The sequence below is a fragment of the Anomalospiza imberbis genome, chromosome 13 (genome assembly GCF_031753505.1).
Source record: "Anomalospiza imberbis isolate Cuckoo-Finch-1a 21T00152 chromosome 13, ASM3175350v1, whole genome shotgun sequence".
Classification (NCBI taxonomy): Eukaryota; Metazoa; Chordata; class Aves; order Passeriformes; family Viduidae; genus Anomalospiza; species Anomalospiza imberbis.
This window is the reverse complement of record NC_089693.1, coordinates 2,415,509-3,552,104: the sequence shown is the minus strand read 5'-3', so window position 1 is coordinate 3,552,104 and position 1,136,596 is coordinate 2,415,509. Positions and strand designations below refer to the sequence as shown.

At 46.0% G+C, this 1,136,596-nt stretch overlaps 28 protein-coding genes, 13 long non-coding RNA genes and 1 other non-coding gene across 95 annotated transcripts; 22 read left to right on the top strand and 20 right to left on the bottom strand.

The window, feature by feature from the left end:
* Positions 1-29,814: 29,814 nt before the first annotated feature.
* Positions 29,815-32,635, bottom strand: LOC137481740 (uncharacterized). Its single transcript, XR_011003636.1, has 2 exons — positions 32,411-32,635; positions 29,815-32,014 (listed from the first exon to the last, which is right to left on the bottom strand). It is a non-coding gene; the product is annotated as an uncharacterized lncRNA (long non-coding RNA).
* Positions 32,636-32,952: 317 nt separating this feature from the next.
* On the top strand, positions 32,953-115,273 carry MEF2A (myocyte enhancer factor 2A). 3 transcript variants are annotated; one of them, XM_068203627.1, is made up of 12 exons: positions 32,953-33,314; positions 67,077-67,274; positions 71,806-72,009; positions 88,124-88,255; positions 88,321-88,458; positions 91,321-91,540; positions 91,716-91,775; positions 101,921-102,111; positions 103,697-103,720; positions 107,242-107,368; positions 111,044-111,170; positions 111,576-115,273. In XM_068203627.1, exons 2-12 carry the CDS (start codon positions 67,221-67,223, stop codon positions 111,916-111,918), a joined length of 1,620 nt encoding a protein of 539 aa, XP_068059728.1. In that variant the 5' UTR covers positions 32,953-33,314; positions 67,077-67,220; the 3' UTR covers positions 111,919-115,273. The 3 variants fall into 3 exon arrangements, with proteins under 3 accessions (XP_068059728.1, XP_068059727.1, XP_068059726.1); XM_068203625.1 differs by lacking the exons at positions 88,321-88,458; positions 111,044-111,170; positions 111,576-115,273 and having other exon boundaries at positions 32,958-33,314; positions 107,242-107,457; XM_068203626.1 differs by lacking the exons at positions 88,321-88,458; positions 103,697-103,720; positions 111,044-111,170; positions 111,576-115,273 and having other exon boundaries at positions 32,957-33,314; positions 107,242-107,457.
* LYSMD4 (LysM domain containing 4) lies at positions 114,497-122,646 on the bottom strand. The gene is made up of 2 exons (XM_068203628.1): positions 121,451-122,646; positions 114,497-117,982 (listed from the first exon to the last, which is right to left on the bottom strand). Exons 1-2 carry the CDS (start codon positions 121,718-121,720, stop codon positions 117,479-117,481), a joined length of 774 nt encoding a protein of 257 aa, XP_068059729.1. The 5' UTR covers positions 121,721-122,646; the 3' UTR covers positions 114,497-117,478.
* An 18,660-nt stretch (positions 122,647-141,306) lies between these two features.
* Positions 141,307-299,615, bottom strand: ADAMTS17 (ADAM metallopeptidase with thrombospondin type 1 motif 17). Of its 3 annotated transcripts, XM_068203621.1 has the most exons (25): positions 299,463-299,615; positions 298,531-298,868; positions 289,304-289,469; positions 278,311-278,483; positions 269,396-269,479; positions 268,922-269,079; positions 262,780-262,823; positions 240,664-240,769; positions 221,763-221,903; positions 220,281-220,431; positions 208,895-208,996; positions 207,670-207,815; positions 205,234-205,400; positions 204,267-204,394; positions 195,345-195,465; positions 193,053-193,127; positions 187,800-187,880; positions 182,924-183,081; positions 178,907-179,066; positions 176,935-177,070; positions 164,629-164,833; positions 160,438-160,590; positions 147,689-147,866; positions 144,979-145,526; positions 141,307-143,048 (listed from the first exon to the last, which is right to left on the bottom strand). In XM_068203621.1, the coding sequence occupies exons 1-24, from the start codon at positions 299,530-299,532 to the stop codon at positions 145,375-145,377; spliced, it is 3,393 nt and encodes a 1,130-aa protein (XP_068059722.1). In that variant the 5' UTR covers positions 299,533-299,615; the 3' UTR covers positions 141,307-143,048; positions 144,979-145,374. The 3 variants fall into 3 exon arrangements, with proteins under 3 accessions (XP_068059722.1, XP_068059724.1, XP_068059725.1); XM_068203623.1 differs by lacking the exon at positions 144,979-145,526; XM_068203624.1 differs by lacking the exons at positions 141,307-143,048; positions 193,053-193,127 and having other exon boundaries at positions 145,056-145,526.
* On the top strand, positions 259,332-261,856 carry LOC137481737 (uncharacterized). The gene is made up of 3 exons (XR_011003634.1): positions 259,332-259,572; positions 260,093-260,177; positions 261,720-261,856. It is a non-coding gene; the product is annotated as an uncharacterized lncRNA (long non-coding RNA).
* On the top strand, positions 299,531-300,646 carry LOC137481621 (tetra-peptide repeat homeobox protein 1-like). Its single transcript, XM_068203435.1, has 2 exons — positions 299,531-299,763; positions 299,803-300,646. Exons 1-2 carry the CDS (start codon positions 299,531-299,533, stop codon positions 300,644-300,646), a joined length of 1,077 nt encoding a protein of 358 aa, XP_068059536.1.
* Positions 300,647-314,846: 14,200 nt separating this feature from the next.
* Positions 314,847-355,719, bottom strand: CERS3 (ceramide synthase 3). The gene is made up of 12 exons (XM_068203620.1): positions 355,026-355,719; positions 353,932-354,075; positions 341,756-341,938; positions 340,158-340,275; positions 338,100-338,218; positions 334,564-334,621; positions 333,661-333,711; positions 332,701-332,793; positions 330,863-330,991; positions 329,242-329,348; positions 327,786-327,942; positions 314,847-315,169 (listed from the first exon to the last, which is right to left on the bottom strand). Exons 2-12 carry the CDS (start codon positions 353,934-353,936, stop codon positions 315,038-315,040), a joined length of 1,152 nt encoding a protein of 383 aa, XP_068059721.1. The 5' UTR covers positions 353,937-354,075; positions 355,026-355,719; the 3' UTR covers positions 314,847-315,037.
* Positions 355,720-356,741: 1,022 nt separating this feature from the next.
* LINS1 (lines homolog 1) lies at positions 356,742-367,956 on the bottom strand. 7 transcript variants are annotated; one of them, XM_068203612.1, is made up of 9 exons: positions 366,005-366,292; positions 365,524-365,664; positions 365,011-365,187; positions 363,548-364,082; positions 363,372-363,461; positions 362,381-362,522; positions 361,544-362,134; positions 358,639-358,819; positions 356,742-357,668 (listed from the first exon to the last, which is right to left on the bottom strand). In XM_068203612.1, the coding sequence occupies exons 4-9, from the start codon at positions 363,950-363,952 to the stop codon at positions 356,768-356,770; spliced, it is 2,310 nt and encodes a 769-aa protein (XP_068059713.1). In that variant the 5' UTR covers positions 363,953-364,082; positions 365,011-365,187; positions 365,524-365,664; positions 366,005-366,292; the 3' UTR covers positions 356,742-356,767. The 7 variants fall into 7 exon arrangements, with proteins under 7 accessions (XP_068059713.1, XP_068059712.1, XP_068059714.1 ...); XM_068203611.1 differs by lacking the exon at positions 366,005-366,292 and having other exon boundaries at positions 365,524-365,980; XM_068203615.1 differs by lacking the exon at positions 366,005-366,292 and having other exon boundaries at positions 357,503-357,668; positions 358,730-358,819; positions 365,524-365,992.
* Positions 367,957-368,101: 145 nt separating this feature from the next.
* On the top strand, positions 368,102-397,795 carry ASB7 (ankyrin repeat and SOCS box containing 7). Of its 8 annotated transcripts, XR_011003631.1 has the most exons (9): positions 368,102-368,261; positions 368,971-369,065; positions 374,449-374,547; positions 377,669-377,929; positions 384,275-384,880; positions 387,154-387,320; positions 388,090-388,191; positions 394,064-394,161; positions 394,477-394,493. XR_011003631.1 is itself a non-coding variant. In XM_068203618.1 (7 exons), the coding sequence occupies exons 4-7, from the start codon at positions 377,719-377,721 to the stop codon at positions 394,537-394,539; spliced, it is 978 nt and encodes a 325-aa protein (XP_068059719.1). In that variant the 5' UTR covers positions 368,102-368,261; positions 368,971-369,065; positions 374,449-374,547; positions 377,669-377,718; the 3' UTR covers positions 394,540-397,795. The 8 variants fall into 8 exon arrangements, 2 of the variants coding, with proteins under 2 accessions (XP_068059719.1, XP_068059720.1); XR_011003627.1 differs by lacking the exons at positions 387,154-387,320; positions 388,090-388,191 and adding an exon at positions 395,234-397,383 and having other exon boundaries at positions 394,477-394,639; XR_011003630.1 differs by lacking the exon at positions 394,477-394,493 and having other exon boundaries at positions 394,064-394,198.
* Positions 397,796-419,671: 21,876 nt separating this feature from the next.
* On the top strand, positions 419,672-440,449 carry LOC137481735 (uncharacterized). Its single transcript, XR_011003633.1, has 4 exons — positions 419,672-421,749; positions 421,902-422,072; positions 423,063-423,982; positions 436,107-440,449. It is a non-coding gene; the product is annotated as an uncharacterized lncRNA (long non-coding RNA).
* A 2,721-nt stretch (positions 440,450-443,170) lies between these two features.
* LOC137481728 (uncharacterized) lies at positions 443,171-459,659 on the top strand. Of its 4 annotated transcripts, none has more exons than XR_011003623.1 (8): positions 443,171-443,780; positions 445,696-445,818; positions 446,175-446,275; positions 447,238-447,449; positions 454,156-454,235; positions 455,966-456,076; positions 456,419-456,510; positions 457,237-459,659. It is a non-coding gene; the product is annotated as an uncharacterized lncRNA (long non-coding RNA). The 4 variants fall into 4 exon arrangements; XR_011003622.1 differs by lacking the exon at positions 443,171-443,780 and adding an exon at positions 445,258-445,447; XR_011003621.1 differs by lacking the exon at positions 443,171-443,780 and having other exon boundaries at positions 445,458-445,818.
* On the bottom strand, positions 454,016-456,073 carry LOC137481729 (uncharacterized). The gene is made up of 2 exons (XR_011003625.1): positions 455,938-456,073; positions 454,016-454,961 (listed from the first exon to the last, which is right to left on the bottom strand). It is a non-coding gene; the product is annotated as an uncharacterized lncRNA (long non-coding RNA).
* Positions 459,660-462,673: 3,014 nt separating the features above from the next.
* LOC137481727 (uncharacterized) lies at positions 462,674-468,107 on the bottom strand. Its single transcript, XR_011003619.1, has 2 exons — positions 464,743-468,107; positions 462,674-463,564 (listed from the first exon to the last, which is right to left on the bottom strand). It is a non-coding gene; the product is annotated as an uncharacterized lncRNA (long non-coding RNA).
* Positions 468,108-469,339: 1,232 nt separating this feature from the next.
* Positions 469,340-503,372, top strand: ALDH1A3 (aldehyde dehydrogenase 1 family member A3). The gene is made up of 13 exons (XM_068203610.1): positions 469,340-469,495; positions 472,868-472,972; positions 478,399-478,539; positions 480,661-480,790; positions 482,021-482,082; positions 484,910-485,038; positions 487,393-487,506; positions 489,929-490,031; positions 491,010-491,194; positions 496,151-496,315; positions 497,847-498,004; positions 499,280-499,354; positions 500,708-503,372. The coding sequence occupies exons 1-13, from the start codon at positions 469,397-469,399 to the stop codon at positions 500,778-500,780; spliced, it is 1,539 nt and encodes a 512-aa protein (XP_068059711.1). The 5' UTR covers positions 469,340-469,396; the 3' UTR covers positions 500,781-503,372.
* Positions 503,373-504,943: 1,571 nt separating this feature from the next.
* LRRK1 (leucine rich repeat kinase 1) lies at positions 504,944-578,641 on the top strand. Of its 2 annotated transcripts, none has more exons than XM_068203608.1 (34): positions 504,944-505,157; positions 507,979-508,192; positions 524,341-524,504; positions 525,398-525,569; positions 527,867-528,046; positions 528,657-528,805; positions 533,483-533,709; positions 534,201-534,328; positions 534,465-534,628; positions 535,335-535,472; positions 538,966-539,078; positions 540,192-540,268; positions 543,495-543,624; positions 544,159-544,271; positions 545,120-545,334; positions 547,312-547,476; positions 549,406-549,578; positions 551,526-551,646; positions 551,888-552,047; positions 552,659-552,935; positions 555,873-556,044; positions 557,412-557,575; positions 558,732-558,871; positions 560,294-560,534; positions 561,939-562,105; positions 563,179-563,376; positions 564,035-564,312; positions 564,509-564,703; positions 565,465-565,616; positions 567,189-567,306; positions 568,582-568,698; positions 573,699-574,534; positions 575,090-575,191; positions 577,226-578,641. In XM_068203608.1, the coding sequence occupies exons 2-34, from the start codon at positions 508,126-508,128 to the stop codon at positions 577,401-577,403; spliced, it is 5,991 nt and encodes a 1,996-aa protein (XP_068059709.1). In that variant the 5' UTR covers positions 504,944-505,157; positions 507,979-508,125; the 3' UTR covers positions 577,404-578,641. The 2 variants fall into 2 exon arrangements, with proteins under 2 accessions (XP_068059709.1, XP_068059710.1); XM_068203609.1 differs by having other exon boundaries at positions 507,979-509,135.
* Positions 578,642-584,418: 5,777 nt separating this feature from the next.
* On the bottom strand, positions 584,419-659,787 carry CHSY1 (chondroitin sulfate synthase 1). The gene is made up of 3 exons (XM_068203607.1): positions 659,402-659,787; positions 650,053-650,548; positions 584,419-587,526 (listed from the first exon to the last, which is right to left on the bottom strand). Exons 1-3 carry the CDS (start codon positions 659,671-659,673, stop codon positions 585,934-585,936), a joined length of 2,361 nt encoding a protein of 786 aa, XP_068059708.1. The 5' UTR covers positions 659,674-659,787; the 3' UTR covers positions 584,419-585,933.
* On the top strand, positions 615,742-619,714 carry LOC137481723 (uncharacterized). The gene is made up of 2 exons (XR_011003618.1): positions 615,742-616,239; positions 619,599-619,714. It is a non-coding gene; the product is annotated as an uncharacterized lncRNA (long non-coding RNA).
* A 7,783-nt stretch (positions 659,788-667,570) lies between the features above and the next one.
* On the bottom strand, positions 667,571-673,561 carry SELENOS (selenoprotein S). Its single transcript, XM_068203606.1, has 6 exons — positions 673,402-673,561; positions 673,136-673,270; positions 671,452-671,558; positions 670,544-670,633; positions 670,375-670,450; positions 667,571-668,409 (listed from the first exon to the last, which is right to left on the bottom strand). Exons 1-6 carry the CDS (start codon positions 673,481-673,483, stop codon positions 668,330-668,332), a joined length of 570 nt encoding a protein of 189 aa, XP_068059707.1. The 5' UTR covers positions 673,484-673,561; the 3' UTR covers positions 667,571-668,329.
* Positions 673,562-673,887: 326 nt separating this feature from the next.
* SNRPA1 (small nuclear ribonucleoprotein polypeptide A') lies at positions 673,888-679,612 on the bottom strand. Of its 3 annotated transcripts, XM_068203604.1 has the most exons (10): positions 679,594-679,612; positions 679,452-679,537; positions 678,636-678,783; positions 678,061-678,139; positions 677,657-677,703; positions 676,865-676,967; positions 676,171-676,250; positions 674,930-675,005; positions 674,471-674,564; positions 673,888-674,043 (listed from the first exon to the last, which is right to left on the bottom strand). In XM_068203604.1, exons 2-10 carry the CDS (start codon positions 679,531-679,533, stop codon positions 673,985-673,987), a joined length of 768 nt encoding a protein of 255 aa, XP_068059705.1. In that variant the 5' UTR covers positions 679,534-679,537; positions 679,594-679,612; the 3' UTR covers positions 673,888-673,984. The 3 variants fall into 3 exon arrangements, with proteins under 3 accessions (XP_068059705.1, XP_068059704.1, XP_068059706.1); XM_068203603.1 differs by lacking the exon at positions 679,594-679,612 and having other exon boundaries at positions 679,452-679,587; XM_068203605.1 differs by lacking the exons at positions 679,452-679,537; positions 679,594-679,612 and adding an exon at positions 679,042-679,055.
* A 4,730-nt stretch (positions 679,613-684,342) lies between these two features.
* On the bottom strand, positions 684,343-738,161 carry PCSK6 (proprotein convertase subtilisin/kexin type 6). Of its 4 annotated transcripts, XM_068203574.1 has the most exons (27): positions 737,056-738,161; positions 736,512-736,644; positions 733,163-733,253; positions 731,634-731,791; positions 726,162-726,329; positions 723,187-723,316; positions 721,959-722,061; positions 713,480-713,584; positions 708,668-708,778; positions 707,906-708,049; positions 707,274-707,350; positions 706,541-706,629; positions 703,275-703,447; positions 699,401-699,613; positions 697,809-697,909; positions 696,170-696,273; positions 695,580-695,697; positions 694,582-694,770; positions 694,189-694,325; positions 692,087-692,266; positions 691,398-691,500; positions 690,642-690,838; positions 690,142-690,229; positions 688,950-689,041; positions 687,557-687,686; positions 686,437-686,549; positions 684,343-686,003 (listed from the first exon to the last, which is right to left on the bottom strand). In XM_068203574.1, exons 3-27 carry the CDS (start codon positions 733,168-733,170, stop codon positions 685,906-685,908), a joined length of 3,129 nt encoding a protein of 1,042 aa, XP_068059675.1. In that variant the 5' UTR covers positions 733,171-733,253; positions 736,512-736,644; positions 737,056-738,161; the 3' UTR covers positions 684,343-685,905. The 4 variants fall into 4 exon arrangements, with proteins under 4 accessions (XP_068059675.1, XP_068059674.1, XP_068059677.1 ...); XM_068203573.1 differs by having other exon boundaries at positions 736,512-738,161; XM_068203576.1 differs by lacking the exons at positions 721,959-722,061; positions 723,187-723,316; positions 726,162-726,329; ... (2 more) ...; positions 736,512-736,644; positions 737,056-738,161 and adding an exon at positions 720,494-720,552.
* On the top strand, positions 735,866-762,813 carry PLEKHO2 (pleckstrin homology domain containing O2). Its single transcript, XM_068203580.1, has 6 exons — positions 735,866-736,075; positions 740,578-740,730; positions 746,986-747,102; positions 753,986-754,090; positions 755,958-756,056; positions 758,346-762,813. Exons 1-6 carry the CDS (start codon positions 736,067-736,069, stop codon positions 759,582-759,584), a joined length of 1,722 nt encoding a protein of 573 aa, XP_068059681.1. The 5' UTR covers positions 735,866-736,066; the 3' UTR covers positions 759,585-762,813.
* LOC137481719 (uncharacterized) lies at positions 739,273-775,760 on the bottom strand. Of its 3 annotated transcripts, XR_011003617.1 has the most exons (5): positions 775,546-775,760; positions 773,385-773,556; positions 753,457-753,614; positions 742,070-742,219; positions 739,273-740,620 (listed from the first exon to the last, which is right to left on the bottom strand). It is a non-coding gene; the product is annotated as an uncharacterized lncRNA (long non-coding RNA). The 3 variants fall into 3 exon arrangements; XR_011003615.1 differs by lacking the exons at positions 753,457-753,614; positions 773,385-773,556; positions 775,546-775,760 and adding exons at positions 743,542-743,671; positions 749,602-750,256 and having other exon boundaries at positions 742,070-742,958; XR_011003616.1 differs by lacking the exons at positions 753,457-753,614; positions 773,385-773,556; positions 775,546-775,760 and adding an exon at positions 749,602-750,256 and having other exon boundaries at positions 742,070-742,958.
* Positions 775,761-776,132: 372 nt separating this feature from the next.
* Positions 776,133-788,170, top strand: ANKDD1A (ankyrin repeat and death domain containing 1A). Of its 5 annotated transcripts, none has more exons than XM_068203581.1 (15): positions 776,134-776,273; positions 778,675-778,778; positions 779,407-779,505; positions 780,092-780,190; positions 780,650-780,754; positions 780,991-781,089; positions 781,506-781,604; positions 782,742-782,840; positions 783,184-783,282; positions 783,500-783,598; positions 784,172-784,270; positions 785,582-785,677; positions 786,677-786,878; positions 787,594-787,725; positions 787,901-788,170. In XM_068203581.1, the coding sequence occupies exons 1-15, from the start codon at positions 776,240-776,242 to the stop codon at positions 788,086-788,088; spliced, it is 1,653 nt and encodes a 550-aa protein (XP_068059682.1). In that variant the 5' UTR covers positions 776,134-776,239; the 3' UTR covers positions 788,089-788,170. The 5 variants fall into 5 exon arrangements, with proteins under 5 accessions (XP_068059685.1, XP_068059682.1, XP_068059683.1 ...); XM_068203585.1 differs by having other exon boundaries at positions 776,135-776,273; positions 787,968-788,170; XM_068203584.1 differs by lacking the exon at positions 782,742-782,840 and having other exon boundaries at positions 776,133-776,273.
* Positions 788,171-788,948: 778 nt separating this feature from the next.
* SPG21 (SPG21 abhydrolase domain containing, maspardin) lies at positions 788,949-799,908 on the bottom strand. The gene is made up of 9 exons (XM_068203594.1): positions 799,776-799,908; positions 796,677-796,770; positions 793,116-793,277; positions 792,252-792,332; positions 791,507-791,652; positions 790,944-791,052; positions 790,387-790,494; positions 789,888-790,028; positions 788,949-789,603 (listed from the first exon to the last, which is right to left on the bottom strand). The coding sequence occupies exons 2-9, from the start codon at positions 796,737-796,739 to the stop codon at positions 789,481-789,483; spliced, it is 933 nt and encodes a 310-aa protein (XP_068059695.1). The 5' UTR covers positions 796,740-796,770; positions 799,776-799,908; the 3' UTR covers positions 788,949-789,480.
* Positions 799,909-800,896: 988 nt separating this feature from the next.
* CLPX (caseinolytic mitochondrial matrix peptidase chaperone subunit X) lies at positions 800,897-820,179 on the top strand. Of its 3 annotated transcripts, none has more exons than XM_068203577.1 (14): positions 800,897-801,059; positions 804,531-804,691; positions 806,025-806,142; positions 810,468-810,622; positions 811,436-811,595; positions 812,769-812,810; positions 813,290-813,466; positions 814,614-814,778; positions 815,087-815,175; positions 815,684-815,848; positions 816,446-816,745; positions 816,877-816,969; positions 817,202-817,308; positions 818,364-820,179. In XM_068203577.1, the coding sequence occupies exons 1-14, from the start codon at positions 800,990-800,992 to the stop codon at positions 818,452-818,454; spliced, it is 1,893 nt and encodes a 630-aa protein (XP_068059678.1). In that variant the 5' UTR covers positions 800,897-800,989; the 3' UTR covers positions 818,455-820,179. The 3 variants fall into 3 exon arrangements, with proteins under 3 accessions (XP_068059678.1, XP_068059680.1, XP_068059679.1); XM_068203579.1 differs by having other exon boundaries at positions 817,202-817,358; XM_068203578.1 differs by lacking the exon at positions 812,769-812,810 and having other exon boundaries at positions 800,898-801,059.
* A 274-nt stretch (positions 820,180-820,453) lies between these two features.
* PDCD7 (programmed cell death 7) lies at positions 820,454-824,183 on the top strand. Its single transcript, XM_068203592.1, has 5 exons — positions 820,454-821,182; positions 822,269-822,407; positions 822,737-822,973; positions 823,586-823,673; positions 824,040-824,183. The coding sequence occupies exons 1-5, from the start codon at positions 820,496-820,498 to the stop codon at positions 824,155-824,157; spliced, it is 1,269 nt and encodes a 422-aa protein (XP_068059693.1). The 5' UTR covers positions 820,454-820,495; the 3' UTR covers positions 824,158-824,183.
* On the top strand, positions 824,127-836,087 carry UBAP1L (ubiquitin associated protein 1 like). Of its 4 annotated transcripts, XM_068203588.1 has the most exons (7): positions 824,157-824,261; positions 824,966-825,111; positions 828,327-828,481; positions 829,765-830,511; positions 831,424-831,633; positions 834,580-834,681; positions 835,548-836,087. In XM_068203588.1, exons 3-7 carry the CDS (start codon positions 828,386-828,388, stop codon positions 835,680-835,682), a joined length of 1,290 nt encoding a protein of 429 aa, XP_068059689.1. In that variant the 5' UTR covers positions 824,157-824,261; positions 824,966-825,111; positions 828,327-828,385; the 3' UTR covers positions 835,683-836,087. The 4 variants fall into 4 exon arrangements, with proteins under 4 accessions (XP_068059690.1, XP_068059689.1, XP_068059691.1 ...); XM_068203589.1 differs by lacking the exon at positions 824,966-825,111 and having other exon boundaries at positions 824,127-824,261; positions 828,330-828,481; XM_068203590.1 differs by lacking the exons at positions 824,157-824,261; positions 824,966-825,111 and adding an exon at positions 825,141-825,947.
* A 741-nt stretch (positions 836,088-836,828) lies between these two features.
* Positions 836,829-849,233, top strand: RASL12 (RAS like family 12). Of its 4 annotated transcripts, XM_068203598.1 has the most exons (7): positions 842,042-842,482; positions 843,351-843,467; positions 843,553-843,609; positions 844,693-844,766; positions 844,851-845,055; positions 847,830-847,984; positions 848,875-849,233. In XM_068203598.1, exons 2-7 carry the CDS (start codon positions 843,359-843,361, stop codon positions 849,043-849,045), a joined length of 771 nt encoding a protein of 256 aa, XP_068059699.1. In that variant the 5' UTR covers positions 842,042-842,482; positions 843,351-843,358; the 3' UTR covers positions 849,046-849,233. The 4 variants fall into 4 exon arrangements, with proteins under 4 accessions (XP_068059697.1, XP_068059699.1, XP_068059696.1 ...); XM_068203596.1 differs by lacking the exons at positions 842,042-842,482; positions 847,830-847,984; positions 848,875-849,233 and adding exons at positions 836,829-837,448; positions 845,816-847,249 and having other exon boundaries at positions 844,851-845,041; XM_068203595.1 differs by lacking the exons at positions 847,830-847,984; positions 848,875-849,233 and adding an exon at positions 845,816-847,249 and having other exon boundaries at positions 842,240-842,482; positions 844,851-845,041.
* On the bottom strand, positions 839,089-841,860 carry KBTBD13 (kelch repeat and BTB domain containing 13). Its single transcript, XM_068203591.1, has one exon. It carries the CDS (start codon positions 840,835-840,837, stop codon positions 839,455-839,457), a length of 1,383 nt encoding a protein of 460 aa, XP_068059692.1. The 5' UTR covers positions 840,838-841,860; the 3' UTR covers positions 839,089-839,454.
* SLC51B (SLC51 subunit beta) lies at positions 846,684-857,248 on the bottom strand. Of its 3 annotated transcripts, XM_068203600.1 has the most exons (7): positions 857,026-857,248; positions 855,838-856,044; positions 853,377-853,572; positions 849,894-849,993; positions 849,091-849,231; positions 848,580-848,670; positions 846,684-847,823 (listed from the first exon to the last, which is right to left on the bottom strand). In XM_068203600.1, the coding sequence occupies exons 4-7, from the start codon at positions 849,931-849,933 to the stop codon at positions 847,604-847,606; spliced, it is 492 nt and encodes a 163-aa protein (XP_068059701.1). In that variant the 5' UTR covers positions 849,934-849,993; positions 853,377-853,572; positions 855,838-856,044; positions 857,026-857,248; the 3' UTR covers positions 846,684-847,603. The 3 variants fall into 3 exon arrangements, with proteins under 3 accessions (XP_068059701.1, XP_068059700.1, XP_068059702.1); XM_068203599.1 differs by having other exon boundaries at positions 855,838-857,248; XM_068203601.1 differs by lacking the exon at positions 855,838-856,044.
* A 1,019-nt stretch (positions 857,249-858,267) lies between these two features.
* On the top strand, positions 858,268-863,948 carry MTFMT (mitochondrial methionyl-tRNA formyltransferase). Its single transcript, XM_068203569.1, has 9 exons — positions 858,268-858,424; positions 859,256-859,468; positions 859,872-859,994; positions 860,795-860,897; positions 861,464-861,539; positions 862,088-862,179; positions 862,720-862,801; positions 863,111-863,193; positions 863,512-863,948. The coding sequence occupies exons 1-9, from the start codon at positions 858,300-858,302 to the stop codon at positions 863,710-863,712; spliced, it is 1,098 nt and encodes a 365-aa protein (XP_068059670.1). The 5' UTR covers positions 858,268-858,299; the 3' UTR covers positions 863,713-863,948.
* A 4,690-nt stretch (positions 863,949-868,638) lies between these two features.
* CILP (cartilage intermediate layer protein) lies at positions 868,639-879,832 on the bottom strand. Of its 2 annotated transcripts, XM_068203556.1 has the most exons (10): positions 879,654-879,832; positions 877,996-878,119; positions 877,076-877,159; positions 876,284-876,337; positions 874,654-874,839; positions 873,231-873,545; positions 873,016-873,124; positions 872,419-872,576; positions 869,523-871,817; positions 868,639-869,474 (listed from the first exon to the last, which is right to left on the bottom strand). In XM_068203556.1, exons 2-10 carry the CDS (start codon positions 878,051-878,053, stop codon positions 869,311-869,313), a joined length of 3,423 nt encoding a protein of 1,140 aa, XP_068059657.1. In that variant the 5' UTR covers positions 878,054-878,119; positions 879,654-879,832; the 3' UTR covers positions 868,639-869,310. The 2 variants fall into 2 exon arrangements, with proteins under 2 accessions (XP_068059657.1, XP_068059656.1); XM_068203555.1 differs by having other exon boundaries at positions 868,639-871,817; positions 879,654-879,831.
* On the top strand, positions 874,833-879,252 carry LOC137481706 (uncharacterized). Its single transcript, XR_011003612.1, has 3 exons — positions 874,833-875,412; positions 878,005-878,157; positions 878,669-879,252. It is a non-coding gene; the product is annotated as an uncharacterized lncRNA (long non-coding RNA).
* A 6,724-nt stretch (positions 879,833-886,556) lies between the features above and the next one.
* On the top strand, positions 886,557-893,231 carry LOC137481700 (gonadotropin-releasing hormone II receptor-like). 3 transcript variants are annotated; one of them, XM_068203568.1, is made up of 5 exons: positions 886,557-888,219; positions 889,659-889,770; positions 891,020-891,532; positions 891,797-891,998; positions 892,258-893,231. In XM_068203568.1, the coding sequence occupies exons 3-5, from the start codon at positions 891,026-891,028 to the stop codon at positions 892,659-892,661; spliced, it is 1,113 nt and encodes a 370-aa protein (XP_068059669.1). In that variant the 5' UTR covers positions 886,557-888,219; positions 889,659-889,770; positions 891,020-891,025; the 3' UTR covers positions 892,662-893,231. The 3 variants fall into 3 exon arrangements, with proteins under 3 accessions (XP_068059669.1, XP_068059668.1, XP_068059667.1); XM_068203567.1 differs by having other exon boundaries at positions 886,557-889,770; positions 891,023-891,532; XM_068203566.1 differs by having other exon boundaries at positions 886,557-889,770.
* A 47-nt stretch (positions 893,232-893,278) lies between these two features.
* Positions 893,279-895,680, top strand: LOC137481705 (uncharacterized). Its single transcript, XR_011003611.1, has 2 exons — positions 893,279-893,878; positions 895,218-895,680. It is a non-coding gene; the product is annotated as an uncharacterized lncRNA (long non-coding RNA).
* A 2,342-nt stretch (positions 895,681-898,022) lies between these two features.
* PARP16 (poly(ADP-ribose) polymerase family member 16) lies at positions 898,023-903,432 on the bottom strand. Its single transcript, XM_068203571.1, has 6 exons — positions 903,098-903,432; positions 902,080-902,217; positions 901,090-901,296; positions 899,846-900,017; positions 899,355-899,496; positions 898,023-898,734 (listed from the first exon to the last, which is right to left on the bottom strand). The coding sequence occupies exons 1-6, from the start codon at positions 903,293-903,295 to the stop codon at positions 898,590-898,592; spliced, it is 1,002 nt and encodes a 333-aa protein (XP_068059672.1). The 5' UTR covers positions 903,296-903,432; the 3' UTR covers positions 898,023-898,589.
* A 374-nt stretch (positions 903,433-903,806) lies between these two features.
* LOC137481704 (uncharacterized) lies at positions 903,807-933,988 on the top strand. 3 transcript variants are annotated; one of them, XR_011003608.1, is made up of 4 exons: positions 903,807-904,321; positions 905,307-905,378; positions 931,906-933,427; positions 933,544-933,988. It is a non-coding gene; the product is annotated as an uncharacterized lncRNA (long non-coding RNA). The 3 variants fall into 3 exon arrangements; XR_011003609.1 differs by lacking the exon at positions 933,544-933,988 and having other exon boundaries at positions 903,817-904,321; positions 931,906-932,468; positions 933,249-933,541; XR_011003610.1 differs by lacking the exon at positions 933,544-933,988 and having other exon boundaries at positions 903,996-904,321; positions 931,906-932,008; positions 933,249-933,541.
* LOC137482212 (U6atac minor spliceosomal RNA) lies at positions 906,487-906,606 on the top strand. Its single transcript, XR_011003925.1, has one exon. It is a non-coding gene; the product is annotated as a U6atac minor spliceosomal RNA (small nuclear RNA).
* Positions 933,646-1,033,358, bottom strand: IGDCC3 (immunoglobulin superfamily DCC subclass member 3). 3 transcript variants are annotated; one of them, XM_068203563.1, is made up of 15 exons: positions 1,032,850-1,033,358; positions 1,032,522-1,032,752; positions 1,019,589-1,019,894; positions 972,790-972,934; positions 969,940-970,070; positions 965,362-965,499; positions 958,371-958,529; positions 950,891-951,056; positions 941,952-942,199; positions 941,242-941,406; positions 936,319-936,507; positions 935,946-936,050; positions 934,797-934,935; positions 934,373-934,580; positions 933,646-934,284 (listed from the first exon to the last, which is right to left on the bottom strand). In XM_068203563.1, the coding sequence occupies exons 2-15, from the start codon at positions 1,032,544-1,032,546 to the stop codon at positions 934,120-934,122; spliced, it is 2,289 nt and encodes a 762-aa protein (XP_068059664.1). In that variant the 5' UTR covers positions 1,032,547-1,032,752; positions 1,032,850-1,033,358; the 3' UTR covers positions 933,646-934,119. The 3 variants fall into 3 exon arrangements, with proteins under 3 accessions (XP_068059664.1, XP_068059663.1, XP_068059662.1); XM_068203562.1 differs by having other exon boundaries at positions 1,032,522-1,033,358; XM_068203561.1 differs by lacking the exons at positions 1,032,522-1,032,752; positions 1,032,850-1,033,358 and adding an exon at positions 1,029,828-1,030,070.
* Positions 959,322-960,110, bottom strand: LOC137481707 (uncharacterized). The gene is made up of 2 exons (XR_011003613.1): positions 959,945-960,110; positions 959,322-959,536 (listed from the first exon to the last, which is right to left on the bottom strand). It is a non-coding gene; the product is annotated as an uncharacterized lncRNA (long non-coding RNA).
* Positions 1,033,359-1,033,721: 363 nt separating the features above from the next.
* Positions 1,033,722-1,122,184, bottom strand: IGDCC4 (immunoglobulin superfamily DCC subclass member 4). Of its 5 annotated transcripts, none has more exons than XM_068203542.1 (20): positions 1,121,657-1,122,183; positions 1,091,506-1,091,835; positions 1,084,639-1,084,780; positions 1,079,474-1,079,607; positions 1,063,398-1,063,532; positions 1,060,726-1,060,881; positions 1,059,786-1,060,196; positions 1,058,921-1,059,085; positions 1,057,787-1,057,924; positions 1,056,164-1,056,337; positions 1,055,358-1,055,591; positions 1,050,999-1,051,106; positions 1,050,529-1,050,712; positions 1,049,767-1,049,894; positions 1,049,390-1,049,560; positions 1,048,747-1,048,884; positions 1,048,153-1,048,258; positions 1,046,985-1,047,219; positions 1,039,931-1,040,095; positions 1,033,722-1,038,369 (listed from the first exon to the last, which is right to left on the bottom strand). In XM_068203542.1, the coding sequence occupies exons 1-20, from the start codon at positions 1,121,763-1,121,765 to the stop codon at positions 1,037,842-1,037,844; spliced, it is 3,891 nt and encodes a 1,296-aa protein (XP_068059643.1). In that variant the 5' UTR covers positions 1,121,766-1,122,183; the 3' UTR covers positions 1,033,722-1,037,841. The 5 variants fall into 5 exon arrangements, 4 of the variants coding, with proteins under 4 accessions (XP_068059643.1, XP_068059644.1, XP_068059645.1 ...); XM_068203543.1 differs by having other exon boundaries at positions 1,056,164-1,056,334; positions 1,121,657-1,122,182; XM_068203544.1 differs by lacking the exon at positions 1,121,657-1,122,183 and adding an exon at positions 1,120,065-1,120,128.
* Positions 1,119,344-1,120,711, top strand: LOC137481689 (uncharacterized). The gene is made up of 2 exons (XR_011003605.1): positions 1,119,344-1,119,731; positions 1,120,053-1,120,711. It is a non-coding gene; the product is annotated as an uncharacterized lncRNA (long non-coding RNA).
* Positions 1,122,185-1,136,596: the final 14,412 nt, after the last annotated feature.

Sequence of the window (1,136,596 nt, the reverse complement as noted above, 5' to 3'; positions counted from 1 at the left end):
GTTTTTTTAAGAATTGGTGATTTGTTGCTGAGTTTGACTTCCTGGAATTGCAGAGACATGAAATTGTTGAGAAACCTTGATTTAAGTTCAGTTTGATGTGATGGAGACTCCAATTCTGAGTCGCGCTTTAAAAAAACCCAGCAATCATCCCACCAACAACTACTTTCTTTTTTTAACCAGAAGCATATAATCTTCCTTGGAACTTTTCTTAAGCACCAGAAGGGCGAAGAGGTGGATGTTGTGAGCTAGAACACTTTTGGTGGCAAGGATTCTGCTTTTTTGGACTTTGCTAATGCAGATCAACTTGTGTATATGTTGAAACTCACAGTGAGTAAAGAACAAACAGCTGTCTGCCATCCTGACAGAGTTGGCTGGGAAATGGCCCAAACACAGAGAAGTCTTTAAAAAAAAGGAAAAAAGAGGGAAAAAAAAGGGAGAGAGGAAAGTGTCTGTCTTCAAGTATGTTTGAAATAATGAAAAGAACCGATGTGCAAAGCGATTAAGAGATCTTTGAGGATCAAAAGCCTTGATTCAGTTTTGCCAATGGAACAAAACTTTTCATCTGTTCTTATGTGGACCTTAAAGTAGGGCAGAAGGGTGTAGTTTTTAAATTATTTTATTTCAGGATTTACTTTGGGCAGGGGGAAAGGGTTCTTTCTGTTTGTTCTTGCTCTTGTTATTCAGTGTCCTTAACACAAAAGGCCAGCCTGGCTCTGAAATGAAGAGCAGGGTCGTTCTATGAACTGGTGGTTCATTAGTCTCCTTTTGATATGTCAGAACAGTAAGGGACCCTTTTATTTTTTTTCTCCCTTTCTAGTAATGTCTGTGTTCTTAAATCAAGACATCTTCCCTCATCATGCTGCAGTGGCTGAATCTTTTTCAGAGGTTTCCTGAGTGGGTTGTACCAATAACGTTCATCTCGTGCACACAGAGCAGAGAGTCAAGAGTTTGATGCATGAGGAAGCCAAACCCAAAGATTTTCAGTGCTCTGTGCAGTAAATCCTACTCCCAGCTTTGTGTTCAATTGGAGCTGGATGCCCCCCACCAGGTTATTTCTGAGCCTGTTTTCCCTGGTAGCCTCATGTCAGCAGGACCACAGCGCAAGCCTTGGGAAGGTGGATCAGGGAGGCTCAGAAGTGCAAATCACTGGATTCCAGCACTGCCAGCTCGGCAGCAATGTGCCCTTTCTTGGGGAAGGGGTGGTGGAAGTAGCAGCAAAAGAAGATGAAGGTATCTGGGGCTGTGAGAGTGAAGACAAAAGATTGGGAAGGAGAGGACAAAACTCAGGAATGTCCTTGTGTTTGGGTTTCTGCAGGGGACAGTGGAAGAGCTCCCTCTTCCTGTCCCAGCCAGCTGTAACCATTGTGGGAAAAGCCTTCCTTGCAGGCTGGAGTGTCTCTGTGGTCCCGGCATCCATGAGACAGGGTTTTTCTTTTAGCACGGATTTGCAACCTGTAGGATCAACAGGAGAGCATGGATTTGCTCTGTAGGGTCACCAAGAGCAGCTCTGTGGCACCACACACCACCAGCAATGGGGTGGGTTTCAGAGCCAAGGTGCAGGTTGGGTGGCTTTAATGACAGGGGACACGTCAGTGGTGGAAGTTGTGTGTTTGCCCTGTCTTATTGCAAGAGAGCAGAGAGGTTCTGTGTTCCTGTTGCCACTGCAGATATTCAGGAGCAGCATCTGGTGCCACAGGTGCTTCCTGTGACTGGAGCTGATGTACTTCTGGTGTGTGGTTTCCTGCCCTGTCCTGACTGGGGTCAGGTGGTAGGTGTGCTCTAACCTCTTCAGTGGGGCAGCTGTGATAAAAGCCTGTTCTCTGCTCCAAAACCTAATTAATACAAGACATATTTTGTCACCACATGTGCAACAGAGATGGCAACTCCCATTTCTGCTGCTGTGGGAACCACATCCGTGTGCTACACAGACCCTGTCACGCTCTGGTGACAGACCAGTAGCACTACTGGAAACCTGAAAACAACAGCAGCAGAAGCTGAAAACTGCATATGGCAGAGCAATATTGAGGGTTGCAGGCTGGAAAATTTCTGCTGGTAAAAATTTCTGGCAAGGTGTGGACTGCAGAATGAATTAATCTGCTTTCTTCTTTGAGCTGTTTCTAGATTAGCTCTTTCTGCCTGATCCAGCACTCCTGTGTCCATATCCATGGCAGAGATGAAATGTTGCCATTGATACAAGCCTGGTGTGTAAAAGTCTGTAATTACAAGCCATTTTGTGAGCAATATGATGGGTGAAAAAAATGACCTCCTATGGACTGGTGATCTCCACCCTCTTTGCCTTGAAAGCAGGCATACATTAATCTGCTGCATACATTAATCTGCTGCATACATTAATTTACTGCATAATTTTTATGCTGCTCTAACATCATCATAAGCATGTGTCATCTCGACATATTATCAATTCTAATACAGCTGTGAGCAGCAAAATAGAGTGAAGAGAGTCTTCGTGCCTGCCTTGGGGGTTGAGGGTGGAGATGGGATTGTCCATGTATTCTGTTTTGACAGTAGCTTCTCTCTTGGTGTTCACATAAATAGTTATTTTTAGGAAGATCATATATTCCCCAGTAATTGTTTTAAATGCATCAAAGAGCTCACTGATATAAAGCCTATGATTTATGGGTTCCCGCTACTTTTTAATAGCTGAACTTAAATCCTGGATTCACTGAAGCCATTTGGAAAATTGGGATTATTCCAAGCTGGAGCAAAGGGAGGGAGACTGGTATTTTGCCAAGATCAGCAGTGATTCATTCCTACATTCGTGCTCAGCATCCAGTGAAGGGCAGGAGCTGGGAATGCTGTAAGGAGAGCTAGCAGGAGATTATCATGTTGAAGGTGAATCTGCCCTCCTCGCTCCCTCTGCTGCTAGATAAGGTCTTTTGAAGGAGAAGGACCAAATTCTGTCACGTTTTTCTTTCATCCCCTCTAAAAGCTGATTTATTCATACAAGCTCCAAGCCAACTAACTTGCCTCCTGACTGTGAGGCGTAGGGAGAACTGAATTTTGGCTGTTCCAAGAGTGTCCCCATAGGGGTGAAGGACTGGAGAACACCTCCTGATAAATGTACTTTGGAAATCCCTTACAAAGAGATGTTTTAGTGACTGCTTGGAATGAAGCAATGTCTGTATCAGGTTAGGCCAGCAGGCTCTGGCAGCATGAGCAGGGGCCCTCAGGGGCCTGTAAGGGGACAGGGTGGACCCAGGGCTCATTGCTGGCACATTCTGTCACGCTCCAGTGGTATTTGGCCCCTGGACCAAGTGAGAGGTGATTGCAGAATAAACCAGATTGGTGGTGGTATCATTTAGATTAGGTGATAAATGTTGAAGTCATAGAAAAAGTGGAACCTTGCTGTGGTCTAAGGGTTTTGTTTAGCCTGAGGACATTTATGCTTTTGGTGCCTGCACCAGGGTTCAGACTCCATCTCTAGCCAGACAAATGGTCACTAATCCTGGGGTGTGAGGAATGAAAGGGGCTGTCTGTCCATCCCTGTCTGTGCAGCTCACAGGGGCTGAGCTCCAGCTGCACGTCCAGTAGCCATGGCTGTGGTGACGGGGAGAGCAAAGCTTTTTACAGCTGAAATACTTCTTAGTTGTGAGCCCCTGGGGAGCTGCCTTCCCTCTGAGGGTTCTGTCTTCCTTGTCCTCAGGCCAGCTGACGTTGGAGTAAAATTTCTCATATTTTTGCTCTCCTGGCCCTGGGAGAGAAGCTCAGGGAGTTGGTAAAGTATATGGACCAAATATCCCAGCATAGCTCAGTCCTCACAGAAAGGAAAGGACTTTGTCTTTCCTCTCTTGCAGAGCAGAGGCACAGCCAAAACTGTGTTTTCTTCTTTTCCTGACATATCATTCCTGTTGCGTATTTTTGAAATATATTAGTACTGAGAGCACTGCTGTTGTGATCAGGAGGCAAAAATAGCCAAATTTATATTTGTGGATAAAAGGTAGCAATAAACCCCCGTATTTCCAAACACATAGAGGAGCATTGACATCTAAATACCAGAAATTCTAAGCCCTTACCTTGCTAATTCATGTGGCATTTGGAGGGGCTGTGGATTTTTATTTCATCCTGGTATTTGTGGTATTTCCTGCCATTAGTATAGGAAAACCCTTGTGTGGTAAATGCCGGCTTTTTCCTCCGTTGGTGGCAGCCACCGAGACTTGAGTTCATGAAAGGCAAACCATCCTTTTCAATACTGAAGGATCTCTGAGGTACCTGGGAAGGAAAAATCTCATCGGGGTTGAATGAGGCTGTTGGCACCGTGACCGCTGCCAGCTGAACCGCTCCGAGCAGAGTCACATCTTGTCTCCAGATCCAGGAGTCTGGGACTCAGAATCCATTGGGTGGCTTCAAAAGCTGTAGCTTGGAAATACCACTGATAGTAATTTTATCACAACCTCTTAAAAGCGATCTGCGGATAAAGGTTTCAGGTACGAGTGTTGGCCTCAAGTCAGTGACCCAGCTTTCAGAAATTGCTGTTTTTATTGCAGATTAAACTGTAGATTGGGTCGTTTAGATTTGTAATGGAAAAATATTAGCCAATGTACTTTCCTCCCCTCCACCCTCTATCATCAGGGCATATATCAAGTTGCACTATCTGGCAGGGAGTTCCAAATGTTATTTGAGAAGAGGGAGGAATGCAAGCGATGTCAGCAGAAAACAGCTGAGTAGCGGTTAAATTTCTTTGGCCTTAACCTGCTCCACAGGGAAAAAGAAATGCAACAACTGGACTTGTTTCATTTTACCCCAGCACAAGCCATCCTTTGGAAACAGATGATGTTTGTGAGCAGATTCTCCTCAGAAGCTGGGGTTTTGGGATGCTGCTGGGCGGGCGAATCCTGCCGCGGACGTGGCAGGGCCAGCTCTGGCTGGGATCTCTCGGTGAAAGCACCGAGGCACCAGCTATTGCTGCTCCCTTGCTCATCTGGAGCCTGCCACTTTATGGGGGCAGCTCTAGGTTGCATCTCCGTGGCCTCCTGAACTTTTTATCTACATTGGCTTTAAAGATAAAAGCCTTAAGAGCTGGCTCAAGTGAACTTGCGCGGAGCTGCCAAAGAGCAGTGGAGGTGCGTGCAAGGATACTGTTAGCTGAGAAGCTGGGCTGACTTAAATGGTACCCTTAATCCCCTTGATACGGGCAGAGTCAAGTTAAAAGGTCTTCCCCACTTGGAGGGAAGGCTTTGCACGTGTAGATGCTGGTTCACTTAAGGGCAGCGCTGCCTCTGCAGTGGGAGCCCCTTCTCAGCTGGTTTTTGCTTTGTTGCTGAGGGAAGAAGTTACTTCTGCAGGGGCTCAGTCACAAGTGTGGAATTTCTGGTCCCTGGGGGCTTTTAAAATAAACAACAATGGAGGCAGCAAACAGAAACAGAATGGTTGAGCAGGAGAAGAACACAAAAGTAAATATAGCCCTTCATTTAATTCTGCCAGCCAGTCTGCAGTGGCTTCTTTGCCTTGCACTCCCCTCCCCTTTTTTTGCAGGATTTTGCCTGGGGTATTCACACAGCAGAGATCCACATTTTGCTTCTCATCCTTACAGCTGTTGCAGGCAACAGGAGGTAGCAGTCTCCGGCCATGGTCCTGCTTGGGTTCTTTCTTGTCTGACTGGGGTTTCGTGCCCCTTCCCTTGCTGCATTCTTTAGTTTTTCCATTTCTTGCCTCTGGACTGCTCTGATGGGACAGCTTGGTCTTCTCTACGATGAAAAACCAAGCAAGAAAGGGAACAGGAGATGACTTTTCTTGGATCCCTCCCCAGCTTTGTTACAGCTTCCAGAGGGAGATTTCCAGCACAAGCTACACAAGAGTCCTACTTAGATGCTTGAGTCAGATTCTTTCCTAGCCCCTGATCCCTAGGGCTCTCTGTAGCCCTAGCCAGCGTCTGTGCTTCACCAGTGTTTCATATTGAAATATTTTCCAGGTGTAGTGCCCAAAATGCCTTGGGTACTTGTGCCTAATTCCCACTGACTTCAGTACGAGTTGTGCCACTCTCATTGCAGGAAGTGTGTACAAGTGTCAAGGTCAGTTTTGGGAGTTTTTGTAATGGAATGCAAGAGGAGCAAAACAGACCTAAGGAAGACAGGGTTTTTACAATCCTACTCCTGTTGCAGTCAAAGGAAGCTCCTCCATTAATTTCAGTAAATGGAGAAATAAAGTATAAGCCAGGAAATCAGATGAAACTCAGAGAACTTGCCCATGAGTTTATTTTTCTTAGCAGTATAGAATAATTTCTTTAACTGAGGAAATGTTCCTGATAGCTGAGATCTTAATTCTAGAAATAGTGTACCTAAGGATTTTTGTATGTGGATTTAAATTCTTTAAAAAAATAAATTGTATGAATAGTTTTTCATTAGGGACTGCAGGAATGAGACTGATGTATTGAAACAGTATATTCAAGATTTTAAACTAAATCCTGCTCTGAAGCTTTTGTGTTTGAAAGTACTTCCTCTCGCCAGTTGTTGGAGCCTGGTTATATTGCCTAGAATGGCCTGTTAAAACAGATATATTTTTATTTGCATGCAAATTGGTAGGAGGCAGCTTGGCTGTAAATACTGTGCTAATCATTCCAGGTTCATCAGAACCCTAATTGGCTGTGGGATTGCCTGTAACTCTCAGTACCCTGATTCAGAGCAATAGGAATTGTTGAATCTACATAATAGAGTGAGTGTGATGGAAGGTGAGCTCACACCTACTTGAGATGTGTGTTATCATTCCCATCAAGGTCAAAGCCATTTTTTTTTCCTTCCACATATACATATTCATCGAGCCTATGCACAACTAATGAGTCGGAAGATTAAATGGTTGTGGATTAAGAACAAACCCTACTGTTCTCCTAATTTGATTGAAAGTTACTTAGTTCATCTGATTAGAATTTTGAATTCAAACCATCTAACACGGCTCCTCAGCTACCTGCAAAACCTGAGCCTGGCAGCCAGGAGCAGATTAAGGTTTCATCCAGTCCCCCCAAATCTCAGGGAGGCCATGGATCTGAAGAACCACTGGAATCCCCCCTAATTTCTACAGGGAGAGACTGACCCAGGGCAGAAGAGCTGTGCTGCCAGGGTCAGCTCCCACCCAGGATCTCCAGCCAGGATTGATTTCATGTCAGATTATTTAAATATTATAGCAGAGATATTACTTCTAGTCCCTGGTAAAGAACATATTACCTAAGATACTGAGATGAGCCTTTGCTCTTGAACTGCTATGCATTAAAATATCTGTCTTTTCCACAGATACTGAGTTACATAATTAGCAGCCATGATTCAAAGGAGTCCTTGCCCTAAGCCCCGAGTGTCTCTGTTTTCCCTGAGGCTGGAAGCAGTTGGGCTGCTCCCAGGGCTTGGAAAGTGCTGCAGCATCACCAGGCTAGGAAAACCTTGGGAGACAAATGGCCAGGTCTCACAATAGGTGTGAGTCAGTCCCTTTGCATTTAGGTGATTTGACTTCCTGTTGCTCTGCTGTCCGGGCTGCTTGTTTTGGGGAACAAATCCTTATTAATGCCGTATCTGTAACGTCCTCACTTCCACCAAAGGCTCCCTGTGTGCATTATTTTCCTGCCTTGTGCCGTGCAGCACTTCCTCTGCTCTGCAGCTGCTCCTGCTCCAGCTGCCTGCGCCAGGACTTTTGGCACAGCTCCTTAATGAATGCTGCTCCAAGATGCTTGGCTTAGCTTCGTGGCACCCAGGAACATTTGTCCTTTCCCTCTAATCTCCTGAATTGCAGAAGTGTTCAGTATTTGGGCTTTAGATCCTGCCTGGCTTTATTCAGGTGTAGAAAAGGGGAGAGGAGAAGGTGCTGGAGGGTCTGTTTAACTATAAAGAAAAAAGATAATGGTTTGGGGCTGTGCTGTCCTAGTTCCTTTTTTTTTTCTTTTTCTTCCTTTTTTTTTTTTTTTGTCTGTGTGCATGCATTTATTTTAACTTTTCTGTTTGAAGGGGGAGAAGGGACCACAGGGTTTGACCTGTGTATTTAACAAAAAGAGAGCACTGAATGAGAGGATTTCAAGAAGTTTTCACAGGTGTATTTAAACAGCATAAGATTCCCATTTCATTAATGAAAATGGGAGCAATATGTATCCACAACAGATATGAAACAAAGAGAACTAAGAAATGTGTTGGCATTCAAAAGAACAGGAAAGTAACACTGTTCCTGTCACTGTTAGAAGGTTAAAATCCTGCCTGGCAGCCTATAAACTATTTAAATGATCCTACAGAAATTCCACTGACTGAATCATTTTTGGGATTTATAGCTAAATCCTTCACCCCAATTGAAGACCCAATGTACTCACAGCCCTGCCGGAAAATACACCTTAATGAGGGGAAATTGTAAAATAGGACTGAAAAAAAAAATAAACCCTCTTCAGCAGAGGTCCTTGCTGCAGTCCTCACTCACTTCACATGGCCATTGAGATGATGGCAGCTGTGCTGCTGTGATCATATGTGACCTAGATTTTCCTCACAGTAGTCCTGTGCTCTCCCTGATCTTGTGTAGGCCTGAATGAATTGAATAGGAACATTTCTGGATGCTTTCAGAGAGCAATGGTATCTTTTTCTCTCTCTCTCTTGTTCTTCAAACTGCAGCATCTGTTCCCCTTGTGGTTTTCTCCCTTTGCTCTCACTCGGTGCTCGTGAAAGAGGACAGGGCTGGTGTAGCTTTAATTTGGGAAAAGGTGGATGGGGAAATCAGGGCAGGTGTGATCCCTCCTTGGTGTCCTGTCACACAGCAGAGGGTAAAACTCGAGTTCATGGGTTTAGCACTGAGTGTGCACAAAGGAGGTGGGGAGGGCTCTAAGGAAGGTCGAGGGGTGAGACTTGCAGCATCAGGAAGCCTGAGATTCTGCACATGGCATCAAGAAGGCCTTTAGGTACTATTCACACAACCCTCTTCTGCCTGGGCTCAAAATTACCCTATGCAAGCTCCTAATCCTCTGTGGGAGAAAAGCTGGAGAGGCTCAGCTCCTCAGTGCATGTCCAAGCTCTTGTTAATGCAGTTTGGCTGGAACACTTGTGGGCAGGAATCAGCTCATTGCAGTGTCCAGCAGAATGTCTGAGACCATCCCCAGCTCTGGTGTGGAGGTCCTAAGGCCACTTTCCTCTGGACATGGCTTTTGGCTTCTCAGTTCCCAGCTCTGACACAAACACTGCCTCTGCAGGTGAAGAGAAATCCCTCCATTTGGAAGGTCTTGGTACAGGGTACAAGGAGGAAACAAAACCAGATCTGGTTTGGTTTCCCTTGGGGGGACAGCAAAGCCTTGCATCAAAAAAGGCTGAAGTCACCTGTAGGGCAGACTTCCTTCCTTCCTTCCTTCCTTCCTTCCTTCCTTCCTTCCTTCCTTCCTTCCTTCCTTTCCTTCCTTTCCTTCCTTTCCTTCCTTTCCTTCCTTTCCTTCCTTTCCTTCCTTTCCTTCCTTTCCTTCCTTTCCTTCCTTTCTCGTTCCCTCCCTCCCTCGTTCCCTCGTTCCCTCCATTCCCTTCCTTCCCTTCCTTCCTTCCCTTTTTTGTGTTAAGATGCAAAACTTTAAAATCAAGCAAGTAGCACTTAGAGTCCAGTGGAAACTTTTAGATACTGTTCTGGTGGGAATAAAAATAAACACTTATTCTCTTTCTCAGTTCATATGCAGAATAAATTGTAATGATCCCATCATCTGCTGTGCAGAAAGCCGTAAGGACAACTTCTCTTTGGTGCTGTCTTCAGTTACAGAACTGTTCTGACAGTGGCGAGTGAGTGTTACAGGTGGTGGGTGGGGGTTCCTTCCGAAATTTTATATAACTCCAATATTATCTGTTCCTGTGATTGACTTGACACATGAATTCAAAACAGTTGGAGCTTCTCTCCCACTCTGGTGTAGCAAACTGGATGTGAAAATGACACTTCCCCCTGGGAGCTGATAGTTTGCTGTTCCATGCATGGTGTTGGGTTCCTTTGTTCGCTGAATGTGGCACTTCGCAAGTGGTTTTTGCCACTTCAGGGTTGTCAGTTCTGTCTGCTAGAGGCCAAGATAAAGCTGCACAAAAAGCCTTTTACTCCAAACAAATCTTCTCTGTAATGCACTGACTCGATGACAAAGGAACCAGGAGCTTAGAGGTGGTTTGGATTTCTTTCCACCCCAACGTGTGCGCTCTTCCCTTGTCATGCCTTTATTTTAATGTGATATTTCCTATCCTGCTGTAAACACCGGGGTGGTTTTTGTCTTGTGACTCGGCAGCGCTTTGCCGCGACATTCCTTTCATAAGGCGTTGCTGATAGCGCTGGATGTGCAGCTTATCAGAGGGGCTGTACCAGGAGCACTCAGATAACCCCGGGAGGGGATGCATTAGCGGCAGGAGACCTGTGTGAAGCACTGTTGTGATACATTTGTGACCGAGAGGATGAAATACACTGGAACGAACCCGTGGAACTCTGGAGAGCTGGGGTTTCAACAGAGCACGGTGAAGCAACATATGAACAGTGTCCTGGTCCACAGTAGGACTGTTCCATCTGTGAAGTGACCCCGGTTACTCATGGACAGGACAGTGCCAGGGGTGCAGGGCTGGGCAGCAGCATCTCTCCTGAGCCCAGTGAGCCGTGGATATTGGTCGCTACAAACAGCAGCAGCAGAAATGTTAGAAGTGCTCATGCCAGTGAAGCTTGCTTGGCTTTGATTTTACTTGGAGAAAACAGATCAAATTTGTCATAGGGTTCACAAAGGTGCCTGAATGCTGAAGTCCTCAGCAGCCATGACATCTTCGTGGAATTAGCTTTGCCTGTTGATGTGAAGCTTCATTTTTCTTTGGATTTTATCTTGTTGTATTATTCCTTATGCATCATCAATATAAGGTTTTGAACATGGATTCAGAATTATTGCGCTTTCAAATTGTATGCAAATGGTGTGACTGAAGTAATAGGTTGGTATTTTGGCTTGGTTTCACTGGCTTCTGTAACAAAGAATGCAAATCACAAACCACTCAGAGGTACTGGATCCTCTTCTGTGCACCAGGATTTTTCCATGCAGTTTGGCAGTTGACTGAGTCCTCAGCTCCTAATGGGGGAGAAGGGGTGATATATATATATAGGGACAAGGCAAAAGCCATAATTCCTGGTCAGAGAGGACTGAAAGGTAACTTTTCTGCAGAAAGAACCTCTCCCATGTATTGTGTCAGGACTGTCACAACCTCCAGCTGCCAGAACACCCTCTAGGGCAGTAGGATAACTAACTAAATGTAGGGAGACAGCAGTAGTAGGCAATGAATCTGCAAAATTGGAGATAAAGTACATGCAGTCCAACTGCAGAGCCAATTATAATCAATGTAGGTTGTTTTAGGGACTTTGCAGAAACCAGGATTTGACTTCACAAGATGAAATGAGAAATTTAACAGGGATGAAGAAAGGCGTTACCACGCTATTCATAACACTCCTTGTTAGAGGCTGCCAGCTTCTTCCTGCATAAACCGAAGGGAGCTACAGGTGATGGAAAAATAAATTGGTCCCTGTGGGCACAGTGATTTTGACTGTACATGTGTTTTAGAGATGAGGTCGATGTGCTATGAACTGCAGGTGAAATGGCAACAGTGGTACCTGGAAACCTGGTGTTCGTCAGAGATGCTGGAGAGCTGCTCGGAGATGGTCAGGGAATAATTTTATTCAGGCTGAGTTTAAAATAAACCTTTCCAAGAACACAGAAACTGCTTGTTGGAAGAGTAAATGACAGATTATGTGAATCTTTATGAATTTCCTGTCCTCTTCTCACAGTTGTACCATGCAATGGGAGGCGTGTCACAGCTGCAGGAGAACTTTTTGGTACAATGAAAAATTGGATGTAGTTTCCTACAGGTCAAGCCAGCTCCTCATTGCTGGCTCATCTTGTGTGCACTTTTGAAGTACTGGGTTGTATGTGGTCCTGAAAAACGTCTGCAGCTTTTATTCCCCCCTTCCCATACAGCTTTGGCTTCAGTCTGAAGCACAGTTATGTGACCAGGGAGAAAATGTTCTCTAAATGAATTCGTCATAAACATAGTGCCTGTCCTGTAGTGGTTGGGATTGGAGAGTAACAAACTAATAAACCAAAGTCTTTTATTTCTTTCCTTTTTATAGATCACGTGCTGAAGGCTTCTGAGCAGTGCCTTTTGTCTCCCAGGCCTGAGCTCAAAGCAGACATCACCTCACAGCTTGCTTTAGTCAGGGCTGATGAAGGAGAAATGCCACAAAATGCTGTGGGGTTTGCCTGGACACTCAGAGCCAGGGTAGGTTTTGATTCCTAATTGGGCATTTCCAAAATTTTCTGTAGCTTTTCTTGTCTAGAACAGGAATATCTAGACCAGGATGCTTCTGACCACCCTTCCAAGGCTCTCTGGTTTCATTAATTGGGCTCCACACCCCTAAATTAACGACTGCAATGTGTTGCTGTTCCATTAATGAGATCCATGTTGTGGTGGATTTTGGCAGTACCAGACTCTCCTTCCACTGCCTTTGAACTCCTGCCTGGCTTTCCCCAGTCTTTACAGAACCATCCACTTATCCTGCTGGCCAACAGCTTCTCTGGTCCCTAAGGAGCTGATCCATTCCCTTCAAGCTGCACAGCTTTCCCATCTCTCTTAATTCTCCTTCTCTTTTCCTCCTCACTATCTTTGCTCTGCAGAAATTGCTCCCAGAATGGAGCAGTGGATTTTGCAGAGGACAGATCACATAGGACAAATCTACCAAGCTGTTGCTTCTCCCTCAGGTTGCTTCTTTCACTGTCACTTTTTTCCCCAGGCTCTGTAGCCCAAATTTTCCCTGGCCTCCATAGACTGAGGACAGAGAGCAGGAAAATGTTGCCTCAGATTAATTCTTGTCTCCAGCCCCTTTCTCATATCTCCACATTTTCTCTGTCTGGATTATTGCCTTTGGGGTCAAAGGAGGTTTTTTGTTTTTTCTTTTTTTTTATACTGTGCAGATAATATGATGGTGGAATGCAACATTTGGTAAGTAGATCCCCTTAATCTTGTTTTCACAGCTCCTTTTCTTACGCTTACATTTTGAATGTGAGGTTTGGATTTGCACATTTTCCTTCCTCTGCAGCACAGACATCCTGGTACAAAGCATTGGCTTTATTGTGTGTAACAGGTCCTAGAAAGTTGCTTAGATCTTTATTTCTTGGCACAAATAATGTGGCAGGAGCATTTTCAATGCTGCCCTCATAATGAAGAGAGAACTTTTTGCTGGAACTCTACAATCATTTTTAGAAAAGAATTTGGAGCAATAAGAGTGAGTGACAGTTCTCCCCTCAAACCTTTTATATTAACTGACAGAAAGGATGCCATTTGCTTCCTTTGCAAATAAAATGAACAAAATTGTGTGAGTGATACCTGAAAATACCACACAAAAAGTGCTAGGAAAAGGCAGCCCTGGCATCTGTTGAGAAAGGACATCATTGTTCTTATTCAGTCTCAACCATGATGAGAATTTCACCTTCCAGACCTGACTACACAACAGGCTATTTTGAGGAGAGAGTCTACATTGGCTGACTGTACAAGGCTTTAAAATATATATATATTAAATGTAGGCAAAAGGAATACATTCCAAAAAATCAGGCGTGTAAATGAAAACTCTTCAAATCCTTGAAAAATCTTCCTTAATATTATATAATAAGAAATGCATAACTGTGCCTATTTTTACAGTAATTTTCTTTCATTTGATGACATTCAATAGTAAGATTTATTATTACCCGCATGGAAAATATCCTGCCTGGGGGTGGTTGAAATAGATCTTGCAGACAAGTCATCAATCAGCTGGTGTTTATCTCTTCAGAGATCAGCGATATCAGTGGCAGGAACAATTCCAACCAATTCAAGAGTATTTACCGATAATAAAAGGAAATGTTCGTGTGGCTTTGTACTGCTTCTCTCGCCAGAGGTCACCCAGCATTTTTGCAGGAGGGCTGATTTATTGAGGCTCGTTTGGAGCTGAGGCAGGGAGGGCTCTGAGGTGTCCAGAGCCCTTGCCCTGACGCCTCTGTGGCCATTGCTCCCTCTCGGAGAGAAGGTCTAACTTCCCTGGCAGAGGGCTTTAAGATAACACCAGTCCTCCCTGTCCCCACTGCTAATGAGTTCAGCTAAAAGGATTTAAGACTGATGCACACAAAAAGATCTTTTACATCAGCTGAATTGCATGCTAAATGATTCTTACACTTCTAAGGAGTGAATTGTGGCTTCTAACTGAACTCTGCTGTAATTCTAAAGCAGAAGGTCTTATATTTGTGTCCCTGATAGAGAGGTTTTTCAAAATTTTATGACAACACTCAGAATATTTATAGGTATTGACTGCAGGGTTCAGGACAAAGATCTGTTGTCCATGAGGCAAAATAACAGCCCTGACTTTACCTAGTATTTGCCTCTTGGTGTAATCAGTCTGGAACTAACAGTGCAATTGTTACCTAACCCGTGTATGACACAAGGGTTTTGTTCCTCTCACTTTTGCTTTTTTTTTCTTTGTAAAATTCAGTATTTATACTTCCTGAAACAAAGAGCACTTTGAATCACAACATGAAGTGTATGGTTTTTAAAAAGTTATAAAGGGGTCTTTTTTTTTTTTTATTTAATTTCTATGGTTTTGTCTAAGGAAATTTACTGGAACATTCATCTCTGTTTGAGAGGAAACTTGCTCTATGTGGACAATAAAGATGTTAAGATCAGGATGAATGTCTATGGGAGATAATAATAATGAATGAAAAAATGCATCAGTCCAGCACTCATATTTTCCAGGAACTGCAAGAACTCAGTTCTGGGTTGTGTTTTAAATCTGAGCCCCATTGTTCCTGACTGGGTTCCCAGTCTGTTGGAAAGGCTTCTCTTTGTTCCTCTGAGCTGCTTCAATCTGAAGCATTTGGACCAGTTCCATATTTTAAGCGAGATTTTTAAGCTGAACATGTATTTTCATTCTTCCAGCTTTAGAATGTAGAGCAAAGCATCTTTCCCCTGTTTCCTGCTGGCCCATGAGCAGGGCACATTGACACTGGCAAAAGTAATTTGACCTGGGATGAGCCTGCGAGGGGACAGCCAGCAGTTATCAGTGGTACGTGAGAGGTGCCAGGAGCACGCTGCTCCCCGGGGCAGGAACATGCCTTGTGAGGCAGCTCTCCGGGCTTCACCCGGGCACGGGTGAGCTCTGTGCTCCGGGCTGACGTGATTTGTTCTCCCCACAGATACAAGGTGGCCGAGAACATGTTTTTCCCGCTGATGCTGTGGCACTTGGTGGCATTAATCAAATGCTTGTGGTGGCAGGGTTGGGGTTTAGTTGTGTCCTTTTGCAGGTGAATGCCCCAGGCTGGTAGCACAGAGGTGGTTTTGTTCCTCTCTTTTCTTTCTCAGTTTTTATGGAATTTTTACACAAATGGTACTTCAGCTGTGAAGCACTGAGGGTGACCTGCCCTCGGACACTCTGGCATTTGCCCTGGTTGTGTGCAGCAGCAGCCTGGGGAGCTCTTCCCGCTCACAGGCAGGATTTGTTACTGGCTAAAGTTACTCTCCTTGTAAGAGAAGTTATTTGGAAACACGGCCTCTCACCCTTTTAACGCCCACCAGTTAAACTTCTTCCCTTTCAGAATGCCCACATAAGGTTTCCTGGCCCAGCCCAGCACCCACCTTGTGTCCCTGTGGCTGTGCTTGCTCTCCAGTGTCACATCGTGTGTGAAACACTCCTTCATACCAAGAGCTCCGAGAGCGCTGCACTCCTGTGTCACACAGGATTTGTAATCCTGACCCTGCTATTGACAGATTGCCAGTCTGTGAGACAGCTGTGACAATACAACCTGGCCAAAATGAGCCTGGAAAATACTCAGGAGCTCGTTGCCATGGGCAGACCTGGGGTCCCCAAGAGGTCGATGTCAACGTGCGGGTGAAGCCATCCAGCAGGATCGTGTTGGAGCTCGCACGGAGCATGAACTCCTGAGAGGGGACTTGGCACTGGCTCCTGCTCAAGGGCAATTGTTGGAGCAGCTTGTGAGCAGGCAGCTCGCCAGCGAGACAGGGCATGGCTGTGGGCAGCTCACAGAGCGTGTGTGCGCGCAGGGCAGGCAGGATGCACAGCTGGGAAACGGGAAAGGGATTTCTGTAAACTTCTGCTCCGAGGGGGAAGAGCACATTCAGGCGATGCCAATCCGTGGAGGAGTCAAGAAATGATTTCTGGCAGCTAAGACAGGTTTTGGGTCTGGCTAAATCTGACAGAATGCTGTGGGGGAGAACTGGAGATGTCATGGTTAATGAGTATGGAAATTATATCAGTAGCTTGGCCATCTAGGTTTTAAATGTTGTCAATCTATAACATGCAATACTTCAGTGTAACATTTTCTGGCTGCCTAGTTTAAGGCATAAAGACAGGCAGCCTCTCAGTAATGAGTCAGTATCTATAGAGAGCAAGCTGTTGATAGCAAAGCAGAAATCTTGGCTTCTCATCTCAGCAAGTTTAAATTAATCAAAAAAGATGGTGGGCAGGAGAAGAAGAGGGGTTGTTTTCTTTTGTTTTCACATTTTTGACACACCTGACAAACTGAATTCCCCATGATTTTTCTGCCTCCCTGCTCGGCCCACGGGAGCATTAATTCCTCTCTCCTCTCCGTGCACTCCAGCCCATGAGCTGTGCAGTGACCCTCCTGCCCAGTTCATCCTGGCATCCTGGAGTGCACTTAGACTCTGCACCACGAATGCTGAGGGAAGGCAAAACCTGTTTACTGTAAACACGTTCTCCCCAGCACTTCAGTCCAGCGAGGGATAATTACCGAAACTCTGGGACAAAGGTGTTGTGGATCTTTTTACTGGTGGATGGAAAGGATCCTCCTCAAGTCTAATGAGTCTGTGGCTCTTGCAGACATCCAAGTGGGCCTTGCTGTCTCCAGAAGAGACAGAAAGTAACTCTGGGAAGGCAGAGTGTGGAATCTGACACTGCTGCGTAATTGAGGAAAAAGAGCTATATGCATTATTTATGAGCAGAAGGCTGGGCTCAGTGTTAACAAGTGAGAAGAATGTGGCTTCAAAACACTGGCTTTCTGCTCTTCCCTGTAAGAAAGGCTTCTGATTTAAATTGCTTGTATTTGAGAGCAGGAGGGGAGACAGGGCTGTTTTTAATAGCGAGCCTCGTTCCGTGTGTGTGGAGCTGTACAAGATTGAGGGAGAGGCAGGGATTGCCCCGAGGAGAGCAGCCTCTGCTCACTCAGGCTGTGGCCAGGATGTGTCATCCATGCTGGCCTGTAACGAGCTAATACCGATCTGCTCCAGGCAAAAGATTTCACTGCAAGACAGAAGCAAGCAGAATTGCTACTCTTTTGGCATTTCCATTGGGCAGGGACGATTTTAAAAAGCTGAGGAATTTTCTCTGAATCACTCTATCCACCCCATGCCCTCCCTTTGCAACCACTGCCCAGTTTTGGGGTTGGATGAGTTGATTTTGTGGCTTTTGTCCTCTTATGGGTCCCCCACCAGCAGGGTCTGCCCTGTTGGGTGTTGTGGTTGGAGCTGGAACTGGCATGAGCCATCCAGCTCAGGCTGTCACAAAATCTCAGAGTAAAGTTACAGAAATGTGCTGGGGCTTTTGAGTTTTAGCTGTTTTCTGATTATTTTCTAAAGAAACCAGGCCTGGCTGGCTAATGAAGTTTTGCCCTTCATGATGACAACGTGTGATTATTATCAGGAAAAGATATTATGTTCCAAAGAGTACAGGATGCTGAGCTGCCTTTTTTCCTAGGAAAACACAGCGTGGGCTGAGGCAGGGCAAGTCCCTCCCTGTGGAGAGATCACCTTCATAGCTGAGCAAATTATCACCTTCATCACTGTCTGCATGGCACTCACACCTGGAGGCAGGAGCAGGAGCTTGAACTCTTCCTGGACCTTTTTGCAGCTCAGCACATCCATTAAGGACCCCACCACGAAGAGGTAAAGGCTCTTCCCACTCCACCCAGCAGTACGTGACATTTGCTGCAAAAGATTTCCCTGCTGCTGCTGCAGCCCTGCTTGGGTTGGGAGTTCATGCTTGGCATGTTTGTGCCTCAAATCTGGTACCCAGCGCTGCTCCGTGAGCTTGTGTTTGCATTCCATGCTTTTATTTTCTTCAGGTCCCAAAAGGTAAGAGAACCTTCCATTTTCTTCCCTTTTTAAAGCTCAGCAGTTTCTCCCATTCCCATTTCTGCATTACAGCCAATGTCCTTTCCATGGTAAAAAATCCTGACTCCTTCCTGCTGTGATCCCCAGCAGCCAGGACTTTATTTCTGGGAGGAAAATTAGCTCAGTGGGATAAGATGAGAATAACTAGGCCTCTGTAAAAGTCAGGAAGCAAGAAGTGAACAGCATTGCACTGGAACTGATGGGGGAGAAGCACTCTGTTCCTTGATTTCTAACACTGGCTCATTGATTCTCCTCTTGGTTCAATCAGCAGTTACTGCTTCTCCTTAATCCAGGTTCATAATTTCTTAGTGGAGCGGGTTCTTAACAGAAATACCCCTGAGAAATCATAAAAATGGGCTGGAGGGGAAGCTGAAGAACACTGGGATCTTGCCGGCATCCCAGAAGGATGTATTGGAGCAGGGAATTGCGGTTTCTAATGGGGTTCCCTGGAAAGCCCCTTTGCAGCCAGGTTTGTGGCTGCACAGCTTTGTTTGGTGTCCAGAGGGGCCAGCAGACCTCGAGCTGGGTGCTGAAAACGAGTAGCACCTTTTTCTAAGGAGTACTGCTAAGTTTTCCCTGTCCCCAGGCCTCTGATAGCAAAGAAGGTAAGGGCAGGAAGGACTAATGAATAAAGATGATTTTTGTAAAGGGGGGATTGGAACAGGAGAGGCTGGAGGTGAGGCACAGCGCTGGGGGAGGAGGGAGGCAGCCCGTGTGGGGACCAATGAGTCATGCATCCTCCAGCAAGCACTGACTCACTGGGAAGATGATCGCTCTGCTGTTCCCTTTCTGCTAAGGCTGAGGAATAGTCAGTCGGCACAACTTTATTCTGCAAGCTCCCGGGCTGAAGAGTGAGGTGTAGAAGGGAGGGAGCTGGAGACCAAGAAGCCCTGAAGTGGGAGGCAGGGGTGAGTCCTGGGGCACAGCCTGCAGCTGGTGTGGCTGCTGAGGCTGCCTGCAGCAGCTGAGGGGAGAATTCCCCGCGCTGGGGCGGGCTGTGGAGCACAGGCTCAGCTCCCACAGCCCGGCTGCGCACTGGAGTCTGCAGCTGCCCTTCGTGTTCTCTTTGCTGCAGGGTCAAGGCTCAGGTGCTGCCAGCACTGCTGCTCCCAACGAGGCACACGAACTCCTTGGAGCCAGGCTTGGAGTGTGCCAGCTGGGACAGGTGTCACCTGGCAGAGATGACACATGGGAGAGGTGTCACCTGGCAGAAATGTCACTTGGGAGAGTTGTCACCCCACTCCCCTGTGGCCAGTTAGGTACAGTCAGCGGGGATGCAGTTCTAACATTTGTTATCTCCTGGCCAGCTCATTATATTTGACAGATGAGGAGAGCCACCACTGAATCTGTATTATCTGCAGATTTCTAAAAGGAAAAAAAAATCTTTTTACCCGTTGTGGATACAGGAGAGTGATTCTGCAAGGCTGAGGAGAGGGACCAGAGGCCCATGTGGTTTCTTCCTCTCTGAGAAAAAGAGGAAAGAAAATATGTAAGAAGAATCCAAAATGACCCCAAAAGCTGATTTTCACTCAGATTGTTGCAGCTTTCGTATGAGTGTAGTGCAGAGAGCCCTGATCCACAAAGTGGTGCTGTCAGGATGTTTGGAGCAGTGAAAGGCTCCAAGTGTGTCTGTGCAGTCAGCTTTGAGGGCAGGGGCTGGAACTGCCCAGCACAGCTAGTGCCTAGACCTGGGATCAGAAACTGGGAGAGCGGTTGCAAGTCAGAGCTGCAATTTTCTTTTGCTTTACAAGTTTCATGTTGGCAATGTGAAGTAATTAATGAACCAGAGCAGTGCTGCAGAGGGGGAATAATTTTAATGCTCCTTTTAAAGAGGCTACTAAATCAATGGGGCAGTTTAAAAAGGAATGATAGCCTGGAGATTAGGAGACTTAATGGGAGAAATTAGGCAGGGTTTTGAGAGTGATGGAATCTCAAGTAGGCAGGTACCTCATGAACTGCAGTGTGGGCATTTGCATGTTCAGCACACACTAGCAAAGGCAGGACTCACTGAGCTGTAGGCCTGACTGGTCAGACTGGGCAACCATGCTCAGACGTGAAGGTCCCCAGCACTTGGAAAAGACACTGAGAGACTGTAAAGCACAAGCTACGCTCCTGCTTCCTACTGTGCAGGAGCAGTATTTTTCCACTCCTGTCACAGGTCTTCTGACTACCAGGCTCATAAGCGATGTCTACACGGGCTTTTGTAGGCAGATACGAGCTTACTCTGGCTGCTGGCCAAGAGAACCAGAAGCCATGGAGCTGCAGCTAATGTGCTATATGCCCAAATTACTGTGGCCTGCTGAGAGGCAGGATATTAGCTTGAGCTCAGGGCTCTGGCCAGCTCAGACCATGAGTGAAATAAGTTTTCCTCTGTGTGCAGAAAGGCGTGGAGACAAGGATAGACAACTTGTGTAGGATTCAGAAAGCCATTTTTATATGGGCTGGGGCGGGTTAGCTGAGCCCAGGAAGATCAGGCAGGCACAGCTCCCTGTGCACCCTGCCCCAAGCACAAAAAGCAGCACCACATGGGCTGGCCTCAGAGCCAGCCAGATCCTCCTGGCCAAGGAAAACTGCTTTGGGAGCTGCATCCAAATTCTGTGGGCCTCCAGTTGGCTCTCCCCGTCGTAGGCATACCCAGTGTTTCTCTTCTGTTTTGGATGGCAGGGACTCACTGTGGACAGGGAGGGTTTGAATTCCGTCCTCACCGGCTCTGTGAGTTTCTGCAGGAAAATGTTTGTACAATGTGACACCTGATGGGCCAAGTTGAATTCTGAGAAGGTGGACAGGCACCTACATGTGTCCAATTTGGACTAAGATGTAAGGCTGTCTCCATTTTAAATGCATATATCAGCTAGTTGGATTAGCAGATATTTCTTCCTAAAATCTTTTACTTTCTCAATTTTGGAGACTGCTTTGCATGAGAAATTTCACCATGTATGACTGTTTTATGTCAATGGAGGAGGAACTGTGTGTGTGGGAACATGTATGTGCATATGTACACACGCAGTGTACAAGGAAACAGGGATGTTTATATATAAATACACACCCAAAATTCAGTCTTGGTTATCTTAGAATGATACATAAAGATATTAAGGATTTACAGCAAAAAACGCTGTGTTAGGCAGTGTCATGGTGCAGTGAAGCATTTTACAAGCAGGAATTTGAATAACTGTCTCAGTTACTGAGGATAGAACCATAATTTGAGCAGAAAGAAGCTTTAATTAAAACAGACCCATCAGGTGAAATCCTGGCCCTATCTCGGTCAATGGCACAACTCTGACTGATCCTTCATGGAATCAGGATTTTGCTCAGATCTTGTGACATTTGCCTTTTCTGAATCTGAGGCATTAGTCCTCGAACAGCATATATAAGCTAAAAATGGAAAGCTGCCTGACCTAAAATAGTTTGACATCCATATCATAGTGCTTATTGTCTGAGAGTACATCTAAATGACATGTTGATTAATCCTGAAGTGAGGAAAATGCGATTCGTTGGAAAGAACTGGGATTGTACCAATAATTCAGTACCAGAAGCTACACAGCCATCAACTCAGTGTGCAACGTTTCCAGGAAAACTTTATTTGCAAGCTGTCAGATTCATCTGCCATTTTCCCAGCGACTTTGGTTCCCTTCTGAGTGGCCCGGACGAAATGCTCCAATCCAGTTCGTGTGGGCTATCAGCTACTTTGCTAAAGCAACTTTCCCCCTGCCTTTTACTGAAAACAAAACAGTCACATCAAGTCAGGTTGCTGTGAGTGGCTCTTAAGAGAGATGTCGGCTGCACTTAGTGCACAGCTGGGGCCAAAGTGAAGCTGTGTAAGTGCCTGAGCTGTTCAGCTGGAAATTACATCTTGTGCAGGAACCTAAATGTCAAGTTCCCCAGTCCCCCTCACAGCCAGAACTCCCCTTTTCCCATGACTTTCTTCCCTTTCCTACAGATGTAGCTGTGTTTTCCTTCAGACACAATAAATCTTATATGGGAACAGCACAATGTAAAGCAAAGCTGTCACCCAGGACTTCAGATGACACTTAGCCACATTAACGAGTAAACAGAGCCCACAGGAAAGATGCCTTTTGAAATGCACTGTTTGTGTCAGCAGTGCTAAAACTAACGAACCAAAACAATGAGGGGAAAAAGGGGAATCATCAGATGCACCTAAAGCTATAGGCTATAAAGTCAGATCGGCTGAGAGCAGCTCAGATACAAGCAAATCATTGGGACAGTGCACAAATTATGATTTCCATAAGCAGTAAGACAGCGAATACTCCCAGCCTTGTGAGGGGAGGGAAGCACTAAAAGAAAGGCTAAATGTAACCATGTGAAAAGAAGGGAGCAGAAATGAATGTGCTTCTTATTTTGGAACCTTCTCATGGCAAACAAGCAAGGCTGGAGCCAAAATCTGCAGGACACAGAAGGAAGTTGGAACTGTTACCCCAGCGCATGGCTCACGAGAGAGCTGGCATGGAGAGAGGGATCAGCTCTGCATTGTTCAGAAGGAGCCTCACAGAGCATGCAGCATAACATGCATCCCCAGGGCCTTTGGAGGCAACCACTATCAACAGTCAGTGGAATCGGTCCAAAGTCAGAGAAATGTTACTAAATGATAATTTCACTCTTGATGATGGAGAAGGAACACTGTGCACCAGAAGAAAAGAAATAAACTGATGGTCGGGTATAGAAATGGTGCTGTGGAAATGGCTTTGCTTTGCTTGCTGGAGGTATTTACTCTTCCATTGAACCAGTTCTTAAACAATAATCCTCTGAAGGAACCTTTCAGATCACTGACATGGTGGGAGGAAACCAGTATTAGCTACACTGCTTACATTCGTGGTTGCTTCATGTTGATACAAACAAAAGTGCTTGGTCTGGAATTGACAATAGCTGTGGTTTAGGTTTTCTTCTTTCAGTGATCCCCAAATTATGCCTGCCTGAATAATTTGGTACTAGAGGCAGAATAAACATCAACTCTTAATAGCTGAATTTTTAAGGTTAAAACTGAGGCTAAGTACATAACATTTATCTTTTGAAGAAAGCATGTGTACCCTGGTTAAAGGGGAAGATGAAAACCATGTCTGTGAGAGCAATGGCTGATGGCTTAGTTCTGCATGATAAAATAAATAACTTCGATTAACTTCAAGCTCCAGTACCTCAGATGTTTGTTGTCACAGAGGAGCAGCTTGGCTGATTGGCAGCTCTGATTTAGTCGACATGTGTTAACAGAAATTGCTCAATTTACATGGAGTACTTCAATCTGCTGTTTTAGGAGTTTTTGTCTTACATAGACTGGCATTTCAGCTTTTGAATAGATGGAGGACTTGTAAGGGTCATTAAAGAAATTGCTAAAGCTTCTGCAAATGCTTGGGCCAGATTGCTGACTGAGATGCAGAGCATGCACGTGTCACTGCAGATACTTCCCAGATAATGGTGCTGATTGAGATTTTAATCTGGACAGAGTGCTGGAGGCAACTTTCTTTCCAACACTCAATTATCCTGATAATAATATGCTTATTTTTTTCCTGTGTTCAAAATGTGTGGTCTGCTGCAACTGTGCAGTGTGAGTACAGTGCTGTACAGAGGGGGAAAAATCAGGGAGCAAAACTGACTCCACGGCAAAGGGCACTGACAGCACAGTCCCACAGTGTGCAGGGTGATGTATTTTTACCTTGAATGAGCTGAGTAACCACCATGAGAAAGAGCTGCATTCCTTCCCACAGGCTGCAGGACAACTCCTTGGTTCTCAACAGCCACAGAGGAATAAATCTGGAGCACAGCCTGCAGCCAGGACTACTTAGCGTGTTGTAGGGGCAAGACTATCATTTTACTGTGCATTTGCATCTTGTATCCTCCCTGGTGGGATGCTGATCCATAACAGTCTTCTAAAATCTCACACAACACAAAGAATCCAGACTAGTTTCCCACGGACACTCTCCATGAAAGAATTTCTTAGAAGAGATAACTCAGCCAGGAAATGGGAACTAGGGGGCCACATTCCTTCATTCAAATCCATCTCCCTTTGGTAAAGGATTTAAAAAATTGTCCCTATATGACTAATCCCAGCTATAGTTCCCTAATTTCTAAGGAAGCGACAGTTTCTAGAAATGAAGAGTAAAGCCATTTGAGGAAATGAAGCTTTATTTGCTTTTTAGTAATTAGAGAATTTTCTGCTAGATCAAGTTACTAATAATATTTTGGTTATTCAAATGTATGAAACCTAGATTTACTTTTCAGCCTCTGTATCATCTTCTGATCCTTAATACTTTTCATCACACTCAAGGAATGAAAACAAACTCATCTGTTTCGTGTTTGTTCACAGTTGACTTTTACCAGGGCTGTGTTAGGGTTGTTACAGACTTGTTATAAGCGATGGCAGAGCACACACTTCTGAGGCAACACAGAATATTCACCCTCACTTTCAGCAGGTTACAACCCAAAACGAGCGTCACAAACCTGCCAGGAGAGCCAGAGAAGGTTCTGCTGCTTCCACAGCTCCCTCTGTCCCTCTCCGATTGTTGTCTGCAGGGATAGCTGTGAATTTGACTCACTTGCTTTATGTATCCCCTTGTATTTGTTGTTTGAAGTGAATGCACGTGCCCTAAAGCAAGCAACTTAAGATTTTTGGCTTTTTATGATCAGTTGAAAGTTTTTCCATATATGTTAGATTCATCTGTATTGAATTTAGTTAAGCTAGTGCTGGGTGGGCACTCTTACTGTGGACTAGGAGGGATTTGGGTCAATTTGCTTTGAATCCATCCTTGTCTGACTCGCACTGACCTGAGCTCAGTTACAGCTGATTGATGCTCTCAGTCACCGCATCTTGACCAAGAGCTCGGGGATGCCAGCACCGTCAGGAGTCACCGCACACCAGCGGCGGCCCGCGAATCGCAGCATTCCTGCAGCAAAGGCGAGCTCCGCGTGTCAGCGTGACCTCAGGCCACGAAAAAGAGAAGTCTGAACGGGTTCCTTCCATCGCCGATGGCCACGGGCTAAGAGCAAACACACACGGTCAATTAGCGAGGCTCAGCTGATGCGCGGGGAGTTGTCAGGCACGTCAGGACCCGAATGAGATCGCTCATTCATGGATTCAGCCCCTGAAAACATTAAACTGCTGTTATATAAACAAGTGTGACTATGGCTGCGGACACGCGGACAAATTAGTGCGGGGACAAGGAGCCTTTGTGTGTCAGCTGTTGCCATCTGCATACCTGCCGGGTGAGCTGAGGTAGCCTCTCCTCCCCTCCCCGGGGGGAGGTATGCCTCAGGCATGGCAAATCCAGAGCCTGGCTTCCTCGGCAGTGATGGGTTTCACCTAGTTTAGAACACTTCAGCTTGGTTTGAAGTGGAGTAAAACAGATTTAAGCCACTTTTACACCAGTTAAACTGTACTTTTACTCATTTGCTCGAATGGTGCAGTTGTGCAGGTCAGATCTTTGAATCAATAGCAGGCTTTCCATTGGCTTTCTAGAGCAGTGTTTTATGGAGAAGTTTGAAGGCCTTTCATTTTGGAATCTAAAGATGGGCTTGTATCTTAACAAACCAACCACAAGACAACAAAGAAAAACCCCACAATCCCCAGCTTTCAGCTTTCCTCCAAAATAACACTCTGTTTCTTACTCTGCCCTGTGGGGAGAGGGTCAGGTTTTCTAAGAGAAAATTTGCTTCTTTTCAGCAAGGAACACAACACGATTTGCTAAATTGAAATTAAAGTTTCAAAAGCTCCAAACACAGTATGTGCTTGGACCCTTTGTGACTGAGACCAATGAAGCACAGGATCGAACACCAAAACTTTGGGTTACTTTTCTTTTTACCTCAAAAACTTGAATTCAATCTCAGTTCATCTTTACTTTCACATAACGAAAGGGAAGACATTTGATTAGGTTATGTGAGATCACGTGGATGGATTCAACACATGGCTGCAGGACCAGGCATTATTATCTTGGACACATTTTGAACAGTGCTTCTCACTCTGCTATCAGCCACCGCCACCTCTGCAGTAATGTGACAGCAAGAGAAAAAGGATGGGAAGGCGATAAAGTTTGCCCACGCAAGGAGAAAAGAACTTTCTGTCCAAAGCCAGCTGGCTTGGCTTGGGAATGAAATGGCATTTTAGTGAGAGGTGACCTGTTTACACGAGCTTTGTCTCAGAACACTTGTCCTCCGTGCCACAATGGGGTCTGAGATGCAGTTTATCGCTGAATACACACAGAAAACAGGTGAGCTGTCTCCGTGCCAGTTTGTCTTCTAAACTGTTTGACAGATAAGAAACCATCCTCAGAGATTGCAACAAATGTGCTGCCGCATTTCATGGTAAGAACCGAGCATATTTTTAGTAAAGGGTTGAGAAAGTATGCAATAATCCTAAATCACAGCCAAGAAAACCACAAACCCCGTAACAAACGCCTGTTCGGATTCAGAGCTCAGAAACGTGCACCAGTTGATCCACGTTAACGCTCCAGGAAAAAATTTAAGCTTATTTTTCCAAACTCCAAGAGAGAGTCCATGACTTTTTTACCTCTACCTGGAAGGGCCAGGGGGAGCAGGGAAGCTGCTGGGTGTTCTTTATCCTGTGGGACACAGGCCAACCATCCTACATGTGCTCCCAAAGAAATCAGTGGGATGTGCACCAATGAAATATTTGTACTGAGGAGTCTGTTCACCGTTGTAAAACCCCAAAATGTACCTTGTAAACCGCCCAAGTTAAAAAATTAAACTTTATTCCATAAGTTAACTGCTTTAGAAGTTTCTTTGTTGTGCCTTGTACACTCTAACAGATCCTGCAGAGCCACACTGGGCTCTGGATATGAAGGCTACCAGATCAGATAAAGAATGTATTTTATCCTTTTTGTATTGCAGTTTGGTCGGTGAGTTTAAAGTGAAGCAGACAAAATACACGAGAAATAACATTTAAATTTGCCTCTTAGAGCAGCTTTAGCTGATTGCAGAGGGAGCTGAGGGTGCTCTGCACAAGTCAGGAGAAACTTATCTGGCTTTTAAGAGTTCCACAAGTCTTTTGTCACTTGAAGAGGCCCCATCAGCTTCAAATCTACTTTTAAAAAGTACTTCAAAAACGTTTCAGGTATTATGGTCTCCTATATCTATTTCTGTCCCTTTTGTTTCCTAACAGCATGAGATACTGACCACACATACTGCTGTCAAATATAGAAATTAAACTTACATAAAAAAGGAACCATTTTCTCTTTAATCTCTTGGAAATTTTTCCAGACTCAAGCATAGTTCTTAAATGGATAATATCCCTTTAAGAATTTATTTGCCAGGTAATGTTAGAAGAAAAAAGACTTTAAGGTCAGTTTGAGCATTAAAAAGATCCCCTTTAAAATAAATTTCAAATCTGTATTGGAGATAATGGCAAGCAGTATTTGAACAGCTCTCCAAATTATAAAATATATTCTACACCTTAAAAATGCAAATAGCTTTAAAATCCTTTTAAGTGATTTCCAGCTCCTTGGAAAAAGGTCAAGATTTATCCTAAGAAATACTTTGTTGCATAAAGATAATACAAATAGTTTAGTGTTGCAATATATACCAGTCATAATATGTATAAAGCTACAAAATTATTAACAGATGAGGGCCTGTAAGTTTTGAATAATGCAGTAAATATGATTATTTTTGAGGGGTGAAATAACACAATGCTGTCAGAAGAGAAAATTACATTTTAATAATGAAAATATTGAACATAACTATTTTTCTTTAGATCTGCTAAGCAATCTGTGTGTTCCCTATGAGATGTCAAACTATAGAGTGCATATGAAGGCTTTGCTCCCTCTATAAATATACATGTGCACGACACATTGCTAACAGCAGCAAGCGAGTGCTGGGGAAATACAGCAACAATGAAGTTCCTGAGAGAGGCTTATTTTTTCAAGTTATTAAAAGAAGGTGGCAAGCGTTCATGAGGATATGAAAATTTAAAGCCGTCTGCAGGAAACTCTGAAAACCTCTGGTTAAGGCTGCTGCCAAAAAATCTCAGCTATGTTATGTCAGAATGTTTAATTGCAAGCTGCAACTTTAATGAATGGAAAGATATGGCAAAAGCAGGAAGTTTCTGAAGCAACATGGAGCAACCATGAAAATAAAATACCAAAGGTTGTAATCTTGAGTGCTGTTGGAAGCAGGAATTTCCATCCACGCTCTGCCTCCTTTCCCTGCTGTGCAGGGGCTGCCAGCTGAGGGGAGAGGTAAAAGGCTCTGGAGATCATCTCCTGGGCTCAAGGCAGCACTTGTTCTGTCCATGTGAACAAGTCAACTTCTTTGCATCTGTCATTAGGGGTGTTTACAGGAGTGCAGCTTAGGAATGAGGGGAGGAAAGGCAAATGTCAGAGTGCATTAAATAACGTATTTTCTTTACTTTCCAAGAAGCTTGCTCGCAGCATGATGTTGCTATTTATATCCCATCTCCTAAACCCAGCTGTTGGTTCATGTTAACATGCAGAATGGTGAGAAAATCCCAGCAGAAGAGCGTGAATCCCAGAGAGACTTGTGGGGACCTATAAAATATCACAATTTTTGCTGAGGTCCGGGCCAGGCGTGCCCTTGGTGAGGCAACACCAGCGTTTCCACTGTTAGAACACCAAGAGCAGAGCAAAATGTAAAGTTCCAAGTGCTGCAGCAGAAAACTTCAGGGAACTGGGCTCACACCCCTGGCTGGAAGAATTTGAAAGAGTATCTTTACCTGTAACTGAAAACTAGCAAATACACTGTACACCCACATAACAGCATTCTTAGACAAGCTGTGTCTGATCTAATCTTATGTACCTTGGCCACAAGTTTTGGAAAAACAAATATTCCCAAGGCAATCAGATTAGTGAATATACCATATAATGATGTGGAAATACTGGTGCTTTATAGAGAGCAGTTTATGGGATGGATTGAGTGAATTTAATTCATGCATTGTCAGGTAACTTGGACTTCAGTAAAATAAGGAAATCTTGATTTTATCTGTGTGTAGTGGAACATCGGGGCCAAAGAGTGTAAGAGCAGCACTCCCGAGCCCAGACAGGGAGCTCAGGGGAGTTTGTTCCCAGGCAGCTCCCCGAGAGGACAGGCAGTGCTTGTGCTGAGGTGACCACGGGGTTAACAGGGTTACCCAAAGCCTTAATGGCCAGGAGCCATTATCTGCTCCTCTCTGATTTCCTGCTCCCTAGGTGGGAGTCCCCCCTGCCCCTCTCCTTTGTTTCTGCTTTGAGTTCCCATCCTGAAATGCTGTGAGTACAATTCGGTTTTGTTGCAATCAGTAGTCCTTTACAAAATCTTCATTCACAGAGTGTTTCCCCCATTGTAAGTGGAACAATGTTAGGAATTAATCTGGCCTGCGATTTGTAGGAACCTTGTTCTGAAAACCTCGTTCTTAGACCCCCCTCCTTCCCTTTGAAGGGTAACTTAATTGTTTGGCAAACATGCTGAACCTACATAACATCCCCTACTCCTCTTAGCTACGATTTTAAAAGTCCTGCATTGAGTCCCTCTAGAAGCATGGGGCTCAGATTCTCTTCTCCAGGACACAAGAGTAAAAAGCTGATTTCTGGAATATAAGGAGCATTTGAAAGCAGGAAAAGCCATGGTACATCTCTGGAGCAGATGGTAAGAAGGTCCTAAATGTAAGTTGAAAGTTAGTAGAGATCTGATTTTGGTGATAGTGCCTCCAAAATACCTTGAATGGGTGGGTGGAAATGCACTGGAATAGAGATGCAAGGGAAAGCTTTATTGCCATAACAACTGCTGGATGATGGCTCTATACAACTCTGAGGCTATTTAGTTAAAATTAAGAATGCTGCTATTTTTTTTCCTTATCTTTCTTTATATTTGCTATTGCTCTGAGTTTATTTCTCTTTGGATATCATGGAAATTGCAGTGCCTGCTATTTGGCCAAGGGAAGAGATTTCAGGGGGCTCTTTTTATTCTCTGGGTTGTACATAAGATGGGCAGAAATGCAGTCAGTGGTTGCTCCCTTTTCTCCCAGAAGTGATCCTGGCAGATGCTTGTGGTAATTTTTCCCTTGTCATATTGACACTCCAGTGTGATGTTCTCTGGGGCTTTCTTATGTTGCTGCTTCTACAGTCTTACAAAGATGGCCATTTTTTTTCTCTGCAGTGTACATTTTTCTTTATTATCTACAGTTTTGCACCTTCTGTATTATCCAGGAGAATTTGACCTTTGCAGTTGTCCTGGAAATTAAACCCAATGCAGCACCATCAGGTGAGGGAGCGACTTCAGGATTTTGATGCACCAATTCTTCTGTGTCAGCCCGAGGAGTGACATTTTTCACTCACTGTGACACATCAGGACATCTGTGCCCTCCCCACCACCCATCCTGGTTCCCCACCAGTCCCACGAGGGTTCTGCAGGAGCAGATGTGGCAGCACATCATCACACATGGGAAAAACATCTGGAATTCCCACTGCAACCTGAATTTTGCACTTCCTTTTCTCAATTGTTACACGGGGCAGTGTTTCCATCAGGGCAGGAAAGCATTTCAGTGGGAAGGAGGCTGCTCTGTGCCCCTGAAGTATTGTTTGCAAGGCTCACAGAGAAATCCCTTGAGCAACACACGCTCTGCTTATTCTTGTGGTGCCACTGAAAAGGACAGATTAGAACCAATTATTTATCTCTTTGGCTTCCTGCTCTATTTTTTGCCAGCTTGGAATAATATGTACTGAAAATAATTCATGAGTATATCCAGAAGTCCTTGCTCAGGCCTTGCTTCAATGTCTTTCTCAGATTCCCACTGACTTTTATAACTTAAATATTCAGTATTTTATCTTAACATCTTCTCAGCATATTGCTGTCGAGAGAGGATTTGTGGTATTAATCATTAGATTCTAGTAATAGACCTTACAGGTACTATGGATGATAGGTATAGTGAGGAAGGAGAGGATAAATCATATTCATAAGAAAATCAATGACATTTAGACTGTTCATGTTGAAATTGAAAGAAAACTGTGTGGTTTTAAATATCTTCCTGATTGTTACAGATCAGCAAGAATCAGCTTGGAAATATGATTGTAGAGGGCAAATATTTATATTTTGTTGTCTTTTGAACCTCTTGTAATCTTTTCCTTAGATCCACAAGAAGAAGTGTCTGTTCTTGCATTTCTGTTTTGAACAAAAGGTGGATGTTTCAGAAGCTGTTCAACTTATTCACTGGCTGCACTTTAAAATCCAAGCTAATCTGTACATTCTAAACCCTGAACCCCAACATTTCTGAGAGCTGTGAATTACTGTTTCCACTTGTGCCAAACTTCTGGAAATGGACAACAGAAGTTTACATTCACTTTTTGGGACTGATCATGGAGGATCCACCTTTTCCCATCCCATGGTGTGGTCACCACCCTGCCAGATGGGAGTTTCTGTCTTCATTCTGGCATCCTATTCCCTAACCTAATCAGTTAATGATATCATTTTGAAATACAAACAACAGCCTCTGATCTCAGTTTTTCAGAGCCAGCACCTTTGGTTCTGGTGCCCTGATTAGAGATGTGTCCTTTGCAGTGATTTGGAGCTGTGAAATGGCTCCTGTCGCTCCGCTCTGAGGCTGTGGGTATCTCACAGGATAAATCTGGAAGAGCTGTAGAGCGCAGATGATTTTTGGCAAGTATCATTTTATCATCAAAATTTTATTTTTGGGTCGCTCTTCAGCTGCCGCCTTCTGTGAAGGAGAAAGACGCCCATTTGATGGCTTTTATGATGTATTCCCGAGCAGTCCCTTCTGCTCAGAGCGGAATTAACGGGAGCTCTGGCAGAGACAGCGCGAGGTGGGGATGGACGCGTGGAGGTGGAGCTGAGGTGGACTGTCACCTTTGTCTGAACGTGGAGGCACAGCTCACGTCCTCAGAGCTGGCAGATTCACAGAAAGCCAGGCAGAAAAACATTCATTTGTAAATCTGTATCTGTACAGGAGATAGTCACGATACCTACCATCAGATATATTGTACAGAGTTAATATTTAGGGTAGAATTAATATAGTGTATACGCACTGTATACCATACATGTATTTACAGTGCGTGTTATATACAGTATATATACTATGTATTATATATTTATGTATTTAGTAGTGTAATGACTTTATATTAACAGTTTTGCTTTTACAACCTTGTCCTTGCTCAATTTTACCAGTGGCTATTTCTCTCAGTTATATGTATGCATACATAATACATGTATTTTATATATTGCATATATATTCCATGTACCAGACACACCGTGTTTATAGATACACTATAAATAAATATGTATCTACAGAGTACAGAGCGTGTATTTATACACACACACACTATGTATATACACACGTGCTGGGGAGGCGGTGCTGGTGTCTGAGGGTGACACAGCCGGACCCCGGGCGGCTGAGCTGTTTTTCTGTGGGGCGGTCCCCTGCTGCAGGCTCAGCTCGGGGGGCCCGGGAGCACTCACCGCAGCTGTTTTCAGTGCCCCGAGCCGCGCTCGGCCCCGCAGGCTCGGCCCCGCAGGCTCGGCCCCGCAGGCTCGGCCCCGCAGGCTCGGCCCCGCAGGCTCGGCCCCGCGGGCCCGGCGCTGCCGCAGGCCCGGCGCTGCCGCAGGCCCCGCTCGGGGCGGGCCGGGCCCGCTGCGTCACCGCCGGGCCCGCGCTCTGCGCATGCGCGCCCGCCGAGCGCGGGGAGGGGGCGTTCCCGTCCCGGCGGCTCCGCCCCCACTCGGCTCCGATTGGCTATCGATTCCCACCCCACCTTTCTGATTGAGCGCGCAGATGTCACTCAAGGCGTCCACGTTTCGCGGCGCCCCGCCCACCAACTGCGTTCTGATTGGCGGGCTGTCCCGTGCGGGCGCTGCGATTGGCTGTGCGCGCCGTCACTCCGGGGCGGGTCGGCGGGCAGGAATGTAGGCCCGGCCGCTCCCCGGCCCAACAAAGTAATCCGGCGATGCCTGGAGCGCCGAGCGCGGCCGTGCCCGTCCCTCCGCCCGCCGCGGGGGCACCGCGCCCCTCCCCGCCATCCCCGTTCCGTTCCGCCCCTGCCCGGCGCCGTTGAGCGCCCTCGGCCCCGCCGGAGCTGCGCGGAGAAACGTGCGGAAGGACACCGGAGGAGAGTGTGACAGAAGCTGTAGTTCCGGCCGCGGTCGGGCCTTGTTTCCCAAAAATAGCGCGGCGCGGTATCCGTGCGCCGGTGTCAGTGTCTCCTGAGGAGCCGCGGCGGGAGCGGAGCGAGCGGGGGAGCGCCGGTGAGCGAGGGGTCCCGGGGTCCCGGCTCCGCGCGGCCAGCGGGGCGCGTTCCCTCGGCCCGAGCGTCGGCCGGGGCCGGGGGCAGCGGCCGAGGGGGTGGTGGGAGGGGAAGGGGGGAAGGAAGGAGCGTTCCCCCCCCCCCCCGCCGCCGGCCCCATCCCGCTCTGGGGAAGCGGAGCGGGGGAAGCCGGCGGGGTCCCGGGGTGGGCGAGTTCCCGGGGCCTCCCCAGAACTTCCTGCGGGAGGGGATGGACATTTGTGGGCCAGGCCGGCAGATCTGCCCGGGGACCGGGCGGGAGGGAGCGAAGGAGGGTGGGGTGCGCGGCCCTGGAGCGCCCGGGGAGCGGGGAAGGGACCCTTTGTGCTGGGCGTCGTTGGGGAAGGCGACATCGCAGCGAGCGGGGACGCGGCAGGAAAAGCGGCCCCGGGAGCCCGTCCGTGGAATGCGCCGGCGGGAGCGGCCGGGGGTCGGCCGGGGGGAGCTGGGAATGCTTCAGGGAGTTGTGCGCCGCACGAAGGTGTGCTGGCAGTGGCAGGGGGAGAAGCGCTCCTGGCGTGTGCACCCGAGGGTGTTTTGTCCGGAGGGACAAGGCTGAAGGTACGGCAGGATCTTGTGTTCAGCGGCAGAAGGCGTGAGGAAAAAGGGCTGGCCCGCTTCTGACTGGAAAGACTAATTTTTTTAACTTTATGGAGCTGTCTTTTACAATAAATTTTTACCTGCTTTTGAGATGCTAAGCGGCGAGGAGAGTGGAATTGCTCAGAAAAACTGACCACAGTGCCTCGTTTGACAGGTGATTAATTTCAGAGTTGAGAAATTGGAGTTCTGTAGTGGGGAAAAAAAAAAGATAATTTAAGAGGACGGTTTTTTTAATTGCTTAGTGTAAAAACATTGTGTCCCGTAGCCATACAACCACTAAAATTATTATGAGCGGTGGGGCAAAGGGGTTTTGGAAAGTACAAAGGAGGAAGGAAAAGGAATAATTTGTAAACAGTAGCAAGGAAAAAATAAAGTGGTTTGGTATGGAACTGGTAATGTAGATGTATTTATTTTAAACCTTTTCCACAGTCTGGGAAATTTTTATCTAACATGAGGAAGGCTATGAGCTTTCAACCTTTATTATGTGAACTGTCTACACACAATTGTTCCTTATGCAAGTTTTTTTTTTAAATTTGTTTAATTTTAGGAACTAGCCAGCTATATTTTGTTAGGTAATTCTGGTGTCTTCTTATTGCTATCTGGTCTTTAAATACCCGTGCAAAAGATGTCAGGGCAACATTCCTGTCATCTATTCTGTCTGTATTTAAAATTATTTTAAATGCCTTTTACGTGTGAGAATGTAATATTTAGGGTTTTTTCCTCCTATCTCACAGGTGATTTGCATTTGGGGGAGAGGTGTGAAGTTCCTCATTTAAACTATTTTTTTTTCATTGAGGTGCCAGAATATGTGCAAAATGACACGTTATTCAATTACATAATTTAGAAGGATTATAATAAATTATAATAAAGGATGTAATGTCGGCGCTTTTGTTCACTAAAGGGTATCATTATTAAATGATATTTTAAAATTCTATACTTGTTAAGCCAGCAAATCAAAAATAAGAGAATGGAACAAATTGTCAGGATATTAAGGGATTATGATGGTGCTGTACAGCTGGAGGTGAGCCTTTTTTGACTGAGGGCATTCAGTTTGGAATTTCATAAGGAAAATAACCCAGTGCCCTGGTCAGTTGTTTTGCTCCTCCATAATTCTTTCCCACATCTGTGGTTGGCGAGGTCCACGTGCAGTGGCAGAGGAGGATCGTCGGTAAATGGGAAGAATCCCTCAATGTCAGGGACAGGCTCTAGCTCAGGACAGCTTTGGTGTACATGAAACTCCTTCTCTCTGCCCCTGGAGCTGATCTAAACCAGTTTGAACTTTGCAGCGTTTCTGTGATTTATTTGTGAGCAGACATTTGGAGATGTTGGTGGAAATACATCAGCTTTTTTGCTGTGTGCTTGTCCTGCTCTGTGTTTTCAGTGTGTGTTTAAACCGATGTGGTCACTGCTCACCTCTGAGCGAGTGGTGCCATGGAATGCTTTGCATATGTGCAGATCCCTGGATTTTGATCCCTATGAGTTTCTTTCTCTGTGAAACCACAGATGGAGAAGAAAGCCAACATTGAATTTTATGAACTTAGAGAAATTGAGTCATGTTGGACTAGCACAATGAGGAGGACATGGCTGCATTCAAACTTGAAATAATTCTGGAGAATAAAAGGGCTCATTATGGCAGAAGACTCATCTTATTTAGAAAGCTTTGAGCTGAAGTGTGTGTGGTTCACCTTAAACTGGTTAATGCGGGCAGCAGAGATTTTATGGGTTTATTTTAGAATGTTGGCCACGTTTCTCAGATAACTTGTTGATGTCATTCTGTATATTCTGGGCCCAAGTGCTGCTTCAGAGAGCCTGGAGGCACCACTCTGCTCTGTGAACAATGCCGTGCCACCTTGCCTGCTCTCAGCCATGCCCTCCTAACAAAACACAGCTGATTAATTCTCCAGAGTACTGAAACAAGTGTAGTCTACTGCTGTGTAATGAGCAAATCTGTATTAGTTTGGCAACTTTTTTTCCTAAATAAGGAATATCTTGAATTAGTTATAACTGTGGTTTGTTATGCCTTGCTTGAGAGAGGTCTGTGGGGTTTAGTTGAATTTTTAAAAGTATATGTTTTCTAAAAATTACCATTAACACATTTTACTCGCCTCACCAAATTCTTAATTTTTTATTTTTAAAGGATTAAATATTCTGTATAAACCTTGGGCTTTAGGCCTACTCAGTTCTGACAGCAGCCTGGTTGATAATGTGTGCAAAGCACTGGGATCTGCTTTTCCTTCTCATTGCAAGAAATCTTCCTTTGAATTAATTGGAACATCATGTGGCAATGTATGTGCTTCTTAATGCACAAATCGCTTTAAGTTTTCACATTTATTGTGTTGGAAGGCCATTTTCACGTGTGTAATAATGTGTTCTTCAATGGATCAAATGGAGCAAAAGTCAGAGTCTCTGTCTGTGATAATATGGGTGAATTTGGTGCTTTGTGTTCAGATTTGATCCCCTCAGCTCTGGTGAAGCAAGCAGGGGATATAAACACAGCGCTCCCTTTTTCCTTGGGTGCCTTCTGTGCGCTGCAAGGCCAGCAGCGATTACCTGAATGGACTTGTCACTGTTGCTGAGGTGGTGCTGATGAGGGCTTTAGCTCCTGCTCCTGCCGCTGAAATGAATAAAGACTTTGAAGGTGTGTAGTATGAGGTTTTAGTTTAGGTGTCTCAAATTTATACTCAGAATCCCCTTGGTTTAAGGTGCAGTCAGATGTGAAATAACTAAAGGTAGCTGCTTTTTCCCCTGGATGTTTGCAAGGTGGTTTGGTGTCTCAGGAAGTTTGGGAGATGACACAAGGCATTCTTTCTTTTTACAAGACTTCTCCCCCGAGTTAGCTTTGTTGACCTTCCAGTAAAAAACTTGAGGAATTTTTTTTTTGGACAGCTGATCAAAATACATTTTAGGTCATTGATGCAATATCCAGTGTAACGGAACAAAACGGTATTACTGAGAGTTGAGCCCAGCCTTCAGCTGTGTAATATGACAGTTACCCTCCCCCAGCATGTGCTCTGTGCTACAGCACCAGCTAATAAATAATGAGCTCCCAGTCTGCAATAATATATTTTACTTCGTTTATTTGAAAGTAAGCATCTGATCCGATTTCTAGCTCTGACCACTCCTCTCATCTGGTGCTTTCTTATTTTAACACGTGATCCTTCAAGTTACTGCTTAGGGAGTTGAAAAGAAATTTTTTTCCTCCATATTAAGGCATTGATTTTTTTTTTTTTTTAATCAACTGTATTGTTTTGGTTTCTGTTTAATGGTTCTGCAAGAGTGTTTCTCGATTGCTTTAAATTTAATATATAACTTTCTTTAGAAACATATACCCCTGTACTGTGTACTCTCATTTCCATTTGACAGTAAAAAGGAATTAATATCTTGCAAGACTCCTCTGTTCCTGAGACTTCACCCTTGCCTGTCCAAGACAATCACCCAATTGGAATATTTTAAATTATGTATAGAATATATACATTTTTTCCTTTTCTGATTTTATTCTTAATCTGAGTCTACAATGGAGGATTAGGAAGGAATTTTATTAGAATAAGGCAGGCTAAATTTTGTGACCAGTCTTTTTCAAAATTGTAGTGCAGGGGAATACAGAACCTTTTCTACAGGAGTACTTTGCTTTTTGTTCTGTGTGTTGTAGCAGTACAAGTATGCCTCTGTGATCAGAAGAAAATACATCCCTCTTAATAAGAGTGTGATTAATTGAATTATTTTTCAGGGAATTAACTACTTTATATTCCAAATGTTAGTGATGCTTAATTAGGTAGGTCTCCCAGTTATATTTGCCTCTGTCCCTGGAGAGCTTTTGAATTCTGGCAAAGTCCTTATGGGCCAACCTGGAAACTTGCAGCCGTGTTCTGCATTGCTCTGTGATTTCAGCAGGAGCTACTGAGAATTGTTGCGTGCCTATTTGAAGTGTAGTGAGATACAAAGTAGGTGCTAGGATTTACCAGCCAAGCAGAGTCGTGGAAAGGTGCTTGCTGTAGGTGTCTGTGTACCAGGCGCTGATGACAAAGCATCTTTTCCTTTTTTTTAAATCAGGAGCTAATTGACTCAGAGAAAAATGTGTCATGGTCAGAGATCACCTAAGAGTGGGTGTGTAGAATGGATGGGTTTGTGCTCGTGATACTTTTATGACGATAATAGAGGTGAAGAAGGATTTTTTCCCATTTATTTCAAATCTCTTTGAGTGTTTGTGTAACTCAGTTTCATTTGAAAACCAGATTGCTTCTGACACTGTAATTTAGGATTTCATGGACTGGATTGGTGTTATTTTTATTGTCTGAAAGCTCAGCACAGACCTGTGAGAATATGTCAAGCAGATGTGTCATCTGTACCTGCAGTGACACTTGCAGGCTGTGGTCAGGACCAGAGCTGAGGTTTTGTGCTGATCTGCACAGGCCTGATCTCTTTTTTTACTGTGATCACTTTGTGTTTGGAAAGTCAAGGGGGTTAAATTAATAAACTTTTAGCTGTATAATTGTGTAAGCATGTCTGTAAATGAGCTGTGCTGAGGCTATGCTGTTACACATTTATTTCTTGAAGATTGTGGCATACAGAGTTGAGAAACAGAATTCAGAGGAGATTATTTTGGTGTCCCTTAGGATATGGAAGAATTACGAACAGTTGTAAGAGAAGAGAGTAAGCAAGAGGTTGAACCTTCAGAGACTCAGATATACACACATGATCTAAAGGTGAGGGGTCATAAAGGGCACAACAGACTTGTCTTGGCAGTGTCCATTAGAGAAACCTTTGGAAAGTGTCAGGCTGGTGTGACTTTACACCCTCAGGAAAGTGTCAGGATAATGTGACCCTGTATCACACAAAATCTGCAATAGTTGAGTCCAAGAGCAGAGACAAAAGTGGAAATATTGTTTTCCCCCCTCAGATATCAAAAAAGTGACTGTTTTTAAGTGGTTATCTTTCTCCAGATGTTTTGAATTGTATTTAATAGACCATCATGTGGAAAACTTGTATGGTATAGCTCAGAAGCATTGCATGAGGTTATCAGCATTAGGGACATCTTGTTTTTGGTATCATTCTTTCACAAGCAACTGCCTCTTCCTGATATGACTGCATGCATCCTGTTTTAAAAGCTGTGAGCTGACAAGAATGACTGCTAATAATTTGCTGTATAGAGCAGTTTAAAAATGTTGCTTCTTCCAGTGTGAGCTTTCAAAGCAATGAGTCTTCTGAGAGTGTTTGAGAAAAGGGGATGTTCCATCATCATTGTTCTTTTATTATCTTGTCAGGCACTGAGGGTAATAAACTGAAATTTTCAGAGTTTTTATTTTTCCTTGAAGCTGTTGAAATTATTGTGTAATGGTATGAGGTCTTAATTAAGTCAGGTGTCTTAAATTTATATTCAGAATCCCCTTGGTTTCAGGGTAAAAGAGGGGAAGTCAAAGGCACAGCACAAGATAATTTGTTTCACTTGATGCCTACAAAAAAAAAAGGAAAAGCACTTTCTGCTAAAATTTTGAGCCTATAGGCTGTCAAATGATGTTTGTTAGTCTGAGTTTAATAATACACGTATTTACTTGAATAATTGGCGTCAGGGATTTGAAGCTTTTGAGTGCAGAAGAAGGATTTCCTCCAAGAGACTTTGTTAATATCCTCCTGTGTTTCTTTTGAGTGTTGGGGTTTTTTAATGTTTTGTCTTCTGGTTGTCCTCCTTATCTTTGTTCATGACATTCCAAATGGTGGTGTCCTAACTTTTTGTCACTGAAATGTATGTGAAGATAGGAAGCACTAAATTAGAACTCCTTTAGGGAAGGAGACAAAATTGTGGATGGCTGAAGAGAGATGTGGTCAGCTGATGGAAGCAAGAATTTGCTGAATATTGGAGATATGGAATAGGGGTGATTTGCAGAAGTTGTAATTATGAACACAAATGCCCTGAAAATTCCCGAGGAGCATGTGGAACATGTAATGGCTTTGGATGTCATAGAATAATATGTTTTAAATAGGTGCTTGTTGTTTCCTTTGTCACAAATATGAAAACCATTTTTTAAAAATGATTTCGATTTGAAAAAAAATGGAAAATATCAATTGGAATAACTGAAATTTAAAAACTGTTTTATCAAATCTGTATTACAAAATCATGTAGAAAGCACTTGTTCTCAGTGAAGCACAGAGAAATTTAAGACGACTCTCCAGGCTTTGTATTGGGTTTAATATGAGATGAAATTTGAGGAGGGCAAAAACAAGAATTATTGTAATTGATAATTTTTTCTCCCCTAAAAAAAGCAAAAAGCTAACGGTTCGTGTTTCTGTTTATCACTGCTAATTCAGTAACTTCAAGAACCCAGTAAAATGTGGTGTTGAAGTGGTTGGAAATTCTGGATTTTAAAAGGTAGCGTTCCTGACTGTTGGAGTCATTTAAGTGCCTATGCAGAACTGGAGGAAGGTACCTTAAAAGACTAATGGTTTGCTCAGGAGGTGAACCTGGGCAGTGGGAGAACTGCACATTTCAACTGCTGTCCCTGTCATGGCATTCTGATGCTCCTGGCGACTCCTGGTTGATTTTTTCCCTAGGCTTATCTCCAGAGGAGACTTGGTGGGATGAAATGTAACCTGATATCCCCCAGTTATCCCCAGGCTGCTTGCAGTAAATCTTCCTGCAGATGCCCTCGGCCTGCGCTGGCTGGGAGGCGGCTGTGCCTCGGTGGGTTGCGGTCCCTCGTGCCTCTTGTAGTTTTTTTCCCTTTGTGTTTTTGCTGAGGAGTTGCACTCCTGTCCTATCCTAGTGGTGACATCCTTGTTTTTACAGTTCTCTCCTGAGGATGCCCTGAGCTAGTCCGTGCACCCCGTTGTTGTCACACACGTATTTACAAGGAGTCGTGCGTTAGCACAAGGTGCTTATGTAAAACTTGCACCAGGTTCCACCAGGAAGTGACAGAGTCATTCCCTTGAGAAGCTGCGATGGGAGAGGGGATCGGAAGGTTCCTACAAAGAGACTCAAGTAAAAACTGCTTTCCTTTAAAAGCTGAGGGAGGGACTTGCCCCGAGTGAGGAGTTTGATCGGAGCCCAGATCCCCCGTTCGGAGCCCCCGCAGCTCCCTCTGGTGATCCCGGCGTGCCCGTGCAGCCCCGGGGGCTTGGCCGATGAGCAAAACCATCGGCTCCTGCCACGGCACTGAAGAAACTCTTCAGAGCAAGCCGAGGCTGCAGCCCAACCTGGTGTCACTCTTGGGTGCCATTGGGCTTTGCTGCCTTTTGTTTTATTCTTTTCACCATCTAATTTTTGTCTCGGGGGAGATGGAAGTCATTAAAGGATCTGTAGACTGTCCTGTTAACACTGGCTCTAGGCGAGTGGAACCAGTGTGATTGCATGAGATAAAAGGATTCCAGATCTATGGCTGGGTTGCTGAGGAGCAAGTGAAGCATGGTATGGGGAAGAGGGAAGAACAAAGACAGTGTGTATATGAAAATTTTTATTCTGTGTTCTGTAGCCCATTTCATTTATGGTATTAAAATATGGAGAAATGGTAGAAGTAAACTTAAAAATAGTCTGAACTGTAATAGTAAAGAAGTGATTTTGCAAGTAATAAAACCTGGAGAATTTCCATTTCCCTTATTTTTCAACTCTTCTGTTATTCCCTGATCTTTTAGAGTATCCCCTCTTTTCAGTGTGTTTCTCTTCAGTTCTCCAAATATCTTAAATGCGTGCCAGCTGTGGCCAGGCTGAGCACAGGTGCCTGCTGACTGCCCAAGCATCCCCCAGGACCTGCTGCCTCTGGTCACTGCAGGGCACTGCTCTGCCCAGGGCTTCTCTGCAAATGCCAGGTCAAAAATTCTGCAGCACTTCTAGGAAATCTCAAAAATAATCATTACATTTGCTGTAGCACTTGGTTGAAACTGGCCAATATAATCAGAAGCCGTTAATGAAGGAGAATAGACTGTGGTCAAGCAAACCTCATTTTATTAAAAAAGTAAGTTATAAAGCTGTGGAAATAGTTCTGTCTTCTGGGCTTTAATGCCATCATCGATAATGCTCTAGTCTAATATCAGCAAACTCTTATGTTCTTAAGTGTTTTTATTTAATTTTATTAAAATAAAACTTAAAGTTAGGGTGATTTAAAACTGCATTCAGTTTCTTAATTTGCTTTGCTTTTAATGTATTTGATTTGATCTAAATATCATGTTAGGCTGGAATTCATTCGTTCAGCAAAATAAATAGATCTTCATTTTGATAAGGCCTGCTTGTAAGTATATGGGAAGATAGTTGGAATTTCTTCCTTGTCTCTTCCTATCTTCTTAAGATACATTAATAAATTTATCTAAAGCCCCCGCCTGACCTCCTCCCCCATGTGATGCTCATGTCTGTGTTTTATGTAGGACTTTCTGGAACAAATTTTTTAAACAACTTTTTTTTTAAGGGCTGAATTGTTCTGTAATAAAACCTATCACAATATTGCTGGGTACTCAAATAGTTCTCAAAAAGAAATTTTTACCTACTTGTCAGTCATTCAGTCCTTGAATGAAATGTTAATTAGAAGATGATCTGATAAACTTCTTGAAAACTTTCTGTACAACGAACTCCTAATCGAGGATTTTCCTTCAGATCTGTTTGTTTTAAGGTACCTAAGTTGGTTTTTGTAGCTCTCCTGCATGCATGTAGATAATGCCTACAAGCAAACCACAGAGGTCTTGGTGTGTTGTTTTTCTAAGGCTTGAATGACTAATTTTCTGAATGTGTAAGGAGCAAGAGCCTTTGTGTGAAGTTCCTTTTGTGCTTGTTACGACTGTAGAAGCAGGAGAAAGTAAGCACAGCCTAAAATTCGGAGTTGCATTCTGACAAGGAATCCTCCAGGCTTGTCTGGAAGAGTTGAGATCACAGTTCTTGCTTCTGTCTTACCTGTGCTTCTCTGCTTTTAATTCTTTGTGGTCTCCTCTGCTTAGTCTTAGTGGCTTATAAGATTTTTCAGTGGCATAATTAGCTTATCTTAAAATAGTCTGATCTGGTGGCAGTACTGGGACGATGACGGGACAGCCAGCCCAGCCCCAGTCACACGCAGTCAACCGCGGAGATGTCAGTGTTTGGGCCACTCAGCAGGAAGGGAGGAGTAGGTGAAAATCTTTTGAAGATCTAAGTGGACCTTGAACATGAATGATTCAGCTCACCTGTGCTAAGATTTGCACATGTTTTCCTTCAGGAATTTGGCAACAGCCTGATAAAGTAACTAGAAAGCAGCTTCTCCTTGGTTTCAACCAAGATGCAAGTGGAATGGAAACAAAAAAATTAGGTTCTGGTTCCTTTCCTTGGGTTCTTTTTTATATTTGTAGCTTTAGTGTCTGGCTCTGTTTATCAGCCCTCACACTTCAGAGAGAGTGAGCCTCATCTTATTTCAAATACCTTGGTTCAAACTTACCAGTGTTTCAGGTCTGAGACCTTTAAGGTTTGGAGTGTCCAACCATTAACATTTATACTTCCTTGAGACTATCTCTGGGTTTCATACTTTCTATAATTGTCTTGTTTTCTTTCTTCATTTCTGTCTCTCTAGACAAATACAAATTTAGACAAGGGCACAGTTGCATGTGTTAATGAAGATTGTTGTAGGTACACCAGTTCTGAGGGGTAAACTGTACATTTAAAATACCTTTTGTGGAAAAGCTGCTGCTGCAGTTGCTATTGTGGTTGCTACGATCTTGAACAAGGGATTAGAATACTTTTTGTTTCTTGTTACTATGCAGGGAAAGGAACTTGATCTACAGTACATTCAGGATGTTGCTTGTGATGCGATTTATTCTGTATTTTCTGAGAGGTGTCCCTTTCTTTAGATTTCAGTAGAAGAGTACTTTTTCTGAAATTCATAAACGCCCTAAATTTATGTGCCATTACCATGCTTTTTTTTTGTTGATTAAAAGTGTATTTCAGCATTTCACAACTCACTATTTGTTGAAATAGTGGCTCATGCTAGGGCACTCCAATACTGGCTGGTCTCGACTTCAAGGAGAAAATTTAGTGCTGTTATTTCAATGTGTAAAATGCTTTTTAGGGAAGGTTTGTTCTCTTTGCCTTGATACCTGTTCATTCTGGAGTCCAGTGAAACTTCTGTGTTTACGCTTTTAGGTTCTGCATTTTCATCTCTCAAGCCCTGCTGAACAATCTAGTATGAGATGCTTTTGTTACGTTTGAGTTTGCAGACCTTCATAGAAAAACTAATTTGGACTCTGCAAGACATAGTTAAAAACAAATTCTTCTGGTAACGTTTGAATTCTGCTTCCAGGTGGATTTGATGTACTGCCCCCATGCAGGAAGTGAGAAAAGGAGTTTTAACTATATATTAATGTCTTGCATATGCTGCAGTGTTCCTTGAGCTTTTCCTGTAAATGGCTGTAGCCAGGCAAGTCCTCTGTGTAGTTTAATGTTTAACTCTGGTTTTATTTTGTTGCTATTGCTGGCCCTTACACATACAGATAGACTGCACTGTAACTGAGGCTGGGAGGGGGAACTTGCCTCTCTTCCTGTTTAAGCTATGGATCCCAAAAGCTCGGTCTAGGCATGATTTTAGTATGGTGTAGTTTGTTACTAAAAATTTAGTAACAAATACTTTACAAGGTCCAGTGAAACTTCCTAGACTACTTTAGATAAAGTCAGCTTCCAGTGGGGTTTGGAACATTTCTTGAAATGCTTGATTCTTTGTGTTGTATGTAAGGAGTTGTTTTTCTCTTTCTTTTTTCTCCTGGTTTCTCCCACATTCATTAACTGTGCTTACAATGAGTTTTCAGTGAATTACTGTCAATGTTCCAGTGAAATCCTTGGCTGTACTGATGACGTAAGTGGTGGGGATCTTATTCTGGAATTCTTTCTACTGTCTCCTTGTGTCTGTTAGACCTATTTAGATGAAAATGCTGTAGGCCAATGGCATTGCCTGTGTGCTTGTTCCCTGCTATAATATTAATGTTTATGTCTTAGAGGTATTAGTAGAGAGATTATTAGGAGGGGAAATCTAGCACAGAAAAGCTTCCTGTGGATGGCTTGCAGTAGTGGTGAATTCTGACAGGGTTCCCATGGTAGTGAATGTGTTTTCTTTAATACACATTACTCAGATCTTGCTATTGTCTCCTTTATAATACAGCGTGGTGGCTGTATTATTGTCAATACACAAGTTGCCTTAGCAAAACCTTTTGAAGCGCTGTAAAAAATACATGAAACCATGTTTGGCAAAAAATGCTGAAGGGTTTTAATGGTTCCTGAGTGTGTAGGGAACAGTCTTTTTTCCCTTTTGGCAATCCCATGAACTTTTGAATCCAAGTCTTTGTCTCCTTCTCCTCTGCTGTATTCCCATACAAAATTAAATAATTTAACTTTCATTTTAGCAATAGGAGACAATTTGAGTGTAGTTAAAGCAATGTATCTGTCTAAATGAGTGATACCTAATTGGATTAGCATTGTTTAGAGAGCATGTGTGCAGTCATTCTTTGTGAGTCTGTACATTTCTCTTTTAGATCGGCAATAAATATTGAAGTCTCACTGTTCAATCTAATGAACATACATTTAGATCTGCATTTTGATTGCCACTCTCAACTTCCAGTGGGTTGAGATGCTGTTCTGCAGTTTCTGGTTTCAGCCTTCATACTGCCTGGGGTTCATACTCTGCCTGTGGGGAGGTGCACTCGATCTGGAGATGCTCAGAGTCATTTGGATAATGAGGAGTGATAATATCCATAGCATTTTAAGAAATTAGAAAAAAAAAGTGTTTCTGAATTCTAGTGCTCTTTTGCTAGTCTCAAGTAGTTTATGTATGAAATCTCCAAAACTAGATCCTTCACCCACATCTGAGGTCTGTGTATCCCATAAACAGGCCTTGCCTATTTTTTCTGTACAGGACCTTCCTGGGCTTATCTTAATAACACTGTCCTTTGAAAGACTTGGCAGGGCACTATACTGAAGAGGAATACAATAGGAAAAAACATTACTCATTAGAGCTATCTTCTGGATTAGTCCAAATCTGGGGAAATAGTCTGTTCAGTTAGAATTCCTCAGATCCCCTCTTAGATCAACAATAAAGCTCTGTTTTGATAAATGTAGATAGTTAAATATATACAGGACACCTTTAAACTCATTTAATGTCACTGTACCAGTGTCAGTGGCATGTTAGGATAGCACACAGGAAGCATTTAGCTCATTATCCCTACTGCTTGCAAATCCATCATTTCACAAAATGCTCGTTAGTTGTAGCACCTAAATGGGGCAAACCTGTTTCTTAATGAAGAACATGTTTTCAGTGTCATATTTGTCATCATTAAGGCTTTGGGAAACTGGGTTAAAATGTTCAGTTGTGATTATGTACTAGCAAGATGTGGATGGCAGTGCACCTGCTTTCTGAGGTGGATACATTTTCTCACGTGGTCTCGTGTGGTTTGTAGCTGTGAATTCCTGTCTCAGCTCTTCTTTACATCTTTAGTGCAACAGTGCTGAAACTTTTTGATGTGTTCCAGTAAAGCAATGGCAGCACCCACCAACTTTTACTCTTTTTCCATTTGCTTCTTTATTAGATGTGTTTTGGTAATTTTTTGTGTTGTGAGAACATACTAATGTTTTTTGATGTAGCAAGTGTTTCTGCATGAAATGCCTTCAGAAGTAGATTAATGTGTCAAATTTAAATCAGTCATCCTTTTAAAAACTGAAATCTTGTTTATGTATTTAATTTAGGTGATTAAACTACAATGAAGCTTGTGGCTTTCAGTAAAACTTGCAGTTCCAAAACTTGTCTGTGGTCTAGATTGATGTCTCTGTTCTAAGAAAGATTTGGCTTAGATGGCCTTCAATAAATTGGGAAAACTGAGGGATGTAATAATTTAATTTAATTCTGGTATTTATGCATGACAGAGGCTTCCGAAGTGCCCAGCATACAGGTCTTGGGGTGTGGTAATGGTTGGATGATGATGGTGGCAGTTTCTGCCTGTTGTAATTTGACCTGACCAAATGGGTGCCTGACTCTGAGAGCTTTAACTGAGTGAAGACTGTATTCTGCCAAGTATTATTTCCATCAGCTCTTGCTATTTATAAATATGCAAGATAAAAAATTAGAAATAATTTTCTAGTGCAAATGCTGTGTTTTTGCATTTGTTTTCAGTTATCTAGTTGATATCTGTAGGTTAAATTAAAAGTGCAAATTGTGACCTGGAAGACCTCAGTGCCTCAAATTTGCCTGCTAATCCATTAGCTTAGCAGCATGTTACTTCACTGGCAGACCTTGCCCTTTTTGAGTATTTTTGCCATTGAGAAAATTTAAGATTGTGCCTTGCCTTTGAAATAGTGGATTCCTTGCTGACCCTGTGCAAATGCCTTAAACTGCATCTCCCTGCCTGGCTGCAGTTGGACAATTTGAGCTCTGTCCTGTGTCAGTGTGACAGCGCAGGAGTAGAGGAGGTGTGGTGTGATGTGTGACTTGGCTAAAAGCAAGTGCTGTGAGCAGCTGAAGCTGTGTTGCCTGTGACTTTTGGTGTGATGATCTGGATGAGTGAATATGTCAGATTTCAGCTGTTAATTCTCTATAATTTGGTTTTTTTTTTTGGTAGTTGCAAGTAAACACGAAGTGTTTCCACCACACCCCCTTCTGTTTTCTCTGCTATTTTTTTGAGCTTTCTTTCATTTCACTTCCTGGTGGGTAGATGGCGAGTTCTCAGGCAGGTTTATATATTAAAGTGCTGGTGTATTTTCTCCTGAGAAAGCAAGTGTTGTGGATTCTACTCCTGGCAAGTATATCTTCTTTTACTTTTCTTAATATCCTCCATTTCCGGTTGGTCTTTTAGTGTATCCTTGAGTACAGTTCTACATCTGTCAGCTGGGTATATTGCGTTAGCAGATTTTTGTGTCTTCTTTTCACCTGGAGGCTTGAAAAGCAGATGCTCCAAAACTGACTGATTAGGTACCAGCACTTTTGGAGAAATGAAACAATTATTACCTGATCTGAAAGGCAGAGCATCTGCATAGTTTTACATTATGCAAGCTCTGCTTTCGTTGATAATTATGTTGGATAGGTTTTGATTTCTGCCTGTTGTTGATGGGTTTTGTTTGCTTCTGAAGTAAGAGTAACCTGTAGCACTTCACAGCTGCAGATAATTTAATTCCAAGTCCTTCACCAAGGTCAGTGGGGTTTTGTGTGCTTTGTATAATATTGAGCATTTATTTTTCTTAGTCAAAACTTGTTGCATGTGATGTGTAAGATTGTAAAGCACCTTAATATTATTTGCTTACAGAAGAAACACTGTATTCAATTTTTACTATATTGATAAAACTTGGAAGCTGCTTTTTAATTGTGCAGTCAGAAACATGTTCTTTGAAAAGATGAAAAATATGTTTTCTGTAGACAAGTTGTATCTGTAGATTCCAATTCCTAATTTTATCTTCGTATGGAAGTTTACTGGTTCAGTTATTTCATGACTTTTCTGCGGGTTTTTTTATCAGCGCAGCTCTTGGTTTTACTTCTGGGTGTTCTTTTTGTGAAAGGAATCCAGTGTATGTGTGAGTTATTGAATACCCCTGGTGTGCTGGGACTTGTGTTGTGCTTTTCTTCAATGCTGGGACTTTGCTAATAGCAGGTCAGAATGGTTTGCACCTCTCAAGTCATCCATGTGGAAAAAATACCAAATAAGATGTAATGAAAAAATGGGTTCAGCTCTGATGCAGATAGAAAGAGGTGGCTTAAATATTCGAGCAGTAACAAGTCAAACGCCTGGTTTGGAACATGATAATTCAGCCAGGCTCACGTTTGTGACAGCTCTGCAGAGGTGAAGAATGCTTCTTGAGGAGGATTTTTTTCTTTCCTCTTCACAGCGACAGCTTCTGTGCTCCCCTGGGTCGGGGGGTGGGGAGCTCTTCCCAGCAGCTGCACAGAAACCTGTAAGTGCAAGGATGGCCCAGATTCGATGCTGGAGCTTCAGGCAGAGTTCTGCTGTGTGTTAGCACTTGGTCCATGTGATGCTGTTTGACTGGATAAAGGCTCTCAATCATGTGCTAATGTGTGACACTAAATGAATACATATTCTGTGTGTAGCTAATAGAAGTGTTTCTCCTGCTAAAAAAATAAGTCCCTCCTATACTAGAAATGCTTTTGTGCCTCCAACATGGTCCCTTAGAGGAGAAGTTCTAATGTCAAAATGAAACCTGGTCAATATATCAGGACCATGCTGCAGACATTTTATAGTTTGGTGCTTAACCTTTGGGTGACTAAAATTAAAAGTGTTATAATCATTTCCTTCTGTAAAAATATGGTATTCTGTATCTTTCTGTCATTGTATTATTTGATAAATGCTGGTGTGCTCTGCAGAGTAATTAAGGGAGGACTCTGAATAATGATCTCGTTTTAAGTATCATCTGCTCAAAATCCAGGCATACCTCTACCTTTGCCTCTCCCTGTTCTCTTGCTATGGCCATGCAGATCCTTATTGTGGGTAAGCTGGTACCTGCTGGTAGTTCTGTCTGGTTTCCAGCTGTCCCCACCAATGGAAAGGGAAGACGAATGAAGTATGAGCCATCTCACAAAATTACTGTTTAAGAGGAGCAGTGTCAGGATGTGCTTCTGGGTTGCAGCAAACACGCAATTGCAGCTAAAGTAGGTCTGTGAGAACTTTCACCTACCCCCTGTGGATATGGTTGCACTAGAGAAGCAACAGTCCAGGATTTTTATGTGGGCTAGCTGCCTAAATATTTACCACAGGTCTGTATGATTCCCTCTGTCTCCAGCCTCAGCCGAAGCTTGTTGTGATTACACCCTTACTGATGTTTGAGTTAGGCTTTCCTCTGTGCTTGGGAAAAGAAAAGGATTAATGCATATTCCTCCAGCTTAATACAGATAACCTCTCTTGACCCTGGTGATCAAGTCTATTCCCCTTTTATCTTTGCATTCTCCAAGGCACCAATCTGAAGCCATGAAACACATGATCCTGTGTTGGTCTAGAGGCTGCTTTTAGAAGAGTTTGCCTTCCTTTCCCCATTATGTTGGCATTCTCTGCAGTGGTGTCCTCTTGTAGTATGGCATACTAAAGCATTGTAACAGAGGATGATGAAATATTTTTAGGGTGTGCTCCATTAATTTTGACAACTCAGATTTGTTTGTGCTTTTTATATGCCAGTGCGTGTATTTCTAGACATGTCAATATATATGTAGAGACAATATGTGGGATTTTTTAATATGTCACTGTCTTTTATGGAGAACATCTGCTCTGAAATTGTTACAACAATATGCAATGATGCTTATTTAAAATGTGTTCTAGTAGTTACTGTGTATCCAGGCAGTTTAATAAACCAGTAAAAGATTTCAAATGTAGTTGAATACCCTACCCAGTTAATGATACTTAGTGTTTGGAATTTCATCAATCTTAACATGTCTTATAATTGTGTGACCTTTTCCTTAAATTTCCTTAGCAAAAGACGATGACAAAGCCATTAGCTTTGGAGTTTTGAATCTGAAAAATTCATAATATAGATAACATGAAGGCTTGCATGTGTGTGTTAAAATAGTAAATGGGTTAAAGTAGCACAGGCATACTTTGTACTGTGTTGGCATAGTTTTCCCCTTCAGATGGTAGTTTGGAATGTGAAGCCTCTTCCTATATGTGCTGGAGCAGAGCTAAACTCTAATGTCACTTACAGGAGAAATTTAATACAAGCAGCTTGTGCAGAACTGACCTGCTGCCATGGTAGCATGTAATATATTTAGCATGCATGTGTCTAGTAACCATGTGATCTTATACAAGTGAATAAAACAGAGAAGCTCTCAAAAGTTAACATTTCTCTGAATGTTTTCAGAGTTCTGTTCATTAAATAAAATGTTATCAAACTATTTAAAGAGACTCAGTTTGTAACTGGGATGTAACCAGCTCAAAATTGGGAATGCTGCAGCAATGTTTCTGCATTTCAGTGTGAGAGAGATAGGATTTCAAAGTAATTAGATTTTTTAAATCCACCATAATTTTTGGAGTGTTTTATTTGGGTTTTTTTGGCTGTTGCAGTTCAGTTTTCTGCTGCCATGATGACCAGAGATTAAATTTTAAATGAAATCTGAAAATAGCAATCTGATCCTCAGGTACTTAATCTTTAAGAAAACCCACAATTGTAAATTTTGGCAGTGCTGTGATACTGGTAGAATGTCTTGGTATCATCTGTGCTTAAAAGCTAAAGTGTCACTTTAGTGCCTTCTGCAGATTTAGCAGGACACCATTTGGGAGATGATAAGCAGGGAAGAGTGGCACACATTAGTCCTCTATCAAAACAATGTTAAAGAGTGGATAATCCCTTTAATGGACTATAATCTCGCTTATGCAAAATCCTAATAAAATTTAGTATTTTCCCTGCTGTTTTGTTGCAGAAAGTGTGATGTTGATGTTGGTTTACAGTTTAGGGGTTTTTCATGTCTGGTGCTGAGCAGAGAATGAGGTGATTTGCTCATTGTCCCCTGTTCTGATGCACAGTCCCATTTTCCCTGTGGTAGCAGCGTGGTTCTTGCACAGCAGCTGTGGGCCCAGGTGAGTAGAAATGTCCTGGGCTGGACCAAGCAGCAGAGTGGAGCTTTAATACTGAATGTGGGACATGGTGTTTCTACCAATACATTGCTAAAGCACTTCCTTAGTCTTAGGCTTGCATGATTGTGTTCCTTAAGCTGGAGGATTCGGGTGGGTTCTGAATGCTTTGGGACCTGCTTCCCTTCCCAGGTTGGGTGGCCCCACGTCCTGCCAGTGAGGCTTGCCTGAAAGCAGAGGGGTGAAGGGTTCCACCTTTCCCCAGCTGTGATTTTAACATACCTCTTCCAGCTTATCAGCTTTTTCCATCTCTTCCTGTTGAGAAGTCCATGTAGGCACTTTCTTCTGAATAATTTGTTGTTGGATTTTGAGTTTTTATTGTATTCTAGATGCACTGTCAGTATGGAACAGTGAACTCCTTCAAAGATTGAAGATACTTTCTGTTGATTTTTCTAGTTTTGGTAGATACTGCATTTGCAGAAAAATTGCAAGGAAGCACAGTAGGTTTTGTGTACTTTAAGGATACACATAGTAAAGTAGCATTAAAATGTCTTAAACATAGTAAAGAATTGAAATTTATTCCATAAAGCATCCATTATGTACCTTAGCATATGTCCTCTTTATAGCCTTGGAGGGTGTAGCTGTGTTGGAAATTATGGTTGGTCTTTCTAAGAGGTTCAAAATATCAATAATGTTCCTGCACAAGCTCCTGAGTTAATGCCATATGAAAACAACAAAATCCCTTTAGAGTCCCGTCCCCCCCTTTTTATTTTTTTCCATAGCAACCTGGATCTGAGACGCTGCAGAACCACCAGTGCAAACTCAGACCTCTAGCAAAAGCTGCAGCCTCTTTCTAGTGGGTTAGTCAGTGCTACTGACAAATATTTCTTTGACTTCATGATATACTTTCCTCATGGCTGTTCTAAATAATACTTTTACAAGAACTGAGTCTTGTGCTTAATTGATTTCATTTTCAGAAGGCCAAAGATTATCATGTGCATCCTTGAAAGACCTTCCTTTAAGGTGAAATCCTCAAAAGTGAATGAAAATCAGCTTCTTTTTAATGCCTGCTTGAATCTACTAAATTGAGAACACCAGGTCTGTGTCTTTGTTCTGTGCTATGTGGCATCAAATTAGATAAAATATCACAGACAAACTTAGTGTAAACTCTTTCTACTGCTGTCCTCTGTCACACTTCTGCTTTTGAGGACCTGCTGTTCCCTTCACTGCCTTTCTTCCAGCTGTGCATGGTGAGCATTTTCCCTGAAGGAACTGGACTCATTCAAAAAAGCACAAAGCACTGAGACTTAAGAGCATCACTCCTCTGTATGGGAATTTTAAGGGGATATTGCCATCCTGTTCAGGAATATTGTGGCTTCTGTTCCACCTAGGCAAGGACACCTGTTTGACTGAAAGGAGATTTTTGAATCAGAGGATTCAAGAAATAATTCTTCCTTTCCATGCCTAAGCTGACATCTTGCATCGAATGCAGATGGAACGATTTGGCAGCAGTAGGGTGTGAGAGCAGAACTCTTGGTTTATTCTGTTTAAACCAAAGCTCAGTGCTGCTTTAAATGTTGTTATTCCTGTGCAATGGATCTCGTTCATGCATTCAGATCTCTTCCCGAACTGTGCAGTGATGGTGGCCTTAAGATCTTATGTGGTGCTGTTTCTGTTGTGGAATACTAAAGGGTTTGTGTTATTTTGGGTAAGTGAAGCTTACAAAGGGGAGTGCCTGCCACCTCTAAAGGCTTGCTGAGGTTGTTAATCAGATATTACCATCAAAATGAAGTACATTCAGTGGTAGACAAAGAGGAAGGAAACCTACCAGAAGCTAGGAGGAAGAATCTCCACAAGTGTTGGTTGATGTAACATGTTATGAGTGGTGTCTGCTAGAAGTACAGGGTAAGCTTGTTTTGATTCCTATCTTCCTTTGAAAGTAGGCAAATGTTTATAGTTTGGAGAATGTCTCCACCCCTCCCTCCGTGAAGCTGTGCGCTGGAGAAAATGATGACACTGGATGTTGGTGAATTCTTACAAATCTAAACATAGCCCATAATCATAGGTGTGTCTGTGCAGGGGTAAAAGTGTATGAGCTCCAGATGAAGTCATAAGATCAAGTTTTGAGGACTGGGTCCAACTCAGTGCTCAGCCTTCTGGGTTATACTAAGAAGTCTTTGTTTCAAATCTCAGTTTAAAAATCTGTTAACTTGGCAGCAGGATGGAGTCTGCTAAAAAACCAACTAACAATCTGTAGTTCGTCTGAATGCAGGGAGTGAATTGCTGGAAAAATCCCTTTCTCCCAGTGGGAAGACAGAATTTTGTAGTCACAGTGTTTTGTTTTCAATTTTCTTTAAGCTGAATGCATTTCTGAATGCATTTTCTTGCAGCTTCTGTAATCCTGCCTCAAAGAAGAGGATATGAGGTGAGAATTGAGGGAAACGTAGAACTCAGTCATCAATACATTTTCCTAATTAAAATCCACTTCACTGATTCCAATTCTCATGAGCTGTCAGGACTATCTTGTATTTTGGCATATGGCTGTTCCAGTGTTTGCTCTGAGTTGGCTGTTTAGTTTTTATTAAGCAATGTGTGGCCTCATGTGCAAGACTTGCAAAGCATCTCCAAAGAGCAGGACAGGGTGGAACTGGATGCTGGAAGTTTCTGGCGGTATGATTTGTAGCCAGTTAAAACTTTGTTGCTGTGTATCTGTGTTGCAGTGAGGAGATTGAGGTTCTCAGGGTGGTATAGAAAAGCAGGTTATGTTCAAAGGCACACCGGTATTGGAGGGGAAAACACATTTTCTATCCAGGCCAGAGCAGCAGTAATGGAGCTGAAGAGGCCCTGGGTGTGCTGTCCCTTGCAGGCTGGGTCTTTGCTGAGGCAGGTGAAATTGGAGAGCAGAGCACTGCTATCTGCTGTTTGCCAGCTTGCCGTCAATATTTATTGCTTCAGCTGCTGCAAGGCTTCCAGTCAGCATGTGAGAGAGAAATGCTTTAATGTCCTGAAGGCCCAGCGTACTCAACAATGAAGTTTTTTTTAAGAGGAGTTAGGGTTTCTTGCAGGTGCAGGAATGCTTCTCAGCAGGTTCTTGAAAGCTGTGTATAAACTGTGTCAATTTGCTGTGGTTTACTTTTTGTTCATTTAACTCCATGTAACCATGTTCACAGGTTAGTTACGTAGAATGAGATAATGTAAAATAATTAAGTTAGCATCTGGTTCTAGTATACAGAATCTGCTTTAAGAAATATATTTAATATCTAATATCTGAGTGTTTTTTCCCCAGATAAAGAAGTACACAGGGTTTTTTCAGAAAGACAAAATTCCTTATCTTATGAGAAAGGAACAGAAAAGATTGCAGATGCTTTCATGTGTGCTCTGTTGATACTGGTAGATAAATGAAAATAATTTCTGTGTCTAAATAAGTTTGTCACTTCACATGAGGAGTTCAACACCAACTTGATCTCACTTCTCCCAGCTTATGGGTTGACTGAGGTGTGTGAACTTGCACATTGCACACTTTGAGCTACCAGGACTACAGGCAGCATCCAGGTTTTATGGTGGAATGCAGCTGCTCTTAACCACAATATACCTTCAAGAAGTCATTCACAACTAACTGCTTTGTATTTGCTTTGCAATTCAAATAAAGTTCCTAAGGGCTCTGAGCTAGGGTTCTGTCAGGGATGGAGAAGACAGCATGGATGGAAGGGACCCAGCAGTGTGTGGGAAATACACACTGTTTTGTGTATGTTCTGAGCAGGTTTAAATCAGTGATTCCATAATTAAATGCTGAGATGTCCACTCTGTCTAAATAGTGCAAGAGAACATGCAGTCTTCTCTTCTGACGTGGTTTCAGGGCTGCTTCTTGGTGTTTCTGGCAGTTTCTGTTTTTTCATTTTTAATGCACAATGAGGGGTCTGGATGGCCAGCTACAGTTACAGTCCGACTCCTGAGGGACCCTGGTTATTGTCAGGTCTGGGCAGTCATTGCATCAGATACTGCTTGGCCAACAAGGTGGTGAGGGTGAAGATGTCTCTCTTACAGTTTCAAACGGCTCACATTTGCATCTGATGTTTCGTGTCAAAGGTAAATTAATATGCTTGTTTAATGTAGGAGGTTTTCAGTAAGGGAAGTCTACAATAATCTGAAACTCTCTGAGCTGCTGCTTCAGATTCCTGGCTACTTAATGCAGTTGTGAAAACAGCCCAGCTGCCTTTCAAATATGTTAACAAACTTCTGTGATACCTTTCTTTTTTCAATATTCCTTGCTCTTGTTGGGCTCCTCAGTGATGTAATACATTGCTCATATAGTAGTTTATCAGAAGGAGTTTGTGTGAATCACTTAACTGGTTCTTCTTGGGACCTTGATTAAAGTTTTTCTGGTCCTTCACTTAAACTTCTCTCAGCTGAATCTTCTGATTCACCTTCCTAGTCGTCCTCTGCATGTAAGATGTTTGTTAGGGTTGGTTGACAGGAAGAGAAATTGAGGTATTTTTGAAGTTTTGAGGATTTCTGTTTTTAATACAATAATGGGAACAAATGGATGAGAGTTCTCACTTCTTTTTATAGTCATGGAATATTTCACTCCAGAAGCTGTTGAATCAGATATTTGAATACATGTTGCTATCTAACACTTGAATCACAAGTGAAGCAGTAATGTTACTTAGGGTCAAACAACTTAATTTTTCCATTTGCAGCAACTGGCAAGAAAGAGCAAATGGTAAAATCTAATTATTTCACCTGTCTTGCGGATAATAAAAAGTAACAGAGTTACAGTAGTATCCTGAATTTCAATTTCTCAACTAAACCATATTAACTAACTGTGTGTGCTAGTTTCTTGCTAAGGACACAATAGTTTTGAAGTATCTGAAGAGTCAATATTCTGTTATCAGTGTAGTTAAGTTGACATTTTTGCAAGAGAATCCAGGTGGCTGGGTTAATTTTAATGGCATAATGCCCAGACTACCAGACATCACCTGCCAAAAAAGAAAAATGTTTATAAGCGGAATATATTTTGAATAATATTCTTGGTAAAAATGGAGTTTACCACAATAAGTTTAGGTGTTGGGGTATGGATCCTAATGTTCTAAACTTCTGGTTTTGGTGGCTTGCCCTGTACTTGATTAGGGCAGTCTTAGCTCGTGACTGATTTGGACATCCAAATGGAGGGCGGTAACATTGTTAAGATGAAGTACTTGTACTTGGATCAATAAAATGTTTTGGGCTGTAAGGAATTTCATTCTAGGCTGCTTTTAAAAGTGGCTGCTGACATTGGAGAGGTCATGGGAGTCAGACAGTTTCTTGCCTGTGGTGCCCAGCACCATTTTCCTCAGTTCCTTGATGCTGCCTAAGTTCTGCCTGTCTGTAATCCTTTTGCAGATTATCACAGCTGAGGTGTAGCTGAGTGGATTCATCTCACTTGTATGTTGTTTTATTATTTGCTACCTGTCTGCCTTGGATTCTGAAATGTTTAGATTACAAAGAAACTGTCTCCATGCATGTCTGGAGAGGACCTGCTCTGTGATCTGCTGTAGCTCCCCCACCAACAACAATTGTGGTTTATTTTATTTAAATATGATGGGGCTGTTCGCTTAAAACAGTGCAGAGATGGGACTAATCCTTTGAAATGTGGTTTTACTATCTTAGAAATACTAAGTATATATACTATATACTTAGTATAGCTTTAAAAAAATTATTTAGAAGTTTGAACTGCTGGTGTATCTGAATTTTAAAAGCAGAGATTGATTTTTGAACAAAGGCTGTGGCAGTCACAGAGTAAGAAACTTGCCACTAATCTTTGTTAGAAACACGTAGGCGTCTTTATGGTTTGCTGAGTGTCTTTCTGAGGCATGCAGGCTGCTTGAAGCATTATGTTGTCGTGTCTGTCTGGTTTGTAATTGTTGCACTTCAACAATATGACTGCATGCTGTCATTTAATCAGACATCGAATAAATTATCAAGAAAGCTTTCTGGATAATTGTTCAGTGATTTAAAGCTTCTTATAGATCATTGATGTGTGTTCTCTCTTGTATTTCTTCTTGGGTTTCCTGTCCTATTTCCTTTAAAGGGGGGGTGCCTGTCACATGGAATCCTCAAGAAGACTGGAAGTGTGTAGTTGGTAAGAAAGAGAAATGGTGTGGAGCCTGCCTGTCACAGCAGGTAAAAAAAACCCTAGCAAAAAACCAACACAGATGGGAGTTGTGCAAGAAGCTTGGAGCCTGTGGCTTGTGCAGAGCATGAAGAAAAGCTGATCTATAACATCAGGAAGAGGCAGATAACTGAGGATGAGCCAAACCTTGGGAAGATGTTTCCCAAGTACAGAACGGGAGCGTTCGTCGCTCTGCGTCACAAAGCCACTGTTGACTGGAGCCAACTTGGAAGCCAGAACCCACTTGCAAGGGCACAGTGTGCAAGGAAGAATCTTGTTTATAATCCTTCCATTTTCCATTCTCTCATCTACTCCCATTTGTCCCTTGCTGAGAACTTCAGTAAGATCTGGCTTTGTTAGGTTTGAAGCCTGACTTGAGGAAGCTCTCTGTAGGATATAAGGTATAAGCAAAGCCACAGAGTGCTGTGGCTGCCTTCGGATCCCATTACATTCCTGGAGTCAGCTGTAAATGTTTTTGATTGCTGTAATGTTTGTTCAGGAACATGTGTTGAAGTTGCTGTCCTGTAGCTGTTTGTTGTATTACCTCAACAGTTTGTACTTCGCAGGCACAGGGGACAGTTCTCCTCTTCGTAAAAAGTAACAAAGAATTACTAGAAGTTTACTCATTAGTTAATGTTCAGACGTCATGGAGTTCTAGAATTCTTGCTGCAAATCCAAAAAATCAGTTTGCTGAAGTACCAAATTGGTACAATTTTCTACAATAGGGAAACTCTGTGTTAAATAAGATTACCTCATAATTTATGTTCTGTTTTCTTTTTCCAGTAGAAGAAAGTAAAAGACAGACACAAATGCCTTTTATTTACACCTTTCCTAGGGAGAACTCTGCTGTGATTTCTATTCTTGCCTTGGGAAAAATGTACCAGTTCTGCACCAGTCATTTTGAACGTACTGAGCACAGACACTGCTTTACCTGACTGCAGAATTGCAGCTTTGGCATTTGCTCCAAGGGAAGTGAAGTGCAGCCTGCAGAATTTGAATGCAATTTTAAAGAGAATATTTGAAGGATAAGAGTAATAGGTCTCATAACATTGCCCTACAGTATGTGCTGTGTTGTGAGTATTTTTTCTGCCTGTCTTAATTTCTATACATTTCAAGTCTTATGTCAGGATGCTGCTTGATTTAGCTCAGTTGGCACCTTGTTTAATTCTGAACTGCGTGTAAAAGTAGTGCGCTCTATTTGTGCTTTTTGGATGTTGCTTTTCTGTGTTTATTTTTTCTGCAAAAAAATCTAGTGTGAGATGTGGTTATGGTAAGTCAGAACTTGTACAGATGGATATTTTTGTCTAGTATTGGTTTATGAATGTTCTGTTCTTTACATGTAGGTTATTGGTTGAGATTCTAAATGGTTGTAAAATAGTGTTCCCCCTCTAAAACATGCACACAAAAAGCTGCAGTACTTCTCAGAAAGGATGATCTACTTAAATCATGTTCTCAGAGACAAAAGGAAGAACAGTGCTCTGTGTGGGTGAGGATGCCAGGAACCTGAATTTAAGTTTAGTTTGACATATTGTTGCTTATGTTTAAAATGCTCCACCCATTGAATTCAGCCTGGCATGACCACCTTAAAAAAAGGAACAGAGCAAACCTTTAAATTAATTATCTACAAAGGGATGAAAACGATTACTGACCACATAGACAGAAAAAAAAAAAAAAGTGATGCCTCTTATCTAGAATTTCACAGAAATCCGACCAGGTGAATTTAGGACTTTGCAGCTGAATTCTGTTCCAGGAACTGTGAAACATCTCCTGTCTGTGTACAGTGAGTAGCTCTGGGGATGGCAATGCTCTGTGTGCTCTGCTGATTGCCATAGAGATAAACAGAGATGTGACAAAGTGGGGCAGAGCCATTGTGAGAACTCGGAGATAATGAGCTACACCTTTGCCAAATGCATGTTGCTATGCAGAATAAGATTATCTGTATTCTCTGATCTATTGATAAAGTTAAATTGAGATGGGAGAAGTAATGAGCCAAGGTAGCAGTAATTAAAGCTTGAGTGTCACTGCTGTAACTGATGAAATATGAAGACTTCTGGAAAGAGATTTCACAATGGTAATATTTTTTCTTAAAGCCATGACTTAACGGTATGTTAAGTGTTATCTAAAGATGCATCAGTGAGCCTGAAGAAGATTAATGAAGTGTAAAGATGTTGCAAAACCAGAAAGTTCCATTCTGGTTGGTAAATATATTAATAGGCAACCGAACAGTACTGCATATGTATTTTATTCTCTCTTACTGTAAGATGAAGAAAAAGATGAGAATTAATCTTTTAATTGATCACACTGTTAGTTGTTTGTTGTTTAGTTATTGACCAGTGCTGTGTGAAGATGTCTTGTTCACTCGACTCTTTCCCAGTCATTATTAGGCTACTTTTAAACCATGAAATTTATTTTTCCTCCTGAGAACAGGAGCAAGGTTTTGGTAATCCCCATCCCAAGACGAAAATAAAAAATACATTTCACGGGGTTTTGTCTCCTGTACAAAGGAGTGCTGTTTTGTGGCAGCATTTTGTTGTGGGTCCAGTGGTGTATAATTTAAAGCCATCTCTGGCAGACATGTTCTTATCACCATTTTGGAAGGTTCCTCTGGTGGCTCCCTTCGTTTGAGCCCAAGAGGAGTTGTCATATCACAGATGTGGCTCTGTGCCATTTTTTGGCCACATGGCAGTTAAGTTCCACAGCCATTACAAATTCCTGATAAGAATGAGGCAGATGCTTTTGATCTTGAGAAGCATTTAATGTGTTTTATATGTATATTTTGCTTCAGGAAAGAAACCTTGCTTCTGTGGCTTAGAATGTACAGATGTCTATGGGGTTAAAAGCTGGGTTTAAAAGCTTTGAGTTTCACTTTGAGCTTGTCATTGTGAAAGCTGTCAGACATGAGTTTTACACTAATTAAATACCTGCAAATGCTCTTCTGTCATGGAGCAATCATATCCATACTTAAGTTTAGATTTCTGCATCTAGTTCAATAATTTTCTAACAGCTGTAAATGGAAAAAAAGAAGAGAATTTATCTGATCAAAAGTTCTAAAATTGTGATCAAACTGACACAGTTGTTGTAAAAGCTCTGGTTCATTCAGTAGGAAATCAGTCCTTTTGCCCTCAGCTTTTACATGTTGGGGTTTGTTTTCTTAACAGTGTCCCGAATCATCTTTGTTTGTGGCTATTTTTTTATTCCGTGGAAAAGGCACTTCTTTCAACAAATTACATGACAAATTAGGAGCAAGTTTCTTGAGAAACTCTCTGGAACATGTTTGCCAGACAGCTCTTCAGTCATGTAGTTATTTTCTTAATCTGTTTGTAGGAGTCTGGCAGCAGAATTCTTGTGATTACTTAATATTTTATATTCTGCTTTTATCAAAAATTGGATTTTAATCCAGTATTGAAAGTTTAGTTCTCTTACTGTGGTCTTTCTCCACTGTTAGCTCAGCAGTTTCCAGATCTTATTTTCTGACTATGTTCTAAAGTAGTTTTGAGAATGCAAGGATAAATTAGTTTAGAAAATACCAAAGTTATGGTTGGGAATAATAAAATATAATTTAGTGTTACTTGAAAAGATGTAGTAAATATGTATATAGCGTGATTATGGCTGCTTTGGTTCTAGGTAGTATAAATTATAAATACTCAGAATAGGATTGTAGAGATTTTTTGAACTGAAGAGTAGGCCAAGAAAAAGTGTATAGTCACAGTATTATTATTAAATCTTAACATTTAATTGAAAGTAAGTAACCAGAGCAGAAGTCCTGGCTCTTCCTGATCCTGGGCAAGGCCACATTTGTCACATTGTCTAGGGGAGCGAGTGCTGTCATAGGTGATCCTGATAGTTCTGGAAAACTGGTCTGTCAGGTCAGGAAAATCTAACTTAAAAGTGCATTCTAGGAGTAACAAAACTTGTTTTTAAAACAGACATTTGAATCTTAGTTCATTTTTGATACAGCTCAGATTTCTGTAGTTCTGTGTGCAAGAAAATGGAGTTCTTTCACTTCATCACAGGCAGGACCGAGTGCGTGGAGGAAATGGCAGAAAGGGCCTTTTCCAGCAACTGTAGATTTAAGTAGCACTTGGAAGGTGCAGTGCTTCAGTAAGGATATTTTTTGAAAATACTTCATGATCTTTTCTAATGCCTTCAAAACATACTGTTTTGAAGTTACTTACAAACTAGAAGCTTAAAAATAGATTTGATGTTAGTGTGGAAGATGAGGACCGTGTTTGGTTACAAAACTCCACACATCTTAAAAGTACAACTTATTTTAAATTGTCTTGTACCAGAGATGTGCGTTATTCTTCCCAGCTGAAAGAAACAAGTATTTTATGATGCATAACACCAGAATATCAATAAAGAATTGTTTATGGTTTCCTGTTTTTTACGTTGTCCCACTTAAAAAAAAAAGTAATTTTGGCTAAGGGTTATATTATTGTTTTATAACAATGCTTGTGTATCACTTGGTGGCTGAGGACCTTGAAGCTGTGAGGCCACTCTCATTTACTGTGAGGCTCTGCTTGGATGGAAAAGAATGGCTTCTAAACTCAGGATGAAAAAAAGATTTATTTCCTAGGATTGTGGTGCAGCAAGTAGGGAGAGATAAATGACAGCATGTACCCTGGTTTTGGAAGGGTGCCGTGGGATTGTTTAACAATTCTGTCTGACAATACGTACAGCGATGTATGGTGACAGGGCTGTAGAAATGTGGCTGGAGGAAACTGCTTTGGTACTGGTTTTGCACACCTCTGCAAAAACCCCAGCAAGGATCCGAGTGTGCTCTCTGTTAAGTGCAGACAAAAGGTATGGAAAAATCCCTTTGCTGGGAATTCTAATTTTCGAATTTAGCTTCCAGGTGGTAGGCAGTGAGTTTTGGAGCAGGGCTGGTGGAATGTCTAGGGCACAGAGATGACGTCCCATGGACCTCAACATGTGTCAGTGCAGTCATACCTGAGCGAAAACATTTTGTGTAATTAGTATGGGATTTAGAAAAAAAGGTGTTTGCAGTTGTGTACTTATTTTATATGGTTTGCATCTCTTTGAAGTTCTGAAGAAGAAAATGTTCTTCTTTTTCACTTCTGGACAGTGAAATGGAGTCTGAGAATCATGTTTGGCCATGTTCCACACAGCCCTTTAACCTTTAGATAAATTACTTTGGTGAAGATATTCTTTGACTTTTTTTTTTTTTTTTTTCCTAGCCACTTCTACTCAGTGCTGTGGGGCAGGGAGAGAGGACACTGACATTTGTCCATTATTAGTACTGTGGAAAAATGAGATACTCTGTGTTTTCTGCCTTGTGGGTGTGCAGCAGCCTACACGTGGTAGGGCTCATCTCCGTGTTGCTGTGAATGAGAATTTTTATATTCTGCTGATGTGAGTGTGCAAAGTGTCAGAAAAACCAGCAACTGTGCAGTCCAGCTGTGATCAGTCTGCTCACCAGTTCATGCTGAGGGGCCATAGCTACAAAAATATCTGCACAGGCTCCTTTAAGACTAGAAAAAGACCTATTAATCTTGGTTTAGTAAAAATTACTGCTATTTAATAAGCCATAGCCAAGGCTTGTGGAAGATGCATCTCTGCAGATCTGTGTTTTCATGCAAATGATCTGACATCAGGACACTCATTCCTTTGTGTGCATTGCAGTAAATGAGCCGTGAGGAGACGGGACTGTCAGATGTAACCTGTAACCATGGTGGTGAAATGGAAGTTTCAAGAAAACAGAGTCAGAGGGAAATGAAAGGAAATTAAATGGAAGGAGTATGATTCTGACACAGTTTTTCCTAACCTGTTCTGCCAGGAGGCTTCCAGACCTTGTGCAGTTTTGCACAGATATAATGTGTTTCCACTGAACCATTGAAAGAGTCTTTTTAAATAGGTCAAATACAGTTTCCTTGCTTTAAAGTTACATCTCTCTCAACAATCTGTGAAACTGAAAGCAATCTTGGCAGCAAACTCAGATGAGCTCCTGAAGATGTGCAGTTGTGAGGGTATGTTTCTGCATGTGGTTCTGTTGTCTGTCAGTAATTAGTGTGCTGTTTTCACATGTTTTGGGGAAGGGAATAAATCCAGAAAATTTGGAATCATTTACTTTTAAACAAATAGAGAGGCTATTACCTGGACAAGACAAAAATAATTTTTCTTGCCTTTATTGCAAGCTGACATTATTTTCCATTTGAAGCTCAACATGAAGCATGTGGGATTTTTTCCTTCTTTTTCTCTTCTTACTCTAATTATTCTGTTTAATATATACCTGAAGTCCTTCTTTAAGACAAACTTATTTGTGCTGCTGTGTGCCCTTGCAAGTAATGTGAAGCAGCTTTGGTGGCTGTGATTGGATTCTGTCACTTAAGGAAGTAGAACTTTACCTTCATCAAGGTTACTTTGTGTTAGTTTCATATTTAGTCTCAGATGTAAATGTGGGTTGATCTTCATGTGTTTATCAGCAGGTTTTCCTTTATTTGGGCAGAAGTGTGTCGATATTCTAGGTGAAACGGCTTTGTGAATTAAGAGCTTCACCTAATTGTATGTTTGTAATGCAACTATGATTTAGCAAAATGAAAACTTTGCTAGTTACATTTCTGATGGAACCTGTGTTGGACCCAGTCTTGTACGTTATCTTACATAGTTTTGTTACTAGTCAGGATAGAAAATAAAACCACAACTGTGACATGATCAAGGATGAGTAAAAGGAGAAGTCCTTGTTCTCATTAGAAATGTGACGTGCCTTTGTCACTGGCAGTAACTTCCCATTGGGATGTTCTGAGCATGCATGGAAAGTGCCTTTTTACTGCACAGTTTTCTCTGATTTTGCAGCTGTGTCAAGGTCCTTTCTGCCCTGAGCTCAAGCCAAACTTCTGTTTCAGTTCTGAGCTTTGAAAATCACCTTGAGTGGGACTTCAGAATGACAGGGATGCTGCATGCCGGAGCTGGGCTGCCTTTGGAAAATGCGATTCTGGGGCAGGTTCTGGTGTCCATAGCAACCTGTGGGAGAGGGAGGAGAGCCCGACCCGGGCTGGGCGCACAAGCAGATAGGAATTGGCAATTTCTAAGTGATCCAAGTATTGAAGGTTGAAGAAAGTCAGACCTGAGATGAGAGGGAACAGTGAACTCTGATAAATGGAAAGTAGCTTGAGGTTTTTATGCCTGATAGAGCATAAGCATTGTAAAAGACCTGAAATGACACCCCAAAGCTGTAACAGAGTGTTGTTGAAAATTACTGTTTCCCATTTCCCTTTGTGTGACAGTACACAGAGCAGATAACAGTGTTTCCCTGCTACTGTGCCTTCCATTAGCTCATACAAAACATTTGTGCATCTCTTTATTTTGTGTTCTTTAGTACTTATATTGCACAATTTCACATCCTATTTATCTGCCTTTCTGCCTTTTCCCCAGAGTTCCTTATTTTATTCGCTGCATAGACTTGCTTTTGAGTATGTGTCACAGGAGGCAGAAAGACTCCAGAAGTTCCTGATTCAAAAACCATTTAATACGTGGTGTATATTTTTATTACTCTATTCCTGTGTTCTTCCTTGGCCATCCTAGTGATACCTGCTAGTAGCCACAGATAACATGCTGCACCAGATGGATCTTTGGCCTTGTGTGGTGGCCATTGCTGTGTACTGGTGATGATGGGGGTGGGGCTTTTACAAGCAGAGTAAGGACCCTGGTAATTCCGTATTCAGAGAACAGATTCAATAATGCATGGTAGATTTAAAAAATGAAGCCACACATGAAGGAGAAAACAAATTCTAAGAGCTGGTTAGAGAGCCGTTGATTAAGTATGATCAAGGGATGCAACCAGATTTTTCCAGAACCAAATTTAATGTGTGATCATAGTATGCGCTGAGAAAATTTTTTGAAACAAAAGTGGGATAAATTGATATGCCAACTGTTGTTTCCTTGGAAGATATTCCCTGGGTGCTATTGGTTGTATAGAGGCTGCTTCATCTGGTCTTCGCTGTCTGTTAATTACCTTCTTAGCAGCACCTTTTCCTTTTCTTTTCATGAAAAGAAATCCTTTCTCATGAAGAAAACAGAAGCAGTGCAGTGTTGATGGATGTTTTCAATTGTTTTGCCTTATAGACACTGTTTAGTGCATATCCTTTAGACCAGTGGACATCTTACCGTGTAAGTGTTGTTTTAATGTAAATTTCATGAAATAGTATTTCTAAAACTCTTGGGCGTTTTGTGACGCTTTTTTTAAAGCAGCCCTTTGCTGCTGTCAGGTAAATAGAAAATGACATCCCTTCATTTTGTGATGTTCCTCCACCTCTGTTTTTTTCCTCCCAAGAACATCATGTCTGTTTCCTCGGTGTAAATTGAATGTATTGTGAAGTGTAGCCTGTGACTAATCGCCTTTGCTGTCTCTGCTCATTAACTGTCTGATGGTGATGTGGTTGCACCACTTTCTACACATGGCCTCAAGGATATGGCATGGTGACACCCAGATTTAAATACGCAAGGCTTTACTTCAGAAGATGTTTTGGGTTGGGAAGTTAGGTTATCAGCTAATACTGGGGCTGGTTTTACCCCTTTGGATCAGTACTAGGTGATAATAAGATAAAGAAGTACCTATTTCATACATTCTAGTATATCCTTCATGTTCTAGAAGCCATTTAATTTAAATTTTTCTCCAGTTTTCTTCAATTAATGTTATCCTACAATTCAAGCAGTATATCTGGAATATGGCTTAGCAGTTTCTTTAACTGGAAATACATTTGAAGTTTGTTAAATATCAGGTAGTTCAATGCAGATTTAAATGTGGTGACACACTGGCTTCTCAAGTTTCCTGCACATTTCTCTTGGTGAACAATATAACAGTGAAACAGTTGCTGGGCTGCAAATGGGTATTGGCAGATGTGGCATTTACAGGTTATTGGAGGGAGAGGAACTGTGTCAGGTCTCAGGTCTTCCTTGGTGTCTCGGAAACCGTGAAATACTTTTGTTGCAAACCTGTTTTCTCTGGTCTCTTTTAAGCAGAGAGATTCCCTCTTTCCTTCTCCCTCTTGTTTCCCAATGGAACCCCAAGAATTGGCTCACAAAAGGAGATGTAATTTGGCTTAGGAACAGAAATGTGATATTCTTATGGCTTTGTTTTCTTATTTTTGTGATAATTTTACAAGAGAAAACAAGCAACACAAAATGTTTCTTTATAAGATTTCCTAAAATATTGAATCGAGTTTACCAATACTTGTAAATGTGATAACTAAAGGCCTAAAGCTTAGAGTGATGAGCACCACCCCTTTGATAATTGTATTTTTGAGGCAGTTGGAAGTGTGTGAAATTATTGGTCATTTTAAGTCTGTAGTTTGTATGTAGAATGCAGCAGAGCAGTGGGAGTTTAATTAGAAGACAGTGTGTAGTGTAATACTTTACTAATGAAAACACTTGATTTCTCACGGAAATTTCATGATGCACATGTTTATTGGCTCTACGGGTTTTTAATGATACTTCCTTCTTAGTAATTTGTGCATTAATATTGTCATTTTTTTTTAGGTGCTTATAAGAAGAAGTAGAAACCGTTTCTCAAGCTGAAGATAAAGTAAAAGAAAACTGTATCATGTGTTAGAACACTGAAGAGGGACATTTCTTGGATTAGTTTATTTCTGGATTGCTAAACAAAAGAAAGAAGAGGCGAAAATGGGGAGAAAGAAAATACAGATCACGAGAATAATGGATGAACGGAATAGGCAGGTGAGAAACAAGGAGTCTGCATGAACAGGTCCATCAGAAATCTTAAAAACTAATGGAGAGTTTGAATACATTCATCCTAATTCACTGTTCTGAAGCTGAGCTTTGTCTTCATATATCCACAAATGCCCTTGCCAGAATATGAATAAGAAACCTCAATGATTTTATGACTGTTTGAGGAAAAAATGTTATTTATAAGTAATAACTCTTACTACTTAAAATTTAAAATTGCTGTTTGTATTTAAATGGTACCCTACTGTGCTAGCAGTAGAGTGGAGGGGTGTTCTTAAACAGACACATGACTTGATCTGGTAACTACTAGGAACACTTACTACTGGAGGCAGAGAAAGGATGAAAAATTCAGGAAGGATCTAGTAAAAGTATTTTCTGTAGCACTTCGACAGAGGAGTTTGAGGTATCTGTGGGCAGTGTCCTTTGGATACAGTAACAAATTCTGTTAACATTCCATTTAAAAGCATCAATTTATATTTCTTGTAAGAGCTGTTTGCTACAACATGCTTTAAAAATAGTCAGTCAGAAGGGGGGGAAGAGGGCTCAAAATGAATGTTTCAGGGAAAGCTGCTCACTTGGCTGCTTGTGCCCTAACAGAGAGGTGTCCTGTGAACTTGAAAAGTGCCAAAAGTTGAGGACTCTTGCAGTAATGTTTCCTCTTAATTTCTGAATTGCTACATGAGATGCAAAATAAAAGTTTAATTGGATACTGAAATATATAGTGGGATATGTGGAAGCTGTCATTTTTAAGGCAAATTATTACAGGAATGATCTTATTACATTAAGATCTTTAAGAGCAGTGCTGGTGGCTGAGGCCAAAGGTGCTGCTGGGCCAACATCCTTTGTCCAGTGATGGTCATGAGCAAATACGTGTGGGCTGGAGATGCACATGTACACAGCCTGTAATCCTCTTCCAGCTTTTAACTATTCTTAGCTCAGGGATTTCCTGAGCTGGATGTGGTTTCCGTATATTTAGTAACCATTAATGGGTTTTTTTGTTTGTTTTCCCCACCCCCCCCCCCCACCAGGGAAGTTCAGTTATCCTTTGAGCCCTTATAATGTTGCAGCATTTACAACATTTTTTGTCTAGAATTTCCTGTAGGTTTACTGACTGTTGTTTCAAGAAACACCATCCTATTTGCCCTTTGTCATGGTTCTGTCAGTTATTCAGCTCTTGCATGTAAGAGCCAACAGTGACTCCCTATCTACTGTCTGTCCACACTTGCTTAAAGTGTGCTTACTTTTTTTGCTTATTTTTCTCTTAAAGTAAGTTTTTTCAGGCTATAGCTGCCTTGCTTGCTTAGTTGTTTTAATACAGAATTTGTTTCACACCTCTTGCTCCTTTTCCTTGAACTTTTTGGAATATTGCTCCATTACTTCTGATGGCCAAGGGCCCCAGAATTCAGGGTGCAGGCAAAATATGGACTTGTATAGTGGTGTGCTGCTGTTTTGTTCTCTTCCCTTCCTGCTGCTTGATTTCCTTTTTTAACTTCTGAGCAGCAGCTTGACGTTGGGGTAGTGTCAGAATTCCATGGGACTCTCTTGCTGCTGACACATCAGCTCAGAGCCCATTGTTTTGTTGGTGAAATCAAGACTGTTTTTCTCCCTGTATCACTTTAAAGCAATGTAAACTCTGAGAAGTCTATATATAGCAAGAAAAGTATTATTGGAGTTTGGGAGAAAGCCAAGTATTGTGTTTGAACAGCTTTAATCACCCAGTGACTTTATGTTTGATGTAGATAAATGTCTTAAGTACACGTAGTAAAAGTAGATGAATTAATGACTTCAGTTCTTTTCAGATCTTGCTCTACAACTTAAAGCACATGGAGGAGATGGATATTGATCCCACATACTCCTTTTTTTAAAATGAATCTGGATTAAGTTGGGCAACCTTGGTTTTGTTCTGCTTGAGAAACAAATAGTGTTGAACTTCTGCCGTGACTTTGGTGAAGTGTTTTTGGGTTGGTTTTTTTTTTTTGAATCCCCATCCCATTGTTCAGATTGAAACAATGGAGAGGAAGAGAATTAGTGCAATTTTATAAAATTTTAGAGCACTTACACCATTGCTGTGACTGAAGCAAGATAGGGAGATGAAATTCTAGTTTTGTTTTTGGCTAGCCACTTTTTGGGCTATTTAGTGATGAGGAAGAGGATTTAAGCTCTAACTTAAAAGTAGAATTAGGCTTGCCTTAGCCTTTTTCTCTGGAAACTCAGATGAAAACACACTGCATCTTGTTTTTACAAGGTTTTAGAGAGAGTAAATAGTTTTTGTTAGTGGAATCTTAGTTTTTATATGCAGAGATATCAGTGGCCTTCATCCCCACTGGTGTCCTGTGTTTTTGGTAGCCAGGAAATGGAATTTTAACATATTAGTATGCCCTGATGCACTGGGCATTTGTAAGGTATTTACTTCTTTTTTTTTTTTTTTTTTTTTTGGGTTTTTTTTTTTGTTTTTTTTTTTTTTTCATCCAGGTACGGAGGGCATTCAGGGTTTGTTTTGAACAGAAAGTGTAGTTCAATTGTGTCCTGTCAGTTTTTCTATGGCATGTATAGCTGGTGAGTAGTTCACTCATGGACATGCCTGTGATGTCCTGGTTGGGTGTTTAGTTTGAGATTTAGATTTTCTTTGTTTGAAAATATAATTAGAATGGGATAGAGCTTTGCCTGCAAAGCAAGTTCATCTAACTTGTGTGGGAAGAAAAACTACTGTTTTGTCAGAAGCATCTTATTTCTGATGGGATTGTATGTGAGCTCAAAACAGAATATATAGACCATTCCTCAGGGGCATTCTGATTGTCATGAGACTGTCATTGTATTATTAATTAAGCAGCTTTATCTTCTTGAATGAGCGGTAGGACATTTATCTTCATTAAGCTGAAGAGAATCCAGCACAGTAAATTAGATATCAAAGGAGCTCAGTCTTGCTGCCTTGGCTGTCTCCTCCTCACCCATTTTTTTGCTAAGCAATGTTAAAATAGCGCTGGGGAAATGATTTACCTGCAGTAAAGAAACATATTTTTTGAGTTTGGTGTGGTCCTAAATGGAAGGGAAAAAGAGAGAAATTTAGAGAACTGACTGTTTTTGGGTTCTGAAATGAAAACTGAGTTTAAAATAATCTGTGTGCATTGAAGAAAGGCTCACGGTGCTGTGGTAGAGGGGTTTGTGCTAAGCACTGTCCAGGCACCCAGAGAGAAGTTGGTGCCAGCTGAGAATCTCACAAGTGAAGCAGCCTTACGAGAGATGAGAAAGATAAAATTCCAGAAAAGAAATGGAGAGCTCTTGTCCAGGATTCTACTGGTCCTCAGTGGCAGTAAACCTTCATTCTTTTGTCTGAGGACTTCTCCAGGTGACACAGCGCACACACATGTTGTTTATAATGCCTTTTTCCTAACACTAAACAGTAGTACCTCTCTATAGCTGCTCATACTCAGGTAATAACCTTTTAAGTGTCAGAAGAACAACAGCTGTGTATCCTCTGAGACTGTTAACGTGCTGGGAAGAATAGGATATACTTTGTATTATTAATGGTATTAAAAAAAGTAATATGCGTGAGATAATGAGGAGAAAAAAGCCTCCAGGTGTGTATATACAGAAGAAGTTTCCCATCCATTTTCCCAAAAACTTGCTGTACAGCTTGGTAATTAAACTACAGACACCCAGAAAACAGGTTTGATTGTTTCTTGTGTCTTACTTCATTCCTCTCTTGCAAAAGCTCATTGACTGTTGTCTGTGGGGCATGGGGCCTGTGGATCACTCACCTGTCACGGAGGCTTGGAAGCACAGAGTGCTTGGAATTGTAATAGAGGGGTGTCAAATGCACTGACACTTTGATGTCCTTGGCTGCTGCCTTGTGAAAGGAAAGATTTTTTAAACTTTTTTTTAATCATAACTGATGGTAATTTTCATAACTGTTTCCTCCTTCCCTGATGGGCAGATGCTCCAGTGTGGTGGTCTGTAATGGATTTGTTTCCCCACAGCAGTTCTAACTGGACAGAACATTTGTTTCCTGATGTTTCCATGTGGCAGAAAACAAGTCAAATTATAAGTGACTCTGATTAGATGACTTAATAGTAACAAAATAGCAATATTTCTTAGCTTTACATAATTAGAAATCATAGTGCATAGTAAGTGTTACTTCCACTGATTGTTCTGTTTTCTTTGATTTTGTTATAATTAAGGTTGTGAGTACCACAGAAGAATACCTGTGATGCCTGGAAAGTCAGTCTGTTGAACAGAGGAAATTAAGCTAAATTATCCTATTCTAACTAAAATTTAACTCTCCTTGGTAGTTATTTACCAGTGGAAGAGTTGAAGGTATTTTGTAATTATATAATTTAGTCTAGTAGGGAACATAGGGCCCTAAAATTGGCACCAGATATTATAGGCAGTTATTGTGTTAAGCTGCATATTACAGTAGGAGTAAATGGTGTAGGCTCAATCAGTGTATACCTTGATTATTTTCCTTCAAACCCTTGTCATGTGTTTTAAAAAAATAAATCAATCATTATTCTTTCTTCTCTAGGTCACCTTTACAAAGAGGAAGTTTGGATTAATGAAGAAGGCCTATGAGTTGAGTGTGCTCTGTGACTGTGAAATAGCACTCATCATTTTTAACAGCTCTAACAAACTCTTTCAGTATGCCAGCACTGACATGGACAAAGTTCTACTAAAATACACAGAATACAACGAGCCCCATGAAAGCAGAACCAACTCAGATATCGTTGAGGTAACAATTTGAGAAGACACATCAGTCTTCTTATCTCCTTAATAATTAAAACATAGAGCAACCTAGAGCATTTTAAGATATTTTAATCAAATGCTTTAAAGTTATTTAATACCGTGTTATAAAATGTAAACTACTGCTTTTAGTCGGGTTTCTCTAAGGCAATAACTTGTCTTTACAGCCATGTTGTTTTCCCATCTGCCCTCCACCCCCTGCCAGTTTCTGGGAAACATGTTTGATTTCAATCACATTTGGCAATGGAAATAGAGGTGTGAAAAATGGTTGTTTTTCTGGGGAAGGAGGGGGAGAAATGTTCAAGGTTTTAATGGGGAGAAAAAATCGACTGAGGGGAAGAGAAAGGTCAGAAGAGTGCCCTCAGCCTAACAGACAATTATAGTTGGCCCTTTTTCTCCTCTGAGGTAGTAGCCACTTTACCAGTCATATCTTGAACATGGATCAAATCAGCCACCACCTCTGCTGCCCCTTGTTCAGCCAGAAAAAAACCCAAAAAGGCCAAAAAAAGCCAATCTGTGGAATAAACAAACTTAATTAAATTTGTTGTCCAGTGACTGTCAATTAAAATAGCAGCAGAACGACGGCACTAATAGAATAACACGAATATATTTACTCCAAGGTATTGGTTTCATCTACTTTTATAATGCTTGAGCTTTAAATAGAAACTCTTTTCAGTACATAATTTCTAAATTAGGTGCCGTAGAATTCAAGGATTTTCTTGGCAATTGGAGCCTTGATGTACTGTAACTGCATTTCAGAGCATGTCTCCAGTAGTCCTGTAAATAGACCAAAACAGGTGGCTGACTTAAGGGTTTAATTTAAATTCTGAAGTTGTCTTCTGAACAAATGCCTTGCTTTTTAGGAATGATTTCAGAATAATGATTAGCCTTGAATAGCTGAAGAGCCTATTGCCAAGGGGATCAGAGTACAGGGATGGTACTAGCTGATCTTGTACATAAGTGTGCAAGCAAAAAATCAGATTGACAAAACTGAGATACAAATGCTTTATATTTCTTTCAGAGAAGATTCTCTGCTAATTTGTCAGCTGTCTTTTATGATCAGAAAAAACCCCTCCCCAACTTCTGTCTTCAGCATTGAGCTCTAAAGAGAGGGATAATACAAGCCGAGAAGAGTTGAAGGCTTAGTCAGTGGATTAGCATAAATAAGGGATAGCCACTGGAGAGGAAGGGAAAACCTAATTCCTGCAGAATGAGCTTTTGATGGTGACAGACATGAGTTTGAGACAGGAATGCAAGTTCAGCTGGGTTTTGTTCTGCATGCAGGGCATCTCTGTGTTGTGACTCATGGTAATGGTGCTTCTTCACATCACAAGGACTAAGGACCTCTTCCAGAATAATTCTCTGCAAGGTTGCTTCTCTGGGTTTTTCTTGTTGGTGTTTTTTTTTTTGCCAGGGTCAAGTGTTTGACCCCTGACAAGTACATTAAAAGTGCACTTAGCACCCAAGGGCAGATGTGCTCTGGGGGACCATGCAAGGACTCATCTGCAGATTCTTTCTAATTTTCTTCTCTGGGTTTAATGTTTTATACTGGTGTGGAATTTGGGACTTTATTCCCATTTTTCAAATACAGTATAATTTAGGAATGCAGCTTTCTATCTCTCCAGATTAGCCCTGTGTGCTCTTTAGCCTGGTTGTGAAATATTTTTGGGTTTTTTCTTTCTGGATTGATAGGTGCTTGGAGTGTGATAGATGTTTAGTGACATCACCAGCATTTTGGAAACATGCTGAAAGAACAATGTAAAATGGCTTCTCTTTTTTGTAATGACATTGAATTTCTATTTTAACAAATGAAAATTACTGCAGCAAAGCACCTAAAATCTGTCAAATTCGTACTAAACTGATTTTTAAAAAGTAATTCCATTTTATGGAGTTATAGCTAATGTATAGATCTTAGTTTAGTAATTCACTTACCTCCTCGAATGTGACAAATGGCATTTATTGGGACATAAGCTCACTGTGGAACTACTCTGGAGGCACTGTGGTCCTAATGTGCATGACAGGAGGGTGGATTTTTCTGGGCTAGAAGGAAAGGTAATTCCATACAGCTCAGAAGCTGGGAAAGGGAGGAAACAAATCTGCTGCTACTTATTTCCAGTACTGGGTAGATAGAAATGTTGTACATGATTAAGTGAAATTGATGAGACATCTTCCCCTTGTAGTTGTCTCCTGCTCAGTTTTGGCATAGGAATTGCTTTCATATGCCCAGAGCTTGGTGTCTTCTGTTGCTGCTGGAATGTTTGTGAAAACATAGTGGGAGGGAGAGCACTGGCATCTTAAATGAATATTAGAAATTTTTTTTGATGCATGCAGTTATGTCTTTGCTGAACATGTTATTGTAGTTGGGAATGATCTTTTGCTCTCCTATACCTGCTCTTTTATGAGGTTACTGGAATGTAAGGTAGTGCTCTTGCACAGCATAGATGTACCATATAGAGGTATTGAAAAGAGTGAAATTTTTATTCAGTGTGTGCTTTGAATTCTTGAAATACTGGGATTGTGTATTTGGTTTTACAAACCCATAATGGCACAGTTGCAGATTGTTACGCTGAAGTGCTGTCTGTGATTTGAAGGACTTGCTGTAGGTGTTAAAGCATTTGATGCTTTAATGTTCATGGACTTTTTTTCTGTAACAGATTATTCTTGACAAGTAATTATTTTTCCTGAAGAAAGAAATATTTCTGCAGAGTAAAATGGGAAGAATTTCAGGTTTTATCAGGATTCTGTATCCATATGGTCAACAAAATGTTTTAATGTATAAAAGACAATTTGAGACCTTGAGCATTCATTGTTTTTAAATCCAAAGGAAAAGAGGGAGATGAACAGGCACTGTATATTTTCTTTAGTGCAGGATGTTAAGATTATTGCAGGTTATTTACAATAAGATATCACTTCCATTTTGGGTCCTTCTGCCCCTCAATAAGGCCTCAGAAAGCAGCAGTTGCACAATTGTTCCTTCTCTCCCAGCCTCACTTCTGGGAATCAAGGGCTGAAGATGGCTCTTCCTGCCTGTTTAGCTCAGCTTTTTATCTTTTTTCCATGTTTTAATTTTCCTTGACTGATACAGTAAACCAGGGTGTATTTCACCTACACTTGGCCATGGTGAGTTTTGCTTGTTCCTCATCTCACCTCATCAGACTGAGGTGATTTGATTTTTAGGAGCCTGTGTAAAATGTGACCTACTTTCCCAGTTGGCATCTGTGCCCAGGAGAATTCCGGGTGGGTGTCAGTTAATGAGCCTCTCCTGTGCTCTGTAGTTTAATGCTGTTTTCAGTGTAGTGTAATGTGCTGAATAAGGCTTAGGTTATACCCCAGATATTGACAGCTGTCCTTGAAATAGGTAATGATCTGTAACAAAAATTATAACTAGAAAGTACAAAAAAAAAAAATCTCTCTTAAACTATGGCACGTAATTATGGCAGTCATACTCATTCTTGTGGAAGGACTGCTCTGGTGTAAATTCCAGCAAATGATTTGGATGTTTGCATTAAATGCCTTACCATGGGAATAGGTGACTGTAATGAGGAGTAACATTTGTGATGGCTTGGTGTGAGAGTGGTTTTTTCACAGTTCAAAGCAGGTAAATGACCCTGCTGCTGCTTTCAGCAGGGTCAACAAGGCAGTTTAATCTTCTGCTGTAATCAGCTGTTTTCTTGCATTAAAATACATTCCATCTCTGCCTTTTCACCAAATTTTAACGGAGCTGTTAGAGGAGCAGTGCACGTTCTGTAGTCAGGAGCATCTCTGGGATCAGAGATGGGATTGTTGGCTCCTGGCTCCGAGTGAGCACGGAGAGCTCAGCTGCACGTGGAGAGCCTGCAGCAGGAAGAAGCAGATGCATCTCCCCAGCCAGATGGAGCATATGCCAAGAGACAAGTGTAACAGTGTGGGGAGCATAAACAGAAAAGTTGGTGTTGAAACACTGTGTTTATAAACCAAAAGCTCTCTGGTTTTGTTTTTCATCCAGCTTTCTCCACCTCCCAGCATTGCTTCTTTTCCAGGCTGGGAATAACCAATGTGTATTTTGAACTGTTGTTGGTGCGTAGTAGTTTGTTTTGGTAGCACTTGAATTGGTTCATTGCTTCCTTTTTTTTTAATTTGGGTTGACTTCATGTGAAAACGAAGATCTGGGAATTGTATCTAAATATATACTTGGATGCACACATACAAAATTAGATGAGAATGACCTTCAGTTAATTGATCTTATTTCCTTCCTTGGTGGATACCTGGTGTATCCGATCTAGATAAGGATTTGCAAAGCAATTTGGGCTTCTCTATTTTGCTATTCTAAGCTGAAAAGTAAGATGGTGGAAACTGGGGCAAATTCTTAAAAAATAATTATTTCTTTGAAATGTTTTATAACACAGGCTACATCGTAAGTTTAAAAATTTATTTATTTTTAAGAAGAAAATGCCTGCAACCAAGACAATGAAAACTGATGCTGAATGTATGTGACTAAAATCTCCAAATCTATGTGAAATATCAGCACAGCTTTACAGAACTGTGAGGTGGCACCAGGAATGCTGATGGTTAAACACACCCTGGAGATCGGAGGGAGGCTGACACTGTGATGTGTTAACATTGTTTTGCATTCCTGCGTATTTGATAGATGGAGAACTGCCAGAAGTGAGCAAAACCTGGGGGGAATAAAGAAAGAAGAAAGCTTTGGGCTGACAGAAGAACATGTATTGGTGTAGTATTATGTATTTTTGTAGTTCAAACCACTTGATTTGGTCTCCAAATACTGTGGGAATAAGTGGTGCATGTTTAAAAGAAGGAAGAAGCTTAAAAATTATTTCAGTGAAGGAAGGAAAAGACTTGGTAATCTGCCCATGATGCTGAGAAAATGTAGGCATTATTGGGCTTGATTTGCTAAATGATTATGTAAATGTAATTATACTGCATATAACATTTCAAATAATTTGAGATGGCACACAAATACCTTTGAGACATTTTAAGGAGGTGGTTAAGGAGGATTTATGTATGGTTAAGGACTAAAATTTTCTTTTAGCTTACCTTAAAAAGAGGGAAAGTGCTTGAAAACTGAAGTGGTCTGGAATGAGTCATCAAAAGCTTTTATATATATGTATGTATACATACATATATATATACACACACACACATGTATTTTTATGTGTCTGTGTATAGTGTTTTGATTCTATTTTTTTTAGAAGCGTTTGCTATAAATCTGACTTATAAACAGGTTCTACCTAGAGATTTTAGTTCCCATTCATGGTTTAGGAAAAAACAACTACCTTGAAAAATTTAAAATGTGGTCAAGGTAGCAAATATTTATTTTCAGTACTGTGACAGAAGACAGCTGTGCATTTTGTGCTGAACAGAACAGTTGCCCCTCCTGATGGTGTCTTTGTCTCTCATTTCTCTCCCCACCTCTTTCTTTTTAGTTTGGGAGATTAAATTCAACGCTTAATTCCCATAGTATTTTTTGGACCTGTTTACTGTTACTGATTTTTCCATATCTTGCATTTGGTAATACTGTTTTACTCAACAATATTGTAATTCTTTGGCTGTGCTGAAATTGCTTTGGATGTACAGATGATTAACGTACCTCTTCATTTATTTATTTCAAAGTATCAGATTATTGGTGACTTTAAGCAAGCTGACAGTACTGGCAAAAAGATTTTGTTCTGAGTTAATGTGGTTTTGCATTCCTTCATTGCTGATATATAAAGAATTATCAGAAGTAGGATAGAATTAGATTTTTTTTTTTGAAGCAGCTTTGGTTCGCCTGCAAATAATCTAAAGCTGTACTTCCCTTGTATCTAAAGCAGTGAATAAATTTAGTGTTTTAGGGTTAAGAATACATTATTTCTTCTACCTCTTTAAAACAGTGCCGGTGCTTTAAATTTACCATGCTCTGCTGGTATTCTGAATTTTGATGAATTCCAGATTTAGTCACTACTTAAAGCATATAGATATCTGAAATTTGTCTGGAATGCATCTTTTAATAGAAATTTCTGAAGTCTTGCTAATAACGACTGTACTTGGCTGCTGTATTGCCAGCAGTGATTTTATGTAGCTGCAGCTCAGGGTGCTCTCTGTCCTACACCAGCCCTGTCACAGTTACACCAGTGACATGACTTTAAAGCTGTGAACTGAAATTTGCTGCGATGTTCTCATTTTTCAATATATTACCAGAAAAAGCTGATCACTGAGTGCTGAGTGGCAGCTGACTTGGCTGTGCATCATTACAATCTCAGATTGGATCGGATGCTCCTCTGGAGGCTGTGCTGCTGGGAGGGCCAGAATCCTGAATCCGTGTCAAACACTGGTACAGAGCTTTTGTGTGCTCTCTCTACCAAAAATCTCTGCAGAATCAGCCCTGCAATAGGCAGGGATTGGATTCTCCTCTGTCTGAAACTTGATTTTATTTCTCAGCTGTGTAAGCCATGTTTTTCCAACTGTTTCTGCTCTGTGTTCGGAGAATATTTTTATTTTTGAAATTTATAGGGCAGACACACAACGTCCAGTTCTCACACCCACTGCTTGGGAGACGCTTGTCAAGGATTGAGTTCTGGGTTTAGCTGTTCTGGAGACATTGTGTTAAGTAGGATTGAAAATTGACTCCAAGAAAATCCGCAACAGCTCATTGCTTGTTAGTGCTGGAGTGCATGCAGGCAGTCACACAAAGACATAATTATTGTATGAACAAGTTCTTCAAGCTGTGCTGGTCTCGTGTATTCTGCAGCCCTTGTGTTGCTGCAGAATTTGGTGCTTTTGAAATTCTGTAGTGACAGAAAAGTGTATTTTTACTTTGCAATTTCAAAGTGAGGACCATAGCATCTGTTGATCAAGAGAGAGTGACTTTACACAAGCTGTGCATGGAAAGAATAGACCCAGAACAAAGCATCTCCTGCAACTACAGCAAGATAAAGGGCTGTTCTTTATGTGGTAGGCTTGATTTCAGTGGAGACTTAATGTAATCCCATCTTTTGACTTCTGGCTCGTGGGTTTGGTTGTGTCTTCTGCCAGGGATTAACCACCTTGCAGGAGGGACAGCAGCAGTGCAGCTTCTTGATCCTCTCTGTTCCTCAGCCACTGTTTTAGATGAACTGCCCAAACGAGGGGAGCAGTGCTTCACTGCTCCCTGCCTTTTGGACCTCATTATGTCTGCAGTTTTTAATATGTTGCTTTTGAATAATCTTACTGCTTGGGCCATGAGCTGATGGTGCTTGTGCAGCAGAGGGCTCAGGGAGTCTGTGGCTTGTTCTCTGCCAGGGTTTTGCTGCAGGTGCTGTGGCCCACGGGGGCACCAACGCTCAGCACTCACCTGAACAAAACACTTCTCTTGGTAATTGCTCCAGGAGTGCAGCTGCACCTAAAGAAAGAAAATATTGGTGATGGCAGTTCCTGTGGTACGGACCTCTGAATACCCTAACAGCCTGTGACGTGTGACATACGACACACAACATGTGACATACCATTCTTCACCATACTTGCAGATGAGTTCACATCCAGTTCATTTAGTGACTTACCCAGGGTTTTTTGGTACGTCTTATATCAGTGATGTGACATTTCATATGGGAGCCCTGTAAGTCATAGTGGAGACTATGCAAGTTGGTTAAATTGGAAGTAGGGTGAATTTTAACTTAAATTTTATGTTTTATAGGTAATTTCAACAGGAAGTGAATAATACACTTTTATTGAAAACTCCCAAATATTTTGGGAATGTTGTAAAGATTTTTTTAGATCAAAGCTGTTACACATTGTCCCACTGTAAGCTCTTCTATAACTGTAACAAACTGGTACCATTTAAAGCCCTGCTCTTTCTTGCAAATAACTTAAAATTCAGTATTTGCTGATTACAATGGCTTTTTAAAAAGAAAAAAAAAATCAAGCATTCCAGAGCTAGTCTTTATCTAATGTTGACATGAATTACATGATAAAGCTTACTCAAATTTCTCTGTCCCTGATTCCTGTACAGCCTTTTCTCTTTACCTCTCGAGGTCCCACCTTTGATTTCCCACCCCTTTTCACATTAAGTCAGGACAGTCTTCAAAGAGGTGCTCTTGCTTTTGAATAATTTGCACTAAATGGAGGCTGTGCAGGAAAAAGCATGTTAAATGTATTGTGTTGACACACAACTGAGAAGTTCTGTATTTGAAACATGAATTGGGACATTATTAGAGCTGTGTCTGGAAGTCCCACATTCTCATGATTTTACTTCAGTAAAAACAAAGATGTAATTGCTTGTACCCTATTTCCTTATTTTTGGGGAGTCTCTCTGCTTCCTGTTGCACATACTGGTCTAGTGATAGCACTAAGTTATCTTGAGTACCAAGACTCTGAAACAGTTCTGTTATCCTTTCCAATTTTAAAGCTGTAAGGAACTATTCAGGACAAAAAGTATTTGTAATTGCAATACTACATGGGCAGGTAGACCTAAAGAACCCCATTCTTTTTATTAAATGAATTCTAATCAGAGTTAAGCCATTTTTTTTCTTGGCAAACTCTGAGTAGGAGATAATATTTTTCCTAAAGAACTTCTAAAAGATTATGAGGGATATTATGCAGATGGATTGCTGCACTTGGAAACTTTTCATGTTCCATATGGCTTATCTGCAGTGCACTGTTGCTGAAAGGAGGCCTTCAGTCAGCTACTGCTGCTGCTGATTTATAATTTAACCATTGCAAGTACATGAAGATCTGCATTTGGGAGGCTGAGATTGTACATCTCTGTGTTGTTATTTGGGCAAGGGCTGAAATGAAGCATTTATGTACCATGAAACATCTCTTTGAATGTTCTAACATAGTACTGTGTTTTGCTCCATTTTACCATTAATTTTGTTTGTTTGGAATTTATAGTCCCTGGAAGAACTATAAATTGTGTTTAATTGATATGCTAAGGAGTAGTTTTTGCTTCTTGAAGATTAATGTCAGTTGATTCTGTCTTTTTTTTTTTAATAAAAAGATTGAAAAAGATCAAGTTAAACTGGCATTTTAGTACTCTTTAATGGGAAAATCTAGTTGATGGTTCTTTCTGTAACACAGGTAAATGCAAATCTGCTCAGTGATGTAAAATTTAATGATCTGCTGAGTTGGATAGAAAGTGAAACAAAGACAAATGCATCAAAAATTGGACTTTGAGAGCTTGACTAAGCTGTCACTGTGGAAACAGCATTATCAGTGCTAATGGATTACTAATCATTTTAAGTCTCAAGGAGTTCATTTAGGACCAAGCAATCCAGTTTGTTTGTAGGTCAGCGACTGCTTTCTAAAGTCCATAGCTCACAGACAGTGTTTCTCTAAAATCACAAATACAAGCAAGCAGCTGCCTTTCCCATGCCTTCTAGTCCAGAGCTGGGTAATATTCTGGGGGTGAAGAGTGGATTTTTTAGCCCGTAAAGTTCTAATTCTTTAGTCATTGCTTGTGGTTATCTACTTAAAATAATGTTTTTCAGCAAAGATGCTTCAGGCTAGAATTTAAACTTCATGCCATATCAAGTCTAAAAACCTTTTGTATGTGTTATTTTATATAAATGAGAGTTTGAATCCTGAGTGCCATCTTTATCATATCTGGGAGGAATTTGACAGCTAGCTTTCATGTTTGGCAAGCCAGGGATACATGTTAAAATTTGCCAGATACTGGAAGTGCTCCAACATTTGAAACAAGGCAGTGTCTTTTCTTAGAGTGGTTTATAGCAGGGACACTGATAAAATTTCAAATCATGAACATTTTTCATTTGTAAATGCTGAATACCTTTGCCTAAAACTGAACATAGAGCATTGCTAAAGGGGCTCTTCTTTTTCTTTGTATTTTATGTTTAATGCCAGGCAGGCTTAGAAGTTTTTTATTTGTAAAACCCTGGAATAAGTAATTAATCCTAAACCTCCTTTTTTTAATAGCAATCCATAATATTTGGCCAAGAAATACAAGCTGTAGCAAACTTTAAGTACTACACTCAGAATTTTTCAAGTCCATGCATTTTTGTGTAATGTCAATTATTTGCTTTTTAAATATCACTACTAATTGAGCACACGTATGGAAAATATTATTTAAGTAAGCTGAAAGGAGAATATGTCAATAGTTCAGATTTTCTTTAGCATGCAGTATTATAGTTGGGGAGCCTGCCAGAAAGATTGGGAAGGTCTTGTTGTTTAAGAAGTTAAGCTCTCCAAGTTGCTTAGCTCATGGAAATGTCTGTCATAATCTAATTTGGCCTCCTGTGCGTTTCAGGGAAGTTTTGAAAGCCGGGCACCACTCCTTCCCTGAGCTGGTTTGGGATGGATGTGTTTGTGGCTATAATTAGAACGTGAAATTTGAGCTGATAGCGTGGCAAAATGTAATTGAAAATGTGTCAGGGATACTGAAAGGAACAGTGTTAGGGCTAAATGTAAGTAGCCTCCCAACTCAAAGGACAGGAAAACGGCTTCATAAGGAAATTTGCAGATGCTTCAGTGGTTGAAGTTGAGAATATTAATAGAGCCTGAGGAAAATATATTGCGTTTGTAAACATCACATAAAACAATACACTACATCTGTCTTTGGAAAAAAAAAATTCAGCCCACAGAAATAATGTTGATGAGTTTAAATAGACAAAACACCATTACTGAGTTGAATTACCTGGTTTTTCTCTGGCTGTTCAGGTTTGATGTTTGTGCTGCACTGGGGATTCACTCCTGCTTGGATTTTAGACAGTGGTAAATTCGTGTACCCGACACTGTAGGGTCAAGGTCTGACTCTGCAGAGCTGTGTTGTTAATTTAGAGAAAAGAAAAAGCAACGATGATGCTTCTGTAGCCAAACTGACCCACAGGAAGTTTGAAAACTAAAAATAGCTTTTGGTGACTAAGAATACTCCTTGGGTACTTGAATATGTTTTATACATAATAGGGGAGACATAATGATATCTAAAGGATGAGACACCTTACTATTGTTCAGGCTGATGAAAGTGGAATATTTTGTGTTATAAAAGAAGAGAAAAACAGCCAGGTTTTAGGCTCAAGTTCTTGGCAATAATATGTATCAGGAAGCAAATAATGAAACAATTGTGTTGCTTTCAGCAGGACGTTCTGCTGCATGCAAACCTGTAGTGATACCTGTGGTCCTCGCCTGCTGTGGGAAGGGAGCTGAGCTGCAGTAAAGGAATATGCCCCGCTTTGTCTCACTGACCTTTCATGTATTAAAAAAGAAAACTGGGTGGGAATCTGCTGCTGGGGCTGCTTTATTTGTTCTTCGTTCTGTGGCTATCACAGAAAAAAAGGTGTGGCTTTTCATGTAGGATGTGACTGTGAGTGGTGTTGTGGTTTGCTGCTGCCAGCGAGGCTGGGCCAGTGCTTCTGCCTCCTCTGCCCACACGTTGGCCACCCACCTTTTCCTGCTGCAGCCGAGCATAAACCAGCAAAAATAAGTTAAAGAATGGACAAGGGGAATTTTTTTCATTTTAGTGAGACAAAAATATTCTCCACTATTGAACGGCATCTCCAGATGCATCAGGAAAGTTTAATCATTTATCCTTTTTGATATCCCTGGTGGAGATGCCTACCAGAGCAGCAATAATACTTAGCAGTTCTAGTAGGGCTGTTCCATTACTTCAGGCCTGAGGAATATTTACACTTTAAAAAGTTATGATTTTTAAAACATATTTACTCCAAATTTGTGCTGCTTTGCAGCTTTTCCATGCTCTGATTGCAAGAGCAGAAGGAGAACTAGCCACAGGATTTAAGTGAAAGGTTTGCCTTTTCCAAGGGAAATCACTTTTCATTTCAGTCTTAGTCAAATTTTGGACATGGTTTTCCCAGTGATTTGGGATGAAATCCCAACAAAAATCCTCTCTGGCCAGCTCCAATAGTAAGTGCAGAAATAGAGCTGTTAACATGATACATGGTAGCTTTGACAGCAACAACCATTTCCTTTTTGTGTAATATTACAAGAAACCAAACACTGAGTGTTTTGAATGACCTGACACTTTTTTACACTTCATAACACTTTTTACACATGAGGTCATCCTACGTTCTTGCTTTAAGGCAGAAAAATATCATTTCCTGACGTGACAATGAACATAATCAAGTTCTTTACAGTTCTGCCAGGGCTGGTATAGAGCCCAGATCACAATATCAGAAGTCTTGGCTTTTTAACCAAACTCACTGATGGGAGCACAGACCCCACTGATTGAGCTCTTTAATCATCAGCACGTTTCCTTTTGGAGCGGGATGGAAAGCCTGGGCTCTGGGTGGGAGGGGGCCAGCTGGGGGCTGTCACTTGGTCTCTGGAAGCAGTGACCCATCCATAGTTATTGGTTCAGAGTTCCTGGTTCCCAGAGGTGCCCCTGAGCAGAGTCTGGAGCCCCTGGGAGCCGGGCTGGAGCAAGCCTGGAGAAGGTGGTGGCTTCTTCTCCTGCTCTGGGGGCTCAGCAGCCTTCAGGCTCCTGCCTTCCACGTGGCTCTGTTGGATTTTGTGGAAGGAAGCTTGTGCTCAGCTACACTGAGATGGTTGAATATCAGCTCTGCTTCCTCAGGATCAAACAAAAAATGATTTTATTGTGCTTTTATACTCTTTGCTATTTGTATTATCAGTTTCAGTAAAATTTATACGGAATTGTAGAGAAAAGCCAGTTATTCCTTTCTGTTGTTGTTTTGCAAGAAGCCCTTCTTCTGTTCCTTAGATAGTTCTTGCCAAGGCATGATTCTTTTCTTAAATTAGCAAAATGCTAATTTTAATTGCAAAGTGCAATTAAAAACTACTTTGCATATGTGTGGGGAAGTTCAGGAAAATATTGGGGCTCTTGTACCATGTGCTTGACTGCAATATTTAAACCCGTCATAGCTGGTCCAGCCATTCTCATACAATGTTTTCTGAGCTCTGCCATTCAAATCAAAATAAATCAAAATAAATCAATACTAGACTAATAGTGGAAGAGCTCCTGGGCCATTCTGCAATATTTTAAGATGACCAGAGCTGTCTGGAACACTTGTGTAGCGACTTTGTGTGTCACAAAAATGTATTTTTGTGTTTCCTTAATTCTTTTAAAAAAAGATTTTGCACCTGCATTGGTTCATTGTAAATACTTAGCATTATTTTCTGAATAAAACCAGTATTTTTCTCTCATCAGTTGGTGCAGTTTGAGATCAAAGCTGCATAATCTTAGTTACTGGGGCACAATACAGTGTGTTTGGCAAACATGTTGGAACAATTTCCAGTAATTTTGGCGAAGTCTTAGAGGAAGTGGAAAGTAACACAGATTTACTGAAAGGGCTACACATTCCCTTACATGATCTGGAAAACAAGACTTCACACCAGAAGGTAATTGCAGTGAGCATCCAATAACAAAACCTGAAATTTAATATTCTTTTCCCCTTTCGCTGTGGTAAGAAAAAAAAAATTGCCTTATATCTATTAGTCTCCGCTGCAAATACTATGATTTTGTTGTAAACGAGCTTGTGTATCACAGCAGAGAAATAAAACTCTCTTCACGTTACACAAACTACTTGATCTCACCAGATTTTTTGCTCTGCACAACGTCAGAGTTAATAAAAATTTAATCTCTATGATAATACCTTGGAAATTGCTCAGAGAGCCGAGTCATTTACATTATTTGGAGAAACAACATATTTTAGCACCGGAGGATCTCGAGGGCGGAGTGAGCCCCTGTTTCCCCACGGAGCGGATCCCCGGTGCCGGTCCCTGTTTGCCTGCAGCGGGGCCTGTGCCGGCTCTGGTGGCGCTGCCTCGCCTCGGCCGCGCCTGCCCGTGCCAACCGCTCGCGGCATCCCGTGCGCGGCCCTGGCCACGCAGCAGGAATGTTTTACTGTTGTGTTACTGGGCGCTGATAAAAGTTCGCAGGCTTTTTATGGTCAGGTCCTCCAAGTGGCACTTGGTGTTTTGGTGATAAGGAGGCAGAGCTCTGGCTGTTGGACCCAGCCTTATTATCTGTGACAGGGAACTGTGGCTTAACTCCCTCCACAATGACAGGAACCCCATCTGGAGTGACGGTTTCCAGAGCCTGAAACGGGAGATACTGAGGCATTTTCCTTCCTCATGAGTCAAAGCAGAGTTAACCCCATTGTTAGCAAAAATGACACACAGTCACCGAGAGGAAAGAGGCATTTTTACATCTGAATCTCTTCCTTTTTGTTTAAATCGGAGGATAATTTTCAGACCTTTCGGGGGGGGATGAAGTGGTAGCATTACACTAAAAGGCTTTCACTGGACTGCTTTAGACTATTCAAAGGAGCTCTGCTGAAGCTCCCTTGCTGCAAGACTTCAGTTGCCTCAGCGTGTTTATCGCAGGAGCTGCACTCTTGTGTGTGCATGTCCTGTAGCCCTTTCTTTGCAGAGCTTCCGTGCAGCTCTGTCATCGTGTGCCGGGCATCGCGCGCGGCACCGAACGCGCCTGAAGACATTTGGGTTCTATTTCCAGAGCGCCGTGCGCCGCAGGGGTTAAGCGTAATCCGGATGACACGGCGTTAACATTTTCCCTGCTGATACCAAAGTGTAGCAGAGCGGCAGGCTGACTTGTTAGGAAGGGCTGCGAGAGGGATAACAGGCTCCGACCTTGAGAGGCCGAGCTGCCGGCCCTTGTATGGCCAAGTCCATTTACGTGTCCGGCTATTGGTTGGAGGAGCGGCATCGGAGCTGTGACAGGTGCTGGAGGAGCCTACACCTGTTTTCCCCATATGCTGATTTAGTGATTACATTTTTGTGGGAGTTCCAGATACTGTGTGGGATACATGGAGCAAGCCAGGAAACTTGAGAAGGAATTGCAGCTTATGGTGAACTGTGATATTAAAGAATTTCAGGCAGCAAATTGGATTTTCAATTCCTGCTTTCAAACTGCAGTAGAAATAAGCAGGATTTTGCATATATATATATATGAATAGTGAGGAAGTAGTGTGTGTTTTTTATTGTACTAAAAATCAGTTGACAGTAAAAAAATGCTGGTGAATACTATGAGCTAAAATATTTTGGTTTTTAAATCAGAATTTCAGTGCGTAATGGAAATTGCTTCTGGAGGAAACATGGGGTTTTTTTATGGTGCTGGAAACGTCAGCTTGCAGATTTCTGATCTTTAGGGGTTTTAATGTAAAATCCATGGAATATGGGTAATTTCTGACAAAAAGGAAGTATGCAACTCCCTTGTGCCTGTATAGTCCTACTGCCGCTTTATGTACAGATAACACATATCTGTTAAAAATTTTTATTGCTTTCCTTTTGAAACTTAAAAAAAAAAATAAAGATTTTTTTCCACAGGTAATGCTTTAAATATTGTTTTGTTACAAATTAGAGTTTGCAGAGAAAAATTTCTGATTGTGTAATAGGGTGAAAAACAAAAACAAGAAATACAAATATGTCTTGTCATTTGGTCACGAGACCTGCAGTTTCACATCCTTTCTTTAATGGCTGGATTGTAGACAAGCTTGCCTTTTTTTTTTTTCCAGGGGATGTTGATGTGAGTTCTCCACCAGAAAACAGGAAGTAGCTCCATAAAGTTAGTCTGAAGGACTCTGAAAAAGCTTATATTTAGCAAACTAAGTCATTTTAGAGAGGGATTATGTAATTTCTTTTTTGCAGTTCTTGTTATCGTGCAGGATGACAGGAAGATCCTGCCTTTGTCAGCTTTTGAGACTGAATGTTACAGATATTAACGTCCTGCAGTTATTTAACTGGATCAGAATTTTAGCCACTGTGTTTGTCAGAATATAACTCATCTATTATATGCTCTTTAAAATGTGAATATTAAAATTGGGATGCTAAAATCAATTCATTAAAGGTCCAGTAAACTGGCTGTTAATTACCAGTGAATACATGTACTCCTTTGCCACAGGCTTGAATGTTCCTTGTCAGGCAACTTCACTCCATCAGCCAGTGTCTAAAAATGAATTTGCATGCAGTGCTGGGAGATGAAGTGGTTGTAGGGGGAAGTTACCTGTGAGATGGCACCTGGGTGAACCTTTTCTCTTTGTGTACTTTGCCACTATCTTGAAAGACTGATTCTGTCTGTTGCGCAGTGAGTTTTGTCTGTGAAAGTTTGATGTAGTTTCAGGGGCTCTGAATGATTCAGTAGTGTACAAAAGTTCTTGGCAAGTTAGTATGATTTGTATGTGAATTTTCCAATTGTATTTCAGACCTTAAGAAAGAAAGGCCTTAATGGTTGTGAGAGCCCTGATGCTGACGATTACTTTGAGCACAGTCCACTATCGGAGGACAGATTCAGCAAACTAAATGAAGATAGTGATTTTATTTTCAAGCGAGGCCCTGTAAGTACTTTTATTTTATCTCTACTTTTTATTTGTTGATCCTTTTTATTAACTTCATTATTTAGGCTCTGAACAAGAAGGAACACAGAGGGTGCGACAGCCCGGACCCTGACACTTCATATGTGCTCACGCCACATACAGAAGAAAAATATAAAAAAATTAATGAAGAGTTTGATAATATGATGCGGAATCATAAAATCGCAGTGAGTACTAAAGTATGGTTTGTGCTTCTCTTACATGCATGAGAATTTTCATGGTGTTTGCTTACCACTGAAAACCACTTCAAAGACAAGAGGATGTAATGGCTTGAGAAGGGAAAAGGACTTCTGAGGAGAAGTGAGATTGTGATACCTGGTCTTGTTAAAATACATTTTATTGTAAAGAATAAGAAGAATAATCTCTAGCTTTGGTTTTGCACTCCCAGTTTTTCATACCTTTGGAACACAAGACAATATTTCAGAATTTCAGGAGCCTACAGCATTACTTAATCCTGCCTAAAATATATTTACCAAGATAGATTTTTGTTGTAGGATGTAGGCTCATTTATTTACATCTTGTAGGTCTTCATCTGTCTGGTGATCAAGAATTTACAGTATGTGACAAGCAGGCAAATAGCATTGGATTAATTTTATCATCTAGCCAGTAGAATTTATTTTGCTCAAGTCTGGATGTAGAAAGTTATTTAGATATTTAAAATCAAGGCTGCTGCAGAAGGAGAGCCTCTAAAGATTGCTCCTCTGAAATTCCAACAGATACTTCCTTGAACACTGAAGGATATTTGAAAATTTTCTCCCAAGTGCCAAGCCAGTGTGCAGCCATAAGTCACTTGGCTCCAGAACTTCAGTTTGGGGATAAAAGGAGTGGAAACGTTGCATGTTTTTTGTGGAGGTGTTCACGGTGACATTTAGTTTCCACCTACAAAAAGCAGCTAGTGTTGAGTATTACTAAGTATTTTCTAAGAAAACTAATACAGGGCTCTGTCACAGCCTTTGAATATTTTAAGAATGCAAATATTGTAGCAATTAAAGGAGATGAACTGTGTGGGTTAATCTGCACAGACCCTGGGGCACTTGAGTAGTGTCTCCAAATGACTGCTGATATTGGAAATCATTTCATCGTTCAGAGCCTACGAGATCTCTGGGGACTGAACAGCAAACTGACAGTCATGACACCCAGCATTACTTCTGTAATGCTTGAATAAAGCCAATATATTTTGGTTTTTCTCTGTTTTGAAGATTTTGATATCTGAGTTTTCTGTGTTGAGACGTCTTCAGGCCTCATCCCTCAGTATGTTACAGCTAAATGGGTTTTTGGTGAACAGCCTAAATGTCTGTGTGGACATCAGTGTAAATAAAAAGGGCAACATTATTTTTTAGCTCTACAGCTCTGTATTTGTAACTCAGATTTGACCTGTTATGTTTCTGTTTCCAGTACTTCTGGGGCTGTAAAAGAACACAGTTTCTCTTGTTCTCGAGCACTCTTTGCTGTCAAAGGATAGGAATGAGGCAAAGCGTGAAGAATTCGCTCGTAACCAAATGAGCACCATAGATGGGCAGACAGCCTTTATTGTAAGGTGTGGGGGGAGGCTGTCACTTATTGGTTCTGTATTGAGAAACCTACAGAAAAAAATGTTCAGTTGTTACCTCCTAGCAGCGTGTTCAGCATACTTCAGGTATTTCCAGTTTAGTTTGAGCTGCTTGACAGTGTGCTGTGTAAAAACACCCCGGTTTTGGTAGATACTGAGTAGTTTCCAGTAGTTTCCCCTGAAAACAAGCACCAGCAGGGCTTGTCATTGGTTAGATACTGTGAATGATTTGCTAGCTTTGTGTTGTTCTGCTTCATTAATTTTTCCTTCCATCTGTGCCAAAAATTGATGATTATTCTTAGAATGCTTTAGTAGGGACATTGTTGTTGTCTCTTGCTAGTAAGAGATTTTGTTTCTTGTAGAGAATATGTTCTGCTCTTTTCATTAGAGTAGTTATTGTTACATTTCTTGTATTATCTAACTTTTCATGCAGAAGTATCATTCTAAGTGATTTTTAAGCTACACATGATGAAATAGCATTTTTTAAAGTGTACTTGCTAGGTCATGTGTGTTGGTCAATTGCCTTTGACTCCTCAATCACAACTATCACCTCTCTATTCTGTCAATAAATACTACTAGGGTTTTGCCCTTAAATTGTACCTGTCACGGTTTTGTTTCCAGTAATTATGAGAGCTGTGAAAAAAAATAGTCCCTTTTGTTTCAGAAACCCATCACTGTCAAAGGATAGGAATGAGACAAAGGCCAAAGAAGTTAGTCATGACCAAATGAGTACCATAGATGGGCAGGCAGCTCAGCTTTTGATTCAATAGCTGTTGAATAACAAACATATATACTGCAGAAAAACAGTTGTCTTTTAAATAATGCTATAAAAACAAGAATTTAAAAAAATTAGACTTGCAAAAAAGATGGAGTGTTTATTCGAGCAGGGGTTTGGGGAACCTGAAATGTTTAAATTCAAATTATTGAGCTTTGTAATTTTCTGAAGATCTGTTTATTTTTTTAGTCTGTTGAAAAACGAAGTGTTAGAGATTGGTAGCAATATATGGGCAAAGTTATTACTAGAAAATGTTATTACTAACTTGTTCTTTTGTGTGATAACTCTTTGCAACGTGCATGTTTATGCTTACATTTGGAAGGTACAACAGTTCATTGATTTGTAGACATGTTTAGCTTTTCATTGCTTTGTAATAATCCAATTAACTGTTAAATTTGTTGTGTTTATAAACTTGTGAATTCATATGAATACTTTCAGTTTTCTCTCTTTGAACTTTACATACTTGAGAAGTTTGAGTAATTCTTTGGAACTGTAATTATGCGATGTATAAGAATTTAACACCATACTTTACAACAAATGGATGTTTTAAAACTGTATGCTTAATAGAGTTTAAAAACTAACAGAATTAACTGCAATAAAAACCAGCAAACTGTTGTAACTGAGAATTTTTCTAATGTGCTGTTTCTGCAAACACAGTCAATGCTAACAGTGTTGTCTTGTTGTTCCTCGTCTTCTCTCCCGCAGCCCGGCTTGCCTGCCCAGAACTTCTCCATGTCGGTGACGGTTCCGGTGTCCAACCCCAACACTTTAACCTACAGCAACCCCGGGAGCTCCCTGGTGTCCCCATCCCTGGCCGCCAGCTCCTCGCTCACGGACACCACCATGCTGTCCCCGCCCCAGAGCAGCCTGCACCGCAACGTGTCCCCCGGGGCGCCGCAGAGACCGCCCAGCGCCGGCAACGCAGGTGAGCTCTGCTGCTGCTGCCCCTCCTTCCACACCTGGGCATCCCCTGGCAGAGCCCTCCCCAGTCACGAGTTCCCAGTGCTGTCGGTGCCTTTGCACAGCTGAAGTTTTGATGTACAGAATTACCATACTGTAATGGGGCTAGTCAGTTTAATGCTCTGGCTTATTTTGATTAGGTGGAATGCTGGGGACAGCTGATCTCTCAGTGCCAAATGGAGCTGGTACCAGTCCAGTGGGTAAGTGCAGTATCGTGTCTTTGTTATAAAAAATAGTCTCACGGTTTCAGTTTCTCAGTTATTCAAAAGCAATTTTTTATTTTGGCTCTTTGGAAAAAGTGCCTGTGGAAGAACAAAGGTCGTAATTTTTTTAGCTGCACTGTTATTGTCAAGTTTTATAAATTATTATCAGGCATTTAACTTTTTACTGCTGTGCCCTTTCTACTTCAGTAATATTTGCCTTTTTTTATTTTAGTGGTTTTCAGTAGTAGCATGCTGCTGCTTTTGTGTTTCTCTACAGGTGTAATTACAGCATTCTAAAAACACATTTGCCAAATCTGAACTATTGTACTAAAGGCAACTCAGCTCAGTTCTCAACTTCAGTATTTGCAGGACCTGGGTGTCTGATGCTGGTTGTGGTGCCAATCAGAATGAAGCAAATACAGACTGTGTTGTTTGTATTGCCATGTGTATCTTGCTAATCATTTTTCTAGCAATTACATGAAGAAAGCAATAAATCTTGGAAACTGATAGCTAGGATCTGTCTTAGTTTTGGATGATGATCAGAATTTCTTTTGAAAACAAATTGGAGATCTCGCCAAAAATCAAATCCGCAGTATTTTTTGGCCTTCAGTAAAAATATATGATAGCAATTTTTCGTTTCAATAATATTTTGTCTCCCCTAAACAAAATGTAGCACTCTGATAGAGGGGCAGGCAGCCACTGCAATGTGTCGTGCCACAGACAGACAAAATAAATGACAGCTCACCCACTTTGGTCACATTCCTCCTGTGCCTCTGGAAGCCGTGCTGGCTGAAGGTCAGTTTTGCAAACACACCCAGCTCCCCTTGGGAAGTGTTCATAGCATGGAATTAGAGAAGCAACTGTTGACCTTTCAGTGTTTGCCCACTGGCTACTTAGTGTGGCAGCTGGGAAGAAGTTCTTTGAACATCAAGTCAGGCAATTGAATTGATAAATAAAAAATGCTGCAACTCTCCAAGGCTGAAAGCACAGGATTGACTTTCCACTCTTTATCCATTCCTTGGCTATGTGCAGCAAAGATATGAAATATTAAATAGTGGTTTCCATCAGGTAAGCAAGATTTTAAATGGAGGAAGCTTCCTCAGTTGAAAAAAGATGACTATTTTTAGAAACTGTAGAGGTCAGATGTTGAGTTCCATAGAATTTTTCAAGTCAGACTAAATAAGTTTATTATCAGGCTGTTTCAGGCCTCTTTTCCCAAATCAGGTTTTATTAAGACCAGCTTCAGATTTAAGACTCCTTCCTTCAATAAGCAAATAAAACAGTGCTTGCTATAGGATATCAAACTCTAGAAATGCCCAGTTACAGCAGCTTGGGGGACATATTTAATGCAGTAAAATGTTTTCCTCCTTGCATTTATTAATAGTTTATGTAAAAAGTCAAAATGCATCACTTATCTCTTACTTTGCAGAACATCACACCCAAGATGTTATACATATACCCACTCACTTCTAGAAAGGTTTGTCATGCAAGTGAGAGTTGTGACTGTACAAGAACAGGGGAACATCTTTAAGTACCTCTAGTGAGACTCAAATACCTGGTTAATACCAGAATGCTAAATCAGAGGGGTACCCAGAGTTGTCAGAGCTCCACTTGCTGTAAGTTATGGCATGAAAACTTTGTAACTCTTGACAGGTGCACAGGAACCTTCTCAGTTACAACCACAATCAAGAAATCATACGTAACCAGATTGACTAAATCTGCTGTCAACTTGGGCTTGACAGCTGCCGTTGAAATGCATCTCATGTTAATTATGTCTGCAGACAATAATGGTTTTAGTTTCTTGCTGCATTTATTGTAGAATTCACTTCTAAAAATTTTATTTTCTGCTTTTAGCTTCCAGGTGGGTTTTTTTTTTTAACTTCTCAGGAATGGAGAATTCTCCTGTGGATGTAGTGAAAGGTCATGTGCCGTATTTGCAGCTCACAATTTATAGGAGTGATGTCAGAGGTAAAGGTGGCATATCCATATTCCCATATATTCTCTTATAAATAAAGGAAAGCTCCACCTTCTTCAGTATTAAGAAGTTCTTGGGAATCTGAGGTTTTGTTCTCATTTTCTTGAAAGACATTTACATGCCTTTATCTCTTAGTAACAAGCAAGTAAAGGTTATCTTGCTTATTTGGGACCCAGTTCAAACAAAGATGTTGCATAAAATGGCTCATATTGAGTTCACACAAGTCCTTTTCTCAAGTCCTGTGTGACTTGATTGGAATGGAAATCATTTGCTTTAGCAGTCAATCTGCCAACTTAACAGTTTTTCTGTGGAAAATAACTTTGAGTAAAAATATCTGCATGTTGTAGCAAAGATTGGTAGGTGGTTTTTTATATCCAGAACAGAAAATTTTGTGATCACTTTATAATACTGAGAGCTTACTTCACATGCAGCTGTCATAACTCTGAAAAAGCATTTTCATTTTGTAATATTTTTAAAATTCTACCCACCACATAAAAACACATTTGCTGAAAACTTTTACTTGGCAGATATACCAGTTTTGAGAGGGAAAAAAATGTCCAGCATTATAATGGAGTTTGCTCCGAGCTAATTTATTTTTTCTGTTAATTAGATCAAATGTTTCTGAGCTAGAAGATCGATGATTTTGTTGCTCCTGGCCAATGTTAAACCCTGTTCAGTTTGTGATGGGCATCAGATGTGCTCCAGGAGTCTCATATGACCAGAATGGGGAGAACACTTCAGGCAAAGTAGAGCCTCACATGCCCAGATACAGGGGAGAGAGGATTTAGCTTAGGAATGGATGGATGGATGGATGGATGGATGGATGGATGGATGGATGGATGGATTGGATGATGGATGGATGATGGATGGATGGATGGATGGATGGATGATGGGATGGATGGATTGGATGGATGGATTGGATGGATGGATTGGATGGATGGAGGGATGGATGGGAGGGAGGGATGGATGGATGGATGGATTGGATGGATGGGAAGGAGGGATGGATGGATGGATTGGATGGATGGATTGGATGGATGGAGGGATGGATTGGATGGATGGATGGATGATGGGATGGATTGGATGGATGGATGATGGGATGGATTGGATGGATGGATGATGGATGGATTGGATGGATGGATGGATTGGATGGATGGATGGATGGGAGGGATGGATGGATGGATTGGATGGATGGATGGATTGGATAGATGGATGATGGGATGGATGATGGGATGGATGGGATGGATGGATGGATGATGGGATGGATGGGAGGGAGGGATGGATGGATGATGGATGGATTGGATGATGGATTGGATGGATGGGATGGATGGATGGATGGATGACATTCCATTTTGCCATGAGTTCTGCTTTGCTGTGTTCCAGTAGATTGGTATCATCCCATGAAGCATCCTCAGTTTCCCAGTGAAATGCATTTGCAGTGACCTTGTACCATCCTTGAGGACTCTGAGAATGAAAAAAGCTCACAAGTGCCACCACAGTTACTCAGTCTCTAGTTTTTCTTCCACACCTTTCACGTGTGGTATTGAGCCAGAACCATGCCAAGGACCTGAGCTGGTTTTCATTGCCAAGGCTGCATGAAAGCCATAAACCTTGAGATCTAAGTTCTTCCCAGTCCCAGAGGATTCTTAAGGAATTTTTGGAAGTGGAAGCTGTTTATGATTTCACAATGACACAGTATTTTCTGTACATTTCTGTGTCAGTGAAATAGCCCTTCTGATCAATAATGCAGATTATGGATACAGTTAATCTTCTGGAAAACAAAAAAAAAAAAAAAAAAAAAAAAAATTTCCTACCTCTTACATTTTTACCATCAGGAGAATGGATAAAAAAGATCTGGTCTGCTTGAGTACTGAATTTTTCCTTTTGTTCCAGAGGAGCTGTGTCTTCTCTAATGTCCTCACTAATCTTCAGGTCCTGAGAATGTGAAGTAACCTCAGGAATACTGATTTTCTTTGGAGCAGAACTGAAGGGTGTATCTGAGGGAAAAGCTGTGTCTTGTGAGCTGTTGGATCTCTACTGAGAGTCAGTCTAGATCATGTGTGGTCTTTTATCCTGGCCCGAGGAGGGATTTTGCAGAGGTGCCACTGACAGCTTACCTGTAAACTGCTTGGAGTTGGCAGGAAGGGATCAAGAGAGAGCTGGGAATAGCCACACCTGTAAATGGTTCCCTTTGTCTTGAGGGCTTGGCTGATGGGGGAGGCTTTTTGTTTGTGAGGATAAAAGAATCGCTGAGCTTGGTTTTGCACAAGTCTGAATCTGCTGCAGTCTGGAGTGCACGAGAGGCTTCAGTAACAGAAAGGCTCCTGTGCACACCTTTCCAGTTGTGTTTGGTTTGTGAAATGAGAGACACCCCAGCAGGGGTGTCCAACTGACTCCTGAAAAACACCTCTTGCAGTTTCAGGCAAATGTTGTACATTGATGCTATCAGCCCCTTCCTTAAGAAAGCAGCTTTCTTCTGCCTCTACCCCACTCTGACATTTCCACAATGTCTCCTTGCCAGCCTGTTAACCTGCATCAGCTACAAGCCTTGGCCCAGTGGGGGAGGAAGGACCACCTTAGGAAAGCAGCTGTAAATAAGCCCTGAGCATGTTCCTACTTCAGGCTGTGCCCTCCTGGTGGTATTTCAGGTCTATGCTTCCTTTTCAGTGTGACAGGCAGGAGCAGTCCCAGGCAGTCTTTCCCTAGTCAGAGCTCCTCACTCCCCAGCTGCACGGAAAGGGATCTGACTTGAGAATGTTTGTTCACCTGCTGCCAAGTGCAGCACACAGAGGTTCCTGCTGTGCTGTCCGTAGTGTCAGGGCTCCTGCCTTGCCTTGCTCCCATCTCTGTCTCTGGCAGGACACAGGTCAGCACAGCAGCCAGGGATTCACCTCCTCCAGGGAAGGGGCTGGGGCACCCCTGAGGAACACGAGTCCAGCCTTTTGACTGCTGCAGCTTCCAGGCTCTCCTGAAGGAAAGGGAGTTCTGAGAGTGGGCTGCAGAGCAGCTGTTCCACAGGGAGTGAGCTGAACCCTTTTCCTTTGCTGGACGTTACAGCACATAACAGAGGCTGATGCATCCATCTCTCTCTGGTTAAATCAGCTCACAAGAAATGACTGGCTGAAATCGGCATAGAAAATGTGCTGGTAAAAAGAAAGGAAATATTTGATTTTTTTTTTCTTTTTACTGTCGCTCTTTCTCCTTGGAAACCACCCATCTGCAGGACATGAGGTCAGTTCAGCCCCTGAACTGCCCTTGGTTTCAGTTGAAATTTCATATCTTGCTATGTGTGTTTGTTATCTTACCAAAATTTCTGATTTACTGAGAGGTACATGACAGTTCTGGTTAGAATTTGCCATACAGAGAACAAATTATTAATCTCCCAGCCAGGTTAAAGTAAATTTCAACATTACATAATGTCCCTGGCCCAGCATACACTGCCACATTCCAGGTTGTTGTCATTTCTCTCCTCCTTTTTTTGCCACTCTTTACATTGGCTTTGTATAGACACACAGAAATCAGCAAGTTTAGGAAGCAAACTGGTGTAATTAACTGTAATCTCTTTAATTGACAGGAGCCCTAAAAGACATCCAGTTGCTGTTGGTGATGTTTCACTCAAATACAAGAGCAATATGCCTTTATTTAGGTTTGCTGTTGCATTCTGAATAATAACCACCCCTTTAAATTCTAAATATCCTTGAAAATTCTTTCTCCTTTTATGTAGCTGTAGGCAAAAGAAAATTTCCAACAACCTGGGAAATGAGCTCTTTTTAAAGTTCTGTAACATGACTAAGCATTCCCTTGACATTTAGTCATGTGTGTTTCTTTTTTGCTGCTTTTTAATATCTTTTATGCCTTAGAAGCATAAATCTTACATGTTAGACATGTTTCAAGTCCATATATTACTATCAAAGGTATATTTTAATTCTAATTGTAGTATTACCCGAGGTATTGACTTGTAAAAATCAGTAGAAATACATTTATTTCAGATTCCTTGAGATATTACAGTAAATTCTTTCCAAAGCTAGTATAGAACTGGAGCTTTTTGAAAGGATGATAAAATCAGCAGTGATTGCTGTACACAGCTGAAAATGGTAGGAAAAGCATATGCTGTTTTTAATTTGCACTTGAATCTGTCATACTAACCCCAAAGTAAACAAATTGAGCAACTAATGCACACAGAAATGCCATTGTTGGTTTTCCTTGCAATATGTCCCCCTGCCCAAGGTTCTTCGTGTCACTGTTTTCCTTCAGTAGATCTTATCTTGCCTCCGGATGCCTCGTGAATCAATGGCTTGTTGCAAACACAATTTTCAGTTTGCTTCTAATTGTGTGACGTTCGTTGGGTTTTATGATGTCACTGGAGGCATAAATATTTATTTACTACAACCCTTTTTTTTGCTTAAGCTTACATGGCTTATCTGCTTGCCCACAATTATTCCAAAACTGTGGATAATTGCGCTCCAAAATAAAACAAAAAAAAAAAAAAAAAAGAAAAACAAAAAAAAGAAAGAAAGATTAATGGCATCAATGCCTGTAATTTATTCCTTGAGTAGTAATAAGTACATGGAGTACTTTCCAGCCACGTGTGTTCATTGTTTCAGCTGATGTGATTTATATAGTGAAATACGAGTCTGGCTCATGTAATTGAATGCTGTGTCTTAGGCTGCAGGACAGTAAATGAGATTAAGCTGTATTATGTCTCTGAAGGCAGAATACCCAGTTGGTATCATGGGTGGGTTGTAACATTTCACTTCAGAAAAGAAGTTGCTTCAAAAGTAAACACTTTCTGACTAAACAAGAAGTAAGCTAATGTACGTTGGCAGGTTTTGTTATCGTCAAATCTAATTAAATTATGATTCATATAATTGAGAGCTTATATTTGCATTGGTGTCTGTTTTCCAAAGGACTGTTTTGAACATGCTTTCACGTCTGTTGTAAGGAATTAGAGTTAAATAAAGCTCTTCCTTCGGGAGTAAAAAGGGTTGTATTTTTACACATATGTAGGATTTTATATTCTGTTTCGATTTCCAGTTTGAAAACATTTTTAAACATAAAGTATTGTCTTTGGGGAAGATCTATAGCGGGTACAGAAACGATTTCTGTATTATATGAAATAGTAAGTAGAATTTATGGGGTTATTAAGGCCTTGGTTTGGCAAAGGGCTGTGTAGTTGCATCATCCTGTACTCATTATCTTTTTCTGGCTCCTGACCTTGCTCTAAGAAATACCACACATTTAGTTATCCTTTCACTCTTAACTGATAATTTGATTTTCTTATTAGATTATTAAAAGGAAAAAGGCTTGAAGTTTCATACTAAAAATGAATATTCTGCACTCTTATTGCAGCCCCAGCATATGATCCTTCAGATGATCGATACAGACACTCCAGAGTTTGCTCAGTGTTCAGTGCCAGCTCTTTATCACAGAGGGCTGCTATTGGATTCATACCCATAGAATTGCACACTTAGGAGATTTTTGTATTACTGTTTCTCCCATTTTAATATATTCTAAACACTCCTTTTGGGAAGTGCTCAGCCTTTTGTCAGAAGAAATGCTTTGACTCTGCCCTGCTGCCGCCCGATACTGCGCAGAGCAGGCAGTGGCAGAGAGTTTGTTGTTTTTGACAGCACCACTAAAAGCATGAAATGTTTCTGAAGGATTGGCAGAGCCTTGGAACGAGGGCTCAGGAAATGACTGGATTGGGTGTGGAAGAGAGACACTGTCCAGATTTAACACATGGGCTACCGAAATACTTGAACCAGAGGACAGGAAATGGTATCATAGGATGGCCCAGAGTGTACAGAACCCCCGTGTTTGTACAGAGTGGGATTGTTGTGCAGCTTAAACTGCTCACAACTCACAGCCCTGCCGTGGCAAGGTGACACTGACAGCCCCAGTGAGAAATAAAATGCCATTTATTATTGCATTAAAGCCCAGACTTGACTTCCGTGTCAACAGTAAGTTCTTTAAATGCTCTGGCATTTTTGCTGAAAATGGGAGGTGCCATAACAAAGTTTCAGATATACTTTGGTGAAAATTATGCCATTTTCTGGTATTTTTCCTCCCTAGAGTGTTTGCAAATCCATTTAATTTTTACCCTGTCCATTGTGTAGGATGTCTCTCAGTCTCTGTAGGCTGGCTGTAACTCATGCTGCTCTCATTTATAATGGTTAGGAATTGATGCATAACTGTGTTGACAAAATCATGATTCTACAAAATCCATCTCTGTTTCAGGAACCTTAAGGGTAGCACAGAACTAAATTTCTCCTTTTGGCTGTTGCTTTTTCTATGTGACCCAGCTGTGGAGAGTTTTCTCCTACTAGTTAAGAGTATATTTAGCTCTAGTGTGTATTCTCAGCTCCAACCCATCTTTTCAACCACTCCACCTAAATTTTATCACTAACCTAGAAGCATCTGAATAAGTTCTGCTGTTTTCTGCTGAGGAATGTAGATCCTTTAATCACAAAATCAGTTTTTGCTGTAGTTTTTAATACAGAAGGAAGAATGTTGACATTAAAAACTTTACTTTCTGCTGTGATCCTTCTTTCCCCCATAAGTTCTGAGTTAAAAGTCATATTCCCATACCGCCTATGCAAATGCTTCAGGAAAGTACTAAATTAGAATGACTCCTCCTTGCTCTGTTAACCTTGGAAAACTCAAGGGACATATCAGATCATCCATGTATGGTCAGGCTTTTGGCACAGTGGGAAATCCACATAGTGAGTAAATCCAGAGGAGGCCTCCTCACAGCATCCTGGTGAATTCCCATCGAGGTTCTCAGTGTGCCCTGGCTGAATGTCTTGGTAGTGCCAGGCACCTCCGTGAAGTTTTCTGCCCTTGCTGAGATATGTTGCTGTTCTTCCTTCTTTCTGTGCTTTTAAAAGCATTAAAAATGTTGCTGAAGAAGGTAGAATGTGACACTGACAACTTTGTTATTTTAATTGCTTTTAGATTAATATGTATTTAATGCAATAAAATTGGATTGGGCATAGGGGCCTATTCAAATTAGAATAATAATGCAAAATTCATGCCAGCGTGGCGCTATGGGCGATTAAGAGAGAATTTCCCACACAGTGAACTTTGTCTCACAGACTTTTCCCTGATTGTGCCTATAAAAGCTGCTTTCAGACCTGCAGAGTTAGTGCAAACAGAATGTTACTATGAATTGTGTTTATTTATGCACACACACACAGGTTCTGTAGGGTGAACTGTGGGGTTCCCTGTTGCAAAATTAACAGGTTTTTTCTGTTTGCAGCTGAATAAGGTTTGTGTATTTTGGGAATTGTTGCTATAAATATGATTCTGTGATTGGAATGTGGCTTTAAATTTTTTCTGAGAAATATATTTTGGTTAACATAATTGGTGCTTCTGTCAGGATGGGAAAATAGAAGTTGTGGACACTTCACTGATTTATTGCCTTGGTGCTGTTTTCTGGTCAGTTCTGAGTGTAAGCTGAGGCCTCTACCTTGAGCATGTTCAACTCTTGGAGATTTCAGTGCTGAATCCAAGACCTGTAGGCTTTGCCTTGTCCAGTTCCACTTAAAACGAGTTCCAGGAGTGAGATAGAGAAAGACTTTGTTAAGTAAACCGATGGGCATGAATGATGTGGATATTTGGAATGAATTTGAAGGCAGAGGATTTGTTCCCCTCAATGTTGCTAAATATAATAATCAAACAGCAAATATCGATACTGAAATTAGCCCTACAGACCTTGGAGGTATATGAAGAAGAAATTTTAGAAACAGAGACTTTAAGAGCTGATCTTTTGTTCTCGCAGGCAGCAATTCAGTGTAGTACATGCTCTCTCTGTGGGGGTGGGGACCAAGTGGGGTTGTGCAAAACCTTCACTTTTCTGCAGGCTCAGCCTGGAGGAGCTTCAAAGGGCAGACTAAACACGACGGATGTTATTAGAAATAGTTCTTTGGCAATTTGCTCTTCTCAGCATTTAAGCTGCCACAGCGTGCCCTTGAAGTGATAATCCCTTTCCATATTGATCCTCAGGTCAGAGTGGTTTTTGTTTGTTCAATTGTTCAATACTCGGCCCCTTGTGGGAAGTTTGTTATCGGAAGTTTTACGAAATAAATATTTCATAACTGGTACATGAGCACCAAAATTTTGTATTGTCCTTCTCCTCAGTCTTACGGTCCATTCGTTTTTCCTCTTTCAGGAAATGGGTTTGTGAATTCCCGAGCTTCACCAAGTCTACTTGGTACCAGTGGTGGTGGGAATGGCCTAGGCAAAGTCATGCCTACAAAGTCCCCACCTCCGCCAGGAGGAGGAAACCTTGGCATGAACAACCGCAAACCCGACCTTCGTGTCGTCATCCCACCCTCCAGCAAGGGCATGATGCCACCACTGGTGAGTTAAAACATTTAAAGTTCTGTGTCTGGCTTTGTGGAAATGGGCTGTTCTGCCCACATGCACAGGGAGAAACTGTCTCACCTGCTTAGCACAGGGTACAGGAAACGAGGGGTGTTTGTATTCTGAAATGCCACTGAGGAAAATCAGAAGTACAGATGTGGGGAGAAGTTCAGCTTGTAAGGAATTTTTACAGCTGTAAAACAGCAATCTGACCCGAATGTGGTAAGAGCACAATCATGGAGACAGGGCTGGGGTGTTTGATTTGCCATCCCTCTGACTTGGTACTGAGAACTCCGGTGGTTTGGAGGATGTGGGTTTTAAAAAGGGTTATCCATTACTCTGTGGAGGAATGTTTGATCTTATTGGTGATGTGAGCTCTATTAATGTGCCCTAAAGCACATTTTGTACCTGTTTTTCCTGGGTCGTAATGGCTGTGGGATGTGAAGTGCAGCTTCTGTGGTGAGGAAGGTCTGAGAGCAGCACTGCTCTGATGTGGCACCGTGGAACGTGACCTTGGCTGTCCTCGGGGCTCTCGTGTCTTCAGCAGAGCCATCAAAGGCTGCTGAGGAGCTCTGCAGTGCTGCTCTGCACTTTGGCATCTGGGCACCAGTGCTTGTCCAGCCAGGCTGGGAATAGCACACGAGTTCCGTGTCAGCCATTAGGCAACCACGGCCTCGAGCCCAGAACAGGTCTTGCAGGAAGTGTTGCTCTGTTTTTCCTTTAATTTACTTGGCCAAATCCTTTGGTCTTAGTCTTTTGCTGCCGTGTAGAAATTTTGAGTGTCCCTGTGGATGTTTTCTCTGTATGGAAGAATGGGCCATAACCAGGAGGAGCAGGATATAAACAACACAAGTACTCTCTGTGTAATTCCTATTTGTCTTTAAACTACAGCAAGTGCTTACATTTGTTACTGGTACTCATGATGAATAATACCAAATTAATCCAAGTAACAAAAGCTATAATTAGCCTCAGAGTAATGATTCTTGAAAAAAAAACAAACAGGTTTTTCTAGGAATACTGAAGTGTAGGAGAGATAGGAAGCACACTGGCTGATCATTACAGTGACAATTATATTTTTAATTAGAAATAGAAGCAATAATGTAGCCCTGATATTAGTGGTGCACAGCACCTATTTAATGTTGTGTCGTGAAGAACAACATCATATTCAGCTTTGGGCTTGTCTGTGTTTTTGGGGGAATTAGGAGATTTCAGAGTAGGTGCTGACATGGAATGATGGTTGTATTGTGGAAAGTACTTTGTTGCTGAGCTGGTTTATTGGATCACTGCAGCCAGAGACTGCCATGCTGCACATCCACGCGTGCAGCCATGTCCTTGGGGTCACCAAGCTCTTGCTGCACCGATTTCCCCAAAGCCATTGTTCTCTCAGTACAGCAGGTTTTACGTGACACGCATTTCATGAAGTATTGCATTTCTAGCAGTGTTATCTACAGAATCAGGTGGCAAATCCACATTATTAATTAAAATGATTCAAAATCCTGAAGCAGAAACGTGACTTTTTCTTTCATTTGAAAGCAATGCTATTTTTAGTAACTGTGTTATCCCTCTTGTTTGCCGAGTACAGTCGGAGGAGGATGAATTGGAGTTGGTGAGTTTGGGCTGCTGTGTGCTGAGAGACAGCAAGATGCTGGAAATGTCTTTCACTACAGCTTTTTAACTGTAGTTTCATTACATACTTTAAATAATTCCAGTGTTCCCTTGGTAGCAGACAAAAATACATTTGTTTTATCAAACTAAAAACCCGACCAATTCAAGCTGAAAACACGTTCAAAGTCAGCACTTGCCATTTGTAAAAGTCTAATTTTTTTTTCCTGAAAATGTTTCTGTTTTTCTTGGAGGGAACATTGGAAAAGAGCCTTACAAAGTAACTGTCCGTGTGTATAGGATGTGTACTGCCTTCTGTATGAAATACAAATAATCCCTTCCCATCCCCTAAATTACTGGAATATTTTTTAGGAAGTGGCTTCACTTGTGAAGTTCTTCGGATTGTACCACCAGCCCTGCGTTACTTCTCTCCTTTCAAGGAGATGACATCATTGCTGGTGAGGTCACCTTTTTGGAGGTTAGAATTATTTCATCCTGCGTGAGATTATCAAACCACAGGGGTGTTCCCTGTTTACCAAAAGGAACAGAGAATTGCAAATGAATAATTCTACCTTTTTTTCCAGTGGAAAGATATTCTGCTTTTAAAAGGAAGCTCTTGGGATTTTTGTGTTTTCTATTTTTTTTCTCCAAAGGTTTTAACATTTGGCATTCTCTCTGGAAAATTAACTTAAGGCTAAAATAATTCATAATTTATTTTTAGAGCAAATTTCAAATTGTTTGGCTGCTGTGGCACAAACCAGGCAGAAGATGCAGTGTCAGAATCACAGGGAAATAAATTGACCTATTGCAAACCTTGACTTGTTGAACATGGACCTGTTGCTAATATGAGGCTCTAATTGCATGAAAGCATGGAAAATTTAGTGATTGAGATAAATTTCTTGATGAATGCATGCTGCTGGTTGATTTTTACCTTAAATACGAGAAATAGATTTAAAAAGTAAGGCAAAGTGGTTTTTGAAATTCAAATTGCAGCTTTTAAGCATTATTGGGATGTCTTGCTCATCGAGCAGCGAAAGAGCTCTCCCACTTTCCTCTCGCCTTCACAAAGGAGTGTCTGCTTCTCAGTGCAGAAGGAAATCTCAGTGTAAAAACACTTGATCAGATGCCATTGGGGCTGGGGCGAAAGCCCTGGCGCGGGGGATTCCCCCTGCCCGCTGCGGTCGGAGCCGCGTGGATCCGTGTGCGGCGTGGATCCGTGTGCGGCGTGGGCCATCTAGTGATGGAGCTGGGACCGGCCCTGACTCAGAGGAGCGCTGCAGGCTCTGCCTCAAACGGGGCACAGAAACACAGGCTGCACCTGCAGGCTCCTGTCTGCTGCTAATTCCTGTGGTGGGAAGCAAATCCCAGCTCTGAACACTCGCTCCGGGTGCTCGGAGCTGAGCACTGAATGTGAAAAGCAGCTACCAGCAGGAGCGGAGCATGACATAAAGACACTGAGTTCTTCCTGCTGCATTTGCACCAGTTAAAAAGATTCAAAAAAGAGATCCTGAAATTTGTAGTGAATCTCCAAGGACAAGAAATATTAGGCTCAGCTAAATATTGCTTAGTGTCTTTGTGTAGCTGAGTGTTCCAAGAATTATATTCAGAAAGAATTTACCTCAGAAAACCACCTTTATTAGCCACTCAAAAAAAAATAAATCCCATAAGGAAATCCTTTGGTCTGGATTGTTTCCCAGTATATTCCTCTTTACTTTTCCATTATGTAGTAATCCCAACTTTATAGGCAGCCATCCAAGAAAGCTTTGGAGAAAGGTCAATTCCTGACAGACACAAAAATCTGCTCTAATAACATCTCTTTATGCCAGATAAATTTGGTCTAGGGGAGATTTTCAGAAGTGCGTAAGTGATTTAAAGGGATCAATTACAGAAAATCAGAGGGACTTTCTCTGGGAGCTTTGAAACCTGGGAGCTCTGAAGCAGAGTGGGCACATCTGCCAATGTGTGTGTTTGGCAACAGATGCCAAAGAGCCCCCGACTCCTTGGGAGGCTCAAAGGTGGGAATTCAAGAGCAGCCAGACACAAGAGAGATCAGAAGCTCACAGCTAGTGACAGCTGTGGCTAATTTTAATATGGGAGCTGTGATATATATTTCTTTCTTTAAATGGGAAAGATACAAGATTGATAACCCTCAATTCATCTTCATAAATTTAAGCTTAAAATTGAACACAGTCCCATTTCTGTACCTGCTCATTCTGATATTTTTAAGGGAATGATGCATTTTTAATGCTGCTCGTTCTCTCAAGATTAGAGTGGAAGAAAAAATTAAGTGCTGCAGATCCTGAAATACCTGTGTCTGAAATAAGGGAAAGGTGTAGTAACTTCAGTCTTGTAAAGTTACAAAATGGATCCCTACCAAAGCCATGAGAAACTGCTCCTTTTGTAGCAAATGTTTTTTCAGAGATAGAGAGAAGTTTGCTTTAAGAGAACGTGTTTCCAGCAGATTGAAACCCAGCTCCTTGTAGAAATACAGGGTGTAGAAACTGCTGCTATTTCTAGAATTCTGCAGATAAAAGTAAATACCTGTTCTTGAAAAATAAAACCCTAGCATTTTCTGTTCTTGACAGTATTTGTCATGGCCAAATGGTGTTGAACCTCATATTTTTCAGGAAGATTTGCAGTTGCCACCATGGACAGCAGAACGTGCTGTAGCAGCAGCTTTGCTGTCTGGTGCTGTTCACCACGGTGTTTAATTAATTTTCTAGCCAGCAAATTTGGTTAGAGCTTATTTTGAGTGATATGTTTGCTGCAGATGTTCATTCCAGTAGACAGGAAAGAAAAGACTGTTATTAAAAAGCCAAATTGTGCCCACAGTTAAATTATCTGAGACAATCTAGTTTAGCTGTTTTCCCTGTCAGAAAAGCACCGTTGCTCTTTGTGAACTCCAGTGTCATTTGCTTGGAAACATATCTGCATTATAACAAGTACTCTCTCAGTTTCTCAGGAACCATGGGAACAGCAAGATTATTTTATCACTGAAATCTTATCAACACAAATTTAGAAGATCTCTGTGTTCCTTTCAGGACAGGTGTAGTCAGCACAGTGTCAAAACTGGCAGCTGAAATTTGGAAAATTGGATAAACAACTGTGAAGTGGGAGAATCTCTTCTGGGGGAACTGCACCTCACCATCTGCACTAAAAGCTCTTTAAAAATAAGACTCAAAGCTCTTAAATCACTTAAGAACTTCTGAGAATTGTTGTGTGTATCCCTAAGAAATTGCTTTTATTTTTGTGTGTCCTACAACGCTAACACTGTTGAAATCTGCATGCTTGGGAAGTGGCCCAGTGAGCCTTCAATTAATTTTTCGTTTCAGTTTGCCAAGATCGTTTTGGTTGTCTTGAAATATTTTCACTTTTTAAGAAAACCAATGCTGACAAAAAGGATGTGTTCCTAACTCAAAGATACAGCGGAGCAGCACGCTGGAATGCAGTGCTGTGTTACACTGGCTCTGGGTTTCCTGTTGTTCTCCCTGGTCTCACAAGGTTTGTTATTTCCATCCCTTGCAGAACACCCAAAGGATAAGCAGTTCTCAGTCCACGCAGCCCCTGGCCACCCCCGTGGTGTCGGTGACGACTCCGAGCCTGCCCCCGCAGGGACTCGTGTACTCGGCCATGCCCACTGCCTACAACACTGGTAAGCCCTGCTGGGGTCGGGGCCGGGACCGCGCCCATGGCACGCAGGAGCCCAGGAAATTCACGTTTCTGTGACAGCTGACTTTGTTTTCCTCTTCAGTTCAAGTCAAGGCTCTTGGCAAAATGGAGCCTGTGGCAATCCTGCCGGGAACTGGAGTGCCTCACGTTTAGGCGATAGCTGATCCTTCAGTACTTCTGTTCTTCAGATACTTTTATTGTCTGCAAGACCTTAAAACTGCTTTTTATCCAAGCTGGGTGTGATGTAAGGCATTTGGTAATGTAAAAGTGATGAGTAGTTAGCTGGTTGGGAAAGTAGTTCATGAAGGTCAATAATAAGTGATGGAACATGAGGCAACGGGAGCCTCAAGTTGCACAAGGGGAGGTTTAGGTTGGATATTGGGGAAGATTTCTTCACCGAAAGGGTTGTCCGACTTCCACCAGGGCATTGGTGGAATTCCACCCCCCAAAAGATGGGATTTTATACTTTTTCTCCACTCTTAGCTTTGAAAGTCTTCACTGCAGCTTTCAGTTTAGCCAGCCAAGCACCTCACATCCTCTTGTACCTTTTTGTGTTAATGAGCTCATTAGGTGGCAGTGTCCCAGCCCCTCTCCTTGCCCTGGGCAGCTCCGTGGTCAGGAAGGTGCAGGGAGAGGGATTGTCACCCACGTCACCCACCAGCCAGGGGCTGTCCTGGGACCCTGCACTCCGCACACCCCTCAGCCAGGGGCTGTTTGCCCTGCAGCAGCTCCAGCCCAGTTGTTGAAGGCAGTGCAAACACAGCTGCCCCGGGGGAGTGCAGAAGCTGGGCTGCAGGAGCGGTGCCACGGGCAGAGCAGGGGCTTGCTTTGGCTGATCAGGTCAGTGGGGGTAGCTGGACGTGCAGGCCTTGCTTTGACTCTTGCCCCAGAGGTGGTTCAGCTCTTGTGTTCAGAGGCTGCTCAAAGCAAACTCTTCTGGTCCCTGCCCAGAGGAGCCTCGCTGAGTCTCACCTGACACATCCCTTGTGTCCAGGATGCTGTTTCAGGGAGCGCTGGGTGCATCCCTCACTCAGAAAAACCTGTGAGCTGCTGGCTGAAACAGCAAAAGCTGAGAGGGGCTGGAATCTCAGGAAGCAGCAAAGGCAATGGGAACTGATGTCCTACATAATGGACAAGTGCTGGGGTGTGATTTTCAACTCCAGCCCATTTCCTTTGATAATGCAAATAATTTGTGCAAAGCTTTTAGCCTTTAGTGGTTTTCACACACTTTAGAATTATTTCTATTAGATTGAACCTTTCAGGGGATTTGCAGGAAGAAATTTGATGTTGAAACCAAATTGTTGCCTGGGGATTTTAAGGGTGGTCACCACTTCCAGCACGATTTCAGTTTTGCAGTTCAAGGACTAAGATAAAATTTAAATACCTTAATTGTTTCTCTGGATTGATAAGGTTTTTTTTTTCAGGACTGGGAAGGGTAGCTTCAGCTCTTGGATCCTTAATTAAAATGCTGGATATCAGTTTTCCACAAATACCCTATTTTATAGAATCTGTTTGGTATTCTGTGGATTGTTGGAGGAAGGGCCAGAACTGACCGAGTTACTGGTTCTAAAACAGTCCAGGCATTTAAAAAAAAAGTATTAAAACCCCCTGCAATCAGTTAATTAGTAATTGACACCTGAGCAGAGCACACCAAGCCATAAATAAATTCCTGGCTTCAGGTCAGTTGTTTTGCAGAGGTACAAACTTGCCAGTGCTGCTTGTGGGGGTCACAGCAGTGATGGTTTCTGTGGTGCAGAAGGTGCTCTTGTGTGCACAGCTCACATCAGCTCACTCCTGCAGCAGGAGTGTCCTCCTGCCACTGCCAGCAAATAGGTGATTATTTAGGGAATTAATAATGCAGCTAATTGTGTAGAAACACATGTGCTCTTTGGAAAAATTCCTCCTCAAAGCCCTGTCGCCAGACACGTTCTGTGTGAAGTGTCAGAAGTTAATTGTCCATGGTCATAAAAGCTGTAATTGCAGTGCAAAAAAATTACATGGGAACTGAATTGCTGTCAGTGTTTCCTTCAGGTCTGCTCTGACAAACCCCATCAGCCCAGCACATCCATCTCCAGGGCGTGCCTGGGCTGCACTGGGCAGGTGTTGGGAGCTTTGGCTTCTGGCTGCCTGGAAGGCTCAGTGCATGTCTGGGTCACTGCAGGGGCTGCACAGTTGTTATTTTTTAAATTCAATTTTAGTCTTACAAAAGGAGCTTTTTCAGTCAAAAACCTTTCTGAAGCTGTGCAGAAATACGTGCGAGGGTTTTCAGAGTTTCAGTAGAAGTGACAACTGAGCAGAAATAAAAAGAGAAAGCCCAAGAAGCTTCACCTGCTGGGAGCAGCTGGAACTCCTGAGGCTTTCAGGAAGGTTCTTGCAGGGATGTGTGTGGGTCACTGACAGCACAGGGCCCTGCTGGCCCTGGATTCTCCTCCCAAGATGAGCTGTCTTAGGCAGATCTAGAATTTATCCACTGCAAACAGGTCAGTGGATGGGAGGGGGAGATTTTTCAAGAAGGCTCATCTCAGGAGAGAGAGAGATTGTAATGGTGGTGGCATTTTAGGACAATACTGTAAAAAAACCCCAACCCCTCCAAACACAAATCAAAGCCAAACCCAGCTTAATGGAATGTTTGGTTCCTCTGGTGGCAGTACAGCCTGAGTTTGGCTGCTCACATTTTGTCCCATTCTCAAGAGACTAAAAATTATTTTAAGGAAGCTTTATTAGAAAATAATTAAAAGCAGAGAAGAGTTTGTTTTCAAGCCTGAAAGAAAACATGAGTGATAATGCTCAAGTGTAAACAACTTCAGTTCTGTAAATGAAGTGAGGGGTGAGGGAGCCCTGCAGCAGCCAGAGCCAGGCTGGCTGGGGTTGGAGCCCTCTGGGCTCCATTTAAGTTGAATTTCTAAAGAATGGTGCTTTCTTGCTCCACACAAAGAGGCTTCTTTTGTTCCTGTGATCCAGAGAAGACAGTTTAATCAGACATTGAGGAGTGATACTGTGAGGAGGGGGAGGACGTGATGTGCTGCAGCAGGATTGCTCTGAGGGGTCCCTGGGGTTTGGCCACCCGGTCCCTGTGCCTGCCTGGCAGCCAGTGCCGTTCAGGGCTTGCGTTTGGGTGGAGGTTGTAGGCCCAGGAGCTCTGTGGCGCTTGAGCTCCCCAAATGGTACCTGTGTCTTGTCTGAGCAGCTGCACCTCCCCCCTGGGACTGAACCACAGCCCAGTGTCTGCAGCGAATTCAGGGCGAGATCCACCATCCCTGCCTAGTGACTCACATGGATCCTTCCCCTTTTGTTTAGTTTTGAAATGTCTTCAAAAATGCCAAGTCTTACTATAAGGTGCACACCTCTGTATATACACTGCATTAATGTGTTGTACCTGTGAGTTTGGAACAAGCTCCCAGACAGCAAAATGGAGGATCTGAAAGCAGATTGCAAAAAAAAAAAAAAAAAAAAATTTCACTTGGAGGCCTCTGTACTGTTAAGCTCCCTGTGAGCTTGGCAGGATTGCTCCCAGACTTCAGAGTTTTCCCGTTTGAATTCCTTTGGATCAGCTGCCTTTATTTGTTTTGGGCAGAAAGCCTTTGTATTTGTTTATGTATGTATGTTATATATATAAATCCCCCTATACATTACTTTGTTATCTGTTTCTCCCTCTTAGATTACTCCTTGACTAGCGCAGACCTGTCTGCCCTGCAGGGATTTAACTCCCCAGGAATGCTGTCCCTGGGGCAGGTGTCTGCCTGGCAGCAGCACCACCTCGGTCCCGCGGCCCTCAGCTCTCTTGTGTAAGTACCCAGGGCAGCACTGGGGGGCTGGAGCAGCTGCACCAAGGGAGCGTTCAGCACGTTTTAACCTCTTGTCTGTGCTGGAAAACATTTGTGTGGCAGGGTGTTTGCTCCTTCAGTCACCTCCAGCCAGTGAGCTGTATCCCTGCAGGCTCAGCTTCTCACCAGGGGGGCACCTGCGTGGTGACTGAAATGTTTGGTAATAGAAAATATTTGTTTGTTCTGAACTTCAGTAAATGCAGCTCCGACCTTTAATTAATGCTTTTTTCACCTTTGCTCTTCCCAGTGAACTGCATTTATTTCGGTGCTGAGCCCCAAGGCCTCACTGTCCCAGACACGTGGATTGTCACTTGGTTTTCACTTTCTGCGTTTTCTTACTTGCGCCTTTCGGTCTTCTTTCCCCAGCACTGGCAGCCAGCTATCTCAGGGTTCAAATCTCTCCATTAACACCAACCAAAACATCAACATCAAATCGGAACCGATCTCCCCTCCCCGGGACCGCGTCACCCCCTCCGGGTTCCCGCCGCAGCAGCCGCAGCAGCCGCCGCCGCCGCCGCCGTCGCGCCAGGAGCTGGGGCGCTCCCCGGTCGACAGCCTGAGCAGCTCCAGCAGCTCCTACGACGGCAGCGACCGCGAGGATCCGCGCAGCGACTTCCACTCGCCCGTGGTGCTGGGGCGGCCGCCCAACGCAGAGGATCGGGAGAGCCCCTCGGTAAAACGGATGAGGATGGACACGTGGGTGACATAAACCCGCCGTGTCGCCCTCTCAGCTTTGTGTTCTCAAAATGAACTGTCCTGACATATCTAAATTTATAAATAAGGACATGAATACGTATATTTATATGTATATACATACGTGCATATATATATCTTCACATGCATATATATGTGCTAGTGTGTGTAGCATACACCAATCATCAGGCACTTATGACAAACTCTTGTATAGCTGCAGATGTCCCTTGGTAAAAGTAACAGAACAATCCCGTAGGTTTGATCTCTAGTCTGGCACTTACCTGGACTCGTGTGTGACCCCAGCCCGGCCCGCGCAGAGCGGTGTCCCCGCAGTGTCTCCTCCTCCTCCACGCCCACCCGAGCGAGGGCTCGCCTGTAGTACCGTCCCTGTGTGTAGTCAGCTCTATGGTTACTCGTAGCTAAGAAATAATTGCTTTGTAGCAGCAGAGCAGTAGAAAAGCAGGAAGAAGAAAGCAATACTGTACATAAACTGACCTTTCTATTACCCAACCTGGCATGGGTCTCTATTGCAGAGGGTGCATGGAGAAGGGCTGATGCTATAAGAAATAAAAAAAAAAAAAACAAAAACCCTGTTTTGCACGTGCAAAAAAAAAAAAAAAGTGTATTGGGTCAAAGAAGTGATTTTTTTAATGAGTGAAAGAGAGCATAGAGAACTCGCATGAAATATTCAGAAAATATTAGCCTAGAAAATAGAACATTAACAAAATAAAATTAATATATTAAGTTATAATTGGAATATGTTTGACAAATTTGTTTTTACGTTCATACCTTTGAAAAATATAGAAACGGATTTTAGCTCATGTATATTTTATATTAAAGAAAACAATACCCTAATGAATTGAAGACTATATATAAAGTTATATACAGTACTTTTGAACACATTCTGCTATGAATTATTTATATAAGCCAAAGCTGTATGTTGTAGCTTTTTTGTAGAGTATAGTTTTATCTTATTTTGACTTTCTAGTTTTTGCTTTCAAAGATGAAAAGGAAAAACTTGCAGGCGGAACCTTGGGGGAAAAATAAGCCATGAACACTTATATGTAAATTTAAATTTGAGCCAAACTCTTTGTGTATATAGCATCCTAAATATATTATCACCTTTGGTGTAAGTACCTATGTATTGTACGGTCACCAGATTAAAAAGTATATTTTTGTGGATTGACGCCAACTTGAAACAAGGCGAGGTCCTTATTAAGTAGAGTATTCACTGTTTAATATTTACTATTTTGTTAAATATACTGTACTTTCTTTGGATTTTAATTATTATTAATATTATTATCCAGATTTTTCAGAGGGTGTATAAAGGGGTTGGCCCCCTCACTGGTGGTGAATGTGTGCCGTTCAATTGTAATCTCTGTGCTGTATGGTTAAGCTTCATTATACATTTTATATATATGTATATAAATAGCAAAGTGGCAAAAAAAAAATCCGGTGTTAAGTTCATCCTGCATAAATATAAAAAATCTGTTACGACACATTTTAAGGCATCATTTTAAAACTGCCTCTTCTGAGGAGGAAAAAAAAAACAGTGGAAAAACTTGACCTAATTTCTCATGATAGGGAAATGACACATATCAGAGGAGCACAAAAGGTTTTGCGAGTTGGCAAGTGGTTTGGGAAAAATTCGCTGCTTCCAAGAAAGAGAGGCAGGAATGCAGAGCCCCCTTGTGCCGTGAGACTGGGCTGGGAGCAGGTTTGGTGGTGGTGGTGGCCGTGCTCCCACCCGTGCTCCCGGTGCCCTCCAGGCTGGCAGTGCTGGTTCTGGGTGGAAGCTGCAGAGCTGTGGGACTGCCCAAACTCTTCAGAGTTAGCCCTGATATTTATTAACCTTTTTTGCTTGGGCTTTTTTTTTTTCCCCCAGTTAAGAAAAATCCCTTGATGCTGTAAGGGAGGGGTGAGAAGGGCGGTGTCCCTGTGGTACCTGTGGCCTCCGGGCCTGTCTCCTTGTCCTGGCAACGTTAAAACCCACAGGGGCTCCAGTGGCCTCCAGCCCTTCCCTTGGAACTGCTTCCCCTTTCCTGGGTTCTTCCCGGCTGGCAGGAGGCTGGAGGCAGAAGGGACAGTTCCCATGGCCACTGTGTCCCCAGTGACCGAATTCACTTGCTGCTCCCTGGAACCTTTTGCTGCTCTGACCAGTGATGTGAGTTCCATGATTTATGCACCTGTATGAACTTTGCTGTACATCCGAGTGGGAGTTCTGCATTCACATTTACTGTCTATTTTCTTGTGTGCCTTATCAGATGGCTTTGCTGACTGTATCTCAATAGTCTTTATTTCTATGCAGGTTTTTAAACAGTACTTAACTACTGTTTTCTTAAAGACAAAGCTACACAAGGGTTAGAGTTTGTATTGAAATTGCACCAATGAATTAAAAACAAATAAAAAGAATCAATTCTAAGGAGCTGGGCAAGGGAGTGGCCCTGTGCTGCCCCAGCCCCGGCAGAAACGTCCTTCCACAGCCCTCCGGTCTCGGGGAGCGCCTCCTGCCACCGAGGAATGGGAATCCTGGTTTTTAATAACAAGTAACTCACTTTGAAACATACTTTTTTAGAAATTGTAAAAATGTTTTATATAAAAAAAAAGAGAAGACATAGCACAGATATTTCAACAGGTTAAAAAAAAAAAACTTTTTAAAATTATCTCTGCTGACTGAAGTGCAAGTGGATCCAATCCTGGGCTGAACCCAGTCAGGTCTGAGCGATTTAAGATTTTTATCTCTGTTGTGACAAATCACCTCCATCCTCGAGCTCTCACGATAGTTTTGAGAACGCCACGTTGTCAGGGACTCGTCAGAGAGAACTGCTTTAGCCTTGCCTTCCCTCCAAGGACACTAATGCATCAGAAACTTGCGAGTTACTGTGCGCACAAGAAATACATAGTAAATAAGGAACAAAACAACTCCTAACAATTGATCCTGGGCAGAAGTTAAATCCGAATGTGAAAGAAAGACTTAACCAATGTAAACATTTAAATCTTAGTAGAACCTTTCTTCACTTTGCTGTGCAAGAGAACACTGCTTTGCTATATTTAAAATGGCTTTTTTAAAAGAGATTTATGTATTTGGTAAATGTTTGTAGTCAACAGTTCACAAGAAGCTGTTCACGGTTTAATGCTGATAAGCCGTTTGGCGGCACAAGCTGGACTTTGTTGCCATCCTTGAGACGAATCTTTTAAGAAAAAAAATAAGTTAATCTCAATTTTTTTCCCTGAATGTGTTGTTTTTTCTTCAATATACAATAAATATTCTAGTGAACTTTTTATCAAATGGTTAAGAAAATGCTAGAGGTTGTTGTAAAATATTTGTATCCTGCATTCACTAAAGTAAAGATACTGGCTTTTACTGTGTACTCCGGCCTCTCTCGTGTTTGCAGAGCACTGGTCCCGTCTGGCGCGTCCTTGCCCCCTCCAGGTGTCAGTCCAGGTGCGAGCTGTTGGTTTTTAACTGCAGCCATGAGGATTTCCATCAACAGAGTCACACTGACACTTGTTACTGCACTCAAGGACTGATGCCTGCTAAGAACCTTTCTATAAAACGTGGAGAAACGGGCGGATGACCCAGGGTCCACTGAGAGTGGAGAGCCCAAGGCCAGTCCTGCCTCTCCAGCCCCCGTTCCTCCTGCTGCTCCCACTCCCGCTCACTGCAGAGGCTGAGGTGAGGCTGCAAGGGGCCCCTCCTTCTGAGGCAGGTGCTCAGCTGTGTGGTAGCAAATAAAGCACAAGCTGTGCCCTTGTGCTTTTATTTCATGTGGCTTTATTTAAAAATATTAAGAACCTGGTCCCACCCCCTCCCCAGAACAGAGAGATACAGCTCTTCACAGAAGAAAAATACAGATTTTTGTTCAGTATAAGATACTTCGGAGTGCTCATTTATAAAATTAGGTTCCCACTTTTGAGAGCTGCAGGGAGCACAGGTTCTCATTGTAGCAGCACACGGTTGTGCTTGTGTGGTGTGGGGTCCTCACCTTGCTGGAGACGCTTCAGTCCTCCCTGTCCAGGCAGCAGCAATCCTCAGGCCAGGCTGAGGCCACACCTGCACAGCAGGTGCTTGCAGCACAGCCCCTCTCCTGCCCCTGCTGTGCCCCAGCCAGCCTCAGGCTGCCAGGGGAAGCTGGAAAAGCCCTGAGCTCCCACTGGCAGCTGAGAGGCTGCAAATGGGGCTGGGCCGAGGTGGGGACAACTAACAGCAGCTTCCTGCACCTGCCCAGCAGCGCTGCCCTCACCCTCAGCACCAACAGCACCTGCCCACACATTTAGTGGTTGGTTCCAGGAAAGCCTTTACCTCTGCCCACAGGCCCTGAATTTGCTGAATCAAATTTCTGAGGCAAGTTCTTCTCTTTAGCAAAGCTCCCAAGGCCCCCCTTGCTGCCCCCTTGCAGCAGGTAGTGTTTGCTGAGTGGCCTTGAAGAGCATAGCCCGGGGGCTGACTGACATCTCCACTGCCCTGCAAAGCTTTTCAGTGCATGTGGTCAGTTCACAGAAACCTGTCACAATCAGCAGCTTCCGAGTCCTCTCCTGGAAAGGCTTCACCACTTCCTTCTTCTTGGACTTCTGTCCTGGACCTTGCAACCTGCACCCAGCTCAGCACTTCACTCCCACTCAGACTGCACACGAGGAAGTAATTCCATGACTGAGCCTGGGTGTCTGAGAAGCACCACTACAGACCATTATTAGCTTTTTTAGCAAATAATACTGACTACACCTCCTGCCAGCAAATGAGTCCTTGAGAAGTGCCTGTGACTCCTCTTTCGTGCTCTCCTGTCCTCCTCCAACACCCCCTGCCCACCTGGGGCCATGCAGGGCTGAGCAGCACCCTGGGACAGCACAGGTCCTGCACTGAGAGCTCCGATCTCAGGAGCCACCTGAAGGATTTCACTGAAGGGAAGAGGTCGGGGCTCCCCCTTCCTGGGGTGGGCCTGATGCATCCTAATTGAACACAGCTCAAAGGTTTGCTCAGGGGGGTGACAAGGTGGGGTGCTGGCAGCGTCAGCGTGCCCTGGCACACCCAGCTTAGAGCCCCAGAAGGCATCATTAGGGTCAAGGAGGCCAAAAACACCATGGTCTGCAAGAGACAAAAATGACACTTCTGAAAAGAAGTGTCCCCCACTTCTATTCCAGCAAAAAGGGTTTCCTTAAAATGCAAACAACCCCTAACTTTCCAACCACATTAATACTGCACTCTCTAGCTCAGCAGCAAAGAATTTGCTTCTAGACACGGTATTAAGAAATACCTGAAGCAACCATAATGAGTAAATTGCTACAGAATACTTTCCCTCAACAGAGTTCCCAACTCTGAAGCCACCTGGGTGATGATCTCTGTAAGCAACAAAGCATCCTTATTTTTCCATCAAAATCACATCACCTCATTTTCAGTCAAATTCAGGATTACATCATCAGCTACTTATAAAAATAAAAATAATCTGTATTGTTGTATCCCCTTGGGTGCACTTGAGTCAGCCTCGAGCATAAGGGCAATACTGCTGGAGAGGCTGAGGTGGGCTGCCCTTTCACCTTAGGATTTTTCCTACGACCGAGCCTTGTGGTAATTTCCCTTCCTATCCAGCTGTTGAAACATTTGAGTTTGTCATGTTAGAGGTGTGGGCCACCAGGCCTTGTGTTTTAAAATAGATGATATAAAACACTGGCAGGACGATTCCTATCAGGAGCATAATGAACACGGCGTTCCACCACTGGATTCCGCAGTCCGCACCGTTACCAGCGTCCCGCTTCCCTGCCTCGGGCAGGGGCCTCTCCAGCCCCTCCCCGCCGTACTCGGCGTTCAGCTGCACCTCCACCTGCACGGCGTCCTGGATGCTCTGGTCGATGCCCCTGAAGTACTCACTGAGACGCTGGCCGCCGGCGGAGCCGCCCGCGCCGGGGTCGGGCTCCGGCGGCTCCACGCGCGTCAGGCCGGGCTGGACGGGCCCCGCCGGGGGCGGCCGCAGGGCGCCGGCGCTCTCCGTGAGCAGCCCGTGCGGCCGCACCGGGATCTTGATGGACTTCAGCGCGTACAGGTCCTGCTCCCGGATGAAGTTGTTGACGCGTTTGATATCCGCAACCTAAGGAATCCAGAAAGGACATAAACGGTGAGGGCAGGACAGCCCAGGAGTGAGGCAGGAAGCAGCTACAAAGCCAGTGCGCAAGGAGCCGTCAGGGAATAAAAGCAGGCCCTGGATGCAAGCGGTTTGATGCTCTGAGAGATTCCCCAGCACTTCCAGGGGCGCTCCAGTTCCTGCAGGATAGAGGCAATCTCCTGTTAAACCAGTCTGCAACCTCCACCTCTTGTACCTGCTGTAATTTGCTCCATACTGCTCTTCCTTCTCTTTGCTTTCTTTGCCCTTCTCTCAGTTAAAGCGAGAACAATCTTTTTAACAAACAGATGTTATTTAAAACTATTTTCACACCTTACACATGAGTGCTTAAGGTGAGAGCACAACACCAGTGTGAGCATCTCCTGCTCAGGAAATTACTTCAGAGTGATCAGAGCTCCATTTTGGGAGCACACCAGTTCTGAAAGCAAGGGCACAGCGTGGAGGGCAGGTGAGCATCTCCCGCATGAGCGTCCTGTGCTCAAGGAACACCTCTCTTCTGCAGGACAGCAGCTCATCCAGCCCATTCCTCCTGAGCATGCTCTGCTGAAGGACAATCAATCACCTCTGTGCTCCTGTCACCACCTTTTGCGGTTGCTGTGTAGGGCTCCTGTCTGTGAGCTGTGTCCCCACCCAGCAGCAGGAGAGCAAGGGAGAAGCAGCCACACGTGCAACATCAGACACGGACGGGCGGTGCCAAGGCAAAGGCAAAGGCAAGGCAGCATCCTTAGTTAACATTAGCTAAGAGAAGATGCTTAATCCAGGGGCCACTCAGCCACCCAGCAAGCACAGCAGCTTCTCAGTCGCACTAAACCCTCTGTCAAAGGAAAGGAACAGGATGCCAGTGTGTGCCAGGAGCTCTCTGCTGCAGCCAAGGAGATGTGAAAGAACCTTGAGGAAAAGACTGGAGGGCACAAAATAAAACTGCGAGAGCCAAAGCAAAGAGGAAGGCAACACAAACAGGTAAACCACCTCTCATCCATCACAGCAAAGAGACACAGTACAGGGACTGTGCTTTGCTCTTCAGAAATCACAGCATGACCTGCATTCACTGCACACTCACACGCTTGAGGCTGCCAAGGAAACTGGGGAGCTAAAAGAAAAAACAAAAACCAAAAACTTTACTTCCTAAGCTCAGAGGTAGAGAGGAGAGGAGACGGAGGCCAGAATCTCATGTTTACTCTACAAAGCTTGAGAACTCTGAAAATGGCACATTTAATTCAGAATCTGATCTGGGGACCCTGAGGCAAAAGGAATCCTCAGTCGCTGCTTCGGGCTCCTCACAGCGAGCCCCAGTGTCAACTCTGGACTAAACCCTGCAAAATTTCTTAGTTATGAAATAACAATCTCACCCAGAGCCTCCTAAGTGAGGTGCTGCTTCAATTTCTGGATTTGTTCCAATGAAAACAAATTACTGGGACAGTAAATATCCCCCGTGGTGTCTGCAATCAAATACTGCAGTGTGGTGCTAAGACTGTAGAAACAGAAAGTGGAGCAGCACTCACACAGAAACAACAAACAAAGCTGATGGGAAGCATGCGAGAGATTGGGCTGCACAAGCATTTAGGCTTACTTTCTGTACTCATTTCTTTGGCTGCAGTGAGCTCCTCTTGTCCCAGCTGAAGAACAATGCCAAAAGCAAGCCAGGACTATAAATGGTCAAGAGTAAAAATGAGAATTTTGGAGTGCTTTGCATCTCTGCCAAGTTATCTGTGGCACACACACAAAGCTATTTGTTGCACTGTCTTACTATCCCCTCCCCAAGCAGATTCTGAAACCAATGTCAAGTTCTCATTGATTTAAAGAAGTTCATCCTGGATTTTTACACACATTTGCCTGTTTATCTGTGGTTACTGTTCTCACTGCTATCCTGGTGACCTCTCAGGAGCTGTTTAATTGTGCAAATAAAATAAAGCGCATGAAAACTGTCACGCCAGTCTTTAAAGAGACTTAGACAAATCTCCTACAATAAGGATTTCTGCACCTGTTCAGTTTAACTGGAACAAGTCAGAAGTTAAACTCCCTTTCTGGAAGGGAGGGAGGCAGCAGGACAGCTTTTGTCCTGTAGGAGGAGAACATTGACTGTATGTCCCTTCCATCAGCTTGCTTTTCCCCTGGGCAGGCCCAGCAGCCTCCAGAGGGGCTGAAGGGCTCCAGGAGTGGGGCAGCAGAGGAGCAGCCACAGCAGGGACAGAACTGGGCCCTCTGAGGGACAGTGCAGAGGCACAGCAGGACTCTTCACACCATAAACCAAAGAACTGTTCAGAATCTCCCTCCTCTGAGTTCACCCAACTGCTGTGAGTCTGCCCAGGTGCTGCTGAGAGCAGCACACAGCTCCAAACCCAACCAAGGCTCAGCTCTGCCTTCTCAGGCTCTCCTGGGGCCAATCAAGGCCTGCTCAAGTCCTCCCAGACTCGCTTCTCCACACGCATCGGGCTCGTCAGCAGAACCTATAAGGGTGCCTTTTTCTGTTTTGTTTTTGTTTCTAAGGGCATGGGAGGGCAGGGATTGCTGCAATCCCTCTAAGGCCTCTTGCCTCAGCTGCACCATACAGCTGCTGTGTGGTTAAGCAAGACAGACTGCACTGGCAGGGCAGCACTGGAGCCAGAGCTGTATCATTATCCCTGCTGTGGTTGCTGGCCAATTGTTTCATCAAGAAACTCTGAAATCACAGTGCAGCTTGCAGATAAAGGGGGCTCTAAAAATACAGCTCCAACTGCTGAACAACGGGAGGCTTCTAATGTTCAGAGCAGGTAATTAAACTTTCCAGCAGTTATGTTCTTTTCTGTAACAAAGAAAATGTGCTGTGCATTTGTTCCAGCTCAGAAATCTCACTGTGCACACGCCCTCCCTCTTGCCCACAGGCACCTGAAATGAGCAGGCTTTGGGATGACAGCAAACAACCAAAACCCACACACAGACACCACCTGGACTTTGGGACTGAACTTTGGCACCTCTCCACATGCACCCGTTAGACTCAGACCTTCCTTGCAAAATGTAAGCTGATACCTTTCAAAAAAAAACCCAAAAAACCTCACCCATAACTGTGGTGTTTCTTTGTACTGCTCAATTTGCTTCAAAAAATCCAATGTTCCTTGAGAGCAGGGCCCTGGCCCTCATTTCTGCACTCAGCTCCCTAATGTTTGCCCTCACTGAAATAACTTAGTACAACCTGCACTTAGTCACCAAAATTAAACAGGAAAGCAGGTCAGGCAGGGTGTGAGGCTGACAACATCTTCCCAGGCTGTTGGCTGAACAACTCCTTTTCGTGTTTGTCTGGGGTTATTTTTGCCTTTCTCCAGTTTTACCTGGACAGTGACCGTTATACAGGGCCAACAGCTGCCAGCGTCACAACTACCGGACCTCAGGACAGCTTCTGGAAACCGCGGCACCTGAAAGCCCCGGAGGCCGTTAACCCCACGCAGAGGCAGCCCTCACCTTGCAGCCGTACTGCAGGGCCAGCTTGTTGAGGCTGTCCTCCTCGGTGAGCTCCCTCTCCAGAAGCACCACGTCCCCCAGCCTGCCCCGGGCGCTGCCCCGCGGCTGCTCCTTGCCCCTGGGCCGCAATTCCATCACGTTGAGCTCCTCCTCCGAGGACTCCTCCGAGTCGGAGCGGCCATGGGGGAACACGAACACCTGCCTGCCCGGGAAGGTGTGGACAGTGGCAGGAGCCTGGAAGGGTCTTGTCCGGCTCTCATTCAGCCTCATCTTTCACTCCAGCAGCACCTGGAATAAAACCCAGACACTTTCAGTTTCCTCAAGACCAGTGTTTAGCTCTCAGCATGGAAGATTCAGAGAATGCACAGAAAGCTGGCAGGTGTGAACACTCACCACACAAAGGGGCAAATCCAGAAGTGTTATTCTACCAGCAATATTAGAAAAGTTATGTACTCAAACTGCAGCAATCAGTAATTTTTTCCCAATTTTTTTTGTCTACGTGTGAACAAACCACCTTATAACTATGTTGCTCAACATTTTAAATATTATATTCTATAACTTTATTTAAAAAAGCAACACAATCCCTTCAGTATGTTTTGTCTTTAATTACGGTCAAAACATACATCAGGTCTACTAACAGACATTAAAAACTGAGCAGTTATCCTTTTCATAAGTCCTTACCTCTCTACACTTTAGGAATCCACATTTTAAGTCCTTGGAAGAGCACTTTTTTTTTTTTTTTTTTAATAAGGACAGCTCATGCTACACTTAACTTCAACCCGAATAACAAGGCTTCATTTTGTTGCATGAAGACTAGAACCTGCCTGAGCACTTTAATTATTGCTCAGCCTACAGCTGCAAGTTCAGGTTGTTTTTTTTTTTTTTCTCCCTTCAATCCTCAGCTCCACAAACAATTTCTTGTCAGGATGAGATATAGGTAAGAAAACCCCACTGTTATGGATCCTTGACCTTAACGTTCTCCATCTACCCCTACGGGATTCTTCAGGTGAAACCACTAGGATTTAATGGCATTTCCTTGGCCCCGGGCACGGCACCCAGAGCTGCGGGCTGGGCTCAGCTGTGCCGAGGGAGTTCAACGCGCAGGACCGGGCTGGACGCTGCTGTGGGGCACCCCGGCCTCGCCCGGCACAGCTCCCTCCTCAGGGGCTGCCGAGCTCTCCCCAGGCTCCTCTGACCAGGGGATCCCCAGGCCCTCGAGGGACCCCGGTCCCCTCAGCATTTCGGGAGAGTCCTTCACCCCTCACGGTGCCCCGCTGCCCTCGGCACCTCGGGGTCCCGCTCCCCTCAGCTCCCGCTCCCCTCAGCCCCTCGGGGTCCCGCTCCCCTCACAGGCTCTCGCTGCCCTCGGCACCTCGGGGTCCCGCTCCCCTCAGCTCCCGCTGCCCTCGGCACCTCGGGGTCCCGCTCCCCTCACAGGTTCTCGCTGCCCTCAGCGCTTCAGGTGACCCCAACGCCCTCAGCACTCGAGGAGGGTCCGGATCCCCTCAGTGTCCCGCTCCCCTCAGAGTGTCCCGTTTCACCCGGGGGCCCCGCTCCCCTCAGGGTGTCCCGCTCCCCTCAGAGTGTCCCGCTCCCCCCGGGGGCCCCGCTCCCCTCAGGGTGTCCCGTTTCCCCCGGGGGCCCCGCTCCCCTCAGGGTGTCCCGCTCCCCTCAGGGTGTCCCGCTCCCCTCAGGGTGTCCCGTTTCCCCCGGGGGCCCCGCTCCCCTCAGGGTGTCCCGCTTCCCTCAAGGTGTCCCGTTTCCCACCCCCCTCCCAGCGCTCCCCTTACGGACCCGCCGCCATCGGCCCCGCACCGACCTGGCCACGGTCTCGCCCAGCGCTCCTCCCATTGGCTGGCAGCGCCGGGAGGCGGGACCCCAGCGCCGCTCGGCCAATGGGAGCCCGGGAAAGGCGGTGGGGAGGGCGGTGATGAGCGGGCGGGGCCGACCGGGCAGGGGGCGGGGCCTCGCTTAAAGGGCCCGCGCCACCCGTTCCGGCCGGGCCGGGACCGAGCCCGGAGCGCTCCGGGGGACCGGGTCACAGACCTGAACAGAGGGACAGACAGATCACACACCTGAACAGAGGACAGACAGATCACACACCTGAACAGAGGACAGACAGATCACACACGTGAACAGAGGACAGATCACACACCTGAACAGAGGGACAGACAGATCACACACCTGAACAGAGGTCAGGTCACACACCTGAACAGAGGACAGACAGGTCACACACCTGAACAGAGGGACAGAGGTCACACACCTGAACAGAGGACAGACAGATCACAGACCTGAACAGAGGGACAGACAGATCACACACCTGAACAGAGGACAGATCACACACCTGAACAGAGGACAGACAGATCACACACCTGAACAGAGGACAGATCACACACCTGAACAGAGGGACAGAGGTCACACACCTGAACAGAGGACAGACAGATCACACACCTGAACAGAGGACAGACAGATCACACACCTGAACAGAGGAAAGATCACACACCTGAACAGAGGGACAGACAGATCACACACCTGAACAGAGGGACAGACAGATCACACACCTGAACAGAGGACAGACAGATCACACACCTGAACAGAGGGACAGACAGATCACAGACCTGAACAGAGGGACAGACAGATCACAGACCTGAACAGAGGGACGGACAGATCACACACCTGAACAGAGGACAGACAGATCACAGACCTGAACAGAGGGACAGGTCACACACCTGAACAGAGGACAGACAGATCACACACCTGAACAGAGGACAGACAGATCACACACCTGAACAGAGGGACAGACAGATCACACACCTGAACAGAGGACAGACAGATCACACACCTGAACAGAGGGACAGATCACACACGTGAACAGAGGGACAGACAGATCACACACCTGAACAGAGGACAGACAGATCACACACCTGAACAGAGGGACAGGTCACACACCTGAACAGAGGACAGACAGATCACACACCTGAACAGAGGACAGACAGATCACACACCTGAACAGAGGGACAGACAGATCACAGACCTGAACAGAGGGACGGACAGATCACACACCTGAACAGAGGGACAGACAGATCACACACCTGAACAGAGGACAGACAGATCACACACCTGAACAGAGGGACAGATCACACACGTGAACAGAGGGACAGACAGATCACACACCTGAACAGAGGGACAGACAGATCACACACCTGAACAGAGGACAGACAGATCACACACCTGAACAGAGGGACGGACAGATCACACACCTGAACAGAGGGACAGATCACACACCTGAACAGAGGACAGACAGATCACACACCTGAACAGAGGGACAGACAGATCACACACCTGAACAGAGGGACAGACAGATCACACACCTGAACAGAGGACAGACAGATCACACACCTGAACAGAGGGACAGATCACACACCTGAACAGAGGACAGACAGATCACACACCTGAACAGAGGACAGATCACACACCTGAACAGAGGGACAGACAGATCACACACCTGAACAGAGGACAGACAGATCACACACCTGAACAGAGGGACAGACAGATCACACACCTGAACAGAGGACAGACAGATCACACACCTGAACAGAGGGACAGATCACACACCTGAACAGAGGACAGACAGATCACACACCTGAACAGAGGACAGATCACACACCTGAACAGAGGGACAGACAGATCACACACCTGAACAGAGGACAGACAGATCACACACCTGAACAGAGGGACAGACAGATCACACACCTGAACAGAGGGACAGACAGATCACACACCTGAACAGAGGACAGATCACACACCTGAACAGAGGGACAGACAGGTCACACACCTGAACAGAGGGACAGACAGATCACACACCTGAACAGAGGACAGACAGGTCACACACCTGAACAGAGGGACAGACAGATCACACACCTGAACAGAGGACAGACAGATCACACACCTGAACAGAGGACAGACAGATCACACACCTGAACAGAGGGACAGACAGATCACACACCTGAACAGAGGACAGACAGATCACACACCTGAACAGAGGACAGACAGGTCACACTCCTGAACAGAGGGACAGACAGATCACACACGTGAACAGAGGACAGACAGATCACACACCTGAACAGAGGACAGACAGGTCACACTCCTGAACAGAGGGACAGACAGATCACACACCTGAACAGAGGACAGACAGATCACACACCTGAACAGAGGACAGACAGATCACACACCTGAACAGAGGGACAGACAGATCACACACCTGAACAGAGGACAGACAGATCACACACCTGAACAGAGGGACAGATCACACACGTGAACAGAGGGACAGACAGATCACACACCTGAACAGAGGGACAGACAGATCACAGACCTGAACAGAGGGACAGACAGATCACAGACCTGAACAGAGGACAGACAGATCACACACCTGAACAGAGGACAGACAGATCACACACCTGAACAGAGGACAGACAGATCACACACCTGAACAGAGGGACAGACAGATCACACACCTGAACAGAGGACAGACAGATCACACACCTGAACATAGGGACAGACAGATCACACACCTGAACAGAGGACAGACAGATCACACACCTGAACAGAGGGACAGACAGATCACACACCTGAACAGAGGACAGACAGATCACTCACCTGAACAGAGGACAGACAGATCACACACCTGAACAGAGGACAGACAGATCACTCACCTGAACAGAGGACAGACAGATCACACACCTGAACAGAGGACAGATCACACCTGCGTAGCCCCGGGTGAGGTGCCACTGCCCCGGGACACGTCACACAGCGATGCAATGGGTCAGGTCACACACCTGAAGGATGGGTGATGTCACACACCTGAACAACAGGTCACGTCACACACCTGTACAACCGCGGGCGAGGTGTCACTGCCCCGGGACTCGCCACACACCCGTACAGGGGGTGCTGTCACACACCTGCAGAGCCCTGTGCTACAGTAACATCTCCGTTATTACACTGTCAGTATGTAATAACAGACTACACTGTGTCAATGCTACACTGTGTCAGTACTACAACGTGTCAGTTTTACAACATGTCAATTTTACAACGTGTCAGTATTACAACATGTCAATTTTACAACGTGTCAGTATTACAACATGTCGATTTTACAACGTGTCCCTGTGCTGTGTCCGCAGAGCTGACCAGCTGTGCTCCACACTGCAGTGCTTGCCTTGGCCCACCCTGCCTCGTGGCTGATGTTTAACAAACAAGCTCAGGAAGCATGCTAGCAAGTTCCACATCCAAAGCTTTTCTGGGGTGCAGGGACAGGAGAAGGGATGTCCTCCTTGCCAGCTGCCAGAATTAAGCAGGCACTGCCCCAGATGCCCACAGGGTGAAGATCTCCTGCAGGGTCAGCCTGGGCTTTGGCTCAGCCCGGGGTCTGGCTGCTCTGTGCCCTAAAGGTGAGGGACAAACCTGCTTTTAAGTGAAATTAAAGCCGAGTGCAGTCACTGGCCATCCCTCTGCCTTCCCCTGTGCAACCCCAGTGCTGCAGGCAAGAGGGGAGGGCATTTCCTCTCCAGCTCTGGCTGGATTCGATACAACATCAGCTGATAAATGTGACACACTGAGAGGAAAGAAGGCTCCTCAAGCACCACGAATTTCTTTAAGCAACAGCTGTTCTTCACAGCTCTTACCTGCCCACACACCTTCGTGGGACTGAGGGATTTTGGCAGGAATGGGACGGTGGTGGGAGAGTGGCCAGGCAGGACTGCGGCTGAGCCAGCTCCCCATCTCCCAGCAGGTCACAGGATTTCCTTCCCTCCAGCCCTGGGCCAGATCATCCCAGGAACAGATGACTTTGGGCTCGGGCAGCTTTTGGGCCCAACAGATGTTGGATTTAGTGTGCTGGTGAGGGCTTTACAAGCATGGGGCAGATGAAAGGTGCCAAAATGCCTTTCTTGAGCCACTTGGAGCTCCTCCGTGACTACTGAGGTTCAAAAGTTACAGGCAATAATCCCGTATTGTCAAACAGATCCAGGTTACTCGGGGTAACCTGTCGAACCTGGAAAATAAACTGCTGAGGAAATGCTGGAAATGTGGGGGAATCGACCAGGCTTTGCTGACAGGGCTCAGTCTGGGCTGGATTACTGTCCTCCATAGTGTTGAACAAGAAATAACTGTTTTGTGGGAGTGCTGATGTTAGATCTGGGTCAATTGCATGGGTGATGTCATCATTCCAAATAATTGGAATATTTTTGTAGTTAGCAGACAGATTGTGAGAGCTGCACAGCCCCAAACAAGCAGAGTCTGTCTGAGAGCGCAGTGGTTCAGTTATTATCTACACTCAACCAACACAAGGGTCATTTGTGCCCTGAATTTCAGGAAGAATCCTCCTGCCCTGACTTAGATCAATGCAGAGGGTGACAGAGCTGAGTCTGCTCATTTGCACTCAGTCCAAAGAGCAGCGTGTCCATGGTGCTGGGCACCAGCTGGAATTCACATCCATGCCAGCTGCTTCCCAGAGTTAATCCCTGTGATAAAGAATCAAAACTTTCATGAAGGTCTTGGCCTGGGAATCTCCACATAATCCAGAACAGGGCTCCTCTCCTGTGTCCCTGCAATTCCTGGGAGCTCTTGCTCACACCCAGAATTGCAGTTTTCCTCATCACTTGGGATTTGTCCCTCTTTCTTCAGGCTCACTTGAGAAGTGTGAGACGTGTCAGACACACATTCCCTGTGTTGTTCTTTGCTTCTCTTTCAGCTGCATTCTAAGCTGTGCAATAAAACCTCTCACTCAGTGACAGGCTGCTCTCCACCCTTGGGAAAAGAGGAACTTCAGGAAAAACTTCTTGAGCATCTCCTTAACATCAACCAATCACTCCTGTTTAGTTTAGCAGATATCTGGGAAAGGCTCCTATACACCACTGTGAGGCAATAGGAATCTGCTGGTATTTCTGAATTATACACACAAAAAGAGAAAAAGATGAATATTCCTTTTTACCTTCATTGTTCCCTAGTGGGAGACTGGGAAGGCAGCTGGAGCAAACCCCACTCATACTCTGGACATGGCATTATAGAAATTATGATGTCTCTCTTGCAAATAATGAATAAAAGCTGGGCTCTGCTCTGGCTTTGGACTAATGCAGCACAACCAATTTTCATGGAGTCACCCTGTGTTAAGTCAGAAGCACGAGCCAAATACAACAAAATAAACCTCTCCCTGGTACCTGAAGTGACTCAGTTTATGTGGGTACTGCATGTACATTTGATTGAATTATACACACAGCCATAATTTTAAGAGGTTGATACAGTAGGCACTCAACACAGGGGAGAAAACCTCAACTAAATTAAATTAATTATAGGTAAATACTTAATAGAGTTAATTGAGCTGTGGAGGTTACTCAGAGTGCAAGTTTGGTAGCATGAGGTTACACCTTGTCTCTTTTAAGGCTTTTTCCCCTTGGAGCTCGTGTAGCTCAGCAGGTCCCAGAGTGCCAAGGAGCACAAGTCCTGGAATTGACTGCCCTGGAAGGGTCTCAGGCTGCAGGAAGGAGCTGATGGTTCAGGTGGCGACACCTGGAAAGGAGCACAGAGCCTGTGTGACACCTTCCCTGCAGGGGCATCCCTGCTCAGGGCCAGCCTGGGTAGAGCCTTCCCCCACCCCCTGCAGTGTGACCCCAGCCCCACCGGCAGGTGACAGCCACTGTGTCCCTCCACGAGAAGAGGCATTTGTCACCTGGAGTCAGGGTGTGAGGAGCTGGGTACCCTGCACCTCTGGCTTCTCCCAGGGCAGAAACAGCTCCTGCCTCCACCCTCTCAGGCTTCCTCTCCTGTCTGGAACAGAGCAGGTGTGACAATAAAGGCTCAGATTCATCATTCATCTCAGACATCAAATTACTCCCACCTACGGGGACTGCATTTGAAACTCTCTCACGTATGCAGTGACTCAGGAGTGGGACTTTTATCTGGGGAAGCAGAATGCAGATCTGAATGGCACTGCTGTCTCCTGGAGGAGATAAGGTGTCTCTACTCAGAGCCCTCATTCTGGGCTTGCCTTCTATCACACAGCTCCATTTGGCAGGGGCTGCCTGGTGTGTGTGATAGCAGGCACTGAATTGCTTCAGAAGAACAGACTTATTCTTTCTATAAAAACAAACGACTAATTAAAAGTGGTTTTAATTTTGTAATTCATATTTTCTTGGGATTGTCCCAGACTCTGGAGTCCATGCTCCACACCCTGTCCTTCTGGAGAAATTTGGCAAAGGAAAGCACCGTGAGATTTGTTCCCTTTCATCTCCCTTACTCCTAAAACCCCTCCTCCTTCTTCTCCCTTCCTGCAACTGGTAAATTGTGAAGAACAGGAATGTTCCTGGGAAGAAACCCAGGCAGAATTGCATTCAGAACAAGGCAAGGATTTCTTGCATAGCTGAAGCATGTGTTTGCAATCCCCAATTGTCGGAGCACGTAAGCCCTGCCAGCGAGTGCTGCTCCCTTCAGGCGTTCTCAGAGAGCTCCAGGCAGTGTCCAGGGCAGCCTGTGGTCAATCTGAGCTGAGGAATTGCCCCATGGCCCATCTCTTCATGGTGCCATGCCAAAAGGGCTCTCAGTGAAAGGATGGCAAAGAGCCAGCCCTACCACTCCAAGGAGCTGTGCTAGGGATGGTCAGAAACACTGCTCTGGGACCTCCCCCAGCCACAAACTGGTTCCATGAGAGAGCTTGGCTGCTACTACCAACCTGTCAGCCCAGGCTTCAGGCAGCTTTTGGGATTGATGCTTTCCAGAATAGTTAGCGTGTGCTACCCCAACAAAGGACAAAACCACAAGGTCCCTAATTGTAACTGCTGGGAAGCAGCAGAGAGCCAGCAACTACAGCCTGCTCTCCCTTCAGCTTGAGAGGTGCCACTGATCCAGAGAGAAAATTACCTTTCCAAGGGGGGCTGTTCAGTGGCTCAAAACTGGAACCTGACAGGGCCAGGAAGGATGGGAGGTGGGGGCTGGGACACTGGTTGGGAAAAGCAGCTTCAACCTATTTGAGAGGAAGCTTTTGTCCTTGGCACTACATGGAACACGGGATATTACAGGAGCACAGAGTGAGCCCTTGCTTGAGCTGGTGCTGATTCTGGGGAGAGGCAGGTTGACGAAAGCATCACTTGTCTTTCCAATGACCTTATCATGTGAGCTGAGCCTGCCAAGAGCTGTCTCTTGCTCTGTGCTCTTCGTGGCCTGAGCCAAGACTCCTGGATGCTCTGTGCCGTATCCGATATCGCTCGGCATCGCTGGCTGGCTCCCAGGGCTCACACACGTCCTGGGTGGGACCAGGACACCTCTGTGCTTTGCTGCCTCCAGATCATCTCATTTCCAAACAGGCCCCATCTGATTTTGCAGTTTTTTGAGTACAAGGAACACCCGGAGCTTGAGGGAGGAACAGAAGGAACAGAAGAGCCTTCCAAAGCAAGATCCTTGACCTCCAGAGCTGCGTGGCTGTGCTGGCTCCTCTTTCACGCTTCCCAATAGTGTTCCCAGGTCTTTACTGGTGTGTGGCAACAATAATGAGCAAGCAACACGTGGGGGCAGCAGAAGGCTTTGCTTCCTTGTCTGGGAGTCTGTGGTTGGAGCATCCTTGCAAGGGTCCTGAAGAACCCAGATGCTCCCAGGTTTGAGGGTCACTGTGGTGGGCACAAGCTGCAGCTGCCCAGACTCTGGGAGAAGGATGTTGTTGGACAGAGGGGCTTTGTGGCCTCCTGGGACAGGATGTCAGCACTGGGATCCTGGGATTTTGTCACTGCACCTGGTCCTGCTCCAGGTCCTGCAGGCCCAGCCCAAGCACTGCCACGCTCGTGTTCAAAGCATGTTCAGCCACAAGAGAGTCACAATGTTGTCCACTATGGAAAACTGGCTGGAGTGAAAATCCCAGAGTCAGATCCCACCGCATCCCAGAGGACAAGCCTTGCTGAGCTTGTTGCACCAAGGCAGGATGGGGCCCAGCACATCCCTTTCAGTGAGCTGAAGGGCAAAAAAGAAGCTCTTACCTCATCACTGTGAAGAACGATGAAGGTTTCAACTGCTACCATTTATTCTCTTGGAGACTTGGAATTTTCAGGTAACAGGAAGAAGCCTTGATCTTGGCTGTGGAGGTCTTGAAAGCCAAGTTTTCAGAGCAGAACTGTTTCAGACAGGGAAGTGGCTACAATTTACACAGTATGGCTCTAAGATTTTCTGGCAGGGCTATCTCCAGAATAGGTGTCATTTTCCCTGATCTGAGAGAGCAGAAATTCATGAATTGTTCATCTGCTTGATATTTGCCTGATTGCTCGCATCAGTCTCCCCATCATCAGTAATGTGGAGTCTGAGTGGTATTGGCACAAGCTGATGGAAACGGCAAGAAATAAAAAATTCAACAAAAGCCAACCTTGTCACCAGAAATGATGATGGATTAATTATAATAAGGGGTGGAAAACAAAACACCCTTGTGCTCCATGAGTAATTTAAAAAGAGTAAAATCAGATACATTCCCAGATAGGAAAAGCATTTTCTGTAACTGAGGCTGCTACTTTAATTGGAAAATGCTGTTAACACAACTCTGACCGAGGCGAGGGCAAGAGCACAGCAGGGCTGGTGGAGATCTGCAAGTAAACAGCTGAATTGCTTCCCTCAGCCTCAATCTGCAAATTTCTGAAGCCAAAAGAACAGCTTTAAATGTAAAACTTCTGTTGGAGCTCATGCTTCAATTGGGCTGTGTGCCAGGACATGCAAAGACTTAGGGCATTAAAAGTCTCATGGAGATGAAAAGACAGTGGGGAGTCATTTGAGTTGGCTTGTAATGCACTAAGCTATAGCAGGATCTGCCTTCATTCCCTTTAAACCAACTTGTGGGGAGGCAAACTGAGAAAACTGATATTTTATCACTTGTAATTGTTACAGCAAAAGCTAAGGCTGAGCATGGCCCTGATGGAATTCTTGTGTCCTGCACACAGCCCTGCAGAGGGGTCCCACCCCCAAACCGGCTCAGCCTTTCCAGTCCCTGGGAAGTGAAGTAGCCCCTGAAAATGCCCCAAACCATGAAGTGACCATCTCAAGGGATGTGTGAGCTGCTCTGTTGGCTGCTGTTTTCACTTCAAACCATCATCTCAGACAGCCTTTAACCACAGAGTAACAGAACAGGTTTGCACCTACCCTGGTCCTTCCGAGGAGCTCCAAGTGCTTTAAAAATCCCCAGCCAGGCAATGCTATTGTGCTCCTATTGCACAGTGTTCCCTGAGTTACAGGGCAATGCACTGCTTCAACCAAGGCTGCACATGTTGGCATGTCAGGACAGCCCAGATCCTGGGAAGCTGGGATGAGCATCCATCAAGAAATGAAAGATGTGTCTGGCTGTCAATAAACACTGAAAAAAGCTGTGAACAGCAGCAAAGTGACCCAGTGTGGTCACCAGGTACCACCAAAGCACAGCTGGCCAAATCCAGCTGTTGTAAGGAAAAGGAAGAGGAGCAGGGCTGTGTCTTTCACTGGTTAATGCTGCAGCTCCCTGCATGGGCTGGCTTGAGGTGGGCAGGCTGAGCATCACTACCAGGTGTCTGGGCAATGCTTTGCTGGGACTCTTCACTGCCAGAAGCTGCTTTACAATATTCCCAGCTGCTCCCCTAAGTATCAGCTTGGACAAAATTAAAGGCAAATTAATTCCCTTGGGTTTCAAGGACCCTGGGAAGTCACTAATCGGGTTCCTGCTGAGCCAAAGGCAAAGAAGAACATTGTTAGCAACAAACACAGAAAATCTTCTCTAATTGGAGCCATGGAAAGGGAACGTGCTTCTGGGGAAACCTTTGTGTCTCTCAGGAGCACGTTCACCACACGGAGAGGAGCCCCAGTGGGCAGTGGGGGCTTTTATCATAGTGCCAGGGATGTCCTCAGCTCAGAGAAAGAAAAAAAAGGACACCAAAAGCTTCATTAGCCTTAAAACCTCACCCTCAGTCTTTGTCCTGGTCTGAAGGGGGAGGAAAGCATTTCCATTTGTTTTGAGGTTGGTGTTAGGAAACTCTCCTAAAAACCAAGGGCCAAATGCTGCTCTTTCTCTTCAGGAAACAGCCCCAGGGAATGGTCAAAGACACCAACCACACAGGGAAGACTTTGCAGGTCCAAGGCCTGCCTGCCAGAAGGGAGTTTCACCGTGGTGTCCTCCATGAGAAGCTGGCTCCAGGGTCACACCCACAAGGACACCCTCAATGGGGGATGTGGGTGCATGGGAGCAATATTGGCCATGATTCCTGGCCTTCAAATCTGCCAGGATCCTGGGAAAGCCCAGGATTCTGTGCTCATATATCAGAGCCTGTATATGAGACAAAAAAAAAAAAAAAAAAAAAAAAAAAAAAAAGGGAAAAAAGGGAAGAGGAACCATTAGAAGAATTAAAGGGACACATGAGCAGATGAAAGGTGCAAAGTGTCATCTTTTGTGTTCCCAGGTGGGACACCACCAGCAGCAGAGGAAATACCACAGAGAATCAGTGGGAAGTCGATCAAGTAACCCCCACCTCACCCCATTCCTTAAAATGGAAAACACACAAACGCTGAGCTCTTGCTCAAAGCAAAGCACAATCCTCTCCTCTCATTGTTACCTGTAACCCAGAGCCTGTGGAAGCAGCTACACTGAATTAACATGAGAGAAAGGAGCTGGATTGAATTTGCTAAGGGAGATGAAAACCCCTACAGGCATGTTGTTAAGAAAGAATGAGCACTAATTCTGTTTATTCTGATTAGTTTTGTTTGATTGTGCTTGATTGTGCTTGCCCTAGGAAATGTGAGAGCTGGTGGGGATCATATCAGCAAAGAAAATCAGAGAGCAACAAGTTGATGGTTTAGAGTTCATACAAACATCGTGCCAGCCACTGAACCAGAAGAAAAGAGTTGGCTCAGAGGCAGCCACTTATCTACTGATAAGACCCTTTTGGGGAAGAATCTCAGAAGGATGTGGAAGAGAGATGGGAAATTGTGCTGCAGAGCTAAGCCAAGCAGTCAGCAGAGAATATGGCATTGTTTGGTTTTTTCTTTGCTTTCCTCCCTGCTCTTCCCCATTTATTATTAGAACAAAGAGTATTTTTACTAGTAAAAATCTTTGTGCCCAAAGAGGTAACACCGGGGTGCGCTCCTGCACCAGAGCTGAACTTCTGGGTAGCTTTGATTCAACTTTCTGGAGAAAATCACATTAAAACTCTTAGCTATGGATCTCTATACGATCATTATCTCAGCTTTAAACACCTACATTTGCAACTCCTTGTTTGTGGAGACAAAATACATCACCATGGTTTCAACTCACCAGAAAGTTTCTTCCAGCAGCTGCTCCCTGTGAAGTGTCAGAAGAAGGAGATCGGGTCCCAGGTGGCCAGAGAACACAAGCTGTGGCTGGCCAGGAGCAGAAGCTGTCAAACATGAGGCATCTGGAGAGGTGAGGAAATTCAGGACAACTTCTTGGTCCAGCAGATAAACCTTCCTACCTTTTTTTAACAGACGTGATGTGCTTACAGATGTTCCCTGAAAGGGGCAGCAGAGACCAATCCCACACGATGAACAGAGAGAGCCGTCCTGATTGGGGAGAAATAAAAAAGAAGAGCAAGCATTACTTGCAACGTTCCTTTTCCTTGGCATACAGAGGCTCCACCATGTGTCCACTCAAATAAAAACAGCTTGGACCTATACAGGCCAAACTGGGGCTGCGTGGTAGAATCTTGAACGACTCTGTGATCCCTTCCTTCAGCTGGTTTTGAGAGGAGGGCACCAACCCTGCCCAAAGGTGGGTGCTGGGTGTGCAAACATTGTGGAGCTCTAGATAATGCACTGATTAACACCTATGTCACTACAGCAGCACAACAGCCTTTGGGCTGGCAGGGGGATCAGTGTAATTTGGGAAAGGTTCACTAAGAGGCTCATGAGTACCTGCACCACAGCTCATCACTAACACAGTTTGGCTCCCACCTAACCCTGAAAGAGGGAGATGAGGAAAAAGGCTGATTAAACCATCAAGGTTCCCAACAGTCCATGCTGGTGTGAAGGTGTGAAGCAGGGAAGCCCACCTGGGACCACCTGTACAATATCTCCAGGCTCTCTTGAACCACTCAGAGTTAATTCTAGAGCTGATCCAAGTTGCTGCCTGGAGAAGAAGGCAGAGTTATTGACCTGCAGCAAATCCCATAGGTGTTAGTTACTTCATCTAAGTCTCTTACCCCAGCCCCCAGCCTGCTCTGTTGCTTTAATTGCCTCATGCTCCTCTCTAGCACTGCCCACAACCCCCAGTGGAGAGGATGTCCAAGAGCTGCTACCATGGGACAACGCCACAGGCACAAACCATGCACCAGTCTCTTCATCGAGGATTTGAAAGAGGCCTAAGATTTGAAAGCAAGGAGGGGCCAGTGTGAGGTGAGAAGGCAGCAGAGCAGCCAAGGCAGCAAGAGCTTTATCAGGAAACCAAGAACCCTCTCTGCTCCTGCTCTCAGGATAGAACAGCACACCAACAAATCTGGCTGCAGACTGAAATCTTGGCTTCCCCTGAAGCCAATGGCAAACGTCCCACTGGCTTCAATGGGAGCAGCACTTCATGCCAGATCTCGTGCTTCCCATTCCTCTGCCGTAGCCATGAGAGCAAGCTTCCCTTCCAAGGCTGTGTCTGCAGCTAGAGCCTCCAGCAGCAGAAGAATGGCTCTCCTTGCAGCCTGAGAAGTATCAATAAGAAATGAAAGACTTATTTTTAACAGAAATTGTGACTGTACTAGAGAACAACTTGCTTAAGAGTTATGGGGCTCTCTGGAGCCATTTCTTTCTCTCAAAAATTCCCCTTAGGCTTTAGGTGCCCACAGGGTGCCCAGCAGCTCAAGCACAGCTTTTGGCTGTGATGAAATCATGAGTGGGGGAAGTGGTTTGAGCTGGGTTATTCAACTATCAACACTCATCTCTCCCAGTCTTAACATCCCTCATTCCACTCCTGCTCACACAGCGGCACCTGAACACAGTGGAACTTACAGCAGCACAGCAAACAGGCAGGAGAAGACTTGCCCACTTCTGTTTTTACCACAACAGAGCTGATGAAGGAAGGGATGCTGGAAGAGCTGTGCACTGACCACACAGGGCTCCACGGCTGCTCTGGCACGAGCATCCCTCTGCTGAGACGAGCATCTTGAGACCCCCGAGCTGTTTGTGAGGTGGCAAGGTCACATCTCTCATTTCCTGAAAATCTTTGCTTTCCTTGGCAGAAATGAAGGACTTTGTTAGGGAAATCTTGGTGGGTGTTTTGTGATCAGTCAAGCACAGCAGATGACTCGAGGGTGTATACAGGACCTCCCATCTTCTTGACGGAGGAAAATGATTCTGCTTGCTCCAGAAATTCAGGAGTCACCAGCATGGTGCTGACCACCTGTATTATTCCTTAGGTCACACGGCATGTCTACTGGACAGAGTGATGTCTGTACAGCTGACTGTTTGCATATCAATTCTAGAGGCAAAGGAAATTCTTCAAATCCCAGAGCACAAATGTGCACTGCTACAGAAAAGCAGGTGGAGATGTGCCAAGTTACAGCTCCTTAGCTGCTGCCTCTGTAAGGAATGCCCTGCGAGGAAAACTGGAAAATATTTCATGAAAGAGCAAAGATAACACAGGACAATCTGGCAAAGGGTAGAATTTAATATTAATGGCTTTCCTTTAGTCACTGTATTTCCTGTTCCTAAGTTAACCCTCTAAAATCAACCGTGGTCAGAAAAGAGCTATAAACTTTTGCACATCTAAAAGGTCTTTCACTGAAAGATCTCAGAGCACTTTGCAAATGTCAGGGACTGTGGATGGATGGCTTTTCCCTGAGGAGACTGTCCATGCAGCCAGTGGGCAGATGCTCCTTTGGCTGCTGAGGCCAAACACTGAGAAATTTGGCTACTCTGTAAGAACATCCTCCTTTTTGCCTCCCAGGCTCCTGTCATCACAGGAACCCAAAAATGAGAGGAGCTGGGCTTCCCTTGAGCTCAGCGTAAAAAATCCCTTCCTCGTGGACAGATGGGCAACAGACACACAGCAGGGATGTACTGGTGTCATTTCAGCCCAGCAGCCACTTTAGGATCTTGTCCCTGCAGATCTCGGGGTTCCACGGAGACAGCTCATGGCTGTGCCTGGCTCAGCTGCTGGTGTATCTGAACATCACCATTAAAGCACACTGGAACTCGCTCTGAAAGGGAGCTGGGCCAGCCCCACCTCCCCACCCTTCCCTGCCAGCTGGTGCTTGCCTGGAGGAGTCCAAAATGAGTCCAAGCAGATAAGAGATGGACAGTGTGGCTCCTCAGAGTCCCAGGGTCCTTTGCTCAGAGAAGATCCTTCCATGCCCACCCACATCTTCCTCCAACCTGGCAAAGTACCTGAATTGCTGAGCTGACTTGCCAAGAGAGATTTAGGCTGGAAACCTCTCTAGAAAGATGTCTCTCATTAGGAGCAGGGAGCTGGCTGGGGCACAGAGCTGGGAGAGGAGAGTTACTCATTCCTGCCTCACACCGGGCCCTTCAGACACTCTCCTCTCCTGCAAGATGCACCGTTCTTTGACTGCTGGCAGAAATTAATGAGCAGTGCTGGCTGAAAAACTTTCCATCAAAACAGTGCTTCTGCTTAGCCAGAAGATAGATGAAAAATTAAGTGGAAAAATTAAAAGAGGAGAGCTTGGGTTTTGGCTGGCATTGCTGGTCCAAAAATCCCAAACTTGGGATTTTTTAGCCAAAAATGGAAGCATTTGGGGAAGGCAGGGGAGGAAAGGGAGGTGCCTGGCAAGATTTAGTGATACCCTAAAAAACATCTACAAAAAAAATTGACAAATATGAGGGTGTTTTTGTCAATTTTATCTTTTTTTTCCCATAGTGAAGGATACTTCTGCTTTTAGAACCATTCTATGGGGAGGCTGAAAACAAGTAAATCGGCTTTTTTCTTTCTTACACATATGGCTTCCGATCCCCCATAGCTTGTGGCATAAGCACAGGCAGCAACTCCTCTGGAGAGCACAGCAGAAGGACCAGATCTTTGCTAGGAGCTGCCCAAGAGCTGATTAACCCCAAAGTGTAACTCTCAGAAAAGGACACACACAGAGCTGGTGCTGCTGTGAGTTTGTACAGCTGATGGGAAGCCTCGATAACCTCTCAGCTGCCTTGCACACAAATAAACTGAGCCATGGGGACAGCCAGAGAACAGAGCTTGTGATGGAAGGTTCTGTGCACACAGCTGCTGCAAAACCACCCGTGCTGAACACTCAGGCAACCACAGCACAGGCAGACAGTTGTTGTTGCAGGGAGAATGGCACATGAATACCCACAGAAAGCTCTTTTCCATCTTGCTTACACAATAATGTGGTTTTCCTTTTCCCCATTTAAAATTGTTTCTCCAGCAAAACATGGTTAGGAAAAAAAAAAAAAGAAGAAAAAAAAGAGATGGAATCTTCCTTACCCTCTGGGAAACGTGGCTGACAGCATTTCTTGGGCTCAGTGTCACTGTCCCCTACTCAAGGCATGGCTGGCCAGTGATGTGATGGGGGGAAGAAACCATGAATGAGAGCAGCTCCAGGGTGATGATGCCTGAGGAGAGCAGAATTCCAGAATTCCAGCAGGGCCCTTCTTCCTCAACACAAACCTGGGCAGGGAACAGAGCTGACAGTGCTGAAGCCAGCACAGCACAGGTGGCACCAGCTCTGTGAGAAAACCAAATGTTAGTGAGCAGTAGGGAGCAGGGGAAGTTCAGTTTATAGTGATTTTCTGTGGAGTCAGACCATGATTCTGGACAGGATTTATATTTTAAACAACACCTAATCTTTAAATTCAGTCTAGATGTGGATTTCATACCTTTTCCTGAATGAGAGCAGCACTGGAGGAAGCAGGCTCAGGAGTTCTGATGTGTCCTGGCAGGGAACTGCTGCAGGTCCCCTTGCTGACAGCCCAAGCTTGACTCTCATCCCTGGGGTTACAGTCCCAGCCACTTCCACCACAAGCAGCTCTGGCTCAGAGCCCGCAGAGTGATAAAAGACTTCTTGTGTGATCATCTCAGGAGGGAAGTTTGGTGCCAAACAAAGCTGCAGTCTGGTTGGGTCCTTTTGTCATCAGAGACAAAATCAAGGGGAAAAGTGCAGAGCTGGGGAAAGAAATGGAAACTGAAAAATGTTCAAATAAGGTATTTTCTAGTAAAATGAATGAAGTCCAACCCAAGAATGGCTTGTCTGGTTTTGCTGTACAGGCTGCACTGATCTTGGTGCAACATGAAAGACTCTGTAAGAGGATTCCCCTTTTTCACCAATCCCTCAGCAGTCCAAGTACTTTCACTCCCTGTTTCCAGAAAGGCTCCAGTGATGCTGTAGTGTGCAGTGACCTTCCAGAAACCTGCCAGTGATCCTTCAGCAGCTGGTGGTTTGTGGGGTGGTGGAGGCAGCCCTGCAGACTGGTGAGCTGCCAGTGCTCTCCAGGTGAAAAATGTGTGTTTTCCTCCATTCCAGGCCACGTGGAGAGCAGCATCCTATCCCACTCTTCCTGACACCATCAGAAGTGTGAGTGCATGGAATGGGAGCACATCTGGCATGGATCTTCTCTGCCTGGAACTCCGCAGCACACTGGTGTTTGCACTGACACTCTCCAGCAAGAAGAAAACATCCCTTTCCCCATGGAAATGCTCTGTGTGGTGTCGGGGACAGCACAAAGCAAGATTTGGTTTTCACTCTACCACAGAGCAGAGCCCTCAGTGGTACTCTGTGAACGTGGGGATAAAGTGTTCCATATTTTGGAAGGAAAATTCCTTCCAGAGCAAGCAGGGTGCTGCCAGCTTGCTGCAAGAGACAGCTGAGGCTGCCGTGGACACCAGGAGAGTGAAGGGAGCAGGTGGAGTTGGTGGAGGCAGAAGTGACCTCCAAGGAGGGGAGGAGGGATTTTACTTTCCTCCTGATCCTTGTGTGCCACAGCACCAGAGCCATCTGACCCCACCTGCCTTAAGCAACCTTGGCTGAGGTGTCTTAAATAAAAAACCCAACTGAGCTCACAGGGAAGGGCAATGGCTTGGGTAGAAACGGGGATTAGGAATTAGAGAAAAACAGCAAATGGCTACATGCAAAATAGGCAAAGTAAGTGTATAATCCTACTGGATTTATAGTAGAGATATTGGCACATACCAGGAACATTTCAAGCCAAATGTATGACAGCATTCCTTACACCCCTCCCACCCACTGCCATAGCCCAGCTTAATGCAAAGCCCTTTGGCCTCCCCAGGCTTAGAGCTAGGTTTTATTGTTCAAACAGGTCAACAATTGCAATCAGATGTTGACTGCAGGCAAGGCACAAACATGATGATGTGTTAATGTACAGCACCACTTGGATGGAGTTTCTGCAGCCTTGCTGTGTGAATGGTCCTGTGCAGGGTGGCAGCTGGGCTGGATCTCCCAAGGCTGCCCTGGAAGCCCGTCGGTGCTGTGCCATGAGTCCCGTGTGAGATCAGCAAATGAGCTCTGTTATTAAAGCATGAACTCCATTTCTGGAAATCACTGTGGGAGGAGGGTTCTCACACCAACTCTGCTTTGGTTTGTTATAAAATCAGAGAATCATTGTGGTGGGGAAAGACCTTTAAGATCATCAAGTCCAACCCAGCACTGCCAAGTCCACCACTCCACCATATGCTTGGGTTTTTAAGGCTGCTTTAGAAAGATGCTCCTCCCACCTCCAAGTGCCCTTTTAGCAAGAATTCAGCTGGAGTGGGACACAGATGATGGCATCTTTGTAAGACAGGCTTGGAGAGTACCTGACTGCAAATACAACCTTCATTGTGCTGGGGGGGAGCTAACAGTACAAAAGATTCTGTCTAATGCCTACAACAAAGACATCCAAAACACGTGGCACTGAAGTAATTCTGTTTATTTCACACCAGGGGAGAGTGCAGCTAGGTTATGCAGATACCTTCCCAATGGATGGGATCGTTTTGCTCCAATATAAATTTCCACATGCTCAGCACTGTTCATTGTCAGGGGGTGCCTGTGGAGCTGCTGCTCCCTCCCAGCTCAGGCACAGCAAGAACCTTCCCCAAAAGCACTCTCAGAACGTCCCTCTCCCCAGGGAGAAGCTCCCCCTCCCCACAGCCTGCCCAGGCACACACAGAGATATCCCAAACACAGCCTGGCATGCTCTTCCCAGACAGCAATTTTCTACTGTTGTGTCACTGACCACAGACCTGGCAAGGTGTTAACATCCCTGTGCTTTACTTTGCAACCTGACTAGGGCAAGACCCATCATTTCTTGGTTTGTTAGCACACTGAGAACTCTGAGGTGCCAGAATTTTGCTGCCAAATGACCCTTTACACCGACCACAGCAATTAAACAGTTGGCTTGGATTTAACCAAATCCCAGTCTCAGTCCAGTATTACACAGATGCATAATGTACCACTTACAGCTTCATTCCTTTCTCTTAATTTTCATGCTTTGGGTTTGCTTTATATTTTTGTTTCAAGTTCAGAAACCTTAAAGTTGTTATGGAAAAAATAAAATTTATTATTCAACATATTCAATTTGTTCAAAATGGAATGATTTTTTTTTGCTTTAATTTACAACTGGTTCCATTCAGTTTGACTGTTTTTTATCTTTTTCTATTTATAACCAGCACCAAGAAGAAAATTACCATGGATACAGTACATATGCAAATTAGCTAATGGAAAAATATATACATTTCACTCTGTAATGAGAAAACTTAAATGATATTATTGCCATGGAGAATATATCCCTGTATTATAATAAAATATCAAGCAATAATTGACTGCTAAGATTCTTTTCCACCAACAAAAAATAGCACCATACATGAGATAGTGAGAATCTACACTCAATAACACAATTGTGCAACTAGAAATGTACAGTACTTTAGTAACAGTACAGAGTATTGTTTACAATATGGAAATACCACCACTGTAATCAAAAGAGCATCAATCTCTTATGAACAACTAAGAAAAGTATTGTTGTAGATACACTGAAACAAACAGCTTTTCTTTTCACCAGAATGTGGGAACTGAGGGCAGAGCATAGCTGTGACTTCATTGTAAAGCTCCTATAAAGTGATAAAAACCAGAAGTGCAGGAATATTGGACAGAATTAGATTTTTTTTTTTTTTATTATTTTTCTGGCTGTTATGTGATGGGATGGTTGTCACCATGTGAAGTAAGAGAATTGAATAAAATTGAGCTGCGTTGTGCCATCAGTTCTTAAAAATGTTGGGGAGGTTTGATTATAAAAAATACAAGGCTGATGCATGCTAATCTGTGAGAGCAAGTGAGGTGTTTTTTTCTGAGTGCTCATACAGTTGAAAAAAAATCTTTGTAAATTCCTGTTTCCTTAGGTAGGACCCAGAACTTGGACCTAAGTGTCCTTTGGGTCCAGGATGCAGCAGGCTGGGTGAGGCCAGAGGTCTAACCAGCCCAGCACCCTGTTCTGGCCAGTGGCCAGTAGTGAATCGTTACTGAAAAACACAAAACCTAAAATCCTTCCTCTCCTATGTCCTACCTTTTGCCTAGAGAGGGTCACAGATCAGCACCAGAAGGAAAACGTTCCTGCTGTGGAGAAGCACCTTTGATTCCCAGCAGTGATAGTTCACACAATTCTGCCAAGGTAACAGAAAAAAACGTTGCCCATGAGAAGAAAACAAGCCAATTCCAAACGGAGTGAGGGGTGTCAGGGGACACAGGGGTGGCTGTGGGGGCAGCAAGGACAGTCCCAGTGTCACTGCAGGCTGAGGGGGAAACACCACTGTGAATAAACCACATAAACCAGGTCCTCTGGGCTCTGTCTGATCTCTTGGAACGTTCTCATTTGCCTAATTGAGTATTTTCTAAATCTTCCCTGACACCCCTGCCAGCAGTTTTCCCTTGAATATTTGTTAAGTACTTACACAACCTCTGTGCTGGGCAACAGGTTGGGAATAAAAGAAAAAAGGAGGTCTGATCCTGATTATAAATTGCCAAAAAAAATCCAGTATAACAAAAACCAAGCTGGAATCATTTCCCTGATAGAGAAAATCATCTGAGGCATTGGAAAGCAGATCTGTTTGAGACAGGCACTTGAGGAAAAAAGGTATGCAAATGTGCCCTTGTGCATCAGGCCAGCCCTGATGCACACACATTCATTTGCACACTCACAAGCACAGATGTAAATGTGAAGCTCACACAGGGTTAGTCTGTTGATGAACATTATCTCCCTGTGCTTGAAAAAATCAGCCCTTAATAAAATGCTAATATGTTATTACAGTGAGGTCCTGGATATGGAAAGAATGGTACTAAGCAAAAATTGCTTTAAAGACATGTTAGGTACTAAGAGTCTTTATCCTTCCTTGCATTGACAAAAAGAGACAACAGCAACAAAGACAACCTGGGGCCAGGTGAGAGCTGCAAGCCAGCCCAGCCCGGGGGCTGGAGGAGCAGCTGGGCTTGGTTCTGTGCTCAGCTCCAAGGAGTCAAACAGCCCCACGCAGCTCTAGAGCGAGCACAAAGCTGCAGTTATCCAGAGGGCTCTGTTCCTGTCGCGAGGAGGGGGCTGAAACTCAACCATGGCCTTGGGCCCTGGCAAGAGAATGAGGCTTGTTGGAGCAAGATGTGTTGGGAGACACTGATGTGTGTGACAAGGGAGGGGACAAGCCCTGCTCTGGGCAGAGCTCCTGTTTCAAGTCTCACATCACAGAGAGGAGTCTGGTTTAAAGTGCAGAGACATGGCAGAGAGTATTGTGTGTGCAGCACCTGCAAGTGCTCTGACAGCACCAAACCTGACAGCACCACAGAAGTGACACAGGGAGCATTCAAATTCAGCAATGGAAGTCTGAGCCCTTGGCTTCCCACAAGCTCCAGGTTACACTTTCAATGTCTTGCATCCCTGGCTACTTCTGGTTACTCCAAAAGCTACATAACCTCAGCTGTGTAAAAGAGCCCAGAGACAGAAAACACCTGTTCTGCTCCCCACTACATCCTTTTCATAAAGATTGTTCCAAATTCAGTTTCTGTTCCAACCCTATCCAGTTTCACAGTCCTCTTACAACAACCAACAGTCTCATTATCTGATTGACTTCTAAAAACTGGAGAGAGCTTAGGCCAAGCAATCCCTCAGTGAGCTCTACTGGATGAAATGATTTCTGGCTTCTCCCATCTCATGTAAATGGTTCTTGTTTAAAAGTAACTATCTACGGCTGTTAATAAGCTTCCATTTCATTAAGCTCAGAGAAAAATTAGGTTTCGTAAAAGAAACTCTATTCTGGGGAAAGATAGAGAGGATTGTTTTTTAAAATTAGAAGGAAAAGCATCCTCTATTAGTGGCTATAAAAATATGACTTGGAATGTTGTATTTAATTATACTGAGTTTTCTGTAGGAAATTTAGAGATGTCCATCCTCTGCTATCAGTTTTCACAAGCTTTTACAGAAAATCCTCTCTTTAAACTAAACCTTTCATTTATGCATGTCCCTCCAAGCCCACTCTGCAGTGGGATAACTGGGAATTGAAAACAACAGATAAAAGCCAAGATTAAAAGATTAAGTAATGTCTCTACCTTTGCTGAATTATTTTGCCAGAGGCCTTCCTCCATGGAGGTACCCATAACCTCATCCAATGTAATCACTTTGCAACTCTTGTCCTTTTCTTTAATGGTAGCAAGCCATCCAGTGGCTGGTGATTTAATATATTAAGAAAGCCTTAACAAAAAATGTAAGGATGTCAAAATATTCAGAAATGATTGGCTCCTTGAGATGACCCTTTCTGTGTGTTTTTTTAAGGTGGATGAGCAGATGACTTTGGTATCCAGTCTGTAGGATTAGTTTCAAGTCTCATTAGGTGTGCTTTGGGATCCACCACGCTGTAGCAACTGATGAAGTTCCAGTACTCAGACCTACTAGTCTGTGATTTACATACAAACAGCTGGAAGACTCTAAGGAGTGGCACAGGTTCATTAACTCTTCTGCTGCATCTTGTTTGCATAAAAGTCTCTGCACGTCTGGCAGCAGCGCTGGTACCACCGCATGTCCTGGCACAGGTTCTTCTCACGGATCACCCTGCAGTACACTGTCCACTGGTCCCCCGTGCACTTGTAGGTGAGGGCAGCTTGGGAGGAGACAAGAAAGGAGAAACTGCCAGATTAGCCAGGGAACAGAACTGCAGGTGTGACCAAAAGCCCTGCACCCGAGGGGAGGGAGGGCCACGCTCGCCGCCGGCACTAGAGAGCAGGTGAGGTTCTCTCTGCCAAAATACTGGGCTCTTGGAAGTGCTTCCTTCCTTCCCTGGACTTGAATGGGGAGTGCAAAGCTCCTCCTGTTGCACCTGTTTTGTCTCAGAGGCAAACAGGCCTGGATGAACAAAACATCCAAAGATGCAGCCCAGATTTAAGGCCATGAACTCCACGCTGCAGTCAATGGGATGGAGATGAATAAATCACACACCTGGCAAGAACACCCGAGACAGACCTTATGAATCTGAGATGGGAGTTCACATAACAGACACTAAGCCACAAACAAGGCCAGGACTAATATTTCAGATGTCCAAGGTCCCTCATAGTTTGTGAAGGAAGACAGGAAAGAAGGGACAGGATAAATCCCTCTGAATGTGTCATCAATGAGAAACACTGGACACAAAAGCCAGGTGAGGTGAACTCCACACTTAGATATTTTTGGAAATGTTATCCAAGACAAGAAACCATTCTGAAGTAGGGACAAGGCAGCATGGGGTTTGTAGACTACTGGAATTTTTTTCTTATTTTCTTTTTTTGCTTCCATTGCAGAAAACAGAAAATTCTGTTTAAAGATAATCCAATTAGAATTGTTTATAAGCAAAAAGAGCAAAACACTCAATGATATGTCTTTCCACTAATATCAAATATCATTGTTTCTGGCCCTGGTGATTCCAAGCCTGGTTTAGAAACAAAAGCATCCCAAATTGCTTGCAGATTATTTTCAGCAGGGACTTGAGCCTCCTCAGTCTTCTAAACACATGAGCATTTTATTGCTTTGTCCTAAAATGTGAATTAGGATGGATTTTTTTGTCTCATCAGTGTATCAAGGGCTTACTTCTCAAATGAAATGTTTTCCTTACACTATGCTCTTAATGCTTAAATATCTGGGAAGTATTCTCATACCAAAAGAGGATAGAAACCCCTCAGCATGAGTGCATTTGCAAGACTGAAAGTCCCCATTTTCTCTTAAAACATCTGGTAAACCTTTGGGGAACAAATTTCAGTTCAGAAGCTTCAAGTCCAGTCCAAGTTTAAGTGTTATTTAATACTGGACAGCACCATTAGAAAATGGTTCTCTATTATTTAGCAGCTCTGTGTTTTCATGCGTGTTAGAGGTTTCTTAGCCTGTAAGATCAGCTTTGAGCTCAGATGTGACAGAGGAGGCTGCTCTTTCTGGTAACCTCTTCTTGTTTACAACCCAGCCCCTTCTACCAAAAGGGGACAGGAGGCACCCATGAGGCTGGGTCAGTGTAGCTGATGCCTTAATTTAGCTTCATCTTACTGGTGATGATGTGTGAAATGTAACAAAACCAACTTGGTTCTTGGAGCTGTGGTGGAACACACAGGGCTGAAGTTCAGAAAAATATATATTTAGTATATTTATATTTTATCCCCTTATAAACCAATGTGGAAAATCATGAGATCCCCACAAATTTGTATTAATAGAGGCATTCTTAACTAGTGGCATGTCTTAAGTACAGTGTTAGGTGTTTTTGGAGACAGATGGTTATCACCATATTCCCATCCCAGCCAGGGACACAAGGAATGCAGGGAGGGTGAGGATGAGGACAGTGACAGAAAACCACAGGGTCAGGAAGAGGCTGGATGCTCTCTTGCCCCTCTGGGCAAATCAATCCATCGAACCACCTGTCAGGGTCATGTATTTCCTTGGGACACAATGAATAAATGATCCTACTTCACACTCCCTGCAGCACAGGCAGCATGTGGAAGGGTTTGTGATGGAGAAAGATGCACCTGCCAGCTCCCTCACCTGTGACTGATCAATGAATCAATGAATCAATCAGTCAATCCGATCAATCACCCACCATTTGTGTGCTCCTGCTGCTCTCTCAGCTCCATCCCCTGCCGTGCCAAGCACTCCACCTGGGCACAGCCTGAGCACAGCCGGGCTCAGACAGGACCTACCCTCTCCAGACCTTCAGGCTGGAGTCTGGCCGAGCCTCTCCCGATTTCTGGCCCGGACAATCACTGCAGCCCCCTGGGCAGCTGGCACCTTCCCCCCAGGCCCCTGACTCACCGAGCCTGGGCGAGGTGATGGTGTTGACGTTGATCCTGTCGTTGCAGACCTCCTGGTGGCACTGCCTGTAGGCCGCGGGCTTGGCCAGCGCCGGGCACTCGCTGCCGTGGCGCCCGGTCACTTTGTGCATGCACTGCACCACGCGCGACTGCAGCCCCTTGCCGCACGTCGAGGAGCACTGCAGGAGAGAGCACACTGAGCACAGAGCTCCCATGCCAGAGCACAGCAGAAGTCACTGCCAGAGCACAGGGTGCAGCCACTGCGCTGCTGAGGGCTCGCAGCTGGGTCACTGTGGCAGCCAGGGTCATCTCCGTGCGGCTGCTGTGCTGTCCATGATGGTTTCGCACCTTCAGGGAGTGCTGTGAGCAGAGGAACTCACCTGGCACAGGGAAGGAACCTGTTGTCTTTCTTCCCTCTGTTCACCTACTCTGACTGTCCTCTGTGGATGCCCATGGGGTTCAAGAAGGCAAAAATGTAATTCCCCCCACCAGTCATGAAGAGGCAAAGCTGAAAAATGTGTAATGCTTAATTATGGACCAGCAGCTTCCACCTCCTTCTCTGTGAGGGACCTGGTGGTTCTTGGTTCAAAAGCCTTCTCCAAGACTTGGATGGTCTAACAAGGCTTCCTCCACAGACAGGATGACCACAGCCAGGTACTGACATCAGATAAATCCCAGGATTACAGCAGAGGCTGGCAGCTCCTGCGTGCCCAGACCTCTGAGCTCTGTCCTGGAGAGAACACATCAGGTATTCCAGTATTCACTCCCATCTATCCCTGCTAACTGTCTGGCATTTGCCTGTCCTCCTGGGAGCAATTGCAAATAGTACTCATGAGTTTTGGCTGCTATTAGCCAGGAGGCCCAGCCTGTTCACATGCTCTCTTTGTTGTCATACAGTCAGAGTCCCTCCCTCTTCCTCTGGCCCAGTCACTTGTGATTTACAATGTCCTACTTGCACGCTGTTCAATTTTAATAAAGCAAACACAGTGAGCACAGGGAGGTGCAGCAGCTGGAGTCAATAAAAGAACCTTGTATTTAACATAAAGAAACAATGGCTTGCAAGACTTGGGTAAGATTCCTGTTTGTGCTAAAGCCACACACAAGCAAACGATGGGGGAGAGGAGGAGGTGAGGGAAAGCCCAGGAGGTATCAACAGAATCATGTAAAAAAAGGTCATGTTTTCTGTCCTCTGCTGTTTCTCACCAAAGTCAGGGCATTGGAGCTTTCTCCCTGACAACCACCATCACCTCAGAGAGGTAATTCTCAAAAGAGAGATGCCAAACACTGGAGAGGTTCAGAAGATGGGCATCACTGAGGCTGGACTGAAGTCCAGGTACAAATCCTGTGTGTGCAGTGGGGATGCTTGTGAGACCCAGACCCAAGGGCAGAACATGTGGATGCACACAGGCTTCCACCTCTGCATCCAAGGGAGATGAGTATAGCGAAGCTGTGGTCATTTTGCTGGAAGTATCACAAGAAACCCTTGCAGTTTGGGGTTTTTTTCCTTTACAATCTTCTTATTTCAATTTAGGTTCAACACACCAGTTTATAACAGCTATTTTTACACTTAGATTTTTCAGGTGTTGAAGTTACATAAAAAATCGACCACTGTCAAATAATACCTCAGCAATGATTATAGTATTTAAGATTATGCTGAATGAACCCTTCCCCTGCCCTATAGTGAGCTATTCAAAAAATCAGGAAATAAAGTCTCTGATTTAAATCCCCTTCACTATCTGAATTTATGCAGTGAGAGCTGGGCACTACATTAGTTTTGTGTGTCCCTCAGCTCTTTCTCAGCACTGAGCGCCCTCAGTGACTTCCACCAGCCTGGAAGTCACTCAGGCATGACCACTGGATTCAAAGTGAACTATTTTCATCCTGATAAATGCAACTATTAGGCCCTTCCACTTCACCAGTCAAATGCAACCTTTAATCCTCAGGATTTCAGTGGCACTTTTATTCTTCACAGTGCTTTACTAAACTTAATCCTCCCCAAACTCTTTGCTTTGGGAGGGGAATTGTACATCCATTTTGCAAACAGAATCGCTGTTATCACACAGGCATTAAATAACCCAGGCCATGGCCTTCCTTCACATGATTGTAACAGTGAGCCTGAAACCTCTGTCTCTGGCTTTTAAGCACTCCCTGTGCTCTTAACAGGGGGACATGGGGAGAAAGAAGGGAAAAAAGGACCAAACCAGCATTTTTCTCATAAGGTGAATTAGGTTTTCAGGTACCAACACAGAAACACTCACCTACCTTTATCTGTGTTCCTGTCTCTGCATTTGTTAACCAGCAAGGAGGGCAAGCAGCGAAATGTTTTTGCACAAACACTGCCAACTCCAATCCTCAGACAAATAACAGCAGAGCTTTTGCCCGAAGCAGTTTTATTCCTTCTCCTGGGAGACTGGGATCATCACCTATGCTATGCAATTAGTTTTTCACAGCCAGCAAGACAGATTTTAACATCTTTCTTGAACTCTTTAGGGCTTGGCAGCTAAAGGAAGGTTGGACATCTGGCTTATTTTAAGACGAAATTTTCAACTCAGTACTTGGATAGTCTCTTTCCTAGGAATTTCAATAGGAAATAGGAATAGATACAAAACACATACAAAGGGGGAATTGTTACTCATGCTGCACTATGAGAAGAGGACATCATTAAAAGAGGCATAAAAATCAAACTCCAACTGCACAGCAAATTCCCATAAATACCTTCTCTCCTTCTCTGGACAGCTAAATGGCCTGCCATGGACTCTCTGTTCCCAGATGTTTGTGGAGCAAGGAACAATATCCACAGAACAATTTGCAGGGCTGGATTCACCAGAGAAGACCCACCAGCAATGTGCCTCCTCTGGGAAGCTGGGGCTGGGACAAGGGGTGAGCAGAGATGCTGGTGCCAAACGAAGAAGTGGATTTTCCCTTCCACCAGGCACTGCCAGTGGTGTCACCATCACTAAAATGCATGTGCAAAATGCACAAATTTAACCATAATGCCCTAAACTGACAACACAAGCACTGTAAACTGGAAATCCACCCCCATGCAAAGATCAAAGGGTTGCTCAGCACTGTAAAATTGAGGTGGTTAATGAACAGCTACAAAAAGTGAAGCTAATGAGAGCCCCTGTAACTCCCAGTTCAAACACTGCTTAGGAAGGCAAAAGCAAGACAAAAATGCCTGCATTCACATTCTTTGGCAGTAACATGCAAGCCAGTGGGGATATCCAGAAGGAAATAAACTCACAAATTGTCAAGGCAGCAGCTGCATTCAACAGCTTAAAGAAGATTTACTCACTGAAAAACCCTAACCTTAGGAGCAAGCTATGATTTTTCAACTGGAATGCTATTTCCACCTTAGGATCCTGATATGAAAACTTGAAATCTAGCAAAGGAGCTGACAGATGTCTAATTGCTTTGAAAGCAGATGCCTCAGGAGAATATTAGGTATTAAAACAGAACGAATTTACAAGAAGTGCTAAGGCCTGTCAGGGCCTTCATCAGCTCCTGGTCTACAAAAGATAGCCAGAGAAAGAGGGAGGAATGAGAATGACTTAAGCCAGGGCAGGGCTGTTGTTGTGGGCACAGCAGTGAGTCCAAACAATCCCTCTGTTGAGGCTTAATGGGCGCAGAAAAGGTACAGATTTACCAGCACAGACACAGGTTCAGGACTGAATGGGATAATGGATCATTGCTGGGGGCTCCTGGAAGGCTGGGATAGATTTCAGACCCCAGGACACCTTCAGAAATGTCACTTTTCTAACCTCCAAGAGATAGATGTAAATATATTTTTTTTGTAAGAGACTTTTCCCAGCAGAAGCAGGTCACAGCATCCCTCCAGCCAATCCTCAGCACACTCCAGGTGGAGAGGGCTGCTCTGTCAGAGGGAGATCCAGTTCTAGATGACTGTCATAACTAAGCTGCAGGCAAGATGGGGTTTTCTCTTTATGCATCAGTCTGCAGTCATCTGATGTTTAAAGATACTGGTTTGTCCCCCGTTTGCTGGAAGTTGCTGAAGCCAAGGATAACACCATGGCTAAAGCTCCAATATTGAGAGATAGAGTCATGCTTTACTGACTTCAGAGTTCAAGTATTCAAGGCGTTAGGGTAGAGTGTTTTTCCCCTCGGGGGTCTTATTTCTTGCCTCTATGAAAGTCGGAAAGAAAGCAAGAGAAGTTCCTATTAAAAACATTCTAACACAGCATCTGAGATGAATGACAAAGGTCCTGTAATTGCTCCCTTCCCGGGACCTTAATAGCACACACATGTGTGCTCTGAAAGCCAGTGCTCCACACACCTTCACATCAGGCTTTTTATGAGGATCACTAATTTAAACCCCACAGTTCTAGCTGAAAAGCAGCGTGCAATACGCTTTCATAAACACCAGGTCAACTTTCACCACGGCATCATGCTAAAGAAAGAAATATCTGTCTTTTCACTGATAAGATCTAATTAGCCCAAAGCAAACTGTAAGCTGTTTTTCAAGCTTCCTTGTTCTTTTCATTGCTTTCTTTTTTTTTCCTTCTTTTTGAACCCCAGATCTGTAAAAGAACATATCTGGTCTTGCTTACAACAATCTTTCATTTGGAAACTTTTGTGAAATGACTGATTTGTTTAATTTAGCCAAGAAGAAAAAAATGCATACCCTTCTGACTCAGTATGGGAAGAAACAATAAATTATGGCAGCAAATGCTCGTGGCTGATGTGACAGTATCTTAGCAGGAAAAGAGAAGCAATTTTTGCAAACTGCCTACAGCTGTACTTTCAAACTGCACGACCCCGAGGAACAAGACCTGACCAGCACATCCAGCATGTCTCACTGCATAATTAAGCTTGGCTTTGCTATTCTGAAAAGTTCCATTGTGTACAGAGAGTTCAGAGATTAAAGGCTGAACACATGAATATTCTGGGTAGTGACAGTGCCCCTAAAGTACTTGTGCAGTGGAGCCCAGGTGGATGCTGATGAGAAAATGTCATTTAATCCAATATTCCAATCAGGCAGAATTTACTTCTCACAAGGTTTCAAACTGGATTTCAACAACAGGCTCAAGTAGTGCTGTGAGGTGATACAGTGCTGCCCACTGGGGACCATATTCTAGCCGGTCACCTACTGCACTTGTGCCATGGCTGGACCCGTGGCAGAAAATGGAAATACTCCAGAGTTCATTCCACCACAACAGCCACAAGGACGTGATGGTGAAAAACACCTAATGCAAAATGCATAACCAAGGTAATTTAAAATAGCCTCAGTAGTAATGGACAGCTATGGGATCACAGAACTCGGGTCAGGCTGGATGCTGGAGAATCCCCCCTGTTCCTACAGAACTGTGAGCTGCTCCTGCTGAGCCAGGCTCTCTGGGCTCACATGAGCTCTATTCCCACCCCAAATGTTATCCTGAGAGGACATCCTGGGAACTGAAGCCCCACTGAATGCATTATTAGTTACTATTAGTTATTCATCAGTTAATGATCAATGCTCCCTCAACACAATTTATTAAAAGAAAGTAATTAAACTAAGGACTCCTTTGGGATTTTTTAATTTCAGCAAGAGGCTGCTTATCTCTCATTCAGTCCTGCCTGAGCATTTCCTAGACATGGAGCTTCCCAGCTCTGGCATGTGTGATGCTGGCTAACACTGTTTCATCTCTTTGCACAGTCAGACTGGTACTCATTGCTCCTTGAAGATGTTCTGGGAGATTGTCACCTTAATGCCTTGGTAGTCATAAATCTCAAAAGGTTCTTGAAAAGAAGGAGAAATCACAGCAGTCCCTGCTAGCAGTACATACTGTATGCTGTAGGTATCCAAGGGGAAAATGCTCTTCAGACCAGTACTGCAGAGTTTAAATGGTGAATTACCACTCCCCATATTTTCAAAAACATGATCCTGGACACTGTAACATCTCACAGTAACTCAGAGAAAATGAATGCCAATACTTGAACAGGCTTGTCTTTCACTCTTTCTCCTTTTTCACTTTAAAAAACAAGAGTAAAAAAATCACAACTTCCATTTCCAATCCGTTGGTCTTGGTGGAAGACCAAAGTGGTGCATCCAAAAAATGCACTTAACGGACCAGGCTTTTAAATAAAATATCAGAAAAGAGAAGTTACTCTTCCAGTTAATAGGATCACTGGAGGCTGTATTGGAATATGAGACAAAAACACTGTGGCAGAGCGTGCTCCACTTCAAACAAAACACTGATCTTTTTCAGTGTTCCGATCAATCTGCTCTTTCTGCAGCACATTCTCCTTTGCTAGAGAACCTTCACAATCATTTGTACCAGGGATGTTCCCAGAAACTCCAGTGGAGATGAGCTGTGCAATTTGTTGTGCAAACAAGGAGCAGTTTGAAAGGCACAAACAGGACTTGGTTTGTGAAGTGGCCAGGGGAAGGACGAGGTCAGCAGTGCTGTCAGCATCTCCTCCCTTTCCATGCTCAGTTCCCACCTAGAGCTGAATCCACTGGGGCTGGCTCTTAGCCCAAGCCCAGGCACAGGCTCGACCTTGTTTTAGTGCCATTTAGTGCCATGTCCACCTCTGCCCACAGCTGAAGACATTCCACAGATGTGGGGACAGACAATCACACAGCAGAAGGGTGAGATTCATCTTGCTGAAGCCCTGTTCAAATTCAAGAGTGTCCCTGGCTGGTAAAACCAATTTTGGACCACTTGATCTCATCTCCTGCAGGGAGGAGTGTTTTGAGATTTAGCTGTTGGCAAGAAAGGCTCTGGTGTGCACATCAGTGATTGTGTGCCAGAGCCACAAACCACAGGCAACCACAACTCAGAGCAGCCCATGGGGCAGGACTTAGGTCTAGGGCAGATGCTCTGGCTCCTGGCCACGTCTAGGACCACAGAAGCAAGGAATTTGACTACTAAACCTTGTTGGATCCTCTCCTGTCCCACCCAGCTCCATCACCTTTTGGAGAACAACTGATGTGCATCAGCGAGGCCTGTGGACAACTTTCCAGTGCTGCTGAAAGACATGAGCAGCCATAAATCACAAAGTTATTCGGAGGCAGGGAAGGGCCTGTCAGCTCTGATGTGCCACTGCAGTTTTAAGCTACCACCCCTCCTGCAGAGTTTTCTCTGAATCCAACAAGAAAAGTTATTTTCTCCAAGGTAGAAGAAGATGAACTTAGTTCTGACCTTTATGAAGAATAACCAAGTTGTCCATAGCTTATCATAAACAGATGTCAGGTCAAGCCATGAATTTGTAATGAATGTTAGAACAAAGGGCAGTTTTGCTTCTATATTTATAACAGCTTTGAATACACCTCTCAAACCACAGCTGTCATTAATTTACTCTTCTTATTATGTAATATGAATTAATCATTAAAAGTGAGGCACATAGAGGATTTTGTTGATGTTCCCAATCATTTGGAGCTTGGAAAATATGCCTTCCTGGCACTGGGAGATTGTATTTTTGGAAAAAAAGCCCCAAAACCCAACATGTTTTTTGGTGTACTGCAAGGCTAGGGGTTTATCTCTCAGAGAATAAGACCTCCTGTAATCCTGCCAAAACAATTAATTTGCAATTACAAATCCTTGTTACCACCCACTGTGATGAATGACTGCTGATCTTCAGTGTGAAGCACCTCAATGTCTGGCACAAAGCCAGTATTTTTCCTACAGGAAATTAGATTCTTTTTTTCTCTCCCTACTGTTAACGTCCTCCTGGGATGAGAATCCATCTCCAGCATTTCACAGGCTCAGCAAGTTCTGTAAAGGAGTTGGCAACTCTTGATGCCCAGGGAGGGCAGGTGGCTGTGGGTGATTTTTCAGATGTGCTTTATCACTATTGACACTATTTGGCAATAAGAATGTTGTTTAACAGTACACTTTGCCAAGCTGATCCTTACTGGTGCTTTCCAGTTTCTGGAGTGGTCACTCTCTCTGAATCCAGGGAGAGTTGTGCCAGGTGGTTATACAAGATGTGAAGGGGCAGAAATAGATTTTTCCTCTACCTTCTCTGCTAACCAAAGCCCAGCTTGATGTGTCACAGATTTGCTTTCTCTGTTGCTTTTCATCTGTGATGGTTCCTACCCAAGACCCAAAGATTCTGCACAGCCCACCAGGTCAGATCCTGCTGTGCATGGCATTGGCATAAACCTGCATTAACTCAAGTGCCTGAATTAATCTGGGCTTACCCTCATGTAAGAGAGACTGATATCTGACCCAGTGTGCTGAGTGAGATCCTTGGCCAGTGGCCAGTGGGTTGTAGGGAAGAATGAAAGACAGTTACCCTGGATTTACACTGGGTTATCTGAGATTAATACAGGCCTTAGTATTTACAGAGCACCTACTGTAACTGCAAAGAAAAAAATATGGCAAAGCCAACATGCTACAAGGACTCTATGTGTCTTTCTTCTTCTAAAAATCTTTTCATTGGGCTAGGTAATATAATAGGTTAATGAGCTAAATTGTTGCCTCAGGGACAGGAGTTTTATATTTAAACTTCCACCCAGAGAGCTGAAAATGTCCCTTGTGAAAGTCAGAGCTAATGATGGAGCTTGTGTGTCTGGCTTGTAATTCCACCTTTCTTGATACAACACCAGTGAAATGCAGAATAGTCAAAAAAATGAAACTGGGAGCCCTGAACCATTCTGTGCTATTGGCTCTACATACAGAACTTTAGTCAGGACAGAATTTGAGGCATGTGAAATAGAGAAACAATTAAGTAAAACTGGAAATAAAGAAAAATCCATAAAAATCTTGTGGAGAATTGCTCCAGCTATATAACCTTGCCTCCACAATTTCACCTTAGAAGAGTCCAAGGGACAACTGGAGGAAAGGAACTCAAAAAATGTAGCCTTGGCCCGTACAAAATTAAAGAATTACTAAGGTTGGGAAAGACCTCCAACGTCAAGTCCAACCTTTGAGCAAATACCACCTTGCCCACTAAACCCCAGCACTGTGGGCCACATCTGCTTGGTTTTTGAGCACTTCCAGGGATGGTGACTCCACCACTTCCCTGGAGAGCCTGTTCCAATGCTTAACCACTCTTTCAGTGACGAACATTTTCCTAATATCCAGCCTGAACCTCCCTTGTGCTATCTGTGGTTGTCTGGGAGAAGAGCCTGACCCTCACCTCAACACAACCTGCTTTGAGGTGGTTGTGGAGACTCCCCTGGGCCATCTTTTCCTGCCTTCTGCTGGAGCAGAAAGGGAGAGAGCTGAGGACAGGGGGCAGCCTTGGGTGGCTAAAAAGCAGCCCCTGCTGCTCACCTTCAAGCACAAGATCTGTGTCACCACCACAACACGCCAACACCTCCAGCTCCCCGCATCACCTGGGACACATTTCCAGTGGCTCCAACACCTGGTCCAAGTCCCACAGCTGCTCCTTCCAGCACAGCCCGGGGCAGGGAATGGTGTGGAGCTGGGCTGTGTGTCCTGCTCAGCTCCCCAGAGAGCCACACACATAAAGACACGCTCTGTTCTTGCAGGAATGTAATCCTCGATGTAAAGTTTGTCAGCAAAAATATAATTCTCCATGAAAGAATGGACTACTGTCTTGCTAAAGCATCAGGAGGCACATTTTCAGCAGTCTGGGAGTCTGAGGCAAGTGTTGGGAAACTGAGCACTCTGTGTTTGTTCCTCTGACCAGCACAACTACAACAAAAATGTAAAAATGCTTCCAGTGCTAGAACATTTAACAGCTCGGATTTCAAACAAGGAGGAACTATTTCAAAGCAGAACGAGTGTATGAGATGTTTGTTTCTTTAACTGAATGCAAACTGGATGTGGAATTTCCTCTTGGAAGAAAGGACTGAATGGGAGATGGCTTGGACTCCCTTTTGTATATTGCATCATGTACAAAAAAGGATGATATAATGAATTGCAATTCTGAAGAATCAAGGCAAAATAAAATAATTATTTCAGGATAACACCTTCAGTGGGCCTTGCATTGTGCAAATCACGTTTCTATTAGGTTTGAAGACTCTGGAGCCAGGAACAGTTTAGTTATGAAACTTGTATCACTCATGCTGAGTTAAATGCTAAAAATAATACTTATATCCCTTTAAGGTAATGGGTTTAAAAGAGAAGTGGCAGCAGTGTAGAGAAGCTGCAAGTTTAGTAACAGTGGTAACAGAGGTCTAGTAACAGAACAAGTCTCTGTCTTTAGAATTCCAGTCCAGTCTGTTACTCAAGCACTGGGCTAACAAAGGCAAACTCAGAGCCATTTAAAATAACTTTACAAACCTGGCCTTGTGTGTTTGCAAAGCGAACTGGATATATCAGTTTCTTGTGCAACACTTGAAACATGCTGCAAATATATTAAGAATATACAAACGTGACAATTAGCTCCAAATGCTTTCCAAAAGCTACAGGACACAGCAAGGACCAGCTGTAAATAAACCTGACAGAAAATGGGATAAAATCCTTCTTTCAGGCATGGATAATGGCCACGGAGCTGTTGCTAAGGCCAGTGGATGAGGTTTGGCTGGTGGGTGCAGGTCTCAGATCAGCGTGGCCTCATCTCCAGCCCTCACCTCTTTTACATGAGAGCTGAGAACCTAAAATCACAATTTGTCTGGGGTAGGTGTGGAGGTTTTACTGCTGCTGGGAGCTCCTTAGGGAGCTGATCCATCTCCTCATGCAGAGTCTGTGTATTCCACAAATACTGCCACTACTAACACAAAACCAACATTCTGTCATACCACCCAAACAGCCTGCTCTATTTACAATTTGTATCTGGACTTGACTTTTAAAGTGTGGTTTTCCCTCTCTCTTACACGACTTCCCGGCATCTTCAAAGAGGATCTTGGTTTGGGAAATTAAGGATCAGTGGCCAAGTCACCGGGCAAGCTGTTTGCACATAAAGCATCAAGGCCCATTATTTTAATCTGCGATAATTACCACTGTTAGTTAAATCGTGCTTCCCTGATGGTTCTCAACAATAAGCAACAAATGCACAACACATTAATTGCACAAAGTTGTTGCTTGTTCTGAGATCAATTTGTATTAACAGAAAAAGTTTCCATCTTAGTCAGCAAAGCTTTCTCACAGTGACTTTTACAGGGCTGGGAACAAATGTTTTACAGTGGAATTTTGCCCTGGAAGGATGAATTTTAAAGAGTTCACTATAAGCTAATGGCTACAGACTTTGTGCTTCTCCTTAAAGAGGAACTGTTTTAAGCCAGAGTTGCTGATAGCTGTAAAGGCTCCCCTCCTAAGTCCAAGCCCTGTATTAAGCTTCTGGATCCTCATGATGAAAATCCTTCACTAAGGATTAGTGAAGAATTGAATTCCACTTTAAACATTTCAGCAATCTGGGTTTCTGGAACAATACATTTTCTTCTAAGAATTGTAGCTACCCTTTTCTAGCAATCTCTACCTCTCTACTCAGAGAATAAGAATCTAATTGTGTGACCTAAGTGTCCGGTCAGAATTAACCAATATGTCTAGAATTTTAAATGCTCATTACAAACCACATCTAAGTCCAAGAACATCCTGCTGGACTCACAGAGGGTGAAATTCCTGGGAAGCAGAGCACTGGCACAAGCTCCCTGCAGACAGAAGCAGGCCACATATGCAGCACACAAGCTTTTGTGCCCTCCTGCACAGGGATGATCCTGACCCTGAGTTAAGAATCACAAATAATAAGTGATTTTGCACTGATCCTGCCCTGCTCACATGCAGACATTAAACCCATCAAACAACACTTTTACTGTGACCCATGTAAGATTGCAGCTCTCCCAGCAGTGAGCCAACATCTTTATCAGATTGGAACTGTTCACACAACACTGAACTTTCAATCCATGTAATCGGTGAATACACAATTATTTCATATTCCTCCCTATCAAGAGAACCCGGGTCTGTTTGCATGCCAAAATGTTTTAGCGTTCCACAAATAAACAAATAAATAAATAATGTTATTTCACCTGTTAACACACGGAGACTGTTTGTTTTGGCCAGCTTGCATGGACTCTGAGTGCCAGGTTATGAATAAAATAATGTTCGATACTGTAAACATCTTGTGACATAAATTCCTGGCTCAGCATAAATACAGACACTCTGTATGTGGCAGGTTCTTCCTGCATTCTCCAGCACTGACACCACTAAATTCATGTATCTGTGACAAAGTATATACATAATTGTAATTCCTAAAAAAAAAAAAAAAAAAAGGCAATCACAGATAAGCCAATTTGCCCATCCTGGGCCTCTGCTTCACTGGACTTTGCTTGCTGGAGTTTGGGATTTTGGAAAGCAAAGTGCAACTACTGTATCCCAGTGGTTTCTGCACATGCCGTACATTCCAGAACAGAAAGTAGATTTTCTGTTTGAAGAACAGCAGAGTTAGAAAGATAAGATAAAACCAAACAGGAATATAATATTGCTGGGAAATTTTAGTCCTTTATGCAAACACCAAGTCAGTAATGTAAAGGATGCTTTTTGAACAACACTGGCAAGGGTTACACTGCCAGGCCTCCTTCCCAAGCAAAACCTCATATTACTTTAAGATCAGAATGCAAATACAGAGCAGACTCTGCTCTGGTTTAATCCACTGCATTCAGGAATTAATTCCACTGATGTCACTGGAGAAACAAAGTTCAGACAGGCCTAAGTGAAGGTAAGCTCCAGCCCTGAGGAAGGGACTGATGGTTTTGGCTTTGCCTTTAAACTCAAGCCTTTCTTTCATTTCAGGTGGTTGGAATTAATCTAGGACTGGACAATGTGTGTAGATCCCAGACTAACCTGAAAACCAGTTCAATCTGTAATAAATATTTAAACACCACGAGGTGTTTGCTGTTACCTTGGACCAGTCTCCTGTTTTCCACTCGTAGCAGCCTGTGTGATCCTCGCACTCCTCCTCGTCTCTCGGCCTGGTGGCTGCATCACATTTCCCTTGGGAGTTTGTGCACGTCACAGTTCTTTTCTGAATTCCCCTGCCACAGTCTGCTGAGCACTGCAAAAAAACAGGGATTTGGTTTTTTGTTACATGGTGCTTAGAAATGATGGCTTTTTTGTTGGTAACAGAGCTCAGAGGAAAAGCTGGGCTTATGAACACTGAGGAAAATGATAATCCATAAGGTTTTATTACAATAATCTAAGCCACTCATACATGAGTAATTTGAAAAGCATGATGACTGCTTGTGAAATATTTTACTTATGAAAAATGGCAACTCTGAAAATCAACCTCCTTTGAAAAATGTCAGCTGGCTTTTTGCTGGAATTGGTGCCACTAAATCTTGTGTTGAAGAGCTCCTTGTTCATAATGAAGGACACACTGAGATTCACTACACAGAGCTGCCACATCCCTTGATGTATCATGGGATACATCAAGGGTGATAAATGGTGGTGCTAAATGTAATTTTAAATCACAGCAGCATGAGACCACTGTTATAAACATGTTTCTGTAGTACAGCTTGTGCATATCACAGCAGTCACAACTCTCACACCTTCTCATGTGAAACACACACATCACATTCACACTTTGATTTGCCATCACTATCTTCATTCTGAAAAACTCTAACAAACATTTACTGAGTGAGCAAAAACTATCCACAACTTTTTTTGAGCCTGGGCTCTATGGAATTAGCTTCTAAAGAGCAGGAATATCTGGTCACTCACTTGTTGTCTTTGCCAATGGTTGGAAATTCTTGTTTAATGAAGAATTTCTCTTGACTTTCTTGGCTGTACGAGGTGGGAAAAGGACATTGGCACGAACTGAACCCAAATTTCTGTTTTCAAGAGCCAGTTTGGTAATAGAGCACCTGCTGTCACAGCCACCTGAGTCCTTGTCACCACCCCTGAGCCCAGCCAGTCTGCCTGCTCCTCATTCTCATGCCACTGCAGTGGTTAGGAGTGAGAAATTGTCATGCAGAGCCACTGGGGACAGGTGGGTGGAGAAATGATCTATGTACCAGCTGAGATAAAAACTAACCTCCGCTGGCATGTCAAGTTCTCCCCTTCGGGGGGCCAGCAGGGAAAAGACATTTGATTTGACACTGAATAAATAGTGCAGATATGAGATATTCTGTGAGGTCTTTTGAACGTGTTCCAAGAAGCTTCTCCATCCAGGGGGTCTATGCTGGAAACAAGCGTCAGCTTGATATAAATTACATCACATGGACAAATCTCAGCACGCCTGTCTAACTGTCTTAAAAACACAATCCAGGCAGTTCTGACCTGCTGGCCTTGTTAAGGACATGAATGACAAGCGTTCATGAGCTGGCAAGCAAACAGACATACCTTTAAATACTTCACAGCACTACAAAGTGACTTCTTGAAAATGTGGGAAACCTTCCACTTAATTTACTGTGTGCTGCTCACGGCGTGACCCCTTACGGATGTAACATCTTTGTAAGGAGCACAATCTACAGTTCTGCCAAGACAGGGGGGAGAATTCTCCCCAGCTTTGCAGAATTCCACAAAATGCTTTGCTGGACTGCTCAGAGCACAAGATCTCAGGCTGGAGCTCCCTAAATGGTACCTTAAAGCCATGAATTTGCCCCAAGTTGGGTAGACTTTCCCAAATTATGTATCATTTTCCTCAGGCCCCAGGGTGGACTCCTCAGGGTTGCACTCGTTCATCTCAAACTACAAAGCTCAATATATAAAAATCTTTGGAACGGTCCAATTTACTTGAAGTAAATCAAGCTGAAGTGGGAGTATTTTTCACAGTAGGAGAAATCTCTAGGTGGGTTTTACAAGCAAGTCTGGGAAAAACACCAACTGTTTGCTCTTCCCACAGCTTTTAAGTCATTCACAGATTAATACTGCATATACTTTCCTAGACAAAACAGCATGAGCAAGAAGGTTTCCAACAGATCTTTGGTGGTCACATATAAATCACCCTCTTTAAGAGGTTTTTTCCTTTCCTCAAGTCATCTGTTTTCATGAAGAATTTCTTAATACATAGATTTTACAGAGAGTCCACAAATTAATAGATACAGTTTCTGTGTGTCCACTCGAGATCATTAAGTCTTTTTTATTAACAAATTACTTTGTCAGATGCCATGAGGCTTTGCAAAGGAGCAACACAACTTTGCAGTTAAGACACAACTCCTTTATCTGAAGGAAATCCATATTTTTTTCTACTCTGTTTCTCTAACAGTAGAAACATTCACCTTCTCCTGACAGTCTCTATTTTTATCATTAAAAATGGGTTGAGCAGTACTTTGTCCAAAACAATCTCAAGCGTTTGGCAATACAAGGGGAACCTAATTTTTTCCACAATGAAGATTGCATTGGAATTTGCTGTGAAAACACACATTTTTGACCAGGGACCAGACATCAGTGCAGTCAACTGTGTTGTATGAGAAAGAAGTTTAAAAAAAATAGATCAGAAAATAGATTTATAAAATGATACAATTACAGTGATATTTACTCCTCAACATCAGATTAAAATGCTAAGGAATAAAGTGATTACCACTGAAGATAGTCCTAGGTGTGAGAAGAATTCACACCGGCAGAGCATCAAATGTGTCCTGGAGTCAACTGAGCTTCATAACAGAAATGGGCCAGGATAACAAATCTAAAATCACAAGTGCACAGTTACAGACCCAACGTAAATAAATGTATCAAAGGAAAAGTAATCCAGCAACTGAAAAAACTATCGAAAAATGCTGTGCATTTGCAAACGAGTTACATGATCATGGATATGGAAGATTTCCTCTGATCTGTAACTTGACTTACTCTGTTCCATAAAAGGGAGACAGAAGTATCTGGGATTGTTAACAAAAGACTTAAGGAAAAAATCCACATGTCAATCAGGTAGGAATTGCACCCTAATCTCAGCTATAAACAGTTCATCTGGTTTAGCTAGAAGAAACAAAGAGAGCATCATCTGAAAGGGGAATGTCTATTACACACAAAAGACCTATCAGACAACTTACTAAAACCTTGGTGTGTTTGTGCACATCTTGAGTAACAAAAGAACTCAGGAAGAACACGAATCTCATGCACCACTGAAGGATCCAGCACCCCACTGAAAGAGAACACTGCTCTCACTTAACCACCACCGCTCTTGCCAAACTAAGATTTCCTGTCCAGGAGGTGCACAATGAAATCCCATTGTGTTTGTGAGGAGACACTGCTCCTCAGGATTCCTTCTGTCCTGAGCTTTGTGACTTTTAAGCACATTTCTAACAATAATATCTAGCAAAAGCTCTTTGACAATGTTTTAAACAGGAGCTACCCGTTCAAAATAGAGGTGAATAATGAGGAATTCTTCCAACAGGAAGGGCTGCTGCTGGACAGGCAGCCTGGAATGAGGCTGGTAGAGCTGCAGCCCTGCTCCCAGAGTGAAAGGAGCTCATCCCTCAGGTGAACCCAGCAAACACAATATCAAAGTGAATATGGGCATCCTGTAAGGTCTGTTACTCACAGGGTACAGACAAAGTTGCCCTGTACTAGCTGAGTCCTGGTCATGAACTGCAGGCACACTCCCAGATCACTCTGCTGCTAAACAAAACACAGGGTAACTGTCTACATCTCCCATTATTTACATCAGAAATGCATTCATAACACTTGGGAAAAATTTCTTAACTCTGCAAATACTCTGAGATGCACCTTTTATACAATATAACCAGCTTTTTCTTGTTCCTGGAATTACACGAAAGAAGGCTGGATAGGGCCCAAAGCCTGCACACTCTCTGGAACATGCAGATGCCTGATAAGCCTGGTGTTTCTTCACACCACATTTAAATGGAGCCACATCCCCGGGTTACTGCACTCCTGGCCTCAGGTCAGTGAAACGTTTTTCCTTCTTGGTCAGAGTTTTCAGATGGAAAGATACAGTCACTAGAGCATATCTAAACCCTGCCTTACTATTTCATCTGCTCTGGAAACCAAACCTCAGCTCCTCACTGCTCATCTCAACAGATGAGAGTCCTGCCCAGCACTCCAGTGCTGTGAGGATGCTGACCATGAGAACCATGGATTAAGGCCAGTGTATCTAAGCTCTGAGCAGTGTGGCTCCTTTCTGGAGTGAAGTTCCTACCTTTGACCACTCTGATGCTTCCCAGATGGACAGGCAGTCCCGTCCCTCACAGCTCTGCACCGTGGCTGGTTTGCTGCCCAGGCAGTAGAGGTCCCTGGTGTTGACGTAGGTGCCGTTCTGCAGCTGATAAACACAGGTGACCTCCCGGTGCTGCACACCCTTCTCACAAGTGGCAGAGCAGGGACTCCAGTGGCCAGTCACCCACCTGGGAAGGAGCCAGAGGATAAATGTCAGCAAACTGTTGGAATAAAACATTATGCTTCACTTAAAGCCAGTGAGAAATGGGCAGCTCCTCTTGGGTTTGTGGGTGCTTTGATGGTGCTTTGCGTCGTCACCCTGAGCTCACGGATCCCCTGTGGGAGCTGAAGTGTGTAAAGCAGCAGTGTCAGTATGCAAGGGAATATTGCCTCCTGACCCCACGCCAGGCAATACCCCAAACTCTGCATCACTCCCTTTAACCCACTCTCTGCAGTGGGGCTGGTTTTTCTCTCACACAAAGACAGACTTGTCTGCAGACGGTCCTGCAAGACCGTTCCTTGCAAGGGAAAGGAGGAATCCTCCCTGCTCTGTCTTCCAGCTCCACTGACTCCAGCAAGTGCTGGAAACACCACAGTGGGGCTACAAGGCAGTGAATAAAGTGTCTAAGAAGGATCTAAAGGAGGAGGGATGGAGGGAAGGACAATTTTTTCTAAAAGAAAAGCAGCATCGATCTTCAGCTTCCTGCAATCTGTCAGTGAGAGCATGTTCCCTGTAATTACAGGCATTCCTGGATGGAGTGAGGGACTGGAGCAATAACTGTGCAGCCACTGAGCACCAGAAAGCTCTCATGCCTTTCTCACCAGGCAATTGACCTTCTAGCCTGTTATTCATGACTGTCATCCAGATTTGTATCCTTACACCATGAATCTTTTACTTGTCACCCAATCCTGGGCTGTCCTTATGGTAAGTGGCCCAAACAAGACTTCTCAAAAACAGACCTGCTGAGAAATACTATTTCATGCTGCTGGAGGCTCCTGTAATCCAGGTAGAGCAACTTATTTACTATATCTCTTTTGAAGTTGCTGTGTGTTACTTCTCTGAAAGAATTAAAAAACTGTTTCCCATCTTCCCATTCCTGAAGGGGGGAAAATCAGTTCAGCACCATTTGCAGAAACATCTTCACCTGCTGCAATTGTCATGAATTAATTTGTGAATGCCATGACAGCACTGATGACTGTGCTGACAGTGCAGGCAGAAGCCGTTTGGTTCGAGCAGGACTGGGCAGACTGGCCACCTGTCTTTTGTGGAACAGAGCTCTGCCCAAATGTTCCTGTGCATTAAAGCAGCTGACTGACACATCTGTGAATTTCTGTTGGCTAAAACAGCTGGCAAGACACCAAACCTGTTTCTTCAGAGTGCAGCTTTTGGTGCATCTCTGCAGCCCAGGGCTTGGTATTTCTCTTATGGAATGGGAAAATGTCAGCTGGGAAATTGAATACTAGGGCTGAAAGACTGACAAAAATAGCCCTGAAGTGCAGAAATCAGTGTTCATGAAAATTAATAGCCAGGCCTCCTGGGTATCAGCTGGGCTCTGCCCTGTTGGAGCAAACGTGAGGGAATTCTCCACCTGGGGGAAGGAACCTCCTGACAAAGGCCTGGAGGGGCAGAAATGACTGTGCTTTATGAGCTGAGTGTGAGTCACAAGGCTGGGAAAGGGCTCTGCCCAGGCTCCACTCAGCTAATATTCACTTCAGCACTGTGCTCTCACTGTGATCTACAGCTACTGGCAGAAGAAAAAGGGAAGGGGCTGAAAGCAAAGGAGAAAGATAAAAATACATTCTTGGCAGAGGCTGGCTGTGAGCTTGCACTTAGGATGGGCAGCACACAGCATGCCAACTATTTCCAAGATGCCTTAAGAAGAAAGGTTTGTCTTTCCTCTTAGGAAGGAGTATTCCTTCCTAATTTTTTTGTTTGCTGCTCTTGTGCAGGGGAGAAATCACCTGGTTTCCACCCTGTTCGCTGGTCTCTTGTCAGTACCAGCACAGACGTGACAAAGTGAAACTAGACAATTAGCACAGAAAAAACAAGTATTACCATCATCATGAGAAGAATGATTGCATAGGGAATGACCTGAAACCCAGGCTACCAATACAAATTTGTGTCTGTGGTGAAAACAATCTCCAGCTTTTCCCTTGGAGAGGTCACCTTCCGCCACCATCCACTACATCCACTCCTGATCCCAACCCTGTGGTTAAAAAACAGGTGTGGCAATGCTGTAAGGGATCTGTGAAACCCCACTCTGCCCTGCCTGTGACAGTCAAAATACTTAGAAATTAAAGGCTATTTTAAAGTGGTGGTTTTACTTTCACACCCAGCAGACAAGTGATATTAAATGTCTGAATAATACCAATATGTAAAGCAGGTTATTTTCAAAAGCCCCAAGGGGATGATCACTTTGACCACTAAACTTCATCCTCTCAGTGAAATCTATGCTTGAATCAATGGCTTGTAAAAATAATCTGGCAAGCAAGTAAAGGTGAGTCCTACATACAGTCCTGGCAGTGCCCTGAACCTCCACAGTTCCCCAAAATTCTCCTTCACATGCAGCTGAAAATACTGTTTTAGTGCCTGCAACACACAGGAAGAGTACAACTATATTTCAATAATGTTCACAACCAATGTGGAAAGACAAAGGATTTATGGGTAAAGCGATTAAAGACGACAATTCCTGCCAGTTTCAAATTTTTGGAAGGAATTTGCAGCAAGATATTAGCAGAATTACTCTCTGCAAGTAATATACACACAGGGGAGAAAAATGTGATGTGCAAATAATATCACAATTTGGTAACTATTAAATTGCAGCACAGGTAGATTTTTGTCTCTACACTGTCATTACACCTTCTGAACACACCTGGGTTTGTTTAACAACAAGACCTACTTAGAGGGTGATTTTCTTTAAAAAAGGGGAGGTATTTTTCTTATGACAATGTCAAAAATAACTCCAGTGTTCTGACTGCAAACCCCAGTCTGGCTCTGTATTATTAACTAAGCCAATTAACTGCTGTACACTAAGCCCTGTGTATATCATATAAAGCATTTGGCTTCCAGTTCCACTTTAAGCCTGTAAACTGATCTTAGGGATTGCTTGACACCAGAGTTCTTTTCAGCTTGGTCTTTCCCTCCCAGGTTATAACCAATCTTCTGTGGGACCAGGGAGTGCTCCAGCTGGGGTCTCAGGAGAGCCTCTCACTTTGCCAACAAACACTGATTTACGTGACAAACACACTCATCTTTCTCACAACCACAGGGATGCCTTCATCCCTGGTACTGTTATTTTTTGTAATCTTACCTCTACAGAAGATTCAAGAGCTAAGTGATCCCTGCTGGTGGTTAGATTCAGGAAGAAAGCGATGAGCTTTTAAGCAGAGATTTTACTCCAGTCAGTGGCTGTCTTTCCAGCTAAAATATGCCCAGAAGGGTGTGATTTTCAAAAGCTTCAAAAAGCTGGGATGGGCAGGACATGCAATCTGAGAGGGCTGCTCTAAATCTTTGTCTCCTGAGTCTTCCTCAACCTCTGACCTCTCAGTACCTCTTCTGAGGAATTGGGACTTCTTCTTCTAATCTGCTTTGGCAACACTCATCTGGCAGGCCCCTGGAGCAAACTTGAAATATCTTTTGGAGATTCAGTTCATCATTTGATCTTTCTATGGTCTAGATTAGTTTTTAACCTTGAATTATCTACTCTACCTGCTTGCCTAAGACTCCCACATTTTCTAGGAAAAAAATTGCCTGCAGCACAATGTATATAAACCCAGGGGAGATGAATGTCTGCAAATGAGGGTTTGTAGCTAAAGATTTGGGAAAAAAAAAGAAGTTAGGAAGATAAAATGGATCAAGGCTGAAGGATGGGGGTGAGGGAGTGCAATCAAAAGGCATGAGGTCGCTTTTCAGAGATATGCAGCCTCTTACAACATAAAGCCATTACATCTTCTAGGGTAAATATTGCAACCCATGAAATTTCCCCTGGTTGTTTCTGCCCTGAGCCCTGCAGAAGAACAGTGTGTTCTCTTCCACTAACTACACATCCATGCCATGCTCACACATTCCCCACTTCCTACAGGGTACTTCTGTTGCTTTCCCAGTGCTACAGTGACATTTATTTCCCTGCTTTCACAGTAATATCTCAGATATGATCAAATACATGTTTGCAATAACATTTTTTGTTATTAAACCTGTTTTTTTTAGAGCTGGCTCTTACCTACAACCAGTTTAGAGCCTGTGCTACTGCTGAGTAAAGCATCAGAGGACACTTCCTACAAAATATGTCTGAAAAAGCCATGTGACAGAAACACATCTAAAGCCCTGTAATGTGAGGGTTCTATTTCTAATAGATTTTATTGAAAACCTTTTGGTTTAATGCACAGGTGAGGATAAGTCCATGCCCAGTTAGCACTGGTTGTCTTTAGCACCAGTTTGTGATGCAAAATCACCTTCAAGTCACTCTTAGTTTTCTGAGGCACCTGGAAGAAACTGTGGCTCTACTGATTTAGGCAAAAGTCAGCCCAATTTCCAGCAGGGCCAGGATTTTACATTGGATAATTTTAGCAAGAAGAATTGGAAGAGATTTCTGAGAATCAGTCATGTGGAACTGACAGATATACTTTGCTTACAGCTGTCAAACCAAGCTCATGCTCGACTGTGTAGAAGAAAAGTCTCTTTACAAATGGAATAGTGTTTTCCATGAAACACACACACACTCCTGAAGCTCTCCACCACCTCTCTGCTGCACTGGGCTCAAAACAATCAGGTGAATCTTGTCTTTTGGGAACAGGTTGTGCCACACCCAGTCACTAGAAGCTTTTTTTTTTTTTTTTTTGAGAAAAGTACAAGGAATCTAGTAGAATAATACAGCTGCTGATGTTGAAAGTAGGACTCCAAGACTAACATTCCTGTCTGATTGCCTTTATAAACAGTGCTCAGTAATTTTCCAGTACAGTAGTCATTCTGCTAACAGACTTGCCAACTTTCACTCACACAGGTTTCTTTTTTTCTTTAGTGGTTATCATTTTGACAGCTTTTTTTTTTCCAATTTCCCACCAATAAGATCAGCTATGGAACAATGTTTTATAATTTACATACACCTTGGGAAGTTCTTTTTTTTTTTGATGGAAGTCATTGTATTCCCTCTCCTCCTCCCCGAGATGAGCAGATCTCTCAGCTTTGGAGGACTCAGTGTGGGACTCAGTGAGGAGGTGTCCTGCTGGCTGGCACCAAGGGACAGAATTTCACCACTCCCAGAGCTCCTCTGCAGTGAGTTTTCCCTACCCACTTCCATGGTTGGTGTAGCTTTAATGAGAACCTGGTTTCCAGCTCCATTCCTTGCCTTTCCAGGAAGGCAGTGCCTCCTTCTCAGCTCTCACCACACGATGTAAACTGTGAAGATCATTACAGCAGGCAGCAGGAGGAGTGGATTTCACAATTAAGTTTTTTGCTAGATTATCCTGCTAATCCTTTTCTGTGGGTTAGAACTGCACTTGGCCTGAAGAGCTTCAAAACAAAGCAGCACAGATCATGTAACATTTTAAAACAAGGCAATGGTCAACCACAAGGCTGGTGAGTCAAACACTGCACTGGGAAAGAAGTGATGGAAGCCAGCCTGGGTGTTTACACCAAAGCTAAGGGACCTGTCTCATGACTCCATGTGGAAAACAATGCCAAATTAACTCCTGCTCTAGCAAATCATCTTGGATTGTCTGATGTAAATGCATTTAGCAGCAGCCAATAAGCACTTTTCATTCTACACTGTCTGTTCCCCAGCCTTCTCTACCAGAATTGCTCCATGGGGTTGAGTTGCTGGATTTACTGGAAGATACAAGCAAATTGTTTTTCAGTGGCTAATCAGCCACTGGTTGGTACTTGATGACCTGCCTACAACCTGGAGCACAGGAGTTTTTGTCTCCTTTTGGTGGATGGGGATCAGCTTCAACTGACCTGGGCCCCAGATGTGCCCACAGCAGGACATCAGCCCCCCTCACAAAGGTACCCGGGAGTGCCTCAGGTTTTCTGGTCTGCAGAATTTTGGCTTTTGCTGCTACAAGGTCCGTGGGAGCCCTGCTGCAGGCAGTGCCCCGAGGAGCTGCCACCAGAGCGCAGCATTCCCTGCTCCAGCCCCTCCAGCACAGTCCTGGCAAATTCATTAAGCTCAAGCTGATTCTGGAGATCCCAACTCCAGCTTTGGGAAGTACTTCAAAATGAGCTCTTACGTGGTGCCTCCTTGGATCAGAGGGTGCTAACATTACTATTGATGCCAGATTTCCAGGCAAAAATGAAACCCTCCCCACGGCTGTTCCTTCTTCTTCTTTTTTTTTTTTTTTTTTTTTTTTTCATGTAACCAAATCCAATGCACATCAAAGATGTTTCTCAGCACAAGGCACAGACAAGGGTTTGAACCTGTTGGCACTGAACCTTATGGATGATAAACTGCATTACTGAAAGGACTGACCCACCTGGAGCCATTAAATGTCCAGCTCAGCCCCTTCAGTTAACAAACACCCACATCCCTCCAGTTTAGTGCAATTTCTATAAAACCCTGTGAGTAATTTGCTGATGTTCTCAAAGAGTTTTCCATCATACTGCTCCCCCCAAATTCTAGTATTTGCAAGACAACCACCACACAAAATAAATCTGAAAATGCTTTGCTCCTCATCTACCTGTGATGAGAACACACAGAAATGGGGTGCAAACAGCCCAGAATCAGGGAGACAGGCTGATTTCTGTATTATCCTGACTTCTGTACTCCTGGGCTGTTAAACAGAGCACTGTCAGAGGGATATGGTGGAGTCTAGAGGGCAGGGTGGACTCTTAGTCAGCACATGGACACATACCCTGAGCCTAAATCAGACCAGGAATCAAAGCAATGGGCACTGCCAGCCACCATACACCGAGGCACCATTATTTTGGCACTCCCCAGCCAAACATGGACATGTTTTTGGGGTGCTGAGCCAACTGGGGCCTTGACTGACTCTTAGAACTGGCTTCATTTTCCCCCAGTGGGCACTACTGTGGGGTGTGAACCCTTGGGGAGCCTGGTGATGGAATCCAGCCCATGGATGGAAAAATGAAAGGGAAAGAGAAGAAAGAGAAGAAAGAGAAGAAAGAGAAGAAAGAGAGAGAGAGAGAGAGAGAAAGAGAAGAGGGAGAAAGAGAAGAGGGAGAAAGAGAAGAGGGAGAAAGAGAGGGAAGGAAGAGAGGGAGGGAAGAGAGGGAGGGAAGAGAGGGAGGGAGGGAAGAGAGGGAGGGAAGAGAGGGAGGGAGGGAGGGAAGAGAGGGAGGGAGGGAGGGAGGGAGGGAGGGAGGGAGGGAGGGAGGGAGGGAGGGAGGGAGGGAGGGAGGAAGGAAGGAAGGAAGGAAGGAAGGAAGGAAGGAAGGAAGGAAGGAAGGAAGGAAGGAAGGAAGGAAGGAAGGAAGGAAGGAAGGAAGGAAGGAAGGAAGGAAGGAAGGAAGGAAGGAAGGAAGGAAGGAAGGAAGGAAGGAAGGAAGGAAGGAAGGAAGGAAGGAAGGAAGGAAGGAAGGAAGGAAGGAAGGAAGGAAGGAAGGAAGGAAGGAAGGAAGGAAGGAAGGAAGGAAGGAAGGAAGGAAGGAAGGAAGGAAGGAAGGAAGGAAGGAAGGAAGGAAGGAAGGAAGGAAGGGATCCATGTAACCGCAGAGCCGACCTCAGCAGCGTGCCAGCTTTTAGAGCTGATTTGGAGGGCAACAATAATCAAGGACACAGTGGTAAAAGGATGCAAGATAGGCTTCCTCCAGGCAAAACTCATTGGCTGCATTTCTCTGACTAAAATAACTGGCTTTGCAGACAAAGGAAATGTGGTAGATTTCATCTGTTTGGTGAAGAGCTCCTTTTGCTGAATGGGAAATGCTTACTGGGGACATGCTGGGAAACACAGATATAATTGTGTAATTCACAGAGAGGTGAGAGCTGGCCTCCCATCTACCTTAGTGCTGCAAAGGAGTATCAGGTATGAAAGGAATTTAGATCAGTTACTCGTGGGCTTCCTGAAAGGTCTGTCTTGCATTTGATCTAATTTAGTATGCTCATTAATGACCTTGGCACAAAAAAAGAAGAAAATTGCTGGAAAACCGAAGAAAATGCTGACATACAAAGCCTAGAAGCAGTGTCAATGCTTCAGAGGATTAGGATGTCATACAGGAAGAACTGAATAACCTTCAGTACTGCAATAATAAAACTAGGATGGAAATAAACAGCACACAGTGCAAGGCTGAGTGCTCAGGGACCAATAACAAGCATTTCTGTGTTAAAGCAGGGTTCATACAATGAAATAAATGAGGAGGAAAACATCCCAAATGACTGTAAGCCACAAATATGACGCAGTCATGAAAAAAAGCAATAAGAAGTTAAAGTAATGGATTTAGCCCAGAAAAATGATTGAAGGAGGAGATACAATGGTTTGTTGTGTCCTGTGGCAAATAGCCCAAGGCTGATAGGAAGGGAGGGAAAATACTCTGTAAGAAAAGGAACAGAGCTGATGCACAAACAAAAGGCTGAAAAATGACAGTAAGTAACTTAGGTCTATTAGGAAATAAAAGGTTCTGACCCACATGAACAGCAAGGTCAAAGGAGAGCCTTCCAGTGAGGGAAGGAGCCTGTGGAAAAAGCTCAGCTTATAGAAAGCAGTCTAAGATATGCTGCTGGTAGTAGCAGAAACCTAACCCTTAGGCTCAGGAGATATCTTCAAGTCCTAAACAGTGAAAATAAGTGCTCAGGGTCTCCTGTGGTTTTCTGTAGATACAGCCAGGGATTTCTGGCATTTATGCTGCTGTTCAGCATCCATGTAAGAACACCAAATATTCAGCAGGCCCCTGAAAGGACTTAACCTCTCCTAAAATCTCTTACAGCAAAGAGGAGAAAAATTACCAGCATTTGCACACAGTCCATTACAAGTCCAACAGTTGGGGAATTTCATGTGGTTTTGGTGTTTTTCCTGCGTTGGAGGGGAGCAGTTTCATAGCCACAGCCCCAGCCATGCATGCAGAAGTGTGTGGCCACTGGCAGAGCTGTGTTTTCAGTGAAAACAGCTGATGGGATCTGTGATTTGTGAGTCTGGTGCCAGCCCCAGGGCTGGCCCTGCCGCTGTATTTGGGTTGGTGCTGGGCGTGCTGGAAGCGACCCATACGTGCCGCATGCAGGAATCCAGATTCCATCTGGTTACAGCAGGGTTTTGTAAAAAATATCTAAAGAGCTAGGCAAAGGATTAGAATAAAGAGGTGCTAATAGGGTGCAGTTGGGACAGGAAAGGAAGCTGTAAAGAATTTAATGGAAAAAGAGGGTCAAGGAACATAAAAAATAAAATAGGAAGAAAAAGAGGCATTTTTTTAAAAGGTGAAAGAGTAACAATAATAAAGAATGAAAGATTCTTTTACTTTTGCCAGTTTCAACAAAACCCTTAAGAAAATTCTCTTCTCTGACGTTTAATTTTAAAACATGTCAGTGTATCCAATCAGTTTTAAATCCTGCTTTGTTTTCCTCAGATGCTGGGTTGCAGTTGGAGAATTCCAATCTTCTCCTTGGCCTCATGAAAGTACTGTCCCCTGCCCTACATTATTTGGCTCTCTTGAGAGGTGGCTGAAGTTCAAAGGGATATATAATTTACAAAGCACTTTGGGATCATGCTGGAAGAAAGACACTGTTATTAATAACATATCCTTTTTTCCTCCTGATCACTTTATAAATGTGGGTAACTATGTTTTTTTTAATTTTTATTACAATCTCAACAGCAACAGCCTTTTCCTCCACTTAAACAATATGATCTCACCCATCCCAAAGAGTTTGCAGTCTTGCTTAAACATGGATTGAGAAAGGAAACAAAGGGACAGTGTGGGATAGTAAATAAAAGTCACACAGCCCATCCAAAAGTGAAACAGAGACTGAGTGTCCTCTGACCCAGTCCTGTGCTGGCCAAAAGACCCCTCTCTAGAGATAAATACTCTGAAAGGTGATTCTCCTCAATTTTGAGTGAAAGTGCAAACGCAATTCAGAATGCACAAAACAGAGCTGGTTTACTAGAGAAAGGAGAGCATTGTTCCTTCTTCTGAACTCAGGTGAAGGGCTTAGGTCTGAGTGGAAATGGGAAAGGACCTTATTGTAACAAGATGCTACAATAATTTTACTTGAAACCCTAAAACAAATTCAGGGCTCATAAAAAAAGCATTGACATGGTGAAAGAGAATGGTTTCTTTAAGATGTTCTTGGTCAGAGAATATGCTAAGCATGCTTTTCTAATGTCTGGGTGGGCAAACGCAAGTGGAAATTTAAATTCTACAGAGGCACAGAGAATGTGCTTCTGAAAATGTTTCCAGTTAAAAGCATGTTAAGTGTGAAAGTGTACTCTACACGGAGAGAGTGAGGGAGTGTGGTCTATCAGATCAGCAGCAAGGATTCTGTGGCCTTTCCAGGTTCTAAGCACATTCAGTGTCTGCTGTCATTGCTCTGAAAAAAATGGGTCAACGAGAGTGTCCCTGTGCCAGAGCTCACTGGAGCTGGGCAGAACTGTGCTAAGCTGTGCCCATAAACTGCTGCTGGCTCCACGCAGAAGAAGAGAGACCTTGGAATGACATTAAGGGCTGGACCCAATTCCCCAGAGGAACACAGGCTGGATACAGGAGCAGAGTAATGCTTTCTCAGGAGGTTTTGTGTGATTTAACCTCACCCACTGTCACTGCCCTGGACAGGCAGCAGTGCCATGGTGGGAGGACACCAAACAGACTTCCCCAGGGGCTCAGGGTCATGGGGATCCCTCAGAGCACACTGTGGGTCTCAGGGCTGTGACATGGCCAGAACCTCCCATCCTTGCTCTCAGCTGGTAGAGGCAGAAGCTGCCCACAACTTGTAGAACTTTTAAAGTTGCTTTTCTTCATCTCTACCACCTGGAATCCCTCCTATACCTGCTGGGGCTCACTCCAGTCTACTCCCAACAGCTTTCCAAAAGGTCTGGGAGAAATACTTCATGCCAGGGCAGCAACAGAAGCAGATGCTTTTTGTTTCTTTCTGAGACAGTGACATGACAGAAATCCCAGCCTCACTGGACTTCCTCCTTCAAGGAAACAGTTGTTTCCTTGAAGTCATTGGGATTTTGGCTCTCCTTACACACCAGAATATCTCACTATACCTTTCAGTACTGCAAGCTGTAGAGCCAATATTGTCCAGCAGCAATAACAGGCAGTGCAGACAGAAACTGAAACCTGAACCAGCCTTATTGATGGATGACCTGACACTGCATTTCCCTGCTCCAGGGCACTTTAATCAGAGTGCAGGTCTAATTAGAAAGAAGTGTGCTGTTTGTTGTTTCCCCCATTGTTTCTGCCAGCAGGATTAGCTTTGTAGGTGCATTTCCCTGGCTTGTCTGATCATCCAAGATGCAGCAGCCAGCAGGCTGGTTTGAAGATGCTTCTTCAGGTATTGTTCAGCTTTATCTGAAATTGATTTTATCACAGAATATTCTGAGTTGGAAGGAACCCACAAGGATCATTGAGTCCACCTCTGAAGTGAATGGACCATACATGGATCAAACCCCTGACCCTGGTGTTATTCAAACTACTTTCAAAATTGGAGTTTCTACCCTACCCTACAATGCTAAACATCACTGCAGAACAAGAGTGAACTTTTCTGTTAGCATACAAACTGAACAAATTAATTTACCTTCCTGTATTTTGTCATTTTGGCCACAAATGTCTTTTTTTTTTAATATAACACAGATCAAAATTAATGCAGCTAAAAGTGCTTGCCAAATTAAAAAAAGATACTTTTATTATTTTTAGAGATCTCTAATAACTAGTGAGGAGAAAAGCACCCTTTCTGAGCAAAACATCTAAAATGTGCTTCATCATAATTTAATTTATTGACTTCAGGGTTTTTGTAGTACCGTTTGACAGTTAATTCAGACCCCATTCTGTGCTGATTAACAAAAAGAAAGGTTAGATATGCAGTCACTGTGCTCTTGTCTAACTTTATACTGTAAGTTGTTCTGTCTCCCAGGAGGCAACCAAGGGGAAAAGAAAACCATCCCCAGACAATGCATGAAGGCAGCCTGCACAGAATCTGGCCTTACTGACCACAAATTAAATGGGCTTTGTCTGAGGTAATGAAAATCTGACCTGCTCAACTAAAGGAAATGAATATTACAGCTGCTTACTGTGGCTAACAATGTGTCCCAATGCTTTGAGACATTTTCACTGTGTTCACGGAGGGAGGCTTTACAAAGGGGCAGTTTCTGAAGGAAAAGGATATTGGTTTTAGTGGTTTTAACTCCTTACCGTGACTGGCAGGGGTGTGTGTTACATTTCCTGACCTGGGGCTCAGGGCGGGTCACTCGCTGGCAGTCACTGTCATTCACCAGTGTCATGGTCTTGTTAATGAGCCGAGTGCAGGACACGATGGTTCTCCTCTCACCTGGAAGCGAAATCAAAAAGAACTCTGAACAAAACCACCTCCACTCATCAACCAAATCTCAGAAGCTTGGAGTTCCCTGCTCCCTCTACCAGATGTACTCTACCACCTCTACAAGAAATCTGATTCTCCACTCTGCCTGAACTTTGTACTGGCATGTTTTGGGTTGTAATTTTTCAGAAAAGCTACAAATCTTTCCCCAATAACCACGCAATTGACTGTTTCACACGAGCAGCAAGGTGGGCTTTCTCCTTCTAGTGTTTAACGTGGAAAGGAGCTCTAAAACAATTTGTTTTCATTTCTGGTTCCTCCTCCACAGGTAGCTGTGTCCTGTCATCACCTCGGGCAGATGTGCTGAAGTCACACGACCTCTCACCCCCTGATAATGTGACTGATAATGACAGGACAGCTGCCTCCTGCCGCTCCCCAGGGAGGAAGTCAGGATGAAAAGGAGTGACTGAGGCTCAAGAGTCATTAACTGAGCTTGTTCATATTTCACAAAGAGAAAATAAAGCCACCAAAATTAATTATTTCTCATCTCCTGCTCCTCCAGATATACTGCTTTAAAATCCTTGTGGCAGGAGGCATCTCAGGAGGAGTCAGCATTTCTCACACCAGGAGTTTCCTTCATCCAGTGTAGCCCTCAGGGTGCAGCCTTCCACTGAGTGGCATCAGGAAAACTGCCACAGGGAGCAGGACAGTGACCAGATGTGACCAGGAAAGCGCTACTCCTGCTCGGTGTGATTTTGCCTTACTGCTAATTTTGGTTTCTCAGGTTCTCTTTCTAACCCAGAGTCTGTGCCAGATTGAGTTTATTCACCATCTGCAGCTGAAAATAAAAAGTAACTCACGCTCTGTTAATAAAAAATATGCAAACATCTGTATGGAAAGGAGAAAGGCCCCTCTCAGCTCGGATAAGTAGCAAAAGCATTGGACAACTAAAAAAAAAGACCAATTATCAAGCTAGTACTGGTGGGAGCCATGCTGGAAGACACTGATTTGATTCAAATTTGTAACAGGCTTACAACAAAAATCAGAAGAGACACAAATAAATTTCCTTTTCCCTCATGTGACGGTTTAATGGCTTAAAAAATATTATTTTAATGCAAGAGTAAACGTGTCTATTCTAAAGTGAGTCCTATTTACAGAAAAAAACCCAGTAATTTCAGTGCACTGAGGGCAGTGAGCCTGCAAATGTGAAGATGAGCTCTTTCCTCCTGTCATGTCACATCATAAATAACTGAATCTGCTGGTGAAGACAGACTGCCCAGAACGCTTGGAAACGATCTGTTTTCCTCAGGGAACAACCTACTTCTTCCAGCACTGAAAATGCAATGGACAGTGTCTGACAAAGCAGTCTCTGGTTTCACAGCATCGACTCCCCCAGGGCTCCAGCAGATCTGTCTGGGCACATCCAGGGATGCTCTGGGAAGGGAGCTTTGCCACGTGCTCCTGGACGGGAGCACCTGACGCAGATCTCCAGGAGCTGTCACAGCAGCACTGCCCCTCCATCCCTGGGGAGGGAAGTGCCTTTCCCTGAGCGTGCCTGGACACCTGCGGGACGCTGCTCCAGGAATGTGGTGGGGGCTGGAGGTGTGGGGCTGCACACAGAATCCAGGTGCAGCTCCAGCCTGCGGTGACAGAGCAGCGTCCCTGCCAAAAGGCTGGCTGGAAATGAACCGTGGGGACGGGGATCAGAGCAGGGAGAGCCGGTGAGAAGGAGCTTTCATTGACTTCATTACGGCAAAGTCCATTCTCATGGCTAATTTCCACCTCTCCTGTGGCTGGAGGCTGCAAACACCACACAGGGATTCCCACCAAGCTTCCTGGTGTCCCTACCTCCTCCACACTGCACACTGCATCCTTCCCATCCGCTGTGTGTCCAGATGTACAAGGAATCCTGTTGCTTTTCTGGCTCACTTCTGTTTTCAGCAGTATAGTTTACAGGGATGGTGTATTCATAATGAATTCCATAATTCTGGTCGTGGAATAACAGCACCTGGTTCGGCAGGAAAAGAGAGGCTGTTGCAACACACTGTGCTGGGAGAGCCAACAGGCTGTGAGATTGCACTGCTGGAAATGCTGGCTCAGGAAAAAAAATCCTAAAATATAAACATCTTGTGAAAGGCAACCAAATCTTTAGCTAGAAAACTTAGATTACAACAGTACTGGTAAAACAGGGCAACTGAAGGAGCAAGAACTGCTTATGATTTGTGAATATTTAAAGCAGTCACAGGGATGTCTAAACCTGGAATTCAAGGCACAACTTTCAGCCTCACATGTGATCAGCAGGACACTGGCTATTCAAAGAGAAAGACAACAGAAAGCATTAAATCAGCATTTTTCATATACCAACTATTTTAAAGAGCATCTAGAGTTAAACATCTGAAAGAACAAGGTGATGCTTCTCAGAGCAAAAACAACTGCTGCACAAAAAGTCCCTTGTCCACTGGTGAATGTGGCACTCAAAGCAAGCATGACTACTTCTGCTGACAAGCTGTAGCAGCAGGGTTTTATGTCTCAGAAAACTGACAAGCAAAAGCTTTATCATACAGCTTCTGGCAACATATATTTTCATCCCTGCATATTGCTAGAGGAAGGTGAAACCTGCTTCTGATAGCAGGTTATTTCATATGGAGCCACTTGTGATATCTCCAGTGTTATTACTCCAAAATTCCCTGACTGTTAACAAAGGAGCAAAGAAAAAATGTTTATGTTTTCACCATAGGCAGATGAGAATACTGGTCCTGTTTTGACTTACATGTTAGACTTCATTTGGCTCTCACTTTCCCTGGCTTGAGTCAGAACTGATTGGAAGATACCCCATGGAGAACAGGGTCCATGGAACCTGGGTTACCACAGTATTAACAAATGCCATAGAAGTACTACTGTAATGTTCATGCTGTGGCTTTAAACTTACTTATACTCATTATCCCATGAACTGAGCAGCATTAGACAGGTGAATTGTGCTGGCTTTTGTCACCTACTGAAATAGGAGCAATGCCTTATCAAATAAAGGCTCTCATAAGTAGAGCAAGCAACTGCCCGTTTGAAAAAAGACAAATTTGCAAATGCTATTTTCCCCCAACAATAACTGTTTCCCCTTCAGATTTGCACAATCTATTCCTACTTAACCAATAATCTCACTAAAGCTGTTAGGAGCTCGTTTAACCAAACAAATGTGCTGAAAGAAGGGGTCCTGGCAACCTGTACTGTGAACACTGAGGGGGCTCACAAACTCAGCACCCACGAGCTGCTCTGCACAGGGCAGAACCCTGGGCAGATGAGCCTCTTCCAGAGGATGTGGGGAACAAAGACATGACTTTGCTTCTGCTACAGAGGGAGTCTCACTACCAGAACTGAATACTGGGGCTGAAGCCAGCTAGCCATCATTACAATTTCAAAGATGAATGCTGGTTTTTTTAAACACAATTCAAACACCAAGCAGGCAGAGGCAGAGAGCTTGAGGCCTGCTCTGGCTTTCTTGAAGTGCAGGAGATATGAACTCCTGTTCTAGAGAACTGATCAGTCAGCCTTGTCTAAAGCCCCCTTCTGCTCTGGGAGAGTTTGGTTGTCCTCTGTTGCACAAGGAGGACTAGCACAGGCCTACTTACACAAACACCAGTTTCTCCAAGAAATACACACACAGCAATGCACTTGGAGAAATGCCTCAAGTATTAAAAACCAGCTCCTAAAAAGAAATCCTTATTATCTCAATATGGGTGAGAGACCAGGGAATCTAAAGGCCCATATGAAACCAATTTCATGCAATTTCGTAGCCATATATAATTGGGGGGGGGTGTGTATGTGTGTATAATTGGTTTCAAATGCAGGTCACAATGGACTGACTGAAGCTTCTGGCTCTTTGTCAGTCCAGTGTATTCCACCACTGTTTGAACAACAGTTTTCTATTTAGAGGGAACTGGTAACCATCCTGCCTTTCTTGTGTTGAAAGAATGAAACCCACCACCCTGTATCAAGGAAAAGATTTGTATCTGATTTGAAGCAAAGACTTCATGTGTGCTTTGTTTACCACTGGCAGTGATTTAAAACCACATGTTTTTTAATGGTCTGGTAATTTTTACATTCCTCATTTTTAATCACTTCTGTGAAGAAAGGTGAAGAAGGAACATTCCCTTTGCTTATGTCTGCTGAAAGAGCCTGTCTGTATCTGGACAGGACACTCATGGAGAAGCTCAGAATCAGTCCTATGTTAGCTACTTACTCCTTAATGAAGGGGAACTGAGCATTTCTTTAAAATCAAAGTTCTGCTGATGCTGAGGTTGACAAAATGCCAATATCCAGATTTTACTGCAGTGGACCTCAACCAAGTGATGCCCCGGAAGGTTCCAAGAGCTGCCAAAGGAACCCTGCACAGCATCTTCCCAAACGGTACCTGTGCAACTCCTGTTTCTCACATGAGCTTGGGAAGACCTTGGCAGTACAAGGTACTTTGTCAGAGTCCTGGTTTCAGGAGGGAAGGCTTGTGTTAAGGCCAAAGTCAAGAAGAAGCTGATGTTTCTGGTGGTGAAGAAGGTGTAATACACCTTGTGTAACAGACCTCCTCTGAGTGGGCACACCCTGGACTACACAGGTGAGCCAGGAAGGTGCTGGTGTACTCAGTCCTGCACCTCTGACTATTCCAGCTGTAACCTCTTTGAATCCAGCATTACACTGGTCTGTGAGCCTGTAAACTCACCCATCTGTCTGAGAAAGCAAAGATAAAACCCCTCATGTTCCTGTGCAGCAGATTTTGACACCACGAAGGTACTGACAAAGTGAAGTATTGCTGTCAGCTTTCTGTGTGTGGGAAAAGTTCAGGCATCTTTGGAGCTTTTCAAACTGGGTCAGGAAGTGTTGCACAATGAACACCAGCAAGCCAAAAAAAATCAGGTGAGGGAGGGGAGAGAATGCTGATTTTTAGCAGTGCTTACAGATATCCTTCAGAGAACAAATATGGGAAAAAGTCACAAGGAGAAGAAACAGAACAAAAAAATGGAATAGAATAAAAAAGTTACAGGAAACAATGAAAAAACAAATATACTTTCTATGCAAACCTTGCTACAGAATCTGTAAAGCTTTCTGCAGACTTTTAAACAGGAACAGATATACGAGACAGGAAATATTATAGCTGTCTCACAAATACAAATGTTAAGGTTACACCAGCATTAAGGGACTGGCCCATGGGTCACCCTGTCACCCACCAGTGACAGCTCTGGGACCACAGTCCTGCTCTTCTCGCCCCTGTGGACTTCTCATTCATGTTCAGCCACATGGCTGTTCATAAAATACCAAGCTGGGTCAACAGAAGGGCTATGCTGAACATCAGGAAAAAAAGTCAAAAACCACCTTAAATTACATACAATTGGAAAAACAATATAGAGAAAACAAAGAATATTTCTGTGTGTAATTAAGTTATTATTTAGACTCAAATTCACATATATAATCTGTGCATGCTAGATCTGCACCTCTTCTGTTAGAGAACAGAGTACTTAAACACAGAATACATTCTGGCAAAAGATGAAAAGACACTTCAGCAAATATGCTTTTATGTGTGTGATCACGTATGTCCAAGAAATAAGACAGGTCCTTGGGAACCTACATGCTCTAGAATGGACCTGTCTGTGACACACTACAGGGATACCCTGCACTGGACATGAGCTGAATGGGACACTGCCTGTTCTCCCAGGATGGAGCATCACTTTTTGAGTGGGGAGCTGGGCTTCTCCAGCCCCTGCAATGCTGCAAAAGAACACTGTGGTGAGGAAGCAAACAATCAAAATTTAACTTTCAGCTAGGATATAAACCCTTTCTGTTGCATCACTTAAGAAACACAAACAAAGGATATAAAGTTACCATCAAGTGCAGTGGTATTTTAGTTGGTCCTTTGGCAGAGATTTTCTCCCACAGCCCCCTTCGCACGTACCGGACAGTGGTGCCTGCGATCTGAAACTCACCAGGAAGCTCAATTTTCCAGTCGCTGTTAATGGATCTCTTACTGGAATCTTTTAAAGCTGGAATGAATCAAACACCACGGAATGAAATGCAAGCAAATTCATAATTACAATACAGACTACTGAGCCTTTGTCTCAAGGTACCTCAAGCACTAGATGTACCTTGTCATGGATGTGAGTTTAAAAGAATAAAACCTCTCCCACTTTTAGATGGCCCATTGTGATGTTTCTAACTTGGATATATTCTGTACTTCAGTTGATGAAGGTATTTTGAAGAATTAACATAAAATTTATAGATCATTTACCTCTACACTCTCCTTTTAAATGCAACAAGACAAATCTGTAATTTAGTTTCCAAGCAAAATTTTGTTTCAGTTTCCAGATTTTGAGACCACAATTTCCTAACTCTCCTTGAGAAAAAGATCAATCAAATCTTTGTTGATACACACTTGAAGATTTGCAAATGCAAAATACAGCTGATGCTGTGTTTGTGTGTGCTCCATAACCAAACATTGAAAAAATTAACATTCAGCTGTCACAGCAGTAAAGAGAAGCCAAGTCACAAAGCAGGGGCTGGTCAGTGGGCAAAAGGTGAACTTGGCCATCCTCTTTTCAGAGTCCAAGTGCTGGACACAAATGCATAAGGTCAGGTGCTGTAGGGTCACACCCATCCTGTGCCCGTGTGCCTCTCTAAGGTCAACATGGAAAGCTCAACTTCAGAAGGAAGATGAGTATTGAGATGAAAAGATACTTGGAGTTGTATGTCCTTTCTTCCAGCCTAACTATTGCATCAGGATCACTGATGTCCTGTTTGAAGGACTCAAAGACAACTCCAGCCATAAGGGCATCACGTTACTGTTGACTCATCAGTGGAAGCTGAGTTAGGGACTGATGTGTTTTCTGTGTTAGAACGGAAGCAGAGTTATCCAGATGTTGATGTGATGCACTGAGGGAAGAGAAAACTGGCAGACCCTGCTGCAGCAGAAAGTGCCAGGCCCCTTTATGGAGATCCATTCACTGTGATCAAATCTGCCCTGACAGCAGACAGACAGAAGATCCCACGTGTTACTGGGCTTCCTTAGTTCAAGGTTAACTGTGTCTTTTGGCTAAGCCTTCAACAAGATGTTTTTTTAACCTCTAGCATCTCATGCCTATTTTATTCTCTTCCAGTAAAGAACACAACTTTGCTCTCATTTAACTGAGTGTGTTGCAAGAAGGTAAGAGAAGCTGTTTAAAGCCTTTGGAAGTCAGAAAGAAATCTCCTATTGTCATCCCTTTGGATCGAGCCTCCACAGCCAGCAAACCCTCCTGGGTGTGCTTAGGATATAAATAAATAAATAAATAAATAAATAAATAAATATAATTTGTGATGTGTGAATTCTGGGGGAATCTGGAGCAAGTGGAGGTCACAATGTTCTCTGCATGTGCCTTTTAGAGGACCTGTACACTGGGAATCCTGGAAAAAGGTGGATATCTGTCCTGATGCACACAACCTTCCTGACAGTTCTCAGAATCCCATCAGAGGCTCCAAAACCAGGGTGAAGAGGAACTAAATTGGGAGACTATTTTTTCTGAGGAAAGTTTCCTCTGGCACACAGCCCAGGGGTAAGATGGTGTCCTGGCATTTGCATGCTGCAGTAGTGTGTCTCTCCCTGTGGCTCACTTCTCCTTCTGCTTTGTTCCTCAGTTTACAAAGTACTTTCTGCAAGCTGCAGACACAATTCTGAAGCAGGATTGCTTTCCTCTGCCAAGGCCTAGTGGCTTCCAGGCAGATCAAAGCAGCCACCACGCTGGCCCTGACATGACAAATCAAAGCTGTGGATGAGATAAAACTATCTCCAAGCAGCATGGCTGACTAGGCAAGATAGCCCAGCACATGCTCCAAACTGTCTAAGAGGTTGAGTGACTTAAGTCATGCTTTGGTTCCAGCTCACGATCAAAGGAGATAATTTGCAGATGAAAACCAATGTTTCATCATTGTGAACCTCTTTTCTGGGCAGGGTTTGATTTTGATTGCTGCAGGCACTGTTCCCTTAGTGGCTGAGGAGATGGAGAGTTTGGAAACAGACCTGTTTCCAAAGGTGCTCCTTGAGGATTGCAGGGATTGCACCGGGGACTCAGCAGAGCATTTGGGCCAAAGTGTTTTCACTGCTGTTTGCCTCCACTACCCCATCAGCAAGATCACTGCTGCAGCTACAAAACCTTCCATGTCTCAGACACAGAGAACTCCAATGGCTTTTGTCACACACAACCATTGGCTGTGTGCCCAGCCCCAGAGGTGACAGAACTAAACTCAAACTCGTACAGTAGAAGAGCAGGAGGAATAGGAACCCTAGCAACAACCTGTAACTTCTGTTTTTCTTGTTGGCTGGAAGGCAGGAACTGACCAATCAACTTCTAAACCTGGCACCTAGTCAGGTTTATTTGCACCTTGGGTCTCTCCAGCTTGCTTCCCAGCCTGTGGACACAAACTGCCCAGGCATTTCCTGTTCAAGGTGGTTTTTAAGAGCTACAGCCAGCCAAGGCAGCCAGCGTGGGTTGCCTGTAGGTGGAGGGAAATTCTTCAGGCACTGCTCCCAGCACATGGAATAATGATTCCAAATTATGCTGGGCTTCTTTCCAGAATGTTGTACCTGGTTCTGAGTAGAAATAGGACCTGATTGGACTCAGCTTTGTCAGTGCTATTGAAATAGAAAATCCTTCCACACTCAGACCTGAATTTAAGAGTGATTGGGGCTTTTTTTCTTGGTCATCTTTATTGCCCTATGGAACCCCCCTGCTGCTATTCTTCATCTCAGTTCAGCAAGACATTGGGTATCTTTTCTTTGTGTTGAGTGTTCCTTGAAAGAGAAAACCCTGGAAAGCTTAGAGAGGTTCTCCTGGCTCCTGACCATGAACCAAAGAGCTGAAAGCACTAAAAGCTTTAAAAGAGCCAGATTTTTATCTCTTTTTATGTGATGCAAACAGGGATGGCTCCTGCTCTCAAAAATACACAATCCTAATCTTCACCTCCCAGTGGGGAACCATCTGCTTTAGTCATGGTTATGTTGTCCCAAGGAAGGGCAGCCTCTAACTCTGTGTAAGACTCTCAGTGCTTTGCTATCTGCCAAAGCCCAAATACCCTGTGCAAACTCCACCAAGACAAACAAAAAGGCTGGTTTCCAGAAGGCAGAGCACTTGCAAAACCCAAAGAAACACTGGCTCCCATTGTTCCACCAGGCTTTGCTATGTCAAACATCTCACGTGTAGGCGGGATCCTCTGGCTAAAGCATTATGGAATTAGGAGCAGTGGTGATATTCCTTCCTACCAAGAAGTGGCACAAATGCCAGTGGTTTTGATCAAAGGGCAGCTGAATGACATAATTTGCCCTCCTTTTTTCCCCTGAATCTGGAGTGAAAGAAAACAAAAGTATCTTTTCTGGTGATATTGCCAACTGTGGCAACATCTCAAGACAGAAAATCAATAGCACTAGAGCTGAAATCCTGACACAACCACTATGCAAGCATTTTCAGCAGCATCTGATATTCCAGTGCTGGATATTAACATCTCCTTTTGGCTGGAGATGAAGAATTATAAGCAAAAGATGTGGAAATCAGAGACCAAGGTCTGAGCTTTGTTCTGACTCCCTGCATAGCCATGAGAAAGCTGCAACACCTCAGCTTCCACTTCCACAAAACAGGGAGTGACAAGCTCTGCAATCCTCTCAGAGTTCCTTCCTCTCTGGAAGCAATTCCATGGCCATGCAGCTCTGATTGTGCCAGGGACCTTGCACGTGTCAGGGTTTTTTTGGATCTTGGGCAATTTTCCTTGAAGCCTCTGCTCTGCCACAGGCTTCCAGTGGAAATTCAGGGCCATGGGGCATTAGCATTTCTGTGACCTGGACTCCCTAGAAGTAGATGGGGATAAAACCCTTCATCTATTGCACAGTAATGACAGAGAAGGAAATGCTTCAAACATTGGAGAGAAGAGGCAAAAGACCAGACTGACAAATCCTCAGTGTAACTGACTGGCTGCACTTTACAGTACTTACTTTACTCTAACCTTTAATTTATGCAATGAGTAACCGAACAACAAATTCATTGACAGACTCTGCCCTACAACAACCTCACATGCAAATCTTATCCATCAACCATGTCTAAACCTTTTTTCCCAATAGGAAAAGGAGGAGAGGATGCCTGTTCCCCCCTAAAGGAATGCAGAAGTAGAAATGACAAGAGGATTAAACACATTTTTTTGCCTGATAAAATAGAGGCAAGTGGACTAGAGGCTGCAGCTAAGCCCATCTCAGAGTGCAGGATCAGGTCTTGGGTACAGCATCCAATGAAAATGTGCTGCTGTAGGAAATGGCAGCAGGTTACTGAGGGATATCAGCTGCCCTGTCCTGCCTCTGCTTCAGACTGAGCTGGGCGCCTTGCTATCAGTACCTCTGCCATTCCCTTCTCTAAACACACTGTTCTCTTCCCCACTCCCTCCTGAAGTGCTGTGTGCTCCTGGCAGCTCTGTGCAAGCCACTGCCAAGTTCTGCTCAGGAACTCTTCTGTCTGTATATAAAAGTACTCTCTGGTCCTTCCAGGTTGCACAGGGCCTGTAAGTGTCACATACTATCACATCACGAACAGCATGAAACCAAGCCACAAAAGCAGAGACTGCAGCAAGACTCAAATCACCAGCCCCTCCCTGGCAGCAACAAACCTTGCAGGTCGCTTAGAGAAGGGTCATTTTTAAAAGAAAACAGAGCTGAATTTTAATCTAAACGATTTTTCTTTAGTCTTTTTACCCAGAAAGCTGTGAGCAGGTTTGTCCTCAACCACTCTGATCCGCCGGGCACCCGCAGGGATCACAGCGGCTTCGATGTAACCTACACAACAAAAAAGGGGTGAATGAAAGCAGGGCAGGGCCAGCCAGGATCAGCCATCCCATATCTCCCTGAGAAAAACTCAACTCCAGGCTAGGGATTGAGTGAGAAATGCTCCAAATGAGATCCCTGTGCTGGCAGCCAGCTCTCACTGCTGTGACAGGCATGGTCACGACTAACATTTCAGCAGAAATGCATGTGTGCTGCTCAGCTGTGACTTCAGGCTTGTTAATTAGCTCTAATTAGATCTGCACCCTTCAAATCACCCTGGTTTTCCTGCAGTACTGACGGGAATGCACAAGGACACTGTGAAGTGTGACTGTCAGGAGCAGCACTGCGCAGAACAGACATTTGAATGATGTTTCCAGTAGATGCTCCTGCTTTGTCTTCCCTGTTGAGCCTGTGGTGTCAGAAAGGACTCACTTCCACAAAACATTTTGATGATGCTAAAACTGAACTGAGGGAATTAGTGGGACAAATGAGGGAAAAAGCTTGTTTTCATTTACACTTCAGCTACGTACAAAAATTCTGGAGGAGATAATGATCTCATTGCACTGAGCTGCTGAGAATTCAACAGCTCAGAATTCAATAAGAGCTGGAAGTTTCTCCAGGACTGACAACTGGCCACCTCTAAACAATTTTTCAAAGACCAATTTTGACTCACAGAATACAGTATGAATAAGGAAGAGCTACAAGGAAATGTAGCCTCTTTTCCCCCACTATGGAGACATGTGGAGTTACAGACTTGCTCCATGGGGTGGAAGTGGTGCCTTTAAATAATAAAGCAGAGGAACATCAGGGCCCATTTCAAAGAGCCAGGCAGAGTTTTTCCACTGGCTTCACTGGATTTTGAATCAGGCCTCTGTAGATGACACTAATCTCATACAACCATGACTTGATTCCTTCTAATTGGCCACCCAGTTTATTTGCAGTGTTATCACTTGGCACCTTTTCGGGGTTATTGCTGTCCTCTTTCTTTTAGATGTTAAGCAGCTTATCCTGTATGTTCCTTCATCCACTGTTCTTGCTTTAAAGGACTCTGTGAAGCTGTTCTGTGTCAGTGATGCCTTTATGGGAATTGTGGGCTCTCTAGAGCAATGGGTTGGAGAAGTGCTGGCACAGGGAGCAGTGATTCCTTTAGCACTTAGGAGTGTTCAGAGAGCTATTTTAGGAAGAAAAGTGCAGCTGAACAGCTCTGCTTTTGCTGTGCTGATATAGGGAGGACTCCAAGGAGTATGGCGACAGTCTCTTGCACCTCAGGACTAAGTGATTCTCCTTCCATTGTGACATGGAGTGAGACAGATTTGGGGTCTCAGACAGTGGATTCACTTCCTGAATATTCATTTCATGAGTAAGGCTTGAACTCTTGAGTTTCATCAGGTGCAGAAGGTGGGCAGCTGACTTGGGCCAGACAGGCTCCCTTCTTTCCTGATTTGCTGTATCTAAATGACACTTTCATCTGACCCTTCAGCTCAGTTCTCTTTGCACTTGTTCCTCCTCACTTACTTCTCCCTTACTCATGATATCTCAGAAATGGCCACTCATTTCTTGCAGGAAAACCAGAGAGAGGGGCAGCAGAGCTCAGACCTTGTCTGTGCACAGAAGCCAGAGCAGAGGCTCTCCCAGCTGCTGTTCCAGCCTGGGTTTCACCAGGAAAAATCATTACTTCCAGGGTCAATTTTAGAGAGGCAATACTGAAATCTGTTATGAAATCAGAGCAAACAGATGTTGGGCTTTATCCTAGACATTGCCAGGAGTTGGTTTTTCATCAGCTGAGATACCAAATCACAGTCAATATAGAGTGGTTCAGATATCAAACATCCTCACTGCACCCCATGCAGCTGCATATAAACCAAACCAACAGCTACTCAAGACATGAAAAAGCAAAAGTGTGACCAGTGACAGTCTGTCACAAGGAAACAGATCCTGATACAGCCCTGAACACCCCTGTTAGGAAGCCAGTTTGGAACATGCCCAAGTTTCAGGTAATTTAATGTACCTACTAGGGGACTATTTACTTATTTAGTTTTTCAACCAGATACAAATGTCCAGAGCTAAATCATGCAGAGATTGGAGACAAAGTTACTCTGAATTTAGTGAAAGGCAGTCACTAAGTTCAGTGAATTCTGGATCTGTCCCCTGACCCAGCAGCAGCCAGGAGTGTGTCACACTGCTTTAGAGGTGAGCAAACTCTGGAGCTGTGCTGGAGGCTAAGCTCAAGCCATTAAATACACTCATTTAATCACTGTGCCATGAGAGAAACACCACGTGGAAAAGTGATTTTTATGTTACTTTTTACAATAGTAAATAGTGAAGTGTGAGCTATTAATAGAGTATTAGTTCTGGAGACCGTTTGGTTTGGTCTCACACCAGATTTTTTCTCCTTGTGTAATTTCTAATCCTGATTGATGGCTTTGGGGGGTTGCACTCACAATGTTATCTCACTGTGCCACAAACCTGACTGCTGACCTTCACTCTCCTGTTAGAGAACTGCCAAATGCTTTGCAGGGGTTTGGACCTGACCTGTCCTCTCAGAGGTGAAGCAGAACCCTTGGGCATGTCCCACCAGGAGCCCCTGGACACTCTCATTTGTTATCTCCAGCAATGTTGGGAGAGTTAGTGGTCGAATTCTGCTGCAAACAGACTGGATATCACCCATGCAAATTTGCCACAGGTACAAACTTGGATTGCCTCCACCACTCCACTCTGGTCCTCAGAGCTGGTGGGAGGCTTGTGGTCACAGATTCCTGATCTTTGAGATAACTGCACCAGGAAACACCTCCAGTGTATTCCAGGCACATTTTATTAAGCAAACTGTAACTGCAGATTGCCAGAAAGATTATCAAGTGTCAGCTAGAATGACCAAAAAAAATCTGAGTTGGCCCCCAGTCAAGGACTCTCAAAGCTCTCTTAGGTCTAAGGATAATTGTCTGCAAAGCTGGGGTTTGCAAGGTTGGGCTTAAAGTTTGTCTTTAAATGAGGAACTGGTTAAAGACTGATGAGATTTGGCAACTATCAGGCAGTATTTTTAGTAATTTCACCCATAAATCAGCCTGTTAAGATGAAGCTTTGAAAATACAACAGGAGAACTTCATTATTTGATAATTTATAGTTCTGTATGCAGTATACTCCACCTTGGGAACAGTTACTTTGGCACACACCAATCTTTCTGGATAATCTGCATTACATCAGTGTCTCAGGAATGTAAGACTGTGATTGAAGCAAATCCTAGATACAAATTTTATGGTATAACTTGTATTAGGAGAGACACCAGAACAAAGAGGTGGCTTTGTCATCAAGGAGATTAATATGTGAACAGTGGCTACTGTATCTTCATTTAAATGCTGAAGAGATTTGCAAGAGGAAAGCAGCCCACACAGAAAAATCCATTGTTAGCCATTGTTATTACTCCCAGAAAGAACAGAAAGTTTAGTGTGAACTTCAGAATGCCACTGATCTACTGCAAAACTCTTCTGGTTCACACTGCAGTGAAAGACAGATTCAGAGTTGAAGGAAAAACGATCCCATGGCTGAAAGTACCAACCCCTGGGCACTGCGCCTTCCTATTTTATCCCTGTACACACCAAAATCAGGTGTGAGAAGGTCAACAGTGCCCAGCCCTTTATCAGATCTCCCAAAAGTGCTTTGAACAAACATCTCAGGGTAGAAGCCAAGGAGATCAGGTTGTCCTGCCTACCTGCCAGCCAAGGCCAGCACAGCTTCCATGGTACTTCAGGGATAGGCACCAGCTGAGCATCTGAGACTCCATCTCCTTCCCACCTTGCAGCTTTTGCTGATTGCTACTTGTTGCAGTGGAATGTAAATTATGTGTCTATTTTCTGAATAGCTGTGATGATTCTCCTTTGCTTTTAGCTTGAGAATAAATCCTGCATTGGCACCTGCTGTCCACTTCCAGCCATGGGATAGCTCATTTGTAAGAAAATCATTTCTCTGAAGAGCCATGGATAAATTGCAAAGCCTCCTACTATTGCTGCACAGTTGGTAACTGGGATTTCTAACTTGCATGTTCTGACAAAACCCCTATAAGGGATCTCTGAGTTAAAGATTAGGTAGAGTTCTATTTTATTGTAATTTATATGTGCACCCTATTGATAAAAAAAGATATTTTTCTGTTGGCTAAAGATGCACCCAGCCAGCACGACAGCACTACTGTTTAAATTTCTTTTAGTAAGTGCTGGACAAACAGCATATGCAAGAAAAACCCTACTTTTCCACCATCTTAAAAAGAAAAAATCCTAGCAAATATGAACATTTCCTTTCCCAAAATGATAGTTACAACAATGGCATATCTCACCTTATTAGATTCTGCCATTAAAAAAAAATTCCAATAATCTGTGGTCATTCTTTTGAATTATAACCATAAATTCTTTTGAATCGCAATCATAAATGAAAATCTTGATGTGGCTGAGAAAAATCAGGAGAGACAGACCCAGGTATCTGAACATTACAGGCACAACCTTGGAGAAGCTGTCAGTGATAAATCAGCTCTCCAACAGACAAGGGTCAAAGAGCTGTCCTTCATTTCTAGGTCCCCTGTACAGTGGCAGAGTGACAGAGGTGGACTTCAGAACAACTCTGTGTTTGGTTTTGAAAAATTATTTTGTAGAAATAGGTACAGGGCATGCTGCCAGTCAAAAGGAAACCTCAGTCTAAACAGTGCATTCAGCTGGCCTGCTGAAGACAGCCAGCTGCACACAAGTGTATGTGATGTTTAGCATCATAAATAAAGGCTTTTGACCTCCTCTCCAGCAGAAAAATGGGGTCCATTTCCAGTTGGATCACCCTGGATCACAGGTGGTAAGAGCTGAACTGCTGGACCTCCTACAAGGCACTTTGAATGTTCCACCATCTTTCCCACCAGGGTGGCAGAACCTCTGTGACATTAAAGTTGGGAAAAAAAAAGAAATAGACCTGGTTCTTTTTGCTTGGTGCATGAAAATTTGGCTTCCTTTCACACAGATAGGTTCCCTAAGAAGAGAGGATCTGTACTGTATCTCTGACAAGGGAAGTGAAACAGTAAAAGGACTTGAAGTTTATCCATGGCTTTTGATACCAAATTTCCCCATCTAATCCAACAAAACCAAGATAAAGAACCAACACCAAAGGATTTCACCAACACCCACTGACACTGCAAACAGCATTCAAGTATCTTACACGAGAAACACTTGGGAACAGCCTTTGCCTTTGCCATCACACATGTGGAAACCTTCTTACAATGACTATTGGATACTAAGAAACAGAAAGGAGTTGGCAGGGGTTTAGTTCAGTTCACAGGGCTCCACAGCATCATTTGCAATCACAGGACACAGAGGGACCAATCCTGCAACCAGAGGAGTCCCACGGGCAGCGCCAAGACCCAAGGCTGCAGCTGCAATTCCCCAAACACACAGCACTCCAAAACAATCAGTGGCTTGATGTTTGAAGTCTATTCTCTTTTGAAATAATAAATCAGCACACTGGACTCAGGGTCTTGGCCCTGACTTGGAATGCAGCCAGGCTGTGGGGATTTGCCACTGAACTGTGCAATCATTTGCACACCCAAACCTTGAACTTGTTATCACCAGAACATTGTGGTTCTTTCTTTGCCCCAGCTTCCATTAAGTTTTTGCACATTTTTGCTTAAATGTCAATGTATTAAAAAAAGCCTTTTTTTCCCCTTGAATAATGCTATGTTCACTTGTGATAACCCAGACCTGGAGCTTTGCTTACTGCATGAAATTCAGTGGGTTCACCTGAGCATCTGATTCTGCAAAACAGCAGTGTGTGAGCAGAAATGGATGGAAGCACACATAAAATGTAATTAACTTTTCAAATTAAATTAAAAATAAAACAAAACATCTAATAAATGTTTATGAGGTTATACTGGTAAAAACAATTATCTTCTAGATTATGTGAGACGGCTAAAGGTGGAAACATTGCATTGACAAAGCAAGACTTTGACAGGTTTGCATGTTTCAGATGATCAGCAGAGAATCTGAATGCTTGAACACTGCCCACGAGTCATCAGGAATTCCTTCTGATTAGGTTCCAGGGCACTGGGGGTGAAAACCTCCTGCAGAGTCCTGGCAGCCAATTAAGGCTGAAGCTGCTCTGTTCCTCCAGCCTTGTAAAGTCACCACCTCAAGCAGGCTGTGTAGCTGGAAATGGGTGCAACCTCCTGGCAGTTACCCAGAAACTTCAAATTTATCTGCACAAGATGTTTTGTAGACTTATTGGAAGAGATAAAAGATAGCCCCTCTTCAGCAGCATGCAAGAAATCCATGAAAGCTATATAAGCTGCTACAGAAATGGAGAATAGTTGGGTTTTTTTCAATGGAAATGAGGAACTTTTCCACCACTTTCATCAGATGCAAAAGACTTGATGTAAGTGGGTGGAAAATAATCGGGACAAGAGAGTCAAAGGCACTAATACAGGAAACCATTCAACAGGTTAGGCAGGCACAGAAATGTGCTCCAGAGAGATGTGGTGCAGGTGGGAAAACCTACCTGCGTCTCACAGGAGGTGACACATCCCAGCTGGCCCCACAGGTGAGGAGGAGGGTACAGAGGAAGAGGTCAGTGAACAAAACCAGAGCCTCGGACTTCAGAGCTGAGACCTGGACTAAAGGGAGCTGCTCAGCACTGGTGCTGCTTTAGCCACTCAACTGAACTGAAGTGTGTGCTGAAAGGGGATTTTCATGTGCTTTGTGGAACTCAGCCCTGGAGCAGCACATTGAATGCATTTCTCCATACAGAAATGCCAGTTCTGTATGCACTGAATGGGAAATAATTATTTTTCTGGACAATTGTTTCCTCCTGGAGCAGCTTCCAAGTTCTGGACATGGCTTTCCCTCCCTTTGGCTAATTAGGATGTGTGATAACAGGGTTCTCAGAAGTGTAGTACAGAATCCCTGGAACAAAGACTAATTCAAACACCAAGCTGTACATACATTAATGTTTAACAAGAAAGGGAAAAGTCTTAATTCCAAACTCCTATATCCTATACTGGATAATTTTGCTGGCAAGCAATCAGTAAAAATATTCAGAGGGGAGTGCACTGCTCTTTCCTTTAGCTGAGATATTCTGATTATAACATGAATCATCCACAACATGCAACATGCATCATTCTGAGAGCTCAAAGATGGTGCTGAAATCCAACTTCCCTCCTGCTGGGAAAGATTCTGTGATTTTGTCTCCTACTTAAAATCATCAGCACCAGTAGCACTCAGAGTGAGAAACACAACTTCACTCTGAATTTCAGGTGGAGGCAGTGGCTGGTATCTGGGTGACCGAGTAAGAAGCAGATGGGATATCACACCTGAAATGAGCTGGGGTTTGTTCTGTGTTCCTTAGGTGCTCCCTAGAGCTGTTTTTGCTAGGTGACCCCAGTGCTAGCCAAGAAGAAGAGCTGTTACTGCTACCCCAACTCTCCTGCAGCAGGTAGGAGAACCCCAGAGCGTTACTCACCCATGCCCTTGGTGTGGTTGAAGTCTCCTTTGACCACTTTGCAGGTTTTCCCATCGCCACTGCAGATCCCACAGCGATCCTCTTTGGCAGCTGAGCCAATGATCCCATCACAGCCAATTTTCTAATGACAACAACCAGAGACCCCCATTACTTTGTTTGCAAGGTTAGAGCATCTCTATACAATGAGGTCAAGACTAAGATTGACATCTGACTGAAAACCTGAATGGAGAGAAACACCGAACTCTTAATTAAACTTTTGAAATACCTGAAAAAAGATCTCATTAATCAGATGGCTCAAGGTACCTGAAATGAAAGAGTAGTTCAGTGGAAGCAGCTCAGTTTCACATCTGGCCAATTTTTACCACAAGATTGCCTATGCAATTATGAAATTTTCCACATGCTTGCACTGTATTAAGAATCAACATTCAATTGAAAAATAAATCATAAAATCTAACAGTTTCACCTAAAGCTTCATTATAAAGGGTGTTTTCATAATTTTCTATATGTACCTATTTTTTTTTCCTACAAAAACCTACAGTTCTGCTTCCACACATGGGAAAAGTCACAATATTCTCCTTGTAGCTACTGGGATTATCACCATCATCTTCCTTATTCACAAAGCATTCACAGGTCATGATGGAGAACATTCCACATTTGGAAATCTTGAGGCTGACAACACCGTCATTAATCCATATAAATTGTATTCTGTCCATGTAAGACCCTCAAACTGATCAGCAATTCACTCTTAAAACATAAATTTCCACTGAAATAAGCCATTTCATTATGCAAGTTATTAGCAAAGATTGCACTATTAAAAATTAGTTTAGGATTTATTCTGTATAGATAAACAGTTTCTTGGCAAATGAGTAGCAGGACTGTCACTAGTAAGACTTATTTGAATAAGGCTATTGGGTTTCTCTCTTCTTTGCCTTGCTGTGATGAAGCCAGAGGAAAGTTGGAGAGATATCTTAGGGAACAATCAAAACAACAAACATTTTGAAAAATAGGGTAAGCAGGGAAATATTAAGAGAACTTGGGCTGTTTATCTGAGCCTGTCTGCGTGTAAGCAATGCAATTTGGATCAGAATTCCAACATTCCCCTTGTTTCAGAAGACCCTGGCCACTTCCTGAGTCCAGATGTATTTCAGGGATCAAAGATTGCCAGCGTTCCACTGTGTGCTGATGCAGAGATTGTCTGGGTAAATCATTAGGGACAGACATGCTGAGAGAGGGTGATCATCCTAAACACATACCAGGGAAATGCTGCTCATTAACTGGCACAGTACCTACACTGGTGCACAGGAGCAGCAGGAAAAAACCTGTATAAATGCATAAATGGGAGTTAAAAGAGGGAGGAAGAAGATTGTGGAGTTTCTGGCAGTTGCAATTCTCAAGCCTAAACTTCACGCCCATGTCCAACAAATAATTTTAGGATATTGAACGTGATTCTGCCCCCAGAACAGAAGGATGTCCCAGCAGTTCTCCTTCCAGGAAAATCAGGATGATTTATTAATGGGGTTGCTGAAAGGCAGCTGGAAATAAATGCCTGCCTGCCACCCTGCTGAGATACTGGAAAGGCTGTGTTTAATTTAAGGCTCTGGTGCTATCTTTTATTGTGCTGCATTGTTATTAGCACTATGTGAGCACACAGATGAATAAAGGGAACATAATGAGTGTTGAACCACACTTATTCCCAGAGCTACATGAGGAGTCTGTAGGACTCTAATGGAGGCAGGGAAAGAATGGGGAGTTGGCAATGACATGCTTTGTATTTACACTGGAGTTTCCCAGATAATGGAAACCAGTGTAAGCCAGCAAAGCTTGAGAAGGCTGAGTCCCCCCCCATCTGAGACTGGGGTTCAAGACAAGCCATTTCCTCACACCTTTACTTGGCACTGACACCCTTTCACTTGAAAGGCCCTCTCTGAAGGGCACGGAAAGAACCCACTGAATCCACAAATGTGACTCCCAATATCTTTGCTGGTTTTTACCTTTCATCTTCACCCTATTCCCTGTGAGTGAAGGAACTGGCAACGGCCCTTGTACCCTCTTCTTCAATGGCACCATTGCTCCCATCCACAGGGCAAACTTTTCCCTCAATCCAGGCCTTGAGACTTAAAGCCCCCCTCACATTTGGGCCAGGCAACAGCTTCTTACAAAGGAATATCTCTAAGAGAATAAAACACTTTTTTTTTTCTTGGCTTCAGGATGAAAATTGGTGCATTCTTGCTACTTTATGGGGGAAAAATACCTTGGAAGCACTTTAGTGTTGTCTACATAAACATTAGAGCCCGTTTCCCTCTCCCCAAGCCTTCCAATCATTTCCAAACTGAAAGTGCATTTAATAAGAGTACATTTAATAACAGTACATAATGAAACAGCTTTGGGTAAGATTTGACAGTGGATTCCAAAAGCTGCAAAGTCATTTAGAAACACATTGCAGTGACCAGCTTGGTCACTCTGATCCTTTGAGAACTCCCTACGTGTAAAATAACCTTAAAACCACCACCGTGGCCACTCTTAAAACAAGTGGATCAGCGGATCAAAGGGGAACAGACAGGACTGGAAGGGCAGAACACAGTGGCTATCACCTTTGTGGGTGCAAAGCATCTGCCAGCAGTCTTTGGGCTTTTAATTGAGAGATTTCTCCAAGGTGTGAGAGCCCCTGAGACTCCAGCACTGGCTGGATGTATATCCAGTGGGTACAACAGCAGCTTCCCACTGACAATATGCTCTGCGCATTACACTGCCCATCCTTTAACTACAGAGCTGTCCTCAGCCTGCAGAAAGCTTTCCAAAATGTGAAGGCTTAATTAACCATCTGCAAAGGGAAAATACCAAGTTTCACTGCTCAAAAGTCAAGTTTTCACAGTGCAGAAAGAATCCCTTAAAACCTAAATAGTTCAAGGGAGTTATTGGATCTTTGCCATCTCCCACTTGCTTTTTGTTGCTTCCTGTCCAGTCAAGGTGAGGGGATTTATTAAATAAAGAAGCAGAAAGGGGAAGCTTTACATTCTGAAGAAAGAAAGACCTTGTAAACAACAATAACATCCCATGTGTTTTCTGAACCAAGAGTTATCCTGCGGATGAGCAGACTGAGCCCGTGGACCAGCCCATCCAGCAATTGCTGGATACTTTCAGTTCCATCAGTCTTGAATGGACTGGTGAGAAGGAAAGCAGCTTTAAAACATGGGAATGCTGGCAAGAAACATGAAAATAAGTCTTTTAGGCCTTCAAGTCCTCAGCATGGACAGTCAGAAATGTGTCCACAGGTTTCTTAAGGCTCTTCCACCCAGGAACTCTCCTGCTCTGACACCACATTTTGGAACTAGCCACTGACCTTTAGATTGGCAGGTAACTGCATGTTTGCTGAGCCAAAGACCTGAAATTAATTCTCTTTAAGCTGATATCTCCATCCACCCTTCCCTCCCTCCCTCCCTCCCTCCCCCTTCTTCTCATTTTTATAATTAAACATCTGAAAGTACTGCTTGTTGGGTGGTATTTCCAGCTTCAGTCATAGCTGGCTCCAGCATAGGAAAACTCTTCTCTTTTGAATACATATCACTTGGATTCTTCTGTGTGAACTATTCTCTGTATTGCTTGAGTATTTTTAAATTATATTTTTATTTGTATTTTCAATGGCTGTGAAAGAGCTCAATTGATACAGCTTGTGAGGGTATGTTTTGCTACATAAACACAATTATTTTTGTTATATACACCCACTCTGTGCAAGAAATGACATTGTAGGCTCACAAAACCATAATGCTTCCCATATGCTGAACTAACTGGCTGTCTCAATGGATCAAATATAAATATTGATGAAACATGTGCCACTTTACAAATTAATCATGTACAGAGCAGGCTGGTTATGACAGATTCATCTACACTGCCAATTCCTTCTGTCCATAATATCCAATGTCATTGATACCTCCAGGGATGGACCACATGAAACAGGAATGTACAGATGTGAGCAAGTGACATTCAGATCAGAGGGGAAGAGAATTCTTATTTCATTGTTTTAAACATGTCTGCCCCTGTGGAGGGTTCTGGAGGCTGCCAGGGCTGGGTGAGGTGAGTCTGCATCCCTGATCAAGCAGTTCATCTCTGAGTTACTCCAGTTTCTGTTCCACAACAAATTTTGTGCTAAGAGTTGGAGTTCTCGTAGGAGTTAGTTCAGCAAATATCTTCCTGTCATTTTCCAAGCCTTCAGATTGTGTCTGAATCAGAGCAGCTCTGCTGGATCAGGAATTAGACACCTCCTATTTTAAAATCAGCATTATCTCATCTGCTTTAGATCTGCAATGGAATCTGCCATTGACTTTGTGCTTAGATCCCTCAGCAGCTCATGGGGTGTTAAACACAATAATTCATGATTTTTCACATATAGATATTGAAGGCTATGTGTCAAAACCTCTGTGTTCATGAGAAAACATGCAAATAATACAAAGCTCTTTCCCACCCCAGGAACTCCTTTGCTTGTGTTCTATTATATGCTTTCCATGGGATAACATGGAAGAAAATCTGGAGGAAAATAGCATGGGTTTTTTTGTTTTTTTTTTTCATACCCCACTGCAAAGTACACCACAAACTAGTAGGATATAGACAAAGACTTTGTTTTGTCACTATGCCTTACTCGCCAAAATCCCTGATACTCTTTTAAACCTCAGATTACATTGCTAGAGATTCAGACATGGAAAAAACCAAAAAGGCAATTATACAACAGGTTTCTGTAGTTCAGACAATCCTTCTGGATTTTGTGCACATGCACTAAATAATTTATCAAAGTTCAGTGCTAAGCCAAGTTGTTGTATGGAGACAAGCTACCCAGTCTGGAACATCTTGTACCACAGTTTGTAATGCAGGAATATGAATAATACATGGAAAATACTCAAGTGAGGAGACAAAGCCAGAACTCCAGGCATCAATCAAATGCAAAAAGTGGGTACTAAGTATGTAAAAAACTCTATTCCAGAAGCAGGTCCAGTAGACAACTTCAATTTCTCCTCTGCCACCTGTGGCACTCTCCTAATACTCTGCCTGTCCAGTTTGCAGAAGCTATTTTTGAAAATCTGTCCATTTTCCAACTTGTGCTCCCCTTTCATAGAGTGTGACAATCACTTTCAGAAGAAAGTAGTTCTGTAACGATTTTGTTGTGCCAGGACAGCCTAATATGTGGCTTATTATCATTAAACACACTGTGGATTCACCAGCCAGTTGAAAGGAGGTGTGATATGACAAAACATTCATGAGAATACTGCAGACAGAGCCAAAACATCTTCACCTCTTAAACTGCTAAATCACAGCAAAGTCTGCCCTTGATCTCTAGCCCAGTTCTGCTATACAGGAGGTCTCTCTTTTCACAGAGACCTTAAATTACATCCTGAAGCACAATCTGTAGTCCCCACTGGAAAGTTCTCATGCTGTCATGAGGCTCAGACTAATCCTCCTTTGAGAAAAGCCAGCACAAGGTCATGTGCATCAGAACAGTCAGCTGAGCAGCTTGTCTTCTCCTCACCCCTCTGCTCTGTGACATCTGACACTTTTTTTAGCTCCACTTCAGCCAGCAGTTTTGAATTAACCTCGGCAGCACAGAGCAAAACACTGTAAGGGGTTAGAAAGTGCCCTGTTCTCATGAGTGCTCTCTCATCAAACACACACCCCACAGGCCCAGGGAAGAACAAAACCCTCAGGGAATCCTCTCCCTGAAAGCCATTTGTCACTTGAAGGGAAATAGGAGAAGATGAACCCAGTGTGAGGTGCAGGTTGCAGTGCCCTACCCCACCTTCCCCATGGCTGCAGTGTCCGTGACAGGGAAAGCAAATTGCTGCAAAGCCTAAATGAGCACTCACCCTCCTCCTCCTCCAACACATCAGGCTGCTCTTGCTCTCCAGCCTGCTACAGGATTTCTGTCTCTGAAAAATCTCTAGAGAAAATAAATTCTCCTTGCTAGAAGACCATGTGCATTTTGAGGAGAAAAGATCAAAGACCTACATATGCTTTGAACAGGGGATCCAGTTTGTTCAGAGGATGGTAAGAAATGGTGCATTTGAAATGTTCAGCCTCAAAAACAACTCAAATAAACAAGGAAAAAATTGAATTAAGACCTTATGATTCATTTCAAAAACAAGGAGTAAGGCTAGGAAAAGTCTAGGTGATTTAGGAACCCCCACGCTAAATTTAGGGCTGACTTTGCTCTTTGGTGCTTCTATGCATGATCGAAGTAATAACCAAGTTTACTCACTCCAGCTGCCATCAGGTGTAAGGGATAAATACAGAGATGCTGCTGCTTTTGATGATTTTGTTTTAGGGATAGTGAGGCTGACAGCAAAAGCTTCATTGACACCTTTTAAATTGGAGTTCAGCTTTAAAGAGAAACTGAAATAACTTCACAAAGTACAACTGAAGGAAAATTCCTTTAGTGCCCAAATATATTTGGGGCATTTTGAGGCTTCAGAGAATCTGTTCCTGCTTTCCTTCTCAAAATCCTCCTCTCCTTGCAACAGTTTTTTCTCTGCCATGTTCATCTACATTCATTCATCATCCAAGAACGATTCACCAGCTGCATTTAGGAGCATCTAATGAAGGGAGAAGATCTATTACATTTCCTGGGCTAGATGTTCACAGGCAATGGCTACTGCTAATTTGTCTGTTGCACTGGCAATGTGTCATTCCTGCCTTTGAGAGCCTCTAACTAGAAGGATTACATAAGAAAATAAATAAGAGTAATACCACCCTCTGATTTCAGCACTTACTCTCTTCTTCAGGCCCCCTGCAATGCCTATTGCCAGGCTTTGTCTACACTGGGTAAAGAAACAAGGAGAGAAGTAATTAAATGAATATGGCAATTAAACTGGTTTAATAGGCAGCTAGTTAGACAAGTATCTGTGGCAAATGGGGTACATAGGCACATATGGCAATTCTCAGCACTGCACTGCATATATGGCAGAGGAGTATTATAAATGAGTTCACAGGGCTTTCAAATCTGCTCGGCTTGAACTGATCATTTCACATTTTTTCTCAGCCAGATGCAAATGGACTGAATGTTCTGCAGCTGTCATCACCTCTCTGCACAGTTAAAGGCAGTTGCCCCTGACTCAGAGTGCAATTTGCTTTTCATGATGTACCTCCAGTGCTCTGTGCTCATAAAGGAATTCATTTGGAGGGAGCTGGCTACTGATCCTCCCCGGATGAAAAAAAGGTGCCTTGCCATGATGTCTGATCTACCATTTGTGGCAGTTCTGAAGGTTTGGAGCAATAAAACTGGCCAGCCCAGAGTAATGGTCAATGGCACACAGCTGGAGGTGCACAGCTGGCCTGACTATAAAAGGTTATTAATGGGGTTTTGTTTTAGCTTTTTTCAGATATAGCCAAAAACTGGGAAAAATTAAGTAACTTGGGATGCACCATGAACTTGGCTCTATGTGCAAAGCACTTTGTATTATAAAGAATCGAACTTGTACTGGCTCCCCAGACTGTTGCTATTCATATTCTTCATTGGAATAAATTAGACAGAGTGAATTAAAAATGCCTCTTCAGCATCATTCGTCAAGAAACAGTGGGAAGTGTCTCCTGCAGCAGTGCAAAATTCAATCCAAAGATTTTTCACGTCTCTCTTTGCATTGTTATTAGTAAAGCTGCTTTATGCCCCCAGAGCCTCTCTCACACCAGGTGGGTATTGTGCTCATTTATCTCCCCACCTGCAAGGCTCAAAGCAATAAAAATTGGCATTTCTTAACCACTCCCAGAAATCAGAAATAATGCCATATTTGGTGTGCCCTGTGCCCCCAGGGCAAACCCGTGAGGTCAGTGGAAATAAAGGGTGATGCTAAAAAGCTGTTCTGGTGGATACAGAGGGCTGGTTAATACCAGGAAGAGCAACTCCTACCACAGGATACAAATCTAGGTGAGGAGAAACCTAAAGAGAAGAACTGCCAGGAAGAATCCAGCCCTGGCAAGGCTGCTGTAGCCAAGTGAACTGTCATTCTCACCACTGGGGTATGTACAGCACACTCTGAACACGTGCTCCATCATCAGCAGAGAGGAAACTCATGAAGGGTCTGCCCTGTCAAATTGTCCGTGACAAATGACCTGAACCCCAAGGAGCACCCACTCCAAACAACTTCCTGTCTTTTATGATCTTTAAATACACATTTTCTCAGCTTCCTTCCATTGTCCAAACATTAAATCTCCATCTTATATGGGTCTACACAACTCCATTAAATTTTTGAGGAACCTGAAGCACCTTCTCTAAGAGCTGCTCTCCTCAGCATTCAATGTGTTACAAACTCTCTCAGCAAACCATTAAGTTTTATTACAGAGATGTTCCACAACTCATTTTGGGTCTGTGTGTAATTTGGTTAGAGAGAAATAATCATTGTAATGGCTATAGGCCATCACTCTAAGGAAAAGAGAAGTCAATCTGAAGACTCTGGCTCATGTAGCTGCAGGAGCCAAGGAGCAACTGGTACTGAAAAGCTTCCTCAGTATTTCTAAGAAGGAACCAGGTGGACCCAAAAGCATCATGATTCTGGCAAGATAATGCTTGTAACAGGCTAGTGACAATTTCTAAGCTGATTTGCAGCTTCAGTGCTTTTATCAATGATTCCTCTAATAGCCAAAAAAGAGAAATTAACCAGGCCAGATTTCCCCTCCAATCTGCTCCCCTCACAGAAGTCCCTTCCCACCCAAGCCATGCACACAACCAAATGTGATCTTTGAGCATTCCCAGCTGTTCAGGAATAATAGCATACCCCGGGCATTCAGCACAATTCTCAGACCAATAACAGGGCCATGGAGCACTTGTAGTGGGCCTCATAAAACAGAGCTGTCCCCTCCCCTCAGGGACAGCCTCCCAGCCCCCAGCACAGTGCTGCCCCAGACTGAACCTAACACCAGAAATAGAACAAGAGAAAGTTACTCCACCTGGCACTTGCCATGTACACAGAGGTCTGTCTCATACGGCCCACAGGGAGTTCCATCCAGGACTCTGTCTGTCACCAGCACAGGAGACTCCTTGCCCAGTGGGGAGCAGAAGAGCTCACATGGCTTATCTGGGAAAAGAAATATGACAACTGCCCTTGGGAACAGCACAAACAAGGGTCTGAGGCAATGGTGATGCATTCTCTACACAAATACATTTGGATAGCTCATCTTTGAAGGAACATGAGGCTTTCTGTTTAGGCCTGTCATTTCCCCACTTTAAATATCACTATTTAAAGGGTTACACTGACGAGACTGGGCTTTAACAGCACAGAAAACCAATCAGTAAACACAGTTTTGTTTGTAAAGGGAAGGTGTTTGTTACAGGGAACATTCATCAGTCTGCTAAGAATGATCAAGTCATTGATCATTCAATCAAAATTCAGGCTGCAGCCAGTGATTTTAGAAGAACAAGTTCTCCAGACCATTTCATATCTCACCAATATCTGGTTGAATAGCAGATGAAGAGCAAGAGCCAGAAGAGGAAGTGTTAAAGGAATGGGGTGAGATAGGCAATCATGCTGAGATACCCAAAAGTGACATAAATTAAAATATGTCACAGGGAACCCACCTTTTTTTTTTTTTTTCAGTTCCAAACTAACTGGAACTTTTTAATGTTTAAACTCCCAACTCTCTGATTCCCAGTCTGAACTTCAGGCTGGGAATCAAATGAAGGCATTTCTCTCCCAGCATTTCAAAAAGATGTGTAAAGCATTGACAACTCTGTATGTTCTATTAAGAAGGCTAAAGGAACAGCAGAGCAGCACCAAGAACAATTAACTGTAATTAATCTTTCAGGTGTAGCTAAAGGGGGCCTATTGCAGCCTTCTCACCAACAACGGAGCCCTGCAGATGAGACACTGCAGTGAAAGAACAGCGAGGAATTACAGAGGGAGATGAAAAAACTCACCATCCACGATGACAGCTGTCAGGAGGCTTTTCTTCTTGTTGGTGTACCTGTCGTGGGCCTGGCACTGCTGGTCCCTGAAGCTGGGCACCCCTTTGGGGCAGGGCAGGTTCTCACACACCGTGTGCTCCACGCTGGCCCCCTGGCAGTTCTTCCCACCCGGCCCTGGGCTGCAGTGGGGAACAAAACCAAGGTCAGCACCAAACACCTGGAATGTTCCATCTTCCCCCTCCCACCCATGTTTTGCCCCCTGCCTCAAATGCTCCAGAGCATGGAGACACAGCAAACATCCCACCAGCACGTGTCCTCCTTGCAATTAAAATACCACAAAAGCAGCAATAACCTGCAATGTAGGCAGGGTATCCAGAAACAAACCTGTGCTGTAGATAATCTCCATCCATGAAATCCAAGCCATTCCACACATTTGTTTTTTAAACATACAGGAAAGGCCACTAATGCAACATCAGAATTAAGCACCTGCAAAACTTATCTGCTTTTATTTATGAACCCCCAGAGAAGAAGGAAAACTCAAACTCTCAGCAATAGCTTGTATTTTCTTTGCAAAATAAAGCAAAATACAAACAAAAAACCACAGGTAAGCATGGAATCTGGAATTCCAGGTCCCAAGCCTTGCACTGATGAGCTCAAGCCTGGGATTTCCAATAAACAGTGCAATCCAAGCCCCTCCTGGCCCATGTCTGAAACAGTGACTGTGTGAGATATTCTGGTAGGCAGCCACCTTTCACTGTATTTATGTCAAGAGAATCCACCAACTAATGGAACTGAAGAAATCAAAGCTCATTTTTGCTGCTGTGACCCTTTTACATGACAAGAGGGGACTGGAGAAGGGATGCTCTGTTTAAGCCAATGGTTTTCTCCTCAGTCCAACAGTTCAACAACAGCCCAAAGCCTAGACAGGAACACAAGGCAGTACAACTCAAAAGTCTGCACGTGTAAACTGGCTTATGACACATTCCTTACAACCATTGGGGAGGCAGTGCATGTAAATGTTCAAAAAAATTACAGAGAGGAAAAACCAAATCAAACAGTGAAGCAACTGGTTTAAAAATACTGATAGTCCCACAGGCTCAAGAGTCAGCTGGCAGGAGTAGAGATTCCTGTAAAAAAAATCCCAAGACCAAATATATACAAAATAAATGATAAATCCCTTAGCCAGTATTTCTGGACAGTGAATAAACCAGCTGCAGAAGTAGGCTGAGGCCAGAAATTTGAAGCAAAAGAAGATCACGTGTGTATCTCCAGCCAAGAATATATATGAGCAAGAGAATTTTAAAATCAGTGTGCAGTGTTGGAAGGAGCATTTCCTGTAATTTAAGGAACGATGATGAATGGATTTAGGTTTGGTCAGCACTAAACCTAAATAGCCTTTTGTAGCTGACAGCAAAGAAACCAGCTCAGTCCCCTTTTCAGGAAAATGAGCTGGTAAAAATCAAACCTTCGTATTATAGACATGCAACTGCAGCTCAGCTAAGGAGAGGAATAAACAAAAATACCATTTTCACATGATTACAGGTCAACAGCAGCAATTGTGAGCCTATACATCATCTAGGAATGTCTTCAAAGTGACTGTGTTGTTATGCAGAATTTCAGCCCCAATTTAAAAAGAAAAGTATTGGGTACTTTGTGTGTAGAAGAAAGCATAAAATCTGAATAAAATCACTTGGAGGGCTGCTCCCAAGGCTGTAAAGTTATAAGTAACACAATTGGGTGGCCAGTTAAATGGCACCATTGTAACCTCTTCAGGACCCCAAAACAATGAAGAGACTTCCAGATGGGCCTCAGCTGACCTGGGGATGAACACCTACATTTTATTCTGAATCAGAAAAAATCCAAGCCCACACAGAGAGCATCAGTCACTGTGCAGGAGCTAAACAGCACCCACGGCTCTCTGCATGCATGAAAACCTTCCTGTTCTTATTTAGCACTTGCTGACCTACAGAGCATCTCAAGGGGCTTTGCCAACAAAGCTCTGGGACACTCTGATCATTGTCAGCCACTGCACTGCTCCCCAAGCCCAGGGCAAGCACTCCTGCAAAACTGATCTCTAAGGCACATCGGCTCACTTTGGTCTGTAGGTCCAGATCAGCCCCTCCTCATTCACTGTAGTGCTGGAGGGGAAACACAGCATCAGTTTTTCTGCCATACTACATGTATCTAATTCAACCGTATCCACCTTTGAATCACTGCAATGGGAAACTTCCAAAGGTGACCCTTCAAGCCACTTCCACAGAGCCTACTTCAAGTCCCTCCAGGATGCCAACCTCATGCCAACCATCGCAGCTTGTGAATCAGAAATTTCTCAGGGCTTCTGCACAGCTCTGCTGCCCATTTCTCCCCTGTACTCTTGCAGCAAGGGTTGCCCAAGAGGGAAGAGGCTGCCAGCATGGCAAAAGGAGCCAGGATGGTGTGAGGACTTACGGGGGGTTGTCACATTTCCGCTGCCTGAAACGCACCCCTGTTCCGCACGTCCGGCTGCACATGCTCCACTGGCTCCACACGCTCCAGTCCCCGTCCACGTGCTCAGGGATGGGGGTTTTACTGACACACTCCCCAGCTCGGCACCACTGCAAGGCAATCAGGTTAGCACAGCCTGGGAAGAAACCCTGACCTTGCACAGGTGGACTTTAAAGGATGGCTGAGGGATTGCAACAAGTCCACGTTTAAGTTTCTAGGGATTCGAGGCTTTGGTGAGATGGCAGTAGGAGAAGGAGGAAGGGAGGAGGTGAAATGTAGAAATTTAAGTGTCACTCTCAACAAGCCCCTGAACGAGGTTCTGTCATTAAAAAAACAATCACAGAGCTGAACCCCTTAGTTTATAAAGCAGATAATTATCTAAGTACTAAGACTTAAAGCCCCACGATTCACAGGAACTGAGTCCAAGAAATTATACCCCAAAGCAATGCCTTCATCAGCACTGTTCCCAGTGTGCACAAAATGATTGAAGTATTTTGGACCTAACTTGGCTAAAGCCCCAAACCCCTCTGATTCTAATAGGTTGTGCTGGCTCCTGACCAAGCAGCAAACTTGGCCTGTCCAGGATGTGACACAGTGAGCACTGCTAAGAAACCTTATGAAAGAGTCACTAGGACTCCTCCAGTTACAAAAACATGGGCCTAAAACCATTTTTTTTTTCAGTTTCCTTGTTATGATTTATAGGACCCAGTTTTTCTTGTCATTGTTTATCTTTATTTGCAGGCAAAGGAAAGGTGCTACTCCTTGATTTCAGCAACCAGCTTTTTAATTTTACCCTTTCTGACCTCCCCAACTATACCATAAAGAAAAAAAAATTAGAGTCCAAAACCAGTAAGTACTGGCCTGAGAGTTACCAAACCAGTCAAGTTCCAAAAAATACATATATAATTAAATACAGCCAATTATACCTCAGAAGAACAGAACATCACTGAATTTCAGCTCAACTATTTTGAGCTACTTGTAGAAACTATAAAGATTTTAAGTAGTCTCTTTTTCTTTCCCCATCTTCCACATCTCCCCAAATGTCAGGCTAAATGCTCTGCACACTTTCTACCTCAAATACAACCCAGAACAGACCAGCAATGGGTTTATGGTAAATACTGAACATCTTGGAGACATTTTTCCCAGTGCTGGAAAACAAAAAGTGACTGCTGCTGAGCATTCTGATTACCTTGTCTGCGCCGCATTCGGTGCCATCCAGAGGGGGGTCCAACTTTGTTTTACAGGATGTGTCTCCTTCCACCAGGCACCAGAGCCCAGCACACATCAAATGCTGTAATCACAAAGCAAGAACATACAGTTATTGCTTTTGGAGATGCCAGCCATCATTATGGGATACACTTCAAAGCTGAGGCAGTCTTTCTCAAGTCAATCCAGAGGCATCCAGTTGGTTTGGGAGCAATTATTTTTTAAGGATTGATTGGCATTAAGTGGTGAGGCTAGAAACATGAAAGAGACTGATGGATGTCACTGACAGGAACAAAACCTACCCCAAACAAAAAGTGTGCTATTTGAACAGATTTCTTTTCACAAGAATAAATCTGGTCCATTAAAAAGGAATCCTATATGGGAGGCCACGTTGGGTGCTTTGGAACCATGCCAAATGCTTAGATGTCCAAGATACTTAATTACTCCTATTTTTAAAAAAAAGATACTCAAGTAACTGCAGCTGGTGGTAGCAAGACTCAGCCAGCAATGGCCCTGGGGAGAAGGTGGAATGAGAAAGAGGAAAAGATGTCATGGTGTGCTGTACAGCAAAGGAGGAACTTGGTGACGGGCAAGGTCAAAGACTGGGAATATTCTGGGGGTCATTCCCCAGTGCTGCTGCTCTGCTCAGCCAGTGTGTGCTGCAGGGATCTCAGTGCTGATCACAACTGTGACCTGCCAGATCAAAACGTTTTCAGAATTTAAGAAAAAGCACCAGGAAAAGGGACCTTTGCATCAGTAACATTTTCCACAGCATCCACCATGCTTCGCATTCCATGGAAGGGGATGATTTCAATACAGTGCTACATAGCTGAGTACCAAAAGAACAACAAAGAAGAATTACATTTCTTTCCACTATTGTTCGCATTTCAGTGTAATGGTAAAAAGATGAGAAACCTGACTCTAGTGCCAGCTGGTCTTGTCAAGATTTATTGCACCTCATTAAATAGTTGAGTCAACAAGCTTCAGCCTCATGGTTCTTCCCCAATGTAATGTAAGAGACTGTGGGTGCATGTGTGTTTTGTGTACAGGCATATTGGTATGTCTCTATAAAACACATCATGTCTCTATAAAATAGATCTGTACAAGAGAGGGTGCAGATGAGATAAATCCCAGTCCCAGCGATGATGTAGAACATACTGAAACAAAATAGTTATCACAGCAGTATCTGCATCCTGCTCCATTTCCACATTTCTTTCTGGAAAGAGGATTTTGCACTATTCAAACTCAAAGAACATTCACAAAAACTGGAAGCAGACAGCACAATTCAGCAGCTGTATTAACCACAATGCAGAAAGTCATTGTCAAACAAACAAATAACAGCAAATACTCCAGGGAAACCTAAATCAATGAATTTTCAAGACATTTTCTCTGAACAAATAGAGCATATGGGAAAATATCAGTCTTTAGTAATTTTGACTAAATGACTGTGACTAATTAGTGGTTTACCCACAGCTCTGAAAGCACTTAAGCACCAATTAGCCATGAGGACATCACACACCGTTTTATTGATAGGTACAGAGAGGCAGAAGCATTGTCAAGGCAGAGATTTCAGAGCATACTGAGAAATGCATTGTTCCACCTCACAACTCCCAGATTCTCCACCCCCTGCCTTCTGAAGTGGACTAAAATCAAGAAGTACATCAATTAACCATCTATAAGCATCACAGCAAGAACACAAATCTAGGCAATAAACCACAGTGTGAAGGCACTACCAGCAAAACCTCCTTCCAAAGTGTGGTTGGGGACAATACTGGTATGTAAAATGAAGGGAAGCTTTGGAAATGAAAGATGCAGACAGCAAGTATTTCCACTTTTCCAGTCTTCAGCCCTTCTCTTACACATAACCACAAAGCTTCAGAGCAGAATGTGAGGAGAAACACTTCAGCCAGGTCTCCTGCATGACCCAGACAGAAATTTTGCCCACAGAAGGAAACCCTCTGCTTCTGCCTTCTGTCAGAGGAACATCCTGGCTGAAGATATGATGGAATTCACTACATCCCTAAAGAAATTGTTCTAGACATATATGAGCACCATTGCTAAATATCTGTGCATTACACAAGACCAGTGTTTGTTCAGCTTCAGGTCCCTGGATCACAAACCGCACATAAATTAGGGTTAATTTCTGCTCTTTGATGTAAAACTGGGAAGACAGAGTGGGTGGTGGTAGAAACAAAGTCATAAAAATGAAACAGCTTTTTTTTTTTACAATTTTGGCTGGAAACTAGAATCCCTCCACAGCCTACAAGAACATGGAAGGTGATAAAGCCAGGTCACACGCCCAAGTATGAGCCATGGCATGGGGAATCAATGGGCAGAGCTCACCTCGAATGTGTGTTTGCACCTGCAAAACAGCCCCGAGTAGGGATACAGAGGGTGTAAATATTCACATACATGTGGGTGCGGTGTGTGTGTATATATGTGTGTGTTTATGCCCATATATACATGTATACACACACATAATTGTAGGGAGATAAAGCAAATACCTCTCTCAGCAACACCAACCTTTCTGAAATCTCCCATCTTCGAGGTATGGAAAACATTGGATTTTTATAGTATCCATGTGTTTGATTCAGAATCCTAAATGCAAAGCATATTTCAGGAAACAGTTACAGAAAAATCTGGTAATGGTGCTGAGCTCTGTGTTCTGGTGCCACAGCACTGCAAAGCCCAGGCCCTCGTTAGCCCAGTCCCCTGCATTTAATAGTGTTCAGATATCCCAGCAAAGATGAAACCATCAGCTTTGGGATTGTATGTTCCCAAAACGTTTTATCATGTTAATAGCTCTGTTCAAAAGAGATCATGTATCCTCCTCAGCTACAATAGGAACCCAAACAAAACTCCCCATTAAACAGGAAAGCAGTCGGTGACTTTTTTAATGGTTAAACAGCCTGCTTTGTGGGGAAATATCCAAGTGAGAAATGGCAGGACTTGAAAGGAAGTTGTTGTATGTGAGTGGCAGCTCAGAGCTTACACAGAAGAAGTCATCAAAAGAACTGTATTAGTGCTAATTCTGCATTCAGCAACCAGCTTTCAGATGGCAGGTCCCTGCCTGCAAAGCATTCCCTACAGCGTTCAAGAAGTGCCAGTGAGGATTTTCCAATGACAGATATTTCGCACTGGAAAAATATTGATTTGTTGAAACTGTCTGTGGGGAAAGGTCATCTTTGGATCAGCTCCCAGTTTGAAATATTTCCAAGACAAAAATAAAATTTTAAAAAGTGAGATGGCTGTTGAGAAGTAGTGTTTCAGTAAAATTTTAAAATTACTTAAAAAAAAAAGAAAAAAAAAAGCTTTTTCAACTGAATCCTTAAGGAATTTATACAGCAAAAAGAAAAAATAGAAATTGAAATAAAATGAAACTGTTGAAAAGGTGCAAAATTTAGACTCTCAGAAACTCCTGGGAGATAGGAAAGCTTGTCTGCACAGCTGTTAGGAACCAGTCCTGGGAGAGGTCAGGATCTGGAAACTCCCAAGCTGGGAGAGATGTGCTCGGCAGGTGAGCGGAGCTTCCGATTACAGGGATTACAATGGCATCCATTTGACAAAGGGGCCTCATGGTGCCAGGTGTTTTCTCTCCCTCAAAGATCTCACCATCTAAACAGACTCCTGGGAGCTTGGGGATAAAGGAAGTTTTATCACTCCGTTCTAGGTGGAAAGATGAGGAACAGAAAGGGATTAAATGTCTTGCTGAAAGTCTGCTGGGAGATGAGCTGAACCAGAGCTGCTCAGAGCTCTCTGCTCAGTGTCACAGCCACAGGCTCCTGTGTCACTGCCTGCTCCAGCTAAAGCCAGGCTCTGGCTCTTCCCACCTTTCCCAGCTTTTCACACTCTCCCAGGACGGTGTTCCCCTTCCCTGGGACTCCATCCCCACACACTGCACTGCCACTGCGTGCAGACCTCAGGCATGGCTCAGCGCAGGGATCTGTTTGAGGTTCCTTAGCTCAGTGCTGCAGCTGGAAATGAGGAGAAGGCAGAGTCACTCCAGCCAGCTCCTTGGCCACAGGCAGCAAGTCTGGAGCTCTTCCTGGGGTAGCTATTGCATCACCACTGCTGCTAAAATCTGCGTGATCCTGCCCCATGACCTCACGTGGGCTCACAAGACTCCCCCAGCTCAAACCCTCGGATTATTACCTGCAAGGGGAGCTTCCAAACCTCCTAAGTATAAAGAGAATCCAATGAATAAAGATGTCCTTCCCACCGTGGAACAACTCTACAAAAGCTTGTTCATTCCCTAACCATTCACTCCTTCACCTTGTCTGCATCCAAGGAAAGAAACACTTATTTCTCCTGGAGATGAATTTGTTTCTGCGGCCCACTGGAAAGAGGAACCTCTTCTTTCTAGCAGCAGAATTAAACCACCATGAAACCAATTTTTCTGTTAAAATGAGGGGACTATGAATAATAATTTAGGAAAAGCAAATATCCTTAAGGGAGAGGAGCAAGAGACCTCATAACACACAGTCTGCATAGGTTGACTTTTAACGAAGTATCAGAACTCTCTTATTTTGCCAAGGTTTTGGCTAAGCATATTGCTAACCAGTAGAGAAAATGTGCTTATGAATGGGATCCTACTTTAACATCTATTAGGTAAAATAAACACACAGTTTACTCTTGCTTTCCTATTCAAAGCACAATGTAAACGTTCTCAAAGTCCCACAGGATGCTTCTGAGCAGCAATTCTTTACACAAGGGGCAAAAACAATGTCCCCAGTTTCTACACCATCACCGTCTTTAATTTTGGGTGCATAAACACCTCACAGCAATCACAAGGGAGGTGAGCAGCGTTGTTTGATGGAGCTTCTTGCTGCTGAAAATGAGATGAAAAGTGTTCCAAACTCAATTCCTGTAAAACTGGAAGGCACTTTTGGAAAGGAGTCACGTTGACCCAGACAAGATAATTGTGATACTCAGATCCATGTCTCAGTGGCCAAACTGCTGACCTGTGTCTAGAGCTGATATTCCAAGACAGTGCCAGACAAGCAGTGGAAGACTCCCAGACTGCAAGCAAGGCACAAAGGAATAGAAACACTTCTTGTTTTTTTTCTTAAGCTGTACATTGGGAAGCAAACAATGAAACAGGAAAACACTGTCTCTGGTTTCAGCTGTCTCTGGTGCTCTCAAGGAAAACTGAAAACCTTCACGGTCTAAAATATTTCTTTGCAAAGTACCAATTTAATTTTTTCATGTACCTGGAATTAAATTAATGGTCAAAAATAAAAGATTGGAAAGAGCATTCATAAGACCATAAGCTAATTTTATGGCAAAACATTATGCTGAATACAAATCTATTCAGTGCCTTTAGGGCACTCATGTCACCAGCTCCAGGGATGCACAGGCATGGAAAAATCCAAGGAGAAAAGGACAAGTTTGATGCACTTTCCTACCAACACACAACTCTTATTGTGTGAGCTCTTCAGCTTTGCTGAGCCCAGGTTTTAGCATCATAAATGAGAGAACACAACACAAATGTGTTACATCAGTTGGAAAAATCATAGAAGTGTCTTTACATGGTCAAATCTGGAAGTAGAGGCACATGGAATAAAGCAGTGGAACAGAGTCTTTGAATTAAATGATTGGAATTTGTGCTGTGACTTATTACCAATGTCTAAAAGAGCTGTTCTTAAGAGTAATGTTCACTCAACAGCTCCCAGTCTACTCCTCAGGCCTTAACACCTGACTGTCAGATATAAAAAATATTGATTTGTTTTGAACATCAGAGTTGTCCCTTAAAAAAGAAAAATAGGAAAATTAAAATAATGAAATCATGGATTGTGTTTCTTGGTCATGGGAAAAGAGAAACAAGGGACAAAAAATAAATATAGATATGTACACACACCGTTCAGATGTGGTTGTGAAAATTATGGAGTTTCCCTTGAAGTGTTTTGCAGATGGAGAAGTCTGAATGCCCTTCAAGCTTGTTAGACACTATTTTCAGGCTGATACTCAATCGTATTCTGGCTAATTTTGTAAAGTTTAGACTTTAGCTGTAGATGCCACATCACAAGGCTACACTAATTCTTTCTCTCTCCCCTTGTCTTAATAAAAAATGAAAAACTGCCAAGCTCAAGTGTTTAATTCTTAATAGGCTCTCTCTACTATTGTTAAGAGTTTATTATGTTTATATTCTGAAATTTCCACATTGTATTTTTATAATTTTATTTTGGTTCCCTTCTCTCTTTTTATTTTTCTTTAAACCACTGCACCAGAATGTGTTTTGACCATCTTCCAAACTGAAACACATACAAAAATTTCTGAAGCATTCCAATAATTGTAAACTGGGCTGGGCTGCCCAGGCAGGAACTCTGCTTCTCTCTCCTTCTCTCTCTCTCTTAAACAAAAAGTATTGCCACTGAAAATAAAGAGAAAAAGGTATTTTTGCAACATACAGAAGCAGTGAAATAGGACACTTCAGCTTCATAGAAACAGGCAATGTGAAAATAGTCTGAATTCTAACAACCTACACGAGGAAAACTATGAACTATAGAATGGCAATTAAGTTAATTGTTACCTTTACTTCTCAAAAAAAAAAAAAAATCTGCTCATTTTATTTCAGAATTGTCAGGCTTCTATCCTGCAAGCCTCAAGAAAAACCCAACCCATCCTCTTCCAGATTTATTAGTATTACTATGTAGACAAAGTCCCTGGTAGTACAGAAAATGACAATGCAACCTATTATTTTCAGGATAAACCAGTTTTCAATCTAATTACCACATTCTTGTAAATATTCTATATGCTACTAAATAATAGGGCTCACTATCATGGTCTGCATCTCACAAATGGCCCTGCAGAGAAAAGGCAAACAGAGGCCCATTGATTCCCATGCACAGAGCCCAAAAGGCCACTCTAGCAGTCTCTTTTCAAGATCAAGACCACAGAGAGACCTACAATTGCTGAATTATACGCACCACCACACCATCAAATATATAAACTGAAGGGGAACATAAAATCCACTTGATCATTACAATTCCTGGTTTTTTTTTACTTTGTTTTTGGTTCCTCTCTTTTTCCACATCAGCCAAGAAGTCTACTTTGTCTCCTTTGGCTTGCAATCAACTTTGCCCTCTCGTTCTGTAGCTTGTAGATATTGGAAAACACCTAAATTTGTTAAAAAACAACCTGAACCTAAGAAAAACAGTGGAGCCAGTTCTAGCTGGTTTAGTATTTCTAAAAGCAGTGCTATGTCAAAATTCACATTCCCAGCTACATCTGAGTTGACAGTGTCCCTTGTCAGAACAAAAATCTCTTGGTAGCAGTGCTACTCTCCTTCCAAGTGCCACTCCAGCCTCAGCCCAGCTTTGACTCAAAACAATGCTGGACAATAACAGTTATGTAAAAACCCGCAAAAATGTGTTAATAATAAATAAGCCAAAAGGCTTATAAAACAAAAAGCCAAAAGGATACATGAGATAGAAATCACATTTTTCCCCATAAACATGATTTCAGTGCAAAAGCCTCTGTTGGTAGGCGTGCCAGCCTGAAAAATAAAGATTAAACACGCAGAATGTTTCCATGTGAAGTTTCAAATGTGTTTTGATGAATTTCTGGGGGGGAAACACCATCTCTGCTCCCTGAGAGATTCAGCAGAAACCACCTGTGCTATTCCGCTTGGAATAAACACAGGGAGAGCAAAGTGTTAACTCCTGCTCTCAGGCATCATTGCCCGGCTGGGGTTGGAGCTCTCTGCTTCCTCCCTCGGAGGGGTCAAATGAATTCTCAGTGGTTGATTCACAGCCCAGTGTGGAGCTGAAGGACAGAGATCAGACAGGTTGAATTGACTGTAATTTGCACAACTGCTCCCATGCTAGCCCTGGACTCACAGCAGCATTCAGCAGCCAGAGCCCCCCGGGATCTCTGTGTCTGGGTGCACTGATAATGCCCTGTGCAATGTCAGAGGTCCATTTCTGTCCAGCTTTTCCTGCAATTATCATGATGTTGCTCGGAGCTTGAGAACGACACATTAATTTCTCTAAAAGCAACATGTCTGCCTCAAAATAAAGGCCACTGTGTAATAACCTCTTAGGTGGGCCAAAGCTCTCCCAACACTGTGCAGCTTCCCAGCTGGAGGCAGGCAGCATGCCTGGCACGGCAGAGCACACTTGTACAGCCTGCTAGATAAGCACTTGCATGGATCACACAATGCCTGACATTTGCATGGGAAAGATGAACAGAAAGCAGCATGGAAAAGCACTTTGATCCCTTTGCATATTCCAGGAGAAAACTGAAACTTGGATATGAAGGAGGATCTACTGAAGGGTACTGAGGGATTCATTAGTCATAGAACCATAGAATGGTTTGGGTTGGAAGGAATCTTAAAAGTTCATCCAGTTCCAACCCCCCTGCCATGGGCAGGGACACCTTCCACTATCCCAGGGTGCTCCAAGCCCTGTCCAGCCTGGCCTTGGACGCTTGCTCCCTGCCCCAACAAGAACCCAGGCTAAAAGCCTGATTCACAGCTCCATAAAGAGGTGACATGCACTAGAAAATCTTACCCAATATTGAGGTTACAGAACCAGATCCTGAATTATACATCTTGGAGGTCACAGATTACAACAGACTATGGATCATCTGACCAACATAAACTCATTTATTTTTTAGTATATTAAAATGTAGAAGGAAAGGAGAAAGGAATGTAGAGGGTTGGTGTATGTGAAGCTGAGCCTTGCTCATATGTTTTAATTTCTGTTCTGTAAATTTGGAGCAGAATAGCTGCAGGATAGCTGGTTTGGCAAACAGAGAGCTACAGTTTTGTTCTAAGGCATCTGAGTTATCCTTAAAAACAAAATGGAAGAAGAATTTTTGGGAGGCAATCTCAAATATTCATATATGGGCGAATATTCATGGATTAACTATCTTGTTGGACTGGTGTGGGAGGCCCAGCCACTGCCAAGCATTGAGGGACCTGATTCCCTGTGAAAGCAAAGATCACATTCCTTCAAAAAATTGGGCTTTGAGGCTGTTAAAGGAGAGCGCTTATTGCACAGAAATTTCCTGCAGTTTCTCAAAAATGTTGAAATTTTGGAATTATCTAACCTCTCAAGTTTGCTCTAAACCAAATTGCATGGCATTTTTGAATACAGGGCCTCTAGTTTGCCTGATATAATTATGTAGCTCAACTATCTCCAAAGAAATATTGTAATGTAACTCTCTTATTATATAAGAAAACAGGCAGCAGACACATGTAATCATAAAAAGATTGAGCAGGCTCATTTCCTGAAGTTTATTTCCTTTTCGTAACAAATATTTACTGTCAAATGTTTATTGCTTTTACATTTGGATTTTTTTAATACTTTATTGAATTAAAAATACCACATTACCATTGGCTAAAAGAGGAGACAGCTGTATTTGCCAATAATTTCTACAGCTAATGCCAGTGACCAGTGCCAATTTTTTTTTTTTGGTTCATATTTTTGTAGACAGCTTTGAGACTTATGATACAAGTATTCTGCAGATGAGGCCTGAGGAACACAAAGGTGAAAAGAACACAAACTTCAGAGGTTTAAAAATCAAAAGTGATCATTTCCTCTAAAGAATTTCCTTTCCTTGCCATCAAACACCAATTCAGAGTAGCATAACAGGATGTAAACACATGCTTAAACTAATGGCATGTGGCACAACTGATCCAGAGCTTCACAGGGTGAATGCTAATTCTTAATGCACATCTGCAACAGAAATAATTCTAAATAAGGGACTGCAAATCAGTTTTAATCTGCTGAAATTCTACCAGGCTTTTCATTAGGAAGCACTGATGTCCTCACAAAATATGCTTCTCTTTTGGGAGAAAGGAGAGATGGAGAAAAAGAGCACATTTTTCATTGTGTTCTAAAGTGTCAAATAATTAGACTGGTGAAAAATCTTGGGAGACACAAACACCTGCTGTCTGTATCTCACAGAGAATGGTGCCTCTTGGCACATTATTCTGGCAAACAACAAGTCCCTGAAGCAATTCCAGACTGGACGTGCAACTCCTGTGTGAGAAAGGCTGACCACCTACCAGCGGGCTGGCATTCTCATCAGGCACTGGAATACCCAGAAACAAAATGGTTTTTTATCACAACAAGGGAAATAGCAAAAATCTCTTCCAAGAGCAGTCCAGCTGGGTGACACCCACACAAGTGGAAGAACTTGAGTCATGCTGGGTAGATCTGAGGTTTTCTTTACAGACCTATATTCTAACACTTTGCTTCCAGTACAGTAGTCCTGGTGGTCTGCATTTTCTTGATGGAGCTGGGAAATACAACCTGTCCAGATTATTTTCCTATTGTTTTATATTAGCTAGTTTCCAAGTCCAAAATAAATAAAACAGCTAATGTGAAACTACGAGCATTTTCCCAGGACTTGCATGTGTTCCACAGTTTTAGTAATTTAGCATTTAGAAACCTCAGTTATCTCTGATTATTATTTTCTTTCTTAATGTTGATTTAAGATCCCAAGCTTGTTCAGAGTGGGAATGAGGGACAACTGAAAAATACAAATAGTCAGTTATTAAAAGCAAGAAACCTGTCTGCTTCTTTCCTGTCTGTAGAGGAGGGGATGCTTCCAGCTGGTGCTGGTGACCCAACAGAGCTTCATGACTTTTTTTTTGATATCTCCAAGGCCACACTGGAAGCAGGCACTACCCCACTCCCTGTCTAAAGCAGGGGATAAGATAAACTCAGAATTAAAAGATCTGATTGTGTAGACGAACTTATGAAAAGTTTGACTGTCTAAATTCCAGAGGATGAGTCCAACAGCCTCATCTCAAGCACAATCTACTTCTAGAGACAGCAACAATCAATGTTTCCATTTTGCCAACCAACCCCGCGATACCCCACACTGCACCCAAATCCTGATTAAACAACATGTTGCTTAGAAAACACACAGGATTCTGCACAGAATTCAGCAAGGCCTCATGAAACAAGCAGACATGAATATTTCCTCAGCACAGAGTTAAGAGTCAGCTCCTAAGAACACTGCAGAGGTCTGAAGGTGAAGCCTGTGAACACCCAGCCAGCCATCTAAGCTGACTCTGTGGAAGTAGCCAAACACTCGAAAGAAAGGAGAGACTTTCACCTCAGCTGAACTTCCAGGAAAACAATCTCTACAGAGCATTTCAGCAAAACAATCTCAAAAGGGAACAAAGTGCAAACACCAATTTTTCTGAGTCTGCTCTGGGAGATTACCAAGGGCAGCGTGGGGAAAGAAGGATGAGGCCTAAGCAGGAGCTGCTGACACAGAGCTCGAGGCCGTTTGATTTTCCACCAGCAGCGCTGAAACTGAGGGAACTACAGACTCCTTTCCTCTTCCCCAGGGCTTGGCAGCTTTATTTCCACCTCCCACCTTGTTTCCAGCTACAACCCACGAGCTCTTACCTCCATATTCTTACAGAAGGTGGCGTTGGTGCCAAAAAGGATCTGGCACTGCTCGTCGGCGCTGTAGTGCATCCCCGGCAGCTTGTGAGGGAGCCGCACGGAATACTGGCTCCGGGGGTCAGTCAGCAGCAGGCAGGTGCTCACCTTGGACCTGGGCAGGGCAGGAAGGAAAAATGCCCTTTAAGGAAAGCCCCTCAGGGGATTTTCCCTGGAAGTCTTCTGAATCATTGAGAGCTACGGATATAAAGGGCCTTGGGAAGTCACCCATGGCCCCAGGCCTCAAGGCATGACAGTCGACATTCACAACATCACAACATTCTGGGTTAAACATTTGTCTAAACCAACATCCACAACGTTCTGGGTTAAACATTTGTCTAAACCAACATCCACAACATTCTGGGTTAAACATTTGTCTAAACCAACATCCACAACGTTCTGGGTTAAACATTGGTCTAAATCTTTCCTAAAAATCTAATGGAGACTCAATTCGGCCCTCAGGCAATCCAGCCCAAAGCTTCACTCGCCACAGCAAGAAAGTCTTCCGTCATGTCTCACCTCAATCCCCTCAACTGAATTCTGAGCCCTTGACATTTTTTCTTATCCATCACAGGCATAAAAAGAAGATTTTTCTCTTTGCCTTCCCAACAATCTTTTATAAATTGGAATATCACTGACATATCAGGGGCCAGACGCAACCAGATGAGTTCAGACGTAACTTCTTTTTCTAATTCACGCCTTTAACGTGGCATTAAAAATCCCATTTTCTTTCATTATTTTCCTTTCTTTCCCAACTTTAACACCCAGAGTGGGAAATTTTCCATGCTGAACCCACTCTTAGCACAAAGCACTGTGCCAGGCACTGTTTGTCAGAGAGCTGCACTGTGGGTTTAAGATTAGAACTACAGAGTTCAGACAATTCCAGTGCTTCCTGTAGTACATGAGATTTAACAAGCAGCAGGACAGAAATCCTTCCTGAGCAACTGAATACGATGAGCTGAAACATGGATGCAGTGGGGAGGAAGTTTATAGTGAACTGTTTTAGACCAACACTCACTGAGGAGTGAGAAAACACATCAGAATGACCTCCAGGCAAAGTCAAGTTTCAATAAAATAAAAGCTATTTAATAACAATACAGTAAAAGCCACAGCATAAAGCTGCAGCATCTTTAAGCAGAGATTTCTGCAAGCCACCTTCACACAGATTTCTGTCATTCCAAAATTGAAAGGCATTTTCTGTAAAAAAAGGTGATATGAGATTTTTTTTAAAAGATGTTATCAGCACATTGACAACTGCACATAATTCTTCTGCCTCTCTTCAATCCTCAGTTTCAAGGTGCTATTGCAATGGAGACAGATTAAAATTTGCATACCCTAATGATATCTGTACAGTTCTTTCAAAGGAAAATTGCTAATACTTTCACTTTAAAGCAACAGAATAGATTTTTGCCTGGTAGGATTTTTGACACTCAGCACAAGCCTTACTTTAGGAAGTTTTCCAGGTCATCTCGGCTGCACGAAGACCAGGAAAGGTCACTTGGGTTCCTGCCCTTCACCCATTCTCCAGACATGATGTGAGACCTCCCAGCACAGGGCTGATGATCATCATCGTGGCTCATCCCCATGCTGTTGGATTAGAACAATACAAGAGAAAAAACCCATCAAGTTATGATGTGGGTTTCTCATTTCCCACTGCCCTCAGCAATGACACTCTCAGCAATTAACAGCTGGACAACAGGCTGCACATACAACACACAATCAGCCATGTACTGCCCTGGGCACCTGTTAAATAAATGAACTAGAGGTTCCTTTAATTTATCCATTGCCTTAATTTCACAAACTGTTTGGTATTTGTGTGTTTGAAACTTTTAAATGACCTTCCTCCCAGGGTTTATAAACAGTGAACCTGGAGAAGTGATGTAGCTCAGAGAAGGGTATCTGCTGGAATATTTACTGAAAATTTTGGACTGCTTTGCCAAATCTAGTGGATAGGATCCCTACAATTACACTGGGAGAATGATCTAGAGATGGGCCTACTTTGTTCTTGCATCAGTGTGAATTTGGAATATACTGTTAGGAAAAACATTTTTCTAAATTAGTGGTATTGCACAATCATCTAACTTTGAGGCTGATCCTTTTTTGAGTGGTGGGTTGGATCAGATGATCTCCAGGGGCCCTTCCAACCTAAATTAGGCTCTCACTCTGTAACAGCAGAGTTTAGACTGGAGCCTGAGGCAAAGCCAAGCCCCATTTCTGCAAGCACTGTCCAAACAAGCACCAAGACTGCCCCATGCCCATCTCAGCAAGGACAGAATTTTGCTGACCTACTCAGCAAAACAAACCATCTAAACAAAGAGCAGATTGTGCTGTATAAACACATAGAGGGATTCAAACCCATTCTGTGAGGATTTCCAAAAGTACTCAGAGACAGAAACGTGTTACTTCAACCTCCATCACACTTCCCCCTCAGGACCCTTCTATCTTTAGGGGAGTCTTCACCATTGGGCTGCTACAGCAGGTGCAGGTTCAGGTTCAGAATAATTCCCACTACAGGAAGGTGAGACTCCTCTGCTGCAGGTAAAACTTTGTGAACAGGGAAAAATGGTGTGACCAAGGTCACCTGCTACACTCAGCCCATCACAACAACCTGCCTGGCAGTGAAAGGGAGTTAAGCATTTTCCATCCTACTTCAAAATGAACATTAAAACCCTTTCTCAGAATCATATAGAGTAATAACTCTTTAAAAAAGTAACATTCCTCCTTCAATTCCAAAGTGAAATGGAAAGTGACTCTCAGAAGAAAGGTGCCTTTTATGGCCAGTGTCACCTTTTAGCAAAACATTACCAGTTTGGGGTGGAAAATACAGAATTCACTGGCTTTTCAGCTGGCTGGCTGGAGCAAGCCAGGAGCAGTCCCTTTAAATTTGCACTGTTTAATCCATGCTATTTCCCTACAAATCTGAGGCTCCTGTTTGCTTTCTGACTGTGCTCTTGGCTTTGCTTCTCCCCAGTCGTGGGACTTGACTGTTCAGAGCCCAAACACGACATCCATTTCTAGTAGCAATGAACCAAAACCCACTTCAGCACTTTGATAATTATGGCTTAGATTGAACCACCATCTCTGCTATTCTTAGCTTACAGTGAAGATTATATGGTGGAGTCTATTATTTTAGGTTTATCTCCAGGGACATTATTATTATTTCTAGCAAAACTACACTGAATGTAATTTTTAGACTCAGAAGTTCATCGTTGTTCTTGTTTTTAAACCTTTGTGGTTTTTGAGCACTGCAGAAACATTAACATCAAGCACATTTTGTTTGATGCACGCAGGAATAATCTAACAGTCTATTAGTAACTCTAACTTCAAAACAGTAAAGAGTGAAATTCCTGCTCCACTGAAGTGAATGGGAGTTTTGCCATTGACTTCTATGGAGCCTGGGTTTCACTCCAAATATTTTACCCATGTTGTTTCTACACACAGAGAAAACTCCTCACATGCTAGGATGAAAGCTCCAGCAGTATTTCTCCAATGCAAATAAGCCCATCTAAAGATTGTATTCCTAAAAGTCAGGAAAGGAAGGGCTCAGCACCATGACGCAAGAGATGTAAGCTTGTTAGGAAAGTTCCAGAACAAAGTTTCCCCCAAAATGCCAGTTTGAAGGCTTGTGGGCATGCAGCAATGCTGTTAACTTTTCTAAGGAAGACCAGGCAGGTTTCCAAGGTTTCTTGCAGCTTGTCTGCCTTGTGACTGCCACAGTGCTGAGACTCAAAGCTGGTTCCTTTTTGGGTTTCTACTCTGTTTCTCTAGGATGGGATCTGGCAGCCCGTCTGTTGTGGCAGCTTCCTGAGCGGCCTCCTGGTCAGCACATCAGGTGTTCCATCTCAAAAGGCTGAAAGCAAATCATCTTCCTGTCTCTGCAAGTTATTTAGAATCCCTGTTTTTATCCCTTCCAGAATAGAATAGTGTTTAGTCTAGGGTTTTTAATTAAGAAATGCTTTAGCTTTCTGATTAAGTTCAGTTATTTTTTGTCAAATATGTTGAAAGTGAGATTTTGTTGGAAAAAAACAAGGGTAGCACTTACTAATTAGTACATTCCTGTCATAAACTTTATTTTGAACCTGATCTCATGGAAGATGTCTTGCCTAGGACAAATGCTGAGGCTGCCAGTCTTTACTCAGCTTTATTTTGCAGAGGGTTTGAGGCAGATAAAATGTATTCTCTATAAAGAATGAATCAGAACTCACTAAGTTATTTACAGGCTTCTTCTGAAATTCATTCAATTCTTACATGTGTGGTAATCTACCCATTTCTGAATCATTCCTGTTTTCTTAACAGAAATTCTTTTAGAAGTCACAAGCATAAAGGAATTGAGCCTGAAAGGAATACTTTTATTGGTATAAAGCAAAAGAGCTTTGCCTGTTTATATTAGCTTGGGATCTGGCCTCAAGGTACACAGGCAACCCCTCCTGGCCTCTCAGTGATGAGTTTCTGGTAGAATGAAACCAGCAACACCTTTGGAGCCTGTTTTAATTGGCAATGCAGAACTTTTCTCAGCATCTACTTTACCTTACAATGACTCACTTGAGAAACTGATTAAATGACCTGCAGGACTAAGGCATTCCCTAGTATGCTAACACATTCTTTTCTGAAGTTCAAGGGTCTCCAGCTACATCAAAGGGACCAGGTTTTCCTAAGCAAGCAGTGAATGCAATGCCATGCTGATTCTTTTCACTAATGAACAGTCCCTCTCCTTTTAACAGAAAAAAAATGGGACAGAGCAGTGTGGGTTTGTACTAAACCCTAGTGCAAACTGAATCAATAGTTTACATTTCATTTGTGACCATCTAATCTTACCTGCTATTCAGAATTCACGTGGAATTAGAAGCAGGTAATCAGCCTGTTGAAATATTCTGCTTTGGGAAGTTCTATTCTTACCTGAACTGATCTTGAACAAAGAGTTGATAAGAAAAGCTCTTAGATTAGAAGTAGCAATGTCAACATGTCACTGCACTGCCCTGTGTGCTCCCTGAGACACAAATGTCCATTTTATCAGAAGCCACAAGCAGATGCTGCCTGTTACTCTTTACAAAGCCAGCAGAGCCACTATGGATGAGCAGGACTCAGTTTCCCTTTGTGCTGTTAGCACCACAGTCACTCCTCCATCCCAACCCCACAGGAAACTTCAGCCTTTCAGCTCATCACAGTCTCCTCCTAAAGACAATGAGATTCCACAAAGGCAAGCAAGGACAGCTCAGACTGTCAGCCCTTCAACTCCTTTCATTCAATGTTTACTCAGAGTAGGCACCCTGGGACTCTGGTTTCACACTCCAGCTTCTTTGCTAATACAAATAATGCATTGCTTACCAGTCAGACACCACGGCCTCACTGGAGGAGTCCTGCAGCACATTTACTGTGGCTCATCATGTGTGAGGCCAGAAACAAGCTGACTGACCAGTGTGAGTCCTGACTGCTAACATAATCACAGCAAGGCAAATATGATCAGGAGACACGGGGAGGCAGCAACAACAGATCTCTTTGATGCAGTTTTTTTGGAGAGCAAGGCTTTAAAGTAGCACTGCTATGAATAAAAAATAGCATGCAGTCTCTGGGAGCTCTGGCCTCCCTGAAGCCTGTGCAGCAATCAGAACTGGATCAGGATGCCAGAATTACACTCTGGGCCTGAGCTGGCCAATTTCCTGTGTAATTCTTTTAAGCTAAACTCAATTATCAGCCCTCTGTTTTCCCACAGCAATGCTGAACGAATGCACTTGCTTTGTTTGTTTGGGTCATTCGTGGAGTTTCTCCTCTAGACAGTTAATGTAACTAAACTGCTCTGTTTACTCTTGGTGTGTTTTCCAGTGTTTCCTGTTTTTCTTCACAAGTCTGAGCCAAAGTGCACCAAAGCTTGTGGAAACCCTCCTACTGCATCCAATGCACTGCTGCATCTCAGTGTTCTTGAGGTCATGTACACAAACCTTCACCAGCACCAATAAAAAACCCAAATCTAAGTTAGAGGATAATGCCAAGGGCTGGGAGAAACTAATTTAGGAGATGCTTGAAAAATCTTTTCAACAGCTGCAACTCTGGCTGGTAAGAGATCACTGGACAAATCCCCAGGACTGTTATCATTCACTCTCCCTTAGCAGGGAGAGACATGAAGCTGGGACAAGAGGCAAGTTTGATAGAAAATACCAATAGCAGCAGCACTTTTCTTCAGAAAAAGGGCAGCAAAGGAAAGAAAGAAATATGAAGAAGGGAAGCCTGAAAAAAAAGACACCCAGATGTGGAAATGCAATGAAGTAAGACCACCTCCATCATCTCCCTCTGAAAGTCAAACCATTCCATTTGCCTGCAAATAACTCAGCGTGAGTCAAACGCTGGATCACTTTAGAAACTCACGGATATCAAGGCTACCCAAGGTGTCCTGGCTGTCACCCCAGCTGCTTATTAAATATGCATGACAAACAATTGATTGCTCTCCACACAACTGCACTTAGCTCAGCCACCACTTCTCCAAAGGGCAGGGAGGATGTCCAGCTGCCAAGAAGGAAATGAGGACAGTGGGCTGTCTCTCACTTCCACAGACAGGAATCCAAAGGAGCCTTTCCAAAGAACCGACTCACAAAGAGCTGTAACTGTGTAAGCTCAGCAACACATTAAATAGGAAGAGCTCCTTGGGGCCAGCCCTGCAGAGCAACATGGCCTCAGATAATTGAGCAAAGAGCCCATGACAGCTGTATCCCAAACCCAGGGGAGACAGGAGAAGGCAGAGATATCTCATGCTCCAAGTGAAAAGTTCAGTGGGACCGCTAAGGTTTTTACATTTTCAGCTGATACTTGATTGCTGGGCAGCGTGTATTCTCAACCTTTAACATGCCTTACCCTGCAGATGTTCTCCTAAAGGCTTTGTTTCTGCAAGGGAACATCGCTATGAGCTAGGCAGTACCAGCCTTGCACGTCACCACTGACCTTCTCAGAAGAGAATATGAGAGAAGTCATTCCCTGTGACCCAGCTTGCCATGACTCCCCCTCAAGTAATCCAGCATTAAATGCAGAGCCAGGACTAAGCACAGGATTTCATTCTAAAGCCCACTGGAGAAAAATAAATGCAAAAGGAGGGCAGACTGAACATCTTTGCAGAGTGGGAGAGGTAAGGGAGAAGGGGAGCTGTAATTTACCTTCTCTGGCATGTCAGCGTGGGCAGGATGACAGTCCCCCACAGGAGGACAGCTATTTAGACAGGCACAAATGCCATCTGTTTTTCCATATGAAGGACAAAATCCCTCCCCTTCCCACCTCCTCTCAGGTCTCAGTGAAGGTTTGAGAAGGGAATCCCATCTCTGCAGTGCATCCAATGTCAAGCACAAAGGAAGATGCTGGCATGGAAGGAGGTTACACAGGGTGCGTGGCTGGCAGCTGAGAACATTAAACATGGCCATTAAACTCAAATACCAACAGGTCACTAAGCAGAGGGTGCACACCAACAGCTCTTAGAAGCTCCTGCCTTGGGCTGAGTTTGAATCAGGAGTGGGAGACAGCGCCCCACATCATCCAGCCTGTGAGATGTCCACTCTCAAATTGAGTTCAATGTTAGGAATTTTTATTAACATTTGAAATTGAAGCAGCATCACTGGAAAGATGCCTACTTCTGAACTGGTTCAACATGTTTAACATTTCAATATAAAATGCTGATCATCTTGCAAGTTATGAGGTTTCCATCCAGTTGAGAATAAAGGCATAACAGAGGAAGGAGTGAAGCATTTGAGCTAGAATTGTAATAGGAGCTGCAGTGCAAAGTGAGGACAGTGACTTTGAGAGGGTGACCCAGGAATGTGATGCCACTAAGAGAGGCAGAGACAGCCAGAGATGTCAGAGTGGGCCAAGGGAGGCTTGGACAAACTAACAAATCCTGTGAAAATGCTGAGGCGAGCTGAGCTCTCACTGAGGGAGGAGGCAAGAAAACATCTTGTGCAACCTTCCTCCAAAACCAGCAGCCACTGAGGCCATTGGCTTAATGGAAAGCAGGTTTTTTCACCCTCTTCTTTTCAAACATGTAAACACTCTTCCTTAAATATGCTTTGGCTATTCCAGAAACTGTCAGGAACACTTTGGGGAGCAGTGGTGAAGAGAGGGAGATGATCCTACTTAAAGCATTTGAAGTAACCCCATTGTGTACACAGTGTTATCTAGAACGGGGGTGTTCAGGATGGGTGCTGTACTTTTGGGGCTTTTTTAATCAGGAAAGTCAACATTTAAAGGGAGCCATGACTACTGGACTCTTGTTTTCATAACCAAGTTTATGTCACTCTCCAATAATGAAGTAACCAGAAGTTTTATATGGTTATCTACTCATCAAGCAGCCAAGAAGGCAACAACAGCGAGTGAGAACACACGAACGCCTGTGGTGAATAACAGTGTGGAAAGCTGTGGTTTGTTCAGCTGCATGACAGATCCAGCCCTTTATGATATGGTTTTCATTTAAAAAGAATTAGCTCTTTTGCCTTGGAATCTGGAAGGCAGCAAATGACGAGCTTGTGCCACAAGGGACAGAGAGCACATGAGAGCGACATGGCAGGGACAGAAAACACATGAGACAGACATGGCAGGGACAGACAGCACATGAGAGTGACATGGCAGGGACAGACAGCACATGAGTGACATTCCAGGCACACCCACTGTGGCCTTGCACTCAAAAGCTCACTGGTATAAACACCAGACCTTTCTTTACATGGTTTGACCGAAGCCTGACCAAGGCCATAAAGAACAGGGTGAATCATCTTAGGATCCTCTCCCCAGCACCATCACATGTTCACATTATTGACTCCTTTCTCCAGCAGACATTTGCTCATGGGATTCTCTCTGAGCAGCCCCTGCTGCTCCACAGAGTGCGCGATTCACAGCAGGACAGGCACTGCCTGATGCATTCCAGCACCTTTGGTGAGATGAAGGAATCCAGCTGCAAAGCAACTGAACATCCACTATTCCAAGGGCCTCCCTTCACTGCTTCTGATTTCTAGGATGTGGCCCCTGCATATCAACCTTTTCCTGAAAAAAGCTTCACAGCTTCTTCTAAGAGCTGGCAGGTTCTGAGGTAACAGGGGCAGAAAAAGAAATACTCCACCAAATATAAAGTCCTACAAAATGCTAAAGTTGATCAATATATATACAAATAAATTTGGCAGAAACTCAGCATTGAAGAGGTAGAATTACCTCAGGAAAACACCCTTCTGCCTTCTGATGTCAATACTCCCTCCTTTCCAAGATCCATTTAGCATCTTACATTAATCTTTCCTGTCTCCTTCCTTAAAGCACTATCCATCCCATCTCCATGCAGGCATCCAACCACATGCTGAGCATTTCTACACCCTCACACATTCTTTCATACCTGCCAACAACACCCAGCAGATTTCTGACACAACAGCATCAGTAGGAGTCAAGGGTTGCTTTAACTTCTTCAGTCAATCCCCGTTGAGGAGCTGAATATAAATATATCCAAAAGCACTCACTGTACAACATGGATCAGTGAATCTCTACAGGAATCACTTGTCTCACACTGGCTGTTTGTCATGATCACAGCTGAGCTGTGACCCCAAAGTAAGAATAAATTTATCTGAGGATGCCTCCATGAAAATGTTTGCATTAAGCTGTTTCCTTGCCCTCCAAGCAATTAAATCCACTTCTTGAACATACAAAATTCTTCCTTTCTCACTTGCTTCAATCTGGTTTCAGAACACAGAGAACTGTTGCAGAAGGAGCACAATGACTATGAATGAACCAGTGGTGGGCAGAGAAGGACTGCTCATTGCACAGAGGCTGCTGTGCTCCATCTGTAGCTCCTTGTTTTTGGAAAGCACCCCGGGGCACAGCAGAAGGAACAAGCTGAAGGGTAACAAGCTGTTTGCTTTCAGCACTGCCTGAAGTGGGTGAGAACGAGTCCTCCGAAAATGTGACATGCATTTCCTCAGAAGATGAAAAGGGAATATAAATTGTAGGGTGGAAAAAAGACCAAACCCCAGGATAGCTGGGTGGGATTTCCCACCGACGAGGGAAGAGAGACAAAAGCTCAGTGAGCACTGACAGCCCTGTCACTCACAGTGTCAGAAACCCCAGGGGAAGCTCTGTGTGCAATCACTTTTCCAAAACTCCCGTGAAACCATTGAAAGCCTCCAGTCAACTGCATTAAATGACCGAGTGCCAAACCTGAATGCAGAGCTGCAACACAAGACACCCTTCAAAGAAAAGCAAGGAGAGGGGAGACATGGTGTGGAATATTTGCCAACTACGTGCAACACGAGTAACCCAGATGTCCCACACTCTGCCCCATCAGGAAGCCACCCACAGGCAAGGGCTGGGGAAGTGGGGCAGCCTGGGGAATGCACTGTAGGAGTCAGGAATGCTGGCTGCCTTCCCCACACTGGGAGATGAATTCTCCATTCCTGGAGGTGGGAAGGAGGAGATGGCCAACATCAAAAGACAAAAAGGTGTAAAGTAAATGCAATGTATAAATTCTACCAGCATCAAATGTTTTGCAGTCCCCAGACAAGGCAGTGGGTATGTGTTTTATGGCTCTCAGAGCAGCAGAAGTCCTTCTCACAGAAATATTTTTCATCCTCTTTCTTGCTCCGCACTGTCAATCACTGTGGGCTTGCAAATTCAGTGCAAGAAGAAATTCATCCTTATGTGACCCTCTTGCACTGATCCACCAACACAACAGGTGACTGCAGTGTACAGTAACAAACCTCTGCGCTTGCTTTTGCTTCCAAAAATGAGAAAACCCCACCAGAACCGACTGGGGAAAAAAGCTGCACAGGAAACACATAATCCAGTTCTAAAATTTTGTTTCCAACAGTGGCACTCCCATACCCCAGCTCCCTAAACTCCTGGGATTTTCATAATGGTTCAGCTGGTAAAATAATTTATAATACCAGAACCACCTGGCCTTGGCTTTTCATAAATGATTGTAGAAGTTCAGCAAGTTATCTCAGTTTCACTCCTTTTATCAGCAGGGAGAGACTCGATTGCAAACAGGAATGTTGCAAATTATGGCTTGGTATCAAATCTATTTGGCAATGATATGTTCAGACCAATATTGAAGTGAAATTATTTGGGTAGTGGGTGTGCCTGGTTGCCTACAAACTTCAGTGCTAATAAAGTTAAGTTTGCTTTTATATTGTCTAAGGAAGCAACATGAGGAAAGTAAAAAGCGACTTGAAAAGACACTCTTGCTTTGAATAACTTTGGTTTGAACACGTTAAAGTGAAGACAAATTACAGAGAAAGAAAAAGGTCTGTTATTTTCATGAGAAGATAGTGTTTTAGAGGGTCTCTAGCTGATAAGAGGTGCAAGGTGCGTGTCATTTAATTGGTGACAGCTTTCTGGAGATGTGTATGAGCTGTTCTTGTGTTGTTCTGTTCATTGTGCTCAGAAGGGCTCCTGCAGTCACACATTTGACAAACCTGGTGAAGTTACTTGAACACTCATCATAAACAGCTCAGAAGGGGCTGCAGGTATGGAAGGTAGCACTTAATGTATAAAAAGAAAATATGAATATATTTTCCTAAGCAAACAAGTTGGGTTTTTCTCTGACTGGAGAAAGCCCTCAAGATCATATCCGGATTAGTACTGGAAATGTGTCAATAACAGTGAAATAATGGAGAAAGAGGTAAAACAAATGCACAGTGGAGGTGATACTTCAAATGAAGTGATGCTTGTGCACACAGGCAGGAAAGCTGATGACAAAATCATTATCATAATGCTCCTGTAGGAACATCCAATTTGCAGCATTTCTTTAAAGCTACTAAATGCAGGCAATCTGCACTTTTATCAAAATTTGACCACTTCTGACCATGGTGACTCATGATGGATAGTAGGGATGAGTTCTGCCTTCTTGGACTAAATCTACCCCATGTTACATAGCAAGCAGCTTTACTTGAGATAAAGGAGGAACCAGACAGGAAAGAATTTACCCATTGAAAAGTGCTGCTGGTTGTGTTTTCAGGAGGAAGAAAGGAAGGAAAGACACTTTCCCTAAGTACAGAGACTACCTGAACCAAGAAGCACAAACTGTTCCTAGGGAGCATTTCTTTATCCTGCAGCCTAGCTTTACTGTGTGCAATTAAAATGAATATTTAAAAGCTAGATTAGAAAGCTGTCACTTCATTAGCTGTCTCCAGAGTGACACTGGCAAACAGCAGGGTGGGAGGAAAGGAGCCCAGCAGGGAGCAGGAAGAGCCAGGCAGGATTTGGACTGCCACTGGCAGGTGAGAAACAGCTACCAGAGGGTGGACATGAGAAACTTCTGAGAGGTCAAACTGTAACAAATGTGGATAAGATGTGGTGTATAAGATGAGTGTCCCAATGGGCTTTGGAGCGCAGAAAGAAGGTAGAGTGAAAAATATTCATTTTTAAGGCCCTGAGCTAATTAGAGCCCAGCAGGAAGGAAAATTTTCAAGCAAGTGAGAGCAAACCATTATGATCAGACTCCTTAAGCTTTGATCTGTTTTACCTAAGCAAAAACAAAAGCAGAAAACTGTGGGTTATTTTCCTCTTTTGTATGGAAACTGGGGTTCAAATAAAGATGTAGGCAACAAGCTCCCCGCTGGCCAGATCCAGCAATGGAAACAGGCCTGGCATCCAACGTAGGGAGTATTTTGCAAATGGAAAGGGATCACTGAGAACAAAGCAAGCCTGTTTACTTCATTTCTCCAGTAAACTATTTTTTGCTGAATTTTATTTCCCAACACAACTGTTGGCCAAGAGGCAGCCAACCTTATTCCACCCCAGCACAGCCTTCCACTGACGTAACAGCTAAAGGGAACCACATTTTTAGAGGCAACAACATTTCCACTGGCATTGCTGCTGCTGACTTACTACCAAAGGCCTTTCCAAGTGACAGTCTGGGATTTATCACCTTCCCCAGCTCAGGAAGTCATTTTCACCTGGAACCTGTTGAACTCAGCAGGCCAGGCAGACAGCATGGGTTACAGGCTATTGGAACCCAACTGCTAGTGGAAAAGTAAATATTTCATCTAGATCACTGCCCTTGTATAAAAACAAATTATTATTTGGTAAATGGCACTTACAAACCTAATATTTCCTGTGCTAGTGTGCAGTGGGAGGCTGCACAATGGAGGCTTGTACTGTCCCCATGTTTTGGGTCACTGGGTGCACCAGGCTGTTGCCAGCAAAGCCAGTGGAGTATGAAACCAGAATCCTCATGGCAGGAAGCAGATGCAAGGTTTGCCAAATCATTACGGCCCAGCTACTTAACACAGCTCTGGCTTACTCAGCAGAGTAAGCCTTCAAAAAGAAAGGCAGAGCTGGCAAAGCTACAAAGCTATCGATTGAAGGAAAATTGTGTTCCTAAATGGCTGTCGTTCGCCTGTTTGCTGCAGTTTTATTATGTTAAATAAAGCTGTACAAGATGCTCAAAAACAAAGAAATTAGAGGGACTGCAAGGGAATGTTGCTTCCCGAGGGATTACACAGAGATCCTTCACAAAGCAGCAAGAAAGCCTTGCCCAGAACTAATGTTTGTCACAAGAGTCCAGAAAGCAACGGGACGACATTCCCACGCCCAGTTCCAATGTTATTACATTCCAGTACTGTAAATAGCCTATCAAATTTGGATGGTACAAAGGTGAAACAGAGAATCATGACAGAGGGAAGGTACCCTGCTACTGTGCCAGGATTAGCAGGTTCAGTAAATGCACCTGGAAATATCTTGCAGCTTTAAATAAAACTAGAAAAACACACCCAAACTGAGGTCTATCCAGAGCACAGTACTACCAAACCTCTCCATTTCTCCTCCCCAATATTCTATTTCTCTGTGTGATTTTTGTACTTAATTTTCTTTTCTTAAAATTTTTTCTCTGCGTGATTCCACTGCCATTGAAAAAACAACCTGCCCAGACAAGGTTAATACCACAGGGACCTGCTATTTCTGGGACTCAGCTTACTCAGGTGTCCTGTACTGCCTTACAGTGGGTCAAGACACTTTCTGTTTAGTGCTGCTCCATCACTACCTCTCCCCCCCAGGTCAAATCATCCATGCTGGCAGAAGTCGCCACTGATTGTTTTTTTCATATGTTTAAACCTGTCTTTGATCTCTGCTTCCTTTTGACTAATTTAGGACATGGTTTTTAGAAAGTTAACATCAAGCTCCTAAGGTACATCATAATAATTTGTTTTATCTAAAACAGACCCCTCAGTGTGTTGCCAGAAGTGGAAGAAGCATCTCCTGAAATTTTAGGATATACCCATTCTTTCTCTGAACCAGAACCTGTTATTAAATAACTGCTTTGGTTAGATCATACCACTCTGATGTACAAGCACATATGATGAAATAGGCAGAGTTCCATTATGGCCTTTGGAGTTGTACAGAGAAGGGTAACTTAAATGTGAAAATGTGCTTGCAATTATCTGTGGAAGAAGAATGAAACCTGGGGAGGAGGGGAGCACGAAAAGGGAGCCTGGGAACATGGAGAGAGAGACATTCCTCAACAGATTTACAACACAAATGGCAGAAAATAAAATTAGCAACTCCAGGGTGGGTACGGACCACTGCCAGCATTTTTGGCCAGCCTCAGGGTATGTCTACACAGCAGCCAGTCCCTCCCAGTACTCCTGAGACTGCAATATACTGGAACAGCTACGTCCTCCTGTGAGATTTCAAGTGGGGATTCTGGCACCAGGAGAACAGAGCTGGGGCAGGCACTGCCTGAATGCAACTCTCCAGCTACTCAGGAAGTCCTGATGCAGCAAAGTCAGTAATACCTGAGATTGCAAGAATAAAGCCTGCACGGGATTGCCTCTGCCTCCAGTGCTCCTTGGGATCCAACTGACCTTGATTTTCCAGCACTCCAAACGCAGAGATGTGAGTTCTGACACACAGGGTTTATGAAGGCACCGAGGGAACAACAGCTCCCCAGCACAAGGCAGGATCTACACCCAAACTGCCAGCAGTGCCACTGGAGAGGTTTATCCAGACACTGGACAGATCCTGGCAGCCACAGGCTACATCCCTGAGCCATCCATAACTGGGTGTTACCCTACAGACACAGAGGATGGGCACCTCTTTGCAAAAGATCTCTCTTACAGTAAAATATTAATTCACAGGAGTGAATAAGATGCCTGTGGGCATGTGTTTAAGTAAAGTCTTTAACTACATGCTGAAATCCTACCCTATGAGTAGATGTTTGACCTCATTTGCAGTACAGAGGAAGCAGAGTTATAACTGAAGTTGTCTGGAAAACCCTGAAACTGAGACTTTGGTGCTTCTGCATGTTTGATTCTACAACTTAAGTAATGTTGGTTTTCATGCCTTTTGGGAGGTATGAAGTAACCTGGGGACACACTGGTGTATTTCTGCAACAGCAACAAAGAAAAATGTTCCACAGAAATTCAGGTCAGGCAGGACCGGCTTGATAAATGTGGGATTAACTCAGAGAAACACAGAAAAGATAAAGAAGCCCAGGTGAGACATATATATATATTTTTTTTTAATAGAGTTAATGTTTAAAATCAGCCAGGACAGAAACTACACTTAGCTGCCTCCACTGGTAGAGCCCTGAGTTCAAGGGTTAGACTGTACTGAGCTGCTCTGAAAAAGACAGAGGGTTGTTGGCATTTTTTCTTTCAAAACAACTTCTCAGCTCCCACATCCTGCACCTAAATGTTATAACCCCAGGATAAAAGGAGAGAATTTTTAGCAGAGGTCCCTCCATTTCTCCATGGCTTCCAGAAGCACTGCCTTTGCCCCAGCACCATGATTTGGCTGTCTGGCTCCAATGCTGCTGGCACTGTTCTGACTGGAATGGCAGGACAGGCTGATCCAGAAAAAGAAACAGGTTTCTATCAGCACAGTGTGCACTCTGCAGCATTACCTGTCTGCACGGATCTGTCACATTTACTGGAGTAGTCCTCAGCTTCCACATGAAACTTTTCATTTTTAAAATGCATTATGGCCAATTCTTTATAAATTGTGGGACAGAGGAGAAGGGGGGCAATTTCCTGCTTGGTTTTCAGGAATCCTGACTAGCTGCACCACAGTGACTGGGTTTGCTGGTGTAAATTCTTACAGGGCATCACTCTGCACCTCTGGGATCTGCTCAGGGACACTCCTCAGCCTGCAGTGCTTTCACATTCTGGCACATCTGCACGAATCTCTCTGCTGGGTGCAGAACTACAGATCAGGGAGGCCAATGTTCTTCACAAGTCCATCAGCACAAATACCAGGCCACAGAGGGAACATCCAGAGTCCAGAGTGCTCTTCCCTCACCTGCCACACCACGATGCTTGAGACACACCACAAAGGCAGCAAATAATTATGCACCCTGAAGTAATTTTAACCAAGCTACAGCTATCAATACCTAACATCTAAAGCAAATAAGCACAATGGAGAGAAACCTGCTGGCTCCAAATCCTTCTCTTGTCTGATTCCAAGCCCTGAGCTGTTTGGTTTGTGCATTATGGGCTTTTACCTTTGGACTCATTTTTGTCCTCATCTGTTTCAGCTTCAAGTTTGAGGCCATGGGGTTTCAGGCTGCTGGCAAGAGCCAGCTCCTTGCTTACTGTCAGTTGATTTTAATCCCCTTTCCTAAGGGCATCTGCCCCAGCGTGGCTCCCAGCCACACCACCTCGGGCCATTCTCTCCCCATCCAGGCAGTGCCAGGTTCCTCTGGCTCATGAATGGGAATCTTCCCTCCTCACCCAAGCCTGCCCCCATCCCACAACAGGAAAGCCGAGGCTGTTGAAAGAAACAGCAATGGCAACAAAGCTGGCATTGTTGTCCTGAAAAACCTCTGGCTGCAGCCCACCCCGCTCCGCGCGGGGATAACGGATACACAGATGAATCCCAGCTTTTGTTTCCAAAAACTTATTTGACTTTTTCTTTGCAGAAGGACTTAAAAATGGTAACAAAGTCGCTGCTGTAGGCAAAGAGAGAAGTAGGAGGAGGGGAAGTGGCACTATTTATCTCCAAGTCGGGTGTTCAGGGTGGTCTCTGGGGTGTGAATCTCAGATCAGCCTTACACTGGTGCAGATCATGGAGGTGGAGGAGAAGGGAGGCACCAGTCAGGATCCTGGTGACAAAAGCAGGGCACTTTTAGGCTTTCACTAATGGACTTGCCCTGCAATTCTGAGGAAAGATGAGGGTAAGAAATGTCAGTGTTCACATTATGTTTATATTATGAAGACCTCAGGCTGGTACATTTTAAGACTTCAATGACCACTGTGATCTCTGGGTCTTCCCTTCTGTGTAGGTCAGCACCCCACCCAGCAAACCCTGGATAAAATCCAACAAACCCTGGTTACACTCGAGTGTGCTGTTTTAAAAGACATCCACTGCTGACCCAGCTGACTGAAGGAACAAGGCTCGCTGAGGGTCCTGTCTTGTGTGGGAAGAAGTTTGTGATTTGCAGCCTCAATATACATTCACTGGGCTCCCTACCTGTTACCTTTCTGTAACAGCAAGACTCTTCTCCTGGATCCTCTATAGAAAAATTTGTATCTAAATACAGATGGATGTTCCCTTTGTGCCCAGGAACCAAAACTCTCAGTACAGACTTGGAGATTTAAATACAAAAGTCACGTCCCTCACCCCACCATCAAGCAACAACTCCACAGGTTAAACCTGAAGATGAACTTCCATCCTTCCACTTTCATAGGACCTATTTCTTCCTAATGGACCTATTTAATGGTGTCTCCCTGTTTTCACAGCGCAGCTGTCCGGAATAGTGTTTTTTGCAGTCAGTCCAAATGACATTAGTGGCAGATTAGGAATCTGACACATCAATTAGTAATCCATTCACTTTTTCCAAAGTCCACATCAGAAACTATCTGTGAATGCCAAACTGGGCTTGTGATCTCCACATACATTTGTTAGTCTTAAGGAAAGAATAATAAATCTCAGCTTGTCTGCACTCATAAGGAAATCAGACTTCAATAAAGCTCAAAATTATGGCTCTCCAAAATTTATATTTTTGCCAATATGGATGTAAGTTTTGATTGGAATTTGTTTTAAATTAAGGAACTTGCACCTAGTTTTCCTTGGTTTTCATTTTTAAAGCTCATGTCAGCTTCTTTGTGTTCATGTCTGCAATGGGTTTCCTTACATTTCACTCAAAAACATTGAAGTCTGCAAAGAATTCTCCTATTTGCACAAGATGGGCTGAAACAGGACTGCTCAGAGCATCTTATTGCAGGTCAACACCAGAAGAAGAAGGCCTGACACCTTGTAATGTCAATGAAAAACTGCTGTTGGCCTCCAGAAAGGCGCCAGACAACTGGTCAGAGGCTGAAATGAGCAGCCAGGCCACTGGTGGCTGACAGCACAGAGGGATGATTTTGTTGCTCAGGTTGGGGGGTGACAGCCATGGCATTTCCCACTCTCTGTTTTGATTTGGCAGCACTAGGGGTTGATTAGGCTGATGGTGGCAAGGCAGAGGGGGCAGAAGGGTTTGCCCCAATATGTGACAGAGAATTGCAGCTCCTTGTGGAGCGAGATAACCTGGAACATGTCCCCAAACCCTTGTGGCAGCAAAATCCTCCCAACAGCTTCTACAACCTTCAGCTGGAGCCCTCCTGGCTCCTGTGCCCTCCCAGAGCCACATCACCCCGATGCCTTGGGTTCCTAAACTGGCCCTAACTGACCCCCACACCCCTCCAGTACTCCTGAAATAGTTTTCCAAGATGAAGGCAAAGAAAGAAAACCAGCAGAGGAAAGACATTGTGGTCTTACCACCAAAACAGCCCTCAGAAAAGAAAATGGAGTTTGCAATTTTCTGCACAGATGGAGAACTAGATCTGAAAGCATTACATCCCCTATTTATGATGGGGATTTTTTTGCAAGGCATTATTAGAAGGAAGCTTGTCAGCTCTGCTGAGAAACTTGGCAAACACCAGGGCAGACCAGTCTCACTCTTTCACACAGCTGGATTTTCTGCAGCTCAAGTATTTTTCCCTCTTACTCTTGGCCCATCCAAAGATGAGTGCTGAATTTCCCTTAGCATTACCCACAGGTTAATTTGTTATTAAGTTTAGGCTCAGTTTAACATCTTGGCGTGCAATCTAAATAAAACCAAAACCAAATGTCCTTCATTTCTGCTGAAACCACCCTCGGTTTGGCTCAGCTGCCTTTGGTGTCACTGGAGGGTGAACAGGAGATCCATTTCTGGTAGGTAACCTAAATATCCTCCATGCAACTTTGAAATACATTGCCATAAAGTAATTATTTGTCATGGAATGAGACTGGCCAGAACCTGAACACGCTCCATTGGCTCTGACCTAGCTGTGAAATACTTACTGCAGGAAAGGAAGATACACCAGACACATGAGCTGTAGGAAGGGTGCAGAAAAACCTCAGGCACAACTTCTTACTGCAGGATCAAAGGTGGGATTTCCTACCTTACATCCACAGAGGCTGAAGGGAAGAGTGCATGAAAACCCGCCAGGCACGGTCCTGCCCCCTGTATAACTTTGTTCCTGGCCTAATTCTGTACCTTCCACAGCCTGACTGTGACACTGCAACCAGAGCGGTGCCAATGGAAAGGGGAAAAAGCTCATCAGTGTTATGAGTAAGTGCAGTGACACTGGGCCTGGAGAGCAGGGAATGTGGAGCTGACCTTTGGTTAACTCATTATCTGCACTAAGAGCATGCAGCTGACTCTTCCAGTCCATTTTGTTTTCTTCTGCCCATGGGATATTTACAGGCAGCTTTAAAGAGTCTCCAAAGTCACCTGCAGAAAGTACCCAGTAATCTCATTCTGCAAATTGCTGTCTGACTAGGACTTGTCATGCTCTTTCCTGCTTTTTCCAGTGTGTTTGAAGTGCCTTACTTAGGTGTGATTGAGCTGATAAATCAATTTATAGGAATTCTTTCTGTTGATCAAATAATTCTGCTTAAGGGCATTTCCAAAATACTGATGTTTACCATTTCAGTCACAGCAGATTACTTCACATGCAGAGATGAAACCATTACCAAACTATTTAACTATTAAAAGTCCTTGACACAGACACCTGAACTTCAGAAAAAAATTAGCAAGTTCAAAGATTTTGAAGCTCATGTTGGTTTTGTGGACCTATTCTACACAGTAAAGAAAATCAGAATTAGTCTCTATTACTGTCAATCATTTAAGAGATTGAGGCCTCTTTGTGCTACTCAGAATCTGAACAGAGAGCTGTAAACAGGGGAAGAACAGCTAGAAAGATTTCTGTGTGCTAAAATGGGTATTTACATAAGCCTCCTGAAAATTAGGTTATGTATCAATGTGCTACATTTATGAAATCATAACAAACACACCACTCTAGTAATTGCACTTGTCTGGCTTTAAATAAAAGTATCCTGCAGTGGCATAAGTAAAGAAGGAAACAGAAGGACAAGTTCTTACTTGTGCCCAAGTTCATGTGCAATTGTGAATGCCAGATTGAGACCATTGTCTTCAGCAAGAACACATTTTCTCTTGGCACTGCAGACACCTCCTAGGTAAGCAATTCCTGCAACAGAAACACAGAGAATGTTCCCATCAGAACCAGTGAAACAGCTCATTCATCCAAAACATGCAGCAGTAACAGCCAAAGTGATCAAAAATGCAACCAGAATGAAAAATATTAGAGCAGTTTCCATACAAAGTCATCTGAGTATTTTCTTCCTCACCCTAGTGAAGAATCAATCCAGAGTTTTGTCAGACAGGAAATAAGTAAAACACACTCACCCTCGCTGCTTTTGTTGGAAAATATATTTCACTGTGTCAAAAATATATTTCACTGACCCAAAAATTCATCTAAACTTGTCTGCTTATACCCTCTACTAGAGCATTAGAAGATGCAGTGAAGGAACCTGAACAAGCATTTAAATTGAGTTCTGATTTTCAGAATGAAGTCAGGGAGCAGGAATAAAACAATAAAGCAGAGACTCTGAAAAGATCTTACATTTTCCCTTATTTTCACTCTTAAAAGAGAGTGTCAGAGCCAGGAGAGCTGGCAAAGTGCTGCTGGTGAGTCACTAAGCCAATGTAGGTGGCACAAGTCTCCTATTACTGAGTGGAATTTAGGATTTAATCCATGCACAGTATTCTCCTGTTTGTGTGGGCACCACGAACGGTTTGAGGCTGAGGCCAAAAAGGAATTCAAAAGTTATGGCATGGAACCTCTGCTATGGAAAAACAATAGTCCTCATCTGCCCTTCCTGCAGCCAGAGTGGCCCCTGCTGAAAGTGCCACTGCACTTGGGAATGCTGTGCTGGCACCAGAGGCTAGCTCAGGGTGTCCCAGTGCATGTATCTGCTTTGCTCTGTATTTAACAGCACACAAGGAATCTATTTCCTCACTGCAGTACTGGTTCCATGGATGGAGCTGCCTTTAAGGAGCAGACCATGACCATGCAATGGAGCCATGATCTCCCAGTTTTCTTTTTTTCTTCTTTTCGTCTCAGAGTTGACAAAGCGGTGTTTATCAGGGTGCAAATGTAAAACTTTAGACCTGGAAGAAGTCCAGCTCTGTTTTAATGTGATTTGACAACAATAAGGATGGGGATATTAGTTGCCAGGGGTGTTTTGGATGGAATGAAGGGATGGGAAACAGCCTTCTACTTCAGCACTTGCAGTGAAGAGTGTGGCAGAAATCAGGCACTAACACTTGCTTACTTTAAAAATGCTGACTGTGAAAGGGCAAATCCATACCACAAACAAACAAACAAAGAGATCAAAATTTAACCTTTTAAATCAATGGCCTAAAAGGCTGGATTTCAGCACTCTTCCTGGACTCACTTGCTTTTTACATGCAGAATAGTCCAAAGGACATCAAGGAATTGCTCAGGAAGGAACAGACTTCTTTGGGAAAGATTTTTGAGATTGCAAGCTCAGTCCACACCCACCTGGTGGCCCAATGAATGTGCCCCTTTTTGGTCAAAGGGAAGCCAAAAACGAGTATTTGAGTCAGCTGAAAGACACTTTTAGTGAATAAGGAGAAATATTTTGGTTCCCTTTCAGCAGTTTTAGGCAGAAATTACCAGAGCAGGACTTTTAACAAAAGTGTTTTATTCCAACCACTAAACCTGATTATTCCACCTTTGTCTTCCATTAACCTGTGCCAATGTCTCTCTCAGTTGTGTCTGACACATGAGGTTTTAAATGGGGAGCAACAATTGCATTTCAGGCTCAGGGTCAATCAGGCAAGTCACTTTTGCTTTAAATTATTCATGCCAAGTTCCTTCTGAGAGATTTTATAAAATGAGGCTGGGTCAATGTTTGCCATCAAGGTGATGGAAGGGGGCAACATTCCCATTTTTGGGAGGTGTGCTGCAGCAGAACAGTCTAGCATTCTACCAATATATTAAAATATGTTAAATAACAATTAAAACGTCAAATACATTATCCCAAATAGTAATTCTTCTGAAGTCTTTGTTTAGTGGCTCTAATCCCCACTGAACCTGGAAATGCATATCCACATTATTATTTTGGCTTCTGCTCTGCACTAAAACCCTCATTATTCAAAGGTGGAAAAGAAATGATTAAGGACTTGTATATCCACCAGTGGTCAAAGAAGTAGTGACTGTGGCTCAGTTACAGACTCTGAGTCATCTATTTTTATTAGCTATTTTCAGTGCTTAATGTGAATCCTGTGTGGCCATTTTATAAGATCTGCAATGATCAATTAAACAAATGTAGCCATTTAAAATTAGTTTATTATTACAGAAACGGACTGGGCAGAGAAACTCAATCCTGGAAGAGCAGAAACCTTTGGAGTACATGGAATGAACTCAGTAAGAAGTCCAGCTTGTGAACTGCTGAGTGCTTATTAATAAGAGTCATTCTGGAACAGCAAGCCAGTTATAACAAATTGGTATCACATTTTAAGCCTGAAAAAGCTTGCCTTAAAAACGTTTTTGAAATCTATTTTTTCTATCAAACTATTTCCTAAGACTATAATTTTCCTTTGGACCAATATATTTTAGCATTAATTCCTTTCACCAGAATATCAACAGCAAATAAATTATTGATCTGCAAACATACTCCAGTTCTTCAGTAAATCTATCTGAACCAATAACATAAATGCAACCTTTCTGTAAGCCAGTACAATGATCCACATAACTGATATGCAGAGAAAAATACACCTTTAACCAACAACAATAGTAGCACAATGCCTTGGTAGCTGCATTAACATGATTTATGTCTTCATTGGGATGAATGGAAACTGTTGTTTGCCTCTTAAATTTCCAGATTTTTATCTGAGCCTTTCAAGTCTGCAGAACTGGAATAAAAACTTCACAAATTCTGACATGTTTGTGAAAATCTTGGCGTACCATGGTTCTACCAGGCTGGGAATAATATAAGAGGAAATGCTTTTATTTGGTAATTTTGCCTCTGGCCCTGTCTGTGAGACAGGTGTGTGCGTGTGAAAATGAAAAATAGGGAAGGAAGCTGAACTGGGATTTTTGGTTTTTATATTTTAAGAAAACCCCACACTTCTCATGTGCCTCTGCAAATATACAGATAGTGACTTTCTTTGGGGGAAAAATGTCCTTATCTTTCAGATATGCTGTCAGCAATTACCACAAATGTATTTTTAATATATAAAAAAGGTCAAGCAGGAGCATCAGTGGAAGAGGGAAAGGAAAGCCAATTACTATTTTTACTATTACCAAGCACAAGGGTTCTTTCCTTTCTCTCCAGAGAAATTACATAATTACAGCCCATAACTTCTGTGCTTGGGCTTGGACACGCAGAGCTATCTGCACTTCCACAGCAAAGCCTGGGACACAGGCAACTGTGTAAACTCACAGTTATCCAAAAACTTGTCATACATAAACAGTTTGCAGCTGTTGGCCTTCCTGCCAGCTATGAGCCCTCCACCAGCAGTATCTCCAAGGGGAATGATCCCATCGCTCCCCCCAGCCCAGCAAGGCATGAGGATATTACACACTTGCCACAGGGATGGCCAAAGCTGGGAGAAGACAAGTCCTGGTGTGTGGGTTCCCGTTTTGTCCTACTCCAAACACCTGGGGCTCCCTCCTAATGGCTCTGGAGTATTCACTCAGCAAGTGGTTCGTCCAGGTACTCCAGCTTTCAACTCTCTAATGTCTTGTTTTCATTGCACTCCTAATACTTTAATCTCTTCTTTTGCCAACCACCTCTGGATACAGAACTTTTACTTGATTAAAACTTGGCTGGCTCTCCTCCTGCTCAGTGTATTTGCTGTTGGGAAGGGAGCCAAACTCCCAGTCCTGAAGTCTGCTTGGCACAGACAGAGACTCCCTGCACATCCACATGCTCAGAGCAAACCTCCCATTCCCCATCAGTACTAGTTTGGTGTTGAGCTGATGTTTTTCTCATCCTCCCATGATTTTCAATTTGTGCAGCTCGCACATTGCCATCAATTACATTCCTGTAGCCTCTCTTAACATCCTACAGGAGTAAAATCAGGAAACCCTGAAGTGATTCATGCTCTGCCTTTCCATTCAATGGCAATGATATGTTTGACAGAGATGCCCTGCCTGTATTTACACATCAAGTCAGTCACCAAGGGAATCTTCCAGTGCTTGTGATACTTAAAATGAAAAATACTTCTCCCTTTCTATAGAGCCTACATAGAAAAGGTTCCAAAATTTAAGAAACATTAAAGAAGAAACCCACTAAACTGCCTCCAAGATAGGTACTAACACTGCTCTACAGCTGAATAAACACAGGTCTCAAGAGCCAGCAGTATCCAGGTGAAAAAGAACTGTATCCATGGAAGGGCCCTCTCCAGCACATACAACACAGACAGGCTAAGGCTGTCACCACTGAGCCTCCAGGCCAAGTCTGGTTTATAGGGATCATCCAGAAAAGTGAACAGGGTGAGCTGTTCCTCCATTTTATGAGAATGTCCTAATTCAAAGCTGGACGTGCAATCTTAGTGGCACAGATTAATTTGGCTTAATGCTGGATAGTCCTCTAAAATGCCAATTTCTGTTAATCTTGCACTAACAACATGGTTTCCATTAGAGTTTAATATTCACGTATGGAAACTGTTTCCCTTAGCAATAATGTTCATTGTTACTGCATTTAACAAAAACCACACAGGAAACAACACACTCATCATGAACCACAACTACAGAAACTACAGTGCAACCATCCAGGGCACGAGACACAGCTGCAGTCAGGTAGGAAAACAAATTCATAATCACACCAGGGCAAGTCACAATATTTTGAACTCAAGTCTTTATAGAGGAAGAGCTTCTGATGTCATGGACCAACTGATGGAAGCCACCAGGACTCCTGAGAATATCCACCAGATCCTGACTTTCTGTACCTGGGCAACTTGTTGCAAATGTGCCCATCAGCACAGAATCCTCTTCTCCCTTGGGAGAATATAGCCTGTCCTGAATTTCAACATGACCCCTGTAAAAGCTCTGTTCACCATGACCTGCAGGGATGCAGCACAACTTTCCCAGAATTCAGACAGCTGTAGTGTCCTGTAGTGCCCAATAAAATAACTTCTTCCTCTGAAAACATTGTCATTTCCAGTGTACACAACTGCTGTCAGAATCCTAAAAGCCCAGCAAGAAAAATAAACAGCTGAAACACAAAGTGTAGGTACTTTCTGAATCTCCTGATTTTCATAACACTCACCCTGAAGGACTAACAGATCAAATCTCTCCCGATATTCACAGTACCAGCTGATGTTTCTGGAGCTCACAAGGATGAACTCCTCAGAACACAAGGTCCTCGTAGCACAAATGAGTGAAATGCTCAATTCCTTTGGCAGGAGATAGTTTTCTGATTATTAGGAATAACTAGACATACTTGGCCTTGAATATTGGTATGACACCCAAGGGCCTAATGAGCGGCCCTGGATAACATTTCACAAGACCAGGGCTCTAGCTGAATAAGCAGATTCAACCACGTGCCTTAATCTTTGTGAAAGGACTGTGATTCAGGCAGAAACACCCAAATTTTAGCTATGGCACCACTGCCATAGTTCATAGTTCAAGAGAACTTCTCAGTCAATTCTTTCATCCCACGCTGGAGCCCAGGCAGGAGTGCACTGCCCATTTCCAAACAAATTACCTGACACCTAAAACAGCTGCCCTCCTCAGTACCTTCCTGATAAAAATACCTTTGTGAGGCCAGACCTCTTCATGTGTGTAAACCTGCAGAGGCAGCAAGATTTAATCATCAGAGCTTAAAGGAGTGCTTTTGCTATCTTCCTTTTCTCTGTTTAATTACCCCGCAGGACAGCGATTAATGGAACATGTGGAATCCCCTCCCCAGCACGGCCAACCCTCAGCTTCACCTCTCAGTCTTTCTGCAGGGCTTTTCTGTTTCTTGGGAACTCTCCTGAGGTTTTACAAGTTTAATGGATGAATCATTTATCTGCTCCTTTACCAACCTGCCCACACACAGACATTCCCCAAGACGGCAAGAGCTTGATTCCAATGTTATTTGCATTGGATTTACACTCTGCTAATTCACTGATTTAGGCAGAGGGGGCTGCCCAGACAGTAGAAAAGCTCTGGAGACAGAGACCTCTCCTAGTTTCATGAATATCTGTCCTCACCCACACCAGCAAAGCTGTTTCAGACACCAAATGCAGTGACATAAGACAGCTGAGAGATGTTCTAGCACTTTTTAAGATCCCTTTAACCAAAGTCTACAAAAACATTATTCATGCTGCATTACAAGAGCAGACAATCTTTGGAAACCCTCAGAGGTTTGGCACGGGCATCTCTGAAACCACATTCCCTTCCAGTGCCATCCACCAGGACTTGTGATCACAAACACAAATATGCACCACACTGACCGTACCTGAGGAGAGGTGTGGTGCTCACTGGATTTCAGAGAAAGCTGGAAACAAGCACCCTGCTCAGCCCCATGGAGCAGATATCCATCAGTGACACAGGCACCACTGATCTTGCCTTGCAGCAAGGGAATGCACTAAAAGCCCACCTGAAGTTCTTTCAGCCCTACTTTTCTAAGCTTTTATGATAAAACACCAGGATCTAGGACCTCAGCAAAGCAGGAGATAAAAGAAATTCCCTGTCTCTCTGACATCTGCTCTTTGTTCAGCGTGACATCCTCCATGCCATTAATGGCTCCTCCCTTTCAGCAAACCATCACTCCCCTGGATGACAGCACATTAATAAATCCTCCCATCCAAGGAGACATGAGGAGTGCCTTAATTAACTGGGGCAGAGGAAGCAGGGTATCATCTCCATGTTTACTCTACTTTGATATGCTAACAGCCACATTCCAGAGAGCTTCTCCCCAACACTCCCCAGAGCCTGGGCTGCTGCTGAATGCAGATCTCAAACAGCTCCTTCCTGCAATCCTGTTTCTCTAGTTAAATATGGACTTTGGGGCATTTAGTCCAAATCAGACCACCATTCCTGAATGCTGATTCCCAAATCCAGGCAGTTAATTCACCATCTGCTTACAGACATCACTGCCTGGTGCTGAAAGTCTCCATGCTCACACACACACAGGGATTCCATGGGCTTGATAACTCCAAGTGAGATATATTAGGACAGCTGTTGAGAGGAAAGGCAGAGAAAGAGCTGGCCAGGTGGATTTGAGAGAGGGATTCCACTTGGGATTGGACTGAGTGAGTTAACACACCATGGTGGGAAGAATACAGAAGCCTGGCATAATTCAAATTTAGTGAACAAGGCAGGAAGAGAAACGGGAAGAGATAAGGGAATGAGAAGAGACAGGGACAGAAAAGTAGCAAATGGAGATAATATGGGTTTTCCAGAAGGCTTCAGGAAACATGACTTTGATCTCGTAGGCAGCAGGGAGTCACTTCTGAGGGAGGCAGGGGTCAAGGAGGGCAGGAGATAAGATCAGAAAGGAAGATGAGCTCCCTGAGAATGTCTGTGTGTACTTACTGCTGGAGAAAAATGGATCTCCAGCCCGAGTCAGAAGTCTCTGGCACCATGGGTTCACTTGAGGAATTACTGAACAAGTCTGAGGGCATGGATTATTCAGGCAGGGAGGTGGGGGCAAAACCTGGCACTGAGCATAAAGGAGGGACAGCTGTTGGAACTGGTATAGGAACAAGAGATGGAAATCGGAGAGATAGAAGATAGCAAGAGAAAATGAGAGAGGCACAGGGGACAATGTTGTTCAGGGATATCTCACACCAGAAAAGAATCTGATCTGGCAGAAGGCAGCAGAGATCTGATGCTTTTGAAAGGCTACAGGAACAGAGACTGAGAACTCAAAGAAAACATCACCAACAACTGTGAAACCAAGCTGCAAATCAGGATTTGGATCCTGGCCCTTGAAAGTCACCTCTGCCTGGGGCTCAAAGGCATTGGACTTGAATATCTTGTGTTGGACTCATGGTGTTCAGTGGAGGAACCTGCCAGTCCTTCCTACAAGCTGCTGTAGAGTTAAGCAAGACCTTCCTTTCCCACATGCATGGGAACATCAGCCTGACAATATGAAAAAGGCAGGCAGCCCATCAAGGCAGCAGCAGGACTGAGCACTGGATTCAGGGTTTGTGGAGCTGGGTAGTTGTCTTTCACTGCAGTGGCTGCAGCACATAGACACAGGATAAAAATGACTCCGCATCTCTCACCCTTCCCTTTCCCAGCTGTTATTAAACATCAGTATTTCAGTATTTTAATTTTGACCTGTGCTGTCTGGTGGAAGAGGTCTGAACTCAAGAATTGCATCAGTTGTCCCCTAAGCTGCATCTTTCAGGAAATAAATAACTCACCAAAAAGAGAGAAAAATATAACTCTGCCATTCCCACCACTCTGCTACATGCCTATGTCAGTCTGCCAACACCTATCCTCAGGATGGATTCCCACCTGCAGGTTTCCATCTCCCAAGGAATGGAAAAGCAACCCTGGCACTGCCTCCCATAGCTGCAGCCCTGCAAACTGTGTAAGGTTTCAAAACCAGCCTTGGGGCTATTTTCATCTTCCTTTTTTCAGATAAGTTCTGTCAATTCACTTTTGGACTTGTCAGTTTGTCCCTGCAACTCATCTGAGCCACCTGCTTCAACAGAGGGCTTGAATTCAGAGAGAAGGAAGAAAAATATCAAATCAGAGCTTTTAATGAGACTGTTAAACAAATAAGAACATGGAATTCAGCAGCAGGGATTCTGCAGCCTTTAAATTCCTCACTATATCTCCCTTCCAGAATGAAGAGACAAGGTCAGACTTGGCAATAAATCAGAAAAAATATTTGGAGTCTCTGTACCAAACAGCATCTGCTTTAAGAGCAAACAGTCAGGGTCCAGCATTCAGTTCCAATTTTTCCCTTTCTGTAGTTAGAAACACTAAGAAACTCAAGAAGCTTTGCAAATTAAACTAAAATATTCTTTTAACAGTTCCAAGAGCTTTCCCAAGCCATGCCTAGCTCACCCTGCTGTGGTGTTGGTCAGGGGTGGGCTCATGAGCAAGGATCAGTCCTGCAATGGTTAAACAACATTCAGTAACGTGCAGTGAACAATGTTTCAGTGTCTGGAGAGTGTCAGCCCAGTCTGCTGAACGTTTTGGAGATGGCTGAACACCTGTGCTGCTGATGAATGGCATTTTTCCACAGCTCCCCATTAAATTGTTTCCATGTTCTTACAGAATGACTCAGCAATCATTACTCTCAAAACCTGAATAAACCTATACTTTTGAAACATGCTAATATTTAAAGTGTATTTTATTTTTAGGTGCTGTATGCATGTCAAAGCTTTCTCTTGGCTACTTTAGAGCAGCTCAGGTGAGCTGCAGGGAAGGCAGGCCAGCACATGGGATGATGCTCAGTGATCAAACCCCAAACAGATGCTTTTCCAAATTGCTCCTGTGATATTTTTCATCTGTAGCTCCCACATCCTGACTTCCAGGGCTGCTGAAGCTCTTGGCTTCACATTGGTGAGCTGCCAGCCAGCACTGATAAACTTATTTAGAAATTCTTGATTCAGTCCTTCTGTTTTAATTCTTTGCTGAGTGCTGATTTAACCTCACAGCCTGACTTGACAAGGCTGACAAACCCGAGGGCTGTGCCTGATAAGGGTAATGGGGTTGAGTTACTCTGTTTAGTCAGAACTTGCGTTGAAAAGCTGGTCCCCAGCACCTCCCCTCAGCAACCCTGGCTGATACCTCTGCTGCCAGGGGTGGGCAGTGAAAATGATCCTTCCATGGCAGCAGGCAGTGCCATGGCTCTGCTCCTCTCCTCACACACCTCCAACAGGCATCCCATTTGTTCTGGCACAGCACGACAGCACCGAGGAAAGGGAGGTGAGAATAAATAAAAAAACCTCTAAACTTATGTCAAAATTAATGGCTTGATTTCCTAGAGATTACCACTTCCACTTGGGGCTCCTGATGTAAACTTGGATTATGCAATCTTTCCCTCACTGGCAGCATCAGAGGGAGATGGCTCCTTCCTCTGCTTCGTTTCCTAATTTTCAGAAAACTTCTGAAAGCCTAATATTTCTGACCTCCATACCCTCAAGTTTGATTCCAATTTGCCAACAGGTTATAAAAATATTAGAGAACAACCATCACTGGGGGACATAGACATGAGCACAAAGCACACACAGGGCATAGACACACTCACCAAACCAGGTTAAAATATTTGGGTTCCTGCCAACCCAAAGGGCCTCTCCTCTGGGTTCCCAAACAGAGCTGGCCATCCTGGAACCCTCTCCCCAGGAAGGGAACGACCCACAGGGTGGTTTATGCAGACATAAACACATCACAGCATCAGCCTGACTGAAGAGAAGCAATGGCTAATTTCAGAGGTAACATGGCTGGAGATATTTTTAATATGTCCTGAATCTAGTTTTTTAAGTACCCCTTTGTCTAGATTCCTCAAAGATGAAATGTCACCTTTACAGCCACCAGCTACAGAGATATTCTCACTCTGAAAAAGACCAGCCTGAGCTTTTCTCACACTTCATAAAAAGAAATCTCTCATGTTCAAACTTGAGCTCCAGTGAAAGAAAACACAAATTTGGATGAATACCACTGAGCTCCTTGCAATGACTGACAGCAGCCAGAGAGTCCCTGGTGCCTCACAGACACAAGCCAAGGCACAGTCCCAGTCCTGGGGCCTTTATGGACAGAATTCAGAAGTGGCAGCCCGGGAGGTTGACAGTGACAGCACTAAAGAAAATTGTCACAGATCCTGCAGGAGCCAGGGGACATTTTGTGTTCATGTTACAGCTCCAGCGCTTTGTGCTGAAGTTCTCTTAACAGGGAGAGAACTGCGTCTTCTAGTCCCACGTGTTTCTAAATAGAACACCCCCAGGAAATGCAGGAGATCCTCAATACCTGCCTGGGTGACACTTCCAGTTCTGAGCCAAATCCCCGCGTCCCTGACTGAGAATTCTGCCCTGAGTGTGCAGCACAGTTTGCAGGATCTCCTCAGCTGCCAAACCCCACTTAGGGCTCCTGGAGGGAGCCTGCAGCAGGAACAGCAGCAGGAACAGCTCACTCCCCAGCTACACAGGTTGGGTATTCTTGAACCAGCCTGCCTGGGAGCCCAGTGGCAGTGGCCTCCTGGCAGCTGCCATATTATGAGAAGCATTTCCCAACAAAGCCACCTGATTAGTGATAACATAATCAGCTTCACGGCATCCCCACAGAACAAGCTGGATGTGTACTACATCCACTCTAACAGGACCAAAATCAGCCTAGGTTTGATCAAAATCCCACTGGAACCAACAAATTATAACCCCAGATTTGGAGAAGTGCATTAAATAATTTCCTGACTTCTTTTACTCAGTTTCCACCCCCAGAAGGTTGATCTTTGTCTTTTTTCTTAAGTGCAAAGCCAGGAAGCTTTATTTACCTCTGTGTTCAGCACGCTGCGGCTCACAGACACCCGTGCATGGGTCCTGCACCTCTGCAAACCCATCAGTGCACTGAACAAAAATCCTGGCCACAGCAGGCAACAGCTGGGGTTCTTCATCATGCAAAGGGCCAAATGCTCTCAGAATCCAGACCTTTGCTCTGAGCCAGGAGCATCACACCCTCCCCAGTTCCTCAGATGCAGAGAGACATCCCAGGGAATGCCAACGCAGGAGGGCTGCACCCGGAACCTCTGCCCCTCACTTGGCTCCCCAGAGGGAGAAGGGAAATGGGAAGATCCAAGTGAGACAGATAACCCATAGAAAGAAGTCTGGGGCAAAATCAGAGAACATCGTGGAAGAGGGAATAAGATACCAGGAGGAAGAATATGAAACTGAAATATAATTATTGAACTCTGGTGAGGTAACAGACATTGCTGAAAGGAAACTGCAAAGTTTAGAACTTCAGCAGCCCTCATTAACACTTCTGCAGGATCCCAGGATCCCCACAGGAAAGTATCACTATTCAGATGCTGCTGAATGTGGTACAGGTCAGACAGGAATCACAGGAAAAACCATCTGGCAGGGCAGAGCAGCTCCAGTGAACAATGCTGCCCCTCTGAAGTGAACAGACACTTGGAAGAGTCATCAAAGGGACTAGAAGAAGCACCAATACTTCCCCAGGAGCCAGGACACAGGTCAAGAGAGCTATAGCAGGAATTTCATCCACTCTTGGACCCAGACAAGACCAAGCTGGAGACAACATTTGCTCTCTGACTGACAGAGCCAGAAAAGCAAACAAACTGGAGCACACAAGATTAGAAACATGAGCATACACGTTTCTTAAACAGAAATATAAAATATACATTCTAAATAGAAATCTAACTTCAGTCTCCTATTTTCCTGTCATTTCAAGAACAACAAAGTCTGATTAGACTGATGGACTCATTTTCAATAAATAAAAACATCCACACAGAGTTTCCTAACTTACTGGCCAGTTTTCTTATAAATAACTGCAGTGTTTACACTGTTTGTCTGCTACAGCACAAATATTGCTGCACATGCTGAAGCTTGATGGATGATATTACTAAAACCAACAAGCAGATCCTCAGCAGAACATTCATGTGTACCCAGCAGCCCAGCTATGGCCAGGCAGAGCCTTAGTGCAAACAACCCCACAAAAATGTGTGACACAACCACACAAAACCAACAAACGCCTTCAACCTGCTGACTGCTCATCACCACCAACCAAAGTAGGAATACAAGGCTAATTCCAAGCTAAGCAAACACAGAAATCCTTCACATTCTACAAATCATGCTGAAAGAGTACAGGAGGAGAAAGATATTTGATGGGTTGAGTCTATGGGTTTTACTATTATTATTCTGGTAAGTTCAATGCATTTCTCAGCTGACCCAAAAGGTAAAAAGACTTGTTAAACTACCAGGCAAAACCCTTGCAGATTATAGGATTCTGAACCTGAAATTTAAAAACCTACATAGCAGAACCCTTGTATCCAAATAAAATTCCAAGGAAATCCACTTCTGTTCAAGGGACAGTTTATACACAAATACACACACGCATATATGTATATACACCTGTCAGTGATAATTTGGCTAAAATGTCACTATCTATAGTCACCTTCCTATCTAAACTGGCAAGGACTTGATAAAGAAGCCCCAGTATTTTCTACAAGGAATATCTGATCAAATCTGTATGTGTAAAATTCAAAGTATTCTGCCATGCATTTAGAGACAGTAATTTATTTCCAGAATGTGTCTGTGCATTCTTGGGTCAGCTCAAAATGTCATCACCTTCCCCACAGCACCTGCCATTAATATTTCCAGCCACGGAATGAGCTTGTAGTGGATCACAGCTGGCTGAAGCACACTCCCTACTGCATTTTCAGCACACTGGTAAACACAGGGAACATTTTCAGAGTCTGGTAAACAGAGGGAACATTTTCAGTACTGCAAAGTACTGTTAGATACCCAATTCCTATTTGCATTATGTGGAGTACAATCCCAGCTGAAAAGCTTGGAGCTTGTGCTGAGGCAGTGGGAGAACTGTTAAATAAAACCCAACAACGTTCCAAGGATTTAAAGTGACTTTCAGTCTACTCAGTGCACTTGGTGTAGAAAATCCTGCCAGGACCAGACACCCTGCAAAATGGGTTAGGTATAATACCAGGTCATGTTACCACCAGATGATTAACCAAAGCTTGGAAAAAAACAATTTAAATGAAAAAAAAAAAAAAAATCAGCACAGATCAAACTCCCTTCTTGGGGAAGGGGAGGGAAAGTTTTATGCACACTTCTCAGTGTGGTTTTCTTGGTTATCATCAGTAAAATCTCATCTCTACGTTATTTAAAACTCACTCTCAAAATTGCATTTTGCCTTGGCAGCTGCAAAACAAAAGAAATGTAAAAGTACAGTAAGGAACTGTCCTTCATTTCCTTCCTTTACTCTCACATATCCTGTGTGCAACTGGAATGCTTCTATTTGATTATCCAGTGGAGCAAATGCTACAATGAATGCAATCATGCCTTATTACCCTGCATGTCTGCAGCCTATTGCACAGCTATGTACAGATGTTTTTACACAAGCTTGGTTTTCTAGCTACAGGGTCTATAAAACAATAGGAACTATCTGAAATGTTTTCAAGCCAGAAAAGGATAAAGGCACTGTAAAGCAGTCAACTGGATAAAAGCCATCTATGCCTGACAGGAGAAGAAAAACCTCCGAGGTTTCTCGGTTATAAACGCGTCAGCTTTCTGCAAGTGCTGCAGTCTGCAGCAAACTGACCAGGAATGTGTAAACAGAGGGGAAAATAAGGACCCAGGCAGTGGAAAGAAGGAACACAAACCTCTGGCCTGCTGAAGGACTTAAGCCACTATTTTACTGACCTGAAGAACTGGCTGGTGCCCAAGGAAGTGGAACTGCCTCTGGAAGCCTTGCACCATGGGGATCACAGCTCTGATCTCTCTGGTACAGAGCTTTGGATTGTACTGAGAAAAGGCCCTGTTTACAAATTCATTCACTTCTCTCAATAGATTCTTTTTTTTTACCAATAACATACAGTGCAAAAACCCCTCAATGTGTAGTTTCATGGTCTGTCAGGGAGGCACCAGGAATTAACGGGTATGGCGCCGGGCTGGAAATTGGGATGTGCAAAATCATTCTATGTTCTTGGATGAGAACCAGGGAGAAATGGTTTTTATGAGTCTCATTTTCCCCTGTCCACCTGGCCTGAAGCGTGTCATAGCAGAAAATTCTTCTTTCTGCTGCAGAGAGCCTGAGGTTGGCATTCCCAGCCCAGAGGGGTTATTTATAGAGCACTGACAGCAGGTCTGACACCGTGGAAAAGAAACACTATTTATCTTTCCACAACCTTTTATAACAAAAGGGGAAGTAAGAAGCAGGGTGAGCTATGAAAGCAGAATTGATGATTTTATTTGTTTTATGATCATTCTGGTGAGAATCCCCCAGAGAAACAAACCCTCAGCAAGGGGAAGTGATGGAGCTGCAGAGTGAAGCAGTGCAGCAAGCATGGCAAATCTCCATTTACATGGATGAGGCAAGAGACAAGAGCAGAAATACTACAAACCCCAAAAGACACTAATGGTCTGTCCATAGAACAAACATAATGAGCTTGTTCTGCTCGTGTCTGCCTCAAAGGCTTCTCAGCCTCACACACACAGTAGCCAGGAGCAGTTCCAGAGCTCTTCCTGACAGCTGCTTGGCAGTGTGGGCTTAGCTGGACATTATTTAGGCTCCTGCCTCTCGGTTTGCAAACACAATGACCCCTGTCCGAGATAAACAGCAGAGATTTCTTTAAATCATCATTAATTGCTGCTTGGCCATAAGCAAAGCTTTGGTTCTCAAGCAGAGTCCCACAAATCATCCCTAATTTAGAAAACAATTGAGGCACAAAGATGTCTAGGAAATAAAACTGTAATTCAGAAGTTCTTGCATAGTATATTCAGGAGAACCAAAGCCCTAAGACCTGCCTGTCACACAAAAGAAAATATTAAAATATTATACTTCTGATTGTTGTTTCTCCGTGCCAGCATGAAAATGTACGGAATTGCTTCTGAAGGACACTATCCTGTAAGTTCACTGGGAATTGTTAGCTCAAACAGCCCTAACAAGTCTTTTCCCCCAGAGTGATTGCATGTCAAAGCCCCAGACACAGCAAGAGTGTGAGGGGAAAGGAACATCCTATGCAGGTACCTGCCCTTTAAGCTATGAGACCAAAATTCCCAGGTGCTTTGTGTACACGTCTATATAATTTCACACAGACAGAAATGGCCCTGGAGTGGAATGCAGGACGTGTTTGCACCTGCACCAGTCAAGCTGCACAATGATTTAGCACATAAAGCGATTTATGAGATGGAGTTGAAATCAAAGAATAAAGCCAGAGTATCAGAAAAAATATCAACAAAGTCATGGCAAATATTTTCCCTCGTGACTTACTCCTTTCAATAAAGGCAGCAGACAGAAGCTTAGTTACCCACCAGCTGGACACTAGGCTAGGATTTGGGCTGGAGTCCTGGATTCCTGAGGGGGAAGGACCATAGCTCTGGTAGCCACTGAATTTTTTTAAGAAAGCCAGGCTGGATGGGACTGGAGCAACCTGATCTACTGGAAAATGTCCCATGTCAGAGGGCTGGAATGAGCTGGGCTTTAATGGTCTCGAATCATTCTAGAATTCTATGATAATTCCATCAAGATGCATTTCATTCAAAAAGTAACCAGCACCACCCTGTATAATGCTGAGATGTGATGGCCTGGAGAATATTTAGTCAGAAATATGTTGCCTGTGTCCTTTCCCAGGTAGTATGGGTCTTTTCCACATTTAGACAGAGCATTTTAGACAGTTGCTCACTTGCATTTATCAAAACACATCCCCATGAACCACTACTAAAACCACGGGAGAAGGCAAAGCTTTCAAGCTAAAATCACCTTAAACATCCAGCACCAGCTTTGGGGTGAGGCACAACAAAGACAAAATCTCTCAAAGTCTGAAGGTCAGGAGGGAGCAATCGACAAGGAAAGCAAGATTTAGCATGAGCAGAGACAAGCTAACAAACTAAAGCGGGGGGGGAAGTTGATGGAAGTATTTTGGACACGCTGCCCAACATCTGACGACTACGAACATATTTCAGAAACCAGCATTAATTACCAATAGCAGTTTGATGGAGGACATGAAAGGCCAGGTACAGAGCAGGAAGTGTGTTATTCCTCCCTGCTGACAGTGTTTAGTTCCAGCTCCCTGAGAACAAGCTTCAAACACACACCACACGGCGAGGCCACTGTTTTATCTGCTGGGATGGGTGAGCATGACAGACAGATAAATAATGGGAAAATAAAAAAGCCTGAAACACATTTTGGGGCTGCAAAAGGAGAATGATCTATTGAGGAGAACTAATGAGGAACTGCTGGAGGTTTATGAAGACTAAAGTGGAGTAAACGTAGGGAAATTCCGTGACCTCGGTGGGCACGTCCTGAGGTCTGAGTGATGGAAACCAGACCCTGCAGGGCCCCTGGGAACAGCAGCCTCTGCCTGTCCCGGCCCAGCTGAACAAAGACAACACAAAGGAACAAAACTGAGAAGAACTCCTATGAGCTCTGAACTAACCCCAAAGAGAAAAAGGGGAAGAGGAAAGGGAAGGGAGTTAATGATGAGAACAACTGAGGGTCTGCGAGACCTCAGAGCTGGGAGCTGGAAATACATGGAAGAGGGAAAAATGAGAAATGTACAGAAAACCCGTAACTAATCCTCTCCCCACTAAGCACTTGCATTTGTTTTAACTATCCAAGTTATTTCCTTCACCCAATACAGGAAACAGAAAATTTTAAAAATTGAGATAACTGCGAGTCGATAGCACTCACAGATTGGTAAATTCCCAAAGAGAAGAGTGATCAACCACCTATTTTCTACAAAAACTCCTTGCAGCAGGACAATATGAGCTCCCAGCTAAGGACAGTACCTTTTTCAGCCAAGGAAATCAAAAATTCACCAGTGCCCTCAGTACATGGAATGAATAAAGACAAACCTAAACAAGACTACTGAACTGGAAAACAAACCCAAAGGCAAATAAAATTCAAATACTCTACTTTCCTTAACAATAAAACCAGAATGTAAGATGGTTTCAGGAGGGTTGCATGTCTCAGGCAACATCTAAGAACAGGACCAGCATCCTGACCCCAGTGAAGCCACCACCAAGATTCTGAGGCTGATGTAAGCAGGATTTTCCTCTGGTCTTTAGTGCCACATCTGACAGAAATTTACAGTGCTGTGAGGTCCTTTTCTTTCCCAAACACCAAATCAACTCTACAGTGTTTCTTTAAGAGACATTTTAACTCCAGTGTGCTCATTTTAATGCATTAAGCTGGGTTTGGGTTTGGTCTGAAGGACAGTCCCGGCAAGGCTTTTGCTAAAGCCAGGCACTGCTGCTCTAATGAATTGTTTTAAGCAGCAGGTATTTCTATTTATTCTGGCATCAAATAAAAACCCGCCCTGGAATATACAGAAACATTCAACATGAACCACTATGGAAAATGTTTTTAATGTGAGAATTCCTTTTCCACTCACAGTAAACCAGCTAGTCTTTTCCCTTTCCTTGGGGATGAATTCTCTGTTGTGACACTGGCAGGGCACTGGAATCAATACAACACAGGGAGGAAGATTTAAATTAACAGTACAGACAGTCCACACAGAATTGTCTCCTGCTGTGGACAGGCCAGCCAGAGATGGCAAATGGCCAAGGAAAAGGTAAAAATGTGCAGTCCCTTATTCAGGTGTTTTACATGGAATAAAAAAAGCCTACTTGGAGACACAGACCACAGATCCTCTTTTGCCAAACCTGGGCATATTTTGAAACACTTCACTGCGATAAACAGCCAGGAGATGGGAAAGTTTTTCTCCAAACACTGATTCACTTGTGGAAAGAGTCTGGAAAACTATGTTTCTCAATCACCTCCACTCTGTGCTTGGTTTTCTCCAGGCAAATATTCCTTGAGCTCAGCCTGCCCCTCTGCAGTACACACACTTCCTCTGCTTTCTTTTCCCCAACATCAAGCCACAGAGGAGCACATGTGACTGCAGCAGAGGTAAAGTCATTTTTAAGCAGGGCAATTTAAGGATATTTAAGACACATTCTCATTTTCCATTTCCCAATTCCACACTGCCCCCAGTTTTATTACTAGCTGAATACAGGGAAGCTTCAGCTTGGATCTGGGGTAACATGTACACTGAGGAATGAAGGCCAAGCTTTGCCTTGAAATATGCAGGATCATTCCTAACTAACCGTAAAGCTGCTTATTTGGCACTGGCAGTGGAAATATTGAACGAAAGGGGCATTCTCAATCTGCTTATGTCACAGAAAGGTTGGATTCTGACAGTGTGCAAGGCTCCAAGCTGCAGCCTGATATTAATAGCAAGACATTAAACTCGCGATTTGGCTGGCTGGGAGGCAGCTCTGCTGGAACACAGATTTTTCTGCAGGAAACGGCAGCTCTGGGTGAGGGATGAGCCCGAAGCAGACTCGGGAATTTTCACTGGTGTGTGATGAGGTCGTGTCACACAAAGAGAACCTTCCTGCTCAAAGTGAGGAGCAGATCCCGCAGCAGAGGCTGCTGGACCACAACTGTTCCACACAGGAATACTGTTTTCCTTCTGTCCACCTCCTCTGGAATCCATCCATTCCCAGGCCTACCTTACCCAACCACGTGGGGCAATGAGCATTAACAAACTATTTCTTACACAAATGTGGTTCTGTCCCGTGGTGCAGGCAGTGGGCTCTGCACCTCAAGACATACCTACACATTTTCCCCATTTTTGAGCTTGTTTCTGCCATTATGTAACCCTCCACACTACCCTGGCAGCTGGTCCAAGAAAATTTGAACCAAGTCCCCAGAGCAACTGGCTTCAGTGAGAGGCCCCTGCCAGAATACAAATACAAACCTCCTGCTGCTGTTTTCTAGCTGTGTCTGCATGGCAGGCAAAGATTCCAGACAGGTTTTTCAATATGGATCTTTCAGAGCACAAATGAACACCTCTTAAGAGCCATTCAAACTTCATAATCCCACTTCCCAACAACAGCTGGGCCTCAAGGCTTCCGCCAGGGTAAGTTCTGCTTCCTTATTTCTCACAACGCAAAGAAAATCAAGGCATTGTCACTGAAAATAACATTACCTACAGCACTCTGAGTCCTCTTATTTCAGGACATATAATCCAACAGATTCCTTAGAGTCTCTTGAACATGACTGAGCAACATCAGATTCTGGACTTGTACTGCATCACACCCCCAAAAACCCCACACTCTTTACAGGAGACCTCCCTAAGCCATGCAATCTCCTGTAGCTTTGCACTCAAAATCCTCATTTCACAGAGGTAGACAGAAGCATTCAGAATGCAACTGACTTGCCAAATGTCACAAAATGAGTCAGTGCCAGAGCTGGGAACAGAAATCAGGAGTCTAAGAGTCCAAATTCTCTGCCTTATATAGCGCAGCAGCCTCAGTCTCCTGGTTTAGGAGAGCTCGCTGCATTTACAGGATGGCAGCATTGGCATTGCAAGGGCCAACCTCAGCCATAAGCAGGAGTAAAAACACACATACACCTGCTGAGACCATATTCTTCGTCCGTTCAAGTGTAAAGCAAGAAATGAAAGCAAGCTGCTGTTGTAGAGAACTTTGGAGAGTGCAACAACCTCAGCATAACCATTAAGACCAAACGTGATGTCACTCGCTGGACTCACTTCTTGCTCCCACAGGCAGTCCTGCTGATTTGGAAAGGAATATCTGGGAGCTGGAGTGAGAAACAGGAATCCGGCAACAGTAGAAATGGTTGAAACACCAAGATAAACGTTCCTAAGCCAGCATGGAGGATCAGTGGGCATCCACCTGTCTCAATTGTTGCACTCATACTAAGCCCAAGTCAAAGCCATGCTACACTGCTGCTCATATCACCCAGCGTGTGCACGTGGCATGGAGGCCTGGCTATTAAAAACCTATTTATCTACAACTGACACCTGCTTTTCCCAATCCTGACAAAGGAGGAAAACCAGAGAATCTCTTGCATGGTTAAAATTTAGTACTACCAACACTAATCACTTTCGCAAACCAGCTGCGTGTCACGAAAGAACATTCATTAATTTATTCTTCCTCTGCCATGAAAAAATGCAAATGGCACAACAAGGCTAAATGGGGCACAGAAAACGTGTAAGTGAAGATATAAGTGCTTTGCTGCCACATAATCAAATGTCAGAGGAGAAGGTAGGAAAAGCAGGACTGAAGAGAGCAAAGAGGCCAGACTGGTTTTGTCCCAGGAATATTCACTTTCTAAATATCTTGGACAATTGTGCTGGAAAGAGCAACAAGTGAGTTTAATCTTCATTGCTGTGATCTTCTACTTTCTCCACTGCAGCCACAGTCTGCAGCAAGTTGCAGCACAAGAAATAACTTGGGTATTGTAAGAACAGAAAAGAAGTCATAAAAATATTTCCTTAGTCATGTTGTCTCTGGTAATATAATTCCCTGAATAGAGATCTTCAACAATACTCTCTTTAAATATGGAAAGAGCTCTGACTTTAGTCAGCATGTTTATTCCATCAGCTTCTCTCTCTCTCTCTTTTTTTTTTTAACTTCTTTATTGTATCTTACCACAGCCACCTCCAGGTGCAGGCACACAGTGTAAAAACCTTCCTCAGTGGAAGTGTGTTTTCCATTGCACACAGAATAAACACATTATGAGGGATTCCAAATGGAGAAAACTCGGACACAGAGGCCAGTCCTTGCTCATGGGTATGTATCCTCCAGCTCTGTATTTCCTCCTTTCACCTGATCCCCACACCACAGAGGGAAGGAGCTGCATTCCAAGATGAGCCCTTCCACAGGGCTCCTGCTGAAGGCACTTCCCTCCCTGCTCTGCATCACCCACTGTCCATAACCCCTGCAAGTGTCTCCCTGAACACTGGAGTGCAAGAACAGCTGAAAATTAGGACCCATCCCAAGTTTACACAGAATGGAGGATGAGGGGCTACCTGACTTTGAGGCAAGTTTAAAAAAGTTCATGCCATCATCACAGAGATGATGCTGAGCTGTGCCTCCAAACACTGCTGCCACTGTGGGGATTAAAAAAAAAAAACAAAACAGGAGAACACTGTGAAGGTTACTGCTACCTGAGTGAAATAAATAAACCAAGTACTTAATGTGTGGGATGTAAGGACCCTGTGTATGCAGGCTTTGGATAGGAGTAAAGGCAGTTAGGAAGTAGGAGGAGCAGGAGGCTGAAAAGAAGATTTAACTTGGCTTTCCCACAATGAGGTATTCTTCTCCGGTGACCGAGTGCCAGCTTGATCTGGGAATGTCACACAGGTTCTTACAATGGGAAATACACTCCTTAGTTAGCAAATTCTTGTTTGAGGTGAGAGAACTGAAAGGAACATTATACAGACACACCAAGAGGCAGTTTCTTCTGCATGCAAGGAAGCAGAAATACTCAAGAATAACTCCTGGACCCAGAGACTGCCAGGGCTTAGAAGGGGTTAAAATGTAATGGCTTATTTATAGCTCATACCCTGGTCAGCTAATCCATATCTGCATCACAGAGGTACACAGAACAGCAAAACCAACATTACAGCAAACTAAGGAGTGAAAGATTGCCCAGAACACCCCTCCTAGCACAGAGGTGCCTATCAAATACCCTCCCCTGCCTCTTGCACTTACCCACAGTGTCACAAGGCTCGTCTTTGTGCACGCAGAAATCTGTCCTAGAAAGAAAAACAGAACAGAAGTGAAATGTATCCGGTGCCTCCAGACCAGGAAAAAGCAGTGGTGCATGACTCACATATCATGGGTGTTGAGGTCTGGGGATTTTGTAAGGCTGCTGTGCAGTCTACACGATGACAACACCGATAGCAGCCCTGATTGCTCCTGAGATTACAGGCAATTATGTGAATCAGCCCCGTGTACCACAGTCCAAGGTAACAGACTTAAGAGTCAGCACCCAGAAGAGCCCTGCCTCAGTCTGTGATGTCACACTTATTCCACAGCTGGATTAAAAATGAAGCTCTTTCCACAAGAGAATTGTAACAATAAGGAGCAGACATCCTGTGATGCACCCTGAAAGACAGTGGGAGGAGGAGATGTGTGGGGCACAGCCCGAAGGCACAGAACTAATAATATGTACCCAGAAATTCTCAATTCTTCACTAGAATAGAAAAGAACATGAAAAAAGCAGGACTAAACAGAGAAAGACAGATGTTGACACAGAAGAAGAAAGAGAATTTCAGGATTTTCCTGGTAATGGGCAAATTGGCTTCAGCTAAACTTATTACAGTCAGATTTGCCATGTTATGGTTTGAATCCAACACAGAGAGGTTCAGGAGACCCCATTTGGTTCCCCACATCTCATCCAGGCAGAAGACACTATAGATGCCAGTGGCACCCGCAAATCAGCCAGGGATCTGTGGAGGGGTATAAAACAAAAACAGAATAAAAGCCTTGAAGCTCACCATCAAAGCACTGACAATGTGAGAAGATTTTGTACATGAGATTCGTCATGACAGAAAAATAAGTGTGTGTGGGGGAAAAGTATTTTATAACTAAATTAATAGCTTGAATACATTTCAAGAAGCACTTAGACCTAAACTTTTAGGAACTCTCTTCATCAGAGCTGCTTTGCAGTGCAATTCACAATGAAGAGGAGCTGCAGAGAAACATCACGTGTGCTAAAACATTTCAGAAGTTCCTTAAGCCAAAGGAAGCTGAGGAACTGCAGTCTCTATCACCTTGGCTTTCCTCACCCTGGGAGGAGGCAAGAGAATCCTATTAGTACATTTGGAGTGTGCCATTTGAAATGCCCGAGTTCCCTTGGGATTTGGAGCGTAAGAGTTTGGCAGGAGGAAGATCAAAAATACTTTGAGAAAGATAAATACTTACAAAAAGAAAATACTTAAGAGAAATGTAAAAATAGATAAATATTAAAAGTGCTCCTTCCTTGAAGAAAGTTATGAAACTAGGGTTTATAGGAAAAGGGATTTAAGGCCCAGGACTGTGGCTGATGAATCCAGACCCTCCACACCAAACTCCTTTGAAAGCCACAAATCAAGCTGTCAAGGACTTGGAAGGAGAGCACAAACAGCCATTACCAGCTCTTGTTCAGCAGACACTGAAAACCAACCACGCTTCAGTGCAGAAAAACCATAACAACCACCAAAGTGTTAAAAAAATCAGACAGGAACCAACCAAAAATCGGAAGCTATGACCACACACCAGCCCCAGCTTTCATTTTTCACTGCAGCCTGTGTCTCAACACCTTGGCATTCCAGCCTTCCCAGGGAAGACTAATGACAGTCTCCTGACGGAGCTGGCACCAGCGCGCCTGCTCAGCTTCCCAGAGCCAACTTGACAGAGGTTTATTTAAGGACTTATTATGTTATATAAACTGCTAAATCAAACAGATGCTTTTCTTGTGACAACAGATAGCTGAACTATTAGTGGATGGCAGGAGGCCACAGCTGGAAAAGCCTCTCTCTCTCTCTCTCTCTCTCCAGAGCCTGTCCAGCCCTGCAAATAATGCACAGAATTTCTGCTCCTCGCGCTGTCCCACACCAAAAGGTGTCTGGCACTTTCTGGCAGCTCCACAGAGGAATTACCACCATGTTATTAAATAATGGGTAAGTAAATGATCCAGCACAACTTGCAGACTCTCCTACAGAGGTAGAACAACCCTTGTGTGTGAAGAGAGTGCTGTGATGCTGTTTGGTCAGGGAAGGGCTCAAAGCACATCATCAGCAGAACTGAACATCACTGGCAATTCAAGTATAAAACCTGCTCAGCCCATCCTTAAAACTGCCATAAACACAAGACCAAGAGACTACATCTTCTGTTCAAATATATGTACAAAAACGCCAGGATTTAAACCATCTGGACCACTGCAAATATTTTATCCCAAAATTCTGTGGCCAAACGGAAAAGCACATCCAGACTTTTAGTCACAAACCAGCTTGGTGGGTCTCAGTCTTCTTACAAAGGCAAGGACACACCTCATCACAAAGCCCATTGCTGCAACTCCTACAGTCCTTCCCTGGCAGCCAGAGGGAAAGCACAGCATGGAAAGGTGTTAAGAATGATCTGTCTCACCTGTAGCTCAGTCACACCAGTGATTTAAATGGCTCCAGCCTGGCACCTGACACTGATCTGCTTTTAAAAAGGTTTCAATCACAGGTGTCTCTCTGGCACATTTTTGAGCTCAACTGCATAGGTAATTTTGAAGTGAGAGCTTGACATGACTGGTACTATAATGATACTCAACAATGCAGGAAAGGTATTTTAATACTTATTGCATGTGCAAAGGTCCCTTACCACAGAGACATAGTGCTGTTAGCAGAATTTTTTACAGAGCTGTGTTGAAATAAAGCTCTTACTGCAGGAGCTGCAGTTCAAGTCCAACATCTGACCTTATCACATGAGGTCTTGGATAATATATTGAAATCACAGCTCTAGCTGTGAATCAGTTTTACTCTTCACTTTTAGCCATTGACTGAATCAAGCAGGACAAAAGTTCTCATCCTGTGACCTGTGAAATTCTCAGTCATTATCATGTGTGGTACCCAGCAGAGGTTTCCATTAGCAGAGTATAACAATTCTCAAAAAAAAAAAAGACAACAAGTTAGTTGTTTTGTTCAATAAAAATAGCCAGAAGAGCTCAGAACTCCTCCTACAGTCACTCTTCCATCTGGCTCCCACCAACTGGAAAAAAATACCTAACTGTGTTAAGCTGAACTCTGCAATTCAAGTCCTTCCTCTGAGAAAGAAGGACAGAAGTTTAACTGTGCAACAGGAATAAGAAGCATTCTGTTAAGTGGCCATTCCCAGCATCCTTCAAATGACATCTTTTGACCAGTCTAACCCTGCAGGGTCATAAAGCTAAAGGACACAGGAAACTGGTACAGTCCAGAACCTGCCAAAATAAACTTTCCACATCCATAGGTACATTCAACAGCACTATGTGCCCAGTTTCCTCCATGCACAGTAAATTCCTCCATTTGCCCATTTAATGGGAAGGCAAAGAGCTGGAGAAGTGTGGAAGGGAGGATCAGGCTGCAAATGGAACAACTACACCCCTGTGTCAGGAAAAAAACAAGTCTTTGCATAAAGACAGCTCTGAATCCTGCTCCTGTCAGTGTTGGGACATTCTTTGCTCTGCTGTCACATCACCTACATCTAATAGGTGAGCCAAACACCTCCAGCCAGGAGCTGGAATAACATCAGCGTGCCTGAAGATTTCCCAGGGAACGCAAAAGACAGAGGGATCAAGAGAGGGAATGTATTTCAAATGAGACATGCTTCTAAAATCACTAAGATACAGATTCTGCAGACAGAAGTTATTCTTGTCTGCTGCCTGTTAAAATATGAAGTACACTACCCAAAGATGCCAGAGACTTAAATTTCTGCAAGTTCAAAACCAGAATCGGAATGAGGAAAGTCTGATGGTTACAGAGACCACAACACTATATTCAGACCTTCAGGGCTGTGGCAGATTATTCCCACAGTCTCACTTATTCACTAAGCTGGACAATGCATCTTATTTCACGGGCAGAGTGTGTCCCTTACCTGGAACTCAGGTGGATGCCATTAAAATCCCACAAGAGGAATATTTGCCACCTACGTAATCTACTTTTGCATACAAATGAGGATATGGGAAACATCACTTAGAGGTGAAGTTTCAAAAGGCAAGCGTGCCTTGGTGTTTCAAATGAACCCAGCCAGATTGGAACCAGAGGGATTTCTTCAGAGCTTGACCCCAAAGAATCTGTTTCTAGTCCTTAAAGCAGCTGCAGCTGCTGAAAATTCAGCTTCTGCTTTTTCTGGCGCATTTGCTTGTGCTGGACATGCTGTTGCTCCCACATCCTCTACCACTGGTCCATCTGTACAGTCTGGGGAGGGTCCAGGGACACACACACATGCATTTCCAAAGCCAAGAGGAGAAAAATTCATTTCCCTGACACAAGAATGGGACTGCTGGCCCAGAAGTCTTCCAAACGATGCAGCATCCTCCACGCGGCAGAGGCAGGAGGGGTTAAGGATGACAGGACACAGCAAGAAGGAAGGAAAGACTCCAAGTGCACACTGGGACTCTCCAGCAGCAAAAATGCTGCTCCTGTGCACAGCCCTGTGCTCCTTGGCCTGAACCTTCTTACCAAAGCTGAATCTGGTTTCTAACCCAACCAAACCTGTACTTTCCCAGCTATTTCCACTGCAAAACCCTGCAAATCCACTGAACAATTCCTTCTACAAGTTCTTCTACAGCTCTTCCTCAGAAGCCTGAGTCCAGCTCATTTAGCCTGACATTATGCATTCAGTTTTGAGAGCTGCAGAGATGAAATGCTCTGCTCATTCCCCCCACCCTGTGCTCAGAGCCCATCAGAAGAGATTCTCTCTGTCTCACTTGTCATGCAGGACAACTGGATACCCAGATGAGTTTAACAAAAATGTTAGTTATTTATTTAGGCCCTGATCCAGTGGAGCACATGCTTAACTACAACCAGGATGTACAGCCCGTTAACTTCAAAGGAACTATTCCCCCTGTCTAAACTGTTAAATATCTGCACAAGGGCCTGGTGGACTGCAGTGAATACAGAGGAGGGAGCAGGGTTTGGGAGAGCTGCACACACGTCTGTGGAGGAGATTTCTCAGGAACTTTGCTGGCCTCATGCCCTCCTCACCAGCTCTTTCACTGAACACTCACCAGAATCCCATGGACAGTTTGCAGTGGGGCTGTTAACACAAATCTAACACTAGAGATTATTACAATCAGGATGGCAGTTTATGCAAAAACATGTATTTCTACTTAAATTGTTGGCAGAGAAAATAATTGAAGGAGGTGAGTAATATTGAACTGCAATACAGACATTTCCTGTCTCAAACTGGGGGAGAAGGGGGTAGGAAGTAGTGTTTTCCTAGCACAATGAGCATCCACATTACACCATCATTTTGTGCCCACTTTAATTATTCAGAGATCGCTTCTGTAAAAATGAATACTTCTTTTACATCTTAAAGGATGCAAAAAACTTAAAAGACCATGAATTTGCTATTCAGAATTTGTGGTAACTGTGGGGAACATGGCATGGAACTTGCATTGTATTGTGAGGTTGAGCTCAGATAGAGGAAAAAAGACTGTTGGCCCTACAACACCCTTTTTCTTGCTTTATCTGACGTGTTTGACACATCAGTAAGTTCAGAATTACAGTGGGCAAAGAATTTTGATCAAATATTTCTATAAAGATCATTTCACATCTGAAATAAATGCATGAGCTTTCAAATACACAAACCAACCAGAAATGACACCCCTCCTTTATCTCATTTGTGGTAGAGGAGAGTTGTTAAAGTAGTTATTTCTTTGGGCAAAGAGAGAGAAAATTAATTTAGTTTATGATATTTCTCTCCCTCTTTCTTTAGGAGATAACTCCCTCCCCACTGCTGACACACTGTCTGCTCAGCTGATTCCCCCCTAATTGTACACAGAGCACCTGAGCTCAGCTGTGTTCTCAGCTCCACACCTTCCTTCTCCTAGGAAGGAGGGCTCCAAAGCCTCCCCTGTTTTTTCCACTCCTACCAGCTGGTGTGAGGAAAAAGCACCCCTGTTCTACAGCCATGTCCTGACCCCGGCTGTGACACCTTGGCTCAAGAGGAGAGATGCTTTTGTACAACCTTGTTAGGAATGCACAAAAACAAGACAGAGCACTTTCACCTGAGGCATCTGAGCAGCAAATGTATTGTCTTTTTCTTAGATTTCTGCTCCACCAGATCACTGAGCATGGGCATTACTGCTTGAAGCAAACTGATAAACCAGACCTTCCCATACCTGGTCACAAAAACAGCAGCATCCACAGGAGGGGTGTCATCTCTGGCACCGGGAACCTGGTTGTTACCAAGGTATTTTGCCCCACCATATTCTTCATTTTGCCACTGACAGAAGCTCTCCAGAGACCTCTCTCCATGATGCCCGATGGACAACTTTGCCTTTGGGGAAAAAAAAAATAAATATATATATATAAAAGGAGAAATATCAGCCCCAGTCAGACCTCTCTGTAAGAGTTAACTCCAGACTGGTTTGCAGCTACAAGCAGACAGCTTTACCAGGAAGGATAAATAAAAGGATCCTGGTTCCTTTCACTGCCACAGGAACTTCCCACCTTTAACACTGCCTGGTGAAGTGGAACAGGCAACTCCTCACAGTTTGTGATCCTGGGGCCAGACATGCCCCGCATCCCCCTCCCACCCTGTGGGACACCACAAAGCAGCTCCAGGAGCAGGGGAGAAAGGGGTTGGAACTCACAGGGCGACTGTGAAGCAGGACTAGTTTGGTCACTCGAATGTTGACTTTAATTCCCAGGCTTTGATGCTGGAACATGTTGTACACCTGTCAAAAAGCAAAGAAAACATCCAGAGCTTGTTAGTAGAAATAGCAAGACCTAGTAATAGTAGAAGAAACTAATTGTGACTAAAGTTAGACATTTCTCCTTTTAAAAATTGACACAAAAATTCCCCCCAAATGGATTGTGCTACTACACTCAATACAATAAGAGTTGCTGTGAAAAGGAGAAAAATATTCCAAAGGAACTCTAAAGATAAAGTCTCAGGAATATGGACATACGTTATGAAGCATTCGACTAACATGGATCTTCAGCATTTAAATATCAGAGATATCTGAATGCAAGATGAAATAATGGTGTGTTTTAGACTTCAGGAAATAGGATGGAAAAGCAATTTCCCTCTGTTATTTTCGTATCTTATATAAGAGAATAGTAATAAGGCAGCACATAATGACACAAGCCTCAGGAAATACAAAAATAGCCCCGGAAACTACCTTACTACTTTATCCAGATTTTGCATTCCAGCTCAGATACTTCACCTCATTTTTATAGGTTAGAATATAAGATCTTAATTGAACCCAGAATTTTATTCCACCCTTTTCTCAGTGTACAAATGTTTTAACTAGACAGTATCAAAAAAGATGAGGGAAGGGTTTATTTCAAAAGGTGTAAAATGCCACATAAAAGGCCTTGGGTGAATATTGTATCCCCTACTTTGTCAAAAAAACTGAAATCAAGACCAGTGAAAAGAGACTCCTGACAAATGGGAGGCAGGTTTGGCCCCAGGTAAGCAATATTCCTTCCTCACAGCTCGTTTGGCTACAAGCATCACCCAGGCTCAGAAACTTCCTACAGCAAACCCGAGACACGAGCACATCTTGCACATTATGTTTTCAACGCTTGGTATTTTTCCTATTTGTGCAAATGCTCAGGAATGTGCTCAGTGGAAGAAGCTCTCCAGTGTTTGGGGTCGGATTTAAGCACACACATAAATGTTTCCTACAATTTAGGCACAGATTGCAAGACAGAGCTACTCAGTGTTTGACCCAGTGACCTTCAGCAGAGCACAATGAGCCATTTCTCTTCCCTGGGCTGGCACACAAGGGCTGGCACCATTTGCTTAGCCTGGAGATGCATTGGGAGAGCAGCTCAGGCCTCTCACTACAGACCTGGGGGGAATAAACTTGAGAGTTGCAGGGAAGGGCTCTGACAGATGACCCCTGTGTAAGTGGAGACCTGGACGTTCAGCTGGGAGGGTCAATGGGGCGCCAGGCGGAGGGGGTCAACACCTGCTGCACCACTACAGAGGCTGACAAACACTTCCCTGGGATGGAGGGATGGATTTGGTTTTCCAGCTCTCCACTAGCTCTGGCCATCCCATGAAGTTCCCACTCATGAAATGAGAATAAATCCAGCAAACAGGTCCTTATCACTGAGCCTGGTGGGTGCTGGTGCCCGGCTTCCCATCAGAGCAGTCAAGCTGCCTCCAGAACCAGCACAGACAAATCCAAACACCACTGACTTCCAAAGGCTGTTTGGCCTGGCAAAACTTGTTCACCAAGCACCAGCTGCTGGACAGTTCAGGATGTCATCTTGAAAGCTGACAGCCCTTCCTCCTTTTCTCTTGTGGTCTCTGTCCTAAGGATAACTCTGACTGCACTTTTATTCCCATCCACCAGCAATCTCAGAAGAGCTCAAGCAGCAGCAATTGGACACAAAATCAAAAAAAAAAAAAGGTCACTGGGAGTGTAAGAGGCTCCACCTTGCTTGTTTATTCAAGCTTTGTTTGCTTATTTTCTTAAATGAAGGCGTAAGGAGCCCCAGAGTGATGGCAGTTTGTGTTGCCTAGAAGGAACCTTCCCCCTGAGAGAGAGATTACTTAACAGTTACAGGCAACACACACTTGACTTGGAGAAAATTTAATTTGCCAATTAAAATAATTTGTATACAGAGAAAAAAAAATCAAAACAATACCTTCCCCTCACCTCATCTTTAGTCCTGCATTCCTGACTCCTTCCCCCTCACCCAGAGCCACGCAGGTGGACGGGGAATGGGGACTGTCCTCTGGAACAGCTCTCTCTGCTGCTCCCTCCTCACACTTTTTCCCTGTTGCAGGATGGATCCTCTCCATAGGCTGCAGCTCCCATCAGGAGAATCTGCTCCAGCACAGGCTCCTCTCCTCAGGTCACAATGTTGGGAACAGCCACCTGCCCCACCATGGTCTCCCCACAGGCTGGAGGCCAACCTCTGCTCCAGCACCTAGAGCTCCTCATCCTCCCGCTTTGACCTGGATGCTCACATGAATTTTTCCCCCACTTTTTTCCCCCTCTTTTGAAGATGTTTTCACAGAGGCACCTCCAGCTCTCCTGACAGGCTCTGCTGTGCCCTGTGGTGAGGGCTGGGACCATCTGTGTCCAGCACGGGGCAGCTCTGAGTCTCAGCCCCACTGCCAGCTGCACCCACACACTGTCCTTTCAGAGGGAAACTTCTCTCAGATCACGGGCTATAAGGCTAGAAGGAATCCCATGGAGAAGGCAAACAGACTTTTAAATGATTTGATAAAAAAAATATGAGCCTGATACAGCTCAGGTTGTTCCAATCTGGATTTAAACCAGGCCGTGCCAGGTAGGCTGTGCCCAAAGGAAGCATCATCCCAGAACCCAGCTGAATTTAAAATAAAAGAATTCAAATACATAGGTCTTTCCTGCTAAGAATGGAATTCCATCATGGCAGAAACAATTTTCTGCCTTTCTCACCCAGCCAACAAGAAAAGCAAAGCCCAGAGACTCTGTGTGTCCGAGCTGCTCCACACCACGTCCAAGTGTCTGTCGCTGTAGAGCAGGATGGGAACGAGAATGACTCCAAATCAAAGGCAAAGAGAATGAACTCCTTTATTTCAAATGCACCGCTCTGTTTATAGAGAACATCGTGCGGACTAATTTCATCGGTCTTAGAGTAAAAACATCTCACACCACTGGTGTGCAGTGAATGACGCACGGTGGCAGAACATATCTGTGAACAATGTGAACAACAAGATAGATTAGAGAATTATTTACATTCTTTCCCAACTGTCTCCCAGGCTCTCGCCTGATTAGAAAACCTTCTCTTTTTCTCTCTGACTGAACTGAGAATATCCACAAGTGTCCACCAGCAGCACGTGCCAAGTGACGTGGCTGGGATAACTGGTACCAGGGAATGAGGAATGGGATTTCCCACTGCAGATGTTCTCAAGATTTCCTGCTGCACAGACAGAGACTGACTCACAGACACCTCCCTGCCCACTCCCAACACCATGGGCCACCCTTCCTCAAGACTGCAATGGCATCACACCCTTCAGGCTGCTGTGAATACTTCCAACAGGGGAAAAGCAAAAATATTTGGGTGGTTTAGAACCTCTTAATAAAAATAAGGCAGCTGGGAACAGAAGTGTCAGCTGCATGAAACTCTGCCATGGAACCAAATGCAAAGGTTAGTTTTTTAGGACACCACCACAAGTGGCAGAAAACAGCTTGGATGGAAAAGAAATGGAGGTTCTGGATCACTGGGATGAAAGGAAGGGATGGGAAAAGGGATTGTCAATGTGACTGTGGTGTTGTGGGTGCCCTGCTGCAGGTGAACTTCTACACGTCTGTACTGACTTCTCTGTGGAGTCGTCAGAAGTAGGGTGAGCTCTGGAAACAGGAGATACGGTAAAGAACCATACAAAACAGACAGAAAAAATGGAAGGGGAAGTGCAGTAGAACAAGAAGAAGAATAAAGCCTGTCTGGCATCTCCCCCTTCACCTGCATTTCTCTGACAGAGCTTTACTGTACAGAATGCCCTAAAGAAAACAGGAAAGCTTGAAGGCTGGACCATCCTCCTCTGTTTGCATTCCTCCTGCCTTTCTTTCCCCTCACAGCTCTGACATGGAAGGGGCAGAACAAATGCAGTTTTGGCATAAGCTGTGCAGGCCTGCCCCAGCATGCACTAAACAAACACAGACATAAGGAGAGAGAGGCTGAGAGAGGAACTAAACTACATCATTTTAATTTTTTTTTTTTTAATTCTCAAGAGCTTCCTCTGCAGGTGGACGGTGGGAGGGAGACGTGTGTGTTTCAGATGTTTTGGAGTTCAGAACAGCAACCCTGAGGGTAAATTGACTTTTTTCCCCTTTTTTCTTCCCAGAGCACTGCACTCAAGCAGGAGCCTTCCCATTGCCTTGGCTGCTGGATGAGGTTTGGACAGCAGAAGCCTTAGTCAGGTTACTGAGGTTGTCTTTCTCTTGTTTTGAAAAGTGCTATAGGATTTCTAACACCCACCTAAAGCCAAGCTTTCAAATTACTCCTTTAAACATTATGAAAAAGAACATATTCATAGCTCTTTATAAGATACAGTTGACATAACTCCTTCTCCTGGGGCTGCTGGAGCAAAAAGAGAAATCTGTAGACAGTGATGAAACAGATTCTTTTCCCTTATGTCCCTGCTTCCATCATGAAAATTCCAGACCAGGGTAAGGGAGCTGATTATCAGTGGCAGCTCTGGAGCCTTTATGTGCCAGCCCCCAAGAGCACAGACATATAAATCCATCAATGCAAGCATGATAAAAATGATTTTATCTGCTTTTTTAACATAAAAAAACCCCTCACAGGGGAAATCCAAAATGAAAAACAATCTGTGGAGCGTAAAATCAGGCTTCAGAGACTAAAACAGTATCATTCCTAAAGAACAACATAAGAATTTTCCCTCTTAATGACATCCAAAAGATCACTAACTTCAAGTTCCTGCTTGCTGCTGCAAAGAGCTTCCACAGTAATCTCATGGCTTAGCAACAGCTGCAGGAGAACTGACACACACTGCAGAAACTCTCCCTCCACACTGCGCTCTCAGAGAAAAAGGCAAGCTCCAAACCAAGCCCCAATTGTAATTTATTGCAAAACCCAAAAAAATACACTTAGGGGACAAAAAAAAAAAAACAACCCCCCCCCCCCCCAAAAAAAAAAAACAAACCAACCCAACTCTTTTTTTTTTAGGTCTTCAAACCCATAGAAAGCAGCTGTTAAATGACTATGTTGTGGTCTTGGAAATTCAGAAATTCAGACGTCTCTGTCTCCAAATGCTCTGAGGGTCAGTCTGGGTGGGACTTGGTTTGCAAAGTCGGCTCTGCAAGGAGCCAACATCCACAGCTCCCTGCTCAGGGCCTGGCTGAAAACAGTCACTCATCCTCAGCAACACAACAGCCATGGGCAGGACTTTCCAAAGGGTCTCGTGCCCATTTATCACCACTTCAACCAGTTATCTCCAGAACCATTTGAATCAATTCTCTCCAGAAAGGTGAATAACTAAACCATGAAAACCAGACATAACAGAGACCAGTGCAGTTCCTAGAATCTCCTTTTTCCTTTACTGGTCACTTCTTTCATATGAAAAGCAACCACAAGAGCAAACAAAAGCATAGAACTCCTGCAAGAACAGAACATTCACCCTCACAGCTCCACATGGATGAAATGCACTGAGAAATTAGTTGCCAGATGCAGACTAGCAGAATGAGTGAGCAAAATAAGCATGTTTTTAAGCTTGATTTACCACAAAGGCACTCAAGTTTGGAATTCAGAGCAAGTTCTAAACACTGGTGACTACAGAAGGAGGACAGGAACAGGAGATGCTCTCAAGCCAAAGGTGAGACAAAAACTGAAATGCAAACACTGCAACGAAGCTCAGTAACAAGGGAGTTTAACTTAGAAGAAGAGATCAGCTCCTATATTTAAGTAGGTGGTTTTGCACTCCCACAGCTCTGCTGGAATTTCTCCCTGTCCATGTTCTTCCACTCCTCATGCCCACAGTCTCACTGCCTTGCTAAGGCTGCAGCTGTGCATGGTGGCATTTAGCAACTTTAGCACCTGTTTGGAAAATCATGCTGAATCAAGCACCTTGCCAGAAAACAAGAAAAGATTTCTCTTTAGCAGTGGTGACATAAAGAAAGCCAACTCAAATCCCTGGAGCCCTGCTTGTTCCTGCTCATACATTACAGTGCACCTTGGAGGGAAATTCTTCCATGATCTTGGAAAAACCTGACTTATAATTTCAAGCATTAGTTTAGTAAATGGAAGAGCCTGCACTTCTACAGTGACATTCACAAAAAACAAGTACTTTTAATGTGAATCTATTCTCTGTTCAGGGGCATAGAACTACAGAATAACATTAAAAACACAGCATTTGCTACATGAAGTGCTACCTGCTATTTCTGGGTTCCAAAATGGGTTTGCTGTGCTTTTAAGCTGTTATTCTAGAAGAGGGTGGTGGGGTTTTTTTTCTCTAAGATTCTCATTTACCAAGAGAGCAATGAACCCGTATTTTGTAATGCTGACTTTTTCCCCCTTCAGAAATTCTTGTAACATAAATAGATATTAAATACTTTAAGGCAGGTCACTTTATTTAAAATGTCTATAAATATAAAATGCATTAATAAGACCTCTTAATGCTTGTTTTGTGGTTTGACAGTAAACGTAATGGCTTACAGAGAGGAGTTAAGTTAATATACCCCTGACCAGTAATGTTCTATTTGCTTAAATACAAGCAGCCAAGCCAAAATTAACATTCTGGTTTCTTTTAGAGGCAGCCTGCCATCCTGCAGTATAGCTGAATAAGCACTGCCTAATATCATGGGGCAAATCCTGTCCCCCAGCTAACAGTCACCCAAGGCTGACAGGGAGGCAAGAAACAAAGATCTCAAGCAGTCAAGAGCTTGGCTTAAGGCCTCCCCAAACCACATGATTATCTCTCTGAAATACATTTTCCTGAATTATCCTTCAGCTTCTTTTCCTGGGATGAAGGTTGGCTTTCATTACACAAATGTAACATCAAAATCCCCTTTGATTTCCTTGAATTCCACCTGGTTTTATCACTACAGAATAAAGGATTTATGCAATGATGCCATCTATGTGTTTGCCTATCCTCATTCCTCACTGTCTTTTGGTCTTGCCAGTCAGTCTCAGGCAGTTTCTTTCAGAGGCCTGAAAGATGTTTCTAAGAGCGTGGGAATGTAGGTGGCCAAGGGAGAGACCCTCCCATTGCCCCTCTGAAGGCTGAAGAGCTGAAACATGAATTCAAATCCTATCAGACATCAGAAAAACTCACACCAGTGAGCCCCCAGGAGCAATGACTTAACAGTGGGAAGCATTTCAGCTGGACCTTGCACCTGAGGAGATGTCACATTCCTGTGTTCCTCATCCAAGAGTCCTCTTCCATGTGCTCTCTCTGGTGTCTAATAAAGGGATGAGCTCACCCTACAGCATCAGAACCCAGCTTAAAAGCCCGTCAGCCTAATCCATTGGAAACTAACCTTCAATATTTGCTTAATAAATGGGTTTCGAGAACCCAGCCCATCTATGAGCACCTCCCCACACAGATTTATTCCCACCTGGCAAGCTGATGTTGCTGAGATGTTCTGCAGTACCTCAGCCTGGACAGACAACTGGATTCAATGACCCACAGCCATCTTTTGTTTAAGACTTGGTCCATCAGTCTGGTCATCCCTAACAATCTTCACAGGCTGAAAAAGCTGCACAACACAGACATCCCCAATGGCCACAACAAAATCATTGACCTGCTGGCATGAGGATGATGAAAAGTAAATGCAGAGCCACAGTGGAGCCCCATCGAGTGACAACTGTCAGAGCACACTGGGAGGCAAAATAAAAGGTAGAGGAAGGGACACAGAAAAGTAGCTCATTAATGGAAAAGATGAATCAAACTCCCTACTCAATCAGCCTCCAGCAGGGCTCCCTCACACCAGTGCTTGATGAAGGAACACAAGACCTCTTAAAAAGCTGCTCTTCCATAGCTGCTTTATGCTGAGCACCCATCTCTTCACTGGGAAGCATGACCAGGCAATTACTGTTCAGGACTGTTATTTTTTCCCAAGCCAATTTGCTGCTCATAAACACCAGCAGAGGAACAGTGAGGAGAATGAGCTGTTCCTGGATATTACAATAGCATGGGCAAAGGAATATGAGCTTCCTCCAAGACTTTCTTGTGCAAATGCCTCTGCAAGGACCCCTGCAGCCTCTGAGCAGAGTTTTCCATGTCCACATCCAATTTAGCCATTACCTCCTTACTGGCACTGCCAACAGCTGAATGAGCACTCCCTGTGGGAGGCTTTGTGTTCCCTTATCAGCGGAGCCAGAAGGCCCCACTACAGGGACAGCTCACAACACCCACACTTCCCATGAGCCTGCAATTTCCAAAGGTTCCCCTCATTCCCAAAATATATCCCTAGGACTTCTGGAATGATTTTCAAGCCCAACTCCATCAACTACTTATAGGTATGATCAGCACCACTTTGTGCAGCCCTGGGTTGAAAAGCATGGGATCAGCCAGCAGTTTGGTCATAAGTTTGCCACGTTTTCTACATCAAGGGAAACAGGCATTTTCATTGTGTAAAAAATCTGAGATAAAAATCATTCTGGACTTAAAGCCAGGTCTTCTGCTGGAAATCATTATGACTGCCGGCTTTAACTGCCTATAACAATGACCTGTATCTCTTGTGAAACAGGTGTGCCACAGGAATCTTTAGGAACACAAGAAACATGTCAGACAAGACCCTCCTCCAAGGTAAACCACAGCAACACCAAAAGCCTGGTAGAAAACACCACTCCTGAACCACTATTTCCTGAGTGAAAACTTGCATTTTCAGTTTTGAAAAATGGGTTTTTATCATGGCAAATACCAGGAAAAACACAATTGGAGAAGAGGCACATAACACAAGAAAACCAAAACATTTTCTTGTACCCAAAGGTCAAAACAATTCTTGACTTCTGCTGTCAAGTCAGCTTTATGGATAGCCCTGGATATGTCCTGCTTACTCTTGTTTCCTCTTTTGAGAGTAAAGTGCCTACTTACCATATTCATAACAGTGAGGATGAACCTTTGGGCAGCCTCTGCTCCGTGGTACTGCACCATGTCAGCATCTGCCACCACCAGCGTCTCCACCGTGTACTCGCTGGTGAGGCGAATCGCGTTCCTCCGCTCCCGCCAGTCGCTCGTGGACTTCACTTTCTTCTGTCTCTTCTTTTCTGAAAGGTCAAAATGCCTCTTAAGGCTGGCAGATCAAAATACAACACTCCCAGCCTTTTCAACAAACATTCTCGCGCGTATTCAGGTTGTAACAACCTTTAAATTAAAGTGTAACAACCTTTAAATTACAGTGTTCTTGGCTGGTTAAAGAAAAGGTTGCATTGCAGGTACATCTGTGCCCTTGGGTGCAGAGGGCAGCACATGATGTGAAAAGAGGGAAGAGGATGGAGAAAAAAACATAAGTTCAGGAGAAAAGAAAAATTAATTAATAGAAATAAAAATGTTACAGATAAGTTAAACCTCCCTTCCTCCCAACTAAAGGATTGATGTATTAATAATTTGCCTTCCTCTAAGCTGAAAGGTGAACTGTGTTTCACAGGCAAAGCAGCTGAGGCACGATCAAAGGAGAAATTAAGTTCAGATATGAATTCAAACCTGCTCACTTCACTGCAGCCACAAAATTGTGTTCATGCTTTCAATTGTAAAAATAAAGAAGCAAATGAAGCAATTAAAACAAATTTATTCTTGCAATAAGAAACAGACTTCTAAGATTTACTGAAATTATCTCTGCCTACTGTTCAGCCTGTGATATACTATGGATACTGACACTGCTATTACTATTGATTTTTTCCTGTGGAAAAGGGAACAGAAAAGCTAAGTCCTGAAACAGCACAAACACAACATTCAGTGCAAAACTGACATGGGACAGAGCCTAATGGATGATCAGACAAATCCCTCTTATGTCACACAACACATGCTGCTCATTCCCCAGAGCAGAGAATCACTTTTTAATTTTCTCTAGATTTAACCCGAGACCCTCTCTGAGCAAAGCAGCAGCCAGAGCTGGGCTGGTGTTCACTGATCCTGATTTTCCACAGCCTGTTTACCAGCTCCCTGACATAATTCAGCTTGAATTTCCCCTTCTTTCCCAGATCATCAGTTTTCCCTGACTGACCCTTCTGCATTCAGGGTGACAAACTCCATCAGCTGCAAGCCCCCCAAAGCCCACCTGAAATGGACTCCCTGCCTTCACCCATTCATGCATTTTCTGCCTTGTCAATATGCACATTTCACCACGTCCATCCCACCTCCTCCTTCCTGGTTTCCTCACAGTCATCCAGCACAATTCTGCACGTGCTTTTCTGCCCAAGGCATCGACTGTCAACACTTGGTACATATTTTAAACTGAGAAAACAACCATGAAATTTGACTTTTTTTTTTTTAAGAGAGTTTGGAAATATCCCCCTGGGTTGAAAGAGACAGACAGGAGTCTATGGACAAGAAAAAAAATGAAAATGGGGGGTGATCATAAATCATGGAAGCTACATGCCAGCAGCAAAGATGAAAATAACTGAGTTTCAAGGGCTGTTTTCACTTGGGCTGCAGGACAGCTACAGAAAAAGTGCACAATCATGGCAAAGCTGCCCCAAACAGAGAATCTCTACAATAAAAATAAAATAAAATAAACAAAAATTAAAAGATTGATTATAGAAGAAAGGAGGAGAGCTGAATACACCTTTGATTTGCCAACTATGAGATGGAGATGACTTCAAACTCCTGTGGAATAGCTCACATGTTTGTGTGTTATTTCATTTCTTTCACTCCATTCATTTCCCATCCCTCCCTCTGCACAGCAGCACATCTTTAGTTACAGGTACTCATTAGTCTAATTTAAATATCAAGGAGAAACCAAAGAAAAAAGAAAATCATTATTTCAGTATAAACCACTGACATTTTGGGTATTACTGCTATCCATCAGAACCTTCCTGAAGACAGCAGCGTTTCCTCATCAAATTCTTGTTTTGGCAATCCCCTAATAAATGTTTCCAGGTGGTATAAATCTCATACCTATACAGAAGTTGCTCTTATGGGGGGCCAAGTCTAGATTCAACTGAGTTTAGGCCTAGCATTGAATCAGCTGTGTAAAAAAGTTTAAGTGGAAGGAAAAAACCCCAGAGTTCTCTGGGTTTTCCCTTAAAAATCTCCTTTTTGGTGGGAAAGAAGACATTTGTGTCACAGGAGGAACTCGCTCTGCTGGACTGGAGCTTGCACTCTGGGGAGAAGAGGTCATGCCATGGTCATTTGCCAGTGTGGTCCCTCCTCCAGAGGCAGGAAGGAGTTGGCACCTCTGCAGCTGAACAAAACTCTGCAAGGTGTGACTTCTGGAGAGCAGCAGCCTAAAGGGACTCCTGGCAGAGGGCTGGGCAGCCTTGCTTCACACACAGCCTCTGGCCCCCTCTCCTCCTGTGGACTGGCTGCTTTCCACAGAGGGCTTGGGATTAGAGGATGTGTGTGGAAAACCAGCACCCCACAGGCTGCCTGCAAACACAGCCAGAGTGACCTGACAGGGAGAATCCAGGCTCCTGCTCTTACCCTCACATTCACACTGTCCAAGAGTAAATTTACCTGCACTTAAAACAGACACAGGATTCAAGGGAGCCCACAAAGAGCTCAGGAGGTCGCTGCTGAACCCTCCAGAACAGGCACATCAACACCAGCTACTTAAAAAAGGAGAGGTTTTTCCAAGTTTGTAGCTCCTCCACAGGGTTAATTATTTTATCCTTTCTGTCCACTTTCACAGTGGTCTCTCTTTACATCCTCCTGCCTACCACAAATGCAAATAATTTTCCAGAAAAATCAAGCACATGGAGAAAACAAGGTATTTGCATGGATGAACCACAACAAAGAAAGGAAATACACATGTCCTGTATCACAGATGTTTGATGAAGAGAAAGATCCAAACCCAGCAGGAAAAATCCTCATTAAGTGCATTTGCAGCTCATACCTGAAAGTGACACAGTTTTATGGAGGTAACCAAAAAATAAAAATACCTCATCTCTAGAGCCTCACTTCAGAAACAAGCCAGCACAGAGAAGTCTCACTCCTGCCCTGCAAGATTTATGGACCATGGGCAGAGAATCCCTCCATAAGTACATGAAACCCCAAACTAAAATAAACATCAGCCATTAAAACAAGGATTAAATGCTTGGTGGATTCTTTATTTGAACAAACTGATGTTACAAATTTTGTGGTGCAGATGTCGAGTGTTAGTGTGAAGGCACAAGAGGCCATAAACCACGGGTAGGAGCTGTCAGAGAAGTTTACATTGCAGGGAGCACACAGCACATGATTTTAGGAGTCAGGTGTTCCCTGCTTAAGAGGTCAGAGAATTTAGTATGAAATATGAGCTGAAACAGTCAATCTACAACACAGCATGTACATGCTGCAGGTGACTGGGTACAGGGGACATTACTCTTTGGCCAGTCACTCTGACAGTGTGTTATACAGTCTACTGGGCCAAAAATTCCACAAAATTCAGGACTGTGAGGTGAAGGGAGAAGGGTGAAACACCCCCAGATCCTCAGCAAAAAATGGCTGTGACACTGCACAAGTTCATTAGGGGACTTTCATTTACCCTTCCCTGGCTCACCACCTTCAAAGCCTCATGATCCACACCACGTCCTGCAGCCTTTGAAGTCTCCCTCAGAATGGGAAGAAGCAGAGTCCCCACTGTGATCAGAAGCACAACAAGGCTCTTCTGAGGCCTCTGTAGAAAACTCCTGACGTTCAGTGCTTTTTATGGCAACTCAACAGATGTGCAATTCCAGAGCAACCGCCCCAAATGACCTTTTCCTATTACACACCAAAAGCACTGTCTAGCACTGTCTGGCTTTTGGCAGATTCTTGCTGTAAGTGCAGAGTCCTTTCCTGTTCCTCCTACCTCCCTTCCAACTGTATTTCCCAGACTCATCTGAAAGCAACATCTCCTACAGCCTTCCACTATTTTTTCCTGCCTAATCTTTCCCTTTGTAATTTTAGCTACCTCATTCTTGTTAAACCCACTGACAGTTTCTGGATGCCATTCAACAAAAGCCACAAATAAAAGTTAAACTGCAGAATCCTTTCTGCAAGGCCAGATTTCTCCTTAGAAGCTCTTTTCTATTGCTGCCTTAAAAACCCTCTCCAGCTCTTCCTCAGGAGCCCTTTGCTCCCTTCCCTCCTCCCAGGACCCCTTTAACATCTCCCCATACCCTCCATGGAGGGCAAGCTCTGTTTTACCATGTCCTGTTATTTCAGTAGCATAAAAAGGAAGAGAGGGCATCCAAGTGGGGCAAAGAGCTAAAATTAATTCTCCCTAAGCCCCAGGAGTTTCCAGAGAAACTCTGACTGGTACTCACATTAAGCAGGTTTTATTAGCTTCACCTAAAAGTAAAAATCATCACCTCTCCAAAGCAAAACAGAAAGAAAAGGGAGATCCTGCACACAAACCAAGCTTAGAAATTAAAGAAAGGAAGTCCTTGAGGTGTATTCTTACCACTAAACCTAAAACCCTCTGCCACTGCTGAATTATCAGAGGGACAGGATACCACAGAATGCCTCTGGGACCAGCAGCAGGATAGAAGCACCTCTCCAAAGGTGATTAATCCCAGACATGGAGACACGGAGCCCCTTTGCCTCTGCCAGGATGCAGCACAAGAACTATCTCTGTGCCCTGGCCTGTAATATCTCCACCAAAACCTTAGAATTTCAGATTTACCACTGCCAGCTGATGCCAGTAGATTGCCTGAAATTCAGTAATTACCAATAGTTGCTTATTGAAAGAACAGCTTATTACAGATTGAGAGCTGTCCACTCATTATTCATGCTCTGTCCTACAAAACTGCATCTCCAATTTCTATCTGACTGGAATGGCAGACAAAATCAGGCATCAACTGCTAGGAAAAAATGATTGCAGAGCAGAATGATCCGTTATTCCCTAATTCACCTTCCAAAAATGGTTTTGTTTTGCTTTGGGCTTTTTTTGTTTATTTTTTTTCTCCCAAACAGTCACTTTCATACCAAATCACAAGTTCATGACTATTTCTCTGGCAAAGCAGCAAACAAGAACTTGAGACAGAAGTCATGAACTCTGAGCTGCATCTCAAAACACCTCAGATTTTACTGCAAGGATTGTTATCCAAGTTAGTCTGTGGCTTGGACACATCAGTTAAATCCTTATTCTTCTGCAAAACAAACTCAGTCATCAACACAACTCATCAGGACTTTGTTTTAATGGCAGGTCAGGATAAGCACTGTGATCTCTGCTCAATGGTTCAATTTGTCACCAGGATTCAAAGATTCCCACCTCCTGGATTATGCACACCCAGCTCCCATGGAAAGGACACTTTCCTGGTGGCAAAAACAAGGACTCGTGGCAGATAAATAAAACAATTTAGTGGTACAGGAGCAGGCACAGTGAGCATGGCTTGAGCTATGGACAGTGATAACATGGAAGAAGCAAAGACACCTAAAAGATGAGCAATCTACCTTAGTCCAGGAACCATCTCTCTGCTTTTCTAGCCAGAATGAGATATGATCATGAATATATGACCATGGAATATCCATGAACTTCCCGAGACAAGGACAGTGGACACTGACAATGGAGCTCATCACCACCTGCCAGGCTGGATTTCACTGGGCTCCAATGGAAACCAGCACTCAGCTTTATCAGGAACCAAGCAAAGGAGCAGCACAGCTGCTCTGGAAGGGGAAGAAATCCATCCACTATGTATATTTACATTTCCTTTTTGTGTCTCTTTTTCATCTTGACAGCAGAGGGAGAAGAACCTGGAGTCCCTCACACTCCTCATGATCCACACTGAGGGAATCATCCAGAACAGACCTGGATGTTCCACATGTGATGGCAAAGGACACCTCTGAATGTCAGACTGCTGCAGGAGGCTGCTGTTTATCAGCCATGAGGAAACTATCACAGGCTTGCAGGGAAAACCCAGACTCCCCATCAGGAAGAGAAGGGACCTGGAAAAACCAAGGGATTTATCCACAGAAGTGAGACACACTCCCATGGGCAAAGTGCTGAGTTCCTGATACAAGGAATCCTTCTGTGCTTGCAAACACTTAATCACATTACATCTTCTGTGGAGCTCATTGTTGAAATCCTGCTTTAATTCTCCAACAGCTGCTTCCTAATATGGACTAATACAGGTTGCATTACATCTCTCTATTTTTAGTGCACGTTTTTGGACATAACAACTGCTCTTTCAGGCCAAGTCAAACCTGCAGAGAAAACACAGCTAAGAGACAATGATTAAAGATGGGGAAATGCAACGTAGCAGTAACACGTGTTTGAGATTTATACCTGTTCAGGGAAAGCATTCCCTACATTTGATACCTGTACACCAGCACTTACTTAAATTATTACCAGCTTTGATAAATTGTTAAAACAGGTTGCAAAGTAACTATGCAGTGAAGCGACGTGTTATTTTGTGAATTAAAATATTGATCTTCCTGTTATTTCCCTGTGTGTGCAGCACAGTTGCATTAAAGGAAAACCAGTTCATTTAAACTGACAAAAGGGTTTAATGCAAACCCACATTTAAGAGTAATTTATGAGGTCTATATCATAAACATGAAATAACAACCTTCTGTCCAAAGACAAGCTGTTCTCTCTCATGCTCCTGGACTGTATTTTATATCAAATCCTTCCTATGTAAGGAGACTTTAATACATCACTGGAGACTTTTGGAGAAGTTGTAACAGAACTTACTTTTCCCAAAGAAATGGAAAGTTTTATGACATGGTTAGAGGAGATTCCTATGCTTTCACAACATGGTTTGATTCTGTCTTGAACATTGATATTTTCTCAAAGTCAAGAAAAACTGAAAATCTTTCCCATTCACAGACTCTGATGGCACAGAAAACATGCAAGTTATGTGTCGAAATCTCAGTAAATAGTTAAACTACTGTTGTTCCATGATGGTTCAAAAAAATAATCCATTTACTACAGCTGAGGCTGTGGTGGATATTGTCACATGGAGACAGCTTTACTGTATGTCACAAGCTCACAGAGAGAGGGCAATGAAAGAAGCTCTATCTCAGGGCTTGGGCACTGCAAAAATCATGTATGATGCCTTAAAAGGGATCTTTCTCTCCTGCCTGGCTCTTCTGCAGGGAAATTCTTACTTGTATCTATTAAAACCTGCAAAGAAAACTCCCTTTGACTCCACTCTCTCCATAGCAAAAACACTTCTCCAGGACCTTTGACAAGAAAGTTGTCAGAGCTGGTGTTTAAAATGAGAGCAGGGTGTGACAGCAGGTTTGTGCAGATGCTGCTCACTGTCCAGAGATGAGAAGTGTTTCACATCACTGGTGTGAAGCTATTTCCCATGTTCCTCACGACTCCCTGCTCACAGCAAGTGAAACCCAACCTTCCCTTCCTTCCCCTCCTTCCCCCTCGTTGCATGTGCACCTGGAAACCTTTTAATAGGTTTTCTGTTTGCCTCACAGGGGCTCATGTTCATGCCTGAGCAGAAATGTGCATTGTGACTTGAACGCTCTCTCTCTCTCGCTGGATGACAGGTGATAAAAATAAAACATATTCACATATCATATGACCAACAATAGCACCTGGCCCATGGTGATGGGATCCCTCCTTTGCTGCTGGAGCACTTTGGAATTCAAACAAAGAAATTAAAACATCAGCCCTGGGATTTTTTTTAACCCATTAGTAGACACTTTCAGGTTCAAATCTCAAGGATCCAGTCATGCAAAACCTTAAGTACTTTCCCATTCTTGACTACAGCCAGATTAATCCTCTTACACAGATTATTCCAGGAGAAATTTGGCTCCCACAAAGTTCTCCTGGAGACCTAAAAATAATTTTGAGTGCTGCAGGACATGTAACACCACTCAGACTAAAGGAGTTGTTCTAGAGATTTTAACCACCCCTTATCAAACCAGCCTGATGGCATTACCTGGCCCCAGGCCACTTTCCCTCTCCCAAAGCTGGGGTCTGCAAGGAGAGCACCACATCTCTACGTAGACTACAAGGGCATTGCCCTTGGAAAGTTGTGCTCTCTGTCCCCCCAGCAGCACTTCCTAATTAAGTTCATTTTGCTTTCTTAAAGTGCTTTCCTGCTCCTCCTCCAAATACTCACACATTACATCACCAAGGACCTTTGTTTCACAAGCTATTAAATTAATATATCACAGGAAATGTGCCATTGAGCAATTTAGCCCTGTTTAAATTCTTACTACATGATCAATAATTAGCATTAAAAATTCAGCTGATGTTTTGTACTTCGATTCCCAAATAATCCCAGATTATGCCAGTCCCCTCTGAATTATAGAATTTTAAGAAGAAAATACATATAGAGGTGGTTCTTGTGTATTCAAAAAATACAAGAACAGGAGTAAAGGACTGAAAAATGCCCAAACATGGCAGTTCTGTGCCTTTGAAAAATACTCATTTTATACTGTATTTACACAGACCTGTCTTTTTCTGTCTGTGTCGTTCTACAATACAGGGTTTGTATTTAAGATGTCTGGCATAGAAATATCCCCATGTATTTACGACCTCCAACCTTTCCTGCCAAGTTTTAGCCTGGGTGAGCCAAATTTTAAGCCACTGGAAAACAACCTCTAGTACAAATCTGACCAGTCCACGTTGGTAAGCATCACTGTAAAGACACCTTTTCCCAGGAGAAACTCTGGAAGCACATCCCTAGATGGTCACTTCCACACAGTTTTATTAGAAATGGACCTTTTGTGTGTCAGACAGGATTAATTTTTTCATTTCTAAACTCCTTGTGCACAAAAGTTAATCCAAAGCAGACAGGAGGCAATTAGGTCATTAATGTGCTGAGCCTATTAACAGCCGTGAGTCACATTGCTGTCCCTCAACAATGACAAAGATCCAGGGGAAAGCCCACAAGCAATTGCATTATTTTAGAACAGGGCTGATGCCAAGCGGCACTGCAGGGGCTTGTCTCCCTTCTTGGCACAGCAGAAGTTATCAGCACCAAAGGGATGGGAATTTTGTTCCCAGTGTAGAGTGGCTCCCCAGAGGCCTTCAGGAAGCAGGAGGTGCCACTGGAAATGCTCTTTTATCAGTGTCTTCTTTTAGTATCTTCATGCTCACTCAGCTCCTCTTTCCCTTTGTGATCCCATGTAATTATTACCCAGTGTCTCCCCAGTTTCCTTCCTTTAGTTCCTCTTCTCAGGGAGGGAATTCCAGTTCTGCCAAGGACAGGGAGCATGCTGCCCCTCGATAAAAGGTCAAAAGGTTCAGTGGCCAAAGGGTGAGGCTGATTTTCTGGACTGATTCTGGCTCAATTCAGATTTTAACCAATGGCTGTCTCATTTTACAGTGTAAGAATTCTGAAATGCATTTTCTGTGACCACAGGGCTGCAGCACCTATGGAACTTGGCTGGGAAATCAGAGCAGTGCTGAATTCTGATGTTTTCTCTGAAAAGAGACATAAGGGATCTGTAACTGTAACCAGATCCAAGATTTCATTCTCAGAGAATCCAAGAGAAGATTGGCTTAGCCTGAACCCCTGAGAATGATAAACCTGCTGAATTACTAGGAGCTCAGCTCCACACAGAAGAAAATAAAGGTCCCGGCTGCAGGATTTACCAGCAGCACTGCCAGGGAGCACCCAGTGTAGAAGCAGGCACAGGTTGTTTTGCTGGTGCACAGGTCTGATTAAACACAAAAACTGAGATACAAAGCCTTACAGGCAAACTTCAGGCTCCTGGCTGCCTGCTCCAGTGAGCTCCTCCAGGCCTCTTCCACTGCTGTTCCCACAGGGAAGCTTTTTGTGCCTCCTGTTGCTGCCACATCCTTCCAGCCTTGTCCCTGGGCACTGAGCTCTTCCCACACCACTGATTTTCAGTGCTGTACCCAGGAAACCTCCCAGCCCTGCTCTCCATTTTGCGCCTTTGGTAGCCCAGCAGCAGAACTCACTGCTCCATTTATGCAATCCATCCAGGAGAAGGCAGGAGAGGAATGAAAGGAACAGAAAATAAAGGGACACTGCAACCTAATGAAGAGATTTCACAAAGTTCATAAAAAATACCCCCTCTGCAACACATCCAGAGAGAAATCCATAAAGGATAAAATTTAATTGCTCTAAAGAAGCAAAAAAATAGTTTATATCAGCTGGCAATTAGACTGTGTGACTTTGAAAGTGGGAGAAGACTGGATATGATCAACGAACAGAGTTGGCCATTTTCTCTTGAAAAATGATAGCAAAGTATAATATATGATATAACAGCTGTTTTATCAGATAGAGCTTAAGTTTGATGAGTCAAACACCAAATAGAAAAAGCAAAATCGAGCTCCTAGTTTAAAAAAATCACCTTGCTGATCTACATCTGGAAGTTCCAAATGCACACAAGCCCTTACAAAAGCAATTAAAAACCATAAAATAATACAAAGTCTGCTCAGTTGACCCTGATATGGATCCTGTGCTCTGCTACACAGAAGTAACAATGATGGCATGAGAAACTGAAAAAGAAAGCAGATTGCTTTGAAAGACAAACTGTGCATCTCTTCCATCTCCAGATAGCCCTTTATTCTATTATGAGCTGGATGCCTGGAGTTGGACTCCACAGATGAAATTTGTGATTAAATTACATCAAAGCAGGTGAAACGATGTTTTCCACACTCTGAAATGTGAGGATCACCATTGCATCCCTGCCTGCTGAGCACAACTCCAGTGGAAAGGCAAGATGGAAGAGACCCCATCAGCACTGACTTCAGCTAAAAAAACCTGAACCTTTGCTAAAAACCCAGTGAATCCCCCCCTGAGCAGTGGTCACACTGCAAGATTAGAGCAGAATTTATCATCTCACAAGTCCAATGTGACAGCACATGCCCCGGCAACCTCACATCTGTGATGTGACTCCTGCCTGAAGCAGCAGCAGGATTCACTCACACTTGCCTTCCTTCCCCAGCTCCAGCTGCCCAACCACCAGAATTACAAACTACTAACAGAATTCCCATGGCTGCTCTCTGGAGCCACTCCAAGCTCACCTGCAACAACCTTGCAGTGCTCCTCAGGGCCCTGTGGCCTGGAGGGATGGACGGGCTTGGTGGATCGTCTCCGCCTGATGAAATGTTCCTTCCCACTGAACGAGGTCTCAGATGCATTCACAGGTTGGATCAGCAGCTGCTCTGATCCAAGCTGGATGTAGCCAACCTGTCCAGAAAACAGAACAAAAAAACCCCATCAGTTTGGTCCCCAAGCCTTGTCTATCCAGCCCAGTCTGAAACCCAGGTCATTTCACTGCAATTATTTGCAGTGTGAAGAACTGATGGGATTAAGGTTGTGTTCAGCCTGTGTAACACAGACTAAAGAACTTCAATTGCTTCTCTTATTTATTTTTTATATCACTGAGCACTATTTAGAAACAATTCACTGTACATGCACAAAGGAAAGGTGGGGATTCCAGTCAACACTTTTGCTTTCCCTTCTTCCTCTCCTTCCAGACACAGCCCTACAAATACATTTGTTTTACAAGATGCTCAGCTCCTATGAAGACTAATAAATCCTGTTAAATGAAATCCCTTCAAAATCACCTCTCCAAGGATTGCCCTGCTATTGAATAACATTTACTGTCTCAGAGCACAGAGGTGACACTGCCTGCACACAGGAGGCCCCTGTGTGTACCACCCTCACAAGGAACACTGAGTGAACTGATGCAAGTGTGACTTGCAGAGCCACACTGCATTTTTTGGGACCAAATACCTCCTCCTGACTACATTAAGGGCCACACAGTCAGCTCTGCTCTCCCTGCAGGCCACGGGTTGGGTTTCAGAGGTGAAGTCAGGAGTGGACTGTTGCACTGTCCCAGTTTCAGGATTTTCCACCACCCCTGGAATAAGTGACACTAGGAAGGCAAAGACACTGCCTAAAAAACTCCATAGGGTCCAGGTCAGAGCACTAAATCCCTGCTTTCCTTGCACCAAGTCCAGACCTTACAGCAGGGCTGGCAAGAACACCTTTGGAAACCAGCTTCTGCCCCAGGAGAGCCCTCCCCTGCTCACAACCCAGAGCTTTTAAGGTTTTTTTAATGCTTTTTCCACTCCTTTTCTGGCATGAAAAGAAGAGAGTGAAAGCAAAGTTATCACCTTAAAACTTAACAAAGCCTCCAGGTTTAGTAATCAACACCGAGGTTGTAACCTGTTGCACAAAGTGAGTATTTACAATGAGGGGTTCTTACTTTTCATTGCACTAATCCAGTGATTATTTATATTGCAATTAAAAGTCTCAAAACACAGCCCTGCCATGTACCTCCCCCTGAGAGAAGTCTGCAGGCCTGATTTAACTTCTGTTAACAACAGAAGGGCTCATCTGGTCTGCCAGGATTGTGCACCTGAGAGGTAAAGGTGCTTCCAGAGAGCTTCAACATCCACGCTATACATAAAAAGAGAGGCCAGGCTTTTCTGGTCCCCCCTCCCCACGCTCTGTGCCAGCCAGGCAACGCTCCAAAGAAATGCTCTGCACGTACATCCAAATGCTGTATGTTCAACAGCTGACTGAACTAATATGATTTATAATATACATTACACACATACTGTATATTGCACATTTCCACACCTCCCTGCCAAATCCGGTCCTCACGTACACCCAGGAAATCCCTTTGGCCCAGTATTTCCAGCAAGAGGAATTTCTGCTAGCAGAAATGAGAGCTCTCCTCCTTTGACAGCCACACAGACTGAACAGCATCCAGGGTGTCTCAGGAAGGGTCACCGATTTCCAAAGAGAGCTTGGACAAAAATAAAGCTGTAAAAGTTGGTGCCTCCACTGGGCACGGCTGCAAAGCACAGCAGAGACAATCAGTCCCCTGTCTTTGAGGAGACAAGAGACACCTCTTTGGGGGCCTTCCAAAAGAGAGCTTGCTCTTGGGGCAGGGGAATTGCTTAAGGATAAAATGCCTTGGCACTTCCTACATACAGAGAAAACCCAACATTATCCCTAGGCCCTACAGAATGCTCACCAGTTTACAAGACTCACTCTGCCCTGGAGTGTCCAAAGGCTGCCTTTTCACTTAAATCACAAGTTGGGCTTTGTCAGAATTGCTCCAGAGACAGCAAAAGTTCTGGTGACTTGTTCTTCCAGCCTCCTTTACGATGCTCTCCACTACTTCCCCTCCTTGTTCCAATCTTCCAGCTGGGAGGTAGCCCCAGCCCCCTTTTTTAATATAGGTTTTAATTATTTAGGAAGAAGGGTTGTAAATCTGGTGCCATGGTACTAAAAGCCACACCAGAGCTCCTGACAGACTGCCAACCATTTCAGCTGGTGCCAAAAATATGTAAGAAGAAGTCAGTTTCATCACCACCCGACACTATCCCAATTTTCTGGCATCAAGAGTAAAAATAATTTAAACCATTGAAAAAGACTTATGTTTCACATTTGCTGTGAATTGTGAAACCTATGGAGAGAAAGAGCCATGAGTCTTCACCCTGGAACACGTTGGGAAGTATCTCAAGCTCAATCTGAAAAGGCAAATAGAGTTTCAAGCAGGAAGGGTTTGCACGATCAGGCCTTTAAAGCATCCCTAGGGAGTTAAAAATGTTAAAAAATTCCCCCAGACTTGCCAGTTGGGTTCTGACAAGTCCCCAGACCTGCTGGCCCAAAGGAGATCTTTTGGACCCTGTAACTTGAATAGTCTGGTCATTATTTTGCTTTTTCCATAAGAAATGCATTCCTCATTTGCATCCCTCAAATCCTCCAGATCCTGCCCTGGGCTAATCCCAGCATGAGAGATCAGACATCAGCCCTGGACAAAGGCTCCGTGCTTTTCTTCTCTTGTCTGAGTTGAGGGACTGCAGAAGGCTTTGGATTTTGATGATAAGGAAGTAAAAGTACAGAAGACCATGTAACCCTCAAAGCTACTTTTCCTACATCTTAGGAAATCATTCCAACTAAGTGAAATGCTTTGGATCTGCCAATTCCCATTTGCCTGGTGAAATGCACATCAAAAGCTGGGACACTCCCCTCCTATTCTTCTCTCCCTGTGGGAGCCCAGGACCTGCTGCAGTGCCAGATCCTGGGACAGCTGAATTTTGGGAAAAGCAGCTGCTGCCCAGCCCCACCATCCTGGAGGACCTGAGACACAGGAACCCAAAAATTCAGAGGAGTGCAGGAGTTCACCATCATCTGCATTAATTTTACAGTTGGCATTGCCAGACCATGCAGCTGACAGAACCCTGCAGCTTTGCTAACAGGAAAGGCTGGAATGATTTCAGCCCCCAAAGGCAGGCAGACTGACAAGCTGATTAAAACAAACAATAATCCACACTTCCCACTACAGCCCCACTCACCACTGTGCTTAACAGTGGCAAGATCTTTCACATTAAGGATATTTCACATCCTTATTTTAAAGTCAGCTCAACACTGCTCACCACCAAAACATTCCCATGTGCTCTTATCCAGGGTTTCACACACACAGGGCTCACTCAAGCAACCTGCTCACTCTGTGTTCTACTCTTGTACTACTCCTCTGCCACAAATCATCCAAAAGTGGAGCTTTTCTTGGGCCAAATGACAGCAGGGAAAGGAGGAAGGTCCTCCTGTGTCACTGGAATGACAGTGGTAATACAGCCTTTGTATGTACATCCTGCCTCCTTGGCTTCACTGCCCTGTTCCTGTGCCCTGGTAGTGCTGCTGGAGCTAGTGCAGCTTCAGGGCTTGCTCAGAACAGGGATCCAAATTCTCAGTGCTCTCTGCACATGGTTCTCGACCTTCCCACATGTTAATACTCTCCAACAGCTACACTGTTTTTCAAGCCCTTTTTATTTTCACAACATCTTTGAAGGAGATCTGTGAAATGCTGAATCTTTAACAGATTTTTCTCTTGCTCCTGAGTGTTCATTAGTTACATACATACGAACATGCTGAAAAGAGAACAGATTTAAACATCTGACAAATTCCATCCCCTTCTCAATTTCTCAACTGTTACACTGTAAATCGTTGTTTAACCATTTCCTCAAAGTTAAAAGGAAGTTAATGTTTAAAGTGAAGAACAAAACGACCCACAAATACAGTTTAATAAACTTCATGTGGGTTTTAGTCCCACCCTTATTAACCATGTTAATATAGCATTGCTTGGTTATTATTTAAAAGTGCAATTCAAGCAAATTGAAAAGAAGAGCATTAAATTAAGTCTTGTTCCAGAGTCATTTCAGGTTTACACTCAGTTCTGAGAGCAGACCATACCAGGAATATCTGCCCTGGCCTCTAACTCTGCTGAACAAGGAAACCCCAACATGTTCTCCCTCTTGTCCACTGTGGAAGAGGAAAGAAAATCCCAGCACAGTAATTTTAAGAGGTTTAACTTTTCAGCTCATGGCCCAGCTATGGATGAATGCCAGACAGCTCCTCTCCCAGACAGGAGAGTTCAGCGGAGCTGAAGGTTTCCTCGGGGGAAATTGTATCATCTTTAATCCCCACACGCCTGCTCTGCCCTGCTTCCCACAGCAGCAGAGGCTCCCGAGTCACCTGAAGGGCAGCACCGCCCCGCTGCACGCAGAAAACACTTCCCTGGCCAGGGATGGAGCTCCTCGAGCTGCAGCATCTGCTCTGAACCAGGCACCACCTCCCTCTGCAGTGAAAGTGGCAATTCACCAACCTAAGGTACCCATGGCACAGGATGAGCCATCAGGGAAGTGCTCATCTTTATCACTCACTCGCCCCTGACACCCAGACTGGCCTAACCCTGCCAGACTGCGGCCTCTTCTGCATCCTTGTTCCTCTTCTTCCCAAGGACAGAGCAGATTTACTGTTCTACCAGGAGTCCTTGGAGTTACTGCTCATTCCCTGGAGGCTGCTCAGCTCTCTTCGCCTTCACTGCCCTTCCAGACAGGATCCAAACCCACACCAGGACATCCAGGTCCTGCAAGGCACTCACACTCACCTGGAAATCAGTGAGACTTCAGAGACCTTAGAGGAAGAAGTCCAGATGGACACTCTTACTGACTTGTCTACATCTACACCCTCACAAAGTTTATGGATGGTCCCAAGTGAACAGGACACACCAGGAGCCACCATTCAGAAATATTTTAACAGGCTGGAAGATTTGTCCACCAGGAGATGCAGGAAGTTTAACAAAGGCAAATGTACACAAAGCTTGGAAGAAAATAAGCCCTTTTCTTCTCTGAGTAGATTGTATGAGACATTACTACAAAATATTTAGGTTTTTCCAACATCCAGTGTGCATCTCTTAAGGTGTAGGTTCAATTATTCTATTCCACCCTACAAAGAGAAAAATCACTGTTGTCAGTCCATGAGCCTTTGTAATCTGCATCATCCACTTCCACCAATCCAGTCTGCACAAGGAAGTTCAAAGGAAACAAAACTGGGGTGTGAAAATATTACATGAACTAGCCTCAGCAGGAGAAAGGCACAAACTCTTCTCTTACTTCAACTGAGAAGGATAAGCCACCTTATTTAGAGACAAGACAAAGAGCAATCCTGAACCCAAGATCTGGATTTTAAAACGGAAGAGAAGTTATTTAGAATCAAACCTCTGCCTCTAAATGCATCCCAGTGATTGTCACCTTTTGGTTCCTGAACAGTTTTCAACCGTTTTCTTTCATTTCTAAGTATAATGCTTATATTGACATGGACTCATGACCCTCTTAAAACTGTAACTGTTTCCAAAATGTAGGTACAAGAAATATGAAAAGCCTACAGCTGCTCTAAGGGGCTGGTGCTGCAGTCCAGCACTTCAGCATGTGACAGTGACTCAACTGTGGCCTTGCAAAGCTGGAGCTCACCAAAAAATAAAGTTCCTGTACTAGCTGCTGTCTTCTAGTGATGGTCCCAGGGGCTGCAGAGCTGCCTGTGAGTGCCCAGCAGCAGGGAAGGGCAGTGCAGCCCTGAGCTGTGGCCAGAATCCAAGTGCTGGCACAGCTGCACTCCCCAGAGGCCAGCGCTGCCAAGGGGAAGGCAGCAGGACTTTCCAGGAACACTGTGCCTCTGCCTAGGCTGAATTTCCAGCTTGTCACGAGGAACAGGAGGGCTGGAGCATCCTCACACGAGGCACTTTGGCTGCACCTCAATGGTGAGACCTTGAGTACAGCAGTCCTCACCTCACTCTGACCTCACAGAGCTCCGAGAGCACGGCCACCCTTCCCAAAGCAGGAACTGCAGCAGCCACACACTGGTTAACAGCAGCATCTGCCAGCAGAGCTTAAAAACCAGACCCCAACCTTCAGATGCCACACTGGGAATCTGATTCCATCACCAGGAAGTAATTGCTCAGTCTGGCTGCAGCTCAGTTTTCATGCCACTGTGTCAGGGATTTTGTTTTTACTAGAACTCCACTTGCCCTGACCATTTTATATCACTTTTGGTATGATTTATGGCATGGCTGAGAATATGATTACAGCAAGGCCTGAGCCAGCTGGAGATCAGGACACAGCATTACTGCCCACTCTACTTCTTAGCAACCAGCTTTTCTGAAGGAGATGTCCTGATCACCCAGTTAGAGTCCAGTGAGCATTCCCCTGCTGGAATTTTCAGGAAACCCCCCACTGCAGCACTAGAGCTGCTCACAAGAAAATGCCAGGACAAACAGGCTGCAAGGTTTCCACTACCAAGGTCTTTCCTCTCGCCCAGCAGGTCTGGCCCATGTCCCACCTGTGAAGCTGCTGCTGAGGGCAAAGCCTTATTCTTCCTGCAGAAAACAGGGCTCAAGGAAGCAAAGAGAAAATAAAAATACAATTTTTTTCTAAAGTGATGGTCTTAGTATTTTGAAATGCCAGACTAGAAGGCAAAAAATTTTGGGCTCTAGAGTCACCTGCTCTCGGGGCAACTCATGGCAGATTAAGGACCTCCCAGACAATTTGGGGCAAACTTTTGATTCCTCTGATCCCAGAAAACATCTTACCACTACATTACATATCTTTCACTACAGGTATGCTGCTGCAAAAGTCTATGTAAACACTGAAAACAGCCTAAAATGTGAGATGTTTCATGTTTAAAGACAGACTTAAGAAACCAAAATGGTCCACTCAGCTAAAATAAGACGGTTCATCTACATGGTGGTATGGATTATTTCAATGAAACCATTTCAGTAATTAATGAGGTTCATCTTAAGTTTAGTTTCATCCATCTTAAATTCAAGCTAATCCTCAAGACACTGGAGTTTTCTGCTCTCTAGTTTTGAGCTCACAAGGGTTTTTTAACCTTAACTCACTCAAATGTCTCATGCACCTGCTTTTAGCCCTTTCCCATTCCTGGTGATTACCTAAACAAGAGGATGAATGGATTCCTCTAATAGGAAAGGAGTACCCCAACAGGCAGAAACACCTCTCTTTCAACACATCTGCCCACAGCACTCAGCACTGCCAGGACCAGGCGCACAGGCAAAGGCAAGCAGAGCTTTACCAACACTGTCAGTAACACGTGGGGCTTTGGCACAAACCAGCAGCTTTCACACTGATCCCAGGTCGATCCAGCCCAGTTATGTCAATTTAGCCATTGCTTAGAAGTGCTGTTCACTTTTGCAGAGTAGTGAGTGAAGACTAACTAGTCTTGTCTCTTTTTCAGCTTTTCTACTGGGAATTTTGCCAAGCTTTTTCACCCTCTCCTCCATTCCCTGATCTCAGGCAGTTAATACTGTGCCTACAACTACATTCTTCTTTCTTTAAAGGTTCCTCCTCTGTTTGTTTGTGCTTTCCAGCTTTGGAAGCCCAGCAGATTAACAAAACACGCCTGGTGGCAAAAGTGTAGAGCTGTTAGCGATTTAAGGCTTGAACTAGAGATATTAGTTCTAAGCTGCCCTCGGCGGAATTTAGCTCAACTTCCAGTGCCACTCAGACCTCAGCATCTGTTTGATGGGGTTATTTTAATCCTGAGGCACAGCGCCCTCAAATGGCTCCGGAACGAAGGCTGGAGCCCCGAGGGCAGAGCATGAACTGCTTCTCACTACGGTTTAAGGATAAATCTCCATCATCAGGTCTGTTCTGACAAGCACACTTCCCAGGACCATCTGCTGGGAATCACTGCCTAATGCCCCGCTAACTTCCTGAAGTACTTTAAAAGTTATCAACAGTAATTGCAAACTGCTCAATGCCTTAAGCATCTCAGTCTCCACCACCGAGAAACTTTCTGTCCCACACAAGATCACCTGCTCCTACCAGGATGCTCAGAGAAGAGTCCGGCCCTGCAGAGCCACCTGAAACTGCAGCCTGGGGCAGAGAAATCCTGACACTTGTGGTGGGACAAGCACCCCGGAGTGGGATGTTCCTGTGGCCACGCTGGAGCACCGGCTGCTCCCTGACCACAGCTTCCAGTGAACACCCCAACACGGACGGCAGGAGCCTGGGAAGAGCCAGCTGCAGAGCTGCCACAGCATCAAGCCAGGATGGCACCAAATCACCCCCAGCAGGACACATCCACCTGCCCCATGGCTGGGGACAGTGACACAAGATGTTCCCTCCACCAGGACGCTCCTCCACCCTCGGGTTCTGCCGCTCACCCACAATGGAACCGCAGGGCCTGAGGCGGCTCAGAGATGGCTGAGGCAGCTCCACAGGGAGAGCCAGGGTGGGCAGAACACCCACCATGGGACAGCGGCAATGCTCAGCAGGGCCCGGGAGGTGAGGGGACAGTGAGGCAAGGGGACAGGAGGGTCACCTCCCTGAGGGCAGGTGAAGCGCAGGCATCGGGCTGGCAGTACCCGGCCTGAGGAGGGGAGCGGGGCGGGATGGCAGCAGCAGCAGCCCTGAGGAGGGGAACGGGGCGGGATGGCAGCAGCAGCCCTGAGGAGGGGAGCGGGGCGGGATGGCAGCAGCAGCAGCCCTGAGGAGGGGAGCGGGGCGGGATGGCAGCAGCAGCCCTGAGGAGGGGAGCGGGGCGGGATGGCAGCAGCAGCCCTGAGGAGGGGAGCGGGGCGGGATGGCAGCAGCAGCAGCCCTGAGGAGGGGAGCGGGGCGGGATGGCAGTACCAGCCCTGAGGAGGGGAGCGGGGCGGGATGGCAGTACCAGCCCTGAGGAGGGGAGCGGGGCGGGATGGCAGTACCAGCCCTGAGGAGGGGAGCGGGGCGGGATGGCAGCAGCAGCCCTGAGGAGGGGAGCGGGGCGGGATGGCAGTACCAGCCCTGAGGAGGGGAGCGGGGCGGGATGGCAGCAGCAGCAGCCCTGAGGAGGGGAGCGGGGCGGGATGGCAGCAGCAGCCCTGAGGAGGGGAGCGGGGCGGGATGGCAGCAGCAGCAGCCCTGAGGAGGGAAGCGGGGCGGGATGGCAGTACCAGCCCGGCGCAGGTGCTGAGGGAGGCGAAGGAGTCGCTGCGGTTCAGCGCGTGTCCCGAGTAGAAGCAGAGCCGCTCCCGCGGGGGCCGCCGCGCCTCCCCGCGCCGCCGCTCCACCGCGAAGCCCCGGGCCAGGAAGCGCAGGTCGCGGCGGAGGTGCAGGTAAAGGTCGGCGCCGGCGGCGGGCAGGCGGAGCAGCACAGCCTCCTCCTCCTCCTCCTCCTCCGCCGCTGCCCGCCGGCGCCGGGGGCCGCCGCGATCCCCTCCGGGCGGCAGCAGGTGGATCTTCTCCAGCGGCACTCGCTCCGGGATCACCATTTCCAGCTCCGCTCCGCCAGCTGCAGGCGAGAAGGAGAGAGGCTCAGGCGCTCGCACCTCGGAGCCGCGGCCCGACGGGGCGGCCGGGGGCTGCGGCAACCCCCGCTCCCCGGGACAGCCCCGCGCTCGGGTTTCAGCGCAGACAGCCCCGCGCTGGAAACCTGCGCAGACAATGGAGCCAGCGGAGCACGGCGATTTATTTCTCTCTATATACACATATAGTAGAGACAGAAGCGTGCAGGGAAGAGGGGAATAGAGCAAACGCTAAAGCTACTTGTATCATTAAAAAAAAAAAATGGATTTATATAGCTCAGACACAAGCATCGCATTTCACCAACCCCAATAAAAATCTGCAGGGAGAAGGGGAAAAGCAGAGCGAGCCGCAGCAGCAGCCAAGGACAGTCAGCAGCTTTCCACATGGAACGCTACAGCAGCAGCGGGAGGACAGGAAAAGAAAATACAAAAGCCTGGAGCAATTCACCCCGCGGGCTGGGACCGCGGCCACGCAGGGGATGCGGTGCGTGCCCTGCGCTCCGCGCCCGCACGCTGCCGCCCGGGGCCGGACCCTGTCAGCGCCGCCGGGGAAGGGGAGCCGGGGCGACAGGGAGCGCTACCTGTGCCGGCGTCCAGTCCGCAGAGCAGCAGGCAGGGCACGACGAGGGGCAGGAGGCAGCCGTCAAACATGGTAGTGCGGCGGCGGGGCCGAGCGCGCAGCGCAGCGACGGCGGCGGGGCCGAGTGCGCCCTGCCCGCCCGCGGCACGGGGGATCGCCGCGGCGCGCGCCCGGCCGCGCCCCCCGCCGCGGCTCCGCGCGCCCATTGGCGGCGGCGGCGGCCGGGACACGCCCCCCGCTCCTCCATTGGCTGCGCGCCGGCGGCGCCGCGCGGGGGGAACGCACGTGGGCGCGGGCGACCGGTAGGGGGCGCCCTCTCCTGCCCCGGCCCGGGCCGCGAGGGACCCGGGGTCGGTTCGGGACCCCGTGTCGGTTCCGGACCCCGTGCCGGTTCGGGACCCCGTGTCGGTTCCGGACCCCGTGTCGGTTCCGGACCCCGTGCCGGTTCGGGACCCCGTGTCGGTTCGGGACCCGGTGTCGGTTCCGGACCCCGTGTCGGTTCTGGACCCGGTGTCGGTTCGGGACCCGGTGTCGGTTCCGGACCCCGTGTCGGTTCTGGACCCGGTGTCGGTTCGGGACCCGGTGTCGGTTCCGGACCTCGTGTCGGTTCCGGACCCGGTGTCGGTTCCGGACCCCGTGTCGGTTTGGGACCCCATGTCGGTTCGGGACCCGGTGTCAGTTCCGGACCCCGTGTCGGTTCCGGACCCCGTGTCGGTTCCGGGCCCGGTGTCGGTTCGGGACCTCGTGTTGGTTCCGGACCCCGTGTCGGTTCGGGACCCTGTGTCGGTTTGGGACCCGGTGTCGGTTCGGGACCCGCGGGGCCACTCCAGGCCCCGGTGTCGGTTCCGGACCCAGTGTCGGTTCAGGACCCGGTGTCCGTTTGGGATCTGCGGAGCCGCTCCGGGACCTGGTGTCGGTTCGGGACCTGGTGTCGGTTCCGGACCCGCGGGGCCGCTCCGGGACCCGGTGTCAGTTCGGGACCTGCGGGGCCGCTCCGGGCCCCGGTGTCGGTTTGGGACCCGGTGTCAGTTCGGGACCCGCGGGGCCACTCCAGGCCCCGGTGTCGGTTCTGGACCCAATATCGGTTCAGGACCCGGTGTCAGTTCAGGACCCACAGGGCCGCTCCAGGCCCCGGTGTCAGTTTGGGACCCGGTGTCAGTTCCGGACCCACAGAGCCGCCGGTAACATCCCAGCCGGGTCAGGGGCTCTGACGGGCGGCATCCCGCTGCTGGGCAGCCTCGTCGTGTTTCCTTCGTCTCCCTTTCCTCATCACTAACTGAATTTTGACACGGTTATGGCAGCTCGCTTGAGAAAGTCACCCACTCCTTTCCCAGTGCCAACTGCAGGACCGCTGCCAGGGCTTGGAAGACCAGGAAAAAAATCTGGTTGGCGATATCATAGAATGGGTTAGGTTGGAAGGCACCATAGAGTCTGGTCAAACCTCCCTGCTCAAACACGGTCATCCCAGACCACAGTATATGGACACACACAGATTTTGGGAAATGTTCCCACATACCCACTCATTGTGTGGATGAAAATAAGAAACAAGTGCATAAAGCTTAAGAGATATACTAATTCGTTTTTGCTACCAATTCCCATTTTCACTGAGGTCCTGCAGCCACTGGAGTTCCTTCCCACCTGGTTGGGTCACATCCTGCGTGTCCTCAGCTGTGCAGGGACCAGGAGAACTCGGTCTGGACAGGGGCTGTTGAAAGCAGTAGGGTGATTTCCAAGAGGAGGAAGGTTTCTGCTGCGCTTGGTGGGCTTTGGATGGGATCCTGTGTTCCTGGCACGGTTGAGTCATGGAAAGCAGTCAAGATCCAACCTGTTAGCAGCTTTAAATTGTGGTGGCCCAGCAGAGCAGTGTCCTAGAGTTTAAACTTCTGCAAAAATCTGCAACTTTGTCCCTGAAATTGTAGAAGAATTCAAAGGAAGACCCATAAAAGAGTGTGAATGACTCTGGCTGATTTCTCTGCAGCATTTCCACGAGGATTGTCCCGTACTGACAGCAGGAATGGCTTTGAGTTGCAAACAAGCGGAATTAGGTTTGGATGCTCATCCCAGGGAGGGCAGGCACAGGGGAAGTGCTGAGAAAAAGGCTGTCTGGAGCTGGGAAAAGGACTGGTGAGAGACACGAGCACGTTAACACCATTCTCTTTCTTCCAGGCATTGAACAGGCAGCAAGAGCCGCGTTTTCTTAGCGAGCTGCTCCTGTACGAGGAGAGAGGCTGTTTGAGTCAGAGCCTTGGAGCTGCCTCCAGCTCTTCACCCTGTTGGCTGTGCTTTTCCCAGGCATCAAGGGACTCCCCATGGCACACCATGGGCTGGTGTCGCACCTCAGAAAGCCCTGCCCTGCACGGGGCCTCTGCAGCACCTCACGGACACAAGAGCATGTCCCACCTCCTGCTGTGGCCTCAGGAAAATCCCTCCTGCCTCCAGTGGGGTGGCACTTAGAGGATGTTACCTGTGGTCAGCAGCAAGAGCAAAAACTGAGGACCTGCAAGCAGCTCCCAGCAGGCAAAATCGGAGTAAGCCAAGACCCGTGGCTCAAACTCTTTATTAACATGAGATCAGGTGAGTTTTAATAGCTCTGTGTTTCCCACTCTCTCTATCAGGGCTCACTCTGCTTCTATTTAGAATTTAGCAAAGCAAAGGGACTGGCCCAGACCTATTCAAGTGAGTTCCAAACCTATTCAGTTTGGAGCTGCCTTGCTCTGTGTCAGTAGTGTAACATAACACGGAAAACAAAACCTCAGAGCCTGAATTTCCCTCCTGACATGTTGTGAACCAACGATTTCAGTGCCTCCCTTCAAGGCCAGGGCCCTGGCTGGCACAGAGTGGGGAAGAGCTCCCCCTCAACTCCTCCACCCATGGCAATCCTCTGCTCCTGAGAACCACGAGGCAATTTGATTTGTGAGCTGCCAAAGCTGGCCTGAGCCCTCATCAGGCACGTTTAAACCCAGACCACCAGCTGACTTCATTTGCTAAGGGACTGGAGCTGGTGCCTCGAAAGGGTTTGACGAGGGAGCTTAGATTTGTTTAACTTTTTAGTAGATCCTTTCTCCCACCTTCTAAAGTCCTCTGCCAGAAAAATAATAACAATACAGAGAAAGAATAAATTTAATAGTGTGGGGGAAGAGAGGCACCAATAAAGAGAAGTCTGTAACTTACTGCATGGAAGGACTTGCTCAGTGGCTGGGCTGGCTGGCACAGACTACACTGGAGTAGGGATAATCCCAGTGGAGCATCCCAGACTTCCAGAGCATTTGGACAGGAGCCCAAGAGGCTGCAAAGCCCAGGACAGGGACAACATCCCAGGCAGGCCTCAGTGTTGCCAAGGGCTGGAGCCAGGAGCGAGGGACAAGCCCCACAGCAGTACCCACACAGCAAAAGAGAAATCTGTCTTAGGAGCAGCACTGGTGGTTTTCTTGAATCCAAATCCCAAAGTTCCAGCGAGACACATTAATTGAACACCACAGACTTTTCGGAAATGCCTTGAAATTGTTTCTGATAAGGATAAGGTGTGTGTGGCAGGAGGGGGCTGTGGTCCTGTCGTGGTGCTTGCATTGCTCCCCTGCACCCAGCCTGTGGGGAGGGGGGGATTTTTCCTCTCACCATCACAGAGGTGGATTTGGCCCTGCAGTTCCTAGGAAACAAGCCTTCTCCCCCTCTGAAGCTGGTGTTGGGGTGTTTTTTGGTTTTTTTTCCCCAATTTTAAATGTATGTCGAAGAAGCCAAGTTTCATGGCCATTATTGCAGAGTTAATAACCCTTTGGAGACTGCAGACATGTGTTATATCCATCTTCCCGAGCAGTCACTTGGCTCGCCGCCTGGAAAATGCCAGCATGGGAAGGGTTAACTTGGCCACTGCTCAGCCTTCTCTCTTCTCCAAACCCTTCCTGTCCTGGTCCTCTCCCCGACCTCACAGGTGCTGCTCTCCTGCCGGGACACTCCGATGCTTTTCCTGCTCTCCCTGCAGCTCCTCTCCTCCCTGCAGCCTTTGGGAATCGGGATTTTCCTCCCCTGCGGAGGCTGCAGAGCTTGGCCAGGCTGCTTGGGCACGGACCTGGCAGGTGCTGCTGTTACCTGTGCAAATGACCACCCAAAGAAGCCGGAGACAGTTTAGTGACAAGTAGGGACCAACAAAAGCTCTTTTGTGTCTTCAAATCATCAGCCAAATAAACACAAGTAGTTTCAGAGGTGCCAACCGTGGTTTTCTTACAGACTGGCTTTACACACGGAGCCAGAGGTTCAATTAAAGCTCTTCTCTGGTGGAGGGTGTTTCAGGCTGTGCTGCTTCATGTTGGACTCACTTCTTACCGGTGGTCTCAACGATCTTTAAGGTCTTTTTCAGCCTAAACGAGTCTAAGTGGAGTCACCAGCATCCAGTACTGTTCATGCAGCCCTCAGCAGAGGCACTTAGGAGGTTTCTTCTTGCAGCAGCCTGAATTCTCCCAAGCTTGCAAGAGAAAAACTCCCTCTAGGACAGCTCTCTCAAGTCTGGCTCGAAATGGACAATCTGTTCATGAGCTCCTGGGAAAAGCAGAGCAGAAAGTAATGTGACGGTGACCCTGAAGGTGTCCAGGGACTGAGCCACCAGAACCTGTGTCCTCACGGGAGCACACAGCCTGCTCCAGTTCAGCTAAGACCATGGCAGGAGAGCTGTCCTTGTCTTCTCCTGGCAGGGGACTTTATCCACAGGCTGACAGAGGGTCCCTTTTGTCATAGGGAGTTTGCTTTGGCTGAGCCGTGTCTGTCTCACAGTGAGTGCATCACATGAGGTTTTCCCTGAAGATCTTCCCTACAAACACTTTCCCCCTGCCTAACTCCAGGGGGGCTCCCAGCTTCACCCAGCTGCAATGGGGAAAAATACCCTGTTCCATAGAATACTGAGAAATGAGAAGAAAAATATTCCTGTGGGACAGGGGCTGAGGAATGGACTCCTGAAACTCCAGGTTGCTTCATGTCTGGCTCCATTCCCACCCTGGTGCTACGGCTGTCTGTGCAAAACCTTCCAGGGTAACTTGGGTGCAGATTTGGAGGGATCAGTTTGCAACAGTGTTAGGACCAGAAAATAACTGCACCCAGGCCACAGCGGGTGAGAAAAGTCAGGAATATACAAGAACATCCTCCCAGCTGAGCAACACAACTGCAGAGTGCTGGGAGAATCCGCTCCCTCGGGGCGGGCAGCACTTAGTGTAGAGAAATCAGAAATGCTAGTGCACCACCACCTCCAGGCAGGCCACGCTGGGATTTTCAGATTTTCAGGCAGACGGGACTAGTGCAGGTCACTTTGGGATCGGGAGGCCGTGCACAGATAGCCATCGGCCGGGCCAGGACGCTCAGCCACGCGTCACTCCCCAGGCATGCAGGGACAAATGGACAAAGCAAAGAGCTGCCATTGTTTGACCCTAGAGTTCAGCCAGGCTTTTTATGAAGTCTGGTGTTGCCACCTCTGATGATGTTATCAGGAACCTGGGAATAGCTGGCACTTTCTTTTGTTATGATTTATGGTTTGTTTGGGTTTTTCCTCTCTGGACCTTGGCTCCTGCAATCATGAGATTGATTTCTCATTTAACTCCATGTTTGACCCCCTGACAGGCTGGGAAAGTGAGCTAGGAGAAGCCTAGAGGGTTTTTGCCCAGGAGCAAATGAAGAAGTTCCTAACCATGGGATAGTTTAAGATAATCCTTTCTCAAAAATGATGCTATTGATTCCTTTTTTTTTTTTTTTTTTTTTTTGTGTGTGTGTATGTGTGTGGAGGGAGAAGCTCTGAATGCTTGGAGCTGACAATGGCAAAGCCCTTCATGCAGGTGCCACCTCCCTGGCACTGGCAATATCCCACATCTGGTGTTCCCCATCTCCTCTCAATCATCTCCCTTTGTGTCCAACACCTGCCTTGGATGAGGATCATGCCCCCAAACTGAATATTTCATATAAGGCTTCTCCTTCTCTGCATATTTCTTGCAGCAGGACATAAGGAGCCAGAGGGGGAGATTTGTAAGCCAAGAAGGGGATGCATGTCTTGGAAGAGGTGTTGCCAAGGGGATGCACAAGGCACTTCATCCATCTGCATGGATGGCTACTGGAGCCTGGACCAGGTGGTCCAATCCAACTGCACAGACCTAAAGTGGCTCCTATTCACCATGAAAGTACTAATAAGGGAAACTGCCGACTTAAAACACTCTAAATAATGTTTTCCTATTTCTTTAACACCTCTCCCTTGGGCATTCTCTCCTCCCTTCACAGCGTCTTGGCCAATTACATTTGCAAAACAAACAGAAAACTCAATATCCCCAGGAGCAGGGATTGCAGGGTCAGGGGCCCCGTCAGGTGCCGCAGTGGGGGCTCCAAGGTGGGTCACGCCACAGGAGCAGCTCTCCTGCAGCCAGCACGGCCCATCCCCATCCCTGGAGAGAGGGGCCCCCAGCCAGGCATTTAGTGGGGGGACAAGCCAAGGTGGGAAGGGCTGTCCTCAGGCACAGGCACTGCTGGATGGTGGCACAGAGCTGGGGAAAGGCTGTGCCCCAAAGCCAAGCCCCTCTGGCCCCACAGCCTGGGTGTGTAAAACACCCCTTTTCTCCTGTGGAAGTGTAACAGCCCCAAGCCCATGTGCTCAGGTGATCATTTACTGTCTAACCCTTCTTTTGAACCATTTGAACTTTCACAGGAATTCAGCAATCAAAAACCACCTTTTCTCCATGTGTAGTGATAGGACCAACACCATTCAGAGCTATTTTCCCCACAGGATACTTTACTCAAGTTTATGCTGATTTTCCTGGTTGCTCCCATTCCGGATGCAGAGCTGTGCAGGAACATTACCATAATGCCACTGACAGAAGCTGTGCAGAGTTCACAGCACAATCTCTGACTGCTTTTAAAAATTCACAGCACAGCTTTGTCAGCCTTCTCTTTTCCCTCCTCCTTCTCTTGGGGCTACTCTGCAATTCCCCCCTTCTGAGTCAGTCAGTCTTTACATTCCCTCCCCATCATCCCCAGCTGAGTCAGTAAATTCCCCATTGCTGTGCCAGGAGCCTTTGCTGTGAGCTCCACAGCCTGCAAACTGGAGATGCAAACTGGGATGTTTGGCTGTAGGATCATAAAATCATAGAATGGTTTGGGCTGGAAGAGACCTTGAGGATCATCTTGTTCCAATGTCGTGCCATGGGCAGTGATGCACCCCACTAATTCAGGTAGCTCAGGGCCCCATCAAACCTGGCTTTGGTCAACTGATGTCTGTCTGTGTTAGTTGTCTAGCCTGGGGGTCACTTGGAGCACCTATTTGGAAGAAGAGCCCCACTTTTTGGGCTCTTGGGCTGCCCTCAAGCAGTGAAGGCATGTTTGTCCTCAGAGAATAAAGGAACACGGTGGGCAGGATATGCTGTGACCATTGCAGGGCCACATCTGTAGCCCTGTGCACTTTGGAAGGTGCTGTTCACCTCACACTCCTCTAAGGGATGGCAAGGGCTGCCTTTTCCTCCACAGGCAGTGAAGAAACCCCGCTGCCCACGACAGCAGAGTGCTCAGAGTCACTAACATGAGGGTCAGTGCGAGGTCTGGAGGGAGAAACACGCCTGGAGTCTGAAACACATTCTGCTCCTAATCAGCAACAGCCACCAAACCTCATCCCAGCCCATTTGGGGCCAATATTGTCATTTTTTTTGCAAGGTTGTACAGTGAACCAGGAATAGAACTGAGATGCTCCTCTGCTGCTGGATCCTCTCTCCCAACAGAGCTGGCAATTGACTTTGGCTTGGCTGCAAGTGTTTGTTCATAACAACAAAACATCAGTGTCACTCTAGGACTGTTAAAACTGCCAGCTGTCAGGAATTCTGGGCTAGACACACACAGGAAAGGAGGGGAGATGTGTGTCAGTGAACCTGCTGGCAGGGAGGATCCCCACCAGCTCCTTCTGTGAGCTGGGATGGAGGGAGCTGTGCTGACAGCTGGGCACCAGCCCAAGGAAACCCCACATGGAGAGAGCCCTGCAGGCAACCCCAAAGCTCCAATCTGCAGGGACAGGCAAGTCAAATCCAGCTGTCTCCTGGCTCTGAGCGAGACTCCCAGGGAGAGCTGGGGTCAGCTCAGAACCGTGGAGGTTGTCACCCACAGCCCACAGCATCCAAACACCTCCTGTCCATCCACAGCTATGGAGAGAGCTCATGGAAAGTTTTCATCCTGCTATCAAAGCGAACCAGATCCCAGCTCTCACAGCTGAGCACAGCCTGACCACGAGGGTTGTGCAAAATGGCATTAAAGCAGCTTGTTTGGACCAACGGGTCCCTTCTTCATGCTGACACCTGTGGGGAGTGTGCACCTCATGCTTGTGGTGGAGAGCCTGTCTCCTGAGGTGGAATGGCACCATCAGAACGGCATCATTAGAATGGCAGTGGAACCCTCATTATTCTGTGAGATTTATCCTCCTTATTTGCATTACAGACATTAAGGATCTAGATGAGAACAGGACTTCACGTAGCACCAGCCACAATCCCTGTGGGCTTGAAAAATAGCTAAAATATGGCTAAAGAGACAATATGAGAAATTACAGGCAGTAAAGCAGTGTCAGAGCAGATTTAACATCCTTTCTTCTCCAGCCAGATACACCAGGTACATCTCTTACCAAGAGACAAAGCAGGACAATGCTGCACTTACAGGGAAAGGGCCAGTGGTGACACCCAGGCAGATGCCAGCCCTTGGGACACCAGCACGCTGGGCCTCTGGACTGGCACCAAACACTCATCTCAGTAAAATTTAAGTGTTTTTTACCAAACACCTCTTTCACAGTCAGAGACCGATCAAGTGGAAACGCCAGCTGCGTGAAATAAAATCTGTTTTCAGGGGCAAAAGGATGGAGAGCAGCGCTGCTCGGAGCCGTGTCCCGACGGGAGCCGTGTCCTGCTATTGCCACCTCGTGGGGCCTCGCAGCAATGAGCCGGTCACCAGCGGGGGTGGCACGGGACGGGCCCGGGGCGCTGCCATCGCGGCAGCTCCGGCAGCGCTGGGCTCTGCAAAGGCAACCGCAGCCAGAACCAGAGGGAAGCAATTCCCAGTTCACTGAGTGCTGTGCATGCCCTGCAGAATAGTCGGGGTTATAGAACAGTCCCACCCTTCGGCTAAAGGGGACATTGCTACAGAGTCCTGTTCTCTGCTCATCCTTACAGGACCCAAAGGGATAAAAAAAGCTGCAAACACACAATCACTACCTGACCTCACTGCCCTTGCAATGGGGAAATGTATCAGACATTCTTTGGTTGCTGAATAATTCCTCCTTTAAATCAGCAAAGGAACAAGGTAGAATTTGCACGGCCTGATAAGATTTAGCACAACCTGATAAGATTTAGCTCCTGCTTCCCACAGATTCTTATGAAATCCTAGGACTTCTCCTGTTCTGTCTACAGCCCATGACAACTGAGACACTTACCCATAGGTGCAGTAGGAAGGTCTTTTAGCAGCTTTCTCCTGCTCTTTGTTGTAGAAAGCAAACACACAAATCTTCCAGGAGCTCTTCTAGGACTCCTGGGGTTTCCAGTCAGCCTGGAAAAGCACAAAACCAGCTCTGAGGTCCAAGGGGGAGTCGGGCTCGCCAGCAACTGGAGGTGAAGTGTGGGGTCGTTGCCACAGCTGCAGGTCTGCTGGGCTCCACTCGTGGCTGCCCTGGCCCAGCCCCAGCCCAGTCCCCTCACTCACATACTGGGAACTTTGTGAAGGAGCTTTTCCCAGATCCTCCTGCTTCGCTCCTGCCCTGGGAACTCTGGCTGGGCTCAGTGCAAAGCCGCTGGTGCTCGGGGAAAAGGAGTTGTCCTGGCTGCAAAGTTCATCTCTGAGTCCAGGCAACGCTGGCTGCTGCTGCTCGGAATGCTGATCCCCGGGATACACAACTACTGTCTTTTTCCTCCTCCTTCTCTTGGGACTTGTTCCTCCTAATATTGTTACTGCTCTGCTTTGTGATTCTTGGTGATGTCAGTTCTGTGTTTAAGCCGTTGCTGTGCTGTCCCAGCCATTTTTGCTCCCGCTTTTCCCTCTGCTCCCTTCTCTCCTCTGCCTCAGCAGCCATCTCCAGCTGCACCCACCTGCTGAGGCAGCTGGGACAACCATGGTTCCTATTTCACCTCTTCCTGGTAAATTTGGTCTTGGCCTGTGGGCATTAGCATCAGCAGCCCAGGCATTGCTCAGATCCTGAGCAGGCAGGGCACAGGGAGCAGAGTGCTCACTGGAAGTGAGGATTCTGCCTTGAAAAGGGGAGGGCTGCTTTGCCAGGAATGTCTTTGAAAGGATACATGCCCAGCTTGGGAAGAGGCAGAGCTGTGCTCAGGTGAGTGTCCTACAAACAGAAATACCAATTTTCCAGGAAGGATTTTGCCCTGGGCAATAGGAAGAGGAAACCCTGGGGCTGTGCCTGATGGCTAGAGAATGCAGTGCCATGCTGTCCTTATTAGAACTGGTCACATGAGATCTGGGTCTAATTCTCACCAGTATCATGGGAAAAACTCCTGTGAATTTCAGTGGAAATTTAATCACTTATTTCCCTGCTCAACTTAACTTCTTTTAGACCTGCTTCTTTTGTGGTAGGAAAAATATGGACTTTTCACCACCTGAAACAACTGCCTGGGACCTGTTTCTTCCCACCCAGCTCAAAACAGAGCTCCAAGGCTACAAGGCCATGCTTCTTGCACTTCAAAGTCACTGTGGAGAGGGTTTATACTTGTTATTCCACTTAATGTTTCTGACTTTAAAATGATGATGGGGTCTCCTCTGAATGCTTTATGGGGTAACAAAACTCAGAAGAATAGGGCTTACTCCAGCTGAGTAAATAGAAGCTATTTTCATAAATCTTGAGACTATTGGAACATCAACAACATTATCCTGTGTGGGTTGTTATGACTTTGTGTTTGCAGATTCATGTGTTAAAGCTCAGACTTGTGCTTTCAGCCTTGTCTTCTACTGCAGTAGAAACTTCAGGTAGCCCCAGAGAAGGTTCTCCCATCCAACAACCTCTCAGAGCCCCACTTGAATCTCTCTGTAGCCAGCCCCGGTGGAGATCACACTGCTTTGATCACCTCCTTTACTTTGGAGGGAGCCCATCAAACTGCCAGGGAACCAGGAACAATAATTTCCAGTGATTTTGGGTGAAATCAGCTCCCAAGTACATTCGTGGCTCATGTGCTGCTCCACGCCAGAGGTTCCCAGCTCCGGGGCAGCTGACAGCCCTGGACCTGCTCTGGAGCTCTCACACCTGGGCTGCATCCGTGTGCTCAGCATGGACTGTCATTCCTGGTGAGCTGCTGCTTTTCAAACCCGCAGCTGGGGGAAGTGCCTGTGGAGATGATGTTTTTCTTCCAAATTCAGCAACATTTTTTTTTTTATTATTCTTCACAGTTTGCAAGTTGTTTGTAGCCAAAACTCATACAGCCCTGCTCGGTTTGTTTTCCATCTCCTTTATTCTTACTCATAAGCTTAAAAAAAAAGAGCTAATAAAACCAAAGTGTTCTGCTACAGTTCATTATTTGGACTGAAACACCTTCCCTTCTGTTTGATTGCCCATGGGAAGAGATGGTAAGTCAGAACCTCTGCAATCTTCCCAACCAGGGAGGCAGAAACGGAAAGAAGAGATGTGGAGCAGTTTTTCAGTTGATACAAATGAGCACAGTTCCCTTGTTTTCCTTCCTGCTTTTGCCAGCCTTCTGAAGATCCACATCTGAGCTCTCTCACAGGTGCTTGTGATGAGCTACTGATAATCCCACAACAACCTGCTGGGCAGTAGCACCTCAGTCCTAACACACAGAACTTCCTAGGCAACCCTAATGTGCACCTCAAAACCCAGCTGGGTAGAGATACAAACAGGTGTAACATTCCTGGTGTACTCAGGAGCACTCACAAGTACTTTAATCAAAGCATAAACCTTGAATAATACAAAGGATGGGTGATGCCCCTATCAATTTTTCTTCCTCTCCATCTGTTAATTGTTCAGAAAAACACAAGTTCATTTACAGAGAGTGCTGTTAGGTTTTGTGAAGGTTGTGGGTCATCCAGCTGTTTCCAGGCAATGGAAAACTTGGAAGAGAAAGGAATTATTTCCTGAACTAATGATGCTTCCATTGAAAAGCTTGGAGGGAATGGAAAGCAGAGAGGAGGACACTGCAAGGCAGAGAAAACAAGAAAATCTTTACCTAGACACCTCTTTTTAAAAAATATTTATTTGTAGTGTGTATTTCAGCTGACCAAAGTCAGTGGCATTGAGAACAAAAAAGACAACGATACGAAATAACATGAATTGACAAAATGAGTTCCGTGGAGTAAAGGAGATCTGTAAACCCAATGCAGAGCAGGCTGGTAAATCTAAGTATGACACAAGTACAGAGGAAGCAGAGTACACACGGACAGGGATACCTGATCTAAATCCAGAGAAATTAAATGGAACAGAAGAGTTTCCCCTGCTGGGAATGGACTAAGATTTGATTTTCAGCCTAGAGCTCTATCAGAAATATGTGGCACAAAGTGACACAGCAAAGCCAGATGCACACTGTCAACTCATTGAACCAGGACACACCTTGTGAAATGGCAAAAAGAAAATATTAGAGTCTATCTGTGCTGCCATACATACCTACAGTTGTTCTGCACCTGCACTTTGAGACTCTTTGCAGAACAAGATTATAAAAATGTTGAATCTTCATTGCATTGAATAGACTGAAAATCTTGAAGCACCATGACATAAATTTCTTTAGCAGAAATTGTGCCCCCATGACCTCAGCTTCTTGTTTTTGAGTTTCCATCAGTAAAAAGGGGGAAATTAAATGCACATAACTCCAGGAATGAGCTGATGTTAATCTGATGTTAACAGAGGACACTCTGACAGCCAATTCCCACTTCTTTCTGTGCTGTGGGTATTTATTACCAGGGCCTAGTGGTTACATTCAGAATTTTTATGTCTAATCCCCTTGGTTGTCCATGACAGTAATCCCTGAAAGGGTTCTCCATGGCCTGCCTGCCTTCCACCCCCTCCCACTGCAATGTTAGTTAGCTGTTTACTGTGCCCAGACTTCATCTTCAGGATGTTACTTTCTTCTATATTCTTCTGTACTCACCCAAAACTTGCCTCGAAGTTTTATATCTGAGTGTAGTTATCTACCTTTGTTCTTCCTTTATCTACCTTTGTTCTTCCTTTAAGATCTCAGTTTCACATCAGCTTAGAACAACCGTTCTTGCAATTAGGTTGGATAACTGCAGTCCAAAATTTTTCCTAGGCAAGACTCCAATAGAATTAATTGGCTTCAGTGGGAGACTTGTCCTGAGTAGGAAAGGCAAAGTTTTGGCCTCAAGGAGACTATAAATTCCAGTTTAAAAATCAGTAGTTGTTCAGAGGTTCATTCCTGTGACAACACCATTCTGTGTGCTTCCTTTCCTAAATTCCTTTTCTAGTCATAGGAGGAAAGCTTCTGGCACCAAAATCAAATGATAATACCCTGGCCACCTCCCAAAACCCCGTTACATCTCGAAGAAAGCACCATTGTCTCTCCCAAGGGAGCGTAAATCCTCCAAGACGCCGGATTTCCACGTTTTGTTAGGAAAGTGTTTTTCATGCAGGCAATAAATGGGCCCCAATATCAACTGTGCCCCTGCCAAACTCTCCAATTGCTTTACATGCTGCCATCAGCGCTTACACTCCCCATACTCCCCCCCAGCTACAGTATTTAAGGTGTTCTCATCCGTGCAGGAAGGGCACTGGTGGCCAAAGGCTGCTGAGGGGGTTCTGCCCACTCAGCCCAAGTGGCACCACTAAGCCACAAGCACCAGGACAGGGGTCCTTTTCCAGCACCACACATCTCCCTTCCTTCTCAGAAGCTGTAGGCCATGCTCCTTCCTCAGTGTAATTCCCTTTGTAGTAAAACATGCATATTTGGGTCCAAAATGGTCAAAATACAAGTAAAAATGGTAGACACTGCAAAAAAAGCCTCTGTAATCAAGCCCTCCTACAGCTTCTTGTAACTGCATGAAACCCAGTTCTTCAAATCTGAGATCCCAAACATTTCCCATTCTTTCAATGCTTCAGTCACTGAATTATATCCCACTTGCCAAGGAAACCTTAGGAAAACAAGTCAATCCTGTAACGCTTCCTGCAGGTCACCAATTCCTGCCGGAGCAGCCGGAGGGGAACGGAGCCGTTCTGACCCGAACGCTCTGCACTGAGGCTGCTCTAGGAGGGGTCCCCTGGCCTCTATCAAACTACTGGATTTAGCTACCCAGATGATCTCAGCTACTGTGGAACCACAAGCAGAGCCTCTCACCTCCCAAACTTATGACACAAATCCTTTATGACCCTGTGAGTTAATGCAGAGGGAAATGGGACTGGCACTGCCCTGTTTACAAGGCCTGGGCTCTCCATGGAGAGCCCTGGGACTGAAAATGCTGCTGCAGCCCCACTTGTGTTAGAACAGAAGTGCAAATTTAGGATAGAGGCACTTTGGGTAAGAGGAGCTGTTGCTCACTGGTTACAGAATAAACAACAGCAGGTGGCTGAAGTCACATACATCCAAGTTTGGGTCTAGCTGATGTGATTCCCCATTTTATAAAAGAGCAGAGATGGAAATACAGGTCCTGGTATCAAATGAATCCACAGCAGTGACAGTGTGACATCCTGTGCCAGTCCTGTGCTCCGCAGTGTCCGGGTACCTGCAGTGAACACTCCAGAACCACAGATCAGAACTCCAGAGAAGGCAGTATTCAAAGCTGTGAGACAAGGTCATGAGAAGGGAATGGATGAGATTTGGTTTTAACTTTCTGGTCTGAAGATCAGTGAGAAGCAGAGGGTGTTTTTCCCAGTTTCCACTTCCCCTCTTCTCTCCCCTCTGCACCTTCTGTTCTAACACTGGGCCAAAATGACTGAAACACATTTGAGAAGCCTGGAACTCAATGGAGAATTGGGGCTGAGTTTTGCTGTTTTAACAGTGACTTCCTTGACACAGTATTTCAGCTATCTATCACTTCAGAGAAAGTCTACATTTCTACACTGAAGCCAACCCTTCACAGACAAGTAATTTGAATTCCTCCATGTTCACCTCCTCTGGCCTCCAGGAAATGAAATATAACTCAGAAAAATACCCATTTTGATGAGGGTTTAAACTGAAAAGTAAAGATAAAATGTCAGTCAATGTACAGCACTATCAACTTTTTCCCACATTGAGTAATTCTGGTTCCTAATGGAGTTCACACTACCTACCTACCACGAAACATCTGTGATTTAAATTGTTTGATGAAATATATATCAGATTGAAAAACAACATTAGAATCAACGGGACACTAAATTATTTGACTCTCTTGAGCTTTGCCCTTGTGGAGCACTGTCAGTCAGCGTGTCCAAACATCTTTCCACACACTCCGCAACGATTCCGAAAGTGGGTCATTAACACGTTTTGTCATGTTATGCAATTTCTCCCTCCCCTCTAAACTGGGCTTTTTTCCAGGTCCAGTAGCCAACAATAAATCAATCACAGTCTCTCACAAGCCTTTTGACTTAAATCCTGTCCTGTAGGTTGGGCTAAAACCAGAGCAGGAATCAGCAGGAAGTGAGGCAGGACAGGGCTAGTGGTGACTGCTGCTTAGGAGGTGTTTGCTTGACCCACTGCTGTTCTTGGTGCCACTCTTTGTGGACTCCTCTTCAGTGTCGGTAAGAGAATCTTCCTCCTCTTCATCACTCCGATCATCTTTCAAGTCCTAGGGAGAAGAAAGCACTGTGAATGTAATTTCCTGCCCCCCAGAAACAAACCCTGCCCCCAAAAAGGAGGGGACATCCAAGGGGAGATCAATTAACAGCACTTTAATTTTGCAGAACCAAATGTTCTTTAGACAAAACTGCTTCCATGACCTCAGCCCAGCCACTTGACCTCTTCTTGTTCATTTCTGCTTTTCCCTGTAAAGTGTGACTATTAATCCCTGGGTGCTGTGGGATTAATTAACAGCTGTGAAGTGCAGGGAAGATGAAAAGAATATTGTTTAAAAGCTAAATATGATGAATACACTCACCCAAACACAGGAGCTGAGAGGCTGCCTGCTTCTGACAGGTGTAAACTAAACAGTGATGAGTTGTGCCAGCATCTCCTGGCACCAACTTTGCTCAAAGACACTTGCTGACCCTAAAATTCTCTTTCCTGCTCAGTGGTATACACAGCACATCAACACTGGCACAGCGGAGGCTGTGTCTGTACAGCTGTTGTGCATCTTGGGTTTATCACCCTGCTAAGGGAACTGCCCGGGGGGAGAATGGCTGCTCCAGGAGCAGGGGGGGTCAGCAAGGCAGTCTGCCCTCAGGAAAATCCCTCCCCAGCTCCATAGGGGCAGCTCCTAGCATTTGGCAATCATGCTTCATCCCAGACAGTCAAAAATGGAAACAGCAAATGTTTCCACCACACTGAGAAGAGTCATCATATCTACCTCATGTTTCAGGGAGAGGTGAGACCACACCGTGCTGTTTGTCATGGCACATAAAACACACCATTAGTTTCCTATTTCTCAACTCCTGCCATAACTCAAGGCTCTACAATGTGTTCAGAAATTTGTTTCAAACAATCAAGGCTTCAGCATTAAACCCAATCACCCCTATTTTTCCTTCAGTGCAACAAGGTCACAAGAGCAGCACCTGCCTGGAAGGCTTTCTACACCAGTGGGTGACCTGCTCCACAGACTCAGGGCAGGATGCCCTAGTGAGAGATGTTGTACATCCAGAAAACACTTCGTTCTTCCTGATTCCTGAGAACAGGCACCACTTTTTGTGTCTTTTTGTACTGCAGGATGCTGGGGCTCCTCCTCATGACGGAGCTCTGCCGCCTGAGCTGTGTGCTGGAGCTGGCAGGAATTCAGCACAGACAATTCCCTGCCTGCACAGCCACACAGGGACCACTGCATCATGGATCAATCTGCTCTCATGTCATCCATCTGGACCTCAGCTACACAGGCAGAGGCTGCTCCTTCTCCCTGTGATGTGCCAAGGTCAGAGCAGTGACGCGAGGAGGAGAAACCAGGGCTGTTCCTGTCCCTCCTGTGTCTGCTCTTGGAATGAACTAACAAGTCCACTTCCTTGGCATGCTGCTCTGAGGTCTTTCTTAAGCACCAAATTCATACAGAGAAAATAAATAACAGCCCAGTAATAACTCATCCAATTGCAATCTCATATCCCTTCACATATTACACTCCTAGTAAAAAGTATAGGGCTAGAAAGCAAATTAAAGCCTGAGCTCTGGCTCATCACAAACTATAAACTTCCTGGAGATTTTCTTTTGCTTTTTCCCTAACAACTTACAAAGGGTATCAAAACAAACAAATCTTACTGTAAATACTGTAAAATAAACTTGGCATGCCATCAGTTAGAGAAAAGGCAAGACAGCCTTTCCCACACAATTTATGAGGTTCTGGCTCTTTCAGATCACCTCACTCCCTCCTGGTATTTTTGCCATTTGTATTTGCAGTAAAAGACAAATGCTGAGGGGGTGGGGGGAAGATTGTTGCTTTTCTGCCACCAGAAATGTTTCAGAAAGAAAAGCAAACTAATCCTAAGCAGTGTCTGATGCCAAATCCACTGCACTCGCTGGAAGTGCTCTCATCTCCCTGAGGATGCACTGTGGGCAGTGACAGGGAGCAGCACTCAGGGACTCAGTGGGAAAAATGTCAGGGAAGTTTGTGGAGTTTCATTTGGAGTCCCTCCTTGTGCTGCACACAAGTTGCTGGTGCTCAGGCATGTGCTTAAGGACAGCTGGCAAACTGCTCTGCTTTGAATGATGGCCAGTTTGTGATATTGATTCCTGTTTCCTATAGGAATGAGCTGGCATTTCCAGCATGGAACTGGAAACTCAGATAGAGTTGGCTTCCCCTTTTTAATGCTGTCAAGCTGGATGCTCTGATTAAAGGCACTATATGTAGCAATTAAAAAACATGTCGTGTTTTTTTCCAGCCCACTGTAAATCCCTGCCTTTGAGAGAACATCTCACAGATTTCAAAGCAGCAGAATTAAGTTTTTTCATATTCTGAAGTAATCACTGCAAATTTTCTTAATTCTGGGAAAGAGTGTTACTTCTGAAATCCTGATATTAATCAAGAAAAAATGCTGCTAAATTAAATCTAATTTTTATTAGATTTTGCAATAATAAACTTGCTTCCCGACCAAGTGCCTCTACAAATTCCTGCTTTAGGAGAGTCTGGCCATTTTTGTCTGGCTTAAGTGACAGAACTTGAAATAGCAATAGCTTCATCTGTAACTGGAAATCCAAACAAACCTCTCTTTGCAAACTGTTTAACAGACCATTATAAATATATCAGGCTATCCTAAGTGAAGTTTGTGCCTCTTCACTTTGACCTTCTAATAATAACAAAAGTTGTAACATTTCTAGGATTTTCACCGCTTTAATACCAAGATGTTTTCTCTGAGCCCCTCACATCATATATTATGCTTTCCAACTCAAAGGCTCTGCTCTGACTGTCCCTGAGCAGCAGCAGATGAATATACTATCAGGAACACAAGAGCTGGCAAACTGTAAATACCACAGCTGAGGCCATCATTAGTACTCAATGCTTTAGTTTAATGGCATCAACTGCATTTATTATACTTCAGCTGGTTTTGGGTAACAGACAAAAATGGATGTGTACATTTTCTGTTCTGGATGACTAACCAATTTAATCTTTCTAAATGGATGAATGGTTTCAAGGTTTATGAGAAGCAACACTAATGCTATAAAGTCTGCAAGAGAGCCATTTGTAGTGAAGCCAAAGCTACAAACTTTTATAATCTTTTTTTCCTTTTGTTTAACCCTTCCACCTGCTGCTCAGTCTGCCTCTTTTAGTTAAACGAGCCATATTTGTTAAGGTAGTTTTGGCTTCTTGCGTTTCACTGCTGTTAGAACATGTATCATTGAAGTCATTTAGCACTAGATGAACGGTAAAGGACCCTCTAAGCAACTTCATGGGGAAAAAAAAAAAGAGTTCTTGAAGTTTAGAGATGAACAAAATTCTCTTGTAAGCAGAAAAATACTGCTCGATTCTCCATCTAAACTAGCAGAGGATTCACTGCTAATTGTACAAGTTTGTCTCTCAATAAAGCACTCGGAGATCTCTTCCCTCCTGACAAGCCCTTGGCCCTGCATTGTGCTGCAGCTGAGGAGAGCAGCAGAAGGACAGGGCTGTGCTGACAACTGATGGAAGCGTTGCTGTCCTGTCCCCTGGGCTGGTGACACCATGGGAACCTCTCTGCTGAAGTGGGGCTGGGCAGACACCACCCTTCCCTCCTGCCTCCCTTCACTGGGAACGTGGCATCTTTGTCCAGGGCACGCTGAGGTCACACTGCAGCCACAGCTCCGTATCTGCCACAGCAGGGTAGTTCAAGTGGAAAGTGTAAGAGCAGAGCCAATACTGCCAGGCAGTATTAAATAGGCAAAAATAAATTGTAGAAACGTGGATTGATCCTGCAAACAGAGAGGAAACCTTAGCAACGTGCCTCTGCTTTCTCAGAAGGGGAAGGGCCCTTCCTAGCAAATGTCAGTTCCCTGTGAGGGTGGGGAGGTCTGGCACAAGTTGCCCAGAGCAGCTGTGGATGGATCTCTGGAAGTGGCCAAAGCCAGACTGGACAGGGCTTGGAGCAACCTGGGATAGTGGAAAGTGTCCCTGCCCATGGCAGGGGGTGGGACGGGATGGGCTTTAAGGTCCTTTCCAACCCAAACCATTCCCTGATTCCAGCTGTGTCCATGTGAGTGGTGGAGATGGTCCAGGCCCAACTCACCTGGTGGGACCAACACTGACTCCAGGCCTCTCAGCAGCATAAGAAGATTTCAATTTGGCCCTGACTGGACAAGACTAGAACCAGTTAATTTTTGGGAACAAGCATCGTTTACACCCACACAGTTAACTGGATTTCTCCTACCAAGTACTGATGTATCAAAACAATTCAAAGCTGATTCCAGAATTTTGTTTTCTCATCAGTTGAAATTTAGATTTTTGGACTTTCAAATACTTATTCTTAACATTTAGTTGGAGTTTTCTGACTTTTAAATGTATCTTCTATTAAAATCAGAACCTTATACCTTAATTCTACCTTAAAAATATTTTCATTTAAACATCCACAAACACATTGACTAGATCTTGATTTTTCAATGTAAAGACAGTAAATTCCACAGCACCTGCACATATGGAAACAGGTTGAAGTACAAAGATGAAAGCTATTAGTCAGGTCAGCAATGACTGCCTCAAATAAAAGAGATAATAAACAAGTGAGATTATAAAAAGTCAGTCCAAATAGATAGAAGGGGGTACTTTTCTAACAAATAATACTATAAAGTTGATGAATCTCTGAGTTCAACATGTTGAATTCAACATCAATAATTCAACTCAGCTGACATATAACTTAATAAGTCTTTACTTTCCTATTGAGACTAAGCAATATACATTTGGATTCAAGCAAACTCTTCTGTATGTCCAGCCTGGAAGATTTTATTGGAAAATATATTTCCCTTTTCAGTTCATCCACACTAGGCAACATAAATAATGTTTATCTTCCACTGAAGATGCATAGTTGGACTCTGCTTTCTGCAGTTTTAAAATGAAGATGCAGACTCTCTAAGTTAATTGTAGTGGACATCTCATGGCAAAAAGTCCTCTTATTTAATCTGTCTCTTCTATGTAATACCCATTCCCCAAGCTTTCTACTGACAGTTTTCAGAGGGAACTCAAAGACTTGTAAAAAACAAATTAAAAGTTCCACTAATTCCACAATTATTGAAAAGAACAGCTTTATAAAACTAGATGTAGCTACTTGAACACGTCCTTGATTTTGACTGACGTGATAAATTTAACCCCACGACAACCTCACTGGTGGTGTCACTCAGCACAGCACACCTGGAACTGGGGCTGAGTGCCCTGGAGAACCAAGGATTGTTTGCAGCTAATCAGGCTCTGTGGTTGCAGCCGAGGCTGCTGCCTGGGTTATTGAAATCCAGTGACTGAACCTCGCACCGTGGCCTGCGGGGCTTTGCGATAATGTCAAAAGCCCAGGAGGTACCGAGTGAGTCATAATGTCCCACTGCTTTTTGAATTATTCCAATTTTAAATCCACAGTTGGCAAAGAAACAAAGAACCATATAATAGGCATTTGATGCTGTTCTCTATAGTGAACTTTTTTTTACCCTAGGACAGAATTTGCTTTAAGCCAAGGAGTTCAGTGGTATGAGCTTTTATCAGAACATGCACTTTTACTCCTCAGAAATGCTGTTTTGGCTACAAAACAGCTGATCAGACACTTGTGCTGTTCTCAGTGAGGTATGATACTGCACTCAATTAATGTTTTGAAACAACACAGCTGCTAAAGAGTATTCCTGCAGAAGCCTTGCAGCACTGTGGACTGAGACCACAACACACAGCTACGTGACAGGCACTTCTATCCAGCAGGGACATTTCTCTACATCCTTAGAGACCATTCCATTCCTGTTGTGATGCATTTAAACTTGATATCCATACTTAAACATCAACCTCACTTTCAGTGGCATACCTAACACGTAATGGTTTTTTCCTATATTCATATTGCAATACCCAAAATCCACACAGTCCTTGTAACCACCCTGATAGCAAGGCTGGGTATGGAACACTTTGCGTGGCACACAGTGAACAAAGTTTATGCAGTTTCCTTACTGAGCCAAATAGACAGAGATGGGGACACCACTCTTCCTTCACTGGTCACAGAGGGACCCTGGAAATTGTGGTAGGCACAGACTAAGTTACACAAGACAAATCCCAGCCTGGAGCTGCTGCACACCCATCCCTGCCTGCTCAGGCTGCTCTGTGCTTCCTGCTGAGGGGAACCTGCAGTGTCCGTGCCTGACCAAAACTCACTGCAACTGTCTTACAGAGGACAAACTGCTCCTTTAAAGGATTTCCTCCCTTCTTGCCATGTCATTATGATTATGGAGCACTCCTAGGTCCCCCTAGGGAAACAGTTTCTTTAAATACAAGATAGAACAATTTTCTTTCTCAATTGATATTAACCTATCATTAACTAGCTTTATTTCAATCTTTTTAAAAATTGATTCACCAGATTGCAGTTCAGTAACTCCCTCTGAAAATATAAGAATTATTCACCTCATAACACAGTCACAATTCAAATCTCTGCAGAATATATTAAAAATAGTAAATGAAGGCATCAAAAGTTCTGTAAAGGCTTAGGGTTCGCTCTGTGAATTGATTTTTGGCAATTGAAAAAATAAATACATATGCACACTATTACACATATATAATTTTTATATAGGCGTATATATAAAACTAGCAAGAAATGGAACGTTTCATAAAGATCCTGCTAGAAAATTAAAATATACAAGCAGTTAAAATGAGAAGTCAGAAAATCTGTCAGCAAATGCCCTTCTGTGAACAGCAAGGTAAAGCAATTAATTTTGGAGCAAAAACTTTACCAACATTTGTCATTCCTCTGAATTAGGAACTTGCACATCAAAAGAACCATTTGGATGGGGGATTTACTAGAAGTGGAGTTGCCTTGTGCCAGGGAACATGCAGAGAGGGGCGGGGGTGCTTGTTTGGCCAGATCCATTGCTGGTGAAAACTGACACAATCCCATTGAGCCGTGCTCATTCCTACCAGCTGAGAGCCTGGCCCTGGATCAACCCTCGGGAATGGCCAGGCCAGGAAGCCTCAGGATTGCTGGGAGGCTTGGGTTTCTATTCTTAGAGGCACTGGTCATCTGCAGCTCCTACTGAAGTCAAACTCGGCGGCTTTGGAAAGAGCAGGTTTTTATTGCAGCACATCAGAGCTGTTTATGGCAAAGGGAGCATCCACACCCCCAGTTTGTTGGACTCTGGCCTGGGGGCTGAGGCTGCTCCTGCACAGTCCTGTGTGTGCACAGCAGGGCTGTGGAAGGGTACTTTGTCCCAGTGCTCCCACCCCAGCATACCTTCACCACCCATCTATTACAATCAAATGCTCACAGTTTATTTTCTGTGGTTTCTCATTAGTTCATTCCTCCACAATGGTCATAACAGCCTTTAACCCAGGTTTTTGAAGCTTTACCTGATTTTTATAGAATGTTCAAGTGAAAAACGTTGTGGAATTATGGGCATTCTCAGCAGAGTTTATTAAAAAATAATTTTAAAAAATCCAGCAGAGAACATTGCTGCTGTATTGAAACATGAGAAGTATATTTTAGTGTGTGGTGTAACATACAATCCACTAAGCATATAGAACACACCTCCCTGGAAGTCACTGCTCAGCTGCTGACCCTGTTCAGAATCTGGAGTAAATGTAAAAATTTAAACAGAAATCTGCCTTTTAACTCCCAGTGTCAAGAAAACTGGTTGAGGCCCCAGAGACCAAAGAGTGATCTTGGATTGGCACAGTGGAGAAGAACTGGTGGCTTTTCCTCTTTCATAGGCTCTGTGGGGCTGCACACTTTGACAATATCCATGTCTGGGGGCAGCCTTGACTCCACATCCCTGGAAGGGCAGGGCTCCTCAGCTCCTTGCCTACCACTGTAAATACCAGCCAGCAAACCTCAAACTCCTCTATGCTCCTTCTGCCTGCCTCCCACCTGCCTCGCTCAGATTAATTTGGCAGTATCAAGTGAGACATGTAGCCAGGCTTCGGGTTTAACTAGATTGCTGGAGCAGATTCGGAAATACACAGATAAAAGAAAGTCATAACAGGAAGTAATTTCCCTTTACTAGGGCACGAGCCTCCACACTGCTGACCTGGCTGGCTAACTCCCATCTCCAGGCTATTAAACAACTCCTGTCCCCAGGGCAATCATTTTAACCAACTGGGAAGGCTCCCAGATTGACTGGTTTTCATGTCTAAGAGGAAAAGCTTTAATTTGGCCTGTTTTGTACCCCTAGTAAGCCATCCTCATGAGAAAATCTGCTATAAATATTCATCTGTTGAGAACCGACAAATTCAACTTCTCCACAACCTGTTCTCCTTTAAAATGGAGGAAAAGCAACCCCTACTAATCTAGTTCAATCTGTCTTATGTTTCCAACCCTACACTGAGAGAGCTCAACCTCCAAAGCAGAACCGGCCCTTCCCAATCTAGAAGGGAACAATAAAATATCCAGGAAAAGCTTTTCCACAACTTCCCGGTTCCAGTGATGAAAATGTAACTCACAAAATTATCATTATCCTCTAGAATGTACTGCTCCTTTTAAAACAGCCACTTGGAACTAAGGCAAGTGCACCTCTAGGTCTGTTTTACCAGCACCCCAACAACCACTGGGCAGCACAGGCCTGACAAAACACACAAGAAAACAAAATCTTATGTGCTACTAGGTTAGGAAATAAACCCTGTCCTCTGTTTAACTTCTGTAGTATGGCAATTTTCTGAAGGAAATGACTTCTCACTGAATGTGCTAATTCTCATTAAATTTCAATTTGTTTGATGCCAGCAGATCAAGCATAAAAAAAAGTAAGAGGAAAAATGCTGCAGTAGAAAAATGATGGCTGGGAACAGCAGAAGGATCATAACAAGCACTTCACAGCTCTCATTTCAACCCAAAATAGTATTTTCTTATAATTTTCAGTTTCCCCTACTCTGTTTTTAGTCATTCTTTGAACACTAACTCTCACTGTTGCCTTGGGAATTTGGGCCAAATAAGGAATGAACAAACCATGGACAAGGATACACCCAACCAGTCCTTAAAAAGCTTACCAAGTACAAAATGCCAAAGGAATATTGAACACAGACAGGTTTTTAAAGAGTGACAAATCAAAAATCCTGATCTACAGCAGTGCAGGGTCTTTTCTGCTTCAGAAGGAGGAAAGAACCACAGTGAACCCAAGAAAACTGCTGCTGCTGACACCTAAATAACAGCAGCCATTAGCGAGCAGCTCACTGCCTTCCTTGAAGGTGGTCTGATGGTGGCAAAACAATTACAAGAGCAGGAAAGCCTATTCCTGGACACATTACAGTCTGTCAGAAACCTGCCATTACCCTCCACTGATGGACTTTGCATCAGCCCTGAAGTATCTGAGACATGTGGACATCATGCCCATTTCCTACAACTTACACATTTTTCAAGATTTAAAGCACCATAGTCTCAAAACCTTAACTCTGTGTGTAATGGGTTTAACATATACTTTACATCTTAATTTGCCATAATAATGTGGCTATAAGCTGCTGTCATTCACTCCCTTTTTCTGACCTTGGAAATAAAATGTTTAATCTCCACGGGACTTTCCTGGCGAGATGTTTTAAATCAGTGCATATGTACATACTTCTCTATATGCTTTTTCAATTTTCCTAAAATATTCTCATATGTGCAGACATGATGACTAGACATGTTTCAGTGGTGCTTGAAACTTGATACAAGTGGGTAATTTAACCATGTAATTGAACAATATTACAGAAACACACGGAGTTTCCTAGCAACAAAAGGCCTTGGACATCAAGATGGCAGCCAGCAGCTAACATTGCAATTGCCTGACCTAACTTGAAAAGAAATTACACTGAAGAATGTCCTCCTTCCTCTCACAGCAGAACTGGTACATGGCTACAGGTCTGACCTTGAAGGGCTTTGCTTACAGGCTTTACTCATACACAAGGTCACAAATGTCACGTGAGACAGGACATTTAGGGAACATTTCTATTTCCCAGAGGGAAGAATAATGGTTTTGAAAAATATTCTGAACCCTCAAGTTTACCCCTATGGAAAATAAAAAACTTCCTAATGTGAAGTAGCTGAGTACAGCTGAGCTTGCGGATGGAGAACTCCCAGAGCGCCAAGAGAAAGGTGACACAAGTGCCCTGAGCCTGGAGGCCACCAGTGCTGCTCTGTGCCACCAGTCCCGGGGCCAGAGAGTCCCATGGCTGGGAAAACAGGACACAGACGGATGGCAGAAGATCATCTCCCTTCTTTCCTGTTCCCTCATTTTCAGCCATCTCTCGCTGCAGTATTTGGGAGGAGGAAAAATGTAAGATTTTCAGTCCAAGCTTATTTTTGCTGAAGCAAGTCAGTTGGCTGAGCAGTCATCCCAGAGGGCTGAGGGCAACTGTCCCCTCTATCACTGCAGGGGGGAGGTGACAGCTGAGATGAAGAGCTTCTGACCAGTCACTCTCAATCAAAAGCCATCTTCTCCTCAGGGGCAAGAGGAAAGCCCAGAAGAAGCCACCAACTCTCAAGGCTGCAGTGACCCCAAAACTCCAGGATCAAGGCACAAGAGGGCACTGAAAAATTCCTTACACCCTTCTATGCTCAGAGCTTCCTTCAGTTAAACAACAGAAGTCTCTATTCCCAGTTGCACCATGACTTCATTTTTCCATCTGAAGTAGCTAACTGTTGCTTGAAGAAAAATATCAAAAACTCGCTAAGTTTTCATTCAGAAAACAGCTAGTCTTGGGCAGAGAAACAAACCCCTTCTAACACCAGAATGATGGTCTGCTGGTATTTCCCTAAAATAGCAGCAGCTATTTGTGTGCAGCTTGTCTGTAACAAAGATGTTGGTATAAAACCCCTCCTTGCCAGCACCATTCTTTTCAACGTTGCCTTTCCAGCTCTGGAGGCACTGGCTGCTTTCACAGCCAAGTTTGCCACTGCTATGGAAAACAGGCTGCACATGCAAGCCAGCTGAAGTCATCAGACTGAAAAGGGCCCAGGCTGCTGCTGCTACCACTGTAAAAATGTTATTTGGAAACCATCTTCCCAGAGAGCTGTATAAGGAATCAAAAATCCGTGGTAGGGATGCAGGCTCGGTGCTTTCCCATTTTTTAGCAGTGACGAATACAACAAAGCTCTTATCTCAAAATAAAACATTTCTGCCCCTTACAAAGGCACATAAGCAGGCAGGGCAGAGTGACCTTATATAGCTGGCCCAGCAATGTCCTGCTCACCCTGCATCTGAGCACCTTCTGGCACTGTGCTCTCAGAACCTCAGCCAGTGTGGATGGAGAGCTCTGCTGAGCCTTCCTCTTCCTCAGCTGGGAGGCAGAGGGATGTCTCTCCATTCTTAAGAGGGGTTGTGCACAGGGAACAAGAACAGCACAGAGACAAGGCCAAAATCACACCAAAAAAAAAAAACAAGTAGTAAAGCACTTTACACCGAGGCCAGAATTAATGTAGTAATTAGTCAAACAGAGGTAAACGACACACAAGCAATACAAGATTCTCAGTGTCTAAGGGAACATAGAAGCTTGTTTCAGAAGCAGAGCAACACAAATCATTTCCTCCACAGATTTGTCCTTTCTGTGCTGCTGTTTGGTGTCTTACAAGGGCTGAATTGGTAACTTCTAGGGCAGATGTTGGGTCTCCCTATGATACCCAGCTGTCTGTTTGCATAAGATTTGATGGAATCCAAAAATCTAATAATTACAGGATGGTTCCTGTTAGCACTCAAACAACAATTAAATACAGGAAGAAAGGAATATTTCCCTTAAGATGCTTCACAGCACAAACTGCTTCAGATAAAAGGACAGTCAGTTTAATTAAGTTTTTGTTTCTTCAGCCTCAGAAAAAATACCATTTTTCAACAGCACAACTTAAATTTCATCTTAACTAGAAAAATATACCTGTCAATACTTGTGCCAAATCTTAGAGACATTCTCCAGAGTCCTTCCCTTAAATGCTTTTTGATAACTATTTTATCTACCCTGTACCCCACTGCACATTTTATGGCACGAGACCTTGTGAAAATGTCACTACTTCATTCAATCAAGCGAGACATAAATGGCAGTTTTCTTCAGAGTTTTTTCCCGTATGAATTTTCTCTACAAGGTAAAAGCAGATTAGGCAGCACTGGACTTGCACAGTTCCTCTGCTCCAGCTGAATATGACAGTATTTCATTGAGTCATAATCTAATAGCAGATATGCTTCATTTGGTTTTTGTGATCCAAAACCAGTGCTCAAGTTTAGGTGATCTCAGATTTAGGCAAACATGAAGAAATTTCAATACTGCAGAAAAATTGTAGTCAAAGTTCTCATCACTCACTTCTCCTCTTTTTTGGTAAGTTGCTACAAAGCTCAGTGACAAAAGATTGCTTTCACTCAGAACACAGGAATTCCTGAGGAGTTCTGGACCATCTTAGGGCTTCAGGTTCTGAATAATTTCTGATTTACTATTGGTACAAAACATCAACTACAGGCAAAAAACCCCCCTTCTAGCTGAAGTCTTTGTATTCCAGCCAAGATATTGGGTGTGACAATGAGAGGTGCAAAGCACATTTGAACATCTCCATGCTTTGTAGATCCCTATCAGAAATGCTGACTTGAAAGCTCAGGAAACAATAACATTCCAATTAAATCTGTATTCGAGGTATTGGCATCTGTTTGATACTTCACACATCTTTCTGAAGAAACAAATTTCTTACCTTTAGGAAAACGAACCTTTTCAAAATCTTGAAAATTAAGTAACCCCAATATAAATGCAAGCCTTGGAGGATTAATAGCATCCCATTGAATAAAAAATATGCTATGACAGGAGTTGTGGAGTAGTAGGTAGGCTGATATAATGTGGCACGAAGAATCCTAAAAAAATAAAGATCATTGTTATGGTGCAGGATCTCTTCCTTATGCTATTTACATTTATTTCTAATCTCATATTCCAAGCTGATTAATACTAAAAGCCTCTGCAAAGATGGTAGATTAATTAACAAGCCCTGCCTTAACTAGATGATGCATCTCTGTTGAAATACAGACTTCACAAGATGAGAAATTCGAGTCTGGCATGGAAGTATTCTAAGGGAGGTTAGAAAAAGTCCCTGTTTTTCAGATCTTTGTCTCTGTGTGGTCTAGATACTGTGCAACTCAGAGCTTGCCTATGCCTTTTTTTGTGCAAATTCTCTGTAATCTGAAATCCACACTCCAGAGAAAATCCTACAAGCTTTGCAACAAGGCCTTTTGTTAATTAACATATGTTTTGTCCATCTTCAGACTTCACTACTTCTATATTATTTGGGGCTTTTTGAGTCCCTTTAATCTCATCGTGTTTCGCTTCCAAGCTCAAGAAGTGAAGAACAAGAAACTCAGTGAAGCAAAATGATTGCAGATCACTTGTACAGTTAATTAAAAAACAACAATAATGTAAAAGACATCAGCATTTCTGAAAGAAAATACTACAGGAAATTAAAGCCTTATGTTGATCAATGTTCAGAACTATTAATTTAACCAGCTTGAGTCTCTAAGGGTTTGTCCATGTGCAGGGAGGGGCAAATTAGAGCTGTGAATGTGAAACACATTAAACACTTTTTAAAAGATAAACATGTTAAGCACCCATGTGGATACTCCAAAGCAGATTAAATCATAGCACTCCAAAGGCATGCAAGTATTTAGCAAGTTAAGATTTATTTGTGCTGACTTCATAAATTAATTGGTTCACCTAAACTTCTCGGAGTGCTCCTCATGTAAGTGAGGTGAGGCACTACCCAAGGACTGGGTAGGGGAAAGAAGGCTCTAAACACAAAATTAACTACAGTCATGTACTCTGACTTTGCAGCTACAGCAGAAGGGGTGGAATGAAAGGGAAAAGGATTTCTCTTAGTTAAGGGGCTCAGTCCCCTTGAAAATGCAGGGGCTCATAGCATTTAACTACTATTTACAAAACAAGTTACATAACACATAAGAGCTTTTATTTAGGTTCAAGAGAATAATTTAAAATTATTTTTATGTAATAATAATAAAAAAAAGAGGTGGGTTTTGTCAATTTTCTCACTAGCAGAGTTTTCAAGTCCAGTCCATTCCTTTCCTTTTTCCATCACAACCAACACTAAACTTTCAGGGGGAGTGGGAATGGAGTAAAAGTCTGTGACTGGATTAAATATTGCTTACCAGAAGGGGAACAGGATCATCCTGGTGATGAAGAATGCGATAGAGAAGATGATAAACAGCATGTTGCAAGTTTTCTCCCAGCGAGCATAATTAAACATTTTGGCTGCCTGCAGTGGATAAAAATCCCCAAATGTATTATAAATATTTTCTGAAATAAATTCTGTGTTTTCATAAATAAAGACTCATCTTCCACCTAAGCAGGAAGAGTACTTCCTTCCAGTTTGACATGTAAAGCAATCATTTTACTGACACCTAATAAAGCAGCATCAGACCAGATCCTTGTTTGTATTTCTCTTTTTATCTTGAAGGAAAGGACTCTGCATCACAGGCCTAAAGAACAGCTCTCAGACCAGAATATAAAGTGTCATGGAAACACAAAGTGCTCTTTAGAACAGAGGTAATTCCTCATTTTTCCACCACATTCCAAACAGACTGAATTCCAAGAGAAGCTGCTGCTACACCTGCACATTCAGGAGTAGCAGGGACCCCTTAAACACAGGAGTTCTGGGACATGCCTGTTACTGACCCTCCTCAGGGCCCAATTCAGCTCCTGTCTTCTCCTTTCTGAGAACTAGTCTCTATCCCACTAATAAAGGCTGTAAGTGCTGCTTCTCCCCTAAATGAACTGTCCAGCTCCCCCTGCTCCATTAGGAGCCACCCTGGGCAAAGTTTTCAAGTGTGAACAAAGCTGCAGATGCCAAGCCTAAGTTTTAAACAGCAGCTTCATTAACTTCTTTTCTTTTCCTCCTCCTTTCTAGTGGCAGGGCTGGATTAAATTGTTCTGGTATTCAACTCCAGTTTTCATCCAAGAGTTGTCAACTCAACTCTTTGTAAGGCCACAGAGTTAATTGGACCTAGGAGCAGTTCAGGATTAAAAGTAAGCCAGCAAGAAAACCTGTTAAATCTGGACCAATCCCAAGTGCACAACCCCACAATTAGTTGCTCTGATATAGTAAGATAGAGTATCAGGAAGAGAAATGGACAGAGACACCTAACAGGGCTGCTTACACTGGCACTGCCACCAAAAGAGGTGATGAAACTGTGCCCTCAAAGCTGGTGTTAGAAACTCAGGGTAATTCTCATGAAGAAACACTGTTTTTGTCTTCCAAGAAGCCCAGAAGCCACTCTGATCACAGTTCTCTGTGCAGAGTAGGACACTTAAACACTTCCACTGATATTTAGTGCAGGGAAGGGACTTTCCCTTCAGCCCAGGAGAAGAAACTTTTCTTCTGCCAGAAAACATCTGATACAGGTTGGACTTGATGTCAGAGGTCTTTTCCAACCTCAGTGATTCTGTGATGCTGTGGACAACCTGGTCTAATTTTACCAGTGAAACAAGAATAACCCAGGGAGACAGCTTTATTTCCAGTCCCTGTTCTGTTCTGAGGAAATTCTCTTCTGCTCCTTTCTCACAATGGATTCTGTAACAACATATCAGCTTAAGTTATCTAGAAACAATTTTTTATCTTAAAAGTTACAAATCTGCAACGCTGTGTCCCCGTGGGGATAGGAAGGGATCATATGAAACTCGTGGCAAAAAGATTAAAATGTCACTGACACCAAAACAAAAAAACTCAGGACAGAAAAAAAACCCCAAAAAACAGCTGGATAGCAGGGTTACCTCGAGCCAGAAATCTGCAGTGTCGTGCACGAAGATCACCAGAGTTCCAAGCCGCACGTAATTGCCACACCAAGAGCCGCTCATCAACCCGATGGCTGCCAGGTGATGAACGACGTGAGCCATAAAATCCTGGAAGGGACAGAAGCAAATCGAGGTGAAGCCAGTCACGCAGAGCCCCTGAAGTGTTGTACTGTGTTTTAACTTTCATGTTTTGTACCAGTTCTGTTATGGTTCATCCCTTTACCCCCCATTTCCCGCACGGTTTTACCCTGAACTACCCTTTGCCTTGTATGTCATTCCCGTCCTCCTTCCCTGATGTCAATCTCCCCCCAGTTTGCTGGATCATTCTGCTGTCCCCTCCCTGGTGCCTTGTCCATCACTTGACTCCCCATGCCATGCATCCAGAACCTTCCACAAAGGGCATCGAGTGATTGGACAGGGGTCCCTCCTTCCACCTCCCCTGCTGAATTCCCCATGTGTCTGTCTGCCCACCTTCCACTCCCCGAATTCCCAGTGGTGGGTGGGTGATCTCCCCCATGTTTCCACCCCCGTTTGTATCGTGCTGCACAGCGCAGTCTCGGGCTTCCATCGGCTGATTCCCTTGGGTTGTGGATCTCTTCGGAGCTCTCCTCAATAAACCTGGACTTTATCCCCGACTGGAGTTTACTCCTTACTTCCACCATCATCACAACCGTCTCTCCCCGCAAGCCCAAAAGCCTTGGCCGCCCTCCCGACCTCCCGAGGCACGGCAGGGTGTCCCCCGCCGTCCGCTGTGCCGGAGCGAGCCGGGAGTCCCCGAGTGGACACAAGGAGTGGCCCAGCGACACTGAGGGTCCCTGGCTTGGCAGCCCAGGCCCGCCGGAGGCGAGCGGCCCGCCGGAGAGAGGCGAGCGGCCCGCCGGAGGGAGCCGTGCGGCCCGCCGGAGGTGTGTGTGCGGCCCGCCGGAGGTGTGTGTGCGGCCCGCCGGAGGGAGCCGTGCGGCCCGCCGGAGGGAGGCGAGCGGCCCGCCGGAGGTGCGTGTGCGGCCCGCCGGAGGGAGCCGTACGGGCCGCCGGAGGGAGGCGAGCGGCCCGCCGGAGGTGTGTGTGCGGCCCGCCGGAGGGAGCCGTGCGGCCCGCCGGAGGGAGCCGTACGGGCCGCCGGAGGGAGGCGAGCGGCCCGCCGGAGGTGTGTGTGCGGCCCGCCGGAGGGAGCCGTGCGGCCCGCCGGAGGGAGCCGTGCGGCCCGCCGGAGGGAGCCGTGCGGCCCGCCGGAGGGAGCCGTGCGGCCCGCCGGAGGGAGCCCCGGCCCGCCGGAGGGAGCCCCGGCCCGCCGGAGGTGTGTGTGCGGCCCGCCGGAGGGAGGCGAGCGGCCCGCCGGAGGGAGCCGTGCGGCCCGCCGAAGGTGTGTGTGCGGCCCGCCGGAGGGGGGCGTGCGGCCCGCCGGAGGTGTGTGTGCGGCCCGCCGGAGGGAGGCGAGCGGCCCGCCGGAGGGAGCCGTGCGGCCCGCCGAAGGTGTGTGTGCGGCCCGCCGGAGGGGGGCGTGCGGCCCGCCGGAGGTGTGTGTGCGGCCCGCCGGAGGGAGCCGTGCGGCCCGCCGGAGGGAGCCGTGCGGCCCGCCGAAGGTGTGTGTGCGGCCCGCCGGAGGGGGGCGTGCGGCCCGCCGGAGGTGTGTGTGCGGCCCGCCGGAGGGAGGCGAGCGGCCCGCCGGAGGGAGCCGTGCGGCCCGCCGGAGGGAGCCGTGCGGGCCGAGGCTGCCCTCAAGCGGCCGCGGCTCCAGGCACGGCGGCTCCTCGCGAACGCCTTTTCCCCGCTCGCGGAGCCAGAGGTTCGAGCTACGGACAGGCACGAGCACTTGCCTTCCGCTTGATGTCGATCCCAAGGGTAAATACGAGAGACCAGTAAAACCCGATCTCGGCCATGTAGTACCAGTACTGGGATGGCAGCAAGGTCTGTGATGAGGAAAAACGCAGTTAACTCTGAGAGTAGGAAAAAGTAAATGTCAAGTGAGATTACTTCTTTTTTCCTTTCCCGACTTCTGCTCCTCTGGTGAGTCTTGCTTAAAAAATTAAGCTAAATTAAATTCCTGTCCTGGCCTTCATTAAGAAGGATGTTCTGAGAGCCAAGTATGTTAACCTTTGCTCAGCCCAAACTCTCAATTCCCACAGATCCTCCCCCACCTCTGAATTTTAACACGCTTGTTCTCCGTGTTTCTGTCACAGAACTACATGCGGAGTCCTTCTGCATTTAATTACAAACAACTGCAAATAAACCCCCTCTGTTTTGGTGAACAATTAACACAATAAACTGAAATGTCAGTTATTTATGCTAAAATCCTATGGATTTGCCCAGGGAAAAGCAGAGCTGGGCTGCTCCCTTGGGTCAGTACATTTCCCAGGTGTGTACCAGGAGCTGGGAAGACTCAGCTGGATGCAGGATTATTTGTATTCCTGGCCCCTGCCTAGGACAGGAATAAGAAGGCAGTGGGATGCACAGAGTTACTAAAATAAGAGTGCCTTGAAGCACCATGGGCCCTGGAGCAGTGCAGGGGTTCCCGAATCTGGGAACGCTGATAACATCTCCAGTGAGTAACTGGTATCTCGGGGTGGGTGCTGGAGGGAGAAGTTGCAGCACAAGGCAGATCCCAGGGAAGTCCTGCAACAGTCGGCAGCACTTCCCATAAAAAGGCAGGAGGCTTTGGTGCCACACCTCTTTAGGTGGTGCCCGTGTGGAGGGAAAAGGCTGCTGTAGATTACCCCTTCCAATGGGGAAATACCTGGAATGCCTGGAGGCCACTGGCCCGATGCCAAAAAGCTCACCTGAAACGGATAACCAACCCACGTCTGCCATATGTCGTAAAACCAGGGTTTCTGGGGAAGACACCTCAGTCAGACACTGCTCAGCTCAGCAACAATTATCACCTTAACATCTTCACTACTTAAAACCTCTCTAAGTGCAGCAAGCTGAGAAGCTGTAATCTTGATAACTGTTCTCCACCAATTTCTAAAGGGAACTTGCATCTCAGATTTATTATATTGTTCCCAGCTTTTTGGCTTCTTTTCAGGACACCTGAAACCTTCCAGTTCACAATTTCATCATCCAAAGCAGTGGGCGTGTGTTTTATTACTGCAATTACCCAAGATATGTTGCCACAGTGATTAAATTTGCTGTGTTTACCAGTGACACAGAGCAGTGGATGAGGATGATAAGCAGTGTTTGGGGAGAAGGGCCAGATGAGCAGAGACACGTCGGGATCTGTTCCGCTGCTCCAGGGAAGCATTAATGACACCCCAGGCAGGGCTCACGGAGTTACAAGCACCAATCTCTGTTATTCCCAACTTCTGACTCAGCAGCAACACCTCAGTAAATAGCTGTGACCACCAAAAGTCCTGCCAAAAAAGGTTTATGGTGTCCTCTGAGGAAAACATGGCCATGTGATGCATTTTTAGGTGTTAACAAGGCAGGTTGTAAAACCATCTGCGTGACTTCTTCAAGCTTGCCTTAAAAATACTGATTACTCATAAATTCCTTTATCATAGAAGGTCTACAGCTAACTTAAAAATTAAATCTCAGTGCATATTGCAGCTCATCATCCAGATTACATACAGCAAAGATCTCATCCTACAGAGCCATTGAAACCACAGTCTTTCAATAGGATTCAAGAAAATCTAGAAATTATTTTGTTAAAAATAGAGTATCAATCTTTCAAAAAGTTAACTTACATCATACAGAAATAGAAATCCAACAATGGAGGATGTCAGATAGAATGAAAATCGCCAGCTGCAAAATTGAAATGAAAAAATAGGAACAAACCATTAGATTTTGTAAAGATATTTTCCTGAGCCAGAATTACTGTAAATCATTGTGTATCGCAGACAATCTTCACATAAATGTGGCCTCACACTCAATATTAAGGATTGCCACATATTAATTGTATTTGAATTATTAATACTTTATTTAAGGTTTGATTCACTGCTAAATAAGGAAATTCTTTTACATTATCACGACACAGATATTTTAATTGTCATGATAGCAGTAATTTTCCAGCCAGGCGTGAACTGATCAAGAGAATGACCACCGCAAGTGTAATAAATCCTCTAAAAATTAATGTTTGAGAACACAAACCTTTTCCTGGGTTCATTCACTTCATCTCTCTAAACACCAATTCTTGACAATAAGGGAGCCTTATGAATTATTAGCATCTACTGGGTTAGCTTACACCTCGCTACAAGGTCTCAATGAACTATAACCTCATCTTTGACTAGATGTGCCAGAATTTAGCCTGATCTAAGCTTTTTGTGGATTAAATGGATATCCAGCAAGGCAGATAAACCTTCCAGCTTTGCACCATCAGCCTGCTAAGTCAGCAAAGGGAAAAAGCTCTTGAGCATCTCAGTGAACTGTGCTGTTGCTTTTAGGAGTCAGAGCAGGATGCTGCGACTTGGAGCCAGCAATCGGCTCCTGATGACTCTGGAGCCCGTGTGGGAGGTATTGTCCCTAGAACTGGGTGTGGCTGCAGCCTCAGCCCAAGCATTCCCACTCCCACCTCTACAGGTTGATGTAAAACTCCTTCCTTCCCACTCTTCCCCTCGGCAGGAAGAAGCCTGACCTTTCCCCTAAGCAGCTCTGCAAGTCCAGTAGGAAAACAGTGCAGGACTTCACATGGAAAGAAAGGTTGGGACAGGGACAGGCACATGGCCCCAGACCTGCTGAGAGCTTGTTCTAGAACAAGAGGTATCCCAGAGGAGAGCAGCAAGCAGCTCCCAGACAACCCAAACCCACTGGAAAGGAGAAAGCGCCACAAGAACACTGTAGCAAGGGATTGAGAAATGTAGAAAATGAGATTGGGGTCTTTGGCAAGTGTTAATGAAGCGCCAAATGAGAGAAGAGCAGGAGAACGTGTGTGGTAAAAGCAGCCCCTACTTTCTGAGCCCCACATCCCTGGTGGTTGATATTCCAGGAGAAAGAGTGAGATTTTCAAAGGCTGAGACAGTGTTTTATGAGAAAAACAACAAACGAAAATGAGGGCCTGGAATATTGGAGGTGAGACAAAATAAAGTGTCTCACACCTGAGAAAGAAGTCAGGAAAATAATTATAAAATTGCCACTTGATACACATGTGATAAACAACTGTTTTTCTTCTCAACTTTAAACTATCTTTCCTCAGATGATTTGAAAATAACATTACACAACAAGCACTGCATGAAGAGGAAAAGCACAGAGGTACATGGTGGAAATTCCACAGTGGAAGCCACAAGTTATACCTGGCTCAGAGTTAACCAAGAGATGCTGAAAGCACAACACTGTGGCATGGGACAGACTTTACACAGCAGCTGCTTCTGCCCTCATGCCTCCCATTCCAAACAAGGTGTGAGTGGGCCAGCGGATATGGCAGAACTGATTCTGTGTCGGTTGTAAAGTGCAAGTGGGGCTTCCTGAATCAAAGCACAGAGCACCTACAAGACTGTGCCATTAGTCCCCAGCCCTAGAAATATCTATTGAATGCATTTGGCAATAAACAGCACTTGAGATGAACTCATTCTATGTGCAAGGCTGCCAGAGCACTGCCTCATTTTGTATTTAGCCAAGCTTCTTTATGAATTTGGTGAATGAAACCTAAAGTAAAACTCATCCAAATTCACCAAATTTTATTCAAGTGCCTTTTAAACTCTGATCCTGGCCACCAGAGAGAGCACTGAACAACAGCTATGCAAGAGGATTTTCTGGTTTAACTTCAGGAATCTTTTCTCTTTAACTGAATGTAATAAAAAAGAACTTTGTAGGGGAAGTTAAGGGCTGGTAAGTCTTACAAGGCAGTGAAGGTTTCATGCAAAGGGCTTTCCAAACCCCAGAGTTGCTTAACTGCGAGCACTAATAGCATAAGTATGGTTTAGATCTGGCTCATCAGATTTTCCTTGTGATTCAGAAAAAAGATCCTGGAGATTGCAGACTTTAAAAAATTTCATAATGCTCATAACACTGACTACTAGAGTAGAATAACTCTGTTCCTCATTTTTTTGCCTAGAGAATTATATTCAATTAAATTCACTGACAAAGAGCAGAGCAAGGTTCACAAAATTGCACAAGAGAAACCTGTTTGCTTCATTCTCACTCAAGCTGCCAAACAAGTTGGAATTTCAGTCTTTAGCTGAGTTACTAGAGACAGGCACGCATGGCAGGCAGGTCTTTTAGCAGTAGCAGGAAATCTTATTGTCACTTGTGAAACCAAATTAACTGATCCCCAAAACAACAGCAGACATAAACCATGTCAGGAGAGTTTACTCATCTCAGACTTCAAAGAGACACACCTCTGTCTATCATCTGGATTTATGTCTGACAGAGGACACCACTAAATCATCATCACATTGGTTAACACTGGAAATCATCTTGATAAAGTACTCAACTTTGAGCTCTGTGCTGTACTTTTAACCCTCATTCCTTCAGCTGATCTACAGTTACAAAGGTTCAATATTATAATCAGGTGCAGTTTTGCCAGTGTACTTATGCTAATGAAAAGCCAAATACACAAAGCATTTGAAAGTGCTTTACACTGGTACAGTTAATGTCAGTACCCAAAAGGGAGATGAGCTGTGCCCATTTGGGGATTTGCAATTTGTGTGAGATCACACTTAAAGTGTTTAGGTATGAGGAAGTTCTCACACATAAGTGAAAAATCATATGCAGGAGGTTTTGAAACTTGTTACATATTCATTACTATCACTCAAAGCTGCTCACTGGCCCACTCTCAGCAGTGAGTTTGAGCTCCTGTTTCACACAGTATCCCATGATCAAGCTGTGGCACCTGTCCTTCAGTCTGGATCCCACAATTCCTGGTCTTGAACTGACTTTGGTACACATGACAGCATCCCAAAATGACAGCATGGGTACAAACATACACCAGAGTAAGCATTGCTGCTCCCCTATGATTACTGGCAGACAGGAAAATATTTCCTATTCTCTGCATGTTTTCATCTTGCACTTTGTACCAGGAGCCTACAAATTCATTATTCCAAAGAGAAGAAAACGGTAAAATATTTTAAGGTGTGGGTTTCCCCCCCCCCCCCCCCCCAGGAGAAACAGTTAACCTCAACTTTTAACCATCATTTGGAGAAATGCTTCTAAATCCTTTCAACTTGTTTGTGCATTCAGAAACCAAAACTCTCATCAGGCAGACCCAGCCTTCTGGGAAGGGGGGACCTCAATAATTTTTTTCCAAAAGAGTAAAGCAATGATAACCAAAAGCATTGTCTTTCCTTACAACGCTTCCTGGAATTTCTGGAGCACTGTTGGGATCTCCAGGTTTCGCCGTCTCCTGAACCATTTCTCCACCAAATGGACGGTGCAGTTGCACTTTTTGGCAAGGCCTTTGATCTCTGACTGCAAGAAATGGAACAGTGTTAACAGTAGATGCACTCCAATGTCACTTTCATTTATTTTGTATCTCACAGAGCAGCTTCCCACTATTGCAAGGTCTTAATTTAAAAATATTACCAATATTAAATATGCATGGGAGGGTATTTTTGAGTAATGCTCACAGAAACCCTGGATTTTTATCTACATAAATAAAGCAGTCACAAAATGAACAGATCCACAAACTGTTCTATTGTGGTCCCTCCTGAGAGTTTCAGAGATGCAACTTTTACTGTTAGATGAGAGCTTAGGCTGGAGGTGGAAGTGCCATGTTTGAACAGATGTGGACATGGCACCTAATATCTTACCTGATTATAAATATTAAAATTTGTTTCTATATTAGTCTCACAGATGAAAAGTGCCCTGGAATTAAAGTGACCTGAGCTCTGTTCTCAAATCCAAAGCAAGTCAATCCTCCCGAGCAAGGTCCAGAGCGTCCTTCTCCAACACCCGAACTAAACTGGGGGTGAGCAGGGCCTAGGACTGCACTGGCCATGGGGGTGCCACACCCGGGGTCTCTGCACCCCCTGTGCTCCCAAGGTGGCCAGGCCAGCATGTGCCCAGCACAAGGCACTGACACTCCTGCATTTTGGGGAGCTCAGCCTGTGGGCCTCCTCCCTCTCCTCCATCCCCAAGTGCAGAAGTGTGGGATGACCTCCCAGGGCTGCCTCAGGAGCAAGGAGAGTGGCTCATCCCTGGGGAAGTTCTTTCCTCCCAAGGGCAGTATGCAAATAGTGGGTGGCAGCAGCTGCCTCCACCGCCATGAGGCCAGACCAGGGACTCTCCTACCCTCAGGAAAACCTCTGGAATGTGAGAAAAGGCACCTGAGCTGCCAGAGAGGGCTGGAGTGCAAACAGCCACTGTGTCCAGCCCACCCTGCTGGCTCCCAGCTCTCCACTTGCCACGCAGGAATAGCGACTCTGTTTCCATACAACAGAGCCCACAGGCCCTCATCTGCCAGCCAGGCTTTCCCAGGCACACTGGTGCCCAAGCTGGACACCTAAAGGAGGCAGCTTGAATCTTTCCCGTGCTCTGAGGAGTCTGAAAATGCTGTGCTTCCTTTCAGAAATCAAATGGCCAACTGTACTCAAGCAGAAGGAAGGAAAGAAACTGAGATCGGGATGCTTGCCCAAAGAGAGAAGAGCTCGTGTGTGAACACCCATGCATCTATTCCTGACGTTATCAGGCAAAAGACACAATAAAAGAATAGCAGAGTTAGGGATAGAATGCCAAGTTCCCCTGTCAATAATTACCAAAATCCCTCATTACTAGAAAACACATATTTCTTTTCAAAACCAGTGTAGGAAAACTGCAATTGTTTGAGAACTGTAGTCAGGCAAGGGAACTTCCTGAGGCTGCACTCACAGCAAAATACTTGCCTGCCATGAAAAAATTAATGGCCTCATTTTTGGAGGTGACAAGCATTGGCCAGTCTTTTTTCCCTGTTCAATTTTAAAAACAAACAGCATGGTAGTAGAAGGATTGCTTTTCTTTCTCACATAAGCCAGGATTAAGTATGCAGCAACATAACAGATCAAAAGGCTTCCATGCCAGCATTCTGATCTTACTGCCTGCAGTAAATATGATCCTGCTTTCCAACAACAGACATCAGCTGAAGTTTTCTCCAGGCAGAATGAGTTAAAGATGGAACACTAATCTTCACTGGAAATATTATTAACAATCTAACCTAGAACAGCATGCCAGAAAATTAAACATCTTAAACATATTTTCTCTTTCGGATGCCCTATATCCTTGTCAGCAGAACAGCAACAAAAACCCAAATAAATTAAGTCATCTGTCAATTAGCTGGAACTCGTCCCATGATGTCATTGCTGAGAGCTGATTGAAACAGTAAGAGTGGGATTTTCCAAAAGCAAAACGAGTTTGAAAGAATGAGAATCCTTACTTGGGATGGTTGTCTTGAGCACTCCCGGAAATAACTCTCTAACACAGGATTAGGCTGTGGCTTCACACGTCTTACATTCTTTATACCCAAAGCTTTTGCTAGAGGTTTAGCAACATATCTGAAAAGAAAAAGTATAAAAAGCTTTAGAAATACAACACAGTTACAAGACCTTGGCTGTTCTCATGCCAGGATATGAAGAAAACAAATTGGATGCAATTTAATCTGCCACAGAATGTGCCAGTGCACTGAGGAAAAAGGGATCTCCCTCTAGCTAATCCCAAGAGGGAACCACAGTTTATCTGCTGTCACACAACAAAGAAGACCCAAGGAATGCAGTTTGTGGCCATGAAATGCTGTTAAACTCAGGAAAACATCTTGACTTTTGTGGCCATCAGAGGAGTGTTGGAGTTGAGTGAAGGAAGACCGGACACTCTCTCCAAGTGAGCTCAGGGACTGCTACTGGGCAGCTTCCTCCCAGTGGCAAAGTCACTTGGCACCTTCTTCACTGGGCCACCACCCCTGATCCACACTGGATCCAGCCTATGGCACACAGCCATTCCCTGAGACTGATGCATTCTCTTTCCCTTCCCTTTTCCGACCCAAGTCGCTGCAGAGCGCGCCAAAGGTTTCGCCTTGCAGCTTGGGCAGGGTGTTCAGGAAAGGCCCCTCCCTCCTGCTGCCATGAGCCATGGATTCCTCATTACTCAGAGCAGTGGTCAGCTTTCCCCAGGCTCACTGCAGCCAGATGTGGGGGCTAATTACCCTCAGCACTGCAGTGAGACACATTGGGAATGGTTATGAACATATGATCCAAATTACTTTTGATTTCCAGCATGAATGATCTTATCTGCTTCTGGTTTAAGTCTGTCCAACTTACAACATTCCAAATTTCCTCATTCTGTCCTGAAATAATTATAAAAAACTACTAATCACATCTTTTAGAGGAAAAAGAAAAGAAAGTAAAGCAAAAAAGGTACAAATAAATAAGTCAAAACACCACAAATCTTAACATGATTGTAGCTTTCTTCTGTGGAGCCAACCTCTGCCTGTCCCCCAAGATTCCAGCTGCAGAAACAATCCATTTTTGGTGCCAAAGTGAGGGGGAAAAAAGCAACCAGCTTTACTGGATCTGCATAAAATATTCACATGAAACTTTGAGATCCCTCCAGTCTGCTTAGCTTGGCCAAAGAGAGACACCTGGGGTCTATCAACCTCACACATATGTTCTGGTGCAGGACCAAATGAGAGGTTTGGTTGAGAGGACAAATTTCTCTATCCTTCCACTGAAAGAGAAAAAGCAAGCCCAAAAGGTTTAGAATGAATTGTATCTCTAGTGAAAGGAGATCATCAGAAGTATCCAAATGCTGTTCTAGAAAAGCTGGATAGAAATATTTCCCTTCTGGATTGGGCCACAGCCACACGTACCTAATAATGAAAATATTTTCCTATTTTTCACCTGCTATGTTATCTGTACTAGATCTTCCTAGTAAACCACCAACTAATCCTCCTTTATAAAACATAACATTGATCTACAGGTACCTCACTTTCAGCATTAATGAGGATTAACATTAGCATCAAATTGCATTTCTGTTTCTTACCTTTCGCTGAAGAATCGGATGATCAGCAATACAAAAGCGTATGGGATTGTGACATACAACTGATGTGGTTTGGGAAACACAAGTCCATCACGGTCTACAAAATCTGCCCACGTGCAGTTGATGGGCATCCAGATATTCTCCCACCAGAACCAGCTGTTGAGTGTCTTTAGTATGTGTGCCATGCTGAGTAAATAAAGAGAGAATTTAATTTATTCCTCATGTATTAAAGAGAAAATTCATGAAAAACCCCATATTGAGCCTTATTGTGTAAAGTCAGTAAAGTCAGTGTTCTCAGGGAAAAAAAAATCATACAGGAAATTAAAACCCTCTTGGTTTAGAGCAAGGAGGTGGGATTATAGCCCAGCAGAAGATAAAATAATAAAGCCAAATTTGGATCTGATATAAAGCAATACAGGGCCTTTGAAATGTGCACAGGGAGGTACCTGCTGCCTCCTCCCAGTCACTCACACTGCACTGCTGAGTACCTGGTCAAATCTCCTGCAACACTCATGTATTATCTATCATATTCTTACTAATGAGAACTGATCTTCCTGAGGCTGCCTTTATAAATTAAATATAAGTGGGAGTAAGAGTGGAAAAGAGATGAGAAGGTCCAGGGAGTGCCTCAATTCCATAGTAATGAGGACATTGTACTGATGAATTACTGCTGTCTAATATGCTAATGGAAATATACCCTGAATTTGCAAACACCTGTGCACAGGAACAAGTGGGAAAAAATTACAGTGCATAGAAAGCTTTTTCTGGGAATTGTGGGAAATAGTATAATTTAACTGTGACCAAAACCTAGATCAGGAACAAATGTCTAAAATAAGTCCTGGAAAGAAAAAAAATCACTTTGACTAAAGTATTTCATTCTTGTAAAAGCCTCTTTTTAATTTTTGCAGTCTACATTATATATTTAGAAATTGCTGTTCTCTCTTATTTATTTGTAAGGACTTTACAGTACAAACAGGTTATACATCCTATAAAATATCCTAATGATGAAGAAAAATAGAAGTTACTATAACATTTTCCATAAGGCTGAAACACATAATTTTTTCCATGATTTCTAGGAATAGTAAACTTGGAATAAATTATTTCATTGAAACATAGCCTTGATAGGAAACAGTTGAGCTGGGAGGATGATTTCAATCAAATCTTTATCTCATCAGAAGATCTCCCAGCAGTATCTCTGTACAGATCATGAGTTGAGTCAAGCCATGTCAAGGTCAGGCAGCACTTCAGCCCTTGCCGTGTTCTTCCAGGAAACACAGGGTTTTAGTTGTGCCTGTAGCTGGCTCAGGACACCATGCCCAGAGCATCCCAGACCTGGTCACAGCTTTAATTAACACTGGAGCCCATGTTGATTAACAGCCAAATAACCATTGCTGGTCCACACTGGGCTGTTTCCACTAGGCTTGGAGCAGGTTTGTGAAACAGTGACCTGCACCCATCAAACAGAGCTGGTTAACAGCACTGCAGACCCATTGACTGGCCAAGCACAGTAGCCAGAATTGAACTATTAATAACCCAGCCATTTAATCTTTTTAAATGCAGGAAGGGGACAGTAAAAACCTCCTCAATGAATTGTGTGTGTATAAGCAAATGCAAAAATAAAGGAGGGGGAAATCACAATTGTTCCTGAGAGACTTTATATGCCAAGTTCCAGCCTAGAGCAATGTTTTACTGCTGAATTATAAACTCCTGGAAGTGGGGATTTATGCTGGGGCTGCTAACAGACCCTAAACAGCAGCTTGCAGGCGCCATCCTAATGAAGCAGGGCTGTGAAACATGACATTTTGGGTCAGACAGAAAGGCTTGCAGACAATAGAAGACCAAGGGAGAGCCTTGTTACACAGTTCTGCTTCCTAACATATCTATATTTTTTAGCTAGACTGTGCACTGCAAGCTATCCCTAACTGTGATTGAAACAGGCCAGTCTGTTAAGGCACAGTGGAAGGAGCACTCACAGTTGCCTTGTGGCCAGATGGGCTGGGGCTGAACATGCACCCAAGACATTTAAACCTTAGAAAAGCCCAGTAGTGCATATTTTCTTATTGGATTCCTGGGATCTCACTAATTGATGGTTTTCTTCCACAGATGGATGCCTCACCATGTGATTACCTATTAAACTAGTTAATATAGCACTATTAAACTAAGCTCGTAAGAACATGCCTAATCTTAAAATGGAAGGGGATTCTGGGATTTGAGGTCTGATCCAGAGTTCACATATTTCAGGGGAAATCTTTCCTCACAATCGCTAAACAGATTAATCAAAAGGTGGGTTCTCTGAAACTCTTCCTTCTGTAATCCCTGTATTTGTACCAGGACTGGCCCATGGGGGTTAGACCATCCCCGAGGAACATTGCCCAAGTGATTCTGACAAAACCAATGATGAGATTGCAAATCTGTCTGCAGGCTGGTCTTAAGTTTCATTACCCTTAAACAGGATGTTTTCACTGCAGCAAACCAGGCAGCAGCATGGGGCAGCTCTGGCCAGCAGTGCCAATGCTGGGATCAGGCTGGAGATACTGGATTTCAGAAGTAGGTATTTTTTTACTTGCACAAACTGTCACAAGTTTTCTCCCCTGCAAATGCTGCTTTCAAAGAATAGGCAGCAGATGCAAAGGTCAAGCTTGGCCTGATTTGGGACCAGCTTTAACTAAAAACTTTAAGTCCTACCCAGCCTAAAGCTCCTATTGCTGAATGCTGAGCTCAGAGCTTCTCCTCACAGCCTGTGGAAGCACCAAGCAAGCAGGAGTGAGAAATCCAGCAGTGAGTGACTCATTCTGCCCAGCCTAGGGTGAAAAACCTCTGCTTCTTCCCAGATCCCTATCCACAGACCAGCACTGCCAGGAGCACTTCCACTGAAAAAAACTGGAATCCTTGCTCTGGAATGGGCTAGAAGTCAGTCAAAAATAAAGATATTTTTAAAAAAACTGAAGGTCCTATGCACCTCAGGGATTAAATACTCCCAGTAAAGAAATCAAATCACCTCTCTGCTACAGAAGGATCACCTCTGTAGCTTAATCTACTTTTAATGGGCTAGTGCAAAACAGGAAAATCAGGAATGATTACTTCAGGAACTGCATCCTTTATAATTACAGGAAAGCCCACACAGTTGGCAAGTACCAATGTGAAGTTGCTTTCAAAGTGCTGTTTCTTGGATCCTGGATATATTCAATAAAAAAAGATCTCATATTTTTAATAATATTAAGCAAAGAAAAAATAAAGGGGCAAATTTGAGGTTGACAAAAGCTGTGTGGCTGCATTTTGCAAAACAAATTCAGGAGCTGCTTTGAAGTGGAATTTCTGGCTGCCGCAGTCTGAGGAATTAATAAAAAGAAACCGAGCCAAAGCTTTGATTGTATTGTCTGTACAAAAGCTCTTGCTTGAAAACTGCATTTCCAAAGCCAGGACTAAGAGAAGGAGATATCCAGGTTTGCAGGATGTATTAGGAGGATTTCCTATCCTTATTTACTGAATAAATTACAAAACCCAATGGATAAACAACACAAACACGCGAGTGAATGTAACCTTAATTCTCTTAAGCATCCGCTTATTCTCCTCAGTGAGGCTCCAGAGGTGTAACAGGGAAAGACTGAAATCAGCAAAAAGCAAGAACATAATTCTCCTATTCCACTCATAATTTAGCAGAACTGGCAAAGCTGGTGCAGTTGGGAAAAATGAAGTCTCAGATATCAAAAGAGATAGCAAAGCTGTTCCAGGCTGTTCATCCTCAGCATGAAACGTGGTTTAAAAGAGCAAGTAAAGATCAGATCCACCGTATCACAGGCTTTGGTTTTGCTTAAGACTCAGCAATATTTCCAGGAGTTAACACACAAGTTTCAGCTGCAGATTTGTGTTCTGCTGCAGACTTTGTTTTTTTGACGTTGTGTGAAGAATCCCAACTGCATCTACCACCACGAAACAGCTGAGCAGAGATGGGTCCTGCACACTGACCCGTGGTTTGTGGAGGAAGGGACTGAAGGAAGCATGTTGGATTGATGCTGCCACCTCTTTGCATCCTGTCTTACCTTGTTTGTGCCAGTGGGAAAACAGGATTCCAGTGGAATTCTGCACAACCTGAGGCAGGGGTGGCTGACACCTCTCCCAGCCCGCACAGCAGCAGGGGCAGCACAGAATAAATGAGTTGCTGGACTCAGAGTTTCTTACAATGGAACCCCAAAATACTGAATTCAAACAGCTGAATTAAGATTGCTGTGAGACCTTTAACTTCACATTTACTCCCTGGCTTGTACAAATCTCAACTGTAAACACTTTAAGTGCCTCGTTACAGGGAAATTGCAGCATTTTACTTTTTACTGTCCTTTCACATTACCTTGTAACTTGGGCACTGTATTGAGCAGGCAAAAATAGCACTTTGAATAAATCTCAATTAAGGTGGCAAGTGAGTTTTTATTTTTCCCTGTTCTCTGAGAGGAAAACAAAACCACAAAAAAGTGAATCAGACTTCTCTGAAATAATTCATTTTCTGAGTGAAAGCCATCATGCTCTGTCTACTTAAAGGTAAATAATTTTTGAGCAGCTAAAATGGTTTTAGGTGACAGCAGGCTGCTGAGGAAAGTGAAATACAGTTCTCTCACTGTACAGTTACAGTGCAAACTATGTCCACTTTTAAGCTTTTAAAATCCATAACATGAACAGAGTGGAATAAAGAGCTATGAAATAACTCAAGTAACTGCAACAATTTTGAGATAAAAAGTAGTTGTTGGAAAACAACCTAACCCTATCCAAGCTAGAGGTTCTTAACAGAGGATTAATTCACAAAAAGTTTGAACAAACCTAAAGGAACAACACTTGTTGCTTTGAGAATTTAGTAACACTTATCAGAATGTAAAGAGAAATCTTCTCAATTAGGAGACTTTTCTTCAAATTTTTACTACTGGGGAAAGATGCAAAAAGGATTCTTTTTTTTTTTTTTTTTTGCAGCTTACGAAAGCTTTGTTTTAAATACAAACTTGAAGTCTAACTTAAAATGCTAAGCTACATAATGGAGATTTTACCAGAGCGTGTCACTTATTTAAGGTGAGAGTTAAGGGCAGAGAAGAATTGAGCAGCACAGGGGACACAGAGGTCAGGACAAGCAGTGGGAGCACAGAGCATGTGGAGGAAGCAGAAGAGTGAAAACCAGAGAGGAGACCTGAGGGTGGAGAGGCTCTTGCCTTTCCCACCTCCAGTGAATGACTCAAGGTTTTAAATTAGCCCTTGGAAGGCAGGAAAGGGACAGGATTGGTGCATTTGCACTCTGGAGAGCTCTGTTTGCTAGAGAACCTTCAGCCATGGTGTGCACCAGGGGCTCACACTTGGCCATCTATTGATCTCCACAGCACCCTGAGCCAGCAGCTGAGCCAAGCCAGCTGTGCACCCCCATTCCCTGGGGTTCCCAGCTCCCTCCTGGTTATCCCTCTGCAGTTCAACCTGCCCAGACATTCCCCACCCACAAAGACACCTGGAGGAGGAGCCAGAATGGAACTGGTCTTTCATTATTTCAGCCACTTTGCCATCCTTTTCATGTCCTAACAAATGCAAGGGAAATTTTCAGGTGAAGCACAGCTTCTTCATCAGCCGTGGCAGCCAGCTGAAGGGGTGAGCTAGGAAGGTAGTGAAAAATAGAAATACATTGCAACAATATGATTGGGGTTCTTCCCTCTGAATGTTGTGGCGTTACTATGAAATAACCCTCTCTGGCAGCTTGTTTAGGTGTGTTATTTATAGCACAAGCTTCTTCAGAGCTTCGAGAGATAAGTCTTATTAAAAAAACAAAGCACCAAACCTCTGTTAAACTGAATTTCTTAAAGGACTTTTTTTTTCTTAGCATTTTAATTAGAAAAAATTTAGAAGTAGCTTTTACAAACTACTCAGATTCAAGGATTTTTTTTCTCTTATATAATCACATCTAAATCATTAGTTAACATTTATTCCTGTTAAGAAAATTTCCTCCCAGTTCAGAAAGAAGTGCTGTTACAAGCACTTCACAGGATAGTGGTACAAAAAGTAGAAAGGCAAAGCTACTACTGTAACCTGTATTGTGTTTTTTCTTTCAACAGAAAGCAGTTCTCATAGGTTGGAATGCTTAGTGGCAAAATATAAAATCTTATTAATGTCATTCCATTCTTTATCTGAAGACAACTCATAGGAGTTACTCTACTCTTCCCATATAAAACAATGTTAAACACCAGCACATGCTCACAAATCAGAACAAAGGCTGATGTGAGGACAGGGGGGAAAAACCCAACAAAATGGACCAGGGCAGGAAAAAAGGACAGAAAAAGGAACTCTTACCTTTCAGAGGTTGTAGTCAGAGACCACAAACACATTAGCAGGAAAGAGGCATCACACTCACTACTCTGACCGAGGTAAACACGCCCTATCTCCAGAACCCTTTCAAATTCTTCTGAGACCCACCCAGCAAAGCTGCACTTCAAGATTTCTGACTGAAGGCAATCCTGATGTCATCCACATCACCCCGTGAAACTCAGCAGCAGCAGTGCCACTGCCTTCCCTGCTCCTTTCAACACAGCAGATGAAGAAATGTTTGAAGTCACGTGGCTTCTGTTTGCACGATGAGAATTTGTCTCACCGTAAATTGCTCCACACACACACGGGAGGATGCTGAGCCTGCTGAAAAGGGAGCACCAAAAACATCACTTCACTCTGACAGGTTTTAGATGAACTTTGAATAAAGTTAGACAAAGGTTTCTACTCCTATTGAGCACTCTCAGCAGTATTTCCTGCCTCAATCTACTGATGAATGTTTTACAAGTGCTCCAGCTCCTCAGAAGATCTAAAATGGAACTTCTGAAATTCTTGAAGCAGAAGAAAGCACACACTGAATGTGTGTTTGGTTAGAGATACCATAGAAACATGGCAGTTTTACTTAACCTGATTGTTAATTTCTTTTCTAATTCCATGACTAAGGAATCAAGGAACTGAAAGTCATTCCTCAGCAGCTCTCCGCAGTTTCAAATAATAACAGCCTTCAGAAGTGCTGGCATTACTTTGCATTCTGGTGGACACATTAATGTGGAGAAGAGAACCTCACAGAGGAGCCAGGAGCAGAGAACCTTTTATTAGCCTTTTCTTCCTGCTTGCAGTCAGCAAACAGCAACCCAGGAAATGGGACCAGACTTGTCAGAGTTGAGCCAAAGCTCCATCTCAGCCAGCACTCTGTTAGAAGGGAGCCAGGAGCAGATGGCTGTGGGAGAGCACAAAAGTGGAAGAAACACAGAATAGTAACTGGTAAGGCCTCAGTACTTTGGGGCTCCAAGACTTCTTAAACCACAGAAGGCATCTATGGGAATAACAGGGGAGAGGTTCCCTCCTGCAGGCCTTCCTTCCCACAACCCCTTTGGAGCATATTGAAACTTCCATCTGAATCCATAAGCCTGCCATGAAAGAAGATGTGACCCAGGCAATATTTGGAACCTCTTCATTTATTTCCCCTCATGAGAAAATCATGGGCTTCTTCATACAGCATTTAATTTTAGGTATTCTGTCTTGCAGCTATTGCAAGTCTTTGGTCCTTCCATAGAACTGGGAGCAGTATTCAATAACCTGATGCACCAGAGAAACATTAAACATGAAAGTATTTCAGAAAAGATTATGCCTTGGCTGCTGCTTTAAATATCTCCAAACTTTCCCACATCTGAATGAACCACTACTGTGAACCAAGCAGAAGATTTAGGAACTCTCTGCCAATTAGGAAAGCCTAGAGCAAGCTGATTCATACATCACTTGGCCAATGCTGGGCCAGGAATGGAAGAGGTAATTGGCAGCAACACCTTTCTTATGCTTAAAACCACAATTTCTTCACTGTTACAACAGATTGCAAAAAAAAAAAAAGTTTGGTTGACTGGAGTAAACATGGGACTGCTACAAAAAAAAAAAAGAACACATGTTTTTACACCTTTTTGAGCAGCATTTGTTAGGCTGGCACCACCTACATAGGATACTATTATAAGATTAAAGATATTCTGTGGCAAATAACAAGCTAATCATACCCCCTTGATTAAAGTGCCCACTGACCTTACAATTATCTCTGCACCTCCATAGTGCTTATCCTTCAGGAGTCTTACATTTGAATGCTGAAAAAAAAAAAAAATCAAACCAAAAAATACCTTAGTCTGCACGTCTCACTGAGGAAAGTAAAAATTTAAAAGTTTAAGGGCTAGTATTCCTTACTTGCAGCATAATATCTACTCATTCATTGGACACTTTAATGTAACTAAATACAATAATATAAGAAAATATAGCAAGATAATGGAGACATGCATTTGACTCTATTTTACATATCACTGGGAATTATGTATAAGTTCCCAGTAAAAAAAAGTATTACAACAAAGTAAGAAAAATTCACTTCTTTCAGAAAATGTCACAAAATGTGCCTCTTTCTTTTCCAGCCAGCTGAATTCATGTAATAAGTTACAGTGAAGCCACGCAGTGGGTGTGAGCTTTCAGCTGAGGTTCCAAGCAGTTACATAAGAGAGTTTATAGTGTTAGTAAACTTTCTCACCAGAGAAAACCCTCCTGGCAAATCTCTGAGATTGTCTTAAATCTTAACCTTCTAGAATGAGAGCTGTTTTGTATGGTGGCACCTGCAGAGGGAGAAGAAAAAAACCAAAACCCCAAAAACCCTAAGGGTTTCTTTTGCTTCCCTCAATATAAAAAAAAAAATTAAATCCTGGAAGTAATGTGGGGAGCCAAAAACCAATGTTCTAAATATATTGTTTGTTAGTTCCTAACAATTTTTGCTACCTGACTGTCTCGATGGCAGTGTTAATCAAATCTCAGTCATATGTATACATGGAGGAAAAGTAAGAATCAGTTTGATCTAATAATCATTTGCCCTCTGAATTCTCTCTTCAAGGATATGAAACCCATCTCCTTGCCATCAAGAATTCCTTCAAGATTAAAGTAAAATCCTTGACATTCCTGTTCTTTCTTCTCCTCAAGAATCAACAAAAGCCTGAAAATGAATCATTCCAAGTGACATGTCACGGTATCATAATTCAAAACCTTGCAATCTGTAGTTTAAAAGCTAAGATCCTTCTTTTCACAGGAATTCACACCTTCTCCTAATATGCCAGCCTTTCCTTACATAAAGGGAATGAAAAAGTCTCAAAAAGCTTTTTCCTCAAGATGTTTCTTCCTAGTATGACCTGATTCGTAATCCAGATCCTTACAGGGAGAGGTTCGCTAAGGAGAGGCTCGTTAGTAATTAATTAGTAATGCCATCTGTCATAAATAAAGACTAACTACCTGATTTTGAATGCAGCAACCATTAAGGCAATAGATATTTATCATCCACAAATGCCACTGCAGGAGCAAATGAGGAGAATTTGAACACACAGGTTGAAATCTTCAAAACAATTAAATATTTTGGAAGTATTGTTTCAGAACTTGATTCCCATGAATTTTAGCCAGAAAGAAAATTCATTACTTTGAGAATCTGGGCTTTAATAAGGAGGAAGATGACTTGGATGAAGTGGGTGAAGAGAGGATGTCAGGAGCAGTAGTAGAAGGATAGTCAGTGAAGGGAAGGAACACACTCTACTGCTGGTCCACTCTGCCATAGGCTTTGGATATGCCTTAGGAAAAAAGGCTCCAGGAAAAGACATTACCTGGGGACTGCCTTCCAAACAATTTCTCTCACACACTCAACCACCAAGGCCAGGAACACCACAATTATGCTCTCTTGCAACCCCCTGGCTGTATTCCATTTCAATTCTGAACATACCCTGTATCAATAAGCCTCCTGGACAGGAATTAAGAATCCTCTCCTATGCAGGGGCACAGAAATGTGATTTGCTGCAGAGTTCATCTGCTTACAGTTTGGTTGTGACATTCTTTATGCAAAATCCTAATTGTTTTGTCTTTAAATTTTCTTGGTGAGAAGGCTTTTTTTTCCTTTCCCTTGATTTAGCATCAACTTGTCTATACTTGTCAAAATCCCTTTTCTGCTAACCAGAAACACCAGAAAAGACAAATATAACTGCTTATCTGTATAAGGAACTTCCACCAAGTTTGTTCCAGTACATTTGCAAAGGCAAAAGTCACGTTTTCCTCTCCACCTACAGCACTGCCAATTCACCCAAACAACACTCCTGTGTGCTGCCACTATCTGAAAATGCAGGAGAATAATTCACACAATCTTCTGGCTGCAACAATAAGAGATTTAACAATTCAGTCAACTCAGAGAGGTTCTTAATCCATTTCCAAGAATTTAGGAATAACATAGGATTAAAAAAAAAGAATCCTTGGAGCTGGAAGCACTGGTTTAACAGTATGCAAAGAAACCTTAACAATTTGTAACCCTTGCATGTAAAATAATGCTGCAAACATTGTTTGATTACATTGCTGGGCGACTCTTGGAGCATCAATCTTTATGCACCCACAGAAAACATAAAATATGAGCATTTTCTTGGTGAAACAAAGACAATTCCTTTGATGCTTCACACTCAGCAATTCCCACTTATGCATCAGCTCTAAGTGACAATTACAGAAAATAGTGGCATCACACTGGTCAGTGATTTTAGCTGAGGTGAAGAAACTCTCCTTTAGAGGGATCAATGCTCTGTTGAAGGTGACCAAGTACTGGATTCTCCCTTGAGGAGATAAATAATTTTCTAAAAAATTTGGTTGAGTTTGGTATTTGCTGCTTAATGGGTCTTTGCCTGACTTTCACAGTAGCTGTAATGGTGTCAGCAGAAAGGCATGAATTTCATGAAGAATATAAATCTTATCAAGGAAGCCAAGTACTAGAGGTAAATGTCCAGAAAGCAATAATTTCTGTTTCTGTTAAAGCCCTGCATGAAAGATCTGTAGTGACAAAGTCACTCCAAGACCTGACAAATCCTGGAAGGTGACACTTGAAGATAAAGCTTTTTCCTTTCCAGCAAGGAAAGAAATAGGGACATAGGATTTTGTCATTTATCTTTTTTACTTAATCAATATACATTCCTTTGCAAAACAGACTTCAACTTATTATTCATGTATTAATACGTGGCTATTACTTCCTCAAATGCTAAGGGCATTTGGAATGTGTTTGGAGCTCCACAGAAAATATTAATTTTTAACTCTCAAGAACTAGGATGAGATGGGGTAAATACTTGGACAACTCCACTCAGCAGCTACAATTCCTAACAATTTCAGAATATGGACCTGCAAACCTTCCCTACAAACTTTAAGGAAGCCAACATTCAGCAGTGCTCACTTTAGAGGTTGCTTGCGCTATTTTTTCTAACCATTCACATTTTCTTTTTTCAAATCTCCCTAAAAGGACACTGCTGATTGGCAAAACTCATGTTTTGCAGTACAGGGAAAGTAGAAATCAGAAATAACTATGGATATTTTAATTCTCCATGCAAGATTTTTACCATAAAATATATTTTATTCCTTCCATTCATGATGTAACCCAGCAGCAAGCCAGCTGGTCCATTAAAGGGCATCTCTGTCAGTTATCAGCAATAAACTCATTTACACAACAGTTAAGAAGGTAATGACTTAGAAAAGCTTAAGTCCCTGAGGTATTTCTCAAGGAAGTCCAGGTTCCATGCCTGCTGTGGAGGTAGGGACAGTAAAAGACTGCCTGCCATCCATTCTGACACACAACTGGCTTCTAACAAGTTTTCAGAGTGAACCAGGCAGCCCAGAAGGGTTGAACAAAATACAACAAGAATTTACAAACTCATTAGGATAACGCTAAGGGAAAACACACTGAAGTAACATTGCTATGACCACAGTATATTCACTCCTACTGACACTGTGATAAATCTCTGATACTGACTTCAGAAAGCATCCCAGACTGACTCTGGAAGAAGTACAAACAAAGCTTATCCTACAGTGATAAACCAGGGAACAACCAAGGCTCCCTATTCCCAGCTTTACAAGGGTACTGCAAGTATACAGGTTCCCAAGGTTGGTTTTTATTCTTGCATTACAGGATTAAAACCTGTACTACAAGTCTTAAAAGCAGAATGGAAAGCAGCCATAAAAATACTGGAAAAAATCCAGTTTGAAGAACCACAATCATGGAACCACCTGGATTCAGTTGTAGCTGGAATCAAGCTCTACAAACATTCGGTTAAAAAGTTAAAAAAATGTTCTTTTTAAAAAGCACATCCTCTAAGCAACTTCTGGTGCTAACTGCTTACCTCATTAAAGCTTAACTTATTCTATTGATGTTGAAGGTAAACTCCACCAAACAACTGCATTAATGGCAAACTGTGAACATTTCAGGAGGAATCCTCAGATAGAAAACTGTGTCCACACAGGTCACCTGATTGTTCTGTGTCTTGCTTTGAAATAATACAAGAAAAGTTGACAGTTATCAATACCCAAAGGTAAGGCCCATTGATCTGGTAATCACTGACCCAATTCCCAAGTTCTAACTTAACATGGGTACCAGGTTCTGCAGCTGAATTATTTTGTTCTAGGACATGAAGTAACAGCTGTGCCTAAAAACTTTTTATCATCGAAAAAAACCCAACCAAAACCTAACCAAACCACTTTCTACACTCACCAACTGATTGAAACACTAATTCTTTAGCAAGGTGCTTTTTTTGTGGTTGCATTTCTCAATACAGCCAAAGAAGTCCAACCCACCTTCATGGTTCACCCTCAACTTGTGTGCAATAAAAAAGCCTCGACTCATCAATTTAACTCCATCTCAGGTCATAAATGGTAAAATACCAACACATTAAGGTATCTAGTTGCCAGATACAAACTATGTTTACCCACTTTTATAACTAAAGCATTCTGAGAATTAAAACAATGGCTTTCTGAGAAGGGAAACAACTTCTAATACTTCTAATAACCAGGTGAGCACACAATCAGCCTCAAGCCTGTAAGAATTAAATACAATTGGACTGCAGGTGGATTTGCCGTATTTAAAAAAATCAGGTTATGGGCAAGTACATTTCTTGCTACATTCTACACTCTGTTCTGAGATGTCTAAATTCTTTATAAAAGCTTACATAGTTGTAGTAATTGCTGACAAATAAGACTAAGACTTATTCAAAATCACCACACCATTCTACCTTTCCCACTTAGCTTATCAAATTAGTGTCAGAGATTGCTGCAATTTAGACACTTCCAACTGGCAAAGTGTAGATCAAGAAACGCTGAACAATCCTATGTTCAGTGCAAACAGTGGAATTACTCAATTAAAATAAACTAGTCAGCAAAGGTTTGATTAGAAAAGGAGAGAGGACAGTGGAAAGGATTTCACCGAAATACAAGAACCTACCTACTTTGAAAACTGTGAACTTGAGAAACTCTTGCTCAACCACCTCGCCCATGGCACTTCCTGTGTTTGAACTGAAAAGGTCCCAAGTTGTCTGGAGCTGCATCTCTGAACACGCCCAGAGGGATTTTAGTCCTGACAGAAATGAGCAACTCAGCAGCTACAGCATAACTGGGCTCAAACAAAGAGAAGCCAGGCACGTTGCTGCCCTAGACAACTCCAGGGTTAGTTCTTAATTACAGCAACTGCGGGCATGAATGGAAAGGTTTCCATTCCTTGACATTCCCACTCACCCCTCTGCACAACAGCTGACTTGATCTCAGGAAGAAACCATGGTACAGCAAACACCCAGAATATTCAGATCTCCTTCATGCCTGTGAAGAGGATCACTCCTTCCTACCTAAAATACTGCTGTCATCCTGAAGGAGTAAGACTGAGGTCCAAACCTCCCTGTCTGTGAATTCATACCATTCCAGTGGCACTGGAGAGCACTGGAACTGCCAGCTAAAGGATCCCATAAGCTACACCGTTTTCTTCCTCTTTCAGTTGCATTGATTCACCAGTCAGGGCTAAAGACTAATCTAGAAGATAGCCACAGAGATTTGAAGGTCAGCAACCTGCTCCAGAGACTGCTCATCTTAGTTCAGTATCTATTTTAATTTAACACTAAATTTTTATTCAAAGGCAAGAGAGCACTTACTTGTTCTCAGTGAGAACAGAGCACTTACCTTCAAGAGAAGATCCTAAAAGGAAAGCTGCTTTGCACAGCTCTGAAGAGGTCTGAGGTTTTTCCAGTGCTCCTGTTGTCAGTACTTTCCCAGCGCCTAACCCTTGGCAGATCATTAGAAGCTGCAGGTTAAATGCAGCAGCATCAGGTGCTTTCCTGCTAAGTGCACACTGCCTTGGATCCTGCTCTGAACTTGCTCCCCCAGGCAAATTCTCAGACACTCACTTTTCCGGTTATTCAAATTACATCTAATAAAAGATATAAGTATAATAATTTAACATCTTCAATATCCTTCTCACTGCACTGGAGTCACTTACTAATTCTTTTTGATTTAAATTTATTAAATATACATCCTAGATTCATAGGAAATGCATGATGGATGCAAAAAATTCTGTTGGAATGTCACTTCGGCATCACCTAAGCTAAATTAAAGATCTAATGCTCAACTAAAATTTTCCATAGACAATATATGCTTTAATTTCACATCTACTTTTTCTTTTAATTAAAGGAACATAGACATCTGGAGGTCCACTTTGAGCAATGCACCAATGCAGAACACACAGGATAAACAGTAAACTATCCTCAGCTACATTATTTTATTTAACCCAACTTCTAAGCAGTCAAGAGTTGCATTAACTTTGCCCTAAGTCCATAAACCACTAGCAATCTGGCAATGAACTCAGAAATAGAATGACATTAAGTACAATCGACAATACTTTATATATTTTTGAAATGCTTTCATATGAGTTATTTATTACAAAACGTTGAATATCCAACAACTAATCCTTATATACTGATACATTGACATACACACCATGAATGAGCTTAGGACCCTCAGGTCATGGATCATATCACTGGATGTAATTCCAGATTTTAGGGTGCCAACCAAATCCACGTTCACCCTGCCTGAGGTTAAATGCACTGACTAGTGCAAGAGGCATGAGCTTTAGAAGTCACTGATCTCATGGAAATATTCCCTGCTGAACTTGTTAAAAAAAACCCACAAGAGCACTTTGGATTATTGTAGATTCATGGATTTACTCATCTTCTCAACGTGGCTCAGCAGTTTCAACAACGCAGATGGATTATATGGGAAAAGATTTCTTCTCTGCAACCTAGAGATAGCCTCTTGCAGCTCTTCCAAACACTTTGTTGATTTGTAAAGCATTACTCTTAGGGGAGCAATGTTATCTGGAGATGCCATACGAGTCCAACAGGATGAGGTAGGAGATCTCTTCGGTTTCGGAGGCGATACTTCAGAGGTGCGTGGATTCCGGTCATCATCTCTACAGCTGCAACCAGTTTCCCTCCTCCTCACCTCACCCTCATTGTGTGAAGGCAATTGTTTTGTGTTTACCAAGCACTCTTTTCCATCTGATTCCACCTCCGAGTCCTCTGAGCTGTCATAATTAACCAGGCTTTGAAGAGAACCGAGCAGGGACACGCTATCAGTGCCAGTCAGTGAGTCAGCCTGGCTCCACTCTGCAGCCTCATTATCACCCTGCTGTGCTGTAAACACCGGGCAGTTGTGAGAAGGAGCCAAAGACATCGGAGTCTGTGGTTCTGCTGCACAAACAGCATTTTGCAAACTCTCCCCACTCACCCAGCTTTGCTTTTCTCGGTGGGGTGGCTTGACAGAACAAACTGGATGGAAAGTGCTGTGCCTGGTATCGAAATGGTTACAGACATCTACAAACTGATGCCACTCCTTCCCAAGAAGCTTTAAGTACCTGACCAGGTACTCCAGAAAGCAAGTTTCTGATGAAATCAGAAAATCTAGAAGTACTGTGGAATCAAATGCAATCTTTTCCAGAAAAAATAGAAAGATACAATGTGGGTTATATCCACCTGCATGCACAAGGAACTTCCAGGATTCCTCCTCTCTTTGGCTTAGGTTATCAGCAGCATCACACCGTAACCTGAAAAGTAAGCCAGGAAATAATTTAATGGAAACTTACAAATTTTTTTAAAGCAGCAATAGCCAGAAGATGGATTCTTGCTCTTTTTAATTTTGTGAAAAAAAGTAAGAACAAAAGGAGAAGTTTTTGTATCAGAATGAGAAAGAATGAAGGCAGGTGGGGCCAGGAGATTGGAGAGCTCGGGAAGACAAAGCACTTAAAGAAGGCCTTAAAGAGCACTCCTTAGGAAACCTTCTGCAATAAACAAAGTTACTTACAGGACATAGACTGTACTTTAATATAAATATGAAACAATCTTATTTCAGTATTTTTGCTAACATGAATTCAAACTAACTTTCAAAATGTTACACACACTGGAAGAGAAGCCTGCTTGTAGCTGTGTCTAAGAATTGTGTGTGTCTAAGGTATTACTTGCATTATCTTCCCACTTGAAGCTTGAGAGCCTTGTACAAATCAGCATAATATCTTGTCTGGTAATTTAAACAACAATGAAGCATTGTACATGCAGGACAAATCCATGAAGAACACTTTTCAGTTGTTAGCAAGATCCATTTTTATCAAGTAGCTGGAATTCCCATAGGGCCAATCCTTATAAACTCTGCCAGAAGTACCTGAATTATTGAATTCTAATATCCCATTCTTGTCAAACCTTCAGTGTTGTAAGGAAGCAATCTTGCTTTTTATCTGTCTAACCACTGTTTTAGATATGAAGTCAATTATCCTGAATTACAGGATATGATAAATTATTTAGTAGGAAACTTTCACAACTCCTGTTTCCATCCAAAAAAGACTTAAATTATCAGCTCTTACACCACACATTATTGCATCATCCTGAGGGTTGGGAGGGGGAGGGTTTAAATTATTAAAAAATAATTTTCCTTCCAACAAAAGCAACCAATGGGAACATCACAGTAACCTCACTGAAGTACAATTCTTCATAGTTCTGTCAGAAATAAAAAAGTACACTGACCTATCAAATTTTAAATAGATAAGTAATAAAGTTTTAGCAGCTTCCCACATGTCATCATCTTGCTCCATGAAAACCAAGGAGAGCCATTCACAGTGATGCACAACTGGGTGAGACTGTGGGGAAGGCTTTACATGACTCCTGCAGAACGTCAACAGCTGGGACATGGAGCTCTCCAATTCTCCTGAAAAAGAATTCACCATGAACTTTGTTATATATTTTTATTGCCAAACAACACACACTCTTTATTTTTTAAATTAACAGTGCGTAACAGTTTATGAATGCAGTTCTTTCCTTAGCTCAATTGATTTATCACAGCATCAAATTTTATAGATTAGTTCTTGCTGGTTTAGTGCAGTAGCTTACTCATAAAAATCACTTTGTATTCATCAGATAGAGAGACTCTTTCCCTTAAGTCAAAAACTTATACCTTCAATACTAATGAGATACTACAGAGCAGTTTCTGATGTAAAACCCCACACACTCAATGTTTAGAAAATAGAGAATTTTCCTGCAACACTGAAATCAGTTTTATTTACTGCATCTCTAAGTAATTTTCCTTAATATTTGACTTTAAGATTTGTTTTTCCTCCCAGCAAATAATAATTCTCTATAAATCCCTAATAATAATTCCCTATAAATTCTTCCCTATAAATCTGGAAATGACTCTCAAAATTGAAATTAATTAAAGTTAAGCCACTCTAATTCATGCTAATGACGAGATCAAGCAGCTTCCCGGAAGGAAATTAGCATAATAAAGCATTTAGGTGCTTGCTTTAAACACTTCCTGTAATGTCACTAAAATAAGGAAGTACCATTCCTTTCAGATTGAAATTCCTCTTGACAGTTCGGGTGTTTGAATCTAATTAAAAAACTCATTTTTGTGTCCTGAATCTGGAAAAGAAAGGAGAATGTTTTTCTTTGAGAAAGAATTTTCATAGAGACATCTAAAATGGATATAGCCTACATTTTTTCTTTTCACTTGTTCTTACACAATCTCAGTCTCCATACATTTTTCAGAAGGTGGATCACAAGTAAAATATTCTTTACAAATACTTAAAAATCTTTAAGAATGCAATCTGGAAAAAGTTTCACAAGCTGTCTTATGGAAGTCGTAGCTCTTTCGCATGGATGAATTAAAAATTGATTTCAGGCTTGCTACCTAGCATAGAAATATAAAAAGTAAAATAATATTTATGTCTAGAACTTCTACTAAAATGCCTCAATGTATTTAAAGTGCTGTAAAATTTCACCCTTGTTTAAAAAGAAACAGAAATTACTTTTGGCCACATAATCAATAAATACAGGAATGCCCATTCTCACTGGTGTCTGACTAGAAACACTGCTTCTGAACTGCTTTTCCATTTTGCTCCATGAGGGCTGTGACCCAGGGACAGCACAGTGCTTTGATCATAGAATCTGCACATCCACATTCATACAGCATCAGATGCACACCAGGTGCTCTCCTGGGAAAGGGCAGGTGGGAAGATGGGATTCCAGGGAGGTCTCTGGGGCAAAAAGCCTTACCCTGGTGCTCCCTTAGAGCGAGGGAGAAGGCACTCCCTGGCTCCCAGTGAGACCCAGCACCACGGCCTCTCCCGTGGGGAACGCGGCTTCCACGACATTCCCGGCCGTGCCACTGCTGCCCATGGCACTGCCCTGGCACTGCAGCAGCTCTGCCCTTCTCCTGCCCAGCCCAGCCCCTCGGCACTGCCCTGGCACTGCAGCAGCTCTACCCTTCTCCTGCCCAGCCCAGCCCCTCGGCACTGCCCTGGCACTGCAGCAGCCCTGCCCTTCTCCTGCCCAGCCCAGCCCCTCGGCACGGCCCTGGCACTGCAACAGCTCTGCCCTTCTCCTGCCCAGCCCAGCCCCTCGGCACTGCCCTGGCACTGCAACAGCTCTGCCCTTCTCCTGCCCAGCCCAGCCCCTCGGCACTGCCCTGGCACTGACTGCAGCAGCTCTGCCCTTCTCCTGCCCAGCCCAGCCCCTCGGCACTGCCCTGGCACTGCAGCAGCTCTGCCCTTCTCCTGCCCAGCCCAGCCCCTCAGCACTGCCCTGGCACTGCAACAGCTCTGCCCTTCTCCTGCCCAGCCCAGCCCCTCGGCACTGCCCTGGCACTGCAGCAGCTCTGCCCTTCTCCTGCCCAGCCCAGCCCCTCACTACAACAAACCAGCCCAGGGAGCAGATGTGGGAGGAATGCTCAGAGCTGGTAATTGGAAGGGCCAGACCTGTCAGCTGGGGTGAAGAACACAACCATTTACATAAGGAGGATGTGGAGCTGCTGGAGCGAGTCCAGAGGAGACCATAGAGATGCTCTGCGACCAGGCTGGGAGAACTGGGGGTGATCACCTGCAGAAGAGAAGGCTCCAGGGAGACCTTAGAGCCCCTTCCAGTGCGTAAAGGTGCTCCAAAAGAGCCGGAGAGGGACTTTGGACAAGGGCCTGGAGGGAGAGAACAAGGGGCAATGGCTTCCCACTGCCAGATGGCAGGGTTAGATTGGATACTTGGAAGAAATTCTTCTCTGAGAGGCTGGTGAGGCCCTGGCACAGGGCCCAGGGAAGTTGTGGCTGCCCCATCCCCGAAGTGTCCAGGACAGGTTGGACAAGGCTTGGAGCAAGCTGGTCTAATGGAAAGTATCACTGCCATGGCAGGGGTTGGATTTCAATCCCAAATGCAGCGGTTTCAAGCCCAACATATTGCAGGGCTAAGGATTTGATAAAATGCAAGGAGACATCTAATGAGGCAGGACACAGCAACAGCAGTTTCTTGGGTGGGTCTTCTCCTTCCTCCCTCCCACCACCACTAATTTAGCTGAAATCTATTTACAGTCTTAATGAGCTGTGACTACTAAATCTGAAAGCTCTGAAACTCTTGCTGTTTAAAGAACAAAATTTAAATGGACTGTTACCTTTGATTTCTGCTTCTGTTGCAGAGTTGTGAATCTTGAATTCCAGTGCTTTAAGCACAACCAGACTTAAGGCTCTGAGAACAGTTTGGTCAGAACCAACTTGAGAATCATGTCCAGGAGCAGCTTCACTGCTTCCAAAGTAGCTGGACTTTCCAGTGAGTGGGATCTGATTAAGCCAAGTCAAATTCACAACCTGCAGAACAACATTACTCAGTGCAAGCATATCCTCACACAAAGATGGGGTTTGTAAGAACAGCGATCCACCTTTAGCATCTTCTCTGGACTTGTAAAGGACACATTTTTTAAGGAGCAAAATTAATTTCTTCTTGATTACATAAGGAACTGATGAGCTAATAACATTGAGGACATAAGAAACTTTCAAAAATAAAATTCTCTGGCACCTGAGCGGTAATTCCAGTTCAATTCTGGAAGCCAAAAGTGCTTCAAGCAGATCTATAAAACTGATCAGATTGTTTGTAGCTTCGGAATAAGGTGAGGTGTAGTGGTGACTGTCAAAATGATGGAGCAGGATGGCATTATAAAATCCCTCAAGCACTGCATCAAGAGGAGCCAACAACTTCTTCAGATGACCTATGGCAACAAGAGGCACACTATTGACCTGCAGTGTAACAGATAAATCAGTAAATAAGAAATTAATCGGTGTTGTGACTACTGTCAGCATAGAAATATGTCCAAACCACTACATTTTAACAGCGCTTCGTCACCCCCTGCATAAGGAAGGGAAGGGCTGTCCTGGAGCTATTCCCCAGGAATTCCGGGTGAGCTGCTCCTCCTGGCGGCCCCCGCGTGTCGGTACCGCCGCAGCATCGCCGGTACCTGCTCGGGCTGCGGGCGCGTCCTTCAGCGTCTCCTTGAGAATCGCTGCCAGAGTCCACAGGCAATCGGCCAGCCGCGCATTCCCGGGGAATCCCAACAGCGCGTCCAGGCTAAAGCTCAGCCACGGGGCATTCAAGGCGTCCTAAGAAAAAGAATTCAAAAACCAATCACGTATGCTCTCAGTTGTTATGCAAATTACATTAAATCATAACACAATTATTTCAAATTGTATATTAAAAAGATTCAAATGTAGGCACAGACAAAACACAGGTAGCAACAATGTCTGTCCTGGGCCATTAATTAGGTCTTTAATTACAAACATGTAGCAACATATGCATGCAATAGAAATTATCTGTATGTTCCAAAGAGGGAAAACCAAACCTCCTAATGTCATGTGACCTACCCAAAATCAGATAATTCTGTAGACAGACCAGATCTGAATTCACAATTCCCAGACAACTTGATGAGAAATATTACAAACATAATTACGAAATAAATCTGTGTTCATGATGCTGCTATGGAGACTGCAATACATATTCACTAAATATACAGCAAATTAAAAAAACTCAAGTAATTGGGTTATTCAAACAACAGCATACACCAAAGCATTTTATTAACTTCCAAGAGGTTATTATTTATTTTTATCTACTGCATCACCCAACAGATACCAAGGAACTCTAAAACTGATAGTCTAGATCATGGCTTTTTAATATCTGTATTGCAACCTTAAAGAGATTATTGTAATCTACACCCACTTTACCTTAAATGAGTTTCATAAAATTCCAGATTTTTATATATAAAGACACTCCACAGTTCTGTTACACATCAGACCTCCTTGCCTTCCATACTCCATGCTCCTCCTAACACAGCTGACAAAGTTTCTCAGAAAATACAAGCACTAGAAAAACTTGGCTGTATAGTCAAATGGAACAACCTGCAGGCACAGGTTCACTAATCCATTTTCTGAGCTGTGAAGTGATGCCACACTCACCTCTTTCTTCAGCTGGAAATACACAAGAGATGCTAAACTTTGTGAGGCCATGTGAGATAACAGCCGATCATCAGAACCGAGCAGGTGAATCTGGAGACAGGTAAAAAAGGAAAAATATCTAAGGCACATCCCTTTTTATTTTTCCTCCTTTTCTAAAAGTATCTTTCAGAAGTTACCAATTTTGAGTCAATTTTTGCCTCCTTCAGAAGAAGAACAAAGATTTCATAGTACTTCAGTCTCGTGTGGAGTTCAGTTTCCTGGGACTCTGCTTTGGCCACCATCATTTTGATCAAGGTGAGCTGGAGCAGCATCACCTCTCGTGGGCAGAACGAGGAGCTCATGTTTGCAAAGCTGTTGGATAAATCATCTGTTGCAGGGACATCATCTGACAAATCAGTGTCCTGATGGCTCCCAACACCACCAGCAGTAGATGGCAGAGGCTGCTGATGACAGGATTCATCTCTTCCTGGTGGCTGCTCCACACACAGATTAATTAAAGAGGAATAATGATGGCTTTCCCTTGCTAGGGGAATGCCTGCCAGGACGTCCTTATACATCTGCTGCAGGAGAGAGATCTTCATTATGAGATCGTGCAATATTCCAGAAAATGCTGTGTGGCTTCCCTGATTATTCACTGCAAATCAGCTTCCAAGTTACTTTCATCCAGTAGGAGAAACAGAAGCACCACTGGACATTTCTCTTCTAAGTTACCTGTAAATAAAACATTCTGCTGTTACTTTGCAAGCAACTAGAAAATATAAAGGAACAACACATTTTTAGAGTTAATGCTACCACTATTAAGATTGTTTTGAAAATGCAAATTCAGCGGCACAAAACTGTCTCAGTGAGACATTAAAATGAAAAATTACCATGCTGGGAAGAAGTTCACAGTTCCAGTATTATATTACCGAAACCAAAGTTCATTAGCTGGAATTAACAAACCCAAAGATGATTATTATTAGGGGCTACTTCTAAAGATATGAGAACTTGCATTAAATCTTTCTCTACATTGCTAAACTACTAGAACCTAAATTCTTTTGTGACAGATGCCTCCAAAAACAGGCATAAAATTTCAGCTGCAAATTTTCCTCTGAACTGGAAATGCTCATTGCGCCACTGAGGCTGGAACTGGAAACAGCTCTCAAAAAAAACGGAAGCCAAAGGAAGGACAAGTCTTGACTTCTGCTGCACACCGGCTCAAGGTGGGCTGACCTCAAGGCACAGTGATTAAGAAGATGAAAATTAAAGAATATTTTAGAATCAGAGTGCAAAATTTATGAAGAGCCAATAAAAACATTCAGAAAGGCAAAAAATTAAGTCTTTATCCCTATGTCAATGGAAAACATCTTTCAATCACAGCACTGGAATATTTGCTACAGCTTAAAATGAAGAGCTACTAAGAATTCCAATCTCTGCATCAAGTGTGAGCACCTAAGCCCTCACAATTTTCTGTCCAGTATGTAAATGGCCAGACAGATACCCCATCTTCTCAGAAAAACAAAAAATCCTTAAGAACATCAGGGTTTCTTTTTCACCTACATTAACAATGATACTCATCTGTAATATTTATCTTTTTAGAGCAGTTTTAACATGCTCTCTTAACCAGACCTCTTTTAATTAAAACCAACAAACTTATTACTTGTATCTATGGTGAAGTTAGGAGTGGACCCAAAGTTGATTATAGTTTTCATACTTTGCATACTTTTTGGATCCCCATTTCTAAGTCTGGCATAAATCAACCAGGTAGAATTCCAGGCAGAATCCTGCAGCCATCCACCTGTAGTTGGCTTTTACTTAAATACTGCATTTCTCCTTTCTTACCAAGGAAGAAAATCATTCAGTCTTCCAACCAGCAAGAAATTCTAAAGATCTTCCCATCTATGTATCAGCTTTACCTGCATTTGTCACTAGACCAAGTATTTTAAATTACTACTTCTTTTTAGCAGAACAGCAGAAAATAATGAAATTGTAAAAGTCAGTATATGAGGCATTTCTGTTGTAGATAATAATCTTCACAAGTTTTAAAAACATCAAGCATTGAAAATTACACCTTCATTTTTACAACCTGATTTTATCATTGCACCTGAAGCACGTATTGACAAAATGGCCTCCCAAAGGCACAAAGGATTAGAGGTAGACCAAGATGTGCAACCCTGACTCATCACTTCTCCCACCATCAGGAAGTATTTCCTTCAGAAAAGAAACTAAAATTTGAGAGCATGAAGTTGCCTGCAGGAGCAATCTACAATTCCCTCTGGTGTGGTATTTTTAAAGGCACTCAGCAAGGGCTGACCTGAAAACTCCAAAATGTTACAGCATATTCCTCACCTGATAGAAGCAAGAACCCTTCCCCCATCCTTTCCCATACTCTACATTTTGCTGGATGTTAAGAATAAATCTAGTTTATCAGGCAATAAATTCCCCTCTTCATTTGCAGAATCTTTTCAGAATTCTACTTAAGGTGGAAATTTATGACCTGAAACCTAGTAAAATTTCTTCAGAAATCACTCTGAATATTTTATATAGCTATTGTTCCTATCCTTGAGCTTTATTTCTTCCTAAATGAATACCTAATAAAGTAAAATCATCTCAACACATTTACTCCTGTTTCTGAGATCAGCTTGAATTATCACCTTTTGTGGTAGATGAAGAGATCTCATGCACAAATTCACACGATCCAGCAAGGTGGTTAAGGCAGAAGAGATTCAGAACTTTTCTAGGACACCCACTGGGAGATTTCACCTTCACCTCACGACTTGGCTGTGCCTTCCTGGATCCTCCCAGAACACATTTGTGTTCCACCATTAATTTGCAAACTTCACAAAAGCATCTCTAAGATATGTCTCACTCACACATGACAACCGCTCACAAATGTAAGTCATTGAAGGAAATGAAAAGTGAGGGGGCTTATTTTGAAGGCATTTACTTAAAAGAGGGAGAAGATATCAGAAAAGGACTAAATTTGAGACACAGCATGAGAGTGAAAAGCTCAAAGCTGAAGAGTAAAGAAAAGCAGTGACAAACTCCAACCCTTAATTGTATTATTTATCTGAGTTACTCATGACAGCATCTAAAAACCAATTAAGGCAACGCCTCACAGAACCAGACTCCTGCAAAAACAACAGTGAACAGTTCTAAAAACCTTATATATAGACTGATCACGTAAAAGATGGAAAGGAATACTACACAGGAAGTAAGAAACAAACAAAAAAGGGGGTTTTGTATGTTACTTTCATGATTAATAATGCTTTAAAATCAAAACCAAAGTCAAGTGGAGCTGCAAACAGAATGAGGGAAGAAACTTATGCCTCCCCACTTATAGCTCTGAGTTATAGTTAAAAACAAAACAAAAAAAAAAAAAAAAGGAAAATGTGCTATCAACAATGTTAGTTCAGTAAAATTAGGAAGAAATTGTTCCCTGCAAGGGGGGTGAGGCCCTGGCACAGGGTGCCCAGAGCAGCTGTGGCTGCCCCTGGATCCCTGGCAGTGCCCAAGGCCAGGCTGGATGGGGCTTGGAGCAGCCTGGGACAGTAGGTGTCCCTGCCATGGCAGGGGATGGAATGAGACGAGCTTTAAGGCCCTTTTTTTCTAGAAAAAATTATCCAAAAGCCCATCCTATTTTCGTTATAAAATTAAATCTGATAAAGCTAAATGAAACCTCAGTCCGTGACTTTTGGGTATGAATCTGAAGGCTCTGGATCTCCTTACAATTAAATTATCATAGCATTTAAGGACTACAATAGACTTTGGACTCCTTGCACCTGCAGTGACTTCGTACGCTCATCTCTCGATAAATAAGCTCCTGCTCAGTGCTGAAACACTGAAAACGCCTCTAAATACGTGTCACTTCCCTCCAGAGTTTGCAAAGAACCTGAGCCGTGCAATCCCCGTTCACCGTGACACCGCAGCACGCCGGATGCTTTGGCTGCATTTCTGCCGAGCGCCTTTAGTCCCGGCCGGCAGGAGCGGACCCGGACCCGCCTCACCGGCCGCAGCTCGCACTGCCGGCGCCGGGCGCTGCTCGGACCCCGCGACACTCGGGGCCGACAGAGCTGCCGCTCCTCCAGAGCCCCCGCAGCCCCGTCCTGCTGGACTGCGGGCGGCCGAGGCCTCCACCAGCGGGGCTTCCCGGCCCCAAATCCGCACGCAGCCGGCGACCCTTCCTCATCCCGCCCGGCTCCCCCTCAGCCCCTCCGGGCTCCCCCTCAGCCCCTCCCGCCACCGCCTCGCTCCCCAGGGCCCCGCCCCCTGCAATCAAACCACGCCCACACAGCAACAGCCCCGCCCCTACCGGTCCGGCCCCGCCTCTTGCCTCCCGCCCCCCGCCCGCACACCCGCGGCCCCGCTTAGTCACCCCGAGCGGCGGAGCGCACGGGCCCGTCCCCGCCCCGCCGCCCGGCGGCCGCTGCCAGGCAACGCTCGCCACTCACCCGCCCCCGGAGGACCGCGAGGCCCAAACTCCGCTCCGTCACAGCGCCGAAACCGCCGCGGCCGCCCCCTGTCGCAAACCCACCCCCCCCCCCCCAATTCCTCCGCGGCTTTACGGCAGCGGGGCGGAGCCGCGGGGCGGGGCCGCCGTCAGCCCGGCGGCCAATGGGGCGCGGCGGCGGCGCGCGGGCGGGGGCGGGCCCGCCGTCAGCCCGGCGGCCAATGGCGGCGCGGCGGCGGCGCGCGGGCGGGGGCGGGGCCGGCGCGGCGGGCGCGGATTGGCCGCGGCGCGGGTCAGTCCCCGCCCGCCGACCCCGCCGCGAGCCGAGGGGGGCGGCCCGGAGCGAAGTGTCCCCGCTCGGCTCGGCCCCCCCGACCCCCCGCCCGCCGCCGCCGCCAGCGCGGGGGGCGGCCGCGCCCGGGGCCCCCGGCCCGCCCCGCTCCGGCTCGCGGGTCACGCAGGTAACCCCGGCTGCCCCGGGGTCCCTCGCGGCGCGGGGAGAGGGGGGGGGGGGCGCGACCCCATGGCCTCCCCTCGCCCGCACCGGGCAGCCCGTCCGGAGGGTGCGGGGCTGTGAGGGGCGCCCCCGCCGCTCCCCGTGCGAAGGGATGCGCAGCCCCCCGCCGCTGCTGCCCGCTCCCCCGGCGGGCTCCGGGCCGCCCCCGGGGCTGCCCGCGGAGGGGAGTCCCCGTCCCCAGCCCCCGGCGGCGCCCCGGGTGCCTCGGCGGCCGCCGGGCCTTGGGGCTGTGCGCCGGGGCTTGGCCGGCTTTTTGTGTGTGTGCGTGTGTGTGTGTGTGTGTGTGCGCGGCTGACGGCTCCTGGAGCGTGAACTCCTGCGAGGGAGAGGTTTGGTTTCCCAGCAGCTCGGCTTTCTGGGTTACTTCCTGTCCCATTCTTTAGCACTTATCTTTACTGCCATTCCCTGCAGGAGCTGCCTTGACAGGGCAGCGGTCCTGCCGTTGTTATCCCTTCAACTCCTTAGTATCCTAAGAGAGTGTCCTCCTTTTCCAGGAGAGATCCCGATTTTGATGAATAACGCCTTTCCTTCCAAATTTGTGAAGGCTCTTCCTATTTTGTCCAGCAACTGCTTTTGTATTAACCAGTTCTGTTCTTCATTTCTCTTTTATGTCATTGTGTGGCTCAGTTCTACTTTTATTTTTTTTTTTTTAGGTTTAAGCTGCCTTAAAGGAGAATTAAAAATAGTGACTTCAAAGAACAAAATAACACAGAAGAGAGAAAACAGCACTCAAAAAACCCCCAGAAAGGTGATGATTCATTTAGACTCTGAGAGTCATCCTAGACGCATGGTTTGGCTGGGACTGGGGCCTCTTGTGTTTTTATGGATTTGGATAGGTAGCATTAGATTTCTTTGTTCTTTCAAATCCTACTTGCTGTTGACCTTTTAAAGTTTGCAAGATCTGAACCCCATCTGAAGTACAGTTCCTCTTGTAACACTTTATAATTTTCCAAAATTATTCTGCAAATGTTGTTTTGATTATGAATTGCTGCTTAATAGGGTTTTTGTGTCTTCATCTCAGGCGTGTCACTTAAAAATACTTTGCTCTAGGTCGTTAAGAGGATATTTTCTTTAAGTCTTTCCATAAATTTATGGGTTCAGCACTGCTTTTGTTTCTGTTTCAAGTCTAAAATCTTTATTGGGCTTGGTCATGGTAATTGCATTACATTGGTTTAGTCATACCTCACTCCTGTGTGGGTCACTTTTTTGTGTGTGTGTTGTAACGGAGCTGCAAAAATTGAAATTAATTTAATTGGATGGTGTCTGCTTACAAGTACTTGCTTTTTGGGCTGAGATCATAGAAGGAGATGATGCTGTTGGGTGCTTAAGGGGGGAAAATGAAAGGAGTCATCAAAACCAATGCTGCTGGTAGGAGGGAGGTTCTGTTTCAGGGGGAGAGCTGTTCGTAGGGAGAATTGCGTGTTTTACGTGGTGAGATGAAGAAATGGATCCTAGGAGAGAGAGTGGGGGGTGAATGATGTCAGTCAGGCTTTTTCTGCATCCTGCTGTCAGCATGCTCCAAAGGATGGAGGCTCTGCACCTTCTTCTAACGCAGAGTCTGTCTTGAAGCCATTTTAATCTGTTTCAAATGTAGGTGAGCTTGGTTTTTTGGCTAAGATGCCCTCCCTAGAGGTCCCTCTGGTCTGTGTCGTGTTTTCAGAGAGGTCACTGACTGTACCAAAACATTGTTCATTGTTGGCAATCAGTTGTTTTTGAGCATTAGCCTGCAGGAGAAGCAGCAGTATTTGTTGCCAGCAGCATTGGTCAAGGCTGGATCATTTTTTCAATACAGATGTCTTTAGATTAACACAAAAAGTGGTTGCTCTGTGTTGAAGATTAAATAGAAAATTCCTCCGTAACACAAGCGCAACAAATCCTGAGGCACGCTTTGGAAGTGCAGGGAAGAAATTTTCCATGTTCTTTTGATAACTCAGGAGTAATGGCAGAACATGTGGACATGCCCAGTGTGATTCCAGGAGGGATTCTCCTGCTAATAGGTGAGGCAGGTGTGCATCAGTACAGACTTACCAGTGCAGTTATTGCACAGCTGTTTCATCTGAATTTAGTTTATTATAACTCCCCTTTCCCAGCCCACCCAGTGCCTCTCGCATCAGGGCTGTAGCTGCTCCGACAGGACACCTCTTGGTGCCAACAATTCATGGGATCTTTGGGATTTATTCACAACAGGAGACCTAAGTTTTCATTTGATTTGTGAAGTTCCTTCCTAGTGTGAAATACCAGTGCAGCAAAGTTTGATGCAGATGCAGAGACTGGAATTGAGTTCATAGGAATCAGGGAATTAACTTCTGGCAGAAATTTGCACATGGTTGAAACAAGGCACAGAGATCACTGATATGCTGAAGTCCTGCTCTTGATCCCTGGAGGAAATGCAGCATGTTGCAAGTGTAGCAGCCCTTTAAAGAAAGCTTTAGTCTTCAGGCTATATGCTCATTTTGGGTTTGTTTTTCCTCATTGTGAATCCTCAACCCTTAAAGGAAATGTGCTGTCTGAAGGATGGTTTTGTTTTGTTCCAGCAATGCTTACAGAATGATATTATCACAGTGAAAATCTTGCTTTGTCCACTAAAGACATCCAACAAATTTTGTCCACTTGGATTCTTTTTGGCTACATTAATTAGAAATATGTATCAAATGTACTTCTAAAGATTGTTGAATGACACAAACTCTGTAAGCAGCACTCAGTTGGTTATCAGCTGTGCTGTGAGAATTAGGGCTGAAGTGACTCCTTTAATGTGGTTTGAACTCGCCATTGGTTCCTGCTTCTGTCATTCCGTGCAGTGTTGGTGTTTGGGTGCTCTAATGATAGTAAATCACGTGAAAATACATAAATCTTAGCAGTTAACGCTTGCTACAAATTAATTACTTTTAAGGTTAAGCTTCCATCTGACTTTTTGCTGTTTAAAACTTAGTGATAGCACTGCTGTAAGTTGGAGGAGAATTGGTGTTTTTTGCTTGGTACACGAGGATCTCCAAGCATGCTGCAGAGCACAAGCTCCCTGCAGTTTGTCAGTGCACATCTTGAGGGAGGAGGTTCTGGCTGTGTGAACCTGATGCAGCATTCTCTACTGGAAAAAGAGCTGGAAGGCCTTGCTTTAGCATCAGCATTGAGGTCCTGCCCTCAGAAGGAATTGCAGCACTTTATTCTCGGGGCTCTGCTTGTGCTGAAGGTTGCCAGTGTATGGGTGGGGGTGCTGAGGATGGTGAGTGGCTGCTGTGCTTGCTGAAGGTGAAGTTTCCCTCAGGTCTGCAGACCTGAAGTTGGTTGAGCTGGGTGATCTCTCTGATTCTCCACGAGGCCCAGAATCAGACCTTACAACCTCTCTTTGAGATGGATAATTGTTGTAAAATGACACACCTCTGTGCCTCAGTTTCACCCACCTGCAGAATGTAACAGCACCACCTCTAGTTCTAGGAGCACCTGAAGTTGGTGGGGCATTTGTAGATTAACTCTTTTGGTTATATTAAGTTTAGTATGTCCGAGCTACGAGCTGGCCTTACGGGAGCTCTCACGGGAAATGTTAACTTTTAATGACACCTTGTGAGGAGTGAAGGCTTCTTCCCTTTGAAGGAGCAGTTCCTCTGTGATGGTTTGGACTCATGCACTGTCAACTCATGGCTTTCAGGCCCAGCAACTGGCATGTGTTGCTTGGTGGTTTTCATCCCAGCCACAGGGATACCTCGCTTGGTGTCTGTCTGGGCTGGAGTGGGAAACATTCAGCAGAAAATATATTTGGGATTATAAGGCTCTGTGAAATTTTGATATTTCACGTTGCTTGCAAACTTCACGATTGTGATGTGAGAATGCAAATGACAACACAATTGTTTACCCTACTCTCTTGTCTGAAGAGCTCCTGGAATAGGAGGGTGAGTGACAGCTGAAATGATGGTTATGTTTAGTTTGTCAGAAATATATTGACCATTTTTAAAATGCCATGTGAGTGAGAACACATTTAGCTTGTTCAAGCTTTGAAATGGGTAGGAGAAGTGAGTTGTGAGACTAATGAAGGCTGATGTGATTATCCTTATTCCACAGGGCTTTCCTTTTTTCTGTTGTTTATTTGATTTAAATGTCTCGGAATACTTCAACCACAGGCAACTCAGATCTACACTGATGGAGTCTATGCCAGATACTAAATGTCACGTGTACTGGTACACTTCTCTTGTTGCACAGAGTTAGGCTGACATCAGTAATTTACGGTCCTTATTCTGCTCTTGGGTGTGTAATCTCAGAGTGTAGGAATCAGGTTTTTCTGTCAGGCCACGTGAATGAGCAAAATACTGAATTTTGAGGTCTGGCTTTTCGTACCAACCTTTAACTTTCTTTAAAGTAAGTGTATACATATGTTGGAATTAATTTTCCACATGATGTTTGCAGTGACTTTAAAGAAGTGACACATTGGTGTGGAAAAGTCTGAGATCTCTTTGACAACATAAGACATTATCAATAGATAATGAGGGTGTTTGTCTTATTATTTTTATTTAGTGCTGCCTCTACTATGATTATTAGTGTTTTAATCAAACTTTGTTAAGTCATTGAGTGAGGGAGGTTTACTCTCACTAAATATGACTTATTTTTATTAAAGTTGCAGATCTTACTCTTGCCATATGCAGCTAATTTTCCTTTGGGGGTAAAAAGCTTGTTACTTTTTTAGTGGAGCAATCTGTTACCTTGTCTGTAGTCTGTGAAGTCAGTGCAATTCTAATTTGCATCAGCTAATAAAAAATGTGTGGGTTTTAAAGTGAAAATCATGCAAAAATTTAAAAAAAAAAGGTGAACGACTGATCATCTATGCAAAAAAACAAGGCTGGAAATGTGATCAAATTAGGTCATGGCAGTGCAGTTTTGTGCAGGGCTGTAAGCATATCTGAAGACCTTGTATGTTTTATCTTGGGAAGCAAAGCTCTTGGAAAATGTGCATAAGAGGGATAAAAAGGGCTTTTTTTTCATCCTTCTCTTTGAGGTATCATTGCAAAAGCATGATTTTATGTTGCATTAAGTGACAGAAATTTCAGCCTAATCTAGGAGCTGCACAGTTCATGGAACTGCTCTGGTGCAACTCGTTTGCAGAAGAAACAAGTCACAGTTGGGTTTGTGTGATCAGCTGTACAATTAAGTATTTAATGGTTGGATTGTTTATTACATGATTGCAATGCTCAGATGAGATAAGGGGGCTTTTCACTAAAAGTTTGCAGCCGAAGGAAATGAAAGGTCAGATAAAGGCGTACAAAGAATTAGAGAAATAGCAGTGATGAGTACAGGAGGAACGGGCTGGGACTGATCCCATTAACTGCAGGTGACAGGGGGATAAGGTGGAATCTGCACAGGGGTTGTAACTGGCTTTTGGTAAACCTTGATTCCAACAGGGTATTTTTTCTGTATGAAGGAAAGGGTGAAGATTTTTGAGCTGGTGGTTTTCTTGTATTGTGGAGGTGGCTTTACCTGTTTGTGAAACACAGCGTGTGTCAGCTTGAGCTGTCACATGAGGGAGAGGAGACAGGCTGGTGGCTCTGCAAATCCAGCTGAAGGGCACAACTCAATGGTCTATGGCCTCAGCTTTTATTCTTTACTTAGAGAAGCAGAGATGGGATGGAGATTTAAAAAAAAAATCCCCAAACCCCATACAAAAACAACAATTAAAAAAAACCCCACAAACAAATAAAAAAACCCACAAAAGTAGTTTGGGGAGAACTAAATGGATCCTGAATGTTTTTCCTGGCATCTGACTCCCACGGGGAGGTGTTGAGCAGTGAGGCAGAAATACCTACTGTAACCTTTGTATCCATTCTTGTGCCATACAGGAGGAGCAGATATACATAATTATTAGTGAAGGGTGTAGACCATTTCTTCAAGGTTTACTCCAGAGAGGAAGCACAGCCCTCATTTTTCTTGTCTTCCATAAAATATTCTCTGTAGCCTTTTCCTCACATGGCAGAAGCAAACTCTGCCCTCCCCAACCTCTGGAGGACTCTTTGATAATGGTAGAAAACACATTTTGGGGCTTTTCTGACATAGCTGCATGAAAATGTAGCATTTACACACACAAAAAGTGAAAGTTAGTAAACCTCTGGCTTTTATTCTTTACAACTAACAAGAAATACCATTTTTTTAAGGGGTAGCAGGTTGTTTGACACACATGGGCACAGAAGATTATGAACAGTGAAGACAATGAAGAGTGGGACATCCATCAAAGAGTAACAACCTCCTATAAGGTAATTCAGGACCACATTGAGGTTATCCTGTTGTACTTGCAAAATCAATTAAGTAACTGTTGCTGTCCTCCATTTTCATGGCACTATAAAATCATTATAACCAAGAATATATAGGTATATTTTCCCCCCCGTGCTTCCTTTCATTTTTTTACTTGCATGCAGAAAGCCAATATGTACCAACCCAAATGCATGCTGAGTTCTGAATGAGATTGATTACAGTTGCAAAACATTAAATATTAAATGCCAAAGGGCTGCTTCCAGTAGTCCTCCTTCTCTTCTCCAAAGATTGATGTCTTAAATGGGGCTTTGCAAACAGGAGTTTTAAATGATCTATGGAGCAGAAGTAAAAATGTTTTCAAAGCTGGTGCGTACCTAAAACTATCCTGAAACCTTTAATGTTATGGTTAAGTATTCTTGTCATTTGAATTTCATTGCTTGCCATAGGGGTGAGATGGAAGAGTGGATATTTACAGAAACTGTGCAAGTGATAAAAGGAGCTGCCTGACTTTGTCTTCTGCTTTGTATGTTTTAGTACTTATGTACTTTAGTACCAGCTAATTTGAATAAGCTCTGCTAGTCACATGCAACATATGGAGCCAATGCCAATTTTTTATAATGCTGCATTACAAATATACCCACCAGCTGAGAAGTGTGAGAGAGAGAGAGCTCTGCTTTTCCTCAACCAACTGTCTTCACAGAGAGTTGCAGGGGGAAGGAATACTGCTGGCCCTTCAAATGAGAAATCCCATTTCACTTCATCTCTTTAGTCATCCCATCTCTTTCTATAGCATTTTGAGTAACTAGCCTGACCTTAATTTTCAGGACCACGTGAGGGCTTGCAAGTATTGGTCTTTTACAAGAAAGGACTGTAAAAATGGCATCATAAAGTTTGTTTACATTAACTTCTGACCAGGTATTCTCAGTTTGAAAAAAAAGTTTTCATATCTTGTTTTTGTAGGTATTCAGAAACTAGGGCTAAAAGGGACATGGTCTGAATTACCATTTTTTAAGGGTTTTGCATGACTCATCATCATCAGCTAGATTCTACTGTCAGTTTTCACCTGCAATTCCAAAGAAGATCTTACTCTTGCAGCTGGAATTTCATTACCGGTGCTGTTAGTGGTGTGATGCAGAATAAAGTCAAGCTCACTGTCTTATAGGTGAGCATGTTCTGAAGTGCTAATTGGAGTTTAGAAAAGAGCTTAGCAAAAGCTTATTAGAGTCAATAGAAATACTTCCATTGTCATCAGATTAACCAAGTTTGATTTTTGGAATATGCTGCAAAAGCTGACCTATTGAGTTGGCAGTTGCTGCTTTGTAAATCCCCTTTCCTCCCAGTCTCAGATAATGAAGTTCACACTGTAAAACAAAACAAAGCCAGTTTCTAAGCCATGTGTAACATATGGAGCTAAAAAGTCTTCTTTAATAACCCTATGCCGAAGTAGTGATTGTTGCCATACATGGTAAGCTGAAGCATTTATAAATGTCAGAGACAGGCATTTGCTGTGTGCAATTTCCATATTTGCAGGGTAAGTAGGGTCACTGGAGCACCTGTTAATTATGAGTTTATAGCTCTCCAAAAAGCAGATAAATAACTTCTATACCATGGGCACAAGGGGGTTGTAGAAGAGCAAATACACACTGTGCCTTTGTGTGCAAAGTTGGCAGTGATTGATGCTTTCACTTTTCTCTTGTCTGTGGGTGTACCTGCATCACAGGAAAACAAGTGTCCAGTGGGATATGGGGAGGTGATTGCAATTTCTTTTGAATGACCTGTGGTTCATGAGGATCTGGAAGTCTTTTTGATATCTAAAAGAAGGTTTAGGTGATGATGTGTGTTGACATCCTAATAAACCAAAAAATTACTGTAAATTTTAAGTTTTGATTGAAATTCATTTTCATCCTTAGAACTTTTCTTTGTACTTTAATGTTGATTTACTTTGCAGGAGTTTAAATACATTCCTTTTTTTAATCTTCTAGGTCTGTGTTAATATCCACATCTGAATATTTTCTGAGGCTCGTATTGCTCAGCATTACCTTTCTCATACCCTGCTTTTATTATTTTTTCTGATACTTCTTTCTATTTTAGGACTATGGGATATAATACCCAATGTATGTGAAAATGCACTCACTTAACTTTGTGTACTAGGGAACAATCCCTAAATACCTGTTCATTTTCTTGCCCCCAAGTAGAACTGCAGGTGGTACTTTTTAAACAGAGCATGGAGTACACAGTATTTCTCTTTCCCAGTGTGTGCTTGTTTCTAAGCTCTTTTACAGTGGCTACTTTAGGTACCGTTTTGGCCCAGCTCTCATGTACTGTATCAAGGTAATTATGAATTGAATTATTCTGACATATGTTCTCATGGTGTTTGTCAGGACTGTAGTAACTGCATTAAATGTATTTTCAGGTCTCATATAATATTATCCTTGTATTTGATTTTTGGAACGTTGAAGTTCTTTGCAGCCTTCGTGGGCTAATTAAGAAGTGCTCAAGCCAGAATACAAACAGTAGACTCAAAAAAAAAGGAAAAAGATAATTAAAGTTTTCAACTTGAACGTTAGTGTTACTAATACTCACATGCAGAAGGTCACAGGATTCTGTTGGTAAGATGTTTTCACTGAAGCTTACAAGGGGTGCATTTCTTGAAAAATAAAGAGTTATCATAGTTCAGTGTCTCTAGCAGTGCAGTGGTGCTTCCTGCAACTGTTTGGATTATCCATTCCATAGTTTGGATAATCCATTTAACCAGTGTCTCTGGAGGTAGTGATATTAACCGCAGTGTGATTTTGAAATGAATGGTGGGTTCTGGAGATTTTTCATTTTGCTCATTGCTCGGTTGCTTTAATTGTGAACTGCTGTTTGATGCTGTCATTTCTGAGAAAACATATACTACTTATAATGTGCAAACGCCCTTTTCTTTTGCAGTTCAGTGATGTCACCATGTACTATGATTTTGCTAATAAGAGTGAGATCATTTGGGGTTTATCCTCTGTGTAACATCACTTTTCTCAGCATACAGAGAGAAGTCTTAGCATCGCATTCCATTAATCCTTTTTTTCCTCCATACCCCATTTCTGATCCCAGTCCTAATTTATTCCTGCTTCCCATTGGTTGAAGGTGACTCTAGTGAGCTCATGAGGCTCCTGTAAAGGCCAGACTCAGCTAGGATGTTACACCACCACTGCAGGAGGAACCCTGAGCTGCAGGAAGAGTTGCAGATCCAGGCTGCCGTGGCCGCCGGCGATGTTCACACCGTGCGCAAGATGCTGGAGCAGGGATATTCTCCAAACGGTCGGGATGCCAATGGCTGGACCTTGCTTCACTTCTCTGCAGCAAGAGGCAAGGAGAGATGTGTCCGTGTTTTTCTGGAACATGGAGGTGAGTTGCCCCCAGAGAAAAGTCTTTATACTTATCTGACACCTTTCTGTCTCAATTTGCACTGCAGGGCTTTCCAGTACTGGTTAGATATCAAAATACTTTTGGTTATCTTCTGTAATTATTTTTTATTCTTTTGTTCTTAATATCTGTTTATTTCTGATGCATGCTCTGTGAATGACATCATAGCTTAGCCTTATAGCTTAATAACTTTTTTCCCCACAGCATTGCCTAGGAATTGTTCAAGGAATGAATAAGCATTATGAAAATAGGGCGTTATAAGGACTCATTATAAAATGAAATGCACTCACAGCACTCACTGCAGGCTTTTCTTCTCTGTTAGGGGGTGATATTACAGGAAGGCAGATCCCTGAATTGAAATCCTAAGGGAGCTTGTTTCAGAATTCTAAAGCAAGTTAATCAGTTGCATTAAAGACTGAGTTTAATATAGGCTTTAACAGAATCTGCTAAACTTTATGAAAACAGTCCTCTTTGTGCAAGGACTTCAGAGTCAGCTAATCCAGATGAGTTTACAACTCTCCTGCACCCAACCACGATGAATCTTTATTTCAAGAGCTGAGTTGTGTTGATTTAAGTGCTACTCATGTGGGTGATGGTTATTATCCCTCAGGTGGTACAGTCAGAATTTCTCATTGCTTTATCATCTTCCAAGGCCACCTGAAGCTTTAGAAAGGGATCATCCTAATCTTTTAAAGTGGTACTGGAGAGGAAATCAGTGGATGTTCTCCACATTCTTATCAGTGCTCTTGAAGAACAGCATCCTCTATTCTAGCACTGTTCTTACCAGATGAATTATGAGGTTTTCAATCCCAAGGAAACTGAAATGATCTTTCTGATGCTTTGTGTATCTGAGCCATATGGACCCCTTGTGTCTGTCACTGGGTTTGTCAGCTGTATGGATCATCCTGGAAGTGGAGTGGCATTAACAGGCTGTGGTAGTGGCACAGTCAGTGATTTGTTCCTTAAGAGCAGTGGTGAAATACAGCCTGAGCAACTGGACTCTGTGGATGCACCTACTATAGATTGTAACCACATAGAAAGGGCAAACCCTCATGGCCTTATTGGAAGGGGGAGAAAATATATTTATATATAATATATAACTTTAATTTCTACTTTCTAAAGCAGATAATCTGAAGCCTTCAAAAGTTCAAGGCTTTAAGTCACATACATTACTTTTAACTTTTTGTCTGTAAGTTTAAAAATGACAAAAAAGCCCCAGTCCCTTCTGTCTTCCTATGTATTTTCATTTTATAGGTTTTCATATTACAATAGCTGCTGATGCAGTGGTTTGTTTTTATTTTTGTTGTTACTCTTTGCCATACAAAGTAGCAGCTGAATGTGATGCCTCATGAAAACTGCCTGTAATGAAACACCTTTGTCCTGAGGCAGCTTGTAGTTGAATCACGGGGATGAGAAAGTTGAGTAACAAATAGTGTGAGGTTTAGTCATCCACAGCAGCTTCCCTGCAGCTGAGCCCTGCTCCTGAAAATTGGCACTGCCTGGTGCCTTGCCTCGTTTTCCCTCAAAACAGAGGCCTAAAAATAATGACTATTTATCACATAATAATGTCACAAATGAGTTATTAAGCAGCAATAGAGTTGACTCTCACAAGCTGAGTTAATCATGCCACCCTCCTTAGGGAGAGGTTTGTGTCTACCTTTGCTCACGTGGTCTCTGCTTTTCTCCCTCTGGAATGGATTGTTTTGCTGCTGGTGCTTAATCCCTGTGGAACAAAAAAAAGATACTGGGGTGAAGGAAAAAGTCATTTTCTGTTGTGAATCTTATGGTAAAATAGTATTGTCTATTGGTAATAAATTGACACTGAGAGGGAGCCTGTGGCGTTCTGGGGGAAAGAGGGACATGAGAAGAGGTGGCTGGTGGTGGTTGTGGCTGTCTGGAGGGGTGATGGAGCTGAGCAGAGTTGGGAATATTTTCATGGGGAAAATAGGAGTGGGAAAAGCACAGTGGGCTGTTGCTGAGGGTAGAGTGCGGTGTCTCAGATCTGAGATGCTGGAAGGCTCCCAGAGAAGCCTGCTAGTGGGATGGAGGGTGAGTTGGGATAATAAAGGCTGAGAAGGAATCTGGTCACTGACCTGGAAATAAGAAGTAGATTCTTATGGGAGTCGTGACCTGTCCGCCTCCTGCTTTTGCTTTTTCTCTCCCATCATTGCTCACCAGCAAAGAAAAGAGCCAGAGGACAGTGTTGTGCATGCAGATTGGCTGATTTGAGTGGAGGTGGTGGAACAGCAGGAAGCTTTTTATTATCTGCTGAGGAAGGAGACACAGATAGATGGGGAAAAGGCAGAAAAAACAGTCCAGACTAAAGGATGAAGCTAGCAGAAATACTAACTAGATACAGAGGGGATAAGTCAGATAACAGATATTATTTAGCTACTGGTGAAATGCAGAAAGTTCATCATAACTATGGAGAAACTTAGTTTTCATAAGAAATAGTGAATTTGACTTTCTTAGTGTATTTGTCTCATTTTATTAAAGTAAATATTCTATGAAGCCATCTCTTCCCACCCATAGAAATGATCTGGAGTCACAAAGCAACACCAAAACAGAGAGTGTAGTTTTTAGTAATCTAGTAAAACAGGCCTTTTTTCCCTTTAGTGTACTTTGTAAATTTTTAATATGACATATAGAGACAGACAATCCAACACTGGACAAGAAATATGTTTTATTAATTTCCAGCCACTGCTATTAATGTTACAACAAGCTAAAATCTTGGAAGTGTCTAGTTAGCTGTCCCTTGGTGATACCTTCTCAGTATTAACTGAGCACTTTCTGGTTATTGATATTAAAATGAAGAAATAATCCACTAAAGCTCCTAGAAATTAAATAGTAAGAGAAAGTAGCCAAGCGGCCGTATTTATTTATTTTTAGTCTTGGCTTCAAGGTATCTAAATTTTAGTAAGGTCCTGCAGAATCTGGGAGGATCTAGAGAATGCCAAATGCTCACCACCCCCCTAAGCTACTAAAGTGTTTCTGTCTCTGAGCAGTAATACTTTCCTGGACATCTTCTGTATCAGTGTTATCTTAGGAAATTCAAAACAGAAGCTGCATAAAGCCATGCTTCTAAACCTTGTGGTCAGAATTAAGCCCTAGCTGAGGGAAAGAAGCTTGAAATAATAGAAGTACTCAGTGAAGCCAGAAGCATTGCTTAAGCATTGCTTTCTTGGCTTCCCAAAATACTGTGATAGAGTGACCTAAGAAAGGTGTCAAGGAAATGGAAAACTGTCCCACTGAGCTGTAAATTAAAACTCTGAAATAAGAGTCTTTTATTTATGAATCTATATATCCTCTAGATTGCAGTATTGGAAAGAGTTTTATTAACAACGGACTTTAAATAACTAGCTTAGGTGCCCAGCTTTCACATGAAATAAAATAATCTCAGTATCATTCAATGCTACCAATTTTCTATCTGGAGTGAGCTTGATTGCAGTAATTGGTACCCTTGATAAGCTGTTCAAGGTTTCTGCCACTATATTTTACCTTATATTTAAGAACATGAGAAGTGACCAAATGCAGTTGTTCATGTTTCTACATTCTGCTCTCCCCATATTAATGGGAAGCTTGGAATGAAAGAACTGTTTGACAGTCAGGATGGAGATGAGATGGAGAACCGCTGGAAAGTGCTGGCTTGATCCCTTTCTAGCTAAAACTGCCAGGTAGTGTTTACCCCTCTGCAGATTCTAAAAGTTTGTCTGAGAGTCATTCCCAATTCATTTTTACCTTGCTCATGTTCCAGGGGAAGAGAGTTGCTTTACAACATGATACCAATACTGAAAATTTTAGAAAAATCAGCCAAAAGCCCCACAGCAGCACAAGTTTTTTAGGCAGCATCACCTTTGGGGTGTTACTTTGGGGTGAGTGGATGGAATTTGTTTGCAACTTCATGCAGGTCGAGCCTCTCCTAAAAGCTCACGTGAAATTCGGGAGTTTTCCAGGAGGTGGCAGCAGGACATTGATGGAATAGCAGCAGACGTTTCCATCCTGTTAAAATTGTTTCTCTAATCCAGAGGCAGACTGTTGGCTCACTAGAAATCCATAATCTTAATGGGAATTACAGTATATTTTCACGAGGTTTTTCTAAGGGCTTTGTTATGGAAAGCTTTGTTGTTTGTGTTGCTTGGTAGCCCAACTGTGAGGCTTTTTTCCTATCCTTCTTAAGAAACTTCTCTTACATGACTTAGTAGGTTTTTGGTTCACTTTAGTGGTCAAAAGTGGGAGTAAGGGAGGTGTGGAAAGAGACTTAAAACTGTAGGTAAAAGGCACCCTTATGTTGCAAAGAAATTGTTTGGTTTGGATTACAGCAGCCAGTATAAAAGTGCATATAGGTGCACACATAAAAGTTGAGCCATATCTGCCTGAAATTGGAAATGGCTCTGATTAAACAGGCTTGTGGCAATGACCTGCACCTCATTTGGGGGTTGAAATGATGCCTTGCATGCCTTATGCAGTGTGGGAGAGAGAAGGTACAACTGAAACATTATTTCTTTTAAAAATGGTTTTTGGTGGAAGACAACTCTGCCTGCTGCTGTGTCCTTTCCAGCATGTCCCTCTTTGTCCCCAGTTCTGCCCCTCAGATTGTACCATCCCTGTGCTTTTACTCATGCCTGTTACCCACTTTATTTATCACCATTCAGAAGTCAATGTAGAATATTCTGAGCTATTGTGAAGAAAGATACCCTGGGAGCAGCATCACTTTGAAATATTATCTTTGTGTGTGTTGTGCTGATTCTTTGCTGCATTTTGGACACGATCACAGTGCAGGTTAAGAACACCCATTCGGTCACTGGCTGCATTTTCCTGCTGAGCTGTGGGTGCTTCATTCATTCCTTTAGCTCAGGTTAGTGTGACTTTTCAGAGCTCTGAAACTTCTGCTTTTCTTGGGAGATGAGGAAAGCTGTCACTAGCAAGGAACTAAACTTTCCGTAACATATCCCTTATTTCTATGTTTATTCCTATTCTGTGCACTAGAGGCAGTTCTCACATCTTATTTCTCTGTGTAGCCAGGCTGCATTCATTTTTATGTTGTTTTTTTTTTGTTAGTTAGTTTGTTTCCTTCCTCTCCATCTTCTCTTTCCATTTAGAAATATCCTTAAAGTTGCTGGATCATCTTTCCAGCTGTATTATCTACTCCTTCCTTCCAGTCTTTTGATTTTGGTTTAATATCTGTCTTGGTGTTATCTGGATATGATCACAGTGGGTTGGGAAGCTTATTCCTTGTTTGTGTTTGCACCTTTGTGTGTTCAGGTGTGTTCAGTCTAGGGTAGCCTGCAATTAATACTGTATTTTGTACTTAGAGCAGGTCTTCTGGTGCAGATGATATCTAACTTAGGTTGGGAGAGGGTTCAGACTTCCACACTGCAGTTTGTAACTTTTAGTGTCCAGCAGCAGCAGCCATGGGTGGTGGAAGGAGAAACCTCACAGCCTGGCTTGTTCTCTAGCTGAGAAATGGCACCTTGCCTTGGGTAATTAATTAGTCACTTGTACAACAAGTTTGGGTGTCCCGAGGAAATTAGGTAAATTGATTGGATTCTTTTAATTTTTAAATGAATAAATCAGTCTGAATGTTTGTGCTGCGTGAAGGGGAAATAAATCTGTAATTACCTGTACTCCGCACTAACAGTTTATCTGACTCTTTTCAGAAGTGGGTTTTTACATTCTTGAATTCTTGTGAAACTATAAATTCGGAACAGGTTCTAAACAGATTCGTCATCTATGAAAAGAGGCTTTATCAAGATAATCTAAAATAACATATATCCTACATGCTTTGGAAATCCTGCAGACCACAGAGAAGCATTTTACCTAATACAGCATTACACCCTAAAAACAATACAATGCTGCCAGACCACAAAACATCCGCAATTTGGGACAGCAGATGTTTCTACACATGCTTCTTTTTAAGACCAAGAAGCAACACAAGGGAAAATAAAAAGTTGAACATTGAGAAAGAAATGTAATATTGTAGAGCTGGGGGAAAACTGGATGGACAGAGAGATTTGAGTAATTAGTAATTAATTCCTAAGAGTGCTAGGAAGATGTGGAAAAGTATTTGTCAAATGAAAACATATGTATGAGAAAGAAATATTTTTTTTTGTAATTTGTTCTTAAATACAGCTTTAACTTTGTCTTAAAAATAGCATGTTCATGAAAGCAAGAATTAGTTTGAAGTACAAAAAATCCTGTCATGCTATGCCTGGAAAGACTAGCAATTACTGTTTGAATTTTTTTTTTTTAATTCTTTTTTTTTTTTTTTTTCAGCACCGGATTACCATAACGCCTTCTAATTATTTTTAAATTTTATTTTAACTTCAGCTGATCCCACAGTTAAGGACTTAATTGGAGGCTTCACTGCTCTGCATTACGCAGCCATGCACGGCCGGGCGAGGATTGCGCGCCTGATGCTGGAATCTGACTACAGAAGTGACATTATTAATGCCAAGAGCAACGACGGCTGGACTCCCCTGCACGTCGCTGCTCACTACGGCAGAGACTCCTTTGTCAGGCTCCTCCTGGAGTTCAAGGCTGAGGTTGATCCGCTCAGTGATAAAGGTACTACACCACTCCAGCTGGCCATTATCCGGGAGAGGTCAAGCTGTGTGAAAATCCTCCTGGACCACAATGCCAACATCGACATTCAGAATGGTTTCCTGTTACGATACGCTGTGATCAAAAGCAATCACTCGTACTGCCGAATGTTCCTCCAGAGAGGGGCCGATACAAACTTGGGGCGCTTGGAAGATGGACAGACACCCTTGCACTTGTCTGCTCTTAGAGATGATGTGCTTTGTGCACAAATGTTGTATAATTACGGAGCAGACACTAACACAAGGAACTATGAAGGACAGACCCCACTGGCTGTTTCAATAAGTATTTCTGGAAGTAGCCGACCCTGTCTGGATTTCTTACAAGAAGTGACAAGTATGTATGTAAGAGAAGTTAATCACAGGACACAATGTCCTCTAAAAGCCTCCTTTGAATTTAGCCCCCAGGAAAAAAAAAAATGCTTCCTCTCTGTCCCTTGATGCTATTTAAATGCACTAGAAAATTTCTGGGAAGGTGAAGGGATTGTGATACTGGGAGTCTCTTACTCAGCAAAGGTGCTAATGTTAAGTGTACTTCATTTAAATTAGTTTTGTTTAATTATCTGTGGGAAGCATTCATTTTAAAAGAGTGAAGTGTAAAATCTCGTTTTATTTCTGGCCTTAGCACGTAAGATTTTTGAGTTTGGTTTTGTTGTTTGTTTAGGGGTTTTTTAGTGTCTTTTGTTTTGCTTTTTTATTGCCAAGCAAATGCTCGGCAGTTGATGGCTTTTTCATCTGCACTACAACTAGGGCAGAAGAGAGCTTTGGCTGCTTTGTGTTCTCCCACATTCCCTCCTTCCCTCCCTTAAACCAGACAAAAAAATGCCACAGTTCATTCCTGCAACTTGAAGGAATTTCACGTGCTGTGTAGCTTTGATTTGATTTTGTTGATGTCTTTGAAATATGAGAGATTAACTCATCGTGGCTTCTGATATTTAGAAAAAGTATTGGGCTCTGAATTTCTGGATCACTTTTGATTCCCAGTTTTTGGTGTACTAGAACTACTGAAAGTTTTCCTCTCTCAACATGGAATGCTGTACTAATGTTTCATAATCATAGTATTTCCTAAAGCCTTTAGGAATTGATGATAAGCATTTGTCAGAGTTTGCCAATTGAAATATGTCAAGATGGCCTGGTAAATTATCACCCAGCTAGAATGATCTCTGCACTACAGAGGATGTGGTGTTTCATATATCCTTTTTTGTCCCCTACAGCTCCTTTTATTTTTTTTGAATGTGATAATTATTTAATGAGAATTAGATGACCTATATACTTTGTGAAGAAACTGAAAGTCAGTGTGGGCTGGAAGTGAATCAGCTGAGATCTGTTGTCAGTAGCTGACACAAATAAGCATTTGGAATTTCCTTTCTTTTTCTACGTGATTTGTGGTGTTGTTTTTGTTCATATCTGAAATTGAAAGAGGATTTCTGGAAAGGTGGAAGTTGGTAATAAGATATACAAGCAATTAAGCAATTTTGGTTTAATTTGCCTACCCCTTTTCATTCAAACACATTTCTTTCTGGTTTCCTTTTTGGAAGCCTCTCACTATATAGTTGCAGTGTCAGGGATTTTAGGAGATAATGTAATATCCTTGCAGTTTTTCAGTCTTAGGATGTCTCAGTAAGCGTGAAAGCTTAGGCTGCTCCCGTGTTTCCTCAGTGTCTAAAGACCAGTGGAAACAGGAACTGTAACTTTCAGCTTGCAGATTCCATACCTTAAGGGTTTAATTTTAAGTGAGAAGTAAATTCTGCAAAAAAAAAAAAAAAGTAGCTTTAATTTGTGGCCAGTGTAACAGTGTTGGAACTATCCCAGTTCTGTGCTGTTGCAGGGAGGACTGGGAAAGCAGTGCTGACAAAAACAGCTCTGTGCTTCTGAGCAAAATAATTATCAATATATGTTTACAAACCACAGTAAACAAACTCTGCTGCCCTTTTTGTAAATATCCAAACACTGTCTTCCCTGCTTTTCATTAATAATTATTTTAATAAGATGATGTATAAGAGATGAGATGGATAAAGAGCAAGCTGGCATTTTGGCAGTGGAGTTCCCAGTTAAGTCTGACTGTACAGGGAATTGTTGAGATCTCATGCTGTAGTACTTTGGGGAAGAATCTTGTTTATGAGTCGACTGAAATATGTATTTGCTAGAAAAAAAGTTTACAAAATTTTTTGGACAATTCTTCTGTTGGAATTCTTTCTGAAACTCTTCTGAGGTTGGCAACAGTGCCTTGTTCGTGGGGCTTAACGGGAATTTCAGTTTATTTGAATCTTATACTAAGTGATTTATATAGAAATCCATAGCTGTAAGTTTTATATCTGCATCTGAAGTTTTGAAGAGTATATTTGATAGTAAAACAGGAAACAGTTTTTATTTTTACAGTAGATTAACATTTTTAAGGCTAAAGATTAATAGATATTAAATATCAAAGTTATCAAACCAATCTGTGTCTTCAAGTGAAAGCAGTTGCATGCTGCATATAAATGTGATACTATTTAGTAATCTACATATAAGCTGTGAGTAGCTATTTTATTTTTTATACTTGGAAAACGTATTTGTACAGTTTCAGTTTCTCAGAAAACATCATTTGTGAATTTCTTTTTGTTTTGGTAGGTATTGTAATCGGTATTAATGGCAGCCTTTAGCCCAGGTCCCCGGTTGGGAATAACAGGCAAGAAACCAAGCTCTCAGAAATACTCAGTATTGGCCCTGAGAGTCTGCAAGAAGATATTGGATTTTGGGGTTTGACCCTGAAGGTCTGATATTCTTCCTGGTTACAGGTAGAGATTCTTTGCTCCTAGAATAATTCCAAGAGGAAGTTATTCTATAGTTGTATTTCAGTATTTAAGCACAAAGCTGGAAGTTAGGAACAACGGAGTTTTTGACCATGAGTCTGCTGTTGTCTTGGTGTTCAGACTTGTGTGTTTTTCTTTTTCCCCCTCTCTCTTTTTTACAATACAAAAATAAGCAAAGTCTCCCTGGGAAAAAAACAAAACATATTGAGGATGCAAACTACTCAATGATTTTATTAATAACTTCCTTTTCCTTATCTATATTACACTTTCCTTTTTCAAAAAACATTTATTGGCAGCCTCTGTAGTACCTAAGATCATTTGATAAAGAGTTGGTTTGGAGCAGTGTAAATGTTTCAATTTTCACGTGGTCTGAACCGTCCTCTTCAGGAGTGTTAATGTGTTCAGCTTGGAATGCACTAATGCAAATTAAAGTAGAGAAGCATGTATGTGATATATAGAAAGATAGAGATACATAGAGACTATTATTGGTAGTGTATGTATTTATAAAATCAGTGTGCCATCACAGCCCTGGATGAAATTATTTATTTTGAAATTGAATGGGATTGAGAATATTAAAACTTACAAAATGAATGTGGGAGGTAGAAAACATGCAAGTGTTAGAAAAATATGTAAGGGCTTAAATAAACTTCAACATATTAGAAATATCAAATAGGATCTTTAGAGAAGGGAATTTTTAAAAAGCCTGGAAACTTCCCCCTCCCCATAGCCCTCCTTTAACTGAATCTGTGTTCAGCTTGGGAGCAGGAGGGGCTGTGAGGAGCTGCTGGTCTCTGCTGAGGCAGAGCTCAGGAAATGACCTGGCCAGAGCAGTGTGAAGTGGCTGGTGTGGAAACAGGTACCAAAGAACTCAGTTCAGTTCTGGAACATCATCTAAAGCTCACCCACTGAATTTAACTGCGAAAGTTTCAGCTGCATTCCTTTTCTGATTTTTCAAAGGGCAAATCTTTGGCTTTGACTAGAGAGTGTAATTTTGTGTTTAAATTTATATAGCACTGTAAATATGCAGAATAACTGAGACAGAAGTTCTGTTAAGGAAATCCTTAATCCTATGCATCCTTTGTCTCTATCCCTTGGCTAAATCAAGATAACTTTTCGCTACAATTTTATTTTTTAACTGGAAGAAGATTTTAAAAAGTTTCTCTCTGCATAGTTTTAACTTTTATAAATACAGAAGTGTCATAGTGAATTAAGTAGATTTCTACATATTTTATTTCATGGATAATTGCAAAAGAAATGGTATTTTCATGTTTGTAATAACATAGCAGATCTTAACTGGAATCTCAGGCTTTACTTGTTTACTTGGGTGCTGCTGGAAATCTTGCAGCGATGATTGAGGTCTGCTTTGTCGTCCAGTTACACAGGGACCTGAGATAAGGGGGTTATTTTATAATTTTCTATTCTGCAGTTGACTGTATTAAGTAGTTGAATCATATTGTGTAGCTATATACAGTTATTTACTTTGAAATAATTTTTTAAGAGGCCTTCATAAAAGAATCAAAGACTATTTTTATATGTGACACTTAAGGTACAGCATGCTCTACTCCCATACACCTATGCTGTACTCTGCAGAAATAATTTTAAAATAGCTTAACAATGCGTCTTAAGCCTGTCTTGATGTTCAGAGCACTTTATTTACTGCCTCCTAAAAATAGATAAACATTATGGTGTTGAAATTCTTAGCTGCATTTCCATAGCAATTTCAGTGAGACTGAATTTACAGAGATGTCACAATTTTTTTTTTTAAATACCTTTGCAAGCATATTCAGATCTTAATTTCATTGCCAAATACACCTGTTAAGTATAACATTGAGCCTCACTGACATTCTGCTTTTTCATATAGGAATTTTCAGTCCAAAATAGTACATAATTTCTGTGCCAGATAGAGTGAAATTTAATAGACATCTAAAACTCATTGTGGGGAATTATTTTTCAGAGACCAATGAAAGCATATGTCGGGCTCAGACATTCTAGCAGAGACACACTGAACACAAAATTAAATTAGAACTTTTAAAATAACTTGTATGATAGCCAGTTAAAAAGCTCTCTGTGTCCTGTCGAGCTGGAGGAATTTGTTCACGCTCTCAATGCACACTCTTAATTCTGAACTCATCCCTGCATGTCTGATATTAATATTTTAGACCTATAGATTTTTGATGTTAGCTCTTTCCGACCTTTTGAATGCTGGAAATTATTCCAATATTCTCCAATTCTTCTGCTGTTGTTTTTTACAGAGTACAAGCAGTGCATTTCCTAAACTTTAGACCTGCTGCACTGAGCAGCCGAGTTCCCCTTCAGCTCAGCCTCAGTCATTCCCTCGGTGATCCCAGCCTTTCCCTGTGATCCCATTTTTGTGCATCCTCCCCAGTGTTTCATGGCTGGCAGGTGTGAGTTTCCAGCTGATAAGTTCAATTATCTTTTTTCATTTCCCCCCCCCCAAAAAAGCCAACAAATTCAGAACTCAGTTTAATTGCCAGCACTGGCTGCATTCCTTCACCACTGTGAAATAAGGGATGGATTTAAGGACTTGCTGCAGAAATAAATACTTCTCCTGGTATTATAGAGGAACTGAGCTGTTGCCAGCATACATCAGCCTGGTTTCACCATATTTTGTAAAATGTTTCAGAAGATTTTTATTTTTAAGTTCCCTTTGTAGCTAAAAAGAAATTACCAAATGGTTTCTCGCTACTGTTTTCAGCCTTTCAGAATTCCCAGGAGGGGGAGAGGCTCAGTTTGAGAAACACCACTCTAAGGGTTTTTGGAGAGATGCATTAATATTGTAGAGAAAACTGTGGGCGGCTTCTGAAATATGTCACTGATGTTATTTTTCATTTTTTTATTTCTTCAGAATCAGCCTATCCACTTGAAACCAATGGCACTGATTGTTTGCTTTAAAAGTACTTTTCTTTTAGTAGTTAGAACAATACATCAGAGGGGATCTTCTTGCAGCCTACAATGTATTAATTTCACTTATTCCCAAGTTTTCTCTTGGGTAACAGAAAGGTCAATTCATGACTGTTGCCTTTTTACATGGATTTTTTTTCTCTCTATCTGCAGTGGAGGAAATGGGTAGGGATTCCCCTTTTCCAGCTTTACAGCACTGGATGAAAGTCCCCAGTGTTGTCAGAGGCATCACAAATATGCCTTATTGGTCCTTAAATATAGATTTACTGGATGAGTTGGTGTTTTATTTCTTGGGGAGCACTGTCTGCAGAGGGAAGGCACAGGTATAAATGCAGAGCAGTTTTAACAGGGACACAGTTCTTTGGCCAGGTAGCAAATCCTAAATGGAAGTTTTGTCTGCCTTGGGGATACAACAGCAAACTCTCCGATGTCATGCCAGAAAAATCTTGAAACTGCAAAAAGAAAAGGAATGGAGTTTTGAGTGGAAAATCAGATTAATTGTAATCACTTCTTGCTGTTCAAACATCATTATTTTCCTTTGCTTTACCAGAAAAAGCTGATCTTTTAATAATAATTTAAAAGGCTCATTTTCTTATTCAAGTCAAATAATAATTTAAGTGGGGAAAAGCTCAGAAACGTACTTTGTTAGCAGCTGAAGAACTGATTTAGGAAAATGCTTAAATTTGATACATATTGAAGTCTGCTGCATCTAGATTAGAAAAAAATCAAAAAGCAATTCCTCTTGATTCTTTAAACTCATGCCTTAACATTTCTTGTGTTTGGAAGAAGCTTTTCTGTCAGGTTTGGGACGCTGTACACAAGAATTGCATTGGTGGGGATTTCTGCTTTCCCTTCCAGCACAAGCTCTGGAAGGCAAAAGATGAATTATGCTTCTTTTTCCTGTAATTAATACTTTCTAATTTATTTGATTACTGCTTTAAAGCTTGCAAAATTGACTGCAGTGTGTAATGATGTGGTGAACACATGAGCAAATCCAGAGTAACAGCAACAAGGTGGCCTTCAGGGATGTGCTGGATGTTTTTAAGGTGATCAGTAGTTTTATGGGGCTGTTTTGCATGATAGTGGTAATTAGGCCAATCGTACCTTTCATGTTTGTGGGGTTTTTTTGTTTCTTTCTCTTTTAATTCTCTTCCTTTCCAGCTTATTTGCCTAAATAACTTCCCAAACTTGTGATGCAGCATATAACCAAAGTTGCAACTTCCTAATGGTTTTTAAAGAGAACTTTATTCATCATTTAACTTGTCGTACTTTGCCAAGTTACTAATAACATTTTTCATTTGCCAAACTAAGGTTCACTGACATCGGTCCGTAATCCTTTATTTTTTTTTCCTTTTCATTCAGATGCAACCAAGAATGAGTAAGTGTTCCAGACACCGTTTCTAATAAATCACAAATGCATTAATAACCCTGGAATTTGCAAGGCGTGACCTAAGACACCAGCAGCCACTAGATGTAGCAACTGGTGCTTAACACTGGAAATGTCCATTGTTAGCACATTCTCAGGAAATATTTTTTAGGCTTATCAGGGGAAAATGTCATACATTTGATAATCGGGTCTTTTTGAATTACTGATGACCAATTTCTTCTGGGTATTTTAAGTTGTCTGTTCTTTTATGTTCTCAAAAACCACCTAGGATGTTAATTAAAAGGCATTTATTTCTGAAACCAGAAATCAGTGTCTCATAGCTGATTTATTGTGTACTCTACTACAGAAAATACAAAAAGTCCTCTAGTCCTTCGTCATTTCTAATGCTGCTGTTTGCAGTGAACTTTTGCTTTCTGAACCCTGTTTTAAAGCATCAGAACTATTTCTTTATCACCATTAAGATTGCTTGGTTTCTTACCAAAATAACTTTCCTTTCCCTGAAGTTTGAGTGTTCTGCTGTTGTCTGAGTTGCCTAAATTCTTTCCTTCAGGTGGAAAAAAAAAATTGCCAAGAAGAAACCACTGGTGGACAAAGTAACCATTGGTCTGTGTTCTAAGTCATGGGTGAAGGATTTAACTAAAAATAAATTGACATTTAGGTGGTGATAAGTATAATAAAAGTATTTTCAACTTACATAAAGGAAACTCAAATTTTCATGTTTTTTAAATTTCAAACCTAATTTCTTTAAAAGCAGACTGAGACCATTTTCATGCATTACTTCTGCTGGCTTGCCCAGGATAATTTTAGTGCTTAAGATAAATCCCACTGTCTAAAAATCCCTACCTGTCTGTCAGCCCATTTCTGTAGATACCAACAGAAGCACCTACATTGTTCAGGGTGCTGAGTATTTTGAATTTGACAGTCATCAGGTCCCATAACCAAGTCTTGGCTTGGAGGAAAAAAAAAATTAAGAAAAAGAGGCTTGCACAGTTAAGTCAATGATCAAAATATTGATTAGCACAGCTTTGATGTGTTACTGGAATAACTCCAAGAAAGCTGTAGCAGAATGAGGAAAAAGCACAAAGGCAGGCAGTTTGTTCAGAGGTTTGGAATGGTTCCCATGTTGGGGGTTGTTAGCTGGAGTTTTCAGCTTTGGGAAGAGGTACCAAGCATGAGTGGAGGATGGAGGTTTATATAAAGGTATGTAAAATCATGACTGGCGTGGGAACAATTATTCATTATTTTCCTTGTAACTCAAAAGAATGGCAGGCATGCAACAAAGCCATCAGGAAGCAGATCTAAAATAAATAAAATTACTTTGCAGTTTTCCAGCCAACGCCTAATTATATTGTGAAATTTGCTGCCACAGGATGTTTTGGATACTGAAAGTATGAATGGGTTCAAAAAGCACTAGACAGATTTACAAAGGGCAAGCTATTCTCAGCTATTAAAGACATAGATCTGTGTGCAATCTCTGGGCTAGGAAGGCCCAAAGGCACCAGTGCTGAAAGCTAGAAGGGTTTATTGGGGCAGGATTTCTCAATGTCTGTTGTTCTGCTCTTTTTGTCTTTCTTTATTCCTTGGGATCCATTGCTGGGTTCATTCAGATACAAGACTTGATTAAGGTTTCTGAGATTATTTTGGATAGAGGGACCAAACCCCAGTTGTTTCTCAGGGTGTTTGATTTTGAATAGTTTCCTGGTAAGAATGAGCTTGAAAGAGAATTGATTATTTTGGAAAATCCTTGCCAGGAATGCTGAAGTTTGTATTTGTCCTTGTTTAGGGCAAATTAGGGAGAAAGGACAGGCTAGGACAGTGTGATACCAGTAAGGCTTTTCCTGTGTGGACAGTGGTTAATTCACATTTTCATCCCTTTCTGTTGGAGGAGGGTTTGGCTGCATCCAAAGCCTGAAGGCTTTATCTTTTCATTAGAAGGGAAGGAAAACCCCAGTCTTCAACTCTGCCACAGCTATCCTGGAACAACTTTTATAAATCTTCACTCTCTGAGGAAACTTCCTAGTCCTGTTACAGCTGAATTTAGAATTTCTGTCTCATTGTTTGAAAGAAAAGCAAGACTGAGGGGTTTTTCCCCCAAGGATAGAAAAAAAATCCACAATTTAAATGTAAGAGTTCTGCTGTTGTGTGATGCATAAGCATATGTTGCCATCTGGTGGGAATCCTCACATAGGTGAAATCACTTTACACTGGCATCACTAAAATTATGTGCATAGAAAAATGTTTTTAGGATTCATCCCCTGGTTTCATTGAGTTCATTTAAAAAGTATTAACTTGTAATTTTTCCCTTCCCTCTCCCTCTTAGGAAACAGCAAACCCCTGTCACTTTGCAGAGTAAATGATGTCTTAAAATACATTTAAAATGTGATCATTTTATTTTTATGTGTTCCTTTTGTCTTTCCAGGACAGCCCAGAAACTTGCAAGATCTATGCCGAATTAAAATCCGTCAGTGTATAGGCCTTCAAAACCTCAAACTGCTCGATGAACTACCCATTGCCAAGGTCATGAAAGACTACTTAAAACACAAATTTGATGATATCTGATATCCATGAAGAGAGGAACTGTGAGCAAGTTTAGTTCTATTCCAGATACTGAAGAGGCTTGTTGCCTTGCACAAAGTATATCCTATGCAAATTCTGATTTTTCTGTGAAGTCAGAAGGCAGGTATACACTTCCTTGGGTTTTTTATACCACACGCTAGAAGGTCTTAATTTTTGGTTTCTTGGTCCAAGTTTAAAAGGTCCAAGCTTTCTATACAATATTGCATTTTAAAAATTGCTGTTGGTTTTCTGTTTGTTTTCACATTATGTGTGCAGACTTGCCGTGGAGATGGAAGGCAGCCCCTCGAGGGAAGTGCTTGGTTTGAGTTGGCATGCTGAGCAATGATGCAAGAACATAAAAGTTTGGAAATCAAGGCACCAATCCTGCAAAAGGATACAGATAGACCTCCAGAGCCCTGTTTGTTAGGACCTCTTGTCTCTGCCAGGTGTTTGTTTCTGCAGGACAAAGGGAAGAGGGGATAATCGATGTGTCCTCGGGTACTGTATTAATATAATTTGGAAATTGAGGAAAAAAGTGCAGTTACCTTGTACAATTTGAGGGTCTATGGGTCTATACATTGGCTTTTTTTCTTTTTTTTTTTTTTTTTTTTTTTTGGCATTTTTCTTTTCCTAATTACTGTAGTTGGGATGCCCAAAAAATTCAGGCCCTCTTTCCCAGCATTGCCCGTTGAATGGGCTGTTTTTAAGTCTGTTTTTACCAGTGACAGTACACTACAGAGAGGCATAGCCTCTGTATTTCTTACATGAACTTAAGAGGAAAGAAATTTCGATTTTTTTGAAGCCAATGTATTCTGTTGCTCATACAGTGCCTCCTGTGCAATAATCTCTCTGATGTGTTTTCCCTTGATGTGTGATTCCCCCAGTATTCCTCATTTAGGCTCAGTGCGTTATTTGTGAGAGCGGGAGCTGCTGCCTCACTGTAGTGTTGATATGACATTACAGAAATGGTGCAGCAGTTGCTGTTCATTATTGCTCCCTGAATTTCATGAATGTATAACCTGCTTTATTTCACTTTCAGCTGAGATTTTTTCTACGGGTTCTCAGCCAAAATGTGTCAAAAAAAAAAAAAGGTAAATTGGTTTTAAAAGCAATGTGGGGGGTGGGTGTTGTTTTGACTGCTCTGAAATTCAGTTTGTTTCAGGTTAGAGAGCAGAAAGTGCACATAAGTTATTAACTAAGAAGGCAAACCCCACTGACACTGAAAGTTCAAATGTTGCAATTAATCTGAAAGTGGAAACTGAGAGGAGTGCTGAAATCTGGCTACTGAATGTGTCTTGCAAAGTTTTGTTTCTGATCATAGGAAAAAATTCATTTCTTGATCAAAAGATTGGGCCAATATGTGCAGTTGTTTCCCTCTCTTTATTTTCAAGGCATTACAGACTCAGCATAAGGTTCTTGCCAGTGTTCTCTACTTTTATTTTGGCATCTGCCTGGCTCCAGAAGAGCCCCTCTGATAGTAGGAATGCTTTTGTACCGATTGCACCAACCGAAGTGGGAGATGAAAGGAATGATGATGGCTTTTAAGTTTCACACTGTCACTTTCAAAATACTTAGTGTTAAAAATAGGAAAAGCAAGGTAAGGCAGGTAAACTCATATTATTTAACTCTGCTAGTTCCTTTTAATATTTGATAACCCTGGGCTGCAGCTCCCTGAGAGTGAACCTTATCGCTGCTAATGGATGCACCGGAACCATGGCAAGCAAGGAGGATTATCTGTCCCCATTGTGCCTGGCATTGCATCAGGATTCCAGACAATGAGGGATTTTGGAGATTCATGGCTCAGAGGGTTGGCAATGGGCTGCTGAACCTTTTTATCTCCAGCTTGTACCGGTTCAAGTCCAGCTGCTGGAGCAGTGACCAGAAGTTCGCATCTCGGCAGTGTGAGCGAGCAAGTCCAGCCTAACACCCTGCACTGGGTTGTAGAGCTTGTAGTGCTTCCTCCTGGTTGTATCTGTGAAGTAGGGATGGGCTGTGAGCTCGAGTGCATGGCTCAAATCTCTTGGCCCCTGTGGAGGGAAGATCAGCCATTCCAATCTTTGAGCTCTCCAGTGCTGAGACAGGGCAGACTGGCAGGTTTTAACACAAATCTTCCATTTTCTGACATGGAATCAGGCGCTTAAAACTGTTTTCTTAAAAAACAAAAACAAAAACAAAACAGACTTAGTATTGTTCACTACACTTGTAAGTTGGTCTAAACCAATGTCCTTCCCCACTGAATTTTTACAGTAATATTTTCTAAGGTAATCTAGAGTATATTTTAGTTGCAATCTATATTAAGGCAAATTATTTGTTCTGTCTGTTGCTGTGACTGAAGAAAATTATGAAAGACTTTGTTGGTAACAAGAATGCTATTTAATGAAGAAATGTGTAATTCCATTATTTATTGTTTGAGGTTTGTTTTTTGGTTATTTCTTTTAAGTAACTGACATCTAAAAGGGAACACACATATGTTTCAGGCCAGTAAAAAGCCTTTCATTTAAATTAATTTTCATCCTCTCCTCTCCCCAGGGTGGAAGGAAGCCCTCACCCTTTTTTGCAATGCTAAGCCATCTCTTGTAGCTGATTTCTCACCTTAATTCTTGCAAAGCACCACAGCACTTGTGAGTCTGAACCTACTGATAGTTCTGTGCACTATCTCTGGTTATCCATGTACTCAAGTGCAGGTAAAGTAGGATTATTCGTTGATAATGCTACCCAAATTTCAATAAGGGGGAATTTGGTCTTTTTTTTATTATTTTCAATATTGTGCACAAATACTTTGAAGAACAAACTGACCTTTGTTTTTCATTTGGACTAGAATGTGGAAGGAGAAGTGCATAATAGAGACTTGTGATGTAGCCTCGTTCCATTACCTTTAAATTCACGGTTGAACACTTTTAATAAACCTTAAAAATTGGCAAACACACCAAAGAATCAATATGAGTAAAAGACTCTGATCATTAACAAACTGCAAACCTCATCCTTTAAAACAAAGCAGAAAGTTTTTTGTAAATATTTATGTTTATAAATGTACAGCAGAGTAAGAGTGTTTTTTAGATTATTTAATTACCATATTTCTAAACTATTTACATTATAGACAATACTTGTTAGTTTGAAAAGCTCGAGTGGGTTTGTTTTGTTTTGGGTTTGTTTTCTTTCTTTCTTTTTTTTTTTTTTTTTTAATTCACTATCACTCATGCTTGGAATAACTCTGGCTTCCTTGGGATAGCGTGGAAAATTTGGTTTTCTGGCTCTGATTGTCAGTCATAGGAGAACACATCTGGACAAACTCTTCAGATAAATACCCAGAGGCAAAAGAAAAGATATGGCATCTTTACCAGGATGGGCTGGTTTGGAGGAAAAAACCTGCCCACAAGTGCAGCTTCCATGCAATGCTGTGTTACCAATACCATCATGTGTTTTGTTCTTCCTTTGCAATGTAAGTTTTTGCTTTGGGTCAATTTGAATTTAAAAAAAAAAGAAAAAAAAAAAGAAAAAAGTTAAACCTGGTTAAAACCTATTTTTGGTTTATGTTCTGTTTATTTCTAATGTAATGTTTTAATAACATAATACCACTTTACACATTTTCTCTCCATGTTTGTCTGTCTCTTCTACTCCTGTTCCCTTCTCCGGGGTTCATGATTCTGTAATGCATTTGGGACTCAAAATGCCCCCACAAATGGGAGTTCAGATGTCTCATGAGTTGTAATGTGATTTTTTTGCCAGTAAATATGGACAAAACCCTCATGGAATAGTTTGGGGTGGAAGGCACCTTTAAGTCCCACCCCTGCCATGGCAGGGACACCTTCCCCTATCCCAGGTTGCTCCAGTCCCCATCCAGCCTGGCCTTGGGCACTGCCAGGGATCCAGGGGCAGCCACAGCTGCTCTGGGCACCCTGTGCCAGGGCCTCCTCACTCTCCCAGTAAAACAAAACTCACTCTAGAGCTGGGCTTTGGAGGGGGGAACAAACTGGTCCTAAACTGTGAGTGGTTGGGTTTTCCCTGCTCAGATTCCAGCACTGCCACTTCAGGGTTTTCTGACAGGTTCACCTTTCCTCCTCGAGCTCATGCACTGACCAAGATACAAAAATGACCGAACAGAGGCTGCATTTTAGGGTGTATTTACTACTAATAAAAAGGGGGGTGTGTATGAATATTCCAGACACACAAATAGAAAATGGAACGTTTGGGTTCAGTCATGAAAAAAATGTACAACCAAAAGTTGCAGTAAGGTTTTAGACTCTAAAAACTGGAGAGGAGAGAGACTAGATTTCAAGACATTACTGCTAAAGGGTAGTAGAGAAAAAAAAAAAAGCTCTTTCCATTGCTCAGTAGCAAACTTCACAAACATCACTGGGAGAACATTCACTGTTCAACCAGCAGTTGTGTTTAGAGCTGCTGCTGATGGTTTCTACCAGACTGGCCAGGCTTTGGCTGGGCTAGACTGGATGCTGTGCTAAAGACTTGGTTCCTGTTTATGTATCATATTTCCTGTTTGAGTGTTCACTTGTGAAGTTTAATACAATTAATGGCTAATGTTACTACTTGGAAAAACCTGATTTACAAGCTGTCGACAAATGATGTGTTTAGAATATACAGTCTTTATATATTGGTAGAATTGGGTGATAGAGAAGTGTACTTATTTTATATGGTAAAACATGGGGTTTTTTTACCATAGTGAATAACAAAAAATTAGAACCTTTGAAAGAAAAATTATCAGAGCACAGAACAGGCTCTGCTGTGTCTTTTCCCAGACAGGCTGGAGTGAAGCATTTAAAATCTCTTTGCTCAAGTCTCTCCCCTCTGCTTTGGTTGGGGCTACCACTACCTCAAAGGTTTTATCCTGTTCTTGGAAATTGGAATAGACTAAAGTTTGCTTTTTCCTTTATCACTGCCACACTGAGTTTCTGCTGTAGGATTCTACTCCTTGACTTATTAGCCAAAGTAAAGCTCAGCGTGTGATTTAATCCCAGGGCAATAAGAAACAAAGCAGGTATATGCACTGCTTTATGAAACCATGCTACCAGGAGTTCTTCAGCCAGTGCATTCCCCAGGGAACCACAACGTGCAGCTGGAACAGCAAAATCTGGGCTCGAAAGCTGTGCTGACTTTTACTGGGAAGTCTCCGTCTGTCTAGTGGAGAAGTCAGAGCTCCAGCTGTTTCCTCCACATCTGGGCTCTCTAGTGCTGCTAGCTGCTGTTTGTGAGGTCCCAGGTAAGTTCTGAATGTTGTCATTTTTGCAAGAAGGATGTGTGACCATCTCCAGAGATGCTTGTAAAGGGTCTGGAAGAATTTCCTAGCCTTCTTCAGACTTGCAGGTTTCTCATGTGGTAGAGTTGGTGTACACTTAAAACAAGTGGGTATGAGAGTGGTGGGTGCTACAGGGTGGAATTTCCCTCACTTTTTACTTTATCTGCTGCAATTATTTTACAGACCCCTCAGCATCCATTAAATAGTCCTAAAAGGAGGGAGAAAGGTGGATGAAAAGAAGCTTATAGGCAGGTTATACAAGATTTAGTAAATGTAGGTCTGTAAATAACTGATCTACAGCAAAATCATCTATTCTTTCCTAAAGACCACAAAATTTGCCGTAACTCTTCTATTCTAACTTGCAAAAATAGAATTTATTTGCAGTCTTAATAGACTCCAAATAGATAATCTCCTGTTCTGTCATGAGGAACTGGAAGTTAATGGATGTGTTCTACTAAATTCTGTCCTCATTTCTTACTTGGATCATTGTAACTCCACTGAAGGTGGTGGTTACTCAACATTTAATCTGGTGTGAAATAGCAAATAATTGCTTTGGTTGGTCAGCTTGCAGTCCTGCTCCTTCTTTTAAGGCCTAATGAGGAGAGTATTTTTGGAAGGTATTTGTGAAACACTTTGTGAAGGAGCACTGGGAGAGATTCTGTAGTTCAAGCCAACTTTATAAGCAACCAGCAGGCAATTTTATTTTTCTTCTGAAAACACTGCCTGTTTTGCTAGAGTTACTTAAACTCTGATATCTCATCCTGAGATGGTGAGATATTTCAGTTTGATGTTCCATTCCAAATCTTGAGAAACAGCAGATTGAAGTAGATGTGCAATGCAATGTAAACTCATTTTATTTTAGACTTAATTAATTTTGAAGCCATTAGAGGTTAAATTTTATATACATTAGCATAACAGCAGGTTCTTATATTCTTTGCTGAGTGTGTGACTGCTTGCAGTGTGCATTCACAGTGTGCTTAAAATACAAGGTGGTGAGTTTGAATAGCATCTCTGGATGCTCTGGCTCTGGAACTGTCAGATCTGCCCTTGTCCATGACAAGTCAAAGGTGATACTGGAAAATGTTCTTGTCTATGTCTTGTCCACCTACAAGCCAATACCGGTAGGATTTTTAGGTTCTCATCTGTTCCTACCTGACTATAGCATTTGCATGGAGTAGTAGAAATTTAGATTCAGCTTCATCTAATGCTTGATTTTCACACCTCAGAGAACCCAACTGCAGGATGTGGGTTACTGAAAATGACTTCCAAGCTGTCTGTCTCAAGCAGCCCAACTTGAGATCCATCCCCTGGCTCTCTTGGATATTGCTCATCTCATAATGGGTTTTAATATAGATGTTAGGAAGCAAAACAAAATAATTTTTAGAGAGCAGTCAGTCTGAAAATAAAGTGCCCAGGATGTTTGGTAAGAGGATGAAGTTTCGAGGTGTGTGGGATTGTGTGAGGGAGAGAGCAGAAAATGTGCCTTTTGATCTTAAGAAATGTTTGGTATGTGGGTTGTTGGGCTAAGAAGTTTGAACGTCCTTAATATAAAATAATCTGTGTGAGTATTTGAGTCTGTTCCTTTTCAACTTTGTGTGAGTTATTTAATGTTTAGTGAGCCAGGAAAAAAAAAAATCACTGTTTTCTGATGGTTCAGGCACCCTCCTGATGAGTGGAAGACTTGAATTAAAAGTTCCCACTCTGAACCAGGCAAAGTAATTAAGTGTGGGGATTTGTATTCACATTCCCACCTTTTAGTGCTGTGATTACAGGTTTGTTAAAATTGTGCCACAGAGAGAGAAAATACCAAAACTGTTACACAATCTCCAAGGTTGACCTCCAAAAGTCATTCAGAGCAGGTTCCCAGCTGGATGGAGACCAGTCCTGATGTCTCCTGCTCTTGTGGACAAATGACTGAAGCTCGTGGGGCTTTTTTGTCCCGACTTATCTGTAATCCACCTGAGAAAATTAACCCAGGCCTCTTCTGGTTCCCTGAGCACCTCGCCTTGAGCCCTGGTGTGTTTGTGTTTGGGTGCCACATCCGTGGAGGTGCTCAAAGCCAGGCTGGGTGGCTTGGAGCAGCCTGGGGTAGTGGAAGGTGTCCCTGCCCATGGCAGGGGGTGGAATGAGATGAACTCGGGTCCCTGCCAACCCAAACCAGTCTGTGAGTCTGTGGGCACCCACCTCCTTCCAGCTCTTGTCTGTGGTATCAGTGCTGACTTTCCCTCCTCCTTCACAACCTGTGTTCCACACCTCACTTGAGGAGGATGAGGAATGAGATATTCCTTGCTCCAGAGAAGACCATCCTAGCAGGTGGATTGAAAGGTGTCTAAGTGAAAAATTCTAATGTGATGTCAGTTTTTGTGATATTGCTCGTGACTTTGCTTTTTGGCTAAAGACTCAATACTTTTTTTCATAAAACCACAATATCTTACCCTGCATTTTCATTGACTTCTATTCCAGTGTTTCATTCCAGATCACTGATTTATCTTATGTTTTTGTAAGACTCTAACACTTAGCAAAGTTCGTTCACATCACAACCAGTTACTATTTTAATGAATCAAACTGATTAAGGGCACAAAAAAATGTTACAGTGACATATCTGCATTATTAGTACTATATCCTGTAACTCTGCTTTTAATTTGTTCGTGTCCAAGTAAATTAAATTAAGGGGCTGTTTTAGGAACCTCATCAGTTGTTTTCAGCCAATAGTAGAAAACACTTTAATGATTCCAAATAAGAGTTCTTTGAAAGGTGTCCAGATAGGGGCAGTTTCAGTCTTATCTGATAAATAGCTTCAGATCGTCTTTGCTGCAAATTGAATCTTGTGGTTTGGTTTTTCTTCTTCCTGAGCTTGGGTACACTGATTATTTTTTTCCTCAAGCTATTTTGCCAGAATTTTTGAAATCTGCCATTTTGAGCAAAGAAGAACTTTGCTCAACTGGAATTGCTTTCATAATTCATTGATCTTCCTTCAGTCTTGATAAGAGAAAAACTTTTAATGAGAACAGACTCCTTCTTTTAAAAGGGCATTTTTAATGCCCCCTGTATTTTGCCCGGATGTTCAATATTTTATCCAGTATTTTGTTAATTTGTAGTTATCTTGTCAGTAAAGTGACTTTTTACCAGATACATTGAGCATAACAGTTATTAGTTATATTGGTATACAGCTGAACTTGCTGGCTTTGAGTATTTCCTGTGCTTCATAAATACTTGTATAATCTGTTGTGCAGGCTCAGCTGTTCTTAATTCTAATGTGATTCATATTGTGCTTAGAAATCTGACATTCTTGGCTTGTCAGAAATATTAATATATGTTAGTGCCATATCTATCGAAAATTGACATGTTTTGTGCAGGGCCTTAATTTTCACTTCTTTATATTGCAGCATTCCATATTGAGCAATGCAGCTTTGTTTGCTTTTAAATTTGCCTCTCACCTTCAGCCCTGAGAAACCAGAAATAATTAGATTATATCTTTCTCTTGGCTCGCATAGTTTTCACTTGTAGTGAATTATGCCATGCAAGACTATCCCTCCAGTGAGAATTTGGTTGTCATTGTTAAGAACTACATCTGGACTGTGTAATACTTCGTGTGTTGCACTACAAAGAGGCTTTGCCCGTGGCTCCGTCAGAACTCTACCTCACCAGTGAGTTGGAATAGCGCTTTCCTGTGGCAAAAGTGCCATAATTCACCTCCCCAGGCCTTTCTGCTGTGTGTAAGGCTGCTGGACAGACAAAAATGTTGCTCTAAACCTCCAAAACTGAAATGACCCTGACTCTTAACAACCCAAAGTATTACAGGAGTGTTGACCTCCATGTGGACAAGTCCTGTTTCTTCAGTGGACGATGGAAGTTCAGACTTCCACCTACTTGAGCCAAATACTTTATCCTGGTAGCTGGATGAAAGTTCAGCTTCAGGAAAGAAGTTTGAATGCACCTTTAAGGTCTGTATGATGGTGAATGAAAAGCCTTTTCTCTTCAGCCCCTTCTGTGTTTAATTACCCAACCGCAGAGGAGCTGAAGCTTTTGTTTCCAGGTTGGGTCCTGATTTCAGCTGGGAAGTAAAGAATGTTGCTGTCTCTCTGTACAGTCTTTCATCTTGCTGATGATATCATTTTCTTGTATAATCATGGGGGAGTAAATGATTCCTATTCATCTTTAAAATCAGACTTAGAGATTCCCTCGCTCCCCACACTGGTTTTGCTGCTGTCCCCTCTTATGCCACACTCTTTACTGGAACAGACCCACCAGCTCTTCCCTGAGGCTGTTTTGATTCTGATAAGGCACTCCAGACCCTTCTCTGGAGGATTCTCTTGGTTGTGAAGTAACAAGCAGTGCCACTTGGTTGCCCAGAGAGGAACACAAAAAATGTGTGGACTTTGATTTGGGGTGTTTGTTTGGGTTCTTGTTCTCCCCTTATCTTCAGGGTCAAGAGACCATCAAGTGCTCCAAGCAGAAGTGCCCCTGTTGGCAGAAATCTTGGTGGTTGCTCTAATTGCAATAAATTCTTCCTTGCATCAGAGTCATACTTAGAGATGGTGCTGGAGGAAACACTCTTGTTGAAACAAATCTGGGCTGATACTGAATTGAGGTAGCAATTAGGTGCTGTCTTTTTCTGTCATGCAGAGGAAAATGCACAGCTTCAAGCCTCATGTCTCTTAGAGTTTCCTATCCTCATCCATGTCCTCTCCCATCTCCTTTTCCCAAAACTATTACAGAATCAGCAAAGTCAACTATTCTGCATCAAGAAAAAAATCTACTTGGAATTGAAACCTTGACTGCCTGTTTTGTGTACTATTAAGAAACTTTGGGCTTTTATTGTAGTGTGTAAATGAAGTCTGGCTCCACAGCTGGCTGTCCCTGTTGGTGTGGTGGCATCTGTTCCCAAGGCAGGAGATGAGCTGACACTCGGTGAAGTTCTCTTGACTCATCTGCCTTACCAGAACATACCCCAGCATGGATATGTCATGGGTTTTGAGTCGGATTTATTCTCAGAGTAGCTACTCACAGCTGCCTCTTATTCCTGCCATGCACAGATGTGAGGTTACAGTAGGGTTCTTCCCTGAAATGATGGATTGTCACTGAGACCTTGACTTCTGCTCCCACGGAGGTTCATGGCCATAAAAACCATTTTATTCAAGAGTAGTGGCTGTAACAAATAAGCTCAGCTAAACCCTTGCTTTTTCACTTTTACTGATTTCACTCGTCTGCTGTATGATAGGAGTTCATACAGAGAATTAGATTTCAGTGACTTTGTTTAAACCTCCTTATCCTTGTCTAATTAAACTGAATGCTTTAAAGATGATTCATACCACTTGACACCCTTGTATCTGAATGCTCTTTCTTTTAGATGGAAAGTGAAGGAAATGTGCAGACTAGAAATTTAAATGGGTCTTCCTTTCAGTTACTGGAAAAAGGGGGGCTTTGGGGGTTTAGGTATTTGCTTCAGCTTTCACTAGAAAGCATTGTGCTTTTCCGAGATCTGGTGTAATGACCTCCAGCTCCCATAAACGCAGTTTCCCATAAAATGTTTCTTAAAGGGAAGAGTTCAAAAGCTGTGACCATAACCCCTATTTCAGCACAGAGCAGTTTCACCACCTGTTGCAGAGGGGCACCAGCATGTTTTGGAGGTTGTGGCTTCACCCTTTGGTGTGACCACATTTTGGCATGTTGGTAGGAGCCAGGGCTAGGTACAACCTTCCCCCAATTCTACCCATCTCCTCATGCTTCCAGCTTTCTGTTCTTGGCAATCATGGTGTATCCCAGTGAAGAAGCTGGTAGGAAAGGGGAGCAGGACTGTTGGATGCCCCCAGCACAGGACAGCTCTGGCCTTATGACAGATTTTTTCAGATTTTGTCAGCTCAGTCAACAAGGATGTACTGAAATGAAAGTTTTCTGAACTGTAATGAATGCTTCTTGCTAAGCTACCAGGAATGGCTTGGTTTTGCACAACATTTTGTGTACTGTGCCTTCCAGAAGGCGTGGTGTGAGTAACAAAGGCAGGGTTGAAAGATGCCATGGGTTCCCTTCCTCCTCATGGCAGGACTTAATGATATAAAGAGCACAGTATTTCATTGATGTTTGTTGCCATTTCTGCTTGTGGGCTTTTCACAATACTGTGGTCAGGAAGATGACAAGATAAAGGATGACTAGTGTAGATCTGCTCCCTCTTGTAAAATAGGAATAATTCCCTTTTCTGATTATATTTCCTCTCCCCTCCCTTGGAAAAGATGACTCAGAAATCCATGACAAAGGAAATAAGTTCATTTTAATTTCTATGGAACCTTGAAAAGCCGCTTTTATAAAGTCCTGTTAGGAGGCTTTCAGCAGTGGCCTTTGACAAGAGCAGGAGGCAAAACCAAAACTCATGGTCCAAATCCTCCGGTGTCAGTGGGTTGCCCTTGGCTCTTGCTCAGTATTGCAGATGGAAAATGAGACCATTACTCATTCTTGGGGGTTTGCTGTGGGATCCAAGTCTTCAATAGCCATAATAGTAGAAATCTCTACCATACAAGGAAAAATTTCTGTTAGCTAATCTCAAAAATAAGCCAGCACAAATCTACTTTTTTTTCTATTTGGAGGTGAGAGAAGAAGGAACTGGCTGAATGCAATGACTTATTTCCTTGTGCCTTTACAAAATTTCTAATGTTCTTCTAAGTAAGAATTTGTATTCAGCCTTCAGTTTTGGCAGTGTGTTCAATGATGATCGTATGCATTCAGAAGAAAGACTTCTTTTCTCTTCTTTGAAACAGAAGTCTCCAGCAGATACAGAGATGAGAACATGCCTGTTTTCAGTCCTGTACATGTGTTTCAGGAGCAAAATGGTCATTCTCTATTCTTGGCGTGATGTGAAAGCATGTAGGGTGCCGCAAACAAGAGCAGCGGTTTTATCACTACATTATGGATGTAGAATAGGTGCATCTGCATGAATAAACTGGCATTGCATCAATGGGCTCTTCGTGCCAAAAGAAACTCTGGTTGCCCTAGTCAAAAGTTAATGTTTGAGTTGCCATCAGATTTGCAAGGGTTGTTCTGAATTCAGTTACTCAAACTTTGATCTCTACAATTCATTCTGCTCAACTGTCACTGATACCAACAGTTTTTTCTGGTTAATACAACTCAGAAGAATGTGGCAAATCTTCATTTTTTTCCTTTTGGATTGATTGTCTTGAAACACAAGTTCTAAAGAGCAACCTAATGTGTCTTTAAAAGATGTCCACCTGCCTCTGGGCATGAGTATGAAGGTGTTGGACCCAGTGTTCGACAGCAGAGCAACCTCTGAAGTTTGGAGAAATCTCTTAGAGTTCAGGCTGTCAAGTTATTTCAGTAAATCAAGTTTCTCTACACTGAATTAACTGTATGTTTTTAAAAGCCATTTTTAGAGCCATATTTAGAGAAAAAAATATAATGTATGATAGATCTGGTTCTGTGTTTCTTTTATTTAAACTATTCTCAAAATAACAGGTGGCAATAAGAAGGCAAATAATGGAAATTATATGAGGCCATGCCTTGAGAAATACTTTTTTCTTACATTAGCTTTTGCGTTTATTTCTCCAGGGTTAAAATCTGATAAGTGACTTCTGCACTTTTTTCCTAATTTTATGCCAGTCTGCATCCATGAAACTCAGCACTCGGTCTCTGTAACTTGTTTGTCTGGCCCAAACCCTGACATTTGTACTATTGAAAATACTTTAATTTCATTAAAAATACAAGGAGCAGGGGAGATTTTGCAGATAATCCTTGGACAAGGTCACTTCTGGTATTTTTTGAGCGAGTTGTTTTTGCTGAATAGCCCGCAGAGCCCCTCGGAGGCCTGGGAATCGGCGCTGGATCGCTGTTGGCAGCCGCTCCCGGGGTCCTCGCCCAGGCAGGGGACAGGGCACGGTGTCACTTGGCCCTGCCACGGCCGCTCCTTTCTCATGGCTCCCCACGAAAGCTGACCCCGCGTTCTCCAGACTAAACATCCGAGATGTGTAATGGCCGTTTTAGGGTCAGGAAGGACAAGAAGCCAACGGGCTCAGCCTGGGAGTATTTCTCTGTATCTTCCTGGTTTGTGCTGGAAATGGGTATGTCTGGTGGAGTTTTTAAAGATGCATAATCTCTATAATGAAGCCTGCTCTTAATTAGCAGTTTGTTTTAATATGAACATTTGCATTTTGAATTCTGCCTTCCAGCTCGTGTAACTCAGGGCTGTGTGTTTGCAGCAGTTGCCTGAGTACTGAGGGTTTCCCCTCAAATCACCATTCCTTATTGAGGGTTTCTAACACTTTTTGGAATATAAGCACAGTGGTTAATGGATTGTTCTCTGCTTGAGTTCACTTCAGGCAGTTATTTGCATGCACTCTTTTTTGTAATAACAGAATTAGAGGGTGTGTTAAAAGACTTACAAGCAGCAGATGAAGCAATAAACAAGCAAAGAGCATTTGTATGCAAATGCTCCAAGTGCTTTGTCAAGTTCTGGGATCTGTTAGCCACCTCCATGCTTCCAGAACTTCATCCCCATCAGCTCTTTGTGCTGAGGTTTCGTGCCAATGCCTGGTGAAGTCAGTGGGGCTTCCCACCACCACTGGTGGGCTTTGGACTTGGGTCTGAGAGAGGAAAGATGCAAATTGTTACCAGCCACTCTGATTTTGCCAGGAGCTTCCCTGTATTAGGAAAGATTTTCCTATGCTGGGAATAAAACCAACTCACAAAAATAATGGTCCGGCTTTGGAAATTTTTGTTGCCACTTGTATTGGCCACTGGCTTGATCTGGTGACCTCAAGAGCTGAAAGCATTGAGCCTGTTCTGCCTGCACAAGAGAGCCAGCAGCCCCTTGAGCTGGAACTGGGAGAGATTAGCAGTTTTTGTAGCTTCTGGCAAAAAAAGAGGACAGGAAGCCTGTTGACCAATGTGTCAGAACTCAGTTTCGTTGTGTACAGTGTACGAGTGTGTTCGTAAATTTATCCCTGAGGTTTTCAGAGTAGGTGATTTCCATCCTTCTCCTCCATCCCTCGTGCCTGCAGTGTCTGGTGTAAGCTATGAGAGCCCTGAGAAATCCCTCTGTTCCTCAGCTGAGACAAGCTGGAGCACTTCCAAACTCCATCCCACCAGTGCAGTTATCTTTTTATTACCAGGAATTGCAAGGTGCTGTAGTGCTGCTGGGAATGAGTGAAATCTGTGCTGGTTTTATATGGCTTTTGAGTCGTTCCGGTGACTCTAATAAGCTGCTTTGCATTATAGGACAGGCAAGTCAGTATCTCAGGAGACCTCCTAAGTTTGGCTCTTTTTCCTTGGGCTTCATAAGCAGGAAGGATAGTCCCTAATGGGAGGAGAGGGAAGGAAGGAACAAGGAGACATGTGGCATGTGCAACCTGGAAAACTTGTCTCTGAGCTTGATTTGACTCCATCCAGGGAAGGAAGCTGATGCTAATGGCTCTGCATGAGATAACAAATTATCCTGGAGCATGTGTTTTCTGTATTCATTACAATATGTCTTGAGGGGTGGAGGAACAGGATGTATAGTGTGTGCTTATTTCTGGAGCCTCAGGAGAGCTACCCAGATGTTGAAAAGAAGTAAGGAAGAGTTGGAGATAAAGGAGAAAGACCTCCAGGGTGGGACTGTAAAAGCTGATCCAGAATAGGAGTCATTGTGTTCTGCTCACAGTCACACCAGCTGGCTTCAAGTGGCAGGGAGCTTTCCAGAGAAGCTGTGGACAGTAGGAGGATAAATAAGGAGTTTGGTCCAAAAGAGTGAAATATAAAAAAAAAACCCTGAGGTCTTCAGTACACCCAGAAATAATTATTTAGGCAAGCTGTCCTGAAGAACAGCTGCTGGGTAGCTTGTCCTAATGCAAGCCTTAGGTGTAGCTGGAAATATGGTGATGCTCTGTTTATTGATAGTTGTTGTGCAGTTGTCTTCTACAGGATTTTTTTTAAGGAAGCACTCTGGTAATCCCATTGCCACGTGTGTTGGAGCTGGTTCCCTCTGTGCTTGCCTGTCAGGAACTGCAGCAATGACTGATGGAACTCATTGCACTTGATCATTGTGTGCTTGCACTGTATGTTTTTAAAATTAATTCTCCCATTCTGGTCCTTCCCCAGGGCTTTCCTAAGATTTTCCTTCTGTCCTGTGTAGGGTCTCTGCAAGGACAGCAGCAGGGTTGGTGCAACAGCCCCACTGACCTAGTGTGGTTGCCTGGTGCCTTTTGGTCTTACTTCTCTAGTGATATTGTGCTGTATTTTAATTTAATCTCTGCTAAAACCACAGTTCAGGATGTATTCTGTTGTCTGAGCATGTCATGCTTTCTTGTCCTAATCAAAGGGTGTCTATTTCTCTCCACACATTACTGTAGAGGAAAATCCCTACAAATTAAAAAAAAAAAAAAACCATCCAGACTTCCCCACTATTCCCTGTCATTTTGTATATTTGCAGGAATCCAGATGCTGCTGCTATTACTAGGTAAGGAAAGCCCAGAACATCTGGCTTCCTTGTGAGTAATATTGTGATTTAGTTGTCCTGAATTCCATGAGTAAGCTCTAGTCATTTAGTTATTCCCAAAAAAACCTAACCTTGTGAGATAAGGAGTTAGGACCCAATTTCCAGCTGTCGCTGGTCTGTTCCCATGTTCTTGCCTTTCTCTGGATTTTCAGAAGTGAGTTGTGCCTCAGTAAAGCCCTTCTTGACACAAACTTCTTGGATGCATCAATCAGTCAAAGAGACTGGGGAGACCACAACCTTTCCAGAGTACCAAAGAAGGTCAGTTCTCACTCTTCCTCTGTTCCAGGGAAAACAAAGATAATCTACTGGGGAACATCTTGATGGCTTCAGCAAAATCCTTGAAAATGGCAGAATTTTATCCAAACTGTTGTAACTTCTTGCATTTATTAAAGTGAAGTGGGTGGATGAGGAGAGTAAATCAGCAGAGAGCTGTGAAGGCCAGGATGATGGGCAGTGCAGTGCAGCTGACAGATAATGGGATGACATCATCCATTTCCTGGAAAATGAGACATTTCTGGCCAAATTATTCCAGACCCCGAGTGCTTAAGTGAGCTGGAGAATTCCTGGAATATTTTAAGCAGATATTTCAGTAGTCTAGGTGTAATGTGATTAAGGATGAGTAACAGCAAGATATGAGTCAAGATGAGGATTTCTGGTAACTCTTCTGTAGGCCAGTAAGAATCACAGGCAAGGAGAGAGAGAGAGAGAAGTTGAGAGAGATGGCCAAGATGTGGGAAAAATTTAAGTCATTTAACCTTTTCCAGTTGAGAGTGGAGAGCTCTAAATAAGACTTTTTTCTATGAGAAATTCCTGTAGAATTTCTATAGGAATACTCATGAATTGGAAGTACTGAAACACCCAAAAATTCCATGAAGGAGGCAAAGATTATGGAACAGCAGAGAGCTTTCATGGTTTGGAAGAAGACTGCGCTGCTGAGATTTTGGAAAAGGCAATTTGTGCATTTTGCACAGTGGGGAAGATGATTTCTGGTTACTAATTTCAGTTACCTTGTGTGGATTTGATGTTTATGTCCAGTTGTAACACAAGGACAGGGACCTTAGAGACAAGGCTCACCCTCAGTGCTGGAAGGTTGAGTATTGCAGACAGCTCAAGACCAAGAGGGATTTGACTTGCCAGTTGTTTGATTCCAAACTTAAAATGAAGCAAATACTGGACAAGGAATTTGTACATGTAGTTCCTTGGTGATTAATATAAGGAAGATGCAGCACAAGGTTTGGTACCTCAGGGTGGGAGGATGGAGGAAATGCTCCAGCACAGAGATAAGAATGCTCATGAGCAGACACACCTGGATAACTCTTGCTGAAGCAGGTCCTCCCAGAAGGGCAAGCTGGTTTGAGTTCCTCTGCTAAAGAAACCAAGACAAACTTAGAATTCATTACAGAGACAAAAAGAACACACAATGTCAACATAAATAAACCTCTGTAACACATTCAATAACTTTCCATCAAAATCTTCTTATATAAATATAAGCCAGGGCTGTACATGTCTCATCCAGCTGCTGAAATCCAGGTGCTGGTATGTTAAGATAGGACCTGCCTGTCTGGGCTACTCACAAGTAATTGTGCTTTGGAGGCTCTTTTAAAGACAAAAAATGCTCCCACCCACCCTGTGATGTGTGTCACACTCACAGCACTCTGTGCTCAGCATGTCTGGCAAATGGGACCTTGTCCTTTCTCATTCCTCTAAGATCAGCTGGTCAACAGTGTCTAATTATCTCAGCTGTGAGTGTCTAATTATCTTGATATTTATTGACTGTTTCAACTTGGTGTTTACAGGCTGTGTCCTAGGAGGAGACATGGAGTGTGGCTGGTTGGGGGACAGGGAGGCCAGAGAGATGGTTGGGACTGAGTACAAGCCATATTCTGGTTTTTGGGAAATTAATACCTTTGTGAAAGTGAAGCCCTGTGATCCATATTGAGTGTCTTCTAAATGTCAAAGGAAATCAGTTCCAAAGGATGGGGAGCTGCCCACAGGAGAATTCCAGTGCAGTATTTGGTAACGAGATCCCAGCTTGGCTGGAGATGGCCGCTATTTGCAACACGCTCTGCTTCTGGTTTTTTTAATGGAATTTTCTGGGTTCTGCAGGTGTGAATAAAGTGCATCCTTCTAAAGTGTTCAAAGCTTCATCTCAAACCAGCAGCTCTTTGTCAGTCTGAGCAGTTGCCTGGCAGATGGAACCTCCTGGCCCCCTCCAACCTCCTGTGCGTCATCTTCATTATCACTAAATTAGCTGTGTTGTCATGTGGGATCTTAGGAAATGTGGTTTTCTTTTCCTTGAATCCAGAAATATTAAATGACGTGATGTTCTTGTTACACAAGGTGGAGGCAGGAATGGAGGTGGAGCAGAGCAGCACTCTGAGAAGGAGTAAGGAGCTGTGGCCAAAGCCTTGAGGAAAGTCAAGGTAAATAATGCTTCTATTGCCCTAGGAAAGCTAACAGGTAGGAAACAAGACCTGGAATAATACACTGAATATATAAATATGTGGAGTTCTGTACACAGCACTTAAATTCCAGAACACCTTTGGAAATGTCTGTGTTGCTTTCTGAAATACTATTAAGTAGAAAGCCAAGAGCCAGACCACCTGATTATGGGGCTAATAGTTTTTTGCAATAGAGTTGTTTTGAATTCCTACACATTACTGAAAAGAACAAAAGAAGATGTTTTGTGTGGGTTAGTCTGTGCAGAATTCAGACAGTGCAAATGCAAGTAAGTAGCAAAATACTGGTGAAAAAGCCCTGTCATGCACATGCTCCTTGACTTTTTAAGTTGGTTAATAAACAAAAGCAGGTCTAGAAGAGGCAGCAAAGCCTTTTGTGCTGAGCAGGACAACACAGAGACTGAATTTCCCCAGAATGTGGAAGAAATGACAGTAGTTTGTGTGTTTTCCCATTGGAAAGGAGGAGGGGGTGACTGTGGGAGTCCCAAGCACCATCTGCAGTGGGTTGGGATCAAGCACAGGGAACAAGGACATCCTGTTCTCTTCCTTAGTTTGTGTTTTCCAGTCATAGTACACATCTCACTTTGACAGTAGCTGCTTAGAGGAATTTAAGATGAGGGCATGCATCAGCATATCTGATCCCTCCTGGTGGGTGCTGCTGGTTTGTTGCATCTCCATCCCACAGCCCTCTCTGCAGCATCTGCCATTGCTTCCTCTGCTCTTTGCAAACCTCTCATAATCTGGGATCTGAAACATCCCAGACAACCAGTTTCACTATGACATTACTATTGTGCAAGAAACACGCTTCCCTTTTCTGACTGATTATTTAATTAGTTTTACCATAATTTGTTGATGTAACGAGAAAGGAGTGGATAGTCTTTTCAGCTTTTCCATTCAATTCATCTTCGTGCTTTACCTCCAGTTATCATTCATGTACACTTTTCTATGCATACACCCTGTTTTTATCACTCTTCTGGTTTTATTGCAAACTCTTAAGATGTAGGGAAGGGCAGTTCCAGAGCTGGATGCCATGCTCAGAGCATGGCTGAGCTGTGGATTTTGTGTGAGTTACCTCGTGTTACCATCATGGCTCAAGGGTGATAAAATTCATGGTGTCATTTTCATAGAATCACACAAGAGTTTAGGCTGGAAAATGCCTTTGAGGTCATCGAGTTCACCCATTGACCCAGCACTGCCAAGGCCACTCCTAACCCATTTCCCCAAGTGCCACATCCACACATCTTTTAGACCTCTCCAGGGATGGGGGCTCCACCACTGCCCTTGCAGCCTGTTCTTGCAACACTCCACAGTTCCAGTTTTGAATGCCCTGAAGGATTTTGCACTGTTGGTAAAATGATTCCTTTTGTATTCACTTTTATGAGCCAGTTTTGAATATGGACCATCCACAGTGTCTCGTCCTCACTAACAGAGGTGGGGAATGCCAAGGCTTGAGCTTTTCTCACAATTTGGTAAGAACACATCAATTCTAAAGGAATGGGCTGACAAATTAAGAGCAATCAGAGTGGAGCAGAGACTTCAGCCTCTGAACAAGCAGGTGATGGAGGGAATCAGGCACAAAGGAGGTGTTTTCAGCCAGAAATGAGTGGCTCAGTTCTTGGGGAAAGGGGCAGAAAGAGGACTATTTAGTGACAAATATACCTTACTCTGTGTTTTTTTAGTTTTTCACTCCATCAGATACAGTCAGCCACTGGAGTCGCAAGGTTAAGATATTTTCTGCACTCCATCTGCTCCTTCAAGGACTATTGCTGCTGTTCCAGTGGGGCGTTTTGGTTCCAGTCAGGTAAAGTTTAATGGGTTTGGTCATTTCATCTCAAACCCCTCGCAGTTCAGCAGCTACAGCAGGACTTTTTCTAAATTTCTACAAGGAAATGCAGACAGAAGCAGCTTCCCATAAACAAACTAAATGTACATTGGGGTAGAAATTCATCTTTTGAGATGTAAACAAGACAAGGACGTGTACATGGAACAAGGAGTGAAGCTTGGAATGTAAGTGCCTGGATGTCCAGTCCCCTCTAGATGACCACTTGGGCTGATGAAACAGCGGTAGACAAGAGTCTGTGTAAGAGAAGCCCTAAAAACAAAGTGAAGAAACAACTGATTAATCTTGGTCTTGGATAAACATTTTAATGGGAATATTTGTGGGATTTAAGTAGTTCGAAAGTCACAACTTGAGGGATGAAGAAGGCTCCAAAAAAAAAGTAGTCATCATAACCCCATTCCAACTCCTACTAGTAAGAGTAAGACCAGTAGCTGGACACTTCAACACAGAAGAATTTTAGACTTTATATTGGAAAGAAAACAGACTGGATATTGCACATCTTGAATTTTTAAGTAGATAGAAAATAATCAAGGATATTCCCCTTGCACATGAGCTTGTGGAGTCATGCCTGTGCCTGCAGGAGGGATGCTCTGACACAGGCAGAGCAGAATCAGCTGCTGAAACTTGGATTTGGTTACCCTTGCTGCTAAGCTTTAGACTTATTACCTGAGACATTCTTCTGTTCTGCAGTTAACTATGAGATCCATTTATTAGCTTTAATTTTAGGTTGCCCAGAGAAGCTGTGGCTGCCCCACCTCTGGAAGTGTCCGAGGCCAGGTTGGACAAGGCTTAGATCAGCCTGGGATAGTGGAAAGTGTCCCTGCCCAAGGCAGGGGGTGGAATGAGATGGCTTTCAAGGACCCTCCTAACCCAGACCATTCTGTGATGGTGATTTCTTGTTTCTATCAGTTGGGAATGCTGGTATTGCTACTGTGTTGCAAAAGAAACTAAGTACTTCCAAAACCAGCAGCCTCTTTAAATGTTTGGTTTGAAAATACAACACAGGATGCAATTTTTACCCAGGGCAGCTGTGTTTGGCTTTGTTTTCCAGTGCGTGTGGCTCCCTGGGCAGCTGCTGCATCGCTGCCATGGCACTTCACAGGAGGAATGAGTCTGATGTTCATATTCCCTTTATGTTCACCTTTTACAAGTCATGATCTATGCCTTGTTAAGAGATTTAAAAAGCATTATTCCAGGAAGTTAGGTTTCCAAATTTCTTCATTTCCCACCCCCTCCCTTTCTGCAGGGGACGTTCTGCTCCGCTCCCATAACAAGCTCTACCTCTTCACACGGTGTTTGTAAACACTGCAGATTCTCTCTTTCCTTTTGCCAGCACTTTCCTCCCCAAAATGGACTGTCTGAAATCAGCCCTTGCAGTGAGTGCTGCTCTGGATTTCTTTTCTCTTCCCTTAGGATGGCTCTTTGTGCCATCTGAAGCATTCTGCTGCTCTATTTCTCCATCTAAAAGCACTGCCAGATTTCTGTGCTCGCTTGAAGTTCCTCAGTTCTCTCTTGTGGGATTTCTATGACCCTTTGCAGCTTCTCTTTATTTTCTATAAAGTGATTTATCCCTGTATTGCAGCACTCAGGACACCAGCCCTATCCTTACCTTCCACTTCATTTAATTTAGAAATATTTAACGTCATTAATGAGCTCTTTCTTGGGGTTAGGATTTTTTTTGTTATTGCTAGTGCACTTAAAAAGTTATTTGAAAACTTTCTAGTCAGCAAGATGTTCTGCTGTGTTTGAGTTAGACGTTCCTTTGCCTTCTCCAGTGCTGGAGCTCTCATGGAAGCAGAGTTACATCACCCAGCAGGTTCCTTAACAATGTGTATTATGTAGTCCACTGTGTAATGGAGGAAAAAATCATGTCATTATTCCCTCCAGATATTAAACCCCAGCTCAGCTCAAAGGGGAACTATTTGGAAAGTAAACAGCTCCCTTTCTAGTATCATCAGTGGGTGCTTTTTCAATATCCTGTATAATTTAGGGCTGAAAGCACCTGTCTTCTCAGCCAGATCCACGAGGCACTGAGGCGTGACCGGCTGGAGCCTGGGCACTGGAATGCCCTCCTGCTGAGTTATTTCTTTAGCCATAATCAAGTCACTGTTTATCTGCAACCTGACTTTACACTGCATTTTCTGTGGGTCTGGTGAGACTGAAAAGCTGCTTTTGAGCCAGTGGCAGCAGCGATGTCTGTACATGCAAACTGGCAAAGGGTCACAGCTCTGCTCCCAACTTTCTCTCTAACACCTACAAGAGGAGAAAAAGAGATTGATACAAACCAGTAAGGGCTCTATTTTAGTGTAAAAGTTGGTAAAAGAATATGAAACATGAGCTGATTAGCAGGGTCTCAAACACTTGAAGTATCTAGTGATTCTCTGCACAATAGTTCCTCATGATATTATCCTGACAGGCCGGCCTTGGTGACAACCAAGGGGCCATACATTGCTTGAAATAATTAGGCAAAAATATCTCACACATGGCTTCTCCCTGAGAATGTGGCCTTATCAGGTTTCAATTTTATTTTGTTTTTGTTCTGCATTATGGCTTGTTCTGCTTGAGGTTGGTTGTGGGGGTTGTGACAGAGGGCTGGAAGGGAGAGAGAGCAGGGTACGCTTCATTTATTTTGGAGAAATACATATGATTTACAGATGAACAACTACTGTGACACATTTTTGTTACCATTTCTGATTGCAGCTCTAAATGATGGTTGTATTAATAATAGATGTGTGGTGTTGTGGGCTCAAGTGTGAAGGAGATGTTTCGGTGATTGGTATTCTAGAAAGTCTTTTGGCTTTAAGACAAACTTTAACAAACTTATGTTGGTGCAGAAACTGAAAAGGATTTTTATCCACTGGAATAGTCAGAATTGGTTTAACTAAGCAGGTAGCTTTTGGGCAATGTTCAGTGGAGAAGGGGAATAGCTTTGTGTCTCCTTTCTGGTCTAAAGCTGCTAGGAATGTTGATGGAAGCCACACAGCCATGAGCCAGGGCAGCAAAGCTGCCCAGGTCACCATAGGAATGCTCAGGAATCTCTGATTTAGTTTAAAAATAAAATTTTAGAAGCACAATATTCTTAAAAAGCTGCATGTGCTTTCCCATAGGACATATCTCGTCACATTAGCAACAAGCATAGATTAACTGGTTGACGGATGAAAGAGGATCTCCTTGAATCTTGGTTTGGAACATGAAGAAAAAGAAGCAAATTTTTGTTTATTTTGAGGCTTGGAAAAATGAACTTGTTACATCCCCACTCAAAGTCTTTTCTTGTTTGCATAACTTTGCAGAAGGTTGAGTTTGCAAAAAACAGATGCTGACTTCAGTCCCTCAGGTGGTGTTTTGTGAGCAGTCCAAGCTGACGAAATATAGATGCTGCCAAAAGAAAGGTTTCACATCCCCTCTTCATCCCAGCTGTGGGTTGCCACTCATGCTCTCGTGACAGCACCAAAATCTGTGAAGCCATTGGAGGGCTGGTGCTGGGCTTGGTTTTCCAGGACTGACTGTGCCAGGGCTGGTGCTGGCTGGAGGGAAGGAGGACATGAGGCCGGGAGGTGACAGGAGGCAGCATTTGGACAAGCTTAAAATGAACTAGGGGCTCCAGCTGTAGTGCTGATGGAAGTGACCTTCAGCACCTGACAACCTCTGGGCTGTGTCATAGGCAAACACTCTTTTCTGGCTGTCCTCATTTATTTAAATGGCTGTTCAGAAGCAGAACCACCAGGGCTGGGGTCTGGCAGTGCCACATTTTGGAAGGAAGCTCAGAGATCCAGCTCCTTGGAATGATCTTCTTGGTCAACTACCGGGAGATATCCCCGGCCAGACTTTAAGGTCTCTGTGGCACAATCAAAGCCTCACTGTGGTGTAAGGGTACATTCAAAGGCACAGAAGAAGCTGTAGAAACACTTCATCTTACTGTTCCAGCAACAGGCAATAATTAATTAGAATTAAAAATTAATAGTTTTTTACTCTTCTGGTGTTACTTGAACGATGGTTCTTCTTCTGATACCTTGAAAGCCAGCACATGGAATTAATTGGGTTGCATCATTTCATACTAGCTGTCAAAACCTCTCAGTAGCTTCAAACTCAGTAGCTGGAGCAGATCATGGGACACTCGCCACTTGGCCTGCAGCTCATGGGTTTTATTGTTCCTGGGAAAGAAGAGGAACAGTTGCAGGGAAATCTGGTGGAACAGCTGTAATAATGGATCCAGAACATTCTGCATACAAGTGCTCTGCTTTCTGCTCCAAAACAAAGCAAACACAAGCATCTCTTCATTTTCTCATGTACAACTAAAGTTTTGGGGTTTTTTAGTTGAATTCTAAACTGTTGTTCTGTCTAGAGGTGTGGAATGATTGCCTTGGAGATTTTGGGAGCTTATGCCCATCGTATATGGAATGCATCTGGAATGTTGTCCTACACACCTCTGTGTGCACACAGTTCAGGCTATTGAACCCATCATCTCATTGCTGTCTGGATCACCTGGCATCCTTCCTAAACTAACAGAAATCCAAGGAAGCTGGGTTGCTTAATTTGGTGTTGTTTCATTAATGAGGTATTTTGTCTCTGAAGGCTGGAGTTGGAATCTTCCAGTGCTGGGATCAGGTCTTCCATTGTGGCAAATTGACATGGGATTTTGCTGATTCCTTTGAACACCTTTCAGCACAGATCTGCTGGAGGTGCTGATGTCTCCCTGGTCTGTTGGAGAAACCCCTGGCATGGAGAGACCTGGTTATTATTTCCATATTGTCCATTTGCCAGAACACCTGCAGAATGACCCTGTGGACCTGATGTCCCTGGGGCCACACGGCTGGAGCAAAAAACAGCACATGACAGATCCAGTGCAAGACTGAGGAGACAATCTGAGTTTTCCCTTAAAATGAACCCAATGTCAAATGAAATGGGTTTGTTTCTATCCATCTGTTCTCCCAAGATATGTGGACCCACCAAACCAAGTCCAGCAATGTGAGAAGGGTTAGGTTCCAGTCTGGATCCTCAGCAGATTTCAGTAGAATTGGCAAGTGAGTGAACAAAGGGGACCCAAAGGTGATGTTTCCATCACAGAGAAGGTTGGAGGAGCTTGAGTTATCCCAGATTGGTACCTGGACCTTCACATGCCCATCAGTTTAGGAATGCTGGAGATGGTTCACACACAGCCCTCAGGAAGCTGCAGTGACCCAGCCATGAGGTCTGAGAACTCCAGGGCAACAGGAGCAGGAACATGAACGGTAAGGAGTAAAAGCTGGGGACACAGGACACAAACTTGCAATGAATCAGTTTGCATCATTCCTGTAGTATGAGCAACTTGGCTTCTTAGGTGCTGCTTAGGGTGAAATTCATCCCACCTGAGGCTGTATAAAACTGCTGGTGTTCTACTTAATTTTCTCCTCTTTTTTGCTTTGGCTTCTTCTTGAGATTTTTGCGGGTTGTTTTTCTTTTTTTTTTTTTCTTTTTTTTTTTTTTTTTTTTGAGGAATGGGGTGTGGGATTAGGTTCAAGTGTTGTTAAAGGCTCAAGTACTGAGAGCCCCTGCAGAAAATGAAGTTCTCAAGAGGATGGCCATTTTCATTAAGTGGACCTAATCAAGCATAGATAATGGGGAGTTAGACCATCTCTGAAAATCATGATGTGTGTCACATAAAAGGGTTGGAGACTTACTGTTATAAGTTTATTTAAGTGAAGAGAGATTTGGCTTCTCATGGATTTGAATCCTTCTAGGGACTATTGGCATGGAAAATTAAGAGGGATTTTGCTGGAGAGGTGCCTGGAGGCATTGCCTCTGTCTTGGTCATATTTATGCACACAAAAAGAACCCAAAACAGGATTGTTAACCTCTCAAACTTCTCCAAGACATTGAATAGAGGCTTGTGTTTCACTGAGAGGAGGCAGGATGTCATCTGCTAGAAAAGCAATTTCATATTCTTTATCATGGGCTGGGATGCCCTGAATCTCATTGAAGGCTTTGAAGTGCTCCAAGCCCTCTTGCATTATCACCAAATCCCCTCCAGTGAACGTGTTCAGGGTAAGGCACATATCTTAAAGGAAACAGCCATGCAAGGAGCCTTCCCTGTGATAGCTGAGACGTTCATGCAGACATTGCAGAGCGTAATCTAAAACTTCCTTGGCTGCAATTAAGTAAATCCTGTGTCCTACAGCACTGAGATAATATCTCCACAGAAATGCTTTTTAAAAGTTTCCTGTTTCCATTGTGTTCTCTATCCCCATGGGATAATATTCTCATTCACTAACTCCTGGGACCTTGAAAAAAATAATAATTAATACAGCTGTGAATCAATGGGATTCCCCAAGTTTCTTTTTTGGTTTTTACTTAAGGAACATTGCAACATAGGGTTTATTTGAGCAATCTGGGGGGATGCTGGGGTTCTCACACAGTTGGCTGAGCCCAGGGACATGAGAGGAAGGCAAGGGAAATGTGGATTCTCAGGATGCACATTAGACCCTTTTATCCCACGCTTTGTCTGCATTGGCAAAGAATTTCCCTCTCTCTGTCCCACCACTCTGTGTTTTTGGGGAAGTGCTGTCTTGTGATGAGCACACTGGTACCTTGTACATGTGGAATCAACCCCAGCTCTGCTCTGATTCAGTGAATGACTTCACCTGCCTCAGTTTCTCCAGCTGTAACAAATGATGACCAACACAAGGATGTAAAAATAGTACCACAGTTCCCAAATCCTTTTAACCCACTTTTCTGCATACCCCTGGGCTCTCTACCCAGCTTGGAAGCCAGCAGCTCATCCTTCAGGAGGATTCTGAGCTTCTGAGTGAAAGCTGTTGGACAGTGGAGCCTTTGAGCAGCTGCCTGGTGGCAGATAGTGCCTGGTTCTCCAGAGGAACCCAACCCACAGATTGTTGGGTTTTAGTTGGACAAATTTTTAGTCCGACTGAGTGGTTGGACTCTCCCTGATCTGCTGGAGACACTGCTCTGAAGTGAGTCTCAGGAAGAGACCACTGTGTTTCCCAAGGCATTTTGGATCTGCTGCTCCATCCCAGCGAAGAGGAGAAAATGGTCCATAAAATTTCCATTACTCTGAAAAGCAGAAACATCTGTTGGAGCCTGCGAGTGAGGTTGGAAGTGGTATTTACCAGCAAGAAGCTGGCATCTCGTCTGTTCAGACCCTGTGCAAAATAACTCCTGCTTCCTCCCATGGAAAACAACGGGGAGGAATCTCTGAGTCAGGATCTGCCCCAGGCACTGAAAGGCAGCAAACTGCTCACTCTTAGCCAGGCTGTGTGGATGGACCCACGCTCGTGGTGCATCTGCCCAGGCTCCAAACGAGGTGCATGCCATGAAATCCCAGCTCAGCAATGGCTGTTTCTAATAACAACCTTACAGAAAGTCAGCTGTTCTGCATCACGCACTCTGGGTTTAAGAACTCAGCTCTTTAAAGCAGAGTCTCAGAAAACAAGCTGGATTTTTAATTTTTTTTTTAAAGGAGGGAGTTGGAGGAAGTGGCAAAGTTCCCAAATTATCCAGAGAGCTGTGGTTTCTCCATTCCCAGGTAAAATGTGTGTTGGGAAAGGGCAATGGGCTGCTTTTTAAGACAGAGCCTTGAGTCTGCATGATGCTTCGTGGCTCCACACAGAGCCCATGACTGCCTCTTCCATGGTGATTTTGGTGCTAAAATGGCAAACACCTCCTCTGTGATTGCAGAGCTGCCCCAGCAGAAAATGCTAGAAGAGTTAGAGGTCTTCAGTGCAGCAAGTTCCCTTTTCCTCCTGTTATTCCAGTGGTGTCCCGCTGTCCTGGCTGTGTGAGGTTCCCAGAGTTATTCTGGACCCTGATCAACCAGACCTTCAATATGGAGAAATGACCTGCAACTGGGTAAGCCAAATATCCACCTAAGTTTTAAAAGAATGAGAGGTATGTGTAGGTCTGGAGTAGGTTTGGTTTCTCCTGTTCTCCTGTTGCTTCTCAGTCTGGTCCTTCCCCAGACTCCAGGTAAGTCCAGGTGTGCTCTGGGTGCCCACCAGAGCAGGTTTTTCTTGGAAAAGGGCATTGAAATCCAGAGGCTGGAAGCTACTCCTCTGGGTATCCTCTTCTGCCAGGTGGGGGTCTGATGAAGTAAGGCAGGAAGGCAATTAACATCCTTGGCTTTCATCACAGGATGATTTGCCAGCTGCCTTGTCCAGTCTGTTTTATTGTGAAGCATCTCATTAAAAAGCAAAAGGGATTTAAAAGGTGGTTTGAAAACCAGAGGTGGGAAAGGCTCTCCTGTGTCACTGGTGTGGTGTTTCATGGGCACAAGTCACTTCATTTGTTCACATCCCCGCCTTGCTCCAAGAGCTCAGATGAGCACTGAGTCAGCGTGTGCCGAGCAGAGGCCGTTCCTGCACTGGGACATTGGCTGATTTTGGAGTTAAATCTGTTGTGAGCTCTGTGCTTTCACTGAGCTGGTCACCTGTGACATGGGTTGATTTAACAGGTTATTTCCTTGGCTTTGTGCAAATCTTTTTGAGACCTGACTCTGTGGGTGCTGCTGCTGCTTCCCAGCCATGCAGGGCTGATGGAGGAGGTGTCTGGGTTTGCCCACCCTGCTCCAGGGGACACAGGGACACTGAAGGTGCCAGGGAAGGAGGCCAAATCTGTGACAAATCCTGATCCTCCTGCCTGGGGCTGGTGCAATGCTTTAAATCTGTTTTTTTCTCCCTTCCACCTGTGCTGCACAGCTGAAGAGTGCTTGGAGGGTGCAGTTGTTTAGGGGGGTTCTGTGCATCCCTCTGGAGCATCCAGGCTGAGCACTGTCAGATACAACATCCCAGGCTAAGCCATTAGAGTGACTGTACATGGCATTTCTCTCTGTCCTTCTGCCAGGTTTTCTTCTGAGGATAATAGATGTGCATTGCAATGTTGGCTAACAATGCCAAGGACTGCTGGAGGAAGTCTTGCAAATGACCCTTTTTTTTTTTTTTTGGTGAGATAATCTGTGAGTTATTAAAAAGACATATATTTAAAAATCCTAAAGTCAACAGATTTGCATGAAAAATTGTCTGCCTTGCCTGGCTTACTTGACACTTTGGCTGTCTCAGAACAGATGGGACAGCATCCAGCTGTGGGAAAGGAAATACGTTTAATGTTCATATTGTGGTCATTGAAATGTGAGGGGCACCAACGGGCTCATAAGGAACCATACAGAAAATCCCCAAAGCCTATCAAAGCCTAGGTTGCATAATTTTGACATAACAGCACTGCTTGGAGTAGCTGTGCTAAATCTAATGGATGTCCAGGCTGCTCTGCCCTGTCATGAGAGATTAGGTTTGATTAAGACCAGTGTGTTTCAAGAAATCATTTGTCCCTGCAGATCCACGCAGGATGTTCTTGTGGGCTTAAAAAAGAACCTCTGAGAAGGCAGAAAGCTGGTTCTTTCTGGAGGGAGAAAGCATGAGAGATAGACTGGATTGAAAAGAGGAAAAAGACCCTCAACTCTCCCTAATTTTCAAGAATGTTGCCAGTAAAAGAGAGTTCCTCTTGTGGAATCAATCTCTTTCTGCCCTGGTGGGTAGGAGCTGCTTTGAGTAGCTTTGGCTTTGTGGTGCTTTCTTGGAAGTATAGAACTGATGCCAAAATAATTCATTGTAAGAAAACTCAAAGGTGAATTAAAAACTGGCTTCATCTGTACCATGCCTTTTCTCTGCCTTCTCCAGGGAGTTTTGGCAATGAGGGCAACATCCAGACCCATGAGATGGCCCCGCAGCATGGAGGGACCCTCCCTCACTGCAGCTCCTGCCAGCCAGGTAGAGTCAGTCCCCTGCAGTATTTCACAGCTCCCCTCTTCCATTTTTCTCCCCTTCTTTTCACTTAGAGATGAGCCTGGATTTACCCCTTCCTGACTCCTGATAAAGTTGATCAATGGACCATCTCAGCCATGTGTAGTGGGCAGAACAAAAGCTCCTGAGCATTCAGATCCACCTCCAAACTGCACAGCTTGAGCCCATCTCCACGTTTAATTACTCCAGTCCATTCCCACGTGTCTTTGGGAAAGATGTGTCCCCTCATCTCTGTATCTGCTTAAAAATTCTATCAATTGCCATTTTTCTAAGTCCTTCTATCAAAGAAATCCTCTCCCCTCCCTCCTAAATCTCTTGCACTTGGAACTTCAGGGAACAGAGCAGATGCAGTTTGATGCCCTCATCCAAACTAATGATTTGTTTCTGGCCGAGAACACGTTACCATCAAGGGGTTTTAATATTCTGCAGAATTTAGTGGAGGCCAATAGAGTAGGAGGGGGGTTAGATGCTCTGCCTTTGCCAAGATGTTTATGCAGCAGGAATGTTATTTATGTAAATCTGGAAGCACTCTTGAAGCGATAGCCTCGCTCATGCATCTCAGACTTTTTTCATTAAGTCATTGATCTTCCTTCAAAAAAAAAATTTAAATAAAAAAAAATCCCTCTGAAAACCTAAAACTCGAGCATGAAAAGTACTTGGGGAAAAATATTTACTGCATAACTGCTCCAAGCTACCCACATTATACAGACCACTGCAATTCCTGAAGAATGCTGGGGTACCAACTGCTGGATTTGGGATTTCACACATCCGCTCCCCTCTTCCCCAGCTGCTTCCTTTCTCCTTCTAAATGAAGTTATTGCCTGGTCCAGCATCTCACTGTCCTCTTTAGGGTGAGCCTGTTTCACCTAAACAAGCCATGTACACACACTAAATTAAAATATGAAATATAGGAAGTCCTGATGCCTGGAGTATGTGCACAGGGGATGAGCACCATTCTCATCTCCAAGCTGTTCCTTTCTCACCAGCACAAAGCCCTGCAGAGACCATGTTTCTTGCAGGAAGCAAACAGATTCTGGCACAACTCAGTTTGTACTCCTGGCATTTTTTCTCTTTTTTTTAAAGATGTGCTCTCCTTGTAAAGTTTTTAACATTTTATAAATTTCCTCCCTGTACATAACTGCTGTCACTGCTTTGTCTGTTAAAACCCAGAGAGTAACGGGAGAGTTTATCAGGATAGATTGGAGGGCATAAGGTGGACTCCTATGGATGTTTTTTGTTGTAGGGGAAATCAGGCCAAAGTCACAGAGCTGGGCAGCCTTGGCCCACTGAGTGCTCATTGAGTATATCCATGTGACATATATATATCCATATATATATATGGATATCCATGAGGAGACAGGGATATAAACCAAGTGGGGCGGTGGCAGGTGGAGAAGACCTGGATGAAATGTTGCTCAGAGGCCAGGGTGTGTGTGAAGCTTCACAAATTCAGTCTCAGCTGCCCTCCCTGGACTGACACGGATAAACAGCTTGCAGGAGCACTTCTCCAGAGCCCATTATCCATCCTGAAGAGGTTTAAAAATATCTCCAAAAAAGGCTAGTGGCAAATTTGGATCATTCTGTGGATACACTGAGAAAGATCAGCAAAGCTGGTGATGCTGTGACCTGCTCACTGCACCTTCAAGTGCCCAGTGAAATTCCCACTGCACAGAAGACTCTCCCTGGGCAGAATTGTTCTGCACACTGTGGAACTCAGGAGCTGGAGAGAAGTGGATGCTGTGTTTCAGGTATTTGAATGAGATGATTTCCACCTAAGAACAGTTAACCTGTGTTCTGCAGCCAGCAGACACTGGTGCTGGATGTTAATATAGTGTGTGAGGAAGCAGCAAGCCTGACAAACAACACATTCCTGAAAACCAATAACATGGTGAAGCACTTGTGGCTGGAAGGGAGCAAGGACTGGAATACCCTGGGAAATAACACTGATCAATAATGTCAGCTTCTCAGGTCAGAGTGGACTTTGGTCCACACAGCTCTGGTTCCTGATTAATTGGGAAATTCTTCCTTGGAGCATAATTCCTGTGACTCCATGCAGATAGTTCACCTCACTTATCTTTTGGGGATTTGCATTATCTGCACCAGCAGCAGAATTTGACCATATCTGATCCTCTCAGAACCCAAGCCAACCCAATGGCAAAATATAAACATCTGCCTGGAAACTATTTTTGCAGGGCTTATATGGTAATGATGGGGATCCAAAGGCAGCAGAAATGCACCTACAGATAGCACTGTGAGCATCCCAGACCACATCTTCTGCCTGTTGCTCATGAATTCTTCCAAGTATAGCACATTTGTGAAGCTCACAGCAGTAGCAAAGACAGTGAAAAAAAAAACTGTGACAACAAGCCAAGTATTAATGCTTTTATAACCCAGCAACCCAGGCAACAGCAACAGAAGGAGTTGTTTTACAGTCAGCACCTGACTGCAGCAAGGCCATCAACATCCAAGTCTGTCCAAAGCTGAGAGAGCACAGGGAAACATCTTGGATCCCCCATTAATTAACCCTCTGTGTTTTGTGGTTTTGCATCCCAAGGCTTTACTTTCAGCACAGGAGGACAGGAGTGCTGTGGGCCAGACCCATGGAGGTTGGCAGATCACACCAGATGTGCAGCTGCCTTTAAGCTCCAGCCATAGAGCTAAAATTAGCTTTTAGAAAAGAATGTTAAAAGCAACCAAGATGCATTTTTTATAGCACTTTTTTTTTTGTCATGTATTTTGTTGGGTTTTTTTTCTTCTAATAGCAGGTATGAGACCAATTATCTCCATTTTCTCTGAGCAGTTGTTACTGAGGTTTATTAACATCTGGAGTTTGACCTGGACCATCACTGTGTGGCACTGGTAGCAAACAGGATTATGATGTGGCAAGGGGACATTCTTATGTGCATAAAGAATTCTTGGACTCCTTCCTGCTAGGGATGCTTGGATCCCTCAGAGATGGGTGTGGGGTTTATGAGGAGGGGGAGGAGGGGTTACTTGCTGGTTTTTGAGTCTCGATGGGTAACACCCTACCCATGGGGCAAATAGCAGGCAAATCAGAACCAGGAAGTGATGTGGCACATGCACATGAAAAATGATGGGTGGGGAATGTTAACCAAACTCAAAAGGAACTTGGGATAGGTGCCAGGTTGTGTTTTGGTTCAAGCCCTTTGCTTGGCTCCTAGCTCATCTCAACTCAGTGGCCCACTCAGTAAAACCCATCTCTCTCAGATGCAGCGAGGGGCAGGAAGGAAGTCTCTGGCTGTTTTTGTTTTGAAATCTAATTTGGACTGGGACGTGCTGGGGACTGTCCCTTGGACAATTGATTACTCATGGCTCCTGCATTGCTCAGCACCTTCCAACTCCCTCTCAGGCCCTTCATCTAGAGAGCAGCTCCTGCCATGTGCTCCTGATGTGATGGCAAAGGCTGATCAGCCATGCCTGGTGAGCTCAGTGCAGTCCAACAGCAGGGAATGGCCCCAGGAGTGCAGCTCTAGCCCTTCACAGGCTTGAAGGGAAATCTGGAAGTGGCTAGGCTTGGAGTATCACTGAGGACACCTGCTGCCCTCACTGGTCATTAAACTTCATGAAGGATGACGGGTTCCTCCTGATGTGCAATTTTCACTCCAGTGTGGCTCCCTGGCCTTCATAGCAGGGTGTCCTTCAGATCCCCAGTTGTGCCAGCCTCCTGTGCCAGTTTAGCCACGATCATGGAAGAGCCGGGTTTGAGGGGACGGTAGATGCTAGGTGTATTTATACAACTCTGCTTATGAGCCCTGAAATCAATCAGTGCTGGATCACAGCTGTTCCAGCTCCTTCATCTGGGAAACCCTGACATCACCGTGGGATGACCAGAGCACAGCAATGATCAAACCCTGCATCCTCTCCTGAGACACTGGGATTCAGGAGGACCTGGAAGCGATGCAGGAGGAGGAGGATTCCTAGATTTCACATGAGATCCAGTCCCAGCTTTATTGACCTACCACATCATGTGAAAGGTGCTAAGTGACCACAGCATGAGCCAGGGTTTATCTTCTGAAGACAATTATTCATTAGAAGGAAAGACTGTGGATTAAAGAATGTCCTTCAAGAAATGCTGAGCATCTGAGCCCAGACAAGATATGATTTGATGAAATAATTAAGAAAACGTGCCTGGTTTCCTTCAATGAAACATGCAAGCCATCTCTAAATGCTCATTTGTTATGTAGAGGTTTTACTGCCTGGATTCTAATTTTTCACAGCTGTAAACAGAAGACAAAGGGTGGTGGAAAAAAACCAGTCCTAAGTAGGAAGGAAGAGGTGTGTGATCAGAAAACCTTTGGCAAGTTAAGAGGATTAAGAAAGGCCCCAATGTTCTGATTTTAAGTTCTCTGAGTTGGACTAACATCATGGATTAAATTTGGGTGGTTAAGAGGAAGAAAATACCTCATTAAAAAGAAGCAATTGGGTTTAAAGTTGTTGTAAGACAATGGCTGAAACAGCTCAACTGGAATGGTCTCGCTTGCTTAATTCTGGGGTTTTGTGTGTGTGTGTTTTAATGCCCTCCCCCACCTCTTCACTCCCACCCTAAAAGCCTGCAGGGTTTGCCTTAAAATATATTACTTTTATTCCTTCTGCCCTCTTGGCATTGCTGTATTTGGGATATGTTGAGCTCAGTGAAGCAGGGCTGGTGTCAGGAAATCTTTGGAATGGGCACTGTGAATGCTGAAAATTGGCACTGGAAAAATAAGAGTCCAGTCTTATTTTTATCCAATTATTTCAAGTCCACATATTCCTTTTTAAAAAAATGGATTTTTACACCCTTCCTCTTTGCAAGGTAGTAAACTAATGGTAATTAAGGAGATGATCACTGCAGTGGGATTAAACTCTGCAGGTGAGGAGGAGACTAAGGGCTAAATGCTGCCATCCCTTTCCCAGCTTTCTGAAAACACCCACCAGCAAAATCGTGGGAAAATTGGAAGAGTATTTATTTCTGAGAAAAAGCAGAATAAATACGGACCCGAAAGAGCAGGAGCAAGCAAGGTTGGCGCGGCTAGAAGGCAGCCAGGAGGCTGTAGGGTAGTAAACAGCCAAGCAAAAACCAAAAAACCTCCTGTGTCTGTGATCCCCTTTCCTGAGAAATCACCTGGGAACCGTTTAGTGCTGGTGGAAGGTTCCTGTGGCAAGGTTAGCCCTGATTTAAAGCTCTCAGGTGGCTCCTTGAGGAATGTTTACGTGCTCTTGGAAGCCAACAGGAGAAGAGTACCATGGCTTGGGCAGGTGTGAGTCCTGTTGGCATCCTCCTAGGTGGAGCTCCATCCAAGGAGGAGATCGGTCCGAGAGGGTGTCAGAAGGTGCCATAACCCTCCTTGGTTAAGCAGTTTTGGGTTGGAAGGGGATGAGTGTGCTCTTCCCATTGACACGCGTGGACCCTCTTCCCTTGGACCATCTCCGTGTCACCTCGGCTGCTTCCTCCTGCTCCTGCCCTCCAACCAGGCAGGTTTTTTTCATTTTCACACTGGAGGCAGCTCAGTTCCTCCGAGAGCAGCTCCCTCAGCCATAGCATCTTGCCAATGGAAAAAGTGACACTAAAAATAAACTTGTTTCAGAAAGAAGCAAAGGCAGCTTCCAAAAAATCCCAACTAAAGAGGAAAAAAAGAAAGCAAACCACCACCACCCCAGTCTAGACAGCTGCACTAGGTGGAGGCAATAACAACCAAAAGGAATAAATTAAACTGTGGTTAAGGGGAGAATTTGTCTCCCCTGATTGCAAGACAAAAGAAACCCAACTCCTTGTTTGCAGAAAGAGATGCTTGGGAATTTCTCAGGCCAGCTGAGGGCCTATTGGAGTGATGTGAACTGGAAATGGAGCTGAGGGCTCTGGCTGGTTGCACGACCCAGCTCTGGACCACACGCAACACACGAGGCTTTGAGGAGGCAGTGAGTAGTGGTAGGTGGCAAAGCCATCTGTTATTGCACTGAGGAGCAAAACGGGTTTGGGCTGCGCGGCCTCGGCACCGTCGGCGGTGACAAGGGCAGGAGAACGTGTCCCTCTCTCCTTCCAGATGTCTTGAGCTGCTTCTCAATCTGCCCAGCAGCTGTAGCTGCACCATAATTGATGGATGTGAGTTGTGACCCTGGTCTGAAAATCCATGGGGTGAAGGATTCCTCCTTTTATCTTTCCAGTCGTGATCAAACCAAAGGTTGGGTCCTGCCCATGCTCTGGGCGGATTTTGCTTGTTTATTTTTGGGTTATTCCTGCTCAGCTGACAGAGGTTTGTGCTTTCTGTGTCCCAAAGCTTACCTGTATGTTCTTGTGCCACACAAATTTTTACTCCTTCAGTTGATTTGGGGTGGGCAGGGTTTCATCCTGTCTCAGTGCTCGTGGACACTCCAGTGGGAAAACTTTACCGTATTTGTTTATTTTTTAATGTTTAAAGAGGCAACTAAAAATTCACCTAAAGAAATATCACGGTCATTTTCTCAGTTCTATTTCTCCTCTTAATGAAGTTTGTTGTTTGTTTGCGCACGATCTGTGATGTAAAAATGAAATATCTATTCCAGAGTGGGCATTAAAACAAAATAATGGAAAGAAAATCTAGATGTTTTGGATTTAGGAACTGTACCTGGGGCTGGGCTGGGCATTGGTTCCCATCCCACATCAAATGTAGCAGAGGGAGGACCTGCAGAGTACCACACTTCATGCCCTCTGTCTTGGACATGGGCAGCTGACATAAAAACAGGGCCAGCTCACCTGCCCTGAGTCATTAAGGGTCACTTGGCATTTGATAAAAGCCTCAATGTTTGCCCCAGGGTCCAGCCTGAATTCCACTTTGCTTATTAAGATTTTTCCTACATGAAACTCATCTCATGATTTCAGCTGAAACCCAGATTTTTCTTTCCCTTTCCCACAGCCTCGCACTGCAGAGGGGCTGCATTTCAGTGGTAAACACATCGTGGGGAGTTTTGGTACAACCAATTAGTAAAATAGCTTAGAAATGCTGACAACCAGCTGGGAGAAAGGGTCTGTAGTTGGCTTGTTTATTCACTGCCTGGAAGTTTCCTTTTAAAGTTGAATTATTGATTAAAAGTGGGTTGTTTGGGGTTTTTTAAGGTACTAGCTGTTTACAACCAGACACGTAGAGCCAATAAAATCCCAGCACCTTGGCATAGCAGGAATTTGGTGTCAAATCAAACCTGTTTGGGAACCCAGGGGGTGTGGTGGTGTTTCCAAGTCCCAGTGAGGGCATTGCTGGCACAAGAGGCAATTGGAGAGGTTAAACTCAAGGAGTTTGATGCTCAGGGAGGTTTGGTGAAGTGTCCCTGGTCATGGGCTTGGTTCTGGTGAGTGGTCTGGATTTTTTTTGCCTGGGATGTGGTAACACCTCAGAAATGGGGTGAGTTGGCTTGGGCTCGTCTTCTTCCTGTGCCAGGCAGGTTTAACCAGCCATGCTGGGGGTTTTGCCTGCTTTCCCAAGGAAATGAGCCTGATATGAGCATGTCATCTCCATCAGTCCACGTTCTTTTGCCCTTGTGAGACTTTCTGCACTTCCTGCAAAATACCTGCTGGTTTTGTGAGAGCCATGGGGTGAGGTGAGAGGTCCATGTACCATCCCACCAAGGGACCAGCTGTTTCTGCATCCTGGTGTGAGACTCCAGACAGACAGGGAACACTGTGGGTGCTTCAGCAAAAGAAGATTTACTTAGGATTTGCTTCTACTTTGGCATGAAGTGACCTGAGATGCACAGCCACAGAAAATCCCTGCCTCAACAAGTGCCACTGCTGACAGGAACACTTGGATTAAGTATTTATGGCTGCCTGGAAGGATCCAGGCTGCTGAGGACACACAGGCTCACCTGGACATCACCAACCCAAGTTATTTGGTGTAAAGGGGAGCCCAGGATAATAAATCCACCCTGTGCAAAGAGAGAATGAACGGCGGGAGCTGTTTGCTCTGCAAACACTGAACAGCCCTGGGAGCTCAGCCCTGGCTCAGCCACAGCCTCCCCTGCCCCAGCCACGGGCACCAGGCAGCCCAGACATGGTGGAGGTGGATAATCATCAGGATGGGTCTGTGTGAGCAGGGGATAAAAGGCATCGTGCCACTGCTCTCCCACCTGATCTGCTTCCTCCTCCCCAGCCCCTTTTGATGTTTGCTTTCACAGCCATTTCTTACAATGTGAAATTCATCCTGGGTTTAATGGTTTGGGGATGATGTGGTTTTTCAGATTACCAGAACAAGGATGTAGAGCTCTGAAAGATGTCTCTGCTCTTTATCAGCGATTTCTTTCAAGTACAAAATGCTTTTTCTTTCCCTTTTTGTTCTGCAAAGGTGGATTCTTCCCCTGCCCTGTTTACTAATTAAAATTTAGTTGGTAAAGAATAAGCATATTGTCCCTGCCAGGGTTTGATCTATTGTTATTAGGGCTCTGTGTTGTTACAGATGAGATCAAAGAATTTAATTTATGATGGGTGGATAGGTCAAGTTCAGTCGTCTGAAGCGAGTGCAGGGCAGAAAGCACAGTCAGACAATGATGTCTTAAGCAGCTGCCCAAGCAATAAGTTTTTCCTTGTAATACAGCCCCACTTTCTCCAGTTTTGACTCAAGAAAGTCAAGCTGTCCTCTGGATATAAATATTTGAGGACAGCTGGATGCAGTATGAGAAGCCCCCTATGCCTTCTCTCAGTACAACATCAACACCACCCGAGGAATCCGTGCTTTAAGGTAAAGAAAAACCCTGTGACCATGACTGAGTGTTTCAGCCATCCCAGCTCACAGGTTTGCATTGTGTCTGAGTGCCTGCTGCAACTTCCTATGATATTTTTAATGTGATTTTAAAATATCCCTTGAGCTCACAGCACGAATCTCTAATTAAGACCTAAAGTTGATGCTGCAAAGCCTTAGTCACACCCTAATAACAAAAGGGGAATGGGGTGGGAGGTGAACAAATTTATTGGGTCTGCTTATGGTCTCTAGCTGCAATATTTTCCTTGAACTGTGCTCAAAGAGGAATGGGTTGGATTATTTCCATTTCATCTTTATTTATTGCACATCAGTGTGCAGTGCTGTTGTGAAACCAAGCAAGACACCCACCTCTCCCCTATGCCTATGGAAACCATGAGGACTGGCCTGGGATGAGTGACTGGGGAGCAGTTTCTGGGCTCTGTTGTTGGGACATGTCTGTGAATGCATGGCTCACATAGCTGGATACGTGGGGTGTGCTCTCCCTGTGTTCTGCCCAGCTGGAGCTGGAAGCTGTTTTGGGTGGGAACAGCATCTCCCTGTGTCTGTCTGGAGAGCACTCAGCACACCATGGGCTGGTGGAAGAGGCAGGACAGCTTGGGGCTCTGGCTCTGCCTGGAATGGAGCAACAGGAGGTTCCCTGTCAGCTCCAGCCCTGGGCTTTGCCTCTGTGTGCTCATTTCTCTGTCCCACCAAGTGCTGTGGCTTCTCTGGGCCAGGCAAACAAGGCAGCAAAGCTCAGGCCTTTGTGTAAGAGCCAAATGCAAAATGTCACCAGTTTGAAACAACAAAATCCCTTTCCATGACCTGCTTCATGGAAAATGAGGAAACAATGTCAGGGCTCCATGGAGGGGTTTCTATGGGTGAGCACCTCCCTGCCCTGATGTGGTCACTCTCTCAAAGGGTCCATGTTTTCCCTGCTCGAGAAGATTTGGGTTTTACAAAAGGCCCCATCTAAAGCCCCCAGGGTGCCTTCTCCCTCATAGGGCTTCTGCTCCAGGTCCCCGTGCCTTGGCTGCTGTTTCTTGTTCAGTTTGGTGGTACTTTGAGCTTGTAATGCATCTTTTTTCTCTCTGTCCACTCCTACTCCCAGGATGCAGCCTCCATTCCTCAGTTATACCTGGCATTGTGGCCACGATCAGGAAACTGATCTGGCACCAAAAGAAAAAAACAGCGGAAGTTTCTCATGCATTGGAATGGGTTTATTTGTTTATTTTGAAGGGAGGGCAGCTCTTCAGGCTGGCTCAGAGTGTGGTCACACACAGAGCAGGGGATGCTCAGGGGGTACCTGGTACCTGCATCTCAGCAGGTGCCCTGTGTGGTACAGCAACATTTTCCTCCAGTGGCTGGGCAGAGGAGTCAGAGGATTGGCAGTGCCATTTGAGCTGTAGCAACACAACTGAAATACGCTGAGATCCTGGTGACACCTTTGGATCATGATTTGCCCTTTTCAGTGACTTTTTCTTTCTTTGGCATTGAGAGGTCAAGCTCTGTGAGCTGTAAGTGCAGCTGCACAACCCCACACTGCTGCTTCGGCTTGGGAAAGGTTTGGTCAGGGCTCTTCTCCTGTTGCTTTCCATTTTCTCATTCATCCATTCCTTGACTGATATTCCACAGCTGTAACAGGGCAATGTTGGAAGAGGTGATCCTCTCAGGGCATTTTTTTAACCCAGGGAGAAGCTGTAAATATGTGATACCTCAGCATGCCCTTGTAAATCTTGCAGCCCACGGGCTGGATCCAAGAAGCTCCCACAGTCTGGACCAGCCTCAGGGATGCTCACACACATCGTGTTGCTCATCCAAACCCCAACCCCAACACTCTTAAAATTTTCTCATTATGGCTCTGACTTCCAGTCAGCTTGGAAGCTTTAAAAGGGGAACTGGTGGGTGGTACAGTGTCTGTCTCAGTGTCTTCCTTGCACTTACTGCCTTTTCCTTTCTGGAATAAAAGCTTCAGTTTTATTTCTCATGACTTTACGATGCATCATCTTGGAAATCAATCTTCCCCTTCAATTTTCTTAATAATGCTGTCAAAACTCATCAGCTAGAAAGCATTTGGTGGGGAATGCAAGAAAACTTTTCAGATCTCTCCATGATGAGCGAAAGGGACAAAGAAAATCTTTTACAACTTAGTTTCTCCGTCTCAGTGAAATAAAAACAGCCCCCAGAGAGGCATTAGTAACTGTTGAGAATCAGTATTTACATGTAGTAATTTATCTTCATGTTTATAGAAACCACAATTAAATATTATTTAAAAAAAAATCTTGAGAAAATTATAATTAGAGATCTGTGGCCAAATTTTTCAGGGAGGGAGTTAAAAATTATTTTTCTAAAAAGGCTTTTTAATGTCTAGGGATTTGTGTTTGTTTCTGTTGACTAATCTATAAAGTAAACTGCCCAGGCCCTGAGGTGACTCACGGGCTGTGCAGATGGTGAGATTTGCTCTGGGCTCTCCACGTTCGTCCAGGAGGAGGAAGAGCTGGTTCCACCTCCTCATCCCCTGCTGCAAAGCCAGAGGGTGTGTGAAAACCCCTCCTGGAGACCCAGCTGTGGGAATCCTGGGCTTTCCAGGCAATTACATTTTTGGGAAGCTTGTGCTCTGACCCAATGTGAATGAACTGGGATGAGCTGGGGGCTTCCGGAGGCTGCCAAGGTGGGAGCCAAGGGAGGATGTGGCTGTGGGGGAGCAGAGCAGCTCCTGGAGGACAAAGCTGGTTCTTCTCAGTCTCACCTCTCACCTAACTTGCATTGCCCAGAAAGACATGGAGGGGCTGGGAAGGGTCGGGAGCCCCAGGAGCAGCTGAGGGAGCTCAGCCTGGAGAAAAGGAGGCTCAGGAGGATCCTTGTAGCTCTGCACAACCCCTGACAGGAGGGGACAGCCGGGGTTCGGGCTCTGCTCCCAGGGAACGGGGACAAGAGGAGAGGGAACGGCCTCAGGCTGGGCCAGCGGAGATTTAGGTTGGATATCAGGGAAATATTCTTCACCAAAAGGGCTGTCCAGCAGTGGAGCAGGCTGCCCAGGGCAGTGGTGGGATCACCATCCTTGTAGGGACTTAAAAGCTGTATGGATATGGCACTTGAGGACATGGGTTACTGGTGGCCCTGGCCATGGTTGGACTCAATAACCTTAAAGAATTTTCCCAGCCTTAAAAGGTCTATGATCTTCTCCAACCTAAATGGTTCTCTGATTCTTGTGGGCAGGCCAAGGGGAGCTGAGCTCTGTCGCAGTAATGAACTCTGACTGTCCAGGAAAGCATTTGTTTTTGCAAAATTAAAAAGAGGGAGGGGTGGGGGAAATCAATGGATCTGTTTATAGGTGTATAAAAAAGGCAGAAAAGTTAATGCTAACATGCATTTATTCACTTTCCCAGAGCAAAAACATTTGCAGGATGGTAGTCCAGAGCACAGGTGGTAAGTGATCAATACCTCTATTTACATTTTTTTAAGGAATGGCAGGACATGGAGGAGGTGAATGTATAGAACCCCTATAAACACATTATATTCATGTGTGGATGCTGTGGGCATTGTATTGTAAAGACTTCAGGAGTCTAACTCTGCAAGTCAGGTAAATATGATTGTTTTTCTTTTTTTTTTCAGTACACAAGCAGTTTTCAGAGCACTAGACTGGACACCAGACAGCAAATCTCAAGAGTTTTCTCCATTTCCCCCAAACTGGTAACGACACTGAACTTTTTTTTAGTCTAAATAGCAGAGTCCCCCCCTGCCATGTGCAAAATCAGCCCCCATCCAAACCCACATTATGTCACACCCATCCAAATGCCACCTGAAAATCAGCTTGAGCAAATCCATCTTGGTCTGGGTGTAGTGAAAATCTTTGGGGAAAATCATTCCAAAATGTGAAGGATTTCCTGTTGTTTTTACTGACAATATCTGCCTTAAAATGGAGTGAGCTCTGGCGTGGGTCTCTCCCTCTTCCAGCTGCAGGGTTTTGGCACGAGCATGGAGGCCCAGTCCCAGGTGGGAACACTGCAAGGAGTGGTTTGATGGGAGCACAGGGGTGGCCTGGCAGTGGGTGATACCACAGGGAGAAGTGGTTGAGCCAGGGAAGGGTTTGAATGCTTCAACTGCAAATATGTTTAATGTTCTGTGCTTTGGAGAGAATTTCCTAGGATTCTCATTCATCAGCTTGCCTGGTTTTTAATGGGAATGAGGGTGGTTACCTCACTGTTCTGGGCTCAGGCTGATGGAGGGCACTGGGATCAATCACTGCTGTGGTTGAGGCTTCACCAGTAATCTCTGCCTGGAGCTGGAGGAAGCTACAAACACTGCCTGGTCTTGTGAGATGGGCAAATGCTTTATTTTCCCTCTGTTTTATGCATTTCCTTAATGTGTGTTGATGCTATATGTTATTAAAATCGATGACCTCCTTCACTTATTTCCTCTGCTCTGGACTCAATTACTTTGCATCTTTTTTTTTTTTAAGTAAGTTGAAGCTGATATGAGACAAATAATATCCAATCTCTATTTCTAAAGATACAGGACCAGTCTGTCAGGCTGTTGGCACAAAACAACATTTGTTTTATTGTTGGGGTAAGTAAATAAGAACAAGAAGTCTTAAGTATTGGCATATGTTGATACTTGGCCAAAAGGGTCTCTAAACAATACATTTTCTATTCATTCCAGAAACCTCATACTCTGTTATTTCTCATTTAATGCTGTTGGCAAATACCCATGTCACCATCTAATTTTGACTGTAGTTCAACTTTTTTAGTGCAAAGCTAATCCTCATTATAGCTGTAAACATGTGTTTCATTTGGCCTTGTGTTCCTGTGCTAAAGTGACAAAGGCAATCGAGGGTTTCTATCAGGAATGGAGATGTACAGGTAAGAGTTTTGTTCAGTCTGCTTCATCTTTCACACAGGGACAATCAGCCCAGTTGCTTAATAGGGAAGAATGTTTTTATAAGCCTCTGTGCTCTCTGTTTCCTGCTCTGCACCTTTTTTCAGCTAAGTGGGACAGACCAGGGAGAAAAAGAACAAGTGAATATAAATAATCACAAAAGCCATCAGGATCTGGTGTAGCAGCTGTGTGTGTGTCTCCTACATCTTTATTTGCTCTTCAGACACTGATATGTTTTAACTCTTATTTTTCATAGAATGTTTTGGGTTGAAAGAGACCTCAAAGATCATCTTGTTCCAACTCCCTGTCACGGGAAGGGACACTTCCACTAGACAAAGTTGCTCTGAGCCCTGTCCAACCTGGCCTTGAAAATTTCCAGGGATGGGGAAGCCACAGCTTCTCTGTCCAGCCTGGAGAGTGACTTTTCAAATGTGGTTATTTCAACGTGTCTCAGTTTTCATGGAGATTTACAAATTTGGTCCTTATTGAGGCCCTACTCAAAGTGACTCTGCTCTGAAATGGGACCTCTTGTAAGGGGGATCACAAACCAGCAGCCCTAAAGTCAAAATTCACGTTCAGGTTAGTAGGTTTAGTAGTTTTTAATAGCAAAATTTAGCCTAACTTCCCTGCCCCTAACAGAGCACGTGACAAACTGTTTATCAAAATAATCTGGCTCATGGAAGCCTGGCTGTGACTACCACTGAGATTTAAGTGTTGTCACCAAACTCCTTAAAATGCAGCATGATAAAAACAGCAGAAACCCCGGAGCCTTCAGACCTGAGTCAAGTAGGACCAGACCTGGTTTCTCTATGATTTCTTTCATTAGGATAGAATAGAGTAGGGTGGAGTAGGGTGTAGTAGAATATTTTTAGTTGAATGGGACCTACAATCATCTACTCCAACTGCATCATCTAGGCCAACAATTCAAATTATTCCACTGAAGCTCCTGGTTGAAGTGTAGTTTTGTATTGTCTCTTTTACTAAGTTCTGCCAAGTTAAGGCTCCTGGGAATAGGTCAAACAGAGGGAGGAGTTTGGGGGCACAAGGTGGAGGCAGAGATTTTATTTATTCCCGGCTGTGGTCTGCAGTGGGATGGGTTCTGCTTGGTGGTGGCAAAGGGTTCCCACCCTACAGCAGTAGTGCCCAAATAAGAAATCTCCTGAGGGGTTCCCAGTCAGACAGAGCCCATCTGCTCGGACTGGGACGAGCAGCTGGCAACTCGGTCAGAGTTTGTCTGTGCTAAAAGAAATATAGTTTGCCACAAGATATTTTTCTATAATTCAAATGCAGAATTGAGCCACAAATGTTTCTCTGTGCTTGCCTACACCAACAAGTCACAAATTGTCCTCTTGTATTTAAATAGAGCCCAAATTCAATCCATACATCCCCAGTCATTATCACCCCATTTTCCTTTCTCCTTTTTGCTATTTTTCTCACCAAGCAGTGGTAAACCCCAGGCCCTTTCTCAAACATGTGGTTGATATAAGAGGAGAGGAAAGTTCTTTTCGAATATTAAAATGTTTTTAAATACTGTTTTATAGCAATCATGGTCATCTGCAAGAAATCAGTTTTCAAAGAAGCATTTGATGGACTGACAATCATTTGAGCCCAGGATGAGATGAAATTGTCCAATTCAAGCTGGTTTGGGACTCACTTTTCTGGAGAGCACATGAGTTTAGAAGAGATTGATGAAGCTGAATTTTGAAACTATCAATTTTGTCTTTGAAGCATGTTGGGATCCAGGCTGGCTGTGAGGATCAGAGAGCTGGGAGCTTAAGAGGATGGAAGGAGGTGGCCTCCTCTGGAGAGTGGGCAGCAGTGAGGAGGAATGATAAAATGGTATCAGAGAAGCCATCCCCTCTTTCACTGGACTTTTACTACTTCCACCCTATTTCTGGGACAGGGTGTCCTGTGAAGGGCCAGGAGTTGGACTCCATGATCCTTGTGGATGCCTTCCAACTCCAGATATTCTATAATTCTATGATTTTGGTGCATTTGTTATGCAGCATTTATTGCTCTCTAATGCATCCAGGATGTTTTTTTCCTACGTGCTTCAATTCACACTTTTTGCTATGAGCTGCATTTTGTTGTGTTCATATATGTGAGGAACTTTCAATATTAAGTTTCAATGTGTTAATATGGAAGAAAATCAAAAATTCTTTCTTGGGTGGAATTCATCAGGTCCTCAGCTGGATGGTTGTGTTTAGGGTTGCTGTGGCTGCATGAGGCTGGTGTGCCCAGAGTGGGAGCAACCTCCTGGATTTTCCATCATTTATACTGTTTATGCTGAATATCCAGACTCAGAAGCAGAAATAACTTGGGGTTATTTGGGTTTTTCTGGTTTTATTTTCTTGAATACCAGCAAGGAACAGCCAAGGCCTTGGTGATCAAGACCTGACAGTGGCACTGCTTTAAAAATCATTCAGGCTTTTCAGGTGTCCAACTTCCAAACTACTTAGGGCACAAGGGGAAATGTAAACATTGTTCTGTTATTCAACCTACTACATAAGAGCATTGAGTTTGACAAGGCTCCAGGTACCCCTGTGTCCCGTCCTGCCCGAGATCAGACGCTGATATCCCTCCCCAGTGACATCCAATCTGGCAGGTTTGTTTTCACTCTAACAATTGGCCACTGTAAATGTTGCTTGCTCCGCTTCGTGCCTGCCCTGCCAGAGCTGCTTCCAGGAGGATTTCACTGCCTTTCTCAGCATTCAAGCTCGTAGGAGTTCTTTCTTAAATACAGTCAGGGTGTATTTAAATACAAGTTCAGGTGTGTGCTGCATTTAATCCGTGCAAGGAGGGAGGTGATTTCAGATATTCTTTTGAAGTTTGTAAAGTTTGTATCAAAACACTTTTTTTTTTTTTTGGGAGGGGTGGGGGGCAGATATATGTAATATTAAAAATTGTAAAACATTTTGTTAAGGAATTGGCCACATTGGATGAGTCTGTTTGCAGGGCCCAAAGTTGGTGGCAGAGCATGAGGGGAATTTCAGGTTATGCCACAGACAGATTTTACACTGGACACAGGGTGGGAAATGGAGCTAATGAAGCTGGAAGTGCTCATTGCAGGAACTCGGTACATATGGAGAGCCTTGGTAGGGGACAGGCTGGTGAGCTCCAGGATTATTACTGAGAGCAAAACTCAGTGTCTTTTTTCTTCACTTTGATCTGCAGGGAAAGCAGGGTGGGAGCCGTCCCCTCTGCCTCTGGTGAGCACAATCCAAGTTTATACCCAGGAATGGCAAGGCCAGATCTGGCAAATGCCAATGGCCAGCTTCTGCAACAGCGTAACATTGGAAATTCTAATTTAAAGTATGAGATGTATATAAGAATTATAAGCAGTAGTAAATGTGCTTGGACCAGGCAGGGGAGAATTATTCCTGATCAGCTGGCAGAGCTGGATGTAGAGCAGGATCCTGGACTTTGGAGTAGTTTGAATTAAGCTGGATTTCTGTATTATATTATTTTTATAGTCTCTTCCCATCTGACAGAGATCTCTGTTTTCTTTGCTGTTTCATACACTGTTCACAGCTCACTCCACTGCCAGGGAACACTTGGGCCGTGATGGTTCAGGGCTCCCCAGACTGGTGGACATGATGGTCCTCCAGCATCTGAGATGAGACAGCTCCTTCCCCAAATCCTATTCTCTCTCTTGCTGCACTGGAAGACTTCTCTGCCAGTCCCAAAAGCAGCAGGGAAGTGTTTCCATCTTGAACAGTTTGCTTCTCCTTATTTACCTTTGGCCTCTGGGTCAGGAAACCTTAATAATTTCCCTTTTTATTAATTTAATCCATAGTTCCTAGTAATTACCATAAATTAAGCCTGCTGGGGGGAAAAACACAGCCAATAAACCAGAGGAACTGCTGGCTTTATGTGGGTAACGTCAGTACCTAGAGGATTGTTTCCTGCAGGTCAGTCCCTTGGCTGTTGTGATTAACTTGAGATCAGCAGAGAGTTTCCCGTCCACCTTTTAAACGAGGCTGGGACATGCCAGGAATTCTGCTAATGCACAGGGCCCTGTTAAAGGCTTAATCTTGGTGTGAAATGAACTTATTCCTGCCCCCGAGCAGGTACTGAGTATTTCCCAAGGGATGTTTCTCTCTGGTTTGAATGGACTTGACTGGAGACACCAGCGTGTCCTTCCCAAGGGCATTTACACCAGTGAGGTGACAGCAGCAGGCATGGATCTACTTCGAACACCTTGGGGCTTGGAGTAGGGTTGAAAATAGAGCTTTACCTCCCAAGAACAAAGGAAAATAATAATCTGGATTTGCAGGGGGAAAATACATGGCATCATTTTGCAAAGACCCTTCTTTGGTCCTCCTTAGCAGCTCCTTTGGGATTGGGGCACTCAGAACATGGTGGAGAAAGTGGGAATTAAAACAAGCCCATGGGATGAGAGGCTGCCTCCAGGAGCCCACAGAGGCCCCACTAGTAAAGGGTTGCTGGTTTCCTCTCCGAACTGGGCTGAAGCCAGGCATTCCTGAGTGGCACCGGTCCTCCCAGCGCTGGAGAGGAAACATTCCCGTTTGTGAGCTGTGGAAGTGCATGCCTAAGCCAAAGGTTACCAGGCTGAGGTGATATTTTTGCATTCCTACAATGTCTTAGCTTTTTTAAATTAAATTCTTGCAACATGAGGATTTAATCCCTCCTGGTATATATGGCGTGCGTGTGTGTGCGTGTGCGCGCGTGTGCATTTTTTTTTTTCCTACAAAAATTTCATCAGGCAAGTTATTTTTGTTTTTGGAAGTTGGCTCAGATACAGGGTCAGTAACTTTCCACCCAGAGCCTGTGGAAAGGTTTGGGGTTTGAGGCTGAATAGAGGGTCAAGTTTTAGGGTTGTGCTTGAGTTGAAACTGGATCTGGGGTTGAGAGCCACTAGGGATGAAATCTGTTGAATTGTTCTTGAATATTTTTTTATTAAAAATAGTGGAAATAAGCAGTTTTCCTTTGCCCAAAAGCAGAGTTCTACCACATTGAAAATGGTCCTAAGAAAATTAGTGGTTTCTAGCATGGAATTGGGTTCGAAATCCAATCCCAGAAGGATAAGTTTGGAGTCACATACTCAAAATTAAGCTCCAGCAAAACAAAAAGCATTTTGATTATAATACTCTGAGGGTGGGGGAGGAACACAGGCTGTGCCCTGATCCTGCTAGCAAGGAGTGGGAAACTTCTTGGGAGCAGAAAGGTGCTGTGGGACACCACAAAGAGCTGCAGGCAGAGCCCAGGCTCTGTCCTGGGCTCCGGGAGCAGATATTCCAGCCCGAGGTTACTTACAGGAACTCAAAGCTTTGGCTTTGGCGCTTGGCCGGTGCCTCTGGTTGCTCTGAGCTCACACACCCTCTGCCCTGCTTCTGTCACCAGATGAAGGTGGTGGGCTTTTCCTGGGGAACAAAGAAGTTTTTAACTCAGGCTGTGATCTGGCTTCTTTTCCCTTCTGCTGAGCTGCGGTGCCAGCTTTGAGATAATCAGGCTGATTAAACCCACCTACACTGGTGCCCTGGAGAAAACACCCACAGCTGCCTCTGCTAAGCCAAGGAACCCCCTGCTCTGGGCAGGCACAGGGGAGAGCTCCGCACCTGGTTTGAGCCACGGGACAAAGATGAACCAGGCCAGCAGCACTGGGACATAAGTGCCCAATTGCTCTAAGCCAGGACTCAGATTTTAAGCATCGACCTTCTACTGAGGTGCCTTTAAAAATCTGTCTTGTTCATGCTGGAGAGCAACAGCATTGCATCTCTGAGGAGTTTTTTCTCCACTGAACTGTCCAGCCTGAGCTAACTCCTGTGCTGATGCCATGGAAGTGCTCGTGTGTGCTCTGCTAAGCCCTGGACAAGGCTGTGTCCTGGATGAAGGTGTCTTGGAGCAGAGATGCTCAGATTAAATGAGGATCATGGTGTTCCATGGTTGCCTTCTGGTGGCTGCACAGCTGAGGACATCCCTCAGAGCTGGCACAGCCACCTCAGGTTTGCTCAGTGAGGGGAAGGGATGTCCTGAGCTCTCCCTTTCCCTTGGCTCAACGGAGCCAACACGATGGGAGAAAAGGCAGGTTCTGCTCAATGAAGATATCCCTGTTTCACCACTGCTTCCTCCTCTGGAAGAAAAATTATTCCTCCAGGTCTTGACATCTGCTGCTGTTTAAAGGATCATCATCATCACCACTCCAGCCCTCCTGGGGCCTCAAGGTATATAAAACCTTATTCTTCCCAAATTTGTGATTGCAAACAGATACTATGTGATGGGGTCCCTCTAAAGGCCATGTCAGTGCTGGGAAGCTTATTAATGCATGGTTCTGCAGGACAGAAGCTGGGGGTGACTCTGGAGGACAGGTGGAAGGTTTTAGGTAGATTTTAACCCCCCTGGGGCAGGTGGGTGGTGACCACCTGTGGACACACTGCAGGAGGAATCTGCAGTGCTTGCAGCTCTCTGCTGGTGCTGTTATTTGCAGTATCCAGGGATTCTCTTGTGACCTTTAGCTGTTTTTATTTTGGCTCTGGTGAAAGGCTGAGATGGAGGAAGAATTTCTCAGGTTAGCAGACCCCTCTGCTACTTGTCACCCCCCCTTGTGCACCCACGTGTACACCCCCGTGGCCGTGGAACCAAGGGAGCAATGGGAAAGTGCACCTGGAAGCTTCTCAGAGGGTCCAAGCTATGGAAAAAGCTCATAAAACACCTCCTTGAAGCCTGTCCCTTGTGAGAGGCTGTGTGTAACCTCCATCCTCACCCTCCATCAGGTGGCTTGGACAGGGGGAGGCTGCAGCTACAGACACACTCTCACTGTAACAGCTCCACACTGGGGAGACCCAGCAGCTCTCACTCTGCATTTTGAGTTTGCAGGTTCAGTGGTGATGGTAATTATTCATTGATTCACAGGGTGGGAAGGCCCTGGCACAGGTCCCCAGAGAAGCTGTGGCTGCTCCATCCCTGAAGTGTCCAAGGCCAGGTTGGATGGGGCTTGGAGCACCCTGGGATGGTGGAAAGTGTCCCTGCCCATGGCAGGGGGTGGAATGAGATGGGCTTTGAGGTCCTGCCCAACCCAAACCCTTCTGGGATTCTTTTAATTGTAAGTGCCTGAGAAGTGAAGTAGTGCTCTGAAACCAAAGAAAGAAGGCTGTGTGATCAGCCTGCTGTTTTGATTGCCTCCTTTAGCAATACTTTTTGCTAATTAAAATTTGGATTGTTCAGCTCAGTGCAAGGAGACCTGTCCCAGCCTGTTCCCATTCACCCACCATGTCCTTGCACCCTCACACACACAGTGCAAATTTAAAGCCTTTTCTGATTGCTGAGTTATGGTGCCTGAAGCTGGTTGGTTTGACACAGAGCCATGAGCTTTCACCCTTAGGGACATTGGGCTCCTTTCTCTTTCTACATCTAAAGTGTTTGTCTTGTGTGGGTTTGCCCTTGGGAAGCCAATTCCTTTGAAAGGCACCAGGAGTGGTTCCAAGTGAGGGATGTCCCACGATGGGACTGTGCTCTGAGGTTCTCTCACCTTTATCTCCCTCCACAGGCTCTCAGCAAATAACCTTTCAGTTGCCAGGGCAATAAATATGTCAGGGGTGATTAAAGATGTGGCAGCTGGTGCTCTGTATCTCCATGCAGTCAAGTCCTTCAGATTTTCCTTGCTCCCACTGGGACAGAATTTTCCAGTATTCAGTGCCAGTCCCCAGCACCCCCTGAGCAAGCTGGGGGTGTTGAGCACCTGGCTGGATTCTGTCCAGGTTCAGCACATCTCTCTGAGCTCCCTGTTCCCATCCATCCATGCTGTCCATCCCTGGCGTGCTGGGCGTCTGTCCCTGGGCTGAGCTGGGAGCGTGTGGTCCTTGCACAGTGCCTGGAGTATTGCTTACACATGGTATGTTTTCCATGCAAAATGGGTTTTTAAGAAATAAGGGTTCTTAAAATGGACTAAAAACTTTTTACCAGGGCATCTGGTATTGCAAATATTTGAAAACATTGAAATTTTTTCTTTCTTGGCAGTAAAAACAACCCAGCTTCTTGCCCACTGCAGTCCAAGAACTATTGAATATGTTTTAAAACAGATCGTTTGGGGGATTTATATAACTTTTTATGGTTCTGAACAGAAGATGCTTTTCTCCTTAGAACTGGTTCAGAATCCTAAATTATAGCTGTTGATTTCTTGGCTTATGGGGAGCTATGTGATTTACACCAGTTAAGAACATCAGAAAGCTTCAAGAAACCTTTGAAAGCACAAACCAGAGGAAGGTGAGCTTTTGTTTTCCTTCCCAGATATTCATATCCTTGTTGCAGGCTATGCCTGGATTCACTCCATTGCTGTTGTGATCTGTGAGACTTCATCCCATCCCCATTCCCAGGTAGCTGGAGTCAGGCACTGCACGGAGCAGCTTGGAGGTTCCCCGAGCAATTTGAAGGGATCTGAGGGAGTCCAACCCCTGGGATGGGGTGAACCCAAATGCTGCAGCTGCTTCAAGATTTTTCCTGTTATTTTTTCCTGAGAATGACTATACGGTCATAAGATCTGGGGGGTTTTGTGTGTGGCTTTCTGACCTGCTGAATCATGATTTTTAAAATTTTCTCTTTCTCATGCCTGTTGCACTCAGATGTAGTTTTGACAGGAGCTGAAAGAACCTCCCTGGGCTGGAGGGAGGAATTGGACCTGCATCTCATGCATCTCACCTGAGGGCCTTGACAACTGCATATGGTACAGACAGGAACAAAATTAATGCTTTTTTAAAAACATATAAAAAAAAGGAGGGGGGGTGGAAATAGGAATGGAAAAAATAATTTTAAAATATCAGCCTTTTATCCGCAATTGATCCCATGCCTGCATGCTGGAAAACCCTCTGTTTGTGACAGCTCCTTGTGCCCAGGTGGCAAAAAATCTTGGGAAACTCCAAATACAGCTGAGATATTTGTGCACACGAAGCCAGATGGGTTTTCAGCTTATTGTGTGCCTGGTGCTTACCAGCACGAAGGTGGCAGGAGCAAGGATGGAGGGAAGGGGCTGGGAATGCCCCCAGAGTCAGCTCGTGCCTGGCTGTGCTCGTGGCCAGCTCTGCCGTTGCCATGGCTGGGGTTTGCTGGTCCATAACCCATCAGCCGTCTGAGCCAGGGTGGGATGGCTCAGGGATATAAAAATGGCCAGAAATCCAGCCCTGTGCAAGGGGGAAGGGCTGGTGCTGGTGGAGGATCCAGCCCGGCTCTTGGGGTCCCCGCAGCCTTGGCACAGCCACAGCACCAAACCACATCCCTGGCCAGTCCTGCTCTGCACTCTGGCCTCGTGCCCAGGTTGTGAAAGCACTGTAAAAGCCAGGTATGTTGTTTTGGCCTTAATGTTTGTCCCATGGCATTAAAAAAAAAAAAAAAAAAAAAAAAAAAAAAAAAAAAAAAAAAAAGAAAAGAAAAGAAAAATCTGGAAAAGCTCGGAATAATAATAAAGTCCTGAGATATATGGTTGAATTAGATTTACTCAAGTGCTGCTGGGCTTGTCTCTGCCTGCTGCTGGTGTCAGGGTTTCTGTCACCCTCCCTGGCTTTGCACATGTGCTTCCACAAACATTACTCACATGTGGACCTATTCAGTGACACTTTGGTCCAGTACAGCACAAGATGGACACTTACAGATGTCCATCATTCACTCTGACAAAGCCACATCTCCCCCCAGCCTTGGTAAACCATAGCTGGAGCACATCTCTCCAGAAGAGAAATTCACTCCTTTCTTTGAAGACAAAGTGCTGAGGCATCCGCTGCATTCCTTCCTGACGTGTTCCCGTGGTTGGCTGCCCTCATTCCAAACCAGATGTCTCCTCTCTGATTTGAATGCTGCTGACTTCAGATTCCGGCCATTAGACCTTCTTCTGCCTGTTCCTGATGGAGGTGAGGAGCTCCAGGTTGTTGGATACCCAGGCTGCCACTGCTACCCAATGAAGCAGCCGTGTCAGGGTCAGAGAGACATAACAGCATCATAATTCAAGAAAATTCCTTCAATTTGTCTCTTGGCTGTTACAGCCATTTAGTTGGAGCAAGGCTTTCATGTGCACAGCCCTGGTCTGGTTTTCCCATTGCTGGCTCTTCCTTGGGCCACCTGCTTGGTTAAACAGTAGGGGTTTGTCTTTAGTTCAGTTTTCCTCCTCTTATGAAGAGCTAAATCTCTTAAAATGTTTATTTCCCCCCCTGCCTTTTTTTGTTTAATATCATACTATTGGAGAAATAAATACTCTGTAGTTTCATCTTGCCACAATGCTTTTTGAGGCTAAACTCATGCAGGTTTTGGTTGAGCAATGGAGGTTCTTTCCATAAAAAGTTCCTGGTGAGATGTGGGGAAGGTAAGGGACAGTCTGACTACCAGCCCTGGTGAAGCCAGTGGATGAGTCCTCATGAGCAAGAAACTTGAGATTTTCTTATCAATAGTGTAAAGGTCAGCCTTGGTTTTGTTTCTCAGCTGCATGTACAGAACAATGTCTCTTTTCTCTGCAGTGCTGTCCTTCCACCTCCTTCCCCTGTAAATTTTGCTCTCAATTTAATTTATTTGCAGCCCTACCTTTGGTGGCGAGGCAGAAACACAGGCAGAGTGTGAGATTGGTCTGATCCTGCAAACCTCTGCAGCTTTTGCTTTCAGGATTGAATGTTGGGCTCTTCTAAATGGAGGGGGAACCTGGTCTCAGCTCATTTTAAACAAGACTGACATCTTCTGAGCACTTTAAAATTGTAGACACACAGGATCACAGAATAATTTGGGTCAGGAGGGACCTTAAAGATCATCCAGTTCCAACCCCTCTGCCACAGCCAGGGTCACCTTCACTAGACCAGGGTGCTCAGAGATTTAAAGAGGAAGCAAAGATGTGTCCATAGAGCCTATGGAAGTATTTGTGCCCTCACCCTCCTGTGAGTACATCACAGTAACTCAGAGGAGTAGCACGTGCTCACTTACAGGAGATGTGCTATAGAAGAGTTATCACTCATCAGGGGAGTTATGGGCTTAATGCAAAAAAGAGCCTGAGATGGCTCAGCACAGCCCATAGCTGAAACATGTTGTGATACCCCTGGGTAAAGATCAAACTGTAAAGGTCTTACCGACATCTGATTCTCCTCAGTTTTAGTTGGATCCAAATCTAGCAAAAGGGCATTTTTATGTCTGGTCACAGTCCAAAAAGATATAGCAAAATCACCTGGAGTTACAAATGTGTTGCAGAACCTGTCCCTAATCACATTAAGAGCTCTCAACTGTAAGGCTCGATTGTTTGCCAAATGAAATATTCTCCTCCGGTATTTGCAGAAAGGAATTACAGTCTGTGAGTCATGTTTTTCATTTGGTATTGAAGTACAGTTTCTATTTTACAGACCCAATCCTCAGCTTGGGGAAGGAGTCGTTAAAAAGGCTTTGTTTTGTTGGGAAATAAGGGCAAGGTGACAGGTCTGAGACAATGTATCGTGGGCTCTCAGTTTGCAGCTGGGCTTTCAAGACCTTCAGGTTCCCGATGTGAGGTTTTCCTCTGTGGTTCTCAGAGAGGTGGTGGGGGCTGTTGGATCTGAGGTTGTGCTGAAATAAGCAGAAAGACCATGTAATCCCAGGGCTCTGGTCTCCAGAGCTTCAGTGGCAGCCCCTAAGGTTGAGACTGCAGAAATGTCTGGTGGGTCCCCAGTGGACTCTTGCTCCAAGCTTGAAGCGCCTCTGGCCCTTCCTTTTGGCCCACTCAGATATTAGCTGGCCACCAGCCATGGGCTCTAGGCTGGAGCTCACCTGTGGTTTGCACATGAACTCCTGCTCCAGTGGAAGGTGTCCCTGCCCATGGCAGAGGGGTTGGAATGAGATGGTCTCTAGGGTCCCTTCCAACCCAAAACCATCCTGGTACTCGGTATCACCCAATAAACTGATACGAATTGGCAGATGTGGGGCTTTTGCAGTGGGTAGGAGGTGGGGACATTGAAGTCCAAGAAAGGAAAACATTCAAAGCACCAGGTCACTGCTGAGAGGAGAAGCAAGGCGAGCTGGGGGAAAGGGCTCACAACCCCCAGCCGTGGAGGAAGGACCTTGCACAGACTTTGTCAGTACCAGAGCTGTGGGAGCTGAGCCAGCTCCAGGGGCAGTGGGAGAGCCCTTGGCTCAAACCAGAGCTGCTGTTGGATGAGCTGGCCCTCACACCACACTTAATCACACTGAGGGAAACTCTCACCCAGAGTCACCCCGTGTCCCACGGGAAGGAGAACCCAAACAGGATTTACTCCAGCTCATCTTTAAATCTGGGAGCAGGAGGGGTGAACAAAGCCCTGTAATCCCTTGGGTAGAGGGGAGCACATCCCCCTGGGCTGCCCCTAGGCCACAGCCTGCCCCCAGCCTGTCCCCTCCTCATCCTCAGGGAGGAAGGAAGCACAGGGCCAGGTCAGCAGTTGTGCCTGGGGGATTTTGGCCTGACTTCTCACAGTGTCTTAATAGACCCCAGCTGGCAGCAATAATTGGAGAGTTATTAAATAACTGTCTGCAGTGACATACAATCTGCAGAGCACTGTACCAATTATTTTTCATTTGCTTCCCTCTATCCCAACGTGTCTCTATCTCCCCATCCTACCCCACTGCCCTTCCCAGGAACAATTTACTGTAGTGATTGGAGGGCAGCAAGATCTTCTCCAACAAAGAAACTACTTTATTTTCTGCCATGGTTAATGCCCCTGTTTAATGAGAGCTTCATATCATTCTCACCACCCTAAATTAAAGGGTGGCCTGTGCAATTAAACTGTTTAGCTTCCAGAATGCCCCTCACAGTTATCTGCAAAATGGGTTGAAATGCAGCTGCTACTACTGTTGCTCATACTAAAACTGGCAAAGGGAAAACCACTTTCATCTCTTTATTTTTAGTAGTGTGGCTTTACTTTCAATTAAACTAATTATTTGCACCATCTTGTTCCTGATCCTTGTCCTGTGAGATTTTCCCGACCAGGAAATATTTTATGCAATATATAGCTGTAGATGCTTATATCTTCATGTTTGTGTCTTTTGGGAATGAGGAGAGAGCTGAGATTTGCAGCTCTTAGTCCAATGTTTATCAGTATAAAACCAGAGTAAAGTTAGTTTGCAGTGGATTCACTCCAAATTTAAGGTTTGTTAGATGGCACTTGCTCTTTTTTCCCTTTACTTTTTACATCAGAATTTGCTCTTTTTCCTTTTTTTTTTAAATGTAGAAGTTTAATAAGGACAAGTTCCTCCAAAGCCTTCTCCCCAAATATCTGCTCTTCATCCAGAACCTGCTGCTGTATTCCCAAGGATCATATAACAACATGCACTAAGAGCATCCTTGAGGATCTGTTGATTCTTTTCATCAGGAGATGCTTCATCCATCCCTGATATTTGGCCCACTCAGGATGAAAAGTGGCTGCTTTTTAAGAATTGGAAAGAGGTTTTGTCACTGCTTGGGTTGGGAGCAGAGTGGGAAGCCCCCAAAATGTCAAACCATAAGGCTCTGCAGCAACCCAAGGAATTCTACTTAGGATGCCTCTGCAGGGAAGTTTCTTTCTGCCTCAAACCTGTTGAGTTCCAATATTCATTTTAATGATCTCATTTTATAAATAATGGGAAGCAAAACAATGCATTCAATAGAAATGAGATTAGAAATAGGAGGGGAGTGAATTGCAAATGCAAGAGCCTGTACTTATTCCAGGGAAGATAAATCTCATTTTAAGTGGTCTCCAGTGCAACAGAGTCTTGCTAAGACCAAAACAAAGTAAATCTGGTTTTGTTGATAAATAAAAGAGTGAGGCAGTGGCAGGGAATGTTTTCTAACACTAGCTGGTTGTCATAGTGTCCTGGGACTAATGATACCTGGGCTTTACTCTTGGCCTGGCCACTGTCTCTCTGCAGTAAATCATTTAACACCCTGTGCTGGAGTTGAGGCACAAGCTGGAAAATCCAACTCCACTGAACAAATGGCATCAGGGTGTGACCCTCGGCAAAGCTGCCACTGACAGGATTCTACCTCAGCAGCGTGAAGGAGTTTGGGGTGCATCATGAATTGGAAGGTGGAAGCAGCCCATGCACAATTTGCTTCAGGCTGTTGTGGGAAAGGCTGTTGGTGGGAGACCTTTTAATCTGGGGCTGGATTTGGCATGGTGATGCACCTCTTGTGTGTCACCCAATGTAGACACAATACCAGCAGTGGCTTGAAAATTCTCCTTTTTTTCCTTTCTCTTCTGTGGTTTGGTCAGGTTTTCTGTCCACATGAGTAGCAGGCAGGAAAAAAGATGTTTGCTCTGCAGAACTCTCCCTGAGCCCCTTCTCCATGTGGTCTTCGAGCTGCAGTGAGGAAGGGACAGTACCAGGGATTGATAAGAGGGTCTGAACTGCAAACGCCAGCTCAGCAGGGAGGTAACACCATCACTGTGTTCTAATTGAAAACACATTGTCCTTCCATCCCACACCTGGAAACTCAGAGGGAAGCGCTGGCATGGGCTGCAGGGGGGTGGATGGGGTGAGGTATCCCCAGAAGGAATGTGCACCCCGGAGCCGGGTACGCAGAGCTGCCCCAAACAACGGCACAACCAGCAGCCTCATGGGCTGGAGCTGGAGCTGACCGACCCTCCTAGCTGGGAGCTAATGATTCCCTTCAGGATTGCATCATTAGATTCGAACTGAGTCATTATGAGGCGATTTGGGAAAACAAGTTGGAATTCATAACCAAGGAAACGTGCTGGAGCTGTTGCAAGAGCCTCCTGTCGGGTGCCGGGTGGGTGCAGAGGCACCAGCAGCCCCTCGCTCCCGGGGCAAGCACAGGAGCCAAGATCCATGCCCAGCGGAGGCTGGTGGGATTCTTCTCTTCTTCCACCCACAGCTGCTTCCTGATCCTTCCTGCCACTGCCCTCCATGTAACACCTGTCACAAGAATAAACAAACCCCGGGGCAGGGGGAGACACTGAAATTGTGACATTTGCACTCGTGCATTCCCGGGTGCAACCACAGGAGCAGCCCCAGGCTCTGTCCGCAGTTCCAGCATCTTCTGCCCTGGTGTGCAGCTGCTGGCAGCCCCTTTGCTCCAGCTGCATGGTTGGATGTTTGCCTGCCCTGCTCACTGCCTGCTGCTGCTGGTGCCTCTCCAGGTGGGCACAGCTTTGCATGGCTCTGCCATCAACAGCAGCATTTTCAGCAGGTGTGGTGGAGGGGCTGGAAAGGCACTACCTGCAAACAGCCAAATGGTTTGTGGCAGGTTCTTGGAAACCCAGCAAAACCACACGCTGGTGTCAGCATTGGGGCTGCAACTCTTCTGTGAAGCCACCACTGAGCCGCAAAGTGCTGGCTTCAAAATGCTGGGTGAGGACAGCAACATCCTTGATGAAGGCAGAGAATGTGGTGTGAAGGATGAGTAAAGGTTTAGGAGAGCAGTAGGAGAAAAGGAACTTGGGGAGCAATCCAAGGCTTGACTGTGGGTTGGCACTCAATGCTGATGATCATCAATCAGCAGAGATCAATTACTCAGGAAGCTGAAGCACCAACCAGGAGCAATGCTAACATCAGCTTGATGACTAAGGAGACAAGGACATGGATAGAGACCAGCATGGATGGATACAGGCCCCTTACTTGCCTCTGCAGAAAGGTGTTTTCCCAAAATTACAGCTGGGAGAGGCCAAGCTGTGGCCACTAAGGGTGAGCTGGAGTTTTTGTTAGTATGTTTATAAAAATGTGAAGCTTGGGCATTTGCTGGAAATTAAAATACTGGTGTATTTGAAAGTAAAATAAACAAACGTTTGCCTAGTGAGGGAGAAAAATTATTTCAGAAATAATATGTGATAATGAAGAAATTCCTCAAAAATCAAATACAGTGAGGAGAGCAAAGCCCTGGTGAGGTGAGTGAGCTGGTGGGTGGCAAAAACAACTGAGGACAGCCCTGCTGAGCACTTCCCATCAGTCATTTTCTAGGGAGATCCCTGCCACAGCTGCTTGAGGCTGGTCCCTGGTAAACCTCTGCCAGCTCGGTGTGACTCACCGGGAATGAGAAGGCTTACAGGAACACAGTGAAGGAGAGGATTTCAAACACAGGGCTCAGGGCATCACAGCCCTCATTACCACTGCCTCACGTGGTGCTTACCATAGGACTGGCAAGAGAAAAGGCTTTGCATGTCCTCATACCTGCCAAAGCCACAGGGCACAGGTGACAAACTCACCAGACTCAGGGGACTGGGGTGGCAGTCCACCCTCTGCCCAGTGGCTGCAGGCTCAGGATTGGCTCTACTGGGTGATCCTTGCAACTTAGAGCCTCAAAATCAGGTCAGTCTTGTGAATTAGAGGTTGCACCTCAAAGATTGGATTTTTTTTTTTTTAAACTCCTACCAAAAAGCAGCAGGTCCCTGTAGAGTCAGTTGTTTGCCTAAGGGAAAAACTAGGTCAAAACTTGGTAAATTCAGATATAAAGGGTTTCCTATGCTTCCTCAGCAAACAATGTCCTACTGCAAATAACTGCAACTAACTGTGTGCCCTCAGTCTTGTTCTGTCCGGGGTGATGCTTAAACTGTCAATAATCCTAAGGCTGCTGTCACAGTGCTGCTCAATGGGGTTGACAGATTATATCTCTAAAGTCCCTTTATTGGACCTTGTTCCCAGAAAAGCTTGCAAATTGCTCTGATCTTACCAGACAAAGGCGTTGCTCACTCCCGGAGTCCTTGGATATCCTACACAATAAGGTAGGAATTGGTGAGAATTACCTGAGATAAAATATCCCTTACAACATCAAAGTTCCAGATCCCTTAGCTGTCAGCTGCAGGTATGTGAAAGTCCTGACAGGCTGAAGATAGAAGGAAGAGATAAAGCAAAAAAAAAAAAAAGGGAGGGGGAATGGAGAAATTCTCCGCATGAAACGTTATATCATTGGATTTGGCACAAAGATGTCAGCTCCGGGGGTCTGTACGGCCAGCTGGGGTGTGAGCAGGGCACTGGGCTTTACTGGGCTTTCACCTTCTGAGATGAATCAACAGCAGCTGATACCAGGCAGCCAGGGACAGATCCTGATCCTTGGCCCCAGTGGATAAGGAGGTGGACTTCAATAGTCTTTGTGAGTCCCTTCTAACTCAGAATATTCTATGATAAATGAAGCAGGAGGGACAGAGATCAGGATAAATCCTGATTATGCATCCCCCACATTTTCCCCATCCCTGTACACTCAGCTGTTGGTTGTCTTTTGCCAGTAAAATGGGTGAAGTGGGTCGGTTACCAGGAGAAATCACTGGTGTAGCACAGGACATCATCCTTTTGCCATCTTTGCCCTGCACATTTTATAATAATTGACCTCCCTGAGCTGTCACAGGAGCGTGGCAGGAGAGCTGGGGTCAGGCTCCACTGATGCTGCCCACCCTGCACCACTAACCTCCCTGTAAAAGTCCAGCTCGTTGGCAGCAAAGCCACAGGTAGGCCTGAAAAACAGATTTTCACAAAAACAGAGTCAGAGTTGAGCTGAAACAAGATCTGGCTTGTTTGTCTAAAATCCTGCCCTTTCACACCACAAAGACTGGACAGGTCTTCTCTCTGCCCAGTGCTCCCACACACCTAATCCTCCCTAAAACTGTGGTTTAGAGTAGATCAAATACCTTTAGGTTCTTAGAAAGGACTGGTTTTGGCAAATGCACAAATACTTTTCTCAAATGGCATAAATATTGTATGTGATTTGCTGCCTTGCCAAAATGCAAACACACACACATGCTCTCCTAACTAAGCAACATTCTTTAAAAGTTAAGATCATTGCTTAGAAAGAAATATAGAGCATTTTATAAATCCAAATTGATCACGCACTGTGTGTGTTGAAAGTATGTACAAAAAATGGAACCCCAAAACTCCATTAAACCACTTCTGAGACAATACATCACTGCACCTTTATATTGCACCGAGGGGTTTAACAACCCTTCTCCAGGAAAATATTTTACTAGGTAACAAAAAAAAAAGTTATTGAAAACATATATTTGATACTTTTGGCAATTCATTTTACTACTTGCATTTCCAATTCATTGGTATAGTTCATGAAAAAAAATATTTTCGCAGTTGGGTCATGTTATTATTTCTCTATTTTTTTTTTCTACTTGAAAGCCATGATACAATTTTTTTTCTATGAAACAACAAAGAGACAAAAGCTGCTTGTTTGGTGATCCAGTGGATGTTTAAGGGTCTGCTGAAGTGTAGAATACACACAAACATGCCTACAGGAAATTATGGCATCTTTCTGCTTTTCTGGGTAACCAACTTTCTATCTGAACCAGCTAAAATAAAGCCAGGAAAGAACTAGTAGGTTAAATCTTCAAAAGAACAAAAAGAAGGCATAATTTACTAAAATATTAAAATATTTTTTAAAATTATATGATTTTGCTTCAGATAATTTGAACTGTCCCTGGCACCGACCTGTGTGTGACTGATCCTCTCCCTGCAGCACTGCTCTTCTCTTGGCTGGTGTGAATGTACCTCCTCAGGTGAAACCCTGGCTTGAACTTGACCTGCCCAGGTTCCAGAAGAAGGCTAAGGAATCCCAGGAGAGGAGGAGGTGAGCATCTTCACATCTGCACTGCAAACTCAGCATGGGCTCAGATTCCTTTCCCTACCCAGAGAGTGACTTTTCACCCAAGCTGTTGGTGCTTTAGACCATTTGATCTGGCCAACATGGCATTGTGGGCATGCTTTTGCTTTCCCTTGGGCTGAAAACACACCCATTTCAAAACAAACCTAAACCATACGTGGGACCCCTCTGTGCCTGCCTGCCCTCCATCCTCCCTTCTCCCTCCCCACCTGCCTCTTTCCTTCACATCTCTTCAAGAAGATTTTGGTGGAGATCTATCATGCAAAAACCTAGGTGACACACGTCCTTGGAAGCACTGGTGTCCTGCAGAGCTGGACATCCACACAAGGATTTCTGCCTCTTCAACCAAACTGCTCCCGGACCATGTGTGTGCTCACTTCCCACACCATGCAGGTAAGTCTGTAACCTTTGCTTTGAGAAAGATACTGTGATTAACCACAAGCACGTTGCATCCTTGTTTGTCTGGAGAACGGTGATTTTCCATTTTAATTGCTTCCTGTATGACAGATTTTGTTAGGTCCCAGCCTCCTGTCAGCTCTTCTTCTCACTGCATTTGTTTCCTGATGTGTGTGTAATTACAACCATGAAAGTCCATCAGCAAAAGCGCCATCAATGTGAAAGATTAACGAATCTGACGCTTTCCCTCTCTCCTCCCCCCAAAATTAGAAAGCCCCCTCTGTAGTTTCCAGCACACATCTATCATTACACACTCCTGAGTCTCAGGTAAATTAGCAACCTGATTCTTTTCCCTGCTGTCACTTAGAAGAAAAGGGCTTCTTATTTGCCATCCAAGGAAAAGTACAGTAAACCTAGAACTAGATAAAAGGGAAGTAATCAAATATATTTAACTGTACTCAGCCAAATCCCATTATTTGTATAGATGTTAGCTGGTGCATTTGAAGAATTAGGGAAGCCTTGTCTTTTATAGGAAATTGTACTGCTTGATTGAAAACTGCAATATCTGTGCAACTGTTCCTCTGCTTACTTAAAATGAGAAGTTCAGCATTATTTATAAATTATATAAAATGATATAAATATATCAGATTATATAAATATATCAGAGAGATATTTATGCATGAACAGTAGATATTTTAAAAGGGGTTTCATGCCCTTGCTCTTCCACTAAGCACGTACATTTGGGGTGAGGACAGCATCCTTCTGTGTTTCTTTCAGAGATGGGAAATGCCTCATCAGTGTGGCAATGTTCCATGGATTGTCCTTCTCACTTCTACCTGAAAGATGTGGAGAAAATAATTTTAGATAAGTCACCTCCTACACATCTGAGGGAATCGACTCCCTGGAGTGTGAGGAACAGCTTATGGGGTGTAGGGATAATGTAGGGGTAGGCTGAGCAGCCATGGGGAAGGAACATACTGGGAGTATCCCATGGAGATTATAACCATGGTGAGGCTGTAGGAGGGCACAGAAAGCCTTCAACTGGTGATAGGAACCCAGGTTTTGAAAATACATGGAAAACACAAGAGCAGTGCCTGTGCAAGGGGTGCTCCTTCCCTTGGCAGCTGGTTCTGTGGGAAAGGGGGAATGCGCCACCTCTAGACGGCTGCAGTCGGTGGCCACCAGACCTTCCCCTTTGGAAATCCCTGCAGTGCCAAAACAGAGGATGCACAGTTACTTGGAAAATATACCCAAAAATACCCAGACCCACCTTCTCATCCTTATCCACAGGACCAAACTATCTTTCAGGTGTCCCTGTGCAAACAGTGTGAGTTTCGCTGTGAAAATGTTTGATTACGGTGTTCCAACACAAGCACTGAAACTCAGGTCCACGGATTGAGGGAAAGGTTCTCCTGAACTGTGTCCATGCCAGCACACAGCTTTTCTCAGCTCAGTTTTGTACTCAGAAGCACTGTTTTGTGTGCTGTCCAGCCAAGTAAGTGGCAAGAGCTCTGCAGAGAGCCCGGGTTCTTCAGGATGATGACCCAGCTCGCCCTCATGACAATAGGTGTAGCAAGATGAGGCACATTTTGATTCCAGATTCCAGTTTTAATTTGCTTGTACGAAACATCACAACTCAATATTGTTTCAGAACTTTGGGGAGAAGAGGGAGGCAGACAAGAGTCCCCACAATGTTTTTTTTTACATGCCTGAATCAAATTACCCTCCCTTCTGTGGGGCTTCTTCTGAAGTAACAGATCGTACTGTAACCAAATATTGCCATCCAGGAAAGCCATTTTCATCCAGCAAGGAGGCTTCTTCCTTCTCAGCAGCCACTGAAAAGGGCCTTTGTTCTCAGGCTGAACACCTGGAGAGAGTTATCAGCAGTGGCCTCTCTGGCCGGTGCGCGGAGCAGCTGTGACAAGACCCAGTGGCTTTGGCCTCAGGAGTGTCAGCAGCACCTGGCAGCTGCTGGCACCCAAAAATATGCCTGTCTGGGCCATTGCACGGGCAACTTTGGGTGGTTCCTCTCTTCTGTAGGGACCAGGCTCTGTATTTTCTTTATTTCCCCATCCTAAAATGAACAGCCTCACTCCACAGGGTCTCTGGATAACCTCAAGGGTGTGACACCTCTGTAGGGAATGGAGAACAAGCCTTGGCATTACCTTTCTGGAGACACTGGTGGTGTGAGAGGTGAAAAGCTGGCACAGAGCACCAACATCCTGGGCACATGGTTTGACACTACACCTCAATGAGTAAAAGGTGGAACTGTTGCCTGGCATGAGGGGTAGGACATTCAGCAGAGAGGGACTCACCTGATGTGACCAAGGACAAGATTGCACAGCAGCTCATGTGACCCTGGGCACAGTTTTGTGCTCTCTCCATACAGTCGGCACCACTTCTGTCTGTGTCCATGGAAACACAGACCCACAACTGCTCAGAAACTCAAGCAAACCCAACTCATTTGGCCCATCGGGTAATTCCCTGGAGGTAGAACTGCACTGTATAAACCATCACTGCCATGGACATTAGCTTCAAAATTAAAAGGTTTTCATTCTTTCACTGGATTTTACAGGATCTGAAGAAAAATGTGTGAGGAAAGATGGAGAGTCAGAAAGGAGAGGTTGTCAGTGGGGTAGCCTGCAGAGCTGTTGACCTGAACCTGTGCTGGGTCTGGCTGAACCTGTGCTGGGTCTGTGAGGGGTTTTACCAATGGCCTCAGTGGGAATTGTACCTGCAGCCTAGGAGTTTTGCAGGTCTAGACCTATAGACCTTTCTCAGTGTGCTGATTTTCCACTGAAGCCAGACAGTCCAGATCACAAAAAAATTGCCCCCAAAACCCCAACATAATTCTTATTTTCCTGATAACCCAGATAAAGTTTTGACTCCTACAAGAGAGTCATACACTGGAGGATTTCAACAATGCCTCATCACAAGATGCACAGCTCTGCAAAGTATCCGTTCTGAAGCAGTTCTGCCAAATACCAAGAGAAAATTACATAACACGAGAAGGAGCAAACCACAGCTGAATCTTCATCATCCACTGTGGCAGCTGACCATGGACGTCACGAGTTCTTCCATACTCGATGGCATCATTTCCATTTTCTTTGGACTGTAGTAATGAAAGAATAAACATTTCAAAAGGTTCAAATGAGACCTTTGAATGCCAGCACTGAGTCCCTGTGAGGTTGGGATAAACTGACAAAATAACATCCTGCAGAAGCTGTGCCTGTGACAAACCACCATTCCTGCGTTCATGTTCTGTGGTTTGTAGCACAGGGGCCACTTTAAACCTTGGTCTCTGTCCAGGCACCAGTACCAGCTCTCCCATGACTTTATGTTTGTATCTCTTTCTTCTTCATGAAGGGAAGATTTCCAGGTTTGTTCCTTTTAACTTTGTTCATGGTAGCACTCTTGACAGAAGGACTTAGTGCCTATTTAATGTCTTTGCAAGGAAAAGAGAGAAACTTCTCGGTTACATAAAAGTTTGTATCAAAATTCAAGAATCCGGATTAATTATAGAAGACTTGCCTTGTATCATTCAATTTGCTTGAATAGCTTTAAAGATTAAGCAGATCCAAGGCCTAACAGAACCAGAGCCAGTAAGACAATAGCTGAGATTTTCCTTTGAAACAAAATATACAGGTGGTTTCTGTGAGTTTCTGTGTCTATCTGCCCGGCTTTTTTATTTTTATGTCGTATCCAATATCACAGAACCTGGCAGAAGAAATCATATAGCAATTTGTGAAAGCTTGTTGCTGTTCTAGATATCATATAGTCTGTTCCACACCAGCAAAGACAAAACCAATGCCTTTACTCCTCGAGTTTTCATTCAAAAGGATAATGATCTCTGGTAACAAAATATTTGGCAGTAGCATTATTTAAAATGCACAGAGGAAATGTTTGTCCCTAATTCAAGGGACTGTGGTCACACAGTCTCTATTCACTTAGAATTTACCAGTGAATGCCAAAGGCTAATCTGCAAAAAGCTCAGGAACACAGTTAAGTTTATCACACTCCATCCTTCACCCATCCCATTGTAAGTGAGTCACAAAATAGTAATTATTGAATTTCTTTGTGGCCAGAGACTGTATAAACCGTGTTATACCCAGCAGGCTCTAATGGCTCATTCGGTAAGTATCTAATTAAGTGGTTGGTGTTTTTTTCTTTCACAGCATACTTTCGTGTTTTAAAATCCCTTTGCATTAAACTACTTCTCGAGTTTTCCAAATTTCTCACACGCACAGAAGAGGGAAGTAAGAAAAAAAGCAGAGGGGAGATTTCGGTCGTGGGAACAGAAGGCAAAAACGAGCATTCGCAAAGGCTAAAGGCAAATCCTCCCTAAAATCTCCATCTAAAATACTGAAAACTGCAACTATGGTCTGCCTGGGACAGTTGCCTGTCTAGAGAGGGGGAAATAAAGCCGGCCCGAGGGGAATTGCTACGTTTGGGGAGGAGAGGCCGCTCCCCCAAAGCCCAAAGCGATTACAACGCCTCGGGGGCTTTGAACGGCGCAAATCCGGGGTTTGGGCAGTTTTACCGATCGCGCTCGGCGTCCCTCGCCCGCCGGTCCCCGCCACCGCGGAATCCCGCTCCACCCCGGGGCAGCGGAACGCGCCGAGCCGTGCTGGGCGAACGCACGATCGGGGTGGGGAGAAACTGCCCCGGGCTGAGGGGAGAGGAGCCGAGCATCCGCCCCGCTCCCTCCTCGCCTTCGGGAGGGATGCTCGGCTTCGGCAGGGACGGCGCGAGGTGAGAAGCCTGCCGATCTCCGGCCCGGAGAGCCCGGAGAATGCTAGCTGCTCCCGGGAAATCTACGTGCTCCGGGGAAATGCCTCACAGCGAGCTACGGGGCCGGTCCCTGCCGCTGCCCATCGCGGTACCAGCGGCCACCGCCTCCCCGCAGCCTCGCTGCTCCTCCGGGCACCACGGGGGCACTCCCGCCCTCTCGGTCGAGCTTAAATCGTGCAGCAAGTTGGGTTTTTTTAATGGAGCCACGTCGAGGTGCCGGAGATGGGCCGGAAGAGCCGAGTCCCCGCATCCCGACTCGGTCCCACATCCTGACTTGGTCCCGCATCCCGGCTCGGCCCCGGGCGCACCTGCTCTGGCCCCGGGGCTGCGGGTCTCTCCCGGGGCTGCTCCTCCCCTGCGCCCCCGAGCGCTCCTGCCCCTTCTCCCTCGTTAGGGAAGTGTTAGAAAGTTGCTGAAGTGCGAAATGAGCCTGCGAAACCTCGTTGTCCTCATTAAACTCTGACAAGGAGGGTGACAAGAAGCAGCGGAGGGGAAACAATGCGGCAGTGTTGGGGAGAGCCCCGCGCCGGGGCAGCCTTTGTGCCCGCACACAAAAGCTCTTGTTTGCATGTGTTAAAGTCCATTAAACCGCGGCAGCCCCAGGTGCAAACGCCAGCCCGGAGAGGCCGCGCCACCTTCCGCGCCCGCTGAGCGCCGCGGCCGCTCCGCGCTCGGCTCCGGCACCGGCAGGCGGCGGGGCCGGGGCACGGCCCGGCGGGCTCCTAATGAGGGCCCGGGTCTGGCCCTTCATTAACGGACATGGGTGGGTCCCGCTCTCTGTGCCCCCAGATTCGCCTGTCCCCAGGCTCGCCGTTAGTGGCAGCGACGGGACACAATGTCGCCTATTGTGCCGGCCAGCCCCTCACCCGAGGGGACACGGATGGGACCCCGCGCGCAGCCCAGGGTCGTGGATGCTGACCTGGTGCCAAAGAGCCTGCTGGACAGGGGCCATGGTTTGGCTTTTCCCACTGTGGCTTGTAAAGGTGCCTTTGGGCACCGTAACATCATCAAATCTTCACCACAGAAAGTACCGCCAAGGTTGGGAGCAGAGCAGATTCCCGACTCCTGGTTCAAACAGCAGAATTCAACCCAAAAGGTGGAAAAGAGAGGAATTGTGCAGCGAATAGCCACAAAAAAAAAAAAAAAAAAAAAAAAAAAAAAAAAAAAAAAAAAAGCGCCTTGCACAGGTCAAAGCCTACAAAAACAACCTCATCACAGTGTTAGTGTTTCATATGACTGGCATGGCAATTTATCCAGGAAAAAGTATTTCCAGGTTCTGTTGCAACAAGTCTGCATCACTTTATCCCCAGTGGTCTGCCAGGGATCTGCCCCGCAGCTATTTAAATTGTGCTGCTAATAACAATTCATTACAGTTGATAGAACTGGGAGACTTGCCGTTTATTTTGCAATTAGACATAAAGGCTCTGATCTGGCAAATGCTTTGCACTGTGAGCATGTGAGTAGCTCTGCTGAAGTCATCTGGGACTGTTCATGTGCTTAACATTAAGCCCGTGTGGGTTTGCAGGATCAAGGTCTGAGACGGGATCATCTTTAGGGATGTTTGTTTACCTGCTCTGTTCTGTATTTTCTAGATTCACGATGGCGCCCTGCAAAACCATTGGAGTGTCTCGAGTCAGCTGGGCACAGCTCAGAAGTAGCATTCTGAAGCCAAGTGATTCTTCCCGTAAACAAAACTGGTTTGCAGGAGCTTGATTCGGGAAGACATGACGGCACTGGGTACGTTGCATTGCGAACTGTTCAGCTGTGTGAGCCTGTGTGTACTGAGGCGTTAATGCAGAACTGCTGGGCATTGGGCCCAGAACAGATGTGAAGATGAGTGAGAGCAAAGAGACAAGGGAGGAAGGAGCAGAAGAAGAAAGCACATTTTGGGCTTCTTAGTTCCTGCCTAGACAACCACTGCTTCCAAAACCTGGGAACCGTCCCCAAATGCCTCTTATCAAGAGAAAGTAGGAAGCAACATGATCTGTGGAGAAAACAAACATATTTGTTTTTTTTCATTTGCCAATCCTGCAAACAATAGCTGTTTGTAGGCAAATAATCTTCAGGTCCTCATCGCCAGATCAATGCAGGGGAGTGGTTCCCATCAGCTCTGCGGTGCCAGACACACTGAATGGTTTGTAAGGAAACAGGTCCTTGAATTTCTCCACAGCACAGACACTATCTTAGTAGGTTATCTTGCACTTGCTTCTGTGCTTGCTCCCATTCTCCTCATCTTCCAGTGCTTGGCCGGGCAGGGAGAAGTGAAGACTAGATGAAATAGACCTTGTTTTAATAGAAAAGGCTTCAAAATGTTCAGCTGTTTGTTATTTCCTTGCCACTTACTTTTCCAATTTACTGTTGGAGCCAGGCTAAAGGAAAGGCCAATCCTTGTGCACAGTCGCAGTTTAATACCTCTGATATGCATGAAGAAAATCATTTGACTGAGGATTTTGCTTCATGAAGTAATTACAGCACAAAGCATAAAAAGACTGTTTTGTCTTGAGCCGTCAAAGTCCTGGTTTGCATCATGAGATCATGTTTAGGATTACAAATGTTTGCACAAATAGCATCTTATAATATCTCACATCGCCTCTCTCCACCTTTGCTAATAGGACTTTTGAAGGTGGAGAGGAACAGGGAAAGAAACTGTTCTTCAGTGCCACACATGTTAAAAGTGAAGCTTAAACCCACAGGGCACGAGAAGAGCAGCACAAATACCAGAGGGTGCTGAGTTCATGGGGCTGCTCATACTCCAAAATATATCCCATGCCTACAACCCCTCTCCACTACTGTGATGCAGGAGGGTTGTAGGCAAGGCATCAGCACAGCTTAATTAAGGTTGTATTGATACAAGAAAAACCCTCATGTAGGACATACCATTTCCAAGGTATCTTCAGGACAGGCTGATCTTTTTTATTTTGATTTTTTAAGGCACCTCTCTGGATTCAAATCCTTTTGAAATTGTATGTGAATACTTTGATAAAATGAGTAGAACTTGTTTTGGTAAAAAATGGCAGATTTTTTCATTAATTTGGTGATATTTGCAATGTGTTTCACAACTGAAGGCAGCACTTCAATTATCACTATCTTGCAGTCAGAAAATATTAGGAAAAACAAAGTAAATCAAAATGTGATGGCAGAGCACGTCTCACTGCCTTCAGATGGCCAGTCCCTACCAGTCAGTCACTTCTACCAGGGAGCCCACAAGATGCCAATCACACCACAGTTCAGAACAGTCCATCTTGCTGTTGACCTGTATCACGGCAAATTTGGTCAAGACTGATGAAATTTATGGATTTTAAGTTTGCTTAGAAGAATTGACTCAAACTCTAGAGAACTACGCATGGGAAATAAAAGTTACAGGAATGGTAAACTTCCAAAAACCAGAAAATTCACAGATTAACGTCACTGGGGAGAAATGCACTCACCAGCACTTTCTGCCTTACCTGGGTGTTTAGGTTGGAGATCTGTAGATTGTGCAATGACTGCTGGAGCTGAGCTCCGAATATCTGTCATCAAAGCACTCGGGCTGTGGGTGACTCACATCGAGAATCTGAAATCATGAAGACCCTTCTTTTATTCATCACTGCCTGCCTTCTTTCCTCACTGATAATACAGGGTCAGCATCCTCTCAAAATGACTGGAAAAGGGAACAGTGCATGTGAAACTCTCAGACACTGCTGTCATGAGCACCATGGAAAAACCATACGGAAATGAATAATTTTGTGCCCAAAGCACAGTTTGAATAACAGGCAGTAAAAAGCCCCTTCGCTGCACATTAAACAAGAGGAGAATAAATCATGAGGGGAGCTGCTCCCTCAGGAGCAGCAAGCATTGCCAATGCAGAGAGAGGGGGATGCCTGTAGGAAAAGGGCGTGGATAACTCAATTACAGTTCATCTGGATGAGGAAAACCAGGCAAATTCTGGACACTCCAGGCTGCTGAATGCTGGAGCGTAGAGCCTCAGTAGCCTTTCAGAGTATATTGTTTCACACACGTATTTATGTTTGTGTGTGCATGGGCTTCAGGGTATATGGAAAATAAGTGGGATAAGCTTTGGCTCTGTGCCAGGTTGAGTGCTCTACACAGCTACAGCACTGCTGGTCAGCTGGAAGCACAGGCTGAGATCTAGGTGAAAAAAATAAAATCTCTGGAATATCAATTGATCAGTTTGTAGAGTATCTGTCAATGGCTACAGCACCACTGGCTGGGCAAACACAGCCCTCTAATATGTGCCCCATTGCCAAATCTGTCTTCATCCATGGGGCAGGATGCCAAAGGGGTCTAGAAATGCCCTATTTCCAGGTAGTCTGGAGATGTCTTCACTGAGCCTCTGTATACAATTCCCCATATTTCTGGGCTGGAGCCAGGGCATAAGATACGGCAGAGTGTATTTGGAGGAGTTACCACCAGCAATATCCTCTTCATTAAGGGGAATTCATTAAGGTTATATAGGGTTGGGAAGTAAGATAAGTTAATTCCTACAGGCATCCCTAAAAGATAGGGAGACAGCAACATCATAGCAGGAACATGTCCTAGGACTGTGCTTGGCACAGGCAGGCAGGACAGCACAGAGAGCTGTGGTCGGGTCTCACACACGGTGGCAGATTTAAGAGTGCACATGTCCAACCCAGCAGTAGGAAGGTGATCTTTGTTCTGCTTGGCAGAGCAGAGCAGGTATACTGGCAGCATAACAACTCTCTGTGAGATGCAGCTCTGCAGAGCAGCTCCAGGCAATGCACAGCCATTGCTGTCGCTGCAGCAGGTTAAGGACACCCTGCCGAGATCTCTGCGACAGGAGAACACAGCAGGGTAACTCAGTAGCGATGTGGCCTCTCATCGACAGACGCTTCTCCTCCTGCTCGTGTTTCCAACGTATTGATCAACTCTGCCAAACTTAGGTAAAACCCCTTTTTTCAGTCCCTTTATCCTAGTGGTGGCATGCCCTTCCTGAGGCACAGGAATGAATGTAAAATGTCTCACATTTGTTCTGATCAGGGCTCTGCTGATGCTTTTAGGGCTTCTCCCACTCAGAAGTCTGGAGACGTGAGTATTTCCACCCCTGTGACGTGGTAGAAGCACAAAAGACACATCTGGTGACGAAACACACAACTCTTCTGGGGCTGGTGGACTTTCCCTTTATGCCAGGATTGAGTTTGCCCAACAAGGGACCAGTCAGTGTCCACAAGACTCTTTGACAGCAGAACATTCTGTTACTCTTCCTGTGACGCTATCAGAGGAAACACTGCACACAGCTATGTGTATCCATTGAAGACTATTATTTCAGCTCATTCATATGTTGCTGACTCACCCTTCTTTCACTCTGTACAACCTTTTAAAAGTCTTACACATCCCCAAACCCTGTCCATGGAATTTCTGCCTTAGATGTATCTCACACTGCACCAACATTAACTCGAAGAGGCAATAATTTTCCCAGGAGTGTCTTGTATAAAATCTTCCTCATCAGAGATAAGAGACAAGGTCATTCCACATGAGACAACCCACTGGAATGACTCTTTAGACACCGCTTGTTCTGGAACTTCTTATTCATCATTCTCCTCATCCTGATATTTTGTCCTCTAATTGCAAAAGTACTTTCCACTTCCACTGAGTGTTTCTGTGGGCAAGGTACAGACAGAAATGGATAAACTCCTCTTCATTGGGGCTAGGAATACATTGGGGTATGGCTAAGAGATTTCTTCTAGCTTGGGTGCATTTGTAGCTTTTGTGGGAAATAGCAACTGGACAGTTAAAAATGGACAGCTTAGAAATAAGCATTTCTGCACCAGTCACCATCAGATAGGTTTTCACCTGGGCAGAGGACCTCCAAAAACATCCTGCAAGTTGCAGGGAGTGGGGCTAAATTCATCAAGGTACTTTCCCTTCTGAATCAGCACTAAATCTATGCCACTGTGATATCACAGGCTATCTGCCTTTGGAAGCTCTGAGTATTTTTAAGCATTCTAACAGCAAAGCGCTGACTATTGCTGGGGATTACAGATTCTGCAGAACATTTTGGAAGATAACTTCTGGCATCTTGCCACTTGTTATATGGAAAATATGTTATATTATCTTCCATGTGTGTGGGGGTGTGAGGGTGCTCTGAGTGTCCTGGCCCTCAGCCTGCAAAGACTTACACATATTTTATGCAGAATAAAGTTAAGCAATACATAATGAACTTGTTCAGGCTCAGAGCCTAGATCTGTCACTTAAGACATGTTCCATATCCTTTAAGACTTCTCGAAAGACAGCATCTTTCTCGACACTCCAAGTACACTACTATGAGCACCATGCTGGAGGTTGGCTGAGTGGGACACGAATATGCTGTTATCAGTGTAGGACTTTCCAGTGGAAGGACCTGGTCCTGCCCCAGCCGGCTGGAGTCCTTCAACTGGAATAGTCAGACTGGGATGGGCAAACTGGTCCCAGACTCCCGTACGCACACAGCAATGTGGAGGAGCTGCTGTCAGATGCACAGCACAAATTTGATGTCATGTTCTTCTCTTACTGTCAGTCCTAGAAAGATCTCCAGAGGCACTGAGTGAAGGATGAGGTGCAGCAGGTTGAGGTAAGGATGTCAGAGCTCCAGGAATAGCAGAAAAAGGCCCTTATTGCTGGGAGACAGTGGTGTTATTCCCGTGGAGACCCTTGCAAGAGCTCTCCCATGAATGACTTCTGGGTGGGTTCGGGTGGGACGCAGAGGCAGAAGGCAGCAGAGGGCACATCCTCCCACGCCCACCCCAGTGCCACCCTTTGGGGGAAGCCAGGATGGTTATTCTACTCCCCAGAGCCCATCTGGGCACATCCTGCTCCCCTCCCTTACTGCCCTCGGCTGCGGGGAGCCCTGCAGCGTCCTGTGGGGAGCAATGCCAGAGCTGTGCGTGGAGCTCTGGGGGAGCCCTGCAGGAGCGCTGAGGGGAGCAGAGGGGACACCACGGGGAGCCCTGAGGGAGCAATGTCCGAGCCCTTTGGGGAGCGCTGAGGGACTGTGTGGGACCCCTGAGGGGAACCCGGCGGGAGCCCTTTGGGATTCTGTGGAGAGCCCTGCGGGGAACCGTTTGTGGCTTGAGGGGAATCCCTTGCAACCGCGTGGAGAGCCCTTTGGGAGCCCTTTGGCATCCCGAGGGGCGTCCTTTGGGATCCCGTGAGGCGCCCTCGGGGAGCGCTGTGCGAGCCCTGTGGGGACCGTGGGGCGGGAGCCCTTTGGGATTCTGTGGAGAGCCCTGCGGGGAACCGTTTGTGGCCTGAGGGGAATCCCTTGAGACACTGAGTAGAATCCCTTGCAACCGCGTGGAGAGCCCTTTGGGAGCCCTTTGGCATCCCGAGGGGCGTCCTTTGGGATCCCGTGAGGCGCCCTCGGGGAGCGCTGTGCGAGCCCTGTGGGGACCGTGGGGCGGGAGCCCTTTGGGATTCTGTGGAGAGCCCTGCGGGGAACCGTTTGTGGCCTGAGTAGAATCCCTTGCAACCGCGTGGAGAACCCTTTGGGAGCCCCTTGGCATCCCGAGGGGCGTCCTTCGGGATCCCGTGAGGCGCCCTCGGGGAGCGCTGTGCGAGCCCTGTGGGGACCGTGGGGCGGGAGCCCTTTGGGATTCTGTGGAGAGCCCTGCGGGGAACCGTTTGTGGCCTGAGTAGAATCCCTTGCAACCGCGTGGAGAACCCTTTGGGAGCCCCTTGGCATCCCGAGGGGCGTCCTTCGGGATCCCGTGAGGCGCCCTCGGGGAGCGCTGTGCGAGCCCTGTGGGGACCGTGGGGCGGGAGCCCTTTGGGATTCTGTGGAGAGCCCTGCGGGGAACCGTTTGTGGCCTGAGTAGAATCCCTTGCAACCGCGTGGAGAACCCTTTGGGAGCCCCTTGGCATCCCGAGGGGCGTCCTTCGGGATCCCGTGAGGCGCCCTCGGGGAGCGCTGTGCGAGCCCTGTGGGGCGGCGCCGCCCGTCACCTGCGGCCGCGCGAGGGGCCGGGGCGGGGCGCGGGGGGCGGGGCCGGCGCGCGAGGCGGGGGGCGGCGGCCAATGGGGGCGGGCGGGCGGCGCGCGCGGCGCTCTTAAGGCGGCGCGGGCGCTGTCAGCGGGCAGAAGGCGCGCGGGCTCGACGGCGGGGCCATGGCAGCCCTCAACGGCGCCGTGGAGAACGGGCAGCCCGACAAGAAAGTGCCCCCGCTGCCGCGGCCCCTGCGCAGCCTGGAGGTGAAATACACCAAGGTGAGGCCGCCAGGCGTGGGGCGCTGGGCGGCGGGTGGGTTTCGCCGTGGTGTCGCCGATGTTCGGTGGAGTCAGGGTGGCGGTGAGATGTTATATTTTTAACACCAAATTTTCCCCCTCAGTGTTGTTTTTCTTAGCTTCTCTAATTCCTTCTGCTGTCTGAGATAGTAGGTTTATGGGGGTTTGAGGTTGAGCAAGCAGATGACAGTGGCGTTTCTAATGGAGCAGCACTTGTCCCAGTCCCTAATGCCCAAAACCTACCTTTTTCTTTTTAATCAAATAACTCCACCAAAGCTGTTGCTCTGCCCTAGGCGCCCTGGGCTCCTCTCCCTGGCTGTGGTGCCTGACACCATCTTCCCCTCCCAACCCACCAGTGAACGCCTCCAGCTCCCCGCTGGCGCTCAGCAAAATCCGATTTGGATGGGGTGAGCCTGGGCAGGGCGAGGAAGGTTTTATCCCTCAGAGCCGCTTGCTGGGGTTGTGTTCGAGTGTCCTTGACCCACAGCACCCCTGTGGGGAGGTGGCTCGGTGCCAGTGGTGGGTTTGGGAGGTGGTGAGCACGGGGCCGGTGTCCGGCAGGACTGGGCCTTGTGGAAAGGCTCTGCCGTGAGACTGGAGCCATCCTGCAGCTCCACGAGAGGAGCAGTGCTCGTGTTGGTGGCTCTTCGTCCCAACTCCATGGCGGCCCCACGGGTTGAGGAGTCGGGCACTGAGCCCACACAAACCGTCACCTCTCCGCTCTCCATTGAGTTTCCCTTTAAACAGTCGCTCCTGACCTTTTGGTATAAACCAAAGGCTCCTGAGCTTGATATCTCTGTCCCTCAGAGGTGGGGCTGGCTTGGAGCTGAGCAGGGCTGCAGAAATCCCTGCTCCCAGTGCAGCTGTAGCTCTGCAATCGCCGAGTCGCTTTTTGTTCCACGACAGCCTGACCCGCTGCCTTGCGCAGTGGGGAGAGCGTCTCGGCTGGTTACTGCTGAGGAGCCTTGGCTGCTATAATTTCAACTTTGTGCCTGGACTAAAAGAGCTGGAGGGGCTGAATGAGTGTGTTACTGTTGCATTTTTATGTTAAGTATTAAGAAAAAACAAAATTTGAAGCTTATTCCCTTGTAGCAAGAAGGAGTGAACGGCGATAGTTTATCCAGTGAGGTGTTGATTTGAATTATGCATCCAAAGTGCTGAAACGGATTAGCAATTAGGAGTAATCAGTGGACTAGATTAATTTTTTAACATCCAAAATTTATCTACTCTTTATTTGTCAGATAAACTTGCAATTTAGCAGCAAATTGGATCTGCAGCTGCTGATTGCAGAGTGGCGTAATGCTGCACAAACAGCTCTTTCCTGCGTCCAAAATGGACACGGCCATTTGAGTTCTTCTTAAACATCCAAATGTTCTGGTTTTTGTTATTTTTATTGTTGTGAACACTTTTAAACACTCCTTAGGGATCTTATCCTGCAGCCGTGTATGTTTTCAAACACACAGTTTATGTTCCACAGTTTGCCAGAGACTGTGAGCGCTAAAAGAGTCAAGGTAGTATCTTTAAAGTGGAAACCAACATAAATTAAAAGTGTGAGTTTGATGTTTGATCTGATGCTCCCAGTGCATGTGAGAAAATAATGAGCAGCAGTCAATTTTCATGAAACTGTGAGGGGTTTTGTGCAAGCTCTGAGTTTCACCAGATGTTTACAGCTGACAGCATGCTTCCTTCTGCTTAGAGAGGATTTTTATTTTTGGTTATACCAGTTATGGGGCTGGGGGAGAGGCAAAGTTTTTCAACAAAGATCTTTCTTATAGAGCAGCTTAGTGCATGTCATGGATGTGTGATGGAAGTGATCTGTCCACAATTCCTTGTCTCAAATTCTGGCTATGAAGCATGAACTGGGGATATACTATTCAATTTGATTTCAACTCCTGGCACCAAGGGCTCGTGATGTGTGGTGGATTCCCAGAATGATGGCAGTGTATACGTTACATTTAAAACAGCCTGATCCTGTCACTCTTGTGTTTTACTGCTTGGTAGGAACATCACTTTCCCACAGAATTAGCATTGAATGCAAAGGAAAAATCAGTATCCTTCCCCAGTCCTTAGTTTGTGAGCATATACCTGATACTGTAATTTTATGGTTCCTGTCGTATTTCCCACATTTGGAATATGACTTTTCTTCATTAGGGAAATAAAGAAAAACTGAGGTTAAAATGTGTAAATGTTAAAATGTAGCACTTGGATAACAGAGTAGTTTGGGAGAACTGGTGTCCTAAACTGGAGTTAATATTTCTAACATTGTATCTTTTCTTTTGGCTTCCCTTGGCAACATTTTTTGTGAAATTTTCTTTTTCTCAGCCTGTGTGAAACAGGTGGGTCCAGCAGTGCAGCTTCTACACCAATTACACTTTGGATGCTTTATGCAGAAATAATAAGAAAAAGTCCTTTCAGGAAAAAAAGCTGCTCAAGGAAAGAAAACTATGACCCAAAGCAGTGGGAATTCCGAATGTAAGAGATGCAACATTAATCTCCTGGTGGTGTGTAGAGACTCATAAACAAGATTGCAAATGTGGATGGCTTCCAAATAAAAGTACTAGCTTACAGCCACTAGCAGGCTACTAATAAAGATTACTTCATCTAATCTTATTTAAAGTATATTTATAAAATATAACACTGCCAAGTCAGATCACAGCGTGGATAAGATGCATGTTGAATCAATTAATTGTATATAGGTATTCATGCTCTGTTTACAGTGAGTAACAACACTCCAGTATTTAATGCATTTTCAGTTACGCAATGCTGGGACTGTTTGTTCTTGCTCTGGAAATGCAATATTTTGAAACACTTAAATCTTGTCACAGATGACTCTAAGTGACGTGGGAGGCTTGATCTGGCCTGTGACAAGGCATGGTGGGGTAGAACCGAGCCAGAACCCTTCTCCTGTGGACACTGCAGGAGGGGGAGCAAGCTGTGGAGGTAGCCCAGGGCAGGGCAGAAACAGCCAAATAATAATTGTACAGCAACATGTAACAGGGGGCTCCTTCTGCCTCAACCATGCAAGTTTCTCTTGGTGTCTGCTTGCTGTTCCCATGGAGATGTATTTCAAAAACTGCCCATTTCTCACTGCCAAATCCCAGCGTTGTTCTCTGTGGGACCTGTGCTCTGCCTTCCTCTGGCTCAAAACTGGGTGCACAAGGCTTGTAGAAATGCTTCTGTATTGCCAGCAGTGTCCCTTGGAGAGAGACTAAGCACACTTGACTCTGCCATGGATGGAAGTTGAAGAGCCTCTGGACCTTCGAGGAGCACTTGTGGGTTTTTTGGTTTTTTTTTTGTCTATATCAGTTGTTTTTCTTTCTCCTGCCCATCCCACTCCTCTTGCTCTCTCTTCAGATATTTATTAACAATGAATGGCACGAGTCTACAAGTGGAAAGAAGTTCCCCACCTACAACCCTTCAACACTGGAGAAAATTTGTGACATTGAGGAAGGAGATAAGGTAAGTGTTGTTGGACAAGCAGTGCAAAAGACATTTTCCAGGGGATTTCTTTTTGTAGGGAAACACACAGAGGAAAAGCTGACTTTTTACAACAACATTCATCTGGCCAGCCTGAGCTGGAGGTCTGGGACACTGGATGTGCTGCTCAAGAATTACATGGGCTGGGTGGCATCAACCCTGGCCAGCTTGTCAGAAGCACTTTCCCTGGTAGGAACTGGCTGCTGAACACTGTCAGAGGAATGAGATTGAGCATCATTCTTGTGCCATAGACTGGAAGGAAGTAGCCAGCCTGAGGAAATAGCAATGGTGGTGTGTGCTCACCCCTGACAGGATTTGGGCCCTGTGTTGGCGGTGTGTTGGGTTCTCCTGTGCTGCAGGGCAGCATGTTGGAGACACTGAACTGAAACTCCCCCTTTTTTTAAACACAAATAACCTGAGTGCTTGGGGGAGTTTAAGCTCAGTCATGCAAACATTGACCACTTGCTGCTGGAGATGTGGTGCTGCTTTTCTAGCTGATATTGTGGGTTCTGGCCTCCTGCACAGATGTGGAAACTCTCACTAAAACCAAACCAGTATCTCAAGAGCTTTAGTAGTCCCTGGCTGGCCCTGGTGTGCTGTAGAGTAACCTGAGATGTAACTGCCTGGGTTTGGTAACAGCCTGAGGTGAGGAATGATCACATGTGACACTTTTTTTGTCCAAAACAGCTCATCATGTATGGGCCAACTGGTCTGACCTATGGAAAAGAGCTGGGCCAACATCTGGCTTTGTGCAGGAAGTCATGGGAAGGTGATTCACAGCTGCTGTGCTGTGCCAGGGCTTTGGTAGCTCGTTGCTGTGGGCAGTAAGCGATGGGCAGTGTGGCCATTTCTGCCTGCACTTTTTCTTGATATTTAAGCTTGTCCAGTGCTTGTGAGGCAGCCTCCAAGACTTACTGCCACTGGGGATCTGTGCATCCATGGGGCAATTACACATTGAGGCAGAACAAACATTATGTGTCATTTCTCTATCCTGACTGGGTAGGACACAACTGTGTTTAATTGCAGTGGCATGTAAACAGTGGAATTGAAGCTGACTGATGCAACTGTATTTTGATAGGCAGAAACCATGACGTTGTTATTGTTCCCTGAGCTAAGTGTCTCCTCAAGCAGCTATAGAGTATTACATGAGCAGTTTGTGCCTGCTTCTCAGTGTTGGCTAAAAAAATTGTTGTACAGAACTAACAGACCAGTTGTGCCTCCTTGAGATTTGTCCCTGTCTGAATTCAGCTTCTGGCTTGCAGGAAGTGGAGCTCTCTCCCTCTGAATACTCAATATAGGTGATTGATTTCTTAGTGGAAATTGCAGCCAAAAATGTAAGCTAGCTGTGCTTTAGGTGCTGAAAGCCTCTTCTATACATCACACCTTTTAAAACAATATTTTGCTCTAACTAGATTTTTCCAGGACAGTGAGTGGGGATTAGACCTGGATCTGCATTAATTAAAGAGTGATGTGTGACAACCACCCCAGCTAGCTGTCTGCCTTCTGGTGACATTTGACCATGTCCTACTCTCTTCTGGCAAACCAAGGTCCCTGAGACTTCCCTTGCTCTGGTTCATCCCCTCGTGGGGCTGCAACTCCAGTCTGCTGGAGTCACCACAGGAAGTGGTGAGGTGTGTGAGTTGTGCTCCGTGGTGCTTTCCAGTGCCTTGTCCCCATGTGCCACTGTCCTTGCTGTGCTGGCCAGTGCCACTGCAGGGGTGGCAGCTCCTGCTACTGCCTTCAGCTGTGCTCTGCCAATGTTTGGCTCTGCCTTCACAGCAGGCTGGGAGCAGAACTCCCCTTCCCAAGCCCTGAACAGAAACCTGCCCCTCCCTGGCCACGCAGAGTGTTTTGCTTAGGCTGCACGTGAGGGGTGGAAATTTGGCAGCTGATATCTCAGTGATGACAGTCTAGTCTGGTGCTGAAACTTGGCCAATGCTTTATAAGCCTAGAAGCAAAGGTTTTGTTGTCTGTTCTTTAGTTACAGAATTGTCCTTGATGGGACAGTTGAGGGATAAAGAAAAGTCTGTGTGGAAAAAGACGCCCTGAAAATAAAATGGTGGATGTTTCCACTAGATGCTGGAATATACCTCACAAATAAAAGCTTAGTGTCCAACTGTTTGCCGGGTTGATAATGGAAAAAGAGTGACTCTGGTGCTGGCCCTAACACTTGGAGACAGGCTTTTTCCTTCTAGCAGCTTGCTGACATCCATCAAGAACAGGGGAAAAGTGCTCCTTCCTCAAAGGAGTGCCCAGCTCAGTTGCCTCAGAGAATGGGCTGCAGCTCCACAGCTGTGACTGTCAAGTCTCCATCATGATCATTCCTAAACAGTTCAATCTCATGTGGATCTTTGAAGGGTTGTGAGAGGGATCTGTTCAGTCAGCCTGTCCCCTTCAGATTGTAGTGACAGACTGAGGTAAGACCACTCAGCAGACTTGCAATGCCCTCCATAATAATTTTGGACATTTCAGGCTGTTAGGATGCTGTTTGTAGCTGTTTTAAATCCAAGTTTGGAATTTAAAGCAATTCAATCTGTGGACTGTTTGCAGGGGAGCAGGTCAGGGAACCTCTTGTAACTGAAAAACTGTGACATGCTCATGCCCTGTGTCCGAAGAGTGCCTTTCCAAAGATGTGCACAGGGGACGCTTTTCGAAGAAGTCAGTAGGTGAATTGAAGAAAGAGGGTCCCCAGTGGGTGTGCTGTATTCCTGGCATATCTCCTCACTAGGAGCACTCTGGGGCACTCTGAGATTGAAGCAGAGCAAGGGTTTTTTTGCAGGTGTTTTCTTCACTCACAGAGCCAGTAGGGTGATGGTCTTCACTGTGCTCTGCAGCCAGCTGCTGGGGCAGGAGAGAGGAAAAGAGAATGGGAAAGAAAAAAGGAGCAGCAATGAGCAGGCCTTGAGGTAGAGGAGGAAGATGGACGAGGCAGCTTAGAACAAAGAACAGTGTTCAGTTTGTTCAGGGGGGAAGGTATGTGATTGTGTAACTGGGGGTTGTATCATAATTCAAACACCCCAGGTGGGTATGAAGGTTTGCAGGCATTTCCCAACACTGTAAAGACTTTGCAATCTTAATGTTCTTGGTGGAGCTTTTTATGTAATGCTCAGTAAATCTGTTATAGATCTGAGTGGAGCACCAGGATGCTTGGATCTCCTCCTGCTGTGGTTTTGTGCACCACAGGGTGTTCCTGGCACCTTGACAGTTCAGAGTCACTTTGTCATGCCTTGTGCCTACCTATTGCAACATGCCTGCAATGAACTGCCCTTCAGACTCCCCTAATGCCTAGTCATAACAGGATGGATTAAGAATGGCATTTCAGCCTTCCTGAAGGATTTCCTTGTTTTTGCTGGTCTCTCAGGCCTATTGAGGCTGTGCAGAAAGGCTCTCAGGATGTCACTTGGTGCTGCCCTGAGGGTGTTTAGGGAAAGCCTGTTTGCCTGTGTGACAATGAGTGCAGGCTCTGAGCCACTATTTGTACCCAGAATGTCTGACAAAGATGGTTGTCTTCATTTTTGTCTCTACAGGCACTGCAGCAGGGCTCATGTGCTCCCATTTTTAGAGGCTGGGGAAGATCTGGGCATGCACTGAAGTCCTTTGCCCATGCACTCATCTCATGCCTGTTCTGAGTGCCAGGGTGGAGGGAAGACCCTCTGTACCAAGGGCATTGTGCCACTGCAGACCCTGTTCCCTGCACATCTGTGCTCCCAGCCTGGTTGCAGAGCTAATTAATTGCTGCTAAGGAAAGGCTTGTTTAAACCTGACACACTTATGTTCCTTTGCCTGCTCTGTCACATGAAATATTGCCTTCTTTCAGCTTCAGCCTTCATTCCAGCAGGCAGGATGGGGGATACATGAGTGTGCAGTGGCTGGTGGTGCCTTCTGGCTTTTGTGATGTGCCAAGCTGAATCCAGATCAACTCCAGCAGAGTGAGCCATTCAAAGGCCTGTTGTGGCTGGGGCTGATGGGCCCCAGGCAGGATCTGCCTGTGTGAGCTCAGTGGCTCTGGTCACCTCTGCCCCACCAGCATCCCTTGCTGGACCAGAGCCATCCTGTGACAGCACAAGTTTCCTCCAATGGCTTCCCATCAGTCCTCTTCCAAAAGGATGGAATTCTTTTCCTGACAGTATAGGTCAGACTGTTTCAAAGCTGTGTGATCTCTTGCTAAAGAAATGGAGCCAATTTTAATGTAAGGTGCCATTGCCTTGGGTGATGACTTGCAGTTTTGACCATGAAGGCAGTGTGTCTCCCTACAACATTTTTTCTTGATTGAGCACCACACATCCCCTCCCATGAGGGGGATGTGGCCAGACCTTGTTGGATCAGTGCAGAGGCTCGTTTCCTAATTGTGTCCAGACAAGACTTGAGAAAAGGTAAAGATGAGGGCAACTGGTGAAGTGCTGGGAGGAATGATTGAGATCTGACACCCTCCCTCCTTTCCCACCTTTTTGAGCCAGATATTGCAGTGAGGTGCAAGTTCTCCATCAGGTGAAGTGAGGCTTGGGCTGAGCCAAACCTTACATACAGCAGGAATCTGTCCAAAGCTTTATCAATGCTTGGGGTACAGCCTTGGCCTTGTGGATGTTGGTGGCAGTGTTCCCATAGATTCCACTGGATTGGGAGCCCTTGGCTTGGCTTTTTTAATCAATGTATGTGAGGTGATGGGAGGAGTCCAGGGCATACCATGGCCAGAGCAAATGGATAAAGCTCCAGGTGTGGGAAGAGAGGAATTTGCTCCCCATCTGGTTAGTAACTTGGTTAAACAGAGTTGGATTTGGTCCAGAGGATGGTAAAGCTGTTGGGAGATGAAGGGACAATGGCACTCGGTGTGTGTAGGGGAAATGTCTTTGTCATAACACTGAACAGCAAAACCTTTCCCATCTGGTGGAAATGTTCTGGGAATGTGTTGTAGGCTCTAAGGGTGATTTTCAGTGTGTTAACTGCCTTGGCATGGGCTCCAGGGGAACTGGATGGTGGGATCTGAGCTGTAATTACTTCCCTGGGTAAAATCTTGATCTCATGGGGGATTTTCCTGCCCACACTTGTTTAGAGGAGGCTAATTCATGTAGGCCAGTGGCCTGTCATGATTCTTCATCCTCCCCCGGTGTCACATCCTGTATTGGCAGGAACATGATTCTGGATTATTTTATAAACAAGTCAGTTACATTAAATTACCCTTGAAAGACCCAATTGGTATTCAGACCTCAAGGTTGTTTATGAGCCCAGGCCAAACATAAAACATATTCCAGGCTTGAGCTCAAATCCAGGAGTGAAATGAAAGTGGTTTTGTTGGACAACTTGGTTTTGGCCACTACAGCACCAACCAGGAAGCAGCCTGGGGGGGTTTCTGTGCCATTGTCTAGCTCCTTCCCTGTAAGCTGAGGTTTTCTTGTGTGTGTGTTGTGTAGCCTGATGTGGATAACGCAGTGGAGGCAGCAAAGGCAGCGTTCCAGAGGGGCTCTCCGTGGAGACAGATGGATGCCCCAAGCAGAGGACGACTCCTGCACAAGCTGGCTGATCTCCTGGAGCGGGACAGAGTCATCCTGGCAGTGAGTACTGGGAGCAGTGATAAGCCAGCAACAGTTGGCTCACAACTCTGCTCCATCCCTCTGGTGTATCCATATCTACCTAGTATTTTTATTTTCTCTCCCTTCGTGAAGGGCAGAAGAATCCATGCAGGAGTCATGGCTTTTTTGCTCTTTCTGCAGGATTTTAGGGGTTTTAGAAGGCTGTCAGTCCTACGTAGTTGACTTTTGCAGAACTTTAGCTAGTTATTGAAGTGATTAAATATATTAATACTTAAATTTTCAAAGCAATATTTTTTTTGTTTTAACTATCATTGATGTTTATAGCTGTCTCCCAGCTCTTATTAAAAAAAATGCACCAAAACAACCAAATCACACCAAACCACCACAACTGACTCATTCTTTATTACAAAAATGCAGGTGAGTTTGACTTCTGTGCAAATTCCTTCCCTTAAAATGGGGGGCTGGAAAGAGAATCTTTCTCTTACTGGATATCATCCAAAGTTTAAAATGTGTGTAAGTGGGAACTGTTTCTTTCCCTACTGAATGTACTGGCTCAGGAAAATCTCTTTATAGCTGTGAAGCTGTGTTAACTTGGACTTTTGCACTGAAGAACTGTTGGTAATGGTTTCATGATCCTGTCCTGGAGGAGTCCTGCTGGTGCAGAACAAAGGGATAAGAACCTGAGCTAAAATGTGCTCAGTTGGTAGAAGCCTTTGGACTCTACAGGCCTTGTACATCTTTCCAAATGGCACCCAGAGATCCTCAGCTTGGGGCTGCTGTCCATCCACACCTAAGCTCTTGGATCTCAGCACTCTCCAGTTCAGTGCTGCACTTTTACTTTCAGGGAAAGGCATTTATGACATTCCATGCTGTCAGATGTGCAGGTAACTGAGCCAGTGCCCTGCTGAGGTCAGTGGGAATTGACATCTGTGGGATGTGCTCAGGATGAGCTGAGTCTCTTTCCCCAGCACAGTGTCATTCAACCACATGGCAGCTTTCAGTTTCAGCGGGGCAAAAGCAAAACATTCCATTCTGAAGACAGTTCTGGGCGGCAAGTAAGAGAGAAGAAAACAATTACATATATATTTGTGTCTGAATAAACTCTGCTTATTTTTTGCTCACTTTTTGATGTGACTTTGGAGCACCCTCCTTTTCCTTTAACCAGAAAACACTTCAAGCTTTCTGCTGTCCTTCTGGCCTGGGAGGGCTTGTTTGGCATTGCTGTTTGCACTGCAGAAAACCAGCCCTGGCTGCCTTGGCTGTGTGCTGAGCAATGACTTATAAAAATCAGTTGTTTTAGCAGACATTCAGTGGATAACAATTCTTGCCATTCCAAGGGGAATGTCTGTTTGAGTGCTGTTTGGACCCTAATGTCTGTGGAGCATGACAGGGTATGACTTCATGTGTAAACAAAGATGTTTCCATCTACCAAGGGATAGTACTTCCTTTATGGATGTGCTGGCCATTTGCACCAATATCCCATTTAATGACCTGAGTGGAGAACAAAGCATTCCCTGAGCTAATGTCCAGAACAGTGTGAAGGACACAGGCTCAGCCTGGACTTTGTTTAGAGCTGATCAGCACCAGTGCAGCTTCAGGGGGGCAACTTCTGCCTTGCCCTGTGCTCAGCACAGATATGAGCCCAGAGGTTACTTTACCAGAACTCTTTAAAAAGTATGTTTATCATTGGACAAGAGGCTTTTCAGAGGTTGGGTTTAGGCTTATGAAGTAGAAAAATTAGATTGTTTTTTTCTAATAGAAGGAAAGTAGCTCTGCCTGATTTCAGTGACACCATCTGGACTCCAGAACATCTGTGTTGGAAGGTCAGTTAGGGTGAAGCCATGATACTCATATTGTTTCTGACCAGTGCCCCAGACCCCAGCCTGTATCCCACCCACACTCACCTTCTGGAGGCTTCGGGAAGGTGCCCCTGAACAAAGCAACTCCTGTACACATCAGAGTTACTGTGTCTGCCTTCCCTTCTGCATTATTTGTATTGACAAGTTCATTCTCTAAATAAGAGGGAAGAACATTTTATATCTTCAGAACAAGGCACAATAAAGCTGAGAAGAGGGTTTTTAAAAGCTCCTTCTTAAGAAAAGGCTTGTCTGACATTGTTTGCAAATTGTTTTTTTTTTTCAGACTCTGGAAACAATGGACACAGGAAAACCTTTTCTGCAGGCTTATTTCATTGACCTGGAGGGCTGTATAAGAACACTGCGGTACTATGCTGGATGGGCTGATAAAATCCAGGGCAGAACTATTCCAGTGGGTGAGTACCTTCAGACCCAGTTTCAGAACTGGGATGGGATCAGGCTTGAGGGGGAGGGAGATCTATGGAAAGGCTGGCTTCTGAAAACCTGCAAAAATAGCTTGCACTTCCTTTCTATCTCAGGATGCGGTTTAAGCAGATGTGTTTGGATATTGAAACTACTGGGAGAATTTAGTTAATGCCTGGATAGATCTATGGAAAATAATGTGTGGGCTCTTCTGTTGCATTTTTAACAGAGAAACTTGGTCAGAGCAGTCGCACAGAGAGAACACTTTGGTCCAGGTATAGAAGTTCAAATATGGTTTTGGTGAGAACAAGTCAAGAGAATGGATGTCCTTGTGGCATGATGGGCAATATGGAGTATTTTCAAATTTGGCCTCTTTTGTCCCTGCATGTGGGTGGTCACTGAGGCTGTGTGAAGGACAGACACTACAGACAAATTAGTCACCAGAGGAAGGCCTCTGGAGGGCTGAGCTAGTTCAGTCTGTGCAGACAGCAAAGGCAGCCATGTCAGTCATATAAACTGAGATTTGTCACCCTCATTCAGAGTGGTATAAAGCATTGCTTGTTTGGACACTGCTTGTTTGTCCTGATTTGAAATCACTTTGAAAAAGCATCATTAGAAATGTTCTTGCTCTCTGTCACATCTTCCCAAATGAAACTAGGTGTTCAGCAAGAATGACTTTGAAAGGCAAATGTTCTTCCTGCTTTCTCTGTGAAAAGTAACAGCAGTATTTTAAGGTGAATGGTACTACTTTAGTTCCAGAGTTTCAGCTTTTTATGATTTCTTACCAGGAGTGTAATTCCTGTCACACGGAACAGGATTCCTGTATAAAATGGGTTTTAAAACTCTCTCCCGTGGGGAGACAAGTGCTTTGTGTTTTTCAGTAGGACACAATCTGAATGAAATTTGTTTGCTCTTCAGTGTGATAAAGAGTTTCCTCCCTCAGCCTCAACACAGGGAGTTGGCAGAAGGAACTGAACCCTGGTTTTAAAAGGTTCCTGTGTGACTGTGAGTGGTGTTTGGCTTTCAAGCTGGCACAAGACCTGTACTCAGATCTGCATCTGACTGGGGTGTCCCAAAGGCATGAGTCAGGATGAACAGACTGTTCTCTGTCTAACAGGGGTCTAGCTCTGTCCCCAACCTGTTAGTGTGCAGTTGTCTCACACACTTTCTGTAAAAGTGAGGATTTTGACTGTTTTGTCCCCTTTTACTCTCTTGTCTTGCAGATGAAAATTTTGTCTGTTTCACCCGGCACGAGCCGATGGGTGTCTGTGGAGCCATAACCCCAGTAAGTGACAGTGCTGGTGCCCTGCATCTCCCACAGAACTGGAAATTCCATGTGCACTCCGTCCTACCCTGCAGCCATTTGCTGCCTGGCTAAGCACAGCTGTTCTGCAGGGAACTCCCATCTCAGTGGCCTGATGTAGTTTTGTGTTTTACCCCCATGCCAATTGCTCTTGGCAACAGAAGTGCTCTGCAGTGGAAGGGTGGGTCTCCTAATCAGATGCTCTGTTGCTCTCTGAGGCTGACACCAGTCACCAGAGACCAGTCAGATCTCTGACTCTCACACTGCTGGGACAACCATCTTGTCATGAGTGCTGGCTTTCTGCTTATGCTGATGCATAGTTTTGGGTTTTAAATCATATCCATTATCAATTAATTACGTCTGGCTGCTTTCTGGGACTAAATATCACTGAACAGAGTTTTCTTTTCCTTGAGGTCTCATTCTCTGCTGAGGGGATGGTGTGGCTAGCTCTTGGAATGCCTCCAGTGTTAGCATGTGTTGCTTGCTCTGTTTCAACAGACAGCCAGGAAGACTTTACAGCTCATGGGAGACAGATTTTGTTCCTGTCTGGTTGTAAAATGCTTTGAATGTGGTATCCTACAGTTTGTGAAGCAAATGGTACTGTGTCAAGATTCTCTGTTTGGATAGAGCACCTAGTCTGCCTGAGCTCAAGAAGTCTTTGGACAATGCTCTCAGACCTGTGGTGGGATCCTTGGTGCTGTCCTATGTAGGTCCAAGAGTTGGAATTTGATGATCCCAGTGGATCCCTTCCAACTCAGGATATTCTATGATTATATGGTACTTGGATCAATAAGAGTTCATGGAGGATTTTGACTTTTGAGATAAGGTTAAAGACTGTAAGAAATGCATGTGGGACATAGGATTTGCTGGACCCTGGGAATACCAGGTCTGGACCAGATCCCAAAGATATCTGGGGAAATTCTGCATTTTCCTTCAGCAGGACTGAATTTATACCCCAGGTGATGAGAGGACATGGTCTCTTTGGCAGTGTTCAGGGTGAGGCAAAGTGGGAGGTTATCAAACATTTCTCTTGGTGACTTCTCAGCTTTTCTGGCTGAGCAAGCAATGTGACTGCAGGTGAGCAGAATTTATGACTTAAGATCAAAATCTCAGGTTCCTCACACTGATCACCCTTTAAAAGGTATTTCCCTGTCACTGTCAGCCACCTTTGGCACTCAGCAGTGCTTTGGAAAATATCCCTTTAAAAGCCTACATGAGGGATGCTTTGGAAGGCCACTGTAGGAGACAGAGTGGGGCTTGTAAGATCTCAGGTTGACCCTAGACCAGCAATAAATACAACAGAAAGTACAGAAACAAATTTGACTTAAGATCAACACCGTGTTTGTATAAAGAATGATTGGGATCAACAAAACCACATCTGTCTTCAGTTTACTCAGAACAAATCTTCTCCAATTTTTTTCCCAGTTCAATCTTGATAACACCAACAGCCTGTGGGTTTGTATTTCCTACTTGATTGAAAAAGGTTCTGGCTATGTTTCCCTAGAGCAATTAATAGGCCTCCCTTTCTCCTGTGGCTTGACTATATTTAAATAATATTTTATTTTTATTTAGCTGGAGAAGTTCTTAGGAAGTGCAGCATATGGCTGATTTTTATCCCAAGGTGATATCATGAGGCAGCCCTGGAGTCCTGTACTGTTACTTTCACCATCCACTCTGCAGCAGAAAGCTCCTAATGGAGCTATTTCATGCTCTGAAACTGTAGAAAAGTAGTGTAGGTGTAAATGGCTCAAGCTGCCAGGCCTCCAAGAAAACTTAGGAGAAAAAGACAAATGGGAAAATTATGGGATGTGGCCATTGGAGAAGATCACTGAAATGGAACAGGTCTGGGGAAAAGGGTGAAGCAACTTGAAGAATAACACTTGAGACCAAATTCTGCTTTGTTTCAGGGTTAGAATAGAACTCGTGGCTCAAAAGCAACACTGTAATTTATTTGTAAGTGTGAATTTGTGGATTCCTGACATACTTGGCTTCTTTGCTGATAGCTGAAGGCCCTTGGCTTGAGTTTTGACAAGAAGTCCCCTTGTTGTTGGCCTACTTCCATCATCCCTGAAGCAGCATTAATTATTTTTAATGAAAAAATCTTTTCTGCTGCCAAATGACCTTTCTGAGATTCAATGTGAGCTAGATTTTCCACTTCTTGCTTAGACTCCAAGATCCCCAAATATACATGAACATGAAAGAGATTAGCACAGAGAAAACTGATGTGGACTGGTTCCTAATTCCAAATTAGAAAACTAATTGGAAAGGAACAATTTACAATATGAAGGGAGTATGAGACCTCCCCTAGATTTCCATGACTGACCAACTCACTGCAGCTTCCTATTTATAAACTGGAACTGAATGATATTATATAACTCCTAACTACTCAGCTAGTGCTTAACAGAGAAAAACCAGGTTTTTCTCAATGAGTAGTTGCATTCTGTAATTCCCCACATACAGATGCTGTACAGAAGTGATGCATCAGGAAACTGCCTCCAACACAGTATCTGTGAAGAGCCAAAATCCTACACAAAATGTGATCAAACTCCTTCAAAGAATGAGGTCACATCGTGCAGAAGGTTGTCCAATTTACAGGATTAGTGTGAGGACTGCCAGCAATGTCAGGGATCTCAGGGGGAAATCAAGGAAGTTGTATTCCTTAGCCCAAGCAAACACAGTATTATAAACAGACGCTCCTCTTTGTGGCTTTCCTCCCAGTTCCTTTCCTCCCTGAGCTGGGAAAAGGCTGCATGGAAGCGAGTAGGTGACTGTGGCAGGCTGATCTGACCAGTGACTTGTGTTCTTGCAGTGGAACTTCCCCCTGCTGATGCTGGTTTGGAAGATGGCACCAGCTCTGTGCTGTGGAAACACTCTGGTGGTTAAGCCAGCTGAACAAACTCCGCTGACGTCGCTCTACATTGGCTCTCTGATCAAGGAGGTGAGGAAATCTCAACAGCCCCTTGAGGTTCTGCTCTCTTAAGGTCATAACCAAGGCTGTGTTTTGAATTGGCTGTCCAGATTTTTAGGTTTTAAAGAGTCTGAGCATAACAAACAGACTTCCAGCTTTAATAGGTTCACAAAGGAAAGTGAGAACAACCTCTGTCTTCAGTCTTTTTTTACAATGGCCTTTGGGATTGGCTGGGAGGTGGCAAACATCACAAAACCTCCTGTGCATTTTTCTCCTTTCTCAGGAAGCTGCAGAGAGAAAAAAAGATGCTTTTCTTCCCCTACCTTGTCTTCCCCTCTCCCAAATGAGGGAAAGACAACAGCTCAGATTTATTAGACAATGGGACAAAAAAAGAATGTGATTAGACAGCAGTGTTGGGTTTGTTGTGTTTAAGTGGGATAATTCAACCAAGACATAGTGCCCTGGGAAACAATTCCTTGTCATTTCTGTGGTTCATAGAACAATTTAGTTGTGTCTGACCTGTAAAGTCAACTGAAATAAAAGCAAGATGACAGGTTGGGATTTTAAAATGTTGGTTTAGGGCTTGTCAGGTAGGATCTTGTGTGCCAACAGATCTGTTAATTGTACAGAGGGGGTGGGAAGGGCACAGAACCTTCCAGCACTGCCCAGTACATCAGCTTCCTATAGCTGTGGATGTGACTGACTGAGGAAAACTAAAGGAGCTGTAGATGGACTTTTTCCTCTCGGTCTGTTAGGCTCAGTCAATCGATGATTTTGTCCTTTCTTGGCTTAGCCTGGGAGAAAACAGAAAGATATGTTGACAATTGACACTTAGGGATCTTCCATCAGGAAAGGAAGTGGAAAAGTAATACCAGTTAAGCATCTCCTACAGTTACTTGGCTTAATGAGATTACACGAGGTGAGTGAGTGAGTGAGCACAGGGTGCAGTTGTGGTGACTTCCAGTGAGCCCTGCCACACCACTGCTTTTTTGACTCTGGCATGCAGCTCCCCAAACACAGTCATAGCATTCCCCCCAAAAAAACACCATTCAATTCTGGTAAAATTAATTTTTTTTCAGCTCAAATTCTAAGGTTGCTGTTTCTCACAATTGTCCTTCAAGGCAGAAGTATAATTAGAGCACAATAATTTTATTTGAAGATGCTCCTTTCTCTGCCCAAAATTAGCTAAATTCTTTTAAGTTTTTCTGAAAAATGAGTTAAATTTTTTTTTGTTTTCATCTTTAAAAGGATGCAGAAGATGTTACCACACACACAAAGCTATGTGTTACGTTCAATGAAATAATTTTTGGCCAACCAAAATATTTGGCTTTAATTTTTGCTGAAAAACAGAAAAAACTTTTTGGCTCAGGGTGTTCTGAACCAATTCTTTACTTCCTTGTGGCTTTGCTGCTGACTCCAAACACCATTACTTGCACAGTTTGACATGCAGTATTTGCTTCAAAACTCATTAGCCAAGATGCAAACTCCATTAAATGCATTTTTGTCATTGTCACATCCATAGAAGAAATGAGACTGCCCTTCCAATTAATGAAAAGAAAAAATGGGGAGAAAACGTCTCATGAGGATAATTTTTTGCAGACAGTACATGAGCAATTGCTTCCTTTTTTTTCTCTATTGAAAAGAAATGGCATTTACTGAGATTTTGTATTAAAAAGTCATAGGAAGTGAAGCAAATATGTTATATTCTGGAACTTCATCATTGGAAATTGCGGGGAAAACAACCTTGTGCTATGAGTTGTAAGGGAAGGCTAACCTAGAAGAGCAATAATCCTTGAAACTCTTGTTTCAGAAAGTAAAACCAAACCAAGTCCCTCAGTTCTTCTTGCACTAGAATTTCACCTGAAGTTTTGCCATTTGTCTGTTTTGGCAAAATTACTAGTTGGCTAATCTAGGTTGTAAATGTGGTGGAAACTTGCATAAGTCTTGTTACCATCTGCTTTTGTACTCCTGTTTTATTAGCCCCATCATCTAGTGAGGTTTTACTGACTTCTTAATCCCTCTGGTCCCTGAAGAACCACAAATGTCAACCTTTGTTCAAAACAAACTTTCATTCATTTACCCCTTGGCTGCAGCTGCACTGCAGTAGCTGGGGGCCAAGGCTGGCCGAAAGACTCGCTCTCTTTTGACTTGAAACTGGGACTTCTCCAAGAATTTACTGAAACTTGGCATTGCCTAAGCATGGCTCTTAGCTTCACCCACGTCTACTCCAGCTGGTAGCGTGCAGCCATGTTACTGGAAAGTCTGGAAAACAGGGATGTATCTGGTAAGAGCTCAGAGGAGCATAGTACAACTAATCCAGGCTTCCTGAGAAATGAGCTGTGCTCTCAAATTCTCTACAGAGCTGTTTTTAAACTCTGTTTCAGGTGGGCTTCCCTCCGGGTGTGGTGAACATTGTGCCTGGCTATGGCCCCACAGCTGGAGCTGCAATTTCTACCCATGACAGCATTGATAAAATTGCTTTTACTGGATCAACCAAGGTAGGTGATGAATTTCTCAAAGACACCTGCTATTCCTCTTTGCATTCTCTTGTAAAACTGTCATCCATACAAGACTGGACCTATGAAATGTCAGTGACTTCTGTATAACCAACACTTCCTCTGTCACATTCTGTGTGACAGGATTTCTCAGAAGTGTTTGGTATTTGCCTAATTCAGATCCTTGTGCTTGTAATAATCCCACATCTCTGTGAGCTGGGTTTTGCCAAACCACCACATTTCTGTAAGAACTGTAAGTAAAAGGGGCTCTGACGTAAGGGAAGGCAGTCTACAGGGCAGGCTGGCAGTGACTTAACATCATGTCATTGACCCAGTGGAGCTTCTGGGCATGTTTGCTTGCCAGTCCTGCCCTGCAACTGGAAAACATGTCAGTCAGAGCCCTGAACAATTCTTCCTTGGCTTTAGTTACCTCTGAGAAACTGGACTTAAATAAAAACATGGCTTTGTGCCCAAAGCCTTCTCTGCTGATGTGGAGGGGATTAACATTTGAGCTTCATTCTGAGACCTGCACAGTAAAGCACCTTCTATTTAGCTTTTTTTCCTGTAAATAGGTGTGTCTGGCTTGTTTATGAGAGGGGTGGCCACAAGACCTCTGCACTATCAATTACCTCCAGCCATCCTCTTCCATACCTACATGTGAAAAGTGCATATGGCTTGGCCAAGACCATGGAATTGAGCAGAGCTGAGACATGCAAACAAGTCTGACTGCAGTAATCACTGCTGAAAATTCTCAATCGGAATCTTGTTTAGAAAAGTGAACATTTTTCCACTGACTACTTTAGATGTTTCTTGCAGTAGATCTGCACCTCCAGAATAGAGGCAGTGTCCAAAGAATGGAAATGCTCACACCACTGGGGGCAGCTGAGGCAAATTCAGTCTCTTACTTCTTTGAGGAACACTATTCTTGTTGAGCATTTGCTGAATTCATCCATTCTTATGTCTGCCCTCGTAATTGTGGAGTGTGATGTGAATGTATAATGACGACAAATTACCTTGAAAGGTGTTCTTGGTCGGTAAAGGTAACGCCAAACACTCAAAAGCTGCAGCATTTACCAACACTACCATCTAGTGGCTTTGTGTACATCCTGTGCTTATCCAATAGGAAAAGGTGTGCCAAGCCGCAATTTCTATACAGGGATCGTGGGAACAAACAGAACACAATAAAGTAAAAGTTCACAGTGAGCTTTTTCTCTCTTAATAGTTGGTCTGATCTTGGAGTTTCCTCAGTTACGTGCTTCTCTCCAAATCCTAGATCAGAAACTTTTAGCCCAGATGAGACATTAGCTGTGTGAAAACAATAGAGCTTATAGGCTCATCCAGGCCACATAGATCTGTTTGGGTTTTTAATGAAAAAGGAGTATCCAGTGGATTAGTGGCAGAAGGAAAATCTCAGCTGCTGGAGCCTGTAGGCAAAAAACTCCTGTAGACACTGTGCTTGTCTCCTAATCCATGGGTGTGCAGGAAACACCAAGGGAGACAGATCCTTTGCTAATGCATGTGTAATTTAGAAGTGTTTTCTTCCCCCTCCACCCATCTGTGAGTTCAGCTGCATCTCTGCAGCATTTGGAGCACAATGCTACTGTTTCTGAGCCAGGAAGTGAAGCTAATTCAAAATATATTTTGACTTAGTTATTAAGCCCCAGCTTGGGCTCAGTGCCAGCTTGGAAATACTGATCTTAAACTCCACAAGAATTTTCCCATATAGATCTCTTCTCTTAGGTTATTAACTCACTCCTCTTTGGCCCACCAGCCTGCAATAATGCCTCTTGCAAAGCTAGGATGCATCACTTATTTCTGCTGTCTCTAGGCCTAAGCTCTGAGTGACTAGAGATGGTCTCTCCTAAGTTCAGGAGTCATGCTCGAGTTACAAGGACAAACCATGAGAAATGTAGACCTGTGATTACCAGACAGCTGCCCCATGCTTTCCTTCCTCACAGTTCCACTCCAGGGCAAGAGTAGTTTTAGTCAAAAAAAAGGTAAGGTTTCCATGTGCCAAGGTAAAATACAAGAACACAGTTATAATATGAGCAAATTCAAATATTACATCACTCTTAAGAAATTACCCTGCCCTAAAAACTAAAGGTCCCAAATAGTTTTAATTCATACTGTTTCTGACAAAATTAGTTTACTAAATTCTGAAAGCAGAGTAAATACTTCCCTTCAGGATACAGATGTTGTTCTCCCACACAGCCTGCCCTTTCAGATTTGCCTAAACTAATCCTTAATTCTGGGGCTGGTTTTGACCCAATACACCACAGCAGTAGGAAACTCAAAGCATTTCAGCATGTTCTCCCTGACCTCTACCTGCTGCAGCTGCCATCCAGGCTCTTCCACCCTTGTTGGAATCACACTCGAGATTTTTAGGAGAAGCAACTCATGTCCTCTTTGTGTCTCACTGATACAGGTTGGAAAACTGATCAAAGAAGCTGCTTCTAAAAGCAACCTCAAAAGGGTGACGTTAGAGCTGGGAGGGAAAAACCCCTGCATTGTGTGTGCAGATGCAGACTGTGAGTATGGGCTGCTGCCCGTGTTTGCTGTAAGAGGATCCAGGGTGGTGGGGTTTGTGTCTCTGCTGTGCTCTGGCAGCTCACAGGGCTGGTGTTTCCACCCCAAAGGCTGGAGGGAACCTCTGCCCAAGGACAGGATATAGTTCTGCATTCCTGGTGCTCTTCCTCAGCATGGGGATCATTCCCATGGCCCATATTGCCTTCCTTGGGGATGGCTGCAGTTGCAGTTAAATCTTGCACTTGTGTGTTTGCTATCTGTGGGCTTTCTCTTTGGTTGGCAGTGCTGCAGAGCCTGAGCCAAGCACTGGGGAGAGCAGTTTTATGCAAAGCAGCCCCTCTGCAGGCATTCCTGTGACAGGGGAATTTTGTAGGACCTGATCTAATCCAGCCTTCACCTCTATCCTGCTGGCCTGCAGGGCTCACCTTGTGTGTTTCATTGCAATTTTGTTACGTGACTCAGTAGTACTAGGAGATATGTGTAACCTGTGACCACCAAAATGGTTGGAAAATCCTATTTGGCGTCAGGAAAATCCTCTCCAGTCCTGCACAGCACACATTGAAAATCAGTGGTATTTGTGCCAGTTGCTAATTGTGAGCATTGCAAGGAGCTGGCCAAAGCTGGCATGCCGTTTTCTGAACAATCATGACTGAAACTTGTCTTTAGGAACCAATGCATGGTATCAAGAATCCCCAGAGCAAGAAAAACTGGTCACTGCCTTCAGTGAGTCCTTGTGGAAGAAAGTATCAGGAACTATGGCCAACTAGACCTCAAGACAAAAGGCAGGAAGGGAGGTGGATACAATAAAAGATCTGGTTTGGGGGCAGTGAGGCCCTGTGAGTGCCTTCCATGGGTGTGGACCATTGTCAGCACTTTTAAAGGAGGGCTTCCAAAGAGAAGGGAAAACAACAAGTCTGGCAACACTGGAATGCTGGAACTGTGCATGTGGTAACACTTTTCCCTCCTGGGTCTTCTCACAGTGGACTTGGCAGTGGAATGTGCCCACCAAGGCGTGTTCTTCAACCAGGGGCAGTGCTGCACAGCTGCCTCCCGTGTCTTCGTGGAGGAGCAGATCTACCCCGAGTTCGTCAAGCGCAGCGTGGAGTTTGCCAAGAAGAGACTGGTTGGAGACCCCTTTGATGCCAGAACTGAACAAGGGCCCCAGGTAACTGTGTGTCTGAGAGAAGTTGTTGTTTGGTTTTTGGTTGTGGTTTTGTATAATTTTCCTTGTGTAAATATTATCCTTACGGATGCGGTCCCAGCAGAAGTGCCGAGGGGTGAGTAATGTATCGTGGCTTTATTTTTCCTCGCCGTTTTAAATATCAATTAATCACAACTGTTGAAATGTTATGTTGTAATTTTTTTTTAAAACAAATGTATTTAATTCAGTTCTTATCCAGCATTATGGAAGGGGCTGTCTCCCTGGTGCAGTAACACAAAGCATGTTGCAGAGCCATAGCTCTGTGCAGAAGAGTGCAGCTAAATGGCTATTCAGCTCCTTGGCTGTGTGGGTGATGACAAGTAGTTAGAGCCCAGAGACTCCTGAGTCTTCACTTTCCCTCTCCTCTGCTGCCTTTCTGATCCTTTGGAGAAGTTTCAGCTGAATTAGGAGGAAGAAACATGCCAAACTGCTGTCAGAACCAGCCTCCTCAATACTTCCAGAGCCTTCCTCTTAGTTTTTCCTTTTGAGGCAATATGAGTTGTGCTGGAGAACTCTGGGGGAAGATGATCCTTAGGTCAGATCTCCCAACAGGCCCACTGTTTGGTACCAAAAATAAAGCAAGTTTCCCAGAAACCTATAGAAAAGGCCTCTTTTGCTCAGTACTGCACTGTGGGTTTTTCTTCCTTGATGTCTGTGTAGGATCCCTCAGAGAAGGGGTGGCTCTGGGGACATCTGCCTCTCCTTATCTGGATCTGAAGCTGCACATGATTCATGCACGGCAAAACCTCATTGCTTGCCCTCATGCAGGGGGAATAAGATCACGTACATCCCCTGTTCATGCTGAGGCTGCATCCAGCTCTTTAGCTTGCCCAGAGATTTCAAACTGCTCAGGACTCTTAGGAAAAGAATCCTATGCTGAGACTGGCTCCAGCAGAGGTGAGCTGACCCTCAAACATTGATTTCATGAGAATAGCTCCTGAATCCATTCAGCTGTGAGTTTTAAAGGGTGAAACACCCTGCAGTGGTTGCAGCATGTTGAACTGGGCTGCTCATTTAACTTTGTCAGTGTTCCCAGCTCCTGCCAGGCTGGCAGAGCACTTCCAGGGTGCACTGTGGCACAGCTCCATCCTCTGGGATCACTGCTGTGGCTCAAGGGAGACCCTTTGCATACAGACCTGTAATTAAGGGTAACAGCGAGTTGGAATAGCAGCGTCTGGTCAGATTTTATCTATGGCCCATCTGTCCTTTTTTCCTGCTCTGGCTTACCTGTTATACTTGTAGGAGAGAGCACACCCACACACACCTGAACTTCTGTGTATGCAGCTGTCAAGGCCAGGATGGGAAGGTGTTGAGGGAGTGGGAGGAAACTGTAAATCCCAAAGCTTTTCTGTGGTTGCCAGTTCAAAGGGACAGCCACTTCCTCTGCAGCTATGGCTCCTCGCTCTCTAGAGCCTACGTTGTGGGCACATACAGAAACTTAAGCAGAGAGAAATGATGCAGTGTCACAAGGACTTAAAAAAATGCCTCAAAGTAGCAAAGATTCACACCTGTCCACAAGTTATTCTTCAAATTTGAAGCTTCCAGATAATTTTCCCCCTACTCCTGAAGTAACCTGCTTGGCTGTGAGGGGGTTTTTATCTTGAACTGACGGATAAGGGAAGAATCACCAGGAAAAATAATTTGTCGTCTTCATCTCTCCCCATCAGATGCTTCAGATCCAGTCTGTTGCTTTCATTCTCCTTTGGTGTAAGTCAGGGTGAACATACACAACAGCATCACAAGAATGCTGCATGGATCCCAGTGTGGGATGGTCACTGGCTTAGAAGCCAACAAGGGGAAGGGATTGAAGCCAGTCTTCAGGCTGACAGTGGTTGTAGCTCATGATCTTTTTGGTCCTGCATCAGCTGTAGGTGATGACAATCCCGTTCCACAAGAACTTGATGTAAGCTAGTCCTGGAAAAGTGGTCCCATGTGCAGTTGTTTGTTCCTACATTACACTGCACTAGACTGGGGAACTGGCTGGTTCAGGTCTAATCTAGCCTTTTTGGAAGTGAGGAAGAAAGGTTTTACTCAGGTCAGTCCCCTGATGTGGATTACTGTTCACTGGCATAGATGCTCATGGCATGGCAGTGGGGAAAAGACTATGTCAGCTGCAGCACTGGGTTATGCTGATATAAACTGTACTGCTCTGATTAAAATTAGGTCAACTTTAAACAGCATTAAATTTAGACAGAAATGAGGCATGCCTCTGATGTGACTTCTCCAAAACTCACATGTGTCTGGCAGTGCTGACTGGCTGGAATTCAAAGGACACCACAAGAAACCTGAGGGGTGCTCAGGACTGTTTGAGCAGAGTACCAACCTCAAATGCAGGCATTTTAAACTTTGGATTCCTGGATGCTGTATCATGGGAAGCAATAAAGTAAATCTGCACAGATGGCAAACTGGTTAACCAGTGCATTGTACAACTGTGAACAGCAAACTGCTTTAGATGAGACTGACATCCCGGGGCACTTAGAACAGGGATTGCATTAGAACAAGACTAGACTAGTTTTGTTATTTTAGAGCCCAAATATTGGGATTTGTGGACTGCAGGACCTAGTCTACAGAAATGATACAAGCACTAATTGTGGTACTTGTTAGTCAGTAATTATTCAGCCCAAAACATATAATTTGATTTGTAAGACACTGAATATTTTCCTTATACTGTGGACATGCACTTTAGGATTAAAGTGTGAAAATAAAACATTTAATTAGAAAGGCTTGTGTCCAGCCTGTTGGACCCAGTTGTGGGCTATTTTGTAGGATTACAAATACTAGGTTTGCACATGGAAAAAATTCTCCTTGTGGTCTTGACTGAAATGGAGCAAGAGATGAAGATTTGGGAGTTCTTGGATTTTCAGTATTGCAGTGATCCTTAGAAGCTCCCTTCTCTATTGAATTAGATGAACAAATAGTAGAATTTGCTTTACCAGATCATGTGTTTTTAATAGAATTCAATGCTTGAACCATAAATAATAGTGGAGTAGGGGACAGAATTTAAACAAGCCTTGCAAGCTCTAGTTACAATGACAAACAGTTCCACCCTTGCATGTCATTTTTACAAATGTTTTCTTTCCCCACTGTCTTTTCATCTAACTGTAGTTTGCCTTGCAACAAGTTACAGCTGTATAAATATCCTTGTTTTGTTTTCTGTGATGTGAAGTGGATGGACTGGATTGGTCTGGATCACAGACATGCCAGGATGGAAAGCACTTGCAGATATTTTCAAATTATTTACGCTTGGCAACTAAGCAACCAGACAAATAGACAATGTGTATGACACCTGCCAAACTCAGTGTGACACTGTATCCTACAGGAGGGCACACATTTCTTCAGGCAGTAGCATGAATTAAGTGTGTCCTTGGGTAGCACCTTAACACATGAGAGAACACAAGCACTTAGAACACACTGCCCACAGTGCACGTGCTACTCACACATCTGTTTGCCTGGAGATGTGCTGGGCTCTGTTTCCATTGTGTACCACAAGTATCCCAAGGACACCCTCCTGCAGCTTTGATATTTGTCTAAAAGCATGAAAACTTGGATTGTGTGTGGCCAGGATTAACTAGGGACAGGATATAGGCTGTAATCTGGAGGAGTCAAGTGTGGAACACTCCGTGTAAACAGTCCCAACTGGCAACTGGCCCTGCTGAAATAAAACCAGATGCCTAGGGAGGGGGATTGAGCCAGAACAAGCATCTGGAGATACCTGGCAATCAGAATAATCTTCCAGCCTTCCAGGACACCTTGTACCAGTGGGTGGAGTCTTTTATTTAATCACCTCAAGAAATTTGTCGAGCTCTTTATTGAGTTTTTCTTTTTAACAACATCTCTGAAAGTGTTTTACCATCTCCAGTGTGCTGTCATGAGGAGTTTTATCACTTAATTCCACATCATGTCAAGAGCCCGGTCTGTTTGTTTGAAACCTGCAATTCTGCAGCCCACTGCTGCACATGGAGCACAGAAGAAGGATCAGCAGTGAGTGGAAGTGCTGTGGGCTTCTGCACCTCTTCCCAGCGCAGGACACACTGTGCTTGTGGAGTACATGATGTGTCCTCCAAGACCTGGTGCAGCTGTGCAGCCTCAGGGTCCTGTCACTGGACTGGCCTTTTCCCACCCCTACAGAAATCTCTGGTTAAAGGCTGACAGCAGCACTCACTATTTGAGATTACTCCATAGTTAGGAGGAGGAGTTAGAAAAGGTAGTTAAATGTGAGAGAGGAAAAAAAAAAGCAGGATTATACCAGTTTCTAAGAACTGTGAAAAGTGATTCTGATTTTAAAAGCAAGGCTTTGATGCAGCAGTTGTTGTGAAGTCACCTCACCAACAGGGCTTTTCTTGAGGCTGTTCATGTAGTGTGCACTGTGGAAAGAGATGGAGGCAGAGCTTGCTGGGTTCTTCCAGCTGGGGACAGAGAGCTGTAGGTGAAGCTGCACACTGCAGCAAAACTGAGTTAATAGTTCTTAGATCCTGGTCCTCCCTCTCCTATACTGATTCAGATCCCTTGCTGAGCTCTCTAGTCCATCTCGGGCAGTTCTAATACTGCTCCTGAGATAAGCCAGTGCTTGGAGAAGGTGAGCAAATCCCAGAGCTCAAGTGAGGTTGAGCTGTGGGAGCACATATCCAGGACAGGGAGGAAGGGAAAGGGGGGAGACCCCTCCATGTGGCAGCAAACTATTAGATCAGATTAAACTGTCACATGTCACTTCACCTTCTGTTTTCTGTGGGCAGAGCTATGCCCATGTCCTGTCTTTCTCCCTGCTCACTCCCTGACTGCCACATCCTAAACTGAGCTATAAACTGACCCAGTTTGACAGTGCCCTGCAAACATGCCCCTGGGCCACATTCCATGACTCCTCTCTGGAACCATGATAATAAAGGTGCTGCTGTTTGTTTCTTTTCCTTTTGTGTCTGACAGATTGACCAAAAACAGTTTGATAAAATCCTGGAGCTGATAGAAAGTGGGAAGAAAGAAGGGGCTAAGCTGGAGTGTGGAGGTCTTGCCATTGAAGACAGAGGCCTGTTTATAAAACCTACAGTGTTTTCAGAGGTCACTGACAACATGAGAATTGCCAAAGAAGAGGTACAGTACAAATCACCTAGAAAAATGCTGCTTCAGAATGAGAAATCGTGGTGATGGAGGGGGCTCTATCTGAATCCTTAATTTTAAATATAAATAACTGAGTAAAAATAACTGACACTGTGGCAGGCTGGAGCAATTATTTACCCTGTAGTTGCCAGTGAAATGTGTGTTCTTGCTCCACTACCTTTGTAGGTTGCTTTATTGCAGAAAGGTGGGAAAAGAATTCTGGGACCTGATGCTGGTAAGGAGCAAAGGAACAGCCACTGAAGTTCTCTGAAACAGCCTTAGCATCTGAAACAATTCCAGATTCCATTCTCATGGCAAAATCTCCTGAGACTGACTATTTCTTTCCTATATGAAAACATGGTCAAAGCCAGCTAAGTGCAGATCTAATACTCTGGCTTTCATTATTCATATGCAGAAATGTTGAACAAGCTGCATGTGATTAGATGCTGTGATATTCCTTTGAAATAGAAGTTAATCTACTTTTCATCATGTTCCCTAATGGAAAATAAGTAGCTGCCAAAGTCTAACTGGCATTTGTAGTTTAAAGTTTAGCCTAGTGCTTTTTATGGGGCTGCTTGCTGTTCACTCCTGGCAAGATGTTTAAATGTCTCAGATCTGCCACAGAATCTCTAAGGAACCTGGGAAAGATATCAGTCACTCAGGGCATGAGTTACATGCTAAAAATAGAGAGAAAAAGAGCTGAAAATCCCATGACAAACCTTTTCTTAATGAACTGACTCCAAATCCCGAGCCATGATTCACAAAGCTTATCCAGTCCCATTCATTGGCACTTTTGTTGCAAATGCACATTCATCCTTTGCCTAGGATTAAGGCTCCACATAAGAGCCTGGATATCTCAAAACAAAGGCATTTATAAACCCTTGTATGAGCTTAAAAGTGGTCCAAATTAGTCTGTTTTTCACATTCAATGGGCTTTATTATGCTGTGAGAGCCTGCAGACCAAGAAAGGGCTCCACCTTTGATATTGTGCCTGATGAGAGACTCCATCCCAAAATTTGGGAAGCCTTCTGTATGGCTGTTGCCTCTACTGGCAACCTGGGAAGCCAAGTTTGTGGCCGAACACAGATGTGGTTAATGCACTGCATGCAAATAAAATGCCTACAGTGACAAAATCAGGGTTAAAACCAAGGAAGAAAACTTGCAGTCCTTGAAATAAATTAATTGTTACTTGAGCACACTCAGCTTCAGAGTTCAAAAGCAGAGTTGTAAATGGAGTAAGGATGAATCATTTGTAACTTGTCCAGATCTAACTCTGCTTATTTTGATTGTTACAGATGATCCATTACTTGTTGGATCTTAACATTTATTAACTACTACAACACATCACAGTGCTTCCTTTGAAGTTTAATTAGTAGTTTTTAAGACACTCTATTAGTGACCCCTAGAAGGCTAAGATATAAGATTTTAAATATATTATCCAAACAGAGCATCTGATTCTGATTACTTCAAAATTACCATGATTAGCAGATGCTTTCCTGTACTAAAGTTTAATTGATATCTGCAGATTTTTGGGCCAGTTCAGCCAATTATGAAGTTCAAGAGCATAGAAGAGGTGATAAGAAGAGCCAACAACACCGAGTACGGACTCACGGCTGCGGTGTTCACCAAGAACCTGGACAGAGCCTTAACCCTGGCTTCAGCTCTGCAGTCAGGAACAGTCTGGTGAGCAGGCTGGGAACAGAGGGTGGGCTGAGGCTTTGTTTCCTGGGAGGGGAGAGGGATTTCGGACTGGCAATCATGTTGGTAAGATAATAAAGTCGCTGATAAGGTTGTGGGCTCCGTCCCCGTACGTGCCGTTCATTCAAGAGTTGAACTTCATGATCCTTGTGGGTCCCTCCCAACTCAGAATATCGGTGATTCTGTAAATGCTGCAGTTAAGATGTATTAGTAGCCTGCCTAATTCTTGATGTTCTGCTCAGAAGCAACATCCATTCCTCAGAATGAGGTGGTAAGGCCCAGACAGCATGTTGAGAAATGGACTGGCTTTTTCTTCAGTCGAGGTATTTCTTTGTCAGGGTTGTAGTAAGTTCCACCAGACATTGTGCCTTCCAAAACCCCCTGTATGTAGCAAAAAGCAATTCTCGTGATCTTTAGCCAGCACCAGATGGGATTTTGCTGCACAAACCAGTATGGACAGTAGATGGCAACACACCGCTGTCACAAAGAAAAGCAGCTATTTTTGCGTACAAAATTTCTTAATTTATATTAGAATGGTTTTAAAGATGGAATCCTGATTTCTTTCCCACTCAAGACAGGAAGTTAATCTGGTATCTGATTCTGATGCAGAGGATTAATTTTACAAGTTGGCACCAGAAGAATCAGCTTCAAATATTTACATAAAAATGGGATGCTGGGCTTTGAAGGATACATGGAGGTGCACACTTCCAGCACAAGCCATACCTGTGCTGCATGACCTTCAGTCATTTGATCATACTGAGATGCTGGGGAAGTGTCTGCATCAGCTTTTTCTACCAAGTATCCATAGAAATGGGCCCAGTGCTTTTATTTTACTATGACACAATTGTCTGATACAGTCCAAATGTTTTGTGTAGCTGGAAGGGGATACTGGGGCCTCATTGTGAGTGTTTAGACCGCTTTCTGAGTAAATATGTTCATTTCAGAATGTGCTCAATAAATTAGAGAATAGCCTGAACTATTTATTTTAATCATGACTCTGAACATGGTATAAATTCTAGCTCAAACATGGATGTCTTTGCCATTAGAGGATATGAAGTGAGATGTAGGTCAGACTGAGAACTACTCAGATGTTTTCTGTTTCTGCACCAAAAGAAGATTTTATTGCAAAAATCTGATTTCTCAAGTGTACGACAGAGAAAATGGAGAGATTTCAGACTTTTATTGTATTGTTGCTGTTGTCATCATCTTGCTTTTTCTTGGTATTGAATTGTCTTTTTAAAATTGATGTTTTTATTGTAGGATCAACTGTTACAATGCGCTCTATGCTCAGGCTCCTTTTGGTGGCTTTAAAATGTCAGGCAATGGCAGAGAACTGTAAGTTTTGCTCAGTATTTTGTTTCTGTGTGGGTGGTGAATGCAATAACATTTGTGACTGTGAAAACACTGTTGAATTGGCTTTTAAAGTTTAATCAGGCTTGCAGCATGCTCCACAGGGAGGTGCTAAGCCAGTAGAGCGTGGATGTAAAGCATTCCTTTAGGAACACCTTCATCTGCTTTATAAGCTTTTAATAGCTCCAGTTCAGTCAAGTCCACTTTGAAGCATTTTTCCATGCTAGTTAGATTTTTAGATGAAGGGAGAAGTATGGCACCATGGCTGGGGACACTGATATCCACCCCAAACCTGCTCCATCTTTCCATGGTGGTGTCTGCGCCTCTCCTGGCTGCTGTGTCATTGCTCCTTGTTCAGGTGGGAAGGAATGATGTCCCAAATCATTCTCCATCCCACCTTCCAAGGTTGCTGCTAAATTACAGAAGAACCCTCTGTCCCTCTTCCCCAGCCTGGCCTGTTACAGAGGGGCTACCAGACACTTCAGCTCTTAATAGTTACTAAAGCTGAAATTTTCAAACCAAGGTCACTCCATGAGTTAGACACAGAGCCGAGACATTGTCCTAAATCTTAATTTTTTTCTTGTATAGGAGACAGGTTTTCTTAGACCATTCAGCAGACTCCTCAGAAATCTAACATACCTTTTCTTTCACAAGCCAGAATTAATCCCAGAAACCATTTCCAGTAACTGTTCTGGTACATCTGCTGCTCTGAGACATTCATGTGCCTCATTTGCTAAGCACAGCAAATAAATGAATCCTCAGATGGGACATAGATATATATTGAGACTTTATGGTTTGCTTTGCCTGAGTGCCTGGCTAATTAAAGGATGTCAGAGGTTTCCCATGGGAAGGGCATGGGAACAGAACCAGTTATCACCAACCAAGACATAATGCAGTGGTGGGTTCTCTAATCAATATGCATTTCTGGAGCAACTGTGCCCTCCTGATGACATGGTATCTTATAGATAGAAGCTTTCTTATGGTGAAAAAATAACTTTAATTTCTGTCTAAGCATCAATAGCTGTGTGTATGTGGCTGTCTCTTGTATGGCTTCTCACAGCAGCACTCAGTTTGCATAGGCAGGGTCACAAGTGCCATCCTGTGGGTTACAGTGACCAAAGCATTCTGTGTTTCTCTCACAAGAGGGTGTAATTGTATGTACTCATGTGCATGTACTTGGTGGTTATTAGAGGTGGTGGGACAAGTGGATAGCTGGTGTAAATTGTTCAGATCTGGTTTTAATGACCTGATGTTAAAAATGCACATGAGTGCAACTCTCTTCTCTCAGGGACATTAACATTTAACTGTTTGTCCCCTTCCTCCTCTTTTCTTTTGCAGTGGGGAGTATGCTTTGGCAGAATACACCGAAGTGAAAACAGTCACCATTAAACTCTCCCAGAAGAGTCCATGAAAACAGGAGGCCTAAAATGCTGACACTCTGAATGTGACACATGGGGGATGTGTTCAGACAAGGGGGAGGGGAGGGGTGGGAAGGAAAATGGAAACACCTGTCTTTATTCCTCTAGAAACACTGAATCTGCTGGGCTCCATTTTGCCAACTGGCTCTTCAAAAAGTGATTCACTGACTCTGATTCTACTGGCAGTACACACTTGTACTCCACAAGTCCCTGGCTGTACATCTGCCTGCTCCCTGTGACTCAAAAGCTGGTCAGTCACAGTGTTGGCAGGACATCTGCTTCCCAGCTGTACCCCTGAAGGACATGGACATCACTGGCATGTTAGAGAGACTGCTGGTACCATCAAAGGTACTGGCAGATACCTTCAGAGGCACTTGGGTTTCCCTTGGCAGAGACGGACTCGAGTGGTAAGGGTTAGAGCAACTTGGAGTTGGTGGAGTTTGTGTGAAGATTGCAGCTGGAGTTTGGAATGGGAGTGCAAGCTTTCATGGAAGGATCTGTAAGGAAATTCTCTTTGAAAGAGCTGTCATGGTCTCTCTAAAGATATGTGCATTCTCCACCCTGGTGATATTCTAGCCCTGAATGAGATTTGTGGGAGTTTCCTAGAGGACTCCTTTGGGGCCACTATGTCACCCAACAGAGCCAGACTTTCAAGTGTCCTTGGAACCTGATGTTTGGGTGTGCACACACTACACGTGCTGCAAATGCAAGTTCCTGACTTGCTGACCCTTCTGGATCCCAGTGAGTCACAGTTGTATCTCAAACCTTCACTACAGCACTTTTCTCAAGAGGATTTTGCACTGCACTTACTGTGGTGACACCGAGTTGGATGCTGAGCACATAGCATGGTAGATACCACACAGAAAACACCCCATACCAGTCCCGATCTGGGGGAGGGAGCAGAAGAGCTGCAGGAAACTGTCCTCCACTATCTTTCTCTGCAACTTTCAGGCTTTTTGAACATCTCTTTGGTTTTTGAGCCAGGACTATTACTATGAGAGTAAAACTTAGAAGCTCTTCACTCTGCCTCTTTATCCTGTATGAATGTAGCTTAAAATACGTTTCTAGAAGTGCAGTGTGAAGAGGCAGGTGCTCCCAAGCACACCTTGAGTGCTAAAGAGGAGGGTGTACAAGCCAGTTACCATGGAATGAGCTGTGGCTGGACTTCAGTCTGTCAGCAGCTTCGCAGCCACTGTCCCTGTGAGTGCTGTCATCTCATGGCCAGCACAGAGTAGCTGATCCTTCACTGAGAAAACTGCCTTGGATTGTCCCTTGCTCACAGCTGTCCATGGAGTGGCTGTTACACCAACCTTATGCCTTAGCACCTCCTGCAGTAACTTCTTTGAATGCCCAGACATTATTATGAGATTAATTATCATGAGATGAATGACAAGCCACAGGCTGTCTTCAGATCCTGGGTTCACTGCTTTCCCTCCTCCTCTCCTCCTGACTCTGCTGGAGAACCCTGGCAAGGGCACAGCCAGTCCCACGTCTGCAGGAATTAGTGGTGACAGCTTGTTAGGAAGTTCAGCTGATCCCTCTGGGATTGTCCTCTGAGAACAAACCCACCGAGGTTCCTTATGGCTTATCAGCAGATCTCCAGGGAGCACTGATAAGGATTGCTGCTCCAGATGTCAGAGCTTGAAGCAGAAATGCAGGTCTAACCTCTCTTCTCTGCTGCAAGCCAGGATTTACCCAGTACCTTCCTTTGCTCACAGATAGGCTCAGACAGCAACAAATTCAGTTGCATGAGTGGAGCTTTTTTTGGAGGAGGAAGGAAGGTGGGTGGTGATAAGTAAGGAAAAAAGTTTGCATGAGCCTAAACTTCCTTATTAGTTGGTGAATGTTGAAATTGCACTTCAACATCACTTCTGACATGACATACCTCCAAGAGTGTAACCAGGAGCCTGTCCTCCCACGGGGTGTGAGGCAGGTAAATCTCCCCATCCAGTGATGAAAATGTCCTCCCTTCCCCATGAAAGGCCAAATGGGATCATTGTAAATAAGTTTCTATTTTTCTAAGACACTTAAGAGTGCAAACATCTTCTCAAACGTTTTACTCTTGCCCACCTGAGGGTTTCCTTGGGCTGCAGAGAGGTGAGGCAAACAGTAGAAGGCTGTTTATCTTGATGTATCTCTGTATTTTTGATAAACAGTGGTGGAAACTGAAATAATCTGAAATTCTTAAAATCCTACTCTTCTGGCTTTATACGTATGATATATATTTCACTTTTTTCCCCCTTATCAAGTTTTTAAAAAGTCAATGTATCTCTTATTGTATAAATCAGGGTTTGACTCTACACACTGAATTTTGTAAGTTATGTAACACTAGACACTAACTTTAAAATAACCCCTTAGAGGGTATATATATTCCTCCATTGCACAGTAAGGCTTTCATATGAATACTAGTTGGTTTTTTTTAAAGAAAAGAACTATATTTATAAATTAGGATACATTTAATCTAATGTATTTTTATAGCTAAAGGTACATGAAAATGTTATGTTTAAACCTCATGTATATATTTAGACTATGGATATCTTTTTTGTAATAGTTCTTGTTCCTAATAAATGTTTAACTTTGTGAAACGGGTGTATCTGAGGATTTAGTATCTCATTGGGAGACTGAGGGAATCTGCACTTGGATTCTTTTTTTCAATTTGGGAAGAATTAGGCAATTTTAAGAGTAAAGTGCTAAGTGTAGTCAGTGTTCTGCACATAAAAGCTTGAGTTGTGCCATTTACCATAAGCAGAGGGAGGAGAGCAGAGCTGCAGCTGGCAGGGGCAAGCACAAAGTTGGATGGATCCTCTTTTCTTTCTGAGGTGAGCCTCAAAATGAAGTGTTTCAAGACACTCTGGCTCCTGCAGCCAGATGGGGCTTCCTGCCTTGCTCTGGCTGCTCCCTAAACCCCTTGAGACACATCCACCACCAGTGTGGCTCTGCTGAATGTGTTCCCAGCCCAGTTTTATTTCTCTCATCTGCAATGTAGATACAGAGCAAGAACATTCCATTGTCTTTTAACTCTCTTCCCGTCTGATGTGTGAGAAATTCCTATGGGCTCCCTACACAGGCCAAGCCAAACTCCTTGAATTTTCCACTCCCTGACAGCATCACTCAGAAGCTTTCAGACTCCTGAAAAGGGAAGGCTGAAGATACAAAGGCATTACTGTGAGTGACATAATCAATGGAGACATAAGGAAGAGTGGGATGAGATTTGGGGAGGGGAAAAAGGGAAAAATTAGCTTGAATATGTGGGTAACTTATTGCCAGAGGAAATTAGAGGCTTTATTGTAATAAAGGAAAAAGAGTTAATTTAGGGTGTTTTCAAACATTGTGCTAAAAATGATGTAAGAAAGGTCTGGGTAAGAGCTGGGCTGTGAGGCATAAAAGGGAGCAGGCTGGGTAAGAGGTGGAAAGGTGCTGAAAACAGGTAACACTGGTTTTTAGCTGTGTTAAAAGTCAGAAAATAGTGTTGGTACGTTCTTGCTCTCTGCTTATGGCTGCAACTGGACGCAGATTGATGGGACCTGAACACAGGGAAAAGCAGCGGTGAACACCCATCTGTGTCCCACAGCCATCCAAAGGAACCCCCAGGCTGCCGCAGCCCCTCTGTGAATGCACATCCACCCCAAGTGACCACCGGTGACCCATTGCTCGGTACCGACCAGGGTAAAAACATCCTCTGTGTTTCATTTACAGAATGGCTACGAACAGCAAAGCAAAAGGCACGCAGAAATGTTGCGTTTGTTTTTTGCTTTTCTTCTTAGTTGGTCCGACGAGTGGAGGAAATGGAGCAATCCCTGGCTTGTCAGAGGCTCCTGGAGAGGAATGGGTCAGTCTGGGGAAGGGCTGCGCACAGCAACCTCTGACTCCTTCCGAAGAGAGGGGGCAACCTCGCTCTGCTCTTCCAGCGAGGACCGAGCTCGCCGCGATCCGGGGAAGGAGCAACTTTCCAAGGGCGAGCTGTGCCGCGGTAAGGCCGGGCTCTGCCGGGCCGCTGGGCAGCGCTCTTCTCCAGCCACCGCCACCCCCACGCCGGGTTTTCCTAAAAATCTCAACTCTTCGGAGCCTGAGGGCTGCCCGGGGGCGGGCGGGCGTGTGGGTCGGCTCAGGGGAAGGAGCTCCCTCCTCCCGCGGCCAGCCCTGCCCTCGGGGCAGGCGAGGGGCCGTGCCGGGGGACTCGCCCTTGGCCGCCGGGCCGGGGGCCGGAGGAGGAGCCGCTGTCCCGCTGCCTTTGCTGCCGGGCTCCCTCCGCCTCCCGGGCCGCCGAGCGAGGCGTGCGGGCGGCGCCGGACGAGGAGGAGGAGGAGGAGGAGGAGGACAACAAGGAGGAGGCAGCAGCAGCGCCGGGAGCGCCGGCCCGGGACGCTGAGGTACCGGGGCTTTGCTGCCGCTTCTCGGGCACCTGCCCCGCTGCCAGGGCAGTCGGTGTTGGGGGCTGCCGGGGCTTTGCACGTGGAAATGAGGGGGAAAACGAGTTTGTTTATAAAGAAAATGAAAGTTCGGAGAGAAGTTTGCAGGCGCAGCGCGGCCGCCCCGCCCGGCGGGGCCGGAGAGCGGCGGGACTCGCTGTGAGGGGACGCCTCGCCCCGGCCGCTGGAAAGCGGCTGGGAAGGCTTGAGAGACTCCCCAAAACGGGGTGTAGCGCCTGGTGTGGAGAAGGGGATGGCTTGGTGCTCGCTGCTCACCCGGGGACGAAGGATGCGGGTCCCTGGGCTGGCACCTCGGCCCCAGGCTCGCCATCGACCCCGGGCAGGAGAGCCCCAGCGCCTTCCCACCTGTCCCCGGGCCTCTCAGATCCGTGGCCATCCCCAGGTGGGATTGCCGGAAACAACAGGTGGTTTGGGTAAAGCACTGAAGTTTTAGCAGGGTTTATTTATGAATTAGGAAGCGATTTGGGGCAAACCATGGCGTTTCTGGCGGCCTGTTTTTAGGCACAACGCACAGGGTAAGACTGGGCGGGATGGTGAAGAGCAGAGGAGTGGGTGGTTCAGGTATGGGCAGTAGCAGGTGTCAGGACTGGGAATGTGTGAAATGGGATGTAAATCCCATTTACACCTGTTTAGGTGTATTCTGCATGGCCCCCCTCCTTCTGAACGAGAGTCTGCAGAGCACATAGACTCTCTAAATCAAATCCACACGTGGTGTTTGCACGTTGCAGTTGTAACCTTACAGCAAGTGTGCCTTACTTAAGGTAATGCTCTGTAGGGTTGTTTTTTTTTTTAATTATATACAAAAAGGTGCTGAAATACGGAAATCCTCTTTACATGGGCACTGTGTAGCAGTAATACACATGGCTGCAGCATTCAGTTACTTGCAGTTAAAGGAACTGATTACCAGAACCACACCACTATTTTTCCTAAAATTTATTTTTCCTTTCATTTTATATGAGGAAAGTTTCAGCCTGGGGAATAGGCTGAGTAGAGAGCTAAAAATCAGGAGTGGAGTGGTTTTCAAGCCTCAGGGGTCGACGCTGGCCCCCATTCAGTGTTTCTTGTACAGTTGCTGTGGGTGCATGTTGTTTGTCCCCATCTCAGAGCAAGGAAGCGCCTCAGAAACCATCATCTGCTGCAGAGCTGGTGGGCCAGAGTGTGCATGGAGAAGTGTTTACTGTCCCTGGAGCTGCTCAGTGAATCGAGGGCACAGGGCAGGCAGCTGCTGGAAGCATCACATCCCCTGCACTGCCAGAGTTAACACCCTGGACAGCTCTGGGCAGGTGTGAGAGCCTTCCTGACGCCTCTGCCTGGGGCATCCCACCTATGGCGTGGAGGGATGTGTGGTCCCAGCTCCTCCTGCCAGTGTTGTCAAGGGAAGCTGAGGCCAGGAGAGAAGCTGAGTCTGATGGTCCCAGCACCAGTTCCAGGGCAGAATTCAGTCCTTCACCAACACAGTGCAATTCACCAGTTTGTGGGCTTGGATCTGGGATTAGGGATCACCTCCATCTCAGCCTCCTGCAGCACCCAGTGCCCAGACTAGGGCACAGGGGTGCCAGTCTTTGTTGCTGCTGCCATGCACTGCAAAGTCAGGGTCAGCAGAAGCTGAGTGCACCTAAAATTCAAATATTTGCCTAGAAACAACTGAAATAGGATGCAGGGACTTTTAGTGTTGTTGGCTGGTGGTTGAAACCCAGTGTAAGGAGGCAGGAGCAGAAAGCTTCCCGGATAGTGGTGATGGATCAGCATATTTTTATATTCCCCTTGGCCTTTGATCCCAGTTCAGGAAGCCAGCTCTGCTCAGGGAGAGTGAGGGAAGGTCTTGGGCCTTGCTGGCTGGAGTGGGAGGTGGGTTATGAGCTTTGCTGAGCTAGAGCCTCAAATCAGAACTTCATCATCACACACCAGACATGAGAAGAACCAGTAAGAGTCAGTTGAGATGCATCATGTCACATCTGAGAGGCGTTTGCTGACTGAAACTGAGAGCAGAAAATGAAGGAGCTCTGATGGTGGTTGGACAAACACTACAAATCCTCCAGGAGTTTGAGCCTGTGTACGAGGAGGTTGAAGGCTGGCTGTGCAGCTGTGAAAAGGGAAGGAGATGGAAGTGCCTCGGGAGACTGAGCTGTGCAATTTTCTGCTGCCTGTTATGCCAGGCAGTTCACAAGAAGCCAACCTTTAATAGCTCCTAAGGGCCTGATTTGCCTCCCTGAGTGAAGAAGCCTGATGCTTCCAGGGTGAGAGAGTTCTCAAAAAGGACTGGCAGAGGGGACAGGAGCTGGTGTGTTTCTCTTCACCCTCTTCTCTTTCCTACGGAGGATTATCTCAGTGTTTTTCAGTTTCTCACAGTCTTACAAGAGCTGTGGTTGTCTTTGTGGATGGGAGAGGTTTTGAGGTTGCATTTAGGATTTTTCCAGCTGCACTGCAGGGTTTCAATGGTCTGCCTTTACACCAGCTTGTGGAGAATCTGAAACTGCAGCTGTGACCCCTGCCCACCCCTTGTCCTCTGCCCAAAGACTGAGCAGCTTTGGTGGTGAGAAATTAGGAACATTATCTTTCTGTAGTGCAGAAATTGTTAGTCCCCTCTGTTAATTCATGTTATGCTCTTAACAAAGCTATTATGAAAATAATTATATTTATAGGATATGAGTATTTCTGCAGTGTGACATTTGGACAACTGTGTTAATAGTGGAGAGGAATGAACGTCTCACCATTTCTACAGTGGAATGATTAATTTGTTTTGTTGTTTATTTTTAAACAGAATAAATGATGTTTCTTCAGGATGGTGCTCACTAGCAGCCTCTGCTCCTGCATTCACATGATGGGGATCGTCCAGCTTTGACAACACTGCTCAGTCTGAAGTGCTGTGGAAAGTTTGTCTGTGGGGCCTTCACAACTGCCACCCAGAATGTACTGGTGTGTGGGAACGGAGGAATCCGCTGTTTGCAGGGAGAGCAACATGGATCCACAAAATGGTAAATAGCAGGATTTGTTTCTTTCCTGTTCAGATTGGGAGCTAAAGGTTCTAAGAGAAGTCAGTAGCCACCTGCCACTGGGCTTTGATGAAGTTTAAAAATGTGAATGTCTTTTCAGCCCTAATTGTTGAAAATTTACAGTCTGGAATTTTACTTCCAGGGAGAGTGATGCTGAACTATGGAGGTGGTAAGAATAGCATTCCCCTGAAGATGGATGTTCTCCAAAGGCTATGGAATTAGTCAATATATGTATCATGTCTCACCAGCTCCTAAATATGTTTTACAAGATCTGTGCTTTTTCAGTGTGTGAATGCAAATATGTTCCCAGTCACTGATGCAATGGGCATTCAGGATATGAAAGCTGCTAAAATCAGAGCATCTCTTCTCAGCCTGAACAGATATTAACCTGCTCCAATTTTACCCTCAGCTCCGATTCAGTGGCTTGCAGTGATTTTTTGTTGGGCTAGATTAGAACATTTGTGTTTATGTAATAAAGAAATTCCCCTTTTAGAAGGGACATATGCTTCAGGTTGCTTCCTGTGATTTTTTTTTTTTTTTCCTGAGCAGGCAAATTATTTTTGGATGGTTTCTCTCACTGCAACCCTCAGCTCCCAGGCACTGCTGCCTTTCTCTGAGTCAAACCCCAGTTATGTTTCTGCAGCAAGAAATAGCCTCCCGTTCTTGTGTAACGGTGTTCCCCCCTTGCAGCAAGTGCTTCATTAGGAGGCAGCATCTGCGTTTGAAGTGTGGGAAGAAGGTGTGTTTGACGCTTTGTAGTGAGTAAGCAGGCTCCAGCAGAAGCTAATGTTTTTGCAGCCTTATTTTGGATTTTATCAGCAACTATGAAGCAAAACCTGATAGTTTATTCAGAGGCCTCCTTGTCTTGTCTGAAGACGTTCCTCACCAGCGTCACAGGGAGCTCTGGGAACTCTTTCCTTTCTCCGTACGTATTCTGCTTGTTCCGTGATACTGATGTTTCTGTTTGCTTTTGGAAATTAGCATTGTACCTTTCTGTAACACTTGGTTATTGAATATTCTTAAAATTCCTAAATTCTGTCTTCTGAGTTTCTCTCTGGAAGAAATTATCTCACTTGAATACTAAGCTATAAACCATGAGAAGAATTTTAATCTGCGCTATCGGTTCACAACTGTTCAGAATTGCTAAATCTTTGTTCTGCAGTGGTGATCTGACAAGTTTTCTCTCTGTTTAAAGATACAATAAATAAATTATTGTAGGAGTGAATAATGAAGTGGAAAGTGGGATAGTTAAATTTTTTACATTTTGAGTTCAGTTTTTTTTCTGAGAACTTTATTACACATTGCTGTTATGTAATTATATTCAGTTAAACTGGTTAGCTGGAAGCATGCAAATCTCTGGTAGACTCTTCTATATGGATATATCTGGGTTATATTAAAATAGTCTACAGTGCTGGAAAACTGGGAAAGGGATCCTTGTAAAGCTTAAGATCCCTGTACAAGGCACCAGTACTGCCTTGGTGGATTTGTTCTTTATAAGGGTATTGTACATGCTTAAACTCATTGTTTTGGTCCTGCCAAGAATGATTGTCATTAGCTAAGTGGTCCACTCCCTAAGTTACTGGTCCTTGTTCTGGCTCAGATCCCATTACAGGGGCTGAAGCAGGAGCACGGTGACTCACTCAGCCTCCTCATGCCAACCCATTGAGCAACAATGTGGATGCAGCCTCCTGCTCCCATTCAGAGGGAGCTGCTAGGAAGGGGAGTGAGATCCCGGATCATTTCTTTCATGCCGTCGACCTCATTAGTGCTCAGAACTTGGGAGTCTTTTTTTTTTTTGGTTTTTTTTTTTTTTTTTTGTCGGGCAGGAGGGACTGGCTTGTGGCTGTGGGGGTTTCACCAGAGCACGGTGGTGCCGGGGGCACCGGGGTGGGTCAGCTGGACCAGCAGGGCTGGAGGCCCCTTCCAGCAGGTCCCTGTGCACTTTCATTATCTGAAGCCTTAGGATTTTTTAGGAGTTTTTTTTCCTGGCACCTATAAAGCCCTGGCCAATTGTATATGGAGAAAATCACACCCACAGCATCCTTCTTAGTTAGAAAATGTAACATAGGATGCGGGAACTCACCTTGCTCGGGTGTCTTCTCTGCTGTTCCTCCTGGTTGCCAGTGATCTTCCTGTATCCCAGCAGAGGATGCCAGCTTTCCCTGTATCCCAGCAGGATGCCAGCTTTCCCATGGCATGGGTGAGCTGTGTTTCAGACGTGGACCCTCTGTGCCCTCTGGAAGTGGTGCTGGGCTTGACTTGGTGGTGCTGACCGAGCCCTCGGAGGGGATTTGTCACCACAGCACAGGATGAGGCTCCCTTGTGGGTGCACTCAGCATCTCCCTTGCCTCCTCAAACCCTGCTTCCCCTCTCCTGGATTTTGTTCATCTTGTCCTAATTAAAAGAAACTGAGCAGGGATATGGGGGTGGCTGCAGTCTCTCATGAAATACAGGGTTTGGGATTTTTAAAGAGCTTGGTTAAAGAGCTGTGCATAATCCAGAGGAGATGACATGATGTGAATTTTGTAGGAAGTACAATGGAAGCCCAAAGGCATCACTTTATGAATGTGTAGAAAAGCATAAAGATTCTTTGTCTTTCTATGGGCTGATTGATTTCTTTGAATCTTACAAAATTTCATAGCTAGGATTTAATTCTTGCGTGGTTTTCTAGGAGTTCCTCAGAGGTGTAGGAGAGCAATCCTTGTCTTCTGAAACATAAAGGTACTTCTGTTTTAAAAGCTTATCTCCTTCTTACTGGGAATTTTATTCAAAGTCACAGGGCATTCATATGCCACTGGTGTGTGTGTCTCAGAGGTGGGATTGGATTATCCTTCAAACATGCCAGAGGGTGTCTCTTCTCTCCTGCTAAATCCAGAAATGAGCCCTGAAGAGGGGTGTTAGGCTGGAAGGAGTCTAACATTACATAATAAGGGACAACAATGCCAAGGAGAGCTGCCTGGAACTTTATAGTAGCTTTGCAGATATTAACTAAATGCACCTTCACAACTTGTTTTGAGGCAAGTCTGTTGCAACTTGGTGACTTCCCACTGCCTAGGGAAGCACAGATTGACATGGACAGTGTGCCTGGAAAAGGGACCAAACAAATAACCAGAACATATGACTGGAGCTGTCATTTGGAGTGGACAAGAGGCCCCTAAAGCTGTGCTTTGCAGGTGCTGTGGTGACCCTGCAGCTCACAGGGCTTTCTATTTTATCAGAAAGAATCTGCCCACAATGGAAGTGACCTTTGCAACCCCACCCATGGCTCAGCTCAGATCCGACTCACAGGGAAAGCTGCTCCTGCCCTGCTGCTTCCTGAATCCTGGAAAAGGCTCTGGTGTGAGCAAGAGTTGAACTGGAAAAGTTAGAGTCGTTTAACAAGAGGGACTGCTCAAGAGCAAGTGCAGTTTTACAGGGAAAGTTTCACAACAGTTTGGGTGGTGACACTTCAAAGTTGGCCAAGAGCAAATGGAGCAGTTTATCCTCCTGGGACACACTTTGTGCCTCCAGCTTTGCTCTTGGTTGGCATCAGGGCAGGATATGTGCAAAGGTGGACTTACTGGTCCTGATGGGTCATTCCAGCTCAGCCTGTTCTCCGATTCTGATTTCCTCAGAGTTCTGCACCATTGTTGTCTTAAATGTGAAGGGCAGGAACTGGCGGTGTGAATAACTTTGTTTAAAAATCTTTCCTGCTGAATAGAGGAGGAATGGAAAATCAGCACCACTGACGCCAGTTTGTTCCTCATGAAATCACCATGTAAACCTTAAAGCCTTCCCATCAGCTATGTGTGGGGGACAGGACCAGCAGCTGGGCCTTGGGGCACGTTGTGCTGAGTAACGGGGAAAAACTACTCACAGCCTCTGTCCTGCTTTTTCCATCCACACATCACCCTGTAGTAACATTACCCTGAGTGTTTTGTGACAGTGTGGGGTGAGAAGGACAAGGAGAGGATCTGGGAGGTGAACTGAGCACACAGAGCACTGGAGAGCTGCAGAGTGTGTCAGTCGTGTGAAGTTCTCTATAATCAGACTAAATCAGCCTGGAAGGTTTTCTGGTTTTCTTTCTGCTTGTTAAGCTGTGAGTAAACTCAAGGCCAAACAGCAAACTGAAAAGGTTCCTATAAGCTAAAAGAGCAGAAAATAGAACAGGTTTTGTATGTGAGTCAGTCTCACTGCAGAGTGCCCTGCAGAAGGAGAAGTAGGAAATGCTCAGCAGGAATAGGAAGTACACCAGTAAGGCAGTAATAGGCTTGTATTTTTAAATATTTAAATAAACTCTTCATACAGAAGTGGTGCAATCTCACAAGGGGCCGAGGGCTCCTGCGGAAGGCTGGTTTGCAGCTGAACATGCCTGTGGTTAAACCTGCCCTCCTGTGCAGAGCTGGGTGTTACAACATCTCTCCAAACCAACCTGTGTGTCAAAAAGGGGCAAGGAATGCTGAGGCATTTACAATTCTCGTGACAAAATCCATCAAAGCCAGCCTGCTCTTGAACTTGAGGGCTGTATCAAGGAGGGCAGAGCTGCTGGGAGAGCCAGTGGTGCAGTAAAGACCCTGGGAAGTTAATTGAGCAGAGAGTCTGACCTGAGAGCCACTTTGATTTACAGGCAGCAGTAAAGCATTGGTCTTCAACTGAACTGCATCTGGAATTATCTGTTGCCTTACAGCTTTATTTTTACACCTTCATGTTAAAATGTATTTGTGGTGTATTGCATTGAAATGTAACTTATGACAACTCTATCAAGAAGCCTGGAAAAAACCGAAGATAAGGTGATAAGGTAGCAAAGAAAATCCTTTGCCCTTAGCACTTGTACACAGGGAGTTCTTTACAATGTTCCTGAGGTGTGATTTATGAGGGAGCTTTCAGGTGAGGGTTGATTCTGGGGTCATGGAGCTGCTGTCCTCTGTTTCAGTGGGAAAAAAGCAATTTATAGTGTTCGCACCAACTCAGCCTTTACCAGGCCTGTAATTGATACAGTGTTTTGACAGAGGTGTTGCAGGTGATTTTACACTTGCATTAAGAAAATGCTATGAATTATGGGGTTTTATCCTCCCCAGAGCCTATGGGAGCCTTATCCAAAACCCATTAAATTCTTTGCACTGACATAATGGGATCTTCAGGGATCCTTACAGCATTAAGTCTGTGGTTTGTTTGTTTTTCACTGCTCTGATCAATAATGGGTCTGTCAGGACTGTGCTTGCAGAAGGCAGTGAGCTGGGAGGAGCTGTTTGCATTGCAGATAGAGGGGAGAGATGGATTTTATACCATTCAACTCCCAATCTGCTATATAAAATCATAGAATCGTGGAATTTTTAAGGCTGGAAAAGATCTTCAAGGTCACTGAGTCCAACTGTTCCCCCAGCACTGCCAAGCCCACCATTAAACCGTGTCCCCAAGTGCCACATCCACACAGCTTTTAAACCCCCCAGGGATAGTGACTCAACCATGTAGTCTGTCTCTTAATAGGTTCTATTTCAGATTTTACATCAAGTCAGGCTGGTATTTAATTCCTTCCCTTAATCCAAGTCTGTGTGCTCATTAGTGGGTCAGCAATTGCTTATTTGCATGATTATGTATCACCACAGCAGCAGCTCTTTTATGTAAGCTGCTGATATTTTCACAACAGAAGTGTCTCCATGTTTTTTAATGTGTACCTTACCCTCACTTTAGAGGACCTATTTAGAAAGTCTTTAAGTTTTAGGAAAGGCTCTCACCCTTCCAAAAGCCCTTCTGCAGTCAGAGGAACTCTGGGAGTCAGCAGTTCGTGTTGCTGGCAGCACTTGGGGTCTGCCATGGAGATGCACAGTGGGAAACCTGGGGCAGATCCTCTCTGTTTTGGCTCTCCCTCTCCAGTTGGAGAGGGCAGCAGATCCCTGATGAGCTTCAGGAACTTCTCATCTGCAAAGACAAGCCCCATTAGAGTCACCCAGGGGTGAGGGAAAGGGTCAGTCTGCCACAGGAAGAGTGGGAGGAAGGAGGCGAGTGGGAAGGAGCAGGGACCTGGGGCTGGGAGCTGGAGGAGCAGCTTTGTTTCCTCTCTGATAGTCAAAGTGTGGCTCCCAGGCATAAAGGTTGGCATTTCAGATACTGCTGGGGAAAACTCAGTCCCAGGCTGTCCCCAGCTCCTCTCTGTACATAGCTGAAAATCATGGAAAAATAACGAACCAAAGCAGTGACTCAAACAAGAAGTCTGGATAAATTTAGCTCAAATATTCTTGGTATGTTTGTGGTCACTGTGGAAATTGCATCACTTCTTGTTTTAATGATCAAAATATTGCTTGGAAAACTGGCATGGCTACCCAAGAAGAGCTCAAAATGAAATCCTTTAAAAGCAAGTATGTCTTTGGAATTGCTTCACCTGCAGTTAATTGGTTTTGGGGGTTGTTTGTTTTATTCCTGTCTTGGTTAAGGAGTTTTTGGACTGGAGGTTATTGCTGCTTAATTGAAAAGCCACAAGGTTTGGAGCTGATACACTCTGCAGCATGATTATCTACTTCATATAAAAGTTCTGTCTGGGGAGTAGGATTCAAAAAGAGTGCTGGTAATTGCTGAAGACAAGACCTCCTCAGAATCTGCCTGCACGTCTTTCTGTCTTTCACATCAAAGAGCCTTTGAAAATGCTTTTATTTTTGCATCAAACAGGAACATTTTAAATTTTTTTTACAACACTAATGGACAGGATCCTTTTTCAGATCTCATAGCCTGAAAAACAAAAAGCCTGACTCCTTAAGTGAGCTTGTAATCCTGGTCGTAATTCTCCCATGTTTTGCACCTTGGACCTTTCTCACAGTGGCAGGGTGGGAGTAAAAGCTGCCAAATCAAAGCCATTTGCATGGATAGGACCAGGTTCTTGGATGCAATGGATTAGTTTGTCCAGGGTTGATGGGAAGAGGATGAACTGTGCCCTTCCTCATTTTGCTGTCTCTGCCTTGCAGCAGGCATCCAAAAATGCTGTGAGCTGCAGTGGGGTCACAATGTGGACACAGGAGCCTCCCAGACAGAGTCCTTGTCCTCCCTTCACTGAAACGGGTGCTGATATTCCCAGGAAGACAAAATACCTCCCTGCAAAAGCAGGCATTTCTGCCACTTGCAGGTTTTGTCACAAGCAGGGGAAGGTTTTATGGGTTTTTTTGGTAGCCCCGTTAAAGCTCTGGTGGCTGTCTGGGCTAATAGCAGAGGCCTTTCCATCAGGTTTTTCTTCTGCTGCAGAAACAGCTGTTCAGGTGATCCTTCCTCTGAGCCACACTGTCCTGGAAACCAGGATCTTCTCTGACTCCTGTGGGAGGACAGTCAGAAGTGGGAAGTGCTCGCACTGAGCTCAGTAGAAGCTGGAGTGAAGCCCCACTTTCTTCACGGTTTTGTTTAGACTTTTTGTTTTCTTCTCCAAACTAACCTATCCATCCCTTTTCTCCTGGAGCTCTTCCCAGCTCTGCACTTCCCTTGGCTCTGCTGTTGCCAAATTGTCCCTTCAAGTCTCTTCATGCCAGCCATATCCAATATCTTGTTTGCATTTTCTTTTTCTCTGCAAGCAATGCTTTCACTTAAACTGGTCCAGAGTGGTTGTCTTAGTGATAAATGAGAAGTGAGGGTAGCAAGGAGTATTTTATTAGTCAAGCAGGCACAGTAAAGAAGCTCATTGAACTGTGTCTAACATGTGCTAAGCTTGGATTTTGCTGCGTGGGATGTTTGCCCCCTCAAATCTCTTGAAAGGCTTCTTCCTTTAGATGCGTCTCCTGAACCTATCAGTTTTTTTACTAAAAAATATTCTCTCATTCTCCAAACTTTAGTCAAAGTAGCTGGAAGGAATGTGTGGGTCAGTGTCCTGGTGTCACACTCCTACACCTTCTGTATTTCTGGAGAGACAGATTTTGGCTGCGTTTGTGCTCTTATTTTTGACCAGCAGTGGGGTTGCAGTGCTGTAAATGTGTTTTCCATTGAGGAAGGTGTTTACATGTGTTATTAATGGGAAGCATAAGCCTAGGAGCTGCTTTTCCCAACTCAGAGAAGGTGTGGGATTGCTGGATGGAGCTGGTAGAAGATTTGTGCTAAGAAGAGACCTGAGCAGAGACCTTGGGCCCATCTTCCTCTCACTCACACACAGCAAATCCCTCCTGAGCCCCCCACATGTGGTCTCTCACAGCTGGGGCTAAAAGCATTTGCTTCTTCTAAAGCAAGTTTTAAATATGTCTCTAAGCAGCAGAAGTAGGCTGGCTATGAGGTGGTGCTTCCCCAAGGTGAATAATTAATGTTTTAATTTTTTTTAGAAGAAGAATTTTGAGAAAATTATTTCTCTGAAAGAGAGAAAACATTGGTGTGTGGGATTTTTTCCCCTTCCGATGAAAGCTTAGGGAAAAGGAAAAGGTTCAGAAGAAAGTTAGCTATGAAATTTTATTTTGTGGAGTTTCAGATGAAATCAAATCTTGGTTTAGTTTCATGGCATAATATTTGATTCAGTTGGACAGGGGTGGTCTTCCTGGAGACACCTTTCACCATTTAACAATCCTCCATTTCCAGCCATGCCTGGAAACAAAGACAAAGAAAATCCAAAAGTGTTGTCGTACTTCTGCATGCTTAATGTATATCTTCCAGTTTAAAATTTGGAAAGCAAGAGTGGCATAGCTGGCCTTGCCTGCAGAAGCACATTTTTGAATGATTCAAGCTGTAGGATGGGAACCAAATCACTGAGGCCAAAAGACAAAAATAGAAACTTTCACTCCAAAGCTGAGTCATTCGTATTTTCAATACAGCATCTCTGGCCACTTGGAGCTCTCAACAGCTTCTCTTTGGGGTGGAAGTAACAGCATCACTGTTCTCTGTGGGCTTTGCTGATCCTTTGCTCCCCAAAGAGGGCATTGCTGGAGGGTTGGGGGTATTCTCACCCTCTGTGAGAGCCAGTTTTTGCCCTGTGCTTGCTGGAGGACATCCCTGCCCCATTCCTTCCCTGCCCAGAGGGAAGCCTGCTCCTCTCCCACCAGGTACAGCCCAGAGCAGTGGAAGTGGAACTGCTCTTCACAACCAACCAACGGGGAACATCCTGTCCTCTTGCTGAGGAGAGGCATGTCCCAACCCCTTGTTCCTTTTCCATGGATAGCTGCAGGTGTCAGTAGTGACCCTGGATCTATTTTGCACTTTCCAGCCTGGTTTGCACAGTGCTGTGAGGGGTTTGTTCTGACACTCGTATTCCAGTGTAATTCTTTGTGCTCTCTCTGACCCCATTGCCTTGTAATGCCTTTGTGCAGCCTCTTTTGTACTTCAGCAAAGAATAACCAGCTCAGTTCCATTTTAACTTCTTGGACAACACAAACAATTCCCAGAGTCCCGGGAATTTGGGAGGTGCACACACAAATGCAGGAGCCTGCCCAGATCTGGCAGTGCTGGCACTGCCCAGATACTGCTGAGTCCCAGTGTTAGCAGGATTTGAGGCTTTTCTGTTCCCCCTTCCTCATTATCCTGGATGATGAAAAAATGATTGTGTAAGTGTGGAACTAAGGCCTTTGGAGGCGTCTGTTTCTCATAATTCTGTTGTGGAGCCCAGAGAAGAGGCAGGAATCCAGAGCATTTTTCCACCCGGGACTTAATATTTTCCTTTCAGGCTTGCACTAGCAAATGTTTTTTTTTTCCTTGCAGGTTAAAAGTGTTATAAATAGAAAATTTCCAGTGATTCTGGTGATAATTGTTCACTTGACACAACTGTACCTAAAATTGTCAGCGTGCCCTGGGTGCTTGCTGGAAAATGTTCAGTGCAGATCAGCACGATGAATGTGTGGTGCTGGCACGTACAATTTCAAAATACTCCCCAGATCTGCAGTAATAGTGAAAAAGATCCCTTCAGTGCTGGATTTTTGCCTTTGAAGCATTCCTCTGTGTTCCATATCTGGTTTCTTTTGGGGTTTTAAGTCTCGTTTTGGAGCAGTGAGCATTGATTGTGAGCTCTCTTGTAGATGTGGGTGGCTTTTGTGCTCAATACATCATCTTTTCCAGTGCCTTTGGCAGGCAGAGCTTAGTGCAGAGCCACACCTTTAATTAGCTGAAATAATGGATCTTTGGGGGAAATTGAACCACAGGAAATAGGCAGAAAAAGTGTGTGGAGGGCTCCCACTGTCCTGAGAGGCTGGCACATCCCACTTGTTTTGGGAAATATTAATTAGGGTCAGAGGGGCCATGACCCAGTTCTGGCACAGGCTCTCCAGTGGGGATTTGGAACTTCCCAGATAAGCCACCTTGTTCTCAGTGTCTTCTCACAGGGAGATTTATTGGTAGTTCTGGCCACTTCTGAATCCTGACAGGAACCTTTTAAAGCAGAAATGGCTGAGCCACTTGTATTTCACCTAAATCTGATAAAATTTGAAGCAGATCAGTAGCTTCTTGCTGCAGGATGGTTTTGAGGCAGCTTCTGGCAATGTGGGCTGGTGGGGGCACAAGAGATCTTGGTCTGTGGCTTTATCTTCTAAGAAATGAATAAACAAAATCTTTTTTTTTTTTTTTTAAGGAAACCTTGAAGTCTTGGCTAATTAGAGAAGGAACACCAAAGATACCTTTGCTTTATAAAGCGTTTTTACCCACTAGGGCTGACTGAAACTTTTATTTCCATATTTTTTATTGAAGAACCCAGGGTTTTGGGTTTTCTTCCTGGTTTGGAATGGGATTTTTCAGTATCTCAAAAATTTCCAGAGGACTTAAAAATTTTTTCTTACCTATCTAATTGGAAAGTGCAATGTCAGGCAGATCCATCATCCTTTGAAATCACTGGAGGCCTTCTGATGGCTGCTGCTCAGTTTGTTAGCCTGAAGTTTTCCAAAGCAGCACAAGATGCATGAATCTGTTGCAGAGACTCAGAAATAACACGGCTTTCCATTAATTTTGCAAACCAGCTGGGCAGAGCTTTTGTGGAGTAGTATTGAAAAATGTTCAGCGACACCGGTGAGTTTTGGAGTGTTTGGAGGTGCCGGCTTTAAATATTCAGCACATCTTCAACCTCATCCCTGTTCCATTTTTTAGCTGCGCAGTGGCAGTGCTCAGAAGTCAAAATGGCAAAAGATTAAGCTGGTGAGGGTTAGCTGTAGCCATCTGGTGCTGTTGAGGAATTAATGTCTGAGCTCAGCCTCCCTGCCCACCCCCATCCCCACAGCCTCTGCACCAGAGGCTTGGATTTCACTGTAATGGGACATGGAGATGAGAATATCTGTCAGGGCTAAACTGTGGTAGTTAATTCAGACAAAGGAGCAGCCAGCCAGCCATTCCATCCAGTGGCCACTGCAGGAGCTGCTGGTGCTGGAGCAGAGGTGGGTGGTAATCAGTCCCAGGAATTAACAGCTGAATTGGGCATCGCCGGGGGGGATGCTGTGTTAAAGCATCAGCTTGATTTGCTCCCGGCTCTGGAAATACCTGCACACATTATGACAAGGTCAGTAGCAGTTTTCAAGTTGTATTATTATTGTAATTCTGGTTTTGGAGGAGGTTAGCTTCCTGATTTATCCTGGGTAAAGCATCTAATTTATATCTTCCTCTGCTAAATAAAAATGTCCTACCTAGTTGCTGGTTAGATCTGCTGGTTATGGAAAGGCCTAGTGTGGCATTTACAAACTCTTGTGAGTTTATGTGTCAGAGATGCAGTGATTTGGGCTATAAAGTTAATAATCATCTGTGCATTGTGCTGCTTTGTTATGCAGCTGTTTGCTGATTCACAGCACTGACCTGCAAACCCTCCCCTTTTACCAATGGCATACTGTCAATTTAGGAATTTCAGAGGGTTTGTTTTCACCTGCTGTAATAATAAAGCCTGTGACAGGGTCTAACTACACATGACCCTAAAATTCTCATGGTACTCTTTTTTACTAAAAAGACTTATTTTTATTTTGTTTCTCTGAGCTGGGCCAGCAGTCTGTTGCACTTTAAAAGTGATACCTTGTGCCCTTTTAATGGCAATAAAATAACACTGTTTTTTTAATTGATAACCTCTGGTTTCATTGGGATATTTTTTAAAAGAAAATCAGTCTTGCCCTTAACTTTTATAAAGGGTTGTTACGGCAAAGCCAAGCATAAAAAATATTTCCAAAGCATAAATCATTGAAATGAAGAGAGAAATAATTCCAAAGTTAGTTGTTTTTGTACAAGCTGTTGTGTCAGGAATAGATGCATTTTTAGTGTCAGCAGATGCCTCCCCTTTTCCCCTCACAAACAGCCCTGGGTTTGCTTACAGCTTTTTTAGTAGAAAGCAAGAAAAGAAAAGTAGCTGTGGATCTATGGAGAGGTTAAACAAATATGATGCAGAGATGCAGAGGCTGCATATTAAGGACTGAACTCCATGGCTTTATTTTCATAGATGTTCAAAGGTGTGAGAGAAAAAACCACAGGTTCCTCAGTTCAAATAGGCTTCATTTATCTGCTTTTTGGTGCTGCTTTGGGGCAGTGCTCTCAGAGGAACCTGTGCCAGCACAGGAACTGCCCAGATCTGTGTGCCATAAAGCAGAAACTAAAAAAGATGGCACTGGGTGTGTAAAGTTTCTGGAGTTTCTTGGATAGTAGAGGAGTACTCAAGAAGTCCTGCTGGGATATCATCCCTTGCACGCAGCACGTGCGTTGTGCAGGAACACAGACCCCGTTGTGCAACGTGCACGAGCTGCTTCCTAAATCCATAAAATCTAAGAATTAAAAGCCCTTTGCTACATCTGGGCTCAAATGCTCAGCGTGTTGCACAATCAAGTCCAAAAACAGAGGTTCAGTGTTACTGAGCCCCAGTATTGCTCTCCTATCACATTGCTCAAGGCTGGGTGTGAGTGAAGTGACTCTGACAGGAGAGCCATGAAGAGCTCAGGCAAGGAGCAGGAGACATGTGAGGTTAAAATTTCTCTGAATTTCTCTGGATTTCAGCCCAGATTTCTGCTAAAAATGGCTGGTGCATGTATTGGCAAAACATTATTCCCAGCCTACACGAATGCCACTGCTGATGATAGGTCAGTCATGCATCTTGTAGAAATAAACCAGCCTTTAGTCAGTAAAATGTAGTTTTCCTTGTTTCTTTCCCCCCACTGGTGAGTATAAATTAAGCTTATAGAACATGCTGCTTCTTAATTTGCCCTAGTATTTCAGAAGCCAGTATATCATTTACTAAGTCACCAGGAAGTCTTCTGTGAACTGGGTAATTTTGTTGCCGAGATGTTTAGCTTTGCCTTGGATGGCGTTTGTGCTTTTTGGGAATTTGGGAATGGATAGCCAACCTTCTCTCATTTAACCTCTGAAAGCTCTCCTCAAATCTGACAGCACCATGTGAGTACAGCTGTTGGCTGGGGGCAAACTTTTTTATCTGTATCTCACCAGTTTTGCTCTTTTCAGTCACAAGGACTGTTTTTTGCTGGAGACCTTTGGCAGCTTCTTCCCTCAGGCCTAAGGCAGGAGGTCAATTTACCCTGCAGAATGGAATCACAGAAGGAAGTTTTGGTGTAAGAAATTTGAGAGATGGGTAGCATTTTCATGCTGCCAAGAATATTTAATATAAAAATATTGGTTTCAAACAGTAGAATTGCCCAGATTTCTTACACTCAGTGAAACCTTTATTAAATTCTACTCGATGAATGTTCAGATATTCAAAACTGAGCAGTTTTGATTTGATCAATACAAATTTGCCTAAAACAAGACTGAAATTGAGTTTAAGGACTAAAATGAATATACTGAAGATTCTTCTGGGAATAAACTCCATGGAGCCAGTTGTGACCTTCCAATTCCTGGAGATCTCAGAATTCTGCACCTAACTCATGGCCAGCCCGTGTTCTTCCAGTGCAGGTGGCACCAGGGGTTGTGGCTGAGCCATTGCACTACAAAGGACTTCAGAAATTGTGTGGCGGGGGGCCAAAAATGTAAGGGGAAGCCCAACACATTGGCTGAGTTATTTTGTGAAGTAGTCATTTAGCAAAACACAGAAGTGGTCTTGGGATTAGGGTCAAGCAGGCAGAGTTCCTCCTTCCCTCAGTTACAACCCTGTGACCCTTCTTGTGCTGGTTGGAGTGGGGCAGCTCCAGCAGGAGAGGTGGAAAATGCTCCTTTAAGGAGAGTTCTGTCTGTGGGAGGGTGGCTGGAGACCTCTCTGCTCGAGGGGAACGTGACACCAGGATCTGATGAATCTCTGACCCTGAGATTCTTGTACCTCCACCCTCCCAGGCCATGATTTAAAATCAAAGAGAGATGGTCCTGCTCAAGCCTTTGGCAGAAAGGACGTGCTTTTACATCTGGAATGGCTGCAGGTGTGGGCCTTGAGTGACAGTCCCCAAAATCAGGATTGAGGCTGGAATTGAGTAAAATTTGTCCCTCCCTTCTGCAATTTTTAGGAAGCAGATTGAAGTTGCTCTGCTCTGTCCTCCCTGGTCTGCCGCGCTCCTTGAGCAGGAAGCTGAGGAGCTTTCCAGCTGTTTTGTATCTCAGATGTGAGGCATTTTTTCCTCCTAGGGGAATTCAAGAACTTCTCTCTAGGTTCAGGATTTCATCACAGGGTGCCAAGTGGGGAGGCTCCTTGTTCCAGTAACTGCAGTGTTTGCCTGGATCTGTACTTTTTGAAATTTCTTAGTCCAGTTCTGAGTTGTTTTGACTGGAGAACTACTTTGCTCTAAAGTTCTCCCTTCTATTATCTTTTAAATATTCTTGCCTAAGAATGTGTTTTTCCTATCTTTGGTGTCCATGAAAATGAAGATTATATCATATGGGATATTCTTACTGATCCCTTATAAGTGTGTGGTCTGCTTTAAAAGAGTGAACCAAATGCAGGAAGAATTTCTTTTCCCATGTACTCCCTAAAATTACAGAATTATGGAAGCACTACAGCCATTAATGTGTACTCTGAGATGCTGTTTATTGTGCTGTAATTTAATCCCACTTTCATGGGCCTTGATTTCTGCTCCTTGTCCTTCACAGGTTCTGCATCATCTGGGAAAGGTTATTGGTGAGGGCACACTTTTAATGGCACCAACCTCTGGAGCCGTCTCCAATGTCTGGGTGATTTGAGCTTTGTTTAAATAATTGATGAGAAGTGTTAGTCAGAACCTACTGGTGATTCAGACTGCATTATTCAAAGATATTTACTGACAGTTATAGATTGCTCCAAATTTACTTCTCTTTCCAGGCTGCATTAAACTAGGCCCTGCATGACATATGTGTCTATTTAAAAAATAAATAAATCCTTGTTAAAACATGGATTAAGGAGAACTGTGGGCTTAAGTGCTGTATTTAACCAGTTGCAAATAAGCAATGATAATTCATGATATTTTAACAGGAAAAAACATTTTGTTTTCAAGTAGAAAAGGCTTTTTTCCTCTGTCTTGGTTGTTGTTCAGGAGTGGACCTGAAAACATCTTGTATTTCAGTGACTTTAATGCAGCTTTCCCTGTACTGGTAGTTGGGGAATGGTTGGTGTGAGACTTCCTGCCTGCCTCATTAGCCACCCACCAAAGCATTTCTCTAATGGCTGCAGCTTTTAATCTCTGACACTTAAAAGCTCTTCTGGCTCCCAACACCATTTAGGAAAAGAAAGTCTGGTCTAGGAGATTCTCCAGAATTGATTAGGGTGACACTGGGCATCTTGCAAAATCTCCTTTTACCTTTTTTTTTTTTTCCCAGAGTAAATATATCCAATTTCTTTTATTTCATGCTCGTAGAGGTGCCTAAAATTCTGACTGAAAATGCTGGGGGACAGTGGGATTTTATCAGGCTGTTGTCAGGAGTGAAATGTGACTAAAGCAAGGCCAGTAATACCAGATTTGCCTTTCAAATTCCCGACTTTGTCAGAATTCCTGCAGGTACCAGTCCCATGCAATTCCTTCTCTTCCCTGGTTCTTCAGCAGGAGGAGGAGTGTGCCAGGCAGATGAAGGGTTCCTGTGTGTGAGCTTCCACAGCTTCCTTTGGGAACCACCTCTGGGAGCCATTGGGGAACTCTGTCCCTGTCGGTTTCATGTCCCTGTTGGGAAGTACTTTAACATTTTATCACTTTCCTTTATCAGGCTCTTTTTTTTTTAATTGCGTGCAGTAAATAATTCCACTGAAAATCACCAACTTCTTTTATTCCCAGGATTCACTGACCTTGCAGCTGTGCATAGGTGACAAGCAGGTGCTTCTCCCTGACTTCTCTTTGCTGTTTTTCCTGCAGGAACTGTGGACATGGGTGGCAAACAGTCCACAAGTGGCGACGTCTCTGTCACCCAGACACCTGTGACAGAAAGCATCCAGGATGCCTACAAAGCTGGGGACACCAGCAAGGCCCAAGAGTTAATTAGGTTGTCCTGTGAGGAGACTGCACTGCAAGTGGAAAAGGTTGGGTTGGGTTATTGCTCTCTCTCAGATTTTATTGGCAAAGATGCCAAAAATTTCAAGATGCTGCTGCTTTCTGTCATTTTTTCATGGAGAAAATCCATTTGGCTGTGTGGGGCTCTGCAGAAACATGCTCAGGGACACTGTTTTCCCTTGAAAACACAGATCAGGAAGATGAGACAGACCACAGGGAGCAGTGTCTGTAGGAGCACAGACTGTGTGAGGAGGGGTGCTGCTGCTGTGGTCACCAAAACAGGGAAATGCATTTTTCCCCGTAAAAAGGAAGCAGTTTATAGACTTAGCAAAAAAATGTTTTCCCTCATGAGTGCAAAGATGGTTAATGGCCCCCTGGAAAGATTTTCCTGCCTGTGTGTGGAATTTTGTCACAAACTCTGTGCCAGCTTCTGCACTGCTCTGCCTTCAGAGCCCTCCTTTTGAGCCTGCTCTTTGCAGAGAGCTGACATGAGTGTTTTGGGAGTGTCAAGTCCAGCCATAGTGGCCATCTCCAAAACAGGTAATACTGCATTTTGCAGCTGAGCTGTGCAAATGCTTTTTCTGTTGGTCCATGAAAAATGGGTTTATACTCACTGTTCTGTGCCTCAGGCACTTATGTGAAAAACCATACAAAAGCAATGCAAAAAACTAAAATACAAACCCCAACAAGTCATGTGAAAAACCATACAAAAAACTAATATACAAACCCCAACAAATTAACATTATAAATTTATCAACAGTGATTACAATGGCCACTAGTGTTTATGACATTCCCAATTAACCACGGCGACAGTGGACATGCTTTGGCGTGGGCACAAATAAACCCATACAGCTCTAGAAATGCTCTTTCTCTGCCTGCTGACTTTGACAGAGAGTTTCTTCTGCTGTGCTTCCTTCACCAGTGTCAGCTTTTAGGCATTGCAGCAGCATATGGGGATCTGCAGGCAGTGAGGTACCTGCTGAAGGAGGCGTTGGTGGTGTTACCAACAGAGCCCAACGATGACAATGCAGCGGTGGTGGCTGCGTATTTTGGGCACAAGGACATCGTGAAAGAGCTGCTGGATTCCCTGCGTGGTAAGCCCTGGGCTGACCCTGCCTCTCCTCGGGTTTTTCAGGAACTGTGTGCTACAGCTCCAAGCAGGCATTTGGGTTTTTTGGCATTCCTTGGAAAGGGAGGGGTTTAGTCATGGGAAAGTGTGTGGAGGGATCAGATCTCTGCTGTGCTTGAAGGAAACTTCCCCCCTGGGGAAGAGAAACACATACATAAAAATATTCCATGTTTGCAGACTGGAAGTGGAGGAAGATGCCATTGAGACAGTTCATTCCTGTCAGGCCTCACAGCTGGGTAACATCCCAGACCCTACAGTGAGATTAGGGGATTTCCAGGATGCAGCATCATCCCACCGCTGATCCAACAGTCTCAGTGGTGCTGGCAGAGAGTGGCCTGACTTGTCAAGGACACTTTGGGTGCACAGCTGACACCTACTTTGTTCTCTGCTTGACATTTTGTTTTGACTTTCAGGGGAATTCCTTCTTTAGAATAATAATTATATTTTACTTAAGTTTTATTACAGCAATTATTTTGGAGCAGAGACAGTTTTTTGACTCAGACATGATTCCTAAGACAGCAGTGAGGGTGTGGGGCAGAGCACAACTCTGATTCAGGGCCAGGAGCTGTGTTTGGGTCCCTGTTGCTCTCTCAGTGTTCTGTGAACTTGGCAGCTGCTTCTCCCTGGGACCTTCCATGCACTTGGGGTCCAGAGGTCCTGCAGAACATCTGCGGTAAATCCTTGACCTCAAACACTGCAGTAACACAAGAGCTAAGCTGGCTTCTGGAATATTTAACCTGAATATAGCTCTAGCTCCTCGCTGGGACTAAATAGTTGCCAGTGGCCTCACTGAGAACAGGAATAACCTGTTGGGAAACCTGCTTATTTGGTGTCCTCTTGGAGCACTGGTAAGTAAAATAAATGTTCCAGTTTGGGGGATGCAATTAAATGCAATATTACCTTCAGCCAGAAAGGAAGCTGAGTAACCTAGTAGCAAAAATTAAATTATATTAATATAATACACTGAGTAATGAAAAGTGACTTAAGTAGTTTCTGGAAACTTAGCTCAGTTTAGAAGAGACCAAATTCCCTCCAACTCTTGCTTTAGGGGGGTCATGGGAGGAGCTCTGTACAAGCAGCAGCTTTCAGAAATTTTAATGCAGGACCTTCCGGCTGTTTTCTTGGGAAGTTACAGAGAAACCAATCACGGGGCTTAGGTATAAATTGCCTAAATTTGCAAATTGGCTTTTGCACTGCAGTGATTCTCCCTGGAACAGTGAGAACTACTTGTGGCTTACAGCCTAAGTGGAGCCCATTTTTTGTAGCAGGAGGGTGAGGGATTTAGTGGAGTTGTTAAGAATGCAAAGAGAGATGTAATTTCCACATGGATAAGCTGCAAAAAAGCCTTGACATGTAAGACTTGGATGTTCCTGTAAGTGTTTCAGACAGGATGTGAATTTGTAAAGTATATGGAGGTATTACAGGGAATCAAGGGAGATTTAGGGACTGCTTATTGTTAGCAGAAATAATTCTGTCCTGGGCATTTAGTTACATGTCCGGAATTAGGCACACCTAGAGGAAAGTGGTGTTCTACAGGAAAACGTTATTTCTGAAAAAAAGCAGTTTGAGAATGACTAAAACATCAGCAAGTTCATGCAAAAATCAGAACATGGTGTTTTAGTTTTTAAGCCTTAAATGACATTTGTCTGACTTTACTCTGAATTAATAGCAGAGAATTGACCTGAAATGAAATATTTGAAGGGGAAATGAAAGTTTTTGTGGGAAACTTCAGATTGCAGCAAAAACAAGCTAAAACAATGCCTTTTTTGTTGACTGAAGCTTTTTTTTTTTTTTTTTTAATTTATCCAATAACATGAAAGCTTACCTGGTTTTCCCCATTCTTTGTATCCCCTCTCATGAACTTGGAAGGAGTGGCCAGTCTCAAGTGATTGGATCTAATGTCTGTTTGGATCTGGATGCAAAGACAGTCCTGATCATTCCTGTTTGGGTTCAGATGTTTATTTATCTGCTGGTGTTTCATCAGAATGTTGCTGCCTTATGAATGCTTAGGTCAGGGACAGACAAAAAATTTCACCCGTTGGCTTGGTGGGTAAAGAACAACAGTTAAACAAAGCTGAAAACTTTGTGCCTGACCATCATGGGACCTTTCTCTGACACACTTCTGCAGTGTAATCTTTTCCTTTTGTCCTCAGGAGCTTCACCCTGTCCCAAACCCCTTTGCACAGCCATTATCTGTGGGCATTCCTCACACATCACAGCCCAGTGGCACCAACTAAGTCACATTTTGTATGTTTTTGGTAGGTCCTAATACTTGCCAGCAGCTCCTGAACTGGATGCTGGCCATAGCCTGCCAGCAGGGCCATTTGGACATTGTCAAGCTCCTGATCCGTGCCTACAGTGCTGACCCAGAGAGCTGTGCAGTCAGGAGGAACGAATTCCCCGTCCTCATCCGCCTGCCCCTCTACGCTGCTATAAAGGCAGGTCTGTATTTGCATGCTTCCACATTCTGCCCCTTTTCTGCCAGGTCTTCAAAGAATGGGCTGAGCTGTTCACACACAGGATGGTATCCACAGCTTGTCTGGAGTTGGATTTCCAGCAGGATGAATTAAAGTAAAGTTGGCTCTGAGTCTGTTGACTCAACCAAATTGGAGTCAGGGCCTTGGGAAGTTATATTGCTCTAAATACTGAGAGGCTGAACTTTCCTCTAGAAACTCCTAGGGAAAAGACCCTTCAAAACCAGAATCCTTGCAAGTAAAAGCATTATTGTTATGGACACTCTGGCACACATGCTTGATTTAGGCTGAATAATTTGCACTTCAAAGCACAGCTGTGTGCATAGTTTAATAAGATGGGAAAAAAGAGAAAAAAGAAAGAGCCTGGGCCAGCACTTTTACACAGTGTCTTTGCTGTCTCAGTTTGGCCAAACTGAGTCCTTCCACTGGAGGAAACAGCCTTTACACAGTTCAGTTTCCTTTTTGCACACCCCCACAGTTTTTTTTCAGAAGTGGTTATTTCCCAGGATTTCTGTTCAGCTCCTTGCTGGTTCATTTACCTGATGTGAAGGGAGCAAACAGTCTGCTCTTCTCCCAAGGGAATGAAGACGTAGCCGTGTTTTTGTTGCGGAATGGAGCTTTCTTTTGTTCCTACATCCTGATGGACAGCCCTGAATCCAGCAAACACCTTCTGAGGAAGTATTTCATTGAGACAACCCCACTACCAGGTAGTGCTCCAGCAAAAACAGTAAGTAACCATTTATCTGCCTGAGGAGATGTCGTTTTGAAGGGGCATCATGTTAATAATTGATAATTGTCCTTGCATGCCATGTGGCTGCTGATTCTTCTCTTCAACTAAGACCCTTGTGGTTTGCTGCCCTTTTAGAAAGCCCTGCAAGTGGCTTTGGTGCTGAATTACAGGGTGTGAAACATCAAGGCTTTGAGTGGCATCGCTGTGCAAGACACAGCAACAGCTTCTGTGGGGCAATTTAAACACCATCGTGTGAGCCAGGGTGTGCTGGGGAGAGGAAACACCAATTTTGGGCTCAAAGCCTTCCAGAGAAGAAGCTGAGCTGCTTCTAGCACAGATCCCCTCTGTGCCCCCAGGGTCATCACTCCCTTTAGGTTTCTGTTGTGCCCCCTGGTTACAGGGTGATGCCACAAGCTCTGTGGTGTCCCCAGGTGCTGGCATGGCACAGAGCAGAGCATGGGAACCCTTCTGTGTCAAAGATGAAAATGGGCTTGGGTGGCTTTTTTGTTAACAAAGAGCATCAGCAAAGCAATGATCTACTGAGTATCTTCCCTACTTCAGATCCTCAGCAGTAAAAAAGTGTCTCACACTGGTATTGTTACTACTTTAAAGGGGAGCACACAGTATTTTGTATTATTTATACTATCCACCAGCAATTTATTACCAGGCATTTTGATTTTTTTCCCCTCAACATGTAGCTTAACCCACACTGAATAGGAGCATCCGATCCCTGAGCTTTCAATGCTTACAGTTTTCATCAGGTCACAGAACTTTTGCAGTGAAAAGATGTCCCTCATCCATCCAGTTGAGTATGTGTCTGCTCAGCTTGTAGCATTGCAGGCTGTTGGTTCTGCTTTGGTGTTAAGTAAAAAAAAAAGGAGAGAGGTTTTAGTAGCTTTACAAGCTTCTCCATTCTCTGTTTTTCTGCCAGAATCCTCTCACTGGGTTCCTGTTGATAGCCTGAGTGTTAGACCACATAAGTGAGCTTGACTTCTTTAGGTTCAATGAGTAGATTTAGAGCACTCCTTGTGCTACTCTTAATTTTGTTGACAGATAAACAAAAGGAATCTGAATTCTAGATGTGGATAAGAGTTGATAAAATGTCTTTAAGAAGAAAACAAGAAATCCAACTGGATAATTCAGCTTGAATAAGCTTGGAATAAATGTTTGAATCACAGGGAAGAGGTCTGTTTTCCATGTGAATTTGCTGGCAATATTTAACTTAGCTGCTGTAAAAAATGACTCAGCTTTGCTGTTGTCACACCCTGAGCAAAGAAGAGAGCAGTCTTCAGACATCAGCTAATTGCCAGAAAGGCCTGGTTTAAAAAGAAAGAAAAAGAAAAAAAAATAGAGAAAAAAACACAGAATCTTGACCTTGATTCTCCTAGTAGCTGTTTATTTTTAATATGTTTGCTTATTTAATGCTCTTTGAATTCATTTTGGCAGACTGGGACAGATTTGGGAGGATCTGTCCTAGTTTGTCTGCAGAGCTCAGATCTTTGGGAAGTGACACTCACACACCCTGATAACTTCTTAAAACACAATTTTGTGGCAGCTGCAGACAAACTGCCTAGGTGCTTTCTCCTCGTCTCAGAGGGTTCATCCTGAGATGGATTTTGCACTGGGAGGAAGCAAAACCGGGCTGTGTGGAGACTGGAACGTGTGGGGCAGCCAGCTGGATGTCACAAAGTTCTCCCCTTGGACAGGGAGGGCAAACCAAGCACTGATCATTTCAGAGTGAGCCCAGAACTTCAGAAGGGTTTGTCCTTTCTGTGCTATCGATGAGTGGAAACACTTGAGCCCAGCTGAGCTCCAATCGATTTCACAGCAGTGAATGCAGAGTTATGCATAAAATGTGCCTGAGAGCTGGTTTGGCTGCCACACCTTCCAGACAGCCCTTGCACCCAGCACAGCTGCCCTTTCTCAGGCAAGAGGAGTTACATCTCATTTTTCTAATATCTGTTTCTCCTTTTTGTGTTCTTTCCTGGCATAAATTTATACCCACAGCAAACCACAGTTTTGCTAAAGAGAGGAAGTGGTCCATTTTTACAGGAACAGGTAACAAATGCCAAAGAGAGCTTTTGCAATGAAGTGGCCAGGCACAGATTCCAAACTTCAATAGATGTAGTCAGCAGGGAGATAAATCTAACTTTCCAGTGTGTGCAGTGTGAGATATATTTAATTTTTCCATTACAGGCCAGAGAAGAGCTTTGTCTGCTGTATTTTCCCTAGGAGACATTTCACCAATAATTTTATATTCAAGCATACTAATGTATGTGTGTGTGGGATCCTCCTCTCATTTCTTTATCCTGGTAAATCTCACTTACATCAGCAGCAGCACAGAGCCCTGCAGCAGTCCCACACAAGATTCAGAGTAGGGTTGTTGATGGAGGGAGCAGATCCCTGTCCTCAGATTATCCCATCTACAGCAGGAGTGAGGTTCTGGAGCACGTCACGTCATTTAGGAGAAATGCACAACAGCCTTTCTTAATCACCTTACCAGACAGCCTCAGATTTAAGTAAATATTTTTCATATTTATAGTTGATCCTTTGCCAAAGAGCAGCGGGGTTTCTTGCTCCTGCGCAATTTCCAATCCTTTGCCTCAGTGCATCCCCTGGCATTGCTGCAGTAGATTTCAATTTAGTCTTCAGGGCTTGTATTGAGAAATTCTTCCTTTGGCAGGAGAGGGGAGTCTGCAGAGGTTTTCCTTGGCCTTCTGTAGAGAAGTGAGCTGCCTGCAGTCGGCCCTGAGCTAACATCCTCTGAATTCTGTCCCTGGTTTAGCACAGAGTTCACCACCAGCCCCAAACTGAGAAGGGTTGGGCTGAGCCCTGAGCTCTGCGAGTTTGGCATCACAGACCTTTGGCATCAGAGAAAGAGCTTTTCTGGGAAAGCAGTGCAGATGATGAAGTATGAGTTGGGGAGTAAATCCCCTCTCTTCGTGGCACTGCTGTCGGGATTTCTTTCACTTAGTTAACATTTTCACTGCAGAGTCCTGAGCCAACCAAGCCCCTAAGGTAACTCCACTGCTACCAGGTTAGTGGTACCAGCTGAATTTGGTTCACTGCCTAAGTCAGATAGTCAGGTTTGGCTGGTCCCCCAGTTTGCAGAGACACTGTCAGTCCTTGTCTCTGGATGGGAAGGAGGACACTGATTGCTGGGATTCAAAAAGCTGCCTTGGATACAGGACACCAACCCACAGTACTGATAGCAGGTGCTGGATTGCACAATCTTGTCTGTGGTTTGAGAAGTCATTATCTGCATTCTACAGGTATCTCCTTACCACATTAAATACCCCGAGGCCATGCCTCTGCATTTTTGAGGGAAATGATACACAGCAATCTAAATGCAAAATTGAGATGGTTTATCAGCCTGCAAAGAGGAGCAGCACAGACACAAGGTCCTGCTTGCAGCCCCTAAAAGAAGGCTGTAAGGTTGTATTATTACTGCACTGTTTGTGTACTCAAGGACAGGTACTTTTTTCCTAAGCCAAGGGATTTGTGGTACGTGTTACAGGTGAGAGAAAAGTTCAGAAAACTGCATACTGAATTTAAACTAAGAGTTTCTAAGCAGGAAGCTGTTAAATATGCAGAATGGGAAATCTAGCAGTAAAGCAGGATATGTTTGGTGTGAGAGTGAAAGCTTTGCAGTGCAGCTCCCTTTGGGTGCTGTGCACTTTGCAGTGGCAGTGGAGACTCTGCTTAATTTGATTTCTTGTTGCTGCTGGCTTGCTGTGTTTTACGGGGGTGCCTTGTGGCATGGCAGTGGATGTAGCTTTGAACTAACAGCTGGAGCTGCCTGCCTTGGTTTCCCCAGTGGCACAATGGGCATAATATTTCCATTCATATTTGCAGGGCTGTCCTGAGGCATCACGAGTGAAGGTTTGAAAAGTACAGTGTCTACACTAAGTACAACTACTGTCAATATCTAAAAAGTGCATCTGTTTGTACTTATACTTTGTTCCATTCTCCAAAAAAATTTGAACTGTCTGATCTACATGACCAGTCCTGAGTCTCAAATAAGCATTTGAGATAGGCCTTTGTTTCCTTTTTCTTTTTCTCCCTTCCTCAAATACATTCCTTTGAATTCTAAATTTTGGGTTAAAAGTTCAAAGAGCTAAATACTGGGCATTGGAAAATAAAGCAAATTAAATTTGCTGTCGGGTTCTTGCTGCCTCCTGGTGGAGAATTAACAATTACTCAACTGAGTCTGGTTTTGGGATGAGTAATTTCAAAACCAACAAGTTTATGAAAACATTTTGGAAATAAAATTTTTTAAATGTCCATTTCAGGACAAGGATTGGAATGCAATGAGATGATCTTGAAAATGAAGCCTTGGGTTGTTTCCTTGCATTGATGACCACTATGTGTTCACACTTTCTTCTGGCCAAGCTGGACCCTGAATAATAGGGACTGGTGAAGAGGTCCAGGTCCCCTGCTTGAGCTTGATCATGGTCTTTGGAGTGAAATCATGGAGCAGATACAGCAGGGGCTGCTGATATCCAGGCATGATTTCATCTCTGAGTCAGTTTAATTCCTAGAAGCAGATTGGAAAGTGAGCAAAATGTTTATGGCCTGTGCTCTGCTCTGCCAGATTCCCAGTGGTGTAGCACAGGCTGAGACCAACTGGGATTTCACTAATGTGGTTTTCTCTTCTCTCTCTGACACATGCAGGCTTTGTGTGTGAACTGGTCAAACCTCAAACTGCCCTGGGTGGATCTAGACTGGCTGATCGATATCTCCTGTCAGATAACTGAGCTTGATCTCTCTGCCAACTGCCTGGTGTCCCTCCCCTCCGTGATCCCATGGGGGCTGATAAACCTGAGGAAGCTGAGCCTGGCTGACAACCAGCTGACAGAGCTACCCAGTGTGCAGTCCTCTGATGAGATCATTTGTACAAGGTGCGTGCTCCACACAAAGCTGAGCCTGCAGGGAGAGCAGGCTCAAACTGGGCTTGGGGGAGACTCTGTAAGGGGAGAGCACATTGCAGGAGCCTCTTGGTCTGCAAGGTTTAGCTTTGGATTTGCCCCTCTGCATTCTCAGGGTTTCCAAGTTTGTTGTCAGGGCGTTTATGAGGACTTTTATTCCTGTGTTGTCTCATTGTTGCCTCTGCTTTTCTCCAGATCTGGTGAGCCCCATTCCTCTAAGCTGGCTCAGAGTGACATTTGCTGGCTGATACCAATGATTTGATCTGCTGTCTATCCAGAGCACCTCTCCCTGCTCCCTGGGAGGGTTCATTTTCTAATCAGGGTTTTATGCTTTGCCTTGTGAGGCACACTTCAGCTGCTTTCATTCAGAACTGAAGCTGTCCTGGTAAAACAGATGTCTGTGGCAACAGGAGGCTTTGCTAGTGTTTTGCTGATGCCTGACTGAGATTGTTCTGTACTCACAGGTTACTTGAGGTCGATGTATCCAGCAACAGGCTGTCCACTCTCCCTACTGGATTCCTACATCTTAAAAACCTTAAAAAACTCATCGCTTCCAAAAACTATATGGAGAAGTTATTTGACGAGGAAAACAGTACGTACAGTCCAGTGTTTGGCTTGCATTTCAAGGCTGGGCTGTAGGGAAGAACCCCAAAATGTTAAAATAATGGCTTATATGGTTTAAAAGCTCTCATGCTTATACCAAGGCCACAATGTTTCATGTTTTCCAGCAACTAATTGGATTGGTTTAAGGAAGCTGCAGGAGTTTGACGTCTCTGACAACAGGTTGGTGGAACTTCCAACGGTTTTTCTATACTGCTTCAAGTCCCTAAACATACTGAATGTTTCCAGAAATCAGCTGAAAGTGTTTCCAGATCCCTGGGCCTGCCCCCTGGTAAGTTGAACTGCTCTGACAAAGTCAGAGGCTGAAAAAAACTGTTGAAACAATGCAAAATAATTGACTGTGATGCTTAAAAAGCTGTCAGATGCTTAAAAGGCTGTTCTGTAGGAGTGCCCCTGCCCCATAAACCAAATTTGGTTTATGGGTTTCATATCCAATCTTTCTGACGTTCCACCCAGTTCTCACCATGTTGATGGCATTGGTGGAGAGGTTTTAGAAATGTGTCTTACATGGATATATTAATTTTCTCTGTAGTTCCACTGAGCAGAAGTATTGTTAGGATCATTTTACAAAACACCCAACTTTCACCAGAGGTAACTTTGCCCAAACCCATGGCAAACTAGGACATCTGTATCCCCAACTATCACTGTGACTTTATTCCTCATTTTTGCAGGGACAGCAGGGGAACAATATCCTTTGGGGAAGTGTTTGTTTGTGGTTGAAAAGCAAATGGGAGTGGGTGATTTTCAAAATCGTTTTTGGAATATTTTTGCCCACCAAGAAATTTGATCAGGAGTTGAGTGAATCTCCTTAGCAAACCTGTGTGGCTGCATGCCAAATAATTTATCTAGATCAAGGTATCTAAAGAAACCACCTAAAATTAATATATTTAAGCTTTTGACATGTGACAGCTGATCTAACACATTATTTAAAGAGATAATTACTGCTCTGTAAGTCTGAGGCTTTTTATGTTTTCCAGAAATGTTGTAAAGCATCTAGAAACGCACTGGAATTCCTACCTGATGCATTGACTGTGTTCTGGAAAAATCACCTGAGAGAAGTGGATTTTTCTGAGAATTCACTGAAAGAAGTTCCAGCAGGACTCTTCCAGCTTGAAGTGAGTTTCATTTCTTCATAGTTCTCACATTATTTTTCCTAATACTGACTCAGGCCTGAAACTGGCTGCCTGGGTAAGGTAGGAGCCCACGTGCTGGTTTGAACTAGCTGTCACCCCCTGAATCACCACATTCAGGCCCTCATCCAGTGAGATATATCTAGTTTCTGACACAGGTCTTCTGAGAACTCTCTGGATGTCTGTGGTTTGCAGAATTTGGGAGTGCAGTTTGGAAGACAAACCCTGCATTGTAGCTCCAAGCTCCAGCCATTGAAATATTGATGTACTCAAATGCACTCAAAAATATTTGTGCATTTTCTCGGAAAAAAGTGTTGTGTAATTAGGAGTTAGTCTTTCTGTGCTGAAAAGAGATGTTTGAATGGCCTAAACAGTGCTGCCTGGGACCTCTGTAATCTCAAAGGCTGTAGATTAAATAATTCTTCCCTGTGGACAACACAGATCCGTGGGTTTCTGTCAAAATTCTTCAGAATTTCTGCCTTCACATAGTGAAACTAAGCAGAACTTGGGGTTTCCTCCAAGCTTCCCTGCAAGATTGTGAAACTCGGGGTTGTGGAGAGAGAAACAGAGGTAAATCTGTGAAGAAGTTCCAGCCTTTTCCCTACTGGCCTCTGGAGGAAGGATGCAGAAGTGATGGTTCATATCCATGTCCAATCCTATCTCGGGATCTGCTGCAAAGGTGCCTTTTACTCCTGCTGGAACAAGAGGGTTGAGTTCCCTCAGTTCTCTCCAGTGATCTCTGCACATTTGGTTTTGCTCTCTGGTGGCCGTTTATTTCCAATTGGCATTTCTCCTGAAACAGAACGAATCCTATGGACTATTGTCTCCAAAACTTGGTTTTTCTGAATGCATTGAGAGCCATCCCAGGGGGCGGGAGCCGCCGTGGCAGATATTAATCACTAGATGGTGCTTCCCGGGCACAGTTCTTGGGTGCTGCTGCTCAGAGAGTAGCAAAGGGAGAGACCTTAGCTCAATCTTTGCTGATGTTCTCAAAGTTAAGTGAGCCTTGGCTGCCCTAAATAGTGTCAGTTCTTACCTGTATCTCTTCAGCATTTTATTCATAAAAGAAATAAATACCAAGTATTTTCAGTGCCTTGAGGGCCAGAGTGTGGTGAGCAATAGAGGGTGAAATCCCATGCCTGGAGGAACCCTGGCTTGGGCTACTCCTTGATTGTAGAGTTGGTGTAGGTGAACAGGGCTGTGCTCATGCTCCAGCCCTCTCCAGAAGCAGATGTGGGAAGGGGGAGAAATGGGAAGTGAAGTATTCCTACAGATAATGTGTTATTTTTATGTAGGAACAGCAGTGAACTGGGAAAAGCAGACAGCAGAGGAGGCCTGTGACTTGAAAGCACTGGCCTTTGCATGGTTTGCAGAGGAACTTCAAGACCAGCTCAGTCCTTAATACCATATGTACTCCAGAAATGTGGTGTTGAGAGAAACAGAAGCCTTCTCAGCTGTCCTGGCTGTTGCCTTCTAAAGGAGCCCACCAAGCCATGTCTTAGTTCTCTAGACTAGTTTGCTTCTTCCTACTTTGCTTCTCCTGAAGACACCTGACCCCCTCTTGGTGGAGTTACTCAGATAGGACTCTGGTCAGCTTTTCCACACCATGACCTGACTGAGGCACCTTAATCTGGATGCTGCAGTCCCTTCACTCAGGTGTCATCTCACACCTTTTGCATACTGTGGCAGCAGCTTTGAAGGAAGCTTGTCTGCTACTGCTCTCGTGTCCCTTCTGGAGGCCCCCGTTCTCACACTGAAAGGCAGTAAAAATGGAGAAATTAGAGAGAAGAGGCAATTTAAAAGGATTAGAGATCTCTAGAGTTTCAGTCATGAAGAACCACAGCCAGCTGACAGTCACTAATTCTCCCCCCATGCACAGAACCACTGGAGAGAAGCTGTCCAGGCTCTCTTCTCCCTGGAGAGTGGACTTGGTCAGTGTCTGGGGGCACACAGACACGGTGACTGAAAAAGAAACACCCCAGTTAGAGCCCACAGAGCACAGTTAGTGCTAATTCTGGGATGTGCAGCCTCCCTCTGCTCCCTCCCCCTGCCCAGGGGTGTTTTGGGGAGAAGTCTGTGGCATTGTCCTGGGACAGCCCCATGCTGACACTTGGAGAGAGCCCCACACCAGGAGCCAAGGGCAGCCTGGGCCCTCCTTCCAGGGGAACACGAATGATGGCAAAAGCATTGGCTGTCAGTTTTCAGTTCTCAGTTTTCCCTTTCCTTCGGGGGCTCACTCTGTCTGCAGCTTGGTATTCCCTTCACCTTCCCCAGATGCCTGCAAAGCCCAGTTCTGCCCCTCTCCATCACTAGAGGGAGCGTTTTGCACGGTAATTCCCATTCCAGCCACTGCTGGTTGTCCATCACTTATGTCACATGGACACCTCATATTTTTCCAATCTTAAAAACAGGGGAGGAAGGCCAACAAACTGCTTCTCGAGACCCTGTTAATCCTCCTCGATGAAAGGGGGCATAAACCTTTTATATTAACGTGGAGCACGTAAAACATTTAACACACTTGACGCTGAAGTCTCTGCTGGTAAAACGTGATTTCCATGGGGTATAATTCATTAATATTGCTGTACTTCTGGCAGGAGATAATGCAGCTGACATTCTGCTTTATCTCAGTTTTTCATGGTGGGGGGACTTGCTGGATAAACCTGGTTGGAAACTCTACAGACAACACTGTTTTTCAGTGGAAAATTGGATTTTCAGCCAAACAAAAATGATCATTTGAGCCTCAACATTATTAAGGGCAGATGGAAGAGCATAAACTTTTCAAAGCTGAATGGGAACTGCAATTTTCTTTTATATTTCAGTTAAATTTAAAGGAGATCTTATGTTTAACTTGGTATTTCCAGCTGAGTCCTATCTCTGTGGTGTTAACTGTATGGTATCGATCAGTTTCACTTGTTTTTAAAATTTTTGTCTCTGCTGGGAGGGAAAAAAAAAGGGAGACGTGTAACTTGTATAAATCTCAGAAAGTGAATACATATCCTGTCCATTTTAATAGCGATGTCATAAAAAAGCAATCAAAACTTTGCCATGTGTGTGAAGTGGTTCATGGTCTGCACCTTGATTTTGTGCATGTATCGCAGGTGTAAGCCCACTCTGTCCAGACACACACATTTATTACATATATTTGTAGTCCATACGTGGCATCCTGTGTTGGTAAATCAGACTGTTCTGTTCCACTTGGAAAGGTTTCCTCACTAAGAAGTAAGATGTCCTCCTGCATGGGCTGTTTCCAAGTGCATCTGTCAGCAAGTGGAGCAATAATCTCCCTGGAGTGAGTGGTGCTGCTCCGTGCAGAACTTGCTGGGGACAGGGAGGAAATGTTTGCATGCTGGGCAGCACGGACAGGATGTTCTGATGAATAAGATGTACTTTCTTCGTGTTTCTGTTATTTAATAACCACGCTTAAAAAGCTCTTTCTGTGTGTTTGGTGCTCCCTAACTCCAGGCTATTCCTCTCCTAGGCTTTGGTGTCCCTGAAGCTGCTGGGAAATCAGTTAGTTACGTTGCCTTCGCAGGATAAGTGGAATTGCAAACAGCTTAAGTCGCTGGATCTTTCAAAAAACCAGCTTGGGAAGTAAGTGTTGCTTTCAAGTTTTGGCTAAGAAAACAAAAGCTGAAGAAATAATAGCAAACCCAATCCCTCGTGTAACACAAAGGGTGTCAGGAGAGAATTAATCACCTGCATAGAAGGCATTGATACCCACATACCATGTCCCCAAGTATATTGTGTGTCTTTGACAGTGATGAATTGTCCTTTGCTGAATTCTTTGGGCATTTAACACACTGTATCATTTATTAAGTGGATAGATTATTGATAATGGCAGTTTAATTTCTGAGCATGTAGGAATTTCTTCAGCCCAGTGTGTGGTTCATCACTACAAATACAAGTTTGTGGGGAGCATATCTTAACCATAAACCATCTGGCTGGACTGCAGTTATTAGTTAGTGTGGGAGTATTGTTATGGAAAAAATGAAAAGTCTTTGTTTTTTAAATGGAAGTATAACCAGCTGCAAGTTCATAGAGAAGATTTCCAACCTAAAGAATTCTCTGATTCTAAGACTGATGTTAATAAGATCGTCCAATAAATGAGTGATGTTCTTTTGTTTAGAGATTCCAATAGGGATGTTTAACATAGAGAGTTAAAGGTCCTTAATCACGTCCAGAATTGCACTGAATTGTGTCATGCTGATATCTTCTCATTTGGGTGCCTGTCCAACACAGTTTTTGGAGTCCTTAGGAGTTTCTGTGTCAGTTGCAAAAGACAAATTACCACTTTTTGAATGTCCCAGTGCATTTCCAGAGTCATGCTGGTGGGTCATCTTCTCCTTGACTCCCTGGGGAAGGCAGGCAGTGGCAGCAGGTTGGTTCTCCAGTGCTTCTGGTGAAACTCCTTCAATTTGCTGTTTGACAACCACTTAACCCTGACACCCATAAAGCCAGGGGTCAAGTGCTCCTGCCCTGGGAGCTGGGAGCACTGCCTTGAGGAGCTCTGTTGATTTGCCAGGAGAAAACCACAGTGCTGGACAAATGTTGGTGGAGTCTGATTGCACAGCGGGTTTCAATCCCATCTCTCCAGAGCAGGTGGGATCCTGTGAGAGCTGTGAGCATGGTCAGGCTCTTCCCCATGTAGCTCAGCACCTTTCCAAGATCTTTTCCCCACGAGTCCTTGTTTTGTTTGGCCCACAGGAGTGATGAGGGGTTTAAAACGAAGAGGATCCCCTTTTTCACCACGAAGAACAGGGTGCGTGGTGGCCCCGAGGCAGGTAAGGCACACAGTGAGTGCTGGCAATGCCAGGTGTGCAGGAATCTGCAGTTTGGCTGGAGGAAAAGCAGAGTAGATTCCTCTGCAATTTACAGTGCAACTGCATTTCATTAAGAGGAAATATGTTCAGATAAAATGTTTCTAAAGAAATGATGCAGCTGGTTGGTACCACCAATATAGAAAGATGGTGTGAAACCTGTTACTTTTGTTCCTTTGTGAAGGTTATGCCTTTTAGCCAGAGCATTAATTGGCATATTGAAGGGAAATTAACCCATAATTATCCCTTTGACTCTTAGGATTGTTTTTGTTGCTTTGTAAATGGCACATTTTCCCCTGCCTCTGATTTGCACCCTCAGTTTGGGGCAGAGCTGATGAAATGCACGTGAAATCCCAGAGAGAACAAAGGGATATCAGAAGATACTGCACTGCTTCCTGCTCTCTGTGGGATTCATCTGCATTTCTTTTGTTTGTTGTTTTATTTTAAAGCACTTGGGGAGTTTTCTCATTCTGGCTGCCTGCAGAATGCCTGGCTCTAAGCATTCCTTGCCAGTCACAGAGTGAGACAGAGCCAGCGTCACATCCCAGCAGCCCTCGACTGCTCATGGGAGGAAGAGGCCCTCCTGCAGCAAATCCTTCCCTGAGTTCCCCTGAAAACTGTGCCTGAGGTGGAATTGGTAAATGAACCATGTGCAGCCATAGCTGTAGGTTCAGGCTGGAGATCCTCACCTCCAGCTGGCTCCTCTGGGAGGCAGAGGCTTTACCTGGACCTCCGGGCCAGGCTGATCTTGCCTCGTTTTCCTGTCCTTGGCAGTGGAGGCTGCTGTGCTGAGTGAGGTCTTTTGCCCCCCGAGGGGGAGAAGAGGTTGGTCTGTGCTGTTTCACAGGCAGGAAATGGAAATAGAAATGCTGTGACATTGTTGGACTACGGAACAACTGGAAAAGGAGTCTGAACCTTATGGATCTGTGGAGTCTGACATATCCTCGGAGCTTGGCTGTGAAGTGCTGCAGCAGCATTTCCCAAAGGGGAGAGAAGGGCAGGAGCAGCAGGCAAAGGCAGCTAAAACCAGCTCTAAAAGGGAATTGCTGTCCTAATGGAAATCTGTGCGTGCTGCAAACCCAGCATAACCCCCTGCAGAGAGAGGATGGGCTCTGCATCAGTGACCTTTGAACAGCCACTTTACACCCTGGTGCAACCTGGAGCTGCCTCAGGTGGCCTCAGGTAGCAGGGGGCACAGAGTAGCCCACCTGGCTGGTGCCATGGGTGAGCAGCCACAGAGACAGAGCAAAGCCAGCTCATCCTTTTCTCTCTGTTCCTCTGCCAAGTGTAGCTTGGTGAGACGAGAGGATGTGGCCAAGAATTTAAACATCAAGAGAAAGCAGGAGCTGGAGTACATCAGCTGCTCACAGAAGTCTCCTGGTGAGGTGGGGGTGGACAGGTTTTTATATGATTTACCAACAAAGCTGTTTACTTAAGTCTAGGTTATTTAAAGAGAATAATTTATGGTGCTCGCTATACTTGATTGATAAGTCTCTGAATAACTTCTTGCACATGCATGTTGGTAGCGTTTAGTCATCCAAAAATACATTTTCAAGATGGGATTTGTTTTAATTTTTCTACAGTTCTTTAAAAGAAAATTTGAGCTGAAGCCAGAGAAATCATAAATAACTCATGAATAAATAATTACAATTCATAAACACCTCGAGCTTGCTTCCAATATAGTACACTCCTTTCCACCTGGGACTCTGGTGAATTCAGAATATTGCTGCTATTTTAGGAGTTTGCTCCTACGTGTCCAAGAGGGGCTAAATCTGTCTGTGCCCAGGTACCTACTGAAGAGCAACAATGCAAAGTTCAAATCCAGCGATGAGCCAGAAAGGAAGTGAGTTGCATCCATGAATAAGCCTGCTGTTCTCCTAAAATAATCCCAAAGATGATTTTTAAATTTGAAAACTCAAAAGGCAGACTGTGACACTGCCCACACCAGACTGTCCTGTCACGTATATGAAACACCCCTGCAGACTGTGGGACTCTATCTTGCTCCTTTTCTGATCACAGCTCAGGCTGCAAGTGCTGTTAATATTAGAACTGGGGAGTTTTCTCCTGAGAAAATATCTTCCAGTTTTTTTTCCTCTTTTTGACTAAGTCTAATTACAGTTCCTCACATCTTCTCTGTAAAGGAAGATCTTGGTGGAAGTGGAACTGTTCCATCCCTCAGGAAGGGAGAGTCTTGCATCTCAGGGAGTTGCTTTCGTTGACCATAGAGGCAGCAGATGGTGCTGGTTGTATTTTCCTATTCAGACTCCAAACCTGCCTGGTTTTCCTTCATTTCAGGATGCTCTTTGGTAGATAAATGTGACACCCTCAATACAGCAACACAATCCGTGGCAGCTTTTTGTGCTGCTATCCCAGGTGCCATTTCTGGAGTGAAGTGGTGCTCTTTGGGACTTGAAGAGCTTCCCTTTGTTTGAACCTCTCCAGCAGCAGCAACTCAGCCATGCAGTTGATGCTCTTACTGCTTGGGTTTCTCTCAAAATACACAAGATGCTCCTCAGGCACGGAGGAAGTTCCCTGAGTCCTCCTATCTCAAACAGAGTAGAGGAACAAACACCAGCATGTTTTAGAGACAGCATAGCTCAGTCTCTCAGCTCCAGTTTGGGTTTTCTTCTCTGTTGTTACTGACTTTGATCCACCATAAATTACTGTGGGATACAACGTGGGGGCCTGAACATAAAGTGTTCTGACTGGCTTTTCTCAGGTAATATGGAAAAAAACCACACTGAGAACGAGCTGTGCCCTGGGTGTGCCCTTTCAGTGCCATGTTGAGAACCAGTTGTGCCCGTGGGATGCTCTCTCAGTGCCAGCTGTTAGGCTGCAATAGAGGCAGTTCACAAGGTATTACAGTGTATTCAACAGCAGGAGATAAGGTGCCACTCATCCCCGGAGCTGTTTTGGCAGGCTTGGAGTTCCTCCCTCAGCACCCCATAAGTCCTGGACACTGTCACCTTCCAGCACTATGACTTTAAGGGCATTGAGGTGTGAACATTGATGTTTGATTGTCACTGAAGGCCATTTGCTTTTCTGCTCTTGCTTGGGGGTGGCCCCTGCCAATGGACATGACCTCATGTCCTGCCCACAAAGTTCAGGTGAAGCTCTTGGTTCAGAGCCTTGATGCCTGTTTTGTTGTTTCTTTTTTTAAAGGTGCCTTTTGTTTCCTGTCTCGTTCCAGGTCCTTTTCTGGAGTTTCCAGCATTTCTGAGCGATTCTCTGGAGGTTCTTTATCTGAACGACAATCAGCTGGACTCTGTCCCACAGTCCGTTTGCCTCCTGAAAGGTTTAACAGAGCTTTATTTAGGAAAGTATGTCCATGTCCTGGAAAAGCTTTGCAGTGTTATTTCCATGTTGTTTTAGTGACCAGTCTTCTGTGGAGCCCCACCCCAGATGTCCAGTGCTTTTGAAGTCAGAAAGCTGGAAATAGTCAGCCCCTTGTTAGAGTTGTGCCCGTGGTTTGCTTTAGATAAGGAGGAGGCTGGTCTTTTGAGTTAGGGAAGATGATCTAATGCTTTGAACACAGGCCTGGGAATCTAATGTGCCTCTAGTTCATTCTGGCTTTTTGCTGTCAGTTTCTGTAGTGCTACATTCAATAACTCATCATTTTTGCCTTTATTTCCTCAACTATCCAGCGAAGATGATTACATTTGTCTGCCTCAGAGGATAAATTGAGGTTATACATCACTTTTAGGATGGAAATTGCTATTAAAGTGCTGAGTAGTCTTATTAAAATGTTAATGGAAGATTTCTGCAAGGATAGAATAGTGTAATCTGAGAGTCCGTGAGAGCAGCTACTTACACACAAAGCCTGGTTGTTGGTAGATTTATTTGTTTTTGTACAGTAACCCTGGTATCCGAGAGCTTCCTCCAGAACTTGGACAGCTGGCTAATCTCTGGCAGCTGGATATCGAGGAACTAAATATCAGTAACGTTCCTGCAGAGATCAGAAAAGAGGGTAAGGCTGATGCTGTGTATTCTTTATTAAGTTGACTGAATGTGCAATAAAATCTCTTCCTTTTAATGGTCAAGAGCAGGAACAGACAGTGAATGCCTGAGCTCTCGTGGGGTTAACTGGAATTGCACAGGGAAACCTACTCGTATTTACAAATTTGATTATCAGTGCTAAGCTCCGGCTGTAATGATCAATTTAAGACAGATGACAATTTAAAATGATGACTTATAAATGCAGTATTTCATTTGCAGTATGCATAAATTCTGTGGCTTGCTTCCTGAGTGTGGATATTTTAGGATATTTGGATGGTCTCTCTAAAGACTGAAGTGTTTAGGATCAGCAGTCACAGTCCCATTGAAGTGACTTTATTGTGAGCTGCTGGGTTTTTGGGTCTATTACAATGCTGTCTTCTTTTTTTTTTTTTTTTTCCTTTTTGCATTTTAATCAGAAAATCCTGTGGGAGCAAAGTTATTAGGAATTATTCCTGCTCCAGCAGTATACTGTTGAAACCTCAATCTCAGTTTAACTGGAAACATAAAAGCAGAGGGAAAAACTGAGTATTTTCCAATACTAAATTAGTATTTTATGTTTCCTTTCAGCTTCTGAAGCATAGGAGCCCCAGCATTTGTTTCTCCTTACAGTGCTCCATTGTGGAGCCTCCGAGCAGTGACCTTTTCCTGGGGTCTCTGTCTCAGGTTTGTCCGCTGGAGGTTTCTTTGTTTATTCTCAGCCCACAGCCAGACAGCAGGGGAAGCATGAGTTCACGGGCACGATGTGTGTGCAGAGCAGGGTTGGTGCTGTCCCTGGGTGCTGGTGGCTGCCGTGCCCACCCCGTTCTGTCCCGCTCACAGGCCCCAAGACGGTGCTGGCGTATTTACGAGCGCAGCTGCGGCGGGCCGAGAAGTGCAAGCTGATGAAGATGATCGTCATTGGCCCCCCCCGGCAGGGCAAGTCCACGCTGGTGGAGATCCTGCAGACAGGGAAGGTGCCCCAGATGATGCACAGCGATGCCACCATCCGCACAACCAAGTGGGAGCTCCCCAAGCCCGTGGGGCACAAGGCGAAGGTGAAAAGCGGTCGGAGACCTGCAGGCCTTGTGGGATGTGGGAGCCCTGCGGGTCCGTGTGGGCTGAAATTTGAAATTGTCCTTTTGCAAAGAGCAGTTTCCATTGCCTCACAAGTGGGATGTGGTTTTAGACCCGTTGCAATTCTGTTTCGTTTCCAGTTGGTACTGGAGGGCAGTTCTGTTTTCCTGACTGTATTCTAAAGAGAGCTGTGTGTTGGCTAGGCTGAAATTCTGGCTCTCCCGCCTCGAGTGGACACTAATTTTGAGAGAGTGTTTTAAATCAGCTTCTTTGCAGCAGATTGTGCTTTCATTTGAGACATCAGTACCTAAAGCTGGACTTCCTTGATACCAGACCTGTCCTAGGTGGGGAATGTGGGTGGAAGGTGTGATCCAGGGATATCTAAGGCATATCTTAAACACCCAGATCTCAGGTGGCTCATTCATGGAGTGTGCCATACTGAACTCATTTGGAGAGCACTAATTTAATCCAAGCATTTGTAGGTGACCCTGCCCACTGCCTGCAGAGTAGCCCAGGGATTAGAGGATGTAGAATTCGTCCGAGGTCTTGTCAGAGTTGAGGGGGTGCAAACACATCACTCCCCCTTCCCAGGTGAGATCCATGACCACCAGACTATTTTGGAAAGGCAAAAGGAGCCTGCTGAGTTCAGCTGTTCCACAGCAAAGGGTGCCAGGCCAGAGACAGAAAGAAAAGAGCAACACAGGCTGACTCCTTGAAGGGTAGACTTTGGTGGGAGAAGGGATTTGTGCATTTTGTGTTGAAGAGCAATTGAATAAAATGAAAGTGTAGACAGCACCAGGGACCTGGAGTGGAATCAAGACAATGAACAGTCTTTTATCCCTATCTCTGAGTCTGTCTGTCCACACACACACTCACAGCTGAAGGTCTTCTGGATGAACAAAGCAGTCCTTGTCCTGGTTAGGGCTTGGTTTCAACAATATGGAAGTTCTTGCAGCTGTTTTTGGGAGACTTCACACAGATTGCACAGAATCAGAGCCCTGCTGAGATACTGAGCTCCTGGCTGAACTCTCATAGGATAACTTCCACGTGGGATCTGTCAGTACCTGGCCCCAGCCCCCTAAACAGAGCCCACTGGGTGTTATGTGATGCTCTCAGGATGGTGGCTGGAGGAGGGTTTGGTTTTGTGTTCAGTCTCAGCGTTTTTGACTCTCCAGGGCCAAGTGATTTAGGGACAGAACTTCCCAGGTGTGCAGGTACTTCCTGCTGCAACTGGGAGCCCGAATACCATTGAAGCAGAGAGCCAGGCTCCCTCTTACTGCTGTCATGGGGCTGCACAGAGGAATGGATGCAGGGATGCTGGGAAGAGAGCCAGAGCTGGAGAGCCCTCCACTTAAGCATTCCCCCAGAAATCAGTGAGTCTGATTCACAGCAACTGTGATTCTGGCCCATCTCTGGCGTGGCACAGACGTCAGAAGCCTGGGAGCAACGTGTAGGAGGTGTTTATGGAAGGCCTGAGAAGCTTCCCATCTCCTGAGCATCTCCCTTCTGCTTGGCTCAGCTCGGTCTGAGCTCAGTGGAAGTGATTTCAGCAGGGGTTTCCTGTTCCCCAAAGCAGTGGCAGATAAGCAGCTTCAATGGTCTTGTGGAGCGTGGCACAGGCAAGGATGAAACAGTTTCTATTACAGATGCAGTGAAATGCAGGGCTCAGAATGAGACCCTTGTTTGGACTGGAGAATCCACAGCATTAACTGGAGTTTTACCAGCATCAAGGGCACCTCTATCGTTTTAGCAGCAAGTAATTAGTCTTGATTTCCTGTGGGGAAGTGGTAGCCATGCTTAACAATTGCTTGTTGATTTATCTTTCCTGGAGGCACAATTAGGACATTGAACCCCTTCTTGTGTCATACATTATGCAGGCGTAGGTTTATACTTCAGCTATTATCTCCCAGTGATTTACTGCCACGGTTTGATTTGAACACTTCTCTTTGTCTAAGTAGGTTGATTCAGTGGAGTTCAATGTCTGGGATATCGGAGGCCCAGCGAGCATGTCTACAGTCAATCAGTGTTTCTTCACAGACAAAGCATTGTACATAGTGGTCTGGAACTTGGCACTGGGGGAAGAAGCTGTGGCAAACTTACAGTTCTGGTTGCTGAACATTGAGGTAAGAAGTCACTGGTGGGCTCTGGGATATCTATTTATCAAGTAGCAGCTCAGCACGCAGATATGTGATATTGCAGATTCTTTTTGCTCTGCTTTTAAAATGTCCCCAAGCTATGAATTTTGCACAGCATTTGGAATTCATTTTCCATTACGCTGTAGGCGTATCGCTATATTTAATGGTTTAAATTTATCATTTGCTTTGTTCTCCCTCACACACAGCAGAGAACGAAACAAAAGCTGATTTATAAACCCTTGCTAAGTAAGGCTGAACATACTTATTTTGGAATTAGTGTTTGACCACACTGTGCTCCAAGGGGGGTTTGAAGCATTTTCTTCCTTGTGTGGGTTAGACACACATTAGTCTTGAGGTTATATTTTTAACACTTTAGATTCAGGTAAGCTGGAGACTATTTCCAAAACAGCTCTAATTTAGACTCACAGCTGATTCATTGCTGTGGATTGATTTTTCCTACACCATGTTCATAATTGTCTGTAACTCTTTATTATTTGATAATTGTTTTAACATTAAATGCACAAAAATGGGTGCCTCTCGAAAAACAAACATCTTGTAATTATCAAAATATTAATGGTCAGCAGGACTGAAAAACCCAAACCAGGTAACAAAGCTGAAAGGAAAATTATTATATTTCAAAAATGTATGATGTGTCCTTAATACATCCCAGCAAGCACATAGTAACATCAGGAAAAATGCAGAGAAATATGATCATGATGGTTAAAAGAAGGGAAAAGTGCACAGGGGTCTGTGTAGACATGATGGGGAAAGGAGAAAGCCATAAAAGAGTCTTTGTTCATGATCCTTTACAATAGAATTGGGAGAGAACAAGTGAAGTTGTAGTTTGAAGCAAACAGTGGGAAGTGTCTTAAACACACTGGATGGCCACCCTGTAGAATTTGCTGGAAATAAAGTGTGCTGGGGGTACCAGAGATTGGAAAGACAAACTGGTGAATGAAAACTCCTTCAGTTAATTCCGAGATACTCCCTTGTGCTGAGGAAGTCAGTGAGCTGCAGGCTGCTGGGTACTGGGAGAACACACCAGGGAACATCTTTCCATCCTGCCCTGTGCCTGTGCTCTCCATGAGCCTCCAGCAGCAGCCAAGGGCCTGGCTCCATACTGGGCCAGGGGGCCCTTTGGTGTGGCTTGGTGCAGCCACCACTCCTGGGCTTGTTTGGTGTCACTCAGGTTGGGAGATTTCAGTGGGCATCACAGGAGGCAAATGGATTGCCTGCAAAGAAGGAAATCTTTCTGTCTCTGAGTATTCTTCTGTGGTCAAAGTCATTTGGATGGGTAAATGATCCCTGCTTAATCCCTGTGCAATCCCATTGTATTTGGCAGCATTTTCCCTGAGATCTGGATACATTCCAGGGTCATAATGCACTCATGGAAGGGTTGGAGGAAACCACAAAATCACTAATCCATTCCTTTGTTCTGATTCAGGATTAAGTAGATTGAGACTTTTCTAGAAGTTTATCTCATCTCTCCATGTATTTCCAGTGAAAAAGTTTGTGTGACTTCCCCAGGTGTCCATTCCAGATTAGCCTTTTTCAGGATGTCAGATCTTCTGGCTGCAGGTTAAGTTAACTTTGTGTGGGCAGACATGGTTCCCTTCATTTCACTGACTCACAGCAACTCCCTTTGTGTTAAACCCTGATGTAAAAACCCAAAGTGACAGTCTCCTGCTCTGTAGTAGCAGCAGATGATTAAGCCATGCTCTGCAGAACTTCTGTAATACCCAGATCACTTGTAGCTGTTGTCAAGCTGCCACAACAGGTTGCCTTTATTTTATAAATATATATATATGTATTCCATTTTATTAATATGTGTGACTCCCTCCTCTTAAATATTACCCTTTTCACCTGTCCTCACTGAGGTAATCTGGATGAGATCGCTGCCAGTGTTTTCTCTTGCAGGCCAAGGCTCCAAACTCAGTGGTGTTGGTGGTAGGAACACACCTTGATTTGATTGAAACGAAATTCCGTGTGGAGAGGATAGCAACCCTGAGGGCCTATGTCCTGGCTCTGTGTCGCTCTCCCTCTGGATCCAGGGCAACTGGCTTCCCAGATATCACCTTCAAGCACCTGCAGTGAGTACTTGTTCCTTTGTGGAGTTCAGTCACTCACTCTTTGTTTTATGACACTTTTAACAAATTTGAGATACTTGATCTCCTTGGCAACAGAACCAATTTAGAGACTCGTCAGCATTGCATTTCATCTATTTTTGACTGAGATAATGTATTATAATGGGAGGGAAGGTCAGTGTTGCTCAGGGGGTTGATGATGAGTCTGAGAGCTGGAAGCTCCAAAGTCATGACCTTGACCAGCCTGTTTACTGCTCCCCCTTCACTCAGGCTTCTCCCTGTTTGATGGTGACACATTAGTCACAAGGGGAGAAGGTGCAGATTGACTAATTAATGCTGTGAGAGCGTGACTGTCACAGGGTGGGTGCCAGGGCCTTTGCTGAGGGGAGGCTGTGGGTGGTACCTGACGTGGGAACACGGCTCACGTGGCTGGGCGAGGAGGGGTCAGTCCCCCGAGCCCCTGGCAGTCCAAACCTGTCCCATCCATCTCCGGGTGTCACAACACAGGGCTGGGGCTGCCTGGGAGGTGGGTGTCACTCAGGCCACACAGTCTGACACTGCTCCAAGAGAATGCCCTTGGGAAGAGGAGGCTGCTCCAGCTTGGAACGGAGCGTGCCTGTGAGCCAGGAGGTGAACGTGGATGCAGCAGGCTGGCACCAAACAACGTGAAAATATCTGCCTGGGGCAAGAGCAGGTGGCAGCTGGCAAGTGAGGAAGGGCACTGTGATGTCCCCAGCACTTCCCATCTGCTGCCTGGCAAAGGCATCAGCCGACCTCCCACACACTGCTCTGCAGGCACTGTCAGGCATCCCAGGCTGTGTCAGGCATCCCAGCCAGCCCTTCCCCATTAGAAGAAGCACCAGGGACCCACTGTGAGGCTCAAAGACTCACCATGAAAAGGAGAAAACTTTGTTTGTGTCACCTCAAGCCTCTTTTGCCATCACCTCAGAGCATCACAATACAATCTCGATCATTCTTTCTCAAGGGGACTGTCTTTCACCCTGACAGGCATCCTGAGCATTTATCTTCACCTTCCTTTCCCCTTGCATTTCTTCCCAGCCTGATTTCATAGCTCCTTCCTCCTGTGCCTCTCCACACCCCGTCATCCACCTGGAATAAGCATGGTATTAAGCTCTGGGGCTGGAGGAGTGAAATCCTTGTGTGGGTGACCCCGGGTGCTTCTGTCAGTGGTCAGGGTCATCCAGCATCCCAGTGAGCTGCACACTTCCCAGTGCCATGCAGGGCTGAGGTTTAAGATAAAGCATATTTTCATTAGAGAAGGATTTTCTTTCTGCCATGGGAACGTGTGTAGGATAAGTTAGAAAGACCCTTTGTTGGGGAAAGTGGAACAGAACTGTTCTTATCCAGCCCACAAAAAGATTAAAACTAGTAGGAGTTGAAGAGAGCAGGTTTTTAGCTGTTGAAGAGATAATGAAGGCCAGCTTTTAGGATCTAAGCATCAATTCCCAGATTGCAGGATCCAGCTGATCAAGGACCGGAATGAGGGTGGAAAAGGTGTCTGGTAGTCATCATCCTGCCTCTTTGATCTGGGGCAGGGAGGACTGGACTTGTCTCCAGAGGCTGCTGGGGCACAGAGTTTTCCTCCTCCCCACAGCCCCTTCCAGGATGTGTGTGGCTCAGGAGGGACAGAGGGGGATGATTTTGGTCAGGCTGCCAGGGATGTCCCCAGACATCCCAGTACACAGGGGACAGCAGTGCAGGGAGTGAAGCAGGCAGAGCACAGGTTGGGCTAATACAGATGTGGCCTGATACATCTTTTCCAGGCGACTCCATGTGTTTCTCTAAAGTATTCTAAAAATACTCACTGACAGCCTTCCTCCCATTCAGCTGACACAGGAAATTTACAGTCAGTGATAAGAGAAAGTGAGCCTGGGAAGGAAGCCAGTGTGCTGATAAGGACTGATAACTTTCCCCCTTGCATGACTTTTGCAGTGAGCTCTCGTGTAAGACTCTGGAAGGCCTCGAGGGACTGCGGCAGCTGATTTTTCACGTCACCTGCAACATGAAGGATGTCGGCAGCTCAATTTGCTCCCAGAAACTTGCAGGGAGATTGGTGAGAACTGAGCTGTCTTGGTGATCCTAACCAAAGCAGGGCTTTTGGGAGGCTTGGGAGGTGACCTTTAGGAGTTATTGACGGAGTAAGGGGTTGATGCAGGAGCCATGTGAATATTTGAGATGGCAGTCTGGCTCTGGGAGAAGACAACACTAAAAGATCCCTGTGAAAGGAAGATGGCAGCCAGTTCATCCCTTACTGGCTGATCCTGATCCTGCTGGTTTTCTCACATGGCTTGCAGATACCAAGGAGTTACCTCAGCCTCCAAGAAGCTGTCCTTGCAGAACAGCATAGAAGAAGTCAAAATGATGATGTGCAATATTTAACAGACAGACAAATAGAGCTGATGATCGAGCAAACACCTGGAAATGATATCAAAGACTATGAAGACTTGCAAACTGGTAGGTCAGAGCAGACCAGTAGTTTCTTGGAAATTAGTATGTATGTCCAATTGAAATATTCCACAAATAGTAAATACAAATTACACCAGTGTAGAAGTGACTTTGGAAATTGGTAAGATATAAAATTAGTAGTGGGACTTTGGGGACAGCACTGGAAAGTTTCTAAGGTTGTCTGAGGTTACTGATTTAATTTTTTTTTCTTTAACAAGCTGTGTCTCATTTCTAGTCTGTGTAGAGTGAGGGTTGCCATAGTTTCAAGTCTGGCTTCTCTGTAGGACCTCACATTTGTGATCTTTATGGAGGCCTTGCTCTGCAGGAGGCAGGGAGAGCCTTTCCCTGTGAGGATGGCAGGAGGAGGGTGAAGGGGAGGTGTCATGGGAACAGAAATACTGGCTGTGTAGAAGTGAGATGTGGGTTTTACAAGTGGAGTGTCAGATAGCAGCACTCCTCAGATAGATGTTACTCTCTGTCTTGGCTTGGCTTGGCTGCGTGCTGGCTGTATCTGGAATGCATAAAACTGCACAAACTGCCTCATAGTCTTACTCTTCTGCACTTCTGTGGTTTCCTAATGCTGATCTATAGCTGATCCCCAATTCTTTACTTTTTTGCAGCCATTAATTTTCTCATAGAAACAGGGACACTGCTGCACTTCCCAGACACGAGCCACGGCCTGAGGAACCTCTACTTCCTTGACCCTGTCTGGCTCTCAGAGTGTCTACAGAGGATTTTCAACATCAAGAGCTCCAAGTCTGTAGCTAAGAATGGAGTCATCAGAGCAGAGGACCTCAGGATGCTGCTGGTTGGGACAGGTTTCACCGAGCAGACTGAAGAGCAGTACTTCCAGTTCTTGGCCAAGTTTGAGATCGCCCTGCCTGTGGCCAATAACAGGTATGTTGATAATGAGAGAGGTTTAGTCAGGCTGGAGAAAAATGGCCATTTAGTCAGTGGATATTAACAGGCTTTGCCACTCTTAAGTGGTTGTCTTGACAGGGTTCTTGTGCTGAGAAAATATCTGAGGGCATTCAGCAGTGTCATGGAAGGCACCCATCCATTTGGGCTCTATTTCCTGAACTGAGCATCCTCTGGGCCAAACCAGCCTGTGTGAAAGCATTCCCAGAGCAGTGTTTGTCCACTGGGTGCAGTGAGGCTGTGACAGGCTCAGCCACCAGGCTGGAGGGGCAGTGACACCGCCGGGGATGCGGCCACGAGCAGGTGGAAGCTGTAAGGGCGCAGCTGCAGCCGGGAGAGGATGTGAGGCCACGGCTGCCAGGCCTGAAATATGGGCTGGAGTCATCTGTTTCCAGTGAAGGATCCTCACTTCAGTGTGACAGAAAACTTTGAGTAATCTATATTTGTGTCAGCCCTGAAAGCAGCAGCATTTTATTCCTGGTGAAATCGGGAAAGCGTAGCTGCAGCAGCAACGTGATTTACATGATTTTTAACCTCAATAGGAGTTGATCAATAGTTTTCCTAGAAATGGTCTAAGAAACCTCATTCTCTTTAAATGTTAATGAGGCCTCCTCCCCTCTGCCCCCCAGTCCCTTTTCCTCTGGGCAGAGTTCCCTGCAATTTTTCTCTCTCCCATCTGCTTGGCGACAGCCCTGTTGTTGGGCTAGCGGTGAGACCAGAGCTGTGTTGCACTTTTGATGTGGCATTTGCATTTCACTTCCTTGCCCTTGCAGGACAGCGCGGCTGCATCGCCCTGAGCCTCTGGGGAGCTCTGAATGCCAGCACAAGTGCAGCATTCTCTGTGCTGTCATTATGTCTGTCACTTATCCAGTCCCGGATGCCAACAAATTTTCTCAGGCTTAACACAGATAAAGCAGCAATGTTTCTGCTCAGTCCAAAATGCCTTTTGGACTCCTTGTCACTATCTGCCATTTTTCACCAGGGCAATTACATTGTCTGTGCCTCGGGAGCAAGGAAACTGCTTTTTCATGGCCTGCCCAATGTTTTTCTGAGCGATCCAAGCCACATTAGCAGAATATTCTTCCCACTGACGGGCTGTAGCTATAGCAGGTTGGATTAATTTAATGTACTAGCCAGACACAGAGCAGTTATTTGTTACTGTGCTGCTGCAATTATTGTCTAGATTGCCAGATAGGGTTTCTGTGCAGTCAGTAGAGAAAGCAGCTGCCAGTTTCTGTTCTGAAAGGGTGGATGGGGGCATGTTCCACATATTTTCAAAATTTGCATTGGCTGTTGTTCAAGAGCATCGAATCACCATCTGTGTTAGAATCCACTAGATAGTTGTGGCCCAGAAGGGCCTCACCGGCCCTTCTTACACTCCTAGACCTTTTCTTGGATGCGCTGGGGAAAATTTATTTGCTGTCTGATGATGCATCCACTACTTTTATAGAGCGAGAAGTTTTTAGTTTGTTGCCCTCTCCTTTTCTGCCTAAGGTGCATGTAACTTAGCTGTGTTCTGCTTCTTAAAATACACTTAAAAGCGTGACCATTCTTACTGGAGTTTATAATTTAAACTTTTGCCAGTTTTACATTCCAAAGATGTTTCATGGAACAGATAATTTGATCATGTAATATGTCATCACGTGTGACATATGGAGAGAGCTGTTGTCTAATGATGGCTGTTTTTTTCTGAGCTGATATTTCAGATTTTACAGAATCCTGCAGCTGCTAGAGAGAAAACATGAGAGGCTTTAAAGCAGTGGATTATGACCCAGCATTAGTTCTGGTTGTGTCTAGTCCCTGACAGTGTTATTTTGGTCAGGTCTCTTGGCCATGTGCCTTGTTGCTGTTGTTGTGCCTGTCAACGATGAGCCCCAGATGCCAACACATTTTCTCAGGCTCAGCACTGATAAAACAGCAGTGTGTCTGCTTATAAGCAAATAAAATTTAGATTGTACAGGCATCCTGGGATGTGTTTGGTACAGAAGAGTATCACTGACAGGAGATTTACTGGCAAGTATTGAAAGCCATAAGCTCATGGTTTTCAAAACAGTTGCAGTGTTCCAGGACGTTTAACTTCCCAAATACGAAAGATCAGGACAAATTAATATTCTGGGATTACTGGGAGATCTGAAAATAATTTGAAAACGTTGTGGTCCCCTATACCAGCATAACTCTGTTACTGCTGACTGGTCAGGCACTGATAACATCAAGTCTCTGTCACACTTGGGCAAAGTACCTAATAATCTAATTGCAGAGGAATCTGAGCTAGAAAAGTGATTTCTCTGCTGGCAACAGCCTGGCAAAGTGAGCTCTTACTCTAGGGGTTTGTCAGGGATGTGACAGGGATCCATCAGCTGCAGGATGGAGCTGCAGGAATCTCTGTCATGCTGACCCATGAGGTGCTCTCATTCCGGGGCTGGGTTGAGGCAGAGCAGCCCAGTCCCTGCAGTCTGGAACTCCTTTCTCCCACTTCTGGGCTTACAAAACCTGAGCTGGTGGAGGTTGTTTTTACACTGATCGCCTCTTAATTCCACAGCTCTTAATTCCCTGCTTACTACCAGGGCAGAATAGTACCAAAAAAATGAGTCCCGACATCACAGCTGTTCTAATGACTCTTATATTTTAATGCATTTAATTTGTGAGTACACAAATGCTCATTACATCAGTTTTAGCCCTTTCCAATAGCCCTGGCTGAATTATGTAATGTCTGTTTTGCCTCTGCTTGCTTTCATAGTGTAAATTAATTTCTCCATGTATTGCTGCAGCGTTTTAGTCTAAAAGCTTTTTTATATGCAGTAGGCTGTGCCATTAAAAATCTCTTTGGAGACTGAATCGCCCTATTATCTGGTAACAATGTACTCACTGTTAAAAGCTGTAGCTAAAATCTGAGCTGTTGAACTTGATGTGTTTCAGCTACCTCCTCCCACATCTGCTTCCTACCAAGCCGGCGTTAGATATCCACGGGCTCTGCCACCAGACCACAAACACGGTCCAGAGGGTCTTCAAGATGAGTTTTGTCCCTGTTGGCTTTTGGCAAAGGTTCATAGCCCGGATGTTAATTAGCCTGGCAGAGATGGACCTCCAGGTAGGTTACTGTGTCTGTCTGCAAACAAAAGCAGACAGCTGAAGGGGTTCAGCGTAAGTGGGATGTCTCTTCACATCCCGCTCGCTTCTGACACAGACTTCAGTACCATTATTTGAGTAAAAATGGAGAGACGAGGCTCTGCACTGAAAGTCTGATTCTGTTTTTGCAGTAGGTGTCATTGAGAACGACAAATTGGCACTGGGGGAGAAAACTTGAGTTCTCCACAGTTTCTTTATAACGTGATCCCCTGGAAGGTCTCAGTTCCTCCAGCATCTTCCAATTACAAGTAATTGGAGTTCTGCCTGTGGCTCTTGTCCATGACCATTCCACCAGGCCAGACTCCCTCACGGCTTTGCTAGAGGAGATCTGGAATAGCTCCAGCAAAGCCAAATATCTGAATCCCTATGGGTTTAAATGGGAAGAAAATTACAGGACTGTTGCCTTAATGAGGCACCCCATTACTGCAAGTGCAATGAGTGACATTACTGTTTGCAAGGTTCTGAGAACCCAGTGAATTTTGATGTTGTTGCAGATGTGTTTGCAGCAGTTTCTATCTGAAACTATAATAAATATCTGCAAAATATTTATAGTACTGCTCTGGTATCTTCTTAGCAGCTCTCCATTAAACTGTAGTCTGTCAGTGATGTGCAGAACATGGAAAACATGATACCTGTTTTGGGAAGGTCCTCTGTGTTCCAGGCTTCTCAAACCATTTAATAACTTTACCTCTTTTAACGGGCTGTCTTGGCAACCCCTTGCTTACATCCTCCTGGGCACTACATAATCCTAGAGCACCTTTCCTAGGGGCTTCATCCAGTCCTCATGAAGGGAGTGGAAAGGATGCCAGGCGTCAGACCTGTCTGCAGGCAAATAAATGTTGGAGCAATGAGTACAGCGGAGTCCTGCAGATTAACTTCTTGGTTTTAAAACAGAAATACATTTTGCTGGTTTGAAGAATCTTGGAGAAGAGCCATCTTCCTCCCACTAAAACAGGTGGAAAAGTTAACTCTCTGCATTGAGAGCAGACTTCATCATTCACTAGAACATTTAGTGCTTTAGGTTTATAAGACTTTTGTGAATGCAGAATAAATACAGCAAATGTCACAGTTATAGAATTAGCTTTGTGCACTGATATGAAATTGTTCTTTTTTGAGTGGCATGAAAAAGATTTCCACTGTGGAAAAATCAATTTTACCACATGTATTTCCATTCCATCGCAAAATTTTATATGAGCACAAGTCACTTTTACTGGAAAAGGTACAATAGCACCCGTGAAAGCCAAAAAAAACCAAAACACTTTCTTGCCTGATTAAAACATCCTTATGAGAAACTTCAGCATAATTTTCATGCTTTTCTGCTTATTTCAGCTCTTTGAAAACAAGAAGAACACTAAGACAAGAAACAAAAAGGTGACCATCTACAGCTTCACAGGCACCCAAAGGAACCGCTGCAGCACGTTCCGAGTCAAAAGGACTCACACTGTTTACTGGCAGGAAGGTCTGTTCGTTACCTTTGATGGAGGCTATCTTAGGTAATTTGTGTTCATAATGCAGCATGTGTGACAGGGGAATAATAGAGTGTATGAGACACATCAGCTGAATGGAGATGAATGGGCCTGACCCAGGCTGTGTGCTCACTCATCAGGAGAAGAGGAGGCTCTTCTAATGGACATAACTCATCTGGTAACAACTGCTGACAGAAATGACATATAATTGATTATCTGGCAGGTCTGAATGTATCAACCTTATCTGTTGTTGCAGCCACAAACTGGAAGAGGCCTGAGAACAGAAAGTGAAATTCAGAGTAGGGCTCTGGCAGCTTAAAATTGTGCGTTTTCACATTCAAAGATTTCCTTACCTCAATGAGTTTTCCACTGAATCCTAAAACTTCACCACTGCGTGGCAGTAATCCAGGTCAATGGAGGTGCTTCTGTGCAGCAGGGATTGTGGACAAGTGCCTCAACCTGGCCAAGGCAGAATGTCTGCTGGCTGCAAGCCTGGGGAAAACCTCCTGTCCATGTTGTTTCACAAATGCAGACATTTAAGACATTTGCTCCTTCAGTCCCTGGCAAGACAGGGAGGAACCATTGGTGCTGTTGCATGGTTGGAGGCCAGAAGGGAACAGTGACCTTCCCAAGTTTCCAAGCTCAGTAGAGACTTGAACCCAGACATTGCAAACCACAGGCTGGAATGCTGAATTCTGGACTATGGTAGTGGTCATGCTGTTAGCTCCCTGTGTATTTCAGGGAGTTGAACTTCCATGGGAATTGTGCAAAAATTATGTTCATAAACTTTTCTTAACAGTTTCTGGAAATACCATTATTATTCCACTGGAATTTTATTACTGATTTTACAACTCCCAACCTTCCATCATTCTGTTTAGGGCATTTCTGTCAAAGCTCTCTGTCATACTCAGCTCACTTAGGCCACAGTTTTCCCTAGGCCTGACCTTCTATAGCAGTTACCATTTGTGAGGAACTGGCATTTCTGTGCACGCATTCTCTTCTGAAAGTCATTTTCAGAACAGACTGAGTTGAAAATCACCCTCGAAGCTAGATTGCTTTGTGTTTCGATGACTCATGAACTGTGTCTTATTATGTAACTCAGGTTTCTTGCCAGAAAGAAAGTTTGTTGACACTGATATTTCAGAAAAGTTTCACAGGTCTGTCTTTTGGCTTTCTCACACAGCGTCGAGTCTTCTGATGTGAACTGGAAAAAGAAAAAAAGTGGTGGAATTAAAATAATTTCCCAGTCAGAAGCAAGAGACTTTTCAGCCATGGCATTCATCACGGATCATGTCAACTCTTTGATAGACCAGTGGTTCCCTGGTAAGAGAACAACTGTAATTTTCTGTGCAGTGTTACATCTTTTCAACAGAAGCTTCTTTGACAGAGCTCTCCAGGTGCACGGTATTGTGTGTTAATTGAAGACCCCTCAGGCTCTGACAGTCTGAAGCCAATAACATTTGATAAAAGCTAATAAACCTGCAGACAGATCAAGATTAGTTGCCAACACCCTTTGGTCTAGACATTGTGTCTTCCAGTCTGTCTGTCACAGCAGCACAGGTGAAACATTGCAGTTCAAACAGGACCTGCAGGAGTTCAAGAGATTCATCCAGTGCTCGTAGCAGGGCTAGGGTTTGGCCTGAGCTGCTTGGTGCTGTCCCTTGAACTCATTTTGGCATCAGCTGGGATGAGGATTTGCCCATCATTTCTAACCTTCTATGAGTTACAAAATTCTGATGTGAGAGGCTTGAGTGAATATGGTACCAAGGACTCCGTGCCAAGGTAACTTCCTTGACTCCTGCAGCTGCTTTTCCTGTGCTCAGCACAGATCCTGCTGTTACCCAGCAGGCTCTTTGCAGCCCCAATACACTTTGTTTGAAACCAAAACAAAATCTGAAGTGCTCTTTGTCGTCCTACCCTGGTCTAGAAAGCAGTGCCAAAGTCTCTTAATTGGAGGCTCTGTGGAGGAAACAGTGGTGCACTCTCACATACTCACGTTCTTCGTGTTCTGAAGATAAAAGAACATTTTATTTGCCTTTGGATTAAAATAATGCTAAAGTTAATTAGTGAAGCTTGAGAAGAGCCGTGACTTCAAAGGCTGCAGCCTGTGTTCACCCTGACTAATTGTGGGCATTTAACAGAGCCTGTCACCACAAAATCTCTCTGTAGTTATGGGAAAGGTGTGAACCTCCCAAAGGCTTAGTCGTGGTAGAACCCACATTTCTCCTGGAGCGGCTGAACACCTTGCCCATGAGGGAGCCCACAGGACCTGTGTTCCCAGCCTGGGTTCTGCAGGTGAGTGCTGAGCCTGAGCTCAGTGTGCTGTGCCTGCCAGCCTGCTCCCAACCCCATTCCCACCTCAAGCCATCTGGCAGTTTGCAGTCTGGGCAGAGACAGAGACACCCAGCAAGCAGAAGGGTCTCTCCAATGCTTTGTTCACATATTTCTAATTTTTGCTGGTCCTGAGAACATCTGCCTCACAAGCCTGTGCATTACCTGTGACCAGAGCAGGGTGAGTGTTGGGTTATGTCCACAGCCCTGTCTCCCCAGCACTGTCCTGTCTACTTTGCAAAGCTATTTTCTGTTCCAGTCAGTACCCTGCAGCAAACTGCTGCTGTGTGAGCGTGACCATTTCCAGCCGGCAGATCCAGGCCGTGCTGCGGGCACTGGAATGCACTCGGAGCTGTTGTTCCTTCTCAGCTGGCGTGGATGACGTTGTTTCCTGTTTGTTTGCTCCCTCTGAAGCCCTCACAGCCACAGAGAGCGATGGCACGTTGCTGATGGAGCAGTATGTGCCCTGCCACATCTGTGCAGCTGCCAGGCCGGAGCAGCGCGAGAGGGCGGAGGACGCGCAGTACTTCAACATGGAGGATTGTGTCCTGACTGCCATCGAGCTGGACTACATCACGTGTCCTAACCACCCTGACATCCCTGTGTCGCTCCAAGAGCTGGTCCCAGAGCTTTTCATGACTGATTTTCCTGCCAGGTGACGTGCGATAGCCTTTGGTTGAGTTTCAGTGTACCTGTGTGATTTGGTTGGGCCCTTTTCCTGAGTCACCTCTGCTAGAGGGACGTACTGATCACAGGAAACAAATCCATCTGCTCTCAATCCGTGCTCTGGCAGCTCATCCTGAGCTACACCCCTGGTGTTCAGCAACTTGCTTAGACAATATCTGTGTGCTGACCGAGTCATCACACCAGGGGTCCTTTGAGATCACCGTGGTGCAATGTGAAAGTCCCTTTTTAAAGCCACAGCTGTCCTGCATTGCCCAGAACTCTGGCCAGAACTTTCTGTAGTTGGAGCCTTTCTGGGATCCCACAAAAGGAGATTTTAATGTGGCAAAACAAAAAGGAAGTGCTGCTGCCTCACAAAATTGGCACTGAAATGGCCTAAATTTTGTAGGGGCCTGTAGGTGAGTGAGTTTATGGACACCACAGGGGGACTCACACTGAGCTGGGGCTCCTGCTCAGCTGAGGACTGCTGGATATGTTGAGTGTGTGGCAGCCCTGAACAGCTGAAGGAGCTCTTCCCTACCCACTGCAGCACTGCCAAATCTTTAAGCTGCTTAACTGCATTCCCAGATGGGCTCAGTCTTACACCCCTCACTTCTTGATGTGCAGAGCAGGAGACCTGAGAGCAGGCAGGACAGGAGAGCAGTGTCCCCTTTGGCTCCTGCTCTCTCAGACCCCTGAGTGCCCGATGCAGAATCACAGGACCTCTAGACCACGTCCTGTTGGCTGCTGCCAGAGCTCTCTGTGCTCTCACTGGCCCCTGTTGCTTTGCTGGGGTCATTTTTCTGGACCAGCCCTCCTCACACTGTTATCTCCTGCAGATTTATTTGGTAGGTGCGAGGCGGGTGGAGATGTTTGAAGTGTGAACAGCTGTAAAAGTAGTCTCTGGGAGAGTGGGGAAATGATGAATTGCAGCCTGGGAACACTAAGCTGATTTGAATAATCAGGTTTCAGAGTGTGGGGCTGTTCATAAACATCCTGTCCTGCCTCAGTGGAAAAAAGAGGAACAGGAGGTAAATGAAGCAAAAAAAAAAAAAATTAATACAGATAAATAGTACAAGTATCAGTACCTGTGTCATCTGCTTGGAAAAGGAGCTTATGTGCTTTCCAGATCTGTTTGATTCTTGTGGGTTAAATTAGTAAAAAGCTTCTTTGTGCTTCTTTGCTCAAATTAGTTTTTTCTGTGAGAAATCTGTTGTACAACGTGAGCCAGCATGGAGTTGCACTGAGATGACCAAGGTAGTTCAGGTGATCCAATCCTCTTGGTAGATAAGGCAAGAACCTATTAGGTATTTGTGAAAATGGAAATCACATTAAAAACATTAATTGACCACGTCTTTGAAACTTTAATTAAAAACCCCCAATTTCTGTTTGGCAGACTGTTCCTGGAAAATAGCAAACTGGAATGCAGTGAAAATGAAAACAACGTTCTTGGCCAGGGTGGAAGTGGAACTGTTATATATCGGGCACGATACCAAGGAAAACCAGTGGCTGTGAAGAGATTTCAGATTAAAAAATGCAAGGGTTCTCCCACTTCAGCTGCAGGTACAGTGCACAGATTTGGTGTCAGGAATCTGGGAATCTGCAGTCTGGGATCCCAAGATAAGACCAAAGAGTCTGCAAAGTGTTGATATCAGCTGATTAAACACAGCATGGAAATAGCAAAACGGATGGGTTTCAGTGGAGGAGGAGGATGCATCTGAGAGTTCTTCATGGGCATTTGTAGTGATGAAGGTCACTGGCACTGCAGGAGGCTTCTCTCCTGCAGATCAGAGGTTGGATTTATAGGGTGCCAAGACAGAGCCCTTGATAGGGAAGGGGGCTGAGATTTCAACTCCTGTTCCCACACTATTTGGCCATCAGAAGTGTGGGCTTGCTTGGGTTTGCACTGAGGACTTGGGAGTCTCCACCTCTGAATTAGTGTTTTACTCACTCTGTGCCAGCAGAAAGCAAACTGGGAATCCTTCTGAGCCCACCAGCTTCTCCAGGCAGGGATGGGCTCTCTTGTGGAGCCCAGCTTTGCAGCAGAGCCTCAGTCCATGCACAGAGGAAAGGGGAAAGTGCCTCACATTCCTCATTTTTGTCAGGGGAGGATGTGGTGAATCCCTGAGCTGTGGGGGAGGCCAGCTGCTGTCCCGGTGACAAATCACCTTCGGGAAGAGCTGACCTGCCTGAGCAGCCTGTGGTGTGCTGTGGCAGCACAACCATTACTGTGATGAGTGTCTCTTCTGGCAGGGAAGCTGGGAAACTGTAGGGAAGAGCCCTTCCAGCAAAAGGTCTGCAATGGGCCATCTACACAGATTCCCTGCTGGGAGCACGGGTGTTCCAAAGTCACCCAGGGCATATGTGAGAACAGCATGTACCAGACACACCTGAGCCTGGTGTTTAAGGACCAAGGGAGCTCTTGCTCCCTGAGGCACCAGACAGATCCTGCTTATAGCCAGCGTCTCTTAGTGGCTCATACATCGGCATAAGGATTCAACTTAAAGCCTTGCTGTCAACATAATCCCAGCAGCTGCCTTCTTCCTGCAGCCCTCGCTCGGTGAACACCTCCCAAAGAGTTTGTGACTCGTTTCCTGAGCTGGGCAGTGACAAGGGGGGGTTGTGTGTCTTGCCAGATACCATGCTGAAGCACCTGCGGGCCATGGATGCCATGAAGAACTTCTCGGAGTTCCGTCAGGAAGCCAGCATGCTGCACTCCCTGCAGCACCCCTGCATCGTGTCCCTCATCGGCATCAGCATCCACCCGCTCTGCTTCGCCCTGGAGCTGGCCCCACTGGGCAGCCTCACCACTGTCCTGGCTGAGAACTCCAAAGGTAAAGCCAGGCTCTGCTCCCACCCCTCTCCCACTGACAAATGGGCAGTGGTGTTTAAATTACTGCTTGATGTGCTGCAGGGGATTTTTTTTTTTCCAGACTAAGGGAAGTGGGAGGGATGGAATTGTTCTTATATTGTGCTTTTGGGAACCTAGTAAAAATTGATGCTCAGCATTCTCAAAACTACTTTGGAGACCTGGATTTTCAATTTCTCTTCAAGTTATTATGGAGTGCATCTCTCTTCAGTGCTGCATGGATGGTGCTGTGGTTTTCCCCCTGCAGATGGGTGTCTGGTACTCTAAATTATCTCATAATTATCTGTATTGCTGTCATTGTCAAATGAACAACACTAATTCCAAGATAAGTTGAGGCCATCTGACCCTCTTGGCACCTTGGCTTCATGTCAACTTTCAGTCAAACACTAATTTTCACCAGAAGATTTAGTGGCCTAGAAGTGAAAGGGTTTAAAAAAAGAATCTAATAGGACTGTCAGACACGTACAGTAACATAAACAGTGTCATTTCAAATGGTGCCATTGAGTGATGTTTCAAAAGGTTGTCAGTTGTTGCTCCGGAGTTAAAAAGAGAAGGAGAGAGGGGGAAGAAGAAGCAGTTATGGCAATTACAGGAGCTGGAGACAGGCTGTTCCTTTGTGCCAGGGTCCTCCTTTGTGCCGCTGGGACACATGCTGACACACAAAATAGCCTACCAGATCGCCACAGGCCTGGCCTACCTGCACAAGAAGAACATCATCTTCTGCGACCTCAAGTCGGACAATATCTTGGTGTGGTCCCTGGACGTCAGGGAGCACATCAACATTAAGCTCTCCGACTACGGCATCTCGCGGCAGTCGTTCCACGAGGGCGCGCTGGGCGTGGAGGGCACGCCGGGCTACCAGGCCCCCGAGATCCGGCCCCGCATCGTCTACGACGAGAAGGTGACTGGGGGGAGGCTGTGGGGCAGCCCTGCGGTGGCAGTGTGGGGCTGGCACCATCCCATGGCTCAATTCCTTTCTCCGTGCGTGGGGGCTGGCACTGGCTTTCCCACTTGGGAAAAGCCTGTGGCCTGCCTTGCTCTCCTCTCCACCCACCAGCAGAGCCTTGCCCTGATTTTCCCTCTGCTTCTGGCTCTAGGTGGACATGTTCTCCTATGGGATGGTTCTGTACGAGCTGCTGTCGGGGCAGCGGCCTGTGCTGGGACACCACCAGCTCCAGATTGCAAAGAAACTGTCCAAAGGGATCCGTCCAGTCCTCGGGCAGCCCGAGGAGGTGCAGCTCTACAGGATGCAGGCACTCATGATGGAGTGTTGGGACACTAAGCCAGAGAAGGTACAAGACCACCCTGCTGAGCCGTGTTCTCTGAGCTGGCTGCCATCTTCGTGCAGGAGGGCTGAGCTTGCTCCTGGTGCAGCACAACAGCTCCATTGCCCGTTTACCCCTCCTGCTGATTTGGCCCAGAATTTCTGTTGACTTAAATGAGAGTTGTATGAATGAAATGATGACAGATTTGTGGCCTTAGACATCTGTGGTGGCTTGAAGGTCCCTTGATGTCTGCTGCTGATTTCACCAGGGCAAGACATTACCCATAATTTCTCGAAACAGCTCCAGTGTCATGCTGTGAGTGCAACTACAAAGACTTCAAAATCCCAAAGATTATAAAAGGAGGTATGAAAAAGAAAAAGCTTCAAAGTGCAATAAAAGGATTATGCTGCATTACATTCTTCATTAATTTCAGTTGTTTTAGAGCTGCTGTCCTTCAAACAAAGGTCAGCCTGATTCTCAAACATCTACACACACTCATGCAATGGGTCAGCTTCCAAAATTCGTAAGCCTGAAGAAATGAATCAGTAAAATGTGTAAGAGAATGACAGACCAAGCTTTAATAAATAATCATAGAATCAGAAAATGGTTTGGGTTGGAAGGAACCTTAAATATAATCCAGTTCCAGGGACACCTGGCCTGTGCTTGTGCTTGGGATTGCCCTGATCCAGGTGCAGGACCTTGTGCTTGGCCTTGTTGAACCTCCTGTTTATCATGGTTCTCCTATTTCATCTTGTGTGATGTGTCTTTCTCTTTTCCTTCCCCCTCAGCGTCCCCTGGCCATCTCTGTGGTGGGGCAGATGAAAGATCCAACCTTTGCAACGTTCATGTACCTGCTGCCCTGTGGGAAGCAGTCTTCCTTCTTCTGCTCCCCAGGGCAGGAGTACACGGTGGTGTTCTGGGATGGGAAGGAGGACACCAGGTGAGACAGTGCACAATAGCAATTCCTTTTTTTTTCCTTTTTAAGTGAAAAATCCTTCAGCATCTGCACTTCTGCCTTTGGGAGGGAGGTAAAGAAGGTGAAAGTAAACTTGGATGAACGCCAAGAGTACAGTGAACACTGTTTTCCCAAACTCTTTTAATTGGGAACAGTGGTTGCTTTATAAAGGATATTTAATGAGCTTAACTCTGCTTCAGTTAATATGGGGAGAAGATTAGGGCAGTGTAATGATTCACACACACAGGATGAAGCTTTTGCACACGAGAACAGACGTGTTCTGCCTTTCCTAATGAGGCCATTTAACACTAAACCTTTCCTAATTGAGGCTGCAGTTCCATCTCTCTTCTGCAAAGCAATTAAGCACATGCTTAAATCCTATTGCAATCATCGCGAGTTAACCACATGCCTGGAGCTGTGTGTGCATCCAAGTGTGCACTGCCAGTAAAATATGTTCTGGACTGAAGGCATGTGCTTAAAATGTTATTAAATTGTGACTGAGGTGATGGCATTTTGCTCAGTCACATGTGACCTGCAGCTAGTTAGGTTCATTTTTATGGATGCTGCTGATTTTTATAGCCCCAGTCTTATTTGGAAACATTCACAAACTGATCTGAATTTTATATTAATGTGTTCATTATTTGTAACCATTAAGCTAATGGGAAAGGCACGTGATTTGTTGCTGAACTATTTGCTTTGCCATTTGTGGTCCTTGGTCAGTTGTTCAGTGCAGGCAGTGTAACTTTTCCTGCTGAACTGGTGAAGCACATGGCACTCCCAGATGTATTTTGAATACATGGATGTTGTCCAAATATTCACAGCAATATATCTCAGTGAATCTGCTTCCTGACTGGACAATCCACTTGCTGGAGACTGCTGAAGAACTAATTTACTCACGTGTGACAGATTTCAGGATGTGTAAATGCTTGTGCCACAGTTGGTAAAACATCTGGGACTCACAGATGTGGTTGTGAATATCCAGTTGTTGTTCAAACATCCAAAATCAATAAACTTCCCCAAATGAACAAAATCCTTTTAGCTACAAAAAAACTACTGATTAGTCGTATATATAAATAATTTTATTAGGTTACAGATCTTTGCTCTGTAGAATCATGCTCCTCTGTTTATGTACTGGAATAATAATGAAGCCAGATAATAGCAAGGCAGTGAACTTGGAGAGCAGCTATTCCCTTGAGAACCTAATGGGCAAGATGGGCTGAGACTTCCCAGCTATTAATTACTGCTGTTCAGCTGGATCTGTTTGTCTCACAGCTCAATTACAGGAACAGACCACATACATCCTCCTAACCCTGTGCAAAGTCAGAGCTGAGTGTGAATCTTCACAGAAACAATTGCACATCTGCCCCTGAGGAAGAGCCATGGCACATCTTTCTTTTCCTTCAAATTGAGGAATTTACAGTTTGGAGGGGTGTAGATCCTTGCAGCATCATCCACATCTGGGCAGTTGTGTCATGGCTTGGCCACAAGTGCCACAAGTCCCTCGGCCCCATGCAGGAGGAATGCTGGCTGTCTGAAGTTGTTGCTTGCTCCTTTCAGGAACTACACGGTGGTCAACCTGGAGAAAGGAGTCATGGAAGTGCAGAGGATGAGCTGCCCAGGAATGAAGCTGTGCTGCCAACTCAAATTTCAGAATGCCCTGTGGGCAGCCACGGAGGTGAGCATTGCCTGTGCCCCCCTCAAGAGGGGCCTCGTTAGGGGAGACACTAACGAAGAGAAAAGGCCTGTTAAATTAGTAAAGCCAAGAGTGTGTAAGACAAAGGGCGTCTCAGATGAGCAGCGTGACTTTGCATCTGCTATCTCCAGGTGTTTTGTTTCTACCTGACACACAGATCCAGACTGTGCGTCCCATGGCCCGGAGCGATCGTGGGAACCTCGGCTTTCCGAGGGGAAACTCTCTGGGCTGGAGCAATCTGTGCCCAGGGGTTCATCTGGGAAATGTGCTTATCTGTGGGTGATAAAGGGAGGCAGGGACAGAAAACATGCATTTAATGGTGGGGTTTTGAAAGAGGCCTGAGGGATTTGAAGGTTGGTGGGAAATGGGTAACCGAGTTTTGTGTTTGCCGTGGAAAATGGCAGCTAAAAAGATAAGAGTGGCTGATTTATCCCCCAGAGCCCCTGTCCACACATCAAAAAGGGCTGTTAAGTGTCAGCCAGTTCTGACACAATCATTTCACACAAAACAAAGAAAAAACAGCCAAAAAATGTAAATGTACCTGAAGTTCAGTGTTTTAGAGTAGGGGGGATAAAAGGCCACACTCGGTGAGTAAATAATTTGTGTTGGCTATTTCACTCTGCCCTGGCATGGATGTCGTGAGTATAGAATTTTTTTTCTCCCCATAAGAAAATAAGGTATTTTGATTTTTTCTGTTCTCAAATAGAGGTAAAGCTCAAATACTCTCTCTTTTTTTTTTAATAATAATATGTGTAGAAAAATTAAAATTCTAAGATCTTAAAGCATTGTATTTCCACCTTTTAGATCAGAATGAAAAGTGTTGCTGGGTGCTCTTGGTCAGTCTAGTAGATTTAGGAGGTGTGGGACAGGTGTGATTCCACATAAAATGTAATGTCCCTTGAATAGCCAGGTTAATGCAAAATAACATACTACCTGCTTAAATTGTTGTTTTGGGATTTTTGTGTTCAGGGTTGTCAGATGCTGCTTTTGGATGTGGTGATAAAGTGCCTACACTGGTGATTTTTGCTGACTTTTGGATAATGCATATATTGTCCACAGCCCGTTCTGGGGAATGGCAGCACCCATTTTCTACCCACATGCCAAAGGCTCTCCATGGAATACAGAAATTCACACTTTGGGTATCAAAAAATACAAATAAAAACCAGTTTTGGAACCAATTAGATCTTGCTCAGGTATCAAGATATGAAAAGCAGGGAGGTGGTGTGAATTTATAGAATTTCATGTGCTCTTTCACAGGACCAGAAGATTTCTGTGTATGGATTGCAGGGCATGTGTCCCTTAAAGACTCCGCTGAAGGGTTTAGACACTCCTGCCACTGTGAGCTGCTTCCTGGTGATGCCTCTTGTCAAAAGGGTAAGGAACAACCCAAAGGAAAAGGGCAGTAGTGAGACTCTGCTGCTGGGCCAAGCTGCCACACTCAGCTGGTGCTGAAGGATTTTGCAATGCCCAGGAATATTTTGGCACTGCAAGGAGAAGGTTTCCAGGTCTTTCTGCCTCTGCCAGAGGACAGAGGTGTGGGCAAGAACCTGAGTCAGGGGACCAAAGCTGGCACTTCCAAACCTGCTGGGAGAATAGTCAAAACAGATCAAATTCCTCGGCAAGGAAGTTTTCCAGCTGCGTTTCCACTTCACTGGAACACAAGGTTTAGGCTGATCAGGCAAAGTGGAGAAGACATGAAGCAATAATTAGAAGAGAGATCTGTTAAGTGCTAATGCAGGACGTGGGTACATCCAGCCTCTTGTACCCACTGTGTTCCTGGGCTGTGTGCTGTCATTTGTGTGCACAGTCATCCTTAAATGTTATCTGGGCTCAGCCACACTCCTGTTTTGGTTTTGAATGAGAACACTTGATAATACAGCTGGCTTGGGTAATGCTCTTATGGGTAACATGGATGATTACTCTTATGGCCATTGAAACAAGTTATATGTTACCTGCCTAGGTCTGGAATTGCCACCATCCCATTTCTGGCAGGAGAAATCTGACCTGGGTGCCTATTGCAGGCAAGCCTTGGGAGATGTATAAAAACTGTTTTCCAGCTAAATTACCTCCGGTTTGCTTACAGCCACCTCAAGTGAAAACATATAATTATGTTCCAACATTACTGGTCGCTGTGTAGTCTTTGCAAATGCCAGCAGACTGGGATGTGTCTGAGAGCTGCTGGTTTATGCCAGGCCTGTCCTGAGCCATTGTCCATTTCTGGCTCATCTGCTGGGATTTCTGCATGGACTGAGTCTGAGGCAGATGGTTTGTGTAAGGTGTGCTGCTGCACTTCCAAACATGGAGTAAGTAGGGCTAAAGTAGGGCATTGATGTAAAGTTGGCACAGGGCTGGATTTCTCTGCATCTATTGACTTTCCTTGGCTCCTGGACCTGCAGCATTTGTCCTCTGTGGAGTTTCATTTCTGATGTGTAGGGCAAATTTCTTTTTCATGCTGACTGCGGATCCATCCAGGACAGTCGAAGGAGTCTTTTGCTTTCAGCTTTTCCACTGTCACACAGCTTGCAAAGCCATTCCTCAGGGGTTACGAGTGGCTTTATGTCTCCTGGTTTCTATTTCCAGTTTGTGGCTTGCCTAGAAAATGTCATAAATAATGCCAGGCCCTACAATAGCAATATTGAGTCTAGACACCTCCCTTCCTCCCCCGACCCTACCCAACCTTCCAGCTCCCTTCAGCTCACTCCTTCTTAGTTTATTGGACTTACTTTTTCCTCTCTCCTTTCTATGAATGAGTTTGGCAGTGAAATGGCCAGAGCAGCAGCCTGGGGATGTGCTGACCAGGCTGGCAAGAACTAAACCAGCCAGTTCTTCCAAAAAAACCTGTGTGGAAAGCTTACACTTGTCACACTCACTGCCTGGCCAGCAAGCTCTATCAGAGTTATCACAGTCACTGCTGTCCAGTGGAGAAGGGAATTGTATTTCCCTGGGAAGAAAGCCTTTAGCTGGTGAGATGTGAGGCAACTTTTAGTCAGAGAATTGCTGAGGGATGTTGCTGGGAAGGGGAATTCTTTACGACTGCCTTGGGAAGGCTGATCCAAAAGAAATAGTTTCCAAAACTTGGTTCCTCATCCAAAGGAAGCATCATGGAAATTTGAAAGCAGGCAAGGGGGGCCCAGAATCTGAAACTCGCCCGCCAAGGAAAAGTCTTGTACAATTTAAGCTTTTTGTTGCATGCTTTTTGTCATCAGGATGATTCTTTTTGGTAAACAATACAATTTTCAGAAGGAAAAAGAAAACAAATTAGCAAATGAGCAGGTTAAAAAGGGCAAACCAAGGCACATTCTGCCTTGGTTTGCAGCTTTCTTACGAAGAGATGTGGAGGGAGAGAGAAACCTGAATGGGTGCAAATCTTTGGCCTCGTGCAGAAACCTGGAACACGTGGAAACAAAAGCTGCATTTAAAGGCTGCAGCCAGCAGTGCCAGACCCTGCAGGGACAAGAGGAGGAGGAGGAGGAGGTGACCAGGCCCTGGCGTAGGATTTTTTGCCATTTCTGCTGACCTGCTGGCAGTGGGACGGGACGTCTGGAGCCGGCTCATCCCCGCACATCGCAGCGCGGCACGGCCCCGCTCGGGGCCTTGCTCCTGGCACAGCGGGGCTGCTGGCAGCAAGGGGCCTTCAAATGCAGTTTTGTTGCTGTGTGTTTGTGTTGGCTCCTCGTGGAGCCCAAATGTTGAAAATGAATTCTGAGAAAGTTACTTAAGGTTTCTGGAGGCTGCAGCCCTGCCTGCCTTTGGTTGCTGCTGGAATACCCTGATCAGGGGGGTTTTGCCTCACCAGCACTGGATTAAATCTGGCAAGAATTAATTATGGCATCTGTAGGGAGGTGGTTTTTGACATGGTCTGCCGTAGATTTGGTCACTCCCTCAGCTCAGTCATGTGGGGGATGGCAGGTTGAGGGCATTTCTCAGCATTTGGATTCCTGCTTCTTGTTTCTTATCTCTCTGAGAGATAACAGCAATGGCTGGATAGAAACAGATCCTGATAGCCAAGACAGAAAGCAATAAATACTCCAATGGAAAAAATACCTTCCAAATTTACTTCCACTATTGTTCCATCCCAGATAGGCCAGGATTTGGCATTGGTATTACTAGTACCACCAGGAGGGAGTCAGTGACCACCTCTGCCTGGTTATGGTGCTGACTGCTCAGTGCCAGGGAAATTTGGCTTGTGGAACTCAAAAGGGAATAGGGAATCTGTTCTGTAGTAGCTGACACTAATCAAGGAATTCAAAATATTTTTTTTGTGAAGAATATGTTTGGATAATTCAGTGTTATCAAATCAAATGAGACAAAATTATAATCTCTGAAGATTTTAATAGTGTCCTTTGTCACGCTAGGACTGGTTCAGGTTGACATACCCACATTACAGTTAATATCTGATGTTCCCATTTCAATTTAAATTTTCCATTTCTGGTAAGAAATGCCTCTTGTGCTGGGTTCTTCAGACTGAAAAAGTTGGACCATTTTTTACCAGAGAAATGTGGGCTGTTCTGTTTTGTTTTATTCAGTTTTAAGTAATTGAACTCCCTTCCAAAGAAAAAGTAACCCAAAATCCAACTTGTGCTAAGCATTGTGCCATGATCCAACCTACTGATGCAACTCCTTGGCAAAGCCACTTCCAGGAGCCTTTGCACCAGATCCACATGGCAGCAGGAACATGGCACTGAGCACTGCAGGTCTTTGGGGTTTCTTTTAATTAGTGGTTAGAGCATTGGGACTGGACTGAGTTAGTCCAAGCCCCATTTCACAACTTTCCACTTGCTTTCCTAGTTTTTCCCATTACAGTAAAATTCTGCTGTGATTTGGATTAGTCACAGGGGCTCAGTGCTCTCATGGTTTTACTCATACTTGGTGTGCAGAGAGTGTCTCTTTGTCCAGGACTCAAAATGAGCCTTGCAGGCAGAGCTGTCAATTAAATAACACTTACCCTGCACTACCTGCCCCTCAATAGCTGGGGCAAGTCAAGATACTGATTTTTCTGTGGATTTACAGCCTGGGAACCATTGTCCAGGCCTGGCAGAATCAAGATCCCTGGAAGGGCACAGGGATGCCTTAATTTAATTTTTGCATTCCCAGCAAAGGGTGACTCTGAGCCTCAGCCCATCTCACTGGCATCCTGGGCATGCCAGAGGCAAGGCTTTCCACTGTGGAGAGGCTGAGGAGGGGCAAGGTTGTGTCAGCTCTGTGCTGCTCTGTCTGGTTCTGTTTGGTTAGCTGTGCTTAGTCCAGGCAGCAAAGAAGTCCTGGGTAAAATGGTCTTTTTTTAGAATTTATTGCTCCACAGGGAGGAAATAGAAAGGCCTTTGAGGTAAGTATTGTTTTATCTGCTTCACAGATGGGGGAGTTTCTGGTAGAGGCCCAAGGTCACGGGAAGTTTTGTTCCCAAGAGATCAATTTCCCAATCTGTTTAACAGCATTTTGCCCTGCTGGGATTAGCTGGAGGAGTTGCTGAGCCATGGCCTTCTCAGCAGCTCCTGCCCCTGGGACACGAGGAATGCATGGCCATGGAGCTGGAGCTGTGTCCAGCACATCTGTACAATTAGGGACAGGTTTTACCCACCTGCAGAATTGTTCATGGCACTTAGCAGGTGCTTTGGTGAACTGCTGCTGCTTCTGTGCCCGTGGCTGGGATGTCTGAGCTGCCAGGAATCCCAGACCCAGAGCACATCCCTGGGAGGAACAGAGCTCTCAGAGCAGCAGACTCTGGATGTGGAGCAATCCCTGGATGCTCTTGTTTGTGAGAATATTGGCTCCCTCTTTCCATTTTTACTGCAATTCTTCCATTCCTCGCCTACCTACATTGATAGCAATAGCTTTACTCTTTTTTGGAAGTGAGCCGGGTTTCTACAGCTGGATTCCTAGGATCATGATGGCTGTCTCTGAACATACTCCAGCTTGAATTTGTTAACCTTCAGGGCAGGCTGCCAGGTCTGTCTGTCCGCCCTTGCCAGTAAAGAGAGAGGTAACACTGGGTGAAAGGAGCGTGGCTCTGAGGCAGTTTCTTCTAATGACTTCTTTTTATATTGTGTTATCGGTGTTCTGGGGTGAGTTACTGGTGTTCTTGCAGAATGTGAGAAGCAGGCAGAGCTTCTGGGAATGAAAGCTCTTCTATTACAGAAAAGTAAAGAAATTGGAAAAAATTTTTTGCTATGAGGGTGGTAAGGTCCTGGCACAGAGAGGTTGTGGACTCCCTATCCCTGGAAGTGTTCAGGGCCAGGTTGGATGGGGCTTGGAGCAGCCTGGTCTAGTGGAAGGTGTCCCTGCCCATGGCAGAGGGATGGAATGAAACAATCTTTTAGGTTCCTTCCAACCCAACCATTCTACAATTCCATGAAATTTTTGTCTTTTTCTCACAGAACTCATATGTGGTGCTGGCTGGCTTGTCAGATGGACTCGTAGCAGTGTTTTCAGTGTCCCAGGGCCTGCCAGGGGACAACTGCTCCTACCTGTGCTCCCACACAGCAAACAGGTCCAAATTCAACATCTCCGACAGCGACCCGCGGCAGAACCCGTACCCGGTGAGGACCATGGAGGTCACCAACAGCGGGGCCGAGGTGTGGTACAGCAACGGCCCCGGGGTCCTCGTCATCAACTGCGCCTCCATGGAGATCAGCAGGAGGCTGGAGGCCTTCAGCCCGCCCTCCGTCATCACATCCATCGCCTGCAACTCCGAGTGCCACGGCGAGGAGGTGGTCTGGTGTCTGGACGATAAAAGCAACTTCCTGGTGATGTACCACGCCACCAGCTACCAGCTCTGCGCACGCTACTTCTGCGGGGACTGCAGCCCCCTCAGAGACATGTTCACCATCCAGCAGCCCTCGGCTGCCATCCCGGCCACGGCCCCCATCAGCCACGAGGTGATGGAGAACAGCCCTCCGGGGGACATGAGCATCATGTACAGCCCGGACGTGGGCACCCAGATCCTGAACCACCAGGACTCGCTCACGGATTACTGCTCTGTGTCTTCCTACTCCTCCTCGCCCCCCAGCGCGGTAACTCGCTGCCCCTCCAGCCTGCCCAGCTCGCCCATGAGCTCTTCCAGTGCACCCTTCTCCATGGATTTTGAGGAGTCTGAGAAATTCCACGAGCTGAAGGCTTCCCTGGATCACGATGCTTCACCTGCAGGTGACAACACGGAGCATCTCCAAGCAGTCAAGATTCTTCCTGTAAAAGACCTCATCTGGATCCCCAGGTAAGTGGGTCACTTAAGCAGGCAACTTAGTCAAAATCCCTGCTGGCTGAACATGAGATTAACTCAGGCTAATTCAGCAGCTTTTGCATTCCCAGTATGATTCACGTGCCCAGAAAGTCAAGTTATCATTAAGAAATTCTGCTCCTAGTATAATGGAACATGGATTTTCTATGCCTTTTGGAAGTATGCAGTGTTGAGCAGAGTGGCCACGTGGAAGGCCTTGCTGGGTTGCTTTCAGCAGAATGAGAAGGGGGTGGTCAGACTCCAAGCCACGTTTCCCCAGCTACTGAGGAAACAAAGAACAGCAGGCAGCCTCCTTGCCTGGCAAGTCCTGCTGCCTCCTGTGGAGCTGATGGGAACCTCTGGGAAGCTGAGTTTGCTTGTCACAGGATCTCTCACTGCAGTGGATTCAGGATGCCCCCGTGGCATCACGGTGCCCCCTCCCCGTGGCTGCATGTGGGCATGGAGCAGAGGATGGATATCCTGCGTGGATCTTACTCAGCTGACAACATGCCCAGTGCTGAGGATGTGACATCTCCCTCATTTCTCTTCCAGGAGAGGAGGGGACATCATCGTTATCGGGCTGGAGAAGGAATCAGGCACGCAGCGGGGCAGAGTGATCGCGGTGCTGAAGGCGGGGGAGCTGGCTCCCTACGGGTGAGGCTGGCTGGGCACACCAGGGTCCAGGGGCACAAGGGGGCTGGGGGGGCACAGGGGGGCTCTGCAGGCTCTCAGGGCTCTTGGGAGCTTCCTCTTGGCTTCCAGCAGCCTCTGAGGAGTTCCCAGTGGGAGGACGCAGTTGCTGGTTGCACATCAAGGTGTGGGCACGCTCTTAGAGCGGGGCAGACAGTGAGGAGGAGGCTCTGTGACTACAGCCTGGTCTCCAAAGTCCACAGAGACTGAACACCCATAATGACACAGATCACCGTGCACAATGTGATCGTGTTGGCCTGATCCTGCCTGGTGCTGGGTCCCTTTGCTCCGAGGGCACCTGGCAGAAGGTCAGAGCAGCTTGGCAGACTCGGCCCCGCGCTCAGAACAAGAGGTGTATTTATGCAGAGCACGGCGCTTGTCTGTGGCTGCATTCACGTGGGTCAGGTTGATGTTCTGGCTCTAAATGAGCACCTTTGTGCTGTGGGCAGTGACAGGCCGGGGGACGGCTCCTGGAGCACAGGGGAGAGCAGTTATATACGTTAATTTAAAATGTTTCATACAGTGAAGGAGAGTCAAGGAAATAAATAGCTGCTGGAGAGGTGGGGGTGTTCCTGCTGATCACTTAAATACTGGTCTGGGATTGTACTATTTATGTCCAAACAAATGCAGGTTAAGCAGTGCTAAGGATTATAAATGATCGTTTATTACCACCAGGCAAACACAACAGGAGATCAAAGGCTCCTGCCATTCCCTGTACTCAGAACTGAGTGTCTTTATCAGTTAGCTGGGAGGAGAGAATTCTCTTTATTGGTCACAGGTACTCTTAGGTTGGTTTTGCTTAACTCACACTGAGTGTGGAGTTCAGGCTAAGTGATACCCCATCTCACACCTGTCCTGCCCTGCTGCATGGCTGGACCTGGCACCATGGCCATTGACCCTCCCTGTGTGAGGAGAAGGGGAGGAAAGGGAAGGGGCTGCTCAAATGGCAGAGCAGAGCAGGGAGAGGAGGAAAGGGTGGGGGCTTTGTAGGGGCAGTTTGTAATAAAAACCAGCTGCCAAGGACAGTCCTGTGGCCAGTGCTCCCAGCTGGGCACCCTTCTGGGGAAACACTTTGGGACCAACCTTCCCCATCTGCGATGGGAGTGGTAGAAGGAGCCCAGTGAGGGCTGAACTCCTGTCCCTTGGACCCTGCAAAGGAGAAGTGTCATTGCCTGCCCAGCCACCTCCCTCTGAGGTACTTGCAGGGCCAGCTTCAACAGAGACCGTGAAGGGAAGCACATACAACACGGACCACACGGATCCCTGAGTGCTGCCACAGCTGTGCCTGCTGCTCTGGGCTCGGGGCTCAGCCCCTGAGCTGACACAGACAGGCTCCATCGCACTTCCGTGCTTTATTCCAGGCTGTGGAAGATCTCAGCAGCCTGTCAGTTGTGTTACAATGGAGCTGTTCTGAAAATGCCCAGCTGGAAGCAGGAACAAGAGTCTGTGGATTTAGTAAATCAGGAGATTAGCATCAACTTCAAATGCCATGGCAGACTTAAGCCCCCACCTGCATATTTAGGCACCTGAATCCCTTTAAAAACCTTTTCCCATGTCACTGAGCTGCTTGGTTGTGATGTGACACAGTTTCTGATCCCTCTCTTTGTTACACTCTCCTTGCTGAAGGATTTGCAGCTTGTAAAAAGCTTGTGTAGCTGGAAAGGAAGCTCATGAGCCAATGCTGTGCTTGCAGAGCTGCCCTTCCCTGTAATGCCCTTCCCTGTAATGCCCTTCCCTGTAACATCCTTCCCTGTAATGGCCTTCCCTGTAATGGCCTTCCCTGTAATGGCCTTCCCTGTAATGCCCTTCTCTGTAATTCCCTTCCCTGTAATGCCCTTTCCTGTAACATCCTTCCCTGTAATGCCCTTCCCTGTAAGATCCTTCCCTGTAACATCCTTCCCTCTAACATCCTTCCCTGTAATGCCCTTCCCTGTAATGCCCTTTCCTGTAACATCCTTCCCTGTAATGCCCTTCCCTGCTCTCTGCTCCCTTCCCCAGGACGCTGGTGGACGCGGCTCTCGTAGGGAAGGACACGGTTGTGTGCTGCTTTGAGAACGAAAACATGGAGCGGTGCCTGGCTGTCTGGAGGGGCTGGAGTGCCAGAGACTTTGACACTTTCTACCAGGCCTACGAGGAGCTGGGCAGGCTGGAGACCTGCATGCGCAAGAGAAGGTAGTGCCCGTGGCGCTGGACCCGAGCCTCAGCGGGAGTCCTGGACTCGGAGACAAGGCCCACACCAGGGCTGATGGGGGGAGTGTGTGTCTGGTTTGCTGCTAGTGAGCACCGTGGGGTTCCCAGAGCCCCACCAGGGCTTTTGGGGAATGAAGAAGCTGCTGTGAGCAGGGCCGGGAGCTGGGCCAGCTCTCGGCTCCCTGCTCCGTCACAGGCTCCCCTGTACTGTTGAGAGCAAAGGTGGCTGCAGTTCTGCTCATCCCCCAATTTCCAGTTTGTTCTTCCCCATTTTGAATTCCTTCCTCACCTTCAGCATGCCCTGGCTGCTGCTGCTGCTGCTGTTGTGTGTGTGTCAGCCAGGAGAGCTCCGTGGGCTCTGCCCTGGGAGCCTGAGCACATTTCAGTCCCGGCTGCCTGCTGGCCGGCAGCGCGGGCACTGTGGGCTGATTCACCCTGTTCCCAGGAGGAATGCATCTGCTGGAAACCCTGCACGGTGGGGCTGCTTCCCACCTCCCTGCAAATCCATTAGTTAGGGTGTGTGTCCTACTTCAGGTGTAGTCGCTGTGTAGAGACACCCTGGTGTAGGAACCAGTGAGAAGCTGTGGCTGGCCACTGCGTTTCTGGTTCCTAAAAGCTGTAGTGGTGCAGTGTTCCTGTGAAGGAGCCCAAAACAACGTGCCAGGAACGCTGCACCAGGAGTGAGTGAGCTGGCTCATGGCACTGCTGGCTTGTCAATGGAGCTGATGGAACACAAAGCCACTGGGTGTGACAGATGTTCCTGATGGAAGAGAAGGGAGCCCCTGCCCAGGAAGGTTTATAAGCTGTCTCTGCTCCACTCCTCTTTCTCTTGGGAAATGCACTCTGGAGCAGCAGGAACACAATAAGCTAAGTTTGCTTGTGTATCTGTGCAGCTTCTGCCCACCACAGCTTGTATTTTATCTTCATTAGTGGCCTGGGGATGCTGGATTGGCTCTAAATCCAATTGCACTTCATTATCCCAAGCATGTACAGCAGTGTAAAAAGTGCCCCAGCTAAGCACCCTGTATAAAGGTGTACAGTTTGAATTTTGGACCTTTTCTTTTTCTTTTTTTTTAATCCCAAGAATCTCGTGTGAGCATCGGCAAGGCTGGCCAAGGCCGAACGGGCAGGTTAACCCTCTGGTTCACATTTCTGTTGCAGGCTGCTAAAATATCCTTCTTCAGAAACAGAATGTATCTTAAAATAAACTGATTCCTCCCCAGGGTGACACTGCATTGGTGGTTTTTATTGGAAACCCAACTGGCACTGGGTGTTTGGGGTTTGCAGCATGATTCAAGTGCTGGCTGTGATGAGCACAGCTGGAATCAGGGCTATGAGTACAGACTGTCTCCATACCTGGCCTTGCCTGTGACTGTCACCCTGTGCCTCTCCAGCAGCTCATGATCAGTTATGTCAGCACCAAAATTTCCCTCCCTTGCCAGGACACGCTCTCTGCCTTTGTCTCAGGGCTAGGGTGAGGTCTCATGGTCACCTTCTCCAGCTGCCAGATTCCTTTGACTTGCAGGAACTCTTCCCATGATACCTGAAGCCCCAACAGGAGCTATAAAGGGGTTCATTCTTTCATTCAGCCTTGCAGGTTTCCTCTGAGGAAACACCCTGTGGAAAAACCACAGCAGTTCCTCATTGTCCCTCTTGACCAGAACACCTTGGGTGCTGTGCTGCTTCCAAAGCCAGCGTGGGCTTTGCCCACCATGGGCTGCCCAGTGCCCACCGCTGGGCTGCCCAGTGCCCATGGGGGAAGCTGGAGCATCTCCCAAACCTTTGGTGGGCCCTGGCCAAGGCCTGGACACAGAAGGGCCTTTGTTCTGCTGGACACCGTGCCCTGGGGCTGTTGCTGCATGACACCCTTCCTGACACACCGAGACATCCCTGCTCCTTGCCAGGTGGGTCAGGGTGTTCAGCTGGGGAGGGAAGAGAAGGGGCTGGCACCTGGGTTTCATGGGACCTGTGAGAGATGCTGCAGTGGTGGGTGTGTGTCCCAAAACCTCCTGGGAACAGGGGATTGGTTCCCAAAAGCAGCTGAGAGGCTGAGTGTTGCTACCCTGGAATAAGAACAAAATCTCCCCCTTCAGCAGACCTGAAACCTCATTAACACAAGGCTCCATTAAGTGAGCACTGCACGTGCTGCAGGAATGATTCCCTGGGGGCAGAAATAAACAGACATTAAAAACAAAATTAAAACAGCTCCACCAGTTCAAACAGTTTGAGATTTCAGTGCTCCTTTCCATCTCTCCCACCAGCAAAGCCTGTTCTCCTGATGGCAGGTACAGGTGAGGGGCATCAGGCAGCCTGGGGGAAGGGATGGGGTCACAGCCAAAGGCAGGAAAAGCCCCAGAGCCTGGGAACAAGGGGCAGCACGAGCCCCAGGCGTGAGTCTGGGGGAGCTGCACCTATCACAGTCCTCACTATTTTATTTCAGCTGATAAAAATAAGCCCAAGCAGGGCCCTGGCAGGGGGTTATTCCTTCAGCTGACAGAGGAGAGGCAAGAGAAGAGCTTTGGGCTCGGTGCTGGGGAAGAAGCGATGCTCTGGGATTGGATTAACCCCCAGCACCAGCAGTGGGTGCCAGAGCTGTTAATTACTCATCAAGGAAGCAAAAAGAGATGAACAAGACCTGCCTGGGATTAACTGAGCCCAAAAGCCCCCCCAGCTTCACTCCCTCACTCAGCTGCCTCCTGAGAACAGAGCCACACACATGCCTGGGCTTTTCCCTGGAGTGCTCCGTGGTCCTTTACCTGCTTTGAAAGGATTATATTCAATTCCCAACTGGATACTGATTCCTGTTCCTGGTTTGGGCTGTTTCTTTGCTGGCATCAGTGCAGAGTCAGGCCCTGGGATGAAGAACAGCTGTGCCCAATACCAGCATCCCAATTTGGGGCATGGCCTCAATATTTTTGGGGGGGAGGCATGATGTAGGGGCAAACCACTGGTTGCATCCCATATCCTGATGCTCACTCAGGACATTTTGGGGCTCCAGCACTGTGGGTGCGCAGATTCCACAAGCCTGGGGCTGTCCCAACCCAACTTAACCCCTCCATGAGTAGGAAAATGGGAATATTACAGCTCATTCTGCTAGGAAAGGATGGAAGGGCTTGGCTCTGCCTCATGGCACACAGTGCCCTGGACAGTGGGCAGGAATTGCTGTAATTTGATATATTAGAGCATAACCCCACCTCTTGTGCCCCCAGGACAGGGTGGGGGCAGGAGAACAGTGACACCCCAGCTGGATGCTCCCCATCCCACACAGCACTGAGGGCTCTCAGCTTCAGCTTAAGGAAAAGGAAGGTGATTTTTAAGGGAGGTGGGGGGAAAGGGGCAGCACTGACTGCTTTGTATTCTGCTACCGAAAGGACAGAGGAAATGAGTTTTCTTTAAGCAAGCTTTAAAAGCACAGGAAATATCCTGGCTATTTCAGGCCTGTCCTCGGCTTACCCCTGGGATGGGAGCTGGGTCAGGCTTCAGGGCTTAACCCAGGTGGAGCAGGGTAAGGATGGGGTTGGGGATGGAAATGGGAATGAGGGTGGAGATTGTGACGAAGATTAGGGTGAGGATGGGGCCAGGGATGGAGTTGGAGATGGAGATGAAAATGAGAAGGATGGGACCAGGAACGGGGTTGGGGCTAAGAATGGTGCCAGGGATTGGGCTGGGACTGAGCTCACCTGGGACAGGTGCTCAGCACTGGGGGAAATCACTGCCAAGTGATGCTGGCAGTGGGCAGAGGGACAGAGCACATCCCCAGCCCATGAGTGGAACATCCACATCAGTTCAGGCTTCCCAGGGCTGTTACGGTCCTACCCCAGCACTCAGAGCCATCCTGGCAGAGCCAGGGCTGGCACAGCAAACAGCCTTTATCTGCCCCACATCCCTGTTTGCACTGCAACTTTGTTTTATCATGGAACCACTTTAAACTCTGCCCCTTTTGGGAGCCCTCTAGGTGAAAAGTCGGTGAAACACAAAGGTGGCGTTACGCTTTTAAAAGTCTTCTTTTTCTAAAAGGTGGAGCAGGACCCTGCAAAGTCCTCTTGACACCCCAAACAGGGGGGACCCCCCATTTCCAAGAGACTCCAGCCCAGCCTGCTGGAAATGTTGGAGCTGATTCAGATCAATTAAAGTTGAGGTTTTTATTGAATTAAAGTGTCAAAGTAAGTACAGCCAACCCAGTATTTGGGCTGTTTTATTTTTTTGGGGTTTTTTTTTTTTTTTTTATGTTAACTTTTTTTCACCCTACTTGTAAAAGTGATTTAGAAGGTGGTATGGATTCCTGGGCTGGAGGAGACCTGGGAGGATGGTTCTGGAGCTTGGAAAGGACATGGACACGTTCCTTACACCTGGGAAAGTGTTGGCAGCAGTTCGGACGTGAGGAATAAAAGTGGTTCTGGCAGCAGCAGCCAGGTAAAATCCAGGAAAATAGTTGGAAAGGATTCCTCTTGGGATGCACTGCCTTGGCTGGGGAGCCCAGGTTGTCTCCAAGGCTGCCTAAGCCTGGAAGGAGGTGGCTTTTGAGCTCCAACTGGGATCAAACCCCTGAATTTGCTCTGGTCAGCACAATAACTCACATTGGCAGAGTCCACTGGGTACAAAAACATTCATTAAAACAGGTCCCACATGGGCAGTGTCCCACCAGCCCAGGGATCACCAAGGCCAGAGCAGAGGAGGAGGCTGGTGGGGCCTGGACCTTCTCCCCATTTTTAATGCCTCTGCAAGATTTTCTTTCCAAAAAGCTCCCGACTGCGGCTGGCTGTGCAAGCCGAGTATTTTTAGCAAGTATTCATGTGAAACTGCTCAGGATAATAATTTGCAATGTAAAGTTAGAGACTTCCTCAAAAACTCAGAGTAAGCAGATTTGGGTCAGCGGGACTTTGTGCTGATTGTGCTGAAAGGAACCATCCAGCCAGGTCCAGGAGAGCTACATGGGGCTGGATCTGGGCACTGAGTTTTCCGGGTAATAAACCCCCACTGTGCCCACAGGACCAAAACTTGAAATCCTTCCATGGACTGTGACTCTGCAAAGTCACAGATAAATAACATCACACGTAAATAGTCACATCCAGCATGACAGTCACCAGGAGTACCCGCTGCCTTTCTGGGCTCACATTTTCCCCCATCTCCCTTGGCCTCTTTGTGCCATCATTGATCCTTGAGCAGGAGGGAAAAGCTTTTAGAAAAACAGCGTTAATAAATCCAGCTCCTCACCCAGGGGTGCCCAGAGAAGGTGAAGGGTTTAACACCATGTGCCCAGGGGCTGCAAAGCTCTGTTTGGGTGGGAGTTTTACTGCTGTGAGGATGCCACAGCAACCAACCCAGGTTACCTGCACCAAAATAATGAGGGAAAGAAGTGTCTCACATTTTTAATTGTTTTAATAAAGAACAGAAGCATCTCTATAGACAGGACATGGCACCACGCCCTTCATTTTCAGGATGACACCATCTCATTTTCTCACACCTCTGTGGCCCAGAGGAAAACTCTCCATGATTTTCCTGCTTCCTCGGGGTGAAGGAAACTTCTGTCCGAAGCAAACAACCAGAGTAAAATGAGGATGAAATGTCCCAGCCCCAGAAGGGATTTTTGTCAAGGCTGGGTTAGCACCTACCAGCTGATGGTTTCCACTTCTGTCCAGTTCCTTACAAGTGGGGCAGCAAATGCCACTTACTTTAGTATAAAATGGGGTTTATGTGTTTAGACTTTGTCATAAAGGGTTGTAATTAAAATTTCACTTTAAAATGGACTACTTTTAAGCTGCGAGTCCATAAAATATGTGATCAATTGCAATGTGAGGCCTCGAGGGCTGCCTGCAAGCTTGGTGCAAAACTCACTTCTAATAGAGATTTGGTAACAGAATTAGAACTGCAGCAACTGAGAAAAAAACCCCAATACCACATGGGTGCTGTTCTCAAAATGGCTTTTTCCAGTTACTTTCTGCTTTTACCAGCTGTTATGGGCTAAAAAAAGTCCTACATAATCATAAATGTTAATAAATGCAGTACAAGTACAGGGATTTTTTTTCTCCCTGTTTTGCTGCCATTCTTTGGGGTTCATGTTTTTTAAGCTCTTTTCTGTAACACAAATACAAGTTGTTTGGTTTTTTCTTTTCCCCTTTTCCTTGTGTGAAGAAACACCTCTGGAATCCCTAAGATTCTTGCTTTGGGACTTAATTTTGTCTTCATTACTGAACGACTCCTAGAGCTATTAAAAAAATAAGTGCTCAACCCACTTAATAATTATTTTTACTGTGTTTTGAACACACAAAACATTAGGGCACCATGCAGCCTTGTCAGTGTATGCATCTGAAATGTACACTTCCAGGTATTTTCATTTTCATTACGGGCATTTTCATGAGGAAAAAGTCAAAACCAGGGAATGGCACAGCTCATCAGCACCAGCTCCTGATGAATGGGTTTGTTCTGCCTCCCCTCAGAGCCAAGGTGCAAGCACTGGGCTCATCCCAGGCCAAAGACACAACACAGAGGTCAAAACCCTTGGAAGAGAGAGATCCTTTTACCTGGACTTACTTCCCAAAGTGTTTACTCTGTGCCTCTGCTGGGTGGAACGACACGGACTGACAACGTGAGCAGATCTGATTGCAAATAAAAAAATCTTTATTGCATCTTAGAAGCAAGTCTTAAAAAAATGAAAAAAGGAAGGGAAAGAAAAAAAAAAGAGAAGGAAAAGAAAAATTTTCCATGCACCTACATCCTTGGGACTGTCACCAGAAAATGATGAACATTGTAAGACACAGACTCTATGCTAGTTGCAGTTCATACTCCATACGCGTGTAAACAATGGTTATTTCTTCTACTGGAATAGCAATTGCACTGTAAGATCCCTTCAAACGTGGCAACAACCACCAAAGCCTTGGGTTTTCTCCACTCCTTCACTTGCCTCCACTTCCCAGAGAGCAGGTGAAGTGGAACTGAAGGCAATGGGATGAAATGGGGCTGGAGGATACGATAGAAAAATATATTGTTCGCTGGTTTTTATGTTTTGTTTCTGCTGAGCAGGATATTTACAGGTACACAGGTCCCAAGAGATCATCTGCTTCAATGACAATGCCCAGTCACTGTCTAAGTCTCAGTGTACAGGGTTCCCTATCTGGCTTTAAGGCACTTTAGTTCGTGTATTTTCTCTTACCTTGCTAGGTGTTAACTCATAGGGATCACACTTTCCTTGTATTCAGCCTCCTCATCCCCAGTTCCTCTCAGAATACCAAAAAAATTCCTAAACTCACTGAAGTCATTCCAAAAATGTTAAAGAAATTTGGGGGGGGAAAAAAAAAAGATTGATGAAAAAATATTTTAGAAAGTAATCTTTGGAGATCATTTACTATAAGTATGATGTACACTACCTTATCAGTGAGAAGATGCAATACATTCCTAATATATATATATATATATTTACACACGCATATATATATATATAAAATATTAAAATGACTAACAGATATTCAAGGAAAGGTCAAGAACCTAAAACAGTGGATATTAAATAAATTAACGGTCTAGCAGATACAGAAAAAAAAAAATCCCAAAACAAAACTAGCAATCAGATGTAATAATTGTTCCCATTAACATCACGCGACCGAACGAAATCGATGCGATCGGGCGCGGGACTCTCGGTGCAGAGGAGTTTTCCAAGCTCTCCTCAGGGATCTTGGATTGTTCATTGTGTGCTGTCGTTTGGCTGCCAGAGATTCCCATTTCCCAGCCCCTTCCCCTCGCTCCTCAGCATTCCCTGGTCGCACGGCTCAGCCTCGGAGGGCGGCTGAGGACAGAACACAGAACCCAGCACGGATTCCCCAAACATTCCGTCCGTCTACGGACCAAACACCAAACACAACAACTTCTACAAGGACTAATTGGATCAGGGCTTGTGCTTACTTCCTTCCCTCGCCTGCCTATAATAAGTGGAGGTGTATTTTTAAACTGAAATAATCAGCTATTAGGGAAAAACAAAACCCCTCCTGCGATTACCACCCTTTCTCATCGCCACAGCGACTCGGATTTTCTAACGCAATTTGAGAATTAATGACTAATCCTGAACCAAAGGAGCAGAATCTTTGCACGGTAGCAGTCACACCAAAAACATTTAGACACAGCGTTTTGTCACTTGGCTTTGCACGCTCAGGTCCACATTTACAGAATCCCAGCCATGAAGACGGCAACGGAAACGGTAGGAAACAATCTTTTGTTCATAAGGAAATTCTAATTCAAGTCAGATTTCCACTGATCAGATAACTCTTAAACAATTTTTTCATTTTTTTTCTTTTTTTTTTTTTTTTTGTTTGAAGGCAAATATTGATCACAGTTTTGTTCAAAACCAAAACCACAACAACAAAAAACCCAAGGGCCTTGTTCTTCTCAAAATGAGCGCTTTGTAAGAAAACAATGATGATTTCTAAAATATATCCTGTGTGGTCTTTTAAAAGTGAATTATCAAAAAACATTTTCCCAAAAATAAATTAGATAATTAAAAAAAAAGTTTTTTCCAGCATAGCTGGACATTAGGCTGTCCTCACTGAGCCATTAGTATTGCTGCTTTTCCCAAAATTTGGGTCGTTTTTTTCAAACCATATTTCAGCCAGCTGTTGTGTGGACCCATACGTTGAAGCTTTGGACCCCAAGCACATTTTATATTGTTTTGGATCAAGATTAGGGTCACAAAAAACAGGGTGATGCACATGGACTACTCCAATTTCTTGGCTTCTGAAAGTTTTTAAGCCAGCTTGAATGACTTTGTTAAATAGATCTACGTCTTCAAGGCCCCAACCTTGGATGGAGACATCAAAGCCACCCGCTCGAAGAAGGTCACCTTTGTAAATACAGGTGATACCAAAGCCATAGTTCCTCCAGAAACCTGTTTTCTGAGTGAAGGCAAAATGATTGTCACTAGGAACCTTTCCACTATAAACAATCTTTGGATCATACTGGCTAAAAATGATGGGAAAATATACTTGCTGACCCAAAATTGTGTTGGCTCTACACCGCTGGAGGAATTCTGTGGTAAACACTAAGTCAACATCACAGAAGAAAAGTAAAGACTCGTTCTGGAACTGAGAAGATCCGACTTCCAGAGCCAGTGCCCTTGAGAACTCCCCGGACACCGGCAGAACCTGCATGTCAGCCTTGGGGTATTTGGAGCGGTAATCTCTCATCAGCTCGATCTGCTTCGCTTTGTCAGGGTTGGAGTTGGAATTGAAAAGCAGGACAACCAGCTTGACGTTCTGGTTTGGAATGAGGCACGTCTTTTCAAAATTCCCCATGAACCTTGCAAACATGTCGAACCGTCCGGAGAGAGGGATCAGGATGTTGATCTTCTTGTCTTTGAGCTCCTTCCTTTCTGCTTTGGACCTGCTGAGCTGGAAGGGGACAAACATCTTCAGCGAGTTGGAGAGGAAGGACAAGGACCCGGAATCCTGGTTGATTTTGCTGGCCAGCTCTTTGGCGTCCATCTCTTCGTGCTCCATGAACTGGATCTTGCTGAAGGTCTGCTGCAGGTACGCGTGCCTCCTCACGGGGACTGTCATCTTCTTCCCCTTGTGCTTCTTGTAGAGAAGCAGCAGGTCCAGCACGTACTCTGCTCCATACATGGGGTTCACCCTGCGGTATCCATACTGTATTTCCTTGAAATCAATGATCCTCCCTCGCGTCTTGGCGTTGGCGTTGATCATTTCCATGACCTGCATAACGATGTCATCCAACGCCTCGCGCTGGGACGAGTCCATCCCTCTCCGAGGCGGCTGCCCGTCGGCACCCGAGTACAAATATTTTCCTGTCAGAAATTCCCACTCCAGTATCTCCTCCCGGTGGCGGGGCTGGAAGCGCATGAAGGAGGGCGGCATCCCCAGCTGCAGGTCCTCCTTGTGGATTTCGGTGTTGCTGTACTTGCCCATGAGCACGATCTCGCGGTGCAGCTGCACGGTGCGGTGGCGCAGCTCGGCGATCTTGCGGCTCAGCATGTAGCTGTGCAGCCTGTACTGGTACGGGGGGTTCTTGTTGGGGTGCAGAGTTATAGCTCGGTGTATTTTGCTGTTCCTCAGGTCCCAGATGTAGCCTTTTTTGTTCTTCTCGTAATTCTCGTAGAACAGCTGCTGCATCTAGGAGAGAGAGAGAGAGGAGAAGTCAGAGTCTCGGCAGAGCTGACCCTGTGAAAGTTTGCCCACGCAACCCTGCTGGGAGAGAACTCCCCCTCGCTCACAGGGCCAGAAGGCTTTCTGAATAAGCTGTTCTTGGGTTTAGGCACAGGTTGTAGCAATACCAGCTGCTATTCAAGGAAATTAAGAGGATTATTCATTGTGAACTGGTGAAAGAAACATCTATCATGGATTTGGGATTACCACAGCCCATTCTAGAGGTATCACCAGCGGCCAAACAATTCTGCAGTAAGTCCATTGTAAGCTCATTTCTTCACAACAACACACCATCACCAGGAAAATAACACTGTGAAGTGTTCACTACAGAACTTTGATTATTCATTTGTTTCCCATTGTTTTCATATTAATAATAAAGAAGAATAAAAAGGGATGCCATGTACATACTAAGCAAATCTGACAACACCTCTTCCATTATACCCAAATGCCATTTAAGCATTAAAAATCCAGGTTTATGCATTAAAAATGCAGGCTGCTGAATATTTTAGTCAAGATGCCAAACATGTTACCTCAAGTGCTGCAATGCAAAGCTACAGCTGTCATTTTAAAATGTCAATGGACAGTGAAGTGCACCTGAGATTCCTGGAGTTCCAGAAGTCAGGTAATACAGGATGCAGGCGTACACCAAAATAAGAACATCCTTAGCGTGGCATTTGCTATTTCAAAACAAGGCGATGGTGAGCTGAGATTAGATTCACAAGTCTTAGGAAAAGCAGACCAACCAGCTTTACAGTCCTCAGTAGCTCAGGCAGTAGCTGATATCATGAAAGGCAAACCAGGATGATAATGTGGAAAATAAACTGAAAATAAAACCTTGAGACCAAAGTTATAGACCGGCTTGGATAATGGAAATTTAAAAAGACCACGGGCAGATTCTATGTCACAACACAAACGTCATCAACGTGCCAGAGCTGACACAGCACCCTCATTCAATATGGGATCCAATCTCTGTTACTGGCAGTGGAATCTACCACAGGAAACACAGCAATAAAGCTGTACAGGTCAGCAAAGAGCCAAACTCAAAAAAAGAACCAGGGAGAAGGTCTCAAATACGATGACAATCAAACAGAGCACTAAAAAGAAAACCACCAACACAGAAACCTTCCTTTTACCAGCTGCTCAGAGCCAGCACAAGTCCTGTTTCATGAGGCCTTCGGTTGCATTTTTCCCATTATTGTGGACAGACACTGAATCTCAGGGATAAACTTACACCTGGATTTAATTGCTGCTATCTTAACAAGCTGGCTGTGTGCATGCTGAAACCTGACATTCGGCGCATCGCCGCCGACAGCACGGGGCAAGCTGAGCCTACTGGGAGCAGGGATTTTAATCTGAGCAAACGTAAATCACTGCAAAGGAGAGAGGGAGGGATTTCAGCAGGGCTGAGAAAGAAAGGACGTTTATTTCGTGGGTCACCACCAGTCCCCCACCCCCTTCTCCTTCAAGTTCACCTTCTTCCCGCTCTCCCCAAGTGATCCCTGCTGCGTGCACGCTGTCTGGGAGCAATCCAGGCCAGAGGATGGATGGATCTGCACAGCAACGCAGCCAAAGGAGAACATCTTGGCCATGGCCCCTTGGCAGGCCTCAGATGAGCTGCCTGTCGAGATGTATAATATCCCCTTAGAAGTCATGCAAGATTTAAAAGAGCGCTACGGGCAGAGGTTAGCTGGTCTAATCCCACGTCCAGCAGAGTTATCCAAACTGAATGAACCTCATGCTTTCCCAAGAAACACATTTTTTCCACTCACCCAAGAGACGGTTCTCCATTTGTATCCCTGTATTGTTCCCTCTGCTAATAACGCTTTATTTTTTTGGTCACTTTGAACCTTGCTGTTGCTGTGAAGGGCTCTAGGAGACTTTAAATCACACCCACTTAGGGTCAGTCCTGTGAGCACCATATATTGCAGTGGAGAGCTCTCATGGGAAGAACAGGATCAGTCCAACACTGCAGGAGCCACTTATTTTACTGACAACACTGATCTATCCTCTAACACTGTGCACACGTAAAACTAGAAGTATGAAATGCATATGGTAACCAATTTCACTCACATTTAACAACAAATATAGCAGAGGTGTTTCCAGGAGTACTGTGACATCAGGTAAAAATTCTTAAATCACATCATTAGGCCGCCATTATTTAAAGGAAAATTGACAATAGGAATTAATTTCAAGTCTTGTTTTGAATTTATAAGACAACAAAATCAAGACCATGCAGCCTGAATGCATTTACTCCAAAATTGCTACCTAGGGCATTCTGAAGAGGAAACCATGACAAGCAGAAAGGCTTTCAGATTACACAACAAAGTTTTAATAGAATACTGATGGGTAGGAAAATGTTATGAAACTTCCCAATGGAAGTAAAGATAGGAACCCCTAGCAAATGGCACAAATTAAAATTAAGGAGCATATTTTAAAGCTCTGGCTTGCCACTCAGGAGTAACCTCTTAGGCAGACCAGTTACCTTCTAATACTCCTTCCTGTCCCTTCCCAAAACTAGCTTGCTTCAAAAACTGAAAATAAAACATATCTCAGCAAGCTTTTACCAGGGCTTCAACACAAAGCAATTTATAACTGAAACATCTATAAACATCCACCTTGCTCCGGCCAAGAAGGTGACAACTGCCCGAGCCCTGCGCTCTGGCCAACCCTGCAGTGCAGCTAATGAGAAGCACCACAGTAGCCAGGCTTTTATATAATCCCATTTTTCAGGAGAGTGCCTGGCAAGGCTGGCACGTTCCATGTTTTTCCTATGAAGTCTCCCCCACTCCTACCCCGGTATCCCCCTGTCCCCTGGCATTCAGCAGGCACGGGGGGTGCCAGGATCCCCCTGGGGGAGCCAAGGTACACCCCACACCAGCAGCAAACACAAAGAAGGGTATTGGAAGGGGTTAATCAACTCCCTACAGAGAGTACAAGGAGTTACAAACCATTTCTTCACAGTGACATTAAGTGGTGTACACAAAGTCCAAGTGGCTAGTGGCCAACGGAGCAGTTTAACCCTTCTCAGGCTGAGGCAAGGATAGACACGGGACCCAGTGCCACAGAAGGGCTGCAAGGCTCCAGGGCTTTGTCCCAGAAACCAGCCCCACATGGATTCTGTCTGCTCACCCACACCTACAAACTTGAAGGAAATGAGCAGTTCCCTCCATGCCGTTTGACAGCTCCACCAACACTGATTTGCCCAAATCATTAAGGCTCCCCAGCACTGGGTTCAATCACTAACAAGGGCAATGCCCAATTATCACAATCCTTGTTAATGTAATTTCTTACCATATTTGGGTCCAAACCACTATGCTAAATATCACCAATTAGCACACACTGGCTTTTGAATCCACGTGACACCGGACAGCCATAAGGAAAATACAGAATCATAATTAACTCTTGTGTACATCATCAATAGGTGGAAGAAGGCCATAGAGAAAGGAATACCTGTGATTTATTTGCTCCTCCCAGTCACTAAACACACACGTGGGGAGTGACAGGAGCCCAGGACGTGCACGTCTCCCACAGACCAAATTCTCCATGGCCTACAACCAGTCTTGAGAGCTGAACTCTTGCAAACTCTTCTTCTAGTGAAACAGGTTTCTCTATGATTCTTTTTAAAAAAAAAGAACTTTTCATGGATATTAATTTTGCAATGATTATATTCTAAGCATGCTTTATTCTAGTGCAGAGCACTGAGAGCATAGGGATACAAAGAAGAGCTACTCTTTATTGACCACTATTTACTCTAGACCTGTTGAAGCCTTAAAAACCCTAATGTTCCCCAAACCATTAGAGACTGAATGTTTAAACTGTGGTACAGCTGTTGTGGGCACTGCTGGCTCATGTCCAAAAGACCAACTGAAAGGAGAGAGTGTTATGTTCTTCGTTTTAAATGAAGAAGTCTTTTGCAGGCCAAAAAAAAGTGTACTGGAGAAAATGGACTTTAAAAATAAGACCAGTTTATGCAGAAACTGGCCCGCAGCCACGGATTAGCCCCCAAGGGCTTTCTCTCACAGCTCCAGATTGTGCTACCAGAGCCCAGAAAACACAGCCCCACAAGCCTCACGAAAAGCAATCATGGATAAGACATGTTGTATGTCAGGTTTCAAAATGCCCAAGATGGGTTTCAATACAAAGCCCAGCTAATTAAAAGCCCAAATGATGGTTAACGTCACCTAGCTCAGAGCACCTCTGCCAGGAGGAGATGAGGATGGGGGTCCCAGTGAGGAGCTCTTCTGCTACAGGAGCAATGCAGGTGCTGGGACAGCCCCTACCCTGCCCCACAGCTCTGCAGCCAAACCCAGGCAGGATGCTCATGTCCATCTCCTCCTTCCAAAGATGTGCCACAGCTGGTGGCAAGGGGGCAGCTCCTGTTGGCTGGCTGAAATGAGACTGAAGTCCTTCTGCTACCGCATCCCGAGGAACTGCACTAGCACCATTTTGCCACTTTGCACTCATTAACCACAACAGATCTCCAGTTTTCTGGTTTATACATCACCATTATAGCTCAACTGATGAAAAATTTTGCCAAGGGAAAGGAGCAGCGGGGTTTTGTGACTTCCCTTTGCTGGAGGGGAAGACTGTAGGGACCTCCTGGATACAACTCTGTGTATTCAGGGTTCTTTCTGTTTAAATCCTGATGCTTTATATCCCACAGCTAAACACTGACATGACTGAAGCCACTCCTTCAGACAGAGTTATTATGGTGGAGACAAACACGGGGAAGTAAGGGATAAACACTCATTTCCAGTGAACTTGGCCACTCGTTCATGGCTTTAAGCTCCCCAGTTGCCACCACAGGAAAGGATGCAGGAAACACCACTCGGTGCTGGGAGATCAGACTTCCCTCTCAGCTGGCAAATGAAGCTTTGAGCTCTGGAGCACGATTAAATGATGTGATTCTTCAGACAAGTCATTTCTCACACAAATTTCATCATGTACTGCCGGTTCACGTTTGCGTTGTTTCAAAAAGAGAGGCAAGAAAATCATCCTGAGCAGTCAGTACTCAAAATTTCCATGGCTGGGGTAGCAGGGGCAGATCCAGCTGTGACCTCTGGGTGCAATAAGCCCAGGCATGCTCTGAAGCAAAAAGTTTATTCTGCACAACACAAATGCCTCTTCTTATATGATCCTAAGTGGAACAGTGCTGGTCTCACTCAAGAGCCTTGCAGTGCCTCCTGCACTGCTCTCCTCTCCAAAGTGTTCCAGAAAGGAAGCCAAGAACTAAGGCAAGTTTCAAGCACAGCAAACTCAAGGTCACTGAATTCCCAAGGAATCTGTGAATTAGGAGAGTTACTGCTGGAGTTCAAGCTATTGTGAACCATACCAAGTAGCTGTTTAATTAAACAACTGTTTTTCTCCCAATCCTTTCTTGTTTAAGCAAGTAGAAGAGCTTAAAAATTACTTATTCATTTACAGTTTCTCAAACCAAGTAGCCTTTAAAGTATTTCCAGCTTGGCAAAGGAAAGAAGAAAACCTGCAAAAATGAATGGGTCTTCAAAACTGGCATTGAGCACCTCACCTCTGACCCTGAGCTCCACAATCTCATTACCCAAAACCTACACGTGGGAGCAGTCCAAGGCACTTGGGAACTGAGATCCTCCAGCTAGGAAACAGAGAACTTCCCTCTTCCTGGCCCTGCATTAAACTGAGCTTCATCCTCCTGGTCTAAATGAGGATACAGAAACCAGATAAAACAGAACGTGCCAGTTAGGATATTTAGATTTAAGTGTGTAAACCTTAGGAGAGCTGGATGTGATTGCAAGGTTTTCGTCCAAAAGGTTCTGATTTGACAGAAACAAAACCAAGTAAAATACCACTAAATATTAACAAATGTTCTACAGTACAGCTATTGAAGAAACAGAACACTGTAGGTGCAAATGACTAATTGTCACTGGGATTGCCTGAGAAAGTGCAATCAAAAGTTGCTTCTAACATAATTTCCAAATTACGAGTCCTGGTGCAAACTGCTGCTCCTCACAAGGCTCGCCCTTGCTCAAGTCAAGGCTCTGACCCATGGGGCAAATGATTCAGCTCTCCCTCTCCAGCCTCTGTCCCAGATCCAAACAAAACCAGGGATACAGTGACTCCCTGCTGATTGCTCATTTAAAGGCCAGACTCAGGGATGATGCCAGATTACTTGCCCACTGAATCTGCTGCGCCTCAGCATTTCTTTTCCTTGTTGTCAACTCCACACTTTTACTCCACAGTACAGGCAGAGCTGAAGAAAACTTGTTTTTCATTATGAATTTCAACAGGCCCATGAAAGCCAGAGCCACAGCCTTGGAAGTCTGCATCTGCTCTTTCTCATGCAAAGTGTTAAGATTCCAGAGGAGCAGCACATGACCCTTGAAGGGGAGTTTCTTGGAGATGATGAGCAGAAAGCTTCTGACACCCTGCCCAATATATTTTGGATGCTAAAAACAGAGTTAGAGGGATGCAGTCTCCTCTGAACACAGCCTACAGAAAAGAAGACCTCTTCTGGACTGCTGTGTGATTTTCCACCATGTGTTTTCAAGAAGCAGTAATGTAATAATTTAGAAATACTTTTGTTCATGGAATTCAAAGATTCCTATTTGGGAGCTACTTTCCACATCCAGTGGTTTTGTAGGAGTTCCGAGCCTTGACGGATGAGGAGCCTTTTTGGTCCACTTGGCAAGGCTACCAAAAGCTGCTGCTTAAAGGGGAGTGGAGAAGAAACCCTCTGCTTGGAGAAATTTCAGCTGCAGCCCAGGCAGCCACCCACCATCTCAGCATCAGCCCAACACCAGAAATCCAAGCTGGAGCAGCTTAGTCTCTCTGCCAGATTGCATGGGGACAGCAGTGATCCTGCATCACACACCACCCCAGATCTCTGCCAAGAAGTCCAGGGGAAGCATTGGCTCCAGTGGGTCTGTCTGCAGGATCCCTCCCTGCCAGTCCTGCCCACACGTGCCCACCAGCACAGCTTTCTGCTGCTGCAGGATGTTTCAGGAACCTCCACCCCAGAGCAGGCACAGGGAGACAATGTCTCAGTGACAGCACTGCAGGACAGGGCTGAGGCAGTCAGCACAAAGCTCTGAATCTCTCTTGAGCCTTCACAGGAGATTACTGTGGATTTAATTAGGCAAAGATTCAGCCTCACAATAGCTGCAGTTCTTCCCTGCATGTAAAAAGGTGGGGGTGTATTTAAAAAAAACAGATTCATTTACAAGACATTCATAACTTCCAGCTTAGGCAGAACCATTTTGGATGAGGAGAGCCACAGCCCCTTTTTCATGGTAACAAACCATGCTAGCTGTTTCTGATCCCTTGAGAAGATTTGAGTCAGGACTACACCTTTTGGAAAGGGGCAGGAAGGAAGCTGGGAATGCTGAATTAAATCCCCAAAACAAGGAAAACTGCTCAACTGCCTGTGTCAAAGCTGCAGGCCCTCAGACCTGCAGTGCCAGAACAGCATCTTCCATAACTTCATTTATGAATCCATCAGCATTATGCTTTCCTAACAATTGATGGTAAAAGCACTTCTCTGCCAGCCACATCAGTATCAGCTGATGAAAACTGACAGAAAACTGGGAATATATAACATTTCTAACTCCTCTGCTGTTGAACCCTCCTCCCAGATGCCACAACAGCCACTCCATGGGTGCTGCTGTGCTGTGCCTCTGCCAGGCGAGCAGCTGGAAGAAGGGATGTTGTTCAGGAGGAACTCTTGAAACCTTAGCCCCTTCCAAATTGCTGATGGCCTGTCCCTAGGAGGTGGCAGCTGCACACCACTTCAAGCTGGTGGGGTTATCTGAAACACAGAACCAGCCAGCATTCAAGTAACACTCTGAGAGGGCTCCCTCTGTTCACTTGGTCCCGCTGGACCGACAAGGTTCTGCTTGTGTCTCACCGGTGTCACCTGGTTTGCAACAGCACAAAGGACAAGGTGCTGGTGAACCACTGTGCTAACTGCATGGCACAGCCATCTCTCTTCCAGGCTTGGATTTCAATGAGTGCTCCAACACAGTGCTCTCTAGCCGATTTTCCAGGGTCATGCTGAGATACCCGTGGGTGGCAGCTGCTGAAGGCTGGTCTGCTCCGAGCGGGGCAGGAGCTGGCAGCACGAGGCAGTGCTGGGTTTCCTGCTCAGGTCTGCTGTAATCACAATCACAGAAATCACAGAATATTCTGAGTTGGAAGGGACCCAGAGGGATCACTGAGTCTCCTAAGTGAATGGCCCATACTGGGATGAAACCCACAGCCTTGGTGCTATTAGCACCATGCTCAACCGGCTGAGCTCATCTCCGTACACCCCTCCCTGGCATCCAGCACTGAAGCAGGAGCTCAAATTAAGATGGATTTAAAAGAAATCTTATTTTACTCCCGTTGGAAGAAAACTAGAACAAGCTATGGATTTCCCTACAGACCTCCCACAGAACCAGTGCCCAGTACAGACACAACATTTGTGACACAGGCAGAGGGTTTCACTCCCCTTTCACCCGCCTGTGAGCTCAGAGCAGTTCTTCAGTCTGGTTTTTCAGCCAGAGCCACCATTTCTGGAGCTGGTTTGAAGACTGCCTACAAGGGCCTGGACTCAATCACCAGCTTGTTTCACACGGGGAGCAATGCAGGGTGACAGCTTCCAGGGCTCACCAAAGCTGCACAGCATTGTTCTCAAGTGTCTATATGAAACGCGTGCACTTTTTTTTTTTTTCTTTTTTTGCCCAAAGAATTGTTTAGCAATTGCTCCAAGGAGGGGAGGAAAATAAAGTCACAAACTCTTGTTTTATGTGGAGAAGCCACATGTTTCAGTCAGCCCATGAGAATCCACAGCTGAGCCCTGGCCTGGGGATAGCAGAGCTTTAGGAGGCCGTGATGGTAACAAGCACCGGGCAGTAACGCAGCTGCTGCAGAAAGAATTTCCACAGTGAGATGATGATGATTGCACAAGGGTTCCTCTAGTGCTTGTACCATTACCACGCACGACTTACAGCCTTCCTGCTCTTCTGTGCCGAGTTTAAAAACAAAATCTGCCCTTTGTCTCATCACTGGAAAACATATGTACATCATCCAGCGTAGACGTGGCACTGCCAAAACCATTCCATGACAAGGTCTCTGCCTCAAACAGTTCTGCCATCTAAAGGAAGTGCAACACACAGCAGTTTGGTTATAAAGACACATCTCCTTGATCAATAAGGGACCAGCAGGCAAGGTTTGCCCATTCAGAGGGCTGATAAATCTCTCAAGAATTTGCCTTTCATGCCCTGTAACCCAAAAGCACCATAAATTGTGCATTAATAGCTCTAACTACAAAGGTCACCTATTTTTATTGCTTGCTTTGCTGAAGCACAAGGGATAACATATTTCAAATAAGTCACTTTTTCAGAGAAAGCAGTGACTTACTAATTACTCATTTGGATAGGGTTGGCCAGGTGGGTACAGATTGAACACCCTGGAAAGAAAAATGGTGAGAGAAGGGAAAAGGGTGAGAGAAGGGAAAAGGTTATGAAAGAAGGGAAAAACACTGCTGCACATGCACAGGTCTGGGACCAACCCGTTCCTCTGCAGTTTCACATATGCTCAGAACTAGAGGAAGGCAACATCTCTTTAGGCAGCCACAGTTTTATTGTCCTCCTGTCAGTGGAACAACTTTCTCATTATTAAAACGAGCTGTCAGGCAGACTGGCATTTCCCTCCTCACTGTGTCCAAGTCAGCCCGTTCGTTCAAATATGGTTAAAGATTTCACACAGTGTTGCTGGCTAACTGTATATGGTCTGAGGTTTTCTGGAAGTTTGCTGTCTGGCACAGCTTGGACAAGGAACAAGCAGCGTTACTCTGCAGCACTCTGTAACCAAGTGCCTCTTGCATTACACACAGTCTGTCAGAGCCAGGGGCTCACCTCCACAAGGGTGTTTAAGCCTTGCTGATGTTCACCATCCATCATCCAGCTCTGACAAAAAGAATATTCAACTGCTCCCTTTGTAATGCTCTAAATTAAAACAGGAGATGTGGATGCCGATAAATGCAATTATGCTGAATGTAAACGCATTAGAAATGGAAAGGAAAACACCGTTTCAAATACTCCCCAGCTTGGGGAAGGATTTGCTAATCACACAACACAAGTGAACTCTCTTTTGAATATTAGCCACACATACAAAGAGTTTTTGGGTCTTTCTAGGGTCTTCTTTGCTTCCAACCTAGAGCACACTTTGTTCTGCTTGGCTGCAACCAAGCTGGCACAGGTGCAGTCTTGGTAGAGCAGACCTGGCTCCAAACCTTGTGCCCACTGCCTGCAGCCACCATGGCTTGGTCCCTCCATCTCTCCAGCTGCCAGCCTGCAGCCTACAAGCCTCAGCTTGCACACAGCTGCTGTTTCCTTTCCCTCTCCCTTGGCCACTGCAGGCTTTCTAGATTTAGAAACCAAGCAGATAAGAGGAATTTATAATTTTCATTAGTGACTTTCCCATACTCCACTGACATTTTTCCACTCATCTGGGAGACAGGGGCAATGGGAGATCTCCTGGGTGGGTTTGCCTGTTGGGTCAAGGTCCTGCTGCTTCAAGCAACCTCACGTGTGCTCAACAGAGAAAGGCAGGGAGGGAGGAAAAGCCATTGCTGTGAATGCAGAAGGAGCTTTAGTCAACAGATGGAGAAGGCCAGTGGAGTTTGCAGCTTCCTTCAGCAGACAGCAATGCCTTGTCTTCTTATGACCCATTTTTAGTTGCTGATCGAGGACATTTCAGGGATTTGACTCATGAATAGCAAATGACTTGTGCTGGCTTTGCCAAAAAGCCTTCTCCTTGCTGCAGGAAGCCTGGGCTGCTTTGAAGTAGCTCCTGAACCAAGACAATTTACAGCCTGACAGCTTAAAGCTGCATTGAAATGGGCCCTGGTGTCCTCGGGGTGTTATAAATCACCGCGGCTCAGAGGCAGGCGGGCCAGGCAGGGCAGGGTGCATGGATGGGGACTGTGTTCTTCTGCTGTCCCACAAAGGCACGGCCACGAGGGAGCCAGAGCCCTTCAATGGGGCTTTCAGAGGGACACACAGGACTACTTTCTGCTGCCCTTTCCTCAGTACTCTTCCGAGATATACTTGTATCATCTGAACTGCAGGTTGTTCTCGAGTTCAGTGCGGTTTTGAGCTGAGCTAATCCAGGCTCTGACGTGCACCCCATGAGCAAATAGGTGCTCCCAACTCCTAGCCAAGAGCAGGCTTGGAAATCTCTATGTGACCAAGCTTTTGGGAACAGGCTCAGCTGGTGGCAGAGGGGTTCACTGCTGACTCAGTCCTGGGGGCTGCACCTTGTGTCAGAAAACCAAATGGGCACCGACACATTATCTGAGTCTTGAAATAGCAGCACTGCTCAACACAGCTCATGTGGCAGGGCCCAGAGGCACCCCCAGAGCTCTGGGTGGGAGGACAGCTCTCACTCTGCTCAAGGACATCTGTCAGGGATGTCCTCCATAGCCACAACCTGATTTGGAATGACCAATCCAGCAGTACTTTAGTCTAAAGCCTACAGAAAGAGCTTTGCATGTACCCCAGGAATCTCACCCCCGTTTCATGGCTGTTTTGCCCATCCCCATTTGGGGTTTTCCCACTGCAGAGCCAGGGAATGTAATGCAGGCTGTAGGACCATGCTCTTCCATCAAGCCCTGCCTTTGCCCTGTCTTGATGTGAATGCCAAAGTCAAATATAATCCACCCACCCAAACCAGATGTTAGAAACCTGTCTGTCTCTCTTCAGCTGTCCTCTGAGGTCTGGCCTCCTGTCAAATGCCTGAGGCGAGAGTTTTCTTTTTTATTTTTAAGGCAATGATAATATGTTCAAAGGCTCTTTCTTCTGTTTGGAGAGAGCAAATCTACACCTGGTCCAGAAGTGCTTCAATACACACCAGCAACTAACAAATCTCTGCCTCTGAGAGAAGTTTGGCCACTTGACTTGCAAAATAGTTGTTTCCTCCCTTCACAGAAATTTTAACAGCTAATTCAGTAGTGCCACAGGAACAGAGGAGACAAATCGAGCCGATTCTGGTCAGGGTGCCACCTTTTTACTCAGCAAACTATCACAAGAGAACTTTTATTCTCCCCTCTGGAATAGCAGTTATTTCTACCGGTCTGTAAGCCAGAAGAATACAGAAATTATCTCCTGGACATTTGATTTCCATGGAAACAGTGCATCATTGGGTATTTCTAACAGATAAAAAAGGACAGGAGCAAAGACAGAGGGAGAGTCGAAGGGGGAAGGACAGATCAGACCAGAAGGGGCAAGTTTGCAGCACCGTTGTGCTGTCTCATCGTGCTTCTTAAGCAAGAACCTCCTTTCGGGTACTTTATGTCCTAAAAAAACCTCAACACGTAACAGGAGTCTGTGTTGCGCAAAGATGAGAGATGGAAAGCATTATGCTGACCTTAAAATGTAGCTCAGGGGCCTGGTGCATCACAGACTGTTTAGTGTTAGCATTATCCAGAAAAGCACTGAAAAATGCATTGCAGGATATTGAAGAAATCTATATCCGGATATTAAAACTAGTATTGAGTAAACTGTGAGGAGTGACTATCACAATATGGTCAGACCACAAGCTTAACAAAGCCTAGGAAATAAAGCACTGTGACTAATGTGAAGCACATTAAAAGAAATCACATACAAACCCCACTAAATCCATCAGCTCCCAAGGACACTTCTTTGCCTTGTTTAGAAGGGGTGAGGACACAAACACATGAGATTTTTACACAACATGTTCTATTGCTCACTGCTTTGTGCTGATTTCCAACCAAAGTACTGCCTGTTCTTGAGGACTGGGATTTCACACTTGGAGGATTTCTAAGAAAGAGGTCTTATAGCTGGGACTCAAGTGACGTGGCCAGAACGTGCCTGACGATGCCTTCCCACCACAGCAGGCACTGTCCCCTGGCAGCAGGGATGAGTGTCCAGTTCTGGGACCCACCAGCAGAGAAACAGTGTCATCTTAGCAGATGGACAATGTTATTTGCAACGAGTCAAGAATTAGGTCAAAGAAAACCTTCCACCGCCTGGAAGTCTAGCTTCCTGGGCTCCCTGCATGTTGGTTTCTCCTGTGGCATTGCCCTCCTGTCCATTCTGCAGGGGACAGAAACCACCCAACCCATGAAATGTCAGCCTCTCCATTTTGTCAAAAGGCTAAAGTAAAGGGAAAGTAAAACAACCCCACACAGCATCAAATAACCCACATCAAAACCCAACCCTACCACAACATCCTTCTCATCTTCATCCCTCTGACAACTCACACTGTACTGAGACTGGAACTGTCTTGAAAGAACATTTATCTGCTCTGCTCTGGGCTTGCTCTGTGTTCCACAGGAGAGCAGCTAGACAGGGATCAGATGGCTCAAGGCCACGAGAAGTGTGTGCTCACAAGAGCTGGTGGTGGCAGCAGGAGCTGAGCAGTCCTGCACAGACACCGTGCTAGATAGGAAGTGCTGCCAGCCTGGAAACTTCCTTACAGGAAAAGAGATATATTGGAGACTGGAAAAGAGCAGATGACAGCAAGAGGTGGTAGTTTATGAGAGTACTTGAGACCACTGCTAATAATTAGTGCCCTGAATGCTGCAGAATGCCAGGAGGAGTGAACTTTGTGAATCATGATGCAGGTTTGTAAGAGATGCATTAATTCATGCCACTACTGAATGATACCAAATCCAAATGTCAAATCCACTCCAAATCCAGGGGTGACTTAGCCAACTCTAGATTTGGCTTCTTTCCTCACTTCCAAGTTACAGAAACCATTACCCTGACATAATGGTTTAGGTTTTAATAGCATGGATCTTTTGGCCATAACCATGAAGGAAATAACAAAACAATAATAAATCTGTAAGCCTCAGTGGCAAGCAAAAGAATGTAATCTTGATTCTCTTGCCCACTAAATAATTATGCTTACATCATGCTAAAATAAAAGTCTACGTTGTGCTTTCTGTTATTAAAAATACAAGGAAGAGATCAAACTGTCCATATATATGGAATTATAAAACCAAGCCATATATCACCCAGACCGAAGTATGTAATCACGACATAACAAATGGAGTTTAATACTCAGCGGAAACCACAGCTCTGGAAGACATTTAAAGGAATATTTCCATTTTCCTAGGTACTATATCAGGTTCTTGGCCAGACATTTTTGATTGCACTGTACTAAAAATACAGTCCTAGTTTCAGAAGACAAAAATTTTCGAAGCATGACGAAATGTGAAAGGTAATTGCAATGCACCGCTGAGCTATTTTATTACATTATCTAACATCTTTAAAGAGTAGATTAGCTCACAGTGCAAACATTCTGGTTTCCCTGATGTTTGAGTCCTGGCAGGAACACAAGCAGCAGGAAGAGCCGTGCCTGAAGACAGGAGAGTGGTGCTAGTGAGCTTCTGGAGCAGCTTTCCTCAGCAGAACAGGCAGCTCTTTCCATCCAAGAACCTCGTGGAAGAGCTGCAGCCCCTTTGCTGAGGCACTCTGGGAAGATGCTGGGAGAGGTGTGTGATCTCCTGCCAAGCCCTCCTCAGCAAAACTGAAATAGCCAAAGGTTCATCAGCACCAACTGGGTCTCACTGCTGACATAAACCAGGGGGGAGCTGCTTTGAGAAGCTGCCGGAGCCCACAGCCCTACGAGCACTTGGCGGTGGGCAAGAGCTGCCTCTCCCTCAGCTGCCTTCATTTAACCCTAAATTCTTCCTACCTTCATTTAACCCTAACTTCCTACCTTCATTTAACCCTTATTTTCTACCTTCGTTACCCTAAGTCCCTACCTTCATTTAACCCTAAATTCTTCCTACCTTCATTTAACCCTAAATTCTTCCTACCTTCATTTAACCCTTATTTTCTACCTTCATTACCCTAAGTCCCTACCTTCATTTAACCCTTATTTTCTACCTTCATTACCCTAAGTCCCTACCTTCATTTAACCCTAACTTCCTACCTTCCCAGAAGGAACAGCACAGTGCTAATGTGATAACACCTTAACAACTAAGGCTGCCCCAAATCAGAGATGCTCAGCTCTTAGGAAAAAGACACAAGCCTGGTGAGAAACAGCAGCTGTGGAGAGAGCAGAAGGGACTTGCTACACCTGCAACAAATAACTCACTGCAGTGGCTGAGGTTTGTGCTCCACAAATCCCTGTTTACCTAGGAAATCCATATTTACAATGGCTGTGGTTATGTGTTCCTTCTACTCCCTTTGCTCTCCCACCTGTTACAACCAGGAGCAGGGGGAGCCTCATCCAGCTGTTCCATTATTCCCAGACATTTCTCCCTTCCTCTTCACTCTCTGGCTTGTTTGTCCAAGAAACAGCTCTGGTTATGCAACAAAAAGCCATGAGAAAGAATAATCACTAACCAAACCTCTGCTTCCTTTATGCAGCCAGGCTCACAAACTGACTGCTCCCCTCGTCAAGCACAGGCTAAACTTCTAGGAAACCAGCATGCAGGTGGGTCCAGAATGGCATGGGATGCAGGGAATAAGCAAATGTCTCTCAAGAAGGCAAAATGGAGGAGAAATTTTTAGGTCTTTAGTCGAAAGTAGACAGTAGCTATATGCTGCCATCACCTAGTATATGACATTGCAGTTTACTGCTCCACAAAACTCAGTTTTAAACTCAGTTTGCATCCTGAAGGTTGTCTGCAAGCAGCAATTTAAATGCAGGGTTTCAAACATGATGTTACAAAACTGAAGACCCATTTTAGACAAGATTGAATGAATTGTATTTTGAATGTTGTTTTTTTCTAAACCATGTACAGTCTGCCATAAAAACAAGTGAGAGAGACTACAGCCAGAATACGAGGTGTCAATGGTCAAGCATATCCTCATTAGAGGGTGGCCAAGTGATATTTATTTAAAGTGTTATGCACTATGAATTAAACATTTATTTTGTGTCACCCAGTAAAATATCTGAGCCTCATTTTGGCAGTTGTGCAAATTCTACCTCGACTGCATTGACGACTGACTGTACTTCTTTTGACTTTCATGCAGTCTCTCTTCTCGTTTTAAGAGAAAAACCTAAAAATTAAGAATGCAAAAAATGCAAACATTCATGTATCAGCCCATGGTATGCAAAAGGAGGACGAAAGCAGATCACCACTCACGACATCGTCTCTATTAAGGTCGCAGATGGAATTACAGCCTGATAATTAAAGTTCTGGAACACTTGGCAACCTTATCCTGTAAGAGTGACTCTTCTAAAAGATCTGGGAACATGGACTTTCTGTTCCTGGATCAATGGCTTAAAAAGGGAACATATTAAACATCATTTGGAGATCTGACCATCAGTTCCTTCCCCCACTAAGGAGAGAAAGAGCCTCACAGATTTTGGCTTAGAAACCCCTCAGAGATCCTCCTGCCCAAGGTCGCTAAAGCTAGAGATGACAATCCACAAGAAACTCATGTCAGCCTGCCGTTAATATTTACCCAGTCTGAAAAGTGTTTTGGCATGGTTTTAACAGGATTGCAGGATTTATTCCATTTGAAATGCTCTCTGGACCACATGTCAGAGCAATGCTGCTGTGTGTCACTGTTCCATTGACTCAGCAGTAGAAATGTGCCACTTTCTCTACCTCAGAACAGGCCTGGAGAGCAGAACCAGCCTCTGCTACGTGAGGGACAGCAGTGGCAGATGACAAAACAGTCAATACAAAAACTCTAACAAGAACTGAAATAGGAGCTGTTGACAGCTACTTCCATTCAAAGCAGATTCCAAAATCACGTTCTACAGACCAACATTTACTTCAGTGCCTGGCACAGAAAAGAATGGTCACTACATTCACTGCCCATTGGAGGGTTTATGATAGATAAAGCAGGAGTAACAAGGAAGGAAAGTCACTTAGAAAGTCTAAATTTGACCACTAGGTGTGTGTAGTTACTATCTGACAATATGGAAATAAGCTTCCATATTAATTTAAAGGTGTAAGAAGATCCAAGAGCTGAAAACAAGGACACCACACTATCAAAGTGGCTGAACTTTTGAACAGCTTCACCCAAATGAAAAAAGTGGGCAAGATTATACACTACTGCCCAAATGCTCTGACCTAAAAATCAGACTAAAGCCTATTTAAAAAATTGGATACATTTAAAATAAAGATTCTGGAAGCTGTTGCACAGAGCGTCCTACTTGCTTTACATGTGACCAACCATCCTGTCTGGACCACAACCCCTAAATTATCCATACAGCTCATTACCTTACACAAGTGTCTTTATCTTTCTCCACTTGTCCCTGCCACTCATAGTCCTGTATTAATGAACTTTTATTTCAGAGCTTCAGAAGATTCCACCAGGATCAGGGAAGGTTTGGTGTTAAATGTAGTTCTGGTAGCAAAAGATATGAGCGGAGAAGGCCAAGGGGACATGGGGGCTTTGCTCTGAGAAGTTCTCAGCATCTCCCAGCAGACCAAGTCCCAAGTAAGATACAGACTTTTTTTGAAGAGATCTGGTTTATTATCCATGGTGAAGGTCACTGTAGGTCACCAGAGCTGGTGTCAGGAACAATTCCTATCCCAGGGCAGATGGGAGACTAAATCCTTCCCCCAGAGCCTCTCCTACTGCAGTGTGGGATATGCCTCTCTCCTAGGACCACTTAAGCATCTCTGCCCTAATCAATCATCCCTCTGTGGAGACAACCAGGAATTAACCTCATCCCTCTGGAGCAAAATTGGATTAGGCTGAAATTCCTGAGTTAATACGGACACACCTGGGAGAAACTGAACAGCCCGTGAAGCACGCGAGATCAAACGAGCAAAGTCCAGGGGGGGACACGACCGAGTGCTCTACAAGCTACAGCTCCAAATGCAAGCACTGCCTGCCTTTCCAATCGCTCGTGCTCCAATTTTTGGGCAGGAACAGCGGACTCAGAGCCGCGGTGGATCCGCAGCGCGGCTGCCTCTGCCAGCCACAGCATCCAAATTCCTAACGAGGAACGGCCGGGCGCAGCCGGCTCCGGGCACTGCCGTGTGCTGCACCTCGTGGAAAATCCATTGTCAAGCCCTGTGCTAAGCCAGCCCCCAAACCCTGCCAGGAATCAGCCTCCCCATCAACGTGGACCTGCAGGGACACAAGATTCCTCCTGGCTAGTCCGGCTGCACATTTTATGCCACTCGGGTAATGACACTGGTTTGGAGCAATCCAAGCCTCAGCCCTGAAGGATAAGAACTGGAGAGCAGGAAGTCCAAGTTAAGCTGTGGGCACAAAAAGTGACTTGGGATTAAGCAGCGTTTTGCTTTGCTTAGACTATTACCCTGGGTGGAGCACAGCAGCTGGGCCAGATATCCCTGAAAGGCACTTTGCTGTGCAGGACAGCTGGATCCTCTTGGACTCCGAAAAACTCCTGGTTTGAGTCTAAAAGAGCAGCAGAGAGGGAATGCTGACTCAGATTTTTAGCTTCTTCCCCATGCCCCACCACATCCCAGCAGTGCTAGGAAGGTGCTATGTTCCCACACCCACAGCAAGAGGAAAAGGAACAAATGATTTTTTGGGCTCACTGAGACAGTGAGAAAATGTATCAGTGCAGTGCACCAAAACTCAGCAAATTGTCTTTAAAATGCAGCCTGATTTGTGTCCAGAGGAAACCGGTGTCCTGTACCAATTTCTTCCCCGGTCAGAAGAGCTGCCAGGAGCACACGAGGCCTCAGCTGTGCTGAGATGTGGGGAAGCTCAGCAGACAGCAGGATGAGCCTCCCTAAATGAGAAGCAGCAGGTTCAGAACCAGGGGGAAGGGGAGGGAAGGGATGAGAGAAGGAAGCAGATTACTGGCTGTGGCCAAGGCTATACTCGTTATATAGAAAGGACATGAAAGGCTTTACTTAAAGTGCTAACGTCAGTTCAATGTATTTATAAGGATTCAAACAAGTCCCACCGGGCAGAGCAGCCCGAAGGAGCTTTGTGTTTGTGTAATTTAATGGCTCTTTGTTCACTGAAGTCAAAAAAGCAGCTCTGGATTTGGGAGAGTCCCCAGCCAGGCCCAGCTCCCAGGACTAACAGAGACATCACTGCAGAGAGCACTGAACTCTGGTGGGGCAGCCTGAATTAAAGGGCTGTTGTAAAATAAATCCTCTGATAAGAACAATTAATGTTATCCTAATTATGTCTTTTCCCATACTCGCCACTGTTCCTGCTGGCTGCCACGAAGGCAACTCCTCCTCCTGGGAGAAACTGCAAGTGAGGTGGGGACTTTAAAAGTACACTTTTGCCAATTTCTTTTCAATCCAGCACACTGAATACAAGATATAAAAAAACCACTCTGAGCCTTTTGTTCTGGGCTTTATTTTTATTACTGGCAAACCCATTAAGCTTGAGGTTTTTCTTATTTTATCTTTGCTTTCAGTTTTTTGGGGTAGTTTTTTTTTCTTTTTTGGTAATCAAAATGGCAATAGTTTATTATATGCTCTGAGGTTTCCTGCACACAAAAAGAAAAAAAGGCTGTGCTACTATTCCTGTCTCTAATTCATCCCTTTTGCTTGCTCTGCTGTGGGCAAGACTTCAAATCATAACCAGCAATTTTGTCTGCCTCCTACTTACCAAAAATTACTGCTGCACCCACTGGTGATTCACAGACACACACATTTGGTACCAGGACATCCATCTGAACCAGCAGATGCCTGGCAGCTCTATCTTTTGGTCATTAAAACATGAGAGCAAACCAGCCTAAAAGGTCTCCCTGATAAACTAGTGGAAAACACACATGTGCTTTCAAAGGGGTTTTAGGCTGATTAGTTGGAATAATATTTTCAAGCCAAGGGGATGATACTGCAGCATTAGACATCCTTGAGATAGGTTATCTGAAATGTACCATTCTTTGTCAAAATGGATGTCTACAAAGGCTATAGCTGGTTATTTCTAAGAAAGACAAGGGAAGGGCACCAGTGGATCAGTGGATTTAAACAGAAGTCCAGCTCCAGGCAGCCAGGACGTCCCTCAACCTGTCTAGAAGATCACCCTCCACTAAGGCAGGGCTCAGCATCCCCCTCAAGCACACAGAAGTGCTGCCCATCACCAAGCTCTGTATCTCCACCTTCCACACGGTATCTGCAGAAGAACACTCTCATTTGCATCCCCAGAACAATAGAGAAATTAATGAAGATGACTGCAATTCACAGAGCCTGGTGTCTGCAGCAAGGGAAAGGTCAAACAAATTAAGGCTCTGAATTCTGGGCAGAGATTTCAAGCTGGCTCTCTAACATTTGCACCACAAGGGAATAATTAGAAAACATCCATCAGCTCCATTTCCGTTCACAAGCCCGTTACTGTGAACATGGTGATGAGCTGTCCTCTGCATAGCTAGATCTGCTCTCAGATTATGGGCAATTACTTCTCCTCAAGTATTTCAACTCCCAAACACAAACTCCACTTCCTTCAGCTCCCAGATCTCAGACCCGCCGACCACACACAGCACCCCTCGCAGGAGGAGCTCCAAAAGGAGCTGAGCCCTTGCAGGGAACCACTGCAGCTCCCAGAGACATCAAGGATGGGAAATGATCCCCGCATTAAAGAAAAAAAAAATCTCTAGGTACTATAAAAAACACAAAAAAGATCACAGGAGCTTCACGCTGAACACACAAAGCCCACATCACCTCCCTCCCTGTAGCTGTGAAGTCACATTCAAACGCTCGGTCTCTTTTACAAGGAAGCATCCTGCTGAGCCCAGAGGATGTTTTTGGATCGGGGGACAGGAGAAATGCAGGACGCTGCAGTTGAAAAAGCACATTTTGTGTGAGTTGTTCCATGTGAGAGCTTGCACACCCAGCCGTTTCACTCCCTACAGAGCTGGCACAAACTTATTTTTAACAGACTAAACCAACCTGTCCCCCCCGGGATGCAGACGGCTGCTCAGAAGAGATCTGCTCGTTTGGCTCTGCCTCCCAGCTCCAGGCTTTTTTACCACACAGCTGAGGAGAAGACTGCCAGTTTCTGGAAATCTGGGTAGGGATCCATAAACCTGCGCAATGTCTTCAGCTACGCTGCGAGGAAGATGCCAGGAAAGATTCGATGCAGGAGCCTCAGCAACATGACTGAAAGGAGACAAAATCCCTTGCCAGACATCCTGGTGTGCTGGTTTGGGCTGGGATAGAGTTAGCTTTCTTCCTACTAGCTGGTATGGGGCTGTTTTGGATCGGTGTTGCTAACACAGGGGTGTTTCAGCTATTGAGAAGTGCTTTTAAGAGAGTCAAAGACCACTCTGCTCCTCATCCCACCAGCAAAGGGGCTGGGGGGGCACAGGGTGCTGGGAGGGGACACAGCTGGGACAGCTGACCTCAACTGACCCAAGGGATATTCCAGACCATATGGAGTCATGCTGAGCACACAGAGCTGGGGGAAGAAGGAGGGGATTCTCAGAGCAATGGCATTTGTCTCTCAATTCACTGTTCGGCACGATGGAACCCAGCTTTCCTGGGCATGGCTGAACACCTCCCTGCAATGGGAAGTGGGGAATGCATCCTTTGGTTTGCTTTGTGCGCATCCGTGGCTTTTGCTTTACCTACTGAACTGCCTTTATCTCAACCCTCAAGTTTTCTCACTTTGACTCTTCCCATGCTCCCTCCATCCCAGGGGGGAGTGAGCCAGGGGCTGGATGGGGCTGGGGCTAAACCACAACACCTGGCAAGGAGAAAAGAGGATCTGAAGAGCTGGTTTAATATCAAAGTCTCCTGTGACCCAGGAAAGCTCCCAGAGAGAAATCAAGGGCGAAGAACGAGGAAGAGCTCACACGAAGGATTTTCCCTCCTGTGCCACGGCCATGCAGGCAGTGACAGGACAGGCACCTGCTCACCCCTCAGCTGAGCTCTGCTTTCTGTGGGGTCTCTGTGTCCAACATGAGCTCCCACTGAACCAGCTCCTCCAGTCATGCCCCTTTATTCCCCTATTTGAGCAGCCTGGTCCAGGGGAAGGTGTCCCTGCCCATGGCAGCAGGGTTGGAACTGCACGGTCATTGCAGTCCCCTCCAAACCTTCCCACCCCATGATTCTGGATACTAAACCTGCTTCCCATCTCCTGACAGACACTGGGATCAGCAGCACGGTCCCACCTGCAGCACTGAGCGGCAGACAGGTCCAGACCTACTTGGATGCAGGATTCCCAAGAATGGTCACTTCCACTGCATCACCTCTGTGCTGGAATGGTCACTCCTAAGCCCACTTAACTCACTGCCGGGCCCAGGAAAGCTCACAACTGATGTGCATTTTTTGTGGTAGCATGGCTGCCAATGCCAATATTGCTATCTGGCCATAATCCTTCCTAACCCTGTGGAGATCTCTGGGAGATCAGCATGTTGCAGCAACAAGGTTTAGGGGTTAATAGGTGCTCCATTAAAAGCTTGCCCTTGGAAGCTTTAAAACATGTTTTTTTCTCAAACATTATGACATCCCCCACTATGTCATGCCCTTTCCATGCTATCCATCTGAGCAGCCAGCTGCAGCTCTGCCCTTGTCCCACTTTCCCAGTTTGCACTTGTGTCCCTTTTCCCCCAGTTTTTCTTTTCAATTTAATTTAAAATGTTGGTAAGTGCTGGGTTAGCTGAAGCTCCATTACCTAGAAGTGGCACCAAAAGAAAAAAAACCCAGACTTTTCTGGTTTTGGAAATAAAAATGCTTTGGCTGCCAAAGAAAAGAAAGAGTTACACCCATGTAAAGCTTTCACTTAGGGAGAATTAATACAGCCAACTGTTTTTGGATGGACTGCTGGCTAGCTACAGTATAAAAAACAAAGAAAGAAATAAGCAAAAAGAGTCCCAAGCCCTGTCCTCTCCCATTAGACTCACTCCAGCTTCCAGCTTCTCCTGGGTTCCTGTTCAGAGGGAAATCCTCCATCACCTCTGTCTAGACTACTCACCTGAGTGAGTTTTTACTGGAAGAAGTGCAGAGATGCAGCTTCCAGAACCATAAACCTTTCAAACCACACATGCTAGAACACAGCTGCAAGCTGTATTTCACAGGCTTGCCATGTTTTACATACGTGTCTCTACCATCACCCTAGTGACATTCCCTGCTACGTCACTGCCTCGCTGACCACCAATTCAAACATCTCCATCCTCAAAATGCTTCACAAAATGCCCCTTTAAAACAGAAGCTGCATGTGCAATTCCTAGCATGACTTATTCTGCATACTATAGGATTCTGGCTTGATTCCTGTCACCTCCCACAGAGCCAGTTAAGCTAAAGCTCTGTCCAGAAGGACACGTAATCTTAAATGGAACACTGCTGAACACACAGCCATACTGCCACAGCTGAGCTCCCAGCCGGGGTAATTAGAGATTTTATTCCTCTATTGTCCAACTGCTGACTTCATTACAGACTCTGTGAAATTCTCTCATTTGAATTCCCTGATACTCATTAGCAATAATTAAGCAGGGCTGATGCAGGAGACAGAAATAAGAGGTTAAGGAGAAGGGAGTGACTTTTCTTTTCTGTTTGTAGCAAGTCCAGTGCTAGGTGGCTGATTTAATCACTCACTTCACAAACCCTGCAGCACTGACATCCCTCAGCCCAGCACTGCAAAGGCTCTCACTGCTGCTCTCACATCCTTCTGGGCTTTCTGCTGCCTGGCTGCTCCTCAGAAACACAGCGAAGGGATTTTAACAGGAACTAGATCAGCCACTCAAGCCCTTATTCTGGACAAAGTGGTAAGATAAAGAGGATTCTCTGCATGGACATAACTCTCACCAGCAACATGAGCTGATGGAAACACATTAAAATGCACCATGTGCAATTAAAAGCATGCTGACTTGAATTTTTCCACTTAAAAATAATAAAAAATTCAGCTCCTTGGTACATACCCTCCCCTTCCTCCCTGATTTGCAAGTTTCAAATTCTGAATAATCATTATTCTGAATAATTTGCCCACAGGCACAACCCTGAGAAGACTCCTTACAAACTAGGACATCTCAAACCCTATTCAAAATTCCCAAGTGCTGCTCCAACTTGCTTATCAAATGTCTGATTCCGGCGGCGGTGGAGACAATCAGTCTGTGCACCGGGGGCTCAAATATCGCACACTCTTGCTCAATTTTGTCCTGGGATTTTTGTTTTTCTAATTTTTTTTTTCTGGTTTCCTCTAAAAAAAAAGAAAAAGAGAAAAAAAAAAAAAAAAAAAAAAGCCAGCAGCTGTTCCAGCAGACAGCTCCCGGATTTCCCTGGATGTGCGTCAGTGGGATGATGCTACTCCTCAATCTGGCGGCCATCCTTCAGACAGAAGGAAGGAAGACCGTGGTCATATCTAAGCTACTGAAAATCTTGGACATCATCAGCAAAGTAAGCCAGGCAGACAGCTTTCCACGCTTGCACTTTCTAAAAATGAATCATAAAAAGCCACGACAGTGGATAGGACAGTTTAAGCCAACCAGTCAAAAATAAGCCAAAGCAGAACAGCACTGCCAACGTTGCTCCACTGTGTTATTTCACATTCAGGAAGGTCTTACAAGCATTTGCAGAGCCTTAAATTAAGCCATCAGCACCAGACTGGACAGCATGTGGACATTCACCACCACCGCTCAGTGAAGCAGCGTGGCGAGCCTCCAAGCTCTGCCTTCCTACAGTCAAAGTGCCTCTGAAGAGAGTATTTTCAAGCACAACTTCACCTTTAATTAATGCAAGATGTACACTAACTCTGCATCCTCTTACTTTCCCAGAAATACTCAGTTTAAAGAGAGCTTATCAGTCTCACATTGGAAACCCAAGACACGGCCGGGAGTCCAAGATGACACGGCCCCGGCCACAGCAAGCGAGGGAAATGTGACAAAAGAGATTTACACATCTTTGCTGGAAAATCTCAAGAGAAGCAGTATCTGTTCTGGGCCCACTGCTTCCCACAGAGTATGACAGAATCACACTGAGTCAATGTAAATTTGTCATATCCTGTGAGGGAAGAGTTTACCCCACAAGCCAGAAGGGGAGAAGGAGCTGTCAGTCTATCTTAATGAGGTGCAGCTGATCCCTGAAAGCAGCCAGAGCCCAGATATCTTGACATCAGCTGATAAACCCTAAATGAAACTATTTTGCCTCAAGCAATATTGTGACAGGGCAAAACCACATCCTTAGCAGACGCTTTCTTGACCACGTGCATTGCTGTGTGCTGAGAAATGTTCCTGGGAGTCAACCTAAAAACCTGACACACACAGGAGACTTTGCCCAGTAGCAGCACGGAGGGTAGAACTGAGGATCACTCATGAGGCAGGAATTCTTGCCAGGACTGCAATGGACTGTCTATGCTGCATGTGACAACAAGATCTGCTTCACTTCCTCACCACCTCCTGCCTAAAAATTCCAACACAGACAACAACATCCTAAAGCTGTCCCCACTGCAGACGAGCCCAGAAAATGTGTCTTGCTTCAGCCGCTTACACAATGGCTCCTGAGTGACATTCTTCCAGATCAGAATGAGAAGATCCACCCTACCCAACCCCAAAAGGCTCACCACAATTCAGCCTTTAACAAAATGCAACGTTAGCCCACCACAACCCGAGTCACATTAAGGAGGTGCAAGTGGCCAAACCCAACGCCGGCGTTGTGGGCGACTTGGCCTCACAGTGACAACCCAGATGTTCCCTGTCCGTGCCTCCCTCCCACCTCCTCACGGCATTAGTCACTCAGAAGACATCAGAACAAAGCCACATTCAGGCTTGCCAGATCAGGTTTTGTTTGCTTCCAGACCACAGTGGTAGACAGCTGTTGCACATTCTGCCCCTGAGGTCTGAGCAAGCTCCTCACTGGATTAATGAAGCTCTGATCACAAAGGACCTCTGAAGGCTCCTGATGGAAGTGGGGCTACTGGCACAGGCTTGAACCCCATGAGCTTCATGATGTGGCCCAAACTCACAAAGAGTTTGGTTCCATTACGTTCATATCTGCCCCTCAAAGAGTTGCAGGTGGCCCCTAGATGACTCTGCAGCTCCTTCACCAGAGAAAGCAAGGCCAGCTCCCTCACCTTGTCCTTGGAGGGCTCCTGTGGCTCATGGCTCTCTGGCCATCTTCTGCTAAACCCTCTGCAGTTTCTCCATGACCTTTTGGAGCAGAGGGGATACTATTTCAGATGTATCTCACCAGTATCAAACATAGGTGGTATGAAATTCCCTCATCCTGCTGGCCAGGCTTCCAACATTACACACACACACATTAAATCCCTAGCGGTATCTGTGACACCAGATTGAAGCATTTCTCCTGTCATCTGCTTTCCTTATTTAAGAAGTGATAGATATGCACACAGATAAATGCAAAAAAAATCTGGGTAACAGCATTTTCCTGCCTTGAAGGTGTAGATGATGTTAAGTTTATTGGTGGGCAGCCACTAAAGATGCAAAAGCAACATGACAATACTAGCAAATGCCTTGCCCTGAACCAGTGCTGTTTCTTGCTTAAAACTAACTGTAAGGGTATTAAATATATTTAAAGCCTAAGGGTTATAAACAGTTCCGTTTGGAACATTTTTACTTTTAGACTCTATACGTATTGGTATTTATGTAATCAGAGAAAAAGCAGGGCAGTTTAATCCATAATGGCTTTTTTTTCTCCCTATAAATAGGCATTTAATCAACAGAAGACAAAGCATGGCATCCTGGAAAACCACTGAAATGATCAGATTTGGCAAACAAAGCCCTGGTCTTCCTTATTTTCTGCATTAATTTAGGAAAAGAGCTGGACTTCTTTCAGAACAGTTGTTCACCTTAAGGGGAATGTAAAGATCTGCTGTTCCACCTCCCATCTGCTTTCTATGGTTCTTCACACCCAGGAGCACAGCCAGGACCAGGCACCACCTCAGCCCCTTTGCTCTCATGGGCTAGTTCAGCTGCTGGGAAAGGTGAAACTAAACAAAACTAAAACAAGGGAGGGGTGGGGGGGTTGGATTTTCCTTTTAAATGGTTAATAATTCATGTGTCAAGAGAAGCTGTGTGGGGGAGGAAGCAGAGTCAAAATTATTGCATCCATTACCAGGATGGTTCAGCTTCATCCCACACCTTTCAGCTGACATCCTACAAGCCCAGAGGTAGTCATGGATCAGCCCTTCCAAAACAGCTGGAGAGGAAGGATGAAGAAGGGATGGAGGCGAGGGGCACACCTCTCCACCTCCTCCAAGCAGAGATGCCACTCTGTTCTTCCCGGCAGCCTCTCCTACGCTCTCAGACGGGCTCAGCTCCAGGCAGGCTGTGCTGGGAGCTGCAGGTCTGCAGCCCTGGCCCCTGGCACCCACCCTGCCTTCCAGGGAGGGGACTCTGCTGGGAATGATTGAGCACTGAAGGCAAAATCCCAGTGCCAGCCCAGCACAGGGCAGCGAGTGTGCTGCTCCAGAGTGTGTCCCAAAGGGATGTGTTTTCACTTCCAGCTCACCCCAGGGCCAGCAGGATGTCATGCTGAGGGCTCCTATGCACCAGGTCCACGTCTCCATGCAAGTGCTTTGTTCTCATTTATGACTCCTTGAACCAACAGTTGTTTAAAGTTCTTTTTACCCCTTCTTTTTCTTATAAAAGGAAGATGCTGACAGTGCAAGTGGCCACCCAGGATTTTAAAGCACTGCGGGAGGCCAAAAAGGAAAGTCACCCATCAAGCTGTTTGCTATCTTGATGTCTTCTTACAAGAAAGGCAGTTCCCACAATCAGCCCTATTTACTGCAGGCTGTAATTTTGCCTGGATGGCAGGATGACCTCCTGGATACTGCTCTAGTTGCATATGAATGCATTTGAGGCAACAGTTAAAATTAATGAAGGCAGGTTTGGGGACTCTCCCCGGCAAACATTCAGTGTTCTTGTGCTGACATGGATGAGATGTGTCAGTGCAGAACACAAAAATGCCCGATGGGGAAAAATTGTGTGTTATGGAGCTAAAAGAATGGCAGACCTGTAACTTTTAAGGCCTCAGCCTCCACCTCAAGACCACAAACCCCCAGAACAAGAGCAGTTTTACTTGGCATAAGTAGGGATGACTGAGCAAGGACAAGGAAGGCAAAGGTTTCAATCTCTTCTGAAAATCTCTGTCCTAGTAAGCCAATGGCAGGGAACATATGGCTCTCAGCCATATTATTTGTTCTGGTTTATTATGCATAGCACAATACAGACAGTAACAAGTGCATATCAAAATGTGGCCTGATAAAAGTGCTGAAAACATTTACTGGGCCAGTAGCAATGAAAAGGTTCCCTACCCTTGTATTACACAGATAGAGGTTTACCACACACAACCCCAGCTTGAATGCATTGCCCAATTTGCAGCCAACAGCCCCAAGTCTGAAATGTTTTATGAGCAAGCAGCTTGGACTCCTTCTCTGATACACGTGAGCAATTGCAACTGGAGTTGCACTGGCAGATCCAACAGGCAACCACCAGTTGCACAAGGATTGCAAAAGGGCTGCGTTTTCCACTGGTTTACCCAACGGCCAACGCCAGCCCAAAAGCCATTGCAGAAGCTTCAGCGAGTGCAACAGAATGAATCAGGCCAGCGGGGATCTCGAGAGATCATCAAGTCCTACTCTGCTCAGAGGAGGGCAGCTGACATGGGTTGGTGACTCAGGACCCTGCTCAGCTGGGTGCGACTGTCCCCAAGGATGGGGATTCCACAGCCTCTCTGGATACCTGGCTGCCATGACTGACCACCCTTGCAGTAACAAACTTCTATCCTGTGTTTAATGTAATTCCCTGAATCCCAGTTTGGACCCACTGCCTCTGCCCCAGCCCCTGAGGACCACCGAGAAGAGGCTGGATCCATCTTCTTCACCACTCTACCAGGTATTATATGTGCTGACGAGATTCCCCTGAGCCTCCTTACTCCAGGCTGAGCACACACCTCAGACCTTCCAGTCCCCTCACACCCTTCTCAAGGGGTGTCACTGGACTCCAGTATGGCTATGTCTCTCTTGTCCTGGGGAGCCCAGCTCTGGAGCCAGCGCTCCAGGTGTGCCTCAGCAGGGCTGAGCAGAGAGAAAGGTCACCTCCCTCAGAGCTGCTGGCAACGCTCTGCCCAAGGCATCCCAGGATGCTGCTCCCCATCTCTGCCAGGACACGGTGCCATCTCACATGGAACTCTTTGCCCACCAGGACCCCACATCCCTGTCCGCAGTGCTGCCGCCAGCCAGTCAGTCAGGGCCCTACGACCTGTGTGAACCCAGTAAAGCTACAAAACTTCTTTCACATCAATTCCCCCCACCCCAGCCCATATTTGCACTCCCTCAGCCAGAAAATCCACACGCAAGCAGCTGACTCACGCAGCCCGTGGCAAACCCCCAAGTCTGCCCAGAGCCTCACCCATTTGCATTGAGCTGTCACAAAATGCCACCAGTGTGACACCTGAAAGGTCCTTTCCTTGGGGTAGGAAAAGTACAAAGTTCAGATCAGATATGGATCAAAAACTCAGCCTAGCGTTGTAATTGGCGTAATTAAATGTGCTTTGAACCACTGAAGGAAGAGCACAGGAGGAAATAACACTGTGAAACAACATGTAATGACAGTGTTAGCACAGCAATTACTGTTTGCAGGCTTAAAAGGCAACTGGAAGGTAACAAAGAGAGGGCCAGTCAAATCAAAGCTTGAGACAGCACATTAAAAAAACCCTCAAACAGCATTAAAATTGTCTCACTTCAAATTTGCATTCTGTCTCCTGGAGATGATTACAACCTTTTGATCTCTGCAAGCAAGACAAATTATATTACTGTGATTAAAAATTCCAGTCCTTCTGTTGCCCCAGTAAGTAGGACACACACAGGGCACAGCACCGTGCTGGCCCCTGTGACAAAGGTGCCAGAGATGCAGAGGACAGCACAGCAGCATTTCTTTCCTGAGACATCTCAGTTCCTGGGCACAAAAGAGTTAAAATCATAAGCTGCCATCACTTTAAGGATGCTCAGCTCCTTCACCCAGAGTGCAGAGCACCAGCTGACCAGTACAGCCAAGCCAAAAGCTGCTCTCCCAGAGGTGAAATTGAATTGCGCACACCCCTTATCTGATTTCTTGCTGCACGTGTACACAAAATTAAAAAAGGGGAGGAGGGAAATCCAGTTAATTTTACCCAAACCTAATTGTGAAGGGAAGCCAAACAAACTACCATAGCTCTCCTTTTCCTTTCCATAAAAGCTGCCTCTGTCAAAGCCTTAACATCTTGTAAGTGCACGCCAGCAAATCCATTTAAAGCTCAAACACTGAATTTTATTCTTCTGTGACCGCACAGCAGAAGAGATCATTCCTCCTTTGTCGTGCTGGAATGATTTGGGCTGAAAACTGGCAAGAACCAAATTTTAAAGCTGGGTCACTCCTTCCTCCCTCCTTTTCATCGTGGTAGGGTCTCAGTAGCAATCTTCAGTCTGAGTCAAAGGGGATTAGGGAGAGGTTCAGGAGCAGCACAGTGAGAAAACTAGAAGTGTTACCTTTAGTAATTACCAAAGGATGACTTTCATGATGTTACCATAGGAATTAATCCTTATATTAATATTTAAAGCATGAACAAAGCAAGGGCTCTGGAAGACACGATGAGGGGAAAGCAGCAATTTGCCCTTGCAATGCACTAATTCTAATTTGAGGAAAAGAAAAAAAAAAAGTAAGCTTGAGACACCTAAGGAAATTGTGATGTCTGGGTGAGAGGGTGAGCTCAAAACCAGAACCACTTCCTTCCCCATGACATCTTCTCAGGCGAGTAGCCAAACCTACCTAGATTTCACAAGCGTCCAGAACTGAACTCCTTTCTTTACAGCTTCTTGGATATACACACCAGCAACACAACAAAACATGGTTTTCTTAACCAAACCATGCAAACTACGAGGCAATGAGGCAGGAAGAAAAGATTTCTTTCCAAATTCTGCAGCGTTGCTCTTAGTGATGGCAAAGTGCAGCACCACGGACGTGAAAAAGGAGGATGGTGTCAGACCAGATCTTAAAAATATTTTTAAAATATCAGACATCCCCTGCAGATCATGCTTGACAGCAAGCCTGAGCAGCACCTCTTGAAGCAAAAGCTGGGCAAACCTCAAGCAGCCCCAAAAATGATGGGATATTGGGAAGGAATTGTTCCCTATGAGGGTGGGGAGGTCCTGGCACAGGGTGCCCAGAGCAGCTGTGGCTGCCCCTGGATCCCTGGCAGTGCCCAAGGCCAGGCTGGATGGGGACTGGAGCAGCCTGGGACAGCGGAATGTGTCCCTGCCATGGCAGGGGATGGAATGAGATGAGCTTTAAAGTCCTTTCCAGTTCAACCCAGTCCATGATTCTACGACTGCTTTCAATAGAAACAGAAAATAAAGAAGAGAAAATAGAAAAAATAGAACAAAATCCTGTGTAAGTGCTGTGACATGGCAAATATAATAAAAACACAGGTCATGTAAGAGGTACAGAGAACAGGAAAGTGAGGGTCTGGAGTAGGTCTCTCTTTAAAAACTCATTATTTCAAGAAAGCCTGCAGATTTCAACACCACTCCATGCAGGAACTGTGATCTTCAGTCTCCTTTTCCCTGCCAATTTTCCTCAGTCTTTTGTGTTGTTTTTATAAAAAAAAACCCACTGTGCACCAAATGCTGCATTTCTAAACATTACATTCCCTGCTCTACCGGTCTGTTACAAGGCTTCTTCTAGATTCATTCTCAAACCATTTTAAACATTTGGAATATCTCCCATGTGGGGGAAGAGCACAGAGCTCCTGGTCTCCGCACAGACAGCTCAGAAGTGGAAAAATCCTATTAGCAGCCATTTGGATATTAAAGACCAGGCCAGGGAGCAGAAGACCTTATTCCCTTCAATTTACAACAGAAGGTGAATGTCTCATTTTTCCTGGCATGTTTGAAACAATCTGAATCCTGGAGTTGTATGGTGGCTTTGAGATGTGAAAGCAGCTTGCTCAAGGAAAGAAATAGGATTTTTAGCTCTTATGGAGGAAAGTGCATGTAAATCAGTTGCTGTGGTAAAGTGAATAATCAAATTCTTCAAGGCCTCATGGCTGCAGAATACTGCAAACAAGTTTGGGGGAGCATGCATGGAAAGGACAGGAAGAGTAATAGCTAATAAGAGAGTTCTCCAGTTCCAATTTCCTAAAGCTGATGTCCTGAGTACATCTATGACAGCAAAAATAACAAGTCTCTTTTTTTTTTTCTCTCCCCTTTCTCTGTTAGCAACAGCTATAAATGTCATCAACAGTACCAGCAGGAAACCTCCACAGAGGGTAGGATGTGAAGAAATAAGATGCTTGCTAGTTTTAGAAACCATTAAATTTGCCATTTCCACTGAACTCCTACAGTCACTCCTTCCTTCAAAGTTCAGGGACTCAAAAAATAAAAAAGCCATCCAGGCAGAAAGAAAAACTGCCTCTGTAGCAGGGAACTGCCACCAGGCTCCCGTGGTGACACCCCAGCCCCACGGCATCACAACTGGACACTGCAGGCAGCAGGAGAGGTCAAATTGCTCTGGGTCAAGAGGTTCAGAAAGTGAAGACTAAGTCCTCTGTTCTCCTCCAAAAGACACAAGATGATTTCAGAGGAAAGACTGCACACTCCAAAGGGCCTTGTTCTCATGTTCCCATGAAAAATCTCCCAGCTCTTAGATGCCAAAGAGGAAGGAGCACCTTTTGGAGAGCTGTGATTTCCTACCTTCAGAAAGATACACTGAATTCAGTCTACCAACTCCTATTTTCCTCAGAGATCCTGGCTAAGTTTATAAACCCTACATATTTAACTTGCAAGCTTGTGTGGAATGGGAAGACAATGGGACAGAGACCAACAGAAATGTTAACTGCCAATTTTAAGAGTGCTCCTTTAAGGTTTGGGGGCTGAACAAATCAACTGAGTACTGAAGAATTACAATCAAACCCAACTCTTGCAAAAATGTCATTTCAAGGACAAACCTACTGCTGGAAGCCTCTAAAGAAGCCTGGATGAGCAGCACGAGATAAATCAGATGCCTTCAGCTTCTTCAAACACTGCAACTTGCTGCAGTCATGGGGTGTTTTTGCCTTATGGTGGGACAGCAACACTCAGGCTGACTTGAAATGCCTCGGCTCAGCTCCCAGGTACAGCTTTACTCCAAGAAGAAAGTGTTTTTCTCACACCTTCCCACTCAGGCCCTGCTTTCACACCGCCCTGCACTGCAGACACCCACAGGAACCATTATCTGTGAGCCTGGAACTACCCACTTTAAGAAAAAAAAAGTGAGATCTGTCAATGGGCTGCCAAGGACCCAAAATAATTTCAAAATGCAGTAATGTCAGCAATGCCACTGAAAAGCAGAACACTGAGTGCTTGAAAAGCCAGATCTTCACAAGCACCGGGTAGCCTGACCCTAGCTAATACAGGTCTTCATTCAGCAGGTTAAAAAAAATGTAATTTAAAGAAAAAAAGGCAGCTGAGCTGCCTCATGCACCACGGATTCTGGTACACTGTCACTTTGACAAAGATTGCTTGTTAATACCAAAAAGGAGTGCAGCAGGAGCAAGAACAGCTCCTCACAGTGCCTTTAATTCTCCTGCAGCACAGTTTTGGAAGGGAACAAACCCAGGGCTGCACCAACCTTTCCACGTTCCTCTTTGCCTGAGTGCGGTGGGTATGACCAGATGCTTTTTGTTTTAAAGGTCAGAATCTGAAACAGGAACGTGGATGGTTCCATGATCCTTAAAGCAGCAAGAACTTCTAGGTTCACTTGCAGAAAGTATTTGACAAACAGTGATCAAAAGTAAGTTTTCCCAGGTAACACTAAAAACCCAATAGCCCAGAACGTGAACATTTCACATTTTGAAGGAGAGGATGGTCACCCCAGCACAGCACAGCCCTTCACCCCACAGACAGCAGAGCCACAGCAGCCCCAGCCCTTTTCAGTCTGTCCCTGGGGCTGTTTTATTGAGCTGTTTGTTCTGGAGCAATTATTGAGTCTGCTCATCAGGGCACAGCCCCTTGTGAAGAAAGAGAATAACTGTGGCTATGGAGGATCAGGAGCTGCTGGCTACGGGTACATCTCAGTGCTTCCCAAAGACAGGAATGTGCAGTTTCTCGTGGAAAAGAAAGAGTTTGATGGGTTGATTTGACAACAGCACTAAATAAAGCAAAGACTGCTGCAGAAATGCATAATGAGAGCTGCAGGTAAATGAGGTTATGATGCAGCAGAGGCTCCAGGAACCAAGAAGTCTGGCTGGATTAGCAGGAAGAAAAGCAAAGCAAACATCTGCTGCAGGACTAGTGTTTAAATAGACACTAGCTAGACTTCAAAATGAGAAGTTTTCAATAACTGAAACATTAAAGGCCTCTGTACTGTCCATACTACTTTACCACCCACTTAAAAAAAAGTTGGACAGCATTCCCAAAAATCCATCTTCATGATTTAAAGGCCGTTCAGGAGTGTTATGGAAACCTGCCTAATTCGTCCAGACAGTTCTGACAAATCCAAACCAATGTGTTTAAATGTTTAGCGAGGAAACATTTTTCAGGAGATGTAATACCTTTTATTAGACCAGCAGATACAAACAAGGAGCCCGAGGGGCTGGGAAAGCAAAGAGACTGACAAGCTTTCAACATCTAAGTCTTCTTTTCCAGTCTGAAGATGGGCTGTTGGCCTGAAAACCTTTCTGCTCAGACGAAATAGTATTAGAAAAAATTAGAAAATTTGGTCCTCCTCTAAATTCCCTTCACTTGTGCATTTAAACTGTCAAGGCTTCACCACTAAATCGTTAAATGATGAATGTACCTTTGGACTGCGTGCTTGAACACAGCAAAAGGATTGCAAATCCTTTCTTTAAACAACGAGAAAACCTAAATCCATGCATGGAAAGTGCACAGTGTCATCCCTTGCCAACCTTTGCTTCCCTGCCCCACAATGTAATGGCAGCCTAATGTCCTTCACCAGCACATCCTGGACCAGGAATGTCACAAGGCTCAAGCTGTCAATGTGCTGCTCTTCCCAGCCCAGCAGCCAGGGAACACCAGGAGGATGCCTATTCCTCCAGACTTTAAAGGCTTTATTGGGAGTGATATGACTTTTTAAATTTTTTAATGGCTTTATTACACTTTTTAATTAATCATTTTAATTAACGATAAGCAGCCGCGTTAAAGTCTTAAATCACTTTTAGCCAGCATTTAGCAAATTGTGTCATTAAGTCATAAGCTGCTATTGGGGGAACACAGCTTGGGAAAATTACTGAAATTTTAAATTTTGATAAGCTAACTCCGATATGATTCAATTAGCAAAGCCTAGGAGAAGACATTTTACAGCAACCAGAAGATAAAGAAGATAATGACAAAGACTCAGTATGTCTTGTCTCAGTCTGTCCATACCAAAAAAAAAGATACTAAAAGGACTAAAATTATGGACTAATTAATATAAACATAGCAATAAATCAATAACCAATAAAGATTGGAATACTAATTAATGAAAGAGAATTATGTAATTCAGAAAGAATGAACAATAATTTCTTTGTTTGCTAATGAAGTATAAATAGGTGAAAAAGTTTCGTATCCATGTCTGTGTAGAGGCCAGAATTTTGTCAGCCATTCACACACCTCCTGGCCAAGAATAAAGCAGTGCCTTACTTGCCAACATTAAAAGACAATGTTAGAGGGTTTTATTTATCCTTGCAATTTTGAGGGATTTTGGTAACAGCTTCACAGGAAAAGTCATTTTTCTGTCGCCTCGTAGCAAGGTTGGGATGGAGGAAGCAGTGCTTACAAAGGCTGTCACCACGCACATGACACACTGGAAATGCTGCCATCCCTAAGAGCATGGAAGAGGGAATGCACAAAAAGCCACCCTGGAGCCGTGCTGGGAGAAACACGACCTCAGTGGAACGTGCCTTTGGAATTCCTGCCTGCCCCTGTGGACTGCAGGACCACGAGGGGTGGCTCCAGGATGGGAACATCCCAGCTTCCCCTCTGGCCTTCTGAACGAGTCATTCTGTACATATTGCACAGCCTTTTAAGTTGTCTGACACCGGGGACATTTGGAATGATGTCACCTAACCACCACCAAGGACAGCCAGGGGCTCTTCCATGAGTTGCACCAAGGATGTTGGTGGATATGAGAAGGATCTTCACCTGAGGTCACGTTTAATACAGCCAGAGAACCCCAGACTGGTTTGGGTTGGGAGGGACCCTTAAGATCATCCCATCCCACCCCCTGCCATGGGCAGGGACACCTTCCACTACCCCAGGTTGCTCCAAGCCCTGTGCAACCTGGCCTTTGACACTTCCAGGGATGGGGCAGCCACAGCTTCTCTGGGCACCAGAGCCTCACCACCCTCACGGTAACAAATTTCTTTTGAACATCTAACTTAACTCTGCCCTCCTCCAGCTTAAAGTCATTCCCCCATGTCCTAGCCACAACTCCCTCTCCAGCCTTCCTGCAGTCCCCTTTAGGAACTGGAAGGCTTCTAAAAGGTGCCACCAGATGTGTCTCTTCCATGGTTTGATAAATTCTGGGACAGTTTCGCATTATAGACAGCACCACCAAAGACAGGCAGGAATACAGATACACCCTGATGGCCTATTACTCCCAGAATTTGGCCACCCTACCCAAAAAAAAAAAAAAAAAAGCAAATGCTGCTGCTGCCAGAGGATCCTCTCCAACAGTGAGGCACGGCTGGACAGCTCAAGCTGCAAGAAAACATCAGCACTGTGACAACTGGCTCCTCGCTTTCCTTGCTGAAGGAGCAGAGACCACAGTGAGGGACAGGGAAGGAAAAGCCAGAGCTGTGCCCATCCCTGTGTCTCGCCTCACACCCATGCAGTTCTCAGAAGGGTTTGATGTCCCTGCCAAGCAGCTGGCTGTGATTCCAAGGAGACCTGGAGAGGCTGCCCGGCGTTGGGCGGTGGTTGGGCACTCAGCCTGTGCCCAAAGGCCAGCCCGGAGCACAGAGCTCAGTCCAGCCCTGCAAAAGGCAAAGCTGCAGCTCTGAGAGCACCTCTGAGGCTCCTCTCACTGCACTCAGCCTGCAGCAGGGGCTGGGGCAGCGCTGCGAGGAGCCCTTCCAGCAGCACTGAAACCTGTGCCAGGTGAAGACCATCTGCAGGGAGACTCAGCACTGTCAAACGCCTGCAAGACAGGCATGAATTAAAGAGGTATTTTAAACATCAGCTGCTTCCATCCCTCCCTGAAAACCAAGACCAAAACCAAGACCAAATAGGAGGACTTACAGGCTAACAGTACCTTAAATAAGTAAGGTCAATTTTGCATGTGACTTGCATTTTAATACTGTATTAAATTATATATATTTTTCACTGCACCCCTTAGTAAAAAAAGCCTTAAATAGATGCCTGAGGCCTTTTGGGCTGTTATTAACAGCAGAGACAAGAGAGTTCGAAACACACACCCTGCAGGGATCTCTGTGCACGTATCCAATTACGAACATTTCTGTTTCCAGAGTCTCCTCCTGATAACTGTCTGGAATAAACTGGAATTTCTTCAGCACGCAGAACTTCTGGGATGAATTTAAATGAGCGTCTTCAGCATTTTAGGAACAATCCCTTACAAAGAGGCAAACTAAAAGACAAGATTCATTGTCCAAAATAGGCTCTAGGTAAGGTTTTGTCATAAAATTCCTGCATGACTTATGGGAAATGTCCATTCCATGGAATGGAAATTGGAAATGGAAACTGGACAGGTACAAGAAACTGCTTTCCCATGCATTTAATAAGCCAGATGACAGCCTGTTTAAGTGGTATTACAGATTGGGCAGAGCTGCCTCTAACCAAGCACAATGTCCCTGCCCTAGGAGATTTGGGGAGAAGTCAGAAATGCCCACTGCCAAAAAGAAAAGCTCTATTTTATTGTCGTGGAGGCAGGACCTGACACCACGTGCAAGAGTCAGTAAAGGGTGAAATAAAACTAATTTTAAAAAAATTAAAAGGAAAGGAAAACAGAAAAATAACTTGTCAGAAGAGATACTTTATTACCATAGAACCTGAGCCAACTGTACAAGAAGGCTTTGCAGCAAGCAAACAGCTCTGCCAGACAGCTGTGAGAACTTCACACTCAACAGACAACCAAGCTCGGCTCTAATCACCACCTCCAGCGCTACTCCAAGAAAGATTTGCTCAAAATCTGCAAGTTAAAGACAATTCTGTTTATAATTTATAGTCTTGGGATGGCCAAAGCACTCTCTTACCCCAGAGGAGAAGCCATGAGGCTTGGTAACAACACCAAAAGAAAAAAGCAGCCAAGAAAACGCAAACAACAACAAAATCCAACAAAAAACCCAACCTCTCTCTGACCTCTAAACTTAACAAGCCAAAAGCGAGGTGACACGCAGCAGGCAAGTCCAGGCAGAGCAGAGAGAGTACAAGGCAAAAGGTGAGGCACAAACATGTCCACCTGGAAGGGACACACAGAGGAAACGGGGCTACAGACTGACAAAAACCAGATGAAATCAACCCAAGGAAATACACATCCTTCCATCACACCTTATCCTCTAACGTGGTGGGCTTGCAGACGCAATCTGTAAAGCACAGACCCTTCCAAAATACGGAGTCCAGGCAGGGAATAAGTGATTCCCTTAAGCTTGACCCTACAGAGACTCAGCATCAGGCTTTGCTCCCCTGAGCTTTGCAGTCCAGCTGTGGCAGAAGTTAAGGACAGAGGAAAGACACCACCACGCGTGGGTGCACATTCTAGGAGTTTTGTATGCTGATGCTTTAGCAATCCTGCCGTTCTTAATCACCACCGTGGTGAAAGGTAATGTGTTTGCCCATTATGGCTTACAACTGGGAAATATTTATGGAATGAGCAGCACGTTAACATGTCTTTATTTCCAGCAGTTAAACGAGGCTTCTGAGAGTCCTCCCTAATATTGGGGACATTTGTTTCATTGCATGAGACTCTGTGCTCAGTTTAGGATTAAATTGTCATAGGGGGATTTACTTATTTAACTGAATACTTGCTTTCTGAGAGAGAAATTCCAGTTGTCTGCTTCTCAGCTCTATCTAGCCATCAATACAAGCCAATTTCAATTTCAGGTTTCCTGAATGCCTGGATTGAAAGAAAAAGAGGTGAAAATAAAAATCCATTTTTTCACAGGAAAAAAAAAATCAGCCAAGACAGACAACAACAACAAAACCAACAAAATAATCTAGCAGCATTAAAAAAAGCCACACATGGTTCTTCCTAAAGGTATTGGGAAGCCTCTTCTGCTCAGCCTCTATTACTTCCAGCTTCTTAAAACACACAAACTTGTCAAAGTCTGACATGCAGAAGGGACTCTTGCAGGCCTGTCTTTTGTCTGCTGTCCAAACTTGTTGGATGCTCTGAGTGGCTGCTGAGTGGAAATGAAGCAGCAGCTCTTGTGGCACAGCCTCACCGCCCCGGGCAGATGAACACCCAGCAAGCACAGGAAGGCAAACTCCCTCTCAATGGATTTAATCTGATCAACAATTATTTTCCATAGGTCGTCATGTTCAAGCATAAACATGTTTATCTTTGTGCTTAAGAGACAGCAAAGGCAAAGCCCTGCTGCAAAAATCCCTTTTTCATGTCTGATTCTGTTGTGGGAGCCGTAATTCTGAGTAGGAAAAAGGATTAAGGACACAGAGTAACTTCATTCTGTCCTTAAAACTCCAGAATTTTTAAAATGTATGGAATTGCAATTATTAGTAAAATTTAGGTGAGTTTTTTGCTATTTAAGTTTCCCTAATAATGTAATAGTATTTATTTTAAAGGCTGCAGGCAAAGGAAAAAGGAGAACATTATCAAGGTAATACTATAAGAATATCATGTCCCAACTACAAAAATCATTATTAACAACAAGTTTTTAGGAAACAACTCCTAAACTGTTCACTTTTCAAAACTGTTTCTCATCTAAAAAGTCCTTTAATTTTAATATTTACTTCCACAACCTCAATTTAACAGCTATGATGAACTACCAAATCCTCCCTTTCTATACGGAAGAAAAACCCACAACACAAACAGAATGAGCAGTGCAGGGTTGGAATGAACACCAGCCTAACTTCTACCTACAGCTTCAAGGGCAAGATAAGACAATTTGAATATCAGAGGTAAAAAGGATTCCACAAAGACACACTCTTCACCTTCTGAGGTAAGTGACATCCAAGTGTCTACAAAACCCTTGGAAAGTTAATAAACTACTACAGGAGTGCATTTGTCTCTGTTAAAAGCCTAATTAAAGCTGCTGGGTTAAAACTAAATACTGATACATACCCATGAAATCACATTTTGAACAAATGAAAAAAGTTCAGGGAGCCTGGGTGAAAGTGCCAAGTGCAAGTGCTCTACTCTCTTGGCCATGCCAGTGCTTAAGAAGTGTCTAGATTTTAATAAGCCTCCATTTCAGGTTAGATTGGTTCAGCAGGTCAGATCCATCACCACTTTGGGATAAGTGGAAAGGCTTCTCAGGTTCAGGAGCAGCCCAAGCCCCAGTGCTGAGACCAGCTGGGGTTTTCCAACCAAACACACGGGTCAAAACCCAGCACTGCAATGAGGCACAGATTAACCAGTCAAACCCATCAATGCCATTAGGCACAAATTAACCAGCCCAAAAATCCAGCACTGTAGTTAGGCACAGATTAACCAGTCCCAAACCCAGCACTGTTGGCACAGATTAACCAGTCAAACCCATCAATGCCATTAGGCACAAATTAACCAGCCCAAAAATCCAGCACTGTAGTTAGGCACAGATTAACCAGTCCAAAACCCAGCACTGTTGGCACAGATTAACCAGTCAAACCCATCAATGCCATTAGGCACAAATTAACCAGCCGTGTGACTCTATTCAAAGCATGGAAAGTTCTCCTTCAGGAGGGAGGAGAAACACAAACCTAGCAAAAATTCCAAGAGCCAGAAACCCCAATCCATCACTATTATTGATCACCAGAAGAACAAACAACCCCACAAATGCCCTCAAACCTTTAGACATCAGTAGAAAAAGCAGACGTGTCTTTCCACATTTCCCACCTGCACACGCCTAGCCCCAGGCAAAATCTTTTTAAGAAAGCATTTTAAATATAAAAAGCTCTTGGCTGCATGTTGCATTGTTCAGGTGTTCCCTTTCTGCTGCAGTGCCCTTTGGAGTGCTGTAAAGGACAAAGAATTAAAAGGGATGGAAGAGGAGAGAAACGAGACGAGGCACTGTCATTAAAAGCAACCCAGCCCCATGTATGAATTGAAAGTTCAGCTGACAAAAATATTTAACACCTCAGTCTGGTCAGGGAGGTTTTCCACTGAACAGTTCGCGTTTCCAGGGCATGGAGGAGGAGGAGGAAAGCACAAGATCTGTTGGTGAAAACCAATAGACAGCACCTGCTCACACAACTTGGTGCTGGGTTTGGGCAACTGTCCAAACACTGCTTGAGAAACCTGCCCAAGCCCAGCGGCCAGGTAAGAACTGAAGCCACTGACCTGGCATTCCTGAGAATTTCCTAACACAGGAGGGTCCCTTTGGTCTGTTGTGTCCAAGTAATGTTTTCTCCCAAACCAAAAAGAGAAAACCACCAGCATCTCAGAAGCTCTTGCATTAGCTTAAGGCTGATAATACTGAAACACACACAGCCAGATGCCAGATTTCTTTACCTGATACCAAAAATAATCCTGAATGCCATGAGGCTTCATTAATTGCCACCATCAAGTACGAAACAGTAACCTTTTTTAAAGTGCTTTCACGTACAGCAGGACGGGCAATACTTGAACCTGCATTAGCAAAGGGAAAGGAAACACTGCAGATATTACCCTCTCCTGCCAGCAATTAAAGAGGCTCTTCATGGAAAAGCTGCTCTTTACAATGTTTGCCCTACTTAGCATTAGCTCTCAATTAGTAAGAGGCAATGCTCCAGAGGATGGTAGGAATCCAAAGAAAAATACTAACAGGTAGAGAGTAGAGGTTGAAGGCTGTTAAATGAGCTCACAAGATCCTCTGGATGGCAATAAGAGGAGGAAAACAGATCGAAGCAAACAAAATGCTGCTTCTCAGTGGTACAGCGGTGAAGCAGTGGAAATCCACCACAGCAAAAAAGAAAATGGTCCACAAGTCATCTGGTTGCAGGGGAAGACTGAAAAGCACCAGAAATTAAAGTCTGTGGAGGACATGACCCTAACGAACTACCTAAGTACAAGTCAGACTGTGAACAGGAAAGAGTAATGCCACTGGTTTGAAAGGAGCCAAGGTATGACTCACGAAAATGTGACAAAGATTTGTAAAACAATAACCTAAATGTGAAGGAACCGGTTAACAGTGTAACTAAGGTGTTCTTCTCTGACCCTAGGGCAAGACACTATTTGGCTACAACTTAAAGGGAAAAATCCAGAACTCCCAAGGGACTAATGAAAAAGTCGCTCAAAAGTGGTTGAGAAATGTCTAGAACACAACTACAGGATGAGCAAGAAGGAAGCCCTGAGCTCTCCCTTAGGAGTTCAAGGGAAGGGAAAAGTGAAGTTTACAGATGTCCTCTCAAGTCCAATTACTCTTTTCTATTATAAAAACACCCTGCCCCTTTCCATGTAGGAAATTTTAGGTTTACTGCATATTTTTGTGTTACTTTTCCCAGCTGAAGCCTTCACCAGCTGCTCAACACTCTACCAGCCCTTCAGCACAAGGGTACATCAGAACCTTGTGCATCAATAATTATGTATTTACAACTCTGGCATTTTAGATCTCAGTTAATGTGCCCATGTGCACGAGATACTGTTATTTTAATCACCTGTGTAAGTAGCAAACCATTCAGCTGGGCAGGACTGCCTGAACCACAGCTGTGTTTTCGTTTACCTTACAACCTCTGATAAACCTAACCAAACAAAAATGCTCAAAACTAATCAGATTTATATTTGCTCTGCTCAACTACTACATAAATCATGGGAAAATGATCAGTAGACTGCAGTTCTCAGACTGTTAACATTTACTGGAAAAAAAATGCAAAAATAATTAACATTCAGTAGAAAATTTTTGATTGGAGCCAGTCTAACCCATGAAAAAGTGATTTTCAAAGCACAGGCCCAAGTTCAGTACAATGCTGATACCATTTGGGGTTGCTTGTTTTTCAGAAAATACTTCCTGCACTATGGAAATCAAATTCTTCAGTCAGAATTTGCATGTCTAAATTAACGCATGGCAAACAATGCAGAAAACCTCAATGTCTTCATCTAGGTGTTGCAGGAAAGTGTTTATTCAAGTTACAGGCATCCTGCAGAAGTCAGTATTACATGTGCATTTTACAAGACGTGTCACTTATTAATGTATGGAATAACTTCTGTGGTTTTACCTATGTAGGAGCATTTTTCACATCTGTAATTCCTCATTTCTTTCCTCCACTTTATTTAACTTCCAAACATCAAACCTAGTATTGCCACAACAGTGCTAATCCCTCTGTCAATGGAGACAGCAGGTAAAACAGATAACCCTCAATGAAATTGCTTCTCCTACCTCTGCAAACACAAATTTTCTTCCTAAATTCCCATCTTTCCCCCAATACACATTTTGTGCAAGGCCCTACTGGTATTTCCCACCAACAGGAGATCTTACATGGTTAATAAAAATCAGACATTTTACAACTTGACACCCCACCCCCAGTATTTATAAAGGATTTTATGCATTTCAAAGGGAGATTCCCAGCTCGACAATGGAAGAGTCATTACTGGAGCCTAGTCCTGCAAAAGTCCAAGACACTGAGCTTTAATGTCATGCCAATCTTATGTACAGAACAGCTATTTTGGGTAATTACAGCAGTTGTAATAATGCCTTTGGAGTCCCATGAAGCTGAGCTCACTCAAGACAGGAAGAAACAGGAAAATAGTCTTGCAGGAAGAAACATTTTCAACAGGGATTCAATTTGTTTTAATAAAACACTGAGAACCCTATCCTTTAGACGTCAGTATTTTATAGTAGTACTTGTAATTATCTACAAGATTTCTAATCTTTAGCTGATGTACATCAGCATAACCTTGCTACCTGATCAAGTTACACTTATTTACATCAGAGGAAAATTCAACCTTATGCCAGGCCTTGTTTAGCAGTATCTTTTGCAACTTAGCTATATTTCACTTTCTGTATTAGTACATTTTTTACAAAATAATCTTAAATGTCATCTGATGCAGCACTTGCTGTTTGGAACTGAGCATTTTTCTACAGCAGAATTAATTTCCAATTGTTTGTACATTAAAGACGGTTCAATCCAAATCAATTGGGGGCGTCTACAGAAAGTTCAAGAGAAACATTTGTCAGGATGAGGCTTTTTGGGGACGCTCCTTTTGCTGCAGGACAGGTGAAGGATGAAAGCCTTGGTACCTCACACGAGCACGTGGATCTGAGCTTTTCCTTTCTCCCTGGGAGGGAACAGTCTGTTCTCCAAGCAGGCAAAAAGCAGCAAAAGCCAGCAAGAAATAAAAAAAAAAAGTATGATAAAATACTAAAAGCTTGTTAGCTGCCGTGCACCTCGGCTTTCACTGACGTCTTTGGTGCAGCCTTCACGTTTGCAAGTCCCTTCTGTTAACCAGGCGTGATTAATTCCCCTTCAGCTTCCCAAGCCTGCTTCTGCTTAAAAGCCAATTTAGCAATTAAATTAATCGTCAAATATTTCTTGCCAGAGAATAAAAAAGAAGTTTCACTCGCCTGGGCAGAAACGCAATTCCCGAAGGATTTGAGCATTTAATGAGCGGAACAGTAACGAAAAAAATGTAAAAACTGGCAAATCAGACAGCAAAGGAAGAGACAGGAAGTGACAGATTTAAGAAAATACCTCTAAAGTAGAGGAAATGAGTCGTCCTTTAAGAAGAAATCATACATATAAAGCACATAAGACAGAGTATTCTTTGTAGACTTGACTGAAGAAGGAAAGAAAAAAAAAAGAGATAAAAAAAGACACATCCTGAATAGCATTAAAAGCAAGGCAGCTTCAGTGGTCAGCCTCTTCTAGTCAAGATGGAAATTTGCATCGTTTTAATAGCAGTGTCCAAAGTCTATCTGCGAAAGAAAAAGTGTGAAAAAAGGAGAAAAAAGCCACTGAATGCATGGAGAGGAGTGACTTGAGCCAGCAAGTGGACACACAGCTGCCCACGTGAAATAAAAAGTCTGCTCCATGCACTGTAAAGTCCTAAGGGTGATAGTCTTGAAAGGATAAATGGAATTAAAAAAATAAAAACAACAAAAAAACCTCAAAACAACAAAATGCACCCCTCCTGGGAGGGATGTGTTGAGAAGAGCCCCGTGCTGAGTTTCTGCCCAGGTGAAGTTTTGTCCAACTGAGAGACTTCTGCAGTGATTTACAGACTGGAGGCTCGGTGGTAGCCAAGGTGTGGGATGCACCCCTGGGGTGCACAGATCCTTTAGCATAGGCTGGGCGGGCAATTCCCGGAGTCACAAGAGCAAGAACTGCCCAGCTGGACCCACTGAAGTCCTGCACACCCCAGCACCAGGTCAGGGAGGGGACTGGGAGCAAGCTGAGGACAGTATTAAGGGCTTTAAGTGACACTGACATTTTTAAAAGGTAACTCAAGCCTTGCTTATGTGAAGTCAAGTCTTCGTTAAACACTCCTTTTTTGAAGCTGGTTGCTATAATGCAGGAAATGTCACACATAAAAAGAGCTTTATGTGAGTGCAAACATCTTACAGGGCAAATTTAACCTCTGAGATTGTGTGTTCATCCCTACAAAAGAACATTCATTGTCCAGACGTGCTCAGTGAGGTTTTGCTGGAGAGGAGGGGGAATGCAAGAAAAAAAAATACCTTCACTGCACATTTACAACCACAAAAGGCACTTATAAGACATTTTTGTATAACTACAAGATTCTCTTCCATTATAACGTTACCTCATTCAGTAAAAATTTACCTGAACTTGATTCTTAATTTTTGGAATTGTCTTTCACAAGGTAGAGAAATGAGACTAATTAATAATGTGAAAGCCTTCTGCCACAAGAATTTCCCTTGAAAGGGCTGTAACAGCAATTTCAGCACTGAAGTGCTTCAAGCAAGCTCTCTGCCTGGTTTTCTCTGGCCATAAAGGCAGCAGCAGCAGCTCCACTGAGCAACAAGCCTGCTACTGTAATACATCACTCATCACAGCCTAACTGGCATGATAAAGTGTTTGCTCGTGAGGGGATTGTGTGGCCAGTCCAAACAAAGACCACTTCATCTTGCATTTCCTAGAAATCCTTTTTTCTAGAAGAAAAAAGCTCACATCCTGAGCTGTGCCTATGGAGAATGCTGGGAAGCCTGAGCCCCTCCCCAGCCCTCCCCTCTCCCCACAAGGCAGAGCTGCCTGCACACCCTGTCAAATTACTGCTCTGTTGCAGATCCCTGATGCATTTCATTCAGTTACAAATAAAATAATATTGTAATCACTTGGGGTTTTATTACTGTTACCTGGAGACATTGCCAGCAGCTCCCTCCAGCACTTTGCTGAGTGGATGAGATTTGCAGCAAACCTAAAGCAATCAAGCCAGCAAGGTCATCTTTATTGCAGAGTGAGAAAAAAAAGGCTGCATGAGCCTCACATGGTATTTCACTCCTCTCCCTCTTAATTTCCCAGCTCCTTCCAACACCTCCAGTTCCTGAAAGCTCATGGGGAGAAGATGTGGAACTGCTGGGAGAGCATCCCCCATCCCTGACTGGGGGGCACCTTCTCCCTTCAGGGAGCAGGGCTGCACACACACTGATCTATTTAGGTATATTTACATGTGCAAATCCCCATTTCTTCCAGCATTCCCCAGAGAAACCAACAAACAGAATGATCTATCATCTCTCCAAAGTATTATCCTGTTAAATTTGCTGTGGTGTGGGCAAGCAGGGATCTACCCAGCAGCAGCTCTGGTTTGAAGTGCACAATCCAGAGATGAGCCTCAGCACTCTCTGAACGCCCTTGTGCTTTAATTCCCCTTCAGATCCTACGAATTTCCTCCTTCCACTGACACTGCATGGCTCTGAGCTTCCCTGGCTACCCCAGCATGGAAAGCAGAGCTCTCAGCCTCGACCTTCAGCCAAAGTGCTGGGGGCAGGAGGGAAGGTGTGTTTGGCCACCTGACACAGACCCTTCCTCTTGCCCTTTTGGGAGGTAGGAACTACATTTCCCATAGTTACACCTGGGAAACTTTCCGGCCCAGCCTGGTTAACCCGTACATCCAAGTCCCCATTCTCAACATCCAAAGGACACCTGCCAAAAGCCAGCATGAGCTGGAGGGTGCTGGCCTTCCCAAGTAGCTCCATTGCCTTGTTCAAACACCATCTGATGTCCAAGAGCCACAGGACAGCTCATCCCCAGCCTCTGAGAGCCTGCTGGCCTCCTGGCCTGCCTCCTTTGGTGGCCAGTGAGCTCTTGATCCCATGAGAGAACCAATGTGGCCACTCCACACTGGAGGTGACAAGGAAAACAGGGCAGATGAGAGCTGGCAGAGCAGTCAGAGAGCTCTCCTAAAGCACAGACAGGTTCTCTCTTTCCCAAGCTGTTTGTGTAAATTGAATTTGCTTCAGGTTAAAGCATCATTCACAACACCTGGTTCTGCTCTTGCTCACTTAGTGCTGGCCATGGCACTGTGTGGTGTCCTGCCACTCACTGCTCCTCCCTCAAACCTCTCGGCACGCGAGCGTTCCAAGGCCAGGGCTGGAGCACACAGTCCTCTGCCCTTCCTGCACAGCTCCCAGACTCCCAGCTGAGCTACAGCAGCCCCTGTGGGATTACAGACCCCACGCTGCAGCACATCAAACATGGAAGGAACTCCCCCCACGCTGCAGTCCGTCACCTTCCGCCCAGGCCCACTCTCAGGGAATGAAAAACAACCCAAACTGGATCATCCACATTACCACAGCACCACAGGCCAACGGGGATACTGCCCTGACAGGACACAGTGCCAACAGCTTCCCTGGCAGGACACGCTCAAATCCACGGGGCAACTGCATCTGAGGAGAATGGACAATCCCATGGTCTGTTTGAAACGTTATAGAAGACACAGGTTGAATATTAATCAGAAAGAAAAAAGTACTGATCATCACCATATCAATGGGCTCCGTTTAGCTTTCAGTGCTCATTATTGTCTGGTGTGAGGTGCAGGACTGAGTCTGTGCAGATATTTCCAAGCTGCAAAGTTATAGCTATTGGTTTTATTCCCAAAGCCTCTAGAAAGGACTGCAGCAACTCCATCGAACACTTGAAGATTTAAAAATAAATTTTAAAAATCCCAGCTCTGCAACAGCATCATCCAAGTGACAATGCTCAGGAACAGGGTGTGGAATATTTTACAGTGATTCTGCTACATTCCAGCACACACATTTACTTTAGCTGACCACAGAGTGCATGAGCACACAGCTACTTGAAAAGGGGTGCTTTCCAGTGTGTGGCAACCGGGGGAGTCTAACCAGAATATTAAGAGACGGCCATATTTTACTATTATTTACCATCAAGGCACCACAAGAACCACTGCAGCTCCTTTCTTGTGAATATAATCATCATATTGATAAAACTGGCAGCATTCCCAAACTGGACACGGCTTTTTTGTCCCCACCACACAAAGAGAGGCAGACACAAAGACAACCAGTGACGTTATATTGGCTACCAAAGAAAACAAAATCCAAGCCACTGTTCTTCACTGCACGCTCTCTGCTTGGACAGGAAGAAAACATACTCTAAGAAGTCACTTTCAGACCTGTAAAGAGTTGACTGGTTTGCATGGTAACTAGGCATGAAATTACAGCAGCTACAATTCAGGCAGCACAGTGTTTTTCCTCTGCTGGCCGTCAGTCAGGTGCACGAGTGCTCCCACTTGGATTTAACTCGGATGCCACGCCAGAACACATCCCATCTGCAACACACTTGTCACTTCCACGCAGGATGGTTTTGCTGGCATGTGGAAGCAGCTGAGGCTCACAGCATGTTGGTTTCTTGGCAGGTATTCCACCTTGCCTAGGGGAGACAGGCACAGGGGAGTTCTACGCCTAGGAAAAATAAGATTATTGTAGCCCATCAGATATGATTTCCGGCTTTAAGGATTAGAGCTGTGTCCCAGCCCGAGCCAGGAAAAACGGCAGGTTGTTCCTTAGCTTGCACCTTGTAACATTTTATTGTTTACCTGCATTTATTTTAGACTAACTTCCTTTCTGAAGGCCTATCTCAGCCCTTCTTTGCCCGCTCCCACCACACACCCAGCCCTCCCTACTCTCGAAGAAACTCCAGCTAAGGTTAAGCATATTTAAGTTTCACATCATCATAAAGAAATATTTCCTTCAACATCTGCAAGTGACCGCTTTTCCTCCTCCTCCTCCTCCGCACTTCCCACCTCAAATTTTGCCCCTCTGTTAGTCCACTGCAAAGGTGAGCACCTGTAAACAGCTCCCTGATTTACCAGGCAAGAAACTGCTTCACTTGGAGCAGCAGCTACACACATCTGCTCTGTAAGCACTCAGCAGAACGTTGCACAAGAGCATTTACTTTAGCCTGCCTGATATTGCAAATGCCAAAGGAATCTGGTTCCCTCTATCTCTACTCACGGGACCTCTGTTTAGAATATTTGAAATTACTTAGGCTCCAGCACATTAATAAGACCCTCCCTGGCTTTCACTCTGGCTCTCTTGCTTTCACCACCCTTCACCTCCAAGAGGTTTTCTCCCACTGCTCCACTTTGCTCCCTGGTGCCAGTGGAGAGTCTCATCTGCACCCCTGCAAGCTGGGCTCCCTCAGTTTCATCAGGAAATCATCTCCAGTGATTGCCCTGGGCCACAGTTCAGAAAGGCTGATGGAGAACTGCAGGTTTGTCTGCAGAGTTCCTTGCTCCCAGCTCAAGTCATTCCTTCTGATGCCCTCCGGGAACCGCAGCACACCACGCTGATTATTTTTGACATTTCTGCCTGTGACTTTTCTGCCCCTAAACAGGTGGGGAGGGGACATTTCCTGATCTCGCTCTAGGAAAAGGTCCATTCCAGCAGAAAATTTGGTCCTCCCTCTACCTCCTGAAAACAAGTCTGCTCCTGCCTCACCTCACTTCAGCCCTGACGGTGGAATTTTAATTGCAGTAACTGGTGAAAGCGGGGAGGGAAGGTGTGGTTTGGCTGCAGGACACAGAGTCAGGACCTCTTACACTCTACACCTTGCCCTGACAGTACCTCCTCCTGTGCCCTGGGGATAACCCCATGCCATGCAGGGAGAGCTGCTGTTCCACAGGGTGGAAGGAGCCTGGGAAAGGCCTGCAAACCCCTTTGATGGTAAAGCACAAAATTCAAGACCCGGGGTAAGAGCTCCCTCAACGTACAGGAGAATCAGGTTCCTCCAAGTTTCCCTGCGAGCAAGGTCAACACCACACTTCAAGTTTGCCCGAGAATGACAGCCAGTCTAAAATTAAGCTGAAAAGTAACTTCTCACCCTCTTGTGAAACAGGCCACAAAAAAGCCTAAATGCATCTTCAAAGCCAAAACAGATCTTCAGCAAGAAATACTCCCTGGAGGGGGGAGCAAGCACAGGCACACGTTCCAAGGCAGAGCTGGGTGTCGACACCAAGGCCAGGACTGGGCAGAGCTGCCTCTCAAGGGACAGGGACTCGGTGGTGTAAAGTGCCATGGACCCACCCCGAGTCACCTTTTGCCACACTCAGCTACCAAATCTCATGATTTATCCACAGTAATGGAGCAGAAGGGAAGAGCAACGTCAAACCAAAAGAACTTAACATGAAACAGCACATCCCTCTCGTGCTCTTCCTCCATCCCACGAGACCTATCTCATTGTAATTTGATGAAAAGCTGTTTTTCTACCCAAGCTCTACTTTGAGTCAAGAAGCCAGCAGTGACAGCATCAGAAAGCTATTTGGAAATGGAACTGAAGAGCTGTCAGCTTTGTGGGGTTAAAAAAACCAACTTAGAAAACCAAACACAGGAGACAGGAGATGGCAAACCTCAAGATGTCTGAAGACAGGAGACAAACTCAGAGATTCCCAAATCACCAGGACTTGGTCAATTTACAGAGCCTCCTCTCACTCCCTCCCCTATATTTCAAAAGATGAGTGCGCATTTCTGGGCAGGACTGGTTCCAGCCAAGTGTCTGTGGAACAAGCATGAGGATATGTGCAGGAGAAAAAAAGTAACAGCGGAGGCGGGGAAAGGATGGGGAAATTAATCCAAAGGCTGCAATAAAGTTCAAAAATTTTAAGAAGTCAGGTTTTTTTCCCATTTAAGTGCCTGGTGAAGGACTAGGGTGCCTCCGTTATGGTGCACACAATGTCTTTCAAGCCAGGTCTGTCTCTGGAGCAGAAATTCAACACGCTTTTCCCCAGAGAAAGTTCTATTGTCCTGCAGTCACTGCCAAATTCAGATGTTTAATTCGAAGTGTGAAACAGAAGGTTTCCAGTCTGCTTTTAAAGAGAAAATCTCCAGGCTACCGCTCCATGCCATAACTAACACCAGCTTTGTTCAGGGCAGGACACAGCACAGCTCCCTATCCTCAAAAGGAAAGGGAGGCAACATATAAACAACATATCACTGTACATCACAGCCTGGGAGCTGCATACCTCAAACAGTAAGCAGTGCTAACAGTCTGAGGCACCTCGACAGATGTATGGCCAAGCAGCTATAAAAGAGCCTTTGTGCTGCCTGAACAGAAACAAGGCATTTTCTGTACGGCAGCCGGCCGGAGCACCTCGCAGGATCAACGGGGTTACACATTTCACACCTCCGCTGCACCGGCGAGCCCAGGGCAGATGGCACAGGGCAGGATGGAGGAACGACCCAGGCATCTGCAGGAGCCGCTCTGCAGCCACAAGGAAGATGACTTTGCCCTCACCTTCCATCCCCCTCGCTTGCAGGTCCCACGTCAGAAGCGCACGGCCCGGTTTAAAGAGGAGCCAACCCGCCATTGAGCAGAGGCCGGTCCCTGCAGGACAGTCCGTGCAAAAGATCATCACAAATACTTGTGATCCACCAGACAAAGGCTTTTCATCCTCATGCTTAAGCACCCAGCTGCTATTTTATATATTTTGAAACACACTTTTCATCTTCGCCCTAGTTTCCAGTTCTGAAATTAGGCTAATTCTTCAAGGCCGCGGGAGCCGCGCTGTTATTTTTGGCCGAGGGGAGATAAGAAACCATGTGGATGGTTTTTCCTCAGTACAAGCACACACAGCAGCAGCAGCAAACTTCAGGATTCAGCTAAACACATTATTCCACAGGATCAGAAGTGGCTTCCAGTTGGGCCCAGTAAAACACAGCAAGAAAAAGTGCAACTGCAAAAGGCTCTCGCAGTGACTGCAGTGCATGTTTCAACTCCAGGGAAGCAGAGTGAGGGGGGAAAAAAAAAGAATATTTGAAAAAGTCAAAGAAAAATTGCTCTGTCCAAAACCTGGAAAAGCCACAGTTAGCAAACACAGCGAAGCAAAAGCCCTGCTGCTTTATGAAGATTAAATCTGCTATTGTCTCACAGTTGTTGGCTGTTTGCTTTTTTTTAAATAAAGTTCCCCTTGGCCAAAGATGTTAGGAAGTATCTTCAATAAGAAAAGGATATAAAAACAAGTATGCCAGTTAATAAATCAGTGATAAGGTTAAACAAACAAGGTAAGGTAAGGTAGGGGTGAGATTTCTTGACAAATCATCTCTGATAAGGTTAAGCAAATTTCTCTTTTGTCAGGACAGGAAAGATACACATGCAAGGGCATAATATTTTCATTGACCTGGACAATGAATGTGAGAGGTGTATGTTCTGAGTCACTCATGTTGGACAAGACTTTTTTTCAAGCATACGGTCTGAAGACTGTAGAAAACCATTAAAAAAAAAACTGGGTCAGGCATTTAACCCACTCTGCACCTTTACATTGAGGGGGACTGTAGGAAAAAAGCTTTATAAAAAATTCAGACCTTAGATACAGACAGTTCCCCGCTGAGTATCTATGCAGAATTACGCATCGTGTTAATTCTCAACAACCCATCCACCAAGAACTTTGTCCTTCTGAGGACAAAGAACATTGCCCTTATGCAGAGATGCTAAGGAGCTAATTCTGCTGTACCTTGGGCAAGTATTTTCTCTCTCTCTGCAAGACAGAAACACACAATTAAAAGTATGGTTACAAAGGATTAAGGCAGCTCAGTTAATGCAAACTAGCACTCTCTCCTGCATTCCTCACTAATACAGTGGTGACATAACCAGCCAAAACATGTAGCTTTAATTCAAATAAGGTTTAAAGAAGTTACTGCCAAGTAATTACACCCATTGAAGGTCCATGAGCAGAGGAACCTTCATTAATACCCCGCTGCTGTTCTCGGAGCGCTTTTCGATCCAGCTGCACCAATCTGAAGTGGCAACCATGAACAAGAGCAGGCAACAAGTTTTCATGAGCAGACTTGTGCCTGCCTTTCAGAAGACACTGACACATGGCTGAGCACAACCACGAGGACAGAGGCAAGGACACAGCATCCAAGTGCTGGCTGCCTCCTCAGAAGGGCTGGGGCAGCCCCGAGGTAGAGGAGCTTTCTGGTAATGTCCTCCTTTGTTTTTCTGATAACACGCTTTTCTTCGCAGCTGAAATAAGGTGACAGTGGCACTTCAGGAACTGCAGGCAGTTTTCTACTACCCTTTTCTGCTTTCTAATGAACTGCTGGCTGAGTCCAAGCCATGGGTTCCCATTTATTTCATCACTAATCCTAGCCTCTGTGTAAGAACCTGTGCTTAATCCACAAAGAGTACCGGATGCTTCTGAAGACTGCTTCCAAGAACAAAACTGCAGCACTCAGCTGGAGCTCCCTAAAGCCATTCAGCAGGAAGGATTAAACCCAGAGACTTGGATGGAACATAGACCCAGTGGGCATGACCCTACCTGTGCTCTCTTCATTACACAAGAGCATGTCGTGCCTTTTCCTAAGCCTCTTTCTAAGCTAATGACTCCAAAGCACTGGCTCCAGGAGCCTCATCTCTCAGCTCTGCACAAACATTCAGGGCTCACATTCACGTGCTCTCAGTATAAACCAGCACAGACACAAATGAAGCTGTTTGTGGCAATGCTCCCAGGACATCAGATCACCAAACACAGAAGAAGCTGACCACTGAAGCTGCACCTGCACTGCAGCCCTGGGAGCGAGTCCCTGCCAGCAGCTCAGGTAAAAATGGCATCACATAGGCTGCAAAGCTCTCTGTGAAAAGGAAAAACTGCTTCCACGCTCACTTGGAAAAGGGAGCTCACTGTAGAGGCTCTCCTCTTACCACCAATACTTCTCATCAGGGCACAACTCTGAAGCGTGGACAAGAGATAAATGGATAAATAGACATTTCCTATTCAAAGAGCCTTTAAAAGAATGGTCCCTACTAGCTTGAGATCCTAATGGCAACATAAATTATATGCAGGCATTGATTCTTTTCCTGAAGTCACCATTACCACACAAGCTGCAAGTAACTGGCATGAAGTTCAACGGGTTCTCAAGAGTCCCCCCATAAAAATCTGTCACAACTTTTACTTTTGTTTCATTATTGTAGCACCACTTTTAACTTGCTCAGGACACAACTGAAAAAAAAACCCACTAACTTGCTCTCACTGAGGGTACTAGCAATTTATTTTCATGTAAAAAAACTAACCAGAATAACCAGAGCTCAACTTTCAGTTTTGCAATGGCTCCAAAAAATACACTTCTAGCTGAAACTTTAAAATTTAAAAAAACAAAACCAGTTATTCCCCCAAACTTTTCCAATTAAGTTGCCAACTTCATTGTGACACATAAAGGTCATTTTGGCTTAGGCATGCAGGAAGATTATCCCCACCCTTAAGGCAACTGGGATTTCTGGCAAGATTTTAAGAGGTCTCCAGCTGATAACCATGAAAAGTTCACACCACCAGGAGTCCAGATAAGCTTTTAACACAGGAAATTAGTGCAAAATTGTTTTAAGCATTTTCAAGATCAATTAAGATGGTGTAACAGTCCAGCAAAGTAGAATTGAGTTCTCTGCTTCCAATCAGATGGGTTTAGAATACAAAACAGCCGCTCTGGAGCTGGGAGGTGTCTACAGGAAATGAGGTTAGACAAATGCAGGGCAATTAATCCTCTGTGCAGTCAGATTACAGACTCCCCCGTCCCCAGGGCCACCAGACACAGCCAGAGCAGGGTTAAACTGCTGCAGGTTGTCATCTTGCACCTTCCCTGCCCATCCAGGGTGCAGCAGTTGTCCTTCACACCCCAAAAGGCCAATCTCTTTCCTGACATGTGAGGTACACTCGGGGACAGCGCACAGGGAGACTCGAGACAGTTCTCATTTGTAACTGCAGATGCAAACTATGAAAAAAGCAGCCCCAAATGCCATTTTCTGCCTCGTCAGCACTGGGGGACCGTAAAGTTCACCAAGGCCACTGAATTTTGGAGAAGCAAAAGATGAACTGGGAGTTTCTGGCTAGGGTGAGGAGTCAGCTGGTGTTAACAGCTCTTTCTGGGATCTCTCGCAGCATAGGCAGCAGACCAGTGACTGCAAACAGTGTGAACTGGAGAAAATGCGACTGTACAGATGACAAACCCGTCCTCAGACACTGCCCTGGGACACTGTCAGCCCAGGGAGCAAGGCAAGTGTCTCAGCACACTGCCTGCTAGGAAATGCTCTTTCCCAAAGCATTAAGAAAACCCTTCATAGCAGGTTAGTGCTACACACCACCGTGGCTACAGCCACTCTCTAGAACAACTCTGGGTAATTAGCCATGCTCATTCACTGGAAGTTCAAAAGAAAATGATCTTATTATGCTAAATTTGGTTGTTGGGGTTTTTCTAAAGCAATAAATAGGTATTACATTGAGACCCATCGTATCCATCCATTTAAAAAATCCAAGTTTTGTTTCTTCTCTGTGGTAATTCAAGTTATCTTATTGAAAAACATCAAGTATTTCTTAAAATACCATACTCCAAGTAGCAGGTAGCACTGAAAGCATTTGAACTGTGTGTTCCTACCCTCCTGTTGGTGACCTCAGCTAAGTTTATATTAAGCCCCTTCCCAACATCAGCACTTCATTTTTATTTCCCACCACCAAACAAGTCTGGCTTTTCTCTCCCATGCTCACAGGCTCTGACACCTCCTTGCTGCTGGTGCTTTAAGCTGCTCACAGAACTTGGCTTTAATAGATTGAGGGGAGAAATTCAAATTTTCTCTCCAAATTAACACAGTTAGCCCCCCTGCCCCTCCCCAAATTACCCTCTATATAGAGATCAGCTAAAAACTTCCATACTGAGAGCCCCTGCTGACATTTTATGTCCCCTTCAGTCAGGAAAGACCATTTTTACATCTATTTTTATCACTGTCTAGTCACACAGAACACTTCCAGAGATCCTGGTTTTATACAGAGGTATCCATGAAATGGTTTATTCCCCCCACCTTCATCTTTTATACACAGAAATTAGCACTAAAGGGAATGGAAAAGTAAATTTGCCAGCTCAATGTCTGGTCAGATATCATTGACCCACAGGAGATAACTGACTACAAAGGTATTACTGGGTTTTACACTGATTAGATTTGGAATTTAACAGTGTCCTTCCAATGCCTCCAGTCAGGTGGGATTCCCCTACAAGAGGCAGGGCAGGTCTGATCACAGCACAAGTACCAGAGTCTCAGAGTTTCAGCAAGCTGTAAAGTAAGATTTTACCCTGCAAAAGCAGGATGGCTCTCCCATCAGTTCAAAAGAAAAATACACAATAGACTCACCTCCTTCTGCCTATCCCCACTGCTGTTCAACAGAACAAACTCAAATCCTCAACTCTCTTCTGAGTGCCTTAATTAAGAAACTGGCATGATGAGCTATTTTCTTAGAGTTCTTTGTCCTGTCATGCTAGAAGGATTAGCCTTTCCTGCCTTGTCCTCAAGATAACAACTAATCCTGATGTCTCCCTCAACTCAACAGGCTGCACAGACCCTAATTTATAACAAAATCACTGCACGCCAAGACAACAGTAATGGGGGGAAAGCAATAACTTCTGTTTGCTGGATTCATGGCTGAAGCTTCCCAAGAGTCTGCACAACACCATCAAAGTCCTCATTTCAGCAACCCTCAGCTTAGGCATTAGGTCAAGTCATCCAGCTAACTAAGGACAGATTAACCATGTGCTCACAAAAACTAGGTCAGTCCCAAACAGGCTCTACAGCCTGGAAAGGCCTCTCTGTGTCAGCAAGAATCCCCAGCCCTCCCCTCTGAAAAGGATGTTCTGCAGAAAGTGAGTTGGACCAGACTCACGTCTTGTTACAACACTCGTTCTTCATTTCTACAGCACAGAATAAACCTTGACCAGCCTGCATTCAGAAGTCAGTAAGAAACCACTCAGTAATGTCAAGTTCTCCCTCTCTGGAATATCTGGTTCTCAAATACTCAGTTATTTTCTGAAGTGAAAGAGCCAGGTCAGGACCTGGCTGCAGACCCGAGACCTGTCTCCCATTCCAAACCTTCTAAATCCTCCTAACCCACACCCTGGTTTCACAGACCCAGTCTGCAGCCTTTACTCCCTCCTTTGACCTCTCTGCCCTCCTCCTCAGCAAACACTAAAATTAGACCACAGTGGTCATACCACACTGCCTCCCCCACTGTTGTCATGGACTCCCTGTCACATCAGTCATGTATTTCAGTCTCACCCTGAGCCCCACGCATCACCTCCCCTGCCCAGATAATGCTCTTCTCTAGACTTACCTGTCTGTCCCTTGACAAAATGCCATTCCTCATTACCTTCAGGGAGCTCAATCTCCATCCATCCCCAGAATGCATGGCCATCCACTTACATCTTAATCTGAAGCCAAAAGACATCTCTGAGGCGTTCCAAAGATAAAATTTAGTGCTGGAGGAAAGATGGCTTATAAACACCCACCCTAAAACTCTGGGCATGCTTGTATCCTCCCTCTCTCACACACACACAGTTCACATCACAGCTTTCTTGAAATTAAGAGATGCGGTGGGCTGCACACACAGCAAGATAAGGTGTCTGTGCTGTCAGGGTTTGTCAAGTTTCCATGCTCTGACTTCAGAAAATGCCCAAGCTTTGAAGCCAGGGCAATACACACATATAATAATGTCTGATTTCAGGAGTGCTGCTGGAAGCTCCTACCACAAAGACAAGTCAAATCTTTCATTTGCTGGCTGGGACTCCAAGGAGAGGTTCATGAAGCAAGAACAACCAAACGCCACAGTCCAACCCCACTGCCCCCAGTGTCTGCAGAGAACAGAGGTGCTCCAGAACACCCTGCCCCAGGACTCCCCACAAACCCCATCCTGCCCTGCTCTGAGAGCACGCTCGGTGTCACTCACCCCCAGCCACAACTGGATCAATCTCCTTTCTGTTAAGGAGAGAAGAGGATAAAGCAAAGGAATTGGAGGTCAGCCATTAACAGCAGCACCTCTTTCCAGTCCTTCAGATCTGATCAATCACTGCAGGACTACAATTTATTTATTTTTTTATTTCCGGCTGTCTTACAGAAAACCATAAACTTCAGTTTTGCCCTTGGGAACATCCATCCCAGAAACAGTATGTTCTGGCAATGCCAGTGGACTTGGCAGATATAATGTGCACTTTAAGGGCTTTCTTAACTCCAGTGAATTTCAGAGGAGCAATTATCTTCAATTACTCCAGATAAAAGACCACACAAAATGTTAATTCAAGCCCCCCTTCTCCCAAAGCCCCCTGCTATTCCTGGTCACCACTGCCCTACTTTTTCCCCTCACCAACACCCAAAAGGTTGGACCTGCTCTTCCTTGCTGCTTACGTTTCCTGGTGTGATCACTGCCCTTGTCATAACTTCTTTTCCATGTATAGTGTAAAAAATCCTATCTCCTTTCAGGACATTTTAGAGTACTTGTTGCAGTTTGGAGGAAAGCACTGCTTTCTCCACACAGACACATTTGCTGCATCTCACCTAATTTCTCCCACAGCCTCAATCAGAACAGGAGATAAAACAGACAAAAGTGGTTATTTATACCTGCCAGAGGTAGCAAAAGATGCTCCATTGGATCCTCTGTAGGATCCACTATCCACTATTGCACCGTAGGACACAGAGGAAGGAACTGGGATCACCTGAGAGCACCATGTGTCAGAAAGGTTTTAATACTGAAGAAAATAATGAGATATCTTAGCCCTGCCTAGACTTCTAGCAGTTACAAAGAGGCTGTAATAAAGTTGTGAAGTTTTAAGTTGTGAAGGCTGAAACACCACCAAGCTACACAGTGGTGACTTTGTAATTCGGGTGCATTTAAAGGAAATATTAGACACAAAACTGAGATCAGCAATACTTTTGGGATGGTTTAAATCACAAATGAAAGAGCTTGTCATCAAAACCAGAACATGTTCTCAGGCTGAAATCCAAGACCCTGCATGGCACCACATGGCAATGTAGGAGAAAACAAAACCTCCATGTCCCTGTGATCCACATGAGATGAACTGGAAGAACTACTGGTGAGAAGAAAGGGGAGGAGGAAGGAGACTTAAGTAGGCAATCTTTTCCTGAGAATAACACCCAGCAATGTGCCAGGAGTCCAAAGTACCAATATTCACTAGAAATGAAGAACCACTTCTGAGGAAGTTCACTCCAAGCCTTTAGTTCTCTTCAAGAAAAAAGACCACACTCTACATTTCTTCATAAACTCTCAAGCTCCCTTCTGGAAACTTCAGAGATTTCACAGCTCCATGCTTCTCATGACTGTTTTCTTATCATTTACTGCATAAAAACTCCGGCTTTGGCTGCTCCACCCTATAGAGTGCTGAGTTTTACAGCTATTTGTGAAACAGCAGCGACAGTCTGGGTTTTGTTTTTACAATGATGATAATCCTTGCCCTAAAGAACTTACATTTAACAGCCATGTCTCATCTGTGACTCACTCAACCTGTGTCACATAAAGCTGCGTGAAATAACAGCTCTGAGCCTGGTCACAGGAGCTTAAAACCCCTTGTGGGCTGCAAACTGCTCCCAGAGCAGCAGCCTGGGTGGGTCAGAGCTGCCCAGAGAGCTGCAGTTGTCCTCAACATGCTGCTGCTGCTGCTTTTCTGGGCTGAGATGACACAGAAGTCCAAAGCACAGTGGTGTCAATTCCTCTGACGGCAGGAAGAGTGTGAACAAACCCTCACAAGTCTTGAAACGGGCAATAACCGATGCCACTCTAATGAAGGGGTCTGAGAGGCACTGCAGAGAGCAGAGGAGTGACAGAAACACGGGAAGGGGGGAAAAAGGAGCTTTGAGACAAACTGCTGCGAGCAGAAACGCCACACAGAGCTGGGCCTGCTGATGCACTCGGGCACAGCACCAGAGCCAGGGCCAGGGAAGATGAGCAGCACAGTACAGACATTGTGGGATACTAAAATCAGAGAAAGGGGGCAGTGACAGTCATGGAGATGAGTAAAACGATTCTGGGCAGGGAGCCCACCACAAGAACAGTGCAGGGAAAAGCCACCCGCGGTGAGGACCAGCAGGGCACTCCACGCCCGAGACGCTAAGAACGAAACCCAGCGAGCTGGGGGGCCACTGCAGAGACCCGAGCTCCTCGCTGGCGCTGCCACTCGAGCCTCTTCAGAATAGGAAGTGCAGGCTGCAAAGGAGAAGTCTGAGCTTTGGGATTTCTAAGGCCAACACTGCTCTGTCTGCTGAGCCTTGTGCTGTCACAGCTTTTCTTCCGATGGGAATTGTGAAGGATACAGTGGCTGTGCCCCAGCAGAGCAGGCACAGATAAAACTTTTTGCTCCATCAGAAGCTCAGTGAAACACAACACTTTGCAATTCACTTACAGTGGCCTGTTACTTGATGTTCATGAACATACAAGACACGGAAAATGTCGCTTTTGCACCAAGCCTTCCTAACACAGCTGTTGCAACAGCTGTGTTTTTTCACACAGCTATTGCTTTATCTGAAATAAAATACCAGGCACATTTCATCTGGGCAACAAGAAGACCAGATAAAAAAAGATGACAGGTATTTAAATTGAAAAGCCACAACTAAATCAGAGTGGACCTACTTCTTGCAGAAGCTGTGTGCTTTCGTCATGTAAATGTTTCCTGCTCTCCCCAACAGCTGAGCCCTAACATCCCACACTAACGGGTTCCTTCCGAACACCCAACAGTTCATACACTTCACACAAACCAATTTTAAGTAATTCATGGCACTTAGGAGAACCCAGAATTAAGGCTAATAACAGAAGCTCATCAAACAAAATTGGTTATGAGAAAGCCCCATCTATTTCTGTCAGACAGCATCCCCAGTGCAGGTGTGTGCTAGCGTTGGTTATTCCAATCCAACATTTGGTTATATTGAATTTAGGAGCTCTTTGCCAGTTTCAATAGGACCAAAATGCTGACCTTCAGTAACTTATCAAATGCCAGATGGTACAGGCATTCACAGTAGAAGTCATTTCAACTCTGAATGTCTATATTAAAAATTTTATGCTGCTAAAAACTGTGGAAAAAGCTACTGACTCTTTACAAATGGCTAAAACACAATGCTGGCAAAACATAAACTAGTTCCAGGTCTGAAAGCAGGGAATGTGGAGAGGCACTGCTACGTCCAGAAAATCTCCAGGCACAAAATATATTAATTAATAACTGCAGCTGGAAACCTCCTTCACCTTCCTCAAAGGCTTCCCCATCGCTGAACTGTGAACTGAAACAAAGCAACAGCTTTTGGGGGCAGAAACTCAGTGTCAAAAGTTAAACCCAAGTCTTTGCCAGTGAAAGAGTGGCTCAGCAGCAGTGTCTGTCACTGTGACCACAGCTCCTGTCACGCAGGCAGAAGAATCCCCCTTCACCACATCCCGAAAGGACAAAGCCATAGTTGTGTCAGGTCGTAAATGTTTGCGCACAGAGACAAACTGTTCAGCCTCTCTTCTGCTTTCAACTTCTCCCGTATTTCTAAGGCAGACCCACCAGCATTTGCCCTGGTGGAAGTGCAGCTCAAGCCCAGCAGCTGCTTTCAGCCAGGCAGTCTGTAAACACCCAGGACTTGCTTCAAGGAGCCCAGCACACCCAGGCAGGAGAAGCCCCTGTCACCTCCAGGGAGGAGCTGCCAGCTCCCAACAGCAGCAGGAAACTGCCACAAGCGGGCTCTCTAGTATTTTACCCCAAAATGCCAAATTTAGAGGCACATCAGTGTGGGCAGACCACGAGTTTTGGTAAGAGTGGTGGCTTGTCTCTGCTGAAGTCAAGGACCTGCTGAGCAGGCGCCTGCAGGATGGGGCTGCCAACGAGTGCCTGGAGCAGCAGCAGATTTGGGCTGCCAGGAGGCAGCTCAGCATGCAGGGTTACAGTGCCAGCCACCACGAGACAGCTCCAGTTTGGGGAAAAAACTGTCACTGTCAGGGCAAACATCTGTCAGCCACACACATTTCAACTGCAGTAAGAAACACGGTAATTGTATCATCCATTTTCCAGGCTGACACCAAGACGTACTTGGCTAAAGAAGATAAAAGAGGCTTGGACAGTCAGGATTGCAGGCACTCGAGGCCATTTTGATTTCAGCTTATTCCCTTTCCATCTAAATAAAAATATCTGTTATGAATAATGAATGTTCCTCCGCTTCCCTCCTTACTGCTGCATTTCCAAATTTTTGTAGGTCTTTCCAAGGGTGACACTCACAGGAAACAAAAAGCGCAGGAACCGTACAGTTGGATGGTGATGCTGCAGAGGGAGGTGATGGCTGGGGGAACTGCTGCCACAACAGCAACCCTCCCCTCTACCTGCCACAAAAGACACCTCCCCATTCCCCCCGTCCTTACCTCGTAGGACCAGACACACTGCACGCCCGCGAACCTCCGCACGCAGCGTCCCACTTCCACGTCCTCGTGCGTGGTGTACATCTCCCGCAGGCACTCGCCGATGTGCGGCACCATCCTCCGCAGCACCTCCCGGCTCATGATCACTCCTGGCCCCCCCATGCAGAAGTTCTCCCCCGGCTCCAGCGCCAGCTTCCCCATCTCCTCCGTGGTGCCGAGGCCGGTCTGCCCCAGGAACAGGGGCTCGCTGCTGTTCAGGCTCCTGAGGAAGTTCTCCAGTTTGTCCCCTTTGATGTAAACGTCGTCATCAGCCCTCATAAACCATTCGTATTTGTCCAAGTAGTGGTCATGCATGTATTTGAGCATCATGAAGGATTTCTTCTGGGGTGGGTAGGAGTCATCTACACCTGGAAGCGGCACGATGGGGATGGGGATAGACGTGTCCGAACCCTCGCTGGAGAAGAATTCGACCTTGCCAGGAATGGTTTTGGACCACGTTCTAGATTGAAAAAGACAAGAAGGAATAATTAAATATGCAAACCAGGGCAGGCAGAGAGAGCTGCCATAGACTATGGCTCACCTGCTTTACAAATTTTCTTTTTTGAACACTTTGAAAGGTTATTTTTTACCACACAAATGAGGACACTCACATGGCGCACACAGCAACTAGTACAACATACACAAAATTCTGATATGACAAGAGTCTGAGTACCATTTTGGCACCTCCATATGTTAGAAAAATAATTCAATAGCAGCAGTTCACTAGTGGGAAGCAGGATTCCTTAAGCACACACAGTTTTGCACTAACAGCTATTGTTCACAAAACACAGAGGCGATCCAATACGGGCCAACAATTCACATACAACTGAATTTACTGCTTCCAAAGCTTCCCTGCAAGTTACTCAGCATCATAGCCACCTTCCGTTCCCTCTAAGCTTCCCCAAAAGCTCAAATGTGCACTCAGAAATACAGACTTCCAGAGAGTAAATTCACATGAACTTTTAAGGAGACGGCATCCCTTGGGAAACCACCAAACAGCAACTTCTCCAGATGGTGCGTGGAGAAGCAAAGCAGAGAACATGGAGCAGAAGTAACCTCAAGTGGCTTTGTCCATACCAGAAATGTTCTAAGAGATGCCTGTGAAACTCCCAATTCCCACAGTATCATGGTGCTACCCAACAGCTGAACCTCCAGCAGCTTTCCAGACACGTCATTCCAGGTTTTAGTGGAGAGGAACTGCACAGAAGAGGAGCCTTTCCTGTGTAGAGCAGCACAGCAACATCTGCTCCACACCTTCCGTGCTCCTTTCTGACAAATCCAACCCATCTGCGTGGGCAAACTGGGACACTGAGAGCAGGAAGAGCTGCAGGATGATTCCTCAAGGCAGAGCACAGCCTCCTCCAGGGAGGATTTTCAGTCACGTAACTGCTACAGCCTTGCCCTCAAAAATTATTAATTTTAAGCCTGCAGTACCATTTTCTGAGATTCTATCTGGGATAAGAGATCACATACCCCTCACAAAAACCCACTGAAAACTATTTTAGTTGGTAAACCAACAGGTTTTGCCCCTTTTTATATACAGGGAGAATAATCCATAATTCTATTTGGCAGCTATACTCAGAACATAACCTAAAGCTGATGTGAAAAGACTCCCAAGGTAAAGGACACAGTATTCCCTCAATGCATCACTGTCACTCTGACCAGATGCCTCTCAGCACAGGCTTCTTGCCAATACCTGAGCAGATTCTGGGCAGCACAGACCATCTGAAATTTGAAATCTCCAGAATTAGCTATCATATAAAGCTTGAAATGTAAAAATACTTCAGGAGAATTATTCCATAAGTTCCATCAGAAAATGCAGAGGTATTTAATGAGACTATCTAAACATCAACTTTGACACCTTAACAGTTTCTCCCTTATTCCACTGTGTGTAATGAATATCATCCAATTACTTTAAAAGCTTTGTCTCCTGGATTTCTTACTGCCATGGGTAGTGTTTCATAGCAAAAGTTTAGATCCAAGCTTCCCAGAAGAGCACAGAGTAAAGCAAATAGAAACATTCCCACTGACTTCACAACAGAGGTGAAGAGGCCTTTAATCATCAGTGAAGCAATTAATGCACAGTACTGCTGGTTATAAATCATATCCTGTTAAAACACTGAGAATTGCCTGTTTTAAAAGGAGACATGGTCACATCCTGAACTTTCACTAACCATTAAGAAAGTTCTGCTGTTTATTTTCCGACACCCACGCTCCACATACAAATCACCCACAGCTCTTCCCATATCAACTCCCAGTCTAAGCTTAAAAGACTTTTCTTCACTAGAGATGCATTTAAATTTTAGTGTCACAGAAAGAAAGGACAGAAGGAGTTACTGACAAATGCAGCCCATCACATCCACTGAGACACAGCTTTGAGTGGACCCAGGACACTCTGCAGACAACCAACAGGTTGAAGTTACAGCCTAAAATCTGATGGAAATTTCTGTTAATTTACTTTTTTATTCAAAAGTAGACAATGTATTTGCAGACTTGCTCTTCGTACCCTGAAAGATCTGCCTTTATCATGACTATGATCTATGGGCAATACAGGATGTCTTCTACCACTCCAAGCTTTAGCTCCTTTCTGGAAGTCATCAAGCCCTTCTCTTGATTCCCAGTTTAAATTTACTCCTTGCTCTCCAACTAGGTACCTTCACCTCAAGAACCACCAATAACTGTCAAGAGAAGAGCTCCCATTCAACAGAAAGGGAACAAAATGCATGCACATCCATGAACCCTGGCATGCTCGATTCCCAGAATTCTTATTCTGGGAATCTCAGAGCCAGTTTGAGCCCATCCTTCCATATGGGCCACATTTAGGTTTCACATTAGAGCAGGGGTAAAACAGAGGAGCATGTGTGAGGAGCACAGTGGGGACAGAAAGACCGTGCACTAACAACTTCCACATCCCAAGGACCTGTGTGTGGCCTGGGTCAGCACCACGATGTCACTCCAGCCTTGGGATCTCATCTCAACCACATCGACCGTGCACCAGCACAGCTTGACTGAGCCTTTGTTCACCTCCTGCAACAACACAATTTCTAGGATGAGACAGCTCAACGTGTTATTTGTGACCGTGGCTTTGAGCGATTGTTTGAACCCAACGGGACAAAACCCTCCCACGTGGAAAAACAGCCCAAGTGTCTGTGTCAACAGCGCCCGGCTCGGGCAGAGGCTGAGACAATGGAGTCACCACGGGCTGCTCCTCACGTCCAAGCCACAGCTCGCTGTGGCCCTTTCTGGGGACAGAATACAGGGAGAACAGTTTGCTCAGGAAACCTGGTGTTGCACTCAGCCAAAGAAGCCAAACCACAGAGGGTGAGATGAACTGTGAGTAGGTTTTTCTGGCCCCAGTTATCAGCAGAAGTAAGGACTGATAAATGCAGGGATGAATTCTGATCAAAGCTGCTTTTAACTTTTTTATCCAATGTTGCAAATAATCAGACCTGGCTCAATCACCAGCAATTCTGTAGTTTAGTATGTAAAACCTACATTTTTTGCCAGTCCTCCCACCTCCACTGTAGTTTACCTTGTCTGCTCTCAGGTTATGGGCAGCAACCTGACCCTTCAGCTCCTGAGAACAGAGCTCTCGTCTCAACACCTCCCCACCTCTGTGGCCCCACCAACATCCCCTTCCACCAGCTGACATCACTCTCCTGGTCAAGGTTTCTCCAGTATAAGACCTGCAGGTTGCATCTGCAAAAGAATTGTATGTTTGATAATTAAAAAAAAAAAAAAAAATTGACATTTGACACCCTCCTTCTTCCCCACCGCCCTGTCACCCTGAGCTGTTTAAAGGACACATTGACACAACATTTCTGCCACCAGACTCCTGTATCTGCACCTGCAGAGACCACCTGGGCTGCAGTGATCGATCACTGAGGGCTTCAGTCAAAGCCATTTCAACTCTGTCCACAGAGAAATATCAGCTTGTGAATACAACTGATACTGCACTGAACTGGTCATTTAAAAACCCTGACAGATCCCAACCTTATCTCCCCCGTGTAATCTGAATCTGCTGCTTAAGCAGGAGGATGTGCACGAATCAGGACAGCAAGGCTCTCTATTACCCTCCCCAGGAGGTAAAAAACCTGCACGATGCTGTGTGACCTGGTTTCTCTCAGTGCACAGGGCACAGAACTCCACAAACCAGAAGGCTGTGTTTACAAGGAAATCAAAGTGAAAATTAAATAAACACAAACTAAATGAGCAATGCTTCCTCAGAAACAAAGCTCTAAGCAGAGGACATGAGTCCAGTGATGCTCCAGTATCGGTGGCTACCAAATCAATTTTACCATCCCTCCCTCACCCAGTTTTGCACACTGCATATCCTACGTGTACCCTAGGCTAAGCAAGTCACAAGCAAACTGGGTGAAAAGATTTTATCTTTTTAGCTGGCTCCCAGGTACTCATGGAATACAGAAAACCTCGTGCACACCAAGAGTGCTAAAAAACCCCAGCATTTTCTAAAAAGTGACCACAACTGTAATCTTGAAATGTTGTCAGAAGTTATTTCTTCATTTAAAAAGAAGCTTAAAAGCCCAACTTGCAGCAGGAGCAGCACAGATCTGGAATGTTTTATCTTCAGTTTCCAGTATTTATTATTTATTTGTATTATCTTACTTATCAGCTCTGCAGACTCTGCAGAAGCACAGTCAGTGGCGTTATGCAGACAGTGCTCCCTTTGTAGAGACTCAAGCTGAAGACTGACAAAAAATGTATTTGGTTTTTGTCTGCAGCTCAGGAAGTTTCCCTCAGAGGAGATCAGAGAAATCATTTAAAGTTTTGAGAAATAGTCATCTTGTGTAATTACGCTGAAGAAAATCATAATTTGTGAAGAACTCAGCAAGACAACAGACACGAAAGACTGATGTCTTGAATGCAGCTAAATTCCATGTTGAATTAGGGCTAGTTTGGCATCACTGTTCTTCAAGGTCCCATTCTTCCAACAACATTTGCTACAGGGGAAGCAATGAACCACACTTTAGGCAGGAGAACTGAGCTTGGAAACCAGCACGCTGCTCCTGCACACAGTATTGTAGATAACATATGAGAGGTCACCAAAAAAAAGCTGGTTTTTTTTTTAATTTCCAGATCTGTCACTAAGATCTGCATTACAGAATTCGAATTTTGAGGAAAAGCTCCTTTCAGGTTTCTGCAGGATTGCTTTAGCAGAGAACCCAAGCAGCTTCCCCAGCTCTTTGAGTCCTTTGAGCTAAACTCCCCCAGTTTTAAGTGATGCTAGTTTTCTGTCCATGCATATCCACCTTCCTTGTGGACACAGGGACAGAAGTGGATCCATCACCCACAGGCACACAGTCAGTCAGCGGGCCAGGCTAAGATCAGAGCCCAAGTGTCTCAGAGTTTTGGGCCATATGCTTATTTTGGGGGGTGTAGATGACTTTGTTTTACTTACCCCCCCCATATCAATGACAGTTGCTCTATGTGTTTCTTTCATACCGTTCCTTAAACATCCTCACACATTTTAGGTTACTGGCCAGAAATGCCAAGTACATCATGTTTCTGCTGGAGGGTACCTGAGCAGGACACCGAGTTCTCGCTGCTGCAATACTGTGGTACGATTCACACATGAAGTAAAACACGTACAGTGCTGGCACGACATTCAAAGTCACTTCACAGGGCCCCCTCCCAAGAGGCAGGAGCTCCACAACCCATCACATCCCCTCACCAGCGACCAGAACGGGCCAAACCACCCGACAGATGCAGATCTGAATTTAGGAGCAGCAGAACAACGTGTTCTGCAGGCTCAGACAGATAACACCAACTCCCCCACACCCAAATCCTGCTGGCTGCCTTTCACTTAAGCTCTTCCCACCACTCAGGTATCTGGATTCCAGCTTCTTGTAAGCCACCACCAACAGAGGCAGCACGTTCGAAATGGAGCCTCCGAAGGGCATCCTTGTGCCACCGGGCAGGGCTGGCTCAGCACCAGTCCCGGGCATCGCTCATGGTCCTCGTGGCACTCGACGGTGCCGTGGGGACTGGCCCCAAGCGAGAAGCGCTGCGGCTGTGCTCCTGCAGAGATGCTGCCAAAGGCCAGCCGCTGACATCTCGCCATTAACTGCATGCACACCACTCTCCTGCCACGTTTCCCAGGAAATCTAGTTGCTACGCAAACGGAGGAAAAAAAAAAAAAACCAAAAAAAACCAAAAAAACGGGTTAACTGCCTGATATTTCTGTTCCTGAGACAGCAGACTTAAATCTTCTGGGAGACTGCTTATTCCCATCCTCTCCTTCCTGCAGCTCTTTTAGGACAAACCCTCCACAGCAAAACCATTAGCACATATTGTTGCACTTTCCCTGAACCCCAGCCATCCCTTTAACTCTTTCCTGCCCAGCTCTTTTCCTGACTGTTCCTTGTCCTTCCGAGTGACACCGTGGTTCCTGCTGCTGCACTTCACCGGCCTCCTGGAAGGGAAGCTCTGCTAACCTGGCTGTCAGATGCAATCACTGCTGAGGCTGCAAATCTGCCCTCCGAAAACCTGTGGATCTAAAGCTCATTCTCTGCCTCACAGACTACAAAAGCAGGACTGTTACAAAGAGCCGGCGGCTCCCGAAAATCCAGCAGGCCTGTTTTGCCTTGCAGTGGTCATTTTGCTCATGATTGATGCTCAGGAAGTGGATTGCTTCCCCTCTTGTTAGACCCTATCTGGATTCACAGCAGCCAGGATCAGCAAATGCTTTCCGCTCCGGTCCCTTTTAGCTGGGTCTGTAAATGGCCTTTGAGCCACAGCAATTCGGAGGTATTCAGCCTCTGAATCCCTAATTCCTTTCAGCGTGGTATCAAGGCTCTGCACACGCTGCCACCCCGGGAATGCCTTGCTAGCAGCTTCCCATTTCACTGGCTGTGCCAGCGATTCAGCTCACCAGGATGCTTTGTCAATGTAGTAATCCCAGCAATTGTCTGCTTGAGTACTTCATGGCAATCAAAAGCCATTTAAGATTTCAGGTTTGTCTTCCTCTTCCCCCCTCCCCATCTTCCCCCAAAGATGTCTTCCTGTCACCAGGACATTAGCTCATTTCTTTCACCAACGGAGGTGAGAAAAACGCATTTAGCCCTACTAAGAGTCGCTTTAACCGTCTCTTCCAAGAACAGACATCATCTTTAGAGGTTAAACCAAAATAGCAGTGTAGCAAAAAGCGATACTCAGATCTCCATCTAAGGGCTGAAGGAACCCGATTCTATTAGCTGAATTTGTTAAGTTGCATCTTTAGCCATTGTTTTGTGTGAGCAGATGTCGCAGATCTTGTTCTCTAAACCCAGCTCCTCCACAGCACCAGACTGTTCAGCAAGCACAGGCAAAACCAGGGAGACAAGAATCCTTCCCACACCAGCAAAGTGAATTCCTCTCCGAAGAACACACTGGACAATACAGTGATAAATTTCCCTTTTCCAAATTCTTGACGCAAAATCTGATGGATGCTAGACAAACTGTTCTGCCGTAAAACCTGCTACGCGCTGTCCCAACACGACTCCAGCCTCTCTGTATGTAAATCTAAATTGCACAGCCTGTGAGATTTGCAATCCAAAATGCTCCATCCCACATGGTGAAGGAGAACATAACCCTGAAGAAACAGATTCCTTCACCCATTTCAAAGCATCAATCATGCGCTTTCTGTAACTTAATTACAGGTCTACTGCTGGAAGAAGGAATTAAGTTTCCATTAAAACCATCACTGGTGGACAATATGCCTCAGATTGCCCAAATAAAGCAATTTTACTGCATTGGATGCTGATATAAAGACAGATTTCCTGAAACCAGAGCTGAGCTGGGAACGATGGTATGATGGCCTATCATACATAGTTTTGCCACCCTGCTCTTACTGGCCAATAGGGCCAAGTACTTTTCAGCCAGGGCAGGCAGGACGTGGAGAAGGGTTTGTTCTAGCACAGGACTAAAGGGGATGTTTTATTAACGACCTGCCCCGGAGCTCCTGGCCGCTCCTCCGAGGGTGCTGGCTCCGCCAGAGCTGGGGTATACCCGAGCTGACATTTTGGCTCTTAACTCTTTCCGATTTCCCTAGCAGGCTTTGCGTGCAGCCTCCCAGCACTGCCTGCTGGCGCCCACACCGGAGCAATGAGCATATCCCAACATATTTCAGCAGAGCAGAGAGTTGCACCAAAGCCACAGACACACCTCTCACAGAAGAGATGATTATCCTGATGCTGCCGAGGCTTTGGACAGAATTCCCGTTAGCCCGTGGCACTCAGGGCCATGCCCAGCCACACCTGGGGACCACGGCAAGCGGCACACAGTGCAAAGCACCAAGATTGCTCCTGCTCCAAAATCAGGGGCGCTCAGGTAACAAACACACGGCTCGGAGACCCTGGCTCCTGCATTAGCTCAACCAGTCGGGAGCACGGAGCGTTTCACCCAGGCTGACTCTCCTCATCCGAGCCGTTTCACCACCTGGTCCAGCCTCAGCAGCGGCTGCAGGGAGCCGAGGTGGGTTTTACTCTTTGTTCCCAGATGCCTTTTCTGGGTCTCATTCCCAAGCATACGCTTTCAGCTTGGCACAGTGGTCTTTGCTTCCCTATCCAGGAGATTACAGCAGTCCCCAAACTTTATTTCTGTTACCGTCAGGCTGTCAGCTCGCTCCACAAGCAGCAGCCAAGGACCGTACCAGCGTGGCGCAGCGGCGCCCAAGGCACCGAGGGGCACACTTTGATGCCCGTGTCTCCGCCGGTGACCGGCAGTCAGTGTCCCCTCGCATCGGCGGGGCTGCCTGACCCTCAGGCAAGGTCACTGGGGCCACCTGCCAGGTGGAACCTGGCTGAGCCAGACCCTGCGGGACCGGCAACGCGGCTCACGGGAGCCCTCGCGTCCCTGCCGAGCTGCCCGGGCAGCGGAGCCGCGCTCGGGGCACCGCTCGTCCCGCAGCCCGCCCGGAGAGCGCCCCGGGGCTCGCTCAGTGCGCCCGGGTCGGAGAGGAGTGCTGGGGCTGAGCGTGCCCCGAGGCTCGCTCGCACCTGCCCCGGGGAAGGGCGAGCGGTCCCCGGGGCCGGCGAGGGCATCCTGGCGATAAGGGCATCCCGGGCCGGGCGGTTTTACCCCGGGGGAACCGGCCGACCGGCCCGAGTCCAGCTGAATGGGAGCGAACAGAGCCAAGCCCAGCTCCGCTGAATGGGACCGAACCGAGCCAAGCCCGGTTAAGCTGAACGTGACCGAACCGAGTTGAGACGAGCCGAACCCACCTGAACCGACCCCCCGCCCATCCCAGACCCAGCCCAACGCAACCCACCGGACCCCCATCCCCGCCGGGCGCCGCCGGCCCCCTGCCGCTCACCGGTGCGCGGCCACGGCGCGGCTCCGCAGGTACTTCTGCGCCGTCATGACCCCCACGAAGAGGAAGCTCTGTGCCGGCGGGCCGGGGCGGCGCGGCGGGGCGGCGGCGGCGGCGGCGGGCGGCGGGCGGCAGCCCTGCGGGCGGGCTCGGTGGGGCCGCGCCGCCGCCGCCAGCTCGGAGGCGCGGGGCAGGACGAGGCGTGATGCGAGCACGAAGCCCAGCACCAGCCCCAGCAGGACGCTGAGCCAGGCGCGGCGGCCGCGGCCCGCCATGCCCGCCCGGCCCGCTGCTCACAGCGCCGCCGCCGCCGCCAGCCGCGCCGAGGCGCCCAGCGCCGCCATGGGGGAAGGGGCAGGGACGGGAAGCGGAGGGAGGGGAGCGGGGGGCCGCCCGCCTCCCCGGCCCTGCCCCTCGGCACAGGCGCCGTGTGCGGCCCCGCCGCGCTGCCCCTGGCCCCGCCCGGCCGCGGCGGAGCCGCCCCCGGTGCGGCCCCCGCCCCGCGCGGGGCTCCGGGACGCGGCCGTGGGCAGGGGGCTCCGGGAGCCGCGATGTGACCGCGGGGCGGGAGCCAGCTCCCGGAGCACCACCCTGGAGCGGCGCCGCTGGACGTCCCGCCCCATCTCTGGAAGTGTTCCAGGCCAGGTTGGACGGGGCTTGGAGCAGCCTGGTCCGTGGGAAGGCGTCCCTGCTGCCCAGGGCAGGGAGTGGGATGAGATGAGCGTTAAGGGCCCTTCCAGCCCAAACGTGGTTCTGTGACAGGGACCGGCACCTTAACCAAGCATTCCACGCAGGGCATAGGGAACCTGGCCCAGCATCCCACACTGGGACCTCAGAACTGGGACAGCAGAACCTCAGCCCAGCTGCCCAGATCAAGAGGAGCACGAGGCTAAGAGAATGTGGATGCTCAGCTCTGGGGACAGGGACTGAGACGCTGGACATAACCCCAGGAGAGGCATCCCAGTACCTGCACCAAGACCCCGTGACAGAACCCTGGCTCAGGGGCCAGAAGTGGGAGCCCAGCCCTTCAGACGAGGATGGGAAGACACTGGGGACAGATCCAGGATAGGCACCACCAGGTCAGGTCCCTGCTGCCCAGGGCCCGGGTCTGCCCCATGGCACACACAGAGCCCAGGGGGACGCAGGCAGGGAGGAGCAGCCTTCCAGCCCCGTTTGCCTGGCGCTGGTGCATTTGTGCAGCACAGGCTGTGGTGACAGGGAGCCAAGGCACAGGCACACTCTGTTTTTTTCCCACCTTGCTAATTAAACCAACCAGAAATAGGTCAGTCTGTTTCCATCCGCAGTCTATAGTGAGTGCTCAAGAGATTGAAGACTTTATTGCATGCAGATTTCTTTTTCCTTTGTCCACACTGAATCTCCACGTGCGTTTCATCTACAGAGCACTTCAGCTTCAAATGCTGCAGCCACAAACCCCTCACATTTCACAGAAAAAAAAACCTTCCAGTCTCAAGAGAAGAAACTTATCAAGTTCTACCCACTGACCTCCTGCTTATCATTGTGGTTTCTTCCATTTCCTGCCCACTTTGGCCTTTCCAATTGCCAGTCTTTTCCATTTTAAATTTTATATATATCATGATGTCATCCACAACGAGCTGGGAAGAAGAAAGCCTTGGTGTAACGGCAGCAACCTCTTGAGCAAGAACCATTGCAAAAGAGGATATCGCACCACATTAATACTCTACAGTAATAAGCCAAAGAGAGACATCCATGACAGATTTTTTATGATCACAAGTAACTGTCTCGCTTCTGGGATTGAGCAGGTAATGACACAATCTACTTATCTAATGAGCTCGATGATATGTCTTGAAAAAAATGCTTTTGTTTGGGGTTTATTGCTCTTGTGATGGTGCAATCCTCATACCGAGGTCAGCACAGATGAACTCGTGATGTCAGGAGCACAAATAACACGAGGAAAGTGCCACCAGGATTTATGGTATTAAACAACAGTAAAATTGAATACAAATAGAAACTAGATAAGAAATGCAAACAGTGAACAGGAAAGAAGAGCAGGACATCTCCTTTTGTTTGCCCATGGGCAGAACAGAGATGTACTGAGTGAGATGTCTTTGTGTGAAGAGGAGGAGAACTAAATGGTGAAAAAGAGAGAAAGGAAGACCAGTCCAAGCTGGAATACACACAAGGCAGGTAAAGCCAGGAGGGGCAGGAACACCATTGCTTGGCAAAGGCCAGCTGGACTGTCCTTCCCACTGTAATTCTTTCTACTTCCCAGGGTTTGCAATGCTTCACAATTATTTCTAACTACTGGTGCACTGACCCTTTCCATGAAGCCTGGGGTTATCCTCAGCCTGTGCCACTCTGCACATATGGATCTTTTCCTGCACTTAAAAAAGGTTCTTCATTAAACTCTGCTTCTCTCCTCTCCCCACAAGCCTGATCACCAGGTCCTGAAATACACAACATCAAGAGACATTCAAGCTACAAAAAACCAAGACCACTTCTTTCCAAGAGAGGCACATGTGGCAAGTCCATGAGCAGGAATGAGATTACCCTCTGCCTGCTCCAAATCAGCTGTAAAAAGCTCCTGATTTAAGGGAAAGCCACTGTGGCCTATGAATTACAGGAAAAGGCAGAGCTAGCGTGGTTAAAAGGCAATAAAAAGGAAAAAGGTTGGGGCTGGGGCTGAGGAGCTGTCAGTTGGCTTCTTCCCACAAAGAAAAGAAGTTAGTCATCAGAACTGAGAACTCCGTGCGACTTCAGCACACATGGAAATGATGAAGCAGAGCAGCACATTCCCCTGATGGGTCTCCTCAGCCCAGAGCTCTCCTGGGCATGTTCCCACCTCGCTGCACCTCCAGAGCAATTATGGTTCTGGAGCTCACCACGTGCAGGGGTGGTCAGAGAATGCTTGGGCAGGGGCAGGAGAAGGAAGGGGAGCTTTCCTGGTGCCAGGATTTGACCTGCAGAGGAGGCACAGTCAGATTTCATACGAGATCACACCCCAGCTCTAAGGCTGAGATGTCCAGCTGTGAAGAGGGGGTGCCACCTGGGAATGCCGCAATGCTCACACAATTCCCACAGCACATCCACATGCCTGCCTTTGTGTCATTTATTGTGCCAAACTCACATTCCAAAGTGCTAGGCAGGCACATATGCCCCTTTTACTGCTTCTGCCCCCTCCCCTGTTCTTGCCTAGAGCAGCTGCTGGAAAAAAAAGGGGAAAAAGCAGATTTAGAGAAAACCTGAAGAGCATGGCTTAGTTCTTCTAGTGGAATTTTAATACTGTTACCTGCCTAGAGTGTATTTTTAATCTGGATGGCAGCAAAAGGTCATGCTGCATAATCACATTTAAGTGCCATTCCCTATTAATACAGCTCTTGGTCTCAATAGCTGTCACTATGTATCGTGGTTACTATATATTCAAAGATGTGATATTTTTCTTTTGTAACACAGTCTACAAGCATGAACGCATTTTTATGCGGCATGTTTTGAATTCCTGGTGGGGTGGCTGGAGGAGGTATTCCAAGGGTTCTCCAAAATCTGCAGAGGATGCACATGGTGTGTGCTCATCTCCACGCTCCCATCCCACTCCCTCCAGCGAGATTAGCACCCGGACCAGCCGGTGAGAGCCCACTTGACAGGCCCACATGGTTTAGATTCATAATCAGATTAGCAAAACTGTAATCCTATTTTTAAACAATGAAAAAGCCAAGTCCTTGAGCTGCCAGTGTGTGTGTGTGCGTGTGCATACAGAATAAAAGTCATCCTTGTGGAATAAAGAACCTGAATACCAAATAAAAAAGTTTCTTCCACACAGGAGACTTTGTCCATTAGAGGAAAGGACTATCTTGCATTATTACCACTTCTTTTTCCCACTGATTTTGATCTCCAGCAAGCCCACTTCCAATACTTGCAGGATTTACCTTCTATAAAGACACATTCTTTACCACATTTAAAAATAATAGTTACAGAAGTGAACAACTCCCCAAATGATCCAGAAACTTTAATTATGAATGTTCCAGTACTCAAACTTATACTTTTAAAAGCTGCCCAGGCACTGGAAAATGAGCATACTTCATATATTCAATCTAACAGACTCATGGTGGAAAAAATCTCACTGGGCAACCAGTAGCATTTGTCTCTGTCACAGTATTTCCAGCACCGCTGCGTTTTCCCAAATGATGCGGAAACTCTTTTCTCAGCTCCAGCACCCACCTTTTTTTTTTTCTTTTTCTTTTCTTTTTTTTTTTTCTTTTTATTTTCTTTTTTTTTTCCTTTCTTTTTCTTTTTTTTCTTTTTCTTTTCCCCCTGCCCATCCTGTTCTGGTCCTGCCGCTCGGCCGGTTGACTCAGAAGTGCCCGTTCTGCAGGAGCTGCGCCCGCGGCTCGCTCCCGAAGCCGGCCCGACATTGCCATCGCCCGGCCCGGCCCCGCAGTGCAGCGGCCTCGCCTTCCCGGCGGGAGATGTGCGAATGCCATGGAAAACCCTGGCGCTCCCCAGGTGCCTGCCGAACCTCCCGGTGTCGCCCGGCTGGGGACAGGAGCAGCGCTGCGGGATGTGACGAGGCGACCGATGCATTTTTAACGCGCTGCCGCCAGAGCCGAGGCAAGAACGCGCTGGAAAAGCCCGGAATATGTGTTTAAAAAGATGTCAGAGCCTAAAAAGCAGAACACCTAAAGAAGCGGCAGTTACCTTACCTAATAAATGGAAGTCGCAGGCAGTGCTGCCCCCTCCCAGTATGTGATAAAGCTGTACAACCTGCGGTTTTTGGGTTTTTTTCAAAGTGCATCTTTCAGGCCAAGCTGACAGTAATTCCCCATTTTAATGCAGGGTCCTAGAACTAGACCTAAATGCCAGGTATTTCAGGGTATCCATTTCCCCTCCATTCTCTTTAAATAAAATTTTCTAAGTTCTTTTCCCTGCCTCCCTCCACGGCTGTTACCCACAGAGGCAGCGTGGAAGCTCAGCTCAGTAACCACCACACAGAAAGAACCTACGGTAGAGGAAGGAGTGAAATTGTAAATTTACCAGTGGAGATCTTGCTCTGTGCTGAAAGTGCTTTTTAGCAGGTGTGCACTTCAAAATAAAATCACAGCAATCAATACAAGAGAACAGCACCTGCCTCCCTGCCAGTGCCTCGTCACAGAAACCTTCAACAAGAAATGTGCATTTTCCCCAACCTAAGCTGAGCTGAGGGCACCTATTCCACTGAAGACAGCGGTTTCTCATAAAAAAAAAACCAACAGAAGGTTTTGAAGTCACTGGCTCTGGAGCTGGGAATATGGGCAGGGTGTGTGTCAGGCTGCCTTGGAAGCTCCCACAAAAATCAGCTACAGCAGTGCAGCCGGGCCAGGACACCACCCAGCCAGCAGCCGTGTGCTTTTCCTTTGTGGTTGCAGAGCTGTTCCAAAAGCCAAGCTTTCATTCCACACAGGAGGGAGGGAAAAAAAAAATCCCAAAGCTTCAGCCCATCCAAGTCTAGCTTTTTTTTTTTACAGCTGGAAATTGCATAGTTTCACTGTTCAGCTATAGCACGGACAGAAATACACTGAGCCTCACTTGTGGCTAAACTGACCTCTGAAAAGATGCCACTTTTTAGCCTGTGTAAGGGCAAAATTCATCCAGAAGGTGGATCTGCTGCTGAGATGTGTGCTGATGTGCAGCCAGGCTTTCAACTGCTCAAGGAGGGAGCTGCCTGCCTGAGCAGGAGGCAGAAAGAAGAGCATTAGAAGGATTTAAATGCAGCCAGTAACAACAGGGCTGCTGGAGAAATGTACAGCAGACTCTCAGGCTGGATGCCATCCCCCTTCACAGAACTCCGGAACGCAAAGTCATCTTCTAGGGAGGGGAATAAGACACAAACCTCTCCCACCCCCAAAAAAGAAAAAATCTAAACACCTGAGCTGAGTACCAGCAGAGTCTGAGCAGAGAGCCACTGCACATCAGCCCAGCTCCCTGAGTTTTGAGTCAGAATAGTACAGAGCTGAATAAAACACAGATGAGATTTGTTAGTACTGGCATTTCACACCTGCACTCAGATTTTGCAAGGACAGCAGTTCCTTGCAGATACAGGTGCAATTATAATTTTCATTCACGTTGATCTTTGATTGAGACACGGATAACTCTGGAACACCTGGGAACAGCTCTGCTGACTGAGTCCCCCATTGCCCTCGCTCCCCCAACTCCCTCTTCTGTTTGTTATTAAAAATTTCCAGCATGAGAAACATATTTTTTTAAAACACCTAAGTGTGCAATATCACTCTTAAAATCTTTCCCTCGTTTCACAATGATTTTAAAGGCACAAATAAAGCCAAATAATTTTTATGAGTCTGACATCGTGGGTTGTTTTGTTCAGTTTTAACTCCAGTGCTCAAGATCTCCTGATGAAAATTAAGAGAACTATGCACAAACGAGATCTCATCTGCAAATTAAAGAAAACAAAAAACTCTGCTCCTCCAACATATAAATAATCTAAAAGCAACAAAAAATACTTAGCTGCACTTCACAAGCAAGGAACATCTTCAGAAACTTTTTGTGCCTCTGAACGTTTGCTTGATTTTTGGATTTTTTAATACCCAAACCAGATTATTCTCTATCTTCCAGATAGAGGTATTTCCAGAACATCTGCATGAGTAAAGCAAGAGGCTTCTTGCATAACTGCTCTAGTGGGGGGAAGAAAAAACCTCCTGAAGGCTTTTTAATATGATCTTTCATAATTCAAGGTCTTGGGAATTCATACCAAACCAGGAACAATGGATTCATTAAATAGTTCACTTTCACCTAATGCCTTCTGCATGCTTCACTCCTGAGCTATAAAGCAGCAAGCAACCACCTTTCCATAATGCTTGTGGTCAGGGGAGAGCTTTCCGTTTGAAGTCAGAGGAAAAACCCTTCCCTCTTGTGCAGGTTGTGAGCCAAAAGCAAAATTTTATGAACTGAGGTTTGTCCTCCCACCCTGTTCAATAGCTTAGAAGTGTCAGACTAAGAAAAACTCAGGAACTTGAGGATTGAAATAATAATAAAAAAAAAAGACAAAAAAGGTTGAGGCTTCCAGAAATACATACTTCTTTTCATTTTCACTTGACATGTCTTACTAAACCTTAGAATTGGGCAAAAAGCCATATCCCTAGTCCTAGCCAGAAGCAAGTCTTGAGATACAGAGAAAGATCAGCATATGCTCAGTTAAGACCTGCTTATTTATTTTGCAAATGTTTTTCTGAATTAAATAAACCCATTCCTGACCATTTTATGAACACAAGGATTTTTGCTTCTTTAAAACAACAACCTCCCCCATTTGTTTTTCTGAAGACAACACCTCAGTCTGTTGCCTGTTTCCCCAGCACAAGGGAGAAGATGTCCCCTAAGGCTTTACAACTGAGTCCTCTTTCCGGAGGAAGACTCTTCAGATCGTGAAAATATCCTTCCCCACCTCTGTTTCTTTTTGCCTTATGAAGGATTAAAACCTTTAGTTACATACACTGGCCTCTGAAGGAATTTCCATAGGAACATCAACAGCCTCACTTCACCTCCCATGCACACATGACCAAACACTTTGTTGTGTCTGAAACAAAAGGTTCTTGGCCTTTCGATTTCATTACCAACTTTAAAACTCTCTAATAACACGCTCCTGCTGCATTTCTAGTCAAGAGAAATATCAGCATGCATATAAGCAGTGTATTCAAAGGTGACACTCGTGTCTACTGATAAGTACAAATATTCCAAGAGTAAATATTCAGAAACAAGTGCTCAAACAGCCCTAAGCTCTAAGGATCCACTGCTCCCTACCCCAATGCCCACAGACCAGCTCAGGAGCAGCAACTGGACTCAGGGACACTTGCCAACAAGAATTATTTCACTCCTCTCCAAAGACAACCTGGATTTTATTTGTCTGCTGCATTTTAGAGAGAAAATCAAGGGGATGGGATGCTTGGAAAGTTTGGTTATGATGACCAGTTGTTTTCTGTCCTCAGTGCTGGACATACACCAGAAGGATGAACACCACATACTCCTTGCACCCCTCACTTGCCAGTGTGACACTCACTGGCCAGAGCCCTCCTCAGCACACACCACCCTCAGCTTTGGTGCTGCACAAGCTGCAGCAGGGTCACTTCATCTCCCACCTTGCTTTATACACATTTATTGCACTAGAAAAAATGCCTTCTATAAAAAAAGATGCTGTAGAAAACCACGAGATTGTAAATACTAGATTTATGATGTTTGCAATTATATTTAATATTAATAGTGTATTGTTTTTACAAAGCAGTTGAAATTAAAAAAAAAAAAAAAAAAAAAGAAAAAGAGAAAAGGAATAGCAAGAACCCCCCTGTCTGCTGTCTAGCATCAGTAATCCTCACTGGTTTGTTTACCATTTATAAGGAAAACATCATTCAAGCTGGCTTGTCACAGAGACTCATCTGCAATAACTGGCCTTCGGTGCAAATCCGTGGCGTTTGTCAGATCACCTGTGCTTTTTCTGAAAGTCCCTCTGCCTAAATTCAAGGTGTCTGCCAATGATAATATCCATCCTCTCTAAATGACGGTGTTTAGCTGGAAGGAAAATCTGGTAACATGGCTGAGGATGGTAAACATCCTCATCTTACAGAGGTAAAGTAGCATAGATAACTGAATTTTCCAGAAAGCCCAGATCTCACAATCCCAAGTAAATCACCTTGGCTGGAGACTACACTCCCTCTCTACAGAAGAGTGAAAATTAACTGATTATACTGAAATTGCTTCTCTCTTTGCCCTCTCTAAGAGGATCAGCTATTCTGGTTTAGCATCAGCCAATGCGTTACAATTTGGAAACGGTGTAAATCAAACAAAAAACTGTTTTAAGTTAACAAGTGCACTAAACCAGCCCCAAAGGAGCGCCTGTGACAGGCCAGCTGTAGGCAGTGAGACAGGGGGTGGGATCAAGCCTGCCAGTGCCAGGGGACACTAGGGATGTTAGCCTCATCCACCTGCTGACGGGCCCCGCCGGCCGGGTCTCCAGGAGCACGTCCCTCCTCCTTCTCCAGACAGGGGGTTATAGCCTAGAACACACAGGAGAAATCCACTCTGTTAATATTCATCCTCCACAGCCCTTCACCAACACACCAGGAACACCAAAACCAGATCTCGTAGTATTTACACCTTGCTCATACTTCACACACGCAGCATTTTAGGGAAAATGAAAGCACAGAAAACATCCAGACTTGAGAGGGTTTGTTTCTTTAAAAGCCACTGCAAAACACTTGTGTTTTGATCAATTTGGATTAAATGAAATTGAAATGAATTACCATTTAATTTTTCTAAGCCTGCACTAAAGCTGCAGTGCTGCTCTGCAGGATAAACAGAGCAGCAACAGCAGCTCTTACAGTCAACTCTGTAGAGTGTATCTGTTCTGCAAGAGCCTCAACAGTCAGGGACTTAAAACAATCCTTTATTCCAGTCCTGCAAGGAATACTCTGGAGGTCAAAAGGTAAATCCACTCATTAACACTGCAAAGTATTTTTTTAGAGCGTTTGAAAGGCAAGCATAGGCAGTAAGGCAAATACACTTTAGCTGAACATCCTAATGCTGTAACCATGGAAACTTCATGTCAGGAGAACACACTCAGAAAGTTACAACTTGGCAAACATCTTCAATTTGTTCTGCACAAACCTAAGAACCCAAATCCTAGCAGCTCTGCTAACCAGGGGGGCTTCAAAGCAACCTGTTCCACTGAAACTCCCAGCATCACCTTCATCTTTGAAATGTGTTTGTCTCATACCAAAGCCAAGTTTTGCTTTCTAGCTTAACTGAGGAGCTGAGCAGCACAGATGGTTCTTTCACCTCATGCTGATCTACCTCAGGAGAAGATCTGAAACCTCTAATTCTGTAATTGGTTACTTAAGCAAGGACTTTGCTGAGGATTAAACTAGGACAGGTAGCAGCTGGAAGGGTGCCCAAACCCAGCTGCCCTGAGCCTGGCTCTCAGCACAGCTGACCCCTGCATTTCTCATCCCACAGGGAGGTAAATATCCCACGACAGAGATACCAAAGATAGCTGACAGCATCAGACATCACACCCTCATATTAAACAACCTCAGATGAATCAATCTATTTGATTCCTTCAAATGTCACTAAAAATACTCAAAGCAGAAATCCCAGCACTGCACTGCTGTTGAGGTTTAGTATGTTTAATCAAGAATCCACAGATTTCATACATTTAATCAAGTCACTCAGCACTGCACCCTAAGTGGGCCTCCTTTGCAGCCTGATTGAGGCTGTCTGATGATCCACTCCACCACGGAAAATTGTCATTAAAATACACCCAAAATAGCACCTGCAGGTATGGCAAGGGCTGTTGGGCTGAGAGGAAAGGAAGCAGACTGCCTGCATGGCCAGTGAGCCTGACATGGGCAATGTGAGGCCACAGAAAGCACTTCATCCATCAAGATGGCTCCAGCAGGTGACTGAGTTTAACAGTGAGACCTTCTGGTGCTTTGTGAGCGTTGTTAAGAGTTTATACATCTACAGGATTTAGATATTCAACAGGTCAGCACTGTGGGATATGAAAAATAAGGTCACATTTTACATAATAATTTCTTTCATCACTTGAATCTACATAATACAAAGTAAAATACCCTCTTCCTGCATTTAGTCAGTACTACAGGTGCTTTAAAGGCAGACCAGATACTAAATTATTGAACTTCTAGAAAAATGGGGGAAGGATCCCAGAGCTACTGTAAGAATCTGTAATTCTGAGTGACAAAAATCTCAGTAAATTATGCCAAAGCATATTTACAAAAAAAAACCTGACACATTCTTTTCCCAGGGAAAAGCACTCCCAAAACTTCCTGCCAGCTTTTGCACAGGGGACAGAGCAGTCCAGTTGATCAGAGATAAAGAGCTTGTTTGTAAGCAACGTTTTGCTTCTTCCTTGAAAAAGATAAAAAGTATGTACAGAGCCCATAGACACAGCTGGAAAAATGCCCTGTTCCAAGCTCAGAGTGTCTGAAGGATTCCATACTCACCACCTCCTCTCAAAGGCTTTTTGTTTGGTTTAGATTTCGGGACTGCTGAGGCAGAAGAGGCACCAGATTCTACTTCCTGCTGTTCAGAAAAGCAGAAAGTTACTCAATCTGAATTTCAGCTCCCTTAATCACAGGAACACAACTGTGACCTGATGAACATGGCTGTTACCTGATTCAGTTTCAGGTTTCCTTTGTAGCTTTTTCCTTCTTGCATACTCTCCCACATCGCGATCTTCTGCCTTCGCCGCTCCTCCTCCAGCTACAGAACAAATCCAGGACACAGGCTTAATCTCAGTTTTAATCTTAAAACTAAGACTTCAGAGCTAACAGAATCCCCAGAAACAGCTGCAACAGACTCATCAAACTGTATTTATCTGATGCAGTATCTCTGAGATTGTGGAAGAATTCACTCTTCTTATGCAGCCATATCTCTCCCCCTCCTCTGGGTGCACTGACTGAGTCTGCAGCTTCTTTTGGCCACTTGATGCTTTAAAAGGTTTTGAAGGTAAAACAAAACCAAAGCGGCAAGTTTAAACCCTGACTCTATAAAAAGAACTAAGTAGAGAATATTGGAGTAATTTAATGCCCAATGTGGAGTTCTACAGAACAAAGAAAATACTCTTTGTTTTTAACTGCCAGTATTACTTGAAGCATCAGCTACAAACTGAGGTCTGAGGGTCTGACTGCAAAAGCAAAACCATTAGAGGTGGGATGATGATCACACCCATTCTCTGCCCTGCCCCACTCAGCAATTTGTTATTCCTCGTGATCTCAAGCTGTAATTCAGACCCTTAAATTGCAGCAATGCTAAGCTACGTTTCTAACACTTATATTTGCCTTTAGGAGCAGAAAACACACATGTGCCGTGGTACAGTTAATTTAAAGGCCAGCAAAACCCCTCCAGCCATTCACTGCACACACAACAATGCTCCTGCAGGTAGAGATTTACCTGTGAAAAAATGAACACCAGGCCCACAGTGACCCTGGCTCACAACTACAATTTGCTGCTGTTTTTTACAGCAGCAAAATGCTTGATGACAAATCTATGAGATAAAGGAAGAAATGCTCTCTAGTTACCTGTCTTTGCTTTTCTTTGTATTTTTCTGCTTGTGCATTCAATTCCTCTTGCATCCTGAGGCGAGCTGCTGCCAAAGCTTCCTGCCTTCTTACCACCACATCAGGCTCTAGGAGATCAGCAGAGAGTTTGCAAAGCTACTCAAAGTAAATCCTAGATGGTGTCCTCAAAGAATTGTGATAAGGAAAGGCTCACACTTCTCCCTGCAGCTGTTTTGCAGAAAATCACAGCTCAAGTTCAGTTTCCAGCTAATCTTTTACAGTAATTTAAAATGCTGAATTAAACTTCATAATGCTTTACTGTTTTAAAGCAATTACTTTAGCAGGATTTTAATAAGGACACAAGTGTACCTAACCATAAGATTTAAACCTCACACTTCAAGGACACTTCTTCTATTTCTGAAGGATTTGTTAGATACAAATTAATTCAGAAACATCACTCAGGCTTTGCAGGGACCATTTTTACCCCGAGAACTTCTTTTACGCAGAAGGATGAGGCAACCAGCCCACATTCACTCCCACTCCTTCTGGCAATGGGTCCCACTGGTGTCAGTGCAGCAGTGGATTTAACACCCTCCATCAGCAGAGAAATCACTTGCAAACACGACACACATCGCAAGAGACACCTGAAGGTCTCAGAAAATCCACACTGAGTCACTACTGCTCTTCATGAGTGACCTGTGAAGGTCAAAAGGAAAATTATACCCCGCAAAAAAGGCAAATCGTGCTGTTTTCTTCCATCAGCTGATGCATCTCCACACTTGTTTGCCTCATTTTTTGCTATGATCCAGTGATGAATATGAAAAAGAAATGTCAGAATTTTCAGTAATTTCATTTTACAGGCCGTTTGGGCCATTAAATAGCCATTTAATTATCATCACAAAAGAACAGCAGGAGGATAAGAACATGCAAATAAGATTTTACTGTGGGGCCAATGTGTCCAAGGGATCAGTGCCAAGCACTGATGGATTTGGCAGATCCAAGAGCACAGCCCGTGCTTTTCAGCAGGATTGTGACTGCGTGAGGTTTACAACCCGTGCCACACTCCCAAAGACAACACACAGTGTCGCACCCCAAACGTACACAGTCCTGCCAGAGCAGGAACTGGGAACGAGCAACTGGAAGGGGGTGAGGAATACCAATAAAAAGTGAATATTTATAGAAGTATTTTCACCAGGATTTAGATTTGGGCGTTTTGGCTTTGCTTGGTAAGTCTGAAAGTTATTTGGTAACTGGCCACAGGTGCTTGTAGCCTCCATCCCCTCAGCTCCTGCCCCACCGAAGAGCAGATATGATGTCCCACTCCGTCACTCCCAAACACGTTACTTTGGGACACAGCTTTTCCTTCAGAGCCTTTTACAAACACTTCCCTCGGCCCAGCCCTAACCGGTGATCTCTTCAGGCTCAGGATCTGTGGGCTGAAAGGTTACCCCGAGCATCAGCCTCCATCAAATCCCCTTTGAGGGGCACGAACACGAACACAGAGACGAACACAGACACGAACACAGAGACGAACACAGAGACGAGCACAGAGACGAACAAAGAGACGAACACCGACACGAACACAGACACCGCTCCGGAGGGGCACCAACACCAACACCAACACCAACACCAACACCAACACAAACACCAACACCAACACGAACACCAACACCGCTCCGGAGGGGCCGCAGCGCTCCGTACTCACCCTCCGCCGCCTCAGCTGCTCCGGGCCGGCCGCTCGGCCGCGCCGCCAGGCTGCGGGACACCTTCTGCACGAGGAGGTACACGGCGACCACGGCCAGCAGCATGTACCAGCCATAGCTGGACAGCACCGAGCCCACTGCCACGGCGACAGGCCGGGGGTGAGCGCGGGCCGCACGGCAAGGGGCCCACCCGGGCGGCGGAGCGGCCCCGGCTCCGCGCCTCGGCCCCGCCGCGCCCCGCCCTCACCCCCGGCCCGCGGCCCCTCACCCGTGTGCTGCAGGGCCTCCAGGCCGCCCCGGCCCAGCGCCGGCCCGGGCCCCGCCGCGGGGCCGCCGTCCCCGAGATCCATCGCCCGCCGCCGCCGCCGCCGCCTCACGTCCGGGCCCGCCCCGCTCCGCCAATCACCGCCCCGTCCGCCGCCGCCTCACGTCCGGGCCCGCCCCGCTCCGCCAATCACCGCCCCGTCCGCCGCCGCCGCCTCACGTCCGGGCCCGCCCCGCTCCGCCAATCACCGCCCCGTCCGCCGCCGCCTCACGTCCGGGCCCGCCCCGCTCCGCCAATCACCGCCCCGTCCGCCGCCGCCGCCAGGGTGCCCAGGATGACGTGCGGCTGCGCCGGCCAATGGGAGGAGAGGCCGGCGCAAGGCAGCCAATCAGGGTGCGCCAAAGCGCCTTCCGTCCCGTCCCGCCCGCCCCGCCCGGGAAGCGGATGCGGCACCACCGGGAGAAAAAGGGAGCGTTCGTTTATTGAACCGCGAAATGCGCGAGGACGGGGGCGATGGGCCCCGCCGGGAACACCGGCACGGGACAGGAAAGGGCTCCGGGGGGGCCGGAGCGCGGCACGGCCCGGGCTACGATCCGTTTGCCACTGTGTCCTCTTCCATTTCTTCTTCGCCGTCCTCCGATGGGCCTGAAAGGACACGTCAGAGTTTTAGGGCAGCTGCTGCAGACGTTGCAGTTCTTTTCCCACCCCTCTGCAGACGAGTGATATCGGGAAAAACTCTACAGAAAGGAAAATCAGGTAGCCCCGTGTACAGAAAAGCGGTGCTGTGGCCAGCCCAGAGCTGAGATCCATCCCGGCGTTGCTGAGGCATTGATGCTCGGCAGGGGTCTGTAATGAATCTCATTTGGTTAAATAACCGGGATGCACTTTGAGCCCCTTGTTTGGCAGGTGACAGCCCGGAGCTGCCCCCAAGGCCAGGCACACCACAGAGCCAGGGACGTGCTGCACAGATGACAAACTCACGCTTTGTCTACCCAGCTCCCCACAGAGATCACACACAGCATCAGGAAGGGAGGGAGAGGTTCTGTTTAGGGAAGAGCAGCAGCAGAGTGACCTGATTTCCGCTCCCTGCCGGGGATCTGTCCCGCCTGCAGCAAACCCTTCAGCCGCTCCACCTCCGCCAGGGTCGAGGCGTTCGCTATGGCAGCCTGGGAGACAGAGAGCTCAGTGAATGCTCACACACGCGGGGTCAGTCCGCCCAGAAGCAGCACAAAACCCACATTTCTACCAGTTAAGGGACACGCGACACCTAGGAAAGGTCTACTAAATTCTAGTTCTAGAAAATTCCACAAATGACATTACCTCCCCCCTCCACTGGAAGAACTCTAAGCTCAGGTTAACATTTCATTTAAGTTTTCAAAATCCTGATAGGTCAGAAGAAAACTTACAGAAAAAGAACCTAAACCAGAGCCAGGACACGCTGATCTATTTGTCTGAACAGCACAGAGGAAACTTTTGTTCAATTTGGATCCATGACAGCTTTTCTCCGCCACTTTTCCCCTGACATATTTACCTTAATTGCCTCCACATCCCCTGGAGAGGGCCCAGTTTTCTTTTTGTCTGTTGGCAGACCAGCCCCTGGATTGAAGCTTCAAAAGGAAAAAAAAAAAAAAAAAAAAAAAAACCTGTTACACTTTTTGAAGAGTAGCTGCTTCTCTTAACTTGAAATGCTTCCAAACTAGGTCTGAAAGCATTTCATTCCATCAAGTGTAGTATCTTATCTTTGTTAACAAACTGATACAGGGAAGAATTGCCTCCTTCAGAAACACCAGCTACTTGTCCTCACTGTCCCATTCCCCCCCACCTTTTCATCTGCTCAGAGGCAGAACTTAACTTTATTCAGCAGGCAGTTGACAAAAGCTTTTCAATTTGGATGTTGCTGAACTCTCAGCTGGTCTGCTGCCATTACAGAAGCAGGGTGGATAAATAAAGAGTAACTGAAAATGGGGTTTCTGTTCCCATGTGTCAAATGTGATATTACAGCAGGCTGCAGTAAAGCCTACATTAAACTGGAATTCATCTTAACAGTCAAAAGAAAATCTGCTGCTGCTGCTTTAAGGAGATCACCTGCTTATTCTAAAACTGTAACAGACCTGAATCCCTTTCCACTCACAGACTCGAGCTCAAATCCATCTATGATAGGTTTAAATGCTAAATAAGTTCAAGACATTTTTCTATTTAACCGTGAATTTGGAAATGCTGTGATCTGAATTCTTATTACCACATAGGTTGATCAAAGCATATGATGTACCACTTAACAATTAAAATAAATGTACATATACTGGAATAGCTTAATTAAAGATTTTAATTTGTATTTCATCTCCTAACTACAGCAGATTTTGCAGTTTATTCCCAAAATAAACACATATTTATTTATTTTGGGAAATTAAAAAAAAAAAAAAAAACAAAAGAATTTGGCCAAAGAAAACCAATAATCTAGGAGAAAAACCCCACCAACCACAAATTAAATAACGGCCACCTCTCTGCAGTTAAATAACAAAAATAAAATTAAGGTTTCCGGCTTGTTGGCTTCAGTGAATCCACCTTGACCAAGTTAACTCTTTCAGAAATACTTCTGAGATCTATTCACCACCATCCAAAACTCGGGGTGCTTGGACAAGGCACTTGTGGCTCCCAAAGCTTTTGAGGCATCCTGCCAGCAGCTAATATTTCAGTTTTCTGCCTGATACTGCACACAAAGAAAGTGGTGTTTCTGAAGGAGGATGCCAGTGTAAATTTGTTTTTTTATCTTACGTTTTTGCTCTCCTGGCAATATCCTTTGCAAGCTGTGCACCCCGTTTGCCCTTGAACATTTTCTCTGCCTCCTGTCGCTCCTACAGCGATACCACACACACACACACAAAGTTAATTTGAGAACATCACAGTTTGCAAAGCTTCTGTCTTGGCCACAAAAGCCACTTTGGCTCATCCTCATCAGTGAAATTGGTACATGGAGACCAGATGTAAGAACAAGCAGATAAACATTGCCCAAATACTCAGAGATGTATCAACCTCATGCTCTTGAAGTGAAGAGCTTTTTCCCACACTCATCCCCCACCCAGAGCTGAGGGCTGTGGTGTTTGCTCATTTCTTTCTCTGGAGGTGTCTCCTACCAACACCAGAGGGACAGGAAAGAGTAACAGTAAACAAAGGCACTAGAACTTAATTAAACCTAATTAAACAGATTATATCCTTAACAGAATGAAGCCATGAAAGAAAACAATGAGAGCGTTGTAGAGCCACTTACAGAGTTTCAATAAAATTTACAACTATGGCAACAAGATTGCTGTTAGCAGTGAATTTTCAAGAATGCAAAAAAAACCCAAAAAAACCAAAACCACAAAAACAAAACAACCAAACCAAAACAAAGCCCTAAAAAGAAGCCAAACAAAAAAAAAACCCAAACAAAAAAACCCCAAACACCTAAATCAAAAGCAAGCAGACTTACTTTGAGCTTCACTTTTTGAAAATCCAGCACTCTGACCTGGGGAACTTTATGAATTAGATATAATCTGTAATGTTTCTTATTTGTTACAGGATTCCTTAGAACGCTGTGAAGTAAATAAAGGTTATAAAGAGGCTCTTAATACAATTTTTTTTAAATACACTTGTATTGAAATATATTAATATACTTGAAATGCATTCATGTACTTCCTGCTGTAACAGGTAACAAATAACACCATGAAATAAGCCTAGTGACAGTTCTTTGGTATTATGGAAACTATAATAAAAACTTGCACCATAGCAATTCAGTAGATTTAACTGAAGGACAACATTAAGAACAACCTCAAAATAATCATTATACTCCCCCAGAAAAGTAACTGAAACTTTTTCTATCTGGACACTGATCAACTGAAAAATCACAGCACAAACTGTGTTTCTTTCTGTGCCTCACACCAAATGTAATATTTCTGAAAAGTCCATGTTTACATGTATTTTACAATTTTTTATCAACAGATTAAACCTTTTGGTTTTAGGTTTTTAAAAGTTAAGCTCACTTCAGCACTTGTGTGCTGGTTTCTAGAGATGTTACATCTCATTACAAACAGTCTGACAGTGATCTAAAACCTCAGACATTAATTACCAGATGCTCATTAAGTTTATCAATTCAATTTTTAGACATAAAGGATCTGTCACAGCTCATAAAAAGCAGAGCACTCCAGACCAAAGCAAAGGGCCAGGCCAGCAGCAGAGTTCAAACACCAGAGAAAGAGCAGCTTTTCTTTTTGGGGTTACATACCTCAGGTAAGTCAATGATTTAATAGTTGATAACGGATCCAGTTCACCCTGGGTAAAGAGAGCACAGCAAGAAATTTTAAGCCCCTTTAGCAAAAAAAAAAATCAATTATTTGAAAACAAAGTTCCTGAACTCATATCTATTTCAGAGATTAATTAAATTACTGCAATTATTTTAATAGGAAAACCACTAAGCTTTGTGACCGCTGTTCCACTGCATGATGCAAATCATGTTCATTAAAGCATGTACACCATTAACTACTGCCAAAACTGTAGGATATTACTCTGAAGAGAAAGAACCAACTATTACCAAAAGGATATGGCACTACTCTCAGGGAAATGGTCAATTAGAGAGATGAAAACCACAAATTTTAGGCTTGTTTAGCTTTATCCTGCATGACAGCTTACCAGTTCAGCAATGTTGTTGTTGGTAAGAATGAGCTCTGTGAGGCTGGGCAGAGCCTGCTCCAGGTTCTCACCAATCCGACTGAAGAACAACAGAAAACAAAGGTTTCATTTGGGGCAGGAATTAGCAACGGTGGGAATACACAGAGAAACACAGTAACACAGAGGATCTCCCTGTGAACATCCCAGTCCGACACTGGCACAAGTTTGGGTGAGCATCCAAAACCCTTTTCTAATAAAGCTGGCAATAAATCACTGCAAGGATCTTAGCTGCAATATGAGATTTAAATCCACTCCCTGCAGGTATCCCTTTTTTCGTGTCTTTATGGAGCTGATTACTGAAACCCAAACATGTGGCCAGATCCCAAACTCTGCATCTCTGCCTGAGAAGCAAACACTGACTTTTGCACTGAATCGGGAAGGAAACGGAAAGAGGGCCCACACAGTGCTCAGTGCTGATTTTATTGCCTGAAACAAACACTCCTGCACCTGCCCAGCACTGAAAGACACACACACCTCTCTCCCAAGAGCGTTTTCCTCCGCCCAGGGCCCCATCAGGCCGAAGCACAGCCCCTTACCAAATCCTGTTGTTATTCATGAGGAGCGTCTTCAGCCTCCGCAGCAGGGGGAACCCGTCCAGCTTGCGGATCTCGTTGTCAGAGAAATCGATGGCATCAAACTGGTCCAGAGTGGCACCCAAGTTCTCAATGACAGGGATTTTATAGCCTGGAGAGAGGGTGCAGGGCTTAAACGGTGCCCAGAGCAGAGCAAAGTACAACAGAGCGTGTGGGGGCAAACTGGGATGGACTGGGGATGCTGATAAGGCTCAGACAAAACACCTCGGGATCGACTCTGCTCCACACCACGCCCAGACCAAACTCTCCTCCTCAAACCCAACAGCCCTCGTGGCTTTTTGAATCCTTCTCCTCCCGCTCAGCAAAACCCCAGGTCCCTGCCTGGTCGTGTCCCCCGAGCCAAACCCACCTTTCTGGCACATCCCTCCCGCACTTCCCCCAGTATCCCTGCGACGAGATGATCTCTAGGTTCCCTTCCATCCTAAACCGTTCCACCACTCCGTGATTCACCCCCTCGCGTGCCCCGCAGGTGCCAAAGCCACTGGAGCCTCTTTAGGCGCTCTTCATCCCCAACCCGCGGCCACTGCAGCCCCTCCAAACAACCTCCCCGCGGCGTCCCCGGCCCGCTTCCGCGCCCCCGGCCACGGAAGGCGCCAGGCCGCACTGGGAGGTCCATCACGGACCCTCCAAACCCCGGATCCAACACAGTCCCACCGCCAGACCCCCACACACCCCCACCGCCCACGCCCGGGCCGCGGCCCTCCGCCCGCGCCCGCCCCTTCCCAGCGCAGCCGCTCTCGCCCCGCGGGGCCCGCGCACCGCGCAGGTCGAGCTCCCGGTCGCGGACGGCGTTGGTGTACTGTGCCGCCTGCTCGATCAGCTCCGCCGTGAGCTTCACCATCGCGACAGACGGCGACGAACGGCGACACACGGCGACACGGCGACACACCGGGACGGACCGGGACACACCGGGACACACCGGGACACACCGGGACGGACCGGGACGGGACACGCCGCGCCGCGCCGCCGCAGGACACCGCGCCGAGCGCCGAGCGCGAGCAGGCCGGGCGGCCGAGCGCCGAGACAGCGGACGGCAGAGACCGCCCCCCCCCGCCCGAGCCGGCGCTCCCGTTCTCCTCAGGACTGACACAGCCCCAGCACCCATCCCTGTGTTCCCGTTCTCCTCAGGGACTGACACAGCCCCAGCACCCATGGCTGCGTTCCCCTTCTCCTCAGGGACTGACACAGCCCCAGCACCCATGGCTGCGTTCCCCTTCTCCTCAGGGACTGACACAGCCCCAGCACCCATCCCTGTGTTCCCGTTCTCCTCAGGACTGACACAGCCCCAGCACCCATGGCTGTGTTCCCCTTCTCCTCAGGGACTGACACAGCCCCAGCACCCATGGCTGTGTTCCCCTTCTCCTCAGGGACTGACACAGCCCCAGCACCCATGGCTGTGTTCCCCTTCTCCTCAGGGACTGACACAGCCCCAGCGCCCATGGCTGTGTTCCCCTTCTCCTCAGGGACTGACACAGCCCCAGCGCCCATGGCTGTGTTCCCCTTCTCCTCAGGGACTGACACAGCCCCAGCGCCCATGGCTGTGTTCCCCTTCTCCTCAGGGACTGACACAGCCCCAGCGCCCATGGCTGTGTTCCCCTTCTCCTCAGGGACTGACACAGCCCCAGCGCCCATGGCTGTGTTCCCCTTCTCCTCAGGGACTGACACAGCCCCAGCGCCCATGGCTGTGTTCCCCTTCTCCTCAGGGACTGACACAGCCCCAGCGCCCATGGCTGTGTTCCCCTTCTCCTCAGGGACTGACACAGCCCCAGCGCCCATGGCTGTGTTCCCCTTCTCCTCAGGGACTGACACAGCCCCAGCACCCATGGCTGTGTTCCCCTTCTCCTCAGGACTGACACAGCCCCAGCACCCATGGCTGTGTTCCCCTTCTCCTCAGGGACTGACACAGCCCCAGCACCCATGGCTGTGTTCCCCTTCTCCTCAGGGACTGACACAGCCCCAGCACCCATGGCTGCGCTCCCCTTCTCCTCAGGGACTGACACAGCCCCAGCACCCATCCCTGCGTTCCCGTTCTCCTCAGGACTGACACAGCCCCAGCACCCATGGCTGTGTTCCTGTTCTCCTCAGGGACTGACACAGCCCCAGCACCCATGGCTGTGTTCCCCTTTCTCCTCAGGACTGACACAGCCCCAGCACCCATGGCTGTGTTCCCGTTCTCCTCAGGGACTGACACAGCCCCAGCACCCATGGCTGTGTTCCCGTTCTCCTCAGGGACTGACACAGCCCCAGCTCCCATGGCTGTGTTCCCCTTCTCCTCAGGGACTGACACAGCCCCAGCACCCATGGCTGCGTTCCCCTTCTCCTCAGGGACTGACACAGCCCCAGCACCCATGGCTGCGTTCCCCTTCTCCTCAGGGACTGACACAGCCCCAGCACCCATGGCTGTGTTCCCCTTCTCCTCAGGGACTGACACAGCCCCAGCACCCATGGCTGTGTTCCCGTTCTCCTCAGGGACTGACACAGCCCCAGCACCCATGGCTGTGTTCCCCTTCTCCTCAGGGACTGACACAGCCCCAGCACCCATGGCTGTGTTCCCGTTCTCCTCAGGGACTGACACAGCCCCAGCACCCATGGCTGTGTTCCCGTTCTCCTCAGGGACTGACACAGCCCCAGCACCCATGGCTGTGTTCCCGTTCTCCTCAGGGACTGACACAGCCCCAGCACCCATGGCTGTGTTCCCGTTCTCCTCAGGGACTGACACAGCCCCAGCACCCATCCCTGCGCTCCCCTTGCTCTCCCGGGCCAGCTCCCAGCCTCACGCCTGAGCCATGGCTCACAAGCCCAGGAGGGATTTGGCTTTGCTGTCAGCACAGGTGCCCCCAGAGGTTCCCTCCCACCTTCTGGTGTTTCCAGGCACAATTTACCTGCAGAAATGCGGGCAGAGCAGGAACACGCTTCACGCCATGGCTGGTGCTTCCCTTCAGACAGAACCGTGTTCAAGCACTTGCTGCTCCCCAGGGCACCTTCTGCAGCAGCCACAACTCTCGGTGCTTTCCATCCATCCCAGCCTTTGCTCCTGGACATTGTTTTGCCCATAAACACCTTCCCCCTGCAGCTTTTGGGGCAGTTTCCCTGTCACTTCCATGTGCATTCCTGGTCTGAGGTGCTGTGATGGGCTGGGAACACCCCACAGGCTGCAGCACCCCACACGCCCTTTATCTGTGAGATAAAACGCGCTTGCAAACGTCGCTACATCCCCCAAACCGGCTTTGGGGATTTGGGGAACGGCAAGGAAGGGCTGGGAGTAGCGCTGGGGGAGCTGAGGTGGCTCTGGCTGCTGTGCCTGGCCAGGAGCTCTCTCCCAGGTGCCTGGGGCTGAGGCTGGGGCACTGCCTGGCACCACAGGGAAGGGCTCAGCTGGTGGGTGAGCCACACTGCAGGTGGCTGGACTGAAAGTGACATGTAGAGGGACACCCCCAGACCCCAAAACCTGCTGAATGTCACCAAGCCGCTGCTTCTGGGGAAATCCTTCCCCGGCCTTCAAGGCCCGCTGAGCAGGATGAGGAAGGATGATTTCTGCCGCTGCTGCTATCAAGGGAAGGATATTTTTTGTGAGCCATGACATTTCGGTGAACCCAGAGGACGTGATAACAGGCTAAACACTGCTGCCACGCTGGGAACTGCTCTGGGACGGCTCGTGCTTTTCTTTTGGGAGCTTCTCAGGGCATCACCCCGGGCCTGCGTCAGTGCCCAGGACTGCAGCATCAGAGCTGGCCCTGCCAGGGATCAGCTGGGCTCAGGCAGCTCCTGTGCTCCCTGCTGGCAAAACTCCCTCACCAAAGCCCTATGGGAAAGCACAGAGTCAGGTTTTTATAACAGCTGCATTTGTTTTATAACATAGGAGGGAGCAAGAACAAGAGGGAGCTGTCACAAGAAAAACCCAAGAATTAGCAGCGCTGTTGTACATGACTCAGGCATCATGCAGCATTAAAGACTTTAGTCATTTCAGGCAGTTCTTACAAGGAGACTCTTTCCAGCCTCCTGGAAAGCAGACCCTGCCTCTAACAAGGCCAAATAAAGCGTGGACCTGTCTCCCTTAGCACAATACATCTGTTTGCCTCAGCTCTACAGCCACAATAGAATTGGAATTGCGAGCAGATGGATTCTGGGTCTCAGACGCTGCACACAAGCTCTCGACAGTCCTTTCTTTGCAATGGAAACTCAAAGCAATGATTTTTAAGATCTGTGCTCCCCACCTGCCAACTGCACAATGGCAGATGGCCGTGGCTGCAACCCCAGGGCCAAACTGCAAACAAGGAGTCAGGCTGTGCTAAGATTTTCCAGGAAACAGCTATTATAGATTTGGCTTTGGTGCCAAGAGACAACAGAGAAATGAGCTTTAATAAATTGCCTAAATATGCATCTATCCTGAAGACACAGCCACTTTGATCCTATGAGCATACCAGTCAGACTTTATTAGCTCCAAGCAAGTATTACAACAGCTTGGAGAAATAATCTGAATTTTATTACTTTACAAGAATGATTTCTGAAGGAAACGCTGGAAGCTGATGTTGCTGCATGAATTCAATGTGCAGAATTTGTTTTTCTTTCCCTGGCAGGCTGGAAGACAGCAGAAAGCAGGATAGAGCTGGGACTGCTGGGGACTGGTCATCCTAAATTTCATTGCCTTCCCCAGTGTGTATTTTAAGTTATGTCAAGATGTAAGAGTAAGCATTTTCCTTTTTTTTTTTGTAGCATTTCAGTACATCTAAATATACCAGGGAGCAGTGTTTAGAGGCAGGCTGCTGTGAGCCAGAGAACTGGAAGGCTGGCACAGTACTCCTGAGCCGCAGCTCCTGTTTTCTCACTAACACAGCAGGAGAAATGAAGTTTGGTATTTTCCAACCAAAGGGGCAGAAGCCAGGAGTGTGTCGACCCAGTTCTGACCTCTGGTTTGGCCTGAGACTGAAAGGGAAATCCTGCAGCAAAAGGAATCACTGTGTGTGATTAATTCACATTTAGCATCTGATGAATGTGAAGACCAACAAAATGCAGGAGCCCACAGCTGCACATCCCTGAGAAAGCATCTTCCCTTGTGGGAGGGCTCCATTCTTTTCTTTTTTCTCCCACTTAGAAAGCTCAGTTCCAGATATCCAGGCACTACCCCGGGCACTTGGCCCATGCTTGATGCAAAACCAACACGACAGACAAAGGGTTCTATACCTCCCTCCATCCCCAACCACACCAGCAGCTCCTCTCCTTCCCAGAGAGCCACCAGGGAACAGCTGCTGGGAACTGCAGTGGGGAACTGGGGAGCTCAGGATGCTCCTTGTATGAGTGGGGAAGGAGAGCAAGCCCTTCTGCCAGCTCATCCAGGATGCCCCACACTGCAGAATACATCCACCCGTGCCCCAGCACAGCCCCAAACCCCAGTAAGATGGCCCTGGGTGCACCAGCCCGGCCTGGCACAGGGCAGGTGTTCCGGATTTGAGTTTCTTCCAGAGGTTAAAGACCTTTATAACAACAATAGTGAGGTTTTTGCAGATGCAGCTCATCCGTTCCTGAGCATTTCTCCCACAGGTGCTCTGAGCTGAGCAGGAGCTCCAGCCAGGGGAGCTGCTTTGTCCAGCAAAGTAAGGATGTGCAGTGCTTCCAGTCAGGACTTCATGAATTTGGAAAAAGCACAGATTCATTTGTCAGGGGAGATCAATAGTTTATTAACTTAAAGATCAGTTCACCAAAGCTCCATCTTTCCTTGGATTTGGTCCAGGCAGGTGAGGGCTGGAGACAGTGTGGCTTTCCCCTCCTCACCTGGCTGAGGTGAGCTCTTGTGGGCAAGCCCAGGCAGGGCAGGTGTCGTTGCAGCCGAAACCAAGCAGGGATTATCCCAGTTCCGTGTGGAACTGGTGACAATTTCACTGGCAAAAGGTTTAACTCATTAAAACTATTAACAACGAAAATCAGAACATGCAGTGTAGGAAAGAGTGCTTACATTTGTCTGGTGCAAAGAGTGGCTTTGCAGGGTCAGAGAGGAGAAAAGGAGAAGGAATAAGACACAAAAAGATACCCCACTCCCATATAAAAAATAGTCCACAGAGAAAAAAAACAAGGATTGTATAAGTTATTTTTTAAAAATCTGTAAAACAACATAGCCAAGGATATTTTAAACACAATTATATAAACACCACGTGACTTACTATTAAGAAACAGCATGAAAGGTTTGTTTCAGGGAAGGGTTTTGTAGAATTAAGTTTCCTGGCTTGATCCCTGGAATGTCTCATTTGGGAAATAGATGCACAAGAAAAATCACTGCCATGAACAGGAGGGTATTTTGAGAGAGAGAGAGAGAGAGAGGGGTGTACCCAGCGAAACGGGGGGGATCGGAACACAAAATGCCAAGATTAACTGCGACAACATCTCGTTTAGAGGAAGGATTCAGCTTGTTCCAGAACTGACTTGATCTGCAGTGCACAAGCAGTTCCAGGAGGGAAATACATTTCATGGTAAGGCTGGTTCATGTGGACAACCCCCCCCAAAAAACCCTACGACTCCTTGTAGGCACACGGGTTTTGCCTGGCTGCAGTTACCTGCAGGGCAAAGCCCTGCTGGGCTGACACACCTGCAGAGCCACGTGGGGCAGCTCTGGCTTTGGTCCTCAAACCTCCAGTTATTGCCACGGCCAGAGGGAAGCAGTGACCGACGGAATCCGAACAGGAGTGCCGGAGTGGGCTGTGGGCCCTCTCCGGAGCCGCCTGGTTCGTCGTTTTAACTATGTACAGAGCACGGCGCTGGCAGTGCAGGGTTAGCTCAGCTGGCACCTGGCACAAAAGGGTACCAAAAATGAGCCAGAGTCGGCTCTTTCCTCGCAGGTGTGTGAAGTCCTGCATCCCTCGTGGCGAGGGCTCCCGCCGGCCGCTCGGAGCGGGCGGATCAGTAGGATTTCTGCGAAGAACCATGTGTGTGTACGTGGATCATGCATTGGTCCCTGCTCACCAGGAGTGTTTGAGAGTGTTAATATCACCACTTGTCTGCTGCTTCCAGGCCTTGATCACTCAGGGTACGCTCCAATCTCTGCTTAACATACTGCTATAGAAACGCGCCGACAGTGATATTAAAGCTATCAAACTTACGAGCGAATGCTTGACAGCACCATGTAAACTCTCCCAAAGCTGAAAAAATAAACTTTTGTCCTAAACATTTGGCAAAACTGGGCTGGCAGTCAGTGGAAGTCCTGGATGGATGCAGCCGCTGAACTTTACCCGGCCATAAGACACGTCTGACAGCAGAACTGCACAAACAGCTTCTTTTCACAGAGCTTGTTTGATTTCACCATCTCACAGAAAGTCTTGTCAGCTGGGAGGCCGGGGTGAGCAACAAGAGAAAATGAGAGCAGATTAACATTTTAAATAAACAAACATTGCACGTAACAGGCTCAGCAACTGTGCCAGTGTTGGGCGAGACAGAATTGAATAGGAATAGCTTTCTAAGGGCATCTTTCACATGGTTTTAATGCAGGAATAAAGGAGCTTTGCAGTGAGTGGGAGAATTAGCCCCAAGACTAAACTATAACGAAATACAAGTGCCTGGATGTGTTTGAGCAACAGGCAGATATCCAGAAGCAATGCCAGGTGAGCCACCTGCCCCCCACAGCCAGAGCCCAGCCCGTTGCAGCCATGCCCCAGCAAGCCCAGGAGCTCCAGCACTTTAAATGGTGAAGGGAATTCCCCCAAACCTCTCATTTTTGTTACCAGGAGAGCACTACAGTGCCAGCAGCTCTGCCACTTACCATTGGTACAGGTTTCATTTGTCACACAGGAGCCACCGAGGAGGCTGTAACCTTCCTTACACCTGAGGCAGTTTCCACTGGAGCCCTCGCAGGCTGAGCAGTGGTCATCACACCTGGGGACAGAGATCTTGCTGTGGCCTGAGCCAGTACCAGCACCCTGCTCAGGCCACCCTAATTGGGCTGTCAGCCAAAAGACATCTGATCTGCTGGCACTGTGACAGCTAAACCAAACCAGAGGATGTGGAAAATGGCAAATTTGAAGCTTGAAATGTTATTGAAGCCCTGGGTTTGGTGAGGCCAGCTCAATGCCCAGTGACAGCTAGTGACATCCCAAAAGCTCTTGCCTTCTGGGAAGATTCAGTGGGACATGCACCTCACCTCCCAGCCAGCCCAGCTAGAAAAAGAGCTGCAAAGGGAACCTGTGCTGCCCCCATTCATTTGCTCAGAGTAAAGAGCTCAGCACTGTGCTTCCTGCCCAGGGACAGTGGCTTGTGGAGATTGTGCCCGAAATCTCTGGGAAGGGACGGTGGCCCCTTGTTCCTCCCTGCTGAAGAAACAGTGCAGGTGAGTGAAACCCCAGCAGGCAGGGATGGCGTTGTGTGTTCCCAAGTCAGTTTTAATCTTTGCCTTTCATGTTTGCTTTCATGAGGCTGAATCCACTCCCGCTCCCCACTTAAAGTGCAGAGCTCCAGAGAGAGTGGGAGCAAATTGTTGCCTCCCGGCATCTCCCTGTCCCCCACACACAGCCCGTGCTGGGCCAAGGAGTGGGGAACTCTGCTCCAACCTGGCCACGGGGCGAACGGAGCAGGTTTAATTGAAAGCTGGAATATTTATCTAAACATTGCTGTTCCTCCCACACCTCCTCCAGAGAGCCTGGGGCTGAGGCTGAGCCCCTTCCACTGTAGCCCTAAGACATCTTGGCTGGCTCTGGCGGGAGAGCGTGCGGCTCCACTGCTCTGAAATCCACAGGGCAGGGGCGTGTGGGGTCCAGCCCCACAGCTGCCCTGGCTCCCTCATCCCTATTTTAATTCCCATCAAGGTGTGAGCTGTTTCCAGCATGATCCTATCATGGCTGGCAGTGCTCCCCATCAGCCCTGGCTTTGCTCCGGTGGTTTCCTACCTCTTGCAGACTTTGTTGGGCAGCCCATGGCTGTCGGCAGGGTAGAAACCCTCACGGCAGGTGGGGACACAGCGCCAGTGGGGTGCAGGGCCCTCGGGGGTGCAGGGGGTGCAGTCCTCCTCGCCTGGCCCTGTGGGGACAGGGAAAAGGGCAAAATGGCACCTGGGTGCTTTTGGAGACAGTGAAAGCGTGGCCACAGCCCCACATGTGATGGGGGCACCAGCTTGGCTTTGTCTTGCCCAAGAACAAGATGCTCATTGTGCCATGGGGTCCTGCACATGTGCTTGGCTCCCACCCCATAAAGCTCAGCTTCCATCCCCAAAAACCCAGCTGGGACCCAGTGTCTGTCTCTCTGCAGAGCCAAGAGCTGCCTACCAGGTCTTGGTGAGGAAGAGCACATCAAAATCCCCTCTGGGCCATCAGCCACCACTCCCAAGCATGCACGGGTTTGGATTTCCCCGGGGTGGAAGAGAAGATGTTGAACTGGGCCACGGAGGAGTTGGAGGAGGAAAGTGCTCCAGAGAGGAGCTGGGAAAGCAGAGGGCTCCACTCTGATGCCTGTGTGTTGTGGCTGGACAGCAAAGCTCAGTGATGGAGGTGGTATCATTAAAGGGCTTCCACGCACTAAGCTTGAGAAATGGTTATGCAGGAAAAGGAGGAAAGAAAAGGCTGGAAAAATAATTGTGGTGGAGTATGTTCACACTGACTGGAATAAGAATTAGAAGGGAAATCATTTTCTTCAGGGATTAAGAGCCCGTTCCCTTCCAGCCTTGCCAACAAGATCAATAAATATTTTGGATTTAGACTAAGGAAATTGCCCATGTATGATAGAAGAGGTTCATGCCACTGAACATGGATTGTCTAGAGATCATATTATCATCAGATCTATGATGATTTCAAGGGCAGACGCAAACATTAACAATGGAAAATAATTGGACTTGCAGGAAGCAAGAAAGGCAGGATTTAAAGGGAATGCTGAGCAACTTGAGGCAGCTGGGGGAAGCCAGGAGCAGCCAGCCCAGCACCGTGGGGCGGCTGGGATAACATGGGATAACACAGGATAACACACCTCAGCTGCCTGACATTTTTATCCGCTGCAAAGCCACCTTCCATCACTCCGAGAGGGTTTTACAGCCTCCCCTGCAACCTTATTAAACTGAAGCACCTGGCTTCGGGGAGATCGAGAAATAAAAAATGGCTCTAATAAAAATGTAAAAACTCCCCTAAAAACCTTTCCAGCATGAACATATACCTCAGGGGACGTGCTGGAGACTTGGGATTGCTTTCCCTCAAGCACGCTCTGCCTCGGCTCAGGGTGGGTACAGTGGGGATTGGCATCTGATGCACGAGGGTTTGGGGTTTTGCATGGGATGCCGTGGGGCCCAGGACATACCTGTGCTGGCCGGGCAGGTCTCGCACCGCCGGGGCTCCCGGCTGAGGTACATGGCAGGCTGGCACTCTGGCACACAGCTCTCCCCTGCCAGGCTGCCGGGAAAGCAGAGAACATTTGCACCCAAAGCTATGGGGCATGGGGACTCAGCACAGCCCATTCCCATCTCCTCGTCCCCCAGTGTCCTACGGCTTCCTCAGCCTGCAGCGCGGGGGGTGTTGGAAAGCCAGCCAGCATTTTAGGAGAAATTAAAATCCTGCCTGGACCAAAGGGACAGCTGCCAGTTCCTTAATTAAGTATCCAAGGAAATAAAATTATTTTTTTCCCATGGGCAGCCAGCCAGGCTCTCCTGAAGACCTTTTGCTCCACTGAGGCTCCCTGGAATAAAAGGAAATTGGTTCATCGCCGTGGCTGGGCCGGTGCTTCGCTGTGGCAGGGATGATTTGAAGTCCCGGCTTAAAAGGATATTGGACAATAAAAAACAAGTGCCGTGTGGATTATGTCTGACAAGTGCCTCCACTTGTGCTTTTCTGAGGGAGTAGATAATCTTTTGGCAGCGGGAATTTCTTTGTCTGAGCGAGCCCCACTGCTTCACCGTGGCCCTGGCTCACCTACAGTGCCTGAACACTGCAGACTGCTATGGGATTGTACTTCCATGAGCAACTGGGGATGGAAAACAGCTTCTCCCTAGTGCTGGCACTGGGCTCTGTGTCCCACGGATGCCGTGGGGCCAGCAGCAGTGGCACCCAGTGGTCCTCTCAGGGTCAGGGCTGCCCTGCCTGCAGTGCTGGAAAATCACTGTCCTGTACTAGCCCCACTCAATAGGTACATCAAATAAAATTTTCAGCATGGATGAATCTGAGGGAAGGGTTTCTGCATTTGCAGGGAGCATTTTCAGCCTGTCTGAAGCAGCTCAGGCTGGTACCAGCTCTACACAGCACTTACCCACCACCCTGGAAAGAGCTGGGAAAAATGAAATTAAATTTAAATCATGGTTTTTAGCTACGAAAGAGACACTAATCAACACCTTTAAATTCCCAGACCTCCAGCACACTGCACCACAGCTGCAGCACCATGGAAGCAGGATCTCTGCTCTTGAACTTAATTCAGTCTCTAATTTCCCATCGGTTTTCCCAAATTTAAACCACAGGTATGAGTGCTGCAGGTATGAACTCCTCCCATGCTGGTGTTTTACCTGAATCCCTCTTTGCAGGCAGTACATTTGTCTGCTTCGCCGACACATTTTTTACAGCTTTGATGACATTTCAGACAGCGTTTCTGACCTTTCAAAAAACAAAGCAGGGCAGGGAGAATAAAATCTGGACGGTGATTTGCAAGCAGCAGTTGGAGCTGCAAAGCCCCACTGCACCCCAGGGTGGAAAGGCACATCCCTCCCCAGCAGATCCCTGCTGTTGCAGGTGACCTTATCTGTCACCACTTGCTAAAAAGAAATATGCTTTGCAAGCAGCCAGGACCATTAATTACAGTCTTCTAATTAAGAGCTTTGAGTCGAGCACCTCTGCTTTGCACCACCCTCTGAACACCCAGAGGTTTCCCTCCTCCCTTCACCGTGCAAAGAGTGTCAAGAGGGAAATTCAAAGCCAATACTCAAGAATCAGAGTGTGTTCCCCACCCAGAGCACTTAAAATAGAAGCACCCCCTGCATATCCTCTTGCAAGTGATAAACATCCTTACGTTCCTCGGCGTAGAAGCCGGGCGGACAGAGCAGCACGCAGGTGCCCATCTCGGGGTGGTGGTAGAGGTTCCTCTTGCAGGCCGTGCACTGGCTGGGTCCCCTCCCAACGCAGCGCTCGCAGCCCTTGTGGCACCGCCGGCACCTCCGGGCGCCGTTGTCACCGAAAAACCCAGCGGGGCACGAGCTCACGCACATCCTGGGGAGGGAACCGGCGGCGCTGGGCTTTGGTGCCAGCACTGGTCACCTCCCGCCTCAGGCACCCGCCCCTGTCCCCTCGCCCGCAGCATTTGGGGTGTCCCCCAGCCTTGGCAGCAATCTGAGCTCGTTTATTTCTTATTCTTATGTTTACAGTGTCTTGAAAAGTCACAGCTCTAATACAGAGATGGGGAATCTCTTGTCACAGCTGTAGGTAAAGCTTCCCCGTGCCATCCCAAGAGATGGAGGAGTGGAAACCCCAGTTCCTGACAGTTCAGCTGGCTGTCCCTTGGATGTGAGTGACCTCAGCCCGTGAAGCCAAAGCTTCTTCCCCAACATGATTATGTGGTCAAGATCCTCCAGGACTCTCCAGCTCCATGTCCTCTACCCCACTGTACCCTAATTCAGGACAGGGATCCTCACATCTCCTCCACCCATTTAATTTCTCATACACTTTTTTCTTTATGCAAACATCTAATACCCACACTAAGCTGTGAGACCTGAGGAAAGGTGCTGCTGTCCCCCCAGGGACTCCACGGGGACACCCCACGACCCCTCACCTGCCAGTTTTCATGCTGCCCAGGCTGTAGTGGATGCAGTTCAAGCACTGGTCGGCGTTGGGGCCATCGCAGCCCTGGTCACCGCACTCAGGGTGGCACGGACCTGAGAAGGGAGAGACCAGCTCAGTGTGGGAGAAGCTGAGCACCCTCCAGATACCACTGCCAGGATGCCCTGAGCACACCCTCCCTGGACCAAAGGACACCTGGACCCTTCCCCCATCTTATTCTATATCCCATATCTATTATATTTTAAATTTTATGCTATCTATCCTATGGAGCTGCATGGCTTTGGGTGCTTGTCTTTCCTGCAGCTCATCCTTCCCAGAATGAATCCCACCCAGCCATACTCTGGCTGAACACTGGTGCAAGAGCGGCTTTGAAAGAGGGACTTGCTCCTCAGGGAGCAGCAGAGACACCCGCCCCTGCCCGTGCTGGAGGAGGGAAGGTGGGCAGAGGAGCTTTTTTTACCCCTCAGACAGCTGCACCACCAATTTGTGGCTGGGACGGGGCATTTTCCTACCTTCTAATTTCACCATCCTGTTGCCCCGTGCTGGCCACAGGCCCTGCTCCTCCCAGCCTGCCTCAGCCCCAGGCAGGATCAGGCCTCATGGCCCCCCCAGTTTTTACCAGGGTTTTCATTTCCCTGGGTACTCTGGGGGGAACAACGTGGCAGCTCAGGCAGCGCTTACCCGCGTACTCCTCCTCCTCCTCCGCCACCTCCACCTGGCTCTGCAGGAAGGCGGCTCTCGATGGCTCCATCTCCGACGTTGGCACTTCCAGTGACCTGCCCCGGGACTGGGGCCCACTCAGGGCAGTGTAGGGGTGCTCGCCTGTCCCGTAGAAGATGAGGCTCCACTCCTTCAGCTTCCCTGTGGGGCAGATGCAATGTCACCCATCCCGCTCCCTGTCTCCCCTATCTCTGGGGGACCCAGTTTTGGGGGAAGCAGGAGGAGGATGGACTGGACCATCAGGGTGTCACTGCTGGCACAGCAATGCAGAAGCAAACAGTGAATACCCAGAAATGTTCATGAGCCCCTGAGCTTCCAGCCCACACAAATGCAGCTGTTTAAGCCACTTACAAGGGATTTTTAATTCTATAACTCATCTGAGGAACTGCAGCATCACCACAGTCTCCGAGTCCAACCAGTAATTTTAAAAGCTCCACAATAGAGGATTATTTCTGTCAGACAAAAGCCACCCGGCACACACTGGATTATTTCTTGCTGCTGTTGCTCCAGCCCTCTCTTTGCCTGACACAACAGAAGTCTGAGCTTGGCATCCCCCAAAACACTGTAGTGCACCTGGTGAGACTCCCCCAAGGCCTTACACCCACACCAAGACCCTCCACAAGCCACATGGCTTTGGGGAGAGAGTCCAAAAATGCTGCTGCTTCTTTCCAATGCTGTTTCTCTTCCAATTCCCCATCAAAGCGAGTCACTTCATGCCCGCAGTGTGCTCGGCTTTAACTCCTAATCCCTGTGTTACCAGGAAGGGCTTAAAATTTGCAATACTGAAATCCCTTGGTTCTCCCAAAGGCATGAGAGGACACACCTGCTGCACCGAGCAGAGCTGGTGTGGAGCCTGCAAAGGGCCAAGCTCCGGCAGCATCAGCTGGGGACGTGCCTTTGCCAAAAGAATTGAATTTGCTTTAAATCTAAAATATCCTGTGTGAGGAAAGCCCAGGCTGCACGGGGCTGATGTGGGGGTGCAGCAGTACCAGCGACATGACACTCATAATACTTAGTTTATATTAAATTAACCAATTTAGTGGTATTAAATTAACACTTAATACTTATTTCTGCTACGAGCTGGGAGCATCTTTCCTCTTTTTCCTCTTGCTGTCGCCTCTCTGCTTCAAACCCAGTGAAGATTTTTTGAGAGAATGCCTTAATGCACTTGTTTTTATTTTGTTTTGCCAAGCCCTGATGCCCGTGAGGGGCTCAGAAACACCAGCCACAAACCGTAAATATTGGGGCAAAAGCAGCTCTGTGGGCGCTTTGCTGCTGCTCTCAGAGTTCAAAAGATTTGGGGTGAAGGCAGCAAACAGAAACACTTTCTGTGCAATGCACCCCCACGTGCACCTCCCGCCAGAAAGTAGCGTGGGAGAAATTTTTAATATACTTCTGGCTTCCTATCAATGATTGTGTGGATTTAACACCCCCACAACACACGCCAGCCCCAGGCAGGATGCTTCACGTCCTGCTGCCCCCAGCCAGCGAGGTGGGGCTGGATCCTGCCCACACGGCTCCTGTGCTGGGAAGGGGTCAGGGAGCAGGCGGCCAAGCTGGGGAGGGGGGACACAGCAGGGTCGGGGACATGCAGGGGGCCAGGCTGAGCCCAGCCACCCCCCACCAGCATGGTGGCAGTCCAGGGAGGATGTCCGTCCGTCTGCAGCCCGCGGGGCATCGTCCCCTTGCGCCGTCCCCTTGCGCCGTTGCACAACCAACCCACATGCCAGATGTCCCAGCAGCGAAGCAAAACAAACAAACAACAATTACGGCTCTTGGGTTTCCTCATTTTGACTCATTACAGTTTAATTTTGGAAACCTGGCTCTCGGGTGCAGCCAGTTCACTGCTACTGCTGCTGCTGCTACTGCGAGAAAGCCAGCTTCCAGCTCAGCCAGACCAGCAGCCTCCTGTGTTCAGAGCTAACATTTCATAACCATTTTTGAAAATCTGGGCAATACAGTTTTGCTGAGATAAAACTCACAGCAAAATTTACAGCCAAGCGAAGCAGCCTAGAAAGGGATTTGGGAGCGAGAGGGCCTGGTGGGCACTGGGGGATCCCTACCTTGCACGGCGGGGTTGCGCACTTGGGACGGCGTGTCGTGGATCTCCAGGGCCCACTCCCCTGCTGCCCGCTCCCCCCAGCAGTGGACGGTCATGAACTCCCAGCCCTTGAAGCCTTCATTGGAGTGGTCAAACACCCTGCAACGGTAATGCCACACACCAAGAAATGTGACTTTGAATGTCGTATTTTATCAGAAAAGGTAGACGGGTTGAAATCCTAAATTGAGGATTTTAGGGATCCCTGCACGCACACACCCTTGTGCACAAAGCTCTCCTGCAGCTGAAACCTGTTCATGTTTCCCACCTTCCCCCAAAAACCCGAGGAAACTTACAGCAACCCCCTAAAGGAGGGTGCTGCCCAGCCCAGCCGCGCCGTGGCTCCGGCTGCTCTCACCTCCTGGCGAGGAGCTGTGACCGTGTCCCAGCTGGGGAGATGAGGCTGATCTGGAGGTCCCCGCGGCGCGGGTGGGCGATGCTGAGCCGCACCACGACGTGCTCCAGGTACAGCACGTGCTGGTCCCGCTGCTCGGCGCAGGCGCTGCTCAGGGTGCTGGCCCGCAGCACGTGGTCAGCGCGGATGTACCTGCCAGGGACAGGGCACGGCGTCAGGATGGGGACAGAGTGCTCCTGGCTCCCAGGCATGGACACCCTGTTAGATTTGAACCTGGTCTCCTGCTGCTTCATAGCAAAAATTATCTTATCCGCCACTGCAATTCCCAGTGTCCTAGCACGGGAATTTGCTGAATTGCTGGATGGTAACCAGATGAGTTTGAAGTGCTTCGAAGATCTATGCCTTATGGGCTGCAAGGGCGCTGCTTTATTATAATTACGAGTGCAGCACTCCTCTTTGGGCTGTAATTAGTGTCTGTATCAGATAAATAGCTTCATGAACACACTTGGCTCTGCACTCATTCCTGTCTTGCATATGCAAGTCTCTAAAAGACTTTTCTGATTAACAACTCTCTTGCTCTACAGCCAGGCACTGGTAAATGAGGAGTGTCCACTTGGTCAGATTCCTGATCCCACTCTTCACCTAGGAGGGACTGACCTACCAAGGATGAGATGTGAACCTGAGCTGGATTGAACCTGAAGCCAAATTCAAAGACATCCAAGACACTGAAAATTTGCAGCAAATCACCAGGTTTTGGTATCTTCCATCAAGACAAAGTGTTCAGTGTAAGGGCAGAGACCAACACATCACTGCTCACAGAGGACCCACCCAGCAGGCAAGGTGGGTTTGGTCTCTCACTGTCAGCCCTCAAAAATTCCCTGCTGATCACTCGTTTGGGAAGTGAAATCTTACAAAAGGGAAAAAAAAAAATCACCCACTGTCAAAGCTGGCCCTGGAGAGCCCTAATGGGACCTGTACTTCACTGAGCCATAGGCACTCACTTGGGCACCCTGTCCAGGCTTCCCACGCAGACGTGCTGGGGAGGAACCATCCTCCACTTCTTGGCTTCCACCACAATAGCGTCAGCATCCACCAGCCCAAAGCCATATAGATGGCTAACTGGAAAGAGAGAAGACTCAGAAACCCTCAGCCTTCCCAGCAGGGATCAGGAGCCCCTCCTCAGTGCTTGGTGGATCATCCTCCAACCATCAGGGAAGGTGTGGAGTTCACCCTGTTGGGGTGTGAGGTGTTTCAGCACATGCATCTCATCACCCTGGCCAAGTTACACCCCAAATCCACACTGGCACCATGGAAAACCCATTGCTGGGAGCAGCCCAAGGAAAGTAGCAAAAAATTCTGCAGCTCAAGAGAGTCTCCACCAAAAAAGTTTTCCAAATCTCCACCAAGGAAGAGTCCCAAGCATCTCATCCCATGAATTACTGCCCTCTCCTCCCTCCACTTAACAGCCTGAAGGTAGGAATGAACCTGATAGTGGCCACCCACAGTGAATTGTCCCCATAAGTGAAGCTCTGGGGACCTTTATTTTCCCTTGGTTGGCCATTCCTGCCCTGCCATCCCCATGGCCTCTCACCTTTATGCCCCGCTCCGTTGGTTTTCCAGTCGGGCGCTCGCAGGTGCCCCGGCCGCGAGGTTTTGACCAGCAGATGCTGGACATCCCTCCAGGTGAGCAGGGGGCTGCAATGACATGTGGCTCATGGGGTGGCTCTGCTGTTCCCAGTCCTCCCAGCAGCAGCAGGTACCCCACTGAGTTAAAAAAAAAAACCCAAAACCACACCAGCCACCCCTCTTTCCTGCTTAGAAAAAAGCAAGAATTGATGATTTAAATGCTGACACCCTCCACCACTTGAGGAGCCCAAGCAGAGTGGTGTGACCCAGGAAGGGATGCCACATGCCCATGGGAATTTTAGGATTTACTCTTGGATAAGGCCATTTAGCTCTCAGGCTCTAGGGTAGAAATGAAGCAAATCAGGAAGGTTTTCCCTATTTTTTTGAAGGAGACAGGGAGCAAAGCATATCCTGAGGCAGGATAGTGGGCTCAGCAGCTCGGTGATACACAATGCTGAGCAAACCTTCCCTTTATAGGAATAACAGCAAATAAAATGCTGGAAATAAAACCTGGGTTGTTCATTAAACAGAAAAATTAAACCCAAATCTCCTCTACCTCCCCAGGCTGGGTTTGTGTGTTCAGAGTGCTGGACACTGAGTGTTCTGTGCTTCTGAGCCCCCTCGTGACCCCAGCTCAGGGATATTGCTGGAGAATTTTCCTTGCTTTACTTACAGTCAGTTGTTCAGCGTCTCGAGCTGGGATTTATATTGCTCTCGAGCAACATTTAAAGAAAGAAATTCAATTTATTCTCTCTCGTCATAATGGAATGCCTGAGCACCAAGCTCTGGTAGTTAATGTTGCAGTTTATGCCTCAGCTAAACAATTCAAAAATTACATCTAAAGCTTTTAATATATTTGTAATGAAAACTGCATCTCCGGAAATGCTCTCACCCGACCTGGGTGTTGGGATTAAACCAGAGAAGGAGGAATGGAGCCACAATCACCATGCCTGGATGAGAGTGCAGCACTGCCCTGGGGCTTATTCTTATTCCCAGCCTTTATTTTATTTCCACTCCATAAAAATAATAATAAGCTCATGAGAAGACACTCCATGAAGCAACACAAGGATGCCCAAGGGCTGTTCCTGGGCTGGGGGACCATGATGGAACCGGGATGGGGACAAGAGGAAAAGAGCAGCTCGTTTGAACCAGGGGTGTGTTGCTGACAATCAAGTTCTGTGAGTTTTTGACATTATGAAAAAGTACTCCTTTTCCCCCAGAAATGCAACACTTGCTGAAAACCATCACTTCTGCTGACATTTCCCAATGTCTATGATGTTTTCTGATTTTATTTTTCCTGGGAAGTATTTATAAAACTCCCGTTGGAGCTGGCTGTCAGCGGTTTCAATGCGCCTCCTGGAAAGCCTGACTGATGTCACCAACCCCAAACTTTTCAACACATGGCAACACGTGAAGAATTAGATCAATAAAACACCTGTGGGAAGATCAGATTCCAAACAACACCACTGCCAGAAAGGAGCAATTTAAAACAACTCTGTGTCATTTCTGTCACTCCAGATGAAACAAAACCACCTTGTTTCTTTCAGGTTTTGCTCACCAGGTGCTAAATGTGGGAACATTTCTCCTGTCCAGGTTACACTTACTTTGCCTCCAAAGCCAAGGCGATGATGCCCGCGACCATCGGGGCGGACACGGAGGTGCCGGTGTGGCCGTCAGTGCAGCGGTGCCGGAGATCCGTGGTGACCTGTGGGGAGAGGAGCTGCAGCCCCCAGAATGCTCCCAGCATGGGGACTACCCCATCCAGCACCCCAGATTTGCTTAGGATGCTGCCAGAGAGGAGATGAGCCTGCTGGTACCCAAATCCTGCCACGACTCCAATGCCATCAGAGGGCACAGAGCCCCAAAAATGGTCTGCAGATACATTTGGTGCATGAGAAAACACCCCTGTACTTACATTTTCCTTTGCTCAAAGGTGAAAAAACTATTTGAAAGGGGAAAAAAATCCATTTGGGGGTGGATCAGCTGGAGGAAAATGTGGATGGAGCGGTGTGAGCTGGTGTGGGTACATGTCCAGAGGCGCATGTTGAGCTGGGCCATATTAAACACTTTCCTTAAAGCTTCCAGCTCCTGGTCTTGGACAAGAATTGCCATTTGCATAGGGAATAAAAGCCATTTCCAGCTTTTTTTATTTTTTAAGACAGAGCATGATGTTTGGGTACCAAAAATTTGGAGAGAGGTGGGGGGCCAAGAGATGCTTTCTCATTTTAAAAAGCTCCTAAGTTTTGAGGTTATCTGTTGATTTCTGATGGGAAGCTGGTTTGGGATTTTGCCCAACAGTGCTCCAGTAGCACTGAACTGGGGCTGGCCTCAGCCATGCAGACACTTCTGGAGTGCCATGAAAATGGCACTTGCATTCTGTTTTCTGGCTGGAAATTAATCTTTTGGGGGTCACAGAAATCACTCCTCAATACAAAAAGATGATGCACAGTGATGTCAGTAACGATCAGCCACGGTGTGACCAGGCCACAGCAGCTGTTGGGACAGGGCAAATACAGCCTGGGTAGCAGGGACAACTGCACTGATCCACGTGTGCACACACTCTCAGGCAGCTCCTTGGCTCCAGCAAGTCTCATCTCCCAGTTTGGAGCTGCCACACCCCTGTAAAATGCCTCCATCCTCCCCCTCTTTTCTCTCTCAGGCTAAAAATCCTTAAAATTCACTTTTTTTTTAAAAGAAAAAACAAGATACAGTGAGCAAGTACCTTGGGGAACAGATAAATATTTACATGGGTATTTTTGCAAACCTCCAGCCCTTTCACCCATTTACCAGGGAAAACAGAATCACAGAATCACCAGGTTGGAAGAGACCTTCAAGATCATCGAGTCCAACCCATGTCCTAAGACCTCAACTAAGCCATGGCACCGAGTGTCACATCCAGTCTTTTTTTAAACACATCCAGGGATGGTGACTCCACCACCTCCCCGGGCAGGCCATTCCAGAACTTTATCACTCTTTCAGTGAAAAACTTTTTCCTAACATCCAACCTATATTTCCCTTGACGCAGCTTGAGACTGTGTCCTTCACAAAACATGACATCCCTGAGCAAAATCCAGAGCAAAACCCACTGCAGGCTTAAGGACAAAGCCTAGCTCCTACAACTGAGCCATCACCCAGCCCAGCCATGCAGAAAACACCCGGGGGATGCTGCCCCACTCGATGCTGGGGTGAAACTCACAATTTTCCGCTCATAAAACGCCCCGCTGCTGTAGGTGGTGGCGAGGGTGGAGGCACATTCCTCCAGGTACCAGGGCTTGTAGCCGTTCTCGGTGGTGCTGCTGATGGAGATGGTGTAGATGCTGTTGGTGTAGCCGTCACAGGAGCAGTAATCGCCCTCTCTGCCGCCGTTCCCTGACGCCCAGACGAAAATGGACCCCAGTCCCCTGCGACCCTGCGGGCACAGAGGGGATGGAGGGTTAGAGGAGGTGTTTGCCCAGGATGAGAGGTCATCTCAGCACAGGGAGGAGGGGTAAGTCTGATCTTTGGGTGTTTGGTTAGGGTGGAAGGATGGGTCCCACCCTGCCCAGCACTCAGCCCCCTGTATCAGTCCCCACATGTGTCCCCCTGCTCAGTCAGTCCCAGTTTGCAGGCAGTGACTCCCCAAAAACATGGGAGAGCGTCCAGCAAAAGGATTTTGGCATTTTCCATGGGGCAAAACATCTTGGGTACTCAAAGTCCCTGGCCAAGTACAAACACACAGCATGGTGCTTTTAGGGATGGACCTGCAGGAGGAACTGGCAGGGAACCCACAAACCCCAAATCTTCCATGCCTACCAAGCTCCTCGTGAACCACCCAAACCACCAGAAACCTTCTCCCAGCCTATCCTTTAAGGTTTCTTTTTCTTGTCTTTTATTTTTTTCGATCCCACCCTTCTCTCCCCTCCCCATCACTCGGCTGGATCATCTGATGGAGCCATCCCCACTGGGTACAGCTGTAGGACCCCACCGGGAACTGGGGGGTGGGAGGGGTGTGCCTGCTGCCCAGACCTCCCTGCAGCCAGGGGAAAATCCCACCTGGCAGCAGCAGCTGTGGTGCCAACAAGGGGCCCCTAAAGAAGCCAACACCATGGGAACGAGCCTAATTCACCCCTCCATCCAACCACTGCCAGGACACCCAGGAACAACCCAGCCCTGAAGGGGTTCACAGCAAGGTGAACATCCCAAAAAGGAGGATTTTTGGTGAGCCAAAAGGGTTAGGGGCAGGAAATGAAGTGGCTGGTTCTCTTCCGTGCCCCGTAAGGCAGGGCTCTCGAGGAGGATGGAGCGCTGCCGGGCTTGGCAAGCGAGGCAAGCAGCGGAGCAGCCCCGTCCTCCCCGCGGCTGCTCCTGCCACAGAGAGATTTCAGTGCTCGCCTGGGCAGAGCTGCTGTTTACCTCCCTCCCACTGCTGTGTGGCAGCTTCCTCCACAAAAAATAATAATAACAACAATAATAATAATAATAAAGCAGCTTTGCTCTGGAGGAATTCACTGGGATTTATTTTGGGCTTTAGGCGCCGGGGGGAGCAGGAAGGTTTATTACCTGTCTCGCCCCACTCCTGGGGCAGAGGCTTTCTGAGCTGACCCTGCCTCTGGATAGACAGTCTAAGTCAGGCTCTTTCCTTACTTTATGAAAGTTTTCATTATCTGGGCTGCCTCCCAGCAAAACTGGGTGGGTATTTCCCTAGCAAAGATTAATAGAGCTGTCTGGAGCTCTACAAGAAAAAGTGCAATTGCCAAGGGAATTACTGCCCTGCTCCGCATCACAGAGAGCTCGACCCAGCTTGCCAGCCCACCAAGCCTGCTGCTGGCATCTCCCATCCCACTTTCCAAGGTTTCCTGGATCTCCAAGGAGGCGGCATCCCAGCCCACATGCTCGGCGCAGACAGTGGCCGTCCAGCTCACCCACACCAAAGTCAAAACACCTCAAAGGATGGGTTCCACTGCATGCAACCCAAGCTTTCCCAAATCACTAATCAGAGGAATAAACCAGACACAATTGGCCAGGCATCTGGAGATGGAGCAATGGTTTTGATTGGGATCAGAAGACTGGGAGCCCAGACCTCCCTTTCATCCCTCATCCCGAGTGTCGCACCCACGGGACCCAAGAAAGGCTCAGACCTGCTCCAAACCCACATCCCCATGACGCCCAGGCAGGGCTGCACTGGGGGAAAGTGGGTTTGGAGAGAGCACGGTCACATGAGGACATGAACAGGCACATGACTGACGCTACAACAATGCACAGCTAACACCTGACAGCATTGCCTGGCAGAGCAAGAGCTCATCACATATTGCAGCTCCTTCGGATTGGAAAAATCCATTCTTTCCCTTTGCTCTCAAACAAGGAACAATCAAGATTTCTGTATGCAGACCCCAAACATCCAGCTTCTTAATTTGCCATCCTCCTAAGACAATGCAATGCCAGTGAGGGTGTCCTGGTTGCTATAAAACCTGAATCTGGGCATCATTTAAACCAGGGAATCCCTCTCTGGCCAAGCTGGGGCTGATCCAGCTCACCCCAGCAGGTCATGGGTTGGCTGTGGGATGCACAGCATCTCCTGCTTCCACAGCGCTGCAGGGCCTGGGTGTTTGCCCAACAGCACTCTATGAATGACCAGGATAAATATCCCCTCGTTAGCTTGGGAACTAATAAAGTGTGGCTGGAGGAACAAGAAACAAGATGATAAATTACCCCAACGCAGTCCTATCGCTAATAGATAAAGGTTATTTTAATGTTTCCATTAAAAACTCAATTTTAAGGATTTATAACTTGGTTACAGCTGTTTGCTCGGGCTAAAGGTGGCAGTTAACTATCTGCTTGCAGCTTTCCTCGTTATTTAAGGAGATGGAGTTGGCAATTACAAGTTGTGCATGTGGGATAGTGGGTGCAGCAAACACGGGGTGGCAGTGGGGGGACCGGGGCATCCCCTAGGAGGCAAGATCAAGCATCCTAAGACTGTGGGGCTGTGCTAGGCAAGTACTCTGCTGCTGCCCATTCGCTCCTGCACGGAAAAATAAGGTCTAAAAAGCAGCTTGTTCCCCCGTATTTACACGGCGTGAACTCCCCAGCACTTCAATGGATTCCTCGGCAGGCTCACCGCCCCAGCAGGAAATCAAGTAAACAGTGGGAAAAACACTCCACCCTATTTTTAGATAAGAGGCCGCCCCAACTCCTGGCACGATGCGGGAAGAGGCAGCAGAGGAAGGAGTGGTGGCAGAGGTTGAAGTGGGGGCTTCACAGCCCAGCCTGGGGCTGCTGGCAATGGGATCCCACCCCTAGATTCTCTAGAGCACCCAGGGAACAGCCACTGTGGAACCCTGAGCCACTGTGACACTTACCCACAGCACCCACCGAGCTGCCAAAAAGGCCTTTTTCCCAATGCTTTTAGCCAATATTGGACTTTTTTTTAAAGTACCCACAAAGGAAGGGGCACAGGAAGGCCAGGGCATCCCCAGCAGGGATTGACAGCTGCCAATCATATGTGATGTTGTCCAAACAAGAACAACAATCCATTGTCAGATCCTGTGGCAACACCCATGTCCCTCCCCAGCCATGACACAGCCTCTCGTTCTGGGTGGAAAACCAGGGGAATGCTTAACGTGACAGAGGCCCCTGGGGAACGATAGCAGGAGCCCAAAGAGCATGGAGGAGAGAGTTGGACATAGTGGGGTTTGGGATGCTGCTGTTTCCATCCACACCAGCATCCAGGGGGACATTTTGGGGTGCAAAGTTACCCCCCAAGAGCCGCTTTGGGTTTCTCATCCCGGCAGAGCGTCACAACACAACCTGGGGCCTCCCTGCTCTGCCGGGGCCGTGCCGAGGGGTCCCACCATCACCAGGCACCTCCCGCCGTCACCACCCTCGGCTGCCAAATCCACCGGAGCTCTTAGGGACGCCGGGGAAAACTAGGAAAAATTAGAGATGATTGGCTCCCCCCCGCCCCAGCCCTAGTGCTGGCATTGCCTCGGGGGGCCGAGCTGCCCATCCCCGCGCCAGACCCCGGGCCGGCCACGGCCCTTCCCACGGGACAGGAGGAGGAGGGCGAGCGCGTCTGGGCGCTGCGGGATCCACACCTTTTTAATGCCTTGCTCAAAAGCCTGTTTGGCCAATAGACCAGGTCCATCAACTGTCTTCCCATCATCATCTGGCCCCCAGCTCGCGCTGTAAATGTCAATGTAATCGGGTCTGATGCCAAGCGACTTCGCTTCAACAACATCTGTTACATCTCCATCTAACATACGAATGCCTAAAAGCACAAAAACATCAGACATTAGGGCTTCATGGCGTGGATGACAGTGTGAGGATTGCAATCAAAGGGCTTTGTTAACGGCGGCGGAAACCACACGGCTCAGGCGCGCCTGGAATAGCTTCAGCCTGTGGCCCCGCATGCCAACAAGCCTGGCAGCAGGATGCTGGGGAGCTATGGAGAAAGTTTTCTGTGTTGCTGGCTTCATGGCAAGTGATGGAGAAGGGGGTGTTAAAATTCACTTCCCCTCCTCTGGTGGGGAATGGGTGGTAGTAGTGGTACTGCACTCCCCAGCAACAAAACCCCCCCATTAAAATCCTTTTTTTCTCCCCTTTTGGTTCCTTAGCTAGCACATTTCTCCACCTGGAAGATTGTGGTGTTTCCTGAACACTCAGGCCCCCCAGCTTGAGGCACATTGGTGGGATGAAGCCTTTGCCCTCGAGTGGGGATGACTGTGACTGTTCCCAAACCCCATCACTGCCCAAGTGATGCCAGCAGTTCCTTGAAGAGGGAAAAGCCCCAGGAAAAAAACCCAGGCCATGGTTTGTATGGCCAAAATCAGAGCCAGGACCCCAACACATGATGGGACAAAAATGCCACCTGGGATAACTCTCACTTTCAGCTGGGAATGCCAGCAGGTACCAGTCAGGATGCTCACAGGCAGAGCCCACTAGCCATGGTGGGATGGGCTGGGGGATTGCTGCACACCCCCAGCCTCTGACTGCTGCAATATGAGAGCACAACCCCCTCTGCTCTCCATCACCCTTTCCCTGCTGGATTTCCTCTCCATACAGTGGTAGACAGAGCCAGGCACCCCAACAGGCTGCCCAGAAACAGCATCATATTTTGTCAGCCAGGGAGATTCTGGTTTATAAAAACGCATTTCCCCTTCCACATGTATTTTGCCTTAAAGTAAACAAATGCAGGCAGATGTCATTCCAGCTGCAGCTGCGCTCTGGACACCAGTCAACTCAAATATCTCCTTCTGACGTTGTCCCCAACCAGCCAAAACCAAGCTTAGAAATGTAAAATCAGGGAGCAGAGCTGTTCCCAAAAAATTCCTCTTTGTCAACAAGGAAACACAAGGAGAAGGGGCAAAGAGCCAAGCCCAGTGTCTGAGCTGCACACGGCAAGGAAAGCCAGCTGAGGGATGGGGTTTGTGCTTGCTGTATGTGGCTGTTCTCATCAGCAAGTCCAAAATCAGCCTAAAGTCAACCCAAAGTCTGCCCAGAGACAGCCACCCACAATGAGGGGCTCCCTGGTCAAATAATGGGGAGCAGGAGGGAGCAGGGGTGGCTACTTGAAAATAAATGAGCTTTGTGTCACACAGGGAGCAACACCGACCTCCAAAGCAAGCGTTGGAGGAGAGGGAAGAGGAGGAGGAATGGCAGGAGCCCTTTCCTTGAGCAGCAATGTGTTTTGCCCAGGGCATATGAAAAGCAATGCAAGAGCACTGAAGAGCAGCCAGTAAAATTAGATGGGAGCTCTCAGAGTGTGACAAATAGGCTTCCCCAACAAGTTGTGCTCATTAATCGCTGCTTTATTTGTGTAATCCATCTAAAATCACTCTCACTGCAGCTATAGCGTATTTTCCTCCATGATCCCAAACTTGATATGGCTCAGACTCTTTATTTTTCCCCTTTGCCTGCTCAGGTTGTGGGAAGCCCCCAGCCCCCAGCCCTCTGCCAGGTGTCTTGTCTCACTCAACACCTCCCCAGCACACCCCTGAGGCAAGGCACTCGTTAAAGGGAGCAAATTAAAATGAGACCCAGAGGTCGTCATAAAGTCAACAAGGAACTCGTCTCCACAGCTGCTGTAGAGAAAGGAGCATGAAGGGAATGGCCTGATCCTGCAGGATCCAATAAATCCCACCATGAGCTCTGCCTTGCTCTGCTGCTGCTTGCTGCATGCTTGGAGATGGGTTTTTAGAGGCAAGAAGCCTCTAAGAAGCAAGAAGCCATCACACATGTAGGGGGCACAGGAGATGGGATGGGATGATGTGCCATAGCCCTTACAGCCCTACCAGTCCACTCTTCACCCTCCCTGGGGTTATTTCTTCCCTCTGGGAATTTTCCCAGCACAGACAACCACGGGAGGTACTTGGCCAAGAGCAAGATCCCTGTGGACACTGCTCCCATGCAGACACAACCCTAACAAAAGCTGTTTCCTGCACAGCCAGGATGAATAAGCCAAAAGAAGGAATTACACCCCAAATCCACCGGTGGGCACTTGGGTCCCTGCTGCTGATGGTCACTTCTCCCAGCACTGGGGTGGTAGGAGGGGCTGCAGGAAAAGCCTCTCTCCTGTTCCAGCCATGCCAGGGATGGGGCTGAAGGCTGAAAGAACCCAGCTCCAGGCATTTGTCCCCGACACAGCTGCACCAGCTATATAAGGTGGGACACCACACTCCCATTCCCACTAAGAACCTCATCTCCCCAGGGCTCCCTGGGTTGGCCAGAACTGCTCCAGCTCAAACCTGCTCAACTAATGCAAATGAACTCAGCAGTGTTAATTAGCGCTAGGATCCAATTTGGTGATAGAGATTCATTTGCTTTCCACACATGTTATTTGAGGGGCTGAGCAGAAAATCTCCCCTATATGCATCTCTGGTCCCCTACCTTCTTGGTGTTTTTTCCCCCTGAGGGTATTTTTGGGGTTCTCCCCAGGCCCCCTGCTCTGAGCAGCTCCTCAGCATCCCTTGACCCCACAAACGAGTGACATCAGCTCTGAACCACAGCCAGCACCACTGACCATAGCAAACACAGCCACTCCAAGGACAGACACCCCAGGAGCAGTTATGGACTTTTGGGGTGAAAACACCACATCCTCAATCCACATGCACCCTCACAGCACGAATTCAGCCCAAGCAGAAAGTTTCCACCCTAAATACATGGAGCCAGAGTCCCCTGCATGCCACAGCACCCATCCTCCTCCCCCAACACTCCTGGGGCTCCCTGCAGCCAAGGAGGAGTCTTTCTCCTGGGGGAGCAGCACCCCACCTCTCTCCCAGGAGCCTGTTGGTGTGAGCAGGGTGGCCATGGTCCCTCAGGGGGACGGTGAAGGGCAGGGGAGCCGCGGGGGCGCCAGGCTCACCTCCGATGCGGGCGTTGTAGGCGATGCCCACGATGCAGTAGGAGTTGTTCGCTGCCGCCGCCACCTCTCCCGCGCAGCGAGTGCCGTGCCTGCAAGGAGAAACCCCCATCAGCTCGTGGCCATGGCAAAAGATCCCTCCAGCCACACCCCATCCAGCACCCACAACCAGCCCCAAGGCTGGAGCAGAGGAAGAAACTGCCCTTACCCCAAACCCACACCAAGCGGGTGGTGGAAACCAACGCTGAAAGCAATTTGCTGTTTGCATTTTGCACCTAAATCCAATTTGCTGTTTGCATTTTACACCTTGATGGAACTTCCTCTTTGCATTTTGCACCTAAATGCAACTTCCTCTTTGCATCTTGCACCTCTATGCTGGCTGCTTTTTGCATTCCTATTTCCTTTCCACCTGTAACCATCCCACTTTAACTGAAGCCCAAAAAATGCATCCAGGCTTTGCCATCTCAGCCACCCATCCTGACTCATGTGGTTCAATCCCCAGCCAGGGCAAGGAATCCCCTGGTGCTGTATTGGGTGGGTGGAGGATTCATTAGCAATTAGTGTGGTTGGCACCAGCTGAATTTGCATTAAACACAAGGACTTCGTGCAAAGCCCTTAAAAGCCTCCTGCACAGTACTGGGAATGGGGAAGGGGACCTGGAAGACACCCCAGAGGGGACACCCAGCCTCAGGAACACCCCCAAACCCCTTGCTCCATTACAATTATTGTCACATACTTGTTCTCATTGCTGGCATCGTAGCGTGGAGTTGGGTCGTGGTCATTCCCATTAACATCGTAGCTTGCAAGAGGGTCCTGAAAATATTAGATTCACCATTAGATTCAACTTACTGGGTGGTTGTGGTGGCCAGTAGCTGTGATGGCCAGTGCAGGCAAGCAGAGCAGAAAATTGCATTTTCCCTTTAGTTTCTGTCTGTTTGCTAGGAATAAATAGTTTTAGGCAGCAGTCCTGAGTGTTTCCCAGGGGAAATATCCTGCTACCTCAGGAACTGCTCCTCTGAACCCCAAATCCTGCTGGGTTCAGCACCCCCTTCCCTCCCACTGTGGCCATGTGGGGTTTGAGCTGGGGCTGAATGGGTTTAAGCAGGTTTTTGGCTCTGCCCTGGTGAGCAGAGGGAGGAGGCTGCTTCCCAGGCAGCTGCAAAGGGAGTTCCCCCAATCTTCTTTATCTAAAAACCTCGTTTCCTTCTTAAAAACATCTCAAGTTTTTTTTTTTTTTTTTTAAAGAAAACCTTTTCCTCTAAATATGCCAATGCACAGACTTCAGCTGTGTTTACACACTGAAATTGTCCATAAATCAATTCATGGTGAGGATCAGCCCCAGTCCATCCCGTCCATCCCCCAGCTCACATAGTTTTGCAGGAGGTCGGGGTGGTTCCTCTCTATGCCGTCATCCAGGATGGTGACCACCACGTTCTTGCCTGTGTAGCCCCTCTGCCAGGCTGCCAGGATGTTCATCTCCGACCTGCACCGACTGTTTTTATCACCGCAGTGCTACGGGGACAAACACAGCTGCAAAAGGGCTGCAACCCCATTCCAGCCCATCTAAGCAAACAGCCAAGCTGGGAGCCCATTTAATCAACCAGAAAATATATTTACAACCCACCCCTGTCATATAACTTGCAGATTTGTTATAACTTTACTCCACAGATCAAACCCATCCTGCAGCAGTTAATCCAGGCAATGCTATCTCCCCATTATTCTTTTCCTCTTCCATTTCAACTACTATGGGCTTCTGGGTTTTGAAGTGCTTGCTTCCTTTCCGCCCTTAATTTTAAATGAATTTCCCTGTCAAATACAGATCGATGAAGCAGACAGGAGAAAAATTATATTACAAATAGATGGCTGCAGCTCTGGGATGGGTAAAATACAGCGGTGCTGCTCCCAAGACTTTGCTGTGCAGACCATGAAGAGGGGCTGCTAACAAGGGTGAAACACTTCAAACCAGACTCTCTCTAATTAAATTTGTATTAATTCACAAATTTAAAATCCTGCTGCCAAGCACATTTGATGCTATTATTTCATTACAGGCTGGGCTGAGCAAAGAGTGATGATGCATTTACTTAGAAATAACTGACCCCCCCAATAAAGCAGAGACAGGGAGATACCCACCAGGTACCACATGTTGGGCCACACTGGGTCGTTGAAGGGCAGGGCATGTGGCTCCCCTCGGACCTGCCTCTTCACCCTCCTCTTCACCTCCTGCTGCTGCAGCCAGTCTACCTGCAAGCAGAGACCTGGGTCAGCATCACCCACGGGCACTGAGCCTGGCACTGCCCACTGAAATGGGATGTGGGATGCAGAAACAATGCCAGCCTCAGCCTGAACCCATCCCAGCATCACCCCATGCTCTGGCAAACCCCCATCTCCGTGGCCAGAGCTGCTGTGGAGACAGCAGCTCCATTTGGAAGGAGACAGGATGGATGGACAGACAGACAGGGTGAGCTCAGCTCATTGTGCTGTCTAAGCCAGACCAGATTCCTCTGCTGGTGCAGCAGAACCCTGGAGCACAAATAACGTCGCCTCCAAGTGTGTGCCTGAACCCCCTGGCTCAGCGAAGCAGAGAGGCACGCGCTGGAGTCCCGCTGGAGACAGACCACATATTTCAGTGTTTAGTCAACGTTTTGGAGAAGACTCAGGAGCTTGGCTTAGTTTTTGGGCTGATCCTTCCTGCCGGCTGGGAGGCAGCAGCTCAGCCCTGAGGCTGTTCCACCTGGCTCTGGGGCTGCTCATCCTTCGAGCTCCTTCCTCTGGATAAAATAATAAAAACTGGGAGCTTTACTCGAGCACAACACGCATTTTCCAAAAATATGTGATGGCCACACACAGCTGTGGCAGATCTCAGGGGACGTGGCCAGCTCCACAGAGGTATTTTTGGCAGTGGCTGCGTGTGCGGTGGCCTTGGAGCCGACCACTCTGACATTTGTTTGCGTTCCAGTGGGGCATGACACGCAGAGAGATCAAACGGGAAATGATCTGGAAAAGGCCATGATTGGGAAATGCTGGTGTTTGCCCACGGCGCTGTAGCAGGAGCTGCCTAAGGTGCTGCTTTGGAAGCAGTCACATCCCATGCCTATCAAACATTAACCACCCCCCAGGCCCTTTATTGCCACACAAAGGGCTTTCCTGCCTTCAGCATGGAGGTGAAACACAAGTTTAGTGAAAAAAGGTTATAAAAGTAATTTATAGACCAAATCTTTACAGATGTTCATGCTGGGGGAGAAAGGAGGCACAGGCCAATGAACTGTGAGGGCTGTGTGGAACATCCATCCTCGCTGGACACTTTCTTCCTGATGGCTCTGGGTCTTTTGGGAGCTGCTCATGGGGATGTCTCTATTGCTGTGACTAAGGTTTTGTAACAAAAGGAATAAAAACACGAGGTGCAACTTCTGTTGAGTTCATTTATGTAAAACTGTCAGCTGAACTGAGTTCTTGCACAGTTTATTGCTTTGTGCCTCAGATGGAGGTGGATGTCAGAAACCCGACAGCTTCCAGCCTAGAGCTTGGGTTTTAAACACATATATAATAAAAAAAAAAAAAAACCCAAAAAAAAACCCCAAAAAACTACTGTTGAAAGGGGAAAAAAATGTGTTTCATAGAAAAATGATTTTCCACGGTGCCTTGGCTGCCGAGAGTGCACCGCTTTGCTTACACAGTGATGGATTTAAACACTGGAAGCAAAAATATAACTTCATGGTCTAGTTAAAAAAAAAAAAAAAAAAAAAAAAAAACATTAAATGGAGGTTATGGCCCAAATAACGGGCTTTTTTCCTTAAAGCACCACTCCCTGGCAGCATTTCCCCAAGTCTGGCTGCCCAAAGCACAGCTACCACCTTTCCTTCCCTGCTGCTTTGCAGGATGCAGGGATGATGGTAAGGTGTGGGATTTTGGGGGGTTTTGCCAGGAGCAGCCTCACGGGGATGTCTTCATCTCAAACAGGCTCCTGATCGACCCCAGCACTGCCAGCCAGGAGTCGATGGAGTCATCGTGTGTGGACACAGAGAAATCAGCAGTTTAAGGACATTGATTTCAAGGAAGAGTTGATAAATCAATGTGGCTGGCATGGGAAAATGGGCAAGCAGGAAGGGGTCTGGGGCATCCCTGCAACAGCTCCTCCGGCTCATGAAACTCAGATCAACTGATCCAGGGTGGGGAAAAGCCTCTTGGAAATGTAAAATAAAGGGGGGAAAAAAGGCTTTTTACTACTAGAAATGGCCCAAACTGTTATAGTCCTGAGGCCTAGGGTCCCAGTTCTACCACTGCAAACCCTAATTATTGCAGAATCACAGAATGCTTTGGGTTTGGGGGGACCTCAAAGCTCATGTCACTCCAAATCTTCTGCCATGGGCAGGGACACCTTCCACCAGACCAGGTTGCTCCAAGCCCCATCCAACCTAGCCTTGAACACTTCCAGGGATGGGGCAGGCACAGCACACTCTCTGCTCTCTGGGTAACCTGTGCCAGGGCCTCTCAACCTTTGCAGCCAAGAATTTTTTCCTAGTATCTCATCTTCCCCTGCTCTCTGTCAGTGTGAAGCCATTCTCCCTTGTCCTGACACTGCAGGCCCTCATCCAAAGTCCCTCTCCAGCTCTCCTGGAGCTCCTTTAGATACTGGCAGCAATTAGCAATAAGGAGGTGACTGTGAGTGCACCAAAGGACCCCATGAGGAGGCTGTGCACAGGCAGCCCCAAACTGGACCCTACACCCTTGCTGGAAACAGAACAGGAGCTTTTTATGTTTCCCCTCACTTTGAGATTTTCAGTGGATGAGGCCCAGATCTGGCCAGCCTGGGAGGCTCCACCAAGCACCATAACCAGCACATGTGAGGGTGCAATTCCCTTTGCAGCTCCAGAAAAGTGACAGTCTAACTTATCCCAGTGGCTATGTAGGAGTTAAAAGTGGAGATCCAGGATAAACAAGATGGTTCTAGCACATGTTTGCCATAAAGCACAGCAAATAATTCAGATGGGGTTGATTTTGCCGTGGTGCATGGCCAAGGGTACAGGGACCAAGGCCATGGCATCCCCTGATGAGGATTAAGAGACTGGAGCAGTGAGGATGGAGGCTCAAGCACTGCATGGACTAACACCAGCATTCCAGTGAGCAAGGAAAGTTTATGGCAGTAAGAGCTGCAAGTGGAACCCTAAGAGAGGTGGCACAGCATGGTGTGACCCCATTCTGCATCCCACTGTCCCTCCCCAGCTCCCACCACCATAACCTATCCCCGAAATTGCTGGATTTGCCACATCCTTCCTCCCTGTCCATCACCTGCCATATCTCTTGGCTCATATCAGCCCCAGCAGGAGCAGCCAGCTGCCCCCAGGGTCTCTGGGGGCAACAGGGCAGCTCAGCAACAGCATGGTCACACAAGGATCAGGACCCTGGCTGCTTCCCTGTGTGTCCTGGAGTCTCCCCTTTCCCACATTTCTCCTGGGGGTGGAGAGCTTGGCCGTGGTCCTCCTGCCCAGCTCACGCCACCAAACCCCACAGCAAACAAATAACAGCACTGGAAACAATAGCCCCCAGAAGGCAGAACCACCCAACATCTGCAAACAACCGGATTGGCTGGTTCCTCAGGATTTCTGCAAGATTTGTTTCCATCTTCCCTATTCCAGCTCCTGTCCTCATGCCTCGAGGTGATGTTTTCCTGCATGCATGCTAAGCTGCTGCCATCCAAATGCATCACTTAAACGATTTGTAAATGTACATGGGAGAGGGGGAGAGAGAAGGCATGCCAACAGGTTTTGAACTGTTAAGGAAGGATTAAGAGAACAGGAGTTAATTGCTGCAGCTTGGAGCCCACAGAGCAAGGTAAGGTAAAGGTTAATATGACTAAAAGCCAATTGATTTAGTTTGCATTATAACCAGACTCATTTAAATGGGGGTATTTCAAATGCAGAGAATTCTGTTTGCTGGGATGCCTTTGCACCCCCCTGAGGGCAAGCAGCTTTAATTAAAGCCCAGAACACTTCCAGGGCACCAGGCTCCCCTTGACAAGGTTTCCCCCCGCTGGCAAGGCAGCCAAGGCAGCCACACGAACGATTGAACGAACGAACGAACGCCTCCTCTTCAAAAATGTGCTACAGACCTTGTCCAAATATTTAACAGCAAATCTCTTCGGAAAGCCTGGGGAGGGCAGGGCTTGCTGTGTGTGTCTGGGGAGATGTGGATGGGACCATGTGGTGCAGAGTGGGTTGGAGATGTCTTGGGAAGGGGCATCCCAAGAGTGTCTGAGCACCCCAAGGATGGCCAGGCATCTCTGCAGGCACCAGCAGCTTGCTACCCAACGGCTACCTTCACCAAAATGGCTTTTTCTGCCTTTATATCCCCCTCTCCCAAAAAAACCTTCCCACCATTAACCCTTCCCCTGCCCTGCACAAGTCACATCTCACAGTGCTCAGCGGGACAGTACACGGGGAGCCCCAACCCTTCCCCACTACCCCAAAGCCAGCTCGCCCAGGTCCCTCCTTGCCTTCTTCCCTCCCTTCCCATTACTTTTGTCAATTCAGCTGCACTGAAAATCCCTTTGGATGCTTGCTCTAGGAAAAAAGCAATGCAGAGCTATTGCCAAGGATTTCACACATAGCAACCATTGAGGCAGCAAGTGTTGTGGCAACTGGATCAACACCCTGAGCATGCAACAGCCTTTCTGTCCTGGAAAGCTTTTCCCCCTTTTCTTCCTCCAGGCTTTCAGGCAGATGTTAGTGTTTAGTCACTTTTACGTATTTTTCACCACCGCTCTCCGTGCCCGTGTCCAATGAGTCACTCGTGTGCGCAGGGCTGTGGCTCAAGGGTAACATGTCATCCCAAGATGCTACAGCTCACTCTTGACCCAGATCAAGCCAACAGCCTTCTCCACAGGTGGGGACCCCCATCCCATCACCCGGCAGGGGCTGGGAGACACCAGGGTGCCCAGCCCCGTACCTTGGGGTCCATGCGGAGGAAGTTGTGCGGTCCCCGGCTGCTCAGCGTGGAGCGCTTAAACGTCTTGCTGTGGTGAAAGTGGTAGTAGTTTTCCAAGCTTCCAATCTGAAAAAAAAAAAAAAAAAAAAAAAAAAGGTTGTTTGGGTTGGTTTTTCCCGTGGCTTTCACCCCCCATTTTGTACTGGCAGCATCAGTGCAGCCGTGCCCTGCACCCCAACTCCCTCACTCCCACAGAGCTCCCGGGGCTGGGGAGGATGCAGGATGCTGGCACGAGCCCCGGTGCCACTGCTGTGACAAACAGCGTTGGTGGTCGGACGCTGCAATGGCACAACAGAGCCCGGAAAACATTTTTATGAATTTTCACCCATTAAATGTATCTTTGAAAACTGCCTTTCATCAGCTCCCAAGCAGAAATAATGAGCTAAAAATGAGCTCAGCAGCTGCGGCGCAGCCAGGGGAGCTGTGCCTCATCCTCCTGCCTTCTCCGCCCGCCGCTCCGGCTTCACCCCGGCTGCACATAAGGAGAGGTGATGCGATCCCTGCTCACCCTGGGATGCTCCTGGGAAGCGTGGGATATAAATGTGCATTGCCTGGAGTGAGGGATGGCAGCATTTGCAGGAAAACACGGTGCCAGCCTCACCACCCTGCCAAGCCCCGGGGTGGCTGCGCTGCCTCTCATCCTGGCATCTAGAGACACCACAACTCCTCTTTTTTCATCCCAAAAGCACGGTTAGGATAAAGTCCCGGGGCTATGCAATGAATCGAGGGATCTCAGCCAGACACCGCATGTGAAATATCCCTCGGGGATTCACAGCCAGAGGGATGGGAATGACCCAAAAGCTGCACTCACTGGTATGTGGCTCCCAGATCACATAATTTGGGTACAAATTGGGACTTTGCTATAAATTCACTTTTGCCTGAGTTTGGTTTGTTGGGTTTTTTTTTTTCACCCTGCCAAAAAAACCCACATTCCATGTCAGGACCTGGAGGTTGGGAGCCAGTGGCATTCCCTGTGTGTTGCTCACAGGACCAGAAAGGGCCATCCTACAAGCACCATCTCCAACCCATGAGGAAACGTCTTTAAGACCCTGTGTGACCCAGGGGCCAGGGTGACATTCCTGAGGCCAGACCAGGGCTGGTTGCAATGGAACAGCGGGGAACAAACAGGTTTGTCTGGATCAGATGCTAAAGCAGATGACAACTACTTACATCTTTATCACACTTGATACCTTGAGATCTGCCAGTGTCTCTTACAAGCATTAAATATTTAATTAGTCTTGCTCTGCCTTTTATGCCAGGATGTCATTTCACCAACTTTACTGCTGTTAGTGTGATTTTTATAATTTATTTCCACTCAAATTAATTTAAACCCTCCCTCTTCCCCCTACACATTACAGCATAACTGGGCATTTTCTTTAACATCCACATAAAGAGGTTGCTCATTGCAATCTGCATTTGCCTTTTAAACCCATTCTTCAAATCCATTTGGACTTAAAAAAGAGAAGGAAGGTGCTTCAAACTCTCCATATTTTAGGGAAACCTTGACAAGGCCCCTCTAAGTCTTGCTCACTCTGGCTGGAAATCAGAGTACTGGGCTTGCCATAAAATCCTGCAATGGTTTGGGTTGGAAGGGATCTTAAAGACATCCAGTTCCAACCCCCTGCCATGAGCAGGGCCACCTTCCACTAGACCAGCTTGCTCCAAGCTTCATCCAGCCTGACCTGAAAGAGGGATGGGGCATCCACATCTTCTCTGGGCAACTTATGCCAGTGCCCCACCATGCCCACAGCAAACAATTCCTTCCTAAGTAAAGAATTTTCCTTCCTTTTCACAAATAAATGCAAAATTACCACGAAATGCAAAGCAGCAAAAGAACAGGGAAGGTAATGATCTGATCACAGGCTCTGGGGATACATAGCCAGAGCAGCAGGAAAAGAACTCTGTGCCCCACTTCTTTATCCTCCTGGGATTTATGGGCAGAAAAATAAGAAAAACCTTCCCATGCTGGGAATACCTTGAAAGTCTGAGCAGAGGTTGGTCCCACTGGACCAACCTAGGAGACCTCCAAATGTCCTGTTCTACCTAAGATAGTCTAAGGAGAAAAACTTGTAAATGTCAGTTTTCTTTTAAATGAAAAAGGATTTGTTGTCCTCCTCGTGGTCAGTCAGCTCAGTAAGGGTTTTGCAACGCAACTCCATCTCACCCAAACCATTTAATCTGTGCAAAGTACAACTACACCAGCACTGGTGCCTTCCAGAAGGGTGGATCCAACCGGGAAGGCAGTGAGCACTCCCCTCCTGGGGACACCACCCTTCCCATCAGGGACAAGGGGTCCAGTCGCTGACCTCCTGCCTTCAGGAATGCAATTCTCAAATGATCACGGATGTGTTCAGCTCAGTAAGGATCAAGCCAAGAGCTGTGAGATGACAGATATCCAGGAAAGCTCCAAATACAGCCCAAAATTAATCCCATCCCTCTCCTGCACTGCAGGTGAGACCACTGAGGATGTGCCAGCCCTTCCAAAACTTAGTGTTGAACACCACGCATGGAAAAATGAGTACAAACCCTGTAACCAGGAAGGAAGGGGGTCACCATCACCCCCGAGCCAGCGGCGCTGCCCGGGGCTCTGGCACCGCACCGTCCCCACAGCGCCCTCGGCCAGGGCCTGTCCCGGCTCGCCCCGGCACGGCCGGGGAACAAAGCCCGGCGGGGAGGAATGAGCAGGCGAGGAATGAGCAGGCGTTCGAGGGTGTAAAAGCCGTTTCTTTTGTTTAGTTGTTTGCTTCACTTAAATGGAAGTTGACGCAAGTGATTCCCCAAGGGAAATGTCACTCTGCCATGACCCAGAAGGGTTTAGAGTGTCCTGGCTCGTGGTTTGGGCACAGGAAAATGCAGGGAGAGCTCAGAGCTGTGTCTGCCAACCCCAGCAGTGCCTTGCCCGGGCAGTACAGTGTCAGGAGCCTCCAGGATCACATCGCAGAGGAAAAGATGTCACCAGCCACCAAGGCAGGGCTGAGCTTCCTTGCACTCAGCTGGGTCTTCCAGCGATCATCACCTCTCCTCCTCCCTCACCACTTTGGACTCCACTCAAACATCTTCCCAGGGCGATAACATCCGTGGCAGAGTTTTCCAGCAGGTTTTGTCCAGAATCAGGCCCCCCAGGAGGGCACATCTCACTGAGGACAGTGCCATCACCAGCAGCTCCACAAGCTGGTGATGCAGGAGGAGAGGAGTGGGGCAACCAGGTCCCCACGAGGCTCAGCACACCATGAACCTTGAGCACAACACTGCAAATGTCACACATGAGCACACGTGCAGGGAAAGCAGTCCCTCAAGGTTTAACCCTGGACAGGACCCAGTGGAAAGAGCCCAAAACTCAGTGGGAAAAGCTTGGAGAGATGGAGGGCTGAAGGCAGGGTGTTGAGAGCAGCTGGGGAAGCCCCAGAGGTGTGGGAGCCAGGAACACCCTGATGCAACCACAGAAATATTTCCCTTGCTCTCCAGCCTGCACAGGGCTGCCCCGAGGAAAGGGCTCGGGGGGCAAGGATGGATGCTCCGGTGGAGCCACACTGCACCCATGGGCCAAATGCCTCCAGCATCATAGGGATGAGCTCACATAACCGGGATGCTGGGAAGGAGGGAGGGGTAACAGATGCTCCAGCAGGGAAGGGACACAGCAAAACCCCAAACCAGGAGCTGACGTTAGGCTGATGCAACTTGGGAGAGTGGGAAGTTCAATCAAGATATTCTCTGTCTGAAGAGGGATAAACACTGAAAAGCCCTTTGGGTTGCACAACCACCTTCGCCCAGCCCTGTGATAGACGCAATTGAACAATACATGTGATTTTCTCCTTGGTGGGACAGGAGCTGAGCATGCAGTTAGGAGCGTGAGGGTGCAATGTGAGCGGTTATCCCCCACGGGAGGTCACAGATACGGGTGCAGAAGACAATGTGCTCAATTCAGCCTCCCCCCAAAAAAGTTGTTTATGCAGCACCCCGTGACTTTAATTATAGTTAAAAGCAGGGTTGCGATATAAAGCAAGGTTATAATTTGTAGTCCGGGAGACACCTTGGGCAGGAGGACAACCTGAAGTGTCACCCAGCCGAAAAAGCACCGGGCAGCGCCATAGCAATAAACTCTGGAACAAACTCCGAGGACACCAGCCTGCATCTGGGATTGCAGAGGATGAATAAATTGAAAGGAAAACGAGCTGCTGTGCGGAAAATTTCTTTTAGACACCAGTGTTCTGCGGGGGTTTGAAAGCATTGAAAGCAAAAGTTCTCTGTGTTCCCAAGATCTCCGATAAAAACCCGGGCCAGAAAGTCCAAAGTTTGTTAAACCCACAAATACAACTTTCCGGGGTAGGAGGAACTTGTGCAACCCCCCAGCGGTGCGGGGCGAGGGCACCCCGAGGAGGGGCATCCACCCAGGGGGAGCCCGCCCCCGGGCCAAAGCGCTCCGACAGCATCCCCGCATCGGCCCCGTTCTCATCCCGACCGCTCCGGGGGGGCTCATCTCCCGCTCCTGGGACCCCCGGCATCGCCTCGGGCCCAGGAGACCGGGCAGCTCGGCGAGACCTCCGCCAGCGGAGAGATCTCGGGGTCCATCTCCCGCTCCTGGGATCCTGCCCCGGTCCCGAGAGTGCCGGCAGTTCCACAGGACCCCCGCCGCCTCCCGGGTCCCGGGACCATCGTCGGCTTCCCGGTACCGGTAGTCCCAGTGCGACACGCCGGGCAGCTCCCCAGCGCCGAGCTCCCCACTCCGGGGATCTGCCGCAGGCTCCCAGTGCCGGAATCCCCGGCAGTTTCCCGAGACCGCTCCGCCTTTCTGATCCCGGGACCCTCGGTAGCTTCCGAGAACCCTCGGCTCCTCTCCGGTTGCGGCACCCCCGGCAGCTCCCCGATCCTCCGCAGGGTCACGGTGCCAGAACCCCCGGCAGCTCCCCGGTGCACCCGCCGGTCCCCAGTGCGACCCCCCAGCCCCGCATCCCCCGCTCCCGCTGCCCCAGCACCTGCCCGTTCCCGGAGCCCCCCGGCCCCCGCCGCCCCTTACCTGCCCCAGGCTGATGTACCCGTAGGCGGCGGCGAGGCGGGCGGCCTCGGCGGGCCCCCCCCGCACCCGCACGGCCCAGTGGTTGGTGTAGACGGTGCGGGCGGGCTCGGCGGCGGCTCCGCGCCCGGGCAGCGCCAGCGGCAGCGCCAGGGCCAGCAGGCAGAGGCGGGCGGGCGGCGGGGCGGCCGCGCTCCCCGCGCCGGGGCCGGCGGCGGGCATGGTGCGGGGCCGGGCCGGGCTGGGCGGAGCGGGGCGCTGCGCCTTTTAACCGGCCCCGCAGCCCGCGGGGGCGGGGGGATGCTCGGGGGGGGCGGGGAGGGCCCGGGAGAGCGGGCGGACGGGGCGGCCCCCGGCACTGCCCCCCCGCGTCCCCCCGCCTGCCGCCGGGCAGCCCCGCTGCGTGCCCGGCGCTGCTCCCCGGAAACCCCCCCGGACACCTCTGCAGCCCCCCTGCCCGACTCCGGGCAGCTCCCCGGACCTCTCCGTGCATGGCTCTGTGACCCTTCCCCGCGTATCTCCGGACAACTCCCTGTGCCCCCCAGCATTCCCTCTACGCGTCCCGGCGCTGGTCTCCGAACAGACCCCCTCGGTCCCCCCGCGTGTCGCGGTGCTGTTCTGCGGAACCCCCCCTGCCTCCCCGTGCATGTGACCGGACAATCCCCTGTCCCCGCTGCATCCTCCCCTGCGCGCCCCGGTGTTGCTCCGTGTACAACACGCATCCGCCCGCATCCCTCTGCATGCCCCAGCACTGCCCTCCGGGTTTCCCACTGCGCCCCACTTCATCGTCCTTTGTGCTCCCTATTCCCCGGGGCACCTCCCCTCCTTCCCCCGTAGACAGCCCCCACGCATCCTCCCAGCTCCGCTCCTCAGGTAACCCATGGCACCCTTCAGAGAGAGCCCCCGCATCGCCCCCGCATCCCCCTGCATGCCCCGGCACTGCATCTTCTTTTGTGCATCTGCATTCCCCCCGGGCAGCCCTCCATGCATCCTCCCAGATCTGCTCTGCAGGCACCCCCTGAACCCCGCGAAGAGACTCCCCACGTAGCCCCTGCATTCCCTCAGCCAGCCCATCACGCATTCCACGGCTCCACTCTCCACGTAGCCCCTGCATCCCCCTGGGCAGCCAGTCTGAGCCCCCCTCCCCCTCTGTCTCCCTGGAATGCGTTGGCACTGCCCACATCTCCCCCATCCCGTTCCCCCTGCATCCCCCCAGGCATTTCCCTCACCCTCACCCCTCCGTACTACCCCCAAAGGCACATCCCACTGCACCTCCCCCTTGCATCCCTCCAGCACTGCCCCCACACCCCTGGCATCCCCCCTGCACCCCCAGGCGAACCCCACACAGCTCCTCCTGGGCTTGGGAAAGACCAGGAGGAACTGGCTGGTGGGGAGGATTTTGGGATAGGACTCAGGATAAACCTGGCCGTGGACACCCGAGGGGCACCACCATAATCCACGGGCTGGGGCAGAGGGACTGGAGTGCTGACTCTGCCTCCCAGGGATGCCATTCAGGGAACAGCAGGGACCTCGCGGGGTATTAGAAACTGGGCTTGGTTTGGGGAAGGTGGTGGCGCCTACAAAGGCCGGGCTCAGGAGCGAGCTGGGGATGCTCCGTTCCACAGCCCTCCCCGCCAGTGAGGGCCCAGGCCGGCAAGGAGCTGACGACTGCCCGAAATGAAAGGATGGTTTCAGTGGCATTGCATTCACTCACACCACAGCTTCACTTGAATCATATCCGAGCTTCAGAAATGTACCCGGAGCTCCCAGGGCCCTGACAATGAGCAGCTGCATCCACAGGCTCTAGCCGGGATGGTCTCAGGGTGGCTGTGATTCCCAGAGTGGGTGTTGTCTGTTTTCCAGACCCTGACCAGATTTGGCTGGTATTTGGGGCACAAGTCCCACATCCCATCTCTCTGAATGCAAACACCTTCCCGAGCCCCAAACAGATTTGCAAAACCTACCTGGGTGTGTAAGGATGAGGGGGCATCCAAGGAGCAGAAAGTACAACCCATCACTGGAGCTGAAGAGGAAAATCACAGTCTGGTGCCACCCACTTGTACCAGCCCTGCCACTGGGCAGGTGAGCTAGTGACAGCCTGAGGAAATAGGGAAGTACTCCCAGCTCAGCCATGAGATTAATCCAAGGGAAATTTATAGGGCGCCTGTTGAGATAGGGCCAAAATCCTCTGGCAGCTCCTGTGCTGGGCTGGCTTTGACCCATTTGGAGGCAGCAAATACATGGAGGGGCCAGATGGAGGTGAGTCCCTGTGCCACAGGCAGGCTTATCCCAGGAAATTACAAATATCAGCAAAACGGGGATTTGGAGGGTTTCTGTGTGCAAACAGTGTTGTGCTGGCATTAGAGATGTGACAATTTGCTGCCACAATTTGCAGGCACCGGGGGGTTTGGTGACTCTCACCATAAGATGTTGCTCACTGAAATCACTGTGGGTTATCACTGCAGGGACACTGGAGCCTCCAGGGCTCATCACCCCACATGTCCTCACAGGGCTGCCCTGTAAGCACCCTGGGCAGAAATGATGGGTTGTGTGTGACCATTCCTTCTGATTATGCAGTGAAGAATGGTTTCCATTAGCACCAGCACATTGCAAATCCAATCCTCACTTCCCATCTGGTTTATGGGCTTTTCCTCAAGTTTCCCATTGATTAAGGTGTGTGAGATGGATGAGCAGGGCTGGCGGGTGCTGGGTGTGCTACGTGTGTGATGCACTTCCAGAGAGATGCAGCAGGGCAGAGCCAGAGGAGAGGTGGGAATAGATAAAAGAAAACCCTTCGGTTTGAAAACATCCACCTCCCTCTGCTGGGGAAGGTCTGAGGGATGTCGGCAGGGGATGCAAAGTAGGGGCAAAGTATCTCCACAGGGAACAGAGAAAGGCGAATGAGCTCTGGCAGCAGCAGGGAGGTTTTAGGTTATGGCAGTGGGAAAAGCTTTCTGAAGCTTTTCAGAAGAAAGTGAAGACAGGAAAGAGATTGCCTTTGTGGGGGTGTGTGTGCAAAACCTCATTGTGTCTATGCTAGGTGCTAAAAAAATGGGCAAATCCCAGGAGAAACAAGCTGAATCCATGTTTGGGATTGCTCTGCATCCCACTGCAAGGCTCAACAGTGATCATCATGGCCATCAAAACCTAGCTAAGAGCTACATCACAGACCTTCCATCCCAAGGCCATTCATCACGACTCCCGATGTATCTGCCTGGGGAACAGTTACTGGTACCAGTAAAACCCTGTGCCCTGCTCAGCCTGCAACATCATGTGAGCTGGGTGAGAGCCTTGCCCAAATGCTGACTGCAATGTTGGGACCCAGGTTTTGGTGCTCCCTGGTCCCTGCACTGCTCCTGACCTGTCTCCCACTGACATAATTTTGAAATTCAGAGTGCCAATTTTCCCAGATGAACCCAAGGGATTTACCAGGGGTGTCAGGAAAGACAGACTTTGGCCCCACATGCTTTGCAGTGGATGTAGACTAAGGCAGAGCTTCCAGTTAACTCTTTTCCTGGGATTATTTGAAAACCTGGAGAATTACAGTGAGCCACCAACAATACAATAAATTTTGTGAGCTGAGAGGTTAAACAGAAGCTGCTGCAAAGGAAGCATGGAAAGAGGCACTGCTGAACCAGTAACATTTAAACTCTCCTGAATAAAATTCATAATAACCCTGGCATTTTATATCTGTCCATGAGTTACAGTTAAAATCCCACCACGTCCCGCGCACGCTCGTTGCTCTGTACAGCAATAAGATTACAGCAAAGAGCTGGACGAGCAGGGAAGAATGTAATTTAAATGCCGCTCCTTTGAAAACCAAGCCCTTCTTTTTAAGGCACGTTCAGAAAAGGAAAGTACAAATAATGCACCCAGAAGGTGCTATTTTTTCCAGGGGTGGGATGGCAGGGCTGGCGCTGAGCTGCCTGCCCTGGGCAGCAGGATTGCCACCCTGCTCCTGCCTGTGGAGGAGGGACAGGACAGTGGGAGCTGTGCCTCTGCCTGCTGCAGTGCAAGGAGTTAAACAAACAAAAGCCGTTTTGCAAACACCCACGGTTCAGAGGTGTCCCTGGGATGCCAGAACAGGGAAGCCACTTGGCTTGGAGCCATCGGCCAGCCTTGCTGGCAGGAGCTGCCCGGTGAAACCCCCAGCCACAGGAGCTGGGGTTTTATCCTGTGTGTGATGAGAGTCTGTCGACATGGAGATTACAGCACAAATCAGGTTAAAACCCATTTATGTGACCCAAGCAGAGCCCGTGTGTTGGGATGTGCAGAGGCGCGAGCGGGGCCATCGCCGTGCCGATGGCTGCAAACTTGTCCCGGTCTGCCGGAGAGTCTGACAAACCCCGGCCATGCAGCTGCGCACGGTGGGTAATCCAGGGCATGCAATAATTACACCAGCACACCTGGAAATAGCTCCTTCTGTAGCTCCCAGGCTTAACCAAATGAATGAAATTTGCGCTGGCGTAATTAAAGCGATGCGGTTCAGGATCTTGTCTGCAGCGGGGAGTTACTGCAGCTTGACTCTTCGCTCTCCACATGGAAGAACCCCCAGCTCCAGCCCCTGACACGGCGGCTCCAGTGCTGACTTCTCACCATCAGGGTGCCCATTAACACCAGCCCATTAACACCAGTTCGTTAACACCAGCCTTCAAACCTGTCCGGCAGCACAATGCCTCCTCCAGCGTCCTCCGGCAGCTGCCCCGGCTCACTCCAGCACACAGCAGCGATGGCAAAACACCGGGCTCTCGGCTGCAGTCCCTGCTCCCCTCCAGGGACTTGTAAATCTGCAGGAGAAATCCGTATTCTTCCATTTTAACTATGTTAAACCACGCCACATTTATATTCACTCATCTCAAACAATTTTTTTTTTTCTCTGCTTGCCCTTTTAGGTGTTAAAATAACCCCAGACTCACTAGCGGCCAGGTGGTTTTGGGGATATTAATGGCAAAATTCTGCACACAAGTGAGCTGCCAGTGAAACTTGCCAGAGGAAAATAAGATTTGGAGCCTCTGTGGAGCTTCATCCCCATGGCTGATGTGTCACAGCAGCACTCGGGCTCTGGCAATGGCACCGCTGCTGTCAGTGTGCAGCAGCCACCAGCTTTGCAGCTGGGAAAGCCCTGGGTGAATTCCCAGGAGATTCGTGCTCACTGGAAAAATCATGTCCCTGCCTTTTTCCTTCCCTTTCTAAATCTGGATTAAGCTTTCAGTCTGAAGAGGTGACATCAAATGTGAGGGAGAGGAAGGAGGGGATGAGGTGGAGCAAGGCCCAAGGAGGTGCGGACAAGTGACAGCTCTGTGTTGGTGCCCAGCCCTGGTCACAACACTGCAGGTACAGGGAAATTAATTTCCAAATTCTTGAAACACCCATTTTATAAATCTCTGACCCCTGGCAGCTGTCAGCGAGAAATAGAGAAATTTACAGGGGAAAAAGCGCTCTGGCCAGGGTGGAAGAGCTCAGAAGCACAGGGATCACTAAGGAGCATGTGCCAACGGTTTTCTGCCATCCAGCACCTCTTCCAAGCACTGAAGGCAGCAGCCAAAGGGATTTAAATTGGGGATTAGAGAGGCTGCCTGGCTGCAGTGATACACTCGGGGTACAGAGCATCCCCAGTGCCAGAGGTTTTAGCTGTAATTAGACCAACATCTGTCCGGCAATGGTTGAGACTTGCGCAGTCGCTGTGTTGCTCCAGGCTGGGCTGGAGATTTCCCACAGGCTCCTCCTGCTCTGCTTTTCTGCAATTTCACAGATATCAGAAATTTTTTTTCCATCTGATGAGTTCTTCCTCTCCAGAAAGATTAAATCTTGATTGTCAGGTACTGCTGTAGCAGGCAAGAAGATTTCCCTGACTAGTTCCAATGTCATCCTAGTAAAAATGCTAGTAATAAAAAATAAAAGAGAAAAGGCCCATTATGGACTCGGGCCTGAAAAAATATCCAAAAGATGGATGCTGAAGTTTAGAAACAATTGAAGCTTGGTGGCTGAAGGGCACTCTGGGCCCAGCACACACATTCATAGGGTGGGGAAATCAATCAAAGATAATTGACTGTGTGCTGGTCTTGAACTAAAAGAGAACAAACCTAAGACTTTTCACCCATCTCAAATAGGTTTGGGGTTTATTGTTATTTTGGAAATTAGGGCATGTAAGGAAATGCCCAAGCGAGCGGTGGTAGAATGGGGAGATGCTCCACCTGGAGAGGGTGCTGGGACAGGGAGGGGACCACGGGATGTGGCACCCATCCCACTTCTGAAACAAGAGGAATCTTTCCACCTCTCCTGGTTATTCCCACCATCCCACTTCATCTGAGAGCACTGTACCAGGGAGAAGCATTGGAGTCAAGAGGGTGCTGGTAATAAACTGAGCCAACCCAACCCCACCCCTAGGAGAGCAGGTCTTGGAAAAGCCGGTTACACCGGTGCCACGTGGGGACGTGTTGTCACCATGCAGGGGGAGGCTATTTCAGGTTCCCCCAAAGGAAGCACGGCTGTTCCTCTTGGAATGATGGCTCCAGGGCTGGATTTGGGATCAAAAGTTGGACTCCTAGAAGGGGCTGGGGGTCACCAGGAAGGGACAGCTGCTGTCTGCTCTCTGTGGTGGCTTTGTCAGATCAAACACGACTTTTCTATTTCACCCCCAGGTGGGGTGATGTACCAAGGACTTGGCTGTGACTGGCACAGGATGAGCCTCCCCACTGCATTTTCACTTCCCAGCAAACCCCACTGCACTGGAGCAAGCACCAGGAGCAGAAGCACAAGAGGAGAGCAGTGAGCCTGGGGGTGGAGAGATGCAAAGATCAAACCAGCAGCGATTTCAAAATAAAATCCAACAGCCCAGGGAAAACACGGTGTGTCCTTGCTGAGGCTATCATTTATGCCAATTAAAAAAAAAAAAAAACAAACGCATGGCACGAAGGAGAGCTGTGTGGTATTTCCTGAAAAGGGTGTGGGGAGCATCCTTGGAAAGCCTGCCCTGCACAAAGTGCTTGCTGTTTCCAGAAAAATAAAGTTTGCTGTGACCCACCTGTCCCTGAAAAGCAGCTATTTAGGGCTGGAACATGGTCAGCCTGGAGTCAGTGGCTGGGTCTGTCCTGACTGCAGAGCAGCTGGCACCTTTGCCAGGATTTGGGGTTTGGCATTTACCTGCAGCTTTTTAATTGCTGCAAAATGTCTCAGAAAAAAAATGCAGGAGAGCTGCCCAAGCACCAAGTGCTCACAACTCTTTCCTCCACAACTTTTGGCTGGTGGCCATTAACTCCCATACCAGTCCCTGGAGCCATGACAGAACAGGACAGGAGGGGTTTTCTCCTTTGCCACCTTAAGATTTTGGGAGTATTTTGACTCAGCTGGCAATCTGGGGGGTTTAGAGCAGTAGCTTTGGGGTTTGCCAGAGAGACAGCTGTGGGAGTGATGGGTGACAGCTGCCCCGTGGGACAGTGGAGGGACTCTGCTGGCAAAGGCCAGGAGGGCCCCCATTGGGAAGGGACAGCTTTTGGTGGAGAAGGGAGTGTCCCATGGGTTTGTGTCCCCTCATCCCAGTGGCAGAGCATGCTTGGGGCTCACCAAGGGCATTTCTGAAGGTTTTGGCAGCATAGCAAGACTTGCCAAAGCCTAATCTCCAAGTGAGCTTACCTTTGACATGGAATTTCAACGGAGAGCATGGAAAACAAACATAACCCCACACTTTGGATGGGTTTTCTTTTGTCTGAGCCCTGCTCAGAAGCTGCAGGCAGGCGGTATTTGGGTGACCAGACTGGATCCAGTGTTCTCTGGGCGGCCACGATGCTGAAAGAGAAGCAGCTCCACCTTAGGGCAGGCGCTGGTGCTGGAGCAGGGCCGACCTCGACACCAATTCAACCATCAGCCACCAGCTATCACCCATCAGCCATCATCTGTGCCAGGGACTGGCAATATCTGCTTCAGCCTGCAGCCAGACTTGGAGCAAACACCAAGGTCTCAAGACTTGGGATCAGTTTGGGGCTGAAAATTTGAGATTCCTTTAGTCACGTTGAAAAAAAAAAAAACCCCTCTAATGTTTATTTTCTTTCCTAATGAGGTTGGGGGGTAAAAAAGGGTTTTCAGCAAATCACCCTTTACATCCTGCATAAGCATCCTGAGACCCACAGTGGGTGGAAATCCCACACAGAGCAAAACTCCACAACAATAAAAACTCGTCCTTGGTGGAAAAATAACTTAAAAAAAAAAAAAAAACCCAGTCAAAGACAAAGCAGGGTTCTGTGGAGCCCTGGACATATCTGGATTAGTCCCATAAAAATCAGCTGTTGTGGCATATCGGCTTCCCTGCAGGAGACAGCAGGAGAGATGCTAACCTGGTCTTGATTTGAAAGCTGCTTATTAGTTCTCATCAAGCACAATTATGCTTCAAAGCCAAATGAGATGTCCAACTGAATTCTGAACACACGTTAATGTTTTTAAATGTGAAAAAAACAACAAAACCCTATTTATTGAATCCCAGCTGGGCTCCAAATGATAAAATAGATGCTGCTAATGGCTCTGGGAAGGGAGGGCTGGAGCTTCACTGCAGCTTTGCCAATTAAATGGTTATTACTGACCAATTAGTCAGGAATCCACCCTGCTTTTAGTGATATCTGATTAAGTGTGTCCTGCAATTCAGCCTCAGTTGTTAACCAGGGGAAAGAAACACCTTCTGCCCATCCGCCCCCCCAGATACTCAGACTGGGCAGGGTTTGTGCCCACCCTGCTCATGAAAAATCCCTTTTTCTTCCAGCACGACCACTGTCCTGGGGAAAATACATCTCAAGGACCCACCTAGGCACGGCAAAACCTTTCAGAGCCAGGAAGGAAATGGGAAGGAAATGAAGGAAAAGGGGAAAATTAACCACACGCAGAGGGTGGCTTCTCCCCCTGCAGCTCGCAGGTTGCTGCTGCCCGGCACATGCTGAGCCATGCCCATTCACAGGCTTTTCCAAATATTATCCCAATATTTTCTTTCAGTTCCCAGATAAATGGGCCTCTTCAGCAGGCTTTAAGCCTGCTCTGTTCCAACATTTTCTTTAAAGCAGCAAGAGGAAACCTTTGAGTTGCGCCAAGCTGCTGAATCCTGCTTTCAGGGCTGAGCTGCAAGGGGTTTTCCACAAAAAATAGGGGCAGTGTTGGGCTTTTTCCTTGTTTCATCAGGAAATCTGAAGGAGGCCACATCACCCCTTAATCTTCCTTTCTTCCTGCCTCCTCTCCCACCCTGCAGTCTATCTTTCCTGTGCTTTTCTGTGGTCTTCAGAAATTTCTGAGCATATTCCCAGATTTCCATAGGATGCAGTGGGCGAGGAAGAGCATCCCCCTGCACAGCATCCTCCCTCTGAATGCCCCTGAGCCATGGAGAAACTCCAGAGGCCCTTGGAATCTCCCATGGGGCTGGAACAGCAAGGCCACAGCACTGAGGGAGCTGAGGAAAGTGCCTATGCAATGGCCAGGGAGGGAGGGGGAGCCAGAAAAAAGATAGGAAAGCAACCAAAAAAAAAAAAAAAAAAAAAAAAAAAAAAAAAAAAGGAACATTTCAGAAAATGTTAGTGCAAAGATCCACTTCCTTCCAAGGACTGGGTGCAGCAACAGGTAGAGGCTCCATCCAACCAAAATTATACTGAGCAGAGATGATTGCTCACCTCCTTGTTCCAGGTGAGGAGACAGCTCTGGATGCCCTGGCTGGCTTGGACAGCACCTGGACAGGGAGAACAGCCCTTGGCCACAGGGACAGGACAGGTAAGAAGCTGTATGTGGATCTCAGGTGCAACAGGGTGAAAGAGGGGAAGGAAAATCTAAAGGCATGGTGGCTCTGGGAGTCTCTGATGGGCTGGAGAGGGACAAGAGCAGACCTGGTACAAGGGGGCACTGCTCAAGGCATTTCCTGGCTTCTTGCTCTGCCCTACCCATCTTCAGATGATGCTTACAGGGTCTGAGGGGGGCAAGGGAGGTGATGATCCCCAGGCACTGAGATTTGTGGGGTCTGTGGCAATGTGTCCTTGGGAATGCCACTAAGAACTCCAAAGCTGTGATGTGCAGGAGCATCACCAAAGTGATACCCAAAAGAATCCAGCCCTGGCGATGGGACAAGCTCGGTGACTGGGGATGGGATGTGGCCCTTTCCCTCGTCCCCAGCTGGGTTCCTCCTCCTGGAAAGGGGGAATCCCGTTTTTCCGGGCCACAGGATGGGGCATGAGGAGGCCAACAGCCCCAGCACATGTGGGATCCATTGTGGCCTCTGCCTGTCCCCATCCTCTGGAGCAGTGCAAAGGCTACATCAGCTCATTTCCTCCCACCGTTCCTTTATCCCAGAGCATCTCTAGGGGCCGAGGCACGAAAATTCCCCGCAGGGCCGTGCCACGGGTGTTCGTGTCTAGCCGGGGACGTGGAGGAGATGCCACTGTCCCCGGAGCCCGGGGAGCCCGGGGAGCCCCAAGGCTGCCCGCGGCCGGTGCGCGGGGCCGGCACTAGGTGGGGATGGCACCACGCCGCGGGGAGGAGGAAGGGCAGCGCCGGGGCTCGGGCTCGGCTGCTGCCGCTGCCCGGGGAGCAGTGGGGCTCGGGCTGCGGGAGACTGCCGGGATGGGCTGAGAGGGGCTATAGGGAAAGGCTGAGGGGAGGGATGAGGCAGGGATGCGGGCGGTATGGCTGCGATGCTGGAGACAGAGAGGCAGGGATGTCGGAGGCAGCAAGGACCCGGTACCACATCAGGCGTTATTGCAAAGGCTGTGCCTGTCAGACAGTCTGAGGTCTGAGCCCCTCTCCTCGCCCCACTCAGGCTCGTAACGGTTCTTACTGACGTTAATTACATTTTGAAATTTTAGAAAGGAAGTATTTCCCACGTGTTCTCAGTAAGACCTTCTTCTGCATCCCACAGCTTGTTCCATCCACGGCTCTGTGCTAAGGTGGGACGCTGGCACAGCTGACAGCTGGGCAGCTGGTCACCAAGCTCTTGGAAAGGCTGGGAGGTGGCCACACTGCTGGGAGAGGGATGCAAAGTGCCTGTGGCCTCAGTAGCACCTCACTGCAGGGCTAAAGAGGGATGGATGCAAGTCAGGAGGAAAAATCCATCACAGGGAGTGTTTCACACTGGCTGCTCGGCCATGCAGTACCTCCACAACCTGGCTGGGACACAGCAGGCCAATGCAATAAACCCTGCACTCAAAAGGGTTTACTTGCTGTAAATCTTTGCAGAATTCACTTGACCCAGTCCTACCTCATGAGTCACCACCAAAACCAGGGCACAGTGTAAATCTCACCCCCTCCCTGCTCACACCAAGACTCAGCTCATTTCCACTGCCACTGCACAAAGCAACTTCAGGGAAAGCATCACCCTAAAGTCCTGATCCAAGAGACAGGATTTTTCCAGCCTCCTCCTGCAGGGACCCAAGCACTGGCAGCAGGAATTTGGCCATCAGCATCGGCAGGGAAACCCTGAAGTGAGAAACAACTGTTGATACACGTTTTTACACCAAATTTTGAGGAGCTGGTCTCACCACTGGGTTTGGTGCTTAGACCACAGCCATGGACAAGTTGTTTAATTTTTGCTTCCCCTCTTCTCAACAAAAAAAAAGCCAACAAGCCAGCCCAATCCTGCAGCATGTCTGTCAAAATCTATGTTCACCACAGAAATGATGGCTCAGAATGAGCCACTGAGGTCTGCACCCTTGAATCAGGGGGCAAAGGAAGTCGGCACCACTGGGACAGGAGCATAAATCAGAATATTGATTTAAATGTAACTACTGATTTAACCCCTTCTGCTGCCTCTCTGTGTTCCTCACATGCTCATCCAAATCAGAGAGAACATAATTTCAGACAAAGTCCATGGTTGCTTGCTGTGCAAGCCATCAGTCCCCAAAACTCACGAGTCCCTTTGTGCTCAGGAACCAGGCAGGGTGGCAGGTAGGGATCAGAATCAGGATGGCCAAGGATAGCCCTGAGAGCAAGAGTGCACAAAGCAGGATCGTATTACCAGGGGTCATCAGTGCTACAGGTACATTTCTCCGAGGGTTTGTTTCTTGCCAGATTACACTTCTCTGAGGGTCTGTTTCTTGCCACAGCAAACAAAATCAAGTTCTGAGGACAATATCATATATATATATATTTTTTTTTTTTAATATATCTCAGCAGCTCCAGGAGGACCCCAATGCTGCATTGCATACAGGAAAGCTGGTGGCTGCAATGCACCCCGCAATGTTGCCTTACCTTAAACTCATCTAGAAAAATCCCTCCAGAACCTCTGGGGCTACAGCTTCACCTTCTCAAATTGGCATGCACAGATAGAGATGTTTTGGAGAGCTCCTGTGCTTAGGCAGAGTAGGGAGGCAGTGGGAGGTCAGGACTGTGGAGCAGGAAGTGATCCCCCCCAAATTCAGTCCAGTTTGAAAGCCTGGCAAGCACTAACACTAACAAACAGTCAGTGTGTTTATATCCCACCTTCCTGCCTGAGAGCAGGGGTTATTTTTGGCATATTTTGTCATTGGTGGAGATGTCAGTGAAGGCCAGGAACAGTGCAGAGCTGTTGGGAAAGCCCAGAGGCAACTGCCCCAGGCACAGGATGATGAGATGAGGGATGCGGGAAGCTGCTCCAAGCCATTTACACAAGGATTGGGTTTTGTCTGCAGGATGTGGGGGACAGCCCTGGCTTCAAAACATCTGGGGACTAAGAACAGCATGGACTGTCCAATTCCAGCCCTATTCCAGCCCTATTCCAGCCCCACGCTGCTCCCATTCACCCCATGCAGCAATGGAGCAGGAGTGTCATCCTGAGCCCTCATCTACCAGGTGCTTCACTCCTTCCCACCTTTCCTACCTGTGCACGAACCGTGGCCATCAGCTGGGCACCAACAGTGATGTTCTGGCATCATCAGTCCTCTTCCAGCCTGCACCTGCTGTCTTTCATCAGGGCTTACTGCTCATGCTGAGTTAAAACAGAAAGGAAGAAGAGAGCACAAAGCAGCATCACTCTTGCTCACTTGTCATTGTGCCACAGAGCTTAGCCACATTCCTTCCACTCACTGCTGGTTTTAAGGTCATTTAAACCACTCACCTCCCCCGTTTTCCCCCAGCAAGTGCCCTCCTTACCTACCTGTAAGTAAGGAGGACTGCTTTGTCCCTCCTGTGAGCACCAGACGTCCTCTGCAGCCAGAACTGCTTTTTCTAACAAAACCAGCAAGATCAGCAGGGAGTGCACACGAGTTCCTGTGAGCGCTTGCAAGCTGATGGCTTTGGCAGATAGCTGGTCTTCTCTTCCAGACATGTAACTAAAATAGGGAGAATGAGTAGCTGGAAAGCCCAGGTTTGATTTGGGCAGAAGCTTGGACTGGTATCAGCCAAGAGAAAAACAGGTAAAACCAGGATTTTGGCAGGTCAGGAGTTACTGGCCAGACCTCAGACCAGGTATGATAACCCCAACTGCCCCACTGCAGCAGGGAATGTGGCTGGAAGCACCATCCTTTCACATGGCTTGTCCATAAAACACAAGATTTAAGCCCAGAAAGCTGGTAATGAAATCTTCTTCCATGCCAGCTCCAGATGTTGTGGTCTCCCATCTCCTCCAGCCTTTGCTGTGGCTAATTCCCCATGCATCGCCCAAGGATTTGGCCACCCCCACACTTCTTGTCTAGCACAGGTAGCACGCTGCAGTCCACCTGAGAACTGATTTAGCCCCTCAACCATGGTGCAGTTTGGGAAGATGCCACAGGCTCTACTTGGCATCAGCAGTGTGAATTGAGCCCTACCTTTGTGCACCCATTCAGATCCAGCACTTTCTCTGGGCCTCTTTGTTTTAGCCCCAACCAAGCAGATGAAATTAAGAACACCCCCATTAATTCACCATGCATATGAAGGGGTTGAGGATTTCTCCTCCAGCTCAGGAGCCCTGTGGCCTCACTGAGCCCAGCGCTGGCTTCCAGTCTCACAGGCATGTTCACCTCCTCCCTCCCCAATGCTGAGCAGATAACAGGGCAATTGCCATAATGAGTGTCTGTCCAGCCCTGCTCAAAGCAATTAGCAAAGCCAGGCACTAATGAACTTGGCTTCAGAGCACCCCAGAGATGGGTTATTGCCATTTGAAGTGGAGGAAAACCAAGGCGAGAGCAGGTGGAGTGGCTGACCCTGGTCATGAGGTACCTTGGGTTGGATTGCAGGAGACAGAGCTCCCTGCCTGGAGCAGGGAAAGGATGGCAGGTAGACACGAGGGCGACCACAGCTTTCTAATGTGGTGTCTGTGGCTGGAGAGACTGGTTTGTCCACGTTTGGGAGGGCAGGAGGGACTCCCCACCCATCCCAGTCCTGTCTCATCCCTGAGTGGCTTTGGGAAAGCTGTATCTCTGCAGCCAGAGCTCCTGAAACCCACCTTAGTGGAACTCCTCTACATCCTGCACCCCAAGTTTTGCAAGACCCCAAATGCAGCCATTGAGACACAGAGCAGCAGAACTCATGGGTCCCCTTGCAAAGAAACTTCCTCAGTTCATGACTCACCATCCCACCCTCCCTGGTGTCACTCGTGACTCCATTTCACTTTGCTGCAGCAGCATTTCACCATCTCTTATCAATGCAAAAGACAACAGGGCAGCTTGTCCTGGCTGCAGACACGTGCCCAACACCTCTCCCTGCAGCATTTTTGGACCAACCTCCCCATTGTTGTAAACTAAACATCCTCTTGTAAACGACAGGTTCCCCTGCAATGCTGGAGAGGGTCAGAGTGGGCCTCTCCAGGTCTGCCTGCAAGGGTGAGGATAGCTGATAAATCACAGGGATGTGGCCTCTGCACCGCATGCTCCCACAGCACACACGTCCTCACATGCACGTTGACAGCATGCTAAAAATATTCTTCACTTTTTGACCGATTAAAAGTTTCCAGGAGAGTTGGAACCACAGCCCCCACCCTATCTGTACAGCCAGAGGCTTCCCCTCACCTCCCCCAGCCCTGCCAGGAAAACAGAGAATACTGAACAACAGTTCCGGTAATTTTGGTTTTTTGGTTCCTTTAAAAGCCTGGCTAAAATATAATATTTTTTCAATAGTTTATTTTGTGATGTCTGGCACCATTCTGGAGCTAAACTTGGCACCCTGTCTTGCTCTCATACACCCACTGAGAAGGCTGTGGGCGAGCTGGGATGATCCCACTTCCCACCCAAAATCCCATTTTGATGGCTCAGGAAATTAAACAAAGAAAATATGTTTTAAAACCAGCTCCCACCTGGTGTTAGGCAACAGAGAGCTAATGCTGGCTTGGTGACAGCTCTGAATGCTGATGGCCAGTCACGATTTTCTTAACATATCTTTCAGAGGTGCCTGTTGTACCAGGTAAAGAAGGAACCTGAAGGATGCTGTCAAATCCCTGGCCACTGGCCAGGCCCCTCTGTGCCATCACTGATGCTTGTGGCAGCATTTTCTTTGCCTAATTTGGCTCTTGGCCATGAAGGAGGAGCAGGGAAGGCACAGAAGGTGTTTATACAACATGGGGATTGTCTTGGAGAGACCAGAGCCTTTGCCAAACTGAGCTGAGCTGATAGGAAGGAGATGTCATCAGTGTGCTTTTGCTAATTATCACTAATAATTATTTGTGTGTAGTTTCTCTTAGGAGCTCCAGTCCTGGCTCAGCCCCTGCTGCTCTTGCAGCCCTGCGCAACTGCAGCAAACAGGAGGGTCCTACCCCAAAATCCTGCAGGTCAGAGGAGAGGGAGGGCAAGTGCAGTGCTTGGGCAATGCCCTGACCATGGTGGTCACCACACTGCATCCTCCCTCTTGACGTTCTCTCCCTGCTCACACCAGTTACAACCAGTTATTCCCTGTCTGTCGTCCCTTGGCTTTTCCGAGTGTGTTTGGTGCCTCAGCCTCTTGTCAAAACCCAGATTCATCACAGCACAGCTATTAGCTGCTCCCTCCCATGTGAGATGTCTTTCTGCTGACACAGCAATCATTCTCCTGTCAGCGTGCCTTGACAGTACCAGGATTTCTCATTTCAAGTCCTGGTGTGTCCCAGGGTGATTCCCAGCTCCTCCATTAACCCCTGGCCCTGCAGGATGGGGGTAGCCTGCCCTGATGGATGCTCTGCTATCCCCTTCCACCTCTGGTTAGCAGAAGCTGCCTCCTGTTTTTCCTCTCAGCACTTGCCATACCTATGCAGAAGAGCATTTAACCTGGAGGTAGAGTGTCAGACTTTTATTCTCCTTTCCTTCTTATTTTCTGTGCTGAGAACAATGAAGGCAAGGTTTGCAGAGGGAGGTAATGTCTTTTTTTAGACTGACTGAAATAATTAGAAGAAAAACCAGGCAGGCTGTTGGGTACATGAGCCCTCCAGCAGGCCTGAAATAGCTGCAGAAGAATATTCTGCAAAGCTGAATACCAGTGGAGAACAATAGCTCTGAGCATGACTAGTGTTAACCACTTCTGCTACTAAAGACCACTCCCCAGCTGTTTTCCTTGGGGCATCACCGCTCTGCCAAAATCCACTGTCCAGAGATCACCCTATGGCCAGGAACCACTGCTGTGGCTGAGGGAGCCACGTGGCTACACAGACCTGAGCCCTGGGCATTGCTCCATGGAGCAGCCCTCACCTCTCTCCACCCTGCGCCCTGTCCTGCTGCTCCTGGGGCCTGACCTGACCCCAGCCCCAGGGACACTGTGCCACCCCGGACCCTGCCTCACCCCTGGAACCCTGCCTGACCATGAGGACTCTCTGATTTCAGGCACTGTCTTACTACAGGTCTGACCTCATGGGACCCTCTCTGATCCCAGGGGTTCCTGTGAGAGCCCCCTGACCTTTGGGACCAGGGGTCCCAGGGAGCCCCCTGACCTTTGGGACCTGCTGATTTCAGGGACTCTCCTACTACGGGGTCTAGCCTCATCCCTGGGGACCCTGCCTGACCCCAGGGACTGTATCTGACCCCCGGGGACCCTGCCTAATCCTGGGGATTCTACTGGACCCTGGGGTCCCCCGACAGACACAAGGGGCCTTCTGATTTCAGGGATCCTCCGATTTCACAGACATTGTCCCACCACGGGGGTTTTGCCGGATCCCTGATGACCCTATCCGACCCCGGGGGATCTCTCCTACTCCAAACTCCATGTCCCGCTTCGGTTCTCCTGTCATCCCTGGTTATTCTGCCCACCCCAGTGTCCATGTCCCACCCCGCAGCCGCCGTCTGACCGCAGGGACCCCGTTCCTCCCCCTCCCCTGGGCTCGGTCCCAGCCCGTCCCGGGGGATCCCACCCCCCGTCGGCGGCGGGAGGGGGCCGGGGCCGGGGCCGGGGCCGGGGCCGGGCCAGGCGGGGGGGGCCGGGCCAGGCGGCGGCGGGGCCGGGGCCGGCGGCGGGGGCATCCCCGCCTCCTCGCTGGCAGCGCCGGAGCCGCCGGAAACCCGGCGGTGCTGCTGCTGCTGCCGGCGCTCCGGCTCCCCGAGAAGTTGTTGTCGAGGGAGAGCGGCGGGGCCCGGGCCGGCACCCCCCGGTCCGCCCGGCATGACCGTCCGCCCGGAGCCCAGCGGGGCAGCAGGGCGGCGGCCGAGCCCCTGAGCGGGCGGCGAGGAGCCATGGAGCAAGTGAGTCCGGCCGGGAGCGGGACTGGGAGCGGGGGTGACCCCGGGACAGGGAGGGGGGATCCCCGGGCCGGGCGGGAGAAGCGCCTGCCGGGGCAGGGAGACCGCACCGGCCACTTCGGGGTGTTTTCGGGTGTTCGCCGGCGCTGGGACATCCCGGCCCCGCTGCCCCGGGGGACGGCGAAGGAGACCGCGGGGCGGGGGGGTCCCCATCCCCGGCAGCCCCCGGAGCGGCTCGGGCAGAGCCTCGCAGCGCATCCCCGCAGCCCTCGGGATGTTGGAGCCGGCCGGGAGGGGCTGCCGGGCTCGGCCGGCGCTGGCACAGCCGGGCTGGTTCCACGCGTGCTCGGGCCATCCCGAGTGACTCCCGCTGGGGTGTTGTCCTGCCCTGCTGGAGCCCGGCCTGGAGCGAATCGCCAGCTTGGACATGTCTACGCACCTCCAGCCTTCCTCGCTTCTGTTCTGCTCCTCCTTTCTGTTTGGGACGGGTTTAACTCGGAGAAGGGCAGTTCGGTGCTTCTTCTGCACACGGTTTTCATGTCCACGGGATCAGACACCCCAATAATCCATCCCTGTGAGGATTGATCAAGATGCCACAAATTTGTTGGCAAGTTAAGCAGGTCGCTTTCTCCCCTCGTCTGGCCACACAATTATTCCTGCTTCCTTTCCTTGGATGAGGTTTTGCTGCTCATGCACAAAGAAAGCTCCCGGTAGGACGGACTGCCGGAGGACTTCAGGCTCTGTCTGGTACATGCGATCCCTCTAGCTGTGGCTTGTCTCTCCCCCTTCACACCCCCTTATTTCAGCTCCCAACATTCTGTGGCAAGAATGAAAGCTCTTTTAAAACAGCAGGGAGACGGCAAAGCAGCCCAAGTTGGTAGTGACTGAGAGTTGTTATTATCCGCTGGCATCCATGAAATTAATCCACAGCAGAGAAACTGCTTCCAGCTGGCAGCCACCGGCCAAAGGGGCTTCACACTTACCCCAGCATTGGCTGGCCATCTCAAGAGCTTCTCTTCTGTAGTGATACATGAATCCTCCAAGGATTGCTTGTAGAAGGGGTGTCAGAGGCAGTTCCCCAGGTTCCACGTGGATCTGAGCAGTTTGTTTCCAGTGGAACAATCTTTTCTGCTCCAGCAGGCTGGGGAGAAGTGGAAGTGCTAACAGCAAGGTTTGGGAGATAATGTAGAAAGGGAGAAAAAGAGTGGATGTGTGGGGATGCAGGTTTTCTCCTGGGAGTTGCTCATCAGCACCTTTGTAGAAGGGAGTGTGTGATAAGTGAGATGCTTGATTGAAATGAAGTTGATGTAACTGGCTAAGGCACTTCTGTGCTCTGTGTAACTTTAAAAGCACCACTGTGATTCAGCTCTTGGGGGTTTGTTTTGTTGGAAGACATGAAGACTATGTGGGTTTGTGGGCCCATAAAATACAGGGCAGGGGAGGGGAGAAAAAAACAGCCTAGTTGTTAAATAAAAAGCCATCTTGTCTGATTTGGGTTCTTTGCTGAGCTGCAAAATGTGAGGCTAAACCAAGCTGAAGGAGTGGAAATCGTGTTTCACTTATAATACCACCATGATATAAAATGCAAAAATGGTTCTTATGGATTGGTTTTGGGAGTGATGCCTTTGGCCTGAGCTGGCATTGGGATAACTCTGTTCTTCCTTCATTGACACTGGCTCACCTGGCTGATGTCAGGGGGCTTCTTCTCATGGGATTACCACAAGAATTAATCCAGCCCAAGAACATCCCAGGAAAGATATCTGAATATTTCTTGTAGAATGCTCATATGTAGCTGAGTTAACAACAGCAGCTCATGTCTTTGTGTCATGCTCCCATTTTAATTGTGGAATTACAGGCAGGGGACACAGGATGGACACAATGCCCTGCTGCCAGTGCCCTTCCCTGGCCAACCTCCCCTTGCCAATTTGGGGCAGGGCTGGCATAAAAATAATCTGCAAAAATGTCAGGCACCATCTCTGAGACTCTTCTTGCTTTTGCAGGAACAAAGTTTGCAGTTGAATCATCTGGGTTTTTTATGTCCTTAAGCTGCAGGTGAGGGATTACAGCACCTGCCCCCATTGTGGGATGTGCCAGGTATGTGTGAAGGGGAAGCTGCTGACCCAGAGCCCAGCAGCTCAGCATCCCCTTGAGTGCTGGATATCACCCCTCCCACCTGCCAGTAGCAGGGACTGGAGAAGGCAGCTCAGGCTCGGGTGACTCCTGTGCAGTGCAAGGGGCAGAGCCCTCTGCTTGTGGCTGTTGTCACTTGCTGAGACCAGCACTCTCCATCTCATTGCACCTTCCCTCACCTTCCCTCTCCTGGGCTGCTCACGTGGGGCTTGGAGTCATGGATCCTCTGTGTGGATGCTCCCAGGTGCTGGCACAGCAGGAAGTCCTGCCTGGTATGGAGGGTTCCCCCATGCATGGCTCCTTTCAGGCAGGGGTTCCAAGCAGGGCTCCTGAGTGATCTGGGGAGCTCCAAGGCAAGCGTGCAATGCCAAGGAGGGGAGGTGCAGTCCCTGAAAGGCTGGAGAGCCAGACCCCAAACCAGCTCTGCCCTCACTGTGCCTTGTACAGAGGTGCTAAGATGAGTCCCAGCTCTGCTGGGGCAGGTTGTTTTTCAGAGGTAGATGTTAGGTGCTGTGTCTTCACAGAGAGTACTTTTATTTTAAAACCAGTGTAGTTTTCGCTTTGCAGAGCACAGCATGGATAGACATATTTACCATGTGACTTCAGCCTTTCTGCCAGGTGGGGAAAAAAAAACCCAGCAAAAATTCACCTGCCAAGCAAAAAAAAAAAAAAGCCTTAAAGAGTGAAAACATTTTAGCAGTTGTTGGTCTGGACTCACCTGAATAAACTCTTCATACAGCTACATCCATGCACAAGTGCTACGAGGGAGGTTAAAGTCCATGCCCAATTATCTAAAAATGACATCAAAAGGGTTCTCAATCAGGAAACCAGCAGGTCTGTATTTGTGCAGGAATTGATGTTTGCTGAAGTCGCAGATCTCAACTGAATACAACTTCCTGGCAACCTAAAAACTCAACTTTAAAAAAAAATCCACCCTGTGTAGTCCCTCCATTTCCCGGAAAACTTTTTGATGTTCAGTCATCCTGTATTGTGGCCATTTCAGATGCAGCTCAGTATAACTGAAATAACTTCTACAAAAGGCACTGAGGTTGTTAGAGGTTTCAGCCCAATTTTCTTTTAGGTGAAACAGTTTATTTGAGTTTCTTGTTCCCAGTCTGCACCCGAGCCTACTGGCAAAGCCCAGCCCCTTCCAGATCTTAGTGGAGGTCAGAATAAATGTGGGTGCATGGGGTATTTAAGTTGTTTTTCTTCTTTTTATGGGTGCGAGCTCCCTCTTTGGAATAAGAGCTTATCCTGATGAAAGCTGCTGTCCAAGGGTGTGTTCAGTGGGAGTTTGGTGCATGAAAACAGATTCGTTAGCAAATCTCTCCTCCAAATTTTTGAAGCTTGTCCATACACACTTGCTCTGTCCTGGCTGTTGGAGTGTCCAGCTCTGACTCTGTTCCATGCACTTGGGATTTTCTCATGTTATGAAACAAGATGTCTGAGCTCCAGCTGGTCCAGTTTCTGCATTGAGGGCCATTTTGGGATGTTTGGGGCTCTCTTGTCACACACCCTCTTTTTATGTGCTAGCTCTCTGCAGCAGGATTGCTGCTATTACATGTGGGGACATGGAGAAAACTGAGTCTGGGGGACATTGGGGTCCCTGGGAGGAGGTTGGAGGATTTGGGCTTGTCCTCTCCTGACAAATCACAAGGTTGGTGAGGTGATTGTGTAAGGGGATTGGGCTCAGCAGAGGATTCTCCTTGCCTTGCTCCAGGAAAAGAGGCTTATTGAGGGGCCCATGGGGTGTGGGGGGCAGCAAGGTGCTTCAAAGAGAGGGGTACAGGGATCCTGCCTTTGCAAAGGCTCTTCCAGTGCACTGAAGAAGAGGAAAGTTTTCATCTTTCACCTGCTGGGAACATTTCAATGTGGATGTGGTGAAATCCTGTCCCTCATGCTGTGGATTTGGCCACAGGAGTTGGTTTGGGGATGGTGACCAAGCATAGATGCCTAGAAGAGAAGCTTGCAGAAGTGGCCTTGGACTAAATTATGAGTGTTGCTACTGATGCCAGCAGAATCCTTTGTGCTGGGATTCATCAGAAAGCAGGAGGAGCAAAGAGAAGAGGAGGCTGCTCTTTTTCAAGGTGCACTTGGTGCACGAGTGAGCAAGGAGTACCTCCCCAGAGAGAAGCAGAGCCCCTGTGGGAGCAGAGGAGCAAGGTGGACTTGTTGCCATCCCAGCAGTGTCTCCAGGGATGGCTGGGGTCTGTGCCCTCTTCCCAGTCCTGTGGGAGCTGGTTGAGTTTTTCCTCTGGAAGATGTCAGTCTCCCGTTGTGATGTGGTGGGGAGGGACCACATTTGGTGGGTGCCAAAATCTTCTCTGGGCTGGCTTTCTGTTGATGGAAACTCCTTATGCCTTCTGTCCTTGCAGGATACAAAGGAGGAAGTCTCAGAGAAACCAAAGTGTGCTCCAACTGCAGAGAAGTATGGCTGGATTAAAAAAAGCAGCGGGGGGCTCCTGGGACTGTGGAAGGATCGTTACGTCCAGCTACGGAAAACACAGCTCGTGGTCTACGAGGATGAGGTATGGCCACAGCTAATGGTCTTGAATGAGGGGCAGGAGCAGGCCCCTGGGGACACATGCATGTCCCTGTGTTTTTCACTCTTCCCTCCAGCCCATTCCTTCCGAAAGGGCTTCTCCAGTAAACTCTGTAAAAGAGACAGCAGCTGCATTTTAAATATATTATATATTATAAATATTTTAGCCACTGAATATTTTGACAGAGCCATTGCCAAAATAAAAAAATGGGGGGCAGGACATCCTGTGAGAAGGTGAACAGTGTAAAGCTTTGGGCGGAAGGAGGATATGTGCAATGAGGTTTTGGCTTTTGAAGGATAAAAGTGATTGTAGCAGGCTGACTTCACACCTGCCACTTGAGGGGATGGCAGGCAACCCTACAGCTCTTTGGCACCCCTCAAGCAGCTCAGATTGTTGCCAGCCAGACTCTTCAGGGTTTCTTTTAGCCACTGAAGGATGCAGAGTGAGGTTGTGAGTGTTTGCTGTCCTCCTTAAGCATGGACAGTCTGGATTTGGCTCATCTTTTCCCTTTACTTGAGCCAGTTCTGAGTAAAGGACCCCTGGGAGCCTCATCCTGGACTTCCCTAGATAAACTGTATGCCTTAAGTTCATGGCCACACTTAGAGCTGTTTCCAGACAAATGAGGAGTAAGAGTCAAGACAAATCTGTCCTGCATTTTCAGGTGAGAAGAATGAAAAGTGCAGGGTTGGTCCTGCCAGGATGCAAAGGTGGCTTTGCCCTGAGTCAAGCCCTTGTTCTTGGCTGGAGGCAGCTTTTGCAAGAGCAGAGTTTGCCCCAAAAGTTAGAAATGACAGTGCAGAGCACAAGCTACACCAAGAGAGGTTTGAGATGAGGGGTAGGTAGGTCTGAGCCTTGTGCTGGCCTGTGTGTGCAGCAGGGTGGGGGACTGTGGTCTGCACAAGGACCACGTGCCAATGAGGTGTCTGGCCCAAGAAGATCTGGGTCATCAGGATGATATAAAAGCAAAATCATGTAAAGCTTCATGTGCAGTGTGTCAAGGGAAGAAGAGTGGAGCAATGTTTCAGCAGCTGCATTGCTGCGGTGGTTTCAGGAACAACAGGACTGACAGTGAGTTCAGTTCTCTTTTTTAAAAACATACTCTTGCCTAATAAAGAAGATTTGTTATAAACAATTTAGGTTAAAGGGTACTACCTCTTCCCTTATGCTGAACACTCCTGCTCTTCCCAAATCCCAAAGCTTTCTAGTGTCATTTGTTCTTAGCTGTGAAATGTCATGAAGAGTGCAAGAATAATGACAGGAGAAGTCAATGTCAGGTGATGAGCAGTTCAGAAGGCAGGAAAAGCAAGGGGGGTGGTTCTCTTACCCAGAGGGATGCATACTGGTCCTGCAAACTGTTGACTCTCTGTAGATCTTTTCCCAGTGCCCTGGACACCTGTTGACTGCAGCTGAAGCTTCAGCAACTCGAAGATTCAAAATCCATAAACATGACGCAGGTTTTTTTTAAAGGGCATGCCTTTAAAAACAAGATACATGGAGGCTCTCATTACCACAAGGGAAAAGGAGGCTTTTAAAGTAAGATTAATTTTCACAGACATTCAGAAGAAGGAAAAAATCCCAATCATTTAAAGGGTTATTTTATTATCTCAAGAAGGAAAATGGCATTTGTAACAACCAGGCATAATGTTTTCTGGTAGCCTGCGGATTGTGGTAACATCCTGTAATAAATTGCATCTGTAAGCTACAGTAGCTGCAAGGTCCCATTATTGTAAATAAGGGATCATGTTAATATCTATAGGCTATTAAACTGGCTTACAGTGAAGTCAAATGTCTTAGCAGAGGAAATTGCTGCAAAATTATCTGGTAGCACAATAGGATAACATGTGATTGTGCAGACTAACTACAGGGAAACCAAAGGAAATGGCAATTTTCTGCACTCAGGAGGGGTCTTGTTGCAACAGAATTGAGGCAGTTCATGTTTATTACTGTATTTATCTTCCTTTAATGTGAGTCAGGGCAGCGTGGCTGTCTCTGTCTCACAAATGGGGAACTAAGTTTTTGAGATGGGAAGGGTTGATGTCTATGCAGAGTCTGTGGTGCAGTGTGCTATGGTGGTTTGCATTTCTGGAGTTCAAGGTGCCATTTTTCCCACTGGACTTCTGCACATATCTGCTCTGTGTGACCCTGGAGAAGGACAAAACATTCCAGACCATCTTCAGGCTGAAACATTTAAAAATGGGATTGTTCAGTGCTTGCTGAAAAGAGATAAAACCTCAGGTAACAGGAATAAAAGGCATCTCTCCATATGTATGCTGAATTAGACTTGATGGGTTAAATGGGGGGTCAGCTTCCATGTGGGCAGGCAGGAGGCTGAGCATTTCATTTGCAGGCTGAGCATTTCAGCTGGTCTGAGCCCATCAGATTTCCAGGAACTGAGTAGTGCCTTGGACTCAGTGTGCTTTTCTCAGTCCCTCCCGTGTCCACCCCTTCACAAAGGGCTGCTAATATTGCCTTTAGCAGTTGTTTCCTATGCAGGCCACCTTGTTGATGCAGTTGCATGATCCTGGCTGCACTTGTAGCTGAGGTTTAGGTGCAAAACAAGAGCAGAGGGGACGGCCAACACGAGATAGAGACAAGAACATTGTACAGTGTTGCTGGAAAGTACAGTCTGAGCAGCACACAAACACCATATATCAGTATCAGTAGCAATCTCCAGGAATGTGCTCCTGACCTGCCCTGGGAATGTGTTCCCCAAGTAGCATCTGCTAGTCAGGCTTTGGGTTTGGTTAAAAGCAGAGCCACCTCCTGAAGGCAAATGGTAAATGCCTATTGTGTTACCTGGAGCAGATGGAGTGAAAGTCATCCCACACGGCTTCAGGTTTCTTTCAGTGGATGGAGAATGAAGGGAGATGGATTTCTTGTTCTCTGCTGTGCCTGCATTTACAGCACCCTGCATCTGCACCCTCACCTAAATGAAGATGCAATTAAGCAAGATGTTTGTATATTCCATACCCAAATGTCAGGAAAGGAGGCACTGATGCGAGTACAGGGTGCTTGGATCCCAAGACACTGCTGTGCAGGTCTGCATAGAACCAAGTGGGTTATTTTCTAGTGGGGTTTCTTGTCTTCTTGTCTCTGCATATTCTTGCAAGAATAAAAAAACCTACAGAGTTGAGTTTTTTTTTTTGGTTTTGTTTTTTTTTTTTTTTTTTTGCCTGAAAACTAGGCAATTCTATATAGGGTGTCTAGACAGATCAATATTATCACTTCATGGATTAGAAAGCATCAGTCTTGAGTTTGGACTTTTTTTACCCCCTAAACAGTGCAGCTAGTGCTTAGACCTATTTTCTTGTTGTTTTAGGGTTTCTTTGTAAGTGTATTATTTGACAGGGAAAAACCCTACTAGATTCTAGAGACCAGAGGATCCATTTGGCATTCAACAAATGGACACTTAACATCTGCAATTTGTCCTGGTAAAGTGATAGCAATGTATACCCCAAACTGATTTGTTAAAACACTTTGAGAGCCTTAAATAGAGAAATAAATTATTATTTCAGGTCTAGACATTTTACACTGCATGGAGGGTCTCAGCCCCTGAGTGTGTATCAGTGAGGAGCTTTTTGCTGGGAATTACACCTTCATATAAATAAAAATTTTAGGGAATCTTTTTTCCCCCACCTTTTTATAAACTTTCCATTAAGGAAATTGTTTGCCAAGTGGGATTCTTTGGTTAAGCACATGCATTAATATGTCCAGGTGTTCAGTATCTTTCTTCTTAAGGCCAAGCCAATAGACACAGATATCTTTGTCACAGGATGTGCTCCCTGAAGAGTTAATGGAATAGTTTTTCTGTATTAAATCATGAATGTCCTTAGGGTTCTGTACCAGGATTGAGCTTGTCCAGAACATGTGTCGGGGCAGGACTCTGGAAGTGACCTTGTCTCTGCATGGTGCTGAGTGTCCTCCAGGTCCCAGGAGGCTGAAGGAATCTGGGGACCTGCATCAGGGTCGGATCTTTTTTTCTGTATCTTAGTGTTGCAGGACAGACATAAAGGATCTCTTTGTGACCCAGGTAGGCTCACAGAGTGGGGATGGCTGCTTGCCAAGGGTAAAACATAGACAAAAGCCCCATTCTGGTGCTCCCTGAACTCAGATGCTTTTCCTTTGCCTCATACATGGAGTTTTTATATTTCTCTGGCTGCTTTCTTCCCTGCTTTCCCTGAAGAGGATAACTCACTTGAAAAGTTCAGGTCCTGAGATGAAGGAGCCATAGCTTGAACAGCCAAGGTGTCTCTGGGAGACAGTGTCCTGCATGTCCACATCCTCTTTGCCCTTGTTCCCTGGCCAGGTCACAGTCTCCAAAGCCTCTCAGGGAAAAGACAGGCAGCTGGAAGGCAAGAGGCAATCTCACAGCAACACCACAACTCTCCACCCTGCCAAGTCCCCTTGTTCCCCAGCTTGGTGTTCCACAGCCCTTAGGAAGTGGAGCACGGCTTGCACGGGGAAGAGTTCCTGTCCAAGAGGCAGGACAGATGGCATGGACAAAGAGGGTGACAGGGGCTCTGCTGGGGACAGAGCTGCTCTTGAGAGCAGGGAGGGTGGGCAGGAGGCTTGGGGCTGGTCTCTGCTCAGAGTGCTGCCGGAGCTCTCTGCATCCTGAGCCCAGGGAAGGAGCTGGGAGCTGCACCGGCCGTGCAGCAGGGCTGTAATGTGGGCGGTCTTCCTCCGAAGGCCAGGATGAGATCACCCATCCCCGAGGCATGTATTCCTGACCTCACCCTTCTCTGTCATTTGTTGGCCGCGGAGGGGTTATTATTTCCATCCCTGTCCTTTTGCAGTGACATTGCGATACCAGGATTGCAGCAGGAGCCTTCAAAGGGCCCGGTAGTGTCAGCAGGATTTTATCGGCTGGGTTTTAGGTTTGGGCAGGATTAATCTCCTACTCCTAGTATGCGTTTTCCCAGTTCACATTCACCTACTCAGTGTTAAATGAAATAAACAGTAATGTCATTAAAATAATAAACCTAAATTAGATCCAGACGTCCCTCGGTGGCTCAGGACTTGCTCTGTGTGTTGGCATCAGCTCTGCCGGGCCCCCATCCCCAGATAGGAGGGTTAAAAAAACTGAAACGCAGGCTGAGTTCTGCACAGTGACTTAAATGTCAAGTGGTAAAGGGAGGAAATTCCCCGCAGCCCACTTCCCTCTGAACTCTCCATTCCCTGCCTCCAGCCACGCAGCAGCTTCCTGGCTATGACATGTTTCCTCATCCCACACCCCCTTCTCCGCTACAGGAATTGCTAAATACAAACTCATACGGGCACAAGGAGCTGCCTTGGGAGCAGAGCCTGAGCCGGGGGTGGTTATGGCCAGCGATTTTAATTCAGGATGGTACTGGAGAGGTTCATGAGCCATGCTGACTGTTGCACTTCACTGGCAAGAACTGCTCTGAGATTCTCACTGCTCATTTGTGCTTAGCAAAAGGGAGCTTTGGTCTCTGCTGGGCTACTGAGACATGAAGAATATTATCTGCCCAGTGTTACGCTGCAATTCCTATTAGGGATGGTGCTCTGCAGCTGAACTGAGCCACGCACCACGTGTGGAATTTTAGTTATGTTACTGGGAGAAATGAGCCAAGATTGTGGCCAGCAGTCATCAGTGGAGATACTCCAGAGATAAATATTCCCCACTGAGATGCTGGCCCAGACAGTGTTGCTGGCTGTACGGGGCTGTCTTTCCAATCCTCAGCGTTTTGACAGCTCAGAGCGTGGCTGCAAGAGGACTGTGTCCATCACACATGGCTCCTGCTGACCTTTGCGATGTGAGGACCAGTCTGCCCCAGCTCAGTGTGGCAACAGGGCTCCCCTCTTATCCCTGCTCTGGTTCAGACTTCCTGAGAGGGCTGCTTGGACCATCATGATGCTTGTGTCATCTTCCCTGTGAAGAAGCAGAATCACATCTCCTTTCATTGTGGGATGGAGGTAGTGTCACTTCTGGCTGCAGATCCCTGGATGAGGCCAACAGCAGTGACAGAAGCTGGTGTTACTGTCCCCAGCCTGTTATTTGCTCAGCCACTGTGGACCACTAGGCCTGTAGCTTAAAGACCAGGGTGTTTTCTTAATGAGATACCAGCCTGATTTATGGGGCTTTCTGGCTGCATGCAGGTTATTTTTAAGGCAGAAGAGCTTTAAGACAGTTGCTAAGGGAAGAAATGCAGAATTTGATGATCTATGATTGATTTCAGTGCCTCCTATTCATAATAATGTTTCATTCCCTCTCTGCAGGATGAACAGAAGTGCATAGAAACAGTGGAACTGGAGAGTTATGACAAGTGCCAGGAGCTGCGTGCACTACTAAAAAGGAAAAATCGTTTCATTTTAATCCGCTCCCCGGGTAAGAAGGTAGGATTGCCTTTCTCATCACCCTCGAGTTTGCTAACTCCAAAGTGAGTTCCAGCCAGCTGTGCCCAGAGCAGATGAAAAGCCCTGAGACTGAGCTCCTTGGCAGATGGGAGAAATGACCTGTAGCTGTGAAGGGTGTACAGTGTGTAAGAAGGAAAGCCACTGTCATGTAGATTTCTTTCCTGTTGTGGGGAAAGGGTCTTCCTGTGGCTCGACCTTTCCTCTTGATTTTTTTTTTCCTGCCTTAGCATTTTCTTAATTCCAGTACCCCCTAAGAAGTGGTACTTCTTAGATCATTCCCTATGGTTCCTCCATGTCCTCTGAGCACCTGTGGATGCTGCAGCTTTGCCCAAGTCCAGTGAAATCAATAATTCCAATCCATGTACTGAGACAGTTCCTGGAGTTAGAACCATTGATCTGAGAAACTCCAGTGCAAATTTACTTGCAGCCAAACACTTCCTAGGAGAAAAGATTTATTTTGCAGAATTCATGAAACCCTACATCTGTAGCTTCCTGCACAGCATCTGGTTAGATCCAGAAGCTAAAAACCAGACTGGCATTGCAAAGAGACTATACATCCATCTGAGCACTGTGTGTATGCAAAGACATCCTGCTTTACTTCCTATCTATATTCATCATCACTACACATCTTTCGATGTTCTCCTTAGCTCCTACTTGCACGCTATCCATTTCAGCATCTTTATGGGCTAGAATTCTTCATTGTTACTTTGGGGTATCACACTTAACTTTCTAATTTCAATGTGATCTTTTTTGGCCTTAGAGTTTTTTTGGCCTTACTAAATCTCCCCGTGCAAATCTGAGAAGTTTTGAGGGACAAAACACATTCATTTCCATAAGAACATGAGCAGGCACAAATACCAACTTGCTGCATTCCCCCACCTCCATTTTGTTTAAATAAAGTTAGATTGTTTAGTCCTTGTTGTCACTGTTGCTTATTCTTCCACTCCAGTCACTTAGTGTTTATTCATATAATAAGACCCCAGCTGAGTTCAGAGCACCATTGTGCTAAACTTCATTCAAAACAACAAAACAAGGACTTTCCTGCCCCAGAACCCTGGGCTAGTGAGCTCCAGCAGAGTGCTGAAGCCCAGAACACATTAGGAAGGAATTATTTCCTGCAAGGGTGGTGAGGCCCTGGCACAGGCTGCTCAGAGCAGCTGTGGCTGCCCCATCCCTGGAAGAGTCCAAGACCAGGTTGAACAGGGCTTGGAGCAACCTGGAATAGTGGAAGGTCCACGGCAGGAGGGCTGGAACCAGATGTTTTTTCTCTTCCAACCCAAATGATTCTAGGATTCTGTGATTCTAAGTGTACACCTATTCCCAGGGAGGCCAATAATACCCTGTGTGCTCAGAGATGGGCAGCGTGGTAGGAACAGGTATTATCTGCCAGTATGTTACTGAGAGAATTGTGTAATAGCTGCATATGTCTCTGCACTGCTCCATGAATCAGTGCAGGGTGTGAGACCTGTTCCTAAACCTTTCATTTCTTGCTATGAGAAAAATATGCCCAAACTGTGCCCAAAAGGGTAACTTCATCCTTTTGGCATGCTGGCACGTTTACAGCTACCCTGTTTTTCATGCCACTGATTCAATGGAGACCTAGATAGAGGCTACTTTTTATAAGGCTCTTTTGGTGAAAGGAAGGGCTTTTATAAATGAAAAGTTCCCTGTTTGTGGCTCCCCTCCCACCCTTCTTTTGGCTGGGAATCTGGTGAGGGTGTTGACACACAACATACTTTGGCAGATGTTAGCACAGGCTTCAATTAGGAGGCCAACGTACACAACTGTCCTTCTTCTGTTTTGAAATTGCAGCTGTGGCGATATATATCAGTTAAACATTTTCTATTTGGGAGGCTTGCTGCCATCCACAGTTTAAAATCACCCTGTGAGCCAGCTTGCCAAGCCCTGCCACATCTTGCTAGGGTTTTTTTCTTTTCACCCTCTCTCCTGAGCATAATGCTGAGGAATGAGCTTGAGGGACTTAGCAACAAGCTAGGAAAGGCCATTTCTCTTTCAGTGCACAAATCTTGAATACAGGGAGCCCAGTTTAGTTGCAGAGGAATCCCAGTTTAAATCTTGGATGGGATATTTTTGAGCAGAGATGAATCAGTCAGTTAAAACTACACTGCAGCTGAAGTTGCACCTGAATAAATAAGTTGTCCTGCTAAACACTGGTTGTTGATGAATGTACCCAGATTCTGCTTGGCCTGTTGACAAGGATGACATTTTTGTTAAGCTGTGACAATATGAGCATGTCACACGCCTGCACTGGTATGGAACTGAAAGAAAGCACTGCCCCCTGAGCTTCAGTTCTTCAGTGAAGGAAGCTGGCAGTGTGCAAAAACCCTGTTCTGCTTAGAAATCTCAAATGCTTCATTCCATCCACAGCAATTAAGTGAAAACTTTTGGATGCAGAGAGCTGGGCTTCTAAGAAAGGGCAGTAGCCTTGGCCTGGAGACTTTAAAATGTACTATTCACAATGCAGAAAAGCAGTGTAAATGATGCTTGGTGTAAACTCTGAAAATTACCAAGATTGACACAAGTCTGGTGTTCAGTGGATCTGAAAAGCTCCAGCTGCAGGGAACTATTAATATTGGGAAGAGGGTGGTAGTAAGGAAAGAGTCCACCAGCAAGTCCTGCAGCTCCTCAGGCGTCCTCGCACCTGTGGTCAGGGATGGAAACTTCCATTGCTTATTTTTCCCTCCATCCATTTTTGAGGTACCTGGAACTGCCTTCACCAGGGGCCCAGCATGGATGCCGCAGTAGAATGCAGTGAGGTTTGGGGGAGTCTGCTCCTGGGGTCTGCCAGTCTGGCAGAGATGCTGCATTATTCCCAGGGATGATGTAGCTCTTGGTTCAGCTACAGAAAACCAACAGAATCCTCTGACAATCGTCTCATAGAAACATGGCATGGTTTGGGTTGAGAAGGACCTTGAAGATCACCTAGTTCCAACCTCCCTGTCATAGGCAGGGAGTCCCTTGTCTTCTCCTTTCCCCTTCATGATACATAACCTGACAAAGTCATGTAGAAGAAGGCAAGAAATGACCTCCCATCTGACAGACAGACTGCTGCACTCATGGTAGTTTAAGATGCTACTGACCTAACTCTGCTGCAGCTTCTGCTGGAGGTGACCACCCTGTGCCAAAAGTCAGCAGAAGGGAACACATCCCCCCAGCAGTTCACAGGCAATTCACAGTCCAGTTTAGCCCAGCCCTACCAGGCTTTGCACTGAAACAGATAAGGACCAAGCACAGGTTTGTGTCACCTACCTCTGCAGCAGATTTGCAGAATTGCTCAGCAAAGAAGAACTGTTGATAACAGTCTTAAACTGCAGCTACAAGTTCTCCAGAGCTTGTCTGTTAAATGACTTAGCACAGGTACAACAGACTGACCCCAGGAACACTTCTCTTTCCTGGAAAGCAGGCTTGGCATTGCCATCAGACTGTCAGTGCTGGAGAAGACTGATGTCTCAGGGAGGACAAGGAGCAGTGAGGGAGCCGGTGCCCGCTGCTGTCATGGACAGTGATCTGTGTGGGAGCTCCTGCTGCCTGACGTCTCAGCAGTGATTCAGCAGGAGCTGTGCTGTGCTCTGAGTAACTGTCAGTAAATTGTGTAGCCTGCATTCATGGCTTACAATGGTCACTAGGTTTGGCCATGACAGCTTTTCCTGGCACACCAGCCTGTTGTTTATGGCATGACTCAGTCTCAGCTGGCTTAGCAAGAAGGAGTGCAAATGTGTTATCCTGCCTGCTGTCCTCTCATATTGGTGTCACTGACTCTCTGCCTTAAATTCCTGCTGGAGAGCAGACCCTGCTTAATGTTTTGTAGGAAATACCCATCCTTAGATGCATCTGCTGGCATCTGTAAATATTCAAATGAGTGAAGATACAGACAAAAGAAATTCATTTGTTCCTTGTTTGTTGAGAGCCTGGGAGTCTCAGAGTACTGTGCAGAGTCCCAGTGACAGGCAGGACTGAGACCAACTTCTTTCTGTCTCTCTTCTGCACCTTCCTGCTTTACAGTGAGGTCCCATCCCAGTTTGGGTGAGCTTCCTCTCCCCAGTGCCTTGGCCGAGGACAGGAGCCACAGATTGATGCAGACAGTCCAGGGACTGCATGGCAGCAAAGAGGCTGTCGCTGGCAGCAGTCTGAGCATGAGCCTCTGAGCCCCAGCAACCTGACTCTGCCTTGGTGTCTGTGGGTGTCTTATGAAAAGGAGAGAAAAAATTTCTAAGATACCTGGGCACTGGGAGGAACCTGCACCTCTGTGTCACAGCCCCAGGGAGCTGTGCAATCAGGGAGCAGAGCTGCAGCAACATGAGGCTGGCATTGCCCACACTGCCCTGTGGGTCCCACTGTGCTACTCAACCTCCCTCAGCCAGCTCCCTTCTGCTGCCACCATGAGTCCCTTTCTCTCACCATCCACTGGATCTGCATTTGATGGCAAAGGGTTGCATGCCAGAGGGACATCTCAGCTTCTCATTAACGAGGAACCACCCTCCTGAGGTTCTCTCTGCTCTGCCACAGAGTTGCTGACACCAGTGCTTAGTCACAGTCTGGGAGGCTTTATTTGGAATGAGGCACAGAAAGTGGCATTGGAATAGGAAGCTTGAAGTGAGGCAGGAATCCTTCCCCTGAACAACGTGTACGGAGATTTCTAAACCCTGGTGCAGGCTGCCAGGTCTTTGCCAGGCAGTGCAGCAGCTCAGCTGCTCACAAGTAGAGCTTTCTCATAAGCTTTTATAATCACAAAGCTTTGGGGCAAAATCGTTTCCAAACAAAAAAGTTTTTAAGCACACACAAAACCAGGCCAGCTCGGACTAAAACAAAATCTGGCTGTCACTCTGTTTTGGAGCCTTGCCTTCCCTTACATTCCCTGGTTAGAGTGGCTCTTCTGCATCCCAGACAAAGGGCTCTTTTTCCAAAGGGCTGTGGGTCAGGCCCTAACCTCCCCTCTGAGCTCTCAGGAAGGCATGTGGTCCCGTCACCTTATGCGCAAACTGATCAAATAAAGAATCTTTCCCCAAATTACTCCTTAACTCCCTGCCTGCCATGATGGTTGTGAGGGTCTGGCACTTGGCAGCTGTGATGTAAATCCATGGCATTGACATGAGAAATAAATACAGAAAGGAAGAACAGTTGGTTTCTAACAGCAAGAGTGGGTGTAAGGAGATCAGGCTTTAGTTCTGCAGAATTTCTGATGGTCCCTTCAGAAGTTGCTGAGACCCTGAACAGTTGCTGCTTTGTTGTGCCATGAACAGGGAGCTGCTAAGAGCACTCGACTGTCACTCACCATTAGCTTTGTCCCCCCCATTTAATATAGTCCCTGTTTTATATAGACACTGCTGTGATTTTGGAATGTGGGGCCTCATTTACAAAAAGGGCTGAGGCTACAACTGCTCTTGAAGGCAATGGGAAAGTGCAGAGTACCTACAGGATGTTAAATACCCCCCAAAAACTGTTCCAAGCAAAACCCCCATGAGGCTGTATTTTGAACAACTCTCTCTGTCGCTCACTTCTCCACCTGGAAGAGGTGGATAATTTCAGTTGCTCTGAAAAGGAATTCGTGAAGCCCCCCAGATACTGTAGTGATAAGCAGGAAAGAAAAAAGACTGTCAGGGGAATCAGTAATTCTGTTTTCAGGGCAGGGCTGGAGCAGAGTGAAATCAATAAGACATATTGACCCAGGAGGATAAAACACATGATGGAATAACTCAGTAAGAAGTGCCACCCTGTTGTTAGGGACGGTGCTAGGAGGAGCACACACAGCAGGCTGACATCCCTGCAGCCCGGAAACAATGGGAGTGTCTAACTTTTAAGTGCTTCATTTTGCAATGTTGCTGGTGTCCTTTAGCACAGGAGTATTCCTGTGTGCTTGTGCAGTGTGGATTAGGGCACCACATGGAGCTGTTTGGATCCCAGATGGTGTGCCATGGAGCCACCTGTAAGGCAAAGATGATATTTCTCTCACCTGGAGTGTACTCTGGGGCAAAGCTACATAATACTGGTGAGGTGCTCAGAGAAGACAGAAGTGAATTAAATAACACCCTGCCTGTTGTCACTGCTGTGGGCAAGAAGAGATTGGAAACACTGAGAAAAACCATGGGGCTGTCCTGGAGAAAGGGAAGAGCTGGTGGGCTGGAGGACAGGCGATACAATCACCCATCCTCCCTCCTTATTTGTGACCCATACTTCTTCCCAGTTCCCTCTTATATGGCCAGCTCTTCCCTTCTTCTTGGGGCAGCTCTTCAGACCCCAGAGTGCCTGTCTGCAGTGTTCACTGCTGGATTTCATTTGCAAACAGAAAAAAATATAGTGAATTTTTGCACTTACATTGCTCTTATGCCTCATCGTGTCTGTGCCCAACTGGATCAGGGTTAGAGCAGCCAATGTCAGTGCCCCACATTCCAGTATCAGTTCTGCTCTGCAGAGCCACAGGAACAGGGAAGCAGGCAGAGCCCACTGCATGCAGCCTTCCCATTCCTGGTATTCTGGAGGAAGTGGGAGATAAAGTGTTTTACTTCATCTGAACCAACCAGTTTGACTTGGACTTTCAGTCTGACTCTATGCAGTGTGACCATTTGCTGTACAACTCACTGATGCTCCAAGAGCTATTCCAAATGTTTTGCAGAAGGGAGAAACTTACGTTTTTACTACTTTAGTAGTTTCCAAAATAAAACTACAACAAAAAGCTGTCCAGCATAACAAAATCCTGTTCATGGGAGCTGTGCCAAAGCACAAAGGAATCTGTAGTTTAAACACAGGCTAGAAGTGCATGTTATATAGAAACTGAAGTGATCCAGAGGTACCTCTGGTCCTGAAAAGGAATGCTCAGCCAAAAATTCTCTCTCTGCTCTTGCAGGTTCATGATATCAAATTTCAAGCTCCAACTTTGGAAGAAAAGGAATCGTGGATAAAAGCTCTTAATGAAGGGATCAATAGAGGCAAAAACAAAGTATTTGATGAGGTAAGAGAAACAGTTTTCAAACTCTTGTGTTTCTGTATCTGTTCTCATCCATGGCTCCTTTAGCTAAAAGCAGAACTTGCCTGAACTCCTGTTCTCCCCATCCTTCCTGCATACCAGCCGTGGTCCAAGGAAAGAGAAAGGTGGTGTGCAAGGTAGGGCAGGTTCCTTCCCTTCAGAGCTTGGGATCAGAGGATTTCCGGGAGTCTCCCTCTCCCAATGGAAGCAGCTGGTGCAGAGAAGCAGCTGCAGTGCTGAGTTGTGTAGAGCAGGGATGCAGCCTGGAGAGACCCATCTTCCCCACACTGCCATAGTCCTCAGCACCAAGCAGCCTGGAAATGGAGGTACTTGGTTAGGATATAGAAAAGTCTGAAGTGACTCAGTCCACCAGCTATTCCGCCTGCAGTCTGGAGAGAAGTCTGGTGGAAAGTTACTCCATGGCCCTGGCCAAACCTGCCTGCCTCTCAGCTGGCCCAAGAACACCTGCACTTTCAGTTTCTCCTCCCATCCTGCTGTACAGAGGGGAGGATGAAAATTGCACAACCTAGAGCCTGTTTAACCTTGCCCTGCTCCCTCTTAGTTTGTAAATCAGCCCTGAGCTAAACCAAAGGAGCAGCATCTCTTCTGCAGTTCTTTCAGTAACTGAAAGGAAATTAACAAAACCACCACCATGGGAATGACTCAAGAAAAAACGAGCAGGGTAAGGAGGGACAAGGAAATCAGCAAAACTGTTTAGCAAAGGAAACCAAAGCACTGAGTAAAAGTTTTGAGAAAAGGGCTAACTCGTGTAGATACAGTGCTAGAGGTGTAAACTCTTAGAAGGCGGACTTTGCTTTTATTCAGCAGAGGGCAAAAACATATGGGTACAGTGGGCAGTGAACTCTGCACACCCTTCAGCAGCACAGCAAGGTGGGATCTTAGATCACCTCCCTGCCCTGTGATGTGGGGTTATCCTCCTTACAGAGGGATCCAGTCTCTAATTCTCAGTCATTCCAGTAAGGATCAAACCTCAGATTTAAAGTGTTTCCACACTGGCCAGGCACAGGCTAATGGGTCAAGCCCTCAGCTGGCTTGGATTATGTGTTCTCCCCTGAAGGAGCTGTAAAACCACTCTGCCATACCAGCCATTTTTCTTTTTAAATCCCTATTTCACCCTCACCAGCTTTCCTATTGTCCAAAGTTGTGGTACCAAGGGCACACAGATGTTTCAGTGTCCCTGGTCACTGGTGCTGCCCCTCCATGGGGAGCAGACTCCAGCCTTTGGCCATCACAGTGTGGGTGGATGGTCAGAGAGCCAGCACAGAGAAATACCTGTCAGGGCACTGGGACCTCCCTCCTTAGGAGTGGGAGGCAGTGGATTTCTCATCTGATTCCAGGAAATAAATTTGTTAATTCAGCTGGAGCTGCAATTAATCCAGGTCACTGCTCACACCTTCTCCTCAGCATCCTGCAGTCATTAGAGCTGTGGAAGGGAAGGGCTGTAACAAAGTGCTGCTGATATAGTTCACAGTCAGGTCACGGTTATTAATGAGCTTTCACCTCTAAGATGGAAACAGCAGTTTTGGTGCTGTGTTCTGCCACATGCAGGAGCTGGTCCAAGCACAGGCTGCAGTGAGGACAAAGCTCCTTGTGTCCTTTTTTCCCTGCCTCTTAGGTGGAGATAAGTTTAGCCATTGCTAACCTCTGAGACCTTAAATATCCATCACATATGTGCAGGGCTTTGCAGGCAGGCTGTAATTGAGCTCTGAGGTAAAGACTAGAGGTGAAATGCTTCAACATTTCATGTGTGACAATGACAACTTTATGGACGAATCTTGAGAAATTAATGACCCTCTTCCTTTTTTGTTTTCCTCCTCTTCCTCCATTAAAGGTGAAAGTAGATGAGAGCCTTTCCTTGGACCATGTGACTCGGGACAGGGTGAAGGTGTCCCACGGACGTCGGCCACCCACCAGAAGTCACCTAAAGGAGGTAAGCGCGCCCTGTTGGAGTGAGCCATCCCACCAGCTGGGATCACTGAGAGCTGCTCCTTCCACTCAGGTACCAAACCCCAGGGGAAACCCCAGGTATGGACAGCCTAGAGAAAGCTGACAAGGGTAACAACTTCCTGCAGGAAAGACTGTGCCAGCACCTCTCTAATGAAGCTCCAGGTTCCCATAGATCTCTATCTGCTGCAGCACCTTACCATATATTTAGCTTTCATAACTCATAAGCTGTTTCACCATCTGGTCAGAGCCACTAGAGACCAAAGCTCCTATATTTATTTTCAAAGATAATTTTGTAGCCACAGTGGTCTAAGGGTAGAAGAACTGCATGGTCCACAGGGAGAAGCTGTATTTTCATTAAGCTAACCAGAGAAAGCAGATGAACTTTCAAGCTTACAAGCCCTTCCCTAGGTCTGAAACAGAATACATTATTCTCCCAGGCAGTTTTATAGACTAACTTGTCTGCTTTTAACTGATTTTCTGGGTCTGTCACTTAAAAAAAAAAAAAGAAAAAACCACAAACCTGCATTTCATTTCCAGGGGAGAGGTTCTTACTAATGTTTGATTCCTATGATTTATGGAAAAGTTTCTACAGACAGATTGATATTTTAGCAGAGCATTAATCGCAAGCAAGGAAGGTTTTTAAATCAAACCTTCTTTCTTCAGACTTCCAAGACTCTGACTTATGTGCCTGCACAACACTCAGATGACCCTTGTGCAGAAAATGAGATACCTTTTTTACTTTGCATAGAAATGGAGGGAGAGTGTCTCTCCCAGAGAAATGCATGAGAATGAATCATAGATTCCCATCCTCCAGAAAACCGCAGAAGAAAACATGACAAAAGTCACAGCAACAATGAAGTGTGGATTCTGTTGCCTAATATGGGTTCAGTAAGGTGGGGAGCTCTTCCCTGGGCATTAAAAACGTCTCTCTTCCCTGCTCAGATCACTATTTTCACAAGATACCCCTGAGGTTAATACCTCTAAGACATCTCACCCTCAGCCAAAATCAGGGGAAACTGACTTACAAATTTAGCAGCAGGAATGAGGGGATAGAGCCTGCAGGAAGATGTGTATCAGGGCTGCTGGCTGCAGATTCATGAAGGAAATGGCATGAACATGGATTTTCAGTGTTCAAAGCAGGCCAGGTGAGGATGGGTCAGGGCCAAGCTGCCAGGATGCAGCTTGCCTACATCTCTGTGCTGGTCTGGAAAGGCAGAGAGAGGCTTTAACAAAACCCTCTGCACTGCAGGAGCCTGGGTCTGGCTGCAGCTATGCCTTCGTGTGGTTTTGGGTTCCCTCACACAGGAACTGTCACCGCGGTTCTCCCTGTGGGGCACTGAGCTTACACACTGCAATGTCTTTGCTAAGTCCATCCTTTTTAGGAAAACCTCTGTACTAGTGAGATTTGCACACAGCCTGTGGTCTGAAGGAGGTTTAACCAGCTGAGGCTTGGCCCTGGTCAGGCCAGGATGACATCGGGTTAGAGGAAGCAAGTAGAAGGCAACAGGGTTTCAATCCCTGGCCAAGCAATCTAAAGATCAGCTTGGTTTATGACAAGCTCAAAAGCAGAAAAGTGAGCCTTTGGGGGGCACATTGTAAATGAAGGGGGTAGAGGAATCTCACTACCACAGGACAGAGAATAAAAAGGCAGAGCTTAACACTAGCACCCACAGGAAAACCAATAAACTAAGCTATTGTGGTACAGGCTTTAAGACTGTCTTTTCAAAAGAAGTAGTAAAATAAGTTCTGCACTTTTCTTAGACTCAAGGGCTGCTTTGGGTTGAAAGGGACCTTAAATATCATCTGCAAGGGCAAGGAACCATTCACTAGACCAGGTGACTCAGAGCCCCTTCCAGCTTGGCCTTGAACACTCCAGGGATGGGGAGTCCACAGCCTCTCTGGGTAACCTGTGCCACTATAAGGGCCTCACCACCCTTATAGTGAAGAATTTCTTCTGAATATCTAATCTAAGCCTGTCCTCTTTCAGCCTAAGGCCATTCCCCCTTGTCCTATCTCTCTATGGTTTTGTGAAAAATCCCTCTCCAGCTCTCTTGGAAGTCCCTTTAGGCACTGGAAGGGACTTTAAGGTCTCCCTTAAAGGAGGCTTTAAGGTCTCTCTTCTCCTGGCTGAAAAGCCCCAACTCTCTTAGCTTGAAGCAGCAACCCCTTGCTTGCCATGCTGATGGCAAGGGTTTTGCACTTTAACTTGAAGTTAAAGGATGAAACACAGGATCAATGATAGAAATCGAAAACTTTCTCTCTTGTTTTTCAGGCTGCCAAGTGTACATCAGATGGTATCCTGCGACTAGATCTGGATATAGTAGACAATGGACCACCAACCTTTGATTCCACTATCAGTGAAAGTGACAATGAACCACCTCAAAAAGAAACTCCAAAGCCCCCTATGCCACCCACAAAACCCACTGGCACAAAAGAAAACCAGGAGGCAGAGAACAGTGTTCCTGACCAGGAACATAAAAAACCTCTGTCTCCTCCACTGCCTCCAGATAAAAAACTTAAGGAAGGCATCGCATCAAAGGACAGTGTAAATGGCAAGGAAGAGGACTCTGGAAGTCCAGAGGAGAATGTGGAAGAATCCCAAGCACCAAGTGAGGAGAACAAGGAGAACCTCGTTGAGGTCAGCAACAGGGTTATATCAAAAGCTCCAATTCCACTTCCTAAGAGTGTGCCAGACAAGCTAAAAGTAGCCTGGGACCAACCAACCATTGAACCCAAAAAGACAGAAGACTTGGAATCATCAGGAGATGATGGCAAAGACAACCTGGCTGAGATTGCTGCTGCAAATATTTCAAAGCCTCCTGTTCCTCCTAAGGTTTTGCCAGAGAAAATGCTTGCCACAGAGAACTCCAGCCATGGTGACCTGGAAGCTGGGGGCTGGGAAGAGCAGGAGTCTGGCAGCTCCAAGCCCCCAGTGAATGGGATCACAGCCAGCGAGGTAGCAGAGTTCACATCCCCGACAGCTGAAACAGAAGAAGGAAATGGGAGGACCGCAGCTGAGAAGGAACAGCAAACTTCAGCAGAAGAGACAGAGACTTCCTTAGCTACAGAAACAGACCAGGAGAGTGTAAAAGCAACTATTGAGAAGAAAGATTCTACAGGAAACACTTCAGGTCTCAAACTTCGCTCTACTTCTCTGGGAGACTTGCTCTCTGATTCCAAAAATAAACAAAGAGCACTTCCAGGCCAAGGTTTCCCAAAGGATTCCCATCAATGCTTAGCTAAAATGGAGGAGAAAGTTGCTAATGAAAGGGAAAAAGCAGAAAAGCTTCTGCAGAAGGTTTTACGTGAAGGTTTGGAACAGGCCCAGGAGGGGAATGGACCCCCAGTGGTGGCAGAGACATTGCTCAATGAGGCAGTAGAACAGCTTCGGCAAGCTTCACAAGTTTTGCAAGAAATTAAAGGTCTTGGAGAACTGAAAAAAGAAGGAACACAGAAACAGAAAGAAAAGCAAAAGGATCTAGTGACTCTTTATAGGAGAAGTGCTCCCTGACACACTCTGCAGAGACTTCTTTCCCAAAATCAAAGCTAAACATATGCATTTCTGATTTGTACTATTGCTAGGCCAGTGTTTAAAGATGGTGTTTTGCTGTGCACACACCATGTCTGTGGGGCAGAATTGAGCTTTCAGTTATAGCGTCTTTCTTTCTTCATGTTGTATGTACCAGTCTGGTTCTAATCCTCTTAGCAGAGCAGAAGGTTACAGGACGGTGAACAGTTTCAGAAATGTGAATGCTCTTTAAGGATTCTATCCAAAGTTCTTTCAATGGATCAGGCCTTAAAAATTACTGGTAATCAGACCAAGCCAGATTTTTGAAAGGAGCAGAATGGCTATTCTAGCAAAAGCCCCTGTCTCTCTGTATTTACAGGCAAGCAAATACCAGATTACACTGGCACCTATCTGGTTTTCCTAGTTAAATCATTTAAGGATAAATGTAGTCAGTGTTTGTTCGCTTGCTGGCACAGTTTCCCAGACCACCTGGCCCAGTGACATCTAGGAATGTAAAGATAAATGGTTTAATCTTCTCCAAAAATACTTATAAAACCACATCCACAGTTAAAAAGTGACCTCACACAGAGGCAAGCCAAACTGGCCAATTCCTGACTCCAAGTAGTGTCCCTGATTTGGAGCAGCTGTATGAAGGCACTTTGAGGCTGGCTCTGCAGGGCTTTAGGTGTGCTAAGCACTGTGTGAGTGAACACAAGTCTCAAAGCATCATTGCCAGGCAAATATTGATTGTTCCTCTTTCATTAATAGGGAAATTGAGATTACACTTGGCCTGTGAAAGTGTCTTCTACCAGGACAACACATTTATTATTGAGGACCGTATCTGTCTGATAACTCTGAATTCCCTCAGCATTGTTGGGAACAAATAGCCAGGCATTTGGAGAAGTTGTGTCCAGGAGATCCCCAGGAGCTTCCTAGGAGAGCTGTCACAAAGCAGCTTTGGGGACGTGTGTTCCCTTAGTGTTGTTTTGGGATGTAACTGACAGGAGCATGCACATCAGGCAGTGGGTCTGGATGAGATCCCCCTTCCCACTGAACACGTCTCTACCTGCTGTGTCCTGGCCAGCCTGAGAGCCGTGGTTTGGCCCAGATCTCTCTAATTTACACACATGGAGGGAAAGGCATTTTGCACACAAAACATTGGGGCTGGTCCCAATGGCTTAAGTATATGAAAATAAAAATGCATTGCTATGGAAGGGTCTGAGGAAGGCATTGAAGAAGGCTCCAGCACAATTCCCACAGCTTCCCCTGTCCACCACAGTTCCTGTGGTCTTCAGTCATTACAGCAGTGGCAAAATCATGTCTTTGCACTGTTACTGTGTAGCCCCATACCCGAGCTGGGCCCTCTCTCCTATTCCCTATAATTGCTATGTGGATAATTGTGTGACAGCCCAGAGGGCTTCTCCTTTGCTTGAGCCAGGCTCTGGAAACTTGGAAAATGGCAATCTTCCCAGTCTGGTTTTGAGGAGCAACATGCTACCCAAACCCTTCTCTCATTTTCCAGCACTTTGTTCTTAGCTCAGCTGTTTCTTTTTCTCCTAATTTCCCAGGTCCCACAAGTCTGCAGGGGGCTGCAAACACCACCCACAGCAGCAGTAAAGTTTCATTGAGCCTCCTCTTAGGCTAGGCATAGGTACTTCAGGTATGAGCACAGAAAGGTTGGCTTTGAGCTTCCAAATACCCTGGTTTCTACCACCTGGAGCCAGCAAGACAGATAGTGACCATAACTGATGCTTCTGCCTCTTTGGATTAAACTAACCTTGGTTTTGGTAGTGAGTCCCCCACTCAAGACAGACATCGATGTTGTATGAGAGTTCACTTGTTAGTCTGTCACATGGAAAGTTCTACATGGTCAAACACTCAGGGCTCAGATGCCAAAAAGCTTTGCTTTGAGACAAGAAGTATCCAATGTCTAAGCCCACCCGGAGGCACACAGCCTGAAGCAAACTCTGGACCTGTGCCATTTGCTGCCGTGGGTTCAATGTGAACTGTGGGTCATATTCACCTTTCCAGACACACTTAGACAAGGGCTAAGAACACAGACAATATTCAGTGCCTATCTGCTATCTAAGTGTATTTTTCTGCATGTGCACTTTTGTTTACCGAACACTGTGTGGTATGAATGTGAGCTGTCAGAACCTGGTGTGCACTGGAAGTCGAGGGACATCAGCTCCAGAGAGCAGGCAGGCTTTTGCAAGATGCAGTTCTGTAACAATAGATAGATGGGGGGAAAACCCAGTTCACACTAACAGGAGTATACACAAACCAGGGCAAACTCTGGGTACAGGTTTATATCCCAAAGCTGAAGCCAATCCTAAACGTCAGGTCAGGCAAATCAAAGCCTGGCACTGAAATCCAGGAGAATGACAATAGCTTATGGGGTAGCTCAGTCCCCTCATTTATACACAAATGCTTTTGCTCTCTCCAGTGTTTTCTTGTGGCAGTGTGTTCTGTGGATACTTGTCTGGCAAAGCACTGGTGAAAATACCCAGACATCCCTCTCTGTTACAGCCAAACCTACAGGATGTGCTTATATTTACTGTATATTTTTATATTATTCTCAATATTCTAATGAATAAATGTCTGACATTTTACTGAATAGCCATCAGTAGGAATCCTAACAGATAAATACCCTCTACCTGTTAGGAAATGGGCAAATTAAATCATTTTACAACCTACAGCTAATTACTGTATATGCTGTACTAACAGATCTTACTAGATTTGTATTATGCCTTGTAAATAGCTATAACTTAAGTGAAATCTCTGTATCACTCAGTAACTTTACTGCTGCAAATGCTATGTTAGAGACTCTTGGTTTTAATTATTTTTTCTAATAGATTTAGCAGTTTCATCCTAAAACATCCAGCCTTCTATGGCAACTCCCATCTTCAGTGTACATCCTGCCACCATGCACTTTTGTTTTTTTTAATCTTCCTTTAAACATGTATTTAAACTTGCATCTAATTCCTGGCTGCACTATGGCTAGGGGGTTTTGTGCCTGAAAACCCTCTGGGCTTGGAGTGCTGGAGTGTGAGTCTGTGTTTTGGGCTGTGCCACCAGTTTACATGTCTGTGACAGGAAGGAAGTGAGTTTGCAAGTGAGCAAGTGTGGATGACGATCTGAAAAGCAGCTGCTGCAGCCCGTGGAGAGGCAGCACTTTTCCTCCTGTTTGTAAAGAGCTTTGAGATTTGGCAATAAAACCTCCTTTTAAAAATCTGCTGTTTCAGAGTAACTTCATGCTAAAGAGGAGCAAGGAAGTGCCACCAGAAGCAGCACATTAAGGCTTTGCTCTGAAGGACTGAATGCTGCACAGGCTGTGGTCAGGCTGAGGTGAGCTCCGTGCTGTGCTAACCACAAGACAGGAGGAAGGAGAAACGCTAGGGGCTGCAGCTGGCACAGAGCTGGAGCTGCTGCTGCACACAGGGCAGTTCCTGGCTCATCCCTGCCTGCCAGCTTGGCTGCCCTGGCCAGAAGGCATGGTCGAGGCCAGGATTTCCTTCTGGAAAGCAGTGGGAAGTATCACCTCACCAAGTGCAGTTTCCAGCAGAGCTGGCTGGGCTGCTCTTAACGCCTTCATGTGGACTCACTGGTGTCTGCAGAATGTGGAGCCCACTCAGCACTCGTTCCCTTGGTGGTGAGCAACACCAGAGCTTTGTTCCTCTGCCCAGATGCCAGGAAGCTGCAACAAGAGAAGGGGGTGGTATCACAGTGACTGTTTCCCTTCTGGAATAACAGGTCAGAAATTGGCTAAAAGTAGGTAAGAAGTAGGTTCAAAAGTTACAAGGAAGCAGGGAAGAGAGTGCAAGAGTACGTGCCATCCTGTTGCACAATACGAGCATTCATTTGGTAAAAAACTGTGGTTAGCAAACCCTCTAACCCCTTGTTGGCAAAAGGGCCGTTCCTCAAAGGAACCTCCAAAACACAGGGAGATTTCTAAAGATATACTGTAGAGAAAGGCACTCTCCTCTCATTAAGAAAACACACAGCACATCATATTTCAGCCTGAAATTGGTGTTGATAAGAAAGGGAAATATCTAGCACTATGCAAAACAATAGAATATGTAAAAAAATACAAAAGAAAACATAGTATTGGCATATGAATATTTTGTCTGACTTGCTCCTAATTCAATGGATAGTTATGGTTTAGTGGTTCGAAGAGACTGTCTTGTGCAATAAACTCTGAAATAGACAATGCAGGTCCTAGATTCCTTACTGTGATCCTACAGAACTCAATAATTTGCTACTGAAAAGGAGCAGAAAGATCTCTTCCAGTCCCAGGGAGTCAAAAGATTTACTACAGCCTGAGCTAGTCTACACTGATGACTAATTATTCTTGCTATTAAAAAATGTGTGTTTTATCTTAGACATGAGTCATCAAGAGTGAAGCTCTCCAACACTTCCCCTTTCCAGTTTAAGAGTCAGAAAATTCATAAAAGGTGCCCACAGTGTTTAGAGAATGGAGATCACTGTTTTGTTATGCTGTGAAAATTCACACACTCCAAAAAGCCAGTGCTTAATTTATTCCAGGAAACTTAGTCACTGTGTTCTAGAGCCTTACCTCACAGCTATAAGCCACTGTGATATTCTGTGATAACCACTGGTAGGACATGTTACAAAACATTAACAGACTCAGGGAGTGATAAATCTCACAGGCTATTCATGTCTTTAACCCTGGCTTCCCTCTCGATGAGAAGTTGGGAGGTGATCAATGTGGTGCCTCTGCAGACCCCGCTCACACCTCCTCAGCCTGGCCTGCTCTTCCAAAATGGATCCTCTTCTGCTCTACATTTCCGTTCTCATCTTTCCTTACTTTTCCGTCTCATGCCCCTTCTCTGCCAGAACAACTGAGCTCTAGAAAGCTCAAAACTGCGTTGACATAAACTTTACAAAAGTTTTAGTTGTGCAGCTGCCAAGAAAATCCTTACTCCCACCGTCATCAGATTCACAATCCAGTTTCTACATCCCCTGCATTTGCAATCCCCATTTTTACATTTCCTATTTCCACCCCATGCCCATGAAGGATGTTTGTGTTTCAGAACATGGGTATTCTTGAAATGAATTTTAAAATTACTAGCTAAAAATAAATTAATTAAAGGGATCAAAATGTTCAAAGCTAGAACTACCTCTCTTGGTGGTTCTTTTATAGTGTTTTCCTGTACAAAGACCTAAAGGTGTTTTGTAGCCATGGATTAATTTTGCCTTGTAGTGCACCCAGGAGAGATGACAGAGCCTCTCACCCTGAAGAATGAAGGCAAAAGCACAGAGCATTGAAGAGGTGGGCTCCAAACCCATTCTCCCGCAGCAGATACTTTTATTTTTAGTTCGTGAACTAGTGACATTTTGCAATAAACATTGAATAACCAGAATATCCAATGACCACATGAAGTGCCTCTAAAAACAGAAAAAAACAAACAAACAAAGTCAATTCTGAGAACTTGTCCTTGACTTTCTAACCCTTAACAGGGATTGGGAAGAACCTCCAAATTATGCTTGTTTTAGACAATATGACAGTTAAAGAACTTGTATTCCCAGGCCATAAGTGGATAAGACATACTATGAAAATACTGTATATATCTATGATATCTAGGATATTGTTCATTTAAAACAATAAGAACTTGAAATATTTTGGAGACATTCTGGGGGAAAAGACAAAGCCAAGCGGAGCAGAGACTATCAAGAGAAGAGGTCAGAGGCAGGAAGAGGGCAAGAAGTGGGAATGCAATGCCAAGTACTAGCTGTCATTCATGGGTAAGGATATGACATTTATGCAATGCAAACAGATTCAAGCTCTCCTTCCCCACAGAACTACACAGCAGGACATATCCAGAAATGAGGATATTTGAATGCTGATAACTGACTTTCCTTTATCCTTTATTGAAACATTTAATTCCCTCTTGGTCTCTAAAAAGTTTCAGATGCTTGTGAAGTTTTTAACTATATTAATATTTTTCCTTTTCCATTCCACAAAAACTCATTTTGTAGGAAAGATATTTTTTTTCCTTCCAGAGAAACGTGCCTTGCACAGAAAGAAATGTTTCTAAGAGGACAAATTCTAATCTGTTTTATATACAAGTTATCTAGCACACCACCACACACTGGGATATTGATCACTGGAACTGATAAAACATAAGATCTCCAGAAGTCCAACAGATGTGCAAGCCAGCATGACTAACTGGGCAATGATCTGGGCAAACAAAACTGCAAGTTCCACAGCTATTTCATTTGCAACAAGAAGTGAGTTTTGAAATGCTGGCAAAGTTTTCTGGGTTTGTTTAGACCACATCACCATGACAGCAAAGCACTGCCCAGCTCTTCATGTATTGTACAGCTTTGCAAGAGACTGGTGAGGGGAAGCTCAAAGGGAAAAACATGGCCAGATGTCACACAGGAGATCACAGGTGATACCCCAGCCCGTGGATAACCTTTCTCTCCAACCACAGAGCTTTTGACAGGCTCTTTCTCTGGAGCAATGCTGAATTTTCAACAGCGTGGGTTGAATTTCCCGAGCAGGGCAAATATATTCCACTTATTTTCCATGGCCAAGAGCTAATGAACTTGTGAAAGGTCAGCAGTGCAAACAATAGTCATGTATTCAAAGGGCAGGGCTGCTCTCAGCTTAGCCACACTTAGGCTCTTCCATCCAGGTGGGTTCAAAACCAGCCACCTTCTAGGGTGGAATCAAGACCTCATGGGAGTTACTGGTGAGAAATTTTCTGGCAAAACATTTTCAGGTCAAAACAGCAATGCAAGGCTGTTATCAGAGGACTGCAGATATGGAAAGGTGTGCTGGTTTAAAAAACTGTACAAAAAATAATTTTGAGAAGCTGACATTTCAAAAGGTGACAATTTTGCTCTGCAGCTCGAAAACATGATTTCAACACTTTGGCTTACAATTTCTTAAGTAACTAACCCATGCATTTTTTAAAATATGAAATTACATATTTTGATGAAGCTCATGTGATTGCTTCTTGGTTTTTCACAAAAGTTTAAATTTTTTTTTTAAATGTTTTGCCTTGCTCTAGATAAAGGGAAGAAAATTTAAGCCCTTGTGAAAGCTGAGAAGATGTGAAAGCTTTTGCAGTCCAATCTAGGCAAAGTAGGATTCCTGTCTATTTCATTCAAAATGAGGCACAAGGTTCCAGCCTGGCTCCTCTGCTCCTGAAAGAGGCATTGTTTTATTTTGAGATGATCCAGGCAGTCCACAAGCTGTGGTCCATTTATTTTGTCTCAAGGCAACAGTAGCTGCACAGGTACAGGGTTTTTTAAATGAGAGAAAATGCCCACACAATCCCAGTAAATTTGCAGACATCCAAAGGAATCCCCAGAACGTCTATAAGGAGTCTAGTCTCATTCCTGTGACAAGTTTGCATTCAAGAATGTCATGTTCTTCTAGTAAGCTGCTTGTTTGGAATTAAAGTATTTTCAGCACTAAACACAAGAGATGTAAATGTGGGGGCTTGCAGCCAAGGCCACCACTCCTATAGAATAGAAAGAGCACAGGCTGTTCTCTACAGCTCCTGTTCTTCTCATTGAGACAGAGGGCAACATCCACAGCAGCTCCATCCTGGTTAGACATCCTTCCTGTGGACTGCGAGACATGTCAGCAGAATAGAAGGAATTGTTCAGCCTCCAAATCAGGACCCTTGGAGGACCCTTCCCATTCACCACAGTGAATAACAGCAAATTGAAATGCAGCCACTGCCTACCCCAGTTCCCTGGCATTTAGCAGATACTTGCATTGGTTAATTATCATCAGTCCTGTCCTACCTAGAGCTCCCAAATATCGCAACAAACTGCTTTAGGGAAGAACAAGCACACACAGAAATATCATGGGAATAGAAAGCATCTGGGTTTGAAGATGTAGCATCCACAGATTGGTTCTGCACAAATGCACTGATGAGGAGAGTCAGCCACAGGGTTCTGACTCCAATTTCTAGATTCAGCAACCAACAGAGGCCAACAGAGTTTAATTATGATTTTTTTTCCAAGCGGTTGGGCACTCAGCTGAGTTCCTGTGGCTGTAACTCAGCTGTGTTACAAGCCATCTCCAGCAAGAAGGCACTGGAGCAGGAGGTAATTGAGGGTTGGCTCCCAGAGGGAATTTTCCCTTAAAAGGATAACTACATTGTCATGAAGAAACCAGCTTCACTCCACTGCCCGCAGAGCTTTTTGCAAGCACGGCTGCCAGAGCTGGGGGCGGTGGCGGGTATTAAGAGCAGACAGCCAGGAGCAGCAGGGCAGTGCCTGCTCTCTACATGCCACAGCTACTGCAGCCTCTCTCAGCCACGCTCTGCCATGGAGGGCAGCAGGACACGCAGGCAGCCCCAGGAGGTCACTTCAGTGCCATGTAACAAGATGCCAACTCCATCATCTGCTTGAGGCAAAAAGAAACCCAAGTGAGGGATTGCAATTAAAAAAACCCAAAAAACTCACAAGAAGCATTTGCACTCAAAATGAGCAATATTTTCAGAGAGGGGAAGGCAGTGTTCCAGCTGAAAGCGTGCCAATGAATATTTCCAATTAAATATTTTTCCACCAGAAAATACCAAAATCCCAGCTTTTCATTTGAGAGTTTGTGGAACAATTCTTATCAAAACTGTTAACATGGGATCCAGAAGAATGATGAAAGAGCAGAACTCCATGGTGGCCTCTCACACAGCAGCAAACCACTGAGAAAGGAGAGCCAGGTTTAAAGCCAAGTTCCTCTCTGGAAGACTCAGCCTGTTGTATTGAACCTCAGCTTCCATAACCAAGAGGAAACTGCCTTAGCTCTAACACAGCTCTGCTCCATACCCAGGATACATCCTTGTCCTCTGGACAGCCCACCCACCTGGAGCTTTGCACTGTGCTCTCTTGTGCAGCTTTTACACAGCATGAAGCTGAAATGAGAAAGGCTGGGTTTGGCCCAGCTGTAGTGGCAGGCACCAATTCCCACCTCACAGCTAAAGTTTCTCTTGGGTGAGGTTTTCAACTCTGACTCATGCTCCTCCAGTCTCTAGCACAGAATAAGCCACCTATCACACTGCAAGAGAAGGAACTGGGGCCTGGTGTTCCCCTGCACCCTGATGAGAGGACAAAATATGTGCAAGTGAGCAACAGCCAGGTCTGAAATGAGCAGAGACTCCTGAGCTGGCAGTGCAACAGAGGCTTACACAGAGTAAAACACCATCCCTTTCTTTGAGGACAGGCAGCCCACAGAACCCCAAGCAGTTCAAGTCCTTCCACTGCAGTGGGGAGTCCAACCCAGAGAGTGGGTGAGACAGATTTCTGGTGACCAACATGTCATCACTGCTGGAAGCAGGATCTCCTATACTGAGCACCTTTAAGAGATAGACCACCAGCAACTTCCTCTAGACCACAGAGGTCAGCTCAGGAGCTGCAGCAATTCTGCAGCTGCTCCCAGTTCTGCCTGGTGGTTGCTCCATCTGGTCCCATCCTGTTGCTATCTTTGTGAAGTGTCCACTTGAAATAGTTCAATTTCAGGAACTCTGCAAGCAGCCATGGAGATTCAGCACACTTCCTCTTCGCTTTAGGGGTAGAAAATTTTATTTTCTAATCAGTCTTCTTCCTCTGTAGAAAGAAGTATTAAAAGCTTCAGCAAGGTAAGTGTGTTAGTGTCAATAAGCAGAAACTCATCCAGAGCAAAGCAGCAGAAAGCTGGAGAATTACAGGTGGCTACAGGCACAGACTGGTTGCCATTTGGCTTTTCCTTTCTATGAGTAACAGCAAGAAAATGAGTCAGACTTTATGGCTGAGTCACAGTGAGTGAATATAAACTTGCTTTTCAGACCAAGAGAACTTGGGCAGGTGGAGGAAGAGCTCTGTGTAATCTGCCCTGGATAAACACAGCACAGTCCCTCCATGTGTAAGTCCTGCTCCGAGGCCTAGGATATGCAAGCCTGTCCCAAAGGAAGACCTCGTGGTGGAAACATATGATAAACATATGACAACATCTGCCTTCTGTTTCCTGTGCTGTGTACAGATTATCTCTCTCTACAGATAACCCCGTCCTTTTCAAGGAGAAAGCTGGGGTTATGCTTTAAAAACGCTGCTGATATCAGTGACAATTTGAGTCAGTTCATTCTGTACCTGTTCTCAGACCACATGTATCACCACATCTCAGCACCATCTGCTCAACTCTTGAGTGATGTGATTACACATCTGCCTGAGGTTGTTTGTTCCCTCATTCCTCCTGAGCACTGAAGCCAGAGGCAGGATAGGCAAAGTGTGCTTTCTGCATTCACGTGTGCTCTCTCCACACACAGAGTGGAGCTGATGCCCAGCTGAGCTCCCCCACCTCTTCTCCAATGGTGTCATTATTTTCCATGTTGCTTGTTGAGCCCAGCAGTGACGAAGCCCTGGGAATGCAGAAGCCCATGTCAGAGCATGATCACCGGCAACTCCAGCAGAGGACATTAAAGGGAAGCATGATGGGCTGCAGTAAAGCAAAAATCATCAGGCTACAATTTGACATCAGCAGAGCTCCTTGTAGAACACATGACTCCGGCTGCTGTCCCAGCCCCCTCCCCCTACCTCCAATTCCAAGACCATAAAATCACTCATTAGATTTGGAACAAAATGCTCTCGGTGTATTTACATGTGGCTGGAGGCAGGGACAGATGTTTTGGGCTCTGGAAGAAAATTGCTGAGACACAGAAATGAAACACTTCCAAAACTGCACTGCTCCTGTTGGACTGCATGGGGGTCAGATTAGAAGGGAGCAATGGCATCACTGAGCAACCCTTTGCTTCCACTTAGCTTTTATTAAATCCTCAAACACAATTTTCTGTTTCACTTCAAGTTTTGCACTGAGTCCTTCAGCATGGCATAAGAGCAGCTCAGGGCCGTGCCTCTGGAAGTAGGTTTTAGCACTTTGGGTTTATGGTTAAAAGATCCTACATTCCAGCTGCACTTTTGTCTTGAAAAGAACAGGGAGAGATTGCCTTTAGGAGCCAGACAATCCTCAGAGGCCGAGGAAGCAGAGGATCCTCCCTCTTTTTACACATGCAGTAAAGTGAAAATAAAAACACTGCCTGCAGGCATGTCAGTGAGGGGATTAGGATTCAGTGTCCCGATTATAGCTTGGTTTATACGAGGCAGCCGTTCCCACCTCCCATAACCAAACACTTGCTCAGTTAACCATCACATTCAAATGAGGGAGGGCAGTGACTCCAGCTCCATCACACCATTTCTCTTCTTAAATTCAATAAAGAATATTCTGTCTTTAGATCCTTTCCTGCTACAATTGCTTTTGGTCACACAGTAGATGTTTTTAGACCATACTACTGTTACATTCCTAGCTTTGAAGGACCAGGTTCCATGATTCCAGTAAGGCAAACAGTTCAAAGCACAGACAGAATGACCATTGCTACCTGATCACCACCATGAGACACAGACTGTCAAACCAGTAATCTCCCAGCTACCGGTCAAACCTGGTCCTCAGGCACTAAGAAACTCTGAACACAATGGGCTCATATAGACCTCCCCCAGCCAAGCATCACAGAAATAAGAAAATTTTTTCTCCTACAGTTATTTCTAAGGTACCATTCAGGTACAAAAGACACTGGGGAGGTATTTTTTGCCTCTCACGTATTCCTGCTGGATAGATGTGAGCCCAATTCTCCACAGCTGGAAGGAGAACATATTGAATTGGAAGAAGTAGTGGCCATATGTCAAGTAAGCTCCATGTGGAGGTCAGGGATCAACAGGAGTGGCCTGACCGTCAGGAACAACCCCTGCCACAGTGCTAATTACATGTAAGCTTCACTTTCAAAGCTACATAGAGGCTTAAGCTCATTTATCTTTACAAGGGATTTAAAGGCCTATCGGCTTTGGGAAGTGAGAGTGACAGGAGAGGGAAGTGCCAAATCACCAGCTCAAACTTCCAGTTGCTGTTAATATGGACTGAGCTATCTGTGTCAGCACCATGCAGCACACTGACAAGGCTCATTCACCAGCCCTGTCTGACATCTCTGCCTGGTTCCTTGAGACTTTTTCTTACCAACAAACAAACAAACCTTTCAGTTTCTCTAACATGATTTCCTCTGAATCCCATAATACTGGATTATTCCTAAGCCTAAAGCAAAGAACATCACTTTGTGATTCAGGCTGTTTCCTGAGCTAGGAGTAACAGCTCTGCTGAAATACCTCATTCTGTGCTGTCTGAAACACTACACAGCATGAGCCGAGTCTGGGAAGACAGGAAAAATGGAATTACAGGCTCGTGAAATGGACACTGACAAAAACCTGAAATGTCGAGCTCACTCAGATGCAGTCTGTTTAATCCAGTCATCAGACAGTCTCTGTTTAGCTAAATATTTGACTTCAGAATTGGGCCTGAATTATTATTGGCAAAGCTTCCAAGCTCCACAGGTCCCTCTAACAAGCTGTTCCTCTGTGGAAGCCTTGCAAGGAAATGAATGCAGCCTTTGAGGAAACTGCTGGAACCCTTCTCAGGCTTCCAGAGTGGGTTTGTGGAGTCCCGTTAGGTGTCCAGGCCTTCTGAAAGCTCCATATGTTGAGTGTTAGAAGCTACAGGGCTGATGTTTGTGTGCGTTTCTGGGATGTTCCCAAAGGAGTTCTGGCTCCACAGCATGTCACAGGAACAGAGTTATCAAAGAAAGCACCAAAAATAACCTAGTCTACAGAACAACTAAAAGCCAAACCCAGACAAAAAATAAATAAGCTGGAGCCACACATGAAGCCATGTAGCCAGAACTGTAACGTGTATTCCATTCTAATGGGATATATCTGAAAGAGCACAGAACTGGCATGGTTGGTCCCTTGTGAATACCCACAGCAGAGAAATAAAGAAGCACAAACATACAATTCCTCATCAATGGCAGCTGTGTACCACAGTGCCCAAAGATCTGGGTCAGGTGCTGCCAGGCAGAGCCCATGGTTGCTATCTCAGCACACTGGGAAGTTTGACACCCCGTCACGTAAAAACAGTCCGTCAGCACTGAAAGAGGAACGTGGTCATCCCCTCTCCCACGCAATATTCAATTTCCTGTCAGTGGCAGCATATGCCAAAAAAGACAAGCCTCCAAGGATGGAGGCTGTTCCTCAAACCAGGCTCCCCTGCTATGGGCAGCTCCAGAGAAGCAGAAGCTTGGCTTCCCAAATTACAGGCAGCTGCAGGCAGGAGGAGTCACCTTCCAGTTTTGCTTCCAAAGGAAGATTATAAATTAAAGTCCAATTTGCTAAACCTCTAGGTAAGCAACTGTTTCTGCATAAACACATACTGGTTTGTGGGCTGTATTACATGGCTAACTGCAAATCTGACTGGCTTGAAAATCACACTGTATACAACTAAACCAGGGAGCTAACAGAGGCACATCTTTAAATTACATGGATTTAAGCAGCCTGGCTCATGATTTTTGAATGTGATCAAAAATAATTATTATCCTAAAGCAGTACCTAAAAATTGTGCATGCAAAATAAGAGCACAAAATTCTCTGACAGAGAGCTTCATTTCTAAGAGAGAACGAGCACAAAGCTGGCTCAGCTAAAATTATTCTTCAAGTGAAATAAAGTCAAAGATTTTACACCATCCTGAAGATGGGGTCAATGTCTGGAATATTTTGCAAAAAGGGGTCAAATTACCACCTCCCCCTGTCATTCTTTGTGCTACAACATTAGTGGAAAAATCCAAGAGCTGTTTTAGGTCTGTTAGCTAATAAATGGATCACCAGGCGAATGTTCAGTGTCGTTAATAAATCGTCGCAGCATTCTGCACTTAGTATCAGCAGAAAATCTTGGTCCCTTCCACCCCTGAACACATACCACTTTGGGAAGGACAGAAGGAACTGCCTACATTGCCTTTTTTTCTGCCTGCTGGAAGCATCCAAGCTCACAAACAGATGCGAACTCTCAGTGCATCTGTGCTATTCCTCCTCCGAGATCAGCATTATCCCGCAGGAGAGCCGCGGGTGATGAGTCCTGGCTGATTCAAGCTCTGGAAGACAATGACATTACCAGTGGCAGTTTAAATCCAGACAGCTTTCCATCCAGTGATCTCTTACAGCTAACAAAAGGCTAGCAAGAGCCAGAGGTCCCATCCAAGGCTGGGATGCACAGTACCTCCATAGTCTGTGCAAGCAGGAATTATTCCCCAGCCCCCAGGCACTAGGATACCCAGTGGGAAGGGCTCAGCCCTTCTCAGTCATTCCCGCTGGCGCCGTTCCAGTTTGTCTGAAGACACTTAAATATTCATCGAGAAAGCACAAGACTCCGTCTTGCCGGGTGCACAGATTGCTCCCCAGGGAAACAGGACACCTGCCTTCTCCACTCCCTGCTCCATCAAATCATTAATTATTTAAAGTAGCAGGAAAGAGCAAGAAAAACTCTCTGCATCAGACATGCTTGCAGCCTGTTGTTTACGGTGCTCTCTGGGGTCTTGTGTGGCCCGAGGTTTCCATCTCCCCTCCGGCAGAAACAAGGATCAAGCCCAGCTTTCTCCTTTCCTCAGGGAGGATGCTGTACCCGCTAAGCTATTGTACAAAAGAAGGGCTTCCCCTTTATCCAGACAGACCTTATGTTCACTTTTCCTACCAGAGAGAGTGTCTTTTTTTTTTTCTTTTTTCTTTTTTTTTTTTTAACTTCAGTTTGAATAAAAGGCAAACAAAACACAAATCCAAATCTCTGAGAGCAGCAGTTATCCATAAACCTCCACACATTCTGTATTTGCTCAAGAGTTTAGGGTCCACCTACCCATTTCACAGCTGGGCAGGCCAAGCCGTGGTGGTCCAACTGCATCAGCAAGCACTTGGCTACTGAACCCACCAGTGATGGGTTTCAATTAAGTGGAAACCACTGTCTCCCTGCCCTGGAGACAGTTCTGGCGTAGCTGTGCGCACAGAGGGACATGTTTGGAGAAGCAGAGGGTCTCTTCTTATCTGCCTCCTCCCATCTCCCAACACACCAAACGGCCCGTCCTCTCTCACAGGAGCAGCAGTAATCCACACAAGGGTCCCCGAGATCGGGATGTACCCCAAAACTGTCCCGAGCCCAGGGAACAGCCCCATCTGCACCCTGGACTTTGTTGCTGGAGCAGGAAGTCGTGGCAGGTGAACAGCACTGGCACCCTCGTGTGGTGACAGGCATCACAGTGAGCTCACAGCCAAAATCAGCGGTACAGAGAGAGATACTTCTCCAGGGGGACTTCTCCAGGGAGTCCTGACAAAGACCATCTGTGGGCCAGCACGGTCTAGGGACGGGATACAAACCTGATGTGGCCTCTCCTATCCTGAGACCAGCAGCGATGAATCACAGAATGGTCTGGGCTGGAACGGACCTTAAGGAGCATCCAGTTCCACCTTCCATGGGCAGGGACACCTTCCACTATCCCAGGGTGCTCCAAGCCCCACCCAACCCGGCCTTGGATGCTTCCAGGGTGGGGCTTCATATAACGTCCCCCCGGAGCTGTCTCTTCTCCAGGCTGAAAACCCCCAGCTCTCCCAGTCTGGCTCTAGAGCAGAGGTGCTCCAACCTTGGGGAATTTCTGTGGCCTCCTCCGGACTCACTCCAGCTGCTCCATGTCCTTCTTATGTTGGGGTCTCCCAGAGATGGAAGCAGTATTACAGGGGACGAGTACTGTGGGGGACCCACAGAAACAGATATGATTATCCCTGCAACCTCAGCTCGCCCTGGTTTCTTCTTTAATATACTATCAAAATGGAGAACAAAATAAAAGATAAAACCACCCAGACGCTGAAACTGGAGAATTCACTAAAACTTTGAGGGAAAAGCCCTTTTGCCCCCTCCTGCACCTGCTGAGGGACGTTTGGTAACAAGAGCACCTCATTCCCGGGAAACATCAACCCCTGAGCCCTGCTTTCAGGGGAAAACAAAAACAACACCCCGTATTTCCTACTGCTTAGAAATCCCTCTCCTCCCAAATCGCTCTGGAAACAGAATTAAACTAATTTTAAATTAAACCACCCACCACCTCGAAGCAGCAGCACTCAGCAGAGCCGCGCTGAGGTGAAGGGCGGCACCTGGCCGAAATGGCGGCAGCTCGATGTCCCCACTCAAGTCCTCCCCAAACGGCCCGAAAACACCGTGTTTGCCGGGAAACGGGCTTGTTTTATGATCTTTTGCTTTAAAGAGCAGCAAAAGAGCAGCTCGGCGGCGGCGAGGTGGCCTGCGAGGAGGCGGGGACGCGCCTGTCAGCCCGCCCTGAGGCGACGGGGACGCGCCTGTCAGCCCGCCCTGAGGCGGCGGGAACGCGCCTGTCAGCCCGCCCTGAGGCGGCGGGGACGCGCCTGTCAGCCCGCCCTGAGGCGGCGGGAACGCGCCTGTCAGCCCGCTCTGAGGCGACGGGAACGCGCCTGTCAGCCCGCTCTGAGGCGGCGGGGACGCGCCTGTCAGCCCGCTCTGAGGCGGCGGGGACGCGCCTGTCAGCCCGCTCTGAGGCGGCGGGAACGCGCCTGTCAGCCCGCTCTGAGGCGACGGGGACGCGTCTGTCAGCCCGCTCTGAGGCGGCGGGGACGCGCCTGTCAGCCCGCTCTGAGGCGGCGGGGACGCGCCTGTCAGCCCGCCCTGAGGCGGCGGGGACGCGCCTGTCAGCCCGCTCTGAGGCGGCGGGGACGCGCCTGTCAGCCCGCTCTGAGGCGGCGGCGGGGCCTCTGTGTCGCGACATGGGGGACGACTTGGCGTCGGAAGGCGACACCCGTGAGTGGGGCCGAGGCGGGGGCTGCCCCAGCGGGGCGGGGGGCGCAGCGCCGTGAGGGGCGACTCGTGTGGCGGGGGCGGGCGGGAGCCGGCGGGGCTGAGGGCCAGAGCCAGGATGCCTTAAAATATAACCGGACACCTGAAAATCCGCTCGGAAACAAAGCAGGTGGTTAAACCTACCCGGGAGTCAAGACTGCTGTTGCTCCAAAGCATCCTGCACCGCTGAGATGCTGCACAATACTCTGGTACCCCGCACTTGCGGTTTTTGGCCCCCTTGGGCCCTCGGTCCCCATACCAAGTTGTCTTTTGTTCTGCAGCCCCAGGTAGGGCTCGGTGGATGGGTTTTGGACGTTTCTTTGCATGTCTTTCTCCTCCTTTGATGCTTTTCTACATCTCTTGCATAATAAACTGCCTGTGAGTTGGTGCATTGCATTGAGGGTAAATAATTTAAAATGTTTTCCACGCTGTTTGTGATAACTGAATTCCTATTCAGTAACTGAATTCCTGTTCAGTACGCTATGAAGTACCCTGGAATCTGAGCTTGAAAGAGAAGGAGCACTGCTAAATATCCACGGAAATGCTGCTTCTGGACAGGTGCATGCCATGATGAGGAGTGCACTTACAGAGCCGCTGTGGATCTTAAATAGGAAACTCAGACCATCAAATTGTTATTCATGTGCTGCTGAAAATAAATAAATTGCAGCTTCTACAGCCTTAGCGATGCCAGATTTGCGTCTTCACAGCCAGTGCAAAGAACAACTAAGGCAGTTTGGCATCTCTTGAAAATGATGCTTTGTGTGTCCATAAAATGTAAGAAAACATTTCTGTCACCTGGAGAGCAGGGTCAGTAGCATTTGCTTAATGGAAACATAGGATTTACTCCACTGAAGGGAGTTAAGCATGTACAAGGAGGTGGTATGTGTGTAGCCATTGGTGTTAATAATTAACAAAATCTCAGTGTATTTTTCACAAGTTCTCTTGATATTTCCTCTCAGATGAAGGGTCCATGCAGGGTGGAATGCAATCCTTTTAACACAGCTGACAAGGTGATAAGAGAGTCTTAGTATACAGTATAGGAAATCCAGTTTCTTGCAGAAATCAGTGTCCAAATCCTACTGCCTTCATTGTAGCAGCAGGTCCAGCACTCTTGAATACACACTGTCAGATGACCATGTCTTAAGTGGATAAACACACTACTGAATGATCCTATCTAGCATTAAAATTTGTGTTATTTGCGTTTTTCTTGAGCTAAAGTTCTTTTGTTTGAAGGCAAGGAGAATGGAAACTGAAGGATGAGGTTATACTTCTGTTGCTCTAAGTGTCCACGGTAGGGATGCCTTTCTTCTGTGCCCTACGAAGAGCTGAATTGTGCTATTTAGGCAGCAAGTCTCCTGTTTGTCTCCCTCAGTGTGGTGGAATGGGAACAATAATATGATTTGATACCTTTTGTATGGCACGTGGTTAATATGCAGTTGATATGTTGGAACAAACTGAAGTTGCATTGAGCCCCTCAAACTGCAGTCTGGGCTCTGGAGAAGTGTAGAAGAGAGCAGAGCCTCTGGGCCAGTTCTCCAGTAGGACGTGACAGGCCAAGGGTCTGACTCAAGCACTTCTTGAAAGAATTCCCCAAAAGCACTAGGACAGAGACTGAGTCCAACAAACGCTGACACCAACCTTGCCAAAAGCCTTCAGAGCCTCCCTGTCGGGCTGTGGCAGTCACAGCCTTGCTCTTGTTTCTTGGCAGGAAGATTTATTTGATGAAGGAGAAGATTGCTGGGGCAAGGCCCAGCACGGAGAGTAAACACTCTTAAATTGTGCCTGACTGTGCAGGACAAATATTGCCAGTCATGGTAAATTATGTGCAGAACTGCCACGATTTATTAAGAGATGCAACACTAACCACGGGCCAGGCTGGCAGTTTTGTGCTTCTTGGCTGGTTCGTGTTGCCTGGAGGGGGACCATGTGTAAAGGCCTCCTTGTAGAGCAGTGGGATGTAGGTGGAAGGATGGAGGAAAGGGTCTGTGTCATCTCAGAACCTTCACACTGACTCTGGGCCTCAGAGGGTGCCCAGAGGATACGGACCTCATGGATCAAAAGGTTTTGCAGCTTGAGCAAATCCATGCAGAGAACGACAGTGAATTAGAAGAGAAGTGGGTAGGACTGGAAGAGCACTGATGTGGCACAGGGGTAGTCAGGGAAAGAGAGACAGTGGTAGAATATAAATCCAGTAAACATGCCAACATCTGTATAGAGCTGGGATTCTTGCTGGAAGAATCTTTCTGCAGTCATCCTTCCCTGAAGCCACGGGGGCCGGTGAGATGAAGGGGAGGTTTGCTGGGGCATGCTGCTCCATGCCCCTTGCCAGCACTGTTTTAATGCTCACTCTTCTGCTCTGCTGCAGTGCTTCAGTCAGAGAAGGAGTTCCATGATGCGGCGAAGCGAAATGATACAGCCAGGATGGAGGAACTCATCAGGAGAGGAGTTGACATCAAAGCCAAAAACAATGTAAGTCCTGGGTTTTTCCACCTCCACACTGCACAAAGTGCTGAGGATGTGTTTCAGAACTGCAGCTCCTTAACACTACTCTTCTCATTAACTGCTTAAATTGCCAAAACTTTAAAATACAACACCCAGTGCCAAATAGGGCCTGTGGGAACCAAGCGCTTTTCACAACACACTGTGACTCCCAGCACTATCATCCTGGCCACACTGGAAAGCTGCAATTGCCAGGTAGACATGATTACCATGAAAGGCTTTGATTTTCCTTTCACTGTACAGTAAGACTGTGGGACAAACTCTGTGGTGCAGGTATTTCCTTGTTGACTGGTAGGTTCATGGAGATACACGACTGCCCCCATCCCTAGTGTTTCAATCTGTCCATTTATGGTCAGCAGTGTTCTTCACTCTGTGCTGTAATTATAGTCCAGAACTGCAGTTCCTGAGCAGAAGGTGACTGACACCTGTCTGCCTGACATGAGAGCAGAGACAGAGGGCTGCATCCAAAGAAGACACTGCACAGTGCAAGAAATTCTGGCTCCATAGATGGCCAAGGATATTTTGGCCTTCAGAAGGGCTGGTGGATAAACACACTCTGCATACATCAGTCTTCCCTGCCTCTGTCCTTCCCTTCCAGGCGGAGCGGACTGCCCTGCACTGGGCTGCGGGAGCAGGGAGCGTGGATGCTGTGCGGCTGCTCCTGGATCACGATGTCCCCGTGGATGACGAAGACACTGTACAAAGGCGACTCTCCCTTGCATGTGCTGCAGATGTGTTCGGTGCTGGGGCAGCGCCAGGGACGGGGTGCTAGGCCAGCAGTTGCAGACTGCACCTTAGCCCTGGGTGGGTGGCACAGGGTGGCACACTGCACCTGCTGAGCAAGGGGCTGGAGCAAGCCTTGTTGGCACATGTGTCTGTGCTCTGAATTCTGGCCTTTTCCTTGCATGCACAGTGACTTGGAATAGGCTGGTAAAATCTGTGAAGTTTTCCATAGAGCATGAGGATGCTTGGCTTCTTCTGATTGTGTTGGTGGGGCTTGTAGGATGACAGTGACAGCCAAAAAGTTTTCTCTCCCCCATGCAGCCAGGCTAATACACACCATTAAATAGGTAGTAGTTGACAAGAAGCAGGTCTCTGCTCAGTTGCTGTGAATACCTGTGACAGGAATAATAATCATTGGAAAAAGTGCAACTAAAAATATACCCATGAGAAACAAGTAGATTTGGAAAACTCCATTAAGCTAAGAGGACAACTTTCCCTCCAGGATGGGGATGGTGGTGGCTGCAGTTTAACTGTAAGTATCTTTCTTCTTTTTTGCCCAGTTTGGAATGAACGCTCTTCTCCTGTCTGCCTGGTTTGGCCACCTCCGTGTCCTGCAGATTCTTGTCAATGCTGGGGCCAACATTAACCGTGTCAATAGGGTGAGGGTATCCCCGTGTGGATCCATCACTTGGCTCTAGACAGTGCTGGGAGACAGAGAGGGGTTTACCTGTGAGTTCAGTCCTGTGTGACAGCATCTGCTCTGGGGACTGCCATCTGCACTCTGACTTATCCCTGAAGCAGGTGTAATAATTGGAGCTCTGGAGATGCACATATCTTCCTCCCCTCATGTCTGTGCAGTGCTGATGTGGAAGGTGTTACAGAAATGGAAAATGGGTTTAGTGAATCAGGAGTCCTTGTATTCTAAAACAGACCTTGTCTGGGAAAAGGGGGATTAATATTTCAGTCATTACCTGCTGTCTGCAGCACAAGGAAGTTTATTCCTGGGGGTGCAGGGAGGATGAAATGGGCCTTTGCTAACAGGAAGAGGTTGTCAAAAGAGACTGACTGTCCCACAGTCTTGGACTTGTTGAATGAGCAGTCCTTTGTCTCCTCTCCAGAATGGCAGGAACCTGCTTCATTGTGCAGCTCAGAGGGGCCACATCCAGGTCATGGAGTTTATCATGGAGGACTTGGAGGACATGTGTGTGGATGAGACAGACAAGGTAGAAAAGACTTTTCACGGCTTTATTTCATGAAGTCTGGTCCTGCTCTGCTGAGCTTAGCAGGAATGTTGCCCTTGGTCTTGGGAAGAGAATCAGACACTACTTCCAGAAGTCTTCCTGCAGAGTGAGCTTAGGGATGATGGGAATTCTGGCTCTGGTCAAGCTTCTTGCAGCAGATGATCTGATCATATGCTTTCTGAGCCTTTTGAACTGTGTTTCTCTGTTTCCTTCCAAAGATGGACAGGACAGCGTTTCACCTGGCCGCAGAGTACGGGCAGCTGGAGGTGGTGGAGTTCCTCATTGGACTGGGTTGTTCTCACAGTGCCAAAGACAAGGTAGGGGCACAAAACCACATGCCAGGGAGGTGAAGTCCAAGGATTAGGGGATGTGAGAACCAGGGAGCAGAATTCCAGATGAGGCTCAGGCAGGCAAGTTGTCCACAGTTGTTATGTTAGCTGTGGATGTCAGGGCTTTTCTTCCCTATCTGCTTCAAGCAATTTTCCTGCTTAGTTCATGATTTCTCTCCAGGGCTTTTCAGGCAGGATACACAGCAAGCCTGGTGGACCATGCTCCAGTTTGAGGTAGGAGGGGTTCTTCCCTCGCTGCTGCAACCGTAGGAAGATTGCTTCATATTTGTGCTACTGGTTACAACCTCCTTTTCAGCCACACTGGATATACTCTGTGCAAGGTTGTGGTATATGAACATTTAGTCCTGTGAGACATATGTTTATAAAGTAATGTTTACTTTCAGGAAGAAAATACAGCATTGCATTTAGCTGCTAAAAATGGACACCTCTTTGTGCTGGAGAAGATTATAGGTGTTGGAGTGGACTTTGATGAGAAAAACTCAGTAAGTACACTTAAATTAAATCAAAACCACATCAGTTTTGCCCTTTTCCTCCCTAGAAATACTCTCCTGCCACAGCCATCAGGCTGAAAAGCCTGTATTGACAGGAGAGGTCTAGAAAATAGCTGATTTTATCTAAAGCCTATGTGGGTAAAGGCAGGTCACACTTGCAGAGTATCAGTGAAAGGCGACATCCGTCTTGGACCAATTTCCGGCTTTAAAGTGTTGCCTTCTCTTCCTGCTGTATCTGCACACCTACCTTATCACTCCATTTAATCTCCCTTTCTCTCCCTGACCCTTGTACATTCAAGTGCCTAAATGGTTATTGAGTGTGTTTTAAACTAGACTTCACCGTGCTTTAAAGTATTGACTTAGTCACTGAACATATGGACCTTCTGTTTGAGACCTCTCCTTTGACAGATCCGCTCTGGAAAATTATGTGGCTGGAATACAGTTAATGACTTAGATAGCAAATATTGGCTTAGTATCATGGTTATTTATTCCAGGGCACACTCCCAATTAAGTTTATCAGCATTTTTTTTAGTCTTATTTGGTTACTGTCTTTGAAAAGTGTATTTGATTGTGATTAAGATCTGAAGGAAAGGGGGAGCCACCTTCTGTGGTAACTGGCAGCATTTATCTTCTCTCACATGAGCTGCCCTTTGTGCAAAGAGCAATAATAAAACCAGATGAATTCCCTTCGGAATTCTGCTTGCCTGCTTCTGTTTTCTTATAATGAAATGAGCTACAACCCTTGGAAGGGAAAACCAGTGATAGAGGGTCACAGGTTTCGAGTTCTGTCTCTGAGCTATTTCAGGAAAATGGTTTGTCTTCACTGTCCATGTGAAATCCTTCTTAGTTTATTGATGGGCTGGAGGGGAGGAAAAATAGTGAACACAATGTCTGTCTTGTGGCCCACAGCCAGTGACATTAAGGACAGAGCAGTACTCTGGTATGTCCAGGGCAGATAATTGTGTCCTCTGTTTTCGTAACAATCAACTGGAGATCCTTGGCCCTCAGAACTGGTACTGTAACATGTCATGGATTCAGAAGATGGGGTAGAGTCTGTGACTCATTCCGCTGCTCTGTCTTGGCCTTGTCTACAGAAATGCTGCTTGTGTCCTTTCTTGCCTTGCGCAGGAAGGACTCACGGCTCTGCACCTGGCTGCTGAGGGGGGACACAGCCACTGTGTGAAGCTGCTCGTGGAAGTGGGTGCTGATGTCAATGCCCAAACCCAGGTTAGCTCCATGGAGGTGATTCCATTCCCAAACCCTACTTTGTGGATTTATGCCCAGACCTGTGGCTTCCCAGGTCACCCATTATAGAGAGAGGTCATGTGGAGCCCTGCATTCAGGAATAGCACAGGGAGTTCAGAGGAAGGCAAACATGGTTTTGTACAAAGAGGCAGGTGAAGCTCCCTGGGACTGGTTTGGCTGGAGACAATCTCCATGAATTTGTCAGTGCTGGGCCATAGGACTCTTGCAGGAGGGAGCAGGAAGCTCTTTGTGGGTAGTCTGTAACAACTGCAGCCTCTGGGAAGAATCCCTGAGTAACACTCCTCTCTTCTGACTTGCCTCTCAGAAAAAGATGAACTGCCTTCATTATGCGGCGCTGCATGGCTATGAGGAAATAGCCAGGATCCTCATGGATGCAGGAATCCACACGGATGCTCTCAATCATGTGAGTCCCTCTCAATGCTCTCACCACTAAAAAAAAAGGGTAAATTCAGTTTGTGGAGCTGCTCAAGAGCACAAAGCAACTCTGGAAGGACCAGTGCTGCAGTATCCCCGTCAGCCCTCAGTGACTGGCAGCTGAGAATAGGACATGCTGGGCACAGCATGGTCCTTGCAGTGCTATGAGCTAAGCTCTCCCTAAGTGCAGGATCTTCTTTCCACAGCAAAATGCATCAGCAATGCACATCGCAGTCCTGCAGAACTTCCCAGCCATGGTGAAGCTCTTCATCAGTGCAGAGTGTGACCTTGACATTCCAGATAATGTAAGGCTGCAGCTCCTGTTCTTTGTGCTTGAAATGTGAATCAGTTTCATGGGGGATTTTATCACCTTGGGGACAGGATTAAAGAGGAGTGCTTTAAAATGTGGAGAACCTGGAAATGCAGCTTAGGAAATGTGAAACCTGTGAAATGATTCTGAAGTGTTGCAGTGAGGTAGTCACTTGATGGTGTTCAACATGAGGGCAATGCTGTGTCCCCTGCAACATTGAATAGTCAGGCTCTCTCGTCCTTGCTGGAAGCAGGTAGGAGAAATTTCAAGATGGAATATATTCTGCAAAATGTTTGGAGGGTTGAGAATAGGAGGCAAGCCTGGAGGTAGGTGGTTGTCTCACCGAACTGTAATTTTCTGAATGAGGGACTTTGTGTAGCTTGTTTTGGTTAATCTTCATACTTGTGGCAATGTTCTCTACTGATGATACCGTAAAATTGACACATTTTATGTTCAGTTTTACTGGTTTGCATTAAACAGTCCCAAGGCTCCTCCTGGTAGTGTTCTGTCCTTCCAGCCTCACACTTGTCCTTCTCTGAAATGTAGTCCTTTCTCCCTCCTTCTGCAGAGGCAGCAGACCTCACTCCACATAGCTGCAGAGCACGGCAGGCAGGACATTGCTGAGATGATTCTCATTGCAGGAGTTAATCTGAAGCTAACAGACAAGGTAAAGGTCTCCATGGGTGAAACCGGTTCTGTGGGAGTATGGAGGGAAAATATACATAGATGGTCTTTGCTAATGTTTTTTCATAATTTTCAAGGAAGGCTAGTAATATTAAAATTTGGATATTTCCAGGGATATGCTCTTAAAACACAGCTGAGTAGGTTATTTTGATGTGTTTTCCAGAAAAGAAGTGACTGGTTCTTAGACAGGTAGAAAATAGATAACACAATGAACAACACTTTCCTTCTCAAAGTTGTTTTTGTTCCTTCTTGTACTATCATGAACAGTAATATCAAAGATTTCCTCAAATAGTGGTAAGTAATGTACCTGAAAAATGACAGCACACATATTCTAATAGGTTGAAAGGATCTGTTTGGTATAGATCTGGCACAGTTCTGAGATTTTTGGCATCTAATAAAACCAACAGAATGAATTTCAAGAGGCCTGAAAATGTAGTATGTGCCCAAAAATGCTGGAGGCCCTTGGGCAGGGATTAAAATAGTGTTTGCCATTCGCAGTGGGTTAGAGCAAGTGCAGACCTGAAGCCACCTGTCTGAACTGGCCTTCAGCTGTGGTGAATGTTTGTCACCTTTCAGCACTCTGTGGAACTGCAGTGACATTCAGTACAGGGGACACATTCACACTTTCCTGTATGAAATTGGGTTTCTGCTCACGTCTGAGGCTAGAACTGTTCTTCCTGTTATGCCTGGTGCCTGAGCTGGCTCACTTTCCTTCATGCAACTTTCAAATCTTGTTCTTTTCTGCCTTCTAATTTTAGATAGAAATACAAATCTCCCCCTGCCCAATCCAAAATCATATTCATGAAATGAACATAGCCACATTTTCATAGCCTCATCAGCCTGTGCTTCTCCTAGGAGACCATTTTTAATCATGTGTATCTGGAGCCTGTAAAGTTAATGAGGTTGTATAAATCACTTTGGTTTCATGTGTCAGCAAACCTGCTGTGCAAAAGGCTATAAAAGACCTTGGACTGCAGAGCTGAGCTGGTCCTGTGATGGTAGCTCTCATGCTGGTGTGTTGCAGGAAGCTTTTCCAGTGGCTCCTGCAAAACAGTCAGATCCCTTGTAGCAATGGAGGAGATGCTGCAGAGCTTGGAAAGCCACTCCCCATGCCCTGAATGCAGGAGCTTGACGCCAGCTCACATCTGAAGTGTTCACAGGGGGAGAACGGGTCCTGGTGGGTGCATTACTCAATAGTCCATGTGCCAGCTGCTGCAGATGCTGGGCGGCCATGGAGATTGTACCTTTGAAGGTGCAAAGTCTTTTCCAGCTCATTTTTCCTTTCTAATTTCAGCAAGGGAAAACATCTCTGGATGTTGCTGCCCGAGGCAATCACATCATCTTGGTGGACATGATTATCAAAGCTGATCGATTTTACAAAAGGGAGAAGGTGAGCAGCTTATACAACAGCCCCTGTGCTTTCTCCTCTTCATTGAGACTCCACATACCAGCTGTCAAAGAAAAAGAAATACAGGACATCCCGTGACAGCCTGACCTCTATTTTCATCCTCTTACTTAAGAAAAACAGAAGTCCTCACCATGCCAACAGCATCTACTTAAGGGTTTCCTTATTTAAAAAGGCCTCTGCTGTTAGAAATCCCAGGCGGCACTGATGGGAATAGGGGTTTCCAAAAATTATTTAACAGCTGCTCCCAAAGGGATAGAATTAGTTCCTTTTCCCAGAAGGAGAAACTGAAGGATTGAGCAAAAAAATGCTTGGCCTCAGGTCACCAAAATGGAATTTTGAGAGTTTTTCAGCAGTGGAAGGAGACGGCTCTTGTTGGAGTCATACAACCAACTTCTCCCTCAAAGTGCAGCCTCTCAGCCCCAATCTTCCCTCTGAAACCTTGCCTACCCCAAGCCTGTGCCCAGACCAAGCTGAGCAGAGTGAGCTGAAAGTACAGCCCAATGTCACATCCCTTGCGTGTTAAGATTTTGGTTGTCCTCCCATGGCAGTGCTCTAGAGGGGGAAGGAAAGGAGGGCGTGTGCCTGTGGCTCAGGTGCAGCTTTGGGAGTCATGCTCAGTGTATCAGGCCCTTGCATTGGCTTCCCATGCAGCCCTAGAGATTGTCATGCAGCCTCTGCAGCCTGGCATGTAAGCACTGTGAGCACAAGCTGATGTTGCAGGGAAGCAGGAGATTTAATGAAATGATTCTGCCCCAAACGCCAGATAAAAGGGAGTGTAGAAATGGAAATAGCGATCCGCATGTGCTTCCAGTGAAGTGGCCATTAGTGGTGTTTTAACCGTGACGAACACAGAGTGAAATGAGAATAAAGGGAATTTAAAAAATGAGCTGTGCCAGAAAGGCACAGGGACCACAGAGCTGGGGATGTGGGAGGCTGCAGAACGACAGGCAGTGCTGCAGCACTCCTGTTCTGGCTCTGCAGGACAACCCGAACAGCAACTCCGGCTCATGGGTGGCAAAGCACTTGACCTTTAAGCAGGATCACAGGCTGGAAACACAGCACATTCGCTCAGTCTTGTGGAGATTAGCCACTAAGTACCTCAAACCCGGGGAATGGAAGAAGCTGGCACATTACTGGAAATTCACGGATGACCACATTAGGGCCATTGAGCAACAATGGACAGGTATAAAAAAGCTTCCCAGGTATTTTTCTTTCTTTCCTTGGACTTTGTTTCTAGGAGATAAAGCTGCAGTAAGAGGAAAGCATGAAGAAAACCAGTTGGTTTATTTGAAGCAACCAAAAGATAAGGTTAAAAATTCTGGTTTTACTGAATGTGGAATTACCTACACACTGTAATTTGTCTAGGAATAAAGCATGCAAGCAGGGGAATTAGTGGTTCTTTGCTCACTCCTTAGGAGACATTTGGCAGGCCTACAAGTTCTTGCTACAATTCTTGTTCTGTAGAACAGAAGAAACTTGCTGGTTTTACTTTTTTCTTTTGAGTAGCAAGAAGGCAGTGAAGTGAATTCTTTAGAATTTAAGAAATACATTAGCAGAAGCAGGGTCTGAAGGTCAGAAACAGATCACTGCTAGTACTGGCTGTTGCAAGAGCTCTGTAGTTTGGATGATGTGAGCAAAGGGCCAAGCTGTGCTCTGAAGGCAGAAGCTGTATTGCCATGAAAGGCTGTGCAACAAACCCAAGCTCAGCCATAGCCACCCCATTAAGTACACAAATCCAGCAATCACATCACAACCAGGAATTAAAACCATGCTTTACAGCCTCCTAGTAAAATCCAGAGAGGAGGGAGGGGTATGCAAACCCACCAGGGCAGAAATCTGCTTTGGTCAGGGCCGTGCACTCTGAGTGTGGGATTTCATCTGTGGTTTGATCCTGCCAGGCACTAAAAGCTACAGGGAACACGGCCACAGAATGTTGCTGATCTGGCTCCATGGTGTGATCACTGCAGGAGAAAATCCAATCAAGGGACTGTATGAAGGCCTGGTGGGGATTGGGAGAAGAGATTTAGCAGGTAATACTTTTGTCTTCCTTTAAATAATGCACACTGAGCATTATTTGAATTAATTTACCCAAATTCTGCGCTTAGACAAATACACAGAGGAAAACTTCAGTGAAGCCAACTTGCATGAGCTGAAAGCCTCTGCTCTGTCCCCTTGCTTCCATTACATGTAATCCCTTTCTCTTAGGTTTGATAAATGAACAGATCCTGCCATGGCTTTATTGTTCTGTGCAGCAGATAATTCTCTCTTACAGAAAGTATCAGGAAAAAAGCAAATGCAGACTCCACCTCTCCACGAAAGTGCACAGCAATGTAACACCAGGAGCACCCTCAGCTGTTCTCACAGCCATAGGAGAAACACTTCTCTGCTGCTGAGAGAAGGCAGATGCAACCCAAGGGCTTCTTGTCACAGACTGCTGGCACTGCTGCACCCTTCTGGACAGGAAATGACAAGGGTCATTTCCTGCAAATGCTCATGGTCAAAAACATCTCTACACAGAAGGGAGGTTTTTATCAGCAATTTCAGATGGGCTGGGCACTGTAATGAGTTTGGTGAGTGAGCCTTACTTGTCACACTGCATCAGGAAATTACAGTCTTACTGTAACTTGTCTACAGCACATTTTTGTATACGAATTTTCAATGGTCAAATTTTTAATGAGGGCAAAGGCTTTGTTCTCAGGAATGTTCTTTACTTACCTTATTTGTGGGGGGTGTCTGATGTCTTAGGCATGTCCATACATTCCCTCCATAAGAGGAGAACTGAAGCAAAATCAAAGCTACTCTTTGATCCTTTTGGAACTTGAGGGGTTGTGATCTTTAATGCTTTGACTCTTCACAGAAAGTTTGAGAAGAATATTAACATATGCTGTTTATAAATGTACATTAACATGCATGTTTATAAATCAAATAGGTGACTCTGACCTTTTCAAAACATCTTTTCATTTATCATGTAATCCTTCATACCTATTTTTTACAGCATCACAAGGGGAAAATAATGTTTGTATTTCAATAAATCCAGATTTTACCCTTTAAAGTTGCAAGTTATATCTTGTCATCTTTATTAAAAAACACTACAGCATTTTTTCTTAGAGCTAAACCAGTACAACCTTATAGTTAAAGCTTGAGATTAATTCAAGCAGGTGGTGGTTGTTTTCTTCAGTTCCAGAGGTGTTTGTAGAGGCAAATCAGTGAGCTTGGCTGCTGTTTTCTTGGAGTCAAAACAAGAGACACTTGCTGAAAGTGAAGTTTTATTGAAAACCATTTTTAAGCAGCAAGAAAGTTAAAAATTCAAATGCTTTATTTCAAATAGAAACTAACTTATAACGCAATGTACGAAGCAAATAAGTGATGGCAATATTGACACTTAAACATCTTTTAAATCAAATATTCAACAAAAATATATGTCAGCTTATTAAGTACACAATCTGCATGTGGTAATATATACAGCCGAGTGAAAAATATAAAAAGAAATACCGTTCTGCTTAAGAACATGAAATAGTGAAGACTTTGGTAGAAAAAAATGTCTTTTCTTTTTAAAAATGTAGTCTTCTAAGATGCTTCCTTGAATCCAAAGACTAAAAATTAAACAGATCTATCTCATTACACTGCTGGAGGTTGCTGTCCATGGGTAGTTCACCGACTGTTGATCCTGTTGGAATCACACAGTGATAATCGGCTAACACAAGGGAAAAGGCAGAGTGGGAACAGCTGATTGTACACAGGAAGACCACCAAACCAATGCCTCTGTTTCACTGGCACTCCCAAGCCTACTGCTCTTCTTGCTCGTTGCTGGTGTGAAGGCTGATCTTTTGGACTTCCAGCTCTTCTGCACTGACCATGGAGGGATCAATGGCTGCGTACCGGGTACCGTGGAACTGCAGCAAATGGATCTGTTGGACACGGGAAACAACACAGAAACAGGTGTAGGAGCACAGAATAGAAACATTCCCTCTGAGTAACTTTTGTGAGGGTCAAACCATGGCTCTGGAGTATAAGAGTTCTGAGACAGAAAACCCCCAAAGCTGGCCCAGCATGGACACAGCTGCTCCCAGCCTGCCCTTTGGTATCAGCAGCACAGAGCACACAGGGAAGGTAAGAAACAAAAGAAGCTCAACAGGAGTTTCCTTCTGCTGTTGTGGCTAAACACATTCATAGACTGAATTCAAGAACTCACTTGAATGTACAGGTTGACCTCAGCACTCCTGCAGAGGTAGGGGAAGTTGCCTCCTGTTTTGAGGTGAGCTCTTCTGGCATTAGGGTAAAGCTTATACATTTCTTCTTTTGCTTCCGTTGAAAGCGCGCTTTGGTCAAACACCTGTGGAACAAGTCCCAGCAGTGAGTTCTGAACCTCAGATTTTGTTGTAACATCAGATTGGCTGCATGCTGCTCCTAGAGGAGACCCTCAGCTTCTTTGTGGAATGGTGTTAATGAAAAAAGCAAACCTGGGCACTGACAGCTAGCAAGCCAATACTGTAATATGGAAACATATGGCACAGAACATCTCATTCATAACACGGCACAGAAAAGTCACAGTGTTGCCCAGTCAGCAGAAGGCTTCCCTAAATAGGAAGTTACATGCTGCAGAATGCTTGCTAAGTTGCTAACTGAATATTGTGGCTCCATCAGCCAAAGGGAGGAAATAGTGTTTAATTAAAAAATTGAGATTCACTTACATCCATAATGGTTACGGGGATGTCTCGGATTTTGTGAGGTTCTACATAGGAGTTCTGGCAGTTGAGGGTGAGTCTCGAAGCCAGCTCGCTCTGGCCCAGGCTCTCCAGCTTGCAGTAGAGAGAAACACTGGTTAACAACATATTTCACTGCAGGAAGTTAATGCAATATTAATAATACAGCCAAAGAGAAGATAGTTTTAAGGGATAAAGGTTGTAATTCCAATTTAGTATTACCCTGCATGAGACAAATGCCTAAACCACATTCCACGAGTTGCTCCTGCCCCCAGAGCATGGCCTACAGATCTATCCCAGCATTTTCTCCTTTTCCACCTCAGCTCCTTAACTCCTCTTGATTGACACAAATAAACAGAACTGAGGTAGAGGGTCAGTGAATCAGCTAAACCGATTCAGTAACTGGCTGTGACAGTCAACACCTGCTAAAGATCCACTTCCCACTCCTCCCTCCTGGGTCAGTGACTGAAGAAAGCAGCAGAAATATCTCCAGCCTCCCACTCAGTAAGTACAGAGTGACACCACAGCCATCAGAGCACACCTACCCTGTCCACCATGAAATCAATCCCATCGGCCATTTCAGGATCTAGAGGACCAGATGCAAAATTCCCAAGGACAATTTTTTTCAGCATAAAAGCAGGCATCAGCCAAAAGCTAAAACAGAAATAAGATGTAACAATATCTTCAAGCACCAAGGACTCAACATCAAGATGCTGTATTGTAAATGCTTTCTTTCCTTGCAGAGACTTTGTGTTTTAACTTCAAATTAAATCCTTGAAGAAACTTGTAGTTACGTGGCAAAAGTATACTTTAAACATGGTGAACAACACTCTTCTTGCTCTAAATGGTTTTGTTAGACAACAGGCAGAGTTCTTAAATCTGACCACACATACACAGAGGATCACAGAACAATTTGTTTAATTCCACACTCTGAATTGTTAACATTTCCATTCTCCTAGTGGTGTGCTTTTAAAAGTCACGAGTATTCCATCCCACACCTTCCTCCCCAGGCTGGAATCAGGTTAGACACATATCCAACTAATCAACGTGACATTTCATTGCAAAAAAATTAATGCCATGAGTCTGCTTGCTTGTCTGTCTTCTTTACCTGTTTGCTGTCCACGTCTGATTGAAAATAGAAGTGTCACTAAAGGCATTACACAAGATCAGAGATTGGACTCTGGGAGATTTGTGTGTGTATTCAGCAAACTTTTGAGCCAGAAAGCCTCCCAGAGAAGCTCCAAAAAGGTGAACCTAAGGCAAGGGAAAAAAAAACAAACAGATGACGAAATGTGACCTCTGAGCACAGTGTTTCATTACAAAAATAGGTCATTCAAGTTGACCTTGTCCTTATAACCCAATTTTTGAAAGAATCACTGTTCCATTCATCTCCTGGTTTTATGTGCAAAATAAATGTGATAAATACTAACAAAAGAAAATGTTTTCCAAAGACTCACAGTGCTAATTTCTTTGTGTTCATCAAGCTTAAGAAAAAACTCAAACATTTCACTTTGTTCTCTATAGCTATTCCAGCCCAATAGACTCAGCTGTGGTGTTCTGTACTATGTGAGTTAGGAAGGATAACGTCCAGAGGATCTCACAAAAAATGAAGTTAACCCATACAATTTAATAGGCCTGGAATAACAGTTGAATTTAGGCCAAGCATGACAATTTCCAAGGGCATTCACCTTCAAAAATAAACTAGTTTCAAATGTGAAATTGCAACACAGCCTCTTTATTTATAGGCTGTATTTTTATATCCTATTTTTTGCACTGGCTCTTAAATGAGACTGTTTCAAATATCAGGTTTTTATTGCAACAATTTGTCCACTGCCTTGTCTCGGAGCACTCACTTTATCCAGCTGAAGGTGGTCTAAGAGTTTTCTGAATCCATCACAGAACTCAAGGTGATCCCAGTACACTGGATACTGCAACTGAAATAGCACAAAGTTAGAAAAACCTGGCTGAGATCGATCTACTTCAAAGTTGTACCAGTTCTCACATTAAAGGTTTCATGACAGTGCTGTGCCTCTCCCATGTTACGAAGTTCTTCTTCAAGGTCCCCAGAGCCTGAGGGTGCCAACACCTCCCCCTCAGTTACACAAAAACACAGAAAGTGCCACTGAGCAGAGTTCGCTGGGGGAAGTGCAGCATTGCCTCACTGTGATCAGTGGGAGGGGAGGCTGGAATGGTTCTTCCAGTGACTTTGTAGCGTGTAACAGACAGAAATCATTTAATTGCTGCAAAAGACAGCGGTACTGCTAAAGCCAGGCTGTTTAATATATTGCACAAATCAGCTCAGGAGCTGAGAAGCCCCAGAAAAGCAGGCTGGAAGGATTTAAGGTGTGAATCTGCAGCTATTATATAGTCTAAGAACCATATTATCCACCATCCCAAAGGAAAACATGGAAACCCTGAACTAGCTCATGTGTTTGCCTCAGGGCTAACAAAACTGCAGCTGGAGGCAAAAAATACTTGTGTCCAGGACACACAAGGAGAAAAGAAGGCTGAGAAGTCAACATGGTTTTGGTAAATGCTGCTGTGGACATTCAGCAGATTCCAGTCTGGATCCATATGCTAACTACTCTGTAGTGCAACTTAGCACAAAGTTTTTTGGTGGTTTCCCTAAGTCAAAACTAAGAAGTTCACTATCCAACCTCTAATCAGAGCAACAAGCACAAGTACGCCACCTTTGACACAGGACTGAGAATACTCACAGCAATAACTCTGTAGCCCCATCCAGTCAGTGCCAGAATTTGCTGGAAAAACACATCTGCAGTTCCACTCACAGGAGGGAGAAATATGAGAGGGCAGCGAATGCTCCTTGGCCCTGCATCATACAGTGACCAGACTTTGCTGTCATCATCGTCTACTATTATCTAGAAAGAGAGGCACAGAGGGGAGGAGAAACACAAGACAAGTGAGGTTCTTCAGCCAGCTTCCAGGATGGCTTCTAGAAGTTTCCGACTTCTAGTAAATGTTATAATACTCAAGACCTCCTTTTACTCTTCTTCACAATAGCTTTCAGGCTGTGTTCTAACTGGAGTGACAATGTGGATACAGTTGGAACAGAATTGTGGCCACACACCATCAGACAGAATATTTTGTGCATTGTGACATAAGCTGGATAACGAACTGCACATCAGGGAAGGAGCCACCATGCTCAGAAGAGACCCAGGAGGTCAGTTCAAGGTACCAAGAGCAGCAGCTGGAGGCTGGAAGAGCCAGCACTGCCCCAGGGACAGCTTTTTAAACAGCCATTGATATTTGCATCCACGGACAGAAGATGTCACTGGTCTGGAACCACGCAGGCCTGCGGATTTAAGCAGCTAGCACCACAAATGATTGATCTGAAACACTTACAGCTGCCTGCCAGAAACAGACACACACACAGCTCCCAGGGCAGCATTGCAGGGCTGACCTGGAGGGAAAAATGCTTCCATCATCTGGCAGCATCTCAGAAGCACTGGATTGCCCAGGACACACAGCTGGCTGAGGGAGATTACTCACACACAAGGTGCTATCCTTAATGAACAGTTCCTCATACAGTACCACAAATCCTAGCATGATTAGTGCCTTCAGAAGTGTTAAGAATTGGGTCTTCTTTTCTAGCAGCACCAAAGCTTGACTTGTTTTGACAAGGCCTGTTCTACCAGAAACTGCGTTCTATGCTCCAGCTGTTCTTTCAACTCCACAACCCAGCAGAAGCTGCATCTTGTACCAGATCAACAAGCACAAACCTCAGGGGGAAAGCCTGAGTCAAGCAGTCAGAATGCATCTCCTCTGTATTGAGATTTTATAGCTTTTTGAACAGAAATATACAAGCACATTTTGCTTTTCCAACCCAACAGTTAAGCTTCTCAGCAATCAGAGGAGAACAGTGTATCACAAATCAGATTTGCTTGACTAACAAATCTGCTCCTAATAAAGCCAGTATTTCAGGCTCTGGGAGCATGTGAGGAATCACATGGTAACGTTGTTTTCTAAAGTCTTTATAAAGAAAGACAGATTGCATACCAGAGCCTCCAGACCACTGAAACCATTTGAACATAAACCTCGTACAAAAGCCCTCCCAATCCCCACCACAACAACTCCTTGCACACAACCCCTGGGCTCCAGGCCTCGCTGTTCTCAGCTGTAATTCCATCAGCAGTGCTGAATCCATTCAGGGTGGCTACTACCAAGTTTACCTTTAGGAGTGTTTCCAAAGGCACACCATAGTCTTTGAAAAAACAACACCAAAGTTATTTCATGCCAAGAGAGCTGAGGCTGAGAGACAATGTCTCTTTCCTTGAGCCCAGACAGCAAATCAATGGTTTAAGCACTTGTTCTGGTTGATTTCTAGCCACATGCTGGACAGTTTAACTCCAGCTCCTGAGCTGTGTAGGCAGCAGTGTGGTTAACTCCTGACTTGGGAGGTTACCAACCTTTTTCTTGTTCTGGTTGATCGATCAAGATCAGCTACAGTTCACACAGAAGGTAAAACCTGAACCACCTCAAAACAAAGAGCAGAGCTTTTCAGCAGGGCCAGGGTGTCCCTTGATGAAAACTTTTAGGAAGGACTCAGATAAGAGAGCAAGTGGTGTATGGAAATGGAGGCACACAGGCAAAGCAGGAGATTCGGTTAAAAAATGTTATTTTCTCTGCTGTACTTCCTATATCTGACCAGGGCAGGAAGGAGGATGGAGCTGTGTATTTCCTGTGCCTGTCAGGAGAAACATCTCAGCATATTCTCAAACAAACTGCTCTGGCTCTGCTTCCTTACGTTGATCTGACAGCAGTTACCAAGGCTGGTCATTCCCTCCTCTGTATTGCACATGCTTTGCACTTCTGGGGGGATAATGGAGGCAAATGTATTCCCAAAGACTGCTTCAGAGATTAATTACATTTTCAAACTGGGCTTTTTAAAAATTCTTTCTCCAATAACCAGGACGAGTTTGTTTATGTATTCATACCCCACATTCAGCCCTGTGGCATCATTTGCCTTTTGAGGAGACAGAAGCACTCAGGAGGGTAAGGCATTCCCGAGGCTGAAGGTCACCAGGTCACCATCAGCTTCAGCTTACACACATCCCCAGTTACGAAACCCTGAGCACCGGCAGAAGCTGAAGGCAGTGGCTGCTGGTACTGAGCTGCAGCAGAACCACGTTTCCTTGGAACCAAAACCTCCAGCTCCTTCCATTCACCACCTTGCATCCCACCAAGCAGAGTCTCAGAGCACCCACACATCTTTCTGCTGGCCCTGGCTTTGGTGACCCAGTGAAGCACTGCCTGAAGGCCAACAACAGAGCACGTGGGGTCAACAGCAATGCACCTTTCTTATCTGCAGGACACAAACTGGCAAAAAATTAATGAGAATGCTATAGCCCTTCCCTAAAGGTGCTTCTGCAGCCCACACAGTCATCCAGGTAAGGGAACCACCACACCAAAGTCAGCTTAGCCCAAAATCAAACTGTAACACACCTGAGGCTAGCCAGGACACTGCTGCTCAGCCTGTACAGCCACAGCAGTGACTGTGCTACAGCAGCAGGGTGTAAAGGCAGGGCTGTCCCTCTGTCTGGCAGCAGTCTGGGCTGCTGCAGGTCACTCAGCAAGCCTGACCTGCAGAAGGTACACAGTGCTTTACTGGATCAGGACTTACATACTGCACTGCACGCCCTCTGCCACTCGGCACACAGAGAGCAGAAGTTGGAGCCCTGCACGCCTCAGACACTCTCCTGTGGCTCAGTGAAAGGCAGTGGGGAAATCCAAGCAACAGGAGAAAGTGGTTGGGCAGTGTGATTAAGCAGAAGAAGCTGTCTGGGTTTTTCCCCCCCGTGGTTAAGGATATTCCCACTCTCAGGACTCTGTGTGCAGCCTGACTGCTGGGAAGGTGCCTTTGGACATTGCTTTGGCCTGAGGACAATGGGCAGGAACAGTGGAGGTGCCTCTGGCAGCTCAGTCCAGTGCCCCCAGGCAGGTCTGAGAGGCCACACACGTGATGCCCAGCACACAGCACTCCCTTGGAGCCCCCTCCTCAGGCAGGGCTGGCACTAGGATGGCAGGTGCTGCTGCCATGGCTCACAGCTGAGAGTCTCTGCTCGCCAGCACAGGCAGAAGTGACCTCCAAGAAGCATGTGAAGATGAAGGGTGTGCTTTTATGCACTCACAAGACACGTGGGACAACGGTTCAGGAGATAAAGCAGCTCAGTAGCACAGCCACAACTGCTCTGCATTAACCACACTGAGTCTCTCCCCCTAAAACATGAGGGGATATTACACCTACAAGATGTACATACCTTTTTAAGAGGAACTGTGCTTCTGAACCAGTTATAGTCAGGAGAGACTTTAATCTCTCCCATGATGTTTAGAAAAATCTCAGTTTGGGTCAGCCTGAAAAAGAGAGAATGAGAAATCAATAGCACAGTTTCACCGTGGGCTGCTCTCAAAAGCTGTGCTATGTAAATAAAGCAGTGCAGGCTGATTTGCTCTTATCAGTTGATGGCACTACCTCTGACTCACACCAAGTTCACTTCTGCTCAGTTTTCATCAAACCATGCAATTATTCTCCCAAGAGGCAGTCACCTGACTGCCTTACTGCACCAACCTAATTATGAAATGATGATGCTTTCTGTAGCAGCATTCCCGTGTGACAGCTGCAGAGAAAGTCAGTTGTGTTGCAGGCTGTAAGTGGCTTCAAAACCTAAAGCATGTTCTTGGTTTCTTTTAAATTGATAAGGCACTCCAAGTTTATAGCTAATAAATATTCATACAATTCACTCAGGAATTCACACCACAGACATTATTTCATGAACCTACTCAGTATTCAGGTCACGTTTTTCCATCTGAGTATAACTGACCCAAACGAGTCCCAGAGCACATCAGGAACATCACCTGATCCGAGGCTTAATTTACAGAAAATCCTTGAAATTTTAATTCTACCCACAGGGAGCAGGCTCTTGTCAGGAGTTACCAATGAAGAAATCCTTGAAGCACACCAATTAATACAGCACAAATTGTTTCTGAGTTGGATCCACACAGGAATGCCACTAATTCACTCTCCAGCCAGAATGTCCAAGCATACATCATGAGTATCTTATAATACTCCATTAATTAGTAATAAACACTGAGGTAACTCCAAGATTTAACTGTCTGGGGTTTTTTTTTTATAAGCAGCAAGAGACCATTAGCTTCCATTTATACAACAAATGGCATCAAACACTTCTGAAGTTTGCAGACTCAATAGCTTCACCCTGAAAGCCAGCTGCCCTGGGAGATTATTTTCATTAATTCACACACAGCACTGAGCATAGGGAAAAAAAAAAAGAAAGAAACTTTTGCTTTTGTTACTTAACAGTTGCCAAATCTAAATCAATAGGTTTTGTTTCTTAATTCTTCATAAAATAAGACCTCATTGTGTTCTGTGAGTCACTCCAATTCATTTGTCCCTGCAGGAGAGCTGCTGGTGGACAGCTTAACCAGTTTATGAGGTTACAGCTGGATTAACAGTGAGTTACAATTTCCTTATCTTCCAGTCTTCATTTGCCATCTTCCAAGTGTAGAAAATATTACTTTTAAAAGGGAAAGTACTTCCTAAACTGCATGACAAACACACACCTTCCACAGAGCATGTGCTACACCTCCCATGTTCAAAGGTTTGAGGTGGGATGTTCAGCTGTGGCTGCTGTTTCAAATTTGTGTGGTTTCCCTTTGGTGCCTGCACCAACTGTTCTGCTCTGTATCACAGTCTGGCAGCAGGTAAAATTACAGCAAGGGTAAAAAGCATTTATTCCAACGACCTGCAAAGCAGAGCAGGTGCAAGGATGCTTTGCTGGGCTGGGGGCCTGCAGTCATTGGAGCGAGGAAACCACGGCACACACTAACTCCTTCCCACAACCACACATCAATGGCTTCCTAAAAGCTCTTCAGCAAACGACACTGTGATAAAACCGTGGCAGACAAATTACAGGAAATGCCTTAAAACACCCATTATCTTGGCCTGTTACATTGGCAGGGCCAAGAAGCAGAAGTCACGGTCAGGGCCCCGCGCGGACACAGAGGCGCCGGAGAGGGGGACTCTTCCTGCTGCTCACTCTGGTTCCAGAGAGGGCTGGCAGCCTCTTGCTGCTGTGATCACCTCACCGCTTGTGCCACCTCCGCCTTTCAGCACCCTTAAGCTAATTGCTGGGGGCTGGGAGCATGGAGCTGTGTCATTACAGCTGGTAAGGAAAAGGCACCATGCAGGTGGAGTTTGTGCTGGCCCTGTACCTTGGCTGGTACCACAGCGAGTTTAGAGTCCACCTGAAACCCAAATTTTGACCTTCCCGGCTCACCTGTTACCACTCATGGAAGTGAGCCACTGGCCACTAAGGCCTGGGCTGATGTCCACCAGCTTTCTTCTGAAGGAGCATCTGTGATCACCATTCCTAAGGGCTGCCTTTCTCTACAGGCAAGAGGAAACTTGCTTGTTCCCTTACTGAAATGTTTTTTTTTTTTCTTCTCCTTGGCACAGAGACGTAGCATTAAATTTGTACACACAAATACTCACATTAACAACAACTACAGGTGATTTCCAGCCACAGAGAAGCTGAACCATGAACTCAAAACAGGGATTCAGCTACTGAAGGTAACTCAGACCACAAAGAGCCTGACGCTGGTCATGATCAGCCTCTAAACACCCAAGTTTCATTTTTAGTCAAGCCAAACAACCTGAAGAACTTTAACCTTTTAAAAACAATTCCTCTGGAAGAATCACCTACGGATGTGCTCAGAGCACTCAGTAATAATCTCCCTGTGAGTTATTTCACTACACTAATGACATACTCCATTCATTATCGATTTTAAAAGACAACGAGAAAGAAGATTTATGGGTAACCGATGTGGCAGCAGCACCTTCCCCTCTGCCCCAGCGCTGCTCCCAACCCTGCCCCACGCTGCCCACCGCCCCCAGCCCCTGCTCCTTCCCCCTCCTCAACCACATCTGGCTCCACAGCTCCGCAGGGAGAAGGGGACAACCCCCCACACCCTCAGCTCAGGCTTTCCCCTCTGCAGCCCAGGCTGAGGCAGCCCCTTACCCCGAGAGACCCCCAGAAAACGGGGCCCCAAGGGGGGTTTGTGCTCCCTGCGGGGCCGCCTCCCGACCCTCTCCCGTCCCTCCCCCAGGGGTCGCCGCGACCCCGCTCCAGAGCCCAAGACACCCCCGCCCCGCACAGTCCCCGTCCCCTCCGGCAAAGCCCTTCCAGGGCTGACGCCGTCCCGAGGGAGCACAGACCGCCCCGCTCCCCTCGGCGCCCACGCGGCCCCTCAGAGCTCCCTCCTCGGTGCGCGGCGCTGAGATCAGGGGCAGGCCCATCTCCACAGCGGGACCCCCGCCTTTCCCAGCGCTGCTGGGCGCTCACCGGCTGGCAGGGCCCGGGGACCAGGAGCAGGACCGGGAGGAGCAGGACCGGGAGGAGCAGGACCGGGAGGAGCAGGACCGGGAGGAGCAGGACCGGGAGGAGCAGGACCGGGAGCACCGGGGCCGCCGCTCTCCCCCTCCCGCCCCGCGCGCCCAGCCGGGGGCACCGCCGGCCGCCACTTCCGGGTGCTGCGCCGTGCCGCCCACGTGACCGGGGCGGGGCGGAAACAGCTCCGCCGCCATCGCTAGCGAGGCGGAAGTGGGCGAGGCGGGCGCCATCGCTACCGGGGCGGAAGGCACGTTAGTTCACGTGATAATTTGCGTTGGAAGGGACTTTCTAAGACTCGTTTTGCTGCACCCCGCCGCGGTCAGGGACTGCTAGGTCACGTAGCTCCAAGCCCCGTCTCATCTGTTCCTGAACACTTCCAGGGATGGGCCGCAGCTTCTCGGGCAACCTGTTCGCTGCGGGGCAGCTCAGGTTAATTGAGGAGAGCGACAGGTGGTACTGAGTCATTCCTCTAATGAACAGGCGGAGCCAATTAGCCCCGTTTAATTGGTGTGTCATAAATAGGAGTTGGAGGTGAGCTGAAAGAAACAGACCTACAGTTGTCTGCAGTTACAGGCGTGGTCCCCATAAGGCATGCCTAAAGAATACACTTCATTCGATAGTGTACATTTATACAGTGCTCTTCCCTGATTGAAGACCACCCCACAACACGCGGCATCGTTTTCTATTCGCTCTCAAAATCGCTTCAGCTTGCCTGAAGTTTTTCTGCTCCTGTCTCAGCCTGACCTTTTCACGAAAGGCTTTAAAAAAACCCCATTTCTGCGATCTAAGGGAAATATTCCTCTCGTATCGTATTTGGAAAGAGGAATTAAAGGGCGGAATCACCGGGAACAAACATACCTGAGCGGTGTGCCCAGGACAGACCGAGAAAGTCGGGGGGCGCTGCCGGTCGCAGACTACATTTCCCGCAATGCCACGCGGCGCCCACGCACCCATTCGCTGCTGGGACTACACTTCCCATGCCCCCCCGCGCGGCGAGCGCGTTCACGCGGGGCGCGCCGCGGCGCGGTGCCCGCTGGGACCTGCAGTCCCGCGGATGACGCGCGGCGCCGTCACGGGGGCGTTACCGGGGCGGGCGGGGCCGGACCGTCGCCAGCGAGGCCTTGTCGGCGGCGGGGGGAGCCGGCCGGGCCCGCGGCCGCTGCACCATGTCCGCCTGCCACAGCTGCGCCGCCGCCGCCCGCCTGTTCGGCTCCACGCTGCCCTCGGCCCGCAGAGGTAACCGCGCTCCGGCCGCCGGCCTTCCCTCACCGGGCCCGGCGGGGTCGGGCCCTTCGGGCCGCGGGCCTGAGGGGAGCCCCGGCCCCGGCGCTGCCCTTATCGCGCTGTGACAGCGGCGGGACACGGCGGCCTTGCCCCTTTTTTCCCTCCTTTTAGCCGCTTGCTGGTGTCACCCGCGCGGTGCGGGGTGGGGGTAAGGGCAGCGTTACGCGCTGTGAGGTATGGGAGAATTTGCCCTCGCTCTGGGGAAATGTAATGCGAAAATAAGAGTTTATTTCAGCAGAAGTGGTGCTCGGCAGCTGTCGGCCAGTGTGTGTTACTCTGCAGTGGGATTAAATGTGTTTAATTGGCTTAAAAATGGCTTAATTGCCTTAATTAATTAAAATTTGTGGTAGCCTAAACCTGAAATATTTCTCGTGAAGTTGGGCTTAGTTAGCAAAATTAATTATTTCCAACTTGGTAGAAGGACAAGACTGTGCCAGCTACTCCCTGGAAGTTGAGTTGCTGTGGGAGGTTGTTATTTTTTTACTGTTTTTCCCTGTTTACCCTTTTTATGGTATTCTTGGGGGTGCTGAGAGCAGACAAACCATGTGCTGCTTTGGGTGAAAAGTAGAGCACCCCTAAATTTTGCTGAAAATTTAGTGCTGTTGCCACTTTTGCAACAATATTTTCAATTACTCTACCCTCAGCCGTAGCCTGATGAGTCAGAGATCATTTACTGCCCTTAAGAGGTGAGTTAACTCTTTGTAGGTGCCTTTACATTTATATCTCAAATATCAGCCGTGCTGAAAGGTTCTAACCTGTACTTTCCAGCCTGTCTGGCCTTCTGCAATCCCCCTGAAACAATCAGCTTTAAAGCAAGTACTGTTTCAAATTCATTGCAGAATTATCTTTTTAAAAATTTGTGGGGTTTTTGGTCAGAACTAAGCTTCAAATGGATTATATAAAAGAGGAAATGAGAATAAAATGCAGATAGAGCAATACAATTATTTTTCCACCAGCTTTCAATGAAAGTTGTTTAAAAATAAATGTATCTTCCTTCTGTGTGTCTTTTATATTAAATTGTGTCTTCTGCCAGGTGCTTTGTTTGCTGTTGCTGGTTGGTGCAAACTTGAGAGAGTTCAGAGTGCACAGAGTAATCAATCGAGTGTTATGTGGGGCAGTTACAGCTTGTCACAGTCTCCCTGTCACTTTCCTGAGCAATAGATACCTCCAAGACCCCGCAGGCTTGCCCCAAAAGTCAGTATTTATTCTGTCAAGTACCAATTAAAGGTTAATAAGCTGCTAAGGAGCTTCCCATCGTTTCTTAATGCACCTGGATTGGTTCCACGGCTGCCAGGGACACGTCCTTTGAAGCTAGTGCTCCAAAAAAAACATCACCTGAGCCACCCTGCCAGGTGTGTGTGAGCACATCCTGCCAGCTGTTACATATTGGAGCATTTATCAGAGTCTGGATCCCTCGGGCCAGCTGCCAGGCTTTGGCCTGGAATGTTGATTCCCCTGCAAATCTCCTTCTGGGCTTATTGACTCAAGGAAGAAGTGGTGATAACTTTCTTATTGCTTCATTGTGGAATTATACCATGATATTTTGTCCAAAAACACCACTCAGACCCCACAGTAAGCACGTGAGGCTTTTCATGCTTAGCCACAAGCTGATGTTTTTCCCCTGGGTTAGGCTTCACAGCTCAGTAGTCAGTGCTGTGTAAGGTTTCATAGATCATCCCATACAGTTCTCAGTGCATTTTCTGTCTCACAAGAGCACTCTGAATTAAAATGAGGACTGAAATGTGTCAGCTTTTGTGTTAATGCTTCAGCCTTTCTCCACAGGTCAAATCCCCCCATGTTACTTGTGTGACTTCAGGCTTTGTGTCCAAGGGAGGCAGGTGGTCGTTGTTTGATTTTAAGGGGTCTTTTCTCAGTTTTTAAGGAATGAGCCTCCAAGACAGGGAGCTGCTCAGGACATCTATTGCGTTGTAAACACTCACCAAAGCTTGTTCTTTACTGACAAGTGCACTTGGCACATGGAGTTGTCAGAGTTCTCTGCAACACAACTGCTTCTGAGAGCCAGCCAGTGTTTTCAATCTTTCTGTGATGTTTTTATAGCTTACCCTGTGTAATCTAAAATGTGTTGCGGTGGCACTCAGCAGAGGAATTTAAAATGGGGAAGCTCATTGATTGTTATTTCTCCCTCACGTTTACAGACAGAAGCAATGCTGTTAAGAGATTTTTAAAAGATTCATTTTTAGTCATGTTAAAAATAGTACCAGTCATCTTCAGGTTAAGGAATCTTAAGCAGCATGTAAGTTAATAAACCAGCTGCAAATCTCATTTGACTGTCATCTTCATTGTGACTTTGAAGAGGAATATAAGTTTTCCTGGTAAATTAAGTTTCCTCTTCTTTATTTTTCTCCCCTCTTATTATAGTAACAAGGTGAATTTTCAGAGTATCCTCTTTCAGCTGAGCTTCCATCTCTTGGTTGCTGTTGTTTCCTCTTTCAGAGCAACTGAGCTGTTCTTCTCTTGCCATTCTTACTTCTTATTTTTTTGAGGAGTTTCTGGATTTTCCATAGGATTCTCTCATCCTTATAACAATAAAACTATGTGTTGTCAGCAAGTCTGTAGTTGCCATTGTTGCTGTATATCTCTGCTGTCAGTGAGGCACAGAGTCCTGATCAAAACCTGTGAGCCAAGTGAGAAATTTGCCACTTGAAATGCGAGAGATGAGATACGGATTCCAGGCTGTTGTTGATGTTGAAATCACAAGCACAACATAAGTTGGCTCACGTCATGCCCTGCCACGAAATGCAATCCTGCCCGTGTTGCAAGAGGAAGAAAAGGCTGTTTAGTTTTGCAGTGAGGTTTTTTTTCATGTTGGCAAGGAGGAATTTCAGCAAAGTTAAGATTACGGTGCTGGCCCGTCGGTGAGCGCCAGATAGGACACGGCTTCTCAGTTTTCCTCAGCACAATTCTTGTTGCCAAGAGGTGCCTCAAATTCCTGGAAACTAATTTTTAGTGGAGTTCCCAAGTGAAAGCCAAATCCAGACGTGCAGTCATTGAGTCTGAAACACCTGATTTTTGCATAGTAAAGAGACTCTTCAAAAGTTTCTCTTGGGGGGTTGAATTATTTCACAATAAAAGCTGTAAGTTGATTGTGTTTATCATTCTGAGGATCAGTTTCATAACTGAGATGTTCCCTATTTCATGCCACAACAGGACTCTCAGTTGTCTGATGTTAGAGGACCTGAAATTACTTTGGGGTCTTTTTTGGTAGCTTTCAACAAGGTGAACATTAAGGTGGTAAAGATAATTTATTTTGGATAATTAAAGTCTGTATGTTCAGAGCTGAATTCTGTTGCCAAAATCTTTAAGCTCCACTTAAAGTAAATCAGTTCTGAGATTTTGGTGGCAATGGAATTAAAATGGGAAGATTTTAGTATTTAATTTTTTTCCCTGTTGTTTTTTTTTTAGGTATTACTTGTGGTCGTACACGCATCCCTGTTTTAGGAAAACTTGGGACTTTTGAAACTTGTTCTCTAAAACGAATTCCTCTTAGAAACTTTTCAGAAACACCAGCATATTTTGCTTCAAAGGATGGTGCAAGCAAGGATGGTTCTGGAGATGGAAGCAAGGTAATTTCCACAAACTGGGGGTTTCAATAATTTATGTGAAACGTTCCTTACTTTTTTTTTACTTAAAATTAATCTTGACATTTTGGCCAACTCCTGACATTTCTAATCCCTCAAATTGCTGCAACTGGCAGTGAAGAAAAAATGAACTGTATTGGGAATTTTTTAGGAGATAAACCTTGTAAACATCCCACAGTGCTTTTCCCAGTTTTATAGATCTTTTTGCCCAGTGTAAACTTGAAAACTTTATTGGATGACATAAATCAAGAACAGGATTTCAGGAAGGAGTAGTAATCAGAGCTGTTCTCCTTCAAAAGCCTGCTGCTTCCAAGCAAAAGTACATTTTAAATGTTTCTGGGTTTAGAACTGGTTTGTCTGAAGTAAGATAAGTCAGTGAGGACATGAGCTCACCTCTTGTTAGTAGTTGTAGTCTATTTTTATCCTAGTCATTCTCTGTAATTATAGTTAATAAGCAGCTTCTTCAGATAAATGATTACCTGAGAATAAAACTGCTCTTTAGTCAGCAAATAACATTTTGTGAGTTCACAGGCAATAACTCTGCCTTAGTATGGTGTGTTGTGAACCTGAGGAACTGTCTCCAGGTGACACAGGTCTGTTCTGAAGGTGCAATTAAACTTTAAAAAAAATAAAGAAAGAAGATTAAAAAAATAGGTTTTTTTTTTGAAAAGGGTTGAAGAAAGGTGAGGAGAAATCAGTAGGCAAGACAGGTTTAAAAAATGAACTGTCTTAGAAATAGGAAGAGAGATTTTTGTTGTTTCCTACAATATAATAATTTGTATTAATCAGAGTATGAAGGCATAGATAGAGATACAAGTAAAAAATGCAGTATTTCCAAGCACTTTGAAATGCATGTTTTAGCATAGATTGCTACACCTGCCAAGGAAGTGAGAGGAGCTGTGGCTTCAGAAATCCTTAGAATCCATGCAGCTGAGATAATAAAATACTCTCTAAATATGATTTGTTTTCTTGTCTGGCATTAAAACATTAAAATACATTATTAAAACACTGTTGACAGAGCTTGTTATTGTTGTAGTGCCAGACAAGCAGCTGTAGTGCATGTATGGGGTACCTTTTCCATGGGCATCCAAGACTGGCAGATCTGGGAAATGCAGATGTATTTGTAAATGTAAAACACTTCCTAGTGTTTATGCCACATTCTTCCACGTTTCCAAAGCCTTTAAAAAAATCCTGACAATAGCTACTTTGTCATTCAGCTATTGAAAAAGTCAAATTATTTGATTCCATAAGCACACTGCTAAATACTTACTGTACCAGCTCCATTGTTTGGGGCTAATTGTCTGGAAATCTCTTTTAGAAATCTGTTGGTGAGGGTGGTGGTAAAAAGTCAAGCTCTGGAAGCTCTGGGAAAGGAGGGAACCAACTGCGCTGCCCGAAGTGTGGGGACTTGTGCACACACGTGGAGACCTTTGTGTGTAAGTTTTCCTTAAAACTTCCTTTTTTCAAATAGGCACAGATGTGACTTTGTGGTTTAACATGGTCCTGATAGCTAAGTGCTAGCCTACCTAATTACATGGTGTCAGAAATTTTGTTATGCTTAGTTTGGCCTTGTTGGTGGAACCAACATTTATTGTCTCTGTGGGTACATTTGTGTGATTCTCATGATGTGTGGGGATGTGGTAGTGGAATTCACATTGCATCTGTGAATGTGCATTTTTAAAACAGTTCATGGCATTTTATACTTAATACCATTTGAACTACAGATACTTTCATATCTCTATTATATAAGTATATACTTGATGTAGGTGCATTTGTAATGTCTGTCCTTTCTTCCCTAAATAATGTAACTTTAATCCTGCATGTACTATAACCAAAGTGCTTATCCAGCAGAGGAATTAGTATCTGACAGATGGCTTACTAGAACAGTCTTCCATGGCAAAGTCAGAGCTATAATACATTCCAAACAGCAGGCTGGAAAGTCCAACTAGAAAATCCAAAATGCTTGTTCTCCAGCTGCAATTGCTCTTTTTTTTTCTTTTTTTAAAGTATAATCCGAATTAATGCTATTTATTCTCTAGGTTCTATCAGTCTTGAAGATATTTCATACCTTATTTCAGCTCTAATGAGACCAGCTTAGAAAACAAGAGCTTTTGTCAGAAAGCAAATACCCATTGTTAGCTGGTGGGGCTCAGGGAGGAAGTATCAAGTCATAATCAGACTTGTGCACTAAGAGGCTTAAGACAAGGTCAGCATAAACGTGTTCAGCAGTTGTTAATGTAACAGCTGGCAAAAATAATGAGTGGATGTGCTGTAATTTGCTGCTACTCCTTTAAAATAGTGTTTAAAATGATCAAATGTCACCATGAATCACAAGACAGTTCTATAATAATAACAATCTATTTCTTTAGAGAAAGGATCAGTCCTCAGTAACTTTTTCTCCCCAGAAATAAGGTTGTTTTTCCAGTCTGTTTGAAACTATAGGCAACAAGGTATTCTGCAAAACCTGGCACTAGTTCATGGAACTGGAAATTTGATCCTGTGTGGTGTTCAGTGTGGTCTCTCCCTGGACTAGGTGTGGTTGGAAACAGCAGAAGGACTTTTAATCTCATTTACCTTCTGATGATTCATGAGCAGGCAGAGATGTTTTTGAAACACTCTCACTTCACTGGTGTGTTTCCCTTGGTACTGCAGTTTGTGCTTTTGTCTGGAAATACCATACAAGCACTGTCCCAGAACGATCCCTGGAAAGCAGAGATGTGATTTAGTGTTTTGTCAGTGTTGCTGGGAACACTTCAGCATGCCTGGAAACTTCCTTGGGAACATGATTTATTCATACCAACACCACGGGAGAACATATCTTGATAGATGCAATTTAAAATTCCCAGGTAGTGAACCCACTTGAGTTGCAGCATCAGAATAACACAGGTTCTGAAAACAGCTTGGGACTGGAAGCCCACTTTTTTTTCAAAGCTCCTGTGAGTCCTGGTGAAGTTTTTTCTGGACCTGTGTTATTCTGGTTTAGTCTGGTAATTTGAGCAAACTGCTTCCTAGCCACTCTCTATAAAGCAGCTGGAAAACAGAAGTTCTAATTATCTTAAAATTTATTTGAAAAAAAGAAAACAAAAAATATAAAAATAAATCTGTCCCATTCTGCCTAAAATGAATGGGGTGCAAGTTGTATTAAGCCTACTGTAACTTGATTTTTTTGTTGTTGGTTAGTCAGGAAAAATGATGAATTTCCACTATTCTGGTTAGAATTGCCAACATGCAGGGCCTTAAATAAATATCTAAAACCAAAGGAAAATGCAATTAGTATTTGTTTCAGTTTAAATATTAGATTTTCAGTCATTTTGAGAGAAGCAGGGAAGCAAAATACTGTATAAAAGCCATATTCATTAGAAAATTAATTGTCAGTGAGTTGCAGTGTGACAGGCTGGTTTTCCAGTAGAGTTTGTTTTTGATGGAACTTCTCTTTGTATCTGAAAATCTTGCAGAAAGATTTGCTTGGCAATGGTTTTCCAGTAATTAACAGTGAAGGGAAAATACGAGGCAAACAAAAAGTCATTTTGCTTTGCCCTCCTTTCTCAGCAGTTCCTGCATTGTTTTGGGTTGTGAAAGTCTGTAAGGAGAGTTTGTGATCAGTGAAATAAGACTTGATCCTCAGATGTGGAGTGAAATCCAATAGCTTTAAAGCTGACTGACATAAGAAGCCTTATCTGGATGCTGCTTTTACTGTCTCCACCTGATGCCATCAGGTTACTCCACCCTCCAAAGCAGCACTTCCCTGCTCTTGTACATACTCAGAAGCCTCCCTGCTTTCTTTTTCCTGGCTTAAGGTTTATTTTTTACCTTAAAGCAATTTGATAGTAGCCCATTATCTCAACCCTACAGCTCTTCTTAATTTTAATCCTCTGCTTGTTTTTGTTTCCTGTGTGTTTTGTAAAAACCTGGCATTTCTTTTTGGCAAGGTCAGCTCACACAGACTTTAGAAATGCCTTTGCTAATGCAGCCTCTGTGGCACTGCTGTCTGATTAAAAACAACACTTGACTTGCATTTTGGCACACTGTAAACATTTGCAGACATCTTAATGACAGGGAGGTAATTTGACATGGATGTTCTTTGTTGAGCTTTTATGTGTTTGCTAAAATAACATATGAAAACATGCCAGTATTTAGGATTAGCAAAATTGCCTGCAACTCAGTTGTGTACTTAATATTTTTTTTAGTGAAGTTTTAAAGATGCCCCATAGTATTCTTACAGTCCACTCCTTATTTTCTGGGGTTTTTAAATCATTCATGTGGATCTGTAAAGGGACCAACCATTCTCATGGCTATTCTATCCTATATAAGCCTTATACAAGGAAGGAGAACAGCCTCATGGCACTGTAGTCATCACAAATATCAGAGGTGTTTTGAGTGAGCCTGGGAGGAAGGTTGGGTTGCTTTTTTTCCTTACAATGTTGTTGCTAAATAATAGTTAAATAAGAGGAATGGGTTTGTGCAAGTGGATTTCCATCACGTTCCCATGGGGCAGATAACAGTAATTTGGAAGGTAGCCAGGAGAACTTCCAGTCTGTTACACAGAATTTCTTTGAAGCAAAGTTAATAAAGCTGTATTGGTCGCAGTATTAGTTGCTACATTCTTAAAGTAATCTGTTGGTCTTGCTTATCCAGGTATAAGGTGGGATTAATGGTAAGAAAAACCCCACCCACTCCTCTTTTGCTGATGCCAGTCCTATGGGAGACAGCAAGTTATAAATAAGCAGCTTGTTTATTGCTAGAGGGTGTTGTTACAGTCAGCTGGTGCTACAGTGTTCAAGCCATTTTCTAAAACCTTTTTATCATTTCAGAAGTTCTGTCATTGAAGTTTGCACAGGGTTGTTTTTCTGCAGTTACTTTACTTTTAATTAAATACATTTACCAGTATATTTCCTTTAAATCTATCCTGTTGCTCGTGATTTACATTTAGTAGCTTAGTAATATGGCTAGAAAGGATCTATTCTGACTTATTATTCTTCTCAGCTGTCTGTTTTATTATTTCAACTTGGCTTTGCCAAAGGAAAAGAAGAGCAATGCAGGTTCTCATTTTCAGGCTTATGAAATCAACCTATGCAGATTTCTTGAGACATAGTTCACAAAGTCAGCAGTAGGAGGGTTTAGCTTTTGGAATTTGAAAGATATTTGTCCTAGTCTTGACAGTAAAAATAAATAAGCAGAAGATCTTGCAAAACATCAAAGTCCTTGATGGTCTGTTGCATACCACAGCTGCCTCTTGTTGGGGTGAGCCCTTTGGGTGACCCCCCTGTGCTCGGTGTCCTGGGCTCGGGTGACTGTGTTCCAAAGCCAGAGGGATGCAGAGAGCAGCAGCTGCCAGAGCCCTCCTGTAATGCTGTCTTTGATATTCTAGACTGCTTCCCTGCACCTTAGTCTGTGCCTAACCACAATATTTTATTTTGCTGTCAGTTTGAGAGTTAGGAACATTTCCTGCATAGCTAAAGCCTTCATTAATTTTGTCTCTCTCAGAAGTGAGTGTGATGCTACTGGATAAGTATCAAAAGGAGTTTTGTGTTTAATCCATTGTCCGGTTGCTGCCCAGCATTCTGATTTTTTTGGGGGCAAATAGTGTTCCCTCTGTATCAAATTTCATAGGCCAATAGTAGCTTTTAAATGTTCTAAGGTGAGTGAGGGAGAAGCGTTGTGTCAACACAGAATGGCTGGGCTGTCTTACAGGTGCTTGTCCTGTGTGATGAGCTTGGACAGAAACAATTCCTCTTACTGTTTTGTTTGACTTCTTCTGCAGCTTCCACCCGATTTGTGAAGTGTGAAAAGTGTCACCACTTCTTTGTTGTTCTGTCAGAGGCAGACACAAAAAAGAGCATCATTAAAGAGCCTGAGTCAGCAGCAGAAGCTGTGAAATTGGCATTCCAGCAGAAGCCACCACCTCCACCGAAAAAGGTATGCTCTTAATTCCACCCAGAGCCCCCTTGTGCTGCAGCATGGAGAAATGCTTCCTTTAACCTGCATCAGGTGTGTAATGGGCTGCTGGGACGGAGCAACAAACAATAAAGATGATTAGCTCAAGATTAAACCTTTGTGAGCTGTGTGACCCAGCAGAGCACTGATAAAGGGAACAAGCAGATCCAATAAAGGTATTGGAGCTTGTTTTTCTTTGTCTTGTGATTTCATTTTTCTCCTGTGACCTTGAGGCTGACCTCAGCCCTCACCAACCGTAGTCATTTTTCTTTCTCACTGTGGCCTTGCATTCTGTATGTTTATTTTAGCAGCTTCTTTCTGTCGCTACAGGGCCTTTTTTTTTGGTGTGGGTTTGGGTGAGAGCTGTAGCTAATTAACTTGTGGCCATGGTCCTTCTGAAGTCACTTGGTTTCCCTCTGGAGATTAGGGAGTAATCCTTTTATGTTTCTCAGTTATCTGGTGCACTGTAATGGTTTCTGAACCTGCACACAGCTCCTTCATAGGTGTCTTTTAAGAAAATAAGTGTTCTCAAAATTTCTGTTTCTCTTAAAAATTTGGGTGAAAATGGCGATAGGTTTATACATTAGCAGGGCAGAACTGAGACACAAAATGAGTGTGAAAGCATGTCGGTTTTTAAGTAAACTTATCGACAGGAATATGTTTTGTATTTTAGATGTTAGTTTCTGTTTCTCAGGTAATAATTCAGACCAAAGTCTGTATTTAGCAAATATACTATTTTTCCTTTTCTGCTGCAAGATGATTTACAAGTGTTACTAAGATTAAGCTATTTTTCAGATTTACAACTACCTCGACAAATACGTTGTTGGTCAGTGTTTTGCCAAGAAGGTGCTTTCAGTTGCTGTGTATAATCATTACAAAAGAATCTACAATAATATCCCATCTAACCTGAGACAGCAAGCAGAAGTTGAGAAACAGTCTTCTTTAACACCAAGAGGTTTGTATGATATTTTGTATTTTTTCTGGTCAAATAAATTACCATTTCAGGGCCCTAACTTGGGAAACGTAAGAAAGGCCTGACAGTAGATGTTCTATAATGGAAATGATCTAGAAGAATTTCTACTAAATATAATTTTCACTGTGAACTTCTGTGATTTATTTAAATGGTAATCAGAGGGTTTATGGTGCTTACCATATTAAATGCTTAGCCCTTTTTACTGATAAATATTATGGGGTATTCTCCTTTAACTTTCTAAAATGAGTCTCCTAATTTTTTCTTTCTAATCTCATTTACTCCTTAATGATACATCTGCTGCTGAATCTGCAAGCAGCAATGCAGATCAGGAGGGTGATATTTTGCATAGGTAAATTGATGAGTACTTAGATTTCTAACTTCCCTTGCTCCTGCTGGCAGCATCTGCTGGTCCCCACTGTATTGTTCCATATCTAGCAGGTGTAGATGAAGTTACTCTTGGCAGTACTTTTGCTGCTGAGTAAGTGTGTAGCTATGTTGATCTAATTTATTTTTAGAAGTAGGATTAAGTTGCCATCTCTGACTCAAAGTGTACCTTGGGTTTTTATTTTTTTTTTTTATGGTGTTTTGTTCTGTCTTGCAAAAGTTACCACAGAAATCTTCATTTTTTTTTTTAAATTAACCTGTGTCTCTTAAATGAGGAGGGAACATTAGTAGCACTGTTCTGGTAATGGCAAGAGAGCAGTTGTGTACCTGGCACCAGGAATTTCATGACCTCCACATGGAGATAACATGGTTCATACCCACAGAGACTGACAGTGAATGTTTACACATTTCAGAGTTCTGTCTTACAACAAAGAACAGTGTAACACTCAGGGAGAGTTTAAGGAATCCTCTTCAAACCAAAATTGTTATTCCATTTTTCCTTATATAATTGGTTTTAAAGTGAAAATCTAATTAGAGGTAATAGATTGTTGTTGTTTTTAGGGGTAGATAGCTTGCTGGCTTTTCAAAAACGTGCAATTTGGGTTTTGGGTTAATTTTGACAGCAATAAAAATAGCTCTTGTGGGGATTTCTTGTTAGAAATACATTCATAGGCAGTGATGAGATGTATTCAGAAGAGGGCAAGAGGTGGAGAATTTATAAGCTTTTTTATAAACTTAGTTTTTTATGACTGTTTTCATCCTCTCTCTTAGAATTAGAAATCAGAAGACGGGAGGATGAGTACAGATTTACAAGTAAGTGACCCTTCTCCTCATGTCCTCCTCTGCAATACCTACTTTTATGACATGGAGAACAGTCTTTGGTGACTGCTAGTTTGAAATGTTGGGTGAAGTCCAGTGCTTGTACCTTTTTTTTTTTGTCCTGGAAATCAACAGCTTGGGTTTCTTTCTTCTCATATGTTAAAAAAAATACAATAAATTATTTAAAATTAATAAATTTGTAAGGACTGAAAATTTCTCTTGCTTTTTAATGTAGAAGGAATACTTTTAGGTAATCCACTGTGCCCTTGGAAATTTTCCTATATGCCTCTGCAAAAGTATGGTTGGAACTCCTGTTTGAGTAAAAATTGTGCTGTATTTCTGTTGCTTTCTTCTCTGTAAGCCTCTGTACAGAGAGAATAATAGGTTTGCAGAAGAACCTTGCTGTTACTGTGTTTTTAAAGTAGTGACAGACCTGGTTGGTGCTCAAACAGTGCTGTTATTGTTCTCTTCAGAACTGCTGCAGATTGCTGGCATCAGTCCACACGGTAATGCTCTGGGAGCATCAATGCAGCAACAAATGAACCAGCAGATACCTCAGGAAAAACGGGGAGGAGAAGTACTAGATTCACCCAATGATGACATTAAACTTGAAAAAAGTAATATTTTGCTGCTTGGACCAACTGGATCAGGTATATAGCTGCATGTTTCTATAGGTGTCCTATTTTTCATGGAATTTGTTGTTAATGGGTGATTTTCCTCTTCTGTGATTACTCAGATTTGGTTTATAAGAGAACTAAACTGAATTGGATTCCAGTGCTTTCGTGCCATGTTAACATGCTGAGCTAATGGCCTAAAAAAGGAATGAGCTGTAGTTGTGTGATTTTCTTTTTTCCTTTTTTTTTTTTAATGCATATATTTACTGACTGACTAAAAGATGCCACTTCGACCAAGCTGAAATGAAATGCAGTTATAGTTTCACTGCTTTAGCTGGCAAGCTGAGATGCTGCAGTTAGTGCTGTTTCACCTCTGGGACAGATTAGTTGCAGGAGGTTGGAAAGAGAGATTATTTTGTATGTTCATAAGACTTGGGAGTGTTTGTGCTGAAGTGATGGCATTTTGCAGACTTTTTGGGAGAACATTCACTAAACAATATTTTAATTCTGTTTCTTCCCAACTTCAAAGCAGGAGCAATTGGACTTTGCACTGCACCCTGAGTGTCTGCAAAGGACTACTGATTTATTTAATCTTTAAACTCTGCAAGTACATGTATTATGGTTTTTATATTGTGTGACATTTTGTGATACTGTATGCATTTCAAGCTGCCTTAAATGTGTTTAATAAACTAAAACCAGAAATACAGCCTGCCAGTGTAAAAACCACTGCTTATGAAAGCTATCTCCCTTGGAAAATATTCTTCTATTAAGATGCTGGTATGATTGAGAATGTTTAACAAGAGTAATGATGATCCTGTGGTAAATCCTTGAATGGTCTGGGTTGGAGGGTACCTTAAAGCTCCCCTTGTTCCACCCCTGCCATGGGCAGGGACACCTTCCACTACCCCAGGATGCTCCAAGCCCTGTGCAGCCTGGCCTTTGACACTTCCAGGGATGGGGCAGCCACAGCTTCTCTGGGCACCCTGTGCCAGAGCCTCAGCACCCTCACAGAAAAGGATTTCTTCCCAATATCTCATCTAAACCCACCCTCTTTCAGTTTAAAGCCATTCCCCCTTGTCCTGTCACTCCACACCCTTGTTAAAAGTCCCTGTCCAAGTACATGGATTTGTGTGCTCGAAGAGAAATGTGTGTCAGTTCTAAGATGCAGCTTTTATTTTACCAGGTAAAACCTTGCTGGCTCAGACTCTGGCTAAATGCCTAGATGTCCCTTTTGCTATCTGTGATTGCACCACCTTGACTCAAGCTGGCTATGTTGGGGAAGACATTGAATCTGTCATCGCAAAACTCCTGCAAGATGCCAACTACAACATAGAAAAGGCACAGCAAGGTAAACTTCTAATGTGTGTTACAGAGACTCTTCATTTTGTTGAAGTGCTCTAAGCTTTTGAGACTACCAGTACTCCTGAAATTACTGTCCTGCTGCATGTACCCAAAGTTTAAATCAGATAGAATAAACCTGAAAAGAGCTCAGCATGTATTTTTTTTGGTTTTGTCCACAATTGGATAAAATTACACATTTTTTTGCAGTCGGGAAGTAGAACAGACTGCTGCTCCCTCAAATCTTAATGTTCTCTGTAAACTCTTGCTTCTCTTTAAAAGTAGAGTCGTCTTTAAACCCATTTTCTGTAACTGCAGGAATTGTTTTTCTGGATGAAGTAGATAAGATTGGCAGTGTTCCTGGTATCCATCAGTTACGGGACGTTGGGGGAGAAGGTGTTCAACAGGTAAATACTTCCATGGAGTGATTTTAGTTCTTGAGTGAACAGGACATGTCAAAAAGCATGGAGTCATAGTTCTTCAGTTCCTTAATTAGTCACCTTCAAAGGTGAATCTTTCCTCTTGACTTCATTAAAAAACATAATCTCAAAAGCAGTCTGAGGCATCCTTATGGAAGCATTTTATTTCAAGAATGTCTTTGCAATATTCAGACAGCCAGTTCCTGATGTAGGCAAGGACAGGTAACAATTCCCATTTAAACAAAACTCTTAAAGCAACTAATCATTATATGCATAATGTGCACGGGAGCCACATTAAAGGAATGTTTTTGTCCTTGAGTGGGATTGTCTCCTAGGGAAAACTGACTTTTTTTTGGACACTTACTGTTACTATAAAGGCATAAGGGAGCAAAAAATACAAGTATATTTGTGAAAGGGAGCAAATTGTGGTGTGCCCTTTTATATGATGGTACACAATGGGAATTTTTTTATTGCTTATTTCTTCTTTCCTTCTTAGGGCTTGTTAAAATTACTGGAAGGCACAATAGTAAATGTTCCAGAAAAGAATTCCCGGAAACTACGTGGAGAAACGGTGCAGGTTGACACAACAAACATTCTGTTTGTAGCTTCTGGTGCTTTTAATGGTCTTGACAGAATTATCAGCAGGAGGAAAAATGAAAAAGTGAGTGCATCAGCCTGTATCCAGGCTGAAAAATCATCATCTTGATTACTGTTCACAATACTGACTTACGGGTCTTGCTGTATTTGTAAGCACACTAAATTTCTTTATTTCAGCAAATGGTGCTAAAAACCATCATCATCTTAAAACACCTTGTCCTGCAGTTCACTGTTTTGTAGATTAATGTCTGGGGACAGGGTTCTGGCTGCAGCATTCTGACAAAATGTGCTCCCTGTCTCTAACACTAAAGGAGTGACTGAAATTCAAGTTATTGTTCACGTTAATTCATGTAGCTTCCCATGTAAGCAAAGCTGCCTGCATTTGCTTCACTTATGAAGTGTCACTGGTACTTGTAAAATGACCAGAACATGTTGAAAAAATTGCTCTTGTACTGATGTATTAATCCTTTACTGAGGAAATTCAATTTTATAAGAACCTGATTGTGTACAAGGGGTCTAATTTTACTCTAAGTAGTTTCTTGAGCTCAAATTAGTATGTAATGACCTAATCAGTCACTGCAGATTTTTTAATACTCACGGAAAGTCAGTAAGAAAACTCAGTTATTACAGTTCTCTAAGCGGAACGTGTTTGTTTTTGCAGTACCTAGGATTTGGGACACCATCTAACATGGGGAAAGGCAGAAGGGCTGCAGCAGCAGCTGATCTTGCCAATATCAGTGGAGAGTCTGACCCACAGGAGGATATTGAGGAGAAGGATCGCTTGCTGCGCCACGTGGAAGCCAGGGATCTCATCGAGTTTGGCATGATTCCTGAATTTGTGGGACGTTTGCCTGTTGTGGTTCCTCTGCACAGCCTGGATGAGAAAACCCTCGTACGGATTCTGACGGAGCCACGGAACGCTGTGGTTCCTCAGTACCAGGCACTATTCAGCATGGATAAGGTTTGAGTTTTTATTTGATGACTCTTTGGTGTTCATTTTTATAAACAGTGTTGTTTTCAGTAATGCTTGCGCTCACCACGCTGAGTTATAAATGAAATGATCAACTGAACTTCCCATTTTTCTCTGTGTAGTGTGAATTAAATGTAACTGAAGATGCATTGAAGGCTATAGCCAGACTGGCCCTGGACAGAAAAACTGGTGCCAGAGGTCTTCGATCTATAATGGTGAGTAAATTAAGTCTTATAAACAATAAATGAAGCTTCCTGGATTTGTGTGTATGGACCTAATCTTGACCATTTCCAGCGAAAGCCACACTTAGTCCTGGCCCTTACATGGGTACAGTAAGTCTTTCTAAAGCTGTGAGTGTTCAGAGTTCTTCCAAGAAGACTCTCTGAAAATCACTTGTTTGTGTAGAAGAGGGCACACTGAACTATTTTCCCCTCTATTTTCTTGTAGGAAAAGCTGCTGCTGGAGCCCATGTTTGAAGTGCCCAATTCTGACATCGTATGTGTGGAAGTTGACAAAGATGTTGTAGAAGGCAAAAAAGAGCCAGGATACATTAGGTAAAACGGTAACAGAAGTAGCAGAACAGACCAGTAATACATCTAGACAGGTATTCTGATGGAATAAGCACAAATCCATGCACACAACTTTAAAAAGATTCAATGCTCTGTATCTTGTACACAGCTGAATTAGTGCCTGTTCTGTCCTAGAGACTTTGGATTTGTATTGCTTTAGTTTTTAAACAGAAATTTTAAAATAAACTTCTGTGAAGTTACTTCTGTGTGTGTATACATGTAGAATTGGAAGTAAATTTTAAGGTAACAGTAAAAATTTGAAATTCAGTTGTGACTACTGAAATTTCTGAAATGAAACTGTTTCTTTCTTCCTACTTTTTACCACAGATGTGGAGTTTTTTTATACAAGCTCCAGGCTGCAACAATTTTCTACATTACTCTTGTAGCAGTGGAAAGCCACAAAGGCACATCTATTGATTTGCTGAACTCTTGTCAGAATAATCAATTTAATGTTGTAAAGAGTATGGTAATAATGCGTAATGTTGAAAACGCTGGACAAATCTGAATTAAAAAAAAAATCCACCAATTCCTGTGAATGAAGGATGGAATGGAGAGAGAATGGGTCAGGTTAAAACTGGTTAAAAAATTAATTTCCGAATTTCAGGCCTGACATTTAGGAGCTGTGGTTTCTTGGTTTCTGTCACTGACAATGTTGTTTGAGTGGCTTTCTCCACTAAGGTACATTTCCTCATTCCAGCACCTTGTCTGTGCTGAAGCTTGGCTCAGCCTTGTGTGGTTGGAGGGAGTGAAAAGTATTCCACTGACGGTTGCTTGAAGTGATTTTGTATAGCACCAGAAATACTAAATTTATTGATTAAATCAAACAACTTGCTGAAATCAGAAGGCTAATTGAATTCAGCTAATGAGCCTGTGTGCTGGTGGCACTGCAAATGTGCACCGCAGCATTTCCAGATCAGAAGGTCAGAACTTTTGTCACGGGGCACTGTGCGTGTGACATGCTTGTCAGAAGCTACGGGAAGTGTCTCTTGGTTTTTTTCCCCTGTGTGTCTGAGGTATCTGATCATTCCTTCCAATCCTAGGGCTCCCACCAAGGACTCATCAGAAGAGGAGTATGACTCTGGAGTGGAGGAGGAAGGCTGGCCTCGACAGGCAGATGCTGCAAACCATTAAACACTGTCAGAACTCTCACCTGCAAGAAGCTCACTCGGTTCTTTCCTTGCGACTGCCTCTGGCTCCAGCCCGACCCCCAGGGCACCAGATCTGTCTCAGATACAATTTGTGATGAGGAACTTCATTAGCTAAATCAGATTGTGTATTTTACTGCAGCATCACATGGATTTGATGGACAGAGTGTGGACTGGGATGGCATAATGTTCAAATATGAATTGTATATTACACTTGTTCAATTAAAATGTATAGCAAATGCAGCAGCACCTGCACTGCCCTTGCCAGAAATGAAACCAGCAGTGCAGGTGCTGCCAATAGTTAGACTTAACAATAATGTTACTCTACAAGTGGGAAATCAAAACGAATAATTAGTAGAGGGTGAGTAACCTATCTTAGCTCCTGGTACAGCTCACAGGGGTTCTGTTCAGGTCAGTGTTAGAGTCCTGCTGGTGTGTGAAACCCAGCGGGTGCTGGAGTGGCTTGTTACTTTGGTGGGGGAGGAAGCCCTTCTGGAAAAACGGGGACAGGCTTTGTGACACTGCTGGGAGATTCTGCTAGAATGTGACACTGGTTTGTTACAGTCATTTGAATATCCAGTAATTCCCTTCACATCTCCATTGGCAGCTTTGATCGCCTTGGATACTGTGAAAGAAGGTGAAGTCTGGTTTTCCAGAGGAGTAAACAAGATTCCTAGGAAGCAGTCAAACCATCTAAATTTGGATGAGAAGTCGATATAAATTTTTAAATATTAATGTTCTAATATAGTACATTTTGTTTAACATATTGGAACTATCATGCATCAATTTTTTGGTGCCAGTTATTTGCCCAACCTATCTTATAATGTTAAGAGATGACAGAAGTAAATGTATAATATTTTTTGCTGTAATCAGTAGTGATTGTTCACATGACAGTGCTTTTTAAGTTATATTCTCAAATGCTAGTATTGCATCTTGTGGATTTGTCTTTTAGTCTCACAGCAAGCAATCCTCCTTCTTCTGTTCTCCACCAAAATTAATTCAATCCTTTAGGAAAGTCTTTGTAAAAACACTAAAGGACCTGTATGTTTTTGATTTGTTTCAGGAATTAAAATTGTCACTTAAAAGTTTGTTTTGTCCTTTGGTGAAAATGTGGACTTGAGTTTCCCTAAAACTTTAATTTACACTATTTAAATAAAACTTTCATCCTTCTCTTTAGTCTAGTGGCTGTTTTAGAAGAGGAAAGTATACTGAAAATCTATTGACCCTATTTTTGTTATTAATTTTTGTCATGTAAATTCTATGTAATACTTGTGTTCTTCCCTAGCAGCAGCGTGACATGCAGTTGTAGCCAGGTGCAGCAGATCCTTCCCGTGGGATTACGGATTTTTTTCAGGTTAAATGACCCACTAATGGTTCAGAAAAAAGCTGTGTTTGGAGTTGAGGATATTTCCAGAAGCTTGGTCCCCTCAAAATGGGAATTTGTGGTGAACTATCTGTAACTGCATCCTCACTTTCCTTTTTGTAGAGTGAAGAAACATAACAGCTTTTAATTCTGAATCCTTTAACTCAAATCCTTTTTTAAACAAATAGAAAAAACACACCACATTTTAGGTGAAACTGTTCAACAACTTAGTTTTGAAAGTTGTTTGGAATTCTGTAACCAAGAACTGTTTTTAAGGAAACAAAAATGCCATGTAACTACAGTTTGTACTTCACCTCTGGCGTTTGAATAAAAGCGAATATTCAAGCAGTGGAGAGTTGTCATCCCTGACGCCATCCCCCGTCTTTCAGGTTTCAGGAGTGCTTTGGGGAAATTTTGGGAAATTTTGGGAAATTTTGGGAAATTTTGGGAAATTTTGGGAAATTTTGGGAAATTTTGGGAAATTTTGGGAAATTTTGGGAAATTTTGGGAAATTTTTACGCGCAGCGAGAGGCGGCCGGGGCGGGTCCTCCGGGCCGCCAGGCGGCGCTGTGCCCCGGTGCCGCTGTGCCCGGTGCCGCGGTGCCGCTGTGCCGCTGAGGCGCTGCCATGGCGGCGCGCTGAGGCGCTGCGCTGCGGCGGGACCATGGCGCAGCCGCCGCCCTTCCCCGCCCGCCTCCCGCCGCCCTTCCGCGCCTTCCCGCCGCCCTTCCCCGGCCCCGCCGTCCACCCAGCGCCCTTCGCGGCGGGGCCGGTGGCACCCCCGCCTTTCTTCTTGCCGCCGCCGCCTGCGGCTGAGGGGGGACCGCGCTTCCCGCCTGGCGTCCCCTACTTAGCGGCGGCCCCGCCGCGGGCAGCGGCCGAGGAGGAGGCGGCGCAGCGGCAGCAGGATGAGCTGTGGCTCTCGCAGTTCCTGGGCCGCCGCCGCGCCGCTCCCCCGCCGCCGCCGCCGCCCGCCGCCGCCAGCCCCGGCAGCGCCCGGGCCGTGGCGGTGGCGGCGCTGGGGCGGGTGGCCCGGCTGACAGCGCTCTGCCGGGCCCTGCGGCGCAGCGAGGACCAGGGCGACGGGCCGGGCTGGGCCCGGGCGCAGGAGGAGGCGGAGGCGGCTCTGCGGGAGCTGCGAGAGGTCGTGAGGCCCCTGCGAGAGCCCGGGTACGGCGAGGCGCTGCGCAGGAAGGCCGAGAGGGCGAGGAAGAGGAGGCTGCGCCTGCAGCGGAGGAAGCACGAAGCCAGGGCGGCCAAGGAAGAGGAGGCGGCCCGAGCCGCCGAGCGGGAGGCCAAGATCGACCAGTGGCGGGCTAAGTGCATCCAGGAGGTGGAAGAAAAGAACCGGGTATGATCCCCAGTGCCTGGTCCTGCCTCTCCCCGGGGCTCCCGGCGGCGCGGCGGGGCAGGGGTGACTTGCCGGCAGTGGGGTCACGGCGGGCTGTGCCTGCCCCACACCTGGCTTTGACTCCCTCGCTTCAGTGGGTGCCACTGAGGTGCTGCATGCCTTCAGCGTACCGAGAGACACGCTGTTTCCAAGGTCTGCAGCCCTGCTTCTTGCTTAGAAGTCTTGGTGGGCATCTCGGTTTTGCCATCCTCGTATTCTAGGCCTTGACATGAAATTGGGGTTTAAGTTGTTTCTGAACTCCTGGAGGTTTTCCTCTCTGGTCCCAAGTGTCAGCCTCTCCACACAGCTACCCTGTGGCGATGCTGCTGTTTCAGTATGCATCCGCCTTGCCTCCTGCTTTCATCCCTCTAAGGCTTGTGGTTTACAAGCGTTTTGATCTCATGGGGAAGTAAAACATCTCCAGAGCAAAAAATACCACCTCAAATTAGACTGGCTGGGAAGTGCTGTGGGCACCTTTGTGTTTGTTTTTGGCTAAAGAACTCCCTTTCTGCTGTTCTGCTGCTGGGATGGTCCAGAGCAGCTGCTGAGGAAGGGTTTGTGGTCAGACTGTGGCAGGTTAATGGTATTAATTGCAGAACTGTGGAATCAGGATGGTTTCTGTTTATTGTAAAATATTTACCCTAAATTTCTGTGGCTAAAGGTTCTCAAGCTTTCATAATTCATAAATCATCTAGGAAGTGTTCAAAAAATTGTGGATGTGGCACTTGAGGACATGGTTTAGTGGTGAACGTGGTGGTGGTGCTGGGTTGACAGATGGACTTGATGATCTTTTCCAGCCTTAACATTTCCATGATTCTGTGATTTGGCCCAGATTTATGAGTCCCACAGCATTTTTTTTTTCTGAAGTCTGTGGTATTTTAGCCTTTTTTCATAAAAAGTAAGACTGGATGGTTGGCTTCTCTTGTTGCTGTTACTGTGAAGTCACTCTGCTCTCCAGTGCTTTGCTAATCTCTGAAAATGCCATTTGATTTGTGTCTTTGAGGGATATTTCACACATCTCATCTGTTTTTTTCCGTCCTTTCCTAGGAACAAGAGCTGAAGGCTGCTGCTGACAGTGTCCTGTCTGAAGTCCGGAAGAAACAAGCAGATACAAAGAGGATGATGGACGTCCTGCGCGGGCTGGAAAAGCTTCGGAAATTGAGGAAAGAAGCTGCTGCCAGGAAAGGTTCGTTACGAGATTGGTCTAAACTTTTTTAATTGCACACACAGGAAATAAGATGAGGTTGCCCTGTGCTGGCTAGCAAGGCGCAGCTTCAAAAAGCTGTGTTTTCATTCTGATTTTAATTACAAGAATAGGTAAAAAGTGCTGAATTCAGTAGTTGTGTTCGTATGTTTCCAAGCTCTTTCTGGAGGAAGGATTATTCCAGTGAGAATTCTGTCTGTTAACAAGGTTAAGCTCATGTTCCTCTGAGAATTTGCCAGCTCTGCTCTCAAATCTGGTATCAAACCCCCTTCTGAATCTGAAAACTTAAAATCATTTCTCTTTCTGTTCAGGTGTTTGTCCGCCTCCTTCAGCAGATGAAGCATTTGAAGATCAGGTGGAGAGTCTCAAAACGTTGCTCAAAACTCGCACAGAACTGTATGAAGCTGAGGAAAGAGCATTAAGGGTTATGCTGGAGGGAGAACAGGAGGAGGAAAGGAAAAGGGAAATGGAAAAGAAACAGAAGAAGGAAAGGGAAAGACTACTACAGCAGAAACTGGAAATGGATTCTAAGCTGTTTGGGGATCCAGGTAAATTCTGCCTCCTGTTCTTAGCAGTGTTTTTCCACATCACATTTCCATCTCACAGACACTGGATTTGAAATGCAGGCACAGATCTAGTTGAGAAAGGAATCATCCACTGGAGTAATCTGTGGTCTGAGAATGGGGGATAAACATAGTGCTGTTAACACCTGTGGTGTAAGAGGAGCTGTTGAGCTCTTCAACGTGGACTGCAGCACATCTCAAGCTGGTTTCATGTTGTTTTGCAAGAAGAGGTTGTAGATTAAACTGAAGTGAGAATAAACAGAATAGACTGAAGGCTTCCAGAACCATAGATGCTTTAATGTGGTGCTATGGTAAGTGTGACTCAGGTAATCTGTAAAGACTCAGTGTTCATACGTTCCCCTTTTTTAGATGATGGAGTCAGGATGTTTTGCTAGTCTTTGCTTTCCTCTGGCAGCTGTGGTATGGACCAGGAAATGTGTAACATATAAACAGTGTTTCATATATTACTTAGGGACCTGATGTCAGATTACAGCTGGGCAGTAGCAAATGATTTTGCAAATTATGGGCTTCTGAGACTCACTAGAATGGAAGGTTTTTCTGGATTATTAAACAATTTCTGTATCTTTGTTTTCACAGCTGAATTCCCACTTGCCCATCTACTGCAGCCTTTCAGAGACTTCTACTTACAAGCTGAACATTCTGTAGCAGCTCTAATCCAGATCAGGTAAAACCAAAGAAAGTATTTTATCATCAGAGATGGCAAACACTGTTTTTTGCAATTGTAAATTCAGTGCCCCTTTTGGTTTGTCAGCTTCCAAATACGGTTATGCAATGGATTGTTCTGTTTTTTTCGAGTTTCTTGCTTGAGTCATATCCAACAGATGCCCGTGTGAGGCAGAGTGCACTTCCATGCATAACCATTCCATTTAACACCAGAACATTGAATTTTCACATTTGTCTTTTGAAAAACAACTTTAAGAGTAGAAGTACTGTGGGTTTTGTACCGATCAGTAACATCTATGTGGGTGTGTAAGTCTTACCAGCAAATTAATCCCAGCTCTCCTCTCAAACAACACTCTCTCTGTTACAGGCATGAATGGGATCAGTACTTGGTGCCATCCGACCACCCCGAAGGAAGCTGCATCCCTCCAGGATGGGTTGTCCCGAGTCTCCCCACCAATGACACTTGGGCCACCGCTGTCAGATAATTTAGCAATAAATTATTCCAGCGTTGGAGGATTGCTTCGTTATAATTGCCTGTAAATATGAGAGGGTCCAAAGAGGAATTCTCGTCCTCTCTTTCGGCAGCCAGGTATTGGAATGTCTTTACTGCAACATCTTGAAAAAGGTTTAATAATTGTTTTTGCTGATTGACTGTGCAGGGAGATAGCTGAGCAAGCCCAGAGCTGCCAGACCTCTTCTGGTGTAGAATTACAATCCAGCTGCGAGTTCTTGTTAAATCTCAGTCTTAATAAAGGAACATTGCTGATGGTGGTATTTGTGCCAGTATTAACATCCTATTTTTAGTGGCTTTTATCTTTATAAAGGATGATGAAAACTTCAGAAATGAAGAAATTTAAAATAAAAAGAAGAGGTCATTAGTAAACATGTTTTTCTTCTTAAATAAAGCATGTCAAGCATCACTGTCAAAATAGTTCCTGTATTTTTGGGTGTAGAAGCAAACCTATTGCAAGTTTAAACTAATTCTAAAGTACAAACAAGACAGGGTTTTACAAGGTTGATTAAAGCAGCTGTTGACATTTTACTTTTGTAGACTAAAGCTGATACCAAAACATGGAAAAAATTCCCAGTTGTGGTGAAATAGGTCAGACAGCCATGTGAATAAATACAAATTTGATGAATAAGCCTGCTGGAAAAAAAAAACCAATAAAATCTGAAGTCTAACCTCCTGTAAGTGTTTTGACTATATATATATTTTTGTATAGTGACATATCATGTCTATAATACTTGATTAAAAATAACAGCTTTATTTTGTAAGTTGGTTGTTTTGTACAGAACAAGTAGAGAAAAATGGATTTTCCTTTAAAGCATTTTCACGCTAGGGATGAGATTTGTTTGAGTACTTTGCATCAAATACAACTCCAACAAGGAGAGAATTTTTGGGAAAAGGTTTGTGTGAAGGAACTTCTCCCTCCTGCGAGGTGACAGAGGTGACACCAGATATAAAGCTTTCCATGTTCTGGACAGTTTGCTTATAACTGTGACGGGCCATATGGATTTGGAGCTTTGCTGTTCTGCACAGATTGCTGTGGCACCTTTCCAGAGCTGCAGGCCTTATTCTTGCTTAGCTCCAGCGTGTGGGAATCGAGTTAATCTCACCAGTGCTTTGCCTCTTGGCGTCACAGCCGTGCGTAATTCACGCGTGTCATTGCTTAAATTCAGTACTTGGGCTTTAGGTGTAATGTTAGTGGTGTCCTGGCTGAACCTTTGCACTGGTTTCTGTCAGTAAGAGGCACAAACTGGTAATTCCTGACAGAACATGAGTGCAGAAGTTTGCAGTTCTTGCTCACCTGTAGCACCCCAAAATACAGATTGCCATGAAGTTCTCTGCAGTTGGTGTTCTGATTTGCTCCTCTCTACATCCTCCCATCCCTAATGTCACTTCTAATATCTCATTACTCCAGACCTAAGGCTGAGTCAGATCCCGGGGAGTCTTCCCTGATGAAAAAGCACAAGATCAAGTATAAAAATAAAACCAACTGCATAAAACCAATACAAACCCAACACTTTCAGTTCAGGCAGCATAGTGACCAGAGGATGCTCTGCTTAAACAATTAAACAAAACTCCTTATCCCATCCGCGTGTCTGATGGAACAGACCAACTGCTTAAGCTACGATTATCTTAAAGCTGTCCAAGTCATCTGCTTGTCTGACACTGCAGGAATTTAAAGAGCTGAGCAGTAGATAAGGAAGCAGCAAAGCAGCAGCCCTGTTCTCCCTGCCCTGCGAGGAGAGAGCTCCGTGAGTTCATCTGATGGTAAGGACAGCTTCATATTGCTAATGAACGTAGGGCTTGAAAATGCCAGGGGAGGATCCACCTTTAGGTATGTTCTGTGTATTTGCTCTTGTCTAACGACATCTGCATTAAAATGTTTAATGGCTTTAGTGAGGAAGTTGTTGAAGCCACAGATGGGGAGGAATGTTTAAAATCTCAACTCGCAAAATACATGGACACAGGGTATTAATTTAAAAAGTGCTTGTTCAGACTTGATTCCCATTTTTCTGGGTATAATATTTCCCACTGTTTTTAAATTTAAAAAACTTTGTATAGCCCAGAAGAAGAGAGAGGTTGGCTGTGAGTTTCCAAGATTCATTTGTATCCTGTTCCTCCCCTAGTCCTGGTGCAGTTTGTGTTTTTCCTGCTGTTTAGGCATATCCTCTTCCTGATGTGAACTGGTTTGTGCACTGGCCAGTGTCGATGTGAAAGTGGGCAGGGTCGGTGTGGAGAACATGAGGTCAGAGCCCTTGTAGGAGTTCCCTTCTGGTGGGAATTGGTGTTTATGACTGACCCTCTTTTATCCGCTTCTAGTAGCATTTTTGTTGTGATTGCTCCTGCCCCAAAGTACTTCTTGTTATATAAACTGTGGTTTTGGGAATTAACACTTGTGGGAGCCTCTCTTAAAGCACAGTATTTATGCAGTGAAATACAGAGAGGTACAATACCATCATCTTCTCATATTTTCTTCTTTGTGGCTTCAGACACACTCACTACCCATCACCATCCCTTAAAGTATCACTTGAACCTGAGTGGAGCCACTCTGGGTGACAGATGCTGAGACACCGCTTTCCTCAGCACCCTGGGGTTTTGGGAAGAGCAGTTTACAGCCCAAGCTGCAGGGAAGGTCAGTCCCCCCTGCATGCAGGAGCTGCTCAGGAGTAGCAGAAAGCTGAGGGAAGGTGGCTTTGCTTACAGATGTTTTCAGGCATCACCTTTGTCAGTGCTGACGTGGATTGTCCCTTAGGCTGAGCCCTCCTAAGCTGAGCAGATGGCCTGGCTCCACGTGGGATCCCAACACGTTGCCTGTGTTGCATATTACTGGCAGGACATGTGCAGGAGCACAAAGCTTGTTAGGGGCTCTGCTTGTGCAGGGGTATTAAAGGCTCCTGGTGTAAGCAGGCACAGTGACAACCCTGTTGTCATTCTGGTACAACCAGCTGAGTTGCCCGAGTGATTGTGCATGTTGATTGTGTGTGTCACTTTCTCTGGCCTGGAAGTTCTTTGTGAGTCCTTTGCCAACACAGGAAACTGCCCTGAACTCCATCTCCCATTATAGACTCTTTATTTTTGCTTTAAACAGGCAGTTTTGACATCCTTGTGTATATTCTTCTGCATATTTCCTTTTAGTGGAATGTTTATCCTTGTTGTCATAGAAGCTGTTTGTTTTCAAAGGAAAAACATAATTGGGAAAAGCACTTAGGGATGTCACATACATATTTACTGTGTGACCTGAGGATGAGTGCTGAGGACTTTGGGATGAGCAGACACATGCTGCCAGTACCAAAACTCGGTGGAAGACTGACTACCAGCTCCTAACAGTTTATAAACTAAAAAAGAAGTGATTTTACACACTGTCATCACTGGGAAGCTGAAAGCTCGAGGCTTCATGCAGCAAGTAATGGCTATTCAGTAAATTGAGACATTTATAGAGACCTGATGGCGACACTTGAAGTAATATTTTCCCTGACAGCATTCCCAATTCACCAGCAATTTTTCTCTCCCCTGCAATTCCTGATCTAGAACCATCACCACACTTTAAATGAATGCATGGTCCTAAAAGCTAATCTTAGAAATGGCTTGTTTGACATCCTCCTAATTCCCAAGCTTGCCTGATGCACCATCTCCTGCCTGGCTCCCAGTAAGCTGCTGCAGTGCCCGAAGGAACGCCCTCACCGCAGCTCCCTCGGGATGCTCTGTGTGATGGCTTAGCAGCACGAGGCCATGTGCATGAGCTCTGTCACCACAGGTTGTGCAGACAGGGGAGACCTGCAAGGTGTCCTCCTTGGCTGTGCTTTCCCCCTCTGTAACTGGAAAAATGCTCAGTCCATCCCAGCTTGGGGAAGGGAGTGTGCAATGGCACCAGAGGGAGAGGGAGAGACAGGAGCGATGGGAAGCAGCAGGGCAAGCATGGAGGAGAAAAATGCTCAGGATCTCTGCCAAAGGAAGCCATAAGCTTGGTCAAGTCCTTCTGGCTCAAGCTGGGAATAGCAAAGGTTAGTTCAGACAAAGCTTCCTGGTGTCAGTAATTAAGAATTTGCCAGTCTGTTTTTACCCAGCTGGCACTTGAAACAGCTCATCTTTCTCTCCTTCCAGCCAGCTCAAGAGATGCTCTTACAGTTTCTGTTTCCCTTCCTCCAGCAGCAAGAAATCAGGCAGCAGCAATTAACTACCTGGATGAAGTTCCCTTCCGGACAGCCATGAGCCTCAATGGGGACTCAGAGGGAGAAATCCCTTTAGTCACTGCCCCGGACATTGAGCTCCCTGACTGCACCGACATCCTCATGAGCACCATGGTGAGTCCACACCCAAGTCACTGCTGGGGGATGCTCAAAGGGATGTCAGCAGTGTTCTCATGAAAGAAGGGATGGGAAACCACCTAACTGATCTCTTCACTGGCTGGTTTGCAGAATGATTGGGAGGAGGTGAGAATGATTAGTGGTGTATGGCAGTGATGATGGGGTTGGTTTGGGGTTGCTTTCTAAAAATCCTTTCCAAGAAGTAAAGTTAGGGTTTTCTGGGACAGGAGGACAAACTTCAGGCTCTGCTCTGGGGCTGTTTTCTACTTTGGAGTTATCACTTTCTCATTTATTAATAATATTTATTAAATATTTACCAATAAATCTACCAGCTAGAAGCAGGCAATACTACCTGGGCTGGAAGCATATAGTTGTGTGTGTATACACACACACACACACACACACACATATATATATATATATACACACACACAGTATTTCTCCCTAAGAAGCGATGATCTGATGTTCCCCTCTGAGGCTAAACCATTGTGCTGCTGGTCCAGGCTGATCCTTATGGAGGGATGTGAGGGTGTTTTCCTTGGGGAGGCTGATTTGGGTCCACAGCTGACCCAAGTGGCAAGAACAGTAAAAACAGCATTCCTGGGCTGTGAATGTACTTGCCTGCCTGTCAGGAGGAGACCTTGTTTGGAGAGCTCTGGGACGGGCAAGGCTTGTTTGTTCCAGGAAAACCCTCAGATTTCAGTCACAAACACACTTATATTTTAAGCTGAACTATGTGGATATGACAACTCTGTTTGGGGACCAGCCGAGACCCTGGCGCCACTAGATAATCTCATGGCTGGTTCTGCTTCTGCCCGAGGTGGCATCTCCCCTCTTGGTGGCTTCTGAGCCCCTGAAGTGGCTCTGCCAAGCACTGCTAATGAGGGTCACAAACAAACTCTGCCACCATTCTGGGGACAGCCTGTGGCTGGATGCCGTGCCTCTCTGCAGCTGCCTAAAATTGGGATGTCTGCACACTCCTGCCTCCCACAAGTCAAAGTGACGCAAACACCTCCAAGCATAAAATACTTTTCCAAAGAATTGTAGGTGCAACTCACAATAGTAATGACTTCATAGATAAGACTTTTTTGAAGTATAAATTTGGGGATTCCCTACAGAGATGAGGCTGGCACTGCCCAATCCTACTGCCAGCTCAGGGAAATAGGAGTTGATATGGGGAGCCTGCAGCCCTTAAGATGCCTCGTGGAGTGCACGGTTTGCTCCATGCCACGTGGTCTGGTTTCTCATGTCCTCACCAGCTGCCTCTCGCTCTTCCGCAGCACGACTTCTCGCTGGAAAGGAAAGTGCTGTACTGGGTGGAGGTGGCCTCTCAGCAGCAAACCTCCCGCCATCGAGTCACCTCCGAAGTCGTCCCCACAGCTCCCCCGTGCTGGCTGCTGCTGGTGGACCCCGCCGACAGCTACGGGGGGCGGGGTCGGGACGGGGCAGTGCGCCGCTCCATCAGCCTGAGCGCTGCCGACAGCTCCTACGGGCACGCCAAGGGCAGGGCGGTCCTGTCCGACACCGAGAGTGACACCTGGCACTCAGAGGAGGGCGACTACTCGGATGATGAGTACTCCTCCACCTCTTGGGAAGAGAATGACAAGGACGAAACGCTCCTCTCCAGGAGGAGAAGCTCTGCGAGAAGTGTGTCTTCACACTTTTACCAGACCCGACCAAAGACATCGCCCGGCTTGCTGGAGCCCTCCCCAGAGAACAGTGTCCACAGCCCAGCCAGCCCAGACCCCAGCAAGCAGAGAAGATCCATGGTGATATTTAACAACATGAAGAACGAGCTGGGAGCCGCCAGGAGGAAGCTGGCTGCTTTGGTGCATCCTTTGAACAGAGCTGCCGCAGGGAGCAGGGGGATCCTGGTGCCACAGCTGCTGCCCCAGTGCCCCGGCACCAACCACGGCGGCAAGTATGGGCCAGATCCGGACGTGTCCCCGCAAGGGACCAGTGTGCCAACTCCTCCGGCCACAGCCACGCCGGTCCCTCCCATCAAGCAGCACAAGCCCACGGTACCGGTGAGAAGCTTCCTTTGGTGGCCCTTTGTTCATCACTGGGAGAGGAGGGAGGTGGAGGGCATCGAATTGGTCTCATTTGGTGGGGGCTGGCCAGCAAAAAGGAAGCAAAATGGGGCTTTGGAAACACTGGACCCATGAGGAATTGCTGAAGTTTTCACGAGAAGTGAAAAAAGGGTTTGATTTTGTCACTGAGGATGAGAGAAGCTTTCTGGGTGCACATTTACTTTCTCTGTCCAAAACATCTGTGTTTTTCCCAAGCAGGGTCTAATCTGATTTTCAATTGAAACTCTAAAACAACAGTGAAATATGGAGGGGTTGTGCTCTTTTTGCTACGTTATGCCATTCTAACAGATAAAAATGGGGTTTATAGGGAATTGTCCCCTTGCAGTCATTATGTCTTTTCTAGGAAACTTTGGACTTCACAGACCTACTAGAAATGCAGATCATTTAGTGATAGAGACAGAGATGTGAAAGGATGGAGTAAATAGTACTCTATCAACCTAAATCTGAACTGCACCCTGCTTTTAAGAAATTGCATCTAATCCAGCTGCTTGAGAGATGTAGGAGATTAATTACTGAAAACCTGCAATAAAAGCATCAGACACTTGAATTACCAGGTTATTTATATGCAGTTGCATTTGACATGGAGTAATTAAGGAGAGATTAAATGCCCATGTGTATTTGTACAGCACCCACCCTGAACACTCTTCTCTGACCTGTATCTATAGCTGAGCCTGGATTTAATTAAGTCCAATCTCATTTGATGATCATTTGATGTTCCTTGTATGGGAATTTCCCTCTTCTGGAGAGAGCAAGGTAACCATCAGCATTCAGAAGCATCGCCTCAGCCTGGGTTGTTTCAGCTCATTCCATGACCTGGAGCAATAAGACCATCTGTTTTTTTCCTTGCAGTCCCTCAGCCCCTACACTTGCCTCCCCCCTGCCTCCATGCCTGGACGACCTCTCAGCTGCCACAGATCCCAGCCAGATTCCTCAGCTGACCTGCTGTCTGCACTGAGCCAAGAGGAGAGAGACCTCATTGAGCCCGTCATAGCCCTGGGCTACCCCACCCAGAAAGCCATCCTCACCCTCCAGAAGACAGGAAGGCAAAGCTTAAGTCAGGTTGGTAGAGCTGGCACAGCATTGTGAGAAACTTTTGGTAAAGGAAAGCTTGATTTTCATGGAGAAAAGAATGGCTGCCTTCTTTGGGGTAGATTTTGAAGGCCTTGCCTTTCCACTTTGGTGTCAGACCACAGCTGACAGGATTTTCCATGAGATTACACTTTTGCTGTAATAAAATAGCTGTGAGTTGCCCTTAGCTTCTCAGTGCATAATCACGGCTGGCTTTGTTATCTGTTCAATCTGTTGTGTGAAGCATCATGTCCTTTTGAGGTACAAATTTTGCCCCCATATATGGAAACTTTTTGCACATCATTTTTCCCAGCTGTTGGATTCATGTGATTATTGCCATGGCTCATCCTGTCAGAGTGGGACTGTAGGAATACCTTGGAGATTTGGTTGGGCTCTCTCCAAAACACAGCTTCCCTGTGCTGGAGCAAGAAGGGGATCCCTGGAAACATTGCAGCAGAGTCCCAGAGCTCTTTTCCCAAGGAACCCTCTAAAATAACCTGAAATTTATTGAAAATACTTAGCATGCAGCCTCCTCCTTCCCCTGGTATGTGAGTACATCCCTGCCTGCTGTGCTGCGTCTTCATTCCCAATGTCTGTTTGTCCAGATGAATGTCAGAAAGGTCCAGGTGGGCTCAGAGGCTCATGACATGAGGCAAGCTGCTGGCTTTGACTCACCTGGGGCAAACTTGGGGCTGGACCTGCCCATCCCAGCAGAGGATTTTAGGGCTAAATTATCCAAGTAGTTATTGCAAAGAGAGAAGGGTCTTAATCACAGCTGAGCAAGAGGAATATCCATGGGGCTGTCAAGCCAGGGAGCAGGAGCAGATCCTGACAGGACATGAGCAGGCAGAGCACCAAGCAGCTGCTGCCAGCTGCCAGTCTCCTTCCCATTCCCCTGGGAGCTGCCTCTGCTGCGTGGGCCAGCTCTCGCCCTCCTGGTCTGCGCACGGAGCTGCTCTGTGGCTGAGTCATCCTGCAGCTTCCAGCTCCCTCCTTACTCACCCTGGCTGGACCAGCTCCCCAAAGCTCGCTGGAGTTTCAGGTGAGCTGAGGTGGGAAGGGAAACCATAGAGGTTTCATCTAGGCACAGAGAGATGGGCAGAGCCCAGCCCATGTTGTTTCATAGAGCCATGCGAGGGCGTCTTGTAGCAGCTGCTGGCTTCAAAATGAAGAAGCAGTGTGTCTTATTAAGGGTGGAAATGGGTACAGCCTGCTTCCTTCTGTATAAACACCAGGACTCCCACTCCTTTGGAGACGAAATTACTGCATTAAAAGACAAGGTCTGCCTTCTTCATCAGCAGTTCCCATCTTTCCCATTTATGCCCAATGCAGCCAAAATAAAGCCTGGCCCTTCATGCATCTTTTACAAGTACCAAACTACCAAAGTAGTCTAAATCTTCCTGGAAAATATGTTCCAGCTGAAGTTAAAAGGAAGACCTGTGCTCTTTATCGCTTGCTGTTGATACCTGAGGTTTTGATGTGTGACAATGACTACCGCAACTGTGAGGACTGATGGAAGTACCAGATGGTAGCCAAAAACTGCTCAACTTCCTTGCAGTGTCAAATGAAACTGGCAGAGCCCACCCTAGTAGAGAAGGCAAGGCCTTCTGTAGCCTTCTTTAGAAGCAATGCTTTCCTAATTTTGGTGGAAGAACTTCTCTGAAAGGCTCAAGCAGGATTAGTTGCCCCAGCGTGTCGTGTAGGATGTCATGGGCAAAAAGGCACCATTGCATTTTGATCGATGATCAATTCAAAATGCATCATTGGTCCATGGAGCCCTCAATGTACATGTAAGCTGAGACATGACAAAGGCTGCAGCTGGTCAGTGTTAAAAAAAATTCTTGTTTAGCCTTGAGGATATATATATATATATATATAATATTTTTAGTGATAAAAAACATTGAGTTAACAAAGGCATTGATTTCAGGCTGGGCTTGACCAGGCTGCCAGGACTATCTGTGTTATGCTGTGGGTGAGTGGCTGTTCTGCCACAAGAGGGGAAGAAAATACAGCAATGATCTGGGGTTGTCATTAGCCTGATAACAAGGGAAAAAACATGAGGTGAGGAATGCCAATGACCTCTGTCTCCTTTCTGAGTTACTGGGATGTAACAGCCATAAGGCTGACATTTCTGAAAATCCCTACTTGACTGTTCAGCCAAAATAGATCAACTCAATGTTTGAGAGACTTTTTTGTCTTTTTCATATGTTTTATGGCCTTTCACTGAGTCCTTCTCCTTGTCTATGGCAGTGCTGGGGAAGGTGGAGGTCTGTGTGCTGGTAAATCTGGGGAGAAATGAATCAGCTTCTCATTGGATGGAGAAGCTTTGGAGAGACCTGTGGGATGTTTTTATTCCCCCTGCTATTGTATAGCTCATTTTTTATTGCCTGTCCCATATGTTTTTGGACAGTGAGTGATTCTCGCCATATTTAAAAGATGCTGCTGGGAATTGTGCTGTCAGCACTCCAAGAACAACGAGGAAAGCCAAAAATAACTGTTTACTTTCTGTAATGACAACACACAGGTCTCCCCTGGGGTGGGCTTTGCATTTGGACCCTGGAGCAAACCCACGGGTGCCTGAACCCCATTGCATCAAAGGGATGCGGGGTCAGCTGAGCAAAGTCATCCCACCGGGACAGGCTCTGCCTCATCCTGGAGGCCATCGCTCTGCATCTCAAGTGTTCACATGTTTGGTTTCCTCCTTGTTCCCATTCCCACCCTGGGAGGGTGAAGGAGGACCAAGATGTTGTCTCCCACTGGAAATCCTGCAGACAGACAGACAGACCTCCCTGGCTGAGCATTAGATGGGAACTGGCAAGGTGGTGGTGGCTCATGTACCCACCATGGTGTGTCCCTGGGAGGTGGCAACGGGGCTCCTGACTGGCCTTGCTCCCCATGCCTGCAAGGTTGGATTGACCTGTCTGTCTTCCTCTGCAGTTCCTGAGCTACCTGGGTGCCTGTGATCGGCTGCTGAAGCAGGGCTATGAGGAAGGGCAGGTGGAGGAAGCCATGGAAATGTTCCAGTACTCAGAGAAAAAGGTCAGAATGGGATGGCACAGCCCAGCTCTTTGTGCTGTGTCCTCCAGGCTCTCTTTTTCAGTGAGCTGCACACTTTCCTCTGCCTCCACAGGCCCTCCTGCAGCCTCATGGAGGGCCAGACCCCTAGGGCAGTGTCACCATAAGGACCCCTGGGGGAGGAAACCTGCTCCTTCACTCTCCTCCACCCTTCTTCTCACCCTGTTGTGCGTCACGATGCTCACTCAGCCTTTGTGTGGCAATCCCGTCCTGAGCCCACCAACACTCACACTGTCTCCTGCCCTACCAGCTCTCCCCTCAACCCCCAGGGAGGAGAACCATGGAGAACTGGGCATTTGTCTCCATCATCAGTCTCCCCCGGGGGTAATGGAGAGCCTGGGAAGGTAGAGCTGCATGAAATCCATGCAATGCCGATGCCTGTAGGATTGCCGTGTCACCGCTCCTTAGGGCAGTGGCAGTGGGAGGATGCCTGGGTCTGAATGTCAGGGAAGAGTTTATTTATTAAGGACACAGCTCCAGATGATGTTGTGGTGCTGGGGGCTAGCCTGAACAAAGCAGAGGAGCAGGACAAATGAATTCCAGCTGTGCTCACTGCCATTCCCTGCTCTCTTCATAATGCAGGCAAACACTGCATGGAATTGATATAAATAGTATAAGGATTAGTGAAGCTAAGGGCTGACTTTATTAAATATTTCTTATTTAAGAAGTTTCAATGCTACCAGGGATATGTGTGCCCTCAATCTGCTGTCACAGTGATACAACTCAGCCAGATCTGAGTGCAGCCTTGTCCCACAGCACTGCTTTTTCTGCAACTACACGATATATCCGTCCATGATAACATCATTCTTCTCTCCTCCTTCTTCCTCCAGGCAGCTGAATTCTTGCATCTGTTGGCTCAGTTTAATGATATGGGCTTCCAGCAAAATGAAATCAAAGAAGTTCTTTTGCTTTGTGGGAATCAGAGGGAGAGGGCGCTGGAAGAGCTTGTGATGAAAACCCACTGAGCAGCATCGTGGAGCAGTCACAGCTTCCCCTCTCCACATCAGACCAGAAGGACTCAGGTGATTCTGCTGCTCCATCCCCACCCCTGGAAGCACCAGACACACAACTTCAAAGCTCTGCCTTGGTGTCTCATTTTATGGACATCAGTCATAAGAGTGTTTATCATTCAGGCACTGACTGCATAGCAGGAATGTTTATCTCCTCACCCACACATCCCCACCCTTGATCATCTCAGCTATTCAGATTAGAGGAGATCCAAACTGCCTTCGGCTTAGATTTTTGCAAAAATCAAACCAAACCAGTGTTCTCCCTCCACCTGGGGTGATGGGTGTCATGTTTTCAGCTACAATCAATTGGGGATTCTTAAAAGATTATATAAATCAACAGAATAAATTGTTTTCCTAAAATCTGAAGGCTCCTGCAGGAACATGTGTTGGTCCTGGCTTGGGAAGAGTCTTAGCTGACTTAGTCATGGTTGAATATTGTAATTGAAATCCACCTTGATCGCATTAGCTTCTCCTTTTAAACCAGAAATGTGAGGAAAATACACAGTTCCATGTGGATAAAGAAAGAAAACAAGCTGCCCTTGCTCTGAAATGCATGAGGTTTATCCAGTGCAATGAAAAATGGTGGAGGAAAAGGTTTGTCCTCAGGCAACTTCATGAGATCAGAACAGAGAGATGGGGAACTGCTCACTGCCCTCCTGCTCTGCCCAAATCAGGAAGATTCAGGGGATGCTTCCCTAAACTGTGAAGACAGTGGTTCCAAATGAAGTGAAGCATGAATGTCAGCATCAGGAACATCTGGATGCCCAAGGGAATTTCTGTATGTAACTGAAGGACAGAGAATGGGAGATCCAGATCACTGTCCAGGATGTGTGTCTTGGCTTGGCAGTGGAACAGTGGACAGTGTTTTCACATAAAGTATGTTATTTTCCTGTGAATTAGAAACAGATGTAATTTCTTTGAGTAAAGATGCTTGGGGGGTTCTTCTGCAACATGTTTGTCTTTTTCTGTCAGCATGCCAACTGGCACAACCCAGCAGAGAAAATCCTTAGCTGTATTCATACCATTTTCCATTGTACCCTTCCAGACAATCTCCCAGTGCAATGTGCTGCCATCAAGGTAAAACACTATGTCCCTTCTCCTTGGATCTCCAGGTCGGTGCCAGACAACAACAGGAAGGTACAGCTCTCCATGGCTGCCTTCATTCTTGCCTGGACGCAACAAGGAAACTTGGCATCCATGTTTTGGGGGAGTTGACCCATCCATCCCCAAGGATGCTTTTTTCCTGCCCTTCTTTAACGGCATTGAAACAGAAAATGTGGCACCCTGCATGTCCTAGGGAGATATTCCTGGGGAGCTCACAGGCTCTTTTTGGAACTCCCAGCCCTGTTTTTCCTCCTGCTTTCCCTTGGTTATACAAGCTTTTATTTTTGATACAGCCCATATAAGGCAAGTCCATCTACAGACAGCTTTTCCTTACATTCCCCCTTGCCAAGATGATGTCACCTTAAAAACGAGACTTGCAAAAGGTTAAGCTGTGATTAGGCAGATCGCGTCGCCTCCAACTGTGATCTTTGGCGGAGCAAACACCGTGAGGATGGAAAGGAGAAGATAAGGGTGCTGTGCTGGTGCCAGTGGTGCTGAATTCTGGTGGAGCAAAGCACACTGGCAGCATTGTGCCAACTCACTGTGCAAAGGCTGAGCAGCTTCTCGCCCTCCTTAGTGGTTTGCTGGTCCTGGATCTTGGATCATTTCTTGCAGAGGTAAGAAATGTATCTTTTTTCCTCCCTTTGCACCTTAAATTTTCTTGGTTTTCTTTCTGGATCACAGTCTGGATTGATGGATGCAACAAATGGTTCTGGGGAGCATCCATGCCATACTCAGCTGCCTGCCAAGACTCACACTTTCACTCAAGTGCTACACTTTAAATCTTAAAACCTTTTGCATTTTGCTGACAAATATCTTTGTAAACCCCTGAACTGCCAAGAAGCAGCATGTGGAGGTGAGGAGGAGGTTGTATCACTTGGTGTTGGAGCTGGAGGGTAGGGGTGAGCCTGCCAAGTTCTGTGGTCTAGGGTTGGCCACAGGAGCCCAACATAAATATTTTAGTAACAGAATTATTTTAACTTCATTTTAATGGATGTTTAAGCTGTTTGTTCAGCTTAAAATTGTTTTAAAGCAACATGTTTCCATGTGCTGCTCTCAGGAGAAGACAATGTGAAATGTTAATTCACAGAATTCTGTGGATTCTGTGAAATGTTAATTGGCTTTGTCTGGGAAGGGGACAATGTTTTGATTTGATGGGTTGCTGTAACATTCCACCAATGCTGCTCAGCTCACAATGCCCACAGTGCAGAGCTGGGACGGGTCTGTCAGTGTCCCCTGCCTCCCCCGTGCCACCTGCAGCTCCACGGGCAGCAGTCCCCTCATGGGTGACATTGGGGTGGTGGCCTGCCCCAGTGGCAGAGAGCAAATGGGGACAAGGTGCATCCAGTGGTTTTCCATCTGGCTGTGGGTGCAAGCTGGGGTTTTCTGCCTTGTTTTGGTTTGCAGTTGCATTGAGTGGGTTTATTCTCAAATGCGGGAACCTGTTTTGAAAATGCTGAGAACTTGGCGAGGATCAGCAGCGGAGATATTTGAGGCATCCAGCTGGTATCCCTTCCACTCCCTCCCAGCCTGGACAGCACAGGCAGCCCAAAGCCTGCCCCATGGATGGGAAACCAGCTGAGCTGGGGTCTGGGTTTGCTGCTGCCCTGGTCTCTGTGGTCACAAAGGAGACCTCTCTGCTACCCAGCCATCCCCAGAGCTTGGCTGTGAACCCTCAACACCAGGTAGTGGGATCAGATGGGAACAGCTCCTCTGGCTGTGGAGCTCTGCAAGCCTGGTGTCACCATGTAATGACTCCCTAGCCCTCATTCCCTTTTGGCACTCTCTGTACTGCCAAGCTTTGCCATGTCCTCAAAAGACCCTGACTTGGCTCAAGCAAGTCTCTGGTGAGAGCAAGCACTTGCCACCCCGTTGGGTCTGTGCTGGGGCCTGAGGGGGGTGATTGATGCTTCCCAGGTCCCAGAAAACCCTTGGCACATTAAGCACGTGATGCCCAGGAGCTGCTTTCTTTCATTCCCCATCTCCCCTCCTCCTCCCAGGACCCCGTTGCAGCCACAGAGAATTCCCAGGGGAGTGCGGGGCTCTGTGGGAACTGCACTCCCACGAAAGGCTCTGAAACTGAGCTGCAGCTGAAAAAGCATTTGGGGCAGAAGCAAGTCCTGACAACACAGATCCCTGTTAGGAGGTATTTTCCTTCAGAAGCACGAGAGAAAAAAAAACCCAAACTCAAGCGTAAATGAAAAACACAGTAATGAGAAGCTTTTCTATAGCTTTCCTTTTAATTCCGACATGTAATGAATGATTTCCCATCAAGGCAGAGAGGAGGTGTAATGCTGCACACCCTCAGAGTGCAGTCAGAATAAATAAATCCCATGTTTGCATCTCTATGGTATCTGTCCTCTGCAGAAGCCACAATGTCCTGCACACAGCTGGCTTGTGAGCTCATGGATAACAGGACTTTGTGCCCGTGCAGGGCAGGAAGAGGCAGACAGGAGCTGCCCTTTCCCTCTGGCAGGGTCTAGTGTCACCTCCAAGGTCCAACATGATGAATCCCTGGACCTGAGCACAGCTTCGTGGAGGAGGAGAGGAGCCCAGGGCAGCAGTGAGTGCAGAGCTGAGGCCATGTGCAAGGTGAGCATCCTGACATGGGATGGGGGACCAGCTACGTCGCAATGTCATGGTCACGTCTTGGCAGCCGCAGGAGGAAGGTCTGCAGGGAGCCGCTGCGTGGGAAACCTGCCCGCTCCTTCTTCTGCTTCCAGGTCTCCTCTTCCACGGAGTAGAGGAGCGTCAGCATCTTGTTGACGGTGTAGATGGTGTCACCCCTGACGACGGCGGTGAAGAGAGCTCCCTTGCTGTTCATGAACTGCCCGGGCAGGGCGCTCCACTGCCGGGACGTCAGGTTGAAGCAGTCGATGACACAACGCAAGAAGTCGTCGTAGGGGCCGTTGCGCATGACGTAGAGATTGTCACGATGGGCCACCATGCAGTGCCCGTAGCTCTGGTGCCGCTTGAGCTCGGTGACAGGAAGCCACGCGTCTTGCTGGGTCTCGTACTCGTAGATGACAGTGGTGTCCAGTGGCTGCCACAAGCAAACGAAGATCTGCCCCAAGGCTTGGGCACAGGGCGCTGCCGTGCTCGGTTGCGGCAGGTCAGAGACGAACGTCCAGGTGCTGGAGGCCAGGTCGTACCTTTCCACGGACTTGAGCGAGATCTTCTCGTACTCGCCACCGATGGCATAGAGGTAGCCCTCGTGGCCCACCAGCCTGACATCGTAGCGCAGCTGGTGAGGGCTGGGGAACTCGCTCCAGGCATTGGCATCAGCATCGTAGCAGAAGCTGCTCTCCACCACCTGCTTGTTGGCCCCGTAGACGCCACCCACGATGTAGATCTTATTATCCATGGTTGCCATGCCGGCTAGGAATGTGCTGGCACTCAGCGGAAGGCAGGAGAGGGTCCTCCATGTGTTGGTCTCCTCGTCCAGGTAGCAGATGGTCCTGGAGAGGTCCTCCAAGAACTCGAAGGTGGGTGTGTGGGCTCCCACTGCCACAAAGGTGCTGGGTAGGAGGGCTTCCACATAGGCCAGCAGGTCATCGGAGAGGCAGTCCAGGTACTCCTCCAGCTCAGCATAGCTGTCCCTGATGTAGAGTGCGGCGCAGTGGAAGAGATCCAGGAGGCCGAATATGGCAGCGGCTTGGTACAGCAGGATGCAGTTGTCAGAGTTGATGGAGTGGATCAAGTACTTGGCCAAGGGCTTCACCTGCAGGAAGGCAGCACATTCCACTGCCTGGAAGGTCTCCTCGCTGCCAAGGATGGGCCTCTCGCCCGCCAGCACCCGCAGCATGGCGAGGAACCCGGCTGCACTCAGCTCCCCCAGCCCGATCTCCTCCTGTGTGCTCTCCCTCATGCCCGAGCGGAAGAGGGCACGGAAGTACTCACTGCTCTCCACCAGCAAGGTCTTCTCCACTGAGAATGACTGTTCCTCCACCCGGATACGCACCCGCTCCGGGGTTCCTGCCTGGGAACCTTCCTCCTCTGGGGTCATCCTCGCCTGGGACCTCAGCAGCTCTCAGGGGTGGGGGAGCACCCGATGCCCCTCCGTGCCGTGCCCCTGCACAGCCCCCTCCGGCCTTCTCCACCTTTTGATGCCTTTGCTGCACTGCCCGGCGGCCTTGTAATATAAATACCTTGGGCTAAAGATAGCTGAGCTCGTGACCAGGGCCCTTCAAAGGCATTTACCAGGCTCAGCTGCCCCCCCAAACTCAGGCAGGGTTCCAGTGTCGCCAGCCAGCACTAGGCATGGCAGAGGTGCCTGGCTCATCCCATGGAGCATGCCCAGCCACTCAGGAGAAACCGGGTTTTGCTCCCTCCCCTCTCAGGGATCCTCCTTATGATGCCCTAAGGAACAGTCCCCAACCTGGGGAGGGCAACACACTTGTGTGGCTGGGAAGAACATCTGGCCACACTATTTTTTTTCCTTTAAAATGTGGAGTTTACAGCCCAGGGAGGTAAACAACATCAGCAAATCTCATTGCCACCCAGCTTGGCCATGGGAAAGGGGCTTGGCTGTTCCTCAAGTGTTGCCATGGGCAGGGAGAGACCTTCCTTTGTGACCCTCCCCGTGGCAGCAGCATCTGCGACATCCATCCCAGCTGCAAGGAGCCATAAGCCAGCCTGTGCTTCACCTGGGGAATCTCATGGTGAGAAAAAGGAAGTGCAGCAACCTCTTGTCACCAAAAAACCTCCCCTCTGGCCTCAGGGCTTGCCCAGCTCCCCTTAACACCTGGCTGTGGGAAGAGATAAACCCTTGTTTACTGACACAGAGCTTGAGAGTGAGGAAAAGTGTTATTTGTGGCACATCATTTGTTTGTGTGCTAATCGCAGATTTTTCTGGCTAGAAGTTCTATTTCAGCTCCGCCATGGGGTGCCAAGGAAGGCTGACATCAGGGCTCACCTGAGGGCTCCTTCCTGGATCTCCCCATCACTACCTGTGATTAGTTTGCAGATGGTGTTTTCTTTTGAGGAATAATTTAACCTGAGCAGCTCATCCTGTGGAAGGTCTTTTTGCTCCCTCCTTAACCCCCTCATCCCAGCAGCTGGGAACTTTCCAGGCAGTGCATGATGGCAAAGCTGTTGCCTCAGAGTCATGGCCACAGCAGGTTCCCCAAAAAATCTGAGTTTAGGGGAGAATGGGAGAATTTTGCACTTGGCCACTGTCACCGATCCTCATGGATATCCAGCTTAAAATACCATGTTTAGTTCCAGTTGCTTTTAAGCACCCTAGACCTGTGACCAAAGGGGGTCTGGGGTAAAGGGTCCTCATAGGGGCTCTGCTTCCCACAGGGGAGTTTTCCCCATGATCCCCATCCTCCCCATCCTTGGGGCTTGCAGGGACTTCCACACTCCCAGACTATTTTGGGAGGGTTTAAAAATATCCTGCCTGTATTAACGGGCAATATTCCCAAGGGCGCAGCAGCCCCGCATGGCCACGGAGCAGCCTTGTCCCCGAGCCTCGGCTGTGGCCCCCCCGCAGTCCCTGGGGACCGGCCCAGGGGCCGTATCCTGTGGTCCCGGGCATTGAGCCCTATCCCAAATGGCTGTGATCGCCATGACAACGCTGACTTCAGCCTCCGCCACCTACTCGGGCTCAGAGCCACTGGGTGCCGGCTGATGGATTGGTACGGGCACTGGTGAGTACTCCCCGGGCTCCCTCTTCCTCTTGGGACCGAGTCTTTTGGTTGGGAAAAGGGTATTTCTCTGCCTCGAAAGCCTCTGCCGGGAGCAGAAGGCGTCAGTGCTTATTGCGTCCGAAGGAGCCGGGCAGGTGGTGCGCAGGATGGCTGGACGGGCAGCCCCGGCTGCTGCTCCTGCCTGCCGCAGGGGTGATGAGTTCGCCGGCCTCAGACAGGACAGAGGGACCAGGTTTGGGCTTGCTGGGGACACGGCGAGGAGCTGAGGGCTCACGAAGGTACCGGGACATGGCGAGGTGGTCACCAAGCCGAGGCACTGCAGGTCTCGGGCCCGGGGGTCCCTGCCCGAAGCCAGGAGAGCTCGGGGTGCCGGCGTGTGCTCTGCCGGGGGGACCGTCCTCGGGGTGGCCGGGGCAGCGTGTCCAGCCCCGCGGCGTGGCAGCTTTCCTTACAAGGAGCTTGGCTGGAGCCCGAGCAGCGGGAGCCGCGCTCGCCTCCGCCTGCCTCATTCATCGCAGCCCCGGCCGTGCAGGGGCCGCTGCTGCCCCGGCCCCGCGCTCACGGAGAACCCCGCGTCCCTCCGGCCGTGGGTTTTAAGGTGGGAGGCTGCGTTTCTCTTCTCTTTCTGGGGTGTGATGGGTGGGCAGAGGGCTGGGGGGTCCTTCTCTTTCGGTGGGGTGCTGGCCGCCACTGTGGGATGAGGATGCCAGCCTGGCTCCAGGATGCGGATGGAAGAGAGGGGATCTCCCACCCTGGTGCTGCTGAGCCCTTCTCTCCCCCAGGCTGGGACACCCACGGGCCAGGCAGTGAGAAGGTCCCCATCCGACATGGCAGCGGGTGCTCCATGCCCCCCCTCTCTGTCCCGCAGGACCGAGGATGTCCTCGATGTTCGGCAAGCCCCGAGCCAGCACCGAGCGGCCGCCCCCGAGTCCCCTCCCCGAGTGCAACGTGGCCATCCTGGGGTGCAGAGGGGCCGGCAAGTCAGGTGAGACGGGCAGGGCAGGGCATCGGGGAGCTGCCGGGTGCCGTCAGGGGACACCTGCCTCACCTGCCTCTTTCACCTCCTGCAGCTCTGACCGTGAAGTTTCTAACCAAGAGGTTCATCAGTGAATATGATCCCAACTTGGGTAAGTAAGGCACAACGTTCTTATCCCATGGAGCATCCTTCCCATCTCCCACGTTTCCCATGAATGTGGCATGTAAGGAGAAAGAAAAAACAACCCACCTAAAATTATATAAAAAACAACAAAAAGGGCTGGATTTGACCCAAAACCAACTGCGAAAACAGAGGTGAAAGCAGTGCCCTCTCTAGGGGACTTCCCATGGGAACGTTGGCTCCTTGCATTGCCCCCAAAAAACCAAAAGCTGAATTCTTGAGGCTCTTTGAAGAGCATCTCATGTCTGTTGGGCAGGGAAAAGGCTGAGGAAATGAGGATGGGTGCACAGCAGGCTACCCTGGGGCTGAGTTTTGCAGTGAGCAGTTCTGGGCATTTTTTTCCACTCATTTGAAAAATTAATAACTGTTTTCCTAGGCCTGACTCCAGGCTGTGGGGAAGAACCATAAATGATTTATCAGGGACATTAAGGAGATATGGACCTTGTCCAAGAACCAACTCCAGCCCCTAATAATTCAGTGACTCTTAGAAAGAAGGATAAATCCTTTCTTCCTCAGATATTTTTGGGAATGTGGTTTCATCTTCCCACGTCAAAACCTTTCCGAAACACATCCGTTAAAAGCTGGCCCAAAGAAAGCATCTTTCTCCTGGGGGAATGGCTCAACTGCTCTCCCTGCCTGCCCTCCTTCCAAAAGAAAGGACTATTCTTCTCGCTTGATTTATTGGGAAACAGTCCCATGTCAAGCCTCCATATTGCTTTATCTCATCAGGCCATGGCTTTTAGATAAGGGCTGAGCCCTGGGTGCAGTGATTGTTGTGCCAAGCTCCTTCCCCTCCCTCCCTCTCCTGTGGGAGCTGCATTTGCAGCACGTGGGGAGAAATAAGCGATCCTAGCCAGGCTTGCCCAGCAACATCACCACCACTCCCCCAAAATAAAGTTGTCTCAGGAAGGAGTAAGGTGGGAGGCATTGGTGGAGGATGCTCCTCATCAGGGCTGAAATTTTCCCATGGTGTCCCAAGCATCCTGGGCTTTGCTTGGCTTTGAAGAAGACAGGATGTGCCAGCCCATCCTCACAACCACCCTTCTTCTTGCAGAGGACACCTACTCCTCAGAGGAGCTGGTGGACCAGCAGCCTGTGCTCTTGAAGGTGATGGACACTGCTGACCAGGTAAGGCATTGTGGAGGTGATGACCAGCTGGACCATGGCTTGACCATGACTGCACTGCAGCTCAGCCACTCCTCTCACCCCCAGGATGGCCCCGGGAACTGCGAGCGCTACCTGTGCTGGGCCAGCGCCTTCCTGGTTGTCTACAGCATCGACAACAGGAAGAGCTTCGAGGGCTGCCAGCGCTACCTCGAGGTGCTCGCCCTGCACGCGCGGGGCTGCCAGCGCCGCTGCCCTGTGCTCCTGCTGGGGAACAAGCTGGACATGGAGCAGTACAGGTACCGGGCACGCGGTAAGGCTGCCTGCTCCCCGTGGGAGAGCTCACAGATCCCCATCCCTCCTGCTGGGATGCAAAACCCAAATCTGGTTTCTTCACGGGTATTTCCACCCCCATAAGTATTTGCAACATCCTCCCACATCCCTGAAGTTTCTGCTCTCCTGCCCGAGGGCTGATGTGTTTATTTTGAGCCCGTTGATATTTTCAGTAGGATGTTTTTTGGCTGAGTGATGAGGCAGCGTCACCATCCCTTGCAGGGCTTGAGCCAGAGGAGCCCCTCTGGACATGCCCTTCCCTTCCCTGGAGCCCTCTAGTTCCAGCCCCACTGCCAGGACTGGATGTGCCCAATATGTTTTTCTGGCCTTTTGTGCTGCTCTGCGGTCCCACGGGTCCCTGAGTCACGTGCATTGCTGGAACCCTCTTGCTCCCACGATGGAGGTATCCCCCTCCCCACAGCAAGGACCTGCCCCATCTCGTCCTCCTTGCTTCCCAGCGCACTGTCATCACACTCACCCCTGGGTTCCTGGAACACATCCCTCCCAGGAGAAGCTGTGGGATTCCCCAGGGACACAAAGAGACCATTACTCTGGGATTTTGAGAATGGCAAAACTCTTTTGGACTCATGTACCTGCTTGTCCCAGGGCAGGGATGGGCAGGTGCTACCTTGGTGCTCTTTGGGAAGGAGGTGTGGGATGCACGATCTGTTACCTGCACCTTTTTCGGGTGGCTGCTGTGCCCCAAGGGATCCGGCACCCATCCCCTCCCCTCTCGCCAGGCAGGTGCTCTCAGCAGAAGGGATGTCCCTCGCCAGCAGGTTTGGGTGCCTCTTCCATGAGGTGTCAGCATGCCAGGACTTCGCTCGGGTGCAGCACGTCTTCCACGAGGCCGTGCGGGAGGTGCGGCGCCAGGCGGAGTGGAACCTTCCCATGAGGCCTCTCTTCATCTCCGAGGAGCGGCCCTGCCCGCCCCTGGCCACGCCGGTGGCCCTGCCCACCCACCACAGCTTGGCCACCTGCACCTTCAACACCCTCTCCCCTGTCAACTACAAGGAGATCCCCTCGGTGGCCCAGGCCAAGCTGGTCACCGTCAAGTCCTCGCGGGCTCAGAGCAAAAGGAAGGCTCCCACGCTCACCTTGCTGAAAGGCTTCAAGATATTTTAGGACACATCCCTGTGGGCTGCAGAGAGGGAGAGAGAGACCCTCATCCATCCCCCCAGCTCCACAGCAGCTGGGACCTTCCATGATGGACTCACAGGCACTGCAGCAGCCGCTGGCAGATGGTGGCCCCGGTCTCCGTGCTGTGGCAAAGCCAGCAGTGGCACCTTGGCGAGCAGGCAGAGTGCCAAGGGTCTGACATGGGCTGTGGCATCACTCTGCCTGCCCCTGCCCGGTGCTGCTGTGGTGTTTGCACCCTGTCCTGCCACTGCCACTGCCACTGGGGCCAGCCCAGTTTTCTGTGAGGATGCAGCAGCTCCCAGAGGAGCCAGAGCTGTGGATACCATTGGGAGGGGATGGGCCAACCCCATGGCCACCAGCCAGCTTGGGCACCTGGCCCACAGCTACAGGAGCCCAGGAATGAGGAACTAATCATTAATCCAGCATGGAGGCACATCTCGTTCATCCCACAGGTCCCCAACTAAGCAATAAGTAGGAGGAATTTTTATTTTTTTTTTAAATCCAGATAAAAAAGGTGCAGATACTGTTTCAGCTGCTTAAAGGCCTCAGGTGGCCTGAAACTGATACCCACACATCAAGCTAAGTCACACCAAAATTGCTGCTTTTTTGCTCAACTTTTTACACTATAGCATCCCCCTCCAAAGGCTTTGAAAGAGATGCTTTGCTGACAAGGACATGGTCTGCAAAGCCTGTGTTTAAAAGACTGATTCCAATAATGTCCTAAATTATTTCATGGCTTCTACACGTGGCCAGTGGAGGACACAAAGGGCATCCTGGAGCAGACCAGGCTCTACCTGTGCCCGAGCCAGGGTCAAGGGCTGGATGTTTGGTTTCAGGTGCTCTATCAGATTAAATGTTCTGCTTCTCCCTGGAGTTGGAGTTACTTTGCAGAGTAAAATATCCATGTGTATATTTGTACATATAGCCATATAAATATATATATATGACCTTACTGACAGAGACATTTAATATGGCATTTTGATCAACCACTTTGGAAAGTATTTTAATAAAGAGGATTCTGAAAAGAATAAAAATGTTTCAGCTTCAGTGTTGCTGTTTTTCTGATGGGATGTGAGGGTGCTTTCCCTGGCTGACTGCAGGCCAAGCTTCCCACTTACTTCCCTGGCTCAGGTCCCACCTGTTTGCAGCACCTGAGGAAGCAGACGAAGATGGCACTGGAGGGAAGACTGGAAGCAGCCAGAGCAGTGGGGGAACATCAGCTAGGCAGGAGCTGAGCCCAGGGCCCCTCCTGCATATGCAACTCTGCTGCTTTCTTGTATCACCCTTTTCTTTCTCCAGGCTAAACTGCATTTTTAAACTTGCACCCCTGTGAATTGAGACATTCTGATACCCTCCTTAAGGCTTAAATGGGCTGATTCCAGCTGCCACTATATGGCCTCCTCAGACATCTCTGTGTACAGGGACGTGACAGTCCCGTCCTTCCACTGGACCATCACATCCCCTGCTCTCTGGTCCTGGGGCCCTGGCTGCTGCTTTAGTGGCTCAGCCAGGCTGTTTTCCTGCACAGGCATCAGGGCTTGCTTGGCATCGAGGTCAGCCTCCTGTGTGGTTTGTGCTGCTTCTCCATTCACAAGGATCTTCCTTTTCCTGCAGGGAAGGCACAACAAGGACACACAAGAGTGAAGCAGCAAGTGCAGCCCACGTCTGAGGACACCCATCCTGGTGAGGGTCACAGCCATCAATTTACACCGTGTTCCTGGAACACGCCAGCTGCTTGTGGGCAAACGCCACCAGGTGAGCTGTGCCAGGTAAGTGCTCTGAAGTGTTTGAGCAGACACAGCTGTGGGATTCACACTTGGAGAGCACCCAGCTCCTGACGCCAGGAGCAGCACGCAGCCAGCCATCACTAGAGGGAGAGCGAGGCAGGCTCGCAGCGTTAGCTCTTCTCTCGTCTGAAGACGGCAGCTCTGACACAGTGCTAAGTTTTTGAGCCCCAGCAAACAGCGAGTTGCTTCTCAGCTGCAGGGTTGTGCAGCAACCGGGGAACTGTGTGGGGATGTGGATCGGCTGGGAGTCCTGCTCCAAACCCCCTGTACTTAGGGGAGAGCACCTCACACCACAGTTATCATCACTTCCCTCCCAGCAGCCCTGTTGAGCTGGGCAGAGCTCTGCAGACCTTTATTTGATCCAGGGCCCAGAGAAGGGGCTTGTTCCAAGTGACACAAAGTGAGCAGGCATCAGGCAAGGTTTTATAACAGAAAATGGTTCAAAGGGAGTTTGTCTTTGCTCTTCTCCCCATCACTCAGGGCTTGTCCTGCCCTGTCAAAATTCTGTGTCTGTTTGCCCGGGAGGCTTTCAGGGCACCACCACACACCAAAAGATTCTCAAATTTTCCTGTCTCACCTGTTTCGCACAATGTTAATGGTCAGAAGAACAAGACCCAGAATCATGGTCGCGAGGGAAAGCGCAAGAATGGAATAATTCCATGTTGAGGCTGAGGGAAAGCAGAGAGGCAGTGTTAGCAGGCAGCACAGTGTGACCCATAAAGCCTGGCCAGGGGTTTTCTGAGGACACCCAAGATGCTCTGTCCTTGATTTCTGTAGCTTTGAAGTTGATCCTCATGACGCTGACCTGCTGCTATGTCAATCTGCTCCCTCCACCCTGCCAAAATCACAAGAGACCTTTGCTCTCTTGGCAGGCTCTGCCTGGAAAGAGGCTGAACCCCAGAGACACTATCTCAGCAAAGCCTCCCGACTGTCCTCACCTATGGCCTGCTTATTCCAGAGGCAAGACTGAGGGTTTGTGTGTCTGGGGTAAATCACCTCCTCAGGCAGTGCCCTCAGGCATCTCTGTTAGGCAAGAAAGTTAACAGCCAAGGACTGTGCCTCAGCCCAGGAGCACCAATGGGACTTACGGTCTTCTCTGCGGAAGAACCAGAGCAGCTCCTCCAGCTGTTCCAGTTCCAAGCCCAGTGGAAGGGTAACGTTGCCTGCTGTGTGCTCGTCCACGTGTGTGCTGGCCAGGGTGGTTGGGAGGTACTTGTGCTCTGCCTCAGCTGTGGTGGAAAGAGAAAGATGCAATAGTCACTGCAGCCCTTCAGACTGGAAGTGACCTTCCCCTTCACTCCCAGGGTGCCCAGCACATCTCTCCAAGCAGGCAGAACTCAGCCCTGAGCCTGATCTCATGCACTGGGAAGTGGAGAGTGTTTTTGGCTGCAGACCCCATTATGGTGAGGCAGCAGGGCTGCAATGACTTCAGAATGCTGAGAGGGCCTTTCCACATTCCTCATCTCCCACCAAGGAGAGGCAGCTCTGTGTGCCACAATTCCAACCAAAGAGTTGTCTTGCCAAGACCAGTCCTGGAAATCTGACTCTGGACCGCAGTGCTCCAGCAATAAATTCCTATTCATCAGGCTGGCTTGTATACACAACTTGACTCTGGCTGCTTTTATCAAAAAAGCTTCAGTGTCTGCAAAGAAACCAACATATAAATGTGGCCAACCCCAAGCATTCAACATACACACAGAATGCAGATGGGAATGACACCCAGTTCTGGAACTGGGGTGCAACTTTTTACTTGGCTCAGTCAGGCTGCTGCCGGTGTATACTGTGGAAAACAGACCCATAGAAAGAAAGAAACTGTATTTCCAGGAAGTTAAGGAAATTGCACATGTGACCTACTTTACCCACACCATTATCCTTTAAGCCAAGACTGTACCTTGCAGCAGGAAAAATGGGATTATCCAGAAGAACTTCATATTTGTATATGCAGGTGGGATGGATCACGCCTTCACAGTATTTCTTTAGTGTGGAAATGCCTGCAAAATACAGAGAAACTATGGAGTTGAGAGAGAACCTGATTCCCCTCCCTACTCCAGCTCTTTTCAGAGAGGGGACCTCATTACCTCAGCATCTGTTTCCTCCTGAGAACATGAGTCTGACCTGCCAGGACAGGGTGCACAAATCCCTGGACCACCAAGGTGACAGCAGAGGGGGTCTGGCACAGCGTCTGCTGCCCGGGTTGAACCCCTTGCCGAGGTGAACCTGTACAGATGTGAGCTCAGCTGCTGTGAGCCAGCCCCTCCCCAGCTAACAAAGCTTCCCTGCTTGCTCCCCTGCCATAATCCCTAGAGAACACATACTTTGCATGTGACAACCTATTGCCAACCCATGGATGGCAGAATATGGGTGTGGAGATGAGGAAGTGAAAGGCTGGGCTCCAGGAGGAGGCAAGGCTGGCTTGCCATTGAGGCTACGGTGTCTCCCATCCCTCAGGGAAACAGAAAGTCCTCCTTGACCTTTAGTCCCTCATTTATTAGTGGCATCAATCCAACTTTTATGGTTGCTTGTCCAAATTAGGTCTTCAGCGTCCTTGGAAGGGACCTGCCCTGAGCAGGGGTTCCTGGCTGTCCACTGTGATTTGGTGAGACACTGAGGTGGCTCTTCCCAGCCCACTGCTCGCTGGCCATCACCCACTGGCAGGTCAGCGACACCACAACACACATGCATCCCTCAGACATTCTGGCCCCACAGGCCATTAATTATTATATGAAGACTTTTACATCAGTCTGGTACTCCCAGCTTTTACCTGCCTTTGCTGTGTGGCCTGGTGCTGTCTGAAACTTGCTCCCAAGCATGTTCCACTGTGCCAGGCGTGTCAACAGCACTGTTGCTGACTCCTCAGGGAAGCATTTGTCCTGTCGGTTATAGACCTAATGATTGCTACTATTTCCCCCCCCCATTCTCAATGTCTTCACAATTCAAAGTTCACATTTTATAGCTTACCAGGCATTCAGGCTTACTCCCTGCTGCCAGAAAACCACCTGCTAGCAATTCTTTGAGGAGGGGACTCTCAAGTATGCGGTCCACTTTGTATTTCAGAAAAAACGGGTAAAGCTGCTCCCTGCAGTTAGGTGTGCCAATTACCCTTCCATCCAGGTAACCTTTAGTTTATTTTACATGGATCACCCCTCACAAAGGAGGAAATAAGGTCTTGGTGCCAATGAAAATAAGTTTCAAGTCAGCTACACCCTAATAAGAAGTGGCACTTGAATGTGTTAAATCTTGCTGTGCAAGGCTTCTGAGTAAATCATTTGCTCGAAAAGGACTATTTGACAAGCATGTTGCTGATTTTCCCCTAAGGTGTTTCATAAGCTATGGGCTTCCTCCTGGTGTCTGTGCACAGCAGGGATGCTGGAAAGCTGCTGGAAGTACTTCACTGCTTCCTCAGGTAGTGACCAGCAACCAAATCTCGCCAGACACATGGGAGGCCAGAACTTTGTGGGTAAAACACAGCAGCAGAATGGACACTTAATTGTGCATTAACAGGACATTTAAGTAAAAGACTTTAAAACTTCTGTTATTTTAGAGATATTTTACATCTAAATCACATTAACAAAATTAATTTCATTCATGAAAGCTACAAAACAAAGTGTTCTCAGGTCAGTGTGTCTACTCCAGCGGAGACTGAGCAGAATTCTGCCTAACCCACCAGTTTCCCCAGTAAGAAAACAGTGACTCCCACAGTTGGGCTGGACATGCTTGGAGGAGTTTGGATCTTCCAGCCTGGAAGAGATTGTTAAAGGCATCTCCTTCAGCCTCTCCCACACAGCTGCTCTGCCCTGCTGCCCACATCCCAGAGCGGGCAAGCACTGCTCCACGAGAGCAGCTGGGACAGCGTAGGGGATGTTCTTCCCCACTGCTCCCCTGCCTGCACATCTCAGCAGTGACTCTGGTGGCTGATGGACAGGGATGAGCCCTTAGATCCAGGCCTCTGCAACTCCCAGTTTGCACTTTGCTCTCCTCTCCCTCTGAAGGCACCCAAGACCCTTTCTGACATTGCTTCCCAGCTTGGGTACAACAGGGGAAGCTCAAATGAGAGACAGTTCATGCATTTTATGCTCGTATGGAAGGAGGCAGAAAGAACAAAGAGGCCAGTGCCTCTCAAGAAACATTTTACCTGTGTTATTTTGAGTTTATATTGACTCCTGAACGTCTTTGCAATTTCTTTCTTCTTGCAAATGGGATTTTAACATCAAAAGCTGCAAAATCTGTACAGTATTATGTATTCCAGGAACAAAGAACCACACAACAATGCTATTTCAAATCCTCCTGTGGATCTGTGGAATTTGCTAGCATTCAATGAAATCTCAAGATATTACAGGAAAATGTCAAGAGACTGCTTTTTGCTCTATGCATTGATCCCAGAACTTAAATGGTAAAAACCTTTCTCATAATGGAAGCCCTTCAAGATCTGGGACATATCACATGCAGAAGGCAGAGCTGAGGGATTGGTGCTCTAAAGGATGGCATAATCCAGCAAGGGGACTGTGCCATGTGGGAACATAGGAACACACACCTCCACAGCTGCACGTGGACTCTTTGCAGCCAGGGCACAGCACGTGGTGCTGTGAAACCACCCTGTGCTTGGCTTTTGTCAGCTCTGATATTCACGGTTGCTCACCAAGACACATTTTGCCCTCATTCTGCACATGAGAAGTCTTTAGATACGTATTATACTGGTTTAAGTAAAGATGGGGGGAAATCTTTCGGAAAGACCATCAAGTACAGCTTCTGTTGAGATGATAATGTCCCTCTGGGCTCCATATTCAAAACTCACTACACAGTATGGGACAATGCATTCAGAATATCTCAGTCTTTTTAAATTAGTCTCCTCTTATCATCCAGACTCTCTCTGGTGGTTGTCCTATCTTAGGAGATTGCATTAAAATGGGACAGTTATTTCAAATACAGTATTAAAGTGGGATGTCCTGTCTTTGGGATTCATGGAGGATATATATACAATGTCACACCACGGACATGCAAATGGATGGTATGGTTTATAAAGGTACATTAAGGTCTGAGCTCCATTAAGGAACACAAGGAATTGTTTAATGTTTAAAATATTAAGGCAAGAAGGCAGTCTGTGCTATTTTTTAACCTCTGTAAAGTAAAAAGCTAAAGAGAAAATCTAAGTTATATTACACATTTTCCTTTGACTGCTTTAATATGCAGGAGTTACCTCAGCCTGCTTCTTACTCGCTATTCAGACAGTCTCTCTAAAAAGTCTGCCTTTACTAAAAATTTCCAAGGATTCAAGCTTTCTAACTGGAATAAACAAATAAGCCTTTCTTTACAGATAGCTATAAATTAACCCAGCAGCCAGTGCAGCAGGAATGCCCGTTAATCTCTACTAACTCACCAGAAACGTGGAGTTCCCAGCAGGGAGGAAGCTACATTTCTTCTTTAAGCCCTGTCATCCGAAGACATCTCCTCCGAGCACCGTGGTGATACAAGTTTCCCTGTGCTCCTGCTCTGGGTATGCTACGAGCTGTGATTCACTCTGCTCCTGAGTCATGTGTGAAGGCCAGTTCAACAGGTGAGGTACACTCCAGCCCCTGAAAAAACACACCTCTTTAGTGGGACCATTTACAGCACGAGGTGAATGACCTTTTGCCAAAGAATGAGCTGTAGCAACTTCCAGTTTATTTGCTGAAGTCATTGGCATAATCAGTATTAAAAGAGCACGCTGAGTAGAATGACACTCAGTAATAAGTTACCCTGCAGTTAAAAAAAATGGTAATGTTCACTCTGCTTGGCTCAGTCCTCATTGCATACAGGAAGCATGTCCTGATAAAGCAGATATTATCCTTTTTTTTTTTCTTTTCTTTTTTTTTTCAATGAATGGCCATTCTAAGGCTGTCAGAGCATCTTACCAGAGCAAACAACTTTGCATGCAAAGCTTGAAGCACCAGTCAGAGATTTTGCCATCCCAGTTTCACAGGTACTGTTAATGCCTGGCTAAGTGAATAGTCTGCTAAGAGGCTCTGCAGACTGATGTGCTACTTTTTGAGACAGCCACACTGGGAAAGGAGGATTCCTCCCCCCTGAACTACCTGATTCATGCATGGAGCTGCACACTACAAAGCAAGAGAGAGGCACTTCACCGACGGGCTTGGGACACACAGCTAGCTCTGGTTAGCTCCAGCTGAACTGCAGATGGTGAGTGTAGTATCTGTATGTTTGTCCTGTTCTTGGAGGTTTTCAGCTTGAAATAAAGTATTCAAGGCCATGTTTGACAGGGCTTGGAGCAATCTGGTCTAGTGGAAGGTGTCCCTGCCCATGGCAACGGTATTGGAATGAGATGATCTTTATGGTCCCTTCCAACCCAGGCCATTCTATGATTCTATGATCTTTGGCATTGAAGCTTTGTTCCATTGTGATTAATCCTTTGAATCCCATCTCACATCCAGAGTTTCCCTGGGCAGCCCCTGTGATATATCACCCAGCAGACGTGTGCTCCCCAAACAAGAGTTGTTTCACTGCTCAGCCTCAGCCTGGCAGCGATCAGATGAGAGCTCAGAAACGCATCCCCCAGGAAACAAGAGCTGGAGGCATGTCCAGGCAGGACATCCCACCACATGGTAAATCGTGCTGTGTTTCCTTCTCAGTTCCAGCTGGATCTTTTTAGAAGTGCCACCACAGTGCGGAACACTTTTCTAGCATCTTTGGGAGCTTTTTGTTGCCAGGGAAAGGGTGCACAGGGATAGGGCAGTAAGTGGTCTTACAATCAAACCCTCTGGCCTTGGGAAAGCACAAAGAAGACACTTGGCCCCTGCAGAACAATCTACGAGTAGAGGGATGGAGACACTGGCCATGGCGAAGAGGTGACTGTAACATAAGGACCGTGACTGCAAAACCCCAGAAAGTTCCTTTTCATCCCAATTTTCTACATGGCTTGATAATGGCCTGGTATATATCCAGGGTCAGGATGCAGGTAGGTGGCTGAGATATGTTTAGGACTCAGCATGATGTACACATAAATAAAACCAGTTCCCCACTGGTTAAAGTTGGCTCTTGTGCCCAGTAATCCTCTCCTTTTCCAGAGAACCACAGATGTGCTCAGGAGTGCTCCTCTCCAGCGAGGATGTATTTGATTCTGTGTCTCTCCTGACAACACTGGCACTGGTTAATAGGAGATATCTTTTCACTTCTTGGAGACACTTTCAGCATCTTTGGCCAGGAAGCAAAGCGGAGATAAGACCTGATTTGTATTGTTTCCTCCTTGGATTTGTCTTCACTATTCTTGGGAAGAATTTGTCTGACCTTGGTGTTTTAATTTTGCTTATCTTTTTTGATCCCTTCAGTGTCTTTGACCTGAAATGCCTGGTTACAGAATAACTAAACATTCAGGGTTGGAGTTTTTTTTTCTTTCCATGTAGGAAAGCAGAGTTCAAATGCAGCAGGAAAGCCAGATTTTTTTATTTTTTTTATTTTTGTGAAACAATCAGATAGTTGCTTTCATTCTGAAAAAATTTATATCATAATAAATCTTCAGTTAAAATTCAGAAACACTGCGTTGAAGGCATAATAATGAATAACAGCCATAATGTGTTTGAAATGTGCTGTCATAGCAGAGCCAAGGATGAATTACGTGGGAGCAAGTGTACTGTAGGGAATTTAAGTCCACTTCAAAAACTCACTGCAAATGAAACTTAAATCACTTTGTGCATATGTCTGGCAAAAGCTCAGCATGGAGTTACAACACTTCCAGGAGCCTTAACTACAGCCAGAAGTGAGAATCCATCTCTGGGCTTAAGTCCTGGAGGAACAGCAGGTGAAACTCAACACACGGTGACATGTTCAGTGCCTGGATCTGATACCTGGGAATTAACACTGAGCAGCAGCTGGATTCTGGGTTCAAACTCACAACTTTTGGGCAATCCCAACATGCACGTACATCGCTGGCCTTTCTGAAGTGTCGGTGATGAATCCAGGGCTTCACCCAAGACCTCAGAGAACTGGTATTTGCGGTCACCACGCAGGACATCTCCTTCCAGCCTTTCTTCCAGCAATCGCCCTCACTGCCTCTGGAAACCATGAGTATTTTTTAGCCTGTGAGATATTATGAGGTCAAATTTTTCACCATCAGAGATAAGGCCTGAAATTACACTCTGTGCTGAACAGTGCTGCTCGTGTTTGGGGCCTGACAGCCATGAGTGCCTGTAATCACTTAGTTATTGTGCAATGACGAATTGTTCCCTGTTTATGATAAGTCAGACTGTTCACCTTCCCTTCTTTCCAAGCCACCTTCCAACATGAACCACGCTGGGAGCTTTAATCTCTTCTCAAGCACAAGCCATTCCTTCATCCTTGCTAGCATCTTGTTTATATATTTTTACTATAACCTTTCATTTATGCACTAAGATGAGGTGACCAGAGTTGATGTGTACTGCCTGTGACTAAACCAAGTATTTTCATGGGACTCCCTAGTTAATAGAGAATTGTAAAGTTTTTTTGAGCATTTGATTTTTGCATACTGATCAGAAAATTACCTCAGTATTTGGTAGCATATTCTCCTTTTCTCAGGGTGCAGGAATGTAAGCACCCCAGTTAGGATGGCCTGACTTTTTTTTTACTGGTAACAGCAATTTTTCATTCTTTTCTCCTTATTACCACTACAGGAAACAATGGCATCTTCAATGTCTGAGAGAAGAAAACCCTAATGATGGGCAAACAGACATGAAAAAGGGAAGGAATATATATAGCACTGCTTAGTGTGGCACAAAATTTCACTTTTTTTATTGATCCTTCCCTCATGTATCTGACATAAAATTCTGCCAACCATTTTCCAAGTAATTTACATATTTCCACTGGCATATAGGACATCTAGAGATTCTCACACCCCATGCTGCAGAAATTCCTAGTGTCAAAGATTGTAGGATAGACTGTGATTTAGATGTGCAGGGAATTTGTGTATGTGATTTACATTAAAAGCTACACAAATAAACCATCTTCCCATGGGGAGAAAGAATGTACTTAGCAGAATGATAAAATATTTTCATACTTACGTTATGGGAGGAGACAGTTCTTTAAGTGGTGGTTCTGACCCCATAGTTTATAAGAAAACATTCTTTGAGTTACTGTCACTGTTAAAATGAAGCTGTCCATGGAGTCAGAAACTGAACTCTGTTTTTCAAGTGCTGTCAGAGCCAGATCAGTGGCTGTGGGGTCAACACCCCTTTCGGTCCCTGACGTTTTTCTGCGTTATCTTTGCACTGAGGCAGCATGGACAATTCCCGGTTAGAGTTAAGGGGCCACGGGTGACACCACTCAGGAGCATCGACACTGTGGGGCTGGAGCCACCAGCAGCACAGACCCTGAGGGCCGCCCTGATGGCTTCCACCACCTCACACCAAGATCATGGAATTGTTAGGGCTGGAAGGGACCTCTGGAGATCACCCAATCCAACCCCCCACCAAGGCAGGCTCATGCGGAGCATGGACACGGCTGGACTTGATGGGTTTGGGACATTTGCAGAGAGGAAGGCTCCACACCCTCTCTGGGCAGCTGTCCCAGTGCTCTGCCACCCTCAACATAAAGATCTTCCTCATGCTGAGATGGAACTTCTTGTGTTTTAATTTATGGACACTGCCCCTCATCCAGTTCCTGAGCACCACCCAAAAGACCCTTGCACCAGCATCTTAGCACCCTAGAAGATATTTTTATGCATTAACGAGATCCCCTGTCAGTCTTCTCCAGGCTAACCACATCATGAAGGCACTACGCTCTTAGAGAGCGTCCAAAGGAGGCCTCGAGGATGGGGAAGGGTGTGGGAGGGAAGCTCTATGAGTAGCAGCTGAGGGCACTCGTTTGGTGCAGCCTGGAAGAGCCTGAGACACCTCATTGTGGTCTTCAACATCCTCCTGAGGGGCAGCAGAAAGGGCAGACACTGCTCTCTTCACTCTCGTGACCAGAGACAAGATCCAAGGGAACGACATAGAGATGAGCCCGGGGAGATTTAGGCTGGATGTCAGGAAAACGTTTTCAGAGCGGCCACTGGAAGGGGCTCCGCAGGGAATGGTCACCACCCCAAGGCTGCCAGAGCTCAAGACGCGTTGGGACAACGCTCTCAGGCACAAGGTGGAATTATTGGGGTGTGCTGCGCAGGGCAGGACACCCCAGTAAGAGGCTGGACTCGATGATCCTTTCGGCTCCCTTCCAACTCGGGTTCGCCGATAACGCTACGATTCCCCGACCGTGGCGGCGCCGCCGCAGCCCTGAGGGCGGCCCCGCCGCGGGGCGGGCCCCGTGCGTCATCGCCGCGCGCGGCGGGAGCCCCGCGATGCGGGCCCGGGTGCTGCGCGCCTGCCGCCAGGGCGTGAGGGCGGCGGGGCCGCCATGGCGCGTCCTGTTCTTCGGCACCGACCGCTTCGCCGTGACCGCCCTGCGAGCCCTGCGGGCCGCCGGGTACCGCCCGGGCACGGGGGAGAGGGGTCTGAGGGGAGACAGGGTCGGGAGAGAGGGGCAGAGGGGACGCGGGAGACGCGGACGTGAGGGAGGAGCCTGAGGGGGGAGATGGACCCTGAGGGGGGAGATGGACGCTGAGGGGGAAGATGGACGCTGAGGGGGGAGATGGACGCTGAGGGGGGAGATGGACGTTGAGGGGGGAGGTGGACGCTGAGGGGGGAGGTGGACGCTGAGGGGGGAGATGGACTCTGAGGGGGGAGATGGACCCTGAGGGGGGAGATGGACCCTGAGGGGGAAGATGGACGCTGAGGGGGGAGATGGACTCTGAGGGGGGAGATGGACGCTGAGGGGGGAGATGGACCCTGAGGGGGGAGATGGACCCTGAGGGGGGAGGTGGACGCTGAGGGGGGAGATGGACGCTGAGGGGGGAGATGGACCCTGAGGGGGGAGATGGACGCTGAGGGGGGAGATGGACCCTGAGGGGGAAGATGGACGCTGAGGGGGGAGATGGACGCTGAGGGGCGCAGAGCCTGAGGGGACACGGCAGGGGCTGCAGAGGGTGACAGAGGGGTGGGCACCGAGAGATGACAGATGAGGGCTGGTGATGAGGCTCAGAGGTTATGGAGGGATGAGGTGGAGTCGCGCTGGAGGGACCGTGGGTTGGGCAGGGAGGATGGCAGAGAAGGGAGGGGGAAGGAGCCTGAGCGTGGGACGCGGGCCACGATCACAGAGACTCTGGGGATTGGCACAGGGGCAGAGCGAGGGGTGGAGGTGACCCAGCCCTCGCCTCAGTCCACCTGCACGACACCTTCAACACCTTGTTCACCCCAGGGAGCCCAGCGAGGACTCGCTCGTGTCCCGGCTGGAGGTGGTGACCCTGCCCTCCCACCTGCCCGGGGACCTGCCCGTGAGGAGCTGTGCCAGGGAGCTCCAGCTGCCTGTGCACGAGTGGCCACACACGGGACCCGCGGGGCAGTTTGATGTGGGTGTGGTGGCATCTTTTGGACGTCTCCTAAGCGAGGAGCTCATTCTGCAGTTCCCATAGTAAGTGCGGGGACAGGACATCTGTCACTGCTTCGACAGCAAAGCTGCACTCTCATTTTGAGGCAGCATCTGTGACTTGCAGTAGGTGAGGTCAGCTTCCCTGGGTTCATATGCTTAGCCTGAGCCCTATTGCTGTCATTGTGAAATTCTGTGTTCTTTGACACATGGGTGTAAATTTATGCAAATATTCAGCAGAATGTTTGCCTTTATTCCTCACATCCTTTCTGTGTTCGCTGAGAAATTGAAGTTTATATGGTGTGAATTTTCCTTCAGGTGCGTATTTAAGCCAGTAACACATGAGAACGTATGAGCAGATAGTAGTTTCACTGTAATCTATGTTGCACTCCATTTAGGTATGTTTCAGGTACCATTCCTATTCTAACTTGTGAATATTTCATTCCAGTGGTGTGCTGAATGTCCATCCCAGCTGTCTCCCACGATGGCGTGGTCCTGCACCCATAGTCCACACAGTGCTTCATGGTGATAAGGTGACTGGGGTGACAATTATGGAAATAAGACCAAAAAAGTAGGTTTGGTGTGCTTTGCAGATGACTCACTGTTGCTCTTGCCCCTCAGGACTTTAAATAATCACTGCTGAAATAATGATTTAACTCATTCTACATAACCACATTTTTTTAATGTATGTGACTAAAGTTTGAAACACTTAAAAATGTTCATCCAACTATATGAGATTTGCCACAATTACAGTATTTTAATAAGTGTGCAATTTGCACTCCAGCCCTGTTTTCTAATTCTTAGCATTATCACAGGGAACAGACAGAGAGCAGTCACACAGCTTTATCAATAGGCTTGGTATGACAGGACAGAAAAGATCTGGTTTTCAGACTTCAGAGTCACCTGTAACGTCCTGCAAGTGGGCAGAAGACAAGAAATTGCCTGTGTAGGCATGAGGAAGATTATATGTTTTAGTTTCAGCCCAAGCTCTGGCTTAAAAGGCTTGTGAAAATACATTATTCTAGTTTTCTTTCTTAGATGCTTGTCTAATAATAGATCTCAGGAAAGTGTGAAGCAAATTTCATCTTAAGTATTTCAAGTTGTTTCTTCTTAGATCTCATGTTCTGAACTGTAAACTGTGTGTTCATATCAGTCTCAGCTTGCTGAGGAGAATCTTGCTGCCAAGATCGGTATTCTTTTCCATGTGTTGTCTTGTGAACCAAACATTTGATAATGTGATGACATATGAAAAATAGTTTTAGAGGGGATAAAAAAGGATAATTAGTAACTGAGATAATGTATTGAATACAGACTTTTGAACTGCTAATTAAGCTTCAGCTTCTGCAGTAAGGTTTGTTTTCTACCTTGCAGGTTTGATGTAGGTCCAATTATTAAGCAAGAAGAGGTTGCTGTTCCTCCCCGCTGTACGGCACAGGAGCTGGAAGGGATGTTGGCAAAGATGGGTGCAAACATGGTAAGGTCCTGCCAGCTGTGTCACTTCTGACTGGTACTTTGCTTTTAACATGTGCAAACAGAATTCTTACTAATCTTGTTCTGAGCTGGCTTAAAGCTTAGGAGGAGGATGATGTGAAACTTGGTGTTTGTGAGCACTTTGCCTTGCTGAGAGGAGAGCTCAGTGGTCTGTGATCAGGCGTCAGTGTCAATCCTGTGTGTTGCTGTTGTGTTTCTATTCAGTGAAGAGCCCAAATGCTGTCTGTGGAAACAGTGCAGGCTCTTTCTTTTAAATGAATGTCTGCTTTTTTATTTTAATGGTCAGCTTTTGTCCTGTTCTGGGATTAATATCAGAGAAGTGATCATCCATAAAAAAAAAAACAAAAACTTGAGTTTTATAATTGTGATTCAGTGGGAACGATGTCTTTACTGTCTCTGTGTCAAGAGCACATTCATTTTCTGGATATACTGCGCCAATTTTCTAAAAGCTCACAGGACAGTTTCACTGTTCAAAAATTAAGTTTTATTTTGTTTATTATTGCTTAAACTTATCTTGACTAATACTCTGTTCAAAATTTAATTTTGCAGCTGTTAGCAGTTTTGAAGAACTTACCTGAAAGTTTAAAAAATAAAAAAGAGCAGCCAAAAGAAGGAGTAACGTTTGGTAGGTACACATTGTTTTCAGTGTGACTTGTTCATTTTTTCCTTTATCAGCAGGAAAATTAAAGTTTCCTGCCATGCTGCATTGTGATTTTTTGAGATTCGTTTCTCAATATGCTCTCTTCACTACCTTCTCTGGCTTAATAAAGTCATACAGCAGAAAAATGCTTCAGAATTCTTCAGACTTACTGCATTATTTTTTTTTCCAGTTACTTGTACAATATCAAAATCACTATTGATGCCACAAGATCTGAGTTTGTTATTCTTCATTGTTGTAAAGCAGACAGAAGGGTTAGAACTGTACTTAAAAGCATGATACAAGTTTGCAGTGCAATGGGTAAATAAAGAGAACAACTGAGAATAAAAAATTAACCAAATTCGAGGTGTTTACAAAATCTTTTCTCCAGTTTTTGTCTGAGGTACTTTGGGTGGATGGTAGACCCACTATTGGTCAGGAAAAACTGGGGTTTAAAATAGGATAAAGTAGTACAGCTGTTTGCTAAAAGATGTAAAGCAAAATAAAAAGTCTTCTAATTTCTCTTTTCCCCACAGCTCCTAAAATCTCTGTAGCGAAGAGTTGTATAAAATGGGAAGAGCAAACAGCTGCACAAATAATTCAACTGCATCGTGCAATAGGCAGTATGGTGAGACTGGATTTTTTGGAACCCTTTTCTGTCCTATAGCATGGCTGAGTTTGGTGCAGGTATTTTAACTAATCACTATACCTCAATTTTAGTTATTTTAGCCTCTGTAACCTTGCATGTGTTCTAAAATCGTGGTAGTTTGTCATTAGAGGTGGAATTAATGTGCAGGATAATTTTCATGGACTTGATCCCAAGTGTGAAATCAGCTCAAAAATTTTATGTTGTTTCCTTAGCTCTGAGATTTTCCCAGATGTATTTGAGGAGGTTTGGAATGCTACAGTGACATCTCTGCATGGCAGTAAACAGTGCAGACGGCCACAGTGAGGACCTGTGGTAGCTAATTGTTTAACTCATTTCTGCATAGACTAATGGTTTGAGTTGAGGAAGGGTCAGGAAAACTAAGTCTGATAAGGAAAATCTCCTATCTAGACATACAGCTAAATTTTCACTTCATCTTATTATCACAGGTATTTTGCCTGAGGAAAAAATAGCCTGGAAATGTGAAAATATTCTGAATGTGTAATCTGTTTCTGTTTCCAGTTTCCTTTGCAGACACTCTGGAAGGGTACTACCATTAAACTCCTGGATTTTGTGGAAGTGGATAATATCCCTGGTTTTTCTGGTATTTACTCTTAAATTATTAATATTTTTAAACTATTTTCTTTAAGAATCTGAGTGCCACGTGGGCCAAGCTGTGTGACTGATCAGGGCTTAGTGAACGTTCGTGGATCAGATATGGAGTAGTGCCAGAGAATGACTGTTCTGATTGTTTCTGTTCATTTGGTTATAATAAAACACAGAATACAATAAAATACTTTTCAGCAAAATAGTGACTCAAGATGGTTATCATGCTTCAAAGGAACAGAAGTGGTTCAAACCTTTTGTGTACTTTTTGGCATAAAAATGCAGGATGATCCTTCTTTGCTTTTAGATCAAATACAAAATGACTGTGAAGTTGTTCCTGGTTCAGTGCTGTTCCATAAAATGTCCCAAACATTGGTAGCTCGCTGCAAGGTAGGCTTTCCCTATTTGTTTTATATTCACTGCACTAAAGATGAGGTTTTTAGTATTTGTGTGGTGCATAACATTTGTCTTAATTGTCCATTATTAGTTTCTGTACTAGTTTAGTTCAGCACCGGATGTTTTATTTGATACCTTAAAGTTTTAATTTCCATTAACAGGCTTTGCACATTTGCAAGCAAGAATTTGACTTGTAAGCCTGATGACATTGATTAAAATGTATTCTGTAAGCCCACCTGTGGGAGCTAAAGATAGCTTTAAACATGGAAGGAGCTTACTGCCTTTTTTTTTGTTTTTTGTTTTTATATTTAGGAAGGCTGGGTTGGAATCAAAACAGTCGTTTTAAAGAAGAAGCTTACAGCAGTTGACTTCTACAACGGATATATGCACTCTTGGTTCCAGCAGAATCCAAGAGCAGTTCATCCGGAATGCAGATTTCAAACACTCAAATTTAGCATGGCAAAAAAGACTCTGAAAGAGAGGGGAATATTGGCACAGGATATAAAACCATAAATGTTTTTTTAATGTCTGTAAGTTAATATAAAATATTTCAAAGCCCATCTATAACATTAAACTTAACGAGGGGATTTCTTCCTATAGTGTTTGATCTGATTGTCATCCACATGTTTTCATGGTGGGTTCCTGAAGATACTTCTTGTCTTTATCTGTTAAGGAAGAGAATCTCCATGAGTGCTCTAGATATTGAATAAATCTGTTTCCACTGTTGAGAAATAAATTTATTTTTATACAATATTTTCAGTTTTTTTTTTTGAGGACTTTGGTATAATTTTCTTCAGGCATAAGTTTTGGACAATTACTTTAATCTGGAAATACTAAAATCCAATGAGCTTTTTTAATGCTCACTGAGACTTAGACTGTCTAGTTTGATATTCTTGTGGATCCTAAAATTCTCTTTGTATCCCTGCATTGAGGAGAATAACTTAGCTAGGAACATAAAATAATCTTCCTGTCCATCATGATTTTCTTTCTTCCCCTTTCTGTTTTCATGTCTTGGGATACATCCCATTTAAAATTTTTGTGCCCTCCATCCAGGAAATTTGTGTTCTACTATTTCACTTTCTGGTGGGAAAGGTTTTTACTTGATGAGGAGTTTTTAATCTAATCCAAGATGTTCCTCAATGTGTCTTTGCTTAGTTGCATATACAAGGAGTATTTCATGTCAAGAATTCCAAAACTTGTGATTCTTACACTTTATTGTCTTAGAAAAGGTAATGTATCACTGAGCATAACAGCAGAGCAAAGACTGGCCATATCTTACAAGCTGTTCTAATATTTGCTAACTTTTTCCTGCTTTTTCTGAGTTCTACTGAAGTAAAAGCAAAAAATCTAGAAAAATGTGTCATATCACAATGATTAAAATGTTTCTGAAGAAGCATCTGTTAGAGCAGCTGCTGCAGTATTTTTCTTCTACTGCTGTTAGTCCATCAATTAATTGCCTCTGACAGGTTTTCCAAAACACATGGTCCTCCAAGAAATCCAAGGCTATGAATCAGAGTCAAAAACTGGAAACAACAGCAAGGTGGAAGTCAGGCTCCTGTAGAGAATTCCTGTTGTTCCTGACCGCAGACTCAGTGCAGTTTTGCTGCAGAAATTCTAAACCTGGCAAGTTTTCTTACAAGAAAATTATGTATTTTTGTGTTTTGCTCCCTGCTACCTTTTGCAAGTGCAAGTTGTGGAGTCGCTTTGTTTTTATTTCAGATCAATCTGGAAATGTTAGTAACTGCTTTATGCCAGTAGGAGGTTGGGTGGGTCAGTGAGTTTTCTGTGGGTTTGTGGGGATAGTGGGTGGTTTGGAGAGTTTTCTGGGGCTTGCTACCTCACCGTATGGCAAAACCCCACCACCACAATTTGGAGATAATTTTAAGCACTAATGATAAAGAGTTTTGGACTTAAGTGTTTTAGTTAACTGGGACTCAATAATTTCAGTGTTTCAGGATCCAACTTTTTAGATGTTCCAGGTCCCTAGGCACTGGAAAATTAGCTCTTGTTCATTATAACCTGAACAAAATGAACAGCGAGGCATGACTCCCACAGAAAGAATACAGTGTCAAAAGTTCAGGCAGAAGAGTCCAAGTTAAAAACTTTTAGATAACCAAACTGTTAAATCAATAGCTTCTTCCTAGCAGTGACATGAGGAAAACTCTTTTAACTCCTTTGTGTATCTTTCATCCTCAGTTTTAGGTCACGTCCAGTGTGAGGCCTATTGCTGGCAGACAATAATCTGGCTCTCACTAAAGCATGAAGCAACAGGAAGAGTTTGCCTGTGTTTTTAGGAAGTTCGAGGTGGCATGTGCCCAGAATCCCTGTAGATGGAGCTCGCTGCATCCCTTTTGGGTGAAAACCAAGGACAGCTGGATGGTGAAAATCTGGTACAGAATGCCTTCAGTTAGTTGTTTAATAGTGAATAATGTCTAAACCATATTTCAGCCAGGATCCCATGTACTTGTAACTTAATCTTTTGATCTGTGCAGAGTTTGCTATAAGGCTTCTTTTGCTTTCTGTGTGAGAGGTTATAAAAGATTAGACCGTTCTCTGTTGTTTAACAGCTAATGTCCTAGCTCTGAATATGCATAAGTTTACCCAAGTCATTTTATGGAGCAAAAGAAGGTAAGATTGATTAATTTATTTTTTTATGGAGAAAGTCTTTGGCATGCTATTTTTGGCATGGTAGAGAAGTTTTAAATGGAATTGGTGTTCCCCAGGCAGCTGTTAGCCAAAATGTCTCTTTGGAAACTTTGCTTTCACCTGGCTCTGCAGGGATTTAACTCAGTAAGTAATGAAAATCTGATTATTTTTGCAGAACAGACAAAACAAAAATGGGGCATTCACTGATGAGGTGTGGAATAGCTTGTCAGGGTTGACTCTGGAGCACAGACACAGTGATTCGATCCCCAGTACCACTGATGAGGTTGAGTACAGCTACCCTGGCCATTGGAACAGGATCTTAGCAAAATAAAACAGCTGTCCTCCTCTCAGAGGAGAGAGGGAAAGCAACAGAGGTGTTCACAGACCCAGTGTCCACCATGGCTCAGTTTAACATCACTGGGACGAAATCACTGGCAGAACTGCAAAATATTTGGGCACCAGAAGGGCTCTGGTGTGGGATAGGGATGATTTAATAATGGATTTCAAATAAATGTTAGTAGAGGGAGTGATATTTCCTAGGATGCTGGTGACTCACAATTAGATGCATCTGTTTCATGTTCCACAACCTTACTGCTCCCCCTGCTTCCTAGGAAACCTCTTTATTCCTGTTTTCTGAATACTTTACAAATAAATAAAAAGTATAAGTGACTCATCAGAGAAGTACTTGAGCCTTTTTATAAAGTTGTTTGCAAAATCCTCCAATAATTTGCTGGTTGAGGCCAGACAAGAATATCTCTCCTTTTGTTTATCCTTTCTGCTAGCGTCGTGATAGCTTCTGGGAAGCAGTGGTTTCCTTCAAAAACAGGAGGGATAGGTCACTGGATTTATCTGCGATTGGAAACCAAGTGACCTTAATGGGAGATGCTTTGCCATTAGCCACAAACCTGACGATGTTTAGGAGCCAGGTCTACTTCAGCCTGTTCCTCAAGGTTGGTGGTCCAAAGGCTAAGGCCAAGGGAGGAGCTGAGTCCCAGCCTTCCCACATTCCTCCAGCTGATGCTCTCTGTTATGTGGGAGTGTGTGTTGGGTTTCAGGCTGCAGAAAGGACACTGCCATACACCGACCATAAACACAAGCTGGAGGAGTCAGAACTGACATTGAACTGTAGCATAAAATTTGTGTGAGTAGCAGATGCCAGGACCCTGCTGTAGCTTTGCTCCTATATAAACTTTTCTTAATGTATTTGGGATGGTGGCTCACCAGTAATGGTGAAGTGTTAGTGCTGAGTGGTGGTTATGTCATGGTTGTTTTCTGTTGGTAGTGCTTAAGCACCCGTGTTTGAAACCTCTGTCTTGCTCTGCGTCCAACACAGTCTGCCAGAAGCCTCCTGGGAGAGCTCAGGGACTCAGTGAGTGCACAGATTAGTTTGTTCCTCCAAGTCAGTGCTAAGCTGCAGAGGGGGACAGTTCGGGGAAACTTGGAGAGCTTCTCGCTGTTCCAGGCTGTAGGGCTGTGACTATTTCAGGGCTGTTAAACACACATTTCTCCCCAGAAGGAAGAGCCCTGTAGTCTGCTGTGTTTGACTGGCAAGCCCACATGTAGCACAGGGATCAGATCCTGAGCCTGCTTTCATCCATTTATCTCCTGGGTTAGTCTGTAGAAGTCATTTGCGTTACTTCACTCTCAAAGTGATGAAACTAAGTTTGGGATTTGGCTGTCTGTCTGCAGAGGAGGAGGGGAGCAGAGGGAAGAGACATTTCTCTGCATAAGCCAAGAGCTCTGTGGGAAGGTCCAAGCTAATGCTCCCCACTGGCCGCCTTGGCTCCAGCTCCTGCCAAGCCCTTGCAGCAGACTAGACACAAAAGAAAACACACTGAGTCTAAATTCATTGGTATGAAGAGGATGTGCCAGAGTATTCCACAGCTCTTCCTTTTCTGCTTTTCTTTGATAACTGTCAATTTGCATTAAAAAGTGGATTATTAAGGGGTTTTTTACCTGTTAAGGCATAATTCAGCCTGCCCTTTGTCAGGCCTGAGAACAAGCTTTGTTAAACACTTGAAAGATTCCCTATGCCCTTGATGGGCAGTGGGTATGGCAGCATAGGCCTAGAACTGGCTTCATATCCAGGAGAGGATTGAATTCCAGTTTGCAACCAATTGCACTGCCCACCTTTTTATGTTCTCTTGGTGAGAGTTTTGGTGTCAGAGACTTGCTGGTTTGTCTGTACCCCAAAAGTTTATTGTCAGTGTTTGCCTGTAAACACGAGATGTCTTCTGTGCTGTGAGGTCCTTGATTTCACTCTAGGAAGGGTGGGGGGTTGAAAGGACAATTTAATAGGTCACTTGGAGAGGGATCACTGACCCCTTCTGTGGCCAACTATACCTTTAGCTAAGAGCAGCTTCTTGCCAGCTCCTTATGCTCACTGCTGCTGAGTGTGGAGGGAAGCCCATCTTCTCCCTGTCTCCACCCAGCACTGCTCTACATTGCCTGGTTTCTGATCACCCTTAAAACACAAATTCCCAGCCCTCTTTTCCCTCCATTTTGTGCTGCTCCTTAATTCATCCTGCTGCTCTGATTCTCCCAGAACCATTGCTGACTCTCCACATATCAAGCTGGGGAGAGATTCCCTGACTGCAGCATGCCACAGCCAAACCCTGGAGCTGCCGGAGAACTAGGCATCCACAAAACCCCTCACCCATATCCAGGATCAGTCTCACTGATAAAGTTGTGACCTGTTTGTGAACAGAAGGATGAAATCCTGCAGGTTATTCTTTGCTCAGCTCTACATGTGGTTTATTTACTTGGGCATTTCAAACACAAAAGTGACACACATTGTCAAAGTTACAAAATTACCTTTTTTATTAACCTACCCTATCATAGAGCATAGATTTTCTTGTCAAATAATGCAAGAAGCAAGAGAAAACTTTAGCTGTATCTACGTGGAGCCTACAAATCCACATGGCTTCTCTGTGCTATCGAGCACATGAGTTCTTAGAAATGCAGCTGCCAGTAGTTTAGCTTGAATACAGTAATTCTAAAACAAGCTAGAAATAAATAAAATACTTACATTTCAAGTACGAAACCTTGCAGTTGAATTCAGTATGAGGAAATCAGTTTATTCCTTTTCATGTTACCAACTACTGTACAGGTACTTGGGCTGGCAAAGTCTGCAGATGCAGAACAGAAGAATGTTTTATGTACATCACTTAATTGAATCATGTGTTTAGTCTTCCCTTTAGGCTATCATGTGAAGCTGTTTAATGTCAGGCAGAAAGAAGATTTTTATGGATGCATTTAATAAGACACAAACTCACTACCTCTGCTGGCCCCCAGTTCTCGCCTTACGTCTTTTCTTTCTGGCGGGGGGAAAAAAATGGCACCTTAATTATGTCTCATAAATAATGACACATACCAGCTTTCAGTTACGTTATTTAGCAGGTTGATGTTACTTTCAAATTATATTTAATTGAGCGTGAGTGACTTTACCAATGCTCCTATACAGCTCTAGTAGGTGGGACGTTGACCTGTCATTGGGATCCTGGCTTGGTTGTTACGGCGGCTTGCTGGCGGCCTCCGGTACGCAGGGCTTTCTCCTGGCAGAACCAGGATGGACTGCTGGCCCGAGTCCCTTGGAGACTGCCAGCCCGAGTCCCTCGGAGACTGCTGACCTGAGTCCCTCGGAGACTGCCAGCCCGAGTCCCTCGGAGACTGCTGACCCGAGTCCCTCGGAGACTGCCGGCCCGAGTCCCTCAGAGACTGCCGGCCTGAGTCCCTGGGAGACTGCTGGCCCAAGTTCCTTTGAGACTGGAAGATGCTTTGCTCTGTTGTGCTCCTCTCTGAACAGGTGAAAGTCAACCCAACGCCGACATCGCTCTTCATGATTCTGGATGTGCCATCAGATGTGCCATCGAAACACCTACCCAGGGCAATTTCCTTGGCGATCCTTGGGTCTTGATCAGTGACTGTGTAGATGCCGTAGTTGTGTCCCAGTGGGTCAAGAGGTGCCAGCATTGTGTACTCGCTGGTGTCGTTGTTGGTGGCCATGGGGAGGTGGTTCACCAGGTATTCGTGGAGCATGCTGTTGACGCTCACTCGACGGCAGTTGCCTTGTGGGATCACTTTGACGAGCGTGCGGTCCACGCGGTCCTGGTCGAAGAGCATTCCGCTGCACTTGAACTCCAGGCAGGCTGCCGACACGTCCCGCTGCTGGGGGTCACGGATGCTGCGCACATCCCTGATGCCATAGAGCTTGCCGATGGTGCGTGGGTGTGTCCCACCCATGTTACGAGATCTTACATTCACTTCTTGGGGTCCATTTATTTTTACTTTAATGTAGCAGGCTCTAAATTCCATGGGCTTGGGCCACCATGCTAGGTAGTCATCGGTCCAGCTCATGAGGTCATCTTCACTGAAGGGAACAGTGTTGTAGTCATACCGGTCTCCTTCTATCCTGTAAAACCTGAAGTGAGCAGCACTGTATGGAGCTTCCTCGCATTCACTGAGGTTTTCATAGGCATAAATAGGGCCATTGTTCTCTTCTGGGGAATTAGGGCTTGGCTTGGCCATGTTAATGCTGAATGCTGTTTTCTTGATGTTGGAGTCCTCGTGGTCTGTTCTCCTGTAGTTAAGCTTGTTGAGGTATGGCTGTGGGACCCCAATAGCAGCAGGGTTGAGTTTGGGAGCAGAGGGCACAGCTTCGAGCTCTTCACCCCCCATGCTTGCCAAGATATAAGCTCCGTAGGCTTCAGGGTTTTGTTCATCACAGAAGGCGGGCACACAGGCACCATTGGGACCAGTGACTACGCTGTCAAAACGGCCCCATGCTCTGGGGTTGGAGGAGAACCCTGGTTCTGGCTCCATGTTTATAATAGAAATCACAACCCCTTGGATCTGCTCACTTTGCAGAAATCGCTCGCTTCTGTAGGCTCGGACTTTGACGTAGCACCGTCTGCTCTCAGGGACATCCAGGTTAAAAAGACGCCTCTCTTTGATCTCCATGTTCCCGACCAAAAAGGTTCTCTCCTCCCTTTTGCGTCGTGTGCTTTTCTCGAGGTTAAAGTCCCCTTCTTCCTCCCATAACCCTGTCTCTGGATTCAGGGACCAAAGCTTCATCTCTTGCACATGCTCTGGCATCTTGACCTGAGCAGCATCCAAATGAACCTTCACCTTTTCTGCATTGAGGGACTCTGTGCCCTGTTCATCCGTGAAGTCCACAGAAAACATGCCGTACGTGCGGAGCGGAAATACGTCTCCTTCCTCATCTACAAAGTTTAGGTCACTTTGTGTCACAGGGGCTGTGGAGATGTTTCTTGGGTCCAGAAATGTCACACTGGCTTTCACTTTGCCACTGTAGACCTCTCCATTTTTCCTATAAAATGCATTGGGAGGAATTTCTAATTCAGCAATTGGATCATCTTCTTCCATTTCCCCCAAAGAAATCACGTTGGTTTCGGTTGATTCCAGTGTAACAGGGGCTTTCTTTCTTAGTAGCTTGATCTCATGAAATACAGCACCTCCGTTTTCCTTGAAGGGCAGAACTTTTGTTGTGTTCACAAACTTCTGCAGCCGGTCCACGAAAGTTAGAACCAGTCTCTCCATATCTGCTGGGACGTGGATGGAGAAGGTTCCCTTGTAGCCAGTCATGCTCACTCTCTTGTTCCCCATGTAGATGTGGCCAAACCTCAGTGGCTCACCATTATCTGCTGCTGTGGCTCTGCCTCGAACCATTATTTTAGTCTCAGTGCATATTTTGCAGCCACATTCGATGATGACTTTAGTGGGGAGCGTGTAGCCATCGCAGGAGATGTCCCTGGTTTCCATCTTGGATACCCCACAGCAGTAGGAGACATTGTCCTTACACCGAAGTCCCTTATCCAGCTTCCCCACACAGGTCTTTGCTGGGCACTTGCCCACGTCGTAATAGAAGGAGTTTGTTGCTTTTTGGAAGCAATCGTGAGGAAGTCGGATGAGGTGGCTTTGGGGTTGGGAGTCACAGGCTGCCTCTTGTCTGCCTGTTGAATAGATTTCTTAATGAGCAGCATGAAATAATTGTACAGTTATTGCTATGTTGTCTGAATCCTCCGAGCTAAACATTGCTTCTAAAAGCAGTGAGGTTTTTGCAGGAGTGCTGAGCTGGTTTGCTTATTTCAGTGAAGCAAGTAGCTCAGCTTTAGCTTTAGGACCCTGCTTAAGAGCTGTTTGCAGGATCCTCCCTGCTCCTGCTTATCCACTATGGTCATCCAGCCCACCCTCAGCTAGATGCTCTGCTGCTGCCTGGCTTTTTGACTATGGCAAGACTAGAATATGTCCCAAGACTTTAAAAACAAACCTAAACAAGTAGAAATACTCCCATGTCAGGCAGCAAGTACAGTGAGAAATCTCCTGACGCCAGCAGGTTGAGGTTGATAGGCCACCTGCGATCCAGAGCTCTCGTTTGTAGGGAGCATCTGGTTCATAACCAGCTCACTAAAGCTTGTCTGCAAACAGATGAATAACATAAACCTCAAGAATTTTTCCTGTGACTTTCCTTTACCAGATGTATAACAGTTTCTGGTTCCTGCACACCAACACCTCCCCAGTTGCTTGGAGAACATCGGGCACATTTTCTCTTACCTATGACAGCCAGCTTGGCAACTTGGGACTTTGCCGACCCCCCGGCACTGCTGGCCTTGCAGAAATACTCTCCTGACTGTTCTCTCTTTAGGTTCTTCAGAATCAGGTTGTTTTTATATTTGTACAAGGAGGGATCCAGCAGTGAGCCATTGTGGTACCTGCCAGGAACAGTTAAGGGACAGACACTGACCATCTGACTGGAGCACAGCAATGGCCTAATCCTGCATCCTATTATGTGGATTTTGCCAGATTTCCTGCCTCAGTTTCCCTCAGGTTTTAGTTTGGCTAAATGGCATCACCTAAACATTTTTCCCCTACTGGAAGTACTGTGATATGGTTGCTGGACAGCTTGCAGGCAGACAGAGCTGCCAGTTGTGTCTGATGAGGTTTTTGAACTCTTTGTGTAATTTTCCAGTGAATCCCTAAGCAGATGACATTGCTGTGCCATCTTGAGGAAGCCATCGCTTGCAGCCATCAGTTCTCAGCACATTTAACTGCTTTATAACTAAACCCCCCATTTATGGAGATTATAAGGAGATAAAACTGGCATCCATGGGACAGCTAAGACTTCTGGCAGATCAAATTCAAGCTCCTTACCAGAGGTAGCGGTCAGGAGCTGGGCTCCCTCGGGCGTCGCAGCAGAGTGACACACTCTGTCCCACTCTCCTGGCTTTGTCCTCAGGGCTCCTGAAAACATAGGGTTTGCCTGCAGGAGAAGGAAAAGGCCATCTCATTACTTTTCCTCTCATAAAACCACAGTTTGTTTCTGATGTCTGCATAAAGCTTCTTGCACCCCGCCTCTCTGGGGCTACCTGATCGGTGCAGCTGCACTTGGATTGCCAGGTTTCTCTGGTTGCTCTCAGGCACGGTGACAGTCGCTGTTGCATATTTGGCTTTCTTTATTTTAAGGGTGTTTTTCCCATCAGGACAAACCCCTGGGATCCTAAACATGCCTCTGTTATCAGCCATTGTCAACAGCTTGAGTTTCTTGGCTTGCAGGTAGACCCGGGCATCGGCAGCAGGTGACCCATCCTCAAGAGACACCTTCCCATGCAGGGTGGCATCCTCACACATGCAAGTGTCACAGTCGGCATTGACATGGCCCATGGGACAGGTGATGTTGCATGCTGGAGGAGAAGCAGACAGGTCAAAAAATAGCCTCAAGTCCCTACAACACTCACAGCATGTTCTTGCATCTGCTTTTCATTTAGATGCAATAAGGCAAATACTGCATAAGGAGTAAATTGTATCCAAAACATATTTTTCCTGATTACCCACAGCTGTGCATTAGAAAGGCAGGGCGATGTCATTTTGAACCTGACAATTAGTAGAAAGCAGCCACGTGGATATAATTACAGCTAGGAACTGTTATTTACCTTCCCCAAAGGGCTGAATTTCAGGGGAATTTGAATCCAGATCAGCATGTGAGCTCTTAGCTCAACCCTGGCAAAATTACAAATTCAATGTCATAAACTTTCTAGGTTTCTGTTACCAGTGCATGCCCAGAATTTGTGATTTTGGTCTGTCCCAAAAGCTGTCTCCCCTTATTCAATGGTATCCTGGCTTGGGCAGGATGTGGGGTAATTGCCAAGTGAGCATTACCCAGTGGGTTTAACGTTTGGGCTCACAAATACTATTCTGTTCTCATTTACCTATAGTGCTTAATCCTAAATAATAATCTGTCTTTTCTCAAGGCTCAGGTCATTCCTTGTACAATCACAGAGCATCACTGTAGAGGAGCTATCTGATATTTCAAAGATGAAAATAAACGTAAGAAATCAGGGAAAACCTGAAACAACTTTTCTGCACAGAACATATTTTCAGAATGTTTTCAGAATTATTTGGGTGAAAGGGGATTATAAGAGTAATATAATTATTTACAAGCCCCTTCAGCAGGGAATATGGCAATTTGATATTCCCAAATCATCTCTTTCCTGGAGGTTTTATGGAGGCAGCTGTCTGCAGTCACTGACTCCACCTTGAGTGCTGCTGTTACAACAAGATTAATGAGATTTTTTTTCTATATCCCCAAGATACTGTGAATCCCTGTTATCTTTCTGTTTGGCTATAAACTCGCCCTCCTCTGCTCTTTGTAACCTCCAGCCCTGCTCGGGAATCACTAAATTCTGTCAAAGGAGAGAAAGACGGTAAAATGACAGCAAAGGGAGTTCAACACCTGGGCAATGGTGAGACCACAACATCCTCCCCTGCCCATAAGTGAGTTTATAGGAGCACCTGAGCAAACATGTCCAATGCAGAGCCGCCCTTCCTCAGTTGCTTCATTACAGTGCACGCCCCAGAGGCGCTCAGCTAGGCAGGATCTGGTACGCTTCTGCACCCCGGTTTGGCCACACTTTGCTGAGCACTCGCTCCATTTCGACCATGGAGACAAAAACCTTTTTGAATCTTGCACCAGTGGACCTTGAATAGCATCAGTGATGTGTTACTGAGATTCACATTACACATACAGCTGCCCAAAAACGGGCAGTTGGGTTTTAGCAGCTTCTACAGAGTTCAGACTATACATTTGGATATTACATACCACATGGATTAAACAAACTCAAAGCATGGTCAGGGACCTGGGAATTAAAGCATGAGAAGGCGTCTGAAGGCTTCTGACTTAATTCCCCGCAGGCTGCCAAATTCAGGATGATTAAGGATAAACCCAGGGGGAGCAAAGTGCAGGCAGCTCATGCTTAGTGTTGAATAACTTTGGCTTAAGGAAATCAAACACACATTCTCATTTAAATGTTGTTTGAGGGCAGCACTTGTCTGTTTCAAATGTGGTTAAATAGTTTAAATAAAAGGTAAAATGTTACCAAAAAAAGGGTAAATTTGTTGGTATGATCATGTTGAATGTTTTTAACCAAATTTCAATATATGTTTTCTCTAGGGGCAGCGTGTGTCCTGTTGTGAGCACCATTTTTACTGAGTGCAAACCAGAAGCTTAAGATGCTACCAACCAGGCTGAACATGTCAGGAGCCAGCTGATTGGTAAAACAGAAAATTTGCAAAACACATTGGGAGTTTAATATGAGATTATATTTTTAAAGGAATTTCTTTAAGCGGGCTACTAGATGTTATTAATTTAAGCTACTTTGAATGGATGAGATCCATTCCAAGTCTGTGGTTTGGGTTTTTTTAAAAATGAGTGTTCTAATAGTGTTTATGAGGATGCACTAGTGACTAAAGTTTCTAAAAATGAAGTTTCTTGGAGACATGTGCTATGTCATCTCCCATACCTATTCTTCCACTCAATTTGTAATAGAGCGGGTTGATTTGTTTCCTAGAAAGGCAGACAGGCACAGGGCTGGACTGTTCAAATTGTGAATAGGTGGTTGAAAACAATCCTGGCTTATAAAAGCAGGTGGGTTGAAAAGACCCTTTAGATGAGAGCAGATATGGGAGCATCATGTCTGGCTTGGAGCGAGCATTTGTCTTAAAGGGGCAGGGTTTTAATCTGTGTCAGCATCTCTAGTTCAGCATCCCAAGCAGCGGGATCCATGACTTATTATTTAGCAATTTGAGGCATGCAGGAGGAGGTGGGCTTGGGGACGAGGTCACATCCTATGGATAAATGCCTATTTGTGCTTGCCCCAAGCGAAAACTGAATGTGCAACAGATTAAAGCGGGATCTCAGCAAGATTCTAAACTTGTTTGGAATCAGCTGCTTTAATCTGCAGGGCTGGTGATTGTAGAGCGGGGGAATTCTGTGGAAGAAAATGGCACTATATGGCTCTAGGTAGCATTTTGACAGCAGAAAAAGCAGAATGTGGAGGATGAGGGAGAAGCTGAGGGATCAAGAATTGGTGGGGACATGGGAAAGGACAGGGCTGCCCCGTGGCACTGGCCAGCAGGAACGTACTGCGTCTGACGTAGGTGAAGGTTGGGTCTCCCCGGCGAGAGCTGCTCCTCGTACCTGTGGGCAGAGGGGTGATTCAGGCAGGGTTTGCCAGCCAGGGAGCCAGCCCCAGTGTCACTGCCTTGTGCCATCCACTTTCAAGGGAAAACTATTTTACCGGTGGTTTTCAACAAAATACCCCTGAGCAAGTGGAGGGGACCTCTCAGTGCCTTGATTCTTCCCAGTGGCTAAGAGAGCTGCTGGGAGCTGGGCAAAAGGCTGGGAAAATCCCCAAATCCTTCAGCGTGGCCAGCCCTTTCAGTGCCTGCTGGAATTTCAATTCTGAGCCCTGGACCATAAAGATGAGAAGTCGGGGCATCTCCCAGGGATTAATGAGCAGATCTCTGCAGGTTAATTAATTCCCCCCAGGCTTTAATTGTGAAGGAATGGTGTCACAAACCGCCCAGGGTGTGGGGACAGGGTGGGCAGGGTAAAGGCAGGTCAGAGCATGTGCTGGCCCATCCCTGGGCTCTTCTCACCCTCCCAGCCCGCGCGTGCCTCCCGCAGGAGCTGGGGCTGTGGTCACACGTTGACCTTCCCTTTTCCAGGAGAGGAGCCAACAGCATGTGTCAGTGATAGCCAAAACCCTACAAGAGGTCGTGGATGATTAACATTTATTCCATTGCCTAAATCATAGAATCATAGAATGATTCTAACCCTAAATGTCCTCTTCTACTCAAATAATACTGGTTAGTTGTAAATTGTTGGGAAAATTGTCCAGTGAGAAAAATCCACCCAAGGTGGGAATTAACTTACTCTCCAAGCTGAGCATTACCAGCGGGCTGAAGGTTCTCTGTCCTATCTGGACCCTGCTGAGGGCTGGTTTCAGAATCCTTTGTCCTAAGGGTCAGTAAAGGAAAGAATAAATTAGATTCAAGGAATTGGGCATCCTTAGGCTCAATATTACAGCTTTCCCATTGGACTTTGTCTGGTTAGAGCTTCTGTAGGATGCAGTGCAGGAGATGCCAAGAGAAGGACATAACGGATATGTCCCACAGCATCACTGCAGCTCAGGTAGGATAAAATTTTTCTATTTACTTTATCACCCAAGAAAAACTTTTTTGTACTTTCTGTGTTGGAGCAGCTCAGATCAACTCATCTTTCTATAGCTGGAGAGATAAAATATGTCCTTCCTGTCCACGCGCAAGCTAAAATTAATCCAAGGTGGATAATGTTGGTTGTTTCTATGGGACAAGAGCTGGTTTCTGAGCTTGCTGGCCATCTGTATGGCTGAGGGGAGCTGATGGCCGTGGCTGGTTCCTGGGCTGCTTGCTGGGAACAGTCCCATATAAACTGGGGAGCTGAGCCCCAGCACCAGCTCTCCCCTGTGCCCAGCTCTGCCCCTGTGCTCCTCTGGGTGCAGACTGGACACTATGGGATCTCAGAGACGGCAGGCAGGGATGGTCCTAGCATGGCCAGTGGGCTGGGGAGCTCATCCCTGGTCAACCAGAGGCTCACTGACTCGCAGACAGGCTTTGCTTGAACTCCGGGGGCTGGATGGGAGCCAGCCCTTGTGTGGAAGTTGTCTGGCCGGGCAAACGCTGCAGTGACCCAGACCAGCACCCAGCATCGATGTCGGGCTGCGTCTGCTGGCTCAGCGGCTGCCAACAGACGTGCCTGCACTGGCATGGGCTGGGGACAGCGCAGTGACCAGAATGGAAACGTTTAACCTTCACCTAAAACAGACGTGGCTCCCCAGAGGAGGAGGAGGATCCAGCCTTTTGTGGTGACCATCGCTGTCTCCAGAGGTGGCCAGGGGATTCCTAGAGTTTCCGCAGCCGTCCCACGCCTTCCCCAGTCCTGCAGAGACAAGCCCAACCATGTTAAAGCTCACCCAGGTCCTGCTGCTTTCGGGGAGCTTCTCCCAGGCTGAACCGCTCCAAAACATGCCACAGGGGCCTTTATACCCCCTGTTCACCCATCCCTAGCAGCACTTCATTTACTCCCCCAGTGGGGAGCAGCAGGGGCTCCACATCTGTGCTCGCATCCCCCCTGCTTCTCACCATCACATCTGAGCCCAAATCTATTCTGCAGAGCACTGCTTTGTAACAGCATCTCCTTAACATGCCTTGGAACAGCTTAAATACTTCTGCAGGGATCTCTCACAGCCCACGCAGCTCTGCAGGCCCCCCGGCACCTAGCTCTGCTCCCCACAGGAGCAGGGACAGCCCCCTGCCACCATCCCTCTGCCTGCAAACTGGGCATAGTGTGAGCATCTTATCCCATTACATTCCAGAGTGTGAGGAGAGAGAAGGCTCCTGAGCACTTCTGAAAGCAGAAAAACCCATGCACAAGCCAAGTCTTTCCTGCAAATGTAGCAAGAAACTCAGTATTTTCCTTTTCCCATAGGCATGGATGTGGGACTGAGGCTTTGTGTCACTCTTCACTAGCTCAGCCACTTCAGATTTTGTTTTCACTGAGTCCCTTTGCCCTAGAGCGTCAAGCATTTGGGTATTTAATTTCTGAAAGTACTTGTGGAGTTGGTGTTATCCCTAGTGAACACCAGCTGGAATTCCAGGTGCTTTATTTTATGCACCCAAAATTAATGAACTGGGAGGAGGGGAGAATATTGCCCCAGCCATTTGGTGCCTCAGTTTACCCATAAAATGGGGCTGACAAAGAGCAGTCACAGCGAGAACACTTTGTTATTTGTAAGTGGTACTAACCATCCCCTCTGAGACCAGGGAATGTGGGACTAGGAAATACTTTGATTATGGCTCAGCAAATCCCAGTCAAGCAAAAATAACAAGCAACACATGAGTGGTGTTTTGTGGGCTTATAGTGGGGTTGTGAACTCGCAGCCAGACAATAACCAGGAAAAAACTAATCCTGTTTCCCACTTGGTGACTATTTTTGGAGCTGACCGCAACTTGTTCAGCACTGGATTTGGGATTGGGATACATCCCTCTGTACCCAGACACGCGATGCTAGGAAAGGGGGGTTCAAGCAGCCGGATCTTGGCAGCAGGGAAGGTTTGGAGCTGCCTGTGTCCCCTGTCTGGCAGGGGGCTGTGCGAGCCAGCGCGGGATAGAGCCGCGGGAGATGAAACAGCCCCACGTGAGCAAAGCCCCTCAGACCCCAGCTCCTGCTGTCCCATAACCCTTCCCCAAGCCCTATTAGCTGGGACGAGGAACGGAGGAGCGGGACACAGGGAACCGCATCCCCATCGATGTTTTCCAGCCTCTTTGCCGTCATCTGCCCATTAATTAATTTCCACTTCACCTTCACTCACAGCCGCTCTTAATTACGCCGCCTTAACACAACAGAATTCTACAACCACTATCTGCCACAGGTGGGAAAACAACAGGACTGGGTTGGGTTTTTTTCCTCTTACCTAAAAAGCCATAAAAACCCCACTTAAGGAGAGTCCCGTCTTCCCGCCACGGAGCCGCCAGCCGAGCTGAGATCTGCGGGCGAGACGAGGGCTTGTCAGCTGCGTGTTCAGGGATTTGCAGCCGGTAGGGAAGAAGAGAGAGCTGCAGCTTACCGAAACCTCCCCTGCGCCGAGCGGAGCCGGGCTGTGTGCGAGCCTCCCGCCGCCGAGGCGGCGAGGTCGCTTATATAGCCCGGCGTGTAGCTTAGGGGATGGCAGCGAGCCACCGGCCGCGAGCACAAACAGATCGGACGCGCAAGGAAACCGCAGCCTGAATAATCCCTTAATAAGGTGATGGTAAACAGAAACCTGTGGCGATGCCACGGCGTGGCGGCTGCTGCTGGTGGCAGGACAGGGTACGGTGTGGGTACCACGTCCTGGTGTGGGCACCGCATCCCAGCACAGCATCGTCACTGTTAGGGGTTCAGCCGGGGTCTGGATCTGGAATAGATGCTGCTGAGTGTTGAAGGTGGAGATAGAGTGAACAGGCAATGAGTTTTGGGGATGCTTTTTTGGCTTTACCCGGTTTGGGACAAACGTGCCCACCCAGCAGTGCACGTGGATTTGCCCCATTTTTCAGGTGTGGGCTCAGCTGGGCACCGTTCCCTGCACTGCCTGCCCACCTCTGGCCCTGTGTTCTGGCAGGGGTCAAGTGAGGATGCTGTGAGGATGTGGGACAAAGCCAGTGGGATTGGTTTGAACACCCGGGGTAGCATATAGCTGCAGAGGCAGGACCATCCTTGTAAATAAATGTGACTGCATCTCGAGCCGTGGGGAGACCTAGCAATGACCCTCACCAGAGTCTCCTACTTGCCCCAGTCTGGCTTCAGCCTTCCAGGCTTTCCCTCCCTCTGCAGCCATATTTTTCTCATGTAACTTGTGGCAAGTGGTCTGTTGACATAGGGCTCTTGGGTGTTGACAAAACATGTGGTTCTGTGCAAGTGACTGCCACCCATGCATGCAGCTCTGGAGCCACTGGACTTTGCAGACGGTTGCTGCAGGAATGTGGTGTGAAAGCATGTGCTGTAGGAGCAACCCCCAAAAGAAGGGGATGGGTGTTGGGGCAGCCAGTGGGGGTCAGTGGTGTCCTAAGCCACCTCCTAGTAATCCTTGTCAGCCCTGCTGTCAGAGGGGGTGGTGCAGGAGGAACACAGGTCAAGATGTCACATAAAAAATAATCAGCGGTGACCTACGCCAGCTCCTGTTGATGTTTACACGGGAAAAGGAAAAAACACCTGAGATGTGCCAAAAATGGTAGAATATTTATCTGGTGGGCAAGGAGTGCCCAGTGAGCTGGAAGCTCCAGACCTCTGATATAAACATGGAGATCATCTCTGTTTCCCCTCTGTGATGAGGATGAGATGTGGGAAAGGTGCTGAGGCAGAGCAAGGAATGCATCTTCCCCAGATGGAACCTACCTCCCACCATGACTGACAGCACAGCACCAATGCCTTGGCAAGACATCTCCAGTCCCACCGGCTGCTTGCCCACATCCTGGCATCAATTTCTATGGGTTGCACTGCTGGGTAAGGAAATGTGCTGTTCTACAAAAGGAATAAAATGTTATTCCTTACATTATGGAAATGGGATGATAGTTCTAACCCAGTGCAGGTGCGAAATCCACATTTCTGCAGGGATTTTGCAGCCTCTTCAGCATGGCTGTTTTCTCTCTAGCATGTCTCCTTCAAGACAAGCTCTGGAGACATATGTGTGGCTTTAGGAGCAGGTTTGGGACATGTGAGTTCATGCAAACCCCAAGTCTCTAGAACAGTTCAATTGCACAGTCTCTCTTGGCTCGACCATCCCTTGCTGCAGCTCTGACATGTGGCTGACTTTGGAGGGAACAGCATAACAAGAGCCCCAGATGTTCCCACTGCTGAGCACCACCGGCTCTGGGAGAGCCTTTCCATCTGCCTGGAGGTAAACAATGCCCCAACCCATGGGGTGGAGAGGACAGGTCAGGGGCTGCCCCATGCCTGGTGTATTCTTCAGGGCTGTAGTACCTGTGGCCAGTGACAAGGATGCATCCCAGACCAAACTGCTCCTGTCTTTCTGCTCATAACCAGTGGCTTCAGCTGCCGAAGGCTGCTCCTTCCCATCAGAAAGCAGCAGATCCACAGCCTCTTGGACTCATTCCCCTTCTGGATTAACGCTGGAGAGCCTACCCAAATCTCATAGTTTTTTTCCATGGTTTCATCACTGATGTGTAATTACAAAGCCATAAGGTATTTATGTGAATGCTGCCATGCTTAATGCTCCCTCTGACCAGTGCTGAGGCTGGGGCAGTGTCAGAGGAGTGTGACAGGAGATGGTGCCAGTATCTCCCTCCCCACACTTCTTTGTGGTTGTATCTGTAACTTTTCTGATGTTCATCTAATAAATCCAGGGGAAAGCTGGCTGCTAATGCTCGTCCTGCTTCTTCATGCCTCCCACCATTTCTAGTACAGCATGGCTGAGTGGCCATCTCCAAAAGCCAGCTGCACCATGCCAGGAGGATAGCAGGGTTGGAGGGGCTGCTCTCAGGGCTGCATGTGGAATTTACAGGCTGTGGGGTCTGCAAAATGCTCTTTGGGGCCCACGAATCCCCTTTTGGGCAAAGGCCATGCCTAATTCCCTGCCGGCTGCCCTCGTCCTCCCTCCCTGCGCCCTCTCCACTCTGCCAAAGGGAGCTGACGGTTATTTTCCCCTGCTGTATGTTTCTGGGCTTGCTTCTGTTTACGGAGATGGGAGTTAAAATAACTGATTGATGACTTTGTTCCATCCCAAACACTTTGGGGAAGTTTGCATGGTTTAGAAGGGAGAGTTGGGAGCTGGGATTTCATTAAGCACTTGGCTCCCGGCACTTCTCCAGCCGTGCTCCAGGGGTGGCTAATGTTGTTTTTTAAATCCTGTTTTGCTATCCCAGGAGCCGGAGTGGCGATTTCCATGGTTTGCAGGAGAACTTGGAGATGTAGCAGGTCCCTGAGGTTCCCTCTGAGCTCTGAAACACTAGCAAACCTCGCAGCCACCGCAATATTGTTTCACTTAAGCCCCTCCTCCACCGCTTCATCAGCACAAAATTGCACTCCAGCTGCCTAAAATCTTTGGAAAAGAGCCAAAAAAATGAATTACTGGAATTTGTTTTCATTGTGTGGATGAGGATTTACAGGCTATGACTGGGAGAAAAGGAGTGAGTGGACCTTTTTCCCCTCTGGAAGGATTTGCTTGGGAGCTAAAGCTTCTGGGGCTCAGTAGTCAGCTCTATAAACATCATTTATGGAACAAATACAAAAGGCAGCACACAGTGGGGACACCAGGAGAGCCAGGATCCAGGAAAAGACTGATTTTAGCTCTGGAGATCAGGAAGGCTTTTTCTGCAGTGGTGAAAGAGCCAGGAATGAGGAGACAGTAAGTGTCTGTGCTGGTTGTGGGGTCTGTTCCACAGGGTAAGCCCCCAAATGTCTGCTGGCACCAGCACAATACAACTGACTCTTGACATGTAAAAGAGGGTGCCCTCTGTTCCATTATTCCATCTGTAAAGGAAAAGGGCTTTTGCTAGTGCTTTTGCAGGGCATGTTTGCTATTGGAGAGCCCAGGGACTGTCACCTTCCACCCTGCTGCACACACATAGACCCACGTACCCTGGGGAGGGATTCACTGGTCACTGGGATGTCCTGGACTGCAGAAGGGTCCCACTGGTATTTCCCTTCTAGGTGCCATGTCCATATCTGCCATCTCTCCTTCCTGTCAGAGCTTGGAGAGACAGAAACCATGATGCTGCGAGAGCACCAGAAGTGCCTCAATAGCGAATCCCTTTTTAATTAAGTGTCTGAGCTGGGGAAATTAAGATAAGAATACTGACTCATTTAGAAACTTTATTCGAGAAAGAGAAGGCCGTTATTTTCAAGCCCTCCATGAATCATGGCTAGCCCAGCCTCTCCCTGGAGCATTAACTGCTCAGGGACACTTGCAGGACAGCACCTTGTTGTGGGGAACATCCTGCCCACAGATGTGGCAGGGGCTGAGCTATTGCACAACCTCTGATCAATGATGCAAAAGCGGTTGCAGGATGAGAACAGGCGTGATGGGAATGTGGCCAGGTCCAAGGCAGGACAGCACCTCAATGGGGACATTTACACTGCAAAGGAAGGGCAGGAGCAGAGCTCCAACCCACAGTCCACCGGCTGTTTGCTTTAGCTCTGGACAGGGTTGGATGGACAAAGACCATCCTGTGTCAAAGTCCATGTTGATTTGGGTAATTAATTGCTTCTGAAGAAATCATTGATTTATTGCTCCTGTTTATGGGTATTGGCTTTGGGCTGGGATGCACTCCAGGCTGTGCACCCATGCTAGCATGGGGAGCAGCCTCCCACACATGGGATGGCGATCCCTGGTCTCATTTGTGCCTTCCATATTCTTGCTATAAACCATGTTGAAGTGGGCAGGTTTGCAGTGATTTACACCAGCAAAACATCAGCCAGTTTTTCCTAAAAACCAGCAAAATCCTGCCTGATCTATGAGTATGCAGGGGCAGGCTTGGTTCTTCCAGTTTGTCTTTGACCTATTTTTCAGGGATTGCACTGGCAGCACATTGGAGAGGTGTAGGCCGTGTAAGTCAGACCAGAGGTAACAGTGATGGCAGTGAAAGTGAAGCTCTGAGTTATAAAGTGTTTTTTAGTGTTCAGACAAGCCTCTACATGGAATGGACAGAAAGAGATGGAGCCATGGGGGTAGTGGGCACTCCTCGTTGAACCATGTGGGAATTTCCGTCGGGTTAATTTTTGCACTGAGCAATGTGGAGCCGTGCCTGGGCTGGGGTAATCGGGGTTGATCCACCCCCAGGTTTCAGCTCCGAAAGGGTTTGCCAGCATCCCCACTGGCAAAAGAGAGCATGGAAATGCCTCCCCTTCCTGGAGTGCCTGTGGTCATGGGGGCGACCGGAGATGCAAAATATCTCATGACCTCATGCACTATGCCAAGGACATGCTTGGAAAAGCCGGTCTCCGCTGAGCTAATTCCAGCACTGCTGGGATTCCCCCTGGAATAGGTGGCCAGATCAGCTTTCACTGGAGGGTAAGTGTGTGTTTGCCAGGAGCACACCAGAGGGTTTGGTGGGGCCAAGAGCTGCTGAAGGAAGGCCTGGCAGCTCCTAGTGTGAGCATCTTGTCCCATCTGAGACAAAAACTGCTGGGAGCAGATTGCAAAGGCAGCGTGGGAGGTGAGCACTTCTGCAGAGAAACAGCAGGAGCAACTTGGATGTTGGCTTCCATAAACACCTCCCTGGGAAGCCACATCTGGATGGGGGGAGATGTCAGCACTGATGCTCATCCTAAGGGATAGTCACTGGATTCCTGCAGCCCCATAGCTTGGCTCAGAGCAGATTTCTTGCGGGAGGGTAAAAGCAGGGTTGTGGAGAGAAATTATATCCCTCTGGCTCATCAAATTCAGCATTGATGATATCTGTCCCCACAAGACATTGATCCTTTCCTAAAAGCATAGAGAAGGATCATGTGCCTGCATAAAGTTCACCCAGGAGTACCTTTAAGCTTTGAAAACTGCTTGGAGATCTGAAACTCACGGGAAAGAGGAGTCAGGGGAGGTGTTCACTGCTTTTTGCTCCTGCGAGCACTGTGCAACTGACAAGGGTCCCACGGGGATGTCAGCTTTCCCCACATCTCACCTCTCCCCCAGTGCAACAAAGGAGAGCAGCCCTTGAATTTGGCCAATGTTTGAGAAGGAGCATCCAAAGGGAGCACCAAAATATGGCCTTGGGACACACAATCCTATTTGAGAGCTTGGAGGGAGGAGGATATTTGGAGCAACACGATGGACAGGTCCCACAGGGAATAAAAAAAGCAGAGGATAAAAGAGGGCACAGAAGGCAAAGGCAAGGAGAGCAACTAAACCCTGTCCAAAAACAAGGGCAAAATTGTTCACTTCCATGGTTAGTCACAACGAAAACATTGTCATTTCATAATTTCTTCCAGCTCAAAAAAATACCCCGTTAGGGCAGTGAGAGCCCTGACTGGGTCAGTGTGTGCTGAAGCTGAAGGGGACCCATGGCGCCTCCACTGACCCTGTGGTGATTTTCTTGCTTTACTGGGGACTGGGGTACCAGGTGAAAGTTCCCAAATAATTTCTCCCCCAAATAAATTCCAGCCTGGGCAGGAAAGCAAAGCTGCTGTGGGGAAGCACAGCTGAGTGGGGCAGTGATGCACACACAACATCAGGTTTTATCACTTGGTGGTGAGCAGAAAGGGCTCAGCACCAGATCTCACCATGTTTCTTGGAGCTTGACCTCGGGATTTGGTCTATTCCATCCTCTCTCTTTTCCAGTTTAGAGATGAGGAGGGGGATGTTACTCAGGTTGACATGTCCTGGTGAAAGATGGAGGAAAGACCCTGAGAGCTGCTGCTCTGCATGAGAAGATGTAAATTTGGAGAATCACTGGGCATGGTGCTCTGGACAGCTGAGCTCAGCAGCATCAGGAGCACCAGCCTGGGGTATTGAAATGTGGGAATTGCAGCAGGTTTGAGCATGTTTTTCCCGGTACCTCTGTCCCATGGTGTGATCCCCCCGAGAAGGGTTTTTATCAGTGAGGTTTTGATATACAAAGCTGAATCAGAAACAGAGCATTGTCTCACCAAGAAATGGTCTAAAGGCACAGTTTACCCAGTAATTGAGCCCGGAAGGCAGGACAGATCCCTGCCTCTGCTTTAAACACAGGTTTTTAGGAGGGGGATGGGGTGAGCCAGATTATCCCCAGGAGGGGCAGCAATTACCATCCCTCCTTGGCAGGTTCAACAGAGCAGCCAGGGCCGGCTGAGCAGGCAGAATTAGATGCTGGTTTATCCCCAGTGATCACTGGGTTTTGTGTCTCTATCTTTTGCTGCAGAGATTTTGGGAAATTTTGGGTGATGCCCTGTTTCAGGCTTGTTTGTAACTTACAGCACAGTGGCACCATGCTAATTTTTATGATGCTGTTATTTAATGAAAAGGCTGAAAACTGGGAGCTTCCCAATTGCTTGACTTGTGAACTTTGGGTAAGAAGAGAAGCTGTTCCAGAGGTGAGCTCATTTCTAACCCCGGGAAATGACTTCATGGACGCTGGTATTTACTCACAAAAACATTGCATGTCAGATGTCCCTGACTAGACTTTCTGTTTCGAGTCCAGTATGAGACAAAAATTTCCTTGGATGAGCTGCTCCTAAGACAATTCAAAGTTTGGAGAAGGAGGAGAAGAATTGCAGGGGGGAAAAAAGAATCAGCATTAAAAACACTCTGAAATCATGAGGTTTTTCTGAATAAAGGGAAATTTTTGGGCACCCAGCCTGGCAGAAGCACCTGTCTAGGGGAGAGTGCGGGTGATGAGTCCAACAGAAGAATCACCCATCCTTACCCCGCACAACAACCAGCAGCTGGAGTTTCTCTCAGAGAGGAAAATACAAGTTTTTCTCTTTGGGAAGCCAAGCCCCCAGCAGTGATTTATCAGGATAAACAGCAGCAGGTTCCCTGCCCTGTGTTTGCTATAGGTTAATGGGAATTATATCTCACACTGCTCTCCCTTGATGAGATAGATCCCAGTATATACAGGGTGTCTGATGGAAAAACACAGCACTTGCATTTTTATTCAAGGTCTGCTTGTGCAGAAATTGTCACTGGGACTGTATTACCCAGTGTGGTTCCTGATTTCTGTTTTCTCCAGTATCCAGGATGATCCATATGGATTTGGGGAGATCAGTCCTATTTGGGGACGCTGGGGGATGCTCTGTCCCCTCATGACCCAGCACTGGACTGCAGCTCTGGGGACGTACTGGGGCAGCATCCCAAGAGGAGGAGATTTCGGGAAGAGCCAAGCTGGGACGTATGGAAACAAGCCCTCCCTGCCAGCACTGTTTCCTAATCCTGGACACCAAAATCCTCTGATCGTTAAACCAGTGTTCAGAGATTCGGCTGAAGGCTGCCATGCAGACAACATCCAAACTGACCTTTGAGGAGATGAGCGAAAGAAAAAAAGAGAGAAAACACAAGGGGGTTACTGTGCAAACGCTGGAGAAAAGCAGTCATTTCAATAAGGGACCCCACCCTTAAAATAAGACTTATTGCTAATGCATGCCCAGGACATTTCTGTGTGATGGTATGCTAAAAAAATCCTCTCCAAACAGGGACTAAAGGCTTTGTTGTGGCATGAGCAAGGCTTACAGTTCCCGAGAAAAATCCTGTCCCTCTCTTGCATCATACAGCCAGGGATGGAGAGGACATTTCTAGACAAAAAGGCCATCAGCCAGGATGAAGGACAAACAGGGAATACATTCCTTACTTGCTACTTAATTGCTTTTGTGCAGGTGCAAAGGGCTAAATGAAAGGGAAAATAAGGATGAGTGTGTGGGGCCGAATTAATCTCAGCTTTAAGCAGGAACCTAATGTCAGGAGGAGGTGGCTGCTGGAACAAACAGGCTTCCACCCAACTTCTATGCAGATTTTGTGCTATTTGTCCCCCATGGGCCAGGCTCTTTTCCAAGGCACTGGTGGGTGATGCCCCTGTCAGGTAAGGAGGTGATGGGGACAGTCCCATCCCATGTGGCAGGGCTGGCTGGTGCTCGCTGGCAGTGCCAGCAGGGTCTGCTTTCCTCTTTCCACCTGTATGGAAATTACTTCAGATGCAAGACTTGCCCTCTGTGGCTCTGAGCAAGGAGTTTCCATCCTGATCCCTTTTGGCAGCTCCATGCAGAAGTGATGGAGAGTTTAGGGGATTCCAGGGCAAATGTGGTCCAGTGCCTGTGGCATCTCCTGGGTTTCAGGAGCTGGTCCCTATGCCGCACAAGTTGACTCTTAAACCCACAAAGGTTTAAGAGTCAAATTGGAAAAGGGGAAAATATCTTTTCTGCTTGTGCCCAGGAGCACTCCTGCCAGCACAGCAGCCTCAGAGATGGTGCAACCACATTCAGAGCTCAGGCATTTCCTCCTGAAATAAGTGGGAGTAGTTTTAATAATGGAAAACTTATTCCAGAAAGGGAATCTCCTCCTCTTGAGGAACAATGCAGAGCCACCACTGCCAGCCCAGGATCTGCAGGGACCTGTATACCACATACTCTTTAATTTAATAGCCTGGAAAATGTGAAGGTCTATCTGCATGTCATTAAAGTCCCAGCGAAGCCCCTGGGAGTGTGTTTGCCAGTGCTGGCCCAAGCAGGGCTTGGGGCTGTCCCTCTTTCACCCCCACAGCTCCTTTGCTGGCCAGAAGATCAGGATGTCCTCAGTTTCCCTCCCTGTCCTCGCATTGCACTTCATATTTTTTAAGCTCTTTTGAGCTCTTTGTCCCTCCCAAGGTCCTTCCCTCTCACTGTGTTATGCTGCAAGAAATACAGAAAGAACAAGATGGGAACTGATAGACTGCAGGATAAAAAGTGTATCCATTAAAATGGCAAAATGAACCACGTTTCTCCTTCTTAATTCCTTCCTTGCAGCATTTCCAGTCCAGGCATGTACCTGTGATGCTTCCATGGACCTGTGTGGTCCAGGAGCATCTCTGAGGTGCATGTGTGCGCGTGTCTGCGAGTCTCTCGGTTGTCTGAGCAACGGGACGTTCATCACTAACTCCCAGGATAATTAACTCATTTTCCTGTATTTATAGCAAACCAGTACAGGGAGTGTTGGCACTTATCCCTGATGGAGCCACATTTGGCCACAACGTTTTCAATTTTGGTTGTTTCTTGCATTACGGCGGCTTTGTCATCATCCCCGCTGCCTGCTCATTAAGTGGGCAGCTCATTAAGCTAACAAGGGCAGGGGTGATGGTGGCTGCCTGAGCCAGGCTGCCCATGGCTGCCCACCTCAGTGTGCCCCTCTCCTGGTTTGCCGGTGCAGGGGGTGTTTGCAGCAGCATTCCCATCTCCAGATGCCTGCATATGCCTGTGCTAACAGCAGCGTCGCTCCTGGCTTGCCTGCTGGCAAGGGGAAATTTTACTGCTTCAAGGTTTGTTGCAGGGATCTGATGCAAGGAAACGTTGGAGCATCCTGACTCAGCACCGCAGCGGTGAGGGACCCGTGGGAAAGGCACGGAGCATCTTCTCTCAGCATCAGGGTATGCGTATGCCAGGTATGTTCCCATCAGCTGGGATAAATCCTGACCTGCACACGGATTTCTCGTTTCTTCCAGACAAGCAACTTGGTACTTTTTAGCTGTTCTTTCTTTTTGCTGCTGTTTGTTCAGTTGGTCTTTGGGGAGGGAGGGGTGAAGGAAGCAAGGGGAAGGGGTCTCAGGGTGGCGGTGGTGGGGCTGGAGGAGGGCGCATTGCTGCCAGGGTGTTGGCATCTCCTTCCTGCAGAACTGGGGAGACAGATTTAATCTCTGCTGTTCCTGTTATTTGTACAAGGGTAAGGAATGCTTTATTTTGGAATCAACAAACAGGAAGGTGCTTGAAACAGTAGGAGATGTGCTGTACCTGCAGCTGGGACTGTAAACAGCTCGTGGCCGCAGGAGTTGGAAGTGTGTGTCCCCTGTGAGTTCTGCTCAGGTAAAAAGGGCAATGAAATCAAGCGTGGGGGACAACCACACTGCTCATCACTCCCCAGCCACCCCCGGTTTAGGGAGGGTTCTACCTTACCCTACTCCTCCTGCTTTGCTTCCAGAAGGGAAAGGGACAGAGGTGTTGTGCTGGTGCTGCTTGGGTCCTGGGAAGGTCCAGGCTCCTAAATGTCACTGTGATCCTCTCCCAGGAGCCACTCTAAGACTCTGGATAGTGTGGGATGCCCCTTCTCCTGCCTCCTTCACCCCCAGCTGCTCCTGCCCATGACTCCAGATCTGGATCTGGCACTGGAGATGGAGGTGGATCATTAAGGTTTAACACACTAATTGGAAGGACTGTGGGGTTTCTAAAAAGCTGAGCCCTGCCTACAGACCCTCTTTGGAAGGACAAGTCCTTGAACCGAGCACAGCTGCCCCAGCACAGGCTCAGCCAGCTCTGGTATGACCCATTCCCAGCAGGATGCTGGCAGACAGTGACTGGTTCCATGGTCCTGGCCACCACTCCTGATTTCCCAGCTGCTCGGCCACCTCACAAAGAGCTAAAAATATATGTCTGTGTGAACAGTCACTGTAGCTGCAGCCGGGGTGAGCCAGAGAGGGCAGCCAGGCTGGGTCACTGTGGTGGGGGGACACGGTGACTTTGCAAAATGGGCAACACAGAGGGGACAGGAAGGGACAGGATGGGACAAGACAGAATGGGACAAACTGTGGCTGGTACCTCCAGTGCAGATCCCACCATCTCCCCACTTGTCCATGTGTTGAAGCTGCAGCATTCTACACAGCCCCTAAGAAAGGGTTCACTTTGCTGCTTGTGTTTCAGCAGGGGATGAGTGAGGAGCAGCTCCCTGCATCTCCCCACTGCCCCACCACGTGGGAGGACACCAATGTCTCGGCCTCTGCGTACCCCCAGTACTGGGTGGAGCCCCGGTTCACCCAAGCAGCGAAGGTCCGTGTGATCATCACAGCCATCTTCTTCCTGCTGGCAGCGGGCAGCAATGCGGCGGTGCTGGGCAGCCTGCTGAGGAAGAGGAGGAAATCCCACGTGCAGCCGCTGATCCTCAGCCTGGCGCTGGCTGACCTGCTGGTGACAGTGATGGTGATGCCCCTGGATGCGGCGTGGAACGTGACGGTGCAGTGGTACGGAGGGGACATCTCCTGCAAGATCCTCAACTTCCTCAAGCTCTTTGCTATGTACGCGGCTGCTCTGGTACTGGTGGTCATCAGCCTGGACCGGCACGCAGCCATCCTCCATCCCTTCTCCCGTGCTCACCACCGCAATGGGATGCTGCTCCGTGCTGCCTGGGCTGGCAGTGTGCTCCTGGCATTGCCCCAGGTAAAGTTCAGTGTCCTCCCCATGGAGTTTGCCTAGCAGGGGTGGTTTTGGAAAAGGGCTTCTCCATCCCAAAATCCCCAACAAGTCCATCCCAATCCATGGACTCCGTGAGCACCAGAATAAGGCATGAGTTAGGTGCCCAGAGCCCATCTCCCATTCTGACACCAGCAGGGAGGTGCTCTCCATGCACAGCCAGCAGCATCCCCAGGATGTGGTGCTCTATTCCAAATCCTCTCTGAATTATTATTTGGTTCTCCCTTTCAGCTTTTCCTCTTCCACCTGAACACAATCCCAGGAGGGAATTTCACCCAGTGTGTTACTCATGGGAGCTTCCGAGCACACTGGGAGGAAACTGTCTACAACATGTTCACCTTCACCACCCTCTACATCACCCCCCTGAGTGTCATGATTGTCTGCTACATCCGGATCCTTTGGGAGATCAGTAAGCAGCTAAAGGTCAATAAAGGTAAGTAAATCCCAGTCCTTTAATGTCTTCCATGACTGAGCTTCTCCATCCTGGAATTGTTGTTGGGTGTGTCACAACATCCTTTGAAAGCTAAGAAGTTTTGCACAAACTTATTGACCCCAGTCCTTGCTGTCTTCTGCTTCCTGTGGGACATGGACCAGATTATGAGATGGTCTTCCCTCTCTGCAGAAGCAGAGTCATGGATGGTTATGTTGTCTTGGTTTTCCCCTATCTTCAACTTTTTGACTCTCCTTGGCAGGTTTGACAAGAAATCAAAATGACCACATCTCCAAGGCACGCATGAAGACTCTCAAGATGACCATAGTGATTGTTGCCACCTTCATCATCTGCTGGACCCCTTACTATCTCCTGGGCTTGTGGTACTGGTTCCAGCCAGCCATGATCCAGAAGATGCCGGAGTATGTCAACCACAGCTTTTTCCTCTTTGGCCTGCTGCACACCTGCACAGACCCTATCATTTATGGACTGTACACCCCTTCCTTTCGGGAGGATGTGCAATTGTGTCTCAGGGGTATTGAAACAGCCCTCACCAGGCAAAAGAGACACAAACACATCTCAGCCTCAGAGAACATCAAGGATGGTGCTGCAAATGCTGGGGTGGCATCAGGGGGCTCCAACGGGACAACTGTCAGCACAGTCTGACGAAGAGATGTACCCACAAGGGGACGGCAGGCACAGCTTTGGGACTGTTTTGTCCTGTAGGACCATTTTGGAAACTGTCATGATGAGGTTCCCTACTCAGCTTTTGTGGGTGAGGGTTTCTAGCCAGAAACTGAGAATGTGTCTCCTCCCTGTACTCAGGGTGAAAAAAAAATCTGGGTATTTCTGGTCATGCTGCTGTATTCTGGCAGTGCTGTGACAACTAGAAAAACATCCTTTTGGTACCTGGCTCCAGCCCTCATTCTGGAATCAAGCTTCTCCACACTTCCAGCATCCACCTCTGGGAGGAAATTTACCATCTCCTCTGTGATCCAGGGTCGTGTCTCTGGAGTGGCTGGTCTTCAAGTGTCCTTTGCACCTACACCCAGCTGTAGAGCTGCATAGATGGTGTCACCCTGAGCCTGCAAAGGTGTGATCAGAGGATTTTACTCCGTTTTCTCCACCCATTGTAGGAAAAGCTCTCAGGAAATTTCAGATCTCCTGACTCAGAACCTGCCTGGTTCTCCCATGGCTGTGTGACAAGCCCTGGGAAAGATCTAAGTATCTGGAGGTTGACTAATGCAGGGGGATTCATGCCCTAGGCATGGTGGGCAGGGAGGGAGGGACTCAGGCAAGAGCAGTACAAAGAACACAGTGGGGTGGGGTGAGGTTTCTTCTCTCTTTTGAAGAAAGCCAGAAGGGAAAACAGTCCCTGCTACTGTTTTCTGGTGTGAAGGGGATGGTACAGACAGACATATCATTACACAGCAGCTCTGTGTGACACAGGGCAAACCAGGAGAGAGAGTATTTGTGGTAATGAGAACCAGACCTGACACTGCCCAGCCCCCCAAGACCTTTCTGTCCCCATGTCCCAGAGCACAAGCTGGCAGGTTGCAGGCCACTCGCTGGACACATTTGCTTTGCCCTAAGCAACACCAGCCCTTTGGCTCTACCCCAGCAGAGCAGGTGCAGCCACCCCTCAGGTGTTGTTCAAGGTGTCCCAATGATTGAAGTGATGGGATGCAGCTGATAGGGGTCCATCAGCACCTTTAGTGCCAGATGGAGGTAAAGGAGGGCTTCTGGAGGGATCGCCTGAGCTGTGGTGAGTACGTGGGTTGTTTGCTTTCTACTATTGTGCCAAAAGTTACTTGTGAAGGCAGAAGTCTTCTCTGGGTGTGGGTTGAAAAGATGAATTTCTTTAACTGTGTTGTCCTTTCCAGGTAATTAGAAATAGTGGATTATTTCTTTTTTTCATTCTCTGATGATTGTTATTAAATGTGGGGTTTGCTTTTGAAGAGAAATTTAGTTTTAAGCCGGGTGGGTTGTTGTTTTCTTAGTTTAGTTAAACCTTGGGACAGCTCTGGAGCTCTAGACTCGGCAAGAGGCACTTCCTTGGCTATTTTTGTGGCTACAGCAACTTTGAATGAGCATCTGGACTTTATCAGGATGAAAGAGCTTTGTTTTAAAAACAACTCTTGACCTTCTGTGGTTGCGTGTGTAGGGAGCTGGGAGATGTCTTCCCCTCAAGAAAACAAATCTCCTTTGGGCACTGAGGGGGCTTTTTCTCAACCCTGTTTCCAAGAGGTGCTGGCTCCCCATCAGCCAGAAAGGACCTGCACTGGTCTCCCAGTTCACCAGCTAACAAATTATTGAAATTGGAGGGGTGGCAAGCAGTCCTTGCAGGCTGGCTGGGGCTGGGCAATGAGAGCACAGGAAGCCACAGCGCTCAGAGTGATGCTGAGCTGCACATGGGTATCCAACCCTTGCCCTTCTGATACTAATTATTATTTATGCTAAACATGTAGCCCAAGGAGAAAAAAAAACCAATTAGAACTGCAGGAGCCCAGACCAACTGGTGGGGACCAGTGTGAGCCATTTAGGAAGCATCCAAACTCCAATGAGATGCGTAATCGTAGTTTGCCTTTCCTGGGCTCATTCTGCTCAGTGTTAATTACCCAATGCTAACAGAGCGGGGGGTGCCTGATGCCAGACTGGCAAGAAAGGGCTTCTTGGAAGGTGGTGGGAATGGCTTGCAGTAGGGGAAGCTAATTTATTAATCAGACATTCCTTTGGTCTCTTTGTTTATACTGCTGATGGGAGGCAGACCTTGAAGGTGTGTTGGTTTTCTGGCAAGCCTTGAATAAGTAGGAAAGTGTCTTTAATCTACTGAAAATTGTCTTCATCCACTTTTTGCTGAGTGGGAAAGAACAGATACAACATTGCTCATACATGTCTCCTCTTGCCCAGCAGCAGGAGAGCTCAGAGGTCTTCTCTGAGGAGCAAGAAATAAGTTTTTTTCCTTGTGGGAAGGATTTTGCACCCCATGGGTACAGTAAAAAGGCAAAAATGGGTTTGGCTTTAGGGGGACTCAGTGATCTTGCAATAATTTAGATTAGAAAAGATCTCTATGAAGAGTAGGAAAATGGGGATTCTGGCAAGCATTTGTACCTTAGTCCTTAGGGAAGCACGGCACATTCCTTGGGATTCTTGCAGGCACTCCAGTGCTGCTCCTTTTGCCCATTTCTTTCACACCTTCTCTCCTGTTGCTGATGTTTGAAGTGACATCTTGTGGAGTCTGGAGTGTGGGCAAGGTGCCCAAAGTGACAGCTTTCATGAGAGAAGGAAAATGTCACTGGAAGCGTGTGCTGCTAAGCCATGTGTCCACTGCAGGCAGGAAGGGGGAGCAAGCAGGTGGGCAGCACCTTCCTGGGGAAGCTGGGATCAGTCTGGGTCCTGCCAGAGGTGGACCAAAGCCCAGGCCTGGTTTGAATATTCCTGCATTTCTGATTCTGCTTTTCTTGTATTTGCTCACACTTTAGAGAGCACAAGATTTTTGCATCACTTATTAGGAGCATGAATCCCCATGTCTTGCTTTCCCCCTGAACCCAGGGGTGGTCCTGCTTTCTGCGGTGCTTCCCTCTCTCCCCCTGTTGCCTCAAACCCTTTGTCTCCAACAGCACCTGCTCTTCTCCTCAGCTGGCTCCTGAGATCTCTGTATATAAATATATATATAAAATAGAGAGAGAAACAATACTTTTTATATTTATTATCTATTTATGCTTGTTGGAGGAAAATTCTCCCACTTCCTCAAAACCTGCTCATTCCCACCAAGGAAACACCAGTTACCACACTTCTTGCAGTCCCAGCCAGGATCAGATTTGTCTGATTCAGTAACAATTCCTTAATATTCACCACAGTAATGTAATGAACATATTAATAAGAGCAGGAAGCTCTGTATTTTACAACTCCTCGACCTCACCCTGGGCTGCCTGCTTCAAACACAGCGGCCCTTTGTTCAGGAGGAAATTCTGATTCATTCCCTGTTAGTGTTTTTATAGCACTGTGCATGTTCAAAGAGCCACGCAAGTGGCTTAAGAGGCTAACACAAACCTTGGGTTAATTCATAATACTGTTAGTTACTCAGCACAATACCCGCATTAATCCAGCTGACTGCCCCTCGCCACGTTGGGAAACACATGCTGAAATCAGCAGGGAGCTCAGAAAACAAGCGTGGGAGTAGGATATTAAGTATTTTGCCAGGCTGCTAGGTAGGATCTGAGCACCTTAAATGTATTTAAAATATTTTCCCATTGCTGTTGCCTCGCTCCACAGCTGTGGAGCTGAAGCAATGATGAGGCTGTGCCCAGAATCCCTGCAGGCCTGAGCATGAGGTATGGGGCTGCAAGCTCTCCGAGGGATACTCCAGACACATCCATCAAGATTCAGCCCCCACCTGAAACCACCTCCTTTTTTTTGGGGTCTAGTCAAACTGATCAAAGCAGAAAAAGTTGCTTTTTTTTTTTTTTTCCCCTTTGATACCTGCTGATTTCATTGCAGAGCTGGACTGTGCGTGTCTGCCATGAGCCCCCACAATGCTTTCTCTCTGGGGACATAGCCTGGAACTATTATTACTTCTTCTGCTTACTCAGAAACTTTCCTATGCAAAGAAACCCTAAGAAAAGAGCTTTAAATCCCTGCTGTGTTCTTTTCATCTGGCTCAGGAGCTCCCAGGTTTGTGCCTTTCCCTGCAGTGCCAGCAGACAGCCATCCCACAACTGCCGCTCAACCTCCTCCTTTTCCAAAGGGCCCCAAACAGCCCATCTGTTCCAAAAGATGAGTTTTTTTTTTCAAACAAACCAGGCTTTTACAAACCAGTACCCTTTAGACAGCGTCAAATCCCTCCAGGTTTTCTGGCTGGCACATTATCTCCCCTAAATTTGTATATTTACATGGCACAGCATTTAATATAACATGCTGAGGAAGACAAAAATAGGCAAATATTACCACTACCCCCGTGCACATCTCAAACCCCAAGTTTCTGCACTGAAATATCAAGGAGTAAACTATAAAGTACTCGAACCTGTTGCACAATGAATTGTTTGTTTATGTATATTTTAATTGCAAATCTCTGCTATAATTAGCACGGACTCTTCTTGGGCTGAGGCGCTGCAGTGTCCTTTGACAGTGAGCATTATTAACGGGCTGTAAAAGGCAATGGGGAATTGGATTATAATGTTCTTGTTTTGCAAGCTGTATGGTGAATAAATAAATTTGTTCTGGCAGCAAAATTAACTGGGATAAATGTGTTTAGCTCCAGTCACCAAGAAGAGGGGTTGCTGTAAATGAACTTGTTCTCAGCCTTGAATTAAAAATCCTGATTACCAGGACATTATTTCTGGCAATTAGGTACCAGAACATCATCAGAAAAGTAAGAGATTTTCTTTGAAATACTTAATGAGTAAGGTAGTAATCACAGACTCATTTGCTGGAAATATGTGATGAGCTGGGGTTTTTTTGTTGTTAGGGTTCACTGTGCAATGAAAATCTGCATTTATCAAATCTACTAAAGGCTGGACTGAGAGACTGAACTGTGGCACCTATCTGACTTTTCCTTGCCTAGAATCCCTGGATCATCATGGGGTTATCCCATGCCCAGTCACTAATCAGAGGACAGTGTTTTCCTCCTTTTTCTCTTTCAGGCAGTTGTAGGGTGCTTTGCCAACACAACAAACAGTAAACACAAATGACAGGAGGGAGAGAGGAGAGAGCATTGCCCTGTGTATGGTGCATTACAAACTTGCACATGGTGTACTCTCTAACAAATCCTCAGCTTGGTAAGAACAATCCTTATTCAGTATTGATGCTGAAAACCCTGAGTGTGTCTAATCTGCATAGTAAGCTAGGATAAGATAGATCATGGCTGAGACCACAAGCCTTGTAGATGTTTGTGCTGGTTTTGTCCAGGATACAATGAATTTTCCTCATAGCAGTGCAGTAACTGTGTTTTGGATTTGTGCTTAGCTGCCAGCTGGGATTAAAACACAACAATGTTCTACAGAGGGGAAAAAAACATACTAGAAACCGTTTAAGTTCTTCCATTTGGCAGTTTTTTTATTTCTTGTTGGTTTTTTTTTCCTTACAATCATTATGCTCAAATATAAAAATTCCTGGCCAAAGTTAGTTTTAAAAGTTTAAAGTAATTCCATCTGTATTGATACATGCCAAACATCACTAGATTAAATTTCTGAAAACATACTGATAAGACTCCCAACAGGTTGCTTTGCCTGACATCCAGAAAAATCCTCCTTTCCAACTTGTGCAAACATACTTCAACTTGACAGAAAATAAGTTACACCTGAGTGTTTCCATGCTTAGTTTTCATTAATCTTAAATAACCTTTTTTCCATGGACCCTTAACCATTGGCTCATGCTGAGCTGCACCACTGTGATCCTTTTTCAGCTGTACTAGGCATCCTCATGAATCCCAGGAACACAGAAATAAGAATAAATGCAGAGATGCCATGAGGATTAATATACTGGTGACAGAACTGAGCACCTTTATTTCCAGAGCTCTGGAATAGATGCAGTGCACTGCAGATCAGCTATTGTTAAGGCACGTGGTGAAATTAACAGTTTATCATCTCGGGTGATTCATCTCTCCGAGTCAAACATTCTGTGCCAGTAGTAGATGAAGGTTGGTGAGTTGCTGGCCCCTATCGCTATCAGCAATAGCAGGTACAGCAGCATCATTACAGCAAAACGGTGGGTGTAGAACCAGGAAGATTCAGGAGAAGGCCTGAAAGGGGAAAAGGGCATGAATTCTGTCAGAGATGCATAAATACCTTGGCAAAAAGTATTTCAGGCTTCGTTATTTTAAGCAAATTCAATAAAAACAGAAAGTTGTTCTACAATCCCTGTAACTAATGAAGCCTAATTTTTTACCACATCCCTTTTTCTTAAGTCTCCATGCACTATCCTGTCTTTTCTCCCCATGTTCACACCTTTCCCTGTGGTCTGGAGCTGTAGCTGCCTGGCCTGTAGACGTGTTGAGTAGCTCAGTGAACACAGCCACTTAGGACAGATAAGGGCAGAGTTAAAACTGAGGCAGTTTTAAGACATGCACTCACCAGACATCCACTCTTGCTTTCCTGCCACAAACAGATAATTAGACCTCTCAAAGACTCTTAAGTGCTTACAGGTCTGGTAAAAAAGCAAATTTAGCTGAGCCTGGGAATGTCAAAGAGCAAGACACAGGCAACATGATGGTGTAAGACTTATTTCCATAGGAAACGGGCTACAAACAAATTCTGGCAGTGCAGTGTATCTTTCTTGGTTGTTTTCTGTTGTTTTTCAACAATGAGATGTGTTTATCTGGCTGTTGTAGTAGCTCATCCCTCTCGACAGCTGAACTCTTACCTCCTATGCTGCTTCTGTGAATACACTAGCAAGTATTTAACTCGTAAAAGCTGGTTGTTTGTGACAACAAAGTATTTCTGTGGTACGTCTCCCCCTTCGCTGTTTTTCACTCTTGCTCTTTTTCTGTCTATTTCTTCTGAATCTGAATTGGGAAAAGAAAAGAAAAATGCAGAACTTCAAGTAACTGTAAAAAAAGTAAACAACCAACACCCCCATACACACCCCCCAGAAGAATGGGAATGAGATAACCAAAAATCTAGTCTTGGTATTCCCCTGAATCCCTCAGCATCCAAGAATAGAGTGAGAAGTTTGCTTGAGGCTATACCACTCCTAGTCATCCTTGGTATGGATGACATTATGGCCCAGACCAGGGTGACAACGAGGTAATTCTCCCATCCAGGGCTCAAGGAGCCACTGATATTAGTAGGGAAAGAAAAACAGCATGAAGGACAGATGTAACTACTACACAGTTATTACTGTGATAGACTCACCTTTCTTTTTCACCTGACACTTTACATCTGGGTGGTCGATGATCTCACAAACAGCCACACAGCTGAGGATAGAGCCCAGTGCACTTCGCTGCCAGCCGAGACCGTGAGGGCTGTACAGCAGAGCCAGGCTCAGGTCACTGGTCAGATAGGTGCCTTCACCAAACAGGGATGTCTGAAACAGAGCAGAAATCCACCCTAAAATCATGTACTGCAAACCTCAAACAACATACAAGTGTTCTTTCCTTTCAGACTGGCAGTTCTGCTCCTGAAGGTAAATTACGAAAGGCCTTTCTGACCCATGCTGGGCCTGATCCATGCACTGTTTTTGTCCTGGCACAACTTCCTTGGGGTGGGGCTGCTGCCCTCTCCCATCCCTCAAATTAGCTGCTTGGCAGAGCACTTGGTGTGGACAGATTCATGCCTTCCCGGATTTGGAGTTGGTTTGCCAGCAAAAGTATTTTACATCAACATGACTGCACCGCTGTTAAAAGGCATTTCATCAATTTGTTGAGACTGTCGTCATTCAAGTAATTCAAACTCCCCAAACAAGGCAAGGCTTTACTTCATTTAAATCCATGCTTTACTAGAAAAGAGGAAAGAACTTTTCAATTTGCCACACTGGCTAAAATTATTACTCCAGTAAGTCCATTGTACCAGTAAATCATTACTCATTGAGAATGCGGGGAAAAAACATAGTGCAGGTTGACTGGAATGTCAAGCAGGTGCTGTGTCAAAGCTGCCTCACAGCTGACACAAAAAGCCAGGAGTCTCAACTTCCCTTCCACTGAAATCAGAAGATGTGCAAATCCTATGGGATGTTCCCTAAACCAGACCATTTTAAGAAGGCTCCACTGGCAAGTAGCACCTGAATCTTTGCTGATCTAAACACAAGGCCAGGCAGAAAAGCTCCACTATCCTCTCTCTCTGTAGACAGGCACTTCCCAGCTGCAGGCTGTCAGACAGGCCAGGATTTTCAGAGGAATTACACCTCCTTATAAAGAAGCAAAGGACAGTCATAATTTGTCACGCTGGTGAAAAGGGTTTCATGCCACTTCCAGTTTTTGCCCTCAGGCTGCACTAGAAAATCCAACACAGCCATCCACAAAGGCCTACGCTGAAATGAACACAGCAATGCAAGAGCATCAGCACATTTCACACCCTGAAAGGAATCTGGGCCTATTTTTAAAACGTCTCCCCAGCTGCAAGTGAGCAAGGGAAGATGGTGTCAATGGCAGGAGCCTCACCCTATTCAAGTGGCAGTGCAGGCCGTGGTGCAGGATGGAATGGAAGTTCTCCAGGCGGCTCCCATGGAAGGCGTAGATAAGGTCCCGCTCTCCCTTGGTCTCAGCAAACTTGGTGTTCATTTGATCACAGTACACCATCTCAAAGAGGTAGTCTGGAGCAGGAACCGCAGCCCCAGACATCCCTGTGAGTTCCTGGATCTTCTCGTACTTAAAAACAGGAAGGAATATCAACGTTGGTTTATGTGGTTAGATTACTCACTGGAAATTCTGCTTCCTGTCCCTTCATACTGTTTAATGTATTCTGATTATGCTTTTCTGTGTTAGAATTCAACACTGTCACAATTCAGAAGGAGTAAGTGCACAGTAAAAATCCTGCCAGTTTCTTGCTATTGAAGTTAAATCCTAAGTCTTCTCTCCAGAAAAAAAACCAAACCTGAATTGTAATTATGAATTAGTTTATGACACAAGAACAATATCCCAATTCTACTTTGGCTACTAAGACAATATATTCATCAGCTGATCTTGCAAGAGAAAAAACCATGAAAACAGAAGTTGTTTTCAGCTTGCTGCTAATCTCTACAACTATTTTGATCCCCGTTACAGAAGTGCCTCAGTGGCTCTGAACCTTTCCCTTTTTGGGGCAGAAGACAAGAGCTGTCTTTCTCAGTGACAAGCAGGACCCAGCTCCATGACACCCAAACTGGACTCTCAGACTAAACCACGCATGTACGTGTTACGTTAACTGCAGTAACCAGCTACAGTCACTGCCCATCATCAACTACTGACGCTGGTGACTATTTCTTCCAACCAGTGTTCCTGAAAATTTACTTAAAAACACCCCTCTCTATATACAGAGAAGAATGGATTTATGTTCAGCTGTCAAGCTCTCACAATAACCAACTTAATTCTGGCAGGAGGAAATATTCTCTGAAGTGCAAGTTTAACTCAAAAACCAAATTCTAATTAAGATTCTCAGAATTCAAAACTTACCTCCTGTTTCTTAGTACTTTGTATCATGAAGACTTTAGATGATAGAATCCAACTAAACAGGTCCCAGGTCCTTTTATCTATATTTGGAACAGACCCCAGAAGCTCTTTCAGGCTTGGTAGAGCCTTGGTATCTGCAAGCTAACAACAGAGGCATTTAGCACAAGCTCCTGAGTGCCATTGCGATTAAACAGGGACCTCTAGTGAAAACAAAACAATATTTCACCCCGACAAACTGAAAAACGGGTTCTGTTCTGAGATATAAACACTTGTTCCAAGTTTGTGGGGAAGTCTGACAATTGCTCTGAACGCAAATAGCAGGCAAGTTACAAACAGTGATATTTACCAACAGTATCTGTAGGGTTTGTACAGGAACAATCAGACTCACTCCTGAGAGCAAACAAGCTGTCACAGGGCACTATGTGCAGTGGACCTGACATGGGGGTGTTCAGACCATGTAACATGCAAATCCTTCAATATGAGTTTGAATTTAACGATGGCAAGCCCTCATAACAATTCACAGAATATTAGAAACATTAAGGCTGGAAAACGCGTCTGAGATTATTGAGTCCAACCCTTAACGTAACTCTGCCAAGCCCACCACTAAGCCATGCCCCCAAGTGCCACATCTCCATGCTTTCTGAACACCTCCCGGGATGGTGATTCCACCACTGCCCTGGGCAGCCTGTGCTAACCCCTAGCCACCCTTTCAGGGTGGAAATGTTCCGGAATACTCAATCTTGAGCAGCTTGAGGCCGCTTCCTCGCGTCCTGTCGGCTCACTACCTGTTACCTATCGCTTGTTACTTCACGTGCTGTCCACACCGGATCTGGGCGTTTCCCAGTGTGGGTTTATCGGTCAGAATCCCGAATTCTCTTTTTAAACTTGGATTTCTTTCCTGGCTAAACCCTTCATCCTGCTTTATCCGCTGCCCTCACCTTCGCGGGCAGCCCGTGCTCTCAGTGTGGGGAGGTGCCCTGGCGCCGCGGGCAGCTGCCCCGGGCCGGCCCCCGGCACTCACCAGCCCCTCGAAGTCCTTGGTGTCGCCGCTGGCGTAGCGGCCCGGGAAGGGCCTCAGCGCCGAGTCGCGCTTGTAGCTCTGCAGCGCGGCGGCGAACAGGCTGCACCGCAGGTCGGCGGCCAGCGGGTCCCGCCGCGCCGCCTCCCTGGCGCCCGGGGCCGCCTCGCCGGGGCCGGGGCCGGGGCCCGGCGCTGACATGCCCGGCGGGGGCTGCCGAGCGCCGGCCGCTCCGACCAGGCGGCAGCGCCCGCCCCGCCGGCGTCGCCCCTTCCGCCGCCGGGGCCGCGGCGTGGCCCCGCCGCCCCGCCCCGCAGCCGCCTCCGCCCGCCCCGCCCCGCGGCGGAGCTGTCGGTCCCTGCGCCGCCGGGATCGGGGCGGCCCGCGGTTGTGCCCGCTACCTGGGGACGGGGAGGAGGGACGGAGGACCCCCTGACCGCCGCCAGCCCTACAGGGGAATGGCGCCTTCCTGAGACGATTGCAGAGGACAGTGGCATCTTCCCCTCAGGCAGAGACCGGGAGCGGGGTTCAGGGAGCAGTGGCATCTTCCCCTCAGGCAGAGACCGGGAGCGGGGTTCAGGGAGCAGTGGCATCTTCCCCTCAGGCAGAGACTGGGAGCACGGTTCAGGGAGCAGTGGCATCTTCCCCTCAGGCAGAGACTGGGAGCACGGTTCAGGGAGCAGTGTCATCTTCCCCTCAGGCAGAGACCGGGAGCGGGGTTCAGGGAGCAGTGGCATCTTCCCCTCAGGCAGAGACCGGGAGCGGGGTTCAGGGAGCAGTGGCATCTTCCCCTCAGGCAGAGACCGGGAGCGGGGTTCAGGGAGCAGTGGCATCTTCCCCTCAGGCAGAGACCGGGAGCGGGGTTCAGGGAGCAGTGGCATCTTCCCCTCAGGCAGAGACCGGGAGCGGGGTTCAGGGAGCAGTGGCATCTTCCCCTCAGGCAGAGACCGGGAGCGGGGTTCAGGGAGCAGTGGCATCTTCCCCTCAGGCAGAGACTGGGAGCAGGGTTCAGGGAGCAGTGGCATCTTCCCCTCAGGCAGAGACCGGGAGCGGGGTTCAGGGAGCAGTGGCATCTTCCCCTCAGGCAGAGACCGGGAGCGGGGTTCAGGGAGCAGTGGCATCTTCCCCTCAGGCAGAGACCCGGGAGAAGAGTCGTGGGGAATAGCGCCTTCCCCTCAGGCAGAGATCGGAAGAGGGGTGTAAAAGAGAATGGCACCTTTGCCTCAGGTAATGACCTGAAGAAGAGTATGAGGAGGGAATGGTGCTTTCCCCTCAGGATGAGACTGTGAGAGAGGTGCAGCGGGGAAATGGCGCCGTCCCCTCAGGTGTTGATCGAGAGGTGGGTAGAGTGGGCCACGGCATCTTCACCTCAGGGCGTGACCAGGAGAGGGATAGTATAGACAGGAATGGCACCTTGCCCTCAGGTAGAGATTGGGAAGAGGGGTACAGGGGGGAAATGGCATCACCCTCACGGGTAAAGACTGGGAGAGGGGTATGGGAGAATGGTGCTTTCTCCTCAGGTGGAAACTCTGCGAGGCCTACAGAGTACAACAGCATCTCCTTCTCAGGTAGTGACCTGGAGGGGGTAAAGGGAGCAATTGCATCTTCCTCTCAGAAACTGGAAGAGGTTATGGGTCTGGGGAAAAAATGTCACCTTTACCTCAGATGCAGACCAAGTCAGGTCCATGGCCCATGGGGAAGGAAGGACGTGGAGGGCGACTCCATCCTGGGAGTTTGCATCCGTGTGAAACAGCAGATTAACCAGAAGGGTCATCCAAGGAGACTGCTTTTTGTGTTATATTTGGTTTTATGTAGCTCTAATTTTAACAGACTTAAGTCAAAAATGTGTAGATGTCATTACTCCTCAACAATTCCCTTTATCGTCAAAATTTGTAGTCTCAAGGAAGAATCCAAGTTTGTTTGAGTCATCTTTGCAGGCTGGCATTGCAGGATTAAGGGAGAGGAATTCACTTTTTAATTGAACCTCTTCATCAGGTTGCATTCCCTACCTATGTTTGAAATTGAGGCTCAGTGTTCCTCCCTGCAGTGCTGTTGTGGAGTTTGTGCTGTGAAGCATCTTTTCAGTCCCAAAGAGTCTTAGAAATCCCCATCATCAGGGTGGCAGCCCAAATGCTATTGGGCTGAGTAAAATTTTGGAAATGTATAGCAAAATTTAATGTCTTCTAACACCTTTATTGGTTTCTTCATTCAGGAGGGATATTGCACATATCCGTGAAGTAACTGATACAGGCATGCACAGATGCTCAGGAAAATGCTAAGGTCAGTTGTGAATACCTGTTACTGGGCTCTCATCTCATAGCTGGATCTCCTGAGATAGATGGAGCTGCAGTTTGCAGCTTTCTTAAACAAGAACACCAGCTGTGTTATATCCTCTCTAAGGCCAAACTGGTATCAAAGCAAAAAAAAAGGGAACTTGATTCCCAAGTGCAGAATTCCTTTTCTTAATCTTCCACTTGAATGGCTTGAAGTTTTTAATAATTGTGAATACACTTAATAATGATGAGATTTCAAAATTTTGGATAGAACCAGATAGATCATAGCCTGTGCACAGTTGCATTAAATTGTAAGATATTTCACAATGATATATATAATTGAATTGAGTTGTAGCTTTGTTTACTTGCTTTTTACTAGTTTATCCAAAAAAGCACCTTTCCATAGCAGCTGCATCAAAAAGTCTGTAATAGGAAGCCATCATTTCTAGGACAGTACAAATACTTGCTTGAGTCTGACATATTTAATGGCAACATGTAGACAAAACTATTTTAAAGATGCCTTTAGTTGACATTACTCAATTTAGTGGATATCTGTACATACTTTTATCTTTAAAACATTGTCCAGTCTGTGAGGTCTGTGCTATTTTTCAACTTGCTTGCTCCAGAGGGTCTCCCACATGCCAGCAGCATGGTTGGGTGCCTTAAGAAGAGAACTAGCACCCTACAAAGCCTTTTCTCAGGAGTTATGGAAATTACCCAGACTTGAAATGCAGCTAGAGTGATTCCTTTCCATATTTCTATATCCTTGAGAGGATGTATTTTACTTTATCTGATGTGGTGCCTTATTCTGCTGTAAATATCTGATATCTCTGACAGGCTGTTAGCAACATCATTCAGTGATCCAGCTCAGGACATGTTTATTATCTCCCATGATATTAAATTGTTCTGTGTGATCCTTTTGAAAAATCAGTCCTTGGCTGTCTAATTGGCCGATTTCATTCGCTGCTAAATCATTAGATGTTATATTTTTGGTGCCTGTTGAAGAAGTTTAGAAAATGGTAGAGAGATGTCTCTTTCAATGCGTTTGGGTGGAGTTTTACATTGTTATTTTGAGCTTTTGAACTGATATAATTCCAGTGCCCTCATTTAAGACACCAATTATTATATGAGAGGAAAGAGGGGGAGTATTGCTCTTGATATGTATGGGACAGGTAAAGACACTCCACATAGCAAAAGGTGTGTCTCTTGCTTGGGAATTTCTGCATGCTGTATCTTTTACCTCACAGCATGCTCAGGGCTGTGGTTTTGGGACAGAGCATGGAGTCAAGAGCAGGACATGCAGGGCACTGCCAGCTGGGGCCCTGCTGTTGGAAGTGGGGCATCCTGGCATGTGATTAAGGAGTAGGAATAGGCAATAGTCCCTGGGGAGAAGCTGGAAGAGAAAGACAGTGTGGTGAAATGGGAATGGAGAGCTGGAGGGGAAAGGTTTTCCTTGGAACCACATCAGTTCTGGGCTGAGCTTCCCGTGCCGCCACTTTATTGCTCTAAGAGAGTCAAAATGCAGTGAAATACCTTCTGTGGCCTTGTTATGGTTTAAAGAAATGAACCCAAAATAGATGTAAAACATCACTGGCACTTTAATAGTTAATGGAGATTCTGAGAGCATTGATCCAAAACTGATGCCTACCTTTGGGATTCCAAATGGATGGTGCTCCCATTACGGCAAGCTCAGCTGCGTTCGGCAATGACAGATACTGATGAGATAACAAGTTTGCTGTATCGGTGCTGCCTGAGAGTGCTGCCTGCTCAAACTCATTTAACACGGGGCTAAACCCTGTTTTACAGAGCTGTCCCTAAGCCAGAGGTGAAGTGCTGAAAGCTTTTGGGGCTCTTTTAGGGGACGTGCCCCTTGGTGTGCTGGTGATCCTGAACATCAGCTGCTGTAGACTCAGGCCTGCAAAATGTGGGAGAATGAGCTTGGATAACATCATTGTTCCTTTGGAGGGGAAGCACAATTCCCCTCACGGTTAGCTGCAGCAGATAAGGTTTTCCAGCCTGTGCCTTGCAGAAACCCCAAACCCAAACAAAGGTTTCTACTCATTCCTCTCCCGACAGCTCCAAGAGGCACCATGGTGGCAAGGCTCTGGAGTCAGGAGAAATGTGGAACAACTGCTGGTTTAGCTTTGGTGTTTCTGCTTTTTAATTAAGTGCTGCGAATATGCGCCATGGGCTGGAGGTTGAAATTCAAAAGCATCTTTCCAGTCCTCTGAAAAACAGCCCGATGAGCAGTGTGTTGTGCACCTCAGCATTTCTTAGTGACTGCATCCCACATTCCAAACTTTCTCCCACACCTTTGCACCCCTGCTTGGCGTGCTTCGATACCTACAGACAGGCAAAACTGGCTGGGGCATTGGCAGGGAGCTCTCCTTTGGTTTTTTTTTAGAAGGGCCCTTCAAACATGTTTCTCTTTTCCCACTTAATTTTCTTAGATAGAAAAACTATCCTCGGCGATTTGCTGTGATTCAGTGCAGAGATGGCTTTGTAAAAGATACTGAAAGGGTCGTTGCCAGTGCAGGAATTTGAATAACGTAGCTGTGTGGCTTCTTATGAAATTGAAGATCTGATTATTAAACATAGACTGTAATAAAAATAGTTTCTGGTGTTGGCGGATGCATTTCAGCAAAGAAATGTGGCTTAAATGTCTTCATTTAATTCCAGTGTGTTTAAAATTGATCTCATGGACCGGAAAAGAGGTTTTTATTCCCCCTTAACTAGGGTCTGTGAAGGAAATTAATACAGGGAAGGGAAAATAGAAATACAATACCCCACTCAGTGAAACAAATGCTTATGACTGAGGGCCTCGTTCCTTGCTAGCACCACTGGAACAGCCAGCTGTATAAGGTATGTTTTATTATGGAATTAACCTTGACCTAAGGTTCAAAGAGAAAGGTTAGTTTGAAATAAATCAGTAGTATGGTCAGGTCACTTCAAAGAGTCTAAAGCTGAGCTTGAAGATTGCATGCTGTTTATGTGTATCCAGTTGGAATAGAACATATGGTAAAGATAATAGGAGTAAACTATTTATCTCTTCCACCCGCCCCCACTTTGGATTTAACGCCTTTTTGTCCTTTGCATAGATCTGCTGCAGGGGATGTTTTTATCCTGGGATGTTTATTGAAAACAGAAATGTGGAATGAAACAACCTTTTTAAGTCAGCTGGGTAAAGCAGTTTTGCCTTTAACGTTTTTCCAATTGCTTAGATTAAAGTAAACCATTTTGGAAGTAGCCATGAATACGGTGAATCATATTTCTTTGTCACTTGTCTCAGTGAATTCAGACAGTCTTAGGAAAATCAAAACAAAATGTGCTCAGTTCTGAATTATTGTTGCTCTGACCTAAAAGCAGGATCACATTTCATTGTTACATGTGAGTTACATGGATTTAAGAGCTTCCCAAATACCAGATAATTCATGAGACATCCCAGTAAACTGGGCACGAGTATCCCAGCTAGCACAGGGAATGGGAACTGAGGATGGTTAAGCAATTTATCCAAAGCCACTTGTAAACTGTAGCAAAACACTGATTTGTCCTCATGGCTGCTTTAGATTCCAACCCTTTTTGATGGAGAGGGCCAGAATCCCACTTGGGAATTCCTGAATGGCACTCTGCTGCTTTATCCAGAAGACCAACCTGTATCTTTTGGTCCATGTGCCCTTATTCTTTTGCTCTCTGTGCCATAAGAGAGGTACCAGGACATGAAAGGCAGTGTGTCACCAGGTTCAGCTTTGTGTAGGTCACTGTATAGAGGAAGTAAAAGAACTTTTCACTTCCTCCACTCACATTGGATGAAACCTGGACTATTGAAAGGTTTTCCTGTCCATGGCAGTGTGGTGGAACAGGATGATATTTAACGTCCCTTCCTACCCAGATCATTCTTGGATGGGATGAAAGACAAGGTGGATGCAGTGAGGGGCTGGCAGTTGTCTTAGATGCAGAAGTTCTCCTTGTTGACTGCAGCACTGAATTGCTGTAGAGTGAGGCCAACACTATAGTTTTGCAGTGTTTACAGGGAAGCAGTGGGAAGAGCAGTGCTGCTGGATGCTGGGAAGCAGAGGGGAGCCTCTGCTGAAATTAAAACCAACTGCTGAGCCAAGACATGGTCACTCAGTAATAGCTTTCCTCCACAGATTGTTTTTTCCATAATGTGTTACATGCAGTTTGCAGATAGTAGCATGTTTTAAGATTTATGGTTGCCTGACTTTTCCCATTAATAGGGGAATCTGATAATTGTCCATTTTAAAGTGATTGCTGAACAATATGAAGGAGTATGCTTATTGGAAGTAAACATAAAAGCGAGCTGGATCTATGTTAGGGTGCTGAGCTTTTGATGGATTTTCTCCTTACAGCAGTCTTTGATCTGCCACACCAGAAAATAAACTCAGTGGGAGACTGGATGGGATATAGAGCAGTTCACCTCTAGGTCATGGACTCCAATCCAAGCCAGGTCAGGAGTGAGGCTCTGGGTCAGTTCTGGCAGGAGCTGGGGGTGGCAGCACCCCCGATATCTGCGCTGTACCTGTGTCATGGCACAGGGGGTGTGTGGGTCTGCAGGTCACCCCTGCAGCAAAGGGGGAACTGTTGCTTCTTCCCCACATTCCAAATGAGAGCTTTGCAGCTTTGCTAAGGAGATAAATGATATGGGAATACCCAGGGCAGTGCAGGGGCTGAATCAGGATTTGGCTCCCAGGAATGTTCTTGCTGGAGAAAGCTGAGTGCTCTGGCATGGGTTGTGTGCAGGTTGTGCCCAGGCTTCGACACCAATCTCTGTGTTCTCTATCTCCTTAAAAAAAAAAGCAACAGCTGTACCTGTTAATTATCAGTTAATCTAAACAAAAGGGAAGTCTGCAAAGTGGTCATATCAGCCTTGTAGTAAGAGACCCGTTCATGTGCAGCAGTTGTCCTGGAGGCAGCAACATCTCCTTGCAAATAAAGGGCTGTTTCTTGAGAAATATTTGAGCCCTATGTCTCCCCACCTTTGGAGGGCTGATTTCAAAGGAAGTGTTGTGCAACTTTGTTTTGGAAGGAACAAGAGGCAAATTACTCCACATGGGAAGCACAGCACATGTAACAGGTCACAAATAAACTGATAAAATGGACTAGCATAAGGTTTTGTGGCTATGGAATGTAAATTTCTGGCTATGAACCTTGATCTAAGCTGAGAAGGAACATGGGCGAGTTTAAACATCAAAACTGAAATACCAGGATTTCTCAGTGTCGGGGAAGTCACTTGAATTTCTTTCTGGTGGTTCCAAAAAGAGGAGAAACAGGGATTTTATTGCGTTTCAACTGTGTCAGATGTGGGGAGCTGGTTCTGTTTTATCTTGTGCGAGAGACAGCTGCCAAGATTTATCTTTACAGGAAAGGAAACAGAAGTGAGAAAGGTCTGGAATCTCATGTAGCTCTGGCCAGAATCATGTTACATGAAATAACTGGTTATCTGAAGTTTGGCCAAACCTCATCTGCTCAAGAGTCTCAACAAGAGGCTAGATCTGTAGGGATAAACAGCAAGACCCAGGCTGTCTGCAAGGGGACTGGACCCTGAAGCTCTGGTCCAAATTCAGCACTGTGTGAACAATACATAAGGAGCTGCCAGAGTGATCTGACTTCTGCTGAGTTGCAAAATACCCAGCCTGGGATGCAGTGAGGCTTGTCCTTAACCTTCTGTGACTCTCACCTCCGTGGTTTTGGAGAGGATAAAGCAACATTTAAAGGCAAATTTTGCCTGGAGAGGTCCAGCTTTCCCCTGTGTCTCAGCATCCCATCTGCTGTGTTGTTCTTTTTTGAGCCTAAGGATGCCTCTTCTCAGTGAAAACAGCCAAGGAGGGGCTTGGCATAAGTGGTGTGTGTTGTGTCTGCTTTAGCTCTTGTCCCAGGGAGAGGCCCTGTGCTGGATTCCAGTTGCCGGCTGATGGCAGCAGCGGATCTGCACAGAGGCAGCTCTGCCTCCTCACCTGCCTCTGCCCTCCACTGCTCTGACCACATTACCCTAAACATTGCAATTTCAGGTTATTCCCACTGCCCTGCTGCAAACCAGCCATTGCTTCTGATCAAGCAAGTCATACACAGGAGAATGGTGTGGAAATTATTCTGCTGCTTTGAAGGGGAAGAACTGCCAGGAACTTTCTTTGTCTGCACACCCACCTGCTGATGTGTCCCTTCACGCAGAGAACTGGTGAATCATCTCCAAAAATATATGTCAGGCGCTGAGTTGTTCCTTTTCTAAAGACAGAACTGATATTTCCTTGGGAGCTAGGAGACGATGGGACAATTCCCCCTCCCTTGGAGGGACTGTGGGGTTTGCCTCACTGCTACCCTGCTTTTCCCTGGGATGTGTCAGGGCATGGCATAGACTGAAAGATTCCCTGCTTGCCTTCTTAAACACAATGATTTTAAGGGAAGAAAGGGGACAATATGCTATTGTTAGATTGTTCCCTACCTCAGCCTCACACTGAAATATTTAAGGTCCCCCATGAATAATGCAGTCTCAGCCCCAAGCCTGTTTTCCACTTCACACTAAGCGGGCCCATAAAACACCGGGATTGCTCCCGGCATACATTATGCTGTATAGAACATCTCCTACTGAGCAAAGCTTTGTCTTCACTGCCACAAAGGCTGTTGGGATTTTTCCTCTGTCTCCAAGAGAGATAATGAGCACAAGAGCTCTTGTTTTAAAATGTAAGTGGGAACAAGTCACCTGTGGTGTTTTACCTGCTGCTAACTAGCTGTGGTCCACACTGCATCTTCTGCTTATGCTGATCCCATGTCATTCCCTTTTAATCCAGTGGTTTATAGCAGGACATCTATACAACACTTAATCTATGGAAAAATATATAATATTTAGCTGTCAGGCACGAGACAAACTGATACATTAGGTGTTAGGATTGCTCCATAACCCAAACTAGGAATTCTTTCTTTCTTGCCTAGGAATTATGTACCTAAAATGCAGCAAGGAGCAGGAGCAGCATGTTGTAATGGCTCGAGGTTCATAACACACTCTATCACATCCAGCATGTCCCTTCCCAGGCCCTTGTAAAGTTCAAGAGAGATTTTTGTAGCATTTTAATGGTGCTGTTATTGAAAACAGGATGCCTTTGGTGTCTGGTTTAGTCACTTCCAGCCACGCTGTGCAAAGGAAAACTGACGCAAGAGGAAAAAAAAATGTGTGGCCCCAACCCCTTCCAATGAAGATACCTTTGCACTCACCCTAAACTATAAAGGTGAGACTCTTGATTAATTTTGGATTAAAAGGAGCATTATGTCTCCCTGGACATCTGGTTTGTCATCAATAATGACATTAGGATCTGTCACATAGGAATTGCCATCTGTGATCCGGTCAGAGGCCTTTCAAAGGGAAGGAAATAGGAGGATGGAAATCAAGGAATGCTTTGGTGCAGGGAAGAGTGACTTAGAAGCCCCAGAGATGACCATGCCCTTCCCTCAGCTCAGCAAATCACACCATTCCTCCATCAGCTCTAGGGCAAAGGTATAAAAATCTTGGGTTTTAGAAAAATCTGGGGAAGTGTTTGCTGAAGGGAGGAGATGAAGCAGGAAAAGGTAGGATTGTATACAAGGTGGTTTCAAAAAAAAAAGAGGACCATAGAATCATAGAATGGTTTGGGCTGGAAGGGACCTTAATGATCACCTAATTCCAACTCCCCTGCTATGGGCAGGGACACTTTCCTCTCAACCAGATTGCTCAGAGCTCCCTCCAGCTTGGCCTAAAACACTTCCAGGGATGGGGCATCCACAGCTTCCCTGGGCAGTCTATGCTGCTGCCGTCCCACCCTCACAGGGTAAAATTTCTTTCTAATATCTAATCTAAGCCTACTCTTACTGAGTGCAAAGGTTAATCCAGAGGTTTTCCAGCTGCTTTCTTGCATCGTCTGGGTTACACCATCTTCTAACTTGCTCCCAAACCAGTGCTGTTTGGAAAGGTGAACATCTCTGGAAACCCACCTAATGCCAGCAATAATATTAAACCTTCCCAGGGACCCAATGATACTATTTTTTCACATATTTTGTTTATCTCTTTATTAGCCAGGTATGAACTTTCCCCATTGATACTTAGGATTAATTGGATCATCAGCCTATCAGCTGTTTATATAGAGGTAAATCCTTATCCTGTATTTTGGCCATCAATCCCCATTAGTTTCTCTATATGGGTGATTGAATAGTCCATTGCCTGTACTAATAAGCACCCATTAGTTGTCCCACAGAGCTTTAACTTTATTAGGAACAATTCATGCCAGTCTAGGCCAGAAGAAAGGCTTTTAGCTGGATTGTTTTGATTGTATTACTTAAAAGGTGGCTTTTGAGCACCTGGAATGTTAGAGGGGTGCTGCATCCAACAGGGATGATTTTGTTGGAGAAATGCAGATGATACAGCTGTGAGCAAGATGAGGATTTGGTGCAAGGGCACACAAAATGCATTTAAGTCAGCATAAATTGCTTTTTGGTGTGTCCTGTTTGGGTCAGTCTAGAAAGAATCTCCAAGATCTCAAAGTAAATGTTTCTGACACCTGTCTGGCTTAGGGCTTTGGAATGCCAGTCGATCTCAGGACCTGCCATTGGTGTTTCTCTTCCTTTTTCATTCTCCCTCTTCATTCCTCACACCACCAGCCCAGAAATTTCCCTTTTTGCAGCATTTCAGGCTGCAGTAAGCTGGTTACAAGCAATTTGGCTTGCTCCTCTGCAGAAAAAAAAGTGTGGAAGGCAGGAGGAATTGCTGCAAATCGTTATTCAGCTGCTCTTCATCACACTGGCTCTGGCTTCCATCTACCCGACAGCCCTGCTAAAAGGATAATAATGCTTTAAAAATTAGAGTCAGCCGAACAACTACTTCATAAATTCATGGCCTTGCCCTGATCCTTTCCAGAAGTTTTTCTTTCAGATTGAGTCCATGTCAGACCTTGGATCTCTTCCCTTTGGAAATGCTGCTGCTTTTCTACTTTGGGAGAGCTCTCTGGGTCACCCAGCTATGCAAAGGGGGTTACTAATTATCTCTCATTACCTCAACAGAAACAAGCCTCATTTCAGGATAATCTTGTGCTCTCTCCTTCAGAGAATACAGGATAATCTCTCAGTGATGTTGTCTCATTGTGGGATTTAGTCCTTGATAGATAAACCGGTCCTGAAATCCTATTAAGAGATATTCTGCCTCCTCTTAAAACAGACAAACTCACAGATGAGGCAAACTTCTGTGGAGTGTGGAAGAGACCTTTGGCTTTGCCTACCTGATGGGAAACAGCTCTGGTTTGCAGCAGCTGTTCCCATCTGTACCGCTTCTGAAAGCAGGTCTAAAACAGCCCTGGCTTTTATTTGGGACTGATGGGTCTTCTCAGCTGCTCAAATCCACCTCATGCTACCAGCAGAAAGCCACAGCAAATGGACTGGGGGCTTGCTCGAGATGTGGTGGGAAGGGAGCACTGATTGAATGGGTGGTACAGCATCTTTTCAATCCACATCATGTCCTACCAAGTGGCAAGGGATGAACTATCCCGTTGGCTTTTCCACCTACTCCAAAGTTGTGGAGTGCTAGAGAATGTGGATAGGAGAGGTCCCACCATTGCCAGATGGAGGCGAGTCTCAGCGTTATTGTTCTGCTCCGTAATTTGAAATTCAGCAGGAAGAGTGCCTGACTGGCAGCTTCCAGGCTTTTCAGCCTGGTGCCCTAAGGAAGGCAACCTCTTTGTGTGTTCTCCATAAATAACTCTGGTCTCATTTTATCTGCGTGAAGACAGGGACGAGATTGCCATCCATGAAGATATTAAAAGGCTCTGCAAACATTAAATCCCTTCTAATTTAGGGTCTTTATGTCATTAAGAAAGTTTGGACAATAAAAGAAAAGCATATCCATCTGCTGTGAGGGAAGTTTGAAAATGTCTTTTAGAAGGAAATTAGATTACATAAAAAAATTGAGTGAGGTGTAAAAATGAAATCTCTTATTTTACAAATCTGACAACTCCAGCAAAGTCAGGTTGCTTCTCAAGGGATGCTGATGAGAAGAGAGAACCTACCCAAGTCTGGGCTTTATAAAACTGGAAATAGTTGATGTTGTGTTAGATTTGTTTGGAGGTTTTTTTATTTATTCAGAGCTGTTCAGATGTGGAGGACTCAAATCTTGCTCTATATCTGTAAGTTTTGTTGTGCATAGGAGCAGTATGTCCCTGTAGCTGTCTTTGTGACTGAAAGTAGTGACAGTGATCTATTCTCTTGGGTTCTTTTCTTCTTAGCATTTTGTTTTTGGCCTTCTCTGAGCTTTGAGAGTCAGAGAGCTGCTTTACCCATGAGCCAGGAAGCACATCTGCTTTTGGGATGTACAAGAAGGGATTGCCACACTTCTCCATTTCTGGGGGGAAAATGTATGAAATGTATGAAATTAAATGTATGGTTTTTTTTGAATGTATGAATATATGAGATATATTAATATATCTCATATGATAAGGACCATTCCCTTTCAGTGGTGTATTTCCATGTTCCCCCAGTTCTACACTGCCCGACCCTTTCTAGTGCCCTTTCTCTTGGTGCAAACAATAAATTTAACCATGGAGATTAATTTTGGTGGAGCTGCAGCAGGGTCTAGGTCTGGCACATCTCCACATAAAGAGAGGCTCTCTCCTCTAACCTGCAGAAGCTGCTGGGGCTGTAATCTGTCTCCTGTGCCGCATCCTTGCCCCAGGACTGGCAAGCCTGAGCCCAATCTTCAAAAATAAATCCATCACAGCAGCAGGGAGCGGATGAAGCCTCTGTAGATATAAAGGTCAAACGATAAAGGCCATGTTAAAATATGCTCATAGGAAATGGCAGCTTATAAGTAGTCTGTGATCTAATTACTTATGTCAGGCAGATAAGCCTGGACAGCAATTATTTTTAACCTAAATCACGCAAACAACTACTGTAGGAGCTTTGCCAGTTCTCGGCATTTATTTCAATTATTTTTGGGGCAAAGTGAGGAGGTCTGCAGGAAAAATAGCTGTCTTAAAGGATTGGTTTTCAGTTTTGTGAAGACGAAGCTGCTTTAGTTATCTACAGTTATCTTTCTTTTCGTCTTCTGAGAATAATAAACCCTACATGTTGTATGTAGTCCATGGGCAGCCCTGGTTTGCAGTGCACATGGAGTGGGACTGGGGTTTATTTTCCTGCTGGCGTGGCTGGATATGGGCAGAGGGGAAAGCTGTGGCTGAAGACAGGAGTTCTTCACACAGGAGGATGTCAGCTCCTGGGATCTGCTGGGCTGGTGAGATGAACAGTGATTTGGTGAGGGAGAGAGTTGGTCCTTTCCCTGCCACAGGTAATGGCCTCAGGGGTTGAGCAAGGGACTGCACCTGAGAAAGGAGTTACAAAGGTGTACATCAACTCTTGAAGAATGGTCTCTGTGAAGAATGGAGGTTCCAGCTTATGACTCCATCTTAATTCTGCACAGAGATACTGTGAATTAACCCTAAGCCCAGAGCAAGAGCACAGGATAGGAACCACATTGCCCTTTTGCAGGCGGCTGTCACAGCCATCTGCTCTGGCTTGGCACAAAAAATCCAGGTCTTCTTGGTCCAACATCATCTTCCAGCATCTGCATGACTTAAAATTTTCCTTCGTGGTTCTGGAGAAGCTTTTTAGCCAAAAACATTTCTCTGTGCCTTAGAGAGAGATTTTGGGACCATGTATCATCTTACATGATGCTTCAGTCTTGGCTTTTTGGCCTGTGCCTGAGGGAGCTGCCCCTGTTCTCTCAAGGTCATTTGAATATCAGCAGAGATGTTCATCATCCTGGGGCCTCAGGAAGGTATTGATCACCTATGATGAATTGGCACATGTGCTGTGCAGGAGGAATGATTAGTTAATGGATGAAAGATGTGAGAGCTCGTGCTTTCATCCAAGTCACTGCTTCTTTCTCCTTCTTGACATGAGGGTCCTCCTGCCCCAGTGGTGTGGGAGATGCAGAGGGGAGAGAGACAGAGAGCCAGTGGATGTTGGTGGCACCTTGTCCTGGGACACAGTCTGGTTGTTCCTACCTACTTTTACTTTCCAACTTGGCCTGACTGACCATCCCTGAGCAGTGGGTTTGCAGCAATGCTCTAGCCATAAATGGTCCATAGGGAACACAAGAGACATGGGTGAGTGCCTGAGGCACCAGTGTGTGGTGGGATCATTTTAGAGTTCCATAGCTTTGGACTGAGGAAGAGGAGATGCTGTGTGCCTCTCAGTCACGCTGCTCTCCCAGCCTGCAGGAATTACTGCAAATGGTGATTTATTAAATCTTTGTAAACCGGCACGATATCACATGTCCCCGCTGAGAACTCTTCTGCACGAGGTGTTATTACAAAGGGCTGTTTCTGATTGATTTTTTTCACCTCCAATTTTTTTTCCTGTATGAATGTTTTGGAAGAAAAGCATATTATTCCAAACGTGATTAAGTCATTTGGAAGAGGATTATGGTGTTTTGGAATAACACCCTCTTATTCCAGAATGAGATCAGTCACACAGGGAGTTAATCGGAAACAGCTATTTTGCTCCTCTGGGGAGCCTCTACCAGCATGACAAACAGTCAGAGCTGCTCCTACCCCTGCTGCCCACTGGTGCCTTGGTCCAGGTGGGTCTAAGGCCAGATGGTGCATTATGCATCAATAATTTAGAGATATAATTTAATTACTTCTGGCCTTGACCCTGGGGTTTCTGTAATAGTGAAACCTCAGAGTCCTCCATGGAAGTCACAACAAATATAAGCATTTTGTGACTGAAAATCAAGATGATGCATAAAGGAGGTGTCATCTTCAAGAGATGTTTGGTTCCCCAAGAGCCTCTGTGTTTATTTCAGTAAGTGCTTGACTGAGCTGCGCCAGAGGCAGCTGCATTCACCCCTCTGCATTGCTCTTCCAGTCAGCTGTGGCGAGCTGCATCCCTTGGCCTTCACACCAGTTGTCATGAAGACATTGGTGTGACCCATGGTCTAGAGAAGCCTGGTCTAGTGGAAGATGTCCCTGCCCATGGCAGGTGTTGGAACCAGCTGATCTTTAGGTCTCTCCCAGCCCAAACCATTCTAGGATTCTATGATGCTGTGATCACACTGCATCCTCTGCATGCACACACGGCTCTGCCGTCACGCTTCCATGATGCAACAACCCAGAAACTTGTGGCTTCCATATGCCACAAATTATATTTTTTTCATCCTCTGATGCATATTTATTATTGAAATTAAAGGGTTTCCTAAATTTTTATTTCTGAGCTGGGCCAAACACAGCTTAGGCAGTAAGCAATGCATATTTATTTCCAGCTCATGAAGGAAAAATATAACATCTTTCCTTGTGTTTCTATAATTTCTTTTCTGTGCATATGCAAATTGCTGGTTTATTTGTGCAAGATTTATGCAACTAAATGATGGGGAATTATAGAGGCAATTCAGTGCTTAGAAAGAAGAGACACAATTGCTGCAATTTGCTCGTGCCATGCGCTAATTTCTTCGGAAAATGCTTTTGCTCATTTATTTGCACCGAGCACCGATTTCTGCACCCCTAAGCAAGCTTGGGAAATATTCTCTGGGCTCAATAGACTGCAAATGGTTTATATTTCTTTCTGCCTGTGCCATCACCTCCCCATAATACTTTATAGCAATTAGTAACAATAATGAAATATAGCCGTGATTTCTCAGCGCTGGAGAAACGCAGCCAGCGGTTGTGAATCAAGCACATTTTCTGGTCAAATTGGCCATTTAAACATGCTGCCCAGGAAGCTTTAAATCCACCTCGATGGATCACTCTGAGCTAAGCTCCATGGGGGGCAAAAACACTACTGGAAACAGATTTTTTTTCCTTTCCAAAGCTGAACCTGCTCTGTGAGGCAATGCTCACAGGTTTGGGAGAGCCTCTCACCCAGGCACGAACCATTGCATTGTGCTTGCTGACAAGCAGCATCCTCACTGCTGCATGGAGACCTTGGCTCTCAAAGATAGTGGCAGCAAGAGCTGAGAGAGCTCCTAGGTTTTTCTTCGCATGCCTCCTTGGTGTGGCAAAATAGGGAAATCCTATGGAGCTGGGATCATATCATGGAATCAATTAGGTTGGAAAAGATCATTAAGATCATTGAGGCCAGTTGAGCCTCCTTTTCTCCAGACTGAGCTCCCTCAGCCACTCCTGGCACTCCAGGCCCTTCCCCAGCTCCGTTCCCTTCTCTGGACACGATCCGGGCCCTCGCTGTCTGTCTTGGAGTGAGGGGCCCAAAACTGACCCCAGGATTGGAGCTGCCTCAGCAGTGCCTAGTACAGGGAGACAGTCACCGCCCTGGTCCTGCTGGCCACATTATTGCTGATATGGGCCAGGTGCCATTGGCCTTCTTGCCCACTGGACACACTCTGGCTTATGTTTGCTGTCAGCCAGCACCCCCAGGTCCTTTCCCACCAGGCAGCAGTTCAGCCACTCTTCCTAAGCTGTCATGTCACATGGGGTTGTTGGAACCCAAGTTCAGGACCCAGCACTTCACCGAATGCCTTATTTCCGATGCCGGATGGAGGCAGGAGACAGGACACAGGGACAGAGGTCCAGGGCCCCAGGAACTAACCTGGAGGTCCTGCAAAAGGACTTGTTGTAGTTAAACGTCACAAGACAGCTGGTGCCCAGCACTTAGAGGAAGGGAAGTGATTTAGTTTTGGTCATTATCAGAAAAACATGTGTGGAGGACAGGCAATGAGAAGAGCAGCCGTTTTCTATTAGGATAAGAGTAGGTCAGGTGTAGTTAAAACTGGGTAAATGGAGCAGGAAATGTGGCTGTATATTACTCACCTAAGATATATTGCACACATTAGCCTTGTTTGATCGGGTTATTCGGAGATTTGGTGCTCTGAGTGGTGTTTTAGGGTGGCCAAATCCAGGCTTTGTACTCTATTAAAATAAATATATTGCTCATGTTTAATAAAGTCTCTGAGTTTCCATGTAACTGAAAGTCTGCAAGTGGTCTTTGCTGGAGTCTTAATGAGTCCCTGTCTGCAATAGGCTTTTGAAGGTGGAAGGTGTGATATTAATATTGTTTATGTAGCAAAATAATTTATGAATATTCATTTAATGATGTTCCCGGCTTCCAACGTGTATCTGCTCTTGGGAGCTCTAATTGCAGAGAGCTGCCTCATGGAAGTGCCAGAGGCTTTGCTGTGAGGGCTCAATGGGCTGCCCTGTGCTGTGGAAGTGCATCAGACTGGTGTAGCAAGGGTAGTCAAAGAACTGCAAGGCTGCTCTGCAATTTGGCTGTGAAAACTACCCTAGTTTTGCAGAAGAATAAGGAAAAGTTGCTTTTGTCTATTAAAAAGTCCCATGCAATGCAGAAGGCTTTATTAGCACTGGACAAGACAAAATGTATTTGGTTGGGGTTTTTTTAATGTGTCTGAAGATTTTGAGTCTTAATGAAGTGTGTCCTCTCAATAGAAGTTGAGAGGGAGGTGCTAAGATGGACAGTTATTATATGCTTAATTTTACTTTATTACATTATATTCTAAGAAATAATAACCTTTTATCTCAACTGTATCCTTTGTAGCATCTTTGCTGCATTTAGCTTTGGTGCTCTTTGACCACCCTTTGGTGCATGGACAGGCTCTATCATGTCCCTTTAGCTCTTTCCTAACCTCTTGGATAAATACGATGGATAAATACATGCTTCTGGCATGGCAGCATCCTACTTTCCTTTCAGGGATGGACGACTGAGGTCCAGGTCTCTCTGAGGTGCTTTAGTCCACATGGGTAGGCTCTTCCCATGGCAGGGTGATGTAAAAGGCAGAGCAAACCTCCCTGGGGGCAAATCCTGCTCTGCAGCTCAGATCAGCTCTCTAAGCTCTGGAACTAGAAATCCCAGCAGGACAGGGAATGAGTGCAAGTAGGGAACCTCAGCCAAGCATTGGACCCACCTGAGACTTCCCAAATCCTGATCTCCAGAGAACAGCCTTTGCTGCAGCTAAAGACGATGCTGCACATACAAAGCAGAAACCAAACTAAGTATGGGGGCACTTTCCCAGCTCTCTTTTCCCTGGCTGCCCCAGGGCGATGCTTGGTGCATCATCCACAACCACCATCCCATCTGTGGGTAGTAAATCCTGCAGCAGCAGTTGGGGCTGACTGCGGCTTCGTTCCCCCTTTGCCTCCAACAAAGCTGTATTGTTTAGGCGTGACCTGCTTTTAGGAGTCCCCTGAGGTCCAGCCGTATATCTGTCCTTGCCAGATCCTGGAGGGTGGCTGGGACCCCGGCGGGGTCAGCAAAAGGGTACGTCACGGCTGGACGGCAATTATCCTCTGGGCTGGGAAAAGCCAGGGCCGAGGCTGTGCTGTGACCTGGGGTCTCTTAAAAAACCTTTGAAAGGTTCCAGGCTAATGAAGGTTGGGTTGCTTTGCTTCAGTGCATCCTCCATATCCTCCTGCAGGCATCTTCTGCTAAAAAATTTTACTTGTTCTGCTTAATGGTTACTTTATTTGGACGTCACGTAGCAAACAGATCCTGCTTTGCCCTGCTCTGGCACCCCTGGGCTGGAGAGAATGTCCTTTGACCCTTTCTTATGACATCCAGCAGGACTGAAGTGCCCTGCTTCAAATCATTAGTTCCTTAGTTTCCCCTTCTCCAGGTCTGGGCACCATCTGCCTGACAGAGCCACTAAATGGGGTTAAACCCAAAAGAAATGGCAAATTGTGAGTGTGCAGACTGCTCAGCTTGTATTAATCAGGAGACAGAAGTATAGTCTGGATGGAAATAGGCAAACTAAAACCAGAAGATTGGTATCCAGGACAGCTCAGGAGAGGACAGCTGGGGGGAGGTGTCAATGTCCCCCTGCGATGGGCAGGAGGGGAGGCATTCATTCTGGAGGGAAGCTCCACGTGCCACCTCCTGATGCTCGGCATCACTTTATTTCTTTAATTTCCTCCAAGCAAAAGCAGCCCAAGTCCCTCTCTAAGCAAGCTCCATGAGTCAGTGGCAGAGCTGGCCAGCTCCTTCCCATGGCTCCATCGGTCCATCAATCCACTAGAATAAAATAAAACTATAAGCAGAAGGTGTTAGTTTTGGGGGAAGGATACTGTCGCCCCAGGGAGATGCCAGTGTGTCCTGTATGCATTAATGAAACACTTTCTTTCTGGTTAGGACTTGAAGGATGCTCATTGAAAATCAGGCTGCCATGGAAACCAAAGGTGTTTAGTCTTTTGGGAATGCTGTTGGACAGAGGCAGGGAGAGGTGTGGGAGACGGGAGAACAGTCTCTGAAGAAGAGGCATTTTAGCAAAACCTTTGATTCACTGTCAGCCTGTGCCTCTCTGTTGCTTGTGGCTGCTGATTGTGGGAGGGAAGGGTTTATCCCTGTACTGGATGCTCTTCACGGCTCCAGGGGCCTCCTTGCTCTCGGGGTGTCCCTGGATGGATGGGGCATGTGGACCCTGCCGGCTGCAGGGACAGGGATTTGCTGTGGCAGTGGTGCAGGGTGAAGAGGGAATCGACAGCCGTGGAGCCACGAGCAGCCTTGCTGCTATCGGCACCAGGTCCCTGACAGGAGGCAGCAGGTCAGGGACCTCCGGCTGCTCAGGGACCTCGGTCCTGGCACCCTGCCCCTGCTCTCCCTCCCCTGCTCCTCGAGGATGAAACACAGGAAGGTGCAAGCATGGAGAAATAATGGAATTATTGCTCTGTCATGTACCATTCATTTTAATTAACACAGCACGTTGGCGCTGTGACAGCAGTATTAACGAAGGGTGGGAGATTACTGCAAAACAATGTCGTCTTCCTACACCTTGTCACTTCCCAGCGCTGTCCCCTGACCAAACCCTCTGTCCTTCCCCTGTTCATTCCATTTTCCATCCTCAGGCACTTGCTGGGAGCCCGTGTCCCCAGGCTGGAGCCAGGGACTGCTCCCACTCACCCTCGGCCCTGCACAACCCCTCACTATCAGAAGTACCTACTAACGCATGCTTTAATTAGAATAATCAGTAAGTTGCATTAGGTAAAGGACGGGAGTGGGTCCCTGTTGCATGCACAGAGCAGCTCTTGGTTGTGGCTCATACAACACCCTGCACTAATGCTGCTGGAGGTTGTCATTAAGGCTAATTAATTGCGAAGATACCCTGTGCTTTCTGTTGGGCACCTTTGGATTGGGGGCTGCTCAGTGCAACGGGGCAAACCCGCAATGGCTCACCCTGGGCTTGAAGGCAAAATGCAAAGAAATAGATTAAACGAGCTAACAGCCACCCTTCTTCCCATCAAATATTCCTGAAATCAGCACGCTCCTGCAGAAAACTTCAGCGCATTGGGAAATCCTCAGCGCTGAGGGCCGGGGCTGTCAGTGCCGGCTGCCTGAAGATCGATTCACCCGTGATTTGGATTTTTCCCTTCGCAGCAGTTAATGCTCTGCCCGTGTTTTGCCACCACATCCCGCTCCGTAATTACAGTGACTGCACGGATCAATTAGCGCCGCTTAAAGCCATTAGCAGCCCAGCCCCTTAGCCTGCAGCTCATGGCCAGCAGCCCTGTGTGTGGTGAAGCCATGGAGGGACCCATTCGCACAGTATCTGCAGTGGGTAAGCCCTCACTTCTTTTAAATTCAGTTTTATTTTGATTTTCCATATTGTAACAATCTAATGATGGCCTCAACAGGGACACTGGGACACGCTTTGTCTGGCTGAGAATGTTTCATTTCACTGGGATTTCCATGTTGTCTCTTGAGGTTGCCCAAAAGGTGACAGTTCTGTTTTGTAATGTGGTTTGTTACCAGAAATTTATCTTTGTTCAGTGCCAAATTCAAAGCCTCTGACGGTCTGGGGCTGTCTTGAAGCATCCATTTGCAAGGGAGTAGCAAAAACCTTTCCCAGTGTCTCGTCCAGGGGGATGAGGGAAGTGGGATGAGAAGCAGAGGAGGGATGAGAGCAAACACATTTTCATATCTGAAGGGGAAGACAAATATTCTCTTGGTGCCTCAGTTTCTCTGTTAGAAATGCAAACTTTGCCACTACTGCCCACGTCACCTGCAGACCCAGAGCTCCGTGGCCTTAGTTAAATGATTTATCAACTGCAGGAAAACCAGGAGCCAGCCAACTCCAGTGGTATGGTTCAGTCAACGGACGGAGATGAAGATCTAGGCTCTCCACAAATTCATCCCTATTTATTCGTGAGCACAAACACCTCAAAAACCAGGTTTCCATCCCTAATACAACTATTTCCATTCATTTTTTGTCTTTTACCAGAATTTTCCCAAATGAGGGCTTTTCTACCAAGGTGTCCCCTAAAAACACAGGTTAAAAAAAGTCCTAGCAGAAGCCATGGCTGTTAACCAAATCTTGTAGCATTAACATTTCCCATGCATAAACTTTTTCTCTCTTTTCCTTCCTTTGATGAAAGGCTTTACTGGGTTTAATGCTGATATGTCCCAACCTGTGTGGCCTGGCTGTCCCTGGGCAGAGCTGGTATCCCCAGCAGGGAAGATTCTTGTGTATTTAAAAAACATAAATAGCTTCAAGGTGCTTTCAATTTTTTTCCGATTTCTCATAATTTTATCATATAAGAAAAAAAATTAAGCTGGTATAAATCCCATATTTTCAACAGGACTGAGGAACCCCATGTTCTGGAGACCCCACTGGGGATATGTTGGTCCATGAGGCAGCTTGGTGGTCCCTGGAGAAGCTGGTGGGGGCTGATTTCCCAGGCCCAAATCATAAATCATGCATATAAAAAGTCACTCAGGGCACTCTAGCCCAGCATGGAGCAACTGTAAATATTTTTGATCTAAGGGATTATTTTCCCTTTGAGCAGTGTCTCACTCTGTGTGTGACATCTCATTCCTAGATCGATGTTTTATAGGCACGTGGGCCCTTGTATCTGCTCATGGTTAGTCGATAATGCCAAAACATACGGTCTGTCGTGTGCCTTTCCATGTATTCCTGTTATATAGACTCCGAAAATAACTTGAGGGTTAAAAACTAAATAAATCTCGAGGATGGTATTGTTTGTGCTAGATAAAATCCTGTGAACAAAGCAATTGGCATCATTTCACTTGCAAATTGAGCAGTGAAGCAAAATACCATTTATGAAACTGTAATTTATTCTTGGAAAAATCAAGCACTTACAATGTCAGCTTGTCGCAGGTTAAGTTACAAAAAAGGGAAAAAATAGATTAATGATGAACGTGACAACATTTCAGGGGAAATCATCACAGCTAAAGCTTTTGAAAAGCCTGTTTGCTCCCTGCACAAACGGGATTTTTATTATTTTCTCCCAAGAATATTAAACCAGGGATTGCTTTGGGTCTCAGTGGTGCTGGGAGCAGCTGAGCAGGCAGTGGCAAGGTCTGAGGAGGTCCTTGTTCCTGCTTTACCCCCATCCTGCTGCATCCTGTGCTGGGACTGCGTCCTCACTGCTTTTGGAAGCCAAAAAGCAAAGTCTGGCTCATTATTTTTTTCCCTGCCTGCAAATAGTCCATCCCTTAAAGATCCTCTTTCTTGCAGATGTTCTTATATTCACGGAATCACAGACTAGTTTGGGTTGGAAGAGACCTTAAAGACCATCCACTTCCAACCCCCTTCCATGGGCAGGGACACCTTCCACTAGACCAGGCTTCTCCAAGCTGGCCTTGAACACTTCTAGGGTTGGCATATTCTTATGTTTTGGTTCTGTACAGATAACACCAGGCCATGTGAACAAGCAGCTCTCCAGTGGGGACACCAGCAGTGCCAACAGTGGGGCATCAAACCCCATCATCAGTTCCTCCATATGATCCACAGATGTTCCTTGACAAAGGTCTCCCAAGGTCCTTCCTTTGCCCTGGCTTTTATTCCTTATCCCTCTTCGCCCTTTTCCTTCTGACCACTCTCCACTGACAGACACCCCTTGAGAGCTGGCAGACACCATGGAGATGTTGCAATGGGGATGGGAAGAAAATGAATATAATTTGCACAAGAAGAGGACAGAGCTCATCAGAATAAATCCATAGGTGATGAGGAGGTATAGCCTTGTCTCCTGGCATGTGGGAGTTTATGGATCAGTTGGAGCCACAAATCCCAGCCTGGAGCTGCACTCTGGGTGGGAATCTTATATCTTTATTTAGGGAAATATCAGCAAATAGTCCTAATCCCCATGATTTCTGCACCAGCATCTTTAAGGTCTCACTGTTAAGTCACAATCCCTGCAATGACAAGGTATTTGGGGCAGGAATGGGTATTTCCATGATTCTGGATGAGGCATCACTCGTCCCCCACGGCACTCGCTGAAGGTGACGGTAAAACAGAGTTCACAACCCGAGGAGCGATTGCCGGCTGTAATAGTGTGTCACGTATTAAGGGAGCATGTTTGAAACCAAGTTATATTATTAAAATTCATGGGAGTGATTTATAGGGGTTTTTAAAAACAGCAGCTTGCCAATATAAATTGGCTTAGGAAAGTCAACTGTAATCCACCCAGGTCCAAATAATGACATTTCCTCCAATACATCCAAAAAGCTGAAAAGCAGAAAATAATATCCAGGCTCCAGAGATAAGGCGAGCACCCAAGGGAAAAAGGACTCTGAAATATTCATGCAGCCGTAGATTGGATGGTGGAAATGGCCATTCCCAACGGCTGCGTTTAGGGACTGATGAATTTAGTTACTGTACCTTTATATTTATTGCTCAATAAACAAGACAAGCTCCTTTACAAGGCCGAGCAAGACTAATTTAGCTATTTTAGCACTAAGGAAATGGCTTTCTGAGCAAGGCGAGGGGTTGGTAATTTTGCATGAAATTAGGAGACTTTTAATTTAGCCAAGGCAGTGAGCACTGGTGGGGTCTGAAGGTGCTGGGAATAACAGGGCTGGAGATGACATCTGAGGATTAAATCCCCCCTGGAGCAGTGAGGTTGGGATGCTCACCTTGGGTTTTGGGGGACCCCACACTGAGATAGAGCGGAGCTTTTTCAAGCCGTCTACACCCGCTGATGAAGGTGTTCCAGCTCTTGATTTTTAAGATGGTATTTGGAGGCTTAGGCCATTGCTGTAAAGGTTTTACAGCAGCCGTGCTGGAATCAAGCATGGCTCTGTAAAAGTGTCAGCAAATGAAGCAGTGATGCCCAAGTGGTATTAACGCCAAAATGACCTTTGCGATAGTTAGGGCTTTATGGGATATTATAAATTCTCCCTGTGTTGGCAGGGTTATAACTAGGACATTAGCAGTAACATCTCCAGTGAAACCTGAGGCAGGAACGCAGTGTTTGGAGCTGAAAACACCCAACTTCATTTTTTTTTTTTAGTGTTTCTGTAGCTGAAGAGTTGATTTGAGGCATTTCCAGCAGAAATTTGAATGCACATGGTCAAAAGGAGATTGCTTCTACTAAAGACAAATTTTGAGAACTCAAGTAGGGTTTTTTGGAGGGCTCTTAATATTTCCAACAGCCCAAAATCAAAGTGATTTAAACATATTGCTTGGGGTTTTTTATTTCCTTGGTTTCTAAGACTTCAGATTAATATTGTCAAACCTTTTTTTTTATTGCCATGAAGGCAGGGAAAGTCCTTTTTAATGAAAGCCACAAGCTCTATACAATACCTTGACTCTGCAGCTGCTGTCTGCAGTACCAGATTTCACTGAACTTACATGAAAATCCCCCGAGTGAGCCCACTCTGATCTTTTTTTCACCTCTTGCATTGCCACTGGGAAATAAAATCAGTTTTTATGCTGGTATTTATTATGAAGTATATATTTAGACAATCCATGCTGCAATTTAGCAGTTCCGAGAGCTTCGGGGACTTGTTTGAAGCAAGTTTTCACTCCCCTGCTTATTGAAACCCCTTTAGAAAGTGCTGCTGGGCTCACTCTCACTCATTTATTCCTCACAGCCTCTACTTTGCCTGTCCTTTGGCATCGAGGGCAGCAGCATAGAACATGGGACAGTGGCAGGAGGGTGGCTCATGGTTCACAGCCCATTTTGGGGAAAGGATACATCTTAGAATCCCAGAATGGTTTGGATTGGAAGGGGCCTTAACAATCATTCTGTTCCCACGCCCTACCATGGGCAGGGACACCTTTTACTGTCCCAGGGTGCTCCAAGCCCCATCCAACCCAACCTTGGATACTTCAGGGATGGGGCAGCCACAGCTTCTCTGGGGAATTGTGCCAGGACCACTCCACCCTCACAGGTGCTGCCCTGTTAGTGCTGCAGGCAGCGGGAAAAGCAGCTGCAGCAATAGCTGAGCAAGAGCCAAGATTAATTGGAAATTGATTTGCACTTCTAAGCACAGGTGTCACGCTGTGACCCTGGAGGTCTCATCTCACCCAGCTCCCAAAGAGCCCCCGTGCTCCAGCAGGACTCTGCTGATGGCTTCGCTGGAGTTTATGAGGAAAGCATCAAAATAAAAACCCTTCAGCCCTTAAATGCTGACTTTTGGAAGCTGCTCTTTGAGAGGAGCCAGATTCATTGCCATCCACTTGAAGTAGTGATGCCCCAAGTTGCCCTGAACAATCCCCACACCACAGCCCTGCATGCGAAAAGAAAAGCTCCAGACAGGCTCATTTATTCTAGTTTTATTTTTCTTGTACAAGTAGCCACAGGCTAAAATCTAAACAGAGTAAACTACAAAAATCCTGGGTTTTATTTTATTATTATTTTTTAATACAGAGCTAACAATCGTGGGATCAGTGGGATTTCAATACCAAGACAGTTCAAAGTAAGAAAGGTAGAAAATAAACAGAAGAAAAGTGCTTTGCAATTTGGGTTTTTAGTATTACTCCTAACAGCTGATTCCCAAAAAGGACTGGGACAAAGGTTTAGCATTGGTTTTATTATGACTTTCTTACAAACGTAAAGATATTGCAAGTTTAAATGATGGAAATAGGATCACAGTCCAAATCCCTCTTTGCTTTTTAAGTCAGACCCTGATCCAAAGCCTCGTGAAATCAGGCTTGTCCCCAACTCGCCAGGCTTCGCACTGGCCCCGTCCCTTCTTCCCACACGATGCTGAAGCCCAGGCTCTGCCCTTGGAATAAACCTGGAGCCATTTCCCCGATTCCCAGTGTTCCAGGGGGTTTCAGTGCCATGGCCCTGTGCCAGCAGCGCTTTCGGCTGGGGCTGCTGGTGCTTCACTCGTCCCCATCTCCCTGCCCGCAGCTCCAGCCCAGGCACCTTCCTTTTCCTTTCCCTTTTTTTAATTTGGCGGGTGAGGGAAGTAAATGAGCCGGCATCGAGTCGCTGGATGGGATCTGTAACCTGCCTGCTCTGGCGCGCACGGGGACGGATAGATTTCCACACACTTGTTTGCACAGATGAAGCGAGGAGCTCCCCCCCTTTGTTTTCATAAGCTTTTAATTTCCTTTTTTTTAACCAGTTTTCCCAGACTTAAGTGCTGTCAGAGAGGGCTCAGACACTGCACTGATCCCCCCTGAAATGCCATGGGATGGTTATCCCAGGGGAACACCCCCACAGGCACCAAAACTCTTCCCTTCACTATCCAGAGGCAACAACATTTCATAGCTTCTCTCCTCTTTTATTGCCAACTTTAAACCTACAGTCCCGTGGTATAATTTTGGGTGGAAGCTTTAAAATCCCCAAACTGGTCCAGCACTTAAATATATCAGCCCCTTTACAAAACAAGGAAGAAGAAAGATAATGGCAGACAAATAAATACCTGAATTCAACAGTGTGAAAATACCCTGTCACAGCATAAAACTATTCCCTGTTCAACTAAAGACAATGTGGATACTATCCCTGAGGAAGCAGCCATCTCTGGTTAACTTGAGATCTCCAAAAATAGGTTGTGCCCATTATGGGTTACCAAAAATTAAAAAAAAAAATTAAAAAAAAAAATCAGCTTTTGGATATTTATTCTTTCCTGTAATTTCATCTCGCCACAGTCAGAAAATAAGAGGGTTTTTGGGATCAGCTGAGAAAAAGGCAACGGGTTGAATTAGTGTAATTATTTGAAAAATACTATAAGGATGGGATTCCTACCCCAAACACAGGCAGTTTCCAGCAGTTTGCAGCGGATCCAACACCTGCCCATCATCCAGTGGTTTTACCTCTGGGTAGAACTGATTCCTCCCATCAGGGAAAAGTGGGGGGAAAAAAGGAATAAGAAACTTGGCAAGCTGCTCCTTAAATGTTGTGGTGTGTAAAGGAGTGGTGAAGGGAGTGCTGCCCTTGAATGGCAGGTGGGTGCTGATGGTGAAAGGCGCTGGGAACCACCCTGGGACTGTCTGGCTGCCTCAGCCTCTGGTCTGGGGACATCAAATGACGCCTCGACCCCTTTCCTGTGGCACAGCCTATCTGCAACACACGGGGACCTGCTTTCCCATATCCAACCAAATACAATGTGTCTACCCGAGTACAACTTGTCTACTTGAGTACAACTGTGCCCCAAACACAGAATAAAATTCCATCCGTTTCCTTCAAAACGGGGGCAGCAGATTGGATAACGAAGGACAGGCTGTCCCCCATGCTGAAACCAAACACAAGCTCTTTTTAAAATTCCTTTTTCCTTCTCATTTCACAGATTAAGGGCCAGACATATGCTAGGTGATGTTTTCCCAAGTTTTGGACTGGGACAGCTTTGCCTCCAGCCCTGTTCAAGCACTGCAGTACAGCGAGTGGGGCTGTTATGTGTCGCTTTTCCAGCTTAGAGGCAGCCAGAGGCACAAAGCCAATATGTAATTTTGAGTGGGTTTTTTTGCCTAGTTTGGTGGACTTAGATAATTTAGGGAAGACCATGGATCCTCATGGATCACCAGACTTCAGCCTCATCCCTTCAGGGACTGAGCTGCCACAACTGTCTGTGTTTGGTCCCAACGGTACGAATTGACAAGAGCAGAAAAGAAACCCCAAAAAATAGGAAAAGCTAAACATCTAAAAAATAGTCTTTAAAGATTTACATCCATTTTCAACCATCTCAAACCAACACAGAATCTGCATTGGTTTAAGTCACCATGTTTCTGCATAATTAAAAAACAACAAAAGAAAAAAACTCTATTCTTGACATACTATTGTATTCCAACTAGTCAAATGGCACAGAATTTCCCTTTAATAAAAGGAAGTAGTGACAAATACTTGTTACTATTACAATATCACAATAATATGATATTAAATTAATAGCATGTTCACAGCTCCAGGAAGTCTGAGCTGAACACTACTCTAGGTTCTGTGTTCACTTTGGCAACGGTACTTATTCAATGTGAACGGCGGCGTTACACACACACAAAAAAACAATAAAAAGAAAAAGTGGGCTGGAGTGGGAGTGGGATGGCAGGAGAGGATCGGGTTGTCTTGATATGAGGTTATAACTCGAGCTGTTTGGTGTCTTCTCCTCCCTCCTTCCTTGCTCATCCTCTGGCTCCTGCGATGGGGTGGGCTGTGCTCTTGGTCTCACACAGCACTGTTCCCCCACAGTCCCTCCCCAGGCTGTCTCCAGGCCCAGCATCACAGGTGTGAGCAGGGATCATCTGACAGCCCATTTAGCCTCTTTGGTGGGGTGGGGAAAGGCTGTTTGGGGGTGTTAATGCCAAAATTTAACCCTTTGCATCTTTTTTGTTCTGCATGATGTCTACAGGAGGATGAATTTTAATAGGAGAGGGCTAGGAACACTGAGCCTGAACAGCTCCTTGCTCATGAGGTTGGTGCCATTACATCTGCTTGGGCCAAGCTGGATGAAGACAGAGTCCTGCTCACAGGTAACCCTGCCCAGCACCAGGACTGAGCTCAGGGAAGAGGCATTTGCTCAGCCTCCTGTATATTGTACTATTTACACAGTCATTGGTTGCATCCCATTGCCAGCTGGGCAGGTGACAGGGGTGTTTTTGACACAAGGGACTCTCCCACTGCTACCATTTAAAAAAATACAATTCATACTTTTTAAAAACTTAAACTAATTTCCTCTCCTGATTCCGTTCACTGTCCTTGCAAATACAGCAACGTTTGATTTACCACCACCTACACAAAGAGATCAAACCTTCACATTTGCCTGGATTTAACCACCTCACACAGCAGGGAAAGGGCTGCCGTCCGGCACCAGCTGGCACCTGGTGTCCCTGTCCCCCGTGTGTGCCCCCATCTCACCCATGGATGATGCTGGTCACACACTGACTCACAAGGCTGCACCACGCCAGGACAACCCAACCTCCATAGTGTCAGGTTGGTGGTTGATCTCTGGAGGGGACAAACCCTCTCTTTGGTGTCAGGAGCTCCTCTGCCCACCGTGGGCATGGGGAAGGGGCAGCTCTGGCAGCCCCCAGCAACCTCCTTGCCTTGTCCCTCCCAAGGAGCTGAGCCCTTTTTGGCTCCATTCATCCTTTGGACGTTCTCCTGTGGCTGGAAAGGCGCTGAAGGAGCTGGGCGCAGCTCAGTAGCGTCTCAAGGGATTCTAGAAGTGCTCTATTGGGGTTTCCCCACGGGTGCTCCTGATAGCAGGGTGGGCTTTGGGACAAGACAGTGATGTCCAGGTTCTCACCTCCCAAGGGTGTGTTGTGCTGCTTATGCCGGCACACGCCATAGATCATCCTGGTGGGAATCAGCCTTGGGGAGCAGCACACTGATGGGGCAGAAGGGTGCTCTAACCCCAGCACTGGAATCTGAGCACCCCATCCCTTCAAACCCAGGATGGACCAGTGCCCAAATCAGCCCTGGAAAGGCAGTGGTGCCAGGGAGCCACAGGGCATCACGCTGCTTGTCTGCGACCACCCCGACAATCTTTAAAGTAAAAAACCACAACACGAATCTCCGCCACACAAAATCACACTGGAGCCCCCAAAAGTAAAGCTCATAACACCAGTGAAGCATCGTGCTTCATGTGGGGCTGGGTAGGAGAGGCAGGAATTGAGGGAGAGGAGAGGATACACACACACCCACACACACACACCCACACATGCACACACGAGTTTCTCTCACGCTTGAGGTAGAACATTGCTTTCAAAGGTTTGGAAGTGCTTTAGATGGGAACAACAACAAGGAAGCCACCAAGGTGGCGGGTACAGAGCGTGACTGCTGAGGTAGGACCATGCTTGTACTGACCAAGTGCTACACTACTTGTTTGTTTGAACACGAAGGAAGACGCAGGTATTTCTGCTTCCCAGAAGACATTCATTCCGGTTGAGGTAGGTTCTGAGTTCACTCGGGTTGTCTGTCCAAGTCTTTCAGTAGCCCTCAGGCATCCTTTGACACACACACACTCTTTTTTTTTTTTTTTCTTTTTTTTTTCCATATTATTTAGAGTCAATCAGCAAAAAAAGTATCCTGAGAAATAGCAAAAGTGTACAAAATCATCAAATCCATGGAGAGACAGCCTTCCTAGGCCTCAATTTTTGGAGTCAAGTTAGAAGGATTTTTCCAAATCCAGTCTTCTGGAAATAAAAAATAGATCCAAAAAGTAGTCCTAAAGCTGCTGATCAGTAAAAAGTCTGGGATGCCAAGAGATGGGGGCTCCACTGTATCCCCAGTCTGTCAGAGACTGGAGAGTTTGCCAAACTCTGCCAAGGAGTCTGTTACATAGCAGCTGTGGGGAAAATCCATCGTGACCAGTCTCCAGAGAGCCATCATCGGAAGAAACACATTGAGAGGCTCAAGAGAGGTCAGAAAGATAAACTTCACAGAGTTTCCAAAAGGCTGTATACATATATATATATATATATATATTTATATATATATATAAAAATAAAGCAAAACAAAAAAATAACAATCAGACCGTAGAAATCTTCAATTGACCTGAGATTGACAACTCGTAAAGACATCACCAGCCGCGGGTTTGGTTTCTGGTAACTCCTACAAGAGGCTTCGAGTCTTGGCAGTTTTATCCTTCATTGGCAGGACCATGGTTGGGAGCCGAAGCAGCAGGACTGCTGCCATGGGGGTTTTTTGGGAGGGGGTCTGGCTGCTCCTCAATGATGCTGAACTCATCCAGAGGGAGTGTGGAGATCTGGGTTTCGTCGTGGGGGGCTGACAGGCTGTGAGCTGACTGGAGAGAGAGAGAGAAGAGGACAATGCAGTGACAGTGACAGCTCTCCGATGCACAGCCAGATGTGCTCCCATGCTGCTGGACTTACCATTACTCCCTTCTCTTGCTGCTCCTGGGATGGGGATGCTGGGAATAACCTCTCTAGCTCGTTCATATCCAGCTGCTTTCCATTCAAGTCCCGGTCGTCCCTGTCTCTACGAGTGGCCCCGTTCAGGACAAGGCCCGTGGCACTCCGCTGGCTCCGGGGGATCTGAGGGGTTGACAGCTGCTCCTGTACGTTTTTGCACATCAGCAGCCTGAAAAACAAAGAGATGGAGCCTGAGAGTGAGAGGTGGTTTATCCTCTGTTTCTTCCCCCAGGCTGGCATCTGCCTTGTCCCTGTGCTACATTCCTTCATCCTTCAATCCATCCTATAAAGTCCAACATTGCACTGGGGATGTGAGACTCAGGTGGGCACACCCACAGTACCAGGGACTACCACCCCTTGTGAGCAGTGGCATGAGCATCCCTACCTTCCTCGGTACCCAAACATAAGGAAGAGGATGCAGAATATGATGCATGTGACGCCGATGTGGATCCCGATGATGATGCCGGTCGTGGAGGTTTTATTGTTCTGCTCATCCTTCATGCAGTCACAGGGAGGATTCAGCACTGCCAGGAAAAGGTGGATAGGTCAGTGGTGCTACTCTCCTATTGCTCCTCTGGCTTTTGGGGAGCCCAGAGCCAAAGTCAGAGCCTTGGGCAGTGCTGGGAGCTGTGTATGGGAAGAGGAGAGCCACGTGGGAAGCAGGGGTTTGCTGCCTGCCTATGCACCTCCCTTGCTCCCAGCACCCCAGGAAGGGGGACACAGCAAGCACAGGACTGGAATATCTGTATTGAGCCAGCCCCATTACCTGGTTACTGTCATTAGACACAATTAATGAAAAAAATCCACCCTCATGTTAATTTTTGCAATACCCCATGCTACAGTGGGAGGTAAGAGGCAGCCACCACACCACAGCAGGCTGAAACCTGATGGAGTAGACAGATGCCAATGAGATTAGTATTTACTCCAGCACAGACAGAAGAGTAATAACTATCTCTTGAAGATATTCCCACTGGAGGCTTAAAAGGCTTCCAAGAGCAGCAGGATGTTTTTTACACATAGATGGATATGAAACGTGTGATAACTTAAAGGATTCCCTCTAGAGGTTTCTCCTTTGCTGCCACGTAATACAGGGCTCACGCTCTGCAGCCATTTCCCATTTCCCTTTCCAAAGACATGTCTCCTCTCTTTTGACCAGTGAAGGGCAAAATATCCAGGAGAGCTCCAGGAGAGCAGAGATGCTCAGTGCACCATATCTCACCTGAGGATGGCAGCTGGTACCTTATGCATGGGGGGTTGTTCATGTTCATAGCTTCACCTGTCTCAAGCTTAGGGGACAAACCTGGCATGTGCAAAACATTTGGTTTGTCTTCTCCCCATTGGTTAAAAAAGCCATCCAGGTGCTCTTATCCCTGCAGAGTTTTGCCTCAGCATTATTTGTGATGCTGAAAATAAATGAGTGGCTGAAGGTGAGATGAGGGTAATGCCACAGGGGGCACACAGGATGTCTTTGGCCTCACCACCTTCCTGCAGAGCTGTTTCCCAAACCAGCACTGAGACCACGGTCCCATCTCACCTGTCCTCTCCACAGTTTCCCTCAGGGACACGAAGCGGACAGTGGAGTTTCCGTCCCCGTGCTGGTTGTAGGCGAGGAGTTTGACTTCATACACCACCGACGCGTCTGCCCAGGGGGACACAAGAGGGACAGTTCAGGTGTAACCATGAGCCTTATCTCCCCCAGTGATGCTTATCTGGGAAAAGAACACCTTACCAAATACACACAAGATGTTGCAAAGAAGTACCTGTTGCTGGGAATGCACCCACAAAACCTGGGGAACAGCTGCAGCATTTAGGGGTTGGGATACACATTTCAGCTCTCTCCTGCTAATCACAATAGGGTAGGGTGGGCAGAGGGGACATGGATTGGATCAAGGTGTCACCATACTCACCCAGGTGGGTAATGTTGTAGGCTGTGATGTTGCTGGCCAGGAGCACTGGACCTGTGTACTGGGAAAGGTGGACTTTGCGGTAATACAGCTTGAAGCCTTCATGCTGGCCCAGTTTGATGGAGGGTTCCCACGTTGCCTGCACGGTGGTGCTGTTAATGACTTTAATAAAGAGGGATGGCATGGCTGGGACTGAAACAGAGAGAGAAAGACAGTGGGTTGCATGTGCTTTTTCAGTCTGCGTGATGAGAAATTCCCCAGCAGCCTTTCCCTGCAGTCAGTGCATCAAAGAATGTGTCAGCTGAGACTGAGAAAAATCCGAGCAGACCAGAATCTGGTTTAACAGCTTTGAACTTCTTCAGGGAGCTGCAGGAGTTTGCAAGGGTTCCTTCTGCTCAGATCAGCAAGCAGAAACTACTTTTACACTTTGGCTGCAATATGATGCTCAGTCTGGCTGGGTCAGGGCAGGAATGCAGCAACTTTGGCAATACATTCTCAAATTCCAGTTTTTTGCCCTCACCCTGAGGCACGGACCTTTCAGAGTGATTAATCCCCTTGGGAGGAAGAAACCAGAAGGGATGGAGCTGGAGACATCCATCTTAAAAGTGTGCTAGGTACCTGCACTGGCTTGCAGGGGGCTTGCTCTCCCCATCAGCTTGAGGAGGGAGATTTGTGGCTGTGCTGGGGACTCAGGGGAGAACCAGAGCATCTTCATCAACAGCCCCAAACAGCTGAGCAGCCTGAGATCCCTGCACAGCTGGGGCTGGCTTGTTTTGGGCGGCAGGCACTTACCTGGCCTGAGGGGCACACAGGGGATCAGCTGGGAAGATGTCCCTGCTGCTGATTCAAAGTCCACCAGGAACATGCTCCAGTCAATGCCCCAAAGCCCTGCCCTCATTCTCATTCTCGGGGTTTGCTGCAGAGTGGGTCAGACCATTCCCTCTCCAGATCCCTAAACAGCTGCCTGGCCCCATCCTGCCCCATCCGTCTTGCTTGAGAGGCAAAGATCTGCAAATTAAAGCCAATTTTCTTGTGATATCTGGGTTTTCCAAAGCTGGCTGTGCCCCAAGCCCAGCCTCATGCCCTGGGCAGCACTGGGGCACACAGTCCATGTTTCCCCCTCCCTCCCTTTCTCCTACACTGATCACACCATTACCAGATGTGTCTCAGCAGGACATTTCACTGATGATTTTTTTTCTCATTTCCACAAATCACCCCCAGGCTAAACTCTCCAATCAGTTCCCCAACCTTTGGCACCATCCAGAAGGTGCAAAGCATGAAGTGCTGCAGTCTCTGCCCTGCCCAGGGCTCTGCTCCAGCACTGGCACCAGGAGGGAGAAAAGATTTTGGGCACCAGGCACCAAGCTCAGCTCACCCCACAGCAAAATCATCCAGCAGAACAGCTCTACTTCTCCAGCAGCCTCCAGGCTTTGAGGTAGAGCTGTTTTTCCAATCCTACATGATTACAAGCTCAGCAGTTCCCACATACAAGGCTTGCTGGGCTTGCACTGGACCAAAGCTGCTTTCTGGCTTATTTCTCCCCTAAGGGTCTCTAAGGATGAGCAGTGCAAACCCGGCCTTTGGCATAGAGTTCAGCACAACCATTAGTGAGCGATGGGGAAATGCAGACGAAACACGGCCATGTCAGTCTAAGACTGATGAGAGCTAAAAAGGGCATTTCCTCAATTTAACAGTAAAACTGCACAGCACAACCATTTGCCTTTCCCCGGGTACTGAGAGCTCAACCTTTCCCATGAGGAGATTTTAGAGGATGGATGGATGCCTCTCCAGTTGAGCAGGAGGGTCTGGGCAATCCTGTCTCTTCCCAAAGTGTTGCTCTCCCTCAGGCTGCAGGGGCTTTGCTTGATGTCCTCTGAATAAGCCCATGGAGATGAACAAGACCCTGCTGACTGCCACGTAACTCCATGTGGATTCAGGAGGAAAGACCCAGTGTTCTGAGATAAATGAGATCTCATCCTGCTTGAGCGCTGCCGATGGGAAAAAAATGGGCCCAAGTATTCCTTCTTGATAGGATTTATTCTGATGTGCATTTCATTGCTGGGAAGGCTGAACTTAACAATTCCTGGGTGCAAAACACAGAGTAAATTCTATTTATGTCAGAATGCGCCATTCTTTCCAAGGCTGCATATTTTTGCAATCCAGTTAAATACTCCTTTTTTCTTATTCTCCCAATTCCCTCCAGGGCAAATATCCCCGCTCTGAGAAGTTGGACCCTTGCTTAAAGCGTCACTTTTCCAGCCACGGGTGAAAACACCACAGAAAGGGAAATTATCACATTATCCCATGGACAAAGAAACACTGATGTGGGCCATCCTGATTTGTGAAGAGTTGGCTTTATTTTATGGTTGCAGAGCCTTACATTTAATAAAAACCACAAGAATATCTCTCCTTCAAAATATGGAATATAATGTATTTATTCAAACTTTGAGTATATATATTTATATATATATGTATAATACTGATTATAGGTATATGCACTCGCAGAATGCACGTGCTGTTTATAATGTGGTTACACAAATAAGTGTATACAATGGAATATATCTGTCTGTGTGTAAATATATGTACACACACCAGCAGATAGGTGCTTCACAGAAGTATATATTAGACATAATATGGAGCTAATATAAGTGAGGCATCTCCCTCATGCTAAGGGCTGGGATACTTGTTTTCCTCTTCCGTGCTGTTTGGAATTTTCCCCAGGTTATTTCAACTTTCTTCTTGAAGGCGTCTTTAGCCGAAGGTGACTAAAGGAACAGTCTTCATCCTAGAGAAATGTCAAAAAGTCCTGGAGAAAACCCTAAAAAGCATTAAAAGACAAGAACAAGGAGTGTGTGCTGCTTAATGAAGCAGAGAGCGTTTGAGATTTAAAATACCATGGCATTTGTGAAACGGCATAAAGGAGAACGACAGGGAGGAGGCAGAAAGGCCTTCCCAGAAGTGAGGTTTATGGAGGAAGACAAGGTTCACTCGAGTCCCTTTTCTACAGCATCTTCCCTTCTACTCTCCATCCAAAATCAGTGCTGGCACAAAGGAAGGAGCACTGTGTCTCTAGAAAGCATCAGAGGCTTCAGCCAAGCGCCCTCTCAGCGTACTGCCAGCCCTGAGAAGCTGATGGCCCCAAGCCAAAAGTAACCCTGCTCCTCTGTTTTGTGTAGAGTATTTCATATTCCTGCTCCAAACAATACCAGCATAACATGGTCACTCAGACCTGTCTCCAGCTGGCAGCATCTCTGCTGCCCTGGCTCCACTGAGCTGTCCCTGGCTGCCGGATATGGCATCTTGGAAAATGCATCCTTTTCTGAAGCTGTTAGCACAGATCCAGGGGCTCCCCAAACTCAGGGGGGACTCAGCTCTCCCGTGCATATTGGGAGGGCACAGGGTGAAGTGGCCTGGCCTTGAGAAGAGAGAAATCTGTGTGAAACCTAAATTTGGTGACAAAAGCCACTGGGCCCTGGCTCTCTGAGCCGCTCTCTCCTCTGTGAGCAGAAGGCAACAGGCACCCGAGTGAAGCAAAGTGAACAAATGAAGCCAGAACTGGGGCTTTTAAATCTTTTTACCTTCCTACAAGGCAAACACAGGCTGGGGTTGAGTGATCTGAACCAAGCCAGCTTGTCCATCCAGAACAGGGAGCTAATTCCTGAAGCTTTGTTACGCAGGACAAGCCTTTTTAAAAGGACAGCATGACAGAGATACCTTAAAACTTCAGAGAGCCAGGAAATTTACGATCCCATTACCAGATACCTAACTATTCCTGTCATGATTGAAGGTAATAATGACAAAATGTCCTCTCTCACTTGACCTGGACTTCTATACAGTCACCGAGCTCTATAGAGCATGGCTGGCTTGTAGCTCCTGGGGCTGAACTTTTAGGGCATCAGGTCAAGAAGTTTCAAGCTTCCCCTTAGCCCATCCTTCTGCCTCTAAATTGTGAGGAAAAACAAACTCCAAGGGTGACTGATTCCCTGCAGAGTACCAAGGAAAATAAACTCGCAGAGCAACAACCCAGTGGGCAAGGATTTACTGGTGTTTTTGCTTAAATTCCGTAATACATATCTGCAAGGGCTGAGAACAGAATGAAAATGGGATCCCCCACCTGGAAGTCAACACACTTCCATTTGATCCTAAATAACATCCTCACACCCAAGGTCTTCTCCGCTGGAAATTCATAATTACTGAATGCTCATAAGAATGATTCCTAGGAAATTAGTCTCTGTATCTGAGACAAGCCAGGATTCAGAAATAGATGAGTCTCTAGGAAAACACTCTTCCAGTTCTGACATATCACACAGGGGCTGTGGTTTCTACCTGGTACCTGTGTGCAAGGGTCCTATGTTAAAACACCCACTGTCTTTCTGAGGAAGCTAACTGGTGGCCAAGTCAGGAAAAAAAAAGCCTTAGAGATCACCCTGACTTCCCACTGAAACAGCTGCTCCAAGGCATGGATCTGTAGGTCAGGACAGCTCAGCTCTAGTGTGATTTGCCCTGGATAGAGCAGAAAATAATATAAAATCTTTCAAAGTGTGGAACTTATCAAGTAAGAGCTGTGAGTACCAGAGCTGCTGGAAGATTATGAGATGCTGCTTGAGCAGGAAGTCTGCATTTAGCAAGGAGTTTAGGAACAGCCCAGAGCAGCTGCAATGCACAAGGCCAGGCAGGTTTGCACTCACCCCCTGCTACAACATCAGCTGGGAGAGGCGATGCTGTGTTTAATCAGTGAACCCCCCTGCAAGGATACAAGTGAATTTTACACAATATCCCAGAGTACGAGGAGCAGCAGGAACAAGGAGCAGCAACACCACAGGCTACAGTGCCACAGCGCTGCGGGGCGGTGTCGGGGTGAGCGGCGCTGCTGCTACGCACAGCGGGCGTCAGCATCTGAGGGTCCCTGCGCAAAGCGTTCCTTACCTTCCCCCAGCGTGCTCACCACCGTGACTTCTGAGGCTTTGCTGGCACCCCGGGAGGTGTAAGCCTTTATATAAAAGCTGTAGCTGGTCGAGGGCTCCAGATCAGTCACTAGCTGCTGGAAGGTGCTCTTGCTAACAGCCTCCTGGTACTCCATCTCTACAGGGTCTGAAATGCAAAGGGAGAGAGAAATGAGTGGTGTTAGGCTTTGCAAGAGGTAAAGAGAATAAATAGATGTTGCAAGCAGTAATTTTGGTCCCTGGGGTAGATATGTACTTGCTCACACACATTTCTGGTTATATTTCAAGGCCATTGAAATTGGTAATGTTGGGATACGGCTTTAAGCAACCTGATCTAGTGGAAGATGTTCCTGCCTGTGGCAGGGGTTGGAACTCGATAAGGTCCCTTCCAACTCAAACCATTCTATGATTCTCTGATTCTGTGATCTCTGAGTACTTTGCCAGAGAGCTATATGGGCAGCAAGATTTGACTATGCAGCTTCATCCTCCCCACCCTTTTGATAATTACAATGGTATATGTAGTATTTGCAGGTATTTACAGCCTCATCTCTGCCCTTCAGAAACTGGGAGGTGACAGAAAACAGTGATGGCAGCACGGACCACTACAGTGCAGACCTGGTTTTACCTAATGGGCTGTGTTGCTGAATTACAGGGAGGCCGAGGGTGCTCTGGGCAGTGGGCGTAGCGCTGTACCTGCAGCTTTCCGGATGTGCAGCACGTAGCCGATGATCTCCTTGGTGTTCTGCAGGGGCTTTTCCCAGGACACCTGGATGGTGGTTGCAGAGACAGTCTCTGCCCTCACGCCCTGAGGAGGGCTGGGCAGCCCATCAGCCCACAGCACGGTGAGGCGGGCGCTGGCCTGCGTGGAGCCCGCACTGTTCTCGGCCAGGCACTGGTAGATGGCTTCATCCGCCTGGTTGATCCCATAGATGGAGAGAGTGCTGTGTGGGGACATGAGAGGGACGAGCATCACACTGACTGCCATGGTCCCTGTGCTGGCTCCCATGGCAGGGCATCCCACAGCTTCCATCTCCACAGAAAGCTTTCAGGAAGCCATGGGCTGGTGCTTTTGGGGAAGGAGAAGTCCAGGAGGTGGAGATGTCATTCCCTGTGACCGGGCATTTTATCTGTCTTGATCTGCAGATAGTGTGGTTCAAGTATAGCCAGATGTGGACAGAGTGGGACAGGGACCAGCAGGATCTAAAGGTGTGGATTCAGGAAGATCCCAGCCACACCACAGAGCCAGCTCTGTGGCAAGTGCATCCACATAGCCAAAACAGCTTTAACTGGCTTAGCTCCAGTACACACCAGTGAGACCCATCCAGGCACTGCACGTGGTTGCTAAGCCAAGTCCAATCAAACACAGCCAGAAAGCCCTCTGGTAACGCTCTAATTGCATTATAGCACATTAGAGCTGTCTAAGGGTAACAGTGGGATTAGCTGATTTATCCAGCAGGGTTATAGCCTCAGCTCCTGCTTCTGCACTTTCAGAAGCACCATCACCATGAGCCAAAAGCCAAGGCTTATGAGCAAGTCACAGGTTTTGTCTGCAGAACCTCTATTTTTGATGCTTGTGCATCAAAGCTTGCTGCCTTCCAGGGAAACAACCAGAGCAGTTCTTCCAGCCTGCTCTTGGAGGCTTCCATATCAGGTTTAGATGCTGTTTTCACCATCCAAGAAAGGACAGGCACTGACTACCCTGGAAAACACCCCTAAAGCAGGGGGAAAAGCCAGCCATGTACCAGCCTCCCAAATGCACATATTCCTGAGCATGGTGCCCATCTCTGCACAGGGACAGTCAGCGTCTTTGTACATGTGGCCACATGAACTGGAGGCCCTTTCTGCACTGCAGGACCCTCCAGCAATGGCTGTGGACAACTGGAGCAAGTTCAGGGCCAGCTCAAAAGTTGCACCACGCAATATCTTTAAAACAACACGAACAAATACTGACTCAGAAATAATTGTGCACCACATTAGCTCTGTCTTGCCATTTGAATGCACAAAGCAGCTTTTCTTAATAACATCTGCTCACAAACAGGGACCCATCAATGAAAGCTCCACTCAAAGCCAAGCCAGGAACAACACGATTCAGGATGTGAATCCATCAGACACAAGGCCTCCTAAATAAATAAATAACTAAATAAATAAAATACCAAGTGTATCTCCCTTCTAAGGCATGGCATGGACACTGTCACCAGTGGGTACAGCTCTGAGCTGGAGCTGGAATGGCAGATTTGACACTGGAGATGTTTTTTTACCCAGCTCTGAGGCAGCAGCTCAGGTGATGGTAAAATCTGCCTACAATGCCTTTGGTCCTGGGAGGATGTTCTCACACACAGGACATCCTTGGGAAAACTTCAGAAGCTCACATGAGCTTTTTCTTACTTTTCTGTAAGAAATGACCCAAACCTACCAAAATCCATATCCACTACTTGCTTCTAAGGAGAAACAAATTACTTTCTTCTCCTGAAGTGAATTCTAGGTGGACCTGGAACTTGACTGCACATGAGTAAATCCCAAGCATCCCCGCTGATGCAGGAGGCACTTCAAGGCTTTTTGGGAATCACAATCAAAGCTGTCTTTTATGTAAATGAAAAACCGAACATTGGAAGTGGAAATGATAAATAATCTGCCACTGCCTGCCTGTATGTCAGAACAAATGCTTCTTCTAATTGCAGCAAAATATTGGTCTTCATATATTAAAATTTATTATTGCTGTTGATTTAACATTCCTATTTCTGCCTTGCAAATTATCGGGGGCCATGGTGAGTGAGCAAATGTTTAACAATCATCTATTTATGTCCTGTGCCTTTGTTTCCTTGGAAACATTGTAAATGGAATATCAAATGTGATGGCTTCAGCTGATATGGTGATTTTCGAGAGTCAGCCCTAAGCTCCTCTCATAGCCACGGGCTCAACGTATCTGATTAAATGGAAGGAGAAAGGCAGAGCTGGGAGAGGGCGCGGGGAGGAAGGACCCGATGTGTGGCTCAGCTGTGTCAACAAGGGCTGACTCCTGTGAGGACAGATGGCAGAAGGCAGAATTACGCCATCCCAGAGCTGCACTCCCAGCCCTGCACAAAGCAGATGTGTGGAAGGAGCAGCAGCACTTCCTTCTGCCCCATCAATGCAGGGATTATTTCCATGTGGCTGCTGTGCATCTGGGAACCCAGAGCAGCCAGGCCGGGCTGCCACATGGGCCAAGAGCAGCCTTAAGCTTCCCAAGCACAAAGCAGATCTGGACCAAGGAGTATTTGGGCTCCACTGCCTCCAGGTGCATTTACTTGCTCTGCTTAGAGAGAAGAAGATGTGCAGGGAGGAAGGAAAAGGGGAGCTAGGCTGAAAAGCAGTGCAAGGAGCCTGATGGCAGTGCTGTGATTCTGTGGCCAAAGACTTCTCTCTCCTGGGAGGATTTGGGGGTGAGCAAAGTTCCTCATGTAGGACACAGATGATGTGAAGGATGGCACTTGGACACTGGGACCTGGAGCTGAGCAGAGTCTCTGTCACACACAGTCAAGTCAAAAGAAATAAATACAGTATTTTCTGGGAAGTTGGCATGGCACGTAGCTGGAAATTTGCTTCAGGCTTCAGAAAGTTCATTTTCATTGAGATTTCCTTGGCTGTGTTTGGATGTGCTGTGCAATGAGAGCCTTGGCCATCCATTACCTGGAGCCCACGTCACCTAGAATGATACGCAGGCTATGGGGCACTAAAACAGCTGGATTTTTGGCTATGAGAGCATGGAGAAGCTGGTGAACAGAATGCCCAGCATCTAAACATCAGCTCCATGAGAATCACCTCCCAGCATGTGGAGGATGCAGTGCAGCAGGGCCAGTGTTCAGTCCTAGGTTTTGCTGCTTTTTGTCTTTTTTTTTTTTAAAGAAAGCTCAAACAAAAGGAAGATCTGTAGTTGCCGTGTGAGAAGGCGCAAGAGCGTCTCTGTGTGTCAACCATCTGAAATATGCAGTGTCCTTTTATTTCTTCCCATCAGCATGAAAAAAATCTGTCACTTTGGGACATCTGCTGCCGGAAAACTTTCCCGCGAGTGCCAGACTGGCAGCGCCGCGAGCACGTCAGACGAGGCGAGATGCCAGAAGGCTTTCTGCTGGTCACCAGAGCCGCTCGGCGAGCCGAGGGCTCCATCACATCTCCACACAATGCCCTGACAGGCATTGATGGAAGTGGGGAGAGGAGCTGCTGCAGATTCACACCCGGCTGAGCTGAAACGAGAGGCCTCTGCTGCTCGAAAGCCGCAGTATTCCCAAGCTGTCTTCCCAGTTCGTAGGCAATCAGGATGACTGATCTGGCTCGGGTCAGGGGTCCAGGCCGGTGACCGGAGATCGGCTTTCCAAAGGCTCCTCTGAAAAAGTCTGTGAACTGAAGGAAGCCTCTTCATCGATTCAGGAGCACAAAGAAGAGGGGCCCATCTGGGAGGGCATCGGCCTGCGCGCGCACAGGCGCACAAAGGAGGGAGTGTGATGAAATTAATGCAGAGAGCAGGCTGTGGCTAGCAGGGACAGCATTCTGAGTGCCAGCAGATACAGAAAGCCACCAGTGCCACATTCAGATGCCCCATCCCTACTCTGGCTCAGTTTGTCATGGCCTGTGTTGTGCTGTGCTGCACTGAATGATCTGTTCCTGGGTTGGTGGCCCGTGCCATGCTGGGAAAGAGCCTTTGTCCCCCAGATTTGCAGAAATGCCCTGTATTCTGAAGGTTGCCTCATACAGGCTGAAATTAAGGTGCAAAGCTTGAAAAGTGACACTCAGCAACCCAGAGGGACACTGCATATCATTCCCAGCCCTCTATATGCATATTCTTATACATCCAGAAATTAAGTATCATACAGAATGTCCTCGGTGAAATTGGGTTGGGTTATGCAGAAGGACTAGTTTCTATTTTGCAGGTACTGCAACTCACTGGCCAAGATCCCAGCCCAGTCTTGTGATTTCAGACTCACCCAAGAGCAGCTTCTAGAAGGATGTTGCTCGTCCCACTCAGTATGTTTTTATGAGCCACAGAGTACAATCACAGACTTAAGTCAATCCTACCCCAGTAAGCAGAGAAGTCTTTACATCTTCATCAGGACCATGGGGAAGCACAAAACATCTCAGGAAAAGCTACTGGAAGGGTGGGCAGAGCCTGTATTGGCAGGACTGCATAATGCAGACACCTGGGAGAGCTCTCTGCTGCTAAATGGAAAGTCCCCCAAACCTTTTCCCAAGCAAGCAGCACAGATACTGGAGAAGAAAAAGACCCAGCCTAATTTAAGGGTGACTAATTTTAGGCTGCACCACTATGGGCTCAGTCCTGCCTCAAAGCCTCCTGTGTAAGGACCATTCTCTGCTGACAGATTTTGCTGTATGCAACAGTTGGAACAAACACTTAAACTCCTGACTCAATGCACTTCAAGAGCAGCTCAGTGGAGCAGCACACAGAGAAATTACACAGGCAACGTGATAGCAAAATAATCGCAGCCACATGAGAAGGAGAGACTGATGCCTGCTGCCATTGGCTGATCCAGGGCTGCTGCAGGTCCTTTTTGTGGGATATGGCTGTGTGATCCCAGCACAGGATCCCTGCTTGGTGCAGGATCACGCTGATTCCCCACTGCTTAGAGGGCTTTGTGCACTTGTGCAGCCATCCTCCTTGCAAAGGCCATTTCCATGTGACTTCCAGAGTCAAATCCATAAATTATACTTCAATCAGGAGCAGCAGGTTCACGTCCCCATCCTCCATGTACTTATTTGTCATGCTTCTGGGAACTGAAATATGATTTGCTATAGAGCACTCTTCCCTCAATCACAGCCGTCTTCAAACTCACAGCATAAGGAACTGCAGGCTTGCCTGTCCTCCCTTATGTGGTCCAAAACCATACAAACTGAAGTGTTTGTAGGGAGCGTGCACCATGAAGGGATGTACAAACCCATCTGCACCTTTCCACACCCAGCTAATGTAGAGTTTACAGAAAAAAGCCACATGCTGAATGACAGGCTCTGGTTTCCCTGGGTTTGGTACCAGAAGGGCTGTCAGGTCCCAGGTGCTGGGATGTTTGTGCTTGAAGGCCCCTCTCTGTTTCAGCACTGGGATTTAACAGCATGAGAACTGCAAGAAGGGCAAAGTTACCTGATGTTTATTTACAAAGGAATATTTCCCCTGATGAGTCTTGAACATTCATGGCCCTGGAAGTCAGACATTTCCAGAGCACTAAACCAAGTGCAAACCAGTGAGGAGGAATTTACAAAGGTCACCAAGCAGAGCGAATGCCACCTGAGCCCAAATTCTAACAAAGCCTTTTTCTGGTGGAACAAATGAAGTCCCTTAATTACAATTTGTAAATATAATCTTCTTGGAAAATCAATATTTAGAGAGCCTGCCTTCTCTGAAGATGTTGGCCTTTGTTCCTTGCTATTATGGCAATATAAACCCCATAGTGTGATACACTTCCAGGCTGAAAATTACCCCCCTGAACCTGGTTGGGTCAAAGGAAGAAAAGCAATAAACCTTTCACAGTGGTAATCTGGGGGCTATTTCATGCTTCCTTGTAAATTTTGAAGTAATAACCTAGAAACATAATTTTACACAAGCCCGTGTGTAAAATAATTTTACGCAAGCCCAACTTGGCCGGTAACAACACCTTCCTTCTGCAGCAGTACTCCACTTCTGAGATGGGCTGGTGATGCTGGGCAGGAGTTCTGCTAGAAATTCCCTTTATACCTCTCAGGCATTTGGATCATGATCTATCAGAATCACTCCAGGAGCAACATGGGCATCTCTGATCAGCATAGAGGGACAGACTCTGCCACTGCTGGACACAGGCAGGCTCCACCAAAGGCCAAAAGGCTCCCTCAGCTTCTCCCTTGGAGAGCTTGGCTGAGCACAGCATCACCTTGACAGCAATCAGCTGCATCCCCAGCCCAGGGGCTGCATGGCAAGGCAGCCCCATCGTCAGCTCCTTCAGTCATTTTTATTCACAGCTTTTAATGGAAAAGCCCACAATTCCCTATGCCTGAGCCTTCATGCATTTTTCATTAACAATTATCTGCTATCCCAGAACTGCTTTTGATTTTTTGCTAATCATCGATTGGCTATTTTGTTCCCACACAGCTGGCATTTTCAAAACATAACAACCACCTCTGGAGAGGGCACAGCAGAAGGCTGATCTTTAATGCTAATGTGCCCAGAAACCATCAACACATCAGGTGATGGGAATTCACATCTGAGGGACCATGAGGGATGAGATATTTATTGGATGCAGCCTTTGAGGCTGATTTTACTGTGCTGAAAGCCTGGCAAGTGAATGTCTGATGTTGTACCAGCAGTCACATCCAATCTCCAGTGAATCCAGTCCTGAAGCTGCATCCCAGCAATGAAGAGTTTCTGGAGTCCCCTCACCTTGTGGGGTTTGCTCTCCTTGGATTTGCAGTTACTGCATTTGGTGAGGCAGATGCAAAAGAGCCCTTCACAACTTTGGGAAGCAACAGATCCACTGGCTGTGGGTTTGTGCTGCTGCCCACAGGGCCTCAAGCTTGCAGGAGTAGAGCAATATCTCAAACACACCATCTTCTGCAGAAGAATAACCTTGCTTTTGGCTGGGTTGGTTTACAAAAATGAAGTTGCTCCCAATGACACATTTTGCAATCAATTAGCACATGGTATGTTTTGGGATGATTTACTCCTTTTTTTCCCTAAAAATCCCTTAGGGGGCATTCAGACCTCTATGACAACATTAAGCAGAGTTTCAATCCAAATGAATTTTCTAGGAAACCATGTAATCTAATTAAAAAGCTCATAGTGTAGTTTAGTAGCTTCGTTACTAGTATATTTGAGATCCATCTTTACACAGACAAATATTTTCCAAGCGCAATAGACTGATAAATCCAAGACATAACCACAAACTGATTCTGCCTGCAACTAAGTGGGTTACAGCACTTAGTCATGCCCATGAGAGTAAAACAAATGGCAAACTTGAAAAAGCTCAGGTAAAAAATCATCCATTGATGTGTCTCCTCCACGCCATGGTGCTCCCAGCCCTGCTGCACCAGTGAGGGCATTTTCCAGACTGACAGCTTTGGAAACCACCAGGCATGGCCACTTGCCTGGAGCTGGAGGTCGGAGTCGACCAAGACTAGTGTGAAAGACAACAAAAGTTCAACACTGTTGAGTACGACGGCCTGAGGGCTCAGCTTTACAATCGTGTTACTACAGCTTGAGAAGATGCCACGTGTCAGCTGAGCCCCAGGAACGGGCTGAGCTCCCTCAGCCTGTGCCAGATGCTGAAATCTGATCGTTCAGCTCGCTGTGGAAAAGACCGATGCTAAATTGCATTAAATGACTCCCATAAGAAAGTAATTACAGATATGTTCACCAAGTTGCAGTTCATGGGCATGGGTAGCACAGCTCCAGGCACAGGGACCTGGCCAGGAGACGTGACCATGACCAAAGACCTGACCCCTGCTCTCCTCAAGTGAAGAGGAACGATTTCACAGGGAAAACATCTGGGCAAGACACAGAGCTGGATTCAGTGTCAGTTTTGCCATGGATTTAATGACCACTTGGACTTCATCACTTTTGACTTCACTTCCTCATCAACAAAAAGGGATGCACTAAGTTCCCTCCTACCCCTTCTGCCCTGTTCATACCATAAAGGGCAGACATGCCTCAGAAAGCCATGCCATGAACTAGAAGACCACACGCCTGAACTGAGTGTCATCTGTGTGTGCACATACAAAGTTTTCTGAAGCTCTAAAAATTCCAGTTTGGAGAAAACCTCCTCTGATTGCGATACCACTCACACCTTATCCTTCTTGTATCACACACCCTTCCATCACTCATGTAACAAAGCTTTAAAACCCTTCAAACGAGAAAACAAAAAGCCACATTATATAGACACTCAGAAAAATAAACTCACTCTCGTCCCCTGAGGAACAAGCCGTGGTGCCTGCACAGCACTTCCCAACTGTCTAAACTGAAGGTCCAGACCCTCCAGTGAGGCTGGGTAGTTGCTTTCCTGAGACACATTTGTTAATATAGAGAGCAGCTCTATGACACCACAGAGTACAAACCTCTACCAATACATCAGGTTTACAACACAGGTGCTATTATTTTGTAGTATATTTTTTCATGCTATTTCCATAGAAACTATATTGTTGACTGGTAATTTTCACACTAAGTGCATCATTTCCTCAGTACAAACATCCCCATCCCCTCCCAGGAAAATGCAGTTATTTAGTACTCAGAGTACTCACTCTTCCCTGCTGAGATAGATAAAAGGCTAAACTTTAGTGAAAGTCAGGCTCCACACAAATATTATTCCTAATGTATTTGCATTTGCACAACAGGCGGGTCAATGTTCAGGCGTTAAAACACAGTTCCTCCACTGAGGAATCTATGTGGTCCCTGTCAGCTCCAGGTACAACATGTAGCCCTTCCAGACATACCCAGATGATGATCAGGACAAAAGAGAAACTTTCCTGAGCAGCGTTTTAGTTTATCAAAGCCAAAGTTGAATCCCCAGAACTGCTTCAGAACACTGCCACCTTCCCATCAACTCTTTGCTATGCAGATGGAAATCCAACATCTCTCCCACTCCCATTTCCACAGCAGGGCCAGAGCCCAGTGCACCAGCACCTACCTGTTGTTATTCTTCAGCTTGATGTGGTCGCTGGTCTCCAGGATCTGCCCGTTCCTCAGCCATGTGATCTGGGGAGGGGGTTCCCCTTGGGCCACGCAGGTGAAGATGGCAGTAGTCCCCACAGGTCTGGAAATGGACTGGGGATGCTGCACAAACTCTGCTGGAGCTGCGAGGAGAAAGGAGAAAGAGGGTGAGAAAAGTCATGATGATCCCACTTTATCCTGGTACAAACACACCTCGTCAATAAACCTTGTCTGCCCAGGAACGTGGAATACTTGGCCAACCCAGCAGATAACTCTGGTGTGGATGGTGTGTCTGTGAACAATGCAAAGCTGCTTTTTGGTTGCCCACCCTGCCAGTCATGGCTTCACAGGAGGTGCCTGAAGGCCAGATCAGAAGTGATGGAAAGCCGAGATGAGTCCTACAGGGTTCAGGCAAACAGGACCAAGGTTTAAGCCCCTTCATCACTCCCTGGTCTTCCATGGAAAGCAACCCCAGTGCTGCAGCTGGAGAGATGTGCTGTTTCCTCAATGGCAGAGCTTGAGCAACATCCTGGCTGTGTCCAAAGGACCCGAATGGTGTCAGCAAACTGCTTGAAATGGAAAGAAATGTACGGATATCATACAGCAATCTGGCAGGGTGTTCTCTCCCCAGTAAATATCAGATTTCCTGCCAACTTTTCCTGTCAGCAGAAGATTAGGGAGCCTTTTTTATTCCAGATCTTCAGCCTGGGGCTTCTGCGGTCCTACCAAGCCTTGCAGAAGACTACTACATGCCTGTAACTGCTGCTCACCTTGTCACCAAATGTTTTCACCTTTGGCAGTAACATTTTTAAATGGAAAGCAATCTCTTCCTTCCAGCAGCTCAAATTAGATTTAAAATCATTTATCAGAATAAACCAGCGTATCAGCCTAGAGAAAGCAGGACCTGACAGACACTGCCAAATAGGTGAGATTATTCAAGCAGTTCTGCTTCAAAGGGCAAAGTGATAAATATACTGCATGTTGCTACTGAAACCTAAAATCAGGTGGAACCGGCAGCAGACACAATGAAGACAAACAGATAAGAGGCACAGCCCCGTAATAAATTTACTGAGTAACATCACATAACAGATGGATGACATTAAATTTTTTTGACAAAAGAAAGATCATTGAGGGAGACACGTTCAGAGCCACTCACTGGCATTTTCTAAGCATGGGGTTGGTGGCTGTGCCCCAAGCAGAGATGTAGGGATTGGAGAAGAGAGCAAACTGGTGTAGCAAAATATACTGAGGAGTGGCCAGGCTGCAGGTGGGGATGCAAGAGTTGAGCATGGCCAAAACACCCCTTGGGGTTTCCTGCAGCATTTTGAGGGGATAAAGGTCTTTCTCAGCTGTGTGCCAGTAAGGGAAGAGCATGGCTACTGTTGTAACAGCCAAACTGCAGGGACAGGTGCTTGTGTGAGAGTAAAAGTCCAGATTCTAAGTCCTCCAAGCAGGAAGACAGAGGAATTCATTACAGAGCCCATCCCCTTTGAAGGAGCACCCTCCTTCATTTTTAATAATCAGAGGGAAGTGGAGCATGGCAGGTCTGACTTACGTTACTGGTACAGGGTATCTGCCAGCAGAGTTTATTGTCAGGCCACCGCTGTCAGCGCTCGGCTCCACTCATGAACCTGATCCCAGCAACCCAATGGACACGAACTTCCAGAACCTCCTGCTAAACCTCCCCACGTGCCAATCAGTCTCTTGCCCTTTTACTTCCCTTCTGTGTTTTTGCTCTAGACTTACAGATTAAAACAAAATTCAGGATGGGATCAATAAAAGTTGGAAGCAAGGATAAACAGGGGGAAAACCCCTCATCCCTGCCATGAATGGCCCCTTTGTGGTGTACAGTGAGAGCATTAGAGACTTGATTTTCCTCAGCCTCCCGCCCTCCGCTTTGTGCTGGCGCAGTTTTGCAGGAGCAATTATTTTGCAAGTGGCTGTGCACCTCCCTGCTTTCATCTGGGCTCCCGAGCTGCACCCGCAGCACTCGCAGGTGCAAACCCACGATGCCAAGGAAGGGCACAGCCACCTTCCAGCTCCTCGTTGCAGCTTCATTAAAGATCCTCTTGGCTCTTTGCCACTGCCTCCCCATCGCTTCATCAAATCTCAAACCCACCGTTTGTTCCAGCAGAAACAAAGTTGATATATGGAAAGAAGCATCCGGCATAACCCTTCTGGAACCGCCGGCTCTCCTTATCCTCCCTTATTAGCCCGTGTCAAGAGGCGGTAATTGGAGCGGGGTCGCGTGTGACTCGGGGTAACGAACGTGCAGCTGCGGCCGCTGGCTCGGTGCCAGTCACACTGCTTGGTGCCATGGCCCGCGGGTTCCTCAGGTCCCTGCTCCCCTCTGCCAGCCCTCCTCTTTGCTGCATTGCTAAACACAACCCCAGCCCCTGCTTAAACTCTCTGGGGAGCAGGATCCCACCTCTGCTGTGCCGAACTGTCCTCTGTTCCATGGCATCCCTCGCTGCACGACATAGATTGCCCTTCCACTGTTCCTGCTCTTCCTGGCTTTCCCCAGACAGTGCTCTGTCCTGATGAGGTCTCAACAGTGTGAAGTTGTAGTGCCAAAATGGCCCAGGTCAAAACACAAACTCATGGAGTCAGAGGACATGGTGTGGGAACAGATGGAGTTTAAAGACATGGATTGAGTGGGTGTCCCTCTGCTACCCGGACCAGGATGCACCCAACCTGTGTTCACAACCAGTGCCCCAAGGAAGGTGGCCTCAGGCAACTGCTGGTGTGTGGTCTCAGAGAAAATGGCTCCTTTCCTGGGCAGAAAACCATCTCCTCTCCTCAGTCCTCTCCCCTGCCCTTCCAAACAATTTTGATAGGATCCAAGAGTTTGCCTGGGTTAGTGGGGAAGGAGCAGAAGCCAACCTTGCTGACTGCCAGCCTTGTCTTCAGCCAAGCCCTGCCCACTGCCAGCCCTTCACCCTCCTCATTACTCATAATTAACAGAGCATCTGGTCAGGGCCCATCCCACCCTGCATGGAGGCGCAGTAGCCTGAACACTTCTGCCCCTTCCACGCTACATGCCAAAAGGCCGTTGCAGGCAGCCATAGGAAGCATTTCTCAGTCCTCCATTAAGATTTAATAAAGATACTAATGGAGATCACTGTTAAGAGCAGAGGATTCAATCGTGGCAAGGAGGAGTGGGCAGGACCCAGCCCTGGCTTGTGAAGTATGAAGAAACCAGAACGTTGATTATTCAGGACTTAATGGGAGGGAGGGGATCATGCAGTTTTAATGAATATTTAAAGGCATGACATTGGTATCAAAAAGCAGTAACACTTAATACCACCCCCAGAATCGTTAACAAAGTGATTCAATAGCTTTTACTGTGCTCAGCAAACTGTGATGGCGTGGAGATGCACTGTGACAGCAGCTTCTAACAGACCCCAATGGGCTCTGTCTCTTTCGGGACATGTCAGCAGGGACCAGCAACCAGTGTGTCCCCCAAGATATCAGGGAACTTTGCTGTCCTTGCTATGAGGTTGTGGTGTCGTGCTTATGGAAGCGCCTGATGGCTCACAGAAGGCCCCAAGGATCACTGAGAAGATCCTAAGGTTAAGGGAGCACTGACAGCCAATGCTCTGGTGCCAGACCAATCTGTGCCTCTTGCATCTCAGTAGGAAGTGTCATTAATTCTCAAGTGGACAGAGGGGCAAGGTTGGGAAAGGAGGCTGGGGTGAAGAGAAGAAAGAATAACATGGAAACAACAAAACCTCATAAATTAGGCTACTGGCACCCACAATAAGGGTATAAAGGAGAAGTCAGGTCAACGGGGAAGTCACTCAAGCACAGCAAATGGTGACAGGAGATTTAAGACAACTGCTGCTCACTTGGCTTCTCTCTGTTCACTCTAGAGGATACTCAGATGTTTACTTGAGTAACTTACAGTAGCAGTGATGGGACTGCAAGGGCCAAAGATGGAAACTGTGCCCATGTGCCCTGGAAAACAGGCAGAGGACACTCAAGGGGGCTGTCATGGAGCCTGCCTTTCAGCCCTCATGAAATTCTTGTACCAGCAAGGTGCAGGCTGGTGCTCCACAGCAGCAAGGTATGTTCCCTTGTCACCCACAAGTGTGGTCCTGGAAGAATGGTCCACAGGGATCAGACACCCCAGCTCACTCCAGCATCCTGACAGACAAGATTTGAGTGCCCACCTGTCCCCTTGTGGTGGCTTTTCTTGAGAAGGAAAATGTGGACAGGAAGGGAACCGCTCCATGGGGGACACTGACTCACACAGCACATATTGAAGCTGGTTTGCAGAATGAATTCAGGGCTAAACTCAAGGACAGACCAAGTACCACAGAGCTAAGCCTAAACCACAGCAACTGCAGTACTGCAATGCAGCAACTGCTGCTGAATTCCAGCCCCAGCCAAGGCTTGTGATGCCAGCAAGCAAGAACGATGGGAGAAACATCAGGAAGCGCAGCGGTGGCCGGATCTGCTGGACCAAGGAGCGCTGCCCAGTCCTGCCAACAGCAAGCAAGGCAAACAAGGCAGGCATTGTCAGCAGAGCCTTCAAACCCATGTCCTTAAGATGGGCCCTCATTTATGAGATGGGATCTCATTTTTCTGCATAGCTTTCAGGAGGAAATGAAGCGTGGAGTGGAGAACACTGGTGACCATCTGGCCATTCACAGCCCATCAGTTTGTTATGACACCAAACACATAATAAAGCACAAAAGATTGCACAGGAGGTAGAGGGAAAGTGCTTTGATATATTTTTTCCTTTGCCACTGAAGCCTGCTCTTCCCTCGCCTCACACACACGCACACCCTCGGTTTCAGTCGGCGCCGCATTGGGCCCTTCGACAACTCCCCCCGTGAGACTTTCATTCGAAGCCCAGCACAAAGCAATATTCAAATGGCTGCGCTGGGATCTGAAGGGAAAATGGAAACTTTCTTGTGTGAGAACCTTACAAAAGAGATCAAAGGAGCCTAAATGGCCAAGGGAGGGCAGGGAGGGAAGGAGAGGGGGATTGACGCCTTCTCCTCTGGAGGGAGGAGGAATTCCCAGGAAGATAATAAGATGGTGTTAGATTATCTGAAGGGAAACCTGCAACGGAAAGGACATTACTGCTGGAGGAAGAGCAGAGCCCTGCATTGGGACACCTCTGCCCACGCAGCTGCCGGATGGGACAAGGACCACCGCTGGCAGCAGGAGGGAGGACTCAGTGGTCTCAGTTCCAGCCTCCTGCTAACTCCTCGCCGTACAACAGGAAACATGGCCCTTTCTCCTCCAGTTTCCCACCTATAAAACGTCCTGCCTTCAAAAGACTGGGGCAAGTTAATTTGTGCCTCCAGGCACTTCAAGGGCCCCTGCATAAAGGCAGCAAGTACCTGGCCTGGTGTGCTTTGAGGATGCCTTATTGTCCTAGCCCTGTGCTAACTTCCTCCCCAACCAGGCTTTTGATAGCCCGATCTTTGCTTTTCTTCTCTTTACGGATGTAATTTGCATTTCTGACATCTTGACAAAGATAAAACCCACAGTCTCCCATGTCAGTCATTATCACTGTTTTCTTCCCAGACGAACCTGAACAGCAATCATTTGTACCTCTCAGCTGGAAAATTCAGGCAAAATGAGATGCAGAAGCAGGAAAAACTGCTTCCAGAGGGAGGGTGAGCAAAGCTGGGATGAGCTCAGCTGCCTGGCCAGGGTCTGCCCCTACCCTGCTTGGGGAACATTCCCCTAAAAAACATGAAGCATTTTAAGGATGGGCAATACAGGCTGGGGTCCTGGACACTGCAGGTCCTGCCTAAGGGCTACTCCAAGGACACACTGGCCACATTTCTCCACACAACCGCCAGCTTCTCTGCTGATACTGAAGGCAGGAGCACCCTGCTTCCATAGAAAGACTGGGATCCAATGGCCCTGTGAGTGACATTTTAGGGACAAATTCTCCTCTTGGCTTGCCAGAAGAAAATCCACAGTAATTCTACATCAGATGAACTCCAGCACTAGACCAGTTGCTCAAGAGCTGATGTTCAAATCTCCAAAAAGACTAAAAACTGCTATCTGTAGCAATGAGAAGTGCTACCTTTCACCCTCTCATTCAATTGCTAACAGGACGAGTCAACCATATTCAACAGCTGAATTTTTAAAACTTCATGCATTTTCCAAGTAATTTGTTTTGGATCTGCCTCCCTGCCTCCTGGACATCAGCTTGGCTTTTGGACTTAGGAGACCTCTCCTACATGCACCACGTGCAGAGCTGTCCTGCAGCAGCTCTGAAGGGTTTGGATCAGTACAGAGAGGCTGCTCTTAATGCGGGGGTTGATGTTTGTTGATAAGGGATTCATAGCTGCGCCACCTGGGAGGTCCCTTCATTGCACTGCTCACCTAGAAATCCAAGAGCAATAGGAACAATGAGTTTTCACCTCGTCTCATTGTCTGATCAGCACCTGGGGCTCAGGAGGCACAGGCAGCCCTTTCTACACCCTTCCTACCTTGCTCCTCCATGGCTGGAGGGATCACTGCCTGGAACTCCTGCGATCTGTCGGTGACATCAGGGCTGGAGCAGGGCACTTTCCCCATCAGCAGCAGAAAGGTTCAATTAGCAGCTCCGGCAGGAGGTGTGTAATTTTAGATTCAGGATATCATCAGTCAATAGTTAATGAGTGAACTGATGAGAGCACGAGATGCTTTAAGTGGACTAGCTTGAAGAGGAGGTGAGTGCCCGTAATCAGGGGCGGATTGCTGCCATTCAGAGCACACTGCCAGCTGGGTTTGCCTTCTCAAATGCTTGCCTGGTTCCCCTCACCATGGAGACTGGTCACACTGAGCATGTGGAAGGGATCTGTGTGCTTTCCCGAGTGCTGATCTCTATTTTGAGCTGAACTGCCTTTTACAAGTAGCATTTCAGGACAGTTGCTGCAGGAAGTGGAGCAACCTGTACCCCAGGGGCACAGCCCCCAAAGGGTGCTTCACTAGGTCCTGGCAACTGGCTCAGACATAGTGTCAACTGCTACATGAAACAGCCTCACAGGCTTTTTGGAAATGGTTTTAGATTTAGTGGTGTGCCCTTTCAGTTGAAAAGCAATAATCTGTGCGTGGTATCCACTGCTGCATATCACTGCAGGAGTCATATCTATCGTTCAGAGGTGTCCAGTATGAGAACAGTGACCATGCCCTTGTATCACTAAGGACCATGAGACAAATTTGGCTGATTAATTCAGGCTTTCTGCTGAGATGCACAAGTGATGTAACAAGTAACAACCAGTGTCTGCTAAGACAAATGCCTGTGATGGGGTGAGAAATCACTGTAGGCCATACAGCTGATGCCTCAGTTGAACCATACCTGGCTGTGACTCACCTGCGTGGGACACAGACACACACCCACTTGGGAAACCACACGTCTAGAAAAGAAGTGCTTTGTCTGCTACCACCAGAGAAGTGAAGTCAGCACCTGTCCAACCCAAACCCTCAGGGTCCCAGGGGCTCACCTTGCACAACGAGGCTGCCCTGTGCGGTGCGGCGCACGCGCGTGCCGGGTTTGTTGGCGGCGCACACGTAGATGCCAGAATGCTGCACTGTGAGGTCCGAGATCATGAGGTTTCCTGTGCCCAGCACCTGGATCCCCTCCACGCCAATCGGGCGGCCGTCTGAAAGAAGGGGAGAAGGACAAGAGTCACATGCCGGACCTTTGGGCAAGGTTCTCCAAGGCACAGCCCTCCGTGAGATCCAATCTAAGTATTTATGGAGTGGTGCCATGTTCTGCTACTGCCAATTGCCAAGTAAAGTCAATGGGATTTAGCTGATGCTCTTATCAGAACTGCCTCCTGCAGAAACCAGATCCTTATTAACGTTTGCCCAAAATCCCTCTTTGTTGCTGCTTAAAAACCCAAAGTAGCACCACAGGAAAAGTGAAAACTTTCAACCATGTGTTCAGATTGAGATGAAGCACCCAGAACACAGTTCACCAGAGTGGTTACACCAAGCTAAATCAGGTTCTCTGAGCCATCGCCTGGGTTCTTGCATTAGAATGAGCAGGGATGCAATCAGCTCAACAGCCTGTTTCCAACAGAGAGGCTTCAGGAAGAAGTCCAGCTACTGCACTGCCTCCCTGATGCACTTTCCCAACCACCAGCAATTTATGACCTGCAGATTACCTGACCCAGAAGTTACGCCACTTTACCTGATAACCCTTGATGAATTTTTGTGGTTTCTGAAAATAAGCGAACCCTGGATTTGTAATTCCTTAGCCCTTGAACACACACTAGCTCAAGCCTGAGGAGCTGGTTTCTCAGCTGGTGGTTAGATCTCATTTACTCTGGCTTGGAAGGGGAACTGAAAAGGGTTGCCCCTACCCTGAGCGCTGGATATGAGGCATGTGAAATAGTTCAGTATCAGGGAATTCACTTTTATTCTGTTTTCTCTGGAAAATTCCCAACCAGCTTTAATTACAATGTGTTTCATTAGTATCAGGCTATTGCCTTCTATTGTTTCATTGATTTGTGTTTTAAGACACTGTCTGACAAAGGCAGCTCTAAATCAGGCCTAGGACATGTCAGGGTGTCTGAGCAGAGGGGCAAGGCAGGGGAGGAGTTTTACTAGAGGAGCAGTTAAAGGGAGCATACTTTCATCAGACAGCAATCAGGAATTCAGTTCTCTCAAGTTTGCTCATGGAGGAGTTTAAAGAATCTACAGAAACCAGAGAAGCAAGAACCAGCCCTGGTGATGTCCCCACGTGACCTCCCCATGAGACTTCCGTACTCATGTGCTCCACTACGGTAGAAGAGCCTGGTCTTGTGCTCCAAAGTGTGCAATAGTCTTGCCATGAACTTACACTCCAACACATACAACATGCAGGGCTAGCTAAAAGTTACCCTGCAATCACATGCCTTGGATTTAATATCATGCTTTGCATAATAATAAATATTGGAGAATTTGGGTCACTCATAACCAACAGGTTCTGGAACAGACTGGGAAAACTTCTCCATGGACTGCAGATGGATCTCTGCTTACCTGTGGAACTCCATGGGCTGCAGAGGCACAGCTGCCCCACCACAGGCTGCACCTCAGCCTGCAGAGGAATCTCTGCTCTGGTGCTGGGAGCAACTCCTGCCCCTCCTTCTGCACTGACCTTGGGGTCTGCAGGGCTGTTCCTCTCACATGTTCTCACTCCTCTCTCCAGCTGCAGTTTGCTCTTGTGCACTAACTTTTTTCCCTTCTTAAATTTGTTATCCCAGAGGTGCTACCACCACTGCTGATGGGCTTGGCCACCTTGAAGCTGTGTGGAATTGGCTCCATCGGATATGAGGAAGCTCCCAGCAACTCCTCACTAAATCCATCCCTGTAGCCCCCACACTACCAAAACCTTGTCATGCAAACCCAACACAACCACAGGAGTGAAGGATCCCATTTCAGATTTCAGGCATCATCCTGCTAGGAAACATGGGCAAAGCATGGGCTGAGAGCTACAAAAGCACTTTCCAAACCTATCTCCTGCCATGCTCTGCATATATTGTTTTTCAGGAAATTTTGAAGCTTAAAGATTTCATTGCTTCATCAGACAGGAAATGCCAGACTTCTTCATTATTTGCATCGCAAAGAGAAATGCTCGGGTCTTTTAGAGAGAGAAAAACAATGTCATTAAAGGATCACACTGCTGGCCAAGCCACCACCACAGTAAATGGCTCAGTCATAAAAAGGACAATAAAACATGACCTGTCCCACATTTAATGAGCAATAACAAAGAACCATTCCTTCCAAACAGCATTTGAACTGAAGTGTAAAGAGGTCTGAATTAAATCCAAATTGAATTTGATTTCATCTTTTAAATTAGACCTTTCGGAAGTCTGTATTACAATAGGTGTAAAAATCAAATCTCTCTCTTGAGGGAGGGATGGGACCAGTGGAAGACACAAAGTGGTCATACCCGGATCCTTTATCACATCACTGCCTTGAGAAATACCACGGAAATGTGACTTGAATGTCAGCAGTTTTACTGTATTATTTATAACGTGCTCCATCATTTAAGCATGCAAAGACAGCCTGCAGCAGGTGCTCCCCCCTCAGCCCAAATACCGGCATCAATATGCCTTTAATTATCTCTCTAACTCCAGCTATTAGAAGTCTGGTGGTCTGAGGAAACATCTCCTGTCCACACATCTTTCATTTCCCTGGAGAACAAAGCCCTCCAAGCTCAGAAGCTTTGGTGGATCTGCCATTTGGGTCAGTGTGGCCACCTCTAACAGCCAAAAAAGATCACTGTGCCTGATCATCTCAGACACCTCTCACTCAACTCCTTCCTTTCCAAAAGCACTGAAAAGAGCTTCTACAGAAACATCTCTGCTTTCCCAGTCTGTTCCATCCTTCTCACTCTACTGTGCCTCACTCAGCCTGAGCCATCCTGCAGTCAGCTAGGTCTTCAGCTAATATATCGTCCAACTTAGCAACACTGACAACGCTTATAAATAATACAGAGTGTTTACACAAGAAATTCCTTGCATCCTGAAAACTCACCACTTTGCAGAACTTCTGTGCTGAGGGACTGATGTCTCACACCTGCTTTGCAAAGGTTGCTATTTATTTTAACCCTGTTTTCTTTATACAGAGACCTGAAGAATGGTTTGGATCAGGCAATCCAAACCCTGCAAATCCACCTTCCTGGCATCACCTGCCACCACAAAGTCATCTCTTCATGGAGGAGATCTGAAAGACTGCAAAACCCAACACTTGCTCAGTTCCTGAAGCTGTCAGGACCCAGGCAGGCTTGAAACCACTGCTCATTTAGCATGACCTTCTACTTCTTTTAAAGAAGTCAAAAGCAGAAAATCTGAGGGCTGAAAAAAAGCCATTCTGGAGGGAAATGCCTGACAGATTCTCTCTTTCGATCCCTCAGCTGATGAGGACAAAAGGGGGAGGTTCAGCTTTTGTGAAGAGCAGAGTGACCTCTAATTAATAAAGGAGACCATTCTCCAAATGGGAGATGCTCCCAAAAGATGCTCTGGCTATAGACAAGTAGAGACTTCACTGAATCATAGGATGGTTTGATTTGGAAGGGACCATAAAGATCATCTCATTCCAATCCCCCTGCCATGGGCAGAGACACATTCCACTATCCCAGGTTGCTCCAAGCCCCATCCAACCTGGCCTTGGACACTTCCCGAGATGGGGCAGTCACAGCTTCTCTGGGGAACCTGCACCAGGGCCTCCCCACCCTCACAGGGAAGAATGTCTTCCTAACACCCAATCTAAAGCTACCCTCTTTCAGCTTAAAGCCATTCCCACCTTGTCCTGTCACTGCACACCAGTGCAAAAAGTCCCCCTCCAGCCCTCCTTTAGGTACTTCCAGGTTCCCCATGGGGGTGAAGTCTGGATGAAGGATGCCTGCAGTTTGGGAGCCACATTATTTATTTTTCCAAGGTGTGTGTGATGCTTTCTGGAGCCCATTCTCTGCCTGCTAACTGAGTGATTGGCACACCAGCACCAATTACAGAGCCCCTTAAAACGTGCCAGGCGATATGAATATGCAACAACACGAATGCCTTTCTTTTATAAGTAGCAAGTAGAAAGAAAGTAACAACTTTCTAATGTTGATCATTTAGGTCTTTTGTGAATTCTTTGTATTGTGTCATAGTAGCCTTCCACTTTTTAGACGCATGGGTCTCCTGCTCCTGAGGACACTGGGCACTGTGGATTAGCATATTTAGAGTACATTGCAACAGTTGACTATTCAGTATGTGAAGTGGTGAAATTTACTCTATTATTTCTAAACACTTACGAGAACGGTGCTCCTGTCAACCAGTCAGCCATCTATTGCAAGCTTCTGTGTCCAATAAGTTACCAATTAATTGGCTCCTACAATTGTTGTATAGTTTACTTCTTGAATGGCTCCCTCTTTAGTAATTTCCTTCCCATTGTGCGGCCCTTTCTGACAACTTCTGTATAACGCTATCAGATAATCACTGTCCTTTCTTTCTCGCCTCACTTTTCTGTATCTCTCTAAATAGTTTATTATTCTGCTCTGGTACCTTTTATGGAGGCCAGCTCAGTGGCCTGTCAGTTAAAGGGTAAGGATACATTAAAATCGTCGCTCATTCAAAAGGCTTTGCAGTAAGTGCCCAGGATATTCATTTGTGCACACATACAGGTCCAAGCCTGAAGTGCGTAGCTCTGAAAGGAAAAGCCCTATCTTCCCTGAACAAACCCTTAATGATTTTACATCTCTCTCAGAGCCTGCTCTCTAATGAATGTTGACATTTCATGCACGGCGAGACACAGGAATTCTGTTTGTGGTCAGGGGCTACAACATATTCCCAAAGAAATTAAATTCAAAATTGATTGTGTGACACTCAAAAACTGGCCCAGAATTAGAATGATTTCCTTCAAGCAAAATATAGCTAGCTGCTTTTCCCACTGAAAACCGGCCAGGTTTTAGCAAAGCCAAAGCAAGAAGTGCAAATGGTGTTTATGGATTGCTTTCCCCTGTACCAGAAAGCTGTGAAAGCAAAATTGTTCTTTTGCTCTTTTTTGACAGAAGAAATGCTACAGTGTCAAAACTGTGAGTAAAGGGGCTCAGAGAGAGTTTCCAAAAAGGCAACGTGCCCTGTGCAAAGTCCCAGCACAACAGCAATGCCACAGCTCTTCCTTACTTCTACAAGGCAAGAAAGATGCTCCCACAGAATTGACTTTTTTTTGCTTAAATTAAGCCATTCCTATTGCTAAATCACCTGCATCTCTCTAAGACTTTGTGGCTGTGGACTTTTTTTATTTCTGCAAATGGATTAAAAGTGATTTTTTTTCCTAAGCTGAGTGAGTTATCTGTAGGAGGAACTTCAGGAAGAAGACCTTCACATGGAGGAAGCCAGAGATGACAGGTACTCTGAGGACCTCCCTGTCCAGCACAAACTCCTCTCCTTCCCCGTGATCACACAGACAAGGAGACATGAAAGTGCTCCCGAAATGGCTACAAAGAGATGACAAACCCTCCAAGTCATCAGAGAGCCCGTGCAGCGCGTCGCCGTCAGGATCACTGTCATCTTAAACGAGACCTTGTGATGCTTTGGACAGGAAACATTCCTGCTGAAGGGAAGGGAAAATAACAAGATCTGTTTCCCATTCAGTAGCTCTGATTCTGCCACTGTGCTGCAAAGTCGCATGGAGAGGGTATTTATTTTTGGTGGAAGGCAATGCTGAGCTCAGACCATCCAGACAAACATTACAGGGTGCTATTACATCTTCATTATTGCACTGCTCTATAGAGACAAGTGTTTTGAAGAAGGTAATAAGCACTTATAATTAAGGCAATTATAAAGTAGTTTATTATAGTTGAGCACTAACATAGAGCTGTCTTGTGCCTAGGAGAACCAAACCAGTGATACAGAGTATCTGGGGAATTTTTAAAACAGCATCAATCTGATGGTTACGGCTCTGGAGGCAAAAACACCGGTTAGTGGCATACAAAGGCTGATTTTACAAGCCACTAGAGGATGCAAGGAGGGAAAACATGGAAAAAACTGATATTGGATACAAGTCCTCATTCCCTGGCAGGCAGCCCTGGAGCAGGAAGTCACCCTGCCCATGAGCTGACCCTGACCCTTGGAGAGCCATGGGGGTGGAGTCCCACATCCAGCACAGCACCATGAGACAGAATTATCCCTGTTATTACTTCACAGCCACCTTGGGAGACACGGGGACATGAGCATCCCAAAACTGATGCGACCTTGAGGACCACAAGATCTCCGGAAATCCCAACTGAACCCAACCCCGCTGTGCACACAGGCAGAGTTACAAGCTCTGGGATATAAAACAAAATTCATCAGCTCTTCACTCAGCACAGGTTTCTGTAGGGCAATGGAAGTGTTGCTCTGAGCAAAACAGTTTCTAAGCTATCATCACAAAGTTAGAACCTAAAATAAACCTTAGAGAAAGACAGCCCTTTGCTCTTCCTCACTTGCATGATGCCATCAGACACTGTCTCTGGTTTCCATGCTGATTTAAAAACATATCACGGACCCCAGCAGCAAGCATTTGTTTTTTCAGGGCTTCAGACACACTTTAAACACTCTCTCCCCCTTAAAATTGTTTTAAAACTCCCTGAACAGGCAGCAAATTTCTTTCAAGTGTGTTTTTATGTGAAAGATGTGTTTGTGTATGATTTTGCTTCTCTAGGCCAACAGTGGTGATGTTTTTGATGCAGCAGCAGAAGATGCTGTCACTTGAGAAAAGATAAAATTATCACCTTTCATGAAACATCTACAGGTTTAACCAACCCACTTCTTTAACAGCTGAAAAGAGAATCTTGGCAGAGAGAAAAAACAAAGTGTAGACATGAGGATAAAAAGCACTTCAAGCCTACAATTACCTTCTGTGGGAAGGGAGAGGGTGAATCAGCTGTTGTATAAAACAGTCAGTGGCACCTACCCATTTCCTATATGATGGCTATGGAGAGGAGGAGGAGGAGGAAATCCCGGTGACCCTAGGGCTTACCGAGGCGGCTCCAGGAGACGATGGGCCGGGGGTTGCCGGTGGCGATGCACTCCAGCACTGCTGTCTGGTGCACGGTCAGCGTCAGGTTCTCCGGGCCCACAAGAATCATGGGGTCCTTGTACACAGTGGAGTGGGAGCCTGCAATGACAGCACCATCATCAGAATGCTTCTGATTCCCTCTTGTTTAAAGGGAACATCGAGGACTTCAGGCATCCTCTAAGTACATCTCTTCTAAGTACATATCCTCTTTCATTGGGAGCTGTAGTGACAGGAGGAGTAATGAGTTCAAACTGGAAGAGGAGAAATTTAGGTTAGGTATTTGGAAGAGATTCTTCCCTGTTAGAATGGTGAGGCTCTGGCACAGGTTGCCCAGAGAAGTTGTCAATTCCAGCCCTGGAAGTGTTCAAGGCCAGGCTGGACGGGACTCGGAACAACCTGCTCTAGTGAAAGGTGTGCCTGTCCATGGCAGGGGGTGGAATGAGATGGTCCTTCCAACCCAAACCATTCCAGGATTCTAAATTATGTGGCTGGTGTAACCCGCAATAAATCTGAGATGTACATGAAACAAAAGGAGCACAGTGTTTGTGTGACAGTCACACTGAACAAGTTTTAAGTGTGCATTGATTATTCCTGGGGAAAACCCCTGAAGCAATGATCCAGACACAAACAGCCTTGTTAACACCTGGATATCAGCAGCATAAAGAAGGAACTGCACTGTGAACTGCAAAGAGAAGATGTGCGTGGTATATAAGGAAAACACAACATGAAAGACAGCAGGAATGCAAATAAAGGAGGGAGTTGCTTTATCTTTCAGCATTTCAAGCCACAAAGTAATCCATACAGACCACAGTGCCTGTCTCTGTGAGCATCGTCTCTTGCTGCTGGTGTCACTTGCTCCAAAAGACCTGTCCTGGGACAAGGTCTTGGATGTGATGGAGACACGTGATGGGACAAGTGATGGAGGTAACAGTCTCTGACTCCTGCTGAGGAGCTTTCTGAGAGGAAAACCCTCTGATGACTGCACCCCACTTTTTCCCACCATTTTCCTGCAGGGAGAGGATGCATCCCCTTGCACTGATACAACTGTGACATGTTGGCTGCTCATGATACAATCACTAATCCTTTATTTGCACTGTAGTAGCACCAAGTGGCAGCGACCAAGAATAAAACCCATCATGCAAGATGGATGTACAGACCCATAACAGAACAAAATCCTGGCACAAGGACCCTGGACACCAGACAGGCACAAGAAAGGCAAAAGAAAACACATTTCACTAGACAGAACGACAGCATGGGACAAAAACATCATCCTGTGTTATGTATAACTCAGCTGAACCCACATCTCCTGAGTCCCTAAAAAGTGCCTTATCCCTGAGCCAAAAGTCCCTGCAGCCTTTAGTCCCATTTACTGGAAGCAGGAGAGGAGGAAACCCAAGAGATATTCTCAGTTCTCCATCAGTAAACAGGAACACTGAAAATTAGTCCTCCTTCCCGTCTCGGATGAGAGCTGGGTTATACTCCAGAAATGCTGAAGTCAAAGCAGTGTTTAAGGAATTCCATCAATCTTACAGCTGCTGGCAAAAAAAGCTCCGTACACCTGCAAAGAGAAATGCATGGGCTGGTCATCTGCCCCCGAGCAGGAGTGGGGCACAGGGAGGGCTGGGGAGCACAGCCCTGGCTGGGCTTTGCCACAGGGATCAACCCACACTGACTCCTGTACATGGACTTCCCAATGTTCAAAAGGTTCATTACAGGGAAGTGATCCACCAAAATCTATCTACAGGGGCTTTTCTCCAAGAAAAACAATTTCTTCCTGCACTTTTGAGTGTTACCCTTTCACAGCAGCTCAGGGGCTGGAATCAGGGCATAGCAGGGGGATTCCACAGTGGTCCAAGGGCAAGCACAGATCAGAGCAGCTCGTTTGATAATTGTTCCTACGGGGGCTAAGCAGGGAGCGATAAAGCAACTCACAGCTTGTGTGTAAATGGGCAAAATCCAAGAAAAATCACCGTGTCAGTGTGACTTAAGAGCTGACTTTCTCACTAAATGCATTTCACTGCAAGCCATAAAATGCAGATTTTTTGATGAGAACCAGAATGCACAATAAATTCATATGACCGGCTGGTTAACCCCAAGAGATCTGAAAAACAATACCTTCCCCTCAGTACCTCGGCGTGCCTTTAAAACCCATGTAGATTTATTGTTCTGAATCACAATACTAAATGTTCACGCTTAGAATCATACGGTATTATCAGCGTATTATATAGCGATTTCAATATTTCAAAACATGGAGAAATGAAATGAATTGTCCAAGGTCATCCAAGAATATCAGCAAATGGGAGCCAAGCTCAAAGCAGAATTTATGAAACACACTACTTTGACAATAAAATATTTAAATATCACATTCTTTGATTTCTACTCTGAGTCTCAGATATTCAGGTTTTTGAGTGTGGATTCAGCTCCCTGAGTTTGGGCAAATCCTGTCCAGCTCTGGAAGTGGCATTTCCACCACTGCTCACCTTCTCCTGTAAAGGCCATGGAAGGGCCCCATAGCTTTGCTGCTGAGTCCACCACCCACAGCAGTGACAGCTCCAGGGCCAGCAGGGACTGGGACACAGCAGTCACATGCCAGCACCGCACAAAAGGGAACAACCATGTCCCAACATCAAGGAGGAAGTTTCCTTCTTCAGTCAGACCAGCTCTTTGATGCAGGGTCAGAAAGGAAGGAGTGATAAAATGAGGGACTCGTGGCAGACGACTGCTGCCGGAGCTCAACAGGGTTCAGGGCAACGCAGGGATTTATTCTGAAAGGGGAAAAGGCTCTAATGATGCCCGCGGTCCCCAGGGACTCAGCAGCAGTCACAGTGAGGATGGGGAGGTCCCCAGCACTGCCAGCAGTGACAGGCACTCCAGCAGGGATAGGAGCGTCGCCTGCCAGATCTCGATCAAAAGGACAGCAGCAGAGAGAGCCGCAGCTCGCATTGGAAAGGTGTCAGTGCAGAGAGGCAGGCAGCCCCCTCGGGAGCAGCTCCACTGAGCGGGCACTTGAAAATAATCAATCAGCGGGACTGGAAGACATCTCTGTGCTGCTCACTGCCGCCAGGCAGAGGAGGGAGAGCGCTGCAAGCAGGCTCCTTCACTCCCCATGGGCAGCCGCCCTCCTCCTCCTCTCCTGCCGGGCTGTGGCAGTGCCCTGCAGGACACAGGCTTCCAGAGCCCATTCTCACCCCCTCCCTCCTTCCTCCCGAGCCAGGGCTTGGATTGGAAACCTCAGGTAGGCAGACCTGGTGCTTCTCTGTTGGCTGAAGCTGCTGCCTGGCAGGGAAAAGTGGGAGCCCTCACTGCGACACAAGAGGGAGGTGATACAAAAGATTTTCAAGAATTCTGCTTACCCCATCATGCCTAATGCCATGTGCACAGCAGCACTCGTGTTTGCTCAGTATTTACTGACACAACACCCACACCAGCAAAGCAATGCCCCGTGCACCTCTGTGGCTCACCACAGCCTCTGCTGCCGTGCCAAAGCCCCAGGTTCACATGCTAACACATACCTGCTGTCCTGATCTAACAGATATTTGTGTGTTCTTAGCAAACACCACAGAGCATAAACCTTTTCCATGGAGGTTTAACCCATTGCAATGAGTTTTGCATGCAAATGTCCAGTTACAGCAGTGCAGGCACTGAAGCATGGTCCAAACCCTTCAACAAACACTTACACACGGTGCCCATATTCATCATCCGACTGCTTTAAAGAGAAGAAAAAATCACAAATGTTTCATGGACAGGAAACCTGGAAAATATCCATCTGCAATGAGGGATGGTCAGATGAGAACAACTAGAGCTTTCTGCCCGGCGAGAAATAATAACTCAGGCCAGTAAACTGACACAAAGAACTTCACCACATCGATAATTTACTGCTCTTTATTCCCTCTATGTGGCTACTGTTTGCATAGATCAAGCAAACAGATAAGTAACAGGCACCCAAAGCTCCCAGGTCTTTCAGAACCAGTTAACCTGGTTTCTTCCCCCATCAGAGTTGATATACATAGCATCACTCCTCCCTCAGCTTCACCCCATTTCACACGTGCTGCTTTTTTACAGTCAGCAGAGGCTAATATGACACTTGGTACAGGTGTTAAGTCTCTGCTCCAGAACCACTGGCCAGGCAGTGTTTTGGAGGGTGACGGGAAGCTGTGAGATGTATGCTGGAAAGCCTCCAGCTCCTGGGTACCAGCAATTACGTGTATGTGATGATCAGGAGCATCACAGCTCAGGGGAAAGACCTCTGGCTGCATGTAAGAAAGAACTCAGAAACACCCACTCAACCATCCCTGGGGACACCTCCCTTGCCTGTTATCTCCAAAGATGCAATCTCCATTTCCACAGGGCATCTGGGATGTCCCACAGGGAGGGGATCTTAACAACTAACAGTCCAGAACAAGGAAGGTGTTATGGCTGGACAGAGGAATGCCTCTCAGTGTGTTAGCCTGAAGCTCTCTTACACCGTCCTGGTCCAGAACAGCAGTGGGAAGAAGACAGGAAGGCAGCCAGGACCAGTGCAGCGTAGCTGGCACTAACCTGACACGGTGAGTCGGGCCTCCCGGCTGAACTTCACGTTAGCAATGTTGGTGGCAACGCAGTGAAATATCCCACTGTCTTCTGCCCTCAGCCCCGTTATCTGGAGAACCCCCTTGGGAAGCAGTGTGTACCTGTGGGAACAGAAAATAGAATCAAAAGCTTGCAAAGCAGGACACGATGTGACAGCAGGCTGCACACCCATCCAGGTGAGGCAGGCTGGCTCCCTGCATCCCAGTGCAGAGGTGCCAATACCACCAAGATGTCAACACCCCTTGAGGCTGAGCCCACGCCTGCTTCTGCACCGGTTCTTACTTTTTTTTGGATATTTGAGCCTCTGGTCTTCTTTTACAGGGAGGGGTAAAAGAAAATAATTTATCTCCTGATGCATCCTTGAGAAATGGTGATTTTTATTGGAAGGCTACAAAAAAGGTGCTTCCTATTTAACCCGTGGAAAAGCTCTGGCAGTGCATTTGCATGTGAAGACAGCTGACATTAGAGTATCATGACGTGGGAATTATCACTCATCAGCTGAAGCACAGTGACCATGGACAGGCATTAGAAGCCTGTGCTCCACGCTCCCCACTCCAGGTGCAGGACTCAAATCCGTATGACCTTAAAACTTCAGGTGCATGAAAAGGTATGTTTAAAATAAATACTGAGTGGGCAAATGTAAACATCTATAAATATTTTATATCTTTAAAACACAGGCACATTTAAATCATGCGTGCATACACACATATATGTACACATACATTACGGGTTGCTTGGCAACCACTTGTTTAAATTGGCTGATAGTAAGTCATTACACTGTGATGAGTTAATAATCCATTTCCGTCCGGAAGATGAGGAATATCTTTCCCCATATCAGCATATGGTTAAGTGCCTATAACCTGCTCCCTGCGCCGGTTCCAAACGTGCGGCTCCGTGTCGGTGGCAGCATGACAGCAATCAGTTCTACACGGCCCGAAGTTGATTGCAATCTCTCTGGGACTTTAAAATGCCCACTGTTTTGGATGAATTATACTACAAGAAGCCTTCATTTTTGTTAACAATCTGCCCACAGCATTAGAAGATTCAATTCCAAAGCTATTATTCTGCCTTCAAAGCCTCCGAGTGCAAGACTCGGCATACAAATTTATATACACTTTATTCGCAGAAATGCACCAAGCGTGATTAATGCAGAAATCCAATTCAGTTAGAGAAGAAACTCTCATCACCCTGGCTCTGGTGTCAGAGATTAATCTACTGAGCTGACAATAAAAAACTTCCCCAATAACTTTACTCCTACAAAAAGCCAAATCTCTTCAAAATCATGACACGAATGTAGGGAAACTGTTCCTAGGCTACATCCTCCAGGGCTCGGGCAAACTCCCTTCCCCAGAAGAGAAGCAGCAGGAGCAAGCACAGTTTGGATCTTTCTGCGTTGGAGAAAAGTCTTGGCTTCTCAGCTCTGGGGTTCTTCAGCCCTGGAGTTCCCCAGCCTTGGAGAAAAGAAGTCCTGGTCACATTTAAATCCCTGCCACATTTCTGACCAACTCCACAACTGTGTCCCTGGGCTCAAATGCAAAGGATCAATGATGCATGAAGGACTTCAGGGGAACTTCACCTGTCCTGCAACATCTCACTGGGATGCCACAAGGCATCCAGCACAGTTCTCCACCCCTTCTGCTGATGCCACCTCGGATCAGTGGCTCTGCTCTACCACATCCCCAGTTCAGCACCTGTATGAGTAAGAAGCCTTCAGAGGAGATCAAGTTCAACAAATCAACGCTGCACTGGGCTAAAAAAAGCTCAGCTGAAAAATGCAAGGAAAAACAAAACCTGACAGTTGCAGTTTTCCACAGCAGATTTGGGCCTCTTGGGGCCTTCTACTCTAAGTTCACTGCCACTCTGAGAAGGTCAGGCATTGTTCCAGCCCTCGTGTTTTCTTCTGTCTCCAAAGAACCCAACCACATTCTGCTGCAGAACTGACATTTTTAAGAATAGGGGCTTTCAGGAAAATATTTACGCCTTCCTGGTTTCGCCTGTTCCCAAGGCAGGGACGTCAATCCGTGCTCGAGGTGTGCTGTGAGCGATTGTCTCCCGGTGCTGGTTGTGCGGCTCCCGAGCTCCAGCTGGGGCTGCCGGCAGCGGGCACGCGTTTCCTGCCACCTGTCCCGCGCCGCGCCGAGGACCAAACCCTGACGAGGGACGTTTCCGACGCAAAGGGAGCGGCCTGTCAAACACAGGAAGTGGCGACGTGCCGCTCCAGGTCTAGGCTGGGAAGGGAGGCAGCTGGAGTTTCTCTTTAGGAGATTGTTTAGGAAATGGCAGCTCAGGGTGCTGTGGGAAGCTCTCTGCAGAGCCCCCCAGTTGCCACACATGAGGGAGTCCACCTGGGAATAGCAGCCACAGTGTAATTCAGCACTTGCAAGAGTCCAGGACCCATATGCAAGATCCTAAGTCATGGATCAGTCTCAGAAAGAATTACACAAAATGGAGCCATGGAGGGATGAAGGATGCCAAAGCTACCCAGCTCTTTGAGGCTTCCTGGGCAGGTCTCAATGCTGGAAAATAAACCTTGAGCAGGGTTGATCAGAGACGGTCGGTGCAAGCCCTTCAAAATCAGCTAATAGCTTTATCTACCTCTCCTGGGAAATGCCAGTACTCCTACAAGGTGTTTGGCCAAAAGGAGAACCAAACCAGAAAAGCCACAACACACTAAACAAGAGTCTTCCGTGGTGGAAACACTGGCCAAGACCTTAGCCCAGGTTAGTTGTGTCCAAGTACAACTGTGGAAGCAATAGAAAGTCTGGTCATCTTTTCCCACCTGGAGAAAGGCCAGCAGCACATGGCTGAGACATGTCTTACCTTTCGTTGTCTGTGTTGACTGGCATGCTGTTCTTATGCCATAGGATGACTGGCTCAGGCAAGCCGTGGATCTGGCACTGGAATCTTGCTACACCACCTTCCTCCACCACTGCATTCTGAGGGTGGATGTGGAAGTCAGACATTGCTGGAAGATAAAAAGAGAAACAAAATTATTCACATGTGAAGAAAGATCCTACAACTGGAAGATGTCAGCAACTTCACGGGACTTAGAAACACACTCATTTCCCACAGAATGCAAATGGGACTGTAATGTAATGTAAGAGCAGAAGGCCAGCTTGCAGCCTAACCTTCTGCATGGAAAAACAAGACTAGTGGGAAGTTCTTGGTATCCCACCTGCCTCTGCACATTGAACTGGTTGGCTCAATCAGAACAGCAGACTTTGCTCCAAGACCCTCATGGTCCTCAGCAAGGTCTGCCAGGGCAGCAGGAAACCCAGACTGCACTGGCACTTATCAGAGGTAATTCCCAATAGCTTGAGCAATCTTTGGATCCTAGTCCACATCTAAAGAGAGATGGATTCTTTCTGTTGCCATCAGTGTCTTACCTGTTGTAAATATCCTTCTGATATGTACAGCTTGACTCCTAAACTCATGTTATTTAAATACCTTGAGTAGAAGAATGCCAAAATACCCTAGTGAAACATACAGCCCTTGATTTCCACCTGTTTGCAGGTGCTCCTGCTCATTGCATACTCTGCCTTCCAGCACCACAGTAGGAACAGCCACATCCCCAGGTTGGAGAGCAAAAGGATTCAGCCAAAAAAAAAAAGAGCAGCTGCCAAGAGCTCAGCAAAATGAGGCTTTGGGGGCTGGGGCCACCCGACAGCAAATGATGAGCCCCAGCATGCCCACGCAGGGTGAATTCAGACCAGCCCATTCCAGCAAGCCACAGCTGTAACCACCGTGTGGAAACACTCTGGCTCGCTGTTAGAGCTACATAAATAATACCGTAATCATTACTATTAATTAATTGGAAGGTGCTGCCTGTTGACTCCGCAATAAACATATTCAAAGCTAATAAACATCCCAGTGGTTATTGAGCTCATGATTCATTTAAAGTGCTGCATCCACAGGAAGGTCTCTCGCATTACCATCCAAAACAAACTCCATGAGAACCCCCTGCTCTGCCACCCCAGCCCAATGACACCCCTCTCCCCAGCAAGAAAACCTCGTCCCCTTTTACAAGCATCAAGTGCAATGACTGTGGGTCTGCTACGGAACAAGCTGCCTATGTGTCAGGGCAGCTTAATCATTCATCTGCAAACTGCAGTTGGGCTCAGGCAGATGGGAGATGGCCATTAGCAATCATACATTAAATATGTGTTGCATTAACCTGCGCTGCTCCCGCAACCACCGCTCTCAACCCGCTGATGGCAGATTTGTTAAGCTGATGGAGTAGCACGGAGCAAAGCCCCAGCCCTGCACAGTTGCAGAGTTGGGAAGGTTTTGTAGGTATGAGGGTGGGATGGGCAGCCAGCCCCACATCGGGAGCCAGACCGGGGAGTGGCTGCGCAATGTTCCAGCCGGATGGCGACACACCAGCACAGGGTGAAAGATCACGGAAAATTGTATTTCTCTTTCCCAAGACAAAAGCCAATGCAATTATCCTCTCTGGTATAGGATTATATGATGGAGCCCAATGGTGCAATGGCAATTTACACAATTCATATAGATTTAGCCTTGAAATGAGACTGATCATGGCTCAGAGCATTCAGACATGGAAAGGAGCTCAAAGGCTGCTAGGGGATCGCTCATCACCAGGTGATGCCGCTTCCAAGGTGGCAAGGGATGCTTCAAAAGATGGGGGATCCACAGATGCCTGGAGCAGGAGAGCTCAAGGGAGCCTGCAGAACATTTCAAGGCTAGAGACCCAGAGCAGGGTCAGCATTTTTGCCAAGCCAAAGCTTATGGACCCTCACCAAGAAATGAATCCAAGAATTACTGAGAATGACACAAAGCTGTCTAAGAAATTTTTTTAGAAAGCGGGGATTCAGATGCCTGTAGGTAAATTCCTTTCAAATGTACAGATGCTCAGCACTGAGGTTTTCTGGAGGCTGACAAGGTTGATAAAAGAGGGAGGTGTGAATGAGAACAGCCCCAGCACAGACTTAGCTCTGCTGGCTACAGAATTCATCGCCATTCCTTTATTTCAATAATATCACCTCTTATAGGTAAAACTGCAGCAATAACCTCTACTCTTAAAGACACCAGTATTAATATTTATCATGAATAAAAGATGGCAAGTTATAAATAATTCAGTTATGAGGATGTTAAGTAAAATATTACTCTTCAACGACACTATAATGTGGCTTTGAAGCACAGTTTTATGTTAAATGCCTAGGAAACACTGTGACCCTTGCCAAGACCAGCTGGTTTGCAGAAGATGCATTAAAAATTCATGCACTGAGCTACAAAATGCTATTTTTAAAACAGGTTTATGAGTTTATTTACAGTTGCAGAGACAAAAGACTTTTGGAGCATCTCCTTTAAAACAGCAACAAAACTTCAATGTGAGTGATTACTGGGTTTTCAGCCTGGGAATAAGTCACTGTGGAGAAGGAGAGGAGAGGGATAGGAGCTCAACTGCTTCCCATGGCATTGCCTGGAGGAGCTAAATCTCTGCTGACCCATGTGAGCTGTTTATATGTGTCCCAACTGGCTGTTACAAACTCATGCAGCAGAGTGCTTGCTCCTGTTTTTCACTTGTCTTCCCGTGGCAAGCAGCAGGACCTTGTTACCAGCCAGGCGCTTTTGTTCCAGCTGCCAAGGAGAAGAGCTGCACGTCAGCCCGGGTGAGGTTGGCCAGCAGCCAGGGAGCTGGAGCTCATTTCTATGCTAATGGCCATAATAATTTTAAAAATAAATACATGCAATCACAATATTCACCCGCGAGCTCCTAAGAGGGGAGGCACTCACTTAATCCATCTGTCAGCAGTCTCTGCCATCCAGCGATGCAGCATCCATGTGCCAGTGGAGGGACTGGTGCTGCCCCAGGCCTTTTTTGCCATCATCAGAGGGGTGAGTGCCACCATTAAACTTCCCTTTGCCATCTCCTTGTGTCATCAAGTCATAAAAATAACATAAATCACATGCACACTCATTGCTCCACATTAATGCTCCAAGCTGTGATGTGTCAGAGCTTCTGCTACCATCCCACCTGGATTTTGGCTGGCACAGCAACTGCCACAGGGCACAGAAAGACAAAATTAGGGCTTACAGCAGACAGAGAATGGTGCTGGCAGCCCTTTGACACTGCAGGCATGTAGGAGCCTCCTGCAAAAGATGCTGGCCAAGGCTAGAATCAGACTGAATGTTGACTCTCTACAGGCAAACAAACACATGAAGCAGAGGAGTTACTCTTCTTCTTTCCTTCCACTGTTATATAACTAAGGACCTCAACTAGGATGATGCTGGATCACAGGCAAGGCTCTTCCATAAAGAAACCCCCATGCTTGGGATTGCCCACCACTTAACCCCCACTGGGATGCTGTCCCTGAAGGTATGGACACAGGTGAGCAGCAACTCTCATCCTCATCCATATTCATAGAGGGTTCATTCTGGGGTCTCCTCTAATCAAATCATAAATACTTTCTCTATCCCAACAGGCCCGGTGGAAAGGCCAACGGAATAAAAATGAAAATAGCTATCGAGTGAAATTTTCTCTACTCCATAAAAAACTAAATTGAAACCATTAGTGGCCAATCCTTTTTTGCTCAGTGCAGCATTAGTGCTAAGCCAGAGATTGACCTAGATTTGATATAGAAAAAGAAAACATTAACTTGGTATGTCAAAGCAAATCCCAGGCCTTTAGAGTCATTAAAACACAAACATTGTGCAGGCACAAGGAGAGGAGGAAGACTTGAAAGGTTCAGTGCCAAACACGGTGTTAGGAGAGCATTTGGGAAGGCCAGCTAGTTCTGCAATAAAATTGCCTCTTGATTTTACATTACTTATGGAGAAACAGAGATCCAGGCTGACTCTGACACAAGAATCTGGGGAGGAGTGAGCGCCCACACCACCACAGATGCCACACAGTCCACAAATAGCAGCACACAAGTGAAGATCCTTTCTCCACATTTCTGCCACCAACCTGTTAAATTCAGACCTTTTCCAATGCAGGCGTGTGGTTAAAATGCCTCTCAGTTAACACAGTATAAGGAACAAGAGCTTTATGGGGATGTGCCTCCAGTACCCAGGAGGGTAGGATTCATTACCTCTGCTACAACTGAGGAAGGTGAAATCTGGGAGGTAAATTATTTGCCCAGAGCAGAGAACAAGCCAGGGGCAAGCTGACCCCTTCCAAGATTGGCTCCATTCTGACAACCCTGAGCTGCTGATTTTTATAGTGAATTTCTCTACTTACTAATAAAACTGAATTCCTCCTCAGGTCAGCAGAAGTCAGGGTTGTTTTTAAAACACAACAAACACCATGCCAATTAATGCCAAACTTGAACCACTCTCAAATCAGGCTGAGAGCTCCAGCAGAACCAACCTTCAATATCTGTGAGACTCACAGAGCACACAACTTCTTTTCCTGAAAGCCACCAGTGCCAAGGCAAGCAGAGGGATTAAATTTTCAATTCCCTCTTGGCTTAAGAGACCTTCACCACTAAGTCAGCAACCTGCCAGGGAACATTCTCAAAGAAGTCAGCAGGTGAAGGCTCTGCAGACTCAGGTCTTATTTGTCCCCTCCACACTCTGGAAATGGAAGATTTGCCAAGGAGAAGGAGACGGCACAAAAGACTGGGGGCGTGTGGACACCACAAATCCCATCCTCTCCTCTCTTCCCCCTGCCTTCAACCAGCAACGCCTGCCCAAGCCTTTAAGAAAAAGACACTGTATCTTCTTTCTATACTTTTTTTTTTTTTAAGATGCATTTTTATAAAGCTTAAAAACAAGCCCACGGCGGGCCAGCCCGGTGGCTACTCCAGCTGCAGAGCAGCCTCTGCGCCTGCGAGCCGGCCCTGCGTGTCTAATGACGCTATTGTGCGAGGTTGTTGCTGAACTGCCATGAGCCCAATTTTGAATGCAAGTTGCTTTGTGCATAGTGAAGCGTGAACAACAGCGCCGCCCATTTATCTATTTAATTCTCCAGGAGTAGCAGGAGCGGGGCCCTTCGCTCACATCTAAAGGGAAGAAAAATCGCCTTTCTCTCAGCTTTGGAAAGGGAGGGAAATATTAAAGAGCAGCCGTGCCTCTCCCAGCACAGAGGAAAATCCTCTCTGCCCCTGTCCTCTAATCATAGCGGGGAAAATCCCAAATCTCTATTGTCCATGCTGAGCCTCAGATCACAAAAGAATATGGGCTGCAAGACTCAGGAGAGTTTGAAGCAAGGCAGACATTTTAGAGGAATGTAGTTCATTTAAGAGGAACCAAAATACCTGGTGAGATAAAAGAGGGAAGATGACCCACCTCCGTCTGTGCAGAGGTACGGAGAAATGGTCAGTCCTGAACACTTTTTATTTGGAATATTTGCAAACAAGTGCTTATTCCTCTTTTGCTTTGGCTGTTGGTTTCTTCCCCTGGAGCTAACAGGATGGTTCAGAGCATGAATGGAGGATGGTGCAGGCTCTGTTCTCTCTGCATTTTGCATCCTCGTGTCTCTTGTTTTCACCCACAATCAAAGCTGACTGGAAGAATTTAAAATAAGCTGAGAAGACAGCACATCATACAGACCTCTCTAGCTGAGGAACAAAGTCTCCACCTGGCCTGTTTTCTTCTCCTGTCCCAAGCTCCTGGGACAGGGATGAAAAGGGAGACAACAGAGATAATGCCTCACAGTGGGACACAGCAGCTGGCCACGGGAGGGAACATGCAACAGATATTTTACAAAAAGAGCAGGGGGGAAAATCTACTACCTCATGACTCAAGTCAACCAGGAGGCAAATTTTTGTCTGGTCTGGGACTGTGGCTTCTCAACTTTTTGCATAACACATTAAATGATTGTGAGCCAAATCCAGCTCAGGTCACCTCCCCGCTGCATCGCAATGAACAGCCCTGATGGGCGCTACTGACCCATGACTTATTGTTGGGTTTGCTGCTTTCAGAAGCAGAAAAAAGCACAGAGCCCTGGAGGGGCTGCTTCCGTGCAGGGATGATAAATATCCTGTGAAAGTAATGAACACATCTTCACTGCATGCAGAGCAGGGGTCAGAGGGAACATCCTCAGGAGCCCCTGGTTGCTCTACCCGCCCTGCAGGAGCGAAGGAACCAAGCTGTGAGGAGGACGATGGGTTCTTCCTGAAAAGGTCCCTGTAGGGTGGCACCTGGAAACCCTTTGAACGCCTGCATTGCAGCTCCACTCCTCTTTCTGAGCTTGACTGAATGTGCTGCTCATTGCCAGCACACCCAGCCTCTCCTGCACAATCACGGGTGTCTCCAAACCCGTATTCCAGTCCCAGAGAACTTAGTATATTAATGGTATTTATTATAGCTCACTTATTGGAAAATTAACCATACCACCATCAGTTGTTGATGTAGGGGTACTCTCCTGTGAGTGGGAAAGATTTTTGACTGGATAAATGCAGCCTCTGCACCATGCATGGAAATGAACAGGGGTCCTATGGCCCAAGGACTGTTTTTATACTGCAGTAACTCACCATTTCTATAAAACTCACGTACTGCCGCACCTCTAGAGAGAGACTGTCCCCACGCTGTTCCAGTACAGCACATGAGGGAGCATGCCCAACATTCAACAGCCCACCACCCATTTGTCTTGACTTAGGGGAGCAGAGAGCACCAGGAGAGCTGCCAGAGGAAACCCTTGAGAGCATCTGGCATTTGCCACGCTCTCCCTTGTGCAGCAGCACTGCCCAAATGCTGCTTCCTGAGACACAAAACCTACTATAATGTGGCTGCAGCCAGAAATCATCCCAGCCTGGAAGCAAGAGCAGGGAGTCTCTGTGCATTGGCACAAACACTCTCTCTGAGGTGCAGTGAGCAACCAGGGCTGTCTGAGCACCCTCACACCTTTCCTATGAAGTCAGTGTTTATTTTAGGGACAGGCACTAAGTGCCCCCCATGGTCACAAACAAAACCCAACATCATCCCTCCCTTGAGTACCAATAGCACACTCTACCCATGAGGCAATGCTCCTCCTTCTAAACCACTTTGAAAGATGCATCTTGGCAATCTCATGGATCAAATTTCTCACTTCCCTCCATGCTCAGAGCACATGGCAGCATCCCATCATGTTACCTGCTATGCCAAGCAGCCCAGCAGACAGCCCAGGGTAGTTATTCATCTTCCAGCACCCTCTTGTTTTGCAGGGGTATCAACTAATAAACAGCCCCTTTAGCGCTCTCAAATTGGTTTCAGGGAGAGAAGAAGTTGCTGGCGAAGAGGGAGGCATTGCTGGGAGAGACCTTTATCAGGGAGCTCTATTGCAGTAATTTTTCAAGATGAAATTGCTCTCCGGCTCATGACAGCATTTAGTGTATCCTGAGGCAACCATTTGTGAAGCCAAACCTGTGGTCCTGCTGCCCTGCTGCTGGAGGGAAGGGGGAGTATTAAATGTCATAAACAACTCTTAATTCGCCTGGGCGGACTGCACATGGGGCTGGTGATTCTGCAGTGCAGAATGGGGTTATCTGTCAACTGCACAGGGCTCCAGCACCAAGGGTGATGTTGGCCAGGCAACACTGGCTGCTGTGACACCTGCCCAGAGGTAGAACACACCACGAAGGGCTCCTGTATTTTTGTGGGGTGACTTCTTAAGAAACCCCAGCATCACACGAGGCTCCTCCACCATAAAGTAGGGCTCCCCTCCAGCATCACAGAAGATGTCCCCTCCTGTTGCATTCATAGCAATGGCTTCTTCAGGACTTACCTCTGAAGCATACGTTAGCTGTTTGCAAAATAGCAATGATTTATCCCACTCAAGTGCCCCTGCAGACCCCTGAAGTAATGAGAAAACGAAAGGCAAGCTGTCCACAAGCCTCTGGGAAAGGTTGGTTCGGCAAGGGCAGAGCAAAGCGTGCAGTATGCTGCCAGCAGGCAGGTCTCTCATGCCAAATTCCCATCCAGAGCTCCTCGTGTTTTTCCTACTCTGACACACACAATTAGGACAAATTACATAGTTACCGTTTTGATTTGTTGCACAATACTGATGTTTTCCATCCCTCTCTCAAATATTGATGGAGATAGTAAAAGAGGAAGCTCCCACACAGCTGGTTTTGGCCCTGGACCACTTTGTTTGCAGCCAACTCCTTCCAATATCGAGCGCGGATGGACGAGCAATCCTGCTTTTCATCAGCTCGGAGAGGCAGCGAGCCAAGCAAGCACGAGGTGTTATCCTCAGCAGCCCTCACAACACCTCTGAGTAGAAACATCCCTGCTCAGACCTCCCTGAGCAAAGTCAGCAGCTTCCCTGCTTTTCAGTGCTCACAGACGAGCGCACACTTTGTTTCGGCATCTCCAGAGGCACTGGTGGAATCCGTAAAGGTGAAGGCAAGGAAGCTTTTCATCACGACTGCCCACGGAAATGCCATCAGCCTCGCTTTCAGACAGGGAGATGTCCTGATTTACAGGCTAATGAATTTTAAATGAGATGCATTTTTTAATTTTTTGTTGTCAGCCCCCATTTTTCTGCCAGCAATCATTCCAGTAATAGCTTTAAATTTTCAGCATCTGTTTTTACCAGCTCTCTTGTAATTAGTTTACTAATGTATTTCACTGCGCCTTTGTTATTTTCAGAGAATTACTTCATTCCCAGCTATCAGAGATAGTGCACTTCAGTCTATAAGGAGTTTGGCCTTTGTTCCCCCGTGGTTATTCACATGGGGGAAGATGGCTCAGTGAATGACAAGCCTTTCTATCACTACACATTCTCCATTTAATGTCTTTATACTGGCTCATTAATTACCACAGAAAACTCCTTTCCAAATGGAACCTGTGATTTATAGAAGACTTGGGCAAGGTGCCATTTTTATCGGGCCGACAGCAAACAGCAGCAGTGCTGGCAATTCACTCTTCATTTTCCTCCTGCTGCAACAGGGTCAGCCCTGCTGAGGTGGGAGCTTTGCCTGGGCAAGGAAGCTCAGTGAGTGCTCAGTGCTGCTGAGCCACAGGCATCATGATCAGCTGGGATGGGATGGCCAAGCCCACGGCAAATTGAGATACAGCCTGTTCTGCCTGCTGCACAATGGAGATATTCCCTTGGGCAGCAGCTGGGGAATGCCTGGAAGAGGTGAAACTGCCTCTAAGATGACCTCTTTCCCGAATCTGGTGGTCCAAGGGGTGGCAGTGCATAGAGCAAAGTATCTCGTAGGTCTTGGCCAAAACCCAAGCACAGCATGGAGACTCTGGCTTTCATGGTGGAGTGGGCAGTCAGAGGTGATGGGCTCTGTGCCACCCGAGGCACCTCTCTGCTGTGTCCCATCACACAGCAGGCCTGAGTGTGAGCTGTATCTCTCAGACTCCAAAGCATTACAGACTTGCAAACCTCCCAGCACATGGGGTCCAGGCAGGGGGAAGAGCTGCCCAAAGACACAAGGCAAAGGCTCCCTGTGGACCCAAGGCAGCCGGAGCAGGGGGAAAGGCGGCTGTGGAAGTACCCCAAACAACGGTCTCTCTGTCCGACGGAAATTAACTTTAAATCCTTCAGAACAGTATGTCTTTCACCACGTCCATACTCTGCTGAGCATGATAAACTATTCCCCTTCTTTATTAAGGAATGAAACAGAAGTGGAAATGGTGCGCACGATAACCAAAGAAGTTATTTAAATAGAAAAATAATCACAAAAGTCTGGATTCCCACAGAGGAGCTGCATTACATCACAGCAAGGGAAATACTCAGCATCCCCCGTGCACAGGGAGAGGAGAGACCACAAGGTCAGAGCACTGAGCCAGAGCAAGTGGGGCACAGGGTTCGCATTGAAAAGAATCACTCTGAAGATCCTTTCTGTTCATTTAAACTCTGAATTTCACTCAAACACAGGTGATTTTTCTAAATGCTGAAAGCTGCTCTGCTCCCATCCCTTGGTGTTGAGCACAGATACTGTGCTTCGATGTTGCCCAGTCCAGATTGAAGGGGATAATGTCAAAGCTGTAGAAAGGACTGAACCGTTGTGATCCTGAGAAAATCCAGGTTCCTCCCAGGTCTGCTTTTCCTCCTAGCAGCAGCTAAGCCGTTAGCTGTCATCTCATCCCTGTGGCTGAGTTACTATATAAATTCCTGTTCGCTCCTTGGCAATAGCAACAGCTTCCTATTTTGCTGGCAGCAATCCAGGGGAAATTCAAGCTGAATTACAGCCATTCTTCAGAAAATAGGCCAAATCCATGAAAGCAGGACACATGACCGCAGACGTAGAGCTCGTCCTTTTTTCTATTTATTTTGCGGCGAGAAGCCCCGTTGGCTGAAAATAGCTTATCTCTGGAAGTCCCCCTTTCCGTTCAGGGCTGCCGCTCCTGGCTGCCAGCCAAACCATTACCACCTCAAAGAGAAAGTTCATAGCTCTGGCGTATCGGCCCCACGGTACAGGACGTGCGGCTTGATGTTTTCACCGATTTCTCTCTGGGAGCTCAGAGGAGATGGGGATTGTATTTCTGTGCACGAGCCAGTGAGTGTTAACTCCTTTCCTGCGCCTCCGCTGGGATGGGTGCACCTGGGGCTGTACCCCAGCATTGCCTGGCAGAGTAGACACAGTAGTGTGTATACATGTGCATGTATGTGGACATACGATAGGAATAAATTGTTTCCTGTGAGGCTGGGGAGGCCCTGGCACAGGCTGCCCAGAGAAGCTATGGATGTCCCATCCCTGGAAGTGTTCAAGGCCAGCTTGGACAGGGATTGAAGCAATCTGGTCTGATGGAAGGTGTTCCTGACCATGGCAGGAGGTTGGAAGTAGATGATCTTTAAGGTCCCTTCCAATGCAACCCAGTCTGGGGTTCAATGATTTTATGATACAGTATGGGGGTGGCAACACAGGTCGGACTCTGTGAGCCAGGGTCCCTCCAGATACCCACTCCCACAACAAGGTGGCAGCTTCCATTTCATGCCAGGTCAGTGTGAGGAAGCCGCTCTATCTCAAAGCACCTCTGCCCCCACAGTGAACCTTTTCTCCTCCCTGTGCACCCCATAGCATCCTAAATATGACTGGGAAACACATCCCCATCCTGGCAGACAAACACAAGTAAGGATACAAGACAATGGTTAAAGACAAGGATGTGGAAGATGGTGACAAGAGGAAGGGAGTGATAGCAGAGTTACAAACCAGCAATCTCACCATCTTTCTCTTCCTCGCTATCATCAAACCATCACTGAACCCAAGGAGCAGTGATGCATTCCAGAAAACACAGTTCTCCAGGGAGGACTGGCTTCTTGTTGATAAGAAACAGGGAGGTTTATCTCCTAAACCCACTGTGACACCTCACCCCGGGCCCAGTTTATCAAATTAAACTCATTACCTTTGAGGACTCATTGAAAAGAGGTGGCAGGAGAAAAGTCGCGGGTCAAGGGGGCAGCGCTGCCATCATCCTGCGGTGCCGCTCCTGGATCAGCACGTCCTTTCCAGCACGTGCCGAGCAGCGGTGGCCGGTGGGACAACACTGCCTGGGAATCAGCACCAGCACTAAACCATCCCAGAGCACCACATCAAGGAAGCAAAGTGACAGAAAAAGGGGATGCACCGATTGCCTGCCAGGCCATCACAGGGCTCTCTGGTTTATTGCACCTACAGCCACGCCACACAGGGCTTTGCTCACCAGGTGAGATTCCTGATAGAAGATGGTTTACAAGAGCAGGTTTCAATACAGTACAAAAACAAGCTGGCTGTGCCCATGGGAGAGCCACGATTGTGATCTGCCATCACCCAACCTCTGTACTGTGTCACAGCCACATACAGAACTTTGCATATGCATCTCTTACTGCCACAGAGAAATAACCAAGTCCTTTATGGGAGGAATTTTTAAAACAAGCAGTCAAGCAAAACTAAATTTCAGCTTTGAGCACTTTGCTAAGGCATTCAGATATATACTTCAGATGCTTCTAATTGTTTTTGCTTTTTTTTCCTTGATTAAACAAACACAAGTCACCTCAGGTGGTGCCTCTCCTCTTTTTGTAAAGACCTTTGGTACTGTTTATGGGCACAGGATATGACAAGAAGCCCTGGGTAACAGGAGGAGAGGGCAGTGAGGCTCAGGAAGCCTTTGAAGAGCATTCCCACAGGACGCTCCAGGATGGGATAACTATCAGCCTGAAGGGCTACAAGGAGGGGCTTTATCAATTTGCTGGGAGGAGAAGAGGTTGGAAGAGCCTGTGTTACTTCCTACTGTAAAAATTGCAAATACTTTACCCAAACGTTTCTGTTTCTTCCTATGTTTGTGCACCCTGAAACTCACTTGGGCAGGTTGTGGGGGGAAGGCAGCCAGACCCCCTGAGCAGTGGTTCCCTGACTAGGAGTCACAGATTCTCCTGTGACTACCAGCACCTAAGCCCTCTGCAAGTGCACCAAGTCCCTGCACCCTCCCCTGATCTCCACTCATCCTACCGAACAACCCCTGGCAATAAAATTCAGTGCCATGGACAAAAGACAAGAGGAGGTGCTGATAAAGAAACCCAGCACACAGTGCCAAGCCTGGAGGAGAGCTCAACATTGACATTGCAGCTCCTGCCAAAGGAGGAAGAGTTAGAAGACATACTGGATACTCAGGCAGCCACACAATTCACATTTAAATACCAGCATTTGCCTTCAAATGCTGTCAGTGATGGGACAGCCAGACAGACCTGCAACTGCCTGGGACTCCTCTGTCCCCATCCCTGCTCATGCACTTGCTGTTCTCATTTGTTTCCCAGACTCATTCCCCATCCAGGTGCCAAGGTTAACATCATTTAGCCACCTAAACTCTCTGTCAGCATGAAATTTCATCTTAATTAAAGCTTAAGTTTGGGATGTCCACATGAATGTGGAAAGCTGCGTGGGCTGGAGTGATGATAAATGCCAAGGAGCAGCAGCACTGCAAAAGTGATGTGGGTTTTAGGGAGCAGGCAGAGGTCAAACACTGCACCTGAAAAGAGGGATTGCAGAGGGGCATTTTTAGTGACTTTGAGCTCTGCACTTGAGCTTTGCCCCTGTGTTTGCAGCACACTAGGAAAATCAGAGCCAAAGCCCTGTAAGCCTGATCTTCAGGGGGCCCTTGCAGGGATACTCCGTGTGTCCTGTACCAAACCTGAGGAATCAGTCCTCTCCCTCCTGAAATGTGCATCTGTGTCAGGAAAAAACACTTGCAGCCCAAAACAGACGCCTCTCCAGTATTAACAAAAGAGATGAAAACTCTGTAACAAACAGGTGACTGTAGCACAGACTGTTAAGAGACCTGAAAAACTGCTGGAACACCTGAAATATTCAGGAAGGCAATTAAATCTATCTTAACAAAACCTCATGGCATATAATGCCCCCCCAGGAGACCCACTGTAATACCCTAATAACTTGTTTATGTGACCCAAATGTCTAAGAGGATGTTCCATGAGGGTGTGCATGCACGTGGGACTGTGCATCCCACATGCATATTCAGGCAGAGAATAAAAGACAGGAGAAGCAAAGTCCTTAAGATACTCGCGTGGCGCAAGGCAGGAGCATCCGCGCTGTCAGCAACTTCACAGCCCTCGCCACCACAAAGCAAATAAATAAATAAAGAGAGCTGCAGGAATTAGCTGTGAGGGTGACAGCACTGAAGGAAAATGAAAGCAGAAAGGGGGGTAAGAAAAAAACATCCAGCCCGGCTTGCTTTTGTGTTCTCGCACAATGGGGCACGTCAGCTCCGGAGCCTCCGCAAGCCATCACCCGCCATCTGGCAGCGGGCTGGGCCGCTAATGGGAGGCCCCGGAGCCCCAGCTGACTCCCAGAGCCACAGGGGAAATCAAGCTGATGATCTCCCCACATTAAGCCATCTAAATTAATGCAGATGCGTGGCCCGAACGCGAGGAATTGGGCTGGTGAGCGGCGGCGCGGGGAGCGGTGCGGGGCAGCCACAGCCCAGCCCTGACTGCAGCAGGGCCGGGCCGGTGCCAGCCACCCCTGCTCATTTGCAAGACAAATTGTTGGCGAGGGTTTCTGGAAGCGCTGCCCTTTTCATCCAGTGCTGGCAGCTCGGCTGCGAGAGGCACGACCCCGGCCAGATGCGAATTCTGCAGCAGCGGGGACAGCCCAGATTAACTCAGACCGTGCTCTCCGAACCAGCCTCATTAACTAATGTCCCTGTAATGCCCCAATGGAGCAGACTGGCTGGGAAATTACCGAGCACGGCGTCCAGGCTGAGCAGGGGATGGAGGTGTCGATGTGAGCGCTCTGGGCCAGGTTCGGCAGCAGTGCTTCCACCTAGGAGCAACCCCGATGGTTTTGGCAGGGTGGAGCCCAGAGGACACAGGTGCCAAAGGAAGAACATTTGCAGCCATGAATGTGTGAATTCCCTAGCACTGTGCCACTGGACAAGGGTGCAGAGCCTGGCAGTGAATCACAAGGGAAAAGTCAGTGCTGGTGCAGCAGAGGGCTGGCTGAGCACCTTGTCAAGGATGTGAGTTCAGCTCCAGCCTCTCACCTTGCCAGCTGTTGCATGAGGATAAGAGAACAAACCACCGGGCTCTCAAGGCATGGAAATGCGTGCTGGAGAGGGCATCTTCAGCCCAGGGGGCACACAATCCCTCCTTTTCCCCAGCACCTAACACAACTGTGCCTCCAAAAGCTCCCAGGCGCTACCCTGGGGACGTCTGGATGCTGATCCATATCTGATGCAGGTCAGAGCTCTCTGAAGGGACTGAGCTCTGGCTGGAGCAATGCACAAAGATCTGCCCCCACCATCTGGGTGCAAACAGAAAAGTCAACCTTCAGGAAGGAATTTTGTTTCTGCCCTCCATCACTGGCTTCATGGAACTGATGGGAGCCTGGTTCCTGTAAGCAGCAGTGCCTCTTATCATCAGTGCCAAAAAACCACCACATACCTCCACAGAGCGAGCTCAACCAGCTGAGACCTCCTGGGAATTGCTGCGACAAACCTCAGACCATGTAAAAGCCAAACTTTTAACAACTGAGGCACATTTCAGCCTCCCCAGGTCCAGCTGCTGTTGCACAGCCCAGGGAACCTCTGGGGGTGGCAGTGATGCCTTGCAACAAGCAGGTATTTGGGGATCCATCACTGCCACTGACAGCTGAGATCCTGCTTACAGCACCAAGGGTAAGCCCAGACCCTTTCTAATGACTTTGGATTCATAACCTATTCCCCACAGATGGAAAATTTTATTCCCAAATGCACTGGGACCCACATGGCAGCAGCTTGAGTGATTACAGTCTCTGCTATCATTTGCAGGGAGGCAGAAAAAAACCCCATTTTACCTAAAGGGGAGGGTGGTAGCATATGGTAAACGTAGGTTACACTCAGCCCCAGGAGCAAAGCTGCAGCCCTTACACAGCTCACACTGCCTCTGAAGCATGTTCCAGGTTGGTAATATCCCACCACAAGAAAGGCAGAATTTTTGCGGGGGTAGGAGAAGGTGAGAAAACCTCCTCATGCAAAATTTGCTTCCAAATTCGAGCTAGTTGAAATAATCTGTTGGTAAACACAAAGCACCATTGGGGTAACAGCTGAGTGGAGGCCTATATTAAACAAGCATCTTCAGATGAAAATATCACTCATCTAAAAGGCATCACTATTCATTCATGCTCAATAAAACACAAAATGGTTACAGATAGAGCTGATGGAAAATGAGAGAGAGAAATGGAAGTAAAGGTAAAGCTGCCAGGCAGGAAACAGCACAAGAAGGAAAAAAAAAATAGAAATATCACTGTGAAGAGGTTGATTTAGCATTCTGCTCTAGGAGAAATTTCAAAAGCAGGTTTTAATATCTGATAAAACTTCACTGCTGGTTGCCACGCTGCCTGACAGAAGCACAGAAGGGGACTAATAGCCCTGGCATACGACATGATAAAACATTTTAAGCCGCATAGCTTCACTTGGACTTGCCACTTTTAAGGCCGTTTTACGGTTCACTGCTATCCCTCAGTGTCCTACCAACAACCCCTGAGCATGCACAAGCTCTACCCACCAGGCAGGCAGCTTCCCCCAAGGATGAGTTTTTCCAGCCTGCAGATTATCACAGGTGAATATTATCATTTGGCAGCATTGCTGCAAGGAACTGCAAGGGCTGAGTGCAGGGCACCCGGGCTGGTGGCTCTGGTCTTCTCACCAGACATCTGGCTCCTCCAGGGCTCTCATCCCACTAAAACAGGATCCCTTCAAAGCCCTACATCATCCAAACCCTTCATCCACCCAGCTGGATGCTGCTGAGTTGGCATTAACAAGAGACGTGGGGGGCTTGGTTTGAAATACACCTCTGCTTTATAGATGATTTCCCAATCTAATAAAGAGACGAAACATTATCTGTCTTTCCTTCTCTTATTTCCCAAGGAACAGCAAGAGTGGAAACATCTTTCTGCCTCACCAATAAAACTTTTATAACCCACTTCCCTGGTGGCTTCTAAGCAAAGGCCCTTTTCCCAGTGAGAAGCCTGGCAAAAATAGGGAAAGGAGAGGTGTGATCTGTATTCACAGCCCATCCTAGCTCAGGTGGTGGCATGAAACACTGGAGTCATGCCTGGATGCAGGCAGTAAAAATACTCCTTTTCCCTGGCTGCCTAGGGATTGTTCTTGCCAGGTAATCAATGCAGAGGGTTACTGGATTCAGCACAGGAAAACTACCATTACCAAAACTTAAAAGCTACCTGGTCATTTGAAAAAAAAAAAAAAACAAACAAAAAACAAAAACAGGCAGCTGAAAAATAAGGCAACTAAAAAAACAAAGGCAACCAAGATAGGGTGTGTTGTTCAGGTTATTTTTTTGCAATGAGCTGGTACCAGCTTTATCTACTGGCATCTATCCTGCCTTTTTCAGTTTAATTTTACAGTAGGAGAAGAGTGGAAAACTGGGTGAATTTGGGCACAGACTGGGTAGGTTTACACGCACATCCCTCTGGACACAGACCTCTCACTTGTAACTCTGCATTTCCAGGACTGCCAAACTGCTACAGGTCTATGGCCAAAACAGATGAGACTACAGAGCAGGCTGGAGATACTTTAAGTTAATTTTTTTTAAAAAGGACAGGATTATCAGCACACAAATACATCAACAGGTAGCAGTATTTCCACACTGTATTTCCAGCTGGAAGGAGGAAGAGCCAGCAGAAAGCAGGCTGTCTGTCTGCAAGCAATAGTATTGCTCATGGTCTTCCCTGTGATGCTGCCCAACACAGAATAATACTTTATAAACAATCACAAAATCACAGAATGGTTTGGGTTGGAAGGAACCTTAAAGCCCAACAGATTCCACCCCCTGCTATGGGCAGGGACACCCTCCACTATCCCAGGCTCCAAGCCCTGTCCAAGTCAGTCCTGAACACTTCCAGGGATGGGGCAGCCACAGCTTCTCTGGGCAGCCTCTGCCAGGGCCTCACAGGGAAGAATTTAATCTCAAAATCGAATCTAACTCTGAGCTCCTTCATTTTAAAATCCCTCCCTACATGGGAGACAAACTATTCAGAACGTGTGAGAAGGGGCACAAACCCACTGACTCTCATCACAGCTCCACCTGAGAAAGGACAGGATGGGCCAAGGCAGGTGATTAAAACACAGCCCTAATAAGAAGGAGGGACAGGAAGGACATGGAAGGGGAAAAATATCCAAAGCAATATGCTTAACTATCCTGGAGGAGTCTATCCCCGATGATCTGCTACTGCTTCTATCCATATATAGGTTATTTTAAAGATTGTTTCTAAATCCAGGAAACTTTTCCTGGCCATGAGCACAGGGTCAGGAGGGGGAAGAAAGGAGAAAGCAAACTACTAAGGAGGAGAACAGGAAACTTTTTAAAAAAAATTACATAAATCAAGCCAGAGAAGACTTCATGCCTCAGAAACCCAAGGCCAGGTTACTCATACATTCAATCATAAACTCCAGGAAGGAGAGGTCATTACTTTCCTTCTGCAAAATGCTTTTTTTTTTTTTTTTTTGTCAGGAATGGTTTTAATTAGTGTGCCCAAAGCTTGTGAGCAGCTCTGGGAGCTGAGAAGCCTTCTAATGGTCTCAGAGAAAGCCAAGCACACCAACAGGATTTGTCCCAGCTCCCAAATCTCATCCCTTTGGCCCCACATATCTCCTTTGGAGACACCATTACCATTTCCCTACACTTCTTTAGCCCACTCTTTAGTAACTGCTCATTACAGCAGCATCTTGTTTAGAAGAAGCCCACACCTCCTCCCTCTACATTAAAACAGCAACCTGACCTCAATAAAATATAAAACAATTAACTTACTAATTAGTCAACAAATAACTGTTTCACCCAAGTAGATACCAAGTTGTTAGGAAATCTATTAGCATTTCCACTGTAATTTCATGCTTTGCTGATGATGAATAAAATAAGGTTGAAAGGGACCTATTCATGTCCAGAGCACAATGCCCAGTGGCTGTAAGATAGTTAGTGGAAAACTTCCTCACAAGAGCCAAATACCAGCACCAGAACCAGTATCTGGACAATGTCACCAACACCACAGCAGCGCCAAAACCTGGCAGGGACCATGTGAGGGCCCAAAAGGAAGAGCAGAGGCTGAGAAGTTCTGCCTGCACTACCCAATCAATGTGTAGGACAAGTTCAAGTGCATTGGGCCAAATAGCCCCAATGTTTTGCTTAAAATGATTCCTTTAAATTCCCCCAGCCAGCTCAACCATGGACAACACAAATCCTACTAAAAAAACCCAGTTTTTAGACACAGCTCCATGTTTCTTTGTGCTGTGGTCAAAAAGCAAGGCCATCAAAGTCTGCCCTCCTGCAAATGTGAGCAAATGTTAATTTAAGTGTCTGTTCTGGTCCCAAGGATAAAAATTTGGATCTCCAGGTGACATCCATTGCCCTCTTTCCATGCCATCCTCTTCCCATGCCAGGACATGCTCCTTGGTTGCATTCTGAGAAAGGAAAAGGGGAGATCTGAGTGTTGTCTAGTCCTGACTGGCTTCATGCCTGCCCTGGGTGTGCAGGCTGGATGGGACCCCATCATGGCAAGGGAAAAGGACACAGCCAGCTGTGAAGTTAAGTCTACACAGTCTTGGATGAGCACACATGTGTCCAAGGATGTTCAGAGAGTGATGGTAATACCTAAGGCACATAGCACACAAGCTGCTGTTTAACAAGATGTACCAGAACTTAGGTCTGTGGTCTCTTTCCTACCTATGGATGTAAATCACCTAGAAAATGGGTGTGAAATTTGGATCTCGTATAGTGAATCACCAAGGGCCCTGGACTGTCAGCAGGCACAGTCTGTCTGCCAGGGGTACATCCAGCCCACACCCCGACTTCACAGCTGCTCCCTGGCAAGGGCAAGAAGGCTGTAGCCAAGCTGTTCTGTTCATATGGAAGCACAGGGATAATCAAACCCCATGGCATGGGTCTTATGCAGGGAAAAAAATTAAGTCACAATGCTTGGATCAATGAAATATTCTGCAGCCATACACAGTTCTCCCCATTCAGGCAAGGGGCTGCTGTTTGGTTGCATTTAACCAACACTTTATTCCCCCAAAAGATAACATCACCCTTGGGATTCCCAGAGAGCTTCTCAGAGACCTTGTACACAGCACATCCGGGTCAACACATCCAGCTGCCTGCAGAGAGCCCCATTCCACCCACACAACCTACACCCATGGAACACAGCCCTGGCTTTGCTCTTAATCCAACATACACCAGCGCTGGAAAAAAATTTGCATGTTAGAACAATTAGATGTGAAACATTACACGCCTTATCTCAGTGATATTACATAATTGGATTTGCGGCATACACAGATAATGGAAGCCAGAGCTTCCAGCAGTCAGAAATATAAATCATACGCTGGATTTTCTGCAGTTAAAGTTAGGAATATTTTAAGAGGTCAGAGCAAATACATTGTTTATATTAAGAAATTGAATCATGTTATTAGGCTCGCTGTTCATCTAGTAAAATCTTTAAAAAGCTCATAAACTTGTTACTTTATTAGTTCAGACTTATTATATGTATTTGAAGCAATACTCAGAGGTATTGTTAAGCTACTGCCGGCAAGGGTTACAGGTCTTATGTATTTTCCTTTTGGTAGTACCAGATGTGTTGGAGGCAGCGGCTGTGCCGAGGGTTTGTTGGGAATCTCAAAGCAAGCCCAAGCAAACTTTCATGCGCGTGCTCCTGTTCACTGGAGACCACCGGCACATTTAGTGCACAGGCAGCTTTGCTTTTTCCACGGATAAATTTTCACCTGCCTGCCTGCCCACCCCTCCAACCCATCCTCACTCAGAAGAGGCCACCTGAGGGCTGCCAGTGTAAATGCAGCTGTAATCCTGCCCCAGAAGAAAGGATGCCTGGATTTCTTGCAGTAATTAACCTAAACAAGTTCCTGCTCTGCATCACCCATGGCGAGTGTGCAGGACCCTTCTCTGCATCACCAAAGCACCCGCAGAGGGTGTGCAGAACTCCAGTGTGACATGTGTATCAGGGAATCATTTACAGAGCTGCTCTCACAGCTCTTCATTTCCACCATCCTGTTGGATCCAGATTTATGCAAATAGCTTAATGTGTTAATTTACATATTTGATGAATATGCATTGTCACACGCACAGAAATGACAGCAAACATCCTAATTACCAGCACACAAGCCTGATCAGGCTGCAGGATGGAAGGAGCCTGAGAGCTGTGCCGTGTTTCTGCTGGCTCTGGCTGCTCCATGCGCTGCCCAGCTGCTCCGGAGGCTGCTGGCCTCATCCCATCGGCTCCTGATGTGCCCTCTGCATCAGGGCCCTCAGATTTTGCAGGGGCAGGTCAAAGACCATCTGATCCCAGAAGCCTCCCAGTATTGCCAACACATGTGCTTTCATCTCCAGCCTTGCAGTGGCCAGAGTTCCTCCCCAGCCCCACTTGTGGGGACCGGCAGGAGGATCTTGGCTTATTGGAATAAACAAACCCATCCCTGGTGGCTGCAGAGGAAAGTATCCTCCAAACATCCATAGTACAAATTCCCAACACCAAAATGAGGGTAATTTTCTTATCCTTCAGCAATCTTGCAATTTTTAACCCACTCTGCTGAGTTTTTGGGGTTGGATCTGACTCGAGAAAGCTGAAGGCTATCCAAAGCAGGATGTACAAACACAAGGACATGGAGCCTTAGGACTAGCCTCCAACATGAGCACCCCCAGCAAGCCAAAATCACGTTCCTGAGTCTCCAAGAGATGTTCAGGACCCAACTAAATCATTCTAGGCAGCAGTGCTCCAGTGTTCAATGCTTTGAACAGTCACTCTCACACAGGCAGGGCTTCACACTACCATCCCAGCACCATGAAAGATCTGCCCGGCCTGAAACCTGCACACTGAATTTGGCAGGTTATGGGGTAAAAGGCTCTCCCCACACTGCCTCCTCCATCCCTCTGCTTTCCCTGGGCTCCCTCCTCCTGGAGCATCTGTGCACCAGGTGAGCTGGCTGGCAAGAAGGCTGGGCAAGGGGCTGGCAGGGAGGCTGGGCAAGGTCTCACAGGCCCCCTGACCCCACAGCTCCTCTCCCCCCTCGCGGGTGCCTGCCTTTGAAGCCTGGCTAATGACAAAATGACATCCTGCTCCCTCCACCTCCCCCTACCCACTAACGGCCCCCTCGCCTGACCTTAAGGTGTGACAGCTCCTCAGGTTCAAAGCAGGGAGAGGATGCTCAGAGCTGAGCCCCAGGGGAGGTTGAGGGGGGATGAAGGGGTTGTGGTGAGGAGCTCCACATCAGCCCACACTTTGGCTCTCCCCTCTGACCTCTCCTTGCTGCTGGCTTAGAGGAACACGGCCATTTTGCAGCCCCAGGGATGATCTAATGGACATGTCAATCCACCCCGTTTCTCCTTCTACTGCAGCCCTGAAAGGCTCCAGAGATGGTTGATTTTCTCTGGCTCCTTTTGGTCAGCTGAAACCTCAGCAGATTCAATCACAACACTGAGAGATTTTACCTGGAAATCAAGTCCTTTCCAGGTGATCAGCCACCGCAGCTCCCTGTGCCACCAGAGCCTAAATTCTTTATAAGGTCTAATTATTGATGCAGACAGGCACTGATCACTCTTCAGCAGCGTTTCAAAGAGGGATCAGATGAGAAGCAGCTCTCTATTTGATATGTCATTAAATCAGGTTTCCCTTACATGCTGCTCAGCTCAAACACTGGCAAAGAGAGACAAGACTATTTCTTACAGTGTTTCCTACCTCCTCTTTAAAAAAAACCCACAACAAACCACCAAACTTGAACAAAGCCCTCCAAAGCATTCCAAGCAGACAGGGAAAATACTTTTAATCCCTCCCTCTGCAGTTTAGTATCAGCAATCAGTTACCACTGGCTCAGATTTATTTAACAGGATGTACAGCATGAACAAGCAACCCTCTCCTATTAGAAGCTGGGGATGCAAAAACTCCATCACTGGCGGCTGCAGCCATCGTAAAGGCCATTAAGGGAGCTACTCTGCCTAAATGCACATAATCAGCAAATTTATGGCCTGTTTCTTCTGCTCAGAGAGGAATTGGTCGAGTCTACAAAGATGTGTGATGCTGACAGCTTACAGGCAGGGCTGGTGTGCTAGCTCAGAAACACTCTCTGCCCCAAAAGTGCAACAGTTTGGTGCACAAATGTGCCCCATGCATATCACGGCAGCTCCATCACACATGTGCACAAAGCTGCCCCCTCCACTTTAATTGATTCCCCCAAGGGCTTTGGGATGGGTTTTATAGTGCATAACTAATACTGATAAGCAGGCGTGATAAGGTAGTGTTATTACCCAACTAATGGGTCACTTCATCCACAAATACTTTCTAATTTAATTGAAAACAGGAACACGAGCTGTGAGCAATCAAACCTCGGGTATCATCCGCACCAGCATTCCTGGAAAATTTTTTGCTCTCCCCTTCCCACCTTCAGTAGCTGATGAACCACAGCAGATGTCACAAAACCGTGTTTTGTGGCTACAGATTCACAGTTGAAGATCTCTGGATTCAATTCAGCCACGCAGCGAGGAAGTGCAGCTCCCAGGAACTTCAAAGAGAATTGCATCCATCACTTTCAGCAGGGCTGAACTGGCCTTTGCTTATACCTACCTCCCTAGGCCTGCCCTGGAAAGGAAATTCCTGGAATAACTTTCATGTGCTTAACCCTTCGGAAATGGTAGGCATTAATAAAACCCCTCCTCAGCATCCGCTTGCCTGGCAGAGGTTGGAGGCCATCCACGCCTGATCAGCAGCGATGTTTGCAGGTCATTAGCAGAAAAACATAACTCTGAATTTCTACTGTGCTTGAAAAGAGTGTATTTCCAGTCTCTCCCGAGGACATTCTGGAAGAGCACAGCTACCATTATGCAAATTGCTTTAAGGAGAGCCTGGCCTCCTCTAATAATACCTACGGGACCAGACAGAAATATCAGATGAACTTCTCAGTTACTGGGGTACTGAGGAAAAACACAGTGATTTCAAATTCAGAGAATAAAGCCTTTTCTCCATTTTCAGCTGGTCAAGTACAACCTTTCCTCCTCGGGGTATTTTTCCCTATTCTCACCAATCCTGTGCTCAATACCAGGGGATGTTACCACACTGCAATGCTCTAGCTTGGCTCACACTTGGAATCAGACCAATGTGTAAGGCTGCAACCAAGAATTATTAAGTATTAGTGATTACATCTCCCCCTTGTGCCTGCAAATGCTGTGAGAGACTACAAACCCATGTTCTGACGCTGTTTAACATCAGAAGTTTTCTTTAACTGGGAGAGACAGACCTTAAAGCAAAACTGAAGCCAGTCTAGCAGCAGAGGGCAAGGGCTTGACGTGGTCAGAGTACCAGAGCATTGCTTGTGCCGTGGGTGGGCACACAAGTGAGCTCACACCATGAGTGCACACCTCATTTGTCAGAAAACACTGGGTTTTCCTAAACTTTGCAAATCAAATGCTTCCCAGACTGTCTGTAAGTGCATTTCCCTTCATTAGCACTAAGATCAACAATTTAGCAGGAGGCAGCTAGGGGATAGCAAGACCAATCCAAACAGTTTTACTTAAATTCCATCTAAATGAAGCCAGTTTTCTGGGCTTTTAGCAATAGAGGGATAATGTATGCCTATTAAAGAGCATGTCAAAGCCCCAGTCACACAGTCTGGGCATTCAGTTAAAGCGAAGGTCACAGATCTGTGCCCTGGGGCCAGGGGAGAAAGGCTCAGAGGAAGAGGAGTGGCCATCTGGTCCTTCGCTTATGCAGAGGTCACTGCTTTCTGTCACCCCCCCTGTGGCCTCTGACTTCTAGGACTCAAAGAGAAGGAAAAAAAAAAAAAAAAGCCAGGCATGATGAAAGTGGGGCCCTGATGTGCTGAGACAACTCGCTAAAAGAGCTCTAACTAAAAACAGCCACATGCTCCGCGTGGTTAAAGGGACAGCTCTCCCCTTCCCAGCGCACGCTGCAATGCCAAGACCTGCACGGGTGCATTTTTCCACACGTGGAAAATAGCTGGGATAAAATACTAAGCACGGTAAAAGCCTACCAAGCCTCCAGCAGCCCTAACGGGGAAGCCATGAGCCTTTTGTAATACACAAATACAGCAGCAGCATGACTGGGAGGGAAAGAGAGGGGAAACCCAGAAGTACAGCCTGTTTGCAATGCTCTATGAAGTGCCAGATACTTGCACATGCCTGAAAATCAGATTGATGCTATTCATGCCCGGCATGCTCGTTTCCTGCTTGGCAATGGCATGTGCACTGAATCGAATCCACTAATTGTTCCGTCTGCACCACGATTTGCAAACGAGATCGCTTAGGAGCCAAAAGAAAGTAAATGAGGTGTTTATTAGAAGGAAGGCTGATTTCATATTCTTCATAAAAGCAAAACAGTTCAGATGCTCAGTGCCATCTCCAACCCGCCTTTCTGGTTGAGATGTGACTTTGAGCTGCTAAAGCTTTTATTCCTCTGGAGACACTTGTTCAGCATTCAAAGCAGAAAGGCATTATAGCAACTCCGCCATCTATTTTCAGAGTAAACAGGTTTCTTATTCATTAATTACATGGGTCTTCAGATAACACACCGAATTTCCCACTACCTGGACTCTGTGCAGTTTGTTCCCTGCATGCCAGCACACTGCAGACTTTTTATCAAGTAATTCTGCTTCATTTCAATCTGTGATTTATCTGAGGGCCCAGCATCGTTGCCTGAAGGGTATTGTTTAAGTAACAATACTGATGTACACATTCCCACATCAAATGTCAAGGGAGAAGAGGGCTGCTCCAGAGGATGCATGGGCTCAAAGGAAATCATTAAAAGCCACTGGCCTGCAGAAACTAAATTGTATTTGAAAAGAAAAACTAACAACAGACAGGAAGCTACTGGCAACCAGGCATTGCTTAGGAAAGTGGCTCTGAGGGGGAATAGCTCGGTTTCCCCTTACAAACTCTCGTCATGGCCCAGATTTCTTTCTTAGGCAGTGACAGACACAAATTTAAATTCCAGTTCATACACACAGCCGCGGTGCATGGATCGGTGTTGTTTGGATTTAATTCTTGTTTTTCCCCAAAGTGCAGTGGCGTCTCACCACGTCCCTTTGAGGCAACAGCAAACCTGCCACCTCCCGTGGATGGAGCTGGGATTTCACCAGCCTTCCTCACTCCCTGCCAGCTTTGAAGCCACTGGAAATTAGTGCAGCCCCATCAAAAGCAACAACTCCAATTAAAAGCTGTTGAGAGCCTTCGCCACTTTATGTCCCAAATGTGTTCCTGTTAAAGCACACCCTCGAGCAAGCACAGATCAGTCTCGGGAACGCCACAGTTTTGTGACAACAGGAAAAAGAGATGCTTCATATTTGCTGACTCTGTCTATATTTGTTCAGGAAAGAAGAAATATTTATTTCTAGGATGTGATCTGCACCGTGATGCACTTAGAAGCTACTTTTAAATTAAGGGAAGGGCTCAGCGCTATTTAGAAGTGAATCAGTGCAATGCAGGGAGAAAGCAAACCATTAGTTTGGTCAGAAAAAAATTTAAAAGAGCTAATAAAGCAAGACTTCATTATCTCATTCCAGCTGCTCAAAAAATGTCAACAGATGTTGCTAGCACGCCAAGGATGGAGGCAGCTTCCAAAGGTGTTATGCAAAGAGCCCTCAATCCAGCGGAGCAGCAAAGCACCTACACAATTTACAGCTGAGAGTAATGCCACCAAGTGTTGACTTTGTGGCTCTGATCCCGGAAAAGACAACACTTCTGGACTCCAAGGAGACGGGTACTACAGCTGCTGAAAAGGCCCAGGGTGCTGGCAGGAGCCCACACAGATGCCACTCTCCACAGACACATCATCTCAAAGACTTTCCAGCTCTGTACCTGTTCCTTGAGGGAACAGCACATTTTAGGGAAGTATTTGGGGCAGGTCTTTGAGCCTCACATCTCTTTTCCTCCAAGAAGCCCAACTCTTCAGCAGATCTTCAGCAGCACATGGCACAAAGCTGTTAGCACCAAGCTCTGCAGCACTTCCAAGATAAATAAGCTACATAGGTGCTATTTCTTTAGGAAACCAATACAGAGCAGAGGGAGAAAGGGAGGATACTCTCCTTATTTGGCACCAAGCCACTTCACTAGCAGGCAGAACCACAGCTACTTTAAATGCATTGTTTTGTTCAAAAATCAGACTCTTTTACTTTGCAGCTCCAGAGGTCCACATTCCTGGCTCACCAATATGATGGCACCTCCAGCAACTAGGAGTTCACTCACAACTGACACACATCAGCACAGCTGACATTGCCTGATCCAGGCCCAATTCAGGAAACATCCACCTAAGAACAGCCAACTAATAGGCTCAGCCTGGATTTACAGGTTCTTCAGCCCACAACGCCATGTTGTCCAAGATAAGCTGCAAGTCCAGCAGATCTCACAGATCATCTCTCAGAACAACACAAAATATTCTCATCTTTGGGAAAAAAAAAAAACATTTCCAGTGTACTTCACACTAAGGAAGGGACAGAGGAATTAGATGCTAATTCATCTGCAAGTATAATTAAACTCTGCAACACTAAGACTTCCCTGTTAATTTAGTTGCAGGTCCATGTCATATGTGCAACAAATCATAAACAGGCCTATTAATTTACAACTTTACATATAATATATTCAGAACATAGCATAAAATAGCAGGAATATAGGCAGTTCCATCTAAAACTCTGCAGTTGGTAAATTAAATCTATTTGCATCAAAGTAAATTGAAAAACATACTGAACTTATTACCGTCTCTGGTTTAATATCTACAAATGGGTTGGATTTCTCCAGGTGAATATTAGCCATATACACTGAAAGAAATTTGGCTGTTTCCATCTCTCTGCTCAAAATATTGCTCTCATCCTGGAGGGGCTAATCAACCCTGACTAGCACTAGGGCTTGAGGTGAATGATATGGCACATAAAAGTTTCAAAATTTGACTGTCCTCCAAACATTAATAGAAATAAATATTGTATTTTCAAAACACATCAGTGCCTTGTAGTGACGCTGCAAGATGTCAGAGGCACAACTGGAAAAAAAAAAAAGGTGTTTTGGTCCATCACAGAAGCATTTAGATGTTTTCATACCCTGGGGACCATCAAACATGCACTCAGGAAGGTCGGGGATGTCCCACAGGCTATTACAGCTGAGGCCTTAAGACACAATGCAGGGTTGAGCAAAAATTTGAGGAGGAAGAAAATACTAATGTAACATCTTTTTTTCCACCCAAGACAGTCTCTAGTGGTAGGATCCCTTCACTCCCAAGCCAGCAAACCCAAAGGCAGTTGGGCCAAAGGTCTAACCAAGACACCCAGCCTGAGCTGTGCAAGGATTTCCTAACTTTAGAGAGAAAATCCAGACCAGTATGTGAGACTGTGCATGAATTTTATTTTCAGAAGAAAAACATCCCCTTTCTCCACCCCCACCACACTGCCCCTGCCTAATGGGCTTTATTTAAACTGGACTCACCAGCAGCTCTGCCCCCATCCCCCTTAATACTTTCAATCCATAATGCCTGAAAGGCTCTTTCCCTGGACCTTGCACGGTTTATAGGGTTAATTGAATGCACACTGATCTACTAAGTGTCCATAAGAAGAAGCACCATTCTTTAAGATGTCATTTCTCCCCCTGGCCCCCTCCCCGGCCCCCCGGACAATGCTGCGGGGCTGTGCCCGGCCAGGCTTGGCCCCAGAGAGGTATTGTTCCCCTGCCGGGGGGGCCTTTGGAAAACAAAGCAAAACAAAAGAATCCCTCACATGCCTAAAAAAGGAGACTTCATGCCAGAGCTAACCTTTGAAGATTTATTCCCCGCTGCCCTTGTGACCCAATTCAACCTCCATTACTCAGGAATTCCCCAGACGAGCCCGGAAAGGCAGGGATGGAATTTCGGACTTTCTAACTCATTTGTTTGTGCAGGACAGGGTGGTCTGGCAACCCCAGCCAGACAGGGAACTCGTGTGCTGGGAGAGGCTTTATATAAATATACATCTGTATTTATAGGTACTTTAGGTATTATATGTCATTATCATGACGATTCCCTCTCCCTCTGCTTAAAATTGCAAATCCTCACCTTGCACAATGTGACTGGATTGTAATAAGCTTTTGTGTGGTTGCTTCCCTCAAGCCTTAGAATTCACCGCCTACTTTTGGGGCTGGAAACTGGAGGGGAAAAATATAAAAAGAAAGAAAAAAGAGAGGCTCATCTACATTATAAAACTGTAGCATGTTTCTCTTGAGAATATCTCTAGTGGGGTGAGAACTTGGGAAATGCTCTTTTGGGACATCTGTTCCAAAACACCTCTTGCAACAAAGCCTTGGGAGGGCTGCGGGGTGAGTGTGATCCATGATGTGCTGGGCTGGGCAGATCTTAATGCAAGGCCAAGGGAAATGCCCACAGAGATGTGTCTGTGCCTGGCAAAAAGTCAGAGAAACCCTAAAGGAAAGACTATAAGAGCTATAAAGTCAAGACAGACCCACCCCAGGAGCATTATCTCTGCATCACTCTTCTGTCTGCAGATGGCTTTCCCAACAGCACCGGGGGGTTGGGGGAAGAAATCCAATTTTAACACTAAAAACTTGAAGGAAATAGCTTGGGAAGGAGTCATAAAAATGTCACATATGCCTAGTCTCATTAGTCCAGCAAGGGATGTGTCCCCCCCGGCGTGCCGAATGCAAACCCATACGGAGAGTGTGATTATCCCAGGTCCAATTTGAGCCTCCCAGTTTCAGCCCTGCTCTGCTGGGTGGTCACAGTCCATGGAAGCAAGGCTTTCACAGCCACTGATGTCTGGGGCAGGAGCTGCACCCTCTTTTCAGGGTCCACTTTCTCTCCCTGCACAGTAATGTGTGTGAGCTTTCTGGCCCATATTTTGCTCAGGGCTCACTAATCAGCCATGATTACCCTTGGACCCTTCCTCCAGGATGGCAAGGGGGATTTTGCATGCCTCAGGTGCTGGGAACAATGAGATCTCCAACTCTGGAGGAGGGGGGAAATGCTCTCCTTGTCGGTAGTGGTAGGTGACAAAACCTGGCTGAATGGAAAATAACCGCCTGGTTCTCCTGCTGCCCACCAGGAATGTTCTGCAAAAACAGATGCAAGCTGCCTGCAGAATTCCTCAGTTTCGAAAGAGCTCAGGCCAACATCTCCCAAGGTGGAGGGGGACCTTTCCTGAGAATGCTCCCCACTCCAGTCCAACTGCATTGTGCTTGGTTGAGGAAAAGTAACACTGTTAGAGCTGCTGAACACCTCACAAACTGAGAATCCAGCAGAGGTTTATCTACAGGAGACCTCAGAGACATTTGTCTTGATGAGACACTCCCACAGCACAAAATACTGTTCCAAAAGACATGATCCTGCCTGCCTACCTACCTGAGCAGCAAGGCAGGAGCAGAGAGCTCTCACAGGCCATTAAGCCATGACATGAAAATATTCTGGGCCAAATGGAGTTTATACCCCAGCACAGATGTAGCTCTTTGGAGAGCAGGGAGTTGTTGTTTGCTTCCACCACCATCCAACCTCAACAGCTGGCAACACCCTGCTCTTCACTTACACCAGAAAGATTTCACCAGCTCATGTGACACCCACAAACATAGTGTTAAATCACTGAAGCTGCTTAAGTGCAATAATTAATGATCTTACTGCCATTTGTGTGTTAAAAAACATCGAATTAGAATGGGACCTTTTGATGTTGGCTTTGAATGAGCACGAATGACTCCAGCAGAGCAGGTTTGAATTCCTCCCCAGGCAGGGCACACAGCCCCATCAAGAGACTGCAGGCTTTCACGCTCCACATCAGCGCTGCAGCACAGCTCTGGACTGTCTCAGCAGCATCCCACCCCTCCTACTCCTTCCTGTGCCCTCTGAAAAATGACAGTGATACCGTTCACCTGCTCTGCTGGCCCTGCATGAATTCCCTCACTAATCCTGGCATAGTCCTTTGTAGATGGAGGGCTGTTCTCGGCTGGAGCTGTGCTGATACAGGCCAGCTGGAGCTCTGTTTCATTAAGGGGTAGGTGTTGCTGGGGTCTATGCTCAATACCTAGGAAACAGGCTTGAGAAATGAGGTTATGCACACAGCGTGGTGCTGCACGTGAACTAGTAAAAAGAGCTTTACTTCTGCCTAGTTGCTGCAGCCCTGAGTGACTGCCTGATTACTCCATCTATATAGAGTAAGGCTACACTGTAAATATGTCAGCATGGTGTCAAACAGACCTCAGAAGTGGTAAGTACAAGGTGAGACTCTGGAATGTAAAAACAATCCCCCTTTTTTGCTGGTGTCTGCTAAGTACATTGGCTAAATGTCTATACTGTTATAGGCAAGATCTTCAAAGTGACTGTCACTAAGCACAGCACATCTCAGGTGGATGCAACACAGCCCCACACTGGCCAGGGAAAAGTCATCTGCAAAATCCACTATACCATTATCCCAATCATTTACAAAATCACAGCAAACACACCAGAAAGCCTCCTGGATTTACTCTAAAACCTCTCTCCCTAGGAAAGACTGCAGAGGCCCTTGAATCCCATGCAGCCAAGCCATCCAAGCCCAGCTAAAAAGCCCTGTACACCTAAAATGCAGAGGCATCTCCCAAACAAACACAAAGTAGGCTGAAACACCCTCACTAAGCAAAACTCCATTAAACTCCTGACCCTCCTCATTAAGATAAATGAGGTCTGACTGTCACTTTAACTTGCCACCCTTTCACTTAAAGCTGAGAAGGAAGCAGATGCTTAATTAGCATCCCTCATGGGTGTTCACAGGTCTCAGTGTAAGGAGGAAGCAATCTGCTACTTCTTCAAAATCCTGGGTGACATTCTCCATGCACCGACAGCAATGCACACTGCTGAAGTCCCTGGAGGAACAAAAACTCCAGGTGTGAAACTTGGGCTTTGCTAGGAGCCCATGTCTCACCTCCCTGTCCCAAGGCAGCCCAAGTCAAACACCTACAGCTACAAGGTCCATGTGGTCTCTGTAGCTGTGGGTAAAATTAAAGATTTGCTGGCTCTTAGCCAAGATAACTCATCCACTCCAGTTACAGATACAGGAATGGAGTATTGTACAGACAAAAATCCCCATACACTAAAAGATGTGCAGTCAAAATAACCCAAACAAATAAATAAATAAACAAAGAAACCTCACCAAACCCCTCCAAATCTGTTTTCAAACCTTTTTAAATACCAAGGGTTTAAACCACTCATTTGAAGACCAGCAGCTACAAGGTGACTGACACAAACCACAAAACTCAAACAACAAATGATGTGTATACAATGAGCGGAAAGCTTCAGTCTGTTTTCAATCCTACAAAGATAACTTGGATTTAATACTACTCACCCAAATATCAGGAAGGAATTACTACAAGAAGCACTAAGAAGGAATAAGAAATCCCCAAGGTGCCAAGACTGTCTAAATAAATCACCCTTTGAAGAGCAATTCAGCCATTCTTGTTCCCACCCGACAAGACACTCAGTGACTTTCTCCAGTGAAAACACATCAAGTCTCCCAGTCAGAAAGAGCAACAGATTAGACCCCTTAGGAAAAAGATAAAATGGACTATTGGCTGTTAAAGAGTCCTTGATTTGAGGATGGGATTGCAGTTCAATTTTATCAGCTGCTCAATAGGTACATTTAGTGAACCACATTTCTCAAGTCGGGAATTAGCATTAAACAGGGAGAAAACAAAGCAATTTGATGTAAAAATACATGACTGGAGCAAAGTAGCATGGAGACCACTTTGACCTCCACAACACCATGGAAATTTGCAGCTGAATCCATTAAGAAGTCCACAAATACCCTGGATTAAAATCCCAAAAAGTCACCTTTAAGCACCCCCCTCCTTTATTTTCCATTAAAAACTCCTGGTTGTGTAAATTGGATTCAAATGAACGTATTTACATGTGCAGTAGGAACCTGAAGTCAGGCTGTCAAAATGTCACTCTGTCACTCATGTTTTCATCGCACCCCGTCACAACACCGAGATGTTTCACTCACCGCCTCGACAGCCTCCTTGGACACAAGGGAATGAGTGGCAGGAAGGAAGGACGGCTGCTGGGAGGGTGTCTCCTAAGGATGCTCTAGTGGAAAAGTGTTATTTGCCTGTGAATTCTGGCACGCCAGGCTCTTATTGTTGTTGGCTTTCAGCCAAGTACTGCCAGGACACAAAAAGTCAATTTATGTCGAGATTTTCATTGACTCACGACCGCTCGTCCCTCATGGTTTTGGGGCAGCTTATTATGGAAGCTGACACTGGCTAAAAGAATACTTACTTTCCACGTAACCATTCATCCTAATTAACAGCATGCCAGGTTGGAGAGTAAATTACAGCGGGACAAGATCATCTTCACTGTGAAAAATAGTGTGTTATTAATCTGGGACAATCTATTGTACGTCAAGGATTACATGATTCCTCTCATCTTCATTTTAAAAAAAAGCCCTCAGGGAAAAAACCAATTCTCTAAAATCAAACAATTTAGAGCCATAAAATCCCACTCTTCTACATGAAGTTTCTGAAGGCAGTAGAAATCTCCAGAATGAAAATAAATCCCAAGAAGGACCAAGATTTACTACTTGAGGCTCAGCATTCGAGGGAAAGCATCACTAAATTATTACTTTCTGTTCTGTAACAGGATGCTCATGGTACACTGGACATGAGGATATTTGCATGAGTCCCTACACAAGGACAGGGCAATGATGAAGAACCTAACCCCATTTCTTCTGGTTTGTGTTCCCAGAAGTGTTCTTTCCAGGCTCTCCTTCCAGATCTTTTGGGTAGCAGCTCCCAAGCATTTTGGAACCAACTTCAGAAAGCAAGTCAGAGATGCACATGGGATGGTGTGAGACCAACATTGTAGAGAAGACACTCACACAACCCAAGGGCAGAAATTCACCTCTTTTTTGGCTGCTACCTGACAGATATTCCTGCAGAAAGAAACATCCAACTGCCGCCTCTCAGGACCCTGGTTTCACTTGTCTTCAGGAAAAATACCACCAATGCCAGAATTGCTCCAATAGGGTAAAGGTTTTTCAGCTCCTGTCTAGCTGCCTGCCATGCCAGAGCAGTCTGCTAGCTTTCCTGGCCCTATGCTGGGAAGAAAAGCTGGAAAACAGGATGTTTACAGTCTCCAAAACCAGGACACAAGCCAAATTATCTTTTAGGAATCACCTCTTAAGCCCAGGTTCTGATATTTTAAACATAGCTGCTCCCAGTCCAGAGATGGAAGCACAACCCATGCACCAGAATATCCAAAGTTTAATTAATTTTTTTTTAATAAAAAATACTTATTCTCAATACCCCAATGTTGCACTTTTCTCTGAACCAGCTGTTTTGGACCCTATCAGAATCAGGAGATTTCATTAACCAGAGCTGATGTACTAACCCATCAATTCTGCACTCCTCTGAGATGTTGCCTTCAAGCTCATTATCCAAAGCCTAAATTGCCAGGAATTAGATACCTTCACTCTGCATATCAGCAAGAAAAGGAGGAAGCAAAAAAAAAATCAAATACAATTTACAAGCCCACAATCTAATTAGGAGAAAAACTTCCAGTCCTGAAGCATTTGTCAGTTTTTCATCCTGCAAAATGCATACTAATCCCCTCTCCCTGCCCGCTGCCTGGGATTGCCATTACTCCGCTTCCACAACATGCCAGGAATGATCAGCATTAGGCCTTCCTAATGTGTCTCCGAAACAATAGCAATTACAGAGTCGTCCATTCATATCTAAAGGCTTACAGGCTACAACTTCCCTCAGGAGGCTAAAGACATTTCATCGAAGCAATTATATTTATGTAGCATTACAGTACTTTCTTTAAAGCCACGGCAGTCACCTTTTCGCATTCAAAGCAGAGCAGTAACGAGGAGCCCTCTCACCCCATCCAAACTCCTCCAAGCGTATTTTTTGCCTGTTTAAAGATTGCTAACACACACACACACCTTGGGGATTTTGCTGCCTTATTTTTAATGTTATTACACTCCTTTCCCCAAGGGATCTGACATGCAGATTGGAGCCTATTTACATGACAAGGGACCAGAATGGAAGAAGCTCATCAGTTTATTCAGCTTTCCCAGCTCTCATCATGTCATCAAGGAGCTTCTGATGTCTGGCAATGCCGTGAAGCCCTAACTTCCAGGATTTCACAGTTCTGTCAACCTTAGCTCTCGTTATGCTAAAAGCGAAATGTTTTCAAGCTTCTTTTTTTCTCACGAATCACAAATGCTGGGAACATTTTTTAAGTGCATCAGCTAAAAGTCAATAGGCAACCTAAAGGAAATAATAATTTCTTATTTTTTAATATCAAAAATCCAGAGCAACTGTTATGATTTTGGGAGCGAAGAGAGAGCTCAGACCAGGTTTTTAATGCTGGAATCTGTCAATACAGAACATCATTTATTTTTCACTCTTCCACCTCACTTCTCCTACAGGAAGCAAAGCAGCTCCCTAGAAATATTCCACCTATGAATTTCACAGTATGCCTCGCAAAATCAAAACGTGAAGCCTTGGCGTGACGTCTCAAATCTCTGCCATTCAACAGCTGATCATATTTTCCCTTTGAGCTGCACCAGCTGCACTCCACCAGCACGCCTGGCTCGTGCGGGGCTGCCCGCGGCAAGTTTGGCATCCCGGCTTGAAAAGACATTTCCTTCCAAGCAAAGGCTGTGCCTAGCTCCGGTACAGAGGGGGGATTTTTTTAGTGCTTGAAACACTAATAAGAGGAAGGGATTCCTCGTGTTTGGCCAACATTTCCTTGGATCTGGGCTCTCCATCTTCCTTCCTGAGCTCTTTGTGTTGGCAGGCAAGAGCCATCACGACTCCACACACGGGTGCTGCCCAGCTCGTGACCTCAGAAGGATCTCCCTGCAGCTCTCCTGTGCTTTTGGGGTAGGGAAACCACCAGCTTTGAATTTTGAAGCTGGCAGAGCACCTTGCAGGCGTGAAACCCTACCCCATCCCTCCTGACTCCCTGAGTTCTGCTGCGGATTCTGCAGGCTGGACCAGCTCCTGGCCGCTTTGCCACGCTGCAGCCAAACGTTGTCCTGGCCTAAGGATGAACTTGTTGCCATGGCAGGAGTCGAGGCATGCGTTGCGCTGCCGGCATGGCGGCGAGCAGCAGCTCGGAGCGCCGGCCGCTCCGCCACAACGGCTTTTTGTTGTTCCTTTCTCACAGTGTGCCTGTCCTCTCTCCGTGCTGGAGCAGCCCGGCAAAACCCAGCTGACCATAAAGCACAGTAGTACTGTGGCCAAAGGCCCAACACTGCTTTTCTCTGCTGCAAACTCTTCCTCTTCCCTGCCTGCTGCAGAGCACAGCATGGGAAAGCCAATCCCATGGCACAGGTGAGCGTCCCACTGCAAAGACAGGACATAAAGGGAAGCCAAAGTTTTGAGGCAGGAGCTCTGGCAGACAGAGATTTTAAGAGAGGGGAGATAGCATCACTCCAAAAGGAGGTTGTCCCCAGCTAATGCATTTCCTCACTGCTGCTGGAATGTTTGCACAGGACAGGCTTAGCTTGGCTGCCTTTTAAAACTCCCTTACAGCTTTGATTAGCCTTGCTAAAACTAAGGGCATCTCTCTTTCACACACTAATTAAGGACAGGCTCAGAAGAGGCCAGTATCCCTCATTGCTGCAGATTTTAACAAGAAGAAATACAAAGGTAGACTTAAAATTAAAAGCAATGCTCCTTCCTGAGCAGTGGTTTCAGTGCCTCAGAGATTACAAGCCAGCCCGGCTCTGCGTGTCAGCAAGCCTTTCCAAAATAATGAGCTTGCTTCCGTCCCAAGCAGCTCCTGTTGCACTGCAGAAATGAGCAGAAAGGTATTATGGGCTCACACTCACCAGATGGATGTCCTGCTTTGTTCTCCGCTTACTGAAAACCCTACACATACAGTTTGGATTATCTTCATTGTAATTCTAATCACCACCTCTCAGTTAGGGAAAGAGGGAGAAAGGGAGGGATCCTTGCCTCTGTCAGGAGAGCTAATTAAAAGTTGTGAGTCATCCAGACTTCTCCACACGTTGGAAATGCTTTTGGAAGTTCAGGTAATCTCTCATTCTTGGGAGAACCTAGTTAGTAAAGGAAAAATTAAGCAGACTCCCCTTGGGCAGGGAGCTGTAGGAGAACAAATCCATTTTCCGCACGGGATGCAGCAGTGTGAATCATCGAGGTGCTTCAAACACATGCAAACCACTGTCTAAATCAGAAAGGCTCATACATGTTCCCCAGCACAGCAACACAAACACTTCCCGTGCACCTACACCATGCCAGCTTTTAAAACTCCTTCTCCAAGAGGCTTTTACATATGAATATATGGTGCAAAGAACTTCTGACCCCTCTGGCTGGTACCCGGATGGTTAGGCACAAGCTCAAAGGTCTCAGAAAAGTCAGAGCCAGAAGGCTCATGAAAATCGACAGCTGGCAGCGGCGTGAGGTGCACGCAGTGCCCCAACTCCTCAGCCCTGATTAGGCACAGAGCAATCAGCACCGAGCAGCCGCCCGGAGGCACCCGGCCTCCCTGGCCCCACTGCGGTGGGAAGGAGCTGCCTGTGCTGGTAACGAGCTCTGACAGCTCCAAGTGGGGTGAGGGTCCCCCCCATCAGCTGGGCAAGGACAGTGTGCAGGCAATGGGCCCCCAAACCCAATAGGAATGGGGATCTGGGGAGGACCAATGCCACCATCCCTAATTCCTAGAGATACACAGTTATCTGAGATCAGTAGCAAGAGCCAGGCTTCCCAAGGCATCCACCAGCACACTGCTTTGGCAAAACAGTCAAGTCTGGATCCTTTAAGTGTAGCACCCAGACTCTGTATTTGAATTTTGACCAGTCCCTGTCATTTAGAGGTGGTGAGTGCCTGCAGAGCTTGAGCCCTTGTGAAGGTCTACAGCACCCATGGATGTCCCAAGGGACAAGAAAGCTGTATTCTCTTTGGTCATGCAAAAAAGCTTCAAAAAAAAGATCATTTCTGCTGTCATCTTTCCAATGGCCAGTCCAGCATGTGAAGACTTTTCTTCTCTTTCCCCTCCCCTTTTTTTGAGAGACAGTTCAAGCTGACCCCCTTGGGGCCCTGTCTCTTCTCCTGAGCATTAGGATCACTAATGAAAGATGCAGTCAGGACTTTCCCTCCCGCCCCTTTACACGTTGCTGTGGGAAACTGTGGTGAGCTGGACACGGATGCTGCTCTGAGGAAATGAAGTGCCTTGGCAAGCACCCTCACCTCAGACAGAGCTGCCCTGCTGGGGCCCAAAGGGATGTGACTGCACTGCTTGGCCATTCAGGCAATGTCACCACAAGAGCCCAGGACAAGAGCAAACCTCTGGACTGAGGGTGAATGTCCCACTGCCCTCTGGGGAGGATGCTGAGCTGCAGGGAAAAATATGTTTGTGGGCAAACAACACCAAATAACAAGGGAAAATGAGATGGACTGCTGCTTCCACCTGATCATTTTGGAGATTTGATCGGTACCATAAATCTGTTTGGATTCAAATTCATTTAGGCTTTGCTTCATGGGAACCCCGAAGGCCCTGGAGAACTTCTTGGCAAAAGAATGCTCCAGCTGATGCTCCTACCTTTCTACCCAAGGCACATCCAATCAAAAATAGACACAATTTCACCAAAGCCATCTGCAAACTATTTTTACCTGGCACAGCCTGGGCACTTGGACATTTGCAACCAGCCCATCCCAAATACACATTAGCCCTGACTTTTTGTTGTATGTGAAGGCTTAGGAAAGCTGGAATCACACTTTTGCAATGCTTAGTGAAGTCATGAATCCAGCTTGTGCAGTCTGGGTTTCCCTTGTCCTCCTTTCTGAATCCATGACATTCTCCTTGATGACACTGTGTCCCCTCCCTTTCTGACACCTCCAAATCAGTGTTCCTCTGAGTCTCAGCAAACAGTGCAATCCTTGGTAGGGTGAGCTATGTCTTGGGATGAAAATGGGCATCATCCTGCCCACATTGCTGGGCAGGGAATGCCATGCACTGCACTCAAAAGCCACCAGGCAACCTGCAGTGCCATGCTCCAAGATGGGCAAGGCGACTGAAGAAACACAAGCTCCTGCTCAAAAACATCTCACAGGGATCAGCCATGACTTGATCTGGCAGGTTTGCTGTTCCTGCCCTTCCCAGGCACAGCAGGCAGGAAAATGCTTGGTTTTTCCTTGATGAATAAGCACAGAAGAATCGATCAAATGCAGCAGAGTACAATGCTACAGCTGAAGTATGCACACGTTGAACTTCTCTGCTACTGCAACACCACCCCTCATTTACACATCAGCAGCCTAAAACTATCTCTTTTGTACACCCAAATTGATCCTCACTCTTAATTAGCGCTCTCAGTTGCAGCAAAATTTCATTTGTTTCTTCCAAATGTGGCCTGATCCATTGTCCCTCTCCCTTGACCTGTGAAAATTAGTCATTGAGCTCAGTGACAGTGGTAAGTGCAAAATGCAGCATCAAAGGGACATAATGGGGCCTCTCAGGACTGACAAAAAAACACCATTAATCAAGGCATGCTCAAGAGGTGCCAGCTTACTTAGGCATGTGAGTGGCGCAGGAGTGCAGGCCCTCCCTCAAAAGGCAGAATGCAGAGGGATGCGTGGGTGCAGGAGAACCCCCCCTGCCCCAAGAACTGTAGTCTGCCCCACACACCCAAGCACTGCTGCTTCATGGGCAGATGGCCTCTGTTCTGTATGTCCCAGGCATTTGTACACCTGCTTTCCCATAAAGGTTAAGGAGATGCACTTTTCCAGGCTGCTCGCTAGCTTGGAGGGCAGGAATGGAGCTCATCTTTAAAATGCTCTTTAAAGCTCTGCTTTAAGCTCATCTGTGGCCTCTGCTCTATCAGGAGTGATGGACGGGATTGCACACCAGATCTGCTTTTCCAGAGCTAACACAAGAGTCTGCAGATTCACAGAGGTAAACACATGACACTGTCCCTCCAGTAGCACCTTGCACTGACCCCCTTCTGTGATCCCAGAACCAAGCTAAGGGGGAAGACACAAACTGCACAAACAGACCAGAGAGCTGTGGTGCTGGGGAATTATACCAGGGATCAGGACCCAAGAGACCTATGGAGAAACCTGCACAGGTACAAAGATAGGGCAGCCCTGCAGGCAGCGAACTTTCAGGGCAGCTGAAAGGGTAAGAGACCAATTTTAGCTGGTCTGGCAGAGAGAGTTTTAACATCAGAAAACCAAAGCAAAGAGGTAAATCTCTTCAAAATTCCAACCTCAGTAGAAAACAGTGTGTTTAAACCCTCTCCTGCAAATCCATGTCATGAAACAGAATAACTTGGACTCAGCAAATCCAAATGACTCTCACTTTCAAGGTCCTGCATTCAGAAGCCCACAATGGAGAACAATGAGGTGGGGAAAAAGCTGAGGATCTTGACGCCGCATTCAGGAGGCCATCTGGTCCGGCCAGCACAGCCAGCGCTGGGAACGGGCAGCGTCGTGGGCTGAGATTTAATCCGAGCCACTTATTGGGTGACCTCAGGCGAATCGTTTGACCTCCTTTTGCCTCAGTCAACCCAACTGTAAAATTGGGTTTAAAGCAAGAACCTCTCTGAAAACCATATGCTGTGCCTAGGAGGAGTGGGAGCAGACTCCCTTCCCAGCAACAGGGCTGCCATGGTGGGTAAAGCCAAAACCAGAGGGGAAGAGGAGGTGCACAGTCAGATCCAGCATCCCTTGGTGTCAGGAAGCTCTGGCTGATGTCTCTCCCAGGTCCCATCCTGCCAGCTCTGGGAAAGCAGCTTTGGCACCTGTGCACCCATAAGAAGGGATTTGTGAGGTCTGACCTCACTCATATCATTACTGCACCCAAAAGCCCCAAACATCCAGAGAAAGGTCCTCAAAACCCAATCTCAATGGTTACTCTCTAGATCAAGAGCATCGATTGCTCTGGTGATACGCCCCCCAAAATTGATTCCTCCTCACAGTCTTGCCAATGAACAGTGGCAGAAAAGCAGCTCCTCTCTCACCTGGGCCCCAGTCTGGCCCCAGGACTCCTTGGAGGGAAGCAACAGCACAGAAGAAACACCATGGCCAGCTAACCTGGCTCCCTGATAAACACAAAACAGCAGCTTGGCCCCCCAGGTGTTCACAGGAGTGTGCAAATCATGGCACTGACTGTAAACACATCCTGGCTTCAGAGAAGGGAAACTGAGGCACAGCAGGTGCAAGGATGTCACTGGCCACACCATAGCCAGCTGGGACTCTTGTAGGGCAAAATGAGAGTGCAAGCCATATAAGCAGAGACCTGCCCTCCTGACTAAAATAATATAGGAGAGTGGCCCAATACTTTGAGGAGAGGCTGGAGCAGAGCAGCAGGCAGAGGGACGAGCAGGGTACCAGCACACAGGGCTGGGCACTGTGCTGTCCCCACAGGACTGCCCATGCAGGTATCACAGAGCTTCAACCCACCTTGAAAAAGAAGCAGAGAACTGCCTCATACTGCAGGTGCAGGCTGCAGAGATGTCAGAACTTCCTCAGCTGTGCTCCAAGAGTTAATTGAGACAAATAACTCAACAGTGCTGCCATTAATGAAATTCTTCTGATATATTTCCCCTGAGCTTTCTATAAATGACTAAGTGACATTACTGCCTGCAGTGCAAACCCCCTATATGAGAGATAACGCTGCCGGAGCTAAGGTTGGCGCATCCACGGTTAGAAGCCTTGGAAAGAAGTGCAAGATGATATTTAAATAACTATCACACTGCTAAGAAATGAGCAGCCAAAAGAAATATGGTCTTATAATATGCTCAAGTCTCAGGATGAATCCTGGCTGTTACATGCAGACGCTGAAATGCAGTGGGTGGTAAGTGACAAACTCTTTTAATCCTGCAAATCTACTAAAATTCCCAGTCAAATCTCCAATTTTCCCCTGGTGACTCCTATATTTGTACATTTGTTTTGCAGCACACACAGGGCCAACTGTACTGCAACAGTACAGATGTGAGAGGCAGCGTCATGTGAACCAGCATGTCCTAGGGGCAGCCAAAAGAGCTGATGGAGGGAAATAACCCACTCACCCATCATATCCATCTCCTGGAAACCTCTCACAGTGTTTCTGCTTTACTTAATTTCTTTTGCTTTCCTTTTTTTCCCTTTATTAATTCCTCATGGGTATTTTTCCCCTCTGAGACCCACTTCTGCAAGCCCAGAATTTGCTCTGGGCTTGCCATAAGCACTCAAAATACAGACAATATAGAAACATCACTAGCATTAGGGCTGAGCCCTTCTGCTAAGCATTGGAGAAGAAAGGGCAATAAATATGAGCAGAGCCACAACAGGGGGGGAAAAAATATAGTTTATGGATGGAGGAAACTTGGTACGTAACACCAAGAGTTAAACTGCAATAAAATTCAAATGACCATTACCAAAATATTTCCTGGGAGTAAAAGGAAGATGTCTCCAGCGCTGTAACTGACACCAGGGCAGACCTTTACCTCCAGCACATTTTGCACCAGTAAAACAAGGAGTCACTTGTAAGTATCCAAGCATCAAACTTCCAAATGCAAAAACAGATTAACTTGTCCTAAGCACAAGCCATAGGTAGGGCTCTGCTGACAACACAGATACTGTACAGGCACAAGAGAAACCAACTGCAAACCCACGTGTTTAAGGTCTGCCTTGATGTTTTGAGCTGGGACTCGCAATCTGCATCCTAACAGTGGCATTGCCCAGGAAATACCTTGGTGACAACTTCGGTGCCACCTTATTTAAACCTTAATTTAAAATGCTAACTTCATAATGAGTGGAACAAAACTGTGTAAAAACATTTCCCACTCTAATCCTGGTTTGATCCCCCCCAGTATGGCCTTCTTTTGTAATTACATCCCTTTGTGATCTCACTCTAATGCCTTGTATTGTGACCCATAAAATAATCAGCCCCCTTTGTCTCTCCCTAATCCTTTTAGACTTCCTTCTTGTCTCTACACTCTTATAAATGCTGCCATTATTTGGGCTCAGCAGCTCTTCCCACCACCCCAGAGCCTGGAAAGGGGGCTGCAGGTTAAACCCTGAATATATTCTGTGCAGAGGAGCTGAAACGATGGGAAGATCTTTGGTGCTTTAAAATCCCTGTGATTCCCAACCTCCTCCCCTAGCCACACAGCTTGGCAGGGAAACCAACCTGCAAGTTTGCATAGGCACTACCCCTCCCCACTTCTATGTCTTGCTGATGACCTGAAGACCTTTTGGACAGTGTGTTTGTGGGGACAGCATGCTTGTCCCCAGGCTGGGCGAGGGGAGCTGCTGCTGCTGTCTGCAGGGATCCATGCAGAGAGGAGTCACAGCATCTGCCTTGCTCAAGCTATCAATCCTGCCCTCCTGCTGGCTGGGTAAGTGCCATGGACAGCCACACACAGTGGGATAGAGGAGCAGAATTTGGGACAGGATGCAGAAGGAAAGGGGGTCAGGGAGAAGAGAAGAGCACAGGGATGTGTTCTGCTATGCTTAACTACAAACCAGTCACCCTGCTGCAAGACACAGTGAAGTAAATGCCTTTACAAGCTCAGATCTGTCCAGAGTTATTATCAGGTCCTGCAGTACTTAAAATACTGGGCAGGTCCAATTCACCAAACTCCAAGAAATCTCTTTGGCTGTAAATTGCACCACTGACTTAATTCCCCTTGTTCCTTTTTTTGGTGTGTGGGGTTGTGGTGGTTTTTTTTTTTTTTGGTTGGTTTTTTGTTTGTTTGTGGGGCTTTGGTTTGTTGTTGGGGTTTTTTTGGGGTTTTTTTTTGGTGATTTTTTTGTTTGTTTGTTTTTTGTTTTTTAGGGTTTTTTCTTAAGCATCAGATCAAACAAGGAAAACTGCTGCTCTCAGGCTGGATACGTGCAGAGCCTGATCCGATACCCAGTTTGATGGTGATTTCCAATTAGTGGTAACTGCTTGTTATTGAGTGATATAATCAATGGGTCTTACTCCACTGGCTGGGCTGTGATTTATGATGATGTGGAGCCAGGTCCATCAAATTACAGCATCGGCAAAAGGAGCTGGAAATGCCACGAGATGACACGATCAGAGCAAGTGAGGCCAAGTTAAGCAAAGGGTGGTAATGAGAAAAAAGGTGGCTGTGTTCTGGGGAGCCCACCTTCCTGAGGAGTGGACTCTGGATGTTAAAATTGCTGAGAGGGTATCTTCACCCACAGACAGCCAAAGCATGTTCAGCTTCTGGCATGCATAGGGGAAATCCAGCTCCTCAGAGACCTGTGAAAACACAGCCAAGCGGTGCCTCCAGAGAACATTCTGCCTATGAAACTGATTTTAATTAAGACAGCTCGGAGTCATGCGAAACTACGAAACTGTCATTGAGAGACAGAAAAGATCTGTATTCAATAACCTGATCAGATTATAAAAACATGTTGCATTCCACAACCTTTTAAACTAACACACCAGGGTTTGAACAGACACAGAAACAGCAACTGAAAGAATTCCAACTGGGGTGTTAGGCAGAGGGTAGAAAAGCTGAGGGCCTCCCTGCTCAGCTCAGTCACACGTAGGCTTCTTGTATACTTGTGCTCGTTCAAAAAAAAGTTACGCTACAAAAATATTATCAATGTTTTTAGCACCTGACCAGCCAGTCCACAAACCACCCAAGGTCCGCTTCCTTCTGCTGAGTATCTTTGATTAATAATGGTGACATACAGAAACACCCCAGAATTTAATGAAATCAATTTACTGAGTTAATTTTTAAGAGGAAGGGTTTAAGATGCACTCACTTGGTGAGGAAACTGCCAGCACCTTGAGCCCATCAGGGCCGCACGCGCAGTGGCTGAGAGCAGCATATTCTTCCAGTTAAATTTCACTCAATGCCAAGTGTTGAAGTAAATTTGAAACATAAAAATATGATATCCAGCCCACATTTCCTGAATGCAAATATGTACATTCCTCTGAGCCAAGAAGATTATATTCCAAGCAGTAATACAAAGCCCGGGTCTGTAACGGTGATACGAGACTAACAGCCTGCCTTTGAAGACAGCGAAAAGTGCAACAGAGCTCTCGAGGGGCTCCACTCTGTCAGATCTCTTTTATTCCTCTGTAGCACGGCCTTGATCAACTTTCAAGATTTTTGTTTGTGAAAGGTTTTTATTTCTCCTTTGCTTTTGTGTTCAGATGTCAGGCTCAGAGGGAAGAAGAGATCAGCACTGGGATGAGGTTTTACCCACTGGCAGTATTTACTCTGCTCCGCAGAGGTCTGCTTAGCGCTTGGGGTTTTTTTCCCTTCCAGGCAGCCACCACCCATTCCTTCGATGCAAAGGTCCCTAAGATGGGGATAATTACCCTTCTCCTTTGACTTGCTGACTGGGACTTGGAGCAAGGAAAATCACTGTCTCTTGTGTGTAACCACCTTGAGACTTGGGGGCTCAGGGTACAACTGTGATTCATTCTCAGGAGATTTCATCTACGATTAAGCAGAGTCCTAAGTGCAAGTGTGTGTTCCTGCGGCTCAGGCACAGCAGGGGAGCTTGCCCTGAGCAGCAGGTTACATTTGCCCACAACATCCTGTTTTATTCCCATTATTTGCACGCACCTGTGGCATCAAGGCCGGGGGGGGCTCTCTGTTTGTGCTGGCTTCACCCAGACCTCTTCTCAGGGCTGGCAACAAACCAAGCCTGAAGCTAGAATAGAGTCCAGAGCATTTCAACACGATCCCTTTTTCATTTTGATTCATGTGAAACTATGGCTACAAAAGGAAACACTATTCAGGGACACACAGCACATCACATACATATTGATGCAGGAGCCAAGATAACAGTGTTTATTGACAACCCAGAATCTCAAAGGTAATTCCTCTGGCTCTCATGTCTCCAGTTTACAGGTCCAAGAAGTTTGGCATTGTGCTTGTGCATGAGTCGGCTTCCAGCTCATAAATGCCAGAGCCATTCACCAAAAGTGCTCCAAGGTTTAGCACCACAAGACTGACAAGTTTGAGATCCAGCTGCTAATCTGGCACAGCCCCAAAGCCCTTGGCTCCTGGACAATGTCACTTTTACACTCCTGAAAAGCTAGGTTTGCAGATGGCCACTTCATGTACTCGGGAATTGTTATACACAAGGGCTGGAGTGTTCCCTTGGTGGGCTGCCAGCTGGCCCTGGCACTGCGGGGAGCGGGCGGCAGCGTTCCAAAAGGCTCCCCAGTTTGGGAAATGCAGACAAGACCTCAGCCCCAAACTTTGCCTTAGACTTTTCCTGCTTTGCACCAAAAAATCATAGTGATATTTGCAATTGTAACAGAAGCATTAGTAAGTTGCTTGCACAGAAGGAAGAGCAGTAGCCATCTCCCAAACAAGATGGAGAATCCTTCAGAAAACTTAACAAACCAGTGTTCCACCAGGTCTCGTGGCTGTACCATACACCCATCCTCACACTCACATGGAAATTACATCCAGCAGCAACTTCTGGTTGAATGCAAAAAGAATCAGTGGCTGCACTCCCAGAGCCCCCAGACAGTCTGTGGGCAAAGAGAGCCACCAACACAACAGGGACAGAAACCACCACGGACCCCCCAGCTCTGCTGGATGTCAGTCCTGGGACAAACCCCAACCAGCAACCAGAGCTGACAAGGGAGAACCAGGAGATCCAACAGGACAAACTGCTCTGGCCAGGGCAAAGCAATGGGCTAACGTCAGGAAGTGTGCAGAGCTGGAGTTACAGCCTGCCCACGAATTCTTCCTCCCCCACCTTTAAATTTCATTCCCTCACTGGCATTTTCATCTCTCTCCTCCTCCAGGCTCCCCCATCAGACAGTCTGTCTGGTGTTGTTAGCCTTGCCCCCAAAGGCACTGCCACACCAGGTAGTAAATAAGATCTTGCTGCCTCTACACTGCCAGCATTAAATAACAAAATGAAAGATACCATGACCTTCAGGAGGTCTTTGCCTATGGTTTGGGAAGTGCTGCCTGCCAAGCAGGGCCCAGCTGTGCCGCAAGCAAAGGGGCTTCCAAACTCACCGCAGGAGATACACAAAGCACAGACTACTTCACCACATGATTTTAATGTAACTTACACCTCCAACACAGAGAATTTGCTGTTGGAAGGTGGCTTTTAGTTTTCTACCCAAGAAAGCTGATGAGCTCTTCTTTCACATTTGGACAACTACATAGATTAGATGCCAGCCAGATTTTGACACCAGCTCCAGGGTTTTTCTCTCTTCCCTCTCTTTAATCGCCGCTCCATTAAAACCCAGCACCCACCATTCTGCCCTCCTGCTTCCCAACAAAGCCAGTGCCCCTTGTGGGATTGCCCTGTGAGGTGGGGGTGGGACAGTGTCTGTACTTACTTGCTGCCTGAATCTTTGCCTTCCGGCTCACCAGCAGCCCGTAGTGGTTCTGTGCCATGCAGTCGTACTCGCCTTCATCCGAGGACCCATCTCCCCGGACCCTCTGGAAGCGGGAGACGTAGAGAGACCCATTGGCCAACATAAAGGCGTTCTCACTGTCCACAATCATCGCACCATTCTTCCGCCACGTGATGGTGATGGGCTGGATGCCCTCCACCTGGCAGTAGAGGATCAAGGGTTGCTCCTGCACTGCTATGTCATCACTAGGCTCCACAACGAATGCCAGTTCAGAGGAACGGCCAAAATCTAAAATGAAGAGAGTAGGGCAGAGTTAGCAGCATGTCCAGGAGCAGCAGCAAGAGTCAACTGCTATGGCAGGAAACAGGGGACGATGGAAATATTTTGAACGTGCTACAAACTGCAAGTGTTTCCGAGAAACACAAAACCCACAGGATGCAGGCTTTGCCTCCCAAGACTTTACTCTCTGAACCTCGGGGTACAATTTCTTAAAGCACAACCACAGGCAAAGTCCTTCAAGGCTGCCTTTGGAGGCTCCAGTGAAGGGGACAGGCAGGCACACCCCTCCAGCAGCTTGCCAAACCCTAGCTGCACTCCACACTCCCCTGAAGATTGCCTCTTCACCTCCCATTGCAGGTGTGCAGCACTAGACAATTAAAACTTGCACAAGCATCGGGCATCAGCCATTCCCTGCCCAGGAGAAGTGCACACCAGTGCTGGGAAGCCATTCCTCTCTCCACATAACCAGGCAGAGGGGCTGTGCCGTGCCCCAGACCTGTTTGCAGCACAGCCGGCGGGGGTGAAGGGGGGATCAGCAGCTCCCGATTCAGACCATATTGCCACCGGCATCTTCCCGACACTACTTCTCCCCCTTGGCAGAGCAGGAGGCTGTTTGCCTCTCGCACGCAACACCGTGCCCTTCTGTCGCTTTGGTCTCTCTCACGCTGTAACAGGCAAAGCATGGTGCTATTCAGTCCTTAATGAAGAGCAAGTTAAGCACCAAAATACAAATGCACAATGTTCCGGCTCAGCCACACAAAAGGTTTCTTGCAAAGCAATTACGCTAAATGATGTCCATGAGAGATAAGTCATTGCAGAATTTGTACCAACAATAGGGAAACCCTCACTTCCCATGACACAGATACATCCTAATTTACTTCTTTTGCCACAAGAACACGTTTAAACACTGTGTCTTTGGCACGTTATGCTTCACTTGGTCACAGCACACCTTTTGAGGGTATAATTTGCCCTACAGTCATGAGCAGACACTACAGAAGATGACAGAAATAGAACTATTGCTTAAAGATTGGCCAAAATATATGCAGACATGAAAGACAAAAAGAGACCAAGAAACAGGAGTTATATAGGTATTTGAAGGCTGTAAATGCAGGGATGGAGGTGAACTGGGTTTTTTTAAAGAGGAGCAATGGTGAAGAAATTCCAGCAGAGTAAGAAAACTACAGTTTCATCCAAATATCGAGAGAGAGCCTTTCCAACAGTTCACTTCTGCATTGGCCCTTCAAGGCGGGGGTTTCCCAACCTGGGATACAGCTGCTTTCCTCCTTCACAGCTCAGGGGAACCAACTCCACAGATGCTCACAGAATTGGGATGCACACAAGCAATATCTCTTGCCAAACACTAGCCGCAGCACAGGCTTTGTAATGCCTGTCCCTCATACAGACCCCACCAAGGACAGGATCCCCCCACATTAGGCTCAAAAGCAGGGTGGAGGGCAGACTGTTAATGCATAGCAAGAATAACAGAGATGAGAAGAGGCAGTTACACTAAAGAAAGAGAAGAAAAAAAAGTCTGTCTTTTCTGCTCTGCAAACCCAGTGAGATTTTTTTTTTCTTTCTTTCTGTAAATCCCCACTGCTTTCTACGGCAACTTAAATTGGATTACGGGGGATAAACATTGAGTGCAACCTGAGCCGAGGCAGATGGACGGAGCAGACAAAGACAGCAGTGGTACTGCAGGGCCAGGCCAAAGGTACTGCCAGTGAGGTATGAGTGTGTGCAAGGAATGGACAAACCCCACTTAGTGACAGGCACCTAAAACACACACTTTATTAACCCATTAAGTCTTAAAATGTCAGGCTAGCTCCAGCCATCTCGGTGATCTATCGCTCACTGTGACTCCTTTTTTATGAGATAGCCCTGGGGTCCTCTCAGCAAGTCAGACTGCAGCCAGCACAAACCCATCAATTACTTTTTTTTGGTGAAAATTAAGGAATTAGATGAATGCTCCACATTTTTCTGCAAAGTGGCCAGAGTCTCAACACCATGCTGGGGCCCCATTCCCTGTGTGTGGGTGCTCTGGTGAGTTAGGAAGGATAAGGACCCTTGCATCCTGATACTGAGCGAAGAGGGACTTGTGACTCCAGAAAATTAAAGATTTCAGGATTTAGCCTAATGCCCAATCAGAAATAAACCCATAATTAAATAAATGCCCCATCTTCCCCCAGCATCCCTGTACTCTTAGATAAAACAGCTTATTATTATATGTACAATAAAAGGAAGAATCAACATAATTACATGCCCTTCCTACAATTGCTGTCATTATAACAACCATCATTAAGGCCTGTGATTGGAGATAATCATGTTTGCCTCCATAAACATTCGGTCTGCATTCTCACTCCAGGCTGCTCGAACTGCAGGAGTGGTGATGCTCATAATTAGGACTGGTGTCCTCAGACACTTGCTGGAGTGGGCACGGACACGGGTCCTGGGGTTTCCTTGGGCTGCACTCAAGAGCAGGACTGTGCCTTGAGGCATGACACTGTGCAACTGGTTTGTTACCTGTAGACACCTTGCAGTGTCCAGAAGTACCCAAATTCCAACTCAACTGAGGTTTTTCTCATGGGATGTTTATCAGACCTTGAAGAAATCTTGCTGCCTCCTTCCTGGAGTTTCAGGGCCAGGTGACCAACTAACTAGATGCATGGGGAGAAGCTAGTTCACCCTATCTGAGGATCTGGGAGAAGCCAAGCTCTGTCTTTCACCTCTCTTAAAGGCAGACTCTGAACACAGAGCCCTCTTTTTGCGGGATGCTCAGGATGAGAGACAAAGGGCCAGACATTCCCAGAGGAATCTCCACAGTGGGACAAGAGGGTTCCTGGTGTTTGCTCTAGAGATCAGCTCAGAGGAGCCAGAGGGAGAGCACAGACAGGTAAGGAGGCAATGGTGGGAGAGAGGAACCCACCCGATTCCATCAACATAAAGAACTGATTGTGGTTACCAGCGAGGCACAGAAATGATGCTGCAAAGTTGGAAGCAAAGACACTCCAAAGGCACATGGAAATAGTAAAAGTGCAATTAATTGAGAGATAGCAAGGAAATTGCTGCGGCTGTGCACATTCACTCAGGGAGTCTGAAAGCCCCATCCCTCTCCAACAGCTGGCTGCGTATCTAAACCCCTGTAATCCCACACAACATCCCAGGTACCTCCCAAAACGGACTGCGAGGCAGCATGGCTCACAGGCACTCCCTGCTCCAGGCAGGAACTGTACAACTCTGCTCGTGGCAGCTCGAGTTTGCAGTTGGAGCCGGGGCGTCAGGCAGGCAGCTGAACAGCCCGCTTGTCTCGACGCCGGCAGCGCGTGAGGGAAAACTGCTTTGCTCTCTGCAAAGGGATGGAGGGAGGAAGCGTGATTAGCTCTGACATAAAGGCCACAAGAAAATTACTGGAATCCTCATTCTACAAGTCTCCTTTTGAGAAACATTTACCATCTCCCTGAGCAATATAATATGTGACGATATGTGCAAATATTTAACAAAAACTATTTCCCCTATTGATCAAGCAGCCAGGCATACTCAGAGAAACCAATTAGCACTTGTGCTTTTGAACCAAGAGATTTATTTAGTGCTGAGAGAAAGAACTTTGAATTAATGGGAAGCTTAAAAGATACTTTGAAGTATATTTAAAAAAAAAAATGTTTAATTATTTTTTACTTGACATTGTGGTGCACATTCAGGGCTTCAAAAGAACTTGCTTGTACCCCTGTATTGTCCTTTTCCATTTGGGAAACACAATTTTGGCTTTCCCTCCTGTGCTTCAGTGACATCCATTGCCATGGACCTCAGTCACATCCTGGCTCATCCTCCTGGACCCCATCCAGACCCACAGCCAGCAGGGCCATCCCTGCCCTGGGAGCACATGGTCCTGACAGATGAAGCCCGTATTATTACTCCTGTTCTAAACAGGGAACATTAATCACAGAGGGATGAAATAAGCTGCCAACGGCCCGCTCTGAGCTTGTGGCAAGGCGAGATATTGTGGGAGCAATTGGGTCCACCCCACTTTTCATGGTGCAGCATCATTGGAAGCACTGCTGGGGAGACCAAGGGAGCATCAGCTCCTTCCTCATCACACCAACAGCACGACATCCACCTGCAAGCTGCCTCACATCAGCACAAATTTGCCCCCTTCTGATTTACTGTGTTTATTCCCAGCATAACACAGCCTTAATCAGCAGCATAACCACCACCAAGGATAACCGGTCCTGCTTCAATAAAGCCAAAAGAAGATGTGCAGGACCAGAGGATTTTTGTGGGATTTTATAGGTGAGTATCAGGACCAAAAACCTGGATGCAAGTTGGGCCATGCACATGAAAAATAGCTCCTGTTTTTCCAGTGGTGGGTTGTTTTTCATTCAAATCCTTCTGCAGATGGAAGGATATGGAAGGATATGGAAGGAAGAGATATATGGACCTGAAAGATGTTCTCCAACAGATTATAACAAGCTTCAGGCTGATGAAATTGGCAGCCTAAAAATCCAGCTGGTGCCCTCTTAAATCTCCTTGTGCCTGACCCAGACCCTAAGGAGAAAAACACTGCACTGCAGTAAAGTGCAAATTGGCTCTTTAGGGCATCCAGAAAATTTACATTTAAAGAAGAGGAGAATAGGCTGTAACAGGCCCCACATCTTGCTGGCAGTAAAGTTTACTAGCTCAGAATTTTTTATTCCCTTTCCTTTTGGACAGGAGGTTATATAAAGCGATTTTTCCATCAGGGAGCATAAACCACATCCACTCATTAAACAATTGCAGGAGGTCTCTGACCTCCTAAAAGAGAGGGATAACACAACCAACCTCTCAGCCACCTGACAGAGAGCCCAAAAACACCCAGCATCACTGCCCTCACTGGGGATACCGATTTTAGCTGAGGAAGGCAAGGAGCATGAAAAGCCAAGGAAGTTGCCCCAAATAATTTTCAGATGTTTGAGACCAGACTGAGCAAATCCCAGGAGGCTGCTTGTTGAACACTGTGGAAGCTGGAAGCATTCACAGCACAAAGAGCCTTTCTAGGACAAGCTCCAAGTCCTTGTGGGCTCCCCCATCTCTAAAGAAGGCAGGATAAAACCTGTTGGTATAGCTGGAAAGGGCAAAGACCTTTCCTGAGCTAATTACCCACAGTAGCTCCATCCACAGCGAGGCATCCTGAGAGCATGGCAGCAAGCCGAGTAGGATGCACTGTTATTTGCATTCCCCACGTATTTAACGGCCCTGACCAGATCACAGCCTCACCACAGAGGGCATCAGCAACACAGAGCAGGAAACAACCGTGCACAAATACAGAGCAAAGCCACAGCCAAGATGGGAAATGCTGTACCAGAGCCAGGGTCCCCCAGGCTTCAGCTCCCAAGGCTGCTTTAATGTAGGACAGGGGAACAGCCTGTTCATTCCCTGACCCTGCAGGGAAGCATCAGGGAGGTGGCTGTCCCCACAGATCTGTCCCTTGCACAGATCCAGCAGGAAATGGACCAGCCACTCAGTGAGTGATAGTGCTCGTGGATCAGAGATGGTGGCTGGCATGATGGCACAAGGCTGCCAAAAGAGCCACAGGCGCCTTGGCGTCACAGCGCCAAACCCCACCAGCCAACACAGCCCTGCCACCAAGCCCCTGAACTTCAGCTTGAGTTCTGGCAGGCAGGGATGGCATGCAAGGAAAGGGAAGGAAAGGTCTTTCCACAGGAAAGTTAGCGTGCACATGACAAACTTTGAAACTCTTAATTGTATCCGGTGGATACAATTAGTATCAATACAATTACAAGAAGCAAACTCGGCGCTCTCTCCTCCCTGCCATCCCCTCTGCCTTATCACCTCCCACCCTGAAATTCAGGGTGGAGGAAAGCATCTTGTTCTTTTCAAGGAGCCGAGCACTGCATGGATCCCTGGGCGCTCCAAAACCAGTGCCTTGAAACACGAGCTCCTCTCTCTCTTTTCACGTCCTCTCAGGTTTCAGCAGCAACGACCCTTCTGCAAAAGCATCTTCACAGCTCAGCAGAACCATTCACCACGACCCACATCCCGATTTGCCATCGGCTTCATCAACACAATCTCATGTGCAAGAACAACAAAAAAAAAAAAAAAAAACAGGCAGCAAATCCTTGACTCCGCTCTGAAACTCTGGTTTTAAATTACCAACACAGAGCAGGTCTGGGTTGTTAAGTGACTGGGCTGCTCTCGAGTGGAAGGTGCGATACAACGGTGACATCCGATATAATAGCAAGGCCAGATCAGTGTGCTCTGTGCTTTCCTCATGCACCCGCCTATTTGCCTCTCTTGTCTCTTAAAGTGCAATTATTGACATGTTCGCCTTCTTAACCATCAGTTTTATATGCTTGCCAATGACTCCTGAACATGTGCAAACAATTATTTTTATTTTCTTGCAAAACCAAAATGTTGGATATTCTTTTGGATAAGCAGACTCGGGTAGATTTTCATGAGCCCTGCTACATAATTTATTAGTTTCTAAACTCTGTAAAACTAAAAGCTCCACTAAAGTTCAAATAAGTTTGTGATTTCAAAGTAATTTTGAATGGACTATTCCTGTTTCTGACTAAGGTTAGGCAATTAATTTAAATGGGAATTCTTAATCTGCAGAGGTAGATTCTTGCATTGTTTTGTTAGTTAAATAAAAGGACAATATAATGGGCCAGAAGCCCAGGAGTGCAAAGCATGAAATATTGTGTGGGAAAGGGACAGAGGAAAAAAAGCATCTTCTGTCCCAGATCTGCTGCAGGCTGCAAAATTAAGTACATGATCTGCTCATCCCATGGCTTTGGAGCAGAGTCTAAGGGGCTGTGAAGCAAGGGCTGGCATTGCATGGGGTCACTGCTTGGCACTTCACACACTGTGACAGAGGACCCTTGAGAAATAAGGAAATCGGAAATAAAAAAGTTCAGGCAGACAGAAAGAGGGAGAGAAACTTTCTCATTTGCACAAATAAAATGAAAGCAGTTTTGCAGCTCTCTGCCAGGCAGTGCTGCTGCTGAGCTTAACCATGCTGGCCCGTGCCAGGCTGACAGCACATGGGCCAAAACTGGGACTAAACAGGATGGAAAGGAGTTGGGAGCCAAGCTGTAATCCTGGATCTGGGACTCTCTGCCCAGATCCTCTCCCCTGGAACCCTCTACAAGCTCCTAAGTGAGCATAGGAACTTCTTCTGTGCCAGATCCAGAGCCTGACAGGTAACAAACAAGAAGAAGCACAATTACACCAACTTAATATTTCCAACTCCCTTTGGCGGGGTGGTGGGGCAGATTAGAAGGGGAGCAACCTGTCCTGTTGCCCCCTCTCTCACCTTGCTTTACACACTTCCAAAGTTTAATTTTGGCACTACGATGGCCCCAGCAGGCACCTGAGTGCCATGAGCAGGGGTGGCTGCACACTCACACCCCTGTGGCAGCTTCGCCCCCAGCACAGGTCCCAGAGGTGGTGCCTGCTGACACGGCTGTGCGACGCCTGCCCCATTTCATGGGCTGCCTGCTGCCTCCACGCGGGAAAACCACGTCCTGAGATTCTCCTGTTGAACTCCCGAGAGAAACGAAGCCCAAACGTGGGCTTGAATTTCATACCGAGTCTCTGAGCGTTACTGGGGAAATGATACCTGATACTCTCTATGTATATTAAGAAAAAAGACAGGGTATTACACCAATTTAGTAGAAAGCAATCCTTTTTTTTTTTTGTCTGAAAAAAGACAACAAAGCCATACAGAGTAGAAATTAGTGAAAGCTTATAGCTTCAATAATTTAGAAGTTAAGCCTACTTAAACATAAATGATGATGTTTAATTCCAAGGCTGTTACTGAGCAGAGCCAGGGAGCCTCTCGTATCCTATGCCTGCCTTTGAATGCCGGGCTCAGCAATAACAGACAAAAGCTGTCCACCACCCAGAACAAAGAGCTCCAGGAAATTAAAAAAAAAAAAAAAAAAAAAAAAAAAAAAAAAGAAAAAAAAAAAAGGAAAGAAAAGAAAATACTGTCTCACTGCTGAGCCCACTCCTGCACGCTGACCAGCAGCTCCCAGTGCCTGGCTCACAGTCGCCAGACCAGCATTTTGGGGAGTTTGAAATCCACAGGGCTGGGAGTGGAGCATCGTGTCCCGCACAGCGCCGCACTGCTCCGACACAGCATCCCCGGCGAGGCTGCTCCGGCGCTGATTGACACCGACGCGGGAGGGTTTATTAAACTCAGCAGAGCGCACAAGCACGTTACCTCGCTGTTAACCACGAGAGCACAGAAATCCACCGAAGGGGGGAAAAAACCGTCAGAACCAAAAAACTTTGAAAGTGTAGCCAAACACTCCTCAGCGGGGCCAGCAAAACACACTCCGAAGTCAGGAGCCACTCACCCGCCAAGGCGCAGCATAAGCAAACACACAGAGCAATTTGGACAGCAGCAGGCGATAACCTAGACACAAATTCAAGTTGCTAAAGTTCTGCTTTCAAATATTCACTTATTTTCATTTCCTCTGTCAAAAAAAAAAAAAAAAACAAACCAAAAAAAACCCCCAAAAAACCACGAAAAAAACCAAACCGAACTTTTTAAACCATCTCATTTTACTACTCGGGAATCTTAACATAATAACAAGACCTGCTTCATTACATCCACTTCTATTTTCCGCGAGTTACACTGGCTTCTCCTCCTCGCGCGGTTGCTACGAACCACGTGGCGAGATTTATGATATGACTAACCCACAGCTTTGCTTTCTAAACACCCTAGCAGATAATCTTTGATAAATCTAACACACACTTTTCTCCCTCTGACCATGCTGGGCTGCTTACAGGGCTTTTTTTTTTAATGGTTCATAGAATAAGCACAGAATGGTTTGAGTTGCAAGAGACTTTAAAGACCATCTCGTTCCAACCCCCCCGATATGGGCAGGGACACCTTACACTAGCCTAGGTTGCTCAGTTCCTACTTTTCCTTATCTAGAGGGCTGTTAAAGAGAGACTAGAACAGGATGCACACGGGTATTCTGCTGCAGAACAGCGTCTTTGTCAGATTAGAGCCATGCTTAAGTAGCATCACCAGTAGAAGAAAAACACTGCCATTTATCTGCAGGACATGTGCACAGTAGGTCCAGGGAAAGCTCTCGTTTGATGTTTTGTAGTCCGGCCAGGTGGACTGTGTCACCAATGCGGACAGAGCTGGCGTTACAGGAGAGCACAATCTACTTGTAAGTCTGAAGTCGCCCTCATCCCTGCAACTTGTCTCCCAACATCTCTTCTCTGTCGCTATCCCAGCCTTTGCGGACGAACGCGACGCGCCCGTCGGGCGCTGCCTCCCGCTCCCACCGCGGTGACGATCCCGGCGGCTCTTACGATCCGGGCACGGGTGGATGGCCAGCCACGCCACTGCCCCGGCAGCCACCACCCCCCTCCCCAGCGCCAGCGGTGGGGGCTCGGGCTCCACTAACACCACGGTCCCTCCCTAGAGCCCCCCGCACAAGGGGTTTCCAACTGGAAGCACAGTTTCTGGGGAGCACTTGGGGATCTCTGCGCATGAAGGCGCTGGATGGGCTGGTGCGGGACTCCGCACCCCCAAGGCACGGCCCCTGCTCGCCCTCCCGGAGGAACGCGCCCCGTTCCCGCGGAGGGATGCTGACCCGCGGGGACCCCCACGCCGCACCGGCGGACACAGGCGGAGCCGCTCGGCGCCGTTCAGCCCCCGCGGCGGCCCGGAGCCACGGGAAAGGGCAGAGCGCGGGGCTGCGAGTGACCGCGGACGAGCGAGGGGAAAGGGGACCGGCGGCGGGGATGGCGGGGGACAAGGGGACGAGCGATGCCCTGGCCACCTCGGGGGTGATGAGGGGACGGGAAGTGCTGCAAGGACGGACGGACGGAGCGGCCGCGGGGAGCGGCGCCGTTGCCGGGCGCGGCGGCGGCAGGTCCATGTCCGCGCCCCCGCCCGCTCCCCCAGCCCAGCCCGGCTCTTACCTCCGCGGCAGACAAGCAGCAGCAGCCCCAGCAGGCAGGCGGGCAGCGCGGAGCCCGGCGGAGCCATGGCATCCCGGGCGGGCGGGCTCGCCTCCCTGCGCCCCACGGGGAGGGAGCAGCCCGCCGGCAGAGAGAGAGGGAGGGAGGGGAGGAGGGAGGGCGGCCAGGCGAGAACCACCCCCAGCTGTGGGGAGGGCGGGAGAGGGGGGGGAAAAAAAAGGAAAGGGGGGAAAAAAGGGGAAAAGCGGCTCTCAGCGGTGCTGCCCTCGGCGCGAACACGCCGCCGCGCCGGGCGGGCGGGGGGCGGCGCTGAGGGAGCGGGGCCGGCGGCGGGCGGGGGGCGGGCAGCGCCTTGCGCCATCTTGCGCATTCGCCGGGGCGCCGGCAGCGCCGGCCGGGCTGAGAGGGAGCGGCGGCTCCGTGAGGGGCCGCTCCGCGCCCGGGACCCGCGGGGACTGTGCGGGGAGCCTCATGGGTCTGCCTTCACCGGAGCCCCCTCACGGCACTGCCGTCACAGAGCACGTCTCAAAACCCGCTCACGGGTCGAGCCTCACCGATCTCCCCTCATGTGCCTCGCTCACCCTTCGCGTTTCTCCCTTCACAGGAGCCCTCTCTTCAGAACCCACTCACGGGTCTCCCCTCACCGGTGCCACCTCACGGGGCTGCCCCACACCGAAGCCCTGTCAGCGGTGCCCCCTCAGCGGTCTGCCGTCACTGAGGCAGCCCCACAGGTCTCCCCTCGCCAGAGCTGCTCGGGAGTCTGCCGTCACCGGTCTCCCCTCGTTCGTCTCCCTCAGCAGAGACGCCCTCAAGGGTGTCCCCTCGCTGTCACCGCAGCCGCCTCACAGATCTCCCCTCGCCACTTCCACTTCCCGGGGCTCCCTTCACGGAGCTCCGGGGATTGCGGGGATACAGCAGGGGGCTGCCCCTCACCTGTCTCCCCTCACTGCGGCAGCCTCGCAGGAACGCAGAGGAGCTTGGCTTGTCGCACCTCGGTGCTCCTGATTTTAATGCTGTCCCAGGCGACTTACCCGAGTCAGGAATGCAGCTGTTGGACCAGCCTGCTCACCCTGGAAGATGCCCCAGTGAGGAAGGACCCACTAAGGGATGAGTCTGCTCCTAAATCCTGCCACAGCAGGATAATTTGTCTGCCCTCCTGGCATGAAATAAGGAGAATGTGTTCTTACAAGGCTCTCGCCCCCTGTGCCCATGCAGTATTTTGTGCCAGCTGATCCTACCCTGTCCCTTGGCCCATGTTCTCCACAAACCTAACTCATATCATCACTTCTAGCAGCAAAAGCCAGCTCTGCAAAGACAGCTCAGTGTTTTGTGGTGTTTGCATGGCAAAAAGGAACTAAAATGAAATAAAAGTCAATCCTAACCAATATATTTCTTCAGACTAAAACCAGATTTTGTGGACTGGGTTACTAAACCCTGTAACCATTCCTAGAAATCTGGTGAAAAAACCCTTTGTGAAGAGGAGCAACGTGAGGCTCCCCTGGATGGTGCACCCTGAGCGTGTCGGAGTCGGCTAACGAGGAAAGAAGACGTCACTACATCTGCTCCACATTAAAGCTTCCTTCGTTTAGCAGAGGGTTGAGCTACATGAGGCTCCTTCAGCTAGGGAAGAATTTGCTCTGGCTCCACCAGCCTCTCAGAAACATCTGAATTTCTGTGCTGTCCCTGACCTTTTGGCACCAGCCGTGCTCTTGCTCCGACTCCCTGGCTCCTGCCATGGGGCCCCATCAGCATTTATGCAACGCTTGGAGCCATCATGGACTTGTGGCCACTATTATTGAGGATGGCTTGTGGGAATTAATAATTCCAAGAGAAGTTGAGTACTATGTGCTTTACAGGGCTGCTTTCCCTGCTAACCACAGATTTTGTGTGCTTTTGCTGCCATGTGCCCTGGCGGGACGCAGGGGCTGGGGGAGGTAGATACATGTTTAGGGTATCACCAAGTTCACCCTCACATCTTGCAAATTACACTGGTGACAGCACTGGTGGCACATTCCGAAATCATCCACTGCTGCCAAACAATAGGACTTATATGAAAAAACCTTGAGATCTTCTAGGGAATAGGCAGGTTTGGGGCTTTTGGAGCTACCTAAGAGCAGGAATTCAGAGCACTCATGTTTTTCTACGCTCTGTAAGCATGAGGGCTTAGAAAAGTTGCTTTGTACTGGAGGCAGGAATTTGCTTATCACACTGCGAGCAGAAATCGGAGCCTTTGGAAAAGCAGCAGGGTTACAGGAGTGACGGTGTCCAGCCCAAACTGAGGTTCCAAACCCTTTCCTGCAGAGCAGTCGATGCGTCCACTCCTCCGTCCCCCTTGCAGGTGAGGGGCACAGGATCTGTCTGTCCATCTGCCCCCCCTCTCCACAATGCCCTCTGAGGGCATCACTCACCCCTCACTCCCTGCACAGCAAATCTCCATCAGCTCCAATCGTGCTCCTGATTTACACCAATTAACTGCAAACTGAGGTCCCCAAGACACCATTAGTAGTTTCAGTGGATGAAGTGGGAGATTAACTTGTCTGAATTCACTCCATTTATTATTCTATGTGTAATTGTGGTTACCCTGCCTGCTAACAGCCCGGGAGCTTTTCCCTTATGTACGTACATGCGGGGTTTCAGCATCTGCTTCATGGTCAGTGAGCACTGGGAAGTAGGAGCTAAAATTGTGGCACCCACCTTGAGGCACTGAGCCCAGAGCCATGCCAGCAGTGGTGGGACAACCCCAGGAACTGCTCCTGGAAGCTGTTTTCCCCAGCAGAAACTGTTTTCTCTGTGTCTGTTGAGAATCTGTGAAGCAAACCTGGCCACCTCACTGCATGACAGAGCCCATTGTCTCATGCTGTGCCTTGTTCCAGAGGGCTGAGCTGGGCCATGCACTGCACTGGCAATTGTAACTCCCTGAATTACCTGAGACCACGAGAAACCCAAGCCCGCCGTAGGGTATTTCCAGCTGCATCCTTACACAGTGCGTCAGGGTGACAAAGGCTGGGAAGAGAAACGCAACCTGATGCTTTGCTCTTCACTTCTCTCCTGTAACTGCCGTGTCCGTCCATCTCTGTCATCCACTCCATCCCACCGTGCCTCCTCTCAGCAGCCTCCAATCAGCATCCTACGCTGTCAACTGGGAGCTGGAAGAGGGATTTGCAGTCACCCATCACCCCCTCCAAGGTCCTTCCTTGCTCGTTTGTGGGGTTACCTATCATTAGGAGACAGACTCATCAGAGTTACACAGTCTGACAGAGTTCCCTTTAACCACTATCAGAGAACACTGTGCTAAGTGCAGATTTATTACCTCCGTAATGCAGATAAAATGAGATTTTATGGCTCTGTAGTCGTAGCAGCATAAAGTAATAATGGAAACTATGTACTGAAGTAGGGAATGCATCCCAGGAAGAAGGGAGATGCACGGGAGGGTAATAGTGTGTCCTTGGGCACTGGCAGGTATCCTTTCACCAATCCTGCCAGACACAAGCCACCAAGTGCTCAGCCCAGTGTGCCATCCAAGAGAACTCTCACCACTCATCTGCTAGACACCTCTGCTTATTTCTACCATTAAAATTCCCCAGCAAGATGAAGCATGAAACTGGACAAATATTTTCTCCTACAGGAATCAGTTCAAAATTGAGAAAGAAGCAAGATTCCAGAAATGCCCAATGAATCCAAACTCTGCTCACGTCTGAAATTCCAGAAGAATCCCTAAGGAACCAGGTACCCACTATCATCTCACAATCCCAACCTTCACGGTGATGAGCTCTGGTACAGAAGTGGTGTGAGCGTGAAACCTGCATTCTGCTCCCACCACTGCTTCTGCCAGCAAGGTACAGCCTCACACAGCTGGAACAGACTTAACTATGAGACAAATTCCACTCTTTTAAAAAAAACCATTTTATTAATAACCCATTAGTTAAGGAATATAAGGACAATGTCTTACACTTTAACACTAAAGAGTATTTGGGGAGTAAGAACAGTCTCTGAAGAAAGAAAGTTATAATAAAGTACAGTATGGAACCAAACACAGACACAACCTTCAAACAAGATCAAGTTCTGGTTACACATCTTTATGCACTGTGCAGAAAATGAAATTTAACTTGAAAATACAAGCAAGGGAATACAGTAACAGAAGTAGATGGTAGATTTCTGCTGGTTAAACCCTTCTTTCCTAACAAAAGTATTGATTAGAAAAGACATAATGATTCCTTCAAAACACCTATTACTAATGAGATCAAAACCATATACAGTGTTCTAGTAAAATGGTTTTTTTACACAGCAATATTTCAAGGGCTGATTGTTAGCTAGTAATGTAAAAAAATTCACAAACTCTAAATTAAAGTTACCTCATTTGAACTATTTAAACCAGAACTTTGCTGCCTGTTAAGTAAGAAATCAAGTCAACAAAAAAGCTGATAGAGGTTTTTATCTGAGTTGCATGTTTCATGTAACAAGAAATGAAAAGAAATAAAAGGATGAGAACTGGGACTCTCACAGCAGCATGGGGAATATACAGTTGTGTAGCCAAACAGTAACATTAATACTAGAAAATTATGCCAGTGAGACAAACCTGACATTTTAACAATGTAAAACAATATACACCAGCAAAAAAAGTTGAACAGCAAAAATCTTTAGTGTTACTGAAAGGAAGAAAATGGAGAAAGGAGCCTGGTGTGTAGGAACAGATTATTAAGAATGATGGGTAATTAAAGGTATCAACAGTTTGTGTGCCTGTGAGAAATCTGCAAGAAAGCTCCTTATTTCATGATAAAAAAATATATGCACTGGTTGTTTCAGCTTTACACATCAAATGTGTATTATGTGTCTTGGATTCAGTTCCAGCTGAGACTGAAAGGTGCCTCGCACATTCAGGGCAGGGGGGAGCTGGAGCACAGCCGAGTTGGACAAGGACACCCAGCACTCTGCGTGGATGTGTGTTCATCCAGGGACAGCTGCGGTGCTGCTGGTCAGTGGGGACCTCCTGGCTCCAAGGGAACTGTCTGCCTTTCTGCAACTCAGGTCTGGCCTACCAGCCCATGGCCACCACGGTTCCTGGACAGCCAAACACTGCCAGCTTCATACCCTAGTACAGTTTGGTGAAGTGTAATGAGATCAGAACAAGCCTCAGCATAAGGTGACAGGAGTGTTTTGGGGATGCGTAAACAAAATTGTTTGTGGCCTGCTGCATCTCCCCAAAGCTCTCTGAGCCTGGAACTATTGTGGTGGTTTGGTGGTCGGCCCAAAGTGAACCAGGGGAATGGTGCCCCACTGTTCCTGCTTGTGTGGGCTGCAGTGACAGCCTTCAGGCAGCTCAGGGCCGTAGGACTGCTGAAGGCTGTACAGGCAAAGCAGGGGGTGCATGTACAAGGGAGCGCCCCCAAAACTGTGGCACACTCCTGCATCAGCCTCTGTCCCCTTCTATCCCCCTGGATGGAAAGTGGCAATGGCAATGTGGCTTGTGCAGGGCCTGTTCTGTCACTGAGGAAGGGCAAGGACTCTTAATGGAACTGGGGTCTGAGGGCCACCTGCACAATGTCCCCCCACGCTCCGCAGAGAGCGCCTGGCCTTGCCCAGCTGGAGGGTTTGTACCTCTGCGACTGCATCCGCTCCCAGAGAACTGTGAATTGCCCTTATTGCCTGCAATAACACTTCACTGCTTATCTGTAACCCTGCTAAGTCAAGAGTTTCAAAGTCTTGTGCCAGTGGGTTCTGGAGGTTATTTACACACTTCCTCTGCCCAGCTATGTTTCCTTGCCTTTTCCTCGCTCCAGCAGCACACACACAAACTCCTGCCCTCGCCTGCTCACTGGCACTGATTTCCAGTCTCTGTGCCACAGCATTCCAGAGTCATGGCTAGTCAGAGCATGGAACAGCATTTCTGAGACTCCTCAAGACACCACGCTGGAGAAACAGAGCAATCACAATGACTGGAAATACACTGGTTACCAGAACAGTGTGTCATACTTAGAGGAGATGCTGCCAGCTGGGGAGAAGTGGAAGCTCCAATATCCTTCCCATCAGAGTACATGGAGGCTTGGAGGTTCTCATTTGCTGAAAAGCTGGAGGTAAAAGGGTTGCAGGGTGCTGGTGAAGTGAAGTTTGCCATGCTGCAAGCAGTGGTACCTCCACCCAGTCGTCACCAGGAAAAACAAAATCTAAAGTCTTTTACAGGATCTCAAGTTGGCACACAGTTTCCCCATATACCCTGGGGAGAATTTCAGTAAGAAAAGAGGAAGGTGGGTATCTTTTCCTTCACTTTTTAAACAAATGGTGAGACGTCTGAATCCTCCAGGAAGGCAGAACATTCATCAAACACCATGAACAGAATTACTGATCGTTGTTAACTCCAAGCAGCTGGTCCAATCTTGTAGCATTTGCAGTCAAACCCTGCAAGCCTGGAGCAGGACAGAGACCAGCTAAAAAAAAGTAGAGAAAAGTCCACCCTCAGCAGGGCCAAGCTGAGAGACATGTCAGCAGTAAGCATACAGCATCAGCAGGAAGAGTCACCGGATGATTTTCAAGCCAGACTGACTGGTATGAGACCAAAGATTTAATTTTAAGGCTCTGGTGTCGCTCTGCTTTTCAAAAAAAAAAAAACCCACCCAAAAGCACTTTGGCCAGGACTATCAGAAGTGACTGGAAATTTTCACTTGTTCATCCAAGGCTTTCAGCAAGTCCACTGCTTACAGAAGGCTGAGTGCTGCTCTCTGTAAATCAAAACCATCTGAGATGTCTCCACACAGGCACCCAATAAAAAAGAAATACATGCCCCAGTATCACAAGTTACTTTTGCAATTGCTGGTTCTTCTTTCTGTTTGTTAGTATAAGCTTGTTGAGGAAAGATGGATTGACATCCTGCCAGCTAAAGCAGTCTCCTTTGGCAGCTGCTGCAAAACACAGTCCTACAGAGAAACACAACCCAACTCTCTGGCTGTAGGGAAGGTGTCAAGAAACAAAGCGAGACAGACATCAGATCTGCAGCACTATGTGTTAAAGAAGAGTCAACAACCAGTGCAAACATATTCTTTAGAAAAAGGCAGTATAAGAATAAGTTAAAACCTATAATGGACTATAACAAATGAGTAGATCTACTGCTTTTTTTTTTTTTCTCCAACAGACATGAGGTAGCTGTGTTGTTAGGAAGGAAAAATAAAGAAAGAGAGAAGTAGTAAAAATGCTACTCTATACCACACACTATTCCACTTTATAAAATTAAATAATATAAAGATGTTCCAAGGAAATAAAAATACATGTTGTACATTAAAAGGACAGATGTGTACCTAAAATATTAGGTACAAGAACCTACATAAAACAAAGCCCAGGCTGGTGAAAAGACCCAGACGCTGCAGAAGGTTCTATATAGTACAAGTTGTTAGAGGCACTCGTAGAGTGTGTAATAAAAGGCCACTACATCAGCCTGCCAGCAGTAGTTACTGCAGTAGCGCACACAGAGAGCCTGGAAATCCTTCCAGCCACGGGAGGGCAGAAAAGGCTGGTGCTTACAGCTCACTGCCTTTGATTCTGGGCCTTCCACCCGCTCCTGGGACTCCTGTGCCAGAATTCATCCCAACGCTGCCAGGCAGTCCGTAGTGCCCGGGCACTCCTCAGGGAAGAGGCAGTTGAGAAGGATCCCTCGGTGCCCTCTGCCACCTCCCAGTGTTAAAGGATGTCCTGCCAGTCGCCTCGAGGGCCGTGGTGAAGTGACAGCCCCAGCCTAGCGCAGAAGGCTCTGTTCCATCGTGGCTCCGCGGCAGACTTCGGCACATGGCTCAGTCCTGCTCCCACCAACACCAGTTCCTCATCGGCTTCAGCGGGAGGAAGATGGGCCCTTTCCAACCCACCTGGCTTCCCGAAGGCCTCTGTAGAGCTGACGGGTCCAAGCCCTGCTCTGGTGAGATGCTGCACCTGCCCAGCTCCTGCTGGGCTCAGCCAGCTGAGGGCAGGCAGCACCTCATAGGGACAGGCTCTCCTCGTGCTTCAGCTCTGCTGTGATCAAAATCAGATCAGTTCATTCTTTGTGATTGTGGACATGTGCCACGTTCTCAGATGCTGAGGATGGACTGGTTAAACCAGAGTTACTACAGAGCAGGGGCTCCTCAGGTGCTGTGGAAAGCAACTGGCACTTGACTGGCTGCACATCACCCCTGCCTTCCTGGATGGAATCCGAATCTCCGCTCTCCTCCGAATCCAGACTTTCTCCATGCCTGTGGAAGCCATTGGTGAGCCCATGGATGCAAACAGCCTCTAGTTTGTCAGTCTTTGTGTCGGTACAGAGCAGCTCAGCCTGGGCCTGAGCCTCCAGATTGTCCACGCAGTCCACCGACACTTGGCCCGTGTCCTGCTGGGAACTGGGAAGAGCCAGCTCTGCTGAGGGGAGCTCTTCCAGCTCCCGGTCCTCAATTTCTGTCTCTTCGCTCTCCAGGGTGTGCAGCTGGGAGTCGTAATCTCTGTCAGAGGCTGAAAAGTCAGAATGGACGATGACTTCTGCTTCTACTTGGTGGAGGCTGGCTGGCAGGTGGCTTTTCTTTGCTTCATTCTGTTATCAAACAGGGGAGAAATTAAAAAGAAAAAAAAAGGTAAAGTGAAATTCAGATAACTGAGGCTGTGACCAAACCAAGCAATAACATTTATTTATTTTTAATCCCATTGAGTGCAATGGGATGTACATATGCCTCTATTAAGCATTATCTCGATATGTTTCTCAGGGCTTAGGTCTTAAGAAGCAACTCAAATCACCTCAGGATTATTATTTCTATTTTACGTTTGAGAAAGCGAGTCCCAGGGGAGCGAAGTGACTTGCTCACAGTTTCTTGGCAGGCTGGAGCAACCATTCCTCCAAGCCTCTGTCAAAGACCACAATTTTCAAATCTCACCAGTGTGCTTCCATGTTAAGGGCCAGATTGTTAGAGGCTGAGTGGGCAGCACTGTAGGAAACTGGCTTCTGAGATGGATAAAGGGGCTCCCTTCACTTTCCTCATTTAATTTTGGCTACATATCACAAAGTGTGTGTTTGTTAAAGCCCTGGTCACAACCTGCAAAAGTCTGTGTAAATTCAAGCACTTTAATTCAGAAAGAAAACAGTAAGTTCTGCTCCGCAGTGCTTAAGTGGAGTTCAGGCTACAGATCTCCACAAATCTGGCTGACAAGCAGGTAATTTTGCGAGATTATCACTCAATAATTTACCAGACAAATTATTGTAGAAGCTCACAAAGAGATCTCTAGGCAATCAACACTCAGATTCTGGGCTGAGTGTGATGTAGCAGCAAGAAGACAATTCAGAGTATGGAAGTGATATCCCACGTGTAATTTGCGCTTTCTGTTGAAGCCAACTTTGAGCATCATTTACATATTTTAACACTTTTCTCTTTTGTTGACAAACTCTGATGGGTAAGCTGTGCTGTAAATGCTGCCCTGTAATTGGGCTGTAAAACATTGTCTTAACTCTATCCACAATGTTAATTACATCCTGTGTATAATGGATTTTCACACCACTAGGAAGGAAACATAGGTAGGTTACTTAGAAGTATTTTCTGGGGAAGGGGAATGAACTTTTTCAAAGAATAACCAAAGAAATCTGGTACAGTCAGTCTGAGCAGGTGTCAGCTTGCTTTGCTAAGGCAGTTACACAGATGTACACTCTCCTAAACACAGGAGTGCATATTTATTCCAGTGATGCAATATCAGAAATAGGATTTCCTCCCAGAACACGAGTGCAGTGAGAATTGCTCTGCCCTATCTGGAGAAGGGAGTATAAATCAATCTTTGACCCCTTTTACAGCCAAAAATACAATCCCTCTGTCAGGCAAGCACGCTGTAGATCTTAATGACTGTGCTGAGCACTGCAGCTCCTAACTCACTCGGGCTGATTGCTGCACAGCCACAGCAAAGACCCCAAGCAGACTGCTGGTGCCTGGCACCAGGTCCTCAGGAACCAGAACTGCCACAACCCTGCTGACAACCAAGCTTCTGACCCACCTGGCCATCACCAGACCAACAAGCCCACAGAAAGGGGCTGCAAAAAGGAGAAAGGAAGATGGAGAACATAAATGGAAAACCCACATCAGAACGCACAAGTCAACAAAGCAGCAGATACCCACCATCACAGCATCATAAACCAGGGCTTGTAAGAGAAGCTTCTGCCCCGCACTGGAGGGGAGCTTCAGTGACCCATTGACAGCAGAGAGAGGCTCTTTGGTGATGGTGTCCCCATATCTGGTGATGCTGTTTGTCCAGGCCTGGTTGGTTGATTTATTCCATGAAGACTGCAGGAGAAAAGATGCAGTTATCACATACATGGATTCTTATCCTCATACACATGAAATGAGAAGCAGATTGAAAAAGGAAATTGCAGGTTGTGAAAATATCATAATGTGGAGGACACTTCTGATAGCATCAAAATAAAAATGCTCTGCAATGGACTCACACGGTCCCTGCCTTAGAACTGGCTTTATTGCTGTTTCATGGGCTGATGCAGAGCACAGGGATAAAAGATGCCAGATGGTTCACAACTGGTTGCGTAAGGGGCTTTCCACTGATTCTGAAATTGTGAGGCCAGTGGGTAAATCATGGCACAGACATCATTTAGAGGTCCACTAAAATCAACTCCCTGCAAAGCTGCAACAGCCCAGAGCAGAACAAGCCTACTGAAAAATACCACAGAGCTGGGAAGGGACAGGGAAATCTGGAGCTGAGTGACCACAGTCTCTGCTTTGGCAGAAGCCACGCTCCACAGCACGGAGAAGGACCCTCACCCTTGGGCAGTGCCCCGTGTGCTCCAGTGAGAGCTGGACATTCTGCTAAACCGCTCGCTCTGCAGCACAGACAAGAGCTCCTGCTCCAAGCCAGGACTTGGGAAAACACTCTGCCATTCCTCATCAACACAGAGGCACAAAATTGGGGGCTTTAATTTTTTAATTTTTTTTTTTTTACAACAGACCACCAAGCAATTCTTTGCTCAGCTTTAAATCCCCTGGGCAACCAGTGTTACCTTGTTTGTAGATCTAATTAAATTATATGGGCTGAATGCAATTTGTTCTGGGTTCTTTCAGCTTCCCCTTGCAATAAACTGTTGAATGCACACCTCTGTGTATGGGAAATGTGTGTCTTTAAGAGCTGAAGTTATTTAACAGCTCAGACTATTAGTTCACAGGCAGAAAAGTATTTTCTTTCCAGGTTTTGATTTTTATTGGGCTGTCCTGCATGTACCTGAGCTGAGTACTTGCTAGTACCCACATACACATACATGTAAACACACAACTCATATTTAAGGACCACACAGGCCCATTATCTCTGGCCTTGTTCCACAGATGCTACATTATTGTGTGGGTACAAGAGAGGCTGATGCAGAGAAGAGGAGGAGAAAATCCTGACCTGACAACAGCGACTTCACACACGCACACAGAATACTGGTGATGTGAGCATGATGGCTGTGTAGGGTGAAGATGCCCTGCACATCTATTCAAACCCACTGACCCTTTATTGCTCACTGCCAGCAGAAGCCGAGGTTCCTGCTCTGCATATGTGGCTGCTCCTTAGGCCAAATCTATTCCAACCACCGCCAACGTAGCGCGAGTCCAGCTGAGACAGCGAGGAGATTTCTGACATCAGCCTGACCTTGGGTGAGTCATTTGACCTCCTTGTGCCTCAGCCCATCTGGCTGAAAATTAGGTAGAAATACACCACCAGATGTTGTATGTGAGCCAGGCATTCCTAAGTCAGCTATTTAGCAAGAAGCAAATGCTACCTCATGCTGCCAGGGCTGGCAGAAGGACACTGAAGCGCTCGTGTATGTGCTGAAGGGCAGCCAGAGCTGCTCCCAAGCTCTGTCCACCTTCACTCAGGCACCCAAATGGCTCAACACCTTGTGGGAGGCAGAGCCATGCTACATCCCAGCACCACCCCCAAGTCACAAGAGCTTTGCTGCTGCCTCGGGAGCAAATTTTTAGCAAACAAATAGTGAAAGGCCTCATTGATATGCCAACACCCTGCAGAACAGTGATGTCCAAGCTCAGCACTGTGGCTATCAAACATTTGCTAATTTAGATGTGGATGCTTGAGGCAGTGTCTTTTCCATTTCTCTCTCTGCAATCCTCAACAATATATTCTGAGCCAAAAGCCTTCCCTAATTGCTCTGTTTCTAAGTGGACAATCATTAAACTACGCTTTAATAGCGAGAAATCAACCAAGCGATCACAGAGAGCTCACAATAAGGAATATCTCCACATGCGAGTGCTCAAGGAGCGTGTTCAATTTGCTTCTGCTGCCATCTGAAAGGCTTTCTGCAGCTACATCCCTGACTGATGGCTTCTGTGCCTCTTCCAAGGAACATACGTTACTGAGCAAATAGTGCCTGGAAATTTCAGCGCTGAACCTACACAAATCTGCACACATGCACCAAATGTGTGTCCTGTTAGAGATGCCTGCATGCATATTTGCCATCAGAGAGATCTGAGCATCATACGCAGACACACACACAGAGCAAACTCGAAAACCTTCTTGCAGGCATCTTGTGAATACCAAGAAACGTGGAAAGAAACAGGCAGCTCTACTGCAATCCCCCATGGACCATCTGTTAGCGGAAATGTCAATCTGCCACGTTTACATAGGTTTTGATGACTCTGGGAACAGCCTGTTCAGCTCTGGCTGAAATTGGCTGCAATGAAGAACAAACTTGTTTTGTACCAGTTTGCAACTTTCAACAAACAGAAAAAACCATCAGCCACACAACATGGCCTGTGTCCCACATGTTGTTCGAGCACATTATGTTTGAGAGGGGGGGAAAAAAAAAAAGCAAAAGACAAATCCCTCTTGGGGCTTAGCCTCTAAGGTTGGGCAGCAGCAATTAACTCTAGGTCTGTTTTCATCACAGACCTGAAGAAATCTTGTGTGCCTGAAAGCTTCACTGCTTTTCTAAGCAGCATTTTTTGGTGTAATAAATGATACTATTTATTTTTACTCAAGGGGAGCTAGTGGGTGGCTCAAGGAAGGAAATATTGTCTTGGTTTTTACAACACAGTAATGAAGGCAAGGAGCAAGGAGTGTCAGTCTAATACTAATATAAAGAGGGAAGAATCTCTTTGTCAGTTCACTGCAAACACAAGAATGAAAACTAATAAATACATCTTCCAATAAAAGACATTTCCATTAGAGCTAAATCCTTATCAAAGCAAACAAGCCTTTTCATTTTAGCCTTTTTATAGAAACTCCAACTGGTAAAAACGTGCCTGGATCGTGTTACCTTCTCAGTGACAAGTCGTGATTTCATGCAAATATATGAGCTGAGAATGAACACATAGCAAAAGTTCAACTTGAAACCTGCCCTGTTTTTTCAGGATGGTTATTTAAAGTAGCTTGAAGTCCTGTGCAAAACAAGGCTGGGGATGTTTCCATGTGCCCAGCTTTTGAGAGTGGTGCAGCAGAGAGAAAGGATTCATTGCTGAACAGCAGCGGGGGGGAGTGGGAAAGCTCCATGTCACGCAAACACAGCGACATCCCTGCCTGCATCTGGGATGCAACACAACACAGACCTCTGCCAGCAGATAAAGGAGTCTCTGCTTGCTGCCACCAGGAGCACAGCTCTCATCTGAAGCTTCTCAGAAAACACTGGGACTTCTTTTCCACACAGAAAAGTTTCAACATGAAAATGACAAACAACCCGGGGAGATCCAAGCTCCCTGATGTGTTACAGCTTCTGCTCTCCGAGACTCGGGGATGCTTCGTGGGAAGCGCAGTCCTGTGGGAAGGAGGCCCACAGGGAAGGAGAAGGGCAGCAAGCAAGGAAGACTCCAGCTCACAAGAACAACAACAGCAAACATTTCCAAACCAAAATGCTTGGGTTTGGCTTCATTCAATGAAAAGCTGAAGTCTTCCATGGAAAGCAGATGCTTTTTAACATTCTCCTCCACCCTTTAAATTGCTTGGCCCACAAGCAGCAGTGACAGAGATGTCTGGAGCAGAGCCATTTTATCATCCTCAGTCCATCTGTCAGAGGAGACAGAGCTGCATCACCACAGCCCGTGCACGACCGTGTCATTTATAACAGGGCTACTGAGGGCATCAGTCTGGGGGCTGCTAGCAAGGGAAGAGAGTAACAGAGGAAAATCGCTTGTCAGTGTATTTAGAAATCCTTGTGTGTGACCACTGGAAACACATAAAGGAAAGAAAAAGAACCACTGAATGGCCAATTGTACTCCTGCCTAATGGAGCTGTGAGCATGCAGAGGGGTCACACGATGACACCTTGACTGCACTATTACCCTGCTGTCCTGAAGGCAGGGACAAGGGGTCCAGGAGGTTCCTTTGTAACTCTCCCACCTTCCACTTCCACCATCCTGCACCTCCAGCACTATGTGTAACAGCTCAAGAAGAATCACAGTCCTAAATTTGAAGGAACTAATGATCTTAACCTGAAAATGACCAAGGGGACATCTCACAACTCTTCCCCACAATTCTTTGCAGGAATGAGTTCAAATCTCCAAGTTCTCAAAGACTTCCTGCCCTCAGTCTGTTCTCCAGTCCCCACACCTGTAAAATGTCACTCACTTGTTTCTGACTCCATATGGCATGGGCACAGTCCCTTCTTTGTGTCTATCAAACATGGAGCATCCAATCTCCACTGGAACCGCAGGCTGCCACAAGAATAACAATAAAGAATAATCCATGGAATGGTAAGTAATGAGTCAGCATGGGAACAGCCTGCAGGCACAGAGCAGCCAATGCGAGTGCCAACCAGCCAACACAAACCAGGATTCAGGAGCGTAACCTGAGGACAGAGGGACAAGCAGGCAACTGGAGGTCACAGCTACACAAACTTGCCCTGCAGTGCCAGCAGCCTCAGCCCAAGGGTCTGCCCCAGCCAACATCCCCAGCTCTGTGGTGACATGATATACTGCTAAACAAAAGGGATTCTTGAGGCATTTCTCACTCCCTCTCTTCAGTGAATAGGACTGCAAGTCATAGTGTCCAACCTAGAACACCCTGGGGAGCTTCCCCTTGCCAGGCTGGACAGGAATTTCCTTCCACAATGATTTTCTCTTTCCTGTGCCTCTCTTGCATTCCTTGCCATGGATTTTCACAGCCCCAACTTCACACAGCATGAGAGAAGAAAAGAGAAGGCAACAAAAGCAGCTGGTCACTGCAGGGTGCAAAGCTCCCACAACACTCTGTTCCAGGCAGGGTCCCTGGGGGTTTCCAGCTTTAATGGATGCTGGGGGAAGCTATTTGCAGCACACTGGACACCCACACCCACTCCACAGCCTCGACTAAAGGCATTTTGTGTACAAGCAGGGAGATGCACACACTCACAGCTGCTCCTGACTTGGTTTACATCCACTGTAGGCACCAGGCATGTGTGCACCACTCTAGCCATCAGGTACCTGAGACCTGCCCAGCTCCCTGGCTGCCCAGCCAGGTAACATCTCATCACCCTCCACGGGGCCTCTTGGCCACTGCAGCATAAAGGTGTTTCTTGGCCATATTCTTTTCACGCTTGATTATACACGTCGGAGTACAGAACGAAGCAATGGTGCTCAGGTGGCGCTTCCAGCAGGAATGGGGCAGTGCAGGGAGCAGGGTCTCCTGAGTGGGAGCACATCTCCCTCCAGTGCCCGCTCCCAGCAACAACAGCCTGTTGCTCCCGGCCACCTCTCGATCTCCTTCACCTGCCAGGTCACCCTCCCGGTCGGCACGGGTGACAACGCTGCTCTCCGGGTGGCTGCTTCCCAGTGACCCTTGCTTCCCTAGCCACATCCATCAAAAAAACAAATCCCTCACTGAATTTATCTCTCAGTGGCCGTTCCCCATCCAATTATGGAAATTCTACTGCCAGAACAGTCCATCTCCCACAAAGCTCTGTCTGTGACTGTAACTCTGCAGCTGGGCGCTGCCCACTCTGAGGGCCCCAAGCTCTCAGGCCGAGCCTCATGCGGCCAGGCCTTGGCACTGCCCTCTCCAGCCCCACTCTGCACGTATTCAAATCTTGGTGTAAGCCCTTGCAGGCAGGATTGCTGCTCTGGAAGAGAGGTCTGGATATGCTGCCCCCAGAAAGGCCTCACAAAAAAGGAACTTCCCCCACCCTGACCTGTTCTCAGGGGTAAGTCCCCATCACTGAAAACATTTGTTCCTTATTTAACTGAAAGAGCTGTAGGAAATACCTCACACTCTTCGGCTTGGGTCCAGACAGGCAGCCACATTCCACCAAAATCCAGAGATGTGGCTTGGCTGCAAACAAACAGCCTCTCCTCCAGCTGAGTGCTGATCTGCCACAGCACGCAGGGATGGCCACGGGCATGGCTTCAGCTCGTGGGGCTAGTAAAGCCAGCAGAAGACTTTGTGTTTCCCAAAGATCACACCTGCACTGCCTCTAGCAGGCCCATGGTCAGCCAGGTGCCCAACTCACCTTCCCTCCAGTGACACACGAGTGCATCGTTGATGCAAACGTGAAATCCCATGTGCTCACAATGCATTTGTTTTACTGAACCTCCTAATTACTTTACATGCTCTCCCAGGGCTACAAAGAGAGACATAAACAGATTAACTAAATTAGGCCAATTAAAGGTTCCCTAATGGAATGAAATGTTTCAGGCAAGCTTGAAAGAGGAAATGGGCAGGGAGGAACGAAAGACAGTGCAGTGTCAGGCAAACCAAGCAGGGCAGGAAAAGACTACTACAAAAAATAAGGTTCACAAAACCCCCACAATTTCACCTCTTGTTTATCCTCAAGAGTATTCCAGTGAACACACTATTTATGGAGACAGCTCCTTTTAGTCCAAGCAAAAGAGAATCCTGGAAGGCCACGTGTCTGCTCTAGACATCACACTTCCTCCCACCATCCACATGCCACAGCAACACGAATACCAGCTTTCTGCAGCACCAAGTTTGGCAGCAGCTTCTCAGACTGAGGGGTCACTGTCCCAGGAGATAAAAATGGGTGGTAGATTCATAGGGATCCCAAATTATATCCAACAGCCAAGGCTGAGCCAGTCAAGTTTTACAGAGAGGGGAAACGTGTGGCTGCCCAACACCAGCCCGCAGGCAAGACTTCTGGCACTGCAGAGCCAGGACAGGATCCCACCCTGGCTTCCCAGCAGCCACACGCCAAACAAAGGCTCTTGCTGGTGGTGGCAGCCCAGTCACCATGTGCATGGGTCCTTACCTTCCTCTTCCCATGGAAGATGTCCTCAGGGAGGCTCGTGTGGATGAGGCTGTGCACTTCTGCCAGCTCGGTGATGTCCCCCAGGGGCACGGGTGCATCTTCTGGTAGTGGAGACATGAGGGACTCGAGCTCATGTGAGTCCAAGGTGGCACTGGGAGAGGCCAACCCTTGCCTGCTCCGGTGGTAGTACGTGTGGTTGCCAGCAGCCTGGGAATCCAGGCCCGGCAGGGCCTCCCTGAGGGAAAACAAGCAAGAGTTGACATCTCAGCTGGTCCTTGTGCAAGTGACTAGGCCCAAGCCCTGCCCTGCCACTCCTGGGGATGTTCTTTATCATCACATCCCACTGTAACACCTTTCACTGCAGATGTATCTCTGCACCACCTTGGTTAATGCCAAAGTTCAGACAAATCCTGCTGTGGGATGCAAAGCTGTCCTTCTGCCAGCAAACCTCAACGGCAGGAGATACTTCAAGTCCCAGCACAAGCAGGTGCTCACCCACTCTGGTCCCCTGGTCCATGGACACCTGTGTCACTCCTGTCACCTCTGCTTTACAGGCTAGAGATGGAACAGGACAGGAAAGTTTAGTGGCCACATTAGGATGGGACTTCAGAAGCTGTTTGTTCCTAGCCCTGAGATCTGCTGTGAGCTCAAAGCTCTTCAGAACAACTGAGCTGTTTTCTGCTCATGGTCTTTCCAAATGCCCGTGGCTGGATCCAGATCCCTGGGATAGCAGAGGGCTTTGGGCTGTAACCAATCCTCCTTAAACCAGCCTGTCACTCACTGCAAAGCCTTTCGTCATTTTCCCAGATGGAAGTTAACAAACCATTTCCAAACATCCTTAGAGCTGTCCAACCTCAGAAGCAAAATACTACCCAAATTAACACACAGGTAATAAACTGGTTCTTCCATTTTCTTGGGGCTTTTTCTTTCTCTGAAAAAAACCTCTACTAGTCTAAGAATGCAAATTGAAGAGAAACTACTGAAAAAATAAATCGGTGAAAAGATTATACTAAATACACTCCTCATCCATCCACAGATCCAAGCTGTGCATTAACTGTCCCCTACACCACATCCCAAGCAGGCCAGCTGAACAGGGGATGCAGCTCACAGTGTTTTTGTCTCCTTCCACAGCAGGAGGAGGACCCCCTTTACCTGAGGCGTCACCCACCTGTGCTTGCTGTTGCGGAAGCTGGCACACATGCAGAAGAGAATGCAGAGCAGCCCCAGGCACACCCCCACGATGATCCCTGTCACAGAGTGGATATCCAGGACATCTAGGAGGGGAAGGAATGACAGCCACATCATTTCAACTGCTAGCAGGAAGAGGGTACAAAGTGTCTCACGTTCAGAGAAGCACAACCAAACAGGTTTAAAAGGCCCTTCTAACCCAGCTGTTGTGTGGTTCTGATTCTGTACACATAAACCAATAAAATTCCTTGGCAGTGACAATTTAGAGCAACTTAAAGCAAACTGGCATCCAGGCATATTCATTAATGTCATGCTACAGCAAGATGCAGGTTGCACGTGCCCTTCCAGAGGAACCAGGATGGGGAAGAGATGAAGTTTGGCTGTGGGATGGGTTCTGGAGCTGCACATCTGAGGGCTCTGCTGTGATCCTCTGCACTGCCCTGCAGAGAATCCTATCTCACGTCCTACACAGCAACACCGGGCAATTGCTCTGCAAACAGAAATGTCACTGCTGACAAATCAGTCACCAGGCATGCAATTCCCTTCCTGCCCTGGGGTAAGGAGGAATTCATACCAGACAGCTTCTCCCGGAGGGTGTGCACATCCTTAACGTTGGAATAGGGACCAGATCCCACCACTGTCTTCGCTCCCATCTTGAAGAAGTATCTGGTATCACTTTCCAGGCCATGCACTTCAGTGCTGAAGATGTTTCCTGACCAAAAGCAAATCAAAAGAGATTTAAAATGTTCTGTTTCAAGAGTATTCAGAGGCTACAGAAAAGAAGTTGTGGAATTTCTGGACCCTCAGAAGTGAGGGATTTTGTGACAATTTGGTACATTTCATACACCTCTTCAGTAATAATGAACTTCCTGCTTACAGATCCGAAAATACAGACTACTCGTGATGCTGCTGGCACGCGTTTTTCTAGGAATTGCTGGCTGCCAGGCTGCATCTGTAGGTTATTTCCTGGATGATAATGGCTATTTCAGTCCCAGACACACATGATTTCATGTCTCTCAGTAGCCATGTCCCTGGACTCTCTGCTATGACCAGGTACAGCATATGCTTCAAGAAAATTGCCAGGATGAGCTCTTGAATATTTATCTGTATGCAAAGTGAGGCAGAAATCAGGGCAGCAGGACTGAGCGACCAGGCTCCAGAGAGAGGAAAGGAGGCAGGAGGACTGTGGGGCATTACAGTACCTGGAGGAGGCTCACCTTCTCGTGTCAGCAAGGTCCACATGTCATCTGGCTGTGTGTTGTTGGCATTGTACAGGATGAGATACTCCACAATGATGCCATTGGGCTCCACAGGTGGGCACCAGTGCACCTGGACAGCGTAGGGGTTGAGAGGGTGCAGCCGCAGGTCAGACGGAGGAGTGGAGGGCCCTGGCAGAGACAAATAAAGAGCCAGCCTGAGCTGCAGGAAGAGGAGCAGAGCATTCATCCCCAGAGGCCCTCCCAGCATGGACTCAAGGCTGTCAGAGCTTCGAGGGGGTCTGAGATCACATCTCTCAGGAGCACATTGGGAGGGATCTGATAGAGACTCAAGGAAAGCCAGGAGAAATGAGGACTTGGTTCCCACAAACACTCACGGTCGGGCAGGGTGAAGCGCTCCACCACGCTGCCGAAGGGCCCATCGATGCCGACACCGTTGGACTGCACAGCAAACTCATACCTGGTGTAGGGCTTCAGCCCGCTAATGAGAATGTCTTCATCCGAGCTGCAGAGAGAGGACACGGCACAAGGCCGTGAACACCTGAGGGTTCTCCCACGTCACCTTGACACCTCACCAGGAACACTCTAAGAGATTATCCTAACTCTTTACAGTATTTGATTTTCCATCTCTTGCAGCCGTGTGAATGCAAGAACACTCAGCTCCCAGGGACAGAACAAAACAGTTCTCAGTCTCCAGGACCATTTCTGATGTACTTGCAGGGAAAAGTGGAAAACAGCCTGGTTAGAGGCTAAAAATGGGCACAAGTATACTGATGTAAAATACATCCCCAAATGATAAAACTGCTTAAACTCTAGCAATTTATAGACCCAAACTTATGAGTACCATCTCACAAATCATGAATGCATAATTTCACCCAGCCACGTTGTTAACAAGTGTGTAAGGTCCAACCACAGCAAAAACAAATGCAGAGACCAGTAAATGATTCCTTAGTATTCAAGTCAAGACACGTCCCACTGCTACATCTCAGCAGTCCTGAACATTATCTGTGACCATGGCAGATATTCCCAGCATATGGATCACCCAGGATTTTGCTAAATTCTGGAAATTCCATGCAACTTCCTCCTGCCCTGTGTTCATTCCTGACATGAACAACACATGGGAGATGAACCCTCTTTACCTGGTGTAGTACGTCACAAGAGAGGCGTTTTTCAGGCCCCAGGGGCTGAAGCGCACGGTGTAGTTGACAATTTTGACTGTTGTGAAGTCAGGTTTCTTCCAGCGGAGCCAGATGGAAGTTGAGCTGTTGGACTCTGCATAGACTTGGACTGGAGGCAGCGGAGGCCCCTTCTGCACAGGGGGATCTATGGTGCAGCACAAAAAGAGATGTGGAGGTGTACATGACAGTAATGCCACTCACACCCAGTGGAAGAACAACCCTAATGAGAAGGGGGATATTTTCCTCCTTTCTCTCCATCCCAATTCCTCCAATGCATTTTGCAATGACTATAAAAGAAAGTTCCCTTATGTTATGACCCTCCCTATTTTGGTGTTGTCCTTTTGGAAGCCCATCCTCTGTGATCCCTCCAGCCTTCCTCTGAAGCCATGTGCCGAGCAGAAGAGATACAACAACTGAAGGGCATTCCTCACCTACTGCTGTCGCAGGTGCCTTTTCCGTTTTGCCCTTCCAAACCGCCGCGTACCCATCTTCGTGCTTATTGAATGCCACCAGCTTCACCTCGTACAGCTTCCCAGGAGCTGGAAAAATCAGTCAGGGTTTGCCTTGGGTTATTTTTGTCACCAACCCTCCCTAGTCAGACACATTTTCTTTGATCCTGCCAGCTTTTCTCACCATCCAAGAAAGTAGCTTGAACACAATAAATACATTTTTGTTACCTTATACCTAAGTAAATATCACCTAATACCTAAATTACAGCAGGGAGTCCCCCTTCCACTTACAGGCTTCCCACACACAAACACTGTCTCACAGCTGGTGTATGTTATCAGCACAGCTGCTTTTTGGTTCTCCCCTTGCTTTTGACAGAATTTATCAGCAGGAAATGGACTTGCCCCAGCCCTCAAGGTTGACCAGTGTCCTGGCCTCTAGCAATCTACTCAGGATCTCTAGATCTTCCTCTCTTACAAGCTACTGAAGAAACCTACATAGGCTGACTCCTCTCTCCACCATGAAAGTGACTGCACTGCACTGTTTATTCCTGAGCAGTGAGGACATTCTCTCCTCCCCCAAAATGCACCTCCCATTTCTGAAGTCCTTTCTGATTTATTCACTGCTGTGAGGATCTTCCTTCCAGCAAGTCCTCAAATGCCCCATTAAGTCACTGGCAGCCTTTGTTGCATGGTGTCTATTTTGCCTTCACAGTAGAGCTTCCCAATTTGCAATCAGAAAAGCAACAATGCACAGAAAACCCACACCAAAAACCTGAGGGTTCTCATTGCATGCTCTTCCCATCAGAGAGCCTCACACTGTGGGGAATCTCAAACTGAGCTGCAGGACAGGGCGTTCTGTCTCCAAGCAGTGCTGCCCTGCTCCAAAAACCACTTCCCTCTTCCCTTCATCAGCTTCTTCATTTTTAATGGAGATGTTTAATCAAAGAAACAACTTGGGAGATAAAAATTCTCAAAGAAGACATTCCCTGCAGCAGCCAGCCCCTTCAGGAGCTCAGCCAGAACAGTCCACACTGCCTTTTGTTGCCTTGGCTGCAGCACATTGATGAAGTTTGTTAATTTGGGACGTGCCTCTTCATTCCCTGCCCTCACAGATCACTGCTCTCTTTGCCAGACAACGTAAGCAGAATGAAACCTTTCTTATTGATGCCAGTTTTATTATTACTGCCCTGATTACACTCCCAAAGGCTGATGGTACCAATTACCAAAGGCTTTCTCTGCTCCACAACACACGCTCGCGCTCGGAATATAAAAACAGTTCAGCTACATTTTTTCTCCCCCAAAGAATCCCAAAAGCAAACAGAGTTTTGTCTGCCTCCAAGACAGCCTGATCTGCATTTCCACACTCTCCAGCCACAGAAAAATGTTTTAAACCCACACAAGGGGGATAAGGCCAAGAAGCACTCAACCTCCAAAGGGTTGGGACCACAGGCTCAGTGGAACAAAGAACCCCCAGCCCATCTCTTGCCAGCACCGCACTCTCCTTCTGGCTGAGCCTTGGGCTGGGCTTCACTGGGACACGAGCACATCATGGACAATGCGATCCAAAACGATGAGGAAAAGCTCACAGATGTGAGACAGCTGTGGGCAGCTCCTGTTGGAGAATGGAGTGAAGGAAAGGACAAGTCCTCTGTCTCCATTCCTGGGCAGGATCAATACAGCAGCTGCTCACACAAGACGCCAGGGGAGCTCGACTGCAAGATCAAGCACCTTACATCCTGAAAATAGGGGTATTTTGGATTTCTCAGAGGATTGGCTTCAATTTTTATACACAGGCCCAGATGTTCAAGCTCTTAGAACAGGCAGACATAAAACTCTATCAAACTGTCAAGAAGCTGGTAGACAGCATGAAAACAGATGTATTTCACTGCATTCCATCATACATTAAATATAAGCAGAATAATCTAGTCCAGATCATTTTAAATCACTAATCTGGATGGCTGCATAATATATCCAATATGCTAAATATGTTGCTTCACTCAGCATTTCGAGGTGTTCATATTGGCCAAGTGCCAGAAGCCATACTTTCCTTTTAGTGGGAAAACACCCTGATTTCCAGAGAACTACTTCCAAAGGAATGCAATCTTCCTTCATGGGAATGTGGAAGACAGGATCAGATCCCTACCATTTATTTTTCACATAAGTTATGGCCCTGGTAGTTGCACCTCAGTACAGGGAGTAAGTGCTAGAACACTGATGGAAGTCACTAAGAACTTCTCAGAGAAAACCCCTCCTGGTGATTCAGGAAAGCTTCCTTCTGATTTTGTGGACTGATGAAATTGCTGTGTGCTCTTGACCAGCTGCCAGCCTCTCCCACAGGACTTCAGCACACACTCTCAGACAAGACACGTGGTGCCATTAGTGATACCATTCTAAGGAGACACGGTTTGCTCCAGAGATTACCATGAGATGGGAGAAGTCTTCTCTTTCAAACCGCAAATCAAGGCAAGGGGCAGAGTGCTGGCTTCAGTGACACTATGGAGCTGTGGAGCCAAGGGACATGTAGTGACCACTCTAGACCTTGTCTGCACTGACACGAAACACACCGCACCTGAGCTCAGCCTGGTATGCCCAGTGCCCAGCCTGGGATTTCCTGACACCACTTCAAACACCAGAACAGGCTTCCTAGAGCAGTGGTCGGTGCCTCAAGCGTGTCAGTATCTAAAAGACATTTGGGCGGAATTTGCTTTCATTTTTGGTCAACACTGAGGTAGCCAGGCAGCTGGACTCAATGACTCTTGAAGATAATCACAAGAGACAGTGTTGGGTATTTGCTTTTATAGAGGGCTCTGAGGAGAGATTTCCAGTGCTGTGATTTCCAGGCAGACACCCCTGATCTGGGGAATCCCCCCAGCTAATTCCCCATCAGCCCAGATCACATTAGAGCTGCCAGCCCTTCCTGAGATTGCTACCGTTCTGTCTCCAACCTGCAGCCCTAAGTACTGGTACAGGGCAGCTCTGCGCCACAAAACGAAACCCTTCTAAATCCCAACCACCCCTCCTTGTTTTATGTGCAGAGCCCCTCCCTGCCTCAGCACAGCCACATTCCTGACCCTTCCTTCACTGTACGTGTGCAGGAGCACATCATTCAACAGCACAAGGGGAGCAGAGAGAACGTCCTGGGCTGGGAGACACGCGAGCCTGCGCTCCTGACACAGCGATAGCCGATACACAGCCGCCAAATCATACGGAAACCATCAGGGCTTGACGGATGCCCGAATTCAAGGAAGTAATTACAGAAGAACAAGCAGCCTTCTCAGCATCATCGTGCCAGAGCATTTGGAACCAATTCAGCCCACTCCCAGCCCCTGCATCTATTGACTTGCCAGTGGTTGGAGCGGCACGTGATGATGTTCACATGTGGTTTCCTGTGGGCAATAATTACAGACCTAAATTCTTCAGAGAAACTCATCACTGTTAACACTCTCAATGGCAAGATGGCTGTGACAGAACTGGGAACTCCACTTAGAGATGGCACAAACAGTCCTTCCAGGTGCTGCAGCCTGGCCTTTACACTGTGCATAATATATATGCTACAAGTGTAAGATGAACCAGCACAACAGACATGCACCCTACAGTCTCCACTCACTGGGCAGTAACAGGGTGAAGCATAAAGTGGGGGATGGAAGAACTCTAGGAAGCAGAAAGCCTCTTTCAAGGATGCATCTGCCAGGAGTCACTCCTCTCTCCATCCTGTATCAACAGGTAAATCAATTCATTAGTACAATCAGATGTTAGGAACACAACCCCTTGTGGGAAATGCCAAGCACAGTGAGCCAGGCAGGCAGGTCTCACTGCTGCTCAGATCTTCTCCAGTCATGGACACTCACTCTTCTTTTAGTGGGAGGTGGAGGAGAATACTGGGCTAAAATTAGTATGCCGTGAATTATCCCATCTCTGCATTTTAATACAGAGAGATTTCAAACAGCATGCAATTATGGAGCTCCTTAGAAACAGACAGGGAAAGAGAGATAATTGTCCTGACTGGAGATTTCAATCTTGGCACTCTTTATAGTGACACAATAAAAACACTAATTAATTAAGAACTACTTATTAGCATATACAAAGTATATTGGTATCTTGGTTAAAATCCCTGCTAAATTGGCATTAGAAATTTCTGTGCTTTAAACTCTGCTCAATCCAAGCCTCAAGAGCCCCAGTCCAGAAAGGATTTTGGATGATCTTAAAACACCTCAGATGGTCCTGGCCCTATGTATCTCCAGTCATGCAAACAACTCTTGGGAGCATCCGGGGATGCTACAAAGTGCAAGAGACAGGCCCTGGGTTTCCACACCAAGTGCCAGGAAGATGCAGCCAGCTAACCTAGTCGAGTCAGCTCGTACTGCTTCACTTTCTTCTTTAGTTTTATGGGTCCTACATCCCAGCTCTCATCTTCAGCACCGTCCAAAGGGCTCTCATCACTGGACTCCTCTGGGCCCACCTCTCTGTAGTAGAGCTTGTAGCCAGATATCTGGGCATGGTTTGCTGGGGGCTGCCACGTTATCAGGAGAGACTCCATCTTCGCTCGGACTTTTAATTCTGTTGGGGCAAATGGAACTGGAAGAAGAAGAAGACAAGAGAAAAAGATTGAGCCACATGTCTCCATTTCCCTGGTCTACTGAATCCTCCTGGTCCTCAGTAGTGAGGGAAGAGTGTGAGGAAAAGGCTGTCCTGAGTGGGATGTCTCCACTCCCTGACAGTGTAGAGTGGGACAGTCACACTCTACCACTGACTTTCCCAGCTGGGTGATACAGGAAACAACGATGCCACAAAGCCACTGTGGGGGGTTCTCAGCGTGTTCTGAGATATCACCATCTTTAACCACTGCTGGAGTCTGGCATGGGCTTGGCTCTGTTTGGCAAGGTGGTCTATTCACTCCCAAATGTCGTAACATTGGGATCAGGAGCTCTGTTTGTTTTTTGGTTTTTTTTTAAGAACTTTCACAGCTGCACATGGAGGGTGCAAAGCCCCACTGCCCGGGCAAGCAGTGAGATGTACAGGGGCTGCTGAGCAGCAAGGTAAAGGTGAGCATTTTGGTCTGACAAAACCAATGGCTGTAATTCCCAAAGGAAAATGCCTGAAGTTCCCCACACCCTGTCCCAAATCCCAGGCATTCCCCAGCCTCCTACCATGTGTCTGGTTGTCTCTGTCAGGAGTCCGATGCTGGGTCCACTCGGAAGGGGCCCCATATCCCACACTGGTGCTGGCTGCGATCCGAACTTTGTACACTTTGTTGGGATGGAGTGAGTACAGGGTGATCTGGGTCTCATTTCCTCCCACTTCGATGGAGGTGACCTGATCTGCTGGAACCAAGGGGACACCACTGAAAACAGGGATTTCCCAGCCAAAGGGAAGTACAGCTGAACAGCCACAAGCCTCGTTACCCCATCGGGGTCTGCACGCCCTGGGATGGCTTGGCTTTGCCCAGAGCAGTTTTATGCCACCAGAAAAAAAACTGTAAGGCTGGGCAGAGCTGATATTCTGACTGACAACTCCCTTCATTGCATTCCAAACCGCAGGCTGCCTTTAACACCACAGAGCCTGCCCAGAGGGAGCTGTCAGAAACCTTGCTCTGATGATGTGACGGTGGAACAAGAGCACAGCTAATGGGAGCTGATGGCATGTTCCATTGCTTCTCACTGCTGTATTTAAACCCTCACCTTAATGTGAACCAGAACTGTCCAGCAGCCCTGCTTTCCGCACAATTCACGCCCTCATCCACACCGGACAGAGGCTTTACTGCTCCCTCTTCAGCCCACCCAAGTTCATAAGGGAGGTAACAGGAAATTTAAACTGAGAGTAGCCTGGGATTTTCACTGTATCAGCTAACTGGTTTTGCTGAAGATTCATGTTTAGAGTACACAGAGGTGGTGATTTCAACTTCCCTTGGTGTTAACTCAGCCAGGAGCACTGTCCCTGCTATGTAACAGCGTACTGCTGAGTGTGATCCCTGGATTGCACGTGTTTCCAAGGTTTTATGGTGCCACTGAGCCATGTGCAGGCTCAAGGCAAAAGAACCAGAGCCAGGAGTTACAGCACAGACTGCTAAGCCAGTTCAAATACATGGGAACATGTCCAGCACCTCATCACACTCGCCATCCTTCTCTCAGGAAGAATCATGACCCTGGGAAGTGAGACGCTGCAGAGCTTTGACAGTTTTAAGAGCAAATACCCAGAAGGATTTGCAAAGCAAGCACACGTGGAATTGGAACAGCCACATCCAGCAGACGTAAATGTTATCATCCCTGCTGAACCCTGCTTAGTGTGCCTGACAATGTAAATAAAATCAGATAAAACTCGGTAATAGAGCAACACAACCTGGACAGGATATTTAGGGTTTGTTGGTTTTTTTTTTTTTTTTTTTTTTCCACAAGGATCACTTTGATTAGACTCCATTTTAAGGAAATTGAAAGCATTTACTCCTCTTCCCCAAGCAGCATAAAGCTCTTTCCCCAAAACACAGTGCAGATGGCAGTGAAGGGCTACTCATGCAGACATTTCTGGGACAGCACAAACATGGGTCAGGCCATTCTCCTGGGGACACAGCTCCTCCATAACCACACAGAAAGGCACCTCGAGGTGGTGTGAAGTAGCACTGCCATAACCACCAGACAGAGCCAGGCTATGAAATGGTTCTCCTCCCTTGGGTAAATGGGTCCCTGTTTTCAGCTTTGCACCACCTGCCCTTCACCTCACGGGCTGTTAATACCACTGGAGCAGTCAACACAACCCCCAACCGGTGTTTCCCTCACCTTCCTTGAGGGTGCAGTAGTCGATCTTGTACTTGGTTATCTTGCCGTTACTCAGCTCGGGAGGAGGAGGCAGCCACGTCACGCGGATGTCACCAGGAGTCATGCTCGACAGGGACAGCTGAGGGGCTGCACTGGGAACTGGGTAAACAACCAAGAGAAGTCAGCAAAGACCAGAGCAACACCTCAACACATCTCTGCCAGCTCTCTGGGCTGGTTGGAGGCCACTGCCTTGGTTCTACCACAGCCACCGGTGATTTGGTGTCTGTCCTGCAGGAACCAACACACCACAGCCCTTCAGGGGTGTCTGGGAGGGGAGATGCTTGACTGCTCCACTTCCAGGCTGACCAGAGCCTGCTGGCCCCAGCCACGCTGCTCCCAGGGACCCGTGTCCAGGGCAGACTGGGCAGGGTGGCACACGCCAGCTCTCAGCTTGTGCTGTACTGTGGAGCACGAAGGAGACACAAAACCAAATGGCTCACAGATCCAAACTGCAGCCTGGGAATCCTCATTCCCTTGAGAACCACAGCTCTGGGCTGCAGGCAGCTTTCATGCTTTCAACTCAGCCTTTCAGGCTTCAGACACACACATGGGACCATGCAGGTCACCGTGTCAGGAGTATTAAAAGCACATAATGCACAAGAGGTCTGCCAAAACCATCTCTGCTTGCCTCTGTCCTGCAGCCTGTTGAAAGCTGCGCAGGGCCTCCCGTTGGGCAGCTGTGCTTCTGGCACTCTGCCTTTACTGCTCACAAAATGCTATGTGATAAATGGTAAAATCAACACAAACTACTGGCTCTTAAGGGGTCTGACCTCAAGGCTCCTCCCACCCCCACAAATTGCAATAGATGTTTCTTCTGAGTTGAAATCCAGTCTGGCCCAGAGTGAAGCTTAGAGCAATGTCACATGGGTTAGGTGAAAGCCCTTAGGAGCTGCCTGCAATTCCCAAAGGATTCTCATGGGCTCCACCATCAGCCAGGGTATTTTCATATCCTTCATCACCCAAGCTGATGATGAGGCCAGGGTGCAGGTTTAGGTTTCCAGGAGCTGCTACCACTCTCTGTAGCACATTCAGTGCTCACCATGAACCAGGTCAAGAACATTTCCTAGGCACCAGTACCCATCTAATTCAACGCACCATCCTCCAGGGTCTGGACAACGATGGAAGAGGATGTCCGGCTGGCTCCGAGCTGGGAATATGCAACCACATAGAAGACGTAGTTGGTGTTTGGTTCCAGATCCTTGACTTGCAGCTCAGTTGTGTCGTTATTGACAGCAAACTGGTATTCCACATTATCTGTTCCTAGAGCCAAGGAAACACTGATCAGCAGGTCACTGAACTGCCAAGTCACTCCTGAAAAAATCACTTAATTCACAAGGTCAACAGACTAAATCCACTTCAAAAATCACTGTATATTTTCCAGTTTCCCCAGCACCTGCACAGCCTCATCTCTTATGTGAGTTTTTTGGGCAGAAACTCCAATGCCTCAACATTAATGTCTCCATTTAGACTCAAACTCCTTAATCCATGCTGAAGCAGCTGCAGTTACGAGTTTAATTTTCAGAAGAGCTCTGGCAACAGCTCAGCAAGAGCACTGGCTTGTTGGCTGTTTGGGAACACAGACCCCAAGAGAGCCAGTGCCGCACTTCAGATTCTGGGTGTGGATAATTTAGTGATTGCCCCTGTACACGATGCAGCTGGTTGTATCACTGTTAGCAATTGCACTCTTTGCATACAAAATCATCGAGTATAAAATCAGCAGTGCCTGGTCCCATAGAATCCAGACAACTCAGCTATGTGGACACGCTACAGCCAATCAAGAAGCTAGAATATGTTGGCTAATGCACAGACACTGTCGCTGCCTGATGCTGACTCCAGGAGAAAATTCCTTTAGCTGAAATGAAAAGGGAATTGCCTCACACTTGTCACTAGCTGGAGAAGGAGGTCAGCCTGTGCCTTGTACCTTTGACAGAGCTGTGCTGCCTAGGGAGGTGACACCTACCCACAGCCCGCTGGTAGTGCAAGGAGAAGCCGATGATCTGCTCGCTGTTGTGCTCCGGCCGCTCCCAGGACACGAGGACGGTGGTGCTGGAGAGGGACACGGCCGAGACCTTCTTGGGAGCGCTGGGCAAACCCTCCCGCACGATCACCGAGAGCTTGGCGGTGGCACAGGCCATGCCCAGGCTGTTCTCAGCCACACACTGGTAGTAGCCAGCATCCTCCAGGCCGATCTGGTTGATGACGAGGGTGCCGCTGCTCTGCACCTTCACGCGCCCGTTGGAGAGAATGGGCTCCCCGTTCTTCAGCCAGTGGATGGTGGGGGCTGGCTCTCCCTCTGCCTTGCACACAAACCTGGCTGTGCTGGCTCGGGTGCGGGAGATGGTTTCAGGAGCCTGGGAGATGCTGGGAGTAGCTGGGAGGAGAGAGGAAAAATTAATGCTGGAAGGAGGAGGAAAAGATAGCAAAGCAAATCCCTTCTCCTCCCCACTCGGTGCTATGTTTTATTCAGTAGCAGCTTTGCTTACAAGATGGGATTTGCCAGGCAGACTCTAGAGGCTTAATTTAGACTGTGTCCAAAAGGAAAAATAAATTCTGTATCAATCATGTGCTGCATTCCCTGATCCTAGGCTGTTCTCCCTGCTGGCTTCCAGGATACTGAAAGTTAATTGCTGATAGAGATTTCCAAGGGGGAACCCTGGAGAACAAGAATAAGGCATAAAACGGTTCAGTAAATACCAGGAACTAAACCCCAAATTAAAGAGGTGACACTCCCACTGAGAGCAATCCCAGCTCGGGCTTCCTGGCTCTAACCTGGCTCCCATTTTACCCAGCACGGGCCACAAAGGCCACAAACCCTTGGGGATCTCCTGGATGTTGATTCATGCGACCCACAGCAAGCTGGTCAGCATTTGTACCTGAGAATTTGCCTGCTCTCTACTCACCGAGGATGCGGAGCTCAGCTGCGGCGGTAACGAACTGCCGGGTCTGGGGTTTGTTGGCTCGGCACACGTACACCCCGGAGTGATGGGGCTGGCTGGAAGGAATGAGGAGATTTGTCCGGCCCAGCACAATCACATCCGTGGAAATGGACTTTCCATCTGCAGGAAGAAATGTGCACAAATGTGGGAGGGAGCCCTAGGCTGCCCTTTATGAGGGCTTTGTAAGCAATGCCAGGATCACAGCTGGGGAGCAGAGAGACCCCCCCAAACCCCAGCCCAGACAAGATTCCTGCTGGGACACTCCTCAGTGCTTGACAGCCAGCTCAAGCCAACATTGCCTCAAGGTTTAGTTTAGCCTGTAATAATCCAAAAAAGTTCTGGTTTGGATCAAAACAGTCTCTGATGCTTAGGGTGTGTCTGCAGTGAGAGCCCTAGGAATAGCACATTCAAGGGAAAGCTGTGCTAACACACGGTTTGGAAAAGCTGCTGGATCTGCCTGCTGACCCCTATCACGAGCACAGGCACTCATTCCTGCAATGTCAGCAAGACTGTTGAATCACTGACAGCTCAGAGGCTTCTCCTCCTCCTCAGTGTCCTGGATGTGAACTCAAATTTACTGAGCTTCCTGATCCACTCCTTGTTCACAGCTTGGCTGTGAGATGTCAAAAAGACACCTGGTACTCCCTGGCACTCTGGTGTTTATGTCAGAGACATGGGCCACGAGCTGCCTTCTCCCCATTCTCCAGGCTGGGTGCTCAGCACTGCTGAGTAGGGAAGGAGGAAAGGGCAGCTCCATATCACTTGGCCAGAAGCCAAGATGTCCTTCTACAACTTCAAGCAGCCCTGGGCTCCTCAGCGTCACAGACAGGACAGAGGCTGGTGCTGGGCACTGCATATTCTCAGCATCACTCTGAGGTGGGTAACTCAGGGATATGGCATTGGTACCTCTGAGAGCGTGTGGGAGACAAAGCCAAGAGCTGGGGAAAAGCTGAGGAAAGGCTTGGATGGGAGGTCTGGCACAAGTCTACAGACTGGGAGAACCAGCCAATATGTGCAGTACCTGTGCACCACCAGACCTTGTCCCTCTCCACCTGCAGAAGCACCTCTTCAGCACTGCCCACCTTTACCTGTCCAGCTTCAGCTGAGCCTGGAGCTCACACAGAACAAACTCCCCACCTCCACTGTGAACACCTGCACTGACTTAGCACTATCAGCAGGGAATGTGGCTGAGAGCAGATCCTCTGCCCTCTCCCTGTATTCTGGGGGGTCTTCAGATGGCCTCACAGTTCAGTGGCTGCACACTGCGAGCACACAGTCTGCACATCCTGTTTGCACTGGAGCGGTTGGTTGCAAAACTGACTCCAGATGGTAACAATTAGCTGACACCACCAAGGCTGGCAAGAGCCAAACTGGCAACCTGGAGGTACATCCTCGGTATTCCCCACATGACTGATGGTCCAGTAACCCAGCCTGCTCCTTCATGAAGGCTTGGAAATAAACTTGTGTCACTCAGCATGACTTGCACTGTTACTCCATCCTTTTAAATTGAAGAGTCCACCCAAGGAATGAGACTGGGACCAAGCAAACACTTGAAAATAAAGCATGGAAAGAACTGGTTCACCAATCCTTCCCTCTCCACCCCTGTCTTCCTTCCTTATGAAAAGCTCTCATAATGATAACTAACTCTAATATTTATTTTACCATGGGCATCAGCAGCTCTCAGTAAAGCAGTAAGTGATCTAGCATGGGAATGCTGAGCATTTGTAATTGTACAGTGCATGGGATAAACTAGAAACATTTCTGCCATAACATTTAAGCCTTGCTTACTTCATTTCTGAAGTGGTATCCCCTCTGAGGTTTTTTTTGCTCCTTTTTTGTGGGAAAGAGTAAATATTTTTATATGCTAAAATCACTGCCTGTGGACAAATCTGGGCTGAAAACCAACCACAATAAATGGTTACAGGGGAGAAGAGTCTTAAATGGTGACCTGGATATATGAAAATGACTGAGAACCTTTTCTAGGGGAGAATCAACCTCTTAGCTGAGAATGTATTCAGTCAGAGCCTTTGAAACACATGTGATGGATGTGACTCTCAGTGAAGTGACACTGGCATCCAGCTTATGACTTTGGCTATCAGCCCTGGGTAGCATCTGCCAGCCCAGCTCATTCATACACCTCTGATGAGACCTAAACGGCTCCTCGATCCTTCCATTCAACAAAAACCTCCCAGTAACAGTTCCAGTCACTCCAAGGATTAACAGATCTTATCAAGTTTTATAATGCTGCAAGATAATACAAGCTATTTCTCCAGTGCAATGGCAGATTCCACAGAATCCCCAGTGGAGCCTGGGGAGGAGTGGCACCTGACCCCATCTCATGACCTTTACTGCTCCAGGTCACATGAGAAAGACTAATTTAGATCAAAAGGCATCCAGGCACAGGTCAAACAACTATAAATTGAATTGTGTGCTTTGTAACCTTCAAGATTTAATTAATAATTTCACTTTAGCAAGGACACCCCACACTGTGACACCGCCTGTGTCATTAGGTATCGACGTTACAAGCACCCTTCCTGTGCCAGATTTTTCCACTCTATTAATTAACAGATTTTTAGGCTGTAGTATCCACAGGTTCCTATGGACAACAGAAAGGCCGTCCTGTCCCTCATACTCACCTTGTCGTATCCAGGAGACAAAGGGAGTGGGATCAGCAGCTGCCATACACTCCATCACCACGCTCTCCCCGGCCACCACCGTGGTGTTCTCTGGAGCAGCAACGATGGTGACATCTCCTCCTGCTGGCTGGGAACCTAAAGTCAAAAATTTTAAAAAAGTCTGTCCTTCCAAGATGCAAAGTTCCCAGGAAAAAAGAGCATGTAGAGTCCTGGCTCCCTAGCTGTGCTTCCCTGGGCAGTCTCACGTGTGAAAATGGCTCAGGCCCAGCTGGGGGAGAAAAACAGGTCTTGCTTTTATATGACTATGGAATTTTTACTAAAGAAACAAACAATCTGCCCAGCAAAATTTACTCTAATCATATGGGTCCTAATAACAGGATTTTCACATGGAAAACAAATAGAATTTCAACCCAACATCCTCATGAACTGTTGCTACATGGTTGTTTGCTCATTAGATGAAACAAGGCATTGCTGTCCTCAAACGGAGCAACACCAACACTCACCCTCCGCCAAGGCACTGGAGCAGCTCAGAAAGAATCCAGCCACTTGGCTAAAGAAATTCTAATAGCCAGATGCTGGACTGTAAACTGCAACACAGAGAGGTCATGGCTGCATCCTGGCCTTCACCTGACAGCACAAAAACTGATCAATCATCCCACATCTGGAGGAGACAGTGCTGTGTAGCTTGTACGTGCGCAGACCAAGAGCCAGCACTTAAATCAAGCAAGGTTTACAGGAAGGTCTCCAGGCTGCATTGCACAATGCCTTGAGAATGGGATGGGGATATTCTGCTTGAAATGAACCTTCTGCCTGTGTCTGCCCACTGCTGAGCAGAGGTTAAGGGAAGGTTAAGGAAATGCCTTTGCAGCGGCCAAATTTCTGTTGTCAGATGAAAACAACCGGAGCACTCTTGAGCAGACCAGAGCGTTCATGACCCTCACCAGTTCCTCCAGCTCTCTCAAATACCTCTAACTCTGGGGGACACTTTTGTTGCTGTCCTCATGAAGGGAGAAACAACTGTAGAGGAGTCACGTAGTACTAGTAACAAAGTTATTGGCAGCAGGTCTCAAACAAATAAAAGCAGGACCTTTCTGAACTCAGTGTATCAAGATGCTGCAGAGTTCAAAACCCAAGAGATTCAGACAAGCTCAAAAAGGACACATTTCCAGGACTGTTAAATATGGTCTCATTACAGTCCCCAGCCCAAAATGTTCCTGACTGGGATACTCTGACTGGGATTCTGATTGTCAGATGCTGAGGGAGATGTCCAAGGAAAGCACCATGTCCTCCCTGCCCAGTTTCTTCAGATGCTGTCCTCTAGCACCTGCTCTGGTCACTTCTGGAGACCCTCACTGGCCATTCATGCAGCATCCAAACAATTCACTCATATCTGAATTCCTTGGGGATATAAACCAGTGGAGCTTCAGCCTCACAGGCAGAGCTGCCTGCATGGCAGGAGGCCACACAGGGCTGCACTGAATGTGCTGTGCTCAGCCCAGCCCCAGGCTCGGTGCCAGTCAGTCTAAGCAGGGCAGTCTTGCCAAAGCATTGGTTCCACGCTGAAATGTTCTCGCCGTCCATACGTGCGTGAAAGGGATTTCCATCTCTAGAATTACTGGGCACAGTCAAAAGGAGCCAGCAGAATCCCTGAGGCACCAAGGGAAACTGGGAGCGAGCAGGAGCCAGTGCTTGTCCAGCAGATGGAAGCAGAGACCGAGGAGTGCCCACAGTGCCTGACCTGGGGCAGTGGCCGGACCACGCTGACCTGCAATCCCAGCCCTGGGCAAACACCAGCAGGAGGAGCTGCCCTGGGGCAGGGAACAGCCAAGCCAGCTGTCCTCCTTCCAGTGGAATGAGTACCCTACACAGAGGGATTGCTGTGGACAGGCAAACCCAGGCTCCTTCTGGGCTGGCCAGGGCTTTGCTCCATCAGGTCCATTGCTGCTCCCATTGTCCACATCCACGGACACCTTCAGCCTCACAGCCAGCACACCTGGCTGCAGCAGGAAAACTTGGGGGACAGCACGGGGACAGGAAGAAAACTCAGCAGATATAGATTCTGAGAACTCACTGACAATCAGATCAAAATCCTGGTCACTCTGAACTACTGAGAGAGAAAATGGGCTTAATGCAAAAACTGGTACAAGAGCTTCCACCCCAGGTATGTAAACTCAAGGATCAGAGAAACTCAAGGCTCTCTGCAACAGCAGCTTTCTTTTAACTCCAGCTCTAGTTCAACAAAGCACTAAAATCCACAAGAAATCATTAGTCCTGCACAAGAACTGAGCACAGGGACTTCAGTGAGGCCCAGTTTGATGGGTGAGGCTGCTCTACACATTGTTAATACAAGGTCTCTACCCCATACAGCACACAGGGATGAGGCAACGTCAGAGAAAGAACAAGGAGAAGGAGCTTTCCAGCCAGGATTTGGAAGGAAACACATGAAAGAGCATCAGAAACAAAGGCAAAGGGTTTTACAGCAGCTACTGCAGGGAAGGCCACAGTGCTGGAAAGACACCGGAGAACCCAGTAAGTTGTGATGAGTGAGCTGGGGAAAGTGGTGCAAAGGAGCCAGGTGAGGAGCTGCTCTGTGCTTAGCAGGGCTGGATGTGGTCACACATCTCCCACACAGCCTAGGCTCAGGCTCAGCTCACCCTGCACAGGGCTCAGCGAGCCAAATCTGCCCACCCTGGACACCAATCACTCCCTGCAGGGCCATGGCAGCTTCTGATGAAAAGGAGCAGGGCAGCAGCTGACACCAAATATCCTGGGAGCAGGAATATCCATGGTAGGACATCCAGCCTACCCTGGGAGTGAGATTCTTTACCCAACACCACCAGCTGCCACGTACCTGCTGGGCAGGACGTGGCTGAGGCATGTCTGTGTGCAAAAAGCTGCCTTTTTCTGCACTGCTGGGGGAAAAAATAAATCTAGAGGAAAAAAAAAAAATAACACCAGCCAGATGGTAATATATTCCCTGCCAGATTTCCAAGCAGCTTTCTCTACCAAGATTAGAGCAGAGAAAGAGAGAAAGCTGCTTAAACCCGACTGAAACACTCATCTGCTCCATCAGGTACATGGCCCCAGTACTGGCAAAGGTACTTTACAGGTTCACCTGAAGGCACTTGTCCTGTATCACTTGGTCCCTGACAGCTGCCTGGTAGTGCTGCCAGTCACTAGGAGAGGGGTTTTACCTTAGTTTCAGCCTTGAAAAACTATTGGGAAGATTTATTAGTCCAAGCCCCGTATCTGATTATTGCTGAAAATTATATTACAAACATAAACAGCTCTGCTTGCTTTCTCAGTGCATTCCTGGGTGTGTGCATGGATGAATGCCCCTTACACTTCTGGCTCACACAAACACATTTCTCTCCAGCTTTGTATTCCATTGTGGGTGTCTCAGAGCAAGTCCACAAGTCAAGTTTTTCTTCAAACTGAGCCCCTTTCGAGCATTTTCCCCTTGCCACCTCTCTAGGCTGGTTGGACACAAGTTCACCCCTATAAACTGTGTTTCAATGGGGAGTTCCAAAGAACAGTACTCAGCTAACCAGGGAAACTTCCACAGAGGGGATTCCAACACACATCGAAGAGTAAAACCAACGTGAAGCTTTTTGTCTCCACTGCCATTAAGACAATTTCAGGTCAAGAGGGAATATTGTCAGAACAAAAGGAAAAAAAGAGCTGCAGTTTCCAAGACATCTTTCACTGCCTGAACAAAACAGGTCATGAATGCACCTGCGCCATGCTGGCTGCTCTGGGGCATTAAAAGCTTTCACAGAGCTGCTATTTAAAACTTGGGCTTTGAGATTTCTCCCCCTCTGCCAGCTTTGTTTTGTCTCTCTAAGCAGCAGAACTGCTCCAGGCAAAAGCTTTGCACAGCCCAAGGCACAACCCATGGATTCACATCAAAACTCTCCATCACTGAGGCCTTTGTGGACTTTCTGCCCTTCTGAATCAGATGGATCAATTTTACTCTCTTTTCACATATGGGGTGCCAGGAATGGCTCTGGGATCACTGTGAGTAGTGCACAGAACTGAGGGAAATTCTCAGGGCACTGAAAGAGTTTGAGAAGGCAGCTCTCTTCCTGCACAGTTTGTTAAACCCTGCACAGGGAGACAACAAAGGTGCTACCACAGACCAAGAGCCCAGACTTACTGATCAGCTGCAAAAATATTTCAAAATATTGCCTGCAGTTTACTGTTTCCAAATGACTCACTACAGAGGACTTCTCAGTTTATGTGTTTTTCTAGTTTCTGTCATGAGACAGGGGAGTCAGGCCAAACCTGGGTATTCTACTTTGTTGTACCGCTGCTCTCACAGGCAACCCTCAGTGCCTGGAGCTGGGTTCAAGGCAGGCACAGAGGAAATATAACAAAGCATTTATGATGATGTGTGTTATAAATGGAAAAGGAGGTGGGGAGGGGAGCACAAGGAGCCTGTGAGTGAGTGGCCAGACACACCTCAGCACACTCCAGTTGTGTCATTTCACAGTGAAGGTGAACTCTGAGCAGGGATGTCAAGGGAGGCACCAAGGGGAGCCGACTGGGACAAAGCTCAAAATGTTTATTTGAGCTTATGGCTTGAGTTATAATATCTATCAGTGATTTCCATCTCCAAGAGTTCATAACTTGGCTCTGCCTCTAATGCATCCATAATTCAAGAGCGATCCTCTCCCGCCTCCCTGCTCTTGTCAGTGCAGAGTATCAGCAAAGAATTCAGGCAGTGCAACAGGAGGAAAATGCTTTATGTTCAGGCAATTTGTGATGGTCGTTTGCAGTGACAAGAGGATGACTTCTTGGATGGGAACTAACACCTCTCTCCCGATTCCACAAACACCCTGCCTTGGCTAAAGTGCTGGAAGGTTAAACATGACTTGCATGGCGACACATTCAGCTCTCAGCTGTCAGCAGGTCAAGATTTGGAGATCTCTGACAATCAAGCAACAATCTTCTGTTCTGCGAACTTTCTCACCCTCTCTGGAGGAGGAGCATGAAACCTTATTCATCCCTGCGAGCCTCCTCTGGGAATAGATGCTAGCACTGAGCAGCTGTTCATTAGAGAAAGTCAATGCTGTCACTGCTGTTATTCTGCAGACAATAAAGGAGCAAATTACCCATTGCAAAGCACACACCTTCAAAAATGTGGGCGCTGTGTTTGCAGAGCATGTCCTACTCCCACTCCCCAGCTCTCTCCCTTTTCCTGAAAAACTCACAGACCTCCTGGACTGCTAGGGAAGAAGCTGACAGCAACTGTGCAGGAGAAAAACATCTGCCAGACCTGCCTTTCTCCTCCCTTTACACTGCCATGGAAATTTATCTGTAATTTATTTCTACTTCAGGACAGGATAACTAGCATGTAAAATCTCTAGGCAAGACTCCTGCCCAGTTGTATCCAAACACACGGAATATTTGCTTTTGAAGCAATATAAACAATGTCAGATCTCATACCTGAGCACGTTTACCAATAGGCATTTCTGCTTTTCTGACTGTTCTCACCTGAAAATGGCGACGCACAGCTTTGTGAACAGGAAAGCAAAAAGAACTGGCACAAGGGAATTTTCATAAGTGACTAGAGAAGGTGAGTGGTGCCCTTTTAACACCCTAAATCAGGCGTTCCCAAGTGTCTTAAGTCAAAAACTGCCTCCTCTTATCCCCAGATGCAAGCACATATCCTTTCTGAAACTTACCATTTACTTTTTGGGGTTTTTCTCCCACCTTTGCTGTACCAGTGCCTTTGGCGGTTTGGATCCAAGTTTTCCTGTCACTGAAGGATGGGATGACTTTTGGTTACCAGATTATGGACTCAATTCCCCAACTTTAGTGCTCTCAGAACTCCTCCTCTGCAGCCTTTGGTCCCCAAGCCTTGCAGGATCTTTTAGGTGTGTGTCTCAGCAGAAACCACAGCACAGACAGTGCTTTGGTACTGGGACTGCAGAGGTTGTCCCAGTACAACGTGTCAGCACCAGTGCTCAGAAATGTCCTTACACTTTCACCAGTCCTTCCACTTCCCAGGCACCTGTGGAGTGTCTGGGTCAGCACAAAGTCATGCAAGAAGGGAGGCTTAAAAGGAACTTGGCTCCCATGGCTCAGTGTATTGGAGTAACAGGTTATTTCTGCCCAACAATACAGATGAGCTCAATAAATCAGTTTTGTATTGTCTTTTTACCTCATGTTCTCCAAACATTTTGTAAGCAATTATGCATTTGTGAATGCAAACATTGAACTGAAAAGCTGAACAGGGAAGAATTTATCTCCATGTTTTGGAGTATCTCTCTTTAGAGTCTCACTTCCTCCTTACTAAGACGGTGCTGCAGCAGAGCAGTGACATATCCTGTCATCTTTAAAGCAGCTCACAAAGAAAGATGTGGGATTAAAACACAGAAGTTCAGTAATTTTTTTTAGTGCTATTAAAAGCTCCATACACAGCACTTGTATCACAAACAAAGATCCCAAAATCCCCCAATGAATAAGTCAGCAAACAGATCCTAAAATATATGGTCCATCCTACACATTACAAAATCTGCTCCTCTGCTGTTTGCACATACGTGAAAAACAGAGAATTTAACAGATTAAATACACTTCTCTGATTAACAAAAAGATACAGAGAGATTAATTAGTTTGGATGAGGAGTGTCCATTTACTACCTGGATGTACTCCTCAGAGCACCACCTGCCACAGCTTCTGGGGTGTCTCCACAGAGTGTGGCAGGAGAAGCTGCTCTAGGAACAGTTTCTGATTTGGCTTGAGAAACAGCCTGTCCAACATTTTCCCCAGTTCCATGTCTGTGTCTGGAAGCCCTGGGAGCACATGGATCCCAGTCCAGACAGGCAAAGGGGCCATCAGGCAGTCCTCTTTCATTCCTCTCAACTTCTTTATACAGCTGACAGATTTCAGCTCAGCAATGAAATCCATTAATGTACTAGCTCAGCCACAAGCCGACACCCTGAACTCTCTGTAACCAGAAGCCCAGGAGGAGTGGCAGGTTTCCAGAAATTGCCTTGGATTTTTAGGGGGGCTCTTCCCCCACTCCCCAAATCCTTGATCCTTCAGGCTGTGGAGTTTTGTACGACCAGGGTACATTTAGCCCTGCTGCAAAGCAGTCGTAGTGTGCTTTGCCCACCACTCCAGCTCTTGTAAAGCTGTCAACATTGGCTCTCTGTTTGCGTACACGCATTTGGAACTGCTCCCCATCACGCCAAAAGGGACGGGAGCCAGCCAGACTGCACGACGCATTCCTGCTCGCTTCCCCAGAGCGCTTGGAAGCGCCTCCATTTGCACCGCTCCGAGCCGGAGCCAGGCAAAATAAACAGGAGGGGCTGTGCCGGCAGCTGTGGCCAGGCGGCCCCACTGCACAGAGCTCTGAGAAATGGGGCTCTTCTGGCTTCTGCCACAGGCCAAAGGGTGGCAGGCACCTCAGGCCTTCAGGCATCTCAATCCTCAGAAGCCTGAGGATACATCACAGAGAGTTTCTGGGAGGCAGAAGCAGCAGCCCATACAGCTGGAATGTGGCAGAGGCGATAGGAAACCCCAGCTCGGGGCACAGTGGATGCTGAGACCTAACAGAATGACTGTGCTGGAGCAGCACTGACAGTGTCATCATTTTAGATAGTAACTGCTGATTAATAAGCCTGTCTTAGCACATTTTCACAGACTTTTGTGCAAACAAATTCCCTATAAGAAAGTTACTCAGTGTACAGAGGGAGTCGAGCCTCTAGATCAGGCGAGAGGCTAACAAGGAGAAGGGAAGAAAGGAGCAAAGATACCTCAGAGTCTTTGTGTGGAGAACAGAGCAGCCTCCCTGCCCTAACCCTAAGACCCAGACAGCTTATGTTGATCAAGCTGAGCCCTTAAAGCACTGCAAGCTCCAGCCATTCCCATGCAGCTGCCAAACCCAGGGACTAGAAAAACAAGGGCTGCAAGAGGCTGTTTTGTAAAGTCACCACTGCAACTGGAACCTCCATGGTACACCAGGAATGTCCCATGGCTGACAACCAGTCAGGATGATGTCCCAGCTTCCAGTCCAGTGGCTCAGGACAGTCTCCCATGGTCTCTGTCAATAATTCACTGTGCTGCTCTGGGTACATCTCTCAGTGTCTCTGGGACTCCATCTGCTCACAGTTCACAACACAGCTATTCACAGAAGTGAAGGTGTAAAAGTAATAGCCAGAGAGCATCAGAAGACCATTAACAAAAGCCACAGTATCCATAATTTAAATATAAACACCTCCCAAATCAGTAAACATGAGATGGCCCTGGGGACATAAGCTTGCCAGCCTCTGGGGTTCAGTGGGAACATCCTCATGCCTTTTTAGCCATCATTACACTAGCTCTCCTTGTCATTATCCTAGGGCAGCACACCATCTTCCAGAATGACACATGAGAAAACTCCAAGAAAAAAAAAAACCAACAAAAACTATAAGGTCTTTTTTTTTTTTTTTTTTTTTACCTCTTGCAGAAAAATGACACAGAGACATGGTCAACAGAATACCATTTTGGCTCATAAGTCACCCTGAAACTCCTCCTTACTCACCTTGCCTCAGTGACTGGAGCCATTTCACTCCAGTCACTTCCTCCTTGCGCTGTGAGGCTGATGTTTCCCAGGGGCTGACACCTATTTCATCAGATCTATTTGCAATTCAGATTTATTTGTAATATCAGATCCATCTGCAATTCAGGCACATCCAGCGACAGCAGAGAGGGATGAGGCTGGAGGCCCTGGACCGTGCAGGAGGGCACAGCCTGCTTCCTCTGTGACCACGGCTCCTGCTCTGCCCCATTCCCTCTGCCAGCACCGTCCCAGGCAGCTTTGAAAAGAAGAACCTTTTGGGAAGGGATCTTGCAGAGGGGTCTCCCTGATGCCAGGTACACAGAATGCTTCCCACAAGTGACAATGTGAACACACAACACGCTGGGAGCCCACAGTAACACAGTCTGGCAACAAACTGAGACTGCCAACTTGGAAGGGAGAGAACTAGAAGCAGATGGATGCATCTGCATTCACTCAGGACAATGCAAATCTGTTTTTCTAGGAAAAGTCTGGAAGAAAAGCTGGCTTTCCATGGGGAAAGAGCATTGCTGGTATCCACAGATTCTGTCAAAGCCCTTTGGCTGGACAGTTGCTGGGTGCCACAGAGAACTCTGATGTAAGGCTGTGCATGAAGACAGTGTTTAATAACACCGCCTGCCCCTCCTTATCCCATCCTTCCTCTCTCTTCCTGCTCTTCATTCTTGTCCACAATCCACTTGGCATTGCCCCCCGCTGCACCAGAAACAGAGATGGGCAAGACCATCTCTGATACTGAAGACAAACTCCCAGCTGTGTTCTGAGCGATCCAAGTGAGGGCTCGGAGCAGCCCAGCTCTGCTCCTGACTCAGCCTCCTCTGTGACCCAGGGCACTCCTCCTATTCCTGTTCCTCAGCACCCCTGCAGGTACTGGTGGGTCTTGGAGACAGGGACATGTCTGTCCCACGTCAAAAGTACTGGGATTAGATACCACTGTGAGCTTTGCTATGCCTCCAGACACTTCCAACATCCTCACTCCAGCTGCTGGACGCTGTCAGTGCCGGAGGGCACCACCAGCCCGCAACCTCAGAGAGCTGCTGAGGCGCAGCTGTAACACCAATAATTAATAATTAACTAGTGTCATCAGGAGCCCAACCACACCAACCTTCCTGTCCCACAGCCCACTGCAAGCTGCTGACCTAATTACAGTCTCTATTCCTAGCTCCCTTCCAGCCTCCCCACGCAGGCATAGCCTGTCCCACACCCTCCAGGACAGGCTAGGTGTGATCCCTGTAGTGCAGATGTGCTGATGCACCACAGGACTGCACCACCACCAAGGGACTCTGAGGAGAACTGAATGGAGCCTACTGCTTAAACCCTGCTTCAGTCCAAGCCTTACCAAACACCAGTTGTTATTTCAGGAAGCCTCAAAAGTGTAGCAGACCCGAATTAGTCAGAGATGCATGTGGAGAACACCAGAGGACCACAAACCACGCCTGAATCCAGACATCCCTCGTCTGCAGGAGCTGAAGGCAGAGTAACACACGAGCCTGGCCACATCTGACAGCTCTAGCATCACGCATAGCTACCACTGCATGTGGATTAGACCAGTTTCCCCTTAGGACCTGGAAACAGCTCACCTATTCCCAGCTGTACATCCCTTGTTCTGCTCTATTATCCTTGACACCTCTGTTGCCACTCACTTTGGTGCCATCCCCGGGCTTAGCTGTTGTGCTTAATGGGAGGTGAGGGCTCTGCATTTTGTATCAAACCCTCTGTCGCTGCGGGCTGCTGGAGCTGTCAGGAGTGTGGCATATCATAGCCCCATGGAACTTCACAGACAGCTGAGCTGGAACTCCCCTTGGGCTCCCAGAGCAGGCTGCTGACACTGGAGCTATGAGCAGCTTTCCCTCGGCGATGGGAGGGGTGTGATGCATCTTGGCCCTGTAGGAACCCCAGCCAAGCAGAGCTGGGTGGTTGGATGGGTGCCTGACACACGTCTGCACCAGCCTTCACAAGTTTCACCCAATATCAATGGGCTCAATCCTGTTCCACGTATGCTTGAAACCCACCAGCAATGACAAGGCTCAGTAGAGCGAGATGGAGTTAAAGTTTACAGCTTGTTAGGGAGAAGGTCACTTCTAGCTTTAAAGATCTATTTATTAAGCTAGAAGTGTTGTGTACCTCCTCCTTGATCTTGCCATCCTCTGAATTCACACTTGCCATGGCTTGCTTAGCACCTTCTGCCACAGGCAGGAGCAACAGCATTTTACAGAATCCATCAGACGCATTATGCAAACAGCTTCAGATACCTGCTTCCCAGGAAACCAGAGCTGAGAAACACTCGTAAACAGAGTCCTCATGGCTGAGCTTTTGGGATGTCAAGTGGAGAGCAGTTCCCTGCTTAACTGCTAGTGAAGTGAGAGACCAGAGGGCAAAGGAAAACAGGAGGATGCTAAAAGGAGAGAGGGAAAAGTGACAATTCTGTGTCCGGCACAGGGAACAGGAACGTGGCAATTGCAGGCTGGAACTGGGATGTCTCCTCCTCCAGAGGTGATGCATCACTGATTCTGATTATGCCAACAATTCACAGCAAAAATGCAACTGTGTTATCTTATCCTACACTTTCTCTCCCTACACATTCCCACAACTCATGCCTCCCAGAAGTGTGCCATGCCCAGACACAGTTGCATATAGCTCTGCTCCCACAGCCACACAGGGCCCTGCTGTCCCTGCAATGGGTTCCTGCTGGAGGAAGGCCACCCTAATCCAGGTGGGACGATCCCTCCACTCTGGTTAATGCTGCCCTTCACTGTCGCTGGCAGCACACACAGGATCAATGCCCAGCTGTGGTCAGGGAGGTTGGCCCAGAGCAGCACTGACCCAAATCCAAAGTTCCCTGTCCCCTGGCTGCCCAGTACCTGTGTTAGAAGCCGCGAGGGGAGCAGAGCACGTGGCCAGGGCTCAGGCTGAGTGCCAAGCCAGCATCCAGCACGTCATTCACACATGCAGGGACTGAAAATCCACTTGTGGTAACAGCACGTCTGTTTCCTCGAGGTGGTGGCCAACTGTGAGTGCTGCTCACTTCATCACCACCTTCCCCTCCATCCCTAAAGCTCATCCCAGTCAAGAGCTGTATTTTCCTACAGCCCTTTGGAGCAGGAACCACCCCCACCCCAGGCTCTGTGTGGGTACCTGCAAGCCACTGCAGCACAAACACCAAAAGAACAAAAAAACTGAAGGTGCTTCAGCTGCCTCCAAGCTCTGTCCCTGTTATCACATTCATACAAATATTTGGCTGAAAAATCCATTTCCTGGGACACTGCTGCAGCAAGCTGCTACAACTGTCAGCGTAAATGATGTTCTGCCAACGGCAATCTCGCAGTGTCATCTCTAATAACACGGCACTAAATCCCAGCTCGCGGGGGATGTGCTCAGCTGCTGGGAGACTCCTCCGTGGCTCGCTCAGCCCAGACCTCCACCCAACACCCTGCTCTGTTCTCCAATTCCTGCATTATTGCAGCACAGGGAGATTCTGATTCTTGCCCATCTGGTTTAAGGCAAAGGTTTTTCCCACACATGTCACAGCAGTCATGGCCACCCCACATGCACAGAGCAGGAACAGGGTCCAGAGGACACGAGGAGGGGAAATCCCACACCCACGCTGAGACACATGTCCACACCTCTCTCTTTATGTACCCCTAGATGGCCTCCAGCACCAAATGCCCATAATCATTCTCCAGACTGACCCATCCCTTCCAAAAGGACAACTCCAAGGCTACTTATTCCATTATCTCTATTTACAGAAATTTAAACATTGAGGAACTGATTCTCCTCTGCAGCCCAACAACTGAGAGCGAGAGAAAAGCCAGGAGTCCTGGCTCTCAGAACTGTGCTCTGACAATCCTTCTGCAGTAACCAATAAATATGAAAAGACACAAACACTGAGATCTTCACAAAGGAGCTCTGGGGTCAGGATCTCAAATTTGTTTCTCCTGCTCCAGTGGGAGAAAACTATTCTATACTAAAATTGCCAAGATTTTAAACTTTCTTTAGGTCACCTGCTTATACATACTCAAAGGGATTAAAAAATAAGGAGGAATAACAATTTTTTCAAGATTCCCAATGCTTTGCAACTAAAACTAATAGAGTGAATTGCAGGGAAGTGAAATTTGGGTTAGCTGTGGAGAAGAGACATCCCAGCATTCATGCAATGGGGAAGATGGAATGGAAATTACGGGGAGCCACACTCCTTGTGACATTTAAAAACAAATAGATCAAATATTTGTAAAAGTTTACTGTTCTTGCAGCAGCACAGCTTCTGACTGTTATGTGTGCTACTTTTTGCCAGTTGTAGGGCAAACACACGGCAAGAGGGAGTCCCCGTTCCCATGAAAACACACAAAGAGCAGCTGTGTGCATGACATGGAGGGGGAAAGCAAAGCGACAGGCAAAGTGACCTGCTGAGATCACACGTCATGTTCCCCAAGCCCTTCTGCTACTCTTCTTTGAAAGGTGCTTTATGAAGCATGGCAACACTTCTGTGTGTATGTCAAGATCCTGGGAACACAACCAGGACACGCAAGGAATTAATTCTTTATCTACAAGTTCAGAGTAGGGTTCCAGAACCTGCTTCCAGGAAAAGGAGCTACAAGGAACAAGACACAGCTGACCCTAAGGAAAGGCAGAATGTACAGGTGGAGCCTGGGAAAGCATCCCACAGCCAGCTCCCAATGCCCTTTTTGGCAGAGAGAGAGACAGTGTTCACTCATCACCTGTCCAGGTGAGGGGTGAAGGGACAGAGCTGCCAGATGTGTTTGGCACTCCATCCACTGGGAAGCAGTGGAGATCCAAGGGGAAAACCCAGGCTATCCCTGTTTCAGCAGCAGGCTCTGTTTCAGAGCTGCGTGACTGTATCCTGCTGTCCCGTCTGCTCTCTTCCCTTCCAGCTCCAAACGCTGCTTCCCCAGGGAAGGTCTGGAAATTTACACCATGAAGTCTGCACAGCCAAAACATCTGCAGCCCGCCGCTGCCTGCCCTGCCTGGCGACGGCCAGCATGTGCTCAGCCACGGACACACAGCACAGCACAAATTCCCTCCAGGATGGGGAAGTCACACTGCCCAGGGAAATTACACTTTTGGGGTTTTTAAGACTGTGCAGATATGACAGAAAGGGGTCATGTTAATTGCTGTTTTTACTGGGAAAAGGCCTTTAATAAGGGAGAGGGAACAAATCCCAGCCATTGTAAAAGGAACAGGGAGGGAGGGAGGGAGGGAGGAGGAACAGGACAACTGGGCAGAAGAGCTATAGGGAAACTGATTCTTTTGCTATGCACAGCTCATTCAAATCCAGCCCTGTCTGGAAGGCAGAGGCATCATGAACACAAAATGTTCCCAGGCCTGATTCTTGGAAGCATTTGCATTATCACCAGCAAGATCCCAAAATCTATCAGGAGCACAGCCTCATAAAACAGCACTGCCAGTGGGACTGCAGGTAAGGAGACACAAGGTCATACTGCACAAACCTTTTCCAGCGGCCCTGGCAGTACAGTGGGACTGAAAGGCTGGACTGTCACCTTATCTTGGCACAAAGGAGTCCCTTGCCAGGAGCAGGGAGGGAAGAAGCAGTTTAGTTGCTCCTGTCTGCAGACACACAGGAGTTTGGTTCCTGAAATTTCCAATTAAGCAACACTAAATAGCTGTACTTCATTCTATTGTTTCTTTTGTTGTCTGTCTTGCAGTTTAGTTTGGGGGTTTTTCTTTGTTTTGGTTTAGTTTGGTTTTATTTTTCACAATCAGGAAAGGATTTCTGCCTGACCAGCTCACTCCAGCTGCTTCTGAACACGGAGGAAAAGACTCCTCAAGCCAGTCCAGGCATCCAAAATTTGCTCTGATGGTGAAGTGCTGAAACAAAAAAGGATCAATACCATGCCAGTCACTCATGGAGGAGTTTACAGCCTGCACAGGTCACTGCAGTTTCCCATCTGTCTCAGAGATACTTCTCCCCAATTATAAAAAACCCCAGAGATTTAACAGGCATGTTTTTCATCACTATCAGCTCAATCTGGTGAAAAACTCAACCTCACATATTTGTTTTAGCAGCCAGCGGGTGGTGTGGTGCTGCAGAAGAGAGATTTGGGTGAGAACTCCAGGCAGAAATCTGCTCAGGCCGGCTGGTGCTCCAGAAGGAACGCTTCCCATTTAACCTCTTCCATTGCCTCCATTTGCAAAGCAGATTAAATATTGCAGAGCTACAAGATGCAATTATGCAGAATGAGTTATGATGCCAAGGACATCAAATTCACCTTTGCAGCTTGATCGATATTAGTTATCAATAGCACACCAGAGCCAACACAGGAGCTGTCTCTGGAGCATGGAACTGCCCATAGGAAGCGCTCCCCTCGGCTCAGAGCTTCATTAAACACACAGAGGATCTGGCAGGGGCTGGCAATTAGATACAGAGCATTCAACCGCTCACGAATTCTCTGCAGATTCCACCCAGATTACCTCCATGACACAATCCATTGATCAGAGGTGTGTTCTCAGGCTCCACAGTTAATTACACTCCCTGCTGATGGATGAACAGCAAAGCCATCGCTGGGAAAATACATTGGGAGCAGAATGCCAAGCAACACAATCCTAAACAAAGATGAAAGGGGCTGGGAAGGATTTCAGAGCTTTCAAGGTTAAAGCTGCCTGCAAGATACACCAGGGTCAGCATGAACAGGAGACAGATGTGGCAGGGGGCACTGTCCCGAGAGAAGGGACAGCTCAGCCAGACTCCCAGCCCTGGTGAGTTTGTCCATTTGCAGGACAGGGTGATACAAAGCTGGGCAGGCAGGCAGGCATGCTGGGAAGGATGCTGGAGCCTGGAGACCCCCACTGCTCTCATGCTCTCAGCTATGTCCTCATGTCCAGACTTGCCCGCTGCACTCTTGGCTTACAAAGGAAAATGCACTCAGAAGCTGAGGCCCAGATCGGGAGGTGAAGGACAGCTCGCACCCAAAGCCTTGCTCCTGTATCACCAGGAGAAATCCCAGCTGGGGCTGTTCCCAAATACCACATAAAGATCTCTGGAGCTCAGCAGAGCTCCAGCAATATGGACACAGAACACAAGTTGGATGTCACTGCACTCAGCCTCCTCTGGACTGTGCTGGGCACCCTGGATAAACACTGTCCTGCCAGCTACTCCAGCCTCCAGCTATTTCTCTTGCTTGCATGGGAAGCACCTTCATCTGTCCATGCCAGCCCTTGCTTCTCTTGCTATCCAATGCCACTGCAGAGAACACCACCAAAAATGCTGCCATCCCCAAGGAGCAAAAGGGCTGCCTCATCACTTCTAATCACCCCAGAGCACAAAGGAGTCCTCCCAACAGTCTCCTTATCCCATCACCAGCAAAGAGAAACCTTTCATGAAATGCCTTCTCTGCAAGTTTTAACTAAAGCTGGCCATGTGCAGAGTCACCCCAGGAGGCAAGATGGCCACTGGTATTTGAGCCCAGCTCCCCCACCACACACCGTGATTACCTGGCAGACCTGTACCTAGCCCAGGAGGCTGCTGGCAGCACCTCACCTTTCACCACGCTGAGGGTGGCATCGTTGCTGTAGCGCTTTCGGGCAGCGTTGGTTGCCACGCAGTGGTAAATCCCGGCATCGCTCTCCTGCACATCCACGATTTGGAGGACACCGTTGGGAAGAGTTATAAACCTGAGTAACCAAAAGGAAGAGTGTGAGACAGGCTATGCCTTACCCCAGATATTCATCACCCCAAAGCCCTTTTATCCCTTCCTTTTCTCCTGAAAAACCTCTCATGTGCAGGTCCTGGTAATGACAGCAGACTGGGATCAGGGGACCTCTGAGCAACCCAACCCATGGTCCTCAAAAAGCAGCAGGAACAGACCTATCCATCACCTCGGAGTCTTCCAAATGCAAAAGCTGCTTTCGGGAGACCAGACTAACAGGACTTTGCTGACACAAACCAAGTGGCCAGTACAAACCAACTCCATACACTCACACTTCTACATACACATTTGTAGATGTCCCCAAGCTTAAGCACATGCTACAGCCATTTTCAGCACTTGCTTTTTTACAAAGGTTTGGTTGCCAGATAAAAAACACACTGCAAAGAAGTCTGAACATCATCTTTTTCTCACTGCACCTCAAGTACATGAAAAGGGACCAGTTGATACACAGCTGTACCTCAATGGGTCAAAGCAGCCACGACACAGCCACCTGAACCTGCACCATTTCTGGGTTGTAGTGGCTCCTTTCCTTCTTCCACACGTTTCTGGCTTTCACAAGGGGACAAACTCACAGCTGGGCATTTAGTATCCTCTGATTTGCCCATGGGATGCTACTTGGAAACACTTCCACAGAGTGAAATGGCTACATTGCTCACGACATGAACACAATCCTTGCTGCATTACACTGAACAAAGCAGATGATTAGCAATTAGCATAAAAGTAGGAGCGGGCTGTCAGCATCTCCATTTTCTGCCTGGATTCCTAGATGGCAGCCTCTTTATTCTTGAATGCAAGGCGCAAAGCCTACGTGATCCTTTTTAATTATATATGAGATCCATTTTTAATTGCAAGTCTCTATAAACAGAGCTGCCGAGGTTTGACAGGCAGCTCTGGGTTATCAGTCTTCATTATGAAGAGGACACATTCAAAGGCAATTGCTAAGGGGAGGGATAGCAGCTATTCCACAGGAACAGCACAAAGGCAAGTTGTAACCATGAATGCCAGTCCTGCCATCCACAAAGATCACAGTAAGTCAAACTGTGGTTCTCCAGGTGCTGAGACAGCTGGAGTGCCATGAGTGAGGATCATGGAGCCAGGAAGACCTTAACAGGTCGCTCATCCTGCGTTCAAGCCACGGTCACCAACAGCATGCCTGCTCCTGCAGACATTTATCCTAAATCTGCACTCATGGGAAGACCTCCCTTGCCCTAAGCAGTCTGTTCCAGAGACAAATATCCCTCCTGTGAGTCTTGCATCGATCCTGGACCTCAGCTACTGCAGTTGAGCTCATCATGTCTTGTCCCCTTCACAGCTGATGAAGAAGGAAGAGCTACAGGAGCTCCTCCAGTGACCATTATGTCTCCACTGAAACAATCCTACAGCCTGATTCATGGACACAGACTGGCTGAAGCTTCCCACGTACACAAATGCAACGCCCTACATCCCTAAAGCCACATTCCTGCTACTTACAAAGATATTTTGCTCAGGATTAAGCTCCAAAAGACCTCAGAGGAGGTGATACCCAAAAGCCCTCATCAGGATGCCTCATCAGGACTCGGGAGAAAGACGACAAATATTTGCATCCTCTCAGCTCCGCGGAGGGAAAACCTCCCACTGCGATAATATTTATTTTTGTCGTGCATCTGCTATTTGAGTCTGTAATTAATATCAACATATTTCAAACACCAGGCAAGGCATCTCCCAGCCACAAAAAGACACTTCAGTGATGAATCACAGATTCACTGAGGCCAGGACAGACCTCTGGTCTGTGACCTTTCTACTCTCAGAGCAGGTTCACTATACCAGGGCATTCAGGACCCAGTTTCTCTTGAGAGCACAAAACAAGCCACTGTGTCTCTAAAGAGAGCAGGAGCTAGAAACAAGGGAGTTGAATGGCGAGACTTCCTCAAAAGAGCTTGAGGCAATCCCTTCAGCACCAGTGGTAGAGATCTACTCAGTGCAGTACTTCCTGTTGGGAAAATATGGCAGTGGTGAGGATCGCTCTGCTGGGGAAGCAAGGAGGGAAGAAAAGCAGGATTTCTCTATCCACCATTTCTCCCAGCTGCTCACAAAGCCTCCAGCTCTTCAGGGTCCCAGCAGCCCTGAACTAGAAGCCTTCAGGCAGCCTGCAAGGGCATTTGCTCCATCCCCAGGCTCCCTGCAAGGAAATTTGCCTGATGACTCAGAGCAGACAGTTGTCAGAGCTTTTCTTCCAAACAAAGTACTAATCTTTTCATCTGCTCACCTTCACCAAGCATAAAGTAGGAAACAAAAACTAAAGGACAGACAGACAAAGGCCCTGGAAGCAACAGAAACGCTGGAACCTTGGCAGTCCCAGAAGTTTTGCTGTTGATAGCTGCAGTGTCAGGATCTCAGAGAAGCTTGCCTCAATGGGGGCGAAAGGCAAGCCCCCACCTGGATTACACTGAAGGACAGCACACTCAGAGCAAGGCCAACTACCATGGCTCCAAAGGCAGCAAGAACAGCAGGGCACACCCATGGAGCTCTTTCCCTCCCTGACAGCACTGAGGGGCTCAGGGCTGCTCACCAGAGCGGTGCCCAAGAACTGAAATCAAGCGCCACTGCAACCCTACAGCTCAAAGAATACCCTAGCATTAACAGCCCTATTCCCTTTCTTACCTTCTCCCTAGCAAATTGCCAGCACACCCTCTCTTCAGCCTTTTGAAGGTGCCTAGGACAGCCCAAAGCTGTCCTGAGCACAGTGAGGAACCTGCAGCTCTGTTGCAGGCTCAGTTTGGAAGCCCTTCTGCTCACAGCTCCAGAGTCCTGTACATGAACATGAGCCACGTCAAGGCACTCCTGACACAGCACAGAAATAAACTCTACACACAGATAAAACCTTCACTTAGCCAAAATGTGGAAAAATATACTGTGATTGCAGAGCATGTGGTCTGTAAGTTATGGATTTGCTGTGCAGACCTCCAAAGACCTCCAGTTCCCAGCAAGTGCTCATCTTGGCTCTCGGGAAAATAAACAGAATTATGGAGCCTGACGTGAAACCCAGCCAGCACCTAAACCAGAGATTACGCCAAGAGATGTTGCACACATCCCAAATCAACTGCAATCTAGAGAAATCCTGTGAGCCACCTTTCAGCAGCTGCTACAGATTTAAGACTGCTTATTCAATGTGCTTCAGAGCCAGAATTGCAAAATAATCTGTGCCTTACTCACACAGGGAATTTAGATTTTTGTCCTGAAGAGGGACAGGAAAGGTATTCCAAAAACACCAATCAGCATTTTGGTACCCTTTAGGTTGTTTAAATACTTTTTTAAGATCAGCTTTCAATACCTCTGAGGTGGCACCATGCTAGAACCTGCATCCAGGGGTAGAGGCAGAGTGCCCAAAGGTAAGAACAACAAAGAAAAGTGGAAGGGGAAGAGGAAAAAAGAGGGGAAAAGAGCAGGGGAAAGGAAGAAAAAATAAGAGGAAAGGGAAAGCAAGAAAAGGGAAAAGCAATGTGAGTTTAACATGATTATTCTATCCCTCTTAAATCACAAACATTGATGTAGTAGCACTACTCCAGGGCTGTACTCTCAGTCCCCAAGCCTGGTTTTGCACACCCTCCCAGCCCTGCTGTTCTGGAGTATGAAATCATCACCCTGACACCTGCCCAGCCAAAGGGTTGCATTTTCACAGGCTCATCCCAAGTGTGCATAGGAGGGAGCCCACAGTAATCAGGCCAGCCTGAGATCCCATCCTTAGGCACAATGCAGGGAGGATAACAGAGAGCTCTGGTTGGCAGCCAACATTTCCTGGAATTCACTTAATTCCTTCGAAAGCCGGTTATATTAAATCCAACAACAACTAGACAACAACAAAAAAAGCAAATCCTTCTGAAAAAGCATTATTAGCTAGAACATGATTTAAAAAGCAAGATCTGCAGACAGAGATTATGGCCTGGCTTTTACAAGGAAAACAATTTTCAGGCTGCCCGTGATGAAAGCAATCTCTGAGCAAGTAATTTCACAATATCCATCGAGCTGTCTCATTAAAAAGCCATTGTATCTATGACACACTTCTCCCTACAATATCTTCTTTTTTAGTTTTTTGTTTCTTCCTTTTTTATTAATTTTCTTCTCAACAGCCTCCTATGAACTGTTAGATGCCACACTCCAGACTCGAGGATATAAGTGAGTATTCTTATAGAATCAGTCACTGCTTCAAAAGTATTTCTAAACTTCCCTCCCCAACACCCCCCTCTTTTTTTCTTCTGCGACTTGGATTAACTCCCCAGAAGGGAAACACCTCTTTCTGAAGAACAGAAAATGAGTTTTTAAGAACTAAAGGACAATTCAGTTACTGATTCCCTGCAGAAGTGATGTCTACAGACAAACAGACAGCCAGCTAACGGTTTATCCCCTCCTCTGTAACTAACTTTCATGAAGGAAAAAGTATCATGCTGCAGGACTCTCCTCTTTTATCCAGAAAAAGAAAATTCAGCGTCTTTTTCTAGATGGTGTCTAAACATGGGAGTAAGGCAAAGGGAAAGGCCTCCCAATAAAACCACAAACAAAACTGAAGAAAATCCACATAATGAAGTTCAGTTGGGTACACCCAGGTCACTACTCCTCACCCCAGGCCCCAGTCCCCCAAATAATTCCATGTCATTTCACACAAGACGACAAGCCAAAGCAGTCCATGCCTTGCCATGCCCCATCCTGGGTACACAGGCCTTTGCAGGGTGCAGGTTCTCTGCTGCAATAACTAGCACAGTATCAAGGGTTGTTTTTCCTTTGTGGTTTGAATATTTGGGGGAAAGTTAATTTTATTTAGGTGTTTATGGAGCTTTTTTTCTCCTCAGTCCCTTGAATACCTCCTCTTATATCACTTAGTTATCAGGTCCAAACCTGGTATCACTTCTCTACCACCTGTCTCATCATTCTATCATTTTATAGAATGATTTCCACATCCTAAATGGTCAGGTTTTGCTTTGCTCTTTTTCAAGCTGACGTGAGAAAGCAATCAGGGAATCACCTGGGTTCTGCTGGAACAGCTTCATGGTCCTTCTCCCAGGTGATGACAGGGGAGGGCAGCCCCTCGATCCGGCACTCAAACCGGGCCATGCCATTTTCTTCCACTGTCTGCGACTCCGGCTGCTGGAAAAAGCGTGATAATGCTGGGGAAAGAAGAAAGGAAGGAAAGTAAATAACTCAGTGTTTCTGCTGAGAAATGCAAACCTGTTATGATGTCTGAGTTAAGAGAAAGGCTTTTCTCTCCTGAAGACAACCTGAGATGTAATTCCTCCCTTTCCTGCGCTCCTACAGACCCTCAGCAACCCTAACAACAGTAACTGAAAGGTTTCAATGTGTAACTTTGCTTCTTGCCTCATTTTCTACCTTAAAGCAACAGAGTGAGTGAAAGACAGGCGATTTGGCAGCTTCAGCAGTTACCTTCCTAAATTGCTTCCTTGTATGTTCACTTGCTTCATTTAGGAAGGACACAGAATGAGAAACAGAGGGGAAATGCCACAACCCCAGAGATGAGAGTTTCACCCTTGCCTTGTAGCATTCCTGCAGCCACAGGAAATTAAAACAAGGCAAGAGGAAGAACAAGCCAGATGTCAAGTTACACAAAACAACTGCCTACAGGCTGGCAGTGCTGGAGACCGGCAGCAGAGCCCATAAGGGTTTTGACCCTCCTTCTCCTACCTGCAAAAACCAACTTCAACCTATTCAAGCAGATGAGAGGCAGCCAAGGGGATCCAGACACTCTGCTAAGAGGAGGATGGATTTCATACATGCCAGGACACTTGTTTGCTCTCCAAGGCTCACCTCTCCCTGTATATGTCTTTCAGTAGTAAAGAGACTGAACTGCTTTGGAGACAAAGCACTAAGGTTTGGAATTGCTCTTAGACCACAATCCACAGCTGCCTCATCTTCCAACCCTTCCAGGCACACAGCAAAACCCTGCAGCAGAAATCCTCCCCCAGGGCTGTCAGCATCTGTCCTACCAACAGCGTAACCTGAAGGCATCTCAGTCACAGGTGGAGTTTTGAATATTCATGCAGGTTCCTGGATGGGGGCAGAAAGCCCCCAGAAGAACTGGCTTCTGCTTTATCCATCTCTGCTAAACTGCCTTTGCTGTGAAACCCACCCTGCCGGACAAATCCATTCAACAATGCTCTGATACAAGTGCCAGAAACCCCAAACATGGAACAAGAAACATAAATTTCAGCCAAAAAAACACACTTGAATGCTGGGCTGAGCACAGCACTGTGCTCTGAAGGACCCCAAGTGACCTCCTGGCCCTCCAACACAATTATGTCCTTGTCTCACCACCGCTTTCCAAGAACATCCATCATTGCTTTGGGTTTTGTAGGACTCCAAACTTGAAGTTTTTCTTTGCAACTCTCACACACACAAACATTCATGCACACATATACATGCCTTATTGCAGTGTGAGCTTGAGAAAGTATGTACAGTTGGGAAAATGAAACGCTTTTGCACGACCCATTGTAACCTCGGCATATTCTCAGCTGTCATTAGTGTTTTTCTTTAATTTAAATAGTTATCACATGTTTCAAGCAACTCATTGCTCTCCGCAGCAGCTACAGACCAAATTCTCCCAACCAGCTGTCTGCCACGTTTAGTTTTTCAATTCAATACAAATGGAAAGAAAAATGTTTTCCTGGAAAATTTTGAAAAATACATTAATATGTAAGGCCTTAATTCAGCCAACTGCTTTAGTATTCTCAAATACACACTGCAGACCACTTCACGACAGAGTAATTTCTACAAATTACAAAACCTTTTAAGCTCATGTTAATACAGCTTGCTGAACCCAAGAGTTTAAAAGAAAATCCATCAAATGCCAGTGCATATTCAGGATGGCGCCATCAAAGCAACCTTCTCCTGACAGCAGATACCCTTAATCCTCTTTCCCGTAATTCTCTTCTCATCCTACAGGTATCAATGAGAATATTTTGGCAGGCTCAGGAGGGTCATGTACTCAGGAAGATCATGATGGGAGGGAGGAATCCTAAAAAATGAAATTTGTTGCACTTCTGTTTCCTCCACCTGATGCAGCATCACCTGTCTCTCTGCTGTTCATTATTAAGAGACATCATCTTGGTGTACAAAAGGTGACAGAGCCTCCTGGGCTCCCTGGGTTACCAGGCAATAACCTGTCCTGGTTATTCATGGCTATCACCTGCCAGACCTGGTCCTGGTAAGCTTTAAATTCCCAGCTGAGAACCAAATCTGGCCATTCATCTCCACCCAGCCCTATCTGCCCACTGTGCTGGAATGGCTCTTCAAAAGCCAAGAAAAGCACCCCTGACAGAACCTCACTAGGATGTGGAGGACTGTGACCAAACAGCGACCCCGATTAGGGAGCACGGTGTCCCTCTTGCTCGGAGCACACAGGAACAGCCACGCTTCCCAAGGGGAGTCACAGCTCATGGCAAAGCCACGACAGGCTGAGAGCTCCGTGGGGGCTAGCGGTTCAACCATGGCAATGCCCAGCAAACCATCTCAGAACTCCTGGGGTGGGCTTCAGAGGCTGAGCAGCTCCACCACATTCCTTTCACAGCACGAGGTTAGGGACAGTGGGGATAGGGATGGGCTGGAAAAAATCACCCCTGCAAGCTCTGAAAGAAGCAACCCGCAGACTCCTCCATGAAGGAGAGGACAGGGAACTTCAACTGGGATCTTTTGAGCACAGAAAGTAACAGCAAATCAAAGCAAGAGAAGTGAAGAAGTTCCTTTGATGCCGAACTGAGCAAGATCCCTGGATGTCAGCCCTGAAAGGGTGAGGCAGAGGCAGACTTGCTGGGCTGTCCATCACTGCTCCATAAGCATCTGCACCAGCTTGGGGCCAACATCACAGCATGCTGTGATCCCTTGTGTTCCTCCTCTCTCACCCTCAGGAGTACCAGGGTGGAATGGATGAGGCAGGACACATACAGCACCTCTAGTGAGACTGAGCCGTGCTGCAAACAGCTGGTGCTGGGAGGAAAAAGAATCAGACAAGGGAAGAGAGGACTGGAGAGCAGGTCCTGCCACTTGGGCATGCTGCATGGACGTGTGTGCAGGTCACAGCAAGTGCAGGACAGGCTCCAACACACTGCTCACCCTGGGGCCACAGGATCTTTGGAGGGGCTGTTATCCTCCCACAAACACAGTCTGGGCTGCTGCAGAAGTGCTGCAAAGTGAGAGGTTTTCCCACAGGGAGGCAGCTAAAGGAGATGCTTGAGGGGAAAAGGCAAAGAAAGATGACACATACTCAACATTATTTTCAACTTCTCAGCTAAGGTTTAGCTTGCAAAGCCATCCTGAGCCACAAAACCTCTCAGCCCCGTTGCACTGATTATCCTGAACACCTTAATAGGCCACTCAGTAAAAATTACCCACTGTAGGTGAGAAGGTGAAGAGCATTAGAGCAAATTGCCCTCAGCACAGCCGACCCACCAGGCTCTGCACCTCCAGGAGTGGGGCAGGCAGCTCCCTCCCTGCTGACATGTTAAACCCAGCTGGAGCAAAGCCATGTGTGCCAAGGCTTTTAGCCCTGAGCCCAGGGGTGACTGCAGGATGGTGAAACACAGCACCCTCCCCCTCTCCCAGCAGCGTGATCCGTGCAGGAGGCTGTGGGCTTGGAAAGGCTGCCAGCCAGCAACACTACACCCCAGGCAGAAAATGCAGTCTATGCAAGGAATTCAGCCTTCTGAAAGGGGCTCGCTGCTCTCTCCCACAGCGCTTTGCCCCCAGACTCTCCGCGTGCTCGTCCTCTTTGTACCTTCTACAATGTTAGGAGGTATTTCCAAGGTGGGAGCAACATCAGCCCCCACTCAGATCTCATACACCACCCAGGCTACCCCTCTCTGAGTGACTCACCTCTGAACAGGCCGGGGGTGGAAGGGGAACACTCAAAGAAAGTCGTGGGAGCAATTTGCCATGGCCCCCCGGCACGGCGCAGGCACAGCCAGCACAGCGCTCGTCTGCAGGGCCATATGGCAGCACAGGACTGCTCCTGCTCTGCACAGGAGCCAGTTCCCCACCCACCCAAAAAAGCATCTAAAGCCACATCTAAAGTCACAGATGGTTCAGAGCCTGTGAATTCATCTTCAGGAAGTTTTCTGCCCAGCCTGGCTCTGCATACAGTCCCTGGCCTTCACTCACCTATGCCCCTAATTCACAAAATAAATAGGATCAAATCTATAAAATAAATCCTTAAAGTAAGAACAAATCCTACTCTGCCATTCCTCAAATCCCAGATACGCAGGGTGCCACAGAGAAGACACGTTGTCCGTGTGGAGAGAGGATGATGAGAGATCCTGTGTGTTAATTCCTGCTGTGGCCTGTCCCTCCAGGTGCAGGAACACTCCAAACCTCTCCTATGCTCCCTGCCAGCAGGCACACGATGCTCGCCCATTCCCTCCAGGCACAGCAAACGTCTTCATCTGACAGTCACAATTACTGTAATTTTCTACAACCTCCCTTGCACAAAATGTTTAAGCTAAATTAAAAGCTTTAACAAATCTTCATCAATGTAGTTATTAATAGGCAGAAAGCTACACCTTCCCACAACTACAATAACGCCCCCGGTACTTCCATGTGGGAGCACGTGGGGCTCAGGAAAACCTGCAAACCCAATTTATCAGCCTGAGCAGCTGCTTGTTTAACAGGCACACATGAGCCCTCACAGCCTTGCTCCTCCCCATTTGCCATGGCCACCACTGCCACGAGGTGTGGATGGGGACCACGGCATGGGTCCCTTGGTGGCACACAGGGTGCCAGGGAACACTGGGCAGTGAGCCATATGTTTTTCCAGTAAAATGCCAACAATCTGAATTCCTGGACCACGGTGGAAGGATGGAAGCCCTCACACTGTCACAGCCTTCACATGCCATTCCACCTCCACCACTCCAGCACTTTGCGTGCTCCAAAAGACCTCCTCCAGCCTCTGGGCTCACTGCTGCCTGGAGCAGCCCCTCCCTCCACTGGGAAGCTGGCAGACCTTACACAGAGGTGCCAGAGCTGCCCTTGGGGCTGTCAGGGGGAGAAGCGGACTCCCACAAGCCTGAAACACAGCAGATGACACCAACAGCACCAAACCAGTGCTGAGCAAGGGAGGTGCTACAAATACCCAATGCTCCTACTTGTTACTGCAAGACTCAGTGGCACAGAGAGCCCTACAGCCCTGCATGGAAACCCCATTCCAGGGAAGGAAAGGACCTGCAGGTCAGAAGGACAAGCTCATGGCAGGAATAACACATCCCACCTGCTGAACAGGTTTTCTTCTACTGCCCTGTCCTGATTAGCAGTCCCCAAGGCAATCAGCACAAAGAGCAAGCCCATCCACTCCATCCAGCTTTGGATAGACCGTGTTCAGTGGCAGGGGAAAAAATGAAAATACCCAAGCCTTTACAATCCTCACTTGCTCCAGCTGAATGCTAATGGTGCAAGTGCTTTTGCCCAACCCTCGGAACAAATTGAAGCGAGAGATGCCTTTCATTAATCAATTCTCTCTCTGCTCCCTGCTCAGAAATGGATATGTTATGTCAGGTGCATGTGTGTGCCACGGAAGCAGCATTTTCTCTGTGCAGATGGTAATAAAAGGAGACATATGAGTACACATAAGGAAAGAGTTCACCTCAAATTTCCCATTTCTGGGAGAAACACAGAAGGGGATGGAGAGAGGCATCACCCATGTATGCTCCTCTGGAAAAATTCAGGGGGAGAGAAGGGCAATTTAAGTCAGCCTCCCCATTTTGAGATGTCTCCACTGTTCTAACTTGTAAGACACCAAACAATAAACCCAGGACTATAAAAGAGACACAGCCCATTGCCACTGGGCAAGACACAGCACACACTTCAACATAAGTCACCCCTAAAAGGGAATAAATATATCCTAACTCAGGCTGTCTGGGACTGAGGCAGGAGCAGCTAAATAAATCCATCTGGACTAATGACAGCTCCTCCCAAACAATACCTGTGTGCAGGATCCCTGACTGCATGCTAAACATTTTCTGAGCAGAAAAGGAGGATGTGTTGCAAAGGTCAAAGATTTTCCCCTCATCTGGCAAAGCTACACCAGCAGTTCTGGTTTCTACAGCACAGTGCTCACAGACTGAAACACTCACTTGGCCAAACCTAGATGGCCCTGTCTGGGGTACCAGAGCCTAAAAACAGCCCAGTGTAAAGGGAGTGTCAGGACATTATCTCTGCACCTTCATCCCCCACAGCTCCTATGGTGTGCCTATGCAGTTGTTTTTAGCAACATTTAACATACACAAGTCACTGTACTAGACAGAAGTGTTACTGTACTTGCATTATTTTCTAGCCTCACCTATTTGGCAGGTCAAGGAATCATTTATTTGCACTCACTTAAAATAGCCCCCAGGAGCCAAGCCTGAATAGAAAGGAATTTTCTTCTTGAACTCTGTGCAGAGATTGAGCAGTTCAGATCTCGGAGTGTCCTTCTCGGTCCAAACAAAAACTGCCCTGAAGAACCCTTTCCTCCATCTCTTCCATGCAAAGGGATATGCAACTCACAAGGCTGCCACAGCCAGACCCCACCACAGCCACCTCTCCAAGCACAGGGTGCTGTACTCAGGGCTCTGAAGTTCTCTGCAAAAACAAGCACTGTCTTTTGGAGAGAGGAGGGTCCTGTTTTTAATTCATAGCTGATGGCACTTACCTGGGAGAGTTACACAGGATGTTAACAGTGGGATAACAGGAAGACACCACTGCTTATTTGTGGACTATCTCCAATCCCATCTACACATCATTATTATCATTTTATTTCACAGACATTTTATCTCAAGCTCCTGAGGAAGCAGATTTCTGTATAAGTACCAGGAGGGAAAGGAAAGAAAATGAACAAAACCCCCAGAACACTTACTTGAAAATCTGACTGCAGCTGTTTGACTGGTGACAGTCCCTAGGGAGGTGTGAGACACACAGGAGTAATTACCCTCAGCACCATCCCTCTCTGGATATTTACTGTCCTTTGCCACAGCCTGGGATGAGATGAAGAGCGATCCATTTGGAAGCACATGGAGATGTTCTTGCTCCACTAATGGAAACCCATTCTTCTTCCATGTGATATTGATCACTTGCTCAACAGGGGTCAGGTTACAGTCCAGAATCACCACTTGGTTTGGCTCCAGTATCACCTTTGCAGGACCAGCACTACAGCTCAGCTCCAGAGAATCCCCTTCCGACAGCCTCCCTGCAAAGAAAAGACAGTGTTTGCAGTGGGAGTTACTTTCCATGATTTAATCACATCCCAGTTTTACACAGAGAAGGAACCATGGCTGGAGGTACCAGTTGAAATTCAGCCCTGCTGGGTGACCAGCACAGTCCATGACTCCTGTGCATTGCATTCTCCATCCCCCATCCCTATGCTTGTAAAACCAGCACCATTTCTGCCATTCTCAATGGGCCCAGCAGCCACCCCTGTTGTCCACATTTGTCTCCATGCTGGATTCAAGCAGAAAGTGGCTGGAAGAAGGTGAAGAGGTGGGAATAGTAAGAGCAAGTACAGAAGATGAGGTAAGGGCCACAACCTCCCATGGCTGGCTGTGGCAGGCTTCCCTCTCACCTGCAGGTCAGAGCCTCCTCCAAGGCTGATCAACCCCCACATGACAATTAAGTGCAAGCCCCAATGTGGCACTCCAAGCCCCATGTGGCACTCCAATGCCAATGACCACAAGCTAGTTAGAGCAGCTCCCCCTCTTACTGGCAGTAAGAGCTCAAGTCCAGCTGGGAAAGCAGCAACTCCCACTGATGTTCATGTTCTGGGAAACACATTTCAAAGGAAAGACAATAAAAGAACAGTTAAAAACATGACCTGCTGTCTCTGAGCATTTTATCCCATCCGGGTGAATCCAGAGCGAGAATGGATGGATGCATTTTCCGCACTAGAAAAGGATGTTCTGATTGTTAGCAGACAGTACCCAGCACGTGCCCTTAGGCAACCTTCTTGCTGCAGCCAGAGGCCAGAGCAGTGACCAGCAACAAGCTCAGCTGAACAGATCTTGGTCTGGCCGACTTCCAAACCCACCTACCCGAGGGGGCTCCACCTCTGAAACAATGCTCAGCATTTCCTAAAAGAATATTGCCATTAATAAAATGCATTTGCCGTTAGAGTTCTCCAGAGACACTAAGTCAATGTTAGCTGGCAGCGCTGCTTCCACACACCAGCAATTTCAATCTCTGCTGTGCTCAAACCATCACCATCCACTCTTTTTATGGCTCTGCTCCAAATTATTTTGTCACTGCTCCAATCAGAAATGTTTCCTGCCTCTATAACAAGTTTATCAACACTGGATATGAACCACATGGCTCCCTGCCCGTCTCCTATCGCAGAAGGCTACAGATTAATTTTATAGGAATTCAAACACCCTATTAAACCTGCTACTACCTACTGCTGATAAAAGGGCTGCACTTTAAAAAGAGTGTGTGTTAAGCATGCAATTAGGGGCAATGACACGCAAAATTACATATGCAGGGAGATGGAATTGTTTCAAGGCATGTGCTGGAAACCGCAGGTGCCCTGGAAGGAAGCGCCTAACCCTGTCCCCATGCGAGGCCAATTCAGTGCCCATAGGGACGGGAACTTGTCAGGTTTGTCATCGCTGCTGGGTTGTACAACGGCCACTGAGAACTCGGTGCTGGTCAGCTCTGTTCCTTCAGTGACGAGAAGGCAACAAAAGAACCCTGCCTGTGAATTGCCATTGTTATGAGACAGAACAGACCCTCTTCTGTCACCTTCACTAGGACATCCAGGGGGCAGTCTCCCAAAGACAAATCCAGCAGGATACAGAGGTGCCCGTGTCACAGCACAACGGCTAGGCACTGTACTCCGTGGCAAAGGGGCTGCCACTGCCAACACAGAGCTACCTGCCAAGTCCCTGGATTTAGGGTTTTCCTGCATGGATGCTTCCACCATGCTGCTATCTCACACTCTGCAGAGAGAAAGCACAGGCAGAAGCAGCAGACATCCCTGAGCTCCCAGTGTGTACGCACCACAATGCAATTCTGGATTTGTCAGCCAGCACAGCCCTGGCAGGTCCAGGTCACACAAATGTCACCAGGTGCCCTCCTGTAGGGCAACTCTGCCCATTCATGTCTCCTAGGGCAGATTGGTCCTTTGAGGATCACAGCAAGCTACAGAATTCAGTGGCTCCCCAGGAGGATAGATGGCTCCCAGGGGAACATGAAACTGAAAGGCTGCCCTGGATGTACTGGAAAGACACTGCCTCTGGAAGTCTTTCATGCAAGACAGCTGATACCAAAAAACTGTACGAGTAGTGAGAAATTTAGCACACCAAATAGCTGTGCAGGTGACATGGACAAGCACAGGAGAGAGTTAACAGCTGAAGAAAACTCAGCTGAGCTCAGGACAGGAGGCATGCTCAGATGCTGTCATGAGAACCCTCATCCCTGAGAATCCTCATCCATGGAGGAGCAGTGACACAGACACTTTTCCGAAGGGATGTCCCTGTAGCAGCTGCTGCTGGCAGCATGTCACCAGGGTTCAGGCAGCCTGTATGTACACATCACCGCTGTGGAGGCAGGGCTGCTATGGCAAAGGCTGAGCTGTGTGATGCAGAGCTTATTCCAAAAGATTTGAAACTTTGTTGGGTAAAGTCTTCATTCTTTGCCTTTCCTTACACTTGCCATCGTAAGAAGCTCCTGTTCATCATTTGGGAAAACAGCCTGTGTATCTGTCCTCTTTTCTAGTTTCTTCAGACAGTAATTAGAATGGCATTTTGCTGAAAATACTCCTCTTCCAAAGGTGAAGTGTGAGGGGACAGCCAGGAACAGAGAAGGGATCTGCAGTGCAGCTTCCCACAGTAAGAAGCAATTATCAGCCTCTCAAACTTCAACTCCTTAAAAAGTCAACTCAACCTGCTTGTAGCAGAATAAGAACAGAACACACTTTCCATCACAGGAAGGAAAAAAAAAGTATTTGCTTTTCAAAAACATACGGTGATGTTTCTATATCCCAAAATCACCCAGCTCTTCTCTCCAAAGTCAAAATCTACAGGGATCTAAGCTTCTACTTGGTTGGTCAAACATGTGTGACCACCCCTCCTTGTTTATTATTTATACAGCCTGCTGGGAAGGCCTCCAGCTGAGCAAATGAAGTTCCCACCCAACACCAGACTGCTCTGACCTGTCCCGAATCATCCAGCCCTCCTTCCTGCCCTTTTGGCCCCAAAATACTGCAAGTTTTTAGTGACAAGCCATTTGCACATACAGAGGTTGAGCAGCAGGGTCCAGAGTGCAGCCTTGGCACTGCAAAAAGCCCCAGTATGACTTTTGTCCCGAGATGTTCAAAGAACTGCATAAACACTCCCTGACCCTGATTAAGGAAAAAATACCTTCCAGGCTCTGGAAATGTAGGAGGAGGTCTGGTTCAAAACACCGCACTAAATTAGCAAGACTGACAATGAGATAAAAGCCCCTTGAAGGGAAGGGATCAGAAGAGAGTAAAATTAGTCCAAGTGAGATCAAAGACAAATGCAATCAGGAATGTTAAGTGCTTACAGAAGCTGCTGACTATTTCCAACCTCTATTCTTCACCCTGTAGTGACAGAAATGGATAGGACCCTGGTTAAGCACAGAGCCACGTGCTCGTGCAACCTCCTGCTCACCTCCACCCTCTTACCTGCCAGAGGTGATGCTGTAATGAATGTTGTCAAGGTGGGCTTCCAAGACAGGAGCCAGAAGGGATTTTTACACATCAGTCCTAGGCAGGTGTTCCAGCTACAGACCTGTGCTTTTGGAGCCAAGCTTTTTGCTTTTGACTCCTGCTGGAAGTAGTTTCAGCTGCTGAGCTATTCCAAGGTGGGCAGTAACAGCTTTCGGATCATAATGTATGTGCAAGTACACGCTCACATGTAGATACACATGACATACTTGTGCATTCACATACAGAGTTCTAGGGGAATGCAGATGTATTCAAACACAGAGAATGCTCTGGAATGGAGGGTCTTTGATGTAGCAAGTTAAAAGCATTTTGTTCCCATGAAAATTATATTTTCTGACCCAGGCTCTGCAGGGTTTTTTCACTCTCCCTCGTGTTGCTAACCCATAGGCTATATTGTGCATAAAAACAGCCCAGGAGAAAATGTTCTTTTTCTCCCATCTATTTCCTCACTTCCATCAGCCATCCATCCACCTCCGGCATCCAGGCCCAGTGAAGTAAATTAAAAAGTCTCCTGTTGAGTGGCATAAAAAAACAGGGCGTTTCAAATGAACAAAGGTCGTCAAATCTTCAAGGCACAAAGCTGTCCTCTGCCCTTCATGGGAGCACAGCCCCTGCCAGCCTGAGTTCAGATCCAAGGCAGGCTTCTGAAAATCCACATTAAACCAGCCAACAACAGCCCTTCCCCGGTCGCACATCTCAGCGTCCAGCCAAACCCCACTCCTATTATCTCCTCTCCCCAACATCAAAGGGAGGCAGGAATAGCCCAACATACCACTGAGTAAAGGGGGAAAAGAACGGATTCTGCTGTGTTTTAATTTCAAATCTACAAATAAGCAGATGAAGTGTGAGCAAGCAACACAGCAAGGTCTGACAGACTGCTGACAATGCAATGACTTGGGCAGAGGTGAGACCCTCACAGCAGTGTTTTTACATCCAGGACATGCAGTACTCCAAACCCATGGAATTGGGAGCTTTCACTCCATGACTAAGAACAGCATAAACCCCCACTTGTATCCTTGCACATAAGGCTATTTCCCATCCCTTCCCTGAGGTTAAACCACTTAAATCAAGGTGGAAAAACCTAGACAAGGGAGAAGCTTGTTCTGGTGAAATTTTGGCTATCATTAGTAAACATGTCCTTGAGCTCTGCTACACAGCACGAGCAAATAAAAGGTTACTGTTCAACAGGAGACAAATGGCTTTGTGCAGAGGAGAACGAGTCGCAGTTTAGTAATTACTGTGAAAACAAAACATTCAGGCATAAACCAAAAGGGAGCCAGTGCACTGGAATATGTGTTCCTTTTCTAGCACAGCTGAAATCACCTGATCCACAACCCCTGAGTAAGGCCCATAAGACTGACAGCACATCTCCATCAATTCTATCGTCTCTTCAAGAAACTCATTCAGCTAGGGAAAGCCAAAGACATTTAGGCACACACAAGATCCCAAGGCATAACCACTCCTACAAACCCCAGCCCACTCAACAATTCCAAGGCTCAGACCTTCACTTCAAGGCAGGGGAGGCCCATCTTTAGCACAGATGAGTGAGGCCCTGGGAGCAGCTCAAGGACACCCAGCCCAAAGCAGCCAAACTCCTGACAGCCTCCAGTGCCTTCCTGTGAAAGCCCTCCAACACTCCCAGCCCAAAACAAAGAGAGCTGAGCCAAGCCAGACAGGACCCATTACGGCACAGGCCTTGGGAGATTAATACTTCACAGGGAGCAAAGTACAAGGGTTTCTAATCTGACACACTTCCAGAGCTGACATCACTTCTAGTTCTTGGCAGCCGAAGATTTTCCTGGGGAGCTGCTGTTGTGCTGCAGGTCCCACAGCCTGGAGCCTGGCCAGCATGTTTCCTATTCCACACACATCTGGCACTTTGAAACTGGCTTGTGCACCTTGCAGAGATCCAGCCAAAGAAAACCTTCCCAGGAGCAAGAAACTGGCTCAGGCAAGGAGAGCAGAGTGCTCGGTCGTCGTGTGTGTTCTGTGGGATATCAGGCAGTAAGAGGAAAGGGCTTCTCTCTCCCCTTCACATCCCACAGGAGGTGGCAGGAATTCAAACTGCATTTGAGCCTCTGCACTGTCGCCTGCCTTAATTTATGTATTTATTTTGGATTTTGAACTCCTGGAACTCAACAGCACAATTAATCTTATTTAATTGGGAGCGAACAGCACTGAAGAAAAGTGATGTTACTCCTTCCTAAGGGTTTTCCTACCTCTCAGCAAGCCAACTACTGTGCCATTGTTCTGCTTAATGTAACCTTCAGCCGATGCTCTTCAGAGGCTCTTAGGAGCTGTAGAAAATCTTTACGTTCCCATTGTCTAATTCAAAGAGTGACTATACTTCAGTGTGTCCCCATTAAAGCCACACAAAACTCTCTTTCTTCTTGGAAACTTTATGCATGGACAATTACAAGTCAATAGCTTGGTCTCAGTCTGTTTTTAGGGCAATTGCACTTGGCAAGTGGTGACCCAGAAAGAAATCTGGAGGAAGGTCTCCGACAGTCTGCATGCTGGGTGCTCGGCAACACCAGCACTGAAAGCAGAACTGGAGGAGCTCTGGGCCTGGAGCACCCCACTCCCATGATCTCTACAGAATGGGAGGCTGAAAGAGGAGCTGGACATCTAAATCCTCTTGTGCATCACTTGTTCAGCCTCCCCACGGCACAATAAAATAGAAAACATTCTTCCACTAAACTGTAAGGAGGCCTGTGAGACAGAAGGGTCAAGATCTCTACATTCCCTGCTCAGTTACCAGATGTTGCTGGAACTTTCCACCTTGTGATAGCAACAGGAATACGAAAGTTACACCTTCAACACCCATTAAGCCTCTCTGGAACAGAAGGCTCCTAAAACTAATCTCCAGAGCTGCTGAAAAGATCATTTTATTAATACTTGATATCCAGGCACAGCAGAGCAGTTCCAGTGCTGAGCAGTGCTCACCAGTGGGAAGCCAACCTTATCCTAATTCTGCATATAAGCAACCTGGATGGTTTATTTAATAATGCAGCATCTCCCACTGCTGCAGGAGTATTTATCCAGCTGGCAGCAAGGGACTCTCAGATCATCCCCTGTCACTTAGCTGATCCCAGCCTTTCATGAGCAGCTGGGTGCCAGCCCGGCACTGCAGGCAGCAAGAGGCAGCATGCGGAGAGTGTCACATTGTCCCCACATCAAGGGGCCGGGTAGGAGGCTGTGCCAAGAGCAATCCCTTCACACCCTGCAGACATCCAGATGCAGCCATGGTGTATGTACAGCGTCCTGGTCACTCCCCAGCTTGGGCCTGGGTGCACATTGGTGCTCCTCAAGTCCTGGCACACATCTGGACCCCAGGTGAGCACTGGCAGGGAAAGTTGGAGCATGCAATTCTCCCCAGAGAACAATGCTGGGCATGAGCCTCTGGCTTTTGTCCTGTTCAAATCCCCAGGTCAAAACAAAAGAGCAGAAGGGATGGCATAAAAGAAACATCTAAAACACATGCAACGCTGTTTATGGGCCATACCTGGGAAGAATGATATCATCTGAAGCTGTAATTACAGTAAACAGATGTGCTGGTTTGGGCTGGGATTTAATTAATTTTTTTTCACATGGGGAAGTGAATACCTTTGTGTATAAATGCAACATACACCAAGGAAAACACCAAGGAAATAGAACAGCTGAAAAGGTCTCCATGGAAGTGTTTTTGAAAATGCTCCTAACGCTGAAGTCAACTGAAGCTGTTTATTTCAGCCACCCAAGACCATGAAAGCCACCAACCCACACAGCCCTGGAAACTCCAACCCATTAAAATTCCAACCAATTTCTAGAAAGGACTAAATGCTCTCCTGCTTCCACAGAAGCATCAGATTTGCACAAATACCCATCTACAGATGATGCCTAACAGAGAGGAACAAACACCACACCAGCTCTCAAGACTGAGTTCCTTCTCATTGAGATGTGTGTTATGCTGATGTATCCCCTGCAACAAATGGTCCAGAAAGATGAAACAAATCAATAGCAGTAATAATTTATTCATTGTGTTGAATTGTCAATGGCAACTATAACAGTGAAGTGCTTGACTTTCACAAAGGTTAAGCGTTCACTTTTCTCCCTTCTGACCCCAGAAGGGTTTCTGAAGGCAGAGGAAGCCCAGAATTTCAAAATCCAGATTTGCTAAACTTAGCCTTTTTCAGATCTTCCCCCCAAGGTGTCTCATAGCGGAACAGGGAGAGGTGTCCCTGTGTAGAGCAATATAAATGTGAGCCTCCCTTGCACTGAAGGATGCTCAAAGTGCCAAAGTGACTTAAACATTAAAATCCCTGAAAGCCTCTTCAGGGATCCCTGCCTGATCCAGGGAGGACTGAGCTGTTCCTGTGCCTTTCCCAGCCACTCCACACCCACCACACAGAGCACCAAACCTCAGGCTTCGCTCTACAAACATCTCCAAGGCAATGTCCATCTCCTGGCCCTCATCCTTCCCTTCTTAAAAAGCCAGTGAGGAATGCTGAGACGATCCCTGCAGAAGCTGCTGCAAGCACGGGATGCATGGGGAACTCGGGACAGAGCCCTGGGTTTGCATTCAGAGATTTACAGTGTGGAGGCACATTAAAATTACAAGCTTGAACAAGCGCACTGGAACAATAACACATCACAGTCCTGTAATTGGGCCCCGAAATACACTTAGTGAAAAATACAGACCAGCTGCAATGCTGGAAATGCTCCTAATGCAATCCAAGGTAATTATTGGTAACAGACCATCAAACAAGTGCATTAATATGCTCTGATCAGAGAAAGAATCAGATGGACAGTCTGGCACAGCAGCTTGTACCTGCAAATTATGTAAATGATTTGAAAGAGCAAAGCCCCAAAGCCCTAGAAACACTAACTCTAATGAAAGTTATTAAATGCTATTTTTGTTATCTGCTGGTGTTACCATCAGAAGGCCCATTTGCTGCAGTGACTGTAATTGTGCTGCTGAGGGTCCAGGCTGAATAAGCCTGAGATTTGTAGACTAAAACAACTGCCTTGGATTTGCATGATCTCACCGACACCCGTTTAAACACATAATGACTTCCTGCATTTTTCACTGATGTTGGAAAGGAAACCCAGTTATTTTGCTTTTGTGAGATGCACAAGTTCCTGATTTTCCTTCATCATACATACACTTTATCTGCAAAGGACACAGAGGAGTCTGAAAGAAGATCTCCTGTTACATTACCTATTTTTATACTTCAACTGTTTCAGTTTAGCATACTTTTAGGATACACTTTCATCTCTTCATGCCTGAGAAAGCTAAAGTATGCAGAATGATACAAGCTTCAGTATCATCCCTCTTGAGAAAAGTTCTTAACTAGAAACTAATATTGCCAAATAAATACACAAAAATCCTTCACCTGTGGGCTACAGTTTAAGAGTGTTTTGTAGCTCTTTCCCCCTGGGTTAATGGCTTTGCATATTCCAAAGATACGGATATAAATACATTAAATTGAAAAATGTTCAGTTCTGACAGTGAATATTTTATCCCTCAAGTTCTCACCACCCTACAGTATTAAAAAAAGGGAAGCATACCCAGTGCTGAACCGTAGGAAAAGTCAAAGAGTGAAACAGTGTCCCCACTCCGAGACCGAATCCAACAGCTAAACTTCCCAGCAAATATATCCTATCCTCTCTACCAGACAATTCTTTAGCCTTTGTAACTCAAAATTTTACACACAAAATGCAGTGTATAGCTGTGGAGCAAGCAGACAGAGCCCATCCTGCTTCTCCCTCATTTTAAAGACCTCTAGAAACTTGGGCTATACTTTACAATTTCAAAAGAAACACATCACCTGTAATCTTATCTTCTATTTTTTCACATTGCAAGACAGGCACACTTCCAGCTTTAATGGTGCACCCAAAGACTCATCCACCTCCAGTGAGAGTCAGAGGCACCTCCATTGAATTTCGTGGCCTGGTTCACTGTCCATTTTGCTTCCCAGCATGCCAGGCATGTTGCGTGTCACCAAGGACAGCAACGGCAAAGGAAAGAGGAAGAGTATGTTACAGAGGAAGGACAGAAGCCCTTTGATTCTGCCCCTGCTTGGGTGGCACAAGACTTGTGCTTGGAGTGCCAGCTTAGCTCCAGAGCCCCAACTCGCCCACCCTGGCTCTCTGCAAAGGAGGCAGGAGTGACAACAGCTGCTGTAATTTATTAGTTGTGTCTGTTCACGCTCACCAACCCTCCCTGGGACGCACCGCTCCGATCGCAGCCAGACGGAAAAGGCGAGCGTGACTCGAGGCAGCGGGAAAAACACTTCTCCATCACGTGTGCTTTCCCCTTCACAGGCTCCACTTCCAGTTGTCTTGCCTGTCATTAAAAGGAACTTACAACCTGCTGCTGAACGATGTACTGTAATCAATACAAACAGCCACAAGATCCCCTGGAAAGGATGGGGGAGCACTGCTCCGCAGCGATATTTATGAGTGCAGGATCCCACAAATCAGAGCAGTCCCAACTCTCCTGAGTATTTCCACTATTTACACCGAGATCAGAAAATTAAAATTATATTTTACGCTTAATGGTTTGAACAAGACCTGTGAAGTCCTTCTCTCGGTCCCATTTACAACACAAATGCCAATGACAGAGCAGCAGATGGTCAGAAACACTCCCCTAGAATATTCAGGCGATTCAACTTGAATCTGTGCCCAAATCATTTAACTTTAATGGATTCTTTCATTAACAATCAAAGAAAGGGAATATGGTTGCCAGGACATTAAAATCACTTTTTCAATTATACTGTTATAAAATCGAACAAATTAGCTGTAATTCTTAGCTGAAGCTTAAATGGAAGCATGACTTTATGAAAGAAATTAAAATTGATTTGGATTAGTGGGCATCAAGGGCTTTTTAAAAATTAACAAGATTCTTATGACTTCATAGCACGGATGGATTAGCTGGAGGTTTTGCTGCCCTGTGCTTGCTACCTGCCAAAGCATGGCAGCTGGCGTCACAGCATTCGTTACAGCGGCGTTTAATTAAACTGAGGGGAGAGAATGCAAGGATTGAAGCTGGAAACAAAGTTGTGGAAAAAGAGGGTGGTGTCTGAATTCACCTTTTGGACCCAGCCCAGCAGGGTCTTGGCAAAACTCAGGGAAATCATAACCTCTAAGCTTTAGCAGGACAAGGTCTATAGGTTGTAGTGTCTAGCTTGGGATGGGCTTGCAAAACTGTACTGGATGCTTCACAAACACAAAAAAAATCAAGCCCAAGATGTCTGCAGTAAAGAACACAAAACTTTAATGTAGGCTACTGAAAAAAAAAAAAAAAAAGGCAAAAAAAAGAAAGATCCAACATACCACAAAAACCCCGGGCAGGTAAGGATTAACAATGGGAGCAGCGGAAAAGCAATTCATAAAGGAAACAGGAACTGTAACACTGGGCACCAGGATGCAAGTTACCTACAACACAGAGCAATGGGGTCACACTAGGAAGAAAAATGTCCTTTATATTGTATAAGATGAACTTAATGAAAGAGACCTTCACTGAACACAACTTGCATTGATCCTAAAGACCAGGAACCCTAAGATGTACTTTAGAGAGCCATCCCCCTGCCAGGGAAGGGAGTGATTTGGAACTGTTGCCCAGAAAAAAAGAGACTGAAACCAAGCTGGAGACTTTTATACCTGCACTGGACAAAACCTTTTAACATTTATTTATTAAAAAAAAAAAAAAAAAAAAAAAAAAAAAGGCACTAGTGGGAACAATCCTGTTTTGACCCCTGCGAGCTGGACGGGATGTTCCAGCGCTCAGGCTCCACCCCAAACAACTCCAGGATGATGCACTGCGAGAGCACCTGCCAGCTGGCACAACTGGCCTCTCTGTAAGGTAAATGCAGCAGAACATTTCAAAACCATTTTCATGAAATCTTGCAACACAAAGCACTTTAGATGACTCTCCTTTACGAGTCAGCATTTAATATTTAGTTATTTCTGCTCTTTATTGCAACACAGCGGGTGGCAATTTGCATGAGTAAAAGCTGGCTGGAAAAGTTAATATTTCTTTGGACAATCCTGAATATTACTGCTTTGCCATAATCCTGCTGGTTTGTCACCCTGTATCTGGCCTTCAGATATGCCACAGAATAATCTCCAATAAATCAAGAAGAGCTTTACCCTTTGAACCAAGCTTTGAATTGTAATCGCTGTGGGTCTCCATGTGCTTGTTAGCAGGTCTTATATTAAGAAAACAGAAGAACACATTTTAATCCAGAACCTTTCAAGATCCATGTGTCTTTGAGTTCTTTTAATGATTTAAAAATCAAGGCACCCTCTGGTTTTCTGTTAGAACTAATGGCAAGATTTGGCCTAGTAGGGTGGCAAGCATGCACACATAACACACACAGCTGAGACCTTTATCTCATCTAGGGCAGCGATCTGAAAAGCCTGGAGTTTGTAAGAAAGGAGACCCCTGGATGAGACTGTCACTGACAGTGATCTCTTTGCGGGGCCAGGCAGAATTGGCTTCTGCAAACCAATGTTTTTGGCCAAAGGTGACTTTTACTTTTGCACCACTGCAATGGCACAAGAGTAAGCGCATCAAATTCAGGTGCTTCTGCTGAACGGCAGCAAATGCCGGGGTAGAGAACGGCAATTTCCAGCCAGGAGCACAGGAGCTTCTCAACCCAAACTTCCTGACCCAACCAAGCAGACAGACAGCAATTGTACCTGTGAAATCTGGCCTCCAGGCTCATGTTGCTCCCACGCAGGAGCAGGTAGAGGAACTGCCACTGTAGGCACCAGCACCTCTGTCCATGAACTGTGGGTTAGAAGTACCTACAGGGACTTCTGAATATCCATTTTGACTTGTCTACCAGTAGAAGCTTATTATTATCATAATTATTAGTAACAATTATACAACTATTATATATGTTAATATATGTCAACAGAATAAGAATATTAATATATTCTCTACAGGGTATTTCACAGAATTAATGAGATGTCATAATGAGCCTAACCTCTATGACATCTTGCTGATACTTGTTTCTAAGCAAGCTACTAAATTCAGTGTGCATCTGCTCCAGCATTGAACTGGCTTGCAACTCAACTTGATACCCATAGCTGAAAAGGAAGTGAATGCTAATAAAGGGAGGCTTCTGCCTTGCTGGGGGCAGTGATGGAAGAGGCAGATGTATATTTACCCCTGTTGCCTTTGTTTTCAATCTGGTTCCCTCTACTACAGGGAGCTCTGAGCAGCCAAGTCTTAAATCACCCCAGCTCCTGCTGCAGTGAATGGCAGTAAGTCCCCAAGAGCTCTTCACCATCGACACATCAATTTAAGCACATCACAGGGCTGTCTCTATCTCCAGTCCCAACTCCTCCCCAAGAGCTTAAAAGTCAACTCCAGCAAGGCTGAGGCTGCTGCTCACAACACTGTTTTCCTAGTGGTCTTAGCTGGCATGAAGGGCTTCCCACCCTCTGACACCTTCCCAGCGTGCCACGGAAAGGGAAGTAAGCACTCTGCCATGCACTGGGAAAGAAACCACAGTGCAGTCCTACAGTCAGTGAAACGCACCCTCAGCATCCTCAGAGACAGACACAGTGGAACACCCAGGGGCACACAAGGTACCTCTTGTGTCCATTTGCGTCCTACCTCCTGTACAAGCTGAGATTTGGGAACAAGAGGTAACTCATTTCAGCACCAGATCCTAAAAGCCCTAATTCTCTGGTAGTGAATTCAGCAGCAAAATTCCCACAGAGAGGAGGATTTAGCTCTCAAGAAGTCCAAAACAAAAGCAGCATCTGTGACTTACCCATGAGACCCACAGCAACAACAGTGTAAAAATTACATTCACATGGACTCGATGCTACTCATGGAAAACAACTCTGAAGCCTTTCTGCTGGCAGACCCCATCTCTGAACACTCTTCTTCCCCTCTTTTGTTCTTTATAGGACATTTGCATGGAAACAAGAGCCCTCTTTCTCAGCTGCTCATCTCGTCCTGCTGTCTGCCCTTCCTTAACAGAAGACAGACTTTCAAGAGAGGCTGTTCTCAGGCAAATAGCCGGGAATGACAGAAGAACAGAGCACATGAGCACCTCCCAGAGCCACAGTGGCAGCACCAAGCCAGGGGTATCCCCTGTGCACAGCCAGCCTCTCACTCTTTTGGTAATGAAAGCTGCTGGGTACACGGGAAGAGTTCAGTGGGAGATCTTCAGAGTATGTTCCATGGAAAGCAAGTCTCTTACTTCAAGACCATGCTGAGAAGGCCCGGTTGTGCGAGATGCAACATCAATCACCAGTCAGGAAAGGCCCTGCTAGCCCAAGGTACCCCCAAATTCGGCACTGACAAGTGGCACCATCAATATGAAAATCTTGCTCCTTCAAAAAAACCAACCCAACAGTAACGGCAGGTTCAGATTCTGCTCTTGCCCCTGAATCTCCCTGTAATTTTTGCTCTTTTGTAAGCATATTATTGTTGTTCCAGTGGGGTTGCCTATGTGGAAAGTCTAAGCAAAGGGCGGGGGGGAAGCTGACAGAGACCTGCTCCATGTATCTAACTCGGAGTGTGAGCCAGACAGCGCTGTCAAAGGGCAAAGAATACACTCTGGAAACAAAACCTCTTTGTTCCTCTAATTTTGTTCCAGTTAAGTCAGTTCAGCTGTTCCATATAACCAGTCAAAAACATTCAGCATTTCCCAAAGTATTTTAAGACTTCAAAGTTGTAGGTTTTATTTTGACAGTTTTAAAGTGCATAGCTTCTTTTTTCTTTACAGTTTTTTTGCATTAAAAACAAGGCTGTTTAATAAATTAAGCTTTACAACAACCACTGCTGCTCTGCTTTTATCATGACTTCAATTAAAATATTGTTTCTTGAAGACAGCTAACGGCTTCTGAGAAAAAAAATGAGGGCGTTTCACTGAGAATATTTTCAATAGACTCAATTTGTTAAAACTTGCGATTAAAACCAAACTCCAAGTAGGGCAGGCTCAAAACCAGGGGGGTTTAAAGCTGTCCAAGTTGTTGATATGAACACAAAACTTCACAGACTTAAATGAACATACCTAAAAAGTAAATTCTTCAACACTCAGCAATGGAATATTTAGGGAAAAGTGACCTTTCCAACATTCACTGATGAGGAAAATATAGGAAAAACACATTTTAGAGCAGTGCCTGGCAGCTCAGCAGAGATGGGAGTTCAGCAGGAGCAGGCTGTTCCAGAACAAAACCTCTCTACATAACCCAGGCAACAGATCTGACCTTTACATCTACAAAAAACAGTCAGCCCACCACTGACCTCATTACTGGGGGAGATCTGCCCCCCAAACCCTTTTTTTTTCCACACTCTCAGGGCCAAACCTGTTCTGACACCGATCGCCTCCTGTCAGGAAAGTGCTGGAACAGCTCAGGGACAAGACCTGTACTGAAACCAAACCTGTCTGAACTCTCCGCGTAACCTGAGCTTCACACACCCGCGCTGACATTGTCACCACAGTGAACAGAAGCCAGGCAAGCAAAGGAAGGACTCGTGTCTTCAAAAGCAAACAAAAGAGGGTTATAAAAACTAATTAGCTGTTTGTGCTCGCTGCTGCTCTTCTTTGCAAAGCTGTAACCACAGCGAGTACATCTCTGAGGGCTTCTCAACGGCAGCTCTGGGATGGCCCTGCCCGGGCTGGGCCAGCTTCACGGTGCCAGCAGCAAAGGCCCTAATCCCACAGTTTTGAGGTCAAAGCTCCACTCGCACAGTTCACAGTACAGCCCACAACCAGCTGTGTCAGCACAACTGAGAAAGCAGGATCAAGCAGCCGTGGGGACGAAGCTTTTAAGCCTGCGATGCTGCCAAATGCTTCGTATCACAGCCCTGCCTATTTGCATTTCTGCCTTGGGCCCCATCTGTAGCTTCCCATCCATGTAAAAGCTGTCCCCAGGGAGAAGAAAGGCTACTGTCCATTTGTTCAACACTTCTCAAGTGCATCCAGCTTCAAATGAAATAGGTGGTAAAACTCTTTTCCATGCAGTTCTGACTGTCTTGTTGTCTGGGGGCAGGGAAGACCAGAAATGGAAGTAGCTGGTCCAGTGGCTTTGATCAGTCAGCATCAGGCACCAGTGCAGCTCCCAAGCCCTGCCAGCCTTCCACGCCAGCACCACATCCTCACCATCAGAAACACACACACTTAATTCTTTCCTTATTTCCACTTCAGATAAAAGATCCTACAAAGTAGGTCTCCCAATGCAGTATCAGTTAAATCACTTTGTAATAACACACAGGAATATCTTTAAAATATGGTTGCATCCTGTTACAGAAGTCTTAATGAGCCATATTTTTAGCCCAGGAACAACCTGAAAACCAGCAGAGACACACTGCAGCACTAAAACTATGTCACTGTAAAGCTATTTCATTACAAGCCATGGCTCTCTTTGCACAGATAATTTCTTCCAAGAGCCCAAGTAAGCTGTTACAAGGTTTTCCAGCAGGCACATGTGTAGAGCAGCCAGAAATAAGCCTAATCTACTAGGCAAAAGTTGAGAATCCAGAGAAAGAAAGGAATAAACAAAGGAGATGGGTGCCTTTCAACACACTGTCTCAGCAGAGGTCACTGCAATGACTGGGAGCTGGAGGAGGGCCAGGGCACCATGCATGCACCTGTCAGGGATCCCACCCAGGCTCCAGGCAGGCACCCTCACACACACGGGAACTGCAAGGCTGGAGAAAGCAGGAGCTCCAGCTGAGACCACCCAGCCTCTCGTGCCTCGCATTCACTACCTGCAGTGACAAAGTGACTGACACAGCCACAGCTGGCAGAGCTGCAGAGGGAGCACAGACCATCCTCCAACAGCCATTTGCACCATCATCAACATCCAGAGGTGACAGACACTGCAAGAGAGGCAAGGCCAGGCATCCAGCACCTCAACTTGCTCAAGCTTCATGTAAGAAGCAAGGGTAGATGAGGTACAAACAGGATCCAGACATGACAGTGGCAGGCACTCCAAGGATATTTCTGCTCATGCCCAGGGGTTTGAAGAATTCAGCAGCACCCACAGCTCATTCCCAAAGCCCTGGCCTGAACACTGCGCTGCCTGGGAGTCCTGCATGGCTCGTGACCTCAGACAGGGCTGAGGAGAGGCCTGGACACAGTCCCCATCGTCCACGGTTCTTGGGAGAATGCATCTCTCTCCCACTCTCTCTAAAGAGAAAACAAGTTACAAAGACACCCCAAGCAAATGCTGGTGGAGTGACAACCTGTCTAACTCAGAGGGACAATGTGAGACTCCAGTGGCTCTCAGGCTCTAGAGAGAAACTCTGAATTGCTTCTCTGGAAGCTGCATCTTCCCGGATCCTGGAAGAAAGCTGGGGTAAGGGAATACCCACACACTCCATATCTCCTTAACACGAGGAAAAGTAAAATCTAAAATGGGCTTCTCTGAATCAGCTCCAAAGCTATCTCAGAAAAGCTACGTTATCTCCCAGCAGCCCAAACCACTCCTATTTGTTACAGAATAATAAAACCATTACTACTGAACAATCACACTATTACACTGTTGTTTTACATGGCTATAATTTAACAGTTCTTCACTGTTTGCTTTAGAAAATCTGTTCTTGAAAGGTCTATAAAATTATGAACTCTTGCTCCAATTTGAAAACATAGGCATGAGAAGGGATTTCTGTTTTCTAATAAATCACATACCCCTACTAGTAAACACCAGCTTATAAGAAACATCTTTTGTTTATTGAAAGTAAATAGCATGTGGACATTTTAAACAAAAAGAAGGTGGGAGGCGGAGGGGGACAGACAGATTATGTTTTTCACTTTCATTTTGCCTTGTGTCTAAACAAACAGTTCCTAACAGCTTTGTTTTCCAAACCAACTTTCTCCCAGCTGCTATCTGGAACCACAGAAAGGGAAAGCAATACTCAAGATGCACAAAGATTACTTGACTTTGCACACTCATTTTACTCAGCAATCAGTGGTCTGGCTACACAAGCCACAGGGAGAGTTGCTAGGAATAAGCAGTAGCCTTGGAGAGACTGGTTGGCTTCACAACAGATCAGTACTGGGAGGGTTCACTCAGTCCCTCACATCATGCCAGGGGGAACCAGCATTTTGCCAAGCTTTTGTGACAGGTCCCAGTTTTGCCACAGGAACTGATTTGCTGCCTTCTGCTGAGCCACAACCACACAGAAACTTGGAATGACTCTGAACAACAGCTTAGAGAGAAGGTCAGAGAAAACAGCTCTTACAGACCCCTCAGGGACAGCTACCTGTAGCATCTGAAAACCAACTATCACCCTGATCCTTTTTAGCCATGGTTTTTACTGTTTCCATTAGGTACAGGAAGCACAGAGATACTGACCCAAAAAGACACAAGAAATTAAACCAGGATGGAGCATACTGTAATGTTTCTGAATTTTTCATAATCTTCAAGATCAAAGATATTAATCTTCAAAGATCTTTCTCATCCCTCTGCCTTCAACTGATGATCAAGACACCAAATATTCCCACACTCCTTTTCCTTGCCTTCTTGCTACACAGTTTAGTGTTACTTAGACTACCTCTACCTCACAAGTTCCTTGCCCACAAGAGATGTAGCAACACTTCACTGAAGTTGCAGGGTGGGAATACCTAGAGTTAATATTTTGATCCCTTTCACTCCAACATCAGAACATTCCTTATATCCAGGCATAAATACTGAGACATGACTGTAAGAGAGTCTCAGAAATGATGTGCAAATACATGGCTCTCATCACAGCTCTCACACACACCACTGAAACTTGCTATATTTAACCCACCACTTTCTTAATTACACATCATGCCACAACTGAGCAGCCCCTCCAGAGACAATGGTCCAGCCCCTTCTGAGCTGGACCTTCATGAACATTACCCAAAAAAGGCATTTGAAGGGCCTCAGATGGAGTCCAGAACGTGGTAACTTCTCACACCTCATTCAGCCCATCCAGGTCTTGCAGGAAAGCACCTGTTCAGCTGGAGTGTGCAGGCAGCCCAAGCCAGCCTGCACTGTGGGAAGCAAACCCTCTGCACGAGCCCTTTCACGAGGCCTTTTTCTCCCACCACTGCATAGCTGCCACAACAGTAAAGTCCCCCTGACAGCACATGGATTTTACTGCTACTTGCAGTGCAAATGAGATAATTAAGTCAGAAATCTTCAAAGCCCTGCCACTGCCATGGGTAATGAGATTTTGCAGCTCACCTGAAAATAAAATGGAAGGAGAAGGGCAGGTAAAGATCCTTCTCTACCAACAGCCCGAAGTCTAGCTGTGAAGCCATCCAGGAAACAGCTTAGTCCAGCTTCCATTAAGAAGATGTCCTTCCCAGCAGCTGGGAAGTCAATGCATAAATACATCCCTTAAAAAAGAGAAGCATTCATACGGGAAACCCAGGGTCACAACAGATTTGCCAATAAAATGCAAGGTACAAGCAGCCAAAGCTCCACATTTTAATCAGTGACAGCCCTCTTATCTTGCTGTGTGATGGCTTTCTCCCTGCAGAAAGAGACCAGATCACATCTCTGTTCTTACCTGAAATACTGTCTCCAAAAAAAGGGGCAAAGAACCCTTCTGCAGGGGCGCCACTTCAGTGACAACCCAAGACATACGCACTAGTCAGACTGAGCTGAAAGCTTTCACAACAAGCAAAATCCTCTGGCATGTATTTAGAACTATTTATTGGACAATTCTGTCTTTTATAAAAAAGTTAAGCAAAGAGCTTCCCTTTGCGGTTCAAGACTGGAGTGCGTCTTCAGGGCAGGGTGTAAAGTGCCATAATGCAGAGCAGCTACAGAATGTCAAAGAACAGCTCTGATTTCAACCCTACCAGGTACACAAGGAAATACACATACAGACCCTCTCCCTGCTCCTTGTGCTTTCCAGCTCTCTGCACACAGCCAACCTGTCCTGCAAAGCCCCTGCGGAAAGGCCTGGATGTGCAACTTGTCACTCAGAAAGGACAAGAACCAACCCTCCCATGCTGCATTGGAAAAAAGTCATCTACTTCCAAGAAGAGAAGTCAGGCTCGTCAAATTCCTGCCAACTCTCCTGCATTTCCCATGTAATTGCACAAACCATGAATTAATAAGAAATAATGAGCCAGCACACACGGGACGAAAAGACAATTCAGAACAGCAACAAAGAGAACTAACAGAAAAGTACATTTTAACAGCTCAGTGCAGACGACTGTCACTGCAAGCCCACAATGCCCCAAGAGAGGTATCGCTTCACTGGGAGGACACAAGGACACACACACCACCCACGCAGCACAGGAACACAAGGCAAAGGTGAGGGGGGCTTAGGGCAGGAGTTAATTTTGCAGAGAGAACAGACAGTGTGGGCAGTCCTGACAAAGCACCAGCCTGTCCAGGGATGGCCTTGTCACCACCCACCACATGTCCTTCGGGAAGTCACAAAACCCATCTGGGCTTCACTGCCTGGCTACAGCTGCAGTGTCGGACACCAGCTCCCCCCATGCGCGTGGACCACCCCTGCTTTATCTAGACCTGCTCTGCTTCTTTCTGTTATCACCTAACCCCACAGGTATGTTATCAATGCAGCCAGCCAGCCAGCCTTGCTGGGACAATAGCAGATAAAGGGGCAGGTTTGACAGACAAAATAATAAAATGGGAGATGATAAACTGTTAAGTCAAAAGGGTGCTCACAGCTAGACAAACATGATTTTACCAAGGACTTGACCACCTTGGGACTTTAATCCTCCTGGCTTAACTTCTTACCTAGTCCTGTTTGAAAAGACAGTATCTGGTTATGATCTGGAAACTCAGTTATTACTGAAAGAGCAAAGTGACTCTTACAGCTCAGGGATTGTGTTAGGAAAAATAGCAACGTAACGCCCATATCTGTGGCTACAAGGATGCACGTAAAGGTGGAGGAAAACAAGGAGAAATACAAACTTTTGAACATGGGTAGGACTGAGGGTCAGAATGGGTGAAAATCTGCCCTCCCGTTTCCAAACTTAAACTTACATCTGTCATAACAACAGAAGGAAAATATATTTCACAAACTACTTCAAAAATGCCTCACACCTACTTAGCTGTTTAACTTTCCAGCATCTACAGTGCATTTACCCACTGTCAGCAAAAGTTTCTCTTCAGAGCACATAAATCTTTCTGTTTTCCAAAGCTGCAGCCAGCTGAAACCTGACAGTTTGAGGACAAAGCAGTAAAAGGCCCGGGTCTGCTTCCAAATGGTGAAGGACATGCTTTCGACACACAGTGTCCGAGCAGCAGAATTCCTGTGGGGACTGTCACACCACTTTGGGGCCCTCCCGCATCAATGGGGGTCCAGGCTTGGATGTGATGCTTCTCCCTGGCTGTCTCTGGGCTTCTGCTCATCTCACCAAAACACATCTAAAAAAAGACACCTGGACTTACACTGAGATTTCAGCAAGAACACCCCAGATCACCCACTTTTCTCAGCAGTGAGGACAGTTTTGCCTCTGTGCATCCGACTGCTAGATGAGCACTATAGATGGTGGCTGCTTTGGACCAAGGAATCCAACCTCATTTATTACTAAAACCAGGTTTATTTCCATTAATATAGACTAATTACTGCTGCTCGTCCTTTAATGAGGTTTGTTGTGCCTCAGCACATAACACCAGCACAGGAGAAATCCTCATCTTCAAAACCAGGCAATTTTGGGCCACTTTGAGTAGTTCCTTCTCTACTTTTAGAAACAAATGATGAGAATGATGTCTCTTCCAGAGAGCCAGTTTTATTTCAGGGAATGCTGTGTGATCAATCTCACGTTCAGGTCAACAACAGCCTTGCAAAATCTCCTTTATCCAACTTTTACTACTGTTGAACAGGGATTAACATTAATTGAGTCCAACCCATATTAGCCAAGGATTATTTGTTAGTCACCAGCCTATAATCACTTGCATTTTCCAGCAGAAACCTTTACATTGCTCAGATAACTTGCAGGATAATCCAAGTCACCTTTTTAACGAAATCTATCTAAAAACAAACATTCACGTAGTTGTCTTCCTCCTTCCAAAATACACAATTAGTTCAGCTTAGAAAATGCTATAAAAATTAGTTCTGTCAAATTTGCAGTCCAACAAGTTTCTGGTGAGAAGGAAATACTCTCTATGAGGGCAGCATTTTTTTTAAACCTCACAAACTTTAAAATACACAAAAAAGCATTCAGGAATTTTCATTTACAGGTCTGTACATACCACATACCAATTTAGCCCTTCTGTTCAAAATCTAAATGGAAGTTACACAGATGTGCCCCTTCCTGATGCTTCCTCTGGTTTCCTGCAGGTGAGCCTCCTGCTGCAACACCCCAAATCTGCCTCAGCAATGGCTCAGCTGCACCGTATAGAGACACTCTAGGAGATGAAGGTTTCTTTACTTTTCCCTCAGCTGGCTCTGATCCCATCACATCTGGAAAGCCACATCCAGTACTGTTTGTCTGAGCTGAATGGCAGCTCTGAACTGAGCTGGGGGGAACTAATGCCCTAGGGATCTGCACGGTCCAGATCAAAGAAGTCATGCTCTGAACCGAAGCAGTAAAAGACTCCCCAGCAGAGCAAACACCTGACTGCTGAGAAAAGCAGGGCTTACTCACTACTGTTACTACAGAAGGCTGAGATTATGGATGGAAAACAGGTGAAAGACTCAAAGGTCCGCATGTACTCAGCTCAGGTTATCAGGAAATTCAGTGAGTGTACACATCCTCACAGAGAGGCTCCTCATACCAGTACCTATCTTCACACACCCATATAAACCCCAGGGAGGTGAACTCAAACTGAAGGTGCACATGGCTGAGCAAGGATGTCAAACCAGCCTCCTGAGGGGCTGTGATGGACAAGCACCCACAGCAAATTCTTAAGTCAGAAGTGTGTGTTGGTTTTTTCAAGAGATGCTCTTTTTCAAGCACAACCATTAAACCTGGAACAAGGAACGTCTCAGCTTGCCACAGTACACAAGAAGGCAGCACAATATACTGCTTGCTTTAAACATACTGAACTATCCCAAGTGCCTTCACTGGTGTAAAAACAAAGAATGATCTGACAGCTCAGCCTCGTGCCTGGATGCTGAAGTGTTGCTGAAGCCTTTCGCCCCTCACTTAACTCCTCTGCTGCTAAACAGCAAATCCTGGCAGCAGCCGTAAGCATGAAGTAAATGGGAAGCTCTTCTCTGCCAGCAGCTGGGAGAAACTTCCATCTCTCCCCACTTTGCATGTAAAGAAAACTCCACAATAGTACTTGTGCTAATGCTGCTCGCCAGATTTTCCACTGACACACTCTTGAGGAAAGCCTCCAGATAGGAAGCCTGCTCCTAAGGATCCTCTTCAAGTGGATGACTTTTGACTTTGGGAACGTATGGCTCATCTTCTTGAGGAACAGTTCCTTTTGTTTTCAGTACAGAGAAAAAGAGTACAAAGGAAAAGAAAGAAAAGTTGCATTTATTGTGACCTAGGGAACACAGAGCTAAATAAATTTAATCAATATTTTGATTTTTCTGACAAAAGCTGCAATCAGCACTGACACAAACAACTGGTTAGCAAGCTGGGGGGTCAGGAAGGGTAAATTAAACCAGAGTTTCAAGATGCTTATCTTTCCATCACAACAACTGCCGCCAATGACAGTAATTTACATGGCTAATAGGCAGTATTATGTTTACAAAACCATTCTGGGGAGGGAAAATCTAAACAATTTTTGCCAACCCAGCAAAGGAGCTGGTGTTGGATCTGGTCCTGGGATTCTTTTGCCTTTTATCTTATCTGATGGTATTTTGCCAAGATGCCTTGCTGTGGAACAACACAAAGTGCCTTCAGAAGTGTCCTCACAAGCCGTGCAGACCTGTGGAGGATATGATCACCGTTCTGTCACAGCCTGAATTCTCCAACAGCAGGGCTGCCCTAGTCTCTGTAACAAGGGGAAATACCATCAAGCAGGGAAACAATGGAGCCAAGCCAGCAGCCCCAGCTCCTCCACCCCACGCCACACTCTGGACCCCTCTGCTGAAGATAACCTCCAACGAGCCCCTTATCTCCCACACAAGGGCAGGTCCAATCCCCAAACCACATGCTGAGCCCCTCAACATCAGCCTGAACACCTGCTGATTCTCTGCCCTCCCTAGCCCTTGGTTTGGTTTGGTTTTTCTTTCCATGAAAAGCTTCCTGTCCCTTTCTTACAAGCTCTTTCATGGCTTTGCGATGGACAGACAGACAGGTGGGACTGTGAGGGCACAGAAATGGGCTCAAACAGGCTCAGTCCCTCTGGGTCTATGTAATTAGGAGGACTATGCTCATCATTCCTTTAAAGCAGCACAGATAACCCCAGAAAGGCAAGAGCACATTTTTACTAGATCATCAGCTGAAAAGAGACAAAGATCTCCAAAAGAACATAAAAGCCTTCTCACATGCACAGAAAAAAAAAAAATCAGTGAAATCTTGACTAGTTTTAATATCAAGGAAAATTCCACTTTTGTCTGGAAAATACATGCACCCATTCTGCAGCTGTACCCAACAGCCAACCAAGAGAGACAGAGAGGACAGTCCTGCCTGAAGTGCAAAACCCGAGGTAATTTTGGAACGTGTAAGCACTGATGATGCTTCTGAAAAAGGAAGATTTATCACAGCCCTGAGTGCATGAACAGTCAGATTTTGCTAAAACTCTCAGTGCATTGACAGGGCATGGGAAATCCATTTCATTAAGTAATGACCTTTTGGTCACACCAATTAACTTGATCATCTATCGACAGTCAATTTAGAAACGATCAAGGATGCACATTTCCCAGCACACAGTGAAACAGATGAAGGACTTTATCACATCTCTGCTGCCAGCCTGGCATCACTTCTGCACCCCAGGTTTGCTCCACCAAGTTCTGCCATCCCAGTACTATTTTAACAGTTTAATTTCCCAAAGTCTTACATTTAACAAGGTGCTAAGCCCTCCCAGCTCCAAAGGGAACGTGGTTCAAAGACCTGAGCAGGAAATGAGACCAGGGAAATTCGTTGGAACAAGGGAAAGAGCCACAGCAGACTGAGCACAAATGCAATACTTCACATGCTAGATTTTAATTCTCCCACCAATCTGGGCTGAGAGCAAACCTTGAGGATGCTCACATTTCATTAACACACCTTTAATATTAATGACCTGTCCTCAAGAACTCCATGAAAGGTCTGGAAAAATAATTAAAACATGAAAAATCAAGAAAAGATAGGATAAACCAGGTTATTCCATAGCTCAGATGAATTTTAAAAGGCAATAATAGGCAATTGTGTTTAAAATGCTGATAAAGATTTTTAAATAATTTGAGAACATCTGATACAAAAGTTTCCCTGGAACATAGTAATTGCTTATCATAACCACCACAAAGTATGTTTATTACCCACGGAGATAAGGCACGGCAGCTGCTGGACTTCTCAGATAAAGCAAGCCCATATCACAACAGCAGGATCACATGGATTAGGAGCAGGAGAGGATCTGACTCAAACACAGACACCAATGGGCGTCAGTGACATGAACAAAAACATGTCCAAGGGAGAAGCTCCATGACCTACACACTCACAAAATGTCCTGACACCTGCAAACAGGACAGTGTCAGGTAGACACCTGGTTTGGCTCTCCCACGGAATTTCCCTTCTCGGCAGCTGCAACTCCAGCAGATTTTTACCTTCCTGCAAGGAAACACTGACCAGCTCTTCCTCTTCCTTGAAGCCTCCATTACTCTTCAGAATTAGGAAATTCAATAGCGTTTCAAGGATGACTTCAGCGTCAGACAAATTAGAAGCTCTTCAGACTTCCCCCCATGTCTGGTGGAGTGTTTGGCAGTTCTAGAAGGGCTTGTGAAAACACAGCTTCATGCTGCTTTGTATGAAGGTGGCAGATTCAGTTTTAGCAACTGTGGATCCTCTCACCAACAAGCTGTTAAATCAGAAAAGCACAAGCAGCACTTGGAGGCCACTTACTCAAAGGATTTAATAAATGCAAGAAGGGTACTTAAGAGTGATGGCGTTCTTCATGTTTACACTGTGTAACAGCATCCTCTGCTCAGTGGGAACAAGTGGGGAAACTGAGGCAGAGACAGCAAGTGACCAACACAAAGTCACAGCAGCTCCAAATCCTGTGTTTGGAAGTGCTTTCCCAAAAAAAGAGGAAAGCTGAACAGACACCAAGGCCCATAACATGAATGCTGACGTAACCATAAGTCATGTTTTACAGCAGAAAAGATTTCAAAAATAAACAAGTGACTACAAGGACTTGAGATTGTGATTTCTTGCAGTTCTGTGTCTCGTTAGTGGATTGTCCAGTCCTACCCAAAAAAGGTTCATTATCTGCTCAAAGCTCTTCCTGCCATTGAGGCACTCAGGTTCCTCCACAAGTGGGTTTTCCAGTCCCTGTCCTTCAGTCCATGCAGAAATGCATCTCCCTCCTCTACTTGGTCACTTATTTTCAAAAACTCTGTATTCTCCATGTCCAAACTAGTTATGACTGATTAGCATGTCCAGGAATTATTGGGAAAAAGAAAAGGGAGATGGACAGACATCAGAGTGGGATAATTATACCTCTTCGCCTTCAAAAACCAGCTAAAAATACTGTAGGCAAGTGGATCCAGTTCTTCTCCAGAAAGTAATGAAATTGCACCAGAGTTGATTTTGGCCCAACACGCACTTGGGAAGTACTGATAACACGGATTTACCATATCCCCTCTAGTATTACAGCTGACTATAAAACAAACATTTGCTTCCTACTGATAACAAAATGACTATGATCACTCAGGGTTTGTAAAGGTTAGGGTTTCTCTGTCACCCAAGGCAGACCTGGAATTCCCAGTGTCCATGCAAAAAGTACCCTGTAGGTAACACTGGCCTCAGTTTTCCCTCAGGTACCCACTCACCTCATGCAGAAATACAGTTTGGGATGGATTCCAGCAACAAATTACAATCAGATTAAATATTAATTCCCATCTTAATTATATAACCATAACTAGGCTTAATGGCCTTGAAGTCATTTAACCAGGAGAGGAGCGTGTAAATCGTGCAAGCAGCATCCCTTACACTGCAAATGCCCAGACTGGTTCACAAGCACCTGGATTTTTTCCCCTGGGAAGAACAGCCAGCCTTTGGAAAAGCAGCTCCAAGGGAGGTAAGAATTCAAATCATCCGGCAAGCAATATGGCATCAGGAGTCACAAACCCATGGGACAGACAGCACAGTGCTCTGCCCTCAGGATAGCTGTGTGCTAGAGTGAAAAGGATCATATATGTGCTGGATACTTATTGACTGATTTCATCTTCACCTTTGACAGAGAGAAGCATCTCTACATTTGGCTGAAGTGGGCCATGAGGTTGCCAGAGCAGATGAAGTAACTGGTCCAGGACCACAGTGGGCACTCAGGAGAGACGTCCTGTATACCACAGCCCACACCAGTGCTTCGCAAACTCAGCAGGCCCAGGTGCTCTCAGTGCAGAGACACCTGTGCTGTCCCACAGAAGCTGCCTCCATCTCCAAATCAGACTATGTGCAGGGAAAATAATCTCCTTTCATCCCCAGGGAAAGGCAGATTGCCAAGTATTTTCTTTTCCAATTCTTACTTGCACCACTCTGAAGTGCCTCATGTATGACCAGAAGTCACCCACCCCCACAGCACATCAAATCTGCTGCAGCTGCCAGGAGAAAGACTGCTGCAAAAGAGGGGGATATGCCCAAAAATTAGCCCGTTCTGCTTCACTTTGGACTTCAAGGCAGTGAAGGCACAAAACACAAAAAAATAAAGGAAAAACCTAGGGAAAACAGGAGACAAAACCAGAACCAAGCCTGAGCAATTTCTCCTTCAGTTTCAGAGACTAGAAGAGAAACACAGAAGTGCCACCAAAAGCATTCCCCATGCCAGAACAGCCCCTGCCTGGCTTGGAGACTGGCTGTCATGAGAGCCATGGCACAATGACAGCGAGCTCCGAGCTCCGTCACAAGAACGCTGCCCCAGGAAACAGAATACAGGTGAAGCCTCGCCAGCGCTGTGTGCCCCGTGTTTGGCACTGTCAGTGTCCCCCGTTTCTTGGGGCTGTAGGAAACACCCCATCCCGGTGACACCGCAACGCCACGGTCACAGGGCCGGCGGACCCGCAGGCAGGTGACATGCTGCGAAGCGCAGCAGGGACACGCGATTCCTAACAATGGGAACGCCGACTTCCCCGGCACCGGCTTTCACGGCAGGCAGCGGCTGCGGGGTCACGCCACCAAGGCGAATGCGACAGGAAGGATAAAACAAATCACAACTCAAGCGAGGTGGTGTCGAAAAAGGAAATAGCAGGAGAACTCAACCACAAAACCAAACTACACAAAACCAGGTGGATTTCAGCTTATCCCTCGGATGGAAAGCTCAGCTCACTTCCCACCAACACATGCCCTGTAGAAAGCCCCAAGGAGAGGAACCAGCACAGCCCCCTTGCTGGAGTCAACTGAAAAGGGGTTGTTTAGTGCTTGTTTTTTTTTCTTTAAACCCCTTTCCTGCTACTGAAGGGAAAACAGGCTCAACGTCAGACAGCAGAAAGCTTTCAAAAACACTGGATCGCATCCCCAGCAAGCGTACACTGGCACTGCTTCCATCAAGTCCAGAGGGAGGAAGGTTTTCCATTCTACTTCTCTCCTACAAACTTCATACCCAGTGAGGCTTGAACTTTGGATCAAAACACATGCAGCTTTGGGATCAAACACAGACTTTCCCAAAACCATTTCAACTCTCTGCCAAATTAATTTCAGATGGAAACAAGTCCGTGTTTTTCTTTTCAGAATCAAACCCACCTGTTGGAAAGCACATCCACACGTACCCAGCAGCATGTCCAAGGACCATGCAGACGCACTCACTGCCTCCCTATACAAAGATGTGTCCCATTGCTAGAAAACACACAGCAACAATTTTCACTAGTTGCCTGCTTGCAAGAAACACCAAGAAGCTACAATTGCAAATTCTCGCAAAGCATCTGAAGTTTTCTTGTTGAAGTGGGTTTGGAAAAACAACATCTACTCCACCACCCCCATTTTTTGTTTGGTTTTTTTTTTTTTTTTTTTCTTTTCTTTTCTTTTTAAATCACTGTTCTCCATTACAAGCCTTGGGATCCACTTAGCTGTTTGCTCAAACACACAGGAGACACGGCTGCCACTCAGTCCAGCCTACCAGCCGACTGCTGGTGGGGTCACAGCCTGCCACCCATCTAGGAAAACCAACACTCACTGGCGACAACGGGCCATTTACATGGACCGTTATTCACTTCCACAACAGCCACCGTAAAGCTGCACCTATGTTGAATCATAACCCACCCCTAACGGAGCTCACAGTGCTCTGAGGAAAAGGAAAGAAAAGAAAAACAACCCTGCAGCCATCCACGTGCTGTTATTATGCTCTGCTGAACCTGAATGCATCATAAAAGGAATAAAAATGTACAATGACATGGGGATGGCTCCTCCACCACAATACCCTGTTTAGGGGGGATTTTAAACGAGAGTAAGTCCCTGGCACACGCTTGCATTTTTGGTGCAGTTCTGCCAACCTGTACCTTTCCAAACCCTTCTCAGGGATGAGAACAAAACCTTTTGTGGGTTGTTCATACACAGAGAAAGAATCCCACACCCCAAGGTCTTACACTTCAACTGACCCTCAATGCCAACTTCGATGGCAACCACAGAAAGCCACCAACACGCCCGGTGGCCGCGTACGTGTGCCCCGGCACGGCACCGTTTGCGTAACCATTGCAAAACACAAGCGTGAGGAGCATGGCTATTCCTGGGTCACTTCCTTGACCAACGGGATATCTGCCTACTCGCGTGTCCCACGACGGTGGGAGCGGGCAGGGGAGGCGAGGGGCCCCTGGACACCTGGGCCTGCTCTGGGCTACCCTGTGCTGGACAAGCTCTTCATTCCCCACCACCCTGGCACAGCCACTGTCCCTCTGGTGGAAAGTTGCCACTGTCCAGGCAGAGGTTGTGGAATGCTGCTGGTGGTCTGCTGTCCCTCTCAGGGAGGGAGTTCTTGTGGGGAGTGTCACCCTCAAAGTGTGAGGGTGTCACCCCCAATGCCACCCCCCGAATGATGACTCCAAAGGAAGCACCACCTAGGCATGGGCCACGAGCACAGCTGTCGTCCGACTTGGAGGAAAGAAGGGGATGGGGAGAGGGGGGGAATGGCCACGGAGGGACGGGACGGCCGCTACGGGGAGCAAGGACGACTTGGGTAAATGGCCACTAAAAGGGAAGGAGGGCTAGTACAGCGGGTGACCGGCCATGGAGCTCATCCCCGCGGAGCCGCCCGCTACCCATGTGAGGGCAGGTGGCACCGCTGCCGCCCGCGGGCTGGGGGGCACCGACCCCTTCCCTCCCTCCTCTCCCTCCTCACCCACCTTGCACGGCCAGGACGGCGAGGGCGGAGAAGCAGAGACAAAGCAGCAGGTCCTCCAGCGCCATGTAAGCCCCGCCGGGCGCCGGGAGCAGGGGCCGCCGCGGCCGCATCTACGAGGGGAGCGCGCTCTCCCGCCGCCCCACCGCCATCTTGTGCGAGCGCCCCGGCCCCAGCCCCAGCCCCGCGCTGCCCGCCGGGCCCCGCTGCCGGGGGCGGCCCTGGGCTGCCGCTGCTCCGCCTTTGTCAGCGGCCCGGCCGCCCCTCCGAGGGGCTCCTCCCGCCGCCCGGCAGCGCCCGCACCAACAGGTTGCTGCCAGCCCGCGGCGGGGGGAGCGGCCGCGTTCCCTCAGGGTGGGGGACGGCAGGTGCGGGGCTCCTCCGCCCGCCGGTGGCTCCACAAGCCACAAACATTTATAACATTTTATGTGGGTTTTGTTTAATAATTTCTTTCTTCAATCTCTTTAGTATTTTTCTCCGGTTTTGCCAAGGGTGAGCGTGGAGGGTACCGGGCCGCCTTCAGCAGCCGCGCTCCCCTCAGGGTGCTTCCTGGGGATGCCTCAGCCGGCCCCGGGAGTGGCCCCGCTCCCTGAGGGGGTGGACGGCAGGTGCGGGACTCTTCCGCCCGCCAGCAGCTCCACGAGCCACAAACATTTGTCACATCTTATGTGGCTTTTTAAATTAAAATTCCACCCCACACGTCTTTAGGGTCTTTCCCCCGGTGTGCCACGGGTGAGCTCCCGCCGCCGCGCTCCCCTCACGGTGCTGCCGGGGGCGCCTCCCCGGCCCCGCTGCCCGTCGGGGCTGCCGGAGCTCAGCGCGCCGAGCCCGGCTGGCAGCGCTGGAAGCAAACGGGCACCAGTGACCGCATCGCCATGGCTTCGTTGGGGTTCAGTTTCGAGGCACACTCCTTCAGGTGTATATCGTTCGTCGGTCGTCAAAGCCTTGCCTGTGCTTCTCAGCCGACTGTAAAAATAAAGCGAATAAAATACATGGTGTGGCATGTCTGCGCCCCATCGCTGAGGAGAGAGGCGGGACCCCTCCACCAGCTGAGCCAAGCGGTGGAAATGAGGCAAGGAGATGAGAGATGGAGTCCAAAGTTGCTGCCTCCCCGTTTGGCTTGGCTGGGTCCCAGACACAAACTCACACCACATGTGTGTGCACAAAGCCACAGGTGCAGGTTTAATCCTGAGACCAAATGACACCAAGTCCTTTGGGCAGTGGTACCTGGCACCAAACACAAGGGCAGTGCATCCAGAGTGGGTCTGCTTTGCCCTCCAAAAGGGGATGAGGCTGCCCAGCACACAGGCATGTTTTATCACAGCAGCGTGGAATGCGGAGGGGGCTTCAGCTATGCAGAATATGAAAAAAGAAACCTTTTTAATCCAGACCCTCCTATTTATTAGCTTGTATAATGAACTATAAACACTTAAATGAAACCAGAAAGGCTGTGTGGTGGGAAGCAGGTTTCTCAGGAGTGGGAGTTATGCAACTCTAAGTTCATACTTGGCACTGCCGATACAGACAAGCCCTGAGAGGCAGCAGCCCCCTACTCAGAAGGGATGTATGTGCAGAGGGGCTTTGCCCAACATCAGGTGGGCGCTCACGGTGCACCTTGCTGGGAAGGAGTGCATAATAAAGCCACAGCATTCCACTGGCCCCCTTCCTGCACCATCTCACCTCCCTGTGGAAAGAAAAGTGGGTAGTAATATCCACATCCTTTTCTGCACAGGTCCAGCATGGAGGTAAAGATTAACATCCACAAACCCTTCTTTCTCTCTGAGTCCTTCCCACCTGCTCCTTTATGGGTGAGATGGTTTTAAGGGTGCTGTCAATTTGCTTTAACTAGGCTGTAAAGAAATAGCTACTTGTGTCTGCCAGTGGCTTCTTTCAGACACACCTCTGCCCGTTTTTCTTCAGATCCCAGACATTTCTCCCTCCCTTCAAGCAAGAAAAACTTTACCTTGCAGTGAGGCAAGTCTGACATTAATATAAACAAGGAAAATTGCTAGTTGTCTACAAAACTCTGCAAATTCTGACTAAAAGCACCTGCCTGTGTTAAGGCATTGACCAAGCTCCATGTCAACAGGCCAGGGTTAGACCAGGCTTTGAAAAACCCAGGTTTAACCCCTGTCTTAGCTCTCTACCTGATCTTAGTGTTACTTGATTCCTCTCTGGCACCTCTTTGTCTTCCTGCATGTCTGTGGAAACAAGAATGAAAGCAGTATTTCGACAAACCCAAGCTTGCAACATATATTCCTTGAATATCTGTCCCTGGGGAAAAGAAAAAAAAAAAAAAGCAACTTGTCAAACAGCCCCTGAACTGAGGGAGCGGCAGAAACATCACCCGGAGCACCAGCTCCCTCACACTGACAACACCTGTGCTCTGCAGGAGCAACAGCAAGTCCCAGCGCCTGCTCGCAGAGGTGAAATGATTCCCTGTGGCACTTACAGAGGGCTAAAGAGCCACCTAGTAGATTTGGGAAGGATCAGATAACTCCCTGGCTGTCAGTCCGTGGCAGCAGCCATGCCAACAGAAGGGATGCTCCTTCCCAGACGAAGGCACTTCTGCCCCAATACTCAGGGTAGCAAACGCCCATTTATGTGCTACAGACTCCCCAGTGTTCCCATTCCTGTCCACAAGGCATTTCTGCCTTTCAATAGCTGCAAACCTTCCATACTTTGAGAGAAGAAAGTGTGACAGGTGGAGCAGCAGCAGTAAGTGGCAAGTGTTTGTAGTTCAGCTTTTTGTTCCTCCTTTGAGAGACATTATTTCTGTGCTACAAAATTTTTTTGGTGAGTCAGGTGTATGGGGAAAAAAAAACCCACATTTTTTTAGGGTGTAAAGTCCCATTTTAAGGGTCAAAAGCCTCATTTTTTTTAGGGTTTTTCCCATGCAGGCAGCCTGTAGCCGAGGGGGATCCATGCTTCTTGTAAGGCTGTAGTAGTGCAAGAGACCTTGGAGCACAGCAACACATTACAGAGGGTTCTGAATCAGAACTTCTCCAGCCTCTGAATCCAAACCCACATGAAGAAGCCCATGTCCACTTCCAGCTGGCAGCTGTGGGATTCAGACTACCAGGATGTAGTTGTATGAGTTACTAAACAAATGCAGGTAAAGAATTACACCTGCTCCAAAAAAAGATGCCCTAAAATAAAAGAAACCTGAACAACAAGGAGAAGGTATTTCAGAGAGAAAGCAAGAAGATTCACAGCTTAGGTCCTTTATCTCCCAAGCAGGATTAAACTTCCAGTCTTAAATATAGCCTTGCTCCGTTTTCTGACCATCCCTGACTCCAGACGTGTCTGCAGTGCTGAGGTTGACATTTTATGACAGATTTAAGCAGCTCTAATTACCAGAAGAGTTGGCCGATCTCTCCTTTGTGACGGCATTAGTGCTTGAATGAGCCTGGAGCTGGACAGAGGAAAGGATGGTGCTGAAAACTTAATTGGCGACAACATCAACAACAAAATCAGGGCCCTGCTCCAGCTCCCTGTGCAATCAGTCAGGAGTTAGTGCCAGCACAAGGAAAGCAATGGGAATAGACAGACAGAGACATGAGGAAGTTTTCAACAGCAGTACAAAGCTGGATCAGCTCAAACTCACTGCAAGACTTCACCCTTGGTCTTCCCAGAAAAGAAGTCTCTCGGGGACCTTTACCACCAGGACTCACTATGTTCCCAGACTTCTTCTGGTCTGGCAGCAACTTCAGCGCTGGAGGGAACGTTGACTTCCAGACGAGGAAAGTGATGGTAGCCTCCTGTTCCGTATGCGTGAGCAATGCCAAACAGGAGCAGCTGGTTGCACATAATAACATGCATGGTGTAAGTGAGCAACACAATGAGCAATTTGCTCAACAACCCAGGGACATCAGGACAATTCTGTATCACAGGGAAGAAAGAAAAGAGGAAAAAAACATGTGATGACCAAACCCTAAGGGAGACTCAGCATCCTACACATCCATTTCATTACGCTTGCTCTTATAAATATTTATTACCCAGCCTATCTCATCATTCTTCCAGGAATGGGTGTTGTGTTATTGTTATACCCAGGGAGGGCTTTCCTTCTTCCTCTGGTCCTGCTGCAGGCAGTCAGCAGTTGCCAAAGATAGATTGGGAGCAAGAGTGTGACATTAACTATGGAAAATGCTGCTTAAAATGGAGCTCAGGGGCAGATATTGGCAGGTGCATTGTTAGGAGGAAAACGAATGGAAAAGGCAGCACGTAATGAGATTCGGAAGCTTGTATTTAAAATGTGTTCATGGCAAAAGAGATTTCTGCATTCAAGGGCCCTGGTCCAACAGCCAGAGCCACGGGTGAGGAGGGACTCACACCCTGAAAAAACCTGCATGGATCCAGGATGGGGGAGTTATGATGTAGATGGTGCCAGGCTATGGAGCAGGAATGAGAGTAGGGTGGATTTTAAGTACCAACATCATCCCTCTGCCTGCACATGGAAAAATATCATGTTAAAGTAAGGTACAAAACTTCCAGCATTTACAAAGCTTTGCAGATCAAACTTGAAGTGGGTTTTTATGTCTCTTTGATTTGTATTGCTGCTGGGATGTCCCGGTGCCCTGTTTCTTGCTCTTCCTGGGACCTACAACCTGGGTGAGTCTTTGCTAAATCAAATGCAAATTTGCTTTACACAGAGACACATAAACTGATTCTGAAAGGAGCCAACAAGAAAGATGGAGAGAGACTTTTAACAAGAGCATGGAGTGACAGGACAAGGGAGAATGGCTTCATACTAAAAGAGAGTAGGTTTAGATTAGATATTTGGGAAAAAATCCTCCCTGTGAGGGTGGTGAGGCCCTGACATAGGTTATCCAGAGAAGCTGTGGCTGCCCCATCCCTGGAAGTGCCCAAGACCAGGGTGGGTGGACGGAGATTTGAGCAACCTGGTCTAGTGGAAGGTGTTCCTGCCCACGGAAGGGGTTGGAATGAGATGATCTTTAAGGTCCTTTCCAACCCAAACCATTCTGGGATTCTGTGATCATTTGAGACTAGTGACTTGGGCTGGATTCCTGACAGTCCAATTCAGAAAAAAACATACCAAGACAATCCAGGCTGAGATTTCAGATTAAATGAATCTGTTTCATTTCAGTTATTCTCCCTTGCTGTCACAGACTTTTTTTTTTTGTGTGTGTGTGTGTATTTATTAACCAGCTCATTCACTGTCAGCTACAACCAAATAAAAACCTACTAGAACCATCCCAATGAGCCATAAAGCAGTCGTGTGGAACATCACTGTCTTGTAAACATACAGGACTAGGAAAAATAATATTTGCTCATAAACAACACCTGTGGACTTCTCCCTAGAGCAGTTACCAAGGACCAATAAAAGTTTTGATCCTAAATAGTCTAAATTTTATATGCTGCTATGGTACCCACTAACTGAGGCTGGGTTTAGGCATAAAGAACACATGTAACATCAAGGAACATGCATAAAGAACACATGTAACATCAAGGCTCCATCAGGGATGCCATCAGAAACACCTGGCAGGCTCATTTGTAGTGGCAAATGTGCTCATGTGCCAAAAATAAGGATCTGTTCCGAAGTTTTATTGGATCTACAGAGCTGGCTATAAAATGCCATGCAGCGAAGCAGGGAGGCTGCCTGGTGCACATCCTCATGCCACCCTCTTGTGGCTAATCCCAGAAAATATAGTGCTGTACACCCAAAACCACGGAATAAGTGCCACCATGGCATTTTTGGGGTGCCTTGCCCCTCACTGATGATCTCATTATGGGGGCAAGCAGGAAAATCCAGACTGGTGACACTTGAAACCAGTTTAGGAATGAAAAGCAAGGTCGAAATAAAACCATTCCTGCACTTGAAAAACCTTGAGATCTGGATCTGATCTGAGGATGAGATTTCAGCCAGTCCAGGATGCTTAAGGCCTACAGATGTTTGATTTCCACAACCCTGGCTATTCTCTGCTCAGAAATTGGGACTGTATACCTGTCCGGTAAGATAATTTTAGCTATAAAATTCTGCCCTTGCTAATATTTCGCACTGAGAACTTGATGCTTTTGTGCATTTCTAAACCCTATTTCCTTTTACCTTCCAGAGAGCTCCCCAGATGAGCACCAGAAAGGTGACTGGGCAGCTCTCACACCCCCTGTCTCCATCAAGAGTTTACTCAGAAATGGCCAATCTGCCCCACAAGCAGGTGGTGGCTTTCACAGAGTCCTTGGTGCCCTCGTTGTATAATGCAGGCTATTCCCATCCATCAGACAATTCTGAAAACCTAAATAGATGATGTATTTATTTATGGATTACTGACCACAAGAAAGAGAAGCTTTGCACTATTGTCAACCTCACAGCCTTCGGTCTCCTATAAATAATGCATCATTGTTCGGTGTTGGTTTATGGTTTAAGTTCCAATGAGCGGCGCAGACCAGCAGACTCAGCAGAGATGAAGGCAGCACAGGGTATTAGGAAGAGAAATGGGACCATCTGACCAAGAGTGTTAGAAAAACAAAGCAAAAAATTAATGTTCTCTGAGATATTTTAACGTCAACTTCTACAGACCTTCTTCTACCTCTAACTGAGAACGGCACAAATCTCTGCTTATCCCCTGTTTTCACTCTGCTTTCTCCCAATTGTGAGCTAATTCGATTTCAGATAAACACTAATTAACACAAGAGGTCACTGCCGTGGCCAGCAGGCACCATTGCAACGTGGCATTCAAACACACCAAGAGATCAAAAGAGCCTCCGCTGCTTCCTTTGAACTACCCAATTAAAACTTGCACAAATAAAGCTATTGTTTTACATCTGCCTCATCCAGGCAGGAGAGAGGGCAGAGAGCTAAGAGATCATTGCCTTTAATTGGGCTGTTTTCCCTCTCTTCTTACAGGTTTCCTCCATGTGGGTTTTTTCTTCAGACCAGTAGAAGAAAATGATGGCCAGACCCTTTGCGATGCAGTGATTACACGGCAAGGCTACAGCAGACTGAAAGCAAAGCCGTGGGGAATCCAATTTCCCTCTTGTGAGCAAAAGGGCATCAGTGCCTTTCTTGGAAGGTTTGATTGATAGCCCTTAAGAAGGACTCATAAAATGTGCCTCTCTGGCTATTTAGGCAATTCTCTTTTGAAGATGAAGGAGAATATTAGATTAATCCAACTGCTGTAACAGCATTATCTCCTGCTTTTAAAGAAAACATATTTTATGGCGTCCGCACTCTAAGGGAAACAACCTGCGGCTGCACGAGCCCTGGGCTGGTGCTTTGCTGCTAGACATACCTTGGCAGCCTTGGAAGGGGTTTTCATCCAGATTCTGGGGAGCTGCTGTAAACACCAAACTTGTACCTCCATCCCACATGGACAGCTTGTGGACAACAGAGGAACCAAGGCTAGGGTGCACCACAGGGTCTGAATTCCACTCCTATCCATAGAGGAGCTCACTTAGACTAAGGCAAATTAGCAGGAGTGTAGGGGAAAGGCTACACAGCAAATGCCTGGGGTTTACAGACATGGAACATCAATCTTGAGAGCTGTAAGCACAGAACATTCTGGAAAAAAAATAGATGGAAACACTGTTTGAGTTTCTGGTGTTATCCACCTGGAAAAGGTTTAGGAATCGTCAATGCTGGGGAGCAGATGGGTGCACCCCTGTGAGAGCACCCTGTAAAGTGTGGCCCACAGGAGGGTGTGTTCCATCCTCTCTACAGGCAAGTCACACTAAAATCATCATCACCTATCCAGAAACATCCCCGAGAAGGAATACTCAGGATGGGAAGGGAATGCAGAGCAGGTAAGTCTCAGGTGGGACATGTCAGCTCATCTCCACATCTGCCTGCTCCATTCCCAGTTTGGGTCTGCTCCTGGCCTAGGGAACACAGCAGCTCGAGTCTGGAAAGGTCACAGTCCCTCGAGCAAGGAAGAACCAATTAATGGATTATTCCCTCCTGGAAAGAAATGTTATCTCTTCTCAGTAGCACTGAAGGGAGTAAAAAATCAAGATTGTGACCACAACAGAGATCAGCATGTGGCTTATGATCACCAGTGTCTTAAACTCACCTTCTGAGAATTCATTTATTGCTGCCAAAGGATGAGAAAAGATCAGGACTCCCCAAAACCAGAGAAGTTGCCATGAATTTGTGAAGGTCAGCCCCTCAGCTGGTCCAGAAGCTGAGATGAGCTCTGCCCAGTTTCTAGGTCTCAGGGCAAAGCCAGAGTGCCTGTTTGTTGGGTTGCATCTCCTGTAGTTCCATTCTTGTCCCCTGATTCACCAGCTGAACAAAACTGATCCTGCAGTGAAGGAATTTTACCTTAAAATACTCATTTTCCTTGTGATATACTCCTGGATACTGGAAACACTGCCTTGCTTGTCCCAGGATTTAATCAGATTAATTAAGCTGCACTTGTATTAATTTAAATTACAAGTATCTGAGGGCTCAGCCAAATCAAGTGATTTATGGGCCATATCAATCTAATTAATACCACCAACTCCTAAAATAAAAACCCAATAAATGAGTTTATTATACATCTGTAAGATCAACTTATTAGCTTTGGGTCTCTAGTGGCACAGCCGATTTGATGGAAGTTTTATATCCTTGTTGGAAAAAGGTCTTTTTCTTTTTTTTTCCTTTCCTTTCCACTTGCTGTATTTTTAAGAAGTATCTTCTACAGGCAGGAGGAAAGAGAAACAACACAAGCTCAGTTATCAAAACACCAGCCAAGCCAAGAGGTCCCCAAAGTCCCGCTGTACACAAATTGTGGGGGTTTTACACTGGTGAGTGCCCACAGGAGAACAGTTTATCTGACTTGTTGAAGGCAGAACCTGCCCTGGTCCGTGCCTTCCAGCTAAGCAGCCTGAAACTGCAGTTAGGCAGGGAGTGAGGATGCAAAAGGAATAGGAAGAGAACAAAAAGCTTCTCAGAAGCAAATCTGAGTAGGAAGGAGCTGGGATGCACTGGTCATCAAGGTGACTTTGCTGGGCTGACCTCGCACTGCAGCAGTGATAAAATGCCATTTGCACAGAGACAACTTAGACATGCCAAAGCTTCCCTTCGTCACTGCGGCGAGGGACTTCAAAATCCATCATGGGAGTTAATTCCAGGGAATGCAGGAGGCATCTCCAAGCCACAGCCCAGTGGAAGGAAGAGTGGAGTAAAGGAGGAGCAGGGCCCTGCTTGGCCAAGCCCTTGCCCACCACTCCCTTGGCAGCTGGGCTCTGTGTTGATTGGCTTTTCAGCCGTGCTTTCCCTTCAGTCCTGGAGATCATGCTCGATTTCCTGAGCTGTAAGGTTGTTTCCCTTGCTTTGCAAATCCCCTTGGAGCAAACAGCCACGCGATGGAGACAGGAGCAGGCTGCCTTTCTTCACCCTTTGCTTACAAAGTAAGTTCTTCAAATGCATTTGTCGTATTGTGTTCAGGTTAACAACATGCTCCAGCAAAGAGAAGGGACTGGGAGGCCTTTCTGGGGGAGAAAATGGGGCAATTTATGGAATAATTATATAAAGACTGCCGCATCCTGTGTGTCTGTCGCCGTGATTTATTATAGCTACACAGAAAATTGGCTGCTTGGACCATAAAAGATGGCTGCAGGCAAACGTGGACCCCTTTGCTTTCCTCTTTGCTACTCCACACACAAGTCCAATGAATTAACTCAGCAAATTTGCCGTAATGACCCATCATTTCTATTTTAAAAGAGGTGCCAGAGCAAAACTGCTGTGTGGAGCAGTTCCTCAGACACAGCCACAATGGCTGTCCCCGCTGCAAAGCCACGGGCTGGCTGTCAACATGGGAAACCTCTGCAGCCCCCCTGGCTCCTTGGCTGATGAGCAGCAGGGTCTGGGGGCACTTTGCTCCATTCCATCCAGGGTTATCTGGATCACACTGAGGGATTTTTTCAGTACCTCTTGCCTCCTCTCTGGCTGTTCCACCTTTGATGTGATCCTGCTGTTTTCCACCCTTTCCATTCGCTGCCCATAATTATCACTTTGCATTTGTCTACATCCAGCTGCATTTTCCGTTTACCACTTCACTTGGCTAAAAAAATCCAGATCCCTTTTGTATCAGACCAGGTGGCTTCTACTGCTTTCCACACACCACTCTCCTTTGAGTCACTTCTATTTATGCAAAAATAATTTTAGCAACCAGAGATGCCATTAGCTGCAAGGGCAGGGACTCTTCTCAGTAGAGGACCAGACAAGAGGAAATTTACCTTCCAGCTGCAAGGATGAGAGGATTTGGGCATTTTCATGCCTCCTCAACACTCAAGACTGTAGGTCACCCAGGGCTGGGAATTCATTCTTCCAGAGATGTTTCATCGTGGGAAAAGCTTCCAGGTGCCGTTGGGCAGCTCTGTCAACTCTTTACCAACACTCACCAATATCTTTTTCCATGGCTCCATGCTCATACCCAAACAGCCTCTCTGGTCCAACAGCTACAAGCTCACATATTTCTTCATTCCAAATCTCAGCAAGAGTTTGTAAAAGTTTATCCCTTTGGTCCATGGGCAACCTGCATTGTATCCCACCCCCACAACCCCTTGTGCAACTAAAGAACAGCCTCTATTCAAAGGATGGGGCACAGGGAGGCACAACAGCATGGAAAGAAGGGGGTTGCAATGGGACCTGGAAAAGGGGCTTGATCCTTAATCCTACCACAGCCCACCATGGAGGCAGGACAGTCTGAAGGTCCCACGTCCTTCATCTTATGATGGCAGCTTCCACACCACCCTTCACAGGGTGAAGTCCCCTGGGATTGTGTGGGTTGTGTATCAGGACATACCTGGAACAGGCAGGCTAAAAGTGATCTGGAAGGAAAACAACATGAAGTGTATGGAAAAAACAAGCCACGGGATGATTTACAGATGATCCAGTTCCCTGCAAAGCCCAGTGGGGAAGGTACCTTACGGTTTCCAAAACACAACTCGTCTCCAATAATTCCTGCTCATCAGTCATTAAACTGCTGCTGATCTTGCTGAAAGCAATAGTAGTTGTTGCTTCAGGCTGGAGGTTGACAATCATCAGCTTCTGCTCATCGAAAGAATAAAGAAGCATCTATTTTAGCTAAAGCAGAACTCATTTTTATCCTTCCCCCAGAGGAAAGTTACTCACCACCATTCCATGCAGAGCAGCAGGCAAAACTCAGAGACTGTAACTTGCAATGATACAGTAAAATTAATTGTTTAATTATAAAATGCTTGGAAGAGGAAATAATTTGAGGTGCAAATAGATTTTATTAAAAATAATTATATGCAGGAAGAGCAGGGACGGGTTTTATCCCAGCTGTAGTTCCAGACAGCATTTCAGGGTCATCATAGCAGGGCTCTGGTAAAGCCATGTCTGGATGTGGGGCCAGTTATCACACAGAAATTTCTGAGTAAAAGCCTGAACTAATCCAGAAATGGTGTTAAAAGGTATGAAATGGTGTTAAGAGGTATAAAATGGCTGAATTACATGTAAATGTTTAAATTTGTCCTTTGCTAATGGGGAAACTCTGAGTAATACAACCAACCTCCAGCAGAAGAGTCAGGTCTGGCCAACAAAAGATGAGAAACAAAAATAGTCGTGTATATAGAGAAAAAGTAACTTTTAGTTCAGCACAGTTTCAAGCTGCATTGGAAAGGGTTGGGTTTCTTTCTTGGACAGCCTGTATATAAAAAAAGACAACCACTTTAATTTAGTACACGGTCATAGTCTGGCTGCAAAGAAAAGTCAACCTTGGTGTGAAATGCAATGATGAAATTGGGATAACTGAAAATAATAATCCTGAAAATCATGTCTGAAAGCAAAACCAGCCCAAGGGGCTGATGTTCCCACAGTGACACAGCACAGGTTTTGGAAGGAAATGAGCCCACTGGGATGCTTTGCCCTCTGGAATTTAAGCTCTGCAGTGGCCTGGGGTGTGTTTGTATGTGTACATGGGCACGAAGGTGCGCCAGCCAGAAGAGAAGAGACAACCTAAGATGGAGAGGACATGGGCTGGGATCCTTCCAGGGCTGCAGAACATGCCCTGCTGGGCTGGGAAGGCTCTGGGAATGTGTTTACTGGCCAAGGCCAGCAGCAGGGCTGGTGCTGCCTCTCCTGGTCCCGACTGATGCAATAGCCAGCCGGAGCCGCGGACAGCTGCGGCACAGGAATGGGAATTCCTCCGACCCAGAGAGTGCACAGCAGGGAAGAGCATAATCTCCGTGATTTACAGGCTGCAGCTCTAGTTTAAAATACATTAAACTCCAACTATTTAATTACTGGGCACTACCAAATCACAGAGACAGAGGAGTCAGTCACGTCTGCTAATGCCAACATTTATCATCCTATTTATCTACTCCAGCTTCTGAGACCCATATCGAATCACTTTCCTGTATTAGCTAATAACGGATGGGTTTATTCCTTGTACCTCTGGGCGGCCCTCGATGGATATTATCGCACTGCTGGCAGCACACATCCACCTAGGGAGAGATAAACTGGTTTAGAGCATATAAAGAATCATAATCACCAGCCAAAACTCAAATCCAAATCAAAGACTTTTTCCCTGCTGCCTCCTGCCCCCAGATACTAATTCTCACCAGAGAGTGAATGCAAACAGTGCTCAGCCTCTCTGGCTGAAAGGCTGAAAACCTCCTGATACTTCTGAGAAAACATTAAATACCTGCATTTTATGGTTACAGATACAGAAAAATGAAGTGACTGACTGAGAGTGGGGGAGCTCCAGCAACACACCCTTGTCCTGCTCACTTGCACAGGGAGAGCAAAAATGAGTTGGTACAGGCATGGAGACAGAATGCCCATGAAAGAAAATCAGTTGGTGAAGCAAATTTATCCAAGGAAACATATTGGGTGTTCAAAGAACAGCAAGAGGAGAGTGAGAAACTGCCAGGTGCTCAGCAAAGCTGCTCCTTGTGCTCAGCCTGTTCCCAGTAAAGTCCTGATCAACCCAGCATGATCTTCTTCTGTCTAATTTTCCCACTGGAAATGCTATCCTTTTTCTTTTGCTTGCTTATGCTGCCTTTCACAAGGATAACAATTTTAAATTGCTCTATATGGAAACTTTCAGCAGTTTTATTTTCAGAAGAAATACTCAGCATCCTCTCAGCTTTGCACAGTTGTCAGTCCTTAAGCTGAGCACGAAGAGGAAGAAAAAGTGTCTTTTTCCTCTTCCCAGGAGTCCAAAAAAAGCATAATAAAGCATATATATTTTTATTCCATGGCAGGTTTTGTTGCTGGTGCTTTTACTTATATCACTATGATGATTATCTCATTATAGCTTATTTATTTCACCCTGTCATTCATTTTATATATATATATATATATATATATATAAATCTGGTGATTTATTATTAACCCCATCACCCTCTAGCTAATTCTATTAGCCAAGCAGGTAATCCTGCCTTTTGATGTTTGAAAAACCAGAATACACTGAGTTCTGACCAAGCGGTCATAACGGAAAAGGCAGCTACACAAGGAACTGCAGGGAAATCAGGGGAATGATCTGTGGATCTTCACAAAGTCCCCTGGAAGAGTTCAGACATGGAGCTGTCTTAATTGATAGCCTGGCCACTTAGGGGACCAGTATCCATAGAAACTCCAGGGCCTTGACAAGATGACAAACAACACCGCGAGAGCCTAATAATGGGAGGAATAATGAGGTGTGGCCAAAAAAACCCAACAACAACAACGAGCCGGGCATCTCATGGCACCGAATGGGTGGGCCCAGCTAATGAGAGCCTGGCAGATCTCCGTGACGGCGGGAGGGAGGCAAAGCACGACTGGAGGAGGGAAGAAAAGAGTCGCCAAAGCCGGATGGGATTCCAGTCCCAGGGAAAAGCCCCGCGGCAGACGGTGCCACTGGAGATGTGGCTGTGGAGCTCTGCTCTCCGTGCACATCGGCCGTAAACTGGGAGCAGCATCACTGGGAGCATCTCCCAGATGATGCCGCGTTTTGCAAGAGTCACCCCATTGCCTGGCCTTGGGGGTGGTGTTTTGGCCACCGCGGATGTCCAGCCAGGCTGGGACCCGGGGAACCCTTGGGAACGGCGGCGGGTGGTCTCAGCCCCTTTTCAGAGCCTCTCGCCGAGCTTCAATCACCTCTTGACCCAAGCCCGGCTCTTCCCGCGCCGCTCGCGGCACAGCTTTCCCAGGCGCCGCAGCGCCGCAGCGCGGCCCTCGCCCGCCGCTCGGGGCTGCGCGCACGCCGCTCCCGCGGCGCATTGAACCGCCGCTCCGCATTGTTCGGGGAGCCTGACCTTCTTCTTAATTAGCTTAAAACCGCACAATTTTAAAAAAAAAAAAATCTAAAAAGGGGGAAAAAAGGAAGGGAAAAAAATTAGAAGGGAAAAAACCCCTCGGTAAAAGCCAGTCGCAAATCAAAAGAGGCAACAGTGAGAGCAAGCAATGTGTCACCACAAGTGTCCGAGTCAATGGAAACCTTGTTAGGTGGGGAACAAGGGTCTGCGCTAACAAGCTCTTATCTGTGTTTTTGTTTTCTATTGAAGGTGCATGTCATTAGGAGGAGTGTTAACAAGAGCTCTCAATAGCTTCATATGGCCAATGGCCTCTGAATATTCATGAAGGTGTGAACAGAATGTGGGAAAGCGGTGGAAGAAAAGGCAAGAAAAGCGGCAAGAGGGCTGATTGTGCCGGGAAGAAAGGAGCCAGGGCTCTGTGGGAAAAAGGGATCCTGAATCCCTCAAACAAGAGCGTATTCCCTAGGCAAAACCCGTCCTTCAAGCTGTGGGATGGTATTGATGGAGCCAAGGAGGTGGGATTTTTCTGAGCAGCGCTGGCAGGGAACCAGCTTCTGGCATTTGAGGTAAGAGTGCCCAGGTTTTTTTTAAACTAAAATCACAGCAGCCACTGGCACCTGTTTTTGGCGATCTGCAACCCTCTCTCCAGGCTTACTGGATCACAGGAGGTGGTTTTCCCTGGATGCCCGATATTGAAATGGGGATGAACTCACAGCGGATGGAGAAGACAGGAGGCAAAGGA

Excerpts from the sequence above, each read along its gene's own strand:
- PCSK6 (XM_068203573.1), bottom strand. Across the intron at positions 708,779-713,479 it reads TCCTCCGCATGGACCCCAAG|GTAGACTGGCTGCAGCAGCA; the intron begins GTACGGGGCTGG and ends CTCTGCTTGCAG. Across the intron at positions 686,004-686,436 it reads AAATGAAACCTGTACCAATG|CTGACAAGACTTTCTGTGAG; the intron begins GTAAGTGGCAGA and ends CCGGCCTCCCAG.
- ADAMTS17 (XM_068203621.1), bottom strand. The coding sequence starts at position 299,532 with ATGTTTGACGGCTGCCTCCTGCCCCTCGTCGTGCCCTGCCTGCTGCTC. Across the intron at positions 207,816-208,894 it reads CCGAATGCGGCGCAGACAAG|TGGTGCCGAGCTGGGGAGTG; the intron begins GTAATCAGAATG and ends ATTGCCTTGCAG. Across the intron at positions 177,071-178,906 it reads CAGTGTGCAGTGTGGAGGAG|GTGAGAGGAGAACCATCGTG; the intron begins GTAGGGACACCA and ends TTTCGCTTCCAG.
- ASB7 (XM_068203618.1), top strand. The coding sequence starts at position 377,719 with ATGTTACACCACCACTGCAGGAGGAACCCTGAGCTGCAGGAAGAGTTG. Across the intron at positions 377,930-384,274 it reads TGTTTTTCTGGAACATGGAG|CTGATCCCACAGTTAAGGAC; the intron begins GTGAGTTGCCCC and ends TTTTAACTTCAG. Across the intron at positions 394,162-394,476 it reads ATGAACTACCCATTGCCAAG|ACTTGCCGTGGAGATGGAAG; the intron begins GTCATGAAAGAC and ends TTATGTGTGCAG.
- LRRK1 (XM_068203608.1), top strand. The coding sequence starts at position 508,126 with ATGTACTGGTGTGTGGGAACGGAGGAATCCGCTGTTTGCAGGGAGAGC. Across the intron at positions 508,193-524,340 it reads CAACATGGATCCACAAAATG|GAACTGTGGACATGGGTGGC; the intron begins GTAAATAGCAGG and ends TTTTTCCTGCAG. Across the intron at positions 545,335-547,311 it reads CCGTGGGGCACAAGGCGAAG|GTTGATTCAGTGGAGTTCAA; the intron begins GTGAAAAGCGGT and ends TTGTCTAAGTAG.
- ANKDD1A (XM_068203581.1), top strand. The coding sequence starts at position 776,240 with ATGGGGGACGACTTGGCGTCGGAAGGCGACACCC. Across the intron at positions 782,841-783,183 it reads ATGTCAATGCCCAAACCCAG|AAAAAGATGAACTGCCTTCA; the intron begins GTTAGCTCCATG and ends CTTGCCTCTCAG. Across the intron at positions 783,283-783,499 it reads ACACGGATGCTCTCAATCAT|CAAAATGCATCAGCAATGCA; the intron begins GTGAGTCCCTCT and ends TTCTTTCCACAG.
- ALDH1A3 (XM_068203610.1), top strand. The coding sequence starts at position 469,397 with ATGGCAGCCCTCAACGGCGCCGTGGAGAACGGGCAGCCCGACAAGAAA. Across the intron at positions 490,032-491,009 it reads TGTGTGTGCAGATGCAGACT|TGGACTTGGCAGTGGAATGT; the intron begins GTGAGTATGGGC and ends GTCTTCTCACAG. Across the intron at positions 498,005-499,279 it reads CTGCAGTCAGGAACAGTCTG|GATCAACTGTTACAATGCGC; the intron begins GTGAGCAGGCTG and ends TTTTTATTGTAG.
- SLC51B (XM_068203599.1), bottom strand. The coding sequence starts at position 849,933 with ATGAAGTTCTTCTGGATAATCCCATTTTTCCTGCTGCAAG. Across the intron at positions 848,671-849,090 it reads GTTCTTCCGCAGAGAAGACC|CCTCAACATGGAATTATTCC; the intron begins GTAAGTCCCATT and ends GCTTTCCCTCAG. Across the intron at positions 847,824-848,579 it reads ATTAACATTGTGCGAAACAG|GAAAAGGAAGATCCTTGTGA; the intron begins GTGAGACAGGAA and ends CCTTCCCTGCAG.
- MTFMT (XM_068203569.1), top strand. The coding sequence starts at position 858,300 with ATGCGGGCCCGGGTGCTGCGCGCCTGCCGCCAGGGCGTGAGGGCGGCG. Across the intron at positions 859,469-859,871 it reads CTCATTCTGCAGTTCCCATA|TGGTGTGCTGAATGTCCATC; the intron begins GTAAGTGCGGGG and ends ATTTCATTCCAG. Across the intron at positions 859,995-860,794 it reads ATGGAAATAAGACCAAAAAA|GTTTGATGTAGGTCCAATTA; the intron begins GTAGGTTTGGTG and ends TCTACCTTGCAG.
- PLEKHO2 (XM_068203580.1), top strand. Across the intron at positions 747,103-753,985 it reads TCCGCTCCCCGGGTAAGAAG|GTTCATGATATCAAATTTCA; the intron begins GTAGGATTGCCT and ends CTGCTCTTGCAG. Across the intron at positions 756,057-758,345 it reads CCAGAAGTCACCTAAAGGAG|GCTGCCAAGTGTACATCAGA; the intron begins GTAAGCGCGCCC and ends CTTGTTTTTCAG.
- CERS3 (XM_068203620.1), bottom strand. Across the intron at positions 338,219-340,157 it reads GCTCAAGACAACCATCCCAA|TCAGAGATCAAAGGCCTTGC; the intron begins GTAAGGATTCTC and ends CATTTCTTGCAG. Across the intron at positions 315,170-327,785 it reads AAAGGTTCGTTTTCCTAAAG|GACTTGAAAGATGATCGGAG; the intron begins GTAAGAAATTTG and ends TCTTCTCCCTAG.
- KBTBD13 (XM_068203591.1), bottom strand. The coding sequence starts at position 840,837 with ATGACCCCAGAGGAGGAAGGTTCCCAGGCAGGAACCCCGGAGCGGGTG.
- UBAP1L (XM_068203587.1), top strand. The coding sequence starts at position 828,004 with ATGCTCAGTCCATCCCAGCTTGGGGAAGGGAGTGTGCAATGGCACCAG. Across the intron at positions 828,182-828,326 it reads TCAAGCTGGGAATAGCAAAG|CAGCAAGAAATCAGGCAGCA; the intron begins GTTAGTTCAGAC and ends CCCTTCCTCCAG. Across the intron at positions 830,512-831,423 it reads AGCACAAGCCCACGGTACCG|TCCCTCAGCCCCTACACTTG; the intron begins GTGAGAAGCTTC and ends TTTTCCTTGCAG.
- CLPX (XM_068203577.1), top strand. The coding sequence starts at position 800,990 with ATGTCCGCCTGCCACAGCTGCGCCGCCGCCGCCCGCCTGTTCGGCTCC. Across the intron at positions 812,811-813,289 it reads GGATGAGTACAGATTTACAA|AACTGCTGCAGATTGCTGGC; the intron begins GTAAGTGACCCT and ends TGTTCTCTTCAG. Across the intron at positions 816,746-816,876 it reads CACTATTCAGCATGGATAAG|TGTGAATTAAATGTAACTGA; the intron begins GTTTGAGTTTTT and ends TTCTCTGTGTAG.
- LINS1 (XM_068203613.1), bottom strand. The coding sequence starts at position 363,952 with ATGAAGATCTCTCTCCTGCAGCAGATGTATAAGGACGTCCTGGCAGGC. Across the intron at positions 362,135-362,380 it reads CGCGCCCGCAGCCCGAGCAG|GTCATCTGAAGAAGTTGTTG; the intron begins GTACCGGCGATG and ends TTGTTGCCATAG. Across the intron at positions 358,820-361,543 it reads AACAGAAGCAGAAATCAAAG|GAGAATTGGAGAGCTCCATG; the intron begins GTAACAGTCCAT and ends ATTCTTTTTCAG.
- SPG21 (XM_068203594.1), bottom strand. The coding sequence starts at position 796,739 with ATGGGAGAGATTAAAGTCTCTCCTGACTATAACTGGTTCAGAAGCACA. Across the intron at positions 791,653-792,251 it reads ACCACCTTCAGCTGGATAAA|GTTCACCTTTTTGGAGCTTC; the intron begins GTGAGTGCTCCG and ends CCCTTGCCTTAG. Across the intron at positions 789,604-789,887 it reads AGGTCAACCTGTACATTCAA|ATCCATTTGCTGCAGTTCCA; the intron begins GTGAGTTCTTGA and ends CGTGTCCAACAG.
- LYSMD4 (XM_068203628.1), bottom strand. The coding sequence starts at position 121,720 with ATGAGGCTGAATGAGAGCCGGACAAGACCCTTCCAGGCTCCTGCCACT. Across the intron at positions 117,983-121,450 it reads CCCTGCAGTACGGCTGCAAG|GTTGCGGATATCAAACGCGT; the intron begins GTGAGGGCTGCC and ends TGGATTCCTTAG.
- SELENOS (XM_068203606.1), bottom strand. The coding sequence starts at position 673,483 with ATGGATCTCGGGGACGGCGGCCCCGCGGCGGGGCCCGGGCCGGCGCTG. Across the intron at positions 671,559-673,135 it reads AGCAGCTGAGGCGGCGGAGG|AGCCTGATGTGGTGGTAAGA; the intron begins GTGAGTACGGAG and ends CTGATCTCCTAG. Across the intron at positions 668,410-670,374 it reads AAAGCCTTTGAGAGGAGGTG|GCTATAACCCCCTGTCTGGA; the intron begins GTGAGTATGGAA and ends TGTGTGTTCTAG.
- MEF2A (XM_068203627.1), top strand. The coding sequence starts at position 67,221 with ATGGGGAGAAAGAAAATACAGATCACGAGAATAATGGATGAACGGAAT. Across the intron at positions 67,275-71,805 it reads TGGATGAACGGAATAGGCAG|GTCACCTTTACAAAGAGGAA; the intron begins GTGAGAAACAAG and ends TTTCTTCTCTAG. Across the intron at positions 72,010-88,123 it reads CCAACTCAGATATCGTTGAG|ACCTTAAGAAAGAAAGGCCT; the intron begins GTAACAATTTGA and ends ATTGTATTTCAG.
- PDCD7 (XM_068203592.1), top strand. The coding sequence starts at position 820,496 with ATGGCGCAGCCGCCGCCCTTCCCCGCCCGCCTCCCGCCGCCCTTCCGC. Across the intron at positions 822,974-823,585 it reads TAAGCTGTTTGGGGATCCAG|CTGAATTCCCACTTGCCCAT; the intron begins GTAAATTCTGCC and ends TTGTTTTCACAG. Across the intron at positions 823,674-824,039 it reads GCAGCTCTAATCCAGATCAG|GCATGAATGGGATCAGTACT; the intron begins GTAAAACCAAAG and ends TCTCTGTTACAG.
- SNRPA1 (XM_068203604.1), bottom strand. The coding sequence starts at position 679,533 with ATGGTGAAGCTCACGGCGGAGCTGATCGAGCAGGCGGCACAGTACACC. Across the intron at positions 676,968-677,656 it reads AAATCATTGACTTACCTGAG|CGTTCTAAGGAATCCTGTAA; the intron begins GTATGTAACCCC and ends TTTACTTCACAG. Across the intron at positions 674,044-674,470 it reads CGGCAGGGAGCGGAAATCAG|GCCCATCGGAGGACGGCGAA; the intron begins GTCACTCTGCTG and ends GTGTCCTTTCAG.
- LOC137481700 (XM_068203568.1), top strand. The coding sequence starts at position 891,026 with ATGAGTGAGGAGCAGCTCCCTGCATCTCCCCACTGCCCCACCACGTGG. Across the intron at positions 891,533-891,796 it reads TGCTCCTGGCATTGCCCCAG|CTTTTCCTCTTCCACCTGAA; the intron begins GTAAAGTTCAGT and ends TCTCCCTTTCAG. Across the intron at positions 891,999-892,257 it reads GCAGCTAAAGGTCAATAAAG|GTTTGACAAGAAATCAAAAT; the intron begins GTAAGTAAATCC and ends TCTCCTTGGCAG.
- PARP16 (XM_068203571.1), bottom strand. The coding sequence starts at position 903,295 with ATGTCAGCGCCGGGCCCCGGCCCCGGCCCCGGCGAGGCGGCCCCGGGC. Across the intron at positions 901,297-902,079 it reads AAAGTACTAAGAAACAGGAG|TACGAGAAGATCCAGGAACT; the intron begins GTAAGTTTTGAA and ends CCTGTTTTTAAG. Across the intron at positions 898,735-899,354 it reads TCACAGAAGCAGCATAGGAG|GCCTTCTCCTGAATCTTCCT; the intron begins GTAAGAGTTCAG and ends TTCCCCTTTCAG.
- LOC137481621 (XM_068203435.1), top strand. The coding sequence starts at position 299,531 with ATGGTAGTGCGGCGGCGGGGCCGAGCGCGCAGCGCAGCGACGGCGGCG. Across the intron at positions 299,764-299,802 it reads CACGTGGGCGCGGGCGACCG|GGACCCGGGGTCGGTTCGGG; the intron begins GTAGGGGGCGCC and ends CCGGGCCGCGAG.
- IGDCC3 (XM_068203561.1), bottom strand. The coding sequence starts at position 1,029,894 with ATGGCTCCGCCGGGCTCCGCGCTGCCCGCCTGCCTGCTGGGGCTGCTG. Across the intron at positions 972,935-1,019,588 it reads GGCAAAGATTCAGGCAGCAA|CAATGTCTGACTTCCACATC; the intron begins GTAAGTACAGAC and ends TTTATCTTCCAG. Across the intron at positions 936,508-941,241 it reads GGTGAGCACGCTGGGGGAAG|TCCCAGCCATGCCATCCCTC; the intron begins GTAAGGAACGCT and ends TCTCTGTTTCAG.
- RASL12 (XM_068203596.1), top strand. The coding sequence starts at position 843,359 with ATGTCCTCGATGTTCGGCAAGCCCCGAGCCAGCACCGAGCGGCCGCCC. Across the intron at positions 844,767-844,850 it reads TGATGGACACTGCTGACCAG|GATGGCCCCGGGAACTGCGA; the intron begins GTAAGGCATTGT and ends TCTCACCCCCAG. Across the intron at positions 845,042-845,815 it reads CTGGACATGGAGCAGTACAG|GCAGGTGCTCTCAGCAGAAG; the intron begins GTACCGGGCACG and ends CCCTCTCGCCAG.
- IGDCC4 (XM_068203542.1), bottom strand. The coding sequence starts at position 1,121,765 with ATGCGGCCGCGGCGGCCCCTGCTCCCGGCGCCCGGCGGGGCTTACATG. Across the intron at positions 1,048,885-1,049,389 it reads GACCTTGCTGACACGAGAAG|GAAACATCTTCAGCACTGAA; the intron begins GTGAGCCTCCTC and ends GCTTTTGGTCAG. Across the intron at positions 1,047,220-1,048,152 it reads TTCCGCAACAGCAAGCACAG|GGAGGCCCTGCCGGGCCTGG; the intron begins GTGGGTGACGCC and ends GTTTTCCCTCAG.
- CHSY1 (XM_068203607.1), bottom strand. The coding sequence starts at position 659,673 with ATGGCGGGCCGCGGCCGCCGCGCCTGGCTCAGCGTCCTGCTGGGGCTG. Across the intron at positions 650,549-659,401 it reads CGCGCCGTGGCCGCGCACCG|AACGTGGTCCAAAACCATTC; the intron begins GTGAGCGGCAGG and ends TTTTCAATCTAG. Across the intron at positions 587,527-650,052 it reads AGTGTGTCTGGTCCTACGAG|ATGCAGCAGCTGTTCTACGA; the intron begins GTAAGGACGGGG and ends TCTCTCTCCTAG.
- CILP (XM_068203555.1), bottom strand. The coding sequence starts at position 878,053 with ATGGTCACCACAAAAGGCTGGATCCTCCTCCTCCTCTGGGGAGCCACG. Across the intron at positions 873,546-874,653 it reads CATTGGACATGTTTGCTCAG|CATGCAACATCACCTGTCCC; the intron begins GTGCTCCTATAA and ends CTTCTCCTCCAG. Across the intron at positions 871,818-872,418 it reads TGCCAAGCTGGCTGTCATAG|GCAGACAAGAGGCAGCCTGT; the intron begins GTAAGAGAAAAT and ends TCTATTCAACAG.